The following is a 1,077,310-nucleotide window of genomic DNA, read 5'->3' as shown; positions in this document are numbered from 1 at the left end:
CACTAAATGACATGTTTATATTATTCGTGTTCGTTTTCCGTCCGTTCGTTTTGAGCGCTTCGTGATGTGTTTTCGTGTTCTGTCTTCTGTCTTCCGCGCATTGCTCAGGCACCTTCAGTATGATATGTTCATTCTTTACTTTTTAAAATACTACATATCACAGACAAGGTGAGCAGACTAAACATTCAGAATGGTATTTAGTCTGCCGCCTATTTTGCGCGATGGTAGTGTTTTCTTTGAACTTTCAGACCATTAATTTTCGGACTTTTTCCTGACGCAGGAATATATACAGGGTGGGTGCAGATAAAGTAGCCCCATATTTTCACACATAGCGCGTTCCATGCGCACACCGTACGAACTTCCAGCGGCGCATTTATGCGGTGCAAACCGAGAAAAAAAATCGTGGTAACTGCGCAATAAAATCATTAGCAACGCGAACTTCGCTTCGTGTATTTCCAATGGGACACGGCAGTGTGGCACAGTTGCGTCGCCCTACCGCTGGGAGTGCCGCTCGCGCAGAAACAAAACGAGATCTGGTACGCCTAGCGGTAGCTAGCAGCAACTGTGCCGCGACCGCCATATTGACTTCTGCATAGGAAAATCGGGATGCACGGAGAGCAACGTTTCCATGAATAACTTTTTTGGTAGCGGAGTTCGCTTACTACGATTTTTTGTTCGTTTTTATCGGATAAATGCGTCATCCCGGGCCTTCATGCGGTAAGCAGGGAACGCCATGTGGGGCTACTTTATCTGCATCCACCCTGTATATATATAAATTTGTCGGACTGCTCAAGGAAAAGAAGAAGGCAAGAAAAAAAAATATTCTACTTAATTTGTTTCGTGTTCGTACCTCCATCCCTAGATTCAGCAATGTGGTGCAGCGTGGTGCAGCAACGGGGTGCATCACTAGATGCAGCAAGCTTAAAGGGACTATGAAATTTCCCGAACCCCCATACTTTTTTTCGATGGAAACTGTTCTTCCCGCAGAGAAACTAATACGCCACAAATTTTTCCGGACGAAATCGCTCCACTCTGCGAGGAGCGCGCGCTGGAAATGTCTCTTCCGCGTTCCTCCTCTCCCGCGCATATTTCCCTGCCGATGGTGTAACTGTACGGACCGCTCTTCGGTTCCCCGTTACGTCACTGGTGTTGCACAATGGCAAGTAATGCCGAGCTCGCGCTGTGGCTGCCGCCACTGCCGAAATCTGCCGATCGCGCGAAAGCTGCTGTCATGGAGATTTCCACTCCCGATGAACGCATACGCGGGATCCTACGGCGCATGCTCCTGGCGGGATTCCTCGGCTCGGCAACACGTCACGATGACGTGTAGCTGAGCCGGCTGTGGTCGCGTCAAGTTACCCGTTGTGTCTCCGCTCGGCAGCTCGTCACGGCGCGGCGCCAGCTGTCCTCCCTTCGCCGCTCCGTTTAAATTCGCTCCCGAGAAATCCGCTCGCGCGACGAAAGTAAAATTTCGGTTCTAGACTCAGAAAAATGTCTTCTTTCGAACGAAACGAAGAAAAAAATCGTTTCATAGTCCCTTTAAGGGCTGAGCCCCCCCCCCCCCCCCGGACATTCCCAGAGGGATCAGGTCCCCGCCGATAAGTATATCTAGCTGAAACTCAAGACGAACGCTTCGGTGGGATATCCTAAGAATCGCGTGCTTCATGCGTGCGAACATGCACTCTTAAAAATGAACTTCACCTCATAGCACGCTCCTAGCCAACCATAATCTCGAATGATATCGTTATCTGACCTGATTGGTTGAAAACGGGAGGCGTACGCCTTTTTTGTGACAAATATGAACAGCATAAGTGTCACAAAAAAGGCGTACCCTCCCGTTTTCAACAAATCAGGGCAGATAACGATATCATTCGAGATTATGGTTGGCTAAGAGCGTGCTATGCAGTGAAGTTCATTTTTAAGAGTGTGCAACGCCTGTAAAAATTTCCCTCAATACACGGAATTCCAGACACCCTGTCCAGTTTCTGTGCATGAAAGGAGCCGAGTACCCCCACAGTCTGAAGCGTTTGCGCAGGGCGTTGTGCCCCAGCCCCTCGAAACTCTCCAGCTTTACGTTAATGAGCAATTTGCTCGTTGATTTGGCCGCACGCTGCAAAGGGGCGGGCCGTGCGTCCAGCGCAGAATTCATGGGTTCAATAGCATTGCTTGGCGTGAATAGGCCAACGAAATGGCTGGCTGTAAGTTACAAAACTTTCCTCTCTCGACGCAGTCTAAAACGCTGCGACAAACCGGTGAGGAAGGCACGCCTAGCATTATGCAATATTTGTGCAAATATGTTGTGTCTGGCTCTTCACTGGCACAGAAAATTACGTTAAAAAAAGTGTGTGTCAATGTAGCGATGCTGCACATATAATATCTGTAACACTTAATTCACTACTGACATACTGTGTGTGTGCAGAAAAAGTAGCCGCACATTTACGCACGTACCGCGTCAACGCCATCTAGATAGAGAAAGCCTGCTTATTCGTCGCCGTGACGTAACAACTAAGAGTCAGCCAATGAGGATCGTGTTTTCAACCGCCGTAGCCAATCGCGAACGTGCTTTCAGCGGTATAGCCATGGAGACGAGCCAACGTCAGCCGCATGAGCAGCCACTGTCGTCTGCGAGTAATGAACGTCCCCGCGTGCTAAATGGGAAAACAAAATATAGCGCAAAACGGTCCCATATTTTTCTCAAGACTGATTTTCCATAAAGCGTGTTTCACTTTCAGTGTATAGGTACTATAAGTTTGCGAAATGAGCTGCAATCATTTGCGAGTTCTTCTATTGGCTGAATGGCGAATCGCTGTAGCAGACGAATTCTGACTATATTGGTCCACGTAGCGAAGGAGGGAGAGGAGGCATTAAGCAGGCCTTCTGCATCTAGGTGGCGTTGACCGCGTTCCCTGCTTACCGTACGAACTTCCTTTGGCGCACGATGACGCCCTGATGCGATGAAATCCATAAAAAAAAAATTGTGGTAACCAAACTCGGGCAACAAAAAAGTTATCCATGCAAACGTTGCTCACCGTGCACCCCGAATAGACCTTCACAACGCTTCCGCGCATGCTCTGTGACCCTGACGGTGCCGAAGAAAGTTCGATGAAAGAATGGCACATTGGGGCTTTGTATGTATTTGTCCGTTCTATGTTGTTCCAGCCTCAGAACAACAGTTCTCTCACGAAGAAAGTTCCCTACATATTCAATAGATGGCGCCAATATGGCGCTGCTGGCTGGCTGTAGGGTGCCTCGATACTTCAGAGCCGTGTATTGGGATCTGCGATTGGGACCCGTGTGTCTGCGATACTTGTGCTACTTGCGCCCTCTTTGCAAAGAGGGCGCAAGTATAGAGGCACCCTAGCAGGCTATGCTTTGGCGCGCCCCAATCGTGTTTCGCTGGACAGCCATTGCATATGCAGAAGTCAATATGCTGGTCAGGGAACAGTTGCGTCTAGCTACGGCTAGGCGCGCCAGATTTCGTTTCGGTTTCTGCATAGGTGGCACCCCCAGCGGTTGGGCGACGCAACTGTGCTGCACTGTAATGTCCCATTGGAAATAGACACTCTCAGACATATGTCGGCACAGTTCCCTTAGAAGTCGGCCCAGGACGCACATTCCACCAGGGCGTCAGTCGTGACGTTGCCCACATACGTGAGGCCGACAACGGCAAGCCCTTTCACCACCACCACCACCACCACCACCACCCATTGGAAATACGCGGAACAAAGTCCGCGTGGCTAACGACTTTGTTACGCAGGGTTTGGTTGCCACAATTTTTTTTTGTTTTATTTATTTTTGTGGTTGTTGTTGTTAATTTCTACGGCATAAATACGTCATCGTGCGCCGCCGGAAATTCGTACGGTATGCAGGGAACACGCTATGTGAGAAAATGTGGGGCTACTTTTCCTGCACACACCCTACAGTTAATACTTCGTGCAGTATAGTAATTGTACAGGGTGTTTAGTTTTATTCGTTACAGATTTTTTGTTTATAAAAAAAAAAGCTATGGAAGCTACACAGATGCCGCTTTTGTAGATGAGTTACGCGGCCAGGCGCGTGTCCTGTTGAAAAGTGTACCTAAGTACAGGACTACTAATTACCTAAAATTCATTAATTAATCTCTTTAATTAGGTGCTTTCGGGCAAAATTAGACGAGTTCAGAAAATCCCAGAGTGCTTAGCGTCGCCTTGAACTGTGGGAGTTTACTAATACAAAAGAAACGGGTGGCATCCAAACTGTTTCGATTTCTCCCCTACCGGTCCATTGTCCACGACGTGTCAAGGTCAGCGAAAGCGAAATGTGAAGGATTATTCTTCGTTCCTGCGTCAGCAAGCGCCCATGATGCAATGCGTGCGCAAAGACCACTGGGATTTTCTGAACTTGTCTAATAGCCTTCCGATGTGGAATGCTTGCCGCTCTTATTGCGCTAGGGAAGTGTATTGTTCTGGTCTCGGCTCATTTGTATAGCTTTTAGTTTAAATTCGTTTATAAGTTTCCAATTTATAGGCAATTTATATCTCAAAGTACACGTTCGTCTCAGGATATTTAACGAGGACGATTGATTTAAATAATGACTGACTCGTGTTCTGCTATCTCGCTTTTGCAAAAAAATTAAAGTAAGTGTATAAGTTAATTATTGAATCTTAGTTAATTAGTTATCCAGTACTTAGATACGCTTTCTGACATAACGGGCCGCATAACCCACCTGCAAAAAAATCTGTGTAGCTTCCACAGCTGTTTTATTAACAATGTGTAACAGATAAAAATGAACACCCGGTATATTAATATTCAATTAATGAACGAGATAACAAATTAACTCGTCACAAATGTGTTTTTATTACGAACCTGCGCATGTGTAGTGCAAATGGTATTCGTATAATCATATGGGGTTCCACTAAAGACTCATCAGAAGATCGTCCGTTAGAGATGCCCAACGGGATAAATATTCAGCAATTTTCTTTCGAAATCGTTTATTTCCCACAAGCACAACGGAGAAATGTAGAACGCGTGTACATAGAAGGAAACAGCTTTGCTTCGTGTCAGTTTTAGGCACTTCAAAACTACAAAACAATCATCTTTCAATAATAATAAAAAAAAAAAAATTACGAACTCAAACTCGCGGCAGCTTCGCGGCAGCAAACACAAACGAAGAAGAAGAAGAAAAAAGGCCAGTCAAATCTTACCTTGGTAATGTATTTACATTCCAAACTGGTGGTAACCCTTGAAGTGTTTTTTTTTTATTTCACATAAACTGTAATCACATCAAAAGCTCACTCAAACCTTCTGTACAAGGCAGCACATGTACAAGGCACAAAAAAGCTTCGAACTCCTGACATGAGATGAAATATGTACACATCACGCATTTTATCGAACTTTACAGAAACTAAAGAAGTATAAAAAAACAGAAAAATAATTTGTCAAAGTCCCGCTTATTCACCCGTTCCAACTCATTCTCTGTACTAATTACACAGGTTGCGCCATCTGCTGGACCAAGTACAACTACGGTCCAGTTCGCCTTCGCCGCGATAGGTGGCGTTACAGACTGGGCAGTTTCCGCAGGAGCTCCTGCTATGTTCATCGCATATTATACTTGAGCGTCCTTGATATCAAGCATTCAAGCTCTCCATTTGAGTGTAATAATATCTATAAGTAGTATCGAAGTGGTGCTGCTAGTCTCTTCGCAGGTGGTTTAAACCAATCAAATCTCGCTGCGTTATCTGATTGCTGGTGCTGCAAGCAATAACCTCTGAAAAGCGAAACATATCTCAACAAACGATCAAACACTCTTGCAGCTTGTTCGCAACCGCACTGCGAATCTCACACAACATTCATCAATCAATCAATCAACGAAACACAGGCGCTAGCACTTCATTCATGGCACCACTCTGGGTAAAAACGGGAACGAAAAAAAAAAAAAAAATCATTTACTGAACAATAAGGAAAAAAAAAAAAAAAAAAAGAAGAAGAAAGCGGACAACACGTTCTCCTCAAGGCACATTAGGGTCCGTCTTCCGTTTGGATGAGTAAAAAGAAGAGAAAAAAGAAAAGAAAAGATAAAAGAAGCCGCACTAAAAACACAAGGAAAAAAGAAAAACTATGTCTAAAGTGTCCTTGACGAAATAGGCGCAATAGGCGTCACAGTTCATTTCACACACTCAGAAGTCCGCTCTTAGAGTTCACCGTAATCATAGCCAGTAGGAATGGGGAAGATGCTAACAGCGCTCACGAATATGTTCGATCATGTCGTAAAAAACGAAAAAAAAAAAAGCGTCAATATAGCTGCTGCGAATAAAGAGGGGAAGGGAGGCGAGAGAGAGTAGAAAAAGAAAAATTAAAATAAAAAAAGGCCAATATGGGTGAACGGTAACTTCGATCATGTAAGTTCACAATCGTCTGTACGATAAACAGGAAATGCTGGGAAACCGCTGGGAAATCAGCATTGACAGCGCCACCTAAAATAAAGACCGTTAAACGACGTGATGTATAGTCGTTAAGAGTCCGCCAATCACGACCGTGCTTCTCGCGACCTTTTATGGAGACGAGTCACGTGCGCGGCCGGCAACGCGGCTCCTTTGCTATGTCGCTTTTTCTGCTTGTGAAGCATTTAAGTCGGCGTATTCTTAAAGCAATTTCTGCGAGTGCTGTATGAACGACGGCCCCATAAGCATCTTATTCTAGTAACCATGTTTAGTAACTCGCATAAGAGATGGAGCTACATGCGCGGTGGCGCAGAACAGAACGCGACGGCTATACGAATGAACTCCGAAATACCCTGACGTCATTGGGTCCACTTCCTGTGAACACCGATCGTAGCACTGTTGTAGAAGCAGACGACGTTGCAGACGACACTGAGGACGCCGCACCGACAGAGTTCCGCTGGTTATACAAGTGCGTTCGTTTAGCGCACAAAAATTCCCTCCGCATTCTCCAACGACTGGGATCTACTTTCTGCCGCGTAGGAAGAGACGAATTCCTGCGAAGCACAACGCACACAAGTGAATGCGGCGTAGCTGTACAAAATGGAACTTGTGAGCTGTATCCCCCTGTAAACTTGAGGGTAGTTTTCTTTGTGATGTCTTCTATCTTGTCAAATAAAACGATCGCGGTTTGATGATGACTCGTCGGTTGGGCTTTCCGTTAGCCAGGAACTTAAGTGGCAGGTAAAACATCTTGGAGTTTTGGTAGAGATTCTTCTTGTTGAAGGGCTTCGTCAGTGTCTGCTTGCTGAGTCCCTTAACAACCTGTTGGAAGATAAAGAAAACGAAACGAAAGAGTTAGTGAAGAACCGCCAGTCAAATATGAAAATCGTACTATTGCCCGGTTTCACCACGTTTCAACCGAGCAAATTTAACGCAAAATTCTGCTTCACTAAAGGGAGTTATTGTCACTGCAACATTCATCATGTCACCGACTAACATTTGTAAAAAAGAATAGACCTATACCCGGGAAACGTCATCAAGACGTTGCTACACAGGCTGAAACCGAAACAAACTGGAAGGGGAGGGCTAGGTTCCACGAATCTGAAGCTGTCTGAAGCATGAAGCAATCAGGATCTTCTTGCTACATGTCTGTTCGTTGTCTTCCCTCGTCTCAAGGAAGGTTCCTTGACGCTCCTTCATTTTACGTGGACATGTATAGGGGTCGGGATGTTGTCTGTTTGAGCCAATCGCCGCAGACTATTTCGAATACAGGCTTTATGTGGCAACCAGTGACTCTCCATGCGGCTGATATTGGCTCGTACCCATGGACACGGCCACCGAAAGCATGGTCGTCATTGGCGGACTGTTATGGGACTGGATTTTGATTATCTAGGTGTCGTCGGCAATGCAAGAAGCAGGCAGATGACGTCATTTCCTCTCCCCAATAATGTGAAGTAGTAAAAAGTAAAGTGTGAAGAAATGAACCCTTCTCCCGGCTCTTCTGTAGAGGATTGCGGTACCTGCCCAGGTCTCTATCTATATAGTCGTAGATCGTGCGGCATTCGTCGTGCAGACGTGTTCTATAATTGGCTTTGCCGCTTTGGGGGACAGCCTAAGATTTCCCTCATGTCTTCCGCCTCCATGCACAGACATCCTCGTGAACCGCAAGTGCGTGCATAATGCACTCATAATGAAGAATTAGCCACATAGGCCGCAGAGCCGTATAACATATAGCCGTATAAAGGTAACAGAGACTATTGTATGCTATATAGCATTTAAACGAATTCACGTGAAAGCAGTAAAATGTAACTGCTTTCTCTTAACTGCGAAGAAATCGCACCCAACTCTGAAAAAAAATTTCAAAATTTTAAGATCGTAAGACGGACGCATGGGTTAGAATAAAGGGAAATTTAATAGTACACCCGTCCTTACGTTTCTGGAACATCTAAATCGCGGTTCACCTGCGGGTTGAAATTAGTGCCTGCGTTATTTCCCATCAAGTCGAATTATTGACGAGAGTATTTATCCTTTATGCCCCCATGTTTGAGTACGAATAATAGAAGACAGAAAGAAGAAGACAGGTGGAAGACAAAATTAATGGCTGTTATGCAGACTCTATACATGGCGGTTCGTAGGAATAAAAGTACAACGTGTAATTACTTTGTTCAACCTAATCATATATTTATAGATTAAGACTGTAGGGTTTAATGGGTTATTGCACTACCGCTCCGAATACTAAATGCATAAAACGTAAAAAAGGCAAAGCGGTATTCTTAACAATTACATTTAGACTACTTAGTGTAAGCAATAACTTGTACAAGGATAAGCGAGACAGTGTCAATAAACCGCATTAGGAACTAAGGGCTTAAAACAAATATATGAGAAGCTGGTTATTGCCGGACGCAAAGATTGATTTTTCCTTGAAAGCCAGTTTTAATTAATTATATTAAGATAATAATAATAATAATAATAATAATAATAATAATAATAATAATAATAATAATAATAATGTAATATAGTGATAAATGAAGAGCATAAATATTAATGTAGCCCGTGGAATTAAATACACCAAGTCCTAAGAGCAGGGCATCGCTGCAACACCGGTCTATACCATGTGGCAATCGGGAAACGTGACCACATAATGCCGATACTCACCTCGAGAGGGCGCGCGTTGGACATAAACTGAATGGGGAGCTTGAAAAGCGGTGAGAAAATGTCAGCCGCTGGCTTCGGGGGTTGCTTGGGTCGCAGGAAGGTGCTGACGTAGTAGACGGGGGAGTCACGAAGGGAGGCACGTTTCCACATAGACCGCAAGGGGGCGAGAAAGTCGGACGCTTGCGCTGCCCATTCGACTACCCCAGCGGCGCCGCTACCCGGGGTGGGTGACGTCACTATCAAGGTGGCCAACAGCAAGGCCACGGCTGCTGTTCTTGTGGATGGTGACGTCGAGAACCTATGAACAGGAAAATAAATAAATAAACAAGTAAATTAGGTAAGGGATATTATTTGCTGCCTATTAATCTGTCATCGAAAACTGCCATCGATTGGAATGACCTCCCCACTAACCTCTCACTCATCGACGAAAAAATGTACTTTCCGCAAGCACTCTTATACTCACTACTAAGCGCTCACTCTTATACCATGATCACCATTCACATCAATGTATACAGTGCTGTAGTTTTATTGTATTTATACTTTCTATATGTACGCATTCATGTTTTTGTATTGTTTTTTGTAACACTGTGTACACTGCTCTATCACACTTTGGTATTGCATAAGACTGTGTATAGCAAACATTCCTTTCTTAATTCCCACTGTATTCCCACCCACATGTAATGTCCATTAGGACCTTGGTGTACTGTAAAATAAATACAATAAAAATAAATAAACATTATAATTTTCTCTACTAATCTTGAGCAGTAATTATCTCTAATCGTTCTTTCGTGATATCCAGTCAAATACAACACGATAGCTTATCGTGGTTACAGACAATTTTTTTCAAGACAAGCGTTTCGTATAGTGAAATCTTTTTGCACGTAGGCATGCAGATATGTATATTTCATGCAAACGTGGATGAACAGCATGGTTCCCACGGGGCCCAGAACAAAGATCACAGCCATTTTTCTGTATATTCTGAGGTTGATTGCGGGACACTGCATTTTAAAGCGAGAGCTTTTTGGACCGACCGAGCGACAGTGACACCAGCAACACGTGGTCGAAGGACTGTATTTACGGTAGGCTAAAATTGTGTATCCACCACAATATCAACGTAAAACAACAACAACAAAAATCAAACGATTTCACAGAACATGAAAACACTTTCAATTAAAGGTTTAATAGTGATTTCAAAAAAGTTTGGTCAAAAATCGCCGCAAACGACATGGCATTATAAAGCTACCACATCTCAACGCGTTTGGCACAAATGCCCAAAAAAGGAGCCCATTTTCATCTTCCAGGCGTTTTCTCCCCTTTCGTTGGCAACCAAGTCGAACTCAATTTTTTTGCCGCGTGATCTTTTGTACGTCATTGTGTCACAAACACAAGTGGTTGAGATATTTGTCGTACGCAATCATTTCAAAGATGTCCAACGCCCTTATGCCACACAGCGGTCCATGCAAGGCGACCTACTCGCTTAAACCGCCATCCGTCACTCAATCCTTTCGCAAACAGAGGATGAATACCAGTGGCGCACTCTGCCGATGAGTTCACTGACTTCTACAACGCCCTAACACTCTCGTTAGCTTACACGAAGAGATCAAGAACCAGTCGAAAGTGAACGTACCCGAGATCGGCGTCAATCGCTTCCTTTCACACAGGGGCGGACCCCTTTAAGCCCCCCTCTCAAGCACCCCTACGCGCACGCTATGTTCTGCTAAAGGGTTCGCAGGTCCCTCCCTACAAAGGCACGTCGTCGTCTGCGAGCGAGCACTAAACGACCAGGGAAGGAGGGGGGCGAGATATAACGCTTCTCGTGCAGGCCGTCCGTCTGCTTCGAAAGGGACAGGTGTGGTTTTTATGTTGCTGTCAATCGCACGAGGTATTCGGCTGTTATACTTAAGCTAACGAGGATGCGGAAGTGCGCTTTAACGACGGCAGACAGATGGGTAGGTGTGAATCTCACCGCGCCCCTTGTTATAGCGTGATGGCTGGTATACATAGGATGGGGATAAAATTTAGAGATGCTATCTTGTTAGCAGACGGTCTTGTGATCAGACTGTATCGTGAATGCGCGTACATACCACGACCTACTAGATTTAGCGACCATGTCATAATCGGCACCTCCTATGCAGGAGAGTGCAGGAGCCCGTCCGCACTGTCCGCTAGGGGCGCTACGCATCGGCCCGCGAGATTTCCATCGTGATTGGATAATGAAAATTTGAATTTTGATCGTAGCAGACGACAGCAACAGTTCCCACGAAAACTCGTACTCGTTGAATGATGATAACTGGACGCCCTCTCAATCAAACTTCAGCGTTTTTCATTGGCCGCAGTTTGGCATGGGAGAAGCCATGACACCGAAAATTTCCCCAAAAATGGCGGCGTAACTTGGAACAGCTCGGAATTTCATGACAAAGAATTTCCATCAATAACTTTAATTTTATTCTGCATGTATGTATGTTATTGTAATAATCTTGGAAATCACCTTTAAATTACGCTGCAGTATCGATGTTTACGAGGTTTTATGAATGCGTTTCGTCGTCCTTGTTAGGCCTAGTAACGACAGCGATCGCCAGAAAATAGCAAGAAAAACGCTACGGATGCCTAAAATTTGCATTGCACGACAGACATTTATTCATACACACACCTTTGTCTATTCTTGACCCCGTCTTGTTATGTTTCAAATTGAAATACGTGCAATACCGACAGTCTGTTCCAACAAGCGGTTCTGCTCAACGTTCACAGAGTAGGTCATAGGAGACCTACTCTAATAGCGAATTCGGGTGGTCACTTCGTGGCAACTTTTTTTCCAGGTGCCGAGCAGTCATGTTCGCGCGCTTTCCGAGCGCCAGCAGGGATTAATAACGAATTGTATTTTGGGCTCGTGATTGGTCAGACAGCTAAAAAAAGTGGGTGGAGCACCAAGTACGGGCAGGTCCCATTAATGGCCAAACTCCCTTTTAATACACGGCTCTGGTGCAACCGACATGGCACACACATGCTCCACACATAGCAGACGACACCATCGAACCTGTCGTCTGCTACGGAATATCTTACGGCTTGCCGGAGGATATGCCCCATGCGTAGATGATCAAAGTCGACCGCTCGCGCTCACTTGGTAGCAGTGCGCATCTTCCGTTTGAGTATTCCAAGGAGTATTGCTCGTCTTAATGCACGGTAAGTGCATGGCTTGCATATACTTATCCTTTGCCACTGCCGAAAGCAGCTTGCAAGATCTACAACACACACACACACACAAAAAAAAAAAAAAACACGGGAGACCACCTTCAAGAACGTTAATCAACAACGTGCCATCAATAAATCGTGAAGGCACAGTCCCAATTCTAGAAATAAAAAAAATAAGCAGATAAGGTGCAACGGTTAATGGTATTCACTTGCGGTTTCGGCAATGAAGGCATGCGATCCGGAATCTTGTCTGGCAACTAATGACACCTCGTCGTAGGCAGTGCACGCGTGTATGTCGTTAGACGCACAACGAGATTTGCGTTTGAAACGCATAAAACGGCCATCTCCGCATTGCATCACAATGGCAGCCGAAACCAGACGACACCAATTCAACTTGTGCTCATGGGCAGACGACAAACAAAGCAGATCATGGCGGCTGCAGCAACCATCGAGAGAAAACGAGAGCGCCGACTCCACGACCATGTCCATGCTCGGAGGGATTTAAAGGGGGGAGGGGTTTTAGGATTTGCAAGGAAGGTATCAAACAGGATAGATAAATCTTCAGCGAAATTCTTACAACGGAATTGCGGCAGATGAAATAGCGAACGGAACGAGTAAGCTAAGGCTAAAACGACCAGTGTCATATAAAGTTGACATTGAGGTCTGAGAGGAATGGCTGCAGTCTGTACTCAAGAATGCGATACACACTGTGTTGTGTCGTTGATGTGCAATCGCGTATGCGAGTCGATTAAACTGGCAACACTGTGTTGGGTTCTAGCGGTTGCCGTAACCTTTCAATTAGGTTATATTTGTTTATTATGTGGATGCGACGTGGTATCGCGTTAGGTCTGTGGTTTGAATACGGCATTCGTGTCACGTGACGTACCACGGAATTACGTATTATTCGAAGGAGTCCACTTTTCAGCGTTCCCAGTTTCAGTTTTGAAAAAAGCTTGGTATTTGCCTATATACACTCTACAAATGCGCTAGTCTAATCGTTTGACTGCCGGCAGGGAAGTGTCCGCAAGTGTCAAAACGGAATATAAACAACGCCACATCACCTCAAAATCATGTTCCCTATGACGTGTGACGCAGAACAAGATGGCGATTTTCTCACACGCGACTTCTAAATGGTGGGTTAAGGGCATTTCTGTTTTCACAACATGCTCTACCACGGAACTACCAGACCCCATTAGTGGCTTAGATGCTGGCCTTCCACGCCGTGACCAAGAGGTGACCGATTGTGCCTTCTGGGTGCTTTCCCTAGAGACCCCTGTGAAGTCGGCCCAGGACGAACAGCTTTCCGTAGTCGGCCACGCTCAGGCGGGCAACCTCTGACCTGAAGGACAGACCGCTCGGTAATAACACGCCATCAAATCAATGACCCGCCCCTCCGCCGAAAGGAAATGGCCGAATATATAGGGTACTGATAACACACAGGGAGGGTCGGATCTTGATTTTTTTCCTTTCAGTTATTAGGTTTGGCGTGATTTGTTAGCACTCTACACACCTTTGACGATAGTTGCTGATGATATGGCAGCAAATAGCGCTTCAAATTCATTAATCCACCGCATGCGCCTCGATGTGGCCTTTACAGCTCAGTGGCGTTACCGCTTGAGACAAATTGATTCTCCCACCTGCTGCCACTGTGGTGCTCTTGAGGATCTGGAGCACATTCTTCTTCATTGCCCTCACTACGAACCTTCCCGAACCACACTCTCCGAGTCTCTTCGTCAGCTGGACTCTCGCCCTTTCTCCCTACCGAAATTGCTTGGTCCCCGGCCCAATCCAGCCCAGCAACGCTCTGCGCTCAAAGCTCTTCTGACATTTCTGGACACCATCGGACTTCGATCGTTATTGTAAAGGGGCTCGTTATTTTATTCCCCCCATTCCACCAAGCAATGGGGTAGAGTATCGCCTGTTGCGATGAAACTCCCCACTCTCCAAGGCTGCAAATAAAGTTGTTGTTGTTGTTGAGGACCGACGTCCTTATACGGTGTCCAAGAACTGTAGAAGTGCTTTTAGGACAGAGCGTTGATGGTCATGAGTCGGAGATGATTGATCGACACCACCTCCAACCTGACCGTCCAATGTGATAATCATCGTATCATCATACCCCGCTCTCTCTCTCTCTTTCTCGCTTCTTCCAATTATGGTATCTTTCTTTTTTTAAAGGCTATAGTGATGACGATTTGGTGTTCAGTGGTTCTCCATACGTGTTTGTTCCCTTCCATCCGCGCTTTCTTCAGACACAAGGACAAGCTGCCTACTCAAGATCACATCAGCTATCATGCGTCATCCTGCCATATGCTCTTCAGGCGCCTTCGGCCGTGTCAGCGGCATGTTGAAATGGTGAACCTTAATATTATGCGTCCAAGTTGACAAGCAGAGGCATATTTCAGCGCAAGCGAATAAAATTTGTGGGTTCCAAACTTATTTCATGAATTTGGGCGCGTGGCTCGGATAAAGAGGTTCGTCTACGAGAAATCAGGCCGCAGATTGCGACAGACACATCCATTATTCATCATCCACAGCACACATCCACATACAGGACGTCGCTTCCTTTTGGCTAATGATATCGCGGCACGGATGAAATCATTAGCGGCCTGACATTTCGCAACACGGGGACGTCACTCGGCATATTACCAGTAATTATTAAATGGCCCGATGTGTCGCTGATAGGACAGCAATTTTGCTGATTGCAGATTAATTATTGGAGTGACTTGCGTATTATAGGTTTGTACATGGGTGAAGGGAAGTAGCCGTATCTCTTCGTTCTTGGCGCCTCGGTGTTCACTGGCAAAGCAAAAAGAAAAAGAAGAGAGAAAAAAAAAAGAAGAAAAGAGAAAGCAACCAGAGCATGATGCGCCAGAGTATATGGTAAAGGAATGTATAAAGGTACGACTCGAACTGCTCCAAGCCAAAAGAAATGTTCATCGTGCCAAGACCAAGTTACAAGAGCAGCGAAGACCCACTCCACAAATTCTTCGTTTTTTGTTTTTTTGTCTTGTTCTTTTGTTGTTGTTGTGAATCATTGTGCAAAAAATAATGTGCGCTCTAGCGCAAAAACGATAATCGCAGCGGTTGACCTCTAGCACGCAAAAGAGGTCAGCGCCGGACACCCTCCAGGAAACCCTCAACTCCTTCAGAGAGCACGATGAGTGACGTCAATGTCACTCCGTGACGTACACAGTACGCCGCAAGTAGCGCCACGTTGTGTCCGTCCGTAGCAGATGAATTTTCAGTGAAATGAGAACATTTTTAGTGATACTGAAATGAAACTCCGCGGCTGCCCGCTGCGTTACACTGATCGACTTCGAAAAAAAGAAAAAAAGAAAGAAAAAGAAACACATCGCCGATGATTGAGTAGGGATTTCCAATCTGTTTTTGAAGGGTGAACCTGCGCACACGTTTTTAAATTAGAATAATCATTGAACTTGTCTGATTGTCGATCGGAAGCGCCCTCTACTGGTGTGGTATTGAGTTGTTAGTTGTCGTGCTTGGTTCAAATTGACACGTGATTTCTGACGTTAGAAGCATCCAGAGAAACTGCGTTCGGCTATGATGTATAGTTGTTGTGCGCAATCGATGTTGTGATGTGCGCAAAATATCACGTAGTAAGCTAAGCTGCATTGATATCACATGTCTGCAAAGATCGGAAGGCTCTGACTCCCCCTGCTCTTGCTTTCTATCCCCTCTGTACTGATGCACGCATGGACACAACTTACAAAAGTTGCAGTCCCGCGGCACCCGCTAAACACAATGTAATTATTATCGGTGAAGGCCCACCGCTACCTTTCTCATGATTATACGAGAATCCTGGAGCCGACGACCTATTCTTTCACGACGGCCAATCTCTTCTATTTTATTTGCACCAATTTATCCTTAATGTTACTGCCCAAATAGCAGACGCTTGTCATGCAGGAGCTACTACACGACTGTGCACTAAAAAAAAGAAAAGAGAAAAAAAAAAGAGAAAAGAACTGTACACGTTGCCAGACTTCTTGCCCCACCCTCGTAAAATAACGGAACTGGACCACTCAATCACGACAATAATTCCCGATGTTCTCTCACAAAGACACCCAAACAGTACCCGCATGCTGCTCAGGGTGGCCAACAGCCTCATTCTGCACTCAAACTTCCGCCGTGTCTAGCACGCAATATTACTAACTCATCATAGTGGACATTCGCTTCTCGTGGCGGTGTTGTTGTTGCCAACTGCCTAATGCCCCCCCGTCGACTAATGACACCTAGCGGGCATCCTCGGTACTGTTGGAGCCGCGTGACAGAAGGGGCCAATTTACGTGTCAAGTTCTTGGACGCAGAAGTTGCTCATGCTGACTACACTCGCAGACGATGCGCTGTTATTACAGGCGGGGGCCTGATTGTTGCGTTTTGTTTAGTTCCTCGAGCCGTTTTTTGGCGGTTCTACCGCGGGAAAAGATGGCAACCTTGGCAAGCGGACGTCGATTTGTGCATCAGCCGCATAGTTTTGTAATGAGCTCGCACAACGATGAAAGCCCGAATTGCCGACTGTTGTGCGCTGATGTTCTTCGTCGATTTCTTATGTCACGAAGCTTTTTCCCTTTTTTTTTTTGCTCCGCCGGTTCTTGGTCGGCGCTTGCACTTTCGTACTTTCTTCGTACTTTCGTTGAAGGGGTTGAAAGCACTGCGACAGAGGCTGATCAGTGTTGCTAGACTAAGTTGGCGCATCTGACTTTGTGGGCAAGGTAGGAAGCGGCAGCCGTAAAGGAAGGTGGATCTCTTTGTACGATAATTACAGCGATAATTACAATTGTTATATGTGATTCCAAATATTGTCTTATCTGTGGGCCATGACAAGCAAAAAAAAAAAAAAAAAACAAGACAAACAGTCTTGGAGAACATCAATAAATATACCATATATAGGCTGGATAAAAAAAATATGACATTGTTGGTGGTGGTGGGGGTGGTGGCGCGATATTTCCGAACGCTCTTCCTGCCTGGCGGCATGTTGCTTGGAGGGGGGGGGGGTACGTGCGTCCTGGGCCGACTTCACAGGGAACTATGCCGACATTTGTCATGAAGGGTCCGAGGAAAGCCCAGGGAAAACATCCAGACAGCACAGATAGCGCCCGGAACCCGGGTCACCTCCATCGCATTTATGGCATCGCAAGCGGGCATCGTTGTAATGAAACGCGCGCGTTGTTGTGAAAACGAAACTCTCCCATTCCTCTCCATTCCTCTTGAGAGGTTCTGATTTATGTGTAAGTTTCGCGTGCACAATGTTCTGCACACTGCAACAGAAAAAAAACAAACGTCTACAGTTACAGCTAGGTGTATCCACCACGAGATAAAGTAGACCGCTCGTTGTTAGGTCGGTTGGCGGCGTGTTATGACGCGAATATTTGACGCGTTTCCTTTAAAACGCACGCAAATTTGCACTAAGCATGTCTTCTTCGATGAGTGTTTTCGCAACATGATCGGTGTTCAAGCAACTGCATGCGCGGCTGCACTACATTGTGATCCGGAGGCGTCATGTACCCGGGTAAGCCAATTATCGTCAGATTTTTCGGCAGAGTTGACCTGTTCAGAGGTACAGGTACTTATTAATCGCGCCTAATGCGGAATACGACGTCATGAGCATTTAGCAAACCGGAGCCAATCACACAACCTAAAGCCCAGCACCTCAAGATAACGCACTCGTTCGTTCCTGCGCCTGCAATATCCCTTCCTCTTGAATTTCGAAGCAGGAGAACAAGAATACTTGAAGGAATAGCGACAAACAGAGAGGGGGGGGGGGGGGGCGTACATATATATATATAAAAAAAGAGGGAAGACGCACAGCGGAATCTCTCTTTAGAGAGGGTCACGACCTCTTTCTGCGATCGTCAGAAGACAAGGAAATGTCGGTACTCTTCATATAAAAGCAGTCGTCAAGTGGTGCGTGTCCTTCGGCGCGTGAACCCTATGATTAAGGTAGTGTGCGGTCAATCGCCGACTGTGTGTGCGTGCGGGTGTGCTGCTGCTGAATGCGCGCCTGGTCTTTTGCGGTGTCGGTGGTCCTAACACAGCGACGGTTTCGTATTTCGCTTTTATTTTTTCGCACCGAAAATAGAGCCGTTCTGAAGGGATAAAAAAAAAAAAAAAGAAAACACCTAGGTTGTTTTCGTGGTGGTCTATCAGTAAACCCATCAGTAACCTATGCTGATGTGGGCCGAAATTTGCTTTGCGGCACAGCTTTCGTTTGAAGACTATACGGAAGTGGGTGGATTTTGTGTGCGGGGTGGGGGTGGGACTTTGAGAAGTTTGGTTGTAATTATTATGTGGATTGTTAACGCACGCAACTATATTTGTTGTTTATTTGCTTTGTGGAAGACGTTGGTGACCTTTTCTGTGTAAGTCTGTACCAGAATCGAAAGTCTCAAGGACACAAAGAGATGGGATAAGCAAAAAAAAAAAAAAAAAAAAGAGAGAGAGAGAGAGATGATAGACACAGGCCGTGTTATCAAATCTTATCTTTGTCGATATGTACTGTTATTAGGGACGTTTCTTCATCAGGAATCAGAGGTCATGCAGGAGAGACAAAAGGAGCCTTAGCGAGGGGAGGACCTCGATATTCCTGGTGGCGAAATTTCGGATCTCAAAATTTTCCCAAGCAGCACAATGTACTGAAAGTCGAGTGCAATAGGGGTGGACGGTATGTGTCTTATCAATGTTCCTTAGTTTCACGAGTCTGTTCAAGGCCTTCCACCTACCCGACCACCCCTATTGCACTCGACTTTCAGTACATTGTGCTGCTTGGGTTACGTTCTCGAAACAAAGATAATCAAGGAGAATGCTCGATTGCTTCGTAAGATGATATGCCACGATTTAATCACGTCACTTTCACGGGTTTTCAATGTCTAAATGTCCTAAATATTTTAGCAAAGGAAACCATATTTTAGTGGCCGTTAGGCTTAGCACAGCGGACACGCCGGCACAGCACGTGGGTTAGTTTATTATTATAGGTTAGTCCAAGTTGAGTGCTTGCATTCACATGTCCCGGTTAGTCTAAGTTCGCTGTTGATAGATTCCAGCGCGCGACTGTGCGTTTTGTGCATTCCGATAACATTTATTTACAGTAGTTTATTTTGCAACGGAGATTTTTATCACTTTATTTCAAGGTACCCCCCCCCCCCCTTCTAGCAGGTATTCGAGAGGAAAGAAAAGCTTGGGGCAACTGGGGCAAGTTTGAGCTTCATTGGACTTCATTCATGTCTTTTTACTTGGGAAGGATAACAAGAGTGTCTTGCATACAACACTTTGTGGGCCTTTCGGCACGTTACGGGCGCAGGTATCCAATACATTTTGAAACTAACCGTCACGTAGCAATAGCGGAAACTGTAAAACAGATACCGGGAAACTAACGCTGACATATCACATGGATATTCGGCAATGGCTCTTCTCCGAGTAAAGGTATGCGCATGCGGAGCCACCTGCAGGCGGCCGCCATGTTAGTTTGGGGGAGATAATCGGTGTCAAGGTTACGTGGACGTTTGAGACCGAAACTTGACGACGCTTTGTACTCGTAATTAGTACAACCTGCGTTCACCCATCCCGCATTCTTCTTGCAATCTTCTCTTGCTACTGTCCTACGCGACGAAAATCGTCCCCATGTTTGTTTAGGAGTAAAATACGGCGTTCGACATCCCGCCGCTAGGGGCACCGCGGACATGGAAATGGTCCATTTCAGCTTCACTTTTTGGCGTCTCCTGTCAATTCCTTCCTCCATGCCACAGACTGTCTTCAATATGGCGGAGATCTGCTAGCGATGTCAATCGGACAAACGTATCCGATACACAAGGGTGACACAAACCCGCCATTGTTGTAACTACCCTCAAGCGGGTGCTTTTGGCAAAACTGCCATCTTGTCCTGGTCGCACGTCATAGAAAACGTCATTTTGAGGTCATGTGACTTTGTTTACATGTCGTTTTGCCGTTTACCGACATATTTTCACCGTCTTAACACCAAGAGATGGCCGTATTTTGCCAGCGTAAACTATGCGGTGCTTCTTCCGCAACATGGTAGCTCATTTCACCTTAGTTTAAGTACATCGCATCGGCTCGGTAAGTCTTAACGCGCGGTCGTCATCACATCTTTGGGAGTTGTCAACAATACGAGGCTTTATGTGTAAAACTGCGCGTTTTACTGCGAGATTATCGGATAAGAATAATTACCGTGATCGAAAAACATCCAAAACGTCGTCCAGAAACAACAACCGCATTGTTTACAAACAGTTTGGCCGTCGATCACGGGCGCCGCCATCTTTAAGGTCACGTGTGCCTTGACGTTTGCTGTGACGTACGACAAGGACCTGCCCATGACGCATTGCGTTCGCCCAGCACGCTTTCGTCTACGGAGCAATACATTGGATGCCACCCCTGTGATCCGATACAACAGGACACGGCAGCAGTCCGGATCACGAAGTAAGAAAGACAAGAGTAGGAACTCACATGGAAGGAGGCAACGGCGCGCGACCAGATAGTGTCAGTTTCGGAGAGGGAGAAAGGCAGTTTTCGACGCCTCGCGACAGATGGCGCAGCGCCGGTGTCCCCATCGTTTTTGCCCTTTCACATAGAAACGTATGGGAAGACCGTGCACCTCAGCTTCCACCGTAGTCAACAGATAGAAATCTAGTAACAAACGTGTATAATGGTTGTATTTACAGCATTATTTATCCAGGCGCGCTTTTCGCAATCAACGAGAAACAAGACCGCGCTGTCAGCTCAGATGGGTAGACGACGCGGCACGCCGAGCAGGAAACGCTGGGCGGCAACGGAGAGCGGACGGAGCAGCCAATGACCGCCAAGCCGGGGCATCACGTGACAACGAATTTTCCCGCTCCGCCCCACAGATGGAGTAGCACTCCGGTCCTCCTGTACGAACTTTATCTGGTCGCGGGAGATAGTGAAGCTTCACCTCCTGTCTTTCTACACCGTGGTCCAGACTCAAAACGAAGCCAAACAAAGATGCCCTCGAAACCTGTAAGCATCTCTAACGCATGCCTGGGCGCTAATGCACTCATCATATGGATTATGAACCGAACATTCCTTAGACTAACGAATATATTAACTCAAAACCAGGGGGGGGGGGGGGGGGGAAGGGGTGACTGCTGCGACCCGACCGCTGCGGCGCGATGGAGAAACTAAATATGTCGCCAGAAGCAGCTGACGTTCCGAACTACTTGCAGACTGGCTTGGAGTCAGCAAACGACGCAAGTGACGACAGGCCGCTTGTACAGAAGGTGTGTTGGACGACCGCTCGCTGCTTCTTTGCGCGTGAATTGCGCCCGCGTGAAATGCTATATGGCTAACGTCGCACGTCTATTTGAGAGGAAAAAAGTCATACTTGACAACCGTTCTGCACCGACAACTCAAAATTTTCGGGAATCTCTTCGCTGTCCATTTAATAAACTACTGTTACTTTAAGGGGTTGAGACACTTTCATAGTTGTGGTTCATTACATCGTGGACGCATTGTACTGCAGCCAGAATACCGAGGAAAAAAAAAGAAGTATTTTTCTACGTGTCGTAGTTAGCGAGATACAAGCCCTCGAGCACACTCCCGAGCAAAGCGCAGACGTCACAGACGTCAGAGTTGCGTCCATTCCCATTGGCAGCCGTACGCACGTGACTCCTCGTGCGCTGCGTCACTGGCGGATGTGATGTACCGGGCAGCATGAGTTTTGGTATCGACGGTGCCCATTTTCTCCGTTTTTATTACTGTCCTCGCTGTGAAACTTTCAAGGCAGGTTCACATCCGAGCAAAGAACAGTTTTGTATGTTTATCTGGGTTGGCCTGGGATGACCTCTCGCAACCCCATCAAGTTGGCCTTCGTTCCTGCACACCGATCGGGATATATCGGATGAACAGAAGGATGCTCTCATCTCACGTGAGAGCGCGAACAATGCTTTAGCGTAACATTTACATTACAAAAAAAAAAAAAGTATTTTCTTGTTAGCCTTCAAGGCCGAAGCTTACAGAGCTATACGTATCGCCATTCCTGAATCAATATTGAATTGAAGAACAATACAGTGCAGATAAACGTTACGCAAGACTGGAGAGCCCTTTTGCAGTGCTCTCATGTCATCGTTGGCCAGCCGTCCTCCAACCGAAAGGTAAACACACTCCAGAGAGCTATAGAGAAACCCCGACTGAGTCGCGTGTTGACACTGCGAGACAAACAGTAGCGCCAAATACTTCTCTCGGACGCTGCTAGGGTGTCAGCGACTTCACTGCGTGTCGTCTGCGTGTGTGGTCGTAGACGGGCTTACACTGCCAGTATCTCTTATATTAAGGGGACTACAAAAATTTCCGAACACCCCGGGAACGTTTTACTTCACACGGTTCTTCCAACAACACCTAGACAGGGGGGGGGGGGGGGGTTACGGCAGGATACGCTCGCCGTTGCTGGCCACACAGAAGTGGGCGTCGTCACGACTATAGCAAAAAAGAAAAAAAAAGAAAGAAAGAAAAAGAACGCAAAGCAAAACAAAACACAAAGGAAAGACGGATGGATGGAGGATAGAGAAGGTTGAAGGATGGTGATGCGGTGAGGTACTTCCAAAGTACCACATAGACAGGCAAAGCCTGCTTACTCGATAGTCAGCCAATCAGGACAGTGTTTTCAACGGCGGCAGCCAATCACGATCGTGCTTCCACCGGTCGTGGCCATGAAGACGAACCACCGTCGTCTGCGCGTGGTGATTGAACGACATCGCGTACTAAATGGGAAAACTTGGAAATAAAGCGCAAGACGGTCCCAATCTTTCTCAAAACTGTTTTTTTTCTACAAAGCGTGTTGCACTTTTTGTCTAAATATTCGGGTCTCCAGGTTCCAAGTAAGCTGCAGTCATTTGCGAGCCCTTGAATTCGCAGAACGTCGAACCGCGCAGTAGCAGACGAATTCTGACGATATATGTCCACGTAGCGAAGGGGGGAGAGGAGGCAATAAGCAGCGCTTCTGTGTCTAGGTGGCGTTGGTTCTTCCCGCTGAAGAATTGTACACTCTAAGAAAAAAAGGAGTACTTTTACTCCTTTTGGGGAGTAATTGCATTGCCACAAAAAATAGTCCCTTTCGGGAGTAAATGCACGGGAGTAAATGAATGTCACAGAGTGAATACCGCATTTCACGCGCTGTTGTAAGAGTCCCAGGTACATAATTGGTGCGCATGCACGAAAATACTTTGAAGCAAACCGTCAACGGCGATATATCGAGTGATATAAAATCTTGCGCCATACTAGGGCACAATTTGCGAAGAAAGATGCGCTAACTGTTTCTTACTCTGTGTGGCTGGAAAATTGCTACATTGTCTGAGTTATATAGCCTTATGTCGTTCAAATTGACCAAAGGCACATATTTACGTAGACTGTTGCATTCAGGAGACCATTCGCGAAGTTCAGTGGCAATTCGCAGTCCTGGGGAGTAAATGTCGGTTCAGGGGACTAAAATGGGGAGTAATTGCAGACTAGGAGAGTAGAAGCTGCAATTACTCCCCGTTTCATTCCTTTTTTTCTTAGAGTGCACCAGCAATTTTTCCTGACTAAAGCAAGCGCGCCATTTCTTCCCCCCCCCCCCACAAGACCTAGGGTTACCTCAAACGTCCCATAATACCTTAAGACCCCACGCTCTGGGCTGGGGTAACAGGAACAAATTTTCAATAGGGATGCGTATCCACAAGGCACGCAGACAAGAGCGTTAGCCAATCATGGGCGTACCATGCGGTGACGTCGTCGGTGACGTCATCTGGTACCGGGGAGACAGAGTCAAGTACATATTAAAAATGCAGCACGGAGACAGGACTAAAGGGGGATTAAAACGTACAAGGACACGCGATCTTGCCCACAAGTACCCACGAGTATCGTTTCTCGGATGAATGGTTAAATAGTCCCATTGGCCAATACTTGTAAATTCAGTGACGTCATCAATGACATCTTTCTAGCTCGGCGGTGGCGGAAAACACGGAAAACGTTGAGCGTGAACACCGCGACTCTGTGGCCTCACGCCGTTGAATGCGCTTAGAAGCAAGGAACACAGTGTTCCTATAAATGCCTGCGTTATTCTTGTGTTTCAAAGATACAGTAAACAAATCAAGCCCTCTACACAACACAACTCCATGCACTGCCATGTTTTCCATGTTTTCTACCGCCACCGAGAAAGCCGTCCTTGATGACGTCACTGAATTGACCAGAATCGACCAACGGGACTGTCCAGCCATTCCTTGGAGCTCGTAAGCTTCCCCGCGCTCCTGCTGCCGCTCGCCATTTCGTGCCGCCAGGGGTATTAGCGTCGTATAGCTTCGGTACTTCGTTTAAATTTTCTCCGGTGAGAAAACTGTTCAATTGCCGAACGTAAAACTTCGGTGATGTGTTCAGGAACACCACATATCTGTTCAATAAAATCGAGAACGAGGAAACCATTGCACAGTCCCTTTAAATAAGATATTCTGCATAGTAAAATAAATGGAATACAAATAGCTGGGGCGTGCAGCTTCACGGGGGGGGGGGGCACAAACACATGAGCCTCCAACGACTAGTAATTGCTCATTTACAAAAAGACCAGTTGTTCCTCGAGATGGTATTAGTTGTAGTGGAAAACATTTTCTCGCACAATTGTATTCACCATAAATAAACTGTGTAACTGTCTCTATTTTAGCGTAATTTGAAATAATGTTGAATTAATAACATAAAAGTTGAAAAATGAAAAGAAAACCCTGCAACTATACGATGTTGCACATAGGTGCAGGTATATAAGTAAATATGCAGTATACAGGGCACCGATATACCAGGTCTTGCGCCTATGTCTTGCCTACTCGATTAAAATTACTTTATTCTTACAGATAACATCAATATCTTACATATGTATCATGCCGACAAGTACCAAGAAAATGAGATGAGATGGAGTGTGGACAACAGAAGAAGGGAAAGTAAAAAAAAAAAATGTTGTCTATTAAAGAACAAACTATCGAAACAAGAACTAGTGGATGCCAACAAGAATATCTGGTGGAATTACGGTGCAGCCTCGCGTTCAACTTGTACCAGTACTGTACAACGAGCTCTATTTACGCAGCTTTGGGCACTCACCTGCTCACAGCCAGGTAACTTTCGACACTTCCTGAAACACCCCACGTAATATCGTGCCGCCTGTACTCGAGTGCATTCCCAACGTACCAGAGCTCTCTGACAATAGCCCGTTAGAGAAAAAGAACAAAGAGGAAAGGAAGGCGCCTCTGATGATTTGCCGCCACCGGCAGTTGAAGAGTGAAGCTCTCAAAAATGACAGCCCAGGCAGTTTGCAACCTAGGAATTAGTTAGATAGGCCTCCCATAATTTCAGGGGACGGAGCGCTATGAACACACCCGCGGGCCAAATATGACGGAATGGCGTGGCGGTTCCTCCGTCAACACTGCAAGCCGTCGTCTGCTACGCGCAGTACTTTCTCGTCTGCTTCTGTAATGTCGTCTGCGTCTTTGAAAGGGAGTGTACGCCATAGGGAGTGTTCCGAAGCGGGGAACTAGCCGACGATTGCCGACTCGCTAAGTTATCTTAGAATAAGCGAAGTTTGAACGACATGTTTGTCGCCAAAGTGTGATGCGTATGCTTTTCGACGGCTGTATATGTTGTGAAAGTTGGTGCACTATACATCGGTTCACTCGTCGACACGAAATGTAGTCTGCTGTATATTGCGTTCTCGTTCTCTCTGCATTATCACATCGTCTGCGTTTAAAAGTAAGCATTTGTCGGCAAGGAATTTAGCGAAATTTCATGCGATAAAATTTCAGCGTTTCGTGGTACTTACTTTTGTTTCAAATTCTGCGGAGGAGTTTCCACGTTTGCTTCACTTCATATAAATCCACACGTTTCGGTGGGAAGCAATGTGCAACAACGCATAGCTGCCGTTTTTCAACACCGACGCTGCGAGTCGAAAAATGCAAGAACAAGACAATCAGTGTTAGATTTCAGTACATATTGTCTATAATAACGTACGGTCGACACAGAGTAATTTCATAAGATAATCTCGCAACAACAATAACATTTCAGGCGAAAATTGTTTCACAGTGTAAAAATAGAAACCGCCCTGTATGTCACGGCCTACAGGGGTTGAATCTAACGCACGACCTACTAGACTATACCGACCATGTCATAATCGGCAATAATCGGCATATATGTCACAATCGGAGCCCATCCACCCAATCAGCTATAGGAGGGCTACACATCGGCCCGTGAGATCCTTATCATGGTTGGGTAGTGGAAATTTGCATTCTGAACGTCCAGAAGCCAACACACGTTCGTAGCAGACGACAGCAACAGATAAAACTAGAAAAAATAAAAAATAATATAAAGGCCAGCTAGTGGAGACGGACCGCCATTAGCATAAAATCCTGAGATTCGGGACACACAAAGAGACAACCACGACACAGAATCTCAAAGACCATCAAAGACCATCAAAAACTGACCATCAAAGATGGTCAGTTGCGCTTAGCTTCTGTGTCGTGGTTGTCTCTTTGTGTGTCCCCATTCTCCGAGTTTTATGCCATGAAAGACAGCAACAGCTTCCCTGAAAACGCGAAGAGTGACGATGATAATCAATTTACTAATAATAATTAGGAGTATATTTACACATAACATATATTAGCAAGAACTCGCCTCCCGTGGGACGACGTACTGTTTGGGACACGGTTGTCTAAAATCTCCAGCCCTTGGCGGAGCGATCCCCTATCGGCGATGTCGCGCACGAAGGAACTATACCAATACCTTCCCCGAGGTGAGGCCGCGCTCAACTGCTCTTTCTAGCAGACGGCGCCGAGTATGCGATGGTTCTCTCTTCTGACAGGTGGCGGTGCATGGCCTCCCCTCGGAGACAGTACTGGTATAGTTCCTTCGTGCGCGACATCGCCGACAGGGGACTGCTCGGCCACGGGCTGGAGCTTTTAGACAGCCGTGTCCCAAACAGTGCATCCGGTAGTACAAAAATTCTAAGGGAAGATGAAGTGACACTGTGATGAGCGACAGTATGCCCGCCATAGCGACAGTGAGGCAAAAAGAGCCGCCATGTTGTTTCGGATGACCTCTAGCCCCACCTCTATTTTGGCAGTAGAAATAGATGAAGGTGAAGTTCAGCAGTGGAAGAAGACAACACTTCGAAGAGCGCTAAATGGATGGCGCTGGAGGTCATCCGAAACAACATGGCGGCTCAGTGTCGATACTCTGAAGCGTAGCTTATTTAGTGACTCTAGGATGAATTGATGGTGGTGGTGATGGTGAAAGGGCTCGCCGGGACGAAGTTGAAGGTATTATAGCAGCTGAGGAACCAATAAACGGGCCGATGAGCAGCGCCACCTCCAATGAACTTTCAAACTGCGGCGCCGCTCGAGAAGAGGTAAAAAGGACAAGGTCGCTATAGATCTTGACCTAACACTAGTCTCACAACAAACAGATATCCGGTCTTAACGGTAGTCTTTGATATTTCGTAGTAAGACGTCCATTACGGCGCTTATCCTATCCTAGCCAATCCAACCGTTCCTATAGATCTACCATTGCAGCACACAGAACAACAGTTCAACTGTTTCATCGTCTGCCTCTTAAATTGCGCTGCAGACGAAAATGTTTACCCGGAGAAAGCAGGTCTATTTGAGGTAAGAGTGACGCAATCAGGCTTTACACCACTTTTCTACCGTTGGACAGGTTATACGAGGCGAAAGTGAGGTAACTACCACCCTTGCATAAATCAACACAAGCCTTCTGCCACCATTCAGGCTGTCGTCTGCTACATCATAATAGTCGTCTGCTACTTTATAATGATGACAGAACCGTCCAGGCAAACCAAGCAAATGTTTGCTCAATTACCCTTTCTCTCCGAGAAGCCTGGGGCACCGCCAATTTTCTTTATTTTGAACCGGCCAACAGGGACTGAATTGATTCCGCAATCACATCCAATCCAAGTGGATCCGTCTTATCCAATAAAACACGATGACATTAGCCAATCATCTAGGAGGTCGCCGTTCGGTTGATGACCCCACTGCGTGACCTTGAACCCGATACGCGCTTTGGCGCGATGCATAAACATTTTTGTAATAAAAGCCATTACGTGGAGGTGTGACGCAAAGCGGAACGACCTTGCCAAGGACGGAGCCGGATAATGTGACGCCACGCCGTAGGGCAACGTACGAAGATTGGGAGATAGTCGCGTCCAGAGTGTGCAAACTTGTTCCTTGTCGTTGACACTTTCATTTTTTCCTGTCGTATTTCTTGTCGTACGTGATGTTTCTTTTCGATTGTGCACTTTGCCTTCTCAGTATGCTTTCTGTGTTATTAGTTATACGTCAACTATTTTATTACTGTTTACCGATATCTTCAGAGGGGTCGTATACAATGTTTTTCAATCACCAACAGCTATAGTTACTTCTACTAGTCCTGGTATCTTATTTTCATCTAGCTGCGTTTTGGTTCAATATATTGTAATGTGTATTTTAGAGATATCTGTATACTATTATCTATGATTAACAGCATTGTTCGTTCCTTGTCACTGTTATATGGAATAATTATCATTACTGTTTTCATTATTGCTACTTTTGTCATCATTCTTATCTTGAATAATAATAATAACAATTGCCGTAATTCTCGGTGTATAACACGCATCATATATAACACACACCCATTGATTTCAACGGGATTTTGACCCGTCCTCACCCTGGTGGGCCTATATGCGATAATGTATCGATGTATAGCACGCACTCATAGATTACACGCACGACCTATTCTTCCAACTTTTTTCGTTTATAACACGCGTGTGTACAGGGAAAATTACAGCATAGCATTTTTGTTACATCACGCTGACAACTGTGGCATATTAATTACTTACGGAATTATCATTATTGGTGATGAAACACCGCAGTCATCATCTCACATTAAAGTTGTTGTTGCTGTTTATAAATACAGTGAACCCTCGTTATTATGGCCATGGTCGTTCCCGAAAATTATGGTCATAATGCGGAGTTGTCATATTAACGGGGGGAATCTGCGGAGGTTTCACTGAGTTGAAAACCTCCCCACTTCACCATCAGAATATATTTGTTGTTGTTCACTGCATTGTTCCCCAGGAGTATGGTCGTAAAGCGCGTATGTCAGATTATCGGGGGTCGTATTAACGAGGGTTCACTGTATATAAATAATTTATAAATTAGAAATCAAATAGCTCCGAAACGAGACTTGGTGGCGCCAGAGCATATAGGCAAATTCGCTCGCGATGACCATTGAAGGGTCATGGATCATGGCCGCCATTCACCATCACCCCATGGAAAGTGATGTGATGTTGCATGATGGACTACGATGTGACGTGATGTAGATGTCGAATGATGGGTTATACTGTTGATGTGATGTGATGGGCCGTGAGTAAGACCGACCGTGATGTGACCTTGAATGAATTCTTTCAGAAAAGTGCCGACCTCCGGGCCAGATCATGCAGGCCTCGCTTAACGCTTCACCAGCGGTGTGGCTGAGTGGATAGAGCATCATCCAGTCTGTGGTAACTCCAAGGTCGTGCTGAAGACTGGGAGGTAGTGGGTTCGAACCCCGCCACCGGCTGTGCACTGTGATATGTTTTCGCCGCATTATCCGGCACTACCAGACAAGTATCTGCACAGTTCCCGCTGAAGTCAGACCAGGACGCGTAGTAACCCCCCTCCTCTCTCCCGTTCCTTCGTGCTGTCCTTCCTACACTTGCTCACGTCTCTGCTGCGCTAATAACCCCAGGCGCTTCGCGGTACAAATAGGGAATAAAAGAGAGGCGTAGCGCACGGGACCACGAAGCCGCTATAAGTGCTAAGGACGGCGACGGAAGGTCAACCAATCGATCAATCAATCAATGAAATAGAGTTTATTATTGTTAATTAAAGGGAATATGTACAGTAAATATACAAATGGAGTATAGATAGGTAGAAATCCAGCGAACCGGTAGAGATGTAGGAAGGGAGTGGCCTCAGGACAGAAGCCGCCGATATTTCGAACAGAGACTGTTCTTCTTCTGGGCCCAGAAGAAGAACAGTCTCTGTACGAAATATCGGCGGCTTCTGTCCTGAGGCAACTCCCTTCCTATATACAGATGGAGGTCCTATATGTCCTATGGGTCTGCGACATAATTCAGATGACACTGGTGCACTGTAAGCAAAAAAAAAAAAATGGAAGCAAATTGGGGAATAATTACAGCTTCTCACTTACTTATATTACACTTACTCGCCATTTTAGTCTCATGACAATGAAATTTCTTCAGCAGCACAGCAAGTAGTAGTCCCTAGGGTCCGCATAAACTACTTTTAGTCCTACTACTCATTTAGTCCTTTACGGATCTAAATCGTGTGACAACGAATCTAGACCTCAAAAGGACTACGACGACTCCTTTTTAGACGTCGAATTTTCGTGCAATTTCGGAAGTTTCGTGCAATGGTTTGGCGTCGTGGTTTGATGGAGTGTTCATTTTAATCGACGCATTATTAATTCAATTTTGTTGATACAAAAAGTTATTTTAGTAGGTTTAATTAAAATTAAAATTTAATTAAACTGAATTAAAATTTACCAAAGCAGATACAACGCCCGAAAATCTCGCAGATCATTCAACGGAGACTCGATGACTGATCGATAAAAAAATAAAAATAAAAATAAAAATATGGAAACGTGAGCCTATACTCTTCTCAGAGTGCGCCTACAAACTCATCATATCAAAAGTCTATCTCTCTTACCTACCAGAGCAGGTCCAGTAAAAAAAAAAAAAAAAAATCCGCTCAGACTCACGAACATCGATTTAAGATTACCGCACAACGCCCCCTACAAATTACCCTCAAAAGAACATTAGCGCGAAACGAAACGCCCGCAAAAAAAGAAAAAAAAGACGCGTTCTCGCTTGTTGGAAAAATTGGGGCGGCAACCTATCTAACAGCTCTACCTAATATATTGCACCCACTTCGTTTTTATTATTCCTATTATCCATTTTATTTCGCGTTTAACGAGCGCTATACTTACACGCCTATCGGGAGCACATAGCGCGAAGCGGTAAATCTTGCTGCGTATAACTAACAATGGCGGCATCTCCTATATACGCCCTGTACGCGCCGGCTGCAAAGGGTAAATACGATCGCTCGTACAGAATACATGTTCATCTGTTGCGTAAACGCGGCCAAGTTCGTGAAGGGAGCTTTGATATATATGTTGGCCTTTTTATAGGCCTCAAAGGGGTAGGGCGTTTCGTGAGTCTTGGCCGCTTTCGCTGCTGAATAAGTGTTCTCTTTACAATATATCATTGCGGTTCACTGAATGGATACGTACTCTTTTTAGGTAAGGTCAGACAAGGTATTCCGCATTTTTTTTTTTTTTAATAAGGCGTTGAGTTTCTGTAGCTCTGGGTAAAAGGGATTGCGGTGTAACCCAGTAACCCTTAGAGGTATATGGGTTGAATATAATGAACTTGTGTTAAAGGTGATTGTAGAGTATGAAAAAGCACTGAGATTGCTATGCAAGAAAGTGGAGGTATGTCCGTATGGGCAGAACTAAAAATAGTTAAATGGAATGGCGATTAGACTGCGCAGGTCAGAAGGAGGGCTGCAGGTCATCGTGCGGTGACATGATGACACGACTGAGAGATAACTGGGATATTTGCCACTAGGGAAGCACTTAGCTGTGGTATTAGCCAGTGTGAGCTGCGTCTTGCGTGATGTCGATGTCGCATGCAGAACGTTTTTCCGTCAAGCAGTGAGACGTCTGAGGCGTGCGTTTTGACCTGAATTTAAAGGCTTGAGGTATCATAACAAAGCTTTGAAAGAATGTCCTAAAGTACACTGTGGTAACATATCCAAAGCACCGTGTGCAGAAAAGCCGCGAAGCCACCGTATCATTGCAGACGTTACGCTTCTTTCTTTCTTTCTTTTTTTTTTCTTTATTCCCCCGGATTCTTCGGCAACAAACCATGACCCTGACCACTCAACCTTTACAAGACATCTTTGAGAAACCATTCAAGCGGCTCATCCGGGCCAGACCACGAACCGCACCAGGTTATACCATATATCTGCCCAACATTTTATACGCGTTCATTTTTCGCTGGATAGCAGACGACACTTAAGCCATCATCTGCTGGAAAAATACGCTCCTTACGTTGCTCGCGCATCCCAGTTTGGCCTAGTTACGAATGGCAGCTACCGTAATATAGATGTTACGTTTTATGAATGCGTGACAAATCCCGGCGTAGATGTCTCGAGCAGGCGATCGTCTGCACCAATCTATAAACTTGACCCAGTTGTAACGTACAGGTAGAAGAGTACGTTTTTATGCATGAATCATTCACGCAGACGACACGGATGCCATTAGCGTCTGCCACGATATGAGAAGTCGTCTGCTAAGATATACCAGCTTTTAGCCGCGCTCTTCCCCATAATGGCGCTCATAACTCAATACTTCGCACAGTTCAGGTCCTGACACGTATTGCTCAGCGTGACATCCGCTTGAATTAGGATGTTGCTGCCTTCCGCGTAAGAATGTAGTGCGGCGGCGAGAATGAGGTAGTACAAGGTTGGCAGACTCATAGGGCGCACGTGCCTACACTTACTAGACCATGAAATGGGTATGCAAATGACCTCGTTGTACAGGCAGGTACTCGCAACGCGTGTGTGACACGTTTCCCTGGAGAGCATTATGTTCTTGTTTTTAGCGGCGAGGCAGAAGGCCGGCGGGCTCTGGTTCTTCGCGGATGACGAAGATGTTACGTGTGGTGTGTATTTGGTCGAAGGGTTAGCTAGAGGTGAACGCCGACGGGACCAAGATCGACAGGGGGGGGGGGGGGACGAACTACATTCAATTGTGGGTCAGGAAGGAGTGATTATATAGTCTGTCAGTATACTGGCTGCTGATTTCACGCACTACATCTCACCGAGTGAGCTGGGAAGGTGTGTCAAAGCATGATAGCAAACACGGGGTTAGATTTAGGATTCTTCGCCCCCCCCTTTGTCTGTGGATCAATGTTGCCCGACTGGGTGTTCTATAACGCACGCTAAAATCTCAGCACGCCGTACTTTATGCCCGACGTACTGAAGCCGTACCGAGGCGCCATGTTCTGACCAGGTTCGAACCCGTATAGTGAGTGGAGACGTTAATAACTAATTCAGGCCCAAGCAGCACAACACCTTGGCCCAATATTGCACTAATATTGGCAGCACCGGCCCAATATTGATCCAATCGTGGACCAATATTGTAAAAATGCCTTCGGGCTTTTTACTCTCTCCCATCTGGAAGGAAAATAAAATTGAAATAATTGAAAAATAAAACTGAAATATTGGCCCAGTATTGCCAATATTAGGACAATATTGGGACAAGACGTTGTACTGCTTGGGGGGATGCCGATTATTACGCTCGGGAACGCAATATGAAATGAAATGAAGTCGTCACTATATGAGACATGCTCATCCAATAAAAGTTCAGATTGATTATAACCTACACCAATCAGTGCATCCAATCAGCGTAAGGAGTGTCAAACTAAAAAATCATAAATTTCTCTGCCATGCAAAGTGAGTTATGCGAAGAACGGGCAAAAACGAAAAAGGAAATATTCACACAATACCAGTTCACCAACCAAATACAGCAATCCTGAATCACTATTGGCCTCGAGAACCGACAGAGCCTCCCTCTCGCGACAACACCAATAGTGAGGATAGATAAGACGTTTTCATGTGGTTACGCTGCGGTACCGAACAGAACCATACCGTACGGTACCTTTCGGTACCTACGGCTTTCGGTACCGTAACTACAACAGGAAGAAGTACGTAGGGCGTCCGAACTCCATGCACTCGGAACGCTTCGCGCGTCCTCACTATTTGGGCGATCGACGCGACACCTACAGCTTGTTCTCGAGGTCAATACCTGGCAACCTTCGAACACTGCACCAAAGCAATCGCTTCGCAGTCAACGAACCACGATTTCCGCGTCATCCGCGAGAAAAAATCAAACGTACTTCGAACCCTTGTAACCTCCGCGAAAAAGACACAAGAAAGCCGAAAATAACTCTCCGCGCGGGGCATTAACAAAAACCCATTAGCAGGAGAACTGCAATACAGCTCTATTACCATCTCATGTGGCATGTCCCTTGCCAATCGATCGTGCAGTGCATACGGTGATACTCTGCCTTCCAGATCGTGAACAAACAATTCGCCACAAAACTGCACGCTGCATGCCAAAGCAAACGGATCGTGTCGCTGCGAGGCAATTCGTTATATCCGGAATTCGGTGTAACAGCCGAAACGCAAACACCGAGGTCCTTAATTGTGTAAGGCAATTTGCGAGTAACGCCTTGTAAATTGCAGAGAGAGAGAGAGAGAGAGAGAGTTGGTAAAAACGTTTAAATACGAACCAGTGTATTTATAAAATAAAAAGAAATACTTTCCGCTGTCACGTTCGGAGACGCGAGCCATCGTTCTCTCTAAACGATGCGGCAAACTGTAGTTTACGCCGGTTAGGCCTAATGGCAGGTTAATGGATATTGACCTTCGCAGCGTGGTATCAAAGGGTTGTTGAAAATAAATAGGCTCATTAGCGAAACATTGACCGTGCAGAAGGCAATGCACAGGGGCGTGTCAAGAACCTGATTGTGTTAGCGGGTGACATTAAAGCATGTGTGTAACGGCAGAGAATGCGTCACGTTATAACGATGACGACAAATAGGCCCGCTTATTTTTCCTCATTTAATTACAGGATGCAGTTAAAACGACTCTTTGTCGGTAATGACAAAAGGGTATGCAGTAGAGGGGAATAGAAAAAGAGAAAGAGCGCCATATGGCCACGAATTAATTAATAAGGCCCCGGATTAAGTCAGACGTATATGCATACAAAACCTGTTTTGCATGTGATACGTTTGTTGCAGGCCGCTTCGCCGTACGTGTATGCATTGTTTAGACGTGTAAGGATAGGCTGTTTTTGTTCGGCGCTTGGGGTCGTTTGTGCAAAAGAAGGTTATGATCATGCCGCGAAGGCCCTTCAATGAAAGGAATAAGAGTTGAAGAAGAGGGATGAATGGCCTTCGTAGTAATGAAGTTTATTGCCCGTGCGGTACTAGATATGTCGGTGTTGTGAATGCTGTTATGAGGTGAATGAGGTGAAAAGGAATCAAGTGTGTAGGTATACAGGGTGTTTGCTCTAACGTGTCCAGAAATTATATTTAAAGCGAGCGATAAAAGAAAAGCAAGTCGTTCTTTTCTGCTACTTGAGTAAGGAACAGGTACTGCTTCACCAGTAGCATCTGTTTCTAGTAGCTGCTGTGTCAAGTATAGCTGAAAAGTAGCCCTCGTTTCTCTTTTATCGCTCGCTTTAAATAAAATTTCTGGACACGTTAGAGCAAACACCCTGTATACCTTTGGCACTGAAAGAGAAGACGTTTTAAAGACGTCGAAATAAAGAAACATTATATGCGACGAAATAAAGAGACACACAAATTAACAAAGCTTTCCGGAAATAATATAGCAACCAACATTTCTCGCAGTGCTTTATGTAAGGAGACAACTATATGAGCATGAGCAGGGCTATACAGTGAATTGATTTACTGCCTCGATTTGTACTATCATTTATTTATCCGTTATATTTATGGGGGTTATTCGAGACAAAAGTGAAAGATGGTTGTATGCATCGAAGTAAAACTACACTGCAAGTTTTGCGGCAAAGGATGGTAATAGGCGCGTAGTAAATTGGCACCGGGAACACCGAAACTCATTCGTCTCTGACGTCACTGTAGGCGTCCCCACCAGTGAGACCAGCTTCTAGAGCGGTCACGTGCTTAGGACTGCCAATGAGAACGGGCTTTCGAGCTTTCCAAAATTAGTTTTAGTAACGGGTATAGATTCAATACTCCTATACTGTTCCTACTAGAGTAAATCTAGTAATTCAGGGTAATACAGTATCGATGAGATAGCATTAGCTTTGAGAAAAGTGGAGTATGTTTAATACGCAGTAAGAAATTTGCTGCTGTATATTTAGTACGCCGTAAGTCAACATTACAGTCGGTGTATGCGATTGGTATGATAGGAAAAAAAATTATTCTTATAGGTCGGTTTTGCAACACTTGTAAGAAGTGTAAGTGAGACTTGAAGAGACATGGCTTGGATTCGAATACAGCATTTCATATTCGATTCGGAAATCGAATCGAATACATATTCGCTGTAGTATTGGAAAAATTCGAATATTCGCACACCCCCAAACTAACCCTTTCTGCCTATCGTGCCACCTCAGAAACGATTTGAGAAAAAAATAGAGCCCATTCATAATTACACTCCATGTGTACTCAAGAGACACTGACCACACTCAATGGCACGACCATCCTTGAACTCGCCACGTGCATTCATGCACACAATAGAACTAGCATCGCGTGCACTGAATGTTCACTGGACATCCTTTCTGCGGCCTATCAACTTCATTTCTGCCTTTCTCCCTTTCAGGTCCTACCGAAGGAGAGAGAGAGAGAGAGAGAAAGAGCTTTGCGTGATGGAGAAATTAAGTTCAAAAGCGGTGCAGTGCAACAAAGCGACCGTGAAAAAGGGTTGAGTAATTGAAGCAACGACCGCTCCCCGAGAAAGTGGGAAGCACGACTACGGCGTGTAATCGTGGTTGTTTCAGTGTTGCTCTAATTGGGCAGAAAATCGGTCTGTGTGTATATGAGCCGCGTTTTTCCATGTCCTTTCGTTTTCTTCCCCCTTTTGTTCCAAATAGGACGGCTGGATTGCTTTAGATAGAGAACGAACAGTGTATAGAGGAGACACCTGCGGCTATTTTTGCAGACAACAACGGCAAAGAGACCACAACCATGTCGTCTGTGGTCTCTTTGCCGTTGTCGTCTGCAAAAATATCCGCACACAATCATGTCGTCTGTTATATATAATCAAACTCAAACTCATGTCGTCTGCTTCGAAAACTAATCGATTTGCATGCATTTTAGTTTGATAGACAATGTTGTTGGTTACTTTCGTCTGCAAAAATATCCGGACACAATCATGACGTCTGTCACATATAATCAAACTCATGTCGTCTGCTTCGAAAACTAATCGATTTGCATGCATTTTAGTTTGATAGACAATGTTGTTGGTTACTTTCAATGAGGGACGCAGATAATCAGCATACATACGAGAGCCACCTGCCAAGCTTTTTTTTTTCTTTTTTGCAGACGACAGGCAAAACAGACAGAAACTCTGTCGTCTGCTTCGCAAACTGCTGATAAGACGTAGCAACTAACGCTGTAGCTCAAAAGTTAAGGGATTTGACTTGAGAAATTGCACCTTTTCAAAAGCCGATTTTACACTAGCTTTTGGGGACTTCCGAAAGCCCCCTTACAAGACAACACTTCAAGACGGCAGCACCGCTGGGTTCAAAACAAAACGAAACGTCGTTTAGGTTCTTGTCGAGTAAACGCGCATCGTTCGTCGGCGCTCGTCCTGACGTTCGCTGGTGGCGCGGACAATATTCAATAAACTGTACGCGGTACCAGCACATAGTAAAACGTCTGCTACAACGTGCTGTCAGATTGTCCAGCAGCTCCATGGCCGGTCTATCCCACCCCTGCACCGTACTTCTGCGAAAACTCCCGAACCTTCCTTGAAGGCGATTGACATTGTGCCACGCGTCGGCCGAGAACCTGTTACCTACATGTTCAATCGGATTAGTGCGTGACGTGACGTGACGTTGACGAAAAAAAAACAATACAAGGAAGAAAAGAAGGAGGTCTACCTGCCACGAAGGATAGGAGTCCGTTTTTCTTTATTTCGCGTTAGCGCCGCGAAGCAACTGTGGCTATGAGCGGCGTACAGGTATGGACAGATGGAGAGAGGACAGCAGGAAGGAGTGGGGGGACAGGCGGGGGGTTAGTATGCGCCCTGGGCCAACTTCAGGGGGAACTGTGCCGACATTCGTCTGGAAAGTCTTCGGAAAGCACAAGGAAAACCGCAGACAGCTCAGTCGTTGGTAGGATGCGAACCCACCACCTACCAATCTTCAGCAAGACGTTGGCCAAAGTCAACGAGAGGGACGCCTTAACCCCTCGCAGCTATGCCGTTGGTTGGAGGAGCCCTTTAACGACAAAAAAGTGCTCAAAAAAGAAAAAGAACAAATCAACATGTGAATCCAACACCCCGGTCTTTTAAGGCCGTGTTCTTAAACGACCCTCGACTTACTCTCCACTCGAACTGCTTCTCAAGAGCGGCATTGCACTTGAAAAATCGCCCTCGAGTCGAAACGCCCCCGAGCGCAGCAAATCCTTCGCGCTTTCGTCGAGTACTACAGGGTAGCGCCTGTGTTTCCTTGAAACCCAATGGTTCCTCAAGTGGAGGAGTGCTCCTTACCTCCAATTAGTGAAATCGGACTCGGATGTCAAGTCGAGGATCGTTTAAGAATACGGTCATTTGTCTTGTACGGGGACTTTCAGTGCGTTTTTCTTCTTCTTTTATTCTAATCTGTCTTTCTTTGCTTTAGGGCCACTGCCAAACGACGGATATCTTGACTCGTAGGCTACTGCTCCTGACACGGGCACTGCGTGGACGGAAGACGTCGTCCACTCATAAAATACAGGAACTGAGTGCTCGCCAGAAGAGCTGCACGTGCTACTGAACGATGCTGTCAGTGTATAGAGCTGGCCTGTTGCCCTACCTCGGTTCCTGACTCGGTACTTTCGTCCCAGTACCTGAAGAAGGTTCGAACCTGCGATGCTCCCGCGATCCTCCACGTGTTCACACTCCGGGAGGGGGAGTCGCTCTCCTGGCTGATCATCATCACTCATCATCACAGAACATTAGGTGGCCTGGCTGCCTCTCTGGCCGGGGCCACGAATTCTCGCGACAGTCGAACCGCGTTGTCTCCAGCTGGCCGCAGCGAAGGGAGTGCATGACATGGGGCCTCCGCGCATGTATAACATGTGCGTGCAGATGTCTGGACGTACACGTGTCCTCATGGCCACTGCAAGGTCCCTGGACATATCACTCGCAGTGCTCCTCCGCCATTTTTTTAGAAGACGAACTTCTGGTGGGGGTCCACGTCCAGAGGATCGACGGCCATTATATTCCTAGAGCTTGAAGACACTTAAGCGGTCTACAGACTCCCGTCGGAATGATTAGCGCACACAGCACATCCAGTTTTGATTGGCCTGCATCGCAACGGCTAATAACCCTGTGCATCAGGGTCACAACGTTTGGTCATAAATAACTGTTGGTATACGTAGGTGAATTTAACCCGCTATAGGTGCCCCCTGCAGATAACCTGGACAACACGGAACTGATTAATAATGACACAACTTTTTAAGTTCTTCAGAGAATGCGCCAGAAAGAAAAAAAGGACCAGTAAAGATGGTACCTATACTCATACTTGGACTGACTAGTCTGATGTGTAGTCACTTCACATGAAGACCTTGACATTTCACGTTAACTGAAGGTAATTGAAGAGCAGACAATAGAGTTGTATCCGTATCCAATTGTGCTAGTATGCCAGAGCACATGTTACGCCATCTCAGACACCTCCATCCATCGAAAGCCCACAGGCGCACCAGAAACTCAAGCCCACCGTAAAGAGGTGGATTACCCCGTCCCGTGACGCCCTACGCTCTCCGATGCAGCTTATTCCTCCCGAATTAAATTAAATAATCGCAACAAAATGAATACACCCTCCCATTACTCGCACAAGACGAACCCAACACCCCGGTCTTTTAGATATAAGCTTCCCGTAAGAGGAAAGGGAGTGGTTAGAAACTCCACGAGGAGCTAGCTGGCTCCTTGAAAATTATCGCCTCATTATTCCACCTGTCGTTATTGCCCATCACCAAGTGAAACGCATTTAGCTCTTGTATACGAAAGCGAACCCAGGGATGAACCTCCTAAACAGTCGGCAGCCAAGCTGCCATATCGCTATAGCCCATTTGGTTCACTTGTTACTCATGACCTCTCATTATTGAGTGTTCACCCAGCCCACGCATTATACGGAGGGACGCGAGGAGAAAAGAATGCACGATTAGATACAGCCCTATCCATTAGCCACCTATGCCGATCGCCGGAGAAAAAGAAAGCAGAAGAAAGAAATCGGGAAGCGCCCCCTATCGTGCAAAGCCGCCTCACGTTCGGGACATTCGGTTGCCCACCCCCTCTAGCGGCGGAGAAAGACATGCCGCGGAAAAGTAGAAACGTGATTTGCTCGCACGAATGTACCATAAAACGATATATACTTCCTCCGAGTTCTTATATATCGAACCTTCCTTTTATTATTTCCCGTCATGATCCGCCACTGACTTGACCCATTTATTCACCGTACCCTCATATATCGACGGATTCAACAGCCCCCATGGATGCGTCAAAGGTCAGCCGCTAGGTGTGTTTACACGGTGGTATTATGGAATCACTTCCCAGCTTCGACCCACTTTTTTTTTTATCTCGTTATTCACCGTACTCTCACATATCGATGCATTCTACGGCAGTTACCACCGCATCTATGGCAAAGGTCGTGCGAAGCAGAAACGCACAGGAACAAAAATGGCCGAATACGAAGCAGAAACACTGATCGGCCTTGATATCAGGCGGGAGAAACAAGCGCTAAGCAGCGTATAATGAGGCAAATTATTCTCGATCCAGCGGCACATCACGACTCGTACGGCTGATTTAAGATGGGACATAAAACTTACATTCTAACAGCCGTGCAGACGTGTTGACGTCTGCTATTTTAAGGTGCCATTTTGGTGCCATTTAAGAAACTGGTCGCACGCTATCATTGAGGTTATTATACAAAGGCAGCTTGAAAGCGGCACTCCAAATCGGAACGGCGAAACAGATAAGGAAAACAGAAAAGCAATTTGTTTTGATCGTAAACAGTAAGAGCTTAGACGTCTATAATTAGACCGTAATTACATGTAATGGCAGGTTTAGGATCGTTAGGGACACTGGACCTCTGCCCATACCTGCTGCGCTTAAGCGTTGCGCGTCTGCCGTTTTATAGCTTTGTTTCAGTTTCGGTTTCGTGAGTCACTGGCGTTGCATTTGAATGAGTTATGTTTGTATGACTGCCTTTCACAAGAATGGTGATGACGATAGCCATGAGGTGCAGGTGGGAAAAATTATGGCCTTTTTTGCTCTGGAAGGGGATGTAACTAAAGGAGTTAATGATGCGGCAGGGCGAGGTCTACGGTGTCGTCGAGATGGCTAACACTTGTGGTCTAGTAGACCGCGGCAATGCAAATAATTACTTGCTGATGACGCGAAAGTGATAGGTTTTGTAATCACCACGCGGACGTTTGTAGACGAAATTGTAACGAAAAGATGGCAGCATAGATTAGCACGATCGTTTCAATGATTTGTATCCTCCTTACTCACCACACTGTCAGTGAAGAGTAGCCTGCTCCCTGACATTCTATCGCCGAGTCATTACGGGCTTCACCTATTGTTACTTTTTCACCAACTGAACCCGCACACATACGTGGGTACTTCAACTGAATGATGGCAGTTGAAGAAAAGGCACCAGCACTGGTATTGGAACTCATATCCTTTGATTGCCGGTCAGAGATGCCACCAAATACACCACGCTAACTACCCGCTAGCTGGTACCTTGAAGACAGGGTAGCTAGCATGTGTAATTGGAGCCATATTTGACCGGCAAGGCAGATCTCACGCAACTGCGTGCGCTAAAATTCAACACGCTCTGTCGAAGCTTCCGGTGTACTTTTCCCCCGGCACTGTATGCATGCTGACGGCAAAAGGGCAAGGGTGCAGGCCAGCTGGTACATGGTGAACACATGGCGTGTCGTCCCTCCTCTGTCCCTTTCTCGGGTTCCATTTTTTTTCATCCATGCATGCTGACCCCCACGCAATCATATATGGACGTCTAAGGACAGTTCAAGCAGCATAGTTGAGTGAATAATAATAATAATAATAATAATAATAATAATAATAATAATAATAATAATAATAATAATAATAATAATAATAATAATAATAATAATAATAATAATAATAATAATAATAATAATAATAATAATAATAATAATAATAATAAAACAAGGGCGAAAAACAAATATTCGTGAAAAGTCGATCGTCTAACCAGACCAGAGCTTTTCTCATGCGGAACACTTTCATCGATATTAATATGCACTTCGTGAACCCCTTTTCACGGAAGATACAAACAGGTTCAAATGCTAAACTGCACGAAAAAAGAAACGAAAAAGCAGGTTATAAATGTTTCATTTTAAACAGACGAGGTCGCGACCCAAAAGGCATTTTACGTATACGCTATCAGTAAGCATCGACCATCTAAATACACCTCATGATGCATAAAAAGTACGAACCGGTCAACAGCCAAAGGCAAACGCTCACGCCGAAAGCGTCTGCAACATAACAACCACACTTTCATCCAGAAAAACCCCGTTTTTCACGTTATCGTCAGAAGACCTTCCGTCGCCAGCTGCGATACGGAGCGGTTAGGGTTAGCGAATTTGCGTGAGGTGAAAACGTAAAAGGGCGGAATCGTTTTTATTTTAATCAGTGTAAAGGTTGTCGACTGCATTGCTGTATGATCCGCATTCTGTCGCCGAGATTGATGTGATCAGAAACGACTGGAAGGAGGGGGGAGAATGGGGGGGGGGGGGGGTTATTGGAAACGAAACCGAAACTCTGCTGCCGTACGGGATAATTCAACTGGTTTTTGGTGGCAGGTGACTTCCCTGTTTGCAGACGACGGGGAAAGCGAAGGCGCGGGGAGGGGGGGAGGGAGGGAGGGAGGGGGGGGGAGAGGGGGTCGAGTGGGCAGGGTATTAAGCGGTCTTCTGAAATTCCACGAGTCTATGTTTTTTGTATTTCTCCTTTCGCCTTTCTATCAGAATGTCGATTTTGCAAAGGATATTCCGTTAGAAAGGTGAAAGCAAAAACCTGTTCTGTGAAAAACAGCCCATGGTTCGAAGTTCTGATGGCAGGAACATAAACAAATAAAAAATAAAAAAATGCCCTAGTGCTAAACAGAGTAAACAGACGCTAAACAATTCGAAAGAAATAATCGATATATGATAGCTTTAAATATTTCGCGATTTTTAAAACAAGAAATCGTTCTCCACAGTGGAACGTATTTCACATCTCGAAATTGGCAAATTACTCCACACTTTGTGAGTACTTTACTTTAAATAAGAACCACACGAGGGTGCCGCACACACTAAGTATTTTTATTTTTTTCCTTTGCAATCGAAAATGCGGTGCTCTAATCTCAATTACTTTATTCGAAATCAAAGAGAGCGACTACTATAGCTGCGCATGAGGCGCTGTCCTGAGGAATGCAGAAATTATCGAGCAAATGGGACGCGGACGTGACTGCATTTATCATAATCTGTCACCAACAATGAAAAGAGAAGCTAGGCTCTCCCGATACAGTATAGCAGAACACAAGAAGATTGAAAAAATATTAACTTCCAAGTCGACCCGATCGTGTCGCTATTATTATCGTCCACTGAAGACGAACGGCAGGCCAACAATAAAACAGCGCAGTGGCTGCATAAACGCATTCTTCGCCGCAATGCGAGTGGGTCACGTTTGACTTGTATCCCAGGTTTGTCTTGGGGAGGATTCCGGTAGTCACGTGATCGATCACCATCAATCTAAATGAGCGATGATGAATCTCCGCAACAACGAGTATCATCCGTTGCGAATTCATTCGAGCCGTTCTTATGTGGCTGTAATGCATGGAAGACGAATATAAGGAGCCTCGTACGTAATGACAGGAATGTGCGGACACTAACCGTGTGTTCGCATGAAAAGGCAAAAACACTGTTCACGGAGCCAATGTTCCGCCCGGTGTTATGTTGAGCATTCACACGGTGCCGGAATATTGGGTGTGGTGTACCGCGCGCTTAGCAGACGACACCTAGCAGACGGCACTTAGCCGAGGACACTTTGCAGAAGGCGCTTAGCAGACGACATCGCCAGCGTCTTCTCCTGTCGTCTGCTACGGAATATCTTGTAACTGTGTCGCAGGATATTCCCCATGGCTAAGCGCGTGAAGACACCATGTTGAGCGCTCGCGTTCACGTGACAGCTGAAAGGTATGACGTATTTCGGATGTTCCGCTGAAGTATTCTGGGGAATGCCGCTCTTGTGAATACAGTGTAAAGTGAACACAGATATGAGATTGGAGGTTCGTAAAAACAGTTCATAGAGCACGTGTAAGACGGTATTATACTTGAAGACTAATATGGCACAATAAAACTGTGATATTGCGCGATCATCATCTTGCGGATCGAAATATTTGATATCCGCGCAACGAGGATTTGATATCACAACGAGGATTGTCTCCCATTCTGTTATCTGGATTTTTTCTCCAAGTTCCCTAATTAAAGAGTAAATTAATGGAATTGATGGAATTAGCCATCGTATAGTTAGACACTAACTCGGAGAGGATGTCCGCCTGGCTGGAAAACTCAACTGCAAACACGACATCTATGCTGCTCTCATAGCTTTTTTTAAAAAAATATGTAACTAACTAACTACTAACTATCAGGAGCAACTAAGTAACTAACTCTTTAGTTTTCGACAAAATAGCATGAATACGTGCCGACTTCTTGAGAAAGTCCGTTCAGCGGCTGCTTTGCTGAATTTGTTTTGCAGTCTTGAGCCGTCTGTGGCGTGTCATCGCATGCATATTACTGTATAAGTAGTAATTTTCGCGAGGACCTATTTTTCGCGAAATTCGCGAACGCCCTTTTTTCGCGAATTTAAAGTCCCACGAAATATTCCAACCAATGACAGAAAAATACGTGAAAGAAATATGTAAGAAATTTGACCCAGGACGCTGAGGCAACTTATGTATGCGGAGTTTCTTACGCTGTTACACTGCATTGCCTCGCAAAGTGTTCAGTTCGCCGCTGCAACTGGAGACTGTAATCCTGCCTTCACGTACGAATCCCCCGCGGATGTAAGCCTCCCGTGATTCCGGTTCCTTGTAAGCCTGGATCATCCAGAGAGCGCGTATGCACTCTGTCACGCGTATAGACCTTTGGAAAAGTTGTCGCATCACTACCAAGTGCCAATCGCACCTGCTCGATGCGATGACAGGAATGACGGGAGACAGGGCAATTGGGCAATGGCACAGATACAAGCCGAGTAGGACCCCCTAATCACATCCCTTGCAGTCAGAAGTGCTCAAAAGGAAGACAAATTGAACGAGTTACCCAGTTGGGATACCTCTTATTAGCTTCTTCCAAGAAGTTCAAGGTGGATGGCCCCTAAGATGCAGGGTGGACGCAGCGCGGTACCGCGAATTTAAGGTTCCGCGAATAATTGCCTGATCCTTGCTTCTCACAAATTCGCGAATTATTGAGCCCGCGAATTTAAGCACTTATACAGTATGTTACGTATTTTCAACACGAACGACTGGTGACCACTCCCAAAGAGGCGATATCGACATCAGCGACAGGATTCACTCAGCTTATGCGATGCGCTCGTAGTTCGGAGGGAATAGTTTACAGCGTCACGTGAGAAGAAGTGCACAATTTACACTGGAAAGAACCGTTCATCATGCTTATGGGAATGTGTCGGCAAACGCTAAAGCGGAATACCAAGTCGCGCGACCTTAAAATGATATCGCATATGACGTGCGACCCGAACAAGATTGTGATTTTGCCACGACCTACCGGAGCATAAGGCAGATGTAGGGCAACCCTATGATCTGAGCGAAAGGTTGACGAGCGCAAAGCTGGCGTCCACACAAGAGTGCATGACTGGACCAAAGAAAACGGCTTGCATGGTCCTTTCTTCCTATCCGTGGATATCAAATGGATGAAACGGCGACGAAGCAGGCGAGCTCGTGGTTGCGGTAGTCCGCTGAATCGCCGACCTCATCATCATCCAATGTATGTATATGTGTGTGTGTGCAGTAGTCCATTACTAAGGCCCTGGTATTGGGGAAGAACACAGACACGAAGAAACATACTTGAGTTCTCTTGAGATCTTGTCCGTGTCGTGTCTGTGCTTCTTCGTGTCAGTGTTTTTCCCACAATCTCAGGGTTTTAGTAATGGATCAAATGGATGATTCACATAAGGCGAATGTTAGTATATTATTATTTGAGCATATGTGTATTTGATGAAAAGTGCGTACTGCCTCGTATTGGAACCTATACTTGAGCCACCATTTTACATACACAAGGCATGAGTTAGATTATGGGCAAGACATGCGTTGTGTGTGTGTGTGTCTGTCTCGAACCAAGTTCCTTGATCGCAACAAATTTGTTATTTTAGCTGCGTCCGAGCACCTCCAGCTGTCATGAAATGGCGTCAAAGATGTCTGTTATTTAGTGGTATTTTATTATTTCGAAGCGTTGTGAAACTCGTTCGAAGCTTCCTAAGCGAAATTTGTAGTATAGAAAGCGATATCTCTTCATCAAAGCAAATCCACAAAAATGGCTGACCATAGCGAAGGGCTTAGATAACGAACCCAACTGGACCACCAAGATCGATTTCTCTTGAAAAATAACATAGAGCGAACTGTTTCGTCACCGTGCATCATCACCATGCTTCATTAATAGCAACCTTTAATTATGATCCATTGCGCTCTGCTTGATCACCACAGAACGCATCAACCATCCGCAGTCACGACTACAGTAAAATACACTCATTTTTTTTTTTTTTTTTCATTACCACGTTTCCTTCTCAATCATTCCGAAACCATAAGTAAAACCCAGAAACAAAATAGCTCGGAAGCACAAGCGCAACCTCGGTCGCGGCGCCGCCACGCGGATCTTCGCTGCAATGGGCGGTCGCTCCGGGTCCGCGCGTCTATCGCTCGAGAACTGCATTCCACTTTCCGCCAACTATGGCGTCCGATCCGTCATGCAGACCGGCCACCAGAGGTCACGCTCTTGTTTCGCATTGCAGAAGAAGTGCTTTCGTTTGCATATTTTAATTAGGACCGTTCTCATCTGTCAAAGATTCAACGATGACATTTTACATACGGGAGAATTTGTATCCTCGAATTTTCATTTTTTTTTTCGGAATTCGGAAGCTTTGATCATGCAGGCTGAGCCGGGTTCTTATTTTGACGAATTACGGTGTTGTTTTGGCTCGGCTTCGGACTAGCTTCCGGGCTTGTTCCTGCGGAGGCTACTATGTGCCCTCCAGCGGACGGAGCTCTGTTAGCGTCGTGTCATGACGGTAGATGAATGGGTACGCCGTGTGAGGTTTCCGTGGGATTTAAGTAGTTATTTATAGCAACGTCCCGGCCAACTCAAGACGCACGTATGCTAAGCGGCTCACTAATTAGTTACTTTGCTTGTGCGCGTACGGCTTCATGGGTGGTATGACTTCCTGAAGTGGCTGCGACGCGTCCGAGGTTTCCTTGATGGAAGGCAAACGAGGAACCTTGCAAAAAAAAAAAAAAGCTGCTTCTTCATTATAGTTAGAGGAACGATGCAACGTATCCTGTCTGATCCGCGGGTTCGAACCTGGCCGACGAGTCGAGGCGACGATATCACTCAGCACGGCTTATACGGTTTTTGAAGGCGTTTTTGTAAATTAAATTGGCCGGTTACGAGACACCCTCAGCGAAAATGTTTGGCATTGTGAGTCCTTAGTTTAGTCCATACTATTTAGTCCGTCCACTAGTCCATAGATTACTACCATTGGTCCATCCACTAGTCCACAGACCACTACCGTTAGTCCACCCACACTCTAAGAAAAAAAGGAGTATTTTTACTCCTTTTGGGGACTAAATGCATTGCCACAAAAAATAGTCCCTTTGGGGAGCAAATGCGCGGGAGTAAATGAATGTCACAGAGTGGAGACTGCATTTCACGCGCTGTTGTAAGAGTCCCAAGTACATAATTCGTGTGCATGCATGAAAATACTTTGAAACAAACCGTCAGCCGTGATATATCGATTGATATAAAATCTTGCGCCATACATAGTGCACAATTTGCAAAGAAAGATGTGCTGACTGTTTCTTACTATGTGTGGCTGGAAAATTGCTACGTTGGCTGGGTTATACAGCCTTTCAAATTGACCAAGGGCTCATATTTACGTAGACTGTTGGATTCAGGAGACCATTTGCGAAGCTCAGTGAGGGGTTTGCAGTCTTGGGGAGTAAATGTCGGGACTAAATGTCGGGTTAGGGGACTAAAATGGGGAGTAATTGGGGGGGGGGCAGACTAGGGGAGTAGAATCTGCAATTGCTCCCCGTTTTCCTCATTTTTTTCTTAGAATGCACTAGTTCATAGCTTGCTACCATTAGGCCAACCACAAGTCCATAGATTACTACCATTAGTCCATCCACTAGTCCATAGAATACTACCACTAGTCCGTCCACTAGTCCATAGATTACTACCATTAGTCTATCCAGTAGTTCATAGATTACTACCATTAGTCCATCCACTAGCCCGTAGATTACCTGATGAATGACTCAAATCTACAAGAAATGTCAAGTGTCGCTTCATTGCTCCTTTAATGCGGCGTAAATAAAAAACGTCACAAACACAACATGCTTTACCGCCGTTCCATCGCCAACATATATAAAGACATTTTTATATGTGACGGGTTGTTTAATATAAACCGGACATCCACAAACATCCACAAACGAAAAAAAAAAAAAAATCAAACCCCGTTTTGAAAGCTCAGCAGACGAGTTTTCTTGAACTTTCACTTTAGCAGAGCTCCAAGGATATCTTCCCTCTTTCCACGTCGTCTAAAAGCTGGATGTCGTTTAGAATTCATCGACTTCTATAGATAATTCTGCTCAGCATCCGTGTTCTCTAGTTTGTATACTACGCCCTTTCTATGTTGTTTTTTGTCTTGTTAGAGTGCACGGCCATCTTGCTATTTGCATAAGTACATCAAACGCCCAATACGCGCGCCAGTGTCAACCGTCACAAAATATCGAACATATCCCGCGCTATCTCAAATTGCGCACAAATTGATGTGATCAGCAGTCAACGTGTACAATTTTCTCAACTATTCCGGCCACGCTTGCCAGAACTGGTTTTCTACTGGCGGCAACCATAGACAATATGAGAAAGCAACAGAGACCGTATACGTGCAAGAAATGGCCGAGTCGACGAACCATTCAAGCTTTGTTTTTGCAACAGTATAATTTGTAGCAGACGAAGGCATGGACTCCAGGCACCTCTGTGAAGGGATTACAATGTTCTTAATCTTTATGTACACACACCAGGTGCGACTAGTGTGCGTGTTGTTCATCGCTGGATTACATAGTGACTTTACCTTACATGCACCTAATAGATAACGCCCACTAGGAAATGCGTGTGAGAGAAAAATATCAGAAAGCTATGCCTTTCTCTCTCTGTGTGCTGTGAGGCTCCCAGCGCGCACATGGACGGCAGTACTCTCTTATTGGGGGAGTTGATGTGCAGCCATGTTTGTACCATATTTTCGAGCAGAAACCGAGCAATTGGAGTTCTTTTTCCAAGATTGCGACCAACTGCTGGACACAGCGAATATACCCCTACCCGAGAAACGTCATAATGACGTTGGTAGACAGACTGAAACCGAAACAAATCGGAAGGGGAGGGCTGGGTTTCACGAATGGGCACTTGTTCGCTGCCGCCTATGTAAAGAAAACTAGGACCAAAGGTCGCGTCCCTTTCAGGGACCATCGTAAGCCCCCCAAGACCGTGGCTTTCGGGCGCGACCTTGTTCACTCCTATAGCTTCGAGCGTAGTTCAACTCTACCAAATTGGTGGCGCTGTCGAACAGCATGACGTCATTTGCTTACAAACAGGGAGTGGTCTATTTGGAACTCCCGTTCAACTGTTTGAGATACCTGACGAAACGTTCCTATGTCCGAGGTCGCGGAGTGATATGTCTGTGCTTGGGTCAGACATCTTAGGAACGTTGTATGGACGTTCAGTCATTATCCAGTTCGGGATCAACAGTACATAGACATTATACTGTAGAACTATACGAGGACTAGTACACTGGAGCTTCAAAACTATACAACGTGAGGCAACGCTATATTGCACTGTTTAAGTTAAGCTGCGTTCACACAGGGCAAACTTCTTCCAGCAACTCGAAGCAATTCGAACCAACGTATTATGGGAAATTCAGAGAATGCGTTCACGCGTAGCAACTCCGTGACTCCGTATTGACAAGCGGCCGTTCAACCCCGCGACGATCCTCGGACCGTGGTCGAACGCTGCCCACCAAGATGCAAGGCCTTCGTCTTCTTGCGGAGTATACTTGCGCTCCACTGGTCTGGTGACGGCTCTCTGAAAGTGGTTACCTCACCATCATTCTCTCATCCGTTCCCGATGCGCAATACGGCAGTGTACCGCCTCAGCAGCGGCGAATCGTCCACCTCATCAGCATCATCATCCAATGTGTGTGTGTGTGTGCCGTAGCTCCACCCACAAGCAACCTTACGGCAACCGGAGAATGTGGGTTGGAATCCAACTAATTGTGTGATTTCTGTAATGCAGTTTATGAAATCTCAGTCTGTTTTTGCGCTAAATATCATCATTGTCTTCAAGAAATGGCGATTGATACATTTGTGTGGCGTTACTAAAAAGAAAAAGAAGCATTTCTCAGCTGCACCTCCAAACTTTGAACCCATACACCCACGAACGAAATCACATCACGCCATCGGGAGTCACGTGGCAATGCTCCCGTCGCTGATTGGCCGGTGCACGAGCAACTTCTCTTTTTTTTTTTCGTTCTGGGAGCGATTCCGAGTAACTCGAGTTGCTGGGGGTTGCCGGTGTCGGCCGACTGCCAGCAACTCGAAAATTGCTCATAGTTGCACTAGAAAATACGTTACCCAGTGTGAACGCTGCCTTAGATACGGCGACGATACGTGCAATACCTAGAACAGCAGTCATGGATAAGCACCAAATACAACTGCAGTACTTCGGCTCATCTTGTGAACATGGAAGTAAAGTTATGCTTAATTGAATACGTGTGTGTCGAAACTTCATTCCTGAAACGACGCAGCTATCATTCACAATGCGGGTAATTTTTCTCTCCCTAATTCCTATAATGGAGCCCACGACGTTACGCCATAATTAGTTCTAAATACCCCCTTTATTTTCTTCGTGGTGAAAGTATAACAACCGAGCAATAAAGTTTCGCTGGAACAATGCGTGTCTCCGATTTTTAATGGTTACGACTCGCATCTTGGCTGCTATCCATCACATATATCCGAGTCATTTTGTGACACAGATGAGGCATTGTGGTCTAATATTAGGGAGTTCCCTTGGACGTCTTTGCTTACAAGTGATAAATCAGATCGCAAGATGGATGGTTAGAAAATGGTAAAATACGTGCTGCCGCCGTTCATTAGCCAGGAGCTATACGAACATTATACAATAACGGAGTAGTATCCAGATTACGTGCCTTAAATTTTTTCTCGATCGAGTGGGTTGAATTCGTCGCGAACGCCCATGAGAAAATTCGTAAAAAATGCGCAAGCCATGGCGGGTTCGAAGCCGGTACAGAGGACGGTAGCAATGCGGAGGAAGTGAACACCGTGTGTCAGAGAATTCCTGCGCAGTGGTTAAAGAACCCCAGGTAATCGATATTATCCGCGGTCCTATATCGTGCAGCATGTTGCTGCACAAATATACAGGGTGTCCCAGCTAAATGTGAACATATTTAAAAAATATAGATATATCACTTTTTCTGAGATGAAATCAATTGCAATATAGCATATGCTGAAGGGCACTCCTTGTAGGAGGGCATTAGCAAACTCCTAAGGCAATGCCTTAATTAACTTTCAATAATTAACTTTTTAATTATAAAAGCTATGAAGTTGTCCCAATGAGAACATCTGATTCCTTCGGTCACCTGATACCGGAGCCGTTTTCAGAACAAAAATCTGTTCAATAGATCGTCCGCAAGAATCATCTTCGGCTCATTGATATTGACTGTCCGGACTCCAGCATTGGTATTGCTGTTGACCGCCTGAAAGTGCACCTCCCCACCACGCCATCAGTGCTTTCCTATGCCCCGCCGATGTGGACTCTTCGCAGGCCTCCTGTATGTGATCACATTCCTGGTCTTCTGAAGAAAAATGCTGTACCTCTCGTTGTTGCTCACCAACTTACACTGGAGCACCTTAACTTAGCGTACTCTCAACGACTCCCTGTGTACACTGACGGATCAGTGTCTCAAGGCGGATCTACTGCAGCCTTTTATATGCCAAATGAAAACCTTGAAGTGGCGCACAAGCTCCCCTACGAAACGTCATCTACAGAGTCCGAGCTCTTCGCCATACTGACAGCGTTGAACCACATAGCGGTATCACCGCCTGGCGCTTGGGTTGTGTTCACGGACAGTAAGGTGGCTAGCAAATTATTGTTCCAGAACAATCGGCGGCCTAGATACCATGATAGTCGCAATATACAACCGACTTCTATCCTTTGGTCATAGCCTGTGTTTCCAATGGGTACCCAGTCACACCGGCCTGCACGGAAACACCCGCGCAGACGCCTTAGCACGTCGGGCACATGGGGACGGCACCTCCAGTAACTGTCTCCTACCACTTTCAGCCTCATCGTGTCGGTTACAGACACAGCGACTCCGTTATAACGGCACTCGGCAGTTTCAAGAGGACGCTGTCCGACTGAACGACCATCTCCGATCTATCGACCCGTCGATGGATTTCGTTGCCACACACCACTGCTCGCGTCAAGAAGCGTCCATTCTACACCGACTACGTCTTAATGTCGCCAGGACACCTCTACTTCTCTGTAAAATGGGTCTTCTCCAGTCGCCCAAATGCCCCACTTGCGCTGTTGAAGCTGATGTGCCACACCTTCTCCTCGACTGTCACAGATTCGACACCTCTCGAGCCACGCTGAGACGACGCCTACTCGAGCTGCGGTGCACGGACTTTTCTCTGGCCACTCTGCTCGGCCCAGTACGAGATCACACACAGCAGTCTGTGACCAAAGCAGTGCTGACTTTCTTGAGAGACTCAGGTCTGATGAATAGCCTGTGAACTCAGTCGTGAAATCTCATTCTTCTTTAACCTCATGCTTTCTTTTTAAAGTCATCTTCTGTGATTCATCTCATCATTCCTTCACCGTTTGTTAGTCATCTTTTTTGTCATCTTTGTCTTTAATCTACCTCATCCTTCTTTCATCATCTGGTAGTTTTTCGTTTTTCCTACTTCTTTTTCTTTTTCTTTATTTCTTATTTCGTAATTTTCTTTCTTTCTTTATTTATTTCTTTTTCTTACTTCTTTTTCCTTTTCTTTATTTCTTATTTCTTAATTTTCTTTATTTATTTATTTCTTTTTCTTTCTTTATTTATTTCTTTTTCTTACTTCTTTATTTCTTATTTCTTTATTTTATTTATTTATTTCTTATTCCTTCTTATTTCTTTCTTTCTTTCTTTCTTTAATTATTCTCTTTTCTTTTTATTTATTTATTATTATTTCTTATTTCTGGAATAGCAAGCCGACGTCCCGTTTGGCTGACCTTTCCCCGTTTTTTTTCCCTTTTCGTCTAATAAACATATCCCCCCCCCCCGCAAGAAATTGATGAGGGAACACCATCCTTTTCTTTATTTTGTTCATTGCGCATCTTCGGAGACGCGTTCTTTCCTTCACCCCCAATGTGAGAGGGTGAAAGAGCACACTATCGCCTCTTGCACCCTGGAAAAAGATTAAAAGAAAAGGGCAGTTCCGATAGAGCCACCCGATACATTTGCTGTTGTTTCCGCAAGTTAAAGCTCATCTTCGACGCATGAGGCGGCACTGTGCCCTTTCACCCTCTCACATTCGGGATGAAGGAAAGACGCGTCTCCGAAGATGCGCAATGAACAAAATAAAGAAAAAATTGTGTTCATTCACCAATTTTTTGCGGACGATCTATTGAACGGATTTTTGTTCTGAAAATGGCTCCGGTATCAGGTGACCGAAGGGATCACATGTTCTCATTGGGACAACTTCGTAGCTTTTATAATTAAAAAGTTCATTATTGAAAGTTAATTAGGGGTTTGCTAGGGGTTGCTTAGGGGTTTGCTAATGCCCTCCTAAGGAGTGCACTTCAGCATATGCCATATTGCAATTGATTTCACATTAGAAAAAGCGATACATATATTTAAAAAAAATATGTGCGCATTTATCTCGGACACCCTGTATATAGGCTGATTCTCCTTACGCAAAAATCTTCCCCCACCTCTTTTTCGAAGCTCACTTGTGTTGTGAATAATGTGGATTCAGAGACAACGGACCTGAAGAAAGCACCACAATTCATCGAGTATTTGCAAAAGTTTCTCCAGGTTGAAGCGCAAAATGTCTGCGGCAAATACCAATGCTGGAACCTAGGAATGAAGAAAATGAAGTTCCCATAATTCAGGAAAGACTTGCATGCTTTTTGTGACTGAAGCAAAAGACGAAGAAGAAAAAAAAAGTAAGTGCCGCGTGAGTGCTTGTGTCTGGCCTGTTTATTTATTTATTTATTGCAACAGCTGAAGTGCCCTATGAAGGACATTACATGAGGGCACAAGATGGCAACGGCAGTGCACTTTAAGAGTGGCGAGCCACTTACACGGCTGACCTCTCTCAACATCTATCAAGCAAGCACGCAGTACAATACGGTATATAGTTTGAAATAACAAAGAGTTATTAATTTTGGTCCAAGGCAATGAGAAGGCAAACAATGCTGAAACTGTTGAGAATCATAGCTATGAGTACTAGCGGTTAAGTACCTTTAGAACGGTCACGTGAGGTTCTCGTAAAAAAAAAAAAAAAAGAAAAGAGAGAAACGGCGATAAGTATTTAGTACAACACAGATAAATTGTTTTACGTGAGAGCTCAAAGGTAATGAATCACGGCGTGTTTTATTCGTGTAAATTATGTTTGGCGAAAGGATATTCTTATTTCGCACAACGAACTTCCCGCAATTCCCGATAGTCAATTTTCGCGAAATGTGGCACGTTTGTAGGTGCATGTCACCATGTTGTCCAGCTGCTCTTAGAATATCTCGAATATCATTGTGTTGCTTTGAACTGTTTTGAGTTACTATTTTTGATCAAGTAGCAGGAACCAGGATATCATAGATAGCACATCATTTTCTGGAGCGCCCCGCCTAGCCTTTAGAGGCTTTAACTGCTTTGTATGGTTATGCCCTGTCGACGTGTCAGCGTACTTCCCCTTTAATACAAAGAAGTGAGCGGTAATACGCAATAAAAAGCGTATAAGCCACAGCCCGGAAGTTCAAACAGATACGTAAAGACTTTCCCCTCTCTATAAATACGCTAAACTTGCATGTCTTCCGCTTAATGTACAACATTCAGTAACCCGTACAGAAAGCTCGCAAAGTCACAGGGGAGGCTCTCGCCGCAATTGAGGAAGTCGAAGTCGACAACACTTGGGAAGGTTGCGACCGACACCTTCAGAACGCGCAATGACGATAGCCGTACTCTATACGAATGGGATGCTGTTGCGCAGCTCTATTTGTACCATCTGTTTTAGCAGAAACCGGAACAAGAAGCAGCTTTCAGCAGGTCGGTCAAACACCATCACTTCCTTTTCACGCGGTTTGCGACGTGGCTTGTTTTTCGGAAAAGAAGTTTCCCGCGCTGGGGGGTTCGGCAGGTGACTGGCATGAGCGCCGTCGCCCGTTTCGTTCGTCTGCTTGGAAACGTGAATATGGGAAGCAGAATTATCGTGCCTCCTGCTACCGGCGGAAGCGTGTCTTCTGCTACTGTTGATGGGTGTCTGTTTCTTTTAGATGTTGTTATTAGTGTTTGGAGAGTGGCGTGCTTTATTACATATTATTCTTTGTTACCTGTGCCCTAGGTGTAGGTGGTGGTGGTGGTGATAGGGCTTGCCGTTGTCGGCCTCACGTATGTGGGCAACGTCACGACTCACCCCCTGCGGGAATGTGCGTCCTGGGCCGACTTCTAAGGGAACTGTGCCGACATATGTCTGAAAGCGTCTGAGCCCTAAGCGCCTGTTGACACCGACATATGTCCTATAATGTTCTTCGTCTGCTAGGAAATATGACAATGGGAAGAAGAAGAAATAGCGCTTCTTCAGCTGCAGCCGAGGCAGGCGAAGTCACAATATTCGTTTTAACGCTATGGTTGGGTAAGCTGTGTGGTGGGCGTCCTGTACTGCAGATTAATTTGTGAGTTATAGTTGGCCCTCCGTGCATTAGATCAGTTTCGTGTCGTTCGTCTGCGTTGAAATGTCTACAGGGCAAGCAGAAAGGTAGTGTCGTCTGCTATTGTGTAATGTCGTCTGCTGCGGTAGCGGACGATCTGCTGCCTTGCTATTCTGACGTTATAGTGATAGCTGTCGTCTGTTGTAATAGTTGTGGGTGTACATTTCCGACAATAATTGGACCTCATCTTGGCAGAAGCTTGTCTTGCATCCCTAAAGCCAAATTATTATTCGTCTGATGCTAATTTCAAAAGTCGCGGGCACATGGTTGCCTGATGTTATCATTGTAGCGAATATCAAAGAAGCAGGCAGAGCAGTCGCCGATAACACGCCGCTAACCGGCCAAACAACAACAAGCTAAAAAAAAACAAAACAAAAAAAAAAGCAAAACGAATCGCACCACTGACGCGTACGTCTCGTAAGGCATCTACCTAAAGCAGACCCCTATCCTCAATACCGCATCATCAATCACACCATGATGCAGCGAGAGGAATAAAAGACAAGAACCTCGTCATCGATTCCAATTTTCGACGCCTTCCTTCCTTCCAAACAACAGCCTCTTTCACACACAAAAGAGGCTCCCCCGCACGTCGACCGTTCCACAAACATCGCACAGTGTTACGAACATTTTTTTCTGTGGAAGCCGCCAGAAATAACGGATTACCGCATTCACCGCATTCCACAGCGTGGAACTGTAGCAGTAGCACACTATACGTATTGTGCTGCGTAGGTGTAACTGGCACCTCGAATAATAATAATAATAATAACAATAATAATAAAACAGGTGAGATAGCCATTCCAGGGCCCTCGGTGCTAGATTAGCACCTTCCGCGCAGGAAAGGACGGTAGAGGGCGCGTTTCCGCATTTTATGCGGGAGACCAGTCGTGATGCTTCGCACGCTCCTATTGTGTTGTAGCCAGTAGCATTTCCAAACGACCATGCCGTGTGAACAGAAGACAATGCCACCGTTTCTTGGTGTCACTATCATTCTTGTTGTCTGCAAAGAGAAACATCAGGGCTGACGCGAAATATGTGCTCTTGGTGTTGATTTATACGCAGCGCTCGTGTCCCCGTTGCTTCAGGTGTGGGGGAGCGTCAGACTTCCTGCATGGTAATATACTCGTTGAACGGGTAGGAAGCGCATGCAAAGCAAGCAAGCATAGCACGAACACAGTATGGACAGTGTTTTTTATTTTTTTATTTTTTTTCTTAGGTGGAAAGTGTGGAAGATTGACAGGCGACTATGGTTGTATGCGCGCTTGGGCTGGAAGGGTAGCCATTATGGCTCCGGGATCTTTTGCCTCCGTGTTCTGGATTTATTCTTGTTTTTTTTTTGTCCATTATAACGTGAGTTCGGGATATGTTATTTGCATGCATGGTAGACATGTATATTATATATATAGATGTGGTTCGGCTGGTTGAGTCTTCCAGCTAGTTATCGTGGAATGTGACTGAGGGAGTATCGTGTGATGAGTTATAAACAGCAGCGTGAACTTTATCTGGCGTTCTCGAACCAGGTCGTTGAAATGTTGGGAGTAAACGTCAAAGGGGCAGTGCTTCATCTTTATTTTTTTTTTATTTTTTTCGCGAGTAAGTAGATGGTGGTGATAAGCACGCCGTGGCCTTCGATGCTTTTTGAAGGTGTAAATACATCCACTGTATCACTAAATATTTCTATCAGCGTTAAGTACTTCGGTACATTTGTACCCTATAGCAGAGTAATTCATTTTGAAATTACCCAGACGACGACCTGACCCCTTACAATATATTCCCCTATAAAATGAAGCGGCTTATAGATATCGACGATATCGGCACAACTTAATTGACACTATAAACGATCAAATTGTTGATATTTTTTAAGTCTGAAAATTTTGAGCAAATGCAAGCACCATTGCAACTAAATTCTGCAGAATCCTTCATTGTCTCGGCCCAAATTATTTTGGGGGCAATTGGGCGCATACATTCGTGACCACTATGCAATTGGCGAATTCTGGGTTGGTTCTGGTTGGTGGCTTGATTGGCTCACTTCGTGATAAGCCTGAGATTGCTAGTACAGCATCTGATAAAAGCGACATCATACGTGCTTATGCTGTCAAGCGGTTCAAATGCTTACAAGTAACTTGTACAAGCTATAAAGTTTGCTGTATACTAACCTAGTTTTCGAACTGTTGCTAAAACATTTTCAGCGCCCTTACGATTCACCAATTTTTCAATTCGCATGAAACTCGCGAAAATTGATAGATTCGCGCACAGTAAGGCTTGTATACGGTAGAACACGACTTCCCCAGCCAGTCACGTGTCAGGGGAGTAGGTGACGTCACGACGTACAGCAGGACGAGCAGTGGCGCCGAGAAATTTGGGAGTCGCCCCCTGGTGTTCACTGAGCGAACCGTGTCGTGGGGGATGTTCCCGGGCAGTATCCGCACATTGCGTTGTGTATCAAGGCATTGCACGTGTAAGAGGCTGTCCAGCGTTGATATTTCCTGGTAATGCATGACGAAAACGACATATGTGTTGCAGGTAAGTCGCATTTTCATTCCAATATGACAGTTTTTACTGTGAGTAACAGAAACGAAACCGAAACCAGGATCCCCACCAAGAGGCGGCACAGTGGCGCCCCTAGTGAGGGTCTCGCCGCCATATTGGTGGCCATATTGGTGCCAGATTGGCCATATTGGCTGATCACTCTTAACACATAATAGAGAGAGAGAGAGAAATTATATTTCCAAGAGTCGACGACTTTTGGAAAGGAGCCGCCGGAAACGAAAGGAAATTTTTGGTGTAGTACCTTAATACTCTTATAACGTGAATCTTTTGTGAGCAGCATGCCGCCGTGTGCAGGCAGACCGCTCGGCAATGAATCAGCGATACTGAATTGTATCCGTGCCTTACAGGCACGAAAAATGAGATTAAGTGCTTAATGCGTTATGTTTCAATGTCATCCGTGAGCTGCCACGCGGACAGTTTCAATACCGTTTGTACTGCAAAAATAAAACTTCACCACATAGCACGCTCCGCGCCAACCATGGCCACCAATGATAGGATTATCGCGGAGTCTAAGCGAGAGAGGGGGGGGGGCGCACGCCTTTTTGTGTCAGTTTGGATATATGATAATTGTCACAAAAAGGCGTATGCCGCCCCCCTCTCTGCGACCCAGAAGAGATAACCCTATCATTCGTGGCATTGGTTGGCGCACAGCATGCTATGTGGCGAAGTTCTATCTTTAGAGTGTGTCTTCTACTGCGTAGCAGAGTTTTAGATGTTTTAGCTCAGGCAAGTAAGGAGGGTATACGAGATCGAGCAAACCGGGAAGGAAATGTTAAGGGAAGTGCCTCTCGTCCCGAGGCACTTCCGATAACGTTAGCATAGACAAGTATCTTTTCACGAGAGAAACCACTCATGACCACGCTAAAAGTAGACACAATTATTTTTGCGCGTTCGGAAGTACGTTAATTGACAACGTTATTAAAACGTATGAAACTCATCCGAAAATATACATAATATTATAACATCTCAAAAACACAAATTGACTTTCAACCTGCAGACTACGAATGATTTTTTTTTACTAGATTAGATTAGAAGCAATTAGTGGATTAGTAGCAGTAGATTTTTTTACTGTTTTGTCGCATGTATGTTACTTTAGTGGGTGGGCCACATCATCTTCGTGGCATTTGATATCATTACAAGGGGACACGTGGCACGTGCTTTCGTAAATAATGTCACTTGAAAATACTCCGAAGGCCGGGAAGAATCATATTTATTCCTTGAAAGCTCAATCCGGCACTGCAACATGAAGACGGTAAAATAGCCAACGTTTCGGGGTTATATCTCATATGGCCCGAGTGTGCATATGGCCCAAGTGACCAAAACGTCCAAGTGTTCATAAGACCCGAAAAAGAATTGGGCCTTTTGCGCATTTGGGTCAAATGAGCAGGACAGGATAAGGTGTCCAGAAGGCCCTAACGCCCAGAAGGCCCAAATGGTCATATGGTCCGAAAACCAGAAAGGAAGACTCACAGTGTATTTTTTCGACCGTATTTTTCAGTGTATAAGCGCCGTTATACATTGAAAGAAGTTCTCTGAAGAAGTCCTGCGCGTCATCTAATGTCATCATATGCGCGTCATCATCCTGCGCAGGACTTCTTCAGAGAACTTTTTTTTTATATATAACGGAGCTTGTACACAGAAAAATGCGGTACTTTTATCAGTGCGAGTTATATGCGAGAGATATTTTTCTGTAAAATTGCTTTTCAGGTGTGACTGCGCAGGAATTCCACACTTTGCCGAGAATCGCTACGGCTTGGTATTTTGCTCGGGACTGAGATTTATTATGTTCATCAAGCAGTGCCCATTTTGGACAATTGCACTCGGTCACTCAGTGGAATATGCTCCTTCTGCAGCGCGCATCTCACGTGAACACAAACAATGCGCTTCTTCCGCCTTGTGAAATGTAGTCTCCAAAGAGTTCAGTTACAGAATCAATTCGAAGGTGTCCGCCTATTTGATAGAGCGCCATTTGGTCGAACGGCCTCGAAAAAATGGCCCCGGAAAATTTGGTGACGGTACAAATGGTCTCGGAAAAAATTGCACCGATGGGTTAGAGCGGAAAAAACGGTCCCATGCGTAGGCGTGGTTTGCGACGTTCAGACCCCTCCCGAAATCGTACCTTTGGTAGCGCATCTGGAAGAGGGAAACGAGGAGTAAACCCTTCTCTCCTATGCAAATTTCCTCCTGAACCCCTCCAGAAATATTTTTTTCTGGCTACGCTACTGCCGTGCCCGGCTTGGGTACCTTCGCAGAAAAAGCGCTACATATTGTGCGTCATAGCAGTATTCAAGCGAAAGTTGAAAAGCTTTTAATGCGGCAAACGAATCAGTTGTTCAATAAATATACTAGGCACAGAGCTTACCAATCTGTACCGAGCGAAATATTGAACGCTGTAAGGATTCAATATTTATTTGTATTTTACTTTTTGTCACATTTATATCTTGCTTGCTTGAAAATTTGTTTCTTCATTTCATTACTTTTAGTAATATTTGTAGTTCAGTTACCTTTATCTCCTCTGTCGCATTCAGCATTTAATTAATATTGCGCATATGTGCAAAGAAAATACAGTATCTAGGTCACTCCTAGTCTTCGCTCCTGGTTTTCGGGCCATATGACCATTCGGGCCATATGAATATTTTGGCCTTCTGGACACCTTACCCTGCCCTTCTCATTTGACCCAAACGCTCAAAAGGCCCAAATTTTTTTCGGGTCTTATGAACATTTGGGCGTTCTGGTCACTTGGGCCATATGAGATGATACCACGTTTCGGAACCAGGGGGCTTAATCCTTCATCGTCGTTACGGTCGTTACAAGCTAACGAGTGGCGGGAAATTCAAAAAGGCGGGCGGGAAATTTAAAAAGGTGGGCACGTGATAAAACACGTACACGGCGCCCTTCGTGCGATACGTGAAGGCCGTGGTACACGTCACGCGCAAGGTGTCACGTGCCCACCGCCACTCGTTAGCTTGTAACGACCGTAACGACGATGAAGCGATTAAGCCCCCAGGATTGGTTCCGAAACTCAAGGTCGAAATGACTCTATAGACGACAACGTAATATTTGTATTTCTTAAATATTTACTTTTTACGATGTAAGATAACATTGAGATAAGATAATTAAGACAGCCGCGGTTGCACGCATGCGACAGAAGTTCATCATATCGAGTTATCGCACCTATCCCGACTAGTTGATTGGTTGACGTGGCCCTGTGTCTGGTGGAGAGGGTTCATTGCGGTAAGTCGATACAATACGCTTTTGCCGCATTCAAGCAAACGCAGCTCATGTAACATTTGTTTTTTACTAGAACCCTTTGACAATGTAAGATAATCTTTGAAATAAAATAAAAAAAAATAAAATGAAAAACGCAAGCCGTTTAAAACAAAGAGAGAGAGAGAGAGAGAGAGAGAGAGAGAGAGAGAAAGAAAGATTACCATTGGAAATCAAACGCCAGTCAGGCTGGCTTGGGAGCACAACTGTTTTTATCGGGAACAAATCGTGATAAAGCTCCAAGTTCATCTACCGCATTGCCACACTGGGAGGGGACGTGAAGATGTTATCTCTAAATAGGGGCGTAAATCGCCATACCGTAAACACACAGATCGACGATTAGATCTACACGGCTACTTAGACTAATTGATGTTGTCAGTTTAATCGAGCTCGCTTTTTATTAGGCGAAGATTAATGGATCTAGTGGCCCCGTGATGAGGTTGGCCTAGATAAAACGTGATAAGTGAGCTCAGTATTGGTGTTACCGTTACGGCCTCAACGACAGTCCTGCCATTGTATTAAATATAACTGCTGAAAAAAAAAAAGAAAGAAAGAAAGACAAGCGAGGCGTAGCATTTTGTTATAAAAACAGCTTTGAGGGTTCGTAAATGCACAATTGAAAAGATCACCGAGAACTATGTATGTAAAAGAAAGAAAAAAGAAAAAGAAACACGAGACAAGTGTTTTCCAATACTGAACACCATAAGGTATACATGCCAACAAGTAGACAGTAGAGGTGTCCCTGTACTGTTCTTTTTGCTTCTAAGTCGAATTCTTTACAAAGTAGAGATGTCGGATATGCGTTCCGGTTCCGGTATAGAACCGTACCGGGTCCCATACCGGGTCCCATACCGGGTCCCATACCGGGTCCCATACCGGGTCCCGTACGCACGTTCGGGTGACGACGTGCTTTATATACTTGGCTCAGGTACTTGTGACGTGCCGATGATCTGTGCCATGTAACACGTTAAAAAAAATTGGCGCTATACCCAATGCAAGTACATTATGCGATAACCGAATAAAAGCAAATAGGAAAGCATTTTTTTTTGTTTTTATTTATTTATTTGAATGTGCTTTCCTTTTGGATGGTGCGCTGAAGTATAACATTGAAACAGCACAACACACAAGACAAGAGTTATAAAAATCTGGAGCCCGCATCAACTGGTAGATTCTAAAAAAAAAGTCACTAACAGGCAGAAAAAAATATCCATGGTACATTCGATCAAGACTACGTTAAAGTTACGCTGAATACGGTTTAAGGGACTCGCCCTGCAGTGAACGGAAAGGTAAAACGGTAAAGGAGCCTGCGTAGATGTACCGGCACATGGAAGCAGACATCAGAAACAAGGTCAGCAGAATCAATATTGCCGTGAATAGATCTGCGCAAAAACAAAAAAATCTCGTACCGCTCTTCTGACAGATAACGTCGTCATATTAACCCCGCGAACAACACTGACATAATTGTAGTATCCAACACTATAGCCAGAAATTCTCCAGCTCGACGCAGGGAAATTGTGCGATTTCTTTCTCTCGTTAACGAACTTACAAAATTCTCCTGGCCTAGAGTTAAGGCTCCTATCGGCTAAGGCTCCTATCGACTGATCTTAAGTACTCCGCCCTGTCGCGCGAGAACAAGTTTTTTTTCGCTGCGGCCCTTGGATGTCTACCATACCAATGAAAGCGTGCCAATGAAAGCAATGAAGCTCGTCATAAAGTTGAGTTTGAGTTTGATTATTAAAAAAAAAAGAAGAAAAACGAAAAAAGAAAAACCCGGAAGATATTGAATAAATTTGGAAGAGCCGACTCACCGAATATTGTTCGGTTTGTGCAGCGGTGGAGGATAGGAAACATATTATAATGCACTGCAACATAGGTATGTGTCTCAAAGAGCAACTATGAAAGCTACACTTGATCGACTAGACAGCAGGGTCTTCGATATAGTGAAGGTGTTGGGACTTTAGGCACCGAACACGAGGGATGCTGCCTTGGCGGCAACTTGTGAAATTTGTTCAGAGCTGTGGGATGGACACAATCTTTTAGGATTCTCGGTGCATGATCTTGGGATAATTGTGAATAGTGGACTTCTGGTGAACATATGAATAGTGGACTTCTGGTGAACATATGAATAGTGGACTTCTGAATAGCGAACATGTGAGTAGTGAATAGGGAACTTCCGAGTAGAGCACGCGAGAAGTATTTTTTTTTTTTGGGGGGGGGGGGGGCGGTGGGAGCATTTATGTTAGGAGTAGCAGAACAAGTCGGGAGACGACTTCAATTTCTCCTCTTTTTTTTCCCTTACAAACAAACAAAGCTCGTCAGCTTTGTCATAATCACCATCAACAACAAATTCTATGAAGTTCAGTGTAATTTCGAGGTACCTTCCTATCTTCTCCTCATCACAAACCCAACAAAAAAAAAAGAGAAAGAAAAAAAAAGAGAGAAAAGGAGAAGGAAAACGCAGACGAGCAACCCTTCACGCTACATGAACATATTCGAGAAACGCCCACACCGAAAAGAAGCCAATGTCACGGCCACACGTTCAAAAACGAAGTACGGTTATGTCAGCACAGCCGCTAGGCGGAAGTAGTGCTGTCTTAAAGTACCATGTGACTTTCTCACGCGTCGATACACGAGCCGTTCCGCCTGGCTATTTTGCGTGGATAGATACGTCAACCGGGCTCAAGCAGAAATGGGAGCCATCGTCACTAGAACCAGTGTTTCCAGATGACGTGCGTTTACACCTGCTTCCGGCATTCTTCCGAGGCATTCTCTGTCAGGAATCTGGCACGGCGGTACTGGGAACAGATGGGTGCAGGCAAGAAAGGTGGTGGTATAGATAATTATAGCGAAGTCATCCCTGCGCTGCTTGAGAAGTCGCTTGGAAAAGAACCTGATGCAAAGTAATGCTGTGGCTGTTTCGAGAATTTTACTCAAGTTCTCGAGGCTTTTTTTAAGGAGTATAGCAGTAACTTTGGGTAGTGGGGTACATAATTGAATGGTTGATCGGCGAAACGCAGACGGAGACAGGGACCACACAGGACTACCTCCGAGCCTTGTGAGCACAGGGCTACCGCAAGTATCAGCAGTAGTCCCACGGGCACTCTGACTTTTCGTGAACGGACGTCTTTCGGATCATTGCGTGGGCTTTGATGATGGCTTAACCGTTGTTCTTGTCTTGTGTCTTGTATGCTTATGAACGAACAATTAAGTCAGTTCAGCCTCTGCAATTTACGCTGCATATATCAACGTTAGAGTATCCAGAACGGTATATATTCACGTCTCAAAATGTTGCTTCAAAAGATCAGGCTTGTGGGTGATAGTATCACATCAGCATGTTTATGCATATGTTTGCTCTTATCTTATTATAGCCATCACAGTCTCAAAACAACGTACTATCACTTGCGCTATACGTTAGACACTGTCTTCGTTCCTGGTCAAGAAGATACCACAGCCTTGGAGTGGCAACACCAGTATCTGAACAGAAATCCCACCGATTTTAGAGAGGGACACATGAATACATTTCCGCTCACAGGACACGATTAACGCATTCAAAACGAAACATCTGGAAACATAGGGTCTAACACAAGAATCCGTTTTCCCGCCTTTCAAAACCGAAACACACCTTTATGACACGTAATTCATGCTTTCTAAGCCAAATTCTTTCACCAGAAACTCACCCCCCCCCCCCCATGCACCCATATAGAGCACGAGAGGTGTATCCCCTTCTAAACCCTAACTCCGCCTAGCGACCTCTATTTCTTTTTTTCTTTCTTTTTTTCGAAACGGTTGGTTGCGCAAATTCCTGAACTACTATTTCGTCTTCTGCGAACGTAATATGCAAGCAGACGACCGACCGTACCACGTGACCGACTGCACGGGACGTCCGGTTCGTTGCATCGAAGTACCAGGAAAGCAGAAAACGAAAGTGAATTTTCGCGTAAGAAGATTTTCTTCACGTCGGTTCTCGGTTAATGGGGTTTGAAGGTTAAAGAACAACGGATAAGTATTCTGCTTTGAGCATGGTGGGTTCGTGATAAATGTGTCTTCTGCAAATCGCTGACGCACCAAACAGCACACACGCACGCAAAAAAAAAAAAAGAAAAAAAGGAAGAAAAAAAGAAATGGTGCCGTGATGTTACAAGTAAGGCTCGTCTGCCTATCGTGAGCAAACCGCAACAAGTATGTACGGTTTTTCCGGCGATTAGAGCCTGAGATAGTTGATGTATAGCCTTCGGAAAGCCGCGTATCCTGGTGTTCAATACATTGCTTGGCGTGATATTGCGGCGAATCGTGAGCATGCTTATTAAGCAGAGTTTTACGTAGTTTTAAGGTACGCAAAATTTTTCCATGTATCATTATCTGGCACCAAGGAAGCCCCTCGCTACTGCTGCCTACTTTGCCTACGTTGCACCAGTCTTCCCCCCCCCCCCCCCCATTAACCGAAACCCAGAATCGAATAAACCTCCACATTGGAAGGGCGCGTCGCATAGCAAGATAACACCTGTAACTTTCACATCTACGCCATAGCCAGGCTTCAGGGCTTTGGGATTTACAAAAAAAATCCGAAAAACATACGTTGGTAAAATTTAAAGAAATAATTTGGATCTATTCGAAAGTCCCCGCTTTTGGGGGTTCCAATTAACGGAAAACTCACCAGGAAGAGCCATACGCAGTGATGACTGGTTAACGAGGTTCATTCTCTTTCCTGTTAAGATTGCTTCCCATCGCGAGTTAGCAGACCCCGCCACAAGGAGAGGTGTCGCTCTTGACCCAAATCCAACGGCGCAATTACACGACTCTTTAACTTAAAGAGGCTCAAATTTCTCTTCGAGGAATGGGAGACACCGTTACCTTGACATCGACGCAAAAGGAACGGGTATTCAGTAGTTACATCGTCCGTGATTTGTGACCGAAAGAACTCGGAATTTTCCGTCTCATTTTGGAGAAGGTCGACAACGCGGAGCGCGCCCTCGTTGGGCTCCGCAAACTCTTCGTCCAATCATAGCGGCGAGATTCGTTTGAGGAGACCAATGTCTTAGCGCGTTTTGCCAGCTCATGCTCGCTTAGGAGAGATAACGTGTATCTTATTATTTGTTCACCACGTACTAACTTTTGTATGCATGAACTAAGTTTCATCCCAAATGTCTGGGATGCTTCGTCATTGGGTTTAAGAAAGATGAATCGCTTTTGTTACGTTTAAAAAAGACATCAAGCTTCTTCTTCTGTTCTGAAGCTGTAGTGTTGCAAGCATGTTTTGCTCAGTGTTACGAAGGTACTGACCAGGTGTATATGTAATCGTGCACTGTTGTTCGCAGAGTTTGTTGTTTATCTTGCTTAAGCAATACGTAGCTATACGTATTTGTACAATTTCCACCCTCAAGATATGCCTGCTTATTGAACAACGTATTCTGCGGTGTACAAAGGGGACTGCATCACAAGCAAATGCATCGCGGTCCTATGTTAAAACTTGTGTTTTTAGATATGTTTGAAAAAAAGAAAAAAAAAAAAGAAAGACCCCCGTTCCTCTTGTATTAGTGTGACGGCAGGCTTGTGTGCGGTGTCGAGCCGCGAAAAGAAATATTTTTGCACTTTACTGCTCCTTTAGCGACGCGTGAATATCTGTCTAATGTGAGCGAACTTCATGCTTGCCTATAGATTACCCTGATTGAATAGAGTACCCTGCCTAGTGACTGTACTCGACACGAGGGCATTTTAAGGTCATTTCGGCGATTTCGCGGGTCTACTTGGAAAACATCCAGTGCCTAAGTGGCGATGAAACTCCCCATTCATAATGTCACATAAACTTTTTTTCCTTTTTTTCGGAGGATCACGCTTTCTTCATGCTCCTCATGATCAAGGTGGACCTATACAAGTCAAAGGGGGCACAGGTGCCATATAAATAGTCTTCTTGAAAGGACTACTAGTTGTTGCGGCGAAAACTGCCTGTGTGACTGTGGCGAAGGTTATTCGGATTTCGCCAGACGACCGTGATACAGATGTGGTTGTCTTCAAATTTTGCCGTATAACAGTACAAAAAAGAATCAGAAGCTGCCCTTAAAAAAAAACAAAAAAAAACCATTTTTGCAAGGCAGCTTCTCGTTTTTCTTTATTGAGTGTGTCGTTTCACAACCGTCATATTTCTTCCGAATTTCGGATATTATCTCAGTTGCGAACTACAGACTCAGAATTCTTGGATAATAATAAACTCAGAAAAAAAGCTCTCCGAATATGATGCAAAATAAACTCCGAACTAGCGATAGCGCCAAGGTCAAGCCAACGACTACACTCCAGCAATAAAAAAAAAGGTACCTAATTTTAATCATTTTCAGAGCTATTTTAATCCTTTTCAGGACCATTTTGATCCTTTTCAGGACTAGACTCATTGCCACAACCATTAATCCCCTTCGGGTAAATGCACGGCACTTTACGCGAAGTTTAGAGAATATTTGCAGTTCTCAGGTTCAGGGGACTACTACACGGGAACCAACGTAGAAGACTAGAAGCTGTAACTGGTCCCAAATTTACTCATTTTTTTCTTAGAGTATCCAAGGTTTGTTGAATCTAACCACCTGCTGTGCTGTCTGAGGTTTTCCCTGGGGCTTCCGGCAGATATTCTCGACGGATATCGGCACAGTTCCCGATGAAGTCATCCCTGGACGCATACTAACACCCCTGTCTCCACGTCATTCCTCCTCTCCTTACTCCATTTGACCTGCGTCTATAAACCGCTCGCATAGCCAAAGTTGCGTCTACTGCCATAACATCCCACACGCAAAAACACGCCACAATGTCTATAATATCCAAAGCGTGTGACATACTTTCCGCTTGAGGGCGTGACTAACGACCCGAATTAACGAACAAACTTGATGACCAACTACCTGATCGCAACCGCGAACCTCGAAATGTCCGCAGTTGATGAACTTCTCGTGTGTGCATGTACACTACTTTTTTTTCCTGGTTCACATCACCTATGTGTATTTCGGGTCCCTTAATTACAACAATAGACAAGACATATCGCACTAACGACCATTTCTGGAGGACTGCTTTCATGACGACAGCCATATTCCACGGCGTGGTCATAATACAAACCTGCCTTCTTAAAATTTCATTCTTCATATAATCAGCCTTTGTGTCAGCGCGGCTCGTGCCGTCGCATCGCAGCGACCTCGAAGACAACGCGATTCACAAAAAGCTTCTTAGTTGTGGTTGTTTTTTTTTATCTCAGTACGGGAGACAATTACAGACTGTTTTTCATCGAGAATCTTATCAGCCACAGAGACAAGGTACGTGAACTGAGTGTCAAAAGCAACGAACTCTCGTTTTGTGTCTATTCGTTCTGGGTCGTGTCGCATGTTTGCTGCGCGACGGTCGGCTTTCATAAAGGAGTGTCAAGTTGAAGGATGGCTTCTCCCAGCGACGAGGTCGCATTGTTCTTGTTTGTGTTTGCGCATGTGAAAGTTGTAGTTGTGACTGTTTTTTTTTTTTTTTTCTCAGGTGTCAGAGAGCGGTCGGGTGTTAGAGGCGGTACGTTTTGTGGTCGCCTAGGGACTATAAATAGTCTCAGCGTGGTTCGAATGTTGCGCCCACTCTTCTTCTACAGAGACAGTGAGACATGTTTGCCTGGAGAACTTGAAAATGTTACTTCGGAATTGTTGTTGTTTTGTTTTTTAATTCAGAGTTTGCCGTAATCGATAGTAGTCTTCCTGTTTTGAATACAATAGCGTGAAATTGATTATGCAGTTACAGTATTTATTGTTGTTAAACACGGTATTTGTTAGTTGTTGTTGATTATGCAGTTAAAGTATTTGCGCTTCTACCTATTTAGCAACAGTATTATTATAATAGTATCTGTCGTGCATTGGAGATGCTACCGGCATACACGCACCAAAAAATACGGAGAAAAAATGCACAGAAAATAAGATGGTTAGTTGATATAGAGATAGTTAGAATAGTTATAATATAATATAGGTATAGACACACACGCACTTAAAGAGACGATGATGAGATGGGGCTGATATAGGTATAAGAGTATAATATAGTTAGTGTATAATATTCGGGGTAAAACTAAACGATTATATTGTTGGTAATAATGATATGTTGTGGTTTTATGGCACCTGAGCGACTAGGGTCATGAACCTAATATGTTACCAGAAAAATTGAATTCACAGATCTATACATTACTTTGGATCTTATACTATTACTTCTAATTACTATACTTTTACATTTGCACACGTATGTATGCCTGAATTTTTCATATGCCGTAGAAAACATAACGTTTGTGGGGGAAACTGAAAAGATGTCAATGCATTTGCAAGATAGTGAATGAGCAACAGAGCTAATCGAAGAGGACATATTAGGCCTGTAGATAAGAAATAAGGTTGTTTGCTTTCATGATACGGTATATCTGAACAAATCAACGTGGACTTACAAACAAGCGTACATAGGGGTCTAGCAGACTACCTTCGTCAATATGTTCGATCAAAAAGTTGGAACTGGATACACAAAGCGACTAACGTCTTTAATGCTGTAAAGCCCTGAGGGTACTCAAATAAATAAAAATAAATAAACGTTACCTTTTGTTGTGTCTGAAGAAGATATGTCACATAATCCTATGCTGGCTTTTAACTGTACATACAATAGGTACTTTGTAAAAACTATATAGAACCCATATTTCGCGAAACACGAAGTTCAAGAACATGAACCCAACGTTAACGTTCCAAGAGGATTTAAACTTACCTCATTTTTTGTGCTAAACCACCTTCTCGTTTCTAGCCGATGAAACTACGAATCTTCCAAACGCAGACGATCCAGGAACGAAATAGTTTTCCTTTAAAAAAATCCAGTATCACGTTGAAAAGTACTTCTTGCACAATCACTCCGTATTCACGTATGTCGCTACTCTCTGGACTTGTCCACAAAACACGGAACCTTCCGCAGTCCTGCGAACCACAGTCAGAAACCGGAACTTTCGATTAACCTCTGTCGTCTGCTTTCTTTTCGTAGCAAAAGCACCACCGCGCGGTCACCTGCTGAGATTCTCGATGTGCGCGCGTGCGATCTACAAGCTTACTACTGTTCGAATCTTGCTGCGCCGGTGCTTTTTCAAGGCGCTACCGCGTGGAGAGGGGGACAACCTTCCTTTTTTTTTTCTTTGCGCTTCCACTCTTAATGGGAGGAGGATGAGGGATCAGCGGGTGCCAAATCACTGGGCGAAGCAGAAGGTACCGTTTGAGAGTGTCGTCTGCTATATGTATTTTCTTAGCAGACGAAAGGAAATTCGCTGTCATATTATTGCACTTTCAAAAAATAGAGAGTAAGAAGGAAGTATGGAGAGAAAGAGAATTTTCTTTTCAACAGTACGCGGAATTAGCGAAGGAAGTATGGGTAAAGAAGGCAGACGACGATATCGTAACCTGATTTGCAGACGTTGACCTTGCAAGGTCTCGAGCGAAAGTTTCTTTTTGGTTTCCAGGAAAAAGAAAAACCCGGTAGTGATTTCTCTTACAAAACGTTGAAAGGTTTTTGACGTTTTACCAAGCAGATTGTGTTCTCCGATTGTTTAGCACTGTAGCTTGAGGGCGAGCACGGAGATACGTATTTTATTTTCCTTTTACAGTTTCGGTTTTTGTTTTCTTTCTTTTACGTCGTGTGATCTCTGTCTGTCAACGACCGGTATATCTCGCGGTCAGATCGTGGCTGTGTCGGGAGAGATATTTGTTTTATGGAGTTCCAGTTATGGTTTCCGTGTGCTTGTCTTTACGTTTCGCAATCACGTTTGGAGGATGTTTTGCTGTGTGAGTTGGGTCGCTAATTGGGGGGGGGGGGGGATGACGTTCCGGAGCGCGTGAGAACACGCTTTTTTGTGAGCTTGCACGCGTGACAGTTTCAAGGTTTGTAAACTAGGGCGGTCTGATTTATAGCTGCGAAGAGGTAACGTCTTAACTTGCGTTCTACTTGCTGCCGTGTTTTCCAATCAATCCCAAATGGTCGCACGGAACGAAGAGAAATGCGAAAAGTTTGTTATTTTTACATAGGACGTACGTTTAAATAGATCGCGGTGCCTACAGATTTAATGACATAACGGCGAGTTTAATAGATCGGAAGTAGTTCAAGATAACGGTACCGAAAACACGATAAACCAATCGCACTGTTTCTTTGAAACGGGTGACATCACACGGGTAAGATTGGATTTGACAACTTCTTTTACCGTATCGCTTTCGTACAGAGTTCTTCCGATGCAGATGCCAGGTTTGACGAACGGGGACGAATATGACAATTACTCAGGCTTTCTATCTATCAAGATCTAGTGTACATAAAACCTGAATGTGAAGATGATTGTGACCTCGAGAACAGGCTATACATGTAGAGTACTTTTTAAGCAGTTCGCACTCTCCGAGTCTCTCAGTCAGCTGGACTATCGCCCCTTCTCCCTATCGAAATTGCTTGGTCCCTGGCCCAATCCAGCCCAGCAACGATCTGCGCTCAAAGCTCTTTTGACATTTCTGGACACCATCGGACTTCGATCGTTATTGTGAAGGGGCTCGTTATTTTATTCCCCACATCCCGACCAACAATGGGCTAGAGTATCGCCTCTGACGATGAACCTCCCCACTCTCCATCTCGACATAAAGTTGTTGTTTGTTTTCTCCAGCAAAATGGTTTCGATATCACCGATAGGGTTGTGGGTGTACTATCTGGGTGACACTCTACAGTGACATACCATCGGGTCCCCCGGCTTCATGCTATCGTGCTCGGTCCTCCACAGTAGCAGGAATGTTGTCTCATTAAGCCATTCTTGCCGCCCCTGCTACACGGATAATAAGCGCATGCTCTGAACCACAGCATCGGGTGAGCAGAAACGCCGCGTTACATCCCGTCAAGATGCGATAAGCTCACGCATTTTGCGTAATTTTTGTGCAGGCAACGTTGACATATTCGAATCACAGATAATTGTTAGCCCCCAGCGGATAGCTTTTTGTTTCCTTTTTTTACCTCAGGGTTGGTCTATGTATGAGCAACTCGGTAGCGATTATTACTTGCTAGCGTCTTTCACATTTCTTTTCCCGCGTGTGTTCTTTTTCTGGTTTCGAGTCCGAGAGTTGGTAACAAAGATTACCCGCGCCTGCCAGTCGGCCTTTTCGTTTTCTGTACCGGTGCTGGTACCACCCTCGGTACCGGAATTTGAAGCTCTATTAGCGGAATAGGGTGATCGCTTTAAATCGACCACTGTTGAATTCGTTATAAGGTACGTTTTTGTTTCTTGTACAGTCAAACTCCTTTATAGCGAACACCTTTTTAACGAAAATACCACTACAGCAAATTTTTTTGCGGTCCCGCTGGAGCCCTATAGGTCCAATAATGGACATTCTTTACTGCGAATTTTTTTTTTTTTGCTGTCCCCTGAGTTTCGTTGTAAAGAAGTTTGACTGTAGTTTCAGTTTCGCATACACAGCTCTTTCTTCTCTTGTTTCGCAACTTGCTTCCAGTTTAATTTCAGTTTCGCCTGTGATATCATTAGCGCATATCATTCCAAGTTTACATCTGGTGATCAAGGTTTACGAGGCTTTACGAAGCTTTACGTAGCTAAGTTTACCTAAGTTTACATTGAAGTTTACATCAGGTGATCAAGGTTTACGAAGCTTTACATATCAAAGTTTACATCTGGTGATCAAGATTTACGAAGCTCTACATATCTAAGTTTACATCTGGTGATCAAGATTTACGAAGCTCTACATATCTAAGTTTACATCGAAGTTTACATCTGGTGATCAAGCTTTACGAATCTTTACGAAGGTTTACGAAGCGTACGCAATTTCTACGCTTGCCTGTTATCGTGTCAGGAAAATGTGGGCAATAAATTAATAGTGGCAATTAGCACCGAATAGCAGGTGATCTGGGTCACGCATCCACAGGAGCATCCACTCACAGCGTACGCAATCGCCAATAAATTTCCGGACTCATTGACATCTCGTATGCCCCGAAGGGTCTCACGCTAGTGGTCACTTTATTCAGACGAACTTTACAAGTCTTTGTTATTTTTCGTCTTTCCTTATATTAAACTCTACGTGCTGCATATTCTCTAGATTGGTTCGCGAATTTTACATCGTTTACTTCGTTCTTAGAAAATAGATCGTACCTGTGAAATCAATCTCGAGAGGGGGCACACCCCATATATCTGTAATGCGAAGCAGACGGTCAAGCACCGAACACCTCGGGCAAAGATTACAGGAAGAGATTTGTCAGTCTTGCGATAATGGAATGCACGTGTGGAAAAGAAGGAAAAAAAGAAAGAAAAAAAAAACCGACAAGGATATACAACGAATCGACATCCTATAGTTCAAATCTTCACAGATTACCGAATGAACCTGTCCTATACAGTTGCCCTATAGCAGCGAGCTCGTCGGTATATATGTTGTGTAAAGAATTAAGAAGGTAGTGTGCGGAACTTTCTTACCCGCCCATTTTCGGATATGTGTCGAAGAAGAAAAATGATGCTTCGGATGCTTCGTGACAGCAGTCGATTATTTTTTTTTATTCCGTGTAAGCGCCGCGAAGCAACTGTGGCTATGAGCAGCGTACAGACGTGGACAGATGGAGAGAGGACAGCAGGAAGGAGTGGAGGGGACTGGGGGGTTAGTATATGCGTCCTGGGCCGACATCACTGGGAGCTGTGCCGACATTCGTCTGGAAAGCCTCCCAGAAGACCCAGGGAAAACCTCAGTCAGCACAGCCGGTGGTAGAATTCGAACCCACCTCCTCCTGATCTCCCGCACGACCTTACATAGCACGACCGAGCAAATGCTTTTACCCATAGCCTCCTATATACTATAGAGGAGGATATATACTATAAGTATATAGGAAGCTATGTTTTACCCTGTGGGCCATGTCGCGCTGTTTTTTCTTTCTTTCTTTCTTTTTTTTTCATCCATAAATCCAACAAGGTCGAAAAAAGGGTCGAAAGCAGATGACTTGTTTCTCCTGCTGACCAGTAGAATTCTACCACTCCTGGAAATGTTCTTGTATTTTCATGTAGCGCCATTTTTACACTTAGCGACTTAAAGCGCGTACTAAAGTTCCAAAAGAACAGCTTTTCTACGACTGTTATGGAAGAAGGTTCTTATGGAAACACCCATTCCGAAACCCAAACTGATCTATAATCAGACGATCCTTAGGTATGCACCGTCAACGTCTTCGCACCTATGTAAATAAAATAATAATGGTAGATTAAAAGGAAAATAAGCAAACCAGTGACCCAGATTGAGATCCTCTGATTGATCATCCCCACCCTTCATGACTGATCGAACTGGGCCGCCATTTTAAGACAGTGCGCGCCACGATACGGAGGAGGCGTTGACCAATCACGAGGTCCGCGTGAAGTGTTGTTGCCAACCTCACAGCGATCATAGCTGGAACGGGCGTGTCTCAGTCAGCCGTTCGCAAATTTTGTGATGGATCGCATACGTTGAGTTACGGATGCAGGCATCGTTTGTACATTCTGCTGCTTTTTGTTTATATTTGCGGTTGTTTGGAGATGGTTCATTCTAATATTGGTTTCAAAGGGTGAGGCATGTTGGACTTGTTGTGCTATTGGACCAAAAGTGTGGTTCTGCCAGTTGTCGGAGTGAAGCGAGCCTGCCGCTTGTAGTTATATCACCATACCTGGGTGTACTGCGTGAACTGTTGCTGTGAGGAGCAAATAACTAATTATCTTTCGTCGTCAATGCAAAAATAAGTTTAGAGTGGTTAGACCAGCGGAGTGAATACACGATGGCTTCCCACAGGCTGCCTGGTACACAAAGCAACGGAGCACAAGAACAAGGGACTGTTAAAGAAGGGAGAGAGAGATAGAGATAGAAAAGAGCTCTTCCTCGGAAGCAAATAGATGGAGTGGAAGCAGGTTGGGAAGGGTGCTCTACATGGCGCCCTTCCCGCTAGGGGGCTAACACGTGTATCTGTAAACGTGATCGGCATGAGATGACATTCTATTTCACCTTTACTCATCTGAGGAAGAGGTGTACGCTCGCAACGTTATCTTTACCCTTTTTTTTCTCTCCTTCTCGTTTTTGGTACACCAGTCTCTCGTCCTCATGCTTTTAGTTACATTATCAGGCTGTTGAAGGTAACTCCAACCCCATGCTCAAGACTGAGAGGTGGTGTGTTGAAAGTTGAAACCCCGCCACCACCTGTGCTGTCTGCCGGACGACTTTCCAGGTGAACATCGACGGAACACCACTAGCCCATCTGTCCAGGGAACAAACAGACAATGATGAAAGGTGGAAGCCACTGAAAACGTTAGCCAGCTGTAGGACTCGAACCCACATCTTCTGGAATACCGGTCCAGGGCTCTACCAATTGAGCTAAGCTAACACACCTCCCCAGCGCCTTCCAAGGGCGCGTCATCGGAAGGGACCAAACCAGCCACTCTCTCTCACTCTTACATTTCTTAAATTAATTTCTTAGGCATTTGAGGCTTGGTATGTAATTTGTCCTTTCTGTAGGTGTTCCAGCCTCAGAACATCAGTTGTCTCATGCACAGACAGACATCCCGTGCCCCACTGTTCCCCGCGCCTTCCAATCCACCTGTTCGAATACAAACACCGAATAAGGCCCAAGTATCTTCGCGGTGCTCGTATGCAAGACGAAGCAAGATGCATGGCTCCTGTAACCTATTTGATCTTTCAGCTCTTGACCCTCAAGCTTATAGACCTGTAACTGCATATGTAAGTTAGCAGCGACCATTCTGCAAAGTCAAGATTCAATAAGCTATGCCATTCAGCCTGAACAATGCTCGGAACGCTGCATATAGCACAATGTAAGGCGCGAAAAAAAAAAAAAACGAAACAACCGCCCTTCACTCGTCGGATTAGCAATGTAGTACCTGCACGCCTTGCCGCGATGACCTTACTGTATTGTTACACACCCTGCGGCACATTTAACCTTCGAGGCGCTCAACAATACGAGTCCCTACGGCCATTTCACAGCATTTCCTTTCGACGGAGCGTTTTTCCATGCGGGCGTGATTACGCTGCCATTGGGGTCAGAGGCGGAAACATACAATGCAAGTCTCGTTGGAGGATATGGGTATTTGCAGTTCACATTCTGCACTGCTCACTCTGACAGTATGCTATTCGCCGAAGCTGTCTTCGAAAACTTCTTCCTTACAGTAAGTTCCGACAGCTGCCATGGGACTTTCAAGTTCCGGAAGAACGATTTTGTTGTGCAGATGTGATTGATTGATTTTTAAAAGAAAAAAAAAATGGAGATGTTAGTCTCGATGTACTTTGAAGCGTGTGCATCACTTTACCGTTGTTTATACTTCGGGTAGTCCATGTGACTTTCTTCAACGGCAATGTTGTGTGGGCACTTACTTTTCCTACGTTGACGATAACATTGAAGTCTTGAGTAGAGAACATTATGATGATACTTTCCGAAAATTGAACTGTGCTTCACTTATAGTTTATTATGAGTGTACGCAGGAAACTTTGCTACACGTGCCGTTCCATGCCCTAACTGACAAATAGACATCTCCTCCCTTGTAAACAAATGACGTCATAGTGTTGGACACCGCCACCAATTTGGTAGACTTGAACTACGCTCGAAGTAGGGGGCGAACAAGATAGCGCCCGAAAGCCATGTTCTTGAGGGGATTACGATGGTCCCTGAAAGGGACGCTACCTTCGGTCCTACTTTTCTTTCAACAGGAGGCAGCGAACAAGTGCCCATTCGTTGAACCCAGCCCTCCCCTTCCGATTTGTTTCGGTTTCAGTTTGTCTACCAGCGTCATGATGACGTTTCTCGGGTAAAGGTCTACTGCAAATGAAGATTGGAGAACACGTATTTTAAGGTTCTAAGTTCGGTACCCGTGCTCGAATCCCGGTGCCGGCTGTGCTGTCTGGGGCTTTCCTGGATTTTCCTCGGACGCTTTCAGACATATGTCGGCACAGTTCCCTTAGAAGTCGGCCCAGGACGCACATTCCTCCAGGGCGTCAGCCGTGACGTTGCCCACCTTTGTGAAACCGACAACGGCAAGCCCTTTCACAACCAAGCTTCTAAGTTGAAGAAGCAGAAGAAGTTTGTTCTGATCGGACGTTCATTTCTCCGCTGCGTAGCCATGCCTCAATTTCCGCTCATTTACCTTTTCCATATCGCGTCAACGACTGCGAACTGGAGGTCGTGCCTTCTTCGGAATCGCAGTTATGTGGGGAGTCTATATACGGCGGACGCCCTTTCAGCTATCAGTTCAGTGTTCGAGTGTTCAGTGTTCGTCCCTTTCGTGAGGCACAAAGATGCAAATGGCCTAGGGAAGACCTTGAGGATGGGAGTCCCACTCCAGAGGTTTCAACCGATGAAACGGAGATCGTCGTGGGCCCTTGTTCGTTCCCCAACTTCCGGTCTGTAACTCATAGGAAGAACCGATCGATCAACGGGCATTCCTGTTATTTGTAAATCCGGAGCATCTATTCTAGAAGGTGAATCCGAATCTTATTGCAAATGATGCACTCTCTGCAACCCAAGAGGAGATCATATCGCACAAGGGACGGGAAACTCGTTGTACCTTCAGAAGGGGCAGCCAGAGGTCTCCTCGAGCTCACCAGCGTGGCTGGCTTTGCGGTACAGGCCGCTGCACCAGACTCATATTTAAGTGCACCTCAAGTGTATCTTATCTTAGTGTACCTTAAGTGTACCTTCAGAAGAGGCAGCTAGAGGTTATCCTCGAGCTCTCTCTCTCGGGGTATCTTCTTATGTACAACACAGGGAAGATCTCCAGGTTTTGGAAGTAGGCATAATTTCGTTATGTAAATGTGCCGAAGTCAAAGCCGCGCGTCTCTGGAGCACATGACTTTGGCAGACGGGGGGGGGGGAGGGATATGAAAATTTATCAAATAAAAAAAGGAAAGGTCAGCGAGACAACGATCGACTTGCTATTGTAAAAAAAAAAAAAAAAGGTATAAATAAATAAATGAAGAAAACAACAATGTTTTTGGATCTACTGGCCTCGGTAGATCAGCCCGTGGCGCATCCCACGGTTCCGGGTTCGCATCCGCCCGAGGACGTGACAAGCTTATAGTGACATGGCAGAAGTTTCTCGGCACGTTGTGCTCCGCAAGGGGTGTTAAATGCGGAGATTCCAGCGCACGACAAAGGTATGCAGTGGCGTTGCGTATGCAGTGGCTGATGATCATAGTTTGCCTTGTTTTCTCACGACAGCGAACACCGAACTATTAATGTATAGGTTTTGGAAGCCAATCTAAGCTTATTTGACAGGTAGTTTCTTCCCCTTTATAGTGAGGTCATCAAAATATTTACGCCCATTTAGGTGTTGAAGGGGTGTATCTTGCAATTTACATCCTATACAGCCAAAAGCAGAACACCTATCCAGGTGCAAAGATGGTGTACTGTACAGTTTACACCCCGCAGTCAAAATGCAACACCTATATTGGTGTAAAAATGGTGTACCGGCTGAGACAAAAGTTTGGGAAACGCACGAGCGGCGTCAACCCTCTTCGGAGCGACATCCTGCGAAACAGGGACGTCCACTTGATCAGAGGGGGGCCAGTGGCTGTTATCACTTGCGATGAGGCTCTTTTCCATGCACATTCGAGGCCTATGTCAGCCATCCATCCCTGAGTGAAAGTGCCCATTTCCAGTTTCCATTTCCATTTGACACTGCTCGCACGTTTTTGACCGAACCTGTATACCACTACTCATTCATTTATGAAATTTGTTTGCCCTGGGTCCTTACATAGCGTAATTAGGGTAATGACAGCGAACTTCTGGCTTAAAATGAAAATAAATACACCAGGACTGGTGTCAGTTCTCAAACACCAACTTTACGCCACAAGGGGTGTAAGAAATATTTCAATTTACACCCTTCTAAAGGGTGTAGATTCTTACACCCTATTGACTTTACACCGAATTTGGTGTGAGTTATCAAACTCCAACTTTACACTCAAAAAGGTGTCATATGTTTTAGTGTGTAGTAAATAATTAAAATGAAGTAAAACCTTAGATATTGTAGCAATTGAAGTGCATAGGTGTACGTTAACGCTTCGTTTGCTATCAGCATATTGATCGAACACAAACAAATGACCGCTCAGTATGCAGCATCACTCTAGATATCTATTATTTTCTAAATATACATTCTGACAACTGTAAGGTCCTAGTTAAGTGATGTTGGGCCCTAGTTAGGCGTGCTGCGCAACGGAGAGCATTAGAATGGGGTACCCACCCAAGCAGCACATCTTGGCCCAGTATTCGTCCAATCCTGGCAATACCGGACGAATGTTGGTTCAAGCTTGGACCAATATTGGGCCGGTATTGCCGATATTGAACCAATATTTGGTCGGTATTACCGAAATTGGAACAATGTTGGGCCGGTATTGCCTACATCAGACCAATATTTACCGGGCATTGCCGATACTGGACCAATATTGGACCAATATTTGGCCGGTATTGCCGATATTGGGCCAATATGCTGTGCTGCTTGGGCAGGTGCTTTATAGAAGGCTTCATGTGCACCTGAACAGTATGGCATCACATATTTATTGCCGTCACGACAATAAATATGACTTTGAGGTGGAATGAATAACATCGCTTATCAAGGTCCACACAATACGGTGTAAGACACCATAGACAGTTGAGAGTTTTTACTATACCCCGCATGTGTACGGGTCTGCATGTTCCTGGCTGTTAATTCCTGGTTTCTCCCCGAACTATAGGAAAACAGCAGCAAAACGGCCCCGAAAAAAACAATATTCCGAGAACGAAACTAAGTACGATTTAATTCCACACCTTTTCTCATTTTTTTGTGTGTTCCAAAAAAAACGCATGAATAGACAATTTTTATTCACATCTGGAGCGTAGCCAAAGTCAAAGTCAAAACAGATACGAGGAAGATATTAAAAGAAAAGCTGGAAAAAAATACAAGAAGCGAGAGCGTGCACTGCAACACGGATTCATTTGTCACTAGCGATGCGTGCCACGACACTCTCGGTAGGGGGCGGCACGTGATCATTCCACGGTGGCTAGACGACGAAAATGAAACGGCGCCGCGAAGCAGAAACAATGCCAGATAAAAACCTATGATTGGCCTACTGCTTCACGCGTGACTTTCGAGGAAAGTGAAAGGGTTATTCGCTAAATTAGGCTCTAAGGAGGGGCTCCGAGGATACATCCCTCACCGTTTCCTTGGTGGCCTCGTACACACCGTCGAGCGAAAGAATGTTTAAAAAAATATAAAAGTAAATAAATAATAATTCGAAAGTGGAGTTTTGGATAGTTATACTCTCTCTGACCTTTCCCGTTTCCTTTTGTGCGGTACTGGTTCTGATGGTTTTGTGCAGCTTTACACGGGTGGTTATTTATACATAAAAATTTGAGAAAGGGAAGCGAAGTTAAAAAGGCGGAACGAACTGTTATTTATATTCGTGTATGGCCGGCTTCGTTCGTTCGCAAGTTGCGTTAAGCCGAAGCGCGAAAATACGACGGTCAAAATCGGTTGCAAGAACCTATAGTTAGCTTTTTCCTCGAGACAGTTTAAATACTGCTAAGTTTACGCATTTGTCTACAGGACGATACGGACCTTATTGTTCTTAAAATACGCAGTGTGTTTCTTATACGTCGTGTGGGTTTGGATAATATTGTTTTGTTTTATTTTTCAAGCTAAAAAAGAAAAAGAACGAGGCGTAGATGATGTGCAAGTGTGGACGGGGACGTGGGCTTCAAGAAACCTGATGGACGTTAAAAAAGATAGAAAGCAAGCGAGCTGATGGCAGATATACATAACGAAAACCCGAGACTATAGGGGAAAAAAAAACAAAAAAAAAACAAGGACGCACACAAACACAAATCTCAAACACAGCTCACATAGCTTGAGCTATGTTTGAGACTTGTGTTTGTGTGCGTCTTTTTGTTATATATTTATTTTCCCCTCGTCTCGTGTTTTCGTTGTGGATATTGATAGACGCGGAAGAACTAAACGCACACAAATTGATACCGTGTATTCGAATATTCAAAAAATATCAGACCCGCATGACAGCGTCGCGCAGCGAAATAGTACTTCCTTTCACCCAATAACCTGCATATGGAGTCCTCAGTTTATAGAAACGTCCACAGAAGCACGTTATTAATACACTTCTACGGACACCGCTTTGGAAAGCCGCGATGAACGATTCCCCCTTCCTCTAATTACACCGGCCCCTCTTTTTGTTGTCGTATGCTCTTAATCCGCTAGGCGTCGCTTACTTTCACACCCTAAATATCGCTTCATTATACTCGTTGCGACCGTCCCATCCCTTTTGCTCTTCCTGAAGGAGCTGAAAGCGAAACAGTCAATGATCTGGGGACGCCTTTTAGTGGAGCGACGCATTCACGCACCGAATCCATTTGCTCCTGTATGTATTTTTTTCCTGCTTATACAGAGTCTTGGAGCTCCCCTTCCTGTTTTCAAAAGCTGTGATGTTTTGTTGCGAAAATGCTATTCGGCCTATATCTTATTGAGTCTTCCTCTACGGCTTTTCTCGCGTATACTGTCGTCGCTGATGACAGGCGCCAGTGTTAATGTATCGTATTTACCGGTCCATAAGGCGCACCCGGTACAATTTGCGAAATTTCAGAAACTGTAGCATCACTATATAGTGCTACGCATGCAGTACTATGCAGTATTAAAGTGTACTAGAATATCCTAGTGGGTTCACCCTTCAAGTCTGCTCAAGGAGCGACATGAAGCTAACGTTGTCAACTGCCACGGCAGCGATGTCGTAGACTTCCATCGTTTCCTCTCCAGACGTGAAATGATGAAGAGAGAGTTTCATCGCCAGGGGCGATACTCTACCCCATTGCTGGTGGTGATGCGGGGAATGAAATAATGAAGCCCCTTCCAATAAGGGATCGAAGTCCTATATGGTATCCAGAAAGGTGAAGAGAGCTTTGAGGGCAGAGAGTTGGTGGGCTGGATATGTGGCCAGGGACCAAGCAATTTTGTGCGTGAGAGAGAGGGCGAGAGTCCAGCTGGTTAAGGGATCCGGAGAGTACGGTTCGGGAAGGCTGGTAATGTGGGCAATGGAGAAGAATGTGCTCTAGATCTTCTACAGCACTGCAGCGACTTCATTGGGGAGAGCCAACTTGTCTCAAGCGGTAACGCCACTGCGCTGTAAAAGCCACATCGAGGCGCATTCGATGAACTAGTGCGGCATCTTGACGAGAGGTATGTCGAGGCATGCGGAGAGCGAGCGCTGGATCAACTCTGCTCAGCATGGCTGGGGGAGAGAATGTGAGCGGTACATTGGCGGGAAGCCAGAGGAGTCACGAGGCGTCGAAGTACGGAACGACGATTAACCTCTCAGCAGCGCAGTACGCGTCCGTCTCCGAGGCGAAAGAGCTGCTTCTACGGCGCTGTCGGCCTGTTCATTCCCTTCGACACCGCAATGGGCTGGAACCCATTGGAGAACCAGGCTGTGCCCTGCTTCGTAGACAAGGTTGTAAGCCATTAACACATCCATCTCCAACAGTGCGGACTCGCCTCCATGCCAGAATTTTCAATAGCTTGCAGTGCAGATGTAGAGTCAGTGAACACGACCCATTCCCGCGGGGTAAAATCAACGATGTGCTACAGAAGGAAAAGTATGGCATAGAGTTCCTCAGCTGTGGATGAGGAGGTTTGATGCGAAGGGCGACTTTCATGTCAACTGTCATGTAAACTTTGTCATGTTGTGGAGTGTCGTGGTCGCACCAGTAGATCGCACGTAGTGGGGTGGTGCACTTCTCTCCAGCGGTGAATCACCCTATATGTCATAGTCAGGATTTATTTGTTGTTGTTGTTGTTGTGTGGTTCTCTACGTGGTACGATGCCAGTGCTGCCTTCCATAAACACGTAAACTTCTTCGGAAATGGTGAGGACGAAGCGACAGATCCACTGAACTGCCCCCCCGTGTTCCAGTCGAGTAGTATCCCTGCCAGGACATTTTTTTTAAGATTCTGTGTTAGCGCCGCGAAGCAACTGTGGCTATATGAGCGACGTACAGACGTGGACAGATGGAGAGAGGACAGCAGGAAGGAGTAGGGGACAGGGGAGAGCCAGGATATCTTGCAGCAAGTGTTGGGTACAAATATCTAACGAGCCTGTCTGAGCCAAAGACCCCGTAGAAAACCTTTTCGGCATTACACGCCAGTCTTCTGGCTCTAGTGATCACCCAACCCAAACTCAATTTATAATCACCGTAAAGTGTCTATCGTTCTACAACTTAGTGAAGACGGTGAGCCATGGCAACGTTGAACCTAGTGCAGTCACAAGGGTACGCACACCCGCGGTTCGGGAGTTTCCTGCGTCCCCCACCCGCCCGCTGCCCAGTAATGGATCGCTTTCCATACCAACAACAACAGATAAATTAATGATGATGAATGGGGAAATTCGCCACATGAGGTGCGGCCCACTACCCGGAGACACAATGGACACGATGAGATGTTAGTCTTGATGATGAGATGATGAACAACGCTGAATATCGACCATACCATGCCAATCGACACACGAGATATAACAATATCGTACCGCACGCAGAAGAAAAAAGAAGTCATGCGCTCGCAGAGGATTCCTTGTGTTGTTTCTGTTATCATCGCGTTGCAGAGAAAGAGAGGAAGCGGCGGTACTGGTGCGGCGCGTCACCCCCTCCCGTCGCGTCACCCGGTACGAACCGCACCCTTTGCCCCCCCCCCCCCCCCCCTAGTGACGCCACTGCCTGGTACATATGACCTCTGTTATGGACGCTTCTGACACGCAGACACAGGGTCATACCCCTGTCACACGGGCATTTTCGACCGACCGGCTCGACCGAACCTGCTTGAACCCAATGCAGATCGGATGGTGCTGCACGGCCGCTTCCAAGCAGGATCGAACTTTGATCCTGCTTGACTCAAGACAGTTCCCATAACAGGATTGAGAATTTCAAGACGGCTCGACGGCCGCCATTTGCATCCTCGACCCCGGTGAACTGTCATAACTTAAGACGGACATGCGCGCGAAGCTACAAATGATGCTTACATCGGTATACGATAAATTACCACTAATATCGCTGTTACATTGGAAACGCGAAATTAATGAGTTCCGTTTATTCATTTGCACAGGTCAACCATTCAATGCGCATTGAAAGTGGCCGTGTAGCAGCGTCAAAACTCGAGCGTGCTCGGGAAGTTCGATGCAGATCGGATTCGAGAAGGATCGAAATGCCCGTGTGACAGGGGTATAAATGATGCTCGCCCCGCTGTGCGTTGTCTATGGCTCACCATGCCGATGGGCCTTGCCGATGAGCTCACCATGCCGATGGACCCTGCCGATGGGCTCACGACGCCGATGGGCTCACCATGCCGATCGGCATAGTGAGGGCCCACCTTTACAGCTTCCGCAAAAAGGTACTTGCTGATGACCTGCACATTGCAGGGAAAATGTGTACCGGTGGGTCTTCTGATCGTGCGTCTATACGGATGACAAATACGGTCGTGTGTGGGGGGGGGGGGAAGGGGGGTGATGTAGGGGGAGGATGCGGTCAGCCTGCTCTGAAGTGGTGGTTCGGTGCACCCAGGGGAGGAAGAAGAGGGGAGGGTGAAAGAGGGAGAGGAGACATGATGGTGGTACAGGAGAGGGAGAGATTTGTGCTAACCCCGCTTGCTCTGGGATTTGGATAGTTCAAGAGGACTACCCACAACAGAAAACATGCGAGCATACCTCAGTAGTCTTCGTAAGGGATGCTCCCTGTACCACGGTAACCGCCATTATTATTGGCGAAGTTACCCCATGAAGGGTCGTGTGAAACCGGCCTAACGGTTATATAAGGCCGTGAGGTTGCTGAGATAATAGGCTAGGAAGTGCGAAGACGTTCTTTTCTGAAAGGGAGGGAAGAAAAAAAAACAGTTAAGAACAGTAAAAGAGAAACACTTAGACCTCACTCCATGAATGACGAAAAGTAAGACCAAGGTCAGAATTCTTTCTTCTTTCAAACCGCGTTAGACAAGGACGTGGATGGTTTGCTTTTACGGTTTCTTCCTCTACTGATAGTAAAACCACGCGATCAGCTATCTACCGGCCCAGATAAGGGGTGAACTCTCCAATGACACGATCTATTAGTGCGTTTCTTTAAATTGCATATCGGAGTACCGTTATCACGCCCAATGTCAGAAAACACTTCGACCCTGTTGGCCTCTTATACTTGGTATGCGGGTAACGTGTTCTTTAAATGCATCGCACTCTGTAGTACTTTCGATGCGCTGTGAAAAAAAAGAAAAATGATTTTGTTTTTTTAACTTTCATCCGGGGGTGTCGTGAAGGTATTTTGAATACTGCGTTTTTTCTATCTGTGTGGTTGAGAACGATGTCTGCATTATCAGAGACGTTCATGGCGGGAATGAAGTTCTTCTATATTCTTTTTCCTGAACACGTTTCACACAGCCTGATCGTGTAGCCAAGTGTCGTACCTAGAGAGCCTAGAAGGCCATCTTCGGAATCAAGGGGCATTTGTAGCAACAGTTTTAATTTTCGCCCTCTATAATCTACCCACGCAAACAAATGCCGCTATCAGTTCTTCTTAATTTTTTATTACAGAATTTGCAAAACACTGCTCGGACGCCATAACGAACGGCCAGCTTCGGGTCCTAAACTCTGAATATGCCCAATTTTGAAAAAAAAAAAAAAAAAAGAAAAGAGTAGCCCCGAATAAACAAATACGTTCATAATATACATAATTATGTAAAAGAAAGAAGAAGAATGATTCAGTAGGCGATGTTGACAAACGTAGACAAACCTGTGGGTTCTGCACTATGATCCTCCAAGTAGGGGGACCCGTTTTTCTTAGGTACAAAAAATAAATAAACAAATAAAAATAAAACGAAATAGACAGGCATTTAAATCCCCGAAAGCACGAAAATAGGCACGTTCTCCAGAGTATGTATGTTGACTTTCTCGTAAAGGTACAAGAATACTTCTATGCACGGGGGCCATCCCAGGATAGCACCTCCACTTTTACTCTGATGTTTTTGGTCGCTCATTGTCTTGGAACTACGTGCTGTAGCAAACCATGTTTTCAGTATCCCAGCTAGCCTTAAACGTTCGGAAACGCCAAGTAAGGCCGCGTGTCTTGATTCCTAGCTTCTTATGCACTCAACAAACCGAACTTCACCGCATAGCACGCTGTGCGCCATCCATTGCACTGAATAATAGGGTTACCGCTTGTGATTCGAAGAGGGGGGGGGGGAGGCGTACGCCTTTTTGTGTCAATTTGGATACACGAAAATTGTCACAAAAAAAAAGCGTACGCATCCTTCTCTCCTCGAATCAGAAGCGACAACCCTATCATTCGTGGCGATGGTTGGCGCACAGCGTGCTATGCGGTGAGGTTCAGTTTTTAGGGTGTACATGGCATTCTCGAATGAACACAAACAAGCCCACGCCACAGCTTCTGGTGCCACGAAGACTTCGGGTCCTTCCACGACTAAGAACGGAGGACTTTGTTGAAAACGGGAGGCCTACGGCTTTTTTGTGGCGATTTGAATTGCCACACGGTGTATACGACCCTTTCGCTCTCCTCAAATCAGAAGCGATAACTGTATCAATCGGCACAGTGGTTGGCGCAGAGCGTGTCTGCTGTGAGACCGGATGTCGTTTTGTCACCAAACCGGAAGCGATGAAAACGGCATGTATCTCAGTATATTCTACAGCTAACCAATGTACCTCCAGCTATCGGAATGAAATCAACCCAGGGTCCTGAAAAGAAAGGAATGCACCTGTTCAGGGATCTGCATATTTGTCGAAGATGTTTAGTCCACACTCTTAAAAATGCACTTCACCGCATAGCAAGCCCCTAGCCAACCATAATCCTAAATGATATCGTTATCTGCCCTGATTTGTTGAAAACGGGAGGCGTACGCCTTTTGTGTGACACTTATGAAGTTCATAATTGTCACAAAAAAGGCGTACACCTCCCGTTTTCATTCGTCCGTTCATTCTCCCGGCATCATTCGTGATGGTGGTTGGCTAGGAGCGTGCTATGCGGTGAAGTTCATTTCCAAGAATTCATAGTTGCATCCATATTTCTCCGTGCTCTAATCATTACCATCGACATCACTACGCTTCTGTTATCAGAGCAAGCCTTATCCCTATAACACAAGCATCCAACAACTTCATACAGCTGTGTTCCAATAGACATTACATTGCAGGGCCCCATTCCGCTACGTGCTCGGCACCGATAGACACGGTATCTTGGCAAAATAACAACACGCCGTTAACAATCCCTCTATACTGTCTTAATCCGCGACCGAGCCTGCCTCCTGTTTACCGTCAATGCTCTTCTTGGCGATTATCCACGCTTCAGCAATTGTCTTCCTGGTGCCTATCTTTCTCTTCCTTTATTTCTTGTACGCATTCACCCCGTCTTTTAGACGCACCATTTTTGTCACGGAGGGAACATTCAACACGCAACGGTTCGGATATGAGGGTATACAAGAGCACGCATGCACTTTCGTACTCAGTGTTCTCGATTGCAACGTAATTGCAGCCACGCACCGCGGCCATTGTGATATCGGAAAAGAAAGGAGATTAATTTTTAAAAAGTAGTTTCTAACGTTTCCTCTTAAGATTGTTGTAGGTGAAGTGAAATGATTATGAAGGAATGTGACGATCTCTTTTCAGAGAGTTGTCTCGGGTTGGTGGCTAAGAAGTTCACGAGGAGATCATCTGGTCGTAGTTTTGACAAAGAAGTGCGTGTTAGTGGCTTACAATTGCAGTCTAAAGCTGTAATTATTGTGTGAAGCGCACACGTGCACACTAACATAATGCACACGAATGACTATACGGCCTTGTGGTCTTCACGTACCGGTGTGATCCACTGCCCCATTCGCTCACCGGCCTAAGTGGAACGGTTTGGAAAAGCCTTACCTGTCCTCTCGCATTATAATCAACATATTTCGCTCTCCTGTCCCAAGCTTCTAACGAGAGAAATATTAGGACACCCCCCAAAATCTCTATTCCCAAGCTGCTTTGAATACAACGTTAATTATTGCGGCAAATTTATACTTCCCGAAAATTCCTCGCGCTTGTTTGTCACGGTTCAATAGACCTCTACCCGAGAAGCGTCATCGTGACGTTGGTAAGCAGGCTGAACCCGAAACAAATCGGAAGGGGAGGGCTGGGTTCCACGAATAGGAACTTGTTCGCTGCGTCCTATTGGAACAAAAGTAGGACCGAAGGTCGCGTCCCTTTCAGGGACCATCGTAGTCCCCTCAAGACCGTGACTTTCGGCCGCGACCTTGTTCGTCCCTTGCTTTGAGCGTAGTTCAACTCTACCAAATTGGTGGCGCTGTCGAACACTATGACGTCATTTGTTTACAAACAGGGAGAGGTCTATACGCCGGAGCGCGCCTAAGACATCAAAACAAGTGTGGGGCCTTCGATATGTACAGGAAATGACGGGCAGATACCGCTGTCGGCCATTGCTGTAAAGCCGCGTTCATCAAAAGCAATGTCGGAAACCTTTTAACATCCTTCTGGGTCGCAAGGTTGATTGTCTCTCAGTCGTCCGATAGTTTCGATAGAAAACGTCGCCTCCCCAGACGGAAACAACGTAGAAGACATTACAGTGACAGTGCGAACTCAATGTACTGTGCCCGATATCGCCGGCGGCAGCGGACATATCGAAGCCGTTTTTCCTCACTGTGACGCATCGCAGAAAGCGGTTGATGCTGCTGATGAGTTGGGGTCTAAAGCAGGTCCCCCAAACTCACCTCGGAAAAGCGTGCAACGAAGAAGGCCGCCACTAGATACCCCACTGTTGCCGTTCCGGATCACTTCAGCGCGCTAAATTTAGCGGCAAAATGTTTTTGTTGTTTCTGCGAGTGAATCTAGTCTTTATATGTCCAAATAAAACGCGTATAACAACTTTCTGTGTCGTGTTTCACTTTTTGGTCCCGTTTTTAAACGTGTTGAGCGATCGGAAGGATCTAGTGCACGGCTGCGTGCATCACATAGCGTACCTGTCGTACCAGGCGCCGCAGCCGCAGTCGTCCATTTCTCCTTCGGTGACTTGGCCTGGCTTGGATTGTGCTTCAACTGGATCTTTAGCGCGCTACAATCCAACGCAAGCCAACGTCTGGTAACAATCGTGTATCTAAGGGCGGCCTCCGGCATTGCACGCATCGGGATAGGAGCAAATAGATGGGAAAATGGCGACCTTGGGGGACCTGGTCTAAAGAGCCACTGCGAACTAACAACTGACATTTATTTAATTTCGTACTATACCAGTACGCATAATATACATACCGTCAGTGAACATTAGGTGCCCCCAGAAATTTTCGAAAAAGAATAATGAAAACTTCATAGTTTCGGATTCTCCAAAAGTAGGTGACGTCACCAGGAGCTCCCGCGTCTGTCTCCTAGCAACAGCGCGCGTTCTGCTCTTCGCTCCACTTTGGAAAACTGCTGGCAACTGTGGTGAGGAGACGGAAATCAAACTATGAGGAGCGATGGGCGCGTTAAGTAGCTGCTCTCTGACTCCTTCTCGGGCGCTCCGAGTTTCGTGCTCCTGGAGTAGCTACGAAACGGCACTTGGACGCTCGAACACGCTCGCTGTGCTGCCGTTTCTTCCTTTCTCTTTTAATGCGTTAGCATTAGTCCTCGGCACGCAAGAATCGCGGCGTGGTCTGTCTGTAGCCACGGTGCGGCGCGCATGTGGGGTGCGTGGAGAGAGAAGGAGAAAGGGAGATGGCGCGTGGAGAGCGGAGGGGGGGGGGCAACCGGCAGTGCAGCCAAGGGCCCGAAACTCGCATGTTCCTTTGCGGGATAAAGTGAGGCGCTTCATGCGTTTCACGTAATCGGACGTCAGAAAACGTCATAAATTTATCGTCACGGCGACATCCGGTGGCTAGTGCTTACTGATTGGTTCCCAAGAGGATGAGGTTCTTTTCTGAGCCATGATTGGCCGTTTTCAAATTTGTTCGCGAGCGCTCAAACAGGCGACAGCGCGGCGGCTGTGCCGGCTGGAACCGGCGTCCACGGAGTTGCCGGCGTCCGTCTCGGACGGCTCCTGTTGTGTAGCGGTTGGGTTGCTCTATGAGTTCTGATTTTTCCTGTATAAAAACGCAAGCTGTATCATGTGAGCGTCCTCGAACAGTCACAGCTGCCAGGGAAGATGCCTGCGCAACATTTCTGCTCTGCTTCTTGGTGTAGAAACGATTCGAGAGTCCGAACGCCTCGTACCCGACACCCGGTCAACGACTATTGACAGGTAAGTCATTTGTTATTGCTAGTTGCCTTGCGACACCGCATTGACTTCGTGTATTGTGAATAAGTATAGCTCAACAGTCACTGTTAATCGGGACCGGAATACGCTGTGACCGAGACAGACAGCGTAGCGTTTTGTAATTACGATGGTAGACTATATTTCTTTTCGTGGAACAATATCATCTTCGTATTCTGATTAAGTACCCGCTCACGTCGTACTGTCTAAAGGTATGACGCTACTGTAAGTGTGATTCTCGGTGATTTCGCACGACAAGTTTCATCCGACGTTGACTTAGTAGCTATGAAGAGCGCGCTCGCGTGCGAAACTCGACGTAACGAGCGCGTACGAGCTCGTAGTCGACGGCGTACGAGCACAACCACTTAACGGTAGGAGTGCCAAACACTCGCGTTCCGGAGCAGCCACTTAACGCGCCCAACGTTGCCAAACGCGTTGATAGATTGGGCCACCCCATGACGCGATACTTCTCAAGACTAGAAACTAATTAATTAATTGATACATACAGACTTGTGCCCGTTACTCCAAAAAATAATTACCGTTACCGTTACTCTTCTAGTAGTAGTAAAAGTAATTGATTACCGTTACAAATTACTCGACTCAAAATGTAACTGTGTAGCGAGTATAATACCCCTGTCACACGGGCATTTCGATCCTTCTCGAATCCCATCTGCATCGAACTTCCCGAGCACGCTCGAGTTTTGACGCTGCTACACGGCCACTTTCAATGCGCATTGAATGGTTGACCTGTGCAAATGAATAAACGGAACTCATTAATTTCGCGTTTCCTATATAACAGCGATATTAGTGGTAATTTATCGTATACCGATGTAAGCATCATTTGTAGCTTCGCGCGCATGTCCGTCTTAAGTTATGACAGTTCACCGGGGTCGAGGATGCAAATGGCGGCCGTCGAGCCGTCTTGAAATTCTCAATCCTGTTATGGGTACTGTCTTGAGTCAAGCAGGATCAAAGTTCGATCCTGCTTGGAAGCGGCCGTGTAGCACCATCCGATCTGCATTGGGTTCAAGCAGGTTCGGTCGAACAGGATCGAAAATGCACGTGTGACAGGGGTATAAAAGTAACGCGTTACTCGGGCCGTTACTTTCAATTCATGCAAAAATTTCCACCCCTGTGTGCTTCGAAAAAAAAAAAAAAAACTCAAACTTCCAAGTGATTGGGAACGCTGAAATAGCGCGAAAGACCCGCGCGCGAGAAGTAGCAATAATATTTTTTCCGCTTACTACATTAGAACAGCCCAACGAAGACAGGGAATTTCTCAGAGCATTGTTATTTTGAGTCAGGCTACACTTCAAAAGTAATTGATTTCTCAAAATTGTAATAGAATTACTTGAAAAATTACTTGTTCAAAAACGTAACTGATTACTCGAAAAAATACTCAAAAAGTAATTGATTACAAGTAACACAATTGCCTGTATCGCGTTACGTACAAGTCTGAACACGGAATTGCAATGACATAAATTTAGTTGGATTCTGAAGACATGGGTGACAATGGCGCACGAGCTACTATTGCCATGATGTGCCAAACAACGGTACGGCGAGAAGCCAAAAACCAGAACGTAAGTTAAAGGGGCAGTGAACGTGCAAAAATTTCTCCGTCGTAGAATGCAAGATGTAGTTATACTTGGACAGCAATGCAAGAGGTATGGGGTTCATGCATTGCGCGGTTCATGATTTAAAGGGAGGGTCTTATCTGTTCCAGTCGATTTTATTCCTCGTGGACCACTGACCACGGTGTCGAAAACATCACGCGAAATAGTGGCGTAGTTTTGACAGTAATTCGATGGAATACATGACAAGAGCAGACGCCGGATGTTGAGATTATGCCGGAATTCCCTCTCTGGAAAAACGAGAAATCGTCACTGCCTAAGAACCAATGAGGGCGCGACCTTGAGAAAAGGATGCCGCGGCCGTGCCTGCGTCTCACAGAGTTACGTGGCTTCTGGACGGCGCATTTCCTCCTCTAAGCGCCACCCTCTCACCCCTCCGCTTAGTGAGTGACGTCACGCCGTCGGATCGCTGCGCGATCGTTGAAATTCATTTATTTAATATCTAAGCACTCTTCAGACGAAAAAATTATCCAAGTAGGCCGATGCCGAACATAGTGGCATTGGTTTCATGGCTTTCTCAAGACGCGCGACACGGTGGCGCTACCATCATGGGGTGGGGGTGAGGGTGGGGGTGGGGAATACGTTTATTAAGAAAAAGAAAGGAAAGGATCATGGGAAATCGTAGGCGGACACCAACAGGTAGGCCGGCTCGCAATGTCACCCGTCTAAAGGAAGAGAGACTGAAGGAAAGCGCAAATCGCAGTTTGCGGACAATACTCATGGACGGGACACGAAGTATAGAGTACATGAGTCAGTACATGATTCTTGTTTCGTGTACTTCGTGTTCCGTGCTGTGTCTCCTTTTTCTTATCTAGACCTCTCGCAACGCAGAAAAGGAACACGAAGTATACAGCACGATACACATTTTACCTCGCATTTACTGACAGACGGAACATGAAGTACACGGCGTTCCGTCTATTAGTAAATGCAGGGTGTGCATATATCGTGCTGTGTACTTCTTTTTCTTCATTGTGCACTTCGCGTTCCGTCTGTGAATATTAAAAGTTAAATGAATGAGGGGGAATATGTTTATTACAGTGAACCCTCGTTAATATGACCCCCGATAATCTGATATACGCGCTTTACGATCATACTCCTGGGGCACAATGCAGTGAAACCTCTGCAAATCCCCCGTTTATATGACAATTCCGCATTATGACCAAAATTTTCGGGAACGACCCGTCATAATAACGAGGGTTCACTGTAACCCTCGTTATTATGACCATGGTCGTAAAGCGAGTATGGTCGTAAAGCGCGTATGTCAGATTATCGGGGGTCATATTAACGAGGGTTCACTGTATATACAAAAATAGGAGGGAAAGGTGAAGAAGGATAGAAGATATCTAGCGAACCGGTAAGGAAGTGTTAAAGGAAGTGCCTTAGGAGTCAGCTGAAGAACATTCTTTGTTCGAAATATCAGCGGCTCTCATCCTTAGGCACTATCGAGTGTTGTGTATTTCGAATTCTTGTACTTCGTTGTATCTCCATTTCCTATGGGTTTCGAGGAAATGTTACCTTCTTCGATTCTACATTTGTCCGTCACATGAAATCGCTCCAGTCGCAACTCACACGTGCTATTCGCGGCAACAAAGCCAACACAATTTTGGTTGACAACGGCAAGCCGGTTTCGTCACCACCACGACCGGTTGACATTTCTGCGACCATTTCAGCTAGAAAAGCCACGCAACAAGTTAACAACCTTGGAAGCAAAATATAAATCTATGTCTACCTTGCCTAGTATATACCAAGCCTCACTGGTCGTAGTTCACCGAAACTAATTTGCGGCACACTCATCAAACGAGATAAAATCGTCGAATATAACGCAGCGGGATATGCAAATTAACCCAACCCAATGACCGCTTTTTGCAACCAAAGAAGCAAAATAAGCTAGAGTTCCCCATACCTCCCGCATTTTTATTGCTTTATATACACTCATTACACACACATAAAAACAAAACGAAACAAAAATCAAGGCCTGCACTCGGGCGACGCTTCATCATAAAGCCACGCCTCCCTTATCAGCCTGTACATGGAAGTTGTACACCTAATGATTTTGTAGTCGGTCGTGGAAAGATACGCATACATAAAAGCGCACCGTTAAAATATGCGCGTCGTTAGGCCTAACATGGCGGTCTATATGTCATTTCCCACGTCTCCGGCTGCATCGCGTGATGGCGGTCGTCCACGAGAGACACCGAGGATGATGAACGTCCCTGACGTCATCATTTGTAATCCGGGGTCTCCTGTGTCGGAAGCAGAAATATGAATTTGTAGTTGTTTGTCATGATGGGTTTTATTTTTTGGTCGGGCTTGTGTTCTGGCGCCGTGCTTGTCGAGGTCATTACCTGGGCGTCGAGCTGATCGTCAGTGTGGCTTCATATAGAAGGTTAGGCAAAAGAAACTTTCCGGACAGAAGTAGATGGCAGGTTGTAATGCAATGGTGTCAGTTTGGTCGTGGTGGTGGTGGTGTGGTATTTCCGAGCGATCTGTCTGCCGCCGTGGAGGCATATTGCTCTGGTGGGGTGGGGGTGGGGGATCGTGCGTCCTGGGCAGACTTCACAAGGAACTGTGTCGCCTCCCAGTATCGGCGTGGAACGCCATCGTCGTGGCCACAAAGCCACGTGAGCTGGTGCTGGAGCGGGAACTGGGTCATGGATGCAGGGACTTGCGCAGCAGTTTCATCTCATGGGGATGCTGGATTTCCCTAGGAGGCGTGTGACACCTGTGTCTGCTGGCTTTTCGGGCTTTTTTGAGGCCTTTTTGGCAGTTTTTTTTTTCTCGCGGTGAGGCTGTTGTGAGATCATTCCGGAGTTTTAGTTGAGTACTGGAATACTGGGAAAATCCCTGAAAGGCATTTGCAAATATTATTTTTTCTGCGGTAAGGCAAAAACAGAGTGTATTTGTCGACTTTGCTTCTATCACTGTTTATTTTTAAATGCCCGCTCAACATTCTTCGTCCATTCATAATTATAACCGGAAGCTTAGCAGATACAGACATATAACTCGCCATTTCTACCTTCCCCTTTAAACATACTTTCGATCTTGCCTGACGCATTTTTCACTTCTTGTGCTTCTTTATAAGCTCTTGATGGGCGTCTTACGTTCCCTTTCTGCACGTCTACATTGTTGCTGCTGCGAAGGCGTTCTGCGACTTCTCGAACTCCACTTCGGTGGAGACACCCATCAGGAACTTTCCTGCTGCTGCTGCTGCTGCTGAAAACGGCGAGCCCTCCCAAAGAAAGAAAAATAAAAACATTAAAAAAATGAAAAATAAAAGAGAGAGGAACTGTGCATATCGGACAAATATAGTGTTCGAAGTAAAACAAAGAAACGCAACAAAAGAAAGTTGGTCACAGCCAACGATCTATAACAAAGCGATTGGCAAACTAGTTCAGCCACTTATCGCAGGGCGTCGCATGAGGAGTATCGGCGACCGCGAATTAAAGCAGGCGGCCCGACGACCGAAACGTTACCAACGGCTGCAACTGGAGTGTGACGCGCACTACGCGAAAATTACTAGCGAGTCGACGAACGCCTCATGGTTGCCAACGCAATCAACGCCTCCCCATGAAAAGCTCCTGTCGTCTGCCAACCTTGTTTCCATGCCGTGTCGTCTGCTACACGATTTCGTGGAAGTTACGGAAGAAGAAGAAGAAGAAGAAGAAGAAGAAGAAAAGGAAAAAAAAACAGGCACTCGATATTTTTGGAAGATAAAGGACTCAGTACATATAAAAAATAGGACCAAACACTGCCAACTGAAAAAATAGTAGCAGACGGCACAAATCTGGAAGAGAAACGCAGTATGCTGTTCATGTAGCAGACGACAGCTACATGTATGGTGGCGCGTTAATCAGTTGCTCATAGGTTGGATTGTCGCTCTGTCTTCGTTTATTATCTGCCTTTTTGTCGTTTAGGGAATTATAATGTACAGTTTATTTACCCTAAAACTGAATCCATCTTCTATTAAGATGGCATAGACGCGGGCAAGATGGCGGATGAGATCCATGAAGACAGACAGGCTATGAATGACGATGGAAATTGATGTTCTGGCTGGAACACAGAAGAAAGGACAACACACAAGCCTCAAGTGCCTAAGAACAACAGACTGATCTTGGGCAGCAAACACAGGAAAAAAAAAAAAAAAAGACGACACGGACGGATCTCTGTCCGTGTCACCTTTTTTCTGTGTTTGCTTCCCGGAGCTCAGTCATAACATTCTTCTATATAGGAGGCTATGGCTCAGGCTGTTTTCTTCATGGATCCATCTTCAGTCCAGTCGTTCGAAACTTTACGCCAACACGATTCTTTACTGTTCCTGCCTGTAATTGAGGTCCATCAACGTTTAGGAGAGTCACTGCACTGCGTTACATCCCACCGGAAAACGCTGCTTCCGTATAAGAGCTCTAATTTTTTACGCTTTCGATTTCCACAGACATCATAAATTTTCAAAGATAAACGTCAGTTTCACGCAAAAAAAAAAAAAAAATGCGCCCGTATGAAGCTTCAAGCAACTGCAATGCGTTAGCATCGTAATCAAGCGAAACCTTGCGTTCGGTTCTTCAAGAAACACCCCATAGTTGTCTGTTTGAGTAATGGTCTCAGCTCATGACGGAGGATTAAGAATATCATTAGGCTTAAGTCTCACTCTTATCATACTTCCATAAAACATTCGAACAGAAGATCATCGTTTTAACTTGCGTGAAATCTAAAGATCAGCGTCTCTTCGAAAAAATGGTGGCAGTTTCGTCGCCACAGCAGGTGGACGGGCTAATCGGATTGCACTGCAACTAACGCCAAACACGTAGGCAAGGCGATGCCAAGTTATGACTGATACCGATCTTTCGCGATATAAATCTGCACCGTTTAAGGAAATGCCTCGGGAAGTGTATAGCTGACTTATACAGAAACTTAGGAAATGGAATAGGCACACACACAAACACTAAATGTGAGCTGAAGAGAGCAACCGCTACACTCAAAGTAACGAGACACACGGAAGCTATCCTGATTTTTGATCATGGAGGAAGCTTGTTCAGAATGTCTTCTTTGCTTAGTTGTTTAACAGAAGGCTTGCATGAAGTATTACTTCGACAACGCTTTCCACGTGCCATCACCTCGGAAGAGCTGTCTATTCCTGTAGAAAAGGGGCTACGTTCCTTCCTTGAAGCACATTCTTCGGTCACTTGTGGTGCAAGACATGCCCCCTATGAGGAAAAAAGAAAAAAAAAAGGGAGAAAAACTACGGTATCCGGACAGACGTGACCGTAGAAGGCGGAGCAGTACCATGACTTAAATGTATTCATCCGTTACGTACGGTACGTCACGAGACCTGTGGGCCGGACAGAGAACGGCCAAGCGGGAGAAAGCGAAAGTAGGTAATCTGGGAATCGGCGTTCAACCACGCGGACTGGTGTTTTGTTTTTTCTTTGGTTTCTTTTTTTTCGGCTCGTGACGCTTGGGGGGTATACCTCTTGAAATCCATGGTGCCTGAATAGCAGTTCCCTCAGTGTAGGGTGGAGTCACCCTCTGAAGAGGCCGCCATGCCGCCATTTTGACGCTGCCGGTCACCATGCCCGTATGTTGTGTTCCAGTTCAAATGCATCAGGCACCTGACCTAGCTCCTGGTGTTCGTCAGATGGATTCGAAATATGAATGGCGTGCGCAAATTATCCCGAAACATATTCAGGTGACATCACCTTATTTTTTTTTCTTGCAGGTGAACACACAGCGGCGTCACTAGTTAACGCGTCACCCGGTTGGAGCTCTTTGCGTCAATCCCCCCCCCCCCGCCAATCACCATTCACGGATCACTTTCCGTACCAGGCGATACAATATAAGGAACAATACTACACCACACTTTGAAAAAAATAAAAATAAATCACTTGCAGCAGATGGCTCCTGATGTGGTTTTTGGCGTCATCGTGCCGCAGAGAACGGGAGGAAGCGGCGGTACTGGTGCGGCGCGTCAGCCCCTTCCGTCGCGTCACCCGGTGCGGACCCCCCCCTCCGCACCCCCCTAGTGACGCCACTGGGCACACATACCGAGACTGATAAGATCCTACGCGGAAGCCAGCAGTCTTGCAGACACCAAGTGTCGTCTGCTTCGAACGGAACACACGCAACACGCGCTGGGCCTTCTTTCCCACCGTTAACGTCTCCATTGGCATGATCACAGAGACTGACATAATTTGTGGCGCCCCCTATAAACGACCGTAAACACAGCCCCCAGACTACACCGCCGCAATTATCAACAGAAGACCAGTGAGTGTCCGTCAAACACACGGCGCCGATGGTCGTGCCTTCCCATAAATTAAAAAGGCGGGCATAAACCGCGACAGGGGACGATAAAACATGCATCCATCCGGTTCAGCCCCACAGTCTGCCGTCGAGAGTATGTCTTCGTGGTCGCGGTATTCGTAGCAGCAGCGGTGTAGCGTGGTGAGAAAGAGCAAAGACGATAAACAAAACGGGGCTTCATTGAGTGCTGGTAATCGCAGGTTGCACACTGCGGATAATTCGTCACGCTGCCGCCCCGCGTCGCGTCGCATGCAAAGAAGGTAGAAAAAAAGAAAAAAGAAAAAGCATGTGTCCCTGCAGTGTAGCCATCGGCCCAGGAAAGCACAGTGCGCATATAAGGAACGGGTTTTTGACCCTTACGTTTCCAAAGCCTGGTTTATGCTGTACATATTTTTCTAAAGAAAGGGCAAGGGTATAGAAGCCCTCCTCGCCCACTGGGAGCGGCGTTCTTCCAGAAACGATAGTCCTATTATAACTTTTTATTTCTTTTAATTTGACGACACTGTCGTTGTCGGTTTATAGCCGGTATTTAACGTGATGGATGATCCAGATCAGATAAAGTAGATTATGGATGATAGGTTGGCAATGCGAGGAGACAGATTGAAATTTGTGGGGCGGTGTGTCCCAGCTAAAAACAGCGAACACAGCCTTTTTCTTCTTCTTTACTGCAGGCCACACGTCGTTTTAATCGGGCGAAAGTCTGCGTATACCTTAATTTACGGGAATATAAATGTTCGTAGCAGAGATTATGTGATAACGGGAGGTAATAAGATATACGTGGCGTGCTTCGAGGCTGCCTATTAAGATTACCTCGACACAGCTTCATTAAAGATACCGAGGTGTACGAACTGTGTGAGCCCATCAGTCTCCTTGTTTTGCTTTTCTCTTTCAGTTCCGATAAGGTAGACCTCACGTAGCCTAATGCTCTAAAGTGGTCCTTGACGCACTGGCGCCTCCAAGCAGTGCTATTGACACTGCTAATGCTTTAACATGATTAATTGCATCAACTCTATAAGCAGCACAGGACAGAAGGCAAACTGGACGAACACATTTCAGATTTCAGAGAACATGTATTGGACGAAATGCACCACGTCAACGAGGACAGAATCCCGGACACGTTTTTAAATCTCTCCTTGCCAAAGTGGAACCCTCTCCTTTTCCCCTCAAGCCGGACCAACAGCACATATTGATGTGTTGTGGATCCTCCTCGCTCAACGCCACGGTCGGTGAGCTAACACACTACTGGGCCCGAACTGTCTTGTTGTTTCGGCTACCTACCTTGTCTGGAAGCCACGGGCTTTAGATATGTAGCGGGCCAACGGCAATGGACAATGACGAAGATGGCCACGCGCCTGAAGCACCTGCCTCAGTTCCACCGGCGCGGCCATGGAGATAGGCCACCGTCATCGCCTCTCCGTGGCATACCATCATCGCCGGTCGGGGCTCATGTAGAGGACCAACACCTCCTCTACAGATACAACTAGTACCCTTGAAACCAGGGACGGATCCAGAATTTTTCTGAGGAGAGGAGGTCCGGTATTGGACAGCATACTAAACATACACTACCTACGGTCAATTGAAGCACCGTGTGACGACAGAAATTTTTCGGGGGGATCACAACTCCCGGATCATTCCCAGAGCCCCGCCTGCCTGAGACACTGGCACCCTAAAGGCCTTTCAAGAGAAGGACACCTATCCGAACGGCGTTTATGTCCAATGAAAATTCCGCTTCTTTCGATTCAAAACAGTAGCCTCGAACGCAGGGACATTTTACAATTCAGTGATGGGAAGTACTTAAAGTACCAAATACTCAAGTAGTACTTTAAGTGCATTTCAAATCGTGTACTTTGTACTGTACTTAAAGCACTTTTTTCCCCAGTACTTTCCCATCAAGCACTGAAGTACCCAAACTTGGACTCCAGAGAAAAATCACAAAAAAGTACCAAAAACAGTTTTTGTACTTCTAAAGAGCATATGCGAACAAGAAAATCTATTGTTGAGACGCTTGAAACGTTGACGAAAAAAGTAGTGCTTCTATGCCTATGTTAAAGGAATGGAATGCAAAGACACGCACACCGGTATAACACTGCAATCGGCAGCACGATGACTTGCTCTTGTCATTTCTCCCAATGCGTGGTTCTCGTGATTTTTTGTTTGTTTTTGTATTGTTTGTTTCATTGGCAATTAATAATCATTCTATATCACAATGTGTGATTTGATTACGTGATGAAGTAAAGTAACAGTCTGAAAGACACAGATGCTTTCATTTCTCATTTTCTTAAATTGGTCGCATGGATCGCAGTGCTGCAGATCACAGCCATATGAAAAATAAAAGTTTACATTGTGCTTCATCCTTTTTTATCTTCTACGAAATCTTTTCTGAAACATGTTGTGCTCCAACAACAACAACATATATATTGTGATGATGAAGTGGGGAGGTTTTCCACTCTAGGAGTGGAACGCTACCCCATAGCTAGGGGTCTAATATGAATGGTGACAATGATAAGTGATGACGATGAGAGATGACGGGAATGATCGAAGTGGCGATGACGATGCTGGACGTGATCGTGGTGGTGGGAGTGTCCGAGGGCGCTGCTGGGGTCATAGTGAGTCCTGTAGGCCTGTCGCCTCAAAGAAGTCAACCACGTGACGTAAGGCCGCCCTGGAGTCGGCCGCGGTGTCCCAAGGGCCGAGGATGGTCGACAAGTTGAAGGGGCGGCAGCCAAGGGTGGCAAGCTGCGACTGCAGTGTACGCCTCTCGTTGACATAGGTCCGGCAGCGGAGGAGTATGTGCTCAACGTTGGCAAGTACGCCACACTCGTTGCACATAGGGCTAGCCTCACAGCCTAGCTGGTATCGATAGGACGGAGTGAAGGCCACATTCAGACGTAGCCTGTGGATGAGTGACTTCAGAGGACGAGGAAGCTTTGCAGGCAGTCGGTATGACAGCGTTGGGTCTACATTCCCCAAAGAGGACATAGTTGGAATGTCGTGTTGCCACTGTAGGGTAGACCAGGAATCGGACAAATGCCTGAGGAGGGATCTTCTGTCTCCTCTCGAGAGTATAATGGGCTCCAAAAGCAGCATGGAATGTATAATCTCAGTTGGCTTGTGCTCTTTTCCCCCACGAAATTTCCTTGCACGTTATACCCGAAGATTAGTACCGGAACATCACGCTATAGGCGGGTTAGGGTACAGTATCATTCTGCACAATCACAGCACAGCTGATTGCCGCCGTACATGTAACTGCAAATTATGCCATCTGATTCAGTTCATATTCACGAGTGAGCACTTAGGGGTTCACAGTAGGGTTTCATAGCTTCATAGCACTTGCCAAGGATGCTGACCTTAAGTTTTGTTAAAATGGCAACACATAGCTGCCAAACAGTGAAATGCAAAGTGATTCAAATTAAATTGGCAGTGTACTTTGCCTAGTACTTTGTACTTTATTTGAAGCACATTTGCAACGGGGTACTTTGTATTGTACTTGAAGTACTAATAACGCCAGGTACTCGGTACTTTACTTTAAGTACAACTTTGAGGTACTTTGCCCATCACTGCATCCCACGACTATGCGGGACTAAAAATTTTATATGCATGGTTAAAACAGTTTCGGAAACTTATTAGAGCCTCATCGCGCCTAGTAGTCAATATCGATTACGTTTCCAACACAACGCTGGAGGCTTCTGCTACTACCCCAACAACACCGAATATCCTCTGGATGTACGAATAATGTCCCAAGGAATTCGTACGTCTGACGTATATCTTCGGAACATCCATCGGACGTACGAATCCGTTAGGACATTATTCGTACATCCAGAGGATATCCCGTGTTGTTGCGGTAATTATCAACTCCGCTATCAGGTCCCGCTGAAATATTACGCACATACTAAGCACAGTTTCAAATTTCCTGCTCGAAAATATATGTTGTTTTAGCAAACAAGGATTTGTCTCTGCGCGGTGGAGAGGGTGAAATTTGTGGAAACCACGTGACCAAGTGTCTGTTCAATCACAACGTATAAAGGAGGTATTCGTAGACCGGTATAGGTCCATATAGAAGAGACCACGCACGCCTCAACCTTGGAAAGGTACCCCCTTACTTGGTAGAGGGACCAAAGAGCTCGCTCTACTGGCAATATAAGACAGAGGGAAACTGGAGAGCTGCGCAGACAGTTAACCTACTTGCATACGTTGTGCGCCGTCATTTCTTGTCTGAACAAGTAGCGTCACATTTGCGTCGGCGTGTGCTGAGGGTAAAGGGTGGTGGACAGTCCCCTGTGTCTGCGGCGCACACTCCTTTCAATCACGAGTCTTTTAAAGCTATAAATGACCCTTACGCTAAAGGAGTTCTAGCATGGCCGTGGGGCAGGGGCGCTGACACATTTCCAAACCCCGACATACAAACACATGAGCGACTTACACGACGAGGCGAGAAAGGGTGCTTTCATTTTTTTTTAAATATCTGTCTATATATAGTAATCCTCCCTTTGATGCGCACCCCACTATTTTCGAGTGTAAGTATAAGCTACCACACGAAATTGAAATGAGTATAGTACCACCACCTTGGCCACAGTTCGTGAATGTCCCTCTGTTGCGGTCTCGTATAGCAGCGCTCTTCATGGAAGAGCAGTCGGATCACTTTCGCAGACGCTTTGCGCGGCGAGGGTAGCAGGCCCTTTTACTATTTCGCTCTCACCATTATAATAACTGAGCGTTTTAGTGGATCCCTTAGCGAGACTATAACGTAGCGTTGCCGTCATTTGGCATGCCCAGCGGTAGCGTACGCATGGACGCCTCGCGAGCGTCAGGTCTTTTCCTGGAGTAACTTGCGTCCGTTACTAGCGCGGGCGACTCGGAGGGTTTCGACGAGCTCGAGATTAAATGTGACCAAAAAAATAAAATGCCACTTATTTTAGTTTGTGTTATAAACCACCCTCACTCAAAGGCTCTGCAGAAGAACAACAGCAGCAGCTTTATTTTGAGATGTATTTTGAGATTTATTTTGAGATTTATTTGAGATTTATTGAGATTTATTTTGAGAGTTTCACCGCCAGGGGCGATGCTCTACCCCGTTGCTGGTGGTGATGAGGGGAATGAAATAATGAGCCCCTTCACAATAAGGATCGAAGTCCTATGGTGTCCAAAAAGGTCAAAAGAGCTTTGTAACGGCAGAGTGTTGGTGGGCTGGATGTGGCCAGGGACCAAGCAGTTTTGTGTGAGAGAGGGGCACAAGTCTGCACAAGAAATATAAATACCGTCAGCGAATATTACGCGCTTGCCCTAACTTTCAAAATAACTTGCAAAACTGAATGCTTTCGGATTCTCCAAGAATAGATGACGTCACCGTGAGCTTTTTTATTCCGTGTTGGCGCCGCGAAGCAACTGTGGCTATGAGCGACGTATAGGAGGAAGGCGTGGAGGGAACAGGAGGGAGGGCTGGTATGCGTCCTGGGTCGACTTCAGGGCCAACTGTGCCGACATTCGTCTGAAAAGTCTGCCTGAACATCCAGGCAAAGCTACAGGCAACACATGGGCGGTGGTAGTATTCGAACCCGCCACCTCCCAGTCTTTAGCACGACCATGGCTACCACCGACGGGCAGACGCTGTTACCCACTCAGCCATGACGCCGGTGACCACGACCTCTGGCGTCAGCCTCCTGCGGCAACAGCGTGTGCACTTGTCTTTCTCTGCCTCACGTTGGAAGACTGCGAACGAGTAGACCTTAGAGCAGCAATGTTGCCCGACGCGAGGCACATTGAGGAGCACTTGACGTCACACAACTCAAAATTAGATATTAATTTTATGATGCGTTGGGCGTCACACGGAGAACAAATATTGTGGTCGAACGCAACGTGTGACTGTCTTGGTGGTCGACAGCGACGACGATTGACGTCACTGTGGTCACACTGTGGATTACTTTTGCCCACCTGAAGATCCTTTAGCGTGCGCTGAAATCTGAGCACACGACACCCGACCGAGCTTGACGTCCTTCGAGGGGTAGGAGGTGTCCAAGCAACTTCTAGTACCCTGCCACCGAGTGGCGTCCCCTGCCGGGGCCGTACATGCAACTTTTGGAAGAAGTAAGGAGACTAGCAATACCCGTACCATACGGGCACGAAAATGATATTAGTGAGATTTAGTGCATCGTCCGCTATCGCCTTTGTGTTCGTAAGGGATAGCGTTGGGGGCTCTGAGCACGCGCAAAACATAGAGCTTCGCGCATTGCGCAGAACCACCACGCTATCTCGCACGTACGCAAAGTCCTTGTCGTACGTTGCACTCAAACTCTCTATGAGAGAGTTTTTGTACGCAAAGGAGATAGCGTACGATATACTAAAACTCTCTATTAACTGCTCAATGGGTCATGTTTTCATATCATTGTGGCGGCGGCACACGGGCAGTTTGAACGGCCTTTGCCTTGTTGCCATTGGCTGAGGCGATTAACAAAAAAACGCTTAACTACAGGTCCACGTCGTCCAGGTCGTGACGTTGCCCGCCTTGCGAGGCCGACTACGGCAAGCAGTTACACCACCACCACCACCACCACCATGAAGTAGCTAATAATTTTAGTTAAACTCTAGTTTACGTGTACAGAGCGCCACGGTACGTGTAACGGCGCAGAGCTTCACATTCGCCTTTTCACTTTGCTTCCAACCACAAAGATAGCAGACGACAGACTAGCAGACGACATCCCTGTCGTCTGCCAATGCATTTCTCGCTCTAGTAGTCACGGGGGAGACCACAATGTCCAGTCGGCTGAAGGTAAACGTTTCAAATGACAGCACTTTACTCTGCTGTGCGTGCTATTCTTCTTTTGACTCTTATGAAAAAAATGTGTTTTTCTTTCTTTCTTCGTACTAAAGACGGGGGCATCTGGCATCCAAATACCCAGATGTCCCGCCCAGCGGAGCGTAAAACCACTTTTCAATGACAGCAACCATGTGCACGGTAAATTGTCGTCTGCGTTCATGAACCCCGGAGTATATCGTGCGCGCTGACGAATTTTACGCTGCGGTGACCTGCCTTTCAACTAGGACCGCAGCTGAAACGTGTGACGGCGTAGTCGCTCATGCTTTGATTCTGTCTTGCTGGTCATGTTCTTCAGCTGTGGTTTAGCAATGGCTTAGTGACGTCGGGTTAAACAGATAATCTTGTGGCTCCGACTCCTCCTTCGGCATGCAGAACCGACGTTGGCCATGAGGTTTTGACCTTTTGCCCCTGTTTGCATGCTCCGTTTAGCAGTGCGGTCACATTGTTTTTTTTTTTCAAGAAAATCATAAAAGCGACGTGAATGATAGTTCTGTTCATCACTATCAAGGCCGAAGCGTGCAGGCAGTGATTTATCCAACCTCCATTACCCCGCTAATGTTTTCTCCTAACTTATTTTCCTGTGCATGCCCCTGCAGGGGGACCTTTGTTTCTTCAGCTTCAGACATCCGTTCATAACGATGCATTAAGCTAGTTACAACGTATCAGTAATAATGACCCCCCTCGTTCTAGAGATTTTGGATAAGCCACTGCGTATAGGAGTGCATGACCGCAATTGGTCAAGGCAGATATCACGTCATCGGTGCTCCACATGATACGCATGCGCACCACAAAAAGATTGGCGGTAAGTTTTTGACGAAACCCTTTTTTAAAACGCTATTGAATTTTCGTTGAACTTGTCAAGTTTTGCGAAATCGAATAATTTTAAAATAAATGCTGTGGTGGTTACGCGGTTGCAGCATACTGCATGCGCACCTTAGTGATCACGTGGGAGGCGCGTCACATGACCCCATAAATCTGTCGTCCTAAATTAAAGAAGTGCACAGACAAAAACGCTTCACGTGGACACAGATGACAGTTGACAAGAAGTAATTAAGAAGTGTTATTATTACTATTAGTATTATTATTATTATTAAAGGTACTGTAAAGCAGCACCGATCAAATGTCATTTAGTGTGGCTATTCGATAGTCCAAGCCACCAGGACAAAAACTGTGCAAGTTTCATTCCAATCGACGGTGCAGTTAATTAGAAAATTACAATTAAAGATTACGGACAACACTGTACTAGGTATTCGAAATGAATCCGTACTTCTGACACATACGGCGGCAACCACATTGCATGCGTATAACACTGGGCCCGACATAACAATCCACCACAATCCACCATAAAATCCGCCCCTGCAATCCACACAACGATCCACATCTGAATATAAACGGATAAGCGAACTGAAATGAAATGCTGGGCCGTTGAAAAAAATGTGTTAGACCTTCAAGAAGCCAGACAGCGTCAGGACTGGTTTGTTCACAGAGGTTCACAGAGAGAGTTTGTTCGTTCGAAAGAGGCCGCGAACAAAGGGAGCGCGCAGGCGCAGCAGAGAAGTAGGGAGAGCCCCCATCGAACAGCGACCAGCACTGGGTTACTTCGCAAAAACAGAGGTTAACAGGTTAAACTGTTAACAGGGGGTTTCAGAATGCATAGATAAACAGGAAAACTAATAATATGGTTACTAAAATAACGAAGTTCCGATGTCATAGTGTGTAATACCAATTTTCAGTGTTGCCCGCTGTACAAGGGGTTGTTTGACACCAGACGTCGCACCGCTCCACTACGCCGCATCTTTCATGGCAAATTAAAATATTTATAGCGCGTTGTCGGTCGTATGGTTCCGCATATGGTATTTAGAAGCAACAAAGTCTCTAGTCACATCACCGGCATATCATGCTTGTCTACTGCTTTACAGTACCTTTAATGTTTTAGCCTCGGCGGCACTGCCAAGAAAGCATATGCTTTATCAATGCCGCTCCTTGTTTACGACTTCATGACAAAGCCATGGCTTTGTCTTTGACTTCACTGCAGTGAGAAGAGTCATGAGTAATCACATTCATTGCAGCACACAATGCATACAGGTCCATTACATCGTTATGATTAAAACACTCGCTTCATAAAACGAACAAATTCATATCAAAAGGTTCACTGCCTCCCAATTACTCGTGCCAAAAACAACTATAGCGAGCGGTCTCGAGGAGAATAAACACCATGCTAAAATTTAGAAGCATCCCTGCATGACACATTTAAGCTCTGCACAAGCTTTACGCGGCACAGAAACATTAATAGGAATCTTATCTGGAGTCCTCCACAGCGGCCTGCTTCTCAAAAGCGACGCATGCGTGCAGTGTTTTATTTCCCGACTACTTCCAGATATAAAGCACGGCAATGCGCGTCTTCCATTGTTTACTTGATGGATAGGGACAATGCAGTGCATTACCTGCGCAGTACATCAAACGAGAACAGCTTTTCATAGCAGATAACATACCGCGAAGAAACGCTAAAGAAAATCATTACCCTTTACGTCCGGTTCCTTGATGGCGCGTAAGTTTTAGGTACGGACATGGCACCAGAGGCCGACGATATACGCTGCCAGGTGTTGAACTGAGGTTGTTTAGTAAAGTGCCTAATATGATGATGATGATGATGATGATTAGTGTTTTAATGGCGCAGCAGCAACGGAGGCTATAATGCGTCAAAACAAAGTGCCTAATATACAAGATGCATGTGCCAACCACGACCTACTATATTATAGCGACCATTTCACAATCGACAAACCCAATGAGGAGCCCGTCCGCACGATCCGCTAGGGGCGCTACTCATCGGCCCCAGAGATCTGCATCACGATTGGACGAAGGAAATTTGAATTTTGAACGCGCAGAAGCGGACGCACGATTACCGCAGCAGACGACAGCAACTGTTCCCATGAAAACGCGTCGAATGATGATGATAATCAACTTTAGAAGTAAGCATCTCTCCTGGGACATCCACGGCTTGTACAAAAGTACTAAGGTAAGCTAAAGTACAGAGTACTGTAGAAATTGAGGAAGCAATAACCGGGCCGATGACTAGGGCCACCGCTAGCCTCCAAATGCGGCGCTGGGAAGGAACCCGTATGACATGGTCGCTATAATCTATAGTAGGTCGTGGTCCCAACTAAGCGGAACGCTCTGCGCGAATCAAGCGAGCAGAATGTTGCCAGCAGTCGTGTATCGTATAATAGCCAGCAGCTTTTCACTGTGCCTAATTAATTAGACAAGAAAAATTAAACTATTATTAAACTAATTAAACTTTAAACTTTAAAACTAATTTTTAACTTTATTAAACTAATTAAACTTTAAACTAAAATTTAAAAAAAAACTTGTGAAATACCTGCTGAGTGACTGAGTGCTCAATTGGAAAGTCCTAGTGGGTCTTGTGAAACACCCGTCCGAGGTGTTTCACACGAGGCACGTTTTGTGTAGCTTTCTCTTACTGGGCGAAAATAAATATATAGAGAATAGTGGAAAGGACGAAAGAAAGCACGCCCTCTCTCGGGAAATACGGAACTGTGGTTTTCGGGGCGTACCGGAAACTAACTTCGTGGCATATCGAACTTTGGCTCCGGTACATACCCGATTTTTTTACTTCGGGGCATGATCCAGTCTCCGATTGCAGGGCACACCAGACTCCGACTGCAGGGCATACTGGACTCCCGTTTGGCGGCATACCATCTCCAGACGTCAGGACACATCGGGCCCTGGTTTCAGACAGACTCGACTCTAGCATTGGGGCTCCTGTGTTTGAACAGTTTCGAAGAGTCTGGAACGCATAGTTCCACTGCTTGGTCAGTGCATCAAATCAGTGTTTCGTTAGAGCAAAAGTCGCCTTGGGCGTTATTTTCCTGTGCACTTACCAACCAAGTGTTTCCTTCACTTGCGTGCTTTGCTACACTATGTCAGTTTGTGTTAACGAATATATCATTTTGTTTCGTCTCAGATATCTTATGTTCAGCCATCATAGCGTGCTAGCCAGAACACATTCTACTGCCACAAGGTGATGAGACGCTCACAAACAGCTACCGGCATGGTTCTCGACGAAGTCGGCCCACGACGGATGGTACCATGGTACGGATGGTAGCATTTTCGCCTCCGTACAGACACACTTTATGCAATTTATCGTAATTAATGTATTTAATTTTTACGGTTATTTTCAGATCTGCTCACATCCTTCAGGACGTCATCGTAGCAGCAGAGCAGTGCACACTGTGTCCCCATCTGTCCACCACTCCTTCCTGCTGTCCTCTCTCCATCTGTCCACGTCTGTACGCAGCTCATAGCCACAGTTGCTTCGCGGCGCTAACACGAAATTAAAAAAATATAAAAAAGGCACGCTGTGTAAAGAGATATATACAACAAGTAGCAGCGTACACCACGACATCAAAGAAGATAATCGATCGACCATGCTGCAAAAATCGATATTTCATAGATAGAAGGCGATTCAATATCACTTAACTTAAACAACTCAGTGCAGTTTGCGCTTTCTTCTCCAGAACAAACGCGTACAATGAACCGACAAAAAATGGCAACTGACATTAGGCTGCTTTTTTTCGCTGTACCACTGAGCGAGGAAACGCAATTAGCGTCGAACACTGGCTATCAAGCTCCTATTACTAGACAACAGTGCAAGACTTTTGTTCTACGTTAAACCATTGTATTGTGATATCATTGCCACGCTGATGTGCCTTTGCTTGGCGGTGAAACACAATGGCTTCAGCAAGTTAATGTCGCATAATTTTCAATATTGTACTTGGGTTAAATTATTAACTCGACGCCGCCGCAAAACCAAAGAACATATTCCTGGACAGGCACAGGAAGTCACGTTAAATGCTTTCTTTAATAGCGTGTTTAAGCGGACGATTTGCATTTGGAGTTTGACGAACTTAAATGCGGTACAATCCGCGCCTGTGAACACGCATATAGACCTTGCGATGAAGACATGTTAACGTGTTGATGTTGACCCCGCCTTATATGCCGCTGTTGGGACAATACCGTAAACAATACCGGGACAAGACCAGAGGGCACGTAGCAGTAGCTGAGGCCACCAAAAAACATTGAGGAACGAACACAAAACACTTCAGCCACAAAACGAACAGTCGTATATTTCGATCAAATGAGAGGAGGCACCTGTAGTGGGAGCGAACCGAACCCATAACCTGCGATTTGCGGTCGGAGGTATAGTATTAGCACGGTGGTACTACCTTTGACACTGTGGTCGTCGGGGGGGGGGGGGGACGTCCCATCGATCAGAAAGCGTGGGTTAGAGTCTCACTGCTGGCACTCATTGATGAACTGCCGCTGCTTGTTACCAGATTGCAACTGTACCTTGACGAAGCCCACGTGGGTTCGAAAGACCTGTTGTGTGAGTTGTACTCTGACTTTCGTGCTTATGTTATTCACTGATATGTGGCAGTTTTATATGACACCCAACCATCATAGCATCAACACCCATATGTATCACTCAAGAAAGAACGACGGAGACATAGACGATGAACGACGATCGAAAAGAACACCGGGCTCGCAGCAATGCCATTCCGCCCTCCCGTAACATACCCCGAACACATCATACGACCCGGACACATTGTAGCTACCATAAACCCCTTTCTCACCCCCTAATCCTCGCTGAAACCAAATATTTTACTTTCCTGAACTCGGCCCGCCATTTTGCGTGACAAGAAAGCAATCGCGATCTGACACGCGGATCAAGATCAGACACCCACCCTTCACGCGCGCCACCTGCGGTGGATCAAGACAACAAACCGTAAAAGTTCAGCCCTCAGCATCGACACAGAGTCACGACTGCAGCGCCACCTACGTGCTCTTATTTTTTGAGCCCAGCAACGGCAGGTCTATAACGCGAGCGCGGCTTAATTTTACGGCCCGCGAAGGCAACGTTCCTCTCAAGAAGAAAACACACGACGCGTTGCCGGCTGGTTCGGCGATGATGAATGCGTGAGCTAGATCACACAGTGAGAAAAGAAAGAAAAGGAGAAAGGGTTAGACAGCTTTTCGTATCGTGAAGCCCGCTTCCTGTATATTCGCTTAGGAGATCGAAGATAACGCGCAACAGAAATAAAAGTTATGTACACGAACATGAAAGGAGTCAGGGAACGCTTACCCTCGTTAGCAGGCGCATCGTCTGCTCCTTTTGAACGGTAACGCGTAGCAGACGACAATAACAGATAATGCAGAAGACGCGTCGTCTGTCGTAGAAGCAGGCAGACACAAACTTTGACGCAGCCTCAAAGTGCAGTGTAATACTATACTATATGCACATCGTATTCGTTTCTTTTCATTGTTGGTGTCCCGGTTTGGATGCAGAACCGAAACTGACCTGACCGCCGCAACAAACACTGCCAGTTATTGCGAGAATCCCGCTAGATTTAGCTTATGTTTGATCTACCTTCGTTTGTCATTCTTTAACGTCCGTTACGTCGTATTGTTATGTGCAATGTCGAACAGGTCCGACTGGCCACCAGAAAGCAAGAAGAAAAAAAAAACTAAATACATATCACGTGTAAAGGTAAGGTAACATCGAAATGTATGCGGCGCTGTTGATCGAAAAAGTAATCCCGAACAGCGTAAATTCGACCTGGTTTACTTTGGCGGATTGCAGAGACGTTTCGGTTATTTGGGATGAAGCAGGGTCAGACGCGCGGGTCAAACGGCCTGTTGTGCGGAGATTATCCAGGGCGGAGTCAGGTGTGATATTGACAGGGAGATGCCGTCGTGGGTGATGGGGGCGCTGGCTTCTGATAGACTTGATGCGTTATATTTGGCTATGCAGAGTTCGCCCTTGCCGTGCAAGAGGTCGTATATAGCTTCTTAACAGTCGAAGAAGTAAGGGTTGATCGCATTCTTGATCTGTTTTCTTTTGCAGTGTTTCGGACATGACGGCTTCATTCCCTTTTAATATCGCTCTGATAAAGTAACCTCAGCTTGTTTTTCTACTTTTCAAAGCTACTAGAAAGCTACTGTTTTCTAATTTGGTGGAATAAACAATGCCAGCTCTGTGGAATGTTTTGCTGATAGGTCGAGTCCGAACTTAAACTTCTGTGCTGCCCAAAATCTAGTTTGCGACTGCGCGATCACTTACATTAATTAACAAATAGTTCACATTATGTAACGATTCACTCGAAATATTTAGTTAACTTTTCAATGTACCGTGGTAAATTTCGGTGCATTTCCTTAAATTGTAGCTCAGGCAGTAACAGGGTTAAGTTCAGTGATGGGCAAGTACCCGAAATTGTACGTAAATGAAAGCACAACGTGCTTGGCGTAAATGGTACTCGAACTACAGTACAAAGTAGCACATTTTAAATGTGTTTAAGGTAAAGTACAAAGTACTGGGAATTGTACTTTAAAGCACTCGGCAAGTTGCGACTGAGTTAATGCAGTAATCTATAGACAAGTTGGTACATCTTGAAGAGTGAAAACTTGCACTGTATATGCAAACGGTACAAGCAAGCAAAAAAATGGGACAAAGGAAGAGTGTATGTTTCGTCTCTTCCTTGGTCCAATCTCTCTCTTTCCTTTTTCTTTTCTCACTCTCTCTTTTATTGTGTGTGTGTTTTCCCTTTTCTTCATTGCAACGTTAATTTGCATAGCGCCACCTGTCACTGTTCGGTGGTGACAAAATTTGATAAAGTGCTCGATCGTGTTTTGATTGGCTAGTTGCCAATGTAAGATTTTTTTTGCGAACACCACCACCACCGCAAACGCTAGTTCTAAAGCCCAGCTAGTTAATGCTTACCCATGAATATCAACTGTAAGAGATGGCATAATTTCCGTTTACGGCTGCTCAGGCAACCAGCTGTGCTAGCGGAAAGTATTTTTATTTCCTCATTCATTCACTTGGTATACTACCAAGAAAATTGGCAGCAATCAATTTTCTTGCTCAAAAATACTACTTCTAGAGTCTCAGTCATTGCGTCAATAGCTTAACATGTAAGAGTTTCTTTTGTCTATAGGAACCATCTCTGACTTTTTGTGCGGAAGCATGTTGGCAGTAAAGTTATAGCCAGAAGTTACATAGCACGGCTGAATCATAACCGGGAACAGTAGCAGCACAAAACTGGTCAAAAACTAGTTGAGAAACCGAAAAGAACCAAACTTCAAAGAAGTCACAGAGAGTACTTGTAGAAATTTTGTAACGCTAAAGCAAAAGTTTTCTCCAGAGCCAACCCTGAGAATGCGGTAGAACACACAAACACGGGTGGCAAGAGTACCCCAGTCTCAGGGTTCGTTACGGAGATCAGTTATCACCACCTCACTGCTTTATAGACGCTCTTTACCAACGTTTTAGTTCAAATTCACACAATGAAGAATTGTTATAGCGTTTATAGCATAACGGAACTATTTCTTTATTAATTAATTCTTCTTCTTTAATTAACTTTATAAATGGAAACACTTGAGTATACGTCAAAAGAAAAGCAATGTCACGCGTGCATCATTAGTACTCTGCCATTATAGAGTTTTTTTGCTTTATTTGTTTTGATTCCGTGTTAGCGCCGCGAAGCAACTGTGGCTATGAGCGGCGTATAGATGTGGACAGATGGAGAGAGGACAGCAGGAAGGAGAAGGGCACAGGGGGGGAGGTTAGTATGCGTCCTGGGCCGGCTTCAGGGGCAACTGTGCCGACATTCGTCGGGAAAGTCTTGGAAAACCCAAGGAAAACCTCGGACAGCACAGCCGGTGGTAGGATTCGAACCCACCACCTCCCAGTCTTCAGCACGACCTTGACTATAGCACCAGCGAGCGGGACACCTTAACCCGCTCGGCAATGTCGCTGGTTCATTGTCAAGGGTTAACTGCATATTATACGCTCTAATAAGTTATACAGACTTGTACTGGATATGGCGATGTTGCATGCAATGGTAATCGGAGCAAGAAACGAAGAAGAAGAAGAAGAAGAAGAAGAAGAAAAAAGGCATCACGAACATGTGGCATATCACAACCAGAAAATTTACATCATCAAGTACCTCAACCGATACCTATAAGATAAGCAAACATCAAAACCGGAGTGTGCACAATATTAAACTCGAGCGGATTAACGGGCAATATTCCATATTGCAACCAATCTACGCTCGAAAGCAAAGAGAGTACACTGAAAAAAAAAAAAAAAAAAATACAATACAATTTCCAGTTCCGTAGTTATAACTATTACTTTCCATGCATCTATAGCTGCTAAAAACAATCGCCGCAGTATTTAAACTTGCACTGTGAAAACAGTCCCGAAATATATACATCAACTTTCCATTAACCGCTGCAATTTTACATCTTCCCTATACGACTTTGCACAGAAAGAAACGCGTCAAAAAAACGCACGCGGAACTACGCTGCAACCCTTTTGAAAAGCGGCATACTAACCCTAACGAGGCGTTGACGTATTGCCGAGAGAGCACCGTCGCACTCGGAAGCGTAAGAGCGTAAAATTTCGTTATCCCGAAGCGCCCTCGCATATGTCATTGTACGGCGTCGTGCGTATACGACGAGGCAAAGCTACACGGCCAGGTAAACAGCAGGGCCATTGCCAGGGTCATTGTCGCAGACGACGGTTGCTGTTCCGGCTTACTAGGAAGTGAGAAAGAGCCCTCCAAGGCACGCTTCGTTTGCTTTTCAAACTGACCATTTTTCAACGTACCGTTTTCTGTCGGCGTGCCGCCCGGGCTTGTGGTACGTTAACGTAGTTAAGAACTTACAGTACTGTCGACGCTAATGGTGGCGTACGAAAGCACCGGGTGGTACCGAGCAGCGTGGGACACCGCGCTGGAATGTTTGTTTCACAGGACATCGTTTTTCTAATTCCTCCTCGATGATACACAGTCAATATTATGACAATGAAAAAATGGCTAGGAAGCAAGCGAGCTGGTGACAGATGATGCAAACCCCGAAAGTATACGGAACACGAAGGGACAGACACAACACGAAGTCTCAATGCCTCAAGTCTCTCAGACTTCGTGTTGTGTCTGTCCCTTCGTGTTCCCTAGTCTCGGGGATTTACATTACGCATCAATATTATGGTCTCGAATTTTACAGTTTTAAGCAAAAAATACAGCTGACGTTCACGATGTTTTCATATTTTTACGAGTTGAGAAATCGCGGGCATTTTATAGTTTACAGTTACAGTATAGTTTTACAGTTTATAGTCTCATGCGATATGTCCCGATCTTATCTTACCCGATGTAGTCTTATGCGATTTTATCTTCTGATCCGGACAAATTTAGAAGGTTCCTGTCCCCTTCGCATAAAAGCATGAACAAACTTATGGTTGGTGACCATCTTGTCAGTAATGCAGTTTCGATTGGGAATACATTGTATGAGTACTTTTGTTCTGTATTTACCGTTGGTGATGGTATGATTGCACAGTCCACTTTACAACATGACTATCATATGGTCTTATCAAGAGAAGGGATTGTAAACGCTCTACTTAATCTGAATGGTAAAAAGGCGATAGGACTCGATGGTATCCCTAATAATTTTTTAAAGCGATATGCTGAATGGGGCGGTTCTTATCTTGAGCTGATATTCAAGAAGTCCGTTGAAGCTGGAAAAGTGCCCCGCCAGTGGAAACAGGCTAAGATTATCCCGGTCTACAAATCGAGTGATATTCTTAAAGCATGTAATTACCAACGTAATTAAAGCATGTAATGATGATGATAATAATAATAATAATAATGATTGGGCACCAGTTGTTGTCCTGCCATTGTGATTGTTCCTCGCATTATTTTGTACGTGGAGATTAAACGTTATTACAAAGAGTATATATAGAAAAATCAGCAGCACCCACAGCTGCCACATTCGCTGAGGTAGAAAAGGTTTTAAAGTTACCATAAAGCAGTAGAGATGAAATTTCAGAAAATGTATCTATCCGATAGCTGAGCCCTCAGTACTCTCTTTTTTTTTTAGGAAAGTAAAATTGAAAATTTGTGGGCAACACTGCGTCGAAGTGGTCACCAACCGCGCCTTCCTCGTCAAGTATATACGGCGGCAAAACTACATTACATGCAAACAACACTGGGTCTAAAAGGAAAGAAGTTGGCTATCTACGTGTCGGCTACGTAGCCATCACAAGCAGCAAATCAGCCAGGAACATAGATATCACTGTTGCTAGACGAGATGGAGATTATTTACCGCCAGACGTCGCTTTGAGCCGTTTTACAGCAATTTTCCATGTATGACTTACTGCGCCGGGATTACAGGTAACAGACTCTTAAACTACGCCATCAACATGAACGCTCTGCTGCTTTACGGTAAATTCAATCTTTCGGGCATGTTCCCTTGGATAGAGTATTCCGCACAGTGACGAATGCGTCGACTTCAATATCCCAAGTCTTCTTCGAACTGCCGGTGTAGAGCTCATCACAACGAGACGACAGAAGACGACATTTTATAATCACATTCAACACCACAGAGTTCTTTCCAATCAGGGCCAAGGTGACGCGAAAGAGCTGGAATAGCAGGGTCGAATCCCATGATCTCTGCAGTGCTGTACTGTGCTCCCTCAGGTTTCCATCGGGTGTTCCAGTAGACGGTCAACACTTATGTCGTGCAAGAATGGCCGTGGCTCCCACGGTGTGCCACTTCTTCTGGTTGTTCTCCTTGCATGCCGTAATAGCCGCAGTTGCTTCGGGGTGCAAACACTCAGTTTGAAAAAAAAAAAGAAAAGAAGAAGAAGAAAAGAACGAAAAAGAGGCACCCCTTCCGTCCCCGCAGTCTACTTCCCGTCGACATTCTTCACACGCAAAGAAACACACTTTGTCTCACCGCGTAGTCGCCAAAAATATTTTCCCACACGGGAACTCGCCGTAAAGAAACAATGGCGAACTATCCGCATTCCAGTAAACAGCGTTTTGCTTTTATTCCCGTCCTCGAACAAAACCGTTAGACATATATACAAAAAGGAGAACGAAAGAAAAAAAAAAAAAGAAGAAAGAAAGAAAGAACAAACGGCGAAGTCCCGAAATTCACGAGGAAGTTATCGCGCGTCCATAACATCCATCAGCGCCGCCCCCTTCGAAGAAAAAATACGCTATCCCCACCCTCGTCGTAAAAGATACGCTTGTCATAAAAAAAGACAATTTGAAAGAAAGTAATCGGCCGTCGGAACGCAAGTCCGCTGCGATTCGTGACGAAGAATTTCTCTTGCCGCATCCACGAAGCGTTCACCGCGTCTCAGCTTCTGGATCGCTCGCTGCATGCGCGGTCGGAGATTGATGTGTCGACGTGCGATCCGCGTATTTTTGGTCAGCACGCCGATTTCCGTTATCCAGACCGCTGTGATACAGCATGACTATTTCGGACATGTGTGCAGGAAGAGTTCCTCTCTTGCATTTGACGTCCCCGTTTCCTTTGGAAGGACTGCAGATATCCGTCAACAGGAGCGCATGCAGGTACGCGCGTTCAGGATCCAGGCTTACGATGTTCGAATTCTTGTGCGCCACAGTTGCTGGTCTTTCTGCGCGTCTTCACCGATGAGTATTCGGACGCGCACCCAAGGTATATTTAAACAGGTAGCGTAACTCCCATAGGCCCCCGTGTCTTCAGAATGACGCCATGATTGAGACGGTCAGCGCCATCCATCCGTTGCGCGGACTACTACAATTGTAAATAAATGACGTCAGAGATGACGTCACTAGTATGAATAATAATTAGTGCATAATTAGCCATGCACGTTTACATTGGCCCACTTCGCTTGCTTTGTATTCCCTTTTCCGCGCCCAATCAACAATACCAGACGAGAACACAGAAAAATAAAGCATATCAGGTTTAATGAATCATATCAATTCCAAATACATACGGTTATCACAGATTTTGACAACTCCAAACAGAAAGGCATCGTGATGACCATACAGAAATTAGGACGGCTCACATAAGGCCCATTTCTCACCCAGAGCTATACGTACACCTAGTGATTAGACATTTGCATTTATTCAATGAGTGGCCGTTATAGATCTATTGCAGCAAAACACGACATCGTTGGTGCACAGTTGGTTCCTGCTAACACTCACACTATCATGGCCGCTCGTTCCATGACGAAATCTTTTTATTCGCGGGCCCAGCAACAGGGATGCATTGTATTCACCTGTTCACACGTGTTAATCTTGGTCTATAGCACGGAGATGTGAACGTCGCTTCCTGTTTGACCCAAAGAGTGTACGAACTCCGTATTACAATGCACGGACACACGGTACGGATACAGAGACGCACGGATAAACACCCCCAACTGTGACGCATGCGCAAAGGAGCAGGATACGGAAATGTACTGAGTGGTAGATGATCTCGTATATGTTTTTTCTACATTGAAATTGTGAATAACCTATTAGTACACACACAAGCGACGCCCATGTTGCAAAGTTTTTCTGTTTACAACCGTACCTCTACTGTCAACACCCAGGATCGCTCGCGCCTCTTGCTGGTTGCCTTGCCAATGGGTCTGATTTGGTATTTTCGCTAGTTTTCGCTACCAGTTTAGATATACCTTGGCGCACCCTCAGAGCGGTTATACTAGCGCCATCTGGACAGGGTCAGCGAAAACGTTTCGACAAGCGTACTGCAATAATAGACCTCTACCGAAGAAACGTCCTCGTGACGTAGTCATGACGTTGGTAGAAATAGCGAAACCGAAACAGCTCGGACTGAGAACAGCGCCGTTTCAGAAAGCATTATAGACCTCTCCCTGTTTGTCAAATGACGTCATAGTGTTCGACAGAAATCAACTGAAACACGCCCAGAAGGCGCATTTTATGTGGTATAGGTCGGTCGCCGATGATGAGACCTAACCTAACCTAACCTAACACATCACACGCAGGCTGTGTTGCAAATGGCATCCATATTATGGCGTAATCAGCTCTGATAACGTCATAATTAACAGTCACCAACTGCCCTGGTTCCTTATATTCCCTGGATATTATAGAGCTCTCATACAGCACTTTGCTCCACGAATAGACCTCTCCCTGTATGTAAACAAATGACGTCATAGTCTCCGACAGCGCCACCAATTTGGTATAGAGTTGAACCACGCTCTAAGCTAGAGGCGAACAAGTTCGCGCCCGAAAGCCACGGTCTTGGGGAGATTACGATGGTTCGTGAAAGGGACGCGACCTTCGGTCCTGCTTTCCTTTCAATAGGAGGCAGTGAACAAGTGCCCATTCGTGTAACCCAGCCCTCCCCCTCCTATTTGTTTCGGTTTCAGTCTCTCTACCAACGTCATGGTGACGCTGTATGTGAGAACAGGTGCCTGTTCTCACATACAGCGCCGCAGTGCAGACACTTTACGCACAGTCGCACACAATACTCAGTGCCGCAAGCGATAAAACGTGAGTGTAAAATCTGAACCATCTCTTATACGACTGTTATTAATATAAATTTTAAGTAACATAATGACAACCATAACTCGTGACAGAAACACTAACAAAAACAGAACACTATAACACCCCCCCCCCCCAATAGCAGAAACACTAACAAAAAATTATGATACCCTGCTGATCAGTCGCATCTACCTAAGAAATATCAGGGTTTTTTAGCACAGGCGGGCAACCAAGCACTTAGGGAAGTTGAAGCCACTATGCATGCACCCAGGAGTCCTAACACGCTTGCGACTTTGGGTGCGCAAAATAGCTCCGGACAAAATAGCGAAAAATAGCGTGGGCGCAGGATAGCGTGCCCGAAAGGTGGCTCTTGTCGCTCTCGTGGCAGGCGAGAATTCGCGTGGACCCGTCGTCTGCAAACCGTCGAAAACATTGACAACCAAAAACCGATTGCGTTTTACATTCTAAAAACAGAACTTCACCGCATAGCACGCTGTGCGCCAACCATTGCCGCGAATGATAGGGTTATCCCTTTTGATTCGAGGGGAGAGGGAGGCGTACGCCTTTTTTGTGGCAATTACCATGTATCCAAGTTGACACAAAAAGGCGTACGCCCCCCTCTCTCCTCGAATCAGAAGCGATAACTCTATCATTCGTGGGAATGGTTGGCGCATAGCGTGCTATGCGCTGAAGCTCTGTTTTTAGAGTGTATTACCTTAGTCAGACGGCAAATCTGGTGGTGGGTGGTGGTGGGTGGTGAAAGGGCTTGCCGTTGTCGGCCTCACGTAGGTGGGCAACGTCACGACTGACGCCCTGGGGGAATGTGCGTCCTGGGCCGACTTCTAAGGGAACTGTGCCGACATATGTCTGAAAGCATCTGAGGAAAACCCAGGAAAAACCCCAGACAGCACAGCCGGCACTGGGATTCGAACCCGGGTACCTCCCAGTCTCGACGTGACATGGCCAGCACTAAGCAAATCTACTAAGCAAATCTAAGTCCTTTAGCGGAACGGCCGTTACTTCACCTGTAGTCCAATCACGATTTCGAATGACCTCGTTCTCCGTCCTGATTTGTTGAAAACAGGAGGCGTACGCCTTTTTTGTGGCAATTATGAACAGCATAATTGTAATAAAAAAGGTGTACGCCTCCCATTTTCAACAAATCAGGGCAGAGAACGATGTCATTCCAAATGATGATTGGACTACAGGTGAAGTAACGGCCTTTCCGCTAAAGGACTTCGGTTTGCCGTCTGACCAGGGTATATGATACCAATTACTCTACCGTTGTATTTCCACCCACACACCAGGATGTCACGTGGACATCAGCGCGGATCCGCCAATATAACCGCACCCGCACACACTTCTAGTATAATCGGTACATCTAAATCGAGCACATGTGCATACGAAGGTCATCCACACGAACTTCACGCGCGATACATAAACAACCTGGGTTTGCAATCAAAATCACGAAAAAAAAAAAGAAAAAAAAAAGAATACTCTCACATTTAATCCATCACACTCGAAGCGTAGTGCTCACGCATTAGACCCCATATAAGCATGACCGGCACACACACTACATCATCTGTCTCCTTTCGGCCATTATCTCTCCTTGCCGCGCTGCAATGTTGTTTCGGTTTCCTCGGGCGCTACACATCCCGTTAGGCCTAACTTCTTGCTAAGCCTTTTTTTTTTTATGGAACGGTGCACTGCCTCGAGACACTCCCACGAATAAAAAAGAAAGGAAGAAAAAGAAAACACGGCCGCTCTTCGTGATTCGTTTCTTTGCTGCTGCAACGGTTCGTTATGCACATGATGTATCGCTCCTACTGCGGTGTGCGTGGAGCTTAAATGGCGGACTTGTTTGCTAAGCCTAATTGGTTTGCTTCTGCGATGGAAAAAAAAAGGGGGAGTGCAAGTATGGTGGATCGTAATATGCGACATGGTATATCGCGATGTAATGACATAAAGCAGAAAGCAGTTTTGCGAGCATTACAGCGGTGAACACCTTACAGATTCAAAATACGGCACCTTTACGTGAAAAATAAATGAATATAATTAATAGATATTGCGCAATTTGGGGACGCTAAGGGAACGAGGACAGAAGGAACCACACTTCTGCGCTTGTTCCGAATGAATAGAAGAAAGGAGCAGCAGAACATGTCGGAAGATGAGTTCAATTTCTCCTCTCCTTTTCATCCTTACAAACAAATGAACAGAAAGTGGCTTTGGGAAATATTTGAAGACCACACATTACATATCGGACATTAAACATTAGACATTAAATTATATAAAAATAAATATTAGACATTAAACATTAGACCCCAAATATATCCAGATCGCGTTTCACTGAAGAAGTTTTCGACGTTGACTCTTCGTGGGCAGATAAATGGAAAAACACCTCTTTCTAACCTGATTCTGGAACGCAATTGTGAGGGTGAAAAGGGTTGGGACGCTTCGCCCCACGCTATGCCGAATAAATGTAATAATTCGTTCTTTATATCTATGTGAAATTGCATTCAGAGTTTACACCTAAAGGAGTAACTGAGGCGACGAAAATCGGCACCGCGAGGACCGAAACTCATCTGGCCCTGGCTTGCGTTAGAGACATTGAGCCGGCCGCGGTCACGTGCTTTCGAGAACCAATGAGAACGATCGAGGCTCTCACGCCTATGACGTCAGGTGCTGGGACGGGGAACTTTGTTCAAAAGTTTGTACCCCGGCAAGTACGACACACAGAAAAAATGAATATTTTTCCACAATACTGTGGCGTGTTGTACAATGTTTGCGTGATGCAATGAACGACATCGACCATTAGTGTCAGGACGGCTTTAATATTTTTGTGACACCAGCGTTTCTTCCCGATATTTATTTATTTATATAGTTTTATATTTATTTTCTTCCAGAAATATTTAAATTTTTGCCAACACCACATGTAATTGCAGCAAGAAACATTAACGAACGAAAGGACCAGGGAAATATAACTTCAATCTAGAATACCACTCCTCGCTGTCCTGTTGAATATCACTCTGTTGTATCCTCCTTTTCAGTCCGACGAAAGCATCAGGTTGCTAACCCACACAGGGATAATAAAAAGAGCTATGACAGGCATGGCTTATCGCATCCGGGTTCCGCTGGGATCATGCCTCCCCTTTACCAATTTCAAGAACTGTCACTTTTTCTACCATCCCTCTGTGGGCTGGGCTTAGCAACCTCCTTCCGTCGGACTGAGAACGAGGGCGCTCAAAAAGTCGTCGAGCGCTACGCTCTGGGCGATCAGAAAAGCACGATGTTCGGCTATTTTTTCAGATGGGGTAGATCCTCCATATCCCCGTCGATAGACCTCTCCCTGTTTGTAAACAAATGACGTCATAGTGCTCCACAGCGCCACCAATTTGGTCGAGTTGAACTACGCTCGAAGCTAGAGGCGAACAAGGTCGCGCCCGAAAGCCACGGTCTTGAGGGGATTATACGATGATCCTTGAAAGGGACTCGACTTTCGGTCCGCATGTGTCCATTTTTGGAACCCAGCCCCTCCCCCTGCCCTTCCGATTTGTTTCGGTTTCAGTCTGTCTATCAACGTCATGATGACGATTCTCGGGTAGAGGTCAATTGTCATGAACTTGAGTAAATTCGGCACGCGTTTCACATTGGTGGGGTAAAAAAGCGACCTTTACTTCGCAAATTTTCGAGTGCACTTCATAAAGATTGACATAATAAAAGTCAAGTTAGTTAACATTCACATCAGGAGGTGACAAAAACTATGACAGATGGTGAATCACGTACAATCACCCGGTCAACGGCATTTGTTCCTGATAGTAGGACAAATGCCGTTGACCGTGTGATTCTATGTGGCGTAGTTTTTTTTAATTATAATTCAATGGCACGTTTTTCTGGGACACCAGCGCAACGAGAATTCTATCGACATCATCATTATCGAAGAAGAATCACCATCACGTGATCCAGGGCCGACGTTCTCTTCAGGTAATGTCGTCTGCATAAGCATTTTGCTCAATCCGTCAATTTTCACGTGTTAGATGTCTGTTTTGGTAACGTTGTTGATAAGCATTACGTGTTTTGCGTTGTCACTCGATCTGCACATAAAAAAATAGGGATGTAGATGGATGTAGGCGCATAAAAGGAATAAGCGATAGTTCGAGCAAGGCGCATGTTTCAGTTCAACTAAAGTTCGCCCGGAAGAAATACGATAAATCGAAAACTGCGTTGTAATACTTCATTATCAGTGTCTGCACTTCAGAACGTGCAGACTCTGCACGAAAACTGGTTTCGAAATTTCTTGAGGTACGTCAGTTGCTATAGTTTCGACTTAGCTCAGATTTTTTTTGTTTTTTTTAGTGCTTTACTGAGTGTTCCTCTTAAGGCATTCTAATAATTGAGGATTAACTGTTCTCATGAAAGGGATAGGAGATTTTCGTGATCGATGAATGTCCTCCTTCGCAGAGGGTAGTGGACCTCACTGCTATTCACGTGACAGCCTAGCGGCTGTTTGGCGAACCACACTTGTCGCTTTCCGAAACGAACCGATGGGTATAGCACCGAATCGCGAAACAGGCTGTAACGTGTCTGTAACGCCATCTGTCGTGTGCAAAGAGAATGCTTCGCGGTGCCCTCACGGTCATAGGCGTAATGCGCACAGGCAACTATGAAATAGGTTCACTGGGGTAACCCTTGAAGTATTGTCGCGGGGTCATCAACTCCGAGGCGACAACAGCAGGTAATTTTGGACCTCGGTACGGTGGAGAGTGAGGAGCCAGAAATCAAATTAACAGTTAAAACACTTTACCGTGACAGGTGAACATATAACATAAAGACAAACAAGCCGTGATACATATCTCTTTTCGAACTGTGTGACCCTCTTTGATGCCCCTGATGGTCCTGTGACGCTGCTGCCGGCGACGACTTCATGACGCTTCCTCGACGCTGTCGCTTTCAACACACAAACACAACACCGGTGCCATGTTTTGCCATCGCACTTGTCGTCCCGCAGTTCTTACACGCGCCAGCCCGAAGTGGGTACCCCGGCCAAAACCGTCTCAACTCTCTGGCTGCAGTGGCGTCATTAGGGGGTGCGGGGGGTGCGGCCCGCACCGGGTGAAGCGACGGAAGGGGTGACGCGCCGCACCAATACTGCCGCTTCCTCTCGTTCTCTGTGGCACGATGACGCCAAAAACATCAGGAGCCTTCTCCCAGGCGCTATTTCTTTTTTTTTAGTGCGGTGTAATATGTTTATTTATCGTGAATCGCCTGGTACAGAACTCCTGGTACCAGGCGATTAATGGGGGCATGGGGTGGGGTGGTGGTGGGTGGGGAGGGGGTGACGCAAAGAGCTCCCGCACCGGATGACGCGTACCCTAGCGACGTTACTGTCTGGCTGCACCTCACTAACTGCGCTAACAGCCCACTGTCTTCATCCCGGCGGTTTTCTTTGTGTCCACATTTCTCCCAGATGTCTGGTGTCTTGCGAGTCTTTCGCGTTTCCTGTTTATGCCTCTGCTTCCTCCCGTGGATTGAGTTGGAAATCCTCGCGCCTCTCGTTACACACTTTTGGACAGATTTATTGCACGCTAAACTTAAACAGTGCTCTTCGAGCCACAAACCTTCCCATGGTAAGACCCAGAAATCCGTAAACTCGACACCACTGGTATGTGGCTAATCTCAAACGGTCTCCCGCATACAGTGACAGCGGCGGGTTCCCCCAAAAAATTACATATAGTCGCAGAAAGAACACACGCACGGGCCATTCGGTTAGATGGGAGGAGATTATGACAAGTATCGACCATTAAAATTACTCGTCAGCGTCAGTTTACTTATTTATTAAACTCGAGGGTCAGTGATCAAATTTATGATAAACTATGATTTCAGTATGCTAATTTATGCACTATACCGCGTACAGACAGACAGAAATGACTCTCCGCATTGTCCCATCCCGTTACCGGGTCATCAAATGGATGCTGTTTTTATGCGTAGCAGGCATGGTCCTCCTTTCTTCCTGCTCCCATTTCAGGTAACGTAGCTATATAGCAGAAATACCGAAACCGAAATTGAACCGGAATTGATCTTACAGCTACTTGGGTAATTCGAGCCATGATTCCAGACAGGAAGACAGCCAATCAGAGGCTCCGCACAGAAACGAAAACATTGACGACTATTCAGACAGAGAACAGGTGAGATAGACAGAGTTGCCGAGAGTTGTAGGGATATGTCCCTATGGCCAAGAATAGTTCGAAATATTTTTCTACTGGAACTCGCCACTTACTGATGAGTGCTTTCTTATGATGCCCGGAGAGACCAGAACAAGTTTCGTTGTAATTTCCGGCCAATTATATTTGTGTTGTGTGTGTTGCGATCAAGGGTTCTATTTGGGTTCCACATTAGTAACCGTGTGAGTGAAGTGACAAGTTTTGTAACGTAGAACGCTTACAGAATCCAAAATAGGAAATACGAAAAAGCCTAATACGAAAACATCACGTCGAACCTGGCATTATTCTTCATGATACGTCGTTCGCTTTTCGAAACGTCGGCGTGAATCAATATTTATTTCTCTCTGGAGTCCTACGAATTTTCCACATTAATAAACATTTTTTTACTGACGACTTTCTCGTACCGCTTACAGGCATCACGTAAAATTAACCAGGCTGGTCTTCACAAATGGACGTCAAAATGCAGAAAACGAGACATCCCCTTCGACTCTCCCTGTTTGTAAACAAATGACGTCATAGTGCTCGACAGCGCCACCAATTTGGTAGAGTTGATGGTGACGATGGTCCCTGAAAGGGACGCGACCTTCGGTCCTATACTTTTCTTTCAAAAGGAGGCAGCGAACAAGTGCCCATTCGTGGAACCCAGCCCCCCCCCCCTTCCGATTCCTTTCTGTGTCAGTCTGTGTACCAAGTTCATGATGACGTATCTCGGGTAGATGCCTATTGATTTCGAGCACGTAGAAGGAAAGCGCACACGCACGTACAGGATGACCCAGCTATATGCGAACATATTTAAAAAGTATATATGTATGTATGTATATATATATATATCACTTTTTCCGAGACGAAATCAATTGCAATACAGCATATGCTGAAGGGCACCCCTTAGGAGGGCATTAGCAAACTCCTAAGGCAATGTCTTAATTAACTTTCAATAATTAACTTTTTAATTAAAAAAGCTACGAAGTTGTCCCATTGGGAACAGTTGGTCCCTTGGGTCACCTGATACCGGAGCCGTTTTCAGAACAAAAATCCGTCCCATAGATCGTCCGCAAAAGAATCGTGAAGGAACACCTTTTTTCTTTATTTTGTTCATTGCGTATCTCAAGAGACGCGTCTTTCCTTCACCCCAAATGTGAGAGGGTGAAAGAGCACACTATCGCCTCTTGCGTCCTGGAAAAAGATTAAATGAAAACAGAAAATGCAACCCAAGATAAGGGCAGTTTCGATAGAGTAAGACGATACATTTGTTTTTGTTTTGTTTCCGCGAGTTAAAGCTCATTTTCGACGCATGAGGCGGCACGGTGCTCCTTCACCCTCTCACATTGGGGGATGAAGGAAAGACGCGTCACCGAAGATGCGCAATGAACGAAATAAAGAAAAAAAATGGTGTTCCATCACGAATTCTGATTTTTGTTCTGAAAACGGCTCCGGTATCAGGTGTCCGAAGGGACCAGATGGTCTCATTGGGACAACTTCGTCGCTTTTATAATTAAAAAGTTCATTATTGAAAGTTAATTAAGACATTGCCTTAAGAGTTTGCTAATGCCCTCCTGAGGAGCCTATATTGCAACTGATTTTATCTCGGAAAAAGTGAGCTATATATTCTTTAAAAATATGTTCGCATTTAGCTGGACACCCTGTATACCGTGAATGCTTTTTCATTGGCAAAGTAACGGGATCTTCTTGCTACTCCAGAAGTCCCTCTACCGTGGCGAGAACCCCAGCCTGTGCGTCAACGTATCCGTGGATCTTCGCATCGACTGCCACCCTGACAGAGGTGCCAACAAGGCCCGGTGCATCAGTCGTGGATGCTGCTGGCATCCGTCCGCCGTTGGTGAGTTTTTTAAAATTCGTGTTAGCGCCGGGAAGCAACTGTGGCTATGAGCGGCGTACAGACGTGGACAGATGGAGAGAGGACAGCAGGAAGGGGGTGGGGGACAGGGGGATTAGTATGCGTCCTGGGCCGACATCCGTCTGGGAAGTCTTCGGAAAGCCCATGGAAAACATCAGACAGCACAGCCGGTGACAGGAATCGAACCCGTGTCATCTCCCAGTCTCGGCATGGAAAGCGATCATCCTAACCGCTATGCCACGGGAGCTGTACCACTGTTGATGAGAGCCGTCTGCTTCATCAAAGCACCCGCTCGCAGCTTTTGCACTTAAATGCCTGGTAAATGTGTGTTGAATGAAAACTAAATGTGTCCACGAAACCGTGCTTGACTGAGTATGTTTTCGTGAATGTGAGCTCCCTCTACGAGTAACGCTTACGCGGCTGGTGGAGCCATCTATTGAGGAAGCACGAAATAACGCTAACCGGGTGTACCTCGAAATAAAGTGATCGAAATCCCCGTTGAAAAATAAACTCTACTGGAAATACATGTTTCGTGGTCCCCCCGATCGAAAATAAGCTGACAAAAATGTACAGTGGCGCACGCGCGGAAATGCCCACAGCGAACTTAACTAATCTCGACAAGGAATACAAACACCGAACTTAGAGTAAAAGCCTGTTCCGACATACAGCAGCGCGCTACAAAACAACGCGTAAAAATAGCGCTCACTGTTATCGGACTGTTCATTAGCGGCGGTAGCGACGCTAGCGCTATAATTTAGTAAGTATAAGTAGTAATTTAATTTAGTAATAAAGTATAAGTAATTTAATAATATAATAAGTTCGCCGGTCATTTCCGGTCTATCCCATCATGGCACCTCCGGAGTTCGACAGCATGCGAACAAACAACTTCGATCAACTCAATAAACGAAAAATTATAAGACATTTTGGATGACAGACCCGCCGGTTCCAATGCGGTCGCCGTGCCGTGAAATGCGGAAGCGAAACAACTCGACTTCCGCAACGTCATCACTGAAGAGCCTCCTCATTGGCCAACACGAATGCCGTGCTAATATTGGCGCTGAAAAGTTGACATGAGCTCAACTGACGGCAAGCGCTAATTTTTAGCGGTCTGGAGCACTGAGAGGAAGAAAATATCGCGCTATTTTCTAACTTTGTTGTAACTGCCCTCACGCGGGTGCCTTTGGTAAAACTGCCATCTTGTCCTGGTCGCACGCCATAGAAAACGTCATTTTGAGGTCATGTGACTTTGTTTACATGTCGTTTTGCCGCTTATCGACATAACTTCGTCGTCATAAAGCCAAGAGATGAACGTATTTTGCCAGCGTAAACTATGCCGTGCTTCTTCCGCAACATGGTAGCCCATTTCTCCTTAGTTTAAGTACATCGCAATCGGCTCAGTGAGTCTTAACGCGCGGTCGTCATCACATCTTTGGAAGTCGTCAACAGTACACGAGGCCTTATGTACAAAACTGCGCGTTTTACTGCGAGATTGTCGGATAAAAATAATTACCCTGATCGAAAGACTTCCAAAACGTCGCGCAGAAACAACAGCCGCATTGTTTACAAACGGTTTGGCCGTAAAATCACGGGCGCCGCCATCTTTAAGGTCACGTGTGCCTTGACGTTTGCTGTGACGGGGGATCAGGACCTCTCTAGGATGCATTGCGTTCGCCCAGCACGCTTTCGTCTACGGAGTACAGTGAACCCTCGTTAATATGACCCCCGATAATCTGACATACGCGCCTTACGACCATAATCCTGGGGAACAATGCAGTGAAACCTCAGCAAATCCCCCGCGTTAAAGGGACTATGAAATTTCCCGAACCCCCATACTTTTTTTCGATGGAAACTGTTCTTCCCGCAGAGAAACTAATATGCCACAAATTTTTCCGGACGAAATCGCTCCACTCTGCGAGGAGCGCGCGCTGGAAATGTCTCTTCCGCGTTCCTCCTCTCTCGCGCACATTTCCCTGCCGATGGTGTAACTGTACGGACTTAAAACTTCAGACTGGGCCTGTTGGTAAGGCATGGCAGAATAAAAGCGCTAAAAGGACGAGGACAACGGACACACAGTTAGCGCACTAACAACATTTATTTTTCAACAACACCGTTCCTTAAAAGGGCTCACGAATTCCCTTTCCTTCGTTGTCAAACCAATGGAAGCGCTGCTGACGCACTTGTCACCCCCCTCTGCTGTACGGACTGCACTTCGGTTCCCCGTTACGTCACCGGTGTTGCACAATGGCAAGTAATGCCGCGAGCTCGCGCTGTGGCTGCCGCCACTGCCGAAATCTGCCGATCGCGCGAAAGCTGCTGTCATGGAGATTTCCACTCCCGATGAACGCATACGCGGGATCCTACGGCGCATGCTCCTGGCGGGATTCCTCGGCTCGGCCAGCTCGGCAACACGTCACGATGACGTGTTGCTGAGCCGACCGTGGTCGCGTCAAGTTACCCGTTGTGTCTCCGCTCGGCAGCTCCCCACGGCGCGGCGCCAGCTGTCCTCCCTTCGCCGCTCCGTTTAAATTCGCTCCCGAGAAGTCCGCTCGCGCGACGAAAGTAAAATTTCGGTTCTAGACTCAGAAAAATGTCTTCTTTCGAACGAAACGAAGAAAAAAATCGTTTCATAGTCCCTTTAATATGACAATTCTGCATTATGACCAAAATTTTCGGGAACGACCATGGTCATAATAACGAGGGTTCACTGTAATACATCGGATGCCACCCCTGTGGAACAGTATGAAGGAGTAAGAGCTAAGGCTTTGGTTTACTTCGCTGGACCGGTGGGCAAATCAAACCACGGACGGAGCACCGTGGCGTCGGAAGAGCTGATTACAGTTATCTCGCGACGTAAAGTCACGATAACCAAATCTAGACCAATGCTTATATTAGTGACATTACATTTCGTTGAACCCTCGCACATGCCATGCTTGGAATGCAGCTTGTTGCGCAGCGTCTCACAAACTTCTTCTGTGCTTCCAGCCGGCATCCCACAGTGCTACGCGCCGCTGAACTACAGCGGTTACAAAACCATTTCCACCGACTCAACGAAGTACAGCATTGTCCTCACCCTGCTACGATCCACGCCTTCGGGATTTCCGCGCGATTCTTTGCACGTCGGTATTGAAGTTCGGAAGTACGACATCGACACAATCCGTATTCGAGTAAGTGGACAGATAAGATGGAATAGCGGAACAGATTTCACTACCACGCAGTATCGAATCATTCGCACCCATGAAGCATTGACGTCGTCGTAGATGTCTGGTGACATTCTTTGACATTGACTGCTTGAAAATAATGGGGGCGCTGTGATGTTACATGAAGGTCTGTCTACCCGTAGTGTCTGCTTCGAGTACTAGTTGCTGATAACACACATTCAGTTCAAGAGAACATAGCAAATGATTGAGTACTGGACAAATCAGCCATGAAGCAGGTCATTTGTTGCAGTAATTAATTGGTTTTGGCTTACATATTTTTGTCGGGGCTGGTCGCAGTGTAGCGCAAAAGGACACTCTTCGACTCCCTTTTCCACCAATGAATTATGTCCTTACACCAATGAATTAACGTCCTCTTGCGCTCAACCGCGACCAGCCGCGGTAAAGTATGTAAACCGAATCCAATTAATTACAGCAACAAATGGCGGTTACGGCTGGGATTCGAATAATGATCATTGGTACGGTTACATAAGCCTGAAAACATTAAAGGGCCGTTTCGCAAAAAAAAAAATAAATAAAGAAAAGGAAGGAAATTGCACGTCTCTAGTACTAATGGTGCAAAAAAAAAAAAAAAAAAAAAAAAACACGCAAAGACGACGCCCATGCGTGGCACCACAGGTATGTCTTCTTCCGGTGTGTTTTTTAGCAGTTTGTATAGTCCAGTACGACTGTTTAGGTATCACGTCTCGTTATCACGTCTCGTTATCGCCTCATGAAATTGTGACGCGTGGGCGACCAATGGCCAGTAACGTCACCTGGTGTATGACGTAGGAATTAGGAAGGCTCAAGAATGCAGTTCTTGTACACGGCGAAAGTGGTTTGGACCACTTCTTTGAATGGTCCCACCCAGTGACTTGTTAACGCATGATTACTGTAGGTTACCGACAAACAAGTGACCCGCTTCGAACCTCCTGTGCCTCCCATTGCTGAAAAAGCATATACGGAGTCAGCACGATTTCAAGTGCAACTGACCAAGGAAGGCAACCTGCTGATTACATTCGAGGATATCACGTAAGCATCGACGCCATTTCATTGAGAACATAGCGCTGAGTTCTTTAGAGGTACGGCGTCATTGGTGTCGTAGATGTTTCGTACTTCATTTCATGCAACGTCGTCGCGTTACGAGATCAGAGCCTTCTGATGCGAACCACGGTCAAGTCATGCACAATTTTACTCGCTGGAGGGCACTAGAAGCACAAGGGTGCGTGACCAGGACGTGTCCGAAAAGCATCGCGTTCGCTCGGCACGCTGCCGTCTGTTGACCAGTACATTGTAAGGCACTGCAAGCCAAGCTTGTACAAGTTACCGAAAACAAAAACACACATAAAATAAGTTTCCGTGTATTGGGCAAAAAAGTAACTCAGTTGAGCAGAATACGAACCACTGCCGAACTTACTACCGTGTTACAATTTGTGAAATGTATTGTCGAGCGAATACAAGTAAAATGGAGATAAAAGTTATGGGCATTCATCTTTTCCTGCGATACCTTCTTGGAGGATGCTGTCCTCCTTACTTGATGTATGCAAATGTCCAAGAAACAAGCCAAGAAGCACACGAGGTTAATCATTGTCTCGCGTACATGTCTAAAAAAAAAGTAACTTAGGAGTAAATTACGAAATCAGTACTAGTCACTTTCAAGACGAATTTAAGTTAGAATACTTAATGCACACTGTTATATACCATGTGTTTACTACTCAATAGTATTTAAGACAGAGCAACTTGGGGTGAACAAGTTACGTACTGCTTGTGACACTTGTCTGGATTCAGCACCCCGTGGTTTACCCCATCTGAAATCTCGAGGTGTTGCAAGATAATTTATTTCGAGTAAGAAACACGTGCAGTATATGGCCCACCTTTATATACAGTATTGAACAACATTTTCGATGGCAATCAGGGAAATATAGCCAGTAGAACTATTGACAGGCGATTTCAAATAACCATGTCGCGAACAGTACGTGTCTGCTCCCGTGGCAACGTTGCTCTTCATGCGGTTATATCAACACATGGGCGTGCGCTAAAAGGTCGCGCGTGCTCATTGTGCCTTTGTAACGCGTACATCGTCCATGTAGCGTCTGTGATGCCTATAACGTCGTAACTAGCCAACGCTGGATATAACGATGGGCATGACACGTCATCCTTCCGATCGTGAGCGTAATTTGGTTTGTGCATGATGGCAGTAGCTCAACCAAAACCTACCCTAGGAACTTCTCAGCTTTACATAAAGGTTGCAGCTAGCGATCTCCCAGTTCGTTTTAGGAGGACAATACCTCTTTCATCGGAGTCTGCAGTATTGCAACATTCAAAGAGCGGTGCTTGAGAAAGGAACTTCCCATGATTTTACAGGTTCATATTCGAGATTAGTAGCCTCATCTTCAGCCAGTTTTTCAACCAGCTCGCAGTGCAGGTGCCTGCCTCCATCATCTACGGCATCCGGTCAGAGAACGGCTCCTATTTCAATCCTCTTACCCGATCTAGGCACGTGTTTTACATTGATGAGCCCGAGGATACGACTTACCTAACTGCGGTAAGTTGGTGCGACGGTTGTAACCAACGGCAGAGTCACCTGGCTAGTTGGAATCAAACTGTGCAGTTGTGACAACATAAGTAGAGGTAGAACTTGGGACAAGAGCTTACGAAACGAGCCATGGGCGTATTTCATCATCGCAGCCGCCCCCTACTAGATAACAGAGAGATCGAATAAGAAACGGATGCCCGGCCATTCTATTCATCCCTGAGTATTTGTGTCCGCACCTGTTTGTCGCTAGGGGGCCGCGCCAATAAAGAGATGCGACACCACGGTGTTCTGTGAACTTTTGTTCCAAGCTGTACTCTGCACTCAGTGTTATGTCTGAATTATTATTGAAATCGAAAAGTCGTGCTGAAATTGTACGGAATTTCACGTTTCATTGCAATCTATCGAGCAGTGTTGAGTCCTGCGTTTCGAAGATGGCGGCCCGCGATGGCTGAAGCGCTGTCAACGCCACCTAGATCACGGGCCGCGTTGGGTGCCTTTTCGCAGGGGGTGTCGTCTGCTTCAGCCAATTGCAGCAGTCAATTTCAAACATACAGTGGCTACGAGTGGCTGCCCATATGGCTGCAAGCGGCTGGTTTCCGAGAATTCGGCCGTTGACTGGCAGATACACCAGAGCATGGGTGTGAGAGCGAATTCTAGAGATTACGTCACTGCTGAAAGTCGAGGAGAGTTGGTTAATCCTAATGGCGTTGACATCATGAAGCGAATATGACCCTTGAGCGACAGTGCGGACCCACACCGAAGATAAAGAAACTGTGGGGGTAAGGTTATTACGAAAAATAATGAAGGGAAAGATATAAAGAAACGCTGTCACGCGCTTTTCATTTTTGATCAGAGTCGCAGTGCGAAATATTTCGATGAAATTCGCAGTCAACTATTTCAGCAAATTGAATTTCACAGCCAGAGCTTAAGGTGCCGTGACCGCAGAACGGCCGTGCAGAACAGAAACCGGAAGTCGCTAAGAGTCAGCGACTTCAGATTCCCGTTCTGCCAAGCAATCGAGTCACCGGTTCAAGACAAAACTTGATAATTACGTTCTGAAACGATTTCAATCTCATCATCACCTTCATCCCATTTATGTCGGCCGCGCACCCTTGAAAGGCACCTGTGCCTTTCAGGCACCTGCTGAAAGGCGAAGATGTAGAATGTATACTTGAATGCGTTTCAGAATGACGTTCCCACGTTTTACGGCGGCCATCCTTTCCTCCTCCTCCTACACAACCGCAGCAACGTGGCTACTGGATTATTTCTCCTCAACAGCAACGAAGTCGGTATGTATTCTGCGACTTGCAGTTTATGCGGCTTGCCCTATTTGTAGATCACAGCTGAACAAAAGGAACGTGGAACTTACCTCAAGTTACTTTGACAAAGCTCCCTAAAAAAGGAACGAGTTCTACAAGAAGTTGCCGGAGCTCAAAAGCAACGTGTTAGGTTAAAACCGAAAAAAGGAGCTTGGTTACAGTAACGAGTTACTTGCATTGGGAGTAAATTTACAGATTCTGGTCCCCGTAGACCGCACGTATATATATATATATATATATATAGTGGATGAACGTCGCAGAACCTTCCATGCATTTAGTGTCGAACAGGGGCGGTGGTTGCGGCAATGCACCTAGTCCACAAAAAGACAAAGATTATTCCCTTTTTCTGGTAGCGCAGGAAGTGCTGTCAAATCGTTTGAATTTAATTAAATCCGGGGGACGCATGTCTGAGGCCTCGCAGTATAAACAAACAACAACAACTTTATTTTGAGATGATGAATGGGGAGTCTCATCGGCCAGGGGCGGCACTCCACCCTAGTGCTGATGGCGATAGTGGGGAATTAAATAATGTCCCCTTCACAATAAGCAATATAATATATAGTATATAAATAATATTATATTTATATATATATATCTATGTGACGTAACGACGAAGACGGAACTCACGCTCGTGCATCGGCAGGCATATTCATTAAACTGACATTGCTCGGGACGGATGTTCCTGTGTTCATCACATGTATATATATACATACTAGGGAAAAAAAATATCCTTAGTATACTTCACTGGCTTTGCACTGGGCTTTCGGTGGTGAGTTAGCTTTCCCTGACGGGAGGGATCGACCTTCTGACGCCATCCGCTCAAACGTTGCTTGCCTGCGTACTGCTGATGAGGCCCAAGAAGGCCGAAACAGCTGTCCAGTACTGGCATGGCGACGTTTGACTTACATCTAAACTACTACTTACTAAACTTACTTCTAAACATACATATATACAAGGTGTCCACGCTAACTGTGAACATATTTTTAAAATATATATATAACACTTTTTCCAAGATGAAATCAATTGCAATATAGCATATGTTGAAGGGCACTCCCTAGGAGGGCATTAGCAAAGTCCAAAGGCAATGTCTTAATTGACTTTCATTAATTAACTTGTTAATTATAAAAGCGACAAAGTTGTCCCAATGAGAACATCTGTTCCTTTCGGTCACCTGATATCGTAGCCGTTTTCAGAACAAAAATCCGTTCGATAGATCGCCCGCAAAAAATTAGTGAAGGAACGCCATTTTTTTTCTTTATTTTGTTCATTGCGCATCTTCGCAGACGCGTATTTCCTTCATCCCCAACGTGAGAGGGGGAAGGAGCACAGTGCCGCCTCATGCGTCGAAGATGAGCTTTAACTTGCGGAAACAAAACAAAAACAAATGTATCGGGTGACTCTATCGGAACTGGCCTTCTCTTGGGTTGTATTTTCTGTTTCCTTTTAACCTTTTTCCAGGACGCGAGAGGCGATAGTGTGCTCTTTCTTCCTCTCACATCGGGGATGAAGGAAAGACGCGTCTTCTACGAAGCGCAATGAACAAAATAAAGAAAAAAGTGGCGTTCCTTCACAAATTTTTTGCGGGCGATCTATCGAACGGGCTACGATATCAGGTGACCGAAAGGAACAGATGTTCTCATTGGGACAACTTTGTAGCTTTTATCATTAAAAAGTTAATTAATGAAAGTTAATTGAGACATTGCCTTTGGACTTTGCTAATGCCCTCCTTGGGAGTGCCCTTCAGCATATGCTATATTGCAATTGATTTCATCTTGGAAAAAGTGTTATATATATATATTAAAAATCTGTTAGCGTGGACACCCTGTATATATGTGTGTGTCTGTGTGTGTGTAAAGCAATAAGCAATATAAGCAGACAACAGGGCACGTTGCTTTATTGTGTAATTCTTGCAGAAATGCAACTGTCAGAAGGAGCGCTGGCAACGTTCAAGACAACCGGAGGAGTCCTGGACTTCTTTCTCTTCCTGGGTCCATCCCTCACGTCTGTTATGGTGCAATACCAGAAAGTGGTCGGATTTCCACGCCTGCCTCCGAAGTTTCTGCTCGACTACTATCCAAGCGGGAACTCTGTCTACAAGAAGCTATCGGAGTACGTGACCACGAAGACCATCGCTGTGAGTTCAAGTTGTGCAGTAATTTTGTACATGGTCGCTCTCTACAGATTGCTGCATGAATTGCAGATTGCTGCAGACCCTCACGCAGTCCTCAATATCACGCCCTTAGTCCTTAGGTCACTCTACCAACGTACAGGTTGGGTCAAAAGTTTGCGGACCGAGCTGCGGACCTTTTCTTCGGTGCGACACTCTAGCGGCTGGCCTCTGCGCCGTTCGCATGTTCCGTGAACTTTTGTCCCGACCTGTACTTTGCTACACAGGGATGGCGTTCGAAAAAAAGAACGTGTGAAAGAAAGAAAAAAAAAACGAACACACGCAGAAGAAAATTCAGTACATTAAGCTGAGATACCCGAGAGGATGGTGGCCAGCTGGTGAAGATTCATAGTGCAAGAATACTCGAAGAAGCTTGAGGAACGTAAAAGACGACACACACACGAAGGCTAAGGAAATGCTAAGCGTGTTAACATCTACTTCTAGAACTCTTCGTAATTGCCGATACTAATCTTCCAATAGCGACAAGGATATCTATCTGAATCTACCATACCTTCTATAACGACACGTACTCATATCTACAGGAACGAGGTGGAGGCACCTTGTGTAATATCCTAAGACTCAGCCCCGTGTGAATTCCTACGGGAACTCGAGTTGCATGCAGTCGAGTTCAGTCGTATACAGTGAACCCTCGTTAATATGACCCCCGATAATCTGACATGCCCGCTTTACGACCATACTTCTTGGGAACAATGCAGTGAAACCTCTGCAAATCCCCTCCCGTTAATATGACAATCCCGCATTATGACCAAAATTCTCGGGAACGACCATGGTCATAATAACGAGGGTTCACTGTAGTTGCAATTTACGTTATCAGTTGAATCTTAAGCTAATATAGAAGTGCTCCTTACTAGCAAAGGACGGTGTTTCGAGGGAAGTGATGTGTCACTGCAATATGTCTGAGTTTCATTTCCCAAAATTCATCTTGCACGAACTGGATTCTCTTCGCGTTCTTTTAGGAGGTGCACAACTTACTCTCGACTGCTCGAAAATCCTGGAATGTATCCATCGACCAAAAAATCGTCGTTCAAACCAGGGAGGGCAAAGCAGCTCGATGTGACGTGAGTTGAGCGAAAGACTGTCCTATATCATTTCCAAACGATCGTCCAGGCTGTTCTAAAAAGACCTTGCCTATGTCTTTCTCTTATGATATTACGGTACACTGCCTCACTGTTCTACAGCCATCTTGGACTTGACTCACACTATACGTGCTCTAGTACTGCGGTACACTCCAAGACAAAAAAAATGTTTTTAATCATTTTCGAGACTATAGGTCCTCCTTGCACGAAAGTTTAGGAGGTTCCTTAGAACGGTCCTCAGTACCTTCGGTATAAGAGCTATGCCCTACAGTACAGTCCTCAACTCTGCTCGTGGGCAAGGCACCGTTAAATGTACTGAGGAGGCCACTGAGGAATTTCGTCAACGTTCGTGCAAGCAGGCCAACATGCCACAACCATTATAGTTCGTCTCGGGACTAAATCCAGGGTTGCTTATGCGAAGCCTCGGGAATATTTACAGCGCTGAGGAGTAAATTTCACGATCAGGGGACTATACAACGGAGGAGTAATTGCAAGGAGGACCAGAAGGTGCGATTGTTCCATGATTTGTTCTCCCCCCATAAAATGTAATTTGTACGGCATTCCTAGGTTCCTGTCCTTTCCCGAGGGTATGCATAGCGCAGGGTAAGCTTTTGATACGGTATATGGATATACTGTGTATGGACGCAGCAATCACCTATTATGCTCTGCTTGAGAGTCTGGACACTTAAGCACACGAAAGAGCAATCGTCGCCATTTTGTCTAGGCTTTAGCACATGCGATATCGGATGGTACTTACCAAGGGGTATATGCTGGAACAAACCACGAGGCCGAAGAAGCATGATCCGCTCACGTGACCTAACTTAGTCGGCGGCTATACAGTGGACTTGGCAAATGGCATCAATCATGTTATCCTTAGCTCCTGAGTGGGGACGGTCTTATGCTTGTCTTGGTTACGTATCAGATGTTAAATTTGTGCGATTAGGAAGTGTTGAACACCCCCTGATCAAGCAGAGGCAATGGTATAATCCGTTTTGGAGCGTAAAGTATCATGAATAGAAATGGTGTCCTGGTGCCTATAATTAACCACGTACAAGAGGTCAGATGATTACTATACCTCGTTTACATTTCGCCATTTTCCTTCTTGAATTTAAACATTTAATTTTGTGTATTTGCTATATCAAATATATTTTGATTGATCGATCGATTGATTGATTGATTGATTGAAGCGTGTGTGCAATGGACAAAGAACAAATCATGGAACAATAGAGAGCTCTTTTTAAGACAATGACGCTGGGTGCTCGTTCCGAAATGGCAAATCATGTGAGCTCATGTTCTCATATGTTCGTCACGGGTTCATTATACCTCAGCTTACAGGAAACGAGAATATACAAAAGTTACTCCTTAACGAACCATTGGGTGACTAATGCCTGACGTTTGCACGCCGGTTGATATTTAACGTGATTCCTTGATCTCTATCGTAGTGCGTTTGAATGACGTCGACACGCTGTCATGCTTTTTTTTTTATGGAATCTGCTCAATAATGTGCGGTACAAGACTTATTATTTGTGTGCAGGTACAAAATGCCAACATCCGTTACCTTATCGACTTCACCCATCCCGCGAAAATGGAGTTCTGGTTCGGAGTGTTGGATGGGACCCAACTCTTCTCTGCCAAAAATCCGTATTACATAATCGTAAGTTAAGAACACGAGACTTCACAGCCACGGAAATTGTTTTGCAAATTGTATGAAACTCCCCAAGCAGCACAATGTACTGAAAGTCGAGTGCAATAGGGTGGACGGGTACGTGGAAGACCTTGAACGAACTGGTGAAACTAAAGAACATTGATAAGACACATACCGCCCACCCCTATTGCACTCGACTTTCGGTACATTGTGCTGCTTGGGTCACGTCAATGTACGCATCCACCTCCCGTATATAAAGAGGGAACGCGTGTAAACAGGAAGGAATGAGAAGGCAAGAAGTGAATTTTCTTACTGCAAACAGCCGATAATATTTGTATTACTGCGACGAACATCAGCGTTTTCTAAAGCGATAACCTTATGGGGGTAGAGCCCTGCACCATCAGCGGATGGAAGCGGATATCCGCAAGACACTTGCGGATGCGGTTGAAAATTTAGCACTTTCTGCGGTGTGCGGATCGGATGCGAATGCAGCGGATCGGATGCGGATATACCGCGTACTCTAATTTTTCCACCAGCAATTTATTTGTATTGCGCGCCGACAGCGAGCGCATGCTCGGGTTCACCTTTGAGACAATGGATGGCCAAGACGGGAGAGGAGGCATTATGGCTTCTCGAACCACGCGAGCACCGGCGAGGTAGCGTTCCACGCGTTCCAGAAGTCTCTCCATATCGCGTTTGTTGAAGGGTTTACCTTTGCTTGTCGTCGTGAGTCCTTCCGTGACAGCATGGAAGCATCCGAAATTATACCAACATGCTTCCGGCGGTCTTTACGCGTCCTTCGAAACGCGTGGATTTTGCAGATCGAATGCGGATGTTGCGTTTTGCTCAGCGGATCGGATGCGGATGTAAACGGATAACGTGTGCGCGGATGCGGGTTGTGGCGGATGCAAAAAATCTCATCCTCGCAGGGCTCTATTATAGGGCCCGTCAACGTCGACAGTCACACGTTCGGACGTAACTGCTGTAGAGAGAGAACAAGAAAGAAGAGAAGGAGGCATCGAAACAATACCGTACCTGAACTTGCTTGGCAGAACGAGCAAAGATGGAGATGGTTGTTCTTATATTTCAACGTCTCATCGCGTAACAACAAATTTTTCTCCTAACAACAGGACTTGGAAGCACCTCGCTGCCCCAAAGTGGGAAACGAATGTCCCCTTCCCGTTAGGTTACCATACCTGCCGCCAGGGGTCACCTACAATCGTAGTGGAATCGAGTGCCATACGAACGTTCTCCGCCTGTCGACGTACAGAGATCTCAAACACGTCTACACCTTCCTTCAAGCTCGAACGACCATTGAGTACGTGTTACATACATTGGGTGCCTCAGCTAAATACGAACAGATTTTTAAAAAAATATATATATAGTACTTTTTTCGAGATGAAGTCAGTTGCAATATAGCACATGCTGTAGGGCACTCCTTAAGAGGACATCGACATACTTCTAAGGCAACGTCCCAATTAACTTTCAATAATTAACGTTTTAATTATAAAAGCTACAAAGTGGTCCCAATGAAAACATCTGGTCGCTTCGGTCACCTGATACCGTAGCCGTTTTCCGAACAAAAATCAGTTTGATATCCGTCCGCAAAAAAAAAAAAAAAAATCGTGAATGAACAACTTTTTTTTTTCGTTACGCATCTTCGGAGGCGTGTCTTTCCTTCACCCCCAATGAGTTAGAGGGTGATAGAGCACACTACCTCCTCTTGCGTCCTGGAAAATGATGTAAAGTAAACAGAAAATACAACCGAAGATAAAGGCAGTTCCGATGGCGTCACTCGATGAATTTCGTTTTGTTTCCACAAGTTAAGGCTCATCATCGACGCATGAGGCGGCACTGTGCCCCTTCACCCTCTCACATGGGGAAAGAAGGGAACACGCGTCTTTGCAGAAGCGCAATGAAGAAATTAAAGAAAAAAAAGGTGATCCTTCACGAATTTTTTGCGAACGATCTATCGAACGGCTACGGCATCACGTGACCGAAGGAACCAAATGTGTTCTCATTGGGACAACTTCGTAGCTTTTAAATTAAAAAGTTAATTATTAAACGTTAATGAGGACAGTGACTCAGGAGTTTGCTGCTGCCTTCTTAAGCCCTTCAGCATATGCGATGTTACAACTGACTTCATGTCGAAAAAAGTGATATATATATATATATATATTTAAAAAAAATCTGTTCGCATTTAGCTGGGACACCCTGTATACCGCGTGACCTGTGCGACACCAGAGAGGTCTAACCCGTCCTTTGTGATTCTTACGAAGCGCCCTATCGAGTCTTCAAATGAGACGGCAAGGCATCATTGCGGAGAGGACATTCCCGGGTCAAGGCAGTGCCACTGGTCATTGGGTTCGGCGTCCCAGGCATAGCTGGTGGGGACTCAACGGCGCTCTTGGTGGTGAGACTAACTTGGAATTGGTTAGAATATCAGTCATTTAGGGAGAAGAGGAAGTAGGGGAAGACACGGCAACGATGGAGTATATGCCACGTAGATTACGGTACCTGCTGACAGGCATGCACCAGGTGTACATGGTATATCCTAGATGTGTATGAGTTCATCATATGTCATAGCCGTAGCCATAGTCAGGACGTCATAGGGTAGTAACAGGATAGGAAGGAGAGTCAGGAAGTAGTTCCTTACACGTCAGTGACTACATCAGTCGACAGACGCAGGCGAGATGTTATTGCATCGTCTTGCTACCACTTGCTGAAGGGGCTCGGTCGGAATAAAGTTTTTATCAAGTTCACATTCTGAGGTCGAATTACCGAACACATTATAGAGTTTCGTGCAGCATTAAATCAGTAAAAAAAAGAAAGAAAAGAAAACGTTCAACGAAACATATGTTCTTTGCAGGCTTGCTTCGCTACAGCATGTATGCTATGCCGCTCTTTGGAACCAATGTGTGCAATTTCGACTCAAACACCAAGGATCCACATGGCAGTCTGTGCAACTCCTGGCTAAGCCTGGCTATGTTCTTCCCTCTACTGCGGAGAGAAGCATCCACAGTAAGACTTACCCTAACAGTTACGTAGTAATGGCTGAGGGAATGAAACAGGGAAGGAATAACGGAACACTTAAAGGTACTGTAAAGCAGCACCGATCAAATGTCATTTAGTGTGGCTATTCGATAGTCCAAGCCACCAGGACAAAAACTGCGCAAGTTTCATTCCAATCGACAGTGCAATTAATTAGAAAATTACAATTTAAGATTACGGGCAACACTGTACTAGGTATTCGAAATGAATCCGTACTCCTGACACATACGGCGGCAACCACATTGCATGCGTATAACACTGGGCCCGACATAACAATCCACCAAAATCCACCATAAAATCCGGTCCTGCAATCCACACAACGCTCCACCCCGCAAAACCCCGCCACTTCTGCTACTGTATAGCAGTGAATTTGACGTAACGTCTCCACAATAGAGCCTGAGAGGACAGGACGTCGCGGAGTTTGTGGTCCGTAAACGCATCAACTGTCCCTAAAGGTGCCGTCCTTTATTCCACAGTCGCTAGACGGAGCCCTCTCGGAAACCTTCAAGAATCACACCGTAACGCTTCGCCAGTTCTTCCAGCCGTACACCTACACCCTACTGTTCAAGAGCAGCAAATACGGCGAAATCGTGGCCAGACCAATGGCTTTCGAGTAAGTTACCACGGGTAATACGTGCACATTATGGGTTTCAGGTGACACTCCTATGTAGCGCAGCGTACATAGTAGTACCAGGATGACTTTTCTGCCTGCACGGATGTATACTATATCGTAGAAAAGTTGAGTTTATTCATTAAACCAATTTAAAACCTACTGACAAACGCCAATGCCAAATGGATACAGCACCCGGTCTTTGGCTGTACCTCCAAGATCGTGGTAACGGCAAAGAGGTGTCAGGGTCGAATCTCACCACTGGCAGCGCTAGCTGACGTCTTCCCAGGTGCTTCGGCAAGCTATGAAGACACACGCTACCACCACCAATGTGGTCGTGTATCGCCCCTGGCGGTGAAACTCCCCAATCATCGTCTTAAAATAAAGTTGTTGTTCCAGACAGATGTCACTTTTACCAAGCAATCCTCTGTGCCAAACAGATGGGCATATGAGCCCGCTCTGAGCTCGCTTAGCAGCGAGCTCCGCCTAAAGAAAAACCCCACACGCGTCCGAGAGCCTCAGGGACAAAGTCAACGAGTAATTCACGAAAAAGCCAATGAGTGCCAGCGCCAGGGGTTGAACCTGAACCCTCCTCATTACTCAGTCATGGTAGTATTCCTGACCGGTAATCAGGAGGGTTCAGGTTCAACACCTGGCCCTGGCAGTCAATGGCTTTTCCGTGAATTACTCTTTGACGAACTATCTATGCAGCTGAAAGGCACAATTGCTTTGATGTCCACACGCTGAGATTCGGCGGAGGTTTGCTCCGTGGTTCCGCGAACTTGAGATGTTGCACTGTAATAGTAGGGCAGCAGTATAGTTTCCTTATGACGAAAGGACAAGGATACATGCGAGCTGGTGTAACGTTGAAGTGTGAAGCATAACCTTGAGCTTGAGGAACGTCTACTTGTCTACTTCGTTCATCAAGCTCAAGGTGACGCTTCCCGCTTCATAGTTTCCTTACCTGAACCAGAGTTGCCAGAGCCAAACTAGCATACGGTGAGAACCATTGACTTAGGACATTATTTTGCGATAAGACTGCTTCTACAGAAAGCTATGAGACAACTATTGCCAACTCATGCCGTTTTCTAACTTACTCATAGGAGAGCTCATACCTCCAATCAGGTCTGGAAGTAATGCGACCTGTATGTAACGTAGGATGACCGTTTCAGGTTTTCAGACGACCTTAAAGCCAGAAGACTCCCTTTCCAGTTCATGTGGGGCAACGCACTGCTGATCGTTCCCAAAATGACGCCGGTAAGGCCCAGCATTTTCCCTGACAACAACGTTTCTTAACTTGGCTTCATGCAGTAAATTCTAGCGTGCTCATAAGGGAGTATATACGCATGCATATTATACTTCATATTACCACACATACCTCTGTGAACTTTGGGATATCTTTTGGCCATAACGAATGCGGTGTTCCTTGATCACTTGTTCCAGAGCACCGCGTATCAATTTGCTTCTATGCGCGTGTACTGGAGATTGTACCCGATCACACTCAAAACCTATGTGCTGAACGAGCACAGTGAAGGACGGGTATCATCCCGCTGTTTCCTTGATACGCCCCTCATGGACGTTATCGAGCTGCGTGCCGGACCCACAGCCTGGCCTTACACCCTTGCAGTCGAAAGAGTAGCCTATTCTAGCACTATTTGGTGGACGCTGCAGCTCGTGCTGCATAGACCCTAGAGGCATCTGTTGTAGACTGGTATTGCAGCACCGATCGTCCTTAAGTTTAGACCATTCATGTCGCGAGTGAAGCTCTTCGTTATTCTGAGCACGTTGCCACGGAAACTGGCGACACATGAGACGGAATTCCCTTAAACGTCTCTCCTTCAATTAGGAACAATTCCAACTGCAAGCAATCCTTTGCTAGCAAAAATTGATTTAGGATAGCACAACTTATTTTTTATTTTTGAACATACTTTTGAATGTGAGCTCTGCACTCAGCGCAGGAGGAGAGTGCTCCGTGTGTACTTTCCAGCGGGGATATGGTACAACTGGCACGGCGCCGACCGCATCGACAGCAACGGAGAATACATGAATATGGCTGCCCATAAACACGAGCCTGGCATCTACATACGGAGCGGATTTATCGTGCCTGGCGACGGTGGACCTCCAGAACGTTATGAAACGTGAGACACTCACACTTCGTCACTTTGGGCGAATTCGACTATGTAGTCGGTCCGGATTGGATTTGCATGTTCCACTGGCTGTTTAGGCTCTTCCTTCTTTTGCCGAGAAACTTTGGGTTCGGGCGAAACTCTAATCATCTACTTTTGTCACATACCCGCGGGGCCGGGGCGTGGCCACGCAAGAGTGACTGGGTGCGTTAAGCAGGATCCCGGCCGTGTTTCCCGGTTTCCCGTGTTCTCGGGGGAACGTACCTGTCTCCACTTAACGGTATTTGCAGGGACGGACAGGATTTTTTCTGAGAGGGAGGGGGGGTCCTGCCTTGGACAGCATGCTATTACACAACAACGTCTATTGAAGCTGTATGTATCGATTGAAATAGACTTCTGCCCGGGAAACGTCATGATGAGGTTGGTAGACAGACTGAAACCGAAACAAATCGGAAGGGGAGAGGCTGGGTTCTACGAATGGGCACGTGGTTCGTCCGGAGGAGGATACCGTGACATCACCCAGCATCTGCTTCGCAACCTGCTCCCATCCTTGCCGGATGACGTCAGCAGTGTTGCTTTCAGTGCCCTCTCGCTTCACAGAGGCGAAGCACTCGCTTCGTAATAAATTAGTTAGATAGTTAGATTAGTTAAATAAAATCTGCCCAGTTTTGGAACGAGATATTTCGTACACATGTTCCTAACATCCTAAAGGTTACGGATATACCACAACCTTTATGGTGATTTCGTTGCGGCGTCCCACTTCAAAGTTTTAGTACCAAGTACGTGGCATCATTTGCAAATGATGCCTATTTGGAGCAGTGATGAGCAAAGTACCTCACTTCGCAAGGATTCGAAACAAATTAGGAAATATTAGGAAATTAAGGATTAGAATTAATTAGGAAATATTAGAAAAATTAGGAAACTAGAAATCGTCATACCGAACTTCAAGTACAGAACAAAATACCAAACGCTAAATGTACTTCAAGTAAAGTACAAAGTACTAGGCAAAGTCTTTCAAGTACTCATCAAGCACACCAACCAGGGGCGTGTTCCTGGAAGCGCGTGGACACCGTAACATCGTAGTAACATCGTAGCGCCGCTCATTGCAAAAGCACGGGCTGCGCAACGATGCTACGGTGCTCACGCGCTTCCAGGAACGCGCCCCCAGGTACCAGTGAGCTAACCTGATATTGCAGTGAAGGATACTAATAGTAGCTGCCCGTTCATTAATACGTTCTTTAAATGATTACTGGTCGTTGAGACCAGACACGTACATGTGGTTCTTTCAGGCGCTTCTGATGGTTACTTGCTGAACCTATTAAAAGTTCATTATGGCGTACCTTCGTCATTTTCCAGCAATTTTGAGGATCAGCATAGTAAGCTGGCTAGCCGTCTCCCATGATAGGCTGTAGCTTTTTTTGTGTGTGTGTGAAAAGTTTAAAATGTAATTCAACTAACTTTTTTCTTTTCTTTACATGTACTACAGCACACTGCACCTCGTTATAGCACCGGATCAGACTGATTATGCCACTGGGAACGCCTACGTCGATGACGGCATTAGTCTTTGTAAGTACAGCTACTTCTTTCCCAGCTTAAAGGGCCACTCAACATTTTACTTTTAATTTGATCGATTGGTACTTATTTTTAGTTCGCCTTATAAATGAACGTCGCCCAGACACCAGGCGCCACATACAAACGCCACCGCTAAACACTATAATGTATTTCTAGTACTTTAAGGAAGCGGCAACCGTTCGTACGTCGCGTCCTGCTTTGCGGTTTTGCAAAGTGGAGGGTGACGTCAACGCTGTGTGTTCGTCTCCTAGCAACGACGCAGCTGTGCATGTTTTGCTGCCGGTAGCGCAGGGATGCGCTTCTCTAAGCGACAGTGTGCCAGACGAATGCCACGCAACGTAATAGTAGATCAGGCGCTACAGCACACAACGACGAACACAACGCTCAACCTTCACGACGGCTACTCGTATATTTCGATAAAGAAACTGCACCAGGAGTAGAATTGGCACCCGCACCCCCTTTTATAAACTGTCATTCTTTAATCGAAATTTGAAGGCTTTGATTAGTCGTACACACGTTTGCTTGTGCGTCTGTTGGTTCTTTCGGGAAGTATCTGGACTATTGTAATATGTGCCCTTGGCGGAGGTGGAAGTATATGTCTTCCCATTGGTGTTGCCAGATATTACGTTCACCTGCAGTTTTACGCTGCGATTTCGCGATAACCTCTCCTGACTCTTAATTCCTAGATTCCATTGAGCGGAAAGATTTCAGCTACTTCAGCTTCTTCTACATGACGGTGAGCGACTCTCTTCGAACAACACAGGCTTCCATCCACTCACAATTCCACCGGTCATTATTTGCAAAATACAGTGAACCTAGCGCTAGAAACCTTTAGTGTGACACGTGCATTCGTTTGACAAAGACAGAAGTTATTATGCGTCATGCTAAGGCCCAGGACTAAAGCCGGAACCTAATCGGCAATCGGTGGTTTGCAATTCCCTGTCAAAATGAAGTAAGGGAAGTTGCAATATCACGAAGATTTACGCTTCTGGTCAGAAGTTCTGCTGGATTCGTACTCACCCTTTCACTATTCACAAACAGAAGGCACAACCGGAAGGTGTCTAGGGTTCCCAGCGTCAGCGGCTACATGTGGCGCCACGCCATGTCATTCATTTGAGTTACACCCTTTCACTATCCGTGAGCAGACAGGGTTTAACTGAAATCACTGACACGACGTGGCGCCACAAGTAGCCGCTGACGTTGGGAACCCTAGACACCTTCCGGTTGTGCCTTCTGTTTGTGTCTTCTGTTTGTGAACAGTGAAAGGGGTGAATAGCGTCAGCGGGTGTTCAACGTAAAATAAGTGGAAGTTTAGCGCTTAACTGCAATAATTCAGCGGAGAAAGGGCATAGAAAGTATCGCGTACCCTGGGATCCTGCGCCTTTGTAAAAATGCACCTGTCACCAAATGCCGTGCTGTATACTTATGTTGAATTGTGCATAGCTGTGATAATGGGTTATCACAGTCAGTATCACAGTATCACAATCATTCAGTTATCCATCGGACGAGCGAATTTATTGTGGCATTATTCGTACACCCAGATGATATTCGGTGCTGTTGGGGTAGCCACTGAAAGCAGACATATAGACGTATCGGGAGCGGCATCTGACGATTACGTGTTGCTCCGAGGAGCATGCTAGTATGTACGGCACGCGCACCACACGCGAGTTAGTACATAAAATATAAGAATGTCTTCTCTGGTAGACCATACCCCCGTAGGATCCCTACGACGTTGCACGATGTCCCCCTCCCGAAAACAACAGGCCTCCGTAGCGCTATGCAAATCACTCGGCAATGAAACAGTACAACCAAAGAACCATACAAAAAATTGATTTCGGTGGCTGTGTTCAAGCAGGAACTTGTTTACACAATGCTGTTTAGACCGTGCACATTCCTCGAACAGTCTGCGCGTGAGTTCTACCAACGCGTTCCTCACTGCCTTGACTTCTGTTTCCAGAACACGCTGACCGGACACTGTATGCCGTGCAGGAAGAGACAGTCGGCCGTTCTGACGAGAGTTACGTTGCTTGGCGTCGCTACAACTCCAAAGGCCGCCACACTGAATGGGAAACCGGTCAAGTTTACGAAAGTTGGAACGGTACGTCATACCTTCCTATGCCTGGCCATCACAAGCACTCGCAGCGCTGTTTGAAAGTGATCACGTCATTTTTGGAGCTAGTATTCTAACAATGAAAGAAGGGAGTCACCGAAAAAAAAGAAAAAAAGAAACATAAACAAAAGAAAAAAAAAACACATCATTTGGAAATCCTCCTTTCCCGAAGATGTGGGTTCCAGCTCTACAGCTGGCTAACCTTTTCAGTGGCTTCCTTCTTTCATTGCTCTTAGGCTCTTGAGGCTTTGTGTGTTGTCCTCTCTTCTGCGTTCCAGCCTGAGAACATAAACTTCCATAGTATTCTATCTTTCGTAATCTTCTCTTTCTAAAAGAAGGCAAGTGTGTATTTTATTGTTTTTGGTATGTGTTTTTAGCGCCCGCGGGCAAAAAAGTACATTAAGAAAATTAAAATACATAAAAAAGTACGTAGTTAACTGGTATTTGTTAGCAGCGGCACAGGAACATGTGGTATGCCTCCTGTCCGATTCTTTTTCTGGGTTTCCGTGTCATACGGAAATATTTAAAAATTGGCAGTCTTTTTTTTCTTCTTGTGCTAGGGCGACCGATTAACTTTGAAAGTGATAATGTAAGATAGCAGCTGTTGCTAAGGCGACGCCTGAGCCCATATATGCACATGTTTCCGCATAATCCGTGAGACTGCCCTCCGCGATACGCAGACATGCTTGTGGTGACAGCTTTGCACCACCAGAAATGTTCAGATACTGGACTACTCCTTACATTACTATCTTTGTGCTGTCCACAATGAATGAGAACGCTCAGTTTCGCTAGTGCTGATATCCCGGTGTGATTTTTTGCAAGACGTGCCGAATTCCAAAAGGTGTCATTTCTGTTTTCAGACTCTTCACTTGCTTCAACTGAAGCACCCTTTGTTGCAGCCATTTAGCCTTGTGTGGCAATGAGCTAGAATCTTGTTCCATTTGTTACTGTTGAATAAAGAGTTGCACTGAATTAACAGATCTTCCCAGTTCTACGCCATGTTTTCTTGCATTCTTGCCAAGAAATTCAGCACGTGTATGTGGTGGCCCTTCTGTACTCCTGTCCCTCACCAACAGCCAAGACCAGCGGTAGCTAATCACACAATGGGAAACAGAGGTGTAGCGCTATTCAGCCAACAGACTTACCTAATCTTCAAACAGGCGCGTACAAGGCATTCAGAAGCTTCAGCAGCATTATCTGATCGCATATCCATAGCCTACTACAAGACTGCCCAGTGATCTCGAAACACATAGGCGCCGTCCGTCCACAATGGTGGCACTAGCTTCCTGGGTGATGATAGTTATCTCTATGCGATATCAGCATCATTGTTCATGACGCCGTCCTCCTGCACACATGTGCAGATTATAACCGGTGACGGCTGACAGTCGGAAACACTACATGACACTCAAAACAGAACTTATCAACGCTAACTAGCACGGCGTCTTTCGATAACCACTGGCTCATCGACCGATGACGGAGGCCTTGACGGCATGCACACATCCAGAACGCTTATCTCCGCTAAGAGCCGTAGAGCAGCGTATGCACCGAGCATACGGCAGCGTACACATACGCTTATGGGATTGGCAATAGTTGTCACTGCTTTGTCTATTTCCGACACTAGGAATATACGGTAGCGTTAATGGCCGATTTGCCTCATGAAGCAGGCGTGTAGTACTATATACGATGCTATGGCATATCCCTTCAACTCTTGGCACCACGAAGCGAGAATTTCATCTTTTTTTGCGGAAGTTACTTTTGTAACAATCTCGAAAATCACCTTTAAATTACGCTCCAGCGTCAATACTTACGCGAAAAGAATATTTTATCGAAAAGGCCTCGTAAAAACCGCGATCCCAACAAAATCGTAAGAAATACACGATACACGTGAAAAGCCTGAGTCTTGGCAACGTTTTTTTTAAATTCCACGTTAACGCCGCGAAGCAACTATGGCTATGAACGGCGTACAGACGGAGAGAGGACAGCAGGAAGGAGTGGGGGACGGGGGGTTAGTATGCGTCCTGGGCCGACTTCAGGGGGAACTGTGCCGACATTCGTCTGGAAAGTCTTGGAAGTCTCGGAAAACCTGGAAAGTCTGGAAAGTCTCGGAAAACCCAGGGAAAACCTCAGACAGCACAGCCGCCGACAGGATTCGAACCCGTGTCACCTCCTTAACTTCCTCACCTCCTTAGTGTCTTAACCGCTATGCCACGGGAGATGGTTCTGGGTTCTGGGCAACGGGTAGAGGGACAGAACGTGTGCTGAGTCGTGTGTTCATTCTGTCTCTCTAGTTCTGTGTGCGACCTGGTACTGTTTGACTGTGTGATGCTGCGCACGGAGACTAAGCACTCAAAGTGCGTTAATTATTCCGCAGCATAAATTAGAAAAATTAAATCGGACGGTAGGTAGCGCCCCGCAACAGCTAAAAAGATCATGATCGGAGTACTCCCGTCACGTGATACCTAAGTATTACACAATGGACTTATGACCGGCTACTTATTACTAATAAACGCTACTTTAAGAATCACAATAATTACTGGGACAATTCTTCAAAATATCGAAGAAACAGTATCCCAAAATACTGTCAGCGCCCTCTGTTCGCTCTCCTCCCAACCATATCGCACGGAGTGAATTGCGTCTGGCGTGGTTTGTGTATGCAAAAAAGTTCATTTCCTGCCGAAACTGGACAGAACTTCACCTGACAGCGATGCCAGGTATCTACTGTAATGTTCGGGGATCCACCAGGTGTGCTCTTTCGACAAGGGACGTTGTGTACCACAAGATTCCAACGGATAATGCGCGGAAACGAAGGCGGTTACAAGCGCTTGGTCAAGACATTCGTGATCGATGTCGTATTTGCTCAACCCATTTTTCTAACGAGTCGTAAGGAATGGTTAGCAGCGGATGGTCGAAGACGTCTCAAACAGACCGCAGTCCCGACACCAGTGTTTCTCTTTGCGACGTCTGACGATGCGAACACCAGTGCGCACGAGGTATGTATTCACTGATACACAGCAATAATACATACAGGGTGTTCAAAATTAAGCTTTCACGAGCGCTACGCAAACACAGCGATGACAGGAAACCGGATGATAACTTTACGCTACTTGTGTAAGAAACAGGTGCTGCTAATTATGTAGCACCTGTTTCTTACTCAAGGAACAGAAAAAGTAGCACCAGTTTTCTTTTGTTCGCCTATTTATAAACTGCTAGTGAAAGCTTAATTTTGAACACCCGGTATATAGATATAGTTCATTTGAAATTCAGATTGATTTTTGTGATGCCTACGCTATACGTAATGTAACGAAACATCCCCCTTCCCTCCTTATTAAACAGGGCAGCCCTGAGCTCTCGCAGGAGAATAGAAGTATGAGGTAAATTGTGTGCTAGATACTGACCGCGTTCTTCATTTATATCAGCGACACAGGCTTCCATCGTGACTGACAAGAAAGGGGAAATCGGAAGTAAAAACATGCAATTGGGCAAACACCTGCATGCAAACACCTATTGCTTGCAGGCTTTCACTTGCACATGCTCCCTTTCACTTTTCATGTCCCTGTCAATTGTCATGAACTTGACTAAATTCGGCACGCGTTTCACATTGGTGTGGTAAAAAAAGCGACCCTTACTTCGCAAAATTTCGAGTGCAGTTCGTAAAAATTGACACAGTAAAAGTAGCACAGAAGTCATTTTTAACACCCAGTTTTCTTCCTATAAAACTGTTAAGTTTGCCAGTAAGATGCACCATGCGAAGTAATTTACACCACAGAGTCATAATTTTCGCAGAAATTGAATTTAAAATACGCCGCAAAAAGCGACCGTGCGCAACGGTGGTGAAGAGCAGTACCAGCCTGTGATCTGCCTGGAACCTCGCACTGACGCTATAAGGAGAACGCTAGCTGATTGGCCTAGAGAAATGTTGTCTGCTACTCCGCTGTCGTCTGCTACTCGGCTGTTCGGGGTTCTGATAAAGCCTTTCTGCTTGCTCGGTAATGCTTCGGCCGCTCCTTCTATCCCCAATTCTCCGGGAGAACTGGCAAAACAGGTTTACGGCGGCAAACGGACAATGCGCTGACCCCGACTGACCGGCAAACCAGAACGCGTCTCCTTATGCCGTCATCGGTGATGTGCCATCATACCTCCTCATCCTCGTTATAGCTGGAGTGGCGAGTTAAGGGTGAAGGCGCGGAGCTACGTTTATGTGAGTTTTTTTCTGGGAAACAAATTGCACACATCAAAACCTTTCGCGCTGTTCGGTATAATGACACACACACTTTCATCAGATGTCTTAATCTGAAATTTTTTTGGATGGCCTTCTGTACTCCTTTAAGTGAGATAACTTCAGGAGATGGCAAAAACTATGACAGATGGCGAATCACGTAGAATCACGCGGTCAACTTGTTGTCTTAGAATCAACAATTTGTAACCATACGCGGTCAACGGCATTTGTTCTTACTAGTAAGAACAAATTGTTGACCGCGTATGGTTACAAATTGTTGATTGACCGTTGACCGCGTGATTCTGGATGGCGTAGTTTATCATTTAAATTACAATTCAGTGACACGCTTTTTCGGGACACCAGGGCAACGAGCACGTCTATCGACATCATCATTATCGAAGCAGAAGAATCAGCATGTGATCCGGAGCCGACGTTCTCTTCAGGTAATATCGTCTGCGTAAGCATTTTGCGTCGTTGCATTTTGTCGTCTGCCATTTTGCTCAATCCGCCAGTTTTCACGTCTTAGAGGTCTGCTTTGGTAACGTTGTTGATAAGCGTTGTCACTCGATCAGCACATAACAAAGTCAAATAAAACAAATGGGATGTAGATGGATGTAGGCGCATAAAAGGAATAAGCGATAGTTCGAGCAGAGCGCATGCGTCAGTGAACAAAATTTCACATGGTCGAAATATGGTGAAATCGAAAACTGCGTTGTAATACCTCATTATCATTGTCCGCCACTTCAGAAGGTGCAGACTGTGCACGAAAACTCGTCACCCATTGAAAAATTCTTGAGATACTTCAGTTGCTTTAGTTTTGTGCAGTTAGGCCATGGTCCAGCTCGACTGAGCTCAGTTTTTTTTAATGCTTTACTGAGTGTCCTCCTTAAGACATTCTAATAATTCAGGATTCACTTTTCTCATGGAAGGGCTAGGAGATTTTCCTGGGCGATGAATGCCCTCCTCTGCGGAAAATAGTGGACCTCACTCTTAATCACGTCACAGCCTAGCGGCTGCACGGCGAACCACGCTTGTCGCGTCCCAAAACAAACCCGTGGGCATCACCGAATCACGAAACAGGCTGTAACGTGTCGGTAACGCCATCTGTCGAGTGCAAAGAGAATGTTTCGGGGCGCCTTCACTGCCACAGGCGCCATGCGAACAGACAACTATGAAAGAGGTCCACTGGGGTAATCCCTGAAGTATCAGTCATCAAAACTAATCGTCAGCGTCAGTTTATTTATTTATTTATTTATTAAACTCAAGGGCCAGTGATCAAAAGTAGGATAACTATTATTTCAGTATGCTAATTTATGCACTATACCACGTACGTACAGACAGTCAGAAATGACTTCCCGCATTGTCCCATCCCACTACCGAGTCACCAAATGGATGCTGTTTTTATGCGTAGCAGGCGTGGTCCTCCTTTCTTCCTGCTCCCATTTCAGGTAAAGTAGCTATACGGGATATACCGAAACCGAAACTGAACCGGAATTGATCTTGCAGCTACTTGGGCAATTCGAGCCATGGTTCCAGACAGGAAGACAGCCAATCAGAGGCTCCGCACAGTAACGAAAGCATTGACGACTATCAGGACAGAAAAGAGGTGAGATAAACAGAGTTGCGAAGAGTTGTCCTTATCGCGAAGAATGGTTACCTTAGTTGGTTACCACTTAGTTGGCTGATGCTTTCTTATGATGCTCGGAGTGACCAGAACGAGTTTCGTTGGAATTTCCAGTCAATTATAGTTGAATAACGTCTTGACGTCACTGTCTGTAGCCGGGTTTCGTTGTACCAACTGGTAAAAAGCCAACAATTCCACACAAAATTACGTTTTACGTACGTTTACGCACGCTGATAATACGTTTTATCGCATCTCAAAAGAGCCCTTATCTCACTCACACGTCCTCGAGACGTCCCCCAAGGTGCGGTACCTTAAACAGACGTCACCGAAAAACACTGTTGTACGTAACGCCTTCACAAGTAACGTCGTTACCGTAATCGATACTTTTTTCGGTATCGAATTGCGTGTCGCGAAACTTTTTTAAAATCGGTATCTGAAAAGTATTTCCGTTCCACATACATGGTAACGCAATCTCCGTATCGTTACCGATACCGATACTTTTTTAGTGCCCTACATTTTCTTCACGACCATATTTCTTACTGTATTATTCATTATCACTGGCCCGCGTAGCGCTCGACAAGAAGCCTGTGGACTGCCTACGTGCTGCGTAACTGGAATAGACCTCTCCCTTGTTTGTAAACAAATGACGTCATAGTGTTCTACAGCGCCACCAATTTGGTAGAGTACGTTGAACTAAGCTGGGGGGCGAACAAGGTCGCGCCCGAAAGCCACAGTCTTGAGGTGACTACGGTTGTCCTTGAAAGGGACGCGACCTTCGGTACTACTTTTCTTTCAATGAGAGGCAACGAACAAGTACCCATGCATGGAACCCCGGCCTCCCCTTCCGACTTGTTTCGGTTTCAGTATGTCTACCAATGTCATGATGACGTTTCTCGGGTAGAGGTTTATTGCACCAAACACATGTTCACCTTTCCCTTTGGACCTGGAGGTAATAACCACGCAGGGCTCAACAAAAGAGTTGAGGTCAACGAAGGACAGAAGGACAACGAGGAACAGAAGTCAAGTCTTTGACAGTGCGCTTTGGATTCCACTGCTAAGCTGCCGTGTCGCACTGAGTCACGCTCACATATAGCGTGGTATTGTTAACTTCGGATAGGCTTCTTTGGTCATAGGACTGCACGGTATATATGTGGACTTGACACTAAAGTAGTTCTCATATTGGCATCTGTCAGCTGCCCGAGAGACCACGGTCCCCTAGGGTGGCAGAATCAAACTTTGAGAACTAGCACTTGATAAAAGTCAAGCACAGTGTCCGAGGTACATAATGAATATGCTGTCTTTTTACTGAAAAACTGTCTTGTCCCAATTTGATATTATCAAAATGGGGTGCTCACGTAAGCCAGATTTCTATATTGCATCATCTTCATATCTTCCATATACCATATATCGGTAACGGGCACAACACTGTCGGAAAACGGCAACCAATGCGAATATGCCTTTCGTTTCCTTGTGTTTCGAGATGCGCCATCGGTGTGAGCGGCGGTAGAGGTAGAAAACTTTAGCGTCTACGAGAGCATAAAAATGGGATCGAAGGACTTGAGGAGGAACCTGAGCTCTGCGGACCTGGAGGTCAGGAAGACGTGCGAAGGTGGGTGGCACAGGCAGAGACCAGGGGGCGTTCGGCGGTGTGACGGTCTTAGGTGTGAAGCCAGTGAGAGCCTGGCGTGTCCTCTGCGCTACGCGATGGAAATCACTTTCAGGACGGTATCGAATTTTCCTGAGGAGTGGGTGACGGGGAACGTGCGCACCCAAACGTAGGAAGTATCGAGCCGTTTCCCACTCACGGAGGACCTCCACCGGGAGTTCACCAGCTTCAGCTAGGACTTGCCGTGTTTCAGCCATTCTTGGAACGCCAAGGCAGCGACGAAGGCTTCGGGCGAAGAGGGTCCGAAGGGTATTTAACGATGTCGTAGAAACCCTGTGCAAGACTGAAAAAATGACGTTATAGTGTTCGACAGTGCCACCAATTCGTTCGAGTTGAACTCTGCTCGTAGAAAGGGGCGAGCAAGGTCGCCTCCGAAAGTCACGGCCTTGAAGGGATTAGGATGGTCCCTGAAAGGGACGCGACCCTCGGTCCTACTTTTGTTTCAATAGGAGGCAGCGAACAAGTGCCCATTCGTGGAACCCATCTCTCCCCTTCAGATTTGTTTCGGTGTCAATATGTCTATGCCAACGTCTATTGATTTTGAGCACGTAGAAGACAGGAAAGCGCACACACATGACCCATGAATACCATGAATGCATTTCATTGCCACGGTAACTGGTTCTTCTTGCTACTCCAGAAGTCCTTCTACCGTGGCGAGAACCCCAGCCTGTGCGTCAACATATCCCTGGATCTTCGCATCGACTGCCACCCCGACAGAGGTGCCAACAAGGCCCGGTGCATCGGTCGTGGATGCTGCTGGCACCCGTCCACCGTTGGTGAGAGCCGTCTGCTTCATCAAAGCACCCGCACGCAGCTTTTGCACTTGAGTGCCTGGTAGACGCGTGTTGAATCAAAGCTAAATGTGTCCACGAAACCGTGCTCGACTGGGAATGTTTTAGTGAATGTGAACTCCCTCTCCGAATGACATTACACTTCGTTGAGCCTTCGCACATGTCATGCTTGGAATGAGGCTTGATGCGCAGTGTGTCACGCACTACTTCTGTGCTTCCAGCCGGCATCCCACAGTGCTACACGCCGCTGAACTACAGCGGTTACCGAACCATCTCCAGCGAATCAACAAACTACAGCATTGCCCTCACCCTGCTACGATCCACGCCTCCGGGATTTCCGCGCAATTCTTTGCACGTCAATATTGAAATTCGGAAGTACGACATCGACACCATCCGTATTCGAGTAAGTGGACAGATAAAATGGTATAGCGCATCAGATTTCAATACCATGCAGTATCGAATCATTCGCACCCATGAAGCATTGACGTTATCGTAGACCACTGGCGACATTCTTTGACATTGACTGCTTGAAAGTAATGGGGGCGCTGTGATGTTACACGTAAGATTTGCCTGCCTATAGTGTCTGCTTCATGTAATAGTTGCTGATAACACACATCCAGTTCGAGAGAATATAGCAAATGATTGAGCCCTGGAAACGGTCGCCTTGTGCCATATATGTACACCAGGGGTGCGGGGTTGCTGGAATGATTCCGGAATCATTCCATATTCGGCAGAGCCCGGAATGAAATTGGAATGGAATGGCGGAAACAGTCCTAGGAATGGGAATGGAATGGTCTGAGTGCCCCGGTGGCAGTTTTGGTTTCAACGTGCTGGGGTTTCTGCCCTCGCGTGCTTTGCACCGCACGTGCACACGGTCAAGAGGGAAATAACTTTGTCTATGTGCTATTCCGTGCTTGGTAATGTCAATCTCCTCTAGCACTGCTGCACTGCTGGTTACCGGTCCTTTTCCTTTATTGAGGGAATTAACGGAATGGAATTGGGTTGCGTAACCTATTCTAACTCCTAACCCCTCGCCGATAATGAACACACATTAGTCCTGCGGACGACACTATCATCATACTTTTAAGAAACATCCCTGAAGTATCTGTCATACAATATCCCTATGAATTTCTCTTGCGCTCTCTCATTAAAAAAAAAAAATCTGAGTCAATATTCAATGAATTCCACATAACTGAATGCCTAGACCCGAACCGAACCGGAAAAAAATTCGGTTTGATGCTCTTAGAACACGAGAAAGATGTTCCGTTTATTTCAACGAACACACGATAGTGTCTCTATCGGTATTTTTTGTGACCCATAATGTTGCACACTCATAGTTGTTACTCATAGTAGCGCAGTAAGCCCCCCCCCCCCCCTAACCTCCTTGTAAAGTGTGTTTCGCTGCAGTGCATGAATGGTAATCGGAGAAGCTACACTTCGGAAACGTGTGGACCGCGGTTTCAAAATGGCTTCTTCAAATTGTAGCTAATATAGTCTTGTATATTAATGCTAATATAACATATACTAATATGGTATAATCAGTGTTTGTATAGAACGTTGATAACGCGGCTTCCGAAGTGCCGTGTCTATACCGCACCCAATCGACGCATAAGGTTAAGAGTAGTCCTTGCGACTATCCTTGCGTTTTCTAACCAAGAGCAAGGGATGCTAAGCCTCATGGATGCCGGCCAATAGGAGGAAGCGGAAGGCAGGCACTTCGCAAGCCTCTGCTCTCGCCTAAGAGATGGCGCAGCGTTACCGTTACTTCGCCTGCCGCAAGGCTACTGCCATGGCGCACCAACCTAACCAACGGCTTCGCCGTCCGTCAACAAGGTTAACGGACGGCGAAGCCGTGGGTTAGATTTGTGCGCCATGGCAGAAGCCTTGTGGCAGGCAAAACAATGGCTGCTGCTAGTTAACGAATGGCGAAGCAGTTGGTTAGGTTGGTGCGCCATGGCAGAAGCCTTGTGGCAGGCAAAACAACGGCTGCTGCTGGTTAATGGATGGCGAAGCAGTTGGTTAGGTTGGTGCTCCATGGCAGAAGCCTTGTGGCAGGCAAAACAACGGCTGCTGCTGGTTAATGGATGGCGAAGCAGTTGGTTAGGTTGGTGCGCCATGGCAGAAGCCTTGTGGCAGGCAAAACAACGGCTGCTGCTGGTTAACGAATGGCGAAGCAGTTGGTTAGGTTGGTGCGCCATGGCAGAAGCCTTGTGGCAGGCAAAACAACGGCTGCTGCTGGTTAATGGATGGCGAAGCAGTTGGTTAGGTTGGTGCGCCATGGCAGAGGCCTTGTGGCAGGCAAAACAATGGCTGCTGCTAGTTAACGAATGGCGAAGCAGTTGGTTAGGTTGGTGCGCCACGGCAGAAGCCTTGTGGCTGGCAAAACAACGGCTGCTGCTGGTTAACGGATGGCGAAGCAGTTGGTTAGGTTCGTGCGCCACGGCAGACGCCTTGTGGCAGGCAAAACAATGGCTGCTGCTAGTTAACGGATGGCGAAGCAGTTGGTTAGGTTGGTGCGCCATGGCAGAAGCCTTGTGGCAGGCAAAACAACGGCTGCTGCTGGTTAACGGATGGCGAAGCAGTTGGTTAGCTTGGTGCGCCATGGCAGAAGCCTTGTGGCAGGCAAAAGAACGGCTGCTGCTGGTTAACGGATGGCGAAGCAGTTGGTTAGGTTGGTGCGCCATGGCAGAAGCTTTGTGGCAGGCAAAACAACGGCTGCTGCTGGTTAACGGATGGCGAAGCAGTTGGTTAGTTTGGTTCGCCATGGCAGAAGCCTTGTGGCAGACAAAACAACGGCTGCTGCTAGTTAAGGATGGCGAAGCAGTTGGTTAGGTTGGTGCGCCATGGCAGAAGCCTTGCGACACGCGAAACAATGGTAAAGCTGCGCAATCTCTTAGGCGAGAGTAGAGGCTTGGGAAGTGCCCGCCCTCCGCGTCCTCCTATTGGCCCGCTCGTTCTTGGTCAGCAAGCGCAAGGATACTCCTGTTCGGAGAAATTAACGCGAATGAAAATTTGTACCAATTTTTTTTTTGTCACGAATTTAATGTTGGCTCGAAGCACTTTTTCTGAGAAGCACTCTTTCCGCACTTCTCGAAGCACTCTTTCAGCATTTTTTCGGAGAACTGCTCCCGTTCACAGCCGACTTCCGCGCCAGTGTGACTGACACTTGTCATTAGGCTGGTGATACTTAGCCAACTAAGGCTATCGAAAAAAATATAATAAAAAAATTGCACTTCTCGAGAACTAATGGTGCAAAAAAAAATAAAAAAATTAACGCAAGGACGAGGGCCATGCGTGGCGATGTACGACGCCCAGTCCAGTACGACGGTTTGGGTATCACGTCTCGTTATCGCCTCACAAGAAATTCTGACGCGTTGGCGACCAACGGGTAGGGGCTCATGGCCAGTAACGTCACCAAGGTGTATGACGTAGGAATTAGGAAGGCTCAAGAATGCAGTTCTTGTACACGGACCTCTTTGGACCACTTAACTTATGATTACTGTAGGTTACCGACAAACAAGTGACCCGCTTCGAACCTCCTGTGCCTCCCATTGCCGAAAAAAGGTATACGAAACCAGCACGATTTCAAGTACAACTGACCAGGGGAGGCAACCTGCTGATTACATGCGAGAACATCACGTGAGCATCGACGCCATTTCATTGAGAACATAGCGCTGATGTCTTTAGAGGTACGGCGTTATTGGGGTCGTAGACGTTTCGTACTTCATTTCATGCAACGTCGTCGCGTTACGAGATCAGAGCTTTCTGGTGCGATCCACGGCCAGGTCATGCGCAATTTTACACGCTGGAGGGCGCTACAAGCACAAGGGTGCGTGACCAAGACGTGTCCGAAACGCATCGCGTTCGCTCGGCACGCTGCCCTCTATGGACCAATATACAGGGTGTCTTTTTTCTTTTCTCGATACTTCATTAAAAAAAAAAAAACCTATAAGGACTATTGACATCCTGTTTTCACTTATATCATCTCTGCGCCTCATGCGTCGAAGATGAGCTCGAACTTGCGAAAAAAAGAAAAAGAGAAAAAAGAAATGTATCGGGCGATGCTGTCCGAACTGCACTCATCTTGGGTTGCATTTTCTGTTTTCTTCTAATCTTTTTCGGGGACGCCAGAGGCGATAGTGTGCTTTTTCACCCTTTCACATTAGGGGTGAAGGAAAGACGCGTCTCCGAAGATGCGCAATGAACAAAATCAAGAAAAAAACGGTGTTCTTTCACGAATATTTTGCGGACGATCTATCGTACGGATTTTTGTTCTGAAAAACGGTAACCGTATCAGACTATCAGGTGACCGAAAGGACCAGATGTTCTCATTGGCACGATCTAATTAAAAAGTTAGTTAACGATTTTTAGCTAATTAGTCATTCGACGGTTGAACAAAAGATTGCCAAGGACGTCCGCCGGCCCAGAGATGATAGAAGTGAAAACAATGTCTATAGCCCTTATAGTTTGTTTTATGAAAAATCTGTATCGAAAAATTTCCAACTTACTACCAAGTTACAATTTGTGAAATTTATTGCCGAACGAATAAAAGTAAAATGAAGATAAAAGTTATGGACATTCATCTTTTCCTGCGATACCTTCTTGGAGGATGCTGTCCTCCTTACTTGATGTAAGTGTGATGTAAGTGGCATAGCCAAGAAACACACGACGTTAGTCATTGTCTCGCGTTCATGTCTAAAAAAAGTAACTTAGGAGTAATTTACGAAATCAGTACACAAGTTACTCTCAAGACGTATTTAAGTTAGAATACTAAATACACACTTTTAAAAGTATTTGTCATATACCATGTGTTTACTACTCAGAAGTATTTAAGACAGAGCAACTTGGGGAGAGTCATTCAGTTACGTATACGTGTCTGTTCCCGTGGCAACGTTGCTCTTCATGCGGTTATATCGAACACATGGGCGTGCGTTAAAAGGGCGTGCCTTTGTAACGCCTACGTCGTCTATGTAACGTCTGTGACGCCTACAACGTCTTAAGTAGCCAACGCTTGATATAACGACGGGCATGACACGTCACCCCTGCAATCATGAGCGTTATTTGCTTTGCATGATCGCAGTAGTTGAACTAAAACCTACTGTAGCAGCTTCTCAACTTTACATAAAGGTTACAACTAGCGAGCCCGCAGTTCGTTTTAGGAGAACAATACCTCTCTCATCGAAGTCTGCAGTATTGCAGCATTCACCGGACGGTGCTTGAGAGAGGAACTTCCGATGACTTTACAGGTTCATGTTCAAGATTAGTAGCCTCATCTTCAGCCAGTTGTTCAACCAGCTCGCAGTGCGATTGCCTGCCTCCATCATCTACGGCATCCGGTCAGAGAACGGCTCCTATTTCAATCCTCTTACCCGCTCTAGGCACGTGTTTTACATTGATGAGCCCGAGGATACAACTTACTTAACTGAGGTGAGTTGGTGCGACGGTTGTAATGAACGGCAGAGAGATGTCACTAGTTCGAATCAAACTCTGCAATTGAATTGGTGTGGGGGGGGGGGGGTATGCTTCTTACGAAAAATAACGAAGGGAAACGAATAAAGAAACGCAGAGCTACCGTGCGAAATCTTTCGATGAAATTCGCAGTCAACTATTTCAGCAAATTGTATTTGGCAGCCAGAGCTTACGCTGCCGTGACCGCAGAACGGCCGTGCAGAACGGAGATCGGAAGAGTGTGAGAGTCAGCGACTTCCGATTTCAGTTCTGCCAAGCAATCGAGTCACCGAATCAAGGCAAAACTTGATAATTACGTTCTCAAGTGATTTCAAGCTCATCCTCACTTTAATCCCCTTTATGTCGGCCGCGCACCCTTGAAAGGCACCTGGACAAGGTGCCGGTATCGCATACTTGAAACCCTATGCCGTGAAACCTTAGCAGGAGGTAAACGTGCGGTTTGTTTTTCCTGCTTGACTCAAAAGCAAGCGAGCTCTCCTGAACGAAATTCTGCACATGGAATCTACACGCAATTTACAGACGAATGCAACTCTAATCTCAAAATCGGTCAAGTCGGATCACCTACTCCAGCCCGTCCTTTTAAAGCGTAACAAAAAACAAGTAGACGTTCGGGTTCCAGAAAAGACGTGGTATTTAAGATACCCTGACCCAATATTCTCAATCCACAATATCTAAATACTTTAGTAGGGAAGCCAATCGCTCTCCATGGCACACACATGTAAAATGTATACCTGAATACGTTTCAGAATGACGTTCCCACGTTTTACGGCGGCCATCCTTTCCTCCTCCTCCTACACAACCGCAGCAACGTGGCTACTGGATTATTTCTCCTCAACAGCAACGAAGTCGGTATGTATTCTGCGACTTGCAGTTTATGCAGCTTGCCTTATTTGTAGATCACAGCTGAACAAAAGGAGCGTGGAACTTATCTCAAGTTACTTTCACAAATTTCCCTTAAAAAAAAAAAGGAACGAGTTCCACAAGAAGTTGCCGGAGCTCAACAGCAACGTGTGTTAGGATAAAAGTTACCGAAAAACAAAGAGCTTAGTTACACTAACGAGTTACTTGCATTGGGAGTAAATTTACAGATTCTGGTCCCCATAGATTGCATGTAACCGTTCGGCACTGCGGCCTCCAGAGGTGGGGCCGTCACCGTGGAACATTGATGTCTCGCCGAGACACACCATCAGTGCCGACCCAAGATCGTGTCACTTCCCTGCGCCGGGCTCACGAGCTCCAAGTAGAGCGAAACAGCTGTCATCGACTGGGAGTGCGCGATCAAATTACACACACACACACACAACAATATAAACAAACAACACAGCACGTCGCTTTATTGCAGAAATGCAACTGTCAGAAGGAGCGCTAGCAACGTTCAAGACAACCGGAGGAATCCTGGACTTCTTTCTCTTCCTGGGTCCATCCCTCACGTCTGTTATGGTGCAATACCAGAAAGTGGTCGGCTTTCCACGCCTGCCTCCGAAGTTTCTGCTCAACTACCATCCAAGCGAGAGTTCGGTCTACAAGAAGCTATCGGAGTACGTGACCACGAGGACCATCGCTGTGAGTTCAAGTTGTATAGAAATATTTTACATTGTTGCTCTCTACAGATTGCTGCATGAATTAAGAAGACCCTCAAGCAGTATTCAATACAATGCCCTCGCTCCTTTAGACCACTTTACCAACGTACATACTCTCAGAAAAAAGGGTGGGATAGTTACACCTTTCAGGAGGTAATAGTTGTCGCATATGTTATGCCGAAAAGGTTGCAAAGTTCTACCTTCTACCAACGAATGATAGGGTTACCGCTTCTGATTCGTCGAGCGAGGGGGGCGTACGCTTTTCCGTAGCAATTTGGATATATGATAATTGTTTTTGCCACGCGTTTACACCCTTTATCACACGCGATGTTCTTCGGTGCGACATCCTAGCGGCTGGCGGAAGCGCGTTAGTTCGCAGTTTCGGAGGGGTGAAATGGTGCGCTTGTTAGCGGCACACAGCGGTAGCTTCCACTTCCCAGACGATCTCAAGCGACGCCGAAACTGCCACTGTGTGTCGCTAACAGCGCACCCTTCCATCCCTCCGAAATAGTGAACTCACGCGCTTCTGCCAGCCGCTATAGAGTGTCGCACCGAAGAAAAACTATGCCGCTCGCATGTTCCGTAAACTTTTGTCCCAACCTGTACCTTGCTACACAGCAATGGCGTCCGAAAAAAAAGAACAGGTGAAAGAAAATAAAAAAGAACAAAAGAACTGAAAGGATGGTGGCCAGCGGGTGAAGATTCATAGAGCAAGAATACTTGAAAAAGCTTGATGAACGCAAAAGACGACACACACACGAAGGCTAAGGAAATGCTAAGCGTGTTAACATCTACTTCTAGAACTTTTCGTAATTTCAGATACTAATCTTCCAATAGCAACAAGTACGAGCTCTGAATCTACAATACCAAGAGAGAATCGTGTCCATACCTTCTATAACGACACGTACTCATATCTCCAGGAACAAGGTGGCGACACCTTGTGTAATATCCTAAGACTCAACCTCGTGTGAATTCCTACAAGAACTCGAGTTTAACACTCGTATAGTTGCAATTTACGTTTTCAGTTGAATTTTAAGCTAATATAAAAGTGCTCCTTACAAGAAAAGAACGGTGTTTCGAGGAAAGTGATGTGTCACTGCAATATGTCTGAGTTTCATTTCCCAAAATTCCTCTCGCACGAACTGGGTTCTCTTCGCGTTCTTTTAGGAGGTGCGCAACTTACTCTCGACTGCTCGAAAAGCCCGGAATGTTTCCATCGATGTTTCCATCGACCAGAAAATCGTCGTTCAAACCAGGGAGGGCAAAGCAGCTCGATGTGACGTGAGTTGAGCAAAATACTTTCCTATATCATTTCCAAACGATCATCCAGGCTGTTCTAAAAACACCTTGCCTATGTCTTTCTCTTATGATATTACGGTACACCGTATCACTGTTCTACTGCCATCTTGGACTTGACTCACCGTATTCGTGTTCTGCTATTACGGTACACCATAAGAAAAAGAATACTATATATAAATTGGGGACCACAGGGCCTCCTTGCACGAAAGTTTAGGAGATTCCTTAGAGCGGTCCACAGTAGCTTCGGTATAAGAGCTATGCGCTACAGTCCTCAATGGGGAAAGCACTGCTAAATGTACTGAGGAGGCCACTGAGCAATTTCGTCAACGTTCGTGGGATCAGGCCTACATGCCACAACCATTATAGTTCCTCCCGGGACTGCAACAACTTTAATGCGAGATGATGAATGGGGAGTTTCGTCGCCAGGGGCGATACGCTACCCCATTGCTGGTGGTGATGCGGGGAATGGATATAATGAGCCCCTTTGCAATAAGGATCCACGTCCTATGGTATGCAGAAAGGTGGAGCGAGCTTTGAGGGCAGAGCGTTGGTGAGCTGGATGTGGCCAGGGACCAAGCAATTTTGTGAGAGAGGGGGGGGGGCGAGAGTCTAGCTCGTTAAGGGATCCGCAGAGTACGGTTCGGGAAGGTTGGTAGTGTGGGCAGTGGAGATGATGTGCTACAGATCTTCTACAACACCGCAGTGACAACATTGGGGAGAGTCAAATTGTGTCATGCGGTAACTCCACTGCGCTGTAAAAGCCACATCGAGGCACATTCGATGAACTAATGCGGAATCTTGACGAGAGGTATGTCGAGGCATGCGGAAAGCGAGCACTAGATCAACTCTGCTCAGCATGGCTGGGGGGGGGGGGGGGAATGTCAGCGGTCCATTGGCGGGTAGCTAGGGGAGTCACGAGGCGTCGAAGTACGGAATGACGATCTCCTCTCAGCAGCGTAATACGCGTCCGTCTCCGAGACGAGAGAGTTGCTTCTGCGGCGCTGTCGGCGTGTTCATTCCCCTCGACACCGCAATGGGCTGGAACCCACTGGAGAACCAGGCTGTGCCCTGCTTCGTAGATAAGGTTGTAAGCCATTAACACATCCATCACTAACGGTGCGGATGAGCCTCGTATGTCAGAATTTTAAATTGCTTGCAGCGCAGATGTTAAGTCAGTGAACACGACCCATTTCCGTGGGGTAAAATCAACGATGTGCTGCAGAAAGAAAAGTATGGCATAGAGTTCCGCAGCTGTGGATGAGGTTTGACGCGAAAGGCGACGCCTTTCCACTACGTCTTCGGTTGGGATGACGAATGCCGAGGCGGACTTGCAATTTCGAGATGCCCCGTCGGTGTATGTTGCGGCAGAGGTAGAAAACTTCGCGTCTACCAAAACATAAAAATGGGCTCGAAGGACCTGAGAGAGAACCTGATCTCTTCGTTCCTGGTGGTCCTGAAGACGTACGAAGGTGGGTGGCACAGGCAGAGACCAGGGGGCATCCGGCGGTGTGACGTCCTTAGCTATGAAGCCAGTGCAGTGAAGCTTATGCGAAGTTTCGGGAATATTTACAGTGCTGAGGAGTAAATTTCACGGTCAGGGGACTACAACTGAGGAATAATTGCAAGGAGGACTAGAAGGTGCGATTGTACCATGATTTGTTCTTTTTTCCCCCATCAAGTGTAATTTGTATGGCACTTGTACGTTCCTGTCCTTTCCCGAGGGTATGCATAGCGCAGGATAAGCTTTTGATACGGTATATGGATATACGGTGTATGGACGCAGCAATCACCTATTATGCTTTGCTTTGAGAGTCTGGTCACTGAAGTACACCAAAGAGCAATCGTCGCCATTTCGTCTAGGCTTTAGCACTGCGATATCGGATGGTACTTCCCAAGGGGTATATGCTGGAACAAACCACGAGGCCGAAGAAGCATGATTCGCCTCGTGTGACCTAACTTAATCGGCGGCTATACAGTGAACTTGGCATATGGCATCAATCATATAAGTTCTTTTTAAGAAGTTCTATTTAAGATAATTACGCTGGGTACTCGGTCCAAAATGGCAAATCATGTGAACTAAAGTCCCCAGATGTGCGTCGCGGGTTCATTATACCTCAGCTTACGGGAGACAAGAATAACTAAACTACATAAAGCAGAAGTGCCTGAAATCCTTCAAGATACTCAAAGTTTTATCCCATCGATCGAGGGGAGCCGACAAAGTCACACTGTTGCGGGTCTACGACTCGGTTGTACGATCAGTAATTGAGTACGGGAGTGTCGTGTATGGCTCGGCGCGGCCTTCGGCATTGAAGGTTTTGGACCCCATCCACTACGAAGGCATCCGACTCGCCACCGGTGCCTTCCGGACGTCCCCTGTGAAGAGACGGAGAGGCTCGAGAGACGGAGACAATTTGTGAAGGCTGCGCTAAAGTACAGATGCCAGGGCAATGACCCAGTTGAACACTGTAGTGTGAACCCCGCTCTGGAGCGACTCTTCCTTGCAAAGCCCTCTGTTGTACCCCCGTTTCCGCTTCCCGTGCAGGCGGCGAGTTCCCGTCTGGGATTCAGTCCCTTTGGCGTTCCCCTGCAGCAGGCAATCCTCGATGCTGCCCCTTGGAGAAGACATCTAATACAATCCAATCTAAAAATGACACAGTTTGACAAACAATCCACTGCACACACTGTCATTCTCCAGGAATTCCTGGAGATTCACCATAACTTCGGGAACCACCATGCAATCTACACTGATGGGACCAAAGTAAGCAATGGTGTGGCGGCCGTTGCCCCTGAAGGTGATTCTATTATGACGGCACGCCTGAGCACGAACGCCACAGTTTTCACCGCAGAGCTTTACGCGATTCTCCTGGCTCTGCGGCACATTCAACAAAACGACCTTCAAAATTCAGTAATTTATTCCGATTCGCTAAGCTCTTGAGTGCGCTCCTTTCATGCTATGAAAGCAAGAATCACCTCGTCAAGCGAGTACGAGCGCTTGCGACTGAACTTTGCTCCCGAGGCTTTTCAATCTGTCTCTGCTGGGTCCCCAGCCACACTGGGACCCCAGGGAATGAACGAGCCGACCGTGAGGCTCGGCGAGCGTGGCACAAGAGGAGTCAGCTCTAGGACTACCCTACCAAGACATCCTGCCAGTGTTAAAGGGAGCTGTCTACACACAGTGGCAGCAGGAGTGGGACATGGAAGAAAATAACAAGCTACACCTCACACAGCCACATGTTTCGCCCCCGCATCGGACTGAACACATCAACAGATCCTCAGAAGTTCTTTACGCAAGACTGAGGATTGGGCACACATGGCTCACGCATCACCACCTACTCAGAGGTCAGGATCCGCCAGCTTTTGCACACTGCGGTGACAGCTTGACTGTCTTGCACGTACTGGCATCCTGCCCTCACTTCGAACACCAAAGCCAACAGCATTTCACCGCATTCTACAGATACCATGTCCCACTCCACCCAGCCCTTCTACTGGGTGACACTCCTCTTGTGACGTTTAATAATGTCATCCAATTTTTGACCATGTGTGGGTTAGTTAGTCAGATGTAGATGTTAAGTATTGCTCCGCTTTTATCCAATATCACCGAACTCCTCATGTAAATATCTCATCCTGGATCTCACCTGATCGCTCACACTTGTAGATAGCTTTTAACTGCCATACTCACTTGTTATCGTCATCCTCCTCTCTCTCTTATCTCTCTCTCTCACATCATCATCTCTCCCATAATCATCTCTCACATACTCACCGTAGTTTTGGCGCTCTATGGCCTTTGTTGCCTTTGTGTCATTAAACCCATCTCTCTCTCTCTGTTTACATGATTCAGGTGTTGTTGTTCTTGTAATATTTTATATTTTGTTACCCCCCCCCCCCGGTAGCACTTCTGACAAGGACAAACAGTATTGCTAAATAAATAAATATACAAAAGTTAAGGAAACATTGAATGCCTAACGGCTAATGTTATGTTTACGTCATCCTATGTATGTAATGTTTACGTCATCCCTTGGTCGATAACGTACTGCGTTTCAATGCTCGATAAGTATTTAAGGATATTCAAAGATTTCTTTTACTGAACAACAAGCTTTCGGACGGAGTCCGTCCTTCATCAGGTTCCTCCTTCAGGTACTTGATCGCACCTGATGAAGGACGGACTCCGTCCGAAAGCTTGCGTTTCAGTAAAATAAATGTTTCAATCTCTTACCTTATACTTATCTTATTCACTTGCGAGTGTTTGCCTTTTTGCCTGTTAGTTGCGTTTGAATGACGTCGACGCGCTATCATGCGTTTTGGTTTCATCGAATCTGCTCAATAATGTGCAGTACAAGCGTTATTCCTTGTGTGCAGGTACAAAATGCCAACATCCGCTATCTTGTCGACTTCACTCACCCCGCGAAAGTGGAGTTCTGGTTCGGAGTGTTGGTTGGGACCCAACTCTTCTCTGCAAACAATCCATATTACATCATCGTAAGTGAAGAACACGAGGCGTCGCGGACCCGGAAATTGTTTTGCAAGCATGAAACTTTGACGCTAATGTCAGTGTACGCATTTTGAGACTTTGAGAGGGAATATTATATGTAAACAGGAAGGAATCTGAAGGCAGGAAGTGAACTTTCGATATCGAATCGTTTACTGCTAACAGCCGTACATATTTGCATGATTGCAACGACCTTCAGCTTTTTCAAGCGATCGCATTATAGGGCCCGCCAACGTCGACATTCGTATAGGTTCGTACAGCTCGCACCATCAGACTTAAAGTGCTACTACGGACTAAATCTCATGTCTTTATCCTACCAAAATCCTACCAAAGTTATTATGTTACCGGAATCTTGCACACTTTACATTCCTGCAAAATATTTTGGCTCTACGTGACGCGAAAGTTAGACAATTTTTATTTTTGAGAACTGTGACGTCATGTTAGGCTTAGACGGAGCGCCCGGCTCACATCTGGCAATGTAATTGTTGCCCTTCGGGTCCTCAAGGGCAAGGGGCTCACTTTTTGCAAATCCGTTAGCGGAGACCCACATGACATATCATCCGACCGCTCCTGCCTTCGAGAAAACACAAGGAGCGGGAAGGCACCTCTCCCATGCAGTTTCTCCTGTTTCGGTCGGCGTCACGTGACTTCTCCACCACGTGACCCTCCCCGGACGCCGGCGTCATTGCTAGGAGACGAGTGCCCACTCCAGAACATGACACCACTGCAATTTGTGGGTAGGACATGATGTCACCTGCTACTCGGCGTCAGCGGAACTCGTGGAGGTCAGCAGATCTTTAAAAATTAAATTCATAGAAATGCACAACGGTCGCAAACATGATTGAAATTTGGCGTGTAGAATCCTTGAGGTACCTTCTTTTCGTGGACTAAACAAGATAAACGCCGTTTTCCGGGTCCGGACTGGCACTTTAACTTGAACACCACTCCGACCTGCGGACCCTAGAGGTAGTTGGTAGAAATAACGACGGAGAGTGTTTGGGTCATCTCATTCCAGTTAGAGGGGTGGCCATCGTTATGAAGGCGTTATTCTCTGCTAGGCGCTTATATTTGATCCACCCTCGTAGTTCTTACATTTCAATGTCTCTACGCGTACCAACAAACCCTTCTGTTAACCACAGGACTTGGAAGCACCTCGCTGCCCCAAGGTGGGAAACGAGTGTCCCCTTCCCCTTAGGTTACCATACATGCCGCCAGGGGTCACCTACAATCGCAGTGGAATCGAGTGCCATACAAACGTTCTCCGCCTGTCGACGTACAGAGATCTCAAGCACGTCTACACCTTCCTTCAAGCTCGAACGACCATAGAGTACGTGTTACATACAGCATGACCTGTGCGACACTGAATATGTCTAACGTGTCCTTTGTGGTCCAAGCGCCCTATCGAGTCTTCAAATGAGACGGCAAGGCATCATTGCGGAGAGGACATTCCCGGGCCAAGGCAGTGCCACTGGTCATTGGGTTCGGCGTCCCAGGCTTAGCTGGCGGGGACTCAGTGACGCTCTTGGTGGTAAGACTAACTTGGAATTGGTTAAAATATCAGTCATTCAGGGAGAACAGGAAGTAGGGGAAGACACAAAGCAATGATGGAGCGTATGCCACGTAGGTCACGATATCTTCTGCCAGGCGTGCACCAGGAGTACACGGTATATGCTAGATGTTGATGAGCTCATCATATGTCATAGCCGTAGCCATAGTCAGGAAGTCATAGGGTAGTAACAGGATAGGAAAGATAGTCAGGAAGTAGTTCCTTATACGTGAGTGACTACATCAGTCGACAGACGCAGGCGAGATGTTACTGCATCGTCTTGCTACCGTGATAGAATAATACCGGGCGCCATTTCTCATTGAACGGGCTCGGTCGGAATAAAGTTTTTATCGAGTTCACATTCCATGGTCGAATTGCCAAACACATTATAGAGTTTCTTGCAGCATTCAATCAGTAAAAAAGAAAGAAATAACAGGTTCAACGAAACGTCTGTTCTTTGCAGGCTTGCTTCGCTACAGCATGTATGCTATGCCGCTCTTTGGGACCAATGTGTGCAATTTCGATTCAAATACCAAAGATCCACATGGCAGTCTGTGCAACGCCTGGCTAAGCCTGGCTGTGTTCTTCCCTCTACTGCGCAGAGAAGCATCCACAGTAAGACTTACCCTAACAGTTACGTAGTAATGGCTGAGGGAACGAAACAGGGAAGGAATAACGGAACACTTAAACAACGTCCATACTTCAATTGAACAACACCGGTTGATGAAGACACACCAGCAACGCGGTTTGAACCTACAAGCCCAGACGCGTTACCTGTAGCAGCATGCTAGGTACCCTCTCATTAATATACAAGGGCGCCACGTTAGGGAACGCAAGTACAGGTACACAGGACACCAATATAAGAGATTATCGGTTGCATAGGGTGGGCATGTGTCTGTATCGTTTCCAATATCGTGACTTAATTGGTAGTTGGTACACATACAGACAACAACTGGACCGGTTAGTATATATCCATGCAGAGGCGCCAAGAAGGAACATTAAGGGCGTGCTCCTGTCCGTGTTCCTTCTTATCGCCTCTCTATGGATGTGACTTGGTATACGTTGATGTGAGAGGGTATTTAGCATTGTGTAACCGGTAGCGTCTGTAACAGGGAATCGGTTGGTGTCAGTATGAGTCCCACTGGTGGTGCCTCTTCATATTCTATACTAGCGCCACCATTTGCCATAATAAGATAAGATAAGATTAGAATTAGAAAAGAAAAATATGGAGATGGTGGCTCACTTAAACACTCAAAAATAAACATAAAAATTAGTACATCTATTAAGTTAGACGCGCTGGGATGTCCACAAGGAAATGTGATTAAAGCAGCTGTCACCATTCTTCAATTGGACCTTAGCAGTTCCATGCGAGTGACAGCAAAGGAGCGGATGATGGCATAGAAGCCAGCAACTTCTGCTACTGTACAGCAGTGAATTTGACATAACGTCCCCACAATAGAGACTGAGAGGACAGGACGTCGCGGAATTTGTGGTCCGTAAACGCATCAACTGTTCCTAAAGGTGCCGTCCTTTATTCCACAGTCACTAGACGGAGCCCTCTCGGAGACCTTCAAGAATCACACCGTAACGCTTCGCCAGTTCTTCCAGCCGTACACCTACACCCTACTGTTCAAGAGCAGCAAATACGGCGAAATCTTGGCCAGACCAATGGCTTTCGAGTAAGTTACCACGTGTAATACGTGCACGGTATGGGTTCCAGGCTGACACTCTTAAGTAGCGCAGCGTACAATGTGGTACCAGGATGAATTTTCTGCCTGCACATATGTACTATATCGTAGACATGACTATAGCGTTACGACTAGCGTTGCGTTTATTCATTATACCAATTTAAAACCTACTGACAAACGCCAATGCCGAATGGATACAGAGTTTTTAGGGTCGAATCTCACCACTGGCAGTGCTAGCTGACGTCTTCCCAGGTGCTTCGGCAAGCTTTCAAGACACACGCTACCACCACCAATGGGGTAGAATATCGCTTCTGGCGGCGGAACTCCACAATCATCATCTTAAAATAAAGTTGTTGTTCCATACAGATGTCACTTTTACCAAGCAATCCTCTGTGCCAAACAGATGGGCATATGACTCCGCTCTGAGCTCGCTTAGCACCGAGAACCGCCTAGAGAAAAACCCAACACGCATCCGAGAGCCTAAAGGACAAAGTCAACATGTAACTCACGAAAAAGGCCAATGCGTGCTAGCGCGAGGGGTTGAACTTGAACCTCCCTGATTACTCAGTCAGGGTAGTATCCCTGACCGGTAATCAGGAGGGTCCAGCCGCTGGCAACAATGGATTTTCCGTGAATTACTCTTTGACGAGCCATCGATGCAACTGAAAGGCACAGTTGGTCCAGTAGGGCAGCAGTACAGTTTCATTATGACAAAAGGAAAATGATACAAACGAGCTGGTGTAACGTTGAAGTGTAAAGCATAACCTTGAGCGTGAGGAACGAAGTTTGTGAGCCTCCTGGGTCTACTTCGTTCCTCAAGCGCAAGGTGATGCTTCCCACTTCATAGTTTCCGCTTACCAGAACCAGAGTTACCAGATCCAAAATTGCATACGGTGAGAACTATTGACTTAGGACATTATTTTGCGGTAAGACCTTGACCATGCTGCTTCTACAGAAAGCTTTGAGACAACTATTGCCAACTCATGTCGTTTTCTAACTTGCTCATATGAGAGCTCAAACCTCCAATCATGTCTGCAAATAATGCGACCTGTATGTAACGTAGGATCACCGTTTCAGGTTTTCAGACGACCCTGAAGCCAGAACACTCTCTTTCCAGTTCATGTGGGGCAACGCACTGCTTATCGTTCCCAAAATGACGCTGGTAAGGTCCAGCATTTTCCCTCACAACAACGTTTCTTAACTTGGCTTCATGCAGTAAATTCAAACTTACTTTGAACATACTTTTGAATGTGAGCTCTGCACTCAGCGCAGGAGGAGATTGCTCCGTGTGTACTTTCCAGCGGGGATATGGTACAACTGGCACGGCGCCGACCGCATCGACAGCAACGGGGAATACCTGAATATTCCTGCTCGTAAACACGAACCTGGCATCTACATGCGAGGCGGATTTATTGTGCCTGGTGACGGTGGACCTCCAGAACGTCATGAAACGTGAGACGCTCACACTCTTTGTCACTTGTGGCGAATTAGACTACGTCCTGATTGGATTTGCATGTTCCACTGGCCTTTTAGGGTCTTCCTTCTTGGGCCGAGAAACTTCGGATTCAGGCGAAACTCTAATCATCTACTTTTGTCACACCCGGGGGCAGGGGGGTGGCCATGCAAGAGTGACTGGGCGCGTTAAGTAGGCTCCCGGCCGTGCGCCCCCACACGCGCACCACTGCTCGAGTTTCCTTCTGTCGTCTGCTTCCCGTAAAACAAGCCGCCTAGCAATCCCGCTAAACGCCATCTGAACGGCGAAACGGCGCATATACCGGAAAATGCATCATGGGACGGAAGTCCTACCGCTTTACCCTGGCATGACACAAGAGGGCACGCAGGGTGCACCCGTGAACGCGCACTGGAAGTAAACTGGCCGGCCGTCTCCCATGATATGCTGTGGCTTCATTCTTTTCTCTGTGATGAGTTTAAACTGCCATTCAACTGACTTTTTTCTTTTCTTTTCATGTACCGCAGCACACTGCGCCTTGTTATAGCACCGGATCAGTCTGATTATGCCACTGGGAACGTCTACATCGATGACGGCATTAGTCCTTGTAAGTACAGCTACGTCTCTCCCAGCTTAAAGGGCCACTCAACATTTGACTTTTAATTTGATTGATTTATTGATTGATTGATTAACGAAAATCAGTACCTATTTTTAGTTCGCATTATGCGCGGACACCATGCGCCACATACAAACGCTACCGGTAAACGCTTATGGATTTCTAGTACCCTCTGAAGGAAGCGGCAACCCTTCGTACGTTGCGGCCTGCGTCGCGGTTTTGTGAAGTGGAGAGTGTCGTCAACACGCGCGCTGTGTGTTCGTCTCCTAGCAACGACGCAGCTGTGCAGGTTTTGCGGTCGGTAGCGCAGGGGGTGCACTTCTGTAAGCGACGGTGTGCCACACGAATGCCACGCAACGTAATAGTAGATCAACCGCTACAGCACGGAATGGCGAACACAACGTTCAAGCTTCACGACGGCTACTTGCATATTTCGATAAAGAAACTGCACCAGGAGTGGAATTGCCCCCCCCCCCCTATCCCCGATTTCCGACCATGGATGCTACCTGCTCATCAACGTAGCACGACATTATGTATCTAATAGCATATTTGACTAATAGCATCTATTGTAATATATATGGGAGATGGGAAGTATGTGTCTTCCCATTGGTGTTGCCAGATGTTACGTTCAACTCCAGTTCTGCGCCGCGATTTCTCGATAACCTCTCCTCACTCTAATTCCTAGATTCCATTGAGAGGAAAGATTACAGCTACTTCAGCTTCTTCTACATGACGGTGAGCGACTCTCTTCGAATACCACTGACTTCTCGTAATTCCACCAAACTCCTCACCCATCATCCTGTTGTTGTTGTTTTAATTCCACCGGTCCATATTTGCAAGATACGATGAACCTAGTGCTAGTAACCTGTAGTGTGACAAGTGCACTCATCTGAGAAAGACAGAAGTCATTATGCGTCATGCTCACACGCAGGACTAAGGCCGGAACCTAATCGGCAATCGGTGGTTTGCAACTTCCTGTCAAAATGAGGTAAGGGAAGTTGCAATATCACGAGGATCTACGCTTCTGGTCCGAAGTTCTGCTGGAGTCGTATTCACCTTTTCACTATTCACAAACAGAAGGCACAACCGGAAGTTGTCTAGGGTTCCCAGCGTCAGCGGCTATACAAGTGGCGCCACACCGTGTCACTCATTTGAGATAATGCATCCTGTTACCATTTGTAAACAGTGAAGGGCTTTAACTGAAATCAGTGACACGGCATGGCGCCACATGTAGCCGCTGAGCGTGAGTCTGCGTGTGACAGCGTGACCGTCTGCGCGTGAATTCCACCAACGCGTACCTCACTGCTTTTAACTTCTGTTTCCAGAACATGCTGACGGGACACTGTATACCGTGCAGCCAGAGACAGTCGGCCGTTCTGACGAGAGTTACGGTGCTTGGCGTCGCTACAACTCCAAAGGCCGCCACACTGAATGAGAAACCGGTCAAGTTTACGAAAGTTGGAACGGTACGTCATACCTTCCTATGTTTGGCCATCACAAGCACTCGCAGCTGTGTTTGAAACTGATCGTCATTTTCGAAGTGGTACTCTATCAATGAAAGAAGGAAGTCAGCGAAGAAAGAAAAAAGAAAAAAATCTCCCACATCTTCTGGAAATCCTCCTTTTCCCGAAGATGTGGGTTCGAGGCCTGTAGCTGGCTACCCTTTTCAGTGTACCCTTCAGTGTACCTTTCACCTACTTCCTTCTTTCATTGTTCTTAGGCACTTGAGGCTCTGTGGGTTGTCATCTCTTCTGTGTTCCAGCCTCAGAACGTCAATTTCCATAATATTATATCTTTCGTAATCTTATCTTTCAAAAAGACAACAAGTGTGTGTTTTCTCGTTTTTGGTCTGTGTTTCGGCACAGGAACATATGATATGCCTCCTGTCTGAGTCTCTTTCTAACCTTCTGCGTCATATGGAAAGAATGAAAAATCAGCATTTTTTTTCTTTCTTCTGCTAGGGCAACCCATTAATTTTGGAAGTGATAACGTCAGATAGCAGCTGTTGCTAAGGCGATGCTTGAACCATACTGCCTCAGCCCGCGACTCTCCACAGCGAGAGCTTGACAAGATGGCGAACGACAGCGAAGTCGAGCTACTGACTGTAGTGAACGTTTCCTTTCTTACATCTGAGCTTTTGAGAAATCAACATCGCATACGCAATAAGAAACGCAGTTTGGGTTGACTCGCTGTGGCGATAGTGCATTCGTTTCATGTGAACGGTGTTTAGCTTTCAACTTTTTGGCACTATGACAGTCAATATCTTACACTTTACTTACCTGCACTCTCAAATTTTATTCCGAGTGTCGACCCCAAAAAGTCATTTTAATGCGACGCTCTATAATGTAGGCAGCAATGACATTTTGTTTCCGTCATAAATTCGCCGGCTGATAAAACGTGAGCATCACTGCGACATACCTTCCAGCCAACGACGCCGTCTCCGTGCAGGAGGCCGGAAGAAAACAAGAACGCACGCAACTTCCGTTTACCGCCTGATTGGCCGAGCATGTGCGGATGCCGCTAAAAATCGTGCACTGCGCGATCGCCGAAAAGCGGAAAGTGGAGGTGGCTTTTCCCGCACAGCGGCATGCGTTTAACGCGCCGCGTTCCCGCGCAGATTCTCCGTGGCCTTACGCGGCCACGCGGCCTTACGGACGGCGTGTAATCCGTAAGACTGCCTTTCCCGATACGTAGATATGCTTGTGGTGATACCTTATTGCACCGCTAGAAACGTTCAGATGCTGGACTACCTGTAATATTACTATACCTTCATATGGCTTAATTCTGCTGTACAGGATGGACCAGAACGCTCAATTTCGCTAGGGCTGATATCCCAGTGTGATTTTCGCACGACGTGCCAAATTCCAAAAGGTGTCCGTTTCTGTTTTCAGACTCTTCACTTGCTACTGAAGCACCCTTTGCTGCAGCCAATTAGCCTTGTGTGGCAATGAGCTAGAATCTTGTTCCATTTGTTATTGTTGAATAAAGAGTTGTACTGAATTCATAGATCATCACAGCTCAACCCAATGTTTTCTTGCATTCTTGCCACGAAATTCAGCACGTGTATAGGTGGTGGTCCTTCTGTACTCCTGTCCCACGCCAATAGCAAAGACCACCCGTAGCTCATCACATAACGCGAAACAGAGAAGCCGCTTACCTCTATGCAACCAACAGACTTACCTAATCTTCAAACAGGCGCACACGACGCATTCAGAAGCTTCAGCAGCATTATCCGATCGCACATCCATAGCCTACTACAAGACCGCCCAGAGATCTCGAGACACACAGGCGCCGGCCGTCCACAATTGTGGCACTAGCTTCCTGGGTGATGATAGTTATCTCGATGCGATATCAGCATCATTGTTCATGACGCCGTCCTCCTGCACACATGTGCAGATATAACCGGTGGCGTCTGACAGTCGGAGACATGACATGACCCAAGCAGCACAATGTACTGAAAGTCGAGTGCAATAGGGGTGGACGGTATGTGTCTTATCAATGTTGCTTTAGTTTCACGAGGGCAGTGGCGTATCTAGGGTGTGGCAGGTGTGGACATGTGCCATGGGCGCCAGGTGAACAGGGGCGCCATTATGTGGTCGGGTGTGAATGTGCCAGGTCGGGCACTCAACTTGGCACATTCATAAATGATCTAAATCACCCGCCATTAGGGAGGTTGTAGTGTGAAACCTAGTGCGGACCACACGAAAACGCATCCCCAAGGACATCATGTTAACCATGTTGCCATGGGCGCAGGTAGCTCTACATACGCCACTGCACGAGGGTATTCAAGGACTTCCACCTACCCGTCCACCCCTATTGCACTTGACTTTCAGTACATCGTGCTGCTTGGGGACACTCAAAAGTGATTGTATCAACGCTCACTAGCGCGTCGTCTTTCGATAACCACTGGCTTATCGAGCGATGACGGAAGCTTGCACAGCGTGCACCCACCCAGGACGCTTATCGTCGCCAAGAGCCGTAGAGCAGCGTATGCACCGAGCTTACGGCAGCGTACAGGTTGAGAGGAAAGTTTACGGTACAGCTTGGGACAAAAGTTTACGGAACACGCGAGCCACGTACTTTTTCTTCGGTGCGACACCCTAGCGGCTGCCGGAATCGGGTGAGTCCACTGTCTCGAAGGGGTGGACTGATGCGCTGTTAGCGACGCAGTGGTGGTTCCAGGTTCCAGTGTCGCTTATGCGTGCCTGGGAAGTACAAGTTACCGCTGTGTGTCGCTAACAGCGCACCCTTCCACCCCTCCGAAACAGTGAACTCACTCGCTTCCGGCAGCCGCTAGGGTGTCGCACCGGAGAAAGAGTACGTCGCTCGCGTGTTCCGTAAACTTTTGTCCCAACCTGTACACGCGAGCGGCGTACTTTTTCTTCGCTGCGACGCCCTAGGTTCGCCCGCGCGAGTTCACTGTTTCGTAGGGGTGGAAGGGTACGCTATTAGCGACACACAGCGGTAGCTTCCACTTCCCAGGCACACCCAAGAAACACCGGATCTACCACTGTGTGTCGCTAACAGCGCACCTTTCCACCCCTCCGAAACACTGAACTCACCCGCTTCCGGCAGCCGCTAGTACGTCGCTCGCGTGTTCCATAAGCTTTTCTCCCATACTTGTACGCATACAGGGTAGGCAATAGTTGTCACCGCTCTGACTGTCCTTCAAGAGTGCTTCGGTGATGTAGAAGCCCTTGAATTGGTTGGGTCGATCACAGCCTCCGATAGTCCAAAATCGCGGTCTTCTTTCAAGCGGCTCCTGTGACAGTATCTCATTCGTTCTCGTTTCTTTCTCGTGTCCGTAGATGGACACCGCCATTCACAGGTCGAAATATAGTTGTCTATTATTACATCCATCCAGTACGTATACCTCACCCTTATTTACTGGGTGCCACCATTTTGGAGAAACTCGATTGATTCGGATTGAAACGGATACCACCGGTGAGAGACCCACTTTTATCAACGCCATCTGCATGGAGAGAGGCATGTTGGGAAGGCTCAGAATTGCAGGAATGGTTGCTGGCAGAAGTGATTGGCCAGGAGAGCGGTACAACCGCTTCTTCGTAGCAGACGACTGTCACTATGAAGTAAGCCTAATGTAAGTATAGATCGAACCAAAAATGAACAAAGCTGTATGTACAAACAAAACGTAATTATAAAATGCAAAATCCTACGTATAAGGGTCGTCCTTCTTGCTATTTTCTTGGTATCACGGAGCGAAAGTTGAAGCCGATTTTGCAGATGCGTACATGAGGATATATACTCACAGTATGAAATTAAAGTAGTCCGTGAAAATTTTTAGTCACGAAATCTCCGCTTCGCCGTTCCAAGCAGACCATCCATCTTTGAGAAAATTTAGTGTCATGGCAGCTCCCATGGAAAACGGTAACCAATGAAATGAGCCGAAATTTGATTGAGAGGTCGGCACTGATCTGATGCCATTTGGGAGAGGGACGAAGTGCAAAAGGACAAGCAAACTTCCTCACGCTTATTAGGATGTACTACAGACAATATACAACCGTTACACTGAATGTGGTTCCTGTATCGCATTTGCAAGGTCACACTGCTTCGTGCTCTGAAACTTCGCTTCTAGCAAAATCAAGCGGCTACGTTTATTCATTGAGCACCTTTCATGCAAAGCGTACTCTCTCCACAAAAGCTCGTTCCTAATCTTTTGGAATAAATTTTGACTACCTCCTTTGCAGACTTGACAGTGTTCCATATTTTGGTGTTTTATTTCAGTTTATTAAGTGCGTCCGTGTTCTTCGAAACGTCGCTTTGTCGATGAGTCGCTTTTTCGTGGGACTGTTGCTGCACACCATGCACATCTTCCATGGAATACCAGTGTAAAGATATGACCGTCGTGGTATTCAGGTGCAGGTTAAGACCTGGCACTTCAACAGTCTGCAAGTCAACGATGTCAGTAAGTAGCAGAATGTGCAGTACCTGGAGTAACTGGTGGAAGTGGAAACCTCGTGGAAGCAATGACATTCAGGGTGGGAAACGTGAGATTCGTGGTGTGAGGGTCGCTAAATAATGGTGGTGTAGGCTACATGGTGAAGGTCGTGCAGGGACGTCACAACCAGAAAGCCCTGAGCCGAGACCACACATCCAAACATACATGGAGACTTCATTGTTTAAAGTGCCCCTACAGACTGCATCTCGTGTCTTCAGAATCCTGCCAAAGTTATGTTACTGAAATGTTCTTGTTTCACTCTACATTCCTGCAAAATGTCTTGACCATATGGGACGCGAAAGCTAGATAATTTTTTATATTAGAGAACTGACGTCTTAGGTCCCGACGGAGCGCCTGGCTGTCATCTGGCAACGTTGTTGCCCTTCGCGTCTTTCATGGTATATCATCGAAATGCTCCGACGTTCGAGAAAACACAAAGGAAGGAGAAGACTTCTCTCCCATTTTCCCCTCTTTCGATTAGTGTTGACGTGACTTCACCACGTGACCCTCCCCGTTACGCCAACGTCGTTGCTAGGAGTCGAGTACCCTCTCCAGAACAAGACATCATTACGTTTTGTGGGGCTTATGATTACATCACCCTTTCCTTGCGTCATCGAAACCTGTGGAGGCTCAGCAGATCTAAATTTGACAGAAATGCACAGCGTTCGTGAACAGGATTGAAATTTCGAGTATAGAAACCTCGAGGCACCTTCTTTTCATGCATTAAATAAAATGAGCGCTGTTTTCCCGAGTCCGGAGTAGCACTTTATGTCATTGGTCTTCGGGGAATTTACACCAACACAATCCTCCGGCGATGACACTGGAATATAAACAGCACCCTCAGACGGCATATTCCAAAAACGTACCGTATTTTGAACACGGAAGTTCATCTGGCGCTTAGCGATGACGATCCTCGAAGGAGGCTCGGGCAACCCTAGGATGATTATTTCATCCAATGCGGAGCAGTCGTAGCCCCAGAAAACAGGGTTGATCACGATTGATTCCTGCGGTATACACGAAAGTTGGCAATGCGATACAACAACCTATAGGGGCGTTCTCAAAGCAACACAATGCTGCGAAGGTACGGCTGCGTGGCGATGGACGAGTAGTCCATGGAGCAGTCCGCGGAATGACACCTGCTACCCCTCACCACGCAGCTGAACTTTCAGTACGTAATGTTGCTTCTTGACCACCTTTCGCGTACTACGTGTTAATGCTTACTTGAATAAACAGGATTTGAATGAGGCTGTAGCGACCACTTTGAACAGAATCTGCAAGGGACCAGTAAGTAGTTGCTCTACAAACGGTTTGAGCGCAGAGAAAAGCAAGCGCAAGACCAGAGTACCACGTATCAGGTACGCTCTAGTGGGATGGGATGTCTGCCTACTAAGGTGGGCAGCTTAGTGCACCATGGGGAGGGAAAAAGAGAAGGGAGGAGGAAGGAGGTGGTGGAAACAGCAACACAACCTAGACAGAGAAAGCCTCCGTATTGCCTCCTCTCCCTCAAAAGTCAGAAGTCGTCTGCTACTGCCATTCACCGTTCCGCGAATTCAAGAACCCGCAAATGATTGCAGCTCACCTGGAACCTGCAGACCTAAATATTTAGACAAAGAGTGCAAGACGCTTTCCAGGAAATCAGTTTTTAGAAACATTGAGACTGTTTTACGTAGACGACGGTAGTTCTTCTCTATGGCCACGACGCCGAAAGCACGTTCGGGATTGGCTACGTCCATTAAAAACACGATCCTGATTGGCTGACTCTTAATTGTTACGTCGACGAGCTCGAAGGCTTTCTGTATCTAGGTGGTGTTGGAACAGTAGAGGTAATAACATCGTTCTTGCTCTGGAAAGGAAGGTAGTCCAGCAGAACTACCCAGCACAGAAGCACATAGAACATGATAGCATATCTCAGTAGCCTTCATAGGGATGCTGACGCCAGGATAAGGCTAAACGGTGGCGCTCCTGGCGTATTATAGCAGTCGTTCCTCTACTGAAGCCAGCGAAAAGCGGAGTGTATAAAGTTTACAGACGGCTGGTTATGTCACGTGATTGGGTCAGTTTAATGACAAGCAGCGCCGTCACATGCCACGTCCGGAAGCGGTTGGAAACAAACGCGCGAGCGGATCTTAAACTGAAGTAGGCACCGCACACTTTGTTTTGACTTGTTTGATAAGCTTGTTTGACTCCGTCGGACGTCGCGTTTTGAACTGAAGCTGGACAAAGCTCACTTCCAGTGCAAACCAGTGCAAATGACAGGTTCGTTTTCAACGAAACTTGAGTCGACCGTACGTGTCGCTTCCTCCTTTCCGGGATACATGCCACAAGTAAATGGACAAACAGATAACGTGACAAACACAACCTGTCCATTCCTGTCCTGTAACCTCCGGAGCCCATTTTTATGTCCAAACGTTGTGAAATTGAACAACCCTCATTTGTCCTATCAGCATGTCAGTAAGTCAGTACCCACGTACCCACAGTCGTCAGGCCGTCACAGAATATTTCGCCTCGAGCTTTCATCTTCCCATCCAGCAGAACAAAGACACCGAGGTATTTCATGCCACTGAAAAATTCAATGCCAATTCATTCACGATACAAAATCATGCACCTCAGTCGTAAGAACAAGGACTCATATAGACTCACTCACGAAATTTTACGTCGCGATCTTTTCGAGGGCCTGCGCATGCGCATTGTTCGACTTCAACAAATCTATTCGATAGCAACACCAAAAAGGAGGCGCCCGTACCAGAAAGAGTCATCAGCCGTTCTACCAGGTCTGGCAAAGTCGCCTTTTTCCCGGTACATCCCTACGTAGTCGCTTTCGTCAGATTCCGAAAGGAACGGTATTATGAATGATGGTTGCCAACATAAGAATCCGCGAGCCAATCGCTATTCTAGTAAGTCAGCTGTCTGCGCAGCTCACCAGTTTTCACCTCTCCTCTGTTGTTCGTGGAGCAACACTATTGCACCCACTCTCCCAAATAAGGGGGTAGCAGCTTAATGTTAGGCACACATGGTTTCTTCTATGAACCCACTCGGAGTACCATGGTGGCCTATGAATACCCACTTATTGCTGCCTTGTGATTGGACAGACACTTCATCACGTGGTTTCTCCACGCTGTAGCCCCTCCAGTGCGCAGAGACAAACTGTCATAGCGCATAGAGGGTACGCAAAATAGCAGGACCCATTGCTATCGTCAGTAAGAGACTCCATAACGCGGACGACTCCCTCAGGCTCGTCCTGGCTTTGGCCATGGTTTGAGTGTTTTGCCTGGCATGCCTGGCATCAACATAGCGACATTTACCCGTCATCGGTATCTTCCTTTGGTAAAAGACCCTTTGTATTGCACAAACAGAAGCCATGAAACAACAACGTTTCGTTGCTTCATTTACATCGCATTGTAGGCTGCGCAATGTGTGAAACTATGAGACGCCCACACGTTAGCAGCAGCGAAATGACGTCTCGGCGCAGCGGCAATGCGCCGAGTCGTAATATGGCGGCCTCCTTTACTTGACGCCAACTCGACTCACCTGCCTACCACTGACATAGTGAACTGGACACAGACATCACTCACTCACTTGCTCAACCTAATGTTTGGATGAGGCGTAATAGGAATCACGTGACCTCCTCGAAGCAGCACGTTGATGGGATGCGACAGTGCTGAGAACACTCTGTAGCCGTCGCTGCCATTTATAACCTTGTGCGTGTAGTAGTCGTACCACAAGCCCGAAGGCACAAAAGCCTGGTACTGGATGGCGCGCTGCAATGTACAACTTGGACTCTGACATGTCCCCTAAAGAAAACCGATGAATACTTACTGAATACAGCACGGGAAGAATCATCACGGCTGATCCCCACATGAACTGCTGGTCATTCTCACGCACCTCGTTCAGCAACGGAAACCTGCGACACAAACACCTTTTCCCTTGACCAGGGGCCCTATACCGATCCGCGACGTTAGGAAGCGAGCGCACGTGGTATGTGACGCAACGTAACGACTAGCGATGAGATTTTGGTATTCCCTGCACTCCATCCACTATAGGAACCTTCTTGTTGCGCCATGCTGTTCTATGCTCTGCTCTGTACTAGCGCCACCTACCGGATTTTAGGGAAACATTACTGGGGATTTTAGGAGGTAGAGTCACCTCAATATACAGGGTGTATTTTTTAACCGATACAGATTTTTCATTAAAAAAAAACTAAGGGCTAGAGAAATGCTGTTTTCACTTCTATCATCTCTGGGCCGGCGGACGTTCTTCGTCATATGTTGCTCGACCGTCAAATGACTAATTACGTAGAAATCGTTAATTAACTTTTTAATTATAAAAGCTACGAAGTTGTCCCAATGGGAACATCTGTTCCTATCGGTGACCTGATATCGTAGTGTTTTCAGAACAAAAATCCCTTCGGTAGATCGTCCACAAAAAATTCCTGAAGATTTTTTTCTTTCTTTTGTTCATTGCGCATCTTCCGTGGCCCCCAATGTGAGAGGGTGAAAGAGCACACTGTCGCTTCTTGCGCCCTGGAAAAAGATTAATAGAAAATGCAACACAAGATAAGGGCAGTTCCGATACCGTCACCTCCCAAGCAGCACAATGTACTGAAAGTCGAGTGCAATAGGGGTGGACGGTATGTGTCTTATCAATGCTTTTTAGTTTCAAGAGTCTGTTCAAGGTCTTCCACCTACCCGTCCCCCCCCTATTGCACTCGACTTTCAGTACATTGTGCTGCATGGGATGATAAATGTGCTTGTTTTGTTTTGTTTCCGCAAGTTAAAGCTCATCTTCGACGCATCAAGCGGCACTGAGCGGGTATCTTCGACGCATGAGGCTCCTTCACCATCTCACATTGGGGGTGTGAAGGAAAGGAAAGTCTCCGAAGATGCGCAATGAACAAAATACAGAAGAAAATGATGTTCCTTCACGAATTGTTTGCGGCTACCGAACAGATTTTTGTTCTGAAACCCGCTACGATATCAGGTGACCGAAAGGAGCAGATGTTCTCATTGGGACAACTTCGTAGCGTTTATAATTAAAACGTAATTAGTCATTTGACGGTCGAGCAACATATGACTAAGAACGTCCGCCGGCCCAGAGATGATAGAAGTGAAAACAGCATGTCTATAGCCCTTAGTTTTTTTCTATGAAAAATCTGTATCACCTAAAAAAAGGCACCCTTGTATATCCAGTATGTATTGAAGACCAGTTCCTGTATACCAGTCAGGTACTGAACGGACACAAAGGAAACAGCGTCGATCGACAGCCGTCTGGAGGCTAAACACAATGCTTATAGGTACAGGGTTGCTTAATATCATTAGGGTGTACAGCGCGACTCTTTAGAGCAAGGACATAGGTCTGCGAAGCTCGACTCACTCCAAAAACATGGGTCTCGCAACAGTCTCTCCGGCAACATGACTCTTGTAAAATAAGTAGTACAAATAGGGCAGGAGAGTTCGACGAATCCGTGCAGAAGCACTGGCGTCCTTGGCCACGTCGACGGAAAACACGGAGTGATCATGTTTCTGCAGTCGAAAGAGGAGAGCATCGTCAGAGGAAGGGACGGTCATCGACTGATTGGTTTTCGCGGACAGAGGTATGCGAAATTACTTTCCACAATACTTATATTGCAAGCAAACACTTTCAATCTGCAGCGTTAGCGAGCGTCTCAGATATGAAGAAAACTTAGATTACAACGGCGTTGCATTGTAGGTGATTATGGCTGGAAATTTGCCTCTAGTCTGCCGTAAGGACTTTACGCAGTATGCGCCTATGCTTGTACGTGAGCTATGGTGCTCATGAGATGACGTGTACTTACCAGACCTGACACGCTTCTTGCGTGAAACAAGGGGTAAAAGGCGGCGAGGGAATACCACCTGGAGCACAGTTCGTCAAGGGGCACATTTTCTTGGAATCTTCCGCAGGCATCAGCTCCGGATAAAGGGACACCAAGCAGGCTCATGGTGAGCATCACTGGAAAGCAGTTCATGATGGTCAGGGCTTCACGGGCAGGCCTGGAAAAGCCTGGCACGCGTGCATCCTCGCCTACAGCCCCTCCAGAGGAAATTGTATGTCGGCTACGCTTCGTCCCATGGAAGGCAACAATGAGAAGCAGAGCCATAGCGGCGGGAGAGGGGGGGAGGGCAGAGGGGCAGTCTGCCTGATCCTACCCGAACGTCACGTAGTCTTTAGTATCTCCTCCAATCACAATCTCGTTTGTGGTGGCCGTAGACATAGAAAAAGACCGCTACACGCGCTACCGTAGCGATTTGTGAAAGCTAACATCCCCTGTAACCTCATAATACACAGAAGTGAGCGGAGGAGCTCAAACGTCGCCATGCCAGGACTTGGCCAACTCTTCAGGGGGCTTAATCGCTTCATCGTCGTTACGGTCGTTACAAGCTAACGAATGGCGGGAAATTCAAAAAGGTGGGCACGTGACACATTGCGCGTGACGTGTACCACGGCCGTCACGTATCACGCGAAGAGCGGCGTGCACGTGTTTCATCACGTGCCCACCTTTTTAAATTTCCCGCCCGCCTCTGAATTTCCCGCCACTCGTTAGCTTTTAACGACCGTAACGACGATGAAGCGATTAAGCCCCCTGGCCTTATTGGGCCATCGTGAGCAGCGCGCGGGGAAGACAACGTTAAAGTGGGTGGCGTCAGAGGGTCACGTCGAGCCTGGCGTATTCCCCGTGGGCATTATCACGTACCACGCGACCTTCCGATGACGACCCAATATGGCCGAAGCAGCCGTCCAAGTGTTGACCCCCACTACACACGAGGAAGTGGTTGCATCGCTTCATATCTTACTTGGAATCGTCAGCCTCAGATTTTTCCACGTCGGCTCCAAGTCTGCAAAGTTGTGCCCCGCGAACTTGCCGATACCCGAATATGTGGATTTAGACACAACCAACGGCCTCCGTCTTTGCGATGCGGCCAGGAACCTGAAGAGGGACCACACATTAGATGTGCCACGTGCAAAGGTTATGCACCCGGACCATGAAACCGGGCATGAATTGGTGGTGGCGGTGGGGGATGGAAGGGGGGCGTCGGTTGGGATCTGGGGTCCCCCTGAATTCGTGACGTTGCGCCGCCCCTGCCCGCTTCAGCACAGATTCCCTTTGGATGCATTACCTTTACTAGGCGTACGTGTTACTGTTAAAATGTGGAATTTGTTTGCAATTTGCACTGAGCATGCATTTATTGAATATCGCGTATATCTCCATGCGAGTTTCCGGAATGCATTGAAGAAAGACTGAGCAGTACTACATTACCTAAGAGTACAACCATGTTCTCAGTCAACCGATAAACAGTCATGATCAGCTAAACTTCATAAAAAGCATAAAAAACCTGACTAAAAAACTGAAAAGCATAAAACGTCAGCTGAGAGCAGAACATGGTACCCAATGAGGACCCAACGAATCGAGCCCTTGCAAAGATTACGTCTTACTCGTGAAGCGTAGCTGCCTGATGGTACGCAAAAGCGTTGTGTGGCCGGTATTGTGGCCCCAGGACATGCATCGGCGGCTCGCAGGCTCTCGGTCCTTCATTGAGGTACTTCTCATTCCACAGGAGGAAGTTGACTGTATCGACGGCGCTTGCTTTGCAAGATGGATGCTCAATTGTCGGCATTACTACTTCGTTGTCATCCTAGGGGACATCCAAAACGAAAAAGTTACGACAAAAACGCGTCAACAGTGTAGCTTCGCTGGATTTCATTCGGGTCCTCTTTTAGAGACAATTACGGCTTCCGAAATCCTGGATCGCTGTTACTACGCAGTACAGAGCTCAACTTTCTGAACACACACACAAGAACCTGTTGTCCTAAGTGTAGCGCACACTGCAGAGAGCCTCATCCTCGTTCAGGTCACTACTTTGCGGTGGCAATGAGTTAGCATTAGCTGCGTTCTGGCCACGACTGCAACAAAGAACTCGTCTTACCAACCAAACTCCGCTGATACTACTTGTCGCCGACGCGCGATGCTCGAAAACCCTTCCAAGGAAACTCCTTATACCTCTGCTTCTGTAATCTAGCAGGAACCTGGTCGTGTTGTCGGGCATCTGTAAAACAGCAGAACGGGGTATCATTTCGAATGTCTCAGTCGCACCGGGTTAAAACACGAAAATATCTTCGAGCCACGACGAAGTAGAGAGGAAGGCTACGTGTGGTGATGACCAGATGTCGAGCAGCGCTGCAGTCAACAATACACAACGAATTGCATTTTGGTGTCTGCTTTAGTCGCCTATTATTACCTTGGCTATTCGGCAAAGCTGGAGAAGTGTTCTATGGGACATGTGTGCTACGCGGCCAGTACTTGGCACAGCTTCCGACAGAAAGTAACAGTGCTGGCGTCTACAGGGGCAGCAGAGGAGAGGGGACAACGGAAGAGAGCAAAATCTTGAAAAAGATACAAGGTGGGGCTGCCAATTTTACACTTGTCTCTCCGAGGGCGAATAGTAGATGTCAGCCTTCGAAGAAACATAAAACGGGCAATATGCTTCGACTTCAAAGAGTGCACCGCCTTACATCAGACCAAGACCACACAACGGGACCCGTTTGCATAAAAGCTGAGCTCGAATCTTAGTCTCAATCCCAACAGCTTCGGCAGCGCTTCCCGTACGAGCAGCAAGCACGTGCTCAATGCACCGACAAGGCAATTGAGGTTCAGTCTGAGACTCGTAATCAATCGTATGCAAAGGGGCCCATCATGCAACAACAGCAGACACAGTTGCATAACACACGGTTGCATCCCAGGATGCCCCAATCCTGAAAACGGCTTTTCGTAACAGTAACCAACGTGGTGACTCACAAGAATTTCAACGGGCGTTCCACTATGATTCAGCATTATCGCATTGTAGAAGCGGGCATGCTGGATAAAAACTCCACCAGTTTTGCAAGAGCTGTTTGTGTGCACAGTTGGTCCCTGCATTCACGAAAAGAATACGGCGTTAGACTTCACATGATCTTAGCCAAGATAGGTAAGAGCACAACAGCTACCGACTACGTGTGACGCAATCAACAGGCTGCTCAACGTTTCGCATACTTAGTTCTATCGGACTGTACGTGAACACGTGAGCTGTAGTCACAGGTCTGTGCCAAAGCTTTGAGATCCTGAAGTAGTTAGATGATGAACTCGCTAAAGTAGGCTTTGTGTTCATTACCTGGCCCTAACGTTAAGTCGCAAGAACTAGGCTGGCACACCTTAAGCGTAGACATACAAAGTATTACGAGAGTGACGTGGAAGCTCTCTTCCACAAGGCAGAGCCTTTTTCTGCAAGGCAATAGTAATACGCAATTATTCCGCCATTGCTACGCAGCAGTGCTCCTACTCCATAAACAAACGTCTAGGGGAGTCCTGAGGGCCACATTCCGCCTAAGAGACGTGGCGGGCACAGACACCTAACGCACTTTGTTTGACACAAGATGGGCGGCAGCCCGTGTATTCCCTTTCTATATTGTATGCACGTACGCTTCGAGCGTGCGAAGGCCCTTTCCGGTTATCTTGTCACTAATGAAGGTTGGCGCTACAAACGAACCGAGCAGAGCAAAAGGACGCGGCTTGAGCGAAATAACCTTGCACCCCTGCCAAACACTGACGTCCCGCAGTGGACATACGTCCACACTTCCTTTCGTGTTATGCCTACTCTTGCACACGTATACTCTTAGTAGACGTGGGCACTGCCACTGAGAAGGAAGTTACTGCTGCCATCTGGCAATGCTGCATGCGAGAAGGCGGTCGCGCCACATAACGGTCATTTGAGGTCATTTCCTTTGAGGCCTTGACGATGACCGTCTACCAGGGGACTGGTTAAATGCTGAAGTCGTCGTGAATGTCCTCACCATGCGAACGACGTAATGTCGACTTGGTACGTCGCGTAACCTCTCTTCAACCGCTTTTAAGAAGACGAAATCGCAGCCTTTTTCCAATGCATGCTTGTCGGACCACACTCCATCCTACAAATAAAAAAAAAAAAACTAGACCTCAGGTCCTGAAACACATCCGTACCTGAAAACAGGCGTGTGATTACGCTCACAATGTTCATGTTCGCCCACATCTGTTCGTTAAGTAGTTCGGCGACCAAAATATCGCTGACGGTCTGTTGAAATCCGAGGGCCCAGAAAGGAGGCATGGCAGGTCGGCCTACGATATCCTGGTACTGGCTGACCACGTGACTTGGCGAAGGACCCAGGAATACGAAGAGATCCAGCGGACCTCCAATAGTACGCACGGTCACTCCGGGTGCCCTTGTGGACTGTACCTCTGGTAGATCAAGAATGCGTCATGAACATGCCAGAGTTCGCGAAGGAGCGCAAGAAAGACAACACAGATGCAGAAACAGAGCCACTTCACAGCATGCTCGCGTTATCATTGTGTTGGCCTATCATATCACGTCTGAGTCCATCACACAACTTCACAGTCGGAGCGCAGCAAAAGCTGGATCAGACGCAGAGTGGCTGGCGTAGTTTATGAAGCCAAGTCCCTAGGAATCCTTAATTCTAGCAACTGACTGGCGTCCATTATGAACTTTTGGCTGCTCTTTTCTCTATGACGTCGCAGAACAGTGAGATGTAGCGTCTCTGGTGTCACATGGTACTCACGTAAGACTGAGCGGGTTCGAAAAAAAATGCCATAGGCAAGCCCTTCCGGTTCTATACCCATATAAAATGGGTGACTCCCGTAGACAGCCTTCGAGTTGTTTTCCTGGACATGTTCTGCCTACGGGAGAAGAACAGCAATGGTTTTATTTGATTTCTCGTTTTTCAACAGCAACTCTGCAGCACGTCAGCAACCAACACACTCCTCCAACATACATGGATATATACAGGGTGTTACCCTATAAAAGTCTACCCGTGCCACCTTGCTGTACTCGCCAATTACCCAATGCAGGTGGCACATTGTGCGGTCTTCATATAGAGCTCATAAGGACATTTAATCTTGGTAAATTTCGAAGTGATTGAGCGCCGCAGCACGAAGTTATAACTCAAAACGTGCGATTCCCGTAGTCAAAACAATCAAGATGGCGGCGTTGAGAAGAACAGTTGACATGCTGCTCCCCTGACGGTGACGCGTCGCATATCCTGCCAGCCGGATGGAACTGCAGTCTTCATTTCGCTTTCGCGTTACTGTCGTATTTTGCTCAGAAGTAAGCAACGTGAGGAACGAAAATGCCGACGTACTCAGTAGACGACACCCGAAAGGGATGTCGTCTGCTTACTGAAAGGCAGTGAAATAACATAACGCGGGGACGTCTCTGCCTGGATGGACGGATGGATGGAATGCCAGAGCGACACGTCGCCGTCTGGGGAACTGTGCCACAACTGCGATTCACAACACCGCCATCTTGGCTGTTTTGACTATATGGGAACCTCACGTTTTGCGCTATAACTTTGCGTTACGGTGCTCAATCACTTCGATATTTACCATGATGGAATGTCCTTATGAGTTTTATACGTAGGCAACACATCGTACCACCTGCATTGAGTAATTGGCGAGCACGGCATGCCGGCGCGGGTAGACTTTCATAGGGTAACACCCTGTATAACCAACAACCATCGAACATAAATACCTCCGCGTCCCGAGGATGCATATTGATAAGAGAGTATTGCTTGAATCCGCTTCGTGCAAGACGCGCTCTCATATCACCTAGTCCATAGAAATGCGAAGTTGGCACACGTGCTGGTAGCTGCAGGAACGTTGAGGTGTACACCAAAGTGGACAAGTCTGTCTCGAAGCTGTGATAAGGTAAAGAAAACATTTAGTTGCAACAGGATATTGGCAAGTGAACAAGCCGCACTTCATGGAAGAAATTATGACGTGATTCATAATTCTTAAGAGTATGTGTGTTTACAGTGTTTCTGGGAGAGCATGGCTGGAGCAACCTGGTCATCGAATCTTCGTAACATGCAAGAATTACATGCGAGCTTCTCGTCACAATGAGGACCTCGATCCCATACATTACCATAATAATAACAATAATAATAATGTTCATCCCGATCATTATCATAATTAGGTTCACATACTAGCTCACGTAATATGTGACCGACAATAGTTGGTACGCACATAACCACTTTGTTGGACTTCCGGTAGACGACCAAATCGCCTATGTCCGTCACGTGAACATCGAAAATATCAGATCCTGAAACCTTCGCGAAATGCACCTCGGGAACGTTGCTTTCAAACGTCCTCTTGTCAACGTCCCCAATCTGCAAGGCAAATGTAACACGACACCTGAAGTTATCAGCCCGGATCTGCACTCTGATCAACGCTCACTGGACTATACTGTTATCACCACCCATCCAAACGGTCAGCTTCAGAGCTCATCATGTGTTCACTCACTCAACATCACACCATCACAGGCCATGACGTCAGACACTGTCATACCACACAAAGACTTCGTCATGAGGCTTACGGAGATACGGGCTGTGGCGGACGAGTGGAAATTCACATCGACAATGACCTGCGGCGCGTCGCCAGAAAACCCAGAACTCCGCGTCCTCCGTAGCACCACACGCACCGCGCTCTTCTCCGTACCGTACGCTATATTATCCACCTGCAAGTCACGTTAGATGAACATAAACGTCACGGTTAAAGGACGAATGCATTGAAAACACAGAACATACCACCTATGATAAGGCGGATTTAAGGCCAGTTCCCACATATAGCGGTTTGCTACTAGCGCTAGGAGATAGCGCTATATTTTCCTCTTCGCAGCGCTGCGAACCGCTATCAAACAGCGCTTGTCGAAGTAGAGCCCCGATCAACTTTTCTAGCGCTATTCTGAGCGCTGAGTCTCCGATAACCAATCGGGAGCTTCTTCCAGTGGTGACATCGCGGATGTCGGGGTCTGTTTTGCTTTCGGCCACTCCAAGCAGCAAGGTGGGAAGGCGACGACGAGAACGTGAAAATGCCCACGTGGTCCATCTGCCAATGTATGGCAATCGCAGCATCAAAAGTGTCACCCGCCATAGAGCTGAGGATATCAGACGCGGACACTGAACGATCTCGGCAGCACCGGTGCATCACGTCGCAACGAGACTTCCCGTAACCCGAGCATGATAGCGCTATGTGATCGGTTGTGTGTGAGAATGGCAAGGGGGAAAACATCGCTAGGTTTCTAGCGCTATACAGCGAAGCGCTGTATGTGGGAACAGGCCTTCACGGGGCGGGACAAGCAGTGACAATGAGCGGTGCCGTCTGCAGTGTCCACGCCTTGTTTAATAATGCCGCTTTACTACCAACAAGCCTTCTGGCGTTAGTAAGGTAACATTGGTGATTACCCTGTAGCCATCGTAAATTAAGGGGTAGTAACAGGAAGGTCCTCCAGAAGTCGAATTATGGTCAACGTAACAGCAGCCACGCATTATGCAGGAATCATTGGTGACGCCAGGATCAGGATGGCATTCTTGCCTATGATTCTCAGCTACGGCGCTGCAACGCTTTAGCTCCATGACAGCCATTCCGAAGGGGTCCCTCATTCCCACTTCCGGTGTCTTCGGGAGCTTCAAGACCTTGCGTGGAGTCCTGATAATATTGTGTATCACTATTAATCTCTGCATGTGAACTGACTGTGCATTATGTGTGCAGTTGAATTGTGTGATACCCTCCATACGGCTTCCTGTGTCCTACATGACATGGTACAGAACCTGTAAGACCCTCCGTATGTGTTCATGTGTATCCCATCCCATGTGACACCATACAAGACCCATATGTAGCGCACACAGACCCATTGAAAGTCATATGAATCACGCACAGTTTCTTACGGGTACCGTGCGAGTCCCTGAGGGTTCTTTTCAACAGTGCACACGCACATTAGCTTCCTCCCAGTCAATAGCTGTTCAGCTCGTACAATGCTTGTGTACAATGATGTACAATGTGTACAATGCTGCTGTACAATGATTGTGCAAGATTTTGCAAACCGTGACCATGTACTACGTAAAGAGAATATGCCCCATCCTGACTCCAGGAATGTCAGACCGCCAGATAAAAGGAAACGTAGTTCTTCAGGGTTCATCAAAGACTTACGATTGCAACGTGTTGAATAAGATGACGTGTACCAAGACGTCAAGGATCAGAAGCAAGACACACAGCAGGCACGCCAGCAGCTTAATGGAACAGTGCTTTCGCAAGATGCGTTCCCAGATTGCCTCTGTGAATAAACAAAGTGTTCCATGAAAATGCCCGTTGACGTGGATGGAAGGCCTGAACAGTTCCACGTGACGTAAGAGTGCACGCAACAGTAAATGAAAAGCTTAGTTATGTGATGAGGTGGCATCACTGTCTTCTGTCCAAGTCATCAGAAATTACCACAACGACCAAGCGCTGATATGTGAAGAATACTTCCTGACGTACACCAACACCGTTTACCGTTAGGTAGGGTTCCCGGTTTTCGGTGCTTAATTTTTCAAAGATTCGGCGGAAGAAATCGGTGGCTATTTTTCGCACCAGGAATCAGTGTGTTGCGGTGGTAATATTTTGAAACGTGAGAGAGAGAGAGAGAGAGTTTATGGGTTTAATGGCACAAAGGCAGCAAAGGCGGCGGGCGTAAGACACCCGGTGGAAACCGGCGGGGAACGTGACAGGAGTTTACCATGCATACCGTGAATCAACACTTGACGTCGTTGTGGTTTTTATTTTATTTATTTATTGATTTATTTCATTACAACGCCAACTCTTAAAATCAGGGGTTGATAAGTTTCTAAGGTAGATGATAGCGATGCAGGTGACAACACACGCTGCTCTTTTCACTGTAAGGAATTAGCATCGGAACTTTCTTGTGGAAGGCAAATCTCTCAATCGGAGCGTGTCCTAGTTTTCAGTGTTTGTGGAATAGGCGAATAGTCCCCACTGGTACACTCCCTGGTCTCTAGGCTAGCTGGGACAGTTCCTGACCGAACAGATCTGTTCTCATTATGCACATCTATTTGTACCTGACCCGGATCTAGACTATCGGCAACATTAAGACCCGGTGAGAAGCTAACGACGAAATATACCTGTTCTTTCAAGGACGACCTCATGTCCACTGTCCGATGCCAACGAGCTCAGAGCGAAGGGATAGGAAATGAAATCAAGAAATTTGAAGTCGACATTTCGACGACAATTGGTGAATAATCATTCGCACCGAACTTACTGGCGAACGTTTATCGGTGCTTTTCGGTACCGAATTCCATAGGAACACAACCAATAAGGTAGTAGTAGTACTAATTACGTCCTATCCCTTTTCAATAAGGTTCAAAAGCAAGAGCTTAGAGGGCACCGCGATGACGAAAAGCGTGCTCCCGTGACCTCGCACGCCCGGCGAAGGAACGCCCGCGAGACGACCACCCGAAACACATGGCACGCGTACAGAGAGTACGCGAGCGAGAAGAAACGAGCAACGCGGACGAATGTTGCCATATTCGTCGACGACAGGGTATTGTTGCAATGTGAAGATGCTGTTGTTTCGTACGATTTCTGCGTTCATTCGTTCAACATATGCCTGATATCTAGAAGTTTAGTGCAGTTGATAATGTCCCAAAAATGCGTACGAGCTACCACTTTGCGAGCACTTTGTCTGTCGCTCAGCGGGCGCCGCTCCGTACTCACCTCCGCTAACGCGTCCGAACCCCGATCATATGTCATCGACAGAGTCCGGCGTACACCCTCAACGCGCCTGGGAAAACGGGTTTTTCCGAGGTCGCACGCACGCTGAGCGCCCGCGTCGTGAAATGGTCGGGAAAACGCGCCACGCTTTTTGGCCTTTACAGCGAAGATACTCTGGCGAAGACAAATTGGGTTGACTGAGGACACTTACGATGCTGGCCCCCGCAACATACGCAGAAACGATTCATTGTTCGTACAGCAGGCACTTGCGTTCGCTCGTTCGCTGTCGACAGACCATCGTCAAAATGTCCACCACAAAGTTCGGCTGTACCTCCGATCCCATCACGTTCTGATCAGAACGTACCTTGTCGATAACGTCAGTCGCACAAGCGTAGAGAGGCGGGGAAGTTGCTATAAGTTCATGGTAAATATAGGCAGTTTTAGCTCACCGTTGGTAAGGTTATCTTGCCTCTATCGGAGCCAATCGCAGTCGTGTTTGACTCAGAATCTTATACACTGATTGGTTGCTGTTCGACGCGAGCCACGTTTTCCTAAAACTCCCTATTAGCAGCAGCAAAGACAAAACTATTTCCTGTTGTTTCAAATTTGCGGTGCTACCTGTTTTTAGTAAAGTCTTCTATATAGTTGAGTAGCAGTTTGTCCGGTGTGTCGCTCGTGCTCCTTGTTCTGTGCCTTTGCTGCTGCTATTATTTACCTCGATAACGTCAATCCTTGCCTCTTATGACTATAGTTCGAGCTGAGGGTCGGAAGCAGGACGTCACACAACTACTCTTCCACATGCACATATCCACTTCCTGTGACACCTGATATGAGGACATCCAAGAAAGGTGACATATCTTACCGGGTCTCCTCAAATGGATAGTTGTGGGACGCATGTCTTAGCAGAAGCTCGTCAGAACGCAGCAGATTGCTATTCTCTTCTTCTTCCACCGCTAAACACACTGGCCACAAGCCACACGACGCGAATCCCTCGTAAGGTTCTTCTTCTTCCTCCTCCGCAGGACACTTCGTCGTCGTCTATAGGGTCCTTCGTTTCGCACCGCAACTCGACTTCGGAGCTTTATGTGTAGACAAGGCAATGGTCTACACCCTAAAAAATGATCATTTGCAGTCTTTTGGGGGATTAAATGCACTGCCCAAAACGTTAGTTCCTTGGGACTAAACGACTGTCACATAGTGGTGACTGTATTTTACGCTCCGTTCTAACAGTCCCAGCTACTTAATTCGTGTCCAAGAATGAAAATACTTCGAAGGAACATCCATGGGTAAAACGTCCATGGGCAAGTCATGAGCGAATGCCAAACCATCCTCGAAGCATCATCCATGGGCAAGCCATGAGGGAATGCCAAAGCATCCTCGAAGAATCATCCAGGGGCAAGTCATGAGTCATGAGTGAATGCCGAAGCATTCTCGAAGCAATATTCATGCGTAAAACGTCCATGGGCAAGTCACGAGGGAATGCCGAAGCATCATCCATGGGTAAAACGTCCATGGACAAGTCATGAAGGAATGCCGAAGCATCCTCGAATGGGTAAAATCCTCATCCATGGGTAATCCAATCCTCATCCATGGGTAAAACGTCCATGGGCAAGTCATGAGGGAATGCCGAAGCATTCTCGAAGCATCATCCACGGGCAAGTCACGAGAGAATGCCAAAGCATCCTCGAAGCATTATCCATGGATAAAACGTCCATGGGCAAGTCATGAGGGAATGCCGAAGCATTCTCGAAGCAACATCCATGGGTAAAACGTCCATGAGCAAGTCATGAGGGAATGCCAAAACATCCTCGAAGCATCATCCATCAGTAAAACTCCATAGGCAAGTCATGAGGGAATGCCGAAGCATTCTCGAAGCAACATCCATGGTCAAGACATGAGGGAATGCCGAAGTATTCTTGAAGCAACATCCATGGATAAAACGTCCATGGGCAAGTCATGAGGGAATGCCGAAGCATTCTCGAAGCATCATCCATGGGCAAGTCATGAGGGAATGCCGAAGCATTTTCGAAGCAACATCCATGGGTAAAACGTCCATGGGCAAGTCATGAAGGAATGCCGAAGCATCCTCGAAGCATCATCCATGGGTAAAACGTCCATGGGCAAGTCATAAGGGAATGCCGAAGCATCATCCATGGGAAAAACGTCCATGGGCATGTCATGAGGGAATGCCCAAGCATCATCCATGGGTAAAACGTCCATGGGAAAGTGATGAGGGAATGCCGAAGCATCATCCATGGGTAAACCGTCCATGGGCAAGTCATGAGGGAATGCCGAAGCATCCTGGAAGCATCATCCATGGGTAAAACGTCCACAGGCAAGTCATGAGGGAATCCCGAAGCATCATCCATGGGTAAAACGTCCATAGGAAAGTCATGAGGGAATCCCGAAGCATCATCCATGGGTAAAACGCCCATAGGCAAGTCATGAGGGAATGCCAAAGCATCATCCATGGGTAAAACATCAATGGACAAGTCATGAGGGAATGCCGAAGCATCCTCGAAGCATCATCCATGGGTAAAACGTCCATAGGCAAGTCATGAGGGAATGCCGAAGCATCATCCATGGGTAAAACGTCCATGGGCAAGTCATGAGGGAATGCCGAAGCATCATCCATGGGTAAAACGTCCATGGGCAAAACGTCCATGGGCAAGTCATCAAGGAATGCCGAAGCATCCTCGAAGCATCATCCATGGGTAAAACGTCCATGGGCAAGTCATGAGGGAATGCCGAAGCATCATCCATGGGTAAAACGTCCATGGGAAAGTCATGAGGGAATGCCGAAGCATCATCCATGGGTAAAACGTCCATGGGCAAGTCATGAAGGAATGCCGAAGCATCCTCGAAGCATCATCCATGGGTAAAACGTCCATGGGAAAGAGATGAGGGAATGCCGAAGCATCATCCATGGGTAAAACGTCCATGGGCAAGTCATGAGGGAATGCCGAAGCATCATCCATGGGTAAAACGTCCATGGGAAAGTGATGAGGGAATGCCAAAGCATCATCCATGGGTAAAACGTCCATGGGCAAGTCATGAGGGAATGCCGAAGCATCGTCGAAGCATCATCCATGGGTAAAACGTCCATAGCAAGTCATGAGGAAATGCCGAAGCATCATCCATGGGTAAAACATCCATGGACAAGTCATGAAGGAATGCGAAGCATCATCCATGGGGAAAACGTCCATGGGAAAGAGATGAGGCAATGCCGAAGCATCATCCATGGGTAAAACGTCCATGGGCAAGTCATGAGGGAATGCCGAAGCATTCTCGAAGCAACATCCATGGGTAAAACGTCCATGGGGAAGTCATGAAGGAATGCCGAAGCATCCTCGAAGCATCATCCATGGGTAAAACGTCCATGGGAAAGTCATGAGGGAATGCCGAAGCATCATCCATGGGTAAAACGTCCATGGGCAAGTTATGAGGGAATGCCGAAGCATCCTGGAAGCATCATCCATGGGTAAAACGTTCATAGGCAAGTCATGAGGGAATGCCAAAGCATCATCCATGGGTAAAACGTCCATGGGCAAGTCATCAAGGAATGCCGAAGCATCCTCGAAGCATCATCCATGGGTAAAACGTCCATGGGCAAGCCATGAGGGAATGCCGAAGCATCATCCATGGGTAAAACGTCCATGGGAAAGTCATGAGGGAATGCCGAAGCATCATCCATGGGTAAAACGTCCATGGGAAAGTCATGAGGGAATGCCGAAGCATCATCCATGGGTAAAACGTCCATGGGCAAGTCATGAAGGAATGCCGAAGCATCCTCGAAGCATCAACCATGGGGAAAACGTCCATGGGAAAGAGATGAGGGAATGCCGAAGCATCATCCATGGGTAAAACGTCCATGGGCAAGTCATGAGGGAATGCCGAAGCATCATCCATGGGTAAAACGTCCATGGGAAAGTCATGAGGGAATGCCGAAGCATCATCCATGGGTAAAACGTCCATGGGCAAGTCATGAAGGAATGCCGAAGCATCCTCGAAGCATCATCCATGGGTAAAACGTCCATGGGAAAGAGATGAGGGAATGCCGAAGCATCATCCATGGGTAAAACGTCCATGGGCAAGTCATGAGGGAATGCCGAAGCATCATCCATGGGTAAAACGTCCATGGGAAAGTGATGAGGGAATGCCAAAGCATCATCCATGGGTAAAACGTCCATGGGCAAGTCATGAGGGAATGCCGAAGCATCGTCGAAGCATCATCCATGGGTAAAACGTCCATAGCAAGTCATGAGGAAATGCCGAAGCATCATCCATGGGTAAAACATCCATGGACAAGTCATGAAGGAATGCGAAGCATCATCCATGGGGAAAACGTCCATGGGAAAGAGATGAGGCAATGCCGAAGCATCATCCATGGGTAAAACGTCCATGGGCAAGTCATGAGGGAATGCCGAAGCATTCTCGAAGCAACATCCATGGGTAAAACGTCCATGGGGAAGTCATGAAGGAATGCCGAAGCATCCTCGAAGCATCATCCATGGGTAAAACGTCCATGGGAAAGTCATGAGGGAATGCCGAAGCATCATCCATGGGTAAAACGTCCATGGGCAAGTTATGAGGGAATGCCGAAGCATCCTGGAAGCATCATCCATGGGTAAAACGTTCATAGGCAAGTCATGAGGGAATGCCAAAGCATCATCCATGGGTAAAACGTCCATGGGCAAGTCATCAAGGAATGCCGAAGCATCCTCGAAGCATCATCCATGGGTAAAACGTCCATGGGCAAGCCATGAGGGAATGCCGAAGCATCATCCATGGGTAAAACGTCCATGGGAAAGTCATGAGGGAATGCCGAAGCATCATCCATGGGTAAAACGTCCATGGGAAAGTCATGAGGGAATGCCGAAGCATCATCCATGGGTAAAACGTCCATGGGCAAGTCATGAAGGAATGCCGAAGCATCCTCGAAGCATCAACCATGGGGAAAACGTCCATGGGAAAGAGATGAGGGAATGCCGAAGCATCATCCATGGGTAAAACGTCCATGGGCAAGTCATGAGGGAATGCCGAAGCATCATCCATGGGGAAAACGTCCATGGGAAAGAGATGAGGGAATGCCGAAGCATCATCCATGGGTAAAACGTCCATAGGCAAGTCATGAGGGAATGGCGAAGCATCATCCATGGGTAAAATGTCCATGGGCAAGTCATGAGGGAATGCCGAAGCATCATCCATGGGTAAAACGTCCATGGGCAAAACGTCCATGGGCAAGTCATCAAGGAATGCCGAAGCATCCTCGAAGCATCATCCATGGGTAAAACGTCCATGGGCAAGTCATGAGGGAATGCCGAAGCATCATCCATGGGTAAAACGTCCATGGGCAAGTCATGAGGGAATGCCGAAGCATCATCCATGGGTAAAACGTCCATGGGCAAGTCATGAAGGAATGCCGAAGCATCATCCATGGGTAAAACGTCCATGGGCAAGTCATGAGGGAATGCCGAAGCATCATCCATGGGGAAAACGTCCATGGGAAAGAGATGAGGGAATGCCGAAGCATCATCCATGGGTAAAACGTCCATAGGCAAGTCATGAGGGAATGCCGAAGCATCATCCATGGGTAAAACGTCCATGGGCAAGTCATCAAGGAATGCCGAAGCATCCTCGAAGCATCATCCATGGGTAAAACGTCCATGGGCAAGTCATGAGGGAATGCCGAAGCATCATCCATGGGTAAAACGTCCATGGGCAAGTCATGAGGGAATGCCGAAGCATCATCCATGAGTAAAACGTCCATAGGCAAGTCATGAGGGAATCCCGAAGCATCATCCATGGGTAAAACGTCCATAGGCAAGTCATGAGGGAATGCCGAAGCATCATCCATGGGTAAAACGTCCATGGGCAAGTCATGAGGGAATGCCGAAGCATCATGCATGGGTAAAACGTCCATGGGCAAAACGTCCATGGGCAAGTCATCAAGGAATGCCGAAGCATCCTCGAAGCATCATCCATGGGTAAAACGTCCATGGGCAAGTCATGAGGGAATGCCGAAGCATCATCCATGGGTAAAACGTCCATGGGAAAGTCATGAGGGAATGCCGAAGCATCATCCATGGGTAAAACGTCCATGGGCAAGTCATGAAGGAATGCCGAAGCATCCTCGAAGCATCATCCATGGGTAAAACGTCCATGGGAAAGAGATGAGGGAATGCCGAAGCATCATCCATGGGTAAAACGTCCATGGGCAAGTCATGAGGGAATGCCGAAGCATCATCCATGGGTAAAACGTCCATGGGAAAGTGATGAGGGAATGCCAAAGCATCATCCATGGGTAAAACGTCCATGGGCAAGTCATGAGGGAATGCCGAAGCATCGTCGAAGCATCATCCATGGGTAAAACGTCCATAGCAAGTCATGAGGAAATGCCGAAGCATCATCCATGGGTAAAACATCCATGGACAAGTCATGAAGGAATGCGAAGCATCATCCATGGGGAAAACGTCCATGGGAAAGAGATGAGGCAATGCCGAAGCATCATCCATGGGTAAAACGTCCATAGGCAAGTCATGAGGGAATGCCGAAGCATCATCCATGGGTAAAACGTCCATGGGCAAGTCATGAGGGAATGCCGAAGCATCATCCATGGGTAAAACGTCCATGGGCAAAACGTCCATGGGCAAGTCATCAAGGAATGCCGAAGCATCCTCGAAGCATCATCCATGGGTAAAACGTCCATGGGCAAGTCATGAGGGAATGCCGAAGCATCATCCATGGGTAAAACGTCCATGGGAAAGTCATGAGGGAATGCCGAAGCATCATCCATGGGTAAAACGTCCATGGGCAAGTCATGAAGGAATGCCGAAGCATCCTCGAAGCATCATCCATGGGTAAAACGTCCATGGGAAAGAGATGAGGGAATGCCGAAGCATCATCCATGGGTAAAACGTCCATGGGCAAGTCATGAGGGAATGCCGAAGCATCATCCATGGGTAAAACGTCCATGGGAAAGTGATGAGGGAATGCCAAAGCATCATCCATGGGTAAAACGTCCATGGGCAAGTCATGAGGGAATGCCAAAGCATCATCCATGGGTAAAATGTCCATGGGCAAGTCATGAGGGAATGCCGAAGCATCATCCATGGGTAAAACGTCCGTGGGCAAAACGTCCATGGGCAAGTCATCAAGGAATGCCGAAGCATCCTCGAAGCATCATCCATGGGTAAAACGTCCATGGGCAAGTCATGAGGGAATGCCGAAGCATCATCCATGGGTAAAACGTCCATGGGAAAGTCATGAGGGAATGCCGAAGCATCATCCATGGGTAAAACGTCCATGGGCAAGTCATGAAGGAATGCCGAAGCATCATCCATGGGTAAAACGTCCATGGGCAAGTCATGAGGGAATGCCGAAGCATCATCCATGGGGAAAACGTCCATGGGAAAGAGATGAGGGAATGCCGAAGCATCATCCATGGGTAAAACGTCCATAGGCAAGTCATGAGGGAATGCCGAAGCATCATCCATGGGTAAAACGTCCATGGGCAAGTCATCAAGGAATGCCGAAGCATCCTCGAAGCATCATCCATGGGTAAAACGTCCATGGGCAAGTCATGAGGGAATGCCGAAGCATCATCCATGGGTAAAACGTCCATGGGCAAGTCATGAGGGAATGCCGAAGCATCATCCATGGGTAAAACGTCCATAGGCAAGTCATGAGGGAATCCCGAAGCATCATCCATGGGTAAAACGTCCATGGGCAAGTCATGAGGGAATGCCGAAGCATCATCCATGGGTAAAACATCAATGGACAAGTCATGAGGGAATGCCGAAGCATCCTTGAAGCATCATCCATGGGTAAAACGTCCATAGGCAAGTCATGAGGGAATGCCAAAGCATCATCCATGGGTAAAACGTCCATGGGCAAGTCATGAGGGAATGCCGAAGCATCATCCATGGGTAAAACGTCCATGGGAAAGTCATGAGGGAATGCCGAAGCATCATCCATGGGTAAAACGTCCATGGGCAAGTCATGAAGGAATGCTGAAGCATCCTCGAAGCATCATCCATGGCGAAAACGTCAATGGGAAAGAGATGAGGGAATGCCGAAGCATCATTCATGTGTAAAACGTCCATGGGCAAGTCATGAGGGAATGCCGAAGCATCATCCATGGGTAAAACGTCCATGGGAAAGTCATGAGGGAATGGCGAAGCATCATCCATGGGTAAAACGTCCATGGGCAAGTCATGAAGGAATGCCGAAGCATCCTCGAAGCATCATCCATGGGGAAAACGTCCATGGGAAAGAGATGAGGGAATGCCGAAGCATCATCCATGGGTAAAACGTCCATGGGAAAGTGATGAGGGAATGCCGAAGCATCTATGGGTCAAACGTCCATGGGAAAGTGATGAGGGAATGCCGAAGCATCATCCATGGGTAAAACGTCCATGGGCAAGTCATGAAGGAATGCCGAAGCATCCTCGAAGCATCATCCATGGGGAAAACGTCCATAGGAAAGAGATGAGGGAATGCCGAAGCATCATCCATGGGTAAACGTCCATGGGCAAGTCATGAGGGAATGCCGAAGCATCATCCATGGGTAAAACGTCCATGGGAAAGTGATGAGGGAATGCCGAAGCATCATCTATGGGTAAAACGTCCATGGGCAAGTCATGAGGGAATGCCGAAGCATCCTCGAAGCATCATCCATGGGTAAAACGTCCATGGGCAAGTCATGAGGAAATGCTGAAGCATCATCCATGGGTAAAACGTCCATGGGAAAGTGATGAGGGAATGCCGAAGCATCATCCATGGGTAAAACGTCCATGGGAAAGTGATGAGGGAATGGCGAAGCATCATCCATGGGTAAAACGTCCATGGGCAAGTCATGAAGGAATTCCGAAGCATCATCCATGGGTAAAATGTCCATGGGCAAGTCATGAAGGAATTCCGAAGCATCATCCATGGGTAAAACGTCCACGGGCAAGTCATGAAGGAATGCCGAAGCATCCTCGAAGCATCATCCATGGGTAAAACGTCCATGGGCAAGTCATGAGGGAATGCAGAAGCATCATCCATGGGTAAAACGTCCATGGGAAAGTGATGAGGGAATGCCGAATCATCTTCCATGGGTAAAACGTCCATGGACAAGTCATGAAGGAATTTCGAAGCATCATCCATGGGTAAAACGTCCATGGGAAAGTCATGAGGGAATGCCGAAGCATCCTCGAAGCATCATCCATGGGTAAAACGTCCATGGGCAAGTCATGAGGGAATGCCGAAGCATCATCCATGGTTAAAACGTCCATGGGAAAGTGATGAGGGATGCCGAAGCATCATCCATGGGTAAAACGTCCATGGGCAAGTCATGAGGGAATGCCGAAGCATCATCCATGGGTGAAACGTCCATGGGAAAGTGATGAGGGAATGCCAAAGTATCATCCATGGGTAAAACGTCCATGGGAAAGTGATGAGAGAATGTCGAAGCATCATCCATGGGTAAAACGTCCATGGGAAAGTGATGAGGGAATGCCGAAGCATCATCCATGGGTAAAACGTCCATGGGCAAGTCATGAGGGAATGCCGAAGCATCATCCATGGGTAAAACGTCCATGGGAAAGTGATGAGGGGAATGCCCAAGCATCATCCATGGGTAAAACGTCCATGGGAAAGTGATGAGGGAATGCCGAAGCATCATCCATGGGTAAAACGTCCATGGGCAAGTCATGAAGGAATGCCGAAGCATCATCCATGGGCAAGTCATGAGGGAATGTCGAAGCATCATCCATGGGTAAAACGTCCATGGGAAAGTGATGAGGGAATGCCGAAGCATCTTCCATGGGTAAAACGTCCATGGGAAAGTGATGAGGGAATGGCGAAGCGTCATCCATGGGTAAAATGTCCATGGGAAAGTGATGAGGGAATGCCGAAGCATCATCCGTGGGTAGAACGTCCATGGGCAAGTCATGAAGGAATTCCGAAGCATCATCCATGGGCAAGTCATGAAGGAATGCCGAAGCATCATCCATGGGTAAAACGTCCATGGGCAAGTCATGAGGGAATGCCGAAGCATCTTCCATGGGTAAAACGTCCATGGACAAGTCATGAAGGAATGTCGAAGCATCATCCATGGGTAAAACGTCCATGGACAAGTCATGAAGGAATGTCGAAGCATCATCCATGGGTAAAACGTCCATGGGAAAGTCATGAGGGAATGCCGAAGCATCCTTGAAGCATAATCCATAGGCAAATCATGAAGAAACTTCGAAATCATCCACCGGTAACTGTAATCAGGAAAGTGCAAAATTGTCCTCTAAGTGCCAAGCAGGAACTGCAGTCATCCATGGGCAAACCATCAGGGAACTACTTCGAAGTATGACCCATTGATAATCCACAAAAACCCGTATCTGCTTTTTTTGGCCTCTCTGCCGAGTTTTCTCAGGGGGAGATGTCATAGGTGCTTTGAAAAAAAAAATCCTTAGCAGACTCTTCTGTCTACACTCCAACGAGTAGAGGATGGTTTCAAGGCGTACTAAGTATAGCACTACCATAGTACTTGGTGACCTGGCAATACGAGATCTAATGGACAGTTTCCCACAAGAGACTCCACGGTTTCAGAGTAGGCAATGGTGCTTCGGCCAGTCAGGACAAACTTTGAACGTAAGATTTAAAGCTGTGTACTACGGCACATATTCGATGAATTAGGATTCCATACATCAGGAAAGCCCAGTTGAGATATACTAACAGTAAAGAGCTGGCAGGAGCACATTAACCTCGTGGTGAAGAGACAAGAAGACAGGGCACAGGAAGTTTTCAACAGAGGATTGCTCAGTGCGTTTTATTCGCCTGCTCTTCCTTGCTGCTTAGGAGGCCCACGAGTTATCTGTAGCTGCACCCCATTCGGTGGTCGGTCCCACGGTGGCAGTGCCAGTGGAGGCCCAGTCGTCAGTTGCTGGGGCTGGTGCCGGAGCTGGGGCGGGTGCCGACTGGAACGGAATCTCTGCAGCGGTCGACCACTGCAAGGGTAGCAAAAGACGAATACAATCAAACACACCTGCACCCCAGAAAAAAAATGCTCAAAACAGATACAGTATCTGGTAGAGTGCTTTCTCCCAGACTGTATGCAGTCCAACCTCGTCACAGCGAAACGAGATATAACAAAATAACTGACGTCCCCCCATTAGGCTGGAATAGGTAACGATGTATTTTTTTAAAATCCCACCAGAATGAACGTTCTTAACCGGGCAACGCGACAATGAAAGAGAAGTTCCCAAAAGAGCATTTACTCCATGCCTAACATGTGCCGAAAGGTAAATTAAACAAGCAAAGGCGGTGCTTTCATTGCCTCTGTCCCAAAACAATCTTTTGTCAGCAAGGCAAAAGATCGTCGTCTGCAGTGATCGCAACTGATCGAGAATGCGTTGCCACTTCCCCGCGCCACATGTCATCGGCTACCTTGCGCCCGTGTACCAGATAAGGAAGATGCGGTAGAGGGAGACGTATCCCTCTGATGCATGCAAAAACTGCATACTGCAGTTCTCTGCGCGAGTGCGAATGATGCACAGAACCCTGTGTTTTTGGGTTTGATGATAGGAACGTGTTGTCTTCCCTTTACAGACAACATGAACGAGCCGAGGAGGCGACAGAGGTCGTTACCCCGTGACGCGAGAGCACACCAGTCATGCTTCTCCTCCTTTTGAGGTGGAGGAACAGCCTCACCACAATTCCAGTACATTATGTTGCACAATGCAGGCAATGACCCTCTCCCTTTGGTGGTGGTGGTGGAGGAGATACGATCGAAGTGGATTACATGGCCTGGGACTTTATCTCTGTTTTGACCTCTTTAACCTACCTCCTAAAATTCTAGATGAAATAAGTATCTAAAAAGTTTATTTTAGAAACATTTATTTTACTGAAAAAGAAGCTTTCGGACGGAGTCAGTCCTTAATCAGGTGTGATACATTGAACACTTTGTAGAGATATTTATACTAATGTACATCAGAGAAAGGGGACAAAGAGGGTGGTGAGGAGGAAATACATATTCTTATTAGAGTGGACCGAGGGCGCGAAAAAGAAATTACAAAAGAAGGTGATGTACAGTAGGAGTGTTACCGGAGAGAAAAACCGTTGAATATTTTTTTAATATGAATTTTTTTGAATATATATATATTTTTACTAATGCCACACAAACATGTCAATAGCCGTTTATTGAAAATTATGATGATTTTTTGGCGCAAAAAATGACTAAACAGCAAACAGCAGCAAAAAAAAAGGAAGGATGCCACCAGTCTGATTTGAACCCACATTCTCCAGTGGCCGTGGGGGGAGCTACCGGGGCGAACCACGACGACATGATGATTGGAAGATAGAAATTTGAATTTTGAACGCGCAGAGGCGGACGTACGACTACTGTAGCAGACGACAGCAACGGCTCGTATGAAAACGCGTAGAACGATGATTATAATCAACTTTAGAAAAAGCCATCTCCCGTGGGATATCCACCGCTTGTACAAAAATACTACGCTAAGCTGAAGTACAAAGTATTGCAGAAATTGAGGAAGCAATAACCGGGCCGATGAGTGGCGCCACCACAGCTTCCAAATGTGGCGCAGCGAAGGGGTGCCTATGACATGGTCGTTATACAGTTGAACCTCTATATAACGAATATGTAAATGCTGGCTCTTTGTTTCGTTAAATCGAGATATTCGTTAAATGGAACACGCCAAGTTAAACAAAGATGGCCGCCGCACTACCAGCGCCGCGCGTACCGCAAAACGTCATTTGTCATAAAACAGGTACTAAGGTAAGAAGGGCACAAAATATCAAGCTTTATTCATTACATAACGCTAGGTAATGCGTAATTTGTGCACAATATCGTTCTGAGCATTCATAACCTTCGTAACTCCGGATGACCTCGACTGCTTTCTCCTACGCGATCGCGTATCGAAGTTTCTTGGTTGGTTCACTTGCACTCATGATGTCCGGAAAGAACAACCGTATACCGCCGAAAAGAACGAGAAACGGGTACATGTCACGTAAACGTCTGCGCCGATGGAACCTTGAACGGCAGCGGCATCATGCCCATTTTACCACCGTCAGCATCAGCGGCGCGAACCGCAACATACTCTCGTCTTCATCAACACAAGCAAATTAGACTTCGCGAGATGTCAGCAATGCGTGTTTTCTTGTCCGAAAACAGGTGCGAAGAGACCCTCGCGCCGGTTTCGAAACAGCGTCGGCACAACGATTACCGGCGGCGGAGACGCACATGTCGGCACGCTCGTGCCTACAGCACGTGACAACCGAAGTAACCAACGAAAACTCACGTAAGGACAACAGAGAGGGAAGGTTTCTCCTCCTTTTCTTCGTGGTGAAGGGGAAAGACACGCGCAGAAGAGCCCAGAGATTTCGTTAAATAGGGGTGACCAAACGAATGTATTTCGTTAAATCGAATGCAAAAATACATTGGCGTCTATAGGGATGCGTTCGTGCAACGGAAATTTTTCGTTAAACAGAGGATTTCGTTAAATCGACGTTCGTTATTGAGAGGTTCAACTGTAATCCAGTAGGTCGTGGCGCAAACGCGATCTCGAAGTGGCAGGTGGGACATTTTGTCATTACGACGCATCCATCGGTCATCTTGACGTGAAACTCCTCATTACATAAGCCTCACAATCAGAGCGCATTGCAAAATAGCGTACACTTCTTCCTATGTAGCTTCTTAGCTTACAGCTAAGAAGCTCCTACGGTATTTTCTCGATTACAGTTAAACCTCCGTATAGCGAACTCTCCATGCAGCGAATTTCTCTATTTAGCGAACTTTTTCTAATTCTCTTACATCTGTCCCATTGACGCCCATGTATTTGGGTTTTCCGTACAGCGAAGTGATTTTGTCCACGTTCTCTATGTTACGAAGCCCCATGCGCGCAGAACCCTGCTTCGATTCTCGGAAATAGTGTGACTGCCGATCTTGCTGGAATTCAGGGTGTCCGGGGTGCATCATATCCAGGTCACTCCTTGCGTTTGAGACACCAGCACAAAGAAGAGATAGGGAGAGGAGGACGTCGAGGGTTCGGTGACCACACAACCGTCGTTCGACGAATGAGATGAAGGAGTTTCCTCCTCTCCCACCCCTCGACAGTTGTCGCTTGTTGCATCCTGTCGGGTGAAGTCGACACCATGGCAAACGTGTTGAAGCGAAAATCGTTGTCGGTAGACACCAAGATGCAAATTATCAATGCCATTGCCAACGGTGAAAAGAAGGATGTGGCTGATTCGGAATCCCGGTGAATTCTTTATCAACGATATTGAAATCCAAGAAAACGTCCGCGCAGCCGTTGCAGCGGGGGCCAGCACCACGAGGAAGAGACTGAAAGTTCTGCATTATGACGACTTCGACAAGGCAACGTTCACGTGGTTTATGGAAATGTTGTCGTCACGTGTTCCACTCACCGGCATTATCGTGCAACGCCAGGCTGTCAACTTTGCACACATGCTTGGTTGCGACGATACGCGGCATCGAACCAGGATCAGGAGGGAGCTTTGGCAAGCTATGAACAGTGTGTTGCACCGACGTTTTTCAAGACTGTGCAAAATCAAGTATCGGACTATTTCCATGCCAAATAAATAGCTTGTTTCTCTACCGTAATCTTGGTTTTCGTGCGTTATATGCCCGCGGCTTTCAGGCAACTAAATTCCAGTGATGACCACCAAAATTTCGCTAATGTTCTCTATAACGAAGTTCTCCATATAGCGAAGTTTTGCGGTATGTTTACCGACTTCGTTACATAGAGGTTTAACTGTACAGGGCCAGGAAGCAACCCACGATACCGAACAAACAAGAACGCTCAGAGAGAGTCGACCACATCAAGGTGTCCCGGACAGCAAGCCACAACATTGTAATGCAGAGGACAACTTACATCAGCAACTTCAGGCTGCACAGCAGCAGTGTCTCCAACTCCCCACTGGTCAGGTGGGAACTCCGGAGCCTCCTTGATGCTCCTCTCGGGTACAACCTGTGTCTGCTCCTCCTTCTCAGCCTGTGAAACAGATATTGCACGGTTACTAATGACACCAATCATACTCATAATGCGTATCAGAGTTCGAAGTAACTTGTTACTGTAACTAAGTTCTTTCTTTGGTAACTTGTAACTTAACTCTGTTCTTTTGTGCCGTGGTAACTTTCAGAGGAACTCGTTCCTTTTTCAGGTAGCTTTGCCAAATAAACTTAAACTAAGTTCCAGGCTACTTTTACAGTAAACCCCCGATAACTCGAAGTCGTAAAAACCGGAAAAAATTGCAAGATAAGCGGGGTTTCGAGTTAAGCGAACAGCGAAAATTACGTTGCTACGATGTTACCACAATGCGCTGGTATGAAACGTAAAAAAAAAAAAAAAAAAAGCGTTCCTACAGTAATAGGGCTCGTAAACAATTCCGAAGCCATTTATTTTTTGAGTGAATAACTCCATAATAGCAATCTGCTTGGCATTTGCGTCTGAACAAGAAAGCATCTTCAAGCACTTCAACGCAACGCATGAGATGCTCCTCCCGGCACGTCACTACCGCGGCCACTCTCGACGATTTCTGTGTCACTCAGTTCACCGCTACTGGAACATCGCCGTCGTAAAGCGCATAGTCCTCTATGTTGAAGTCCTAAGTAACTCTCCCCAAAACATGCGAGGCGCATCACGTCGTTACACAATTAATCACAGCCACTGAAGTGGTCTGCTGGCTCCGGTACTGCAGCAGAAGACCAGAAACCCGCATGAATGAAACAGTTCATGCTACTGGCTTGATGAACTTGCTACCAGGCCTTTGATAAGTGCCACCTTCCGCTCCAAAGTCAGGGACTTTCATGCGCGTTGTTCAGCCATCATGGCACCGCGAAGAACAAAACGAAGAGATGTTCAGACGAATGCAGAGGAGGAGGAGGAGGAGGAGGAGTGACGTTGGGTGGAAAGGGGAGTGCTGTCTGCCTGCCACAGCTAGCGGCGCGTGAGTCACTAGGACTGAAAGGCTTTGGCCTTGACCTAGCCTGGGGGACCGAAGAATGCACGTTATCAGCCGTAGGTACGCAGACCTACCGGTGATGGGATTTCGAGATATCCGTACTCGAGCAAAAAAAAGCTTCGACTTAAAAGGGCCCAAATATATAGGAAGCATTGGGACATGGATCGGGACGCAAAAAATATTCGAGATAACCGATATTTCGAGATAAGCGAGTTCGAGTTTACGAGGGTTTACTGTAATTCGCTTTTCACACCAAGGCCATATATTTTCTTGCTTTTCACTCCGGTTCTTTCATGGCATTTTATGCCATAAAGCGTGATATTCATTCAATGACAGTATTCTATTCAGGAAGTAGGAACCGCTGGCATTGATATGAAGCTGGACCATTGTGCGCCCACATGGAGTAAGATGCAAAGTGTTCGAACTGTTGGACATAAACGAAAACCATCTGAGCCTGTTGCACTCGTGCACAGGCTACTCAAGGTCTAACTCGACTGCTCACGCGCACTGCAGCTGTGTGCTGCTATTCAGTGTCCGAAGTAACTTGGAAGTAACTTGTTCTTTTTTTTAAGTCACTCCGTAACTGCGAGTTACATTTCAGGCTGAAGAACTTCGTTATTAACTTAGTTACATTTTTCACAAGGTAACTTAACTTGTAACAAGTTCTTTTTGACGGGTAACCTCTCGATTTATGGTAATAAATAAGGAAACACTACCACCAGTGATAAGAACACACTTCTCGACGGAGCAGTATGTGCCAAACATTCAGTTCTAGTCCCCCGAGCGAAGTACTTCCCCAACGCCTATAGCAACGGGCAACACAAAAACGTTGTCCTCACCTCTTCTGGATCGCGGTAGAAGAAAAGATCCACCATGGTGTCCCAGGGAATCTCGCGGATGATGGACCCACGCATGCGGAGCACCTCTCGCGTCAGCATCCACCACATGAGACCGATGGAGTGCTGTGCCTTGTTGTTGCAAGGGATGGCGACATCCACATAGCGCAGGCATGCGTCCGTGTTGCAGAAGGCAATCACGGGAATGTTGACGTACGACGCCTCCGTCACTGGCTGGTGGTCCTCTCGGGGGTCGCACACCACAAGGAGACGCGGCTCGCGGAATGCCGCTTGGATCTGCCAAGGATAAATGAAATGGTGAGCGGGACGCTCTCTACTTCGATGCTCCTTTCGTGCCAGGCACGGATAGTGGGGTTCGCAAAAGCTTGCACGTGCTACAAATGATATGAGAATGAAAGGGCAGATAACTGGGCCCATAAAGACAAGCATGACAGCAGTTTTGCCCAACAATGTGTTCACAGCAGCATTTTAGGATCAAGTGCCATGTGGCAAACAAACAAACAAAAAACACCAATGTGACATTCGGTGCGTCAAGTAGGCACCCCACAGTGCGAGTGTTTCAGACGCCATCCACTTAACGCGACACAAGCGCCACTCGCGCACCCGGTAGTGCGAGACACCCGACCTGCTTTTCGCGCTTCATTTGGGCGCATGGAAGCAGACGACAAGCGCATGGGTGCTTGAGATTTTCCTTGATGCACCGGCAAGGATGGCCTCCGAAACGTGGGCTTGGAAGTAAAATACGGGCTTACTGTGTTGTCCGATGCGCCCTTTTTGAGAAACTATAATGCTTTTGGAACTGTTATCGTGCTTTTCTATTGGTGGACAAGCTCCACACGGATATTGGTGGTTGCTCGCGAAAAATGCAGTGCGTTCTTCCAGCCATCTTCAGCCGTTCTGCAGCCATCTTCACAGTAAACAGTTCTTATGACGCGTGTCAAATTCCCATCTGTTCCAACACATTCGCTGTCACAAGAAAAAGACTTCACAATCGCAGTCGTCTCTTAACGTTACTATAGGTTCGAACTAAGCAAACATGTCAACCGACTACTGAGCAGACCATCGAAACTGCCACGAGCGAGAGAGCAGTGTAGCGCACCAAAGTTGCTTTTCGCTGTTTAGTGGCCACTCCTGGTGTGTCATGCTCCCGATTTGAGTGCGCCAAAAGAGGGGCGCCTACTTAACACACCCAACGCGCTTGAATGTGACAATATGGCAACCAACGTGCCAAACAAAATGGCCACCCCCAGATTCTCGCAATAAGCAAAAACTTGGGCGTAACGAGGCCACAATATTAAGCGCAACAATGCAGAGATTGAACCATAGGGGTGGTATGCAAACAATTACTGATGAAATCAGACCATTTATTTGCCAATGTAGCTCATGATTGCGCATCATTTCTTCCAATGTCCACGCAGTGTTGCACTTTCTACTGCTGCCCACAAGCCAGGACAAGTCGACACAATCCAACAGAAAGCAAACAGACAGGAAAAAAACCTTAATGGGGTCGTCCACGTCTAGAAACCCATCTATAAAACCGATACCGCTACGGTCGGCATCAGACAACCATCTACTCTGCCAATTTCTTCATCAAAAAAAGAAAAGCTCAGATACTAAATATACAAATTTTAAAGATAATTTTTTATCAACTTTTAAAGTTGCAAAAAACCCAACCTTAGGGCACAAGAGACGATGCCTGCCACGCGACCGCTCCGCTGTCATGACGACACGGGAGAGATGTTGCCAACGCACCCCTGGTGTGCCCCATCACAAAGCTCAATTTGATCGACGCAACACTACCCACCCCCAGATACGTCTGGCCACACTGGCCCGAATTATCCGAGCCGACGGATGTGATTCGCCGCAATTACCTGGTTGGTGAAGGTACCGGGGGTGAAACGACCCGCAATGGGTGTGGCCCCGGTGAAGCTGGCAAACTTGAGAACGGCACGTTGTCCGTAGGGACGAGAGGAGATGGCACACACTTCCGCCGGGTTCTCGATGGCCACAATGGCACGCGCGGCGAGGAGGAGCTTCTCCCAGGTCTTCTTCAGGTCGATCAGATAAACGCCTGCGACCAAATAGAGACAGCCAGACATATGCTCAATCTGATCGCAAAAACTGTTACGCCACTACACGGTAGTGCAAAAATTTTGCGAAACAAGGAGAACACCGGGAAAAAAAAATTCTGTACAAGATGCTCGAAAAGCGAAATTTTTTAGGTTTCATTTGTGTCTTTTTTTTTCTTTCTTTTCTTTCAATGCTGCGTTAGGTCCGCAAAGCAACTGTGGCAATGAGACTGGCACGGCTATGCATACAGACATGGAAAGGTGAAGAGGAGGATAGCAGGAAGGCGTGGGGCTATTATGCTCCCTGGGTGCACTTCAGGGGAGCAGACGCTTGTCTGGAAAGTCTGCTGGAAATCCCCAGGGAAAACCTCGGGATCCCACTGGCTCCAAGTCTTCAGCCCGACCTTGGGTACCACAGAGCAGATGCTTCTACTGCTGCCATGCTGCTGGACTGACCCCATTGCGATACGCACTGTTCAAATTGCAAACAGTTCTTGTTTTTTTTTAACTCTACTGGGCTACCTTGTGGCTCAGGACAAGGTACTCACTGATTTTTGGACCAAAAGTCGAGGGTCTTGCAAGGAACTTTTTGGGGGCTCAGCCGTCATTTTGTCAGTGATGTCAAACACAGTTTATGACCAGGGCCCATTCACAAATGTGACTGAGGACTCCTGAAAGTTACACCCCTGTCGCGCGACAAACTCAACGGCACTGCGGGAGCGAACGACAGTCGCACCTAATGTCATTCGCAAATGATGTCACTGTCGATAATTAAGACACCAGGGCCGAACATATGAAGTGTTTTTATTTCTTTTTCTCAAATTAGCGAGACAGATTATTTCTCAAAATTGTTGAGTTTTCGACAGCTTAGTTGGCTAAGTATCACGACAAGTAAGGAGGCCATCTGTACCACACTTTGCAACAAGGCAAATGGGAACGAGTGCAGTTCTCTGAAAAACAGTGTTAAGCCTTCCTTTCTTCTTGTTAAAAGTTATCAAATGCACGATAAGACACTGGATTTGTTACTGGTGTGGATACTGGATAAGAACTAGACTTGATTCGTCTCTGATTACTTCAAACGGTTTGTCATTAGGTACGTTTGTTTTGAAAGAAAAGTGCTGCACCAGTTCTGAAGCACACACGAGGTGTAGACACACTGAACCAGTTGCACCGACTCAACACCACCGGCTCCTAAAAACAACGAGGAAGTGCTGACCTTGTCGTCTGATACAGAGAGCTTTCTTGTGTGCGGCAACATGGCGGGTGTTGCAGCCTGTTTTCTTCCATTTACTCGTGCTTTGTTTGTATTAAAGGGACCATGAAAGGATATTTGGCAAGCCGAGGGCCATTTTCAATTTGTTCCTTGAAGTATGAGGTTGAAAATAATTCAAACAGCAAAAATACTGTAAATGTATTTTTATTCGCGATGTATTAATTTTCGCAAATTTTGCGACCGCTAAAAAATCGCGAAAATTTGTACTCGCAAACGCAGTTCGATGTATTTATCCCGCGAAAAGAATCAGCCCCGGAATTGCAAAATTAAATATTAGTGAGCTTCCAAATGACTGAATGCGAGATTCGCGAAAATTAATAATGAACTTTCCTTAAAGGGGCCGTAAACAGGTATACAAGGCACGCATTTCTCTGCAACTTAGGCAGTGAAAGCTCCTTGCAGGTACCAGCGCTCAAAACCAAGAGGCACTTCCATACGGGTGAAATATTCGCCATATTCTTTCGTTTTTTAGCTCTGCCCTGTGCTCTAACAATACGTCATTTTGACGTGGCGCTTTCCTCACCAATTACGATCAAGGGTTCCACGTCTGATTCTATTACACTTGCGGAAACGGACTAGATGAACGCGAGTCTTATTCTATTCAAAATTTAAACAGTTACAACCTCAAACTGGAAAAGCAATGCGTTCAATTGAGGTATCACACAAGTTTTCTGTGCAGTAGCACGCAGCACACCGCAAGTGTGAATGAATATCCGGCACTACGGTTCCGGAACCTTGGGTAGGTGCACGAAGGGTCGTCTTCGAATGGTTTCTGACGACTGGGCTGCCATACTTTGCTTTGAGCCACAGGGCATCGCGTCAGGAGCTTGCGCGGCACAGTGGCATTAATAGTGGTACGAATTAGCTTGTTGGCCATGTCACGTCGTGACCGGGAGGTACCCGGGTTCGAATCGCGTCATACGATAGCAGCCCGATGTCATCACGTTGAATTTCGGAACCACGGAGCGCAAAATGTGGTTCCACACAAACAAACGCAGCATTCTGCCTCACATCTGATAATGAGGCCTGTTTATTGGCTGGTAATTTGAAACATCATGTTCAGGCTTTGTAAGCCCTGAGTTATGCACACAAAGCAAAAGATACCAGATTACTTCCAGAGCTGTGAAAGTGCTGCCACATTCAGCACTGATTTGCATTAAATGTATTTTGTGAACAACTGAAGCTCGAAAATAAAGTTGCAATTGATTAATCAATCTTACTGGCCAGTGCAACATTTTTAGGGGTCATTTTCAACGAGACTTGAGGCAGGTTCGACAAGTCAAACTAAGATTGGGGATAATGGGCGTTTGAGTTATCAAGAGTTCACGCGTCGCGAATAAAAATATTGCGAAAGAAAATGTCGCTGTCAAGTAGTCTCTTGGGAGCTCCCGCGTACGGAACGACAGTGTCGTTTGTTGTCCAATCCAAAACCAAGCACCCACTTGGTCCCGCGGGGCGTGTGCTCCCGGCCGTCCACAATGGACTGATTGGACTGGATGTTGATGACGAGCCCGCTTCAAAAGGATGTAGGTCATGCCGCACTGCTTTTTTTTTCTTGGTAAAAAAAGTTTCTTGGTAACTGCTCTCACAGTGCACTGAATGCGGTTAAAAGTAAATGTGTTCATGATCGTGAGGGCCGTTTCTGGCGGAGTACACCGAATTCGCAAAAATCCACTACACTGTACCTTTAACAACTCGTAAGCGGATATGGTGGGCTTCCCGTTCCTTAGGGCGCCCTCTTCTAGAAGCACGAACGGTCACAATGATGCCCGAATAATTGTTTCCGCATAGGGAAGGTTCCGCTTTGAACACAGTTGATAAATATAGCAGTAGTGACCGCATTTCCACACACGTTGTTCATCGGGATCACATCGTTCTAACTTTTGGAGACGATACCAGTTTTGCGACACAGATGGAGAACTGGAGACAGAGGTGTACGAAAGAGTCGGGTGACATGCGTACATATTTATAGTGCACTTCTGGGTTAACTGTGCAGACAAGAAGCAAAATGGATATTTAAAAAGAAGCACATATCTATCTTGCTCGATGTCACAAGTAAGTAATCCCCATCTTGAATGTCACGCTCGCGGTTATCACCCAGGCCACATTGTGCAAGAAAATCGAGAACTAGTGCAGGACTAGGTCAGCACTTCCCCAAAAAGAACGGGGATGTGCAGGTGCAGTGCATGACAAATATAACGCAAGAGCATTGCAATCCTAGCACTAGTTAGGAGGTGCAGGTAAAAAGAACATAGCTCTTGTTGTTTTTGCTGCCCCTCTACTGTGAGAGGGAAAAGCAAATGAGTTCCCCAAACTCATTTGCACGTAAGAACATTTGGTTTCAGCGTGTCACACAAACCCAATGCCATTCACTGGGAATGACATTCAACCCGCTGGGTTGCAGGGGTATGAAAGGTCATAGGACAGAAAGAATAGAGGGTGCTATTCATTCCTTGCTGCTGATTCCTATTGCAAAGAGTGCCAACTCTTGTGGTTTCGAAACTGTAGTTCTGACTCTGGGTAAGTGCAACTTGCACGAGCAGCTTCGTGAGAAAAAAAAAAGATGTAGTTCTGTAGCCGGGCTTATGGCTTTTTTATACTTAGCCTAACCTCACTAAAGTGAGGTGATTCAGTTCACTTTCAAATTCCACGGTACTTTAGCGTTTCGAGGGCCAGTGGGAACGATACGAGGACAACAGTAGTGTTCGAAAGCAACTTTTGCGAATGCTTAGCAACACCGATTATTAGTGATAAGATTACAACAAAAACCCCCAACATTCTGCTGTCATACGGCATGCGTTTCTGGAACCGTCCGCTTACCGTCGCTTCGTCTCTTGAAGCAATACTGCTGCATCTGGAAGTCCAGCTGAGCTGTTCCAATGTGCGTTTTAGCGGTGAGAAATCGCCGCACATCATCGTCTTTGAGTCCCAAAACGCTTAAACCTCCCGACATCGTGGTACAGTCCTTGAGTTACGGCGGACACCTGACAAAGAACACAGAAAAAGCTGCATATAGAATCAATATTGCACATCAGGACTACTCCAACATCGTGATGATTTAAAATTAATAACAATTCATAAACAGTGGACAAACGAGGTACAGAAGAAAATAAATAATCGAGAATGTTATACAACCACGTGTTGTCACTGTACACATTAAAATCGGCCGTTCGCCCGTTATTTCGCGTATTATCACACAAATTAAGAGGCTAGTCTGTACCCCTACGTTTTATATAAACCATCAGGTGATTTTTAAGTGGACCAAAGAAGTTTTTGGAGGTTATTTCGCTAAGATTGAGCAGACACTTACGTTAACAGATGCCACTTGGGATAAGTTCACGTTGAAAAGGACTAACCGGAACTGCTACGGGGACTGGGAAATCTTGGGCGGGCGACCTTATACTCGTATCGCATCGACGTGAGGCAAATAAAATTGTATAACAATTTCAAATGACAAATAATGTGCACCAGTTAAATTTATTCGGAATATCACATTCACTATTTGCAGCTTCAATAAGCATTTGGGTAAGCTTCTTTTCCAACACCTTGTTTGAAACTAGCATAGCACTGCGTAAGGTATAAGGACAACTCTGCAAACCGGAAACCAATGTGATCTACCAGTCGGAAAGGTGGTGAACTTTCCGAACTTTTGTGGTTGTTTGTTTACATGCTGTGCTTGCGTTTCTCTAGCAGGATATCACTCGTGCACCATATAATGTCATAGAATCTCAGGTGGGTGCATCTTTAATGACAGTCGACGAGTTGTTTTGCATGCATCGGGGTTGCAGGACACCAGAATTCTCGGGAGATGCAGCTCTAAACTTTTGAGCGATCGGCGGTGAGCGATGCTCTCAGGAAATTTGACACTGCGTCTTCGACTCCGATGCTTCAAATGGGCTGGAAACACAAAGAAACCGGGATCACACTCATTTTTGTTACTCTTATCTCAACATAGCGTACGATGCACGCGGCTTTGCGCATCGCATTTGGCATTGCGTACACGTCACAAACAAAAGGCATTTTTGTTTTATTTGCAAATTTAGAAACCGCGTTACATCTTGCATGTGTGCATCGGAGCCCAATCTGATACATGAAGATCCGTGCACGGAGCCCCACCATAGCGTCAAACATGTCTTGGAAGCTGAAAGGACAAGAAAGTCCATTAGAAAAGTTCTGAGAACTTTCTGGACGGCATAACCTGTTTGGGCAGACCGCGGGAAAACAAAGAGCATAATTCCCATCTGTGATTCCTGACATGTTTAACCGGACGGACGATTCATTGCTTCTAGTTAAAGTGACCAACTCTGCTTCGAAGCGAGGCCAGTGCAGGAGGTTCATACTTTTTCGTAACTATTCGAGTTCGCCACTTCCTTTCCGAACAGGTGCTCCTTGTAAAGCGCCTGACCTCCTGATCTTCGACCCCGTTCCAAATAATGAATTCCTGGCTTACAAAGCCGGGCCTGTGTGCGTCTCTTTCTCCCCCGTAACTACAGGGAAGTCAGTGGCATGGTAGTTGTGCGCGTTCGTCGAACTTTACGCTGTCTCTGAAACACGCGAAGAGGTTTAGCAGACACGAACGGTCGTCGAGCTATAGCAGACGACAGGTAAACTCTCATCTGCTTCGCTTAATTTCAAACCTGTCTGGCTCTTCTTGTGCATGGTTTTGTGTGGTGGAAAAACCCTCGTAAGTCTGATGAATCCAGGATCTGATAAGAATTGTTGGTCGAATCTGAATGATGATTTTGATAAAGTACTTGTCGTTTGGTTTGCTAGAGCTCGACGGCAAGATGCCTCTCGTCATCAACGGTGGTGTGATCGACCAGCTGCCACCTGATACAAGGACACTGTTTGAGACCTATCCGCACTTCAAAGTAAGCAGGAGTCTTGTTATAGCACCATAAGTATGATTTATCTCTTCACCTTCTTTGTTTTGCTCTTAAGGAGATATCTGCCGGCTTGACTTCCCAAGTTCCCAAAGTGATTGGTCCGCTTGGCCTTTTGTACGTTAAGCAACGGGAGTTTGCTGTGACCGTTGCTCAAGACAGTGAGTAAATATCTGTAATGATGATGAATCGTGGGACAGATCTAGCACTGCTTGATGTGATGGTCGTTCTGTGACTCTTTCAGAAAATGTCAGCGTACTGGGAACGGACGAAGCCACGACGTGCATTATGGCAGTCGTGCGACATACAGGTGAGCATGCTCAGCGATAAACACGTGGTACAGTAAAACCTCGTTAATTCGGATCGCGGGGGACCACCGAAAATGTCCGAATTATCCGAATGTCGAATTATCGAACGGGCAACAAAATACCAGGTAAACTTGCCATTATCAACGTACCTTTATTACGAAAAGAACTGCGAGAGTGTGGTCTGCCTTGTACATGAAATTTGGGCGTTTAAGACAACTTTTCTTATAACTGCCAAGTGCTGCACTGCTTCGGCACCGCCGGGAGCACTACAACAAAAGTCTTCCAAAACAGCAAGGGCTTCCGCCGCTTCTGTAACAGTCCGCCGTCGCGGCAGCTCTTTCTCACAATCCTCGTCCGATGCAGCGTTGTCATCGGCACCCAACACCTCGTTGACGATGTCTTCGTCCGTAAGCTGGCCGGCGACAGCGACACCGTCGTCAATAGAGATGTAATCTGCGATTTGCACGGCGGGTGGGAGGACGCCACGAAAATGATCGTCGTCCTCTTCGTTTTCGTGAGATGTTACGTCCTCCAACTGGTCGCAGTCCTGATGCATGTATTGCACAAACCCGCAATGGCGAAAGCAGTTCGCCACAATTTCAGCTGGTGTGCTTGTCCACACGTGCGCCAAAATATGAACAGCGCTGAGCAGCGTCACATCATACTGCCTGCCGGTACCCATGCAGAGCAGCATGCGTTCCAGGACATGTCGTCGGTATCTTCGCTTTACGTAGTGTATAATGCCTTGGTCCATTGGCTGTAAGGCAGACGTTGTGTTGGGCGGGAAAAACACCACCTTGACCCACTCAAGGTCAGACACGTTGCAGTGCGCGCTGCAGTTGTCAACAACAAGGAGCACCTTGCGCTCTTTAGCGCGGAAATGACGGTCCAGCTTCTGCAGCCAACTTCGCCAAATGTCGGACGTCATCCAGGCCTTCTGATTGGCACAATACTCCACCGGGAGTTGCTTGAGGTTTTTGAAGCACCTGGGCTTCTGTGCTTTCCCTATGACAAGCAATGGCAAACGCTCTGTCCCAGTCATATTCGCGGCCAGAAGGACGGTCACTCTCTCTTTGCTCCTTTTACCGCCGACGCATGGGTCTCCCTTGAGCGTGATAGTCTTGTCTGGCAGTGCTTTGAAGAAAAGAGCGGTCTCGTCCGCATTAAACACGTCACAGGGCTCGTAGGCGGCTATGTGCTCCCGGAGCCGAACGCACCGCCAATCTCTGACGACGTCTTCATCAACAGCAGCTCTCTCCCCGCAGATGTTTCGGAAGATAAGTCCGTGGCGTTCTTTGAATCGCGAAAACCAACCTTCCGAAGCTTTGAATGCTTCAATCCCCATTTTTGCTGCAAAGTTCTCGGCTTGCGTGCAAATAAGGGGCCCACTCAGAGGTAACTGTGCATCGCGCGAGTTCACAATCCAACGAAGAACAGCGTCTTCCAATTGCGGGTACGCCGCTGTACGAAGGCGTTTCCGCTTTCCGTGGAACTTCTCACCTTCCATGGCCGCGATGATCTGTGCCTCATTCTTCACGTATGTTGCCAAAGTGCTCCTTTTCACATCATATTTTTTCATCACTTCCTGTCTTGGGACACCATCCTTCAGCGCTTTAAGAATCTCGACTTTTGTTGCAAGGTCCTTGGTCTCGTACTTAGCACGCTTCGCAGGAGGAGCCATGTCAGAACAGCATGCACGTCGTAGAAAGACTGACGTATACACGTGGTTTAAAACTAGATTTCGCTTCAAGATGGCGCCTGACGTCATCAACGTCACGGCACTGATGACAATGGCGATGTGTACGCCGCACTTTGCCGTCTTTTTTTACCGTTTTGGCGTCCGCTGTTGAGCACCCGTGCGCTTCCCTCGAGCCGTGGTTGTTCGAATTATCCGGTGCGCACGCGACTGCTGCCGAATTAACGAGCGCTCCTTCCCATAGACTTGTGCAGACGTTTGCCGGGACCGCGCGGGTCGTCCGATTTATCCGAATTTCCGAATTAACGGGTGTCGAATTATCGAGGTTTTACTGTAATTAGTACATGTTATCTTGGAGCTAAGGGCGTCTGTAATTCTATTGGTGGTAGGGGTTCATCCTGATTGTCATGTACTGCTGTGAACACTCTTAATGTTCTCTTTGTATAATATTTTGCAAAAATATGTAAAATGTAGTTTCATTTATCTCGTAGCGCTTCTCACTTTGATACTGCAGCGGCAAGAAATCGCAAAGGATAGAGTCTGTAAATAATCATCATTGTACCACATACAGACATCCTCTTGCCTGTTGATTGGACAGCATGAGAAATCCAGCAAGGAACACTGATTATCTTATTTCGCTATGAACCATTAAAAAAAGTCTTGCATCATATGTTCCGAAAGATTACACATGACACAGGTACAACTGGTGGCGGCAATGCTAAGCATTGGGACACCTCTGGCAATTGCTCGTGCCAAATCCCAGTTTGCTACGTAAGATCCAAGCAAGTGCCATTGGTTAGGCATATTTGTGCAGTCGATGTAGCTTTCTGGTACCAGGACTTGTTCGTCAGGAGCGATGAGCATTCATTTAATGAGTCCAATTGTAAACTAGAAATTATTGGCTTTGGACACCATGGTGTTTTGGCAGGGGATTCTAGAATAGTTTGCCAGGTAGTCTAGAACATAATCCTTCGGGGTTTTCGCAGTATCCTGGAGGAAACGACGTTTCCAAGACAACGCTTTGCATCGCTGCTATTTCAATAAACGAGTTCAGAAAAGAAAGTTCAGAAAATTCCAATCCCAGTGCTCCCTGCGCAAGCTTTGCATCCTGGGAGATTACTGGAATGAGGGGAAGGGAGAACTGCATGTGTCCTTCACGTTTCGCTTTCGCTGACCTGGACACCTCGAAACAATCTGCCTCGCGGACAACCGGCCAGGACGGAAGGAACCGAAACAGCTTGGAGACCTTATCCCTCATTGTTATCAGCAAGTTCCCAGAGTTCAACATCGCACTAAGGTCCCTAGGATTTTCTGAAGTCTCGTATTGCAGAGACACACAGATCCGATCAGGACTGACCTGCAATTTTCTGCCACCGATAAAGAAACGTAGCCCTGGGTCGATCGATCTCTGGGATTGGCTGTTATAGAAGCTGCACTACTCGAGAAATCTAGAAAATAAGCGAGTTTTAGTACGCCGCATAAAATGAACTTACTGCAGCCCCGACTTGGAGCCTTCGTAGACCATTCAGAGACTTACACACCTCAATTCCTCGCTCCTTAGGTTCGGGCGCAGTGGCACTGGGCCATTTTGACGGGTCTGGTCTAGAACATGGCGCAGCTGCTATGGTGAGGAGGGTGCAAGAGCTGTCGCTTCCCGTTCCAGATGGCCGGTAGGGTTAAAAAAAAACAAAAAAACTGATAAGTCTAACAATCTGGCACACAAATGAACTCCCGACAAACTACTTTTTTTTTTTTTTTTGCAGGTTCGAAGTTTACCTCGTCGGCGGATTTCTCGATCGGAGGGCTTACTCCGAGGGACTGGCAACACAGTTGCTCTGTGAGGTTTCGTTCTGACCTTGCTGGCGCCTAATGAGACGCTTTATTCGTATTTGTGATTTTATCTCGTATTAACAATTTTCGTGTTAACTTCCCAGATGCATTTCATAAGCAGCCGGTCAACCTGCATCTTATTACTGCCTGTTTGTGCGGTGAGTTGCAAGCTTGTCAGCCTCGGACACGTTCAAAAAAATGGGATGGCTGTGGTGACGATAGCTCACGTTATAGTTGCAGTAAACAGCTCAAGGAACACATCACCGGTCATGTTGAACCGAGAACAAAAATCGTTAATCCCACGCACACACAATGTGGCTCGCAAAATTCCGCCTGCATCCGCTGCAGAAGGGAAGCAAAGGAAACATTCCGCACTCAAGAGGTCCGAATGAGGTTACCATTCTTCGTGGGGATTTGGGGTGGTTAGCCTTCTGGGCGGGGAGACTCTCAACAAACATTTGTTGCAGTCGAATGCTGTGTATGTGTAGTACGCTCTCATCTTCATCACATTCTTTGAACGTGTCCTAGTGTAACCAACGCGTTCTTCGATAGTCCTACCTCTACTTGTCAATCTTTTTGAGAAACTTGCCGTTTGATCAGACCTGTTGCGATTTCTCAATTTCGTCGCAGAACTGAACAACGTCCTCCGCGGGAATCTGAACTGGCCCACTATCTACGGCATAGGTAATTGTTTCCTCAAGTGCAAGCACGTTGTATTTGAGCGACGCTCAGAGTTTTTGGTGTCCTTGCGGTCTTTTCGACGACTGCAGGAGTCAACATCAAAAGCGGCGAAATATTCCCAGCGACTTTTCCCGACAAAGGACCCGAGCTGCCACTTCGATCGGCCAGGCATTTTACCGGTTGTCACGAGGTACGCGTAGTTGGTATGCGGTGACACGAGGTTGCCCGATAGCGATGCATAACTAGAGCCTGAAATTTTTGGGTTTTTACCCGACTTACACCCCGAATCGAAGATTGCATCTTTAGGGTGAAAAAAAAAGATTTTTACCCGGCAAATTGCCCTCACTGGGATGTCTGTAGAAATGCATTAACTTAGTTGTGTGGCAGCAAATGCAGTTACATTACCATCTGTACCAGACCACTACTTTACCAGACCACTACTACTTTAAGTAACTGAGCCCGATTTCTCCCCGAATTTAGCGTACTGGAAGTTCTTTTCACCCCCGTTCGCATGAATTTAGTGCGCACGTTTATTCACCCAATTTTTAGCCCCCCGAATTTAGAAAAAAATATTTCCCGAAAACTTCAGGCTTCTATGCATAGCATTAGTGTCGATTGTAATTTGATCCTGCATAATCGTACTGCAGATGAATGACATCTACGATTGCTCGTTGGGAATGATGCGAATCGGTCCCTTCAACTACGAGCCCATGCGGGGTGTGGACCTTTGGCTTGCTCAGAATGACGACTTCATCCTGCAGGTAACTTTGATGCAGTACTATACTTCAGTACACACAGGCACCCAGGTTGTGCCTTTGAGGCGTTGAGGTAAACGCGGAGCACCTTTTGAGGGGCTGTTACACGACGGTCCAAGTTGTGCTGGGTAGATGCAGAAGATGGTCATCTGCATCAGGTGTGACCCTGCATTCTACAGGGTTATTATAGCAAACGTTACACATTTCGATCGCACTGTAAAAAAAGAAGGCTAGGTTTGGCCCATCCCAAACTTGGCTGACCGATAGCCATTTACCTGAAGTTTCATTCGAATTTTTTGTAAGCGCTATGGTCATGTAGAAAGAAAAGTAAAAATAAAGCAAAATCTCGCTCCATGCATTTTCAATGGCCTATCCCACACAAACACCGCCATTTTTTCTTGTGTCTGCTTCACATTCACATCACTTTCCACAGGTAGCGCTGCCTAGAACGATGTCACATGCCGATTCTGACGTTATGCACCAATCGTCTTGTTCCAGTCTTGTTCTGTATGCTAGTGCCACCTGTGTGTGGTGAAATGAAACTGGTGCGCACAGAGCAGAAAATGGCGGCTTTTGAGTGAGATAAGTCATTGAAAAAGCATGGGGCGAGATTTTGCTTGATTTTTAATTCTTCTTCTACAGGACCATAATACTCAGAAAAAATTCCAACAAAACTTCAGACAAATGGCTACCAGTCTGCAAAGTTTGGTGCTGGATGAACCCCGTCTTCTATTTTTACGATGCGATCAAAATGTGTAACATTTGCTAGACTAACCCTGTAGGTCGTTGAGCGAAGGGTTCCGCATGGTAGCTCTGTGTGAACTAATTTTGCTTGCATTATACTAATTGAAATATAAACTTTCATTTGAGAGCAAGTTGTTTTTGCATTTTTAGTGCCCCTTTAAGATGCTCACGATATAGTAAACCCATAGCTTAGTCCCGACCGGTTTTGCTAAAGAGGGGTTCCACCGTCTCATCGTGGCACCTCATTTGGCCGCGTGCTGGCCACTCCTTTTTCGTTACAGCACCTGTCGACGTCGCCTGAGGTCGAGTCCCCGATGTTTGTCATGCAAGTCCGGGCGGCGCTCAAGTACATCCAGCAACACCCATTTCCGGGAGTCACGGTGTTTCCGGACAACCGGCCCCACTACTTCCGCAAGGACGAAGGGGGAGCTTGGATCCCAGTGTGCTACTGAATCGGCCTACGCACCTGTTTTGTGGCGGCAGCGTCTCCGTTGTACTGTGCCGTTTGAGAGGTTGAAAGACTCGTAAAAGTTTTGTAGGGTAATACTCCTCTCGTTCATCACAATCGCAGTTCATTTGACTGCTGTTTGCTTGTTTACATCTGTAGTCTTTATCAAGACCTACTAGATTAATAGCGACCGTGTCATGGGAACCCCTTCCCAGCACCGCATTTGGAAGCCAGCGGTGGCGCTACTTATTGGCCCCGTTATTGCTCTCTCAATGTCTACAATACTTTGTACTTCGGCTTACCTTAGTATTTTTGTACGAGCGGAGGATGTCGCACGGGAGATGCTCTTTTCTAAAGTTGATTATCATCATCATTCTACACGTGTTCATAGAAGCTGTTGCTGTCGTCTGCTACAGTGATCGTACGTCGGCTTCTACGCATTCAAAATTCAAATTTTGTATTGTCCAATCACAATGTAGATCTCGCGGGCCGACGATTAGCGCCCCTAGCGGATCTTGCGGACGGGCTCGTCATAAGGGTCGCCGAATGTGACGTGGTCGTTATAGTCGAATAGGTCGTGGTCTTTAGCATTGAAACTATGTCCAAAATATATGTGCAACGAAACGGTAGCACTGCAGTTAAACTGCAGCATTGTTCTTTTTCTCGAGGTGAAGTTCATACAGGGCTGCTTTGTCCTGTTTTTTCGCAGACCTCTCTGTGGAGAGAATGGATAGAGCCTAATGCAGTAAAAGCAACAACTTTATTTAAACGATGACATATGGGGAGTCAATAATTTCGGCAGTAACTTTTGTGAGGGCCTAAGTTTGCACCCTCAATTGTTTTTTTTTTTTTTTTTTCCAAGAAATTAATGCCAGCAAAATATTAGTCTGTCTTAAAAAAAACAAAAAAAAGCAAAGAGGGCATTGGACTGCAACAAACCAGTTTAAAAAAAATGGTGATGTAATGCCCCACTTTTGTTTTTGAATACTGAATTTTGCTAAACAGTGTCTGCATCTCAGTGTTTCAAACATGATTCTCAATAGTGTTTTTTGTCATACGAGTGCGACTTGATTTCATGCCACTGAAATAGAACGCAACATGTCACGAGTGAGCATTCGGGGGCTTTAAAAGTATGAGACTTCGTCAAGAAGCGTTGCGAGGAGACATTCAGAAAACTTTGTTCTGTGTGAACGTACATGATATATTTAGCTGCGTACAAGAAATGCGGTTTGCTGCAAACGTAGAGCATTTGATACGAATCACAGCTTTCCGCTGTGTGTCAGAAGACTCTGAGGAAGTGCCTTTGTAAAAGTTGATCCAAGTGCAGCTTGTAAACTGCTCAGTATATGAGCGTGCATTGTTATGGTGCTACTGCAATTTCAGTGAATCGAAGGGGCTTGGTGCCAATATCAGCTGGAGTGGTTTCAGCTACGGCAAATTGAGACACGTTTTTACAAGTGTGACTTTTGTTGCCTTCATTGAGGTGTGAGCCACACACTTAGTGCATAAATATACGTACTACTCGGTTTTTTATGGCTTTCTTAGATCACAGATTTACAATACTCATTTTACTGGTTACTACGAGGTGCAAGTGTAACATAAGGAGTGCAATTAGCCTAAGATCGCAACATCTTAAAGTGCACCCATTAAACAAAAGCGGGAACACTGTAACGGGATCGGAAATTTTAAAAAATATATATATAATAAAACCTGATATCACAAGGACCTACTCCTTGTGATTTCAGATTTTTATATTTTTTGAAAATTTTGGGACAAAAATCATGTTTCCTTTTGGGAGCTGTACAATAGGCATTTAGTGCATGCCAGTTGTTGTGTCTTAACACTTTCATCAATCATGTAAAAAGATTTCAGTGCAATCTCAGCAACTCCTTCTCAAAACCGTTTGTAAAACATGCCGTCTTCCTTGCTTCAAATTGCAGTCAGGCTAGGTGTGTTGCTTAGGATACCATAGAACCCCATTCCACAAGCACATCATTCCACGGTTAATACCAGCCTCCACTCATTATTAGTGCTAAGCTTGACACATTCTTGTGCAAAAAGGCTTGGGTGCTGCCTCTTCCTATTTTGAAGTGGAGGGAACGATGCATCTGTTGCTTCTGACACAGATTTTATCTTATCCTGCAACATGAAACTCAATTTTGCTACCGTCATGTTACGAGCCACTCTTATAATTCATCTGCGTTTCCAAGTTGTATCATTGTTGTGGTGCTGATCACAAATGTGCATATATTGTGCCTGACTCTCCAATATTTTTATTGCATCTCTTGCGTGTTGCTACCTACGTCGCGATTTTTTTGTTTTGTTTTGCGTAAGTTGCGTTGATACTGAAGATGGTTCTACTGGTGCAATGGGCATATTTTTGTGTCATTTGTCGTATCATTAAAGTTCATACTTGTTCACGAAAATGGAAAAATTATTTTTTCGTTGCGCTTGTTTTAAAGGAGTAGTGAGATGACATTTAACATGGTAATAAGTGCACGTGTGACCTGAGAAGTTTTTTTGGGTGTCAAGGGCAGGCGCTTAGGTTGTGCATTTGCCCAGAGAATGAAATCGTTACCGCTAAGGGCGGATTTTTTTTCAACATTAAGGATGGACCTCATCTCGTACAGTCGATAAGCGCAAATGAGAGTCCCAGGAAACTTAAGGGCTGCGTTAGCGGAATGCAGAGCAGAGATTGACCTTAGATTTTACGAGAGCTTTACTAATCTACAAACAACGTTTATCTCACAACAAGATAGAAAACAAGAAAATCAATCGTACAAAGTCAAGAAATATCCCATTGGAAAGTAATATTTTGAGAGAGCATATGTGATTCATGTTTGAGCTCCAGCGATCGATGTGGTGTCCAGGCCGCGGTCCAGGCGAAGCAAGCGGCAAACCGTCGGCGCACGAGGTGGAAGATTTTGCGCACGGTGATGTCCACACATACTCAAGCCCAACCCCATACAGCTCGTTCTCTTGCAAAATTCATCATTAGAACTGACTTTTTTCTAACTGCCTCTTTGTCCATGCCATCCTCTTTGTTACACTCAGCTTAGACCTTTCTTTATTTTATTTTTTTAAAGAATGCCCTCACAGCGCTACTGTTTCCCAATCCTTAGCCGATGATACTTGCCTCAGGGAAACAAAGCTAAATTTCATCGTAACCACAAAGATTAACGTTGCAAAGGATCAGGAGGCCCCATTTTGTGTGGCTACGCACCTCAAATTCACAACGGAGTTCTGTACCCTTTTGCAAGGACATATAAAAATTTGGCAAGCGAAACAGTTCAACACAAATATGCTACGGGCTCCTGCTTGCTAAAAACCGCCTGTTTGACGATATCATTGGCAGCGAGCCAAAGCAACGTATCTACTTTTCCTTTCTTTTTCACTGGTATTTATTTTTTTCCTTCGAACTATGGTTGAAAAGTGTACAGGGTGTTTCATTTAATTCTTCTGAGCGTTTTTATGAATTTAATTCACGTGAAATTGAATTTTCCCAATTGATCTCCAAAATTTGGCAAGTCAACATCACGTTTTGTCTTTCTTTTTTCTTCTCTCTATCTCTCTTTCTTTTTTTTTTACAGAAACAGAAATCCCACGTCGGATTTACACCGCTGCATTGTAAAATATATTCTCTACTGCTTTGTTAAAATCTGAAAAAAAAAAGAGCGAAAAATGTCGTTTTTGTTTCTTTCTCGCTCGTCTTTCAGATAACTTCGCGTTGCAGCCGTGCTGGCGTTATCAGCAGATAGCTTGGATAAGGAAAACTGAATGGGCCTCCTCGTATGGCATCGCTTCTTTCGGAGATCTCGCACCGGCAATTTGCGCATCTCCAAATGACACTTTTCCCAGTTTTGTGTTTTTTTTTTTGGGGGGGGGGGGGGCGCTATTACCATTGCATAAGTGAAGGGAATGTATTTGCCAATAGAATGCGGTAAAATCCGGCATGCGCTTTCTGTTTCCGTAAACAGAAAAGAAACACAAGAAGAAAAAAAGAACGTGACGTTGACTTGGCAAATTTTGGAGTACAACTGGGAAGATTCAATTTCCCACGAACTAAATATTATAAGCACAGATGCCATGGCAAAATCTTCACCGAGATAAATAGCTTTGATCCCATAATGTTCAGACGAGTGGATTTTTTAATACGAATTTTTTCACGTTAGGTCAAACATCCCCAACAATGCAAGCTGATCCCAGGGACATAACTGGGCTGTAATATTGGGGATGTTTGACACATCCCAGGGATGTCCTCAACCCTGCCCTAGAATATCCCTACAATGAAAAAATGAGACACCCAAAATACATGCTTCATGGAGGTTCCAGGGATGTCTTTTGCGATATCTGTTGGATGCGGGACAGTAATGAATGGGAGGCAAGGTAATTTGGTGTTTCAGCCCCCTCCTCCAAATGCAACTATATACAGTCAAATACGACATACACACACATGATAATGTTGTAACTTACCATGAATAATGAGACGATATGCTGAGCTGTTCCGTCGAAAAATATCCAATACAAACAACGCACAAGTTCACAGAAATGTTGGAGCTTATTCGTGCAACACTCAAGAGAGACACATGCAGAACTGCAAGGGAACCTTCACGTGCCCACTATCCACCTTGGTGATTTATTACCTCGGACCAGACTAGCTCGCAAAAAAAAGCGCTTGCCTCTGAAGCGCCGCTACTATTGAGTGGTTAATTGTTTTCGTGTTGACAAAGGCCGCCCATGTCGTCGTGCTGAGCGCTGCTTTTAGCTGGCGAAACGAACAAAAAAACAACGAAAAGAAAAAGCAGGGTCTGGCCGGCCAAGAGGATGACTCATTGCAGAACTCGAACCACCATCCGGGAGGACGAGGAAAACAATTTTTACAGTTTATGGCACTGTTGTACCCACGTGCGCGACAAATGCACACGTTTGCTGCCGTTCGTCCTAGGAATTGGCGGAGCGATGGGATTAAAAAAAGAATTGAAAAAAAAAAAAAAGAACACGTTACCTCCCCATTTTGCCCGGAGGCACATAGCGCGTTCCCGCAGCTGTCTTCGGGCCATATTTCGGAGAGACGTTATTTCTCCGTTGCCCGCTGAACCTTTGTCGGCGGACTGTCGCCAAGAAATGCACAGCACAAATAGGCAAATGTGCAACAGATGTGCAGTTGTGAGCAGCACAAGGACAAAGAACGGGACAAATGATGGTTTGGACTTATTGGACTGCAGTTTAAGAGGGGACAAGGGGTTATGGCCTGGGTACAGTGCCGTATTTAGGGCAGGGCAGACGGGGCACTTGCCCCGGGGCCCCCACCAGTAAAGGTCTTGTCCAACGGAAATCTGTTTTGCATGCCTGAAACGCATCCCTGAAACGGAAACCTGGTAAAAATCTGTCCTCCGTCCACGCATATCGCGTCTGAATAACACATTGGATAGACATAGGTTACACGATTGGAGCCCCCACAGCACAGTGCACCGGGGCCCCCACTTTCACCCCCGGGGCCCCCACCACTGTAAATCCGGCACTGCCTGGGTATTAGTACAAGGATCAGAAAAAGATTGGGAGGTGTGAGTGTTGGATTGTGCGAGTGAAATAACATCGATAATGGTTGCATACGAAATGATGCGAAAGTGCTAGCTGACTGAGGTGTCCTACAGTTTGGTCCGGGAGGGGGGGTGGCTACAAAGTCCATACGGCATATCGAGCGTCGTTTGGGGTTGCTAAGTTCGCGAGCCTGCTTTGCGAAAATAACGTGGTCAAATCACTATATGGGGTGAATGGCCATCTGCTACGCTTTACAGAATTTTTGGTCACTTTGGTCACCACTACATGTCAAAACTTTTTCATGTAGTTCTTAGTCGCGTTTAACCACGAGAAACGTACTTCGTGTACTTGATATTTGCATTTAAAAATATCATGCTTCCCATTCGTTCCTATCCCAGCTATGGAAGACGTTCTCTTCAGCGTATAAACGTGCCCTTTTTCGCTAGACCGTATAAGTCGCTAACCTGTGGCATCTGTTGTAGAACGAGGCGCGAAACACTAGGGCAGCAACAAACATTTACTCAACCTCCAGGGGCCCTAAAGACGGACAAGTGCTCACTAACCATATAACTCAACGTGTTACGTTCTCACTTTGTCGTATTTCGTGGCAATTATTTCCATATATATATATATATATATGTGTGTGTGTGTTCCGTTATTGGAAATAACTCGACTTCCAAATCTTCGCTTGAAAAGCTTGCTCCTTGAAGCCCGTTCCAATTCGGACAACTACTTTATTTTGAGATGAGCGAATGGGGAGTTTCTGTATAGGTCACATACAAATACATTGTATACGCTTATGACGATAATCATCTGTGAGCGAGTTTTAGGAGAACGTTCCCCAAATGGAGTGGCTGATATCACGTTACTGATATTTGATTGTCTGACAGCGATACAACATCGGAAGCGGAGGGTTCCCCCTCCCCCCTCCTACGATTCTCTGAGACTCTCTGATCTTTCTCACATGTGTACTGAAGATTGATTGATTGATCGATAAAAGGGGGGGGGGTAAACAATGGAGATTTTGTGTTTGTTTCAATGCTTATCATGTATACTTCAGCAGTGACGAACCGTGAGAACTGAGAAGCTTATCTGCGGGGACGATTTCATAGCTCATTTATAAAGGAAGTGGGAATTCCCTGGGTGGTTCAGTCTGAGAAAGGGCTTACATCGAAACAAAGTGCTGGACTGCTGGAAATAAACGTTTTGTGGCCCCCTGCTTGAAAATAAGCTGCCTAAAATGCACAGTCGCGCGCGGGAAAATGTCAACAGCGTATATAGACTATAACCTGGGCAACGTCAACCTCGTAAACAACGTAAAGATCGAACTTACACTAACCTGATAATGAACGAATCAATATGCTGTTCCATATAAAAACATATATGTATCAAAATGTCGCCAAAACTGACTGGATACCGTGGCAGTGTAAGTTCCAAACGAGCATATACCCTCCTGAAGTCAATATGTGACGTCGGAGCAAAAAGCTGACATCACCAATGTTTCCACTTGCCGTGCCATTACGGGCCCATGATGTTACGCAGACCGCATCAAGTCGCCCGACACGCGGCTCACAGCGACACAAATGCTTGAAATTATTTCCGAGAGTACTATATTCACCAGCGCTATAGCTGTTGACGAAGTTTTCTTTTCCAGCAACTAAAACCGCTGACGAACGCAAATGCTGATTCGCCCCGCCACGTCGTTTGCAACCCTGAGCACTTGAATGCGTGTCGTAATAGGCATCTACCCGAGAAACGTCATCTTGACGTTGGTAGACAGACTGAAACCGAAACAAATCGGAAGGGGAGGGCTGGGTTCCACGAGTGGGCACTTGTTCGCTGCCTGCTTTTGAAAGAAAAGCAGGGTCGCGTCCCTTTCAGGAACCATCGTAATCCCCTCAAGACCGTGGCTTTCGGGGTCGAACCGTAGTTCAACTCTGCGAAATTGGTGGCGCTGTGGAACACTATGACGTCATTTGTTTACAGACAAGGAGAGGTCTATAGGTCAAACTGCACTCTGGAGTAAAACAAAAACAATACAATATTAATGTTGTTTCGAATAAAAAAATCAACCTCCCTGAAATACTCACTACCCAAAGTGCAGTCAGTGAACTGCGCGGCTTCCACGAATTTTCTAAAGAACCCGTCAAGCTTGATAGTTTCGGATTCTCCAACAATAGATGACGTCACCGCCTCTGTCCCCCCCCTAACAACAGCTCACCCACCTTCCCGTTCTCTGCCCATCTTGGAAGGCTGCCAGCAACGCTGGTGATGAGACGGACAGCTACCGTGGAAAGCATTGTTGCCACACGGATGGCACATTGGACACATACACTGAGGACATACTTCTCAAAACTAGTAATATACCTATCTCTGTTCACAAACTAATAACTTCAGATGGTACACCAGCGCCGCCAACTTGGTAGATTGAAATTACTGTAGCAAACAATCAACAAGTCACAAGAAAGCCACGTTTAAATATAAGGGAAGAAAAGTAGCAGAAGCTCTTTGGCTGCACGTTGAACATGTGTTTATAAGTCCCAAACGACGCCACACCAGCACTGGACAGCGGTTTCGGCCTTATTGGGCCATCATCAGCAATGCGTAGGTGGGCGAAAGCCCAGTGCACTGGGCTTTCAGAGGTGAGTCTCTCACCCTGACGGGAGGACATCACGTTCCACGTAACCTTCCGACGCCACTCGCTGAAACGTCGCCCACCTACGCGCCGCTGATGATGACCGAAATAAGGCCGAAACCGCTGTCCAGTGCTGGTGTGGCGACGTTTGGGACTTACAAACACGTTTAAATATAGCTTTTCATATTGTAAGGTTTTTATGCAATTCTTTACATATTACTAGTTGTATGGCCTTGCTCTGCTCCATTCTACCGGAGTCCTATCTTTCTGGTAGCCATTTCTAAAGATGGCTATACCCGGCGCTTCCATCTTCAGGAACCTGAAGGGCACGAGTTTCCCCCGGAGTGCACATGGTGTCTCTAAAATGGTGTCTGTAAAGCAAGCGCGAAGTAAGTAGTAATAACTAATAACAAACCACATTGCGCACACGATTATGACATTGACATTCGAGACGAAGCAACCAACCCTTCGGTGGACTAGCAACGCGAATGGAGACACCAAAGCGACTAAAAATGTAACCTCATTTGTGTGTACCATTAATACAAAGTTAAGCGACCCTTGACCTCCGTGAAGGAATACGGCCTTGTAAAAGAGCGTTGTTCTCTGTCCGCCCTGTTTCGGTTTCTCTATGTCTACCAACGTCACGAATACGTCACGGTGACGTTTCTTCGGCAGAGGTCTATTCATTTATGATTTGTTTATGGCACTCGGCGCCTCTAGCCGTGCCTCCCGAGACAATCCGTCTTAAATAAACAAATAAAAAATTAAAATATAAAATGATATTTAGCATCGCGGAGAAAAGTACTTATTTGGACAGAATACAATATGCGAGACACGCAGATTGCTATGACAAATTGGATTCGAAAGACACGACATTTAGCGCGTAGCGCGTTTAATTGTTGTAATTCGAGTGTTGGTCAATGTGAACTTCCATTAACTCGAATGCTATGCATGTTTATACAGGGTGTTTCTTTTTAGCTGCAACACATTTTAATAAAAGGGGGAGTTACCTTAGCACGCTTTTACTTTTGTCATTGGATTGCTCGACGGGACTGCTACTAGGAAACCGTATTTTTTTCTCAATTAGGGGACTAATGAACACCGATATTTTAATCAACGTTTTAATTATTGGCTTTAGGGAGCACGTTGCGATTACGATATTAAAGCCCGATGTCCACATGATCCGCTCGAACTACTGATGAAGCACAAATGTAATCGCAGCGCGTGCTATACACCGTTTTCCCGTGGATGCCGCCATATTGAAACGCGCCGCCGTCTAGTTGCAGGAGCACTTTGAAAACTGTTTACCGCACATTCCAGAGAGAAGGAAAACACACGGGCCGTATGCTTCCTCCCTGATATCGCTTTCCTCCTTGCTGGAGTGTGCTGCGTACGAAGGCGCTGGGTGTGAGGCTGGCTGGAAAACGGTGTATAGACCACCTCGGCCGTCTGCTGCAAAACGCAAGTGATCGGCGAAGAAGCGACAGTGACGTCGATGTCTCCGCCCTCACTTAACGTCACAGAAAGACAAGCAAACCCTTATCGCGGTATGTTTCGCGATCTTTGTTTTCTTTTTCTTTTTTGCTTGCAAGGAGCTTCGCGCATCACTACTACATATCAGCACTCATCGTACCCGTGAAGGGCAAGAGCCGTGTCCAGCAGAACGAAAGGAGTGATACAGCAAGCGACTGCGAACACAAGAAGGAAGAAAAGAAAGCAAAAAAGAGAAACGAAACAAATATTGTGAAACAACAACAACAACAACTTTATTGTGGTTAACAAAAACAACTTAATAGGGAGTTTCATAGCCAGGGGCGATACTCTGCCCCATTGATCGTGAAACATACCACGATAAGGGTTTGCCTACATCACGTATGACGTTTTTCTGTGACGTTAAGTCAGGGTGGAGATACCGATGTCACTGCCGCTCTTTTGCCGATCACATACGGTTTGCAGCAGATGGCGGAGTGAAATACTGCTTGCGCGCGCTGCGATTATTTTTGTGCTTCATCGGTGGTTAGAGCGGATCATGTGGAGATCAGGCTTTAATATCGCAATTGCAATGTGCTCCCTAAAGTCAAGAATTAAAAAGTTGATAAAAATATCTCAGTTAATTAGTCCCGTAATTGATAAAAAATACGGTTTCCGTCGAGCACCGTCACCGTCGCACCGTCAGCACCGTCGAGTAAAGGGCGAAACACATGTACGACAAAATGCACGACCCGTCGTGCGACGAGTCGCACAGTTTCGTGTCACGAGTTGTCGCGTGCTGCGTCAGCAGACACATGGGCGGCGACATCCTTACGACATGTCGCTCTGAACCGTCGTGTTGCTAGAACAGCGCGGCCAGAGATACACTCGCTTACGCTTTATTTAACATAACCAAATGTGCTCACACTAAACGAGAACAGTTCATTCCTTATTTCAAGTGTCTGTCAAGGCGGAACACGACGAAATCAGCCACTGTTCGCATTCAGAACACACACTGTCCGCCATTTTTTCTCGGACCCATCGCATCTACCAGAGAGGCAGCATCATTGGCTGCTTGGTTCATGACGTCACTACATCCGCACGACAACCCACCGACGGGAGCGGAGATATCTGAGCAGTTTTGTCGCGCTGCGACTTGTCGCAGAGCGCTGCTTCGACGACCTAGTTCTCCAGAATCAGTCCCAGGATGCTTTGCGCTGCGACGCGTCGCACGACGGGTCGCACATTTCGTCGTACATGTGTCTCAGCCTTTATCCCATGACAAAAGTAAAAGCGTCCTAAAGCAACTCCCCTTTTTATGAAAATTTGTTGCAGCTAAAAGGAAACACCCTGTATAGTTTTCGTATCGTTCCGCCACTATACGCGGCCAGCATTTTGTCCAACAAACACACAACAGAAACGATTCATTTCGGAATTTGTTATTTTTAATAATGACAAGATATAACAACAAAAAGCTTGTTCCCCAGCAAGTTTCTGTTTGTTTTTCTCAACAGGATCACAGCATACCTGCGCTGGCTACAGAGCAATTTCGGCTACCACCCGATTCTCGCATTAGCATGTGCAACATGGCAGCAGCTTAGCAACAATGTGCTTCTCAATTTCAAACAGATTGACGTTCTTGTGTAACACAACCTTTTTCAACATCAAGCAGTGGACATGAAAGCTTCGTTTAGTGAAGCTGAATTGCGACACACAACACACATCTGTGTAGTGAAAAAGCAGGCGTGTGGAAATGTAACAGGATTGTTCTTTTCTCCAGGCTTTTGCTGTCAGTGGCGGAAAAAGCGTATCTGCACACAACTCGTGCAATCATGAAGCTCAAGAAGAGGTAACGCAAGAAAACATGTAATTTGAAAACGGATAATTCGATCGAACGGCTAATGTGATAAAACGGTTACTTCGTTGAAACAGTTAATTTGATAAAACGGTTACTTCGATGAAACGTTTAATTTGAAGAAACTGTTAATTTGGTAACACTGCTAATTCCACGAAATGCAAATTAACGAAGCGGCTAATTCGATGAAACGGTTACGTTGACACGAATGGAATCAGGACAAGCAGTTTGTATTAAGCAATGGTAACAAAAATTGCAATCTCGTGGAGATGTGAACAAATATATACAAACGGAAGGTCGTTCAATTGACACGATTGCAGTGAGACAGCAATTTCATTTGCCTTTACATCGAACGACAGGCGGTTGATAATACGCGTTGATATCAATAGAACGGACACGAAGGCAGTTGTAGCAAAGCGCAGATGATAATTTGCGGGATATTACAACAAACACTAACAGTAAAAAACACGTTAGTTTTCACAGTAACCGGACGAAACAGCGGCGCTTGTTTTCCTAAGGCAACACAAACAGGACGCTCTGTTCTTTGACAGTCTAACAGGTTAATGCGATAGAGCAATAAGTACTGGCAGCACAGAAATTGGACATCACAAACAGGCCAGACAAGTGGTCCCTGGAAAGAAAAGTCTGAAACCTCAAGATGTCGAATGGCGTTACGCTAGCCTAAACAAATGCAATTTGACGATATTGTAGAATAAAGCCACGGAACGCATATAGACATTAGAACACGCCGATTTTTTTCTTTCCTCATTTTGTTATACCACTCAAGAGTCACTTCCTTAGATGGCATGCCGATGACCTTTATGCAGAACTGCTGCTGCTGTAGCATTTCCTATTTCCGCTTTTCCGAACTTCCTATTTATATTTTCCCGTGCATCGTTTGCGATCACGTGGCTCGCTGTCGCAGCGCCGCCCGGAGGGCCTGTTCAACCAGGGCGGTTGCAGTTGCGAATTCGATCACCATGGTTTGTAAAGGAAATCAAAAAACACTTGTGTTATGGACACACATACACAAAAGCACAGCACATGGAACAGTGGAGAGCCCTGCATGTACCCCCGGATATTCGTTTGCTTTTTATTCCGTAAAAAGAATTCCAAACGCTCATTTCGAATATCCGAGTCAAGTTCGTAACCTGGGGTAGCTCATTCGTCGTCTGCTTTGCTTCCGTTTAGTATTTCGTAATTTGCATATTAAATAGAATAACTGCAAACAGTAAAACGTTTAATTCTTCCAAATTCTCAGTGTCCTTCGCAAAGTTTTCCTCATCCAATGCAGAGCTCTGCATTTACACCGAGGGAGAGGGAAAAAAGCGCGCAAGCGTGGTGCACGTGACATACATCGTCAGCCTCATCGACATCGTCAGCGTTCTCTCATCAACGAATCGGCGTTCGCGAACATTGCTCTGTAGCCACCGCTTGCATATCATCATTGCTTCGTTTCCATTCTTAACCAGAGAAAGTGTGAAACGAAAACATGAAAAAGAAACATTAAGGACATTTGCATTGACACTTTTGCTTGAGTAGCTTCCTACGCCTACACCGCGATCTGATGACGTTTTTCCGTACACAACAACAGGGTTTTTTTTTACCTCAGTGATGAAACGGTGTGCAACGGGAAAAGTGTGAAAATGGTGTTTTGTATGTGCAAGACAATGTTCAACGGTTCATGAAAGAAAGAAAGAAAGGGTTGTTCTGCGTTCGAGCTTACAGTTATTATGAATAGAAACAATCTCGCACGCGGGTTGTTTGGAATCACATTGGAGAGTGGCACCTGGTTTTTTTTTTCTTCATATATTTTTACGGTATCGAAAAGAAGAGCTAAGCTAGATACGTCCTTGGGAATTTAAAAGAAAACGAAACTGCAAGAGAGGAGCGGTGAACTGTCGCTGTGGGTGTGTGTATTACATATTTTGCTTTTCTTTTGATTGGTCGCCTGCAAGCGTATGAAAGACAAGTGAAACCAGCCATAGCACAATTTCTATTCCTGCGTTAAGGCAGACGCTGCTATACATTCTCAACATGACGTTTGCAGTTTTGGAATACGCTTGAGGCTTAATGAACAGCGACAGTTCATCGCGTAACCAACTGTTTTTCTCTAAAGAAAGGTCACGGTGTTTTTGTTCTTTCGAAGGCATCTAACGGTCTTGGTAACAAGGATGTCTACAGGGCCTCGATTTTTACAAAAAACTACAACACGGTTGCAATAATGGCATGTTTGCTTCTTATATCAACACTTGGGGATTTCGGGTACCAACCTTGAGTATCAGCATCTAAGATATCTTTGGCAAGATAAGAGACAGATAAAACTGTTTCGTCTGCCTGAGCATGAGTAACCATTTGGCAAGCCACCTCCACCGCCGTGTGAAAAACATCCGTCAGTTATGAGGTCACGGAAACCTCGTAATATTACTCGTTAATACTGACTTCAATATATTTCAGAACACTCCATTCAAATGCATCTTAAGTGATTCACTGTGCACCGAACATAATGGACCTCTTTCCAAATTGGTTATGCGCATGCGCATGGGAGTCCCAGCGGAACATTTTGTGCGCCCACTCACCAGATGGTGCTTTACAAAGTCCATGTACGGAGAGCACGGGTATGCCAGCACGAAGCATGCTGAGAAGAGAGATGGGAGCTTAGCCGGTGCAGATCCAAAGATATTTTGTTCTTGGGTGCAGCAGGTACTATGTTGAATACCACGGCTTGTTTTTAGCACGCGACAAGAGTGGTTCACTGAATGGCCGCTAGGCTGCGCGAAGAATCGGAAGTAGGTCCATTAGTTTCAGTTTGTAATACCAGAAACATGTCACCAAAGGACGTTCTAAGTAAAGGGAGATTTTCGCTGTATCCGAGCTATCCTTCGCCATTCGTGCAACTGAAGCGTACATCGTTATACAATAAAACAGGTATTTTTGTGACTGACATGCCTTTCACTGAAACACGTTTCGTGTATCTTTCACCAGAGCCTGATCGATCTCGTTCAATGAACTCGCTGTGGTCACTCCAACAAGTAGCTTTCACGTGACGAGTGTGGCGTTGTGAGAAAAATGGTATCGCTATATGTGGACTGGGGAACAAAGGCAATATAAAAGCATGTGACTCTGCATTCGTATTTGTACCCTTAGAAATATACATCTCTATAGTATTTATAGGTACTTTACAAGGAACTAAGGGAAACAATTCGACAAAGACAAAAGTTCTCTCCCCATGGCACAATTCTGGCACAGTTCCTTTGCCGTCTGCACAACGGCGGCGGCTGCCAATGGGAGGAAAGAACGGAAAGGCAGGACTGTTCCTATTGGTCAATCCGGACAGAGACAGGTAGTGGGGGGTTGTGCCGCCGTCTTCTTTTCTCTCTTTTCAAATATCTCTATGGTCACGCGTGAGATGAATAACGCAATGATTGCGGCACGTAAACTCCGTTAACAAATCTAAAGCGAGCAGTGGGCGGGGCTTGTGGAAAAGGTGGGGGCGGAGCCTTGTCTTGGAACGCCCATACCTACGAAATTTGACGTTATGTTTGTTGATTGATGTGCACCACCATTAGAAGTTATAGCGATGTTAGCCTTTGTCGAACTGTCCTATCCATTGTCCTGCTCCTCGCGGCTGTATACTGGTGGAGCTTCAGTTGATCTTAGGAGGAGGCACGGAGGGAACGCTATAACCGGACTATCAAATATTACGGCCCGCTAAAACGTTCTTTTGCAACGTCCAACGTTGTATCTACACTGACCAGTCTATCCATGAGTGTTGTGACTGTGTCAACAACTACTACTACTTTATTTAAACGTGTCATCACATGAATGAGCACTGCGTTTCTAGTGTCCGTCCGCAGTAAATTAATTAGGTTTACGATGTTAACGTCTTGAATGTCAATAACAATAACTAGGAGTAGATTTGCACGCATTGGATATCCAGTTTTGCTTTGCTTGTAGAGAATTCACGTCAATTTAGGTATACAGCCGTTGATAGGAGGCGTATAGTTATGCGGTTCACTAATGCATCCAACCAATCACAGAAGGTATAGTTCATGATTAATTCGTGACTGTTGTAACGCGGAAACAATATTTCTCAGAAATCCTCATGAGAAATGCACCAATTCCGCGATGACATTCGAGTATTGGTTCGGCGAATGAAAAAAACACTGCAGGTACATATAGGGTTGTAAACACGTAACCCTCGACGAACGGTTTTGGCACAGAAGTGAAATTTCACGGTTGGGGAGAGCAACTGAAATCACACATGTTAACTTTACGCCGCCCGGACCGAAATAAAGTGCAATTTCTAAAAAAAAAAAAGATAGAAAGATAAAGAAAAAAAAAACAGTCGTGACACTGATGGCTCCAGGGTTAAAAACAATCCTCATCATCTTGAGCTCTGCAGCACACCCTTGCGGTGGCGTCGCCGTAAAACCGCAACCGCAGGTGCGAACATGTCGTCCGTTTTTTCTTGCGTGGCTCGGGAACTACGACGCTCTTCTGGCTAAAATTTCGCACGTGGCGTTGACGCGAATAAAACTCTAATACGAAACTGGATCGCCCTGCCTAAAGCGTCTCTAACACCGACTGTGCCAAGGCGTACACCACAGCGGTGCGCATCGAATACACGAAGTTTCTCGCCGGTGGCGCTCTAATTTAGCCTGGCGTCCGTGTGACAAGGCTCCGCACAAACGCCCCACGTGGAACGCAACCGATTGATTCTCTCCGGTCACGAGCACCATACAGCATCCTTTTTACGTATCCTGTCAAACATCCTAAACATTTTTTTTACAAGTACTAGTATCTTTACACAAGGTAAGCTCCAGGTGGGCATCAAGGTAATAACGGCTGTTTCCTGAAAACGTCGTCATGGGAACCTACACCAGCAGATTCCGCATTGTGCTCTATAAACAGCATAAAGGGAACTCGCCCTAACAAACGTTGAAGTGGTGCGCTGGCATCTGGCAACTTGTTATGTACAATTCTTACAACGGGAACTGTTGCAGATATCGCGGTACGACACCAGGGCGATTCGATTCGGTTTGGGCTAATGTTTCCGCTGTGGCTTACCGGTCGTCCCATGTGGCGTTATTGTTTTATCGGCCGATTGGTGATGTGATTGTTTGATTGGACGGCGATGCTGGTTGGTCTATCTAACACGGGGGTAAAGTAGGTTCAAGTTGACCTGGGTACGAGACTGTAGGTTGCCAGATCGTCGCATGTTTTCGAAAGATCGCCTGCATGGTCATTGCAGGTTTCAATGTGTGGTTAATCAGTGACCAATATTTTTGGAGTCAGTAAGCAGGACACATCGCACATGAACATGTGCGAACATGAAAACGGCCGTGCCACACCGGCTGCATAAGCCTCATCGTCATCAACAACACGGATTCCTATTGATATAACATCGCTTCTGGTGCAACGAGGATCTCACTTTTGCTTTTGCTTGCAAGGAATAAAAGGACTAAGGGCCCCCAGTGGGCATCACCATCCCTCTGGATACAATATGTACAACAGATCCGAAATTACATCAACGTCGTGCAACAAGAGTATGAAACCGGAGAGAGATTGCGCCGGACCATGGGACCACCATGGATACTCAAGAACACCAGCATAGAAAAAGTTCGAGTGTGTCCGGCTGGGGGGACCGAGTGGACGCGAGGACCCGACCCGATTTTTGACTCCTTTGAAACCAGTAGAACCGCAGCTCATTGTTTTATGGCTGATACTGCGTAATTGCAACCTGGTGTGCCTTTATAGAGTCTGGAATAAAGGCGGGTTTTTAGTGCTTGGTGCTCGAGCACGTCGATACCGTTCTCGATTGTCGAGAATAACTTTTGTTTTGAGAAGTGAGATATCAATATCGATTAGAATGTACAAGCCGGGAACGTTGAGTGCCGAATGCCTTGTCGCGTTTTGCTGTGAGTGCAAAAAATATGCCTTTTTGGGAGGATCTAATAGAGATCGTTACAGAAATATGTACATTGAGCTCATCCTGCCGGTTTGTACATCTAGTAGTAGCATTTGACTCAACAACAGGGCATAATACGGCGGTGTTCTACTTGAGACTATGCTGTTTGAGGACATTACTGACAAGAACAGTTCTGTTAGATCATGCGTTACACAAGCCTCATGAAGTTTCCCTACCAACTTGCTCACATAAAGAAACACCAAGTATATGCTAGCTGCTCGGCTAGGGCCCCGTTCTGAAGCTGCATGTACGGTCTTCCCGAGGAAGAGGACTACAGTCGTCGGAACGCCGTCACCGAATCCTCCCAACCGGACCCCATAGACTCCCTCACCACTGAGCGAGAGGGACAGAGCGCGCGGGGGCTTGGACGTTAAACCTTTCAGCCATCATCCAACCGTCACGACACCTGACCGTCCACTTCCTCAGACGGCGTCGCGACTTCGACCACTTCTAAATCCCCGTCATCTCCTTCTACAACGACAGGTGCGGGCCTCACAGACTCTTCGGACCCCGTGTCAATCCCGGTCGTCGTAGTCGGCGTCGCGGGGTCTCCATCGTCGTCCGTCGCGTCACCGTCGTCACTGACGGCTGTCCGCGTCACGGACGACAGAGGGAACTCCGCCGAGAAGGTCCACGACTCGCTCGAGTCGGCGTCTGCTTTTGCCAGCTCCGGGTACGACGGGAGCAGGTAGCGCAGTCGCGACGTCGATGTGGTCGTCGTGACGGATTCTTCGTCGTCTTCTGTCGACGGGGTCTGGACGGGGTTGTCCGGCGTCGGAGTGCGAGCGTCGAGGTCGTCGTTGTCATGATCGATCGAGTCGGGTGGTAGTTGTGGCGCCGGTTCCGCGTTCAGAAGTCCGTTCCGGAGGTCGGCGACGGCGACTTTCTCGGCGCATCCGTCCTCGGGAGATGCCTGTCGGAGGTTGATGTTGATGGAAGGAACGATGCCCAGTTCGATGTCGTTGGCGTCGTGGTGAACGTTCTTTGGGTTGTCGGCAGATGCGGGTCGTTCGTGTTGGTCTGGAATGCAGATGCTCACTGTCGGTGGTGATTGAGTAGAATCTCCGCCTGGAAAAACGGGAACGACGTCCACATCAAGGAGCGACCGCAGCACAAGCTCCTTCTACAATTGTCAGGAAAAAAAAAAAGAAAAGGCCACACTGTTCAAGTGTTGCTGCTCTGATCTCTTAACAACACCGCATATCAAAACGTTCCAGAAACTGAATATGCAATCGGTTTATGTGCTGTAAAGGCAGGGATGCAAAGCGGGTACCAAAGCAAACGGAGCATGAATGAGATTAGGAGAAACAGAGAGCGTCTTACGTTCGCTAGGCGGCAGCGAAATTAATGGGAGGATCTGCAAGCAAGAAAAGCAGCATGCATGACATGTGATTAGTCATAGAATAAAATCAAATGCCTTGTGCGTTCACAACCGAGACCTGCAGAACAATAAGCATCGTGCTTCCAAGTCATGCGAGCAGGACAAGTACTATTGTTAAAAGGGACGAGTTGCACCGGTACGTTCATGATCGAGCTGATGCCTCGTACCCGCATCTTCACACTGGAAGTAGAAGGTGAAGTTTGCTGGCAGAGATGACATTTTCATGATGGGCTTGTGAAATTCTATCTTTGCTTCCAGAGCAAGTTTATTCTGCATGAACAAAAATGACAACAGCAGTCAGATACTCGAGCCCTGTCCTGGAAACGTTAGAATATGACAACACTGAATGTCAAAAAGTTATAATCCTCAGTATTGCACGGACAGCTTTACCGGCAGCTGTTCCCCTGGGTTACTACTGATCTCAAGCAATGGCTGGTCCAAGAGGGGCTCTTTCGAACGATATAAAACGCACAAATCACAGCAATGTCAGGAAGATGTCACGTGAATATTAAAGCGAAAGGTTTATACGGTTAACTACCACGTGACAGCCACCGCCACGTGACATCCTATGACCATGTGACGTGGTCACATATTATGGCCAGATGACGGCTCTGTAAACATGCCACATTTGAACACGCATTTCTTTCGCGGTAGGTTCACCGATATCCCGTCTCCTTTTCTCCTGGTCCCTTTAGTTCTTGTTCCCGAACTCCTCAGCCTCGAGGAGATGGTGCAGTCGTCGTCGTATTTACACCAGCTAGCTTGCGTGCGGTTACTATGCTCTACGAATATTTCTTGTTCTTCAATCACACGAAGCAGTACCTCAGAAGGCATAGACTCACGAAATAAAGCTAGGCAATAGCTGATATTCTTCTAAAATTATGAGAGAGATCTCTACTGCTTGCATGCAAATTCAAAAGGGGATACCATATAGCTTATGAATAACCGTTCAAGTACTACCACATGTGATTGGGAAGGCGGGGTCATTAGACAACCACTATACTCCGAGACAACTCAGGAGCTGCAGGCACAGAGGTATATCTCCGCCAGCGCAGAATGGAGTATACGAGAAGACGGCGGACGGGGAAGCCGATCAACATGTTTTGTTAGCGCGACTATTTTACGTGTTTGCTTTAAAAAACATGCAAATGCGCTCGAAGTACATCATATCGTATCGGTAGCCGCAGTTGCTTCGCGGCACTAACACAGAATAAAAAAAAAAGAATCGTATCGGGTGTTTTCGCAGCAGCATACAGTACGATCAGTGCAAAAGCAACAGTTGGAAGCATGTCGGCGCACTACGTTGTGACTCGGAAGCGTTATGTTCCCGCCGAAGCCAATCACGGACGTCGTAAGATATGCGGGCGGAGTTAACCTGTTCCAAAGTATAGTTAGAGAGCACACCCTGCCTCCCACCAACAGCCTTCCTCACTTCTTGTGCAGTTATGGGTACATAAAAACAGTGTAGTTGAGACGGGCAGTGACTCGCTTTGTTACTGATAAGGGAGCGTACCTTGGCTTCGAGTAGCTCCTGCTCCATTTCTTCCTGTAGTTCAGCTTCCATGTCGAGATCGTCGTCCTGCTGCTTATGTGATTCCTCGAGATGTTTCATGAGGACGGCCACGACGACATTCACCAGAACAAATTGTGCCATCAGCACAAAGACCACAAAGTAGAGCGGCGCGATGATGGGTGAGACGCAGCAGTTGCGCACGCAGTCGCTACGGGAGTCGCACTCGTCACGCAGCGTGTCCTGCGTAAATGCATGGGGGTAGATTAAAGGGACTATGAAATTTCCCGAACCCCCATACTTTTTTTCGATGGAAACTGTTCTTCCCGCAGAGAAACTAATATGCCACAAATTTTTCCGGACAAAATCGCTCCACTCTGCGAGGAGCGCGCGCTGGAAATGTCTCTTCCGCGTTCCTCCTCTCCCGCGCATATTTCCCTGCCGATGGTGTAACTGTACGGACCGCTCTTCGGTTCCCCGTTACGTCACCGGTGTTGCACAATGGCAAGTAATGCCGCGAGCTCGCGCTGTGGGTGCCGCCACTGCCGAAATCTGCCGATCGCGCGAAAGCTGCTGTCATGGAGATTTCCACTCCCGATGAACGCATACGCGGGATCCTACGGCGCATGCTCCTGGCGGGATTCCTCGGCTCGGCAACACGTCACGATGACGTGTTGCCGAGCCGGCCGTGGTCGCGTCAAGTTACCCGTTGTGTCTCCGCTCGGCAGCTCGTCACGACGCGGCGCCAGCTGTCCTCCCTTCGCCGCTCCGTTTAAATTCGCTCCCGAGAAATCCGCTCGCGCGACGAAAGTAAAATTTCGGTTCTAGACTCAGAAAAATGTCTTCTTTCGAACGAAACGAAGAAAAAAATCGTTTCATAGTCCCTTTAAGACAGGTACATAGAGTATGGAGTAAGTGGCTCACTTTCATAATCCCGTTCCAATTGTCACCAGTGGCAACGCGGAACAATGTCAGGAACGCCATCCCAAAGTTATGGAAGTGGGCATGCTCTCCGAGTCCTTGACATGGGTGACTTTCGTCACACTCTGCAACGAAAAGCTCGGTGATGTAACCAATGAGGATGCAAGCTCAGAGATATAGGCCCCTTCGAGAAGACATGGGAGCACTGAAGACTTTTGTGCGTAAGCACGACTTTACAGGTCTGTACCCCTAGGAGGATATGTACCTAGTCTGCCGAAGAGTTCGACGCCGAGTGCAGCAAAGATGAAGAACAGCAGGAAGAAGAGAAGGCCGAGGTTTCCGACCTGAGGAAGCGCTTGCATCACTGTGTCCAACAGAGCACGGATGCCCTTGGCCATCTTCAGCAGTTTCAGCACTGGAAACGTTATGGCAACAAGAACACTTGTAGGCACCCATAAGATCGCTTTAACGCGATTTCTCTTGCGATAGAAAGTTCATACTGCGTTGGCAAGACTAACCTCTGGCGATCCGCAACACTCGCATGACGCGGATGATGGTGGGATTGATAGGGATCAGATCAGACTTCATTTCTTCAAGGACAATGCCCATGATGGAAAGGATCACAATCAGGATATCCAATTGGTTCCACCTGGAAGGCAGTAGTTGTAACAGTTACGCTTTGCAATACCACTACAAGTCACTGGAAGGTCAGAGGCAAGCATCATACTTGTCCACAAGGTATCGGGGAATCCCGAGGGCAACCACTTTCATGGACAGTTCAAGCAGGAAAACGGCCGTGAAGAAGTAGTTGAATATCTTCAGGGCATATTCCAGTTCCTATGGGAGCAAATCAAAAGTTTTGAGCGCCCGTTCACAGCTGCTGGACAAGTGTGCCCTCAGAAACAAGCAACTGACCACTGGCATCCTGTAGAACTCCATGGCCATGGTAACGACGTTGAGGCCAATCACAGCGGCGATGGCGAGATCGAAATACTTGCTCGTCACGATGTTATGGGTGAAGAGGCGGGGCTTGGAATAATTGGCATAGTACGGCGGTTCCCGCATCTCTGCAATGCGGGCACAAAGAAACAAATCAAAGATATATTCACTGCCGTAATTCTTTATTGCCTGTTGAGAATCACTCAAGCCAGAGCCTGCGACTTCTTCCAGAGAACTGGAAATGTCAACAACAACAACAACAGCAATAACTTTATTGTGCGATGCTAAATGGGGAGTTTCATCGCCAGGGGTGATGCTCTACCCCATTGCTGGTGGTGATGCGGGGAATGAAATAATGAGCCCCTTCACAATAAGGATCGAAGTCCTATGGTGTCCAAAAAGGTCAAAAGAGCTTCGAGGGCAGAGCGTTGTGGTGCGCACACCCTCACTCATATAAAATGCGCCAGTCGAACTCCCCCACCAACTGCTGAACGCTTTGCGTGGAAGCCAACACTCAGCACTATCTGTTATCCTGCAAATAATACCTCGCTCAACGACTCTCTTCCAACGCCACTTACGACAACTTGGTTACCCCAACTTGGCCACTCCTCAGCCCTGTCCTGCACAACCAGGGGGCGGTCACGACTACCCCCCCTGCGCTTCCTTCATGCCTCTGGCCTCTCGACCAGCCTCTAAGGCCATTTTTCCTCTTTAGGTGCAACTTTTTTGTTTTTTGAAGGAATAGCAAGTCGACCTGTGCCTGACTAACCTTCCCTCTCTTTCGGCTTCCAATAATATACCCTCCCCCCCCCCAGGGACCCCCAAGAGCGGAGCGAGGATACGGCGGTTAGTGCGGCGTTAGTTAACATGCTGGCTTACTTCTGCGCTTCTTCTCTAGCTTGCGGGCCCTCTTTGCAGCACGCAAGGCCCTCTCCTCCCGCTCCTGTTCCTCTCGGCAGCGGTGGAAATTTTCTACCACCACGCCCACGAACATGTTCAGCACGAAGAAAGCCACCAGCAGCAGGAAGGAGATGAAATAGAGCAGCCGCCATTCGTTGTAATTCTCCACGGGCTGCACTCCCTCTGCCACCGCGTCCAGTCCTGAGTACATGATGTTGACCCAGCCGTCTTTTGACGATAAGACGAACAGCGCCATTAGAGCCTGCAAAGACAAACAACAAGGAATCACTCCCGTTGCGTTTACTCCTCTCACAAAGGTACCTGTCCCAAGTGATCAAAGTTGTATTTCCTATTGGTCCAGACCATGCCCCTGGCCAGGCAGTCTTCTTTCGTTTTCACGCCCTTCACGTCGGGGCCTTCGCAGAAGTAAAAAGAGCCTTTGAACAGCTGAAAGAGTCAAGACAACGCAAGACGTGTACGTATTAGTTCATCGCGTTCTCGGCACCGAAACTGTGCAGTTCAAGCAAACCACCAGGAATTCGATATACAAGGCCTTTTTCTCTTTCAACAGCGATTTCTTAATACAGGGTGTTTTTTTTATTCGTTACATAATTTTTATAAAAAAACTACCAGAGCAAAATAGACGCCGTTTTTTGCAGGTGGGTTATACAGCCAAGCGAACATCCTGCAGGACAGCGTACGCAACTACTGGACGACTAATTAGCTCAAATTAATAGACCTCTTCCTGTTTGTAAACAGATGACATCATAGTGTTCGACAGCGCCACCAATTTGGTAGACCTGAACTACGCTCGAAGCTAGGGGAGCACAAGGTCGCACCCGAAAGCCACGGTCTTGAGGGGATTACGATGGTCCCTGAAAGGAACGCGATACCTTCGGCACTACTTTTCTTTCAATAGGAGGCAACGAACAAGTGCCCATTCGTGGAACCCAGCCCTCCACTTCCGATTTGTTTCGGTTTCAGTCTGTTTACCAACGTACATGATGACGTTTCTCGGGTAGAGGTATATTAATTAATGTATTAATTAGACTTTTTTTTGTGGGAAATGCAAGACGGCAGAATTGGAGCCAGTGATTATTCAAATCCACAGTCCTCATTATACGCCTTGTGATGTGAACGTACTTTGAGATATAAATTGCCAAATTTCGGTATGCAAATGGGCCGAAACCAGAACTAAACGCTTTTCGAGCGCAGAAGCGACGCGACCTTTGCCTTATCTGAGTCGGATAGCGATCTATCTGGCCAACAGGTTAGCGCCTACTCCAATCAGCCCCATCGTTCGAAAGCACGTGACCGTCTTACATGGATTGCCTGTCGCTCTTTCTGCGCTCGAGTGGTGTGTAGTTCTGGTTTCGGCTCATTTGCATAAAGAAATTTGGCAATGTATAGCTCGAAGTACGTTCGCTTTTCAGGGTGTTTAATAACGTCGATGGATTTGAATAATGACTGGCTCCAATTGTGCTATCTCGCTTTTCCCAGAAAACATCTAATTAATCAGTTAGTTAATGCATTTTAGCTAATTACTCGTCCAGTAGTTGCATGCGCTGTCCTACAAGATGTTCGCTTGGCCGTATAACCCACCTGCTAAAGCGGTATCAATTTTGCTCTGCTAGTTTTTGTTATAACAATTCTGTAACGAATAAAAAAAACACCCTGAATAAAAGCAGTACTGAGAGCCGCATCGATGCCGTTTTTTCAAGTGGGTTATATGGCCAGGCCTCCCTTCTGTCGAACAGAGTATGTAACTGGTAGGTGACCAATTGTTGAAGTTTTGTTGACGTCTTAATTAGAGGGTTTTGGGGAAATGTGAGAATAGCGACGCGCTTGTTCCAGCTTCGACTTATTTGCATACCAATATCTGGTGGTGGGTATCTCAAGGTATGCGCCCGTTTCAGGATATTTATACTATGGGGGGACCTTGAATAATGACTGGCTCGAATTCTCCTATCTGACCTTTCCCCGAAAATCTCTAATTCAAAAGTTAATTAATGAATTGTAGATAATTAGTCATCTAGTGGTTATACGCTCTCGTTGAATCTATGTCCGCAATGTGCTTGAAAAAACGGCATCGATGCAGCTCTCATAGCTTTCTTATAAATAATCTGTGACGAACAACAACAACAGGAAAAACACTTTGTACATATAACACCTATAACTACTACTATTATAAATACAACTCGATTGATAGAGCTTCTTACCTGAACGCCGAGGATACCGAAAATAATAAAAAATGTGCAGCAGATAAGAACTATGTTGCCAATAGGTCGTAGGGAGGACATGAGGGTCTGGACAACGAGCTTGAGTCCGGGGGCACGGTTGATCACCCTAAAATAGGAAACGGAGATTGCAATCTACACTTTACTGTACTGCCCAGGTATGATCAGCATTGGCGCGTAGAGCACTGTGCACACTTAACAGTAACACGACCTCCGTACAATCGGTGGCCCCAGTAGAAAGTGCGCAAGGGTTCGCCACAATGCGAGTAGTAAACATGTAAGTCGAAACCTGACCTTCATGTTTGCAACTCGCATTGTCGGGAACCGTTGCGCACTTTGTACTGGGGCCACCGGTTGTACGGGGGTCGTGTTACAGTTAACTGTGCACAGTGCTGTACAAGCGGCAGGTAAAGGGCGTACACGGTGCACGGTGATAAATGCAGAGGAAAAGTATGTGTACTTCGCTGTTGTCCAAATATGCACTCTTAAAAGAGGGGGGAGGGGTAATGGCAGGGTCGGTTCGCCATTGTTGGCCACACGGAAGTTTGCGTCATCACGACTATAGCCAATAAAAAAGGAGATGCGTAGAGGGTGCGTGAGTTCATCGGGGAGAGCAAAGTGTCAGAGGGGTCTTAAAACAGAACTTCAACGCATAGCACGATCCTAGCCAACGGCCATCCCGAATGACATCGTCCTCTCCACTGATTTGTTCAAAAAAAGGGGGTGTAAGCCTTTTTGTGACACTTATGCAGAAATGTTAATTGTCACAAAAAAGCGTACGCCCCGCGCGTTCCACAAATCAAGAGTGATAGAGGTATCACTCTGTACAATGGTTGGCCTTCAGCGTGCTATGTGGTGGAGCTTCCTCTTTAAAGTGTGTATCAGGACACAGCTGGAATGAGATTAGAATCAATGGGGAAAAAAAATGTTTACCTAAGCGGTCGTAGGGAGCGTAGTAACCTGAATACTCGAAGGATGCCGAAGATTCTGGGGCTTCCATCCGCAACAAATGTCAGGAAAAAGTCCACTAGGGAGATGAGGACCAGAACACCATCCATCTTGTTCCAACCGCTGTTGAAGTAGGCCTTTTTGCCGTACCATAATCCTTTCGCTATTACCTGTGCATATTACAATAGCCACGTGCATGCTATTTCACACGTACCCCATATTACAAAGGTCATGACATCCGTAGGTAACGATAGACACAGCTGCCACCGCTGCGATGCTAGGCGTCCGACGCTAAAGTTAGCGGAGGTCGGGAGCATAACCGTATCTTTGGCACTGCAGATTGCTAATGAAATCTGAGTCACGTTTTCCCTGCGTACTATACGCTAGACCAGTGCAGCAGGACCTGTGCTGGTCTGGCGCGTCGATGTTCTGTACCAATGTGCTTTACGCGATGACGCAAGGGGATTTGCACTGCTGAAGCTCTCTGGTTCGAATGTTTTTTTTTTTTTGTCACACCAGTGCTCCCGTACAAACGATGGCACCACGCGGCTAAGACGTCCTTTATTGCTACCTTGGTGTCCTGGTATTATGAGAGCGTTACAGGAATGCACGTACGAATGTGATTTCATACAGGAGAAGCACGTTCCAGTCTGTCCAAGAGCTAGGTACCCTCTCATAGGTCGTTCCATAAGTTTAACTTACTTTGACCAACATCTCGAAGGCAAATACCACGGTGAAAGTGTAGTTTGCCGCAATGAGGACTTCTCTCTCGAGGCTCTTGGGCGGAATGTTGGGCCGCTCCATGGCCAATGTGATGCAGTTGAGGGCAATGAAGACAAGCACAGTGTAGTCAAACCAGCGACCTCTCGTCATATGGTTGCAATACGCACGTGCTCTGCAATGGTAGCCATAGTTATTCTTGCTACATCGTGTCCGCTGTCTAGTGTGGAGGACTATTAAATGTTTGCTAAAGAACATCAGTGACTAACTTGCTCTCGGGCGAGAAGATGAACAGCGAGTAGTCTTGTCTGTTTTCGAAACACCACCGCCACCATTGTGGTTCGAAGAACCAGCAAAGCTGAAGAAACATGAATAAGTAACAGGTAAGATGAAAGACTGGAGAATTAAAAAAAATACCACATGGACAAATATCGCGCTCAGCGTAAGTCTGATTGCGCCAGATGAAAGCCAGATAATAAGGAATACAGAGTGCCAGATATAATTGCACATAATCTGCAACTAAGCACGGATCTAGGAGGGGGGGGGATGACCCCTGTCAGTTCCCGTCATCACATGATGCTTTAATTGACCTAAGCTATTGCATTTAGCATGATGTCCAAGACCGAAGCGCCATCCCCATTAGAAGAGTCCCGGATAGCCTCTAACTGCGACGTCTGGCGAATCCAGAAAACACAATAGGTGCTGACTTTTCTAGAGCTGTCTGCCCCACACCATACTACTCATACTAGTGGCCAGACAGGTCACCAAAGCTAGCATGTCTGTGTCCTGAACAGAATCGCGTGTAACGTATCTCTGACAGTGCCTGCGTTCTTCTGGTTCTCTAGACTTCACCTAAGGCACTCTGTACAGGATAGGCTACTGCTAGAGAGTAGTTAACTGCGTAAATATGTAAATACTCTGCATCCGAAAGCAACTCTGCATCCGAAAGCAAGATCTAACAAGGCAGTATCAGGTTCAGGACAAGCCTTCGTTCTCTCGCCTTCTTTCCTAGTCTTTTGTTTTTGTTTGTGTTGTTGTTGAATAAATGACATTAATCATTCCTTCGTTTTATCGTCATATTATTGTAGATCCCATAAGAAAAAAGGAACACAATTTCCCAACATAATACTTTATAAATTCGGCCATTATTGTTAAAAGCAGAGTATGCAGATAGCAGTCATGCTGCGCCATTCCTTTCCCGCCTGATTTCTCACCTTAGGAACATTTCCAGTACGCTCCCCAAGCGCCAGCGCAGCTGCCGCTGCGTTGTCCACTTTGACGTGAAGCATGCTACCCTCAAGATTCAGCTTCTTGCTCGGCTTGCAAACCAGCGAGTTGTGGCGGCTCTCTAGGTAACTACCAGCTGCGCTGCTCAGAGAGTTGTGCCGGCTGAATGCTGCGGAATGTTGGCTTTGCAGTGAATTGTGTCTACTTAGCAGCGACCCCTGGGGCGTCAGTGACGCTTTCCGACTGCCATCGGCACTAGGAGGCGTCGCCGGAGGTGACTTCTCATCGCGAGGTGTCGCTGCTGTAGGTTCAGCAACTGTAGCGGTGGGCTTCGGAGGACTACCAGCATTGGTGTTGTTCTGTTTCGTAAGTATGTTTTGTCGTTTGTGGTTATTGTTGTTGTTCGGGCTTCGATGATTGTTGTAGGTGGCACCACCGTGGTTGTTGATTGTTGTGGAAGGCAAACCCCCGTTACAGTGACTGTGGTCAGAGGATGGTGTGCTGGAATAAAATGAACAGCGGTCATATGCTTTTCCTCGAAAATGTTGCTCAACCCATCTTGCTTCCTGGTAGATGCCGTAAGCCTAAACCTGATGTACAAGTTGATCTCGCCCAGTCTTGCGCGCGACGGGACAGACGCTATAAAGACCAGGAGAAGACAACAGAAGTGTCTTGCAATTTGAAATCCGGATCGCCTTTACTTTATTAGATAATCACCATATCATGCAGTTGCTCATTTTCCCAGAAAAGAAAGTGAATTAACGAGATACCGAACTATGAAACACCATCGCCAGAGCGCAATTTATCTGAGCTGGATTGGCTGGAGCTGATGACATCTCGACGTTATGTATCCATGACGCTGTGAGGCCAACAAGGGGAAGTTGCTCTTCAACGTTACCACCACCATGTATCCATGTGGCAAAGCAGGAAGGAAGACATCTTTATCTAGGTGGCGTTGGTGATGGTCACTGACCGCATTTACATTTAACACTGAATCTTTCAGTAGGGTTGATTTCAATACACAATAGCATTTTTGCAGTCCGGTGCGGCACCTTAAGGAAGCCAGAAAATCGCAAGCGGAGAACGCGGCAAAAGGCAGAAAGGACTCACCTCTGACCCGCAATCGCATTGTTGAGCGGGGGTTGCAAAGGCGACGGAACCAATGAGTCCCCGTCTTGGTCAACGTCCGTCACCGAATCGCTGTCCGAGTCGGCCAGGCAGGGTGATCTATCGCCGCGTCGCCTTTGCTGCCAACCACTGCTGCTTCCACTCCCCTGGCGAGTCAGTTTGATTAGCGGGCCCTCTCCCGCTTCCTAACACAACACACAAAGGCAGTGGACCACTCAGATGACGCCCCATCTCTTTCGCATCCTTCTGGATAAGCCTGCTGATTTCATAGCTTCATCTCGATGAAATCATTGTTAAAGATGATAGACAGATAAAGTGAGAGAAGGTGCTGACAGAATGAAGAGACGAAGAGAACCACAACACGAATAGAGAGAGCGTTGAAGAAACAGAATGCAACGTTCCAGGCAGAGACGAGACAGCAAGCTGCAGAGCGCTGCGCGGTGGCACCGATTGGAAACTGAGACGACATGACTGACACCCGGTGACGTGTTCCAGCAAGATTCGATTGATTGCCTGCCCCGTTTTCCCCCCACGGAAAAGGGGAGCTAGGGTCATTCTAATGCACAGTTCACCCTCGTTTCTCCGGTCTTCGCTTATCCGGATCCCACGCTATCCGGTCAAGAATCATAGGGACAGATTTCTTTCCACGCAATTTGCCTTATTTATCCGGGCTTCGGATTTCCAGGGGCCACGCAGAACCGTTTATAGAGGGAGCTTGGCCATTAGGAGGCGCCTAACTTGAAGCGCGTCATGCGACGTCATAGCTGCACGCCCTCCCTCGCCGTGCTCTATACGCTCTGCAAGTAACCGAGCGTTCTGCGCATATCTCCTCTCTCGGTTATACTCCACTCGGGAAGCCCCATTGGCTACGGCGGCGCCCTCCCTCTTCCCTCTCACTATCTCCTCTCATGCGCAGAGACGCACTTGCGCACCGTATTGTTGCCCCACCGTCAGCCGGCCGCCGACGCCATTTTGATGCAAGGAGGGAAGGCACGAGCGTACTTCGCCCTTCAAAAGCCCTTCATCCTTGAACTCTCTCAGTTTGGCAACAAAGCCCCCCTTATCACAGGCGGCTGTGTGTCAGTAGCTGGTTATTCCTGTAGACTACACTCAGCGCGACCACAAAGCTGTCGACCAGCTGGCGGACAGCATCAAAATGACGCGCACCAGATGGCTGATAAGCGGATTCGGCTTGGATTCAGGCTTTTTGTGCGGCGCAACGACGACTCTGACGTCAAAACAGGCTACACCAATGAAGCGGCAAAGTATCAGAGAATGGCCAAACTCTCCCTATAAATGGCTTTGAGGCCACGTAAGAAAATACGCGACAGTCTTCACTTCTCCAGTGTTGTCAGAGACGTTGTGTGACCCATGTTTTGCAAGGTGGAGACGACATCCTTGAGAAATTTCCCCGTTCCCGCTGTACCCATGTACCGCACATAGACCAGTCCGTGCTGCTGCGGATGACCCATAGAGTGATGGAAATTGTTCACCTGCGGAGCTGCGTTCTACAACGCAGAAACCAAATTCCACACCTGCGGACGACATGACTGCCCCGGGGTATGTTAACAATCGCGAGCATGGTAACACCTATGCCGCTTGTACGAATCAAGGTGTCATTAACATTGTCGCTTCCGCTCATGATCAGCATGAATCCAATGAGAATACGGGACCCAGTGCTTTAACCCTTGAGAATGCACAGAGAACGGCACTGGTATTTCCTGAGCAACGCAATAATACTTCACAAGCTCAGGTTGTCAGTGATGGTGAATTTTATGCAAATGACGGCGGACAATGTCCTATGTTCTCTAAAGTAAGCAGGCTTTATTAACAATTGATGTCTCCTTTCTACTACTTTTTTAATCCGGATCATTCACTATCTGGACACTGGATGAGGGTTGACTGTATGTGGTACACTGGATTAAGCTTTATATACACATAAGCTGAACTAAGCTGTTGCCCGAGTCGTTATGTCGCATTGCTGTCACAATGGAATGCTTTGAAGGAGTACAGAGGGTCACCCAAATTCCTTTCACTTTAAGACGTCTGATGAAGGTATGTGCGTCAATTTGTCGAATAGCACAAGAGGTTTTGATGCGTGCTTTTTTTTTTTTTTCAAAAACAAAAAACGTACACAAACACAGCCACACACATGACCGATGACGGCATAATGTCAGCGTGTTGCCGTTCACTGGTCAGTCGAGGACAGCGCCCGTCCTTTTCTTTTTGTCTTAAGGGCTTTCTCCTTTTGTAGCCGCTAAACTTGTTCCCTCGGGGGCATTCGGTATTGAAAGGGTGACCGTGCGCATGGAGGATTTCATTGTCCCGCCGGAGTTTCCCTGGGAGCAATGCTTCTTCAGAACCCTGAGCAGCTGACTAGCAGACGACAGCTGTGTAGCAGAACACGTTTCTCTGAACAAGTGAGCAAGTGCTGACAGTATGACGTCAGCGCAAGGTCAGAGGACGGTACTGGTCTCCAGCACTGTCTCGCACGGTGGCTTTTTGCGGCGCACTTTAAATTCCATTTCCGCGATAATTATGACACTGTGGGGTGAATTACTTCTCACGACGTGTTTTACTGGCCTGCTTAACAGTTTTACAGAAAGAAAACAGGGTGTTGAAGATGACTTCTGCGCTACTTTAAACTGCGAAGATGCTGAGTTTACCACTAAGATGAACATAAGACTTAAAGGAGCAACGAGGTGATATTTAACATAGCTCGAAAGCCTGCCTCGTCTATCAAGCTGTCCACTAGGAGTCACCGTGCAAAATATTTTCGCCCTGCAGTGTATTTTAGCTGCACAATCAAATTTCTAAAAGTCCCAGTGTCTTTTTTTTCTTTGTTACTTTCTTCTCAGCTCACGCGCCGCTTATACCTGCTTGAGCTGTGCATCACGAGTCACGTGCCGGGGACCACGTTACGTCACAGCGCTCCCTCGTTCTCCGATACTCCCTTTTCACGAATGGAGGATTGCCTCGCGCGCGCTCTGTATGTCACCTGCGCGCATCGTTCTTTCGCAGGCGCTCATTTTATTCGTTTCAAAACACACGACAGCGGAAAACAAAACGAAAACAAAATTGTGGGGTGGGGTAACCTCAGTGCTCCTTTAATCCCCAAAGAAATGTGACGGAGAGAGCCTAGAAAGAAAGCCGGGGAGGAGGATCGGAGGAGAGCAAAGGACTTGAACGGGGCTCTTCCCTCTCTCAATGTATGCGCTCAGAGGCGGCCATATTGAATCAGCCGAGGGAACGTCGCGTATTTTTAGCCCGTGAAAACAGGCGGATTTTGTCACTGTCTGCTCCTACCCCTGCTCGTAGCCAAGGCTGGTCGAGGCAGCGACGGTGGCAGTGTGGGGTGGGGTGGTGTACATGGACGCTTGGTGTGTGTACCGTTTATGGTTTCATCTTTGAGCACAGGCCTTGCTTTCTAATTAGTCCCAAGCAGCACACAATATTGGACCCATATTGGCTGGGCATTGGCGATACGGGTCTAATATGGGACCCGTCTTGGGACCCAACTCTATGTTCAGAATTATTGCTTCTGTCAAGCAAATACGAGAAAAAGTCATTTCATGGTTCGTTTAAGTGTAGTGCTTCTAATAGATGCTGTACCAGCATCTGCAACCCATCCATGTTACAATTTCCGCCCGTATTGGTTCGTGCATCTCGTTGTGAACAAAGTAGATATGCAGCGAAGTGCGCATTCATCCATTTCTTTATCAGCAGGACAAGCTTGTAAGACTCCAGCAGTTTTCTGACACCACCAGAAACAAGCTTAATGAAGAAACGTGCTGACATGCAATTGAACTTATTATTCGATTACACGGTCCCATCCTTCCACATCAACTGCATGATATATAGCTGCACGTCACCATATGTCAGTCAGTCCAACCAATCCCTCAAAATACAGAACACGTACGGCTTCTCTACGTGCCCATGCTAGAGTTCACGAACCAGATGAACCGAAGAGAGTAATGCATAAAAATTAATGCCAAAGTCATGTGCCAAGTGGCAAAAAGATGGCAGAAAACGACGAAAAACTGCACACACACACACGCACACAAAAACATTGCTGGCTTCTAAGAAAGCTTGCGCCAAAAACGAAAAAGAGTGGCTGTGTTCTGGTGGAGGCTGATGGTCTTCTTTGATGTAAAAGTGCTGCGTGAGAAGGTCTAAGGTCTATGCTAGCTGTGGAAAAGTGACAGTGACAGACTGATGCTGAAGTGGTAATTAATTACAGGGCCTAAAAGTCAGTTCCAGAGGTCCTTCCATATGAGATAACAGATTTCACGCTATCAATGCCAATAGAAGATGGCCAAGACACTGTGCATCGGAAGCACATATTTAATACCAGACTTGACCTTTAAATAAGATATGAATACTGTTGTAAGCTGAAATGATGAGGTAAAAAAAATAATGTGACAAAGCAAAAGAAAACTGATCTGGCTACCTAAGGTGTGATGTTGGGAAGAGGCTTTAATGGTCTTCGATAGCAGCATTGTCCGCATTCCGAGAATGCTACATCGAACTCGCTGAACACAAATGGAAGTGGAAAAATAAGGCAAAAAGAGGTATGAGGCTTAGTGAACGTAAGTGATAATGTCATTATGTTTTCAAAACTTGCTGCTGCTATTTGCAGTTGAGCGTGGGAAGCATGATTAATTTACTTTTGGAGAGAAAGATTTGCGAATCTCTGTGTGGCCACTAACTTGGTGTGCTGTTCAACAGAATACAATACCAGCAGACATGCAAGCAAGAGACAGAGAAAGATAGATTGCATTGCAGAAAATGAAAGCATGGACACAGATATAAAAGACACACACATTACAGTTTACTAGAGTACAACACTGCCGAAACAATCGCAAAAGACTAGAGAGATAGCCTTCATGTAATAGCAACCACTGCACAAAATACTCGGTCATGAAAAGCCTTCTGTGTTACCAGATTTACGTTGCTTGTGACTAAACAAGAGAGAACAAAGTTCAATGGTAGCAAAAGCAATGGAAACTATAGGGTTTTATAGCAGTCTTTAGAGAATATTTATAAAAAAGCTACGAGAGCAGTATAGATGCCATTTTTGCAGTTGAGTTTTAAGGCCAGGCGGACATCCTCTCGAAGAAAGTGTGCAACTACAAGGTGAATAATTACGTAAAACTAATTAATTAACTTTTTAATTAGGGGATTTCAGGGAAAAATGAGATAGCAGCTTGAGAGACTATCCTAGTTGCAAGCCACTTCAAGTTTAACAAATCCTGAAACACGCACGTGCGTTAAAATATTCATACCCGAATTTCGATATGCATACTGAGCCAAAACCGCGGCTACCGGGAACGCAGGGAGTACGGTGCTCATTTCATGTGAGAGTGCCATGTGATTTGGAGCGATGGAGATGATTGGAGTAGCTGCCGCTCAGCTGGCCAGACAAACCGCTTTGCGGCCCAGATAGGCCTCCTTTGGCGAGTGTGGTGGGCCCCTGAGGCGCGCTTCTTCGGTTTCGGCTTATTTGCATACCGAAATTCAGCGACGGACGGCATGCGCTCTTCTCTTGATTTTTAAAACATACCGCGGATTTCAACGAGGATTCTCTCCCGTGCTGTTATCGCACTTTTGCCCGAAATTCCCTAATTAAAAAGTGCCCGACGTTCTCGTTGCCCCGTGCCGCCCTCGCAAGACGCCTCCAAGCCTTGGGCCACCCCCCCCCCTCTCGCTCGCTACACTCCTCGGGCCTGTCCCGCGCCCTGGGCAACGGGACGTTACTAAGGCAATCTTCGAGTACCTCAAGGCCACCCAAATGATGACCACCCTCTGAAGCACAGGCGGCAAGCCTCACCGCCCGCAGCACATCGTTGCCATCACGGCTTCTCCCGCACCTGTTTTTTTTTCTTTTTTAAGGAGTAGCAAGCCAGCACTTGCCTGGCTGACATCTCCTTTTTGTGCGAATAAACATATACTCCCCTAATTAAAGAGTTAGTTAATGAATTGCAGGTAAATAGTCATCTTGTAGTTACACGGTCTCTTCCAGAGGATGTCCACCTGGCCGTAGATCTCAACTGCAAAAACGATGTCTATGCTTCTTTAATAGCTTTTCTTATATAAATCCCGTAAAGGCTAAAGAATGCACCGTGTATATTTCCGTGCCGCTCTGATCCTCATTGGCGGGAAGAAAGCGCACTGATCAAGGGGTCTACTTGCGCACGGCACGCAGTTAGTCTCTCCGCATACTACTAGCGAATAACGAAGGCTCCGCGACTGTAGAAAAACGGCGTCATGCACAGGAAGCAGCAGCAACAGAGTCGCGAACTAGTTTCGCTTTCCAAGCATACTAATCCCTTCTGTACTTCACACAACGAAGTACGGCCGTCTTACTTTTCGAGCGAAGGGGGCGGGACTGACACAGCTCCTCCTCCTTCTGCGTGGGTTACCGGGGCTTGCAGTGTCGTTCCTCACGAAGCCGCCGCCGGCGTTGCTGCCGCCTTGCCGAGGCACGTTAAGCAGGGCAGTGCCTGCCGTGACCAGGGCATGGCTGGCCGTGCTGCGGTTGCTTGGCGTCCGTGATAGCCTCGGGGTTCCCATTGGAGATGAGCCCGACAGCTGTATGGTGTACACGCAAGCACATAAGGGGGATCAGAGGTGTACGGGAAAAAGGTTGAAGAACAATGATATGTCTGCAGAACGCAACAAAAAATTAAATATGCAAGTAAAGTTTCAAGCATAGTGAGGCCCGGTATCTGGTAGTGTTATTGGTGTCAGAGTGTCATCAAGGGTGACCTTCAATATAGGTATTTTCGACAACGTGCTTCCTCAACAGGGTGCTATGATTTAAACGAACAAATATAAATGAGATGTTGTTCAAAATGATGCATTACCATTAAAAGACGTGTAAAAGCGAAAATTGCACAGTCCTAAACATGTAAATTGTTGTCAAATATGAAACAAAGGTTGTACTTTCCAACAATGGTGTTAAAAATGTTAGTGAGTTAACAAAAATGTCGATATCCATGTGAAGCTGCTACCAAAATGTGCAGAGCAAACAAGAAAAAACATTCAAATGCGGCAAAACAGTGCTCAGAGATAAAAATAGTGGACTCTTCATCGTAGGCCTCATGCTAAGGCAATGCGCAGCTGTTCTTATAAAACATCTGTGTCATTGTCACAAAATAAAAAAGCGAACAAGTAGGAAAAGGAAGTTCCGTACTACGATTGTGGCACTAAGTACTACGTTGCACTACACTACCTTTTCTACTGAGAGGTTTAGGAGCTTGGACATAGGTCCTCTACAAGGTCCGCTATCACAAAAATTTGAGAAAAAGTTGCATGCATGCATTGATGGCTGGGAAAGGGAATTGTCTATTGGAGCGCCTTTTGTATGCAAAGACAGGTGGGCTTCTAAAAGGTTATTTTATATAAGCAGGATTTTCCCAATTGCACTTCATGTTTGTAGCGGACAGTCTGTAACCTTGGTGTTGGACACCGCAGATCAGTAAGTATTGCAATGGTGAATCCTTTGAAGGTGGCACTACAGAGTAAAAAATGATATTTATTAATGCGTTAGCATTAGAAGGGTCATGTCAAAGGACAGACGCCGGTGTCGTCCTGCGGACAGACGTGCAGAGGACAGCGCGCACGGAGCGCAGGAGGAGGTTGGCGGCGTGCCAGATGCGCGAGCAAGTCTGAGCGTGTTGACGTGTGTGGGGAGGTTTGAAGTATACAATGGAGTGCGAATCAAGTACGAGGGCCGAGCACAGTAGGCGACAAAGGAAAACAGAATGCGATCGACGGCGACGGGCTGCCGAGACTGAACAGCAACGTAAGCAAAAGAAGGAACCAAACACAAAAAGCAAAAGAGAAAACAAGAAGCAAAAGAAGGAACCAAAGGCTTATGCAAACGCATTTCCAAAGGGTTCATCAATGGATCTTCCCGAATTTTTAAAATTTCGTATTATGAATCAACTTCACCCGAAGACTCCATGCGTAAACCACAAATGATATCAGTGAACGTTACGCTCTCCCACGAATTTTCGAAAGAATCTGCTAAATGTTTATAGTTTCGCATTGTCCAAGAGCAGATAATGTCATCACGAGCTCCGACATCCATCTCCTAGAAGCAGCGCAACCACCTTTCCGTTCTCCGCACCACGGTGAAAAACTGCCAGCTGCTATGGCGGGGAGATGAAAACCGACCCTTCAGGAGCAATGTTTGCAGACGCATTGGTAGATTAGGCACGCCATGACGTCAAACTTCTCAAGACTAGAAGTACTTTCTTTGTATCACACAGAGAAACAATATTCCCGGAGGGTACGGCGGAGGGCCTGTATATTGCAACGGCATAAAGTCGATAGGACTGTGAAGACATGAGATTTACTCCGCTGTGGCACGTTATAAGAAGGAGAATTTGAGAACGGTACTTTAGCTTTCACGGACGGGCGGACGGGCGGACGGACACCGCGGTATCCGTCCAATTACCGACATAAAACACGACCCGGTTAATGCAATCTACATAGAAGTAAATAAAATAGAGTTAGTAGATAATCGAATCGTAATTTCAGTTGCACGACAGTTAATCCACACCGTCATCGCAAATACGAGACGCACCATAGAGCGCTCGCTGTTGGTGGAGTCGGGAGCAGCAAGGGCCATGAGTGGGGAAAGCCTGTTGTTGAGTTCTCGTACCAGGGGCTCGAGTGTGGCGTTGGGTGAGCCTTGTGGGGTGGCCGCCGTGTGTGTGATGATTGGTGGCGCCACGCAAGGCCCCAGCGCCTCTTCACCGCCGCAGCCACAGTTGCCAGAACCAGCACCAGGATGGGAGGATAACATGCGTGTCTCTGAAACAATGCACCAGTTCTCACTGTGAAATGCTATTGCGGCTTTTCAATTACATTCGCAACGAAAATTGCGCTAGAGTAGTTCTGTACAGAAAAAAAGCAACAAACCATCTTTAGCACCAAGCTTAATAGTATCGAAGTTGTTAGTTAATTGCAGTATGAAAACTCGACACGATTTGCAAGACGGATGCGACCGACGGCTGTCGAGCAGTTTTGCTGCTACGTACAAGATTCAGATTCTGCAAGATGTACCTCCCACATCAAGAGACCTTCAACGACATTCAGGTATCTGTTCCGGCAACTCATATCCACGTGGCATACAAATGATGCAAACAAATCAAATAATTACTCTAATATCTTTTTTCTAGCAGCAATCGAAGTGTACGTTTTAATGGAAGCTAGACGTGCGTACACTCTAAATAATTTCACACCTTTAAAGGTGTAAAATTGGTGTATTCTCATGTATTACACCTATTTTACACCCTAGAACATTGGCTTGAAAATTTTCGAGGGTGTAACTATGGTGAATTACACCCTTTTATGAGACATTGTCAGGAGGGTGTGATGAGGGTGCAACAGAGGATGCATTTGGAGGTGGGACAGGCTCCATTACACAGCTAAATGTATTCCTGTTCCTGTGCAGTGTTGGAGTGCTTGTGGTACTCAGAACTTAAGCTTGTGATACAAGTTGTGATATAAAGACCAAATGTACAGTTACTCAACATTTGGCACACTGTCATCTAACCCTCAAGGTTAGATGACTGGAAAATATAAAATTACTACTATGTGATAAAGCTGTATTAAGTGATACGTTTGAATACCTTCATGCCTACGTAATGTAGGATATGTATGCTGCATGGCATAATGTCAACCTAATAAAAGCATAACTATTCAGTTCCTGTGATTGTGTCATATATGTATGATGCCACCATATACCCACATCAATCACCTATAACATTTGTGTGCTGTGCAACATATGTCTGCAATGTCCTATTTTTGACTTCACAGAGGGTACAGCTGAGTAGTATACCTGGGAAGTATTACAAGTTCAGTGTGAGAAAAGTATATTCTTGGCGTTTTAAAGAATATTTTGCATGGCTGTGATCGAAGAGTGATGCCAAGATAGCCACAATGACACTCCAAAGTATGCGCCTTTTGTGAAAACTAGAAACAGTATACTTTCGCAATGAAGCTGTAATTTCAACTTTCCTTTCTTTTTTTCTTAATAAACATATTCCCCCCTGTGGTAATTTCCAGCTGCCTCTTCTATGGTTTGCAGGTTACCCCCCCCCCCCCCCCATTACACCCTTCCACACAATTACACCCTTGATGTCTTGAGGGTGTTTCGTTACACCTTAAAAGGTGCGCGCCATGCACATGTTCTTTTACACCCTTTAAGGTGTAAAAGTATTTAGAGTGTATAGTACTGGATTCCTAAAGAACTGACAGGGAGTAATTGATTGAAGGTCACATCCTGTTATACATTGCTGTTAAATTGCAGCACGAAGCTTATTGTGTTCGCACACAATAGGCGTTTCTCTAGACTTTAGAGTCTAGACTGTGGTTTCCGTTTACGTACATGACACGTAATGGAAGCTGAATGTATGCTGAAGTAGCACCCCAATGCAATTCACTGTGGCTGTGGTCATATTGATACAAATGACATTGGTTGTGGAGTTTGGTCGGACGGTCGTGTTGATACATGCAGTTACCTTTCATGATGTTGTCTTTTGGGTCATCATCAGCGTCCTGGATGTTGCATTTTCGACTATTGTTTGCATTCCCGTCAACGTTTTCTTTCAGGGCCTCCAGGCTCTTCTTACGGTCTCCCTAGCATATACAAACAAGCAAGCAGGACATTGGCATGGATAATACGTCATGCATGAACTTCCAACAATGTTTCTAAATGCATTCACCTCTGCGGAGAATCCCTCCACCAGAATGGCTACTAGAAGGTTGAACAGAACATAGTTTCCAAAGGTCATGAGGGCTACAAAATAAAGAGCAGCCCAAGGGGAGGTCTTCTCCATGCCGTTGAAAAGCACGACATTCCAGTCTTCTTGTGTTAGAATCTATTAGGAAAATGTGTGAATTCTTAAATTTCCTTCGAAAACATATCTACAGAAGCTATACGTAGCACAAGTTAGATGTAGCATGAGCAACAAGCAATCGAAGACTTCAGTACTGCCAGAGGTGCAATTACTGTGGTGTTTTGTCGCAGGAATGTCAGTGGGGAACGTTGATGGGGTGGCCTATCAATGCTAACGTGGATTACTGTGTGCAGACACTCATACAGTAAATCCACTTCAAACTTCTCAGCCCCGCTATCATAGTTATCAAGTATTCAGTTTGCACTTATGCAAGCAGTGGATAATCTTGTGTATTCTTGCATCAGGAAGTAAGGGCACCCAGAAAAATATGACGAGTTTTAAAATTTCAATTTTGGCCCCCTCTCCTTGTGGATCAGTGCTCACGAGTAGTAACAGTCAGAAAGTGAGCCCAGCGTACTTCACCAAATATGGATAAACATCAGTGGCAGATGGGAGGCAACGAAAGATTTCTCTGTCACACGATAAGCAAAACCAAACAAATGTCTCAGAGCTCACGTTATTCTAAATGCCAAATGTTAATCGACTATTATGTTATTCCAAATGCAGTTCTCAGGTGATGAATTACACCACTGTAGTCCTTTCAGGATATATTTTACAAGCGGCACTTCTGATAGTATAGGGCTGGCTTTTGTCAGAAGGTTTTCAACGACATCACTTGAGTTACACAACGTTACGCTTTTTAATGGTGCTGAAAATAACTCTGTAGAAGCTTCGGCTGTGGACGCAGTATTCGCCAGGACCCGTTTGGAAACTCTTGTAAAAAGTAGTCTGCGGGCTACATGGAAGCGATAGAAGTAAAGATGATGTTCTGAAGGAGACCACTCGAACTGGAGTATATAGGTCTGGCAAACTAATTTGAGGTTCTCTTATCGCCGTAACGCTTCACTACCCTCAGGCATCCCCGGAACTCAGTACCGTTCAAGCGATCCACTCTTAATACTTCAATCACGCAACTGTTTTCGTTGTATCACAAACTCCACAACAATGTCGCACCAGTCATCCGCCTTGTTTAAAGCGCGCTGAGGACGCTAAAGGCGTGGACGTTTTTCCGACGATTTCATGACGCGTACGCGCTTGGCGTGCGTGTGACCCTGGAAGAAACAGTTTTTCAACGCACCCGAAGAGTGTACCCGGAATCTGTCGACTACAGATATTCGCGCGCGTCTGAGCTCGTTTTAATGGGTTAGCATTAGAAGCCCCATGTTGAAGAAAAGCCGGCGTCGTAGCGGGATGACAGAGGTGTCCGTGTACAGCGCGGCACGTGACAGAGAAGAGCGAATCAGGCTGCGCGCTCAGAAACCGTCCCATGCGTTTCGAGCCAGAAGAAGAAGGTGGTCCAGCTATCCCTTGAGTGGAGGGAACGGAAACAGAAGTGGCGGCGGCAACCCTGCAGCAGAGTGCACTTCCAGAATCCTACAGAGGATCCCATGAAGCGGCACTAGGTTCTAAAGGTCGCCGAGCGCAGACGGAAAGTTCTAGGTATCCAGGGCGTTGTGTTCTAGGCGGAGGGCGAATACGGCTGTTGGGGTCACCGGAAGCTTCCCACCTCTACCGAGGCTACCTTTATTCCGACCCAAACCCTCTTCTACCCATGCCTCGGTATGCCCTCGGGTTTTGAAAGACCCGTATTAAATACAACTTACTCACAGCAGCAGACTATACCAAAGAAAGTAAAGTACAAATATTGTGGGGACAGTAAGTCCACATGTGTGCATATATACCCACAAATCTTACCTGGAAGACGGTGACTGTGGCCCAGAGAAATGTGTTGAAGTGTTTGCGGTCACAGAAGCATTTCGTGTCCGGATTGTAGAGGTCGACGCACGTGCATAGCGAACCATCCGGCTTCACGCAAAACTTACCGCCGAACAAGTGCATTCCCAAGCAGCTGCGAGTACACACAGAAAGCCCACGCTAGCCACCAGACGACCAATCACGCGCCACGATCACGTCACATGAAGCCCCCTCGGCTGAGGCGCTCTCCAATCAGCGACAGACAAACCCACGGACACAATACTCCATCACGAGAGAAAGAGATTCTACTACGACATCGTGCATGCACTTCTCGGTCAACTCTGCAGCAGGAAGGTAACCCGTTCTACATCAGATGATGTCTATGGATTTCCCCTACGGCTCTATAGTTCCCTGTGTCTGACTGATCGAGCTCGATAAGTCTTAACGAAATCACTTTCACTTCGAAATCACTTCGCTTTCACTTTGCAAAATATTCGGTGCCCTGATAGATTTGCAAACCTATGTGGAGCGCTAGATTAGAAAAATACACGCGGAAAATCCGATAGTTAAATGAGGATTAATTTCGTGCGACTGGTATCACAACTTTAGATCGCAATAATTCTTCCGCCATCAACTGAAGCAATGTTCACTATGCAGTTGAGCGATTTGATAGCAATTAATAGCAATCTAATATGCACACTGAGGGTTCTGTTCCTGTGGTATATGACTATACCTACCATGAGCATAAGAAGTGAAGGAAATCTGACATTACAATTATCCCGTTACAGCTGCAGGTGGATGGGTAGTGAAGTTGGATGCGTTGGGTCTGTTAGACCAACGCACTAGATGTAATCAAGATGGTGCTGCTGCTCGTGAGCTTCAATTTCATAGCGTACCAATGAAAAATACACTATAGCTAGGAGGAGATTTATTGCCCACCCATGAGCTCCTGTGCAGTGTGACGAGCTAGGCATCGAAGTACCATCAGATTTCTGCTAGATCTGCTTCAGCATGAATTACGAGCAGAGCTGATCGAGAAGCGTCCCAAACACCATCAACTACACTCCGACGTTCACGGGAAACACGAGACTTTTCTGCTCAATTATCTCACCATAAAAAAAATTAGACATAAAGAACAAAAGGCGTGATAGGAAGCTTAGCGTAGAAGCGTCGCTGCAAGACATGGGTTCGCTAACGTAAGTCAAACAAAAAGGAATGTTCCAGAACAGCAAAGGGGGGAAGAGAGAAGGCAGCAACGGCTCGAGCAACATCGACACCGAACTAAATGGTTGGCTTCAGCAGGACAGCTACAGCCAAATGACAGTCAAGCTTCAGGGTATGAGGCAGCACAACACCCAACATACATTCAGCGATTCACACAGAGCACAGAAATACAGTCCATAGATGCACATTTACTGATGGGCTGATTCATGTAGGCATCCTCTGTGGAAATCACTTTTGTCACCTTCAATGCTCTTTACAGTTTGTGTCGTGTTTTATAGCACCGACAGGCAAGATTTTGGCGTCAGTAACGCCGAAGTCAGTAAGATACCTAAGGTGCGTCATGAAACGGCAAAAGATACGGGTACTATGCTTTCGGTGCGACGTGGTACTGTTAGATTAGAAATAATAACGCGGAGACTAACTGCGATACCGCCCAGTGATGCAATGCGAAATGGGCCTATAGTGTGTCTAACGTTGTCCTAGTACTGGTTGAGCGATGTGACCATGGATGAACTCCTGCTATGCATTGACTTATCGGCACGTAGAAATTAAACTATAGCAGGCCAACCTATAGCAAAAGGAACGAAGGCGCCGATGTTCCATCCGTGTTAACATTATTGTGCTGTTATTGAAATGTGTCAGTTTAAATGAGAAATAGCAAATGAAAATGGCAACTGACTGTGACCTTTGAATGTCTTAACGAGTTTTCCTTGTGATTTGAGAGATATTGGCAACGTTTTTGGGGGTGAAACGCTCCATTCATCATCATCATCACCAAAATACATCTGTTGTTGACAGCCCCACTCAGGTACCTGCTTATGAACACGTTATTTCCGTGGTCCAAACCTTTTGCAGTACATATTCGTTGTCAGTTACCTTTGCACACTATCTACTAGACTACTACTCGGCATATACTGCAGGCGCCACACAAATTTTGCACTACAGCCATTGTCCACATTACGTAGTTGTAACATGTCATGCTATCCCAATTCGAGAATTTACTTCGTCAGAATTTGTATTACCTACATTTACCATCATTTTACAGCAGTGGAGACGTTTCGTCTCTGATATTCACCAAATCAGTCCTGGACCTCCATTACAGAATGCAGGGACACGTCAAAGACCACAGAGGTTTCCCACAAGGGCCCACACAAAAAGTATCACAGTGCTCGCCCAGATAAACAAAGCAATAATGGCTGAAGAGGCATCGTCCACGCAAGACACTGCACAAAGCCATACACAATCTGCCAAAGATTGACGTTGCCAGGCAGAGGAAAACACTCGAAGCTGCTAGGGATTGCATTTGGTCGGCGTTTCTATATAGCAAGGTTTGTACAAGGAAAAGGGAAATTCCGTTCTTTTTCATCGTCACCCAGGATGGGAAGAACAACAGCCATGTCAAATCTGCGGTGCGATTTCACAAACACCGAAAGTCGTGACGGCATAGGCAATCTTCTTCTCAATGCACTTCAGCATATTGTAAGTGCCATTTCGCGAGTAGTATTGGTATGGCTTAGTTCTGCAAAAAAAACTGCGTGGAGTACGTTGCTTGGTTGTTACAATGCTGATTATTCGTGTTCGAGGCTGTGCTTTAGTGTTGATTGCAGCCGTTGGCCGTGTGCTATTGCGTGCTTGCACTTGTTTGGTTTTTTGTCTCACAGAAGTGTTTGGAAAAATTTGGAAATCTGTTAGAAATCACGCATACAGTGTCCCCGCTAGAGTACCGGGGAATATTTTGAGACAAGTGTGCCGAAAGCTCAACGTTTTTGCCCAGCAAAAACATGTAGTTTCAGAAAGAGAACATTTGTGAAATGAGAAATCAATCAATTAAAATTTGCTATATAGTTATGCATTGGTCATAGTTTGTTTTCTTTTGTATGACGTTTCAGTTTGCATTGGTTACGCAAAATACGCTTATAAACCACTGATAGGAGATCTCATAGGTTCTGCATATGTTTATACCACCATATTAACTGCTGTGAAGTGGGGGAGGGTCCTGTGGATACCACGGGGAAACATCCCATGTCAACATCACTTCTCCTTCGTTTATTGTTGTTGTTGTTGTTGTTATACTACGCAGCTGCAGTCATGGATCGATAAATTAAAATGCTTCACTACTGTCATTTTTACCCGCTGGCATTGCTTTTCTGGACAGGATGAACCGTTATTCAGCTTTGCAACGGTACGCTTCCATACCAGCCAAGTCGTGCATTGAGCAAGAGATTGCCTCGACCTTCATTCGTTGTCTACAGGGGAAAGAGGTGTGACAGGTGTGACTTTGGTGGGGTGGCGTGTGCAGGTTATGATTTATGTACCGCAGTGTGGCAGTTAAGTGTAGTGTATTTTAGCCCCACGGTTTTTAGGTACAACACTACTGTCTTGCCTCCTCTTTTGAAATGTAGAGACCGGTACTTTTCAAAGAATCGCTTTCAATGGGCTTCTAAGTGGAAGATCTGTGTTGTTGTCTTTGGGCAAACACTGTGTTAATGTTACAGGATTTCGTGCGGTTCACTGTGAATGTCTTTCTGGCAGCACTGGTCTTCCAAATTTAGTTCTCTCGTGCATCAGCTGAGACTAAGTGCGTTTCTACCAATACTACTTACTATCTTGGATATGACCAAGACTTCTGCAAAAGAAAAAGAGCCGAACAAAAAAAACTAGCTTTGATTCCGGTCTGTTTCGGACAATTCTCTCTGAAGGCAGGCAGTATTTTTGGTTGTGCGTTACTGAATGAGATATGTTCCCACTTTTTCTGTAGAACGAATGCAGGTAACTGGTCCGTCCAAAATAGGCTCAAGGTATGTAGCTTACGTCGAACAACACTGGCTGTATCTTTTTGGCAGCTGAACACATGGAAAGTGATTTCTAATGCCTATCGTAGGTTCCAGTGGAGACCAGCCTCGGTTTTGCTGGCCTTCTTGTAACGTTTTGCAAAGCGCTGCCTGTGGCCGCTTTCAGATTCAAGAGGCGACAATTGCCCCTGCGTGCTACGGCAGACAACGGTCATCAATAACGTCTACGTTGTTCTATGGAAACACCATGTGCTACCATGGTGCATGGAACATCATCACACTTTGGTAACTTAAGAGAAGAGCCCTGTATGCTGTTAGAAAAATGTTCTAATAGCCACAGTATGCACGAGAGGACTACAAGACAAAAACATAAGAGCGAGTGATATTGCAAGAGGAGACAGCAGCAGTTGCACTGGTTGTACTACCTGGAAGACAGTAACTAAGGCCCAGAGCAGAGAGTCAAAATTCTTGCGGTCACACTGCACGGTACCATCTGGCTCCTTGACGCAGAATTTGCAGCCGAAAAGGTTCATTCCCAGAATGCTGTGGGCCAAGCCCCAGGAAGGAAGCAGACAAAAGAACAGATTCCAACTCAGAGCCACTTTGGAAACTGGGAAGTGGGGAGAGATTTCACAGGTGCTGCTATGGGGTTGAAGGTAACTGGCAGTGCTCCGCATCATGTATTTAAATACTACTGTCGGACAAGGCAGCTCAACACCAAGTATTGTGATAGTTAAACTAGACAGTAACATTCAACAATGCACAAGCATGCAGCACTTGTGCTGTGTTGGGCTATGGCTTGCGTTCTGTCTCTCGTAGTACGATTTGGTGTCAAAAGCAGGTAAACAAGGGTGATCCGTTACATGCTAAGCACTGCCACGTTCCATTTTATTACATTTGCAAAATGCATAGCTCAACAGGAACATGCTTTAGCCTATCGGGTGGAAGCAAGGTGCCTAAGTCAGGTGACTCAAAGTGCCGACTCCAATGTGGGTTTCGATCTGTTTGGATGTTATTGGCGTAGATACATTCTGTGGTCATTGTGCTTATATTGGTGCAAGTTGTACAGACTTGTGGATTGCGTGACATAACAAAACTTTAATGTCCATGCCAATGAAAAATGTAGATATCACTGCAACTCATAAAAGTACAGCGAGGTCAGTTATTTCAAGCATGTTTCCTGTACGTTTGAGAACTCGTCTAAGAAACTAAAATTGAAAAAAAAAAAAAAAACTTCAACAAGCTGCAACATTAACACTGCCCAAAACATTACCACTAGTGCCTATGCCGCTGTGAAACAGCAAGTGTTCAAGTCAAGGCTTCTAATACAAAGTTGAAAAATGTCACAGTAAGGTAGTATTCAAGGCCCTACAAACAGTCTTTCGAGCAGAAGTGTTCAACCTTTGCACTGTAAAGAGGAACCAAAAATAGGGCAGAAGCAGGCGAGGTTTTGGTAGCAGCCACCCGGTAGCCACAGGTGCAGTACATGGGCAGGTGTGCAGGGAACACACGTATCTGGAGATACTGACTAGGTAATGGTACAAACAAAGAAAGAGTAACCAAAATATAATATTCCCTTCTGTACCTAATGAGTGGACGTGAATTAATGGTGCAGTCAGAGTATAGATACAAGTCTGCAAGTACAGTGATGCTCAACAATGTTGAGTGGTCCAGGTACTTTGCTTGGAGTTTTCATTTTGTGGATCTGTTCTAAAAAATGTTGCGTGTTACACGCCTGGCACCGTATGGAGAGTGTTTGGCATGTCACCGATCGTGGCGCTGTTTGCAATTTGTATCCAAAATGGCGTTGAATTGAGTAAATTGTATGTTGTAGTGATGATACACTAGGAACGCCGCCATCGAGAGCATCTTTCTGTTGTCATTCGCGATGGCTAGATGGCGTCGCTGAACAATACTTTCAGTTCAGTGGCGCCACCTGGCGATCAACAGCAGAAGCACGCTGCAGGTGGCGCTGTTCCAGTCAACTGTGGAGAAACTATGTAATGGCATATTCATTCCAGAAAGTAACCTGCACTGTGGAAGTCACTGTTTTCGCGTTCGTACGCACAAACCGTAAGGTAATTCTCGGACACGGAATTTCGCTCACAAGTGAGTGAATTGTACAGTTCTGTAAACTGTTTATCATTTCATAGGTAGACGTGTGCGCCGATGGCAGCGTAGCGGTCGTCATCGTTCTACGGGTCCTGACTCCAGCGTCAGCGTCGTCACTGGCTCGAAGAAATAAACGTCAACTAGCACGCAAGCAGTATCGAACCAGGCGGTGATAAAAAATCCGCTCATATACGCGTTAAGTTTTATAATGTCGTGTGTGTTTTTCAAATCCAGGGAAAAGGACCGATGGGTCATGGCCCCTTCTGCTGTTCTGCCACCCAGGTGCAGCTGACAACCATGGAACTGCCTGCAGTTTTTTCGCATTTCGGAATTGGGTCGTAATATCAGAACCTATAACAAATTCAAGCCGTTATCTCTGTTTATTAGTGGAGTAATTTGTACATGATTCACAGATTACTAGGACAGGTCATGGAACCAAACCTCTATACTTGTAAACATGAAATAATCATTTTGAACAAATGAAGAGCAGAGAAGTGAAACAAATTAAAAAATAAGTTTCCCACATGCCCAGACATGAAACGTGCATTTGTGCGTATTTGATGCACCAACAAGGTGTCACGCGGTGTATTCTAGGAGGCTATGTATGTCTTCTAGGAATTTGTGAGTCAGGACGACGTATATGCACAGTGTTGTTTTGAGCAACTGAAAAAGGATTTCCGCTGGGTACTGGCCTATAAGCACATTGTCGAAAGAGGCAGTGGTCATCTTCACTATATAACGTATAAGGTAGTTAAGTCCGCGAGACTTTTCGCCAGGGGAACAAGGCGAAAAAATTGTTCTGCACTTAGCGTAAAACTGGACTTCCACAGTACTTGGAGCATTACGATTGACGTCTGCATTGTGAGCTGTGCATTACTTCTAAATGTTTTGTGCCATGTTATGATATACGGCACATTTCCTTTATGCCTACGACGTACAGGCGCAGACAATAGCTTACAGAACACACGAGACGCGTACCTTTGCGTTACAGTTGCCTGTGCGCCGCCGGTGCGCCTTCACTGATGAGTATTTGAACGCATACCCCAGGAGCAATTGGTGCCTAGAGCCACCTGGACAGCGCCAGCAAGAGCTTTGTTGCAAGTGAATACTACAACGACTACAACAATTCATAGCCTGCATCTGTAATAGCCCGACATAAAATTTTTTGGCGCATCACCCATTTTCAGTTTGCAGACGATAGTGTCATCTGCTTTGAAATTGTCTGTTGATGGGCGTGGCAGCGCGTACCGCGCATCCCGAAGTCTGCATTGCAACAGTGGTGGCGGTGAAAGGGGTCGCCGTTGTCGGCCTCACAGAGGTGGGCAACGTAACGACTAACGCCCTGGGGAATGCGCGTCCTGGGCCGACTTCTAAGGGAACAGACCTCGTGATGTGTTGACGTCTTCCGGACCATTCGGACGAGACTTACCATAGTGACACTTGAGGAGTATCGACCCTTTCTTTTTCTTCACACTCTACGGCACCCTAGCGGCGGCGTCTGGAAGTGGCAGTGGGCTCGCTCATTTGTTCAGAGTGCGGTGCTCACATTCGCGAACACATCAAGCGGTACCGAAACTACCGCGGTCTGTCGTTATAAGGGCAATCGTCCGTCCTCTGGCGAGTGAAGGCTCAGAGCACGTTTCTGCCCGCCACGCTAGGGTGCTGCACTAAAGAAAAGTACGTCGCTCGCGAGTTCTGTAAACTGTTGTCTGCGTGTGCGCGAAGACTGGGTACGTGTCAAGCAAGTAGCACTGAGGATGAAGAAGTCGTGATCAGCACATTTGTATTGCAAATTGCTCGTTTAGTAAGTGTTACGATAGGAAAACTTTTTAGTTTGAACATGCAGAAGTGTTATTAATTTTGCTCTGAAAATAAGTTATAAACGGAGCTACGACGTGCAGTGATTCCTGGCGCTTGCACAAGAGATTAGTGGCTTACCTGAAGATAAAAATAAACAATATCAAGAGAGCGAAGAACACAGCGACGTTATCCATGGTGCGTAGCATGATGAACAGTTGCCTCCGCAGAGCGGGCATGAATCGTACCAACTTGAGAATACGCAAAAGACGAAACGTTCTCAGCACTGAGAGGCCGCTCCCACTGCTCTGACACAGCTCCACGATACTGCAAATGAAAATGGACGTCTTAGAGTGTCTGAAGAGACACCGACATCAAGAGATAGGGAGCGTTCCAAGGTCTGAGGAAATGCATCCGTTGCCTACCTCAGGATTACAATGACTCCATCGAAAAGGTTGAAGCCACTGCTGATGTAAGTGAAAAATCCTTCAGCCAAGATCTTTAGCAGCATCTCCAGGCCGAAAATGCCCGTGAACACCAGGTTGCTGATTTCCACAGCCAGGGTTAATTCTTGCGGCTACGAGACAACGGTAGAGACATTAGACATGATCCCGAGACCCCGGGGGCCCTGTGCAGCAGCACCACGTCCTGAAGGCAGATACACCTAGCAAAGGTTGTGTATCTGCATATTGCCTTGAGGGAATGGGGGCAGAGTATCCTCTAAGAATGCAGTAATCGTTTCGAAAGCTTTGTAATTATGGGCCCTTAAAAGAGCAGAGAAACCCAGCCCCATTCATAAATTTTTCGTCTTTGGCAGCGGCGGACTGTGCAAAAAATAACATGCGCTCCTACGCCAGAAAGATGGTCGTAGCGCGATGATAAAAGCGCTAAAAGACACACAAAAAAAAGCAAGGACCACGAAACTCCACCATCCCACCAAGCAATTGCTTCCAACAGGATGGTTATACAAACAGGCCTAAAAGGACAGTTTTAAGGAACGTAGCGAACCTATAAGACGCGCGAGTGGTCTTTGACCTGCAGATCCTCTAGAAGCCCCCCCTCAACTCCTCCGAAGAACCTGTAAGCGAATGAGGGACATAGGCGGCACTTCCGGACGTATAAAGTACGTCGGAATCAGCGCCGTGCCATGTCCGTAGAAGGCGCATATTCAGTGGGAAATGAGACATCCCGACTGCTCGCGTCGTTGATGCTACATCACACGAATCCGATTACGTCACGTGAGGAGATCGGGCCATGGCTCCAATGTCTCGCTGCACTGCTTATGCCTGGTTTTTGGGGACGCTTTTACAAATGAAGCTGCACAGTGACCGAGAGTACCGTGGAGGGAAAATATTTTGCATGATGACTCCTGGCAGACTGCACCATGAATAAAGCAGGGTTTAACTGAGTGGGCTGTTTGTATTCGGCAACGGCTGGCGTCCGTTTATGAAAAAAATCGACAATATCTCATCTTCATCGATACTTGAATCGAGAACCTTACAGGACTGGATGCCTTTGCAAGTCTCTGGGGTACTGTTGGGTCCTTTGCGGTACTCACCTGGTCGTGGTACTCAATCCCCATACTGAGCGTGTTAACGAGGATAGCCGTGAGAATTCCTCTCTGGAAGTACTGGTGATCCACGAGCTTTCTCAGCTGGGCCTGACGGGCCATCCAGAAATTGTAACAGGCACCTCTGGGTCTAGGCCCGCTCCGGCTGCTTTCTCCGGAGGATAGTTCGTCCTCGTACTCGGAGCAGGAGTCCTCTTCGTCTCCCGAGAATTCGTGTGAGCAAGAAGAATGGTGACTGGAGGAGCTTACACTGCCAGTGTCGTTGTCCGCATCGGCGGCGACGACGGCAGTAGTGGTGGCGGTGGTGTTTGTTGTGTTGCCGTGGCAGTGACGGCTCCCGATTGGTGGGTGAAAGGTCAGCTGTGGTGCTGAATAATGCTTCGTACCTAAAAGAAAAAAAAATCTCAAAAATCTCGTAAACATGCTGGTGATCAGCTCTGTAAAACTACCAAAAATATGACGTCCACACAGTTCATGAGAACCACATCTATTTGATCCTTTGACTTGACGTCTATCGAATACTTCCGCCTTATAGATACTAGTCACTTACACTCGGTATTGTTAACCTGAGTGAGGGTGAACGGACCGCATCGCGTGCACCGTTGTACGCACCGTAATACTACTTACCTTTACTTAATGTTGAGTAAAATGTGTGCATGGCGAAGTTACTGGCGAGACTGGCGGCCAGCGCAGCACTTTGAGCTCCGCTGAACGCTAGCAGCTCGGCACAAGTTAACGTCGGTGCTGTCGTCGTGGTTGGTGGATGCTGGTGACCTGCGCCGGGCCCAGCCGAGCCCCGGGGCTCTGGCGGCGGACTTTGGGGCGCCTGCAGCGACACGTTCTTTCCCGACTGTTGCTTCGGGGCCATGGAGCGCTCCACTGCTCCACCCGACCCTGGGGAAACGAAAGTGCAGTACTTCTGTACTTTATGAATAACCGAACCGTCGTAGAGGTTCGTCGAGAGGGGCATTCGCCCCGAGCGCCTTCGTCAGAGAGGGCGCGCAACGGCAGGCCACAGTAGGTTGTTTGTACAGTATAAAGCGGAAATGAAGAAAATTTGAGATTACGATCTCGACAGTACGAATGAGCGTATTCTTTTCTTTGTTTTCAGAGTTTTTGACGGCAGCGAGAGAGAGAGAGAGAGAGGAGGGGGGGGCGCAGACTCTCCTCGCGACGGCTCTGCCTAGGTTTTCCTCAGGCGCTTTCGGACATATGTCGGCACAGTTCCCTTAGAGGTCGGCCCAGTACGCACATTTCCCAGGGCGTTAGTTATGACGTTGCCCACCTCTGTGAGGCCGACAACGGCAAGCCCTTTCACCGTCGCCACCACCACTCGCACGACTGACGGGCAACGTCACGACTATTGGAGGTGGGGACGTGCGTCCTGGGCCACGCCTTCATAGGGAACTGTGCCGACATTTGTCAGAAAGCGTACGAGGAAAACCCAGGGAAAACACCCAGACGGCCGGATTCGATCCCGGGTCACCTCCCAGTCTCGGCGTGGAATGCCGTCATCGTAGCCACTAGGCCGCGGGAGCTGCATGGTACCCGCCTATATGCTAGTCATGACGTGTGATGACGCTTCGTCTTCAATTCGTTACACAAAGACAGGAACCATTTCAAGGATGACGCATGATAAGTAGATGCGTCGACGTACCTGTAGGATTGGACAGGCAGTGACGTGGATGCACCCTGAGGCAGGAGGGCCTCCTCGGCGAAGCCCCAAGATCGACGTCCGACAGCTCAGGGCTAGCCTGGGGCGCTCCCCTCCACGCTTCGGGGCTCAGTGCTGAGCTGCACATGACCCCATTGTCGGCGGCTGTTGCAGAATCGGCTGATGATGATGATGACGATGAAGACATTATAGATCCACTCTCCCCACTACAGATAGACTCTCCATCCTCTGCAAGTACAAACACAGAGGGTAACAGCTGAGGGCATCAAACTACGCTAAATTCGATGCCGGAGCCCCAGCAACAGTGGTGGCAATGTCCATCAAGGCGGCTTGCGAGCTTGCACTCTAATAAATGGCAACGCCTCCATTACCTCTCCTACTGCCTCTCGTTTCTCTCTCTGATAGCCTTTCTTCTAGACCCTCATCTTGCAATGTTTATGGTTTATGGTTCTCATGGTTTAAAGGAGCAATGAAATGATATTTCTAACTGTTCGAAACTCCGCTTCATTTATTCCTCAACAGTGTAGCAGGAGTCATCATGCAAACTATTCTAACTGAACGGTATCTGGTCACTGCGGAACGCTCTAAAAATCGGGAATGAGCGGTGGTGCATGATCTTCGAGGCCTGGCCAGATCTCCTTGTGTGACGTAGTCGGGCTCGTGTGACGTACTATCAAGATAGCGAGCCACCGTGTGGTCTCATTTCCCACCGAAAATTTGTCTGCTACAGACACAGCGCGTCGCGCAGTGACGTCATGATAACTCGTCCAGATACGGGCTCTTTGAAGGAGCTAAGGGGTTTCGAGAGGGCGTGCAGATCAACGACCTCTCTCGAAAAAGGAGGGAGCTACGATTATCGTTCTTGCGCAAGAGTGGAATAACTTTGTAGAAGATCGGGATAACACTGATGTTATGTATGTGTATGCAATCAGCCCTATGGGCATCGTATTTAACTGCGCGATCTCGCTCTCTTTCTCACTCTGTCTTCAGTGCCTTCGGTCGTATGAGCGCCATGCTCGCATCTTGTTAGCGAAATACAGTTACTCTCTTGATCTACGGTAGCTTGGGCGTACAGGTTGGGACAAAAGGTCACGGAACACGCGAGCGTCGTACTTTTTCTTCGGTGCGACACCCTAGCGGCCGGCGGAAGCGGATGAGTTCACTGCTTCGGAGGGGTGGAAGCGTGTGCTGTTAGCGACACACAGTGGTAGTTGCAGTGTGGCTTGGGAGTGTCTGGGATGTGGAAGCTACCGCTGTGTGTCGCTAACAGCGCATCCTTCCACCCCTCCGAAACAGTGAACTCACCCGCTTCCGGTGGCCGCTAGGGTGTGGCACCGAAGAAAAAGTACGCCGCTCGCGTGTTCCGTAAACTTTTGTCCCAACCTGTACCTTTCAACTGCAATGCGTGCAATGCGTGAACAACCACGAGACTCACCATAGCAAGGCTCCTCGATGTGATGCTGATGGTTATTGTTATTATTGACGGGTGGAAATCCCGTCCCTAGACACTTGGTCGGAGAACGCATTCGGTGAGAATCGCGATGCCGCGACGTCGATGGCGTTCTGACCCTCCGCAGCGAAGAGTCTGAACCCGGAGACGTCGCGCCCTGCTCCCTGATGGCCCGGCGCCGTGCCCGCCGGCGTCGCCGTCTTCGATACCACCGGAGGAACCTAGGCAAAGACAGTAGGGCATCATGTCACGCTGGTGGATAGTCTTATAGGACGAGTTCTGTTTTGTTTGTGTTGTAGCTTAGACGGCAGAGGTTTTGGCGCTCCTCTGGAAGTAGTTAACTCAAAGAGGTGTCACATCAGTATACAAACAGTTTTGTGGATTGAGGAGGCAAAATATCTGTTTAATGATGTTCTCGATATTGACATCGTCATCGATGACCGTCTGTGGCAAATATTATGACACCCAACTAATTGTCCTATCTTTGAGGTGCAGGGGGCGGTTGAATTGCGAACGCGAGAATACCACTTCCTCTTCAGTTTTTCACATACAGTGCATAGGCCAGCAAATCACAGAAAGTTCTAATTAAAAATTAAAAAAAAAATACAAATGTAGCCAAGCCAGAGTGTCCTTGTTGAGCCCAGGACTAGTCCAGGATAAGGTCAAAAAAGAAAACGTGACATCCCCTTTACTGCACCCAGGGTTGTTCCCAGCACCCACCCCATGGGACTTTCCAAAGATCCCACAACAGCTCCCCCCCCCCCCCCCACACACAAAAAGTACCTCCCAAAAAGAGGCCAATAACTCTCGAAAACCGGTCAGATAAACGCGTCACAATCTCCTACAAAATTCCAACAGCCCCATGAGATGACAGTGATGCGCAACTCTCTGCGTTGCTTTAGCTCTTCAGAACGCAATATTTTCCTTCCATGCATCCGTATCATGGAGCAGTTGTCAATGGTATCTGGTGAGAAGCCGTTACCTCCGTTTGGCCCTTCGTCCCAGGTGAGTGAGGTACTTGATAATCTGCGTGTAGCAGCCCGAGTCCGAAACGGACGTGGAGGCCAGCGTGGAAGTGGAGTGGTAACGGGCGCGTTCCTGTCGCATCCGTTCCATCTCACGTTTTTTGGTCTCCGAAAATTGAGTCGCGATGACCACCAGGCACAGGTTGATCATGAAAAATGACCCGATCTGTTGAAAGACAAAGTATACGCATGTACGTATGCATCGTGGAATATTCAGCAGAGTAGGAGACAGCAAACTGCACGTTGGAATAGGTTATGGTCAGTGGTTCATCCAGAATCGCGAACAGGGAGGGGTGTTGCGAAAAAGGGAGAGGGGGTCATGTTTGCAGTTACGTGCAACAGCTTTATGTATCATTGGTGGCATATGTATCTAAAGCTGAAACAACACTGCCCCCTCCCCTTGTTGGGTGACCATAGGGAAAATATGTCAGGGGGGTGTCGAAAAAATTTGCGACATGTTAGGGGGTGTAAGGGAGTCTGGATAAACCACTGGTTAGGGTGTCGGCAGACCTATGAAATCGATACGTCTAAAAACACCGTTTCATTGAAAAAAATTCATCATTTCGTTGAAGCACAATAGGAAGGTTAGCACAACAAAGTCAACACGACAGACTCAAGGTTGTCCTCATCATGTGTTACCCCTGCTATTCATGAAACTCAGAGAACTGATGCGTTCTCCACGTATACGCTCCAGCTATATAGGTTACCTAAATCTTACTTTGTTCACCTTTTAGTTGGCATGTTTATTCTGGGTTTTGCCCGTTTCTTGCAGAATAAGCGCAAGCGCCTATTTAACCTAGCGCTCAAACGCGGAGCAACTACATGTTCTAACTAGCTTTTGGATGGTACGTCAGGAACAGAGCTCTCCACAAAGCCTATGAAAATAAATGCGCTTTGATAACACTCATACACACGTATTATTGATTATTCTGATAGTATATTGTTAAATTCTCCTTGCTTATCGGTCTTATAGTAATAATATCATTTTAGATGTATTTTAATAGTGAACTACGCATACTTAATACCATATTACACAACTTTTAGTATTGTAATTCAGTCTGCGTGGGGCACTTTACACTTGGGGCTGCTCCTGTTTTCGCCTGTGTTATAACTTCTTGCTTGTTCTTACATATCTCAATGCTCCACGGTCTAGGTACAGCGGTCGTGTACCTGTAGTTATAGTCATTCAGGTTGCATTTCGCGCTTCTGCAACAGAAGTGTCGGCAACCAGTCAACAACAACCACAACAACAATAAATTATGAAGTGATGATGACATGGGATGTTTCTCCGTAGTAGCCACAGTACCCTACCTCACTTCACAGAGATTAACATGAGAGGATTAATTAACGGTGAGCGCGAAGCGAAGACAGGTCGGAGTTCTGTTCAGGGCTCTTCGAGGAGTCCAGTGGCTTGTACGAAAGCAAAAAGGGAGCGAAGAGCCCGGCACTGATGCGCAGGGGAGCTCCATGGGCCAAGTACTTTGGACAAGCTGAATGGCCTATGGTCAAGGAGCTCAAGCTGGCGTCGAAACACCCGGCGTTTTAACGTGTACCGGGCACAGTCCAACAACCAGTCAAACAATTGCGATAACATTCCGGAGTCAGCACCAAATATGTTTCCATTAATGTTGCCTTATTTTGTAAGAAATTAAAATGAAAAGACAAACAAGCAAAATCCGTGATTATACAGGGTGTGTCAGCTAACGTAAAAAAATAAAAATAAAAAAAAGGAGAAGAGTCGCAGCGAAAAATGTACATTTCTGAACACTATGGTGTCAACGCTGTTTATCTCGGGTAAGATTTTGCCATTACTTCTGAACACTTTTACGAAATTTCATTCGCGAGAAATTGACGTTTCCCAATTAATCTCCGTTTTGTTTTTGTTTTTACAGAACAGAAAGCGCACGTCGAATCTACCCCATGGTACGGCAAAATACGTTCCATACTACTTTCGGAACAGCTGGGAAAAAGAATGCGAAAACCGTCTTTTCGAGGCGCGCAAATTGTCGCCCGAGCTCTGTTCTTCGTCGATGCGGCGGAAGAACAAACGATCACCTGCGCCCCTTCCTGTTTCCTGCTCGCTCTTGTTTCAGACAACTTTGCGTTGCAACCACACAGCCGTTATAAGCGAAAGCTTGGAAACAAACAAACAAAACAAAAAGAAACAAAGAAACAAAACACAAATTTAGAGTTCAACTGGGAAAATTCAATTTCTCCAGAATTAAATTTGACAAGAGTACACATAAACATGGCAAAATCTTCCCCGAGATAAATAACGCTGAGCCCGTAGCGTTCAGACAAGTAGATTTTTTACTACGAATTTTTTTTTCACGTCAGGTGAAACATCTTGCATAACTAAACATATAAAAAAAGTATGGCCTCAGGAACTTCATGACCAAAGAGCCATATTTCAAAAGTGTTTATGTTTTTTTTTTCTTTTTTAATTGTTTGTTTACGGAATAGCAAGCTGGCGTGCTGCATGGCTGACCTTTCCCCTTTCTTTCCTTCTTTTTCTTTTTCTGCCAATAAATTTCCCCTCCCCCCCCCCCCTCTGCGCCAAAAGTGTGGCTCGCACGAAATATTCGCCATCACGTGCATGGCACACTCACCACAATGAGCAAAACGAAATAAATCCAATCCCAGAAGGAATGTGCGTCCTGAACGTAGTACATGATATCGGACCAGCCCTCCAGGCTAATCACCAAGAAAATGGCGACCCAGGCCAGGCCGATATTGTCGAAGGAGATTGAACCCTGGAATGGATTCTTGTCCCCCGCAGTGCAATTGCTGTAGTACTGGTTCCAGTTGACGCACGAGGCGTTGGTTGGGACGTTGTTGCTATGGGGACGCGCACTCGCGTTGCACACCAGACCAGAGTCCAGCACTAGAGGGGGCAAGTCGCTGCACCGGTGCATTCCGTTGTCCTTGTCCGAGCTACAGATGTAGTCCCTTTCCGCGTCCATGCCCTGATAGTACGACGAAATGGGACTGCACGAGAAAAACGTTCACAATATTATAATGTTATTAGGGCACCAGCATATATCATGTTAATAAGAACAAGAAGATGTTAATCAAAGTAATGCATCAATCATGGGCGAATATGCTAAAGATTGTGTTAGATGCAAGATCTAGACAATGAGAACGACCGTACGACGAAATAGCACATCGGAAGCAACATATCAACTAGCATATCAACATAATTTATGCGAACAAGAAAGCAGAAACTGTTAAACGATATAATAATGCATAAATCATGCGCGATTATGTTAATGACAATGTTAGGTGTATGATCGGAGTATACTACTGGATGTTAGCTTCACATGCACGATGCCATGTTAACATTCGATAGACGGTACGAAGCTGAGAACACTTTCCACGCAGACACACCGAAATTTTGCGTAATGAAGCAGTGTAATAAAATATACCAAATATGCACTACCCCACTATGTAAGCAAGCACCAACTTCAGCAGCAGTAAAACAGGATGCCTACGTCATCGTTCCAGTAATTGGTAATTAAGCGATAGCGTGTTGAGCTAATGACAAGGACAGTGTGCCATCTAGCTCACGTGAAACTTTATTATACCGTAGCTCTATACCGCCTATATTTCGCAAATCGAGTGTCACCGCGAAGAGAGATTTGTTTAGCCTTTTGTGCTCGAAGCTCGAACAGCTACCAACCGTGGTGTCATACATAAATTATGTAATGAATAGTAAACTGATTAATGTGGTAGGCCGTAGTTGCGCAACGCCCAACGTCGTACGGAAAATGACTGACATAATCGCCATATGGCAAAAAACTTCGGAAGTACCATTTACGACTAATTAAAGTACCATAAAATATACTGTGGCAAAGTGTACAACTGCTCATCACAGCGCGAAGCGGCACTAATGTTAGTCGTTGACTTTTTCAGCACATGACAAACAATGAAAACTGCCTGAAACGAAACGCACAATACCCTTACCCAATTAAAAAAGAGATTATATTATTAAAAAATCAACAAAAACACGGTTACAGTCCCTTACATTACATAAATTAGATGCGGCGGCTAGAACAGAAAAGACAACAACAGGCAGGAGAAAGAAATCAAAAGCTTTCCAGACTGCGTTTTTTCTTCCGAAAACCTTCTTGTGGTTCTTTTTATCTTATGCTCGAAACCTTTCCCTAATCCCTTCAGTCTACCCTTTAACCTGCACCAATAACTCTTTCCTTCCCGCGGCGTCATAAATAGACTTCTTCCGGTCGCCTAGCAACAGGTTGTCAGGCGAACCCCGTGAGATCCCACGGTGTCCTAATCTCGTCTTTTCTGGTTTTTACATCCGGATTTCCAAAAATCAAATAAATACGGAAATAAAAAAGGCTGTTCGGTATGCTCGACTGCGCGGCAGACGTGACCTGAACGCCGCTAGACGGGAAAAAGGCAAACTGAAGGCTCGAAGGAAAATGTGTTTTTTTTTTTTCTTCCTTAGCTCCTTCAACGCAACGAAGACGGTACTGTGCGACAGCTGCTCTCAGGATCAGTGCTACAAAGGTTCAGGTGTTCACGGCACTCAGTTTCGCTGCTATAGATTATACTACGGCTGTCTTAAAGTAAGGTGGCAGATAATAGTAATCGCAATCTTTGGGATCAATGCACAATGCCATAATAACTGCGCTTATCATAATTTACGTTAGATATTATAATATCGAGCATAATTTATGATAAGCGCAGTTATTATAGTGTAAATACCATTTTATATATAAAATTAGTACAATTTTACCATTTCATATATAAAATGGCATTTACACCGAGATTAAAGTAATCCCGTTTGTCTCGGCACGGTGATACCAGAGAGTTCCTGCAATAACAAGCCAATATGAATGAATTAAAAAAGGTATACCTGTATACATTAAGAACATCCAGACGAACGTAATTCAGGCCGACATAATGCAGGGAGAACGCTTGCGGGGTGAGATATCGCGCTTGGAACAGTTCTTTTTGAAAGAGATACTGGACCGACTGCAGCGGTATTCACATGACTATTCACAGCAATATGTTCTCATTGAGGGGTCCGCGTTTTTCCAAGCACGCTCGACAGATGGCGCTGCAAGTCGGACACTGTGCGAATTACCATGCCCCGCACCTACAGTGCCTTCAGGTACTACAGGGTCGCCGTGAACACATCGTGAAACCGGACCGTACGCGAGTCAGCATGCACTAACTATAGCTGACAGTCAATCGTCTAAATTATAAATCGCTCAACGTATACGAAATGGTTCAAAATATGTTATTTTAATAATATTTGCTAGTGCTTAATAGGATTTGAATTGCAGTTTCAGGTGCCTTCATTTTGTGACTGACCAAGAAAGCGAGAGAAAAAAAAAAGGAAAAGGAAAAGCAACAGGAACACAGAACACAATTTTTGCTATTTTCCGAACACTGTTGTTGTTGTTTTTAAGTTTTGAGAAAGGTCAGCCAATATTTGGCTTGCTACTCTGAACACTGTATCGGAAAGCTGATGATTCCCACACCGGAAGGCTGACCTCGTTGTGCACTAAAAACACTAAAGACCACCAGCCAATACACTGCATGTCACACAAATTGCGCGATTCCTCTCGACGCATAGATTAGATTGTAAAAATACGTGGGAATCCCACATAGGCTGATGGGTGTCGCGCCCCCTAATTTTCCATGCATCACGCATAACGACAATCCAAGGTGCATACGTAATGAAGCTGAGGTTACAGTCCACTCACAAGCCAGCATTTCACCATTTACTGACAAAATGATATTAATGGCACAAACACAGTCGTGTTCAACCTGAGAACGGCACGCTCAGGCCCAGCCGTAGGCTAGCTCTTATTGGCTGCAATAGTTACAGCCGCATCACTGTACGTGGCAACAAGTAATGCGCCGATACCGAAACTATAGGAGCCATAGGGGCGGCACATGGTGGCGCTACAGTACAATTCCTTTTGCGGAATAACCCTGCTATGATTGACAGACTACATTTCATGCCGTTCTTAGGTTTCAAGGCGTTCGGCTTGCTCGGTAGATTAGGTGTTAGTAGAAAACACCTACACAGAAACAGAGGATGTAGTTCTTACTTAAACACCTTCACCTTTTCGGCGAAATAGGAACTGATATGCCTGCAAGGAGAACACATGAGACGGGCCACGCACATGGAGAATGCACATTCCCCGGACATAGAGAACATGGATGTAAAGAGGACGTTTCCCAAGGTAAAAGTTGGATGTTACTCTGAGCATTCTGCGAAAGGCGTTTAAGTTCTCTAGCTTTATAGAGCCATTGGTCCAATACCTCCTCCTGATTCGATTCTTCAATCAACTCCTCCTTCCTTCCCTCTCTCCGTAGCTGTTACAGACGAACATACGCGGAAGTCGACGATGATGGGCCTCATAAAGCTACCGTTTCATATGAGGATAATGAATGCAGAAGGAAGAGGCTCAAATGAGATACATATTATTCGCGATAGCAAGTAAGCGAGAGTTATAGATAAGGAATTTCTACTTTAAGCAGATTGAAAGTGCTTTTCTCAGTTATGGGTCCCGCCTCTTACCTAGCTATGTCTGCATCCCCTCACTTATCCTGCAGTAAAGATAACCCGGCAAAATATTTCTACACGATGAAATATTTACAACATGCAAGACTAAATGCATTCAGACTCGGAAGGTACCCGCACTTGCGTGCACACGCATAATTTACTTCGGAATAACAGCTCTCGGTTACTATTGCAACCAGCGGTAACGAAAAGGACAGAGTCTGCTAACTAAAACAAACAAAAAAAAAGAAAGAAAGAAAAGAAACAAAAATAAAATATACACACGGAAAGCAAAAGCTGATATAGAAGAGCAACATTTACCAAACAAACCAGCGAACGCAGAATTGAATTTCAAAAACCGCTGTATCATGAATAAATTATGCAAAGCAACTTTACACAATCCCACAAGGGACGGATCTAATAAGGTAGCATTGATGCGAATGTACCGCGTTTAATCCCTCCACAAGAAAAATCTCCATTATTGATCAACAGAATCCACTTATTTATCCTTGCAACCGCTCTGCATCGGAGCAGCGCTTTCCCGGAGTAAAGATGCACTACGGGAAAGCCGCCTTTTCAGGGCGTAACCCTCAGGCGAATGCGTATCGACCGACGTGCACGAAGCGCGCTCCGCAAAGTGGCCATGCTCCGGGCAGTTTTGCCTCCGGACCACGGTGCACCGGCCTTTTTAAATTTCACCTGTCTGTTGCGTCGGGTTCCCTTTTCAGCCACCAGGTGGCGGTGGTGTGCTGCGCAGGTAATGGAGCTAACGGAGTGAATTCTGATTCCAACACCGGCAACGTGAATAGTTCCGATAATCTTGAGTAATTTCAATCTCAGTAATGTGTGAATTCTAGGCTAGGTGGCGCATGCTACCGCCCGTTCTAACGAGAAAGCCAGAGTATCCATCCATCCATCTGGATCCGAAGCAGACGATCGTCTGCGTTAATTATTAAGCACGGTATTTGGAGCGGTTATGGAGATTTGTAGGAATTGTACTAAGACGTGGTATGTCAGAGTATTGTATATCAACGTTCGAAGTAGTATCTGGACATGATACCAATAAGTGATGAGTGCGGTATGACTTATGGCACCAATCACAGGTCACTACAGAAGCAGGAACAGAACGTACACAAGCTGGGCTCACGTTCTGCTGCGTTAAAGGACCACTGAGTGCCTTTCGAGGAGCATAAAGCTAGCTTATATCTCAGTAATTTAGAGGAAGACGCTCTGTGATTGCAATCAATCTCTTAAAAGCAAATAAAAAACGCTAGATTTTGAAGTACCATTACGGATAGATATGGTATTTAGTTTATTTCGTATGAAAATCAACCATACACAAAATATAAATACCATCAGTGAACATCAAGCGCTTTCACGAAATTTCGAAAGAACCCGCAAAAAACTTCATGGTTTGTGATTGGCCAAGAGTTTAGGTGACGTCACGGGGATCTCTGTCGTCCGTCTGCTAGCAACAGCGCGCGTCTCCGCTCTCTGCAACACGTTGGAAGACTGCCAGAAGCTTTGGTGAGGAGACTAAAACCGACCTTCGAGAAGCAATGTTGCTAGACGCGTTGGGAGGTGTATGGCGTCATACTTCTCGAAGCCAGAATTTAATTTTAGGTTACTTTCGCGTCACGCAAATGAACAATATTTGGGGCTAACACAGTGTAAAGTACGTATACTTCAATTATATAAATCCGTAGAATTCTGAAGACACAAGATGGTGCTTTAATCGTAAAGATGGTGCGGAGTCCTTGTGATTAAGTAAATCACTTTATTCTGGAATCAGTTACTACCTGGTGTCAACTCTTCACGCCAGCCATCACGAAAAGGATGCACCAACTCTTACCTTGCTGCGCGCCCATCTACAAAGCAAATGAGCCATTAAACCAGTCTAAAGCGTTCCGCACTCGCGCATTCACCAATCAGAAATGCCTTCGTATTGAAACACAACCAGTGCCTTTCTCGGAAACCGCTTTCCTCAACGCTTCCTAAAACAGATGCCTTTCCGATGGCTTCCAGGCATTTTCTTCTGAGCCACGTACGCTTGGCGTTGTGGGAGACAAAACCGAAACTCAGTTGCATTCCAACTCGCTGTTAGGTAGGCCCTATTTACATAAATCGATATGGCTTCACCTGAGACAACGGAACAGGCAACCAGGCTTATGTTTATTCTGCCTGAGAACGTAGCATTCTTCTCTCTCGCTCTCTCTCTTTATTGTTTATTTTTTGCACACTTGGTTTCGTTTTCGGTTATTTCGTGTTTTGAATCTGCGTCGACAGGCGGCGAAGCGAAATGGAAAAGTCTGTTCGACGTGTGACGGAATTCAATCGTCTGCTAAAAATACAGACAACAAAATCCACCATGCTGCCGCAGAGAATGGCGAGTGAAAGAAAGAAAGAAAGAGAAAGGAAACAAAGGAACGAACGATACAACGCAGAACGCGAACGAATGTTGCCAGTCGTTTCCGCGAATTTGGCTAGTCTAGTGGGAAACAGAGTTTCCTTCTTTACGCTGCGGCTCTTTTATTCCGTGAATCCGAAACGCGTTGCCAGCGTGACGACCGTGGTGACTGCGTGACGCTGTTTGCGTGAGCGGACGTGACGAGGGAGGCGTGTGATCAAAGAAGTATAACACTCTCCGGAAATAAATCTGAGGGTCTACCACAGATTGACATGTTTAGTCCGATCCTTGTATTACGACTACGATAGTAAAGTAAACATTGAACAACAATTACTTGATAGATGTAGTCGAATTGAAATACAAAAGAACTGCTGCGGCGTAATATGCGATAGAATAAATGTAACGTGGATAACAGGTCGATGGCTTTATAATGTGCTATATGGAGGAGCGTATAAACCGATCCCTAAATTAAAACTTTCTTGATCAAAGGAACGCAGAATGCAGATGAACTGACGGAACGTAATGCTCTGAAACATATACATATCCCTCGGCATTAGCATATGTTATTACCTGATTTTACCTAATATTCAACTGTGGATTCCCTGCTAGATTGCCTGCTAGATTGGCATCGTGGAATATAGCCGTGCTGGTAAGAAAGGATAGAATTTATTTAGATTTAATTAGGTTTCATGATTAGATCCGATTTGGTAGAAGTTGTGCGCACGTATTTCTTCGTATTACACGTATTGATGTGCGGTGTTTTATTTGCTGCGAACTTGAAACTATTGGAATTGTTGCAAGTTTTGCAAACTACTGAAGAGCCTATCGTGTACATGATCTAGCGCGAAAGCGAAGGTATTGCTTTATGGCTCTAATATACGAGATATGTAGTACGATGAACAAACCTTCGAATAGCGTTTATTTTACTGTTGAACAACTGTCATCATGCTACTTAAACTGCCGCGGAAATATCCACAGTTTAAACATTAATGTTCATAAATCACCCACGAATTTATGAATGAATAAATTATTCATGCTTTGTGAATGAATAAATTATTCATAAATCTATGAATTAATAAATTATTCGTGAATTTGTGAATGAATAAAAATTAATGAATTCATTGATACATTAACGTACATATACCTCCTAATTATCCCATGCCAAAATTTGCGCATGTTCTTACCTAGGAAAGGAGATATTTTCATCGGGTAGCACCAGGTAGCAGCGCTGTCGTAGAAGCCCCGCCCACAGCTGGACGCCTACAATACCGAAAATGAAGAAGACGAAGAAACAGAGGAGGAGGACGTTGCCCAGCATGGGCAGGGTGTCCAACAAAAGCATCACCAGGATGCGCATACCTGCGAAGAGAATATCGTGTCTTAGTGCACTGTGCAATTTATGGATAATTTAAGGGAAACAATAACCTCAGGGGAAAACGAGGGAAAAAATTGAGGAGTATGATTGCGACTTCTTGTCCCCTACAGTCTTAAAACAGGTGGTGGTATGGTTGTAGGAATAGACGAGTTCCGAAAATTCCAGAGTGCTTAGCGTCGCTTTGAACTGTGGGAGTTTACCAATACGAAAGAAATGAGTGTCTTCCAAACTGTTCAGATTTCTCCCCTACCGATCCATTGTCCACGACGTGTCAAGGTCAGCGAAAGCGAAATGTGAAAGATTATTCTTCGTTCCCCTGCTCAGCAAGCGCCCAGAATGCAATTCGTTTGCAAAGATCACTGGGATTTTCTGAACTCGTCAATGCATCTAGACCTCAAAACGACTGAAATTACTCCGTTTTTTTCCTCCTTGGAGTGGTTGTACTCAGTGGAAGGTACAGAAAACAGTGACAATGACCGCGTTTTTCTTCGTATTCCTCAGTCGTCACGTCTTCAGACAGTGACGATACGCGGAAAGTCATTGTCATTGGATTACTCGACGGGGCCGCTACTAGGAAACCGTATTTGTTCTCAATTAGGGGACTAATTAACAGCTATATTTAATCAACTTTTTAATTATTGACTTTACTGAGCACATTGCAATTGCGATATCAAAGCCTGGTCTCCACATAATCCGCTCGAACCACTGATGAGGCATTCATTATTTCATCGCTGCCTGTCTGCTGCAAAGCGCAAATGATCCGCAAAAGAGCAACAGTGACGTCGGTGTCTCTGCCCTCACTTAACGTCACAGAAAAACGTCATACGCGATTCAGGCAAACCGTTGTCGTACAAGTGAAGTATGGGCGCATTGCTCCGAGGAATCTCGTTTTCTAACAAGGGATTCATACCATGTAAATGGTGTAAATAATCAGAACAAAATTTTCAGTCCAATTTTGCCTGATATGTGTACCTGATACGAACAGTAGATTGTACATAGTTTTAGCAGTTTGACATACTTCTAACGATAGTTTGCACGTTGAACATTTACGTTGTTATGGTGTTAGTGAAAAGCAAAGTGTAAATTTGGGCAGTTACTTGTGTAATTAGATAATTATGTTCATAAAATATTCTGAACAGCAATATAAATAGCATGCAGGTCAAAATATGAAGTACAATTCGCTTTGGTTTATGCCATCTATATGTGCCGTTTTCGATGTCCAGTGTGCAGCTTCGGAGCTATACGAAGACAACCGATGTGAAAGAAATATGGATTCGATTGGAAATTCGAATATTGAATATCGTATCCGATTGGGATCGAATACGCAATTATTTCAGTTTCATTATCGGTACTTCATAAATTCGAATAGCCGCACCCCCCCCCCTCCCCAAATATTCGAACATTTGTTTGGAACGCATTTCAGAACTTTATGAGAGTGTTGACGTGCAGATAATCTGTATTCTGACATTTTTGCGTAGTCACATTACGCATAAATTATGCAGCATGCCAAAGTTATGCGACGAAATATTTACTGTAGTGGGCTCCCAATTATTTGCCTGTTTACACTACGCAAATACAATAAAGCAAACTCGTGCCGCGTAAACACATGACAAATACGCCGAGGCTATAGTGCAGCAAAGAAAAATAACTTCTCATTTCATACTTACTTGGTATCCTATTTATTGCCCTAAGTGGTCGCAAAACTCTAATTGTCCTAATTGCAGATAAATTTATGTTGCCCACATCTAGACAGTATTCCAGGGCTCTGAAACAAAAAGAAACACACAAAAATATACGGTATAAACGATGACGTCATCAAGTTAACATTACACACACACACTACAAAGTAACACCCAAGGTTGTCCGATGGTGGATCATCAAAAACATATTAACGGAACGACTGAGAAAAACTGTGGAATTAACGGTTAATGAGGGACTGGTACCACAAAAAAAAAAAAAGTCCGGGGCTTTCGTAATTTTTGCTGAATCTTTTCTCTTTCTCTCTCTTTTTTCAGTATAATTAGTGTTCTTATTTTTACGTCTTCGAACAGTGTTCGTTTTTTTTTTCTTTCATTAGTTTTTCTTAACAGATTCTTCGCTGTCGCTGGGTGGTTTAACGAGGAACTAGCAACACACGAAGAAATCGTGACTATGAAATAGCGGCAGAGGCACAAGACAACGGAACAACGCTTCCTCGGGCACAAGAGAGCAAGAGCAGCAATTAATAGCGTGCACAAACCCCATAAAAAGGCTCTTTTAGTCCCGTAAAGTCGGGGGGAAAAGCTCTCTGAAAATCGCTCGCGCGAAATGCGAAGGGTCGAGGAGGCTTGTTATGAGAGAGCGTTCATTACCGCGCGACATATTTGAAGTGATGTTAATTCGGTAAATTACACGACAAGCGAGAACATACAACATAGCGTTTTGTACAAAACTGAAAAGCCACTTGCAGAGAGGGGTCTCTGTAACTTCATCTGGGAGTGAAATATGTCGACCGTGCACTCCACGTATTAGTGTATACAGATTGTTTATTTTGATTCCTTACGTAACTTTTATTTAAAAAAAACTAGCTGAGCAAAATAGATGCCGTTTTTCCAGTCGAATTCTACGGCCAGGCTGACGTCCGATCGAAGAAAGTATGCAACTACAAGGTGATTAATTACCTAAAATTCATTAATTAACTATTTAATTAGAGGATCTCGTGCAAAAGCGGGATATCAGAATGAGAGATCATCCTAGTTGAAAGCCGTTTCACGTTTAAAAAAAACCTGAAACAAGCACAGTTTAAGATATCCATCCCCGCGGTTGAGTTATACGGCTAGGCCAATATCCTCGTATGTAACTATTAGATAACTATTACTTACTTAAAATTCATTAATTAATTCCTGAAATATGGGCTTTCGGGCAAAATTGCGATAGCAAAATGGGACACACTCTTCGCTTCAAGCATTCACTAAATAATTTTTTTTGAAAAGAGCACGTGCGTTGAAATACCCATTACCGAAAAAACTATGGAAATTAGATGAAACCGAAACCCTAACCGGGCGCTTCAGGAGGGCGTGGCCTTCGCCTTCGTCTGCTTATCTCGGCTGCAATGCGGCTTATCTGCCCCTCCCCCCATCAACTCCATTGTTCCAGAGCCATGTGATAAAAAAGGGAGTTCTGCCATTAGGAGAAGCCTTGAAAACTTTAAGAAGAGGCTCGACCTGCATGTCAATCAAACTTCAGCGCATTTCGTTGGTTGCTGTTTTTATGGGGGACGCCATGACACCAAAATTTCCTCAACATGGAGGTGTTACTTGGAACGGCGAAGTAGAGATTTCGTGATAAAAAAAGAAAACATATATGCTCGTGTACCTATCCGCAAAATCAGATTCAACTTTGGCCCCGCCATCATTATTAACGCTAAAATGATACGCTTCATCGCTGAATATTAGGTCTACTGAGTACCGTGATTCCAAGAAAATAGCAGGACAGCCGCCACTGATGCGTAAAATTTTGCATGTCTTTCTTGAATTTTATGAATATAAACGTCTTTGTCCATTTCCGATTCCATCTGGACATTCATCAATGTCTGGACATCAATTCATCTGGACTTCAATCATATAACATTCCCATGTTATATGATTCAAAGTTCACACCGGTGGCCTTCTGTGTATAAAGAAGCCGTTTCTGCAGTTCTGCGTCCTCCCGACATGCCTCTCGCCACGCAGATGGCGTCGATAAAAGTGGCAGCAAAATCCGTAGTTCTGGTATGTCGCTAGGCCTATCCGTTTCAATCCAAACCAATCCAGTTTCCCCAACATGGTGGCGCGCAGTAAATAATGGCGAAGTATGACTTATGGATAGCCTGTAATAATAGCGAACTGTATTTCGACAGGTGATTGGCCACGAACCTCAAAAAGTGGGTGGAGCTCCAGATATAGACAAGTTCAATTAATGAGCAGAGTGCCTTTTTCGTACACGGTTCTGCACTGCTCCAGGAACAGGGGTGGCATAAATCCGCCATTTTTGTAACTTATACCCACAAGCGGGTGCTTTTCCCCAAAACGTCCATCTTGTCCTGGTCACACGTTATAGGAAACGTGATTTTGAGGTCATGTGATTTTGTTTAGATGTCGTTCTAGCGCTTGCAGAGATATTCCCGTCGGCATAAAGCCAAGAGATGAACGCATTTTGCCAGCGTAAACTATACGGCGCCTCTTCCGCGACATGGTAGCCCACAAGAGATAAACTGATGTTCTGAGGCTGGAATAACATAGAAGGGACAGATACAAACGAAGCCTCAAATTGCCTAAGAAATCAACGATGAAAGAAAGAGAAGACGATTTCCGTCGTATGAATGTGTGTATGAGTGAGCAAAAAATGTAAGAGTGAAAGGAGGGTGAGTGAGAGTGAGTGGCTGGTTTGTCGTCTCTTCGGATGACGCACCCCGAAAGTCGCTGGAGAGGCGTGCTAGCTTAGCTCAATTGGTAGAGCCCTGAACCGGTAATCCAGAAGATGTGGGTTCGATCCCTACAGCTGGCTAACCTTTTAAGTGACTTTCATCTTTCATGGTAGCCCATTTCTCTTTAGTTTAAGTAGATTGCATCGGCTTAGTGTGTCATAATGCCGAGTCGTCATCGCCATCTTGAGAAGTCGTCAACGGTACGCGGCCTCACGTAGAAAACTGCGCGTTTAATGCGAGATTATTGGACAAAAATAATAACCGTGGTCGAAAGACGTCCACACAAACTGTTAACGCTTCGTTTGCAAACGAATTCGTCTCCAGGCGCGGCCATCTTTAAGGTCACGTGTGCGTTGACGTTTGCTGTGACGTGAGACCAGGACCTGTCCAGAATGCATTGCGTTCGCCCGGCACGCTTTCGTCTGTTGGGCAATACATCGGAGGCCACCCCTGTGGCTCTAGGACACGTGGCCCACTCGCGTGAAATGAGCGCTCCTGCGCTTCTGACGCGCGCGCGCGCGTTTGCCGCTCAAAATTGCGAGATCGATATTTCGATGCACGTGCTCGTTTACAGATTTTTTTTTTAATTGAAACGCTGTCAACGAGGGTTATAGCCCATTCTGCTATCTCACTTGCTCCTAAATAAAACCCATCAATAAAGAGTTAATGAATTTAGGTAAGTACAAATTTAGTCGATACATACTCTCTTCGAGCGGGTGTCTGTCTGGCCGTATAACTCAACTACGAAAATGGTATCTATGCTTTTCTCATAACCTTTTTGTAAAAAACATCTATGTACAAAATAAAACGCCCCGTATAAAATGTGATTAAAGGTGATTGTGTCGCGAATGGTATCGGTTTGCGTTAGTGTACCGGAGGCACTCTACGAAAACGTTGTCAAATCCAAGCTGAGGATCGTAACGTAAACCAATAGAACGGAATAGCGCGATTTGCTTATCCCGGTTTCGGAACCGCTATCTTCAGGACTTTTCTATCAAATAAGACTCTGTTTACTGATAAGGATATTTAATATGTCAAAGTACACTTGTGCAGCACAATTTCAATACAGTGTAACACTGAGTGCGTTGTATGCGGATCTGTATTTTTGTTGCTTGAGCATATATTACGGCCAGCATTCACCGATACCGGCCTAAGCCTGTTCTAATTAGACAGAGAGTCTGAGTTGTCACGTGTTCTTGCACAAACCAGAGGCAACGCCCTTTTCAGATTTCTTTTTTTTTTTTGTTTATGCAGGAAGGAGAGGACGTAATAGTGAGGTCATCGCCCTAGCGCATGTCAATTTGGATGAAGAATGGCTGTCTCACTAAGCGTAGAGCACACCACTTTACCTTTATGATTACCTTATGTAGCTGAGGCCCGATGTAGCTTTGCGCTTCGAGCCAGCATGCATTTTCAATGAGCGCGGTTACTGATCCTTTATGATCGCCTATTGAGGACTGAGATGGTTGAAAGACCAATCGATTCCACAAGGCATTACCTAAACTCATTGCGAGCAGTTTAAAGGGACGTCCGCATCCAGAAACCCATCTCTGAAACCGATATACAACTATTTTCGGAATCGACCGACAATCTAAGCGGCTAATTTTTTTCGGCTGACAAGCGCTTAGATAATAAATAAACGAATTTTAAAGATCAGCGCTGCTTCCGCGGCTGCAGAGGCTCCGGTGGCGTGACGTCACTCCATAAGCGGAAGAGTGAGAGGGCGGCGGTAGAGGAGGAAAGGCGCCGTCCAGACGCCCCGTAACTCTGTGAGACGCCCGCGCGGCCTCAGTATTCCCTTTCTCACGGTCGCGCCCTCATTGGTTCTTAGAGAGTGACGTTTTCTCGTTTTTCCAGAGAGGGAATTGCGGAATACTCTTCCAGCTGAATATTGTTTGCAATGTAAAGTTAATAGAAAGTGTTAGCAGAACGTCTTTTGATAACGCAGCCTTCCAAGTGCCGTATCTACCGCAACCATTCAACAAGTAAGATTCTGGATCACGCACGTTGCAATCGGTTCTGGTAGTCATGACAGATTCATGGCAGCGTTAAGAACTATATACACACATCGCAATATCACTATCAAAGAAGGTATGGTTACCCGGCGATGACGATGAAAAAGTCTAGGCGATTCCACGTCTCGGCGAGGTAGGCGTTGTTGCCCATGAATCCCATAGCGAGAACCTTGACGCACATCTCCAGTGCGAAGAAGGCGAAGATGAGGTCGTCGCACACCTGGAGCAGCCGGCAACGGCCCGAGACACACTCGCCGTCCGCACACGGTTGGAACATGCCCAGGGTCACGCAGTTCAGCAGAATCACCAACATACTCACTCGCTCGAACCAGCTTCACAGACGGTTAAGGAACACACTCCCATATGTACACAAGCTATGTACAACACGTTGAATACTGTGGGTAATGCCGAGACTTCGGAAGGATTCGAAAAAAATTAGGTGAGCATCATGCCGAACATGGACAACTTCCTTGATACCGATTACAACATTCACCTTCATTTTGTGCGAGTAATTAATTCGTAAATGATGACAATACCAAACCGAAACCAACGTGCAAAGCGCACAGCGGTTCGCCCGGAGAAAGATACTGTGACGTCACCCGGCATTGTCGTCTGCTACGAAGCTTGCATTCTTCCATGCGGGATGACGTCGGCAGTGTTGCTTTCAGCGCCCTCTTTCTTCACAGAGGCCAAGCGTTCACTTCGTAATAATTCGTTCGAACAAAATCTGCGAACTTTGGGAACGCGATATTTCGTATGTATGTTCCCGACACCGCAAGGGTTACTGCTATGTCAAAATCATTGTGGTGATTTTGTTGCGGCGTCCCACTTTAAAGGGAATGGTCGCTCCTTAACTTAATCAAATGAGTACGTCTCGCAGGAACATTTGTCTGGTGACGCTTTGGCTCGATATCGATGTACCTCAAGAGTAACGCCCACTTTGTCGAGGGAGCCGGCAGTGGACTCGCACCCGCGCGGAGGAGCAAGCGGGAGAACTGACTCTTCCGTAACATTATTGTTAAGACTGGGGCACACTGTTGGGTTGAAGGTTGCGCTGGCGTGTTGCGTGAGCGTAAGGCGAATCATTGCCATGGCAACGGAGAAACGCTGTCCGCAAGTGTCCTACAGGAGCCGAACGCAAGGGGTTGACTAGACCAATTTTTTCGACGCAAGCACCGCACGCGGAAGCCAAATGTCCAATAAGATTCAAGGAAGTAGCGCATGCGCACTGTTACTCCGGGAGATCGGTCGGCTACAGCTTCTTTCATCAAGAGGGCGCTGAAACAGTCTGTGCTCATTGGAGGAACGCAACGGGAGAATGCGGCTGTGTGAACTGGTGCCACGGATGCGGTTGCGTGAGCCTGTTTCCGGACGAAGCGAACGTAAACCCAAGCCGCTGCACGCAACCGCAAACGCAAGAGTATGAACCAGCCTTTAGGACGGTAACCAGGCAGCGTTGTCTCGCATTCCTCTTCCTCACAGACCCTCTGCCGCGGGACGCATGAAATTCCGCAGCAAGCGCAACAAAAACCTGGCGGCAGGAAACGCCCTCGTGTCGTCACAATGTTGTCACACTGACCTCGTGCATACGTCTCTATGCACGGGAATTTCAAAAAGAGCGGATTGCAATAAAGTGTAATGCCGACAATAAGTTAATAAGTACTCTACCCTTGAAAACAAAAATCGACAAACTGATGCTTGGAGAGCGACCTATTCCTTCAGGCTATCCAAACGTTATCTTCCAGGAACCATATGTTATTCCTTGGAGCGTAAACATTCACATCTTGCATCACATTACCTTTCGTTGGTCTGGCAGAATACCGCAATCTCCCAAATCGCGGCAACCCGATGTTACCTGAAAGGAAAAAGAGACATCTTTAACTATTTCTGTAAGACATGAGTAGAATGAAAATCAACCTGAATCCCATTATCGTGATTTAATTGCAATACTTCGATCATGCGAGACTACACTTCTGTACATTCTAAATTTTGTAACGGATCACTACCGCATAAATGGGAGCCGCACTAGACATCTACGGTGCACATGAGCTACGAACTTCAAGCTGCAGATGCGTTCCCCCGACCGGTACAAACGTCAACAGGTACAGGCTGGGATAAAAGTTTGCGGAACAGGCGAGCCGCGTACTTTTTTCGTCAGTGCAACACCGTAGTGGCCTACGTAAGCGGGTGAGTTCACTCTTTCGGAGGGGTGGAGGGGTCAGGAGCCGTATATAGAGAGAGTTTGGCCATCTTTTGATCTTTTGATCTTTTGCCGCTTCTTGGGCGGAGCCTGTTTTGACGTCAGAGCCATTGTTGCACCTCCCAATAAGCATGAATCCACGTGGAATCCGCTTATCAGCCAGCAGGTGGACGCCATTGTGATGCAGTCCGCTAGCTAGCAGACACACGCTTTGTTGCGCTCAATGTAACCTACTCAGAATCGCCGGCTTATGATCCACAGCCGCCTGTGATGTGGGGGCTTTGTTGCCAATCTCAAAGAATTCAAGGACGAAGGGCCTTCGATGAACGCGATACGCATGTGTCTTCCCCCTTGCTTCGTAAACAGCGTTGTGCCTAAACATGGCGTCGGCGACGGGACAATAGAGCACGACGAGGGAGGTCGTTCAGCCATGACGTTGCATGACGCGCTTCAAGTTAGGCTCCTCCTAGTGGCCAAACTCTTTCTATATACGGCTCTGGGATGGGTGCGCTGCTAGCGACGCATTGCGGCAGCTTCCACTCTCCAGTCACGCCCAAGCGATACCACACCGGAACTACAACTGTGTGTCCCTAACAGCGCACCCTTCCACCCCTCCGAAACAGTGGACTCAGCCGCTTCCTCCAGCCGCTAGGGTGTGTGGCACCGAAGAAACAGTACGCCGCTCTCGTGTTCCGTAAACTTTTGTCCCAACGTGTACAATGTGTACGAGAGCGTACTGTACCCCCTAACCTTCCTAGCAAGGTATACGTGGTGTCTACACCTCTACCGCTCCACTGTGGTAGTGAACGAGCCACACCGAGCACAGTATAGGGGTACCCTCTGCTCTTCTTGCGTACGTTACATGGTACGGCAGAGATAACTTAGAGATACCGTGTATAGCTATAAATTCAAGCGGTACATTTTTCCAAAAATGCACGAGCGTGTCAAGCTGCACTTATGCTGTACGTTCTATTACGTAGCAGTAGACGTGTGGAAACGTAGCAAAGTTTGGTCATGTTGGACCCAATCTAAAAATACCAGGAGACCCGATAGAACCAAGAAAATAGCGTGAGGCCCTCTTAGGAGTTATCCGCAATACAAAGAAAAATGCGAAGCTATAACACGAAAACAAAAAAACAAAAACAAAAAAACACACACAAAAAAACAAGAGCAAGACCAGCAAGGTTCTATTGATCCCTTTTTCAAGCCTTCCTCTTTTCAGTCTCCTTGTCATTGTGTTCCCCTTCTATTCGCAATTCTTTCAGCCCCTTTCGGTTCCGCTCTTGGTTAAACTTCGCTGTTTTTATGCATTCACACACTTGAAGCCTAAGCGCACTGACACGCAGGAAACTGGGTTTTCATTTTTTTTCTTTCTAATATTTCCCGCGGCTTTTAAAACCCACTTATGAGGATCTGCCGTGTGTGTTCGTTCAGAAATCCTTCATCCTTCCATCATCATCTTCATACAATGTTCCACCTGCAATGGGGCAGGGTACCGCACCACTGCGGTGAAATACCCCATCTCATCGTCATCATCGGTTGTTGTTGTTGTTGTTGTTGTTCAGAAAAGAGGGCTTCTGCAAGCAGTTAACTATAGAATACGTTCTCTTTGTGTGTGGATTATATAACCATTGGTGGGAAAAGTTGCCTTAACAAATATCTACGTTACAGTCACTACACGAAAAAAGTAATAAGTTAAAGGTCACTAGTTACTGAAGCAGGTAGCTAGCTAGAGTTGATTGAATTGAATTCAATTGAATTGAAACCTTATTTCATATTGTAGCAAGTACAATGTGGGAGGCCGAGAGTTGAAAGTTACGTTCTGAGAAAAATTAATTAGTTAAAGTTACGTGAAGAAAACAGCATGAGATTGGGCATAAAAACGCAGAAGACACACGACAGGGACAATGCAATCTTATCTGTTTTTAGATTTACCAGCTACTTCCAAAAGCGGATCCGGAGTGGGTGCTGACAACGCTGCCACCCGCAAGTTCCTGTTATCAGCAGTTATTCACTATTTACTGTCACTTATTTACACAGCGTTGTAGCGTGAACGAGTTCAGATAGGGTCCACAATAGAGAGCTTTGGGAAAGCGTGGAGATACTACGGTTCCTTTTCCGTTTACGATTATGGTTTCCATAACGCGACGACAGAAGCATAAATTTAGGAGAATCATGTTCCCTTACGCGCTATCATGAACGGCAGCGCCATCTGGTTGCAGCAAAAACGACTATTTCGGATTTACAGACTCTGTGATCGACGACACAGTTTTCCCGTGGACGCCACCATATTGACGGCGATTGAAACCTCAGCAAGGGGCACATCGTATTTAACGCCTCTTGTGAAGGCCAACGCTAAAACTGAAAATTGTACCATGACACTAAATTGTTCGCGTCATCGGTCCGTTTCAATATAACTCTCCCTGTTTGAAAAAACAAATGACGTCATCGTGTTCGAAAGCGCCACCAATTTGGTAGAGTAGAACTACGCTCGAAGCTAATGGGGAACAGGGTCGCCCCCGAAAGCGCAGCCCTCTCCTTCCGATTTGTTTCGGTTTCAGTCTGTCTACCAACGTCATGATGACGTTTCTCAGGTAGAGGTCCATTCGCGAACTACTGATATCAACGGTACTAAAAATAAATAAATAAATAAAAGGTATCGGCGTTAAATCTGCAACAGACCGTGACATGTACTTTGCACTACATATTCTTACATAATACCAACGTCTCCATCGCTTCACGTCATACCAGTAACATGCTCTTAAATATATATAAAGAAAATTTATTACATTGGTTGATTCCAAAATAGGTTTCAAATCGTACGGAACGTTTCATGGACATCAGTACAGAAAACAGCATCACAAATCATCATGCGATTTAGATTCAACGTAGCTTGTATAAAACGTTCACATACAGAGAATCGTCTCGACTACGTCTAAATCCTAAATGACAAAACATAAATAAAAAATACGAGCCTAACCAGTCGTCGTACATGTTTTATGGACCTCAACCGGGCGCGAGACACATCCTAGCACAATACGACCTGTAGCTATCAAAGATAAAAGACTACAACGAAACGTGCATCAAGACTGAAAGACACTTGTAGGACGCAACTCTATAGGAGAGAAAAAAAAAAGAAAAAAAAAAGGACAATAGAAAGGACAACATAACTCGTTCTATGGCCTCCGCACCACCTAGGATTTCTTCCGACTCCGAACTCATTTTTCAACCTCAAAATAATGACCGTGGCAGAAAAAAAAATAATTTCGCGTTCAATATGCGTATATTTTTTAATACAGATTTTTTCGCATGCCGGACTCTATCCGAACGTGACACGATCACGACATCCCTTCTTACATTGCAAAACTCAATGCGAGCTAGAGAGGCGCATAACGAAAACGCCAATAAATATGCGGGGAAAAAATCTGAGAAAGTACCCCCCCTCCCTCCCTTGTATGTACTCCTTAGTTCTCTAAAGACAAACGACTGAAATTTGAAACTGAGGGTTCCGCTCGATCCTTTTTCTTTTTATTAGCCGGGTGCCTGAGAAAATAAAGTGCAGGCGACTCCGAAAAAAAAAAGAGAAGAAAAACAAGGGATATAAAAGATGCGCAGGAGGAAGACAAAAATTAAAAAAAAATGCATTTCAGAAACATCCGCTCGAGAGTGACATCCTTCCCTGAAAACGTAAAAAAAAAAGAAATGAAACAAAGAATAACTAAACGAAAAACAGAGGAACGTGTTCGCTCCGCCTTTTTCTTTCATTTTTCATCTTCGTTCTAGAGAGCGCCACGGTTCATTCCGAATGTAAGAACTACTCCGGAGGGCAGGTGCCTTGCAATAGCGCCACCTTAGGTTGAGGGAGTGAGCATCACTCATAAGAGGACGTCTTTTGCTGGGCAGAGAGAGAGAGAGAGAGAGAGAGAAAGAAAACGCTAACAAAGCGAAAGTAGTACGGCAGAAAAAAAGAGTAGACAGGAGGAATATGAAATGAAGGGAAGAATATAAAATATGAACGCGTAGAAGGAAGTATGGGAGATGAAGGAATCTCTTCCCGAGTTGACCCATATTCATTTTGAACGAGTGTCGGCTATTTTGATTCGACATCTTGCTTATTGTAAAATGGAAAGAGGAAATGTCGGTTATCGAAGGCCTTTTACGGAAAGCAGGATAGGGAAGACCGGGGAGAGTTGTCACGGTGTTTAGTTCAGATTTTGCTGAGACGAAAGGACGTTCGTAAGGCTGATGAAACCAACGCTGGATTTTAGTATGATCTTTTGGCTATACAACGCACATATTAAACTAAAGTTGGCTTCAAAAACAGTATATATATATATAAAAAAAAACATTTGCGCGGAGGTCGTCAGGTGTGCCGATACGTCCCAGAAGCGGGGCAGGTTGTCACCCGGGCTGGGGCAGGTTACCTCAGCTGCATTTTCTAGTAACCTTTATTGTGGAGCTGTACCGAATGGAATGGAATACACATTGGAAATGCATATAGAAAACAAACTAAACGAGCAGAAAATAACCTATTATCTTAAGCCTTACATTTGTACAATGTAGACGTCTCCCTAACTCTATACAGGGTTCATGGGTGCACGACAAGCTAACCATTACTGGATGTAGACCGGCATTGTAAATGTAAAAAGCGGTGCTAAATTGCTACACGATCTCTAAGATGTACGAAAAAGCTACTGAAACACACTTTCTCGCGGATATATAGTTTGCACTGTCAGTCGCTCCACCAGTTGAAGTACGTGACAACTTACCCCTACGACACCCACAGTGACTCTACCTCAGAAGTGGACTGAACTGCAGAACGTATTCCGCTGATAATCCGTGAAAAGTTCTCCGAAAGCTGAACAAACATTACGAACGCGCGCATTCTTTAGAGCTTTAGTGTGCGTCGCGCAAAATTTGAAAATTGCAAGAACGGACAATTTTACTTACTCGTCGGTGAAACAAGTCTTATGCTACGTGCAGCTTGCCATACTTTCCATGACAACGAAATATTATTCAGTTAACAACAACAACAACAACTTTGTTTTATGATGATGAATGGGAAGTTTCATCGCCAGAGGCGACGCTCTACCCCATTGCTGGTGCTGATGGGGGCAATGAAATAATGAGCCCCTTCACAATGAGGATCGGAGTGCGATAGTGCCAAAGAAGGTCAAAAGAGCTTTGAGCGCAGAGCGTTAGTGGGACTGGATTCGGCCAGGGACCAAGCAATTTTGATAGGGAGAAGGGGCGAGAGTCCAGCTGACTAAGAAACCCAGAGAGTGCGGTTCGGGAAGGTTGGTAGTGTGAGCAATGACGAAGAATGTGGTCCAGGTCCCTAGAGCACCGCAGTGACAGCATCCGGGAGAGACAACTTGTCTCAAGCGGTAACGCCATTGAGCTGTAAAGGCCACATCGAGGCGCATTCAGTGACTTTGTGGTTTCTCGTGCCGCATACAAACGGCCGGGAAACAGGCTCAACTGCTCTACTTCGTTTTCTCGAAGAAGCGAGTGTGACAACTGACCCGTGTGACAACCCCGGTGTCCCTACACCTGTTTTATTTATGTATGTGTATATATGCGTGCATTATGCATCTGTACGTCGTACATGTAGTACGATGTTCCAACTTTTGAGTGCTTAAGTGAGAAGCAGCGCAGTTGTACGTGTCCCATCCTACAGTTGGCAATACAACCAGAAGGTCTGTACTCCACGTTATCATGACGTCAGTGCACGTAGTGATACACGCGCTTCGACGCGCCGTGATGTTCGTTTTTTTTTTTTAGCAACAAATATTGCGTAGACAAAAAGGGGAGCAACTGGCGTTACGTCAGAAACAAGCGCTACGCACCGTTAAGATTACTCGCCGACACAGGAACTAAGACAGTGATATTCAAAATATTTAACGCAACATAATTCTGTGATGGAAGTTATGAACGACCCCAACTGTTGCCCCTGCCCCTGTGGCCGGCCTTCCATTTGATGCCAATACACTCTCTCCCAACTGTTGCGATTCCAATGAAGGCTTCTGAGGGATGTTGTAAAGGATACGGCGCTCCTTACCCACTTACTCCTTACTCCTTACGGCACAAAGGATGTTGGCACTCCTCGAGAGTATACGATGGGATGCTGCACTTCAGTGCGATAGCAATGTGGCAATGTTTTAGAACTGGTCTCAGTTGTTGACTCAAGGATAGAAATGGGCGAGATACGAATAACAAGTGGGGTAACAAGCGGGATAAATGGTTAGGGAAAGCTTAGGAAGATGAGTACACAATCTTCTGTGGCTCATCTCATAGAGTCAACAATACAAGGGATGTTTGGCATTGGCGGTTCCGTGGGACTGCCTGCCTAGCACTAGTTGATCCTGCTCTTCGTTTTTAGGGCGAGGGCAGTACTATTTCTGAAATGTCATGTGGGCAAGCACTCGCTTTTCCCATCCTGCAGTTTGCAATACGATCGCCCTATCGGCGTAACCAACAGCCCTGTTTCACTCTTATGGCCACCAATGCTTCCGCTATCATGTCCAGGAGCAACAAGCGGATCTCTATCCACTCGCAATAATTGGGAATCAACGTTTTGCAATATCAGCTTCTGGCGCAACTAATGTTATCTTAACTCAAATCGGAGATGTTCCATGTCACCGTATCCTTTACAAACAATCCGCTTCTCTTCATCTTCTTGCACTTGTAGCAATAGCGCTCGCAACAGCTCTCGACAAAGGTTTGCGTCATGCTGCTGTAGGCATATACGTAATTGGCGACTACCAATGGAAATGCTGTAACTCCCTTCCTCCCTTTCTTTTTGCAATAAACATATCCCCCCCCCTCCGTAACTCCCTCTTTGTGCCTGCTCTTCGTTTATAGGGCGTGGGCAGTATTAGTTTTGAAACCTTATGTGGGCAAGCTTGCGCTTGTCCCATCCTACAGTTGGCAATACGATATCCACCGACGTTGTACCAGTCCAGTTCTATAGCACATTTCACTGTACAGTCGGACCTCGTTTTATGAACCCTCGATATACGAATTCCCTCAACTTACGAACGGCTCCACAGGGAATCAAACTTTTCCCGTGCATTTTGACCTCGTTTTACGAACCCTCGATATCCGAACTATGAACGGATTATTAGGGAACGGACCCAAAGTAGCCAAGCCATTCTGACCTCGACATACGAACGGGCGTTATGAACGTACAGAGAACAGGCCAATGGACCGGAGGATAATGAAAGTTCCTCAGTACATGCTGCCAAGGTCAAACATACAATGTCCCAACGCCACTACGTTCTACAAACATGATTCACCATTTCGTGAAAGAATGATTGGGGCGTTTGCAGCCGAACGGTTGTCAGTTTGGGCCAGGTCTCCGAGATGGAAACATCTTGCCGTTCCAAGAGAAGGCGTTCAGCCCTGACAGCCGGTGACAAGCGTGATATTTGCCGTTGGAAACAGTCTCATCCACGCGCGATACGGGACTTTGAGGACCGGGTGGATGAGTCAAGTGTCAGACTTCTGTCATCTCTTCTAAACAGGACAGACCCTGCAGAAAGTATGGTGCAAAGCACAACTACGCAGTATTTTCAAAAATAAAACTTATTCAAATTAATTTCCCGTGGTTTTGTGAGGTATTTGTGCACTGCACACCTCGGACCTCGATTTACGAATACCTCGATTTACGAACGATTTTCTGAGAAACGAAGGGTGTTCGTAAAGCGAGGTTTGACTGTAGTTCTCTTATTGTATCCTATTTGGCAACTCCCTAATATCTACAACGCATATGAATATTATGCGCTAATTTGCCGTGGAACGCGGCTAGCCTATTTGAGCCCATACACAGAGCCAGCCGAGCACGGAGCGTCCCGAAGCAAGCCCGACAGCACTTATTTCCTGCACGTATTATGCAACGATGAAAGCGAGTGACTTATGCTTTCGGACGGCCTTTCAAAGCAGTGAGTGCGAGGTGCTCCAATTTTACGCCATTTGAAATTGCTCGCCCTCCCATTCAAAGTCCACAAAGTACACTGAGCTTAATGCCGCTGTTGGCGTACAGTGCCGCAGTTATAGGAATCCCTACGACTGTTACGGGGAGAGAACGACGTCTGCTATGTACGAACGAGACTTTCTATGGGTGAAGTCATTGGGTGTTACGGCGTTTGAGTGGCAATACTTGGGCGATGAAATGTCACGCTGTTTTAAAACGCACTACTGGAATGTGAAAAAAAAAAGTGCTACTTCGAACCAGTAATAGAATTACTGCTACGCTTTCTCACAAAGAATCAATGTCATGGAATGTCACTCTCTTTTTCAAGGGCATGGAAAAACGCACTGAAGACGAGTGCTGACACCGTCGCTGACTTAACTGACTGACGCTGTTCGTGTCAATCTTTTTTTTTCCTTTTGAGTCAGTGTTAACGCCGCGAAGCAACTGTGGCTATGAGCGGCGTACAGACGTGGACAGATGGAGAGAGGACAGCAGGAAGGAGTTGGGGCACAGGGGGGTTAATATGCGTCCTGGGCCGACTTCAGGGGGAACTGTGCCGACATTCGTCTGGAAAGTCTTCGGAAAACCCAGGGAAAACCTCAGACAGCACAGCCGGTGACAGGATTGGAACCCGGGTAACCTACCAGTCTCGGCGTTGGAAAGCGACCATCCTAACCACTATGCCATGGGAGCTGGTTTCGTGTCAACCCTGATCTTTGTTTGTGGTGATATGTTTGAATTAATACTCGCAATAAAAAATTCTGTTATATAGAAAAAAGAGGTGATTGTGCAACACAAGGAGGTGTAATGAAGCGGCCCAGTGCTGACCTAGCCTTGCATCATGTGGCATGGCAGGCGTCATACTGTTTCAATGGAGGTACAGTCGTGCTGGACAAAACTTTACGGAAAGCGCTCCCGCGCGTTCCTTCTTCAGGGTAACACGCTAACAGCGAATGGTATACCGTACGGACTTGCGTGGTGCGTGGTGGTGTGATGTAGGGGGAAAGTGGCGGTCAGTATGCTCTGAAGTGGCAGCCCGTTGCACCTAGGGGAGGGAGAAGAGGGGAGGGTAAAAGAGAGAGATGATGGTGGTACAAGACAGGGAAGAGTGTGCTAACCCTCTTGCTCTGGGGTTTGGGTAGCCCAAGAGAACTACCCACCATGCGAAATGCTCTCTGTACCACCAGGTAACCACCAGGATTATTGACGAAGCTACCCCTTGCCGTACAGACTCGCAAAGAGGTGACTGAATTACCTATGCCCATGTCTGTAAGTTCGTACGGTGTTCAGCACTGTACAATGACACAGTGACGAAGTACAATAGGATAACCATGCAAGTACACGATAGTATAACTGCTAGTATAAGTCTCACTAAGGTACACTAACTATTGGGCGAGTCAACCAGGTGTTTACTTATTAGCTTGAATGAAATCAGGTCGAATATGATTCACGAACAATAAAAGCGAGCTTCCATTATGTTCCTTAAGTGTACTAAAGTTCGCAACCTGATTTACAGTGTATTTTAAGAAACCCATATCGGTCGCATCAAAAGAAAGAGATAAATGAGTAAAATTAGTCAAACGGAAGTTCTGTGGTGCAAGATCGCATCCTATTCCAGCAGACACGACGAAAACGCAACCCACGCGTCAGTGTAAAGCCACTGGCACTTGCACTATTTGGGACCGACCATTAATTTGGCTGTCCTCCGACGGTTCTGCCCAGTTAAGTTCGTTCACGGCGGCGACAGTGACATAGCACCCTTTTTGGGGCGTTTAACGCCTTCCATATGACGTCCTCGGACGCTCACGTGAATAATTGCAAACCACTAAGTCTGACGTATATTCTATTAATGCAAATGAGGGACACACCTGGGGGAAAGCGACATTTAGAAATACAGACGAGCCTCAGCGAAGCAATGCGACCAGCCGTGTAGAAGGATATTGCTCACTTGGAGCCAGCGAGTCACGAAAAAAGGTTAAAGTAGCGCAGAAGTCATTTTTAACACACGGTTTTCTTTCTCTAAAACTGTTAAGCGTGCCAGTAAGATGCACCATGAGAAGCAATTCGCACCACAGAGTCATAATTATAGCGGAAATCGAATTTAAAGTACGCCGCAAAAAGCGACCGTGCGCAACGGTGGTGGAGAGCAGTACCAGCCTGTGATGTGCTTGAGACCTCGCGCTGACGCTACAGAGTCCGCGCTCGCTGATTGGTTCAGAGAAATGTTGTCTGCTACTCCACTGTCGTCTGCTACTCGGCTGTTCGGGGTTCTGAAAAAGCATTGCTCCTGGCTCAGTCATGATTCGGCCGCTCCTTCTATCCCCAATTCTCCGGGGGAACTGGCAAAACTGGTTTACGCGGAGGCAAAGGTATAGTGACCTAGAATAACCAGTGTGGCGACCGGATGGGTTTCCCTTCGCTTCCTGGTGACCGCGCCAATATTGAATGTAGCGGTGGCGCTGCTGTAGACAGCACTTGAAGTTGCTCCGTTTGTTGATGTGGTTAGCACAGCGTGCTGTTTCCGTGCATGTGTGGGACCAAAACGAAGACTGAATCACTGCTACGCTCCTGGATGTAGAACAGGATACTCTAGAACAACATCGGATGACCACCGAAATGGCAAGATTTCACTGTTCAAAGTCTCAAAAGACGAGGAAAGACGTGAAGTGTAGCAGCGGAATTTGCGTCAGGACGATAGGACCCTGGTTCTTTAATGTGCTGTTTGTGAGCTCCATTTCGAACCACAGTTCGCGATATGTTCACATAATCTATGGACAAGAGGTACGCATACCACGCGGAGCTCCAACGTTGGCGCCAGTTACGGTGCCCACAATTTTGCCGAACCTGTCAGAGCACCTGTCACGCAAGCACCCAGCGCCAAAGACATCGCACACCTCAATAATTCCTGGTGACAACAACTGCCTTAGCTACTACAACCTTGCCAGGACTGTGCGTGGCTGCAGCGTCCAAGAAGACGTCATGAATTCTTTGTTAGTTGTAAAGAACCAACATCTGTCAGAGAGACAGGCCTTGATCGACGGTCTATAATTGACGATGGTCAACTGGAATCCGCTGACTCTGTTATGGCTGTGTTTCTGTGTTATGGCACATTTTACTGGCTGTTGTCACCCGTCGCAATGATGTCGGCCACGCATCTCATGCAATTCGCGCTTCGTCTTCGCCACTTTAGTTTTGGGCGCGCAGACCACTGAGAAGACGTTCGGGCCACCAAAAATGAGGAGACTCAGGCGCACTCCTCAAATTCCAAAAGCAAAGTGATTTATTGCAGGCTGGTGGCCAGCCGCGAAAACGGGAAGAGGTAAGATGAGGTAAGATAATGATAAGATAATGAGGTAATGTAACGATAGGATGAGGGAAGTGGCTCGCGGACGCGGCTACCTTGTCTGGGCTACCAGTGGTCTGGGAGCCACAAGCTTTTATTCAGTTATGTATCTGATGTGTGAGGCATGCTTTCGTGCATTCCCATTCTTCATACGCGGTTATGCTTGTTCGCAGCCATTTTGTTCGCCGACCGAAAGATAAGATTTCTAGGGAAAAAATCTCCCTGGAAACAACACCACCCGCAAAGGTTGCTGCCCCGACGACCGTTTAATGGGCCGCGCATTCAGAGACAAAGATAGGATGCTACATGTATTGCCATGCATTGTCATGCAACGGAGTGTGTATTGTCATCAAGCAAGAGAACTAGATGTAGCCTCTTTTATATAAACTCATACACACACACATATATACATATATATATATATATATATATATATAGAAGTTCAAAAAAAGACGCGGAAACATATTTTAGGGAAGTTAAAAACACTAGTTTATTACATGGGGAGACGTTAAAAAGTAAAATGGGCAAGGGGTCGACGTTTCGACAGTGGCACTGTCTTCGTCAGGACAAAAGTATATATATATACGCTGTGCCGATGAGAGCCAAGAAGCTCGAAACGGCCGTCCACAGCTGGGATTGTGGCACGCTTGAATTGTAAACATATGCCTCACGTGCAGCCTTGGAGCATTTGCTCATTTTTATATTTGTATCTGTACTTACTGGCTTTGCACTGCGGCCTCCAGAGGTGTTGCTAACACCCTGGTACATTGATGTCTTGCTGAGACACAGTGTTTGTGCCGACCCAAGAGCGTGTCACATCCCTACGCTGTGCCGATGAGAGCCAAGAAGCTCGAAACGGCCGTCCACAGCTGGGATTGTGGCACGCTTGAATTGTAAACATATGCCTCACGTGCAGCCTTGGAGCATTTGCTCATTTTTATATTTGTATCTGTACTTACTGGCTTTGCACTGCGGCCTCCAGAGGTGTTGCTAACACCCTGGTACATTGATGTCTTGCTGAGACACAGTGTTTGTGCCGACCCAAGAGCGTGTCACATCCCTACGCTGTGCCGATGAGAGCCAAGAAGCTCGAAACGGCCGTCCACAGCTGGGATTGTGGCACGCTTGAATTGTAAACATATGCCTCACGTGCAGCCTTGGAGCATTTGCTCATTTTTATATTTGTATCTGTACTTACTGGCTTTGCACTGCGGCCTCCAGAGGTGTTGCTAACACCCTGGTACATTGATGTCTTGCTGAGACACAGTGTTTGTGCCGACCCAAGAGCGTGTCACATCCCTACGCTGTGCCGATGAGAGCCAAGAAGCTCGAAACGGCCGTCCACAGCTGGGATTGTGGCACGCTTGAATTGTAAACATATGCCTCACGTGCAGCCTTGGAGCATTTGCTCATTTTTATATTTGTATCTGTACTTACTGGCTTTGCACTGCGGCCTCCAGAGGTGTTGCTAACACCCTGGTACATTGATGTCTTGCTGAGACACAGTGTTTGTGCCGACCCAAGAGCGTGTCACATCCCTACGCTGTGCCGATGAGAGCCAAGAAGCTCGAAACGGCCGTCCACAGCTGGGATTGTGGCACGCTTGAATTGTAAACATATATATATATATATATATAGTTGAAATAAATGGGAGACAGATGACGAAAGTAGGGGAAGTAACAATAAAAGGGGTTTATTAAAACTTAAAAATCATAAAGGTTAGGGAGGATGTCTACGTTACGGTGGAAGCTCCGCCTTCTTCGGGACAAAAGAGCTAAATGTGGCCACGAGGCTGATAAGGGGCTTGAGAATGACGTGGTCGGTTGGGGGAAATTCCCGCCACCTGGCGGTTGTCAATTGGGGAAATTCCAGAGCGTTTTTGTGTCAAGTCCAGGAGTGGGGTCATCGTCCTTGTGGGTCAATGGGGATTTTGATCTGGCTGAAACGAGAAAAGGCAATAGGGTCTTATCTAGGTTGTTAAACTTCTTATTGTTGACAGCATGCCAGGGTCCTCGTTAATGGCCGATCGGAATTTGTAAATTAGGTAAGATTCCCGTTGTTCCCGGGAGCGGTCGGAGGTAAAGTTCGACTGGAGAATAAAAACTGAGCCTTCGTTGATTGAATGTTCTGGCTGTTTGAAATGGCGTGAGACTGGAAGATTAGGTTTCTTGGTAACATCCGATCGGTGATTGTTGAATCTAATTCGGAAAGAAGTTTTTGTCTGACCCACGTATTGGGCCTGGCATGTGTTGCATTGGATTACATAGATAACGTTGCATGAGTTACAGTCTACGTCTGCGTTGATCTTGACGGTAAAGTTAAAGTAAAGTTAAAGTAAGTTAAAAATAATTACGTAGCCGTCCGATCCAACTCCAACTTTTCAAGAGATATATATATATACATATATATGTATATGTATTGGCATCATGGTGGAAAATCAGCCATACACACACTCACACACACGAACTCCTACAGGTGTGTATTGTCATCAAGCAGGAGAGCTACCTATGCTCTGGTCTCCCTTCAAATCCGCGTATTGACCTTTCGCCTTTGGGCCAGGATCTTTCGCGGTGGAGGGAGGCGAAAGGGAGCCGGTCCTTCATATTTCGAGAAGGGCCCCTTGATAACGCGGTCCGCCCCCGGGTGGGCCGTGTCTTGGAATGCGCGGCCCGTAAAACGGTCGTCGGGGCAGCATCGCTTGCGGTGTTGTTTCCGGGAAGATTTTTTCTAAAGACCTATGGAGGTAGTCCCCTTTGGACAGACACTAACTTTACGTTACAGTCCTACAGGCTAAATAAGCAAGAGAGGAACACCTGCTAAAACGGTTAGCAACTGCGCTTTGTTCAAACAGTGTATGTGATGTATTTCGATGCCTACCTCACACTGACATGCTGTTGTAGCGGTGTCCTTCGAAATGATATTCCTTGCAGCGTGCATGGCTTTGGAATATCTGTACTGTGAGCAGCAGCAGCGTCATCATCATCACTGCCACCGACCAATCATCATCTTCATCGTGGCATCGCTCATCCACAAAAGGGATGGGCGCGAGAGAGGCCACGTCGGCCACCGCCGTCGCGTCAACCTCTATGAACTCTTTAATTCGGTCCTTTACCATCACCCGCCGTCAACGACCAGCGGTGCCACGCCTACTGCCCATTTTGTGCCTGGCAGTATACCATAGAAGGAAGTCATGGTAGATGCACAGCTCTTGTCTGTTTCTATCTCTGGTTTTATCCTGATATACGTAGCGTATGACGGTCTACTATGACCGGCTAGGTCATACTATGAGTCAACCTGACTTATGTATGACCTTACGCCGTATGACCTGACGTTATGACCGAGCCGCGCCAGAGGCGCAGTGGCCCCGGACGAAATTAGAGCTTGATGTTGTGATGTCACATCAGGGCATCAAGGTCTAATTTCACATCAGAATGTCAAGGTCTGATGTCAGGTCTGTCTTGGCGTTTTCAGCTCAGTGGAGTTACCGCGTGCGACGAGTTGACTCTCCTAGATGCCGTCATGGCGCTGACCTGGAAGATCACATCCTTCTGTATTGCGCACACTACGAACCTTGCAGAACGACACTTGCAGTGTTATATAAATGACCTGCGGATACTGGCACTCTCGCTATGTCAACACTGCTTGGCCAACATGGCCAAATACAGCGTACCAACGCTCTGCCCTAACAGCACTTCTAAAGTATTTCGACACTGTAGGACTCTCACTGTGTATTCACACGAGCGACATCCACACGGAAGATTCTAGTAGAAGAAAAAGCAAGAACACTGCTCACAGAGACGGAGTTTGGTCCCGTGTTGTGTGAGCATTCACACGGTGCGGAGTATCGGGAGTGGCGTACTGAGCACTTAGCAGACGACACTTCGCAGACGACACTGTCGGCGTCTTTCCTGTCGTCTGCTACAGAGCATCTTGTGACTCTGTTGCAGGACATTCCCCACGGTTAGCAGTGTCCGTGAGTACAGGATGTTGTGCGCTCGCGCTCAGAAAACAATGACCTTTTTCGCGTCTTCCGCTTCTGCGGGGAATGTCGCTCGCGTGAATACACGGACAATATCGCATTTCACCACATTACCTGCAGTAATGGGGTAGGGTATCAGAACTGGCTATGAAACTCCGTGCTCATCGTCATTTAAATGAAGTAGTTGTTGTTGTTTGATGTCACATCAGGGGATCAAGGTCTCAAATTTCAGCCTGATGTTTACATCAGGACAGTCTGACGTCGTTGTTTGACAGTGAGGGAGAGAAAAACAAAGACTGGTAAAACTAATTCCAATTATATTACTATATCATAATTCTTCCACCGGTCTTCCTTACCGTGTTCGCCCACCTGAGATCTCTGAATGATTTTTGTCTCGTGTAACACTCTCCTGTCGTACATCGCCTTCTTTTGTATTATTGTTTTGGCGTCGTCAATCCTCTCTAACAATAATTTGTATTTCCTCCTCACCACCTTCTTTGTCCCCCTTTCTCCGATGTACATCAGTATAAATACCTCTATCAAGTGTTAAATGTATCACACCTGACGAAGGACGGACTCCGTCCGAAAGCTTGTTTTTGTAGTAAAATAAATTATTTGAATGTTTCAATCGCTTTAAATACTTATATTATTATTATTGATTATTATTACAAAAGAGCAGAAAACAATAAGAAAAACATCAGAAAAATTGAGAAAACCAAAACTGAAGAAAAGGACGAACGCGTCATTGGGCGCGAAAGAACGAAACGAAAAAAAGAAGGAAAAGAAAGGAGAAGTGAGCGAAAGGAATGAAAAGAACGAAACGGAGGCAAAGCAGAAAGTAACTGCTGGTCGGGATTATTTGTTTCGCTACAAACCGGCAGGGGGAGGTACCTCCACTCGAACGCTTTCCAAATTGAAAACTTCCTTTTTTTTTCTTCCTCTTCTGTTCTCGATCAACCCTTGAAGATGAAATTGGATCCGCTGTAGTGTACAGCATCAAGTATGGAATGGCTTGTTTAGAAATTTCCATTCCTTTATTTACTCAATTTTCGAAAACTTTTTTTTTTTTTTTACTGGGAGAAAAGTACGGATTTTGATGCAGAGATTGAAAAAGGGGCGAAATCCTCATTCTGAAAAACACGGATTGATTCGAGCCATCCTGTTTTTTCAGAGGTAGGGACTGGTAGGCGTTGTTTTAAGGAAAATCTACTTCAGAAGGTTATTGTTCCCGAATATTTGCAACAGTGACACGACCGGGCGCGATCAAGAAGAAAAAGGAGTAGAGCTTAGGTTGATGTTGATGTTGATGAAGAGGTAGAGTGTAGAAGGGTGCCGTAATGGCAGCTTGTCCAAGCATGTGCTCCTCGCGACACGCTTGTCTGAAATCAGCACCACGTGGTTTATCCCATCAAAAATGTCCTGGTATTGTAAGATCACTTATTTAGAGTAATAAACACGTGCAGCATATGGTCTTTCTTTAAATACAGTATTGGAATAACATTTCCGAGGGCAACCAAGAAAATATAGGCTGCTGAACCACTAAGAGGCGATTCCAGACAACCGTACGTATCGCAAGGAGTACCTTGTTACCGTTTCATGGTATCTCTACCTCACGCAACCGTCTGCTGACGATCGCACAATCCGAATCGTCGTTCGGTATATATAAAACATCGGTGTAAAGCGTTGTAAGGCTGCTATTAGAAAGTGTTAGTAGTCGACCGTTGAGAACGGAACCAATGGCAGCCTTCGTGACTCGGCATGACTGCATGAATGCATGACTCTGATGCTGAATTCCAATGGCGGATTGGGAGCACTTCCGCAGCAAGTCTGGCTGCTCTGAGCGATTCTGCTCCACCAGCAGATTAGGAGCAGAATGCGAGTCTTCCAATCGCAGTTCTTCGGCAGCGTTGCGGCCAAGGTCGCTCCACGGAGCAATTAAGCCGACTGCTCCTCAAAAACCGGCACTTTGACCGGAACTCCCGCGTCACGTTGCATGTGGTTTGCGTTTCCAGTTCCTGCCGCTTCCCTCCCTTCGCGTTCGTTAACATGGCAGACGCTCCCGCGGCAGGTGTTGCACCCATGCAAGCTGGCTGCATTCGCTTGCTAGCGTTTTCACGCTTCGACGACACGGGGGTGTCATCCAATGTATTGCTGCATAGACAAAAGCGTGCAGGGTGAACGCAATGCATTCGGAACACGTCATGGTCACACGTCACAGCAAACGTCACCGCACACGTGACCATAAACATGGCCGAGCTCGTGATCGGCGGCCAAACCGTTTGTAAACAACACGTTTAGTCATCCTGTGCGGCGTTTTGGACGTCTTGCGATCCCAGTAATCAGATAATCACACAGTAAAACGCGCAGTTTGGTACTTCAGGGTTTTGTAGTTCATCAACTGTCCAACTGCGTTATCGAACGTAGGCGACATCTGACGGATTTCAATTATCTCTGGATGATCGCAAGTACTTATGTTCTCCGGCAACTTGAAAGTGTCGACATCTCATCGATAGGAGACCCTCGAGACCCTCTCTCGCCGTGCATTAGAACTTCGTTCACAATCACTGAGCCATCGGGCTACATTAAAAAGAGGAAGGCACGCGATTCTGTGCCAAACATCATCCATTCTAAAATTCTTTACCTCGAATGTGCACAGCGCTCATTTAACTTAGGCGACCCGTCCATGAAAGTCAACCCTCGAAACAGAACTTGTGTACAAAGGCGCGCTGGCAACCAATCGGATGCTGTCCTCTGCTTTTACCGCGATGCGAATCAATCAGAAAACCTTCTGCAAACACCTCAGACTGTGTTCGTCTGCTTTTGAGAAAAGCGAGGCTCTCATTGGTTGTTTGGTGATACCCGATAGGAGGTAAAAGAGAGATCAAAGGGAGTGAACGATGCGTGATGCAGGAAGTAACTTTGAAAGGCGAGCGACAGTTAAAGGCTGAAGTGTACATAAAATTTGTACGGCGCTTTACAAAGTCGGTGGTTGCCAGGTTAGTTATTTTCTAGGCTGAATTTATCGAAGTGTGACAGCAAACAGCGCAAACGAACTGTTTCGAGCTACATCGAGCCACTTTGAGAGGACCGCAAGGCGCATGTGTGCCTCTTCCGAGCAGTGCCGCTCCAAACAAACCTGACGTTTTCCACTGGTAACTGCAGTGGTGCGATGTCTGGTCAGCGTGCTGCGATGGAGTATTCCGGCTATTACAAGTCGACTTAACTGAATAAGCCTATCTATCGCCTGCATGTAAACCGGTCCCTCAAAGAGAATTGGATACAGAAAAGATAAGTCGCTCGGCTCGGATAGTTCAGATGAAAAATGTTCAACTGAACTCCGTATACTGCGTCAATCGACTTATGCAGCCACTTCCCATATGCCACTGCGGGATGCTCCGTTCTCCTTCGCCTCAGAATAGAAAAGGCGGATGATGGTCACAGAGAGGAAGCAAGAAGAAGAAGAATAGCTGGCGGCGCATATTTCCACGCAGTACGTGGAAAAAAGAATAAAAGTGACGATTGTCTGATTACGAAAATAATGACGTCCTTGCGTATAAATCTACTCCAATTACCAATTACCAAAAAGAATGACGTGCCGACAGAATGCAAAAGTATTTTTGGAAGTAAAAGAATCCGCGCGATGACAAAGTTGTGTGTGATGTATCCAAATTTCAAGCAAACAGATCAAAAATGAGGGTGGCGCCTCTGTGGAGGATCAGTCGACTGAGTCCTTCAAAGCTCTATGGCACCTAGTCGACAGTCATGTAAACCGTCTCCAGTCGACCTTTACGATCAATCAACTGGAGCAGTAAGTCGACATATGCGTCCATGTAAACGCAGCTATTGAGTCGCATCGGATGAATTAATGCGGCGTCTTGGCAAGAGGTCTTTCGTGGCATCTTGAAGGCGACCGTTGGATCAACTCTTGCAAGCATAGATGCGGCAGAATGTCAGTTGTCCATTGGCGGGAAACCAGGGGTGCCAGTAGACGTCGAAGAATGGGACGACTGTCTCCTCTCAGCAGTGGAATACTCGTTCGACTCCTAGATGAGAGAGCTGCTTCTGTGGCGCAGTCAGCCTGTTCATTCCCCACGACACCACAATGGGCTGGAACCCACTGGAGAACCAGCCTGTGTCCTGCTTCGTACATATGACTGCAATTAAGCCATTAACACATCCGTCACTAGGGGTGCCGATGAGCCTCGTATGCCTCAATTCGCCTAGAGAGCGAACACCGGCGGCGCTTCGGTCAGCTGTGTCACGTGACGCTTCTACGTCACGTGTTGGATATATTCTGCCATGGGTGCAGTTCCACATGGTTTCTGCACGTTGCTTAGATAGTTGCTTCGTCCGCAAAGTCTGCTGTGGTGTTTTTTGTACTGTTCAGTGCCGCGGTGCAAAACTAAGGCGACTGAAAAGGGAGTCAGCGTTCGCCTGTACCTGGTTAACGCGAAACTGAGGGGGAAAAAAAGAAACTCCCGTCACAGTCGCGTCTGGAGCAAGCACTTTGCAGAAGATGACGTCGTTTATCCAGGAGGTGCCGCCTTGTTCGGTACTTTTTAAAATAAATTGGCAACAGGGGAAGCTTGCGAAAGCCGGGGTAAGATTTAACGTCGCTGGTGCGTACTGGCCGTCTCTTTGAAGTGTGGAAGAGCAGAAAACTTGCTCTGGGAACGGTATACCAAGGGGAAGTCTGCCACTCCGACAGCATGGTAACAAGGTGATAACGTCGGATCGTACGATGAGGCTAGAAAAGCGGCAGACGAGTGGTGAGCACATTTATCTCTAATGCCCTTGTCAGACGGGCACATTTAGGGCCTTTTATCTCAACTGTTCTATTGGATAGGGCAACAAGTTCGATGCCGCAGAGAGCGCGAAACAGTACTGCGTGAATGTTTTCTATCTCAATTGTGGAATTTCCAAAAGGCCTTGATATAAGAGGTCCTGAATGTGCCCGTGTGTCAGGGGTATAAGCGTCTGACTCTTAGAATGAGACAGGACAGCAGTGTACGGTGCATGCCTTTGTGTGACGGGATTCTGTCTTCTTATTTTTTACGTGCCGAACCTGTTAAATACGTTTACTTATTGCTTCCAATGGCCACATCGATTTTAAATACATCACGTCGTTCATCTTTACAGATGTGGCTGCTGAACTTCAGGAGTTTTCTAGGGAAGATGGTAGGCAGCCTTTAGGAAGGCGACAACCGCTGTTCTCAATATCCAGAATCGTAGATGTGGGCCCATTTCGACGTGCGACGAGAATTGGGACACTTGATGTATTCTATAATCTCACAGAACTGTACTCATAGACACATCAACTCCAGTTTGTCAGGAGCTTCTGCATAAGTGGTGAGGATGGAGTTATGGTGGCGTCTATGAAATTGTATCATAATATATCTCTTTCACTGCTTGGTGTACTGTTTGGATTGCGCAGAACTACGGCTTCCAATATTTTTAAAGATTCTGATTTTAGAGCTATATGTGTCGACTGCTGGGCTGCTTCGCATCCAACACGTGACATCACGGGCTACTCCCCGCAAGGTGGCGACACCAAAACCTCTCGTGGCGAATAGCTTGCAGTGCAAATTTTGAGTCGGTGAACAGTCTCCATTCTCGCGGACTATCAACTAGACGTTTAGATTACATATTCAAAAGCCGTCCGAATTCTTTTAAACTAAGCAATAAAACATGATGATGATGAGTTGGTCTTTATTGGCGCATGAGCAACTATTAAGCAATAAAACAGCTCTGTCAAAGTTAACGTTCGAACTCTTTCAGATATGAGAATCCTCCAAGTCAAGAGAGTCTTGAGACTTTCAAGGAAGTTACACGTTTTGCTGTTTTACTGTTTGCCTTTTAGACGACCAGGTACATAAAATATTATTTACACGATTTCGTGTAGCTACCACTTCATCAGGTACCTCACATGGAGTGTACCTTATGCATGTACATGAACCACACCTGCACCATACGTGATGGGGTGTACCTTATATATGCGCATGAAACATACATGTACTGTACACCGTACCTGATTAAGTGCACCCTACGCGTGTACATGAACCATATATGTACGTCATACCCGAGGAAATATGCCCGTTACACGAATGCTTGTTACTAAAATCGGATGCTCCCAGCCGACCAAACTTCTTTTCGACTACCTGCTTCGAGGACCTGACGCGGATTTATATTTTTTCCTTTCGTAGAATACGTGGTGGTACCGCAGTACATTACTGAAACAGATTGGAAAGTACAGAAAGCAATAGAGAAGACGCCGTTATACGTTTTCTCTGTGACTTCCATCCTTAACCATCACATATCATAACGTACCTTATCTCCTAGACCAGTCTGCTGCAGGCAACAGTTACGAAAGAACGAAAATAAAGAGGACCCATTGCACCGGAACAATCTCCCAACGGTGCTCAATAAACCTGTGATAAAAAAAGCCTACGTGCAGACACTATACTTTTTAAGACATCCTTCTTTGGAGATATAACAGCAGCCTTGCAAACTGTTCCAAACCCAGGTGTCTTGTACGTGGCTGTTAGCCTAACCCAACGGCGCAACCCCACACTATCCCATGCATTGCAGCGAGGTTTAAGGAAAAGGGGAGAGAAAAAAAAAGTCACGGGATACACGAGCCTATCTCCCAAAAGTCGTTACAGCAGTAAGCCCAAATTACATTAGCCCTAACGCCCTCCGATACAGATCGATTTCACAAGGCGAAACCCCACGTACTACGAACATGATGCCTGCACTCTGCAAACAGACGATGAAGAAAAAGAAAAAAGAAAGGAAATCAACTGAGAAAATCGATAACGAGAGCGAAAAGGTATCAAAGCACGCTACGGGTATGTGGGGAATTAAAACGCGGCTGAAATACCGGAGGACGGAAAGGAGAAAACCAGTTTAAACCCTTAAATGGAGTGGCCACTCATCGAGGAGAAGAAAGAAGAAGGAGAAGAAGAGGGGAGGAGGAGGAGGACCAACATTAATACTGCTCGACATAATGGCATTAAACAAGCTTCGTTTTGGGCGCGACGAGCATCGCTTTCTGTGTTCAAAGACTTTCGCCGAAAAAAATCTACGGCTCCGCCGGCCAGGGAGCTTTAGTGAATGAGCTTTAGTGAATCGTTTTCGCGGACGACCAATGAGAAGGGGAAGTGAATCAGAACGTAATCATCTGATTGGGTCGTGACGAAAGCGTTCGCGAACGAACCGTTTCAGTGGCAACGGTGCACTAAAACTCCCTTTCCCTCTCCCAGTTCCCAGCAACGGATGCCTTTTGACATTTTGTGACTTGTGCGGACACTTTCGTTGTGACCTTTTCGTCACCGAGTGGTCCGCCTGCGATTTATTGCGGCATCCTGCTCGTGGGGGCCGGTATCATTAAAGCGCTTTGGGACGACTTCACAGCTAATAATTCATGTTTATATGTCCCGAGATGGCTGCAGTGATAATGGGTCGGCACAGTGGTCGGTATGTGGATTAATTGTCAACCCTTCGCAAATCGCACAACGGACAATTAGGCGTATAAGTGTGCGGAGTTGGTGTAGTTGGTACGGATTCATGTTCCGTGTCTTTTTTCTGCCTATACGCAGTGAATTGTAGGCGTACAACAGCCACGTGTAGATGCCTTCAAATGCAGTTTTTTGTTTGTTCAGACTACCGAATTATGGGATGCTTTGCCTGCCGATATTAGGGATCCTTAGGAACCATTGATAACGTGGCATGCGTCGAACCGTACCAACCGCAACCAATCAGCGGATAAGATTCGGAGCAACACACGACAGCGATTGGCTCCGAGAGGCACGATATCCTTACCAACGGTTTGCTAAAACTGCCTATTGTGTCCCCGTGCTCTCCCAGCACGTTTGGCGAAGCGTTGCGTGAATTGTTTTCTAGGTGACGCTAGTTAGCAGTTTAGTTCGCTCCGATTGTGGGGAGGTGCGTGTTTGTGTAGTGCCTGCTCTTGCAGGTGTGCTTCTTGTGGTGTTTACTTCTTTCCTGTAGCGGCCCTAAGGGCTAACAGTATCACCAAATAAATAAATAAATTTTGTTCACCGCACACTCAGCACGTTCTTGCACATAATCTTAGCAAGTTGCGCGCTGTATAATTAACGTGCGTCGCAGGAGATGGCGTATCTAATCACCTCGTACCATGCTAACAAGTTGATAAAATCCTAGGCATGGTTCGAACCCGTAACAGCAGGCGCAAACAGTAGGCGGACACTGTAGCAGACTTCATAGCGAACTGGACGTACCGTGTGTGATTGCATCTTTCCAGATCCTTGCTTGCCGTCTTATCGGGCTAGCGCCTTATCTACAGAGATAAGATGTACGATCAATTCAACAACTTCCTTTCAGCTAGTAGATGCCTTTCGTAAGATCCTAAGCTCGCAGCGTCATCCGACTTCACTATAGACCCTGGTCAACTATAGACCCTATAGACACTAAAGACCCTGGCCCGCTGTCGACAACGGGTATCTGACAGAGGAAGGAGTCACGTATCTCAGAAAGAACTCAGCGAGGTAAAAACGAAGCTAAAGACTGAAGATCTAAAAACGAAGCAGATAGAAGGAAAACGGAAGGAAAAGGTTAAAAAAAATGCAGTTCACTAAAATCATCGCCATGCAAAAATTAGTCTACAAGGCTCAATGTATAAAACGCTGAAACCCAGAAGCCAAAGATCATTATCAAAGGTCTCGTCTACAACGACACATGAAACGTAAGGACAGGACAAACTAAACGGGCAACAAACATCAACATGCGCGCAGACAGCGACATCGCCACGTGGAACATCTGCTTCGTCGAAGGCGGTGTAGTGTCGACGTCAGATAACTGAATAATCGATAGCGACTTTTTCAGCACTATACATTTCAACTTTTTTTTTTCTTCCACGCTGTGACGCAAACACAAAATGAAAACAGCGAAAATTGAGTGAAAGAAGCAAGAGAGGGAACGGCCGTTAGAGGGTCGTAAATAAATCAATAACGCCAATAAAACGCAGTAAAAGCGGCTCAAGCGGCAAGCTTTACAAGGATCTGGGTCTGTACGATTCCTGATAAGAAAGAAGCAGACGCGGGAAGATTTTGCGGTAAGGTTCCGTTCAACGCTGTTGCAGGTTTTGCTTGCTTTCTTGTTTCTCCTATATAGATCTTTTTTTTTTCTTCTTCTCGTTTATCCAAAGAGCCCGCCTTAAAGGGGGGCGCGGGGGCTATCCTGAGCACGTAATGTGATGCGGATGGAACAATACTTCTGATTTTGTGCATCACCTGTGTTTATGTCATTCCTGATCGGAAACTTCTTTTTGCCTTATCATTTATGATCGTCCTATTGCACAAATTGTCCTGATTCATACCCGTTTCCCATTGGTGTTTCTGGGCATCGCCTATTAGGATAATGACATAGTTAACACATCAGATGAATAACCGCGTGGCTGCAAGATCTCTATCCGCGTTTGCATGAATGCGACGAAAGCGTATCGTATCGACTAGAGTCACTGAATAGCTTCAGAGTACTGGCAACTGATGTACAACTGCAAGTTCTACGCCAGGGGGCGCCGTGTGAGGACGCCATATTGGCTCCGTTAAGTTCGTCTGCTATGTTAATGACGGATCCCGTCTGTAGACGTTCATTTTTTTTTTCTTCTCTACTCGACCACGCTTTTACGTCTTCCTTGACGGCAATGGATCAATGCCCTCTAAACAAAATCGCACGTGCTGTTACGGTGAACGCGCTGCAATTCGCGATGCGAAATAAGTTTGCCGCAGCATACGGTCGTTTTCCTGGGCGGAGAGAAACTGCTCTCTTAAAAATTAACTTCACCGTATAGCACGCTCCTAGCCAACCATCATCCCGAATGACATCGGTCTCTCTTCTGATTTGTTGAAAACGGGAGGCGTACGCCTCTTTTGTACCGCTTATGCAGTACATAATTGGCACAAAAAAGGCGTACGCCTCCTGTTTTCAACAAATCAGGCGCGAGAACGATGTCACTACAGGGATGATGGTTGGCTAGGAGCGTGCTACGAGGTGAAGTTCATTTTTAAGAGTGTGCGGTTCCACTGGCGCGTCAACAAAAACGCCGCCGAGTTGCAGATTTTGTCCAATGGGAGAGCGCCACTCTGAATGTTGCCAGACGGCTGTCGGCCTAGAGCCGGGAAAACGGAATGCAATACTCTAAATTTTGAAACTAACTGTCAAACCACTGCGCAGACAACCATGGTACACAAACGAGAAAACTACCGGTGACATCACATAGCTAGTACCCGATTTCGGCTTCCACTTTCCTGTTCAACGTTCTTTCTTCTTCCACGCGCGTGAAGTAAAACCATCTCGTAACGCTCATTCACTGCCTTGCCTACTGATGGCGCTAGTTACCTTTCGTTTGTTTAGTTTGTTGACACAGTTGGGATCGATCACAGAAACAGGCAACCAAAAACCTTACTTAAATCTAGGGCTCCGCGTTTGCAGCATTTGCCGAAAAATGCCGAAAAACACCCGCCGAATATTTTTTAGAAAATCGGCATGTTCCGAAAAACTCCGAAATATACTCTTTCATATGGTGCTACATGCCGAAAATGCAGGTACCCGACTGCACTTTTCTTCATCTCGTTTCCATGTGGAATGCAGTGAATACCGCTCTGAGGATCTGCTTGCCTCTCGTTCAGGGAAGAACCTTCCTCTGTAACACTTTGGTAAGTGGGTCGGGAAGATTTGAGTACAACAGGAACCCTTCAACAAAGGGGAAAGAATTATTTGCGTTCTCAATGTCCTCTTACCGAGCTGCTCTCCCTCCATAGTCCATCTCCCTAGTGATTAGAACTGCCAATTTTTCGGCATCTATTTTCGGCGCAAACGTTTCAAAATACCGAAAACATCCGAATCTCCTCGGGAATAAATGCCGAAACCGCGGAAGCCTACTTATATCCCTCCGATAGTTCAGTCCCGGCACTCCGTCCGAAAGCATTACAGAGCAAAACGGCATCGACCGAACCCTACCCCAAATCATTGACATCAACATCAGTACGCCATTTCTTCTCGTCCAATAAGCTGTCGCCATCAACCCCGCGGACAAGTCATTACAGTCCCACAGGGGATCTATATCCTCTGGTTTCATACTTGTTGGCGTGCATGGTATAGTGCAAAAGAAATACGAAGATAAATATCTGCCCCTTGCAACGCGACCCCGGGTACAGGGCATATGGACAGGTCCCCGCGGAGAAACATCACACCGGGCTGTCAACACTGATGCGCAGAATGCAGCTATCAGCTTTCGTCTGCGTGTCCTTGCTCGTTCGATGACTATGTTGCTTTGTTTTGGTTTCGAATTGACATACTGCGAAACCGGCCGGCCTCTTGTTTGCTGTATCTTTGCTGATTGGCCGATGTATGGAAACGACAGTAAAAAAGAGGTACGGTCCTTGCATGTGTAGGGTATCTCGGCTGGATCACAAAGCTCGGTGCTATACTGTAATCCTTACAATTACGAATAGTGAATTATAGCCACAGGAGAATGCTAGAACAGTACCATCTCCAAATTGTCCCACCTACCACTAAGCGCAAAAATGATACATGATCAAATGCATATTATGTGCTTTGTGCACATGATACTTTAGATATAATTTGAATAACTAATTTCCTGTTTACCGCGCTATAGAAGGGCTCTTCACGGGCAGCGAGTGCCTTTGAAGAAGTTTAGGTTTCGGTTTTGTTTTCTGAGCTGTAAACCTTCCTCCGGCCGCCGACAGCACAGCGCGATCGTAGCCTATGACACTGCCTAGAGGCGTAGCCAAAGGGGTTCTTCCGGGGGTGGAACTTTTCAAAATTGCACCTTTGGTAATGCTTTTGCGATAGCGAAAGTGAGGAATATCCTCTCCCCCATGTAAAGCTGCCGTAGAACCTACATAAAATAACCTATATAAAATATACCTAGAACCCATATAAACTATTTGTTTTTCTGTCAATGCTACTGCCGCCACTAACAGCTTTACCGCCGGGCGAACTTCTTTTTTTTTTTTTCACACAGTTCCGAAGCCATCCACACTGGATGCTAAACACGGAAATTGATATTGCCAGGCGTGACTCAATTCGCCTCACACCTGAGATTTTCCACGTTTGGTATTAAAGCCGCCTTGTTATCTATCCCGGCTTTAACTGAATAGTGTTTTCCATCAATATTAACACTCTTATCCCTGCACCCTACACCAATATTTGAACAGTAATTTTTACTTGAAAAAAGTGACACCTTTCATTAAAGCGAGACAATATTTAACCTACAGAAAAAAATAAATAAAAATAAAACTACTCATCCGCATATTCAAAGGAAGCAGACGCCACACATATTTGAAGGATAGAGGAAGACACAGTAATATATTTAATTTTAGTTAAATAAATATTATCTGCTCAAAGTTTTTAACGTCAACACCGTCATGCCTTCGATGGACATGCTGCACACATACCAACCACTAACAGTATTAAATAAAGCGACCAATTAGTGAGTCTTAAGTCTTAATCACGTAGTTACTTGAACGAACTTGCCAAATTTCCGAAGGCGTACAGTAACACAATAATACTATGTCCCAAAAGTTGGGATACTGTCTTGGCTGGTTCAAGTGAAATCGATTGGATCATCGCATTTCTGTACGCCTTGAGAAATCTGACACGTGGTTACAGCAACAACAACTTTACTGTGAGGTGATGAATGGGGAGTTTCATCGCCAGGGTCGATATTCTACCCCTGCTAGTGGTGATGCGGGGAATGAAATAATGAGCCCATTCACAATAGGGATCGAAGTCCTATGGTATCCAGAAAGGTGAACAGAGCTTTGAGGGCAGAGCATTGGTGGACTGGATGTGGCCAGGTACCAAGCAATTTTGTGAGAGAGATCGGGAGAGAGAGTCCAGCTCGTTAAGGGATGTTGAGAGTACGGTTTCGGGAAAGTTGGTAGTGTGGGCAACGGAGAAGAATGTGCTCTAGATCTTCTACAGCACTGTAGTGGCAGCATTGGGGAGAGGCAACTTGTCTCAAGCAGTAATGCCACCGCGCAGTAAAAGCCACATCGAGGCGCATTCGATGAACTAATGAGGTTTCTTGACGAGAGGTATGTCGAGGCATGCGGAAAGCGAGTGTTGGATCAACTCTGCTCAGCATGGGTGCGGGAAGAATGTCAGCAGTCCATTGGCGGGAAGCCAGGGGAGTCAAGCGGCGTCGAGGTACGGAACGACGATCTCCTCTCAGCAGCGCAGTACGCGTCCGTCTCCGAGACGAAAGAGCTGCTTCTGCGGCGCTGTCGGCCTGTTCATTCCCTTCGACACCGCAATCGGCTCGAACCCATTGGAGAACCAGCCTTGCTTCATAGACAAGGTTGTAACCCATTAACACATCCATCACCAACGGTGCGGATGAGCCTCGTATGCCAGAATTTTCAATTGCTTGCAGCGCAGATGTAGAGTCAGTGAACACGACTCATTCCTGTGGGGTAAAATCAACGATGTGCTGCAGAAAGAGAAGTATGGCATAGAGTTCCGCAGTTCTGGAAGAGGTTTGATGCGAAAGGCGACGTCCTTCCACTACGCCTTCAGATGGGATGACGAATATGCCAAGGCGGACTTGCCATTTCGAGATGCGCCATCGGTGTATGCTGCGGCAGAGGTAAAAAACTTCGAGTTGTGGTTAGAATGCAGTGTGATTGGCTGAATACAAATTTGCCGTGATTAACATTCAATATAGATGACATTCGATTAGGAAGAATAAAGGAAGACTGGCGGCGTCAGGTTGGTTGCAAGTGCTGCGGCGGCGATAATGCTAGTGGGTCGCTTGTGCTGTTGCGGCCGGTCGGCGCTCGGTGGAAAAATGGCGGCGTGCTTAGGCAGCGGCTAGGGCGCCCCTTGTTGCCATCAGCTTAACGTCACGACCTATTACTACTAAGGCGTGGACAAAATGTAAGAATGTAGGAAGCCACGTCCGATCTATCAGGCGTCACTGAGCCATCGGTGTATATTTGGCAACCTAGTCGGTAAGTTGAGTCCAGATGTTCCAGTGCGAGCTGATGGGATGAGACTGTGGGGACATAGTTCTTTCGTAGAAGACCAGGGATGCTAGACTAATGTCGCGTCTTTCAAGTGGCCACATTGTCGGCACATAAGACGGCGTAGACACTGGGGAAGGAACGCTTCCTTTCACGCGGGCAATGTTACTGCCTTTTAAAAGCAGACGCCGGGCAGCCTCATCAATGCGACGAAGATAGTGGAGCGGGTGCCCTGTGAAGGTGCCTCCTCACTATGCCGATCAGCATAGTGAGCCATAGACAAAGTGCAGCAGGGAGAGCCGATCGGCATCATGGTTCGACACCTTAAGGTTGCATGTATAAACGCCAGGGGTATCTCCGTCCTGCAGAATGTGAACAGGCTGCTCTCGCACCTCTGCCAAGACGGAGTACGTTCTGTTGTCCTGGGGTCTCCCAAGCAGACGCGGAGGCTACGGGCCTGGATACTGGGTAGTTCCCGAGGGTGGAGGTGCGGGGTAGTTGTTACATATTTAAAAAAAACAGCAAAGGACGAGGACGGAAGACAAGTAGACTCCACAACTGCTAACTTACAACCACTTGTATTTACTAAACCGTTTGCCTTCGTAACGAACATCTTCACATGGTGGGACCACATCAGGCCACAGTCAGTTGCAATGCTCAGGTATCGACAGGTCGTGACAAAGTTCAACAGTGAGTCATCAATGAAAAGTGGGTACTTATGGAATGACCTGCGTAAGAATGCCATGGCTACAGTCTTGCTAGGTGAGGCAGCCAAGCCGCGGTCGAGGAGGCATCTCGCAATGGTGTCTAACGAACTTTGTAGTCGGGGGATCGTGTCACGCCGAACGACGGAGTTCTAAATATACATGTCGTCAGCAAGTATATTTAGGTAGGTAGGCAGGTATATTTATTATATATGCATCCCTTCAGCATACAGTGTAATGTGAGTGCGATCAGGAAGATGCTCAGGAAGAGAAGCCACAGTGATATTGAATAAGAGGTGACTGAAGACACTCCCTTGTGGAAGACCATGATGCACGAGGAACGTTGCAGTATCCTCTCAGCGGTGCGCACAAACAAGGAGCGATCAGCCAAAAAGTCTTTGATCCATGACCAGGGGCAGCCCCCGACTTCAGCTTCTTGAAGCGTCGCCATGATTGCACTATGAAGGACACTGTCGTACGCTGTCTTGACCTCGAGAAAGACAGCAGCTGTCAGTAAGCCTTCGGGTCTTGCCTGTTGCGTCTTATTGATCAAAGTTATGACGCCGTCCACCGGCGCCCGGCATGGCCGAAACCTCGCCATAGCCTCAGGGAAACAGCCCGTGTTCTCAAGGTACAAGCTCAGGCGATGGAATATAATGCGTTCCAAGCTCTTCCTGGTCTAAGGTTGGACCGGGTTCAAACGTGAGACTCCGTCTAATTGGCAGGTCATATGTGGTTTGGTTGAGTCAATCGCCACAATAAAGTAATTTAAAGAATGCGTGAAAGTTAAATTATTTTCAGACCGTTTTCGCGCTTACGGCTCACTATTTTTGGAGCTTCAGCTCTTGTTGCCAAATGCGTAGACAGAAGATGCAGATACTTAGGCCGCGGCAAGGGCTCCCCTTGTTGCCGTAAGCTTAATACCTCACCACCTATTACTACTAATGCGTGCACATAATGTAAGAATGTAGGAAACCACGTCCGATCTATCAGGCGTCACTGAGCCATCGGTGTATATTTGGCGACTTAGTCGGTAAGTTGAGTCCAGATGCTCCAGTGCGAGCTGATGGGATGAGACTGTGGGGACGTCGTGTGGGGTAAAGCCATCTGGACATTCAGTTGTCTAGTTTGAGTTTGCAAACTGCGTGCTCAGTATATATTTGAAACACAAAAGTTTGATGCATAACATGCCCTGCCCTAACCATTGCACACAGTTATCGTTTCTTTTTTGTTGAGGGATCCCCTGGTGTACGCCTTTTTCTGGCAATTAAAGTATACCAGTTCTTTGCCAGTACTCAGCTCTTGGCCGATGTCTCAAGGATGTTTATACCAAAAGGAAAGATATTCGATAGCGGCAGCCATTGCTTAATTATTCAGCAGAGGAATTTCCGTGAAACACCCGTCATATGCAAGTTTTCACCAACATCCCTTCTGAGAAGTAGTAGTAATAATTAACTGCTAAAAAACAAGACCTGAACAAGAAGACTGGACAAAAGACCACTCTCTGACTGCAAAGTTATGGGAAGATGGCCCACAAAGGCATGAAGACACTCAAGGCACTCTGTGCCTGCCTAAAAGAAAGCTGCATACACAGTCACTACTAGCAGCCAGATATCATCTACATCAAATCCCTTCTGAGAAGTTGCTCAACAAACTGGATGTTTGGTAAGAATTGCATCGTCATAACCCCTTCTGCGTCTTAAAACTTCGTCTACGGCCTTATCGCCTTCAACGAGTCGAGACAAGAAGCCTCGGCGTGCTCCTGCTCGGAACATTTGGAACATCCATCCATATAACCAGGGCACGATGGAGCTGCGGCGAGGTTTTACTGGAGCTGGGTATATGTGCGGGGCCCACATCTTTTAAAACTGCCTGGCCGCTCATTAGCGTAATAACTCAGGGAGGTCGTTAAGGCAGTAAAAACTCTCCTCTCCGCAGCTGCGCCCGACAACATCAAGACTTTAACTGGCGCTCCCGTTTACACGCGCAAGTCCACTCATACGCTCATGGCCGGAAAACTGTTTTGCGGGCAAAAGAAAGGCGCGCCGAATCGTCCACGAGCATCGCATTGAAATGCACCGGAGGAGGAAAAAGAGATAACGGACTTCATTTTGCGTCGACAGTTTTCCCTTCCTTCTTTCTTCTTTCTAAGGAACTATATAGGGATAATGATGCGAAAGGGTATCCTTCTTCATAAAGGGAGAGTGAATGTGCGTGATTATTAATTGGAAGCGTGAAAGCTGTTGTTTTTCTTGTTCTCATCATCATCATCATCGCCATCATAATCTTTTTTTTGTGCGTGTCTCGTATTTTTCTCAATTTCGCGATCCATGAAATTCGACTCAATGTCGCCTTTTACCGCTCACTCGCATTATCGTTTCCGACAGGAGGACTCTCCACTGTGTCGTGACGTCACGTCCTTTTACATTGCCAGTACTATACCAACCTTCCGGGACTATAGTGTAATGAAATCAGCTAGCCTCTCGCATGACAAGAAGGCTTAGCGCGACAACGAAACACACACACCAGAAGACGCCTGTTTCGTTGTCGCGCTCAACACTCTACACGCTACTAGCCTCTCGCTTTCTACGACGTTGCGCGGTCCAACTTCAGGTCCAGCTCAGCGACGCCGTGCCCTGAGAGCACTGCTCGCTTTTCTGAACACTGTACGACTCCGGTCCTCACTGTGGAGAACATTACATTCTCCCCAAATCACTGCAAGCTTTGCGGTTGAGTGTCGCCTGCCGCGATAAAACGCCGTACTCATTAGCATCGAAATGGATGGTGGCTGTCGTTGTTGCTGTTACTTCATGATAGCTCCTCGAGGCAGTTGTTGCTCTGAGTGATCTACAGATGTGCAAAGATGGAGAGAGGGCATCGGAAAGAAGATAGAGAGAGAGAGGAAGGTTCGTAACTGAACTTAGCGGGAACTAAGGCCACCGCACTGTACACTCTTGAAAAAAGGGTGTACCTTAACACCTTTTTCTTGCCACACGTGTAAAGCTCCCTTTTGGAGAGTACAATTACTCTCAACAAAGGAGTCTCCTCACTCCCTCAAGGGAGTAACATTACTCCCTTACTCCCTGTCGGAGAGTAATTGTACTCTCCTAAAGGGAGTGATATATGTGTCAAGGAAAGGAGTTCAAGAACACCTTTTTCTTTAAGAGTGTAGAACTAACGGGCGAATGCTGCATCAGCTCTGCCACGCCACCGGTGGCGAGAAGAGCGAAATTCCTCGTCTCAAATGATGTCACGGGCAGCATACGGGAGGGGGGAAATTTCGCAAGTGGAAAATGGTCATCACCTATGAACGTTCAAATGCTTTTACTGCTTTTGAAGATCCCTCTACCCTCTGCGTGTACCCCTATGAGACTGATGCGCTGCATTTAAGACCTTAAACTATGAAAGCTGTAAAAACAAAACAGAAACGGATATTGAAGTCATGCGAGGCGGCAGTGATAAGCCCCGCGAGAAGAAACGGAGAGATAAAAAGAACGGAGTTACGAAACTCATTTAATGCCTTCGGAGCAAATCTCGCTCCTCTCGACAACGGGTGCGAAGATGCGAACGGAAAAGAAGTAGCAATTGGGTTAATATCTTGGAGCGCAGAGAAAAAGGTTCGTAATACGTTTCAAATTTATTTTGTTTCAGTATTTTTTATGTAACAGGTTCAGTAACATTCTTCAGTGTATTTTTATACGCGCATATTTTCGTGTTTGCGTGTCTTGCGTATAGTCTCGCGGATGTGCGCTCTCAGATGCGCCGCACTAAAGGGCAGCTACGGCTGCCGCCTGGCAATGCCACATGCGCGAAGGTTTGCAACGAAATACCCTCGTTCCCAGTTGACTTTAACGGCCCGGTTTCTTGGCGGCCGTATTTATTTGTTCAGCGGGCTTTGAACCATGGTTGAAAATTGCGCTTCGACGCTGTGCAATGCTTTTTGAAAGAGTCACTCACACAGACACACACACACAAAAAGAGAAAGAGTAAGGAGTGGACGCATTTATTTATCTATTTATTTATGACAAAAACCTCAAATACCCTCCTGGGCGATACATAAGGTGGGGGGAGGGGGGCGGAATGCAATAAATATACATACAGTCCTAATGCAGGCTTACTCTAGCATTCAAGAAATTCAACGAGATTACGACGAAATGAGGTAAAATTTGTGGTAGATACGAGCGACTGCGGCAGGTCGTTCCAGTCGGATATAGTTTTGGAAAGAAAAAAAAAACAAAAAAAAAACGAGCCCATAAAGTATGAAATGTGACAACGGATGGGCTCTCCTTTTCGGGAATGATCTAGCCTGGATGAGGTACAGTTAGCAGGATGTACCAAAATGAGGGCGAATGGAAGAAGCATAGTAGAGTTTGTGAAAGAGATATAAGCGGGAACATTTCGTACACTGTTAGGAAAAAAAAAAAAGCTCGGATATGGTCAGACCAAGAGAGGCTAGAAGATGGGATGACGCCCAAGTATTTGTAAGAGTTGGACAAAGGGACGAGAGACGGACCAATGGGCTAAGGGAGACCCGGACCGGGGGAAAAGGGAGCTAGATGCCGACTAAAGAACACCAAGCAAAAATAGAGTCGAGGTCCTGCTGAAGGGCCAACTGGTCAGAAGGAGAGCATATAGGTCTATAGAGGACACAGTCGTCTGCAAAGAGCCTGATAGAAGATGTTAAGGAATTAGAGAGATCGTTAATGAAGATAAGGAAAAGCAGAGGTCCGAGAACGGAACCTTGCGGAACACCGGAAGAAACAGGGCGGAAAGGAGAAAGAAGGTAGTTAATGAGTGTAGCCTGCGTTCGGTCGGAAAGGAAACTCTGTATCCGACGGGGGACATCAGGGTAAAGGTTAAGGGGAAATCACTTCAGAAATCTGTGGGCGATTTTCGTTCGCACAAGATACGTAAGCGCTCTAAACAATCATCTTAAGATTAGTACTGGCGTATTCTCTTATCTTTTCTCTATAGTCAATGACGTGTTTTTTAGGGGACAAGGTTGAGCGGTTGATTTTTAATAAATTAAAGTTTGGCGCGTCTCGAACATGTGCTGCCATCTCGATAGAGTGTCGCACACTAAAATGTTTGCGCATTCGGGAGCAATACAAATCAACGGAGAGTCCTGGAATTCTACAAAATGTGTCATTGACGAGGGTAAAGCAAGGAGAACACGATCCAGTGCTTCCGTTTTTACGACATTTTACGCCGTTTCTGAGCGATGTGCGAACAAACTTTCTGTATTGTCTTGCGCAGAAGTGATTCCGCCTTAAGCAGAGACAGAGTTTGTTAAGAAGGCCCGTATGAGACACAGAATCGAATGCTTTTCTGAAGTCCTGAAAAATGGCGTCAATTTGGATAGAACGATCCATAGGAGATGTGATATCGAAGAGAAATGACGCTAACTGAGTTTCGCAGGAGAGCCGTTTGCGAAGGCCGTCTTAATAGCGGAAGAAGAAGTTATTAGTTCCGAAATGACGAGAAAGCGCCGAAGAAGATGATGCGTTCAAGAATCTTACAGCATACGCTGGTTAAAGAGATCGGTCGATAGTTAAGGGGTGATGAGCTGTCCCCGCTCTTAAATACGGGAATAACCTTCGCCTGACGCCAGTCACTTGGAACCACGCTCTGATCAAGGGACTACGTGAAAATGGCACACAGGCATAATGAAGATGTTTGCTTGGTATTTTTAAGATCTTTAGCGTTGATAAGATCTAACCCGCTTGAAGACGATAACTTCAGTCGCTCAATAATTTTCATTATCCCTACCTGAGTGACCACAATTCTATCCATCGTGACATTGATACGGCACGACATGGTAGCATTCGAAAGTCCAAGATGTACCTCTTTTTTAAAAACACTAGCGATGGCCTCGTTGAAGGCAAATGCGCATATACTCTAGAACTCGGAAAACATTCTAGTAATAATCTGGTACAGTACATTTCTGGTACTAAGTCTGCTTCATGCAACGTCATTGTCATCATTTGCGAATGAGTCTTTTTTTTTTCTCTCTCTCTGTAGCTGTACACCGCGCGAACGAATAGCATTCAGTGTGGATGTCTTTCGCTCGAAATAACGCTCAATTTCACGCGTAGCGTGGCTAGTAATCCGATTGAGAATGCGGGTAGCACTAGCGAAACCAAACCGATGAACAACCTTCAAAACGTACGAAAAATTATACTTCGCCTTCTCAAAGCCGAGGAAAGAAAGTGCGGAGCTTATCGTGCCCTATATAGCACATGGCGTAATAACTCACACTGTCCGAAAAAACAGCTCTCGTGAAACCACGACCTCGTTTGTTTCCCAAACAGTGTTGCTTTTGCTTCCCAAATTCACTCCGTAAACATTTACTCCCTATTCCCTTTCCTTCCCTCTAGCGCTACACAGGGGAAGCAAAAGGAAGACGACACAGTGAACGCCGCCAGGCGGCGCAATCCCCTCGCGACCGTATTTATTAGAAGATACGTACGCTTCCGAGACAGTGTTGCCGGCACCGCAGGGCGGAAAAAAGTATAACTCTCATTTACGCGGCGAAAAAAAAAAAAAAAGAAAGAAAGAAAGAAAAGGATCCCCAGATCGTAAACACCGTGCGATGTCGTTTCTATGTCTCTCGTCCACATGGAAGTGCCTTCTGCTTTAGAGTTATTTCCGCCCGTCGCTTTATCTCACTTTAGGCGGAAACGAACGAACTATTTTTTCCAACTCTGTTGCGAGGGGGTTATTATTACGATTTTCCTTTCAACTAGTATAGGACGTACTTTTTTGCGCGGACGCGTTGTCACATAAAGTCCGGTTCGTGGCCACTTGGAATATAGGAACGCTTTTTTTAGAAGTCGACTTCAACTACAACAAAGCAATAGCTTTATAGGACGATCGAGCGCGTTTGTTCATCCATTCGTGGCTTTATAGGGACACGTGACGTGACGTCACGTCACAGTGCCAGCACCACAAAATCACCAGACTCTGTATGCGGTACGCCGAAACTGTCTGGTCGCCACGGACAGAATGAAAAATAATTAAACGGTTTCACGAAATATCACAAGGCGCTCAATACAAATTGAAGAGCACTTCGAAAAGAGTTTAACAAAAAATTTACTGCCTACGATGGCCCCATAAAGTCACCGCGTTTAAACGCCGATTTGGCACACAGCCCAAAGATGCACCCATTTTTTCTTTTCTCACACTATCTCTCTCTGGGTCGTTGCTGCAGAAGAAAGCTTTTAAGAAACAGGCTGGATGTAAAGTAGCGAGAGAGAAGTGAAGAAAAGCAAACGATATATAAGGACGCCTTATCATGGGGTAACTTCGCCAATGGTCCTGGCGGTTACCGTGGTGCAGGGAGCATCCCAGTGAAGACTACCGAGGGATGCTCGGATGTTTTCTGTGGTGGGTAGTTCTCTTGGACTGCCCAAATCCCAGAGCAAGAGGGTTAGCACACCCTCCCTCTCCTGTGCCACCATCCTCTCTCCCGACCCTCTTCTCTCCCTCCTGGGTGCACCGAGACGACACTCCATAGAAGGCTGTCCGCACCTAACCCCTACATCACTCCACCCCCCCACCCCACGCTTTCTCGTATGTGTGTCCAAGTCACGACCTACTAGATTATAGCGACCATGTCATATGGACCCCTTACCAGCGCCGCTTTTGGAGGCTAGCGGTGGCGCTACACATCGGCTCGGTTATTGCTTCCTCAATTTCTACAGTACCCTGTACTTTAGCTTACCTTATTATCTTTGTACACGCGATGGATGTCCCACGAGAGATGCTCCTTTCTAAAGTTGATTATCATCATCAGTCTACGCGTTTTCATAGGAGATATTGCTGTCGTCTGCTATCAGCTGCGGTAGTCTCTACGTCCGCTTCTGCCCGTTCAAAATTCAAATTTCCACTGTCGAATCATGATGTACATCTCGCAGGCCGATGAGTAGTGCCCCTAGCGGATCGTGCTGACGAGATCCTCATAGGGGTTGCCGATTATGACATTGTCGCTATAAAGTAGTATGTCGTGGTCCAAGCTAACAAGTCGCCATAGCAGATATGGCTGTATGCATTAGTTCGACGACTACACGCAAATACTGTGTTTTCTAGAAAATGCTTCTGGTCCGAGGTGTTCAACGTGCTGATGCAGACGTGCATTCCATTACGTGGCAGTGCAGTGGGTTCCCAAACTTCGCCGCCCTGCGGCCCGTAAAGATATAGACCACCTTGTCGCGCACCCCCTTCCCCCACCTGCCCCACGGTATCCCGGCGATGTCGGACGTCCTCCGACCTCAGCGCATGAACGTTGGCCAAAACAATACACTGACATTTTATTGGAGCTACATTCAGAGCGAGTTCTCTGGACCGAAAAGTCTGGCGCTGCGGCATGCTGCACAACTGCATGTTCTGCTCACCGGCAACACACAGTTTTTAACGGTTTTTGGCGTCCGCTCTAATTCGAGAAGACACCACTGCGCAGTGCACCGTGAAGGGTGGGGCGTCAGTGTATGCCGCGATAGACGCAGACGCTGTGGCCTTTGATGGGAGTGAGTGCACCTCACGACATAGATTTTGGACCGCGTGCACAAGTGAAAGCATGCGTGAAAGCGAGGCTGTGTGATGCATCGAAAGCTTCGCGTACACCGCGTGTAAGCGTGTTTATGAGAAACCTCCGGGTCTGCTAGCACGGTCTTCTTGGTAACACGCAATAGCGAGCATGGCGTGGCTTTTTTTTATTTATTTGTGGGCCGCTTAGTGGGATCGCGACCCACAGCTTAGTAACCACTGACATCTAGTGTCATCCACAAAATTAGTACTGTGTAGTATCTATCATGGGGCACGGTTCTTACAGGAAGCACATTCAGCGAATCCCATTTGGAATGATGCTTCTACGTAGCACGATTCCATGAAGGTACAGATCTCGCAAGCGACGTAGTTTTTCTTCGGCGCGACACCCTAGCTGTGGGGAGAAGCGGGCTCGTCCACTCGTTCAGAGGGGTGGAGGACTGCGCTGCAAGCGACATCAAACCAAACCACTTCGCGAGCACATTCAGGCGACGCCGAAACTATTGTGGTGTGTCGCAACCAACGCGCTCGTCCACCCCTCTGCACGAGTGAAGGAGCCCGCTACCGCCCGCCGCGCGACGAAAACGTACAGGTCCCGACAAAAGTTTATACGGAACACGCGAGCGGTGTATTTCCTCCTCGTTGCGACAACCTACCGGCGAGCGGAAACGGGCTCGTTTACTCGTTCAGAGGGGTGAGCGAGTGCGCTGGTAGCGACGCACCGCGGTAGTTTCGGTATCGCTTGAATGTGCTAGAAGCGTGATTTGAATTGGTGTCGCTGCTGGCGCACTCCTCCACCCCTCTGAACGAGTGAACAAGCACGCTTGCCGCTTGCCGCTAGGGTGTCGCACCGATGAAAAAAAAAAAAAAAAAAAAAAACACCGCTCGCGTCTTCCGTAAACTTTTGTCGAACGAATACGTTGCCTACAAGTCCACGTAGGAAGATGACAAGTCCGCAGTCAACGACCGTTTCAAAAAACGTGCACAGCCTCCGTGCACGCAGATAACAGACGTGCGAACGACATTGGCTGACCTTGTGCTGTGAATGATGCGATTAGCGTCGAGTAATCGGTAACATCCTCAGTGAAACTAACTTCCTTCGTTCCTCCGGAGTGGGGACAGGCGGTTAGTATGCGTCCTGGGCCGATGTCGAGGGGAACTGTGTTGACATGCGTCTATAGCAACTTCCTGGACCACAAAAAGGCCACTCGTAACCGCAGTCGCTTCGCGGCGCTAACACACAGACACACACACACAGGAAAAAAGAAACATTGCAGGGTGCAGACACGGGCGTGCTATGAAATATAACTTCCATATAGTGCTTGCTATAGGGACTCTAGTGCTTGCCGAAGTACAGCCTTAAAAAAAAAAAAAAAAGAACAGCTCGAGGAAGTAAAACTTGGTTACCTGAACGTAAATTTCATAATGGTAACGTAAGTTTTTTTAGTGCTACAGAGCAGTCGTGCTGTTGTTGTGTGTCTCATTGTAGTAACCAGTGTTCTGTGCCTAATTGATCAATGCTGTGTTACAACTGTTTCATTCTTTTTCTTTTTGTTTTCCTGTTATCTTTCCTTTCTGAGGGTATATTGGATCTCTATGGCCGTCGCAGTTGCTGCTACTGTGAAGGAGTCGAGGCACCTCTGAAGCCGCGAAGCTTTTAGCCTCGTCTCCTCCCATCTTTTGATGGAATAAAGTTATATATGTATGTATGCGTATATTTCATAATAGTGGAATTACTGGCGAATTCGGGGGGTCATTCCGTGGCAACTTTTTTTTTACCAGATCCCGAGCAGTCATGTTCGCTTGGTCAAAGCGAAGGAATCTCACATGTTCGCGTGGCGCCGTCCGAGCACCAGAAATCTGCCAGCTAGCACTTTTTTCGCCCGGTCTAAAAACGATCGAGCAGCATGCTGTCCAGTTATATCCGGTGTCCTCATATCCGCACTGCAACTGTGGCGAGTGCCCTCACTGGCCCGCACGTCGAAGTTCACGTGCTTTAGCAGACGACGGAGCCCGAAGACGGGCGATAGCGTGATCCAACTGACTAAAACCGCTAGATCCCTGCTGGCACTCAAGTGCGGGTGACAACGGTCACGTGATCAAGTTCGGGAGCCGACCTAGCAATTTCCGAGTGCTAGGCCGTTTTGCCATGAAATGACCACCCGAATTCGGCACACGTTAGAAGAAGCGAAATAAAAGTGTAACTAAGCACGCGTGGTGAGGAAAAATACAGGGGAGAAATAGGGAATAAAAATATAACAGGAGGGGGAGAAATAGGGAATAAAAATAAAACGAGAGGGATCGAAACATTGGAGGGTAGGGGGGGGAGAGAACAACCTTTCATATGGCAGACATTATGAAATATATAGGGACGCGCAGGTCATATTGAAGAACACAGCGGATATAAGGGAAGAAAAAAGGAAGATAAAGGGAAGAAGTGGGCTTCCTCAAGCCATGCATCATATTGATAACGGATTAAAACATGACGGAAGGTGCGAGATAAGAAAGCCATTCGGCTTCAAAGGATGAGGCGAGGTGGCTCGTAAGATGGGCGTTGAGATATAAGACTTTTCTCTCCTTCGATCTCGTCTTCTTTTTCTTGTCTTTTTGTGATGCCGCAGCAATCGCGGTAATGGGAAGCGAACCATGGTTGAACACGAATTCGTTGACGTGAAGAAAAAAAGTGTTTTGTTTGTATAAATTTGTGTATACATACAACAGAGAAATGCGCTCGACAAATAGCGAATACAATAACGTGCAGTTTGTATCGCGTTTGAGGATAAACTCCATCTCCAACGCGGGGGCGGATCCAGACGCTAATTTTTTTTTCGTGTGTGTGTGTGTGGGGGGGGGGGGTGGATGGAAGGATGGACAGGAAACTTCAATGTCTAAATTGCCGTTTTTTCTGGGGGGGGGGGCGATCGCCCCTCCCCCTGTTGGATCCGCCACTGCTCCAACGACACATCAGCGAAATGGGTGCGGAGGGATGTCGAGTTGTTGTGACCCGATTGTTAGGATCAGATTGGGTAGGTCTTAATTGATACTGGATATGAATCTTTCGATTGAGATGTTATATGATGATAATTGATGATAATTCGCAGTTTTACATCGCGAGACGTTAGATAAGAAAGAAAAAAGTACGCGAACTGGTGGGGATATACTATACAGGATGCAGACCAGTCTGGGCACCTGGTCTTGTCCGAGTGGAAATGATCACAATCCCACTTCTCGGTGAACCCTCCACGCGTGACAACGAGAGATAACATACATTTGTAGGGTCCACTGACAGTGTAATACATAATAAAGTTGCATTAAGTATGCATGCATCTCGTGCACTAGTTCTATCCAGTATGTTGCAATTTATCTGATACAATAATATTTTTTGTTGTAACTTGTCATTACTTTCGAAGAATACTAGCCAGAACCTGCCGAGTGAGCTTCGTTGCATTGCTTCTGTGTCATGGAGCCAGTGCCTGCTTAACACGGTGAAGCTCGATGTCACTTTTGCGATGCACTATTGTTACATTTTATGCAGATCTTCGTTTGTAGCTAGCTTCCGTTATGCAGTACACCCCCCCTCCACAGTATGAAACTAACGGCTTATTGAGCAAATCAATCAATCAATCAAGAAATGCGGTCGCTGTCCAAATGTCTTAACAAAAAAAAAAAAAAAAAAAAAACTCGAGTTCCTTCAAGCGAACTCTTTCTCCACAGTTCCGAAAGTAAAAAATTCCGGATGGTCCTGAAGCAGCAGCTTGAGCATTCTGTACATTAACGTTTTTTTTTTTTTTTTAATCACGCGAAGCACGGGTATGATGTAGTTAGTTTGATTACCGCCGCTCTCAACTTCCTCATCAAATGTCGTCATATGGCGCAAAAGTTTAATGTCCGATATAAACATAATCTCGGTTCTGAGGGTTTTTAAAAAAGACACAACAGAAAGGGCGGCCACAGCCGAAAATTGTCCAAACAAGCTCGTAAACTCTATCGCAATCCACAGAGCCATTTCATGGAGGCTATAGCAAACATGGGCCGGTCACAGATGCCGTCCCCTTCCTCCGCTGCCATAAAAGATGGCGTTATCCGTCCCATCCCTCCGGAAGGCACAACACCGGAAGCGGAGGAACGCGTCATCGGCCACTTCCGGCATCTCGGCGTGGGCGATTTCCGGAGGTCATGGTTTTAAGGCCAGAGTCTTAGGGCAAAGTCTGAGGCCAAAAGAGCAAACGGTTCCTATGCGTAAAACTAGGCCCTGCTTAAAGCAGGCGACAGGACGAATACCAAAAGCGAACGAAGCAGACGATGATGAAAAGTAAAAGCGAAAGATAGGCGAGGGCAATGATATTGCTCGGATACAAAGCAGAAGACGGAGAAAAGCGAATGTAAAGGCAATCAGTGGTGACGAACCAAAAAAAAAAAAAAAGAAAAACGTGACAAGACTTCATGCAGCCACAAGACAAGACAAGACTAGACTAGACTAGACGACTAGACAAAAGAAAAGCAGAACTGACGAATTAAAACCGCATAGTACGTAAGAAAAGTAACATACCACAGTTTTGTGTTTAGTCGTCCTGAAGAGCGGTAAAACATTCTTGTTGTTCTTCAGTGAGATGTAGCTAATTTTATGAGTCCAGATAACAGTCTCGCAGATTGGTTTACATGTGGTGTGCTTACAAAAACGATTCATGAGAGTTGCCAGACGAATGGGCGAATTTAATTCCTTCTGTCGTACTAGGCGCAATAGGAAAAGATCTTGAAATTAGCTCGTCAGCATTTAGGCAGCGGAGTGTTGGCATGACTGAGTGTTTATTTTATATATTTTTTCTTCCTGTTTTTTAACGATGATGGATGCGATTTGAGAGATTGTTGATTGTTTGGACATGCCTCATTCCCGTTTTGATTTGCCTATTTAACAAATGACACAGATGGTGAATAGATAAAATAATTAAAATGAAATGACGTCCTCTCTTTTACAACAAATACCAGAACAGCGGTAGAATAAAATCCGAAATCGACTGGCTCACTTGACTTAATCTATAGGCTTATCTTGCCCTTCGGTATTGCGTTGTTCTCAAGCAACAGTGCGATTATTGCACTTCGAGAGCAGCTGCATACATCCAGTTGAAATGACGGGAGATTTTAGTATCGCCGCCTTTCTTCTTTCCTTGCCAAGAAACGACTGAATTAGCCATCTGGAGATCATTTTCCCTATGTCTTTTGTGAGATACTCCATGGAACTCGAAAGCAAAAACAACACAGAAACGCACGTGCACTTGCAATTTTCTTCCCACTGTAAAAGTGCATGATAAACAGAGCTACCTTCTATCAAAACCCATTTTCTAGCATTCCAGCGCACGCGGTCGACCATTTAAAATTTAATCTAGCGTCGACTGACTTTCAAAGCCAAATCCAAAGCCAACTTCGAAGCCGCAGCGCATGCGGATGCCAGGTTATTATAGCGCTGCTCCAACTGAAGCAGAAAATAACCGCGGGACAAACCTGCGCACTAACAATCCCTAACGTCAGCTGCGCCTCTGCTAACAAAACGGAAACCAAAACACAAAAAAAGGCGCCACCAATAAGTTGATCGAAAGTGTAATTACGTCATTCCAAGGGTGTAATGGGGCAGAAACACAGGAGGTGCGTCGAGCAACCCCCCGGAACACCCTTCAGCGGTGAAACGGGAAATCACTTCCCGCAGAGGGCGCTGCGGAGGATAACAGCGCTCGTTTACACTCAAAATGGCGCAGCGGTAAGAACGATACGTCGTGGCAAGATGAAGGCTGGTACACAGATGAACTAGTAGGCACGATGTGGATTTATGATGGCTAACATGCAGAAGTATCCCGTGTCATTTATTACCAACACACTTTGAACAAAAAAAAAAAAAAAATACAGACAACCACGGTAGGTGCTGCGGTTTCCAGCCATAACCGTTAGCCACTTTTGCTCACGCTGACAAGAATTTCGACATTGCCGCTAAATGTCGGAGCACTTGCCGTGACGTTCTCCACTTTCTTTGTAAGATGTTCGTGATATATTTGTAGAAGAGTGATTAACACTGGACAGAGTTCTCGACATGTTTCGAACTGGTTTCTTCAATATCTATTTGTATTTGTCTATCTATCTATCAATATCTTTTTGTTTTGTTTCTGTGGAACGCATTCGATGTGCTAAAACTCCCTAATGTGTGATTTCTTTTAATTCCCTGTGAGCGCATTCCCTTCCCATTACACTCCCATTAACCTTCCCATTAACAGCTGCCGCTATCAAAGTGCCGCCGTAAGTTCTTCAAGGGAGTAAGTAGCTTTGTCCCTTTGGGAAGACACAACTTCCAAGAGGGAGTTCCGCTTTATTCCACTTTCCACGAGTAACCATGACACCTGTCATAGGTATCACGCTGAGGTCACCGCAAAACGGGTTCATTCCAGTACCCCTGCACCTCCTTTGAAATCTTCCGTACCAGTCCATACCGAAGCTCCGTGCCTGCAACGCGGTGCATGCTTGGTCGCTCGGTGTGTCAAGGAGACAGGGAAAAAAGTGTGTAAAAGGCGAAGGGAAGCGCGATGATGGGAAAGAAGATGGAGGGTGCGTAATTTCTCTCTTACTGCAATTTGCGTGGTCCCGCAGAAGTACTGACCAGAGAAAACATGCGAACAGGCCTTTATTGGACAACTCCTTCAAATGCGGTAAACATACGACGATGAAATTGGTGTATCAGGAGGTCGCAAACATGTAAAGACGTTCTCCTATAAAGGTGATAACCCCACCAACTGAAGGCCTTATTGCAAAAACGATAAATATGCAACCAAGACGCTGCAGCATCTGAGTGGCTCGACTATACTGTGGTACACACGAGACGGCAAACAACGGCAAGCCGATCTCGTCACCACCGAGAACACCGCCGAGGGTGATGTGATGTCACCGATTGTGATATCAGTCGGTGATGTCACTTATGACTCGTTGATTAACATTTAGACAAGAAGGAGGAGTAACTACATTGAGAAGGGAGTTACTTGGCAAGTGCGCAGGGAGCAAGACGAGAGTAACTGATGGGAAGGGGAGCGGAAATAAAACAAAAGTTCCTAGAAAAAAATGAACAATGCAATCGCGTGCATGTGAATCATTTACAGCGCACTTCTAACGCACGGAGTGTTCGCACGCAGTCTGCCAGAAGACAAATATAATCGCATTGATGGCAGCAGACAGGGCACGCATAGCCTGTGCACGAAGTCCACAGGAAGGATGCGACAGTTGATTGGACACTGAGAATGCCCGATATTTCTCTTATTTTTACGGACACTTATAATTTTAACGGGGGAGATCTAGCGTTGCAATGCAACAGTGGTGGTGAAATCCTTCATGGTGGCTTCCCACCTTTGACGATGAGAGGGGATATTGTTATCTACAAATCCTTTGCTTTCCCACATCTCACTGTCTCTCCGATAGGTTTCCTGCTAGCATCTGTCCATACGGGTTCTGCGTTTGGCAAGTGAAACAACAGCAATGGTCTCGAAGGTTGAAACGTTTGAGCAACTTATTCTCGCAGCTACCACACGAAAACGGAGATGATTAAGCAGAGCTGTATACCACGAATGACTGAACTATCATATTACTAGTTCCCAGCGTCACCTCTAACATGCAGACCTCACTCCTTTTTCCCTTTCCTTTTTGAACGTGATTCCTCCTCCTCATCACCTTTAACACAATGATTGTCATGTTGGCCGCATCCGCAAAACGCGCCAGGTGAAGGCGTTCTGCGCGACAAACTCCAGCTCCTGCGTCTTGCGGAGTTGGTCCTCCGAACAAAAACCGAGAGTTCCCGGCCTGTTGCAGTACTGCATGGATCCATTTGCAGCGATAACGACGACAGTCGTCGTGCGGATCACGGACCGGATGTGCCTTTATTTAAAGCGCCAACGTGTATCTGTGGCGTCACTGGTAGCAACAACAGCTTCGAGCTTTTCATAACAGCTTGTCACAACAGCTTTCGAGCTTTTCATGCAGCTCCTTCGTGTCTATTTTACACAAACAAAGCTGTGCGCTACTAGGCTGCCACATGTCCTTTATTACGTGGCTACGAATTATAGGCTTATCGGGGACCCCTTCTTCATTATTACTATAAACATCAGTCTTAAGGGCAGAGAACGAAAGGTAAGTGACCCAGGTTAGGGCCCCAGCAGCGGTTATGCTGTCTGAGCGGTTATATGTTCGGGCGATGTTCGCTGCTCGGCAGGCAGATCGCCCGGTAATGAACGAACCGACCAATACAATCTCTGACGTCATAGTAATGAACAGCTCAACTTAAAACTTTTTCTTAGGAGAATAACAAGCAGTATTACACTTCCTGGATGCAGATATTCAAGAGGCAGTGAAGTCCAAAAATGTCTCCTGGTGGATTCAGAGATACCGTTACCTTGACGGTGACTCAGGAGGGACATGAGCTATCCGTTGCCTCGTTTGTGATTTATGAGCGAAAGAAACCACAACGTATGAGCTTTCCCTCTTCTTCTCATCAACCTGACCATGCCAAGACGGCTGTGATTGGTCGCCTCAAACGATCTGCGGCGCTGGTTGGACAAATCGTTTGCGGAGACCAATGAGAGACGGCTCCGCATTGCCGGCCCTCTAGGAAGGAGAGGGAGAAGGAAAGTGAAAAATAGCGGTTCCTTTCGCTCATGAACGAAGAACGACGCTATGAACGACGCAACGGATAACTCCTATTCCTTTTCTGTCAATGTCAAGGTAACGACATTTGTTCCGCACTTTAGTGCCTCGGTAAGTTGGATGCACGGCGGTCGTCTTTCAGACTCAACATAGTTTCTGTTTGTGCCTTCAAATCGTTTTAAGCAGGAGAAGGCTTCCAAGAGCTGCAATAGCTGATAAAAATCATCTCCGCGGAGGATAAACAAACGATACACATTAGGTGCTGAAGAGGACATTAATTACATAATTATAAGACAGCTAATAAAGCAGCTGACATTAAAAGAGCAACAACAAATAAAAAATAACACAGCAATAATAATAAATAAGCGACAGCGAACGAAACCAGCTACAATAAAGAAAAAGTGCAACAGGCGAGCGACAAAAGACAACGAAGAATAGGTTTAAGGATGTTAAGAGTGAAGACAATAGAAAATTTCCAAGAGCCTTTCCGTGTTTCACCTTAATCAAGACTTGAAAAAAAAAAAAAAAAGAAAAACAGAAAACACGGACGCTCCTCTAGTATTTATCACGGAGAAATATAAATGCGTCCGGCTTTCAGTGGACTCTATGCTCAAGACATCGTTTTACGGAACATACTTTGACTGTCGTGCAAATTTATCTGCCGTTCTTCTAATTTCACACTCCAAAAAAAAAAAGAAAAGAAAGAAACGGTGAAAAGTGCGCAAATTGGCCAAGTTTCTCTTGCACTGATTATAGTCATCCCTCGCGGCTAGTTCCAGTCACGTTTTATTACGTAGAACAAGCTTTAGAAAAATGATTTTACGGCTCTTTAATTGCGCGATAGATAAAACGAGATTCTGAGACATAATAAAAGACGAGAAACTGAGGGTGAAAGAAATGAAACTTTTTTTTTCCCCCAGCTCGGGTTTTTTTTTTTTTTTCTTAGGGCGACCACGATACGCCGGGAGCGATTTCTACGATTGAATTGAAATACGAAACCTTAAGAAAAACGTAGAAAAATGAGGGGGACAAAGAGAGAGAGAGGGAGGGAAAGACAGAGAGAGGGAAGCTGTAATAGAATGTCGTCGTTTTAATTCCGCGTCAGCGCCGCGAAACAACTATGGCTATGAGCGGCGTACAGTACATGCGTGGACAGCAGGAAGGCGTGAGAGACGCGGGACTTGTATGCGTCCTGGGCCGACTTCAGGGGAAACTGTGCCGACATCCGCCTGGGAAGTGTTTACGCGAAAACGCAAGCAAAACTGATGACGACACAGCCGGTGGTAGGATTCGAACCCACCACCTGCCGGTCTATAGCACGACCTTGGTGTAACCACCAACGAGCGAATGCTTTCATCCACTCAGCCGTCCCTCTGGTGATTGAGTGTCTTAATAGACCTCTCCCAGTTTGTAAACAAATGACGTCGCAGTGTTCGACAACGCCACCAATTTGGTAGAGTTGAACTACGCTCGAAGCCAGGGGGCGAACAAGGTCGCGCCCGAAAGCAACGGTCTTGAAGGGATTACGATGGCCCCTGAAAGGGATGCGACCTTCGGTCCTACTTTTCTTTCAATAGGAGGCGCGAACAAGTGCCCATTCGTGGAACCCAGCCTTCCCCTTCCGATTTGTTTCGGTTTCACTCTGTCTGCCAACGTCATGATGACGTTTCTCGGGTAGAGGTCTATAGGCACAAACAATAATTTCAAGAAACTCAAAAAAAAATTTATTCGTGTATTGCTTTGGAGATCGTGTGTGGGGATAACGATTTGCTAAACGGCAAAAACGGTTCAAGGGGGGCAAAAAGGGATGAGAACCACTGATCTAAGTGATTGTGATAAGCGATGAAGGAGTCCTTAATTAGGTACGAAGTTCGACTGCATGTGAACCGATGGCCGCTTTGGACTCGAAGCAGGATATTTACTTCGTTCCATTATTGCAGAGTTTTAGTGGAACCTACGCTGTCGTTTCACATACGCTACGTATTCAACGTTTGATGAAATCAAAATCAGGTTTTAGTGTACCGTTACGCAAACGCTCAAGAGTGACCAAGCGGTCGTCTGCAGCTGAGTCGCACGACACACGCAGACAGCCAAAATGTAATTTCTAGTGAAGAGAGGCTATTTGACGAGATGTATTAATTTTTTTTTGTGTAACATTGGACGTCATTTTGTATTTCACGCCGTTGTCATCGCCTGCGTGGTATCGCATTCGTGCCTGCTGTGCAGGTGCGGGTAATCCGAACAAGTCGAAATCCTGCGAGGTGGTCCCGCGAAAGCTTTGCGGGGTACGCGCAGTATTTCTGAAAAATAGCGGAGGCTCGCAATAAGCTGATGAATACCTTGACGCCCGCATGCGCATTGGTGGAAACGCGATGTCGTAGCGTACGCAAAGCGATAGCGTAAGGCTCACTAAAGCTCTCAATAATAAAACATGATCGCTTCGAGGCAATACACTGAAAGCAGCACACTGGTGACATCATCCGGTACCCGTCAAGGGATACTGCAGGTTTTGAAGCAGACGATAATGCTGGGTGACGTCACGGTATCTCCCTCCGGACAACCGCCGTAGTATGGATCTGTGTTTTCTGCTCTTATATTTCGGTTTCGGTTTGCTATTGTCATCATTTACGAAATAATTACTCGCGCAAAATGCATGCGAATCTTGTATTCGGTATCGAGGGGGTTCGTTCGTGTTCGGTATGATGTTCGCCTAATTTTTTATTTTTCGAATCCTTGCGAAGTCTTCCTTTAACTCCACACACTGATGCAGCATACTGCATGCAGCGGTCATTCAAACAAACGAACACACGGACAAAGAGACAAACAATAAGTCCGCTAGCTGTCTCAACGTCAGCATGATCGGCGCCAGCGGAGAAAAAGAGCTTAGCGTCCACGACGTCGAATCGACTTCGCGTGCATGTTGAGGGACTCCCAGCCGCACGCTGTCGATTTGCATAATAGCCACGACCACCGGTAGTCCAGTTCAACCTTCCATAGTGCCTCTCGCTCAATCGCCCTACGTGGGGACGCTAGAATGACCTCCAATTAAAAGATCTGGTTCGGCTAATCGCGACACGACACAGATGGGAAGAGCTTAATGAGCCAATCCGAATGGCTTATTTTTGCTTCCGTCTGTCCGCGAGGGGGCTCTGTGCCGAGAATTGCACTGGGCCGTGAGCCGAGTTCATGTCGCAGGTGCCGCCGCCTGAAGGATATTATTCGCACTGGAGCTCGGGAAGTTGCGATATTGGTCTTATCGGTAGTGTAGTTTCACGTGCGAATGTCTTGTGCTGGAGAGAGTAATAGGAATGGTGCGTGAGTTGTGCGCGTGTAGCAAATGGCTCCTTTGTGGCTATACTTCGCACTTACCCCAACAACGACGAATATTCTCTGGATGTACGAATTCGATGGGTCATTATTCGTCCATCCAGACGATATTCCGTGTTGTTGGGGTAAGGGCATCGGGGCAACGATATTGTTCTTAACGGTTATGGTGGTGATGGCGAAAGGGCTTGCCGTTGTCGGCCTCACGTATGTGGGCAACGTCACGACTGACGCCCTGGGGAAATGTGCGTCCTGGGCCGACTTCTAGGGGAACTGTGCCGACATATGTCTGAAAGCTTCTGAGGAAAACCCAGGAAAAACCCCAGACAGCAGAGCCGGCACCGGGATTCGAACCCGGGTACCTCCCAGTCTCGGCGTGACATGGCCAGTACGCTAACCACTGAGCCACGAAAGCTGGTTATGTAGCTTGTAGGTAACGGTTAAGTAGCTTGACGTGCCTGCAAACATGTCGTCCAACTGCCACACTGCTAAGCTACTGTCACGTGGTTAGAGTTTATCGCCGGTTGCTGCTTTTTCACCACAGTGGTGCCCTACCACACATCGGTCCACATACTTTACAGGCGAACGCACATTCTGAACAGGTCCTGGTTGCAAGTCACTGCAAACATGCGTGAACATGAACCATGCGTGAACATGAAAACGACCGGGCCCATGATCGACGGCCAAACCGTTTTGAAGCAACGTGATTGCTAGTGTTCCCGTGAGTTGTTTTGTAAATTCTGTCCACGTCGGTAATCAGTTTACCGACGTGGACAGATTAATTTACCGAGTTTTCCAAATTGTCGGTATCGATACCGTTGCAGATTTCGTCGATTATTGCTGCAGGAGACAGGTAGATTTGCAAATGGAGGATGTAGGATTCACTGCAAGCCAAATGTCGGCACAATTCCCGCTGAAGAAGGCATAGCACGCACGATCTCCTCCGATCAACATGCTGCGACACCTGCGGGGAGCCCTGAAGTCGGCCCAGGACGCCTACTAACCCCCCTGTCCCCCACTCCTTCCTGCTATTCTTTCTCCGTCTGCCCACGTCTATACGCCGCTCTTAGCGACAGTTGCTTCTCTGCGCTCAAACGAAATTTAAAAAAAAACCTGAGGGGAGGCTTTTCGGCATAACACATTACCTTACTCAACCCAACCCAACCCAACCCAACCCAACCCAACCTAACCTAAGCTAACGTAACCAACGAACCATTCAAGCATGTATCGTTGACGAATGTTCCGGCCCCTGCCATACCTGCGGTATTTCCTACACCACCGAAGAAATGCCGCACTTCATCTTGCGCAACCCTGTGTAATGGAAGTTCCACATCCTAAAACTAAAAGACGCCCTTACCAGTCCACTTCTTCACAGTTTACCTAACTCCGCGCCACTCAGCGGCAATCCAGGTGTACTGAAGACGCGAACCAACATAAAAAAGACCGGAAAAAATGAGGCACCATTCTGGCCCTTCCGGCTATTACGCCCTCCTCGTGCTGCTTCCCACGGGGAAACCTGCAGCGTGTTTCATTTGCGCACGTGAGACCCAGGAGGGTCATTGCGAGGCCGGGCACAAATAAAACACGGGAGGGGATATATCGCCCGGAGCAGACGTGGTCCGCTGCTGCTCCGAAAGTGATGAATCGGCGGAAAACGCCGAGTTCGTGAAAGCAACCTCGACCGTTAGTCTCTGACTCGCACACGACGGAAAGGATGACCGTAATGCTATGTTTTTTTTTTTTTTTTCGAAATTGCGGTTCAGATCGCGCGCCTGGAGGAGTACAGGGTGTTGCAAACTGAAGCATGTATAATGAATTCGTATAGTGAAAAATGAACTAGAAAGGATTATTGGGAGGGCAATAAATACGAGTGGGAGGCTTGAAAATAGCATGAGAATTGTCATTTGATTCAGTAAACTTCTGATTGACTCTTCTTCTGATAAACTCTTGATTCAGTAAACTCTTCTGATAAAACTGGAGGAAAAAGGCTGCCGCCTTAAAAGAGCATTGAAGTAACACTTAGCATTGTCCAGCTTCATTCCTAAAAGGTCGGCTACGCCGCTATCGTAAACAACTGAAACGGTTGTGGTATTCTGAAAGCCCACATCGAACCCTCCCCAAAATGCACTTCATTGTCCCAGTTCTGTACATCATCACGTGAAAAAAACAAAAAAAAAAAACAGATAATTTACTCCGAAACGCACATGGGCGCAGCCATGTTTTATGACGTAGATGCCTCCGTTCGGGCACTGTAACGTGTACGCGCCTTCGTACAGCTTGGGACAAAAGTTTACGGAACACCGGGTTGTCGCATTTCTCTATTGGAGCGACACCCTAGCAGCAGTCAAGAACGGACACACATACTGAGAGATGGAAAGCACAGCCATGCAGTCACCCGTTTCTTATTCGGTCTCTACCTGAAAGCCAGCAGGGGCCCGCTCCGATGAAGATATACGCCAGTGCCGTGTTGCGTAAACTTTTGTCCCAAGCTGTACTTGTTATTGGACAACAGCTATGGCTTTTCGTGGCCTCACGTCTCTGTGCTTGAAGATTGCGGACAACGGGGTCCCGCGATGAGTAAACAGTGCGGTGGCAACGAACTTATCGGTGAACCAAAATCCGTGTGATGTTGTGACTGCAATTCGTGAGCTCCGCAGCACGTTCAGAATTCGTGCGCACGGCATCGCACTTCAGAAGATTTCGTGCTGTGATTCCAAATTGCCTTTGGAGTTGCGTGTTACCTCTGATAACATTCATGAATGAAACGCTTGGAGTAAATCGTTGCTTTCGAGGCGCAACTCAATCCGCAAGGCAATCAATCGCTATCAGCCAAGAGCTTCGCACTGTTTCCTCATTTGGTAACTCCTGGTAGGTAACAACTTCCCGGTGGCATATAACATATCGCTGCAGCTCATAAAAGGCAAGGTAAGCGCAAGAAAGTGCGCTTTCCAAAGGATGTCGTGCCAAAGAAATGTTCACAAGCGGTCACCAGTGCTTCTGAAAAGAGAATGGTACTTGTTTCCGGCTTTAGCAAAACCATAACAGCTGGTTGCCAATGCATAATGCACAGAGAACGAAACCAACAACAACAGAACAACAAATAAATCATGACTATGGCCTGGGGTGATTCACATCTTGAGAACAGTACACTACCCCATTACACGCGAAACATGAGATGTGAAATATGAAAATTTACACGTTACACAAAAGGAAGAAAGAAACACATGAAGGAAGCGCCAACGGTCCTTGAGATGCAGGGGAGGAAACCAAAGAAGACAAGCGGCCAAGCGAAGACTCCATGCCAACCCAAGACAGGTAAAAGTTAAAATCTAGAGCACTGACGTCGGTTCGCTCTTGCGCAGGGTCGGCTGACAGTCTAGACGGGATGCCGGTAAAACTAAAAAAAAAAAAAAAAAAAAAGAAAAAAGGAGAGAGAGAAGTTTTTCTAACAAACTACAAATAATTCGGTCAAGATATATTTCGCACAGAGATTTAGTGTTCCCTAATGAACACACGGCATGAGTATAGTTCAACTCTGTGGCACAAAAAAAAATTGGCGTAGCTGGGGTTTAAAGTGGGACCCCGCAACAAAATCACCACAAAGGTTGTTGTTAACCCGTAACCTTTGGGATGTCAGGAACACGTGTACGAAATATCTCGTTCCAAAACTGCGATTTTATTCAAACGAATTCATTACGAAGCGAGCGCTTATCGCCTCTGTGAAGCGAGAGGGCACTGACAGGAACACACTGCTGACAACATCCGGCAAGGGAGAATGCAGGCTGCGAAGCAGACGACAATGCTGGGTGACGTCACGGTATAGCATGAAGCTCTGTTTTCTGCTCTTCGCATTTTGGTTTCGGTTTGCTATTATCATCATTTACGAACTAAATTACTCGCGCAAAATGAATGCGAATCTGGTATCGAGGGGGTGGTTCGAGTTCGGTATGATGCTCACCTATTTTTTTCCGAATCCGTTGAGGAAAGTGAGTACTCTTCCCGCACTTTCGTTCTCGTACCTCTCCCTGTTAACGTACTGCGATGCTTCCCAGAAGAATCGCGGCATACGTCGCCCTTACGTTACGTTTACCCCTTAATACGTTACCTCTCTTTATATATATATATGTCGCACTCAGAGCTTTGCGAGTGACTTCAATGTATGTGCTCTGCGCTTCAACGCTTCAGAAAGTGCACACCTTGACGCAGAACATTCGCTGAAAGTTATGTTTCTTCTTTGTGTTTACGATGATGTATTATGCATAAAGGCTGTTTCTTTCACAATTCGGACATATGATGCGCACTGCTCCAAGGCCTGTTTCGACAACCTTCACCAGAAAAACAAGACGCTCAGATACTTTAGGACAAACAGAGGACTAGGAAGATAGATAATTTGGGAGGGGGTTCTATGGGGACTTTTCGTAAGGAGGATTTCACCCCCATTTTCCCTTTCCCAAATGCTCTAACAAAAGGTTCGGACCCCCCCCCCCTTCCCACGTGCCCGCTACGTCAGTGCCCTCTGTCTTTCCCCAAACACTCTCGGCCTATTTCCTCCAGTTCACATACAAGTCTCTTCGAAGACTTCCATCCAATCAGAAACCTCGCATTCCGCTTACGTCGCCTCCTTCATAAGCACAAGTAAGCTCTATCCAAGAAGCTCTTTTCTCCACGAACGCAAGAGGACATTCCTGAGCATCAGGCCCCCACTGCTCTTCGCGCCGGAATAATACTTCCAACGCACGGTATAGCCGGCGAGCACACAAGTAACACTACAACAGACAAACAACACGCACGCACATTAATGGCATTCGCATTAGAGTTTCCCTCTCCTTTTCTCTCCCTCCGCTTCCCCGACGTTGTCCCTAATACCCTTTCCCAACGAAACCCAGTCTGCGACACGAGTGCGCATGCGCTTAAAAAACGATCGGCATAGCCGCCATATTGCCCGGTTGAAGAGAGCTTAAAGCGGCAGATCCAGGTATGCCGTTCAGGTATGAGAAGGAGGGAAAGGAGAGGAAGGACGGGGAGGAGGGAGGGGGAAACGGAGCATAGCAGAACTGCATCTTTATGTAGAGAGAAATCAAACAGGGGTGGATGTTGCAAAAACAGATAAAAAAAATAGGGAAAAAGGCCTTTTGTCGAATGAGGGTTGGGAGGAGGACTGCGTGGAGCAGGATGAAAAAAAATTCCAAGGAATTTAAAAAGAAACAAAGATGACAAAGTCGATACAGGAGGAAGAATCGATTGGAAAGAAGAGGAATTTGGAAGCGCCTGTTTTACCTGATTCGTTTTCGCACAGAGTGTGTGTGCCTGTATCTGTAAGGTTTACGAGCGATTCGGAAAAAGGGGAGAAAAAGGGATGGAATGATAAAGAACGAACATGGACGAAGAAAAATCAGGGAAGAATAAAAGGATTGAGAGTTTATATATAAATGTGTGCGTGCGCGCGCACATGTATGTGCTCATATATAGGGCTGGGTGGTTAAAATGTAGAAAAAAGGACGCGCAAGTATTCGGTCAAAGAGGGAAGAAATGGGGGAAAGGGAAACGGGAGTAGAGAGGGTGGAGGGTTCAGCTGAGCATCTCTTGCCTTGTAATCTTGAAAGGAAGAGGCACAGAGCTCTTTCTTCTTCAGATGGAAGGAGATTTCGAAGGCTGTTTATTATTCTTGAAGGATTCTGCTTATCATTGCGTTGCACCGCTTTTATTCACTTGCGAAGCATGTTTGCTGCCCTCTGTTTTTTTTTTTTTTTTCAACCGCTAGAGTATTCGTGGAGTGTGTTGCTTGTACTTGAGACTGTACTTTTGAACATGTCTCGACAAGATCTGCTGATAACTTAACGTAAAAGAGGAAGAAGAAGAAAAATACAAGGAGAAACGGAATCATTGCTTCATGTGTAGGTGGCAGTAACAACGCCGCTGTTACAGATCTCATCTTACGACAGGCGTTGCCAGACCAATAGACGTATTATTAGAAGCAGGTGACTACACCGCCACAACGAGAAACGGGGGAAGTACCCCGGAGGTGTTAGAGGTACGCGCAATATCGCTACACGTAGCTTCATAAACACACCCCTGAAACAGAGACCAGTACAAGACACAATCGCCCATCGAGCGGTAAAAGCTCTAATACCGTGCAAAGGACACATCCCAAACAGAGTCGAGGCTCTGCTTTATCGTTACTAATCCCTAACGTTATCTAACCTACAAATCCCTCTTAATCAAGCATAACCCTTGATCGACTTAATCGGGGGGAAAACCTCTTCGTCGACCAGTCAGCCGTCTGCCGGCTCACCTAACCGTCATTACTGCTTTATTGATCGCCAATCCAATCAGTGATCATTAAGGGATCATTCCACTTGCTCGGGCGACGGGGGACCTTAATTAAAAGGGCACTGAAAAAGGATTGAGAATTAAATGCTGAATGGTTGAGAGATGGGAGATGAAAATGGGAAAAGTGAAAAGCGATCAAGGTGAAGTATTGAGGCAGTGCACGTGATGTAGATACCGGGATGCTATGGACATTACAGCGCCATTATGATGGTGAAACAGCTGCCCAGGTGCTAACATGGCGACCACTGATACGTCAATGGTCGTGGTCGCCACTGTTCTACTTCGACTCCGCATCACTGGCTTTGCGTGAGGTCAACCTTCTTGATGGGAGTACGAGCGCATCGGATTCCGGTGGAGTAGCATATCGTCTGCTCCCTCGGTAAGGAGAAAGCGTGCGTAGAATCGGAAACGCGAAAACAGACGCTCTTTACAGCAGAAGACGGGAACAGCAAAATTAAGAACTGCAACGCCATCCATAATTGACAGCGTTGCTGCTGGTAATTGTGGTATCACAGCTCCGTCCTAGCGAGCCCCCCCTACACCGCGAAAGCAGAGCAGACGACATGTGCAACAGAATATGACGTCGTTCTGCTGTCGACCAATTGGCAGAAGCTTCCGCAACTGGAAAACCGCATCACTCCTGTCTTCGGAGGGGAGCGCTCTGTGCGCAGTTCACGAAGTACACAGGTCAGTGGTGGCGACGTTCAAGTGACCAAACATTCCCACTACCGTGAACAAACATGGACTTCGGCTTACATATGTTCTGGTACAACTGATTTCATAATGTCTTATCAGTGACTACGGAAGGTCTTCTGTAACATCGGCCCAACGGCACAATCCAGGTGACTACTCACCTGCATCATGTGCTCTGGTTCCTCTGAACCAATTATAGTTTCCCAGCACGGTTGCGTACCACTCCCTCCACCAGCAGCACTTGATGTTGACTTGAGTTTGTGTACTGACTTGAGTTGCTGCACTCGATGGAAATGTTGTGTAACTAGGTGATGAGCTTCCGCTGCATGAGCCAGCGCGTAACTAGACATGCCTCGCGGCTGTTTGAAGTGACACTTCAGACTAACCGCCGTATTCTCGCTCCACCCTCATGGGTCCCTAGAGTCAAGTGTGCTCCGATTGTCCCTCTCGTACTGCTTCTGTCGCGCAACTGTCTCCGTTGTACAATCTGCCCATCTTCTCTTAACCTAAGGACGTACCCGACAAACTCAACATCAATGTCGCCGTAGTCGTCCGCTCTGTTTGAAGTTCACTTAGGGCACTCAAGGACTCCTGGAAGGTGGTTCAGCACGCCCTTGAGTTGAGGGAACGGCAAGGAAAGGCTGTGCGATCGAGTTCGATTCGAAAGCCAATGAGAGGAAACTTCCAGGCGCACTATAAGCTGCAGGGATTTCAATACGGCTGTCAGGGAACACGAACAAGATACAGGAAGCACGACGCTGAACCCTGAACAACTGAGTTTATTATATCATCATGCACTCAGGTACTATGTGTCGATGTCTCTTATAGCGCCGTTACAATCACGTCCAGATCAGACCAATCCCGTCGCGTAGGAATAACCTTGGCGTTATGGATCCTCAACGGCGGAGCGGGAATACGGTCTAAAAGGGGGGGGGGGGAACAGGGACGCACTAGGCTCTAGAGATGCCTGCGGACGCCATGTCTCTTATTTGCAGCATCCTGCCTAATTTATACCATTGTAATGTACGTGCCTCACGTCATATTCTCGCAAGGTATTGTTTCTCTACGCGACGCCAAAGTAACATAAAAACAATACACAAGACGTAAGGATAGGCCAAATCTACTCCCCGCCCTCCGAGGTCCGTTCCTCCGCAGTAGTCAACGTCAGCTGGAGAGGCACGGGCCTTAAAGGTGCCTAAGCCGTTGGTAAGAGACGAAGGCTAGTGCGCATGATGACGTCATCTACTCTTCGAGAAACCGAAACTATGAAGCGTTGCCGGTTCTTTATAAAAAATAGTAGACACGTTTAAGGTGCGCTGCCGCTACTTGTATTTTCCTAACTGAGTCTATGTGTGACGTTGATGTAGAGGTGTGTTGGATGGTGAAACGTCTCATCACAGCACAACAGCAGGTTTCCCACAGGGCGGGGTCCTCAGCCCACTCCTCTTCAATGTCGTGATGGCTGCTCTACCAGCTCTCTTGCCACGGGGCGTCAACATCAGCTTGTATGCTGACGATATATGCATATGGACATCCGGCAAACAGTGGCCAGCGCTACAGCGCCGCTTACAGTGTGCCCTTGATGTTGTTGCTGCTTTCCTGGAAAACAGAGGCATGGACCTCTCTCTGTTTTTTTTTTTTGCCTTTTACTCGCCGTCATTTGAAGAACTTTCAGCTTCATATAGGTTGGAATGTCGTGCGGCGTGTTACACACCATAAGTTTCTTGGTGTGGTTCTTCACCGCTGTCTGTCCTGGAGAGCGGAGGTTCGTTGTCTGAGGGGTAGAGCTGAGTCTCGGCGGAGTGTCCTGCGATACCTCTGTGGTGCCCGCTGTGGGCTTCCTACAAGGACATTGCTTGGTCTACACCGGTCCCTCGTACGACAAATGTTGATGTACCATCTTCCAGTGTTGCATAACCTTTGTCCTTCGTCCGAACAAGTGCTGGAAACCGTCCTTGCAAAGCGCATGAAACAGTGCCTTGGTGTCCACAAGTCAACGCCAACTGTCCCTGTCATGGCTAAAGCAAAGGAGCCTTCGCTGGTCTTCATGCGGACGGCACAATCTCTTGGGCACTACATGAGGCTCTCCACTCGCCACTACCGTCACACATTAGTGCGCGACATTCTTCGGTGATCAGCATCCGGATACTGCCAAGCTGTTTTAGCTCACCGCAGCCACATTCCAAAGCACAAAAAAACTGGTTCTACCCGCAGTCCCACCATGGGCCCTTCAGGCACCACCTGTGCATGTCAATGTCCCTGGCTTGACTTCCAGAAAATCGGTTGCAACAATTGTTGTTCTTCGCCAACTCACTCTGAGCCTGCTTCATCGCGATGAAGGCAGAATTAAAATCTTTACTGATGGCTCATCGGCACAGACCGGCTCTACCTGTGCATTCGTAATTCCTGAGCTGTCGATTGAACGAAGCGCTAAGCTGTCGCACCCGACGTCGGCTGCTGCGGCCGAGCTGCATTCCATTCTTATGGCGCTTTCCTTCATTGTGTCCCGTCAACCACCCATGCACTGGATCATATACAGTGACTCTAAAACCGCCCTCCAAGCTCTGCAGTGCACCATGAGCTCGAGCTCCCTCGCTCCACTGGTGTGTGACGTCCTCAGGGAGTATTCGTGTGCTGTCACACAGACACATAACATCACCTTGCAGTGGATCCCAGGTCATTGGCGCGTCCCTGGGAATGAGGCTGCCGACCTACTTGCGAGACGGGCTCATGTGGCACGTGGCGTACCGACGCACCCTACGTATTTCACCAAGCGGACGCGAAACAAGCAAGTTGTACTCTTATGAGACGTCTGTACAGTGAACACTGGCGCAGCAGTGTCCCTTCTACGTCGTTCCTGCACAAGGAGGACCCAGATCTCCGTTTTTATATGCCGTCAGCGCTTCCTCGACCCATCACGTCGTTCATCTACAGGCTTCGCCTCAACGTGCCATACAGTGGACGACTTTTGTTTAAACTCGGCATGGTCCCGTCCCCCAACTGCGGTCTGTGTGATGTAGTTGGGGACGTGGATCATATACTCAAAGACTGCCAAAGGTACAGTGCACACCGTTGTACCCTTGTGTCGGCCCTGTCCCGCCCGGATAATCGGCCATACTCCACCGAAAAGGTTCTTTATTGGGTGCTGGCCAGAAAATCAGCTCATACTTGCCATGCGCGCCCTTGTGCAATTTCTCGTCTCGACGGACCTCTCTGACAGATTGTGATGCTCTTTGTTTTTGTGCATTGAGATTTCGCTTTTGGTGCCAAGCTAGGTGGTGATGTTCTCATTTATTCTGTTTCCATTCCGTTGCAAAGCGTCGAGTTTTGTGTAATTTCCCTTTCTTTCCTTAATAACGCGTCCTGGAGTAGCCAGTCCCGAGTGGCTCGAGACTAACATCTCCATTTTTTCTTTTAAAAATCAATCAATCAGAGTACAAAATGCAGTAATTAGATTTTTTTGAGTCCGGAAATGTGAGCGACAGCATGAACACCATCACCTCGGCACAACCATCATCATCATCAGTGTGGCAGCAATGCTTAAAAAGCAACGCGCGCCACAGATGCCGACGAGAGCATTCGGCATCGTCGACGAATCAACACCATCCATGAACTCTTAATTCCGTCCATTGCCAACCTGAATCCCTAATAAACATTTGTCTTCGATCCTTCCACTTAACGTCTCGTCTGGCTCCAGCTGCGCCGCCGCATTTACCATCAACGACCATGAACGGCCAGCGGGCACACGTCGTCTTCCCGTTAAATGCCTGACAGAGTAGCACCTCAATATAGGTCCGCAAGTACTATTGCGCTTGTAACATCATTTCAATGAGAGTCCCGGGTGATAGCTAATGGGGTGACACTTAACGATCTTTCCACTACGTTACATGGTTCCTGCAAGGCTGCGGGATTCTTTGGTAAAGCCAAAGATAGGTCACTGACCAATTCGCGCCTGCCACCAGAATGCCGCCGTCTCAAACCCTATTCAAACCAGCAACCATTGTCCACAAATAGAAGCCCGTCGCAGAGCCATCGCAAAAGCAGCGGCGCGCTTGTGCATCAAGCAGAAATAGCAGTATATAGTTACATACGTTTCGCGTCTTTCGATACGTTCAAGTGCGGAGGCGGAACCGAAGGCAGTGCAAGCGGCAACAGTAGTATTTTCTTCGTGTTTCACGAGGCTGCAAGATATACATGTTCTTTTTCCTGAGACGCGACATTTCGGCGGAGTTTATAATGGAAATGTCAGGAGCAGCTCCGATGGGAGCGCAATCCGTACTTCGTCGGAAAGCGACTGACGACGACTGCTTCTTAACTCAATTTTCCTAGTATGTTTTGCAAGTTTCTCGAGGCGTCCATTTTTTTGCCGACGTCCGCTACATTTTCTTCGTACCAACAACAACAACTTTATTTTCGGCCTTGGAGAGTGGGGAGTTTCATCGCAACAGGCGATACTCTACCCCAGTGCTTGGTGGATTGGGGGGAATAAAATAACGAGCCCCTTTACAAGAACGATCGAAGTCCGATGGCGTCCAGAAATGTCAGAAGAGCTTTGAGCGCAGAGCGTTGCTGGGCTGGATTGGGCCAGGGACCAAGCAATTTCGGTAGGGAGAAAGGGCGAGAGTCCAGCTGACGAAGAGACTCGGAGAGTGTGGTTCGGGAAGGTTCGTAGTGAGGGCAATGAAGAAGAATGTGCTCCAGATCCTCAAGAGCACCACAGTGGCAGCAGGTGGGAGAATCAATTTGTCTCAAGCGGTAACGCCACTGAGCTGTAAAGGCCACATCGAGGCGTACCAGAGGAATATGTGCATGGCGTTTTTTTACGATTTCCCAAGGTGGTGGCGGTGGTGGTAGTGCCGCAAGAGGTCGTCGTTGTCGGCCTCACAGAGGTGGGCGACGTCACGATTAACGCTCTGGGGGAATGTGCGTCCTGGGCCGACTTCTAAAGGAACTGTGCCGACATATGTCTGATAGCGTCTGAGGAAAAAAGCAGCGGGATTCGAACCCGTGTACATCCCAGTCTCGCCGTGACATGGCCAGCGCGCTAACCACTGACACACACACACATAAATCACTGAGCCACGCGAGCTGCTTTCCCATTTCCGATTCCCATTTCCCTATAACAGGCTGTTTCTTTTAACTAACCCGCCAGCCAATTGCTTCGCAGGTATCGCTGGTGTTGCTTTCTGCCCGCCTTGTGCACGTGTATCGTGGGAAGCTTACGTCTGAGAAGGTTATGTGGTAGGAGAAGATGGGAGCAGGGGCGGACTTAATGGGGGCAGGGGGGGGGCGACCGCCCCCCCCCCTGATACGGCTGTGTTTCCTATGTAAAAACCCTCTCCTGGATGATGCTGTGTCGCAAAGAACGAAATTTCATTAAGACCGCCCCCCCCCCCCCCCCCCCATGACAGACCCTTAAATCCGCCCCTGGATGGGAGTGGAAAACTCCTCCTATTTGATGACCCGAAAATGGTCGAGCTTGTTTGCCTGCTTCGACCGGTTTCTCTGCGGCTCGCAAAAGTATTCAAAGTGTGGAGCTAACTGCAATGCTGGTTGCCATAATCTACATGGCCTGAACCTGAAAACAGGTAGGCATCTGTCATTACAACCCGAATGTATTCCGAGGGCAATCATGGCTTATTAAGGGCTCTCTTACCCAATGAAAGAAGTGCTAAAAATTAAAAAGAAAAAGAAAACGCGAAAAAATTTAAATGGCTCCGAGTGACACTCACGCGCGCCTACTCATATGGATGCCCCCTCTCATCGTCGTCTCTTTATGTGTGCGTGCGTGCGTGTGTACGATGCCTACCAACCACTTGTCGTCCAGTCAATGAATACGACCACCTTCTGCTTTCGTTTCGGATTCCGTACATGGAGTACTGCCACAGCTCCGAATTGTGTTAGATGTGGCCACGAAGCACCCTCGAGAGCACGGTGATAACAACAACCATTACAAGGAACTCACGGCAGAGCCCGTTTCTGTAACTGCGCGGTGGAGAAACGACCCTGAGAAAAGCTAACGAGAAAACGGAGGCTTGGTACATTCGGCTCGTGAGCGCCAATGATCAGAGTCGGAACAGGCGAGAATGGCTGTTGCTCCAAATCCGAGCGAGAGGAGCCTCGCATAAGTCGACCACAGGAGGCGACTTGGAAGCAGCGAAACTACGAATAGACATCTTCCCCAGAAACGTCATCATGGCGTTGGTAGACAAACTGAAACCGAAACAAATCGGAAGCGGGAACGCTTGGGTTCCACGAATGGGCACTTGTCCGCTGCCTCCTATTGAAAGAAAAGTGGGACCGAGGGTCGCGCCCCTTTCAGGGACCATCGTAATCCCCTCAAGACCGTGGCTTTCGGGCGCGACCTTGTTCGCCCCTGGCTTCGAGCGTAGTCGAACACTATGACGTCATTTGTTTACAAGCAGGGAGAGGTCTATACCGTGCATTCACATGAGCGACTACTGACGGAACATTCCAGTGGAAGAAATTACATGAAAGCGTCACGATCTCCGATTGATTTGCTCCTTTGCGGGGTTTTAGTGAAAGGAATACAAGTCTTCATTCATTTATTCAAGGGGGTAAGGGCTCGCGGGATTTTAATGAAAGGCATACAAGTCTTTACTCATTTATTCAAGAGGGTAAGGCCTCGCTGTGCGCGCCGGCAGTCGAATTTGCCTCCGCCGCTAGTTTTCTTCGGCGCTCCCGCGCGGTGTCTCGATCACTCACTGCTGAACTTTGGGGGCTTTTTGGGTTCCTCTCGAGTCGCCCTTTCTTCTGATTGCCGTTTCCTTCGATTTATGATCATATTTCAGAATCATACACGCCAGACATTCTGGCAACATTTTGATAGTTAAACTTTGCAAATTTATAAAATTTTGGGGTTTTGTCGTTGATGTTGATATCGAAAGTCCAGGTGGCACCTCTCAAGCACTTTCCAACGACACCTCGATCGGCGTCCTAGGCTCACGCGTTCGCGAGATAGGGTGTCCGCAAGGTACGCGTAACCCTGTATTTCCGTCTCACTCGCACGCGCACGCCACATCCAGGGATTGCGTCAGTCGCCGCAATGACCTCGTTGCCTAGAATCTTACACATGTAAGCTATATAGATTTCGCCGGTTGATTGCTATCCGTTGCTATCCACTACCCACGAGGCGGAAGTTCTGCCACGTTTTATGTTGAGCATTCTCATATCGCTGGAATATCGGAGGTGGTGTACTGCGCACTTTAGCAGACGACACCACCCCTGTCGTCTGCTAGGAATATCTTGTGGCTGCGCCGCAGGATATCCCTCACGTTTAGAAGAGCTCGAAAAGACACCAGGTTTAGCGCGCATGTGGAAGCAGGAACGTTTCGTGCATCTGAAACATCGTAAGGCAGGATAAAAACCACGACAGGACAACGCTATATAACTGCCGCAGATGTCGTAGGTTTTCTCCTGCCCTGCGATGTTTAACGCTACCCAATCAGTCCAGTATTCAGTACTCTTTGCTTTCGGCATCTCCCGCTGGAGTATTATGGACAGTATTGCTCGTATGAATACACGGACACGTGGATGAATGTAACTTCCAATTTCCATCAAACAAACACAAGATAGAGGTAGACGGCTAGAAATCCAGCGAACCGGTAAGGAAGTATGAAGGGAATTACCTCAGGACGAGAGCCGTCCTACCGTCCGCCGTCTACCTCAGGACGGGACCGTGATCACGTCCTGAGGCAGCTCCCTTCACACATGATAGAGGTGGTTGATGCCAACGGAACGACGCCGGGGCGACGAAACTTCTTAGTCAAAAGCGGCAACAGTCACATGACCCAACGGCCGAACCCTGTCAGATCTCGCATCCGCTCCGAGAAGGAGACAAGCGCACGTAAGGAACCAGACGAATGTAATCGGAGCGCCCCGTTTCGGTTACCCCATCACGACGTGTCTCGCCAGAGCGACGACACGACAACACAAGTGCACGGCGTTTCCATCGTTGCTGCAGAGTTTTTCGCGCTCGTTATTTTTCTATCTTGCTATCGTCAACTTCAAATCATGACGAGTAATACGCAACGATACGTATGGAGGACCGCAAGCAGACTTCGCGTCGCGGTTGCAAATCAGAGAGACGTTTGAGAAGGCCCCCTATTTCTCGTAGAAGTGAAGGAATTGAGGGACCAGAAATGTGATCTCACTGTTTTTTTTTCACTCTTTTTCCGGTTCCGGTTTTAGGATTGTCAGCAAGGGGCGCCGACCCATCGTCAATATAACGCGTACGTTTCTTTTTTTTTTTTTTTTTTCATTTGTCATTCAATATGAGCACCGCGAATCAACTGTTGGGATGAGTCGTGTACAGTCGTAAACAGATTGAGCGAGGACAATGGGAGGCAGTGGAAGACAGGAGGTTGAGCTGAGTGTCCCGGGGGAACTGTGTGACGATATTTATCTGAAGAGTCTGCGCGAAAAGACCAGGGAAATCCTCTTATGTCAGGGCCTATGATGGGATTCGGTCCCCTTTGCGTGGCCCTGGTGTGATCACCTATGAGCACCTATGATCAAGTGCTGTACCTAGTCGATCATATAGCCCCGCGAGTGGCGTGTGCAAAGCCGTCTCATTTGCCCTTTCAGGTAACGCGGTGCTTACGTAACTCACCACGGCACTTGTTCCATGCTTTGCTTTCCTTTTGAATGCTCTCTTGAACGCCGCCTCGGTTTTGTTTTCTCGACGGCAGGAAGTGACGCGGCACATGTGACGTCACAGAGTCTACTTGACCAATCGGGACTTGCAGCTAGCCGTGGTATGCAGACATGCGCTTCCAATTATTGAACACGAAACACATCATTTTTGCACGCAAGCTGGGCCAGACTTCTGACGCTAATTAGGTTGTCAGACGGCGCTGCTTTTGTTGGTGAGTGCAATATTTCTTGGAGACACGGTCTTGGGCGCCGACGAAGAAAAACCGCTGGGCTCTGAGGAAATTAATTCATCGATCACTACTACTTATTAGTATCGCTCTTGCGCGTAAGTAACTTATTGTAACGCCATCTTGTCCCAGCGACGCGGGAACTCTAGCGCTAACGGTAACGCTAACGGAAGCAGCCTCGGACACTTGGCGGCCGTTTCAAGGTGTGCATAACGTTTGGCCGGTCGATGCAGTGCTTACGGCTTCTGCGTTCCCGGCGCACCACTATATTTTTAACCTTCTTTCCTGCACAACCATTCCTAAGCCACTGCGCAAAACACATTGGAACGTTGTTATGACAGGTGTCATCACTAGCTCCGCCTTTAGGACACAGCTTATATACAGTCCTGGATATTTCAATCCACGGATACATTCTTAACTGCCAGTCGTTTCGGGGACTTCCACAATATCTAGGCATTCGCTTGTCGTCTATACGCGTTTCCGAACGAGCGTAAAATATTGGCTCACATTTGCAGTTTCTTTGTCTTTCTTTTTTATTTTTTATTTTATTTTTTACGAGGGGAACGGAAGGCTTAACGCATACCTCCCTTTCCAAGTCGTCTATTTTTAGAAACAATTTGGAGTGGCAATGCGAGCAGCTTGTCAGTAGCGAAAAAGGACGAGAGGGTAAAGCAGGTATTTGGTAATTGGGTATCTTTGAAAACGTTATTTTTAAAATCCCCCGGAACTCGAGTTATTCTCTTCGCCCACGCGAAAGGAATTTCTTGCGGGATTTGTTTTCATTCGACGAATGTACGAGAACGAGATTATATCAATCTCGAATCTTTGGAGACGTTATTTTTTTATTTAATTTTTTTATTTTGCGCGAAAGACGAGAACCTTGCTTCGTGACGGTAGTAGTCGGTATTCGGAATTTTTTTTGTTTCTTGACGCTGATCGTAGCTTTCGCGTGTTGCCATTGTATGTCGCTGTTGTCAGTCGAGCTGCGCGGAAGGTACATATACCTCTCGATGTTACTAACGCAAGAGAGACTCACGGTCAACCGTATGATGCCCTTATAAATATTACTTCCATATTACTTACTTAAATACTAAAGCGAGTTTCGCAGTAAAATTAACAAAGTTGTTGTTCAAAAGATGCAGTGCCAGTTCTATTTTTGAACTGATGTATTTATTTTGTATTTTTTATTTACTATTGTTCCATTCAGTTTGTATCGATGTGTGTTTATATGTGATATATTTTTTTGTTGTTTTCGCTTAGAATGTGCCTCAGAGGTCCAGATTTGTGAAGATCAGGCGAAAACGGCGATGCCCGTTGGACGATTCTATAAAACATACTTTCGTGTTTCTTGTCTTGAAAACTATGGCGTAGAATGCCTTCCACCTACAACAACACCGAGTAAGTCAAAAGTACAGCACATGGGGCAGGATTTTGCGCATCGTATATCAACGTTCCAAATACATTCCTCTCTTTTTCCCCGTTCACTTGACGACGCTGAATTAACCGAAGACAATGTAAGATTATTATGATGGCCGAGTACCTTGTACGTACGCCACCCACGACACATAATATCGTATCATCTTCTCACCACACTTCTTGAAAGAGACAGTTTCGCCTTCAGAAATAAAGGGGCTCGTCTAGGCCAATTGGGAATTCTTGTCTGCGGCTTTGAGGCCTCCGGAAACACTCAGTCTTCGAAGCAGAACACGAAGACCTCGATTTATTCCAGAGCACGCAGGAAGCGCGAAAGTCCCAAGCGACCGACCACTGTGGGGTCTGCTGAGTTTCGAAGGAAAGCCTCAAAGAAAGTTTCGCACGAAACAGGATAAAACGAGAAAAGTAGCACGACGACAAGGCGACGTCCCGAAGAGAACACCGTTAACAGAAGGCGTGCTCTATCGTGAATCTTTTACGAATGCGCTAAGGGGGGAGCCACCGCTCAGGAGGGTTCTCCGCGACACTCATTTCTGTCGGCGATAGAGGATGCCTGCCGGTAGAGGGCAAATAAGAATACGGAAGATGTTGGAAGGAACATATGTGAAGGGAAACCCACGAGGAAGCAAATATGGCGTCGATAAATCTCAAAGACATATATGTCATACCTATGAGGTCAAGGCAGTTACCTTTTTGTGCTCACCAGGAACTGTAAAAGAGCGTTGGACTCCACGTATATCATGTTGGCCACATTGGAACACGCGGTTTTCATTAACACGGCGCTCCATTCATGGCGGAACGAGGTGTCCGTGGGCATAGGCTACAACTGGAACTTGGCCATAGCAACAGACAGGGCACGACGAAAATGACGGTTCAGACTGTAAGGTATTATTTTTGCCGCAATCCGGATCACATCAAAACGTTTGCAGATCGTAACAAGCCTAAAGTAAGAGGCTAGAATAAAAGGTAAGACAGAAAAATGGAGGGAGGCAAAGATCTGTAAAGAGGTGATTCCCTCTCCCAACAAAGGTCAGCTTTGGAATACCGACCATACGACCGCTGCAGCTTCAAGACTCGGTCTCCGCGGCTATATTTATCTAAATCTATGAAATAAGGGCAGCGTTTGCCATTTGCGGTCTCTAACGTTTTCACGCGTCTTTGGGTGGACAGACGACATAGCGTTTTTAAACATTTACATGTTTACAGTAGAAAGTGCTATGAATATTTTATCAGCGCGTATTATTCTATGGCAAGTACCATATTCGAAGGACAGATTCCTCGGCATCCGCGTTCGAAACTTCGGCACTTGAGCCGCCCTAAAAATAAGACAATAATTAACCTCCAAGGAACCGCGACACTGATACGTCGAAAGCATTAAACAATAATTAAAAATTGGTTGCATCATCGCGCACTGTGTCCAACGAGTTGAAGTGCGGTACCCTTTTTTAGGGCCTTTGCGGTAAATGTTTGGCGAAACTCTTTTTGAAATGCTATTCAATTTTTATTCGTTTTTATTGTTTTGGGAGATCGTTTAGTTCCTTTGCATTGAATTGAATGGATGGAATTAAAAATGCAATAGTTTCTTGGTGGTTACACAATTTTAGCATGCCGCAAAACACAATCCGTTACCACAAGGTTCTGGTGGCAGTCACGTGGTATCACGTGGCCCTATGATTGTATTGGATCGGATTGGAAATGAAAAAAAAAATATGGAGATGTTAGTCCCGATCCAGTCAGGACTGGCTACTTCAAAATGCGTTCGTGGGTGGAACAATAGAGCCAGAAAAAAAAGAAAAAGAAAAGAAAAACAAACAAACAAACAAACTAAGAAACAAACAGGAAAGAAGTAGAGTTGGTCAAGCAGAAGAAAGCATAAAGGCCCCATGAGGCTATGGCTTTAATATACACGCTGCGCGAAACGTTGTTGCTTCGCATCTTTTAGCCCCGAATATTGGCGCCAACATCAACATCATATATTGGCGAACGTCTTCAGCAATGACAATAGCATTGCACTGTCTAGTCGAAATCGCAGCTAAACCTCGTTACCCAGTAATCAAGCGAACCAAACAGAACCAGAATCAGTTAACCTCTAACTCTTTAACAACTTGGGCCACTCCTTGAAAGAGATACAAGAAGAAACGCACACACATGAAGACGAAAGAAAAGACGCACACATCTTAGGGCCATCCTGCGGCGTTTAACTTGAAGCTGGTCCTCATCGAGTTAAGCTTCGCGTCTCGGAAAACTCTTTGCTCAAATAATAGCAGCAACTCATTCTCCCTTCCCGCTTTCCTAATTCAATTTCCCCACTCCCTCTTTTCCTTTCCCACCAATTGCACTTGCAGTGGGACAGCCAATCAAATTGTGTCTTCATTGCCGAGTACGAAGCCGGCCACTGGGGAACGTGATACGGGAGCTCCATTGTTGCCCGTCCGCAGCGGCATTCGTTATCCGTTCCGCTAAACACAGCGGAAGGGGCGCAATAACGGCAGATGCCCATTTGGAATTGGAGTATGGGGCTGCGATATATCGTGCGATTGCGTCGTATGATATGGAGACAGCAGAGGAAGAAAAGCGAGAAATAACTGGCCAGAGTTGCGAATGGGGTCGGAAGATATGGATCGCTACTTTTTTTTTCTTTTCTTTTTGCGAAAATTGCGAAGACAACCGCGACTGCAAGCGGAGTGCAACCGTGGACAAATGGAGGGTGGGGTGGGGGACAGGGTGTTAGTAAGCGTCCTGGGCAGACTTCAGGGGGAAATGTGTCGCCATTCGCCTGCAAAGTCTGCCGGAGAAGTCAGGGAAAACCTCAGGCAGCGCAGCTGGTGGTAGGAACCGGCAGCTTTGTGAGTGCGAGTATGAAAAATGGGGGAATATCTGTTTATGATGAAAAAATGAAAAAAGAGGGAAATATATATATGATATATATGAATAATGATATGAATATATATATGTATATATGAATGAATGAATGGATATATATGAAAAAGCTACAGGTATGTGAGCAGCGGCTTGGAGGCTGCTTCGTCCTCTGTTGTATTCCCGAATATATTTCGAAGATAACACTGCCAAGTATTGTTGAATTTGCGCGAAATATGCCTTGGCGGATAGATTTGAGCCATACCTATAGTGCTTATGAAGGCTAGATATTCAGTGTGGGCCTTAGAACTTTCTCATTAAAGGGACGGTCGCATCTGTTCAAGTCGATTTCGAAACTATCGTGTCATTTTTTTTATTCCTCGTGGACCACTAATCGTAGTTTCACCGTTATTCGACGAAATAGATGACAAGAGCAGACGCCGGATGTTGAGAGTATGCCGGAATTCCATCACTTTAAAAAAAACGAGAAACGTCACTCCCTAAGAACCAATGAGGGCGCGACCTTGAGAAACGGAATGCCGCGGCCGAGCGGGCGTCTCATAAAGTTACGGGGCCCCTTTCCTAATCTGAGCGCCACCCTCTCACGCCTCCACTTAGGGACTGACGTCACGTCATGACGCGGAGCTTCTACAGCCGCGGAAGTTTAAAATTCGTCTGTTTAATATCTAAACACTTTTCGGACGAGAGAGCTAGCCAGGTAGATTGGCGGCCGACGCCGAACATAGTGGAATCGGTTTTTGATTGATGGGTTGCCGGATGAGACCGTCGCTTTAAGCACTAGGAAAATACATCTAAATTCCATACGACCAACAATAATTCGTATACATTGAGCCATTTGCCAACTACCGTTAAATATAGCCGAGAAGTCTCGCTAGTATTTCATATTCGAGATAAGAAATATTCGTCGAAAGAAATATTTCATATGCATCTTAGAAAATGGAAAGCTACTCAGTTTCTCAAAAACCAAATCTGTGTTCGAACCACGGGGCAACTGTGGCTATATGTAGTTTATTCGCACGGACATATCTATATAGGGGTGCGGAACTTGCAGGGGTAACCGCGTGCCGACATATATCTCGAATGTCTGCGGAAACACGAGGAAACATCCGACAGAATAAAGCGAACATAGATCACGTGCACAACTGTACGCCAATCAGTGCTTTGCGTACGTATCTTCTCCCATGCCTGTACAACCGTGCGCATTTCAATATGCGCGCCATGTTGAAGATCGCGCCGGATGGCACCTAGGATACCGACACGAACACGCTCGTCCACATGTAGAAGCCATCAGATAGAAGTGATTGCCTGTGTGTAACGGTATGAGCAGTCGTTCAACGCACTGCAGAAATCAATGATGCGTTCGCATGGCTGCACGGTAAGGCCTCACATGCATCTTGCTCCACGTGACCTCAATAAAACTCTGTACAATCAATATAAAAAAGGCGGAGGCTCGACGACAATTTCGCTGGAAGTCTCACGAGGGCGTCCAATGGGGCAATAAAAAAATCAATCGAGCTCGCGACCTCACAATTATCCTCGTTGCACGGAGAGTAAAAAGAAGAAAAGGGCAGTCGATATAGTGTGCCCTTTCACGAAAGCGCGGGGGGGACCCACCTGTTGAATGCAAGGCGCATTTCGCAAAGCATTCACGCACATTACGTAGTGTAATGTAGTGCAGTATTGCCTGCGGCGATGAAACAGCCCAATCATAATTTAAAAAGAAATCATATTGTTGGATGTGCCACACTTTCCTTCGGGATAGTTCCTTTTAGCTGCTTTGCGGACATACTAACACCATTCTGTTACCAAGATGGGCCTATACTTTTGAGCCGCTGCATATTCAGAGTGGGGTCATGCCAAATCTAACTCGAGCTCATATTGCTTTGTGGTCGATCGTACCACAAACAGCACAATATAGTTGCCCAATATTTGCATGACATTAGGAATACCGGCCCAACACTGGACCAATATCTGACCAGTATTGTCAATATCCAGCCAATGGTGTGCCAAGATGTTGTGCTGCTGGGAACCAAGTTTCGCTGTGCCTGAACGACCGCCATGTCAGAAGTTAGCTATATGTTTGGTGTAAGAAAAAAATAAAGTGAGAGGCGTGGCGCGCGTGAAGGGAGTGGTTAGTCCTGTTGTCGTAATTAGAAGAGGAAATAAAATAAATGAAAGAACGACAAGATGCTGTAAACGCGGGGGGCCCAGTGATCATATCAATAAATCCTCTTACTCACTGCCTATAAAGAACGGCACAAAGCCGTAGGCCAGGGACCCAAAACACAGTGGCGTCACTAGCGGGGTGCGGGGGGTGCGGTCCGCACCGGGTGAGGCGACGGAAGGGGTGACGCGACGCACCAATACTGCCGCTTCCTCCCGTTCTCTGCGGCACGATGACGCCAAAGACAACGTGAGGAGCCTTCTACGAGGCAAATATTTTTTTTGCTGAGTGTGGTGTAATATAAATGGCAATCAATGGTCAATGGTATAATGAGAACGTGTCGTGTTGTCTTTTTCTGTTCCGTGTCTCAGGTTTTATCGTCGTCTTGTGGTGTGATATGTTTATTTCTCGTGAATCGCCTGGTACAGAAAGGGATCCGTCAATGGGGACATGGGGGGGGGGGGTGACGCAAAGAGCCACCGCACCGGGTGACGCGTACCCTAGCGACGTCACTGCCAATACATCCATCACATCAAAATGCCCGCTGTTGAGTTGGGTCAAGGTCGCCTGGAAATGCTGTAGATGCGGATGATATTGTCAACAAGACGTCAAGATGTGTCCTGTGTCCTCAACAGGCCCCTCATATTCGGCCACTTGAGGGTCTACCTTACTAAATATATGTACTGATTGCCTGCTATAGCCCTGATCACGTGAATGATAGCAATGGCGTATTGTTGTGCTTCATGTCAATGGGAATATGCTGGGTCTACCTAAAGTTTCTACCAGTCAAGCACTAGCACTATGACATACCATACCGGCCTTACTTTCAAAGTATCGATGCTGGCACCATGAGTAATATAAAGCTAAACTAATATTAAGCCAAAATGCTAAGTCAAATGCAGCATGTTCTGAGGTCGGAACTCTCTTACACAGCTTGAAGAAAATTGGAGACATGCGCCGACTGCGTTTCCTTCATGTTTGTTAGATCACATTAGAAGGAAAACGAAAAGTATGGAGCTCCATGGTTGTTGACAGGCTACGAACAACGGGTATTACCTTCCTGTGCAGCGAGCGGGGAGCACACCTCTGTGACTATGGCTCTTATGTTACGTAGTATACCGCATGTACTAGTACTTTCGTTAACCCTGCCTTTTACTAGTACTCTAAGAACACTGTAGGTGTAATTCTAGATGGAACACGTACATCTGTGACAAAATAAAAAGACATAAAAAGAACACATGGGACACTAACAACGATCCGAATCAATCCGACCGCATGAGGTAGGTCCTCGTGTGGGCAAAAGCGAACAAAAGCGCCTCGCTTTCGGACGACGCCCAGTGTTATCGGACGCATACGTGTCTCACGGCTGTACAAAGCCACACAAAAGAACTGAGGAAAACATTACAGCGGACTGCCGCAGACGAGGGGCCACTAATGGACGCCGTCGATTCATTCGGTAGACCCAGTTTTTTTTTTTTTTTGTACGATTGTTAAAATATACAACTCAGTTTCGCTCATGGTCCTCAGCTCCACCGCATACGATAGATTTCTTTTTCTTTTTTGAACGTGAATATTTTCCGTAAGAAAAGCTGATCCGACAGTGAGTGAGGTTTACGCCGCACTTCGCGACGACCTTGCACGCTTGAATCAGGTGGTTCGCGGCGTGGCGTGGCGTCAACGGGTTCGGCCAAGACTGGCCAAGTACCTGGACTTCATATAGGTAGGAGTAGGTAGCTTAGGGCAGTGGGCTCCTTTCGATGCCCAGGAAAATGGCACCGGAAACGCCCGAGGTCTGTGGTAAATGACTGCTTTTCCGCGAAAGATAACCGTTGATTTATTTATGTTTGTTTCCAACTAAACTACTAAATTTCCGAAACTATGAACACTGTGAATTCCCGAACACCTCGTAAAAGAATTGCCAAAGACGGTTCGTTCGCCCTGTCGAGTTGAGTTTGAGTTTGATTAAAGCCCTGTCGAGAAACCCGCAGACGAGCTTTTTTTCCCCGATTAACGCGCGCCCTATTTTAACAATGCACCGTTGAGATCGCCTTCGTACTTGTCCTCCACGTTCCTCCTTCCTCCCTCCCCTTTAACCCTACATATCCCCCTTCCTCCCGCGTTCCGCCTCTCGCTTCCTGACTGCCCCGAGCGTGGTCCTGGGTGCCTCCTTACATTCGGTTTGCACACGGCTAGCAGAACGTAGAGTCACTAAATAAGCTACGCTTCAGAGTATCGACACTGAGTTCCAAGAGCGAGCATGCGCCATCTTGTTTCCGCGCCACGCTTCCCACGCGCACGCGCACTGCGCACTTTAGCGCACGATGCCATCTATCGTGCGCGGGTGAAATGTTCTTTACATTTACAAGCAGCAGTTGACGGCCTTCAGCTCACCTTGACATCTTCGGGACGCTCTGGTGGACAATGCAAGGATTATCGCACAACAATCACATACGCTTCTCTATCCTACGGCGAAAATTATGTTTGCCGTCTTTGAGACGAGTTCAGAAAATCCCAGTGGTCTTTGCGCACGCTTTGCATCCTGGGCGTTTGCTGAGCGGGGAAACAAAGAATAATCCTTCACATTTCGCTTTCGGTGACCTTGACACGTCGTGGACAATGGACCGGTAGGGAAGAAATCGGAACAGTTTGGAGGCCACCCGTTTCTTTCTTATTAGTAAACTCCCATAGTTCAAAGCGGCGCTAAGCACTCTGGGATTTTCTGAACTCGTCTATTCGGGATGGTACCGGTGTGGTGCGGAAACAAGATGGCGCTTCTGCTCTCCCTTGGACCTCAGTGTCGATACTCTGAAGTGAAGCTTATTTAGTGACTCTAGCAGAACGGAGTGTCGGCCAATCTGGGGCGCTTCAGTCGCTGCGTAGTGACGTCGTCGGTGATGTAATCGGGGACGCCGTTGGCTGTACGACACTCCTGTCGCTGCTCCTCATGACGCGTCGCCAGGCGCGTGCGCAGTAAACAATAATACACCGCACAGCGAAAATACTTTGCAAGGTGACTCTTGAAGGACAGGGTGACGAATGAGACGCAGGGTTTCGAACCATGTTGAAGGTCACCTTGTTGCTCACTTAAATGCATGACTTCGTCCTTGACCAACTCCCGCGGAATTGTGGTTAGGATGACGGCTTTCCACGTGGAGACTGGGAGGTGACGGTGGTTCCAGTCCCCACACCGGCTGTTCTGTCCGGGGTTTTCCCTGGGTCTTCCGGCAGATTTCCGGACAGTTTCGGAGCATTTTGGCACAGTTCCCCCTGAAGTCGGCCCAGGACGCATACTGGGCCCCCTGTCCCCCACTCCTTCCTGCTGTCCTCTCTCCATCTGTCCACGTCCGTACGACTAACGCTGTGGGGGAAATGTACGTCCTGGGCCGGCTTCTAATGGAGCTGTGCCGACGTATGTCTGACAGCGTCTGACGAAAACCCAGGAAACAAACAAACAAAAAAGACAGCACAGCCGGCACAGGCATTCGAACCCAAGTACCTCCTAACCCCTACGTGACATGGCCAGCAGGCTAACCACTCAGCTGCGGCAGCTGATCACTAAGTCCGTGATTCGGCACGAGCTCCTGCGTGACGGCCAATCGCGACATCCGTACGTTCCCTCGTGAGAAAAAGTTGACGTAAAACTACGGTTGTCTGTTCAAGAACATGCCTTCGGTCAAGAAAAAACAAGAAGGAAAATCGTTCCATAGTCCCCTTAAACCCCCAGTTCATCCATTCATTAAACTTTTTTTCAGATAGTACTGACTTACTTACTTAGTACTATTACTTATTACTACTTGTTACTTATTACTACTTACTATTATTATTGCGATTATTATTACTTATTACTTACTATTTAAACTCGTTCATTCAAACACACGCAACCTACGACATGTGACTGTGGCTATATTCTTATTCAGCGAGAATAAGTGCACCACAACTCCCGTCATGCCTTCAGTCACAAACTAGGAGTCACCCCCTTTTCCCGTTTCTTTTTTTTTTTTTTTCAACCCTTCCTTAACGAATCAACGCGAAGCAAAGCCTTCTACTTGAGCAAAAGCTCCCGCTACGAAATACAAACTGTCACCTCCACAGAAGAAGCCGTTATCGGTGACACCGAAATCCTCGGAAGGATCATATTCAAGAAACGTTTCCCGGACCCAGAACACGTTCGTTCGCAACAACCACATTGAGCGTCGGACGCCATTCGAATTAATTCCAGACTCGTTCGTCGAAGAACGACCGTTATTTACATGTTATTTTCTACTCATTACGGCTTTGCGTCGGATTACCGCGTGCTGCGCATGCGTCGTTTTTCTATGTAGAGTTTTATTTTAGGAGCTTTCTGAAATGAATCCCATTACGGAATAATCCCGCGTTCTTCCATCTCAGTTTCTTTCCTTTCTCGTTTTGCGTTAGCATTGCAAAAAAGCTGAAACGGGGCTTCGTTGTTTCGTAATCGTATATTGGAATTCGAAGGAAGAGGCCGGGGGATGAGCTCTTATTTTCCTCTTCATTTTTTTTTTAAATCACAAGTTTATCATTAGTAATTTTTATCATCAGTTTTCGTACCATTACTAACCGTACTTTCCGTTCGTCTCCCTCCCTTTCTCCTTTCTCATTCCTTAACCTCTTTCCCGTCTTCCTTTCCATTTTCCCCCTAATCCTAATTTTTTCTCTCTCTCTCTCGATTTCTTTACTTGTTCCTGTGGTTTTACTTGCTCGTAATTCTTATTTCTACTTCCGTTGTTTGTCTCTCCCACTCCTTTTTTTTTTCTATATTGTTTTAGAACTTCTCTCACGTTTGAGATCGGGATCAAGTGACGTCGGTTCCGACCCGTCACCTTCTTGAATTTCCTCCGCGTTTCCTGCAAGCGTGCACGAATATCCGAGCCTTTCTGCGTGTTAATCCTCTGTCAATTCGTCGGGATCTTTCGTAGTCCGTACAATTTCTCCTTTTTCACGGAAGCCTTGCTTTCACGGAGTTTTTCTCTTTGCGGAAAGATCGTGGAGCTGGAATTAGTCGTGGCGAACGATTGTGACACTTGAAACGACGAAGATTTTAGTTTAGTTTCGCTTTGTCGGTCGTGCGATAGCGTTCCATTAATTTCCTTAACAGTGCAATTAATCTGTCGTTGTGCGTTGCGTTTTAGTGTATTTGCAGTCTCATAGTCCTGCACAAGCGGCACCTGAAAGCTGAATGAAGTGAGATTCGCGTAAAATTGCTTCGAGGTACCTTGAAATTAGGGTATGGGCTTGTGTCCTACTGTCGTTGATGCTGACTGAATACACAAACATACCACGTGACAACGCGTCCTGGTGCTGCAGTTGGGGCTGGCGTTGTCGCGTGGCACACGTCTGCTAGCAACATCCGGTTGGTCTGATTCGCATCTAACCGTTCCGCAATTTTTATAATTTTCGTGCATGTTACTTCGAACACACTGTATGGACGATTGATGCGGGCTCGGATAGACTCCGAGTCCTCGAAAAATCTTACACTCCGAAAAACGTCATCCGGACATACAAAAAAAATAAAAAATAAAAAACGATCTCCCAAAACCTGGAACCCCACTCACTCAGTCACAAAATGAACTCAATAGGGAAAGGAATACCCTTTTCTGTAACACTATCGTGCTTTCACGACTAAGTGGTACCTAAAACATCAGTAGACGTGTTATAAACTGAAACAGCTGCAACGCAGCTGTTGCATCATGCACCCATTGGGGTCCGCTAAAGCATTGCAGACGACGATCACTGCAGACGACGATTCTGAAAGCTCCTGATACCTCGGCACTGGGGCTCGGTATTCTCACATTGAAGCAAGTTAATTTTTAATTCCTGGCCCCTGATAATTACGAATATGAAAGCTCTCGAATCTTGCGACTTAATCTTTTGTACCTTTTCCCAATCAATACTGAAAGGTAAAACCAGTAAAAAAAAAGAAGAAAAAAATTAACGAGGAAGAGGGAAAATAAATGCAGACGATCGATGAAGCGGAAGAAGAGGTTAAGGATTTTGGGCTCACCTTTTCTTTATGCTGTGATGGCGGTCGCATCATCTGATTCCTTCCCCGGAATCGTCTGCAAGGGGAAGAAAATTCCAATTACTTCACGGTGCATTGCGTCGGGGGCACAGAGAAGAAGTTAAAGGAGGACGCCATGATATCGGCCCACGGTGGCTAGACAATTTGAATGAAACCACCGTGATCAGCTTTCTCGAGGGAATAAGCAGAGAAAGAAGAACGAATGGGGGGACTATGGGGATCTTTGTGGTAGTTTTCTCGTGTTTGAAATGAATTTGTGGGGGCGAATTAGCTCGAGTAGCGTGTGGTGATTTCAATGCGGACTGGAGACTGGCAGAGTGGCCAGGTGAAGAGTTTCGTGAAGCATGTTCATGAGTTATAGCAGCGAGTCGAGGAAAAGGTAAATGAGAAATCAAGCTCGAATAACAGACGGACGTGTAGGTGGGACGTTGCGGTGGAAATTATGTTGGAACGTATGTGTTTCTCTAAAGGAACTGTCCGGAGGAAGTTCCTTTAGAAAATGTTCCTTTACATGTTTAGTTCCTAGAAAATGTTTAGTAGTAGTAGTAGTAGAAATGTTTAGAAAAGTTAGAAAATGCTTAGTTCCTTTACGTGAAATGCAGTCTCCACTCTGTGACATTCATTTACTCCAGTGCATTTACTCCCGAATGGGACTATTTTTTGTGGCAATGCATTTAGTACCCAAAATGAGTGAAATTAGTCCTTTTTTTCTTAGAGTGCGGTCGTCCACCGTCGAACGGAATGCACCATATGTGAGAACACTAAGAAAACGTTGAGGAAGCTGTCTAATCAAAGATCAGCAAAACGAGACACACACTTTAATCGCGAACGCCTTCCTATCTATACTAGAACTCTCTATACCGTGACTCTTTCGTTGTACGAAAAGCACCTCGAGCTTTGAAAACTCACATATTACATAACATTCGACGTAGACTCGCGGACCCATTGCGGTGCAGTTGTTCCAAGTCACGCAGAGGATCAGCGGGAAGACGGGAACATCATTCTTTTCTCTCTTCCAATCTTGCAAATGCGCCGTTGGACACACGGCAGATTTATGAGGAAGTGCTGTTGCACCTACGCGTGCATGAATGACAATGACGACTCGTAAATTCCCACTCTGTCTCTCTCTCCGTGCATTCGGAGATAGAGTTGACGACTCAACATTGCAGTTGCGTTGCCTTTGTGGGATGATGTTGGGAAAGATCTTCTGGGCGAGCGCTCGGAGAGCGCCCAATAGCTTCTTGTCCTAGTTACGTTCGAAACGAGGGTAATAAAATTGCCGGTCTTTGTGAAGCGACTTTGGGGTACTTTTTCTCGTTTTGGCGTATTGGGTTGAGCCAGTCGTTACGTTTATCCAGATCTTGTTGGTAACAGCAGACTCTTGAGGGACTCACCATGTTGAAAGGAACTGTACAGTGAACGGCCAACCTGTAGAAACTGTACGCTTTTCTGAAAGCTTGTAACTGGGACGCTTGAGATACGTAATAGCTCTGCTGTATCCATTGAGCATTTTTTTTCAGCAATCGAATTCGAAAGATTGCTGCGCCCAGTAAAGCTTGCGGGTTCCCAGGCGCGCCAACCCTGAGGCGACTCGCGCGCCATCTATTGAAAACGCAAGCAACTAGGCGAGAGGACCGTTGTCACGAGTGCAGTGCGCGTCGTGTGCAGTGCAATGTCGTCGGAGGTGCACGGTTTGTGTTTCCCGGAATACAAGAACGTAAACCAGACATAAACCGTATAAATCGACTGGATGCGAGGTTTTGCGGACAGCAGCGATACAGCGAGCATACGACGCGGTTTTCGAGAAAGGCCAACAGATGGCGCAGATCGCACATATATTTCTCATAGGCACGGAGCTCGCTGTTTACAAACGTTCACTGTTTAAACTGAGGTTGCTACTGTTCTTCAAAACAGCTAGGTCTCATAGTAACTGGTAACCTGTCTCAAATGCGTTACGTAGTACTTCAAGATCACGTGATACCTGTCCGCCAATCAGGTCCGGCTCCCAGATTGTCCTCGGCGAATGTCGAGGGTCGCCACCTTTCAGTTTCTAAAAGTGCTCAAAGTTAATTAGTACGAAAAGTACTGAAGAACTGAGAAGTGATGACTTGTTTGATTACACACATGATGGTACGTCGAACCATGGTGGTTATATTTCACATGACAGACAGTGGTTATTTTCACAGTTCTTTGAAGAGTCCGTAGTAGAGAGAGAGAATGTGTGTATGAGAGAGAGAGTGAGTGAGTGAAATTATATGGAGGAATTGACTTCATCAACGTACATACCGGCTACTGCACACCGCTTAAAGAGCAGAACTTAATAACACTTACCAGTTACTCATCATACAAGGAAGAAAGGAAAGAAAGAAAAGAAAGAGAACGGAAGGAAAGAAAAAGGCGAAGAAAGCAGGAGAGTGTAGAAGTGCCTACCAGAAATGGTAATATTATCCGATATTCCTACCATATACTAACGTTTGAGTGGCACGGCACAAGACGTGACCTTCTCGGTCGTTGTACGTTTACTGCTTTGGAAAGAACCTCCCTTCCGTTAGCGTCACCTTTCCCTGGACGGATAACTCCGCCAACGGCACATTGTTGCCCCATACTTTCTTGAGCCTTCGTATCGTGTCGCCCTTTCCGCGCCAGTCACGCTCAAAGTTCCTATTACAGTATAAACGTACACGCTGTCGTTCCCATATTTTTTAATCCGTTTTCGATAGCATTATAGCGTGTAATCAAGGCCTGCGAGTCAGAAACAAAACGTATCACGCAAATTATTTTGTCTCGCCATTCGACGCCAATTACGAGCAGCTAAGTACCTCGCTATTAACGAGGAAAGTAAAAAGAAGGAGAGAGAGAGAGAGAGAGAAATAAATCGCAGAATAGAGAACAGTGAACCAGCGCTCTCCATAAGTACTATCGATCTGCATTGCGAGGCATTCTTTCTTTGTCCCAGCATCGAATATTTCGACACTCCGCGTATAGAATGAGGCGCCGAGCGCAGAAAGGATGTGGCGGCAACCAGAGATGCCGTTGTCACGTCGCATTACCCTGATGAAATGTTAAGCGTGTCCCTCACATCAATGGGGAAGTGAAAGTTGTCAATAGTGTTGCGCGTCCAAATTGGAGGAGAACCTAAGAGAGTACGAAATTGGAGAAGTATTGCGGAGCGAGGGCCACCTCGTATGGTAACGTGATCTGCGTATAGCCTGAACGAACAATGAAGTACAACACAACAAGTTTCACAAGCATGTTTCAGATCTGGCATGGATGGCTTTACACTAAATGTGGTTTATAGGATGACCGCTCTATAGTCGTGCTCAATTTAAGAAGGAAACGAAATCTAGCCCGTCAGCTCTCAAAATATTACTGCGATGCAGATGGGATGGCTGGACGCAGAGAGGCCACGCTCTCTCCCTGCGCCAGATAGTGTAATCCATCATATTCACTCTGCTTTCGTATTGGCTGTTAAGACTGGCCGCATGACACTTACGCTGCAGCAGAAAGTGCACTCCCCAACTGATGGCGCATGGCGGCGCTGCAGTATTTCTTCTGGCGCGCTATTGTGTCTCCTTATCTCCAACAGCGTAAGTAAATAAAGTAATAAATAAATAAACAGTGTATGTGTCCGATATGCACATCCAAAAACACGAGTAGTAAATACGAGAATTGGGATTATGTAAATCATTAGAAGATTACCACATTACCAATAGTGACATTACCACACGGCTGTTTCACCGCTGTGCAGCGTCGATTCGGAGAAAAACGCGAACATTCATAAGAGAAGCCCCCGCACCATCGACATGACCCCACAAAAGCAGCATTTTCACAACCCCTTCAAAGGACTCCCCGCGTGGGGGTACAAAATAATGCACGAAGAATCCATGGTAGTGTTGCTGATGATCATAGTTGTCTCGCGACGCAAAACACCGAATTATCATATTTCCCGATTAAATAATGTCAGCATATTAAACAACGACAGAAACAACTTCTATATTTCAAGCAGGACATGACACGACAACAGTGGAACGAAGGCAAAACTGGCCAACAACGTGCACTACGACAAAAACAACAACAACTTCATTTCGACGATGATGATGATGATGATGATGACGGTGTTTAATCTTCACATGCGATGCATCGCCGCTGTTCACGGTAATTCGGTAAAAATAAAGTGATGAGCCTCAGCGTGAGGACTCAAGTCCTATACATTAGTCTATATAGGGAACGTCCAGAATATGACCAAGTGTACCAGGGCACAGGAAAGTACACGCAGCGAGATCTGCACTCAGGTATGCCGCGCAAATGCCACCGACACACCTTGACCGCGAAACGCATTTAATATACGAAAAAGAAAAAAAAAGAATAAGCGTAGCTGCAACAAGACGACGAAAGTCAACGGAACCCCACGCCTCGTCTTCCACACGAAATCCATCGATCTCCACACCCGTCGTCCAGCCATACACGCTTTTTTTTTTCTTTTTCTCGGTCGACAGTCCTGACGTGATGTTAGCCGAAGCTACGAGTGGCGACGTACGGGCAGGAAAGCGGAGCCGTCGCCGTCACATTTTATCATCGACCCCGGGGAAGGACGTCGACGAGGAATCGTCCAGCGAGAAAGGATGAAGTCCACGGGATCAATGCAAGAACCGCCGATAGCAACCCGAGGTCGAGCTCATCGAATCCGGGACAGCGATGCTCCGTCGTCGATTCATTGCCTCTGTCGAGTGTGTGCTTTCTTGAACGCCGGAGGCAAACATGAGCGAAGCAGGCCTTGTATTGCGTTCCTGTAGGAAATCTACGGCATACTCTGTGTGTGTATCTTGCCTTGTTGTCTTCTGGTGGAGGAGCTGTACGTAGTGAAGAGGTATCCAAGGAAGAGGAGTCTATGTGAACCATTTTATCCCGGAATTGCTGATGACGTTCTGTGTCGGGAACGCCAATCAGATATGCAGGTTGCTTTCTTGGTGCGGAATTCCAATAAATGTAAGCGTATTTGATTGGGTCGTGAACGATACTACGGAGTATTCTTCGTCTGGCCCTAGCGCATTTTTTTTTTCGCCTCACCTTAGAAGAATGCTTTTCAGTTTGTACAGTGTGTCCATTACCAGATATTACGAAATACCTCTTACCGATTTTACCGATCACTCTCATCAGTGGTTATCAGTCATCCTATACTGGTTGTTATAATGTATTTCGCCAGACAGTCGGTGTAGTTTACCAGTTATTAGGAGCTACTTACGGGGTGTTACGGAGCACCGCTAGGAGGTATCCCGTACCTGGTGTCATTTCAGCATTTTTCACCAGGTGCTATGGTGTTCAGGCGTATTGTAAACCAGAGTTTCGGAGGATCCTGTTATCAGTTGCGAGATAATGTGTCATTTAACAAAGGCGTATTCTTTAGCAGATGCCATGCAGAATCTCTTACAGAGTTGTGAGGTGTTTTCTACGAGATGCTGTGCGGTATGCACTACCAGAAGGCATGGAAAGTCTTTTATGTAGATTCCAGTGAATCTTGAAGAGATGTTGCAATTTATCTTTTACTGGGTGTTATGAGGTATCTGACCGACATTACGAACCATTACGTTACGTTACGTTACGTTACGTTACCATTACGTACCATTTGTCAGATATGAGAGGAAATGATGTAATATTAATCTAAATGAATATAGAACTATATATAAATAAAGGAAATATACATATTATGAAATTTACGCTGTTTAGGGTATGAATTCCCGCTGTCGTCTCCAGTAGTGTTGCATTCGAGTGGATCAAAATTTAGAAACGTTACATCAACGTATTTTTCCAGGTTCTACAAATGTACAAAGGAAAATGCTTCGTCGCTTTTTCATAACCTGCTAAGCCGAATATCGGTTGATGTAGTCCTTTCAATGCAGTGCGTGTTTTTGACGTAAACAATGAGCAGAAGGAAGTGTGCACTTTACCTTTCGTAACACTCCTAGAAAAAAACAAAAATAAAAAGAACTCTGACGTATACGAACCGCACTTTCCGAACTTAACAGGACTACAACATCGATCGAGTTGATTGATTTCCCATTTTCCCCTATACAACATAGCTGGTAGAACGTCCAACGTTTGTTACATCTCACGCCAAAGTGGTCTCGCTCATCATGTCCACGTGACCTCCTTCCCTGACACCGCTCTTCCCTGCCTTCATCCGACACCAGATATATCCCCTTCGGAGAAGAAGACCTATTTATTATGGGTATCGCTGAGGTGGCCGACGATTCGGCTGAGGACGCTGAGGTTGTAACGCAGCATGAACGTCCACTACTGATTGCTGTGAGGACAAATGCAGTGCTGACGATGGAATCCGGGATAAATGTGCAGCATTCCATGTGCGTCCATCGTCCGTTCTATAAGTCACCGGTCCCAATCTTTGGTTAATGTGTATCGGAGGGCTGAATGAGGAGGACCCTTAAATTGGTGGATTCCCAAGAAGACGTACCCTGACGAAGTCACCTCCTTAGAGCTGACCAGGTCGCGTGGCTCAGTGGTTAGCTGGGTGTTGTTTCCAATGCAGCCCCCAATAGACGGATTATCTCCGATGGATAGAAGAATTACCCATTGTGTAGGGTACACCACTAGAGGGCGCTACGAGCGACGCCTCACCACTAGGTGCCGCTGCTGTTGCATTCTGCGGATGACGTCATTGCTCCTTCGGGGAGCATGGTGAGAGATAGCGGGAGGCATTGGATGGCGATGCGAAATAGAGCGCCCCCTTGTGCAAGGCTGTGGTGGCGCTGCGGGCGACAGGACAGACGCTTTCGGTGGCGGCTCTCCACGGCGTTGTTATGGTCTCGTGACCGTGATACGCGGCGTCGGCGGCAAAAGGGTTTTGGGTCCAGCGTTGTGTACGAGTCTTTGAGCGAGTTTATATTAATCTCACTCCGTTTATTGTTCAACTGATGGTTGTTGTTTGAGAGCTCAATTGCTATGCTGTGAGATTGGGGGGTACGGCACACATACGGCATACGACAATATAAATAAATAAATATAAACAAAAGGACGTGCACGATAAATTACGCCACATTATTATGGCTTCCCGTGTTGCTACACTTCGCATTATAAAGGCGCTTTCGCGAACCAGTCCGTCCACAAACAGCCGTGTGCATCCCGTCGTGTATATATTAGACTTGGTTAATTGCCTAATAACGCTTTTGCGACTCGAGCGCGTATATTAGCAGGCTCCAGACTCGCGCAATATTATTTTGGTGATGGTGCATATGTTCAGACAAGAGCGGAGGAAAGTTGTTCCCCCCTATTTGCTTTATGTATTTATTCACTTCAGTATATCATTCTCACATACTAGTTTAAATTTAATTAGCGATTAGTAATACTGCAGTATAAACAATTTAGCACACTACAGTGCTGTAAGATATATTGTAAGCACCTTATAGCTGCAGAAACACTAGCTTGCAGGCCATATCACGTCGAGACTGGGAGGTACCCGGGTTCGAATCCCGGTGCCGGCTGTGGTGTCTGGGGTTCTTCCTTGGTTTTCCTCAGACGCTTTCAGACATATGTCGTCACAGTTCCCTTAGAAGTCGGCCCAGGACGTACATTCCCCCAGGGCGTCAGTCGTGACGTTGCCCACCTCTGTGAGGCCTACAACGGCTAGCCCTTTCACCATCCCTCGAACTCCGGCTCCCTAACTCGTGTCTTACTGTCTTGTACAACTCTCCCGATATTTCTCTCTCCTTTTACGCAACTTAGACATTTCATGAATGACGTTCCCGTCCAAGCAAGGAAGACCAACCAATATCCAAGCGTGTTGTCATTCTCCGTCCGTGTAAAAGTTCCGGTGGTGACAAGTGCTTCGAGGCACGGGGAGTACTTCTGTAGATGCCGAGAAACTCGGGTAAGACACGCGAAACGTCGCCCTGATATGAAGAAATGACTTGCAAAAAGTCTTTAAGCGTCCGATTGAATCGTCCCACTTGGCCGTTGCACTGAGGGTGGTATATCGACGACCCACGTTGTTCAATTCCGACTGCGACTGGAATTGAGGACCGTGATCAGACACGATCATGTCTGGATATCCCTCTCTTGCGAACGACTGCTTGGGGAAGTCAATAACAGTTGCGGTGGTTGCGTTCGACGCCAGTTTAACTTCGGGCCACTTGCTGAAGTAATCAACAGCAGTGACGGCAAAACGGCATCCTGAAGGAAGATTGTTGAATGACTCTATAATGTCAGTCCCAATTTGCTTCCAAGGCCCAGTGGGAAATGGTACGGGCTGTAAAGGAGCGGAGCGAGTGGAGGCAGTCTTATTAGTCATGTGACAGATGTGACAGACACGAACGTATTCTTCTACTTCTGGATCCATCTTGTGCCACCAGTAACGCAGCTGTAACGCAACGGTCTCCTGTCTTTTTCCAGACAACGACAATCTGAGACACCCATTCAGAAGCATCCACTCGTTCGACGATGTCCTAAGATTCTAGCTTCTGTAGTTCTTCAGACATCTTGTCCTGAACCTCAAGCGGCAACCGTCTTAACTAGAATTCTTCTTCTGCTGAATTCTTCTTGGTACAGACTGTCCATTACCTTCCATTAGTGTCCATTAGTTCTTTTTGTTTTTGCTTTTTTCTGTGAGTGTTACGATAGGTAAAGTGCACACTTCCTTCTGCTAGAACTTCTGCTGCACCGGGAGAACGGAAGACTGTTCAGTGAGAGTGTCTGGTGCTCGCGTACCGGATTCAGAGACGTGGAGGCATCTCTGTTGAGCCACTTCCCATACTTGATATCCAGCGCATGCAGAATATCAGTGCCCACAATTGGCGTGCCTGAGTGGCCGACGTAAAACGCACATGCCTCGGAATGACGAATGAAAGCCACTTGGGTAGCAAACTTGCCATGACCTGGAATCAATTCTTGCGAGTTGTCTTGCGTGTACAGCGTAATGCCCTCAGCTTAATGACAGCTGTGACGTATGGATCCGTCGTTGCATCGGCTGAACTCGGAGATTGCTTCAACGTCATGTCGGTAGCTTCAGCTAAAGTGACTAAATGAGGTTACTGCTTTTCGCCCTCGACCCCCAAGCAATTCAGCACTATGCAGACTTTACGTTCGCTGCTGAATCTGTCGTCGCCGCTAGCCTGAAGATAAGTGTCGAAGAGCATGTACCATTCTTCCCATGGTATCGAAGGTTTGCCAGGAGTAGGAATGTCGGGTGGCGGATGTAGGTGTTGGTTGGAAAAATTCAGTCAGAAGAATCCTGTTGGCTGCGCCAAATTTGTTCTTCTTCTCCTTCTTCTTCTACTTAAAAATGAGTGGCGCATAGCCCACGGAGATGGGTGTGGTTACTTAGAGGCTATGAGGCTTAGAGGTTATGAGAAGCGCTGAGATGAAGATAATAATAATAATAATTGGGTGTTTACGTCGCGAGACAACTGAGATCATGAGCGACGCCACCGCGGTCGGTCTGTGGATTGTTTTTGCCCACCTGAGGGTTCTTTAACGTGCGATGAAAGCTCATCACACGGCACCCCGTATTTAACGTCCCTCGCGGAAGACGGCGTGTCTAAGCAACTTGTACCCTGCCACCAAGTTGCTGGCGTCCTCGGCCGGGTTCGAACCCGCGATCTCAGGATCAGAAGGCGAACACGCTACCGACTGAGCCACCGAGGCCGGTCTGAGATGAAGAGACGAACGAGATGACGGAATAAAGAATTGAACGTGAAAAGCGATTATGGATGCGACCAAAGGACAGGATACAGGAAGAAGCGACAGGGATGCTATGAGCACGAAAAGGAATGGCAATGAAGGTGTTCCGGAGCGTGGCGTAACGAGGACAAAAAAAGGAAGAAGTGATCAATGCTTTCCTGAAGAGCACAGTGCGGGCAGTGGGGTGAAGGAACACGGCGTGTACGGAAAAGAAATTTAGGGGAGGGACGGGTCCAGCGAAAGAGCGTCAGGAGGTTCTCCATCTCACGTGAAAGTGTCCACGCTACTAGCTAGTCATAGCGAATAGAACGGGTCGCGTTCCGGGTTTCATAATTTTTTTCTTGGATTCCGGGTTGGCGCCGCGAAGCAACAGTGGCTATGAGCGGCGTACAGGCGTGGACAGATGGAGAGAGGACATCAGGAAGGAGTGGGGCACAGGGGGTTAGTATGCTCATGGGCCGACTTCAGGGGGAACAACTGTGCCGACATTCGTTGGGAAAGTATTCGGAAAACCCAGAGAAAACCTCAGACAGCACAGCCAGGTGCCAGGGTTCGAACCCGTGTCACATCTTAGAGTCTCAGCGTGGAAAGCGATCATCTTAACCGCTATGCCACGACGGGAGCTGGTCCGGGTTTCCTAAGAAATGGCAAAGCGGAACCATAGCTGCAAAAAACATCTACTTCCCAACTTTAGAGAACCCCATAACAGATGACAATGATAACCTATCTTCCGACTCTCAATGCATTTCCACGCCACTGTCACACTCGGGAAACTATTACTCTAGCTATAGTAACCATCAGAAGCCCGCAGACCGTGAACACACTGCAGTTGGAAGTTGGGAAACCTATAGCAGCGCAATTTCAGAGTTCCTCCCGCAATATGTTTCTCAACCCAACCACGCAAACGCCGCCGCCACATGTCGCTCTGATCGCAATCTTCTATCGCGCGCTGCAAAATTTATTCGGCCGAGAACATCAATATGTAAATATGTATATAACTCTGGAAGCGCCATCGCCACGCCGCCGGGACACTGTGCGAATGGTCCAGGAAATTATGATCAATCGTGGTCGCTAATTATAAATTCCGCAACCTCAAAACCACCACCGCTAGGTACCGCAGTCGTCGAAGCGATAGCACTGCGCCGTGTTTCGAGTGATGAGGGATTAAGTTGAAGAGGGACCATTTCCGGTGTAACTACGTGGAAAGCAAAGCCTGTAAAGCGTACTCTGCGGCATGACGAATGTGCACTGCGGGGAAGTGTGCTTGCTGTGCCGCAGGGTGAAGGGTAAAGGTACTATACAGGACGTTTCTTTTTGTTTGTGTGTTTGCTTGATGTTTTTTAATTCCTTACAGAATTTTTATAAAAAAACCTATATGACAGCAACACAAATATGGTTTTTGCAGTTGAGTTATACGGCCAAGCCGATATCCTCTCCGAGAAAGTACGTGACCACAAGATGATTAATTACCTAAAATTCATTAACGATTTAATTAGAGAATTTCGAACAAAAGCGCGATAGTGGAGTGGGAGACAATCCTCGTTGAAAGCCATTCAGCTTTTTTTTTTTAAATCTTGAAACGCGCAATTATGCCACTATCCTGCTATACGCTATCCTGCACCACCGCAGCGTTCATAACTCGGCAATCGGAAAGGTTAGGCGCGTGTTTGAGCGCTGAAACGTTTCCTATAGCGCATTCCAGAGGTCGTCGTAGTGCAGAAAATCTCACTGCCGTGTATTAAAAGGGAGTCTGGTCATTAGGGGGAGCCTAAAAAAGAAGCTCGACCTGTCAGTCAAACTTGGGCGCATTTCATTGGTTGCCGGCCGTTTTCCATGGGGGACGCCATGAAACCAAAATTTCTCCAAAACAGAGAATGGTGCTTGGAACGGCGAAGCGGAGATTTCGTGACAAAAAATTTTCATAAATTACTCTAGTATCATTCTGTAAGTATATATCCTTCTGTATCCTATCTGCAAAATCAGCTTCAGCTTTCGCTCCGCCTTCATCATTTACGCGAAAATGACACGTTTCGTCACTAACGTTAGACCTAGTGAAGACCGCGACCCGAATAGAATAGCAGGAAAGACATCACTGATGCGTAAGATTTTGCATTATATAATTAAATTTTGTTTATACATACATCTTTCTCCACTTTTGACTCCATATATCTGCTTATTTCACGAGATTTAAAAGTTCATACTGGCAGCCGTCTGTTACGAAGAAGCGGTTCTACCGCTCTCCTGGCCAATCACTTCTGCCAGCAACCATTTCTGCAGTGCCGAGTCTTCCCAACATGCCTCTCTCCATGCAGATTGCTTTGATAAAAGTGGTCGTAAATAAAAATCCGTCCTTTTGGTCTGTCACCAGTGATATCCGTTGCAATCCTGAAACCAATCAACATTCTCCAAAATGGTGGCACCCAGTAAATAAGGGTGAGGTATAAGTACTGGATGACCTGCAATTATAGGGAAATATATTTCGACCTGTGATTGGCTAGATACCTCAAAAAGTGGGTGGAGCCTCAGGTATATGCAGGTCTCACTAATGGCCAGACTCCCTTTTAATACAGTGCGCCGGAAAATCTTACACTGACTTGAGCGTGGACGTTACGCCGATTGCTTCAGTGCAACGCGCGCCTCGTTTCATTGGTCGTTCCTTTCGCTCTTCGTTCGTTACTTACACTTAACCCGCACCGGCGCGCTAGACTGCGCTGCATGAAAACGACCAGCGGTAGTTGGCCATCAATAGCGAGCTCTACAATAAAAAAAGGTACAGAAACATGTAAACGTAACACGGTCTACAATGAAAAAAAAAAAAAAAAAGGTGCAGAAACATGTAAACGTAACATGGTGCAAAAGGGGAAGAAGTGCCAAAAATCCCGACTTAGCTCGGACATGTCGCAACATTTGCAACTACAATATGCAAAACAATATGCGAATCAGGCGTCGAAACAAGTAGGACGAAATACTGGACACAATGAAGAGCCACTGAATTCCACCAAGCGGGCACGGCGTTGGAGGGAATGTAGCAATGCTGCCGCGCGCGGCGTCAGGTAAGCGACACTGGCGTATTCTACGTAGCCGACGTGTGCCCAACGACGCCCTGCCCGCGTTTTCTTGTCACACTGTCTGCGCGTACTTATTATAATTGATTCATCACAACTCGATTCCCGATTCGATCGCCTTCCCATCGAAAGAAACCCGGTACCTCCGAAACGTCCACTAACCAACCATTACTGCCTCCCCCCCCCCCATGCCCTGGTCTCCCATCTCCCATCTCTTTCCTACCTACACCACCTAACAAAACGGATGGCGTACAGTCGCTCCATAATCCCAACATCTCCGCCGGCACAACCACTAATTCATTCTACCTTATCGTGTCCCCGAATCGCTATTACAGAGTAAACACCGTGTATCCTCGCAGTATATACCCTCTGCGCTCTCCAGATCGCACATAGTATCTTTCCGTATTCCCCTTGTTGGCGTTTTCTTCGTAGGCATTTTATCGCCCTGTCGCCTTCACGAGGGGTGACGCGAGACCTCAGAAAGAGGGGGATCAGAGAGAGAGAGAGACAGTGTGTGTGGGACAGAGAAGAAATAAAGAGGGCCTCGGGGAACTCTATATCATAGGACGCGGAGGCTGGCAATGGTCAGATAAGAAGCCTTATTTAATAACACACCTCCAACACCAGAGGATTAAAACATCTTTCCGCTTCGTTCCATCCATAGTAATTGCTTACTCTGTGCAGCGGCGGGGGACATTGTCTATTTCATATACTTTTTTTTTTTTTGCAGACGATACTACTATACGATGATTGTTGGGATAACGTGCTAGTGTAGCGTGACACCGTGGATCGTTAAGGCCGTGCCCAACACAACAGGAGGTTATAGAGTGACACCTGGTTGTGAAAACGAGTAGTATGGCGTGACGTCGGACATAGCGTGACGAACGGAATGTAATACGTAGTAGGCGCGTGGCAAAGGAAAAGACACTGAAATAACGTCGTTAAAAAGCCAGTGAGGATGACTTTTCATCCTTCGCATATTCCTTGCTCGTGCATAACACGAGATCTAGTATAGAACATATCAGGTTGCGAAACATGTGTGTACCACAACACGCGACCCTCGTGACGTCAGCAAAGGTGCGGCAGCTCATGCTGACGTCATCGTAAAACCGAAACCGAATGTGAACGCGCCGTTCGTTTTTCTCGTTTATCTCAAAAACCATGGCGCTCTGCTGGACGAAATAGACCTCTCCCTGTTTGTAAACAAATGACGTCATAGTTTCCGATAGCGCCACAAATTTGGTAGAGTTGAACTACGCTCGAAGCTAGAGGCGAAGAAGGTCCCCAAAAGCCTCAAGGCCCCCAAAAGCCACTGTCTTGAGGGGATTACGATGGTCCCTGAAAGGGACGCGACCCTCGGTCCTACTTTTCTTTCAATAGGAGGCAGCGAACAAATGCCCATTCGTGGAACCCAGTCCTCCCCCTTCCGATTTCTTTCGGTTTCAGTCTGTCTACCAACATCATGATGACGCTTCTCTGGTAGAGGTCTATTTACAGCCTGAATACAACTCTAATCTCAAAATCAGTCGCGCTCTCCAGAGCGCCCTTTTAAAACGTTATCCAGCTCAACCATCCTGACACACAAGGATACAGGGCCGCACTTTTCCGTCTTGATCCAGTGCAGCGTCACAAGCTGCCTTCTTTACGATTGCGGGGGCGCCACTATTCGGTACATTTCCGCGATACAATTGCAGTCGCCACGTTCCGTCGAATAAAAGAACCGGCTCGCGTTTTTTACCGAGGATTTCGTGCCAAGATGCGTTACGACCTCGCCGGGTTGGTACTACTGTGGCCACTTCGGTGCCGTCCTTTTACGACCCACTTTGCTTCAACTCAAATTCAATGTGGTGCAGAATACGAGCAGCCCCTTGAAACTCGAATGATGGCGGCTTTAGTGGCGTTGCTTTCTCAGAGTAGCTTCTTTGGTGCTCGTTGGTAATCTAGATGCACGCGAAGTGTGTGATGTCTGTTAGAGTATTATGCAGTAATTTGTGATTTGGGGGATTGGTGCACTTTCATTGTTGAACGTTCGCGGCTGATCGCTTAAGTTGTTGATTGCGCGGTTGATTAGGGACGATGATGTGAGGACCGTGGTCTGATTGACTTCACGGTGCACACACAATATCGTGTACTTCCGCCCTGGAATGCGAGCGCTTTCCTCCTCTCCGGCTTGTGCTGGCTGCAAAAGCGCTGGGTGCGAGGCTTGTTGGAAAACGGTGTATAGCTTTCCCTCTCTACTCCTTTCCTCTCTCTTTAGGGAGTAGAGAAAGACCGTAAAGGTAAAATATGTCGTTTTGATCGCGGTGCAATGTTTGGTATCCACATAACGTTCTCGTGTAAGGAATCAGAGGATAACACGTCTGCAGAGCGTACAGCAAACACTTGATCTCCGCGCGGCCGAACCGAACTCTCGTTCCCTCGCAGAGATCACGTCACAGGTCACGAGTTCCTACGTAGGACGTGACCAAGGCCGTGAGCATAGCGTGAAAATGACACGTACGTCAGCCATTGCAGATCTCGCGCCCGGAGAAATGGCTGTGCCTTGGTGGTAGCGTTTGTGATTATTTCATGTCGTCATTTAACATTTATTTATTCAAGTTGTAGGTACAGTTTTATAACGTGGGTGACCTTCACACATTTCCCATGCTATATTTTTTACCGTCTCAGGCCAAATTTATTGAACTTTTTATTCGCTTCTAACTACATATAATACTGCGATCTGTACTTCGCGTGCTTTGTAGAAAAAAAAAAAAGGAGAGAAAACTGAAAGACACCCTTCGCTGGCCCTTGAGGGTTACCAAAATAAATGAATAAATAAATAAATAGAAACACAAAACTGGCCGCGTAGTAGGAAGACGGAAAAGAAATCAAAAAAGAGAGAAAAGGACATCAGGAAGCTTCCTAGAAGGGAGCTACAAAGCACCGTTTGGCTAGCTGCCGTCGACAATTTACGCATTGCAATGTACGACGGCACTGTCCAAATTACAGCGCGTTCCCACTGTGCCACTCGAAAACGGTGCACCAAATAACCAAAAAACACACACACACACACACAGACACCACAAACGAAACTAGAAGAAGAAGAACTCGGCACAACATCACACCAGAGAGCAATAAGAAGAAGAAAAAAAAAAGATATATAAAAAAAGATATAAACTATTTCCTCTCCGAGGAGAGGGCGACCTCCTGAAGAAAGCCTCAACAAATAAGCCGCTCGTTTATTGTTTGTTTGTTACGCTGTAGTGCTTTTTTTGTTTGCTTTGTTTTGCTTCGTTCTTACGACCCAGTTTGCACCGCGGCATGGGCATCTTTGGAGCACCGGTGAAGGACAACGCCCCGGTTTCAACAACGCTGGTTAACTTTTAACCGAGATCAAGGGTCGCTAAAAGTACTTCGCAAGGGTTCTTAGTGAAAAGGTTACTTAGTTAGTGAAAATAACTACCGTTTGTTAAGCAGGGTTTAGGGTTAAATTCAAGTTGAGGGACTGCTGACCTCGGTTCAAGTGTGCTTTGCTGAAACCGGGCCTATCGATACGACATCAGTGAAGCCGTGTTTAAAAAAAAGAAAAAAAAAGAGCTAGGAATAAAAGAAAAAAAGACATCGAAATAATAATAGTAATAATAACAATTCACCGCCATAATAATAATTAATAATAACAATTGGAAGTAGATTTACACGCAAGGTAAGTCCGCTCACATTTTTGTGGCCGTTGAATTTCTAATGGCGCCATGGGCGTTCCGAGAATTTTTTTTTCCGAACTGGAGGGCCCGAAGTGCTGGGCACCAGTGGGGAGTGGGGCAAAACGTGCAACCCCCTCACCTCTTTTCCTAGAGACGGACGCTGCGGACCGTGCGACTGTACAAAACAAAAACACGATACAAACAGCAGGCATATGGTGGATGAAGAAAGATAACAAAATCGAGATGGTCTTCAGTAGGGCTCCTAAAGTAGTCCCACGAGTCCTTCAGAGAGTCACAGTGGCTGAACGATGTTGCTAGACTGTCGTTGTTGTTGTTGTTGGTGGTGGTGGTGGTGACGAAAACCGGCTTGCCGTTGTTGGCCTCACGTATGTGGGCTGCGTTACGTCTGCTTAGACTGTTGTCATGCTGTGGCACTTACGAAGCACCAATGGCTACTTGAACATCCAGCCGGTACTCGGCACGGGTGTCGCACGGGGAACATATGAACATCTGAACAGGTGTTCAGACCCTGGAGGTGACCCCGGTTCGAATCCGGGGGCCGGCTCTGCTGTCTGAGTGATTCCCCTGGGTTTACCTCAGACGCTTTGCGACGAATGTCAGCACAGGCTCCCGTGAAGTGTGCCCAGGAGGCAGGATCCCCCCCTGCGATAGTGGTGACCTTGCACGCCTAAAGGGGGCCGACTACGGCAAACAATTTCATCATGACCCACCATCACCATGTGCACACGTGACGAAGGAGGCAGAGGACCTCTACGGGCTTTCTTCGTCTAGGGGACTTTGGAAATACTGATATAAATAAATTAAACACACATCGAAGTAATATACGCGAACACTTACGTCGTAATAAATTGAAATTACCGATTTGCTACAGCGGAAACAAAATACAAGAAACATTAATCATGCGCATATGCTACTCACATTAGGCTGGACACCACCACCGTCTGAAAGGGAAGTCAAAGGGGGGGCGAAAGTAACACGAAAGAAAATCGATCCGCGAGAAAGAGGATCGTGCACTAGGCAGCTGACCCTTCTTTAAGTCTTTAATGGCGATCTTTAAGTCGACCGCTTTAATATTGAGAGCCATTTCGTCATCAGGGGCACGTCGGGGCCAGGATCACTGCTGCTCTGTGCGATGGGAATGGATAGTGGCGATGTTTAAGCGATTCGCGTAAGCCATGTCGGAAAGATGGAGTATTCAGGGAGCCACGTTGTCAAACGTTAATACTTTAATTAATAAGGAATTAATAAAGAACGAGGGCAGATTGAGGAATGTTTTAAGGAGGATAGAAAGTTCCCAAAAAGGAATAACGAAAGACCTCGTAACGGACACTGCGTCGTTTCACGAAAACTTGTCCTACGACAGTTTGTGCATGGTGCTATGATCACCGCCTATTATGTTATAGAGGCCATGCCATTCCGCGCACCTTCCCAGCGCGGCAGTTTGGAGGCTAGCGCTGACGCTGCTCATAGGCCCGTTTATTGCCTTCCCCGTTTGCTATAATACCTTGTACGTCAGCCTACCTTAAGATTTTTGTACGAGCGCTGCATGTCTCACAGGAGATGCGTTCCAGCTTACGCTGTAAATTCATCATCATCATCATCTCGTTCGTTTCGACGGGTGGGGGGGATTTATTCACAGAAAACGAAAAGGAAAGGTAAAAGGGAAAGGTCAGTCATGCAGCACGCCGGCTTGCTATTCCCTTTTACCTTTCCTTTCGTTTTCAGTGAATAAATCCCCCCCTCCTGCCGAAACGAATGGGATGATGATGATGATCAATTTACAGCGTAAGCTGGAACGCATCTCCTGTGAGATATGCACGGGATAAGATAAACCCGGCTCACAGGCAGCCCAGGAGGCCCGCGCCACGGAAAAAACGGAGCACCGCCTCTATGACACACCACTGGTTAGTTCAACGGGGGCTGTTGCTGTCGTCTGCTACGTTCTGTCTTCTGCTAGTTCAAAATTTCAAATTCCACTATCCAATGACGATGACGATCTTGCGGGCCTATACGTAGCACCTCTAGCGCTGCAAAAGACTAAAAATAAATAAATAAATAAACACTCTGCAGGTAAGCGGAGGACAGCAGAGTCGGTGGGATTCGATCCCACAATCTTATGAGCTTCGGTTCCGTTTTATCAGCGTAAAGCAACTGTGAATATGAGCGCCGTACAGACGTTTGACGGACGACAGCAGGAAGGAGTGTGAGGTGCCAGTATGCGTCCTGGGCCGACTTCAGGGGAACTCTGCCGGCAATCGTGTGGAAAGTTTTCAGGAAAACACAGTGGAAACCTGATAGTGTGCTGGGAGTCGAACCCAGCACCTCCTACAGTTTTCAGCGTGACCCCCGAAGGTGCCATCAAAGAAAACTTCCTACCTTTCTTCCTTCTTTCTTTCGTTTCCCTTCTAAGTCGAACAATGTAACACTCACTAAGCCCCGAGTACCGCTCACACCTCTGCCTCATCGCCTTACGAGTCCAGTGCCCGATTTTTTCCAGTCAGAACACATAGAGGCATCGCCTAAGAGTGCAGCCATGCGAAGCGTACAAAGCGAGTCTACACCTTATCATTCATACCGTGTGCTGAACGAAGAAAATACTTTAAAAAAAAAAACTAAAGAAGAAGAAGAAAAATAAAAGCTAAAGGGAAACTCGGAAATCCACGTGACGCAAAATGAAGGCCCACTCTCAGTTCGCACTCGCCCTTCTGGTGGTTCAATGCCTTTATCTCTACCTTTTCCGAAACACTTGGCCGCCTAGCGGAGAAGAAAACGACTAAACAAGAAAAGGGATATCGGCGAATATATGTACTTTTATTTCTCATTTTCTCCTGGCGGGTTAATGCTCTCCTCTGAGCTTCTTCGATCCCGATATTATTCCAGTCACGGAATATGGCCGGTGTGATTTTTTTCTTTTCTGCAGTAGTCTCCACTGGAGAGTCTCTCTCTGCCGCAGAAAATGCGATCGGTTTACAGACGCAGCTCGCGTGTTGTGGTCTTAGTGTGTTCGGTTTCGTTGTAAAGCGACGACTTCGATCCGTGCCTAAGTGGTGGGGGAGCCGCTCTTGTTAGGCACGCTTTGGCGGGAGGAGTTCAGCTCAGGGTAATAGGCGTCGTTAAGGATGTACGAATATCCTGCGCGTAATGAATATATGTTAAGGCGCGTATGTGCAGTGGTGACAACATCGTCACGTGTTGTATGCGGAGCATCCGAGCGCCACACTGCGTTGGCCGGGAGTTTTTCCTGGGGGATTTCCCTCGCACCTTTTTTTCAGAGAAATACAGAGTTTTCTGTTACATCGGCTTGAGACAAACGGATTCCTCCGTAAAGTAGGCTACTCGTTGGGAGGGTCATCGCTAGGAAAGCGCAAGTGAAGAGATATCTCTTAACACCGTATTGAAGTAAGCAGGAAGCATGATAACAAAACACGAGAACTCCTCATTAAAGAGAGAGAAACAAACAAATAAAAAAACTTCCGTCTTCAGATATGAAAATCGCACGACACAGAAGGATTCCTGCCATCATCAACTTATGCGTGTGATAAGTGCCATTATGGAGCACTACGTATTGGCTTGAGGAAATAAGTAATGCACTAGCTCCCCCTACCGAGGAAGGCGCAAATGTTAGCCAAAAGATTTCGTTCGACATAGAAACGGATGGGATATTTTCCCCATATTGTTATTGATAAAGTTATCATCGGAAATTATATCTATTGAACTCGTCCGAATCCAAGCCAAGACCAGTACATAGACAGAAACGATACCACACAAGGCGTAAAGGGAGACCCAAAACAACCTGCTGTTGTACCACTCCCTACACCACACGCCACTGCGCCGCAGAAAGACTCGCAGCAATATCTGCTGCCAAAGTCAAAGTCGCAGCCACAAGCTGAGAATTATGTGCGCCTTCAAAATCACCGAGAGTGCACCACACAATACCCATCCAGTACCCGTCGGGTATATGGCCTGTAAACGAAATATTATTACCAAAGAAAAGCAGCGAAAACAAGAACTGCTGAATGCAAGCTGGGGCATTAAAAAAAAAAGGTGGTGCGAACACCTGTAAATCATGCGAACGCGGCCAACGAAAAGCCGGCCATTTTCGATATAGTCTGCGTTTGGACGTAACACATTGCTTTTCTGTCACATATAGTACCACATATTGCTTAGAAGGTCCATAGAGTGTGGTTCTTTTATGTTTCGTTGCGTTCTTTATAGGACAAGTATTTTGTTTTCTTCTCTCGTTCACGTTGCAGCCGATAGACACATAAAGGATGATGAAGAGCACACAAAGATAAGGGCCATGTGGTCCACTTTTTAGGAGGTGGTAAAGGTTTTTGGGCTTCTTGTTCTTTCCTTCGTGTTTTTTTTTCTCTCTCTTGCTGGCACGTCATATAAATATCCGGCGCAAAATAGATCGGCTATTTCAAGGTGATACTGGGCGCCAGCAAAGGAGGACGGCTTTGTTATTCATTTATTTCTATTATTTTATTTTTTCTATTATTCTGCCGCATCACACAAGGTAACTAAATTGCGTAAACAATCAGATTTTTCAATGACAAGGAAAATGTTTCAGTTCCGTAAGCGCATATCACTGGAAGCGGCCATGACGCCGCCACACTGCTGTAATGGCCACCGGGTGACGTCAGGCAAGATGGCTGCTCTCTAGGAAATTTCGTTTGCACTTATTGGTTCATTTCCAACTTTTGGACGAAACGTGGTGGCTTGCTTAAAAAAAAAATGCTTAAAGCTGTTGTGGCACTTTGATTGTGGGTCATTACACGCATGTTACGCTGCATGGCGGAGCGTGCAGGCAAAAATAATTATTTATTGAGGGCCTTTAGTTGGGGTAGTCGGGGTACATAATAAATCGCACACGCCGCCACGAGACAACACCAGATAGAGGAGAAACAACAAAGTGGAACGGGACGAACTAATTAATTATCATTTAATTACGTATGTCGCCTAACATGTCGTACCAGGAAGCAGTAGATGCGCAATCTCAGAAAATTTATCTATTCGTTAGCCTGAGCTCTCAACACTCGTGTGTCGCGATTTTCATTCCAATTACACTCGTAGTTTTTCTTCTTCCTTTTTCTTTTTGTTGAAAAATGAAAATTAAAAACTACGGGCAACACTGTGTCGAAGTAGCCACCAACATGGCATTGCTCGTCAAGTATGGCGGTAAAACTACCTTGCATGCTGCGTATAACACTGGGTCTAAAAAGACAGGAAAAAAAAAAAAACTGCTACGTTGCCATGAAGAGTAGCAAATCGCTACCTATCTATGTTGCTTGACGAATTGGGGATTATTTCCCACCACGCGTCGAAACGGGTGGATTTCAAGTTGAGAGGTGGCGCTACGCATGCTGGGACTTGGAATTTCCGGTTCGAAATTTTCGTTTCGCTCAATTGGAGCAAAGCAAAAGTTTATAAACTCTGGCTTCAGCGACAACCAAGATGAGTTTGCCTGGGAACACCTGCCCCCCAAATAAGTAAGTTACTTTAACGATATGTACTTCGCACGCATTTCTCTTATGGTGGTGGTGGTGGTGGTGGTGGTGGTGTGATGTTATAAGGAAGAGGAGTGGGGTCCGCTTGCTCAGACGATTGCGGCAAGTTTCACTCCTTTGTGAAAGGGGAAGGGGAGAAGGGCAAGTATTAGATTTGGTGACAGTTCGTGCATGTTTCGGTTGCGTTTTGCGCGTGCTTTGAAATCATTTGCGAAATGTTTCGTTACAACGCGGTCAATTTGGCGTTCCAGATAACATAAGATAACGAGCAACATTTCAGATATGGTACATCAAAATATACAGGCAGTGTTTGCACAGCAATCTTCTGGGTCACACGCACGTAGTCGTTTCCATTTAGTTTGAGACGAAGTTCTGACTTTCATGAAATTATTTTCGCGTTATGAGTTTGTGATGTTATCAGAGCCACGCACAATTTAACGTGGTAAGTGCACAACACGGCACTTGGTGACAAGTGCCTACATCCTTTAGTTCAATTTTTTTTTTACGCTGATGATTGATTGACTGATTGATTGATTTGTTAAAAAGAAAAAAATGGAGATGTTAGTCTCGTGCCACTCGGCACTGGCTACTCCAGGAACGCTGATGACATTTTTACAACGGCGCAGGATCCCAGTGTACGCGATACATTTTATGTCCTTTATCTGCAGAATTAGTGCAGTAAAGTAAAAATTAGTGCAAGAATTAGTGCAGAATAGTGCAGTATTAATGCAGTAATTTGACAGGAAGTTGCATACCACCCATTTTGCTGGCAAATTTAAAATACAGAGAGCGCTCCGTCAGATGTGCAACTTGTTGCGTTGTGTCTACAACACACGCCGCCTACATAAATTGCCCCTATGTTGCCTTGCGGCACCTTTAAAAGATCATTCGGCTTGCGTAATCAGAATGTTCGTATCATTTGCAACATGTTATGACATAATTTGCGCTCTCTTCAGGTTGAAAAGAAGAAACGACGAGGGATAACCAAAGAAAGAAACGGAAACGAAACATTGGAAGAATCATAAGCAAAAAAAAAAAAAAAAAGGCTGACTTAAACGACTGATTTGAATATCCCATATTATTCTCTTTTTCCAATAGCGATAGAAAGGGACAAAAATGAAAGAACCCGGGGGGCGAGTCTTTCCTCAAAGAGAAGATGAGGGCTCATTACCATGCCCCTGCGGTGATTGGCGATTTCGTTTGTCGTCGCTCCACCCTAATTGGCTGAGCATCAATGACGTCACGAACCGGGTAGGTAACCAAGGTAAGAACACGGGTGAAGTTCAACGTCCAGCTTGATACACAGGTACGGCTGTGGTTTGCGTGACGCGCGGTTGAGAGGGCGTGACACAATCGATTCTTGTTCCGTCGGCAACTGTCGCGGATACGGGATTGATTGATTGATTTCTACAAGAGAAAAATGGAGATGTTATAGTCTCGAGCCACTCGGGACTGGTTACTCCAGGACGCGTTATACGCAGATATACGGGAATTTGGTCGATTGCCACGATGATTTAATGGGATGATTTGGGAAAGGGTGTTGTGCTCCCTGGGTGGCTCTGCGGGTCTCTTAATCAGCAAAGACTGCACTTAGAATTATGTATCACTTTAGTAACCAGCTGGAAGTTCGTTATGAAAACAGACGTGACAAAAGAAGCTCAAGAAAAATACAGACATTTCGCTTATTTACTTTGTTTATTTACAATTACGCAACTTCAACCTTTTATTGAACTCTAGAAGATGGGACAACGTACAATGCTTGAGCGCAAACACGCAGCTTATGCATAATGTAAAAACCCCGAGACTGGGGAACACGAAAAGGGACAGACACAAACTTATGCATCATCTTCACCAGCTCGCTCGCTTCCTAGCAATTTTTTTTCATTGACACAGCTTACATCCACTTGCTGAAAGCGAACAGCGAAGTAACCTCTAACATACATACGCATGTTGAGCAGAACAGCGATGTAGGCGTTATTAACAGAACAGCGTACTCGAATTAGGCGTCAGTACCAAATAACGATGTGACGGCATGCAGCTTCTTAAGAGTGCTGCTCTCCTCATTTACCTGAGTGAATTGCACGTGTAACGCATACTACGTTGGTGAGTACTTATTTGAATACATTTAACCACTCGTTACTTTTTACGTGCATTTGCGTTATCAGTCAAAGATTACCTCTCTAGCCGCACCCTACAGTCTTTGTCATGGAAAGAAAAATCGATATACAGTGAATCCTCGTTATTATGACCGTGGTCGTTCCCGAAAATGTTGGTCATAACGCGGCATTGTCATATTAACCGGGGGGATTTGCACAGGTTTCACTGCATTGTTCCCCACGAGTATGGTCGTAAAGCGCGTATGTCAGATTATCGGGGGTCATATTAACGAGGGTTCACTGTATCACTCAGATAATCCGGACAATGACTCCTTGGGACCATGGGCATTAGGTTAATTGAATGCGATGCAAGTATCAATGCAAATTTAATGTAACAAAAACAAGTATGCCTATTAATTTTCCTAATTGAAACACGTCAAAAATTTTATCACAGTCACTCCGTGCACACTGTCAGTGGCTTCCTTTGAAAGTAGTCCTTATAATCACGATAAAAAAAAAAAAACTCCTTTGTAGAAACTAAGAGAGAAAAACGACAATTCATTGAAAGTGAAAGGTTATTCGAAGTCATTCCGCCAGAAAAATTCAGAAGCAAGAGTAAAAACGTGTGGAACAAAGACACAGCAGGGCAATGACATCGATAGAGCCGCCTTGAAGCACGTAAATCGCGCTAAGAAAGCGCTGTAAGAAACTACATGAAAATCCTGCATCATAAGTAGGATTCAGGGTCGGAAGCATACCCTGTTTGTTTATTTTATTTATTTATTTATTTCTGATCAGAGTACATTCCGTTTTAGAGCGCTGCTTTAAAAAAACAAATTCTTTCTGAACTAGACCTCTCTGCTTTTTACTCTTCGTTTTCTCGTAGCCAACGCAACAAAGAAATAAACAAAACAAACAAACAAAAAAACACTGAACCTCACTCCCGTCTTAGATTCCACGTAATTACTTGTTAAACGGTTGCACAGTTGAGTAAATAACCTATGACGTGCATTAGAATTTACGGAATAATAATATCATGATATTTGCTGCCTATTGCAGGGTTTCATCTGCCAATATCGGTCGTATATTGTCAAACTATATTCACAACATTTTCACCTACCAATGTTTAGATGCCACCGAAATACACTGCTTACAGACGGCACATGGCGGACAAAGCAAGTGACATGTATACATAGTTATTAGCGTGGACCAGCGTCATTTGGCCGGGCGGGTTAAGAAGTCCCGCTGATTGGTGGTAGCCAAGGTCTTGTTGAAGATTGGGAGGTGACGGATTCGAATCCTACCATCGGCTGTGCTGTCTGATGTTTTCCCTGGGTTCTCCGAAAGACTGTCCAGACAAATATCAGCATAGTACCCCTGAAGTCGGCAAAGGAAGCATATTAACCCCACCCCCCTCCTGTCCCGCACTCCTTCCTGCTATCCTGTCCAAATGTGTACGCCCCTCATAGCCAGAGTTGCTTCGCGGCACTAATACGAAACGAAAATAAGTTATTAGTGTGCTTGATTTTTGTGTTTTTTTCGTCTGTGTTGATGTATATACCTGCGCAATTTTAAAGGTATATTTTTACTCTTTATTTAAAATAAATATAGAGATCGAAAGAAAAATGACCTTGCTAGTACATCTCTTGGACCGTCATAATTAATCATCATTTCATACTTTGTGCATAATAGTAGTTAGTAGAATGATAAGTTGACAGCGTCGTTTGTACGACGACGGCACGCCAAAGTCGGGCATTTCCGGAGCCACCTGGTCGAGTGCAGCCTTAAACGCACAATTTCATACTGCAGGCCCATTTGACAGCCAGGGTGCTCAGTACGCAAACACGAAAAATTTCGTTCAAATCCACCTCGTAGTTTTTTTTTTTTTTTTTTTTAGAAAATGAAGATTTAATATTTCGGCCAATTCTGTGTATAAGACCCGACACTAACTGCGCAGTTACCGCCATGTAGTGCGGCGGACACAAAACATGCCGATAACAATGGTGGGCACAGCGACGTCTGTGGAATGCTGTACCATCGCTTGCGGGACTGGTACATTTTCGCGTAGGCGGCTCTCATGGCGGTTCTGCGAGCGGTTCGTTACTCGTTTCCACGATGTACCAATGTTCATGCATTTTGAGAGAATATCTCTTTTGAACAAACGTTTCAAAGAAAGTTCATGAAGCCGGCTGCTTAGCCCGTGACTTAGCCGATAGAGAGTTGGGGACATGTAACACTGTTGCTCGACGAATAGGCGATTGTTTCCCACCAGGCGTCGCCCCGCGTCTTTTTACCGCAATTTCAGTCGTGATTAAAAAAAAAATATTTAGAATTTTTTGTCGCGCATAAAATTTGTAGTGCGGGTTTCTTCCGGAATAAGCTTTCAAATGCCGCTGCCTTTCCCGCTGCTTTACAGTACACCTTTAAAACAGCAGATAGACAGCTGATGTTGCAACGTACATGAGTTTACAGTACATTAATTTTATATCACAGTAGTACGCACATTACTTTACGTTACACGAGAAAGATGCCTCCCGTCACGGGTGCGTTCGTCTGTGTGTTCGTCTGTGTGAACGTGAGAGTGACTGGCAACAATGTAAGAGAACTTCTGTTGAGGGTGAATGCGTGTCATCGTGTTTCCTAACGTGGCTCGGCACGTTGAAGAGAGGGCATAGCTTCACACGCCAACACTACTTGTCAAGGAATGGCTCGCGCAGAAGGGTATATACGTGCCCTGGTCGGTAGACTGAATATTCTGCAAAGTTCCTGACCACCTTTTCTTAGACTGCACAGAAGCCCAGTTTTTCTGGGACGATCTCCAGTATAAAGTTTTAAAAACACGACTTCGGCTTAACCCACACACCATACGGTTTCTCCCGTTACACCCGAGGGAAACAGTCAGGTACGATATTCTCATGTTTATAGCCTTGTACTGTCTGTGGAAACTTCGTATGGCTGACAGGAATGAAGAGCCGTTAATGCCTCCTATGAAATACTTTAAGATGCAAATATCTCAACTTAAGCCGTGCCTTATGCGACGTTTAGAGCTGCCAGATTGGTTAGAAACATTGTCTGATGCCCTTACGTGCTTGTAAAATTGTTACGTCCAAATTCAAAAGGTATTCGGTTTTCTCTTGAGACGTTTTGTAATGGCCGTCGGTGTTGCAAGCGTGTGACGTGCGAATTTGTTAATAAAAGGTGGAAAAGAAAAAATAGCTAGTATGGTATAATTGGTAGCATCTCTGACTGGAAATCAGAGGGCGCGGGTTCGAATCCCACTGCTGATGCCTTTTCTTCAACTGGCATTATTCAAGCGTTAAGTTGCCGGAGAAGTATAACAGCTTGTTGCTGGTAAACCCAGCACTACACGTGATACACGTGACAAGGAACGTTAAATGTTTTGAATTTGCTAGCAAAAAGTGCGGTAAAACAGAGCCGTTTATTGGGAGAATTTGGGCAGTGGGAGGAGCCTGTTTGAAAGCGCGTCATTTTACGTCACACGACGGGCGGCGAAATAGGCCAGAGACGCCATTTTGGAGCGGAGGTACGGCCTTGAAGTCTCCCCGTACCGCCCGTCATTTTCTATTTTAATTTTCTGAAAACTATGTAAGCACTTGTGACGAAAACTATGACGTAATAGTCTACTGGGGGATCGGGCTATCGAACTGATAATTTTTCTGAGATTGCAACACTGCCGCGTTACAGTACCTTTAAAGCAGATTCTACGAATTGAACGTTTCGTTTATGAAGCTTTTATAAGTACCATAAAAATCATAGCTTTAGATTGCTCAAAAGTGTATTATGCCCGACTCCTACTGTTCATCGTGTTGCTGCTTCGACCGTGTCAATACGCTACCAATATGGCTTTAATATTGGGAGGCTGCCTGGGGCAGTGCACCCACACACGTGCACGGACTAACCTCCTTTCTATTATTCTAAATCCTTTCATCCATCGATTCCACGACACACAGTAACACAACACTTCACGCCTGAAAATGAAGAGAAAACACATTGAAGGATCGGCTTCGATGGGGCGCCGCGGAGAACTCGCCCGCGGATATCTAATGCATTTCAGGGTTGGACATGTTAGGGGAGTTGCGCGTCTGGCATTATTTGGAAAGGGTTCCTCGGACGAGCGCGTGGATTGAGCCTTTGTGTCCGGGGTGACACTTTGCATCCCTGCGCGATTCTCTCATCCATCTTAGAATGAAACGAAGAAAGAATGTTCTCGTGGAATAAATCCATCCTCGAGCAAGCAAAACAGGCTTTGTGCTCTTGCGTCCTTTTTCCTCTCAGCAACGCGCCGGTACACGACGCTTTATACTGGCTGGAGCGAATATGTACACCCGTGTTTTTCAAGAAACGGTATCAAACAGTGTGTTGCATTAATGTCCTGATTTCTTATAGCTGTTCGCATCCAATTTCCTCTTTTCCTCTTGTTATGTCTCTCTTTCTTCCTGCTTCTTCTTCTTTTTTTTACACTCAATAATTTCTTCGTAAATGGCGTTATGCATAGAGCGCTCATTTTCGAAACAGGTGTAGGGCTGCAAAACTTGCCGTTGGTGCTATAGCCAAGGTTATGCTGAAGGCTGGCAGGTGGTAGGTTCGAGCCACTGGCTGTGCTCTCTGAGCGTTTTCCTAGGTTTTTACGGCAGATTTTCCAAACGAACGCCGGCATAGTTTTCTCTGAAGCCGACCCAGGGCGCACACTAACGCCCTCTAACCCCACTCCTTCCTGCTGCCCTCTCTCTATATATCCATGTCTGTACAACGCACGCAGCCACAGTTTCTTCACAGCTCTAACAACGAATTAAAAAAAAAGAGAAGAAAAAACTGCTTCCGTCGGTCTCACGCCCGGCGACAATCCGCGTTAGCGTGTCGTCTGCAAACAGCATAAAACACTGACAACAAGAAAGAAAGAAGAAAAAAAAAAGATTTGTTTTCGGTAGCAATTACTTTAAAATACTAACAACGTAATATGTTCATCAGGTATATTTTTATCTCTCGATTTCTTTCACTTTTGCAATACTCTGGTATCAGTCGTAGCGGCGGTACCGGCAACGAACGCCAGCGCACCGCTCCGCGTTGCGAAAACCCTATTCGATGTGGTGTGCGCGGGGAAAGTTCGCTGCGTGCATTATAGCGCTTGCGTTTCGGGTCCCCTGTACACGCGCACTCTGTGTCGAAGCTCTCTCTATTATCCTTTCAACACCGCAGTCAAAAGCGTCGACTCTTCGCCTATAATGGACCTTTTTCACAACGCTTCTGCGCATGCTCAGTGACCCTAACGGCGGCGAAGAGAGTTCCCTGCATATTCAATAGATGGCGCCAATATGGCGCCGACCTTGCTTTGGCGCGCGCCGATCGTGTTTCGCCGGACAGCCGATAGGGTACGACGCCAGTGTGAAAGAGGTCCATTGTAGTGACTAGTCCGAGTGACAATCATGAAAGACAAGGACATAAGGGTACCAAACATAACAGTGTAGAGGTTATAAAAGACGTAAAGGGCAGTTATAAACAGGACGTTCATCAAAACGAAGCCCGCACAGCAATCAAAGAATGCCAGTCAAAGTCAGGAAGACGCGTACGCAGTTCATTTACATAATGCATTATCTACCCCTACACTCTCGCATCACAACCCACTAGCGGACATCACGAGTAGATGGATTAGTATCGCGGATAATTTATTCACCTAGAGCCGCGTATCGTCCAGCACGAAAGCGAAAGTCGGTTAGCAACCTTGAAGTGCACATGCAATGTACGAATCCAATATCCGTTGTACGACGCAAGCGTTATTGACGGAGTGCTTATTGATTAAAGAGTCGATATCGAAGGGGCGTACTCGCGTCTCACGGCCTAAATAACGCAGCAGTAAATTAAGTCCCGCAGCGGTTCTAGTCGAGCCACGCCTGGGATCCGTCTCACACCGGATCTGGCCGCCACCTTTCCGCCCACTCGTCATTTTTTTTCTAAATCGACAGTTCAGGAAACAAAAGCTTCAAAATGGCAGTAACTCACGTAGGAAAGGCTGGGCTAAGCTTCTTACTGTCTTCATGCATAACTGATAAGCCGGCACCTTGTTCGAAATTCAGCTAGCAGGAGCAGCGGTATCAGAATAAATTAGTTTCGGTTTTAGCAGACGACAGGAATGCAGAAGATGAGCTTTGTGGCTGCGGACATTGCAAGGATTATGAACGGGACAAAATAGCTAAGTTCCAACAGCTCTTAGTTACGCAAAGCTAACATGAGTCTGGCACTGGTCATTGAGCAATACATCGACGCGGAATCTTTATCACACTGAGTCTGCCGCCATCATTGCCTCCGCGAGTTTCGTTTCTTTTTACTCGCAGACGACAGAATAAAATTTCCGACGGTGCAATTGCGTAGAAGGGATGCAATGAGCTTGGTGCCCCAAGGATTCGATGTCGTAAAAGAGAGAAAACTTTTATTAAAACGTTTATTAAGGCAACACGCTGGAATATGCGTACGAAATATGCAGACCTACATCGCATCAGAAAGCAGCAGATGCATGTATGTGCGCATGTTGCCAACACTACGCGTGGCCCTACAGGGCCCAAATAGCGCGCCACTAAATTAGGCCTTCCAGGGCAGCTGACTCGCCAGCTGGTACGTGTCTCACATATCATCTTGCCGTCATATTTGTTCCTGTTCTCCTTTGAGGAGAGCACAGAGAAAAGATGCCTAAGATGCGAATGTTGTCGTTGGGCATGCGGATGTATATTTCACTTTTATTTTATCTTTTAGACAATAAACACAGTATAGTAAGCGTTCATTGCTACGGTTATGTTTGCCGAACGGCAAAATAGAGAAGCGAAAATCGCCTCCTTCGTATAAAGTTCTGCTCTAGGAGTTCCAAGTTGGCCACAACACCATTGAAGCCGCATGAAACACCTGGGAAGTGAGATGAAAAGGATGCGGTGGGTAACATCGCGGGAAAAAAAGTTCTAATAATTAGCAGTAGATTTACACGTAAGGGTGAGTCAGCCTATTTGCGTGGCGACATGCCGCACGTGCTGCAGGGTAGGAGTGCGGATAATTTGGACCACGAGGAGGTTATTTTGATGTGCGCCGAAAATCTCCGACACACGTTGCTGGAAGCAATGTTTACCTCCTACACCGTCCTCAACACGGTAAAAATCGCGAAAAAGTTGCTAAGTTCAAATCCAGATGATTTGCAGCATGGATCGGGAAGACCTATACCACGGGGTCTCCTTCATGCTGTTGAAGCAAACCCGGCAATCATAATGAAAAGTAACAGTTCTGTGGCTGGATTCCCACCTTGGTTTGGCTCTGGCTTCTTCGACGACTGCCACCTTTCGATCCGGAAAACAGCGCCCGTACACTGTCAGAAGTAAGCGCTGCTTCGCAAACACGCGTTGTTCCCCACCTGCCAGGTCTCGGGAAGTTCTACGGCTATCTATGGTCTAAGGTATAATCTCTCCTCTCTGTTCCCTGTATTGTTGTGCTCTGCTAGCACGCTTAACTCAAGGTCTAGGCAGCCGGCTCGATTGACACCGCCGCAAACTCTGCGATGAGTGGAAGTGCATCGACAGGTCCTTCAAAGCCGACCGACGACCGTTTCATCGTGTGCGCATTGTGACGCGTGGAGAAAAAAATTGATCTTATTCGCAACGCAGATACGGGAAATCAATGTGTCGACCCTGGGCTGCTGCCACAGCTTGTTGCTCAACGGGAAACGGTCGAACACAAAATTTGATAATTTACGCGTAGCGGAACCGCAATGGCGTGGTGGATGACAAGTTTTTCCCATATGAAAATGACACCACTGCCGACTTGTACTCTGTTATACTGAAGCGAATGCATGCGGCTTTGTCCCGACGATACCCGGTATCAATCGAGGTAGGGTGCTCCTTCAGCAAGACCACAATGCTCCTCTACATGCACCAGTGGCATGGCCGAGCACTGGGAGGTGGTGGGTTCGAATCTTAACACCAGCTGTGCTGTTCGAGGTTTTTCCTGGGTTTTCCAAGGACTTTCCGGACGAATGTCGGCGCAGTTCCCCGTGAAGTCGGTCCAGGACGCATATTAACCCGCAGTTTCCCACTCCTTCCTGCTGTCGTCTCTCCATCTGTCCACATCTATACGCCGCTCATAGCCACAGTTGCTTCGCGGCTCTAACACGGAATTTAAAAAAAAATCCCCTACATGTGGCACGTTCGACCCAGGAAATAACTACTCAAGAGTTGGGAGGTATCGAATTTATACCTCCCAGATTTATGGATAGGTGGTGGTGGTGGTGGTGTTGGATGGTGAAAGGGCTCGCCGTTGTCGGCCTCACAGAGGTGGGCAACGTCACGACTTAAGCCCTGGGGAAATGTGCGTCCTGGGCCGACTTCTAAGGGAACTGTGCCGACATATGTCTGAAAACGTCTGGGGAAACCCAAGGAAAAACCCCAGACAGCCACAGCCGGCACACCGGGATTCGAACCCGGGTGCCTCCCAGTCTCGACGTGACATGGCCAGAGATTTATAGATAGATTTATAACATAACAATCTCCTAGCGAATCATCATCCCCAACGACATCATTCTCAGTTTTGATACAAAGCCTTTCGAAACTAACGAAACCACAGTTGAAGCATGCAAGGGCACAAAATGACAGCAACCCTAACTTCTCATTTCAACGCCTAAGCAGTGAAACGAAAGCACACATGCCAGATGTGCGTCCACCATTTTTTCGGACTAGAAAGATAGCCGTGTACGCAGGACACCAAACACACATCACACAATGATAATAAAAAAAAAGCACCTGACCGCAGCCAGGAAACCGCTTGCGGGCAACACAGCGTCACCCCGGGGGCGACAGCTTTACAGATGGGTTGGAGCTCGCCAATATCCTCGGCACCGGCAGAGCCTAGGCGGCTGTTCGATGTTGAATGTCAGAAAAAGAAAGCGAAAAGCTAATGGTGGCACAGAGGGCGCTGCACGTCATAATGTATTTATTGAACGGGTGAGAACGGAAATGCCCTGGTGCATGTAGCGGATGGAGGCTACAGCGAATAATGGATAGGGAAGACAAAATCGTCATATTGCCGCCATTTGGGATCCGTGCTTTATTGACACAAACGGCCGCGATAAGTGCAGCGCCAGCAGGAGTATAAATGTTGGCAACAATGTTTCAGGACGAAAAGCAGGAATGTTTCCGCTTCGCGTCACACGGTACTATTGTTCATCGATTTCAGCTACGTATATGCTGTGGAGACTTGGCCAGGTGCGAAAAACTAACTTGTGTCGTGGAATACAGAGAAGGCCATCTCATAGCGGTACCTGATGGAAGCTGACTGTTCTGAGACTGGAACACGCAAACTGATAAACGCAACACAAGTCTCAAGGTGCCTGAAAACATGAAAGAATGAAACAATGCAGTCATCGAAGAAAGGCAGACCGCGTCAGGAATCAGACCTGCACCTGTCGATTACCGGCCAAGTCAGTAACCGACGGCTTTCTTCTTCTTGTTTTCCTTTTCACTACTTTTATTGTGGTTTATGCTGTTACGGTACAAGATTATGACACGAGGAACGATTAAATGATTACCATTATGTGCTTTACCAATATCTCATTAATATTATTGCATCGTGCAATATGTTGCACATAATACGATAAGGTGATGCATGAAATACCCATGCACATGCCAAAAAAAACAAAAACAAAAAACTTCACATTAATAAAGTCTTCTACTACAGCGAATGTCCTCAACGGTAGTTCTATGGTTCAACGCCTCCTACATGAAAACGGCTGCTTATTACCTGCTCTCACTCCTTCGCACGTGTGTCTATGAAGTCCGGATGATAGCCAATCACCACAGACGATTTCAAATACAGGTGCGTGCTACATATATGGCTACTGTGTGTGCTAAACTGTGTGGCTAGCAGTGGCTACCCATGTGGCTAGTGGCGACTCGTCTCGTCATAGCTACGGCCGCCAAAGCAGGGCCGTGATTGGCGGACTCTTGTACGTCACGTCGTTTAAACGATCAGGCTTTATTTCTGGGCGGTGTTGTCGCGTTTCACTTTTGCAGTTTCCTGCACAGCCGTTTAAAGTTTAGTTTCCTGTTTCTTGGATAGGCGTGCTCGTAGCGCGTGAAGACTGCCAACCTCTCGAAGAGCGTCGCACAAAGCTTTCTCATTGGACTCCTCATATAAGGCAACCCTACGGGGCTTCTAACGAGATACAACTCACACCTTATTCAGGTGCGACGTGCTGCCATCCGATCTCAGCATTCACTTCTCTCGGAAACCTCTTTCTGTTCCTCCATGAACAAAAAGAAGCATTAGTGTTGCCAGCATTCTTTTTATTTTTTATTTTTATTTTGCGCACCGGGTGGTGAACTCAAAAGTTTCGAGATACCTGAAACACTCCTTTTCTCTTCCAGAATATCGTCCCAGTAGAGGAAAAATTACAACTCCCACAAAGTAATCCAGAGTTCTTAACAATATGTTACGCCGCCGTGTCAAACTGTAAGGCAATGCTATTACACCCCGGTCACACAGCAAATCGAATGACATTCCCAGAGACATTGCGACGTTCGTACCGAATGTCATTCGTGTGTATTGCATCGAGCTACACGAAGAGAAAGAATGTCATTCGCAAATGATGTCACTGCTGAGGATTAAGACACCGGTGTCGAACATATGGAGCATACAAGTACATTAGCTATATTTTTATTTCTTTTGCTCGAAACTAGCGAAACATGAGATTATTTCACAAAATCGTCGCGTTTGGACGACGCTCAGTTGGCTAAGTATCACAAGCGAAGACAAGTAAATAGCCTCTGTGCGATGTGTCAATTGCACGGGCGTGGGAGTCGACTCTGAACGAGGACATTTCTCTGACAAACAGCGTTAAGCCTTCTTTCCTTCATGTCAAAAGTTATTAAATCGTGTTAAAATATCGGGGTACAACTTTTCATCCGTGTTTAATTAATTTCTCCTTGCGGTTTATCGTTGTCGTTCGTGACGCCCCTCTACTGGAGAGGGTACGCAGTCGGCGCGGTAAGGCAAAAGCGAGTTAGTTCCTCGAACTCGTTCACTTTACGAGTGCCATTTGGTTTCATCATGTGACACCATGTTCGGAATGTCATTTAGCGCGAATGCCATTTGCTGGGAATGACATTCAATTTGGCGTGTGACAGGGGTATTAAATGGCTCGTCCGACAAGGTGTGACATACATGCAGGCACTTTTGGGAAAGCGCTTACTGCTCTGGAGAACTATTCGTCTGCTAAAGCTTCCTGTGATCTGCAAGCAATGACATATTATTTTCTCTTTCTCACGGCCTCGCGGAGATCTATAAACCAATTAACTACGCTGTGTATTCTAGTAGACATATTAGCATGATACACATACGCAGAGGGAGGAAAAACAGCGCCCTCAAGCTGTACTTCTCTTTATGGCGGACGAAAACAGAAACACCTATTACGACTACTGGCCTATTTCCATCAACCCCGTGGAGCACCGACGGAAAAGAATAAGAAGGAAATAGACGCTGACGTCACTTCAATAACGCTCAACAGAGGGCGCGCACACACTGAACTCCCGAAAAGCTACTCCACCGTTGCTAGAGCTCTCTACGTACAGATTACCCAATGTTAAATTGATTACTGAGCACCGTTTCCAAACGAGGTTTCGCCCTCTCTCGACGCGCGAGGGCGCCATTGAAGGAAGGCGCTGTTGTCGATGACGACGGGGATGCCTCAATGCGAATCAAGTCCGGACGTGACGCGAATAAAAGCATAGCAAGGGGGAGAAGATAACAGCGGGGTTCATTCCTATCAGGTATCGATGTTGCACGGATACTGGAGCGCAGAGCGAAGAGTGTTTTGGGGGAAAACAGAAGCTTGTTTGTTGCCGCAATTGTGTTTGGGAGACGAAGTTTCGGTGCTTTCAAGATCCGTTTAGTGATCGCGAAGGTGAGATTGATGCAGTCTCTTCTCGCGGCGTGGGTTCTGTGGTACAGATATGGGTCAGTAACGGCGATTAAGGGGTTGGTGATAACATATACGACAAATATGCTATAAGTATTGTTGCATTGCTCTTCCTGTATTTACGGTGGTGATTCTCGGCGTCGTGGCCGAGAAGGTAAAGCATCTGTACGCTCATGATAGCTCCAAAGTGCAGAAGGACCGAACCCGACTGCCAGATGTGCTTTTTCGGGGATTTCCACCAGACCTTTAGAGACAGATTTTCGCAGATGTTCCTCTGAAGTCGACCCAGGACGGATAATAACCCCTTTTCTTTTTCTCCGCTCTTCTGTACGCCACCTCCACCCACCTTTCTCCATGTTACCCTTTCTTTTTCTCCACCCTTGTATACACAACCTTCCACACACCTCCCTCCAGGTCACCCTTTCTTTTTCTCTTGTACCTTGCTGTCCTCTTTCTATCTTTCCATATCAGCAAACGTCACAAAGCTACACTTGCTTCGCGGAACCAACACGGGATGAAAACATTCCTTGTTCAATTCGAACCATAGTTTTAAAGAGGGGGGTGGGGGTGCGGGGCGCTGAACAGCCCGCCGAAAGTTCTCCCATTATCATGCGCCATACAATAATGTGGCTCTGAACGTCCAATTATTCAATTCTATTAGTTTTAGCGACAACATTTACATGGGCATTACATGGGCAACCATATGGGCCACCAGGTCCAGCTTATAGGGCTTGCAGGGCTTAGGACGGAGACTGATCAAGATAGCTATCGCAGCTAATGAGAACAAGGGTGTGGCTGGACTTCAACGCGACGTTCTTAAGTTGAACACGACTGTAGTGCACTTTTAAGATTCTTCGCAATACCACAGATTACACATAGAGTGGAAGCCTTTTTGTTTGACCCGAATGCTAACCAAACGAACAAAGACCTCAAGGGAAGAGCATACATTTCGAAGAGAGAGGCGTTCTTCTTCTTTACGTCTCCGTTCTTCTTCTGGGACGAAAAGTCTGCGTTCGAAATATCGGCCATTCTTCCCTCAACGTTGCATTACCGGTTGGCTGGGTCTTCTAACTTTCTACCAACAACGACCTTGTTTCGCAACTAGGACCTAATTCTTTGTCTCTTCCTTCGCAAGCGGTCTCGTCTCGTTGCCGGTCTGGTCCGGGGAGCAGTGAATCGTGCCAACTTTATCATACCTACATGGCTCATCGAATCACTTCCGCACGATGTTGGATCCCTTTTCCTGAGGAACCGGAAGTGAACCCCGACTTAACGCAGGAAGCGATATCGAGGGGTTCTACTTCCGGTCACTCCTCAGTGGCGCCTCCAGGCGTGCCTCTGCAATAGAGTGTTCTGTACTGGGTTGCATATCATCTCAGACAGTGTGTACACGCGGAAGAATGAAAATCTACTTCCGGCACGCAAATATTGATATTATCTTCGTTTTTATTTTCCAAAACGTTTTAAGGCTACTGATAAGTACTGTAACCGGGTGATGTGAATAGTCGAAGTAGAAGTAGCGCTCCCCCCAAAAAGGAGAAAAGCAATTCTTGAAAGAAAACCAGCAGCAAATCAAGAAGAAAGTGCTGAAGAAAAAAAAAGCTGTGTCTATGGGCATTCTGCCAAACGCGTTTCGATGTGGTAGCTTACACGGTCATCGCTGGCGGTAAACGCTTGACACAACTCTTTTTGAAATGCCATTAAACTTTCATTGAAAGCCTTCTGATGTTTTTGGAAGGGTAATCGCCGTGCGCTCAATTCTTGAGCTCGACGGACTTCCTGTAGTTTGTGCGGTGCTGTCGCCAGCACACAAACGAGTATAACGTTTACGTTCTGCGTCTGCACGCCGCCATTTCCGCTCGTGCTCGTCGGTGCCCCGATCTTCGGGCACTCGCTACCGCTTCGGTAGCGCCGTAAAGGCAGCATACTCATGCGCGCGAAGAGACCAACTGCTTTTTATACGGTTTTTCACGTAAACATCCCACGTTATACCCCTCTCTCCGGTGTGTCTGCACGTGCACACGCTGGCGGAGCACCTGCTGGCCACGCATCTGCTCTTCTTCTCCTTCTTTCTTCCCTCTCCATTCCACTTCACGCTCACCCTCTCTGCCATGGACTGACCTACACGGCTGCCGACGATGGTAGGCCAGAAAATGACACCGCTTTAAAAGGTACCTCTTGCATGTCGCCGGTCGCGAGTGTTTGAACTTTGAAGCCAGTGCAACCAAGACCATATATCGACACAAAGAGGTGAAAGAAAGGTTTATACTTACGACAGGTTAATGTGGAACCTTTAGAACCTGTAGATGTTAATGTAGCGATTCCGGTGGAAGATGTATGCGAGGATCTCTTCGGATGGTAACGTGCTGAGTGTTTCGAGAAGAAAGCGACTAGCGTGTAACTGTTTGCTGAAACAATCTCGTAATTGTTCGAATTGGCGTGGCTATCAGGACTAGGTTTCATATTTTGCCTCTTCTTGTATGGGGTGTATGGCACCACAACTCTGCAACAGAGGGTACCAGGTCCCACATGACAGGAAACTCTGCGTGACTATCCACCAGAAGGCTCTGGTATCACAGATTGCGTGTTTCCACACTGAAACTGCCGGTACGCCCTCTAAAACAGCAGGTTTATGTGAAGCCTCAGACGGCTACAAGACCTATCAATGCTGGAGCCAAACAAGAACGCTGAACATAAAAGAACAATATAAGCAAGCTCCCACGAATATATCCCAGAGAGAGAAGGAAACAGAGACGCGAGGAGGACCGCAGAGTACACGAGATCAGACTAGGCGTAATTTGTATTCCGACTTGTGAACTATGACTACACTTATTACCGGACCAGCGTTCCTTGAAAGTGCCCAGTGTAAGTCACCTGTAAAGCGTGCTTTGCCTGCATGGCACTGGCGCAGCGTGGCAAAGCCCGCTTTGGGCACATTGGTTACACACAGGTGTTGGTGTTGTTAAAAGGACGCTAATCGCATTGTACGTTTCTCCACTTTGGCGACAATCAACACCAACAACTTGATGATGACGATGATGATGATGATGGTTAGGGTGATTCATCGCGCAGGCGATACGCTTTAACAGCCCCTTTTCTTGTAATCGTTTGAAATGATGAGATTCAACAATAACATATTGGGCACGCAAATTCGCGAAAAACAGTTAGAAGTGCAAGCTAAAATGTGGTTCGCGCAAAGATCCCCACGCGGCGCCACCACCTGTTGCCACAAATACTCAACCCATCGTGAAACAGGAAAGCAAGCACTGAGAGAAAATCCCGTGCTACAAGACGCTCCCCAGGGCTTTCTCCCCAAAGCGGCCTGAAACAATTCTCCTAAGAACCGACCTTCGTTCCAAACTACTTACACCCGTTTTGGCCTCCTAAGTCTGCCCGGCCCCATTCCTTTCAAAGACGAATTAGGAGTGCAGTTGAAGTTTAGCGACGACGCTGGCCACCGAAGGACGATCTGTACGGTCGCAATCAGCGCAGAGCGCCTTTCAATTGGAAGCTGAAGCGAGCCCAATGCGTAATTAAAAAGCTCCGTCGCAAAAGTTCCCTTTTCCATTGGAAAATCAATACATGGATTCAAGCACCTGCCGACGGTAGCCGGTCGGTCGCGGGTACAAAGCCGAGAATAATCAATATCAGACGGAGATACGGACGACTGCGGTGGCGCGCTCCGATCACAATGACGGCGGCACAAAAGTCTGTATAGCCAGCTAGACGACGAGTCGTGTGATAGAGAGGGCTTTTGTTGGACTCGTAAACGTGGGTTGATATTCGGACAGAGATTAAAGTTAGGCCGCGCTACACGACGTGCGGTGAGCGATGACACTAGGTTATGCGTATACCGCGGGGAATGGCTATATAGACTGTGGTGAAAGTATTGTGTGTGGAGACGTGCGACGTTGGTGATATTTCGCAGTCGAGACGTACATTGTTACATATACGTAATCTGTGCGATGCGTTGATCACGGGATCATAATACGAGGGGCGTTCAAGTCAAACCGGGACTTTTCATTTGTCGCAAAAGTAAAATGAACTTAGAGGCGAGAAATTAGTTTTATTTTTCAACGTAATCTCCAGCTGCACTAATGCACTTGTCCCAGCGTTTCACGAGGGCTTGGACGCCAGCAGCGTAGAAATCCTTACCGGCGCGTAGCAGCCATGATCGGACCGCATTCTTGACCTCGTCGTCGCAGCCGAAGTGGTAGCCCCCAAGGAACGCCTTCAGTGGACCGAAGAGATGGAAATGGGTGGGGGCGAGGTCTGGACTGCAAGGGGGATGTGGCAGCAACTCCCAGCCAATTTCCAGTAACGTGCCTGTCGTGAGATGTGCGGTATGCGGACGTGCATTGTCCTGTAGGAGGAGGGCTCCTTTGGTGATGAGGGCCGGCTTTCCGAAACTGGAGGTGTTCATGAATGATAGTGTTCAACGTTCCCACAGAAAGGTCCGTCTTTCGAGACAGTTCGAGACATGTTATCCGTCGGTTCCTGAGGATCGGGCGCCCCACAAGTTGGATGTTCTCAGCAACTCTGACACTGGGCTCTGAGCCATGCCGGCCAGGATCGTCCTGCACTGATGTACGGCCGTCTCGGAACAGTTTGCACCACTCAAACGCTTTGCTGCGGTTAAGTGTATCGTGGCCATACTGAGCCTGAAGTTTTCTGTGAATTTCAGATGACTTTACGCCTTCATTCACAAGAAACTCCATGACAATTCGCTGTTCGATGTGCGCGCTCACCTCGTTGTCGGCCATCTTGTCCAACATGTGTCCTCTGTTTTGCACAAACTTTGGACCACCATGTGGTAAAGGCGGAGTCCTGTCGCGTGTGAAAATCACGAAAAAGAAGTAACGCGACCCATTTGTACACTCAGGAGACAGAAAGTCTCGGTTTGACTTGAATACCTCTCGTAACACAAAGAAGCGATTCGAGTAGGTATTATCGTGACGAGGAAATTAGAATGGCGCAAGCGAGCTGGTGTACTGTAGAAAGAGGTAAAGTTTCCTTGTGTTTGAGGAACACACAATACGAAGAGGACAACACAAGCCTCAAACCAGCAATGTGTTGTCCTCTTCGTATTGTCTCAAATGAGCTAGTATTCAATGAAGTGTTACCTCTTTCTAGGTGTTCTCGTTGGTGCCAGTTCCAAAGCTATGCAAAAGACGGGGAGGGGCTTGGATGAAATCCAACTGCCAGCTGCGTTGAATGACGTTGTCTGGGTTTTTCGACACGCTTTGCACATTGTCGGCATAGTTCCCTTTGAAACTAGCTCATCGCGCATACTTTCTTCGTTCCTGTCGTTCGTACTCCGCGTGCCCATCTTCACACTGGTTACAACGGCTGTTGGCGCCTTGTGCAGACGTGGAATTCAAAAGATGAACAACAACAAGAACTTCATTTTATGAGCCCCGATCCCCCTGCAGACAAAGGACGTAAGATGAGATGATATTTGAGTCATCAAAAGAGCATTTGGGCGAACAGATGGGGATTTCGGGCAATTAAATGGGTTTGGGGCCAATGGCACTCACTACTCAACGGTCATTTTTAAATTTGGAGCGGCACCTAGTAAAGCTTGTAAATGCTCTCTAAAAAAGAAAAGAACTTTAGTGTCGCTGCCGCACCATTCACATTGGCAACCATCCTCGACCCTTGGTGTAACGTGATCGAACATCCTGGTGCTCTGCAGTATTTCCCGATCGTCTGCCGTGACACAGGTTTCTTATCTATCCTTCCTACGACGTGCCTGCGTGTTCCTTTGTGCTACGTGTTTTTCTTTGCTGCGTTTTTTGCCTAGCGTTTTCTTGATGTTCTTGCCGCCCCTAATGTTGACTCACCGACACGGCCGACTGTCAACTACTCACTTCAGCTCAACTACTAGCTACTACATCCAGCTCAACTACTACTTCACTTCATGTCAAATGTCATTCAATTCAATTTCAATTCAATTAATTTTTTTCCAGCATACAACTGGATGGGCTCCGGGACTAAAGGCTGCGTGCCACTCATACCGTCCATTGTGCCCTGGGGTAGGGGGCGGCACCTCATGCGGCGAATTTCTCAACTCATCATCATCAATTTATCTGTTATTGTAACTGCTCATGAAACTTCGTAAACTGTTACCTGCGGTGAGACAACTGAAGCACCGCAAATTGACAAAGACAACAGTTATTAAACGCATAACAAAGCTTTCGAGCAATAAAGTCTCTTACGTCTTTCGTTCAGCGAAGCTGACCTGATTGCGCACTACAACCTCCCTATGAGTTACGCTGCTCCATGCAGAGAACAACGCAGCCACCGCATCTCATCGCGCACAGAAGAATAAGGAAGGGGGGGGGGGGAGGGGGGAAAGAACAAGGCAGACACTTCCCCCTTTTTGCTTTTCTTTCCAGACGCTGACTTCCTTACAGGCAAATTTAATCGGAAGCGGCCAAGTCAGCACCGTTTGTTCTGGCAACAGTGATCTGGGAGGAAGATTTCAGCTTATTATTGTTTGCACTGGCTGTGTCTACGCGGATCTCGGTGACGGCTTACATCTCTGGGTGAGTAATCTTTATGTAACGAAAGAGTCTGAAACCTCGCTTTGTTCTTTGTTTGTTCTGCTGTGTTTACAAGCGTGGTTCGCGTCGCGATCCCGACGTATTTCATCATGGGCAAAGCCTCGTATTTGTTGTATCTGAGTGTGTGAGCATAAAGTATCGCATCTGCAGCCTCATATTGGCCGCGTACTTCGTGGAACTGTTCGTGTTTCGCAATGGTACCGACGTCCTTTATGTTGGGTCGTTCTCAGAAAACGTGTATATTGCTTTAATGTAAGAACTACTGCAGAAATGGCGTATTCTGCATTAGCACGGGAGTGAACATGAGCAGGAAGGGTGAGCATGAGCATGGGAAAAGGGGGGGGGAGCGTGAGTTTGTGCTCACGCGTTCAGGTACACGAACCATTCAGTTGCACGAACACGCACCATTCATATACAAAGGTAAGCTAATGCACAGCGTTTCACGTCTTTCTTTAATGCGAGCACGCGAGTGTGAGGACACAAGCAAGAGTGAAGGCATTAATAATGGTAAGAACACCAGCAATAGTGATGACACAAGTACGAGTGAGGACACAAGCAAGAGTGAGAGCAAAACGCAGAGCGGGGGCACTAAGAAGGATGAGGACATGACCATGAGCTAGTTGAGCATGCTGGTCTTTAAATGTTACTTTATAGGCGGTTTAACCCGGTGGTATGTGTGTATGGTTTAGGTGGTGTAGGTGGTGTAGGTGGTGTGTAAGTAACAACTAATTCGAACCTGAACCTCACGGGACTAACAGGACACGTTTGCAGCCGATCCACGAGGCCTACAGATCGTCTCAGGGAGCAATTTAATTCTAATACAATCTAAACCAGATCCTATTATTGCTCCGCGCTCTAACTAGTTTTCTTCTGAATGCCTCCCAAATGCCATTGTTCCGCTTCGGAAGTGGGCTCCTATGCGCGCGACTTAAGAAAGACAAGAAGAGAACGCAGAGGAACCGGAAGCGTAAAAAAAAAGCCAAAGCCAAAGTCAACGCGCGTCCACTTCAGAAAGTAATTTCCGGTCCGCGGTCTCGCGTTGAATAATAGCTGCACAAGTGCTGGAGTTTCTTCGGCGGCGGCAACTAGCATTCCGCGGCGAGCTAAATTTAGGGGCCGAGAGAGTAGCATGCCAATCAACAGCGTGTGGGTGACTAATAACGTTTCAGCTCTGGTTTTCGTGGATGCATGGAATGTTGGTATACATTTGAATCGCGTGAAATTAATGTGGGATGAGAGTTTAGCTCGGATAACACATTTCGGGTTCGGTAACTCGTCAGACGTGTCCCTGTTCCACTCGCCTCGAGGTTGCAGGTTCCGGGTTGCGCCGACTTAGCGAAAAATTCGGTGGGATTGTACCGGTTAATTTGTCGGTGCAGTCTATCTCTATCAGTGCATAGACCCCTCATGATTCTCAAAGAGAGAGAGAGAGAGAGAGAAACGACGAATAGCCTTAGTTGGCGCTAGTGCAGGCCTCTGATCTCTGTTACATTAACAAGAGATACCAATATATCCGTGCCCAAATGAGATGGATACAAATAGCGGAAGAATTATTTGCGGTACATTTATTTCGTAGAGACAGCGTTGTCGCGTTACGTTTTTGAAACTGTAGCGACGCTATGCACACAAAAACGCGATTCAAGGAATAGGCGCCGCCATTAGTGCTGCCACCGCGTGGTGGTCACAGGAACTCTGCACGTGTGGAGTGCCGCTTGCCGAGTTCCTTCATTTTGCTGTGTGTGTTTTCGTTCATTTTCGTGTCCGTTCGTGTTCACTTCTCCCGATCGGGAACCGGTGCAGAACAAATATAGCATCGGCCAGTACTCCTCACTTTATACGACTGTGCATGTCACACGCAGAAGCAAGCAATCATTTTTTTTCTTGATCTTTCGAATGCTGATGCGCTACTCAAATGTTTACTGAATGACTACTTATAATATAATAATAATTCGGGGCTTTACGCCGCGACTGACTGTTGGGATGACTACTTATATGGAATGTTACGTTATCGTCAGTCATACTCATTAAATACGGCGGCCACGAGTATTTATCCCAATGGGAAGAGCGGTCTTGACAGTCCACCCCTGTTGCGTCGTCGCTGGGAACGAGGCTAAGGAGCGCACGGAAACTACTGGTTTGAGAGTAACGCGAGATCGCTTGCCTTCTTATAGCGGCGTACGCTAATGTAAGCCGTGCTTCCCGTCAGCAGAAAGCGTCAACGACATTGAATTATTGATTCTGCTGGAGCGGAGTGATGCTTCTTGCATGTTTAATTCATGTTTACGCATTTCCCACCATCTGGAATTCGAGTAGCGCAACAGCATGCGTCTAAATCTGTTCTACATCATGTGCAACTCCCATTTCGTTCTGCGAATAGGGAAAAGCCCAATTCAATCTGCATAAATTACCAGTTCACTCTGTCGATCAAGCTCGCGAGAATCACATGCACTTCCCTGTTTATTGAGTCTTCAGCGCCGGGAGTTGATGAAAAATTCAAATTGCGGCACTGTTAAGGCAGTTAACGTTCGAAGGCGCCGCCTAAAAGGGTCATCCTCGTTTGTCCATATTTCCAGATAACATTGGTCATTCATGAAGTAAGTTTTGTCCACTAATTTTTGAAGCATTTCCAAAGCTTAATGGGTGAAAAGCCTAATGATTTGGTTTTCATGGGTGAAATGGGGTTTCCAGAGAAATGGGTGAAGAATACATTGAATACAGAATGAAGAGAAAATTAAGTAATGGGAAATTGGGTAAATTATTTGGGCAGCTATCAAAGTGAAGCGCTGTGTGAACTGCTGACTGTACAAGATCACCTCTAAACAGAGGAAAGGCGGATAAATATAACTTAAGTAAATCATTATGCAATCAAAGAAATCTACTAAACCTAATTAAAGAAGGGAACTAAATCAATTTAAAAATTGTGCTGTAGCTAATCATTACATTTCTAAAAATCTATCACGAACTTATCTTAAAAAAAGCTATCACGATGTTTTTAGGGAATGGAAGTCCGATTTTCAGGACAACAACATAATTTATTGCCACGGCAATGACGGGGGCGTTTCATCGCCACAGGATTCGTATACTAGGATTCAGGATTCCTGTCAGGATTCTTATACCATAAGGGTACTGTTAGAGCGAGAGCGCCACCACAGAGACCAGGTCCCCCAAGGTCGCCATTTTCCCATGTATTTGTTCCTATCCCGATGCGTGCAATGCCGGAGGCCGCCCTTAGATACCCCATTGTTACCAGACGTTGGCTTGCGTGGATTGTAGCGCGCTAAAGATCCAGTTGAAGCACAATCCAAGCCAGGCCAAGTCACCGAAGGAGAAATGGACGATTGCAGCGCCTGCGGCGCCTGGTACGACAGGTACGCTATGTGATGCACGCAGCCGTGCACTAGATCCTTCCGATCGCTCAACACGTTTAAAAACGGGACCAAAAAGTGAAACGCGACACAGAAAGTTGTTATACGCGTTTTATTTGGACATATAAAGACTAGATTAATTCGCAGAAACAACAAAAACATTTTGCCGCGAAACTTAGCGCGCTGAAGTGATCCGAAACGGCAACAGTGGGGTATCTAGTGGCGGCCTTCTTCGTTGCACGCTTTTCCGAGGTGAGTTTGGGGGACCTGACAGAGACACCACAGCGTTGCACAACAGCAGCACATCCTGATATACGGACGTTTTCCAGGAACACCACCTGGCGGACGTATTATTAACCAAAGCCACCCGTCCATTCTTATGCGGCCACACATTCATGTGCATGCCAATGTATCGTTCCATGATAGCAAGAGGACGCGTCATAGATCCATAACGAAAAAAGAAGAAGAAGAAGAAAAAGAAAAAAAGAAACAACGCAAGGAACGACGAGCAAAACGCACACGAAACAACCTCTCTTTCTTTCACAGGCGTCATTACTCAAGAATCTCTACTACGCACGCTCAAGACAAGCGTTAAAACGCTCGCAAATGGTACACGTAATTACAAGTAATTACGCTTCACGAAACCTCCCCTCATTTAACTGTCGCAAAAGAGGGCAAACAAAAATCTCGTTTGGATCTCGTCAGCGAGATCGGCATAGTCCCGCACACTGAATTGTGTGGTAAGAAATGCGCGCGAACACATGTTGAGTCAAGTCTGCATTTTCTTTTCCTTCTCGCATAGGCTGCTTTATGTTGAAGGAGGCGAAGGTGTGGGTTGAAAGCCCTGACCTCATCTATACAGGGCGTCGTCTTGCTGGAAGCCTTGCCTTTAGGGTGTAATGGTAAATAAGCATATTCATTCATACGTACTCCATATTAAACGTCTAAAAAGGCAAAGGGGTGAGAACTAAATATTGGACGATATGTCAGAGTGCCTTAAAGTCCATTCACTGCGGTGTAAACGGTTTAACAGTCAACACTCTAACACGCATACTATGTGCAGCTCTTCTATTTTATTTCCTGTACCTATCATTCTATTCACTTTAGCTGACAGCGTTCTAAATACTTAAAATACTACACGAAGCTTAACTGAATGTAATAATTTTGTCTCATTTGACCTGTATCCGAGAAACGTCATCATGACATTGGTAGACAGACTGAAACCGAAACAAATCGGGAGAGGAGGGCTGGGTTCCACGATTGATTGATTGATTTTAAAAGAAAAAAATGGAGATGGTAGTCTCGAGTTCCACGAGTTGACACTTGTTCGCTGCCTCCTATTGAAAGAAAAGTACGACCGAAGGTCGCGTCTCTTTCAGGGACCATCGTAATCCCCTCAAGACCGTGGCTTTCGGGCGCTACCTTGTTCACACCTAGCTTCGAGCGCGTAGTTCATGTCTACCAAATTGGTGGCGCTGTCGAACACTATGACGTCGTTTGTTTACAAACAGGGAGAGGTCTATTGATGTAAAAGGTACACATCCTCCTCACATTGCTTCTTAACATCAATTTACACCGCACGCTCTTACAAAACAAGATAAACACAAACTCCAAATGCATGACGGAACACAGCACAATTATCGGACAAAGCTTCGGCCACCGAAAAATAAAATAAATAAATACAAAACCATCAACCACCGAGCATAGGTTGCGTTCAAGCATGCCCGCACACGGAGCCTCTAAACCTAAAATTATTTTCGTCCCATTGTATCCCGTTACACAGTTACTTTTATTTTTATGTTCCAAATCTTATTCCGGCCGCGATGCGAAATTAATTAAAGCGATTAACTCAGTATCGTCAGAGGAAAATTTCTCTTCCGTTCAACCACACGCAAAAACGTCATTTCTCAAACGCAATTCACTCTCTTATATTTTCTTGCGTTTCGCCAAGAGAAATGACAGTGTCTTAATTTTAACGAACCGGCTCAAGAATTCGGGCTCCGCATTCATTGCATCATTTCACTCATTCATCCATTCAGCGGACGTTTTGGTTTTCACGTTTCCGCGCACGGACTGCATTCAACCGCGGGTTCAAAGCGCACACAGCTAGACGATGAGGTTTGGTGTTCATATTTCTTCGAATCATTAGGCTCGCCCAGAATCCATTGGTGAGGAAGGCAGAGATGGGGGTTCGGATTTTTCTATTTATCTTTTTGTGGTCATTTATAATATCAGGTTCATTAATTCTGCGGCACAGCTGGAAGATATCTGTCATCTGAGAGTCAATATTTAGCCAGATAACGGGTTGGACAACGTGTCGAGTGTGTTTTGGGAGGAATAATAGAGCAGTCAGCGGAAATAATTACGCAAACCAACTGGTTACAGTGGTGTCAATTAGTCAATTATTCATTGCGTCGGAGTCAACAAGGGAAAGTGTTATCATGAAACTGTTCATATACCGGCATGACGACTCGCAGAAATACTCCGTACAAAAGGAAAATAAAAACGCGCCAATATTTTTAAGTATTCAATACTCAGTCATAAAAAATGCAGCGGAGGTAGCAAAGACAATAAGGAAATTAAATGAAGCAGAAAGGGAAGTAACTGGCAAAGTTCCGGTCTTCTCGGGTGCTATCAGAAAAATGTCGGCACAGTTCCTCATGAGAAGTCGGCCCAGGACGCACAATCCCCCTCACCGAACCACATATTGAAAGAGACAGAGAGAAAAAGGACAATATGCGAGGTGTAATCCGAAGGTTTCGAAAGAAATCCCCACATTTCGATATTACATAAATTCGAAAGTCATGATCTCCAACACGTTACAGTGTCTATTCTGAAAACGAATTATCAATAATTTAAAGAAAATGAGAAGAAGATACAGGACCCCAGCGGAGTAACACAGAAATGTGTCGCGGAAGACGACATTAAAATATCGTATCGGCAACAAGGTGTGTTTTATCTCTGACTCTGACTACCGCACATAGACATGCGACAGATATGATGCAAAGAGCATTATGTAAATAGTGGCGCATCAGAACGTCGATCACGGCGCTTTTTCCGTGAAAGGACGTTTTTTTTTTTTTCTTCTTGTGCTTGCTTACGTAACAGCTTACTCGGTATATGATTTGACAGACTAAACAGACATAATAAGACAAAGAAATGCAGCCCTGTCAGCTCGGCGAACACGCAGAGAATTCAAAATGTGATATAGGGCTTCGAGAGAGAATTCAAATTTTTCGTCGGCATCTCCTTTAGACATCTTTCAGCGGCGCTGGACCTGGTTTTCGCAGGATTCGGTTCAGAAGTCTTCGCTCTTGTTTTCTTCGTTATATTCGGAATATTCGCCGTAGTACGAACGGTATGAAACCTCGGCGCGAGTCCTGAATGCGAGTCATGTATGCGGCTGCGAATGTCTAGGATTGCAAATATGTTAATCATTGAGGCAGCTGTCTTTGCGCCGTATGTTACAATGGACGCTACGACTTGTCATGGCACGTTATCGCAGGACGAACAGTATGCAGGGGTTATCGTACAGTGACGTGCTGACGCTCACACTTACACTCTGCTGTCACATATAGCATGAGGGCACACATGGTGAATGTCGTGTGAGGTTAATGTGCACGGAACCAGATCCGTTTCACTGTTATAAACACTCGGATGGGACGGTTGTCAAGAACGCTGCATTGCTACGATTGTGGACAGGAAATTCCTCCACAAATCAACTTCTTGTTTGTTTTGTTTGTTTTTTTCTTTCTTAACGCTGCCTCCTGACCAGTCGTTTCAGGTCTATAACCTACATTAATCAGAGCTATAAGCCAGATAAATAAGCACATTATATAATCAGCAAATTTCGTTTGCAGTTTATCGTCTTTGTAACATTCTCGCGGGTGCCAGCGGTAAGTGCCAAGCGCCCAAGCGCCCAGAAAACAGTAAACTGATCACCAAATTCCAAAAAAAGTTCAGGTGTTAAGATGTTGGATTCACGCCCAAATGTGCCTAAAAGAACTCAAGTGATACCCAAATAGTCCGCCACGTGGAGGACCCTGCGAACTCTGAAGTAAATTCCTCGCTATGCCACTGTGGCCCAGGATACCGCTACAGACAGAACGTAGCCAGCGTGGCTCATCTCTAATCCTACGGAACAACTCGCAGCATCCGAAACGATGAGCACTTAATTCGGTGGTGGTGGTGGTGGTGGCGGTGATAGGGATTGCCGTTGTCGGCCTCACGTATGTGGGCAACGTCACGACTCACGCCCTGGGGGAATGTGCGTCCTGGGCCGACTTCTAAGGGAACTGTGCCGACATATGTCTGAAAGCGTCTGAGGAAAACCCAGGAAAAACCCCAGACAGCACAGCCGGTACCGGGATTCGAACCCGGGTACCTCCCAGTCTCGACGTGACACGCAATTCGGACAGATAAAAGCACTTCAACATTTTGCACGAATAGATTGCGCCTTCTTTGTCTTCTAATATTACTTTTTCACTTGCTTTCTAATTATAGTTACTATGTGTTATTCGCTACATGTAAAATGCCCTCTATAGCAGAACTAACCCCTTTACGTTTCATTCATTTTTATACTTATTTACGTTATTTATTTATTTATTTAGTTTTGTTTCCTCGCAGAGTCCTCCAATTCCCAATTCCAAACATTCTTTCACCCAAGAAACAAACAAACAAAACAGGAACGGTATACAAATAGAGGAAAAATACTTCGAGCTTATATATCGAGACAGTAAACGCTATTTCCCCTTTCAATTTCTCGCAGAAGCCCCTCCTCCTTCCCCCTCCCACACCGTACAGTCAGAAGTGCTCAGATGCAGTCTCTAATATAAGCCGCAACAGATGGTGAGAATGGCTTCCAGGATTCCGTCTGGTCTACGCCTTGAAACAGAAGAAAGAAACAGGGAGAAGGAAACTGAACGAAAAGGTAAAAAAAAAAAAGAGAGAGGAACAGTAGGAGAAAACGACGAGGGTAAAGACTTCCGCATTGCAGAATACATTCGACGTAAGCGGCCAATGCTTGTAGTGTTTCAATAAGAAGCAGCGTTGACAGAGTGGAAGTTATCGCGTATTTATGGGCGATGCTCTGATGCACGCTGGCAATAAAAGGTGGGATACGAGCTGTATAACGAGCAATAGAAAGAACACAGGGACGTATTATACTTTATGCATACGCTTTCGTGTTTAGATGCAACCTGTTGTCAGTGGCCATATAACGTAGTATAGTACTTCAGGAGCGTCAAACGTATTGCAACCAAGATGCACAAATCGATATATATATATTTTTTTTTTTTTCGACGGTGGTTGACAATCCCCACCCAATTACACATTTCCACGACTAGATCACCGATTCAGGGTTACACGATTTTCTTACTAGAACGGTGCCCTCCTCGAAACCATTCATTGTACAAAGTATAGTAGGTTGGAATTCGCTGACTCAGTCCACTACAACAACAATAGTTAACCAAAATCAGTTTCCCTCAGCTGTTACACATCACGTCGTTTAACCTCAGTACTTCCTTTCCTTTTCGGGTTCCCTTGCAATATATTGAGCGCTTCGCCCGTTAATTCTTGAAACCTCTGCATTATCAGTTGTATCACTAAGTTAGGATATTACCTGCGTATTGCAATTACAAGTATGTATTCATGTATCTGTTATCCTATGCAATTCCTTGTTACCTATGTAATGTGCAGCCATGTCCCTTCCCCTCCGTGGAACACCCTTCCCTGGGCGTCCTTGGGATGTATTGAAATAAACAAACAAATAAATAAAAGAGTACCAACAGTTGAAGTCGAACCCGCACTTTCTGGTTTCTGGTCGGTTATGCTAGCGTTATACATGCTTAAAGGGACTACCGGATCGTACGAGACCGATATACGGTAATGTTCGTCACCGCTTCACAGTCAACTTGGCCAAGTTTCTCTTGCGCAAACGGCTAACATATCAAATAAACGCGTTTTAAAGATTCGCACTCCCTCCGCAGCTAACGCCATGATGACGTAAGTCGAGCACACGAATGGGAGCGCAGCGCAGGCCGACTGTCTCCGAGGACGTCTGCTTGTCGTTCGCATCGCAATATACTCATTGAAAAGTCCGCGGTAAACACGACGACTTTCGCTTGCCAGTGTGAGTTCTGACGTGACCATGATGCATGGAGGATCTTGTTACGCTCCTGGCTGTACGAACACGTCCGACGCTAACCAGAAATAACATTGCGCAAGCCGATCACAGAGCAGATGCCGTCTACTAGTATTCGGGCTCGCCCGCCCGCCCGTCGGTCGGTCGCCAAGGCTACCAAGGTCCTTCCAATCGCTCCCTGATTGGTCTCGTCCGCGCCAAAGGGCGCTCACTGATTGGCCTTGTTCAGATGAGGTTTCCAGAGAGGGGATTCCGGAATACTCTCAATACCCGTCGTCTGCTCTTGCCATGTGTTACAGCGACCTGCACAGGAACAACGCCACCAATTCGCGTCAGATTTTCGGCGTTATTATCAGCGATGATCGCGGAGTAAAACGGCGCTATAATTTCGGGACCGACTTGGACGGACGCGATAGTCCTTTTAATGCCTTCTGATCAACACTCCAATCCAAACTGAGATACAAAAGGAGACGCACTCGCATCCACCACTGTAAACTTTTTCACACCTTAAAAGGTGTACGCCATGCGCATTAAACATCGTTGCCTAACATTGTATACCTCCAGGATGATATTTTACAAAATTCAGAAAGCATTATGAAAGATCAGGTGTCACTGCAAATCTTGCTTTCATTATGTCTTGGATATCGTAGATATACGTGCCAATGCATATATGCATCGCTACCGATAATCGAGCGCGTGCAAGCGTCTACAATGTCGTTCAACAAAGTTGAGACTTTGAAAGACTGAATTTTTGGAGGACACATAAACATGCGAGTAAAGAAAAGTAGTGCTAGACTGTACTCTATTATGATGTTGCCAAAATTACACCGAAAAGGGCGTGCGCCATGCACATTATTACACATTTAAAGGTGTGAAAACGGTTACAGTATGTGTGTTTCCCACACGATTTTATTATCAGATTCATGTGTTCGTGCTCAAATTCACATTAAACGCTGTCATTCAGTGCTGTTTGTGTGGATGTCTCTGTGAGTGAGCATGTCGTGACAGAAAACAAGAAGAAGAAGAAGGAGGAGGGCAGTGAAGACCGCGTCACAATAAGGAACATGTGTATATAAGCAAAGCAGACGACAGCGTACCAGTGTGATCGCTTTAGGTGCGAAAGGTGGTGCTCTAGAATTCAGCTCTTCAGCGCCCGCGAGAACGGTGCTTACCGGACCTGTCAGCGGAAGGTGTCGTCTGCAAACGGATACAAATATCTGCTTGCGTCGTCTGCTGTGACACATCGGTCGTCTGCTAGCGTTGCTTCGAGACGACCGCTCCAATTAGAAAATAGAACAGACAAAAGCGTAACACGTGTGCGCAAGTGCACAGTTCATTGTTTCCCATGTCGGACAATATCAATAAATGTCGCTGCAGCAACGAAACAACAAAGCGAACAGACGCCATTGCTCACTTCCGGGTGACCAGACTGCAGTCAAGCCAGTGGCGGAGCCACTACAGTAACGATGCAATGTCTGGTGCTGGAAGGAGTAACAAGTGCACGCACTTACACACTGTCTCTTTACGATGTCGTTATACAATTGCAGGTAAACAATTATTCCACCCGAAGCTTCTCTCTCTTCTTTTTACATATTTTTTATCAGTCTTTACAAGCAAAACTAGTCGTTCGACGTTCGCATATACGTGCTATACCAAAACACTAACAAAAAATACTGCTTCCTGCTGTCCTCTCTCCATCTGTCAACGTCTGTACGCCGCTCATAGCCACAGTTGCTTCGCGGCGCTAACACGGTATAAAAAAAACTAACAGAAATGCGGAATCACGGAACAGAATGTACACGAAACGTACTCTCACATTCCGTAGGAAGGAGTTGCCTCAGGACAGAAGCCGCCGATATTTCGAACAGAGACTGTTCTTCTTCTGGGCCAAGCCCAGCCCAGCCCAGCCCAGAAGAAGAACAGTCTCTGTTCGAAATATCGGCGGCTTCTGTCCTGAGGCAACTCCTTCCTACATTCTACCGGTTCGCTGGATTTCTACCCATCTCACATTCCGTGTTTGTTTTCCTTCCCGTCACCCTCTCGTACCTCTGACACGTAATCAACGCGCAAAGTATGCGTAGCCGCCGTACGGAGAACCACGCAACAAGACTCTTTCCTATTTCCCTTTCACCCTAATTTCCTCCAATGCTTCCCCACGCGACCCTTCACAATCAACGCTAAATCTCGCGGAACAACCAACCCTTCGCATACCAACGCGAGCCACGACCGTCCACTGCCCGATTTACCGATCACTCTCTTTTCTCTTCTACGAACACGAACGCAGTGCATAATCTTCGCATCCAATCTCGTGCGCCCTGTAGATAACGTACAACATTGGCATCCTTAGCTGCAAAAGAAGAAGAAGAAGAAAAGAGATAAAACAGGATAAACCACATCAACTGAAGAGCTTCATTGCTGACCCTAAACCCGCATGTATAGCATTCTCCGAACGGCTATCATACTCCCTTTTCCTCCGCAGCTACCCAATCAATACGCACGGAAGTGCCGATTAGGCTCACGTGTTGCGAATGCACGCACCAATAAGCGACGAACCCCTCATTAAGAAAAACCTTTCACATTCGATAAAGAAAAAAGAAAAAACAGATCGCTTGTTTGATGCTTTAGGGTACTTCTTTAATATCACGGAAAGAAGAATTCAGTTAGTGTCTCAGGGCGATCGATTTTCGGCTATTGTATCATTTCGCAGAACGAATTAACGCATCGACGAAGGCTAACGCACAAAACACACGTGTATGCAGTTCGGACGATAGACATCGCCGTGTAGTGATATAACGCGTGAAGATCGGCTGCCATTATTGGGGGCGGGTATATAGAAAGAGAGAGAAGTTTGTCGCGACGACCTGAGCCCCTACGGCCTTGATTACGTAACACCGATGCGCAAAGCATGCTGGTGGACACTATCAGCTTTATCAACCTATCAGGTGACGTTGTTGCCCACCACAGCAAGATATAACCTCGAACCGGTCTTCTAATGACGTCACATGCTCGTAAACAGAGGGTCGTCTATATAAGGTCTGTTCGGTTAGACTTGCACTCCCTCAACAAGTTTTCTGCGGTGCAGGGCCAGTTCTGAACTAGCGCAGCACTAGGCCAGCTCCAGTTCAACGGTGCAACACTAGTGCCGCCGCGAAACGAATATCGAAGTGCAGCGCTAGGGCAGGCCTTCTGCTCTCAGCGAGTCTTAACACCACTACGGATTGTAAAAACGCGTGTGACATTTCAATCACATGTGCATTGCTGCTTTTTAATTTCGAGCACAATGAACTGTTCAACAATTGTGCAAACAGCCATGGAATTTCTGAATTCTGACAGCGAGGACGAAGAATTAGACGACCTGGTAGCCGTGATAGCGTTGAATCTTCTGCGAACTGACAGGAACCGTGTACCAATGTACACCGAAACTGTAGTGAATCGTTATTTCGACTTCGAATTCAAACGTCTCTTCCGGCATTTACATTAACTATTATTTGCCTTGTGTCGTCTGCTGCCATTGCCGCAATTACTCTGCACTACCGTTGAACTGACCCCTGCGGGAGTGCAGAGTTTCCTTACACTAGGGCTACACTTGGCATGCACTGGCTTGAAACGAACGAGACGGTGCAGGGGGCGCTCGGCTGCACTAGCGAAACAAACGGGCGAGTGCAGCACCACCGGAACTGGTTCAGGCAGTGCAGGCTTAATCGAACGTACTTTTATTGTAATGTTGCATGTGCCCGGCCACGTGCTTTTGTGATCGCATGCGCGCAATTAGGGAACGCACACGTCGTTTTGGGTGGACATCGGAGGACATGTCATTAAAGCATTAACATCGCATGTTAACTGGTCACCAACATCAACAAATACATTCAAGACATGTTAAAGGAGTACAGAGGGTCGTCCAAAAAATTCTCAGATTAAGACGTCTGATGAAAGTGTGTGTGTCATTTTAGCGAATAGCGCTAAAGCTTTTGATGTATGCGATTTGTTTCCCAGAAAAAAAAAAAAAAAGCTCACATAAACGTGGGTTCGCGCCTTCACCCTTAACTCGCCACTCCGAGTATTACGAGGAGGAGAAGGTATGATGCTACGTCACCGATGACGTTATAAGGAGAACTCGTTCTGGTTCGCCGGTCGGTGGAGGTCAGCGCCTTGCCCCTGTGCCGCCGTAACCCAGTTTTGCCAGTTCTCCCAGAGAATTGTGGATAGAAGGAGCAGCCGAATCATTACCGAACGAGGAGAAAGGCTTTTTCAGAACCACGAACAGCCGAGTAGCAGACGACAGAGAAGTAACAGACAAGATTTCACTAGAACAATCAGCGAGCGTTCTCCTTATAGCGTCAGCGCGAGGTTCCAGGCAGATCACGGGCTGGTACTGTTCTTCACCGCCGTTGCGCACGGTCGCTTTTTGCGGCGTACTTTAAATTCAATTTCCGCGATAATTATGACCCTGTGGTGTGAATTACTTCGTATCGTTCATCTTACTGGCCTACTTATCAGTTTTGTATGAAGAAAACTGGGTGTTAAAAATTACTTCTGTGCTACTTCAAATGAACGAAGGAAATCACTGAACAGGTTAGCCGGCTGTAGAACTCAAACCGACATCTTCTGCATTGCCGATCCAGAGCTCTACAAACTGAGCTACCACACCTCCCGAACCACTTCCAAGGGTGCGTCACATGAAAGGACAAACACCTCCACTCCCTCACTCATTCTACTTTCCCTCTTACATGTTTTCTCACTCACGCACACATTCATACGACGGGGCGACGCAAGCGGCATCTGTTGAACACGATGGAAATCGATGTTCTGAGGCTGGAACACATAAGAAAGGACGGAGCAACACTTCCACATGACTTCCTTCTTTCATTGTCCTTAGGCACTTAAGGCTTGTGCGTTGTGTTGTCCTTTCTTCTGTGTTCCACCCTCAGAACATCAATTTCCATCCAGACATGTTACGTCAAGTTAGTCGATGCCTGCGACTGGAGGAAGCTTCCATGCAAATAGTACGGTATTATTCCTACCTAGAATTCAAGCCACACTTTAAATGCCTCGTTTCAGTTGAGGAACATTTCAAGGCCTATCATACTTTTCATCAACATCAACCTTTTTTTCCTTCTCCTCCTCTTCAACACGTACTACACGCATCATTCACAGCGCAGAGTAGATCTCAGCCCTAACAGCACCTGAGCTCCAGTGTAGCTATACTCCCAGAAAGTTCCGAACATCTCGGCTCACTCCATTCATGATGTATAACACGACATGCCGCATCACGGTGTGTCTGTATACTTTGCATAGACTCCATCCATGTATGATGCACGTCTTCTCCTCCCTTACTCCTTCTTCTCCTTACACCGACGCTTTCCCTAATCAATCCCTTTTCCGTGTGAATATACATCCCCCAACAGCCACTTCTTGGAAATTCTCGACTCCCCTGAAGGGTACTTGGGCGTCGCTGACGTGTATTAGGGAAAAGAGGAGAGTACGAGGAGTACAAAGAAGAAAAAAAGAGCAAAAAAGTGGAGGGACGAGATTATACCGCGCCGTTCGGCCGCAAGAGGTCTCTGAGGGGCGCTTTTGTTTCCGAGTCATTAGCCAGGGAAAGTTGAGGCACCGCCCACCCCTCGTTCCTGGACGCACACTGCCTTAAATATGTAAGAACGACGGATATAACAAGACGCCGACGAAGCGGGTACACGAGAGAGAGAGGGATGTACTGGAGTCGAGGAGTTGAGGGAGTTGAGACTTTTCGCATGCTCGTGATGGCGATACGAGAGATATTCTTCAACCACGTATATTCGGTCAATAACTCAAAGAGCCCATTTGGCGCGATTACATTAGTTATGATGGATCGGCGAGTTCCTATATGTGGTCGATGAGCGAATATCAGGCACGTGCGTTGATGTTTGTGTTGAGATATCGCAGGACCGATGGCTGAAACGGGGGAGCAATTAAGGAAATGAAAGGGCGCCAGAGAAAAGAGAGTATTCGTGGGGTTCGTATGACTTGGTGGGTTTCTTTTTATGTCGTCGCAGTTGTCGCTTGTCATTGGCGGACTCTTTCCCTGTGTGCCAGGATGTTGTTGTGACAGCTGTACATTCTGTCCATAAAAGGGAAAAAAAACGGTTGCAAGGGTGGGGAAGGGTGGAATGAATTAACGAGATTTCCACTGTCCCTATAAAGTGAGCAGCAGGGACTTGTATCCAAGAGCAACGATGCCGTTCAGATTGCATTCGGTGACTGGGGTGTCTTCTACCGGGTGTTTCCCTGCAGCGGCTATAGGCCATCGACCATGATTTCTCTAAAGAGCAGCATAATTCTGCTGAACCATATTCTGTGATCCATTTGTGTTTTTCGCTCGCCGTGATCCAAGGGCTACGGCATCGAGCCGTACGAGGTCAATGGGAGTGCAATCTGTTCACCATTTCGGTGGTCTGTATATACACTCTCCAGTCTAGACTATGACATGTGTTTTAACCACCATGTCCTGTTGTTGAGGGTGCTCGGATGAGTACATGGTGCATCAATAAGTCGCACCATATCTCCTGTCGCAAGGAGTGGCGTTCCTCTAGACTAAATTGATAGTGAAAAGTGACAGACAGATTAAAGGACGCGACAGAAGATTTAACAAATCGAAACTGCAGTATCGCTTTCTCCCCTCTCAATAAGTGGTACCCGGCCATCCTCTAACAACGCCCATTTTACCTCTTGCCTATTTCTGTTTTATATTTTAACACAGTTTGTATCGTGTCGTTTTTCTTATATCGTATTGTATGACACAGTATTGCCTTAACAATGTGATATATGTTTTGTGCGCCAATACTATGGTCCCTGTGGCCGGTCTTCGGAACCAATAAAACATTATTATTGCTATTATTATTAACATCATTAGTAGTAGTATATTGCCATGTCCACGGTACTAGACGGCTTCCCTTTACAGTTAACATGAACAATGCCATCTGGCATATAATTATGATCTGACCACACAGGACAGTAGCCTCAAATACCAAGCTAGACGGAACACATTATGTCTGCAGATAGATGACATGACACTATCAGCGGAAACGAACATTTAAACTTCTTAACACTAACGTCTCCCGCATATCCCTTACCAGACGCGAAACCTTCTAGGTAAACACCGCTACACTCCTTCCGAACTCTTTCCACGTCCGCTTGCTTCAGACCCTTCCCCAATCGTAGAAGGGACTACGTTCACCATTCGGAGAAGGTACCACGAACAGAAAGATGACAAGCCCAGCCATAGCGCGGAGAAGAGAGGGTCCCATCTGCCAGGCCATCGAGCATCGTATAGACATGGACATCAAGCACGCGGCGGGCAGCAGCAGCGGCGGAGGCTGCACGCAGCCGCATAGAAGGCCGCAGGACAAACAGCTTAACTCCAAGCAATCCTGTAGCAATAGCATGAAGTCCGGGCAGGCGCCCCGCCCCGTTTTCTGCAGGACGCCTGCCGATCGCCGTCGCAACTAAGAGTCCATCCAGTTCTTCTCCAGGCCTTCAAGACGGAGACATTCGCAGGTATGGCGCGAAAGCTGACGGCCTTCTCCACGGCCGGAAGCACCGCCATGGGCAGTGGTTACTACCACCTGCCCATCTCCGACATCGTCATCACGAAAAGGGACGGCCAGAAGGTAAGGGGCGTCAAGCGGACCCATCCGTCTCGCGTGTTGGCGGGACTCGTGAAGGGTCGGTAGCGGCACGGGATCTGCGGATGAATTAGTTGTTGCAGATATCGACGAGAGCTCGGACGTTGATAATAGTGTATTCACCATAGCGCATGGTGACCGTGCCTTGGTACCGAGTTGAAGCTGTGCGGTTCACTATACGTCATGTTGCTTGTGCGGGGTTTCGGAGCAAAACACAGCCTTATCGTGAGCTGCAGTACTTCGAAGAGAGGCGGACGGTACACCGGTGATTGGTTGTTGAATGATTCAGTTGCGTGCATTGTCCCATGACGGTGCCTTGTCTCGTCGAATCGTTTTCTCTGGAAAGAAATAGATGCTAGAGCAACTCATGTCCTCAAGAGGAATGGCGGTCGTGTGCAACATGGGCACGCTCAAGTGTATGCATGTGTTCGATTGTACGCGAGGAATATTCTCCAAACCCATACTTGAAGTGCACTCGCCACAAGCATGAAAAGGTGCCACCGAATGCCACCTTGTATAACAGGTCACAAGCTCTACATCATGCGCGAGTACACTTAGTAGTTCCCCTTATCTTGTGCTGCAGAGAGCAGATTCGCTCCTGCATGGAATATTTAGCAGCAGACCACTTTCATAAAGCCTTGTGACATAGGGCAAAGAGGAAAGAAGATTCAACAAGCACAAATGAGTCGCATTTATAACTATGCTGCTTTGCTCTGCAGGTAAAAACTGTCCAAGTGGTGAAATCGGAAGGACCGGACGACGAACTGCAAGAAATGTCCTACGTCAGCACCAAAGTGATTGGCAAAGGAACTTTCGGAGTCGTGCAGCAAATCAAGGTTGTGGACACCGGAGAAACGTTTGCCGTCAAGTGGGTCCGACAGGACCGAAAGTTTAAAAACCGAGAACTGCAGATCATGCGCTCTCTGTCGCACAACAACATCACTCGCCTTCGCTACTTCTTCTGCACACTCGACAAGAACAAAGACACCGTGTACCTCAACCTGATCATGGAGTACATTCCAGAGACAGTGCACCGTGTCATCATGCACTACGCGAGGAACAAACACACGTTCCCGCTGTTCTTTATCAAGCTGTACATGTACCAGGTGCTGCGAGGACTGGCTTACATCCACATGCTGGGTATCTGTCACCGAGACATCAAGCCACAGAATCTTCTTTGTGATCCTGACAAGTGCGTGGTCAAGGTAAGGTTCACGAAGGCTTCTGTGACATGTTTCGTGCTGCTTGTCAGGCCACATTCGCTGCTGCTATAGGCCACATTCACCGCCACGCATAATTGATGTCACGATTCTGTAGTCCACACGTGACAGCCGTATAGCAGTACCTGGTAGTGACCACGCAAGTTCCGGGTAACCTTACACGGTGCTGTTTGTGCGATAGCTTGCCAGCAACACTTTCCTAGTGGGAGCCTTGTTGCATTACCAGGTCCAGGCGTCCTCTTTCCCCATTGTTGACTGCTATGGCGCTGTGGCTAATCGTTAAAAAAAAAAAGAACTGGTAAACAGTATCATGAGTCACATGTCCTTTGTAGCAAGTTCAGTAGCTTCGGACATTCCATATGACGGTAATGGCTACGGATCAAACAACCTCGACGTATTCATCCCACGTGCCACTCTAAATTGGTGCGCAGGGTGTTGTTACGGTTCTGCGGGTGGCAGAGTCATCAAATGCATGTTTGCAGTCTTTGTAGCGTGTTGCAATCGGTATGAAAACACTCAATTAATTACATCCCAACAACTGATTCTTGAGACTGACCTTCATCAAACTATTTGCTAAATAGAAGTCACACTTCCTGCAGGTCTGCGACTTTGGTTCAGCGAAAGTATTGGTAAAAGACGAACCAAACGTTGCGTACATCTGTTCCCGGTACTACCGAGCACCAGAACTCATCCTGGGGGCAACAGAGTACACCTGCATGGTTGACGTCTGGTCGGCCGGGTGCGTTCTTGCAGAGTTCTTCATAGCGCGACCGGTGTTTCCTGGAGATTCGAACCTGGACCAGTTCTCGGAGATCATGCGCATACTGGGTACACCGACTGAAGAGCAAGTCCTGCAGATGAACCCAAATTGGACGGAGTGTCGGTTTCCCAAGAAGAAGTCCGTTCCTTGGGAAAAAGTCTTGGAGAACAAGGGAACTCCAAAGGCTATCGACCTGCTGTCTCAGCTTCTGGATTACGTTCCCAGCAAGAGGACCACTTGCTTTGACGTACGTGGCTTGATACGTAGACGCTATTAATGACTCTTATTGAACTGCAGCCTGTCCTATGAAAGACAGATTCGAAGAGTGCCTCTATGGATGGCACTGTAAGAGGCTACACTGCTGACCTGCATGACAGGCGTCATAAATAAGCCATGTTGTAATACTTTTGTAAATTAGGATCAGAGTGTAAACATTCGTCCGGCGTTGTTGCCTGCCAAGGCAACAAATAGACGAGATGGCGTTAAGACAAGGGCAATAGCATATTATATGATGACGAAAGAGATCGCTGAGAGATATGCCATCGCTGAGGTGCCGTCGAAGCCCAGTTCATACGGCAATGTCAGTAAGTTAGTTGCTTGGAGTCAAGTCAGGGAGTGAGCAAGTTCGCGTAGGTCAAATATTCGGGCCACGGGCTAGTGATGGTTCCAAGGTAGAGTCGTTCCGGAGTGATAAGTGCGAGTTCTAGTCATGATGACAGTGTACAACGCCCATATAGTATAACACAAACGACGCATTGCACCCTGGAGTTGTTGGTACCCATAGCTTTGTATTTCAAGAACAAAACGGAAGCACTAATCATGGCGGAACTCGAAGAGGAAGTGATTGGCTGTGATGATGAGTGACTTATCAAACATGAAAACGATGGCTTGCTCAGAGGAGACTCGCAATACCGTCGATTTAGCGCCACATAACTTTCTTAGCCTAACCAGTCTCCCGTTTTGTTGCAATGTGAAGGGCCTCGCCCATGCCTTCTTCGACGACCTGCGTGCACACGGCACCACTTTACCAGACGGCGCGCAGCTGCCTCCGCTCTTTAATTTCTCCAACGATGAGCTGCAAGTCAACCCTGCCATCAACCACCTGTTACGACCCAATCCTACTGGTCGAAAACAGTCAGTCAGCAGGGGCAAATAACCACGACAGTCTCTCCAGCCTCTCATCATGACACTGCGTTGGAAGTGTGATTAAGCGGAATGCTTCTGGTGATGTGTCGTGGGAGCGGAAGAATAACCCATGGTTGAAGACGTGGTGTAGATCTTTCAAGTAAACGCGGGTAAAGAGACAGAGCCCGGATGGAAAGGCAGTTTTTAGTGAGCGACTGGACTCAGAAGAAAAAAAAAAGATAAGATAAATGTTGGATAAAAGTTTTCCTGATCGAATTAGATACAATAGGTGAGATGGAATATTTCTGTGGTGTGTTTCTTTTAGCGATGGAGAATGTAGGTTGTAGGTTGGAGAGTGGGCGAAGATTTGTAATACATTATGACGCTATCGGTCACTACACGCTGTGTATGCTGCGTTCTGCTTTCACAAACTACCACGGCGAAGTGTACAGCTTTGTCGCTGCTTTCTCTTTGGAGACAAAATGGCAGAGGGAGCTGGTATGCGGGCAACCTAGTAGACAATATCAATTGGTGCTATCAGGAATCTTACTAGCTGGAGTATATTCGAAGACAAGTATGTTGAAGCTCATTGGCCGCGCTGTAGAGCAATTATTTTCTGCTCAAACATTGCCGAAAGACAATCTGGACAATTGTTCATTATAGTTCGTCAGTAGGCCTTACCCGAACAACGTTACATACGCCCTGCGCAAATACCCTTCCTTGAACAGATGAAATAGCGAAAGTGATCGCGAAGATACCCGACGAGACAAACACAGCTCGCATAGATATCCCCCGAATGTCCTTTATCATGCTGTATATGTACAAGGTGCTGCGAGGACTGGCTTACTTCCACATGCTGGGCATTTACCACCGAGACATCAAGCCACAGAATCTTCTTTGTGATCCTGACATGGTGGCATCCTGATGAATCGGCATCCTGATGGCATGATGAATCAGATTACATAGCGGCCCCAGGGAACACATGGTAGTCTACTAGACATCCAGACCTGTTCTAACCCTATACTTTAGGGATAGTGCCCATACTAGACGTTGACTAGACGTCTAAAAGTATTACCATTATTTAATTGTCTAAAATTAGTGATTTACAAGACATCTGGTAGACATTTAGTAATTGACGTCTAATTGTAGACGTGTTGTAGCTGGCCTTGTATATGCCCCATATTATACATCATCAAGATTTTGTCTTATTTGGTTTGTAAGAGGTGTGAACACATTCACACATCCAAACACACATTCACACAGTAACTAAATTATAAGAGGTGGTCCTAAGCTTAGCCTTCAGACTTACAAATCTGAAGTTCAATTGTTACAAAACATATGCAGGAAACTGAATTACATGATGGCAGAGTTAACATAATTGTGTTGTTCAAGTTGTCCGTGAACCGGCCTTGGTGGCTAAGTCTGTAGTGTGTTCGCCTTCTGATCCCGAGATCGCCGGTTCGAACCCGGCCAAAAACACCAGCAACTAAGTGCCAGTATACAAGTTGCTTAGACATGCCATCTTCCGCAAGGGACATTAAATACGGTGTGCTGTGTGGTGAGCTTTCATTGCACATTTGAGGACACTCAGGTGGGCAAGTGGTCCACAGACCGACTGCTGTGGCGCCGCTCATGATCTCAGTTGTCTCGCAATGTAGACCCCAATTATTCTTAAGTCTTCCATGCTGGTACCTGTCCACAAGAGTCCACCACAAGAAGTCTAAAAAATGTAGCCAAATGCAGAAAGAGAACTGGAATTAGGAGGGTCATCCAAAAATGCGTTTCCCGATATTTGTTATTCAAAGGAAACACCACTAGGACAAACTGAATGGTGTAGTAGTTGGGTGTGACATCCCGGCACTGCAGACGTTGGTTAATGGAGTGCCGTTCACCTATGTGTCAGGCATTCAAGCATGGATGTAATATTTCCGAGCGTACCACGTCAACGCTGTCTGTACTCGTCTTCGAAGACTCGGGATTTGTTACAGAAATTCATCTGAAAATTTGCCAAAGAGAGATAAAGTACACAAGTGAGCTGCTGCAACGTTGAAGTAGGAAGCATCACCTTAGCATGAGGAGAATGGAGACTCACAAACGTGAGTTTCCTTTTCGTGAGCTTCCCGTATACTTCGTTCTCCTCGTGCTCAAGGTGATGATTCCTACTTCAATGAAAATTTGCCCAATTTGCTGTGCCATCTTCCTCTCAAAGCGCCCCTCGGCAGTCACCAATTCGCAAGTGACCATGAAACACAAATTGACCAGGTGAAATGCAAAGTGAATGCCTCACTTTGTAAACAGGACATAGCATGGCACAGACAACGTATTGAATACTTGGTATCACAGTATCAAAAATGTTCAGCTAAATAAAGTGACCATATTAGGGAGTAACGTTGATCTCTAATCTGTACATAAATTTTTTCAATGTTATGCTATAGATTTAGTATTTTGTTCACAGCAGAGGAACTTTTGTTGGAGGATCCTCATACATGAAGGAAATTCCTTATTATCTTACTTTCCATCACACGTGTGTGAAGCAGCAAGTACAATCTGTTTGCAAATTATCATACTGAGGTAATAAATCTGGAGTCTGTAACAACTTTCAGAAACTATGCATGAATAGACCACATTAACTTTGTCCAATTATATTATGACCAAATGGATCGTATGTAGTCTTTCATGCTATGTGAATTGTATGCCCATATATTGTAACAAAAGATCAGTCAGATGAAGGCAGTCTGACTGAGGTACGTAGATAATTTAAATAACGTCCATACATATGATGATCCGAGTATTTTTTTTTTTGGCTCACTGACATGCATATATATAGCATCCACAACTAGAAGACATTACCAGAATCTAAGTGCTGTGAAGTAATATTTTATTTTACTGAATATATATCTTTTTTCTTAACGAAAGCCCGCATTTGTTCGGGGCAATGTTTCTTGAACTAGCGTTCCTGATGGCGTTACCGTTGCTAGTAAATGTAAATTTTGTACGTCAGTAACTCCCCTGCAGAATACTATGCTACACCAACTTAAAGAAATCAGCAACTAAATTATTGAATCACTTAAACGTCAATAAAAAAGTCGAAGACTCCGACGAATTGTTCAGCGCAGCACTATAAACCATTGCTCCACAAACACAGAAGCACTTTGCACGTACTGTGGCCAGCAGATGGCAGATGTTTGGTTACTGCACATAACATTTTCCCACAAGCTACACAGTTGCAGCAGTAAAATGGAATCTGACGTGACTCAAGGATTTCAGGACCCTTCAAAAAATCTTGAAACTGCCCATGGTATCTCTTTGAAACCGCTGAACAGGCAATACGGTACATATTAGGCACACCTGTAGCTCAGTAGCAAAGGCACTGATAAAATGTTTGCAAAAAGAACAACGATTTTCAACACACACAGCACCAAAATATGACACTCGTCACTCGTCGCTGCAAAGACGATGGATGGATGGCATAATGATGATGACGTTGGTGTCACTTCCGCTGGATTGGCATATGTGTTGTTTAACATTTAACCTCCGCCACCCAATTATAATGAACGGCCACGGAAGTCAAAGAATATTACAAAAAATAAGCATTCAATAAGCACGAGCTAAAGCAATGGCAATGACGTCTGCCCGTCTACCCAATCACCATCCATCATCCATCCATCAACCAGTTCGACCCTGTTCAGTTTCAACCGTTGAAACTTCAAACTTTCCGGACGCGCAACGGGTAGCAGTTGGGTCTTGGCGGCTGCACTCCACTGGTTGCTACACGAAGATGTTTCGAAGTTCTAATCTCCCGCACGTTTTTTCTTGCAATTTTTGAGCATAGCGAGAACGTACGCCGTGCTGTCCAATGATAAAAACTATTGAGCGCAGCAGAGCTCCCAGAGTACACTGTGGTGGACAGCGTTTCTTTGTTCCCTGGCTTTCAAGTTTAAGGGGTGAGTTCACTCTTCATTAAAGTATGTACCTGTTTCTGTGCACCAAATCGCATGTGGTAGAGATACGTGGCATAATATCGGAATATCGTAATATCGTTTCCTTTATCTATTTCGGCTTCGTATCACCGATTGAAGCACATTGGAAGTGTGGGTTGACCTGGCTGCACTTGCATTCAAAGTAGTGATTAACGTTGTATGTTCGGTAGTACAGCGTTTCAGTAAGTGCCTTGGTTCGTCTTGGTGCTAAAACAAATACGGTATCACTAATGAACCTTCCAGATTCACGAGTTTTCGATGACTGTTGAAGTCTTGAGTAAACGAAAGTCGACAGTTACGGTTTGCGCCGGAACATAAATACTGGTTAGTTCATAGTCATGTCAGCCCGAGTTCGGTTGTTGCATTTTTCGCTGGTAGTGAAACCACACACTGAAAATTTTGCGCAAGTACTTTTGTTTGCATATCATGGTTTCATGGCAACTGCATTTTTCTTTTTATAGGTGCTTGGACTATGTTACATCGGTGGATATGAAAATAGTGGTAACCTGCCCTACGAAACATCTATTTGCACATAAGCTAAACAGTTGCCTGTGAGGTAAGGGGAAGCAGTTGTCTCTGACGTGTGACTGTGTTGTCCTCCAATGTTCCTGGTGTTCGATGTGCCCCCTAATCTTACTCTAGAGGGAGACTCTTTAAATTTTTTGTCAATAAAGTATTGCAAATACAGTTGGTAGAAGGCTCTAACTGCTTTCTATTTACATGGTTGTCGTGTGGTTAACGAAATCGAACTTTTTTTTCAGATGCTGTGAAAGTCAGTAGGGAAGTGCGATGGAGAAGAAAGCACTGTCAGAAGGGGGGGGGGATATGTTTAATAGTGAAAAGGAAAACGGAAATGTCAGCACTGTCAGAAGCTTGCTAAAGAACCGCACAGCATGTATGGACAGCAGACAAAATATTCATCAAACGGTACAAAACTAGTATTTCTGTACTTAGTCGTTTTGAAACATCCTTGGTATTGTATGGAGAACAGCGTGACTATGTCATTCCGTCTTACTTCACCCAAACAGCTATCTGGCAGTAGTGCAAGATTTGAGTTCCCCCCCCCCCCCCAAAGGGTTTATTCACTGAAGTCACCTCAGCGCCATACTATAGGTCCCTCAATGTTACGTCTTTGCATTTGTTCGCTGTATTATGCTTTTTAGGTGACTATTAACACCGAAACCATGGAAATTGCTTGGATATTCTACAAATCACAGAGCAACAAGTTTGAAACACCAGATATACGGTGAGTATAATATGGGTAACAGCTTGGCTGAGATCTACAATATGGTGGCCGATGGCAGGAAATCTGCCTGCTAGCGACAGTGGCGGTCTCCTGCGTATGACGTCATGTGAATAAACCTTATAATATTTGAAGTGGTGATACAGCTCTTGCTTTGTATTGTCCTTTATAATATACACAGTGTTTATTTTTATCCTGTGCAGAATTTTTGCACCAAAGTTATGAGAGCAGCACAGATGTTGTTTTAGCGTAATGAAGTGATGGAAGTGCTGCGCCAATCATGGAGCGCTTCGCAGTCGCCTGCTCGACCAGGTAAGGTCGTGCGTCACGAGAAAACTCCTGTCACATTGATGTACTTTCACCAGGTGTCTTTCACAGCGACAGCTGTTACATCCTCGTTTCCTTGAGATCCTGGCAGCGTCCACATCAGTAGTCACGCACAAACAGATTTTCAGCTGTTGCTGCAATTCGTGTTGTGTAGCTGTAACAGTCCCGTGTTTTTTGTACGTGCAGCTTCTTTACTTTATGTGTCTCTCAGATCAGCGTTGATACAGTTTTTGCTCTTATGTGGCCAGAGAAGCATCCCGTGAAAGAGTGTGCATAGCCACTAAACAAACTAGTTACAACTAGCAGGCTACATAATGCTTTCTGACATGTTTTGTTCTATTTTCTAGCCACAGTGAGTCATTCGAGGCAGTGCTGCAGCACCAACAATCACTCACTGGAAGAAAGAAATGAGGTGACCATCAACACCCTGCTGCCAGTTCAACAGTCCTCAGTCAAAACACAAGACGCCTGCTTGGCAGCAAAGTCAATCCAGTTTTAGACTGAGTTTTGTACCATAGACTTCGTGTGTGGTTTACTGTGAATAAATGTTCATGCTGAGGTCCATGTTGCTATCAATTATATCACATTTCTGCATGAATGCATGCCAGGACGGTAGCAGGACTAGTCATGGTCTAAAGTACGTCTAATGGTGGCTGAAGTAAGGTACAGGAAATGTATAACCCCATACCTGTCGCCTGAATGGAGAGATAAAATTTGCCTAGCTGTAGACTTCATGTCTAATACATGGTTAAGTGTCTGACCCTGTTCCAGACATCAGGTCAAAAGAATGTCTAAATCTCGGCTAGGTACATAGACATCGGATGTCTAGGGCTAAATGGCTAGGTAGCGTAACGTTAGACTTGTTATTTGACGTCTAGTGGACGGATACTTGACATTTCGTCTAGTGCCTAGACATTCTATAGACAATCCTTATCTCTTTTTTTTAGACGTCACTTAGATGTCTACTAGCCCACCATGTGCTCTCTGGGAGAATTGCTAAGGGTTGCCGTTATTCTTCAGAACTCTGCTCACTTTTGCGGGTGATACCTAGCGTTGCAGCTGTGGTAGCCTCCTGAACTCAGAAGCTGAAGGAGGGCAGCACCGTTCTTACATATCGTTCGCTTTCACCTTTTCCTCTCTCTCTCTCTCACCGCTACCCTACCCTCTGTCCTTACGGTTTCCGCGACTTCTTTTATTTCTGTCACCAAGCATTAAACTACGCTTAAAAGCGGTTATCACGATATTTCTCCACCCACCTCCGTCGTTTCTTTCCCCTTACCTCACTACCCTTCCCAACATGCTCTCTGAAAAGCAGACACATAAACTTTCCAAAAACGTGCCACATCCAATACTTTGAAGCGCGACCACCAGACCGCGCTGCTGCTTGCAGCGCTGTCGTCAATCACGAGTTCCGCGGCAGAAAATCGCTTTCGTGGATCAATACGTTCCTGGAGACCATCAATAAGCGCGCTTTCTCGTCCGTAAATACAGGAAAGCGTTACGCGCGACATGCCACGGTAACGCGTAAGTAAAGCGTGTCCTTGTTTGTGACACTTTGCATAAGGAACGCAAAAGTGGACGAAAAACACGCAAAGTGTTGGACGTGACAAATTGAGCTTTCTCCATCGCTCGCGGTTGCTTAAGCTGTTCTTTTGTTGAGAAAGCTTGAAGGAGTATCCGAGGAAATATTTCCGAAGATAGAGCGTCCGCTAAGAAAACTTATGGCGGGTAAGGTTGTTTATGAGACAGTTTCAGCTGTGCGTTCTTGGGAACGCAACCGAGTGGCAGCGGTGATAATTCGTGGCATTACGTCGTGAACGACATGAACCGTGGTGGTCCGATTAATGCCGACTTTCTCAGGGTTCTTTAATAACGCGTGCTGAAATCGCAACGGAAGCGGACGTCGACGTGACAAAGCAACTTGTACCTTGCCATTAAATTGCTGGTGTTCTCAGCCGCAACCTTGGCATTAGTGGACATAGAAAGATATACCGGGTGTTTCACTCAGCTCCTCCTGCCGAGTAAGTCGTGACCAGGTGGCGCCACCGAAGAACTTTCTTTTTGGTAAGGATCCTCGGCACATCGGCCATGAACTGAGTAGTGAGCGGTTGAGTTGCATACTCTCACTAATTAAATAAACGTTCTAACTTTTAAATTTTACTTCGCACGATTACGGAACCTCTATTTTACGTATCAAGATCTTCAGCGAAAATTCAAGAAAACAAAACGCGTCGACACTTAGTGATTTTTCCGACTAATTAATCGGTTTCGATTTACATATTTCTTGCGCGGAGCAGCACTTTGTAGCAGCAGAGCAGTGCACAGCAGTGCACTTTGGATCACCTATCCGGCTCAATAACAAGGTGCAATAACACTTTCGTCGGCTATTGCCGTCGATGATACACAACAAAGAAGGGCGCACAGAAGTCGCTGTGCTATAATTATGCTACGGTGGTGCACCACAGTCACAGCGCAGAACTTGCACCCAGCATGAGTGGTGTGAGGAACTCGTTCTGCCTTAAAGCACTCAAGGATTCATCCCACACTAGTATTCGACACTTTCCTGCTGTGGTCTCTCCGTGCGTCTGCATCATGCACCTGCACTGGCGGATACAGGGAGGGGAGCGAAGCCCGGGCGCCCTTCGAGACACATCTGCACGCCCCCCCCCCCCCTTTTCCCATGCCTTTTGCGGCGGATATTTTCCGGACAAAAGCGCGAGCTCCTTTTCGCGCAACGGCGCAAAAATTGCAAACATGTTTCGCAACGGTTATGACATATGCTGCAGACGTTTGCAGACGCTGCTGTTTATGATTTCTATGTCGGACGCACGCTTCATCCCCCTATAACGGTTGCGTTCGTTTATTGGAGTCGAGCAGCTCGAAAGTCAACTCTTGGTGGGCAAAAATGCCGCTGCGCGGCTCTCGTAACGTTATCGCCGAAGCATTGACTCCCGTTCTAAGCTTCGAGGACACAACACCAGACGTCCTGGAGAGTGGACTCGCACCTAGGCTCCTCTCTATGCGCTGCAGTCGATGACGTACGTCACGACTCGGGTCGCGCAGGTTGAATAAATGGGCACAGCCAGAGGGGCGATGTTTGAGCGATGTTTGCAGCGCGTAGTGTAGAGAGACGCGGCTACAATTAATACATAATAGTAACTAGAGCTTCCTGAAAGTCGCTACGTATGAATCATTTTATCCAGAGCAGTATGTGTAATCTAAATGAGCAGTCATAGATAAGGTTAAGGATAACTACAGCGTAGAAGGAATTGGCGCTCAAAGACTCCACTTGGACTCAGTCCGCCTTCTTGGCGATCCTGAGGGCTTAATCGCTTCATCGTCGTTACAGTCGTTATGAGCTAACGAGCAGCGGGAAATTCAAAAAGGCGGGCGGAAAATTCGAAAAGATGGGCACGTGACACACTGCGCGTGACGTATCCCACGCCCTTCACGTATCGCGCGAAGAGCGCCGTGCACGTGTTTTATCAGGTGCCCTTCTCGACGAGTGCCCCGCCTCTCGTTAGCTCCTAACGCGTGCAAGTGATTAAGCCCCCTGATCAGTGACAAAGGTGGCTTGGGGATTTTAAGTTTCCTATACAAGGCCCAATTCATAACTGGTGGCTTATGCAATGCAAGAACCTTGAAGCTAAGTAATCTGGAACACCATTACGCATCGTTCTTTCAAAATGTAACGCCATTACGTTACTCGGTAACTCCTCCACAAAATGTAATACATTAGCATCACTCACTATACTCAGATGTTATTCGTTACGGGCGCTCCCCATCTTTTTCCCTAATCAGTACAATGTTCGACATTGCAAAAATCATATTTCTCTTCCGAGCAACAGCCAAAAACGTTGTATGGAATCCGACAAGGGGAACAACCTCAACTGAATTCATGCGTACAACATGCCGTAATGGGGAAGCATGAAGAGGAATAAGATTAGAGTCGCGCAGCTCGAAAACACAAAGCAAAGCAGCTCCACTAACGAGCTGGTGTATGCTGATGCGCTGCTCGTGCATTATTCAAAAGCGAGCTTTGGGCCACATCAGGTGCAAGAGATGCAGGAGATAACGAAACGAAAATCGCGTCTTTGGCGAATGACATCGTGGCCTTCCACTTGGAGTACCTCGTGCACATACGGCACGCTTCGTCGCATTCGAAATAATACTCGCACGACAACATGCCATATGACGAGATGCGTCGGGTGGAAAATTCGTTATACGCAGAAGCACTCTCAATTATCGAATTAATGCGCGCTACGGCGACTTCCAACTCGACGGAACGAACCGAGCTTTTCAAAATGATTTTCTCTAATGAAAATTCCAGAGAGGCGGTTCCTCTCGAAATGCTAGTCTGAATATTAAGCATGCTGCATTTTTTTTATCTCGTCTTGAGACCGCTGGGCAACGGTGGTTATGAGCGGTATACAGACGTGACCAGATGCGAAAGGTGAGCAGCAAGGAGCGTGGGACCCGGTATGCTTCACTGCGAAGTGAGCCAACATATTCCTGCCAGAAGACACGGGGAAGCTGCTGACGACTCCAGATAGCGCAGCTAGTGGCAGGATTCGTCCCTATCACCTCGAAGTCATCAGCATAACCTTTGAGTTGCCACCAGCGACAGGGTGCTGTGCACACCCAGCCATGTAGTCGGTACCTGGACCTGCGAGCCTTCCGGACTATGGGGCGGTCGCAACACTTTCCTGTCCCAGCGTAGCCTAGCTCTTATAGAGTAGCTTGTAGTGAAGCTTTGAAAACATCGGGCAAACTACGTAAACCTAATTTGTATCTAACACGAACCATTTTTGCACCAAGAGTATTCATTCACAGGTACCTCAGTTTTTGCCACGTTGCGCTTTGGCAGAGGCATGCTTGCGGCATCGACATAATCGAAAACATCGCGCGTGGGACGACTGCACAAGCAGGTTAGATGTTCACCTCTTACATTTTAGGGGACCCAGACGTTGGAAACATGAAGTAGACACGATACTGCAAACCACACGTAAAAAGAGATGCCGGCAGTAAACGCGTACTAGACGAGCCGTTGTGTCATACATTGACATGTATACTTATCCTAACGCGACGGCGCAGTTCATGCGCTTCATCTTGCAATGCGACGATTGAATTCCGAATAAGGCTTTCACTAAGACAATAACCCGAGGCGCTGATCTTATTACCAGTGACGAAATCTCGAAACTTCTCCGAGCCACCGTTTCCGGAGAGAGCTGTCTATTAGGTTTGAAGACCGACCAGAGCCGGGCATTCTGTGAGCGCTCGTGAACGCATATGCAGCCGGCTCGGCAAATACTTGCGTTCATACGGCTTGACTACCTTCGTGACCCTATGTTGACCATTGCAGACCGGGAAAGCACAATGTTGCGGAATTTTGGACTCCAACAGCGATGCTTGGGACAACGGCATTCCTCTCATATATTAACCCACATGCAATGAGGTATGGTACCGCAATTGTTGCGGTGAATCACCTCATCCCATGGTCATTCATGTAGTTGTTGTTGTTGTTGTTGCTGGGGCAACGAGTCGTCAGAACAGCGCATATACGTAGGTAATAATAGCGACTTTTAGTAGATCGGATAATAGTTCCGAAAACTCGATAAGCCAGTCCCAATATTCCTTCCAAGAGGCTGACATCATTTTTCTGATCTTTGATTTGACCTTATGATATCGTTCTCGCCGGAGTGCTTCCGATTCGCTAAACCTGCGTGTCTTACGAATCGAGTGGTGCATTCGATCCCCATTGTTTCTCAAAGGCCTTTGCTTCCCTTTCGAGCAATTAACATAAATATACAACCGAAGATATACTGGCGGTATACCGAGTAGCTATACAGCATGTTCTTTACTGGAGTGGGGGTGGGGGGCGAGACAAATACATGAAACATGGTACCTCTTCTTCAGGTCGCGTTCAGGATGCGTATTCAGCACACTGTCTCCAACCTCCCTCCCTTCTCGATGTGTCAATGCCTGTGGTCCGCTGACAGCACTAGTTGCTCCGCGGCACCATGAACACACACACAAGAATTCACGCGAGGAATAATGGCACATTTTTTTAAACACCTGACGTCTTTTGCTGCATCGTTTCTTCATCGTGCCTTGAAGAAGAAAACATAGTCTCCCCCATTATAACGAATCACAGAAAGAACACCGACGCTCCCATTCCTTGCACGGCAAGTGCCCCCCGACTATGTCTTGCTTACGAGGAAGATAACGTTTTGAAATGCCTTCCGTTTTTCTTTAAAGGTAGGAAAATGGCGCTTATTTACCGGCGCTTTTTATGGCCCGAAATGCAATAACGCTAGACTTCGGTACACAAGCATGTGTTATGCACATAGAGAATCATCGCTGTCATACATTCTTAACGAGGTAAGCAGCGTCCTTCGGGTGTGCGCGCGACGCAAATTTAATTTATGTGTCGTAGAAGAGCTTACGCCTTTCCACGCTTCGCTTCGGTACTGCTCGGACAAAAACGAGACCTACAGGTGAGCTTCTACTCGTTGTATTTTTTACTATTGAGCCGTTCGTAGAACAGTGTGCATCACTTCGTCTATTTTAAAAGGAATGTCCTAAAGTGGTCTCCTTTTTTTGTTCAACGAATATGGCCAAATACTTTTTCACATTTTCCCTTTCGTCGCAGATAATCTTCACCGCTTGAAACGGGCGTGCACCTTCACTTTGACCTTTGAAACTTTACTTTTACATTTCAAAGCGAGATTTGATGAGTATCAGCAATCTGATCGTAATCTCGATGCAGATCATGCATCATGCGGATCGTAATATCCGAGCAAGACTGTACAAAGCTGACGTAAGTAATATTTTGAAACCTTTTATGGAACTGCTGTCCAGACGACTAAAATTTAACTGCAAATAGTGTTGAAATGATTAAATAGAGCAAGGAAGTCGGGCACAGTCTATGTTAATTGCCGTCACAAACACATTGTTCTGACACATTAATACCAATTATTCATACTTGATACTAACAATTAGACATTCATAGTAAAAAAAGAACAAAAATAATAAATATGAACATAATCTTTTAAACTGCCATTATTTTTATATTGCCTTAACGAGACGAGTCTCTCAACAGTGTGCCGGCCCTACATTTTTAAGTTCTGCACGCTGAGCGTTAAGCTTACAAGCAGAAAAGAAGTGATGAAGATAATGTAACCAAACTTAAATCACTTAAAAACTCAAAATAAACCGGATCCAAGGGCTCATTTACCTGCACCGTCAGTGATCCTCTCGCTAAACACTTTAAAACCAAACTACGTTCTCGCACGCATCGATGAAGCGCGCGACATCCCTAACAACAAGAGAGCACCATTTATTTTCCTGCTTTACAATGCGGGACTTTAATGAAGCATCCAATTAAGCTGAACTGGGATTCAAGTGACGCGAGATAAACCCGGATTGGGCGGAGGAATCAGCAGAGAGGAGGAACGCGAGAGGAGCTTGTTAGCCAGACTAATCAAGCCGCGCGGGACGGAATTGTAGGTGGTCGTTGTTCCACATCAACTAAAGTTTACTGGAATGTGCGTTGAATATGTTGTCTCGGTGTGTACGTAGTTGATTTGTACAGGTGAACAGTGAACAATGTTTATTCACATCACTCAATCGTGAGAGAAACAATGCGAGGTGTAGACCTCACGCTAAGAGAGTGCGGTTGGCAGGTCCGTAGGTGAACTCCACGAAGAGGCTATGGTCGTTGCGGGATTGCTCAGGTGAACAGATGGCTAATGGAATTAGGAAAGAATGAATGATAGAGGATCATAGTGCGCGTCTTTGGCGGACTTCACTGGGGAGTCACGTGGTTAATCGTGTTATGTCGTCAGGAAGAAACCATGTAAGGTGACAAGCAGAAAAGTCGGTGGGCGGATTAAATGGCTGGTCAAGCACTAGTCATCGCGTAAGGAATGAATATTTATGTGCTCAGCGAATCGCTTTGCATGATTCACCAAAATTATGTTAATAATGTGATAATATATCCACGTTTGCGTGAAGAGATTTTCAGAAGAGAGAATCAAACTTGAGGGAGCACAGCCTGCGTCTGGACTCTGTGATAGGACAATTCCCAGTTGTAGCGTGAAGAATGGGCACTAGTGTACTCAACGAATCGCATAACCGTAGCGATTTGCACGTTTCATAAAATTATGCTAATTTATGCTAATTTTATGGTAATACATCCACAATCGTGTCGAGAGACACGAAGAAGAAACAAGGAAATATCAGGGAGCGCAGCTTGCGTTAGGACTCGGTGCCAGGACAACTGCCATCCACATAGCGCGAAGAATGAATATTTATGCATTTGCCCAATAATCATAGCACTCTAACTGTTGCCCGCAACTATGTTTTTTTCTTTCTCGCTGCAATATCCATATTTCTTAAGGAATGTCTTGCGCAAACATTGCAAACATCAGGGAAGACTTGTGGCAGCATACACGGTGGTGTGATTTAATGCCAAATCAGCTACCACAATTATCACGAAGAATGGATACTTGATACTTAATGAATACTTCATTAATGGATACTTGTCCGTTCTGCGAAATTCATATCAATAGGCGTCCACGTGTTTCACGAAGTTATGCTACTTCTTTTTTTGTTTCATGAGCATAATCAGTCCCTTGCTATATTTTCTGTGTCGGACGTTGTCTTTGCGCATAGTTATGCCCAGAGGCGGAGTCAGAATTTTTTTCTGGGGAGGGGAGAGGGGACAGTTTTAGACAGCATACTACATGCACTGCCTATAGTCAAACGAAGCACTATGTCACGGTAAAGATTGAGAGGGAAATAAGGACCCCCCCCTCTAGATCCGTATCTGGTTATGACTGAGTCCATTATAATGTCATCTAAGCTGTGATGTCGTCAACGTAAAAGATAGCTTACACGGATGTTTCATACGGCGCGTTCTAAAAAAAAATATTTTCCATATTTTACAAAAACAACAAAAATATCGGCATTTTTATTCCTAGAAAATAAGGGAACGAGAAATACTTCAGAAAAGAAATGTGCACTAGTGCGACACTGAATGCAAGTCTTTCAAAATACTGCGCTACTCATATTTGCTCAAATATTTTGCGTCTTACGAAAATATTGTACCCCGTTTTCGTTTGGTGTGGCCTTCTATTAAAATAGAATACAAGGTATATTATTTATAACCATTACAATAATGAATCCAAATGGTCCTGTTCTATAGGACATCCTTACAAAAACGTTGCACGATTTAGTCGGACCAGTGGTTCACTACGCAGCACCGAACGATCTAGGGAAATATATGTCCTTAGAAGGAAAAAAAAATCAAGAGAAAAAAAAAAAAGTTAATATAAGTCAGCGATTTCAAACACTAAATTTTGTCTCCAACACTGAAAGCAATCCAATCTTTCTTTTGCAGTGACGTTATTAAAAACTGCGTTATCATAACAATAGCCCACCAAAGTAGATAAATAAAAAATAGCGACAATAGCAAAGTCAAAATATTTTGCGAACTGACACACATTACTCAACACGCACACTTTTATTTGAAATGGTATCATTCCCAGGACGGCAAGGGACACATGTCATACTACATATCCAAGTTAACCATAAACTGCCCGCGGACAGCCCACGGGAGTCCGAGCATACATATTGAACGACCTCTATGCCTGGAAACACGATTCTTGACGCAGTCGAATATGTTCAACAACCTTTGCTCGACGAATCTTTCGAAATTGACATTCGTGACGCAAAGCGACACTTTGCGTGCGACTGATCACGGCGCAGGAGAGAAATGCTGATCCTATTGGTCAATATGTAACACGTGAACCGCTTGGCAAATGGCATGCCCTGAATGCAATAACGTCGCTCATCGATTGGTTCCTCCTCAACAGGTTCCGGCATTGCACCCACGCGGAGGCGGAAAACGTTATGAAACCTGTTGCTGGGAGCTGTGTCTTCGCGTTCCTTGCTGAACGCAAGCTGGAACCGAAAATACGAACGAGTGGACAGATACGACCAGCAGGAGCGTGGTGGTATCCGAAAAATTCTTGGCAACATTGGAAATCGAGTATAGAGAGAGGGAGACAGAGCAGATTGTAAAACTTATACGTCATTGTTAAAAGTAGGCTGACGTTATAGCCTATTTACGGATAGGAAGATTCAACAATAAAAGTGGATTATGTTTAGACTATACGAGATCGAAGTATATAGACGGCCACGACTGCAACAGAGATTCTTGCGACAGCTGGCTCTCAATGTTAGTAACAAAAGATCGATAAAATAGGCATGGACAAGTGGAAGAACCGGTGAAGGTAGTCTAGAGATCAAGTCCGGGGAGCGATTTAGGAAGCACCAAAATAGGCAGCTTTAGAATAGGGCAGTCAAGCGCTTTGAGGCCCTGCAGGAATAACGGGTTGTTACTGCGCATATGCCCAGAACCAAAGTACTCTTCAATTGAAGATTTTCTATATACAACCGGGCTTATGGACATTGTATGAAGTTTCTATGGACGGACGTTATATTGACGTTATATAGACGTTATATGACTTGCTGCGTGTGTGCTGTGTGTGCCCGCAGCGATTCCGACATTTTACACTCACTTGGTTGAAACTTCTGAACTACCCCCATGCTGAACTCCATCACTTTAACTCGTTCATCTGTTTGTCTTTTCTGTGTGTAAGGATCCTGGTGTAGCCAGTTCGACTTCGTCGCGGCTCACATCCCCCCTCTTTTTTTCTTTTTTCTCTTTATCACAACACTATCAATTCCGGCCATGAATTTACATGTAGCAGCACATATTAAGATGAACTATAACGTGTTCTCAGCTCTGGCGGAACTGGTAAAATGAATAACGCGTTACCTAAAACTGCTTCTTCGGCGGTTACAAAGTAGCAACAAGGATACAAGGTAACTAGTTCTCGTGCATTTGTGTCTTTCCTCCCCCTTTCTCTTTCGTATTTCTGCTATTTGTTTTGTTGACGTAAAATTCGAAAAGCAGAGATACCACTTAGGCAGTTGCCTCGTCTTTCTTTCGTAATTTAGCGCGGAACTTTTTCATGGGAACACAAGACATCTCATGCTGTCTCCTCACCACAAGGTGTCACTGTCAGCTACATCCTATCCGTCTGCAGGACGATTCATAACGTGGCGGTTCGTTCCAGTGAAACTACTATCTGCATTCAGTCTGCTAACAAAACGCAGCAAAGCGAAACTGACAGCCTTCGCCTACAACGGCCTATTTTGCCGCTTTTCTTTTCGTAGACGTCCAGCTGGGAGTGAAATGGGGAAGACGAGAAAAAGGTCGTTACAGAGAATGCCCATTTTTCATATCCTCGTTTCCCAAAAGATGATCTGCTTGTTTCATCATCATTTAAGAGGCCCTATTGTTAGAACAAACCCGGGTGACAAGGTCCTCCACGTCCAGACACGTTTGTCAGACGAAGAAAGCCCGCAGGAAAAAGATTTGTGAACTTGTTGAGTGGTTCACTGGTGTTCTTTCGCCCCCCCCCCCCCCACTCTGTCTTTCTTTTCCTTCTTCATTTCTTTATTTTTTGTTATTGTATTTCAATCTTACAGTGTCGTGCGATTCATAAGAAACAAGTTTGTGTTTTCTGTACAGTGCTACCTTTATGTGGCATGCATGATCGAAGGATCAATGATTCATGTAATCGTACTTCCGATCGGTACGAAGTAAGCGCTAACAAAAACAAACACACACACACACACACACACACACGTGGGAAGATTAGTTATGAATTCGCTGACAGTCGAACTTGCAGACGCAGAAAAGTGCAAACAAAATAACTCTCGTAACAAACGATTTTTTTTGCCATTTTTCTTCATGCAATATTGTTTCCATTATATTGTTGAATGTACGCTCGCGCATTCGTATTTCATTTCTTCTTTGCGTTTCTGTTTTTTCTTTTTTTTTCATGTAACCTTCCACATCCATGTAACGCCGCTCAACTGGCTACTGCGAGACAGAGATTAAATACCACAGCACTCTTCAACCAGCAACAGGATGACTCCCATGGTAAAGTCGCCTACGCATACAACGAACTGCAACGTCACTGCCGCTAAATGGACTATAAAATGGTGGACTTCGTATAAACTTAACCTCCTTCATTTGTATTTGATCGTAATCAGCCTTATATATCTCCTATCATTTAACTGTTGCTCGTATTCCTTCTTAGGCGCCCGAATTACGTACAAGATTATGATTGCACCACGAAACCACCACTCCAACCGCATCTATCTTTAATGCAACGGCCACAAAGAAGGATAAAAAAAAAAACACGGAACGGGACGGAGGCCCAAACAGTAAATTGCGTTCGTGGTTACCCCTTTTTCCCGCATCTTCTTTTCCCAGGAGCTCGGACCCCGGACTGAATAAATGACACCAGCTTTGCTGCCTCTTTGCCTTCCTTGTAAATAAAGCCGAAGAAAAAGAAGAAGAAGAAAAAAAGGCGGAAATCATTTGCATAATTCAGGCCTTATCTGGCAGCGTTCTCTGCCCGCTAGACGATGTCTATTTGGCGCCGCTGGAATTGGCTACGCGGAACGGCGTCGAACTAGTAAGTTGTGCGATGCCCATATAACGAACTTGGGAATAACGAATTGGGACATCTCGGCTGTCGCGGCAAAGGCAGCTGGTATCGGGTTGTTTGTTATGTCCGGACCGAGAATGAGTGTCGAATAACTTGTTTCGCATTATATTGCTACGCAAACATCAGGGTGTGTTACGCTGCGCTGCCAAAGCCATCTAGACCAAAGAAGAAGACCTACTCGATGCATGCCCTCCCTGTTCGTAATATACGATTTTATGAAGTCTCAGTTCTCCTTGCGCACGCGTTGCATCGTGGGAGATTACTGTCATGAACGAAGGAAGGAAGGAAGAACGGTCACTAACAACACCGAATATCCTCTGGACGTACGAATAATGTCCCAACGGCTTCGTGCGTCCAACGGATATCCCTCAGATACCCATCGAACGTACAAATCCGTTAGGACATTAGTGAGTTTTAGTGGATCGTACGCTATCGCCTTTGCGTACGTAAGGAATAGCGTTGGTGGTTACGCGCACGCGCAAAACATAAAGAGAGCTTCGCGCACTGCGCAGGACCACTACGCTATCCCCTACGTACGCAAGGCGATAGCGTACGATACACTAAAACTCTCTATTATTCGTACATCCAAAAGATATTCGGTGTTGTTGGAGGTCCTTCATGTTTCCTATTCGATGACCTTGACACGTCGTGGACAATGGGCCGGGAGAGGAGGAATCGAGACCGATAACACAAGTTCCCACAGTTCAAAGCAGCGCTAAGCACTTTGGGGTCCTCTGAAGTCGTATATCGTTGATTCAGCCTCTGCGATTGGCGTCACGATCTGATAAGATGCCGCCCACCTTCGTTAGTACGCATGTGTGTGTGTGTGTGTGTGTGTGTGTGTGTGTGAGAGAGAGAGAGTTTGAGAGAACTTGAAAGAAAGTGTAAGACAGAATGTGGCCAGAACGTGGCCAGAACGAAAGTGTGTCCGTCTATTTCTGAACGAGGTCTCGGGATGGTGACGGAAGCGCGATGTGGGCGTTGCGCAATGGTCGGATATCTGATCGGCAACCAGCGAGGTGTAGGTTTCGATTCATGTCGACTGTCATGACGGGACCTGTTGACGATAGTGGCTGACTTGGCGATATTTGCCGTCTTTTGGATCATATCACTCCTTCGCTACGAGGACATATGGAACACCTGTAATATGTCGAGAAGGAAAGGGAACACAGATAAAGCGGCTCCTTCCTTCACATTGGCATACTCAAGACAAAAAAGAAGACAAAACGGGACGTGTTGATCTGTAGATCGAGGATGTGAGATTGTATAACACTCCGTCATATGCGCATATTCGCAGGTGGTTAAAAAATCTCTCTCACTCACACATACACGCATACGTCACGGAGAAACAAAACTCTTGGATTTTTTTCTGTAGTCTGCTATACTGCCCCTTTCGAATCAAGTGTATTCAATTTCGAAACACAAAGTACACTGGTACGAGAACTGTGCGGGCAACGAGTTACTCTTTGTTTTCCCATTACGTGTAGTCTCGGTGGCGTCTCAGAGCTGACACCAGCCCATCAATTACTCTTCAACTCTTTTTACGGGGCATACATTGTATACGGGTCATTACGAAGCCAAGCTGTTTTATACGTCCTGATCGATTCCACTCCTTCCCATGCATCACCAATCTCCTTCGAAAGTAAGTGTGCGATACAGAAGGTAAGGACGGCGTTCCCACACGCCAAATTTAGCTCCATCAAGAGCCTCCCGACGCATTCTCTCAAAAAACAAAGGGTAAGAGACAGGGGTAGTTATAGGGGGAAGATGGGAAAGGGGCTGGGAAATGTTTTTTTTTCCTTTGACCTCAACTTCCTCCTCTCCCCTGCAAAGGACCTTCTCCGCGTTGTTGCTCGAACCGGAGCATTCTTAAAAGCCGGCCGATCAATACTGGGGAATACCAAGATCCTGGTAATCCCGTATCCGCCACAGTGTAAGCCCCGGGAAAAGATATTTGACGTCCTTCGCTTTTTGTGCTGCCTGGTATGTGTGGTTGTTTTGTTTGTTGTTGCTAGGGAGGGTTTTTCTTCTACGCGGAGTATTGGGGAGAAGGTATAGTGTGCCATTGAGAGCAACAGGTAAGGGTGTTAAGCGGGAGTGTACGTGAGAAGTTGACCCGGACATTTGAACGGATCAGCAGGTAAATTGCTTAGACTGGTAGAGCTGGGGTACGGGGCCGCTAGAGAAGTGCACCTGCCGTGGTATCAAAAGAGACTCGATTGCACTCGGACCACTAATATTGCATGATTGCGGGCAACACAGTACGAGCAGAGAATTTTGCACCGTACGCATGCCACCAGTCTTGGGTAAGTTACTCCTAAAAGGTAACTGACTTACAGTTACAGTTTATCTGCAATAATAACTAAGTTACAGTTACAGGTACTGACAGAAAGTAACTTAGTTACATTACAGTTACTTTTTATAGAAATGACCATGAGAGGATGATACCATTGTTAAAAACATGCATTTATTTGCACTTACTGAAGTGCGATAAAAGTTGTCTTGCACTTAACCAGAAGCAGTATAAGTTAATACGCAGTTATCCCACACGGAAAAATACAACATGTGCATGCGACCTGGCGCACCGCGTTGAAAAACAAGAGCAAGGTGGCATGCACGGGTTTCGTAACCTGTAGAGAGACAGACATACACAAGAACAAGGAACTCGCCTCAAGATGCTTTTTCCGGTTTGAAGTTGACGCCCTGTTTGCCGAGTACGTCTTATTCCATAGCTTCTACTTTCCAATTAAATTATTCTCGTCCTTCCATCATAAAAACTCCAAGGTTGCTTCATAGAGCGGCCACGGAAGCTGTATGATACCAGCAACCGGAGCAGGATTAGCCAGTACACTGGTCGGAGCGCAATTGAGCTGACCGGAAAGTACCTCTTTGTGCATAATCATTCCCTTGTTCATATCCATGGGAGGCAGGATCCCGTGCTAGGTAGTGACACTATTACTCACATATGACTCACTCCGACCTTTGAGGGTCACTAACTTCAACTAATTTCTGTTCGCAAAGCTGGAATTCCCTGCTTGGTCAAGAGCCCAATGCACGGGGCACATACCGATTACGGATAAAAGGAAGGAAGACACTGTTAGGGTGAAATAGGGTAAGGTAGGGTAAAGAAAAAAGGAACGACATTTATTCGAGTAACTAGTTACATTTTGCAGTTACATTCACAGAAATAGTAACTAGTGACAGTTAAAAGCTACTTATCTGGAAACGTAACTAGTTACCCCCAAAAGTAACTGGTTACAGTTACAAGTTAAAAGTAACTTAGTTACTACCCAAAACTGCATGCCACACACAAAATAAAAAATAAAATAAAAAGAATGTAGATGTAATATCGCGTAGATGAAACGAACGAAGCACTAAGTGAAGTTATCGACGTTATCCAGGTAGGACTGCGACAAAAGCCAGATATATGAATTCTACATCAACGGTCACGAACGCTCTCCGACGCCTTTCAAAACAAATTACATTCTACCGCAGAAATTGTAGAAATATGATGCCCAATTTATCGGATATCATGTCCGAATACTAGATTTTTTCGTCAATCGTCAGCAGCTCAGAAAATGCAGTTCGGAAGCTAGCAAAAGTCAATTTATATTCTGTCATTATTGTCATTATATTGTCATTGTCATTATATTTTGATATTGTGAAGTGACTCCAACCGATCAGCCGTTCAATGCTTCGATATGCCTGTAAAAAAAATAAAAATAAAGGAAACACACAAAAAAAAATATAACGTGAACAAGAGGGCGGAGATCGTTCACTGTCCTACGAATATATCAACATCCACCAGCATAAGCTGAATAAGACTATCAAACCGAACCTCTCTTTTCTCTTTTAATGTAGGCTGCATTCTAGAAAACGTAGTGTGTCTAGAAACAGAGGACGAAGCAGACAAATCGCCTGCCTGCCCGTGCCATCTCCTGTGAAGCGTGCTTTCACTGCATCACCACAGTGTTCGCAGGTGAAGCAACCAAGCACTGTCTCTCTCCTCGGCTCTCTTAGTGAGCGGATGTAATGTAGATTCGCTGCTGCAACATATTTTAATGAAGGCTTAGCAGGACGTTCAGGATTGGTGGACTCATCGGCAAGCCAGTAATGCCTAGGAACAGGAAATGGAAAAAGGCAGAAACAGGGCGAGCAAGGCTGCAGCCACCAAATCCAGAGGCCGAGGACAGATCCTGTGAATAGTACTTCAGGTACGTAAGCCATCCATTCTCCGCGCCATGAGTTAAAACGCTCACGAAGCGCCTCTGGATATACAATTCGCACGTCCGATGAATATCCAAATGATATCCATCGGACGTACGAATGCGTTAGGACGTTATTCGTACATCCAGAGGATATTCTGTGTTGTTGGGGTTACCACGAGCGTGTAAGAAACAAGCCAAAGCCGTTATTCTGTACACATTGGCTTTGTCTTTCGCGAGCGAATCGCTCCTATACAGAACGACAAATTGCATTCGGCATGCACAAAATTGGTCGCAATGACCAAAAGAGTTCTGCAAGCGTTTCATCCGTCTATATACTGATTACTCGGCTAACAAGCTAAAATAAAAAGTACAAAAAGTATTTTCCCTCTCATGGTCAGGTATCGCACTTTGCCTTTCTTTGATAACCTTGCCTTTAGTTCATGTTAGCCGTGACAATACATTACCTTTATCTGATATTATAATGTCGCACATAATGCACAAGCAGGTCAATGTATGTGTATGAGATGAATACTTCGCAGTCCGACTTTGCATTTTATTCGGGTCAGTAAATCAGCAATCAATACAGCAGTTCATCAATAAAGCAGGCATATTGCTCGGGAATAACACGCCGCCAACCAACCCATAAATCAAATCAAGCAAGGCAGCGAGGAAGAATGCGCCACAAGTCTGGCTGGGTATCCATTTCCTCCACTTTTTTTTAATCATACGGTTTTATAGTTTCTAACAAGTTGCAACCTATCGAAAGTCGAAGTGTGCAATGAGAGAAAGAGGATTAATACATCATACGCGCGCGGATAGGTGCGACACTGGTTCGGAAGAAGAGATCGAGTTCCTAAGGAAGGAGAAGGAGGGGGGGGATATATTTATTAGACGAAAAGGAAAAAAAAAAACGGGGGAAAGGTCAGCCAAACGAGACGTCGGCTTGCTATTCCAGAATAAATAAATAAAGAGAATTAAGAAATAATAAATAAGAAGAAGGGGAAAAACCATCTCAACCAGGACAAAACTAAACATCTGATAATGAGTCCGAGTTACCGTGGCAACCATCGGTTTAATTGGTGGAATCTCAGCCTAGCCAAAACCTTCATTTTTTCTGTCTGTCTGTCTGTTTATCGATTTCCATCGGAGGGAGAGGGGAGAGGAGGCGCCATATTTCTCATTATGCAACCAGGAGGCTCAAGTGTTGATGAACCTTAATCGAATTTCGTCAAGAGCAGTTTTGCAGAACAGTACGACGAGAAGGGCGGGACGTGCGACTATAGGCAGTATTCAGCCAATCAGAAGACGACCAAAACAAACAAAGCCTTTACCCAGGCACGGACACTTTTGCGCGCACCAGGCGAGGATAATGACACGCGTAAAAGTGGAATGGACGGTTTTATTATGTTTGCTCCAAAGGCCCTTCGCACGTGTCACGCTTCACGCACACTTTACTTGATCCCACTCGCGTAAATTTAGTTAACTCAAGGTGTCGCGCTTTCTGCTGGTTCCGTTAAATTGGTGACGCGTAAGCATGACGCCCTTGAAGATAAGATGACACCCTTGAGAGATAAGCATTCCAAGTTGGGCTAAAAAAATACACCTTGCAGACCAACTCAGGGACGAACTGCATGCATGGTTTTACCTGTTTACTTACGTGCGATGCAGGCAAAGCACGCTTTACAGGAACCCCATGTTCTAAAACCTGCACTACTCTAGAAACTTCGCGGACACGTGCGAACAGGCATAAACGGCGCACTTTGTGCATGACACCCTGTTGAATGAATGTGCACTCCTTCCAGCAGGGCGGGTATAGCTTCTGGTCTTTGGTAACTTCTAAACAATGGGGGTGTGCCGAATCAAATCTTATCACTGGCAGATCTTTTTTATTTATTTTTTTTAGTTTTTCATAGGATTTTCCCAAAGACATGGTACATACACTTCTGTTTTCTAAAACTAACATTACTAACAAAAGTAACCCTAAAACATGACATTGAACACTTACCCTCTCTTTAGCAAAGCAAACACTGTGAGGGTCGACACAACGAACTCCAAAGGGACTTATTCGTATTACAGAACTGCTTCAGTCCTTTTCAAAAAGAAACTCTGTAGTTTTCCAGCCCAGTGCGAAAGGAATAAGAGACGGCATAAAGTCTTATTCACATAATAACGACGGGAGGGGTTCCCTCCCGGAAGAGACCTATCTCACATGACAATGGTCCTTCAGCCTATTATACTGGCACGAGAATTAACCCTTTCACTGTCCTCTCTCCCCTCTCCTCCGGGAACAAACGGCCAGACTTTTTTTTCTTATAGGCCCTACTGTCTGCATTTGCTGCAGGGTTGAAAACGAGGTAATGGAAAATGGAACGACTACCTTCGTTTTTTGAATTCTTGAACGACGGTGGGTGGTGAGGAGGAATGAAAACCTTGATGAAGAAAAGATCAACGCGAAAGATAATGAGAATGTGAAAAATACATGGTCCACCCCCGAGAGGGTTCAATGGTATGTTGCTTCTATTATTTCTCAAAATGAATGTGGGATTTCGAACGAGAAAAAAAAATGGTGCGAAATGTTCTAATGAGAGGCTTTTTCTTCGATTTTAAAACGCAACTCATTAAAACTTTGGTCACGTCAGACGAAGTCAATCAGGCGGGGAAAAGATATCATCGAGACTAACGACAGCGACAATCAAGACCCGAGGAAAGCGTAGGCGTCAGAACAGAGTCTCGATGCGTAGATAAGTTCTCCTTCGACGCGCGTCAGAGAATATTAGTTAGAAAAATAGTCATTGGGAAAGACCGGAGAATGAGGCTGAGAGAAGGCGAACTTTTGTGCTAGCGTCCCTTAGCAGGATGCCCAAATAGACGTGATGATGCTTTGGCCTTTAAAGACGCGGGATTCGTCGAATTGCTCTTTCTTTTTTATTATTCCGTGTTAGCGCGACGAAGCAACTGTGGCTATGAGCGGTGCACAGATGTGGACAGATGGAGAGAGGACAGCAGGAAGGAGTGGGAGACAAAGGGGGGTTAGTGTGCGTCCTGGGCCGACTTAGGGGAGAACTGTGCCGACATTCGCCTGGAAAGTCTTAGGAAAACCCAGGGAAAACCTCACACAGCACAGCCGGCGGTAGGATTCGAACCTACCACCTCCCACTCTTCAGCACAACCTTAGCATCCACCAACGAGCAGGACGCCTAAAACCCGCTCGGCCATAACGCTGGTGAATTGTTGTCTCAGCCTAACTTAAAGGGGGTTGCGACACTTTGATAGATGTGCTGTGGCTCATTACAATTACAATTACAATTACTCATTACGAACGCATTGTACTGCACTGCAGAGTGTTGGGTAAACAAGAAATATTCTTCAACGTGTAGTATATTTGGTGAGTTGTACGGCTTGTCCTCTCGAACACTCCTCCGTCAGAGGCGTCAGACCTCTCATTGGTAGTTGTGAGCACGTGACCTCCCTCGCGCTTCCTCACTGGAGGCGACGTACGTGCTATGATGTCACAGCCGGGTGACTTTCGGTATTCGCGGTGGCAATTTTCTACGGGTTCTGTCACCCTCTCCTCTGTTAAACGTGGAATGTAGATTCACATCGGTGCAAACGACTGTTTGCACCGATTTTACACCGATTTTTTGCACGTTTTTAAAGTTTTTTGGGAAATTCCCGGATGACGTGTCGCAACGCATTTAAGGTCGTGGAGTGCGGACCCCGTGCACTCCTACCTACTACTACTAATCGTCCCTGTTTCTCGAATGTACTTTGAATTTTAAAACTTCCCGCGGTGCTATTTTCGTCAAATATCCCCTTCCTATATGTCTCACTCTTTCTTTCTTCTGCTAACAACCACTGTTCGGTACACCTCGGGTGAACAATTTCTTAGTGGCGTTTTTTTTTCCCTGCGTAGTTAATTTTTCTGCCACCCCAGAGCTGTTTCATTCACTTTCCTACAAATTTGGAGGATGCCGTCATAGTTCCCGGCGAAGGTACATAGCTTGTCCTTAAAAGCGTTAAAACTCCCAGGGCTGGGTACAAACAAGGTAAAAAGAAGGAGACGAACATGCATGTGTTCGTCGGCTTTCCTTCTGTCTCCCTGTTTTTACCTTGTTTGTACCCAGCACTGCGGTTTGTAACGCTTTTAACAAGATGTACCAGCCCAGATTTTCACCGTTCTTCACCTGACTTAACCTACCCAACCTAACCTAACCCAACCTAAGCTAAGCTAACCACCACACCCCTGTTTCTCACTAATGCCTTCTGTCTTCTGGCATCTGTGCAAATTGTACACCGCTCATAGCTGCAGTTGCTTCGCGGTGCTAATGTGGAGCAAAGAAAATCCTTTCGTCACACCTGGATGACTGTGTACACGCCAATGGTCAATCGATGGTCATACTACTTATGACATACCCCCCCGAAACGAGGGTGATTGTTTTGCAGACCAGACAGAGGCAGGGCCAGTTCTGTCGTCTGCTTCGGAAAGTCTTCTGCTACTGTTGCGCCTCTAACGCCGATTCGACACTACGGCGATTGGTATTTTGGGAGCAGTGTTGCTCATAACGGAAACAACATTTGCGAATATGTACTTGTCTTCGTTGCCGTAAGACCAACTCCGAGTTCCTTGGCACGAATTCAGAAGCAAAACGAAGCAACATTCATTAAGTCAACGTTCATAATGCCAGCGTATGCAAAAACCGCGAGAGATGAGTGGCACAGGCATCCGCGGAATTTATCCTTGAAGAGAATGCATCCATTTCCAACTGAACACTTGGCAACTCTCCAAAGCTTCAGACCCAGATTTCAAAAAAAATAAAATATATATATATACCACAAAACTATGTAAGTATACAAAACACTCTTTCAGACGCGCACATCGTTTATCTAAAAACAAAAAGAAAAATCCGCACGAAATCACCCGACAGATGCCAGGAAGCACACAGGATTCTCCGCACACAAACCCGCTGTCATCGTCATCATCATCATCATTATCATCGATCTAGCTCCACCTACCCACAAACACGCGAACTACATTACTCCACTCTTTGCTGTAGCAGCTGCAGCAGCAGCAGCAAGAGCACTGCACTCTCGTCAACGTCAGCACCCGGGGCACGAGGAACGGTTCGCAGAAATGCAGACAGCTCAGGAGCCGCAAAAAAGTAATTACGGCCCTGCAAAAGCGGCCAGGCAAGCAAGCCGGACGGCGGCGGCTGCTGCGGGCTGTTGCTTCGCGCGTGCCCTCGATCGATTGTCAAGGTACGAAGAAGCTAGGCTACGGCACAGGAGATACCGCTTACCGTTAGGCCTAGTGCTTTCCGCTCCCAACGCGTTATTTGCCCCCCATTCCGGTGTGCGCGTACGTTTGCCAGCGGACCGCTAGTTATTTTCACAGCGGGTTCTTTGTTGTTGTGCGGATGGTGAAGCTGTTTGTTTCTGTGTTGTGCCCATTTGTCTTTACTGCCAAGCGCAGGTATACACTAGATCGCTTGCGTGCCACTTTCATGTAGAGGCAGTCCCGCATGGTGATCAGAGCTGTGGTGAAGTGGCAGAACAGAGGAAATGCCGATACTTTTTTAGTGCCCCACCCTTTTTTTCTCCGGCCATATTTCTTGCCCTTATGCATTGCCACTGGTCCGTCTAGCACTCGACAAAAAGCCCGTAGACACGCCTACGTGCTCCATAATGGGAATTACATCAACCGCATATTAATTTTTTCCCTTGCTGGGCTGAAAAAGTGTTTAGGTCAACGAACAGAGGTCAAGCCCTTGACAGCGCTCTGCATTCCACTGCAAATCTGCTGTGTCGCACTGAGTCACGCTTACATATGACACGCTGAGTCACGCTGACACTAACGTAATTGTTATATCGGCCTCTGTCAGCTGCCGGAGAGACCACGGCCTGTTAGTATGACAGAATACAGCTTTGAGAACCAGCTGTTGATAAAAGCCAAGCAAACTAATGCCGGTGCTTTTTTAGTGCCCCACCCTTTTTTCTCCGGCCATATTTCTTGCCCTTATGCATTGCCACTGGTCCGTCTAGCACTCGACAAAGTGCCCGTAGACACGCCTACGTGCTCCATAATGGGAATTACATCAACCGCATATTAATTTTTTTCCCTTGCTGGGCTCAAAAAGTGTTTAGGTCAACGAACAGAGGTCGAGCCTTTGACAGCGCTCTGCATTCCACTGCAAATCTGCTGTGTCGCACTGAGCCACGCTTGCATATGACACGCTGAGTCACGCTGACTCTAACGTAATTGTTATATCGGCCTCTGTCAGCTGCCGGAGAGACCGCGGCCTGCTAGTATGACAGAATACAGCTTTGAGAACCAGCTGTGGATAAAAGCCAAGCAAAGTGTCCGCGCTACATCACAAATATGCCGTCGTTCTGCTGCGAAACTGTCTTCTCGTAATTTCGTATTATAAAAATGGAGTGTTCCCGTAAGCAAGATTTGGATGTTGCACGTTCTTCGTATTTCCAACAAAAAGTATCAAGCAAAGTATCGCGTTACTTTTTTGTGGTAACGCTAGCTGCTCTCCGCTACTTTAAAAAAGAACACCGATGTCGGCATTTAAACACTTCTTACTTAAGTAACGAGTATCGGTATCGCAATACCATATTTCGGTATACCGAAATATGGTACAGTCAAACTCCTTTACAACGAAACTCAGGGGACAGCAAAAAAAATTCGCAGTAAAGGTATTTTCGTTAAAAAGGATGTCCATTATTGGACCTATAGGCTCCAGCGGGACCGCAAAAAAATTTGCTGTAGTGGTATTTTCGTTAAAAAGGTGTTCGCTATAAAGGAGTTTGACTGTATTGCGATACCGCCCGTTATAACGGGAACAACACCGGAAGACACGAGGATTGAGGCAAAGATCCGATATTTCGAACAGACGCATGTTTTCGTTTTGTTTTCTTACTGACTGTTTTTTTTTTTAACGTTCGAAATACTACAGCGCCTTGATTTGATGCTTTTGTTTCAATCGACCTTCGCTGGATCGCTAGCTTTTCCGCTTTTCGACAGGAACACGCAATACGTGACGTCAATTTTCCCGTCGTGAGCGTTGAAGTCGAACTTCTGCCGACGAGATCACAGCTTCTACCCTAAGCAGACAGCCACCAATACTAGCTAATAGTCTACTGCATTTCATCAGTATTCCTCGCTTTCTGTTACCGTACGAGTGCGCAACTAAGTGCTTTCTCTCTATACTGCAGAATCGACTCAGAACTTACGCCAAACTAATTCACGATGCACCAAAGTTCCACCAAAGATCCCCGCTCATCGTATAATCCCATTCGCATCATATACTTATACATAAAAAAAAACTCCTTTTACACTCATTCAGGAGTGGGCTTTATCCACCTACGCAATGCGAGGTCCTCCGCTTCGCGTGAGCTCCACAAAAGCGCGCAATCACCATCACAATCACCGTTGGAACTCACTCCACCGACACAGAAGCGGCGGAATCTTGTCTCCTCCCGTCGACACTCTCCATAGAGGAAGCCCACGTATCTATTATGCAATGATTGCACCGGGCGTCCCGGTGCCCTATAAGAGGGACACACCATTGGTGCACAAACTGCGCCCGGGCCCTAATAGAAACGACACGGTTTAACGGAACGACTGGGCTCTGCAACGAGCTCTTTATCACACGAATGGAAGCTCACCAATGGAAGCTACAGAGAGAGAGAGAAAGTCGTTTAAAATTGAGACATACGTCTTAAAGGAAGGTGACAGAGGTGCCCCCGGCGACGGGTGCACCGAGACGGAATCCGGCCGTTTATATTTCGGCCTGGTCGTAAATGGATTTTCGGTGAAAGAATGTAAATTGAATTGGTTCTGTCGGAGGAATCGCCGTGTCGACGAGTTTGGACGTCTTTCCGAGAGACGGGGAAAAGCGGTGCCTTATAGCGGTGTCAATTAACGCCCCGCGCGTTATGGAGTTGTAATTATGGAACGGAAGGTTCTTGACCCCGATGAGAGAGGTAACCTGCAGCTCGTTTTCTTGAACTAGCGTCACAGTGTTTCCGAGCGTCATCAAAGCGTCGCGCGAGCGGCCTTCTAATGTTATTTAATCGAATTAAAACGCGAGCTTCCAACTTTCAAAACTTCATCATCGTTGTGTTCGTCCTAACTGCTCAATTAGCCTCTCCAGCTTAGGTTCATATCAGGTTAAAATGGCCGCCTGCATCGGTTTGTTAGCGCACGCGTGTGTGAGTGAGATAGAATGTAGTGTCCGCGTCTTGCTGCACATGTTGACGAGGCTGACTCGCTTGAATGTTGAATTCGTCCCAGTTGTTTATTCAGTCTCTGCAATCCACGTTTTGAACATACGCTTGCAACTGCCTAAAGTATTAAATCATATGCAGGAACTTCAAATGCGCAACAACCCAGCGAAAAATTGGGGTTCGTCTCCTTTCTTGGCTTTTTTTTAAGTTTCACGCTAAAAAGTTAACCTGTTTACTGGTAAGTGATTGAGCTGGGGATTGAGCAAAGTTTGTTTGGCGTCGTTTTCTCATATTACGTGTTTTTTTTTATGCACTGCCTTCCCGAGTTAAGCTGTTCACAAGTACATGCATAGAAATAAAAAGAATGAACGAGCGAGCGAATCAGGCCGACCTTCTATCAAGGGATAGAAGGGCCGAAGTATTAATACGTACATTAAAATACGACGTACGCGAAAGTGATTTGTGCGTACAATACTATCCCTAGAGACCGATCGCTCGTTCTTTCTTTTCCTCAATAACCATCCATCCATCTATCCAATACTTCCCTGCCACAGCCTTTAAATATTCGTACCGCTCATATCGTCCATCTGTTACGTTGCATCTTTCATATGTTGACGTACCAACAAAAGGGGAGGTCTACAGAGAACGCTCAGCGCAGCATCATGCCCGAACGCCCGCGTTCTGGATAAGACGTGTACACAGACCCACGTCACCCCCAAGAACGCTTACTCAACCCGGGGCCCATCTATCATACGGAGCTTGCCCGCTTAGCACGAGAAGAGAAAGAAGAACAAGAAGAAGAAAAAGGCACGACCCGAACCACCAGCCGAAGAAGGGCTGGGCCAACGGAAGATCAGACTTAGACGACTCCCGAGGTACATCCATGTAAAAAGAACAACCGAGAAAGATTGGCTGAGCAACACCCGCGAAAAGTTTTCTTCTTTCTTTTTTTTTTTTCCATGACCGTAAGAGCATAATAGAAGAACAGAAGCAAGTGCACTACTTTCTCTGGTATTCATCCGCGCGGAATGGACGGGTTCTAGATGAGTGCTGCTTTTCGCCTGTCGTCTGCGAGCGTTTTATTTCCAGTCTATCGGAACCGGAACGTCATTAACGCTTATCTGCGAGCGTAGACGAGTACCGGTAAGGTTCGATTAGGATGAGAGATGTAGTGTGTTTGTGTTACCGGATGTGACGAAAGCAGAGAAAGCAGAAATAACGAAAATGGCGGAAGCTTTTGAAGCGCGGTCGTGCGCAGTGGGACAGAACACGACGGCGGCGGCGACTTGACGTGAATGCTCGTCGGCGTCACGCTAGATGGCGCTTGCTGTGACATGAGGGTGGATCCGTGAGAGTGGAGCGTGTCTGACAAGTCCTTGTTTCAGTTTCTGTTTGGGTAGCGGTACTGTTAGCTGTGTGTACTGGGAGTGGTACACGATGGGTAATGGTAATGTTCACACGAAAAACAGATAAATGAGTTGCCCTTCGTTGCAAAAAAAAAAAAAAACGGTCGAAATGGTTTATGAGTGCATGAAGAGTGTTTACGAAGGTTTGCTTCACCGCACTACAGTAGAGAAATGTGGGAAGCACGCTTTACATATGCCTGTTGTAGTGCGGTTGACTATCCGTTCGTGTGACTTCCCAATGATCCTGGAATCACAGTAAGAAGGACAAATGTGCAATCTACTTGCAGTTCTACCGCAATTTATACGCCAGGATCACTGCTTTACAATTCAACAGCTCCCAATCTACCAATTTCAGCTCATTTATTTTATTTTATTGATTGATTATAGGTGAATTAAGGGGCCGAAGGCACTACATAAGAGTTCTGGCACATAAACAAAACACAAAATACAACTACAATGCAACAACGACATAGCATACAATACAGGACAACAATACATACTTTCTACGTTGCCGTACCGCACGGCATACACACCAACGCATCCAGAATCCCAAGCACGGAGGGGTGTTGAAAAAAATTGGGAGGGGGGGGAAGGCGCCATTATTATAGTTACGTCATTACAGCTTAACATATCATTACGTGAAAAAGTTCGGGGGGGGGGGTGTCACTGAACATTTGGGGGTTGTTAAGGGGTGTAGGACGGTCTGGATAAATCACCGCCCGAAAGGGAATAGGAAAAGGACGGTAGTTTTGAGCAAGTCAATTCCGTCAGCTTCAATGTGTATCCTAATGCACATTGCAGTAACAGCATTTTGTTCACGGCACCTATAATAACTCATGGATAGGCATCGAAACTTCCAGCTTCTAATTGCGTTTCCCCATGTTATACGCAAAAAACCCACTCTACGTTTTCTTCGCTACGAGCCCCAACACCGCGTAAATCAACCGCACCCCGTTTTTTTAAAATCCTCCTCTGCATCGTTTCTGCTTTCACGAGCCTAAAATCCATCTCTCTCGCACGTAGAGCGACAAACATGTGCCAAAGCCCACTTAAGTTTGGTGCCGCGAAGACACGCTGGAACCCAGCGTCCGACATAAGTCAACATAAATAGGGTAAAAATGACTCCGTCCCTTCCACGGCGCTTCGCAGGAGCTTTAAAGAAAAAGAAAAAAAAAGGAGGGAAGGCAAAAGGCCTGTATTGAGCCGGCCGTGAATAAACAACGGGCCCCGCGTTATTTTCGCCTGGCGGACCAACGCCAAAGCCACATCATCTTCCAGGGCCCTGCACGCTACAGAGCAAACGGGAACGTGGTCAGTGTACCTTAATGAGACATCCAGCGTTTGGCGAATGCGAAGCGTTCTTTGAGGATGAGAGCAAACATTTGCTACTACCATTACTGGCGTTGGTCGTAATGGGATTGTTTGAACGGACGAAGTTTTGTAGGAGTGAGCTTCTGTTCTTTTTTCTTTTTTTTTCTTCGGTAGTGTGAGGAATCGAGGAGGTATAGGGAAAGGAAGCTAAATGGCGGGTTTGTAAACCGATCGGATTTGCGTATTGGTTGAACTGGGGAAGAGACAGAGAGAGTGAAAGGGAAAGGGGAAAAAGCTGTGTGGAAGGAGACTCGGTAATGATGATGATGTACCGATTTTCGGGCATGAAGTGGCGGTATTTATTATTATTATTATTATTATTATTATTATTATTATTATTCATAATAATAATAATACATTTTTGATTAGGTGCCCATAAACAACCCGAAGGTCCGGGAAATGGAGCACCAAACATGAATGAATTCAAAAATACAAAGATAAACATATATACACATAAATACAAAGAAGCTACACATCAAGTACAGTAGTCAAAACAGCGAATGTTAGAGTCGGTCGTGGGAAAAACGAAACAACTAAAGGGAAGACTTCATAAACTATACATTAAAAATTGACTTGATGGCATTTGTAACATTAGAAAAATCAGCGCATATGTCAACACCATGATTCTCGAACAGTTTATACCAGCACATTAGTAGACGACTGATCAGACTTGACTTCGGATCGGAGATCTAAGCGAACGAGAAGGTGCATGGAGATTAATTAAGTGTAGTAAATCAGGGGAGTTGAAGACGGAGTGAACCAGTTTGTACAAGAAGACCCAATCTTTAAAAGTTTTGACGATTTGACAAGGTTAGCGAGCCAAGTTTCTCCAGTGATCAATGGGTGAAGTGTATCACCCGCGGGCATGAAATATGGAAGATGTCAATGCAGGGACAAGGTGTACGAAGTCGTGTAGCGGATGAAGAGAAAAAAAAAATTAACCCATGTAAGGATATGGAATTCGTGACTGATTCGCTTAATCGACGTGGACACGGCGTGGAATGAAACAGAACGTTGCCGTGTTGCTATCACTACAGCATAGCATGGACTTTATTTTCGTACTGCACTGGATGGCTCAGTTAAACCACGCATTAAACATGGGTAAAGGTGCCGAGGAACCGGTCGGTTGAGCTAAGGTAATGAGCAGTCGAAATATACCTATTTTACCCTCCTTCGTCAGCGCACACACACACACACACACACACACATGTACGCACGCATGCGCACAGACGCTGATATATATATATATAACTACACTTTGTATATTTGTTGTTGTATAACTACACTTTCTAGCAATACAAAAAATAAACAATTTCAAAAACATTAAGAGGCTCTGATTAAAAGCTTAATAGTAATTGTAGCAGTAGAATAGTAATTGGAAAATAATTTCGCCATTAAAATTGTTATTGTCAACGATGATCCTATAAAGCCACTGTATTCGAACGCGTTTGGTACAGCTCTCTGCAACGTTAACTTGAACGCGGCGACGGCTAGCGGAGCAGTTCGAGGGCCACCCTATGGGCGCTAAGTACAACTATAGGGAGACAGCGTTGTGGACTATCCCACTCATGCTTGGGGGTGTTACTTCGAGAAGCAGACGCTCCGTTCCGAATGCGCAGAGGAGGGTTATCGTGAGGAGGAGGAGGAGGAGGAGGCTTCTTCGACGAACACCCCCGAACACGAGTGGGATAGCCCGCAACGCTCTCTCCCTAATACAATGTGCACACAATTGTTAGGCAAGTGAGTATTATGACCATATCATCATTTCTATGCATATTTTCCAGGCTGTACAAACTTGAATGCATATTGGATTTAAGCATATCAGATGATGTGTATTTTATGCAAGGGGGCCTCGATGAGGGAGTGGCCTAAAGAGATGATCATCCTATGTCAAGGTGTGCGTAACTATTAGGCAGCTTCTTTTCCTCGGGAAAAAATGGGCACAACAATAAGAAAGATTAAACTTACATTGAAAAGTAAAACAAAAAACAAAACAAAAAACACACACATACAAAACGAAGAAGTCTTTCAGAGGGGTGCATCACTTTTTCGGTCGTGATGACAGAACCATGAAACGTGTTGTTGCAATAGAATAGAATAGGATAGAAGTAGAAAGAAGACAAAAAACGGAAATGTAGGTCTCACTACTGCGACCAGCTGTTCCACGACACTTGATGTTTGAAAGACCAGAATGATTTTGCTGCAAATCGTCAACAGGGTCCCAAGGAATGTGTTGAGAAAAAAAAAAGACGCAAATTAAGTGCCAAAGATCTTACAAGAATCGAACGTGAGGCTACCAGGATCCCATTATCCTCCAGTGCTGTCATATTCCAGAACTGCAACCTACCTGGAGTGGCCAGATGTACAAGGTGTTCAGTACTCAGGCCAGTAGTTCAGGTCAGGGTAAGAAAGGCTGAAACCCGACCACCACTAAGCAAGATACATAAGTTGAAACGTCGAGACTGGGCCAATAAATATCTGAAGACAAATATTTCAAAGGTTTTATAGACTGACGAGATGAGAGTTGCCCTTGACGGCCCAGCTGGATAAGCCCGTGGCCTTACAAGCCCTTAAGATAATAAAGTGAAATGAAATGAAAGGCTGTGGCGAATACCTCCTGCACCAAAACTTATTCCAGGATGGCATACTAGTCACGTAGTCAATAACATAACATTAATCGTTAATCAATATGATAATAAGAAACGCATATCACAGAGACTAAGGGGATGCACTGAACTGGGTGCGAAATAAGAATAAGAGAAAACAATATTGCCGCCAGTCAACCAGTGAACGGTCCCAGCGATTCCCAACGAAGCGCACCGCAAAAACGTTGACGCAAACAACGTCCCGGCCAAATATGTCTGCTTGAATTCGTAACACGATCAAAGCGTTCCATCCCTCCCCTTTTTCCTTTCGCCTGTGTATACGGCACGCGCAGCGGGATAAAATATCGCATCAAGCAAATGCATTCAGGGTTTTGCCGCCCGCTTGAAAACAGACCCAATCCGATTATGTTATCCATGCGGGATAACGAAAAAAAAAAAAAAGAAAAACAAACGGAAAACAAAAATGCAGAACGCATAAATCTTATAGCGTGGACACGACACCAACCAAACAAATAAATTAAAAAAAATCATTTACATTCTCTGCTGGCCCCCTCACACGTGACAAGCCCCCCCCCCTTTCACTCACCACCCTTCCATCACTGTGTCCCGTTCGTTTTCAAACTTCTATGCATTCCGCCAAAAATAGCGGAGACCGATTCGATAAAAGAAGAAGTAGAAGGAAAGTAAAAAAAAGTCAAAGGCACGCGGGGAAAGGCAAGCGTCTCGCAGGCAATATTAGCGAACTTGCGACGCCATTTGTTACGCAGACCCCGAGCGAGCCGCAACGCAGAGATCTTTGGACGCGTGCTGATCGATGTACGGTGCCATTTATTTGTTTGTTTGTTTTTGATTATTTATTTATTTATTTATTACGTATTTGCCTATTTCGTGCGTTTCTGGTATCGTATTATCGAACCCTTTCATTATATATGTATTTATAACAGCTGTAAATCACCGTTCCAGACATTTCGCGCAGAGAGAGAGACAGTTCGATTTCATCTTCTGTGCGGTTTATTTTTTATATTTATTTTTTGCTTCCTTTCTTTCAACGCATAGCCGTGTGTGCCGTCGGTATGAGAGGAATTTGAAAGCAGTGTCCGTTTCGCTTTTTGTTCCGTGCCAGTGCGGCTGTAAAGAGAAACAGACACGGCGAGACAGAACAGCTACTGTTGGTGAAAAAAAAAAAAAATCACGACGTTGAACAGGCAGAACAGCAAAACACATTAGAAGAGAAAAAGAAAGAAGAAGGAAAAAAAAACCTCGGATACTGCGCGTTATTGCGCAACCTGTTTCAAGTACGGTGGCTTAAAAACAGGAGGAAAGAAGTAAGGAATAAATGGAAAGGGGGAGTGGAGTGGCATCTTGAGGTTGTCATAGCGACGAGGTTCTGCTTTGTACGGCTGGTTGCTGTTCGGTCATTGTGCATTCCCGTGGAACATTTTATGCAACAGAAGGGGTTGTTCGCAAGGGGTGAGAGACATACGGCTAGAGAGGTGTATTGGTACCGTTAGAGTCACTAAATAGGGAGCAGAGTAGCGACACTGAGCCACGCCGGCGAGCGAGCCCGCCATCTTGGGTCAGGTGCGGCTGCGTCGCCTAGCAACGGGACGCCAATCTGCCCCTTCTCCGGTGGAGAACAACGCGCAGTCGCGCCAGCTCGCAACCCAGGAGACCGGTCTTGCGTGGAGGTGACTCTACGTGGACGGCCAGTTCGTGAGAGAAGAAACCACGTGACACGATCAGCCCAATCGCCGACACCGAACGGCGGCTCCGGCGCGGAAAAGGAATGCGGTACTCTGTACCCTATGTAGTGACTCTAGGTAGCGTCACCGTGAAGTTCTCGTATATACCGGAACTAATGGTAATGTACATGACTCAATCTTATCCGTTGATTGGGTGCTGTAGAAACGGTTCTCGCAGCGCCACCTAGATGCAGAAGGCGCGCTTAATGGCTCCTCTCCCTCCTTCGCTACGTTGGACGCATAAAGTCAATTTGTCCGCTACCGCGATTCGCCGTTCTGCGAATGTACCTTGTATCGCCAACTGTAGGATGGGACAAGCGTTAGCTTGCCCACATCAGGCTTGAAAAATGGACCACAAAACAGCAACCGCCTGAGATCCCTCAGAAGCCTTCATTGGGTTCGCAAGCGCCACCTGTGGAACGCAAGGGCTCATGGGAACTTAGAGCGTCTTACAGCATTACGAGACGGCTAGAGGCGGAGGTACAAGAAGAACAACAACACACCCGGTGTGCGCAGCAGCAGCGTCAGGCAGGAGAAACCATTACCGAAGCAGACGACAGAGCAGTGTCTCTCAAAGTTGCCATGCTGCTTTGCACCGCGAGCATGGTGGCGCGCGCATCTTTTTAAAATCGTCTATTCAAGAACTCACAAATGATTGCAGCCAACTTCGCAAATGTGAACCTGTAGACTGAAACTGTATCACGCTTTTCAGAAAATTAGTCTCGAGAAAAATATGGGACAGTTTTGCGCCGCTTTATTTTCTTTACCCATTTAGTCCGCTGGGAGCTCATTACACGCAGACGACAGTGGCTGCCCATGCTCCCTGACGATGGCTTGTTTCCATCGCTACGACCGGTGAAAGCACGTTCGTCATTGGCTGCGGCCGTTGCAAACACGATCCTGATTGGTTGGCGCTTAGTTGTTACGTCACGTCGACCAGTAAGCAGGCTTCCTCTATCTAGTTGGTGTTGGTTCTTGGCAGCCACGTTAGCAACGGTCAGCTATCATTCTCCACCACCTACTATACTGTCGTGGTACAAAATGTAACGTGCGCGTGTGGAGCAATAAACTTTGCCCCGTGAAAGCTAGGCAACTGCACCGTAGGGTCTCGCCTGGACAGCTATTACAAGCGTTTTACGGTGCACTGCGCTACAAGTAATTGCACTGCATTTGTAGTAGTACGGTAAAGTAGTCTTCTGCTCGCATATCTCCCAGTGCTATGGAAGCGCGTGGAAGAATGTCTTCCTTCTGCGGCTATCGCGTCACATAGCTGAAGTGCGTTAACCGGGAGGTGATGAACGAAATGTTAACGATGTGGCTTGACGTCGCGAGACAACTATGCGTTGCACGTCATTTTCTTTGAGCCAGTTCGTGGACATATGTTGGGTGAATTCGAATGACGGACAAGACAACAACAGTCAAAATCTTCTCCTCTCTGTTTTCTTACAAACAAACAAACATTCAAAATCGCGAAACAGGAGGCTGACTTAAAACAGAGCCCTGACATAACTCAAAGCGCGTTTCAGTCCGTCGCCTATCCTTGCCTCCTGAGAAAACTGGAAATTGTCAATACTTACCCCCATGTATTTATATAATAACTTGATAAGTCACAGAATTATCATAGTTCCTCGTTCAAATAGAATACAATGGTCCGCGATACGGTATGGTACAGTGTCATCGCTCGCGCGTTCCGTAAACTTTTGTCCAGCACTGTACATTGTACGCTATCACTTTTGCGTACGTAAGAGATAGCATTTGCGGTTCTGCGCACTGCGCGAAGCTCTCTTTTTGTTATGACCGCGCTTAGAACCATCAACGCTATCTCTTACGTGCGCAAAGGCGATAGCGTACGGTATACTACCACTCTCTATTTTCACCATTTATGACGTTGCAATCAACACGGTGTAAGTCAAGGAATTCTCCCTTCAAAGGTCTTACAACACCCCCTCTCCATCGCACACCCAGACACCGCAAAAAAAAAAAAAAGAACAAGAGAAGATTTCAACAAAAAAGGCTACCTGCTAAAGGGCTTCATACCCGCATCCCCTACGAATTCGAACACGTCCCTGAGATCGAAATCCTCCGTACATCGCGGGGTAAGCCATTTCTATACGTCTTGGCCCTGAATGCGGCACTGCCGTAGAGTCTACAGACTACGCAAATACTTAAAAAGACAACACCAGCAGATGCATTAGCTCCTGTCTCATTAAAGCCACCGCAGAAGCCCTATATTTTTTTCTTTTTCTTTTTTCGGACTGTCGCATTCCCCGGTTCATCCAGATATCCCTCTTTCAAATATCCAGCCCGTTTTCTTTTATTTCTCCGTTTAGCGTTCCCTTCATTAGTGCTACCATTAAGAGTGCGCGTCAAAGTCCGCCCCATGCGAACGTATCGCCCACAGCCGCCGGATGCGTTAATGCGAAGTTAGTGAAACTTTTATTACATCCCGTCTTAATAAAGAAGCCCCGGGCCTTATCAGCAACTTCTCGCGGTGTCTCGTTCGGAGCGTGACTAGATGGTGGTTTCTGTTCTTAGCCACACAGATGGAGCGGGGGATATTAATTTGGCTTTGTTATGGCTGCGCCGAGCGTCGGAGGTGATGTTCAATCTTGATAGGGGGACTCCTCCATGGCAGTTCCAGCTAAAGATGTAGACGGGAGAAAATATTTTAGAAACTTGGCACGGGCTTATAGACGTTGCGCTTACATGAAAGTGACGCTTGTACGTTACGACGCGAATCGTCCCAAGAGTCGGCGTCTTTTATTACTTTTTGCGGCGCTGAAATGCTGCAAGTATAACATTTCCTCTTCATGCGTACGGGTACGTTTCCAGTGTTCCGCAAAGTTCTGCCCAGCGTGTCGCTTATAGTAGGCTTTCCAATACGTTTCTCTATGAATAGTCGTATCTACAGGGTGTCCCAGAAAACGTGTCATTGAATTATAATAAAAAAACTACGCCACCTAGAATCATGCGGTCAACAGCATTTGTTCTTATTAGGTTTTTGCCACCTCCTAATGTGAATGTCATGTACTCGGGGTTTAATTATTAATTAATTTATTAATTAATTTAATTATTAATTTAAGTTTAATTATGTAAATATTTGCGAACTGAACTCGGAAATTTGCCAAGTAAAGGTCACTTTTTTACCCCACCAATATGAAGAGCGTGCCGAATTCACTCAGATTCATGATAATTCACAGTGATACTTACGAGCTATCCTTTTCGGAGCACAGGACCATAGCGCACGATGACTTTTTGAGCGCAATCGCTCGCAGTGCGACGAAAGGAGGTTCCGAAGCCAGCCCACAGAGTGATAGTAGAAAAAGTAACAGTCGCTAAAATTGGGAGAGGGAAAGCATTATCCCAGCGAAGGTCGGACGTGATAAGCCGTGCCTGTTTTATCTCTTTCTGCGATGTCGGGGAGGGCTGGGTTTCCAACCTCCTTTCGTCGGACTGACAAAGATTCCGCTGAAAAATTCATCGTGCGCTATTCTGTGCGACCTCCGTAGAGCATGATGTTCGGCTATTTTTTCCGATGGGATAGCTTCTGGATATCCCTGTCAATTATCATTAATTTGACTAAATTAGACACGCTCTTCGCATTGGTGGGGTAGGTAAAAAAGTGACCTTTACTAGGCAAATTTTCGACTTAAGCTCGCAAAAATTTACATAATTAAATTTATGTTACACGACATTCACTCGAGGAGGTGGCAAAAACCCAGTAAGAACACATGCCATTGACCGCATGACTCTAGGTGGTGTAGTTTTTTTATTATAATTCAATGACACGTTTTCTGGGACACCCTGTATGTTGTGATGTCGTGAAAATGCTGGACAGTTATCCTCCTCTACGTCGATATATTGCGCAATGTTCGCTTACGCCTCTTCTTCGTGTTATGGAGGAGGAGTCATCGTTTTACGCGTATACGTAATCGCGCTGGAGTAGGTCGCACGCTGGATGACGCCTACTTTTCAGTATGATCCTTTACCACCATCATCATCTTTATGTTATGGCTTGTCGCGGATGTCTGAATATTTGTGCCAAAAGTGAAAATTCGATACAGAACATGTGATTCTAGGAGACGAAACGGGCATCTGCTTTGTCTATAGTACGCGGTCATGGTCCGCTAACTGTCACACTTGAATATCGTACAAACAACAAGGAACACAAGGCATCCTGTTTCTACCGTTTCCATCGACAAAAACACACAGAGCCGCTCCACCTCATGTACAGGACGGGGCCCTGTGCTCGCTGAGGAACTTCGCTGAGGAACTCGCTGAACTCGCTGAGGAACTTCAGCACAAGATATATCTATCAGATAATCCGAGATGCGAACGATGTAACGAAGGCGAAAGAATCCAACACTTCATGAAGTTTTGCCCAGCATATGATAAGGCAAGGGAAATGACAGTCTTCCACAAACGGAGAAGCTGACTCTCAGGGATGTTCTTTTTCCCAGCCATAGCTAAGAGAGTTGTACGAAGGGCACCTAAAAGCCTAGTCCCTTTCATATAGAACATAGAGGACTCTCTCTCACGCACACATATAAATGGGATGATGATGTGTTGAGTCATTCACAGCCATTATGGCGGTACACTGCCCCATTGCTCTTGTGGAAGGGATGAGAAAGGGATGATGATGGAAAAGTGTTCTATTAGAGTTCGTCCATTAGTCCAGTGCTGGGAAGGAACTCAGCAACAACTCGTAGGCCTTGCATCTGATGTGAGGGGTCCGACCATGGACTCAAAACCAAAAGCATGTAGAGGAAACTGCAGAAGGTGAAGACTTACCTAAAATGTATAGTCTATAAACAACCAAGGTGCACGACAATGACGTCTATTAGGTTTCAGAAACACACAAAGAGACCGACAGCCTTATACTGCGCTTCACGTGTTCATCGCTGTGCCTAACACTGAGCCCGCGCTCTAAAAATTCAAGGAAACGCCTCTCTGAAATCGGACGCTGTAAAGTCGAATCCCACTGGTGGTGTCAATTTCATCAACTGCCATTCTTTAATCGAAATAAATAACTGGCTGCTGTGAGACTTCGGTATTATCGGGCAAATTAGAATGGTGCAAGGGAGCTGGTGTAGTGTAGAAAGAGATAACATTTCCTCCAGTTTGAGGAACACGCAAGACGAAGAGGACAAGAAGAAGAGATGTCCTCTTCGTCTTCTGTGCTCCTCAAACTCAAGGAAATGTTACCTCTTTCTTCAGTATTGTGTTATAGTTATTTAATTTCATTGACTGACGTACTACCGTGAGCGTTATGAAAGAGAACACGGGTTGCGCGTGGCAGATAGCCTCGTCCGTTACTTACGGCGGCGCCTTGTAGCTCATTCTGTGTGGAAGTGGAAAAGGCGCTGCCGCACCTTCCATTGCCGTCACCCCTGCCGTACTCCGTTGACAACTGATAATGGCGAGCGACGCTGTACGGCCTGGTATCACAGTCTGATAGGGCGGGGGTGCCGGCACCAGACAAAACAGCAGAACCCTCGTCATTTGCTTTCAAGTGGCAGGGGAGGTTATCGGCCACGCGCTAGCGTGTTCCCTTTCATAACGCTCACGATAGTACTGCTACATTTCTGATAACACAGAACCATAACAAGAGATATATTTCCGGAACCACGCCCAAGCAGCACAATGTACTTAAAGTCGAGTGCAATAGGGGTGGACGGGTAGGTGGAAGGCCTTGAACAGACTCTTGAAACTAAAGAACATTGATAAGACACATACCGTCCACCCCTATTGCACTCGACTTTCAGTACATTTTGCTGCTTGGGCGGTTCTTGATCCTTTAAGATATCAAGCCTCGGCAATAGGAAACTGGAGTAGATGTATACGTAAGGTGTGTAAGTGTCAGCGACATGCTGCACGTGCCAGCCCAGCCCAGCCCAGCCCAGCCCAACCTAACCTAACCTAACCTAACCCAGAGGAGAGCACTACGGTGCATGGAGATTGAGAAGTGTGGCAAATACAAAAATGACAGCCATTGACGCGCTCATTTGCAATGAGCCGTGCAAGCAATCTGATGACGGTGGAAGTTGTAATGTAGAGAGGGAATACCATCTCGCGTTCTTGATTACCTTGAGGCGAAAAAGAAATTGGCATTAGAGCACCAGAAAGTGGAATACTTGTCGATGGTTTCACTAAATGCGGTAAGACAAATTTATAAAAGTATAAGCGAGCGGTGGCGTGTTGCTTTATTTTTTAGTTTTGTTCTCGTCAAAAGTACAATGGTTTCGTCTACGAATGGGCTGCACCATACAGGCTCTGTCGATTGTTCTAGCCACGGCTCAGGCAACAACAGCAAGATATGCCTAACGAGCCATCAATCGTGCCAGCGAACTCCTCGCTGCAGGATAAGACCTTGCAATTGCTTCCCTGATTTGATCAAAAACAAGGCGGTGTCCTTTGCTGGAGAGCAAATCTGCGTCTTCTTGTACCGCCTAAGCAAGGCCACTGGATGGCGTGTCGCTGTTCTCCGCGTAGGACGTACGCACATACAGTATCACGTGGGATAGTTGAGGATAGTACCTGTTTGACGCTTCCGGTCAAGAGATCCAATGAGTCAAGAGATCCATCGAGTCAAAAGATCCAACCGGTCACGTGACAGGCGAGTCAAGAGATCCAACCAGTCAAAGCGTCATACTGGTCAGGATCCCGACAGAAAAGAAAGTCCATCCCTTACCATGCTCATTGCAGAACGATTGCGTTGTACGTAGTATTAAGTTAGGAAGTAATATGCCCGGTAACAGTGAAGACTTTCCGGTGTTTTCTTTCTTCTTACCACACACGTACACAAAAAAGTAAGCGAGGAAATCCTGAGGTTGTGCTGTAGGTTACGGCGGCGAGTCCCCCTTTTGCCTTTGCACTTCAATGTTAATTGCCTCTAGCGTCGTAACACGCCGTAACAAGTTATGCCAGAACGCATGCTTCTTACCAAGAGTATTGAGCTCAACTTACAAAGAACCGTAGGCTGCAGGACTTAAAACTTATCCTTGTCGCGTTCTTTTCATTGGCCTCCACCCTTATCACGTTATTCTATTGTTTTACTGACAGACGTGGGGGAAAATAGATACTGTCTGACTGTGCTTTCCAGTCAACATTGACCTGTCGCGTTCATTGACCTCAACCCCAAAATGCAGGGTATACTGCTGGACTCAGAGTTGTCTTTGTACTTTTGTGTCCATTGGCGCCAGCCGTCCCCACGTTATGCCAGAACTGAAGCTGGTTACCGATAATAATGGGCCCAGCCGCAAAGTGCTTTGTCTTTGTCCTTTTGTGGACGGCGGGAAAAATTAAGGGAAAACTTGATACAGAGAAAAAAAAGAACAACAAACAAACAGATGTTCGGGCATATGAAGCTATCTTTCGTACCCTGAGAGAGTCCATGACCAGACGGTTCGGCCATGTAGAACGTCTGTCCACAATAGCGACTTGGCTCTTCGACTACGAGTCTGCTGTGATACGAGAAGTGTTTGAATAATTAACGTGTTTGAAACAGCTGCCGGTCCACCAAACGTGAGTGTACGTAGCCCACGCTAACTGTAGAAGTAATCTCTAACACAAAGCGCTGTCAAAGAAAATAAAGAAAAGAAGAAGAAAAGTGGCAGCACTCCTATAAATCCTGTGTTACAAACAGGTTGATCTTACAATGCAACCACCTGTTTTTAACACAAATGACATACAAGGACTGTCAGCTTTTCTTTCACTGCGCTATGTGAAAGTAAGTAACTAAGTCAATAAAAATGAGATGTTGTTTTGCTACCTGCATTTCTATTCAATTGATACCGCACATAAAACGAGTCCCTCGTATTTCGATACGAGTAATTTCTGCTTAGCGACGTTAGAGTTAACGACGTAACACAAAGGGGCCAAAAGTTCCAAGCCTGGCGAACCCTCAGACGAGTCAAGAGATCCAACCGGGTCAAGAGATCCTCCGAGTCAACAGATCCATCCGTGGATCTCTTGACTCGATGGATCTCTTCACCCGTTGGATCTCTTGGCGTGGAATCCTATTTAAGGGTGAATTTCGACTTCTCTTTTGTACTCGTCTTGTACTTTCTAAAGTGGCGTTCATCTTCATTCTGCGTTGATAGAGCTGAAAGGGAAGCTGTCTCAGATGAGACTTACGGATGAAAGATGGGGTGGCGGGTCCATCAGAGCGAAAGTTCATAGGGGGGGGGGGGGGGTGCCCCCACCTTCCGACGCCCCTGGCGGCCGCATTGCCGTGCCAGCGGGACGCACGAGCCGACCACGCAAACAGACATCGTACAAAGTTGTACCAGCTCTCACCTTATTTTCACAGTCGCTGTATCTTTGGTAGTTATTCTTCTCTCATACTCACCATCTCATCGTCAGTATCGAGTCGCCGCAACATATTCACACCAAACGACACGTGTACAGGGGTGCAACTCACCGTCTAACCTTTCACCAACATAACGATGGCGACCAAAAAATATTCCTTCACTGTTGGAAGCGATCATATTCGTCAAAGGAAACAACGCGACTAATAGCCCCCGAATCAAAAACCCCAACTGGCCGACCACAAACGACAAAGAAATAAGACTTTTCGAATACCGCAGACTGAACGCAAAAAGAGAAAGAAAGAGATAACGAGTGAGCACAATGGAGGCTGGCGTCTTGTCAGCGCTTAGCCTCCACCAGCGTCTCGGTATCGGGAAGACGCGGCAAGCTCAGTTGGCTCTTATCAGTGGCCTTCGGTGCGCAGCTGATAACGAAGTAGGAGCGTTTCTTATATGGGGGTGCTAACAGCAAGGCAGCAGTAATGCCCACTACGTAAAAGGGAGGCGCGGGTCTAGGAGGGAGGGAGGTCCCGTTGTCCTGTCTAGAGATGCAAAATTTCCGGAAATTTCGAATCGCTCGAAACAATCCGGTCGTCTTCGGGGTTTTCTTTTTTCCGAAAAATTGGAGAAAATGGAAACCAATGTGGTTACTGCTGAGCATAGGTGGGGAGTAACGCGTTACAAAGTAGTGCGTTACCGGTAACGCGTTACATTCAAGTAGTGAAATATGGTAACGCATTACATTTGGGAGAAAAGTAATGAGTAACGTAACGTCATTACATTTTTAACAACTAACGCGTAACGGCGTTATGCGTTACTGCGTGTTCGGGAACTTGAAAGCTTGAGCGAGGACCGTGCCTGCAGAATCCGGGAAAATCCCCGATTTTTTCTATTCATCTTCAATAATGACAAGAAGGTCACATCGACACCCACGAAGAACGCAAAAGAAGGGTTGTTAACCTACTCTGGTTGAGGTGTCACCTTTGTTTACCACCTCTGTTTTTCACTCCCTCTGGTATTTTTCGGACGAATGGGGGCAAAAGCGGCAGAAAAATAGCCTCTACCCTCTGAACAAGTAACAAAGTACCAAGGGATTGGCTTTTTGGATTTGTACTGTATGAGATAAAAGGTCACCGTCTCTATCAACCTTGACAAGGAGCACTCACTGGTCATTAGGCGTCCTCTCAGCCCAACGGGCGAAGCTCACCGATGAAAATTTTGAACATCAACTACTTCTGCGCTGCAATAAATCGTACATGTAAGTTGTGTTCATGCGTGACCCTTGTTTGTGCCCAACATTGCTTGTATTGATTTGCGGAATGCACTTATGTGACTCAACCAAAAATGGTACATATTATAAGGACAACTGGTGAAGTAATGCAAAAGTAACGGCATTACTTATCAGAAGTAACGGCGTTAGTAACGCGTTACCTACTACCGCAACAGTAACGAATAACGTAACGCGTTACTTTTCGAAAAAGTAGTGAGTAACGGTAGTGCACTGCAAAATAAAAGTAATTTCCCCACCTATGCTGCTGAGTCGAAGCATTGCCGGCCAAACCACAGCATACAATGAGCTATAAGCTTTAGTAGTGTTCATCCTCTAGGCATAAATGCAGAGCAGAGCATCCCATGAGACTGCTGTCTATTCAGCGATAGGTAATTAGAACACCCTGTCCACTCCGTCCAGAACTCCGACATTATGTGAACGCGATGGCGATCGCTTGGAGCGGCCAGACGGAGCTCTAAGTTGGTGGTTGTTGGCGGATTAGAGGAACCTAAAGCACTGTTGGCGGGTTGGAACGCATCAAAGGCACGAAAATTTACATTTTTGAATTATGTCGCCTGGAAATTTTGGGCTATTTTTCCGAAAACGAGGAAAAACCCGAAAGAAACTGGTTTTTCCCCCCAAAATTTCCGTTTTTTTCCGTGGCTTCGCATCTCTAGTCCTGACAGAATACAGAATCTCATTCTGTCAGGACCACCAATGTTTCTGGGGCGTCAGAATGCCCAGACAGTGTGTCGCTGCCCAATGTTTAATACGTGTATGCGTCACAGTGATAAGTTGATTGACTTTACCCTCAGCGCTGAGTAGCGTTACAGGGTGGAGGTACAAGAGAAAGTAGAAACCGGTAAAGAATCATACACGTTCACGTGATTGCATGCACACTCAAAATGAGCGCATGTAGTGGTCAGTCAAGAATTTATCAGTGTCAAGAATAGATACTGATACAATAGGGGCGAAGATATGGTTCCATACAATTGAGGTACGTGGAGTAAATCACGTGTACAACTAACTGAACTAGCCACCTAATAGTCCGTAGTAAGTGCTAAACACACTCGTGTTTGGAACTCGTCTGACAACGGTACGTTGCAAAGTTTGTTTTTGTTCCATGTCTCTGCCTTCCTACAACCTGATACACCTGCATTTGGCACAGCTGCCAGTTTAAGCTCTCTTCAAGATAAACAGTGTCTATTTTCTACCAGCTGGTTGGACTTAGTCATTTGAACAATAAAGCCACGAACCAATAATATGGCTGACGATCAGGAAAGTATGGGCACGAGGACCTGCCGCACTCTGCTATGAAATCTTGGCAGGTAGCCCTCGAGTTGCGCAGGGTGATTCCTATTGCTCAAGGTTCTCGTAACAAACCGCGAAAGTATTTTCTCCCCTCTCATTCACTTCCTCAGGAGAGTTCCAACCCCCCGTGAAGTCTCTGATCAACCGCAAAGATAACAACGTCCGGGCTGAATGGGATGCTGTTCGTACCTCTTACGCTGGCCTTCCTCCTGGAGTTGTTCCTCCGAATTCTTTTCCACGCCATAAGCCGCGTTTATGCGAATGCCAAGAGAAGCGTATCGTATCCGAGACGCTCTTCGAATTAAGTCGATACGACCCCGTTCACGCGTATGCGCATCGCGAAGGCGGTGCGGCGCAGTGACATATTCGACACACTTAGAGGTGTACTTCCGCCACCGTTTCTGGTGCTGCGCCGTCTTCGCACTAGGCGCGAAAACAGACTGGCCCAGCTTACTATATAGCTTCTTGACAATAATAAGAACACAACTAAGTTCAAATACAAATCGAAAATAACGTTAGGACCGATAGTGTTCTTCCAGTGAGTACTCAGCTGCTGCCATGTCCAGTTGGAACCTACAGCCTGCATGTTTCTTTTCTCACGAACTTTCTGAAGGTCCACTTGGTTTCTCTGCCTTCTAGAGTCAAGGAGCTCACTAATATTTAATGACGCGTACATAAAGAGTAACTGACAAGCCCGCGAGATGAGGTAAAAATAATGACGATTCGTTAATTCGATAATTCGATTCGTCAATTATTCCGAGGAGCTGTTGCATTTCTTTGTGAGAAAAATATCACGTGACTGTCATATTTACTGTGAACTTGCAGCAATTTTCTCAGCTGTATATTGCCAGCAAGTGACAGCAGATGCCCTGCAACGAATACTTTATCAAAGGCTTCCGTTTCCATATTTGAATGCGCATTGGCCGTCTGGATCCACGACTGTTTCGCGGATTGGGTACGATGCGAATCGGCCCGTTTACATGGGAGGGTTCGACTCGAAAACGCGAGGGTTGAATTCGATGCGCTTCTATCCCCGTATTCAGTCTCCGTTGTGTCCTTCAAGTTATGTATCGAAGCTTGACTTACAGGAAGTATTAGGGAGCTTAGGTGTACGTGAACGTACCGCACTTTATTTTCGTTTTACGATTCAGATTTTGTTACCGTTGCTTCACGGTCTAGGAATCCGTACCACGAACGAGAGCGCGGTCCGATAGTTTCTTTTAAAAAAGTAGTATTTCGGATTCACGGATTCCGTGGTAATTTGGAAACCATTCTCAAAAGGATTTCGGCAGAGTACTTCACAGAAAAGACATCGTCGACCGTGACTTCATTGCGATGTACGCTGCTCATTCCCGGACACGCCGTCGCATCTCTTTGTGGACGGCAGCCATAACTCGAACAAGGTATACCGGGAAGAGGAACCCGTTCCAAGAAGAAGTGAAAACATCATGAAACGTAAAACGAGCCTTCTGGTAGAACATTATAACATATTAGACGGAAGACGTCCCCTTCTGATCCAGAGTTACCTCTACCCGAACCACCACAAGGTACTACGTCACCTTCTGCGCGTCGGGTTACCTGACCCTCGATCCAGGATATCACCCGCGCGCGGAGACCAGTTATTTCCCAATAGTTGTCGTGTAGCTAGCGGCATGTATTCCGAGTTCATTCCTTCTCGAAAGTTTTCTTTTGTTATTGTTTTCATATCTGCCTTGTAGGTTTCTGCTGCGCGCCCTCCGGCCACATGTCTGCAGGGAGAGAACTATTTCGGGCCCAGTCTCAAGCATCTATCGTTTGGGAAAGGAGGAATGAATGGAAGGGTGGCCAGCCAGCAAGTGTAGAAGCCTTCGAACAGCAGCCACCGTCAACGATGGCTCGTGTATTCGGACGAGCAGTGCAGCTGGGCTGACGACCTGCCCTCTTTGGACCGTAGAGTGAATTTTATTTCTGCCAGGTCCAACGAGAAGTTAGAAAGTTTCCGTTCTGATCGTTGTTTTCTTGCATGGCTTGAGAAGCTTGATTTTGTGAGTCTGTCCCCTTACTTGTACAGATATGAAGGCGTCCTAAAATCGGGTCCCAGGTGTTCGGATACTAGATAGGAGAGGAGGACTAGCTCGGACACGTTAAACGCAAGCGCGAGGTATTAAGTATTGCCTGTAATATAATACACATGCAGGTATTTTTTTATTCGGCACATATTTCTTATAAAAAAAAGCTATTAGAGCTGCATAAATTTCGTTTTTTTTCCCCTCTCGTTTCAGCTCATTTGCATAGCAAAATTGGGAATTTATATCTCAAGGTGTGTTCGCTTCTCAGGGTGTTTGACGACGGAGGAATGAAGGACGATGGATTTGTGTTGTGACTCGCTCGATATTCTGCTATCTCGCATTTCCCAGAAAACTTCTAATTAACGAGTCAATCAATTAATTTGAGCTAATTTGTCGTCCAGTAGTTTTATACGATGTCCTGCAGGACGATCGCCTGACCGTATAACCCACCTGCGAAAACATAATTTATGCAGCTTTAATAGTTTGTTTAAATAAAAAAATCTGTGATGAATTTAAAAAAAAACGTGTATATTACACAAACAGCATCGGAAAACCATAACCGAGGGCGTTCTTGTGTCCCGCTTGTTATCATTTTCTAACTCACGGTGTTAGTCATTTTTTGTGTTAACCAATACACGCAGTACCTGGGCCCCGACGATATCCTCTTGCCCAGATGCCTGTGTCCTTCTGTTCATTATAATTATGGGTACACCATATCTGTTTTTTTTCTTTCATAGCTACGTCAATAATTTCTATTAACTTATTGTAACAGGAGCTGCCGACGCATCTAAAAATCCAGTAGTAGTTCCTCAATTACCGCCACACCACACCACCACCACCACCACCACACCTCACCACCCAACATCACCAATATTTCTCCATTTTTTATCGAGAGTTTTTGCCACTCCATCCTGCCCTATTGCTGGGGGCTGACCCTCTGATACCCTTTTCAAAGGTATACAGATTTTTATGACAATTGGTTATTTGAAGGACTTATAATCATGTCAGAGGTTTTGCACAGTTTAGAGTGCTTACAATGAAATAATAATAATAATAATAATAATAATAATAATAATAATAATAATAATAATAATAATAATGGCACGAACACGGACATAATTATCAACAACAACAACAAATAAATTAATGCTAATGACTGGGGAAACTCGCCACGTATGGTGCGGCCCGCTACCCCTAGGCATCATGGGGCAGGATGAGATATGTCCTGATGATGAGGTGATGAGGGTTGATAGTCAGTGGAGTCAGTAATACATCAGAACGGTAGGCAAAACCACAGCACACACACAAAAACACACACACACAGGTACGCAGACAGATCATAGGGTAGAGGAGGAGACCAGTGTCCCGGAGAAAAATCTTGAAATACTCAAGAGCTTGGCGATGGTCGATAATTATCGATTCGCAGCGCGAACTGTGTAAAAACTGACCGTTAGTGCGTGTTGCGTGACGGGTCTGTTAACCGACAAAATAAGGTATACCGTTCAACTTGTGTCGCTAGATGTAGACCGCTTTCGATGCGACTCGCTCGGAGGGCGCAAAAGATCTTTCACTGTTGCTTTTCGTTTGGCTCTTATTTCTGAAACAGACCAAGACAAACAGCTGTCGGGGACTCGTCAAGAGGGTGCACGCTAATCAGATCATTCCTTGGCAGACATATCGACGCTGTACATCGTCCCGTGTCCCCCGTGTTCCTTGTATTCTCTCCGGGAGTCGGTTAATAGGGTAAAAATAGACGTCGCTGTTTGTGATATTAGGGAGCAGTTACTCATTTGTTTGCATATTCACCGCTTCCAAACGGTTATGGGCAAGACAAGGGCAGGTTACCATGAAAAGAAGTTGCCAAGTTACAACTACAGCTAGGTTTTCGCAATCAGACATAATAAACGTTTCCGATCCTTTTCCTGCAAGCGGCAAAAGTTCCATGAGCATTACGGTGGCCCATTCGACTCTTGGAAGCTCGAAAACAACCGCCACTCTGCTCCACAGGAGCTGCGGAATCTGGCACTGAAGGAAGCAGTGCTCCGGCGACTCCGAGATGCCACAAGACGGGCGACCGATATGGAAGCGGTGTAAACGCTCACGGAACGGTAGGACACCATGAAGCAGCTTCCACTGGAGAGACGCACGGCGAGCGCTCAACACAGCCAGCCGTGATACGTCACCAGGCACTCTCGGAAGGATCACCTACGGCACCAGGCAGGGAGGGAACCACAACCATGCTGTTTTTTTTGGGGGGGGGGGGGGAGGGAGAACTTTTTTTTTGTATTGTTGTTGAGACAACACCTCAAAGGATGCTGCCTCGACGAACTTTATATTGTTGGAAGATGTCCCTTCTATGTTGTTCCAGACTCAGAGTGTCAGTTCTTTCATGTTTATATAGTTGACTGATTAGATGAGTAACAGAAAATTCAGCATTGCATACAGATTGTGTACAAGAGTTAAGAAAAATCTTTCCGGAATAGCTGGTATTGTTGACTGGTTAGATGAGACACAAAATTAGTCAGCCCATCTTCCTTATCGTTTTAGCCTACCACTCGCTATATCCTTAATTTACGATAGCTTGTATTGTTGACTGATTATCCTTTTAGCCTACCACTCCCTATATCCTTAATTTACTTTTTTTTTTTTTGAGACGGGTGGGCTACACCTGGTGTGTACTGATTTGCTTTATTTTCACCAACCAAGTCAAGCCAGTTCTCACTAGTGTCACTACACAGACATGTCATATGCAGCAGCCACCTAACCCAGCCTAGGCAACATGAGGACACTTTCGTCGGTTAATTTTGCTGGTGCGCCATTGTGGTACCTTAGCAGTATATTTGATGCGGCGATAAGCGCACGTTTTTCGTTCCAACATTCTTCCTTCGGGTTCTGTCAAGGCAAGAGCAATAAGTTAAAAAAAAAATTAAAGAAATGCCGGACGCGTTAGCAGAACTGAAGGGTTCTGTGACACGCATGATGTCGCCCGTTCAGCATCTCATGGAACAGCTGGCGCAGCGCAGAACTACGCGATTTTTTTTTGTACATTTTTCACTGACACAGCGTTGGTAAGCGACTGTGATTACACCCAACAAAAATGCAATCTCAACAACAACAATGGGGTTCAATGACCTCTGTACGAGACCTTTTTTGATTTTATTCCGCGTGCACTTTGCTGGGTGCCAGCTTTCTTAGTTAGCCAGCTTTTTGATAATGCGTCTGCCGTTGCGCTGAAAGTTTCAGCACTTCAATCTCATTTGAGTTCACGTGGTTGTCGCTTAATCTTACTCTACAACGACAACAACAACAAAAAGAAAAGAGAAAGGAAGAGAACAAAAGGCGAGCGAAATGTACGACGGAGTGCTCGGAACCCATTCCGAACATGAACGAAGAAATCTGAAGAACGAACACATTAGTGAATGTTTAGTATATCGTATGCGCTGTCACCTTTGCGTACATAAGGAATAGCGTGGTGTTTCCGCGCAATGCGCGTAGCTCTCTGTATGTTTTGCGCGTGCGCAGGACCACCAACGCTATCTCTTACGCACGCAAAGGCGATAGCGTACGAAGCACTAAAACGCTCTACACTCTAAGAAAAAAAAAGGGGTAATTTTACTCCTTTTGTGGACTAAATGCATTGCAACAAAAAATAGTCCCTTTCGGGAGTAAATGCACGAGAGTAAATGAATGGGGGGTCTACGTTTCACGCTTTGTTCTAAGAGTCCGAGGCACATAATTTGTATGCATGAATGATATTACTTTGAATTAAACCGTCAACTGTGATATATCGCCTGATATAAAATCTTACAGAACACAGGGCACAATTTGCGAAGGAAGAGGCGCTAATTCTCTGCGCTTACTCTGTGTGGGTGGAGAATTGGTAAGTTGGCTGGGTTTAGAGCCTTATGCCATCAAATTGACCCAGAGCACATATTTCCGGAGACTGTTCCATTTAGGAGACCATTTGCGAAGTTCAGTGACTATTTGCAGTCCTGGAGTCTAAATGTCGGGGTTTGGGGACTAAAACGGGGAGTAAATTGCAATCTAGGGGAGTAGAAGGTGCAATTTCTCCCCATTTTACTCCTTTTTTTTCTTAGAGTGTGGTAGGGCTTCCTGGTCGTTTTTCACCGTGCTCCAAGCGCTTGATGCGTACAAGGAAGCCACAAAGAACGAAAAAAAAAAACAAAGAAAAGAAAAGAAGGCGTCATTCTTTAATTGTTGTTTTAGTACCACGAAGCTGCGGTGGAAGTGAGGTGGACATGAAGAGGTGGAGGAGGAACATCTAGAAGGAGTTAGGACAAGTGTCCACTACGTCTCCTGGGCTAACTTCAGGGAGAGCTGCGCCGACATCTACTTGGAAAGAATGCGACGAAACGAAGGGAAAGACCAGGACAGCACTCAGTCGGTAGTTAAGTGAAAAAGGAGTAATGTTACTTCTTTTGGGGACTAAATGCATTGCCACAAAAAAATAGTCCATTTCGGGAGCGAATGCATGGGAGTAAATGAATGTCACAGAGACTGCATTTCACGCTCTGTTCTAATAGTTCCAGGTGCATAATTAGTGCGCATGCATGAAAATACTTCGAATCAAACAGTTAACAGTGATATATCGAGTGATATAAAATCTTGCGACGCACACAGGGCACAATTTGCGACGAAAGAGGCCCTAACTGTTTCTTATTCCACGTGGGTAGAAAATCTCTAAGTCGGCTGAGTTATACAGCGTCATGCATCAAATTGACCGAGGGCACATATTTACGTATAGTCCGTTGCATTCGGAAGACCATTTGCGAACTTCAGCGACAATTTGCAGTCCTGCGGAGTAAACGTCAGGGTTAGGAGACTAAAATAGGGAGTAATTGCAATCCAGGGGACTAGAAGCTGCAATTACTCCGTATTTTACTCTTTTTTTTTTTCTTAGAGTGTGTCACTCATGCTGATAGTAGGGCCAAACTGGTGCTCTCATCCGTCCATGTTTTCGTGCTTGCCGTACACTTCGTGTAACAGTACATGTCTCAATTAGCCTACACTGTCATCATCAATTAGATATACACATTGTGTGTATACACGACTTCTAAGGGAGATAATATGCAAAGCAGAGGGGTGCCATGCGTACACCACATTCATGCTTGTTACTCGAGGACAACATGCAATGTTTGCAGGGCAGACAACAGTTTGTAGACTGCAGAGCTTTTTGCGAAAAAGAACAGAGAAGAACAAATTTTCAGAAGTCTCCGGGGTGGGGGTGGGGGTGGTATATGTTTATTCACACAAAAGGAGATGTAGGGGGAGTAGTCTCCTGGAGTCACTTTTCTATCAAATGTGAAGCTGACAAAAGCAACAAAAAGTTGACTTAATCATCATCAGTGTATCTTGCAATGCAGTTCTTGGAGCACACAGTGCACTTATCATCTGCCACGACATCAAGGGTCACACGGACACCGAAAGAAACTGCGATGCTGGCACAAAGCGCAAACGCGGAATAAAATTCGCTTTTCTGAAAGTACGTGCCTATCTCGTAGCTCTCGGTTGACAGCCTTCCAGCTCGGCTTATCCGTTCACAATGCTGTTCATACATAACTCGAGCAAACCCACTCGTTTTCATCGTAGCGGAAACCTCCTACCGCGCTTTCGAAGGGCCGAGCAGACGACATTCCCTTCGTCTGCGAATAAAAACGCAAGCGGGCGAAAGGAAGTAGTCCCAAACGTACGAAGCAACAGTCTGGGCTCCAGAGCAAAGCACAAAATCCTGTTCAATGTACAGTAAGGACGGAACGAGTAACGATAGGAGGAAGGTAAAACGAAAAAAAAAAAAAAGAAAAAAAAACGTCTTTCATGGCTTCCCCCAATGCGGAAGAAGACGATGTAAAAAAAAGATAGAAACGATAGCCACGGGAGGGCGCTGCAGTGGCGGCGACGACGACAATGCTTCGACATTTATTTTCATTTGCGCGGACAAGATGCTGCATCCTTTTCTCGTTGTGTTTATGTTTTTCCACCCTTCTACTTCGGTGGACCACGGTCAGCGTTTTTCTTTCCTTTTTTTTTTTCTTTTTTGTCCCGTGCAGCGGCATTAAGAAAGAGTAAAGGACGAATAAAGACAAATGTTTTACGTCACACGCTGGATATATCAGGCGTAAACAGCATGTTATTCCAGAGGAGATGTTCTTCGACTGGAAACAGGTTGTTCGTGACAAGCTGTTGCCGTTTACTGATGTTGTTCACGGGTTACCAATAAGCTTCAGGGAACAGCAACAAAAACAGGAGCTACTCCGTTTTTTTTTTCCTGCATTTACTAAGCAATGTGCGTGTGCGCTTGGTGTGGCTTTCGATTGCCAGGTGTATTTACTGCATAGCTTCGACTTCGTTACATACTAGACTTCCTATTAAGTGGGAAAAAAGTGCGATATGTGTCTTGGTATGTTGTTGCTCCTGCGTTACCCAGGTGTGCTATCTGTGTTATTCAGCTCTCAGCTGATGTTTTTCTCTGAGCTACTTCGGTGTTTACGCGAGTGTTTATGGTCGCATTACAGATGAGTTTTTTATGTTCTCCGACCTGCCCATAATAAAGGTTATAAATACAGCTGTCACTTAATCAGAACTCGTTGTCCTTGTGTTAAGGAAAGAAACATTCTTTTGAAAAAAAAAAATCGTACATTCGTTTTGTTAGGTCGCATTTTGAGATCAATTATCCACTTTTAGTTTAGCGTACATGCTAGTAATACAACAACCGGCTTCCTACAAAACATCCTTCATTTCCGCAAGAACGACCACCATGTCAACCTCAATTCCACCTCCACGAGCAACGAACCCATCAACAAAAACAGCACAATACTCTTCACCGTGTTCCAACAGATGCGCACTAATCTCATTGCGAAAGCTTTTTCGAGCCATTAAAAATTATGCCTTCATAAAAACCATTAACGTATACGCGATTACTCCTATAGCACTTCCGTAACCTCCCCTAGCGGTCTTTCCTTTCGCAAGAATCCACCCTAATGGAGTAAAACCCTGCATAGAGAACCCAGCCTTCCCCCGCCGGCTCGATTCCAAGTGCACGGAATGAAGCCTTGAATCATTCAGCAGCTGCCGCAATAAGCCTCTATTTTTCTCCCGGTAGCTGGCGCTCCACCCAGGAGCCAGAAAAGAGCCTAATAAGCGAGGCTTTGACACGACGTGCTTCCACAGCCATGACGTGCTCGAGCCATGTGCGTGCCTAGCTGACTTTAGCGCTGGTCAAGCCATAAGCGAACGGTAGAGCACGCCACCTGGCGTGTGAACTGCGCTCTACTCCAGTGGACCGCTACTGTACAGGTCTATTATTTTTTTATTTTTTTTAACCAGTCAGATAACGCAATATGATTTTAAGCAGAAGGCCGGCCTGTACCAGGCGGAGATCAGCGCGCCTCCCTGTGTGTGATAAACAGGTAGTTATAAATTCGATCGCGTGTCGTTCAAGTGGGTTCGCGGATGTCGACACGGTAACTTGCAGTGTCGTGCATGTTGTTCGCGGTTGATTGAAACATTTCTTCTTTTTTTTTTTAGAATGAAGTGTACGAACATATGCAGGTAATGGTAGCACTACACGCGTAATAAGCACGTTATCGTTCACAATATGCGTACCCGGGCCTGCGCAGCGTTGCATCCGCGGCGCGTATTGCCACTGGGATGAGAGAATAGCCTTTGACATTTCGTGGGTAATCACGTAAAAGTCGCTCACGGAACAATATTGAAGCGTCCCCTATAGTTGGCTGCGCAAAAAAAAACAACAAAAAACAAAAACAAAAAAGATTCGTACTCGAAGGTGTCATTAGCTGCGTACAGGATACTGCGTGCAACCAATTATGCGCACGTACATAGCATAAGAACACCGTCGTGTGACACGAAGATGACGACACGAAGGGCATGTCACGAACAGTCATTATCAGCAATTACGCAGAGCCCAGCGACCGTGAGCATTGTTCGCGTTTCATTGTACTCTAAGGTAAGAAAGGAGCAGTGTTAGACCTTGCGGAGTGTGTGTGTGGGGGGGAGATGCATGAAAGATGAAAGTCTCTGAAAAGGTTAGCCAGCTGTAGGGATCGAACCCACATCTTCTGGATTACCGGTCCAGGGCTCTACCAATTGAGCTAAGCTAACACGCCTCTACAGCGACTTTCGGGGTGCGTCATCGCAGTGCATCGCAGTGCACGGAAGCTTACTGGAAGTTTACGGGCTATTTGCAGTGCTGGGAGAATATAAACTTATAATTCGTTTATACAGCTGGTAAAGTAAGCAACAAGAGGATAGGACAGGATGGAAGCGAGGTCCCTGTCGTGAATCAGTGAAGACCTGAGCTCGGTCGCTGGCGGAAACAGATGACGGCCATTGTAAAGGCATCCGTTACGTGAGTCGCTTTATTCTATGAGCAAGTTAACGTTTTTAGTCCGCGCTAGCACCGCAAAACAACGCTGGTTACGAGCGATCTGCGCAGGACATACGAAGAGAAGACAACAGGCACGAGTTGAGACACGGAGTGTGGCCGTGGCATCGTTGTAGACTCTGGAAAGTCCGCCAAAAAACGTAGGGGAAACGTCAGACGTCACACATCCAGTAGTGGCGTTCGATTCTGGCACCTTTCCGGCTTACGCACGATCCTGAAGCTCTCACCAAGGAGCAGATATGCTCTATCGATTTGGCCACGCATGTTCGTGGCCGTTCTCGGAAACGGGCTGCACGTACGTACCAGAATATATTCTTCTCTGAGACGGGAAGGGAAAGGAAGAAGAGTGACTGCTCCATGACGTATTTTTCAACCCGCCACGTTAAGCCTAATGCATCTTCTTTGCCCAGTGACACTGATTCCACTTTTACAGCGGGGAATCCATAGAGCCTGCTCTCTAATTCCTGCCATGCCTGCACGGACAACAAACACAAGCGAAATTCTTCAAGGTGGGGCGCTTGTTGAACCGCGGCCAGAAAAAAGATCGTCCTTCGTTCTTTTTCTTATTCTTTATCTCGGCGTTGTTCTGGTTTTGTTTTTTGTATGTGAGGCTCAACCTCATTACAGGTACGTTGACTGACACAAGGCAAGCGCAGAATTCTCGCGTCCGAGAAGGGACTTCCTGTGCCGCGTTTATACGCTGCCTACACGTGCTGACCTCTCCTCCAACGCCTACAGTGCATTGTTCCCAAACAAACATATTTTTCTTTTCTTTTTTCGCATTATATTGTATATTCTACAGTGAGCTCAATCAGTTAAAATTGCGCGGCCCTGAAATCGTTTCTTCGGCGATTTTATTTAGTTCGTGGAAAACGTTAGGTGAAAAGCGAATAGAAAAAGGGGGAATGAGAGAAAAAAAAAAAAAAAGACGAAGTGATAAGGTGACAATCTTGCAAACTGGCAACAACCAAGTTTGGGACCCACCATGATGGACACAACATGACGTGTGACAGTATCGCCCCCTACATGTCGATCTCGCAGCGCTGCGAGATCGACCTATAGCGGGCGAAACTGTCACCTTTCTACTGTTGATAACGCGCCACCCGATCTTCGGAGCTGATGGTCCTTCTTCGTAATTCTCGTGTATATTCGCCGGAAGATCACTTGTGCCGCGATGGTAACTGCTGGACAAAACTTTACGGTACACTCTCCAAAGCAGTCCTTCCTCTGAGTGACACCACAGCAACGAATGGGACAGTACGGACTTGCAAACATGTGCCTAGGTAACCCAGTCACCTATTTGTACGTCCAGACGGCACCATTTGCTACCAGCTTGTTGTCTCTGAGGAAGGAATGCGCCGGAGCGTGTTCCGTTAACTTTTGTCCAGCAGTGTACGATACTGTTCGGTTTTTCAATGTCCCACCTACTGCACTGAATGCGGAATGAACGTTTAAAAACAGACGACGCGTCCACACTGCGGTAGTTCATTGTTTCTCCGCAGCACGCCGGCACCGTTCGATCTCGGAGCGAATAGGTTTCCATCGCTAATGTAAGCAGACTGCGGTAAACAACAGCAAACGTTGGCTTTCCAAGTATCTAATCCAATGGAAGTCGCTTTATCTTGGTCACACGCCGTATGCGACATCATTTTGTGGTCACGTGACTTTGGTTAAAGGTGCAACGAGGTGACATTTAACGTCGCTCGAAATCCTGCCTCGTCTGTCAAGCTGTCCAGCTGGGGTCATCATGCAAAATATTTTCGCTCTGCGTTGCGTTATAGCTGTGCCATCGAATTTAAGAAAAAGACAGGCGGAGAAAGCAGCAGCAGACGGCCGACACGATGCTCTCGTGACGTGGAGAAGGCTCCGTGCCTTGTTTCGTTGTTTTTTCTTCGCAGCTCACGCGCCGCTTATACACGCTTGAGCTGTGCCGCTGTACGTCACTGGTCACATGAGGAGAGTAGCATACGTCACGACATCCTCTCGTTCTGCGATGCACTCTTTTCACGAGGAGAAGGATTTTTCAAATGTGTGCGGAACAGCGCGTTCGCGCTCGCTCTGTAGGTCACCTACGCTCATCGTTCTTTCGCGGGAACTCATTTTATTCGTTGGAGAACACTCTATACCGAAAAACGTAAAAAAAAAAAAAAAAAACTTTGGGGGGTCTCTTCAGTACTCCTCCGTTTCAGCGCTTGTCGGCACGTTCCCAACAGCATCAATCTGAGTTATGAACATATTTTGCCACCAGGGGAAATTATAACACTGCACCGACATGGCAGCTTATTCGCCCGAAATAATACGTATAGTGACTCACCCTGGCCGGGCGACGATATCACGCTTTACCGAATGGTTAGCACCACAATGTCACATCTGGAAATGTACCTGCGTTACTGCAACAATGTCGAATGGAGCTAACTACCGAGGTTCAATGAGGTTACCAAGCGACGCACAGAAACAGCAAACGCGTCTTTGTACAAATGCTTCGGTCGCTGATCATGGGTGCGGCCATTTTTGTGGTCACGTGTATGGTCACGTGTGGTTGACGTTTTGAATGACGCGTGGCAGGTCCTGTCCAGAATGCATTGCTTTCGTCTGGCAGGCTGTCGTCTATGGACCCGTACATGATAGAGTACCCCAATGGTGTAAGATCCGTATCTGTCTTCTCTGGTATCATGAGGCTGTTATGGTACCATTGCACAAGTGACGACATTGCTGACAGAAATGGCGGTTAATGCTTTTTGCTGTTACATCGTGCAGAAATATTACGAAGTTGACATTAGACGTACAGGTTAGTGTGCGCTGCGTTTGCGTTCCCTGCCACAGCAGTTAGGGTACACGTGCTTATGCAGTATTGATAGATAGATAGATAGCTAACAAGAGTCCACAAGTCGATGATATCTTGAGCATCCTCAAGATCCTTGAGCATCCTCAAGAGCATCCTCGTCGCTGGAGGGATGTTATTTTGTGCGTTTATTTCTCTTTCTTCTCTCGTACCATGAGAAAGAATTTGTCTTACCACGATGTGCAAATGCGTAGATAATATGTTCCAGTGTTCTTTTTTTTTTCCTTATTTTTTTTTCTGCTGACGGCACCTCGATGACATTTTCGAAACACTTCAAGCACGTAAATACATCAGGCGATCGAACTCTTTTACAAAGATTGATCTCGCACTCCTATCCCAGTTCTCATGTTTTTGGAACGTTTTCTTGATTACTCGGTTGGTCCCAAGTTTCCACCGTGGTACGAGTAGCCTGCAGATGAAAACGGCCCTTGGTCACGTCGCTCCAATCGCAGTTCGCCTTTTTGGCAATCTAGTCACATAGCAAACCAAGGCAATCCGAGACAAGTCAGGCGGAAACGAAGAATACAGTGAAAATACAACAACAACAAGATCTTTAGACGCGATCGTACCATACACATCGCCTCTCCACTCACGCACACAACAAGAACAGAACAAGAAGAAGAAGAAGAAGAAAAGTAGGCACCAAGGCCAAGCAAGCCTGACAGAATGACAGCGCCAGCTAGCATTACATGGAGCCAAATCTCGGGTCCGCCATATCACAAAAGAAGACACACACACACACACACACACACACAACTTTCCCCAACGACGTCTCCAGAATATTACTATACGACGCGTAAAGCAAAGGAAGCTGGAGCAGCAGAACCCCCGAGGCTGAATCTGGCGAGAGGAAAGAAAGAGGACTGGCAACATTGGTGCCAGTAATTCCTGCTTGCGTAGGCGGGATTCGGTCGCCACCGAAATTACGACATCGTTAGGACATGTATCGGCTTCAATTAGAGCTGAGCTGTATTCAGCAGATATAGGCGACGACGTGTGAGGTCGTTTCTCCGATTGGTTCGATGGAGATGGTGACGCGATATGATGAGTGCGAGATTGACTTTACGCCAGATTTAGCGGGTATTATCTTACACTGCGATGTATTTAGCCCAGAAGTGATGGCCTGGTGGGAATGGGAAGGAAGGTTTGCGATCCGGACGGTGCTGTGAGACGGGTTTCACTGATTGCCGCTCAAACAAGAGTGTCTTTTTCTTTTCTTGCGTGTTTGTGTGTCCCAAGCGAAAAATATCTTCGCAAAGCTTCACTTTTTCTTTGTGTGTGTTGAACGTGTTTGTTCCGGAAATATAGTTGCTGTGGGGTAATAGGGAATGGTGAGGTGATCGGTGTCTGTTTCGACGTGGTTGTAAGTAATTTGCGATGGACACCTTTAGCGAGAAAATGTCTGCACGATCGCACCAGTCTGATTGAGTGAGTGAATGCGCACACAAATACTCTATGCCGGTAGGCTGGTTAGTAGGTTGGCTGTCTGCGCAGCTCTGCAGTTTCCCTCTCTCCCCTACTGCCCTGCAGCGACCTCATTGGTCCACCTCCCAAGTTAGGGGGTAACATTTCAAGGTGACGCGCACGTAATTTCGTCTGCGGATCCCTGCGGAGAACAATGTCTGTCTACAAATACCCCCTCACTGCTATCTTGTGATTGGATAGGTACCTCGTCACGTGATTCCCCCTCCCCTGCGCAGAGAGAAACTGTCGCAGCGGATATGGGATGCAGAATACGAACTGCTCTAGGTCACATGATATGCATCGTTAAAGACGAACCTGAAGTCAAACAATGAAACTAGAAGTGATGGACAAGCAAGCTCGCACACTACCGCACCTCTCTCGGTAATCACCTCTCCCCAACCTGACCCTCCTGGATGTCGAAAAAAGTGTGTCATTGTTGGTTGTGAGTCTCATCCATCCAACTCTCGTTGTCGTTGTTGCCAGCTTCCGATTTATTAAGCCTTTTAAAGCGATTTGAGAAAGCTCTCGCGGAGTGCTTTCGATTTAATCCTGAGAGCACAGTCGCCGGATTATACCTAATGCGAAACATAGGTGGCGTTCGGATAGCACTCAGGATACTTTAAAACGGACTTCCTGCAAAGAACGTACATAATTTTCTCGTAGTTTCGTAGAATTTGGTCCTTGGAGTGGTTACGTCACTTCGTCCCAAAATTACTTGAGGTAAATGTCAAAGCCAATTATTTGAATCGATGAGATCCTGTATTCCAATTTTTACAGGAACCCCGAATGGCGAAACTCATCCGGCCGTGACAACTTTGCAGGCGTCTCCACCAATGAGGATGCGCGAAAGGGGTCACGTGCTTGCGACTACCAATTGGGGGGGAATGTAGACTTAAAATACGCGGAGAGCGGGAACCCTCACTGCTGTGACATCAGAAGATGAGACGTACGTGTGTTCGAGGACATGGTTCTTATTTTACAGCGACAGCTGTTAGTGCGTTGTGTCCCGGGGTGGCGTCGTCGGCGTCGTCCGCAGAGGGAAAAGCGAATACAGTGTTAGTGACGAAGACTGCGAGGACAACATTAGCATGGCGCTTGAGTACAGCACACCCTTATTGATTCTGCTTTAGGCGCCACGGAGATACCAGATCCTACTGTCGCAGAAGCGTTGAGGCGAGAACGCGAACGCAAGCGCAGTTCTAGCGAAGATCCAGCTAGTCGTGCAGCCGAGGCCGCAAACAAGAGAGTGCAGCGTTGGACAAGACAGCAACAAGCGCTTGCCGCCGAAGCAGAGGCAAAGAGGCGTCAGAGGCAAGCGAAAGCCGAAGGTGCCACGAAGGGCTTCACTAGGCAATAGACCTCTCCCTCTTTGTAAACGAATGACGTCATAGTCTTCGACAGCGCCACCAATCTGGTAGAGTTGAACTACGCTCGAAGCTAGGGGCGAACAAGGTCGCGCCCGAAAGCCACGGTCTTGAGGGGATTACGATGGTCCCTGAAAGGGACGCGACCTTCGGTCCTACTTTTCTTTCAATAGGAGGCAGTGAACAAGTGTCCATACGTGGAACCCAGCCCTCCCCTTCCGATTTGTTTCGGTTTCAGTCTGTCTACCAACGTAGTAGTAGTAGTAACTAACTGCTAAAAAAAGAAAAAAGGGGGAAGACTTGGAGCAGGGTGGCTGCCCTAAGCGCGCCTGCAGCTCCATCTCATTTAGGTGGTTTTGAGGTTTATGATATGTGAGGCTGCTAGTAGCGGCAGTATATACGGCTTTCCTTTAGGTAGACACACAATGCCTTGAGTGCCTTCATGTCTTGTTCTCTTGTAGGCCATCTTCCCATTACTTTGCAGTAAGAGAATGGTGTTTTGTCCAGTGTTTGAAGTGCCTGGGACAGTCTTTCCCTTGCGTGTTCTTGTTCTGCGCACTGTATAAGTACGTGTAACGTGTCCTGGGGGCACTTTGCAGATGTTGCACAGTCTTGAGGCCACAATACCGAGTTGGAATTGGGTGGTGGCAGTATATAGCGCGCCGAGTCGAATCCGGTGAATAGCCGTGTGGAGGCTTCGGTCGATGTCATGTGGAATGATTGCCGTGATGGTCGGGGTCTATATGAGACAGGAAATATGTGTGCCGGAGTGCTTGTTTCCAGCTTTTCTTGGACCGTCTCATTGTCGATTTGTGGAGGAATGTCTTGGAGTCCGATTTTGTGAAAGGTATTGCCGATAACATGGTTTTACCCAGTGCATCCTTTGCTGCCTGGTCAGCTACTTCATTTCCTGGTATTCCGCAGCGGGAAGGTATCCACTGGAGAGAGATGGTGTGCCCCCTCCCCACTGCAGATGTGTATGCTTTGTAGATGTGGTACACCATTTGATCGTCCGTATCCTGCTTGGTGACAGCGGCCAGGGCGGCTTTCGAGTCTGAGCAGAATACCCACTTTTGTGCTGGGGAGCTGTCGATGTGGCGGAGAGCTTTTGGTATGACTTGTTGTTCTGCAGCAGTGGAAGCTGTTGCGTGCGACAGGCGGTATCCCTTGGTGAAGCCTTTTACAGTGAAAGCACTCGATGACCTTCCGTTAGCGGAGGAGCCGTCCGTGTAGATGTGTGTTGAGTCTGGAAACTGTTGCTCAAGGTGGGCCATAGAAAGTGTCTTGAGGGCCAGACATGGCGTTTGTCCTTTTTTTTTCTAAATACGAGGGATTTCTGTGTGGGTTGGTGGGGGTGACAACAGCCAAGGGGCAATAACCTGGTTATGACTGTGAACCATACGCTTCGGCAAGCATCGTTCGATGTATGCAAGTGCTCCATGTATTGGATATTTATGTCTTCTATGGATCTTCTGGATCAGGCGGGTGAGCCGTGTGCCTGGTGAGGAGACGTATCAGGTGCCGCTTCGTCTCTTGTTTCCTTAGCACTTGGATGGGGGCTTTCTTGCTTCTGCCAGCACAAGTGCTGTCCTTACGGTCCTAAGGACTCGGACAGGCATAAGGACTAGGCTAGGACATAAGGACTAGGAGGCATAAGGACTAGGCATAAGGCTAAGGACACTAGGCATATTCGGAGGCTTCGACTAAGTATGCGCTGCAGGTGTCCTTCTTGGGTTGGGGAGAGACGACGAAGATGAGGGATGCTGTGAGCTATGGTTTGTCGGACGAGCCCCGTGTGGAGGGAGTGAAGTGCTTTCCTGTTGCCCCTGCGGGGTCTACCGAGCAACTTCATTATGTTGATGTATTTCTTTGTAGCCTCCGTGAGTGCCTTCACTTGATCTGTCCACGTTAGGTTTCCGTTGATTATGACGCCGAGAAACGTGTGTTTCTTAACACGTTGTATCGTCATGACGATACAACGTGTTAATGTTAACATGACGTTTCTCGGGTAGAGGTCTATTCAGGAGAGCTCATTTGGGTACAGTTTGGGCTCGGTATGCGATCGCCTGTGGTTCACGAATGATTTATTTATTTATTTAAACATACTGCAACCCCTTTAACGGGTTATTGCAGGAGTGCATCAAAGAACCATTCACAGGAGAATTGGCGGACAGAACCATCCAGAGCGTTCCAGTCTTCAACGCAACGAGGAAAAAAGCTATACTTAAAAACGTCAACACGGGTACAAATGGGGTCAATATTTAGCTGATGAGAGCTTCTGAGTGAGGATGTTCCAGCGTATGATAAATATTTGCTAAAAAGAATTCTTGCATTACCATTAATAATAGAATGAAATGTTCTAAGGCAAGGCGACGAGCACGCCGTCGAACCTTTAGTAGAGTAATGTCAAGATCACGAAGTGCTGCGCTTGGTGAAAACTATGGATCGTAACGCGATAATATAAAACGTACTGCCTTATTTTGGACCGAGTCAAGTTTAGCAACATCAGACTTATTGTATATGGGTCCCACACTTCGCATGCATATTCCAGGACCGTGCGTATTAGCGTTTTGTATGCAAGTAACCTAATTTCATATGTAGCAAATTTTAATGTCATCCTCAAATAGCCAACCTTCTTCAGCGCTTCGGAACAGATAATTTCTATATGTCGTGACCGGGACAATTTGGGGTTAAGGATAACACCCAGGTATTTGTAACTGTCGACCGATGCTATAACCGAATGGTCAATTTTATAGTCAAAAAGGAGCGGAGAATAACGGCGTGTAAATGTCATTTTGGCACATTTTCCGAAGTTAATGAGCTTGCCCCACGTGTTGCACCACGCAGTGATTCTATCTAAAGACTCTTGGAGTAATAATTGATCACTATGTGAAGTCACCTCTTTACAGATGACGCAGTCATCTGCGTAAGGCCTTATCTCTGCTGGAACATCCTTAGCAATGTAATTAATAAACAGTGAAAAGAGCAGCGTTCCCAACACAGACCCTTCTGGGACGCCAGAGATCACATGGGCACCTGCGGAAGTACACTGGTTATAAAAAAACACTCTGTGATCGACATGAACGGTAATCCTTAATCCATGATACAATTTTCGAGTTCTTCAGCAAGGACTGCAATTTTAACAGTAGTTTACGGTGGCATACAAGGTCAAACGCCTTGCTAACATCAGTGAATATAACATCTGTTTGTTTGTTCCAATTAATGCCAGTTGCCAGGCTGTGGACAAACTCTATAAGCTGTGTAACAGTGGAGTACCCACGCCGAAAACCGTGCTGATACTCGGAAAACAAAGAGTGGGATGTTACAAAAAACACACATGATCTCACAGTGCTGCCGTTGAGTGACTTACTATGCACTGTTTCGACTAGAATTGGGCGGTTAAAATGACGGCACAATGGCGACGGTGCAGTGTCCTGTCTCGCGTTACACAACGATAACCGTCCCGTGATTTTTTCCCCCATTAATACTTTGGCGTGCAGAACAATGCGGGCATGATGTAACCAACCACACATGTCAAAGTACCGCTACCCCTTTAACATGTGTTCTTACTTAAACTCCGAAAGGATGTGCAATATCTTTAACTTCCGATCACAAGTTCGGAACGCGTCTCGGTTCAAGGTGGCTAATTTCCTCCAACTTCGTTCAACGACACAAACGCGATAACGCAGAACGTTAGGACGTGGAATGCAGTGTACGATTAGAACAACGAAATGTATCAGAGAACGTCCCACAAAAGGCTACATCTCGGGTGTTTCTCGTAGGGCAAAAAGAGTTTAGAACAAATGTAAAATAACGATGGTAACGTGAAGTAGATTTACATGACTTTAGATTTAGAAGTAGATTTCCAGTGAGCTAGCAAATATTTCTGTTGAAAAGACAAACAGAGTTCGACGGTTCCCACGAAGGTATTGTAACGTAGCACAGCAGATCACAAAGGCGCTCTTCACTGACTATGCACACTGTAAAAAAATACTGTGATTTCTACGGGCGTTTAATAGTAACTCTCGACGGCGTGTTACCGTAATTACAAATACGGCGAAAACTGCGTAAAACGGTGACCACGGTGACACGTAACGACCACAGCGCAGAAATGCTACATTGCATATGCCAGTTTTTTAAAATTACTGGACAATGCAGTATTTTTTCACGGGCACAACTTATACGGGGCCACCGTAAAAAAAAAAAAAAACCATGCCAATGTTTGGCAGCCAACTTTCCGTGCATTTGCCCGTTTTCTTTTCTTTTTTTTTTACGGTGAGATTTTTTACAGTGCAGTTTAGCCGTTGGAACTCTCCAAAGAAAACAGCTAGAATTCACTTGAAGTGAAATCTGGCACATTAACCGAGCATCTCGTGCGATGACATGATCTCTTAAACGTTTCAGCCCTTCACGGGTTATCGTTAAGGAGCATGTACTTTGCGGGAGACACTTGCTAGTTTTAGTAGACTGGAAGCCCTCCACGAAAACATTACGATAAAGAACGGTGTCAAATCGAAGCTAAAAAAAAGCATTGTGTCGTCCGCTTGAAAGAACCAGCGCAATTCGCTTCCTATGTTTCCGGAACAGCTACCTTCCTACCTACTAAAACTTCTTACAGAAAAAGGGTTAGAAACCTTACCTATGTAGTCACAAGTTCCCGCGTGCACGCTGTAATCTGCTCCGCGAACGTATTTGCCACGCCCACATCCGGGTGTATGACGTCATGTGCAGCTCCTTACTGATGTAGTCACAAGTTCCCGCGTGCACACTTGAATCTTCTCCGCGAACGTATTTGCCACGCCCACGTCCCCGTGTGTGACGTCATGCGCAGCTCCTTACTGATGTAGTCACAAGTTCCCGCGTGCACACTGAAATCTGCTCCGCGAACGTATTTGCCACGCCCACATCCGCGTGTGTGACGTCATGTGCAGCTCCTTACTGGTGTAGCCACAAGTTCCCATGTACACAGTGAAATCTGCTCCGCGAACCAATTTGCCACGCCCACATCCGCGTGTGTGACATCATGTGCAGCTCGCTATCGCAGGGTGGACAGGTGCCGCAGTGCACGCCAGGATCTACCATACTTTGAACGGGGCGCGTACCCGTCGTGCTGGGGTACCGCCGTTTTCATGCCGTGCCTACCGTAATTTGATACCAGACTGCCTGGTGTGTGTCAGTCAGATTGGCGTTGTGTCTTATATGACGCCAAATTGATAGAAAAACACTACCCGTGTGGCAACAATGGGTTAAGGACGCCGCCACGTTTTTTAGTTCTTTTCTGCCTGCCCAATGAGCTTGTCTCTTGCGCTGCGTCGCTTTGCTGGCTTTCTTGCAATATTCAGAAGATGAGCTGTGAACATTAAGTTACAATACCTGAGGTGGAAGCTTACATTGAAATTTACAAGATAGTTCAATGCTGCAGACTGCGCGGCAGCACTTCCTATGACTGCTCACTTCACAAACCGCAAAGGCGGGGTCCCATAGCCTCGATTTCAGCAGCAGCAGCAGAGCTGCAGCGACACGAGCGGTCCCATAGCACTGCGTGAGAGCAGCAGCGCTGCCGAGCCGCACGAATTCCCTGCTGCTCCCATATCCGAATTTGTGGTTGCTGTGTTGCCCTGTGTATCTGCAGCCTGGGCAGCCGGTCTCGCGAGCCAATCAGGAGGTTCGTTGGTGTTGTTTTCGTTCGACGGTGTTTAGAGTTGACAGGGCGGCGACGGCTGGAGGTTTGTGTCCGGTTGTTCCGTGATTTGTTTCTGAAGAACTGAACACGCTTGTGATTGCCAGTGGTTTGGTGTGAGTGTTTCCTCATTGGTACCGCATGAAGTGCGCTTTCAGGACATAATCAGTTCATTCGACCAAACCAGCGTGAAACATATGTTGTACAAGAGTTGCAGATAACATGTTCGCTTGTTTTCTGCTAAGTACTTTACTATAACCCGTGACCTGATAACGTACAAGCAAATTACTTCCACGTCCATGCTGCGTGAAAACCATACCAACCACATTTCCCGTGGAGCTCGACGATTTGCGAGTTAGGCTGTTGTAAATGAAACTGACCCTTGAAAAGGGCTCGATAGAAAGATACAAGGTTCAGACAACAGAAAGGTTCGATAGAGATAGACAATGAACTCGTTACCTTATGAAAACAGGCAGAAACTAGCGACGACTAGCAGAAGGGGCCTTTTGTTTTCGTTAGACAGCTTTATTTCAACAGGAACGAGAGGACGAACCTACGTTGAATGTCACGAAATTGACTACACAACAACGAATAGCCACTCAGGTAATATGAGGCTCAGACCACCACCGCAATAAATTTCAAAGTCCACTTATGAGCTACAAATCCACAATATATCTCACACGCAAACGCCTTTCACCATTCCAATGGTCTAGGATTCCATTCCTACGTGTGTGTACTAAAAGGCTTAGCTACTGCGTACGCCTTCGGAATGTTCGAAACGTAAACAATACCGTAGTTGCCAACATGTTTTGGGCCTGCTACGCCGCTGCTGCCGCTAATTCAAAACGAAGCTGGGATGCCTCTAGCAGCAGAGTCGCGGCAGCAGAAAGCTGATCTGCTGCCAGGTTGCCGTGTTGCTGCTGCCGCACCGCTGCTGCTTTGCTGTCGCTGATCGCATGAAGCTATGGGACTCCCGCCTAACTAACCTCTCTATAAAAAAATATATACTGAACCCTTTCCTCGGGCACTAATCCTCACGGGGTCAAACAAGAACTCCGGAAAGAGCTAGCCACCAAAATAACGACTCTACACCCACCTAAAGCCGAACAAATGCAGCTGACGATAAAAGAACGAGGAACCATAAATATATTGACCATAAAATCAAACAAGCGAACCAGACGGACACGGAAAAGTATTTCTTTGGAAGCCGATACAACCAGACAGACAGAAGTGCACCAAAGGCCCCCTGGCGATCAATCTCAGAGAATCCAACCAACCGTGATCCACTGTCCACTCGATGCGGCGAGAAAGGAGGACAACCCCATCGAAAGCGACATCTGTTGCTGCTGCCTGCACCACTGCCCTCTGGTGTCCGTTGTGTGAAGAAGCAATTAGGCCTACGGAAGCGTGCTGTAGTGGATATGGGCTTTCTTTATGGGAGTTGTGGACGTCTTGGGCGAGGTAACGGTGCCCCGGCCTAGGCTGTTTATATGGTCGAGAATAGTTTTGGGCATTTGGGGCCTCGTGTCGACCGGGGACATGCCCATGCATTGAATGTGAGATGATTGGCGAAAGCGTGAGTAATCGTGTTTCTCAAGAGGAGGAATCCCGGTGCCGGCTGTGCTGTCTGGGGTTTTTCCTGGGTTTTCCTCAGTCGCTTTCAGGCATATGTCGGCACAGTTCCCTCAGAAGTCGGCCCAGGACGCACATTCCCCCAGGGCGTCAGTCGTGACGTTGCTCACATTTGTGAGTCCGACAACAGCGAGCCCTTTCACCATCACCACCACCACCACCAAATGCAGGAACGGTTGATTGATTGATTTGTAAAAGAAAGAGCAAGAACGACAAGTGACATTTAAACAAATATTTTGCGTTAGCGCCGCGAAGCGACTGTGGCTATGTGCGGCGTTCCGATGTGGACAGATTTAGAGACGACAGCAGGAAGGAGTGGGGGACAGGGAAGTTAGTATGCGTCCTGGGCCGACTTCGGGGGGAACTACGTTGTCACTTGTCTGGAAAGTCAGCTGGAAAACCCAGGAAAAACCTCAGACAGCACAGCCGGTGAACGCGCGCCACCCCCCCAAACTCGGCGTGGAAGGAGGTGATTTGTCGAAAGCGTCAGATCAAATACATGTGCGTACGAGGAGGTAATTAAGAAACGAAGCGAGCATCAACATCTGTGCGTCATGCACAGCGCGTAATGGAACAGGCTAGAAGTGATATTTAGTATTCCTACGTGCCCTGCTTCATCCATCAAGCAGCCTGTCAGGAGTGACCATGCAGAATATTTTTGCACTAACGCTGTCTCGTTAGTGCGCAATTCAAGTTACAAACGAATTGAAGGGACGGTGACGCAACTGTAACACGATTTTCAGCGCCAGCTGTGTGCGAATCAATGTATAATGGTTCTTGATAATATAATAATGGTTCATCATCACACGATGTCTGTCGGTCAATGCGGTCGTGCCTTCGAAACTGACGCTGTAAAATATCCCCCGCGTCCAGACTTCGTACGATAGTTCCCACGTATGTTGAGATTGGCGCGGGAAATATTGATACGTGATAGAGGAATCAATTTTTGTATTGCTCGACGTCAAGATGGCGCCGGTGGACCGCTTGACGGCCACGTTTTTATAGATGTACATAAAGCGGCGCGCCGTTCACAATAAGCGTAGCACGCTAATGGCGGTCAACGAGGCCAGAGCCAGGGGCATTTCCAATTTGCGTGCCAAGTTTCATCTGCCTACAGCAAGAAGCGAGCAAGAAATGGCAGTTCAGCGTATTGAGAATTCCCTCTGCTGGGGTCACGTGACGGGGGTTTTCTGCGGAAGGCCACGAGATGTCGGGAGGGTCTGCCCCACAGGGGTGGCATTCAGTATATTGCTCCACTGAAAAAGGGGTGCTGGGCGAACGCAATGTATTCTGGACAGGTCCCGGTTGCACGTCACAGCAAACCTCAACGCACACGTGGCCTTAAAGATGGCCGCGCCCGTGACCGGCCGCAAAATCGTCTGTAAACAAAGCGTTTACTGTTTCAGTGAACCGTTTCGGGCGTCTTTCGACCTCGGTAATTATTTTCATCCGATAATCTCGCATTAAAAGCGCCGTTTTGTTCATAAGACGTCGTACTGTTGACCGCTTCCAAAGATGCGTTGACGACCCGGCATTATGGCGCGCTGAGCCGATGCGGTTTGCTTAAACTGAGTAGAAATGGGTACTATGTCGCGGAAGAAGCGCCGTATAGTTCATGCTGGGGAAATACGTTCGACTCTTCAGTTTGTGCCGATCGGAATATGCCGACACGCGCTAAAACGATATGTAAACATAGTCACATGGTCCCAAGATGGCGTTTGATACGACGAGTGACCAGGGCAAGGATTGAGGATATTTACGACAATGGCGGGTTTGTGTCACCCCTGTGGTCTGCCCTGTCCTGCCCTGTCCTGCTGAGCTATCCGCCATCGCGGCAGTAGAATATGTACCACTGCGCCCAGTCACCACGTCGCAAGCCCATTGGCGTGCTCCGATTGGTCGACAATGTTTTGAAATCACACTTTGTAAACGCGCAAGTCCGTGCAGCGTCTCGGCCGTTTCGGCATAGTTTCGAAGTAGCACGGCGTCCACGTGTGTTCCGCGTTCTGGTGTTGCTATCAAGTGGAATTGGAATGTTATCATGAGTTGGAGCGTGAAGAACACGTTCAGGCGCCGTCGCATTTCGAGGACTGACAACAAAGACAGGACTACGTGCAACACACGCACTTTACGTTTCGCTGTAATGTGCACTGCAAGCAGCGAAAGAAGATGCTCATCATGAAGTGATACGCACTCATGAGACTGGGTCTTTACAGGAATTGAACAGTGTGTCCGTTTTGTTTCAAGACTTAGTTACAATGTGCCAGCAAGCTCAACGCAGTGGGCTTTGTACCCGCTGTGGACACATGTATCAGATCTATGAATCAGTACTCTGTGTCAAATAAATGTTTCTTTTACCCAAATGTCACTTTAGTTATTTTGAATGCCAAATAACGGCGGCAGGCATGCAAACCAGTAGAAGTCGATGGTAGCCAGGGCCGGCCGAAAGGCGAGCCAAAGAGGAATGTCTCAAATGTCGCAATTTCGTTGGTCGTGTGCCTAGTGTTGTGTGAATTATCTCAAACTATGGGCCTTATGGGGCGCTCTTGGAGCCCGGGTCTGCCCTTAACAGATGACGCTGTAAAACGTCCACAAAAACCGGCCGTGTGCGGTGCGGCGTGACCGAGAATGTTTGGGTCAACCTCCTGGCCTGACGTAATCAGGTCCATGTGACGTAGCATCAGCTTCGCGAGCCGTCGCGAGGTGTCGTTTCTCACTGAAAATTCGTTCGCTACGTACAGGGTGCGGCGCTACCTGCGCCGGACTCGCCACGTCACGAAGTGACGTCAGCATCGCGTATTCGTTTACGCGCTCTCTAGCGGAGTGGAGGGGTTTCAAGACGGCGTGTACTAATCAAAATACTAATCTCATGCACTACGCGTCTACGATCATCGTTGTTTATTGTATCTATTGCTTGTTGTACAATACGCCGGACACAAGAACGAAATATTTCTGGAAATGACTTTTACTGCACCTTTAAGGTTTCTGAACGACTACGAAAGAGGGAAAGTAAGAAAGTACCAGAAAAGGTGTCAGGGCGTGCATCGCCCCGTTCCGTTCGCCTTGGAAGAGTGACGAGAGGGCGGTGTCAGTGTCTAGTAATTGCCGGTCCCTTTGACCGATAATCTGGAGTCTTGCGTTAAGGTCCTCTCACTGAAGCTGACTTTGTCTTTCTGTCTTTTTTCCATCAGTCACCATTCCTTCTTGGTTTCTAACCGCAAGCCCTATAGAGTAAGCGCTATCGAAGAAGATTCGTCTAAGCACCCCTCACCAACCATTCTTCTCAAATTTCCGCTCTTGCGTTGTGTCCCCTTTCCCCTCGCCTCAATGTGCCTCCTACTGTATACGGTTACAGTGTTGTGGTAACCTCGTACACAGGAGTCCACGACTTACCCTTTGTCATTTGCCAGCAAATGCCATTTGAACATGAAAGAACTGATGTGTTAGCTTAGCTCAATTGGTAGAGCCCTGGACCGGCAATCCAGAAGATGTGGGTTCGAGTCCCACAGCTGGCTAACCTTTTCAGTGACTTTCACCTTTCATCAAATGCCATTTGTTTGGTTTGAGTCTGGTGCTGTCTGCTTCGTGTCGTCAGCGTCTTTACCCCAAACTCGGGGCCATGTCTTCTACAAGTGACATACACCAGCTAGCTTGCGTTCTTCTACTATGTTCTACAAGATAGTTTCGTTGGGGAGCACGGGGACAAAGTGGGTTCACCCCTTTTGTGTTTCCCAGTTCAACAGAGAACGTGAAATATAGCGTGCTCCCCCTTTCTATACGCAAATCAAACCACGGCATCCGCTAATTAAATGTTTAAAATGATAAAATTAAATGCGTGTATGTGTTTTCTTGGTCGGTGCAGGCGGAAACATTGGTGATTAGCCCGAAAGAAGGAATGTCTTACAATGACAAAGCGTTGTTAAAGGAGCAGTGAGGCGCACACATGTTTTTTTTTTTTCTACTGCGGCATATTGCGCAACAAGTAACATGCGCAAGAACGGTGACCCTAGCTGACCTGTAACCCCCATGCGCTTGAAGTCTTTTGATGTGCACACCCTCTGGAAACCCGTCAACACTCTCAGAGAGCTCGAGTGCTGCTGACGTCACTCCATGACGTGGAGAGTTCCCCGCAAGTATAGCGCTGCGCCTTGTTGGTAGGAGACGAATTTTTAGCGAGAAATGAGACTCCTCAGCTTCTTCCCACGCTGGTGCTACGTCACACGGGCCTGACTACGTCACGCCACGAGATCCCGCCGGACATCCAAGGTCACGCCGCCTCGCTCGTGGCTGCTTTTTCAGAGGGGAGGAGGGTGTTTGTGTAAATTTAATTGCGCAAGCGATAAGGCGCCATACACGGGAAATATTTTCCCTGGTGACTCCTGAAAGGCTGCGTGACGAATGAAGCAGGCTTTCGAGCAATGCGGTGACGTCTCTTCTTTGCTTCCTTAAAACAAGGTCAAGAACATCTGTTTTTAAACTCCCTACAACAGTTTGAGGGCACGACCACTGATTGTTGATTTTACCGGAGACCCACATCGATTCGGGCCGTTCCATCTGTCATCTTCTGTAGCCACTCGAGGGTCAATAACTTGACCGACAACTACCAGTCCCACCCAGTCTGCCGCAACCGCGCAAGCGGAAAAGGGAGAATGAAAAAGAAAAAAATTTCAACGCTGGAGAGTGACGTCAGCGAACGAACGCGAACGACATATAGAAAGAAGAGAAAAAATGAAAGGGGAGAGACAGAATGACAAGAATCAAGAACGGAACCGGAAATGGACCTCTCCCATCAGAATACGTACACATTTATCTTTCTCTACCCTTCTTCACAAAGTACGCACTTTCTCGTTTGAGTTATTTACTTCCTTGGATACATCCTCCCTTCTTCCTCCCCATCTAGAAGTCGCTAGGACCGCGAAGTTGCTGCCGCGATCGGCTCAACGCTCGTGTCACTGGAGACGTGAAGATAGCGATAAAAATGCCGAGAGTTAAACTAAGGAAAGAAGGAACGAAAAGGAAGAAAAAATGGGGGGAATCGATAGGAGAAGAGGGCGTTCATAGGAGGAGAGCGGAAAGTTCATAGAGCGGAAAGTCCATATCAAAAATCGACAGTAAGGGAGGATTCCTTTTCATCGCCCGCCCGGGATGAAGGAAGGAATCCAGAAAGGATGAAGTTAGGATTCATATTCATGCCTGCGTGCGAAGTCGTTCGCGTGAAAACCGGGTAAAAGATATAAGGAGAGGGTATTAGCGAGGGTGCTGCGGCGTAATGCAAGCCCTTGTCTTCTGCCCGTGTGCGCGCATTGGAATGTTGCGGGGGCATATTTCGGAAGTAAGACATGGAGCGATTCGGGAATTAACGATACGGATGATTTAGTACGCGTAGCTATTGGCGGCGAGACCCTCACTAGGGGCGCCACTGTGCCGCCTCTTGGTGGGGATCCCCGTTTCGGTTTCGTTTCTGTTACTTACAGTAAAAACTGTCATATTGGAACGAAAATGCGACTTACTTGGAACACATATGTCGCTTTCGTCATGAATCACCAGGAAATATCAACTCTGGACAGCCTCTTACACGTGCAATGCCTTGGTACGCAATGCAATATGCGAATACTGCCCGGGGACATCCCCACGACACGGTTCGTTCAGTGAACACCAGGGGGCATCACCCAAACTTCTCGGCGCCAATACAGCACGGACAAAATCGGGAATTAAGGAAAAGAGCGGCGCCTCGCGGGGTGGCGGTTGAATGCCGGATGAAACTCCTATAACGAGCTAGAATACGTGTACCGGGTTTTCAAAAAAAAAAAAAAAAATCGGGAATTACGGAAGTTGTTTTATTCCCCCGGGTAAATCGGGTTATGAAAGGAATAAGGGACTAAGATTACGGGTGCGTTCCTCCTGCATGTGTGTAGCGGGTTGATATTCGGGAATGCAGGTCACGCGGTCCTTCACACGTGGGTGGAACAAAAATGGGGACGGGTGTGTTCAGTCTCGTGTAGGAGGATTGACAATCCACATTCACCGTCCGTCCCAGGGCTTCACGGTGGACACGAGTTTTGTACCCCTGCATTCGTTGTGCCTGTTCGGGTGTTTTTCTGGAATTCCCACCGAATTTTTCAGAAAAAATATCGGTATATTTCTTTCTGAGGTTCACCCGGATCTCACAATCCCCGCGAACCGCATGTAGAACTCACTGAGAGCTAACTACTACCTACGTCGGCCTGCGTAGTATAGGACCTCCTCGTGGTCGTAGAATGTCGGCACAAGAAAGAATAGAAAACGCGCAGAAGAGATGCTGACTTATGGTGTAGTTTTCACACGAAGGATGTATTTAAAGCGTCGCCGCAAGAAAATTAACCAAAAAATTGTGCTGATACAAAACTGATTCCGTGTAGAGTAACACGCTGACGCAGATTGCGTGTTATACGTAGCAGGCGAGTCTTCTGCAATACATCCATAGACAAAAGCAAGGAATAAAGCCGACAGAAGCCGCAAAAGTGGTCTGCTGCGTTTCCGTCCAATCAGAAACCTCTATTAGGTATCCCATTGTCCATCTTCATCGTTACCGCGCTATGCGAGCGTGTATGCCAATCAGATCATCTGCCCTACAGAATTGCCCACGACACACAGAAAATAGAACAAGCAACGAGGAAAGAGAGAGAGAGAGCGAAAAAAAAAGAGGAAAAGGGAAAGCGAGCACGGGTCTCCGCCCTTTTGAAAGATTTCTGCCAAATGTCAGCTTCAGCTGGCATACATAATGACGCGCGCTTGGAATTAGTACTCCATGCTCAACATGACGAAGACTCTGACGAATTGACCTTCCCAACGTGAGACGGATATTTTGTTTAATAAATATATCGCATTGCCAACATGCTTATTGTGTTGAAATGATCTCAAACCGCGCCATAGTTACGGATTCCGAAAACTGAGGGAAAAAATATATATGACCCCACTGCGTTTTTATTATTATTTTAATGCTGGAAAATTCGTCCCGACACCCGAAGCAAGCACGCGCGCACACACACACAAACAAAAAAGGGAAAAAGGGGGAAGAAAGAAAGGAGGAAAGCGCCAGCACGGCGACAGAATACAGGGAATGTCTCTCATGTTAAAACAACATGAGGCTCAAAACGGATCAAAGACCTTGCAAGGAGCGATACCAATTCCTCGAAGACGTGTCGATCGAGGAAAAATGGCAAAGTAAATATAACGACTGTAAAAGTAAATATGAAACTGAGACAGTTCTGTAACCCTCTTTCCCTCTCCCCCCCCCCTCCCCTTCCTTCTAAGTCAAACAAGTTCCGTTCACGATGAAAGAACGGGGGCTGCAAACGACGCCAGTGTTTTCTTTACATTCCTGAACCCGTCTTTCAGGACACTGTTTACGTTGGTGCCGTGCTCTCAAAAATAATAACATTAGCAATGTGAAATGTGAAAAGACACACACGCGCGCGCCAGCACACAGAAGCCGACACACAAACACGAGCTGTCTGCAGATCGAGGGTGGAGGAATGTTTCAAAACTTACAAAAGTAAATGTACTATGGTGCTGTGTCTTTCGCTTTGAAAGTTTGGTTGCGGTTACGAAAGCTGAAGGATGAAAGTCGCACGGGCCGTTTCGTTGCTTCTGCTTCATACATTTAATAATGACGATTGGGATATTTCGTCACTCTACCCCATGGCGGCCGGTATAATGATAGAGGACGTAATGATGGACCCTGAAAGTGATTACCGAAGTCCTACGTTGCCCAGAAGGGTGATGAGTGCTGAAGTGACAAACTCTACGGCGCTGTGCGAGTAATCATTTTAAAACCGAACGCGAACACGATGTCAGTAGACACGTGCCTATTGTCATCAAGCAGGAGAACTACCTGTCAATAGATATGTAATCGCAGCAAATGTGAAGCGAATAGTGTCATAACCGAACGGAATGATAACCGAAACCGAAACCGAAACTGAAGCATATGCATAAACGAACATACGACGTATGTATACGTGGTGGTATATGCATACGAATGTTCGCACGAAGCAGCACTCGTTTTTCTTGTACACCTCTTCTTTTTGTTGTTTTCGGGCTTACGGCGTATATGTTCGATTCTATTCGAATAGATTCGGTTTGAAAGAGACGTTCCTTCGATTTGAAATCTCGAATATGTGTGTTTGATTCAGAGCACGAGTCGAATGCACAATTCTTCCCTTCTGCATTCGAAAAATACCAATATTATAATATATATATTATTATTATTATATATTATTATTATATATTATATTATATTTATATATATATTTGTTATTTATTATTATATTATTATTATATATTATACATATTATTATAATATACACAAAGGGTAAATAGCCGAAGCTCTGTAGCTGCACGTTGAGCATATGTTTACAATTTGATCGTGCACTCCCAGCCAAGTACAGCTGGCTTGGGACTCGTCAGCCTGGCGTAGGGAAGTGACACGATCTATATAAGTGATCACTATATATATAATATATAATATTCGCGCGGCCCTATTACACAACGTCCGCGCCGCTTTTCTGTACTCGAACACGCTACCACCGACAAGGAAGTTTCCTGTTTGTGGTCACCGGATATCATCCAACCATTCTCCAGCGCTTGATGGTTGGTCGTGATTACATCGTCGGCTTTTCCTTGGCCAGTACATAAGGGTCAGTTCGGTATCCGATTACAAAGCTTACATAGTTGGTTACAATGGTCGAAATTTTTAGCAAAAGTTAGAAAGAGGATGACCGTTGATACTTCAGCTGTCCATAGATGCACATCTGTATCATATAATGGCCAGCATGCGATCCGGGTCACAGGATCTGGATCATACGTATATTTAATATTTCTTAGTGCACCTAATCACACCGTGAAACCCACCTTTGCTTCCTTGACCAGGCTATACAAAGCAAGTTTCGAAGTTCATCAGAGGGGTGCAGCGTGTGGTTACAGAGGAAATACACACATAGCGAGAAACAACGAATGACTCAAACTTCGACGAATGACACAGTTGTCTTTTTGTTTGTACTTTCTCTGTAGCCACTTTCTGCACCGCTCTGAAAAAAAAAAAAAAAAAGTGTCACAGAAACTATAAGCTCCATGGCAAGCATTGCCACAAGGCTAACGACGTTTCGCTACAACTAACTTCTTTTCATACCTACACAAGTTATCATTCTGCAGTGACAAACCTGTTGTCCCAGTATACTGCGCATCAATTCCAATTATGCGACAACAGGATAGAGGGAAATTGAAACCGGCTCCAGGCAGTGATTCAATATGCCGCAGTTTGAAGGCAATTCCCCCAGGTGTAGGGCGTGAAATCTAGTTAGGGCAATCGGATCGGTCGAACATGCGATGATTGCTCTGCTGTGGTTGTCCCTATTCCCAAACTAGTCGACGCTGATTTCGTAAGAGTGATGAGGGTTACGCAAGTAGCACCATTAAAGGATGACGTCGTTTTTAACGACAATTTAGGAGGGACTAGGGCAATCGTAAGGATGGCAAGTGTGTGGAAAAGGCAATTAAAGGGCCCTATAGGTAGGAAAGCAGAAGTGTCGCATCGAAAATTGAATCTCAGGTTATAGATCTCAATGAAAGGTAGAAGATGAAGCGTTGATAGTCTTCGCGATGACATAAAGGTGACTTCTGATCGCTGTCTCCATAGCCAGAAAGGTTGAACTTTGGATCCAACGACTTTCGCCCTATCACCCCTATCTATGACTTTCGCCCTATCACCCCTATTTCTTTTTGTGTGACCCCTTTGTCTTCTTTCGTGTACTATTCGCAGTATTCCCGCTCCGCCCAGAGGTGCCCCTGCGCAGAGTGCGCTTCAAGGGAGCCTCTCTTCTTCGGTCAGCAACCGTCTCTGTTGTATAATCTGTCTGTTTTTCTCTTAAACTAACGATGTACCCTACGAAGTCAGCACCAATGTCGCCCTAGTGGTCCGCTCTGTTTGAAGCTCACATGGGCACTCAAGGGCTACTGGAAGGTGGTCTAACGCGGCCTTGAGTGGACGGAACGACGAGAGAATGCACCGTGGTAGAATGCGCTTCGATAATCAACGAGAAGACCTTGAAGTGGACTACGCTCTAGGGATCCCCGACACGGAGCGTGAATACGGCGGAAAGAGCGGGTCACTTGACAGGTGGTGGACTAGGCTCTAAAGATTCCCGATGCGGAGCGAGAATACGATGGAAAAAGCTGGTCACTTGACAGGTGGTGGACTAGGCTCTAAAGATTCCCGATGCGGAGCGAGAATACGATGGAAAAAGCTGGTCACTTGAAAGGTCGTGCACTAGGCTCTAGAGACTCCCGATGCGGAGCGGGAATATGGCGGAAAGAGCGGGTCTCTTGAAAAATGGTGCATTACGCTCTCGCATTTCCAATGCGGAGCGGGGATATGGCGGAAAGAGCGGGTCACTTGAAAGGTGGTGAACTAAGCTCTACAGATTTCCGATGCGGAGCGGGATTATGGCGGAAAGTGCGGGCCTCGTGAAAGGTGGTGCAGAAAGCTCTAGCGATCCCCGATAAGAAGCGAGAACACTGTGGAAAGAGCGAGCCTCTTGAAGGGTAGTGCAGTCACCTCTCTAGAAATCCCCAATGCAGAGCGAAAACACAGCAGAATGTACAGAAAGTGCAAGTAGGCTCAGTCACTGGAAGCTACCTAAAGCTAAGATTAGGCACAATATCCTACCCTGACGCACGTGCCACATGTCACCACACAACTAGAGGCTGACTCACCTAACGTGTAAATATACTCCCAATCATATCATATCAGGCACATCTGTTCGAGCAAATTAAGGAGTGAGTTTGTGGAGCTGTAGAGGGCCACTTGTCCGAATTTTTCGACACAGTGTCTCTGTAACGCGGACTTTCCAAGTGCGTCAATATGCAGGGGAACTGCGACCGATGGTCAAAATCAAGAAGGTGCACGATTCACGTGAAGATGTCGAAGATGCCTGTGCCGGATGTCACTGTATTCGGGCCGATATACTGAAGCTCGCCGTGAGGCCAGGGTCCAGTATATTGTGATAAACATAGGCAGGCGTGGAGCACATTATACTCCGATGACTTGCATGATAGACTGAAGAACAACGAAAAAAAATCCTTCGTACCAACCTTGCTCACAAAAGTGCAAGTCCAACCTTGCTTGTGGTTTTTCTTCTTCTTTTGTTGCGTGTGTTGTTGTTGTTGTACTCTCTGCCGAATATGCTTGCACGTCAACTGTTTGCGACAACAACGCTCTGCAGTTTGTTGTCAACATTCATCATGAAGCCCACGGAAACCATCTCAATGTCCGATGGAGCTTTTCCAGAAAGGTGTACCCAATAGACCACAGTCGAGCACAGAACACATTGTGTCAGTTTCGACAAAAGAAGGGACATCGGAAAATACCACCAGACATTGTGGTAGCGCTGCACAATTGAGCATGATTGATCGAACTATTGTTCGCTTATCGAATCGCACAATGCTGCCGTGTGCAACACGTTCCAGAGTTCTTGCAAGAACCTGGTCTCCGAAGGCCCGGAATTTCTTCATGATTTCCTTAAAAAAAGGAGGAATAAAAGAAAATAGTGCAATTGCTACAATTGCTATCGAGCTTTAGCTTCCTCAACAGGCATATCGCTGACGAGGATAGATGCTCCATGACATGGTTTCTTACACAAAATGCCCAATTTCGAGCGAAGTCAAACTCATGGCAATGTCGGTTTTCTAGATAAATAAATGAAATAATATTCTAGACTGTACGGTATTCAAATTAGCTCTTGTGCTCTCCATCTTTATTGTTAAAACGCAAGTCTGGTTCACAAAGTTATCGATGAGCAAACGTCCTAGCGAAATTAAGACCTCTGCCTGATGAGAAGTATCCACTATTACTTCACCAAGAAAGAAAAGAAACATCAATAATTGAAGGGAACACAAAACACTTACAGGTGATCGCTAACTGCCTTTCTATCGTTGTTGCAAAATTCTTCCTAGAACGGAACCATACAGCATCAACGTCTGTCTGACACATTTGTAAAGCGATGCTCCCTCATGTTGACAAGCAGCTTTACCATGACGACAAAAGTATTCGTAATACCCGAGACAAAAAGAGTCTTTCGACACATCGCCTATGTTTCTAACATGGTCGACGTGCAAGTCCAAGATGGGATCGGTGTTATAAACGCTGCAACGTTCTTGTCGTAACAACAACGTTCTTGTTCAAGAAGTCGTTTGGAAAGCGACGCGGAGTCTAGCCCATGTGACAACGACATTGGAAATGGGATATATATATATATATATATATATATATACGAAGCACGTATTAAGCTTAATGCCGCGCGATTTGCAAACGACGCAGTCATTGCAGAATTCGGCGACGCCGACACGCAAGCAGTGATGTAACAGGTGGTCTCGACTGTCTGGTGATGACTCACACTACTATAGCGTTGAGAGCAAAACGACGTGAGACGGACCATGGATATATGGCAGATTAAAATGCGCAGACGATCGTAGGTGGCATCGGGGTTTCACATACGCAGGGATAAAGTACCGGATGCGCTGAGCTTTGTGGACACGCTAAAAGGCTTATATAGTGGCTTATTCGGTTATGTGAAGCGCATGGATTGATATCCCAAACCCGCTTTAGTTTGAATTTATCCATTTCAATTGAGCAGGTGAGGTGTTTACTTCAAGAGATGAGCGTCACATTCACTGTGCAATAGACTGAGACACGATGCTCACTTTGGACATGTACAAACCAGAAGGCGAGCTCGTCTAATCTAATCGCGGATCTAATCGAGCTAGATTATCCAATTCTAATTCTAATGCCATTAGGTCTAGCACGACTAGGGCTAAGAACTAAGAACGTAACGGCTAGAAATGGTGGGACAACACCGGAATGTGAAGGAAGGAATGTTAATAATGCTGCGTTGTTCACAAAGCACTGAATCTGGACCGGGCTTACGCAATGTAGAGTGCATTATGCAATACTTTGATAGCCTGACGTAAGCAGGGTCGCAATAGAAGGATATTGAACACATGCATATTTTAAGTTGATAGGCATCTTAGAACCCAAGTACGCCTTCTGTACCACATCCTGAACTGCAGAGGACTAGATAGGATGCCCAGCTAATCTTCAGCATCCGATGCGTACTTATCCACCGCTCTTAAGGAAATTGCTCTGCAAGACAAGTACTGTACTCACATGTTTTCCAATCGCGCAGCAGAACACTTCCAAAAGCAAAGTTGGCCTCAAGTAAGTTGTACGAGATACTACAGTATCTGTACATGTATGCTACAAAAGCGCATTGTATGGAGTTGTCGCACCCCCTCGCACCTATCCCGAACAGTGGATTAGTTGACTTGGCCTAGTCGGTGAGGATTTGTTGCCATAAGTCGACACGATACGCTTTTGTCCCATTCATGTAAACGCACCTACAGTTCGGGAACCCGTTGATAAGAGCGAGAACATCATAGAGCGAAAAATCAAATGAGCTGTCAACAGGTGTCCTTTTTTTTTTGTGTGTGTTTTTTCGTGAGCATCACCCTGAAATGAAGCGCTGCACTGATAAGGTAGCCACAGTCATCCCCGCGCGCATGAGCATTCGCTCGATGTCTTTGCACCGACCCAGCAGACATGACGGTCAAATACATCTATTTCGAAAGAAAAGAGCAATGCGGATTTTCATGAAATACTAATCATCCGTGCATTCCAACGTTATGAGTGAAAATTTTCTTGCTGTTCAACGCGCACGAAAAAGCACCAACAACGTAAATCCAACAGGTTCACTAATTTCCAAGGACTGCAAGGTCTGTACCAGGACCACGAGATCAACGGCACAACATCCAAAATCTTCAACCGTTCCAGCTCGATCGACGTCGCTTTCGGAAGCAAATCTCTCCTGAACCCAAACATGTTCAATCATGCACAAATGAAGACATAATACCAGAACTTTCCTCCCTCACATGTAGTCCCACAACTCTAGCACCACTTCAAATAACCCCCAAAGAAAAGTCGCGACATCCCACAGGTCCTGCCTCTTCTACGCTCCGCCCCTGAACCCGTTCCACCAATCGGAGAACTTTACGCTGACTGCAACGTCACTAAAAACCAAGATGGCGACTCACCTGATGCATCGAGCCGCTGAACTCCGGCGCACAAGACTAAAAAAAAAAATTCACACAGCGTAGAACTTTAGGAGGTAAGGATACGGGTTGGTGACCAACTTTAGACACCACGTTCGGGGAGGCTTTGTCTGGTCGAAGTAATACAGTGCGACGGGCACAAACCCAGGGTACGGGAGCACATCTTCATCCTCGGTGGACGACGATGTCGTAGCCGATGACGTCGAAGCCGACGTCGTCGACGTCCCGTCATCGTTCCCGGCCCGCGGATCATCGTCCGGCATGATGGTGCAAAGGCGCGGGCCGGGTCAAGCCCATGTCTCGGGCGCGGGCCGTACAGTCAACACAGCAGGGTAACGGGCTTGCGGGCGTTGCTGCACCGCGGGTAGCCCCAAGCGCTGACTGACAGTCCGTGCCGAGGCGCTGGCAGCGCTCCGAGCTAGGGAAATTATTTCCCCATGTGAGGGATTTTGCGGGGAAGTGCGCTTAGAGCCATCTTTTGGTGGAAGATGGAGTGAGAAAGGGAGAATTGGGTATAGCGCGCGGTTTGATAGCGGATTTGGGTGTTCAGACGGAGCCAGTGCGGAGTGGGGGGTGACACCTAGTGTTCTATAATGGAAACTCTGGGACTGAAAGGATAGAACGGTGTGAAAGGATATTGAGGGAAAGGAGCATTCTGGAGCCGAATGTGAAGGTGGCTCCACCTGGGAGGCAGAAATAGTAATTGAAGCGAGATAGTCCAATACGGTCGCAGTAGTTGGCGCTGGCGTTCCCCACCGCAGTCTTGATGGTTCAATACCTGAAGTGTTGCAGGAAAAGTAATGCTAGGGTTCGAACGGCTTCTCTAGTTGGTGTAGGGGCTGAGCGGTGTTCAATGGTGCGAAGCGAACGGTTTCCTTGCGTTCCATTCGAAGGCAAGAAAAATAAAGCTAATAATGAAGGAAACATAGCACGATCAAATAAAATTGTTGTTTGTTAAGCTGCAGACGAACTGTGAAAATGTGATGACGTACTTCGTGGAGTTTTGCGTAAAGTTCCCTAACAACACTACCGTTCTATGAGCGCTGGGTGGGAGCCAGAAATCAATCCGCTTCATGTCCGACTGTGACAGGCAAACAACTAACGAAACAGCTATGAATGAGATTAATATTTGATCTGGAACGCCTGGGGCAGAGGTTGACAAGCAGACGGCACGTGAAACAGCAGAGTACGTCGAACATCAGAAACAAGCGCAAAAATAATGACTAAACGAGTAATGACTAAATGAAATTTCACTTGCGGCTCTGTCTACGACTAAACACCCTTAAAAAAAAAAAAGCACTCATTTACCCAGGCAGGGACGCGAATAGTATGGGAGGTGACGAAACCTATCTTATAGAGGAGTCTCTAGAAAAGTGACGTCAGTATGACGTAATTTCAGGAACGGCCCACTCAGCCCAGTCAGCTTTTGGTACGCTGCACCCCCCTTCACTATTGAAAGCTATAAAGCTGTGTCCCTGTAATTCTCTCAACGTGGAGACCCTGTTTCTATGTATGTTCCCGACCCCTAGTGGCCCATCCCGTACATCGTTCCAGTCCTTCACGTGGGCATTGAGGTGGTGGCATAAGGCAACGCCACCCCGATACAAGAGGCCCGCTCCTTGTCTCCCCTCCCTCCTCCGTGACGTGGACATTAAGAGTCAGAATTCGTCCGCTACTCCGATTCACCGTTCTCCGAATTCAAGAACCCACAAAAATGACTGCAGCTCACCTGGAGCCTGCAGACCTAAACATTTAGACCTTAGACGCTTTCCAGAAGATCAGTTTTGAGAAAGATTGAGACCGTTTTGCGCTTTATTGCCAAGTTTTTCCAATTTAGTACGCGGGGACGTTCAATCACAACTCGCACACGACGGTGCTTCTTCTCCGTGGCCACGACCGCTGAAAGCACGTTCGTGATTGGCTACGGCCGTTGAAAACACGGTCCTGATTTGCTGACTCTTAATTTTTACGTCACGTCGACCAGTGAGCAGGCTTCCTCTCTATCCAGGTAGTGTTGCGTAAGGTCAGTGATGGTACGTCAACAAACATCGTAATCAGGGAAACCGCATAAAAAGAAAGAAAAAAAAAAAGTCGTGGGTTTTGGTCCCGTTTTACGTCGGCACCTGTAAGTGTATCTTCTATGATTCAAGCTGTTCGCACGCGTCTTGAGCAGTCTTGCTCCTCAAAAAAAAAAAAAAAAAAAAAGCCACGCGCCATCTTCGTAATGAACCGAGAAAGAAGATAACAAAATGGTCGTCGCGGGGCCACCACGTGTGTTCCCTCCCGTGCGCCCAGCAGGAACTCGCGCTGCCCCTTCGAAAAACCTGTACGCCTGCCCGCCCATCGCCTGGTGGCCTGAGCTCCCCATAGCGTTAACTGCCAGTTCGGCGAACCCTCAAACCTCGCAGGGCCTCGCGACACCTGAAGACAAGTTCGGCCTCATGTTGGAGTCATCCACGATGCATCTGATAGGACCCGAGGAGCACAGGCACCGAATGGCCCAGACTCCCACATCCATGTCGGTTCAGCAAAGGCCACGACCGCTGCTGTCGTCCAGAGGCCTCTTTGTCTGTTCGCTCGTAGGCATTGCAGTGATTATGATCCTCTTTTTCGCCGTTGGATTCTTCGCTTTGCAGCATCGAGTCGCTGCCACCGTTGTTCGGAAGTAAGCATACCATGATGTTTTCGAAATGTACGAGTTATGTCAAGATGCGGTCGGCGGATATTCCTGAATAGCCTATAGTTCTTGTGACACTTCCGTGCCTTTGTCCTAGCTGGTTTCAGTTGTCCCTAGTTGCATTTTTTGTTCAATGGTCATTTGCCATTGATCCTCATGTTTGTTTGGATGGCTTATGCAGCGTGCAGCAGAGGTACCTCCATATGCTTCGAGTATTAACCGAAGGTTTCTTGTGACAGTAAGCATTTGACGCATTTCAGCGCAAACTGTCAGCTCATTGATATCGGCTGATTAGCATGCTGAACTTCATGAGTGAGGAACAGTGTCGCGTGGATAGGACTTAATCCTGAAACGTGTAAATGCTCCCCCCTGCGGCCAAATAACGATTTTAGTGATGGCGGTGTATAATACGAAACTGACTACGTCGCGTACCGCTCGCTCGCTCTTGCTTACGATCGTTGCAGCACTTTGTAATCAACCGTATCGACGTTTGTGCGTTGTTGTGTTCTCAGTCCTTATCTAATGTCTTATACTAAAAACATAATTGCATTTCAGTGTGCGCGGATCCTAGGTCGAGCCACGGACTTTCCGACCACGGACTTTCAGACCTTTCCGACTCATGTCGCAAGTGAAACATTGTGTGGCCTTAACGAGGTTTTTTTGTCACGTACAGCGGTGCCATTAAAAACGTGTCTTTGTCTGAGTTGTCCCGTCTAAGTGCGAGCGAGCGGTGACATTATGGTAACGTGGGGGGATTCTTGTGAATGCAATCCTGTGCGGACCGATTGCCGGAAGAGTGCTACAAGACCAACGAGGTACCAGTTCAGTCTTCTACGACGTGGACGAGCGGATACATCAACCGCTCATTGGCTGTGCTCGTTAGGTGAATGGCGATGCCAAACAGACCGGCTGTACTCTAGTTTTCCAGCAGACTTTCAGATAGTAGGCGCCACGTGCTTCACCGCATAGCACGCTCCTAGCCAACCGTCATCCGGGTGGCATCCAATGTATTGCTCCATAGACAGAGTGCTGGGCGAACGCAATGCATTCTGGACAGTTCCTGGTCGCACGTCACAGCAAACGTCAACGCACACGTGACCTTAAAGATGGCCGCTCGCGTGATCGGCCACAAAATTGTTTGTAAACAAAGCGTTTACTGTTTCTGTACACCGTTTCGGGCAGCTTTCTACATCGGTAATTATTTCTATCCGATAATCTCGCATTAAACGCGCAGTTCTGTTCATGGAACCTCGTGCTGTTGATCACTTCCAAAGATGCGATGACGGCTCGGCATTATGACACTGAGCCGATGCAATCTACTACCATATATGCAATGGGCTGCAATGGGCTACCATGTCGTGGAAGAAGCGCCGTATACTTTATGCTGGCAAAATGTGTTCGTCTCTTCGCTTTATGCCGACCAGAATATGTCGGCAAGCGGTAAAACGATAAGTAAACAATGTCACATGACCTCAAAATGACGTTGCATATGACGTGTGACCAGGACAAGATGGCGGTTTGGCGGAAGGCACCCGCTTGACGGGAGTTACAAGAATAGGGGGTTTGTGTCACCCCTGTGATTCGCAGCTTTGGCTGAAGACGAAACAAGTCAGCGGGGGCGATGGTCATGTTTCCGCGCTTGGACATGGACAAATGCTTAACAGACATTCATGTTTCTTACAGCATTTGTCCGGATGTAGCTCTAGTTGAGATGACGCGGTTCCTGGTATTTTTGAACAGTGAAGTAGTTGAATAGCAGTTGCGTTTTCGGCATAATTGAGTTTCCAATAAGCCAGACATGACAGCATTTGATTTGCCACCAAACGATGTGAAGTACGTACGGTGTATGTATCACGTTCTGTCTAGAGTGACCAGCTTTGTGGCTCAGTGGTTAGCGTGCTGGCCATTTCACGTCGAGACTGGGAGGTACCCGGGTTCGAATCTCGGGTTTTTCCTGGGTTTTCCTCTGACGTTTTCAGACATCTCTCGGCACAGTTCCATTAGAAGTCGGCCCAGGACGCACATTCCCCCAGGGCGTCAGTCGTGACGTTGCCCTTTCACCACCACCATCTGTCTACAGTGAAGTGTATGTATCACCAACTCGTCAACAGAAATATACTTCACTTCACTTTACTTGCAATACTGTACTTAGCAGTGGTATACAACATGGTATAGACGTCAATAAGTTTAAATTCCTTCTGCACTTCTGACACGTTGCATTTCTGCGGACGCCACAACATGACTATCCACTGTCTGTGCATCTAACGCACGTTAACAATAACATGAAATGATGCATCTACGCGCAGGTGCGCTCGCAAAAGACTCTGTTCGTGGTCGAGACGCACAAGTGTTTTGGCCACGAAAGCCGGTCTGAACGTTGTTGCACGGCAATGACCTCGCCGGTATTGTCAAGTAATTACCAAAGTAACAAAATAGGGATCATGTGCCACTTGCTCATGTTGCTGACAGAGGGTCTGTGGTACGACCAATGATTGCTTGGTTATTTCGTGGTACCTCAACATCCTCGAGCTGGGACTAATAAAGGCTATCGTGCGGTTAGATCGGTAATACTTCTCAGTGTTGTTTCGCGCTACCAATATCAGCTTCAGCACGGGGTGTGCTGAGATTTCAGTGCACGTTAAGAAACGCTATAAAAGGGCCAAAGGTAACTCACGAACCGACCTCTGTGGAGTCGCACAAGGTCATTATTATCATTGTCGGCAGAGTCGTCGTCACAATAATAATAGCAATCTCTCCACATACCACCTTTGTCCCAATAATTCCGCTTAATACCGCGACTTTGGTAATTGTTAAGCGATTCCGTCTACTATGCGGGAGCACCTCGACAGACGAAGAGCCGCCAGTTTTAATGACGTTAGTGCGCGCGATCTTCATTAGGCGGCAGGACGCGGCGTAGAAAGCGACATTACGTGTCAGTGGCGCCGTAGCGTCAGTTACGCCGTGATTAAAATGGATTTGCAATGGACCATTTTCCTCAGAATGCACAGCGCATGCGCCGCTCTTGTGGCATCTGAACGCTCAAGCACGAAACGCACGTTTTCCCAGCGTGAAAACGTCGCACGCACGCCATGGCCTTGCACACGCGGCGAAGAAACGCCCGCGAGACGACCACCCGAAACGCATGGGACGCGTACAGAGCGAGTGACGCGCGTTAGTGTTGCTATATTCGTCGATCACAAATGTCTGTTAGAATGTGCCGACGCTCTTCTTTCCTACGGTTTCTGCGTCCATTCATTCCAGATATGACTGAAACATGTAAGTAAATTTAGTGTGGTAAATAATGTCCCAAAAACTTATGCGAGCTACGCATACACAACCTTGTCTCCCGCACGGCGGCCACCGTTCTGTCCACTCCTTGGAATGCGCGCCCAGACGCGCGCGAATATCTGCAGCCGACTGATTCCGGCGTACACCCTCCGCGCGCGTTGAAAAACTTGTTTTTCCGATGTCAGACTCACGCCAAGCGCGCGCGTGTCCTGAAAACGTCGAAAAAACGCTCCTTGCGTTTCGGCCTTAACGCTATTACTGCTACTACCACTTTCGCGTTTCTGGAGTCCTTCCGCATATGAGAGATGCTACGCTTCCTGGGTTTTTGCCCCCAAAATGTAGGGAAATGACTCAAGAACGATACCGAACAACTTTAATGCAAAATGGCTGCTCAATGCTCCAAAAATGCAAGCGTCTCCAGTACTGTGGGTCGAAGATTTCCGGCGCACTTCAAAAGAACCGCAGGTGGTCCAAATTATCCGCTGCCTCCTCTTATGTGGAGTCTTCTTCTTCTTCTTCAAAATAGTGGCGCATAGCATGGAGTGGCACGGCGGGCTCCAGTGTCATGTTGCATATATCAAATCGGCACTCAAACTTCGTACACAGAAGCACCAGAAACCGCGCTCGAAATCTAAACGGGATACTCAAAAAGCTAACAGATACAGGACGCTGGAACGAAAGCACGCGAAAGACACAAAAAAGAAACCACGGCGCCTACTGACGTGCATTTGTTTTCAGCCAGTAGCAGACGACATTCGAGAGGGCGCCACATCTCAGGAAAAAGGGTTCATTGGAGCAGCGAGTGAATATCAAATTATGTGTGAAGCTGGTAACTAAAACTGAGGTGTAGCGTGTGATCGGGACTCTTTCACAAATTAGTGAAAGCGTTTGAAAAGTCAATATTGCTTACAAGTGAGAGAAGGACATATATACTAAATCTAAAACTATAAGAGTTATAAAATTGTGGGGCCTAGAACCTTTTTTACATGCATTTGAACAACACCATCTGAAGCACTTCTAGCGCAGGAGAAACAGGGCGACGCTAAACCTAACGGATTCGGAGGTTGCCATTTTGCAAAAGGTAGGGTCGTTGGGCTGGGTTAGGTAAGCGCACATTAGATTTCGTCAGGTTGCATTTGACAATCTCTATAGATCTGTTTCTGTGGGTCAGGTGGTGCGAGAGAGCAGCAAGGACAGCGCCCCAAAATATGCAACGTGCGGTAGTTAGCAGACAACGGCGGCACGTTCAAGTACATGGTCTCGAGTTGTTCGCAGTTGGCAAGATGCACCGCTTTTTCTGTGGATTTCCTACAGGTTTTGTAGCTTTTCTTGGCGCCATCCCGCTTGAAACACCACGCAAAACCCGAAATGAAATTACTTACCGTTGGATCCGTGGCCGCTTGGGCCCGAAATGGCGCTGGGCAAACTTTGCTGCAACAGCCCTATAACCTTCCAGTTCACATCTCGCAAAGTTCTCGCATAGCAGAGTTATCGTCTTTTTGGACGTTTTTTTTTTTGCTTCTTCTTTCTTTACTGGCCCTAGAGTAGCTTGTCCCGCAGTGAGCGGGCTCACATCTCCATTTTTTACTCCCATCATCATCATTACCATCATCACATCTCGGCCCTAAGACGAATGATTAAAAAGTTCGCTAATTAATTTCGCCTAATTAATTTAATCAGCCAAGAGGGAAAAAATGCAAGCGATTAGAACACGTGACTCGTCACAATATTCTGCAGTGTTCATTCCCTTATGACGCACTGTTTTTTTTAGACCCCGGTGCACGTTAGCTTGGACATCGTGTATATTGCATGGAATAGAGTCTCTAAAATACAAAGATCGAATGAAACTTACTCATATCATTGGACAACAGGTATAGTAATTATCCGAGTTGGACGATTATTTTCGTTTCCGTTTCTGGCAATAGAGGACCGTGGTATGCGTTATCGTTGGCATCTCTAATTTCGGTAATATACCGTTTCTGATCACGCTACCATTTAGGTATCGTTCCTTGATTAAACCCAATCGCTACTGAATATGCGCGTAGCGCCACCAAGCGTGCAATGTGTGAACCTGTCAGGGAACATTGGATTCAATGCTGTTTGAAAAGTTGACACGCTACACGATGGGCGGCGCTTCGCGCATGTTCACATGTGAGCCGTTTATTAGAAGAGTTTGGCCATTGGGAGGAGCCTGTCTCAAAGCGCGTCATTTCACGTCACACGATGGACGGCGCCAAGGTCAGTGGCACCATTTTGGATCAGAGCTACCGCCTTGAAATCTTCCATTCGGCCATTTTGGAGAGGGGGTACAGCGTTCAAATCTTCCCATGCCGCCGGGAGTCGCCTTTCATTCTGACCATGTGGGCGGAGCTATGACGTCTCTCACGTCACGGCGGCTCCCCATCTCCCGGCGGCAAAAGATCAGAGAATGGCCAAACTCTTCCCATAAAGGGCTTTCGTTCACATGGCGGCGCTACGCAGTTGTACCCGTTTCCTGTTGGTTAATCGGTTGATGGCGTGTTATTACCAGGGAAAGGTAACGGAATCTTTTTCGCTTCCGTTACCACCTCCGGTTACTGGCCCTTATTTGTTTCTGTTTCAGTTTCGGTTACCACCATTCTTGCTTTCGTTTCCGTTACGTTTCGGTTTTCGGTACCGTCCCACATCCAGCTTTTTGTTTTCCTTCTTTTTTTTTTTAAAGAGCATTGAGACCGTGACAAAACTTAATCCCTCTACGTTCTGAAGCCTATTTTGAGGACTCCAGGGATACATGCACACAAGACACAACGTTTATTCAAAATACACATATAGGTTTCGTGATTTCTGTGAACGGCTAATATGAACATGGTTTCCAGGAACGTTACTCACGCTTGCAACTTCCAAGTCACCATAAGCGTATAAGAACTATGCTTCTTCTATTTACTGTATACCACTTACTTATATGCTCCAGTTTGATAGTTCATTTTAGTTTTAGTTCAGTTAATTTTAGTTTGCTTCATTGAGGTTTATTTCATAAATTTATCTACATGATGTGGTAAATAACTGCAATAATCCCGGTCCTGCGGTACTCGTATTATTACCGTAAATTATTGCCGTTTCCGTTTCTGTTTCAGGTATTCTAACTGTGCGATATCCGTTTCTGTTTCTGTTACCATTACCTGCTACATTTCCGGTATAATACCCGTTTCCGTTTCTGTTACCTTTCCCTGGTTATTACCGAGCGATCTACTTGCGTGTGTTGCTCACGGGGATGGTGCGTCCCAGGCAGACTTCACAGCGAACTGTGCTGACATTTGCTTAAAACCGTCTCAGTGAGACACCCATATAGAACAGCCGGTGCCGGTTTCGAACACGGGTCATCTAACAGTTTCGGCGTAGAAGGCTGAGGTTAAAAACAATTGGATGTTAGGTAAAAGGAATGACGAAAGGGACGATGATGTCGATGGTGTTCCCGTTGCCGACCTTTAAATGGGAAATTATTCCTTTAACGCACGTTTGAAGACTCGGTGAGATCGCGTCGCGTCAGTTGGAGGGAGAGGGACACCGAAGAGAGGCCCTCTCCCTCTCATACGTAGCGCCCTTTCGTTGGATAAGAAACCGGAGTGCGCGACCGCTCAGTGTCGCCCATGTCGGACGCCGAGAGGTTACAGCGTAGACGGTGTGCTGGGGATTATTCGCGCAAGTAAACAGCTTACAGGTGTGCCGCCATTGCAGATGGAGATGGATGCATGGAATGGATGCATTGGAGATGCAGACGTGGTGGCCGAAAATGAGGAACGTACGTGCCGCCATTGAGTGATTTATCCACCCCCACATCCCCCAATATTTGATCTCCCTGCGCACATTGGAACACCCCATGCCTTCCTTTCCAGTGCACCTCCTGCGGGGAGGGGGTCTTTGGTGTTTCAGCCTTACACATGTCGACTGTGATGCATAAAGCTCTTAAGACGTAAGTGTAATAATGACCCACCCTTCAATTTCATTTCAACATTCCGCGTGTTCGATGATGATTGATTGAAAGAAAGAAAAAAAATGGGGATTGTAGCCCTCATCACGAGGGCCGGCTACCCCAGATCACCTAAGGGAAGGAATTCCAGACACATCCACCATCACCCACTGGAGATGTCGCGAAGCGGCGACGAACGCCACAGACAGGTCATAGCCCATCTAACAGCTTGGTGTCCCTTAAAAACTGTGTAACGGCTCGCAAAGCTGGCAGTTCAGTGCTCATTGGCCATGGGCCGAGCACCTTCTGCACTCCGAAGGGTCGATTGTCAACCCGGCCTAACGCGGCTACAAGTCTGTCACGACACTCAGAGTATCTTGGGCACGTAACTATAATATGTTCGACGTCTTCGATTGAGCCACAGACTGGACAATTAGGAGAGTCCGCCTTCCCAAGCCTGTACAGGAGTCTTGCACTGTATGGTACATTGAGCCGGAGCCTGTGAAACAATGACGTAATCTGCCGTGGCATGGATGTTGGGAGGACGAGAGCTAGTTCGGGGTCAACCCGGTGCAGAAGGGAAGATCCAGCCTCGCCACAAAACCATTGATCTTTTGACAGCTTATGGCTCAGAGACTTTAAGGCACTCTTGGCGTCTACCTTCGTGAAGTAAACACTGCGGAATGTACTATTTCCATGTGCTTTCCCGGCGTTGTGATCGGCCGCATCATGTCCGGTGATCCCACAGTGGCCAGGTATCCACCGGAAAATCACGTCATGGCCAGCGATCACTGCTTTTTGGTGGGCTACTAGTATGTCATTCAGTATCCGCGTGTTCGAGATTCTGGATAACCCGCTGCCGCCATTGCTCTCATCCAGATGTTCAGAAATGCAAACAAAGAGTACAGTGACTTTAAGAGCAAGTGAACGCGTTTGCAGGCGACACCAGTTTTTCTGCACGAGGCCCATGGTCGGGTTTGCCGTTGCGCCGCACGCAAATCATGCATGGTCACAGCGCAGCCGCAGTCCTTCGTCTGCTGCAATGCTATCTCGTTTCGTATTGGATGCCGTTTATTGGTGACTCCTTTGCGATCGCAAACAAACCAGTAACCACTCAGTCAGGGAGACCCCAAGGAAGTTTCAACCGAACACAATCCACAGAAGGACGTCACAAGACAGTTCATTTCGCACCTGGAAAATAATGTCTCTGTTTATTTACACCGACAGCAGAGCCACGAAATTCCTTCAAAACACTACGCGAACGAGTGGCACAGTCTGGCTCCTTGTATTTCTTTTAAACTACGCACTGGGTGGTGCCTCAGGCTGCAAGGGAACAGCCACGTGTTATCACAGACACTTTTTTTTTCACTCTCAAAACAGCAAGAATACAACACAGCATTTGGCACTAAATGAACAAATTCTGCTTGCAGTAAATGTAACAGCATCAAAAACATTCAGACAATATTATGACTGGTGTGTGTGGGAGGGGCCAACAAGTACACTTCGTTTCAGTGAATCATCCCTGGGACAGACGGAGGAACGATCGCCGCCATTTTGTTCCCAAACCACCCAACGCTACGAGTGTCTGAATAGTAGCTCCCTCTGTGCACACAGAGGCAGCTGGAATTCGAACACCCTACGCATCGTCGCTTAGGAGCTACATCTGTCCGGCACAACCTGAGCGTCCGCTTCAGACGCTGATTCCTCTATGCGCCAATCCGCGCTCTGCACGACAGATGGCGACGCTGGTGACACTGAATAGAAATAGCGTGGATCGCACTCCTTCTCCAGTACTCAGCAACTGCAGCCCAAACGGGAACCTTACTGAGTACTCATTTGGTGGATCCCTTAATGAAGGTAAAGGACTAAAGCTCGTAATGACCATAGTCAGCGTGTCTATAACACCAAGGCGTACGGCCTTGATGGAGTGTGTTTTGTGTTGTGTTGCATATAGCGAGTTCTAGAGGTCAGATTTCAGAAGATGATGTGTGAGGGGTATGCGGTCCAGGCGTACGTCATGAGTTGTCAACTGGGGTTCAATTTTGCGGAGAAAAATTCCTATACACGATGCTGAGTGCACGTATTGTCTTCTCACTTCTGATGGCAGGTATACAGATTTCAAGGGCCTGTAAATGGGTTTTTATTTATTGAGGAGCTCCTTTGGTGAACTCGACTCAGAACCTCCGCCATTTCAATACAAGTGGTATTCCACTTTATAAAAATTACCTCTTTAGTGGTATCAAATGTACAGGGTGCTCATATTCGATTTTCGAGACTATGATTGAAACTGTAGTAGCCAAGCGTCCAGGAGCTAATCTGAATATTTTCGAAACCTCAACCAGTAAAGTATCCAATTGAGTAGCACAGATCGATAACAGGGGGCGCATGGCCTATCCACATCACAAGGACTACTGCTTATATCTGAACGCTTTGCTTTGTAACTGTGTGTGAACTGGCTATTTTGAAAATGAGCCACCCCCATAGAGGTGATATCCCCTCAAGTGTATTGAACCATGAAAAACTAGCAAATAGTCGGCCCTGTGTACTGAAACGATTTCGACGTCCTCTGTACAAGAACACTTTCCTGGCAAGATCATTGTTTACAGAAGAAACACTTTTGTAAAGCTTTAGATTTATAACATCTGCTTACAGTACTTCAAATATCGATGTTATCCATGATAGAAAGGTGAAGTTACATGTATTATACATAATAAGAGATGCTCTCCCTGACAATTAAGTAAGTTTCACTCCATGTTTTGCCACTGTGTACTAATGCTTACATGCTTGGAGTAACATGTGTGAACGTGCAAAAGTGCAAACGGCATGGAGGTGCATTGCATGTGCACTTTGACTGGTGAGGTTCATATAAAAGTACTTGCCGGGAAACACGATTCCAACATTAGGCAAAAGGAGCAGCTATGACAGGCAGTACAACACCTGTACACCTGAGTTTGATATGACACTATATCGTTCACCACTTCATACCCTCCAAGCAGAGTTTACAGCATAATTTCCCGTCCCCAATTATCGGTACCTCGGTAATTCGAATCAACGTGTCACAAAATCTTTCGTTCATGTTATGATTTCTTAGAAATTATTCAAAAGATAACCATGAATCAATCTAAGAACTTGCAAGATCATGGAATAATTTAGATATCATCGATTATTTCAACATCGCTTTTAACACTTTACACTGATCAGGCACAATTAGAAACAAATATGAATTTTCCTTCTCACCTATCATGTAATAAGTTCGAATTGACGAGGTTCCACAGCAACAAAACCTGGCACTGTGAATAGCACTGCCACTGGCAAATACCATGCAGAAACTGTCTTAAATGTCTGTCATGCACACACTGGGACAGATATGGGAGAACGCCCACTCGCATTTTTCTTTATATATATAGAACAGCCAGAGGCTTTCCTATGCAACGCATCACGTACTAGCGGTGCCCCGCACCCTCAGTGTCAGTCTTGTCGTCACAACGAGAAATTGTAAATTTTTTTTTGCAACATTTGATGCTTACAAAGCAAAAAAGGCTCATGCAAGTACGTGTGCCTAAATGTGTGCACAGACTGTTCTTGCTCTTCCATGCCCTTGAAATGTTCTCAAGGTTCTCAACACCTGGAAGGGTCGAAGATTTAATTCACTGAAGGGAAGTGGTAGTACTTATAGAGTAAGCAAGTCTTCCCTTGCAAGTACATCAGGTCACTTTGTATTACATATATACTTACCTAATGCTTATTACTCAAGTGTTAGCTGCACTTGTTACCACCAGAATAGTTGTTTCGACATCAGTGTGCCAGAACAGCTGTCCAGGTGGTCCTGTAACGTTGTTGTACTACACTTCTAGTACAGTGCAGCTAATGAGCTCCAGCTTAGATCTTTTCGAATATGCTTTCCTAAGTGCTGAACAAAGTAGAAATGTGTTTCTTGTGTATACGCATTGCTGGTAGTTGCGTGCTTGAACTCACAAATCTATGTGCTCACTTTCATGCAGTGCACTAATGAAACATAGGGGCAGATATTTGAAATTTTTTTTAGGGGTGCATTGCGGGTTTCGTCGAAGGAAGTTATGCGGGAAGGAACGACGATGGTGAAAGGATGCTGGAATGGTGGCCAATTAGGAAAGATCTGGGTCTCAGTTTATTCCGTAAATCTAACGTTGCACGTTCTCCTCAGGATCTGCCCGCTGTGCAAGATTTTGAACACTAAGGTTGTTTTACAAAAATGAAGAACTGCGAATTCCTTTAATGTAGATGACGGGTAGCACTGCTGGAAAGTTGCTTGTCAATACATTTTAGTCAGCACACAATTTTGAGCACGTCTCTACAAACTGACCGAGTTTCTGTGCCAAAGACAGCAACTCTGTGCATTCTTGACTGCTGTGTGTTCATGCAATGCATAGTTGAACCTTGAAGACATGGTCTCACATGATACTACTTTCTTGGCGTTTTTGGTGTCCTATCAGACGTGCTTGGTTTACACTTCGTTAGTATGACATTACCTCGCTATGTACAACAATCGAGCCCATCAAGGTTCAACTGTATTTAGCGAACGAAGCCGAGGATCAGATGCTGTGATAATGCCGTGACTGTCTCATTTGTTTCTATGCGTAATTTGTACTATTGTAATTGGCACATGCCACAAACGACACCCCAAGCGCAGAAGGTATACCACATTGCACTTGTCTCTTCTGCCAAACCCATCAGTGAAAAAGACTGCTGGTGCAACCCACAGTTCAGCTGCTGCATTACCAAAGGAGTGCCCTTACGGAATGTGATGCCACCACTCGGAAAAGTAACCACCGTACTCTACACACACACACACACACACACCCTCGCGCTCTCGCACGCACTCAGCTGAACGACGCACGCTTATGTCACACCACACTCTCACTGTTTTCTTCATCGTAAATAAACCTGGGGTCACAACACCCTTCGTCGTTCATCATGGACGAGCCACGATTTCCATTCTGACTGGTGTCGTCTGGTAGGCCTTTTTTCCACAAACCAGGAAATACTTTCTTCAGCCGCGGAGGTTTCGTGCTGATCTCATCGCAGGAGCGCCACCGTTTTGTCCCGTCATCCGGAGCTGATAACAGAGAGTTTCCGTTGCAGTTCGGACTTCCATCCAAGTTTATCAGCAAGGGCTGGGCGCTTTCGTCGAGGCTTTTCAGCCCGTTCTTGCCGCGGTCCAGCCACTGTCTCGAGGCGCTCCGGCTTGCGGAGATATCAGTGTCCGAACAGCCGCAGTCGGACGGCTGTCTTTCATTATGTCGTAGGCTGTCAGGAGGAACTTGAAGCATGCCGCCATCGAGATCTACAGTGCTGCTTGCCCTAGAACTGAGGTATTCTTCGATGGACTGTGGTGAGTGGCAGGTGAAGGAAGGATTTCGCGAGGGGCTTTTAGCCCGCTTGGACCTCAGTCCGGGACTTTCCTGACGTAATCTGTGTATGGCTTGAATGCCTCCGACGACGGATCCATTCATGAGGCCGAGACCACTGCAGTCCAGGTCGGATTCCGGCAGCTTTGGGATGAGCGATCCACGCCGAGGAAGAGCTTCTGACTTGGGACTGCGGTGCTGTGGGCCGTTGGGGTCCCCGAAGAGAGGCTGGGGTGGAGGCTGAGTTGGACGGCGCCTCGGTTGCGGGCCAGTAGTGTGGCCCAAGAGCCAATAGGTGCGTAGTTCGCCTTTACCCTGGAAAGGGAAGCGTGTGTTACTGAAGGAAGCCGTCGATAAACAAGCCCGGTGTAGTTCGCAGCACTTTGTAGACATGAGCAACCGTGGGTGCATTCTGAACCGCAGTATCTACAGGAAGTGTGTACATGAGGCACCAATTGCGGATATGAATCCGCAATATAGATCGCAGTTCATAACAGATGATAGCCCTGTTAATTCCTTGTTTCATCTTTTACTGGATACACAGAAACACCGAAAGCCAGGGAAGTGTAAGCACAGATGTATCTAGAGAGCATTTGCCAATGCATGTAAGGTGATGGTACCCAGTTCGGTGACCACACTGCCTTCCGCAAGGGTCATCAAGCAGTACAATGAAGCCTGCTCAGAATTTACCGCGCAACAGAAACACACATCATCAGACAACACATGAACCTTCAAACCAGTATTCGCTTGCTCCCATAATGAGGCCTATGCTCTTTCTCATTCATTAAAACATACATATACTGTAGAACCTTTGGGTCCGGTTTGAGCCTCTCTGTCGACAACAGAGATTTGTAGGACACTCTTCTCTGCATATTGCTCTGTCATAACGCAAGTAATGTTACCTTCATTTTGATCAGACCACGATCTGCGATTTCGTAGCCGCCTATTTTCTCGAGCAAGTCTCTGCACTGGCTGCTGATATGGATTTTCAATGCTGAAAAAAAAATTAAACAGTTATTCTTTGGGCAAAAGCATCACAACTGTTTGACGTAGCTCGATTTCTCTGCACCAACAAGTGCATACAAAGGACGCTAAAATCCCATTGTGTATCCATTGGTGGATCCGACGGAAATGCGTTAGCATTAAAGCGGCAATAAAGAGGTATACGAGAACCACTTTTTTTTAAATGCTTTGTGATACGTTGCCGATGGTGACGTATTTTGACGTCGCGCATCATCACCCACTTAGAATGCGGTGCGCTTATGCATTAATTTTGTTGTAATATCGAGAAGTCAGGTCAATTCTAAACATATTCCCGCTTGTCAAATTCAAGATAGCCAGTTCAAACCATACCAGGAACCCTCAATATTCTATTTCACGTGCGCACTATGCTTTGAGTGCTGTATTGCTCCGCCAGGTCACCGCGATGTTCCCGCGACTGGTTTCCTCGCGAGCTGCAGCTTGTCTCAGTGGGGTCCGTCATTGGCTAGGAGAGCAAAATCTCCCCCACCTCCAGCGCTTAGAATTCGGTGTCGCTATACGTTGGAACATGGTGACGTGACTCGGTTCCAAGGATAAGGAGAGACTCACGTGGATTATGCTCTTTTAATGACATTGTTTCGTGTTAAAGACGCTCGCTAGAAGCAAAAGAATTTCGTATTTGGGTATCGTGAGCTACTTTCTTTCATTGAGCATAATAATTGGAGAATGTTCATCGACCTGTTTTGTGCCCCTTTAAAACTTGAAAACCCCATTGGGACTCCCCTTCACAACGCTACACATCCCTTCAACGACCGCTCACAAACGTTACACAACCCTTCACACGACCCTACACAACTCTAACACAAGACAGCATCCACAGCCGAACGTGCCTTTCGGGCTTCCTCCAACTCAGCTTGGCGGCGCCGTCTCGGAGGCTCTGCCTCTTTCGCCGGTGCTCCTACGCACAGCTTTCATAACCCATGGCGCGACCACGCTGACACGTCTGAACGTGTGGCCACCACAGCTGCACTGCCCGGTCCGCAGCATCGCGCGTTCTCCACGCGCCCTCTCCTTCCTTCTCCACCCACCGCGCATGCGCGCCGCGCCGTGGCTACAGAGAGACCACGCCGCAATTCTTGCGTACCGAGGACTCTAATGCTAACGCATTAATAAAACACGGTCATCTGGAGGATATCGCGCCACCGCATATGCTAGTAGTATACAACCTTCTCCATTGGACTCCATTCGAGACGCTGTGTTCACTGTGTCCCCAAAAAGACAGTACCGGGGCATCGTAAGACCAACCACTCCGGCAACAACGGGACCTAAATGTTAAGAAACGTTGAGTTTGAAGAAGCAGATCCTTCACAGCAAGAACCTGTGACAACTATACAAAGATGCTGACCTGTGTGAATTCCAATACGCAGCCTTAACGTCGCCTCGGGTCGGTGTCTTATTCGGAAATTTCGAACAGCATCCAGAAGTTCCAGTGCCATAGACGCGATCTCTTTGGCATGTGAATCTCCGTTTCGAATGGGAAGTCCACTTACAACCATGTAAGCATCACCAATGGTCTCTACTTTATAGACGTCGTAGCGCTGAATAATGGAGTCGAAGCAGGTGTACAGGTCGTTCAGGAAGTTCACCACCTGCGACGTACAAGAGATAGAACATGAACAGAATAAGTAGAATCTGCGTGTCCGTAGCGTCTAAAAATATGCACAGACGGTTACCTGTTTACAATCAAATATGTTACCGACATGTTTGTGTAATATTGTTACGAAGACGACGGTGTCAGCAGCGGCGAGCGCCATGTCACGCACGGTCATTCTCATTCCATCCATTAAATCATTGCTATCACGACGCTGTGCTGCCCGTATCATTTGGTGGAGGTCCGGGCTATCCTTCTTCGAAAGCGCTGTCGTCGTGGCCATCGACGCCCCAGCCCCGACCCTATGAATAGACGACGACGACGTTCCGGACACGAGAATGACGAAGCCCCGAAGATGCCCCAGCCCCGAAGACGCCCAACGACGCCCACGACGGCAGCGCCCAGTGAGGGATACTCTCGGCACCGACCCCGTGGAGGCAGCACAGCGTCAATTCACAAGCGCCCCATCATCGGCCACCTGTCCACCCTTTGTACGTCACCGAATTGGGACACATCTCCATCATCCGCCCAACCGTTGCCTTGCTCATCGTCGACTACATCACCTGTTGTGCCCCCCGCAGCATCGCATTCTCCATCTGTCGTGTCCCGGAGGTCACGCCTCGGGGAGGGGGGGCAATGTTACGACGACGACGACGGTGTCAGCAGCGGCGGGCGCATGTCACGCACGGTCATTGGGCGCGTTAAGCAGACTCCCGAGCGCCATATCCCGGGTTCTTAGGGGAACGTACCCTTCGTGTCTGCACTTAATGGTGTTTGTGAGACTATCCGGAAGCCGAGCGCCAGAGCCGCTGAGCGCGCGCCACCTATTGAGCTTTCTTCTGTCGTCTGCTTTTAAGTAAACATAGCAGTACACCACAGCAGTCCTCTATAATATTATAACTATTTACCGCCGACACCCGATGATTCCGGAAACACAAAGAGCATGGGCAGTTGCAACGGCTGCTTCATTTCGAAAGGCAGTACACCGGAACATGCGTCACGCTCCGGAACTGGCCCAGCTCTTCCCCAGCGTTCCCTAGCTCCCCAGCACCGAAGAAGGGGTGCGCAGGGTGCACCCGGGAACGTGCACCGGAAGTCACTTTGGAGGTGTTAAGTGATCCCATGAAAGAGGGAATGTTCCCGGAGCACGAACCTAACGCGCCCATTCTCATTCCATCAATTAAATCATTGTTATCACAACGCTGTACTGCCCGTATCAATATCATCAACAATCAGTGAAGAAACCAAAAACAAAGTGCAGCTCTTAAGCTATGCCACAACTGCGGAAGTCTAGGAAAATCTACATCGCACGTGGCACAAGGTCCCAGCTTTAATAAAGCTGTAGTGCTAGCATCGATGACCGGAAGACAGAGAAGTGTTGACCTTTGGGCTTCTTGATAACCCATAAGTAGCTGCGAAGCGCTTACCCAAGAGAGGAAGGAGCACACGAGGGACTCCCTCGTCTGCCTGCCCATCCTTGTCTCTTCGCTAAGTGCTTCGCAGATACTCACGGACATCTTAGGGTTCGTTCAACACGCACTGCTAGTGACCCTGTGGGCGTTGTGCTGGCGGGCGTTTTGATGCTTAAGTATTGCACTCATCTTTCTGCATTCCCGTGGTCCCAAGTATATTTGAGAATGAAACACATATTTCCCTCAACCCATAAAACGTTAACAGGGGATCTGATTTGCACACGTCTGGGAACTTATTCCCAGGATGCGTTGTATGCTTGCACTGCGCAATGTGTATTTATTTATTTATTTGCACATACTGCAGCGTTTAAGAGAGGTATAGCAGGAGCAGGCGGACTTCATCCACAAAATCATCGACAGGAAGTTCTCTCGTGGAACTAGGAACAGCGTTCCATTAGCGATCGAGCGTGAAACAAAAAACGAAATGAAAAAAAAAAAAGAGAGCTATGTTTGAAAGTTCGAGGGGCGTTCAAGTCAAACCGGGACTTTCTGTCTCCGGAGTGTACAAATAGCTCCCGCTACTTCTTTTTCATCATTTTCACACGCGACAGGCCTCCGCGTTCACCACGTAGTGGCCCAAAGTGTGTGCGAAACAGAAGACACGTGCTAGACAACATGGCCGACAACCAGGTGAGCGCGCACATCGAACAGCGAATTGTCATGAAGTTTCTCGTGAATGAAGGCGTAAAGTCAACTGAAATTCACAGAATACTTCAGGCTCAGTATGGCCACGATACACTTAGCCGCAGCAAAGCGTTTGAGTGGTGCAAACGATTCCGAGACGGCTGTACATCAGTGCAGGACGATCCCGGCCGAGGCGGCTCAGAGCCCAGTGTCAGAGTTCCTGAGAACATCCAACTTGTGGAGCGCCTGATCCTCAAGGACCGACGGATAACATGTCTCGAACTGGCTCGAAAGACGGACCTTTCTGTGGGAACGTTGAACACTATCATTCATGAACACATCCAGTTTCGGAAAGCCGGGCCTCATCACCAAAGGAGGAGTCCTTCTACAGGACAATGCACGGCTGCATACCGCGAATCTCACGACACGCACCTTACAGGAACTTGGCTGGGAGTTGCCACATCCCCCTTACAGTCCAGACCTCGCCCCCAGCGATTTCCATCTCTTCGGGCCACTGAAGGCGTTCCTTGGGGGCCGCCACTTCAGCTGCGACGACGAGGTAAAGAATGCAGTCCGACCATGGCTGCTACGCGTCGGTAAGGATTTCTACGCTGCTCGCATCCAAGCCCTCGTGAAACGCTGGGACAAGTGCATTTGTGCCAGCTGGAGATTACGTTCAAAAATATAACTAATTTCTCGCCTGTAAGTTCAGTTTACTTTTGCGAAAAATGAAAAGTCCCGGTTTGACTTGAACGCCCCTCGTATTAATGCGCGAGAAAAGAGGTACAATATTCGCGGGATGCGCATTACGTAACAATGAGGGTTCTAATGTTAAGTGTTTACGAGATGTTAAGTGTTTATGACATGTGAATAGGTGTGTTGCTTGTAAGGTGTGGTGACAGTCTTTTTATTAAACAATATTAATACGTTTAATACTAAAGCGATATTCTGTTGTGACAAACGGAGACAATATTTTGCAAACTAAAAAAAAGCAGCTCTGAAAACAAGAAGTAAACTCACCTGTATAGGTTTGCTACTCGCCGACATTTCGGTGAAGCCGACAATGTCGCTGAAATAAATGGTGACGGAATCGAACGATTCCGGTACAACCATTTTCCTCCTCATGAGTTGGCTGGCAACGGATTTGGGAAGCATTCGATGCAGGAGAGCTTCCGTTTTCTTTTTCTCTTCTTGTAGAAGACACGTTCGCTCATTTACGAGGTCTTCCAGATTGTTGGCGTATTTCTCCATCATTGACATCATGTTGTCCATAATATTTGGTTTCCTGAGAAGCACAATATTGTCAAATTATTTACCGGAGCCGTGCAGGGCAACTCAACAAAGCAGGCCGTCAAGCTCGAACCAGTAATCGCAAGTGTTGTTCACTTCGAGCTCTCGATACAATGCTAGAGGATGTAAGGACAGCTTTAACCAATCATGAATAGAATGAATAGAATTTCGTCGCTCCCACGACGCAGCAGACCAGTGCCGGTGCAAGGTGCAAAACAACGTTCTGTTGTGAACTTTTTTGGTTCTTGTACCTTTTTCGTGATAGTTCGAAGTGCACAACACACTTCCGATTTGCTACCTGTACCACAACTGTAACATGTAACGCCCTCCTTTGGCCTTTGTATTAAAATAAATGAAATTAAACAAGCCGCGTAATATTTCAGCAGAGCACAGCTTAATTTACTGTCAGGCCAACGTGCTGTGGCGAGGGCTTCACACGCCTGGGAAAGAGAGGATACTCCCCAACATTGTGACGACGAAGCGAAACTGTCCACTGATTCGCTGTTGGAAATGCACGTGGCATGGACAGGGTGCACCGCTCTCACGCTAACAAAGGCGGTAACTGATGGCGCCTGTCCTTTCAATTGGTGATAACGTGTTTCGTTACACGGTGGCCTAAAGCTTGTGACGTACAAGCCACAGACGCATGAAGGTAGTAGAGTGTACTTTGTGCGCTTGCGGACCAACGTATCCGTGAACGCCGTATACGCGTTACGCTCTTATCCCTTATACGGAAACTTTATCAAGTACTCTAATGTTCAACCACAACGGAACAGAAGTTTCGTAACCCGGGTTGGATACCGAATGACAAAAAAGAAACCGCTACCCGCAACGCAGGAGATCCAGGTTCTACCTCTCCCAGAGTCGAAACAGAATTTTCAGTCATAAAGTTGTCCGATAATTTCTAGTCGGATGCTGCAAGATGTGGACACGTGCAGCGTGTGTCAATGCAATAATTGCACACGTGATGTACTTATTTTCTTTACTTCTGTAGAGTCAGAAGTGCTGTACTTGTGATGCTACTGCGCGGCGAAACGAAATAATAACTTTCGAAATTAGAATTTAAGATGATGAATGCGAATACAATTAAATAATTAAATTCACAATACGTTCTTTCCGGAGTGTTACACCATTAAGAACAACCGCTGCTCCCGCGATTATGGGCGACACACAGGACCAACAGTTTCCTTCCGCTGCCGTAAGGCCTGCGCCGTTCACAGCGTCGCCGGGACAACATGATTTTTCGAGTGTGTTCTCCACTGTATTGTACGATGTAAAGGTGCGTCATCACTATGCCGATCGACTCTCCCCCCTGTACTTTGTCTATCGCTCATTATGGCGATCGGCACAGCAAGGACGCACCTTTAGAAACAACTGCAAACATAGCGGAACTGACAGAATACAAAAGGCAATCCTATCAGGAGACAAAACGCATCGTAGAGCTCTCGCTGCAACTGTCCTTGACATCCGTGACATCACTAAAACGTAAACGAAACAGACGCTCACATTCCCTGTCGCATTTGTTTCAGCCGCTCTCGAATATGGCCAAGCTCTGGACGCGCTTCGATCTTTTCAGCCCAACAGTCTCTCATGACATTCAGAACGTAGTCCTGGCATTCAAGGTCAGCTACAGGTGGTCGAAATGGCTCATCGGTTCCAGGGTCTTTTTTCACGCAGTCTATGATGGCTGCGAATATGTAAATACACACGGTATAAGAGAAAGTGACGACAAACACCCTTTATGAAGGACACCATATTCCTGGTCATGTTAACTTCGACAGACAACATGTACAGAGTGCATTGTGCACGTCGAGCAGGCGAAGTTGCAGAGGGGCAACAAGACATGACAGCCCTAGTGACTGTCTTGCTTTGACATTATGAAAAAAGAGGTTGTTTCAGTATCTTTAACCCTCATAAAGAGCCCCGTATACGCCTCAGGACGCCACAGTTATAGTTTATAAGGCAACAGAGTATTTCTGGCAATGGAAGAGGAGGTTGAGAGAATGACAACAGGGCTTACTGCATGGTTCCAGCTCGCAGGGGCCCCAGGGACCTTGTCGCCCAATGATCTCATGCAATATAATACCAAAGGCGTAGATATCATCCTTCTGGCTTCCACACTGATATGCAGAGGGAGACCTAAGGACTTCAGGAGACCTCCAGAGCAATCCTACACAAAGGGAAACAGTTTCAACACCTTTTCTACATTTCAATATTAGTTTAGGATCAAGGACGTATGCTAGAAACACTCACTTCTGAAATCCTTGTATTCTTCTTTGATGCTTCTTGCCGTTTCATTTGCAGTGCGCAGTTCATGAAGTCCGAAGTCTGAGAGCCGCACAACCCACAGACTAGTGACCAGACAATTGGTGGACTTCAAATTACCGTGAACTTTCAGGTCGCTCTCGTGCAGGTACTGTAAGCCCTGCACATCAAAGCACCCTCACTGTGAGTCCCGTTCGCCATAAACGGAAACGTTTTTAGTAGAAAAGCGGAGCGTTAATGCTTACGGGAGGTACCCAGAGCAGAACTGCAAGATCATTGAACTAAAGAGTCATTGGCAATATTTCGCACTACAGTTGTCACCATGGCAGATACGGATAAGGACTATTCTGCTGAGACAGTGATTTCTTTACACCCACAGCCGATGGGCGTACTTGCCTTTATGAGATCAAAGACGAATGAAGCGATGAACATGTTGTCCAGCCGTATCACATCATTCTCGAGAATGTCCTGAAAGAGAGATCTGCCTCGTTACCTTTATCTACGAATTCAAAGAAATGGACACTCTAGGAATAGGCTGGCTCGCTTACCTGAAGGTTCCCCTTGGCACAGAATTCTGTTATGGTATAAATGCAGTTTGGCTCCACGCAGGCTCCGATGAAAGGGTTAATGTTGCCATGATGCAGCTCACGCATCTACAAGAGTTCAGACGTGTGCTTATTACATCGGCATGTTGGGGGAGTACAATGACACGTACCACTTTCATCTCTTTCTTATTTTTACGTGGAATGTCAGCTGATCGCCTGAGATAGACCAGCTTCTTGGCGAAGGCAATCGTACCTCGGTACCGGTACGCATTTGCTAGGTTCATCATTCTTGCAGAGTCCGACATAATTTGACTCACGAGGCTCATCTGTGAGGAAAAGTTGAAGTCTGGTTACATGCACGTGCGGTTTCACAGCTCCACATCTGCGGTTCGAGTGCGAAGCATGTGGCCTGGTGACTAGGTCACAGAGAAGCAATCCATAGGCACTTTGCAATCCCTAGGCGTGAACGGGGGCGTTTCCGGTTGGTTCCCCATCATGACCGGTGTGCGGCAAGGCTGTCCTTTGTCCCCGGCGTTGTATGCCATAGTGTTTAGTCCCCTCCTAGAAACCTTAGCAACCTGTCTTCGACCTGTTATGTTTCCGTTGCCAGGCTCGTGGAACCTTCCTCTGTTCGCGTATGCAGGTGACCTCTCCTTAATCCTCAGTAATGAGGACTCGATAGGTAATGTTCTCGTTATTTTAGAGAGGTACGGTGGAGTATCGAATGCACGAATCAACAGAGAAAAAAGCGCTGCGCTATTCATTAACGTCACTCCCTCCTGTCCGTCTCCATTCGGGATCCCTGTTAGGAATGAGGTGCGGATTCTCGGTATCCACTATAACAGGACTGGGGTCTCTCCTCTTTCTTGGTTGCGTGTTCACGAGCACAGCATCTCGGTTCTCACTGATTTGAGGGGCCTAGCGTTCCCTATCACCTGAAGAGCTCGCCTGGCTGCGTCGTGGTTCCTGAGCAAATACTGGTATCACGGGTCAGTTTGCCTTCCTCCTCGTCAGGTTTTCCTTGCAGCAACTCGTACGGCCTTTCGGTTCATCTGGGGCAACGGAGCTGAGTGGGTACTGAGTGGGTATCCCGGTGACATCCCGGTATCCCGGTGACAACTGAGTGGGTATCCCGGGCACCTATGTACCAGCCGAGAGAGGTTGGCGGTTTGGGGGTTCCGCACGTAAAAATCAAGTGTCTGGCGCTCGGGATAAAGGCAATTTTCGACGACCTTAGTGACCCTGGCCGTGACCACGCCCATGATCTCCTGCAATACTGCTTAGGTCCAGACGTGCGCCTGTTTCGCCCGCTTGTGAATAGACCGCGCTCTGAGTTTGTGGCCTCGCACTTGAGAGAGTACGTTTTGAATGTCCGTCGCCTACGCGCATAATTCCCGTCGGAGGATTTCTGTGTCTGGTCCGTCAAGCGGTTTTATGCCGGTCTTCTGGAGCTCTTTTCGACGGCGAGCTCGGCTCTTACTCGCCCGATCGCGTGGCTTCATACACTCAGAAAAAAGGGAGTCAAAAGGGTGTCGAACGATGCTCGGACACCCTAGCGAACAAAGAAAGCGTTGCAGCGACACCCTTTCTAAGCCGTATTTAATGCGGGGTGTTGCGTGCACTCCCTTCGTGGAGGGGTGTTAGCCTTACTTCCCAAAGTTTATGACGAGGTTCTTCCAGACTATGCAATAGTACGGTCTCGTACTTTTATTTATTTGTTAAGTTTACCGCAACACACCTATCAATAATAAAAGGAGAGATTAACAAGGCTGTGTCTGGCATGGCCAGAGTAGTAGTATCCCTGCAGAGGACATTTACATTTCGCAAGACCTGGCTGTACCAAGAGAAGCCGTTGGTGGCAAATATCCTTGGGAAGTGCCCAACATTACTTACTGAGGAACAGATACTGCAACTTCACAAGCAAGCTGGTGCTCACATCTTGTTTCCTTGTGCTCATAAAGATGCTTGCCTCTACAATGCAGTCTTTCTTGTTATAATTGTAATTGACACTCGGATCGGTCATTTCATTCGAGGGAAAATGTCCGGAAATACTCTCTAGTGACAAGGGAAGCGGCATGTCAAGTAAGAAACGCAATATCTCTTCTACAACGCTAAGTGCCTTGAAGTTACTGCAGATGCAATACGAGTTGATGAAGTGTATGTCCGTCACCGTCACGAAAGTGTTTCGTTCCTTTGTACTCTAGGAGGAGCAGGTTGTAAAGTTTTGGGTCGCGTAGTGCTGCAATCTCAATGAATGCTTCTGAGGAGTGTTCTGCTTCGGTAGTTCTATGGGACTATACCTGGATTCTTGTGCAAGACTGAGAGGCAGTGCGCCTGTTGTTCGTGTTTTGGGACGAGGGCAGTACTGTTTTTTTAACACGGTGCAGCGCAGATCAGTATCTGCACAACAAAAAGAAAAAAGAAAGAAAAACAAAAGAAGTCCAATCAAGTAACACCGCTTAATGACAGGATCGGAAAGAGCGCTTAGTGTTCTCTGCACTGTGCTTGGTAGGGCAGTAAAGGAAACACCTGCAGGAAGGGTGTCAGGGGTACAGCCTCAGGGAGGGGAGTCGAGGGCACACCCTTATCAAGGGAGTCAGGAGAACACCCTTACATGGGGAGTTGCCCAAAAACGCAAAGGGAGTCATATGTGTGACGAGCGTGAACACCCCCAATGGAGTTTCCCATACTCCCTTTTTACTGAGAGTGTATTACGGCCGGCTGGTTGGATGCGCGCCGCGGAAGCTTGCAGTGGCGTCTTGCGCACGACGTTTTAGCTCTCAGTGACAGGTTGTCCCGCTTCGGTTTGACCAGGCCTTTTTGCCCTCTTTGCCCTACCTTTAAAACGTCGGAGCACGCCTTCTGCAACTGTCTACTCCCGGATTTTCTGTGGCACAAGGCCGAGGTGCTTTACGGCATTCCGTTCATTCGGTGGGGCACGGTCCAGTTACTCAGCTCGCTCCCAGTTCCGGTCGGCGATAGACACAAGTTTATCCTCCTGGCGGTAGAAATAAGCTACAAGGTCTGGATAGCACGCTGCATAGCTGTGCACGGTGGCCGTGCTCGCACCGCCGTTGAGGTACTGAACAGGGTCAGAGCGGGCATCCGTATAGTGCTTTACAGGGAGAGAGCAGTCCTTGGGGCCGTCCAGTTTGGAAGGCGGTGGCAAGCATCAGCGACCCTCTCCGGAGAAAGTAATGGTAGGTATGTCATCCGCTTCTAATATCCTTCGTGCTGCGGTCCCACGTGCAACTCTCCGCGAGTTTCGGTTTGTTGCGAGGTGGCATCCAGCACGTACATCAATCCCAGACCTGCCGTGAGCTCGTCTTCGGGTGTTGGCGTTGCGATGGTTGTAGACTAGTGCGTTTGTTGCGTTAAAGGGAGCCAGCCAAGAGATATGGCTTGTCTTCCACCATGATGCAAATACAATACTTTGCAACCCTTGACCTATTCGTAGCTCCGGTCTATTCCATGCTCCTGCTTCAGGCTGTCACATGCAGTACTAGAGTAACCCCTAACCTACTAGCTCGTGTAAATTCACGACAGCCGACGGCGTCATGTGACGGTGCGCAAAGCTCATTACACGAACCGCTAGCACATTTCAAGATTTGGCCACTCACACACCGGCTTCAACCAGCCACATGGAACACTCAACTGAAGCCTGCCTGTCCTTACATCAGGAGGCCTTACATGCCTGCCCTAGTCAGCTGCGTACAGTACTAACCTAACTCATAACCTATTCCAGTTGGCCGAAACACTTCATATAGTCTGGCAAAAGTGTGTGTGTCAACAGAATACGCAGCTAAATTTACACCCATTTTTCGAGACGCCATATGCTGCAGGATCGCTTCTAAAGCACAGCTGTGTCCTAGCTTGTAGGAGACCACCATGCAATATGAGACGTAGTGCCAGACACATGCAGACATCGTACGCAGGCATTTCATTATACTGGAGATGATTATACATTAAACGAAGGCTACACAACCTTGCTCATGCCATGCTTAGGACCGTAGAAGCTCTCCACTGGCTCCAGTTCTGACTTGTCGATCATCCACAGCAGCCCATCTATTTCTTGTTCATACTTCCAGTTCCTGATAAAAATCAACTGATAAGCAACACTGCTCAAAACTGCTCAGTTCAGATTCACTAGTCAGGTTTCCAGCCCCCCAAGCTTACCTATACACTACGGTAGTACATACAGACACCAAAAGTAGTAGAAACGCTAAAACACCTGCGGCAATCTTGCGATGCTCATCTGCAAGTAGAAATCGTTCATTTGCAGCTGTAGTACATTTTGGGAGACTTGGAAGGTGCTTTTGCAGAGAAAACGCAATACAGCATTCAAGTAGCAATGCACTGGGAGTGCTTACCGTAACCAGCAATACAAGCTTCACCGTCATAACCGCATGGTGGTACGGCTACAGGAGGTCGTCCATTTTTCCACAAAAGAGTGCTGCTGACATTTTGTTCAAACACCTATGACAGAGATAAAATGTTTTACAGCGAACTGGGGAAGGAATGTGCACTGCGACGTATGGACGTACATCGTTACAAATGAATGAAGATACAAACACTCAGTAAGGTAGGAGGGCAGAAAATCCAGCAAACCCGTAAGGAAATATGAAGGGAAGTGCCTGAGAGCGAGAGCCGCTGATATTTCGAACAGAGACTCTTCAGGCCTGTTCTGACATATAGCGATTTGCTATATAGTGCTAGAAAATAGCGCGATATTTTCCTCCTCGCAGTGCTCCAAACCGTAAAAATTTGCACTTGCCGGAGTTGAGCTCGTGTTGAACTTTTTCAGCACTAATATTAGCACTACATTCGTGTTGGCCAATGAGGAGGTCCTTCAGTGATGACGTCGCGGAAGTCGTGGAGTTATTTGGCCTCCGCATTTCACGGAACGGCGACCGCGTTGGAGCCGGAGAGTCTGTCATCCAAAATGTCTAGTAATTGTTCGTTGATTCAGTTGACCGAACTTGTTCGTCCGCATGCTGTCGAACTCCGGAGGCGGCATGACGGGAGAGACCGGGAACGGCCACCGAACTTCCGCTAAATTATAGAGCCAGCACCGCATTGCAATTGTGAACCGTCCGATAACATTGAGCACTGTTTCTGCAAACTATTTTGTAGCGCTATATTAGCGCGATGCTATATGTCGGAACAGGCCTTTCTTCTTCTGAGCTTCAGTACGGTTGGTTTTCGTTTTTCTTATATGAAGCATAGAATGCCAACTAAGAGGCTTCTTGGCACATATGACCTGTACGACTTCCATAGGGGTCTTCAACGGCAACGTTTCCAGGAGTATAGCTTGTCGCAACTCTTGGACGATATGTCTTACTACGCCTCTCGCATCATCGGGTTGTCACTATAAGTCCACTAGAAGGCCAATTTAACGATTCCCATGTGTTCATGGTCGGTACTAAAATGACTAGCCGACGTTGACGGTAACCCTTTTTTTGTGGTCCCTCTCATACATGCTCGGTACGAAGCCTTCACTCCCGTTCGGTTCGTGCCACTCTACGTGCGGCGCCATCCTCTGTCTAATCCGTAACATCACACAACATCGTGTCTTTGGCATCCACAGTGCATCGTGTCACAGGGCATCCAGAAGTGCATGCGAGAAACGCCCCTTCCCCATACTGTACTTCTCTCTACTTCCGCTGTTTCTTTTACTGTCTTATCTTGTGCTAGACCTTCTTGCCAAATCAATAGTCCGTCCCCGTTTATAAAGCTGCAGACGGCCATTACCTAGCGTCCAGAGCCCCCTTTAATCAGCCAGATTGATGTTTGTTTGTGGTGGCAAACTACAGACGAAGTATACTCACAACTCCACTTTGGTTGACATACTTGAAGATGCCCATAGGCTGCATAAGCTCCGTGTAATTCATAATCCCCGGCAGTGAAGCAATTTGATCTCGTGTGTTTCTGGCTTGCTCGCTGAGCACAGGAAGCAACGCGAGTACTGTGTAATTTCCTTCCACGTCGCCATTCTTGTTAATGGTCATGTCCACACCCGCAATGCCTGAAAAAGATATCCACTGCAAAACACTGCAAAACACCGAACTATAGAAAACCACCGAGGACTAGGTTTTTGTCACGAGGACAAGCAATGTCATTATGACTCCTCGGTTAATGGCACTGCCTCTCCTACATCTTAATTGGTCATGACAAAATGGCCTCGAAGGCGGAATATGCTGTGAAGCTTCGCAACCCACTGCCTCACTCCAGGGTTTCGGGGATAGAACTGTAAGCATCTTCTTCTGATGACTCGTGTCCGTCCCACCGCGACTCCGTCGTCTCAAATTTGCCATCCGTGGTACGTCGCCTGTATATCGGCTCTCACCACAGCTAGTCTACCGTCACCCTGCCAGTAACCCTACGAGCCTCAGCTCCCGATCAGGCCATCGTCTCCGTCAACGCTCTGCTACTTCTGTCACGTACCACCACTGATCAGCCGTACCTCTGAGCCACCACGTTGTGACTCGTGGCCTGGGCACTGCGCTTTATGTACACTATCGGTAGATTTGTTGTACACCATCTCATTCTCGATCGTTCCAGCATGGCGCCTTTTCGTCTTATATTGTGATTCAGAGCTCCTGCGGTTAGGAATTGTTATTGGGTGCAGTTAGTCATTATCGCTGTTCCGCTTCCAAGGATGCGGTGATGTAGCGGCGCGAGCGCGTATGTGTGTGTGTGTACGTCGATGTTGTGGCAGCCCGTAGAAGTAGGGGCACAACAGACACGCCATACTTAAAAAAAGCTACAGTTCCATTGGGTAAAACCCTGGCCAGGGTCGCAGCTCCAGAAGACCCTCGGCATGTCTAGAACTCGAGGTCTGTCAATCGACACCGATCGGTACAACGACACCACTTTCTTATGTGGCAATGCTGAATGTTTATCGAAATGCATAGTGATACGCGATATACTGAACCTCGCTCTGGTGCCTCACAGTTCTGCAGAGGTGCACTCCCAAATAAAGTTAGGGTGCAGACGGATGGTGGACAGCTTTCCTACGAGAACTGAGAAACCCATCCGGCATTTCCAATACTTCAGTGTAAGGCACCAAATCGTTTAGTGATGACCTACAAGAGATGCACTTGGAGATGTCACATGACGTCGCTCATATGCCTCTATGAGCGGGAATTTCAAATCGCGTTGATTACGGTATTTTACGATACCAGTACTAAATTATACCGTACAACTTCACGCAAAGTGATGCAGAAAATTGGTAAAGTAGTAGTAAATGCACTACCCTTTCCGATAAATATTATATACTGTCCAATCCTTCAAGAACGAGGTATGCCCCCAGGCATTTTCCATCAGCAATACCCTTATGCATTCTAATAATACATTTTAACGAAATTTTATGAAACACTTCCGTATCCCTACTTCCTCCCGTCTCCGCGCCGTCTTGCTTAATAATTTAAGAAAGTAATTACCGCGTCGTCGCTAATTACTTATGTATACTCGTTTTTTGTTTTGTTTTTTTCTTTCTTTGCTCTTGCACCAACAGGATGGCTCTCTTCATTGAGAATCACTGATGAAGGGTTTCGCCAGGGCAGATACTGATCACCAGTTTGCGAAAGCGGCTCGGCTAACAAAACAATCTGTTTATATCCGTGTTTCTGTCCTCTGTGTACCTTACCACACACGCAAGTTGACACAGCTAACACCAAAACACAATTGCGCCAAGATATACTAAAAGAGGCAGCGCTCTATGCCAATACAATCACTAAATGTTAGCAGTCGTCTATCGTGGCCGCCAGCATTTCTCATTTTATGTAATTAGTGAATCAGAAAAGAGGACTCAGTGAAGTTTTAAAGGATTGTTTTAAAGGATTGGCTTAAAGGCCGAGGTGTTAACTAAGAAATTGTAGCGCGCCTTGACGAACAGCAGACCGATGTGTTTCGAATAAGGTGTAAGTTTTGTTCCATGTAGGTTTTTCCCCCAGCCTAATCAGAAAGTTCAGGAAATGCGAAAAAATAAACCACAACAACGCGATAAAACGCGCGCTACAACCGCAGCACGCGGGTGCGTTGTCACGTGTTTATTTATTGTTGTTGTTTTTCTCTCGTTTGTTTTTGTTTTCTTCCTTGTCGGAAACACCAGGGTCCGGTGTTTCTCAAGTCTCCTACAGCTTCACGATTGACGCCTCGTGCCTCAAACAAACAGTTTACCAGTTAGCAAATTAGACTTATCTAATTAATTGATCAATAAGGGTCAATGAAAAAGCACTGGCGACTAAGACATTCGACACGGCCGCTAACTACGATCACTTGCTTTTATTCGAGTACAACGCTCCCCCTGTTATTGGTGCATAGACGCAGTTCAGACACCTTTTATATGCATACACTTGTACTGTACCGAGCCCTGCATGGAGAATTTGCTCACTCACTTGTGTAGCGTTCTCGCCCTTTAATTTCCTGAATGACTGCGTGTCCGTCGCGGATGTTGACATTCTTTCGGATGAGTTCCGTAGCTGCTTCGGCGTACACAATCACAGCGTCGAACAAGTACGACGCGTAGATGGTAATGTGCTGAAACACAGCGTTGATGAACGTGAGACAAACATATTACGCCGTACTGCACCATGAGCCAATAATCGTGCCTAGAAGGGCGCGAAAGGACAACCCTGTATGAACACACACGAGACAGCGCCAATAATCAGCCAACAGCAGGTCATGACGCCGTCTTCGCCGTATTTAAGCGCATTACAAGCAACGCTGATGAGACAGAAAAGTTGGTGATACATACCTAATATATTGTCTGGAAAGAGAATTAGCTTCGGCAACTTTGTTTCAGCGTCTTGCACACGTTCAAAGCATATATACTCGTACAAGGGTGTTTCAGAAACGATGTAAAAAAATATTCAAAAATCATCCAACGTCGAAATTAATATATGTGAGCGAGACATCGATGTGTAGGGAACTTTTGCCAGTGCAACAAGTAATTTGGTCAAATTTTAATGGAGAGAAATTAAATTTTGTGAACTGAACTCCAAAATTTGGGAAATGAACGCACCTTTCTTTATTTTTTTTTTTTGCCCGAAACAGAACACGCATGTCTGGTATAGCGTCGTTCGACTACAAAATGCATTCCCTACTACAATGATAACAACTGAAAAAAAAAAAAACACTATTGCGGAAATCGGCGTCTTGAGACTTGTAAATTGCCGCCTGGGCGCACTTCTTTGCTGGATGAAGCATCGGCAGGAAACGGTCACGCGCCTCTTACCTATTCCTTCTCACTGTTGTTTCGGAGAAATGTGACGTTGTAACTTTGATGGCGTTATCAGCAGAAGCATAAAAAAAAAGGAAACTGAAGGGTCAGGATCACATCCTCGTCGCCCCCCTCTCGGGAGAGAATTGAGGGCGACCGACAATTTGCGTCTTGAAACCACTGTGGGCGAATTTATTTTGTCATGCAGCGTGGTGAACGTGACATGCACCTTCTGTACCAAACATCCTTCCTTTCTCAATACCCCGTGGTGCTCTCCCGACCTGTCACCACAGTTTCACAACAACAACAACAACAACAGATAAATTAATGATGATGGATGGGGAAATTAACCACATGAGGTGCGGCCCACTACCCCAAGGCACAATGGACGGAATGAGATGTGTCCTGAGGATGAGACGATGAACGAAGCTGAATCGGGGCGCAGTTTCACAATCACTGTCGCTATGACCCAAAAAATCGTAATTCCCTTTTCGAATGCGATTTTGTAACTGTGATAACAAGCCAGTTGAGCGCGAGAGAGAGACATAATTATCGATAATTCGTGGTTTCACGTCATGAAGAATCTGTGGTCATGAGCACTGAGAGACGTCACAGTGGTTGACCTGTAGATTAATTTTGCGTACTCTCCAGGTCCTTAAACGTTCGCCGAAAACTCAGGACGCGGCACACCGTATGCAACGTCCCTTGGGAAAGACGGCGTGTCTAAGCAACTTCTACTCTGTCACCAAGTCGCTTGCGTCCTCGGCCGGGATCGAACCCCTAACCTTGGGATCAATAATCGGACACGCTACCAATTGATCCACCGAGGCTGGTAGAGACAGAGTGAGAGAGTGAGTTATGCGGTTTGATACTCTGCACATACAGGGTGTCCCAGAAAACGTGTCACATTGAATTATAATAAAAAAACTACACCACCTAGAGACATGTGGTCAACGGCATTTGTTCTTACTGGGGTTTTGCCACCTCCTGATGTGAATGCTGTGTAACGTAAGTTTAATTACGTAAATTTTTGCGAGTTTAAGTCAGAAATTTGCCAAGTAAAGGTCACTTTTTTACCCCTCTAATGTGAAGAGCGTGTCTAGTTTACTCAAATTAGTGATAATTGACAGGGATATTCAGGAGCTATCCCATCGGACAAAAATAGCCGAACATCATGCTCCACGGAGCTCACACAGGATAGTGCACGATGAATTTTTTGGTGCAATCTTTGTCAGTCCGACTAAAGGAGGTTGGAAACCCAGCCCACCCCGGCATCCCAGAAAGAGATAACGCAGGCATGGCTTATCGCGTCCGACTTTCGCTGGGATAATGCTTTCCCTCTCGCAATTTTAGGAACTGTTACTTTTTCTACTATCACTCTGTGGGCTGGCTTTGGAACCTCCTTTCGTCGGACTGAGAGCGATTGCGCTCAAAAACTCATCGCGCGTTATGGTCCGGTGCTCCGAAAAGCATGATGTTCGGCTATTTTTCTCGATACGATAGATCCTCAATATTCCTGTCAATTATCATTAATTGGAGTAAATTCGGCGCGCTCTTCACATTGGTGGGGCAAAAAAGTGACCTTTACTTGGCAAATTTCAAAGTTCAGTTCGCAAAAATTTACATAATTAAACTTTAGTTACATGACATGCATATCAGGAGGTGGCAAAAAACTAGCAAGAACAAATTCCGTTGACCGCAGGATTCTATGTGGCGTAGCTTTTTTTTAATTAAAATTCAATTACACATTTTCTGGGACACCCTGTATAGTCGCACGTCTCGGAAATCAAGTTCGTTACTAAAATGTGCTTATATCGTGGACTGTTGCTGTGTCCCTGCGTTCGTGCCATGTCTAATTTCCGTATGGTCCACTACCCGAAAACATTCATCATGACGTTGGTAGACAGACTGAAACCGAAACAAATCTGAAGGGGAGGGCTGGGTTCCACGAATGCGCACTCGTTGGCTGCCTCGTATTGGAAGAAAAGTAGGACCGAAGGTCGCGTCCCTTTCAGGGACCATCGCAATCCACTCAAGACCGTGGCTTTCGGGCGCTACCTTGTTTGCCCCCTATAGCTTCGAGCGTGGTTCAACTCTACCAAATTGGTGGAGCTGTCGAACATTATGACGTCATTTGTTTACAAACAGGGAGAGGTCTATTGTCTCAGCATGCACATGGTTTCATGTACAACACCTTTCTGTTCTTCCCTCCTACGCACAAGCTACGTCACAGATATGCAGGCGTAGCATCTCCTTTGGAATCGCAGGCAGAATACCTCGCACGAGAAAGACGCTTTGGCAATGCCTCTACATAATCTCATGCCTCACTGGTAAACTGCGCTTGAGGGCTGCGCTAAACTATTTCGCGTCGCGTCATTTATGCGCTTCTGTAACTCAAACTTGGATGTTACTTTGTTGCTCCGCGAAAAATATACACACATAACACCTTCTCGAGGCGATCTGCTTCCCGTATGTATGAAAGAGATTTGCTAGAAGAGAGGGATGTAGCACTACAACATAGGTTTTGATATTTACCCTTAGAAACTGTGTTATTCCGGGCGGAAAGTTGAATGGTTCTTTCATGTTGTACTCTATGACTTTCTTGACGAAATCGCTGTAGGGCCTGCCGTGAGGCATGGTTGACTGAATGATCAGTAGATTGCGGCAAGCCTTATGCAGCGCTACCAGGTCATTCTTTTCGCCTTTCCCTGAAAGAAGCAAACGACAGCATTAATGCAGAATGCATTCTGCGGACACTTAAAGGAGCTACGAACTCTACCAAGCTAGCCCGCCACTGTGTCGGCTCCAAACGTCGATTTTAACTTACTGGCTGTGACACCTTTTGTATAGATGATTCTGATAGGTCCGTATCTTCACCACATATAGCACGCTCCTAACCAACCATCATCCCGAATGACAACTTTCTCGCCCATGATTGGTTGATAACGAGAGGCGGAGCCTATTATATGGCCATTACGTATGGTATTATGGCTACAAAATAGGCTCCACCTCCAGTTTTCAACAAATCAGGGACGCGAACGTTGTCATTCGGGATGATGGTTGGCTAAGTGTGCCATGTGGTGAAGTTCGTGACGCAGCCCACATTCGTGAGACCAACAACGGCAAGCCGGTTTTTCGTCACCATCCCCACCTCCACCACCACCTCATCTTTAAGAGTGTAGAGCAGACCGTATGTGTACCTCCGCGTTGGCGTCTGATTGGGTGCTTCAGTTCTTCAAATGACGCAACAATGGATAGAGGTATCTGGATGACGTCTACTCGCCCGTATCCGACAAAATGTGCGTTTTTGTATTAACGCTGCACATGTTATGAAGGAGAAGTATAGAACAATAAATTGTAAATAGAATTACGAAGCGTAGAAGAACAATATTGCACCTACTGCACCACTAACTAAATACCAGCAGGTAGGAGTTCTGACCTCCTTTAACTCAGAATTTTCGTGGCATGCGTGCGTTTCGCTAGGACTACTACAGCCCCAACTACATGTAAGGGCGTCGAAAACCTTCGGTAACGTGGTAACGTACTTTAGAATGCATAAACCAGCATCTTTAAACGGAATGTCGCCTCCAGAAATATGATACTGAACAAGTATCACAATGTCCCAGGTTGTGACAGCCTATTTGGTCATTTTTCACTCCCGAAACGTGTTTAGATTAACCCCAACCGATAATCGTATAAATTAGTAATTGTCTCTGCAGTTGAAGAAGCTCCAGCGGCAAAAAACATCATGGTGACCTTCTTCAAAGGGGTGAATAGACGATTTTACATGCAGCAGCGCCGCGAGTGGCCGGCGGGGAAAAATATTGTGGGATATTTGTGGGACAGAGCCCGCCCATTCGATCAGCCAATAGTTGCAGTGGCTGACGCATGTGGCCATGTGAGCGTGGCTGACTACGGCAAGCACACGACGCTCTTTGTCGCTCAAGATACCCACAGTGCCTTGCGCGGCTCACTTGAGGGCGCGCGCAACTTCGTGTAATCGTCTATAAGGACAGCGAGCAGTGGACTATCATTGTTTCCGAGTTCGTCTGCTTCGCTTACTAAGCGCTTCGCAGACGCTCACCGTTCAAGTGGCTCAAGGACTCCCTCATTGATCGGTTTCATTCTGACGTTTTCTGGTATTTGCAGACAGGGACTTCCGCCATACCCTCAACATCCGGCGTTCGTACTTGCAGTGCATTTCATCAAATTGCACAAAAACAACGCTAGTAATTCGCGTGGGATATCCGATACCATCGTCAGTGCTCAGCGACGAATAAAAATGCCTCCAAAGTTTCGGAATCGATAGGCGTGAACCCGAACGTCCCTTTAAAGCGCTGACAGGGCCGTGTTCACAGTGCCCCGCGGACGAAGAAGGTTTCGCCTGTGTACGCGGGTACGCATTGTCTCGACAGGCATGATATTGATCGCCGAGGTACCATTTCATATGCGCGTTTCGTTGACATTTGCTTCCAACGTCCGTTTCATTACTGTGGAACTGTCAAGATGCCAAGCGGTCCCTGTCTAGTTGAGAGTGTTTATGCAAGAGTTGTTTTATATCCTCACAAAGTGAGAAGAACGAGCGGCAGCCGGTTGGAAACGGCGTGTGGGGTATAGGCGTCAGGAGCGATGAGGCAACACCGTTTCGGGTGCTAGTGTGCGTTCTTTTGCTATGTGCGTGCTTATGCGGTGATGCCACTGGGAATACCGTTTGCCACAAGCGAGTAGTGAGGGTAACAGCTGTCTTTATACCACATATACAGGGTGTCTTTTTATACTTTGCAGTTTTCTTAAAGCTGCGAGGGCAGCACTGATGCCGTTTTTGCACGCGGGTTAAGCGGCGAGGCGGACATCCTTGTGACCAGCAAACGACTAGTAAATGAGTCTCCGTACCAAAGAACTCTTTGTTGAAAAGATCCCAATAGTTTTCTCCGTGGAGCACAGCGATGACGAGGTATTCTCCGTCCCTGAAGAGCCCTCTCATACGCATCGTGATCAGGAGACCCTTGAGATCGATGATGTTACCCAGATAGACGTAAACTGCAAAGAGAGTTACACAAGTATACAACATAACATTAGTTATCAATCAGTAATACACAACTTGTTTCACGGTATTTCACACTTAGATGCGAAAGGTCACCGTGGATGCTAAATGGCGGGGTGGGATCTAGGACAACGTGTCCGTAGAAACGAATGAAGATGCACAACACCTGTGGCCTTGCTTATCAGCAATATCACTGTATTCACTGTTTGTGTTTTTTTTAAATTGTATATACGGTCAGATAAATGTAATAAATCTTCGTGATATCAGCAAGACTTAAAATGTATTCGAGGCAACACTACAGAACCAACCAGAACATCAACATCAGGAGTCAAGCGTTCAGTTCTTATACAAGCACCACGACATAGACAACCTCGTGAAGTGCAAGATGTGCGAATGGATCTTAGCCTTCAGAAAAGCATAGAAGCGTAAGCAATGTCAACGTCAGCCACTGTCTGTCTGGTTCAATTTCTGGAAGAACCAGCTTCAGATCGACTTTTAGCGGCCTGTTTATGCATGTATCGTGAGACAAAGCAATGCGTAGAAGTGTTTTCGCAGTTGTTTCGTTGACCGTTCGAGACAGTGACATGTCCCCTGGAAGCGGCTAGAATATGTTCAAGACCAGTACTCCCCGGAAAGCAACATTTCATTCTTCTTAACCTACTTAAGCAACCCAACCTAACCTAACCTAACCCAACCTAACCTAACTTAACTTAACCAAACGCCAAAACCGCGGCCTTCTCGCAGCCCAAAAGGAAGACCACAAAGCCCCCCTTTATTCTTCGGCCCTCGTCACATTTTCCTCGGAACTGCGGGGAGAAGCGGGACGTGTTAAAGCCAACGTCGCATATATACAGACACGTTGTCAAGACCCATTGTCTTTTCCTGGGAGACGCGCTATTTTAAAAGTAGCATCTTATACGACTTCCTCAGCGACACAGGCTAGAGTCGCAAAAACATTTCAACGGCGGCGGCGGCCCGTCCGCTCTTTCCGCCTTATGCAGAAGACAAAGGACTGCAAGCGATCGACAGAAGGATGAATCGACCGTCAGGAGCTGCGACTAACTTAGCTTCCGTGACTGACGATGGGTAGCTATACTATGTTGCCCTCGTGAACTTTTCCAAGCAGACCGGTCTATCTTCTGGTCGAACAGCAGCGCTGTGGTGTAGTGGATACCAAGTCAGAGCACGTCGTCAGGGTGTTTTTTTTTATCCTCGATTTTAAAGAGTTTTTCTTACTAAAAAAAGCACAGATGTCGTATTTACAGCAGGATCATACGGCAAACTATTTTCACATGTACTGATACCTTTACAAATTATTATTATTTTTTTTTTTTTCAAGCAGACTGGTCAGCCTTCTGGTCGAATAGCAGCGCTGTGGTGGAGTGGATACCAGGTGAGAACACGTTGTTATACAGAACGTCTTTCTTTTTCCTTTTTTGTAATCCTAGACTTGATAGAGTTTTCTTTTTTCTAAAAAAAAGCTTAGAGAGCATCACAGATGTCGTATTTGCGGCTGGGTTATACGGCAAAGCGGCCATCTCCTCGAAGAAACTATGTAACTACAACATGATTAATTGCCTGAAATTCATTACTTATTACCTCTTTAATTTGGTGATTTCGAGCACAAGCGAAATAACACAATGGGAGACACTCCTCGCTGAAAGTAATTTTTTGCCGAATTTTGACACGCGTATCAGCCGAAACCCAACCCGCCGACCGGCTCCCGCATTCTCCAGCTCATTCGACGTCAGAGGGTCACGTGCTTTTCGAACGATGGGGATGATTGGACTAGCGGCGAATTCCGGTGGTCATTTCGTGATAACGTTTTTCGCCAGGCCTCGCCCGTGGTCGTCAGTTTTGCTAAATCTCGCATGTTCGCGTTGCACTTTCCGAGCGCGAGGAGTTTGCCAGCTAGCGCTTTTTCCGCCCGTTCTCGAAGCGACCGGGCTGCGGATTGCTCCACTATATCCGGTGTCGTCACATCCGCATCGCGAGAGTGGCGAAGGTCCTCATTGGTCCGTACGTCGAAGTTCACGTGGGTTAGCAGACGACCGCCTGCGATGCCCCTAGCGTGATCCAAGTGACTAAAACCGCTAGATTCCAGGCACTCACGTTCGGGTGACAACGGTCACGTGATCCAACGCGGGCGCCGACCTAGCGATTTCCGACCGCTAGGCCGTGTTGACGTGAAATGACCTCCCGAATGAGGCTCGTGCAGATGACGTCACGCGCAGCCTTTGAGCCACGTGACTCGGGAAAACATGGGGATGCGTCACAGGCGTCATACTGCGGGCCGAATGAGCCAACAGCGTGTGTTTTTACAATATAGGCTCGTAATTGAATGCACACTGCATGCCCTGCTACAGTAGCTCCGGTGGGGCAATATGTTTTCTCGAGTCACGTGACTAAACGTGACGTCACTGCACAAGCCTCACTGGCCATGGGTAATGAACTGCGGGCCAGATCAGGGGCTTTCCGGGTGAGATAAGCTTCCGTCGGAGAAGGTGATGGGCCTTTGAGGCGGGCTGTTTTGGTTTCGGCCTATTCGCATAGCAGAATTCAGCGAATTCAGCGCTGAATATTTCACGACACGCGCTCGCATCAGACCTTTTAAAAGACAGAATGACTTTCAACCCAGATTCTGTCACCCGACCAGCTATCTCGCTTTCGCACGAAATTCCCTAATTAAAAGAGTTAATTAATGAATTTTAGGTGATTAGTCACATTGTGGTTGTAGACTCGCTTCGATAGCATGTCCACCTGGCCGTATAACTGAACTGCAAAAACGACATCTAAGCTGCACCCGTCGCTTTTTTAATAAACATTCTCTAAATGATTAAAAAAAACGAAAAAAACGGAAATGTGTAAGGCCCCAGAAGTGCTGCCGCATTCGATTAGAGCTAAGCTAAGTTTGTGGAAGACTGTTCTCATACAGAGAACAGACATGTACTTGTAATAAGCTCTGCTGGCCGCACTGATACTATATTGTACATAATCATCTGCTCCAATATACGCTGTCACCTGAACTCCTATGGTGATCATTACGTGTGCGGACATTATAGAATTTTCACTGCATTTCATACTTTCCTTCGAAGCATATTATGTCAATACAAACTTGAATATGGAATTCTAGCAAGCGCTTCCTTTGCTTTTGTTCAGCTAATCCTTTTATGCCCAAGTTTCGTCGATGCTCCGACAAGCTGCTTTCTTTCACAGGGGTTTAGTTCAAGAAATCAGATGACTAGCTTTAAATAACACGGCAGCGTGAAGTGAAACTCGCGTATTTGCTTTTTTCTGTCTTCGTATTTCAGGTTCGTAAGCAACTCACGATGAGCGGCGTTGTCCGTGTCAAGACAGGGGACACTTAGTGTCTATTCGTGGGGTTGACTCTGCTGCTGTTCTCTCTCTTTTCTCGAACAGTGCATCGCTCCATGACAGGCATGATGCTATTCACACGTCCGTTAGTCTAACACCCAGTGCATATCATATTCTTTCCCGGATTACCGGACCAGTCTTACCCAAGACTCCAATTCAAGTCTATCGGCCGGTGAAAAAAGAAAAGAGATGAAAGAATGCCCGCCAAACATATGGAACCGGAAAAGCAATCCATTGCATCCGCAATTTTAAAGGGGCAGTAAGATGACATCCGGAACCGCCCGAAACCATGATTGATTGATTGATCAAACATTATGGATATCGTTGTATCTGGAGCGAGCGAACGCAATATCTTCGAGCCACATCGTCTTATCAGCACGCAAGTCACTTTAGAAAAAAAAAAAAGAAAGAAAAAATCAGGAATGCGCGAAGCGGTTCGATCTTGGAAGCCACGCCCAACCTGCTGCGGTGACGTATGCAGTCGCGAGCCCTCAGCATCTCCTGCATCTCCGCCACGTCACGGCATGACGCCAACCTCTCTCCTCCTCTTACGAGCTCGCTGAAGGGGTTGAGGGGTTTCTAGGGCAACGTGGAAACCAAGGACATGTCTCGTGCGCTACATGTAAGCTATGATCCTTGTTGTCGTATTGAGGGTTCACAGTATTTGTCGTACAGCACGCTATACCGCAAAACGAAAGAGTTATGGAAGATACTGCTGCAATAAAGGGGCACTGAAGTGAAATTTTTTCCTCGCCGAATGAAGGGGGGAGTTTATAGGCAGAAAACGAAAAAAAAACGAAAAGGAAAGATAAAAGGGGAAAGGTCAGCCATGCAGCACGTCGGCTTGCTATTTCCTAAACAAACAAAAAAATCAATAAATAAGAATATAAGGAATGAATGATGTTATACGCTGACAACAGCAATATAAAAGTTAAACGAGATTCATCCGCTGCGCTGTTGGTGATTTCAGCACGAAGGAAACCACTATTTGTGCTTTCCCACTCTCCTGAGCAGGCGTGAGAATGCGGGGCGACATCCCATTGGACGGCACAAACGATTTCGCGCAATGATTTAGCACACTATCCCTACCGTCTGGTCATGCGTTACGAGTAGGGACGAAGGAAAGCGCAAATTGCCGTTCCCTTTACTATCACAAGCGACGCGACGGACAAATCTCGTTCCTTTTGTATTGCTATCAGTGTAACGGAATCCGTCATTCCTCCAGCAAAAAAAAGTGACTATGCACCTAAGGAAAGGGACAGGAAAGGAATGAATATGAATACGAAGCCGTGTGTTACCCACTGCGTGTTTGTTTGTACGTTCCGTCGATGATGTTGTGGTAGACCTTATTGCAGCAGCTGGTATTTTGCTCGCAGCAGAGAGCTTCGCTGGTGAAGCTGTGCTTCAGGTTGATCCCCAGTTTTTCCGCCTTAGCCTGGCTCTCCAGCGCCGTGGCAACCGTCCCGTATCGCTCCGTCTGCTCGTAGACAATGCTGAAGTTGTGCCATTTATAATACCGCAGAAGTGACGTCACGCTGCGTACCACCTAGGGAGGGAGTAACAAAGGTGCGATGAGTACATAACCGGTACAACAAACGGAACAAAGTGAATCGTCGCGTTGAGTTCCACCTGAGAGTCAACGAACATCGAGCCAGGTACAGGTTTGGTACGTAGGGCTTTCGAGTCGGCACCAGAGTTTACAGTCTTAAAAAAAGGGTGTACAGTAACTCCTTTTTTGGGGAAGTACACCCTTGCCACATATATCACACTCTTTGGAGTGTGCAATTACTCTCCGGTAGGGAGTTATAGTTTTCACCACACTCTCTACTACTCCTCCACTCCCTCACTACTAATCCTCACTCCCTCCACTCCTTTTTTGAGAATAACGTGATATATGTGGCATGGAAAAGGACTTAAAGTACGCCCCCTTCTTTTAAGAGTGTAGACGACTGCATAAGTCGACATCCGCAGTGCTCCATGCGCGTCAGCTACGCCACCGATGCATTCTCACATGTACAGCTCGCATCAGAGTTAACTTGAACACCATTCCGGCCTGCATACCCTGGTGGTGCTTAGTAGAAATAACGGGTGGAGGGCGTTCTGGTTATTCATTTAAAGTTAGAGGGGTGACCCTCGTTATGAAGGCGTTCATAGACCTCTCCCTGTTTCTACACAAATGATGTCACAGCGTTCGACAGCGCCACCAATTTGGTAGAGTTGAACTACGCTCGAAGCTAGGGCGCGAACAAGGTCGCGCCCGAAAGCCACGGTCTTGAGGGGATTACGATGGTCCCTGAAAAAGACGCAACCTTCTCTCCTACTTTTCTTTCAATAGGAGGCAGCGAGCAAGTGCCCATTCATGAAACCCAGCCCTCCCCTTCCGATTTGTTTCGGTTTCAGTCTGTCTGCCGACGTCACGATGACGTTTCTCTGGTAGAGGTCCACTGTTTTCTGCTAGGCGCTCCCAGGGTGGTTCTCTCCCCGCTTCGCTGGCTGGAGCGGTGTTCAACTTAACTTTGACGGGAGTCGTACAACAGTGGGACCCATAAGTCCCGTTTTTGTCTTCTCAGAATTAAAAATTTGAACCTCTTTATCTCAAACTCGAAGTAAAGAAGATGTGCTTGTGAACCACGCTAGCTGGGATCTCATATCAGTTTACATGTACGATTGACACACTCCTGAGTGAAGGCGGAGCTTCCACTGTAAATTTCGCCTCATTTGTACCGTTTTTATAACCCTAGAATTGTATAACTAACAGTCCCTTTATCCTGTAATAAACCACTAAACGTTCTAGTCTACCGCTGAAAACTTGTTTATTTTTCTTTCTCTATATAAACGGTGTCTATTGTCTTCCGTTAGATTTTTTTCTCGAAAAGCTATGAGAACAGCATAGATGCCGTTTTGGCAGGTGGGTTGTTAAGCCACATTGACGTTCTGTCGAGAAGAGTATATTATTACTGGATCGTTAAGTACATAAGCTACATTAATTACCTTTTTTAATTTCATGCTTTCGTGCGGAAACGAGAGAAAAGAGCTGAATCCTGAGAGAGGGGGATATGTTTATTAAGAAAAAGAAAGAGAAAGAAAGAAAGAAAGAAAGAAAGAAAGAGAGCTGAGTCCTGTAGCCTGTCATTATTCAAAGCCTTCCTATCCTAGCGGTCTCTCAGAAGCCTGTTTGTATAACTTTTGTTGTTTTAATAATAAGCATTGTATTGTATTGTGTTGTATTAAAAAATACCTGAAACAAGTAACTGCACTGAAATATCCATCGCCAAGTTTCGCTGGGCAAATCAGCAAACACCGAAACCAAGAGCTACAGGAGCGCAGAAAAAGGAACAACTTTTGACTCAGACAGCTGATCTAGACCCCAGAACGCGTTATCTGACAGTCAGGTCCATCGCTCCAAAGCGCTTGTCCCTCCGACGTGGAAATGCGCATTGTTCTTTCCGCGCTCGAGAGGCGCTTGTTTCGGTTTCGGCTCATGTGGACAGATAAATTTGTCGATGGATGTCGTAACTAAAAAGAAAGAAAGATGTGACAAAAAAATAACGCCCCCCAGTTTTGCTATATCACATTTCTCAGAAAACATGCAATCAAAAAGTTAATTAACGAATTTGCGGTACTTATTAATCTTGTACTTAACATACTATTCTTCGCAGAACGTCAGCCTGGCCGAATAATCCACCAGCAGAGAATGCATCTATGCCGCTCTCATAGCGTTCTAATTAAACCATGTAATGGATAAAAAGGCACACCTTGCATACGCACATTACAGGAAGAAATTTCCTTTTATCCCTATAGTAGCGCTAAGGCACATAGGTTAGGAGCACTTAATCGCAGTCTACGAGCGTCGTACAAGCGTATACAGATCGCAAAAAGTCGGCAGGGAGAAGCCCAACACACAGGGACATAATGCGCGCACAAGGCTGACTTCGCGGCGTTTCTCGTCTCTAATTCAATTTCCAAGAAACTGCAGTTAAGTTAGTGCCACACTGCAAACAGTCACCCGGAAGCTTCAGCACACGCCGAAAGTGCTCATTTACCGGGATACACCTGAAAGCACTCAGGAAAGTTTGTTTCGAGAATGTTTTATGCAAATACGCCTCCCCGCCCCGGCAGGCAGTTTAAAAAGCGCTGCAGAAAAGAACTTCAAAGTGAGTCGTATCCTCTTTGTCTCATGCTAATCGGTGCTCTTTACAGTAACGGATCCCGAACACGGTATTTAGGATGTTGTCTCGTACCTTTCAGTCATGCAACTACATCATCATTACTTCTTTGTTGTTGTTGTTGTTGTTCAGCCATGCAAATGAACCATAATAACAATTTAAGAAAGCCGGTACCATACAATATTAAGGGAGAGCCGCCGCTATTTCCAAGAGAGACTGTTCGTCTTTTGGGCACCGTCCTCATTATTCGCATGGCATTCAGAGGGTTAGGGATGATGCATTAAAGTGTTCTTGGGTCTTACAGGTGAACAAGCATGGGTGGATGGGGAAAATCCAATTACGGTTCGACGAGTGGGGTGAACAACCTGCGTCCTTCGGACGCTTTGTTGGGGCGCTGAAGTGGGGTTAGGTGAACGAATGCATTTTTATGCAAACTATGTATAGGGACGACAGGGACTTGTCCAAAGCATTGTATATGCCCGTCCATAACAGAGTGCAGGCGCCCGCTGATCGGGATAATAAGATGGTCCAATAAAGGTTCGCTATTGGTAGAATACCGAAACATGCAGCCAATGTTCGTCACGGATCTTTGCCACCAGCTCGTTCGTCGCTTCGTAACCGTCCTGTCAATACAAATGGAGCTTGACGACTGTGAAATTATTAACTGGAGAAGTTGCGTGGTGCGCATTGAGGGTGTTACTTGGACCGCAGCCTCTCGTCGAGAAGGCACATTGACTTCACCCTCTCAATGGCCCAGCTGTGGGGAAATGTGACTCGCCACTTTGTCAGTATGCGCCGGGGCTGCACTGAGCGCGATCACTAGTATACGTGTGGCTAAGTGGCTAGCGTGCTGACCATCTCACGTCGAGACTGGGAGGTGCCCGGGTTCGAATCCCGGCGCCGGCTGTGCTGTGTGGGGTTTCCCTCAGACGCTGTCACACATATGCCGGCACAGTTGCCGTAGAAGTCGGCCCAGGACGGCCATTCACCCAGAGCGTTAGTTGCGACGTTGCCCACCTCTGTGAACAGAGGCCGACATTTTATTGTCGACTGTTTATTATCACTTATTATTATCACCACCACCTGAGCGCGATCTTCTTCTGCTGACAAAACGCTGATTCCTGGCTCCTTATTATATTGCCCACGTCTGAACACAAGCTTCTATATGTACACAAGCACGCAACTTGCCTTGCAACCTGCACCGTACCTGCAACCTGCACGCGAAGCCCTGAGGTGTGGGTGGTGGTCGCCGAAGTCGGAGAAAAAAACCTATTGATGTCATCCACAATAATAAAACCATCCGACACTATTTGAGGTTACTCGCTCACCCTCTGCGCCGCCCTCTGGTACGAAAGCTACGTAAGCGGGAGCATAGTAAAATGTCGACATGCTGAAGCGGCAACGGGCCGCATCTGAGCGCATAGTAAAACTCCAATAGTAATGTCTTGCTTGAAGAACGAAAGTCTTTGCTGTTGCCCCGACCGCCCGTTCTGAGACACCATGAACACTGCCAAGTCCATCCCTCTCGACATATACATTCCTTGTCTCATGGGGCCGAAGAGCCAGATCGCCGTTCCCGTTCTTAAGCAGTCTATAGTTTGGAAATGATAGATACAAAGTACACGGGCCGCACTACTGCGTTTACAGATGTCTCCTCTACGGCTGGCGGGTCCTCAGCTGCCCTTTGATATACCAGACGTCGCTGCCTTTGACATCACGTGGGTTTCTGTGGGCCTATCACGTCGTACTTCGTCGACCTCTGCGGAGCTGTATGTCTAATGTCTCATTTCTTTTCCCTCTATCCGTTCTACTTCCCCTTTCCCCTTCCCCTTTCACAAAGGAGTGAAACTGGCCGCCTTGTCTGAGCAGGCAGACTTCACTCCTCTTCCTTAGAACATCACACCACCACCACCACCACAAACTGTATGCCATCTTGCTGTTCCTAAAGTCTGCTTTGGATTGTCCTCCTCGCTCTTGGGTGATATGCACGAACTGAAAATCAGTCCTGCACTGCGTAGGAAACACGGACATTCGCCGCACTTTGCCCCGGTATCCTCACGGTACTCCAGACTCTTGGGGAAAAGGGATACCGGTTGTCCCTACAGTGAACACCCGACGATATTCGCATTCAAGGCAACGAGGTGGTAGATCTGACGGCTGCTGCGGCCCACCGTAACCGCATAGCCGTGCCCATCAACCTCTCCAACGGAGATAACGCGCTCCCACTTGCCTGCGTTCGTGTCACCCTTGGCCCGACAGCAACGATGCCATGACATCACTCAGTGGTCACTCCTCTATGCAGTGGACCCGCGTTCAAGACGCCAAGTGGCTTCCCTGGCAGCTTTACGTCACTTGCGCGTCGTTTACGACTCCACGTCGCCTTCACCCCTTGAAGAGCTTGTGTGGCATCGACAATCAGACCTCGGGGTCAATTTTATGCATGAGCGAAGTCAGCGTAATTCCTCATAGCCAGCGGTCAACACATCTGTTGCACAAGTGCGCTAATCGTCTTTTTGACGCTTTCTTAGCGTACTCGCATTTGTTACAGCGTAGTTCTGAAAATGTTATATACTTTCGATTGTACAAACATAAGTATGACCTTTACAAACATACTACCATGTCTGTCTATACATGTCTGTCTGCTCCTTCCTGAGAGGTTACGTAAACCTATCCTCTGCGCCTTGAAAATGTCATGAAATCAAAAACATAAGCAACTGAAGCATATGATGAAGTTATGATGCTCAAGGAGAACTGAAGCTCAAATTCCGGCCCAGATACGTGACCTAGTACCCCTAGTATCACCCTAGTAGTACCCTAGTTTCGCGGCTTCGGTTTTTGCCATTATCTGCATAGTGACCACGAGGTAAGTTTCGCTTTTCCTTTGCGTCATCCGAGGTACATGCGCAACTTTGAACTGTTGCTGTGACGAAGAAAATGAGGTAGCCTCATCGCCTCGGGAAAAAAACGTGCGAATTAACGTCAAAACGCATTTACTGATGGTGTTCCTCTTGTAACTTCTTGCAGGAGGAGGCGCCTACCTTGTTGCGTGAATGCGTGAAAGCGCAAGAGAACAATATGTCTGAAAATAGAGCTGTCTTACGATGACAGGCAGCAACTATTGCATCACAACATCACCGAGGAGGCAGCGATACAAAGGCCGCTGTGGGAAAAATAACCGCGAGGGCTCCGCCGTTACGAATGCGGGACACACACACACGGACGATTATTCCCGTAAGGTAAAAACCCGCATGTACGCCATGTTGTTTTACTTCGGCCCGCTTCAACTCACCTTCGCGTTCGTGCTTATTTACTCGCCTGTAATTCCTTTTGTTGCGCATGAAAGAACGACGGGGAATTCCCTACCAAAGGAAGAGAACAGAAAGAGGCAGACAAAAAAAAAACAAAAAAAAACTAAGCAACACGACTGGGGTTCATGAGCACACGTACGAGAAATTAGCTGTTTTTAATGAAAGAAACTAAGGACACCAGAAAGAAAACAAAATCGGGATGGAAGAAAGGATTCCTTGAAACTGGAATACCACACTGGCGTCACACATACAGGGTTGCTCACACGTGCAACTGAAGAGTCATCCTTCATGCGAGGATTACCGGCCATTTTTAGCGTAAAATGCGCGCGTTCTGTGTCCCTTCTCGCTCGCCTATTTTGTGCGCCTGGTGCGAAGATGATAGATGGCGGAGGGAAATATTTCTGTTGTGGCAAAGCTGACTTTTCAGGATTTTCTTTTTTTTTCTTTCTTCTTTCTCCCGCTGCATGTTGATAGTATACGAAACACGACGAGACAGATGATTCCTGTACGGCTGTCCAGGCAGGATAGCCCGGTTAGGGGGTACAGAATGTACCGATGCAACAGAGAAAGGCCGATGAATGAAGAACACCAATGAGAGGGCGCTTCTATAGCACGAAGTGTATGGATCACCCGAATGCTGCGATGTCTAAATTTATGAGAAATTCGTTTTGGTTTCGTGAAAAAGAAAAGTACAATGACGAATAAATTATTTACATTCGAGACGTAACACAAAATGTTCGGAGCTTTCTTGAAAACATGGTTATGCGAAGGATATGTATTGAGGCCGTAGATTATACTGCTTCCGGACATTCAAACGGATTTCTGGTTTCTTGGGAATGGACGATATCTTTGCGACGGTGGATTGCCTCGGAGAGTTCAGTAACCTCCCGCATAAAATGCAGAATGGTGTTTTCAAAGGCGTGGGGGTTTTGACGAAGTACTTTAGATAACATCTAGACATTGGCCGTCTCAAGATTTGTTTTGTTTTCTGATCGTATTTTACGTCCGTCTGGCGGCAATTTCTGATATTTGATAAATGTCCATTTCCTTTTCAGCTTGATATAGGATCCTATAGTCACGGACGAAGATTCGTTCTCCATAGCAAAGAGCGAGTAAGCTATGGAATGCAGAGATCAATGACACTGACATTACTTCAAAAAATATCGCAAATCCAAGCACGATGAATATAAGACACGAAAATACAATTGAAAGGGGAAATACATCATCGTATAAAAGGAAAGGCGTGAACCTGGATTCCACTGCTATAAGAAGACGTGGTTTGATAGAAATGTGCAGACGAAGCGTCGAACACTTAAAGGCTATGCTTGCCGTTCTGTATTTCATTGACCTCGGGTGTCGCTCCTTTGCTATACCGGTGTCTGTTCCTCCGGATATATACTTGGAATGTTGCATGCGCGTCATGTATAGGTATGGGTGCTGCGCGCTGTACACGGGTATTCCCACATGTTACGTCCCGCCGCATCCAGTTACTCTCAAACCACCGGTCTCCGTGCGCTCCTTAACCTCGTTCCCATCGACGACACAACAGGGGTGGACTGCCAAAGTCGCTCTTCCTATTGGGATGAATACTGGTGGCCGCCGTCTTTAATGAGTATAACTGACGATAACGTAACACTCCATATAACTAATCATCTGGCAAACATCTGAGTAGCGTATCAACGTTCGCAAGATGAAGGAAAAAGAAGATTGATTGCTTCCGCGTGCGATATGCACAGTCTTTCACGTGAAGAGTGCTGGCCGATGCGATACCCTCTCTGCACAGGTTGCCGAGCGGGAGAAAATGAACGGACACAAAACAAACACGAACGGACACGAAAAAGAACGAAAACACGCACGGAAGAATGAAGGAACTCGGCGAACGGCAGTCCACACGCACGCAGTTCCTGTGACTACCACGGGGTGGCAGCACTAATGGCGCCCCCCACTCCTTGAATCGTGTTTTTGTGTATACAAGCGATAATAAAGATGTCCGGTCGCAGAAATGTTGGCGGTTTACATAAAAATCATTTCATTAATAGTTTGTTTTAGTTAATTTTTCATTTAATAGTTTCATTAGTTCAATAGTTTCAATAGTTCATTTCATAGTTAATTTTTCATTTTCATTAATAGTGTTTGTTCCCATGACGTCACTCCCGAGGAGGCGTCACAGTCGCTGACAGATATGCCTCCATTATGTAGTTTCACGTTTCATTTTTTTGGAGTTGGAATTAAAAAGAAAAATATGGAGATGGCGGCTCCTACAAAACACAGGAGCCGGCTACTACAAAACACTTGAAGATAAAAAACAGCCAGTCTTAAAAAGTTAGAGGCGCTGCAATGTCCACAAGAAATGTCATTAAATCATTTCGTTCGGTGTTTCCAGGTTATTGTGCTGCGCGAACGTCATTTCACCACGTTCCAGAAATGTACTTCTTTTGAACGTTAGCAATCTCCTAAATAGCCTACGATTGCGAATAAACGCAAAAACAAAACTTCGCCGAGCCTCCACAGTCCTACACCACGAAACCTCCACGAAATGCTTGCCCCATCATCATCATTAAATAAAGTTGTTGTTGTTCTTGCTTCCCTTTTACAAGCTACTGCCCTCTAGAATGGGTGACGTCAGTGTATAACCTCTGTACGTCCCGTCCGCCTTGCGTGTTCTTCTTCGAAGTGACAGTCAACGTTCACACACCCAGGAAGAATGTTTAACAAATCGTGTTCTCTAAAAATAGCATTTTTTTCGCGCCCATCGCTTTCCGATACCAACTGGAGATTACGACAGTTCGCCAGACATCGTATAGTGACACAACAGACATGTCACAATACGCGTACATGTGACAGTAAACGCTGACTCTCGGAGCATCTGAAGAATGTTGATGACGCGTTGGTTGTTTTGAACCTCCTTGTCGCCAACGGGTGCAAACAAGTCTCGCTTTATTCTTCTCATTCATCCTGTTCTACTCTGTCGCAAACTGGATACAAGAATAGGGCGTGTCCTGACCATTGAGATCGGAATTTGATTGAGATTGGACGAACCCGGTGGTGTCCCTCATCGTTATAAGCGAGCTATAGTAAATCGAAAAGAAGATACGTATTTAAAGAGATTGTACCATTTAATTTATTTTACTAAAAAACAAGCTTTCGGATGGAGTCCGTCGTTCATCAGGTGCGATACATTGAACACTTGGTAGAGATATTTACACTAATGTGCATCAGAGAAAGGGTATAAATTAGTAATTTTTACTAACTGGGGGTTTACCTGGTATAAATTAGTATAAATATATCTACCAAGTGTTCAATGGAGTCCGTTCGAAAGCTTGTCCTTTAGTAAAATAAATGTTTCAATCTCGTTAAATACTTATCTTGGAATTGAAATTGGAAATGAAAGAAAAATATGGAAATGTTAGTCACGACAGAGTCAGGACTGGCTACTCCAAAATGCGTTGGTGAGTGGGGAAAATACTTATCTTATTCACTCGCGAGTGCTAGACTTTTCCCATTTTTGCCTGTTAGTAAATCGAAAACACCCCAAGAAAACGGTACGAGGAGAGACGCTGTTGAATTCAGGTTCAGCAATGTGTTGTCAGCAACACACACAATACACACACACAAATGACTGATGAAAGGAATAGCGCGATTGGCTATGATCACTCACGTGACAATGCCCACTTCTGTGGGGCCAACAACAGCGAGCCGGTCCCGCGAACAATTTCCGAGTGAACCGTTTTTGAGCGAAAGCCTCATAACGGATTTTTTTTTTTTTTTTTGTCCGTGCTTTACCAAAGCATTGCGTTCTGAGTCACCTCCTGTTTTCACAAATATTTTGCGCTAAAACGATTCACTAAACTTCGCTCTTATTAGCGAGCCCTACAATAGATTCGAAAGGTTCCGAAAACGTAACAACATCACCGGGACATGGACGATTCCTAACCGGAAAAATGCTCACATCACTCGCAAGAGACCCCTCGCTCCCTGTTGTCAAAATGGAAAAAGTAAATGTGGTGGTGACGAAAACCGGCTTGCCGTTGTTGGCCTCACCTATGTGGGCAGCGCCAGGATGAGATAAAATGGTGTGATAGCAGACGAAGGAATGATGACGGCCGAAAGTTAAGATCTAGGGCAGTCACTGTGAGTTCGATTATAGAAAAAAAAAGGAAGATATTCAATTCGTCACCTGACGAATTCTGCTACTCCCACAAAGGAAATGAAATGAATGAAAGGAGAAAGAAAACTGTAAAGATGAAAAGGTAAACATAGAAAGACATCACCCCTCCAAGTCACCGAACTGATGATTCTATTCATCATTTATACCACGCACATCACTTGAGTGGAACCACCTTCCTGGGTTTCTAACCTCTATTTCAGACATCAAGCAATTTAAAATTGGTTTGCTCGATCATTTTAACTTGTAAATCCCGTTCATCGTTTTCCTTGGTCATCCACATTATGTTTCCATCTTCAATACTGTTACGCTTAAGCACCTGTGACACACGTCATCATTTCATTGCTGTCATTTTGTTAACCGATTTGTATATTCACCATACCTTTGCTGCTGCTGCCCTTGTTGTATTGTAACCCCACTCCCCTCTATGTGCCCTCCGGGCCCTGAGGGTATGTCAATAAATAAGTAAATAAACTGTACGTGCACATGACTGTACGTGACAGGCTACATCCCCTAGAAGTGAACTGACTTGCAAGAAACTAACAGGAACGGAGAACTCGACGACACATGCCTATAGAATGCGGTCCCAAAAATACAGATTCCATATCACTGCTCACTATGAAGTTAACAAGCGCTGATAACGCCGCGTCTCTCTTCTTGGATTCCCACACACCCAAAACCTAGACTATATCGAAGGTTCCATTGTCCAAGCGGGCTAGAGCAGACTTCAACGTTGCTCTTTGGGATCCATATCTTGTGCAGTGCGTAACGATGTGTTCCGTGTTTTCCACAGATGCACACACTGGGCAGTTTGCTGAACTAGCCCTGCCGACTTTATGGAGAAACTGTTGACCATACGGAACGTTAAGGGTCGCGGTATACTGGACAGAACACGGAAGTTCAGCTCCGTATCAATCTGATGAAGCAAGGATGACCGCCTGTCGATCGGTAACCATAGCCTTCTGCATATGTCTTCTGTCAGCAATTTTAACATGTGTTACACATCTGACCTGGAATATGTCGCCGTGTGCTCCGTTGACGATAGGTGCGCTGTATCTGCTATCTCATCTGCAGCTTTATTACCCCGTATGCCAACATGTCCAGGAATCCACTGAAGCAGTCCCTGTTACATTCACCCTACGCATAGATCTACCCAATAATAATATAGCATATTCTTAGCTCACTGCTTGCTATCGCATGTTTCTAAACATCGCACACGCAGAAATTATGACGAATATACACCGAAATTAAAAATACGAAGAAAAATGTTGAAAGATGCTGTTCCTGTAATTCTAATTGATCATTTTAATCCTTAGAAGGCGTACGCTTGGATTTTCCATTTGAGAGCAGCTATTTGCAATAATTCGATATAAATACTAGAGATTAATTAAGATAACGGTCTAACTGGCTATATAGCAGCACACCAAGACGGGTGCCGGAGCGAGGAAAGTTGTCGGAGCCCTAGTTGTATTTGGGGGGAAACGTCCCTCTCATCCGCGAGTACCCGCGAGTACCCGCGAGTACCCGCGTGTCGTGCAAGACTCTGCTGACACTTGACTTGGCAGCATTCATTGTCCTGACATTTTCGTAACAGCGCCTATTGAGTGCGCCGAAATAAAGCAAAGGCATGACAACGTCACTTCACCGTGTGGGAGCTGCATATATGCTGGTTGGTAGCATCTACAAAGTCCATACTGGACACTGAGATCCTTTCACTGCCTGTACTGGCTGCTCGACAGTTTCCATACAGATATCCATGCGGAATAGCTACGTTTCCGCTTTGCGCGATTCCGGGACACGTGTCTCCATTTGTCATTCTCGGAACTTTGTAGAGAAAATGCACCAAATAAGTTTTCAAACAGCAGAGGAGTAAGTGATTCATTATGCGACGGTATTTTAGTGAAAACACCGCGTGCCTACGAAACAAGAAACAACGCTACAATATCGAGCACAAAGCGAGAATGAGACAATTCCGTGAAGCGGTGGGGGGGGGGGCATGTTTATTATAACAAAGAAAAAAAAAGGGGGAGGAAACGTCAGCCAAACGGGACGTCGCCTTGCCATTCCACATAGAAAAAATGAAAAATAAATAAATAAATACAAAGACAAGGAAACTAACAAACGGCGAAAGAAGGATGAGATAGATTGAAGTCAAAGATGACAAAGTTGACTAATTGTTGCTGAATCACGTTTCTGGATGCCGTCCACGTGAGCTATAGGTGACTGCTTGCTTCAAGGGACACGAACTATGTATGGAAATTATTCGTTTATCTCTGGCAAACGTGCCTGTCTACAATGCTGTCTTCTTCTTTCTGTTTCAAGTTTTTTTTTTTTTTTTGTAAGATTCATTTCGGTAAGTTTGTGCCCCCCAGTAGCTTCACGTATTACGCAAGCTTTACAGCGATAGCAAAACACGTAACCGTACAAATATTTGTAACGCAAACAGCGGTATACGAGAGCTTTGTCTCATTGTGATCTAAAATACGTAACAGTCTTAACCAATTTGGCATGACGTCAACGAGCGCTGCACGACAACAATCGTTGGAAACGTTCCCAGCGACCTTTCCCCGGGAAACACAAGACTTCAAACTATATCTTCCATCGCCCCGTTCTCTCTACGAAACAAGATTTCTACAACATGTTTTTAATGACGATTCGACTGGGAAGTTGTACAGTACGTCAACAAGGATAGGAAATGCGGATTAACTTCGGACTTTACTGATAACCAAATCATTCCAGCAGATACCGCGTGTGTATCAACAGATGCGTGTCATACTGAACACAACGGGAATAAGAAAGCAGCCGGCGCTTGCCAACGGCGATAAATCTTCGGAAAATAAGCCTAGACTCAAGGACACTTTGAGCGGCCACAACCACGCAGCCAACGCCAAATTATCTGTCTTTTGGTCTTGGACTACCTAGCCAATACAATTACGACGCAGAAAACCCGAAGTAAAATCGGGTTAAGACAAAAAGATAACTTCACAGGCTAAGAACAGTCTTCACAGTTCTTGCAGTGGCGGACTGAGTTGGCTCAACAGCAGTCATCCGTTTATAATCGTTATTTTCTGCTCTTTCCGACATTTAATCGGGCGTTTTACGTTTGATGAAGTGTATAAAGGCGTTGTTCTCGACCTTCCTCGTCGCAGCTGAAGGCTGGCTAAGACGACTGAAGCCAGCTTAATATATCATGAATTGTGGATGAAAGAGCTCCCGTTTCCGGTTTGGTCTTTGGCTCTACTTTCGGTTTGCGTTCCAGGTCTCCCGCTGAGATTGTGCCTCGGTGCACAGCGTTTGGTGTTGCTAGGTTACATCAGTGAAGGTGAGCTTTTGGCCGCAGTTAACGAGGAAGAAGTCGTTGTGCAGGGATCAGGACGTCTTGTTGACGGCGTCGCTGTGTAGTTAGGGCGATAGGGATCAGAGCAGAGTGTGGAATCGCGTACACTGTCTGTGAGGAGGTAGAGGAGTTGTGACTAGTGCTGGGTACAACTCCTTACTGTAACTTAACTCATCCCTTTTGAAGAGGAGATAGGAGATCACTTTTGCCTGATATAAACCAGACAATAGGTCGGCAGGAATGGAGTCGGGACATCTCTGACAGGTCTTTCGGTGGATTCAAAATTGTATTTCTCAGTTCTAGACCGTTTACCACGCTATTTTAGGAGCCAGGGTTGCGGAGTTGCCACTCCGGAGTTGGAATGATTCCGGAATGATTCCAGATTTAGCAGAGCCCGGAATGGAATGGCGGAAACTGTCCTTGGAATGGGAATGGAATGGTCTGGGTGCCTGCGAAGGTAGAGGAGTTGTGACTAGTGTTGGGTACAACTCCTCACTGTAACTTAACTCATCACTTTTGAAGAGGGGACAGGAGATCACTTTTGCCTGATCAATGCTGATCCCCAACTTCCTTCTCATCCCCAACGTGAGAGGGGAAAGGAGTACAGTGCCGCCTCATGCGTCGAAGATGAGCTTTAACTTGCGGAAACAAAACAAAAACAAGTGTATCGGGTGACTCTATCGGAACTGGCCCCATCTTGGGTTGCATTTTCTGTTTTCTTTTATTCTTTTTCCAGGACACGAGAGGCGATAGTGTGCTCTTTCTCCCTCTCATATTGGGGGTGAAGGAAAGACGCGTCTTCTAAGAAGCGCAATGAACAAAATAAAGAAAAAATGGCGTTCCTTCACGAATTTTTTGCGGGCGATCCACCGAACAGATTTTTGTTCTGAAAACGGCTACGATATCAGGTGACCGAAAGGAACAGATGTTCTCATCGGGACAACTTTGTAGCTTTTATAATTAAAAAGTTAATTAATGAGAGTTAATTAGGACATTGCCTTTGGACTTTGCTAATGCCCTCCTAGGGAGTGTCTTTCAGCGTATGCTATATTGAAATTGATTTCATCTAGGAAAAATTGTTATATATATTTTTTAAAAATATGTTCACAGTTAGCCGGGACACCCTGTATGTAGCTGTACTGCACTGTACTGCACGTCACAGTGCTACGGAAATAATGACTATTTCGCTACGGGTCGTACTTGCGAGACGTCGACCCCCGTCAAGCTCTGCCATCAAAGGAGCGAGAGCTACACGGCCATTCCGTTTGGCTGTCTTTATGCACGTGACCTTTCCAATGCTGACTCATTGGCGGAGACGTCTTGTCAAAGTCGGATCAGTTTCGCCTTTGGCGGTGCAGAATTACTACGCGTTTATTGCTTCTTTCGCTATGAAGAACTGGAATGTAGGTTCAGAGGGGTGCAATAGCTTCAAAATAGACATTTGGCGTGAATTGGGACGAAATGTCACAACCCCTTTTAAAGCGGCTGGACGTCGTGACACAGAAATTGACGAAAGGCTGATCGATTGATTATCGACGTTCGGAACTAAATATTGCTTGTTTCATTTCTTCCATTTCTATTTCCATTCTTTCTGCGGCACTCGCAATAATTTCCAGGGTTAATGAAAATTAAAGCAACTTGTAAGAAAAGTAAAAATATACGGGTGGTCCCAAAGTACGCAACGCGACGCAAAACAAAGCAAAACACAATGTCAGAGGGGGGGGGGGGGCACCACTGGGAGAAAAGCAACAAAGAACAGGCTGCATGTCCGGTTGACTGTATCGGCTTTCTCTTCCTCCCTCCCTCCCTCCTCTCTCTTTCTCTCTCTCTACTGCAGTATCAATGAGCAACGTTATGAGCTTACCAGGCGTATCTTGTACCTCCCACAGAAGGTAGTACTATAATTATCTTATCGGACGCTCCACGGTACAACACGAAACGCGTTATTATGCAAAAGGTTTATCGCGCATCTTCAACGGGTACCTTGTAGTGTACCAAGCAGCACAATGTACTGAGAGTCGAGTGCAATAGGGCTGGACGGTATGTGTCTTATTAATGTTCTTTAGTTTCAGGAGTCTGCATACCTACCCGTCCACCCCTATTGCACTCGACTTTCAGTACATTGTGCTGCTTGGGGTTTTTGTCATGGTGAACCCAGCAATGACCTAACAATAGCTATGTTACCATCTTGAGCAGCAACCTTCATGCGAAAAAAGTGCAGAAACTGCGGGGACGTTCGTGATACAGACAGTGGCGTATCTAAAAGGGGGGGGGGTCACGATGTCCTGACCCCCTCCTCAATTCCTGTCTTCACATAGAGACCCAGTAAACCAAATATGTCCCAAGGATATCCTGGGGAAGACCTGAACTTGACATTTGACCTCTTGAACATATGTGACGTGTGCGACTTTTCTGGGACGTCCCTGGGATATCTCTGGTTTACTGGAGTTTAATTGACGTCGACTGCGTATCCACTGTGCTGGGCAAGGCTCGGCCCCCTCTCAGAAGAACCCTGGATCCGCACCTGGGTACAACACATTTTGCCTGTTTGTTGCTGCACTGAATTTCTCACGGCAGTGGAAGCGCGTAAACGGCGCGCACTTCACATGAGCGGTAAATGCATTATTTCTTTTCATCAGTAGTCACACCAACTTAATTTACTGAAATAAATCATTATATATTGTTACTATTACTATTATGATTATTACCTATTGATTTTTGGTTTGCGGAGTCGTCACCCTATCACTGTATAGCACTGCATGTGCATTTTCTCATTTTGTTGTCTGTCGGGGTTGTTATCTATTATTTGGTCTTTTGACTTCTGTGTCTTTGTGCAACTCTGCACTGTATCACCTTGTATTTCTGCCACCTACTCCTTTTACAGCTCCGGCTAACAGTATGCTTAAAATAAATAATAATAATAATAATAATAATAATAACTACTAATTATTCTTAATAATAATGTAACACATTATAAATTACTATATTACATAATGGTTAATATCAATTAACCATTAGTTAAATTATTAATTGTTGGAATATGCGAATTGTGCGCGCATGAATGGAACCTCCATCTACAGCGTCGAAAAGCGAACCCGTGGTCGCGTGATATCTTCAATATCGTATACATACTATTGTAACGACACTACAAAATTGTTTACACTGACCCATTGTGCTTGTAAGGCTCCCAATCAAACAACTGAGCCAGACAGCAAGCGATCGCAGCTCGAGCCCAAGCGAGCCACCTCTCCAGAATGGGCCTCCATCTCTGGGCGCCACCTGTCGCCGTGTGATAGAACTGCCACGCGCGGAGTGTCATCCACTTATCGATATTTTCAGACATCGCGGTGCAGAGAAACAATTTGAGTTTTCTCATAACGATTCTTCCACTGCACAGCAAATAATGGTTTCACAAAGCTGGGCTTAAGGAGGCCTTGGGCTGTTCGAAACACTCGAGATGACAGATTTTCATCGACAAAATCCAAAGAACGCATAACAGCGCCAAACGCGGACGAAATTATTTTGGGAGTTGGAATCCTACGCTGAAGATTGGAAGCCACCTCGATCATTAACTCGTGCGTGCATACGTGGAGGTTGGATGGCTTCCATTTGGTCAATACTTGCGTATTCTTTAAATTTTCATGATGACAACTGCGATAACCTACCACATTATTGAGACAGATTAGCACTGATCCGCGTGAACAACAACAATAAATGATGGAAAAATGATTCCACATGAAAATAGGCTTTAAAATATAACATTACATAATATTACTTGCACCTTCCATCTTTTTCACTACGCTTCATTTAATTTATTTATTTTAATTTGCACTTTTCTGTGCATTACAGCGGTTTACATTGCACTACCTGCTTGCAGACTGGAGACAGTTGGAGCAACAAAGCGAAATTGGAGGGTTTTTCTTTTCTACTTTTTTCTACTTTTGGGTTGGGGCTGGGGGGCTCGGGGGGTCTGTTTATGGGAGAAGCCAAATTTGTCGAGTGACGAATTCAACGTTTCCCTGTCATTTCTTTCAGCAGCAACAACATCAGTTAGGACAATACTCGAATCGTCCGAATATCTTTTGAGTATTCACAAGCACCCGAGCCTCCTAAAGCCTCCTAAAAGATGACTGCGGATGTGCATACCTTCATCCTGGCTCATTTTTCTTATCTTTTGTTATATTGTTTTGCGTACAATGAGAAGATTCGGCAGCTTTAAATATAATCCCATTTCAGAGACATTGCATTCGTTATCGAACGAAAAGCAGCAACTCAGAAAGTATATTAACACGAAAAGTAAGAGTAATTTGCATAGCGAAAGCTTTTAACGGTGCATGACCGAAATGAAAGACTGCCGCAATCAATATCTCTGATTATGAAACAAGAGCCCCAGAAGAGATCGATGCGTGGTTTCAAGCAGGCTCTCAGCAACGCATGAATGGCAGTTTAAATTTCAATGACTCAGGTGGGTGTGTTTTAATTTGCATGAGAAGTGAAAGGGAGATTAGAGGTGTCCCGCGTGACTCGCAGCATTAGTTCAGGAATCATGAGAAAATGCATAAATCATGTTCGCCATTGTGGTTTTACTTTCGTTATGCTACAGGTAAAAAATTATGGAGACGTATGGAGCCTTCCGCATACTTGGATGACTCTTGCATTAGAGAAGAACGTCAGGGGACTTTGTATTGTAGTCAAGATAAGGAATTCAACCGAAATGTGCGTCACAAAGACGCTGAAGACAAAAATGGGAATACTAGGAACCTACGATCAGAGGTCGAGGTAACTCGTTACCGTAACTAAGTTCCTTTATTTTTATTTTTTTTGTAACTTGTAACTTAACTCCGTACTTTTACGCCGTGGTAACTAGAGGAACTCGTTTCTTTTTCAGGTAACTTTACCAAAATAACTGAAAGCTAAATTCCAAGTTACTTTTAATTCGCTTTTCACTCACGTCCACATGTTTTCTTGCTTTCTCTCTGGTTCTTTCATGGCATTTTATGACATAAAACGTGATATTCACTCAATCACCGTATTCTATTCAGGAAGAAAGAACCGCTGTCATTGAAAGGAAGCTGAGCCATTGTGCGCCCACAGGGAGCAAGATGCAAAGCGTTCGACTTGTTGAACATAAACGAAAACGATCTAAGCGTGTGTCCCTCCTCCGCAGGCAACTCGACTGTTCACGAGCTCTGCACCTGTGTAGTGCTATTCTATGTCCGAAGTAGCTTGGAAGTAACTGGTTCGTTTTTTTAAGTAACTCCGTAACTGCCAGTTACATTTCAGGCTGAAGAACTATGTTATTAAATTCAGTTACATTTTTCACACGGTAACTTAACTAGTAACGAGTTCTTTGTGACGGGTAACTTATCGATCTATGCTTACGATATAAATGAGCCTATTCGTATTCCTAAAATGGATGGAGCATGCATGGTCACAAAACAACTAGAACCGCACTGACGTAATAGAGAGTTTCAGCTGATTGTTTTGACGTTCCGCTCCGCTCACGGTGATCCGCTGAGCGCGAGCGGAGTAGGGGTAAGAAAATTTGTTTTAGTAGGGCGATCATCCCGTTTGCCGTTTCGCACCGCTAACGGCGCTCTCAGTCTTTCAACACGGGATGAGTAGAACACATGCGAGTGATTCGCTAAGCTTTTTGCAGTGAAAGCAAGGCGGTACTGTTTATTATTACAGTATTTCATTATATTTGAAAATAATTCCATGACTGCTGCTTTCATAATAAACCTGAATATTTAAAAGATCCGGTCGGCTTTCCAATAACCAAGACTGGGTGGCCTTTGGTGCAGGCTTCTTGTAAACAATAAATTTGCGCCTGAAGCTGTCTGTCCCGGGTTCACTTGTGAACTTTCGGAGGGCCCTACAGGATCCTCCTCGACCCGTTGTCACTGATATCCTCCATCAGGTTCAGCGTCTAAGCGATCACGGTCATCATATATCCCTGCAGTGGGTCCCGGGTCACTGTGGTTTGAGCGGAAACGAAGAAGCCGACAGAGCGGCAACGGCTGCCCAACAGTCTCGGACTGTTGTACCAACGGTGTTATCAAGAGGAGACAGGAGATCACTTCTGAATGAGCTCATCCAGCCACTAGCTCGCCAGCAGTGGAGTCGGGACATCACTGACAGGTCTCTCATGTATTCGGTGGATCTCACTATGTCCTTCTCAGTTCCTGACCGTTTACCACGCTATTTTACGTCCCTCCTGCACAGGCTTCGTCTCAACGTAGCCTTCACTCCCCAATAGGCGATTTCAGATATTGCCCTTGTGCTCCGCACGGGGGCCCTCCGTCGCCCAAGTCACGCGCATCGCGCAATGCGTCGTGGGAAATGGTTTACATTCGTGCTCGTCTGCCTGTTGCTCGAAGGTGCGGGAGGTGAAGGAGAGAGAAAACCGAAACCGTTTGCGCTCTTCTTCTTTTCTCTGACTCATGAAAACTAAATCCCAAGGTGCAGCGGGGCTTTCGCAACACGGCGCTCTCTGGTGGGCCATCCATGCAATTTCTGAAATCGTCTATTCAAGTGCCGAATCGGATACTGTGACAGCTGCCTATGCTCCAAATGTGGCGTCGTAGCGAACATTGAGCACGTCCTAATAGAATGTAAGCTCTACGAAACGGAGAGGCGGCAACTCTGTGCTCAGCTGAGTGGTGCTAGCCGACAGCCGTTCAACCTGGCTGCAATTCTTGGCCCATGTCAGAGCCATGTCCAACACCGTCGAGGACTTCTGATGTTCTTGGAGTTCCTCTTGGCTACCGGCTTGCCTTAGACGCTGTAGGGTCCTTCCCTGCATCTCAAGGACCATTGGCGCTTCTTTCATGTGCTTCTTCCTTTTGTGTGACGTAGCGTTGCGCAACCAGAGGACGGGAGCTCAAGAGTTGTACTTGCACATAACTTCATTTTCATATTTCACATCTCACCCTTCTCGTGTAATGGGGTAGTGTACTGCTCTCAAGTGGTGAATCACCGCAGGCCATAGTCATGATTTAGTTGTTGTTGTTGTTGTTGTTCCTCGACACGGAAACTCTTCCGGAGCCGCTGCTGAGACGCATCGCCCTCAGCAGCAGCAAACGACGACGAGGACAGCGGCAGGTGCTCACCTGTCGCGGCAGCCATTTTGACACCTGGTAGTGCGGACGGTCGCTCGTCTCCCTCCGCTCAGACAGCGCGGTAGCCGAGCGGAAGTCCCGTTCCGCGCACCCGCTAACGGCCAAATGCCGCGCGCATGCGCAGTTGCGTGTTCGCTCGCCGGCTGAGGGGAGCGGAGCGTGGACTCGGTAACGGTTAGCTATAACTCTCTAATAAATAGAGGGAGCGCGGGTAAGTGAACTCGTACCCGTGCTCGCACCCCATCTGCTGAACCCGCACCCGCGGCGTGTGTAATGCTGATGCAGTTGTACGTACAACCGCCATTTCATCCACACACCTGCAACGACGCTGAGTTTCTACTCTCGAATTATGTTTACGGCATATACTTATCGTACCTATAGAGCAGGCAGGCAAACACTCGGAAATAAAACTCGACTACCACCGCCCCCGGGCTGCCTTATATCTCCCATACAGTGACAAGTAACAATTTTGTCGCCCGCGTGCATTAAAATGGAGATTAGCTTTGTTATACAACCCTTTGTTTTTCGTCTCTACGCGAGATGCCATCACCTGGCGTTCCACAACATTGGATGCTCGTCGACGTATGGCTATGGTGAGCTAGAAGCTTCTAGCTCACCATAGTATGGCCCTTGTATGGCCGTATCTATGCCATACAAGCCACGAGCCAACCGCTCGTACACCCCAAGAAAAAAAAAGGAGTAATTCTACTTCTTTTGGGGGCTAAATGCATTGCCACAAAAAATAAGTCCCCTTCGGGAGTAAATGCACGTAAATGAATGTCACAGAGTGGAGACTGCATTTCACGCTCTGTTATCTCACACTCTGTTCACGCTAAGAGTCCGAGATACATAATTCGTGCGCACGCATGAAAATATTCTTTGAATCAAACCGTCAACCGTGATATATTGAGTGATATAAAATACTGCGACATACATAGGGCACAATTTGCGAAGAAAGAAGCGCTAACTGTTTCTCACTGTGTGGTGGTGGAAAGTTGCTATGTTCGCTGAGTGATAGAGCCAGGTACCATCAAATTGACCAAGAGCAACTATTTACGTAGACTGTTGCATTCGGAAGACGATTTGCGAAGTTCAGTGACAATTTGCAGTCCTGCGGGAGTAAATGTCGGGGGACTAAAATAAGGAGTAACTGCAGTCTAGGGGACTAGCAGCTGCAATAACTCCCCATTTTACTCCTTTTTTCTTAGAGTGTATGGCCCGTTCTACTTTGTATGAGAACTGTTGTCCACAGACGTTTCTGCCTCGTGCTCGTAGACTTCATCTCCAGCGCGTAACACAATTCCCATCCAGGTTGCTAATCAGTTATGCGAATTCACAGACTGATCTTAAAAGGATGCGAAGCAAGTGTCTTATGCTTTTATTTTCGTTTTTATGCATTGTTGTAGTTCGCAGCTTAATCTCATTTACACCAGAATGTTTTCTTCTTTTTCTTTTTTTGTAGCTGTTGCAAGGACAGACGAGCTGCTTTTGTGGCCCAGTATCTACACCCGCACAACGTCGGTCTATAGTGCGAAGGAAAATCACTCACGTTGCAACAGCTAGTGTAATTGCGAGACGGTCAGATAAGCAGCTCTCGTGTTGTCGGACGCGGTCGAGTTTAGAGGAACGAGAGGCATTTCTACGAGCGCTTGCTGTTTCCTTCAAAGTTTCCTTGTTGACATGTTTACTTCAATGTGCGATGCCGAATTTCTGAGCCATCTCAGTGAAAGGTGCTACGGCGAAAGGTCGTCCTGAGTTGTGCGAAAAAAGTTGCTTTCCCATATTTTTCGCGATGAAAACTGGCGAATACCAAAGAGGGTGGGAAAATGGAAGCTTTGCACATGCGTGTTGTGGGGGTTTAGCCGCACTCCCGGCGGCCGCATTGTGAGTTCAACCGCATATTACCGCGGCGCTACTGAGCCGCTACCCGCAAATCGCAAAATCTGCGCCCATGTCTGCGAGTAATCGCGAGTATATCATGGTAATAAATTTAACGGGATGTGAACGTAGTCAAAGAGTAGCAATCAATGATCCCATAATAAGAGGGGCTCCTTGACGAACCATATGCCGAACTTACACATAAAACCAGAGAACTACACTACGATGTAAATGTATAATTTATATAGATAGTTAGCATAGATTTGGAATAAGTGGAACATGCTCATCAATTAAAGGGATAATTCGCGAGCATTCGAAAAAAAAAAGGATTAGGTTAGCATCATACCGAACGCGAACCAAACCCTCGATACCGAGTACAACATTCGCATTCACTTTGCCCGAGTGATCAATTCGGTAATCATGACAATAGCAAGCCGAAATTGAAACGCCAAGAGCAGAATCCCAATACGGCGGATCCCCCGGTGGAGGATACCTGGATGTCACCCAGCATTGTCGTCTACTTCGAAAGCTGCATTATCCCCTGACTGATGCTGGATGACATCAGCAGCGTGTTGCTTTCAGTGCCCTCTCGCTTCACAGAGACTAATCGCTCGCTTCGTAATAAATTCGTTCGAATAAGATATGCGCGGTTTTGGAACGATATATTTCGTACAAATGTTCCTGACATCGCAGCGGTTACGGATATACCACAACCTTTGCGGCGATTTGCTTGCGGAGTCCCACTTTAAGCTTGACTCTATGTCACGAAAGAAGAACGAACACGAAGGACGCCACAGTGTTCGGACTGTGGATTAATTCTGCTCGGCCGGGGGTTCCTTATAGGGACTATTGGATCCGGAAACACGCTTATGGGACCGATGCCGTGTATTCAGAGGAGCGACATTCCCCGCGGAATGTCGCTCCAGCGGAAGATGCGAGAAAAGTCGTAGCTTTCTGCTGTCACGTGATCCCGAGCGTTCAGCGTCGTGCCTTCACGTACACTGTTAACGGTGGGGAATACCCTGCGACAGAGCCATAAGATACTCCGTAGCAGACGACAGGAAAAGACGCTGATGGTGTCGTCTGCGAAGTGACGTCTGCTAAAGTGTGCAGTACGCCACTCCCGACGGCACCGTGTGAGTGTTCAACGTAACACGGGACGGAACTTCTTCTTCTTCTTCGTCTTTCTCCGCAGTGGCGCATAGCTTAACGGAACTTCGGCTCCGTGAGCAGCGTTTTCGCTTTTTCTTCCACTAGAATCTTCCGCGAGAATGTCGTTCGTGTGAATACACGGATACGGCAATGTTCCAGCAACGCGTCACAGTCTACTTGGTCAAGTATCTCCTCCGAAAACAGCTTATTATTAAATACCAGAGTTTTAAAGGTTCGCACTCCCTCTGCAGCCGCTAAGGAAGACACAGCGACAGTAACATCACGATGACGTGGACCAAGCACTCGTATGGGAGCGCAGCGCAGACTATTGTCTTCGAGCTAGTCCGCTTCGCGTTCACACGCCGACTTTGGCTTATAAGTGCGAGTTGTGACGTGTCCATGTCACGTGGGACATGGTGTTATGTTTCAGGCTTTACGAACACGTCCGGAAGCGACGTTCCATGATATGATCAGAGAGTCTCCGCGAACTGCAGACTCCCGCCGGTCGCCAAGGAGTGCTCTCTGACTGGACTTGTCCGTGTGACGTTTTCCCCGATTTCCAGCGAGGGACACTCGGCATGCGCTCAACATCCGCCGTCTGCTCTTGCCATGCATTGCATGAAATTGCACAGAAACAACTGCACGAATTCGCGTCGGATTTCGTCGGATTGGTCGCGTTTTTGTCGGTGACGACCGAGGAGTAAAAGGGCGCTATACTTTCGGAATCGACCAGCACAGATGTGACAGTCCCTTCAAAGGAGAATGGAAGGCACTTGGAACATATATCTTTTTTTTTTACCTGCGTCATATGAGCATACTACCTTCAGGAACCGTCGCGCAAAATATTTCCGTTGGGAAGTGCGAATTTACTGAGAAAATTGCTTTGGAAGACAGCGCGCAGCGGCAGCGTCCCCGCGCAGCCGCTCTTCGCATGTCGTGACGTCAAGTGGCAAAGGACTCTTCATTGGCCACCGAGAATCATCTGCTAGCGAGAGCGACCACTCGAGACGCGGGAAGGGCGGTGCGAAACGCGACTACAAAAAAACAAAGAATGCGTTCGCCTCAGTATTGGCGAGGCACTGGACGTTGCACGCTGGCAGCCGAGGGGAGCAGGTTTTCTGACCCGCGAGACTGAAAGGTCTCTTGCGCTCCAAGGCTTGTAATCGTGATTGCTACATGGTTCTCCCGACATATTTGTTCTCGAGACTTTTCATGTTGCTTTAAAGCGAGTGGAAAACATGTACAACACACTGTATTTGCTCACGTGCTCGCCCGGGTTCGAACCCGCAACCTTGGGATCAGTAGGCAGTCCGTGGCCGGCCCATAAGTTACGTCGCACTCATTGACGGAAGAAATGTAACTTATTCGTTCAACGGATAAACTTAGCGCCACCTAAGGGAAAGTATGCTCTCGAAATAAATGGAAGGCGCTTACAAGATACAAGGAAGACAAGGCTAGTGGAACATTTGAGTGATAAACCAAATTAAAAGGAAAACTTACCAAAGCTTCTGATGGCACGGTTCGAACGAAGGTCGAGTTTTGAATTCCGCTCACAGCTGAATCTGTGCATCTCTGCAGGGGAATAAATGAGGTGTATGAGTTAAAATTAAAATCATTTGACGTCAGAGTGACGTCAACAGCGTGACTTTTATTTCAGCAGTTCCATTCTGTGAAAATGAGTAGGAAAACACTATGGAACAGAACACAGCAAGCTAATAAAGTACAACGAAGTCCCAGAAAAGAACAAATATACTTACACATATCGGAAACTGTGGATATACAACAGCCACATCAATAATCCAATTCCAGTCATTCTTATCTAAAAATATAACGCAGGTATCTTAATTCTACATCTCGCATATTAAAGTCTGAGGCGATATTCTTCATTCCCAAGCAGATTCGTTGGCCTCCTTTGACGCTGCGCATTTTTTTATTTGCCAACTACAATTAGCACATTAAGCGCGAGTATTAAGGGCGAATATGAAATTCACGTGAGGTGAACGAAGAGCATAAAAAAATGGCTCCATCTTTTGACATTCTGCGAAACGCGTTCAAATGCGGTGGCAGAAATGCTGTTAAAATTTTGATTCAAATTTTGTATTCGTAGCAAGCTTTCAGAAGTTTCATACAGTTTCTAGAAGGTCACTATTCACTTTACAGTCCATTTAATGTGTTGTGAGATCGTTTAATTGTTTCTCCCCTTTTGTTACTGTGCTGGAGGCATAATTTCAGGGCAAACCAAGCACATTCGGGCGGTCACGTGGAAGTAGCACGTGGCACCCCACGTGATCTTACCGCGGACGGATCTACACAGTACTTGGCCTTATAAAATGATCGCTTTGAAACCATATATGTAATATATAAGAATACGAGGTGGCATATAATACATATAACAATACTATAAGGTAATTTACCATACTTCTCACTATTATTGATTGTTTCCGTTTCAGACTCTTCTGTTTTTCGGCATCGGTTGTCTACTACCTGAAGCTATGTTGTTCAGTGTCTTGATGTTTTGCATACATTTGTTCCCCCCTCATGTAACGCCCATTTATGGGCATTTGAGGTATTGTCATAAATGCATAAATAAATAAATAAATAAATAAAGAAAGAAATATAAATACGATATCACGTTATAATATGACATGATAAGATCATAATACAATATAATAAGACAATTTTGAACGAGACGATTTGGCGCAGGCATAGTACTCTCCGCGAATACATGTGATTGAAGTAGATGAATATAACACACCGGATCCCAAACATATTCCATTTGTTATTCGTTGCAGAACACGCCGCAGTGAAAGAAAGAAAGAAAAGGATCGTTTTCAGGGTTCCTTTAAAATGAAAAAATATTGTGCAAGGCAGCGTAATGAACAAACTCTTCAAAGCCGACCGCGGACACCCAACAACTCGATGATGCGATACAAGTTGCTCACACGCATCGTCCTCTGCAAGTATATACATGATAAACTGCTACTTATATAACGAACTCGGCTATACTTTCGTACATCTGGGACAGGAAATAACGCGAATGCTGACGACAAACAAGTCCACATTTTTTTTCTTCTTCAATGCATATAAACGACATGTCAGTATTGTAAATGACATGTCACATCCCTTTCTCGCTACCTTTGAAGACAACGATCTCCGCCGCGTGAAACGTTCCTCAAAGTAATATCTTCCCCTTTTCTTTTTCTGCGAATAAATCCCCCTTCCCCCCTCAGAGTAAAGTTCGCGGCGACGCTTTATGAATAACTCTCACATTTTAGAGGCAGACGTGCAGGAAACGAAAACAGACGACACTTCTGTCTGTCTGTCTGTGCGAAGAAAAATGGACGGGGAATTACACAACAAATCACTGCGAGCCAGAAATAATTAAGGAAATCGCGTCACAGGAGAAGGATATTTCACGCACAATCGCAGAATGTTAACTGTGGCATATATTTCCTTGCTGCTGCTCCTTTCTTTCGTCTGCGAAGTGAATATTAGATACACGTCTGCTGAGTTCTATTTTTAGACCGCACGGAGTGGATGATGGCGGTAGCTTTGCCGAGAAATCATTTATGGTGGACACGTTTCTTTTTTCGAGTATAAGGAACAGGTTGTAAAGCGTCGCGTACTGAAATGAAAAATGCAATCGTTGAAGCTTTTTGCTCTCGATGTGTTTTTTTAAAGCACTTTTCGCTGCTGCTCTTTCTAATTACTTGTGTCAATTCTTTAGCAGGCAAGAAAGACAACGGTATGTGGCCCATAGATAATTGAGCTAAGAAGAAGAAAAAAATAGAAAGTTAAAAAGACAAGAAAATCACGGCTACGAAACAGCTAAGGGAAGGGGAAAAGAGGAAAGGAAAAGGATGAAAAGATCAAAAGAAAATAGCCGGAGTTAGCCACGCTGTCCTTGATTAATTTCTAGTCGAGCGGAAGGAAGTTATTCACCGCGGGGCAACGGCCTCGTATAAAGTCAGAAGAGCGTGTAACTTTTTTTTTTCCAGCATCAAGATAATGAGACGCGAGAACAATGAATGAGAAAAACTGCAATGCCACTTTGACGAGAGAATTACCCGGCATACCCCGCGGGAAACACGGCATGCCGAAAAGTCGCAGATATTCGTGTGAATAAAAAGAAATCAGACAGAGAAAAAAACAATATTGCGAACAAAATATTCGCACCTGCGACCGCAAAAGAAAGAAAGAAAAAAACAGACGAAACAGGCAAACACTAATTGAATTTGACGAATGCACATTCTCACTACGAAAACGCGAAATATGTGACTGTTTGCAACATCCTGTAAATGAAAAATGCCTCGGGCTACATGTTCTTCTATTACCCAGTTATAAGATACGACGACAGATTCAAAGAAGCCGTTCGATATGCAGATTCTCGAAAGAGTCGCCTGCAGTTCAATTCATTCGCCCCCCCCCCCCCTTCAAGTCGCCCCTTAAAATGGCAAGAGGGCAAAGATGAGTCTGCAATTCCTATTGAAGCGTGGCGCCCTCTATTTAACCTGGAACGAGGGCCCCGCTCGTGTGCAAGCCTGCGAAGAGTTCCAGTTTCCAGGGTTTAATGTCGACAGCAGGGGCCGAAATGGAAGGGATAAGGAAAATAATAGCGACAGCAAAGAAAACAAAGTGGAGGAGAAGTGCTGTTCAGTAGTTTGAAGAAGCGAGAGAAAGAGGACTCAGCGCTTCGGGAACTTGTCTTTTGTTTTCGTTTCCAATTTTTCTAATAAGAACCTTAGTTTATGTTTCGTTGTTTTTGTTTCCGTTGACCGAAAAACTTAGTGGTGGAAGAAAAGTATCATTGGTCCTTATTTGTAGCAGACAAAAAGGCGGTCTTGAGAGAAGTCTTGTCTAATGAGTGTTTTGGGCTCTTCGATCGGAAGACATTTTCTAGCAACAAACCAATGCGACAATAGAATTTTGTGTTGTACTTTTGTTTGTTCTGGTTTGTTCGTTTGTTTGTTGTTTTGTTTTGGGAGTAGCAGAACTACTCAGGAGACAAGTTCAATTTCTCCCTGGTTTTCTTTTAAATAATCAATCAATGTGTTGCAGGCCCTCGTGTGTGGGTTTGCAGAGAGCGCAGAACGTGTCGTACTGTAATATCAACGATATAGTATATGTATCAGTATCGGGAGCACCTCAGGACGACGTTATCCCGAATAGAAAATCTACCTTTTCACGCGACGGAGGTGCTGGGTCCTAGGGCCCCAACGAAACACTTCCATGCTCGGCGAGCGTTTGTGTAGTTTTTCGCGGAGACCAAGCTGGTGGATGTACCGTAGACTAAAGTATAGGAACGGGGTAGTTGGTAAGTAATACTTAAAAGTTTTACGCAGCAGAGAGACAAGGACAGAAAGAACCAGACCAGTTCGTTTAGTTGTGAGTACGCAGCCTTCCTGTCTGGTATTCTCTGTCCTTGTCTCTCTGCTGCATAAAACTTTAAGGATGTACTGCATACTAACCATGCGATAATGTAACACGCGACTGTATCTGCCATTTCCCTTTTTCGTTCTTTCGCTCATTATTTATCACTCCACTTACTTTATTTCGGCCCGAACTGAACTGGACCACAATCTTCACTCTATTTTTGTATTGCGAATGTATTGCAAAATCACTCGAGCCTGTTTCGTTTGCAGCCCTGGCTTTCAGAACTCAATTAACATTTCACAATTACGTTAGTTTGCGTTCATAGTTCATTTTCCCTTAAGAACACTTCCAGAGTTTCTTCTAAGGGCAAGATACCAGCGATCAAACCTGTCCGGCCTGAGAAAAAGCAATTCCTGACGCGAGTTCGAAGTCGCAACTTGATCGTTTGTATCAAAACCCCTCAGTGATGTCACTGGTCACCAACTCAGCGTCCCTTTCTCAAACAATGTTGCAGCAGTGAAAAGCGCAAGGACAATCATAACACAGAACCCACACGACACCCAAACACGCAACACCGAAATATTTTTTTTTTTAATTCCACGTTAGAGCCGCGAAGTCATTGTGGCTATCAGCGGTGCACAGACGTGGACAGATGGAGAGAGGACAGGGTGGTTAGTATGCGTCCTGGGTCGCCTTCAGGGGGAAGTGTGCCGTCATTCGTCCGGAAAGGCTGCTGGAAAACTCAGGGAAAACCTCAGCCGGCACGGTCGGTGCCGTGATTCAAACCCGTGTCACCTCGCAGTTTCGGCGTGGAAGGTGGTCATGCTAACCACTACGCCGCGCGAGCTGGTCACCGAAATGGCAGGCAGCGGGTTTGACTCCCCTTGACTGCTGCGTTTCCGATCAAGTTGACCATCTTTAATTCGAACTACTGCTGTCTTCCAGCCAAAGGATGCCTCTGAACTTCACTGTGTACTCAACAGGACAAGATAGCTTCGCTCTAAGTCAATCTACCACTGTACAGGTTGGGAGAAAAGTTTACGGAACGCGCGAGCGGCGTACCTTATCTTCTGTGCGACACCCTAGCGGCCGCCGGAAGCCGGTGCGTTTACTGTTTCGGAGGGGTGGAGCTGTTAGCGACACACAGCGGTAGCTTCCCTCCCAGGCACACCCAAGCGACACCGGAACTACCACCGTGTGTCGCTCACCCTCCCACCCCTCAGAAACAGTGAACTCACCCGCTTCTCGCAACCGCTAGGGTGTCGCACCGAAGAAAAAGTACGCCGCTCGCGCGTTCCGTAAACTTTTGTACCAACCTGTATCAAGTAATCATGCCAATGTAATGCTCAAGAATCGCATAAAAGCAGTGTTTCTTCCACCAACTGCTCCAGCCGTGCTGTGTCTAACCATACGAATGTTCCACAAAGTCGTTCCACAGATTCAAGACATGGAATATCATCTCGCAGGCACCAGTGCAAACACAAAGGGAAAAAACCCATCTCAACTCCCAAAGGAATGATCTCGGAGCAGGCCTATCCCATCTCTATACGTGTTTCCAGGGATCACTTCCACAAATGGAAGGTGCGACAGCTGTAGCCTCTCCTCCGTCACCCTCTCACACGCAGACGACGGCTTCACCGGAACTCATCATAACTCACAAGATGTAATTGGAACCGGAGGTCCATTCGGCATTCAATCTCACGAGCATATGATGATGAAACGTTTCTGTATTTCAACTGCGAAGTAAAGCTCGAGCTCATCCGCTAAAGTACATTAAAGTAAATAAAACTAAAAGTAAAGTCAAGTAAAGTAAATTTGCTTCGACTATACGCTAGATGTAATAGTGAAGTCAGAGCCCTGTCGCATGATGAAATAATGTGTTGGCAACCTTCGGTGAATGGAAGTCTCATACCGTGACCTGCGATACGGGCATAGCTGTAATTGAAGTAGGTTTAAAGTTCGAAGGTACGACAATGTTTATGAGGTAAGACACTATGATGGAGATTAAACATGGCAACCTTGGCGCGCTTTCTCTTTCAAAGTAGAATATTGACATCGTTATTACTTTTGTACAGGCGTGGACAGATGGAGAGAGGACAGCAGAATGGAAAGGTGAGATAGGGAGCTCAGTATGCGTCTTGGGCTGGCTTCAGAGGATACCGTATATGTACACCACTTGGATCAACAAACAGGACAATGACCGTCAACAGACAGGAACTATAAGACATAGCCTCTATTGAGATTCGACCATGTCACCTTGCAGTCTTTAGCTTTCTTTCTTTCTTTTTCGAAGTCACCACACTTTAGTGTTACACTGTACGAAAAAATGAATTTCTATATAGAACGCTTTACATCGAAAGTGTAACTATTATGTTTCATAATACAGAATAACGAACATGAATACACAACAGCGTGGAGAGCCGAATCAAGAGGACTGAAACGCTGAAACGTCACGAAGGACGGTAGTACTCCATAGGACAGGATCGTACAAAGTCTGCAACGCAAGCAGTCCACACTGAATATGTTGCATGAATATGTTGCACGCATGAATATGTTGCACTAATGAGTGTTCTAGTAGGCATCACGATGCACCTTAAAATGCGGCAACGCTCGTCTTTTCATTTCATCAACGTCGTTAACGGGGCAGTTCCGATGGAAGCGTCAAGCTCAGATTCTCCAACCACCGTCGAAAAGCGAAGTTTCCTTTTTAGTCAACGCCTCCAAGATTGAAGACGGCCTGTTGGGTGCCTCCTCCCTCTCGGGGTTAGTGGCGGTCTGTGGTGGTGGCGGCACAGTTCCCTGTGAAGTCGGCCCAGGACGCCCCCCCCCCCTCTCCCCGCGATAGTCGTGACGCTGCCCGCCTTTCTCGCGATCGCTACGGAAGTATATGGAATGTACGTTGTCGTCTGGTCCAGCCAATCGCGGCAGACGATTTCAAGTACAAAAAAGGCCGTGACTATACGAGTGCATGCTAATGAGGCCAAAGGCGGGTCGTTTCTATGGTTACGGACTGTGAAAGCGTTATGTCACGTCACGTTCAACCAGCAGTGAGACCTCTGTTAGCGTACATGGCGTTGCGTTAATACGCTGTCGGTGGAGTCACCGTTTGCAGAAGCGAACGCAGCCAAGCCGCCATTTCGATGTCATCGGTCACTATGCCTGGGCGCATTGTTCTACATAGAGCGGCGCTACTCTTTTCAGTAGCGGAGTAGCGATACCGCTATATTTTAAATTGGTAGCGGGAAAAGTATTTCCGCTACAAATATGGGTAGCGGCGGACTCTTTCTCCTCTACCGCTACTACCCGAAGACGGGGAACACAGAGAAAAAAAAAGCGAGATAACGGGGAAACAGAATTTTTTTCTTGTTATTCCATTTAGATACTTTTTAGTCAAACAGACTGATGTCACGTTCTTGCTCAATTTCACGAACTCGCATAAGCTACTTCATAAGCTAAGCGCAACGGAATAGTTAGGAATATAATTTGTGGTATTCCTTGCATAAAAAAAAATAGGTCACATAAGGGAACATAAAAACTGCACCGTCGTTAGACATTTTCCGCAACAATATGCCTACGGTAAGGTGTTTCCTACAGAAGTGTACGGTAGCGGAAATGCAGTGGCATCGTACTTACGTTACTTTTATTCGGGAGCAGCAGCGGTATCGCGTAATTACTTTTTTCAAATTTGTGGCGACGCCAGTGTTGCGCGACTTTTTTGTGGAGTAGCAGGTATCGGTATTGCGTTACTTCGTCTTGGTAGCGCGTACAACACTGGTCTGGACGCTGCAGTTCTGCTTCCACCGGCTCCCCAAAAAACATCTTCTGCTATTCATATACCCGGTTCTTAAGTGCAGTGTATAGCTAAGTGTTAAGTGCAAAGCTTTGTGATCACAGCGCGTGCTGCGCTTTGGAGACAAAATGGCGGGCGACGCGGTTCTCATCACGGTACACAGAGGGAGCTAGTACTCAGACGCAGCAACGCTGCCGTTTCTCATCACCTGTTTTCTCCGCAGCAAAAGCACGTTGCCGTAGCAACGCTGTATTCCAACTGTTGCCACATTTAAAGGCATCGAATCTCGCACAGTGAAGCGGGGATTTGTTTTTAGCCGTGACAAAAGTATCGCCGGGAATTCTTTTAACTGTGGAATGTAGACAAAGCGCTCTTCTGCGCGTTTCCTTTGAGAAACTATGCTGTCGCCCTGGGGACAGCAGATAGCCGATGACAATGTCGTGGTGCGATAGCACGTTAGGAATGTCAATATGTCCCCGATAAGCTGCGTGAGCCATCTTCGGCTCGCAGTTCTTTCAATCGCTAGAGGCATGCCACTCGGCGTATCAATATAAGCGTCGATTAGTTGCTAATAAAGCGTCTCGAAATGTTTACGTGGAGTGTATTTAGATTTGACATACTCCATTATACATTACTTTTTTTATTTTTTGGGCTGGGGGGGGGAGGGGCGGAAACGAGACTTCAACACAATCGGAGACGCTCCGAGATCGAACGGTGTCGGCGCCGCGCTGCGGAGAAACGATGAACTACCGTACTGTGGATAGCTTCCTCGCGACGTCTGCTTTGACACGTTTATTCCACGTTCAATGCAGTAGGCGGAGCATTGGGGAGCCGAAGCCGAACAGTATCGTACCATCCCGCCAAAAGTGATTGATTGACAGATTTGTAAAAGAAAAAAAAATGGAGATGTTAGTCCCGTACCACTCGGGACTGGCTACTCCAGGACGCGTTATTCAGAAGAGAAGAAAGGGAAACTACAAAGCGATCTTCCCAATGAATATGCACAAGAATTACGGAAATGAACCATCAACCAGAACATCGGCCGGCGTGTTTTCCACCCTGGGAATGTGACAGTTTCGCCCTCTATAGGTAGATCTCGAAGCGAATACGCTAACGTGGCCTGAAAGCTAACAAAAGTTGTTAAAAGTAATTTCCAGACATTTCGAATTTAGGTGGACCGCATCCAAAATAAGAATGTTGCATACATTGAGAAAGAGTGAGAGAGAGGGGGGAGAGAGTAAACTGGAGAGTAATTACAACTTCGAGACCCGCAGATTGCCTTATCCCTCCATTTTAGTACCATAATTCACCCTCCAGAGCAGCAACTATTCCTTTGCTTCGCACAACACTTCCCTGCATTTATGGAAGGGGCTAATAGTTACAGGCTATGCATCTAATCGGCAAGACGACTACAGAATTACCTGTTATTAGCCTAAAGCGTAGAAACGCCACAGCTTGCACTTTAAAGCGCAAACGGTTTCGGGCTGATATTTCCTTTTTGCGGTTCAGTATGCGTATCAAATTCCGACCTCATTCAAATACCAGTGACGAAAACCGCTCCAGAAGTACCGTTTAAACGAAGTCATTTAGGCTAACGATTTCCGCAAATGATTTGAGGCATTTTTGTCGTCTTATTAAGGAGCCAGAGAAGCATAACCGGAGAATATTCTCAAGTGGCATCGAGTTTCTTAAAGTATCAACACAGCTGCCATACTTGTAAATTTGGCTGATAGCTAACATTTCCCGACGGGCAACAAGACTCCCTACATATATTGCTTGGCCCCACGTCTTGCAACCGAAGCAACCACATCATATAGCCAGTCACGGACTCTCGGAAATGTAGTCCCTTTAACGACTAAATGCATGGAAGTCTGTGAGATGTATAGACTGTCTTCAGTGCTATAGGGAGTAACGTTTAGGGTGCAGGAAGCAAAGTGGGAGCGGAATTTTTTGGGGGAACAGGACCTGTAATTGCTCCCAAATGTCTTCCTGTGGTTTGCTTTCGTATATACCACGATATCCCAGCGTTCAAATCCGACATCTCAAAATCTCCAATACCTAAAGCAAAGCTTCTATCTGCGAGGTCTAAGAGTGACCGTGTTTCAGAGTCTATAGGATATCACTGAGCAACGCGGAGGCTGCCCGTGTTTTCGATGTTCATCTTTTTTTTTTTAATTCTGTGTTAGCGCCACGAAGCAACTGTGGCTATGAGCGGTGTACAGACGTGGACAGATGGAGAGAGGACAGCAGGAAGGAGTAAGGGACAGGGGGACGACTTCAGGGGGAACTGTGCCGATTTCGTCCGGAAAGTCTTCGAAAAACCCAGGGAAAACCTCAGAGAGCACAGCCGGTGATAGGACTCGAACCCGTGTCACCTACCAGTCTCGGCGTGGAAAGCGATCATGCTAACCACTACGCCACGGGAGCTGGTTTTCGATGTTCATCGAAGTCGCTCGAGCGAATGACATGCACATCTTAGCGACGATCAGGTCTAGCGGGGCGAACGGGCTGGAGCGACAAAAAAACAAAGCGACGTTGGTTAGATTATGATCACGACTCAAGAGAGACCCGTATATACGCAGTGCTGTGACACCAATGTTAGTTAGTTCAAGCTTGTTGACTACAGGTTGCCAGGCGCCGATTTGGGACTTTGAACTGTGGGATATCGGTTCACCTCCGTGTTCTTAAAGTGTAAGAGTCTAAGAATAATATTATTGGGCGAAAGGAATCAGGAAAGAAGCGGCTAGCAGACGGAAAAACGGCATCGGAGTCCCCACCAGTGTTGCCAGCGGAGAGAAGCAGCTCCAAGCTAGAACCTTGTATAGAGATCGCTAGTGAAAAATTGTGAAAGAAAACGGCGGATGAAAGGAAAAGGTTCGGTTTCGCATTCAGCCGGGTTACACCTTGTCAGCACCGACGTTTCGTAGAGTAATGGCCACAACAACACCGAATATCCTCTGGATGTATGAATAATTCCTTAACAAATTCGTACGTCCGGTGGTTGTCCCTCAGATATCCATCGGGTGTTGTTGGGGAATGTGTTCAAATATAATATTTGACATGTCGGTTCAACCGCACTTTCTATAGTCATTTATTTACCCTATTACATCAAGAACATAATATATTCCCCGACGAAGTATGATATGCACAACTGGAATGTCTTTCTTTTTTACATGGGTTTCGCCTTTCAAAACCAGTTACCACGAATAGGAAGCAAGCATATTTACACGCTAAGGCGATATGATCAGATAGAGCATAATCTTAGCGGATAGAGTATAATCCTCTTGAAGCCGAAAGAGATTGGATCGAGTCGGAATATCCCGTGTGCTTTGACGGATCTACGAGTTCGTAAAGCATGACAAACCTAGATCGCGGGATTCTCAGCGTACCGCCGTCAGCTGCAATGCTAGCCCATGCGTGAAGCCGCCGAGAGTGACAGAAAACGCATGTATTTCCTCCTTTCCGTTGTCCTTGTATCTTTCTTGACAACAACAAAAAGAAATAGATAATCAGCTAATGGATGCCGATGTATTGCTCATCAGAGTGTGACAAGTTATCCGTGTACGGTAAGGGCAATGTGAGCATAATGCACTGTTTCGTCTATCGCACGTAACGGCCATCAGTTACCGTGGCAACCACGTACACAGACATGTCTTATATGAGGTTTTTTTCTTCTCATATTTATATCCGGATGGTACATAACACGCAACCAACGTACTGATGGCACAATTACAACGACGACACAGGCACTCGTAGACACCCATTTATATACCCATACGTAACTCCTAAAGCACACGAAATGTGTATTTGTGTACTGTGTTAGCCAATGATCTGGTTTATCAGATCTCACATTTCGTTCATGCAGGTAAATTTATGCTCACGAAGCTCAAAGAATACCTCAATGTCTGCCCTGGGAAGAAGCCAGACAAAACAAATGACGTTATAACCGGATACGACGCTATATCCGAACTCCCATCGGCTGGGATAGACTGCAAAGCGCTGTGCAACACAAGCTTACTCAGCGAATAGATATAAGCGATATGGAGAACAAGGAAGGCGTATCGACGAGCGGGAAGATTCTGGAACATAGACGCGTAGACAACAACGAATTTGGGAAAGTGGTTCGTGATAAAGAACGATTGGATGAGGAGGCGACACAATGGAGAAGAAAGACAAATGGGTCTGAGTGTCGCTGGTAGGTCAGTGAGAGAGACGGCTAGGCCTAGCGGGACAGACAGTCCATATTCGTCGACAGGTGGTGATGTAAACTTGAGCGTACGGTGTTTTTACCCGATGCTCGTATTTACAAAAAGTGTGTCAGTGAAGCTTTAAATGGAGCAGAGATGTTGGAAGTCGTGACTATCGAGTGTCACTGCAATAATAAGAGAGTTTTGATATACTGGCTGTAATCCGCCGGTGGTGATGTGTCATTACTCTTTTGTGCAAAGCGAAAGAAACGAATCCGCCGGTGGTGACGTCATTACTCTTTTGTGCAAAGCGAAAGAAACGAATCCGCCGGCGGTGACGTCATTACTCTTTTGTGCAAAGCGAAAGGACCTCTACCTGGTATCACGCTGCTAAACTCGACAGCAGCACCACCATGGCCCCGCGTGCGTCACACTCGGTAAGCGAGATGGCAACATTGCAGCGTCGCCAGCAACGAATAAGAAGGGTTTTATCGCGCACGAGGGAATCTAGTTTTGTATTAAACAGCTCAAGGACACGACGACTTATTGAAATACCACGTGCAAAACAACGTTGTGTTGTACACGACGTGGTTCACGAAGAGGATCCTTTATCCGTCCTTGAAATGGTCAGACGCAATCTGCGCAAGATATCTGGTTATATTTTTAGGGGGAAATTCCAGTCACAGTATACCGCACGATTTTTACTCCTCCCCCTTTTGACCTCTTTGCCATTAAATTACAACTATACTAAAGATACCGTAGACACGGGTAGACACGTACTGTAGCCTGTACCGGGATCACGGTATACTTAAAATTCTCTATTTATTCATATTCTGCTTCCACTCTCTGAAGCCGAGATCGCGTATAGAGATGAAACACATATTACACACGGGGTCCTTACGTTGGTATATACGTGTGATTTATTACTCATTCCACTGACGGTTGGCAGTTGTGTTCCGTGTTGCCCTATTGTTCACGACTACAGAAAAGACACACCTGGCAAACAGGTGCGGAAGAAAAGGATACGTTTTGTGGGGTATTTCATGTTCGCTCCAATCGTCTCGTAAAACGGATGATTGTATGACTCCACTCTCTCTCTCTTTCTCATTCTCTCTCTCTGAACAGCTGTTGACCGCTGTCTAACGAGAACGCTTAGTTCCCTGAAAGTTTTACGCGACCATTTATTTAGTATATTGTATAGTCGCTCGTATTCGAGCTCAAGAGATAGGTACGCACTTTCAAATATTTTTAACACCTGCGAATATGTATCTTCTTACCGGAGTGCGAGGAAAAACCCCGAGGAACACCTTGATAGCACAGTGAGAGGTGTTATTCAAACAAAAATTGCATTCCTGTGCACCGATGCAATATCGCATCTTTATCCAACAACGAGCACACACCACTGCTACATCAAAACCACCTTGTCGGATTTCACCCCCGCATGGATCACGAATTCAAGGTCACGTCTCCTTTCGCCAATTCATTTTTTCCCCTAAAACACTGATTGAATGGAATGACCTTCCCCCCTAATGTCTCTACTATTATCGACCCTTCCAGCTTCCGCGCTTCCATAGTCGCCATGACTACACGACTCATTCAAAAGTAACCCACAATATCAACCATCATCTCACATCTCGTATTTCTGCATCTTGCTTATGTTGTTCTTAGTTAGCTACAGTGTATATTGTTGTTTCTTACGCCAGTTATACCCCACTCCACCCATGTAACGCCCTCTACAGGGATTTTTGGGTGTTAATAAATTGAATTGAATTGAATTGAAGCGCTGCCGCATGCACCAGTATAGGGCCCAGTTTCACCAAACGCCGGTTAACGAGATCAACGGTTGCTAAAACTTGAAGCTGATACTCAATTCTTTTTTTTACAAACGTGAGTTGGTGAGGTGGTGAATGTTTCAGTGACAATGACTCCCTTTAGTGAAGCAGAGTTAAGTTAAGGGGCCGTTGATCTCGGTTCAAATGTCAACCTGCATGCACTGGTGAAACCGCGCCTATTACTATAATTCGTTCTGGATCAGTAGATCGTCTGCAACCAGCTCCTGTTGTATGGTGGTTAGCTTCACCGCTTTCCACGCCGAGGCTGGGAGGTGACGCAGGTTCGAATCCTCGCACCGGCTGCGCTCTCTGGGAGCTTTTCCAGACGAATGACGGCGCAGTTTCTCCCGAAGTCGGCGCAGGACGCATACTAACCCCCTCGCCTTCCTGCTGTCCTCTCCCAACTGTCCACGTCTGTACGCCACTCATAGACACAGTTGCATCGCGGTTCTAACACGAAATTAAAAAAAAAAAAGATAGTCTGTTCGCCCACTTTCTTGCGCACTTTAAACACCAAATGAAAACATCAATAAATAAAAAAAGAGAGACTTGTATCCAGTTCGCACCGACGCATGCAAAGCAATAAACGTCCAATGCCACCATCAAGAAGGCATTTTTCCAGCAAGACAAGACAGCCTATCAGTTCGTTACCTTCCCACACACGTTGTCAAACTAGGAATAGCAAGCGAACCATGTCTGGCTGGAGTTTCCTTTTTTTTTTCTTTAATAAATATTCATATCCACCCGGCTTGCACGAATGCGTAGCAATAGGATTAGACAGATGAGCAGACACATAAGACAGACATTATTATAACCCGAGGCCCTTCTACGCTCTCTGGAAGCCTTTTCTGATTTGTAACCATTTAGTGGCGCCTTAACGGCGTATGCCACGCCCAGCGGTTACCTAACGACTGCTTTAACAGCGCACGTTTCTTAACTGTATATGCCTTCTGTACAGAGTATCAACTGCCGAACGCTTAAATGTCTTCACTAACGGGAGACGGGGAACGTGGTCGATGGAAAGGTGAACGGGTAATGAGAGAATGGCTTCTCTGGTTTTAACAATGTAGGTTCTTCTTTTCGCAGGGTTAATAGGGTTGGGAACGTATTCAGCGTTTTTCGGTGCCTTTCACTTAGAGCACGCGGAGAAGCGATTCAAGTATCGCCCTTTTATAGTAATGCGTTAGAAAAGGTCGATATAACGTATGCTAAAAGTTCAAACTGCATTTCTGAAAAGTATGGATCCTTGAAGTTACGTTCTAATGAGGGTCCAGCGAAAACGCTGCTTTCTTTTCTTTTCCCTACTACTAAAGAATGTCGTGCCTATACGTGACCGACATGTCCGATGTTTGCCCACTTTTAATGCAGCGGTCATCGAACGAACACGTCTGAGCAGTAACCGCTCGCGGGTACCGCCACAGTATACGCGGTTTCGAACAAGGACGAAGATGCTGGTGTAGTTTGGCGTGCAGGTAAAGCTAGAGTCATTAAACAAGACTTACTAATACAATTCTACTGAAATAATACTAATACTAAATATTAATAATAATATAATTCCGGTACAAAATAATAAGAATAATACAAAATAAATCATTCTTAGCTAAATACATTCACGCTTAGCTTATTAACGTAGCTTATTTACCCAAGCAGCGCAACACCTTGGCCCACCAATATTGGTCCAATCTTGGTCGAGAATTGGGCCGACATTGCAAATATTGTCGCTATAAATACGCTACGTTAATAAGCTAAGCGTGAATGTATTTAGCTAAAAATGATTTATTTAGTATTATTCTTATCATTACTATTTAGTACTAGAGTTATATTATTATTAATATTTAGTATTATTATTTATAGTAGAATTATATTATTATTTTTAATATTTAGTATTATTATTATTTTAGTAGAGTTGTATTATTAAGTCTTAATTATTTAGTGGCTTATCTATGATCATGATAGACACCACGGTGGTCGGTTCTTCGATTCGGTTGGACCACGGCATCGCGTACTTTAAAGGGACCGTCGCACGGGAAACCCGTCCATGAAACAGATACCACAATGCTCGACATCGGCCGACAATCTACTTGGCTCGTTTTTTCGTTCGAAAAGTGCATGTATATTATTAACTAAACGAATTTTTGAAATATCAGCGCTGCTTCCGCAGCTGCAGAGGCTCCGGCGACGTGACGTCACTCTGTAGTTGGAGGAGTGAGAGGGCGGGACTCAGAGGAGGAAATGCGCCGTCCAGACGCCCCGTAGCGGAATTGCTTTTCTCAAAGTCGCGCCCTCATTGGTTGCTAGGGAGTGACGTTTTCTCGTTTTTCCAGAGAGAGAACTCCGGCGTGCTCTCACCATCCGGCGTCTGCTCTTGTCGTGTATTCCATCGAATATAAGTCAAACTATGCCAGCATTTCGCGTGGGATTTTCGACACTGTGGTCAGTGGTCCATGAGAAATAAAATGACAGCATAGTCTCCAAATCGACTGGAACACATGCGACCGTGCTTTTAACATATCTACATTTATTTGGCGAAGGAAGACAAAGTGTCCAAGAAACTTGTAAAATGCCAGCATGTGGCATTCTCAGCCGGTTTCGAACCTGCAGCCTTGGGATCATAAAGAAGACACGTACTGACAGAGACACGTAAGGACGTCGAACTGGATTCGAGCGACATATCATGTCCCAGGAACTGCACAGTACACGCGTGCTATCAGTATAGTTACTATACAGGCATCAGTTCCACATGGTGCGTTCGTTTCTCTTTGTTGTGTAACTTTCTGAGTATGCACACTTTTGGGTGACGAGATTGCCTTATGCCTGTAGCTCCGCCGCTGCGGGGTTGTTTGAGAAAAAAAATCTATAATAACCGTTCGATTACTGCAACCCACGCACACACAATTTCCTAATTCACGTGTTGGTGCTTGCTTGCTTGCTTGATAGCGGTTAAGAGAGGTCAGCCACGCAAATGGCGCATTATGGTGCAGTCAGCACCGTCGCCCTTTATATTAACACTGCCTCGCTAACCCTGAATTATGTCGCCTGACAAGAAGCCCTTGGAGAAAACGCGACTCAGCACACGGTTGTCAGCCGAAATCCCAGTGGGCCCGCGTAAATCGAAAGTCCGTTCATTAGTCGCCCCTCTTGGGGGAGACACCGTCCTTGTGTATGGAGGCGACAGAATGGTGAGGAACCACAGGGGGAGACCACGAAATTAAAACCCTTTTCGCACAGGACGCTGGCTGGTGGCGCTTCCCAGCGAACCAGGATAAATGCGTCGCACAGGTGATATGCGGCGGCCTCGTTCTCACGTGGACGTTAATTAGAAGGGATAAGCCCCAGGGGTCGCTGTCGGAACGAGTTCGATGCAGAACGTGTGAAAGCAGAACAAAGTACACAGTTCCCGAACAAGGCACACAGTTTCGAGAAGAAAAAAAAGTGTGCGTGGATTATTGACGTCAGCTGACGCCCTCTGGGTACGGAGGCTCGTACTAAATTTTGTTGCCAGAATAATTCATCTGCCTTTTAACTCTCGCATTTTCTGTTGCACTTGTGACGCCTCGTATTCTTTTTGACAAGGCTTTCCCATACAACCGTGCAACTGACACGCATGTAGAGCAACTAAGACAGCACTCATACCATCTGTGTCTATAAGGTCGTGAAACAGATCTTCGAGTAAGATTCGCCAGTGCGCAGGAACTTGTTTTAAAAGTTGGCTGTTTTCGTTTGGGGAGAGAACAAAAATAAAATGTAGAGCGTGATGGCCGTGAAGAAGGGCGATGGTTCGTCTACTCCAGTTTATCGTAATTGAAAGAGAAAAGAACAATCATAAAAGAAAGAAGAAAACGGTGGAAACGGGGACCAAAGAAAACACATTCATGGTCAGAGTAAATCCACCGGCACACTGGGAACTGTGGCGAAATTTGCCCTACAGCGTCTATGGAAAACCCAGGGAAAACACACAGACAGAACAGATAGACAGACAGAACTTGATGTGTGTAAAAAAACTGCACAAAAGCCTGCAGGACTTCGGGGATGTCTGATAGCGGACCATGGACCCGGGATCTTCCTCACGTACAAATGTTTGCTGTGCAATTGAGCCAAAGACTGTCTAGCTATGTTGTTGATGCTGATAATATCGTCAGCGAGATAGTAATACGTATTCTGTGCCCCGTTGTTTTGAACACCTTATAGGGGGTATCATATGCATACTAAGCTTATCTGTCAGTTTCGAGGTTACTGACTTATTGGTCAGGCCAAGTGACTGACAATTTCGTTCGCACTGCAAGGATCGGATGTCATGTTTTTGTACAGGGCTTTTCCTCACCTCACCTCACCTTACTTCACCTAGCTTCACCTTTATATCGAGAGGGCTCCTACACTAAAAGGGATCTCAAATTATATAAATCAGTTAAATAAATAAAAGACCTAGTCAACAAATTCACCAGCGTTGAACCTCACTGCAAACAGCACCCCCTGCTTATTTGTGGAAACTCTACGGTGACCTACCGCAATATACTGAAGAGAGGTTGTCTCGTTCTACGGTGATATTCTCGGGCTTTCCAGGCGAATGTCGCTACATTTCCCCATGAAGTCGGCCCAGAACTCATATTAACCAGGGTTTTAAAAAAATCCGGATATTTTTAAAAAGATCCTCTCCAGTTTGCATCTTTTGGTTATTTTTCGAGAATATAGACGAGCCTAGAAATGGGTGACACAGAGTAAAAAGAAATGTGCTTTGCTGTTCTTGATTTCGGGAGACCTCTCATAGTTTCGGTATATAGAACTGCCTCTCCCAGTAACATTGAATGAGCTTCCATTGTTTTCCGAAAGATGGAGTCCCATGCACGCGTGGGTGAACGGTGTAGACGCTGCTCGCTTGGATTAGCTGTCGTACTTCAGTTACAACGCCTCCAGGAAACAGAAGAAAGCCTCTCCCTGAATGGGCAGAAGTTGAAGAAAACGGGAAAGAAAGTTAAATCAGAAAAGTTACAAAAGTCAAGTTGAAAAGGTACAAAGTTTAAAAGGAAGTCAATGTTGCGCGTACCTGGGCTTTTGTAAACAGCCAACGCTACACTCAAAATAAAGCGAGAGTTTTCCGTGCGACGTTGAATAAAGATAGTCTTTCACATCGCATCATGGACAAAAGCTCTAAAAAATCCGGATTAAGTTGTGTGGATAAAATTTAAAAAAAATTCACCGGATAAAACCCATGTGGATTAAATCCAAACAACTGTGATGTTAACTACTGTGTCGCACTCTCTGCAACCAAGGATTTGCGCAGAACTTTCATTTCCGGGGACGCTGAAATTCCGATGGTGTTGTGGCATCCTTACCTGTTTTCTTTTTTTTTGGGGGGGGGGGGGGGGGAGGTGTCAGGTGGAGTGAGGGAATTCTGGAAAAAATCCCTGCTTCCACCGGCCTCGCGCCTCTGTACACTGTAAACTGAAAAACACACTTATGGGTGTAAATGGCTTGTCCTATAACTCACACCACTTTTTACGCCGTGTGATCTGGAACACCCTTTTTAGTGTGTGTAATCTGTGCAAAACACCCTTTGAAAGGGAAGGGTGCTTGTCCTTGAAATTGCCGTCTTTCGCACCCTTTATACACCCTTTTAGGCGGGTGTGTAACAATCTTACACCCTCCTAAAAGGGTGTTTAAAGGGTGCAAAAGAAGGCACTTTCAAGGAAAAGCACCCCTTCAAATGATGTTTTGCACAGATTACACACACTAAAAAGGGTGTTCCAGACCACGCGGCGTAAAAAGTGGTGTGAGTTCTATAGGACAAGCCATTTACACCCATAAGGGTGTTTTTCAGTTTACAGTGTAGGCCACTTAAAGCCACAGCCGCTTCGTGGAGCAAACGCGGAACAAAACAAAATCAGCGCAACCGCAGCACGACGACGATTTCTACGGCGTATAGTACGGCGTAAAGAAGGCTTCAATTCGCCTTCAATCAGAAGTGAATCAAAGCCGTTGACTAACAGAGCTCTCCAAGACCACTTGGCAGCGTCAGCAAACACAGCAAGCAAATCCCTCAAACAGCGCTCTTCAGATATTATGCGCAGATCCTTCCAACGGCTTCCGCAGCTTGACGGGTGCGTTATCGGATACAGCTTTCCTCGCCCGCTCTTTCTTTTTCTTATTTCTTTTTTTCGTTTCTATTTTCTTCTTCTATTCTCTTTCGCGGTCGCACTGACGAGTCACAGCTGCTGCTCTTCCGGCGTGCTATAATAAACAGGGACGATACGACGATGCGTGCATACACACGGACGCATGCACGTGAACGTCGCATGATGCAAGCATTGAGACCTATTTTAATCAAGAGCGCCACTTCACGGCTGGAATCCAACTGTTGAACGTACGTTGAGAACACAACCTAAGAAACCCTACATCCTAAGAAAGAAATGACTAATTTTTAGTCCTTTTCAGGGGCAGATGCATTGCCATAACCCTTTTCGGGACTTCGTTTTTTTTTAAATTCCTTTTCGGCTCTGCAAAGCAACTGCGGCTATGAGCGACGTGGACAGATGGAGAGAGGACAACTGTAAGGGCAGGAGGACAACTAACTTGGAGGCTGCAGACCTGAATAGACAAAAAGTGCAACACACTTTCCAGAAGATCAGTTTTGAGAAAAATTGGGACCGTTTCGCGCTCAATTTCCAAGTTTTCCCATTTACTACGCGGGGACGTTCAACCACCACTCGCAGACGACGGTGGTTCGTCTTTATGGTCACGACCTCTCTCGTTCGTGATTGGCTGCCGCCGTTGAAGATACCATCCTGATTGGCCGACTCTTGGTTGTTACGTCACGTCGACGAGTATATAAGCAGTCTAGGTGGTGTTGACTCTGCTAACCGTGGGGAATATCCGGCGACACAGGCACAAGGTATACCGTAGCAGACGACAGGAAAGGACGCTGACAGTGTCGTCTGCTAAGTGTCGTCTGCTAAGCGCGCAGTACACCACTCCCGATATTCCGGCACCGTGTGAATGCTCAACATAACACGGGGCGGAACTTTTGCTCCGTGAGCTCTGGTTTCGCTTTTTCTTCTCCTAGAATCTTCCGTGAGGGTGTCGCTCGTGTGGATACACGGTTTGTGCTCGCACAGAAGGGAGGGTAAAATTGATAAACCACGTGACTAAGTGTCTGTCCAATCAGCAAGAATTGGTCCGCAGAAGGAACCACGCGCGCCTTAACCGTGAAATGCTATCCCCTTATTTGGGAAGAGGGCCAATGAGTCGCTCCACGGGCAATAGGGGAGAGAGGGAACCGGAGAGCTGTGCAGAACAGCTTACACCTACTTGCATAGCCAGCGTAAATTGTACAGCGATTCTAAGCTGACATGGTTGCTTAATGATCCGAAGAATGAACGCGTCGCATCGGCTGAGTAAGTGATGGCGCCGGTGTCGTTATCATATCTTTGAGTGTCGTCAACGGTATACGATGCCTCACTTGCAAATCTACATATTTGGCTGCACGGATATTAGATAAAACCAATTAGCAAGGCCGAAAGCAGTTACAAAACGACGCATGGAAACAGCAATCGCGTTGTTAACAAACGATTTGGCTGCGGGGCATGGCCGTCAGGATCTTTATGGTCACGTGTACGCTGACGCGTGCGATGACGTATGTCCAGGCGTAATTGCTTACACGTCTAACGAGGGGCGGGGCACTCGTCAAGAAGGGCACGCGATACTACACGTGCAGGGCGCCTTTCGCGTGATACGTGAAAGGCGCATCAGACGTCACGTGCAATGTGTCACGTGCCCCTCTTAACAAATAGCCGGCCCATCGTTAGACGTGTAAGCGATTAGACCCCGCGTGTACACATGCGAGAGAATGCTTGGTCTTCGCCTGTGACGCCATCATCTATGGGACGATATAGGGCTCAAAAGATATCAGAAGGAAACCGAATGTAAAAACTGGGCTACACTTCGACCGGTGACAATCACTGGAAACAAGACCTTTGCGCTTGTTTACAGCTATCACGCGAACGATATTAAAGGACCATCAAGAGATCCGAAAAACATCTGGACGCATATGTAACGCATTCCTAGCAGCTCATCTACTCACCACTGTAGAGCATGAACCCAACATTTGTCAGAATAACGGAGATGTTAACTAAAAACCACGGCCGAAAAGGGCGACTCCTTCGACGCCACTGCTGCCGGCACGACGGAGAGACTGGCTGTCACGTCAAAAGCAGGCGATCTTGGCCACTGGCGGGATAGCTTGGTGCAAACTTGCAGCGAGCACAGGGTGTAAGTGACGTCAGTCCGCTTGCAGAGGGCGTGCCGGGCGACCGCTGGACGCTCTTTTTTGCGCGTAAACTGCGCGCCCGCGTTGAATGCAATATGGCAAAAATAGGATATACTTCAGAGAGCAGGCCTCATTGGGAATCTCTTCGAGGACCCTTTAGCACTAGCCACTGTTTTCAGCACGAGCCCAAGAACCGTCAAGAGCAGGCATCTCCCAAGAGGCACAACTTTAAGCGAGAATGATGAAGGAACGAAAAACCGAGAAGCTGCGACCTCAGGCACCGCTGTCTTATCTGAGCAGGCATCCGTGACACCCAAGAGTCCCTGACACGAACTTGGACGCACACTTTAAGAACCACTATTACTTGTTGAGCGAAACCAGCAAACAAAATAAATCCCTTTTTCGCGGCACTTTCTGCTTCGCATCTTCCAAGAGAGTGGAGGCAATTAAGCGAAGGTCGTATCTTTTTAGCCAAGCTCACAGGGTGCTGAAACTCGGGGGAAGTCAAGCTTGACTGATCACCCAGTGTTGCCACATTTGAGGCTCACACGAGGAAGCAAATTATATACTGTCCTCCTCTCCGCTGTCTTCAGCAACTGAGACGGCGATACAGAAACTGGCTGCCGTTGAAAAGCCTAAACTATACGCCAAAAACGTCACCCCCGACTGTGTGTGTGTGCGTGCAAGCTTTCCGCAGAACTGTTATTGTTTCAGGGCAGCTCGGTTTGCTACCTATGTAGCACATTTGATGCTACGCGAAAAAAAAAAAAAAAAAAGAAGCGGGACACACTGCATCATCACCACCATTTCATATGCATCACCAACTTGTCGAAGTTGTATACCCTCCTAACAGGTCACTGCTTTTGTGGCGTGTTTGAATTGGGCAAAGTAATATTGGTACCGCTGCAGAAGTGATACAACGGTCGTTGGCCAAATGAACGCCACATCCACTGGTTTGTGCTGGCTTCTTGGTCACGCTAAGGACTCGTAGTTCGAATCCTACCGACTGCTGTGCTGTCTGTGGTTTCCATGGGGTATACTGGAATCCTATTCCTTTCCACAGTTCATTCATATAAATATCTATATACGGTTCATACGTAGAGTCGCTTGGCTGTGCTAGTGTCTAATCGTCCTACAAAATTCAGACTCCAGTCGAGCGAAGAGGTCCCACATAGACAATCTCTGTCTGCTGATGATGTATGCCATTGCTTCTTTCGTTGAAAAACTTACGGGGTGCTAATGGGTCTGGGGACGTCACAAACACATACCGCCTCTAAACACCTCTAACGAACGACGAAAATCAAGGCTGTCATCGGCTTTTTCACGAATTACTCGAATTATACGATTAGTTCTCCTTTGATACCGCTTTTAACACCTGCTTGGAGTCTCATGAAGGAAGCATAACTCGAACCCTCTTGCACACTCAGAACGGTATAAATGCTACAGCCTACAGCACACTTATATCCGCCATTTATTCAGCGCGCTTACTGCTCACCCTTTTCCTTCACACCCCATCTCATCGTCATTATCTATTGTTGTTGTTGTGTTGTTGTTGTTTCCTTCTACGTGGACATTAACCGTCTAGACGTGCGCCCATAGAGCCTGACACGTAGACATCCCTTTTTCAAAAAATTTGATGTTGTACCGCGAATCACGAAGCATGTGCACCTGTGCGCGTATACAGTCTATTTTCTGCGCGGTATACGCAGCTGGAATACTGCACGAAGTGCTCTGAATAGGTCCGAGCAACTGCTATAAACGGCGCTTTATGCGGATGTGTCACGGAAAAGAGAGTTGTTCTCGAGAATGCAAAAGCGGTTTTTTTTACACCCCACCAGGTATTTACACCACGAAGAAATGAACGGAGGTAAGGTCCCTACACTGTATGGTCCGGAACACCCTTTTTAGAGGGTGTATCCTGGCTAAAACACCCTTCGAAAGGGTGCTGTTCTTTGAAAATTGCTTCTTTTGCACACTTTAAACACACTTTTAGGAGAGTGTTTAACGATCTTACACCCTGCCAGGAATAAAATGCCAGGAAGCATTACCGCACCGAGCAGTCCCTGGGTTGTATGCCAGCTACCAGCGCTGTGAATGGGAAACGAGCCTATGGGCGCGTTTCCCATGTACATTGCTGGTATTTTATTACACCCTTTGGAAATGGTGTAACATTGCTAAACACACTCCTAAAAGGGTGTTTAAAGGGTGCAAAAAGAAAGCATTTTCAAGGAAAAGGGTATTGTATACAGAATACACCCTCTACAAAAGGGTGTTCCAGACCATACGGTGTAAAAAGTGGTGTGAGTTATATAGGACAAGCCGTTTACCCCCATGAGGGTGTTTTTCAGTTTACAGCATGACACCCCAAACTCGGAAAGAAAACTTCGAAAGCTCATGTCGATACGTCACTACGCAGTTGTCAACTCTGATCCAAGGGTACTCTGTTTTTGACAACCGTGGCCGATCGGGATAAGGCGTTCCAAGGTCGTGCTGAATCAGACTGGGGAGGTGGTGGGTTCGAATCCTGTCACACGCTGTGCTGTCTGAGGTTTTCCCTGGGTTTTCCGAAGACTTTCCAGACGAATGTCGGCACAGTTTCCCCTGAAGTCGGCCCAGGACGCATACTAATAACCCCTGTTGCCCACTCTTTCCTGCTGTCCTCTCTCCATCTGTCCACACCTATATGCTGCTCATAACTACAGTTGCTTCGCGGTGCTGAGAGTGAATCAAAACGAAAATGACATTCAGGGAGAAACAAGCTAGGTCACTTACTCTTCCGTTTCAAAGTGCGTAGATTTGTGTAGTCTCCCTTTCTTTTCTGAACAACGCGTCCTGGAGTAGCAACAGTCCCAAGTGGCTCGGGACTAACATCTCAATTTTTTTCTTTTACAAATCAATCAATCACTTACTCTGCTTTACTTCGTCAATTACGATAGTTGTTAGTTTCTCTTTTTCTTTTTTCTTCCCACATTTTTTGCCTTTCGAGTTTGCACCGCGACGGAACTGTGGCTATGAACGACACACAGGGGCGGACATATTGTGTAGGGACAGCTGGAAGGAGTGGGAGGCAGGGAAGGGGGTTAGTACGCGTCTAGGGCGGACTTCAGGGCGAACTGTGCCGACATCTGCCTCGGAAGTGACAGTAAAAACATGTATCTTTTCGAATGCATGAAAGTGTATGCGAGAAATAAATGAGACGAACGAAAGTTTGGTTTTCAGTGGGTCGTCAAAGCTGGTCTATGACACTGACTGCACAGAAGTGCACATGTATGCGTATTTAATAATGATTGACGTGAGGAAGAACATACTCGCTCACCCAGTCACTACACATCGTGGCATCCAGTTGGAAACCACAATCAGTCGATTAACCTCACACCATCCCATCCTCACTACATCATCCCATCTTGTTCCTCACAATAGCTTTATTCAAGCATATTACATATAGCCTCCCCATTGAGCTATAAGAAATCGAATAACATGAAAACGTAAGACTATGTAAAGTAACAGTTGTCATGTAACTCTCTCGAACAATTTGCTACGATGTTGAGTAATCTACACCGCAAAATCATCCCCAGCACATTACACCCCGTGAAAAGTTAGCAAAAATGCAAAAATAAATAAATATCTGGGAGCAAAAGTATCGCACCCCAGTTCCACTTTTTCCGGGTGTCACCGCCTCAACCTGTCACGGCCACCAAAACAACAAATGTACCTGCGGCGAACTCTACACACTTTGACACCGGATACGCTAATAATAGCCGGAGAATCTTGAACACAAAACACACTTTAAAAACCTGCGATGGGGGGGAGGGAGGGACGCAGAAATGAGCGGGGTAGTTATATATTTGTTTGTTGGAAAGTGCCCACCAACGGAAATGTTGAAAGAAAAAGAAATCATCTAGAAAGTGAGCAAGGGCAACTTGTAGAGAAACCCGTCGGTCGTTCTCGGATCGCTGGCAAGCAGCGCCCGTGTATTTTTTCCCCCCCGCTCTGTGTTTATCGCTCAGCTAAAAATAGCTGCCGCACCTACAAGAACGCGTAGTGTCGAGCAACCTTCGCACCCGCAAAGGAGGAGGGGGAGGAGGAGAATGCGCGCGAGTAGGTGGGAAGAAGTAAAGCGGGCGTATTGGGGTGGATGGATAGATGATATCAAGAGAGGGGGACATTTCGGCACGGCGTCTTGGTGACAACCGACGAGTGTCGGAAACGTTCCGTAGTGCGTTCACTCCGGTTATTTCCGGAATCGTCACTTTCGGTTAGTGAGCGGAGGGATGTGCGCATGTCTTTACACTCTTTCCTGGATAGCGGGACGTAGATATGCAATTAAAACATTCCAGAAGAGGAACGCGAAGAAAGCCGCTACAGTGACCACCCCGGGGTCATGTCTTCGGATACGGCTGAAAGCTCTGAAGTCATTTAGAATTCGCCGCGCGAACGAAATGTCGGACAAGAGAGAAACTGATGTTCTGAGGCTGGAACAAACACAGAAGGGTATCCAGAAGATGTGGGTTCGATCCCTACAGCTGGGTAACCTTTTCAGTGACTTTCATCTTTCATCGTTGAAATGTCGGGCTGTGGGAAGAACACCGCAGGGTCTTAACAATCGTGCGCCAAATTAATGCGCAGAATTCAGAAACATGGGACGTTGAGATACGAACACTGGGCAATTTGAACAAGCAAACCTACGCGTAAGACACGAACTAAATATACCGGGTGTTTTACGAAGGTTCCCGTGGTAGAATAATTCGTAAACAGATGGCGCCATCGAAGAACTTTCTTTTGGTAAAGACCCTTGAGGGGGGACATCGGCGCCCATGACCTGAGTAGTGAGCGGCTTATTTTTTACGCTCGCCAATTAAACAAATGTCCTCATTTGTAAATTTTACTCCGCGCGCTTGCGGCACATCTGTTTCGTGTATCGCGACCTTCAGCGAAAAATATTCGAAGGAAAAAGAAAAAAAAAATGCCGACACTTAGTGATTTTTTCGAGTAATTAATCGGTTTCGGTTTACAAATTTCCCGCGCGGAGCAGTGCACTCTTTCGATCAGCTATCCCGCTTTCGTGTTCATCGGCCTGGTTGGTACACGGGGGTGCAGAACGTTAGGAAGAGCCGCAAGACCGCAAGAGACGCCTTCGTGTTCCTCGTACACAGCTCTCGCGGTGACACAGCATTCGTCATCATCTATGATAAGGGCACGCTATCACACCTACGGAAAGGCAGAACAGCCATCTCTGTCTACATATGTCGCGTTGAGAAGGAATACCAAAGCGTTTGTGTTGCGGCTGTTCCTAATTTTCGGTCGCCCCCGTGCGTGAACCAACCGGCTATCAATTTATTAATAACGATTGTCGAATTTATAAATAAAGATTGAATTGAATTGAATTGGGTGGCTGATCCGAAGAGCGCATTGGTGCACTGCTCCGCGCAAGAAATATGTAAACCGAAACCGATTAATTACTCGAAAAAAATCACTAAGTGACGGCGCAGTTTTCTTCTTTTTTTTTTTTTTCCTTGGATTTTTTTTTTTTCCGCTGAAGGTCCCGATACGCAAAACAGATGTTCCGTAAGCGCGCGAAGTAAAATTTAAGAGTTAGAATGTTTATTTAATTAGTGAGCGTATGCAAATGTGCCTCTCTCACTACTCAGTTCATGGCCAATGTCCCAAGGATCTCTACCAGAAAGTAAGTTCTTCGACGACGCCACCTGTTTACAAATGATTCCGCCAGGGGGACTTTTGTGAAACACCCGGTATACGTCGACTATCAAAAATAGTGGCAGCTGTTTATCGATCAGAAGGGTTGAAACATGTCCATGTGCGTTTACATCGTCAAAGATCAACAACAGGTCGCGCTATTAATGGTGAGACGTAGTACAAGCGTCGTCCAAGGTTGACAGACACTTTTTATTTATTTAAATACGATATGAAATTTGAGAAGCAGCAAACTACGTCAGTTCTTCAAAGGATTCAGCGTGCGCGTCTAGACACCGCTGCCATCGCTCTGCTCTAGTAAATCTTTGATGCCTTTGGCGTAGAAAGTAAGTGGGCTGCTGCCCACTAGTCACTATACAGGACATCTTTCTGGAGGGCTTCATCTGTGGTTAACGTCTTTCCTCCGAGGTGCACTTTAAGAGGCCCAAATCTCTTGGGGCCAAATCGGCGCTGTAATGGGCATGGGGCAAAACCTTCCAGCGTTTCGGCCAGGGTTGCCACCGTCAATTCACCGTGTGAGCCCGGGGATTGTCGTGAAGAAGAATGATCCTTCTGGACAACATACCAGGCCTTTCCTCGCGAATAGCGAGTTGCGTTTTGCGCGGAACCCTTTATCAACGTGTAATACTGGGCATTAATCGTGATCCCTGGCTCCAAGAAGCCCACATCCATGACACTCCGCATGTCCCAGAAGAAAGTTCCCAGGGATTTCCCAGCAGACGGCTGCACACTGCTTTTGTTGTGCGGCGGGAAGACATATGTCCCCATTCCATACTGCTTCTTTTTTTCTCTTGGGTGAAATGATGCAACCAGGTTCCATCAGATGTAATAGCTGATTCCAAAAATTTCAAAATTCGCTCTCCTCAGGTTGAACCCGGTTCAGCAGCTGCTCCGAGACTGCCATGCACGCTCTATTCTGGTCTCAACTGAGCTGTCGTGGAACCCATGTGGCACAGACTTTGCGGAACAGTAAGTGCTCGTGAATAATTGCACAGCTGCCGGCACTAATATCACGTTCGGCTGCAATGTCCCGAACTAGTACTCGCCGGTTCTCGAGGATGACTTGCTCAACGCCTGCGACGTTCACCAGAGTGACTGCAGTCGGACGAATGTGTCCATCCACGCCCTTCATTTGTCAACATATCCCGTCCTTCGCCAAAGTGTCAGCGCCATTCGTACACTCTTCCCCTCGACATCGTTTCTTCCCCATACTGTGCGTGTTATCGTTACAAAATCCAAGCTTGTTTGACGTTCTCCTTCGCAAGGAACTTGATTATGCATCGCTGTTCCTCAATCGCGTTTTTGTGTATAACACAAAAACGCGATTCCAGGAATGGGCGCCGCCATTAGTGCTGCCACCCCGTGGTAGTCGGAGGAACTGTGCACCTATGTGGACTGCCGTTTGCCCAGTTCCTTCATTTTCCCGTGTGTTTTTTCGTTCATTTTCGTGTCCGTTCGTGTTCATTTCGTGCCGGTTCATTGTCTCCCGCTCAGAAGCCGGTGTAGAACAGATATCGCATCGGTCAGCACTCCTCACGTGAATAACTGTGCATATCGCATGCGGAAGCAAGCAATCTTCTTCTTCCTTGATCTTTCGAACGTTGATACGCTACTCAGATGTTTACCGGATGACCAGTTATATGGAATGTTACGTTATCGCCAGTCATACTCACTAAAGGCGGCGACCACCAGTATTAATCCCAATGTGAAGAACGATTTTGGCAGTCCGCCCCTGTTGTGTCGTCGCTGGGAACGAGGCTAAGGAGCCCACAGAGACTAATGGTTTGAGAGTAACCATGATAGCTGCCGCTTCTGTACGTGTTTCACGTGCCGTTGACCCGAGATGGGTTGCACTTCGTCATCCGAAAGTTTTATTCAATCGCATTTACTCAACGGCTTTTTGTCCAGCAACCTTGAAGGACGGTATCAGGCGAACTGCCGACAGATATTGTCCGAATGCAAATCTGTGTCCTGAATCCTTATCTCCGCTCGTCAACACTTTCACTCTTATAAGGTTTTCCTATCGATTCTCGGAATAAACAGCAAAAGGCACTGTTGACACAAAATGCTACAATGCCAGTCAGAAACAACGATCAGCTCCTTCGATTGGTGGACGGTCTCCGCGTCACGATTTGGCCTCCTTCCTAATCAGGGGACGATATCACCTGCAACGCTTCCACGAAGCCGCTGACAGGTCAGAGATTAGAAAGAGCTTATGCAAATGAGATGAGCTCTGACGTAGGAAGCTGACATAAGGAGCTTCGGGTCGGGTCACTAATGACGCTCGCTTTCACGAGGTGTTCTGTCCTTCATATATCACACTACACCATCATCTCCCACTGAGTTTCGAATTATGTGAAGAAAGCCCTGCTTAACTGGTTGAATAAAGATAGCGACGAGGATTTTTTTAAAATTCCCTGTTAGTGCCGCGAAGCAACTGTAGCTATGAGCGCCGTACACACCTGGACAGACGGAGAGAGAGTAGCAGGAAGGAGTGGGAGACGGGTGGGGGTTAGTATATGCGTCCAGGGTCGACTTGAAGAGGAACTGTGCCGACATTCGCCTGGAAAGTCTGCCGGAAAACCTTGGGAAAACCTCAAACACACACACAGTGTAGGATTCGAACTCGCCTACCTCTCAGCTATCACCCTTGGCTACCACCAACGCGTAGACGCAGGAATCGAATCGCCACCACGTGGCGTGTGCATCGTGCACGCTGGTTTTGTCTTGCTCATGTCACGTGAAATAGTACGCTATGTGAGTAGGTCAGCCTTTCGCGCCGCCCGTCAGCTTTCCCTTTGTGGAGAGTGAAACGGTCACACTGGATCGCCTTCAAATAAGTTTCCAAACAACTACACGTGAGGTGCACGTGGCTTCATAACGTTTTTCACCGTTATGTTGCTGCTATTGCTGCTTTCTGAGTGCACAAACGCTTTGTCACGAGCGTTCTCCAACCTTTTCTTATGTCGGCACAGTTCCCTTAGAAGTCGGCCCAGGACGCACATTCCCCCCAGGGCGTCAGTGGTGACGTCGCCTACCTCTGTGAGGCCGACAAAGGCGAGCCCTTTCACCCATGGGCGTTCCCAGGACTTTTTCCAAGTGGGGGGGAAGTGCTTCCAGGGGGTGGCGTAGGCGTGCAACCCCCCCAGCCACCTCTATTTCTGGAGGCGGACGTTGCGGACTGCGCGGGTGTTTAGAGGTTCCTATTATGACATCTGAGAATAATCATGACGACCTATGACTAAAGAGCGCACTTTTTCACAAGCGAGCTTCGAGCTCTGGGGTGGGGCCACGGCCCCCCTTGCCCCCCTTGCCCCCCCCCCTCGGTACGCCCATGCTTTCACCAGCACCACCACCAACCTTTTCTTTCTCTCAAACGCAGAGAGACACTTGCATAGCGTATGCGCGGCGGCAGTTTGTCTCTGCACAGGGGAGAGTGCACAGTTTGGAGAAACCACGTGACGCACTGTCTGTCCAATCACAAGACAGCACTAAGGGGGTGTCCCTAAACCGGCATGGGTCAACAGAAGAAACCAGGCGCGCCTCAACCAAGAAATGTTACCCCCTCCCATATTTGGGAGAGGGACCAACGTGGTCGCTTTACGCGCAATAGGGGAGAGAAGGAAAATGGGGAACTGCGCAGAAAGCTGACCTACCTACGTATGTTGTTCAGCGCTAGCTACATCACGTATACTGTTATCTTTACTTTGGGGAACATACACGATCATGATCGACGGAGTTGGTTGGTGCCCAAATGTTGCTCTTCACACGGGTAACCTAGCCTCACAAACCTCAATAACTCACGGCTAAACTAACGTATGGCTCTTATTTGTAATATTATCGAATAAATCATGATACGCATCCTCTGAGGACCGCAACACTGTTCCGACGTCTACAAGATGGCGGTCCGCATCATTACTGACGTGTAGCGGGACTGTCACAGAAGACTCCTTTCCGTTTGGTGAAGTGGGTACCTCGGTGTCCCACAAAATGAGCATATATGTGATCTGCAGCCGACCCGTATTCATCGTAAGAAAGGCATGAAAAGTAGTCGATCGACGAAAACAGAATTACTCCGCCAGAGCAATTATACGGTAGCGCCACCAGGTGCCAGGGTCAGTTCCACGACGTTTGGGGGGCACGCCGAACCGTATTCTGCAACGCTATTTGTGGTCGTGTAGCCGGAGGTTTTTCCGTACATAGGTATGTATCACCTACACTGCGGCTTTGAAAAATCGTGGCACGAGGATTTCCACAAAAGAGATGACCTTTCCGGTACGGCGGTGAGGCTAGAGATGCAAAATTTCTGGAAATTTTGAATCGCTCGAAAAAAAAGTTTTTCTTTTTTTTTGTTGAAAAATTGGAAACAATGGAAACAAACGTGGTTACTGCTGAGTGGAAGCATTGCCGGCCAAACCACAGCATACAATGAGCTAGAAGCTTTAGCAGTGTTCATCCTCTATAGGCATAAATGCAGAGCAGAGCATCCCACGAGACTGCTGTCTACTCAGCGATAGGTAATTAGAACAACACGCCCACTCCGACCAGAACTCTGACATTATGTGAACGCGATGGCGATCGCTTGGAGCGGCCAGACGGAGCTCTAAGTTGGTGGTTGTTGGTGGTTAAGAGGCACCTAAGACACTGTTGGCGGGTTGGAACGCACCAAAGGCACGAAAATTTGCATTTTTGAATTTTGTCACCTAAAAATGTTGGGCTATTTTTCCGGAGACGAGGACAAAACCCGAAAAGAACTGTTTTTTTTTTCCCAAAATCTCCGGGGTTTTTTCCCGGTGCTTCACATCTCTAGGCAAGGCATGGAACACGGCGGACACGACCCTCTAGTAAGGCCGCTCTACACTATAGTTGAGGGCTGTTGGCGCTGCGGTCGCCGGACGAAACTGTAGTGCAACAGGCGCGCGTGACGTCACGGCTTGCGGCGGCGCTGCAGTCAGCAGATCGTCTGCTTGTTGTGGGCAAAACAGCAATCAATTGGGAGTGACTGGAGTGATCGTTTTCACGCAAACTGAGTATGCCGCAAAGCTGTGTGTCCTTCGGGTACACAACTCGATGGGGAAAGGGTGGCGAAATCAGTTTTCATCAGTTTCCGCGCAACGCCAAACCGGAAGAAACCGTTTGATTGTAAATCGTTTTTGTGTGTTGGAATCGTATGGATCAGTTGAACGGAAGGGTTCCCTGACATCGCCTTTGTGAGATTCCCGCACGATACCTGTGTACAAATAAACGACGCTAACATGAATCGGTGCACGGTAGCCAACCACACTCTAAGAAAAAAAGGAGTAAAACGGGGAGTAATTGCAGCTTCTACTCCCCTAGTCTGCAATTACTCCCCATTCTAGTCCCCTAACCCAACATTTAGTCCCGACGTTTACTCCCCAGGACTGCAAATTGTCACTAAACTTCGCGAATGGTCTCCTGAATGCAAAAGTCTACGTAAATATGTGCTCTTGGTCAATTTGAACGACATAAGGCCGTATAACTCACACAACGTAGCAATTTTCCAGCCACACAGAGTAAGAAACAGTTAGCGCATCTTTCTTCGCAAATTGTGCCCTAGTATGGCGCAAGATTTTATATCACTCGATATATCACGGTTGACGGTTAGCTTCAAAGTATCTTCATGCATGCGCACCAATTATGTACCTGGGACTCTTACAACAGCGCGTGAAATGCGGTCTTCATCCTGTGACATTCATTTACTTCCGTGCATATGCTCCCGAAAGGGACTATTTTTTTGTGGCAATGCAATTACTCCCCAAAAGGAGTAAAAGTACTCCTTTTTTTTCTTAGAGTGCAGCACTGTTTTCAGAAACGCCCCGATCAAACAGCTCGCCTTAGATGAAGTAATTGTGTGCTTCCAGTGACTTGTACGCTTGCACAGTATCAGCAGTGAACCGGCTCGGCGAAAATAGTATTCGATAAACTACAATGTGACTGTGATCGGCGGCATGTTTTGCGGCTGGGCTGTCCAGTTGTCGATGTGCAGCGCAAATGGATCGTCGTCTACCGTTCATAAACAACTTCGTCTCTTGTATGTACTTGTCTCATTGCTCCAGAGCTCTAAATTATTTCAGGTATTGTGGAAAGAGACAGTCGAGAGCGGTGTAGCAGTGCAACAACCGCAAGGCTGACAAGTACAGGATGGGTGCTCTAAAACGTCAGTCACAATTTCGCGCGCGACGCTGTACCTACTTGACAGACAGCCTTCCGCTGCCACACAGTGCCAGAGAAACGTATTAAATACGTAAAAAAGTATTAAAGTAATAAAACGTAATACAGTATTAAAACATAAAAATTTATGCCAGGGAAACGTACGAAAAATCGTGGTTACCAGGCACTGCGTGACACACTAAATACGACTACGCAAACTTTCGTCTTCATGCATTTCCTCTGCGTTATAACCGATGTAAGCACGGCGGTCTGCCAATGGTTCTGTGCAGCTTCCGCCTAGGGGCGCTAGCGACGTGGAAACCGAAACAAACTCACGTGGGCTGGCGCCCCTAGGCGGAAGCTATGCACAACCGTCGGCGGAATGCCGTGTTTACATCGGTGTAGCGCATAAGAAATGGATGAAGACGAAAGTATGCGTGGTCGTATTTATTTTGTCACACAGTGCTTAGTAAACACGATTTTTTGTAGGTTTCTCTGGCATAAATTCTTTACTCTGAGGCGGCGGAAGTCTGTGTGTCAAGTACGTATCGAATATGAGTGACCTTCTAGAAAACCCGCCCCGTACAACTTAAGGTTGTATTTGGCTTGGCTATAGCTTATAACTTATCAGTTAAAATCGGCCTATGGATATATAAATCAGATGTCCAGCCTATCTTATTTATGTTGCCCATGTTGCTTTCGGGAGCTCTACTCTTGCGAAGGAAAGAGAGTGGTGAGCTAGCACACCAGAAAAAGCTTCCAGCGTGACGGTGGCTGCAACTTGATAGCGATGTCGATGCGTCAGGCGGTTTTGCAAGTTTTCTTTTTTTTTTTTGTTTTTTTCACGGCCAGGGTACCCCGAACTTATCGCGTTCTTGTTTCAACACTTCCGGAGCCCAATTTAGCCCAATTTAGTGAAAATATCGAATCACGGGTCTTTAAAAAAGGAGAGAAAAAAGACAGTACGTTTACGTTTTTCCGTCTTTCGACAAATGCAAAGCCCTACATGTTCTCAATCAATCAATGAGTTCAATTGAAAGCAAGTATACTCATGCACATAAACCTCTACGATCAATCACCCTAACTGTTTTACAAATTATACAGTCTAATTAAGAGATCATTGGAATTCGTTGTTCACCGCTACAGAATACCTATTTAAGCTGTCCTTTTTTCTTTTTCATTTCTGCATTCTACCTTTTTCTTGCTCCTTCAATGCTCAATTCCCGTTTTCTTTCTTTTCTTTCTTTTTTGTGACTAATCTCTTTATCAATATTCCATTGAAAGCGTCCAAAAGAAAGACGACCGAGAGAGCCTCGTTCTCGGATAAGATTTGATGTTCAAGAAGTCGATAGTGAGAAAGATGTTTTCGAGCCCTATAGGCTCGTGCTCATCAGTGTCATGTTTACAGTCACGATAATTCGATGGTGTTTACAAGATGTCTATTTGTTCGTCTTCGTACGTTTACTCTCGTATGAGGACCTCATGGGGGTGGAAATGTGTTACTATGGGCTATAATACGTACGCATGTTAAGTAAGATACCCAAAGTCGTTTATTACGGACGTCAATATTAGAGTAATTAAAAAGAGTGCGAGCCCATGAGCCCCGTGCTCATGATTTCTCAATGGTCACCTCCTCCTCCTCCTTTGTTGATACTAGATACTCGAAAACGCAATTATGCATTTCCGTAGTACATTGTCCGTGTGATAAGCATTTTGTGTGGCAAGTAATTTTTTATAGATGTTTTCACAACGTTCATGTAGAATTCATGTAGTTATTAAGGTGATATTATATGTTTAGAGATGGCAAGCTATAAAATTAGACGAAAAGAAATGTAATTTCTTGTGTCTGTTAAGTAAACTCGTAGCTTGCACTGTGTTGCTATAGTTATCATTTTTGCAGTATTTTCGAGGAAAGCAATTATATTATTTGTAATGAACCTTCGTTAAGCGAGGCTGCCCTCTTGGTTATAAACATGTCCGCCTACTATAGTCCCAAGGTTGCGGGCTCGAACCCGGCCGAGGACTCCAGGAACTTGAGGGCATGCGGTACCAGTTGCTTGGGTACGCAGTCTTCCGCGAGAGGCGTTAAACACGGTGTACCGTGTGCTGAGATTTCAGTGCACGTTTAAGAACCCGCAGGCGGGCAAAAGTAATCCACAGACCAACCACTGTGGCGTCGCTCATTATCATAATTGTCTCGTGACGTAAAACCCCGAATTACAATAATAATAATATTAATATGAATATAATAGAATATATAATCAAATACATAATATATACTTAATATAGTAATATAATAAACCGGTATATAAGCGTCCCCTCCAATTTACGCGTTATAAAACAAAAATATATGGTAACAATAATATAATTATTATTGGTTATAATTGTTATAATATTTTTGTTTTATAATGCGCAAATTGGAGAGAGGACGATCATATACCACTTTACAGGGCACATATACAAGCTATACCCAGCTCTCCAGATATAATCTAACGCAGCTGCGTCTTCGTCAACGATGTCCTCCATCTAAAATAACGAAGGCGACCTCGACCCTAAAGTGTGTAGGAGAATCCCACGGCGTTATCTCTGGCGGAGCAGCCGTTTTCCACGACGCCAGCCAACGACAGCTGTCTGATAATAAATCCTCGTCTGCCCGTAAACACTGTTTGCAGCACAAATAGCACTCATACCATAACAACGCCCAACGTGCTTGTATAACGTCATTTGCTATTGCCGTATACGTTCCTGGTTCCTCTACTGCTATTATTCTTTATGAGATTGCTGCGGCTATATTAGGACAGATTGCGAAACCTTTCCCAAAGAAGTCGACCCAGGAAGGCTTAGCCGCAACGTGCTGCCACCTAGCGGCGGCGGCGGTCGGTAGTAGCACGGCACATCCATCACCGCATGCGCCAAGGGTTATGAGAAAGTGACTTCAGTGGTCCTACCAAATATGCCGCATAATTGGTTGTTTTAGTACACCGCATATAACGTACCGCGTATAACGTACCGGAAATACCGTATCTACCGCAGTCAACCCATCGTCCTAGTAAGTAATACGCATAATTGGTTGTTTTAGTACACCGTTTATAACGCAGCTACCGCAGCCAATGGTCCGCAATATCTACCGCAGCCAATGGTCTTAGTAACTAAGCTCGCTGTAATTCTGAAGGCCCCAAACACCTGTACCGTAAACATTGCTTCCAGCACCGTGTGTTGGAGCTTCAGGGCGCACGTCAAAACAACCCCGAGGTTGTCTAAATCATCCGCAGGCCAACACAGCGGCACGTGCAGCATGTAGCAACACAAATAAGCCTGGCGCACCTTACGTGAAAATCTGCTCCAAGTACCTTACCTGTTCAGAATATTTTATTTAACATAATTATTTAAGTACACAAGTTACTTCTCAAGTTACACTTTGCTTGTAAGTAACACCATAACAACGTAGATGTTCTGCGTGTGAACTATCGTTACAAGAATGTCACACTGCTAAAAGTATGTACAATCTACCGTTCGTATGTACACATATCAGGCAAAATTCGACTGAAAAATTGCCTTACCTTACCTTACCTTACCTCAAGTACCTTACCTTACCTATAAGGTGACACGTCGTCAGGGTACAGAAATGAAAGGCAAAATGCGCACGCCAAAAGACGGTTTTATTTTCTTTGCTCTCACGTGCCCGTCTCTACTAAACCGAGCTGAACTGAACGAACTTTCGTGCGGGGTGAACTCTAAGTAATAATTCAACGCTGAAGATCGAGAAGTTGTGCGAGAAATTGCACTGCGGTAGTGCTGTTCGTCTTCGCTATCTTACTAGACCGAGGACGTCGAAGTTCGAAGCAAGATACTCAACAACAACCTTATGTTGAGATGATGAACGGGAAGTTTCATCTCCAGGGGCGATGCTCTACCCCATTGCTGGTGATGATGTGGGGAATGAAATAATGAGCCCCTTCAGAATAAGGATCAAAGTCCTATGGTGTTCAAAAAAGTCAGAAGAGCTTCGAGGGCAGAGCGTTGGTGGGCTGGATGTGGCCAGGGACCAAGCAATTTTGAGAGAGAGAGTGTGTCCAGAGGGGGGGAGGGGGTGAGAGTCCAGCTGATTAAGAGACCCAGAGAGTGCGGCTCGGGAAGGTTGGTGGTGTGGGCACCGAAGAAGAATGTGCTCTAGATCTTCTCTAGAGCACCGCGGTGACAGTATCTGGGAGATAACGATTTCTAAACAAGAATCACAATGCTGGGTGGCATAATCCACCGAATGATATAGTTGTTCGCCTTCTTAATGTCACACTGGTTGACCAACGCTGCATCCGATTGACAACAGAACCCCAACAACACCGAATATCCTCTGGATGTACGTATGTCCTAACGGATTCGTACATCCAAAGGATATTCGGTGACGTTAGCATTTAAATGCCAACACAACCTAACAAACACGACTTAACACCACTGACTCCGAACATGCACCGTTATTTCCCAACGAAACTTTGCAAAAGTGGCCGGTTCTCAGACGTTCCACATCCCTCGTCCCTATCGCACCGTACTAACAACAACAACAACAGCTTTATTTTGAGATGGAGAGTGGGGAGGTTCATCGCCAGAGGCGATAGTCTAGCACATTGTTGGTGAGGATGTGGGGGAATAAAATAATGAGCCTTGTCACAATAACGATCGAAGTCCGATGGTGTCTAGAAATGTCAAAACCGCACCGTACCAGCCGCCAAATTAGGACCGCAATCTTCGAACTCGAAGATACACACTTTCAAAACCAATCATGTAGAAGGCGCGAGCTCCACGCCATGCCGATATCGATCGCGATGACTAGTTCAATCTGACGAAAGCCGGAAATCGCACAGGGGAGAAAACGAAAGTAAGAAGGTGCGAGGCCCTGCATTACGGCCCAGGAAAAGTCCACTGTTCCGCTCTGCGCCCTGTAATCCTTTAATACCTGCAAGCGTACAGTTTGATTGGGAACCCGGACGGCCATATAGAACACTCCGGTAAGTTCAGCAGTTTCTATTTTATGTCGATATCCCAGACTTCACCTTCGCTGTAATTACCGGAATCTAACGTTCCAAATGAGGGAATTGAGGATGACGCGAGCACAGAATCGGATTGGATGAAACAGAGTCAGACCACGATGAATCAGAAGGTGTTCGGGTACCCGGGTTCGAATCCCGGTGCCGGCTGTGCTGTCTGGGGTTTTTCCTGGGTTTTCCTCAGACGCTTTCAGACATATGTCGGCACAGTTCCCTTAGAAGTCGGCCCAGGACGCACATTCCCCCAGGGCGTGAGTCGTGACGTTGCCCACATACGTGAGGCCGACAACGGCAAGCCCTATCACCACCACCACCACCACCACCATCAGAAGGTGTTCGCGATAACGGATCCGCAAACAGGACAAGTCGCTTTCGTAGAATGCTCCTGGGAGGCTAAGTTCGTTCAGTGTGGAGATAACGTGATGCGTCGAGATAAGTAATCGGAACGCGCCTATTGGACAGCGTTGCGCATGGTGCTCCCCGATGTCCAATAGACGCGTTCGGATTATTGTTCTCGACGCATCAAGTTATCTCTACACTGAACGAACATAGCCTCCCAGAAGCATTCTACGAAAGCGATACTATAGAAGGCGCTGTCAGGTCCACGCTCAGGAATGCGATGTCACCAACCCATGGGAACAGCACGGTTGGGTGCTAATGGTCTGCTAACATCGCTAAATGGTTTTCGCGCAAGGCGTGATGGTATGCAGCGTCTTGTCCTCTTTCAAGGCTAAAACTAAACCCAAAAAGAAAAGTCGTTCTGCAATACGGTTATTCGCCTTTTTCGCCAAATCGACGCCGCACAGCGGTGAAATTCGGGACTAGCCGATATCCAGGTACACACTGCCGACCCCGCGTTCACTTGCGGAGAAGTTGCTGCTTTTCGCATGGGTCGCTGAGCCGCACCTGTATTCTGTTTTCTGTTCAAGTCATGGATGAAGGAAACAGTGCAGAGAACGACCAGCAAACTAAACCAAACGACTTCTCTTCTGTAGCACAACGCGACTCCGCACGCCGAGGGGACAGCAGTTTGTCTTTCGGCGTTTTCACCTTTCCACACATGGAATACCGCCTACTCTGACGCATCCTCGGAAGAGATGGATTGAGCGACGCAAAATCAGCAAACCTGTTACATCAGCAATGCTTGTGTGTGTGTGGCAGAGCTCTTGGAACGGTACTGCCTACATATCTGATGAACGTTAGTTCTTTTTCTTCGTCTTCTTTTTCCTTTTTTTTAACCACACTTCTTTTGCAGCTCACGTGAGGAGGGGAAGCAAAACCTTGTCTGGGCAAAACAGAACAAGTTTGTTTCAAACCTCAGTAGCCATTATGCGTAAGAAAGCGTAAGGGATAGCGCGAAAACTGCTGCATATGACATATGAGCCTAGCGATCGCCATTTTGTTTCATTCAATTACGTTACGTGCACCCCCCGGACTTCAAAGCGCCTGTTATGTCGTTCCAAGTAGTTAGACAAGGTTGAAGACATGTTCAGCAAGATGTCTCTCATTCTCCAGAGAAAATGTGCGGTGCCCAGATTGAAATTATAAACGCTTGGCTGCCCGTGGATGTTTACCTCACCTGGCATAACCTTACCATATCATTTCTCCGTTGCGTTTCAGGGCGTGTGCATCTGAAGGCGGGACGGCAAGTTAGCCTTCTGGGGCAGCCGCCCCTCGGTTAATCGTATACAAGTTTCCTTCGCGCTCCAAGTCAGATTTGTTACATCACTGAGATGAAGTCCGGGCAACAAACGCTGTCACATGCTTTCTTGTGCTGCTCACCGTCACTGCAATAACTCATAAAATAATTCAACAAATCCAATAAACTTTTTTTTTGTATTGATGACTCTACGAGATGAGTCACAGGAGATTGTGTGGGGATCCATATCGAGCGGGTAGCTAAGAAGCAGCAAAGATTCTATCTAGTGGTGGCCGCAGAAATTGTCTACCAAGCTTGGCTTAATAGGTGTTCGGTTGTTCATGGAGGTGATTGTTGGAGCAGGGCGAAATTTAGAAATATCGTGAGCTATTATGTGCGCATGTGGCTTAGGAGGGAAAAGTTACGTCTGGGACCGCAAAACGTCTTCAAATAGTGGCCGTGTAAAGGCTTTAGGGTGGTGGACGGGATCATCAAGTTCCACTTCAGTGAGTAAGTATGGATGAAATTATGTTTCTCTAGCATTTTAAAACTCTCCGGGGGGTAACATATACGGGTGGCTTAAATGTGAAGCACAGCGGTGTTGGCACTCCTCGAGAGTATACGATGGTATGCTGCCATTTAGTGCGACAGCAATGTGGGAATGTTTCAGAACTTGTCTCAGTTGTTGACTCAAGGATAGGAATAGGCAAGGTATGGATAACAAGCGGGCTAAATGGTTAGGGAACGTTTAGGAAGATGAGTACACAATTCAATAAACCCTTCTACAAAAGCAAGCGCCACCTGTGGCAAATCAAGGCCTCATGGGAACTTAGACATTACGAGACGTCCCTAGGCGGAGGTAGAAGAAGAACAATAACATTCCCGGTGTGTGCAGCAGCAGCAGCGTCAGCCGGGATAAACCATAACCGAAGCAGACGACGGAGCAGCGTCCCTCAAGGTTCCCATGCTGCTTTGCGCCGCGCGCTTGGCGGCGCGCGCATCTTTGTAAAATCGTCTATTACATAGTCAAGTGAATTTTAGAGCCCGTACTATCGGTGCCTGGAAGTCACTGTCAGGAACATACGCTTTCTGTCCTGCTAATCAATCGAGCCACCGATTCGAGAGAAAGCTTGCTGATTACGTGTTTACCATATTTCAAAAGAGAACTCAGTCGCTTTTATCTGGCAGTTCGTCAACCTGGTGCGGGGACCGTTGTTGCTAGGAGACGGACGCCAGAGCTCCCAATGACGTCATCGACGCTTGGGGAATCCGAAACTAGGAAATGTTTCCAGGTTTTCTCGAACATTGCGTGCTGAGATTGCAAACAAATAACGCCTTAACCTGCTCGGCCATGCCGACGGTATATCACATGAAATAAAATAATCATTACTTTTTAGTTCGTACCGGCGCTTTCTAGTGAACATGCAAGGTATTACGGATACAATGAGAGTTCGGACGTCATCTCCCATAGCATGGGCGCTCTGGCAACTGGTGCGTTGCTTGTGCAGGACACCAGTATTGATCCGCACGTAATACTTAGTATCGCAGATACGATACTAACGAAAGTAATCTTTTCGCGGATCTCCTTTTTGAAGTCGTTTAATAAGCGCAAGGGAACGGATTGCGCCGTATTTCTTAACCGAAGGCTCTGCAGCAGAAGGACGGCTAAGTCCTCTGGATTTGAGTTTCGGAGACCGTCTCCTTCATTTCGCAATGGGCTAAGAATCGTGAGAATCCGCTTAGAAATTCTCCCTTGGTAAAGATTATGAAGGCACACATCGCTTCACGAACTTAGAAAGAACCGGTGATGATGATAGAAAAGAGAGAGAGAGAGAGAAAGGAGGGGTTCGTAAAAAATCCATCTAGACTTCTGTTCAGTATTCCCAGACGTTCCTACCATGCAATATAAGTTTCTGCAACAAAATAACTACAAAGGCTTCAGTATATCGGCAGAAGAAAGAGCACCCATGCAAGAAATTTATTCGCAGCTAAGCTTCTTAGTTCTTCGAGCGATATGAAAGCCAAGCCTAATAATTGAGCTTGGGCCATACATAGCGCTCTTCTTATACTGTTGCATCTGCTATGTCGGCGCTAAAGATCTTTAAGCCTCGACAGCGCATGCGTACTTATCCCAAAAGGAAATGAAGAGGCAGGGGAAGCACGTCAAATATTTGCTTACTTACCGTAGTCGCATGCAGTGCATAGGGTGTAAGGCGTTGGAAGTCTTTCAGGAACCTTTTCAGAGGTAGACAACGAAATACATCTGACTACCTCGCCGGGCTGTGTCTACCAACCTCAGTCAGCGTGAGGACTGTTGTCTAACCTAACCTTTGGCTAACAGAAATTTACTGTCCCCTGAGGAAATGCGGCATAGACGGAAATCGTTAAATTTGCAGGACAACGGAGTGTATACGTGTTCCTTTATTTACTCGTACAACCCAATATTCATACAAAGTTAATCATATTTTCTTCCATAGCTATATCATCTCTCTCCATATACAGGGTGTCCCACCGAAAAAGGACCAGGGGCTAAAGAAAAACGGAGTGCTGGACACAAATGGAACCAACTGTACGTGTTTGGCAGTTGTATGGTCTATCCAAAAATATTTTCCATCGCTCCTTGTTAATTAATTAGCGGTAATTAATTTTCTAACTTTTTAATTATAAAAGCTACTAAGTTGTTCCAATGAGAACATCTGATCTCTTCGGTCGCCTGATACCAAAGCCGTTTTCAGAAAAAAAATCCGTTCGATAGATCGTCCGCAAAAAAAATCGTGAAGAAACACCATTTTTTTGTTTATTTTGTTCATTGCGCATCTTCGAAGACGCGTCTTTCTTTCACCCCAGTGTGAGAGAGTGAAAGAGCACAGTGCCGCCTCACGTGTCGTAGATGAGATTTAATTTGCGGAAACAAAACAAAAACAAATGTATCGGGTGACTCTATCGCAACTGCCCTTATCTTGGGTTGCATTTTCTGTTTTCTTTTAATCTTTTTCTAGGACGCAAGAGGCGATAGTGTGCTCTTTCATCGTCTCGTTTTGGGGGTGAAGGAAATACGCGTCTCTAGAGATGCGCAATGAATAAAATAAAGAAAAAATGGTGTTCCTTCACGATTTTTTTTGCGGACGATCTATCGAACAGATTTTTTTTGTGAAAACGGCTTTGGTATCAGGCGACTGAAGAGATCAGGTGTTCTCATTGGAACAACTTCGTAGTTTTTATAATTAAAAAGTTAGAAAATTAATTACCGCTAATTAATTAACAAGGAGCGATGAAAAAAATATTTTTTGACAGACCACACAACTGCCAAACACGTACAGTTGGTTCCATTTGTGTCCAGCACTCCGTTTTTTCTTTAGCCCCTGGTCCTTTTTCGTTGGGACACCCTGTATATTCATGTCGATGTATCCCTGTGCCCATAAACCTTGCTGCACTCCGAGGGCATGCCGCAGACACTACTTTAACCTTTCCCCCCCAATAGACGTGTACAGTCCTCACAGTGAAGCCCGTGATTATACTTTGCACCAATTTAACGCAAGCAATGGCCCGGAGTTTCGCCTGCAGCTATGAAACACTCCAATGTACAGGGTGTAAATTTTTAGCCTTTACAGAGTTTTTATTTAAAAAAAAGGTTATAAGAGCAGCATAGATGTTTTTGAAATTGAGTTCCACGGCCAGGAGGACATCCTCTGGAAGACAGTATGTGACTACCGCATGACTAATTACCCGAAATTCATTATTTAACTTTTTAATTCGGGGATTTAGGACAAAAGCGAGATAGCAGATTGAGAGACTATCCTCGTTGAACACCATTCCACGTTTAAAACACCCTGAAACGCGCACGTCCGTTAAAATATCAATTCCCGAATTTTGGTATGCAAATGAGCAGAAACCGACAAAGCGCGCCTGAGGAGCGAATCACCCTCGCCGACGGAGGCTTATCTGGGCCGGAAAGCGGTTTATCTAGCCAGCTGAGCTGCACCTGCTCCAATCATCTCCATTGCTCCAAATCACGTGGCCCTCTGACGTGAAATGAGCGCTATACTCCCCGCGTTCCCGGTCGCCCGGCGCTTTCGATTTCGGCTCATTTGCAGATCTAAATTCGGGGATGAATATTTTAATGCACGTGCGTGTTTCAGGATTTGTTAAACGTGAAATAGCTTGCAACTAGGATAGTCTCTCAATCTACCATCTCGCTTTTGCCCGAAATCTCCAAATTAAAAAGTTAATCAATTAATTGTAGGTGATAAGTCATCTTGTAGCTGCACACTTTCTTCGAGAGGATGCCCGCCTGGCCGTAGAACTCAACTGGAAAAATGACGTCTATGATGGTCTCAGAGTTTTTCTGTAAAAGGCTAAAAATAAACACCTTGTAAGGTTGTTTATGCTTGCTGTGTTGCATCATTCGGGCTATACCAGCTTGACGTACAACAACAACAATAAATGAAGAAGTGACGGTGACATGGAAAGCACATTCCACAAAGAAACAGAGCAACGCAACAGTATACGGTGGCAGTAGCGGTTTAGAAAAAGTTCCACACAGCAGACTCCAACACGTACCCAAGAAAAAAAGAAGGAAGTATATCGCCAGATGGGTATCAGGCACGGTAGGACGAAGTGTCTCTGCGCATGAGAGGACGTAAAGCGCGGTAGTGGGGGTGGTGGGGGGTGGTGATGCTGAAAGGGTTCACCGTGTGTCGGCCTCACAGAGGTGGGCAGCGCACGACTAACACCCTGGGGGAATGTGCGTCCTGGGCCGACTTCTAAGGGAATTGTGCCGACATATGTCTGTAAGCGCCTGAGGAAAATCCAGGAAAACCCCATACAGCACAGCCGGCACCGGGATTCGAACCCGTGTACCTCCCAGTGACATGGGTGAAGCGCGGAGAAACCATGTGACGAAGCGTCTCTCCAATCACAGGACAGCAATATCGGGGGTTGCTTCAAGAAGTCTTTCACTGGAAAGGCCATGTGCGTCTGATGTTCGATCGTTTTCGCCTTATTTGAGAGAGAGACCAACCAGGTGGCTCCCCAGGCACACGGGGAAAGAGAAACTGCGGAGCACCTCAGGGCGCTTTCAGACATATGTCGGCACAGTTCCCTTAGAAGTCGGCCCAGGACGCACATTCCCCCAGGGCGTCAGTGGTGACGTTGTCCACCTATGTGAGGCCGACAACGGCGAGCCCTTTCACCATCACCATCAACACCGTTTCTTCTGGGTACTCATGCCGGTCTGTACGAGTACCGGCTTATTGCTGCCTTGTGAACCGACAAACCACGTGGTTTCTCCAAACTGGACGCTTTCCTCTTCGTAGAGACAAACTGTTTTATAGTGCCTAACACACCCTTCGCTGTAGAACCTGTGATACAGGTTCACATAGCTGCAAATACCGATACTTCACATTTATCTTGCCTAGTTCGTGGCAAACAACCCCTTTCAACCACTAATCTAACCAGCCCTTTTAGCCGCTCCTTTCCTTCGCACAGGCGAACAAACTCACTCGCTACTTCGGATGACGTAGGTGCCACTAATCGCACTTATCGGGTTTCCTTGATCCTGACCATGTCCGACTACACAGTCGCCGACTAAGGACGCTATTCGACGACGATCATTAGTACCTAATCATATATCCGCTCTGTATCAAATCCAACGACGCAACCGCAGAGAGGGATGCAATTGCTGCTGCGTCTCCAATGCCGGTAATGTCCTCCAGGGGGAGCTTGAGATGGAATGCGCGATAGGATGAGTTCCACGTGATGGAATGGGGATCTAATTGTTGCGCGTGAACGACGTCCCCCGAGAAATTAGTACAGGATCGCGTTTAATGTTTCGAATGAGGCGTGTGCAGTGACGTCACGTTTAGTCATGTGACTCGGGAAAACATGTTGCCGCACCGGAGTTACAGTAGGAGGGCATGTCTTGAGTTGGTTGCGGCATGCGTGATATTGGAAAAACACATGCTGTTACCTCATTCGGCCCGCAGTAGGGCGCATGTGACGCATCCACATGTTTTCCCGAGTCACGTGGCTCAAAGGCTGCGCGTGACGTCATTTGCACGAGCCTCATTGACGTTGTTGCGTTTTGGTCACTGAAGTGTGGGAGATGCGTTACCAGTACTGCCACAGCAGCCGACTAATAACATAATTAATCGTTATTAACGTAATATTAATAAAGTGCCTACTATTTATTTATTTTTTTCATTCCTTCGTTTGGGCTTAACCACAATGACGGCTCAGAAGGTAATCGCGTTACCTGCTCTAACTACGATATACATCTTGTATGCTTCTGCTGTGTACTGGAGATCAGGTCTCGGTGGCGGCGTGCTCTTTCCGAGCGATCTGCCTAACGGTGTGGCGGTATGTTGCTCAAGGGGAATCGCGTGTCCTGGGCCGACTTCGCAGGGAATCGTGCCTTCATTTGTCTTAGAGTGTCTGAAGGAAACCCAAGGAACACCTAGACAGCGCAGTCGGCGCCTGGATTCGTAACGTGCCATATATCTCCCTGTCTCAACGTGGAATGCCACCATCATAGCCACTAAGCCACGGGTGCTGGATGCGAGGTCCCGAAAACGAAAAGAAAAAACATAAAATAAAGAAAAAAACCTTTTTCGTTCCCTTTTTTTTTTTTTTTTTTTTACCACAACGTCAGTGGAAACTGCTCAAAATTTGCGCTCCTAAAAATTCGAAGAGCAATTTTCGCGTTCGTCTTCATATACTTATCAAACCCACCTGAAATTTTTCTAAACGCCTAACTTCACAAACAGAGTGAGAGATGAGAGTGAGAGAGAGAGAAAAGGAACGATTCTACAGGACGTACAACTTTTGTCACAATATGATCAATAATTCGGGTATTTGAACAACACTTAAAGGAGTCTCGAAGTAAAGTACGCGGAGGAAGCGTTGAATTCTTGAACGCTGAACTGAAGAGGACTCAACTTTGCCCTGCACCGAGGTGCCATTGCACTTCATTTACTACTACGCTTACGAGCGAACATGCATCGAAAGTGGCGGCTGAATAACACATTAGTACAAGTGCCTCAGTTCCTAGACGACACGTGGGATCGCGCCCGACCATACAGAAAGTGTTCGCCCATAACTTGCGCCGCAGATTACAATCCGCACTCTTCCTTCGCATTAAGCGATGCTATACGCTGGAAAGGTATGCACATATCTTCCTCTACTTTAACGAACATAACGAACATATATATGTTCGTTATCCGAGGCGAGTTCGTTATTCGAGGAGGTTTGATATCAAACCTCCTCGGAATGGCAGGCTCGAAGTAGTGGCTCTCCTGTAGTCATGATTCATTCATAATTTAAGCGCTCCGCACTAGAGATCTTGTAACACGGTTCCGTATCAAAGCTACTGTCACTGACATTAGGTAATGACATCGGCAAAGACGATGTATCAAGAATGAATAATCACGGACATGCTCATGTTGCCAAATTGATAGAGATAAAATTTTTGGGTTTCCGTCGCGCGAGACAACTAAGGTAGTCGGAGACGCCACGGTGGGTCCACCAGCTATATAGTTTGGGGTATGCCATTTTATTCTGCCGTAGTCGCAGGTCACGGCGAAAGCGCTGCTCTCGCAACGTGGAGCATACTGCACGTACAAGGTATTTACGAAGAAAGTCGCACAATGTTATGCTGCTTGGGAATGCTAACGAAAGGAAAATTAGATAGCAAGCGAGCTGGTGTGGTGACGATCCATGACTTGAAAACCCGAGACACGGTAGAGGACAATAACAGACAACACAACACGGTCTCAAACTCAGCTCAAGTTGTGTTTCAAGTCATGGGATGCTAGTCTTGCTGCTTTAACGAGGCTTTCTTTCCCCACTTTATTCACGTCGTGGGCAAAGTATGTGTTACTCAATAGTATAGTCACGATGGAAAGTAGGTACTTTCAATCCAATTCAATCTCTCCACATTAAAAAAAAAAAAACTTATCAATTTTAATTAATTTCAATCGTGTTCACCAGATGCCGCTGCATCGTCCTTGTGTTGTATGTGTGTGTGTGTGTGTGTGTGTACGATAAGAAATGTAGGAGTGAACGTGAAGAGAGGGAGCGTGTGTCCCGTTAATTAGTCGCAGGGTTTTAGTCGCCGGAAAACAGATGCCAGCGCAACGGAACAGGGGGCTTAATCGCTTCATCGTCGTTACGGTCGTTACAAGCTAACGAGTGGCGGAAAATTCAAAAAGGTGGGCACGTGACACTTTGCGCGTGACGTGTACCACGGCCTTCACGTATAACACGAAGAGCTTCGTGCACGTGTTTTATCACGTGCCCACCTTTTTCAATTTCCCGCCACTCGTTAGCTTGTTTAGTGGTTAGTAGTTAGTTTAGTGGTCGTTAGCTTGGTTAGTGCACGCGACCGTCGATCGAGAGGTGCGCGGATCGAGTCCGACTGTTACCCGGCTTTTTTGACGACCATCTTATTTCGATTGTTCAATAATGGCGGCCGATGAAATATGAGAGCGCGAACACAACTCGCCGTGCCCAGTTCTATCAATTCCTTAATCACCCTGCACAAAAGACGGTGCTGTGTGAGAGCGAACAGTTACACAGCTTCCCGTGTGGACTCCGCTCCTTGCGAAAGATATCGATAATCATCCTCATCAAACTCTTCTCTGATATGGCGCCAACGAAGATAGAAGCATCAGATGATTCAGAAGATGATCTCGCGAGACGATTTCTCATCGCGAAAAAGAAAGCTGCCAGTCTCTGCCTGGTCCAGAAAACAATTTGTGCGGAGCATATGGGCCTCGGCAAACTATACTCAGCATGAACTGCACCGATATATATATACCTATCGATAAAATGTGTCAATAAAATACGTCGCGAATGCCGCTGAAAAAGCGTTATCTTCGGTTCTTCAGCTCGCGCGCACCCAGTTCGAAAAGAAGGAAGAGAAATGCAGACCCACAGATATATTATTTCCATTCGAACGTACGAGGAAGGGGAAAAGAAAGAAAAAAAAAGCGAGGGAATCTTTCTTGTTTGTCGAGCCTTTTGTAAACTCAAATTCCCAACAGCAGCGCTTTTTTGGAAGACGAATGCATTCCAGTACAGAATGCTATACGTGATGTTTTTCTTCCATTGTTTGCTGCTTCTCTGTGCTTTTGTGCTGAGCTCTTTGAACGCAGAAAAGCCTGTGGTCCATAAGGAAGAAACGCAATGCGCACAAAATTTAAGTGATTTTGAGTGAACGTAAAGCGTGAATGGATAAAGTATTAGTTCCTTTTTTTCTTCGTACTTGTAAGTCTTCCTTAAGTTACACTTAAGTACTTCCATTCTCGTATGTGCATAAGTTCACCGCGGCAATGATGAGATATTGGAGCATTCATTTTTTCATGAACGGGAGCACGTAGCAAAAAAAAATCGAACGGGAACTTCGTGACATGCACCTCAGTTGGATTCGAAGTTCTGATTCTATAAATTCACCATTTCACGTGGTATTGCTGTCGCCAACGTTTAGTATGCAGTACATCTTAAACGGGCGAAGACAAGATCTTCGAATCCTTTGTAAGCATGTCTAAGGCGCTCCTCCGCGCTAACACATTCACTATGCGTAATATGAACCGAGCACTGGTAAGAACAACGAAGATATTAACAAAAAAAAAAAAAAACGCAAAAGAAAAAGGGAGGAACCGACTGCAGCGACCCTCCCTTTGCCGGCACGATCGAGAGACTACGTGTGACGTCAGAAGCAGGCGACCCTCCCCACTAACGGACTGCCGTGGAACGAGCAAATGATGAGTGACATTCAGCTCAGTTGCAGGGGCGTGTCAGGCGTCCGCTCGCCCTTTCCTCTTTATTTTATTTATTACTACTATTATTATTTTATTTTATTTTGCGCGTGAACTGCGCCCGGGTAGAACGGTAGAATCGCGTATGTTTCTGACAAAAGTTATCCTCAAGAACCATTCTCCATCGACAACTCAAAATTTCCGGGATTCTCTTTACAATAGCCTTTTAACGAAGAGTAACTATGCCAAGCGCTATCGACATGTTTGTGTTTTAGCAATGCACGTTTCTTATTCTTTTTTGTTTCTTGTTGTTGTTTTTTTCTTTTTTTAGCGCTGTCCGAGGAGACCGTTTGTGTTGCCGACTGTATAGGATGGGACAAGCGCGATACACTGCCCTAGAGTTGGCATAAACGCCGTCTTTACATGCCGAGTTGACGGCTGGAACGTTGGTTGGTGGCGTGTATTTTCCAGCGGTGTCGTCTTATCGGTGTGGCCGCACGTTGTTGGGGCATCGGGAGCCCTGAGCCGACTTCACAGGGAACTGTGCTGCCATTTACCCAACAGCGCCTGAGAAAAACAGAGGAAAAACACCTACACAGCAGTGTCTACATCCAGACTCGAACCCTGTTCGCCTCCTATTCTCGGCGTGGGGGATATGAAAGTTCATTAAATGAAAAATGAAGGGTCAGTCACTCCTAACCGGCAAGCCATTAACTGGCAAGAGCAGAAGGGAAAACGGCAAAGGCACGTGTAGAAGATCCCCGAAGACATTTATCCACGAAGCTCCACACATGGTGCGAAATATCGGAGGGCAAAAGCGTGGGGTCTCCGTAATTGTGAGAAATTACAGCGTTTCCGACGCTGTCATTCCTCGCTAGGGTTCGCGAAAGTTCCACTTGTAGAATGTGCCGCGACATGCCGGCCACGCGTAATGGTTTAGTAATGATCAGGGATCCTAGAATTCTGTTTGCCGCGGAAAAAGCGAGGAAAGAGTCGGTTCTTCAGTGATGGTCACGGAAAAAACACGGATTTACGATTTCGAAACGAAACTTCACAAACTAAGTTTTTGGTGCTGAAACACGTTATTTAAAAAAAAAATCCTAGCGGGAGAAAACAGTTCTATCCATTTGGTCGTTAATCTTCCAACAACAACAACAACAAATAAATCGTAACTCTGAGGGGATTCACCACGGGAGAGCCTGCAGTACATTACCCCATTACACGAGAAACATTAGACGTGAGATATGAGAATTAAGTTAAAGTGACGTGCAAGTACAACAATTGAGCTGCCCTCCACTGGCTGCGCTACGGCACAAAAAGTAAGGAAAAAAACAAAACACATAAAAGAAGCACCAATGGTCTTCCGTCATTCCTGCGGTACGTACATTTTGTGGAGAATTGTAGCCATAACCATACCTTCTCAATGTGCGAGCGTAGCCTTCTACAAGAGCGAAACTATATTCGTACTTATTCCGGAGGTCTTGGTTAACAAACTCGCGTGCTCTGAAATCGCTATACACTCACGCAGAAACGGAGATTCAGCCAAACAGGCTTTTTGCTCTGCTCCCAAGCACCCGCGTTCGAAGCGGGAAAATGTACACGGATGGGAATAGCTCTGTACTTCAACAATGTTGCACTGTTTAAGTCACATTGTTGCAACAGTTCCATTTCGATCTTTTCCTGCTTCGTGGGGGATGTATGAGGCACGAGAAAACACAGGACAAGTACCCGACTAGCCCTGGGTTTTCTCATGTTCCGTGTATTTGCTGTCGCCGCTTTCCTCGCGGATCCATACCAAGCAGTCCAACTCAACTGTTGCTTCCATCGTTTGGGAGGGGGAGGGGGGGTATATTTATTAGTCGAAAGGAAACATAACGGGAGAAAGGTCAGCCAAACGGGACGTCGGCTTGCTATTCCGCAACAAAAAGAAAATTAATGATGATGAAGAAACAAGAATAAAATAAATAAAAGGAAACTAAAAGAATGAAGAAGAAAGAAAAGAAAAGAATTGGGAAGTAAAGGATTGACAAACAAACGGTGAAAGAAGGATGAGACAGATTAAAGTCAAAGATGACAAAAGATAGCATGACTGACAAACCGTGAAAGAATGATAGGGTGGATTACACAAGATGACTTTAAAAGAAAAGCACGAGGTTAATGCGTTTGGAATATGCGTCACTTCGGGGGTGCAAGTAACGGGAGATATGACGCGTTAAAAAAACATAACCTGACCACTTTGGAAACGAAGTTTATTGCAAGGAAGCTTCGTGTACCATTCCCGCGTTACTGTTCGCGTGGAGAGCATCGAGTGCGCGGGTACCGACGTGTGTACGTCGCAGAAGAAAGCGGAATTTCCCATATTTTAGCGGGAATACCGATATTTTTGCCCCAGAAAGCTAGGATAGCAGTGAATGGCCCTCGGGGGCGAAATATTTATTACGATAAAAAGAAAACGAAAAAAATGAAAAGATATGAAAAAAAAAGATGGGAAGTTGAGCAAACGGAGTGTCGGCCCTTAGGGCCTTTATGAAAATATGCAGTGCCCTGGGGGTACGTTACATAATGCGCCGGCGTGGTACAAACGGTGATCGTTAACACTAACGTAGGTTTACTGAGCACCACTGAGGCCCAGTTCCAGCAACGCTACTTAACTGAGGGTTGCTAAAACTTCAAGTTAACACTCAATTCAAACGTTAGCTGGCGACGTGATTAATGTTTCACTGACACTATCTCCCTTTACTGAAGCAGAGTTAAGTGTTCTATACAAGTTAAGGAACCTCTGATCTCGGTTGAAATGTTAATCAGCATTGGTGAAACGGGGCCTAAGTAGACTAACCCTCCACTGGAGGGCGCCACAGTTCGGAAGATCCCATACTGCCATTCCATACAGTTTAAGAACCATCCAAGCGTTTATGTCGCTTTCCACATGATACAGGGCAGCATTATCCATTAGCGCACGTACAGGTCCCGACAAAAGTTTATGGAACACGTGAGCGGTGTGTTTCCTCCTCGGAGAGACACCCTACCGGCGAGCGGAAACGGGCTCGTTCAGAGGGGTGAGCGAGTCAGAGCCGTGTATAGGGAAAGTTTGGCCATTGGGCGGAGCTTGACGTCTCGATGCGTCAAATGACACATCGAGACGTCAAGCTCCGCCCAATACACGGATCACGTGGACCACGGACCACCAATACACGGCCAATACACGGCTCGGGAGCGAGTTAAAGACACTGGATCGGGGAAAGTACCGCCATCCTCTGATCTTTGCCGCCGCGGCCTTGGACCATTACTGGCGGCCGTAGCGTGCCAATCCATGCTGCGGCCGCCATTTTTGTTCCAAGGTCGCGGCGGGAAGGGAAAAGATGGCGCTACTTTCCCCAATCCAGTAATTTTAGAGCGACTGCGCTGGTAGCGACACACCTAGATAGTTTCGGCATCGCTTGAATGTGCTCAAAGCGCGGTTTGAATTCGTGTCGCTGCCGGCGTACTGCTCCGCCCCTCTGAAACTCTGAAGAAGCCCGCTTGCGCTTGCCGCTAGGGCGTCGCACCGAGGGGAAAATACACCGCTCGCGTGTTCCGTAAACTTTTGTCGGGACCTGTACTGCAGCAATTCGCAGACATCCGGTACAAAATTCAAGCTTTTCCGTTTTTCAGCCGAATCACATGTGTGTTACACACGGGAAACCTTTTCCTTGGAACCGTCAAACAAAAAAAGAAAAAAAGAAAAGAAAGGGACGTCCTAGACGAATGCATTAAGCCGCAAAGCGTGACAGAAAGGTCCATCATTCGGATCTAGGGTGTGGACACGTTTAGGTGGTAACTAAACGAAAGATTACGCCTACGTATTTCGCCGTAGTGTCGCCTCGGTGGGATCCTAGCCGTGTGACCACGCTTTTAGATTGTTAGGCAAGGTACACTTCCCTTCAAGTGCTCGCTTCTAGATATGACACTTTAATCAAATGATATTTGAGGGAAACTGGCTAAAATGCATTGTGTCTATGGAAAGATGAACGATAAGCAGGCCAAGCCAACTTTAAGACAAGGTATCCCCCATTCCTGGGAATGCCGCGGGTCATCCGTAAGTGAACGTCGCTTATGTTCCAGCGGAGCCCACACTCTAAGAAAAAAAAAAGGAGTAATTTTACTCCTTTTGTGGACTAAATGCATTGCTACGAAAAAGAGCCCCTTTCGGGAGTAAATTAATGCACGGGAGTAAATTAATGTCACAGAGTCACACAGAGACTGCAGTTCACGCTCTGTTCTAAGAGTCCCAGGTACATAATTCGGGTGCATGCATTGAAAATACTTCGAATCAAACCGTGAACAGTGATATATCGAGTGATATAAAATCTTGCGACATACATAGGGCACAATCTACGAAGAAAGAAGCGCTAACCGTTCCTTACTTTGTGTGGGTGGAAAATTGCTGAGTTGGCTGGGCTATACAGCCTCATGGCATCAAATTGACCAAGAGCACATATATTTAGGTAGACTGTTGCATTCGGAAGACCAGTTGCGAAGTTCAGCGACTATTTGCAGTCCTGGGGAGCAAATGTCGGGGTTAGGGGACTAAACTGGGGAGTAATTGCAATCTAGGGGACTAGAAGCTGCAATTACTCCCCATTTTCCTCTTTTTTCTTCTTCTTATAGCGTAGTTTCTTAGAGTGCCTTTCATATTCGCTTGGTGGCGTATACCTAGAGTGTAAGCCTCCCCTGTCACGTGTGCGTTGCCCACCCATTTGATCCCCATATCACTCACAAGATACCCAATGGCCATCCTGCTGGGTCCCGTCCCTCTGCCTACTCAGTGGACCATCACCACAGTCCTGCTCCGCTTCTTAAAAGACTCGGGCCTTGCGTCTTCCCTCTGACTGGACATTCTTGGAACTTTCTTTCGTACCTGTACTGCACTGCACTGCGTGCCTCTCTTTCTTTCATTTTTTTTCCTTTCCTTCATCATTTCTTTGGTTTATTCTCAGTTCCTTTCTTTTTCTTCCTCTTTGTTTATTTTTCAGTTTCTTTTTCGGAATAGCAAGCTGGGAATAGCCTGGCTGACATTTCCGTTTTTTTCTTTCACTCTATTAAACATATCGCCCCCCCCCCCTTAATGTGTAACGTGACATGGAATAGCAAATTCAGCGGTCGAACAGCTCATATTACCATCCTCATGTGTCTGTTGTTGCTGTTGTCTGTAATCGCAGCGAAAGCCTCCGCCGACACCTTGCGCTCAGGTGTGTTTCCCATCATGTACCTAGATATTAATCGGCTCTATTTTAAAATTTCTCAAATTTTCGGGGTTTGTTTTGTGCGTCAAGCGCAGACGAAGATACACATGGCGATGAGGTTGAGACGGTTCGCAGCTGCGCGGGATATAATTCTGAAAGCTCATGTTTTTTCAGCAGTCATGTCCCTTCTTACGGTGCTGACATTTTAGGACAGAATGAACTGAACACAGTCTTCAAGTTTTACTGTAAAAGTAATAGACATAATGTCTGTTCCTTTGCTTACGTTACAGAGCCAAGAACAACAACAACAAATAAATCATGACTATGGAAAGGGGTGATTCACCGCTTGAGAGCAGTACACTACCATGTTCCATTAACTCACCCAATACTTCCAGTGTTAACAACCCTCATTACGAGCAATTAGTAACAGTAACCACACATCATTTCCTTCCATTAGCAACACGAAACCACCGTACTACCCCTTCAGTCATTACCGATATTGGGTCTGGTTCCGGCTTCCCATAGCCAACGACAACGCCCTATTTTTTTTCGATGCACAAAGAAGAAAAAAAAACCCGTATCTTTATCAATGTGTCACGTTCGAATATTCGGGCAAGGCGATAAGAGACTGCATTCTTCACCGTAAGTGCGACATCTCCATTTAGAACATTCCTTCTCTGTCTTCCAACACTCGAAAGTCAATCTGTACAAGTGCACTTGTGTATAGAGCAATCGAGAGATAACACTCTGGCTGGCGAGCCGCAGTTATCAATGCTCGCAGCTATCTCGGCTGCCCTTTGTCGCTGGCTGCCAACAGTGAAATGCACACATGTCTGCGTCTGCGAATTTTAACTGTGTAGCGAGGATGGCAACGTCGTCATGAAAGCGAAAGCGGAAACCTCATTCTTATTCTCGTTGTTCGGTTGCGGTAAACAAGTCAGATATATGTGCGCTGGAAATAGAGACGTACCTCGTACACGTGTACCGTAGAAGACATCTTTTTATCTTCTCATATTTTCGTGTTTCTTTTTCCTTTCTGTGGGGGTTCATTTTAGGGCAGTGTTTCTCAAACTGCGGGTCATGACCTCCAAATGGGTCATGAGCCCTTTTTCTAGGGGTCATAGAGGGTCCGAGTAGACATGGGATAATGAAGCCACACAGACCAAAGTATTGATTTGCTTGTATCAAGAAAGCAAATACATCCTTCTCATTAAAATACATGATTAAATCGATGCTTGTTAAAAAAACGTTCATAAGCATTTTTTGTAGCTCTCTGGTTAATGTCTTTTAAATAAATTACAATGTAAATGGATCGGCGTCGTTAAAAAAAATACTAAATTTTCCGAAGTCTTATAAAGGTGGGGGGTCATGGTAGTTTGGTACTACTTAAACGGGTCATGTACTGGAAAAGTTTTGAGAAACACTGATTTAGGGGATCTTTGCGGAAGAAGCAGATTTCGACAGGTGACGAATTCAATGCCTTCCCTTTGAATATATATATATATATATATATATATATATATATATATATAAAAGTGAAATAATAAGACTTGGACTACAGATTACAGGAACGTTAACAAAAACTAATTTATTTAATGGGCAATTTAACACATAGATTAAAAAAAGAATGGTCGACGTTTCGACAGTGGCACTGTAGAAACGTCGACCATTCTTTTTTTAATCTATGTGTCCAAGTCTTCTTATTTCACTTTTATTCAACTTCGTAGCCGTCTGATATATTAACCTATTTGTTCTATTATTGATATATATATATATATATATATATATATATATATATATATCAGCTTGAAGTCATTGTTTCGGCCCGCGATGTGGAGCTATCAGGCTGTTTTTTTTTAAAGTTCCGTATTAGCACCTCGAAGCAACTGTGCCTATGAGCGGCGCACAGATGTGGACAGATGGAGAGAGGACAGCAAGAAGGAGTGGGAGACAGTGGAGGGGTTAGTATATGCGTCCTGCGCAGAGTCCATGAGGAACTGCGGGGGCATTCTTCTGGAAAGTATTCCGGAAGACGTCTGCAGCGCAGACCGGAGCGGCGATTGAAACGATATGTATGCTTAATTTTCTATGCTAACTACCCCGTTTCTCTACCTTAGACCTCTATGCCACGCCAGCTTCTCCAGGTTGCTTCTGATCAAACAGGTTGCGTCAAACGCAGCAACGCATTAGTCTTGCTTCGGGTTCGGACAAGTAGTAGGGCCCCCTAGCGGTAAGAGCAAGTGTCTGGAAGCCGTGCACGGGACCCTTTATATTTATCCTACATGAGCGGTACTCCGATGGAAACGTAAGAGGTCCAAATGTGAACAAGCACTCCATCAATGTTCAAAAGGAGGAGTTTCGACGAACATCCCACCGTTTGTAAAAGCGTTTTGATCGAAAAGCCTTTTGATCAAAAAGCCTTTCCAGTGTCGTAACAACGAGTGCAGTGACAGCTCCACCTCTGGTGTCTGTAAACAGAAACACAATCCAGACTAGCGCGACGTACTGCTCTATAAAAAGGCTACGTATACGAACAAGACAAACAGACGCTGCATTGTAAACTGGAAATCTCTTTGAAGCTGACACACCAAAGAACCATCGGAGAAGCCACGCGATATCTCATGGATGGACAGGGCTTTTTATATCCCCTCGAAGTCGGATGCTGGTCACATAAAACGCTCAGAGCACCAAAAACGAAGCAACAGAAGTGGAAGATATACGTCTCGGCAATTGCACGCTGAAGTGCTCTTTGTGGCAATCCTTCACATGCCATAGAAGAGGAGCGCTACGGTGGCCTAGAACGACAGTGATACCAGACTTGACTACTACATTACTTCTATCGCATGGACCTGTCTCGCATAGGATAGTCCAGGTGTTTTTCGTTTACGAAAACGAGAAGGGTCTACTGGATGAGGGACGGTCCGTTCCATTGGTGGTGGTGGTGGTGGTGGTGTCGTTGAATCGTTGTCGGCCTCACAGGGGTGGGTAACGTCACGACTAACGCCCTTGGGAAACGTACGTCCTGGGCCGACTTCAAGGTAACTGTGCCGACATATGTCTGAAAGCGTCCGAGGGAAACCCAGGAAAAACCCCAGACTGCACAACCGGCACCGGGATTCAAACCCGGGTTCCTCCCAGTCTCGACATTTTTGCATTTTTTTAATTTTTGTGTTAGCGCCGCGAAGCAACTGTGGCTATGGGCGGCGTACAGACGTGGACAGATGGAGAGAGGGCAACAGGAAGGAGTGGCGGACAGGGGGGTTATTACGGCTCCTGGGCCGACTTCAGGGGGAACTGTGCCGACATTCGTCTGGGAAGACGACGGAAAACCCAGGAAAAACCTCAGACAGCACAGCCGGTGACAGGATTCGAACCTGTGTCACCTCCCACTCTCGGCGGGGAAAGCGATCATCCTAATCACTACGCCACGGGAGCTGGTCCAGTCTCGACGTGACATGGTCAGCACGTTAACCACTGAGCCACGCAAGCTGGTGTCCGTTCCATTAAAGAGGCTGTAACGCTTTGATGTTGTCCGGCGTAGTTCGACCATTTACCATCTATACGGTCCATTGCATCATGAGCACATTATACAGTGCTAGACAAAAGTTTACGGAACACGCTCGGTCGCACTCCTGGTGGTGGTGGGTGGTGAAGGGCGCATTCCTTATCCTCATAGTGACACGCAGGCAACGAATGGTATACCGTACGGAGTTGGAAACAGGTGATTGAGTTGCCTAGACAAGTGTCTGTAAGTTCGTATGCTCCCATTGGCTGCTAGCGTGTCACCCTGAAGAAGGAATGCGTAGGAGCGTGTTTCGTAAACTTTTGTCCCGCACTGTACATCACGCTAGAGTATTGAAAAGGAAATAGCTATTTTTCTAGGCGTCGTACTTGGCGAGATGCAAACGCGTCGAGCTCTGACGTCGGAGGAGCAGTTAAGACATTGCTATTGGTTCTCGAAAGCACGTGACCTCTCCCGCGGCAGCCTCGTCGGCGGAGATGTCTGCCGCGAAGTCAAAAACGGACGACTTTCGGTATGTTCGTGGTGCTGATTCTCTACGCTTCTATTACCGCTTTCGCTGTAATGATGGGAATGTGCGTTCACGTTGAGGGCAAACAGCCGTAATAACTATTTACCGGGGATGTGCCAACCGAATCCGCGAATCCACCAATCCTAGGCAGGGATTCGAGATTCGCGAGTCCGAATCTTTCGAATCCACCAACCACGTTTGTTTGTTCGTTTTTTTTTTTCAAATTGGCGCCTCCGGAATGCGCCGAAAGCCTCACTGGCCGACAGGTGTTTTCTTCTTTGACATTGCTCTGGACTGAAAGAGTTGATAATGACGATGATGATGATTCGTTTTTTTAGCGCATTGACAACTACGGTCATAATGCTCCCCAACAATGATAAGAATGGCTAGAACTCTTACATTACAACTTTAAAAGTAACCTGGTTTTGCTTTTGATTGTTGCTTAGTTTCATGGCAATAATTCAGACTCGAGAATTTATGCATTTCTTGTAGTCGACGAAAAACGTGTTAAATAAAATTACGTTTAACAAGAACTATATGGGTATATTTTCTCCTGAAACTGAAGCATTTTTTTATTTGTTTTTCATCAAGCAAAGGTATCACATTCTGCTTCAAAACATTTTTCACTAGATGTGCTTTTTTTTTTTTCCTGGCTTCTTAAACTCTTTTTAAGGAAAGGATTCGAAAGATTCGAGACTCGTAAGATTCGTGGATTCGTACAACCTTAATTGGATTCGAATTTGGATTCGGATTCGAAAAATTTTGGATTCGTCCCATCTCTACTATTTACAGCCCCTCTTTCCCTATTATGGTTATGAAAACATCTGTGCAACCAGGATCTCTTTCATACATATACTTTGAGGCTGAGTGTCACATATTACCTACCATCTGAATTAAAATATGCATTCCAGTCTAGATTCATGAAGTGTAACACTCGCGTTGAAGACATTTGTGGCGTGGCGGATTGTGGCGTTTTGTGGCACGTTGTTCAGACGTAAAGGGGGGTGACGAGGCTGTGGCTTGGATTGGCTAATGCACCAGCTAACTGTTCGGCTCCTATGTGTCTTTCTTTGCTTCTTTCCCACGGTTCTTGAAACAGTAAGTGCATCGGAAACAGCTAAAAGCCCTGGTACAGCAAACCTTTCGTTAAGTACAGAAGCCTCAAAGGCATCAAAAGGAGCAAACCACACGATGAGCCCGGCTTTCAGTAACGCGGCCCGACAACATAACGGAAACCACATCTCCTGTTACTCCATTTGGACATGTCTGCCCTGCATCAAAAGGGATTCGGTGCAATCACTCTACGAAGTTCTTCTGGAAGTCCGGAAACCAAGCCAAGCCAGTCACCTGTCATGTCTCCTTTCTCTCTTTCTTCTTCTTCTTCTTCGATGTCAATCGATCCATCCAGAAAGCAGAAATCCGAAACGACCCGAGAAAGCAAATAAAAAAAAGTAACGAAAAAGAACCACGCCGTCGACAACCGGCGAAGGTCTGGAATCCTTAGAAGACACGGGAAACGTCATGGGGAAGAGAGAGAGAGAGGAGGGAGAGAAGGAAACGTAGAATGTTGAATTAAGAGGGGAGCTCAACAAGCAGGTCAACGACAACGCCTGCGGAAGCGGGGTTTTCTCGAGATCGTTCCCTATTGGTGTAGCGATACAACAGCAACCAGAAAAAGCGGAAAGCACTAACTCCAACGTTCACCTCCTCGTCCACAAAATCATCGCAGTGCACCAGGAGGACGAGGACTCTTTTCCTTAAAACCCACGCTCCCTCGGGAATCCGGCTTAATCCAGCGTAATCCCCTATGTACATTCTCCTCCGGAAGCAAAAACTTCCGTGCTTGCTTTCGTCTTCTTCTTTCTTTAGATGATGATCAGGTAGCAGGGCAATGAATGTGGCTCGTGCTAAACCGTATACAGTAAGAAGCGAAAGCGCTCCGTTTTGCATTTCTTGCGTTAACCTAACTGAATGCCTTTTAATTGAGTAACTTTGGAATCCGATAGCTCTGTGTTCGTCATTACTTTATTTACTTATTTATTGAAACGACGCTAACTCCGAATTTCCAGGTTCTGAGGCTTCCTTTTTCGTCCTTTGTGTATTTAGGGATCCCGCTGTTTCTCCGGGCTTTTGTAGTTTAAAGCTCAGCATCATCTTGTTTCCCCAACGATATGCAACACACACAAGGAAAATAGCGAAGGAAAAGTACGTCTGTCTTGAATAGCTGCTGAAATTCTCAGAAAAACGGAATGTATTTAGTGCCGTTGTTTTCCTTACGCGAAAAACCAGTACCTGAGGAGACGTCTGAGCACATGCATGATGTTGTTTCCACTTTACGTAGTTCCAACCAATTTGCGCACTCACTCAATCAATCAATCAATCGTTGTCAAATATGTCGAGATAACTAGAAATTAGTATTTCAAGCCATGGGACACAAATTCGCATAAAAACTACGATTGCACCGCGTAATCCTGGAGCGCAAGAGAGCTTTGAATCTCGTGGGTCAGAAAACCTGCTCCCATTGGCTGCCAGTGTGCAACGTCATGTGCCTCGTCAATACTGAGACGAGCGCCTTCTGTCTTTCTTTCTTTTGTTTTGCAGTCGCGTTTCGCCCCGCCCATCCCTCGTCTCGACTGGTCGCTCTCTCTAGCAGATGATTCTCGGTGACCAATGAAGAGTCCTCTTCCACCTGACGTCACGAGACGAGAGGAGCCGCTGGGTGAGGCCACCGCCGCTGCGCGCTCTCTTGCACTCGACTTTCAGTACATTGTGCTACTGGGCTATTCCTACTTTAAAACGTCGAACACGATAACATATCTTTGTCTCCTCCGCAACTGTTGCGGTTAAACGACGACGACGACGATGATGATGATGATTGGTGTTTCACCGCGATGCGCCAATAAATACATCAATCGCTAACTACATGAATCGTCGTGCATGTAGTTGTTGTTCTGTCTCCTCGCACATGGCTGCCAACAACTGACATGGCCTAACGCAAATCGTACGAACAGAATACTTTCCCGCTTTCCTTCCAACCTCCCCCCCACCCCCACCCCCACACACATAACACTTGTCCTCGCAAAACTTCCACTCTTCAAGGGCCACAAAAAGGCTAACTTGGAGCTTGCGCCACGCTTGCAACAGCCACGACCACAACGATAGTCTACTTTCTTTCTTTTTGTGTGCGTGTGTTGGCTTCCACTGCAACATGTCCACTCAGGCAGACACGCACATACTCAAGAACAAACAGATAAACACCGTGTTTGTGCCCTCACTGCGGCACGCAAGCAAACACAGACATCGAAATTAGGGCAAAGTATAGGGGGCTAGACCAAACTGAGTGGCTACGTGTCCCTGTACACTTCCACACATCGAAAGCAAAGAAGAATAAAATAAAAAAGGAAAAGGTGCAGCCATAGCAACAGCTTTGTTACCGAGGGCAAGCAGTGCTCTGACCTTCACCACGTGCTGTGCACGGAAACGCCATTATTTTTTTTTTCCTTTCTATCTTTCTTTTCGATGCGGTCTAGGGACAGGTTGCTATGCGTACGTCATACTGGGCAAACGAAGATAAAGTACGGGTGTTCGCAATGAAGATGAAATGAAACTAAACTAAAACTTGTCATCAGTGCGTATTATGTGCAAAACGTAATTTTTTTTTTCAACTGGTCCAGTTCTTCATTCGCTAAATTGTGGAAACTAAAATAAAAGAAAGAAAGTCACCCTCTTTAGGGGGCTACGACAGGTCGTCCCATGTTATCATAGACGAACATAAGAGACCGGGTTATTTTTGTAATAAAAAAAAATAACTTATGATCAATAAATTTATAATGAACAGCAAAATACTTAATAGACACGCACCAAATCGGCACCTCGGACGTCCTCTGGAAGAGAGTATGTAGCTACAATATGACTAATTACTTAAAATCCATTAATTCTTTAATTACGGAATTTTGAGCAAAAGCAGGATAACAGAACGGGAGAAAATCAACGTTGAAAGTCATTCTATGTTTTGAAAATCCGGAAAACAGCGCGTGCAGTGAAATATTCATGGCTGAATTTTAGTATGCAGATCAGCCGAAACCGAAAAACCGCGCCTCTAGCGCGCATCATCTACGCCGACGGAGGCTTATCTTAGCCGGGAAGCGGGTTATCTGACCAGCTCATCGGCACCTACTCCATTCATCCCGTCCGACGTGAAATGAGCGCTGTGCTCCATGCGTTCCCGGTGGCTGCGGTTTCGGTTTCGGCTCATTCGAATATAAAAATAAAAAATAAATAAATAAATTTGCATATCAAAATTCGGGGATGGATATTTTAACGCACGTGCGTGTTTCAGAATTTGCTACACGACACTTTTAGTGTAGTGTCGTTACACTATGTATATAATTGTTTACACGCGCCCATATCAGCCGGGATCGTTATACGGTGTGCCGCGTGCTGAGCTTTCGGCGCACGCGAAACAACCCTCAGGTGGGCAAAATTAATTCACAGACCAGACAAGCCGCCGTGGCGTCGGTCATAATCATAGCTGTCTCGCGACGTAAAGCCAATAGACCTGTAACGAAGAAACGTCACCATGACGTAATGATGACGTCGATGCTCGAGATGTGCCTGACGCTCAATAGCGGACAACGTTTTAAGAGTAATGCTGGTGCGAAAAGCACGTATTCTACATTTCATCCCAGATACCTATGTCTTGTTTTGATAATAATAATAATAATATTTATTAGGTGTTATAAAATTTCAAAGTTTTACACATACGGCAACACCCCGTCGGAACTCGAGCAATAAAAAAAAAAAAAAAATGAAACAGAGCCGATATGGAGACCTAAGCTCCGACGTGATCGACTATTGGTGAGCGCTTTCAATGCCACTCTGCAGAAAGTGTTGTTAGCCTCTTGCAGTGCACCACCCGCAGCGAATAACTGCATAATATGAGCACGCTCGACGATAGACTTAAAAAAAGAAACAGAACACCAAGAAGAAGAGAAGAAAACGTGCAAAGAATAAAATGAAGCCCTAGAGCAAGGTTGTTCCTTCGGGAAGCCAAGAAGTCGCCAGAGTATTTGCGCTTTCTGCACCGGAAACATGTCTCTCTCTCTCTCTCTCTATTTAGCCTCTTGGGGTATTAGCGGCAGAAGATAAAACGGCGTTCTTCATTAGTCGGACGGCACCGGTGTATCTCTTCATATTGGCAGAATATTGACAATACCGGCCCTATATTGGTTTAAGATTGAACCAATGTTCGCCCAACACTGGGCCAAGATTGGACCAATGTTCGTCCAATATTGGGCCACAATTGGACCAATGTTGGTCCAATATTGGGTAAAGATTGGTCCAATATTGTTCCAAGATTGAACCAATGTTCATCCAATATTGAGCTACAATTGGACTAATGTTGGACCAATATTGGGCAAAGATTGGTCCAATATTGTTCCAAGATTGGGCCAATGCTCGTCCAATATTGGGACAAGATGTTGTGCTGCCTGAGAAGCGATGCGCTAAAACCATACCAGGTACAATAACCATCGCGTACAGTCCCCACTGGATTTACCAATATGTTTGCTTTATGAACGATGCACTCTGGCGACATTCCTCGTTTTGTCTTCTCGTTCAATGACATCTTGTTTCGCAAAATCGCCACGGCTAAAGAATATCGCGAGCTAGGTTCTTGCATGAAGCATAATATTTGGAAAATGTTCAGTGAGCACTTCGGTGTCCCTTTAACGTCATCGCGTAGGACGACATAACTGAGCAACTTGTACGAAGCAAACCAAGATGCTCGTCTCCGCGGTACGGTTCTTGTTTCAGGCTTGTTTGTCACCGTGCTCGTGTAATGCGAAACAAGAGAAAAAGACTCCGGCATGACAGTTCCGCTTTCGTTCTGCTCCTATTCGGTGAAATGGCTTGCGCGCGCAGGTAGAGTGTCACTGCTTGCAGGTCACGTTCTTGGTTTGGAGATCTCCTATTGGATGCAATGTAAGTGGAGTAGATCTGTCGCGGTGATTTGGCGGTGATTTGTTTGCGGCGGTGTGCCCTTCTTGTAGTCTAATTAGTGTGCGCTACCAGTTCGCGTTAGCGGTTTACCCAGAATCGCAAACACGGAGGGGTGTGTGTGTGTGTGCAAAACATTGGGGGCGGTCATTTATTATTACGGTAGCGTTGTACCGGCTTTATGTTGGTGGGATGTAAACAAACATTGGGGGAGGGGGGAGTTTAGATAAATCACTGGATTGCGTGATTCTTCCATCTTTCGCGATCCAGCTACGATATCAGGCACGGCTCTAAACTGTTGAACTCTTTTACACCCATCTTTTTTTCGGGCTCTCAAACGTAGTTTTCGCAACACTTCCCTATGAAGTCGTCCCAAGATGCACACGACCTCCTGTATCAGCACACAGTCTCACCGGCAATGAATCAGATCGGTAAATAGCCACGCCACCACCCCTTCTTCCATCACACCACATCGAGCATCAAGGTATAGTGTGCGCGTTATATGCTAGCTCATTCTTTAGTATTTAGCGAACGTTTATGGGGGTAGGGGGTAGGTAGGTTTATGGGGGGAGGTACGTAGCATATTCTTAGTGATTTATCGCTTGAATGTCAGGAATGTGACCGCATGTGAGAAACGATTATTAATCGATGCTGGCGTGTTACTGCGAGCCGTACGGAGCCGCTTCCTTCCGGACCGGCATCCGCCCATTACTGAAGCGGCCCGCGTCGGCTCAACCTGGATTTCATTTTCTATACATGTTCCGGTGTTTCCAGTAATTTGAACGAAGCTTCCTCTTTCTTGAACACCACGAGGGTGAGGCCTACGGGGATTTGCTTGTCAGTCGTCTTGCGGAGTCATTCTATTTTTCGTGTCGAGACTCGGAGGTACCCGAGTTCGAATCCCGGTGCCGGCTGTCCTCTCTGGGGTTTTTTTCCTGGGTTTTCCTCAGACGCTTTCAGACATAGGTCGGCACAGTTCCCTTAGAAGTCGGCCCAGGACGCACATTAGCCCAGGGCGTCAGTTTGTGACGTTGCCCACCTCTGTGAGGTCGAAAACGACGAGCCCTTTCACCGTCACCACCATTCTATTTTGCTATTCACCTTAAGTAATGAATTAACTGAAGTTAATTCCCTGTCTAGCGTAATCAACCAGACTGTGACTAGGAAGACCCTGCGGAATAGCACTAGTTAGGTGCCCACGAAGAAACCTTCAACCCGATCTAAGCCACGCGCTGAGGAGGATACTCCAACATATATTCCATGTTCCACCAGCGGCATGGTCGAGAGGGCGGTCCCGTGCAGGTCGTGCTGAAGCACAGGGGTGACACAAACCCGCCATTGTTGTAACTTACCCTCAAGCGGGTGCTTTTGGCAAAACGGCCATCTTGTCCTGATCGCACGTCATAGAAAACGTCATTTGGAGGTCATGTGACTTTGTTTACATCTCGTTTTGCCGCTTACCGACATATTTTAGTCGCCATAACGCGAAGAGATGAACGTATTTTGCCAGCGTAAAATATGCGGTGCTTCTCCCGTAACATGGTAGCCCATTTCGCCTTAGTTTAAGTACATCGCATCGGCTCAGTGAGTCTTAAAGCGCGGTCGTCATCACATCTTTGGAAGCCGTCAACAGTGCGATGTTTTATGTGCAAAACTGCACGTTACACTGAGCGATTATCGGATAAAAATAATTACCGTGACCGCAAGACATTCCAAACGGCGTGCAGAAACAATAACCGCATTGTTTACAAAAGGTTTAGCCGCCGATCACGGGCGTCGCCATCTTTAAGGTCACGTGTGCCTTGGCGCTTGCTGTGACGTACGACCAGGACCTGTCCCGGATGCATTGCGTTCGCCCAGCACGCTTTCGTCGGCGGAGCAATACATTGGATGCCACCCCTGTGTGCTGAAGACTGGGAGGTGGTGGGTTCGAATCCTGTCACAGGCTCTGCTGTCTGGGGTTTGCCGAAGACTTTCCAGACGAATGTCGGCACAGTTCCCACTGAAGTCGGCCCGGGACGCATAGTATACCCCCTATACCCTCACTCCTTCCTGCAGTCCTCTCTCCATCTGTCCATATCAGTACGACGCTCATAGCCACAGTTACGTCGCGGCACTAACACGGAGTTAAAAAAAAGAGACGTGTTCCATAAGCTAAACGGAATATTCCGCTCACCGAAATAAAAACATACAACATACCCATTGCCTTTAAGAATACAAATCCGCAAAGCAGAAACCTTACGCCGAGTTATAACGCCGTCACGTTTCTAGATGGACATCCAGAAAAGCAGAGCCGGCGCAAGTCCAGGCTGAAGAATCTTTGACGACCAAACGAAACATCCGACGTGCGCGATAACTTTTACGATATCTGCACTCGATTCCTAACTTTATTTCAAAGGGCTTCTTTGTCAGGCATACTGAAACCATTTAAAGGACCATAACCCAGTCGGGAGGCGCATAAATTGAATTACGGCAGCACCGGTCCGCCGCAAGGAATTCAAACTTCGTTTCGCTGCCGACTGGGATGGAAGCTAACGCCTCCGGGGAGCTTAGATGGCTACGCGTACAGGACGATTTTGCGGAGCATCGTTTGAGGAACGCCAATATGCGCCTCGTATGCAAAGTGTGGATCATGCTGAAGTTGAGAATTTTGTGGGAATTCTTAGTTGGGAGAATTTTGTTGGGATGGTTACATATTTACAGCTACATTTCGCGGTTACTCTCACACAAAATCGTAACTAGATACAGTTAGAAGTTACTTTACAAGGAAAATAACCTGTTACTCTAAGTAGTGATCGAAAGAAGTATAGCTATATACTTACAAGATAATTGTAACTCCGTCATTATTCAAGACTCATCACACTCGTATAGGAATAATTACTATCATGCCTGAGTACTGCCACTCAGTAAGGGAACTACGATGTAATTATGAATTTCATTTCAATTATTAATTTCAAATAATTATTTCACAAGCACCTCGGGCTTAGGCGGGTCCACTTATTTAATGTTGTGTTCTTAGTGAGAGCTGAATGAAGAAAAAGAAAAAAAAAAAGAAAAAGGAAATGAATCACAATGTGGTTCTTTACTAAAAGGCTGCTACGCTGGTGCCCTGGTGAATACTAGAGGCATCCTATAGCTGTTAACAGCGAGGAACGTTCTATTGAGCTGGTGAATGTTCTATTACAGGCAAGAACGGGTACAGGAAAGGAACGAGGCAAGCGTCTTACGCGTTTGGTGTCATTTCAGAACGTAGCTTATATATACGTCACAACATATCACACACTTAATAGGTCGCTCTGAAAAATTTTCGAAAATGTCAAAATAAAATCGTCCCGATAAAATCGGGTGGGGCGAATCCTGCTATTTTTTTAATGAACTCATTTTATGAGACTGCGCCTAAAGTGCGCAGCGTATTATGAATAAGGCATCATGGAAAGCGCCTTAACGCCGCGCGCGCGTCAAAAGCATATTCTCTTTAAACAACTTTTCAACACTTGATTCAGTCAGCCGCGAACACCAATTTGACGACGTGTTGACCCTCTCACATTCTCTCTCTCACACACACGCTTTCTCTCTCTCTCTATTATACTTAGAGTCCCTTTGTTTAGAGTTTAATCTCTTGCACGCCTCAGTGTTTTCACAGAAAGAGCTTAACGCCACTGCTTAGCCTATCCTTTACACGGCAAAGACGACACGCCCACGGTTCGTGGGTTGTTTACGCACGGGAGGGAAAATATTTACGCGTCCGTTCAAATGCGGTAAAAATGTTCCGTTCAATACACATGCCTCGTATCAATGCGTGCAGGCCTCTGTCGCGCACAGAATCCCAATATTTAGCCCGGGAGTTTTATTGCGTCAGCGCTCGAACGACAAGCGTTTCTTGAGGCTTGTTTTGCCTATGGCTCTCGGCAGGCAAGGTTGTATTGAAATTGTGTTGTATTGCATTCTATCGAAATTTATTGTATTTCATCGAAATTGTATTGTATTCGTTGTACTGTATAGTGCGCGGATATCGTATTGTATTGTATCGAATTTGTACACCAGAAGTTTACTTGGCCATATTAAATATCCTGAAGAGGCAAGGCTGGAAAGTAGTCGCTTGTGCGACCATGTGCGCGGATCGGCGCGGATAAGATGCTGATATATCCGCGCGCCTCTGCGCTGCGCGCGGAGATTTCCGCAAATGAGCATTGATGTCTCCGTCCACTTCCGCTAGGGGGAACCATGCCGTGACTCAAAAATGGCGTCGAAGTGCGCCATCGCTTGCATCGACGTACTTTCCACTGCTACGAATTACTTATTAACTGCTGTGCCTTTAACAGTTAGACAACAGTTTAGACAAAAGTTAATGACTTAGACAAAAGTTTAATGACGTAACATTTTCGTGATGGCGATACTCTTCTTACAAGTGCGATGACTGCGGATGCGAGGATATGCTCAATATCCGCGCGGACGCGGTTTTTGCACCTTTTGCTGCTGTAGGCCTATTTCACCAGGTGCGGTGGCGGATCTCACCTGCGCGGGTACCATATGCGGATTAGGTGGTTGCTCGCCCTATGAAGCTGGTATTGCACAATTTTTTTCTGGTATATGTGCAGTTATCGTCAATGTTCTTTTGTACTGAGTGAGATATTTGTACACTGGCTTGCAGATGTGCACAGTTTGTCAGGATCAAGTACGATACTTCTTTCCGTCCTTCGAAAAATAGAAACAGGACACTGTTGGCACTGCAGACTTCGAAACTTTCGTCACTCACGTACGGAGTCCTAAAGAGTCCCCAGTGTCCTTGTCGTGTTAATCCGCAGACCGACCGCTGTGGCGACGCTCCTGATCGTAGTTGTCTCGCGAGGAACCACTACTTGTGAAAAATTAAAATTGCACTTTCCTATAGACCGCCTTGATACCCTATGCCGCCGTTTTCTTGAACTGTCGGAGCATCTATGACGCTTTGAAATTAACTCTAGAAGGCAGAGAAGTGTAACAACACAAGCGTATGTTGCGCACCGAAATAGTAAAAACTAAGCGAAATAAATATTCGCTACTACAACTTCCTGTAGAGGGGCTCGCGTCGTCTTCAAGATGGCGGAGAAAAGAAGGATTGCCGATGAATGAATCAACCTGCTTCGTGCCTTCTTCTACGAGACACGCTTCAAGAATAGACGATTTAACAAAGACGCGCGCGCCACCAAGCGCGCGGCGCAAAGCAGCACGGGAACTTTGAGGGACACTGCTCTGTCGTCTGCTTCGGTTATGGTTTACCCCGGCTGACGATGCTACTGCACACAATGGAAATGTTGTTCTTCTTCTACCTCCGCCTCTGGCCGTCTCATAATGCTGTAATACGTTCCCATGAGCCCTTGCGTGACACAGGAGGCGCTTCGGTCTACGGTACAAATAACATAACTCGCGTTATGCTAGCGTGTCGCGGTCTTCGTTGTTTTCGTTCACGCCGCTCCTGGGACAGTATCCGTTTTCTCTTCTCGTTCTCGAGATTGAATTCTCTTCTCCGCAGTATTTTTGCACTGCGGAACTGAGTTGTGCTTGTTGCTGTTTGACTTCTGTAAGCCAGTAAACACCATCGCACACGAAGGGACCTTGCGGCATAGTTTCGGGATAGCGCAAAACATTTCGGCCGGCTGCTGTTACTATCATTCATTGAGTGCTTCTACTGGGGGTCCGATAGGTGGCGAGCAGCTTGTCGGAGCGGGAAATAATAAAGTTCCGACTGCGATGAAATTCTCGCAAACCTAAATAAACATGAGGCTTAGCCGGCGGTATAGCACATTGGAGTAAATATTTAAGTAATAAATAAGTTATGTAATAATTAAACAGATAACGAAGAATACACAATACGATGAGACAAACAAATAGGTTCAGTAAGTTATTAGAAGCGTTAACATATCACGAAGCATTCTTTCGATTAGTTCTTTTTAAAAATGTATAAGTTCATAGCACGAATTATAAATCCGTAATCGCACCCAGCGAAACTGTAGAAAAATATCACCGTTAAAGTTTACTGCAATCACTTTTGAAACCCATGACGAAACAAGCCCTAGAATAGGCTATACACGAAATACACGAACATACACACATTTCGCGTATCCCATGCTAAGACTTGTTTCATCGTGGTTTTCGTCTACCAGCTAACCCGCTTTCCGCTCTTCGCAATTTTCGCGAGGTTATTCTACGAAACGTCAAATGCATCACAGTTTAGTTGAAACAGGAAACATTGCAGTTAAACATCAAATACATTGTAATGTTCCGAAGCCGGAGCGGAAAGTGGCATCTCTGCCGGAAATAGTTCAACCATCTCTTTTTTCGCCTCGCCAGTACTTCCCAGGAAGATAAGGGGCCGCTTCCGGTTAAGACGAGGTCACATGCGTCGATTTCACAGCGCAAGGCTTCCCACCTCTTGAAGCCCGCGGTACAAATGAACGTTGAAAAGAAGGAATAAATAGGGAAACAGAAAAGAGCCAGAAACAAAGAAAGAGGGAGCCTTTTTTGACGGTGCGGAAAAACTGGAAACTGAAAAGAAGCGGAGCTTGATAAGAAGCAAGCTACAAGGCGGAGCAGCAGGTCCAAATTTTTTTGTGACAAACCTTTCTGTAAAATATTTTTTTTATATATTTGAGCTCCCCCTTGATAAGAAGTAAAGGGCACGCAAGCGTTCGACCTACGTCGCTTATCAGGTTTCATCTGTTGCCCTATGTACGAGTACGATGAACTGTTGCTGTCGTCCGCCGCGGCCGTATAATCCCAAGCAGCAAAATGCACTGAAAGTCGAGTGGGAGTGGGGAATGAGAGTGGATGGGTAGGTAGAAGGCATTGAACAGACCCGTGAAACTAAGGAACATTCATAAGACACATACCGTCCACCCCCATTGCACTCAACTTCCAGCACACTGTGCTGCTTGGGATTACATGTCCCCCATGTCCACATTCAAAATTCAGATTCCCCTGTTCCGATCACGCCGCGAAGAAAACCGTGGCTATGAGCGCCGTATACAGATGCGGACAGGTGGTGAACTATGCCGGCATTCGTCTGGAAAGCCTTCGGAAAAACCCAGGGACAACCTCAGACAGCACAGCCGATGGTAGGATTCGAACCCAGCACCTCCCAGCACAACCTTGGCTACCACCACCGAGCGAGGCGCTTTGACCCGCTCGCCCATGCCGCTGGTCCCAAGCAGTTAGTGCGGACAAGCTCCTGCATATAGGCTTTGTGGATTATGACATGGTCGCTATCATAGGCGGAGAGTTTTCAATCTGCCGAAGGGGGCCGAAGCATAACGCCCTCACCCCCCTTTCATACACAGAACAACAACAACAACGATTATATATTTTGGCGATAAAGTAGGGAGGTTTTCCAGTCTACAGGAGTGGAACGCTACCGCATAGCTGGGGTATGGTGAGCTAGAATTCTAGTCATTCTAGCTCACCATAGCTGGGGGTCTAATATGAGTGATGACGATGACGATCGGAGTGGCGGTGGCGATCCTGATCGTGAAGGGGGGAATGTCCGAGAGCGCTGTCGGGGTCACAATGAGTCCTTTAGGATAGTCACCCAAAAATACCAACTACATGACGTAAGGCTGCCCTGGAGTGGGGCCGCGGTGTCACAAGGGCCGAGGATGCACGACAAGTTGAAAGGGCGGCTGCAAAGGGTGGCAAACTGTGGTTGCAGTGTACGCCTCTCGTTGATATAACTCCGACAGCGGAGGAGTATGTTCTCTACGTTGGCAAGTATACATCACACTCGTTGCACACAGGGCCAGCCTCACAGCCTAGCGGGTACACAGAGGTCGTGCAGGGTGTCAGGACTTCCGTGTTGCGACGTCGTGAGGCAAATTTTCGCTGGATTTTCATGATCACTGGCATGAAACGCGCGACACTTAGGATATCCAGCTCGAACCGTTCATCTTGACTCATCCTGAGTAGGGGCAACAGTAGGAAGTCAGGGGGAGGGGCTGATCCTCCCCTGACTTCCTGCTGTTGGCCTTACTCATTCGGGCAGCATCACGACTGTAGCCAGGATGAGATGGGATGATATATTAAGATGTTAAAATAATGACGCTCGAAAGTTAAGTTGTAGGCAGGGTCACTGCAAGGATTGTGACGAAGTTTCGTGAGCAAGTGTGCTCTGGCTAACAGTCCTTTGGGCAAGTCCCGTTTTCCGGAGGAAGCAGACTGAGCTGCGAGTTTTTTTTTTTTTTTTTTGTATATTTCAGTGAAAGAGGCCTCTGGGATGTAGGACATCATCTTGCGTACAATTCCTGCAGTGCCAAACGTATCTTTCCCACCACACCTTAGTATATGCACGACAATAAATCTGGATGCATTCGATAGTTTCTGTTTGCTGACAGTGTTTGCAGTTTGCGTTATCCAGAGGGACAAGCCTTGTCCCGATCTTGTCTTTCTCTCGTCCTGAAGCACCTCCCTTCACAAATCCTGTATAACCGTAATTTAGTGAGAGCACATCCTGTTCGCAGCCTAACGAGCAGAGCTTGTATATTCCGGGAAGGTCCTTTCAACGGGAGATCTAGTCGATGACTCTGCAGGATTTCCCTGATCCCAGGTTGCTGTGCTTGTACCATCACCCCAAGAACAAAATGATTGTCGCTGACTCGCGGGGCATGCAATATGGAGCTATTGCCGAGGTGCGCTTCAGATAGTTAGTTTAGTTTGCCCACTTTTTCATTTCCATTGAGGCCAACGTCGGGAGACATCCATTCCCAGGGAAATGTCTTCATCGGTTGATTGGCATCATTGTTGGGCAATCCGAGAATGGTAAGTGACCCGGGTTCGAATGCCTGCGCAGACTGTGCTGTCGGGGTGTTTTCCCTGGAGTTTCCTCGAGACAAATGACGGCACGGTTCCCAGTGAAGTCTGCCCAGGACGCGCGATATCCCCTGTGATAGTCGTGACGCTGCCCGCGTGAGTGTGGCCCACTATGTCAAGCGGTTCCTCCACCACCACTACGTTGGGCACAGCGCGCTAGAATCCTACTGCACGTGGGCTTCATACTGTAAGCATAAGCGGGCATACTATAAGATCCAGCGAATCAAAGACTGCAACGGCTTTACAGTGAAAAGGTTGAGAGATGAAGAAAGCAAAAAAAAAAAAAAAAAAAACGGAGATACACAGAGCAATGAAGTCTGGAAGCCTTGAACAATTCCCTGGCCGTCTTCCAAACGACGAAAGGACGATGATCCGAAATTGAAGCAGTCGCTCAAAGGCATTGACAATGGCCACAGAAATAACAGGACTGAGTGTATCGCCCTCTGCTTCCAGCTGCACTGAAAACAACCTGACCTGACCACGTGTGGGCCGAGGATTGAATTTCTACGAAGAATGCGCATGTATGGCCCATTGTGATTCCATGTTAACAGCGATCGAGTATGTCGTAAGTCTTTTTACGCTCGAGATATGCGCTGTCTGCAGACAAAAAGTAAGTTTCGCGCAACTCTGTATTGTGGAAACCAATTGACTGACGCACGCAGTTCAAAGAAAGGTGAATGAATTGCATTTTGGCTTCTTGCAAAACAATCGAAAGGAATAAGACCTTTCAGTTTCCCTGCTGCTTCGAGAAAGGGTTAACGAACTCCTGAAACCTGTGAAACGCCAACTGGCTTAGAGTACGGCAAACAGAACAAGGCATTACTTGTGTATTTGTGTAATCGTATTCTTTTTTTTTTTTCCTCTCACGTCCGTCCAAAGAATGTGAGTGATTGCTTTTCCCTTTCCTATGTGAGGGTCGCAGGGATGAGATCACGTGGGCATGACGCGCCCCGATATGACGACACAAGACGTCGTGTTGAATACCGGGAGGTCGTGGGTTCAAATCCCACGACAGCATGTCCACCCTGTGCTTTCCGGTATAGGCCTTCCAGGCGCATTGTCATTCCACAGTTAGTATCGAACTTTGCCTAGGACGCCTACGAACCCCCTCCCCCTTGTCTCCCCCACATCTCCATATTTTTCATTTTTCAATAAATCAACCACTCAATCAATTAACCAATCATCCCCTGTCTCCAAAGCCTTCCAGCCAGTTATCCACTATGATCACCCTCCCGTCCCCCCAAAACCTTGCAACATCCCCCTTCCCCAAAATACCAGCTGTAAAATCCGATGAAGCAAAAAAAGAGAAAAAGGAACAGATGAAGGATGCTTTCGCTGCTCCTTTAATGTGTTTTTGAGTGGATTTAGGGGCGAAAGCAGTATATCAACCGTTGCCACAAAGATTGGTAATATATATATGGGAAGCTAATGCTCTAACAAATACTTCCGAATGCTAAAAACCGTAAATAACAAAACCTTCTAAAAAACACACAAAGAAAACAAGAGAGAGACAGGAAGAGAGAGAAGGAGCTGTAATGTACATTCTTTAGCATTCGAGCTTCTCGTTAAACCTGAACTCTTTCTCCAAACCACTAAACAGGTGCGACGCTGTCAAGACAGTTTCCGTAAGTCACCTTCCACAGGCCAGTGAGACCTTGGCAAAATGTGGCTTTTCATGAAAAATGATCTTTCGCAAAGGCGCCACCTATACTGCGTAAACAAAGCGCGTCCATATATTATACCTCCCCAACGCGAAATCCCACATATTCCCGCCTTATATGGGGCACCTAGTTACGGAACGAGACAAAAAATTAAAATAAATAAAATATGTGGTAGCACCTGCAGTCCTGTGGCGCCTCCACAAGAGGGATGTACATAAATTATGAAGAAAACAAGGTGAAGACAAGGGTACAAACATGAGCAAGAATGATGCGTCTCAGCGTTGAGCTAGCATAAGGACTCGTGCGAATTTCAACACCTGCTGCGTTGCTACGTTATTAGTAAGTTTTGGTATGCCGTAAACTATCGCCTTTGCTTCCGTAAGGGGTAGCGTTGGCGGTTCTGCGCACGCGCAGAGCATAAGTAGAACCCTTGCGCATTGCGCAGAGCCACTACGCTATCCCTTCCGTTTACGCAAAAGCGAGAGCGTGGTGGCTCTGCGCAATGCGCGAAGCTCTCTTTCCGTTTAGCGCGTGCGCAGAACAACCAACGCTGTCCCCTACGTACGCAAAGGCGATAGCGTATGTTGTACTAAAACTCTCTACTGACTGACCCTCACATACGGAAAAGTGCCCTATCAAAAGTTCAACTAGAACATCCTGTACTTGGATTAAAGCAGCGCGCTGGGTGGTGACAGGCGTCTTGTAACTGTAACCAGATGTCTATTTTGTATTTTATTTTTTTCAGTAGCTATAGGAGGCAAAAGTTTCGTAACATTTGCAAATGAGAAAGGTACGCACGGGCGCGTACATACACAACAGGATTCGGTATCGACATATATACCGTCCCGTGTCGCTTCGATCACTGCAACGATCATGGCAACACGTACGTAACGGTGACGAGCATTATGTCTGGCACAGCTGTGTCCGTTTCCAATCCCCAACGGATCATCACTGGACAGCTTGGGCTCGAAGGGGGCGAATATTCCTACAAGTGTGGGGTTTCCTTGGGATATCCGGGCCCAGGATCAGGACGTGGCTGCTCGTTGTGGGAATGAGGAATGGGATGAGGCAAAGTGCTCTCTTCGGGTAGTTACATTAACTTTTCTGGTGAAGTAACTGTTGTAAGTTACCATTTTTGTTGAAAGTAACTGGTGAATGTAACTGCCACTAAATTACATGGGGTAGCGCAGTGGGCTTGTCATATGTTTATATGATCTGAAATACTTTCTCGTTATGAAGATGATGCTTGTGGAATTGGATAAGGACATTCCTCGTGTTAGACGTCTGGTAAAGGGATATGGGTCCTGACTCAAGAGATGGAAGCATTCTAACGATATCTGCGAAAGTACACAACGGCTTAGGTGTAACGAGTATGCGATGTAATTGTTGTTGGACAGCACTCGTGCTAAAATGCAAACTAAGGTCTTTGAGGGTTGAGTGCTCTCAGATATTTTACTTCAAAGGTACTGCAACGCAACTAAATTCTGTTTTAACGTCGGAAAAGTAACTCTAACTTACTGCATTTCAATAGCAATTGTAGCTCGACTATTGTTCGCTACAAGCTAGCTGTAACTGCGTCCCTATTCAAAGGTCACGCTCCTATGGCTGGATAAGCTGCAGCAGGTGCACGCTTAATTCAGTGTTATATGTTGTGTAGTCATGCTCAGAATGAATGTTCGTTGATCCCTTTAGTGCTCTGTGCATCAGCAAATACCAATCAGCAGCTCTGCATTTTGGTTTGTTTCATTGCTTGATTGATTTGAAGGAAAATTAAAATGGTAAAATAAAATAAACGGTGACCTTGAATGGTGTGTGACGTTGCGCTGGGCCGTTCGTGTGGGTGACGTTTCGTGGAACGAACTCGTGATGGAACTGAACAAGGATTCTGACTCCCCTATACAAAATGTCATCTACGGAAGCCGGGGTCTTCGCTATATTAACAGCTTTGAGACACATCTGTTCGGCGTCACAAAGAGCTTGGACCGCCCTGATGGACAGTAAATCAGCGTTGGAGGCGATAACCGTTTTATAGACCATTTGAAAAAGTTCCAGGGAGGAGCGCCCGTCCTGGCAGGGCGTGCTGGGAAATGCTGAGCAAAACGACAGCGATTTGCCATCGTCTCCGATCGTCGTCGTCGTCGTCGTACTGGCGTATGCACCGTCGCTGTCGGTTTGCACAGCATTTCCCGGCATGCCCTCCCAGGGCGCGCGCTGCTCCCTGCAACTTTTGCAAATGGTCTAATAGACCATTTACCAGTGATGGCCAGTAGTTAACTACTAGTTAAACTACCTGATTGTAGTTGAAAAGTAGTTATCAACTACTTGCAGAAATGTAGTGGCAACTACTAGTCAAACTACTATTTTAAGTAGTTAACTACAGTAGTTAGGTTACTGAAGACGCCAACTACTTCCGATTTTGCCGCAAGCTTTACAGCACGATTGTGCTTCCGACTTTTACTATGTGCTACTGGTTTGATGAGAACGGAGGCGCAGAGCAATTGTCTCGTGCATGTGTACTAAATCTTCACTTTTAATGCTTGTCTAGTGAAGCCTCATTTGCTGTGAAATAATTCTGCAACTTAGTTTATCGCGTAGGCACAGAAAGAAAATCGCCGCAAGCTTTGTATTTGACGATCGTTGCAATGGCTTGAGCCAAAGTTTATCATTGCTTGTGATTCATATTTAGGTGCCCAAGAACACTACAATGGATTGGTGTTGATGGACAACGTTAAGTAGTTATAGATGTAGTTAAACTACATTGCAGTAGTTAAAGAAGTAGTTTTAACTACTCCCCTGAAAAGTAGTTGAACTACTAGTTAAACTACTCAATCGCAAAGTAGTTAGTAGTTATAGTTAAACTACTGTAGAAGTAGTTAGTGGCCATCACTGCCATTTACAAAACCACCAACTTATGTCATCACCACCAACTCATGTCCCTGGACCGCAGATGTCCACATGGAAATGACCGCGCTGACGCTGTGGCAAGACTGGCCCCCCCCAGTACTGAACCGATTAGTGGCGTTCCCCTTAAGTCCTCCGCCTGCCAACTGATCATACACCGCGTCCGTGCCGATAGCACTCGGCTCTTTCTAAGGCTGCTGTCAGAACTAAGGCTTTCTTGCGATCCATCGACCTGCCATAACTTCAGCGTGGATGAACATCGCGGAGGGAAGAATCGATACTCTACCAGCTGCGCTTCTATGTCGCGCTCGTCTACGGCCAACTTTACTCGTGTTCCTTTACAATGAACCCCCTCCCCTTTTGATTCAGGATGGATGAAAAGGAGAAGGTGGCACCGAGGAAAGTAGAACCCACTACACCTGTATTATATATCAGTCACACAGATACATTTCTACTAGCTAATGTAATGAATTTCTCCACCATACCCGTTCGTAGAAGCCTTATTCTTTATATTTCTTTCAGCGCTTTCGCTTTCTATTTTTTGTTGTATGTGGGTTGTAATGCTCGCAACTTTTGTAACCGTGTGAAAACATTGTTCTTTCAAGGGAGACATTGAAGGGTGTCTTTGCGGTTATCGCCCCTGGCGATGAAACTCCCCACTCATCACGTTAAAATAAAGTTGTTGTTGTTGGCTTTGAGGTGGCGAGCACAAAAACGAAACCAAAGAGAAAGAGAGAGAGAGAGAGAGAGAGAGAATGAAAGGACAAAGGAGTCACTAAATAGGGGTAGAGAGTCTCGCGTTTCTTTTCCGCGCCTGAGCCGCCGTTCGGTGTCCGCGATTGGGCCGATCGTGTCACGTGGTTTCTCCTTCCAAGAACGCGCCGTCCATGTTGAGCCCCCTTCATTCACAACCGGTTGCGAACTGGTTCAAACTGCGCGCTGTCCTCCGGCGGAGAAGGGAGAGGGTACGTGGCGTCCCGTTGCTAGGCGACGCAGCAGCGCCGGACCCAAGATGGCGTGGCTCAGTGTCGCTACTCTACTCCCTATGTAGTGACTCTAATTACACCGAACAGTGACGCTAAAGTTGAGGGCCAACGACATGACGTCACTAGTGTTTTTTTTTCTGGTGTTTCAATTCGGATATTACCAGCTCCCGTGGCATATAGTGGTTAGGATGGTGGTCGCTTTCCACGCCGAGACTGGGAGGTGACGCGGGTTGTGCAGTCTGAGGTTTTTCCTGCGTTTTCTGGCGGACTTTCTAGACGGATGTCGGCCCAGTTCCCCCTGAAGTCGGCCCAAGGCGCATACTAACACCCTGTACCCCCACTCCTTCCTGCTGTCCTCTCTCCATCTGTCCACGTCTATGCGCCGCTCATAGCCACAGTTGCTTTGAGGTGCTAACACGGGACATAAAAAAAAAAACTCATTTTTCGCTCGCACTAGTTTGAAGGGTATCCAGTGAACTCTAGTTATTATGACCGTGGTCGTTCCCGAGAACTTTGGTCATAATGCGGAATTGTCATATTAAAAGGGGGGGACTTGCAGAGGTTTCACTGCATTGTTCCCCAGGAGTATGGTCGTAAACCGCGTATGTCAGATTATCGGGGGTCATATTAACGAGGGTTCACTGTATTGAACACTGCAGGATAGATGTGCCTGTAGCTTGACAAGGTGGTCCCGAAAAGTGGCGCCTTGAACGCCTTCTCATTGGCCTTTCCAGGTAACGTGACACAGATGAGATCAAACTCGCCCCCCTTCCGTACCTCACTTATCCCACGCTTTTTACTCTACTCGAGTAGTCTTTCCTCTTTACGCTTTAGTTCTCTTCTTTCCTCTGGGGCATAACGGATGAAGAAGAGAAGAAGGAAGATCACCCTTTCTTTTTCTTCCGTTGACCATCTCTCTCTCCCTGTCGCACGTGCCTCATCCCGAAATAGCCGTTAGACCAACCATCATTCAAACGTCTCCAGTCAGCTTAAATCAGAATGCTTGCCGTTATCTGCGACCACTTCTCATTCAGAGACGAGCAACCAACACTAATTCGTCCTTCTACATTCGCGAAGCCGGACAAAGCGTCTTTCTTCTTCCTATTCATTTGGGAAGAACGCTAAAGCAGTCTGACAACCAGAAGCCGAGTAACCGTCGGGTTTGGGAAGCAGACGATGTTCTGCTCAACCGCACAAAAGGCGAAAAGGCTGAAGACGGGCAACCGTGAATTCTGGGACTTAACTCAATGGACGCGTGGGGGGACGAAAATGTTGTGTGTCGTTTTTGCGGATTCCCAGAAGCAGCTATGACGTCACTGCAAAAAGAAGTGCACCCTGAGTTCAAGAAGAAAATTAGTAAGTTCGTGTAAAATGAGAAAGAAGGAGTTCCCGTGGAAGGAACCTCAGAACGCAATTGTTTTCGGATTCAGTACAGCTATTCCTACTGGAATGAGTTGAATTGATATCCAATCAGGTCACCACCTTTCTCTCTCTCTCTCTCTCTTTCACTCTCTCAATACGAATTTTCCATTCATTGTGCATGCTCCTTTCCCAGATGTTTTACGGAGGCAAAAACTTGACACGTCACTTAAAGTGGTTTAAGCGGCATCGGCAACAATGTTTTCAACAAACTTTAATGTTTCGGCTTTCAATAAACTTCCACGCACACTGTAATAAAACGCGTCCGAACAAAAAAAGAGAAAGGCGAGAACACCACCAATGTGGTGAAACAAAGCCGTAGCCGCGCTCACCGCAAGCGCTGACATTCACACCGCGAAAAGCATACAATGCACTAGAGTGCAGCACCTGTTGCACGCATTGTCTCACTAATGTGACGACGGTGGGAAATTTGAATGCGGACGACGTCGTCGGCCGTTGATGTTTTGTCTGCCTGCGTGTCCTCTACTTGAAGCATGTGAGGGGCCCTTTCTGTTCCGGTATTGTTATTTTGTGTGACTTGCGAAAGTTTCGTTGCTGAGCACCAGACGTCGCGCTGAGCAGCTACCACCTAATGTGCCTGTGTACTAGCTCCCTCTATGTACACAGAGGGAGATAGTATTCTTGCACCCTCCCACCAGCTACTGTTAGCTGTCTACGTACACTCTTAAAAATGAACTTCACCACATAGCACGCTCCTAGCCAACCAACATACCGAATGACAACGTTCTCGCCCCTGATTCGTTGAAAACGGGAGGCGGAGTCTATTCTATGCCATGCATAATGACACGAAAAGGGCTCCCCCTCCCGTTTTCAACAAATCAGGGACGAGAACGTTGTCATTTGGGATGACGGTCGGCTAGGAGCGTGCTATGTGGTGACGTTCATTTTTTAGGAGTGTAACTACGCCTCAGCCCCAGCAAGAATTAGCTGTTGTTAGTCCTCAAGTTCTGTCGTGGAGTTACTCTGCTTAATAAGATGTGGCAGTGAGTTGTAACGCGGTGTTCATTTACCCTAGGCCGACTTCACGGAGAACTGTGAACGCGGTAGTAACTGAGGCAAGGAAACATGAAAAAGACACAGCACTTACGCCTCATTACGCCCTGTGCCGAACTTTTTTTTTAATTCCGTCTTAGCGACGCGAAGCAACTGTAGCTGTTAGCGGCGTACAGACGTGGACAGATGGAGAGAAGACGGCAGGAAGGAATGGGGAGCAGAGGGGTTAGTAGGCGTCCTGGGCCGACTTCAGGAGTAACTGTACCGACATTCGTCCGGAAAATCTGCCGGAAAACCCAGGGAAAACCTCAGACAGCACAGCCGATACGGGGAGCACTTCCACTGAACACTGACAGATTGATGAGAAGGTACCAGCAGTTGGATTCGAACGCACACACTCCGATTTCGAGTGTAGACGAATGGAGAAACCTGGTATACGGAACCTACGGAAGACTCGATATGCGCAAAACCGTGGGGTACGGAGCCACGTTTCGAAAAATCAACGAATGACGGAAAGGCCTTGGAACTAATGTACACTGGCTATAGGCCAGAGCCTGCGTTAGATCACTGTCTCAGCGAGGGAACCGCCATGATGGAAGATGCATATTATTAGGACGCAACCATCGCTCACCGCAATGTTAGCTTCCGGATGGAGACACACTGTAACGGCTAACCTAACGAGCTGAAAAAGAAGACGGCTTCGCGTATTGGCAACAATTTGCTTTCGCAGATGTTGCACACACCAGTAACACCGACAAATACCAATGTTAAAATTAACCGGTAAGCTCAGGCAAGCGCTGTTGTGCCACTATTACTATTACTATCACAGCCCTGCACGTAACGTTACAGTTACGTGGCTATTACATGTAGGTTTTATGTAGCTGGTGCGAACATGCAGGAAGCCATCTTTATAACGAAGTCAACGATTTGATGAATTCGATAGGATGCGATCAAAGCGGAAGCGATCGCAATAACAGTGACTCTCTGAAGTTCTCGGAGAAAGAAGAGAACAGTAACAGACTCGGAAGCGCTCAGAAACGCCGAGACAGCCTTCAAAAAATAAAAATAAATAAAAAATCATTCAAGCAAGCAAAGAAACCTTGGTAGTGAGCATTACGAGAGCCTTTTGGTTTATACGAAACAAAGAGTGTGTGAGAGAGAGAGAGAGAGAGAGAGAAAAAAAAAGCAGCTTAGCTGCGTCAATATGAGCTTCCGCCGGTTTGCCTTTCACACTATGTGGAGTTGCCTGCACGACACTTCGAATAATGGGGCTCGAAACGGACGCATCCCGGTCGGAAGAGCGCTAGATTCCGCATACAGCGATGATTAAAAAAAACAGGGAGAAAAAGTGGTTTCGGTATAGCGAGATATTTACTTGGTAAAACAAAAAGCCGAACACAGTATGTGCCGCCACGGCGGCCTTAAAATATTCCCTATATTGGAATGTTTGAGTCGACGTGTTCGGCCCCTCGCAACTTTGTCGACACGCATATTCCCCTTACCATTTCACACATTTCTCAAGTAGAAATGGAAATACTGTAAGAAAAAAAGAAAAACGGCACACATTCCTTCCTCTTTCGGCTACCTCCTCTCTTTCTATTCACACCCTGACGATACATACTCCAATACCGCATTCATAATACCGTTTCGCCGTCACACCATGCTCTGAAGGTCAGCCGCCGGTGCATAGATTTTCACGGTGAATGGCAGATCAATCCGTCTCTCGCACGACAGGGGCGTTGCTGTTTATTGGAAAACTTCCCGTTGGCGTTTTATTTCAGGCGTTTCCCCGGCACAGGAACGTCGGAAGACAAACAACGTGTTTCACACCGCTCTTTTGCTTGTCTTCGTGAGCAAAAAAAGGGGAAAAGGCCAGAAAGAATATATATGACGGCTGATTGCATGACGGTTGATGACATTAACAGACATGGAAAGAAGAAAGGTTCACTATTCCTAATTCGGTTACATAACTGTTCGCTTCGTACTTGCTTGTGGAACTAAAGTGCAGAAAATGTCTCCTGGCGGAATCAAAGATGCCGTTACCTTGACACGAACATCAGAGAAACGAGATTTCATCCGTTGCGTCGTTCGTGATTTATGAGCGAAAGAAAAAAAAAGTCCGCTTTCCTCTCCCTCTCTTTCTCAAGAAGCCTGACAACGCGGAGAGGACTCTGGTTGGCTGCCTCAAACGATCTCCCGTCATGATTGAACAAATCGCGGAGGCCAATGAGAGCCTGCTCCTCACAGTCGGCCTTCTTGAGAAGGGAAGGGAGAGGGAGTAGGGGAAATAAATTTATTATATGGAGTATGAACCAAGTATTGGTTGACGGAGATATTAACTAAAAGCCACGAAAAAACAACAAAGCGACTGCTGCGACCCGACAGTTCCCCGCGCAACGGAGGAACTAGATGTGACGTCAGAAGCAGGTGACCTACCCCGCTGGCGGACTGGCTTGGTTGGCAACGTTGGAGTGGGCAAATGATGCCAGTGCCGTGAGGCCGCCTGTAGGAGGTGTGTCGGGTGCGGCCGCTCGACTTTGTGTGCGTGTGAACGCTGCCCGTGTTTAAAGGGAGACTTCGCAAGGACAAAAAGAATAAAAAATTAGGCGAGCATCACACCGAACATGGACCACACTCTCGATACTGAATACAACATTCGCATTCATTTTGCCCGAGTAATTAATTCGTACGTGATGACAAAAGCAGACCGAAACGGAAATGCGAAGAGCAGAAAACAGAAGCTCCATACTACGGCGGTTCCGAGGAGGACTTCGTGACGTCACCCAGCATTGTCGTCTGCTTCCAAGCCTGCACTCTTTCTCCCTTGCCGGATGCCGGATGATGTCAGCCGTGCGTAGCTTTCAGCGCCCTCTGGCTGCACAGAGGCGAAGCGCTCGCTTCGTATTAATTCGTTTGAGTAAAATCTGCGCAGTTTTGGACCGAGATATTTTGTACACATGTTTCCGACATCCTAAAGATTATGCATATACCACAATCTTTGTGGTGATTTTGTTGCGGAGTCCCACTTTAATGGAATATGGGGGGAAGATCTGATATATTTACGATAAAAGTCCTCCTTGAGAGCCATTCTCCACCGAGATGTCGGATATTTCGGGGACCTCTTCACAGTCCCTTGAAATGCCGTTACGGAAGGCGTTGTGCAGTGAGTGTACATCCCTACCTACTTCCGCAGAGTAACACGTACACGTATGTAATGCATTGAACCGTAATGGGGGTTATCTCTCAGCCGCGTCGGTTCGTCGATCCGAACGCAATTTCCGGTCGGTATGCCAGGCTGTAATGACAGACCGCGCGGCGCTCCAACCTGTTGCTCGGGCCCCAAAGAATTCCAGAAAGTTTTCAATCGCCGACATCCGGACGTGCAATCTAGCGACCTTAGATGCTTCGAGTGCTGTCCCAGCGTTAGCTGTGGGACGCGTGCTCCACGACGGGGCACACATTACGGTCCGGAAATTGCACGGGGATGGACATCGGGGCTAATCGAGATTCGAAGATGCGTTTGTGCTGGAGCGCACCAATAACCAAGGTATGCGGCATTAATACATTATTGCAGTTGTAACGATAAAGGCGAGTTATGCGGAATCACTGGCAAACACGTACAGGGTGTTTCACGTACAGGGTGCTTCAGCAATCATGCCAAACTTGCCAACTATGCATGTTACGACTGTAATGGGCACTTGTTCGCTGCCTCCTATTGAAAGAAAAGTAGGACCGAATGTCGCGTCCGTTTCAGAGACCATAGTAAGACCGTTGCTTTCGGGCGCGACCTTGTTAGACCCCTAGCTTTGAGCGTAGTTCAACTCTACCAAATTGGTGGCGCTGTCGAACACTATGACGTCATTTGTTTACAAACAGGGAGAGGTCTATTCCGAGGCAACCAATGGAAGGCTTCTCACATCAACGTCTCCGCGACCACCACCAGCAGCAGCCGCTAAATAATAACGAACGACATCCGTGTCGACTCCGCAACTAATGCATCCACCGCAATCCACGGAAAACTCCCAGCGTGCAAGAGTAATTTATTAGGTGGTATAGCCTCATTTGTTACACAGCATATGGTCGTTGATTCCTCCCTGCTGGTACATAACTTCGTGCCCGCGTCATTCTGATGCACGCGAGAGCCGGCAATATTGAAGCAAGTATGCATACAGCAGGCCCACAAAAGGAGGAGCGCAAAGATAATAGCCTCGGAGAGAAAGCAGTGGTCGTTTCAGGGACATAATAATAACGGTAAAACATAGAGGGCGTGCAGCGCCACCGTGCTGCGTAATCGGGCACCGGGGAGTACGGAACTTTAATGGGAAACAATAAACGTGGTGATAGGTTACGGGGTGCCACGGTTTAGAAAGTCAGTATACCCTGAAGTCGTGAAAATTGTACGTGTTTCGTATGGGTCTGACCCACTGAACTTTGCCCAGAGAGGAACACATCAAAGCGGGCAGGAACTGCATTGTAGTATGAAAAATTATAGAGTATTGTGAAAATTTTCGCTGGCAGACTAAAGATTTTTACAGCGAGAGCTGCTAAGTGCTAAAGTAACTGTTAAAGTAAAGTAAAGTAACTGCTAATGTAAGCGCGATTCCGGTACACAACATTTTCGCGATCGTGGCTATATCAGTTCAACATGTGCAGATATTAGCGGGACTCCAAGGGCAATATTGCAGACGCCATAAACAAAATACTTCCTAATACTGTGTCGTAACTTCGCGGCAAATCCTGTCCTAGTGTAGCAATTATAAACGTATACAACCAAGTGCAGTATTAAGCACCACAGAGCTTTGAATAGTATAGGACCCATAACGCTGATTACTGAAGGTTGAATGGCAAGTGTGTTGCCCTATCGTTCTTTTGCTTCGTGTTGACAATATTAGAGAGTTATAGTACACCGTACGCTATGGCCTTTGCGTACGTAAGGGATAGCGTTGATGGTTCTGCGCACGCCCATAACAGAAAGAGAGCTTCGCGCAGTGCGCAGAACCACCAACCCTATGTGTTACGTATACGCTATAGCCTTTTGCGTTCGATGCACTAAAACTCTCTATTGAGGTGCGTGTGGTATGAGTACAATACACGGTGAAAAAGATGGGCAAGGGGTACTCTTTGGGGGTAATGCCTGAATCGGCACGCCGTTGTTGGCCACGTACGTAGAAGTGAGCATATCGAGGTTGGAGGATGGAGATGGAGGATGGAGATGGAGGATGAAGGGTGGAGATGCGTGGAGGGTGCGTGAGTTCGTCGGGGAGTGCAAAGGGCTAGAGGAGTCGTTAGGCAAGACGAATCACGGGCCGAAGTGATGCATTTAACGCGCGTTATAGGATAACGACAAGTGGATATCGGGGCATTGGGGCCGAATGATGAGCTGTACATACCGTTTATTATCGTTATTAGAGAGTTCTCGTATCTCGTACGCAAAGGCAATAATAGCGCATGATGCACTAAAAGTGTCCATTAGTTGAAATCGGCGCTCTCCAAACGTCACGCGGCGGGCACGTGAAAACCGTTTTGGTAGACCAGGTAGGGTGAGCTAGAAGTCCTTCTAGCTCACCATAGACCAGGATTTAAAGAAACCACACGATTGGTCGTCGAGCTGGAGCACGTGACGAATCACAGCGAAGCCATGCATTTATCGCGGGGTACGGCATAACGAACAGCTGAGCATCGAGGCCCTGGTTTCACGCTTTAGCGGAACGTTCGGCATTAGAACCACCGGGGTAGAGGATTTAGTCCGGGGCCTTGGAGGGACAACCACAACGTGGCAGTCACCACCACGTGACATCCTATGACTATGTGACGTTGCCATGTGATATGGCCACCATGACGGCCCTATAAAACTACCGTCTTTATACGCGTGTGGCAGAATGCTTAACGATGCAGCCAATTTAGTTCTACTACCGCCAACAGCATCATCATCAACACCTAGGAGCATCATTGCAACTAAGTTATCGTCAATGTAGATTTTCCCTTTCGTTCACAACCTTTTTGCCTTCGATCTGCCACTCAAAGTGTCATAGTTGTGTCACAGTTCGCACAGCAATCCTCTCTAGTTCCCTTCTTGCGACTCGCTGAATGGAGGAAGGAATTACTCGTTGAAGGGAAGAGTCCTCGAGGCCGTTCCAAGGAACGACAAAAGAGCAGCAAGCATCAGATGGTGCCGAGATTAGCCAACACAAGATAGTATGTTTTCAAAACCTCCTTAAAGAAGACAGTGTTCCGCACGGATTGAGTAACGACACTGAATTGAGCGACATTTGTGAAACTCCGTCTCAAGCACTCGCGCGGACGTCGTACAAGACGCATATACTTGAGCACGATCGCCGCCAACACAGTGTGTAGCCCTGTAGTTTTAAAGCGACAGTCGGCAAAGTTAAGGAAACGCTATCGCACGATTTGTTATGGTGCGTCGCGTCGTGCGACTCAGTGCTTAGCAGTGATGGCCACTAACTACTTCTACAGTAGTTTAACTATAACTACTAACTACTTTGCGATTGAGTAGTTTAACTAGTAGTTCAACTACTGTTCAGGGGAGTAGTTAAAACTACTTTTTTAACTACAGCAATGTAGTTTAACTACATCTATAACTACTTAACGTTGTCCACCAACACCACTCCCCTGTAGTGTTCTTGGACACCTAAATATGAATCACAAGCAATAATAAACTTTGGCTCAAGCCATTGCTACGATCGTCAAATACAAAGCTTGCGACGGGATTCTTTCTGTGCCTACGCGATAAACTAAGTTGCAGAATTATTTCGCAGCAAATGAGGCTTCACTAGACAAGCATTAAAAGTGAAGATTTAGTACACATGCACGACACAATTGCTCTGCACCTTCGTTTTCATCAAACAAGTAGCTCAAGTTAAAAGTCGGAAGCACAATCGTGCCGTAAAGCTTGCGGCAAAATCGGAAGTAGTTGGCGCCTTCAGTAACCTAACTACTGTAGTTAACTACTTAAAATAATAGTTTAAGTAGTAGTTGCCACTACATTTCTGCAAGTAGTTCATAACTACTTTTTAACTACAATCAGGTAGTTTAACTAGTAGTTTAACTACATGTAGTTAACTACTGGCCATCACTGCTGCTTAGAATACTTGTCTTTTGCCTTTTTTTTTTTTTTTTTTGCAGTCACCAGCACCACTAACAATTATCATCGTCATCGGGAACAGTCAACATAATCATCATTAGCAGCAAAATCATTTCAGGCACAGAGCTGACACAAATCCGCCATTGTTGTAACTACCCTCAAGCGGGTGCTTTTCGCAAAACTGCCATATTGTCCTGGTCGTACGTCATAGAAAACGTCATTTTGAGGTCATGCGACTTTGTTTACATGTCGTTTTGTCGGTTACCGACATATTTCCGTGGTCATAATGCCAAGAGATGAACGTATTTTGCCAGCGTAAACTATGCGGTGCTTCTACCGCAACATGGTAGCCCATTTCTCCTTAGTTTGAGTACATCGCATCGGCTCAGTGAGTCTTAACGCGCGGTCGTCATCACATCTTTGGAAGTCATCAACGATATGAGGCCTTATGTGCAAAACTGCGCGTTTTAGAGCGAGATTATCGGATAAGAATAACTGCCGTGATCGAAAGACATCCAAAACGATGCGCAGAAACAACAACCGCATTGTTTACATACGGTTTGGCCGCCGATCACGGGTACCGCCGCCATCTTTAATGTCACGTGTGCCCTGACGTTTGCTGTGACGTGCGACCAGGAGCTGTCAAGGATGCATTGCGTTCGCTCAGCACGCTTTCGTCTACGGAGTAATACATTGGATGCCACTCCTGTGATTTCAGGAGCCTTCCGCCAATGTATCGGGTGCAAGTGATGTGGAGTTGCTGGCCTCACACTACTGAAGCCAAAATATCCATTTTATTTTTTTTTTCTTTAAACCAATGAATCAATCGTGCGGAATATTTCAATTACATTCGCAACCAACGGTTTATAAGTGAATTTTATAGCCAGCAGTTTCAAACTGCTATGACGTCGCTAAGTCTGCGGATTACATTTCATTATATCTCGATACAGTCTTCTGTCACCACCACTCTCTACTGGAGGTCTTTTCGGTGCCTAAAACGCGATTTCAGAGTTGTTCCCCCGTACATGCACGACGACGCGACAATCGGAATGGAGCAGTCAGCCAGTCCAAACCCATTCTGCTGTGTTGCTTGTGGAGTGCACGGCGACCTCTGCCACGTCATCCTGGCTTGTGGGCAATATCACGAAGAGCGTGCACTCATGGAAACCACAATGCAACGTATTGACAAACGGCCGTTCAACCTCGCGAAGATTCTGGGACCGTGGTCGAACGCTACCCACCAGATGTAATGCCTTAGTCTTCTTGCGGAGTTCCCGCGCTTCACCGGTCTGGCGACGGATCTCTGAAAGTGCTCCCCCCATCATCATTCCCTCATCCGTTCCCCCAATGTGCAATAGGGCTCCCCACCTCATCATCATTCAATGTATATGTGTGCTGCATCATTGCACCTGTCCACACCAGTTGAGGGAAACCTGGAGCTCGGAAAATCAATGTTAAAATAAAATCCGTTACGAGCGTCCACTGAGGGATCGGATGTTGAAAGGGACATGAAGGGTCACCATATTCCCAGGCATAGGAATCGCTACCTCTGGGTTGTGAACATGATTGCAAGGCTGCAGAGGTCGCTGTAGGGTCAACGGGGGCCGGCCTGCGTAGTATGAGGATCACCACCGCTGGATTTTCAACACGACGGAAAAGTTGCGGAAGCACAAAATGCTGGCAACCAACACACATTTCGAAGGGCGCCAGCAAACGTCACAATGCTACATTCTCTCTGATCATTTTTGGGATGGTTGTCGCGACCCCGTACGTGTGACTGAATCCCATTTCCTTTTTTTTAATTTCGTGTCAGCACGGAGAATCAGTTTTCTTTTTTTTTTATTCCGTGCTAGCGACGCGAAGCAACTGTGGCTATAAGCTTGAATCAATTGGCGCTGTGAGCGATGTGTAGATGTGGACAAGTGGCGAAAGGACAGCGGGAGGGAGAGGGAGATAGAGGAGAGTTAGTACGCGTCCTGGACCAACTTCAAAGGGGACAGCGACGACACATATCGGGCAAGTCTGCAGGAGAATACACGACGGACGTAATAGAGCACCGCCAGCGGTGGTGGTGGTGGTGGTGTTGATGACCGCACCGGCCAGGCTCAGGTGGGCAACGTCACGACTCTCGCAGAGGGGATCGTGCGTCTTGGGCTGACTTCACGGGGAAGTGTGCCTGGATTTTTTGTCTTAGAGCGTCTGAGGAAGACCCAGGGAGGTCACCCAGACAGCACACCCAGCGCCCGGATTGGAACCTGGGTCACCTCCCACAGTCTCTGCGTGGAATATGCCATCACCATATAGCCACAAGGCGACAGGAGCTGGTGCACATCGTCGGCGGAAGTCTTCCATCCCACCACCTCCAATTGCATAGTATGACTCTGAAGTTACTACTAATGTGCGCATGGTCATGTTCGCGTACATACTGCATAATATTGACATGGCGAAGGTACATTAGGAAGTAAGAGGGCACGACAGGACTATAGGACAGCAACAGGTCTATCAGTTTGTTTTTCTATTTATCACTACGAATGTCGTTACGTGCAAATTGGAACACTGATAAAAGAGACAAGAAAGCTCATCCACGCTGATTTCATCGTACGCCGTCATGGAGACGCGCACCTCAATGCTTACGCCAATATTCATGATCATTTTGCTCGCACCGAACCCAAAGACAGCCGGAAGCACCGAGTGCTAGCTCTGATAGAACCTCGACCCTAGCACGCCACCCAACAGTCTCACAAAGACGTCCTACTTGGCTCGGCTTGGATTCATTACACGCTACCCTTTGTTATCCCATGGGAATCGCGTTAGCGTGCGTGACGCAACGAGCAATCTGTAGACGAGCTCTGTACATTCATACGATGACAGTCTTTTTTTTTTCCTATTGTGCATCATATAGCCCTTGAGCATGAACCTATCCACGTGGATAGAGGAAAAGGGATGAAGCGCACAGGAGAGGTAATGGGCTAAAGCACGTTGTGTAAGGCTTAGATCGAACGACGTTGGCGTGCCTTACGGAAGATGGCGCAGCGTGCCTCCAAGCTGCACGATGTACTCAGGGATCAACAGCATATAGAGTGCTCTGGCAAGCGTGCTGGGTACACAGCCTATATGTACCCGTATACGTGCACGTTTTTTTTTATTCCGTTTCGAGCACCGCGATGCAACTGTGGCTATAAGCGATGTACAGACGTGGGCAGATAGAAAGAAGAGAGAAAGAAAGGACGAGGGATAAAGGCGTTAATAACCGCCCTCGGCAAAGTTCATGGGCATATCTGCCTGAAAAGTGTTGGGGGAAAACCCCTAGCCGGACCTTTGAACTTGGATTCTATCTAACAGCCCCCTAGTCCTTCGCATAACCTTCCCATTATCTTTTTTTTTTTTTTTTTTCAAAAGACACTCCTGTATTTACAAAGAGCGATGCTTACACTGTACATGCACCAGAAGCCAGCCCATTGGTATTGCTGATCTTGCAATTATAGCTCCCTACATTGCAATCATCTTCGACGAGTCGATACATCGTCCATATACCGCCATGTTGTTTTCCATTGTTTTGTCTGCCAATGTCCCTTATTATCACCATACTTCTGTAAAATGGGACGCTTGTGTCGAAAGGCATACAAGGGAGCTCCAAGAACGCGTTTCGGAACACAAGGCATCGTTTCTACATTACATATATCTCCTGAAACACCGCTAAGTTATGAGATAACGGAAAATTAAAAAAACAATATTTTTCCCCCTCAATATCAACGTAAAAAATATAATCAAATCAGTGGGCTATATATGTAACCTGTCATTATTTGCATCTCTTTAACGATTACGGAAATAACCTCCATCTAATGGTGCTGCTGTGAGATGGTGGGGGGGAGGGGGGGTGGATATGTTTATTATATTAAAAAATAGGAGGGAAAGGTTAGGCACCGCTACGGCGGCTTGCTATTCCCAGGAAAGAAAGTGACATGGGAAAGCGCTAGTAGCAGTGCTGTAGTGTGCAAGGCAAAACCAGGCATGCAATCAACCAATCATTCAACTAACAACGAAAATAACGGAAACTGGCAAAATTTACAAAATCTCTATCGCACAAATGGTTCTGCAGATTTCCTGTAGCGAACTAGTTCAAAAACACAAAGAGACACGCAAGAGCTCTTTCTGTCGCATTGCACTCCGAAGACATTTCTCATTCTCTCTCTCTCTCTCTTTTTAAGGGACCATCTATATGTGTTTGCCATTTAGCCACACAATGAAACGCTCTTTCCTCTCTCTCTCTTTTCTTTTCTATTTTATATCAGCGTCATCGACTCAAAGAAAAAGGGATATTTACCAGAAAGCCCAGCAGTGTCGCCAAATTCAATTGGCCAACAGCTGCGTACGTTAACCCTAACATGGCCGACCGCGCGTGCACTTTCCGTTCAGTTCGTTACCCCGTCGACCGCCAGGGTCTCTGCAGCTGATTCAATGACGCAATCTGCTCTCGTCTGCTGCGTTATGTCTCTGAATTATATTTTTTCGCCGTCCAGTAAAAAAGGTCTCGTCTGCAATGTTATCGCTTCTGAACTGCCGCTATCAGGCGAAATTGAAGCGTGCTCTGAAACGAACGATGTCGAGTCGCAGTTATAGGTTCGCGGACAGAGGAGCTATCAAAACTGTGTTGACAATGAGGCCACGTGGGACGAGACTGGCTGGAGTCTTTTGTGCAGTGATCCCCTCGTGTGTAGGGGGCGCTGATTAGGTATGGAGGAGAGAGAGAGAGATAGAGAGAGGGTGGTGACACTTGGAAGAGATAGAAAAGGCTTTGTGAGGTATTGCGTCAGGTGGATTTCTTCTTTTTTTTTTTTTTGGCGGTTATATAGGTGGCGTTGATTGGTTTTTGGATTATGATGGGAATGAGCGATAATAAATCATAGCTGCGTTGAAGGTGTGGAAGGACGAGGAAGTATCCTTCCGTGTTCATCCATTAAGGTCATAGTGATCGTGACGGAACCTGAATGGCAGGTCGCCTAACATCATGGAGTTTGGAGGTGAATTGAACGAAGGTTGAGATACCGAACTGTGGCCATGTCGAGGCAGAAAATGGCAGGCCACTGAATTTAGAAGCTATGCAACTAACAGAAAAAAAAAAACAAAAAAAAAACTATAGAAGGCAGACAACATTGGACAAGTTGTCGTACCGCCCGGAAACATTAAAAGTTCCCTTATTATTGTATGACAATAAGTATTGATATAGGTAAGTATTCTGTAATTCTGCATACAAGCGCTCTTGGTATCCGTGAATTCCGTAAACCTCTTTGTGACAATCATTCAGAGCCACTTGTAATACATTTGTGATGTATATATGCTCGTTGTTTGCTTGATTCCTTTTCTTTCTTCCTTTCTTTTTTGTCCCCCTCTCTCTTTTTGTACCACTCCTGCCTGGGCATCCAGGAGGAGATTAGACTTATCCATAAATGAAATAAATAAAAATTACCAAGCAGATATCCAAACTGCAAGACCATAACAAACGAAAAAAGAGAGAGAGAGACGCCATCTTTCTCTTCTGCCATCACCCCGTCAAAATTATTACACGTACAATGCCTTCTAAGTCGGTTGGGTAGCTACATTTCGGAATGCGTGTTCAGTACCAGCACGGTTCCTTGATACCCACCTAGTTATCGAGGGACCGTGGTACTGGGTACGGTGGGCACCTCGATCAAAAATATCTCGAAGTATAACAGCCCTGACGGAGGCGCATAACACCCGCTACCATCACACTGATTAGCCCAACCCACTGCTCTCTTCCCGTTTTAATTTTCCAATCCGAGCCAATCCAGTATTCAACCCACTTCTAGCAAACATGTCTGAACCCCGCACGCGCGCCTTGCGGTTACAACAGTCTTCTAAGGATTACTCACTCACATGGGATGATATGTGATGGACCACACACGATATCGAAAATACGCAATGGAATACGAATTCCACAGTACAGGACCAGGAATGCGAGGAGGCGAAGAGCTGAGAGGGTTGCCTCGCACTAAATTCTCAGCGTTATTACAGGATGAATTATTGTACCACGAAATGCATGTGTGGTCACCACAAAACGAAGTACTAGACGCGCCTGCGGTCGCCTCCAATTATGCGTCAGATTTATGAGTCAAGTCCGTCGAGCAAGAACAGAGGTGGGCACTCGGAAAAAGCGAGGCGTGACTCTCAGAGGAAGAAAGGACGCCGAAAAATATATCAAATTGCGAAATAATTGCGGAGAAATATGTCTTAATAAATCTACTAACAAGTATATAGAAACTAGGAAAGGCGTACAGAAGTCAATCAAAGGGGGGTCAGACCTCGTCAAGCTGCAGTTTTTGCAGCTTTTTGTCTGCATCCCCCCACCAAGTGTCATTGGTGAAATAAAATTATTATTATTATAAGTGGGACGCGGCGGAGACTGTGGGGGTTAGTACGCATACAGGGCTGGCTTCAGGAGGAACTGTGCCTGGAAAATGTGCTGGAAAACTCAGGCAAAACCTCACACGTATTTCCAGTTTGTCGGGTGGCCTTGGAACTAGCACCAAGGAAAGTATTCTGTATCGCTTCGGCTAGAAGAAATGATGCTTCTCGAAAGTCATCCTATACGAGCTATTGGATTCGATCATGTAAACTCACAGCGAGGTGTTCGTCCGCGTGTTTGTCGTGTTGAGCCACAGTCCACGCAATGAGTTTACGTTATGCTACTCAGGCGCGCGAACCGCTTAGGTACAAGGAGGTAGTGGTTTGACCGCAGAAAACTGCTACACGCATGACACTGAGTCCTGGCTAGTTCAGACGTTGTGTGCTTAGCTACCTAGAGTAATATTGAGGAGAAATGCATCATGAAAACGAGTTGGTGCAAACGTGACAGAGCCTGTGTGTGTTTTGTGGGTTTTGCTGTTCGTCTGTTTGCGCGTTGCGTGTTTGCGCATTCTGTGATATCTCGGTGTGTGTGCAATTCTTTGCTGTCAGAATCACCACCACTACTAATCATCATAATCATCATCATCATCATCACCATCCTCCTCCTCCTCTTCATTGGCATCATCCTTACAGGAGTTTTCCACCCAAGTAACTGGTGCAAGCGATGTGGAGTTGCGGGACCACCACTACTGAAGCCAAAATCTCCATCTTATTGTTTTCTTAAAAGCAACTAACCAATCAAACCTTATCCATGAGATTGGGGTTAAGACAAGGGGATAGGGTGCAGATCCTGGGATCCCGAAATCCCGGCATATTTTCATGTTCCGAAATTCCCGAATCTCGGAGTATGTTTCGGCTCTCATCATGACAAGGAATGATTGGTGGTACGTGTGAAAAGGACAGAGCGGTATCTTAGCGACCACTGTGTTCGGGCGTCGCTCTCGCGAAAAATATCACTCGCAACCCGAAACCGTAAACAAACGGAGTCGTCCACGTCACATGACAAACACACTAGTTGCTGACCCAACTCATCGCACATCCCATAGCCGTGAACAGCCACCAAGTAGAGTTAAATTTCGCACGAAATCACATGGATATTCTTCCGACCTGTGAGACGACATAAAATATTACGCATCTTGATTCACTGACCGTTTGGAAAAAAAAAAGATCTCTTCTTGTCTCAATCTGCCTGTTCTCTTTATTTGGTTAATACGTTGATTCGAGAATTAAAAAATAAAATGACAGCCTTTTCGGGATACTGGACTCAGCTTCTCCAGAACACCATAGTTATCCATGGAGGAATAAAAAGAAATGGAGAAAACATATCAATACGTAGGAAACTCTATCGCCAGTTGCAGAAGCATCAATGTGCAAATGATACCGTCTTATATGTGACCCGGTGGCGACAGTTGAGCAAAAGCCCCGATCTCGTGATCTACATTTAGAAATCTCGAAATCCCAGGATTCTGAAACCGGATCCAGATTTGGAACCCTACGAGGGGACGAACAAGGAAACGTACAACAGAGGACAAGACCGCGTTGTGCGTTTCTTTTTTCGTCTCCTTTGCGTGAACCTCCAAAAATCAGGGATGCATACTGCCTACGTATATAGCGAAATACAGGGTTCGCCAAGATAAACTCCGGGATTTGCAACGAAGATAAAACGCATAGAAACAGCGTCACGAAGCAAAGTAGTATAGTTAGAGGACGTATTGTGTCCCAAAATTTTATGTCGATACTGCCACTTTGTCCGTTTCTCTGCGGTTAAATCGTGAAAATTAAGAAGAAAAAAAGGAAAAACGCCGCTGCCTAACATTTCCAATCGGCTATACCTGTGTTCAGGTTCAGGTTCAGGTTGCCTAAACCCTTTGGAATCAGGGCCGGCTCCGCACGCGAGCCACAGGCAAAGGACAGGCAAAGGTGTTTCAGCTCCTTCTGTCAGATGGCGACACGGTCGAACGCGGCGTTGCAGACGGCTTCGCACAGTAGTCCTCTGCATGCTGTTTCACTCGTTCCCTTGGTTTCGATATCGTCTGCAACGCCGCTTTCGATAGTTTCGCCATCTGACGGAAGGAGCTGAAACGCAGGTATAGCCGATTGGAAATGTTAAGCAGCGGAAGTTTTTTTTTTTTTTTAATTTCCACGATTTATACGCGGTGAAACGGACACAGTGGCAGTATCGAGATAAAATTTTACGGCTTAATACGTCCTCTAACATGTAATTTAGCTTCCCAACACTGTTTCTATTTGTTTTATCTCCGTTACAGACCCCGAAGTTTATCTTGGCGAACCCCGTATGTTCCCGCAGCTCGCTGGCTGGCGTACCGAGAACTTCCAGAAAAACCTACTCCCGCCAGCCACCTGCTCATATACCTGTGACTTTTTTTTACTGCGAACCACGAACTCAACTACAACCTCACTCAACTACTGGCAATGTGCCATCCACGCAGACAAACGACAACAACAGCTACCTTACCTTCCCTGCGAAGCAAAGGCGATCTCACGTTAGCACTGTACCTTACGTCTCAGTTTAAAACCGATACTCCCGCTATATTCGCGGTTCACGCTAGAGAGTTTTAGTACATCGTACGCTATCGCCTTTGCGTACGTAAGAAATAGCGTTGATGGTTCTGCGCACGCCCATAACAGAAAGAGAGCTTCGCGCAGTGCGCATAACCACCAACGCTATCTGTTACGTACGCTATCGCCTCTACTGTCTACCGGTGCAAAGCCAGAAAAAGCTGCCGGACCAGAATAAATAAAGCGCTTATTTGCGGCTATAAATACACTCACTCCTCCTGTGTCGCTGTGCTGCAGTTGGCACTGCACAGCAATGCGAACGTAGGAGTAAAATAAAAGAAGCAAAAGCTCAGAGCGGGAATTTGTTTGTCCGGGGCCGCAGCTGTGAATGCCGGGGAGAACACACCACACGTGCATTTGTTCTTCTGCAAAGCAGACTTTTATTTCACCGCCTTCAGCTATATTTAGTGTTTTCCTTTTTTTAGCTGCACTAGGTTTTTTTTTATGCTATGAGAGCAGCATAGATACCTTACGTGTAAATCTGCTCCTAATTATTAATTATTACAGCTTTTTGCAGTTTACATCCTCTCGAACAGAGTACGCAACTATACTATATCACTTATTATGTGACACTCATAATTAATCCGTAATTAGGGTTTTTTTTTCGGGCAAAAGTGAGAATAAGTAGTAGAATGGGGAAGAAAAAATACTCGTTTAAAGCGGCACAATTTTTTTTAAAGAAAAAAGCGCACACACACACACATACACGCCTGAAACGTGCAAATACGTCGGAGCAAATACGTCGACATAACCATCGCCAAATATTGCTACGTAAATGAGCCGAAACCAAAACCACGTGGACCAGGAGCGCTGGGTGGATGGCGCTCCCTCTACGTCACAGGGCCAGGTACTTTGGAGCGACGGAGATGATTGGAATAGGTGCAGACCTGCTGGCCAGATCAACCATCGACAGCCTTTCTGAACCCCGAGGACGAACAAGGCGTGGACTAAGAAGCCGTGTCGCAGCCGCCCCGCAGTCCGACGAGCACTGCGTACGCAGAGGGTTGGAGACTATGTCTGCTGCTCCCTTGACTTTACTGTTGACTCCTTTATTTGCCCCCTGGTGTCCCCTGTGACGTTGCTGAATCGGACAGGCTTATTGCAACCTCCCGCCGCCGCTTGTGCTGATTTGAACGCTCACAATGTCATCTGGGGCAGCACACGCACCGATGCACGAGGAGAGCGCCTCGAGGGCATTTTTGCCGACAGGGCTCTAGGGGTCCTTAATGACGGTTCTTCTACCTTTGTTCAAGTCACGTACCACTCCTCATGTCTTGACCCTACCGCTCTGTCAACATCGGTGGTCTGTCTCGTCACATGTGGTGTAGATACCGACACTCTTACAAGCGATCGTTTCCCCTTTCTAATCGGCATCCGATGGTTCCACCAGCCTTGTACATCACGTTCTATCAAGCGAAACAACTGGCAGCTTCATCAGACCACACTGGAGTCGACTTCAACAAACGGTGCACTGGGGACTTTCACCACACGCTAGCAAAATGCTGCGCAGGCGGCTACTAGTTCCTTCCGCGTCCGTGTATCCTTTTCTGCGGTCGACGCTCAGTACGAGCGGCTTCGTACTCCGCGTCGTCGCGCGGAATGACGTGCGCACCGCACCGGTCACACTCCTGACCGCCTCGAAGCTACCAGGATTCAGAAAGCTATTGGGCGCCATCTGCGTCACCTTGCGCGGGACCGCTGAAGCACGAAGAATGTCCTCTTTAACCCCTCGTATGTCCCAGATATGGGGTGTACTCGGAGGTCTTTCTTCCCCTGTAACCCAGCAAAATGCATTCCGCTCCCTGTCCCTTTGCACATCACGCTCTGAACTGCACATTGCAGAAGATTTCTGTGCAAGGCTCACGACGCACCCCGTACCCACAAGGCCGGAAGTCCCACTCCCCCCGCCAAGTACTGCGTGGACACGCCTTTCACTGTTCCTGAACTTGAAACGGCTATTGCAGCCGCTCCTCAGCATACCTCCCCTGGGGCAGATCAAGTTACCTATAAGGACCTTTGGCACCCTCCCCTGCCGGGCCGTTTGCACCTCCTGAGTCTTTTCAATGAGAGTTGGCGCACGACACAACTTCCAGAGGCCTGGAAGACGGCGAGTGTGGTCCCCATTCAAAAACCTGGCCAATCGCCGCACCACGTTGACTCTTTCCGTCCCATTGCCCTTACCAGCTATATAGGGAGGATCCTTGAACGCATGATTTCTACACGTCTACGTTGGTTCCTTGAGACTGCTGACTATTTCCCGAAGGTGATGGCAGGTTTCCGCTAGGACCGGTCAGCGCTGACCTGCGTCATCACCCTAGTCAGCCAGGTAGAACAGGCATAAGTAGGGGACTATTGACGGCCGCTGTTTTCCTTCATGTAAAAAAAAGCCTACGATAGTATTTATCAAGCTGCCATCCTTGACGCTCTTGGGGCAGCTCAAGTGGGTGGGTGCCCTCTGCAGTGAGTTCAAGACTTTTTATCTGGCCGCTATCTCATCGTGCGCACGTTCGCTTCTTAGCCCTTTCCTCTTTAATCTCATCATGGACAGCCTCACCCAGTTGCTTCCCGCTCATACTTCCATCACAATATATGCCGACGAGATCTGCATCTGGTCTTCTGCAACCCGGCGAGATACGATCCAGCGCCGACTGCAACGCTCTACACACAATTACCACATACACCTAGCCTCCCGTGGCCTAACGGTTTCCCCGGCCAAGACTATTCTAATGCCGTTCTCGCGCAACTCTTTTCGCAAGTATCCGCTCTACCTTGACTGCTCTCCCTTCACTTTTGTCACGTCGTGCCCGTACGTAGGTCTCATACTTGGTCGCAACCTGACGTGGTCCCGCCATGTGAAGATGATTGCTACAAAGATTATCGCTACCCGATCTCAATCGGGTCTACTAGGCCCTCGTGTTGGTGACACTGCGTTACAGCCTCCACGATCCTGCACGACCTCAGCCGGACCCAGAAGCATGGAATGCTTTACACCCAGACCCTCGGCATCCACATTTGTCTGGGAGAACCAAGAACATCGGAGACATAGTGTACTCTTGCTGAAGCACGCGAGCTGCCTGTTCCCCCTTCTGCGGGACGCTGATGCCCTACGAGTATATACTCGCTACCTCGTCCGTCAACACCACCCCCTCCACTGTCTCTGCCAACGACTCGTTCACAAACGCCACTCCCGGCAGCTTGGTTACCCCAACCTCTCTTTGACCACTCTGCTCGGCCCGGACGCCCGGTCCTGCACAACCAGGGGGCGGTCACGCTTCCGCTCTTGCGCTGCCTTCATGCCTCCAGCCTCTCGACAAGCCTCAAATTTGTAGTTCATTTCACTCTTGCTTTTTTTTATGCTTAAAGGAATAGCAAATCGGCCTGTGAAGGTTATTTCCTTTACGTCCCCCTCTACTCCATAGACAGATCCCCCCCCCCCCCCCCCCCCATTGTCAACGAAGGTAATGCGTTCCTGAGGGACACGGTTTCGGTTTCGGTATTGGAAGAACGACAACAACGTTATTTCAGGATAATGGGTGGGGAGTTTCATCGCCAGGGGCGATACTCTACCCCATTGCTGGAGGTGAAGCAGGGAATGAAGGAACGGGTCCCGTTACAGTGAGGATCGAAGTCCTGTGGCGTCCAAAAAGGCGATGAGAGCCTTGAGGACAGAGCGTTGGTGAGCTAGATGCGGCCAGGGGCCAAGCAATTTGGTGAGGGAGAGGGGACGGGAGTCGAGCTCGTCGAGGGAGGCGGACGGTACGGAGCGGGAAGGGTGGCAGTGTGTGCGGCGTCTTGGCGAGAGATATGTGCTGGCATGGTATTGGTATTTGAATGTGGGCAGTAGTTCCAGTGCATTTTAAGATATACAATGCAGCTTTCAACGGGGATCATCTCTAATTCCGCCTGCCGACTCTCTCTAAAACCCTGTCAGCGTCGTCAGCATCATCCTGATCACCATCCTTTCATTTTCCCCCAATAGCAATGGGGTAGCATTCTGCTCAATGAGCGGAAGTCATCCCCATTTCATCGTCATCATGTATTTCTCTCTCTCTCTCTCTCTCTCTCCGCCTGCTATCGCACTTTTGTCCGAAAGGTCCTAAGTAAAGAGTTGATTACTGAATTTTAGGCTATTAGACACCTAGTAGTAGCTTGCTCACGTACACTATTCGTGAGGATGTCCGCATGACCGTACAACTCAACCGCGGAAATGCATCTACCCTGCTCGTAGTTTTCTTTTTTTTTTTTTGGGGGGGGGGGTCTGGTGCAGCTTTAAAAAAAGGAAAGAGCACCCTGTATACCCTTGCCAAGCCTAGAACCAAACTTCCAATCTTTTCAGCCGCAAGCGCATCGCACACTTTTCAAATGCAAAACGGCGTTTAGTAATTGCATGACGCACGCAGATGTTAGCGTCAGCCCGCCGTTTTTCTAGCTTTATTTTTGAGCAGTTCATTCGTTAGAACTAGCTGTCGTGCGATCGTAAACAAACGTATGCACCACCCATTATTCTCGGGACCCTAAAACGAAGTAAAGTGAAACGACAGAGGATCACTTGCACGTACAGAGCATATGCATCACATTAAAGAAACCTAATGAAAAAACAAGCGAAGAAAAACCACATTGCTGGCACACCGAAGGCACAGTCACGTAAACCATCTGTTAGACGTAAGTTCTGAATTATATAAAAAAAGAAAAAAACACGATAAAGACGCAAAGACAAAAATAAACAAACAGAGGTAAGCAGAGAAGCGAACGACACGATCTGTGGCAGTACGCCAAAATTAGCTTCGCAGCTTTTTCAAACACCGAAAGAGAAGTGATGTTTGCGATTTGTGTCGAGTGCTGAACGTAATACTGTTATCAGATGACTCGCATATGCATTGCATGATGTTGTTACGTCACATGAGGAAGTTTTAATACATCGCAAGGTGTTCCGGAAACATCTGGAACTTGTGGCAACACTTGCCACAAACGAAGGACAAGAAAGTGTCACAAAATGTCAATCAGATGCGTTTCTCCAAGGAAACATAGGAGAGCTTACAATGCAGCCGCTTGATGATTGAATGGCTGAGGAGCCAGGAGCTTCGCAAGGTCTAAGGACCGGGCGTCTACGCAAGCCAGACTTGAGAAAACTAATGTTCTGAGGCTGGAACAACATAGAAAGGACAAATACATAGAAAGCCTCAAATTGCCTAAGAAATTAACGATGAAAGATAGCCTCAGAACATCAGTTCTCTCACGTTCAACGGTTGCCGCTTGCGTCGATCCCGTCGTATGATTGTGTGCATGAGTGAGAAAATGTAAGAGTGAAAGGGGATGAGTGAGAGAGAGTGGTTGATTTGTCCCTCCAGATGGACGCGCCTTTGGAAGTCGCTGGGGAGGTGTGCTCAATTGGTAGAGCCCTGGACCTGTAATCCAGAAGATGTGGGTTCCAGTCCGACAGCTGGCTAACCTTTTCAGTGACTTGCTTCTAGTGTCTGTGACTGTCGGCACACTTGAAGCACTAGAGGAGGATGCGCTCTGTGCCCTCGACAACACCGTACTTACTACGGTTCGGAGATGGTGACTTGGTTCGCCATAGGTAGGAACCGCGCGATATATATATTGTGGCAAGGAAACAGGTTTGGCAAGGTTTATTCGGGTTGATGCTGGAACTTCCAGAAGCGGGAGCGAGCGAGCGAGCGAGCGTGCCGGAACCGATGATCACGTTGACGATCGTCTGCCTCACAATATCGGTATCTCAATTGGTACAGCGGTAACATCAATCAATCAATCGGTCTACAACAGCGTTGTTGTGTAAGTAATTCCATTCGTGTACGATCTCTAGGGACAGTTGCACAAAAATTTCAATCCCGTCGCGGAATTTACATTTAGTAAAATCCATTACATTTACTGAGATCCCTGTATTATAAAGACCGGACTTGATTCCGAACCCAACAGATAAAATTCCCCACGTCATATCCCGTAAGCTTTTTATTCCATTCGTCCTATCTTCCATTCGTCCTTTCTACGGCGTACACCTCCACGCCCGTGAGGCACATCAAACGAAAATCCCTCGGGACAGCCGTCCACCGGCGTGAAATAAACATATAGCCAAAACCGTGGTTCTTCCTTGGAAGGGAATCGCTCAATATTGCTGTCCAGTAGCTCTACCGCACGCCTGGAGAGCGTTGCCTCTCCGTCTAATCTAATTAGAGTCACTCTCTCCTGTACTGCGAAATAAATAGACCTCCTCTCATCATTCAGCTAAGGAACCGCGTCAGCTACACGCAGTATCAGCGAAAATCTAAATTAGAACCGCAGCGCCGTTACGCACGTTATGCCAATATTCGATTCGTAAAATGATCTGCCAGGTGATCCCGCTATCTGCCAGGTATACACACGGCTATGCGATCTATTTTTTTTCTCCCTTTCTTCTTTCTTCTTTTTTTTTCTTTTTTTAAGGTACAGTGCTCGCAACTTGCAACCAATCTCCCGTTACGGTGACCAGCTCCCGTGGCATAGTCGTTAGGATGATCGCTTTCCACACCCAGACTGGGAGAGGATACGCGTTCGAATCCTGTCACCGGCTGACCTGTCTGAGGTCTTTTCTGGGTATTCCGAAGCCCTTCCAGACGGATTCCAGTCGGAATCCGTCAAAATCGGAAGATTCCAGTCGGCACAGTTCACCCTGAAGTCGGCCCAGGACGCATACTACTCTGCCCCCAACTCCTTCCTTCCTGTACGAAGCTTGTAGAACAGTTGCTTCGCGACACTAACATAGAATTTAAAAAAGAAAAGTGCCTATGACAGATATGGTAGCAGTATAGCCTGATACGAACCTGATGTTCGACTTGCTGTGCGCCCTTCTCGCTTGCCGTAACATAGGACACATACAGTGCAAGATCCCCCTCCTTAATGTACAAAAAATAATACAAGTACACCATACAGCCTACGATCAAGCTTATCCAAGTCCCGAAGTTTTTTGTTCTGCTGCTTACCGCCACCAAGTTCGTGGATTTCTTGTGACCATGAATGAGGTGCTTCTATGGTCCATTTTCTTTCCTCCGTTGTCCTAGCTATGTCAATTCCTCATCGAGTTACGAGAACTGGAGTAGCCAAGCCTCTTCATGAGAGTCACACTCCTTTTTGTTCTTTCCTTCCACGAACTCAACGAATCATAACGGCCACGGCAAACAGAGAGCCCAAACACGCAGTCCGCAGGGAACAGCACGGCTTCAATTGGATTATACATACCGGGAATGTCTCACGTCGCCCTTATCTCACCGAACTCTGCTAGGTTTAGCTGTAAAGATCATACCCTGCATCAGTGTCACCCGTACCAAACAATAGGAAAAGATAGTATATATATCAGAATTCGGACGCTGTGGGGCCACCCGTTACGAATATATATGATGAAGCGATAAGCTTACAGGGTTAAGCACCGTGAAGGTCATTCAGTTTCAGAGACCTTATATAGGGCCAATTGCCACGGTACCATACCACGTGACTGCCCTATAATGCCCTATAAAGCTACTGCATTTTGAGAGGCTATGAAGTCTACCAAGCTTGCCCGACGACTGTGTCGGCTCCGGAGGGCGATTTTAACTTGTTGGCTGCGACACCTTTTCTATAGATGGAGCTGATAGGTCCGTATCTTCGGCACATATATAGCACGCTGCTAGCCAACCATCATCCCCAATGACAACGTCCTCGTCCCTGATTTGTTGATAACGGGAGGCGGAGCCTACTATGCAGCCATTATGTATGGTATTATGGCTACAAAATAGGCTCCGCCCTCCCCTCTCAACAAATCAGGGACGAGGACGTCGTCATTCGGGATGATGGCTGACTAGGAGCGCGCTCTGTGGCGAAGGTCATTTTTAAGAGTGCAGAGCAGAACGTTATGCGTATCTCCGCGTCAACGCCTGATTGGGTGCTAGAATTCCTCAAGTGACGTAACAACGGATAGAGGTATCTGGATGGCGGTACGTCTACTCGACCGTATCCGAAAAATCTGCGTTTTTGCACTAACGCTGAAGGGGAAGTGTTGAACAATAAACTGTAAATAGAATTACGAAGCGTACAAGAACAATATTACAGGTGTTACACCCGTAACTAAATACCTGGCGCTAGGAGTTCTTACCTCCTTTAACACTTTTGGCACTTTGCACAGGAACGCAGCCTTGTTTGTTTGTTCGTTTTTTCTCTTGCTTTTTTTTCCCCTTCGGCTTTACAAAACATTAACAAAATGCTGTCTGAGTCTCGTTTACGTTCGACGTGTTTCTACGTACGACTGTCCGATCGTTCATATTGCTGTACTGTACATGCACATAAATTAGACTAAAAAAAATAGAAACGTAACCTCTTTTGTTCTTCACGGGTGCTGCTTCCCGTCTTTGCCAGGTGCCTAATTTCCCTTAAGGAAAGAAAGGCAGGCAAATGCTCGCCCTCTCTTACATCGACCCATCGCGAATACATTATTTCGCGGCAGAAGTGAAAGCGAAACGAGAACTAAGAAGATGCTAATGCGATGCGATGTCGTCTGATAGATCTCGAAAATACCTGGCGCTCTCGGACGAAGTTGAGCCGGCGTGCATGAAGAAGCATGCAGTAGAAAGAGTTTACTTTTCTTACACGTGTGCCTTTCCGGACAATGTAATAGGAGGAAGTTCCACGTCAATATCCAATAAGTCGTTACATGGAAGAGCGTCGTTTGAAGCACTGACTGGATGGGCGCACGCACGTGGTTTTTGCCACGTGTTGTCCTGAATTGTTAGGAATCTCCAGAGCAGGAATCGCTTTTCAATTTTCGGCTCAACTTTTTTCTTGCGTGAGAAGATGGGATTCCTCGGAATGAATGCGACAGCGAATTCGATTTCGAGACTAGGCTTTCCGTTCGAGCGTGAATGGAAAGGTTGGCATCACTTGCGATTTGTGTAGTGGCTTGTCATATATTTGGCTGGAAAAACCGTTCATCACTTCTACGAAGTACTGTATAGGTATACTACAACGCCGGTATGTGATTCTCAAGCTCCAGTCGAAAAGGATATGTAATTTCAGAAATATTACTGAAAATTTCTGCAGAAAATTTCTGTAAGGTGTGGAGGGATGGATATCTACAGAAGAATGTGGAGGTCGTCGTTCCACAAACGTGTACACGTCCACTCCGAGACATGAAACGACTGCATCGGGACCGCTTAGATTTGAAGGAGTAATTGAAGTTGAAAAGTGGAATCCGAAGGTGAAATGAGAGAGAGAAAAAAAAAGAAAGAAATGGGTGAAACTTATCCACTTTGCATCACTTAAGCCTTATAACTTTGTGTCGGACTCAATGTCCCTGAAAGATGTACCGTGGTGTGAGGCTGCGAAACTACACGTACTGCTCTTGTGCCCTAAAGCAATCCATCAGACAGGTGGCGCTCGAATTGGGACGAGTAATTTATGAAGAGAGATATTGAAGAGGCACGTAAAATGCCGAATAAATTATTCGACTAAATAACATGTAACGAAAGGAAATATAAATGTTTAGCAAAATAATACAGCGTGTCACAGACTTGATAATACTTAGCCTAAACATCAATACTACTTAGCCTCTAGTTGAGGTTGCAGTATGCACGAATAAATAAATGAAACACGAGAAACTTTCACTGTCTGGCGACCATCTCTCACGTGGTACCACAAGGACTGGACTTAACTGGACTGAAGTGCAAATTACCCTAGGTTGTGGAACCGCAGATATCGAGGACATTCACAGTAAGAAACTGTATGAGAAACTATAAAGAGCAATACAATTGGACTGTACTGAATTAGCACGCGACACCGAAGAAATTACAAAGCTAATGGCAAAAGCTAGCGGTGACTGATGATGTTGTCTCAATATTATTTGTATTAGATTTGAAGCAATAAGAAGCCAATTGGCAACAAATGCCAATCATGCGAGCACTTAATCAACAATCAATATCTTGGATGTTATTGACGTCCTCTTCCGGGAAACATCATAAAACGCGAACGGCCTCGAGCTCTAGAAACTACAAAGAAAAGAACTGGCAGCGTTCCTGAGCAGAGGGTCGCTTTCCGTGGCCCATCTCATAAGCGTTCCGCTGGAAAACGACTTTCGTCTAGCAACACGCGATATCGTCTCGTCAGCCAATGTCAACCATCCCTCATCAGTCCTAGGACGAGAACCTACAGACATGCAGCACGGAAGAAAATATAACATTTTTACCTTCCTTATCACGGTTTGACCATATTTTTTTTTCACAATGACAAGAACCTTTAACCCAGAATCACGGAAGGCGCGAATATGTATGACAGAAGATTTTTTTGTATCGCTAGAACTTTCTTCACACCCGCGAGAACATTTGTTTTATGATTTAGGTACTATTATTAAAATTCATTACTGTTGCTACCTGTTGCTAGTCGTGCTGCTACATTTGTTTCAGGATGGCACACAGCCAACCAGGAGAAGAGACAGTCGTCGTACTGCTAGCGTAGATAAAATACTGCTCGTAGTTTTGACAATTATATTTTCCTTCACAGAAACAACCAAACCGACAAAGATCATTGTCATGGTGCGGTACTGGTCCAGAGCGCGAACGCTACCCTACGTGCTTTACTCTGAGCCAATCAGAAGAGGCAGGCAGGCGGCATCTACTCTATAGTCCCACTATAACGCAAAAGGAAGGATAATCCTAAAGGCAGCACTAATGCAATCGACATAGCTAACATAGCACTGAGAACACGTGGAGATTTCGAGGTAGATTAGATTGGGTTTAAAAAATAATATGGACGCTGGCCACACAAGAGTGGTGTCTGCTACTCCACCATATTTATAGCGGGCTACACGGTGGTTAATGCCAGGTTTTGCTGGAACGAATGAGGATATGACGACAGCATCAAGAATGAACAAGTGAAAATGGTTGATGAAATGATAAATTAACTCATTTCGAGGTGTCACTTTACTGATGAATAACAAACGTATGTTATCTTTAATCGTGCTGTTATTAATGATAGAAACGCCACACGATGGCGAGCTTGGTGTTCATAAGACGATAGACAAGATAGGCCGAGTAATAGTTCTGTTTAGAATATATGTATGAACGAGTTACGGCGAAAACGACATTGTGGAATATCGACGAAGCGAGAGCTCCTTAGCAGTCCACTCGTTCTCGCTTGTGGCTGAGGAGGCGAGGAAGGAGGAGCAACCTAAAAGGAAGGCAGAAAGGTCGTATATATATATATATATATATATATATATATAAGTAGAAATAAACGAATGCGGTTGACCACGAAAAACAAAGGTATTCAATAAAGATCAGAAGTGGAGACGGTGCTTCTACAGGAAGACAGGAAGATACAGACAATCAGGACACATAAGACATCAGAAGACAGCGTGTCTTCTACATAAGACATCAGGAAGACAGCGCTGCTGTCGAAACGTCGAATACCCCCTCTTAGTTTTTAATAAAGCTCCCCTTTTATTCCTTGTCCTGTAGAAGCACCGTCTCCACTTCTGAGCTTCATTGAATACCTTTATATATATATATATATATATATATATATATATATAGCTTTTTTCCCTGCATTATATATATATGGAAGCGTACGTGTCTATGACAGGTATAACAGGTATACCGTTATGACAGGTATGACCAATACTGGTCCTCGGTCCTTTCTGTTCTTCTGTCCTTTCCTTGGACGGGGTGATTTTTTCGATTCCTTCACAGTGACCGCGCAACACGATCAATCAGTTTTCTTTCTCCACGGGGACCGCCGTTCCCGAGTCGTGCATGGAAGGGGGCCGGCTTCCACAGCGATCTTTGCAGTTGCAGGTGATTGCACCGCCTTATTAGCCTTACTAGACTGTGGACTAGATTGTGGACGCCGTCAACATCGAGACAGCGCTTAAAGATAAGAAAGTAAGAGCGCTTATTAGATGACAGCAGCCACGTACTTAATTTGCGACCTCCGCTCCATGCATAGAAATCTTAAGGAGTATGCTAGAAGGAAACTTCGGAAACTGGGACGTACGGGCGAGGGGAGCACCATATTGAATCAGTCAGCGTCGCCCTAGCAGCGTTCTGCTCCGCCGCTAAGCTTAGCGAATTGCATAACGTATACGCTGTGCAAGTGCGTCTCTGCGCATGAAAGGAGGCAGTGAGAGGGAAGAGGGAGGGCACCGCCATAGCCAATGGGGCTTCCCGAGTGGAGTAACCGGGAGAGGAGATATGCGCAGAACGCTCGGTTACTTGCAGAGCGTATATACACAGCACACTAATTAGAAGACGAGGCCTGTGCTCAAAGATGAAACAGGTAAATGGTACACACAGGAAGCGTCCATGTACACCACCCCACACTGCCACCGCCGCTGCCTCGACCAGCTTTGGCTACGAGCCTGGGTAGGAGCGGACAGTGACAAAATCCGTAGCCAACGAAAGCGGCGGAGCGAGCGTTGCCAACACTTTTCGGAAATTACGCCTGCTTTCACGGGCTAAAAATACGCGACGTTCCCTCCGCTGATTCAATATGGCTGCCTCCGGGCGCATACGTTGAGAGAGGAAAGAGCCCCGTTCAAGTTCTTTGCTCTCCTCCGATCCTCCTCCCCGCCTTTCCTTCTAGCCTCTCTCCGTAAGATTTCGATGGCTTCATGCTTCCCACAGATAATGCCATCAATCACACGCAAAATATCTATGCTGCCAACCTACCAACTATGACACGTCGGCAAGAATAATTGTTTGCTGCTCAATATTCTTACGTGCAGTAAGACACAAGCGTGGCGCCCTTGACCACATGTGTCAAATTATCACATCCGCACTGAAGCTCTATCGTCTCATTGCCTAAGTGCCATTGGCTATTGTGAACAACAACAACAACAACAGTCCACACCATATACCAGCAGCAGCAGCAGCAAGAAAAGGAGACCCCGAATTCAAATGCAGTTTGCAGACACCCAGGAGGATAAGGGAGTTCTTCTAATTAGAACCAAACCGGGCGAGGAACGCTAAACACGTACTTCAACCTTTTGCGGTACCCTTCCTGCTGGAAGACATCCACCCTTGAAAAGACAAGCGCCGTGGGACAACGTTCACGTTCATTAGTGGCGGCGCACATTTCATTAGTCGCTGCGTGTACTGCGCAGGTTGAAAGGACTCTCTTTGACGTCAATTATGCTGGAAAAACTTATTGGTTGCGTTCTCGTATACAGTACAGGTAGATGTTTGCGACTTTTGACTAAGTTAACGTCCAACGATATAGGCGCACGACTTTCTTTTTTTTTTTAATTCCGTGTGAGCGCCGCTAAGCAGTTGTGCCTGTAAGCGGCGTACACAGGTGGAGAGAGGACAGCAGGTAGGTGTAGGGGACTGGGGGGGGGAGGGGGGCGTTAGTACGCGTCGTGGGCCGACTTCAGGGGTAAGCGTGACGACATTCGCGTGGAAAGTCTGGGACAACCCCGGGAAAACCTGGGACAGCACAACCGGTGCGTAGGCGCACGATATTTTGTTCGGTCTGATCCAGGAGATATAAAATTAAAATTGTTATTCTGACTCAACAGTCGGCTAGTGGCGGCACCCTGGTACGATCGAACTTTGGAGCTACAATGGGACACATTTCAAACATTTAATCTGACACGTATTACGGCATACACAGGTGCCGTCGGTAATGTATGCGCTTCTTTTTGTGCTATGAGCTTAGTCAGAGGTCAGCATCGGCGTCCTGTGCTAGCTTGCCAGTTGCCACTCTTGATCCTCTTACTGATCTCAAAGTATCACACTTAGTTCGGTAACATTAATTAGTCAGTACAGTAAACAGTAATTAATATAGAAGTAAAAAAATAATTGACAAAATATGCCATCGCGTATAAATCAACATTGTTACCTTTCGTTCCTTTTGGCTAAAAGTCTGCAGCGTTGCCTGCTAAAATAACGCGGTTACCTCTAAGTTAAGGGTACATGTGTCTTTTATGTTTCTGCAGTACCACTTAACTGAGGAATGATTTGTGTGCAAAATCAGTAAGAACCCTGCATTGTAGATGCTGGACAGGAGATTAACAGGTAAGATATCAAACAAAACAGTGAACGTATGTGGAGAGAACAGGCAATGCGATCGAGTCAAGAGAGAGAGAGAGAAATACATGATGACGATTATATGGGGATGACTTCCGCTCATTGAGCAGAATGCTACCCCATTACCATTGGGGGAAAATGAGAGGATGGTGATGAGGATGATGCTGACGACGATCGAGTCAAAGTTGGTGACAAGGTATGTATTTAAGAGCACATGCATTTCGTGGGCAATTTACAATGACAGCAAGAGTAGTTTCGTATTGTCCCATACGCTTCATGGGCGGTCGCGGATGGAAGCTCGACTTCACTCCAACTTAAGAAGCAAGCAATGTCAAAATGGCGCACTGCACTACAAATAGACACAATATATACACAAATACAGACAATATGCACTAACAACAAGACACGATCTATGCAATCACACACAAAAAATAATAAAATAGTACAACAAATATAATTATAAAATAATAATATAATATAATACAGTCGACCTGCGTTTATCCGGACGCCTCCGTTTAATGTGAAAATGTCCGGATAGCGGGGAAACCGGATAAGTGCAACACGAAAATCCAGAGTGATCCTAAAAGGACATCTTTATTGACCATTACACAGAAAACTATCCATTGTCATCTGTTTCATTCTAATACACGCATCCAGTTCTTGCAAACCTTTGCTAATGGCATTAACTAGCGAATTATTGTTCTGTTGCTCGAAAAATACTACCGCTGTTCTCAGTGCCGCCCGCGCATTTTCTACTGTCACAGCTGGGGCATCCCCGCTTTCATCATCAGATTCTTCTTGAACACTATCGGAAGCGGCGACGCTGACGATGTCGTCATCTGTGGTTGCAGCGCAGGGTCGATGCGGACCTTCCCAGTTTGAAACGACCAGGATGTTGGATTACTCATGGATTACTCATATGACTCAATGGATTACTTTTGTGTAACGTGCAAAGTCGGAAAGGGAGAAAATTCTTCCTAGCAACACCCTCTTTGTGTCACTAAAAAGGAGGCCACGACCTAAGTCCTCGACCTTGCTTGACTAGGTGTGGGCAAAGTGTCCTTCCTGGAGAATGACCGGATAACTGAAGCCGATTATTGGGTATTGGTGACTTCTGGTCCCTAGAATTCTCGTCCGAGTCCAGAAGCTGAAGTCCGGATAAACGAGGGCGAAATACATGGGGAGAAATCCGTTCCCATGCTTTTTTGTCCGGATAGCGCAGGATCTGGATAAATGAAGTCCGGATAAACGCGGGTCGACTGTATAATATAATATAATCGAATAATATAATAAAAGTATTACTATACACCACGTGAATAAATACATACATCCCAGACCAGACTGAGCTGTTCTGGTGGGGCTGACTGGAGCTATACGTGGCTGTTCTTGCTGTGAAACATTTTGTGGCAGCGAATATGGCAAACAAAAATGCATTAGAAATACAGTAATGACTTTCCTGTCTTTCACTGCCGTGTCAAGACACATAAATGAAGGCAACTGCAGCTGTGAATACACCACACTGCATGTTGTTAGGACAGTGGCTGACACAAATTTAATAAGCTAAAATAACAAGCATAAGTTTTCCGTCGTTAAAAAAGAAAAAAAAAAACGTTTCGTGTTTGCAGGACTTCCCCAAAAAAACCCTGAAGAGCACTACAGCTGTGGGGACAGAGACGTTTATGCAGCAGAAGCAAAGCCCAGCACACTATAAGGCCAGTGATATATGATCACCATGATAAAAGGAAGCTGTGTATTTTCACTGCATAATGCAACGTAATAATTTGTTCAACACATGCACGTTCCATATCTGGTGCAGTGTCAAGGCAATCACGAAACAATGCATAAACAATGCAACGTTTGCGTTTACCAACCGTGTTGTCACTTGTTCCTCAATACGGCGTTACCCTGACGACCACAGTCGTGGTTTTAATTGCCCTATCTGCTTTCCTTCGCATTCCTGAGTAGTGACGCACTCAAAATATAGCTTTACACGAAATGTATCTTCGAAGTGAACAGACTTGAACATAATCCGCCATTTGATAAAATGTTAACTGAGCATGCGCAAGACAGGTAGCGTATCCTATCGGGACTTTGGCGAAACATTTTGGTTGTCATTCGTCGTCTGCCATCACGTATGCACATGGTATCGGGCTGCACGTTTTTGCCGTAAGAGGCAATATTTTGTGAACTTACGGAGCGGGACATTTTTTGAAAAACAGATTGTAGTAGCGTGTTCGTTCAGCAGTTCCAAAGCAATGTACAACAAGGGGGAGAATTTTGACTTTCTTTCGATTTCCGTGCAAACGACTGAACCTACAGCAGAAGAAGTCCAGTACAACAATAACAACTTTAGCAATAACTAACAACTTTAGCAATAACAACTTAGCAAGATGAGGAATGGGGGGTTCCAAGAAGTCCAGTATTTGCTCGTTGCTCAGGCACGGAACACCGGTAATAACCTTGTTCCAGCCTGTGATGACAAGTACCCCCCAGGTACGATGTTGCACCCCGGACGCTCCATGAACTTCATATTATGTCCAATTAAGCCTTTATGACAAGCGGAGACACGACGCACATGGTTTTAGTTCACGCCATGATTGACAACCATTCTATTCCGCCAGTTAGCCGCGCGGTGGCGCCAGCTCTTTCTAAAAAGGCGGATTGAAAGAGCACTGACCATCTCGTCATTTTCACAACATCGTCTAAAACGTCACTGCGTACTTCGCAGTTCCGAAACCCGTGAACCTGCGGTTACTAGACTAGTTTTTCTATACCCACCCATTTCACAAAGTCCAAAGTGCTTCCCCGGAGCGTGCTCGCAATGTAGCTGCACAACATTTTCTTTTGGCATACCCGCTTCATTTGTTCCACATATATACTCTGGGCAGCCGCAGTCACCGTCGGTGCATCTCCCGCGGCGAACTCCGTGAAGATCGGTATTCTGAGACGGCATGGCCTCCTGAAGCAGTAATCAAGTTTCAACAACGTGGGCGTCCGCCGCGTGTAAGCTGTCAGTGTACCTGCTACGGCGAGAAGCTTCTACATGAAAACCTGAAAGTATACCACAAGTAGTGAATTAGAGATATCGGTACTTCCGGCCACAGCAGCAGATTGCTATCAATTTGAAAGCAACTCACCGAGCAATCGACCCAGCGTTCTTTGTTCTTGGACATCGCGAGGCACGTCGAAGAGAAAGAGACAAGGAAAGAACACGTGTGTCGCGAGCGCTCCGACAAGCGATGCGGGCTGTTTTTAGAGGTTGTCACCGTTACCTTGATTTGGAGGGAACACCAAATTTATAAGTTACGGTGTTTCGGAATGCAGCCGTCCCTTCTAAAAATGGGATAGAACATAACCTTTCTCGTAACTCGTTGTAACCGCAATACAGGCCTGTAACGTTTAGAAGAAGGAGAAAGAGTTCATCTTACATTAGAAGGTACGTCATTTTTTACAAGTGCAAATATTGCTCCTCGAGAAATGAAAGCTGCCGTTACGTTGACACCAGCACAAGAGGAACGGAAGACAGCTGTAGCTTTCGTTGGTGATTTATGAACGAAAGAAGCCGCTTTGCCTCTCCCTCTCCTTCTCAAGAAGCCCGCCAATGCGGAGAGGCCCCGGATTGGTCTCCTCAAACGATCTCCCGCGATGATTGGACAAATCGTTTGCGGAGACCAATGAGAGCACGCTCCGAATTACCGGCCATCTTGAAAAGGACAGGAAGAGGGAAACTGCAAATCGCGGTTTCTTTCGCTCACAAGTCACGGAAAAACGCAACAGTTGACTCGGGTTCCTTTTGTGCTGGTGTCAGCGTAACGTGAACTTTCATTCTACAGGGAGAAATTTTTTGACGGGCATGACGTGTGTTAAGACTTCATCGCTCGTTAAAGTACCGGTGGATGGTGAAAGATCAATACGCGAACCGTCTATGGCGGCTTCACCCACTATCAGAACTGTCTCGTGACGTAAAGCACATTATCGATTACGGCATCCACGCATTCATATATGATCAAGAGACACTGAATGGCTTCGCTCAGAGTATTGCACTCCTTTTCCCCAGCACTATGCCGACAGCCGTCTGGCAACATTGAGGGCGCCGCTCTCCCATTGGACAAAATCTGCTACTCGGCGGCATTTCGTTGACACGCCGGTAGAACCGCACACTCTTAAAAATGAACTTCACCGCATAGTACGCTCCTAGCCAGCTATCATCCCTATATAGTGACGTCGTTCTCGCGCCTAATTTGTTGAAAACGGGAGGTGTGCGCCTTTTTTGCACCAATTATGTACTGCATATGCGGTACAAAAAAAGAAAAAGAAAGAGAAAGGAAAAACGCATACCCCTTCCGTTTTCAACCAATCAGGGGAGAGACCGATGTCATTCGGGATGATGGTTGGCTAGGAGCGTGCCATGCGGTGAAGTTCATATCTAAGAATGCAGTTTCTTTCCGCCCAGGCAAAACTACCGCATGCCGCGGCGAACTTACTTCACATCGCTAATAGACCTCTCCCTGTTTGTAAATAAATGACGTCATATAGGGCTCGAGGGCGCCACCAATTTGGTAGAGTTGAACTACGCTCCAAGCTAGGGGGGCGAACAAAATCGCGCAAGAAAGTTACGGCCTTGAGGAGTATTGCCATGGTCCCTGAAAATACGTGGCATAATCTGTGACGTCACTGCATGCCGTCCACAAGTTCCCTCTTGACATATCGAAAGTGTCTTGCTGGCAATGTGTCACAAGGAAATAGACATCTGTCCCTGTTTGTAAACATATGATGTCATAGTTTTCGACAGCGCCACCAATTTGGTAGAGTTGAACCACGCTGGAACCTATAGGGGCGAAGAAGGTCGCGCCCGAAAGCGACGGTCGTGAGGGGATGGCCCCTGAAAGGGACGCGACCTTCGATCCTACTTTTCTTTCAGTAGGAGGCAGCGAACAAGTGCCCATTTGTGGAACTCAGCCCTCCCCTTCCGATTTGTTTCGGTTTCAGTCTGTCTACCAACGTCTTGATGACGTTTCTCGGGTAGAGGTCGAATGCAGCGCGTTGACAGCACGTTGACAGCACGTGCGATTGTGTTCAGAGGGCCTCAATTCATTGCCGTCACGCAAGAGGCAAAAGCGTGGTCGAATAAAGGGAAAGAACGAACGCCTACAGACGGGATCTGTAATTAACATAGCAGACGAAATTTAACCGAGCCAATATGGCGTCACCACACGGCGCCCCCTGGCGCAGAACTTGCAGATGTACATCAGTTGCAGTACCCTGAAGCTATATTCAGTGAGTCTAGTACACGCTCAAAGTGTTTTATTCCAACTACGACAACAAGAAAACAACACCATTTACCGGGGTTTATTAGAGCCCACCCGAGCGTGATTTGTTTACGCTACACAGTCCAGATATCACCGAGCTCAATACGATGTCAACGACCGTATCCTGCACAGCTTTCCGGAAGCACCACCTTCCTTCACAGAAGCACTAAAACGTCCCAAAAAATCGATCACCGAGAAGGGTCACTTTTCCACATCGCTTACGAAGCTCGTTGAGATGGCCCCGCAGAAAAAGACACAACCTCATCGATGGCGTCGTCAAACCCTTAACATGACAGGACACCTCGGGGCCTCTAAAAGACCAAGAGATACTGAAGATACGAAGATGGGAAAGCGCTAGAGGGAGATTACAAAGATGCTGCAGAAAGGAAGATGCACCTCCTCCCCCCCCCCCTCCCGTCCTCGGGCTGTCTATACTTTGTTTTTGGTCTGGAAGTGTTGACGACTGGTTAGTCCAGACAGATAAAAAACAAACAAAAAAAAACAGTAATATTGTTATCATACGAGGCGCCTGTTATAACGCCGGTCCGCCAGATACGTTCACGGATGTTGAAGCAACGGAAATTGTTTCATTTTTCGAACGCCTCGTTTGTGTGTTTCGCGAGTGCCTGTCCGGTCGTAAAAAAGAGGTCTGGTTCTTTCGAGGTTTGAACTGCATAATGTTGCATAGTTTTTATGCGTATTAAGTAATGTTTTGCGAGTAAATAATACTCGTTTATGCCTATCCGAGTGAAGGGGCTGTTTCATGACACGCGTTACGATCTCCTTCTTATATTCCAAAACGTTCCCTTTCTGTCTTTTTTTTTTCGTTTCTTTTTAGCTGTACATCGCCTTCTATTCAGCATTATAGTAGTGATAGCTTAGTGGGAATTGCGTTCAATTTAACTTTGATGCGAGCTGTACACACAAAATAGCGCAAAACAACATTGCGCAAACGGTTCATAGTGGCATAGCACTATGGCACCATGAAATATTATTTAAAAAACACGACCGGCCGCGGTCACGTTAAAATGAGCTTTTGACAAAAAAAAAAGAAAAAAAAAGAAGAACAGGAAAGATATTGGTGGTTCAGTCGGAAATGTCTCCGCCTATTCATCCCAAGGTTGCGGGGTCGATCCCTGTCGAGAACGCCAGCAACTTGGTATCCGGGTGGAAATTGCTTATCTATCAACCGAAACGTCGCACCGCTCGTCAATCCCACTTTTAGCTTACCAGCCCCCTTTGGTACACCTTTCCACTTTTTATTGCATTATTAATCAATCAATCCTGTCTAATCGATCTATTAGTCTATCCATCCATCATCCGCATTGCTCTGTACGTTTTGCTCTGCACGAGAAAAACGCCCCGCAAGCACGACGCGATAAAAGAGACCTCCCCGCACACCGGTCTCCCACGCTTTACTTTGAAATGTGGGGGGGGATTACGTTGGGGACACAAATATTACAGCATCACTGCAGCCGGTCTCGTTAACGGGACGGTTTGTTCCGTAATCCCCGCGAAGTAATTATATCAGTCAGCCGAGTGACACTTCGAAGCGGGACTCGCTTCCACCGGACGGCCTCTAGACACAAAATAGCAACTCGTCCCTCCTTCTGCGAGGACCATGAATATCAACACTTCGGAGGGGGGAGAGAGAGAGAGAGAGAGAGAAAGAGAGAGAGAGCCACAACAAGACAAAGACAGGCGACGACTAACCTGAGCCAAATCAACCGTGTGCAGCGGCCAACGGTGAGAAGGATGTTCACAAGGCTAATTATCGTAGTGCGAGAAGAGTTAAAATAGAGGGGAAAGAAAAGATGCCTTCGTGACCTAAAGCGGCCGTTCTCATATCGCTTGCCGGTATAATATGCAGGTGATTTGTTGACTTAACATAATCTTTCCGTGCGCGCAATGTGTTATTGGATGAAAGCAGGGCTGTCATTTGAGTTTTAAACGATCGGAAAACGGTCATGGTGCTTCTGAAAGACTAACGCAGGGAGGAATGTGCGTCCTGGGCAGACTTCTAAAGGAGCGGTGCCGACATATGTCTAACAGCCGTCTGAGGAAAACCCAAGGAAAGACTCCAGACAGCACAGCGGGCAACGGGATTCCAACCCGGGTACCTCCCAGTCTCGACGTGAAAACCAAATAAACGAACGAAAACGGGAAGGATACAATAAAGAAAGGTGTCAAATCAAAGGTCAGCAACGTGGTGTCAGCCATTTCAAGGTGGATAAAGCGATTGGTTCATTGTGTTCGCGTTTTATCGTGAAAATCACTCGATGTACTAAAACTTGCTATTAGGCAGTTTTAGAAGATCGGATGTACCAAAACATGATTGTAGCAAAATTGGCTTGTTGTGTTTTCGGGACGGTTGCCGTGAGAAACTCTGAAGCTGCTCATTGCTCGTAATAAAATCGGTTTACTGCGTTTCCAAAAACTGTTATCGTAAACACAAACTTGCTATTAGTGAGTTGTTGGAAGAAAATTTAATATAACGTGGTACTGCATACAAGTGTGAATACGACAATTAGTACAGCAAACAAACAGCAATACATACATACAGCAATACATACGGAAAACTCCACAACTACAAAGAACACAAGTCAGTAAAATCAGACTATATACAGTTCATTACACGCAACATCTCGGCAAGCGACGTGCAACAACAAGACAGCAGAATATTTACAACAAAATCTCTCACACAAAAGGAATAGAGAATGTACAGCAGCAAGGCATTGACCCGACAATGTGTAATAAAACCGCAACAGAACATGCAACAGTGAGTTATAGTCTAGATGCGATGTACTAAAATTAGGAAGTTACGAACTACTACCACTATTACTACTATTAGGAGGTTACGAACTCAACGAAAACGATACGATAAAGGGAAGTTATCAAATCCAAGCTCAGCAACGTGATATCACCCACTTCGAAGAAACACTGCGATTGGCGTCGGCGTCTCATGCTTTCGGAACACCGCGAACTTAACGCCTTATCGCGAACACCTTCCGATCTCCATCCGATTGACTCATAACGCTTCCTAGACACACGAATCGTCTCACTCCTTCGAAGTGGCTGACATGACGTTGCTCATCTTTGATTCGGCACCCTTCATTTGATTGATTGATTTTTAAAAGAAAAAAATGGGATGGTAGTCTCGAGCTACTCGGGACTGGCTACTCCAGGACGCGTTATTGAAAAAAGAGAGGGAAACACTCCATTGAGTATCATTATACGATTCCCGTACAAAATGCGTCCCTACGGAAAAGCCCATTGGCTAACAACAAGTAGCTGACGATGACGATGATGATGACGGTACGCTACCCCATTATACGTGAGACATTAGATAAGAGATAGTACAATGACGCGAAATGAGCCCGCATAACTATAATAGCCCTGACACGCGAGCTAGCTAATGCCCCTGTCAGACGACTAAATAAATGTCCGTTACTAAACTGACGTTTGCGTTACTTAACTGTCCTTTACGGTTGTCACCTGTCAGACGAACACTAACTGACATTCCTGGCCAGTGATCAATGTTCGGGCCGATAACGAAAAAAAAAACATTTCGCGTACAGGGTGGAACACAAGTCACATAAATACCACGACAATATACAAACACAGCTGCTTACGTCACTAGAAAATGTTAATTTGAGAATGTTTTAATCCATCTTCACCTCCATCGCAGCAGTACATTTGTAAGTAGAAGGTTAAAGGAGGTAGGAACTCCTATCTGCAGGTATTCAGTTACGGGTGTAATAGGTGTACTATTGTTCTTCTGCACTTCGTAATTCGATATACAATTTATCGTTCAATACTTTTCCTTCATAACGTGTGCAGCGTTAATACAAAGATGCACTTATTTTCGGATACGGGCGAGTAGACTTACCGCCATCCAGATACCTCTATCCATTGTTACGTCATTTGAAGAATTGTAGCACCCAATCAGACGCCAACGCGGAGGAACACATAACGTTCTGCTCTACACTCTTAAAAAATGAATCATGCTCCTATAGCAAATCATCATCCCGAATGACGGTATTCTCGTCCCTCCACACTCTTAACGATGCGGCCATTCGCTTTGGCCGAAAAAGCCTGAACGGAACCTTTCTTCCACCCGAGCAGTTGACCCACAATTCGCATGAACCTATAACACGTCATACCTAACCCGTCAGGACGGTGCACAGAAGAAGAACAGACTCTGTGCTAAATATCGCCGACTCTCGTCCTGGGCCAATTCCCTTCAGACTTCCTTAGCGGTGAAAGTTGAAAAATTATGAAAAAAGATGAGAAAGATGAAAATTGAGGCCTTGTATGTATTTGCCCCTTCTATGTTGTTCCAGCCTCAGAACATCAGTGCTTTCATGTTCCTTAGCGGCTCTCTGGATTTCTACACGTCTACGTAAATACATGTTCTTCGTTAAGTAATAGTTTATATAACTTAGCTTTTTTTTTCACCCACAGAGAGAGAAAAAAAAAAAACAGTTTTCGATTCTTTCATGCAAAATGGTGCCTCGCGCGTGTCGCAAGATTTTATAATTCACTCGATAATTCACGGTTGATGCTTTAATTCGAAATATTTTCATTCACACACATGAATTATGTACCTAGGGCTGTTAGATCAGAGCACGAAATGCTGTCCACTCTCTGTGACATCCATTTAGACCCGTGCATTGATTCCCTAAAGGGATTAATTTTTGTGGCAATGCATTTCGTCCCCTAATAGACTAAAATTTGTCTTTTTTTTCTTTCTTTTCTTAAGAGTGTGGCTACGGGAGCATCACCTTCCCGTGCATTTGTATAGCCGCGAGAAGGCCATAAAGAAAAAGAAAGCAAGTGATCCCCCTTTTTTTTTTCTTTCAATCATGCTCATCATCATCATCATCAAGTGATAGCGCTCGCGTTCTTTATTTCCTACTTTTCCGCGGCAAGCTGACGGTTACGGAATTTGAAACGAAGTGTTCAGTGTTGCAGGAAATTCCGCTACCATGTGGCAGCCTCGGTCGAGGGATGCCCGAAGGGGCAGGAAGAGTCTGCGGTACGAAAGACGTGTTCTCCGTTTAAAAAGACGGGGAGGTTCCTGAAAATAGACTTTCGGCTTCACCGCACAGCGTTGCCGGTAGGGATCCGTCGGAGCTTCCCGAAATTAAACCACGGGGTGGCAGTTATTCAATTTGTCCTCTTTCACGGTCGGGTTTCGTGCCAGATGGAACCGACGAGATGGAAGCGGGGATGTCTGGCGCGTGGATCTTTGTACGACGCGCAGGCAGTTGAAGGGGTGGTTAATGATGTGCCAGATATGCGCTAATGGGGGCAAAACATGTTGATAGACAGACCGCGATGTTCTCCGAAGTCGTAACTCTAGCGTTTCGCCTGCAGGTTCTTCCTGGAGGCGAAATGCCGGTTATACCGTGGAGCACGGTCTCACGTTGCGGTATCGAAGTATTGCGCGACGAAGGAAGGCGCGGAGGTTTCGTTTTGAACGAAAAAAAAGAAAAAGAAAAAGAGAAGTAATAATAATAATGCGTCTTCCATGTGTGACGTCCCCCGTTACCGCTAGTTTAACGGTCAAAAAGTAAATCCAAGAATAAGGGATGAGTTCTCGTGTGCACTCGCAGAAGTGAGGAGGAACGAAATCGACACATTTCTTTAACAGCATTAACATTAACGAGCATCATTTAATGTTCAGATATAGTGTAACGTAGCGTTAACTGAAACACTCATGATAATAAATGTCCAAACACTTTCAACGATCAAGCACCGGCGTTTTGGTGCTTTATGGCACAAGAGCGACTAAGGCCAAATAGTGCCAAGACACAGCTCAAGCAGTGATTCAAGCCCGAATCGAGTTACTGAGACCTCACGAGGACACGACGAGACCGACGTGCTTTCACAGGCTGGAGACGAAGGCTTAGAGGGCGGGTTTCGAAGATGACCTCAGCAGTGACTTCCCGGCTCTCCTGGCACAGGATTTCAGCTGCCGCTTGCGTCGAACTTCTTCGGCCCCGGTTTCAGCCAACACCACCTAGGAGAGAAGGCCTCTCAAATACCTCCTCGATCTCGCGATACGTCAGCTTGCTCGGGTGGTTCCTCTCCAATGAAGCGCATGTCGTCTGCTTCTCAGGGACACCACATTCGTGTAATTGGCCAACGCCCATTCGAGTAGGATGACGTTACGCGGAGCTGCGCTCGCACTTCTGTCTAGGTGTTGCTTCTTCAGGTCCCTGTTACTGATAGGAGTCCGACTCGAGCGAAAACCGCATTGTAGCGGTTGGCCTGCTGTCCGACTTCGAGTCTGGAGTCCCTGGAGTTCAGCTGCCGCCCTGTTAGTCCGTCTTGCCGTTAATCGTCGTCGGGGGCGCCCCGTCGGTCCGTTTCATCAGTGTACTCCCGTCCACAAGTTCGGTTTCCTGGACGTCAGCGCAAGTGTAGTGTGATTTCAGCGACGAACTTGTCCTTGAAGCTGGATACCAGGCTTTCGGGTGCCCCCGTTGTCGATCTCCCTCCAGGCCTCCGTCCGGGATTCCCGGACTCGTTCTCTTGGTCGTCCACTGACTTGTCTATTTTTGCCTGGCTTTTGCATTGTACCCTTACAATCCTGATGTCGCGCCATTTCTTCGTTTTACGTTGCACTGGTCCCGTGGTACAGGGCCAATCGTATATCATGACCCACAAACCAAACAATAGCAATATATCAATTAACGCGGCACACAAACGATTCCTAGAAACCACAACTCACAAACAGGCGAATACAAAGCAGATGCCACAACAGTTAAAAATCCTGTGACACGATTCAAACACAAGGCAACCCACTCTCGCTTTCAGAAAGGAGCCCCCACACTAGATGACCATCACAAAAGACCAGACGAAGACGTGAGACACTTCGGGTGCGTTCCGGATCAACAGCCCAAAGACAGGGGGAAAGAAATGGACAGCGTCCCTGACTGTTCTTTCAATAACCATGAGAAATAGAACGCCGCGTGTTATGACACTGCTGTGGCGTAAGGGGCACAATATAACAGTTTTGATGAGAATGAACGTACAAGGTCCGCTGCTTCATCAGCCGCTTCATTCCCCCGTATGTCCAGGAATGCACTGTACTATATGATGCCATGGGGGGCATCCCTGGAATGCTTGTGTAGAGCCAGAATGTCGTGTACTGTGGGTGCCATATATCCATTGCATATAGGATTCATATGTGTCGAAGTGCGGCCTTTCAATCACTACATATGACACATTGCGCTGCAGACGCGTATACAACCACACACTGAACAGCGAACAGTATGGCTACTATGTAGTTCTACCGTTGTTGAGGATGTTCTGTGGGACAGCATGCCTCGAAACGCTGCCTAGTGCTGCATGCCTATTACATGCCCGGCGCACGCTTGGAGACACAAACATATGCATAGTACGAACGAGGGCTGCGCATTCCTCCCGGCTTCCTACTTTCTTCTTTTATGAAGGCCGTGCCCTCGTTGGCGAGACTTCAAATCAGGGTGAAACGAGCTTGAGGAGGGTAATGTGCATTCCCGCATGGTCTAAGCGTCGATGACAAAAGGTGACAAAGTCAACGAATCGATATACCCAAACAAGGACAACGTGTCTCAGGAGTTGCCCTCTTAAGCCCGAATCCCATAACAAGCGACACGCGGCAGATACACGCGAGAAGCGACAAAATCGACGTCACTGCCGCCACACGAGCGTCAAAAAAGCTTTGTCGCGGCTCAATGTTTCTGCATCTGCTCCCAGTAGATATTTGTAGCATGTCGCTGAGTTCGTTGCCTGTTGTTTGACAAAACCAGCTAGATTTGGCGGCGTGAAACAAGAACTGAACGCGTGGGCAAGGGAGAGGGTGGAGAGGGCAACCAACAAAACTAGCAGACGAAGAAGTGGGCGGGGCGTTGGGTACTTCAACCGCAGCGCCACTGCGTTACGGCGAATATTACATAGCAACTTCATTACAATTTCTCCTCGTGTTGACGAATGAAATACTATTTTTGGTATATTTATGGCAATTTAGAACTTAGCTCGAATAAAATAAGCATTGCTTCTCCAAAAACATCATTTCTCGGTGACGAAATGTCGCTGCTCAAATGGACCAGGAAGTCGCGCCATGACCAGACGCGACAGCGACAAATTCTGCAGCGCGTCGCGTGTCGCTTGTTATGGGGTCCGCGCTTTACTCGACCAATCACGTGGCATCTCTTCTGTTCGCCCCGTCTCATGCAATCATATACAGGCCAACGGATGGATACTCCCCGTCATTATAGGACTTGCATGACATGCTCTAGCAACATAACAATCTAGCCTAGCACCATAACAAGGGCAGTTCCAGAGCGACACTGCACTTAAAAAATCTGTTTTCCTTTTATATACAAAGAAAATTTATTACATTGATCTGATGGTACGCGATGGTCGATTAGTACGCGGCGTACCAGAACACTTCCTGTGCGTAGATTTACAGGGATAATTTCTCAATCAATACATATTTCTAATACGCCGCAAAAACACAAACTGCGGGGATATGTTTATTGAAAAAAGCAAAGAAGGATTAACAAACTGGGGATTAACTAACCTAAATTAAGCCTTGCAGGCTGACGGCCATCTTTCTAGGGATCGAGCGCGAGTGTCGCGTTGAAACACAATTAAAAGCCCCCCAACGATTTACTCCACGCATATCAACGGCCAGTGTCACTCATTATCCCCTATGTTTACTTCAGTTTCGTACCACCGCCCCACCACCAGTCATCCCCATATCATCGTCATCATGTATTTCTCTCTCTCTCTCTCTCGTACCACCGCACACAGATGGCGCTACTTACGTCAATAGGATATGCGTTTTGCTGATGCGATAACAATGTGGGCAAGCTTCGAGGACGGGGCTGAACGCAGACGACACAAAGCTCGTAGCAGTCGAGGACGGGATCGTAACTTGCACTTCTGTCTGTGCGTCGCGCCACCTGTGTGCGGTGAGGTGAACGTGGAGCAGACCAAGACCTACTAGACCGTGTATTAATCGGCAAACCCTATGAGGAGCCCGTCCGCACATTCCGCTATGGGCGCTACTCATCGGAACGCGAGATCTGCATCACGATTGGACGATGGAAATTTGAATTCTGAACGCGCAGAAGCGTACGTACGACTACTGTAGCAGACGACAGCAATAGCTGCTATAAAAACGCTAGAATGATGATGGCAATTAACCTCAGAATGAAACATCTGTAGAATATCCACCGCTTGTACAGAAATACTAAAGTCAGCTGAAGTACAAAGTATTGTAGAAGTTGAGGAAGCAATAACTGGGACGATGAGCAGCGCCACCGCTAGCTTCCAAATGCGGCGCTGGGAAGGGGAGCTACGACATGACCGGTTATAATGTAGTAGGTCGTGCAGCAGACACGGAATTGAATTAGATAAGCCATTCAAATGCATGGGGGGCAAGATGTCCCTGGATGTTTAGCTTCGTTTGAGCATGACAATGTTTTCGAGACGTGATTAAATTGCGCAACGATTGCCAAAGTTTTTTTTCTTTTTTTTTACATTCAGTGTTACCGCCGCGAAGCAACAGTGGCTATGAGCGGCGCACATACGTGGACAGATGGAGGGAGGACAGGTAGAAACGAGTGCGGGACAGGGTGGTTAGTATATGCGTCCTGGGCAGACTTCAGGGTGAACTGTGCCGACTTTCGTCTGGAAGGTCAGCTGCAAAACTCAGGGAAAACCACAGATAGCAGAGCCGGGGCCAGGATTCGAACAAGCGTCACTTCCAAGCCTCGGAGTGGAAGGCGATCATAATAAACACTACGCCACACGAGTTGGTCTAAAGTTATCTTGCAATCTTCCAGCTATAACGGAACGGTGTATGTTACGTTTTGTAACTTCGACCTTTTGCAACTTCCGAACACGTCTTTGTGGTTACATATGGAGTATGGACTATGCACTATATAATCTATGAACTATATAGACTATGGACTATGGACTCATAATGAAGCATTTATGGTTGTATGCACTGACATTACCTGGCTACGAGGGTTACCAGAAACTTGGACGTAATTTCATTATTCACTCATGTATTCGGACGAACACAATGAATACAATCCGGAATAATGACTTCAACCACCACCACCACCAAGCGATCGCATTGCAGGCTCTGCTGCGGTTTCTTGAGTCAACCAAGTTGATCAGTGTCATGTAACTTCTATATACATTACTACGGGACTACTGCGTTGGTTGTGATCGGCAACCGTAACACTCACATAGTGTTTGACTGCGGCCTTTTAGTTTTCTTTCACCTGACGGAGCACTTCTTCTTACAGACATTCCCCTTTTCTCATTTTGCTCTACGTAGGTGTACTGGGATAGCCAGCCCGATTCAGTCGTGACTCACCGCCCCATTTGTTTCTTCTATCCATCATCATCATCATCATCAAGTTAAACAATGCCCAACAGCACCTGCACATATTTATCCTCAATGCATTTGCCAGACAAGACCGAACAGGAGACACTAAATTCATAGTTAACACCTTCGCACTGTACCAATGCATCTGAATAAACGGGATAAGGGTGACCGAAACAGCTGGAGGAGAAACATAAAGCAGAATAACAAAGCCAAAGTACGCAGCTGGCACACGTGTGCCCGTCTTGAGCAGCGCATAGACAGACGCAATCAATCTCTTGCGCAGACGAAGATCGGCATAGGAAGTGTTGCTTCCGTCTCTATACGGTTTTTTCTCTCTGTTGCAAGTTTGCATCAGCCTGAACTATACAGAGAGCGTTCAGAGGCTAAACCTGAGTCATTCTGCCTGAACCCAGTTCGCGCGTTAAGTGGGACGAGGAAGAGTTACATAACAACGTTTTCGAAACCTCAGCCAAGAACCTTGATGCAATGCTATACGGTTTCTATGTCAGCGCGAGACACTCGAAAATACCTAACAAGGGTCAGAAGGAGTGTTCGCATTCTTCTTGCAACGTGGGTATCAATGTGTATCATCGTCGTTACGGTCGTTACAAGCTAACGAGTGGCGGGAAATTCAAAAAGGCGGGCGGGAAATTCAAAAAGGTAGGCACGTGATAAAACACGTGCACGGCGCTCTTCGCGCGATACGTGAAGGCCGTGGTACACGTCACGCGCAATGTGTCACGTGCCCACCTTTTTGAATTTCCCGCCACTCCTTAGGTTGTAACTACCGTAACGACGATGCAGCGATTAGGGCCACTAAAGCCACTAAAGGTACCACCGCACGGTACTAGTATACGGTATTAGTGTGCTGCCCTGCTATCACGCAAGCACCGCAGTGGCCCCTTGTTGTCATAGGAGTACTGCGATGGCGCCCATGCAATGGGGCGGGGTACTGCAACCCAGTGGTGAAATACCCATATCGCCATGTACTCGTATTTATTGTTGTTGTTGTTATTGTTGTTCTCCGCCTTCATGCGAGTGCCGCGTGGCTATAACGTTCCGTCATTAGGAGTCACCGGGTACCCTCGTTAGCATACCCTGCTGCCTTTACGTTCTTCAAGTCTAGTCACTGGGAGTACCACGTTGTTCCTCATTATATGGGAATCACCGGAGTTGCTCGCCGTCCACGGGGTACCACTGCCGTTGTCATATATGTGCCCCAGTTATCCTTCTCATATCAATACCGCAGTGTGGCTCATTTTTCTCACGACAGTACCACTACGTGGACACCGAAACAGCGGTGCAGCCACAAAAACATTTCGGGAGGGGTTTCTGTGGGGACTTTACATGGGAGAGGAGGGTTTTCCCCTCGTTTCCCTCTCCCATATGCATCTACCTAAGGTACCATTTCGGGGGTTTGAACCCCCCACCCCCCACCCTCTCCCTGGCTATGCCAGTACCCCGAAGTACTATCGTTCTTGAACAACGTGCGCAGGACTAACTCCATGATCGCTTAAACGACATGACGTATTAGCAGTCTGCCAATCACGACTGTCGTTTTCGCGGTGGTAGCTGTGAATTCGGGCCACAATGGGTGGCCACTGGTAGTGACAGAAATACTGGTTTTTGAAATCGTCTGCGGCGATTGGTTGAAACAGATGATGATGTAGCTGCTTCATATGTCGACGTGGCGAAGGGACAAGACGAGGCACTAAACAGGTCTTCTTCATCTGGGTGGCGTTGCTCAGAAACAGCATTTACTATCGATCGTATTCTTGAGCGTCATCGTAAAATACTTCGCAGTCGCTAGACCCAAGACCCGGGGATAAGCCGCTACAGGAACGCATACAATACAACATTCTGTGATGGCGAGCGTCGACATACCGGATCGTTTCCTCCAATTCTGCGCGTTTCCTGCCCACGCAACATTGCATCAGACAAAAGTGCGAACACCTTAAACTCTATACGGTGAGTCGTTCCAGTTGGCCCAGGTTGCCGCATGAAATGGAACATGCCCAAGAATACACATGGTTAACGGTGTCTGTGTTTCCAATGACGCTAACAAAAAAGCGCCAAGCCAGTGCAGTTGTGTAGGCGCCCACTCGCGAAAAATACCGACCCAGTGTTTAAACAAGGGGGATTCGACAGAAAAGTAATCCATCCATCTAGTGACAGAAAGTTGAGGGACGAGCCGCAAATCGAACACCACCGAGTTGACTTGAGATGGAAAAAAAAAAAATGGAGAAAAAAGCACTCCTTGCGACAGCCGGCTACTCTAGATCACGTAGGAAAACAAAAATGGCTAACTACAATCAGAACAGTGAGTGACGGAGACACTCAGTCAGTCAGTCAGTCACTGTTCTGATTGTAGTTAGCCATACACTGTCCGCACAAACTGTCACACGCACTGTGTCCACCAATTTGGATTCTGCGCAAAATCGCACAAATGCCTGCACGGCGTGGAACTGATGGTCGGGCGACCAAGGGCCCAGAACCGTAACAACATCGAAGGGTCTGCCATCGGGCCGAGCTAAACGGGCTTATTGGATACAGCCGGTGCGCTGCCGATACCGTGGACAGGATAATCCAGGATAATAATTGAGGCTTTGTACGTATTTGTCCTTTCTATGTGGTTCCAGTCTCAGAACAGCAGTTCTCTCACGTTCAACAGGATAATAAGATGTGCTCAGTGTCCTCAACCCCACCGATATTACTAGATGTGAGATGGGCAGACTTCAGGGTGAACTGTGCCGGACTTTCGTCTGGAAGGTCAGCTGCAAAACTCAGGGAAAACCTCAGATAGCAGAACTGGGGCCAGGATTCGAACCAGCGTCACATACAGAGTCTCGGAGTGGAAGGCGAACATCATAAACACTACGCCACACGAGTTGGTCTAAAGTTGTCTTGCAATCTTCCAGCTATAACGGAACGGTGTACGAAAGTGGATGGTGTATGTTACGTTTTGTAACTTCGACCTTTTGCAACTTCTGAACACGTCTTTGTGGTCACGTATGGACTATATATGGACTATGCACTATATAAACTATGGACTATATAGACTATGTACTCATAATGAAGCACTTATGGTTGTATGCACCGACATTACCTGGCTGCGAAGGCTACCACAAACTTGGACGTAGTTTCAGTATTCACTCATGTATTCAGACGAACACAATGAATGCAATTTGGAATAACGACTTAAACCACCACCACCACCACCACCACCACCAAACGATCGCATTGCAAGCCCTGCTGCGGTTTCCTGAGTCAACCAAGTTGATCAGTGCCTTGTAACTCCAATATACATTACTACGGGACTACTGCGTTGGTTGTGATCGGCAACCGTGACACTACGTTGTGACTCACACAGTGTTTGACTGTGGCCTTTTAGTTTTCTTTCACCTGACGGAGCTCTTCTTCTTACAGATATTCCCTTTTTCCTTTTTTCGTTTTGCTCTACGTAGGTGTACTGGGGTAGCCAGTCCGATTCAGTCCTGACTCACCACCCCATTTGTTTCTTCTATCCATCATCATCATCAAGTTAGACAATGCCCAACAGCACGTGCACATATTTATCCTCAATGCATTCGCCAAAACAAGACCGAACAGGAGACACTATAGTTAACACCTTCGCACTGTACCAGTGCACCTGAAACGGGATAAAGGTGACCGAAACAACTGGAAGAGAAATAATAAAGCAGAATAACAATGCAAAAGTACGCAGCTGGCACACGTGTGGGGGTCTTGAGCAGCGCATAGACAGACGCAATAAATCTCTTGCACAGGCGAAGATCGGCATAGGAAGTGTTGCTTGCGTCTTTCTCTCTGTTGCATGTTTGCATCAGCCTGAACTATACAGAGAGCGTTCAGAGGCTAAACCTGAGTCATTCTGCCTGGACCCAGTTCGCGCGTCAAGTGGAGCGAGGAAGAGAGACTTCACAATGTTTTCGAAACCGGCAGCCAAGAACCTTGATGCAATGCTCTACGGTTTCTATGTCGGCGCGAGACACTCCAAAATACCTAACAAGGGTCAGAAGGAGTGTTCGCATTCTTCTTGCAACGTGGGTATCAATGTGTCTCCTGCCTGTCAAAGCACTGTCAAGTCACATAACTACAAGGTTAGTCTTCTGACTAACCACTAAAGGTACCACCGTACGGTACTAGTATATATACGGTATTAGTGTGCTCCCCTGCTATCACGCAGGCTCAACGTTGCCTTTACACCTGCCTTTCAACACCGTCTCGGCTCCACCTCGTCTTCCCTCTGCCCCACTTGTGGAGTGCACGGCGGCCTCAGCCACGTCATCCTGGCTTGTGGGCAATACCACCACGAGCGTGCCCTAATGGAACTCACTATGCAGTGCATTGACAAGCGGTCGTTCAACCTAGCGAAGATCCTCGGTCCGTGGTCGAACGCTGCCCACCAGACGCAGGGCCTTCGTCTTCTGGCGGAGTACTTGTGCTCCACCGGTCTGGCGACGGCACTTTGAAAGCCCCATCATCATCCCTTCATCCTCCCCCAACGCGAAATAGGGCAGTGTACCGCCTCAGCGGCGGTGAATCGCCCACCCCATCACCATCCAATGTATGTGTGTGTGTGTGTGTGTGTGTGCGCTATCACGCAAGCGCCGCAGTGGCCCCTTGTTCTCATAGGAGTACTGCGATGGCGCCCATGCAATGAGGTGGGGTACCGCAACCCAGTGGTGAAATACCCATATCGTCACGTACTCGTATTTATTGTTGTTGTTGTTATTGTTCTCCGCATCCATGCGAGTGCCCCGTGGCTATAACCTTCCGTCATTAGGAGTCACCGGTGTACCCTCGTTAGCATACCCTGCTGCCTTTACGTTCTTCAAGTCTGGTCACTGGGAGTTCCACGTTGTTCTTCATTATATGGGAATCACCGGAGTTGCCCGCCGTCCACGGGGTACCACTGCCGTTGTCATATGTGTGCCCCAGTTATCCTTCTCATATCAATACCGCTGTGTGGCTCCTTTTTCTCACGACAGTACCACTATATGGACACCGAAACAGCGCTGTGACCACAAAAAAATTTCGGGAGGGGTTTCTGTGGGGACTTTACATGGGAGAGGAGGATTTTCCCCTCGTTTCCCTCTCCCATATGCATCTACCTAAGGTACCATTTCGGGGGTTTGAACCCCCCCCCCCCCGTCTCTCTGGCTATGCCAGTACCCCGAAGTGCTATCGTTCTTGTACTATGTGCGCAGAACTAACTCCATGATCGCTTAAACGACATGACGTATTAGGAGAGAGAGAGAGAGAGAAATACATGATGACGATGATATGGGGATGACGTATTAGGAGTCTGTGCAGTCGCACAACATTCTGTGATGGCGAGCATCGACATACCGACAATCGTTTCCTCCAATTCTGCGCGTTTCCTGCCCACGCAACATTGCATCAGACATAAGTGCGAACACCTTAAACTCTATACGGTGAGTCGTTCCAGTTGGCCCAGGTTGTCGCATGAAATAGAACATGCCCAAGAATACACATGGTTAATGGTGGCTGTGTTTCCAAGGACGCAAACAAAAAAGCGCCAAGCCAGTGCAGTTGTGTAGGTGTCCACTCGCGAAAAATACCGAACCAGTGTTTGAAAAGGGGGATTCGACAGAAAAATAATCGATCGATCTAGTGACAGAAAGCCGAGGGACGAGCCACAGATCGAACACCACCGAGTTGACTTGAGATGAAAAAAAAACAAAAATATGGAGAAAAAGGCACTCGTTGAGACAGCCGGCTACTCTAGATCACGCAGGAAAACAAAAATGGCTAACTACAATCAGAACAGTGAGTGACGGAGTCAGTCAGTCAGTCACACACACTGTGTCCACCAACTTGGTTTCTGCGCAAAATCGCACAAATGCCTGCACGGTGTGGAACTGATGGTCGGATGTCCAAGGGCCCAGAACCGTAACAACATCGAAGGGTCTGCCATCGGGCCGAGCTAAACGGGCTTATTGGATACAGTCGGTGCGCTGCTGATACCGTGGACAGGATAATCCAGGATAATAATTGAGGCTTTGTACATATTTGTCCTTTCTATGTGGTTCCAGCCTCAGAACAGCAGTTCTCTCATGTTCAACAGGATAATAAGATGAGTTCAGTGTCCTCAACCCCGCCGATATTACTAGATGTGATGCGATGCGATAAAGAAAAAAATGGGGTTGTGAGCATCGACGAAGTCGAACTGGCTACCCCGGTACACTTGCACGCAGAAAGTACAAACAGATGATGAGACGATGAAACAACAAAGAGACGATGCCCAGAGAAGAACAGAGATGACAATGGAATATAACATATAGTTCAAAAGTTTCAACTAAGTGAGAGTAAAAGGATTACTACTAGGATTGCATTAGGTTGAATGCATTAGTTCAATTGAATTGAACTGTTATGATTGTCCTATCAGAGTGCTTCGTACATAGTGACTCAGTCAACGTGTAGTAGTTAAGAAATCTATGTCAGCACTTGTTATTCAATCCGGCCATCGAATAGGAAGCTTTCACTTCCGCATACATACGCTTATCGCTGTTGCACACTTGCATCACCCATAACTCCAGAAGGAACTCTACCCTTCGTCACTCTACTTGGCCCCAGTTGCCGCTTAAAGTGGGGCACACCCAAGTTTAACCAGCAGAATATTTTTTTTATGACACCGAGCCAGAACGGGTGAAAAAAAAAAAAAAAAAGAAACGCGTCGGGATTGTTGTTAACGCGCTGTTGTGAAAACTACGAAGACGCGTAACAAGATAATAATGAGTATGGTATAACGTACGTTATCGCCTTTGCGGACGTAAGGGATAGCGTGGTGGTTCCGCGCAATGCGCAAAGCTCTGCTTGTGTCTTGCGCGTGCGCAGAACAAACCCAACGCTATCCCTTACGTACGCAAAGGCGATAGCGTACGTTATATTAATACTCACTAATGTGTTCGTCGAGAAAGAACACTGGTCGGGACATAAAATGTTCAGGAGTATGCCATCAGCAATATGTCCCATTCTAGGCGACCTTTTAAAATTATTTCATAGCGATCTGCCACAAGACTATCCGCGCTACGCTCTTAACGGTGAGCGTGGACGACTTTGGGGTATCTTCGTACAGAACGCTGAAATGGTTAAATAGTGATTTGTCGACGGTCATGTTGTTATCATATGAAGGGATTTGCCTCAGGACGAGAGCCGCCAATATTTCGAACAGAGACTGTTCTTCTTCTGGGCGTCGAAATGTCTCTGTTCGAAATATCGGCGGCTACCGTCCTGAGGCAATGCCCTTCGTATTCCCGAACAGGTTCGCTGGATTTTTACCCGTCCATGTTGTTATCATAAGTAGTCTTAGAACTGGGTATCCAAGCGCGTTAAGGTGTCCTCACAGCGCATGCCCAAGGTTTTGCGCAATACGCAGTGGCGACTCCTCCTTTCCTTGTGGCACCCAAACGGTTGGGTTTGGGAGCCTCTTCCCCCTTCCTTCAGACCCTCTTCCTTGAACTCACGAATATATTTATTTTCTGTTGCCGTAGTCCCGGTTCACAGGAATCACTATTACAGTGGAATTATTTTCGTTATACTGCAAAGTTCCAATTCCGTTCTTATTTTCGAAACCGTACAGTTTGGTCGAGATATATACGACAAACAGCGCACGAGCTGATAAATATCTTGCTCTCGCTTCTGGAAACCTTCCACGTCTTTGAATGTTCCAGAGCACAATGTGTGCTGGAACAGTTCTGGTATAGATGAATAGTTCTCACAACAACAACGCAACAAGAAAAACATCAAGTTGTACTCACGTAAGAGATCATAGGTACGTTGACAGCCGTCGCAAGGACGGCCTGTACGTAGCAGGAGTCCTCAGGTCCAAAAAACGCCATGGCACCTTCTCGCCACAGCTCCGCTACGGCTCGGGTGCCATGCACCATATTTCCTTTCGTGTCGTTATACCGCATCACCATGGTGTAACCAGGCAACAGCGTCTTGTTTTTGTTCACATGCTCAATGGCGTACGTCATCGCGCCGGAGACCACAAGACCTTGCCGCACAGAATTGTCGGGGCCGCTGATGTTGGGAAGGTAGGCGACGGTCAGGTTCTTGGTCTCCGAAGCTCGCGTCGGGTTCACGAAGGAAGCGAGAAAGAGAAGAAGCGCCCAGACAGCATTGACGCAGTCCTGTTCACACTTGCGGCGCTGCGCGCCGCATCGCAGCACCCAGCGCCGGAACGCGGCGACGCCGCGTGCCATTCCGTCTGCAAAGATGCAAGAAACCAAATGAATCAAATGAGAAAAATATTTTCACGAAATGAGCAGCGAGTATTGTTTCACTAACATTTCTGTCAGTGAAAGCTTGCGGGAGATATTTTGTAGTCTAGAAGAATTACATCTAATAGTGAGTTTAGTAGCGGTTATTTACGAGGTCGGCCGACGCAATACACGAGTTTAGTTTGAAGTACGTCTTTATTAATTGGAGGACACTCGTAGTGCTCCGGCACTCTTCTGGCAAAGTTTTGCATGGAGCAATGCATCGAGCGCATCCGCTAAATCCATAACACACACCAACACACGACTCGTGTCGTGTCCCTCTAGTTGTTCCCAGACTCAGGGTATTCACATTATGGAGTTTGCCCACCAGCAGGCGTGCATCTATACGCCACACTCGCAGCCGACAACCTTTTTCTGCAGACTCTGGTAACTTTTTAGAGAAATATCTTCGACGTCTGTCCGTCCAGTTTAACGTTGTGGCAACCCACAACGTACTACGTTAGTTCGTTTTCAGTGTTCCTCTTCCCGCGACATACCCTGCTCCAGTAGCGGCCCGAGAGAACCTCGTGAGCGTTGGACATGCTGATGCGCCGGCTTTGGCAAAAACACGCGGTACCATGCGACCAAACATTGCTATACACATGTGAACGCACAGATACTGGGCCACGTTGATTACAGCTGCCGATCGCGGAGGAGACTGCCTGTGGCACCGCACACTCACCCTCGTTCCTTACCAGTGAAAACAGAGCATAAACAGCAAAATCCGGGAAAGCATGTACTGAAGAGCACATAAAAACATGAAAGAGCACGCCCGTGCTGTTTTTAGCAACGCGCGCGCTATTTTAAGAACACCTGGACGCATCCAGCTCGCGAACAATGGCTAAGACCACACACATACACAGAGAACATGCACACGCAATTGTTTCTTTGAGCTCACAGCGTAAAGCTGCTGAGCTATAGCTCGTTCTACAACACCATTCCCCGAGGAATCATCTCGCGGCCTTCACTTAACCCTTTCAAAGACGTCACGTAAATACGAAAACGCCGTGCTGTATTAGCATTCAGAAAACGAGCGAAACCACCGCATGCATCTAGCGAAACGGAAGGCTCACGAGTCATTAACCACCTCCCATTAGTGAAGGATTAGTCGCCTTAGTAAATGACGTGCTATTCCGACAAATTACACAGCCCGAAAACTTGCCGTTGCGATGTGTACTATGTGCGGAGAGGTTTTCAAGGATTCTAGGTTCGCTGGATTCAAATTTCTTCGCCGGCTCGCTGTGTTAATGGTCGGTGGTGCACCCGTTTTTAATAACGCCGGAACATTCATTTCGTGTGGAAACTGCATGCCTTCGCCCATCACCCCCCCCCCCCCCTTTTTTTTTTTCTGAGGTGGCGAAGAAAAGTGATGGATGTGCAAATGATGATAGGTAATGTGAAAAAGATACCCAGTGGATCGGTTGTAGGAGAGGTGCCACTTAATGGTACAACTTTCCGCACAAACTGTGATGGTGATGGATAGAAGAAGAAAAAAATGAGGCGCACCAACTGTTAAGTTCGCGGTCTCAGTAATTCGTTAGGCTGGACGTCTGGGTACTATTTCGCTGGACTTTCACTTCGCGATGCGTTTACTACTACGTTTGTGCCATGAAGATTAATTGGGAAAGCCTCAGACTCTAAGCATTCTGAACCCAGATGAGCTGCACACTCTAAACTTTTTCACACCTTTAAAGGTGTGCGCTATGCACATTCAATCTGGTTGCGTACAATACAACGCGCATAACAACTTTCTGGGTCGTGTTTCACTTTTTGGTCCCGTTTTTGAACGTGTTGAGCGATCGGAAGGATCTAGTGCACGGCTGCGTGCATCACATAGCGTACCTGTCGTACACCAGGCGCCGCAGGCGCAGTCGTCCATTTCTCCTTCGGTGACTTGGCATGGCTTGGATTGTGCTTCAACTGGATCTTTAGCGCGCTACAATCAAACGCAAGCCAACGTCTGGTAACAATGGGGTATCTAAGGGCGGCCTCCGGCATTGCACGCATCGGGATAGGAACAAATACATGGGAAAATGGCGACCTTGGGGGACCTGCGACAGAAGGGGGAATGTGCGAAGGCGCAAGCTCGCCGGTTCCATTTCGGACCGGTTTTTGTCCTTTGTGTTGCCCACGTGGATTTGTTTTGACGCGCTCCAAGCGTGGTTCGCTGGAGAGCCGCTAGGATACAAGGCGTATGTGAAAAATGTCAACCAACAGCTCTTGAACCAGAGTTTGGCCATTGGAAGGAGCCTCTCTCAAAGCGCGTCACGTGACATCACACGACAGGAGGCGCCAAGACCAGCGGACACCATTTTGAATAAGAACTACCGCCGCCATTTTGGAGTGGAGGTACAGCCCTGAAATCCTCCTGTGCCGCCGCGGATCGTCTTTCATTCCGGCCAAGTGGGCAGAGTCATGACGTCTCTGACGTGACGCGGGTCCCCATCTCCGGGCGGCGAAATGTCACAGATTGTCAAACTCTCCCCATCAATGGCTCTGCCTTGAACATGTGCGTAGCGCCACCAAGCGTATAACCCATCAGCCTGTCTGGGAGCATGGCTGCAATGCTCTTTGAGAAGTTGACACGTTACACGATGGGTGGCGCTACGTGGATGTTCAATGGCAACTGGTTTCGATTATCATCGAAGACTGCCTGTGTGACAATGGAATTAGAGGGCTCGCGCTCGATTTATTGTGACAGCGTGTTATACCGCTGTCACACAGGCAGTCTTCAATGATCATTGAAACCAATCGTCATTGAAAATGCGCGTAGCGCCACCTTGCGTGTAACGTGTCAACCTGTCGGGGAACATTGAATCCAATACTCTTTGGGAAGTTGACACGTCACACGCTTGATGTCACTACACGCATTTTCAATGGTCATTGGTTTCAATGATAATTGAAGACTGCCTGTGTGACAGGGGTATTACACGATATCTCTAACTGGTGAGCATTATAGGCGTCATTAGCAAAAAATAATAATTCAGTTAGCTGCCTGCTTGACATGTTTCTGGTCACAGTTGGTTTTGTATGTTTGTGTAGGTACTTTGACCCTGTTCTTTTGGGTGCCTGCAATTGATCAGAGTCCCTATAGCATATATTTTTCTTCAGTTATTGTTAAATTTTAGGCTTAGCATATGCAGCTTTAAGCGCTACGAAGTAACCGACATCCATGTTGATGTAGCTTACATGTCCGTGCTCTCTTTTTTCGATCCGTTTCCAGCTCTCTATATGAACACTGGTATCCCACCCCACGCGAGTGCATATCATATCAGCAAACACCAGCACGTCGTATTTCCGACACGCAATTAATTAATTAGTATTACACGCTCCTTCCTTCCGTATCCCCACAAACTCAGCACTCTATCTTGTTCGAACACATCCTAGTGCCAACTGAACGCACATTTTGTACTTTTTTTTTACTCCCAAGGAATTTAGGTCCATTGATTGATGTCCACACTCGATTGAAGCGACGATATGTCAGCGTACGACGTCGGGAACCGTCCGCCAATGAAACACGACGAAGGTACAGATAAGACAAGATAACGCAGAGACGCACATAAATAGACCGCGTAGTTCCTAATGACTGACATGACCTGCAATTACTAATGTCCGGCCTAACGCATCGACCGGTTCCTCGTGCCATGTGGCATCGTAATAAAAAGCCGTCTTTGGACATGACACGTACGAGATAAATGGAACTAATAATAGACTGCTCGTTAAAATAAAATATGACGGCCAGACATTCATTTCACTTATTCCGTGGCACTCCTAGCTGTTGTATTCTTTTATAAATGGCAAATATAGTAATTACAATGTGTGTCTCGTGTAGCATAAACCTCGATGAAAGGTTTCATTTAGAACGTGGGTACCGTCTTCAGTTTGATTTCACAATAAAAGAAAGAGAGTGAGCGAGAGAGGAAGAGAAAAAAAATGGGCCGACAGTGTCAGGACTAACCACTCGGTTACTCGATCTCTGGAGAAAAATTCACATGAACAGCAAATAGGATGAAATGTGTATCTTTTTTTATGTCAGCGTTAGCGCCGCGAAGCAACTGTGGCTATGAGCGGCGTACAGACGTGGAGAGATGGAGAGAGGACAGCAGGAAGAAGAGGGGTGTTAGTATGCCTACTGGGCCAACTTCAGGGGGGAGGCTGTGCGTACATTCGTCTGAAAAGCCTACTGGAAGACCCAAGGAAAACTCCAAACACTTTGTTCGTATTTGTCCCTTCTATGTTGTTCCTGCCTCAGAACATCAGTTCTCTCAAGCACAACCGGTGCCGTGGATCAAACCCGCGTCGCCAACCAGTCTCGCCGTGGAAGGCGATTATCCTAACCACTACACCACGCGAGGTCGTGGAAAAAATGTTAAAGAATGATCAAATCGGAAGTGCGCAAACGAGCTGGTGTAATGTGGAAAGGGGCAACATTTTATTGGACCCGAGAATCATACAAACAATGAAGTGGACGACACCAGACACTGAGTCGCACGACAAGACCACACAAGAGTTTGAGTCTTGTTGCATAATGTAAAACTCCGAGAATAGGGAACACGAAGGGACAGACACAACACGAAGTCTCAATTTGATCACATGTATCCTATCAAATGCAGCAAAAAAAAGTCTTGTTGTCACCATGTCTTTCCTCCTGCGGAGAGAAAGCTTCTGCGTTTGAATGATGCTGGTAATCCTCAACGTACGTTACTTGGTGCTTTAAGCTTTTTGGTAAACAGCTTGCCTCCTCGCTCGCCTGAAACTATGCCCTTAGTCTCCAAACGTGTGGTTTTACCTTACTTCCACAAAGTGTCTCACAACTTGTAGGCCGTTGCGAAGATATTTCAAGTCAACCTTGTTTTCAAGAACAACTTTCGTCTTGACCGTCTCACGCCTTTCGAGAAACCTGAAGTTACCTGCAAGAACCACAGGGACAAATTCATCCCTTGTTCTTCAAACGTCGTTTATTAGATCCCCCTAGCTTGTGGTTTGTTATATCGGCCAGACAAAACGTTGCTGTTTGAGAGGCCATTTCTTCAAAGTAAAAGAGAAAGCTTCAAACTCCGAAAGTGCCAAGTATTTGGAGTAATGTTCAGATTGCTTCTCTCTATGGAATGAGACAATTGTAAAGGCTTCTGAAGTGGACCCTCACACAAGGCTTTTGAGAGAAACCCTTTGCATAATCTCTTGTGGGAACTGTATCCGCATCCCTTCCGTAATCTTCGGTCCGGCCTTGAGCAGACTGCTCGTTCTCCCGAACTGACCTCTTATTTTGTCCTCAACTGTGTGTTTTTCTTCCCATCTCTTGTGTATATATATATATATATTTCCGGTCTATGAAGCAAAGTTTTCAGTTGTGTCTGAGACTCCGTGTGGCGTTGTTGTGTCTGTACCTTTGTGCTTGCTAGTCTCGGGGTTTTACATTCTGTATTAACTTCACCAGCTCGCTTATTTCTTAGCCATCTTTTGAGTCTTGTGTTGTCCACTTCGTTCCGTGTGCTTCTTGTGTCTCTCTCAGGCTCATTGAAAGTGTTGCCCCCTTGAAGAAGAAATCGGACACACAAAAGTGCCACAATGGGCAAATAGACTGACGGATCAAGGGAGTGTGTTGTCATCAGGGGCTCCAACTAGGGTCATTTTGAAGGATCACAAGCGGTTTGTTACTTTTGGCAGTAAAGTAACGTAAACTTTCGGCAGTGTAAAACATAGCAGTCGTCGAAAAAGCCAGACAGTGGCGAGCGTCGCACCATCTACAGGTTGGGACTAAAAATTTACGGAACACGCGAGCGGCGTACTTTTTCTTCGGTGCGGCACCCTAGCAGCTGGCGGAAGCGGGTGAGTTCACTGCCTCCGAGGGGTGGAAGGGTGTGCCGCTAGCGCCGCACAGCGGTGGCTTCTACTTTCTAAGTACACAAAAGCGACACCGGAACTACGGCTCTGTGTCGCTAACAGCGCACCCTTCCATCCCTCCGAAACAGTGAACCCGTCCGCTTCCCCCAACCACTAGGATGTCGCACGGAAGAAAAAGTACGCGGCTCGCCTGTTCCGTAAACTTTTGTCCCAACCTGTACCTCTCGATTGCAGTTTAAGTGCGCTAGCCACTACACGACGCTGGCACGGCCTGCCCTCGGAACAATTACTTTCCACCAGGATTGTTTCTCCCCGATTCTCGTTATTATTCCTTGCTCAGCTGGTTGTGTTGTTTCGCGGGAGAGATTAGCTTCACATCCTGTCAGATTCATTTCGTATCACTTGATTTGATGTCAGATTATATTTACTAAGAATACCAGCGTCGTACGCACTACACTAGTGAGGTATAAGGCTGCCTTTGCTGCGTATCGTGAGACGTAAGAGTGCCATTAGAAATTTTCCGCATCTTAAACTGATCGGTAGATAACGAGCGATGCGGGGGTACTCCTGAAATGGCGACGAGGCACGGCTTATTATTATTATTATTTATAATTTCAGAATAAATATAAAATATCTAATAAACCCAAGGCTTAGGTGTGCTGGAAGAATATTTGTTTGGCAATTACCGAAATAAAGATGGTCGGTGTTACTGCCACGTGACGACAACTACGATTACTGGAAAACGATTATTTTGTAATTTTCCTATTTAGGTACGTAGTTGCAGTTTCTTGGTTGTGCAGGCTGTAGTGTGGCCTATAAGGAGTTTGGAATATTCTTTCTTGTACATTTAAGTAATTTCGTATTACCAATTCTTTTTTTCCCCCTTTTTCTTCGTTATTGCGGTACTGTCGCTGTCTCACTGCTGGAGCCATCCCACAAGCTGTACGGCTTTCACGAGCCAGCACTGTAGTAGGTGTTGAGAATTGAGATTAAAATGAAATTGAATTTAATTGAATTATCAAGTCCCCATGCGGTGAAGACCACCAACGACAAGTTAATTCAGTGAAAGCCAAACCACAGTTTCACAGTTTCCGTTCCACCCCACAGATCTATTACAAAGGTGGAGCCAACGCCGGGGTAGATTGCACGGTGTACATCCTATTTTGCTTCCCACAGAAACGAAACACTCATCGGCAGTGCACGGCTGGCATTTTCCCGCGCTGCCAGGCGTACTTCCGCCCCTCTCATTTCCCAACACTCGACGCTAACGTGCTTCGAACACCGTCTTCTACTAACGCAGAAGTCCCTCAGGGCAGCATAAAAGGGGGGGGGGGGGGAATGCGTGCGTGTAGCAGGAACGCCGAAGGTATGGTGTTGTAGTGTGAATGTGTGTGGGGGGGGGGGAGGGGGGGAAGCGGGGGATCTATTTATTTTCGCAGGAAAGGTCAGCCAGAAAGGAAGACTTGATATTCCTTAATAAATGACGTGCCACTCCGTGTTGTCGATACTTACGAGTATCTCGGAGTTATAATATCTTCAGACCTGCGTTGGAATAACCATGTGGATTACATCACGAGAAGAGCAAGTAAGCGTCTCTGGTACCTTAGACGCTTCATGCGACACAGTACCCGTACCACAAAATTAGCAGCGTACCAATCACTCGCCCGCCCTATCCTTGAGTATGCTGACGTGGTCTGGGACCCTTACACGGTGTCCAATATTACGAAGTTGGAACGCGTACATAGGCTCGCCCTTCGCTTTATCTGTGGCTCATACGATATGCGATCATCTGTTACTGCTCTATACAAACAGGTTAGTATTGAGCCGTTGGCACACCGTCGGAAATTGCATACACTGAAAATGTTTTTTTTTTTTCAGATTTTAGCTGGCGAATTGAAAATTGATTATCGAAATTTGTTTTCGCTGAGTTCCACTCAACAGAGCAGAATTCGCCATTGCCGGCATGTAGACACTTTTCGACCGAGGGTGAATTGTTATCAGTATTCTTTCGTTCACCGCACCGCTATTGAATGGAATGCTCTTCCAAACAGTGTTGTATGTGCCCAGTCGTCGCAGTCTTTTTGTGATAGATTAGATGCTACATATACGACTTAGTGAAATGTTGTTGTACGTTGAATTATGTTGTATGTACATTCATGCCTTGTCCGACCTCAGTTGGCTGGCATTATAGTTAAATAAATAAAAAATGATTAGTCAAAGCGTGGTCCTGCGGTAGTTAAAAGTAAGGCGATGAGGGGTCAGACGTCTTCCGCCGTCCCACACACGATGTCACAGGCTATGCTGAGGTGACCGGTATCACGTAGGTAATGGAGAAGCGCCGCGGTTACACCACTGCTCCGTGTGCCAAGTAGTGTTGCGAGGGAGATGGAGCACCCGAGGTTGGCCAGGCGAGACTTGAGGTTGTCGCGAAAGGACCTGGAACGGAGGCATTCGAGCAGAAGTTGACGAATACCTGCCTCAACGTTGCAGGTAGAACATAAGGGTGTCGCTTGCTGGCGCATTTTGAACAGCAGTGAAGGAGTGCGGGCTGCGTTGAGGCGCAGCCGACGATGATGTGAATGTGTTGTTGTATATACAACACAGGCTGTGAGTAAAGGCACTCTGTGAAAAGTTTGAGTTTGGCTGCTGTAATAAGATGCGTGACATAATTATTCTTGCGTAGTTTTCCAGTCGCGAAGACGATGACAGGAACAAGAAAAAAAGATGGAACATTGGGTAGGGGCGTATCTTGGTAATCACGCTATCCGTGTATTCTAAATGGTGAATAACTTTGGTGAGTTTTAATTCCGTTGGTTTATATTATTTATATTTCCGTTGAGACATATGTATGTTTATGGACTCTTACAAATAAATACCCGGAATATACCGAATAATTTAGGTATAATGTCCATTACAGGCCACAAAAACGACTTTTTCTGAACAGCTTATAATTATAACAAATGAAGATCAACTAGGGTGACTCTTGGCTTTCGCAGGCACATAGGTTTGAAGTTAAATACAGTGCTGAGTATACAACCCCATTTGCAAGTATATTGCAGTTTTTTTGTTTTTTTTTTTGCGTGTCTTCTCGTACTAGTAAAGTTTTGTAAAAGAAGTTGTGAAGTGCTAGGCTCATGAAATCACTAAAACATCAAAGCTCGTTTGACTTTTGGAACCACCATTTGAAAAAAAAAAAACAAAAAAAAAACGGTAAAGCACCTGCTACATATTCTCAATTCCTTTTTCTCCTTCGGTACCTTCCACTTTATTACTACGTCATTTCCTCCTTATGTCGGTCCCTTTGTCAGAGCCAGAACGAGCTTGTCGTCTGTGCACAACATGGAAGCGAAATAAGTGAAGCATACACCTATACATGCTTTCCTTTTCTCCGACTCTATCTACATTGAAACAAATCTGTAACGGCGTAATGAAATAATGCTTGTGACAGCGACGTATCTCCGGGTGTATTTAAATGTGTTCCCCGTTTGTTTTTTTTTGTTTTTTTCGTCTGTTGTTCTTAGTTAGCGTCGCGTCGCCTGTGAGCTGCAGCTGACTGAAAGGCGCACAGCAGAGAATAAGATACACGTCACACCGTGGACGATGACGCACTGCGGAGAATAATGACATGCTCCCAAGCACACTTTCACGCACCACGTTGTTCTCGCATGTCAAGTTATACAGGGTGTCTCAGTTAAATGCCCGGGTTAAATAATTCGCGAACGGGTGCACCATTCGACGAACTTCCTTTTTTTTACAGGTATCTGTCCGATATACGACATACAAGCTGCGCACCAGGTGAATAAGTGGTTGACGCTTATTATTCAAATAAAAATTATAATGAGTTTCGTAAAAAACAGGACTTCTAAACCAGGGCGTTGTCGGCATTAAAATGGGTACTGCCTCTTTTGGGACCTTCAGTGGACACCATTTATAGAAATATCAGCCACCGAAGTGGGTCATCTGTAGCATTAATTAATTGCTTTTGGTTTACGTATTTTTGTCGCGGTTGGTCGCAGTGAAGCGCAAAAGGACGCTCTTCCACTCATTTATCCAGCAATTAATTTTGTCCTTACGCCAATGAATAACGTGCTTCTGCGCTTCACCGCTGCCAGCCGCGACAAAATATGTAAACCGAAATCAATTAATTACTGCAACAAACGACACGCTTCGGTGGCAGATTTTTCTCTGAAAGGTGTCCACTGAAGCTCCCAAAAGGGGTAGTACCCATTTGAATGCCGACAGCGCCCTGCTTTAGAAGTTATGTTTCTTTTTACGAAACAGATTTGAATTTTTATTTAAATAATGAGCGCCTCCAACTCATTCATACGGTGCGCAGCTTACAGGTCTTATCCGACAGACACTTGTAAAAGAGAAAGCTCGTCGATTGGTGCACCCGTTCGCGAATTATTTAGCCGCGGAATTTAACTTAGACACCCGGTACAACATGCAAGTGAGGAAGCAGAGGGACGTGAAGTGTGGCCGAAGCATAATTACTCCAACTATCCCTGCGTTTGGCTACTAGCTCTCTAGCATCATAATTCACCTCGTATCACCAGGCACCACTTTCAGGTACATATAGACTGCCTTATGATCTGTGTGTGATGTGTAGAGCTGGGATTAGCGGGACAAAAATATGAATGAAATCGGGAAAAAAGCGGGACAGGAGACGTTGAAAAATCGGGACACTTTACGGGAAAACGTACCCATCTCCGAGCATGTCAAAACTGCTTTTATTATTACCTTTACCTCCGTTACCTCCGTTAACAGCCGCCGCCGTAAAAAAAATTAAAAAAAAACAATACAGCGCGCAGGAGGAGCCCGTTGGTCAAATTCAACGCGGGCGTTATATGCCGTGAATCACGGTACTATTCGCACGGGTCTAAATTTTGCATGTGGTGCCTACGCGCATCTGACGGTGCAATACAACTCTGATTTGACTGTTTCAGGCCGCCACTCTATAATATAGAGTGGCAAATATATGCACGCTGCCACTCTATAATATAGAGCGCCAGCTTGAAACAGTCAAATCAGAGTTGTATAACCGTCAGATGCGCGTAGGTACCACATGCAAAATTTAGACCTGTGCGAATAGTACCGTGATGCACGGCATATAACGCCCGCGTTGAATTTGACCAACGGGCTCCTCCTGCGCGCTGTATTTTTTTTTTTTTTTTTTTTTACGGCGGCAGCTGTTAACGGAGGAAGGTGTCGGGAAATCGTTGTGGCCGTATGACAAAACCCTCGGTTTCGGTCCCGCGTGTGATGCGCAACAAATTAAAATAATCTAAAGGTAATAAAAGCAGTTTTGACATGCTCGGAGATGGGTACGTTGTCCCGTAAAGTGTCCCGATTTTTCAACGTTTCCTCTCCCGCTTTTGTCCCGATTTCATTCATATATTTGTCCCGTTAGTCCCAGCTCTACCCATCACACCCAGATCACAAGGCAGTACTCGTCACTCTAAAGTAGTTACGAATGTATCAGCAATAGGAGTGTCAACATCCACCCACTTTGTTGTTTACACCTATTCTTCGCATGTGCGCTGACGAGTGGTGCCTTGGATCTATTGGCATAGAATCGGTTTGGAAGAAACATCGCCTCCACTGGAGATTCGAATACGGTATCTCATATTCGAGTTGGAATTCGAATCGAACGTGCAATTACTTTATTTTATTACTTTATATCTTTTTCTTTTCTTGTGGGGAGGGGGGGGGGAGTGCCGTGCCTGACTCCTTTGGGTTTTTCGGTAAGCTATTGTAAGCACGGGGGATATGTTCATTATTATGCAAGAAATATATTCTGAGCATCAAGGTAAACTACTGCTTATTGTAGACACGTTTAACAAGCTCTTCGCCTTAGGCGAGTCCATAGAGTGTTTGTTTATTTATTTCTTGTTTTCACCCTACTATTGGGTGAAGGGACCAAGGTAAAAAAAGCCTTCAGGCTTGAAGAGCACCTCGGCCCCCCAGCACCAGCGGCTACATGGTTGTTTGACACCTATATGCAAATGAATGTTATCATTGTTGTTATTATCCGAAACAGTACCTAGTATTAGTCAAATGACTATTAATTCCACTGCTCCGCGCACCCGGAAAACTAGTCTACAACAAACCTTAGTGCAACATCACGGTACCAATATTATTATTATTATTATTTATTATTAACTGCATTTCTGTGAAGCAGATACAGCTTCTTTCAACGCGGAAAACGCCTCTGAGTGCCTAGAGGTCAGCAACACCTTCTACAACACATAAGAGAACGCAAGTACAATATTCTAATCTGACACCGCAAACACTGTCTTTGCATAAAAAAAAAAGCTTAAAACGCGAACAGGCATTTCTATTACGTATGCGGCACAGACGCCGCTTCAACAAAAGTGTTTTAGAAAAGGAACAACGCGCCATGTCGGAAGCGACTTTTAAGCGAGGAAGAAAAAGCGTATTTTACGATGCGAGCGCCAACCAGCGGCGAGAGAGATCGAACCGATTGGCCTCAGCAGCGCCGTCCTGCTGGAGGACTGTGACGTGCTTCGAATCGTCAAAGCGGCTTCTCCTGTTGGAGACTTCGGCGAATTGTTGCTAAACAAGGGCGATTGAATCTTGAAATGCGGGAGAATGGTAGAATAAGAGACTGCCTGAATGCGTAACTTGGACTCTCTTTAGGGAATACGAGAACGAGCGGCTGTTCCGGCTGCCACCGGGAATCAGGTTACGATTCAGGATGGAATAGGGAATCGGACAATAGGAATGGACACGATGTCGTGAATGTGAAGCGAGGAGTTTTTTTCTATGCGAGACTGCCATGCAGCGATAGGGCTTCAGGGTGGACTATAGCGAGGCTGCGTGGGTGTGAACGATGAAGCAGTTGGGAATTGGATTCCCAGAGTGTTTTTTTTTTAAATTGGCTTCTCAAGCGGTACACTCTAAGAAAGAAACTGAGTATTTTTGTGTCCTTTTGGGGACTATACGCGTTACTACAACCATTAGTCATGTCGGAACCAAAACGCAATGAGGTCTGAGGGAAGTTTTAGGGACTATCCTATGCAGTGGCGTAGCCAGACCTCCAAGGTTAGGGGGGGGCTCGATACGAACCCACATACTTGTGCACACTGCAAACTGAGGATTAAAAAAAGGAACGAAAGTAGTTGATTTAGACGTTCACAGTACGATTACATGTATAGGCTGTCATGACCAATGAGGTGGTGTCACGAGATTGGAAGTATTTTGAAAAGCTCATACTTTGAAAACCATTCATGAGGGCTTCTTAGATAGACGCCATGAACTGCAAGAACTTTCGCGGTCGTCACACTGGTCCCCCCCCCCCCCCCCACACACACATATATTATGTTCTCGGATTTGCACGATTTGTGTGGGTCGGTCCGTGGCAGGTAGGGGGGGGGGGGCTCGAGCCCCCCTAGCCCCCCCGTGGCTACGCCACTGATCCTATGCTAGTGACTCGTGCTGTCCTAGAGGGCTGAGCTTGAATATTCGCGGTCCAAATTTCAGATGAGTAGGCCTGTATTGACAACTGAGGACATGTGTCCCCGTCCAATACAATAAACTCTATGACAATAATAAAAAAGAAAGAAATGCCATTTCGTGCCCAAAACAAACCGAATTAGTGTTCCCACGCTACTTCCCAGTTTGAGCTTATTTCGATCCCTTCTTTAACTACGTTATATTCCTGCCTCACGTAGACCGACCTATCATTAGGGTAATCACGACTAACGCTGATGACGTCATTGAGCAGCGATTAGAGAAGACGGAGCCACTTGTAGGGAACAAAAACCACCTTTTGTCCTTCCCATTATCTGACACGCCGAAGTGGAGTACCCGCCTTTGTTTCACGAGACAAAGATAGATAGCCTGGCTTTTTCGACGACTGCGTTATTTAATGGTTCTCAACGGACGGGGGCTTTTAGCTGTCTCTGTTTGTCCGTCCATCTGCGTGCTCACTTCGGCTCGGGTACTTTGCAACGTGTTCAGGACACGCCGCGGGCCTCGTTGTGGCCATGTTTAGTGTGGTTGAGGAAAAAAAATGGAGAGGGTGGTGGTGATGAAGGCGAGTGAGTGTCCAATAGCGTCCGCATGAATGGCGCATCAGTTACAATGACTCTTGCTGTAACATCTTAATTGTTTATTTTCTTCTTCTCTTTTTCTTTATGCAAACGATGCATCGCGAAGTAACTTTAGATTAAAGTAGGATTCCGCGTTTTCGGGATTTATTACTGTGACTATTCGGCAGGAGTTTTTCGCCATTTAGATTTTATGTCATGTTCGGATATTTTCGGCATTTCGAAACGTTTTCACCAAAAAGAAATGTCCAAAAATCGGCAGCTGTAATAACTATACCGAAAGTTATGCAGGGATGACTATTGAAAGGAGCACATTAACCAACTCAAGTAAAGAGAGGCCCCTCCTTGCACTAGAGACTAACGGCTCCGACGGGCGGTATTCTCGGAATTATTTAACAAGGAATAGCAAGCCGACCATTCTGGCTGACGTTTCCTGTCAAAGTAAGTAGGTTCCCCCTCCCCCTCCACGTTACACCGCGGACACCAAGTGAATGAGAAACGAAAATGCGATGCCCCCGAAGAAAAAAAAAAGGTAAAAGAAACAATCGGGTACTGCCATTTTGCACATGCAGCACCGTATGTGAGAGTATAATTCGGAGTTCTTCGAATTATGCGGAATCAAAAAAGAACTATTCGGAGTGTGTTTTTCGGCATTTTTCGGTAAATGCCGATAACGCGCGGGACTCTAGCTATAAGGCAGACGGGAACAGGTGAAGATGTGGCAACTAGAAGCAGTGCTCTTAACTCTAACACTTCACCAGTCCTCGTCTTTAAGAAACAAGAGTCTAGTGTGCATGGTGGGCACACTTCAGACGGAACTATGCCAATATTTCGTCTTCCGAGAAATCAGAAACGGTAACAATACCTTTCTTAATGATGATAGCTTCTGGGCGTGTTCTGCTTCTTACAATGTACGACAGAAGTATACAGTCAAGTAAAACCTTAGCACGTTTTTTTCAGAGAATACGACAGAAAGCCGTAGATATTTTCATAAACCAAGAACGTACATGGTCTCTTCAGAATACAACAAACGTTTCGGAGGGAGACCGTTGTTCTGCAATCGCACCGATCCAGCAAGAAAGTACTTTACGTATGACATCACAACAAACAAGTCTTAAAGGGACAGTGAAATGATTTCCCCAAATTCCGAGTACTCTGCAGGAAACCGTTCTCATGATCCCTCACTATCGTACACACATAAGACTTTTAACCGTATTCAGTACAACGGGGGCGCAGTTATAAGGCAAAAATAGCAGGGCGTGACCGCTGAATATATGCCTTGGAAGCGGGCTTACGTCATCGCCATCCAATTCTCTCAGCCAACTGTGAACGACGAGGAGGACACATCCCGCGTGACCATGTGGGGGCACGGTTTCCGTTATGTCTGCCGTTGAAATCGCTTTAAACATGGCGAATTGTCAGCAATGGAGGAAGAGATTATGCGACACACACAGCGTCTATGGACCGTTCGGTACAAAGCGGCTAGTAAAATGTCACCGACGGAGGAATGTCCTGACGAAGAAGTTCAAAGAGGAAAACGTGCTCAGGTAACCGTGCTGACAGTCAACGGCTATATTGCATTTCTCGTAGGATTCTCTGTCAACGGTTAGTTACAATCTTGTCTCCAAGTCCAATTAAAACATGTTTCATGACGAAGTATGAAAAGCTTGTCTGCAAATTTTGGAGTTTCCTCGCAAAAGCCCGTCCACGAATCGGCAACGTATTCTGTGTATGACGTCACGGCCAGTTCGCCTCGGAAGGCGGGCCGTAGCGGCTGCCGTACACGCCCGTGGTTAATACAGTCAAACTCCTTTATAGCGAACACCTTTTTAACGAAAATACCACTACAGCAATTTTTTTTGCGGTCCCGCTGGAGCCCTATAGGTCCAATAATGGACATCCTTTTTAACGAAAATACCTTTAGTGCGAATTTTTTTTTTTTTTTTTTTGCTGTCCCCTGAGTTTCGTTGTAAAGGAGTTTGACTGTAGAGAATATCTTCGCTAGTTGAACCATTTTCAACTTCGTATTTCACAGAGTGAACGCTTTAGTACAGGGGAAAAAATTAAAAAAGATCGCGGGCCTGTCAAGTATCCTTTCATGGTCGCTTTAAGTACGAAGTCGGGAAATTAGTGCCGAGGAAGGCCGCAACCTTTTGTGGCCGCAAACCGCTTATGTGTATACAGCAAACCCCCGTTATAACGAATGCAACGGGGCCGAAAAAATTCGATATAAGCGTCAATTCGATAAAACCGAAAGTGACAAGGAAAGAATGACAGCATAGACTTTGACGAACACCGGAAGCCTAAATTCAAGTATTTGGGCAAAAATTGTGTGTGACGATATTGGCAAACGTTCAATTTATATGAAGAAAGGTAGAGAGTAAGAGATAGGGAAGCCGTAAGCTGCTCCGACTGAGTCTTCGCACCAAGGGGAGTCTACAGGCAGGATAGTTCGAAACACGTTCAGTACACGTTCGGTACACGTTCGGTACACGTTCAGTACACGTTCAGTACACGGTCGGTACACGGTCGGTACACGGTCGGTACACGGTCGGTACACGGTCGGTACACGTTCAGTACACGCGCGGCACAAAGCGATTCCCTTTGAACGACCATTTGCTATAACTGAACCACGTAACTCATGGGAGTAAAGCGGTGAAGTTTTGCTGAACAAAGGTAGATTAACTTCGCTTATTCACCAATGTTTTTCTTTTCTTTTTTTTGTTCCACCAAAGCATTCCGTGATTCGCTCTTTCCACGCACATCTTTCGACTGGAACCACCTTCCCGGAAACTTGACATCGATCCCTTCAACTGATTTATTTAAACGAGCTCTTTGTAATCATCTTATGTTTTGAATGATGTATATGTTTAAGTTTAGTAGTTATATATACTATTGTGCATGTTTGCAGTTTTGTTTTGCATATTCTGTGTGTCATCCACTCCCCACTCTAACGCATATGCCCTGAAGGTATCAAAATAAATAAATAAATAAATGTGTTTTCTATATGAAACTTTCTACCTGCGGAGGGTACGACGCAGCGTGCTATTGCGGAGCCCGGCATAAAACAAGCGGTGTTGAATGAGCACGCATGACGGTCGTGAGACCAGTTCAATTTTTCCTCTCTTTTTTCTTTCTTTCTTACAAACAAACAAACAAACAATGAGCATGAACAAATTACCTAGCCGCATGATTTGCGTGTTTACAATCTACGCAACAGTGTTACAATCCCGAACGATAAATCAGCCTTATCCGCCGACCGTGGCACGGCACGAATAACTCGTTAGCACATATACAAGGAGTGCATGGTCATTGCGGCCCGACCAGTTAGTCGGGTCATGGAGGTCGTCCTGCGTGCGTGACCCTCGTGACGTAAGAGTGACACCTGCGGGCAGAAAAGACTTTGAAGCGTTGGGTGCTGATTTGGTCGACAAGAAGAAATACATTTTGCTCCAGCTATATGTATTGGAGTGCGAGCAAGTTCACCCCTGTTGTGTTGTCGCTGGGAACGCGGCTAAGGATCACACGGACGTTGGTCGTTTGAGAGTAACGCGACAGGGGCCTAGACCTTTCAACACGTACCCCATGCTGCAATAGCGGTAGTCTATTAGTCTGCGGGCAAATAAACACAAGAACCACGACAACAGGAGGCAAACCCACAAAGAAAAAAAAAATATATTGTGAGATTTAAAGCACAGCAGATAAAAAAAACGAGTGGGATTAAACTAGCTGATCCCTGCCTTAGTTCCTACTAGGCCTGTGCCAACATTGGAATTTTTCGAATAAGGAAGCGAATAATTATATACTCGATTCGATTTCCTAATCGAATACGAATCTACATACTCGAGTTCAGAGTCGTATTGACGTTTATTTGACACCGAACGTATTGGAATAGCTCCGAAGCTGTACACATAAGGCCGAAGATGAATATATCGCGTATTCACCCTTTCACCATTGAAACCTTTCACTATTTGTGAACAGTGAAAGGGTGTAACCGAAATGAGTAACACTGCGTGGCGCGACATGTTGCAGCGGACGCAGGGAACACTAGACAACCGCCGGTTGTGTCATTTTTGTAAACGGTGAAAGGGTGAAGTTCACCCTTGCACTGTTTACAAACAGACGGTGACGTTTATATCTGTGCACGTTCGGCATGTGTATTGAGTGTAGCGTGTCTGCCTATCGAGCCCAGGGTTGCGGGTTCGATCCCAGCCGAGGACGTCACTAACTTGGTGCCAGGCTACAAGTTGCGTAGATACGCCATCATCCGCAACGTCCCACCCGTTGGTGGTATGGCCAAGGTCGCGCTGAAGACTCAGAGGTGGTGGGTTCCAATCCTACCACCTATTGCGCTGCCTTACGTTTTCCCTGGGTTTTTCGAAGACTTTTCAGACTACAGTTTCCCATGAAGTCGGCCCAGGATGCATACTAACTCCCCTGTCCCCCACACTCCTTCCTGCTGTCCTAAAAAAAATCACCCGCGGGTGACGTCAAATACCGTGTGGCGAGATTCCAGCGCACGATCAATAACCTTCAGGTGGGCAAAATTAATTCAATTACAGTGAACCCTCGTTAATATGACCCCCGATAATCTGACATACCCGCTTTACGACCATACTCCTGGGGAACAATGCAGTGAAAGATCTGCAAATCCCTCCCGTTAATATGACAGTTCCGCATTATGACCAAAATTTTTGGGAACGACCATGGTCATAATAACGAGGGTTCACTGTAATCCACTGTGGCATACCGCTCATGATAGCAGTTTTCTCGTGACGTAAAACAACGAATTATTATTATGCGTGGGGGGGGGGGGGGGCGAAGGAATTCGAACGGTCTGCCTGCCTAGATTGGCGGTTGCACACAACTCTTATCTTCGTATTCGCTTCGGCTGTGTATCTATTCGCTTTGTAATGGCTGTAGTTTCAAAACGACTCTTCGAACGTGCTTATAGTTGTTACCATGATTGCAGAGTTACCACTGCGGAGTTGGAATGATTCCCGAATCATTCCAGATTTAGCAGAGCCCGGAATGAAGTTGCTGGTGGTGGTGGTGGGTGGTGATAGGGCTTGCCGTTGTCGGCCTCACGTATGTGGGCAACGTCACGACTGACGCCCTGGGGGAATGTGCGTCCTGGGCCGACTTCTAAGGGAACTGTGCCGACATATGTCTGAAAGCGTCTGAGGAAAACCCAGGAATGAAGTTGGAATGGAATGGCGGAAACTGTCCTAGCCAATGGAAATGGAATGGTATGGGTGCCCTGGTGGCAGTTTTGGTTTCAGCGTGCTGGTTTCTGCCCTCGCACCCTTTGCACCGCACGTGCACACGGGCAAGAGTGAAATAACCTTGTCTTTGTGCTTTTTCCGTGCTTGGTAATGTCAATCTCCTCTAGCATTGCTGGACTTTCCAGTATGGTTACCGGTCCTTTTCTTTTATTGATGGAATTAAAGGAATGGAGTAGGGTTGCCAAGCCATTCCAGGAGTGGGAACTGACCATACCATTTCATTCCGAGGAATTGAAAGGAATGGCATTATCGCAAATCTCCATTCCTCGGAATGGAACAGGGACGGAATGGCGTCTCCCATTCCGTCTCTGATTGTTACAGAAAACATAAGCAGGGCAATATGGTGCACTGTGTCGGTTCCACTGGCTCCCACTTCACGAACCTTACAGACACTTAAAACACTCTTCAGCTCATATTGCTAGGGAACGCTTCATTTTCTTGCGGATTAAAGGGGGAAAACTGCCCCACCCGAACCTATTAATTAGAGTCAAGGAAAGAGGATACGACAAGGTAATTGGCTCTCCAGTTATGAAGCTAAGTAGCCGAAAATAGAAGAAGAAAAGCGTGTATATTTCATACATCTGCACAAGACATTATTATATACGGTGGCCATATATCCTATGTCAGCATGAAACTTACCTCATTACGGAAAGGACGTGATGCAAGCTACGGTTAGTTAAAGGGAGACTTCGCAACAAAATCGATTTCAATATTATTTTCTTTTCATCAAACAATCATTGAAATGAGCAGAACACAGTTTCGAAATATCTACCTTGAAAACGAATCCGGAATGATAAAAATGATATTCGAAATTTCGGAAGTTTTGGCTCTACGTAGAAGTAAGTCTTTTGTGGGCAACACTGGGTGGCTGTACGTCGTATAGTGCGTTCTTTCGATTGCCGTGCGCGCGTGGCGTTCATTATTCAGTAACGAGCTCAACTACGGGCGGGTCGAGGTGTTGCATCAAGGCGTGGGCCGGGCAGCGAATCAATTTGTACGTCGTCACTTATTTCTCCGTCTTCGGAGATAAAAGGCGCCATCCTGCGTGGGAGGCATCGAGCAGAATTTATTTACTGATTTAGTTAAAGGATTATCTTAAAGGGCGATCCCAACGTAGAGAAACGCAGTCAGTAGCTGATCACTGAGTGCCGGGCAGTGGGGTAAAATATAATGGAGGACGCATAACACGGAAATATATGGCCTATAAATGAAAGTTCTTATAAATCAAGTTTGGCGTTTTGTAAAAGCTACACAATAGTTAAACGGGAAAAATTCGAGAAGTTAGAACGAACCGCACGGTTCTGAACGGGTCGGTTCGTTCAGTGAAATACTCCTGACGAGGGTTCGAAATCGAATATGCGCACACTAGTTCGGGACGGACATTCACCGGAGTAAGAGAAAGGGTCACGTTTTAATTTGGAAATAACGCGTTTTCCGATCATTTCGCACCTGATATGTTAAACACGAGAGCTCGTAAGCTGCAGAACTCATGGTGCGATGAATTTAATTACTCTCTCTCTCTCTCTTTTCTTTTTTTCTTTTTTGTGACATCACAACACAAATTTTTATGCACGTTCGAGCTAGTAGTAGTGTCGCGGGAAGAGCGGGGACAAGGGTGGTGGGTGGGCGATCGCCTCATCGCCCCCCATCAAAGCATTACGTTACATTATCTTTCCCCGTCTTCCTCCCCTCTCTACGCACTTCCAGAAAGAACCCCTGTCCCCCCATACACACACACAGAGGGAGGGTCGGTATCGGCCCCTATCCAAAGAACGAAAGGTCAGCGTTCCGCTGCTCCACCCAACACTGTTTTTCCGACACTCCGACAGTCTAAGTTGTATGGCTGGCTACTCGTGATCCGTAATAGAGAGAAACATACAAAGAAGCCGTCTCGAGTCGACTACGTAGTTGTTACGCGCGTAGCGCACAAATGGAGGTCCACATTGTTCCCCCATAACCGTGTACTATACCAACACCACCTAGATACAGAAAGCCTGCGCGCTCGTCGACTTGACGTAACAATCAAGAGTCAGCCAATCAGGATCGTGTTTTCAACGGCCGTAGCCAATCACGAACGTGCCTTCAGCGGTCGTGGCCATGAAGACGAACCACCGTCGTCTGCGAGTGGCGACTGAACGTCCCCGCGTACAAAACGGGAAAACTTGGAGACAAAGCGCAAAACTGTCCCCATCTCTTTCAAAACCGATTTTCTGGAAAGCGTGTCGCACTTTTTGTCTACATATTCAGGTCTGCAGGTTCCAAGTAAACTGCAGTCATTCGCGGGTTCTTGAATTTGCAGAACGGCGAACTGCAGTAGCAGACGAATTCTGACTATATATGTATGAGGGAGAGAAGGCAATAAGCAGGCCTTCTGTATCTATGTGACGAACTGGTACTACGCTTCGCTCCTGCCGGATAGCCGGCAGCATGCGCCGTGACGTCACGCCGCGTATCACACCGCTACTCCAGGAGAAGGAAAAAAGGAGCACGGGAAATTCTTTCTCTCCACAGTCCAGTTTCGGTACGCATTATTTGATATTTGAGCATAGTAAATCGCGAAAGGAGAAAACGAAGTTTATATGGGGGTTAACCGTGTCCTCTTACGCACCAAACGCCACGAGCAGCGTTTTTCGGTCTTTGCGAATGTCTCCCTTTAAAATCGTGTCTCGTAGTAAGCGGCAAGCGCGATGCTCATTTTCGATTCCTTTTTATCTCTTGTAAGCACCGCGAAGCTACGGGGGCCTTGAGCGGTGTACGCGAGTACGCAGATGGAGAGAAGAGAGAAATTATGAGTGAGAGACAAGGTGGGACAGCATGCGTCCGGGGCACACTTCAGCTAGAACTGCGACGACACCAGTCTTGAGAAAACCCAGAGAAAACCTCGGAGGGTACCAGCGGCATGGCCGAGCGGGTTAAGGCGTTTCGCGCGTTGGCGATAGCCAAGGTCGTGCTGAAGACTGGAATGTTGTGGGTTCGAATCCTACCACGGGCTGTGCTCTCTGAGGTTTTCTCTGAGTTTTCCCAAGACTTTCTGGACGAATGCCGGCACAGTTTCCCCTGAAGTCGGCCCAGGACACAAACTAACCCCCTCGTCGCCCACTCATTCCTGCTGTCCTCTCTCCATCTGTCCATATCCGTATGCCGCTCAAAGCCACAGTTGCTTCGCGGCGCTAACACGTAATCAACACAAACCTCGAGGATATATGCACAGACGGCGCTGAGATTCAATCCCGTCATGCTTCAGTGATGGCACTAACGTAATCTTTGAAATTGGAGATAAAGGTATAATTGTTTGAAAAGGTACCGAAGCACTATGGGGCACCCACAAAATAGGGTGTCGTTACTGCGCATGCCCAGAACTTAAAAACGTTTCATACGCAATCCACAGTGACGACGATCCCCTCATTTCTTTGGGGCCCTTTGCGTTATTCTAAAACCATACCCTCTGAGGCGAACACCAAGTTCTAAAGCGTATAAAGCATCCAGCGAAACGAAAATGGCCTTACCCGGCTTATCGTCGTTTTATAATCTCGCACATTCGTGCGACAGTAACAACACTCTTTCCTTGCCCGATGGAAAGCCACTGTTCTAACACTGCTTTCCGTTTACCTAAAAGTAAACTGCCTTCTCATTTACCTGCTCTTCCATGTCATGTCCGATGCACTATTCCAGTCTTTTCTGCTTCATTTTCGCCCCAATCCCCAGCGGTTGCTGAGCGGTCAGCTCTATAGGTGCTCCGGAGTGTAGACGGATCCACACAGTTTCTGGAACTATCATCTGCGTCATTTTTTCTTTCACATCCAGGCTTCCTTTAAAATTTCGCACAGGTGCGCTTTTTTTTCGTCGCACTGAGACATGGAATTTCATTCAAATATCATTCCTTTTCTTTTCTTTTTGCCATTTTGTTTTATCCCACTCTCTTTTCATCGTCATCATCGTCAGAGACACACGCGCGTACAACGGTGAAAGCCTTGAGGAAAGTAACGTTCTTTGGAATAAAAAACAAAACAAAAAGGGATATCCGGAAAGAATACACGAAATTAAATGGAGCGCCGATATGCGGCACGGTGATATGTGGAATAGAGAAAAGAGGACGACCTACTGCAGAAATAGCGACCGAAGACCCGCACAGGTCTGAATAATTCGTACAAGCTTTTCTTCTGTTTTCGCATCAAGAAAAAAAATTACATTTAAACTCGTTACAAGATGTTCTGTATAATGAGAACGATTGCATGTTCTTTTTTTAATTATTCGTTAGTGCCGAACTCCGACTATGGGCGGCGGAGAAGACGCATGCGCAGATCGAGAACGGAGCAGTAGGAGCCTCCGTGGGAAAAGGCTGACGGGGTAGCAGCTATAGAGCAATCTGATCGCAACATTGCGAGATGATCAGCTCGTGCGTTGTCACGGATAGAGTTGAGTTAAAAAAAAAGAGAGGAATTATTTCCACGCACGCGCTAATTCGCTTGCTAATTCGCTGAATTGACAGAATGGCGTAAATGCAGGCTAGCTGGTGGATGAATTCCATGATAGGCAAACCTGAGCGATGGGCAGGACACATAAACAAACGTGTTTGTGTTTGTTTATGTGTCCTGCCCATCGCTCAGGCTTGCCTATCATCTAATTCGCTTAATGTTCGACGTCGAATTTATCCGCTATTTAAGTGAAAGCCTGCAGGGGCTTCGGGTGAAAGGTCAAATGACCACAGGATATGTCCGAAAGAGTTTAGTGCTCGTGTATCTTTCCCGATGAAAACTCTGAAAAATGCCAGAATTAACGAGTAACTTAGGGTGGCAAAACGCATAGTTTAGTGGGCGCGGGCCATGCGGGTTTACCCGCACTGCCCGCGGACGCATTGCATGCACAGCTCGCGTCAAAATTAACTTGAACGTCGCGCTAGCCAGCGAAGCGGAAAGCCCTCCATAACGATGGTCACCCCTCTAGGTGGAATGAGATGACCCAAGCGCGCTCCGCCGTTATTTCTTCTAAGCACCAGCGGGGACCGCAGGCCGGAATGGCGTTCAAGTCAACTCTGATGCGAGCTGTACAACCGCATCTTACGCACAACACGCAGAGACGCCGAATGTCCGCCCGCAAATCGCAAAACTGCGCACACCTCTGTATATTGCCACATATATATGGCCGAGAAATGTGGACACGGAAAGGACTGTACTGTCGAACTTGCGAGATATACGTGGTTACTTGGTACAGATTTGCTGGGAGACGACGTCCTCCTGCGAGTGAAGGGGGGCACGTGGAAGTTCAAGGCGCAAAGCCGCCAGCGCGATGCCCTGATATACGTCCCATGCGATTCCAGCTTGACAGCCCATGCACGGCTGTGATTGCCACGTTGCCGTCGGCGTGAAATACAGGGTGTTTCCCCTAAAGTGATTAAAAACTCTAACTCGCGACGTACTCGTCGGAGTATTGTGGAACTTTTGGAGTTTTGTGGAGTATTGTGGGACCGGAAACTTTTGCCACCATTGAGGAAGGCTTTGGACGATTTTCAATTGCGGGAAATTTATTTTTGTCAATTTAACTTTGAAAGTCGCTAAGCGAACCTCACCCTTTTTTTTTTACAGAAATATGAAGTCCTTCACGGATAACCCCAGACCCGACAAAAACTATGCACAGTATCTCGACAGAAATAGTGGGGAAAAAAAAATCAGTAAAGATACGCTTTAGCAACGCTAGCTTGATTTTCGCAAAGAAGCGCGCGCGAAATGTGCGTCCAGAGGAGGAAGTGTCCCCGCCTTCATTTCTTTTGTCTTCTTTGTGATAAGACGGTTGTCACCAGCATCAAGGTCAAAGCCGGGGAAAGAAAGGTAAACCAAGAGGCGGGAACACATACTCCTCTCCCCGCACCTTCCCTACGCTCTTCTTTGCGACAATCAAGCAGGTGGGGTCTAAAGCGGCATTTGCACTATTTTTAGGTTATTTCTGTTGAGATACTGTGCACAGTTTTTGTTGGGTCTGCAGTTATCCGTGGAGGACATCATATTTCTGTATAAAAAAAAAAGAGTGAGCTTCCTTTCGCAATTTTCAAAGTCCAATTGCAAAAAAAAAAAAAATTCCCTGAATGAAAAATTGTCCAAAGCCCTCCTAAATGGCGCAAAAGTTTCCAGAAGGTAACTGCCGAAAGTCCCAGAATCCTCCGGCGAGTACGCCGCCAGTTAGATTTTTTTTTTTTTTTTCAGTTTAGAAGAAAACCCCCGTATATCAAGGAAGTTGGGTAGAAATCCAGCGTAATCCCCGCGTAACCACTAACCTCCTTATCTATCGCTATGCTTGCCAATTCTTGCCTGTTGTCCCGTTTCGTCCACGTGTTCGTGAACCTTCCATTTTTCCGTAACCGGTCTGTATCCTAGATCAACACGTTCGCATAATCCCCTCCACACTCTAACAAAGCAGCCATTCACTCCGGCCGTAGAAGCCCGAACGGAACCTTTCTTCCCTCCAGGCTGTTGACCCACAATTCGCATGAACCTTTAAACACGTCACACCTAACCCTTTAAATACCATGCCAATGATGAGGACGGTGCCCAGAAGAAGAACAGTCTCTGTTCGAAATATCGGCGGCTTCTGTCCTGAGGCAACTCCCTTCCCGTATATCAAGAGGCTGCTGACGCGCCAGAAACCGATTCTCCCTGTGAAATTTCGCACCAAGCGGTTCCAGCTTGACGCAACGTATAGTACACTGGATGCCGTGCGTGGATGATACGCATAGCCGCGAACTGCCATCGTCCACAACACTACTTGCGGTGCACACACCTGCCTCGCTACAACGCCAATACCTTTCACTTTTCCGCCTCCAATGCGATCTTATCGGTATTCAAAACATCGTCTACGTCTTTAAGCGCGACATGAGGCCGTTGGCGTCGGATTGTCGCCGTATCAATCCAATCTCTTTCTAAGCCGTCGTCATGTGAACACAATATCAGCTCTGCAAACGAGGTAAAGAATAAAACGAAGAACTCCTGCAAACCAGTCACGCGTCAGTCGCTATTACCTATCATCCGTGTGAATGATAGAGGCTGGTTACCGCGATTTTTTTCTTTTTTTTTCTTTTTTTTGTCTCCGTGACTTGTTTTTGCGTCTAGAGACACTAATCTGATTTTTCGAGGGGGTTTACGAGATTCCTACTGAAAAAGAAAAACAGGTGTTGCCATAAGACGGTCTTCGACAGGAGCCTTATCTTTACTGGAGCTGTTCAAGTTGTTACGTAAAGGCTAAACAGCATAATGTACTTAACCTGCCAGCACATCGGGATATACGTATTCTTCAATGTCAGTCTCCCCTCCACCGAAGAAAAACGAAGCTAAGCTCTCGACTGATAGTGCGACCGTCCGCTATTCTTGTGCACTCCAGCTATTCTGTGCATGCTGAGCGCGAATTGCTCCCAAATGGTACACTTTAGATTAGATTAGGTAGGGACGAAAGAAAAAAAAAATAGGAGTCGTTGAGTCCTAAGAGGTCAAGAGCGGCGACTTCGGAACTGGAAGTCTCGGACAAAAAGGAAAGAAGCACGGGTAACTCAATCCGAAAGAAACAAACAGGCAGGCAAACAAAAAGAAAAAGAGCCACACAAAATAAGAATAAGACAAGCAAATAGAACAGGCAAGACTTATCCAGACGACACGAACTATAGTCCTGTTCAACGTAAGAGCGGCACGTATAAACCCCGCCTTATACGCGTCTCCCTATTGGCTGCAGTCGCTAGCCGCGTCTTTCTGGTGAGGAGCAGTAATGCGAAGGTGACCTCCTATTGGCTAGCATTTATGCCTCATGGTAGACCCCCCCCCCCCACCCCTTCATGCATAGAATGCAGATTACCTACTACAAATATTATAATTACAAATTTCCGCCAACCGTATCCCTTCATTCGATCAAGTAACTACAACTGAACGATTCCAACCCCTAATTATACTCGGCGTAATCCATCATACGTGGCATAATCTGTGACGTCACTGCATGCCTTCCGCAAGTTCCTTCTCGACCTATCGAAAGTGTCTTGCTGGCAATGTGTCACAAGGAAATAGACATCTCTCCCTGTTTGTGAACAAATGACGTCATATAGTGTTCGACAGCGCCACCAATTTGGTAGAGTTGAACCACGCTGGAAGCTATAGGGGCGAAGAAGATCGCGCCCGGAAGCGACGGTCGTGAGGGGATGGCCCCTGAAAGGGACGCGACCTTCGGTCCTACTTTTCTTTCAATAGCAGGCAGCGAACAAGTGTCCATTCGTGGAACCCAGCCCTCCCCGTCCGATTTTTTTTTTCGGTTTCAGTCTGTCTACCAACGTCATGATGACATTTATCGGGTAGAGATCTATTGGTTTGCTGAATGAAACTAATGCTAACGAAATGAAATGAGTGACTAAATGCGAATGAAAATTGAAGTGTCTATGAAGATTAATGGTAATTACGCTTCTGCATGCCCTACACGGGAGGCGAGTCCTCGCGTCAAGTCGCGTCCTGCGACCTTTTGCTCACGCAGCGCGTGGGTCCCGTTCTTTTCGTGTTTGTGTCAAGGTAGCAGCATCTCTGTGAAAATAAATGAACTTGACTTCATTGAATTGAATCTTTTATCGCAGCACGCCCATCCGGTGTCGTCCTTATGTGTTTTTAGCACTGCTTTAGCGATGTTTTTGAATCTTTTATTCCACGAGGAGAAATTTTCTCGCTTCATGCAGTGTCCCTTTAACGAAAGATGTTCCTCTTCAGCACGACAGAGCACACCCTCACACTGCTTCTGTCACAACCATCTACGGTCTCCGAACTTAATGTCTCCCATACCTTGCTTATTCCCCCGACTTTAGCCTGACCTAACCCGAGCTTCAAACTTTCGCTTGTTTTTGATCTTTCAAAGAGCATTTTGTTGGCACAACATTTTAAGACGACGGTGAAGTGAATAATGTTGCGCGTGGCCGGTTGCGCGCAGGCACGAAAGACTTTTAAAGCGATAGCTTTGTGGGACAAGCCACCGTGTATGTCCGTCCGTAGCTTCACAAGATCACGTGACACCACGTGATCATCAGACTGTGCTTCAGGTACGTCGAAGTTGCGTAACCACCACAGTAACAACAGACACACATACAAACAGAGAGAGAGAAGCGATTTCACGTAGCATTAGAAAGCTATCACGGAAGATTTAATAGAGTTAGAATAGATAGAGTGTGCCAAAAATGTGCCACCAACGATGGCGACCGCATTGAAACGCGTTTGGCACAGTGCCCAAAGAAGCAGCCATATTTAAATTTCGTTTATTTTTTCGCGCTTTGTAGCGCACCCTTTCCGACCAGTGCATAAACATCGGGGGGAGATTACGTTGAAACATGGATGCTCGCAATTTCACTCGCACGTAATGTATACAGTCGGCTCAACACTAAAAACTGGCTCGCGGTTCTCATCCGAATCGTTCAGAGCATATCTACGTGTATGCAAACTTCCTCGTCCAACTTTTTCCACAACATGCCCGACGCCTCGTCTAACAAGTTTCCTTAAGAGCGAGCACTCTTTTCCCTGGTTTCCAATATATCTTTTGCTTGGCAGCAAACATCCTTCCTCTCAGGGCTGCTCGCCGCGCGGCAATTAATGATAACGACTTATATTTAGCAGCAGACATGGAAGCGAAGAGAGTGATTGCGCTGCGGCTTCGGGAGACGCTGACTCGCGTCCTCTGCTTACAGCGCATGCGTCCTACCGATAATGGAAGCGGCCAACAATGCCAAAAGTGACACCGTGAAATGTGATTCCCGGCTGGGTTTCCCTCAGATGCCTCACAAATGTCGGCAGCAAACTACTCGATAACGTTTCGAGACGGAATGCGCGCAAGGTTGCGACGAATGCTCTCGCCGGTCTTGCAGTGAGCAATGGAAGAATGGCAAGGGTAAAATGTAATTCGGATTGGTACAGATGATGATGATGATGATGATGATGATAATAATAATAATAAAAGGACAACAACAACTTTATTGTGAGATGATGAATAGGGAGTTTCGATCAGGGATCGGAACCGAAACTGAACCGAAAACAGGAAAAAAACGTTATTTTCTGACGAACCCGAACCGAACCCAAACGATTTTTTTGCTTCTCCTGAGCCGAACCGGAACTGAACCGAAAAAAATTGATACGGTTACCGGTTCGGGAATCGGTTCAGAGGTGAATTAATTGCCCTACTGACCGACCTTTTTTTTTGCTCACCTGAACGGTTATCTCACACCTTTCTCTTACAATCGTGTGCTGTGAGCGTAAGCTTGCTTGCATATAGCAAAATTACTGCCCGTGGACCGGTTAAACCGATGCCGAAAAAAGTAACTGTTCCAATCCCTGTAAATGCCCCAACCGCTGACAGATTTTTTTTGTCTGTGTATGTGCGAGGGTGGGGGTGGGGTTCTCCCTGAGCCGAACCCGAACCGAACCGAACCGGTTCAAGCTGATAATTTCGGTTCAGCGGAGCTAAACCCGAACCGAACCAATATGGCTGAACCCGAACCCGAACCGAAAAAAATACCGGTTCCGATCCCTGGTTTCGACACCAGGGGCGATACTCTACCCCATTGCTAGTGGTGATGTGGGGAATGAAATCATGAAAAGAAAACACTGAAGCGTCAGTGGTTTATTCGGATATAAGGTTTTCTGCAGTAGATTACACTTCCCACGGGAGCCTTTAGCAGAATTCAGAAAGTTGTTTAAAGTTCATTGTTGTTCCTGTTGCAAACAGAGAGAGAGAGAAAAAAAAAGCACGCCACTACTGAGCCTATGAAGGGAGATGCCTCAGGACGACAGGCACCGATATTTCGAACAGAGATTGTTATTCTTCTGGGGGACTGTGCTTCTTCCCGGAGGAAGAACAGTCTGTGTGTTCAAAATATCTGTGGCTTTCGTCCTGAGGCACTTACCTACTTATTTCCTTACCAGTTCGCTGAATTTTCTAATCTTCTACTACTGAGCGTTGAAATGTAAGAGACGCTATACTTGTTCTCTATACGGACATGTTCTCCAAAGCACTACACGAGAAGCACGGACTGTGTGAGGTGCGTCACATTCAACAGGCTCCGTGGAATGTTAACTGGAGAAAAAAAAAGAAAGAAAGAAGGAAAGGAAAGAAAAGTGCAAATCGGGCGGTCCATACCTTCCTAACAATCCCTGAACAGGTACCGAAGCCTTCGCCGCACTTTAGGATGTCCTTGGGACGTTTCCGCAACGTCCGACTACCACTTGAAGTAACGAATCCTAGAATGTTGGCTCGCAGTCCATGCTGTGCTTCGTTTGATTGATTGATTGACTTTATTTATGTCCTGTGTCTGCCAACGGCTAGTCTTCTCAGCAGTTTCTCCGTTACCTGATGGCAGTTCCAATGGCAATATAGTTCTCTCTTTACCTTTCAACTTCGGCCACTGCACGAATAAAATCAAGATCACGGCCACAATGAATTTCGCGATTTTAAAAAAATTCCGTCGCGCCTGTGGATTTAATTCTGTGAACCGCGATTTAATATACGACACACGGGTCGAATGAAGCAGCAACTGAGCTCACTTTCAGACGTCGTATTACGAAGTTATTTCCCGTGCCATTTGTCACGCAGCTGCCGTGAGACCTTCCAGCATGCCCAGAATGCCAAGGCTGAGTCTATAAATAGCGCGCGTGACACTGTAGCACAGCGTGGTTCTAAAACATGCGAGCACATCGTTATTTTTAAACTCTGTGGGCATTATTCCTTTCCAGGGTGCTTAATCGCTTCGTCGTCGTTACGGTCGTTACAAGCTAGCGGGAAATTCAAAAAGGTGGGCACGTGACACATTGCGCGTGACGTGTACCACGGCCTTCACGTATCGCGCGAAGTGCGCCGTGCACATGTTTTATCACGTGCCCACTTTTTAAAATTTCCCGCCCGCCCTTTTGAATTTCCCGCCACTCGTTAGCTTGCAACGACCGTAATGACGATGAAGCGATTAAGCCCCCAGATTCCTCGCCGACGTAATGTCTTACATGATCGTATTCCGTAATGGGGCTGGGGGATGACTCCGGTTGAGATCCGGCACATGCTGTTCTGTCTGGCCGCTTCCCACTCAGACAAACTGCGGCAAGGCTGGCACCTGTGAAGTTATCCGCGAAGGCACGACATCCGCGTATGATACGAATTCTCCCACCAACCAGTCGACTAGAATCTACATAAGCACAGTTCCCTTAGAAGTTGGCCCAGGACGCACATTGCCCCAGAGTAGATGGGTAGAAATCCAGCGAACCGGTAGAGATGTAGGAAGGGAGTTGCCTCGGTCCTGAGGCAACTCCCTTCCTATTGCCCCAGAGTGTTAGTCATGCCCACCTCTGTGAGGATGAACAAGGGCGAGCTGTTTCATTAGCCCCACCGCCACCACCTGAAGCATTATACACAACGAGTTCCGAGTACTCGGTAATAAAAACACCATTTATCATTAACAGCGGTAGCGGTATTGGGTAACAGTTCTTGATGTCACAGGTGTTCAACGACTGTCGTGCAATCGGATAAAGGAACTTTTTTTAAACGGGGCACCCAAGTATCCAACGCACGTACGTTTTTATTACGGATATGAAAGAATTATCAAACGCTGACAAATGCAATCACTGGATGCTAGACGTAGAAAACGTGATGTAATATTTCTTTATAAGTGTGTGCATAGTATTATCGATGCTGAATGTTTAACGCGTGCTATTTGCATTAATGTACCACCTAGACGGTTAAGACATGCACGTGTGTTTGAAGTGAGTGTTTCACATAAACACTCGAACCCGCCAATTCTACGGATTCAGTATTTGCTTAACGAGGCTTGCTCCGGTGAAGGACATCGAAATTTACACCACGAGTTTCTGGGGTTTCAAAACACTGTTATATCGTTTGTAATAATTTAGTACGTCGTCGTTGGTCCTTCTATTTCCTTTTTGTCAGTTTTTAGCGTTTGCACCACTGTGTTTGCTTTCAGCTGTTTAGGAGCAAACGAATAAATAAATAAAATACACCAAACTTTGCACATACATTAATATACAAGTCTACTCGATAGATTATATGATTTATATCGCAAAGCTAACAACACAAAGCGGGAGTGAATCGCACACACACACACACACACAAAAGAAACAAAAATATTTTTCGCGACAGTTGCCGCATTTCCCGCTATACAATGCTAGCTCGCTAGGTTGTTGTGCGCGCTGGGGGTGTACCTCGAAATAAAGCGATCGAAATCCCCGTTGCAAAATAAACTACACTGAATGAATCTTATCTGACTATAAAATGCACAGTCGCGCGCGGGAATCTGCCAACAGCGAACTTTGACTAACCTGGACATAGAAATGCAAACACCGAACTTGGACTTAACTAAAAATAAACTAACCAGTGTGCTGTTCCGTCGTGTCCGCCCTGCTAAGCCTAACCGCGCCATTAAAATACGGCTTTCGTTCGCTAAAACAACCTGGACGGACACGGCAAACCCGTGAATTTGAGTGGTTAAATAGCGATGTCGTGTTTTTTAAACGCGGCATATCATGTTACGAAGCAATCAAGCATTCTCCTTGATTTTCCTTGTGTCGAAAACGTGAATTTCGAGATCGGGGGATTTCGCAACCGGGGATATCGAGGTGCAGCATATACCGCACAATACTGCAAATATTATTCGAGGAATATTAAAAACAAATTTTGCGAACGTAATCCATTCTGCAAAGTATTGGTGTCACGGACAATACAAAAAACAAAAAAAAGAAGAAGAAAAATTCAAAGGCGGTTAAAAAGGCGCGATGGAAAACCAGCTGAGGCGAACTGTACCTGTTGTTGTGAGGTCCATGTTGTTCCAATACACTGAATCCCGCGAGGGCGATTAACCTTTCGCGCGCCGCGCTGGTTATTTAGCAGTGTGCGCGAAAAACAGGTGCTAACTTAATGCTACAGACAAGCCCTCTCGCCTGGCTTATAACCGCCGAAGAAACCAAACCATTCATTAGTGAAGAAATATAAACAGGTTTTTCGCAATGCTTCAGCAATAGCACACTATTATATTGTGAAATATGTTTCCACGTAAAAAAAAAAAAAACGCTGACAGGCGGCAGGATCAAGTTCCACGGCAGTTTGTGACGCTCTTCCTCCAAAGGTCGACCCCAGCCGCATAGGTCCCGTTGTGTCCCATTACTCTGTCATGTGATGTTGTTGTTAAGTGTACCTCTATCTACGAGGGGTGTTCAAGTCAAACCGGGACTTTCTGTCTCCTGAGTGTACAAATGGCTCGCGCTACTTCTTTTTCGTCATTTTCAGAGGGCTGAGAGCCCAGTGTCAAAGTTCCTGAGAACATCCAACTTGATCCTCGCGCCTGATCCTCAAGAACCGACGGATAACATGTCTCGAACTGGCTCGAAAGACGGACCTTTCTGTGGGAACGTTGAACACAACCATTCATGAAGACCTGCAGTTTCGAAAAGCCGGGCCTCATCACCAAGGGAGTCCTCCTCCTACAGGACAATGCGCGCCAGCATACCGCACATCTCACGACAGGCACCTTACAGGAACTTGGCTGGGAGTTGCTGCCACATCCCCCTTACAGTCCAGACCTCGCCCCCAGCCATTTCTATCTCTTCGGTCCACTGAAGGCGTTCCTTGGGGGCTTCCACTTCAGCTGCGACGACGAGGTCAAGAATGTGGTCCGATCATGGCTGCTACGCGTCGGTAAGGATTTCTACGCTGCTGGCATGCAAGCTCTCGTGAAACGCTGGGACAGGTGCATTAGTGCAGCTGGAGATTACGTTGAAAAATAAAACTAATTCCTCGCCTCTAAGTTGATTTTACTTTTGCCAAAAATGAAAAGTCCCGGTATGACGTGAACGCCCCTCGTACCTATTATACCGCTCGCCCAAAAAAAAGGCACCTCATAAAGTATGCAAGAGGGTGCAGTGAGGCGTGATTGCTGTGTGCTTCAGTCGCTACTATGTTGCGTAAACAAGCAAGCACACAAAAAAGCTTTACATGTAATTCCCACTGTATCCAGTAATTCAGTACCCGGAAATAATAATCCCAGTGTTACTTCAAGATTATACTGATCGACTGCTGAAGCCTAGCATACAGGGTCTTTCACCGCACGTGTAAATTATATCAAGAAATCTACTTGACCGAAATTTACGCAGTAGACGGGTTGTTTATCTCCGGCGAGCTTTTGTGCCACGACTTGCGACCACTTTGATCAATTGACTGTCGAAAGAATTTGAATTTTCCGCGTTGAACTCCGAAATCCGCCTAAAAGGAACGTTACTTTTTTATTGTTTTTGCCGAGAACAGAAAGTGCATGGGGGTTTCCCCCTAATCCATTACGAAGCGCATTCACTTCTACAACGGTAATGGATGGCGAAAAATTCGAAAACTGCGTGTTAAAGACGCGTAAATTGTAGGCAGACTTGAATTTTCCGTCAACCCAACGGAACAAGCGCCGAAAGGGGGGAACGGACCTTCCCCTTCTGTTGGCTTTCTCACTCTTGCTTCAGATAGCTGGCTTGTGACCTGGCTGTTTTTATCAGCAGAAGCGTAAAAAAAAAAAAAAAAAAAAAAACTGAAGGGGCGGGTCCACGTCCTTCTTTAGCCGGTTTTAGGTTTCTTTTTCTTTTTATTTTTTCTCAGCTGTTTACCATCAGAGCTGAGCCGAGCCGAAACCCGGAATTAACCGTAATGTTTAGCTGGAACTGAACCGTAATTAGTAGCGCCATCTTGGAGCTGAACCGGAAGCGAGCCGATATAAAAACTTCCGTAACCGGTTTGAAATACCTGTTCGGTTCGGGTTGGTGTGTGGTGGGGGGTGAGAGTGGGGACTCGAGGGGACTACCTGCCTAGATTGGCGGCACGTTGCTCGGAGAAGGGATGAAAGGGGGGTCCTGCTGGCCTGAACCAGAACCGAAACTGAACCAAACCGAAAAACGTTTCGATCCGACGCTCTGGTTATCATTGTAGTAGGGAACGTATTTCGTAATCGGGGGTAAATTCGAGAGGCGTTAGATGTTTCTGGCAAAAAAAAAAAAAAAAAAAAGGAAAGGAACGTTACGTTAACGTGGCCTGTTTCGTAGTTAAGTTCAGAAACTTCAATTTCTTGCGATAGAAAATCGATCAAAGTGCACGTAAGTACAGCACTGCACGAGCCGCATTCCTATAGGCCCAGGTCCGGCAAGTGCTTCTTTTGATTGATCCGCCCGGGACCAGCCTGCGACGGCTTCTACCGGGCACGGGCCCGGCCCGAGATATTTATTGGCTACCCGGCGCGCGGCCTAGTGTAGCGGGCCGTAAAAGTTGACCGTGGTTAACTAACAGAGAGGGGTACACAGACTCGAACACGAGCCAGGCCCGGCAATGGACAGCCCCGCCCACCACATAATGGTCGAGCCCGAGCCCGTGGACTGCTCTACACGTAAGTAGCGGGAAAATTTCGCCAAAGAGAAATACCGTTGACTCCATGATTTTCGAACAAGCAGATTTCAATAGAATACTTGAATACATTAGTCGAAACACGCTGTATGTAATTAGGGATGGGCCAACCGAGTCCGCCCATCCTCAAATCCTACATAGGCAGGGATTCGAGATCCGAATCCCAGCGCCCAATACGGCGAATCGAATCTTTCGAATCCACCAACCACGTCTGTTTGTGTATTTTTAAAATTGGCGCCTCCGGAGTCCGTCGAAAGCCTGATTGGCCGGCGGGCTCCGGGGGCGTGCCAAAATCACAGCATAAAGCTCCGACATTACAAATTTAAAAGTAATTTGGTTTCGCTTTTGATTCTTTCTTATTTTTATGGCAAGAATTCAGACTCGATAGTTTATGCATTTCCTGTAGTCGGCGAACAACACGTTATATAAAATACGTTTAAGAAGAAGTCTATGGGTATGTTTCCTCCTGAAAGTAAACTATTATGCAATTAGTTTTTCCATTAAACAAAGATATGAAAAGTCTGCTTCAAAACGCTCTTCAGTAGAGGTGTTTTCTTTTTTAAAAACTCATTACAAAGAAAGGATTCGTTGATCTGCAGCAGCTTCCTTGGATTTGAATTCGAAAAATTCTGGATTCTTCCCACCTATAGTGTGTATCTAATGAATATTACTACCGCTCTATCATTCCTCGTACATATGATATATCTACGTCTTTGATGAACGACATGGAACCGGAAGACACGGGCAGCACAGGACAGACACAAACAGATTCTCATCTGTCTCTTTCTCCAGGTTCCCGTCGTTCAACTACATACGAGCTAGACTGCGCCCTTGCCGTTCTGTCGATATCTACGTCTAGCAGACCATTTCTAAAGCAAGTGGCTCCCCCCCCCCCCATACAATGCACCTTTCTGCCACACCTGCAGACAAACACAGCACGTCCTCCGTACACCTATATGCGTAAACAGCACTCGAAACAACTCTGCAAAGTTTTGCAAGCCCACGCAGCGCTCCGTTATCTCAAAATCTGCCGACGCTCGAGCTGAGCGAAACGTGTGAGTCAACTTTAACTGCATTCAAAACACGCATAAGCAACCTTGTGCGAGTATCGTACGGTGTAACCAGGTGAGTTAAGCGATAACAACCTGCTTGCGAGCTGTAACAGACTACTATACGGGAGTGTTTTGCTTCGTTAGATTACTGTATAAAGAGCCGTGAGAGGTGTCGTTTTTACTAGCTTGGCGCTGAATACGTCAAAGTACGTGCCCGTTGCAGGACGTTAAAAAAAAAACATGCTGGCATTAATCGTAGCCAAATCAGCCGTAAAACACAGTTTATGACCAGGGCTTCAATATTTCACAAGAATATTTATATAAGCTACATGAGAGAATACAGGTGGACTGCACAATAGAGTGATCCGTTCACAAATGTGACCTGCGAATACTGAATGTTGAAGATAATATGTCAGAAAAGTAATTTTATTAATATAACGGAGACTGCCTTTAATTTCTTGATGCAGATTCCTATTGCAATGAGTTCTGACTTCTGTGGTTTCGGAATTACAGTTATGACTCCGGATAAGCGAAACTTGAGCTAGCAGCTCCATGAAAGCAAGAAAAACATGCAGGATCAAGTGTTTTCAAGGACTGAAAATTTTGGGGGGTTTTCCAGGGCATGAAAGAACTGATGTTCTGAGGCTGGAACAACATAGAAGGGACAAATACATACAAGGCCTCAATTTGCCTAAGAAATTAACGATGAAAGATGAAAGTCACTGAAAAGGTTAGCAAGCTGTAGGACTAGCTTGCTAACTTGCTGACTAGCTTGCTAACCTATTCAGTGACTTTCATCTTTTATCGTTAATTTCCAGGGCATTTTCAAATTACAGGGCGTTTAACGCTTTCAAGAACCAGTGGGAACCACGTATATTTCGTGGATTGGATCTTCGATTTATAATACAAAAATTTAAAAAATTCTTAACAAACTGCGAAGTAAGCAACGAGAATCGGCCTAGGTTAACCACAAATAGGAACGACAGAGACAATTAAGCCTGAAACGCCCAGAAATTAACGAATTCAACCAACTCAGGGAAAATAGGTACTGAGGTACGGTGAGGTGAACGCCAGGAATCGAACTTGAGGCACTCTAGCTCAAGGGAAAGGCGTGCTGGTGTGGTGTAGCGGTTAGCATATCCGACCGCAGATAAGAAGACACAGGTTCGATTCATGGCGCCAATCAATCAATCAATCATTCGTTCATACAATGCATACAATTACCTCTCAGCACCTCTCTTCGAGGAGTTGGTTGAAACCGCAAAGTTCCTGATGCAGTCTACGCGAAACAACTACAAGAACTACAATGCATTCTGGGAAAAGATCATCTAGCATAGAAAAGAAGTTGCTGCGCAGCAAGAACAACAATGTTGGGAAGAGAGAGAGACAGACGGAAGGGAACACGTCAGGGGATTGTTTCATTAGTGAAGCGGTTTCTGGTGCGATTGTTTATCAAATGTACCGTCAGATGCAATCTGGGTCATGTCAGCGTTTCAATTAGCGAGAGAGTCAATTAGCGTAAAATGTCAAAGAAGCCGTTACTGATAATTTTCAGCCGCTTCGCAAATGTCACACCTCTGCACAGCTAACGATCAATCATTTCAAGCACGAAAGTGTCTAGAAATGAGTTTCTGACCTAACAGGATCCCGATGAGAGTTTCCGCCCCACGGCGAATCATGCTTGAAAGTATTGTTGTGGGGGGTTCCAGAGTTCGTTAACGTTATGATGCCTCGAAAGGCAGCTGCAACGCTTCGTCGTTAATACAATTATAGGGCACGCGAACAGATTATGAAGTTGCTTTATTACGTTTAACGAGCAAACATTGTGACACGTTGCGAAAGAAGAATAATACGGCAAGCATGTGCCCGCGTAGGAAGCGAGGCAGTACTGAAGAAAAGGAAAAGTGCCAATGATAGTTTTGATTGATTGATTGTTTGTTTGTTTTTTGCGCAAAAGCGACGAAGGCCATAGCTAATGATAGTAGTGTAACGATATTTTTATAGAAACGAGGCCAGCACCCCCTGTCACAGACGTAGAATACAGAGAAAAAAAAAATACAGCAGCTAAGACATGTAAATTACTTTAAAATGATATTACGATTACAGGATAATTAGTTGGTACAATCATCATGCGCATCGCGATCTTAATAGGTGGGACAATAGTGAGTTTTACGCATCGCACGCTGTTGCATTTCAGTAACATAACTTTGGAAGGATTCTGAAGACGCGAGATTTAGTCCGTTGTAGCCAGTGATGGCCAGTAGTTAACTACATGTAGTTAAACTACTAGTTAAACTACCTGATTGTAGTTAAAAAGTAGTTATCAACTACTTGCAGAAATGTAGTGGCAACTACTAGTTAAACTACTATTTTAAGTACTTAACTACAGTAGTTAGGTTACTGAAGGCGCCAACTACTTCCGATTGTGCCGCAAGCTTTAAGCCACGATTGTGCTTCCGACTTTTACCTTGAGCTACTTATTTGATGAGAACGGAGGTGCAGGGCAATTGTGTCGTGCATGTGTACTAAATCTTCGCTTTTAATGCTTGTCTAGTGAAGCCTCATTTGCTGTGAAATAATTCTGCAACTTAGTTTATCGCGTAGGCACAGAAAGAATCTCGCCGCAAGCTTTGTATTTGACGATCGTAGCAATGACTTGAGCCAAAGTTTATTATTGCTTGTGATTCATATTTAGGTGTCCAAGAACGCTACAAGGGATTGGTGTTGGTGGACAACGTTAAGTAGTTATAGATGTAGTTAAACTACATTGCAGTAGTTAAAAAAAGTAGTTTTAACTACTCCCCTGAAAAGTAGTTCAACTACTAGTTAAACTACTCAATCACAAAGTAGTTAGTAGTTATAGTTAAACTACTGTAGGAGTAGTTAGTGGCCATCACTGGTTGTAGCATTTCAAGTTAAACACGACTATAGTTGGTCGTGGTCCGGTTCCACACTACAGAACACGAGCTGTTCAGCGACGAGCCGGTGCGCTCCTCTAAGAGTGGACCTCATCAATCAATCCTTCACTTTCTGTAGGGCAAGGCGAACGAACACTGCAGCTCATATTTGCACGCAAACGCGGCCGATAGGAATCGACCATAAAATCGTAATCTACCACCCCGGCTTTACGAGCATTTCATAAAGATTCCCCGAGGATTAAGGGTCGCTTTGTCCTTCGCCTCAATACTGCGAATGAGAAGCTCGACCGAGCAGGTTCGCTTCGCGACTGACAGACGGGACAGCTGCGCAATGCCAATACCACACGACTGCTGTTGGGAAAGGGTGGATGTGGGACCGTTGCTGTCAGGCAAAATGACTCCTTTCGCTAGGCGATTTCTAACGTGACACGTACGTGTCCCATGCTTGTTTTTTTTTCTTGTTTTTTTTTCGTGTTAGCGCCGCGAAGCAACTGCGGCTATGAGCGGCGTACAGATGTGGACAGATGGAGAGAGGACAGCAGGAAGGAGTGGGGTCAAGGGGGGGGGATTCGTATGCGTCCTGAGCCGACTTGAGGGGAAACTGTGCCGAATTTCGTCTGGAAAGTCTTCGGGAAAACCCGGGGAAAACCTCGGACAACACAGCAGGTGGTAAGATTCGAACCCACCACCTCAAAGTCTTCAACACGACCTCGGCTACCGCCAATGAGCGGGACGCCTTCGCCCGCTCGGCCATGTCGCTGGTGTCCCATGCTTGTGAGCGGCAAGATGTCAGTCAATGGACTTCTTTCACAACGCTTCTGCGCATGCCCTGTGACCGTGACCGCGCCTAAGAGGGTTCCCTACATATTCAGTAGATGGCGCAAAGGTGGCGCCGGCTGTGCTTTGGCGCGCGCCAAACGTGTTTCGTTGGACAGTCGCCAGGATACGACGCGAGTGTGAAAATGGCCCAAACTATTAATCGCACATCGAACACACATATATATATATATATATATATATATTTTTTTTTTTTTTTTTGCAGCGTGATATGAACACACTACCTTCCGAACCTGTCCGGCAAAATATTTCCAACAGCGGTAAAGAAAAGAAGAAGAAGAAAAAAAAACTGGGAGGTGGTCGGTTCGAATCTTACCACCTGCTTTGCTGAGTGAGGTTCTCCCTGAGTTTTCCGGTAGACTTTCCCGACGAATGTCCGCACAGGTCCCCCTGAAGTCTGCCCAGGACGCATATTAACCTCCGTGTCCCCATCTCCTTCCTGCAGTCCTCTTTCCACCTGTCCACATCTGTACACCGCTCATAGCCACAGGTGAATCGTGGCGCTAACGCCGAATTTAAAATATATATATATATCCGTGTGCATATTTCCTTCGTATTGCCAACTGTAGGATTGGAAAAGCGCGGTACTGCCCATCACGTCGTGCTTCAAATATAGTACTACCCTCGCCCTAAAAACGAAGAGAAGGCATGCACTGCTTGGAGTCACTAAATAAGCTTCGCTTCAGAGTATCGACACTGATGTCCAAGGGAGAACATGAGCGCCATCTTGTGTCCGCACCACACCGGCACCATCCCCAGCTGAAGAGCAAAAGACGGCTAAACATATTTCTCGCTGTGGGCTAGAGTAGAATAGAGTAGAGAAGCCTGTATTACTTTTATGCGATAATGCATGCATTGTTCACCAGAGCGTCCCGAGGATGTCAAGGTGAGCGCAAGGCTGTCAACCCTGATGAGATACTTGCAAGAGAAAGGAAGATTTCATCCGCGCAGGACAGATGGCATCGTGCGCTAAAGTGTCACAGAAATGCGCCAGAGCTCTGAAGTGCGTGTGCGCGTGGCAACCGTGGGGCGGAAACAAAATGGCGCATGCTCGCTCTTGGAAATCAGTGTCGATACTCTGAAGCGAAGTGACTCTAGCCCTGCTTCGTTTCCCCCAACCAATGAATCAACAGATCGATCACCGCTGATGGTGGATGACCACAGTTGTCTCGACACACAAATACGCCGAATTATTTTGAAATATGAGCACTTTCTGCACGCATATCCCAGTTGTATAGCTTGTCTTCCGTTCACTTTCCCAAATTTTTAGACCTCGCCTCGGTTCATATGGTACTGAGCACACCCAAAAAACGGTCCATACAGAAAAAGAAATAAAGCACCAGGTGTAATTCCAATTGTGCGCGCAATTTTAGCGTACCAGTAAACGGGGCGTGCGACGGACGCAAACGAGGCGGTGCGCGGGACGGGGTGTCGATACGGAACAGAACCGAAAACCGGAACGGAACCGCTATTTTTTTCTGAACACGATCGGAACTTTTTTTTTTTTTGTCATCTTAGAACTGAACCGAAAATAATGGAAAGTACTGTTCCAAACTCGTCCGGCAAGCGGCTCAGCGTTTTTTTTTTGTTGTTTTTTTTTTCAACGGTTTGGAGAAGGACAGGTAAAGGTAACAGAAACGGTAACAGAAACGGAATTATACCCGAAACATAACAGGTAACGGTAAAACAAACAGAAACGGCTATCGCACACTTAGAATACCCGAAACAGAAACAGAAACGACAGTAAATTACGGTAATAATTCGGCTACCGCAGGACCCGAATTATTGCAATTCTTTACCGTATCATGTATAAATTTATGAAGTAAACCTCAATGAAGAAAACTAAAATTAACTGAACTAAAACTAAAATGAACTATCAAACTGGAGCATATAAGGAAGTAGTATACAGTAAATAGAAGAAGCATAGTTCTTATACGCTTATGGTGACTGGTAAGTTGCAAGCGCCAGTAACACTCCTGAAAAACCATGTTCACATTAACTGTTCACAGAAATAACGTATATGTATATTTTGAATAAACGTTGTCTGTTGTGTGCATGTATCCCTGGAGTCGTCAAAATAGACTTCGGGGGTGTTGTTTCCAATGCAGCCCCCAATAGACGGATTATCTCCGATGAATAGAAGGATTAGCCATTGTGTAGGGTACACCACTAGAGGGCGCTACGAGCGACGCCTCACCACTAGGGGCCGCTGCTGTCGCATTCCGCGGATGACGTCATTGCTCCTTCGGGGAGCATGGTGAGAGATAGCGGGAGGCATTGCTCCTTCGGGGAGCATGGTGAGAGATAGCGGGAGGCATTGGATGGCGATGCGAAATAGAGCGCCCCCTTGTGCAAGGCTGTGGTGGCGCTGCGGGCGACATGACAGACGCTCTCGGTGGCGGCTCTCCACGGCGGTGTCATGGTCTCGTGACCGCGATACGCGGCGTCGGCGGCAAAAGGGTTTTGGGTCCAGCGTTGTGTACGAGTCTTTGAGCGAGTTTATATTAATCTCACTCCGTTTATTGTTCAACTGATGGTTGTTGTTTGAGAGCTCAATTGCTATGCTGTGAGATTGGGGTGTACGGCACGCATACGGCATACGACAATATAAATAAATAAATATAAACAAAAGGACGTGCACGATAAATTACGCCACATTATTATGGCTTCCCGTGTTGCTACACTTTGCATTATAAAGGCGCTTTCGCTAACCAGTCCGTTCACAAACAGCCGTGTGCATCCCTTGGTGTATTTATTAGACTTGGATACTTTCCTTTTAATTGCCTAATAACGCTTTTGTGACTCGAGCGCGTATATTAGAAGGCTCCAGACTCGCGCAATATTATTTTGGTGATGGCGCATATGTTCAGACAAGAGCGGAGGAAAGTTGTTCCCCCCCATTTGCTTTATGTATTTATTCACTTCAGTATGTCATTCTCACATACTAGTTTAAATTTAATTAGCGATTAGTAATACTGCAGTATATGCAATTTAGCACACTACAGTGCTGTAAGATATATTGTACAAGCGCCTTGGCTGCAGAATCACTGGGTGGATATCTGTAAAATTTTAGTGCCTTCTTTTCTGTGGTGGTCACTGTCACTGATAGGGATTCAGTTAAGTGTTGTGGCAATTCCAATGTAAACAGTCATCTGCTATATTGGAAAGTGAGTGATTATGGTCAAACAAGTCAATTAACATGATACCTTCTACAATACCATCTGTGATTCCTAAATGTCAGTATACAACAAGTCAGTATATGACAAGGTATGAAGAAATGTTAACGTAGTGCATGCTATTCAAAGCAAGTTCTTCCACATCCCCCCCCCCATCTACAAACACCCAGAAAACAAAAACAAAAAAACTGGTCTTGGGTTTGCCTCTGGAAACATAATTTAACTACACAAATGCAGATATGTGCAGCCAAACACATTTGCCATAAGGAAAGCATGAAGATTATTGCAGTTGCAACGGTCATGTCAGTAGGTCATGTACATCTTGGTATTTTCGAAATTTCCCAAACATTTCCATGTCTTTTATATTCAACATACTGGACATCTAGTGTGCAACACCTGATATCGAATCAAAATCTGAGCCAGTATTGGGTCATGAACACACCGGTGTAACATGAGCAACAAAAAGGCAGACCACATGTCAACAAGTTGCAAACCGTTGTTTCATCTTGCACATTTGTCATGCTCATCTAGGTATTTTTGAAATTTCTCAAACATTTCCATATCTTTTATATTCAACGTGCTGGACATCTAGTGTGCAACACCTGATATCGAATCAAAATCTGAGCCAGTATTGGGTCATGAACACACCGGTGTAACATGAGCAACAAAAAGGCAGACCACATGTCAACAAGTTGCAAACCGTTGTTTCATCTTGCACATTTGTCATGCTCATCTAGGTATTTTTGAAATTTCTCAAACATTTCCATATCTTTTATATTCAACGTGCTGGACATCTAGTGTGCAACACCTGATATCGAATCAAAATCTGAGCCAGTATGGGGTCATGAACACACCGGTGTATCCTGAGCAACAATAAGGTAGACGGCATGTCAACAAGTTGCAAACCGCTGTTCCATGTTGCACATTTGTCATGCTCATCTAGGTATAAAAGATACGGAAATGTTTGAGAAATTTTAAAAATACCTAGATGAGCATGACAAATGTGCAACATGGAACATCGGTTTGCAACTTGTTGACATGCCGTCTACCTTATTGTTGCTCAGGATACACCGGTGTGTTCATGACCCCATACTGGCTCAGATTTTGATTCGATATCAGGTGTTGCACACTAGCTGTCCAGCACATTGAATATAAAAGATATGGAAATGTTTGAGAAATTTTAAAAATACCTAGATGAGCATGACAAATGTGCAAGATGAAACAACGGTTTGCAACTTGTTGACATGTGGTCTGCCTTTTTGTTGCTCATGTTACACCGGTGTGTTCATGACCCAATACTGGCTCAGATTTTGATTCGATATCAGGTGTTGCACACTAGATGTCCAGCACGTTGAATATAAAAGATATGGAAATGTTTGAGAAATTTCAAAAATACCTAGATGAGCATGACAAATGTGCAAGATGAAACAACGGTTTGCAACTTGTTGACATGTGGTCTGCCTTTTTGTTGCTCATGTTACACCGGTGTGTTCATGACCCAATACTGGCTCAGATTTTGATTCGATATCAGGTGTTGCACACTAGATGTCCAGCACGTTGAATATAAAAGATATGGAAATGTTTGAGAAATTTCAAAAATACCTAGATGAGCATGACAAATGTGCAAGATGAAACAACGGTTTACAACTTGTTGACATGTGGTCTGCCTTTTTGTTGCTCATGTTACACCGGTGTGTTCATGACCCAATACTGGCTCAGATTTTGATTCGATATCAGGTGTTGCACACTAGATGTCCAGCACGTTGAATATAAAAGATATGGAAATGTTTGAGAAATTTCAAAAATACCTAGATGAGCATGACAAATGTGCAAGATGAAACAACGGTTTGCAACTTGTTGACATGTGGTCTGCCTTTTTGTTGCTCATGTTACACCGGTGTGTTCATGACCCAATACTGGCTCAGATTTTGATTCGATATCAAGTGTTGCACACTAGATGTCCAGTATGTTGAATATAAAAGACATGGAAATGTTTGGGAAATTTCGAAAATACCAAGATGTACATGACCTACTGACATGACCGTTGCAACTGCAATAATCTTCATGCTTTCCTTATGGCAAATGTGTTTGGCTGCACATATCTGCATTTGTGTAGTTAAATTATGTTTCCAGAGGCAAACCCAAGACCAGTTTTTTTGTTTTTGTTTTCTGGGTGTTTGTAGATGGGGGGGGGGGGGATGTGGAAGAACTTGCTTTGAATAGCATGCACTACGTTAACATTTCTTCATACCTTGTCATATACTGACTTGTTGTATACTGACATTTAGGAATCACAGATGGTATTGTAGAAGGTATCATGTTAATTGACTTGTTTGACCATAATCACTCACTTTCCAATATAGCAGATGACTGTTTACATTGGAATTGCCACAACACTTAACTGAATCCCTATTAGTGACAGTGACCACCACAGAAAAGAAGGCACTAAAATTTTACAGATATCCACCCAGTGATTCTGCAGCCAAGGCGCTTGTACAATATATCTTACAGCACTGTAGTGTGCTAAATTGCATATACTGCAGTATTACTAATCGCTAATTAAATTTAAACTAGTATGTGAGAATGACATACTGAAGTGAATAAATACATAAAGCAAATGGGGGGGAACAACTTTCCTCCGCTCTTGTCTGAACATATGCGCCATCACCAAAATAATATTGCGCGAGTCTGGAGCCTTCTAATATACGCGCTCGAGTCACAAAAGCGTTATTAGGCAATTAAAAGGAAAGTATCCAAGTCTAATAAATACACCAAGGGATGCACACGGCTGTTTGTGAACGGACTGGTTAGCGAAAGCGCCTTTATAATGCAAAGTGTAGCAACACGGGAAGCCATAATAATGTGGCGTAATTTATCGTGCACGTCCTTTTGTTTATATTTATTTATTTATATTGTCGTATGCCGTATGCGTGCCGTACACCCCAATCTCACAGCATAGCAATTGAGCTCTCAAACAACAACCATCAGTTGAACAATAAACGGAGTGAGATTAATATAAACTCGCTCAAAGACTCGTACACAACGCTGGACCCAAAACCCTTTTGCCGCCGACGCCGCGTATAGCGGTCACGAGACCATGACACCGCCGTGGAGAGCCGCCACCGAGAGCGTCTGTCATGTCGCCCGCAGCGCCACCACAGCCTTGCACAAGGGGGCGCTCTATTTCGCATCGCCATCCAATGCCTCCCGCTATCTCTCACCATGCTCCCCGAAGGAGCAATGACGTCATCCGCGGAATGCGACAGCAGCGGCCCCTAGTGGTGAGGCGTCGCTCGTAGCGCCCTCTAGTGGTGTACCCTACACAATGGCTAATCCTTCTATTCATCGGAGATAATCCGTCTATTGGGGGCTGCATTGGAAACAACACCCGACTTCGGAACGTAGAGGGATTAGGTTTTGTCACTATCTCAAAGCTTGAAAAAAAGGAAAGAAAAGAAACAAGGAAAACAAAATGCGCGGGGGGGGGGGGGCACCGAAAACCGAAACGTAACGGAAACAAAAGCCACAATGGTGGTAACCGAAACTGAACCAGAAACAAGTAAGGGCCAGTAACGGAAGTGGTAACGGAAACGAAAAATATTCCGTTACCTTTCCCTGGAGAAGGATGCTAAGAAAGGTGTGAAGGACGCCGTGGTCGAGGGCTAGAACTTGCTCATATAGGGCCTGACTTTTTCGGGTTTTATTTTTGGCCAAATTCGGGGGGGGGGGGGTAAATATCGGGTGATATTTTTTATTTGCAAATTCGGGTGTATTCGGGTTAAATCCCGTTACGGCATATTCTGTCGTCAGGAATTCGGGTGTATTCGGGTGATTTTTTTTGTTTAATAAAAATTTGTCTTAACATGGAACTAATGTTTAGCAATGCTATCAAACTTTATTTTAATGCACGCTTATGAGTGTGCCACGCGACCCGGATGTTTTCGGGTACATTCGGGTTAAACCCGAATTTTACAGATTTCGTTCGGGGGGTAAATATCGGGCGGATACGGGTTTAACCCTAAAAAGTAAGGCCCTACTCATATGCTGCAAATGTTCTTCAAAATTCCATCTACACGCGAATACCGTACACGATGCTCGTAATCCCTTTGGTCATCATCATCACTAATCATCATCATCAGCATCGCCATCATCCTGCTCACCTTCACTGGCATCATTATTCCAGGAGTTTTCCACGAAGGTAACGGGTGCAAGTGATGTGGAGTTGCGGGCCTCACATTAGTGAAGCCGAAATCTCCATTTTATTTATTTATTTTTCTTAAAATCAAACCAACCCTTAGGCATGCGGTTGCTCGCATAATTCAAGATCTTTCGTAATCACATTGGCTATATTAACGACGTGTCACAGATCTAGATATAACGTTATATCTATCTACATAGATTTATATATAACGTTTCCTTGCTTCTTCTGCTTGCGTTCAACAACGCACGTGCGCGCAACTCGTTAGGCAAATATCTTACATAACTAAATGTTTGATGTCAAAACACTGTGAACCTAATGTGTTCGTCGGAAAGCTTACGTGCGGTTCCTTACACTTCAGCGTGTTACCACATAATGTTGGCACAGATTTCTCGGCAGCGCACTTTCCCGTTAGGAACCCGAATAAACAGGTTCGAACCGTTATTTCTGCGCTACGGAACTGTACCGAACCCGTAAATTTTTCGGTTCGACACGCAGCTTTTTTTTTTTAGAAATTCGTCTCTCTACCGCTAAAATCCAAACAGTGAGCGCCATGAGCGTGCAGCAACAACTTTGTTTATTTCGAAACGTTTCTTTGTTCATTTCTTTGTGTTTACTTCGAAACGATAAAAAGGGTCTGCCAGGTACACAAAACACACTAGTAAAAACCGGGACCCAAAAGGGGAAAGAGGCGACCACGTCCTCTCACTTTTTCCCCTTTTAGGTACACTAGTCCTGGTTTTTACTCGCTTGTGTTTATTTTATGTCGAGGCGAGCTTGCAGTCTTCTTCCACACGGTAGCAGACATAGAGTTCATTTTGTGCGGTGAGTTTGGGTCACCACGTGAAACACCGTGCGCGCACAACAGCCGACACACGGACGGACTGGGTCCTCGGCATGCGTCAGTGACGACTCCCTAATATTTCAATGGCGTCCCTAATAATAACTCTACTATCACACCACGCCATTGCAGGGTTCGGTCGGAAAATGTACACGATAATGGACCGCAAAACTTCCGTCTTTCTTCTCCGTACTTCCTTTTTTTTTTCTCCGGAAATAAATAATTAAAAAAAAAACAAGATATGCCAATTGCACTATTTCTTCGAAATGTTTGATATCACGTTGCTCATCTCTGATTCGACCAGCTTATTTTCTTTTCTTTTTTTCTTTTGTATCTTTAACGTAGACTACTGTAACTGGGAGGTACTCGGGTTCGAATCCCGGTGCTGTCCTGGGTGTTTCCAGGGTTTTGCTCGGACGTTGTCACACATATGTAGACACAGTTCCCTCAGAAGTCGGCCTAGGACGCATATTCCCCCAGCGTTTTAGTCGCGACGTTGCCCACCTCTGTGAGGCCGACAACGACAAGCTCTAGCCGAGGTATTGCCGAAGACTGGGAGGTGATGAGATTCGAATCCTACCACCGGCTGTGCTGTAAGAGGTTTTCTCTGGGTTTTCGCGAAGACTTTCCGGACAAATGTCGGCACAGTTCCTCCCCTTGAAGTCGGCCCAGGACGCATACCATCCCCCTGTTTCCCTCTGCTCCCTGCTGTCCTCTCTCCATCTGTCCACATCTATACGCCGCTCATAGCCACAGTCGCTTCGCGGTGCCAACATGAAATTTAAAAAAAAATCTTAACTGTCACGGCAACGGCTGAAAAGATTCCATAGACATACAGAAAAGAAGAAACCGATATCATAGTGGATGTCAAATTCTTGCCTGTCGCCTGGGGTTCAGAGTACCCGACATAAAGAAAGCCAAGAGATAAGACAAAAAGCTCCGTATCTTTTCTTTCAACAGCCCCGCGGCAAGCCGTGCAGCCAACAAGGTCTTTGCAAAAGCGCGCTGCGATAGAGCCACCAGATAAGAATTCGTGGCGACCGCCCGGAATGAGATTAGGCCCAAAAGTCGTGCGACAAGAAGTTGCTAGGCGTAATACGACGGCGAAACGCAGTTACCGAACATCCTGGAACTGCAAACTATATTAATCCGCGCTTGGCGTAAGACAGTCCCGAATCCATTACGGGTTTGCCTGCCTGAATTGGAACCCTAACATATCTCCGGGGAGTTCAGCAACCGGCGTGCAAGGGGGGTTAAAATAAACGGCACGCGAAGGGCGAGTTAGAGTGTGAAGCTCCCGAACGACGTGTAATTACCGTATTTTCACGCGTATTAGCCGCACCGCAGATAAGCCGCAGGACTCGTTTTTAGATACATTTTGAAAATGTTTCTGCAGATAAGCCGCAGTCGCAGATAAGCCGCGGGTAATACGACGCGACTGCTTTGTGCGCTAAACCAGAGATGCACATACAAAATCAATAGAGACTCTCAACACTCGTCGACGTCGCACTCCCTGCTAGCTGCCCTGTTCCTGTACTGGTCCTCGAAGTTGACGACTTTTAGTGTCGTAGCTGTGCCTCCGCATCGGAGCCATGCCTCACCTCTAACTATCGTGCCCGTGTCCACGAATGCTGCTGCTCTCGTCAAATGAGAACTAACGCTTATCTGACCACGTTTTATCCCGATGTCAGGTGTATTGAACCCTTCCTGTGGGTCTGCCAGCAAAGGAGACCGTAGGGAAGGCCATAAACCCTGTGGTCCACATTCCGGTGTTTGGCATGACGTATAACAAATGGGGTCAGTTCTAGTGTTCTACTAATATCGGATTGTGCCCTTGTTGCGTGTTTTTCGTGGATTGACGGGTTAGTGGTGTTCCAGGAGACATGAATCACTGTCACCCCTTTTGTTAAAGCCCGCCCCTGTTCGGTATTGTTCGTGCACTGGGAGGGCGGTCCTGTTCCGAAAAACTTGAGGCACTGTCGGCCCTTTCGTGTAATCCGGGGTATGGGCAAAATACCAGGGAAAAATAGTCATCAGATAAGCCGCACCCGCGGATAAGCCGCAGAGCGTCCGCGAGAAAAAAAAATCGCGCATAAGCCGCGGCTAATACGCGTGAAAATACGGTAATTTTGACGGACACCCTGTTAGAACGATGCTCAGTAGCCGCACCAAGTTTTGAATCGAAGAAAGACTTGTATATCGAACAGCGTTGTAGAATAATATGGACCGGAAAACGGAAAATATACCATAATTCCCTGCTGCTTCACATTAATGTGCACGTGAGAGAGAACATGAATGTCCGTAATTGTCCGTATTATTGCACACAAGATAAGACTTGAGAGCAGCTGAATTGCTGTATGTGCGCGCGGCACGAAAACGTCTCGGGCTGAATGTCTTCTGGTCAAACCGATTGTTTTAAACGTTTGTTACCTATGCGTTGAGTTTCATACATGTGCTCAAATCGGTTTTCCCTCAATTCAAATAAGGAAACGATGTAAAAAAAAAAAAGAACAAAGAGAGAAAGGGAATGTGCAACAGGGCACAGGCCAACTGAAAGCTTTCAGAGAAGACTTCCTGTGCTCGTGGTGTCAGAAGCACCCCGGAACAGAATCAACATCATACCGGACTTCAACTCATCACGAAACAGGATATCGATAATATTGGTATGCCGAGGCTTACAGCCCCCCAAATCAGCTGGCAAAAGAAACCGGCCGATGCACGCCTTGCGAGAATGAACGGGACGCCTCAGGCCTGTGCGAAGCGCGACACACGTCCCAACGAGAGAAGCTTCAAAAACGCAACCACCCGCTAAACACCTGTCCATTACACGGACTCGGAAACCGTCCAGGAGAAACAAGCCCGCAAGAAAAACAACAGGCAGCACTTGACCCCCATCAAATTGAATCGCATCCACTTCCCTTTCCCACTTCGCCCTCAAAAGAAAGTACCTCCTTCAAAAACAACAACGCCGTCCTTATCACTTTCTTCAAACTGCGTAACGGCAGCAGAACCGGACAGCCGACGACGCAGACTAAACCGCTTTCGCTGTACATCTGCTTTGTGAAACTTTATACACGCATGCACAGTTTTTATTTTATTTTTTCACACTCTCGTACCAGCTCTGCGATCTCAAGGCTATTACGGAGTACCCAACTAACAGTCAGCGGTGTGTCATCGAACTGCAGAACAGTTTTTATTTCTTCTCTACCACGTGCTGCATAACTGTAACTGCAATTTTGTTTTCTGCAGATCTGCTTGTGAGAATAAACATCTCTTATCACTGTTATGAAGCGTCATGTGATTCGTTTTACCGCCTGCAGTGTGCGCAGTTGAGTACTTTTAATCGTTTACATCTGCAACGGAGACGAGGTGATCTCATAGAACGGGTGTCCGTGACATTCCAAGCAGACGACACCGAATGTGGAAATAACAGGCGAAATTGGAAACTTCATCCAAACTACGTGCAACGTAGAAGCAAGCGATGCGCAACAACTTCGACGGAAAATAAATAAATACATAAAATATATGATTTTGAGAGAAAAAAAATTAAAAAACAGGAAAGTTTTTAACTTACACGTAATCCCTCAGCAGTCACCCCAAAGGCAGCACGGCACCTCGCCACAGATCCTTGACGGCGGTTTCAAGGAGAGAAAGCACGAGACGACTGTAGAACAAGCATCCGCCGCAATGTATTCCCATCATGTTGCGGATCCTGAAACGCACTCCCAATCCGTGCTAGTCGGATTCACGCACACGGTGGATACATCCGCTACGTGCAACATCACCACCACCACCACACAGACACAACTCGCCGTTGAGCGCTAAATTCCACCACCTGTCGGCGTCTGCTTGCCAGATATCACATCACACACAGCTCAGTAGCAGACGTCACGATTTTACCTCCGGAAAACGGGCTCCGAGCTCGTACACAAACACAACGGCGACTACCGTGAAGTTAATTTCCGACGAGGAGCAAGCTTCCAAAACTTTTTTCACTCGTCAGCGAGCAAGCAGACAAGCTGCTGCGTATTCTCCGCCCCAAAGCTCGCATAACTCCCCTGCCCCCCTCGTTGCTTACTCTCGCTCACACGTTCCGTCCTTTCGCCCCCTTCCACGCGGTTAGTCACGTGGGGTCGCATCACGTGATTGTGTGTTCGCATCACGTGCGCGCGCTTGCAGACGACAGCCGGAGCGTTGTGATTCGAGCGGGAGTTTTGAAACACGTTTCGCCTTGCTGCGCTTTCTTTTTGTAGCTGAAATTTTTTGTCCGGCAATAAATTACCGGTGCGGAAAATCAGAAAGGCGGAGCACTTGCGTGATCAACGACCTCGTCAGACAGGCATAAAAGAGCGGTGTCTGCTGAGAAAGGGTTAGTAATTAATTGATCGTCTGAGGCGATAAATCCGTTACATCCCCGTGGGAGGTGAGGGCAACGCAAACGATGCTTCGGCGAAAACCGAGGCGTAAGAAGCGCATCGTCCAATTTTGCAATTAATAACACAGCTGGGTGGATCGTGATGCAAACACATTTGCGCTTAAATGAAGTTCGCCCTGAACCTCGCCTAACGAGCGCTATAAAGTAAAACAATGGAAAAGCACACTCGCTGTATCGCTATAGATGGTGGAGCATAGAAAGAGAGAGGCTAATTTTTTATGGGTCTCGCATATACGATTTAATGGGCTACAAAACGTACGCAGGAATGAATCGAACGTTAACCGCCTGCCTTGATGAAAAACGGCACACGGAAAGTGAAATGTACGGCAACCTTTCAAGGAGAAATAGAACCTGTTCTGAAATGCTCAAGCACTGCCATCTGCGCGCGGCGAGGATAAAAGCGGAGAAAGCATGTCCAGCATCTGCAACAGATGGCGCTTCGCTAGAAAACTTTTGTGGTGTGGGAGTTGTGGTCAATCAGCCCCCTGCATGTATGTCGTGCTTGTGGAAGCGCGTTTTTCAAACCAGCGTTCGTGATAACGCACCGCTCGCTTCCATTTTCTTTGTGTGTGAAAGGTGCAGCATTTCTTTCTTTTTTTTTTTTGAGGCGCGTTGTCTCTTGTCACTCACTGGCAGCGAACTTTGAGATCTCTTTCGCAAGAGCCAGAATTACTCGCTTCAATGAAGTGGAAGTTGAGCAGGGTTTTCATGAGTGGTTGAGTTGAATTGATTGAATGATTAGGTTTTGTTTCCGACAGATGGTAAAGCCATCTTGCTTTTCATTATTTCTTTTTTTTATGGCTGTGCTTCTTATTGTTTTAACTGACTTCTGCCATATTAGCAGTGATGGCCAGTAGTTAACTACATGTAGTTAAACTACTAGTTAAACTACCAGACTGTAGTTAAAAAGTAGTTATCGACTACTTGCAGAAATGTAGTGGCAACTACTAGTTAAACTACTATTTTAAGTAGTTAACTACAGTAGTTAGGTTACTGAAGGCGCGAACTACTTCCGATTTGGCCGCAAGCTTTACGGCACGATTGTGCTTCCGACTTTTACCTTGAGCTACTTGTTTGATGAGAACGGTGTCGTGCATGTGTACTAAATCTTCACTTTTAATGCTTGTCCAGCAGTGTTGCGGATTTAACGAGTCAAATCGGATTTAAATCAAATCCATGTTTTTCGGAACACCGCAAATCAAATCCAAATCAAGTCTGGATTTAAACTTGAGGCGACAAATATCATTTTCAATTCGGATTTGTTTTTGGTGTGCTAAACCAAATCCGGTTTTAAATCAGGATTCATCAAATCCGTCAACGAATCCGGGGGCTGAAGTTCCCGAAATAACTGTAGCGTGCAGCTGACCATGTCTACAAGGTACAGTTACTGAATGCATTCGCTGGATAATACCCGTGACATGGTATAAACACATATAAATCTCACCTGCAGCGAAGAGTATGAACAGCCAACATAGCGATGCGAAGGTTGACACTGACATTTTATTTATTTTCACGTGGATATCGGAGTAACATATTTGTCAAATACGCTTACTCGGCACATAAGATAAAGCCAACTGCCGGGAATTATGTTGTGTTAAATGTGACGGCTGCGTGCTGCACACCACAGTTGTGTTATAACAAACTCAGTAGTGCATCTGCCCAACACGCGTAAGCAGTCTTATTCTCTCAAGTTCTTGTTTAGAAAGACCAGCTGCTCCAATGTAGCTTGGTGCAGCCTATTTCTTTTCGCGGTCTTGATCAGGCTGGCTGCAGAGAGCACTCGTACGACTGCTCCAGAACTTGCAGGTACTGCAAATACATGTTTCGCTACTTCCCAAAGCAGCGGGTAGCGGGCCACTGCGGACATCCAATAGCAGAGAGGGGAAACAACATCATCCTTTACTGTACACTCGCTTAAATAGAGGATTTCGTCGTTCGTTTTTGCGGTAAGAGTTCTGCGGTGGCACCGAGTTGACCATAAGCAAGCCTCTGTGAAAAAGGGCAACCACCATTCACATTCCTGTTCCTGGACACAATGACCTCATACGACTGGTTCTCATGCGGACATTTCGGGACTTATTTTAGCAATCTCTGGGACACCAGAACGCGACATCAGTCGCAGTTCAGAGCCAATAAAACAGGCAAAATACGTGTATGGTAGTCCTTTTCTCGAACGTACATTGTTTGAGCTCAGTGGACCAGTGGTGTGCTTTCTCCAATGCGTTCCATTTCTGAGAAATTGTAGAAAGCTGTGATACCGTTGTGAATTAGACATCCAACTGCCCATGTGATTATATGTGAGAATATTGCATGACATACCTTTAGTGCTTGGAAGGGAAGATGGCTATATGCCTTAGAGGTGGTCTGTCTGACAGACAAACCACCTCTTAAACTTGAAGCAGTCTACAAACAGTATCCGTAGACTGCTTCACGCAATCAAAAAATCGTGGCATTTCTTTTTAAACGAAACACAACTTTTAGCGGGACATTGGGAACCAAGATGGCGAGATGCAAGGCAAGCCATCTCAAATCCGAACACTTTTTAGACCTTCTCCTCATTAAGAGTTGCATTGCATCATGTGTAAACATATGTGAAATGCAATTCAGTCAAATCTCTTGTAAAAACATAATTACAGAGACGGCCTCAGATACGACTGACAAAGAATCTGCCCGCCCGTCAACGTCAAATTTCGTAGCAGTCAAAATCCAACCATTTCCCTTCAGAAGCTTGACCAAATACACATCCAATTCCGTCGAAAAAAAAAAAAGAAAACGTGATTCAATCCAAATCTAAATCATCTGCCAAAATTGTGATTCAATCCAAATCCAAATCATCTGTCAAAAATGTGATTCAATCCAAATCCAAATCGTCGTCATATTTTCCCCGTAAACCAAATCCCAAATCAAATCCACGAGCCCTTTGATGGATTTAAATCAAATCCCCGGATTTAAATCCGCAACACCGTTGTCCAGTGAAGCCTCATTTGCTGTGAAATAATTATGCAACTCAGTTTATCGCGGAAGCACAGAAAGAATCCCGCCGCAAGCTTTGTATTTCACGGTCGTAGCAGTGACTTGAGCCAAAGCTTATCATTGCTTGTGATTTATATTTAGGAGTCCAAGAACACTACAAGGGATTGGTGTTGATGGACAACGTTAAGTAGTTATAGGTGTAGTTAAACTACGTTGAAGTAGTTAAAGAAGTAGTTTTAACTACTCCCCTGAAAAGTAGTTGAACTACTAGTTAAACTACTCCATCACGAAGTAGTTAGTAGTTATAGTTAAACTACTGTAGAAGTAGTTAGCGGCCATCACTGCATATTAGTTACCTTTGGCCCTTCATGAGTACCTTGCCCCTTATTTCCTCGAGAAGGAGTTTGAATTTCGGGTACATGAATTGGTAAATTTGTGAATGACGCCAAGAAGTTATTGTGTGTGTTTGCATTAAGCACGCCATGCATTTCTGTAAAAGTTGCTGCGCATTTTCAAATCTAAACAGACCCATCTCGAGCCAGTTAACCGAACTGAGGTCTCTGCCCTCAACTGTCGAAAACTGTAGGGCGCCAGAGGTGCACCAGAAACTATAAGCGGTCGAAGCGGAAATGTATAAACTTCGCAGTCGTCTTGATTGCATTGAAAACCAATCACGCGGAAATTACTTTATCTTTCGTGGCACTTGTTCACGTCCCCTATGAAAACTTCTGAATCTAAAGTAACCGAGCTTATCTCAGAAAAATCGGGACATGCCGTTCCTATTTTTACTTTCGAAAGCGTTCATCGTATTCGATCACTTGAACAGGGTGGTTTGCGTTCAGTAATCATAGCGGTATCTTCATTAAAGCTCCAGGAGGGCGTCCTTCAAAGCAAGTCGAAGTTAAAGGGAAATATTTGCTCAGTTCATTAGCACTATCGCGCAGCAACGCCGTTGGCAAGAAAGAAACGTTCGCTTACAGACGCAAGTGCGCACTTGTAAAAATTACTCTTCAGAAGTAATTGAATTCCAATGGACTTTTTTTTCGCGACGCATCTGCGCATGCTCTATGACCGCGGCGGCGGCGGAGAGAGTTCCCTACATATTTAAAGGGGCACTGAAATGCAAAAACAACTTCACTTCAAATTACGTTACACGCTATGTTAATTTCGTACTTGTTATCATAATCCAAAAGTCTGGTTCCGTTACGAAGCTGCAATCAAAATTATATATAGGGCTGTTGTAGTGAAGTTTGCACAGCGCCATTTCGGGCCCAAACGGCCGCGGATCCCAACAGCAAGGAGTTCCATCAGCGGGTTTTGCATGGTGTGTCAAACGGTATGGTGCCAAGGAAGCTACAAAACCTGTAGGAAATCAACAGAAAAGGCGGTGCTTCTTGAAAAGCGCGAACAACTCGAAACTGTGTACCTGAAAGTGCCGCGTCGTCTGCTAAACTGGAGAGTGTTGCATGATTTGGGGCGCTGACGTTGCTGCTCACTCGCGCCACCTGGAGCAGAGCAACAGGCCCATACCGCACTGTTTCTTGCTTCGGTGCCACAGGGGTGACACACCGCCATTGTTGTAACCACCCTCAAGCGAGTGCTTTTGGCAAAACTGCCATCTTGTCCTGGTCGCACGTCATAGAAAACGTCATTTTGAGGTCATGTGACTTTGTTTCCATGTCATTTTGCCGCTTACCGACATATTTTCACCGTCATAACACCAAGGGATGACCGTATTTTGCCAGCGTAAACTATGCGGTGCTTCTTCCGCAACATGGTAGTGCATTTCACCATAGCTTAAGTACATCGCATGGGCTCGGTAAGTCTTAACGCGCGGTCGTCATCACATCTTTGGAAGTTGTCAACAATACGAGGTTTTATGTGTAAAACTGCGCGTTTTATTGCGAGATTATCGGATAAAAATAATTACCGTGATCGAAAAACATCGAGAAACAACAACCGCATTGTTTACAGACGGTTTGGCCACCGATCACGGGCGCCGCCATCTTTAAGGTCACGTGTGCCTTGACGTTTGCTGTGACGTGCGACCAGCCCCTGTCCAGGATGCATTGCGTTCGCCCAGCACGCTTTCGTCTACGGAGCAATACATTGGATGCCACCCCTGTGTTCGACTCCAAGCAGTGAACGTCGCTTCAGCTCGTGCATCGGTGCTTTTAGTCCATCCTGCACGTGCACGCGCGTGCCACTTTATGGAGCAGTCCCGGTGAAAAACATGGTACGCGTCGCGAAGAGGACTGGCATCGCTGTCCGAAGGACGTGAAGATAAATGTTGTCAGTGGAACATTCGCGAGAACTGTTGTGGGCTACAGTTCAGTGAATCGGTATTGACAAATGCAGGAGTGCGCATCATACCGTGCATATACGAACGTACCTGTTCCAGATCCACACACACACACGATCACAGGGGTGGCATCCAATGTATTGCGCCGTAGACGAAAGCGTGCCGGGCGAACGCAATGCATCCTGGACAGGTCCTGGTCGTACGTCACAGCAAACGTCAAGGCACACGTGACCTTAAAGATGACGGCACCCGTGATGGGCGGCCAAACCGTTTGTAAACAATGCGGTTGTTGTTTCTGCACGACGTTTTGGATGTCTTTCGATCTCGTTCAGGGTAATTACTTTTATCCAATAATTTCGCAGTAAAACGCGCAGTTTTACACATAAAGCCTCGTACTGTTGACAACTTCCAAAGATGTGATGACGACCGCGCGTTAAGACTCACCGAGCCGATGCGATGTACTTAACTAAGGCGAAACGGGCTACCATGTTGCGGAAGAAGCACCGCATAGTTTACGCTGGCAAATTACGTTCATCTCTTGGTGTTATGACGACGAAAATATGTCGGTAAGCGGTAAAACGACATGTAAACAAAGTCACATGATCTCAAAATGACGTTTTCTATGACGTGCGACCAGGACAAGATGGCAGTTTTGCCAAAAGCACCCGCTTGAGGGTAGTTACAAGAATGGCGGGTTTGTGTCACCTCTGTGCACACGATAGTTATGCGCACGCTTCTCCTGCTGGGTTAATGCCGCTGGATGCCGCTGGATGCCGCCAATATCTGCTTCCTGGGATCCCATTGGTTGCCGCCAAAGACGGCTCTGTTTTCATTGCGTTTTTCTTCTAAACGGTACCGTTGTGTGAACTAATTTTGTCTGAATTGCACGAATTGAAACACGGACTCTCATTTGAGCGAAAGTTGTTTTTGCATTTTAGTGCCCCTTTAATAGATGGCGCCAAAATGGCGCCGACAGTGTTTTGGCGCGCGCCGGACGTGTCTCGCTGGACAGTCGCTAGGATACGACGCTAGTGTGAAAAACGTCCATTACAGCAGCACGCGTGTTGAAAGTTGTGAGCTCTTGTTGAGGGCTGTGGGAAATTTGTGTGAAAGCGAAACTCGGCCAGCTCATCATCATCATCTAACGTATACAGGGTGGCCCACCAACCATGATAGAAATTCATAGTAAAAAACGTAGGCCCCGGAGAGACATGCGGTCAAGGAATTTTTTTCTGCCAATAACTTTTGCCACATATTGGTAACATTTTTATTGCATTTCAACTGACGGAAAGTTAATTTCTTGAATTGAACTCCGAAATTTCCCTAGGTATCCTAACGTTTTCTTTGGGGAAATGGGTTCCCCTTGGTCCTTTTACTCAGTGTAGCACATAATCCCAGTCGTAATGTAGTGGCAATTGCCGAAATAAATAAATAAGATGAAAATGAGCCCTTGGCTGCAACTCTTTTTTGACGGTTCGTAGTTTGAGCGCAAAGATGTGAAGAGATGAGGTTACATTGACACGCCGCACGAGGGGGAAAGGGTTACAAGCCGTGGGGTGACCTCATTTTTGATAAGATAGCCCTGGTTCCCGCACTCACGGCACGTGTTTGTTCCGTGGGTAAGGCTTGTAACCCTTTTCCCCCTCGTGTGGCGTGTCAATGTAACCTACTTTCTTCGCAGCTTTGCGCTCAAACTACGAGCCGTCAAAAAAGAAGCGTTGCCAAGGGCTCATTTCCACGGATTTTCGGCGAATTTATTTCCGCAATTGCCATTGCATTACGAGTGGGGTTATGTGTTATACTGAGTAAAACCAGCGGCATGGCCGAGTGGGCTAAGGCGTCCGCTCGTTGGTGGTAACCAAGGTCGTGCTGTAGACTGGGAGGTGGTGGGTTCGAATCCTACCGCCGGCTGTGCTGTCTGAGGTTTTCCCTGGGTTTTCGGAAGACTTTCCAGACGAATGTCGGCACAGTTCCCCCTGAAGTCGGCCCAGGACGCACACTAATCCCCCTGTCCCCCTCTCCTTCCTGCTGTCCTCTCTCCGTCTGTCCACATCTGTACGCCGCTCATACCACAGTTGCTTCGCGGCGCTAACACGCAATAAAAAAAAAATACTGAGTAAAATGACCACGGGGAACCCATTTCCGCAAAGAAAACGTTAGGTTGCCTTGGGAAATAGAGCGTGCTATGAGGTGAAGTTCTGTTTTTAGAGTCTACAACAGACATGGAACCTTATCACTGTTCTGACCTTTTTACCCCCCTCGCAACAATAAATCGCGAACCTGAGTGACGAAAACAGCGACCAGAACACGTGGAGGGAACATATCAGGACAACTTCTTGCAACATTACATGTCACCATTCTACAAGTCGGCTTCACCTAACGCCTGGGTGCTTTAGGAGAAGTTCGCATTACGAGCGCGCGACTTGCGGGTCGAAAGCACGTGCTGGGCCTTTTGAATCATCACGCGAATTTCGGCAGCATAGGCCAAAAACGAAGACACAAAAGCGTTACAACCGGGCTATTTCACCGACAGCAATGGAAAATGAACACACACTATCTATTGTCTCGCTTCAATATTTATTTTGGTTTAATTCTTTTGATACGAATTTCGGATGATATTTTTTTTTCCCCGCCACCCCATGAGATTTGTATCTTCGAGATTCTACTGCAACGCCGTAGTGACCGGAGTCTAGTACGGACGAATGTCTTCGTGTACACAACGGACGCTTGTGAATGGGACTGTTTTCCTCCATTTAGGGAAAGACAATGACTTCGTACGCTCCGTGCAGCCTGCCCACAAGAAGCAGGTCGCACAGTCGAGGTCCAGGAATCCCGACCGCGCCCCACACACATGAAGGGTTCATCCGGTTGGACAAATGCCAGGAGGATGAACACCTGATTCTCTCTCCCGGCCTTCTATGACCCCAACGGAACCCTTATCCGTGGTGCCGAGCGTGCCGCGTCGGAATCAGAAACGCTCTCGCGAAGTTCGCAATCCGACATTTGCTTGCAGAGCTTCGCTGTAAAGGTCGCGAATTTCGCCCTACCGACTTCAAAATCACGTCGTTCTTTCGGTACAGCCAGAAGTTTGACATAAGCAAGCATTATGCAATTCCGGGCAAAAGCGAGACAGCAGATTGAACGACTGACATCGTTGAACACCACTCCACGTTTAGAAAAAATCCTCAAACACGCAACTTCACTAAGGTATCCATCCTCGAATTTTTGTATGCAAATGAGCCGAAACCGAAAAGAGCGCGCCCGAGGAGCGCATCACCCAGGCCGACGGAGGATTATTTGGCCAGCTGAGGGGCACCTAGTCCAATCATCTCCATTGCACCAAATCACGTGACCCTCTGACGTAAAATCAGCGCTGTACTCCCCGCGTTCCCGGTCGCCGCGGTTTCGGTTTTTGCTCATTTGCATATCGAAATTCGGGGATGCTTATTCTAACGCACGTGCTGGTTTCGGGATTTGTTGAACGTGAAATGGCTTGCAACTACACTCTTAAAAATGAACTTCACCGCATAGCACGCCCCTAGCCAACCATAATCTCGAATGATATCGTTATCTGCCCTGATTTGTAGAAAATGGGAGGCGTACGCCTTTTTGTGACACTTATGCTGTTCATAATTGTCACAGAAAGGGCGTACGCCTCCCGTTTTTAACGAATCCGGGCACATAACGATATCACTCGAGATCATGGTTGGCTAGGAGCGTGCTATGCGGTGAAGTTCATTTCTTAGAGTGTAGGATAGTCTCTCAATCCGCCATCTCGCTTTTGCTCGAAATCCCCTGATTAAAAAGTTTATGAAATTTATGTAATTAGTTATCTTGTAGTTGCACACCGTCTTGGAGAGGATGTCCGCCTGGCTGTAGAACTTAGCTGCGAAAACAATATCTATGCTACTCTTGTAGCTTTTTTTTTTATACAAATTTTGGTCAGTCTTACCTGACGCACCCTGTATATGTATGTGTCTGTAATTGAATTTATTCTGCAGCTACAGTGTCATATTTCTCGAACGCGCTCCTAAATGTACACACCGTAGAGATCCACGTCGAAGACGTTGCACACGACTATGTCGTCCGCAAGACGTCACTTGTGTCTCTTTTCGAGACGTGGATGAAGACATAAAGACCGCCTTTATGAAAAATAAAAGCTGGGTTGCCTTGTCTTAAAAAGAGTGGCTCTTAATTATATCTATATAAAGAAGCTACGTGAGATAAAAATGGGAAACTTTCCGCACGGCACTAGCGAAGGTTTTTAGCACCGAAACAGGCGGTTCGCACGAGTGTAGCTCACTAATTATGCTAATTATCTCAGTTCAACGCACAATCTCGACAGGAAAATGTAACGTTTCCTTTCGCGTTAATTAGAGAGTTCGTGGTCTCGACATACTATTCCGATCGCAATTTAAGGTTTTTGTTTTTGTTTTTTCTTCAAGAAAACACCTCATATAGAAAACCACTTATTTGGGTAGCAAAACCTACACAAGTGTCGCGCACGAGGTTTCCAATTTTTATCTCGCGCAGATATTTTATTTATTTTTTTATTTTTTTAATAATCAGGGGTCAGCCTCTCGTGCAACACGCTGTATAAAATTAATGGGAAGACTGAGAATATTCGCGCACGCATGTTTTAAAGGCACGCAAATGTGGTCCGAGCATGTGGTCACGGACGCAACACGATCAATGTTGAAGCGGCAGTTCAGAGTTATGTGCGCGCACTACGTGGCCACTAGGAGGCGTCATATGCTCCCACCTAAGCATCACAGATTTCCAGGCACAGTTGATCTGTGGGAGTTAGCGTGTCCGTAGATACGCATAATCGAGGTGTCTGAGTTGGAATTCAAAAGAAAAATATGGAGATGGTGGCTCCTACCAAACGTAGGAGCCGGCCTCAAAAACACATGATGATAAAAAAAACAAAAAAGAAACAGTAAGTCTAAAAAGTTAGAGGCACTGCAATGTCCACAAGAAATATCCGTTAAAGCAGCTGTCGCGCGCTATCTAGGGTGCCTACACTCTTAAAAATGAACTTCACCGCATAGCACGCTCGTAGCCAACAATCAACTCGAATGATATCGCTATGTGCCCTGATTTGTTCAAAACGGTAGGCGTACGCCTTTTTTGTGACACTTATGTGGTTCATAATTGTCACAAAAATGGCGTACGTCTCTCGTTTTCAGCAAATCAGGACAGATAACGATATCATTCGAGATGATGGTTGGCTAGCAGCGTGCTATGCGGTGAAGTTCATTTCTAAGAGTGTAGAGGACGGTTGTCCAGTGTTTCCAAGGCGGCTCTGAGAGAGAGAAATACATGATGACGATGATAAGGGGATGACTTCCGCTCATTGAGCAGAATGCTACCCCGGCTCTGAGGTCATTACGTTGGACACTGTTTCTGGATTTGTTAATTAATATATGCATAATCGACATGGACGTGTTGGCAAAGGCTCCCTGGTCGTCCTCAAGACTGGGAGGTAGTGGATTCGAATCCTACCATCACCGGGTGTGCTCTTTTAGGTTTTATTTTGTGTTTTCCGGAAGACTTTTGAGACGAATATTCTCGCGCAGTTCCTCTTAAATTTCGCACAAGACGCATACTAACCCCTTATCACCCACTTGATCCTGCTATCTTCTCTCCATCTGTTCACGTCTGCACGCCATTTGTAGCCACAGTTGCTTCGCGGTGCTAACACGGAATTAAAAAAAACGCATACATGTGCAAAGGATGTGCAGAAGACTGTTCCGTGCTAGCGTGTGAAGTGTCTGGGGACCGTACACCATAGCAAGCCGTGCGGTCTCGGTTCTTTCTCTGAATTCAGTGGGTTTTCCTTCAGTTACCTTGTCGTCAGCCCAGAGCTCGCGGTCTGCCCCATCACCTCGGAGAAGCGTTCCGCCACCAGACGGGCAGACTTACCGTCTACCAGGGAATGCATAAGAAGTACGATGATGATGTTGATTGAAACGATGGCGATGGTGTTGACCTGCTGGAGGGGTACGAAGTGATTCACTGTCCCGTCAAGATTTCCTCAGCGAGTCGTCATGGCCGAGCGAGTGCTGTACGTGGCTTGTAGAATCAGCACTGTACTACTCGCGACACTGTTGTCTGAAATCTCCAGTCCGCGTGGAAGCGATGCCCTGTCAGGTGGTGTCGCGTTTGAAGGAACTATACCAATACCGACACCGATGGGAAGGACGGGCTGAGCCGCCACCTGTGGGGCGAGATAATCCAGATAATCGTCGTATACCGGGACGTTGTCTGCTAGCGGAGGAGTGAGAGAGAGGGATAGCGGCCTCCCTTAGGAGACTGTATTGTTATAGTTCCTTCATGTACGACACTGCCGATAGGGCACCAATCGGCCAAAGGCTGGGGATTTCAGATAACCGTGTCGCGAGCACTATACGTGTGGTTTGCCAGGTAACCTGTTTCGCGTACTACTTTACTGGCATTAACTTTTCGGTTGTCTGCTAGTCCTTCGCCGAAGTGGAAGGTGTGTATCGTTTCATACAAGAATAGTTCTCCGACGAGGCAACCCGTGATGAAGGCGGCAAGACATCAAGGTCGTCAAGCGCGAATCTGTCCTCGGGGCTAAATGCGAATCTGAATCAAGCGCGCGTCTTGTTAGCTCAGGTTTTACCTTCCCAACAAAGCCTCGAAAGTCATAGGGAACGTTGTTTGGTCGTGTTCCAAGGGGACATCACAGTATAACCCTCTTGTTCTTTACAACGTTGACCTTCTGCGGGACAACACAACTTTTATTGGTTCATGGCTGCGCGTGGCCTGTCTCCGATGTCGTGGAGGACGTGGGAGGATGACCGAATAAGTCTTCGTACGTATCCATTACTCCACATTCGCACTCGCCGCCTTCCACGCAGGTCCCGAATCCGTGTGGCCCTTGTTCGTCGCGACAGCTCTTGTCGCAAGCCTCTTCCTCGCACACAGCATTAGGCTTTGTCACTTCCTTCTTCACGGGGCCGCCATCTGCGCAAAGAAAACAGGAATGGCATGAGATACCTGATGTCTTGAGGCTGGAACAACATGGAAAGGACAAATACATACAAGGCCTCCATTTGCCTAAGAAATGAACGATGAAAGATGGAAGTCACTGAAAAGGTTAGCCAGCTGTAGGACTCGAACCCGCATCTTCTGCATTACCGGTTTAGAGCTCTACCAATCGAGCTAAGATGACACTTTTTTCACCCCCCCGCCCCCCAAATCGCAATGCGAGGTATGGCCAGTAGTCCTACACTCTTAAAAATGAACTTCACCACATAGCACGCTCCTAGCCAACCATCATCCCGAATGACAACGTTCTCGCCCCTGATTTGTTGAAAACGGGAGGAGGAGCCTATTTTGTGCCATTATGCACGGCACAAAATAGGCTCCTCCTCCCGTTTTTAACAAATCGCGGGCGAGAACGTTGTCATTCGGGATGATGGTTGGCTAGGAGCGTGCTATGTGGTGAAGTTCATTTTTAAGAGTGTACACGACTATGCGTCCTCTGTTGAGGTTACCAAGCCCGCGCAAAATAACAGCAGTGTTTGGGGCTGTTAGGTGTCTGGAATTCGCAGTATCGTATCGATCCACTTTTTTCGATGTAGCGCCTGCATTTTCTCCCTGGATTTTGTGGCAAGGGCGAAGACTCGCGCATCGTACTTAGAAATCGGAAAAGAATGACAGTTGTGTCGGGAATATACGGGGAGTTTATTTTCATCTTTACAGATTTTTTTTTTTATATAACAAAAGAACAAATCTGTGAAAGTAGCACACATGTCGTTGTTGCAGTTAAGTTATATGACAAGGCGGACATGCTTGAATGAAAGAGTTTGTTAATGAGTCTTAGCTAACTACTCATCTTGTAGTTGCATACCTCCTTGGAGAGTAAGTCCGCCTCGCCGTATAACTCAAGTGCAAAAGCGACATCTCAGCCGCTGTCATGGATTTTTTTAAAGTAAGAATTATCTAAATTATAAAGACAAACACACTCAGCACAAAATAGGTGGTGCGAGCCGAAGGGATTGTAGATGCAACAACGAAGCGAATACAGTTGTTCGTGTTGGTTGGAATGAGTGGAGGCTACAGTCTCTTTGCGTTCCGTTAAGGGTGAACCACGTGGGGTGATTACTATCGCTATCTTCGAGTTGCGCGACGTGTCCCTTGTCGGGCAAAGGGCGGGCGGGCGGGCGACGCCGCTGCCTTTGCAGCCTCTGCTAGATTTTCGGTTGCGGTCGTCCGGAGCGACACCCGAAACCGACGCAAAGCACCAATCACGACACACCTGCACTGCGCCACCATCGCGGTTCTTTAGAAGACATACAGAGGTCGCCACCAGTCTGCACAATCATAGTGTCGTGCGAAGTAATGCCTGCCGACATTAGTGAACGCATTATTGCATGCATTAATGCATTAGTGCGCGCACGTGTACCTCTTTGGGATGGCTCACAAAAGTACTCTCGCAAAGCAGCGACTTTGGAATGAGGTCGTCCAACGCCTTGCGACGTTCTAGATCTGAACTAGAGTACTTTTTTCAATGAAGCAATGAGAGAAATGAGCACTTCTTGTACCAAATATAAACGCTATAACCACGCCGAGTTTCTCACTCGGTTGAACAACTACAAGAAAGGCGGGAAAAACCTACGCAACACGTTGTCTGGAAACTTACGACTCCCATGTCTGCGCACATAATAATACTAATAATTATTCGTGGTTCCACGTCACGTAACAACTGAGATTATGAGCCACGTACGCCTCAGTGGTTGATCTGTGGATTGATTTTGCTCACTGAAATCTCAACACACGACATATTTGGCGTCCCTCGCAGAAAACTAATCAACTTGTATACCCTGCCACCAAGCTGCTGGCGTCCTCAGCTGGGTTCGAGCCCGCAACCTTTGGATCAGTAGGCCAGTGGCGTATCTAGGGTGTGGCAGGTGTGGACAGGTGCCATGGGCGCCAGGTGAACAGGGGCGCCATTATGTGGTCGGGTGTGAATGTGCCAGGTCGGGCACTCAACCTGGCACATTCATAAATGATCTAAAGCACCCGCCATTAGGGACGTTGTAGTGTGAAACCTAGTGCGGACCACACGAAAACGCATCCCCAATTACGCCATGTTAACCATGTTGCCATGGGCGCAGGTAGCTCTAGGTACGCCACTGCAGTAGGCGAACAGGCCAGTCTGGTTGTGTGCGCGCGACACCGCGGTGTTGCGACGCCTTGTAGTCCGGGACGCGACAAGCCACCTTGTGCTCGGTGCATCGTTGCGGTACACAACAATTCTCTTTCAAAAATCGCTCCATCACTACACTACACACGCGCGCTATGGTAAACCTTTGCCGACTATGCCACTGCACCTGGTGCTGCTGACATTATGAGCCCGCTATCGCAACAATCTTCGCAGCCTTTCCTCCTGATGATCCTGCACTACCTCGGCAGCGCTGCGCTCCTTCTGAAGGAGGCGCTAAGGGCGACCGCCCCACTCGGAACCCACTCGGAAGGGCTGGCAACACCCCAGGTGCCAGAGTAAATGTTTTGTGAGACTCAGCGCCGGTTCAAAAAGTTGCTGAAGCTGGAAATTACGCGGAAACTATCTTCGTTCCCTGGACAGGTTTCCTAAAAACGCGTTTTGTGATTTGTCTAGCTCTTGAGGTTCCCCGTAATGATACCACATCGAGAGAATCTCAGCCACATATTGGGCACTTGCTCTTTGTAGAAAGCGGTAATCTAACAACTACGGGGTTCTTCTTGCAATTGTCTCTTTATGGCTATTAAATACCTTTGTCATACGTGTTTAATGGCCGCATATTCTACCGGTTCAGAAAAACCACTGTAGAACACTAGCTTGCTGCGGATTTTTGCATTTCCGCCCTCAAGAAAGAGGACATTCTTGCGGATGAATGGTACTGTTTTTACAGATTTTGCTACGTCACAATGACGTAAAATGCATCAGCTATAGCTGGTTAGAATTGCCAACGTATGAAATACTGTATAGATATCCCCACGTAACCACTAACCACCTTATCTTTCGCTATGCTTGCGAATTCTTGCCTGTTGTCCCGTTTCGTCCACGTGTTCGTGAACCTTCCATTTTTCTGCAACCGGTCTGTAGCCTAGATCACTACGTTCACATAATCCCCTCCACACTCTAACAAAGCAGCTATTCACTCCCGCCGTAAAAACCCGTACGGACCTTTCTTCCCTCCGGGCTGTTGACCCACAATTCGCATGAACCTTTAAACACGTCACACCTAACCCTTTAAATACCATGCCAATGATGAGGACGGTGCCCAGAAGAAGAACAGTCTCTGTTCGAAATATCGGCGGCTTCTGTCCTGAGGCAACTCCCTTCCTACATCTCTACCGGTTCGCTGGATTTCTACCCATCTACGTTCGCTACTGACGATCCGATGGCCTCAGGAGGTAAGCAACCCGTCCTCTCTTTCTCACATGTCGCACTCCTAGGGGATAGCTGTTACAAGTACATACACGAACACATCCCGCACGGAGAACACGGACCTCACATACACTTCTCAAGCGGCGCAAGAATACGAGACATCATGACACATGTAACCGCCGCCCCACCGAACATCACGCACTTCATACTCCACGTAGGGACCAACGACATCGCACGCTCGACAGCACAACATGTCATCCAGGAATTCGAAACACTAGTTTCCTTCATCACAAACAACAGACCAGGCGCTGAAATAGTACTGACAACGATACTTCCCCGAAGACAGAACAAACACCGAACATACATATACCAGGACACCTGGCTACACGAGTTCGACAGGAAGGCGCGCGCTGTCAACAACCACCTCATCCACATGCGTCAGGTACACACCAACGTTATGGTTATCACACACGCAGCTTTCGAATACCACGCTGAAGCACATCTCGCTCGGGACGGCATCCACCCAAACCACGCAGGCGTACGAGCTATGGTACACAACATCAAACACCTAATGGTCCATAGATGCCGTCCTGCACTGACAAACGCTCAAACACAACATCCTCAACCAGCTTACACTTCAAGTGCCAGCACCGCAAACACGCCAGAACACACGATGGCATCAAAGGGGACCACAACGACCACTGCACCCACGCATACACACGCGGCAAACGATAACATTCCAAACACAACCCGCACACACACAAAGTTCACGCAAACTGTGACACGGAAAACCACAAGCACGCAAACACAGACAGATGACATCGAGGAACACAGCGAGTCTCCCCAGCCACTGACCCCACAGACACCGACCCCACAGACACGACGCACGCGCACAACACGCAGAAAACACCGTTGACTATCTAATCACCAGCCTACCATGCAGTCAACGAACTTTCTACGAATGCGAAAACTCATGGAGAAACGTAGCCGATACCTACATCATCTACGGATCTACACCTACCACCTGGCTCACAACACAGTACCTAAAGGCCTCACCCCTAAAACAGTTCCTGCATTAGGAAAAATGACACCTGAACTAGAGCTAGAGTGGGCATCAGCCCTTAACAACACAGCCCGTACGTTTCTTGAAATATTAAAGAAACAGTGCCACGCGCAACTCGCTACGATCCAGGCCCATATGAACAATATCAGTCTCACCGACGCGGAGGCAAACACTCTCGAACTACACATTCAACAACTCAACCGCGAGCTAGCTAGCAAGGAACACTCAAAACTCGGAAAACCTAATTCCAACAACGACACAGATACCGGACCCACTAACACGACACACGCAGCAGCCGAACAAATCATTTCCAGCACCACAACCACAACTCTCCGCAACATCGCTGAGCCACCCCGAGAAAACGCTGACGCAAGCACCGTAATAGATATATCACGCTCACTAACCAGCGACGAACTACAAGTCCTCTCTAGGGGGTTAACATTCTGCCCTACACTCAATTCTGTTAACGAATACGAAATCCACAAAGACATATCAGACTTTGCGAGACGGCTACGCCTTAGAGAATTATTCGCTCATACAACACAAGAAAACAACAACGACATCCGACTACCATCAACCTGGACACCAAATCACGGCCGAGAACCCGCACTAGACCTGTACATTAAACAAGTAAGCAACGACATCCTTCGCGGTATTTCCCAAAGCTCGCGTGGTCACAACCTCACTAAAACACAACGTGACATCATCAATGCGCTAGCTGACAGAGATGATATCATTATCAAGCCCGCAGATAAGGGTGGGAGTATCGTCATCTGGCCCACAGATAAATATATCTCTGAAGCTCATAGGCAACTCAACAATACGCAACACTACCTCAAACTGGACCATGACCCAACAAAGGAGTACACGGCGCTAATAACCCATACCATACAGGACCTCCACGAACGAAAGCTCATCACACGCGATGACCTCAGATATCTCACCCCATCAAACACAGACGCAGGTCGTTTCTATTTACTGCCCAAAATCCACAAGGTACACGCCAACGAGCTCTATACGGCTGACATCCCCGGCAGGCCAAGTGTATCTAATAACAACACACCAACAGAAAGACTCTCGAAATTCCTGGACCACTATTTAAACCATATTCCGACAACACTGCCATCGCATGTACAAGACACACCCCACCTCCTCAGAATAATCAGAGATATAAACAACACTCGTACATTTGGTAGGGACACAATACTAGCCACGCTGGATGTGACATCACTGTATACTAACATCCCACACAACGACGGAATCACAGCCCTCTGCAATACCCTTTCTACTACAAACACCAGAAAAGACACGGAAACCATACTCGCTCTAATGGACTTGGTTCTTAAACTGAACTACTACGAGTTCAATGGCGAATACTACCTACAAGTACACGGTACAAGTATGGGCACACCTGTTGCACCCACATACGCAAATATCTTCATGGGGTTCCTAGAAAACAAAGTTCTCAGCGCCCTCTCATTAAAACCCACGGTGTACCTTCGATACATCGATGATATACTGATAATATGGGAACACGGGGAACATGAATTTCAAAAGTTCGTAGATCTACTGAACACCGCGCATAGCAACATAAAGTTCACATCACAACTGTCAACTCACTTAATTAACTTCCTCGACACCACGATATCACTAGACAACGGCAACCTCGTCACAACCCTGTACAAAAAACCAACTGACAAACAACAATACCTTCACTTCAAGAGTCACCACCCGCGTCACTGTAAGGTTGGAATTCCTAATGGGCAGAGTGTAAGACTACGTAGAGTTTGTTCAGACGACACAGATTACGCTGAGAAGCTTGACGAACTCTGCAGTACACTTGCCCAAAGGGACTATCCAGACTCCCTCCTAACTGAATTCCGTCGCAAGGCACTCACACTCGATCGAAACGAGGTTCTGGAAAACCGAAAAAATCCCGACGCGTGCCAAATAAGCTTCATCACAAGATATTCCAACGCACTTCCAAACATCAAAGCCATTCTACAGAAGCACGAGCCCCTCCTCCAAAGCAGTGACCGACTTAACAACATATTCACAAATCCCATACAGGTGACATACCGACGCGCAAGAAACCTGGCAGACTCCTTGGTCAATGCCAAAATCAGCAAAACGAGCGCCCCGTACACGGGAACACGACCCTGCAACCTCCCGCGCTGCAAAACATGCAAGCACGTTCAACACGCTAACTCCATCAAAAGCACTGCGAGCAATTACACCCACCCCGTTAACCACGCATTCACATGCACAAGCTCCAATGTTATATACTGCATTGAATGCGGCGACTGCTCTATGCAATACATTGGTGAAACCGGCCAACAAATGAACAACCGCCTTACCGGACACAGAACCGACACGTCCAACAAACTCCCCAAAGCAGTCGCCGAACACTTTAACGTTCCTGGTCACAATTTTGACAACATTAAACTATATATTCTAGAAACCGGGTTTAGATCCACACGTGACAGACGTGATAGGGAGTCTTATCTCATATACAAGTTCAACGCTCTTCACCCGTCCGGTATCAACAAATCACAAGGCACCCTAGAAACACTTCACAAATAAAATATGCTTTTCCCATCTACCTCCATTATCATCTGTTATGTTCTGCATGGCCACTGCTTTCTGCTCTCTTTATTGCATGCCACAACCTTGTATTACAAATATATTTTTAAAAAAATTGCTCGTTCTGGAATTTTCCCCACGTAACCACTACCCACCTTATCTTTCGCTATGCTTGCGAATTCTTGCCTGTTGTCCCGTTTCGTCCACGTGTTCGTGAACCTTCCATTTTTCTGCAACCGGTCTGTAGCCTAGATCACTACGTCCACATAATCCCCTCCACACTCTAACAAAGCAGCTATTCACTCCCGCCGTAAAAACCCGTACGGACCATTCTTCCCTCCGGGCTGTTGACCCACAATTCGCATGAACCTTTAAACACGTCACACCTAACCCTTTAAATACCATGCCAATGATGAGGACGGTGCCCAGAAGAAGAACAGTCTCTGTTCGAAATATCGGCGGCTTCTGTCCTGAGGCAACTCCCTTCCCACATCTCTACCGGTTCGCTGGATTTCTACCCATCTATGTATAGATATCAAAATATCCGCAACTTTGAAAGTTGAGAAGAAACGTTTTTTTTTTGTTTTTACATTGAAACTAAAAAGAAAAGAAAAAAAAAAGAAACCCGTACTCACGTGCTGCTGTTGCCAACGCTGAAATAAAAGAAAATATCATCAATTACGCTATCTCGGCACACCTGCAAGATTGCGAGCACATATTGCGAGCACTTTATCAGATATGTCTCTCTGTTAGTAGCCGATGATCTGAATAAAGTGTTTATCTGTGACCCGGTTTCGTTTCTTGAGTATATCAGCTCAACTTCATAAATGAAGCAGAAGCAGACCCCCCTCCCCCCCAACACCCTCCAAAATGAGGGAGACACCCCCTAAACATTTGTGAGATTGCACAGTATTTTGTCGAAGAGCACAAAAGTACATATGGGAGTGTCCTGCATGCTAAAAGTACAGTATCATGCATGCTAAGACGTCACCCCCCCCCCCCCCCCCCGCACACACATACACTTCGAGCAGGACTTGACCAATGGCACCTAGATACAGAAGACCTGCTTATTTCCTCCTCTCCCTCCTTCTCTACGTGGACATAGAAAGTCAGAATTCGCCTGCTACTACGATTTGCCTCTCCGCGAATTCAAGAACTCGCAAATGAGTGCAGCTAACTTGGAACCTGTTGACCTGAATCTGCAGAGAAAAAGTGCAACGCCTCATCACAAGAAAATCAGTCATGACAAAGATATGGGACCGTTTTGCGCTTTATTTGTAAAGCTTTTCCATTTAGTACCCGGGGACGTTCAATCACTGTACGCGCAGACGACGGTGGTTCGTCTGCATAGCTACGACCAGTGGAAGCACGTTCGCCATTGGCTACCGCCGTTGGAAACACGAGCCTGATTGGCTGACTCTTAGTTGTTACGTCACGTCGACGAGTAGAATGCTTTCTCCATCTAGGTGGTGTGGGATCGACGCACCCCCAGGCAGGGGCGGATCTAGGATTTTTCCGAGGGGGGGTGGGGGGGTCCGCTATGAACAAGTGCCAGGTGCATGCTGGGATTGGTTCATTGAACCCTATGTTCAAGTCTCGAATTGAGGGGGAGGTCAGGACATCCGCACCCCCCCCCCCCCCAGCTAAATCCGCCCCTGTTTCCCACGCCATCGTTGCGAGAGCGGTCGTCTGCGTACTGTTTCTTTCTCTTTTTTATTTTCATTCAGCGTTAGCGCCACGAAGCAACTATGGCTATGAGTGACGTACAGTTGTGGACACATGAAGATGAAGAGAGGACAGCAGGAAGGAGTGGCGGACAGGAGAGGGGGTTAGTATGTGTCCTGGGCCGACTTCAGAGGGAACTGTGCCGACATACGTCTGGAAAGCCTTCGGAAAACCCCTGGAAAACCGCAGACAACACAGCCTGTGACGGGATTCGAACCCGCGTGTCATTTCCCAGTCTCGGCGTGGAAAGCGATCATTACTGAGTAACGTGGTTTTGTCGTCCTCGAACGAATACAGCGTCGATTCTTCATAGATCCGTGGCTGGTCCCGCTGGCGGTCGCGCCATCGACTGGGGTTTCGCTCGAGAATGGAGAATTTCCTCTCAACTCTCCTCTATCATTCATTTATGTTATTTTAATCCCCCCACCTGTTTTGATACGGCCCACAGCTGTGGTATCAGGTGGACGGACGGGAGTTGAGTCTGCTCACACTGTCCCGTCCCATCCTTGTTCCTCAAACAGCTCTGTCAAGTGAGAACGATGAAAGAACGACGTCACTGAAAAGGTTAGCCAGCTGAAGGGCTCGCACCCACTTGCTCGTGATTACCGATCCAGGGCTCTACCAATGGAGCTAAACAGACGCGCTTCCCGGACGACTTCCGCTGAGGTGTGTAAGCTTAGCTCAATTGGTAGAGCCCTGGACTGGTAATCCAGAAGATACGTGTTCGAGTCCTACAGCTGGCTAACCCCTTTCAGTGACGTCCTTGTTTCATTCATCATTTCGTTCTTAGGCGAACTTGATGCATTGTGTGTTTGTTTCTTACTCCAGCCTCAGAACATGGATTTCCATCAAGATCCGTCAAGTTTTTTTCAGCGAAATGTTCGTTTTCACACCTCTCCGCATGTGCACCTGAGTTGTAGCTACATTTGATTCGCGGCGGTGATACAACAACAACGTAGATGAATGGATGGTGTTAATGATGTGGGTTGTTTCCCGGCGTTGAGTGCAGGACCCTACCCCAGTCCAAAAAGTTCACATGAAAGGATGAAGAGGGAAGGAAAACAAAAGAAACCCTTACAGTTCTTGAAGGAGGCCGGTGGCCCTCAGAAAGGAAAGAAGAGCGCGAAGTGCACGAGGTGCACGGTGACACAGAGAGAGAGAGAGAGAAATACAGGATGACGATGATATGACGGTGACACAGAATTACGAAGAAGCTATGGAGAACTCGTTTATAGTAAAGCTGGATTTTTCGCACTGGTATTGGAACTACTCGTACGGTTTCATTACAAAACTTCGATCCGGGGCTGCTTTCACAATCGGGTACACAATACAGGACTCTTCTGCATGCCCGGTATATTAGACAAAAAAAAAAAAAAAGAGAGAGAGAGAAGGAATAAGAGAAAAAGAAGGAAAAACGGACTTGTTGGTTAACCGTATTCTGCTTCTCAGGGCAACTCCTTGAAATAAAATAAATTGAATAATGGCAAAAAAATACCGTACCTGCAATGCAGACAAGAGCCAACGCCGGCTTGTGCATATTGCGCGGAGTCCCGAAGTTCTCTGGGGGAGGGATTAGCGAGGTCGCTCTCCACAGGCGAGATTAACGAACGTAGCAAATCAACGTTTTACGACCAGGGTTAGAGTGCGTCTCTTGTCATCCACAGGCGCGGATGCCGACGGGTAAGGGGAGCGTTGATGGCGAGTTCATTTGCAGCAGAAACGTGCAAGTTCTGTCACTTCATCGCGTGCGCACCTGTTTGTGGTGAAACCGCTAGGCATCGAAGAAGTGAGTACCAGAAACAACTGCTAGAGCGTAAACGAAATGGACTGAAACTAGCGCCTTCGAAGAATTATCTTTTTGCCAGGTGCGCGGGGTTCGCAGTAAATAACGGCAAATGGACGCATGTCATATATCCGAGGGTTCGTACGTGGCACGTAACGTTATACGCTGAGTGCAAGAATCAGCTGAGGCGTGCCCCTTTAACCTCGTCCGTGTGCGTTTTGTGTTCCTCGTGCGTTCGGAACGCTAACACACGTGCAGCGTAACCAATGTGAGATTATATTTACAAGAACAACAACAACAACAGTAAATGAAGGAGAAGTGATGATGACATGGGATGTTTCCCCATGGTAGCCACAGGACCTTATACCCCACTTCACAGCGGTTAATATGAGAGGATGAATTATGGTGAACGCGAAGCGACGACTGGTCGGAGTTCTGTTCAGAACTCTTCGAGGAGTCCAGTGGCTTGCATGAAAGCAAAAAGGGAGCGAAGAGCCCGGCACTGATGCGCAGGAGAGCTCCACGGGCCCAGTACTTTGGACAAGCTGAATGGTCTATGGTGAAGGAGCTCAAGTTGGCTTCGAAACACCCGGCGTTCACTCGTGTACCGTTCGCAGTCGTCGATGATATGGAGGATCGTAGCTGGGGTGTGGCAAGCTGAGCACAGCGCCGTGTTACTGTAACCCAGCTTAACCCGGAACACAGGGGTGAAGGTGACGTTGAGTCGTAGACGCCTCAGAAGTGACGTAAAGCTGCGGGGGAAGCCACCTGGCACGTTAAATGATAATGACGGGTCCACTGCATGGAGGAGTGACCATTGAGTGATGTCACGGAGCCATTGCTGGCATTTACACATTAGCCACTGGTATACTAACACGGTCGCATGTTTACATGATGGACGTCCCCGGACGTCCCCCAGAAGTTCCCCGCCTCTGTTCCACGCTTCTGCGTAACCGAAACTATGAGTAGCGTTCTGGCTAGTCGGTATCTCTTGGCACAATTGAAGGATGCGTTTCGGAGGTCTTTATTCTTCATTTTTGACAGTTGAGTTACTATCCGGCATTCGGCTGTGTAAAACGGCATCAAAAATAATAAGGTGCCTTTTCAAAATGCTTCCTGTTGTGCGCCAGAGCTTCTAGACGCAACAACTGCAGGGTGTTCAGCGGGAGGATGTCTGATGATGAAATTCCTAAGAATAGGTTCTACTTCAAAAAATGATAAAACTACGTGGAGTATACACTCATACATACTTTTACCACAGATTGAAGCCGTTTGTACTCGTCTCACGTATAAATTAGGCTAACGTGCGTAACTGAACTTGAAAAATTGCCAAGCAAAGGCAGTATTTTTCTTCTTGTATTCGGAAGCCTATGACCATAACACATAATTCCTATCAAAATCACATGCTTTTCACAAAATTTCTACAAAAAATTGACAGCTGAAGATCAGCCGTTGGGTCATGTACACTCTTAAAAATGAACTTCATCTGCCTCGATTTGTTGAAAACGGGAGGCGTACGCTTTTTTGTGACACTTATGCTGTTCATAATTGTCACAAAAAAGGCGTACGCCTCCCATTTTCAACAAATCAGTGAAGATAACGATATCATTCAAGATTATGGTTGGCTAGGAGCGTGCTATGCGGTGAAGTTCATTTTTAAGAGTGTAAGCCCGGTGAAATTTTAGTTTGCGGCACACTTGGCTCCGCCTTTATCTAAGCGAAGTAGAAAGGAGGCGAGACAGTTTTATTCTGATCAAAGACCTTGTCGCACAGCCCGTCATTATCAGTGGCTGGCGACTGGTGACGGACACCTTGATAAAGGCAATATGTGTGATTGTGGTGCGGTTTCTTTTCTTCTTGCACAGAAGGGAGGGGGAGCCAAGACTTGCGCAAACCTAAATATCAGCGGAACGCGCTACGCAAAACGACTGATTTTAGGTTGTGAAATTTTTGAGGAAATCTTCTGAAGAATTCCGCGATTTTGATTGAAATTGTCTGTAATGACCCTATGATTCCGAATTCGGGAAGAAAAATTATACCTTTGCTTGGCAATTTTTAGAGTTTGATTATGCAAATTAACGTAATTAATGCGTAGCACGGATGGAAACGGCCTCTGTGGCTAAAGTCTGCATGACCTATAGAACCTATATTTAGGAATGTACCGTGTATTCCCCCGAACAACATAACTCAGAATACTTCAGCGGAAGATGCGAAAAACGTCATCCAGCTCCCGGGGCATAGCGGTTAGGATGATCACTTTCCGCACCGAGACTGGGAGATGACACGGGTTCGTACCCTGGCACCGGCTGTGTCGTCTGGGGTTTTCCCTGGGTTTTCCGAAGACTTTCCAGACAAGTGTCGGCACAGTTAGCCCCGAAGTCGGCCCAAGACGCATACTAACCTCCCTGTCCCCCACTCCTTCCTGCTGTCCTCTCTCCACCTGTCCACGTCTGTAAGGCACTCATAGCCACAGTTGGTTCGCAGCGCTAACACGGAATTAAAGCAAAACGTCATAACAAAATGGTGTCACGTGAGCGCCAACGCTCAACGTCGTGTCCTCACGCGCGCTGTAAACCTTGGGGAATATCCTGCGACACAGCCACAATATATTCGTAGCAGACGACAGGAAAGGCGCTGACGGTGTCGTCTGCCAAGTGTCGTCTGCTAAGTGCACAGCACGCCACTTCCAATATTTCGGAACCTTGTGAATGCTCAATATAACACGGGGCAAAATAACTTAGGCTCCACGGGCAGTTTTTTTTGTTTCTTTTTCTTTCACTAGAATCTTCTGTGAGGATGTCGCTTTTGTGAATACATGGTGAGTGACATCCTCTCGTGTAACACCCTGTATATTACGGTCACGTGGCAACGCGAACTTCTTGAAATCCGAATTTTCCTTGACACACTCACAAGTCAGCTTTCGTTCGCGTCCCTTCTTGCTGGCTGCCATGCACCAACTGTCCGCGATTCCAAGAGAACGATTTGTGTGCTGTCTCTGCTCCCATCTCTACTCTGAGGAGGAGGGGAAGAATGATTCGCACGAAACGGAAAAAGCAAATCCCTAGACCGTCAACGAAACGACCTCAATATCCCTCCATGTCGAGTAGAGTCCGCTATGCGAGGCAATCTCGGCCTAAAAGGAAACGAACATGGTTAACCCGCCATGACTTTTCTTGATGAGCTGTCGTTAGATGAATTTACGTTATGTTTTCTAATTTTTTCGGAACCCTAACTGCAGTTCAGTATCATCTATTACGTTCAAACAGCTGGATTCACCGTCAACAATCGAGGTACAGGAGCTGAGCGATATTATCCGCTGAAGCTTTCATTTGATGCCCTGTGCGAGTTGCCTGATGTCCTGAGAGAGCACTCATGCTAACGGGTTGGTTAGGAGCATACGTGCCCTTTCGGACAAGACGTTTCTAGTAGGTGACATCACGTGACTGCCATCTGACCGGGATGGGAAGGCGCTTAGTATTTCCGAAAACTCCGTAATTTATTAGCGAGTTTTAGGAGGTGGGAAATTGTTTACACATTATCCAACTCCACACATTGCCCAACTCCACACATTATCCAACCTCACACACTGTCCAACTTCACGCATTGTCCAACTTCATGCATTGTCCAACTTCAAGCATTAGCCAACTTCACGCATTATCCGACTTCACGCACTATCCAACTTCATGCATTATCTAATTCTCCAACTTTGCATAACGATTCCGGAAGCACGATACGCCAATGACCCGTTTCTTTGATGCGGGTGACATCACACACTCTTAAAAATGAACTTCCCCGCATAGCACGCTCATAGCCAACCATCATCTCGAATGATATCGTTATCGGCCCTGATTTGTTAAAAACGGGAGGCGTACGCCTTTTCTGTGACACTTATGCTGTTCATAATTGTCACAGAAAAGGCGTACGCCTCCCGTTTTCAACAAATCAGGACAGATAACGATATCATTCGAGATAATGGTTGGCGTGCTATGCAGTGAAGTTCATTTTTAAGAGTGCACTGCTAAGCTTTGATTTGATATCTTCCTTTATCGTATAGCTCTTCCCGTTAATTCGTATAATATCGTATAGTTCTTTCTCGCTAGTGACAGTAGTCTGCGTCTTTAACGTGCAGCCATCCAAGACAACTGCATTCACGGAACAAGTGCATGAGCAGATTAATGACATTTATGACACAGAACGACGTCACCCATCCGACGACGCGCTGGGGCACCTGCATAGATTTCGTGATGGCCGGAGACACAATGGTCTCGGTTCACAACAAAAACGTAATCGCAGCAATCATTTCTCAGTCCATAAAGCCATTATTCGCTACTGTGTCAATACACTGGTGCCGTTATATCCCGCACGTCTCGCAGGCATTTGGGGCGCTTTGTCCTCTCCTCTTACAATGAGGATCGCACGCGCTGCCGCGCGAGGAATAAACAAACCAGTTAGAAGCGTGTTGAAAACTGTGCCCAGTGTCTTTGACAACCTTTCAGCAAATATATGACATTTTTTTTAAAATCAAATTTATAGACGGTCACGGACAGTTTTGCGACATTTAGCAAGAGTCCCTAACAGTTGCCTCTGAAAATTGCAACATATTTCGTGATCGTCTGCAATCTTTTTTTTTTCATCTTGGGCTGTATAGCAGTTACACGCGCATCAGCAACGCTGTCTTAGAAGGTGTTCTACCACGTATACAGACACTATACGACAAGAAAATAGAATAGGATGCGCTTTATTAGAACAGGCTCGACGAGACCCTGAGCCGCAGCTGCTATCGCGATGTCTCACACGAACTTAACTAGCGTGCACGGTACCGTGTGACACGTGGAAGATCGGTTGCCGAATGTTTAACGAGTACGATTTTCCTGCCTACGGATTGTGTGGCAAATATGATTTAAGAGGCTTTCCTAACGGCTTTCGCGACATGACAAGGGAGTTTATCTCGCAACTGAAACCTTGTAACGGTTGTATTAGGCGCGCGCGTCCGAGCTTCAAGCGGTTAATTAACGTGCGAGCGCTCGAGCGAAGAAGGAGTGAACTTCCACCAAGATGAACAAGATTTGTGTGGCCCTTATTTGCATTGCAGGTAAGTCCCTAGATTGGGGATGTTGAACGTTCTGTTATGTAACAAAATTATGTCAGCGAAGGGTATACGGACAGCATTCCGAACTAACTGAAGAGATCCCGAGGTCCCGATGTTGACGGATACAGGGAATGCAAAAATATTCCACAAGCGGCGAGTAGGCATAGCGGGGATACACGATATAACTACACCGGCTTAACGTAACACCATAACAATTCACTTCAACAGACGTTTCGTTCCCTATGCAGGAGAGATCATCAGTGTGGGCACACACAAGAGAATGACACAGCGTGGACAGCGTAGACGGAGCGTGGACATTACTATGATCCTTGATGTGAACGGCGCGCTCGGTCCCGCGCTGTCGCGGTCGAGACGCTCACCCCAGTGAACTTTTGCGGTGCGCTCGCACATTCTGTGGTGCAATCGTACCATTTCATTTCTTTTTTCTTTTCTGCTTTGGGGTGTACCGTCTTTCTTTTTTGGGGGGTAGCAGAATTCGCTTGCGCGAATTCAACCTCCCCTGGTTATTTTACCAACCACCACCACCACCAGAATGACACAATCAAGGAGGTCACCGTACATGTCCAGGAGGGGGCCGCGGACATGGGGCCAAGGAATATACAGGGAAACAAGGGCTACCGAACTTACAGACAGACGTGCATGAGCGTATAGAGCCTGTGGAGTGCGCGTCTCTGTTTTGAGTTTTTTCATTGTGTTCCAAGTAAACCAACGCGCTCTGCGTTTTCCTGCCAGCGAAATCGGCCCTTTTTTTTTGTTTTGTTTTTGACATCTTAAAGCCAGTAGTGAACGTTACTTGTAGCGGTACTACTAGGCGGCTTGCAGCCTTATTTGAAGTATAGTTTCATGATGCTTTGGCTGATTTGGACCACATCTAAGTACATCTGCTTTCTAAAGAACAGCCTCTAACTAGAGGCTGTTCTTTAGAAAGCAGATGTACTTAGAGGATGTAGAGGAGGATGTAGTGCAGAGCAAAAGTTGAGAGGCCAGATCATTACACCACTAGAGGATACACTACTGAGATACACAAAAAAATACAATGTAGAATTTGGTTCGCTCGAAGTACACTGCTACTCCGTAAGTAAATCGGAGCGCAAATTAGTGCGCATCTTGCGCTATTGGTTTGGTTTGGTTTGATGAAAAAATAAAATGGAGATTTTGGCTTCACTAGTGTGAGGCCCGCAATTCCACATCACTTGCACCAGTTACTTTAAACTTCCGCTGTATTTATGACAGTTCTTATAGTTGTGCAGGAACGACATACGTTCGCGTATTATGATTAAGAAAGACATTCCGCTAATTATGTTTGTGAAATTCTGTACCTTGACAGAGAGAGACAGACAGAAAGAAAAGAACTGACGTGAGTTCTTGTATCTTCTTGGACTGAGCCATGAACCCAAGATGAACCGTTGCTCCTTAAACTGCGCGCAGATGGAAAATACCCAATCTCCGAGATAGTGCTCCTTATGTAAAACACGTTCACGCAACAGCTAAAAACAAAACGTGAACTATCATAAAGAACAAGCCTCATCGCCCCCAACGCGCGAAGAAGGGGCAGTGATAGCTATAGCATGTTCGCGAAATGGGGAGCAGCGTTTCGACGGTTGCGTTCATCACACCCATATAGACAACTGCTTCTACATTTGCTCTTTATTCGGGGCGGACAACAGGCCTTTACGTTGTCGCCACAGTGCTGTTGTCGACCGCCGCTGCCATCACTCACGAGCAGCAGCGACGAGCTACGGTTTGCACTCTCGCTGTTCACATGGCGTGCACACACCGCGTGGCTGCCCCGTTGTGTGCAGTGTGGTACAATGGCGACGGGCGCACAGCCACTGATTTATTTCCCTCTTTCCGCGCTGCGATTGATCGCTGTACCGACCAATGGTGTTGATCCAGGTGGTGTGTGCTTGTATCACGTGATGTTTCAACGTCACGGCACGGTAGCGTCATTTCGTGTCTGCTACGATGGCCATATTCAGCGTCCACCCGGCAAAACCGCCCTATACAGCTATCACTTGAACAAACTCAATATCCATTAGCGTCATGATGTTTATAAAAAAATGATGGCATGTTCTTTTATTTCAGTCCTGGAGCTATCGGCATGTGAGTACGAGTTCATTACTAACAAAAAGACACATTTAATTATACTTGCTCTAATTACACGGGTTTTCCTTATAATTGGCGTACACTCACTGACGAATATTTAGCAGTTCCAGAAGTACACATCCCAGCCACAGGGGAAAATGCCACTTTTACACATCCAGCAACAGCCACTGTAACGTGAATTTCACCACCGGTGACTATAAACATAAATGTGAACTAACTGTTGTCCATGCTCCTTGAGACAGGATGCATTTCACGTGCCCAATGCACACAAGCAGTATTTTCGCTTCGAAATTAAAAATGTCTGTTTTGCACTGGTGATACTGAGGTACGTAAATATGTTTTTGTTCTATAAAATTCATCACTCGTATAAGTTGAGTGGGACGCGCTATGGCATTATGCCACAGATGATATATCCCCACGTTTCATTCCGCACACGGATTCTCACATTTCAGTTAGTTTTCTGAATGCATGCTTCGCAAAGAGTACTGTGTTATTATGCACGACTGCAGTTGCTTTGCACGCGGCCCCCAAAAATGTCGGCCGCTAAGAGATGCACGAGGTCGTGCTCTCTAGGGTGCCTCGATGCAAACGCTTCGGATGGATAAGCTCTGTGACTTCATGTAGTGTATGTGTTTATAAGCGCCCGAATGTCGTCGTACCTGCACTGGACAGCTGTTTCGGCATTATTGGGCCGTCATCAGCAGTGCGTATTATGATACTGTATATCGTAACTATCCGGCACTCGGCGGTGCCTCCGCTGCTTCAATTACGCTTCAGTTAAGTCGCGCTTCAATGTCTCGCTGTCATGTGCATCCAGGCTTTTAAAGAGAGCACTAATGTTGTGGAACGTGTTCAAGCTATGTACGAGCTCTAATGCCCTCTTACTGGACTAGTTATACCCTGACTGGCCTTTAAAGTATCGTCAAACAAATAAAATAAACGGCCACATACTCTTGGAAGGAACTAGCCCAACGTTGAGGAAAAAGGGACAGATACAACGCTCCTAGAATACTCTTCCACAGAAAGAATACTCCACAAAGAATACTCTTCCTTAGGGGGCTGCAGTCCGGAAGAGAAACGGAAATGCGAAAAACGGTGTGAGGAAGATGCTCCGGGCAGCGTCGCCTATTGCGACGGTCACCACTGCGGCTGCGCGTATATTGACACATTTTTGACGTCCACAGAGCCTCCAGTTGCGGTTGTGTAACAGAACAATGCAACACAAAGTTTACTAAGATGCATGGAAAATAAAACAATCCAAGAAATTCACTGGTGTTCTCCAAGCTCTTTCTCTTGTTTGCATTGGACAACGGCATGTGGTACGAAGAGTAAGCTTTGTGTCGCGGCCTACATACGTGAGGCCAACAACGACAAGCCGGTTTTCGTCACCACCACCACCACCTTTGTGTCATCGCCCGAGCTATTGTTGAGCACCGCTGCAACTCAAGAGCAGCAGCAGCTAGCTGTGTATTCCACTTTCCTTCCTCAGATGGCGTTCACACTTTTACGTGTCTGTCCCATTGTCAGGAGTCTGGTACAATAGCGACGAGCGCGCATTAAATGTTTATTTCCCTCTCCCCGCGCTGAGATTGACTACCCAGCTGCCGGTGGCGGTGCTACAGGTGGTGCGATATCGTGTGTGATGCCACTCGTGGCATCCACTGTACTAGTACTCCGCTACGAGATGTTGCGACGTCATGGGGCGGAGACGTAATTTTGTTTCTGCTAAGTTCGCCATAATCACCGTCAACTTTGTAAAAAAGCTATCGCTCTTCTAGGGGAACAAAAAAAAAAAGAAAGAAAAATTGCACATGCATGGCGTCGTGATGTTTATTAAAAAATTACATTATGAAAAAATAATATCGTGCGATCTTTCATTTCAGTGCTGGAGCTATCGGCAGGTGAGTATTATCTAATTACCGTGTAGCTGATTGCTCGGGTTTTACGTAGCTGACATACGCTCGATAACGAATCTTGAGCCGTTCGAGACGTATTAATCACAGTCAACGGGAAAAATATGTAACTTATTACAGACTGCCAACTTTGAACATAGGTGTGCACTTAATCTAACCGTACTACTGATTCTTGAGAACTGGTACACTTCATCTACAAGAAAAATATATAAATTAAAAAAACATTATTTGCTTTTCGAAATTTGACATGTCTGTTTCGTGCTCGAGATACCGGGGTGCATGAATTTGTTTTTGCCCCTCGAAGTTCCCCACCGGTAGTTCAGTGGTGCTCGCTACGGCATTAAGACACGCGCATTATATCCGCACGTTTCACTGAGACTTGTGAGTGTACCTTGGAAAGCGTTCGAATGTGTTATTGTTTGGGTCGGGAATCTTAGGCATTTGCCTACAAACGCCAATAGGGCATTGCCCTTAAATGCCACTCTAGGGTTACGCCACCATCTCGCACAAGGAGGGAAGGGTTAGACCGCCATCTTGCGGAAGAACTCCCGTTCACCATGGGCGAGTAGGTCACGTTGCAATATGTTCACGAGCAAAACAGGCGTGTTTCGTACCAAGAAGAATACAGGACTTCTACGTCGGCGCTGACGGGCCGTCCACAACACCGGAATGGACGCCACACTCGCACGCTCTTGTCCAAGATCCCCAAGCTTCCCTGCTTCGACAATTTCACGAGTAACTGAGCTGGGATGCTCTGGCACGTTTGGCAAACGCACACGTCGGGACAGGACGGGTCCGCACTTACGTTGTTTACAACGTACCCACCCACTGCTCACCCACTCTCACCCGTGCTCACCCACTCACCCCCACCAACCACCCCCGCCCTATTGCACAAGCAGAGCTACTCGCGAAATTATCGAGGCAGGGAAAATTGGAGGTCCAGGGCAAGAAATGTGAGTGTTACCTGCCTGATAGCGAGATAACGCACCTCGACAGTCGGAGTGGCAAATAAGTTCCTGGTAGGGGGCGAAGGTATAAAAGGATGCGTCCTGGCATGTTTCGATAAAATTTGTTGAAAGTTAGTGCCGTATACCGTCTCTCGTCTCCCCTTGGTCCTTGTTAAGGTGCGCTAGTAAAATGATAATCACGTACACACAAGGACAAATTGTTGCATTGGTCTGGTAGTAAGTCGCGCATCACCCTTTAGACCTTCGTCGCGGTCTGGTAGAAGTGGAAGAACTGGCGGTCTGGTAGAATTCGCGCATCACCTTTGGAGGCGCAGCCTTTGGCTCCGCCTCTTTTTTGACGGCTCGCAGTTGGAGCGCAAAGCTGTGAAGAAAGAAGGTTACATTGACACGCCACACGAGGGGGGAAAGGGTCACAAGCCTTAACCCATGGAACAAACACGCGCGGTGAGTGCGGGAACGAGAGCTATCTTATCAAAAATTAGGTCACCCGACGGCTTGTAACCCTTTCCCCCCTCATGTGGCGTGTCAAAGTTCCCTCCTTTCTTCGCAGCTTTGCGCTCAAACTGCGAGCCGTAAAAAAAGAGGCGGAGGCAAGTGCTCATTTCCACGGATTTTCGCGTAATTTATTTCGGCAATTACCACTGCATTAGGAGTGGAGTTATGTGCTACACTGAGTGAAATGACCCCACGAAAGGAACCCATTTCCGCAAAGAAAACGTCAGGTTGCCTTGGGAAATTTCGGAGTTCAGTTCAAGAAATTAACTTTCCTCAATTGAAATGAAATTAAAATGTTACCGATATGTGGCAAAAGCTATTGGCAGAAAAAACTCCGTTCACCGCATGTCTCTCCGGGGCTTACGTTTTTTACTATGAGTTTCTATCATGGTTGATGGACCACCCTGTAGATGGGATTCCTAATGCGACCGTCCTTTTAAGGTATTGTCAAACAAATAAATTGAATGGTTACATATACGCTAGGAATGAGCCAATCAACGTTGAGAAGAAAGACAGATACAACACGAGATACTCTTCTGCAGGCGATGAAGACCTTGGTTACCCGGACTATGGGAACTGCAGTCCGGAAGAAAAAGAGAAGTGCAAGATACACTGTGAGAAAGATTCTCCTGGAAGCGTCCCCACCTGCGACGATCAGGGATGTGGCTGCATATATCTTGAACCACTTACGAGGACGCCACGTCCGGTTACGGACGAGTAATAGAATAGCGCAGCACAAAGTCGGCTAAGATGCCTGCGAAATAAAACAACGCAACAAAGTCAATGGTGTTCTGCAAGCTGTTTATCGGGTGTTGTTTCCAAGGCCAGTGATGAGGATGGCGCTTTTCGTGTCAAGCTATATAGGTGGTGATGTTCTCATTTATTATGTTTCCATTTCGTTGCAAAGCGTCGAGTTTTGTGTAGTTTCCCTTTCTTTTCTTAACAACGCGTCTTGGAGTAGCCAGTCCCGAGCGGCTCGAGACTACCATTTTCATTTTTTCTTTTAAAAATCAATCAAATCAAATCAATCAGATGAACACACTGTTCGAAATCATGGCAGCTCTGAACCTGAGGCTTTTGTTTTTTTATCGATAAAGTTAGATTAAACATATTCTACTCATAAAAGTGTCCGTATAGTCGCATTCTGGGTCGTCATGACACATTTCAATGCTAAGCCTTGCTGAGAGAGTGCATCTGCGGACTGTTTCTATCAATACTAGGTAATTTCATTAGAAAAGCTACATGCGCTTTTTTTTTTCTTCTCTCTGGTGGACACAAAGGTACGCATTGCGTTCGCTGTTCCCAATCAGAATGGGAACAGTCTGTGTGATCTTTCTCAACACATGTAACAATCGCCGTATTATCAACAGATAAATACTACACAGCCCTGTATGCATGTCTTGAGCTCCTGTCGTATTCCAGCTAGGCAACAGATATTATTTACAGTCTCTTACTCACGTTAGGCAACAGTGCTTTGCGATAATTGGTAATTTGCAGCTTTATGTCATGAGACAACTATATGTGTCGAGACGCGACCTACTGAGATGACTGTTGTATCTGCAATAATCGTCATGCTTTCCTTGCAAATGTGTGTGATTGCACATATCTGTAGTCATGTTCTTGTTAAATGATGTTACCAGAGGAAAACCCAAGGCCCGTTTTATTTTCTGAGGGTGGGGTGTGGAAGAACTTCCTTTGGATGGCATGCACTACGTTAAGATTTATTCGTACATTGTCATATTTTCATACTGACATTTAGGAATCTCAGATGGTATAGTAGAAGGTATCATGTTTATAAGGCTTGTGTGACCATAATCACTCACTTTCCAATATGGCAGATGTTGACATTGGGGTTGCCACAACACTTAATTGAATCCGTATTAGTCACAGTGACCGCCACACACACAAAAAAGAAAAAGAGCACCAGAATTTTACTGAAATTCACCCAGTGATTCCGCAGCCATAAGATGCTTACAATATATCTTACAGCGCTGTAGTGTGCTAAATATAGGTACTTATACTGCAGTATTACTAACCGCTAATTAAATTTAAACTAGTATGTGAGAATGACACTGAAGTGAATAAATACATGAAAGGGGGGGGGGGGCAAATAGGAACAACTTTGCTCGGCTCTTGTCTGAACATATGCACCATCACCAAAATAGTATTGCGCAAGTCTGGAGCCTGCTAATATACGCGCTCGAGTCGCAAAAGCGTAATCAGGCAATTAAAAGGAAAGTATCCATGTCTAATATATACACGACGAGATGCACACGGCTCTTTGTGAACGGACTGGTTCTCGAAAGCGCCTTTATAATGCAAAGTGTAGCAGCACGGGAAGCCATAATAATGTGGCGTAATTTATCGTGCACGTCCTTTTGTTTACATTTATGTATTTATATTGTCGTATGCGTGCCGTACACCCCAATCTCACAGCATAGTAATTGAGCTCTCAAACAACAACCATCAGTGGAACAACAAACGGAGTGAAATTAATATAAACTCGCTCAAAGTCTGGTACCTGACGCTGGACCCAAAACCCTTTGCCGCCGACGCCGCGTATGAAGTTAATATCGCGGTCACAAGGCTATAACAACGCCGCCGCCGAGAGCGCCTCTCCTGTCGCCCGCAGCGCCACCACAGCCGGCAGAAGAGCGCTCTACTTCGCATCGCCATCCCGTGCCTTCCGTGGTTACAGTGGACTAGAAGACTTCTTCTAGTCCACTGTACCGTGGTGTCTCACCATGCTCCCCAACAGAGCAATGACGTCATCCACGGAAAGCGACAGTAGTGGCCCCTAGTGGTGAAGCGCCGCTCGTAGCACCCCCTAGTGGTGTGCTCTACACAATGGCTAATCCTTCTATTCATCGGAGATGATCTGTTGCCTTCGGTCACGTGATTTCGTAGCCTTTTCGGAACAAAAATCCGTTCGATAGATCGTCCGCAAAAAATTCGTGAAGTAACACCTTTTTCTTCTTTATTTTGTTCACAGCGGATCTTCACAGACGTGTCTTTCCATCTCCCCCAATGTGAGAGGGCGAAGGAAAACAGTGACGTCTCATGCGTCGAAGATGACCCAAGCAGCAAAATGTACTGAAAGTCGGGTGCAATAGGGGTGGACGGGTAGGTGGAAGGCCTTGAACGGACTCGTGAAACTAAGGAACATCGATAAGACACATATACCGTCCACCCCTATTGCACTCGACTTTCAGTACATTGTGCTGCTTGGGGAGCTTTAACTTGCGGAAACAAACAAACAAAAAAAAAACAAAAAACAAATGTATCGGGTGACGCTGTCGGAACCCTTATCTTGGGTTGCATTTTCTGTTTTCTTTTACTCTTTTTCTAGGACGCAAGAGGCGAAAGTGTGCACTTTCACCCTCTCACATTGGAGGTGAAGGAAAGACGCACATGAACGGTTAATGAACAAAATAAAGAAAAAATGGTGTTCCCTCACGAATTTTTTGCTGACAATCTACTAAACGGATTTTTGTTCTGAAAACGTTCACGACATCAGATGACCGAAGGGAACAGATGGTCCCATTGGGACAACTTCGTAGTTTTTATAATTGAAAAGTTAAATAATGATTTTTAGGTAATTAGTCATTCGACGGTTGAGCAACAGATGGCCAAGAACGTCCGCGGGCCCAGAGATGATAGAAGTGGAAAGAGGGTGTCTCAAGCCCGTTTGGTTTTTAAATGAAAAACCTGTACCGAAAATGAAAAAAAAAAGACACCCCGCGTATGATTTGCGTTGCTGACGGGTATGGACCCCTTCTCTTATTAGTTTCGTAGTCTTCCTCTTGCTTGCAGGCAAAAGCCGTGCCCTGAAGGAACGCTCTGGACTTTCTAGAGTCGCGAAATCACAACAAAGATGGTGACTGAAAACTATTATGACTAAAATATTATGACTAATAATGTCTAAGACATACACGTGAACATATATACGAATTAGGAATAAACGATAGCTTCGGGTAGCATTCAAGAAGCGACATATATTATGATAACATACTAATCAGCCTCAGCCATAAAGGGTGTCCACTCTAACTGAAGAAATGATCGCTGACGCATAGCGCTGTGAAATGAAGCAGCAAATGCATGAATAACGGTGGGATGAGGTGATTCACCGCAAAAATTGCGGTACCATACCTCATTGCATGTGGGTTAATACATGAGTGGGATGACGACGAAAGGAATGCGACATACACGCTCGCACACACACACACATGACCCACGCAAATGAGATATCACACATGTGGGTGCGGTTCAAAGAAAAACCCATAGCTCTCCAATGACGTTTGTGTTACAAACAGGTGCTCCATTATGAGATCAGACCATTTGTAACAATATCCAATATCGTCATAGGAGATCTATCAGTGTTTCTTTGACAGCGTTATGTGATCGAGATCATTTCTAGATGCAGTTATCGTGAGCACCCTGTATACTGGGTCTTTTTTAGGTGCCACATATTTTTTAATTAAAAATCGACAAGAGCCCCAGATACGCCGTTTGGGCGTATAACATACCTGACCTGGTGCACATCTTTCCTATGGCTGGTCGCATCAGTGTTCGGTGACTATAGTTAACTGAATTCCGATAATTAATTAATTAACGATCCAGGGCAAATGAGGGGGCAGAACCGTCGTAGCCGAAAGCTATGCCCACTGTCACCGATTTCGAAATGCGTCTGGTTCTCACGATACCAGCAGTTTTTCTCTGCTATGCAAGTGAGCTGAAACCGAAACCTATTCCACTCCAACCTACTCCAATCATCTCCATCGCTCCAAATCACGTGGCCCTGTGAACGTGCAATGAGCGCTGTGCTCCCTGCGTTCCCAGTAGCCGCGATTCCAGTTTCGGCTAATTTGCATATCAAAATTCGGGGATGGATATTTCATGGCGCACGTGCGTGTTCCAGGATTTGTGAGACGTGGAATGGCGTTCAACAAGGATAGTCTCTCATTCTGCAGTCTCGCTTTTTTCCCCGAAATCCTCTAATTAAAGAGCACATTAATGAATTTTACGTAATTAGTGATCTCGTAGTTGCGTACTTACTTCGAGAGGGTGTCCGTCTGGCCGTATAACTCAATTGCAAAAACGACATATGTGTTGCTCTCATACATTTCTTATAAAAAATCTGTAGCTCTTAAAAAAAAAAAGACACCGCGTATATACCTATATGCGAGTACGCGGACCAACCGATGGATATATGTCGTCGGATGTGCGTTTTTCAATCTTTCAAATTTTCTCTCCTTCCTTTGTGTTTTTATTCTGCTCTTTTTGATACAGTGCATCGCAAAAGCAAACTAACCGAGCTCAACTACAGCATGCGTCCGTGTCTACGACGTTGCAGTATAAACTCCAGACACGCGTGTGTGAACTTACAAACGTCCCTCAGGAAGTAAAGGGTCAGCTACCCTTACGCTGGTCAAAATGAATAGAACATACGAGGCTGGTTTTCTTTGTGCATTTGAAATCACAGAGGTATAAACAACCACACTGACAGCGCATTTAAAGATAGCCAATGGATCGAGAATTAGTTGAACTACCTGTTTGGCACTTTCTCTTGCCCGTGCTCTGTCTTTGTTCCACAGACACTCCACTCTAATGCCGACATGGTAGCACGGCCGCGGTCAGTGATGACACGGTAACGAGGCCTTTTACTTAAAGACCACGCGATCCGAATCGCAATATTTCAATTCAACTACAATGAAGCGTCGTTTGCTCATTAACCTGTATTCCCGTCTCCTGACTGGCAATCAATAATTGCAATGACTTCAATGGCTTAGGCCAATGTAGCAGGCTTGGTGTACTGTTATATTCCTGCTGAGATTCTGCGAAGAACCCGGTGGGTTTGTTAACCACCGCGACATGAGCTAAGTGCGGGGACAGTCAACCCAAACCGGTAATTCATGGTTATGCTCCTGTCGTAACCACTAATAATCTTGTCTTTCATATTGCGCAAAATCTCTCAAAATCTGGAACGACCGTTGACGTCTTCCTGTCCACATCAAGCACTGTACCATATAAAAGCGATAAAACCCCGGTGCAGGGGACACAAAGAGACAACACAGACGAAGCACTGACTGACAAACTTTTAGATGTACCACCAAACAGCCCGGTTTTTATCGCTTTTTAACTGTACCATAGAAAGTGAAGTGTGCTCTAAAGTGCCATTCCGGATCCAAAAAAGAGCGTTTATCTTATTTAGTCCATAAAAAGAAGGTGCCGCAGGGGTTCTATACGCAAAATTTCAATCCTGTTTACGAACGCTGTGCATTTATGTCAATTTTTGAAGGTCTGCTGAGCCTCCACAAGTTTCGATGACGCAAAAAGCGGGTGACGTAACCATAAGCCCATAAATTGCAAGATGTCATGCTCTTGAAAGGGTACTCGACTCCTAGCAACGACGCTGGCGTCTGGAGGGGTCACGTCTCGGTAGAGAAGTGACGTGACGCTGATCGAAACAGGGGAAAATGGGATAGATGACTTATCCCTCCTTGTGTTTTCTCCAAGGTTGGTTGGTTATGTCACGTGGGGCTCCGCTAAGCATAGCAAATCCATTAAACAATTATTTTCTAGGACTAACTGCCTTATGTACTCTTTCTTTCCGCTGTCCATTCAGGCATGGAACGAACTGACGGAAGAAATGGTACGGTGTGACACCTTGTCGAGTTTTATGCTGGCGATCGCAAATTTATAGGTAGAGTGTGCTGCTACGTTTGTTGTAATCTTATGTGAAGGTTGTATGCGTGTGTAGATGGTTTTTGATATATGGTATATACATGCGTTCGAGGTTCATCTAAATTTTCTGTATATCCGCGGCTGCTACGGAGCAAGATGTTTCTCCGTGTGTATGTAATCCCACTCCTTCTTTGGCGTCTAAGACGCTAGAAGTATAAATAAATAAATAAATAAATAAATAAATAAGGGAGTGCAAAAAGTGAGTCCCGCCGGAAGACGCGAAGGGCAACAACGTTGACAGATGAGAGCCGGGCGCTCCGTCAGAAAATGACATGACGTCACGATTCTAAAGAAAAAAAATAAAAAAAAATAAAAATACTCTATAGCTTTCGCATTACGTAGGGCCAAAATATTTTGCCCGAATGTAAAGTGTGGCAAAAAGATTTCACCAACATAGCTTTGATAGGACACTGAAGGCACGAGATTTAGTCCGTGAGTGAGTGAATGAAAAAGAAAAAAATGGAAATGCTTTAGTATGAAGAAAAATAGCATACGCTCTTTGGCTGCACGTTGAACATATGTTTATAAGTCCCAAACGTCGCCACACCAGCATTGGACAGCTGTTTCGGCCTTATTGGGCCTAAGGCCCAATAAGGCCGAAACAGCTGTCCAATGCTGGTGTGGCGACGTTTGGGACTTATAAACATTTAGTCCGTAGTGGCACTTTAACCTGTCTGTTGAGCTTCATTCCCACCTGCGGTCCCTGAACCGGTTCGTGAACCGAACCGTTTGGGGTGAAAAACTGGTTCGAAGCATTATAGTAGCCTTCCGGAGCTGAAGCGGAACTAAACCCTTACCGTCGAACCTAAACCCGAACCGAACCGATAAACGTTTCGCTTCTACTCTCTGGATTATGGTGCGGTTTCTTTCCCTCTTGCACAGGAGGGAGGGTACTTGGACGGAGTCAAGGCTTCCGCAATCGTAAATATCAGAGGGCGCTTCAGTCTTGTAAATATATCGACGTAAACCATCACTGTTATTTACACAAAGTTGTTCCTTTCCTTTACGACATCGACAGATGGCAGTACCGCCATGCCGCGGTACTGCCAGCCGGGCTCCGAGACGTACGCGCGCAGAGTAGGGCTGCGTTCTAACTCCTATTGAAGCAGATTTTTTTTTTTTACGTCAGGTGAAAGGTCTAATATAGGGCCATGTCCTGGCAAAATATAAATGAAATCAAAAGGGGCCTTTTTAAGAAACGAACGCGCAAAATCCTTGTTTTTTCGAAATATGCCTAAATATTTGCCTGTTTCAGGAGATACCTGTAAAAGGTATAAGCACGATAGATATATCAGATGAAAGAGCATAAAAAGCGGAGTGAACTGATAGCAAGTACGGTAATGAGGGATATCTATAGCCAGAGAGATCACACGTTCAAGTTGGAACAAAACAGCGAGAGAGAGCACGTTCGCCATTTTTATAGCACACAGCGTTGCGCCAGCGCGCAAAAAATTGCAATTAGACTGCTGATCTGTAGGCATACTAAAGCATGAAAAAATTTCAATACAATATCTTTTAAAACCCGGGAGATATACTCCTGCAAACACGGCAAAACTGAAACACTCAGAAACATTCAGCGCCGGATTTTCTCGATTTTTTGCACGAAAACTATTCGGTAGAAATTATTCATTTTACCGCTGTTGACTATCATGTATATAGGGTTAGCTTCTAAATATAAAAAAATAGTGAAAATCCAGGTGGTCGATGGGACCTCCCTGCCTGAACTGTCGTGAGACTGGCCACCTGCATAGATTTCGTGACAGCCGGACCGACAATGGGCTCGGTTCACAACACCGACGCCATCAGCAATCATTTCTTAGACAATAAAGCCATCATTAGCTACTGTGTAAATAGATTGGTGCCGTTATATCGCGCGCGTCTCGTAGGCATATGGTGCGCTTTGTCCTCCCTTCTTACAATGAGTATCGCACGCGCTGCCTCGCAAGAAGTGAAGAAACCAATGAAAAAAACGGCTAGGAAGAAAGCGAGCTGGTGAAGATGATGCATAATGTAAAAACCCCGAGACTAGGGGACACGAAGGGGCAGACACAACACGAAGTCTCCGAGACTTCGTGTTTCTTTTTTTGTTTTTTTACATTATGAAGAAACCAGTTTGAAACGAGTCGTAAACTGTGCCTAGTGTCTTTAATGACCTTTCAGCAAATATATCACAGACATTTTGAAAACAAATTTGTGGACCGTAACGGAAGGTTTTGCGACATCTAGCAAAAGTCCCGAACAGCTGGCACTGAAGGTCGCAATCGATCGTCTGCAATCGTTTTTTCATCTCGAGCGGTAAGCAATTACACACGCATCAAGAACGCTATCTTAGAAGGCGTTCTACCGCGTACAAACAGTATACGACAAGAAAAGAAAATAGGTTGCCCTTTATTCAAACAGGCCCGACGAGACCCTGAGCCGCAGCTGCTATAGTGCGATGTCGCACAAGAACTCAACTGCCGTGCGCGGTCCCGTGTGACACGTGGGAACCCGCTTGCCGCGTGTTTCTCTAACGAGTACGATTTTCCTGCCTACGGATTGTGTGCCAAATGTGATTTATGATGCTTTCCCAACGGCTTTCGCGACATGACAAGGGAGTTTATCGCGCAACTGAAACTTTATAACGGTTGTATATTAGACGCGCGCGTCCGAGCTTCAAGCGGTTAATTAACGTGCGAGCGCTCGAGCGAAGAGGGAGTGAGCTTCCAACAAAGATGAGCAAGATTTGTGTTGCCCTTATTTGCATTGCAGGTAAGTTTCTAGATTGGGGATGTTGAACTTTCTGTTGTGTAACAAAGCCATGCCAGCGAACTCTATTTAGAGTATCTTCGTCGTGTTTCAAGTAAACCAATGCGCTCTGCGTTCTCCTGCCAGCGAAATCGGTCCGTTTTTTTTTTTTTTTTAATGTTTGAGACAGTAGTGAACGTTACTCGTACCGGTACTATTAGGCGGCTTGTAGCATTTTTTGAAGTAGCTTCATGATGTTTTGGCTTATTTAGACCACATCTAAGTACACTTGCTTTGTAAAGAACAGCCTCCAGTTATAATGCAGAGCCAAAAGTTGCGAGGCCACGTCACTACACCACTAGATGCAACTCTACTGAGATACACAAAAAATACTACGTAGAATTTGGTTCGTTGGAAGTACACTGCTACTCGGTAAGTAAATCGGAAGGCAAATTAGAGGGGCATCTCGCGCTGTATTTATGACAGTTCTTATGATTGTGCAGTTGCTGTATTGTTATTAAGGAAGAAATTCGGTTCATTACGCTTGTGAAATTCTGCACCTTGAGAGAAAGAGAGAGAGAGAGAGAGAGAGAAAGAAAAAGAGAATCGACATGAGTTCTTGTATCTTCTTGAAGTGAGCCATGTACCTAAGATGAATCGTTGTTCCTCCCACTGTGTGCAGACGGAACATACCCTATCTCTGAGATAGTGCCCCTTATGTATAACACGCTCACGGAACAGCTAAAAAAGAAGCGTGAACTATCATAAAAAACGCGCCTCTTCACCCCCAACGTGCGAAGGAGTGGCAGTTAGCATGCGAACTGTTTTTACACTTGCTCTTTACGCGGGGAGGACAACAGACCTTTACATTGTCGCCCGTGCTGTTGTCGAGCGCCGCTGCCATCATTCACGAGCAGCAGTTTTACACTGTCGCTGTTCTTACGGCGTGCACACACTGCGTGCCCGCCCCGTTGTGAGGAGTGTGGTACAATGGCGACGAGCTCGCTGTCACAGGTTTATTTCCCTCTATCCGCGCTGCGATTGATTGCTCTACTGGCCGATGGTGGTGCTCCAGGTGGTGTGTGTTTGTAACACGTGATGTTTCAAAGTCATGGCACGATGATGTCATTTCGTTTCCGCTACGATCGCCATAATCACCGTCAACCCTGCAAAACCGCGCTATACATGGATAGGGCGGTTTTGCGGGGTTGACGGTGAAGTTTCCAAAAGATAATATTCATAATAATGGAGTACCCTTTTATTTCAGTGCTGGCGCTATCGGCATGTGAGTATGAGTTAATTACTAATAAAAATAATATGTCATCGCCCGAGCTAGTGTTGGGCGCCGCTGCCACTCAAGAGCAGCAGCGGCCGCGCTGCGTATTCCACTTTCCCTCCTCAGATGGCGTTCGCACTTTTACGTGGCTGCCCCATTGTGAGGAGTGGCGTACGTAGTGGAGTACAATGGCGGCGAGCGCGCAGCTATATGTTCATTTCCCTCTCCCCCGCTGAGATTGACTACCGCAGCTGCCGGTGGTGGTGCTACAGGTGGTGTGATGTCGTGTGTGTGATGCCATTTGTGGCATCCACTCTAGTACTACTACGTGATGTTGCGACGTTATGCCGCGGTGACGTTTTCTTTACGCTCGCCTTAATCACCGTCAACGGTGCAAAGAAAGCTATCGCTCTAAAAAAAAACTAGGCATGCATGATGTCGTGATCTTTATTAAGAAAATACGTTATGAAAATATAATATTGTGTGATCTTTCATTTCAGTGCTGGAGGTATCGGCAGGTGAGTATGATCTAATTACCATGGAGCTGATATTGCTCGGGTTTTGCGTAGCTGACGTACGGTCGATAACGAATCTTGAGCAGTTCGAGACGTATTAATCACAGTCAACGGGAAAAATATGTAACTAATCACAGACTGCCAGCAGCGGCCAAGGTAACGAACATTTCACCACTGCTAACTTTGAACATAGGTGTGCACTTAAAGTAACCGTACTACTGATTCTTGAGAATGAATACACTTGATATACAAAAGATATACATAAAATTATTTGCTTTTTGAAATTTAACATGTCTGTTTCGTGCTCGTGATACTGGGATACATAAATTTGTGCTTGCCCCAGGAAGTTCGCCACTGGTAGTTCAGTGGTGCTCACTACGGCATTATGTCCGCACGTTTCAAGGGGACTTGTGAGTGTATCTTGCATAGCGTTCGCATATGTTATTATTAGAGCCCGGAATCTTCTAAACTCTAGGATTACACACCCATCGCGCGCAAGCAGGGAAAAGGTGAGACCGCCATTTTGCGGAAGAACTCCCGTTCACCCAGGGCGAGTAGGTCACGTTGCAATATGTTCGCGAGCAAAACACGCGTGTTTCGTATCAAGAGGAATATAGGTCTTCTAGGTGGGTGCCGACGGACCGTCCACAGCACCGCAATGGAAGGTACACTCACACGCTCCTGTGCTAGATCTCCGATCTTCCCTGCCTCGACAATTTCACGAGTAACCATGCTCGGGTACTTTGGTACCTTTAGCAAGCACACACGCTGTGGCAGGACGGGATCACACTTACATTGTTCACAATGCTCTGCCCCCCCCCCCCCCATGTCCAACTGCGCAAACAGAGTTACTTGCGAAAGTATGGAAGAAGAAAAAAATGGAGATATAGGGCAAGAGGAAGTGTGTGAGTGTCACCTGCATGATAGCGAGATGACGCACTCGGAGTGGAAATAAGATCCCGGTAAAGGTATAGACCAGAATTTTCGCCGTCTCCACTGCGCGGCCATTTTGTAGCGACCGTGGTGCCATCGTGCGAGTATTTCCTGCGGGGACTGCGGGCGCTTCGGTTCTTCGGTTCAGTCCATTCGCGAAGCTGTGCGTTCGGGATATGGATCGTTGTTCGAGCCCCCCGTTGCCCGTACAGAAGCATAAGTGTATATTTTTATGCATATGAGTTGCGTTTCATAAGGCTTAGAAATAAAACAGAGCAAAAACCGAAGTCAGCAAAGGGTGTGGCATCTAGTAAACCCCAGCGATAGCGCAGGCGCTACATGCATTTCCTAGTTTCTTGAACCATCGAACATAGTTATGTTCTGTATATGTATGTTTCTTCTACGTACATGTGGTGCAGTCTCAACGCAAAGTTTTTGCAGTATGGCGCGAGAGACTATAACATTGCGGGTAATATTCAATCGACTTTACAGAATTAAATAAGTACACGTGTGAAGCAAGGACCCCACACTCTAACAGTAACATTAACTGCCATCATTATTTCTGATCGTCGTTAATAGTTCATGGTAGAACAGGTCGTTAGCTCATAACGCCCCATAATTCGATTTTTTATGACGCTCTTCGCTGGAAAACAGCCCACAGACCGACTGGCATAAAAGGGTAAAGTTACATGACAAAAGCGCTCAGCGGTAAAGGAAAAACGTTTATCACTAATCCGCAATATGGAATTTAAAACGCTTGCTAACTGTGTTACGTTGCATGAACAAGATTTTCATAATTTCAGTTTCCGGGTTGCTTACTCAAGCTTGTTTATGCTGTGCACCACTAGGAATTTCGTAGTTTGCGATGAACACTGGGAAGTTCGCTGTGGATACTCAGTAAAAAATTGCTTGAACTTTAAACAACGACAACCATTACGGTAAGCTTCATTGGTGAAGGCATTGGCTGCTGTGTACACATTTTGCATTGAAATGTGTAACGAAACGATCTTCGGACTTAAAATAACGGTTTGCCGGACGCGGGCAAAATGAACGCATTATTATACACCACAATTTCCTTTTGGGTGACTACGTAAAGCAATGTGCATCAACATGACAGCGGTTCGAATTCCCGACGCCTTTCAAGCGCTGTGAGGACTCTGTGCAGCTGGTGTACATGTAATGCAATAGCCCTTTCGCCTCCATTCGTATTACAAATCCCGTCCATTTTGTTTGCGTTTATTCTTCGTAGAATCAGCCACAGAACAGTGTCATCTAGATAAACATATGTCGTTGATTTAGAAAAATCCAGGCCGTACGAAAATGCCACAAACCAACACCGCGCCTACAGTTAACTTGCATTCCGACAGCTTCATACGCAGTCCCCGCGCCGAACGAGCTCGCAGGTGGCGCGCTGTGTCGAGAGTACGGGGAGTGTCCGGTTCGCGCTGGTTCGTAGCTAAAATTCTGGTCTATAAAAGGATGCGTCCTGACGTGCTGCAATAAAATTTGTTGGAAGTTAGCGCTGTGCCGTCTCGTCTTCTCTCCTCTTGGTCCTTATTAAGTTGCGCTAGTAAAGTGATACTCACCGTCATATCCATCCAGGGTTAAAAAAAAGAAAAACAAAAACACACACTCATGTTGTGGCATGTCTTGATGCTACATACGGGCTCCAATGCGCCCTTAGTGCACAGGTAATGTCCTCAAGGGCCTACAAAGGGTCGGTCGCATCTGTTTCACTCGATTTCGAGACCACACTGTCATCTGTCGTGGACCACATTGGCCGCTGTACCAAAAATCCTACGTGAAAGAGTGGCGTAGTTTGACTCTTATTCCATGGAATAGGTGAGAATAACAGGCTACGGATGATGAGAATATCCCGAGATTCCCTCACCGGAAAAACGAGAAAACGCCACTCCCTAAGAACCAATGAGGGCGCGACCTTAAGAAACGCGCGAGCGTCTCATAGAGCTAGGCCGCGTACCCACACGCGGCTGACGCGCGAACGCGGCGCGGTAAACCCTTGACGCTGCGCGCGAAAAGCCACCTCCGCTTTCCGCATTTTGGCGGTCGCGCATTGCACGATTTTTAGCGGCGTCCGCACATGCTCGGCCAATCAGAAAATAAACGGAAGTTGCGTAACGTTCTTCTTCCGGCGTCCCGCACGGAGAGCATTCACGGCGTCGTTGACAGGAAGGTACGTTGCAGCGGTACTCACGTTTTTCAACCGGCGAATTTATGAAGGAAATAAAATGTCATTGGTGCTTGCATTATAGCGCCTTGCATTAAAATGACTTTTTGGGCCGACACTGGTATAAAATTTGGGAGGGGAGTGCAGGCAAGTAAAGTAAGATATTGACTCTCATAGCCATCAGGAAGTTGAAAGCTAAACATTGCTCACAAGAAAACAGTGAGTGAACCCAAAGCCTGCGTTTCTTGCGTCTGTGACGTTGATTTCGCAAAAGCCCAGATGTAAAAACGGAAATGTTCACTACAGTCAAGCGCTCGACTTCGCTGTCGTTCGCCATCTTGTCAAACACTGTCCCAGAAGCCCTCGCGTTGGACGAGATCTCGCTGTGGAGAGTCGCGGGAGGAGGCTGGGGTGGCAGGCATGCGCCCGGCAAGCGGCAGGCGGTTGCGCACATCTCTACCGCACGCGGGTACGGGGCTTTACGGGGCGTGTGGAACGGCGTCCTTGCTTCTCCGAGTGCCGCTCTCTCGCTCCTCCGCTTAGGGAGTGACGTCACGAAATAAATGTAGCCGGGTAGATCGTCGGCTCATGCCGAACACAGTGGTATCGGCTTTATAGATGGGTTTCCTAATGCGACCGTCTCTTTAAGGCATTGTCACACAAAAGAATTTGAATGATTACGCTATGCACCAATCAAGGTTCAGAAGAAGGGCACATACAACAGGAGATGCTTCTCTGCAGGCAATGAAGACACGCATTACCCGGATTATTGGGACTGCGAACCGGAAGTACAACAGAAGTGCAAGATACATTGTGAGAAAGAATCTCCTGGAAGCGAACCCGGTTGCGACCGTCACGAATGCTTCTGCACATATATTGACCCACCAGAGAGCACGGAATATCCGGGTGAATATGACTAGCAGAACAGCGCAACACAAAGTTCGCTAAGATGCCTGGGAAATAAAACAACGTAACAAAGTAAACGATGTTCTGCAAACTGTTTTTCTTGTGTAGTCTTGCACAACGGCACCCTGTATGTTCAGTGCCCGTAAGCAGTGGCGTAGCCAGACCTCCAAGGTAGGGGGGCTCTATACGAAAACCCGCCCGACTACCCCCCCCCCCCGCGCTGATCCTGGGTGCGACAACGCACAATACTTGTGCACACCGCAGCAGTTGAAAAAAAAAAAAACGGAAATAATTCATTTGGTCATTCACAATACGATTATACTGTGATGCCCAATGAGGTGGTGTCACGAGATTGGAAGGATGTTGAAAACCTCATACTTTGGAAACCATTCAAGTGTGCAGCTTAGATAGGCGCCATGAACTGTAAGAACTTTCGCGATTGTCACACTGCTCCCCCCCCCCATATATTATTTTCTCCCCGGATTTGCTCGATTTGCTAGGGGGGGGGGGGGCTCGGCCCCCTAGCCCCCCCCCGTGGCTACGCCACTGCCCGTAAGAATCCTGTCCTGGTCTTCATCAGGTGCTGTACGGCCAACGCTGCCAGGTTTCCCGTAAAGCTGCCCAAGGCGCAAGCAAAAGTCCCGATAGATACCGGTTCCCGAGCGGGAGAAAATGAACCGGCACGAAATCAACACGAACGGACACGAAAATGAACGAAAACACACACGGGAATATAGATAGTTTTAGGACACCGTGATCGCCCTCTGATTCAGTTTCCGTATCGCTATCAGCCAATCGGCGAGTGCTACACTGATCGCTGATTGGCTGGTGGCAGTACGAAAAAGGATTCGGAGGGCGATCACGGTTTCTTCAAACTCCGTAATGACGGCACTCGGCAAACAGCAGTCCACACGTGCACAGTTCCTATGACTACCACGAGGTGGCAGCACTAGTGACGGCGCTCATTCCTTGAATCGCATTTTTTTTGCGTGTGTGTGTATGTTGTTGTATATAGACCATTTCACTGTTTGCAAACAAACGGCGCAAACTGGAAGACCTACGGGGAACAAAACGGGTTAACGTGCGACGTAACGTAACGTAACGTAACGTACGACGCCTGGCGCTGCCTGGCGTCGTTGAGCTATCAAAAGGGCCTTTGCAAGCAACTCTTGTAACCGGAAGACCAACGGGACGCACATTAAGATGTCGCGCGTTGGCGCAACCTGGCGTCGCGAAAGGGTCTATAGGTACGATATAAGCGCACCGTAAATATTGGTGCGAAATACTTCTTAACTGTTTCGCAATTGTATCGTGCACGTTGTATTGTACAATTGCATCCTAGAACTGGTTATGGCACCAGGTACTGTAGTAGTTACTTCGAAGCATAGGCGCTGATATTCAGTAATGTACGACGTATTGTCTACTCTACTGGCTAGTTCAAAGGTGGGCCTTCGGAGAAGGCGCCATACCATGTATTTTCACGAGGGACCTTCTCCAGAATATTCCAGCGGAGGACGGGAAAAGTAGCAATTCCGTGTAGTCTAATTATCACTTAATCACTAATTATCACCCTTACATACATGAAGGTTACATACATGAACTAGGTTGGACCATGTACATTTACCAAGGTGGTGGCGGTCACGGTGGTACTGAATCTGCACACTGTAGTGAGCCACACTTAGGTGGGCAACGTCAATTGAGTGCACCCCTCGCTTAATTACTCGTCCCAGTCCTCATAGCTCCATATGACATCAACACATGAGATTTACACAATATAGACCCCACGCACTCTACTCCACCATACCACGAGGATGACACCCTACGATTTTTTCTACATTTTTTCATTTCACCGTGATATAGCAGTATTGTTTACTACTGAGAGCGTCCGCCTCATTGGCTGAAGGTTACGCTCAACTTGGGTTGCTGGACATGTTACTACGCGTACATCTCTTTAAAAAAAATATTGTAAGACGTGCGTATCCCAACGACGTAAACTTACTTGTGGAGTGTGTACGCGTACCGCCGGACGCAGCACTTGGACAAAACAGGGTGCTGACAGAACCTGACAGTGCTGACGGAGACAGGCTGTTCTCCAGCTGCTGTGTAACAGCCGTTCCATTATAGGAAACAGTAACAGCAACGTAACGGAAACGAAATTGAGAAGCTGGCATCTAAAACGAATAACGGAAACGAAAACATTGTAGTAACGCAAATGGAAATGGTAACCAGAAACATCTCCGTTACCCTTCCTTGGTTCTAAGCTGACGCGTCGGCCAATATGGCGAGCCTTTTGTGTGAACCAATGCCGAACCATTGGTTTCACCGGGTGTCATTTCAGACTGAGCAGTGCTAGTACTATTGGCTTCAGAAATTAGGTCCACGAGGGCGAGGGGGGGGGGGAAGGTTGACTCTAGCTATCAAGGAAGTTCTGCGCACAGTCCAATTATAGGCAGTCCTATACGCTGCGGTCACGTGTGGTCACAAAAATAGACTCATCTTACGTGCACTTCAGCTCTGAATTAACATTTAGGAAACCCCGGATGAACTCCTTCCGATGATATAAATATTTCTCCCGTATTTTCTAGGTCAGTTCCACACCGCAACTGTTCGGCGAGCCTTACCTGCAACGGCTTCAACGGCGACGATGAGACTGGCCTTGATGCTTGAACTCTGCGGATGATTCCAACTTTTTACGTTTCTGTATTTCCAAGTTATTCGCATACAAAGCGTGAATATTCTTTCGATAATGCGACCGCACGTGAATGATATACGTCAGTTTGATTTCGCTTTGTGTGGTTGTCTGCTTTCCTTATCAGAAAGTACTCTCGGTGATAGCAGTCATCTCCCTTGAGGGCCACCAGCGGCATGGCCGAGTGGGCTATGGCGTCTCGCTCGTTGGTTGTAGCCACGTCGTGCTGTCGCGCTGAAGACTGGGAGGTGGTGGGTTCAAATCCTACCACCGGCTGTTCTGTCTGAGGTTTTCCCTGGGTTTTCCGAAGGCAAATGTCGGCACACAGTTCCCCATGAAGTCTGCCCAGGACTCATACTAACCCCCCCTGTCGCCCACTCTTTCCTACTGTCCTTTCTCCATCTGTCCACGTCGGTACGCTGCTCATTGCCACAGTTGCTTCGCGGCGCTAACACGCAATAAAAATCTATTGAGACCGTCAGGGTTAGCTTTGGTATAGGTCAGCGTGGCATAGCTGAGCTGGCTGCGCAGATCCGCGTAGACGTCGTTATTTTGTCAGAAATAAAGTATGGGACACTAAGATACATGTAGCTTGTGTTTCGTCTTTTATTGCTCCTATACATTGTCATTGTTTATTATCATATTCTCTATACCCGCCGAAGAATTGTTGGATTTTCAGGAATTACCTTCTGGAAACTTTTGCCGCCATTTAGGAAGGCTTTAGACGATTTTTAATTCAGGGAAAGTTCTTCTTGCGAAGCCAACCTATTCCTTTTTTTTTACAGAAATAAAGTCCTCCACGAATAACCGCAGACCCAAAAAAAACTGTCGCAGCAGAAAATGCTGATATAGCCCCGCCTGCTTGACTGTTGCAAAAAGTGCGCGCGAAAGGTGCGGCGAGAGGAGGAAGTGTCCCAGCCTTCCAAGCTGAAGCCTCACTGCTGAAGGCAGCAGCTTTTTTTTCGCGGTTTTTCCACAGAGAACTGGACGAGGTAGCAATTTGTATATTTTTCTTGTTTTTTGGTGCGGAGTTTTTCGCCTGCATCTGTCAGCCACACGCAATTACGATATAACTCCAACCTATTTCTTTCTAACTCTGGCTAACTGGCTAACTAACCAACAAACTAACTAGCTCTAACTTACTTATTTCCGCTTGCATCAACATCCTTCAACACATAGTACTTAGTACATAGTACTCTGTAATCCGTCTGCTGTATGCTCAGTTCCGTAGTCTGCAGTACATGAAGGTACATGCAACTGGGTTGGCTCATGTATATTTACCAAGGCGGTGGCGGTCACGGTGGTAATGAATCTGCTCGCTGTAGTCAGCCACACTTCGGCGGGCAACGTCACGACTAACATAGCTGGACAGTGCGTCCTGGGCCGACTTCACAGCGATACCGTGCCGATATTTGTCTTATAACGTCGGAGAAAAAGCCACGGTAGATACCCAGATATATATATATATATATATATATATATATATATATAAAAACACTCGCACCGTCTTAACGCAACGAAACAAACACATTTAATTGACATTTCGTTCCAGATATATCTACCAATGGAGTATGCGCCACCTTTGAGAAGACGTGGAGGAAGAAGAATATAGTCGGTGGGCAGCTCAGTGGTGGGCCTTTTCCCTCACCACCTAGCGGTTGCAACCGATGCGTCCGTTTCGGAGGAGCGGGCTGGCGTAGGCATAGTCTGCCCTCGTTTTGACGCGCATTTCCCTGTCCGCCTGCCTGACTACACTCCAGCCTTCGAAAGTGAGTTTCTCGCCATTACCCTTGCGGTTAGGATGGTCCCAGGGCCCTTCTGCAAAGTCCTAGTCCTGTCGGACTGTCTGTCCGTCATCTCTTCTCTCTCTAACCCGTCAAGCCCGCTACAGCAGCTCTTGGCCTCCCTTGCTCCGCCTCACGTCTCAGAGATTGTGCTCACCTGGATACCGGGGCACCGTGGCCTCTCGCTCAACGAGGCAGCAGACAACCTAGCCAAGGCGGCACTCTCTGGTCCGATCATCAATGTTCTCCCCCCTCTGGCTGACGTTACTAAAGCCAGGTATCCGAGGTTCCTGCAGCTCACTGGGTCCCGCCTTGCTCCCCTCAGATACGCCCACTTCTCCTACTCATGGCAGCCTCACTGCTGCGCTTCTCGCCACGTCGAGGTGCTCCTTACACGTCTCCGATGCCTCGCCCTCCCTCTTGACTTTTATCTGCACCGAGCTGGAGTCTCCAATTCTCCCGCGTGCTTGCACTGTGGTCAGGACGAGACTGTGGAGCACTTCCTTCTCCACTGCCACCGCTTTGAGCGCCTTCGTCAAGAATACCTGGCTCGCCCTCTGGCCAGAGCCGGCGCCCCCCTCTGCCTGCAGTCCATCCTATCATTTGGGGCTTCTCACTTGGGGAGGTGGAGCTGGGCCGTAGCGTCTAATGTGGCTGCTTTTGTCATCCTATCTGATCGTACCTGATATCTAAGGTCGCTTCACGCGTTACACCATGACTAGCCCTGGCCAATCGCCCTCAGTGGCTAACGGCCATTGCCCTGAGGTAGAAGAAGAAGAAGAAGCTTAGTGCATGCGACACTTTTAGAAGGAGACGAAGAAGTCGCGCTCCAGAAATACAGCTCGTGAGTTCTCGAATCCTACCAGCTTTCTACTGACAACACCGAGAAACCATGGATACCACCGGACAAACTTCACCGGAATTTTTCTTGGAATCAGACGCGGGTGAGATTTATTTTCTCAACGCTTCCAAGTTTTGGAGCAGTCACGGCTGCCGCGCGATATAACAGCCGATGTGAACGTTCGATTTCCGACCAACGGGATATGAAATCAAATGTGTCAGTTATACCACAGTAGCAACTCCGCGACTCCGAGCTATTATATTCGGCATGAAAGCGTAATGCGGAATGTACTGCGTGTCCACAGATTTTTGTGAGGTGTCTATATACGCTCCATTTATGAGAGTCTGCAGGCCCTTGCCTCCTCCGTGGAATAGCTGTGCAGCGTGGGCTACATCCCCGATTATCTTGCCACCACCACCAGCAAGAAATGTTGGTTGAAAAACGATGTTACAGGAGAGGTGGCAGTGTAACAGTAGAGATGCAAACTACTGAAGTTTCCAGACTAAGACTTCCCTTACCGCGCCCATAGAGCGTCGACCACCGGTGATCGACGGTTTCCGAGACGCGGTACTCGTCCTCCAAAGCAGATACGGGCAAGAGGTGCCATTTGGTGGTGCGCTGGAACTGCGCCAAGGAGGCAGTGTGGAGATTTTATCTTGGTTGCGGGGTCGCGTTACCGCGACGGACCTCATTCGCAAATTCTCAGTACTCGCATCTGAAGCATAATTGTGGTCGACTTTGTTTATTAGAATGCAAATAACAATTTTGAAGGCGTTAGATAATCAGATTTTTGTCATGAATGTGTGGATATGTATAACTTGCACTATTACTGTTCTTCCTGTCTCAAAACTATCCGGAAGGAATACAAATACGATAAAATAGCAAGTTATGGTAGCTAACTAAGAAGAGGAGAGTTGAGCATGAAACTAATGTTTTCTGAAGAAATTATTATGCTAATTTCTTGTTTACGCATTCGATTACCTCTGCCGCTCAGTTACGTGAAAAACATTGGTGTTGACGTTATTTTCCACACTCAAGAACTTTTTTATCATAGTTGTATCATAGTGTTGATACTTGCAGATGCTATTTCTGACATAATTTGCCACATTTTGTTCCGAACTTGTATATTGATATTTTTGTTGAAGGTGTAAGAGTATCTTCATGAGCTTTCTACTGTTTGCACTGATTTTGTGTGTGTGTGTGTTCCAAAATTAATATCTGAAATGCATGGATGGCTTTGTATCTGAAACTCACATCATTCCGTAGGGCATTGATTTGGCTACGCATTCTTATATGTCAACATATGTTCAAGTGATACTGTCAGCCACAAAAAAGAGTTATCAAACCGCCCATAAATGGCCATTTTTGCCGCGGTAAGGAAAGTGTTAATACGGAGACACCAGATTTGGTTGCAACGTCGATATCTTTTCTGATACATTCCGTGAGAGATAGTTACAGTGAAGTCCACGTTGTTTCTCGGCAAAAAAACTGCCCGAAACACTGCCCGAAAAACGGCACGAAATACTGGTGCCACAGCGACAAAATGTCCATGCGACCTCTGTGTCCCGGCGAGCTTTAACGTCAAAATTTTTGGTGCGAATTTTAACGTTTATTATTTAACGTCCAATGAAATGTTTTAGTGTTAAATTACTCTTTAGATTTTTAACAAACTTTACTCCAGCCCTTGAGGCGTCGCAGACCCTACGAAGGAACAAAGTGTTGTGCTATCCTGTTCTCTCGATTTAATGGAAACATGTCTGGTCTGCAGTGCACTGGTGTTGTGAACGAGGCAATATTCCAAATTTGCTTCATCTTAGATCTACGTCAGCCGACTCGAAAACTGCGGCTTGACGATGACGACCTGACGACTCGCGAATGACGCCCGCCTTGGGATATGTAAATGTAGGTACGGACCATAGTTGTAAGTTCTCCCTTCTATCTGTTTTCAGAGGGCCAGGACAACATGTACCGTAAGTATGCTGGATTGTCTTCTAGCCTTGGTTTTCCACAGCGAACGACGCCCTCGCATTCTCTACTGACTTTCCCCAACATTACTTAATCGAACGTGGCAGAGACAGTCTACACACAATTACATACGTTACATACAATGTAATATCAATGCCACACAGACAGAACAAGATATACGCACCATTCAGACCCCGAATGGCATTATCCGAAAATGTTGTGGTGCAGTTCAGTTTCTTATGACAGTGTACTCAACGATGTCGATGCCGCGCACTCACTAGTCAACTATGGTTTATATCCAAGGTAAAGGCATGTAACATTTGTGAACGTAACAAGACTAACTTAATGCGGATAAGCTGAATATTACACAACCTGTAACCTGCCGTACTGACCCAATTCAAAAGCAATGTGGCATCTGTTGCATCGTTCCTGTGGTCAGTATGACCGTAGAGGAATAGTCGTGTATCGTCAGACTACGAAATAATCTTGTGCTGCGCGGTCCAAAGGGGTTTTATGCAATAACAAAACAGTTAAGTTATCGCTATCTCCTTAAAGGGACTATGAAATTTCCCGAACCCCCATACTTTTTTCGATGGAAACTGTTCTTCCCGCAGAGAAACTAATATGCCACAAATTTTTCCGGACGAAATCGCTCCACTCTGCGAGGAGCGCGCGCTGGAAATGTCTCTTCCGCGTTCCTCCTCTCCCGCGTATATTTCCCTGCCGATGGTGTAACTGTACGGACCGCTCTTCGGTTCCCCGTTACGTCACCGGTGTTGCACAATGGCAAGTAATGCCGAGCTCGCGCTGTGGCTGCCGCCACTGCCGAAATCTGCCGATCGCGCGAAAGCTGCTGTCATGGAGATTTCCACTCCCGATGAACGCATACGCGGGATCCTACGGCGCATGCTCCTGGCGGGATTCCTCGGCTCGGCAACACGTCACGATGACGTGTTGCTGAGCCGGCCGTGGTCGCGTCAAGTTACCCGTTGTGTCTCCGCTCGGCAGCTCGTCACGGCGCGGCGCCAGCTGTCCTCCCTTCACCGCTCCGTTTAAATTCGCTCCCGAGAAATCCGCTCACGCGACGAAAGTAAAATTTCGGTTCTAGGCTCAGAAAAATGTCTTCTTTCGAACGAAACGAAGAAAAAAATCGTTTCATAGTCCCTTTAAGGAGGAACTGTCATTCGGGCAAATGTCATTAAGTGTATCCGTATAGCACCGCACGGCTGCCATATAGAAGTAATGGACTCAGCTCATTGTCAATTAAGCAGTGCCGATTTTTCGTGCCGTGCAGCAGCGCTATGAGACGCGTAGATTGTTATGGCATTCACCAGGTATGGCACGCTGAAGGCACGAGTTCGTGGAGAATGCTGGGAATGTTGTGTCGTGAGAGCAGGTTCAAGAACGAGTGCCTGTTGTAAGTAGTTAGTAGTAAGTAAGAATAGCACGTTGTTGTAAGTATAGTTACATGATTTTATTTCAGGCTTCGGTCACGAGTGTCGCCTTTTATCGACGCGCAAAATTTGGAAACTTTACCGCCCGTGTTCTGCTATGATGATTATACCTCTCACACTTGAAACGAAGATTATGCCGAAGCACTGGTCTCACTATCGCGCTTTCGGAGTACTCCCCCGATGATTAGCGTGGAAATTCCTCGAGATCACTTGGCCGTCGACGCTGCCTGCCTGTGGGCTCAGTCCATATCTGTCTGGAGCACAAAGGTGACAAATGCCCCTTTAGAAGGTGAGAGACCGGGAAAAAGATAGGTACAGCGATACAAGTTGATAACTTGTGTTGTGTCTATATTTTTCAGTGTCTCACGCTTTTTGGACCTTTCTAATCATGCAGCAGATACTTTGCGCACTCTCCTTATTAAAATTGTCTATAGATTGGTGTTTCTGAAGTCCCGTGCTGATCTGGATAACTTAAAGGAGTTGCGACAGATCATCTCAGATTATCCCAGGTAAAAGACTGTTCTTTGCAAGATGTGAAACTTCACTGAAAATGTAATTGCGAGAAGGGTAATAGAAGCGGAGAAAACGGACGCCGCGAATACCGAAACTCGTGTGGCTGTGACGTCACAGCCCTCGACAGCGCCAGTGAGGCAGCGCACGAGAAGTCACGTGCTTGCGGCTGCCAATAGGAATGGACGCAGCTCCGAGCTCTCTGACGTCTACGCTTTGCTCGGAAGTGTGTACGAGGGTTTGCATCTCTTTAAGTACGGCAGGTGGCAGGATAATTCCCTCAGTGTTCTGGCGTGCAGTACAAGGCGTTCGTGATGTGATGAACCACGTCAAGGAAAGTGTCCCAACCCCTTTAAGCAAAACGTCCTACTGCACTGTAGACGATGGTCGTGATTTGCAATGCCTTTCACTCCTAGAAATGACAGGGCTGGAATCTGGCTTCCAATCTGGCTCCCGATCTGGCTTGCAAGCACTCGAGGAAGAAGGTAAGCGCATGGCGTCTGCAGTGCTAAACGTCCTACAATCACTGGAGGGTTGAGGTACGCAAGACCGCAGCGCCAGTCAAGCATGCTTCGATCCCTTTCACAGTGCCTTGGTGTCTGCACCATCGTGCAGTTTTCGGAGTTCATTATCGGAATGGGTCCCTCGTAGGAAAACGTTGTTTATTTGTGTTTTTTTAATTCGCAGATGAATCGTAAGTAAATACTATGCATGTGGAGCGAGACGCCATATTTTGTACTTGAATGTGAGAGAATGAGCTTCAATTGCAGAGCCAATGCACTCTAAGAAAAAAAGGAGTAGAAAGGGGAGTAATTGCAGCTTCTACTCCCCTAGTCTGCAATTACTCCCCATTTTAGTCCCCTAACCCAACATTTAGTCCCGACATTTACTCCCCAGGACTGCAAATTGTCACTAAACTTCGCGAATGGTCTCCTGAATGCAACAGTCTACGTAAATATGTGCCCTTGGTCAATTTGAACGACATAAGGCTGTATAACTCAGACAACGTAGCAATTTTCCAGCCACACAGAGTAAGAAACAGTTAGCGCATATTTCTTCGCAAATTGTGCCCTAGTATAGGCGCAAGATTTTATATCAGTCGATATACCACGGTTGACGGTTTGCTTCAAAGTATTTTCATGCATGCGCACCAATTATGTACCTGGGACTCTTACAACAGCGCGTGAAATGCGGTCTGCACTCTGTGACATTCATTTACTCCCGTGCATTTACTCCCGAAAGGGACTATTTTTTCTGGCAATGCAATTACTCCCCAAAAGGAGTAAAAGTACTCCTTTTTTTCTTAGAGTGTGGGCGCACCTACGAGTGGCTGCAATATATGACCCATTCGTAAGGGCATCCGCGTTTCTCCGGTGCAGACTCCTGAGCTTGTGCTCTGCCGGAGGATGTCCTGTGGATTATCCCAAAAACGTGCCTTTACATCATACAACATGATCGATAAGCGACGCCACTGTACACAGTGTTCACTCTATCACCGCGTAAGACGTGTTCAAGCAATTTGTGCGCTGCCAACAGGTCACAGGTGTCCTCCGGATGTACCGCCAACTCTGCAGTTCACGTCTCAATTGAAGTGCGTTTCGTTCAGATTAAATTGTATGATACCGCTGGCTCTGTTCTGTGCCATAGCGCACTGCTCGCGTCACGGTGTTTGTGAATCTCCGGCCTGTGGTCCCCTACCTGCGGTCTCACGCTAGGAGGAACGACACCAAGACTGACTACGAGGGGAGGCTAGAGCCGTATATTAAAAGGGAATCTGGCCATTAATGGGTGATGCCTAAACCTGAAGCTCCACCCACTTTTTCAGCTTTCTGGCCTATGGAGTCTTGAAATATGGGGCGCTATCCATCAACCTATCCTTACGATTTGTCCCCTTATCCAACATTGGCAGCGCCATTTTGGGTGGCTACTGAATTGTTGGTGCAAATTTCATGAACGCCACCTAGGGTGCGTGGGGCACGTCGGGAACTGTCGCCTGCTTCCGTCGTTGTAGCGCTGCCGGCAGACCCATCTACTGCTACACATTCTGTCGTTGGTACGGTTGAATAGTTGGAATATAAAAGGCAAAAATGATTATACACGTGAAATCCCACAATTAAATATGATAGATTGTACAGCACAGTGCCGTTTTTTTGTTACGATTTCGTTGTGATCGCCATGTTCACGAGACCGAACACCGGCGACAAAACGTATTATTTTCGGTTAAATATCGATGGGTGATCATCAGTTGAAACTGATTCCCGAGAAACGTATATGAGGACGTACACTTGCAGCGTAAAATCAGAGTAGTCTGATTTTACCACGAAATCCCCGCTTTACTGTTTGTGTTTCGTCGCCATTTTAGGTGGCAGTGAGGTGTCATGGCGATCCCCTTGATGAAAAGCATACCAATCAGTGGTGCGAAACTGTGATTGACAGGTCGACCCTCTTTTTATGACTCCTCCCAATGGCTAGACTCCCTTTTAATATACGGCTCTGAGGGAGGCCGCGCTCGCCCGCCACCTGCTGGAGCCTGGAAGAGATCATCGTCCGACACACGGACGTCGTCTGCGACAGCGAGAGATACTGTATTTGTCTAGTTCCTTCCTGTGCGACACCGCCAATAGGGGACCGCTGCCTCACAGGCTGGAGACTTGAGACAACAGTGTGCACGAGGAGTACGTGTATATGTGTGTGCTTCTTCTAGGGACAGCGCAAAGTTCGTAGCCGCCATACTGATCCTGTTGTGCATAATCGCCGTCATCTTCCTCATTGTCCTGGCGGGTGAGTGCGGCGTGCGAACAGACTGAGCATGAACCGTATGATCATGGCTCACTGTGCCAGTGCGAGTTGTAGGCCAATATGACGCAGAAGTAGCGCACTGTGTAGCATCGAGACTGCATCACCGGCGGCCCTCGACCCTCGGCGCCGTTTGAAGACTCCGCTACCGTGATTCGACTATTTTGATGTTAGAACGTGAAAGCTCAATGTTTCCTTCGTAATGTGGAACGTCGTACTGTCGAAATGAGGGAAAGTGTGCGAAAAAGCGCGGAGCCGCGAATCCAGAAGAGCAATGACTTGCCGGGTTGGTAAGTCACAAAACGCAGGTATTCCTTTTGTCAACAATCGGGAAGTCTACAGCACCGAATTGAATTATCATATCCCTAAAGACGAACAGGACCAATTCGATCACTTCAGGAACCCCGTTTAGTATGACAGCACACCGACTAGAACGAGGGAAGCCAAAACAAGGCAAAGTAACGCCATTTGCTATCACATTGCTGTTAAATATAGACAAGCCATGCGCGTTCCTTGGTTTTTGCACCCTTCATATAGTAGTACATGTAACGTCATAGTGTTACAAATGTGCATGCATAGTACGGTAATCCATGTTCCCAGCTACAGTACCCGCGAGCATAATCGTAAACGTATCACGACGTTTCGAGCTGGAGACCGCTCGGAGACATCAGGAATTGCTTGGGGAAGTTTATGGTCGGAAGTGAACCTCACTGTGCTCCCGCTGCCGGAACAATGTGCAATATTGTCTGTGTGCACACCGAATACGATACCATTTTCCAAACCCCTGCATTTGAATGTCATTGCTCAAATTTGCGAATTCTGCATTCCTTGCAGTCATCGTGTTTCAAAGGAAACCAGAAAAGATGGACGTTGCTACGGAAACCGAACGGATCTACGAATATTTTCCGGTTGTAAACTTCACGTCAAGCGTTTCAGCTGCGAGCACGGCAGGCACAACAAAGGCGTTAGCACCGGCTACTACACGAGCTCCATCAACCACCCATTCGACAATGACGACGGTCGCCACGGAAACCACCTCAGGAAGCACCACAGAAACCACCACAGAAACCACCACTGCTACAATCAGCGAAACGATGACGATCACAACTATTGCCAACACACCGACATCGACAACACCAAAGTGTCACAAAGGTGGTCCGCTAAGTAAGTGCCGAGTTGCAACTAAGAGCGCTAAAACGACGAGGACGAGGCAATAGCCGCGTTAACATCAGAGCAGGTCGATCGAGTTGTGTGTCGAATCGACCTGACCCGATGCTGTTTACACCAGTGATGGCCACTAACTACTTTTACAGTAGTTACAGTAGTTTACAGTACTAACTACTTCGCGATGGAGTAGTTTAACTAGTAGTTCAGCTACTTTTCATGGGAGGTAGTTAACTACTTAACGTTGTCCATCAACACCAATCCCATTCTATAGTGTCCTTGGACACCTAAATATGAATCACGAACAGTGATGAAAGTGAACATTTAGTACACATGCATGGCACAATTGCTCTGCACCTCCGTTCTCATCAAACAAGTAGCTCAAGGTAAAAGTAAGAAGCACAATCGTGCCGTAAAGCTTGCGGCAAAATCGGAAGTAGTTGGCGCTTGCAGTAACCTGACTACTGTAGTTAACTACTCGAAATAGTAGTTTAACTAGTAGTTTAACTACATGTAATTAACTACTGGCCCGTGGAAGCGAAGCGAACGACTCGACCCGACCGCGTGGACGTGCACCCACATGTCGAGGGAGTCAACTCCTGCACGCCGTTCTAGGGTTGGCTCGACTCGATGTGGAGGCAACTCAGCCCGTCAGCGTTTACATGAACGAATTGACAGATGACAGACGACAGCTGAACTCAACCCATCCGTGGCAAGTTCATGTACGCACGGCTAATACAAGTAGAGAGACTGGTAATCCAGAAGATGTGGGTTCGAGTCCTACAGCTGGCTAACCTTTTCAGTGACTTCCTTCTTTCATCGTTAATACAAGTAGATCACAAATAATGCAACGAAGCTTGTTGGTACGCTGAAAATCCAGCAAATTCCCTTCCTTTGTCCGAAAGAACAATATACGCATTGCTTAGGCAACACCCACATAGATAAAGCTTTGTCTACTCGTTGACGTGACGTAACAAATCAAGACACAATCAGAAGCTATACCATGTTACTTTAAAACCTATGATGTAAGAGTTCCTGCCTGAACTTTCAATCCAGAGCAATGTAAACAAACACAAACAAACGTGAATTTTTTTTCTGCGTGAAACGCAGATTTTTTTTCTTCAAAAATGCCAGCATTCTCGCCGGCCCAGGGTCTAGCCTACTGCATTTTTTTTATCAGCTCTTACACCCGATGTGCTGAACAGTCTCTGACATTACTGTTGTGATCAGGAACTTTTTGACTGTTTCCTCAAATCGAGATATTTTCGGATGTCCTCACAGTACTTGAAGATGTCCGCAGGGGCGCAAGCAGCGGCTCTGACAAGTAGGCATTGATTTCGTATATTTCAAGAAACAGACAGACTTGGTTGGTGGATTCGAAGCATTCGATTCGCCGTTTTGGTCACAAGGATCTGATTCCCAAATCTCGAATCCCTGCTTTCTCTGTAAAATCCTGTAGTGGCTAAAAAAGATGAAAATGTAATACCCTGCGCATTCATAGCAAGCAACACAATCTCTCTCGAAGGCCTTACCAGGCCAACATGTCAACATGCATATCCTCTAAAAACATGGCTATAAAAGAATATGAGGACCCCAGCCGGTGTCTGCATGGTAGTGGAGGCCCGAGCACAGGGCACGCTCAACCCCTCTCACCCGCCCCCCCCCCTCTCTGCTCCCTTCACCACCTTCGTTAGTCGTGTGTGGTCTCCTTGAGGCCTACTCAGTGTGGTCTTCTGTGTGAGGCCTTAAGTGCCAGGCAGGGTATGCAGCGGTACTTTGCTACCCAAGGTGTGATACGCGAGATCAGTTTAGTCGAATATCGATAAAGCAACATTGCATAAAAGAAAGGGATGCTATACTGTAGTCTTGAACACTTCTCGTACGTTGTTCGTGGAGGCTACGGTTGCCATGCACTGTACGTGACTCCTTCCATGTGTCTCTCGACAGCACCGTGCGACGTAGACGACTCGATCGACCAACCTAAGACGTACAGGCTAACTTCACCAGGCTATGCAACGGGTCATTACAACAGCAACATCTGCCACCGAACATGCATCATTGCGAATGCGTGTTTTCTGAGAATTGTAAGTTTGTCTTATTATGTTTGTCTTTCTATGTATGTTTGTCAATTAACCGGCACTCTGATGGAGACTCCATAGCATAAAAGCCTTAGTCTGGGCACACAGAGGGTCTGTTCCCAGACTTAGGCTTTTACACCATGGAGCTCATCCACCAGCTATAGCCGGCATCTATTTTGTCTGTCTATTTTGCCATTTTGTCTGATACAGACGCACAAATTCCAACTGCTCATTACAAGGGTACAGGTCGCTATGTTCATCAGCGGCGCCTGCGGTGTGCTCCAGCAGCACATTCCATGCATTCGATATCCACCACCTTCGTGAAGTTTTGCGAGGTTCTGTATCGTGAAGCATGCTTGTAACTTGCTGAACATGACTGTTGTGAAGCAAAGCTTGAGCAGGTCCTTATCTACCCGAATGTGCATCGATGCTTTCCGGACTGCGTTTTGAGAGAGGTCATGGTTTATGAGGGCGTCTTCTGCGCAGTAGACAGGGTTAGAGATCACCGTTGTATTCTATTACGGTTATGGTAGCGATGGCTGCTGGCACATATAGGTGCTATAGGTACGCGTCGTAATTTCAAAACTGCCGTCAAAACATAATATCAAGCAGAGCAGCAGTTTACATTTGCTTTAAAAACTACAGACTGTTTTACCGACATACCTTACCGTCAGTGATCCAAGAAGGTTCTGGAGTTCAATATTCCCTACTGAGGTGTTAAATATCCAGCTAACCCTCGTTAATATGACCCCCGATAATCTGACATAGTTTTTCATTTTTTGTGGGTGCCGCTTCACAGCCATGTAAATCCACCTCGTTAGTTTGACAATCCGCTCATCGGACTACGACCGACATTTTTGTCACAAATAGGGTCGAACAAAGATTACTTCTCGTTATTATGGCCGCGTCACGTGACCAGCAGGGTAGGCCCATGGAGAGGCTACCGCGTACCTCAGGCAGTGGGTGAAAAGTACTAAAGCAGGGCGCCGAGGTTTCTGCTGACTCCCGATATTGTGACCTCTGCACTACTCATGCGCTTTCGGACCGCCAAAGCGCTGTTGTGCATTAAACGGTAGTGACCACAGAATTCGGTTACACTGTCGAGATGGAACAAAGCGGCATCTGCGATTAGCGGAGGGTGTGTTTCTCATCAGTTTCACCTTTCGCTTCATGACAAAAGTCTGCAGGAACGGTGGAGGTCATATTAACGAGGGCTCACTGTACACTTGATAGGTCCATCCAATGGTCTGTGTCAAGTGACGGCTGTACCAATGTGCTGAATCTGTCCCTGAACTGAAGACCTGTCCCTGATGTCCCCTATGCACCATGCTAACCACCAATGCGCATATTTGGTGCATGACGGCGTCCTCAAACTCCTTGATGATTGTTAACTATCCTTCCCCGTGTGGCGCTAATTGCACAAATCCCAAATGCAATTCCTTTGTAACCCAAAGTGCGCCCAATTCAGTCGACTGGCTTGTGGGTATATAGGATAATCTCAGTACGCAAATCAGGATCCAGGCAGTCTGCGTCTAACTACAGGCCAATTTCAATTACACGCCCTTTGCTTTTCTCGCTTTTTTAATACTTATGAGCACGAGGAGCCTCGACGTTGGTCGCCGTTGGACGCGGTCTTCCTCGATTTTTCCACGGACTTTGATTTTGATTTAGGGAATGGGTTTTTCTAAGGGCTACCACACACTCGTCGCTTACCTAAGTCGACGAATGTAAACATACATCTGTTAGTTCTTATATCCATTGACTATTTCCTAAATTGACAAAAGGCCTTATCCACGCACGCACTGGTCCTTTCCATTCCCCCTTCCACCTTGGCGACCCGTATGTCCAATACATCACCAATGAAATGAAATGAAACGAAATAAATGAAATGAAATGAAAACCTATTGCAAGTACACCGGTTTGCACGTCTTCCGCGATATGCCCTGGTCTAACCACATTTTCTGCATTATTGGCAGCCCAAAGGGTATACTCTCGGGTACCTGCTTCGCTCTCAGTCGCTCATTGATCCCCATTGGTTAAAAAGAGGCTACACTTATGAGGTTACGCTTACTTATCAACGTGCTATAGAACGGAGCCGATCTATTTGTTTTAACCATGAGACCTAGAACCATGAGAGGGGGAAAAACAAATTAGCCGGAGCTCTTTTGCTGCGCGTAGAGTATATAACTGTAAGGTCAGTAGTGTGACTAGGTACCCGTAGTTGGACAGCTGTTTGGGTCTTATTGGCCGTAATAGTGTCCCCAAACCGGCCCTGTAACATGAGAAAATAAATATGCGCGCTATATTCGGCTGCGGCAGGGATAGGCAGCTAGCATATAAGTACGTGTTATTTAAGACTACTTAAACTATAAATAGGTGTATTGATGTCTTGTATTTGAGTACAGTGTGGGCAAATGTATTTATACTATTTTTGGCATACTACACTTTCGGGTATACATGGATATATGCACTTGAGCGAGCAATCGACCAGCATCGATGTCACACATTTCTACCAATCCGTGTTAACGCCGCGAAGCAACTGTGGCTATGAGCGGCGTACAGACGTGGACAGATGGAGAGAGGACAACAGGAAGGAGTGGGTGACAGGGGGGTTAGTAAGCGTCCTGGGCCGACTTCAGGGGGAACTGTGTCGACATTCGTCTAGAACGCGCGTCCTCGGAAAATCCAGGAAAAACCTCAGACAGCACAGCCGGTGACAAGATTCGAACCCGTGTCACCATGGTTTTGGCGCTCTATGGCCTTTGTTGCCTTTGTGCCATTAAACACATAATCAATCAATCAATCACCTCCCAGTCTCGGCGTGGAAAGCGATCATCCTAACCGCTATGCTATGGGAGCTGGTATTTATGGTATTTAAATAGTGCGTTTATGCCATGTATCTAAATACATATTTAAGCGTAGTATTTCGTATTTATATTTAAATGTATTCGAAAATTCATTAATGCCCATCCCGGTGTTTTGGTACACTCAGTAATCATGAAACCTCGCAGCACCCGTAAAGCACTAAGGCGCAGTGGGAATATGCGGTTTATAGCGAAACGGCGCATATTCCTGCGCCTTTCGACAATGACTACACCGCGGCTGCCTTTAGAACGGGCACGAGCAAGGCTCCAACCACTTACGGCCGACCCGCATACAGTCAACACTCGATTTATGAACTTTCGATTTATGAGTTCCCTCGTTTTATGAACAGGGGCACGAGGAACCAAACTTTTTGCACGCATTTTTCCCTCCTTTTATGAACCTCGGTACCCGAATAACGAACGGAATTTCTGGCAACCAACTAGGAGTTGCCCAGCGTTTTTGTCCTCAATTTATGAACGGATTATTCCGTGGTCTCACGAATGATGCCGGAACGGACGAATCTTTTTTCCAGGTATTGCACCCCTGGGTCTTAACCCCTCAAAATCCGAACAACAAACGGGTTTCCTGGGGACGAGTTATAGTGACAACCAAGTGTACAATAGAAGGCGTGGTCGAAAGCAAAATTACACAATATATTACATTATAAACGCAATCCCAACTCGCAAATACCGTTTCGTCAGCTCGATAGAGTATTGACGTAATGGAATTTTCGATTCGTGAATCCCTCGATTTATGAACGATTTTTTTTCCGGGAACCGGGGGTGTTCATAAATCGAGGGTTGACTCTATAGGGGCGCACTATATAGGAATCTGCCGTATCCCCGTTATATATGTGAGAGACGAGACGGGAACGACTTGTCGATATGTTCTTTGTGTCGTGTTTCCCGCAGAATGCGATCTCCTTCAAAATGGAACCCCGCAACCCCAGCGGAGAGTGCAATGACTACTTCGAGTTTTTCAACGAAGGGAATGGGGCTCCGGGATCTCAGGTCCACACCGGCCCCGTCTGCGGAAGCGAAAGTATACCCGCTGACGGGGGCCAAGGGGGCAGGCTGCAATTTGTAAGTATAGTACACTTCTAAACAGGGTTGCCACCTTTCGTATAGGGAAAAATACCGGAAGGTGGAGAGGGGGTAAAATAGAGGGAAAGGAGGAAAGTATACCCGCTGACGGAGGCCAAAGGGGTAGGCTGCAATTTGTAAGTATAGTACACTTTTAAACAGGGTTGCCGGCTTTCGTATAGGGAAAAAAATACCGGAAGGTGGAGAGGGGGTAAAATAGAGGGAAAGGAGGAAAGTATACCCGCTGACGGAGGTCAAGGGGGTAGGCTGCAATTTGTAAGTATATAGTACACTTTTAAACAGGGTTGCCACCTTTCGTACAGGGAAAAATACCGGCAGGTGGAGAGGAGGTAAAACAGAGGGAAAGGGGGAAAGGCACACGGGAAAGGGAAAGGGAAAGTGGGTGAGGGTTGGAGGGTCCCCACCCAGAGAGGGAAAGAATGCTCCTGTGTGTGTCGCTGGATCGTTGATGTTAGAAATTGCTATAAACAGGCATGATGATGATGATGATGATGATAATAATAATAATAAATAAGACGACTGGTGACTGCGGAGTTGGGTCTCGGCTGCAGATTGGGTATTGGGCCACAAATACCGGCAAGTGGCTGCCGGTATCAGCTTCCCAGCGGCGACCGGCAGAGCGAGCAAATAACCGGCCGTGCCGGTATAATATCGGCCTGGTGGCAACCCGAAGTACAAATCCGAGGGCATCCTACATGACACACGAAAGAGAGAGAAGAGGGAGACTCCGCTCCAAATGTAATTCATGACTCCCCAGTTCATTACTAAAAATTGCAATCATGTTACGCGAAAAATTAGTTCAAAACGTAATACACATGCAGTCTTGTAACGTCATGTAATGGACCTAAAGTATGGCTCGTAATGCGTTACGCACAACCCGTGCTGGAGTTTTACTGGAGCTACTGGCTAGGCTATCCTTATTAATCAGATTAACAAAAATATTGTAAAGAAGAGGGTTTATAGTAGGGTGTGTGGACAGACAGAGGGGGGAGGGGGGTTTATGGACAAGCAATCAAGATCGGCAACTCTTACCGAACGCTCTCAAGGTCATTGCTTTAGGCTGTAGGTTCATAATGTCCCGTCTCCTTACCTTTATCTCCTAGACCCTGATGCCTTAGCTCTTTGACGTCTGTATTGTTTTTAGCACCTGCCCTGTACAGCTGGAATGCGTTTGGCAGGGGAATCTTAACCATCACACGTGTTCAATTTCAGGTATTTCATAGTAACGATGTAATCGAAGAAGCCGGCTACGACCTTGAACTTGTTTTCACGCAAGGACCGGACCCACAAGTTGATGGCACATGCGGCACGATCGGGCCTGGTTAGAAGTTAAACAAGTAAGAATATATAAGTTTTAAAAAGTTCAAAAAGTTAAAAGCAAAGGTCAGATGTTGGAGATAAGAAAACGCCATGCATCAGCGTTTGCCAAACTTTTCGTGGTGTCGGACTCCCCAACCACTGAGAATCCATTCGAGGGCAGACGTTAAGTACATTTCATGTTGGCATATAAATGATCAACGTGAAGAAAGAATAAACAAACAAACAAAGAAACAAACATTGTACTGCCACACAAGAAACGAGAAGGTAGTATATATTTCTGCCTTCTTTAGTATCATAGTGTGTTTTTTTTAAATCGTTACAGAATAGATGCCGTTTGTGCAGCAGGGTTGCGGAATGGGGCAACCGATTCCATTTCGAGGAATTGAGGTGTTTGTGATAATTCCATTCCGTTAAATTCCTCAGAATGAAAAGGTATGGCCAACTCCCACTCCTGCAATGGCTTGGCAACCCCATTCCATTCCGTTAATTCCATCAATAAAAGAAAAGGGACCGGTATAACCGCACTGGCTAGCCCAGCAGCCACCGGGGCGCCCAGACCATTCCATTCCAATTCCATTCCTGCGAAAAACTGCCTTCTTCCATTCCCATTCAATTCCTAGGACATTTTCCGTCATTCCATCCAAATTCCATTCCGAGCTGGGACAAATCTAGAATCATTCCGGAATCATTCCAACTCGAGTGGCAGTTCACTTCTACGGCAAGGTTGGCATTCCCTTGAAGAAAGTATACAAACACAAATGACTAATTACTAAGTTATTTATTTTATTTTATTATATGATACACTCCGGGCTTACTAGCATTAGAGAGGGGAGGGGCGTAGCAGTAACTTCCAACACATGGTGTCCCCGCTATATGCATATGCTGAAGGGCACTCCTGAGGAGGGCATTAGCAAACTCCAGGGGCAATATTACTTAAGTTATTATAATTAGTTATTATTAAATAATTATTTCTAAATATAAAAGCAAAAGTTGTCCGAATGAGAACATCTGGTCCCCTCGGCCACCTGATATCGGAGCAGTTTTCAGAAAAAAATCCGTTCCACAGATCGTCCGCAAAAAATTCGTGAAGGAACACATTATTTTTTATTTTTCCAGGCTATAACATTTTTTAATTAGGGGGAAAAGCGGGAGATCAGAATGAGAGACTATCAGACTAGCAAAATTTAAATCCAGTTAAAAAAAACCTGAAACACGATATCCATCCCCGAATTTTGATATGCAACTGAACGGAAACCGAAACCGCGGCAACCTGGAACGCAGCGATGTAGATGATTGGATTAGTTGCCGACCTGCGGGCCAGATAAGCCTGTTTCGTGCCCAGATATGCCTCCGTCGGCGAACGTGATGCGCTTTTTCAGTTTCGGCTCATTTCCTTATCAACATTCGGGGATGGAACCTGGGGATGTTCCAGGATTTTTTAAACGTGGAATGACTTTCTACTAGGACGGCCTCTCATTCTCGTGTCCGGCTTTCGCCCCCAAATCCTCTAGTGTTAATTTTAAGAGTTAATTCAAGAATTTTAGGGAGCAACACCCTGGCCGTAGAACTCAACTGCAAAAAACGGAACCTATCTAGCTCCGCGCTAGTTCTTTAAATAAACACTCTGTTCGTTACAGAGTGTTTATTATAACGAACAAACACCCTGTAACACCCTGTATATCGTCATATATCAATATCGTGCTCCTCAGAGATGACGTGACCAGCGCTCGCCAAAGACTGCCTTCTGGCTGTCGTCGATCGTCGCAGAGCCCCACGAACACTCTCGGGAACCCTTGGTGGTCCGTCGACCACGCTTTGGGAACTGCCACCGCTGTAGACTAAAATTTTCTGCAATTTGTCAAGCCGGTGACAGTCTACTGCAGGGGTGCGTCCGCGTGGCCCCAGAACAAAAACATATAAAATCGTCCCAACCTTCATGAACGATCGTTTTCTGGGCTGTTGTCTGGGCATTGGTTAGTCATATAAAAGCTGATGCTATTGACCTATAACAGCCGATGTCTTTCTCAATAAGGGACGAACTGGGCCCGTTGGCACATGACAACAACGAAGACGACGAAAGTAACACAAAGACAGACATGCAATGTCGAACTTTCAATGTTTTATCATAGTTCGACGTTCCGTATCTGGGTCTCAGGGTTACTTTCGTCTTCGCTGACGACGCTGGAAACCTGCCCCTGCGCGGCTGATTGATTATTATCCTACCAAAATTTCTGAGCAGACACTACATGGCCAATAGAGTTATCCCAGAGTGCTTAGCGTCGCTTTGAAGTGTGGGAGTTTACTAATACGAAAGAAACGAACGTTCCACCGACCTCCAACGGACCTCCAAACTGTTGCGATTTCTTCCCTACCAGTCCATTGCTCACGACGTGTCAAGGTCAGCGAAAGCGAAATGTGAAGGATTATTATTCTTTCCCCCCGCTCAGCAAGAGAAAGAACACTGGGCTTTTCTGAAGGCGTCTATTCGCAATATTGGTGCCTTGAATGCCACCAGAAACGGACCGGTTCAGTCGCAGGCTTGGCGATCTCCCCACTGAAAGGTTGAAGGATAGTTGAAACGGGACATTTTTGGTCGCCGTTTTCTGTAGTTGTGGATAACGTTCCTTATGACTACTTAGAAATGGAACTGATTGACCTGAAGTGCGACGTACCGGTGTAGAACAAATTCGCTGAAGTTGGTGAGGCTTCGTTTCATTCTTACATTGGGCGACAGTATATGTTGTCGCAGAGAAACCTGTCCATGTTCGGTACAACGCAATTCGCGACTCCAGCGAAGCCGTAGCCACCTAGCGGTGGAAGTGCCAACCCTCGAGTCCAGGTTCGGCGTGCGCCACCTATAGTTCGCTGGACTCGCGGATAGTTAGAAACAAGAGGTGCCAAGTTCCTCAGCCCACAACGAATGCTGACCGCGTGATTCAGCAACGCAAATATGTTTGATGTCATCGTAATTATTATTAAAACGCCCCCTTGTGGCCTGTTGGTGACACTGTCATCACGTGAAAGCGGACACGAATGAGTTCGGCACCCCTGGTCCAATGGCTTCCGCTCGCATTATTAGATGCATGTTCTAAGTTTACATGTCGGCCATTGGGAGGAGCCTTTTGTGTGACCCAAGGCCCAACCCTTGGTTTCACCGGCTGTTATTTCAGGCTGCGAGTAGCGGTAGCACCATTGGCTGCAGAGATTAGGTCCCGAAAAAAACACGAGGGCGAAGGTCGTTGACAAGATGTCAAGCAAGTTCTACACACGTTCCAATTGTCCGCAGCCCTAAGATGCGGCACGTATAATCACAAAAATACAGGCTGACTTTTACGTTACGCGTACGTAGACTCTCACTATCAGGGAAACCCCGGATGAACTCTTTCCGATGGTATATTTCTCCCGTATTTTCTAGGTCAATTCAACACCGACGACTGCGATGGCTGGAACGGCGACGACGATGCTGATCTTAATGCTTGAACTCTACGGATACTTCCAGCTTTTTACATTTCTGTATTTCAAAGTTATTCGCATAGAATGCGTGAATATTCTTTCGATAACGCGACTGCACGTGATGTGCTCAATGATATACGTTGGTTTGCCTTCTTTTTGTGTCGTTGTCTGCTTTCCTTGTCAGGAAGTACTCACGGTGATGATGGTCATCTCTATACAGGGCCGTCAGGACTAGCTTTGGTGCCGAAGGGCTTTGGTGCAATATTAGGTCATCGTGGCATAGCTGAGCTGGCCGCTCGGATCCGCGTAGAGTAAACGTAGACTGCTATTTTGTCAGAAGTAAACTACAGGGGGGCGGGGGGGGGGGGGGACTAAGATACATGTAGTTGTACTTGTTTATTGCTCCGGTGTGTTATACCGTATATACAGGTTGTGACAAAAAATAAAATAAAATAAAACTGGTGGCGTACCCGCCGAAGAATTGTTGGACATGCGGCAATTACCGTCTGGAAACTTTTGCCGCGATTTAGGAAGGCCCGGATTTTAATCGAGGGAAATTTACTTTTCAATAAAACTCACCTTTTCCACGGATAACCGTAGACCAAACAAAAACTCACCTTTTCCACGAATAACCGCAGACCCAACAAAAACTGTACAGCATAGCAGCAGAAAGTGCTGCTCTAACCCCGCCTGCTTCATTGTTGCAAAAACTGCGCGCGAAAGTGCGGCGACAGGAGGAAGTGTCCCAGCCTCCTCCTGTTTTGCTGTGACTGACTTTTTGTTTTCTTTGTGATAAGACTGTCGTCACCAGCATCAAGGTCAAAGCGGAGGACGGAACATGAGGCGGGGACACCTCTAGCGCTTTCCGCGCACGCTTTTTTGCGAGAATCAAGCAGGCGCGGCTAAAGCAGCACTAATTTCGGCAATCTCTGTTGCTAGGAACGGTTCATGAAAAACTACAGCTGGTCATGTTAGCTAGGCCGGCCACGGGGTAGGCTTCCTGAGACGGCACAAAATCGACTAGGCAATGATGTACTAAGCTATGGCGAATGAACCCGATAAGAGCTAGTATTACGCTACAAGGAACGTTCCTTTCCTAAAATTGCGATGCCAGAGGTGGGTGATCGAGCAGCGTCAAGTAGCGTTGAAAGTCAAGGTTAGCCAGCTGTAGGACTTCAGTGACTCTCAGTGACTTTCATCTTTCATCGTTAATTTCTTACGCAATTTGAGGCCCTGTATGCGTTTCTCCCTTCTATGTCGACCTTCTATGTCGTTCCAGCCTCAGAACATGAGTACTCTCATGTTCAAGTAGCGTCCCTTGCGCTCGCCTCCAGCCAGCAAGCGCTTGTTGACACCCCAAATGCTCGTCTGTTGCCACGTTTCCCTTTTGCGGAGGACTGGGAATAAGCAACTGCGAACCAGTAATGTCCCCAGAAATCGAATTCCGAGGGCTTCCAGAGCTTCCCGGGGGCGGGAGGTATCTGGCTGTGGATACATTCCTATGGGCATATGCATTGATACCCAAGCTGTATTACGCAATCTCAGGGATTTCATTAAGGGGGGGGGGGGGATCCCTGCTTCGAGGATGCAGGAACGACGATTGGAGCAGTGGTTAACGGTCACGAGGGTATGCTGAAAAAAAAAAAAACGGAACTGGAAGCCATAACGCATGACTAGCAGCCGTGAAAGAGTGAGTAAAACCAGAGTTCGTGGTATCTCGTTGCAAGTAACCCGTTACTGTAACTAAGTTCCTTTTTTTGGTAACTTGTAACTTAACTCGGTACTTTTGCGCCGTGGTAACTTTCAGGGGAACTCGTTCCTTTTTCAGGTAACTTTGCCAAAGTAACTTAAGTTCCAAGTTGCTTTTAACTCGCTTTTCACTCATGTCCATATATTTTCTTGCTTTCTCTCCGGTTCCTTCATGGCATTTTTTGCCATAAAACGTGATATTCAATCAATGACAGTATTTTATTCAGGAAGTAAGAACCACTGCCATTGAAATGAAGCTGAACCATTGTGCGCCCACAGGGAGTAAGATGCAAAGCGTTCAAATAGACCTCTACCAGGCAAACGTCATCATGACATTGGTAGACAGACTGAAACCGAAACAAACAGGAAGGAGAGGGTTGGGTTCCACGAACGGGCATTTGTTCGCTGCCTCCCATTGAAAGAAAAGCAGGACCGAGGGTCGAGTCCCTTTAAGGGACCATATCGTAATCCCCTCAAGACCGTGGCTTTCGGGTGCGACCTTGTTCACCTCTAGCTTCGAGCGTAGTTCAATTCTACCAAATTTGTGTCGCTGTCGAACACTATGACGTCATTTGTTTACAAACAGGGAGAGGTCTATTGTTGGACATAAACGAAAACGATCTAAGCGTGTTGCACTTCTCCGCAGGCACCTCAAGGTCTAACTCAACTGCTCACGCGCGCTGCACCTGCGTAATGCTATTTTGTGTCCAAAGTAACTTCGAAATAACTCCTTTTTTTTTAAAGTAACTCAGTAACTGCGAGTTACATTTCAGGCTGAAGAACTTCGTTATAAACTTAGTTACATTTTTCCCACGGTAACTTGTAACGAGTTCTTTTTGGCGGGTAACTTCTCAATCTATGAGTAAAACACAGACAGGACTGCTAACTTTCAACTACATTTATTGCACTAGTCTTTTACTCACTCTTTTATTTATTCTTTAATTTATTACTCACACTTTTCAGTGTTTCCCTGCTGTTTGTTACGGGTTATGGATTGGCACCATTACCCCGCCTTGTTCCCATAATGAGCTATAGAATCGCTCGTTGCGCTATTGAAACTGAACTGACGCTTGGTTCGCCGGACAGGATGTTACCGGTGTTATTAGCGTTTAGTGTGCGCGTATAGCAATGCCTGTGGTGTGTGCAAACTAAAGCTTTTGTATAGAGGAGTTGAGCGACAAATAGCGGACCCGTAATGAACTACAAACAGCAATCTCTATGGCTTTGTGAAGATGCACACAAAATGCGCGGTTGCAACATTGCATCACCTTTTGAGTTGATTGGCTTGCCATTTAAGCGAAGCGGAGATATTCTCAAAATGCATAGTGCTTTTCAGAAGGCGACAACCACACAGTGTATGTACAGTAGCCACACACGGTACGGTACACATTGTACAGTAAGTGAGTGTACAGTAACAGTAATACCCCAGCAAACCATCGACGTCTCCTCAACGTCCACAGGACGTTTGAATTTGGACGAAGAGCTGTCTCAGGGACACCTTTTCTCATCCCGATGACATACATGGGTCATTCTGGGGACTAGTAGCATTCCGGGACGTCTAGAGGATGTCCGTGCAGCATCCCAACTATCATTTAATAGACATTATGTGGACATCTGGCAGCTGTTGCTTACTGACTTACTTGGGGATCACTTATCGTATTACCCGCATTAGCCGGCATGGCACATAATTGGGGAGATCCCGATCAGACAACACTGGGACATCTCTAATGATGTTTTATGCATATCCTTCGGACATCCACGAACGACCAGGACGTCGGGATCATTCGAGGATATCCTTGGGATGTCGGTGGTTGTGTGGGCCAGTAACAGTAAGTGCACAGTGGTCATGTGGCTATAAATTCCGCACATAGACGTACAGGGTGTGGCCTCTAAAGGGTCAAATTTTCTCTTGTGACGCGAAAACTACTTGACGGAGAATCTTTCGTTGCCACACAGTGAAAACTTTATGCCAGAGAAACCTACGTGCTCAAATATGACTGACCTTTAAGAGCAGTGCACCCTGTACATAGGTGAACATGTACGCACTTTATTGTTATCCTTGGGACCTTTGTCACTGGATAATGTGCGATAAATGTGACATTCAGTACATCGGAGAGGCTATCCCAACTTCCGATCCCCAGTTTCAGATCATTTTATCCGTCTCCGCAGATAATTTGGAAATTATTCTACAGAAATTAGACATTACGGCGGACTCATGCGACCTAGTTACGTTCGCTTCCGGCGAGGGATGGCGGCACCGTCGGGAAATTGTTTTCTCGCTTTTGCTGTCCTCCCGCGCTCTAAGGAAGTGGTGTAATAGGACCAGCGTGCACAACATGAAAGCAAAGAACAAAACCGTCTAGAAAAATACTTACTGCAGTTTACTAATTTGTTGATTACAACCAATTCTTAGACGGGTACTCTATAGGGCAGCGGTTCTCAACTCTTGTTGTCGTGACTCCCTATCGCGACTCTTGTGACGTACACTCTTAGAAAAGCAGGTGCAGCAGTTACACCTTGTAGTCAGCCACACTTCGGCGGGAAACGTCACGACTAACGTAGCTGGACAGTGCGTCCTGGGCCGACTTCGCAGCGAACCGTGCCGACATTTGTCTTATAGCGTCTGGGAAAAAGCCATGGTAGATACCCAGATATATATAAACAAAAACACACACACCGACTCAGAGCAACGATTTAATTGACGTTTCGTTCCAGATATATATGTTTACCTGGTTACATCTACCAATGAATTCTGCGCCATATTTGAGAAGACGTAGAGGAAGAAGAGTATAGTCGGTGGGCATCTCAGTGCATGCGACACTTTTAGAAGGATACTTTTGTCCTGGCCAATCTCCCTTAGTGGCTCACGGCCATTATCTCATTGGTAGAAGAAGAAGAAGAAGAAGGAGACGAAGAAGTCACGCTCCAGAAATACAGCTCGTGTGTACAGTTCGAGAACCATCGGCCACGCATCGGAACCATCGGAACGAAGCAAACCCTACGAGCTTTCCACTGGCGACACCAAGAACCCATGGATCCCTCCGGAGAAGCTTCACCGGAGTTTTTGTTAGAACGAGATAGGGGTGAGATTGATTTTTTTCAACGCTTTCACGTTTCGGAGTAGTCATGGCTGCCGCGCAATACACAACAGCTGATGTGAACTTTCGATTTCTGACCAATGCGATATGAATTCAAATGTGTCAGTTATACCACAGTGGCAACTCCGTAATTCTGAGCTATTATATTGGGCGTGATGCGTAACACGGAATGTACGACGTGTCCGCAGCTTTTATGCGGTGTCTGCATACGCGCCATGTATGAGTGTCTGCAGGCCCTTGCCTCCTCCGTGGAATAGTTGTGCAGCGTGGGCTACATCCCTGATTATCTTGCCGTTACCACCAGCAAGGAATGTCGGTTGAAAAAGGATGTTACAGGAGAGGTGGCAGTGTAACAGTAGAGATACAAACTACTGAATCTTCCAGATTACCACTTTCCTTACCGCGTCCATAGAGCGTCGACCACCGGTGATCGACGGCTTCCGAGCCGTGCTACTCGTCCTCCAAAGCAGATACGGCGACAGGTGACATTTGGTAAATGGTATAAACGCTACAGCATGTGTTCATTTTCACTTTTAGCCTTTCCTCGTGGTGGTGAGCTGGCACTGCGCCAATAGACGATTTTAAAAAGATGCGCGCGCCATCAAGCGCGTGGCGCAAGGCAGCATGGGAACTTTGAGGGACACTGCTCCGTCGTCTGCTTCGGATATGGTTTATATCGTCTGACGCTGATGCTGCGCACACCGGGAATGTTGTTGTTCTGCTTCTACCTCCACCTCTGGCCGTATCGCAATGCTTGAAGGCGCTCTAAGTTCCCATGAGCCCTTGCGTACCACAGGTGGCGCTTGCTTTTCTAAAATGGTCTATTAGGAGGCGGTGTGGAGATCTTATCTTCGTCTCGGAGTCGCGTTCGCGCGGCGGACCTCTTTCGCAAATGCTCAATACTATTCACATCTGATTTGTGTTCGATTATAGAATGCACATAACTCATAAGGCGTTAGATAATCACATTTTTGTCCTGAATGCGTGGATATGTATAACTTGCACTGTCCTTCCGGTCTGACAACTATCCGGAAGGAATAAAAAAAGAAAAGAAAAAAAAAACACCGGTGAAACAGCAAATTGTGGTACAGCCGCGGTCAACCGCCATAACACTGGAAAAAATGTGGTCTCCTTACCAATCTCGACTACAGCAACCGTTGGGGTCATGAGGGAATGTTAATTGGACAAAAGTATTTAGTTAGTTTAGCGCAAGAATTTTCTTCACTTAACATCCACACAGTGTCTTAGGGTGGCTGTCATCGCGTTGGGAAATGAGACCCAATTTTTTCCGCTGTTATTATTAAGGTTAACGGAAGCTGTACAAGAACAAGAAAGTTTAGCATGAAACTAATGTTTCCTGGAGAAATTATGCCGATTTCTGTTTTACTCATTCAATGAACTCTGCCTCTCAGTTACATGAACAACATCGGTGTTGACGTTATTTTCCACAACACATGAAATGTTATTTCTGACCCAATTTGCCACATTTTGTATATTTCGCAACTCGTATATTGATATTTTTGTTCAAGCTACAGGCGTATCTTCAGGAGTTTTCCCATGTTTCCACCGATTTTTTTGTGTTCCAAATTTCGTTTCGGAAATGCATGGGTAGCTTTGTTTCTGAAACTCACATCGTTTCATAGGGCATTCATCTGGCTACGTATTCCTATATATCAACATACGCTGAAGTGATACTGTCAGCCACAAAAAATATTTGTCAGACCACCCATAAATGGCCATTTTTGCGGCGGGAACGCCGATATCTTTTTTGATGCCTTCCGTGAGAGATCGCCATATGATTACGTACCTTTGCTTTCTTCGGCAATTCCACCCTAGAATACAATAAAGTCCATCTTGTTCCTCGGCAAAAGAATTCGGCTGCACGAATACTGCCGAAGTGGCATAATGCTCATGCGACCTCTCTCTCTCTGTTCTGGCGAGCGCTAACATCAAAACTGTAGCAGGGTAGTTTTAGTGCCAATTTTAACGTTTAATGTTCTAGTGCTAAGTTAGTCTTTAAATTTTTAATGAAGTTTGCTCGAGTCCTTAAGGCGTCGTAGACCCGACGGAGCAAAGTGTTGTGCTTTCCTGTTCTCACGATTTAATGGAAACGTGTCTGGTATACAGTGCGCTGGTGCTGGGAACGAGGCAATATTCAAAATTCGCTTCGTCTTAGCTCTATGTCAGCAGACTCGAAAACTGCGACTAACTTGCGACCGCCTTGCATGACGCCTTGGGATATGTAGATGTATAGGTGCGAAGCATTGTTGTAAGTTGTCCCTTCTATCTGTTTTCAGAGAGCCAGGATGACATGTACGGTAAGTATAGGCTTGTCTTCTAGCCATTGTTCTCTATTCCACGACTGACTCACCCCAACAAGACTTGACTCGAGACTAGAACGCGACAGAGGACGTCTACACGCAATTACGTCCATTATGTAATATCTATGCCACACAGGCAGTACAAGTGATCATTAAGTTGCGCCATTCAGGTTCCAAACCGCATTATCCACAAAGGATGTGGTGCAGGTCAGTTTCTTATGACAGTGTTATCGATGCCGTGCGCTCACTAGTCTACAGTCTATATGCGGTTAAAAACTTTGGTAAAGCGTTATTCAACGGGTCGCGCGTGTAACAGTCGGAAACTTAACAAGAGAAACGTTACGCGGATAAGCTGTATGTTACAGCCTGTAACATACCGTACTGACCCAATTCAAAAGCAATGTGGCATCTGTTGCATATCGTTCCTGTAGTCAGTATGCCCGTAGAGGAACACTTGTGTAACTTGTGTAGCACTTGTGTAACAGACTACTAAATTTCTCTTGTGCTGCACGGCAACTTCGCCGCGGCATATCACGTACCACATCGCTTCAGCTCATGAAAGGCAAGGTCAGCACAAGAAAGTGCGCTTTCCAAATAACGTTGGGCCACAGAAATGTTCACAAGCCTTGTTTCCGGCAAAGCAATAACATAACAGCCGTTTGCCAATGTACGGCGCACAGAGAACGAGACCAAAGAAGCCAAGCGGCCAAGCCAAGCCAAGGACAGGTAAACCTATAGCAGTGACGTCGGTGCGCCCGTACGCATTGTTGGCCGACGGTCTCAAGGCGGGTGGGGAAACTAAAAAAAAAAAAATTATAAAAACTACGAACAGTGGGACCAAGATATTTCGCACACATATTCAATGTTTGGTAAGGAACACACAGCGCGAGTATCGCTCCGAAATCGGCATATCTTCATGTCGGCATGGTCTCTCCGTATGCACTAAGCACATTGTCAATTAAGCATTTTAATTAAGACCATTTTTCGTGTTCGTGCGGCAGGGGTATGAGACGCGTAGGTTGTTATGGTACTCACAAGATATAGCGCGCTGAAGGCACGCGTTCGTGGAGAAAGCCGGGAAAGTTGTGGCTTGAGGGCACGTTCAAGAGCTAGTACCTGTTGTACGTAGGTAGTTAGTAGTAAGAAAGAATCACACGTAGAGGTAATTATGGTTGCATGATGTTGTTTACATGATGTTTATGGTGTTAACATGTTAAGCATTGGTCATGGCAGTCACTCTTTATCGCGCTCGTCTCGCTGTGCAAAACTTGGAAACATTTTCGCCTATGTCCTTCGATGATGATTACATTTCTCTTAACACTTGAAAACATACCTAAGCACTGGTCTCAATATTGCGCATGCGCAGTTCTCCTCCGATGATATGCGTTGTGGTTCCTCGAGAACACTTGGCTATCGAGGCTGCTTGCCTGTGGGTTCAGTCCTTATCTCTCTGGCGCACAGAGGTGACAGATGTCCGTTTCGAATGTGAGAGACACAAAAAATAGACAGTGAAACAAGTTGAGAACTTGTTTTGTGTCTATTTTTTCAGTGTCTCTCGGTTCTCGCACCTTCCTATAATAATGCATCAGACAGTTTGCGCACTCTCCATATTAAAATTGTCTGTTGGTTGGTGTTTCTGAAGCCTTGTGCTGATCTGGATAACTTAAAGGGGCTGCGACGGGTCATCCCACATTTTCCCAGATTAAGTTAAAAGGACTGTTCTTCGCACGATGTGAACCTCCACTGAAAGCTTCACAGCGAGAAGGGTAATAGAAGCGGAGAAAATGGACACCGCGAATACCGAAACGCGTGAGTCTGTGACGTCACAGCTCTCGACAGCGCCAGTGAGGCAGCGCGGGAGAAGTCACGTTCCTACGACTGCCAATGGGAATGGACGCAGCTCTGAGCTCTCTGACGTCTACGCTTTGCTCGAAACTGCGTACGAAGGTTTTTTTATGCAGCTAAGTACGACAGACAGCAGAATAATTCATTTCCCCTTGGTGTTGTGGAGTGCAGTACAGAGCGTTGGAGATGTCATGAACCACGTCGATGAAACTGTCGCAACCCCCTCAAGCAAAACGTCCCACTGCACTGTAGGCGCTGGTCGTGACTTGCGATTCCTTTCACATGCAGTAATGGCAGGGCGGGAACGTGGCTCCCAATCTGGCTCCCAATCTGGCTTGCAAGCAGCCGAGGAAAGTGAAGGTAGGTGCAAGGATTTGCCAGTAAAGAAAGTAGAGCGGTGCTAAACTTCCTACAAGCACTGGAGGGTTGTGGCACGCAAGACCGTAGCGCCAGTCAAACATCCTTCCATCTCCTTCACAGTGTCTTCGTGTCGGCACCATCGTGCAGTTTTCGCAGTTCATGTTCGGAATTTCCCTCGTTGGAAAATGTGGTTTATTTGTGGTTCTTTTATTCGCAGATGAATCGTAAGTTAAGACTATGCATGTGGAGCGACATGCCATATTTTGGACTTGAATATGAGAGTGAAAATGAGCTGAACTGCAGAGCCAATGGGCATCCCGAGAGGCTGCGATATATGATCCATTCGTATGGGCAGGCGCGTTTATTCGGTGCAGACTGCTGAGCTTGTGCTCTGCTGGAGGCTGTCCTGTGGGTTATCCCAAAAACACGTATTTACATCGTACAACATGATGGATGAGCGACGCCACTGCACACCGTGTTCACTCTATCATCGCGCAAGAAGTGTTCAAGCAATTTGTACCTCGCCAGCAAGTCACTGGTGTACTCCGGATGTGCCCCCACCTCTGCAGTTCACGTCTCAATAGAAGTACGTTACGTTCAGATTGAATTGTATGACGCCGCTTGCTCTGCTCTGTGCCCTAGCGTACTGGTCGCGCGACACGGCGTTTGAAATCTCTAGCCTGTGGCACAGTTGTCCCCTATACCTGCGGTCTCGCGCGTGAAGGGATGACATGAAGACTGGCTACGAGGAGCTGCGGTGCTCGCCCGCCACCTGCTGGAAGAGATAATCGCCCTATACACAGACGTCGTCTGCGACCGCGAGAGATGGCGGTCCCCCCTAGGACACTGTATTGGTATAGCTCCTCCCTGTGGCGACGCCGCCAATAGGGGATCGCTGCGTCCCATGCTGGAGACTTGAGACAACCGTGTGCACAAGGAGTACGTGTAGATGTGTGTACTTATTCTAGGGACAAGCTCGTAGCCGCCATACTGTTGTGCTGCATAATCGCCGTCATCTTCCTCATTGTCCTGGCGGGTGAGTGTGGCGTGCGAACAGACTGAGCATGAACCGTATGATCAATGCTCACTGAGTTGTAGGCCAATATGACGCGAAAATAGCGCACTGTGAAGCTGTCTGAAGCGGCAACACTGGCTGCCCCCGATCGAGGCGCCGCGTTTGAAGACTCCGCTACCGTGATTCGACTATTTTCGTTAGAGCGTGAACGCTCAATGTTTCCTTCGAAATGTGGAACGAGGTACTGTCGAAATGATGGAAAGTGTGCAAAACAGCACGGAGCCGCGAATCCAGAAAAGCAATGACCACTTGCCGGTTTGGTGAGTCACAAAAAAAAAAGTACAGTAACAGATATTCCTAGCTACAGTACCCGCGAGCATAACCGTAAACGCATCTCGCGCTGGAGATCGCTCGAAGACATCAGGAATTGCTTGGGGAAGTTTTGGTCAGAACTGTACCTCACGGTGCTCCTGCAGCCTGAACAATGTGCACTTGTCTGTGTGCACACCAATAAATCCAGGGAATGAAGCACTCTTTGAAATAAAACTTCTAGTATACACATGCTTTCGTGCAGAACCTGCACTTCATCAGGTGAAGATCTGAGTGTACACGTCAACTAAAATACCCTTTTCCCAACCTCTACATTTGCGAATTCTGTATTCCTTACAGTGATGGTGTTTTGGAGGAAAACGGAAACGATCGACGCTGCTACCGAAACCGAACCGTATCTTTTTCCGCTTGTAAACCTCACGTCAAGCGTTTCAGCTGCGAGCACGGCAGGCACAACAAGGGCGTTACCACCAGCTACTACACGAGCTCCATCAACCACTCCTACGACAATGACGACGGCCACCACGGAAACCACCATGATGACGACAACCGCCGAAACGACGACGATCATAACAACAACACCAGATTGTGACATATTTGATGTACGACGTAAGTACCGGGTTGCAACTAAGAGCGCTAAAACGACGAGGACGAGACGAAAGTCGCGTTTACATGAGCTCGGCATAGCGGGTCGAGTTGGATATCAAGCTGAGTTCATTCGACGGTGTTTACGTGAACCCCGCCCGGCTAGAGGCGATTGCAGCTGCGACCTGCGTGGCGTTGAACCGTGCATGTAAATGCAGCTAATCCAACTAGCGCATTAACGATGAAGCTTGTTGACATGCTGAAAATGCTGCAGAAATTACCATTCCTTATGGAAGGTAATTCCAAGGAATGAACGCATTGCTTAATCCGCTTCGTGCGAGAAAATATATTCCTCCCAAAATTCCCCTCAGGCCTGTCTCGCAGGAACACCGTTCTCGTCCGTGTTTCCAACGCAGGCAAAACTGGCCCATTTGAACGCACAGGGCACGATTGCCCTTAGCTTAGTCTGCTCTATTGGCAGATTGAGAGAGGTGTCTTCCGATGGGAGCTTTCTAGCGGCATTCAAGCCTAGGTCGCTCTAGAGCTACGCGCCGCCAGTTGGCACTGCAACCCGGCGGCTTTACATGGGGACACATAGGTTTCAAATCTTCGTGAAATGCCTTAATTTCAGTGATGAATTTTCCTCTACGAAAAGCTGTGTGACCACAGGGGTGACACAAACCCGCCATTATTGTAACTCCCTTCAAGCGGGTGCTTTTGGCAAAGCTGCCATCTTGTCCTGGTCGCACGTTATAGAAGACGTCACTTTGACCTTGTTTTCGCCATTTACCGATATATTTCCGTCGTCATAACGCCAAGAGATGGGCGTATTTTGCCAGCGTAAACTATGCGGTTCTCCTTTTGCAACATGCAACACCATTTCTTCTTTAAGTACATTGCATCGGCTCACTGAGTCTTAACCCGCGGTCTTCATCGCACATGTGGAAGTCGCCAACAGGACGAGGCCTTATGTGAAAACTGCGCGTTTTACTGCGAGATTGTCGGATAAAAATAATTACTGTGATCGGAAGGGATCCAAAACGTTGTGCAGAAACGAGAACGGCACGCAGAGCACGCTATATCGTCTACGGAGCAATACATTCGATGTCACCCACGTGACCCAGTTCAGTGTAAAGCTTGAGGCGTGTACCTTGTCTGGCGCCAGCGAAGGAGTCTCCAGAATCCTCCAGACTCCAGAGTCTCCAGACTGCTTCGCGATATTGTTGTAGGTCGTGGCAAAGGTGGTAAGGTGATGTGAGCTAGCGGCAAGGGGCTCCATGCTCACTTTTCGTCATGCCGTAGCGCGCGATAAATGCACGTCCGCACTTCATTTGTTACGAGCTAACGCGCGATGACCAGTAAGTTTCGTTTCCATGTCAAGGTACTGAAACTGTACGCACGTGCCGTCTCATGACGTTCGGAGGTGTAAAGACCAAGGGAGAGGAGGGTAAAGGAGGGAGGGGAGTGATGCGATGCATTCGGCTCATCTGGATGCTTCCCGAATGGGATACGAAGCTGTATATGGCGTATATCTCGTGCATCGCAGCGCCACGCCATGTGACCCTGGTCACCGCCTCCGCCACATGTGCAAGGAAGGCGCGCCGCAGGCGACCGCCTCCTATCTCTAGGTCGCTCTTAGGGACAACCCAGGCTTCTCTGCCAAAATAAGCAGATTCAACAGGAGCTCTCCGTCACGTGTCACTTATCGCTCAAGCCTGCGAGCGGTAGATTATCATGCCGCGGATGTGGTTTTTCACGCGGCACTGTGGAGTTCCTATAGTAAACACATGGTGTCCCGGGCCAGGGGCTAAAGAAAAAACTGAGTGCTCTACACAAATGGAACCAACTGTACGTGCTTGGCAGTTGTGTAGTACATAAGTATATAACATATGTATATATATATATATATATATATAATATATATATTCCCTGTGGTTTCGTTTTTTCTCGGGTTTAAAAATATGTTTCAGAAGCCGCGCACACCACAGAGCGCTCCACGTAATTCGGCGCCCGCGCGCGACGACTGCAGTGCGCTCTGATAGGTGTGTTGTGAAACAGATGAAATATCTTCCTCGTGCATGACGTGGCTGAAGGATCGTCTCCAAGCGCTAATCTCAAGGTCAATGTAAACGTTCGTTTGAGATAAGCGCTTGTTCCGTGACGGGTCATGGAAGCAAGGTGAGCCCCATCTGATCGCGATAAGTTGCGAACGGAAGCAGACACATGAAAATGTGATTATTTTTGTAGAAAGAAACGCTGTCTTTGGAACCAAGAAAAAATATTAATAATTGGGGGTTCACGTCGCGAGACAACTGAGATCCTCCCCCACCCCACCCCACCCAAAAAAAGAGGCAAATATTAAAGACGTTGCGACCGAAAAACTGCCTTGTGCCAAGTTTCCCAAACAGACAAACTCTCGGGCTGTACGACAGCTCGTCGAAGACCTTGTTTTCTTTTCTTTCTGTTCCCAGGACTACGAGGTGTGCTCGGACAAGTCACCCGCCGCAGCGATGCAATACTGATGACTTTTCACGATGTTTGCTGTCGCATCATGAACTCAGGAATTTCGCTGGAAACGTGGTGGAGCGCCGCTTCCTCTTGTTTGTCCAGTCTTATTGTTGCACGTGGAGACAGCTTCTTCCCGGGATGCTATTTTCGATACATTTTGACAGCTTTTCTCCTGTTGCCGCGCCCAAGGGTAGGATCATATGCGCCGCTTTCTCGTTGGTAAAGGCCATCCTTAGGTCGACACCAAGGGTGATACCCGTTGGAAGTTGAACCAACGTCAAGAATATAAATATGTAGGGAGGATGGAGAAGTCAGAGGCTCACTTGGTACGGAAGCTAGAGTACAGATCCCGGCACACTTCCCGGCGAGCAGCACAGGCCTCCCACCGTTTCTTTCTTTTGAACAAAACAAGTGAAACCGCACTTATGTTACATGTTTCATGAACAATTCGTGTACACAACCTGGGTTAACCTTGGATAACTCCGGAGTGCGCTGGAACCTCGCGCATAGGTGCCAGATTGTGGGCAGCGATCTGCAGTGCGGCCGGCATCTGAAATAGACTTTTAACCCGGGAAAAAACGAATCCGCACACCATAGCAACCTCGAACCACTTCCTCCGATAGTTAATTGACAAGGGGCGATGAAAAAATAACACAGAACTGTCAAGCATGTACAATTGGTTTCATTTGTGAAGAGCGCTTCATTTTTCTTTAGCTCCTGGCAAATTTTCAGTCAGACACCCTTTGCATTCATAGTAACAAGTAATCTCGCTTAAAGGGGCGCTAAAATGCAAAAACAAGTTCACTGCAAATCACGTTCCACGTCATCTTAATTTCGTACTTGCTATCATAATTCAGAACTTCGATTCCGTTGCGAAGGTGTAATCAAAAAGATACGGGACTCTCTCTTGCTTCCGCGCTAAGCAGTGAACGTCGTTTGAGGTCCTGCACCGGTGCTTTTAGGTCATGTCGCAGTTCCGGCGCGAAACTGGCGTCGCTGTCCGAAGGACGTGCAAATAAATGTTGTCAGGGGAACATTTGTGAGAACTGTTGTAGGCTACAATTCAGTAAGTCGGTATTGAAAAATGGAGCAGTGCGCATCATGTCGCGCATATATAAGGAACACTACGATCGGGCGTGTTCCAAAACCATACAGCCACGATAGGTAAGCGCGTGCTTGTCCTGCTGTTTCATTGCATGCCGCCAATCGTGGCTTCCAGTGGATTCCATTCGCTGCCGCAAAAGACGGCTGTTTTCCTTGCGTTTTTTTTCTAAGCGGTAGCGCTGTGTGAACTAATTTTGCCTCTGTTATACTAATTGAAACGCAGAATTTCAGTTGAGAGAATTTCATTTTTTTTTTTTGCATTTTCGCGCTCCTTTAAAGACGTTACGTGGAGTGATTAAATTCACGTTCGTGAACATGCTTAGTCTCGTATCAGAGAATATCAGGAACCCCAACCGGTGTCTATATGCGTGAATGGGGAAGTCCGAGCACAGAGGATGGTACCCCCCCCCCCCACACACACACACATTCCGACACACCTGGGGCCTTCGTAGTTCTACTAAAACATTCAAACGTCTTAGTGCCATGAGGCCCGGCTTCACCAACGCCGATTAACATTGAAACCGAGATCAACGGTCCCTTAACTCTGCTTCACTAAATGGAGTTATTGTCGCTGAAACATTCACAACGTCACCAAGTAGTTTTTAAAAAATTGAGTAGTCTTAGCAACCCTGGATCTTTTTTAAAGTGGACCGGCGTTGGTGCCTAAATTGCCTCCGCAGGGCCTTCTCTCTCTGCGTGAGGAAACTTTCATCCAGTGCGGTTGCGCGGCCCAACGTTGTGATTTGCGAGATCAGCTTAGTCGACTACCAATGCGACAACTGTGTATGAATCATCGTTCACCCAGCTGTCTTGCCTTCCATGCTTCCATGCAGCAACAGCACTATGCAACGAGACCACCCTCCTCAAACCTACGACGTACACAATAACTTCACCAGGATATGGAGCGGGTCATTACAACAGCAACCTCTGCTACCGAGAATGCTTCCACGCATACGGGTGCTTTCTGAGAATTGTAAGTTTGTGTAACAGCGCAGTTAACCGACACTCTGACGGAGACGCACAAATTCCAACCCGTCATTACAACAGCGTAGCCGCTATGTAAATCGGTGGCACCTATGGAGCGTCCCAGCTGCACATTCCCTTCGATATCTACGAACTTATCAACTTTTTGCCAAGTTCTGTAAACATGCTGGTAGCTTACTAAGCCTGACTGTTCTACCGGAAAGCCTGGGCTGTAACCGGATGTACAGTAAAGTTTTCGGAATATGTTTCACGAGATATCATTGTTTAGGAGGGCGTCCCTGCGCTGAGGGAGTTCGAGATTGTATTCGTTGTATTCTATGGCAGTGTCGGTTGAGGTGGTTACGACTGCAATACGTAAAATCTGACGCTGCGCATCGTAATTCCTGGAATGACCTCAGATATAGTATGAGAGCGCCAAGCTGCTATACGACTGCGTCTCACCGACATACCTTACCTCCAGTGTTAATGTGACTCCAGGAGGTTCTGGAGTACGATGTCCCCTACTAAAACCAGTGTTTCCAGTGTTTGGAGGGTTCAGCTAATAACATTGACGACTATACTAAAGTGTGAACCAGTATTTTATCTCAGTATTTACAACGGAAGACCTGTCCATCATGTGCCCTGTTGTACGTACCAAGCGCCCTCAAACTCTTCGATGACTGCAACTTTGTTCCTCGTGTGGCGCTGATTGAGTAAATTTTAAATGCAATTCCTCTGTAATGCAAATTACGCCAAACTCTGTCCACTGACTTGGCGGTATAGGATCGTCTCAGTACGCAAACCAGGTACCCTAGGTACCAGGTAACCAGGATCCTCAGTCTCCGTCTAGCTACAGAGAATCTTGAATTACAAGCCTGCCTTGCGAGTCTCTGGAGGGAGCATTCTTTTAAAAAATGCGATTACTTTCTTATCTACACGATTTTAGAATACTCAAGATGACCCGCAAGACTCAACTTGTCAGCCTCGACGCTGGTCGCCAAGTGGACGCTACCCTCCTCCACTTTGCTAAGGGCGCTCATGTCGCGCCGCACACTCGTCTCTTACCAAAACTAACCTCAATATCCATCCGCTAGTCCTTATCTCAATTTGACATTTCTTCGCCAATCGGAGCCAGTATGTCACAGTGTCCATATTGTCGTTTGCCCCTGTGTCATCCGGTATTCCCCAGGGACAAGTTGTACGGCCTCTCTTTTCCATGGATGGCCCTACTATCAGCCTTTGCCGCACACGTCCTGTCTGTCGACGATTGTGTCTAGAATCGCGCAATATAGGAAGAGTCAGACTCTCCTGGACTGACCACCCTCGCTATATTATGGGCAGCCCAAAGGGAATACTCTGGGGCATCGGCGGCACTCTCAACTGCTCAAGGTCTGCCATTGGAGAGATTGTGTACGAGCTCACGCTTGCGCAATATAGCGGCAGGTTGCTTATGAACGGTCCATAGAACAGACAACAGAGCCGATAACAACAACAAGTTTATTTTGGCTTTGGAGAGTGGGGAGGTTCATCGCCACAGGCGATACTCTACCACATTGCTGGTGGGAAAGTGGGGAATAAAATAACGAGCCCCTTCACAATAACGATCCAAGTCTGATGGTGTCCAGAAAAAGAGCTTTCTTAAATGACTACAACCATGAGAGGCAACAAACAAGCCCTAGCTCTTGGGCTTCGCGTATAGAGCACGTTTGTAATTGCTCAAAAAGTTGCCATCCCAGTAGAGTGGACAGCTTCCTTATTGGACCATCGTCAGCAATGCACGCGCAGGCAACGTGTGTGGCAACAGCCGTCCAGTACTGGCATGCCGATGTTTGAGCACTTGCAGAGATCCAACGTTAAGAGTACTGGTAACTCTTTAAAAATCTACACTGTAAAATGTCAGTAAATTTACTTCGCAAGTGGTGCTAACTCTGTTACTCTGTTACTGGCATATGGTACCGTAACCTACATGGTGCACAAAATTCGTATTTGGGGTGCACACAGAACGGTTCCTTATTAGGGCTCGGGATCTCCCACGTTTTTCCGATTTTCGTTTAAAACGTTTCCGTTTAAACGTTTTATACGTCGTTTACATTAACGTATAGTCTGGCAAACCTTTCCTTATGAAACGTTTAAACGTTTTGTATAATGCGAAAATTTAAACGTTTAGTTAATGCGAAACTTTTAACCGTGCCGTTAATGCGTTAATGTTGTTAAAATGAAGCTGTTGACCGTTATGTCGAGATGAAGCGTTTAAACGTCTTGTTAATACGAAAGGCAACGCCTTTCGAAACGGATAGCCGGCGCCGTCATGCGTGGCGCGTCCATGGTTCCCATCAGTAATTACCAACTACGCCAGTTTCTCACTGTCTTATAAGTAGCTTATTACTTCAGGTCATATTTGGCTTTTAAACAACCCTATTTGTGTTCATTTTCGTCGTACATTTCATTATGAACCGACGTGTTTCACTACAGTTTGAGACATGTCGAGCTCGTAATGGCGGTGATGACGTTTGAATTTTTTGAGTAGTTTATACTAAAGATTCCGTATTTATCTTTACGTGAGTAGTATTTTGGTAAAAAGAACGCGGAATATTGATTTTGAGCGACTACTTTAGCCTGAAGCATGTAGCCTGCTCTTTCCTGCTGGTTCCGGCTATTGCACTCTAAAACCACAAAATTTGTCAATTACATGTTAAGAACTGTCCCGAATGATATCATTCTTGCTCCAGAGTGGGAAAAAAGGGATGAGCACTACTTTTGTGGCATCATGCACTGACGCGAATTCCCACAAGGAGCAGTATACCTCCCGTTATGAACAAATTGGGATGGAGAAAAGGATAACACCCGGAATTGTAATTCTGCCGGGCGATGTCGATGAGATAAAGCTTCGTTTTTGGAGTGTCAGCGATCCCAATGCCAAGAGTGCACGCGGAGCGGAGTTCGGTGTACGCTGCGAACGGGGTCGTGACAATGCTCTATTAATCACCAAGAGACTGAATAAAATGTGCCGTGCGCTGTGACTGTTCTTCATTAAACATGAGACGATCACAAATGAGTAGGACAAAGTGCCACTTTAAAGATACCCTGCACTGTCTTTCAGCGAAAGTGTGCTGTGGTGTTTAGAGGAGGAAAGAAAACAATTATGTAAAAGGAGACGATTAAACCTTTCCTAGGAAAACGTTTATATACGTATACGTGCCGCTGTACGTTTATGAAAACGAAAACCTTTAAACGTATCCCGTAACCTTATACGTGCTGTTGAACGTTTGCACGTTTAAACGTTTAATAGAGAGCTCTATTCCTTATGGGAGCTTTGCAGTGTGCTTCTCTTTTTTGACTATGACTAGGTTACGGCACATATGCCAAGAGCATAGTGAGCTGTCACTTTTGTACAAAAAATAGATTTCTTTCAGTGTAGCTGTCTCTTCCTACCTTGGCTCCGCGAAGAAAGATCTTCCTCTCCCATAGTATTCATTCGCAGACTAAATCATTCTCTCAAGGTCGGGGTGAAGCACAGTAGCCCTGATCGCTTTATTTATTTGTTATGGTGCCGCATGTCTAGTGCTGGAACGAGCTTCTTTAGAGCATGGTCACTGTATCCGAGGTCTACAGGAATTTAAGAATGTCGTACCCACCAAACGCCAAGTGATGCACTGTGGTGCTTTGTATATCGTTTCTTGAGTCTGTATTGCGAAGCTTACAACTTACAACTTACCAAATGCAGTGCTTTATATCGATTTGGTGCGGCTGTATTAAGTCCACTCTGTACAGTTAAGGTGCGCCTCGCCACTGCACCTGTCGCGGTTAGGTTGACTGATTTGTGCGTGTGTGTGTGTGTGTGTGTTGAGCCTGTGCTTTTCCCTAATTTATCTATAATAGCCTTATTTGTATCAGAATAACATGTTCTGAAGCTGGAACAAAATGGAAAGGACAAACACATACAAAGCCTCAAATTGCCTAAGAAGTGAACGACGAAAGATGAAAGTCCCTGGAAAGGTTAGCCAGCTGTAGGACTCGAACCCACATCTCGTCCCCACTCGAACCCACATTCATACGTCCATCCCGTCGTATGAATGTGTGTATGAGTGAGCAAAAATGTGAGTTAAAGGAGGATCAGTGAGCGAGAATGGCTTTTTTGTCCCTTCTGATGACGCACACTTGGAAGTCGCTGAGAAGGCGTGTTAGCTTAGCTCAATTGGTAGAGCCCTGGACCGGTAATCCAGAAGATGTGGGTTCGAGTCCTACAGCTGGCTAACGTTTTCAGTGACTTTCATCTTTCATCGTTTATTTGTATGTTTGAGCTCCATGACAATCTTCTCTAAGCTCACTTTCTTGAACGGGTTGAGATCGGTTGAAGCCGGTTCGAACCGGTATTTTGCTCGGTTGGAGAGCTGAACCCCAACAGGATATATATAAGTACAGAAAAAGTAAAGAAGGGATCAGAAGCCTTGAGGCAGAGTTGTGGGAGAGAACAAAGGTTTATTTACATGTTACAGGGGTCGACGTTTCGGCAACAGCGTCGCCTTCAACAGGACTAAGGGGGATTGTAGTGGGCTTATAAAAGGGCGGGAAGGGTTACGGGAGAGGAGGAATGTCACGTTCAACGGGTGCTGCTCTTGGGGTTTTTCCAGGAGCATTGTCCTTGGTCGTTGCTGGGGGTGGGGATCTGTAAAGGTAAAAGGAAAAGGCGGCAGAAAGAACGGAAGTGGGTCGATGTGCTCAAATCTAATCATGAGCCCAGGCTGCGGACTGTGGACAATGTGCCCAGGTCTTCTTTAATTGTGCATTGGAATTTATGGGTCTTGCGCTGCGGTTGGATGCGAAACCTGACGGTAAACTGAATAGCTGTCATTGAAGGAATGGCCGGGTTCGCGAAAGTGGTGGAGACCGGGAGGTTTGGTTTCTTTGTCACATCAGATTTAAGATTATTGAATCGAATTCTGAAACTTGTTGTAGTTTGGCCAATGTACTGTGCATTACAGAAATTGCACTGTATTAAATGTACGACATTAGAGGAGTTGCAGTCGTGATCGCCACTGATCTTTATATGGGAATTACAATTTGTACTGGATACTGTATCCACGGTCTGCATCAGGCTACAAATTACGTCTACGCGACATCTACGTCTCATGCAAGGGTGGCAGCCTTTGACTGTATGTTCCAGTTTGTTAATCTTAGCGTGTACCAAATGATCTTGAATGTTCCGCGCGCGACGGTATGTTATGCGTGGTGATGTAGGGAATATTTCCTTTAGACGTTCCGACTGAGGTTGAAGGGGCTGGTGCCGTTGTAAGATACTTAGGTCAGTTATATTATCGTTAAAGGTTAGAGTGTGGCTGACACATCCCTCATCTTTAGGTCGCTTCGATTTTTTTCAGGAGATCCGTGCGGTTCGTATGGCGAGCTTTACTGAGTGCATTTTTCACTAGGTCTTACGCGAATTGTCAATTAACTGTTGTCAAGTTTCTGTCAAGGTTAGCATCCAATTCGTCATCGCGGGAGCAGATTCTTCTGTAGCGTATGGCCTGACTGTAAGGGATGACTAACTTAGTATGTCGCGAATGGCAACTGTTGAATGTCAGGTACTGCTGTATACTGCTATATATATATATTTGCTGCATTATAGTCGAGCGAGCGACCCCTGGTTTGCTATATATATATATAAGTTTAAATAAACGAATGCGGTTGACCACGAAAAATAAAGGTATTCAATAAAGATCAGAAGTGGAGACTGTGCTTCTACAGGACAAGGAGTAAATGCCTGTGATTCATTGTACCCTTTTACCCTTGTTTGACAAAGCACATGTGCTGCCCTCTCCCCTTGTACATATTTCCCTCTCATTCTTTGCAATTGTCTTGCGTCACCATAATATCCCATTCCTGTTAAAGACAGCACTGCTGTCGAAACGTCGAAAACTCCCTCTTAGTTTTTAATAAAGTTCCCCTTTTACTCCTTGTCCTGTAGAAGCACAGTCTCCACTTCTGATCTTTATTGAATACCTAGATATATATATATATATATATCTTGAAAAGTTGGATCGGACGACTACGTAATTATAGTTGAAATAAATGGGAGACAGAAGACGAAAGTAGGGGAAGTAACAAAAAATGGGTTTATTAAAACTTAAAAATCATAAAAGTTAGGGAGCATGTCTACGTTACGGCGGAAGCTCCGCCTTCTTCGGGACAAAAGAGCTAAATGTGGCCACGAGGCTGATAAGGGGCTTGAGAATGACGGCGTAACGTAGACATCCGCCGTAACGTAGACATGCTCCCTAACTTTTGATTTTTAAGTTTTAATAAACCCCTTTTTTGTTACTTCCCCTACTTTCGTCTTCTGTCTCCCATTTATTTCAACTATATATATATATATATATATATATAGCAAACCAGGGGTCGCTCGCTGAGTGACCCCTGCTTTGCTAATACCGAACGATACGCAGCTACCCAGGGCTGACGAGCCGCAAACACGGCGAAACACGTGTCCTCTGGTGCTGTCGCATCGTTCCATGAGTATCTCTCTCTATATATATGGATATATAGCTGTTCCGATCCAAGCTTTAGACAGGCACGAGCAAGCCTCCAGTATTTACGGCTGAAACGAGGGCACTATAGGTGACACACGACATGGGGACAATGAATGTATCCATATTCTTTGTGCCGTGTTTCCGCAGAATACGATCTCCTTCAATATGGAACCCCGCGGCCCCACTGGAGTGTGCAAAGACTACTTCGAGCTTCGAAACACTGGGATTGGAATTCCGGGATCCGGTGCCCACATCGGCCCCGTCTGTGGAACCGAGGGTGTGAGCTCTGACGTAGGCCAGGGTGGTATGATAGTAACTGTAAGTAGTAAGGGTAGTACAAATCTTTGGGGCAGCCTGTGAGCATGGGCAGGTTTATGAGCAGCCGCGTCAGTTCAGCCTTCGTAGTAAGTCCCGTCTTATGTCTATATGGCCCAGTGGTCTCTGTAGCACCGCCACTATACCACGTCGACCACATCGTCCTCCCCTTCTTACGGACTCGTCGTCGTCGTTACAGTATTGCTGTACCTTATCAATGCGGGTACAATCGCAGTGAAGACAGACAAGACAACGACATCGTCGGCGGACAAAAAACTTCACCCATAAGGCCAAATAATACTGATGAATGTTAACCTAATGTATGTAATGCATACGCGTAACACATGACTGGCAGCGCGTTTCGTACAACTGATACTGGAGCTTTGCAGGAGGTACGTAATCCTTATTCGTCGGACAAACAAAAATGTGGCAAAGAGGGTTTTTTTGTAGTAGTCAAGATTGGTGATCCTTATCGGACTCATCCCAATGCTCTCAAGTCTATTGGTTGAAACTGTAGGGATCTCTCTCGGCAATTCCTGTATGCTTGCCTATATCCCTTAGCCTTCTACAGGCGTCTGTCTACTTTCGCTCATGCCCAGCATACAGCTGGAATACGTTTGACTTAACCGCACCACATGTTTCATTTCAGCTATTTCACAGTAACGAGAAAATTGAAGAAGCGGGATACAAGCTGGAATTTGTTTTCTACGCCAAACCACCGGAGGAGTGCGGCTATTCGAGGGTGGCGGCACGACGGCAAAGGTTAGAAATTGCTCAGAAGAAAACGCCAGATACGACACCAGTGAAATTTTCTGCCATTTGTCGGGAACTTCCGCTCGTGTTATGTTCTAAGCTGACCTATCGGCCATTAAGGGGATGCTTTACGTGTGAACAAATGCCTAACCATTAATTTCACTGGGAGTCATATCAGGCTGTGAGTAGTGGCAGTGCCATTGGCGCCTGAATTTAGGTCCATAAACCACTCGAGGGCGCCGGGGGGGGGGGGGGGGCTATCGAGAAGGTTCTGCGCACACAGTCCAATTACCCCGAGTCACAAAAATATAGGCGGGCTCACGTTACGCTTACTTAGGCTCTCAATTATTCGGGAAACCCCGTATAAACTTTTTATTCTTAATTTTTATCAATGATATTATGAAGGGTGTTTCCGTTCGTTGCCGCCTTTTTGCAGATGATTGCGTTATTTATTCCCAAGTTAAAACTGTTGAAGATCAAGTCCAGTCTCTACAGAAGGTTGTGACTTGGTGTCACACTTGGCAGATGGTTTTAAACCCGAAGAAGTGTGTGTGCATGAATGTGACTAGGAAAAAAAAAGTACTATTTTTCGATTACCAGATTAATTCATGTACGTTATCCACTGTTAGTAATTTTAAATATCTTGGTGTAAATATTTCAAATAATTTGACATGGAATTTGCATGTGGACAGCATCGTCCAGAAGGCTTCCGCTAAGCTCTGGTATTTAAAACGTAATCTTCAACATGCCACGTGGCAGACAAAGTTATCGGCATATAAAGCCTATGTTAGACCGGTATTAGAATACGCAAGTGTTGTGTGGGATCCGTTAACTGTAAAAAAATATTTCTAAAATTGAAGCAGTCCAAAAGAGAGCACTTCGCTTTATTTTTAATAGATACGAGAGACTGAGTTCGGTGTCGCTTTGTAGTAAATAGACGTAAAATTGCAAGACTCAAGACTTTATTTCTTATCCTCAAAAATAAGCTTAATATTAATAGGGATCAGTACATTATGTTCCAGGAAAAGAGATCTATTCGTAGTGTACACGCTCTGCAGTTAAAGCCATACCAATGTAGAATAGACGCGTTTAAATTGTCTTTTTTCCCCAGGACGGTAGAGGAATGGAATAGCCTACCGGAGGAGGTTGTCACGGCGAAGACTGTAGTTGAGTTTCTGTCGTTGCTGTCAGGGCAGTTGGCATAGATGTACAATTCTGTCATTGTTCGGTTTTGTTGTCTTTTCCCATTCCTACTTAGGCTTCCAGGAGGAAGCCAGTAGTATTTCAAATAAATAAATAAAAATAAACCCCTTCCCATACTAAGACTATTTCTCCCATATTTTCTAGGTCAGTTCCACACCGCAACAGTCCGGCGAGGCTTACCGGCAACGGCAACGACGAGGCTGTCTTTAATGCTTGAACTTTACGGAACTTTACGAAGTTATTCGCATACGATGACGCGATTGCACGTGATGTCTGCAAAGATATACGTCGGTTTGATTTCGCTGTGTGTGGTTTGTCTGCTTTCTTTTCCAGAAAGTACTCACTGTGATAACGGTCATTTCTATGCAGGGGTGTCAGGGCTGGCTTATAAGTAGGGACTGACTTTTTCGGGTTAAATCCGATTGGACCCGCTTATCCCCCCCCCCCCCCCCGCCCCCGAACTGAGCTCCGAACAATTTTCACTGAAGACTAATAAATGTTACCACGTGCAACACATGTAAGAATGGGTCACTTGCGTTCCCAGCAATACACCCATATGTGTCGATACTATCTATGCCTCCGGGGATTAGTGCTGGTAGGTCACCCACAAAAAGACAGAAGCAAAAGATTAGGAAAGGAAACGAAACGAAAGAAACAAAAAAGCACCCGATAACACCCGAAGGCACATGTATCGCCCGATTTCTTCCCGAATTAGATTTAAAAATCCCGATGTTTACACCCCGAATGTGAGAAAGGCATTTAACCCTACTTTATAGGCTATAGGCCGAAAGGTTATAGGTTTCCTTGGTATGCAATATTGGGTCATCGTGGCATAGCTCATCTCGCTTCGCAGATCCGTGTAGGCGTAGTTATTTTGTCAGAAATGAACCACAGGACTAAGATACATGTAGTTGTACTTCTTGTTCTAGTTCTACTACTTGCTCCGGTGTGTGATATCCTATGTTGAGTCAAGGTTGATGCTTTTGTTTCGAGAAACGTCAGCTTCGTAGTAAGCTGAGCGGGATCGTGGGGCGATGTAGCTAAGAGTGTCCTTCAGATCTTTGATGATACTCGTCATAGTTCAAAAAATCTCTATCTAGGGTTTCGGCTCCAGATGTGGAATAAAGCCGAGGAGCCCCAGAAGGGACATAAGAGATGTCCATTTAAAGGAGCAATCTAGAGGCGCACAACTTTGTTTGTTTTTGGTCGGTATGGAATGTTAGGTGGTCGAAAACAAGTTTCCCACAATTACTGATACCGTAGCGAAATTGGAACGCCTGCAATAGCCCCCTGAACCTCCCGTGCGCGAAACGCCCTCCTTCACCTTCACGATGGAAACGTGATGAGCCCCGTCGCGTGCGTCGCTATGTGACCCGAGTGGTAGGGACGCTCCTCATTGGAGATGGGATCACATGATCGAGGTGAGCAACGCCGCGCAGGCCGGAGCGTCTGCTGCAGCTTCGGAGATGCGACGCATTCTCGGGCTGCGTGATGTCTGATACGGAGAATTCGAAGGCTGTCAACGTCATAACCAAGATTTTTTTGGGACCGCAGACATCACGGGAAGAACGACTGGTGCACCCCGAAATTAACTGCGTGTTGTACAGTGATACCCCTGTGCTTGCCGACAGTGTGCAGCCTGGGTGCCAGCAGTGTGCAGTATGCATGATTAAGGATGAAAGTCACTGAAAGGGTTAGCCAGCTGTAGGACTCAACCCACATCTTCTGGATTACCGGTCCAGGGCTCTACCAAGTGAGCTAAGCTTACACGCCTCAGCAGCGACTTCCAGGCTGCGTCATCTGAAGGGACAAAGCATACTCTTACTCCTTTCGCTTACATTTTTGCTCACTCATACACACATTCATACGACGGGATCGACACAAGCGGCAACTGTTGAACATGAGAAAACTGATGTTCTGAGGCAGGAACAACGTAGAAGGGACAAATACATACAAAGCCTCAAATTGCGTAAGTCACTGTCGAAGTCACTGAAAAGGTTAGCCAGCTGTAGGACTCGCTGTAGTCGCTGGGGATGGCGTGCTAGCTTAACTCAATTGGTAGAGTTCTGGACCGGTAACCCAGAAGATGTGGGTTCGAGCCCTACAGCTTTTGAGTTACCTTTTTTCTTGACCTTTTCAGTGACTCATCTTGCATCGTTAATTTCTTCTGGCAATTTGAGGCCTTATATATGTATTTGTCCCTTCTATGTTGTTCCTGCCTCAGAACATCAGTTTCTCTGACGTTTTCTCCGCACATTCAGTTAGTTCAATACCCTAGGCCCTTTTGAGACAGGGCGGGCACGTGGATGGCATAGTTGGTTTGGCTAACAGGTGGCGCCACAATACCGCCATGGTCGCTTGCTTTCTGCTACTGTGAATTCTGAGATCATTACACAGAAGCCACGGATATATTACTCTCGTGATTGCAACCTTATTTTGTCAGAGAAGTCAACTAGAAAGCGTCTGCAATGTTCGTAGCAGACGGTTTTTCCCACCAACGAATGAGGAGGCTCTCGACCACAAACGTCACACTTAGCGTGGGTGATTCATTGCGCCGCGGTGAAACTACTTTGGGTAAACATATTGCGGGAATGCTTCTCACACGCTGCTTTACGAGATACCACCTTAATGCTCCTTTAATGCAAAAAAAAGTGGAATAGAAACCCTCGCTCAAGCGCGATCACTAGGATTACGCGTAGTGACGTCATTGAGTTATCTTCTCTTAACACGTGCCGATGATATCTTATCGCTTCTCAGGCGATGCTGTTGTACTTTTCTTTCGTGTCTTCCTCCTCACCCTTGTACCACTGTAAAGTGATACAAGCGCTGGCTCTGAGTGCCAGGGCCTCATTCCCAATGAAGACTACTGATGGATGCTCGCATGTTTTCTGTGGTGGGTAGTCCTCTCGGACTACCCAAATACCAGAGCAAGAGGGTTAGCACGCCTCTCCCTCTCCTGTGCCACCATCATCTCTCTCCTCTCTCTTTCACCCTCCCCCCTCCCTCTTCTCCATCCCCTGGGTGCACCGAGCCGCCACTTTAGAGCAGGCTGACCGCACTTTCCCCCTACATCACCCCCCAGGGCCTCTTTTCCCATGTATCCGTCCCAGGCTGAGGACGCCCGTTTGCTGAGCAATAAAGATGCTCCCAAAGGCACGGCCGTGAGCATCTTTGTGTGCGGCTACATAACATCTTCCTCAACATCCTAATAATTGAGCATTCGGCAATTACCTTCTGGGAACTCTTGTCGCCATTTAGGAGGGCTTTACACAATTTTTAATTGTGGGAAATTTATTTTTCGATAGAACTCGGTTATTTTTACAGAAATAAGGTCTTCCACGGATAACCGCGGCGCCAGCAAAACTGTAAACCACAGCAGCAGAAAGTGCTGCTTTTAGCCCGGCTGTTTGATTGTAGCGAAATAAAAAAATAAAATAAAAATGCGCGCGAAAGATGCGGCGAGACGAGGAAGTGTCCTTGCCTCCATTTGTTTTGCTTGCGTTTTGTTTTCTTTGTGATGAGACTTTCGTCACTGTCAACGTCAAAGCGGAGGAAGGTAAAAAAACAGGTAAAAACCTACTTACACTTGTCCCATCCTACAGTTGGCAATATGAGGTAAAACAGGTGGCGGGGACACCTCTCTCCGCACCTTTCGCGCGCGTTTTTTTGCGCTAATCAAGCAGGCGCGGCTAAAGCAGCACTGACTGCTATCGACGTTTTCTGTTACTTTACTGTGCATAGTTTTTATTGGGTCTGCGGTTGCTCGTGGAAGGCTTTCACCAGTTCGAATTTCATCACCGTATAGCCTCTCTCTGTAAATAAACTCTCTCTATAAATGGCTTTGGCGGAGGGATTCATTGGACTGTATGACAACATATTGTGTTTGCCACTGATGCTCCTACATCCGAAGACCCACGTAGGCAGGGGGTAGCTCCAACGTTTCTTCGAAGTAGCTCTGACTTTTCAAGTACTTGTAATGCTTCCGAGACACAAGAGGAAAGTAAAAGTGTGGCGCGGAAAAATTGCCGGCTGGAGCTGTGTGAGTTGAAGCAATGCCCGTCTTGCCTCGTCCTGCGATCTCTGTCAATCCCAATGCTAAAGATCAGATTTCGAGCGCGGTCCCGTAACAACGCTCTCCGAAGCAAGCGTTCGTAGGCGGTCAAGTTACACTAACGTGCGCCAAACAGTGCGCGAAAGTTCGGCATATGGCTCGCGGGACCCATGTAAAGAAAGACTGATCTAGGGAATGACTTCTTGGACCAGGTGCCGCTACCGTGCATGCCGAGAGAAGCGATTTTGTAGTCTCTCCCATGGACTGACAAACTGTAATTCGCCAAAAATCAGTGCATCGTTTCCAGGCCTCTAAAATGATGTCATTCCCTAGATAAACTAGACAGGAACACTCCTGGATGTGCTCCCTGTAGTAACTTAGCGAGGTTTAGAGAACCCTGCGAACAAAATTTCCTCATTGACTTTCTTTAGAAGTGAGCCCGCCTTAACAAAAATTTGCAGCGAAAAATTTTTAAATCCCACTTAATATGGAAATGTAGAAGAGGTCGTTCCCCTCGTGGTCTTAGCATATTAGTCCTGGTTCACTGAATCAATTGATTGGATCTTAGCTTCTTTGAAATTGCAATAGCTTCTTCTTTTCTGCCATCGCTCAAAGTATTCAGCATTGACACTTTCGCCCGCCCTATGTCGACCATTTCTCGAGCCCAGTGACGTCCATCTTTTCAATCGCCTTCTGTAGGGAACGCCGTACTGGTACTATAGCCAATGTTGTGCGTTTTCTATCCTCAAGAAACAGTTCAACGCTTCACTGCGTGTACATCAATTGACTGAAGCAAGAGAAGAACAAGAAAAAAAAAAAAAAAAAAGATTCGTCTCACGGCGAGGAGTACCACATCTACACTGACAATGCTCTGGCTTTCAAGCGATCCAAGAAGCACTTGGAACAACTTTGGAACGCAATTCGGAACCGCGCGGTGCAAGATCACTTCGCATGGCAGAAGGTGCAGCGTGGAAATTCATCGTGGAAAGAGTCCCCTGGTGGGGGTGGGTATACGAGCGTCTGATGGGATCCACGAAGCTGCCGTTGAAGAAAACTATCGGGGCCAAGTTTTTGTCCGCGGACGAGGTGACAACGTACCTGGTGCGAAACAGAGGCAGTCTTGAACTCAATGCCTCTAACCCACCTCTATGATGAACCTCACGAGCCAGTGCCCACTTCGTACCGCTTACTTTCTCGCAGGAAGAAGACTGACCACGCTACCGAACTTAACGGGTCCGGAAGTGACCGACATAGCACACAATCAGCAGCGCAAATCGTGGTCCGATCGCCAGATGGTTGTGGCAGCATTCTGGAAAAGATGGTCCAAAGAGCATCTTGCTGAGCTGAAAACAGGGCCGTCAACGAGAGGACGGAAAGCAACGATTGAGGAAGGAAAACTAGTTTTTTTCTGCAAGAGACTATGCTACTTCGGCAGCAGTGGAAGATGGCAAGAGTCGAACAATGTTTCGTCGGAAGAGATGGGGAAGTCAGATCGTGCATGCTGAAGATTCCGAGCGGCATCGCTTTGAAGGGACCAATTCAACTACTGTACCCTCTGGAGTTAGGAGAATGAAAATGCCTACGCCATTTTTGGGGGGAATGTGTTGGACTTCGCGTTTGCTTTCAAGGAACGAGGACGAGGGGGAAGCGATGATGAAGACGAGGAGGATTTTGCATTGTAACGTTTTGATTGCGTCATTCTACGTTGGGAGCTCGTGGGAGCAGGCTTGCGGAATTAAACTAAACAAAACTGCTTACGGTACTCCTTTTCCCCTAAAACCATTGAAGAGTGGAATAAGTTACACCAGACGGCCATTGACTGCGACACCATCCCTTCTTTTGTCTCCTGTATTACTGAACTCTATCGTGACTCATAACTGTGAAAAAATGGCTAGGAAGCAAGCGAGCTGGTGAAGATGATGCATAATGTAAAAAACCCCGAGACTGGGGAACACGAAGGGACAGACACAAACACGAAGTCTCAAACACAGCTGAAAATTTTACTTCACAAAACAGAAATATATATTCTCAACTGGTGTTCCTTTCCTTTCCGCTTGTATATATTTCTGTTTTGTGAAGTAAAATTTTCAGCTGTGTTTGAGACTTCGTGTTTGTGTCTGTCCCTTCGTGTTCCCTAGTCTCGGGGTTTTTTACATTATGCATCATAACTGTGTTTCCTTTATATATGTATGTGTATGTATGTGTGTATATGCATATGTATAGCTAACGTAGTATCTTGAGTACAGCTTCATGTTTGTTGGCATAGCGTGTTTTCCTTTTTTATTTTATTATTATTATTATTATTATTGTTGTTGCCGTTATATAGTGGTAGTGACGGTAGTGGAATATGCGAACTATGTGTGTCCCTCCTTCCATGGCGAGTCAAACGCCAGAAGTATTTCAAATAAATAAGTAAATAAAATTGTTCCTGGTCAACGGATCCTCTCATTTCGTCTTTACTTTTTCGCCGGTCCCTAACGAAGGTCATTGAGACAAGCAAGGGCTGTGCCCAGAATAGCGGTGACCGCTGCAATTATCGTTGGCTCACGTTCTGATGCTCTTCCCTAAACTTTTCGTTAGCGGTGTGATGCAAAATTTACTTTTATGTACAGAAGAAAGTTCGGGACCGTGTGCTGCAGGGTTTTGTTGCATTGCTGCGTACGTACACTTCAACGTCACAACCACGGACTTGGATTATCTGCGTTCGACATAAGGAACTGTTAGTGAGAAAGTACAGCTGATATTGCTAGTTATAGGACGGCCATGGTGTACCAAGCGATGGCGAATGAACCCGATGAGAGCTAGGATTACGCTACAAGGACAGTTCATTTCCTGAAATTTCAGTGACAGCGGCGGGGTGAAAGAGCAGTGTCAAATAGAGTCTTTAGCGATTGCCACCAGCTAGGAGCCACCAGTTGACACCAGGGATCGAAATCTGTATTTTCTGCGGTCCGGTTCGGGTTCGGGTACAGGCATATTGGTTCGGTTCGGGTTTAGCTCTGCTGATACGAAATTATCAGCTTGAACCGGTTCAGGTATATCGGTTCGGTTCGGTTGGGTTCATGAAGAACCCCCCCCCCCAGGTTTCATTCGGAATAACGAAGTCGTCTTCGAGGAATTTGTCGAAACGTGCCGTATTAGCAGACGACGAAACCTGCGCTTCACTCTCATGCAACGTCACGCATGACATCGGCCTGCGGGTAAGACGCCAACGTCGCCCTTTGACTGAGCGAAGAGCAAAGATGCAGTTTGCAGTTGTCGCCGTTGCCACGGCAGTTGCAACTTAGAGTGATCTTGGGTTGAGTCATCCCCATAAGCCATAAGCTGCCCTTTGCTTTCGAAATGGGGACGCTGAGACTTCCGCGAGTGGACAATGTAGCCCGTGCATTGACTGTGGGGGTTTTCGAGAATGGAAGCTAAGTCACGTGTTCTCTTTCCGCGAGTATCTAATGCAATTTTTAAATAAACACGCACTCCTTCTGCATGTATATCGCCCGCGTCATTTTGAAACATGATCAGTGCGCAACGAGGAGTGTAGCGAAAGCGCGCGTAATATATTTTTGGTCGGAGCTGTAACGCGACCATGCGCGTCGATGACAGATGACTTGATATTTGTGATTGCGGGTAGGAATTGTCCTGCGACTTTTAACTTGCCTCCGCGGATTGACATAGTTCTTCTAAACCAGCAAGTGGGCCACTTCTTACAGGAAGTGCGTCTTTCTCCTAAGAGCTGAAAGAAAATGTACGAGACCTCCCGCGGTCCCCACTCACTTCTGAAAGTCGTCTGCTCACGCCGGTGCACTAGCACGCGCAAAAGCAGACGATTCCTGCATCAAATCACTGACTTTTCCGCAGAACGACGTAACCGTTCTTATTGTTGCCAACACAGATCGCCGTATGATCTGCAATCTTATTATAACTGGGACGTACTTCACCGGCCCAGGACGCATACTAACACCCCCCCCCCACTCCTTCCTGCTGTCCTCACTCCATCTGTCCACGTCTGTACGCCGCTCATAGCCACAGTTGCTTCGCGGCGTTAACACGCAAAAAATAAAAAGAATTCGCTGTATTGCATTTCCAACAAAGGGCAATGGAACGGTACACTTTATGAGAGGGACAGGGGGTACGAGTCCGTCCCTTTAAGGCGCCCAGTAGTAACACCGGATTGTCCCGCAGTCCGGGGCATGGTTGCCTGGTCTGCGGTAACATCGGGATGCTTGGCGAGGGAACACCTTCCTTTTTCCTCGCTGAAAGTCGCCTCTCGCACGGTGAAACGCGAAGCCATACGTCGGACTAAGGATGAAGGTTGAAGGACAAAGGGTTACAGAGAGCGTTGACTTCGCGATCCGTAGTCCACAGTCACTGTGAATTCAGTCCACGACGGCATTGATGTTAACGGAGGGATGAAGCTGTTTCAAATGGCAAATATCCCGTTTGTCACCGGCTGTTCGAGCTGATCGCTTTCTCTTGGAGCCACGAGTAGAGTCACTAAATAGAGGTACAGAGTATGGCATTCGTTTTCCGCGCCGGAGCCGCCGTTCACTGTCCGCGATTGGGCCGACCGTGTCACGTGGATTCTCCTTCCAAGAACTCTAGGAGTGCGCCGTCCATGTTGAGTCCCCTCCGTCCAAAACCGGTTTCCTGGGTTGCGAGCTCCAGAGGAGAATGGGGAGATTGGCGTCGCACTGCTAGGAGACGCAGCCGCGCCGGACTCAAGATGGCGGGCGCGCTCGCCGGCGTGGCTGAGTGTCGCTACTCTACTTCTTATTTAGTGACTCTACCCACGAGGTGTTTCCATCTTCTAGATGCGATCAGAGCCTATTCTCCTATCTGGGTATGATTGCAACTGCCGGCCGACTGGGCCGCCACAGCTCACCTGGGAAGTGTTCCACTCACAAAGCCAGGTGCTTGACCTTCATTCTTTCTTGAACTTTGTTGACACGGTCCCCGTACTTCCCGTACAGTCGTCCCCGCGTCGTGCTTTTGCGGTTCGTTGCCTGAAAATTTCGGGAAAAAAATTCGGATATCGCGGGTTTATAAAACGAGGGTTGACTGTACATATATTACAGATATTCCAACTTGCTATAATACGAAATTTTGCTCGCAGGCTAGGTGGGGCCAACAGCTGTCCTCGACTGGGAGTGTGCGAGCAAATTTTAAACATATGCTCAACGTGCAGCCGCAGAGCTTCGGCCATCTTTCGTTTGTATATGTACTTGCTGGCTTGCACTGTGGCACCGTGTGGCTACAATGGTGGTACTGTCGGGGTGTCTCACCTGGGTTTTCCTCAGACGCCTTTAGACAAAAGTCTGCGAAGGGCGCACGATCTTTCTGCGATAGTCGTGATGTTGCTCGTTTGAGCGTGGTCGGCTATGTCAAGCAGTTCCATCATTGCCAGCACCACCACTAGAAAAGGTGAAGGTACATTCTAAAAGCAGAACTTCACGACATCCATCTCACCCACCCATCACATCACCCATCATCCCAAATGACACCGTTCTCTCCCTTGAGCTGATGAAAAAACCGGGGGCGTATGCGTTTTTTGTTGCAATAAAAGTGGCGTACGCTCTGTTTTCAGCAAATCAGGAGAAAAAAACGATGTCACACGGGTTGATGGTTGGGTAAGAGAGTGCTATGTGGTGAAGTTCATCTATAAGAGTGCAGTGTCGTTTCAGCCCGAGAATTGCGCAGTTCTGGTTTTTCGGTTTGGCAATTTATATCTCAATAAGGTACGACAGCGTCTCCAGGGTGTTTAAGGTGGAATCACCCCAATATAATTTCGATGGGGCTCGTGCTGTCCAGGTTATCTCTAAAACGGCTGTACGCAATCGAACGTCGCGCAGATAAGAATATGAGATATCCAGCATGGAATGACACCATCTTCGATTCTGTGCGGCGCTTGGTTGAATTTATACAAATTTCTGTTTCTCTTCGTATGAATGCATGGAGTTCTATGGGGAGAACACTAAAAATGTTCATTAAAACGTCCCCGTAGTGGCCGATCGGTTTCAAAATGGTGTCAAGCTGTGCGTCGCTTGTTTGAGATCAGAGTTCAAGCAAACTGTTCAGCGTATTCAGTCACACGTCTGCACTGTAAACTTTTTCACACCTTTAAAGGTGTGCGCTATGCACATTCAATCTGGTTGCGTAACATTGCATCTCCAGTATGATATCTTACAAAATTCGGAAAGCATTACTAAAGATCAAGTGCCAGTGCAAATCTTGCTTTCATTATGTCTTGGATATCGTCGGTACGAGCTAATACATATATGCATCGCTATCGATAATCGAGCACGCGCAAGTGTCTACAATACTGTTGAACAATGTTGAGATGTTGCAAGACTAAATTTTTGGAGGACAGAGAACACTCGAGTAAAGAAAATTTATGCGAAACCGTGCTCCATTATGATGTTACCAAAATTACACCTAAAAAGGCGTGCGCCATGCACGCTATTACACCTTTAAAGGTGTGAAAAGATTTAGAGTGTGTGATAACTAGTGTTGTGCGTAGGGGCGCTACTTGTAGCGGCACTAATCGCTACTTTTTTCAATAGCGGAGGTGCAACTCCGCTACATTTGTTATCTCTAGCGGGAAAGTAATTTCCCCTACAATTTTGAGTAGCGGCACCGCCTCCGCTAGCGCTACTTTTGAGGGAGTAAATGAGAGGCTAGATACGTCCACTGAACTCGCTGTTAGATCATGTAAGCCCGACTCAAAGAAGTCGAGCCGCTGCCGTCGGTCAGCCCTGTATCTGGCTGGCGTATATATGGCACATATTCATAGGCCATCGGCGAAAAAGTAGCGGAAGGGTAATTGCGCTACATTTTTTTGGTAGCGGTAGCGGTATCGCGCTACATTCGTAAATTTGTAGCGCCGCTAGTATCGCGCTACTTCTAAATAGAGTGGTGGGTAGCGGTATATCGGTACCTAAATTGAGTAGCGGGCACAACACTGGTAATAACCTGGACAAAAAACGGAAAAGGTATTACACTTTTGTCGTCTGCTAGCTGTGCTGGTGGTGGTGTTGAAAGGGCTCGCCGTTGTTGGCCTCACAGCAGTGGGCAACGCCACGACTGACGCCCTTGGAGAATGTGGGTCCTGGGCCGACTTCTAAGGGAACTGCGCCGACATATGTCTGAAAGCGTCTGAGGAACGTCTGCTAGCTGGGACTGCACAGTGCCGCCACCGCGACCAGTTTCCGTTTCGGATGGGGGAGAGAGAACGGCCGGACGAGGGAAGAGCTGGTGTGGCCTGACCTTGTTCATCTTTCGTCGCGTCGGCAACTCAGGGCCTTGTTGAGGGCATAATAGCGCGCTCGAGGTTCAAAATTTCTGACAAGAAGTGTAGAAACATTTCGGCAGCGCCTCATGAAGCAGAAGCAGTAGCCCGAAGCCTTTTGGCCCTGCGGGAGTACCTTCGAGACATTCTTTTTTTTTTAAATTCGGATGGCAACGACCTGGCAGTTGGAATGGGTAAAAAAAACGGGTGCAGATACCACCAGCCTATCCCTTACGTGCGCAAAGGCGAGAGGTTCTTATCCGCCTTGAGCGCAGTGTCACAATCGTAGTTTTGCTTGTCCTACTTGGTTAGCGTCAGTGTGTTATTTTTTTTCATTTCATGTCATTTCACTTGATTCCATGAGGAAATACAAGTAAAATAACAGGCTACATTTTTTTATTACACGTATTTGCGTAGTGTTTTGCACAAAAGACATAAACCATGTGCAAAACCTCGGAACAAAGAAATGTGTGTATTGTTGAAGTGCACTGGTTCCACAGCACATTTCCGAAACCAAGACGTTTGTCTTGTTTGTTTGAATTTGCTATGTTTTGAATACATTATGATGATTTTGGACTCCATCGAATTTGTGAAATGGAATTGAAATAATGTGTAATGGTTTCAGTACTGCTTCGAAGAATATTGCATAAAATGACAAGGAAAAGATCACTCTGTCCACACCCCGTTTACTGAACACTTACGGAGGAGGCCCTGGCCAATCGCCCTTTGTGGCTAGCGGCCTCTGCCCCCCCCCCCCCCCCCACTGGCTGAAGAAGAAGAAGGAGGAGGAACAAGAAGACTCACTCTCAGTCGTTTCCGCTTTGGCGACCCCTTCCCAGAACTTGCTCTCCATTCTGCTTACGCTCGCTCCCTCGCACATACGCGATATCATCATAACGTGGGTTCCTGGTCACCGTGGGCTTGCTGTAAACGAGACCGCTGACTCCCTCACAAAAATGTCCCTCTCTGGGGCGGTTATTGGCCTGCTGCCTCCCCTTGCACAGGTGTGTGTCGCCAGATACAAACATTTTGCACGGCTATCCTCTGGCCCCATTTTGCGCCCTGCGTACGCCCATCTGTGCTACCCGTGGAAGCCGAATTCCTGTCTTTCTCGGCAGTCAGAGGTCTCGCCCTCCCCCTCAACTTCTATCTTCACCGAGCCGGCCGCTCTTCATCCCCCGCGTGTCCCCTCTGTGGCCAGGACGAGACGGTGGAGCACTTCCTCATGCAATGCAGCTTTTACGCTAGGCTTCGAGAGGCCTCTATAAGTCTTCCACTCCGTCTGCTGGGGGTTACCGTGTCCCTATCAGCCCTCCTTTCGTTTGGAGCCTCCAGCACTTCCAGCTGGGATAGGTCGGTAGCGGTTGGGCTTGCATATTTCCTTTCTCGCTCGCGCCGCTTCTAGCCCACCTTTGCATCATCCCACCTTTGCATCCACAATCACCCATTGAGTGTTACCACGTGCACGCCGAAGGAGCTCATTAGGTCTGAGAAATTCCGGTGGCTCCCTCGCACGAGGCGAGTCAAAAGCAACATAAGTCTGAAAAGGGTGGCAGAAGGTTACAATGGCATCTGATTGCTTTGGTTTACCCCAAGTATAACTTCGTGCCACACTTTCAGTGTAGAGTATCCAACTCCGCGGGCTCTTACTTACCTGGAGTGGAAAGCTACGGTCAAACACACAGCCACGCATCTACACTGACTACTACACAATGACTCTACTACAATGTCTACTACTAATGAATACTGCAATGCCTCTACATGTCAATTATGCAAATAACCACGACATGCACGATGCTTGCCCTTGTGCCATGGAGCCAAAACAAGCGAACTTCAGCACCTCCACCGCTTCAACCATTACATTCTCCACCAACCTTCACATTCTCCACCCAAATTGTCACCGTCAAGTCATAGTACAGTTGGACATCCTCATAGCCCTGGCCGATCTCCCTTGTGGCTAATGGCCATTCTCCGTGGGACGACGAAGAAGAAGAAATACAGCTCGTGAGTAGAGTTCGAGAACCATCGGCCAATCTCCCTAGCGGATAAGCGCCATCCCGCTTGAGGAGCAACAACAACAACAACATCGGCTCAAACCCTACGAGCTTTCCACTGGCGACACCAAGAACCCATGGATCCCGCCGGAGAAACTTCACCGGAGTTGTTCTTAGAACGAGATACGGGTGAGATTGATTTTCTCAACGCTTTCAAGTTTTAGAGTAGTCATGGCTGCCGCGCGATACCCAACAGCCTATGTGAACTTCCGATTTCTTACCAATGCGATATGAAATAAAATGTGTCAATTATACCACAGTGGCAAATCCGTAATTCCGAGCTATTATATTGGGCATGAAGCGTAACGCGGAATGTATCACGTGTCCGCAGCTTTTATGCGGTGTCTGTATACGCGCCATGTATGAGAGTCTGCAGGCCCTTGCCGCCTCTGTGGAATAGTTGTGCAGCGTGGGCTACATCCCTCATTATCTTGCCGTTACCACTAGCAAGGAACGTCGGTTGAAAAAGGATGTTACAGGAGTGGTGGCAGCACGACCTACTTAATAAGAGAGCGACCAGGTCACTTTCCCAAATCCCTATGGAGCGGCTGTCCGCGGAACCTCCTCGCAATTTCCTCCTCTCACAGGTGAAACGCCCGCTTGGCGCGCTGCCCACATTCCCTAAAACAGGGCGACTCTGCATTGGGACATGTAACGAGATGGTGTTCGTATTGACTCGTGTACATCTTTTCGACGTCCATATTGATTTGTAGTGTACAACATCGACTCCTGTGCTCGTTTTGTCGGGGTATACTTTACATGGACGCCGTTTATTTTGTTTTCTCGTGCGATGACACATTGGTACACAGTACAAGGTACTTCATTTGATACCACGCCGTCCTTGAAAAGCAAGTTCCCCCATACCTGGGAGAACTTGGGAGGTACCCGGGTTCGAATCCCGGAGCTGGATGTGCAGTGTGGATTTTTTCGTGGGCTTTCATCAGACACTTTTATACATATCTCCGCACAATTCCCATGAAGTTGCCCCAGGACGCGTTTTCCTCCAGGGCTTTAGTCGTGACATCTGTGAGGCAGACAACAGTGAGCCCTTTCACCACCCCCATATCGCTGTCCAATGAACTCATTGGCGATCCAGCAGTGGAGACAATCATGCTCTGGCACGTGGAAGTACGCGCAGGGACTGAAGCCGGGGCCAAACCGAAGACGACTTGGAACCCAAATTTCTTCCATATCCACATCTGCAATCCACCATTCGCAACTAACCAAAGCCGCAACCTGAACCGAATTATGTGATTTCGGTTACCGGTTGATAAGAATATGCTCACGCGTGAACGCGATCAGCTTTGGATGCGATATATATTTCTTTACAACTCTGATTAGTGGCGTTGAACGTGCTTCTGTGACATCCACGCAGCCAGCAGATACATCCTAGAGAAAACCGAAAAAGTACCGGTTCAACTGTTTGGTTACTGGTAGCCACAAGCATTAAAACGGCGAGCCTCCCACCTGTAACCGCTTTCAGAGTTCTGACACTGAACCGTAACCAAACCGATGACCGCTTCGGTTCCAGTTAATAAGGCCCGGTTTCACCATCACCAATTAGCATTTGAACCGAGAACAACGGTCCCTTAACTTGAATTTAACGCTTAACTATGCTACACTAAAGGAAGTTACTGTCACTGGAATATTCATCAGATCACGCAACGCTGGATCTTAGTCCAAAGTTAACCACTGTTGGTAAAAAAGGGCCATAGGTTAAGAGCAGTTCCTGCTGCTCTTCCTGTGGCGATACGGTCCTGTATGCCGTTATTTAAATTTAAGATTAATTTAAAGTTGGTGCCACCACGCACTGAATAAGTGCGTCTGTATGTACACACTCGGTATCTCCAAAGTGAATTGTTGTAGGAAATCTATTCTACATGCTCAAAAAGAAAAGGAAGAAATGTTAGTAATATGTTAAGGGGCAAAGTAAAAGTGACCGCAGCTGAATTGCAAGGTTTTGGAGAAATATCTCAGATGGATGACAGCACGTACTTTTTCGCTTCACGCGAGGAGGCATCTTGCCTTGCAAAAAGGCACTACGGAATAAACCATGCTCATGTGAACTGAGGTCTTCGCGGCGGTTTGGTGCGTAAAGATTACGATATGTTTGGCAAGAAAAAAAAAAAAAAAAGAAGGCACAAATATCTGACGCAGATGCGAAGAAGTCCGTAGAAAGCTACCGCATAAGCACTACAATCCCCATTGAAGTAGGGAATGTCGGCAGCGCCACCAATGCTCCTGCGGCAAACATGTGAAACAAAAAAGCCGGCGCTGGAAGGGGGGTCAAATGAACTGGTCGTTCTCTTATTAAGTAGGTCGTGGGTGGCAGTGTACCAGTAGAGATGCAAACTACTGAATCTTCCATATTACCACTTTCCTTACCACGCTCATAGAGCATCGATCACGGGTGATCGACGGCTTCCGAGCCGCGCTACTCGTCCTCCAAAGCAGATAAGGCTGGTTTAGAGTCCGACGTAGTCTTCGCCCATCGCCGCCCGCATTCCGCGCCGACAGCCAGCGTTCGCTACGGGAAGAGGTCCGCGTCTCGTTCGCCACTCGGGAAGCTCCATTGGCTAAGGCGGCGCCCTCGCTCTTCCCTCTCACTGCCTCCTCTCATGCGCAGAGACGCACTTGCACAGCGTATTGTATAAGAAAGACGCACGTCTTCCCAGCTTTTCTCCTTTTGCTTGTCTCTACAGTCCATCCGCAGTTTATTATATAGGCACGGATGTTCCATTCCAGTTTCGATCAAAAGCTCAATGGGCGACGCCATGTTGGAAAATGCGAGTCCACGCCGTGCTCAGCTCGCTGGCAACCGCCAGATATAGAGCATTGCTCTACTCCCCCGACGGCGGCTGGCGTAGTCGTGCGTTGCCGCCGCGCCGCGCTTCGCCGAGTGTCGTCGCACTATGAACTCACCGGCGGCGGCTCGCGATGCGCAGCGGTGCACTGAGCGTCGTTACGCCCCGCTCCGTCGGACTCTAAACCAGCCTTTACGGCGAAGGGTGACATTTGGTAGGCAGTACAAACGCTACAGAATGTGTTCGTTTTCAAATTTAGGTTTTCCTCGTGGTGGTGAGCTGGCACTGCGCCAATAAGGAGGCGGTGTGGAGATCTTATCTTGGTCTCGGCGTCGCGTTCCCGCGGCGGTCCTCTTTCGCAAATGCTCAATACTCTCATCTGATTTGTGTTCGATTAGAATGCACATAACTCATAAGGCGTTAGATAATCATATTTTTGTCCTGAATGTGTGCATATGTATAACTTGCACTGTCCTTCCTGTCTGACAACTATCCGGAAGGAATAAAAAAAGAAAAAAAAACCCCGGTGAAGCAGCAAATTGTGGTACAGCCGCGGTCAACCGCCATAACACTGCAAAAAATGTGGTCTCCTTACCGATCTCGATTACAGCAACCGTTGGGGTCATGAAGGAATCTTAATTGGACAAAATGATTCTGTTAGTTTAACGCAAGGATTTTCTTCACTTAACATTCCCCCAGTGTCCAAGGGTGGCTGTTATCACGTTGGGAAATGAGACCGAATTTTTCCCGGTGTTATTATTAAGGTTGACCGAAGCTGTACAAGAAAAAGAAAGTTGAGCATGAAACTAATGTTTCCTGGAGAAATTATGCTGATTTCTTTTTACTCATTCAATGAACTCTGCCGCTCAGTTACATGAACAACATCGGTGTTGAAGTTATTTTCCACAACTCATGAAATGCTATTTCTGACCCAATTTGCCACATTTTGTATATTTCGCAACTCGTATATTGATATTTTTGTTCAAGGTACAGGCGTATCTTCATGAGTTTCGTGCTGTTTCCACCGATTTTTTTGTGTTCCAAATTTCGTTTCGGAAATGCATGGATAGCTTTGTTTCTGAAACTCACATCGTTCCATAGGGCATTCATCTACGTATTCCTGTATATCAACATACGCTGAAGTGATACCGTCAGCCACAAAAAATATATTTGTCAGATCACCCATAAATGGCCATTTTTGCGGCGGTAACGAAAGTGTTAATACGGAGACACCAGGGGGCTTAATCACTTCCATCGTTCGCGAGCCAACGAGGGGCGGAGCTCTCGTTAACACGAACACGTGACACGTTTCACGTGACGCGTGATGCGCTTTTTTCGTTAACGGGACAAAGGCGTAATCTCTTGCTCGCGTAACGACCGACGGTGTCGTCTGCCTAAAGAAATGTGTTCGCGTGCTCACAGGCTACATCGCCTACATGGCTCATGATCTAACGAGGCGCGAGGCACTCGGGAGCTCGAGCACGTGGTGTATGACGCGCTTTTTTCGTTAAAGTGACAGGGGCGTAATCTTTCGGTCCAGTTACGATCAAATTAGATCGTTTTCCTAACGAGTGGGTCTACCCACTCGTTAGAATGTGAAACATCTTCATTTGGAGATTTGCAGAAACGGAATTTCTGCAGAAACGAACATGTATTGCTTCACGACTGTGTACAAGATGACATGCTCCCCCTTTCATCGTATTTACACCAGTGGATACATGAGGGCTGTGATATATTCTCGAGAAGATGCAGATGAAGAGGAGAAAGAAGACTAAGAAGTGACAACGACAAGCCATAGACAAACCATGCGAGCTATCCAAATAAAATTAAACAACCTCATTGGTCGACAAGATTGCAGCCTCGTTGGCAGCTGTAGTTCGTTCAGGGCGGTGACATCACAACACGTAACGGCTCGTTACGAGCACGGTAGCCTCAACGAAGAAGCTAAACGAGGAGCAGAGATTGGGCCACAGCAGGGCGTCGATAAGTTTCTTCGTTTCGTTATTCGTAACGACACGCTGACGTTGAAGCTGCCCAAGAAAGATGGCGGAGTGATTCTTTGCTTGGGCGGTCACACAACCAGCTAACTGTGCCCCATGGACGTGATGGCGTCAGGATGCCTTTCAACTGGACGAGACAGATTCTGTAAAGTTCTTCCGTCCGCCAAGAAACGCTCTCCGCACCGTTTGTGAGGACTTGTGACCGTGTACTTCACTCCGTCTTGATAGCTACGGGTGTTGTGATGAACAACAAAGGCGAAATGGATGCATATAGTAGTGTTCGAATTGTTCTCTTTAATAGTACATTGCGGACATAGTGTTGATGTAGCAATGAAAGGAAGAGCAAAGGATTCTGTGGATTTTCTGAGGTCGATTGTCTTGAATAGTTCCATAACATTTTCTTGGTTCGCGCTGCTAACATGGAATTCAGTTCACTGACGTTCTGTTCAAGCTCACTAGAAAACTGCTGCACTGCGAATTTATTTTATTTTAGGCGTCAGGATGCCAGGATGATCAGTTCTCTCAGGATGCCTTTCAACTGGACCAGATAGATTTTGTAAAGTTGTTCCGTCCGGGAAAAAATGCTGTTCGCACTGTTTATGAAGCCTGACTGTAAGGCTGCGCATTGTACTTCCATGCTTGAAGGAAAAAGTTACATGAAGTTAATGAAATAAGTGTACACGTTGAGCAGAACGGGCAGCCTCCTCCTCTTTCTTCTTTTGATACTTCTGATACCACTACGTCTTTCCTTTCTGGTCTCGGACTCCCACGTGAACTAGAACTCAGCACACACTAGTTCTCGTATCATACTTCAGACCATTCTCACCCGACACCATCGTCAGGGTAGGAAAATGATTTACAATTTTTTGCGTAGAGCTCGACGATTATCCTTACAGTGACGTACATGTTTGTTAATTATTTTCACACGACTAGCGAGCCATATATTGAGACGGGAAGAAAAAGATGACGAAAGAGCCTGGGAACGAACATTGGAACGCAATTTATACGCAATGAGCATGTATGAGAGCACGAGAATGCGAGCTATCGGAACAAATGAAACAGTCCTATTGGTCAGAGAAGATGCAGCCTCGATGCCAGCCTGCTCTTCGCTCAGGGCGGTGACATCACAACACGTGAGCGCTCGCAACGTGCAAAATAACCACAAAGAAGAAGCTTCACGAGGAGCACAGATTGCGACCACGCAAACCGTCGATAAAGTTGCTCGTTTCGTTAGCCTGAACGACTCGTTCAGCTGTCTCGTGCCGTTAAGTTGTACGGGTGAAACGATTAAGCCCCCTGATTGGCTGCAACATCGATATCTTTTCTGATACCTTCCGTGAGAGATTGCAGTATGATTACGTACCTTTGTTTTCTTCGGCAATTCCGCCCTAAAATACAGTAAAGTCCATGTTGTTCCACGGCAAAAAAATTCGGCTGCACGAAATAGTGCCACAGTGGCATAATGTCCATGCGACCTCTCTCTCTCTCTCTGTCCTGGCGAGCGCTAACATCAAAACTGTAGCAGGGTAGTTTTTAGTGTCAATTTTAACGTTTATTGTTTATCGTTGAATTTAGTGTTTTAGTGTTAAATTAGTCTTTAAATTTTTAATAAAGTTTGCTCGAGTCCTTAAGGCGTCGTAGACCCGACGGAGCAAAGTGTTGTGCTCTCCTGTTCTCACGATTTAATGGGAACGTGTCTGGTATACAGTGCGCTGGTGTTGGGAACGAGGCAATATTCCAAATTCGCTTCATCTTAGCTCTATGTCAGCATACTCGAAAACTGCGACTAACTTGCGACCGCCTTGCATGACGCCTTGGGATATGTAGATGTATAGGTGCGAAGCAATGTTGTAAGTTGTCCCTTCTATCTGTTTTCAGAGAGTCAGGACGACATGTACGGTAAGTATAGGCTTGTCTTCTAGCCATTGTTCTCTATTCCACGACTGACTCACTCCAACAAGACTTACTCGTACGCGACAGAGGACGTCTACACGCAATTACGTACATTATGTAATATCTATGCCACACAGGCAGTACAAGTGATCATTAACTTGCGCCATTCAGGTTCCGAACTGCATTATCCACAAAGGATGTGGTGCAGGTCAGTTTCTTATGACAGTGTTATCGGTGCCGTGCGCTCACTAGTCTACAGTCTATATCCGGTTAAAAACTTGTCGTGGTAAAGCGTTATTCAACGGGTCGCGCGTGTAACAGTCGGAAACTTAACAAGAGAAACCTTACGCGGATAAGCTGTATGTTACAGCCTGTAACATACCGTACTGACCCAATTCAAAAGCAATGTGGCATCTGTTGCATCGTTCCTGTCGTCAGTATGCCCGTAGAGGAACACTCGTGTAACCTCAGACTACTAAATTTCTCTTGTGCTGCACGGCAACTGCTCCGTGGCATATCACGTATCACATCGCTTCAGCTCATAAAAGGCGAGGTCAGCACAAGAAAGTGCGCTTTCCAAACAACGTTGTGCCAAAGAAATGTTCACAAGCCTTGTTTCCGGCAAAGCAATAACATAGCAGCCGTTTGCCAATGTACGGCGCACAGAGAACGAAACCAAAGAAGCCAAGCGGCCAAGACAAGAGTCCATGCCAAGCCAAAGACAGGTAAACCTATAGCAGTGACGTCGGTGCGCCCGTACGCAGGGTTTGCCGACGGTCTCACGGGCGGGAGGGAAAATTAAATTTTTATTCTTTTTTTCCCAAAAACTACGAACAGTTGGACCAAGATATTTCGCACACATATTCAGTGTTTGGTAAGGAACACACAGCGCGAGTGTAGCTCAGTTCTGCGGCACTTCGAAATCGGGATATCTGCATATCTTCATATCGGCATAGTCTCTCCGTATGGCACCGCCCGGATGCCATAAAGTCGTAATGGACTAAGCACATTGTCAATTAAGCAGTGCCCATTTTTCGTGTTCGTGTGGCAGGGGTATGAGACCCGTAGGTTGTTATGGTATCCACAAGGTATAGCGCGCTGAAGGCACGCGTTCGTGGAGAATGTCGGGAAAGTTGTGTCGAGAGGGCACGGTCAAGAGCTAGCACCTGTTGTACGTAGGTAGTTAGTAGTAAGTAAGAATCACACGTAGTGGTAATTATGGTTGCATGATGTTGTTTACATGATGTTTATGGTGTTAGTTACATTATGTTAAGCATCGGTCATGGCTGTCGCTCTTTATCGCGCTCGTCTCGCTGTGCAAAACATTTTCGCCTATGTCCTTCGATGATGATTTGTGAGAAAGCAGTAATCCTGGGAGGCAGCAACAGTGCGTGTGCACGGGACGGGTTTATTCCGAAAGGTGGGGCAGGTGCGCCAGAATGGGTGCGCATGCAACGAGGTTAGCATGTCGACCCATTCCCACAGTTCTAGTGTCCTGGGCCCATAACCTGTGACTACCTTTAAGAAGCACCCGGTACCCCTTCTGCGTCTCGCTGAAGCCCACTAGCACACCCTCAAGAGCCCGAGATTCCCATTTGTCTCGCTTCTCCTTAGGAACATGAAGATAGGCCGTGCTCCCAAACATGCGCAAATGTTCCAGGTGGGGCTTCTTGCCAGTCCAGATTTCGTAAGGAGTTTTCGATACCGCTTTGCTAGGCAGCCGGTTCTGAAGGTAGCAGGCAGTCGTAACAGCTTCGCCCCAATATAACTTTGGAAGGCCTGCCCCGAAAAGCATACTCCTTGCGCTCTCACAGAGTGTCCTGTTCTTTCTCTCGGCGACCCCATTCTGCTCTGGGTTGTACGGAACCGATGTCTGAAATGTTACACCGTACTTGCGCCGAAGGGCCTGTGTCTTGCCACTGGTGTACTCTGTCCCATTATCGGCCCGAATTACCTGCGGATGACGCCCAAACTTTGTGTGCATCAGGGCCAAGTACTCCTCCAGCTTTGCAGGCACCTCGTCCTTAGATTTCAGCAGGTACAGGACAGTGTATCGTGAAAAATCGTCGATGAAAGTGAGGAAGTACTTGTTTTTGCTAGGCGTTAGAGTCCTCATGGGGCCGCAGACATCCGTGTGGACAAGCTGCAGAACAGCTCCCGCTCGCGACGAAGTCTCTTTAGGAAAGGATGCCCTCTTCATCTTTCCTTTGATACAGCTGTTACATTTTACCAAGTGGTCGCAGTCACCGATCAGGATCCCATCTGCCAAATCCTCCTGCTGTAAACGCTTGACTGCTACTGCGTGTCTATGCCCGAGACGAAGGTGCCATACGTGTACGCAATTCCGGTGACTAGACGTCCGAGAGACATTGGCAGCCGTAGTACTCAAAGTGGACAAGCGATAGAGGCCATTTTCCACTCTAGCCTTAGCCAACACCTCCTGCCTCCTAGTGACGATACAGTGGTCTCCTTGAAATGTCACCACGTTGCCTTGTTGCGTGAGGCGCTTGACAGACAGAAGATTACTCTCGAGGGAGGGTACGTAGAGTACATTCTTCACCTTGACCGACTTGCACTTGGAGTCAGAAATGCGACACTGTAGAATGCCATCACCGATTCCATGTGAAGAAATTCTCTGACCATTCGCCACGGTAACAGTTTCTGCTCACTGACGATAATTCTCCGTGAAGAAATCCTTGTCGTTACACATGTGGCTGGTAGCGCAAGAGTCAACGTACCATGGTCTACCTGGCAATTCGGGAGCGGCGAGAAATGAAGTTTCGGACGATGACGAGCGGTCGGACGCTGCTGCCTTAGCACGCTGCCGAGGCTTCCTGCACCCCTTCAAACGGGGGCAGTTCCACTTCAAGTGGCCTACCTCCTTGCAGTAGTAGCAATGCCTCCCGCCGGACGAAGGTTTTCTACTGTCGTCTCTCTTCGTTTGAAGGGCAGTTCCCGAACCAGACGCTGAACTACTTGATGCTCGCTTTTTCATATACTCGTCCACGAGTTTTCCTTTGACGTACTCCAGCGTCAGGTCGTCGTCAGGCCGTGCGTCCAGGGCTGTCACGAGCGCCTCGTAGCTCTCCGGGAGACCACTGAGCAAAAGAGCCGCTACCTGGAAATCCGTGGTCTCCTGTCCGATCCCTCTCAGCCGCTCGACTAACCCCAAGGTACGCCTTATATAGCCTTGCATGTCTTCGTCCTCCGCTAACTTGGATTGGTAGAGCTTCCTTAGCAGGTAGAGCTTATTGCTAAGGTTAGCTCGCTCATGAACCTTGCGTAGCTCTTGCCACAAGGCTATATAAGGCGTACCTTGGAGTTAGTCGAGCGGCTGAGAGGGATCGGACAGGAGACCACGGATTTCCAGGTTTACTGCTTTCTCACAGGTTATGGGCCCAGAACACTAGAACTCTGGATATGGGAGACAGCGGCAAGTTTACGGTTGCAAAGCTCACGGACGGCAATTATCAGGTCTGGAAGTTCAAAATGAAGATGTTGCTGACCCGGGAAGGAACGTGGACGTACGTGGACGGACCTACTCCACAGACACCTTCTGCAGACTGGACGGCTGGCGATGAGAAAGCGCAGAGCACGATTTGCCTCAGCGTTGAGGACAATCAGATTGTGCACATCTGTAATTGCGGCTCAGCGAAGGCGATGTGGCAAGAGCTACGCAAGGTTCATGAGCGAGCTAACCTTAGCAATAAGCTCTACCTGCTAAGGAAGCTCTACCAATCCAAGTTAGCGGAGGACGAAGACATGCAAGGCTATATAAGGCGTACCTTGGAGTTAGTCGAGCGGCTGAGAGGGATCGGACAGGAGACCACGGATTTCCAGGTTTACTGCTTTCTCACATGATTATACCTCTCTTAACACTTGAAAACATACCTAAGCACTGGTCTCAATATTGCGCATGCGCAGTTCTCCTGCAATGATTTGCGTTGTGATTCCTCGAGAACACTTGGCTATCGACGCTACCTGCCTGTGGGTTCAGTCCTTATCTCTCTGGCGCACAGAGGTGACAGATGTCAGTTTCGAAGTTGGGAGAGACAGAAAAAATAGGGACAGTGAAACTTACGTTGAGAACTTGTTTTGTTGTCTATTTTTTCAGTGTCTCTCGGTTTTCGCACCTTCCTATAATCATGCATCAGGCAGTTTGCGCACTCTCCATATTAAAATTGTATATTGATTGGTGTTTCTGAAGTCTTGTGCTGATCTGGATAACTGGACTGGATAAGGGGTTGCGACAGGCCATCCCACATTTTCCCAGATTAAGTTAAAAGGACTGTTCTCTGCACGATGTGAACCTTCACTGAAAGTTTCACAGCGAGAAGGGTAATACAAGCGGAGAAAATGGACACCGCTAATACCGAAACTCGTGAGTCTGTGACGTCACAGCCCTCGACAGCGACAGCGAGGCGGCGCAGGAGCAGGTCCCCCAAGGTCGCCATTTTCCCATGTATTTGTTCCTATCCCGATGCGTGCAATGCCGGAGGCCGCCCTTAGATACCCCATTGTTACCAGACGTTGGCTTGCGTGGATTGTAGCGCGCTAAAGATCCAGTTGAAGCACAATCCAAGCCAGGCCAAGTCACCGAAGGAGAAATGGACGACTGCAGCGCCTGCGGCGCCTGGTACAACTGGTACGCTATGTGATGCACGCAGCAGTGCACTAGATCCTTCCGATCGCTCAACACGTTTAAAAACGGGACCAAAAAGTGAAACACGACAGAGAAAGTTGTTATACGCGTTTTATTTGGACATATAAAGGCTAGATTCATTCGCAGAAACAACAAAAACATTTTGCCGCCAAACTTAGCGCGCTGAAGTGATCCGGAACGGCAACAGTGGGGTATCTAGTGGCGGCCTTCTTCGTTGCACGCTTTTCGGGGTGAGTTTGGGGGACCTGCGCAGGAGAAGTCATGTTCCTACGGCTGCCAATGGGAATGGACGCAGCTCTGAGCTCTCTGACGTCTACGCTTTGCTCGAAACTGCGTACGAAGGTTTTTTTATGCAGCTAAGTACGACAGACAGCAGAATAATTCATTTCCCCTTGGTGTTGTGACGTGTAGTACAGAGAGCGTTCGAGATGAAATGATCCACATCAATGAAACTGTCCCAACCCCTTTAAGCAAAACGTCCCACTGCACTGTAGGCGATGGTCGTGACTTGCGATTCCTTTCACATGCAGTAATGGCAGGGCGGGAACGTGGCTCCCGATCTGGCTCCCAATCTGGCTTGCAAGCAGCCGAGGAAAGTGAAGGTAGGTGCAAGGTTTCGCCAGTAAAGAAAGAAGAGCGGTGCTAAACTTCGTACAAGCACTGGAGGGTTGTAGCACGCAAGACCGTAGCGCCAGTCAAACATGCTTTGATCTCTTTTACAGTGCCTTGGTGTCTGCACCATCGTGCAGTTTTCGCAGTTCATGATCGGAATTTCCCTCGTCGGAAAATGTGGTTTATTTGTGGTTCTTTTATTCGCAGATGAATCGTAACTTAATACTATGCATGTGGAGCGACATGCCATATTTTAGACTTGAATATGAGAGTAAAAATGAGCTGAACTGCAGAGCCAATGGGCATCCCCGAGAGGCTGGGATATATGATCCATCCGTAAGGGCAGGCGGGTTTATTCGGTGCAGACGCCTGAGCTTGTGCTCTGCTGGAGGCTGTCCTGTGGATTATCCCCAAAACACGTATTTACATCGTACAACATGATGGATGAGCGACGCCACTGCACACCGTGTTCACTCTATCATCGCGTAAGAAGTGTTCAAGCAATTTGTACCTTGCCAGCAAATCACTTGTGTACTCCGGATGTGCCCCCACCTCTGCATTTGATGTCTCAATAGAAGTACGTTACGTTCAGATTGAATTGTATGATACCGCTTGCTCTGCTCTGTGCCCTAGCGTACTGGTCGCGCGACACGGCGTTTGAAATCTCTAGCCTGTGGCAGAGTGGTCCCCTATACCTGCGGTCTCGCGCTTGGAGGGACGACATCAAGACTAACTACGAGGAGATGCGGCGCTCGCCCGCCACCTGCTGGAAGAGATAATCACCCTATACACAGACGTCGTCTGCGACCGCGACAGATAGCGGTCCCCCCTAGGACACTGTATTGGTATAGCTCCTTCCTGTGGCGACGCCGCCAATAGGGGACCGCTGCGTCCCAGGCTGGAGACTTGAGACAACCGTGTGCACAAGGAGTACGTGTAGATGTGTGTACTACTTCTAGGGACAAGCTCGTAGCCGCCATACTGATCCTGTTGTGCATAATCGCCGTCATCTTCCTCATTGTCCTGGCGGGTGAGTGTGGCGTGCGAACAGACTGAGCATGAACCGTATGATCAATGCTCACTGAGAAGTGAGAGTTGTAGGAAAATATGACGCGAAAATAGCGCACTGTGAAGCCGTGTGAAGCGGCAACACCGGCTGCCCCCGATCGAGGCGCCGCGTTTGAAGACTCCGCTACCGTGATTCGACTATTTTTGTTAGAACGTGAACGCTCAATGTTTCCTTCGAAATGTGGAACGAGGTACTGTCGAAATGATGGAAAGTGTGCAAAAAAGCACTGAGTCGCGAATCCAGAAAAGCAATGACCACTTGCCGGTTTGATGAGTCACAAAAAGAAGGTATTCCCTTTGTCAACAAACGGGGAGTCTCCAGCACCGATTAAATTATCTCCCTAAAGACAACCATAGCCAATGGTATCACTTCAGGAACCCCGTTTGGTATGGCAGCACACCGAAGTCAAAACAATCCAAAGTAACGCCATTTGCTATCACATTGCCTTTAAGTATATAGACAAGCCATGCGCGTTCCTGGGTTCTTGCAACCTTCATATGGTACATGTAAGGCTATAAAATGTTATAAAGTGCACTCGTAGTAGTACAATAACCGATGTTCCTAGCTACAGTACCCGCGAGCATAATCGTAAACGCATCTCGCGCTGGAGATCGCTCGAAGACATCAGGAATTGCTTGGGGAAGTTTTGGTCAGAACTGTACCTCATGGTGCTCTTGCAGCCTGAACAATGTGCAATTGTCTGTGTGCACACCAATAAATCCAGAGTATGAAGCACTCTTTGAAATAAAACTGCAGAACCTGCACTTCATCAGGTGAAGATCTTCTGAGTGTGCACATCAACTAAAATACCCTTTTTCAAGCCTCTACAATTGAATCTCATTTGCTTACATTTGCGAATTCTGTATTCCTTACAGTCATCGTGTTTTGGAGGAAAACAGAAACGATCGACGCGGCTACAGAAACCGAACCGTATCTTTTTCCGCTTGTAAACCTCACGTCAAGCGTTTCAGCTGCGAGCACGGCAGGCACAACAAGGGCGTTACCACCAGCTACTACACGAGCTCCATCAACCACTCCTACAACAATGACGACGGCCACCACGGAAACCACCATGATGACGACAACCACCGAAACGACGACGATCATAACTACGATCAGCAACACAACGACAACACCAAAGTGTGACATATATGATATAGTACGTAAGTACCGGGTTGCAACTAGGAGCGCTAAAACGACGAGGACGAGACAAAAGCCGCGTTTACATGAGCTCGGCATAGCGGGTCGAGTTGGATATCAAGCTGAGTTCACTCGACGGCGTTTACGTGAACCCCGCCCGGCTGGAGGCGATTGCAGCTGCGACCTGCGTGGCGTTGAACCGTGCATGTAAATGCGGCTAATCCAACTAGCACATTAACGATGAAGCTTGTTGACACGCTGAAAATCCTGCAGAAATTACCATTCCTTATGGAAGGTAATTCCAAGGAATGAACGCATTGCTTAATCCCCTTCGTGCGAGAAAATATATTCCTCCCAAAATTCCCCTTAGGCCTGTCTCACAGGAACACTGTTCTCGTCCGTGTTTCTAACGCAGGCAAAACTGGCCCATTTGAACGTCCAGCGCACGATTGCCCTTAGCTTAGTCTGCTCTATTGGCAGATTGAGAAAGGTGCCGGTGTCTTCCGATGGGAGCTTTCTAGCGGCATTCAAGCCTAGGTCGCTCTAGAGCTGCGCGCCGCCAGTTGGCAACCCGGCGGCTTTACATGGGGGCACATAGGTTTCAAAACATCGTGAAATGCATTAATTTCAGTGATGAATGTTCCTCTACGAAAAGCAGTGTGACCACAGGGGTGACACAAACCCGCCATTATTGTAACTCCCCTCAAGCGGGTGCTTTTGGCAAAGCTGCCATCTTGTCCTGGTCGCACTTTATAGAAGACGTCACTTTGACCTTGTTTTCGCCATTTACCGATATATTTCCGTCGTCATAACGCCAAGAGGTGGGCGTATTTTGCCAGCGTAAACTATGCGGTGCTCCTTCCGCAACATGGAACACCATTTCTTCTTTAAGTACATTGCATCGGCTCACTGAGTCTTAACCCGCGGTCTTCATCGCATATGTGGAAGTCGCCAACAGTACGATGCCTTATGTGCAAAACTGCGCGTTTTACTGCGAGATTGTCGGATAAAAATAATTACTGTGATCGGAAGGGATCCAAAACGTTGCGCAGAAACGAGAACGGCACGCAGAGCACGCTATCGTCTATGGAGCAATACATTGGATGTCACCCACGTGAGCCTGACCCACTTCACAGTGTGAAGCGTGAGGCGTGTACCTTGTCTGGCGCCCGCGAAGGAGTCTCCAGACTCCTCCAGACTCCAGAGTCTCCAGACTGCTTCGCGATATTGTTGTAGGTCGTGGCAAAGGTGGTAAGGTGATGTGAGCTAGCGGCAAGGGGCTCCATGCTCACTTTTCGTCATGCCGTAACGCGCGATAAATGCGCGACCGCGCTTAATTTGTTACGAGCTAACGCGCGATGACCAGTAAGTTTAGTTTCTATGTCAGGCTACTGAAACTCTACTCACGTGCCGTCTCATGACGTTCGGAGGTAAAGATCAAGGGAGGGGAGGGTAAAGGAGGGAGGGGAGCGTTGCCGTGCATTCGGATCATCTGGATGCTTCCCGAATGGGATACGAAGCTGTATATGGCGTATATCTCGTGCATCGCAGCGCCACGCCATGTGGCGCTGGTCACCGCCTCCGCCACATGTGCAAGGAAGGCGCGCCGCAGCGACCGCCTCCTATCTCTATGTCGCTCTTATGGACAACCCAGGCTTCTCTGCCAGCTCTCTGTCACGTGTCACTTATCGCTCAAGCCTGCGAGCGGTAGATTATCATGCTGCGGACGTGGTTTTTCACGCGGCTTCACTGTGTAGTTAATATAGCACTATAATGAGTTTCGTGTCAGAGGAATTCCTATAGTAAACACATGGTGTCCCGGGCCAGGGGCTAAAGAAAAAACGCAGTGCTCTACACAAATGGAACCAACTGTACGTGCTTGGCAGTTGTGTGGTCCATAAGAAGTATATAACATATGTATATATATAATATTTCTTGTGGTTTCGTTTTTTCTCGGGTTTAAAAATAGGTTTCAGAAGCCGCGCGCACCACAGAGCGCTCCCCGTAATTCGGCGCCCGCGTGCGACGATTGCAGTGCACTCTGATAGGTGTGTTGTGAAACAGATGAAATATCTTCCTCTTGCATGACGTGGCTGAAGGATGGTCTCCAAGCGCTAATCTCAAGGTCAATGTAAACTTTCGTTTGAGATAAGCGCTTGTTCCGTGACGGGTCATGGAAGCAAGGTGCGCCCCATCTGATCGCGATAAGCTGCGAACGGAAGCAGACACATGAAAATGTGTTTATTTTTGTAGAAAGAAACGCTGTATTTGCAACCAAGAAAAAAGATTAATAATTGGGGGTGCACGTCGCGAGACAACTGAGATCCCCCCCCCCCCCCCAAAAAAAAGAGGCAAATATTAAAGACGTTGCGACGGAAACAGTCTTGTGCCAAGTTTCCCAAACAGAGACAAACTCTCGGGCTGTACGACAGCTCGTCGAAGACCTTGTTTTCTTTTCTTTCTGTTCCCGGGACTACGATGTGTGCTCGGACAAGTCACCCGCCGCAGCGATGCAATACAGATGACTTTTCACGATGTTTGCTGTCGCATCATGAACTCAGGAATTTCGCTGCAAACCTGGGTTGTTTGCTCTTTCAGCTCGTCTGGTGTTGTGGTCTCCCTGTGGTATATGCGGTCTTTTATGTATCCCCATAAAAAGAAATTATGTCAGGTCAGGGAACCTTGTGGGCCATGGTACTGGTCCGTGCCGCCCAATCCACTATTCCCTGAAAACCCTGTTGAGCCAGGCTCTGGACCCACCACTGCTATGTGCTGGAGCGCCGTCGTGCTGGTACCAGACACGAGGAAGACTAGCCAGTGGAACATCGCAAGTGAACTGGTCCGCAGGGCCTTCCAATATGCTGTTCCGATGCGCTGTCAGCGTCTGGTCAAAGACTCGACCAATGATGCGACCATCAAAAACGCCGCACCAGACGCAAAACGCCCACCGATACTGGTGCCTTGACCGAGCAGCACAGTGTAGATTTTTCTCGCTCCAGTAGTGGGCGTTGGGTAGGTTCACCTGCCCGTTTCTGGAAAAATTGGCTTCGTCTGTCCAGAGTACGTTGCTAAGAAAGTCCCTCTCTTCATCACATATAATGAGAAGCCCTGAGCACTAACGTCACGGACGCTTGCATGAGCGTTAGCAACCATGAATGCCAGGACGTCTGTCTCCACGTCTTCATTTCGTGGTGGAGCGCCGCTTCCTCTTGTTTGTCCAGTCTTATTGTTGCATTTGGAGACAGCTTTTTCCCAGGATGCTATTTTCGATACATTTTGGCAGCTTTTCTCCTGTTGCCGCGCCCAAGGGTAGGATCACATGCGCCGCTTCCTCGTTGGTAAAGGCCATCCTCAGGTCGACACAAAGGGTGGTATCCGTTGGAAGTTGAACCAAAGTCAAGAATATAAATATGTAGGGAGGATGGAGAAGTCAGAGGCTCACTTGGTACGGAAGCAAGTGTACAGAGCCCGGCACACTTCCCGGCGAGCAGCACTGCCTCCCACCGTTTCTTTCTTTTGAACAAAACAAGTGAAACCGCAATCATGTTACATGAACAATTCGTGTACACAACCTGGGTTAACCTTGGATAACGCCGGAGTGCGCTGGAATCGTCGCGCGTAGGTGCCGGATTGTGGGCAGCGATCTGCAGTACGCCCGGCATCTGAAATATACTTTTAACCCGGGAAAAAACGAAACCCCACGCCATAGCAACCTCGAACTACTTCCTCATTGACATCTCAGAGCTAAAATCGATGATTAAAAAGCAAGAAAATTAATTACCGCTTGTTAATTGACAAGGGGCGATGAAAAAAATATTTTTGGATAGACCACAGAACTGCCAAGCATGTACAATTGGTTTCATTTGTGAAGAGCACTTCATTTTTCTTTAGCTCCTGGCAAATTTTCAGTGAGACACCCTGTACATTCATAGTAACAAGTAATCTCGCTTAAAGGGGCACTAAAATGCAAAAACAAGTTCACTGCAAATCAAGTTCCATGTCATGTTAATTTCGTACTTGCTATCATAATTCAGAACTTCGATTCCGTTACGAAGCTGCAATCAAAAAGATACGAGACTCTTTCTTGCTTCCGCGCTAAGCAGTGAACGTCGTTTCAGGTCGTGCATCGGTGCTTTTAGGTCATGTTGCACGCCATGAAGCAGTTCCGGAGCGAAACTGGCGTCGCTGTCCGAAGGACGTGCAAATAAATGTTGTCAGGGGAACATTTGTGAGAACTGTTGTAGGCTACAATTCAGTAAGTCGGTATTGAAAAATGGAGCAGTGCGCATCATGTCGCGCATATATAAGGAACACTACGATCGGGCGTGTTCCAAAACCATACAGCCACGATAGGTAGGCGCGTGCTTGCCCTGCTGTTTCATTGCATGCCGCCAATCGTGGCTTCCAGTGGATTCCATTCGCTGCCGCAAAAGACGGCTCTGTTTTCCTTGCGTTTTTTTTCTAAGCGGTAGCGCTGTGTGAACTAATTTTGCCTCTGTTATACTAATTGAAACGCAGAATTTCAGTTGAGAGAATTTCATTTTTTTTTTTTTTTTGCATTTTCGCGCTCCTTTAAAGACGTTACGTGGAGTGATTAAATTCACGTTCGTGAACATGCTTAGTCTCGTATCAGAGAATATCAGGACCCCCAACCGGTGTCTATATGCGTGAATGGGGAAGTCCGAGCACAGGGGACGGTACCCCCCCCCCACACACACACACACATTCCGACACACCTGGGGCCTTCGTAGTTCTACTAAAACATTCAAACGTCGTAGTGCCATGAGGCCCGGTTTCACCAACGCCGATTAACATTGAAACCGGTCCCTTAACTCTGCTTCACTAAATGGAGTTATTGTCGCTGAAACATTCACAACGTCACCAAGTAGTTTGTAAAAAAAAAAAAAAAAAAAAAGAATTGAGTAGTCTTAGCAACCCTTGATCTTTTGAATGTGAACCGGCGTTGGTGCCTAAATTGCCTCCTCAGGGCCTTCTCTCCCTGCGTGAGGAAACTTTTATCCAGTGCGGTTGCGCGGCCCAACGTTGTGATCTGCGAGATCAGCTTCGTCGACTACCAATGCGACAACTGTGAATGAATGATCGTTCACCCAGATGTGATACCATACTATTGTCTTGCCTTCCATGCGTCTCTCGACAGCACCATGCAACTTGACCATCCTCCGCAAACCTACGAGGTACACTATAACTTCACCAGGATATGGAGCGGGTCATTACAACAGCAACCTCTGCTACCGAAAATGCTTCGAGGGATACGGGTGCTTTCTGAAAATTGTAAGTTTGTGTTATGTTCCTAAGTAACAGCGCAGTTAACCGACACTCTGACGGAGACGCACAAATTCCAACTTTACATTACAACAGCGTAGCCGCTATGTTAATCGGTGGTACCTATGGAGCGTCCCAGCAGCACATTCCCTTCGATATCTACGAACTTATCCACGTTTTGCGAAGTTCTGTAAACATGCTGGTAACTTGCTAAACCTGACTGTTCTACCGGAAAGCCTGGGTTGTTCTTTACATACCCGAATGTACAATAAAGTTTTCGGAATATGTTTTACGAGATATCACGGTTTTTGGAGGGCGTCCCTGCGCTGAGGGAGTTCGAGATTCTATTCGTTGTACTCTATGGCAGTTACGGTTGAGGTGGTTACGACTACTTCTAGGTGCAATACGTAAGATCTGACGCTGCGCATCGTAATTCCTGGAATGACCTCAGATATAGTATGAGAGCGCCAAACTGCTAGGACTGTTGTCTCACCGACATACCTTACCTCTAGTGTTAATGTGACCCCAGAAGGTTCTGGAGTACGATGTCCCCTACTAAAACGTTTCCAGTGCTTGGAGGGTTCATCTAATAATATTGACTACTATACTAATGTGTTGAACCAGTATTTTATCTCACTATTTACAACGGAAGACCTGTCCCTCCTGTGCCCTGTTATACGTACCAAGCGCCCTCAAACTCTTTGATTGTTGCAACTTTGTTCCTCGTGTGGCGCTGATTGAGTAAATTTTAAATGCAATTCCTCTGTAATGCAAATTACGCCAAACTCTGTCCACTGACTTGGCGGTATAGGATCGTACACAAACCAGGTAACCAGGTACCCTAGGTACCAGGTAACCAGGATCCTCAGTCTCCGTCTAGCTACAGAGAATCTTCAATTACAAGCCTGCCTTGCAAGTCCCTGGAGCGGGCATTTAAAAAAAAATGCTATTACTTTTCTTATCTACACGATTTTAGAAGACTCAAGAAGACCTGCGAGACGCAACTTGTCAGCGTCGACGTTGGTCGCCAAATGGACGCGACCATCCTCCATTTTGCTAAGGGCGTTCATGTCGTGCCACACACTCGTCTCTTAGAAAAACCGACGAACCTCAATATCCATACCCTAGTGCTTATCTCAATGGGACATTCGCCAATCGGAGACAGTATGTCACAGTGTCCATATTGTCATTTGCCCCTGTGTCATCCGGTATTCCCCGGGGACAAGTCGTAGGGCCACTCTTTTCTTATATTCATGGATGGCCCTACCATCAGCCTTGACCGCACACGTCCTATCTGCCGACGATTGTGTCTAGCATCGCGCAATATAGGATGAGTCACACTCAGACTCTCCTGGACTAACCACCACCAAAGGGAATACTCTGGGGCATCAGCGTCACTCTCAGCCGCTCAAGGTCTGCCATTGGTTAGAGAGATTGTGTAGGCTACACTTATGAGCTTACGCCTGCGCAATATAGCGGCAGGTTGCTTATGAACGATCCATAGAACAGACAACAGAGCCCATATATTTGTCTTAAATGACTACAACCATGAGATGCAACAAATTAGTCCTAGCTCTTGGGCTACGCGTAGAGCATGTTTGTAATTGCTCAAAAGTTGCCATCCCAGTGTAGTGGACAGCTTCCTTACTGGACCATCGTCAGCAATACACGCGCAGGCAACGTGTGTGGCAACATCTGTCCAGTACTGGCATGCCGATGTTTGAGCACTTGCAGACATCCAACGTTGAGAGTACTGGTAACTCTTTGAAAATCTACACTGTAAAATATCAGTAAATTTACTTCCCAAGTGGCTGCTAACTCTGTTACTCTCTGTTACTCTGTTACTGGCATATGGTACCGTAACCTACATGGTGCACAAAATTCGTATTTGGGGTGCACAAAGAACGGTTCCTTATTAGGGCTCGGGATCTAACACGTTTTTCCGATATTCGTTTAAAACGTTTTCGTTTAAACGTTTTATACCCCGTTTAGATTAACGTATAGTCTGGAAAACATTTCCTTATGAAACGTTTAAACGTTTTGCTTAATGCGAAACGTTTAAACGTGCCATTAATGCGAAACGTTTAAACGTGTCGTTGATGTGAAACGTTTAAGTGTTGTTAAAATGAAGCTGTTGAACGTTATATCGAGATGAAGCGTTTAAACGTCTTGTTAATACGAAACGCAACGCCTTTCGAAACGGATAGCTATTTAAGCAACTTCTTACGGCATTACGGGGACACAGACAGAAGTTGTGCCCGTTATGCCTGGCGCGTCCATGGTTCCCATCAGTAATTACCAACTACGCCTGTTTCTCACTGTCTTATAAGTAGCTTATTACTTCAGTTCATATTTGGCCTTTAAACAACCCTATTTGTGTTCATTTTCGTCGTACATTTCATTATGAACCGACGTGCTTCACTACAGTTTGAGACATGTCGAGCTCGTAATGGCGGTGATGACGTTTGCATCTCTGGGTAGTTTATACTAAAAATTCCGTATTTATCTTCTTTACGCGAGTAGTATTTTGGTGAAAAGATCAACGCGGAAGACTTTGAGCGACTACTTTAGCCTGAAGCATGTAACCTGCTCTTTCCTACTGGTTCTCACTATTGCACTCTAAAACCAGAAAATTTGTCAATTACATGTTAAGAACTGTCCCGAATGATATCATTCTTGCTCCAGAGTGGGAAAAAAGGGATGACCACTACTTTTGTGGCATCATGCACTGACGCGAATTCCCACAAGGAGCCGTATACCTCCCGTTATGAACAAATTGGGATGGAGAAAAGGATAACACCCGGAATTGTAATTCTGCCGGATGATGTCGATGAGATAAAGGTCCGTTTTTGGAGTATCAGCGATCCCAATGCCATGAGTGCACGCGGAGCGGAGTTCGGTGTACGCTGCGAACGGGGTCGTGACAATGCTCTATTAACCACCAAGAAACGGAATAAAATGCGCCGTGCGCTGTGACTGTTCTTTATTAAACATGAGACGATCACAAATGAGTGGGACAAAGTAACATGCCACTTCAAAGATACCCTGCACTGTCTTTCAACGAAAGTAAGCTGTAGTGTTTAGAGAGGAAAGAAAACAATTAAAAAGGATTATCTAAAAAGAAACGATTAAACCTTTCCTAGGAAAACGTTTATATACGTATACGTGCCGCTGTACATGTATGAAAACGAAAACGTTTACACGTATCCCGGGAAAACTTTTAAATACGTATACGTGCTGTGAACATTTCGACGTTTAAACGTTTAATAGAGAGCTCTATTCCTTATGGGAGCTCTGCAGTGTGCTTTTTTTTTTGCAATGACTAGGTTACGGCACATATGCCAAGAGCAGAGTGAGCTGTCACTTTTGTACAAAAATTAGATTTCTTTCAGTGTAGCTGTCCCTTCCTACCTTGGCTCCGCGAAGAAAGATCTTCCTCTCCCATCGTATTCATTCTCTGAAGGTCGGGGTGAAGCACAGTAGCCCTGATCGCTTTCTTTATTTGTTACGGTGCCGCATGTCCAAGTGCTGGAACGAGCTTCTTTAAAGCATGGCCACTGTATCCGAGGTCTACAGGAATTTAAAAATGTCGTACCCACCAAACACCAAATGATTCACTGTGGTGCTTTGTATATCGTTTCTTCAGTCTGTATTGCGAAGCTTACACCTTAGCAAATGCAGTGCTCTATATCGATTTGGTGCGGCTGTATTAAGTTTATACCTGACCACTCTGTACAGTTAAGGTGCGCCTGACCACTGCACCTGTTGCGGTTAGGCTGGCAGATTTTTGTGTGTGTGTGTGTGTGTGTTGAGCCTGTGCTTTTCCCTAATTTATCTATAATAGCCGTATTTGTATAAGACAGAACTGATGCTCTGAGGCTGGAACAACATGGAAAGGACAAACACATACAAAGCCTCAAATTGCCTAAGAAATGAACGACGAAAGATTAAAGTCACTGAAAAGGTTAGCCAGCTGTAGGACTCGAACCCACATTCATACGTCCATCCCGTCGTATGAATGTGTGTATGAGTGAGCAATAATGTAAGAGTGAAAGGAGGATGAGTGAGAGAGAGTGGCTGGTTTGTCCCTTCAGATGACGCACCCTTGGAAGTCGCTGAGAAGGCGTGTTAGCTTAGCTCAATTGGTAGAGCCCTGGACCGGTAATCCAGAAGATGTGGGTTCGAGTCCTACAGCTGGCTAACCATTTCAGTGACTTTCATCTTTCATCGTTTATTTGTATGTTTGAGCTCCATGACAATCTCCTCTAAGCTCACTTTCTTGAACTGGTTCAGATCGGTTGAAGCCGGTTCGAACCGGTATTTTGCTCTGGTGGGGAGCTGAGCCCCAAACCCGATATATATAAGCACAGAAAAAGTAAAGAAGGTATTCAGAAGCCTTGAAGGAGAGTAAAAAAATAATAATTTATTACAACTAATTACGGGAGAGAACTAAGGTTTATTTACATGTTACAGGGGGTCGACGTTTCGGCGACAGCGTCGCCTTCCACAGGACTGAGGGGGACTGTAGTGGGCTTATAAAAGGGCGGGAAGGGTTACGGGAGAGGAGGAATGGCACGTTGAACGGGTGCTGATCTTGGGGGTTTTCCAGCAGCATTGTCCTTGGCCGTCGCTGGGGAGTGGGGATCTGTAAAGGTAAAAGGAAAAGGCGGCAGAAAGAACGGAAGTGGGTCGATGTGCTCAAATCTAATCATGAGCTCAGGCTGACTGTGGTGGACAATATGCCCGGGTCTTTGTTTATTGTGCATTGGAATTTATGGGTTACGTAAGACTTGTCTGCTGCGGTTGGATGTTAAACCTGACTGTAAAATGAATACAGTTATGTCATTGAAGGAATGTCATAAGAGAAGGAAAGTGGCGGGAGACCGGGAGGTTTGGTTTCTTTGTCACATCAGATTTATGATTATTGAATCGAATTCTGAAACTTGTTGCAGTTTGGCCAATGTACTGTGCATTACAAAAATTGCACTGTATTAAATATACGACGTTAGAGGAGTTGCAGTCGTGATCGCCACTGATCTTTATATGGAAATTACAATTTGTACTGTGTACTGTATCCGCGGTCTGCATCAGGCTACAAATTTGACATCTACGTCTCATGCAAAGGTGGCAGCCTTTGACTGTATGTTCCGGTTTGTTAATCTTAGCGTGTACCAAATGATCTTGAATGTTCCGCGCGCGACGGTATGTTATGCGTGGTGGAGTAGGGAATATTTCCTTTAGACGTTCCGACTGAGGTACAAGGGGCTAGTGCCGTTGTAAGATATTTTTAAGGTCAGGTATATTATCGTTAAAGGTTAGAGTGAGGTTGACACATTCCTCATCTTTAGGTCGCTTCGATTTTTTTCAGGAGATCCGTGCGGTTCGTATGGCGGGCTTTACTGAGTGCATTTTTCACTAGATCTTGCGGGAATTGTCAGTTAACTAAAGTTTCTGTCAAGCTTAGCATCCAATTCGTCATCGCGGGAGCAGATTCTTCTATAGCGTATGGCCTGACTGTAAGGGATGGCTAATTTAGTATGTCGCGAATGGCAACTGTTGAATGACAGGTACTGCTGTATACCGCTATATATATATATATAGCGGTTCCGATCCCAGCTTTAGACAGGCACGAGCAAGCCTCCAGTATTTACGGCTGAAACGAGGGCACTATAGGTACCTGTCATATCCCCGCTATGTGACACACGACACGGGAACAATGAATGTATCCATATTCTTTGTGCCGTGTTTCCGCAGAATACGATCTCCTTCAATATGGAACCCCGCGGCCCCGATGGAGTGTGCAAAGACTACTTCGAGCTTCGAAACTCTGGGACTGGAATTCCGGGATCCGGTGCCCACATCGGCCCCGTCTGTGGAACCGAGGGTATAAGCGCTGACGCAGGCGAGAGTGGTAGGATAGTAACTGTAAGTAGTAAGTGTAAGTAGTACAAATCTTTGGGGCAGCCTATGAGCATGGGCAGGTTTATGAGCAGTCGCGCCAGTTCTGCCTTCGTAGTAAGTCCCGTCTTATGCCTATATGGCCCAGTGGTCTCTGTAGCACCGCCACTATACCACGTCGACCACATCGTCCTCCCCTTCTTACGGACTCGTCGCCGTCGTTACAGTATTGCTGTACCTTATCAATGCGGGTACAATCGCAGTGAAGATAGGGAAGACAACGACGTCGTCGTCAAAAAACGTCACCCATAAGGCCAAATGATACTGATTAATGTTAACCTAATGTATGTAATGCATACGCGTAACACATGACTGGCAGCGCGTTTCGTACAACTGATACTGGAGCTTTGCAGGAGGTACGTAATCCTTATTCGTCGGACAAACAAAAATGTGGCAAAGAGGGGTTTTTTTTGTAGTAGTCAAGATTGGTGATCCTTATCGGACTCATCCCAATGCTCTCAAGTCTATTGGTTGAAACTGTAGGGATCTCTCTCCTGTATGCTTGCCTATAACCCTTAGCCTTCTACCTTTGGCGTCTGTCTACTTTCGCTCATGCCCAGCATACAGCTGGAATACGTTTGACTTAACCGCACCACATGTTTCATTTCAGCTATTTCGCAGTAACGAGAAAATTGAAGAAGCGGGATACAAGCTGGAATTTGTTTTCTACGCCAAACCACCGGACCGGTGCGGCTATTAGAGGGTGGCGGCACAACGGCAAAGGTTAGAAATTGCTCACAAGAAAACGCCAGATACGACATCAGCGCAATTTTCTGCCATTTGTCCGGAACTTCCGCTCGTGTTATGTTCTAAGCTAAGCTGACCCGTCGGCCATTAGGGGGATGCTTTATGTGTGAACCAATGCCCTACCATTAGTTTCACTGGGAGTCATTTCAGGCTGTGAGTAGTGGTAGTACCATTGGCTTCTGAATTTAGGTCCATAAACCACGCGAGGGCGACGGGGGGGCTATCGGGAAGGTTCTGCGCACACAGTCCAATTACCCCGAGTCACAAAAATATAGGCGGGCTCACGTTACGCTTACTTAGGTTCTCAATTATTCGGGAAACCCCGTATAAACTCCTTCCGATAATAAGACTATTTCTCCCGTATTTTCTAGGTCAGTTCCACACCGCAACAGTCCGACGAGGCTTACCTGCAACGGCAACGACGAGGCTGGCTTTAATGCTTGAACTCTACGGATGATTCCAACTTTTTACGTTTCTGTATTTCCAAGTTATTAGCATACGATAACGCGATTGCATGGGATGTCTGCAATGATATACGTCGGTTTGATTTCGCTGTGTGTGGTTTGTCTGCTTTCCTTTGCAGAAAGTACTCACGGTGATAATGGTCATTTCTATACAGGGGCGTCAGTGCTAGCTTATAGGTAGAGAGTGACTTTTTCGGGTTGAACCAGATTGCACCCGGTTATCCCCCCCCCCCCCCGAACTGAGCTCCGACCAATTCGGGTTAAACCCACTTTTTCTCCGAACTCCAGTCACAATAAAATCCTCATGTGACGTTTCCACTGAAGACGAACAAAGGTTTCCACGTGTAACACATGTAAGAATGGGTCACTTACGTTCCCAGCAATACACCCATGTGTGTCAGTACTATCTATGCATTCGGGGATTAGTGCTGAAATTTATTTTTCAATAGAACTCAATTATTTTTACAGAAATAAGGTCGTCCACGGATAACCGCGGCGCCATCAAAAACTGTACACCACAGCAGCAGAAAGTGCTCCTTTAGCCCGGCTGTTAAATTTGATTGTAGCAAAATAAAAAATAAAAAATTAAAATGCGCGCGAAAGATGCGGAGAGACGAGGAAGTGTCCCTGCCTCCTTTTGTTTTGCTGTCATTATGATGAGACGGTCGTTTTGTTTTCGTTGTGATGAGACTTTCGTCACCGTCAACGTCAAAGCAGAGGAAGGTAAAACAGGTAAAAAACGAGATCTGGGCAAGCTTACGCTTGTCCCATCTACAGTTGGCAATATGAGGTAAAACAGGTGGCGGGGACACTTCACGCCGCACCTTTCGCGCGCGCTTTTTTGCGCGAATCAAGCAGTCGCGGCGCGGCGCTTTGCTGTGCGTAGTTTTTATTGGGTCTGCGGTTGCCCGTGGAAGGCTTTCACCAGTTCGAATTTCATCACCGTATAGCCTCTCTATAAACAAGCTCTCCTTATAAATGGCTCTGGCGGTGGGATTCATTCGACTGTATCACAGCACCCCGCAGATAACACATTGTGTTTGCCACTGATGCTGCTACATCCCAAGACCCACGTAGGCAGGAGAGTAGCTCCAACGTTTCTTCGAAGTAGCTCCGACTTGTAGTACTTGTAATGCTTCCGAGACACAAGAGGAAAGTAAAAGTGTGGCGCGGAAAAATTGCCGGCTGGAGCTGTGTGAGTTGAAGCAATGCCCGTCTTTAGAAAAGTCTTCGGAATGAATGGCAGCCTCGTGCTGCGATCTCTGTCACTCCAATGCTAAAGATCAGATGTCGAGCGTGGTCCCGTAACAACGCTCTCCGAAGCAAGCGTTGGTAGGCGGTCAAGTTACACTCACGCGTGCCAAACAGTGCGCGGAATAAGTTCGCGAAAGTTCGGCACAGGGCTCGCGGGACCCATGTTGAGAAACACTGCTCTAGGGAATGACATCTTGGACCGGCCGTGCATGCCGAAAGAAGCGATTTTGTAGCGTCTCCCGTAGACTGGAAGTTTGACAAACTGTAATTCGCCAAAAATCAGTGAATCGTTTCCAGGCCTAGATAAACTAGAGAGGAACACTCCTGGATGTGCTTCCTGTAGTAACTTTACGAGAGGTTTACGAGAACCCTGAGAACAAAATTTCCCCATTGACTTTCTTTAGAAGTGAGCGCGCCTTAATAAAAATTTGCAGCGGAAAATTTTTGAATCCTACTTAATATGGAAGTGTAGTAAAGGTCGTCCCTCGCGGCCTTAGCATACTGTAAAACCCTTTATTTTCGCGCGCCCTTAATTTTCGCGAATTTCGCGAATCGCAAATTTTCGGGAATTTAACGGGCGCGCGAAAATTTCCATTTGTGAATTGATCTTGGCCCGCGTTCCCTCGCCGTACGTCCCGTAGGGTTTCCGTCGCTTGGTTTCTTTTCCGTCTCGCTGAAGATATGTAGCACGACATTGCTGTTGGCTGATGCGCAGGCTTCCTGGTCAGACAGCGTTGCATGGGACTGAGGGTCCGGGAAGGAGACGCCCACGTTTGTTGGCTTAAGCCACCGGTACAGGCCGGCTGTCGGCTGTCAAATGTGAGCCACATGGAATTATCCAGGCGGCGTAAAGCACTTGGCTCCAAGGAGGAATAATGGGGAAGGCTGCGCTTCTGGGTCAGAGTCTCAAAGAATTATCTTTTCACAAGAAGGGTCAAGGGACGCGACCTCCGGAATCCGGTTTGAGTGACTCACCCACAATTCGCGAAATTTAGTGGTCGCGAACATGGTCCATGCCCCCGATTCGCGAACAATTAGGGGCGCGAAAAAAAAAAGGTTTTACAGTATTAGTCCTGGTTCACTCAATCAATTTATTGGATCTTAGCTTCTTTGCAATTGCAATAGCTCCTTCTTTTCTGCCATCGCTCAAAGTATTAACCACTGACACTTTCGCCCGCCCTATGTCGACCCTTTCTCGAGCCCAGTGACGTCCATCTTTTCAATCGCCTATCGCCCCGAGAACGACCACGGGCGTCGCTCCGAGCGGCCGCTCGTGATTGGATGTGACGTCACACTGACGTAGAATGCAGGATCACTGCCTGGATGGGATGGCTGGATGCCGTGTGTTGCGCCTTGTATGAATAGTATGTGCTGATTCAATCTTGTGTTACCTCGAAGCGTCTGAAAATCCATTCACAGATATCGTGTATTATTGGTCTCTTTTACCGCTCTGACCGGCAGAATTTGCCATTGAAAGGAAAGAATGGTGATGTACTGCACAGTACCGGGCTGCGGCAGCTACGGTGGTCAGGAAGGGCTCTCTTTTCATTTATATCCGAAAGACCCGAAACTCCGGAAGGCTTGGGCTGCAAAACTACGCATGGGCAAGGCAGTTTCCGATACTTTTCGGGTATGCAGCAAGCATTTTGAGCCAGAGGATTTCGTGTACCCGGTCGGAAGCTCGATGTTTGGTAAGCGCTGCATTTCAGAGTCCGGGGAGGAACGCCGCGCTGCTCGTACGTTTGAGTTCATTAAGCTGGAAGGTTTCTTCTTATCAACCATTGCACAAACCGCCAGTTTCTTGTTATTAATAATATATTTTACTTGTGGTACACATTTCGCGCTGTGCTTTTGCGAGCGCGGGGTGCTGCTCCGGACTCCATTCTCTTGCATTACTTATTGCCCTTCGTCGTGAAGTCATCGATGTATGTTCGCACGTTTCAAGGTTGGAAAAGAAGAACACTAGAATCGGGTGCTATTCCAAGCCGCAACCTTCCAAAGCGTCCACTGGACAGACCAAAAAGTGGAAGTGGACAACAGAGGGCAGAGAGATCCAGGAAAAGTAAGGCGGTCCCCTTTTGCATGTTTGTCCTCGTTTGTACAGTTCCCCGCTCCACGATGTCGCCTAAGGCAATCACATGCAACGTATTTGACATTGAAGCAGTGTCTCAGCACAGTGTCCAGTCTATCCAAGATTATGAAGACACGTTATAATTCTTTTAGAAGCAAAGAGCCAAGAGAAGGACGAAATGGTGCAAAGGCTTCTTGTCGCCCATGATTTGGCCCAAGATGGAACAGACGGAGAAAAAGCCGACACCACATGCAGTAGTGAACAGGGCAGCGGTAAGTCTGACTTAAATGCACCTAGTATTGAGTAAGAGTTGTGTGATTTTTGTTGAGAATTTTTATTTCTTCTCCTGACCAGGTTCCAGCCCCCTTCGAGAGCATGAAACAGATGAACCAACTGTGTGTGAAAACTCTGCAGGTAAAAGGATATATTACAAAGAGCTTGGAGTCTACATGTTTGATCGTGGATGCTCCATGTGTCATTGCAACAGATATAGTGATGTCCACGTAAGCAAAACAAGCGTGGAGTGGTCCACACTTGCACGCATTGTGTTATACTCCACACCTGGAAGCCTTGTTGATATGCAAAATAACAGATTATGCAACGTATTACTAAAGCAATCAGTAAACAGTGGCACAGCATGTGCACATTAGTGTGGCTGTCATATAGTCTGTCATTGGTGCTATGCTGCTTATATGAAAGCTACCCAATGATGGTGGTTTTTATTTCAGTGTTGACAATGGCAGAAACCTTGCCATGTGCAATTGCAAGCAACGACTCTCGTCCTGAGGCTTTTCCATTCAGTCATGTGGTGCTGTTGCAACTCAACTTGATGTAAAACTTTGCTGGAGCTAAAAATCACGCACTGTACATTTAGCCTATTTGCACACTGCTGCAGTTCCTGTTCTGATTAGTGACACCTCACTGTTCTAACAAAAGTGGTATACCATCCAATCTCTGTTTTACAGTCAACGAAGCTAGCCGGTGCCTTGCGGCATTCAAGTAGAGCCCATCTTCATTTCCCTCAGTTCTCGCCAGCAGATGGTCTCCATTGCAAAAGTGAAAGATGAAAAAGACCTTTTGGCATTGACAGGAGTGTTGAGCTTTAGGCTTTTTTACAATCTGTCAGATATGCTTACAGATGTGCGCCTCAAACAGTCAACCAGAGGCTTCTGTCTGAGCAACGAGGATGCAACTCTGCTTACCTTCATGAGGCTGTATCAGGATATATCGTTTTCTGTGCTTGGAGTACTATTCGATGTGCATCGCACAACAGCAGCCAATATATGCAAGGAGTGCATTGACATTCTGGCAGTAATACTTGGAAAGGCTGTTTTTTGGCCTAGTAGGAATGCAGTCAAGAACTGCATGACAAAGTACTTTGCAAAGTATCCTAGCACGCGAGCCGTACTGGACTGCACTGAAATCAAAATCGAAAGACCGTCTGATTTGCAATCACGGATTTTAACCTATAGCCATTACAAGCACACATATACTGCAAAGGTTCTCGTTTGTGAAACCCCAGGAGGGCTCATCAGCTATGTAAGCGAAGCATATGGAGGGAGGACGTCAGACACTCATATTGTCAAAGAGAGTAAGGTCCTCGACAAGTGCGAGCGAAATGATGCTGTCATGGTTGACAAGGGGTTCCTGATTGAATCACTTTGCAACGAAAAAGGAATTGAAATGATACAGCCACCATTCTTGAAAGGTCAGAACCAGCTTACACAACAGGAGGGAAGAAAAAATCAGTCAATTGCACAGGCTCGAGTACATGTCGAAAGGGCCATCCACAGGATGAAACTTTTCAAGATACTCCAGAATAGAATACCGCTGGAGCTCTTCCCATACATTGATGCTATAATCACCATCACTGCAGGCATTGCAAACTTATCAAAGCCACTGTTCAGTGCAGACAAGTTTCTGGATAAGAGCACCACACAAGAAAACATCTAGAAGCATGTACCCCCTCTGGCGATAACAAGTTTTTAATGATGAAAGATGAAAGTCACTGAAAAGGTTAGCCAGCTGTAGGACTCGAACCCACATCTTCTGGATTGCCGGTCCAGGGCTCTACCAATTGAGCTAAGCTAACACACCTCCCCAGCGACTTCCAAGGGTGCGTCACCTGAAGGGACAAACCAGCCACTCTCTCTCACTCATCCTCCTTTCACTCTTACATTTTTTCTCACTCATACACACATTCATACGACGGGATCGACGCAGGCGGCAACTGTTGAACAATGAAAGAACTTTAATGTTTGAAGAAAGTTTGAAAGTTTTTAATGCCTGCTAGTTCTGTGTTTTATGACTAGTTTGACTAGTCTGCTAGTGTTCGGCATAACAAATTTTAGATGTTTTTATTGAACTGACATAGCTTGCTCTTTTATTGCACTTGTTTACTGTTTTAAGGGTTCATGACAATAAACTCTTAAAAAGGTGTAGCATTTGGCACTCTGTTTTCTTTCTGTCGGAATTAAACAATGTCCCGCATCGTGGGCAGAAAGTAGCTTTTGAAGAAAAATGCGCTCCTCTCCAAAAGTAACTTGAAAAAGTCTGTGTCAAAGTCCACCGTGACAACCAGCATCCGCTGTGCACTCTCGTAAACAAAGATGTGAGCTTCTTTGAGCTCAGACACACCCATTTGTACTTGTGTCTGCCCATAATAATGGCTTGTCTTTTTTAGTTTGTAGTCATTATTCTCTTTCTTCAATTCACTTTTCATGAACTTTTCAATGTTCTGAGGGCACTTCACTTCTAGAACCACACTTCCACAGCAGTCGCACTGCACAATGGCATCATGTGTCGCACCAATGAATGGCAGGTCTGCTTTCACCATCAGCCCACATTCCCGTATCTTGAAATACTTGTGGCCTTCTCGGAGGACTGCATATGCAGCTTTGGCCTCACCCTCCATTCTGAGTCCCTCCTTCATCGCTTTAGTACACTTTTCGCTATTGCAAGAGGGCCTTCAGCAGAGGGCGCACGTCATGTGGCCCCATCTTCGTTTGCAAAGACTTCACCCTAGTGTGCACACGGTAGGCAACAGAGGCAGTGACCATACCCACTCTGTGCATCTTCCATTCACTGCATGTGCTCTGCCCTCTGGTGACAGATTCGATGTGCTGGACATCTTGCAATGAGTAGCTCTCCACCAGAGCATCGTAGAGCTCGTTGTTGGTCTTGTCTAGGTGGAGCTGTAGTAACTGCCTCAGCACGCCCTGCAGGTTGAGTGGAGCACTTCCAGAGGAACTCTCACCTGCCTCGTCGGAAGTGGCTGTCAGTGTACCTTGAACGATGCCACAGCATTATAGCTGACAGACACTTGTGCCGGTAAACAAAACATTAAAATGCACAACTACACCTCTGCGCAAACCAGCACCAGTCTGATCCTGGGATATCCAGAACACAGAAAAATAAACAATATTTTAATCGTTAAAAAAGCAATAAACGTCCTAATGCTAAACATGCACTACAGATGTAACTTCAGAACAAGTAAGTTCACTCCGTTCATACGCTTCAGCTTACACTGAGCACCTTTTATGTACTAATGAATACACGGCAAAATGTAAAGCTATGACTAACCTCTCCCAATGTGACCACTGTCTGTGTTAGGAGGGCTCTGGTTTGTGGCTCTTTGCTGATCTGCTTGCCGCACTGTTGCTAGGAGGTGGCATTCGTCGTGTCGCACAGCTGCAGCAGAGTCCGAGAGGCCGTTTATGAGAGCCTCAAGTGAAATTGCTGTGTCATCATGTGTGAGGCGCCTCCTTTTTGCCTGCAACACAGTGGCATTCGGGAAGTTGTCAAAATCTTGTTGCTGCAATGGAACAGCAAGGTTCCCTCTGGCAACATTCTCAACGATAAATGAGGCTGAAAACCTATTGAACAGTGCAAACCGAGGCCTCAACAAGGCCAAAGCAATATAACATATTTACGGACTGCAAAGTGTCTTAGCTAATATCTCAGATTCCTTGGGTGTTCATGAGGCCTGTATTTGTTCCGTCCCTTATGTTATCAGAGCCTCTTGCACGCATGTTACTATAAACATGCCACCTGCCTCAATTTGTCTTTGTCTGCATGAACGTATGAGCAAACAAAAAGGGAGAAAAAAGTTGACAAGGAAGTGTAGTTCCTGTTGATCGAAGGGCCTTATCATACTGAGATAATGTCGGACTGGTGCATTCTTTGCAAACTGCCCTGCTTAATTGTTCATGTCATGTCACACAAGCATCTGTATACTTCAGTATTTTGTTTTTCTGCATTGATCGTAACTGGAGAAAAGTCAACCTGTTTCTAAAGCAAATCAAATGTTGACACAGCCTCCAAATTATTGTGAAAATAAATGTCGAGAACAGCAAACTAAAACTTGATATTAAAAATTAAAACTAAATATTGCGCATAAAAATGTACATACCTGCTTTGCACATGACAGCTCAACAAAACGTCTTGGGAGGTACTTTTCTCTCACTGCCGTTTTTTGTACCTTTCCCCACCTGCAGACCAATAAAAGACCAATTGTAGCTTGCAAGCACTACAGGACAAATTGTGAAGCTCACCTTTGTGGTTTGTCGGTCTGAGACAAACGATGGATATAGTCATTTGAGTGTACATACAGTAATACTGCCACCATGTGCTTGCAGATGAAGTTCCTGGAACACAGACAGGAACGTTATTCGCGTTCGCAGCCTTGCTTTGTGCAAAGAGCGCGAGTAAATGCATGAAGTAACATTTTCCAACATGATTGTTGCTCTTACCCCGCACGACACGTGCACAAGGCGTCAACGACACCGCCGTTCTTTTTTACGTCCACAGTCAAGCGATGAGGATCGCTAAAAGGCGCAGTCGTCTGCAACACAAATGCAGACAGCGCTCATCTTGTTTCGGTTTCGTCGGCTACGCTGCATTCAACAACGTGGCCGGCGTTGTAAACGTCTTCGCCTTCCTGTAAAGATCGTGCCGAATCATTCGGACTCTTGCCGATAAACTTGTACACGGCGGACAGCGAAACTGGGACTGAAAGAAGAAAAAAGTCGCGGAGGAAGTGCATGTCAGTTGCGCTTCATGTTCGCGCGCTGAAAGTTTCATGCAGTGTAACGAGAAGAGCGTCATAAACTTTTATCGTGCTACGGCACATAACATCCCTTACCTTGGACTTGATAATCTTCGTCCTCCATTTGTGTGCGGGCAAAACTGAGGAATTTCACGGGTAGCACCGACGTAACAACTGCGAGAAAGCAGGGTCCGAAACGCGAAACGACGATGTGATCCTGCATACTACGTCACGCGCGTAGTTCCCTCCGCTACAACCAGGGGGCGACTCCCAAACTTCTCGTCGCTAATAGCCAATGTTGTGCGTTTTCTATCCTCAAGAAACAGTTCAAGGCTTCACTGCGTGTACATCAATTGACTAAAGCAAGAGAAGAACAAGAAAAAAAAAAAAAGAGTCGTCTCACGGCGAGGAGTACCACATCTACACTGACAATGCTCTGGCTTTCAAGCGATCCAAGAAGCACTTGGAACAACTTTGGAACGCAATTCGGAACCGCGCGGTGCAAGATCACTTCGCATGACAGGAGGTGCAGCGTGGAAATTCATCGTGGAAAGAGTCGCCTGGTGGAGTGGGTATACGAGCGTCTGATGGGATCCAGGAAGCTGGCGTTGAAGAAAACTATCGGGGCCAAGTTTTTGTCCGCACACGAGCTGACAATGTACCTGTGCGAAACTGAGGCAGTCTTGAACTCAAGGCCTCTAACCCACCTCTATGACGAACCTCAAGAGCCAGTGCCACTTCGTAGCGCTTCCTTTCTCGCAGGAAGAAGACTGACAACGCTACCGAACTTAACGGGTCCGGAAGTAACTAACATAGCACACAATCAGCAGCGCAAATCGTGGTCGGATCGCCAGATGGTTTTGGCAACATTCTGGAAAAGATGGTCCAAAGGTTATCTTGCTGAGCTGAAAACAAGGCCGTCAACGAGAGGACGGAAAGCAACGATTGAGGAAGGAGAACTCGTTTTGCTGCAAGAGACTATGCTACCTCGGCAGCAGTGGAAGATGGCAAGAGTCGAACAGTGTTTCGTCGGAAGAGATGGGAAAGTCAGATCGTGCATGCTGAAGCTTCCGAGCGGCATCACTTTGAAGAGACGAATTCAACTACTGTACCCTCTGGAGTTAGGAGAATGAAAATGTCTACGCCATTTTTTTTTTTGGGGGGGGGGGCGGATGTGTTGGATTTCGCGTTTGATTTCAAGGAACGAGGAGGAGGAAGAAGCGATGATGAAGACGAGGAGGATTTTGCGTTGTAACTTTCTGATTGGGTCATTCGACGTTGGGAGCTCGTGGGAGCAGGCTGGCTGAATTAAACTAAATCAAACTGCTTACGGTACTCCTTTTTCCCTAAAACCATTGAAGAGTGGATTAAGTTACACCAGACGGCCATTGACTGCGACACCATCCCTTCTTTTGTCTCCTGTATTACTGAACTCTATCGTGACTCATAACTGTGTTTCCTTTATATATGTGTATATGTGTATGTATGTGTGTATATGCATATGTATAGCTAACGTAGTATCTTGAGTACAGCTTCATGTTTGTTGGCATAGCGTTTTCCTTTTTTATTTTATTATTATTATTATTATTATTATTATTATTAATATTATTATTATTGTTGCCGTTATATAGTGGTAGTGGAATATGCGTACTATGTGTGTCCCTCCTTCCATGGCGAGTCAAACGCCAGAAGTATTTCAAATAAATAAATAAATAAAATTGTTCCTGATCAACGGATCCTCTCATTTCGTCTTTACTTTTTCGCCGGTCCCTAACGAAGGTAATTGAGACAAGCAAGGGCAGTGCCCAGAATAGCGGTGACCGCTGCAATTACCGGTGACTCACGTCCTGATGCTCTTCCCTAAACTTTTCGTCAGCGGTGTGCTGCAAAATTTACTCTTATGTACAGAAGAAAGTTCGTGACCGTATGCTGCAGGGTTTTGTTGCATTGCTGCGTACGTACACTTCAACGTCACAACCACGGACTTGGATTATCTGCGTTCGACAGAAGGAACTGTTCGTGAGAAAGTACAGCTGATAATGCTAGTTATAGGACGGCCATGATGTACCAAGCGATGGCGAATGAACCCGATGAGAGCTAGGCTTACGCTACAAGGACAGTTCATTTCCTGAAATTTCAGTGACAGCGGCGGGGTGAAAGAACAGTGTCAAATAGCGTCTTTAGCGCTTGCCACCAGCTAGGAGCCACCAGTTGACACCAGGGATCGGAACCGGTACTTTCTGCGGTCCGGTCCGGGTCCGGGTTCAGCCATATTGGTTCGGTTCGGGTTTAGCTCTGCTGATCCGAAACTATCAGCTTGAACCGGTTCAGGTATATCGGTTCGGTTCGGTTGGGTTCAGGAAGAACACCACCCCCCCCCCTCCCCCAAGATTTCATTCGGAATAACGAAGTCGTCTTCGAGGAATTTGTCGAAACGTGCCGTATTAGCAGACGACGAATCCTGCACTTCACTCTCATGCAACGTTACGCATGAGATCGGCCTGGAGGTAAGACGCTAACGTCGCTCTATGACTGGGTGAATGGCAAAGCGGCAGTTTGCAGTTGTCGCCGTTGCCACGGCAGTTGCAACTGGGTGATCTGAGTGATCTTGGGTTGAGTCATCCCAATAAGCTGCCCTTTGCTTTCGAAATGCGGACGCTGAGACTTCCGCGAGCGGACAATGTAGCCCGTGCATTGACTGTGGGGTTTTCGAGAATGGGGCGCCTAATCGGATACATGGAAACTAAGTCACGCGTTCTCTTTCCACGAGTATGTAATGCAGTTTTTAAATAAACACGCACTCCTTCTGCATGTGTATCCCCCGCGGCATTTCGAAACATGATCAGTGCGGAACGAGGAGTGTAGCGAAAGCGCGCGTAATATATTTTTGGTCGGAGCTGTAACGCGACCATGCGCGTCGATGACAGATGACTTGGTATTTGTGATTGCGTGTAGGAATTCCGTGTAGGAAGGAAGCGTGTAGGAAGGAAGACGCGTCCTGCGACTTTTAACTTGTCTCTGAGGGTTGACATAGTTTTTTCTAATCCAGTAAGTGGGCCACTTCTTATAGGAAGTGCGTCTTTCTCCTAAGAGCTGAAAGAAAATGTACGAGACCTCCCGCGGTCCCCACTCACTTCTTAAAGTCGTCGGCTCATGCCGGTGCACTAGCACGCGCAAAAGCAGACGATTTCTGCATCAAATCACTGACTTTTCCGCAGAACGACGTAACCGTTCTTATTGTTGCCAACACAGATCGCCGAATGATCTGCAATCTTATTATAACCGGGACGTACTTCGTCGGATAAATTCGCTGTCTAGCGCCGGCTGTGCTGTCTGAGGTTTTCCCTGGCGTTTCCGAAGACTTTCCAGACGAATGCCGGCACAGTTCCCCCTGAAGTCGGCCCAGGACGCATACTAACCCCCCCCCCCTGTCCTTCACTCCTTCCTGCTGTCCTCACTCCATCTGTACACGTCTGTACGTCGCTCATAGCCACAGTTGCTATGCGAAGCTAACACGCAAAGAAAAAAATCGCTGTATTGCATTTCTAACAAAGGGCAATCGAATGATACACATTATGAGAGGGACAGGGGGCACGAGTCCGTCCCTTAAAGGCGCCCAGTAGTAACACCGGATTGTCCCACAGTCCGGGACATGGTTGCCTGGTCTGCGGTAACATCGGGAGGCTTGGCGAGGGAACACCTTCCTTTTTCCTCGCTGAAAGTCCTCCCTCGCACGGTGAAACGCGAAGCCATACGTCGGACTAAGGTTGAAGGACAAAGGATAACAGAGAGTGTTGACTTGGCGATCCGTAGTCCACAGTCACGGTGAATCCAGTCCACGACGGCACTCATGTTAACCGAGGGATAATGCTGTTTCCAATAGCAAATATCCCGGTTTGTCACCGGTTGTTCTAGCTGATCGCTTTCTCTTGGAGCCACGAGTAAAGTCACTAAATAAGGATTTAGTGACTCTAGCCACGAGGTGTTTCCATCTTCTAGATACGATCAGAGCCTATACCCGTATCTGGATATGATTGCAACTGTCGGCCGACTGGCCTCCACAGCTCACGTGGGAAACGAAATTTTTCCACTCACAAAGCAGGTGCTTGACCTTCATCCTTTCTTCGTCCTTTTTTTGACGCGACCCTAGTACTCACAAAACGGATGCTTGAACTTTGTTGACACGGTCCCAGTACTGCCCGTACACTCGTCCCCGCGTTCATAAATCGAGGTTAGTACACGTGCTTTTGCGGATCGTTGCCTGAAAATTTCGGGAAAAAAATTCGGATATCGAGGGTTCATAAAACGAGGGTTGACTGTACATATATTACAGATATTCCAATTTGCTATAATACTAAATTTGGCTCGCAGTCTAGATGGGGCCAATAGCTGTTTTCGACTGGGAGTGCGCGAACAAATTTCAAACATACGCTCAACGTGCAGCCGCAGAGCTTCGGCTATTTTTCGTTTGTACATGTACTTGTTGGCTTGCACTGTGGCACCGTGTGGCTACAATGATGGTACTGTCGGGGTGTCTCACCTGGGTTTCCCTCAGACGCTTTTAGACAAAAGTCTGCGAAGGGCGCACGATCCTTCTGCGATAGTCGTGCTGTTGCTCGTTTGAGCGTGGTCGGTTATGTCAAGCAGTTGCATCATTGCCAGCACCACCACTAGAAAAGGCGAAGGTACACTCTAGAAGCACAACTTCACGACATTCATCCCACCCACCCATCGCATCACCCATCATCCCAAATGACACCGTTCTCTACCTTGAGCTGATGAAAAAATCGGGGGCGTACGTGTTTTTTGCCGCAATAAAAGTGGCGTACGCTCTGTCTTCACCAAATCAGGAGAAAAAAACGATACGATGTCACACGGGTTGATGGTTGGGTAAGAGAGTGCTATGTGGTGAAGTTCATCTTTCATACATATGTCGGCACAATTCCCCTAGAAGTCGGCCCAGGACGCACATTTCCCACAGGGCGTCAGTCGTGACGTTGCCCACATACGTGAGGCCGACAACGGCAAGCCCTTTCACCATCACCACCACCACCATCATCTTTAAGAGTGCAGTGTCGTTTCAGCCTCGAGAATTGCGCAGTTCTGGTTTTTCGGCGCATTTGCATAGCGAAGTTTGGCAATTTATATCTCAATAAGGTACGTCAGCGTCTCCAGGGTGTTTAAGGTGGAATCACCCCCAATATACGAGGGCTGTTCAAGTCAAACCGGGACTTTCTGTCTCCTCAGTGTACAAATAGCTCGCGCTACTTCTTTTTCGCCATTTTCACACGCGACAGGCCTCCGCGTTCACCACGTGGTGGTCCAAAGTTTGTGCAAAACAGAAGACACCTGCTGGACAAGATGGCCGACAACAAGGTGAGCGCGCACATCGAACAGCGAATTGTCATGAAGTTTCTCGTGAAGGAAGCCGTAAAGTCATCTGAAATTCACAGAAAACTTCAGCCTCAGTTTGGCCACGATACACTTAGCCGCAGGAAAGCGTTTGAGTGGTGCAAGCGGTTCCGAGACGGCCGCACATCAGTGCAGGACGATCCCGACCGGGACAGCTCAGAGCCCAGTGTCAGAGTTCCTGAGAACATCCAACTTGTGGAGCGCCCAATCCTCAAGAACTGACGGATAACATGTCTCGAACTGGCTCGAAAGACGGACCTTTCTGTGAGAATGTTGAACACCTCCAGTTTCGGAAAGCCGGGCCTCATCACCAAAGGAGTCCTCCTCCTACAGGACAATACACGCCCGCATACCGCACATCTCACGACAGGCACCTTACAGGAACTTCGCTGGGAGTTGCTACCACATCGCCCTTACAGTCAAGACCTCGCCGCCAGCCATTTCCATCTCTTCGGTCCACAGAACGCGTTCCTTCTGGGCTGCCACTTCAGCTGCGACGACGAGGTCAAGAATACGGTCCGGTCATGGCTGCTACGCGCTGGTAAGGATTTCTACGCTGCTGGCATCCAACCCCTCGTGAAACGCTGGGACAAGTGCATTAGTGCAGCTGGAGATTACGTTAAAAAATAAAACTAATTTCTCGCCTCTAAGTTCATTTTATTTTTGCGAAAAATGAAAAGTCCCGGTTTGACTTGAACGCCCCTCGTAATTTCTATGGGGCTCGTGCTGTCCAGGTTATCTCTAAAATGGCTGTACGCAATCCAACGTCGCGCCGATAAGAATATGAGATATCCAGCATGGAATGACACTATCTTCGATTCTGTGCGGCGCTTGACTGAATTTATACAAATTTCTGTTTCTCTTCGTATGGATGCTTGGAGTTCTATGGGGAGAACACTAAAAATGTTCATTAAAACGTCCCCGTAGTGGCCGATCGGTTTCAAAATGGTGTCAAGCTGTGCGTCGCTTCTTTGAGATCAGAGTTCAAGCAACCTGTTCAGCGTATTCAGTCACACGTCTGTGATAACCAGTGTTGTGCGTAGCGGCGCTACTTGTAGCGGCACTAATTCAGTAGCGGACGTGTAACTCCGCTACATTTGTTATTTCTAGGGGGAAAGTAATTTCCCCTACAATTTTGAGTAGCGGCACCGCCACCGCCACCGCTACTTTTGAGGGAGTAAATTAGAGGCTAGATACGTCCAATGAACTCGCTGTTAGATCATGTAACCCCGACTCATCGAGCCGCGGCCGTCGGTCGGTCCTGTATCTGGCTGGCGTATATATGGCATATATTCATAGGCCATCGGCGAAAAAGTAGCGGACGGGTAATTGCGCTACATTTTTTTGGTAGCGGTAGCGGTATCGCGCTACATTCGTAAATTTGTAGCTCCGCTAGTATCGCGCTAGTTCTAAATAGGGTGGTGGGTAGCGGCATATCGCTACCTAAATTGAGTAGCGGGCACAGCACTGGTAATAACCTAGACAAAAAAACGAAAAAGGTATTACACTTTTGTCGTCTGCTAGCTGGCGGTGGTGCTGAAAGGGCTTGCCGTTGTCGGCCTCACACAACGCAACGCCACGACTGACGCCCTTGGAGAATGTGTGTCCTCGACCGACTTCTAAGGGAACTGCGCCGACATATGTCTGAAAGCGTCTGAGGAACGTCTGCTAGCTGGGACTGCACAGTGCCGCCACCGCGACCAGTTTCCGTTTCGGATGGGGGAGAGACAACGGCCGGACGAGGGAAGAGCTGATGTGGCCTGACCTTGTTCATCTTTCGTCGCGTCGGCAACTCAGGGCCTTGTTGAGGGCATAACAGCGTGCTCGAGGTTCACAATTTCTGACAAGAAGTGTAGAAGGATTTCGGCAACGCCTCGTGAAGCAGATGCAGTAGCCCGAAGCCTTTTGGCCCTGCGGGAGTACCTTCGAGACAATCTTTTTTTAAAAAATTCGGATGGCAACGAACGCCCAGTCGCATTTGGAATGGGTAAGAAATGGTTGCAGAATCACCAGGCTGTCCCTTACGTACGCAAAGGCGAGAGGTTCTTATCCGCCTTGAGCGCCGTGTCACAATCGTAGTTTTGTTTGTCCTACTTAGTTAGCGTCAGTGTGTTTTTTTTTTCATTTCATGTCATTTCACTTAATTTCATGAGGAAATACAAGTAAAATAACAGGCTACATTTTTATTACACGTATTTGCGTAGTATTTTGCACACAAAACATAAGCCATGTGGAAAATGTCGGAACAAAGAAAGATGTCGTTGTTGAAGTGCACTTGTTCCACAGCACATTTCCGAAATCAAGACGTTTGTCTTGTTTGTTTGAATTTGTTATGTTTTGAATACATTATGATGATTTTATACTCTATGGAATTTCTGAAATGGAATTGAAATAATGTTGTAATGGTTTCAGTGATGCTTCGAAGAATATTGCATAAAATGACAAGGAAAAGATCACTCTGTCCGCACCTCGTTTACTGAACACTTACGGAGGAGGCCCTGGCCAACCGCCCTTTGTGGCCACTCCCCCCCCCCCCCCCATGGCTGAAGAAGAAGAAGGAGGAACAAGAAGAAGAGGGAAGGTGACAGCTGGGCCTCGTGCAATCCCGACGTGCGTCGCAAAGATCGGCAGGGCGACATGGACACCCGGAGGCTCGCTTGATAGCAATCCGCGGCGTAGCTTCGTCTCAGCCAGCGTTATTCGCCATAGACGGCGTAACGTGCTATGGATATCAATGTGTCTGTGAGCTCAGAAGATGACGAAGATTTTACGCTACGCATCGGCGGCGCCAAAGAGAACGGTCAGCGGGACGACGGCAGAAATCTCACTCTCTCCGTGCGAGGTCCGGTGGCACCCCGGTCATCGCGGCAACGATCGCGACGTAAAGTACGCGGACGGTCATCCTCGCGACGTAGGCAACAAGCTCAACCGCCACCGCCCGTCTACGATTACCCGCCGACAGACGCCGAGGAGTGTCCCGAATGCTTGCGGGAGCAGTACCTGCAGCAGCAGAGCATGCAAGGTCAGCCGGGAATGTACGATCAGTTCGGGCCAAGCATGATGTATGACCAGTATCCGCCAAGCATGGCTCAGGGCCCACAGCCACAGATGGTCGATCCGATGATGGGACAGCGGCGACCGCCGATCACCCGTCGCTTCTTCGAGCCTTCTCCGGATGCAGATCTACGGTACGCGCAAGTGCTTATGGCACGGCGTCTGCTGCGTGACTACCACCTGGAGATGCACAGTGGGGTTGGGCAGGTCATAGACCCCGAGGTGGTGAAGAAGATACGTGACCGGAGCCGTGGTATCGTGGAGAAGAGCGATGCCGAGGAAGGCCCTTCGTTGCCCGGTGGCCGAGCTGACTGGACCGTTTCCAGCAACCGGGCCATCCGCATCGTCATGGGCGAGAAGGTGAAAGAAATTAGAGGCGAAGACAAGAAAGAAGAGGAGCAAAAGAAAGAGGGAGAAAAGAAAGAAGGGGAAAAGAAGGAAGGGGAAGAGAAGAAGGAGGAGGAGAAAAAGGAAGAAAAGAAAGAAGAGAAGAAGGAGGAAGAGAAAAAGGAAGAGAAGAAAGAGGAAGAGAAAAAAGAAGAGAAGAAAGAGGACGCAGGTAAAGACACAGAGAAAAAGGAAGAAGGTGGGGAGAAGAAAGAAGGCGAAGTGAGGGAGGTGAAAATGATGCCCTTGGCATTCAGTGTTCGTCCCAGAAACCCTCCGCCAGAGTCGGAGCCAGATGACGGGGAAGAGGAGGAGGAGGAGGAGGGGGAAGACGTAGATGAAGCCATTCAAGAGACGCACATCCAGTCAAAAGTCAGAACAAGGGTTACCAAATGATCTATACAAGCGTTCAAAATTAAGTTTATGGTCGTTTTCCACGTCCACACAGGAAGGCAACTCCGGAGTCTCTGGAATGCTGATGAATTGTGATCTGCCTTTGTTACCCTTACAATACAAAGTAAAAAGCAACGCCAAAGTCCTATTAACTGTGATTACACTGAGGGAAGGTAAAACAGGTAGGAACACTTTATTACAATTAAGGTGAACAAGACTTTAGTGCAGAACCTGCGCTTTATCAGGTAGTACTGATGAAGTTCAGGATCTGCACGAAAGTCTTCCTCATGTTGATTGTAATAAAGTGTTCCTACCCTCAGTACAACACAATGTTTCTAAAGGTTTAACCTGCAGTGAGCAGTTGGACTCTCTCCCTGATTCTGCACCTTCGTATTGTTCGTAGCGTGTTTTTCTTTTCTTTTTTTTTTCCTCTTTCATCATGTGTATGACACTCCTTCAGCTGGTTCACACGTTTCCCGCTTCAACTTGTTTAGCTGTGCTGCTACAAGTGATGCCCAGTTTCGCTTGCCTTCCCATATCACCCACGTTAGTGTTGGGCCTGTTCTCGTGTCTTTGATCTCTATTATAACGCTATCTTACCGCTACGATGACTGTGAGCAGAACCAAAAACTCACGAATGCTGCCGTATGCAACTCTGAACAAAATGGCGAATATTTGGGAGAAATGTTAGCTCCTAGACCCCTCGATTTCAGTTGCTCCCATTTCGGTCCCTGACCCTCAAATTTACTCCCCGGCATAGCAAGTGTAGTCTCTAATAAACAAATGGTTGTGGTAACGCATCTACCCCCTAGAAAGGGGGGGGGGGATTGCTCTCTTTTGTAGTATGCTGTATGTATTATGCTGTAGTATTTTGTAGTATGTAGTATGCTCTCTTTTGACTATGTATGTCACGTCCTGCACGTGAGTTTGCTTAGAGACTGGCTTCCGAACAGAGTTTTCTTCTGAGGACCATCTACAGTCTCCTCGCTTTCAGTATGAATCAAGTATGAATTGAGCATGAATGTCTGAATATATGAGGCAGCGTTACCATCGGTTTATGTCACTTTACAAAACACACGTACCACTTCAACAAGTGGCTCCGAATTCAGACAGTTCACGCAACGCCATCTATACGGAGCCTGTTAACTTGTTCCCTTTGATCGATCTCCCAGTGGGATGCGAATTTCATTGTATTCTCGCAAGATGACACTAGGCGACGGCATCGGCTGAGGTGCCTGAATACCAGCTAGTATAGAGGCACCCTCGCGTCGGCAGTATTTCGCGCCAAAATTTAAACGCAACGATCCGTCTTGGTGCACGTGGAGAGGCTGCACAGATGGTTTCTTGGATTGGAAGTCCCTGAAACTTTCGCCCGCCTTTCATTGTTGCATCCAATGCGACAATTTCGTGCAGCGATATAGGATAGTGAAATTATAATTGCGAAGTAATTGCGATTGTGAAGTAAATTGCGTAGTGTAGCTTTGAATCTCCAGGCTGATTTTCTTGTTTCCTGTGTACATACGGTACAGCTTCTGGTAGCCCTTTTGATGATGTCGTTCCATAGTTCTTTCACTTTACAGTTCGCAGCCTCGAAACAGTGAGCGTACGGCGAATATCCACAGAGGAACCGTGCAAGGAACAACAGCATGCCGTTTCCGCTTCATGTGGTCTGCGAAACGGCAGCGACGTTCGGCCAAAGGGATCCAGTTGTAAATGCTTTGAACGCGGAGACCCTGTCCAATCTCACAACTACTCTTGTCGATCCCTCTGAAGCTTCCGTCTGCTATTCGTTTTCTCTTCGCTTTCGCAGCATCTCTACACTATTCGCTCCGTATTTCCTTCGACTATAGATAAAAGAGACCAAATTTATTCGATAAAGTAACCATTTGCGCAGCACTGTCTCAAACCGAAAACTCCACCTTGTCTCGGCAGAGAACATCTTCAGGCCTCTTCTACAGCGGTCAATACTGTGGTGGCATCTATGGACAAGTACTGACTTGCCTGAGACTTTCCCGCTGAGGCTGGACGTCTTTCATCGCATTGTGCTATCAGGCATACTCAGTCGCACTATGGCGGAGTGGAACAAAAAACAAATGCCTGTTCACGACAGTGTTTACCTAAATATATGTACCCATTTAAAAAAAAGAAAAAAGAAAAATACTTTCGTGAATGGTACGCCAGGCTACCGTAGACGAAGGAGACAAAGAGTATTTCGCTAGCGAGACGTGAGCATCTCGCTCATACAACCGAAGTCATCGAAGCCCTGAAGAAGAATAAGAAAGAGAACGCGATGAGCGAGATAGCGCTGTCAGTCAGGGTTACGGAATGGGATCACCCATTCCATTCCAAGTCCATTCCGAGGAATTAAGATTTGTGATAATTCCGTTACTTTCAATTCCTCGGAGTGAAAAGCTATGGCCAACTCCCACTCCTGCAATGACTTGGCAACTCCATTCCATTCCATTAATTCCATCAGTAAAAGAAGAAGGACCGGTAACCGTGCTGAGTAGCCCAGCAGTGCTATAGAGGAGATTGACATTAGCCATAACGGAAAAAGCGAAGAGAGAAGGTTATTTCGCCCTTGACCGTGTGGCACCCAGACCAGTCCATTCCAATTCAATTCCGCCTGCGAAAAAATGCCTAATTCAATTCCATTTCAATTCCATTTCGGGCTCATTTTAACCGCGGAGTGGTAACTCCGCAACCCTGCTGTCAGTACAGTGCCCATAAGGCCGGAGTCACACTTGTTATATACGTGCTCCAAACATGTATGACAAATTGTCTTCATACGTACCGACAATACATAACGATACTGTCAATACATAACATTTTACTGCAAGGAAAAAGGAACAAGAATCGAAACTGTCAGAAATCTCTCCCTCCATTTGTCCAAGTCAAAATTACCGTACATTTTGCTTTGCATCTCCGCATACCAATGCGTTTGTTAGCTTTGGTCTAAAGTCTTGCTGATGGTGGTTACATCGACAAAAATTTCGTATATATGTGCTAAACAAATAAAGTCTATGTTTACAATTTATATAACGCCGTCATTTGTTTTCTAGTATTCTCTACAGTCAACCAAAGCCGCGCAAGGGTGAACACTTCGTTGTTTTTGCTTAGCAGTTCAAAAATTCCACAAATTTACCGGAGCTCCTCTTCGTACCAAAAGTAGCAGAATGGACCTATGGGTGCGTTTCCTTATTCAACTCTGGCAACTCCGATTTAATTTGAGACGGCGGAAAACAGCCAGAAGAAGAAAATAGCCAGACTAGCCAGAATAGCGGATATGACATCTCAACTCTGCGGCGGAAACTAGCCAGAGTAGCCAGGGAGTGACTACTCTACTCCAGCGTTTCCCAAACTTTTGGCGGTGACGGACCCCCGGAAGCGATGAGAACCAATTCACGGACCCCCCCCCCCCACACACACACACAAATATACCGGGATGCGCGCTGTGTACACTGCATTGCAGACCGCGTTTAATATGCGCGCCAGGGTATATTACAGGGTACGCAATTGCATGTTTGTCTTCTCTGTTTCGAGCCAAGATAACACACTGCTACGCCATTCCGTACTTTTTCTTCGATGGTGCACTGCTTGTCAACTCTCAAGATTGATAATACCAAACAGAGGTATCATTTGTAGTGCCACCATCGCTGCAAGAGGTCCGCAGGCTGCCAAATCTAAAATGCGCTAAACACAGGAACACTCTCACTCAGTTCGAACTCGAAGCAAAACGATATGACGCACTGTATTCCCCATGCTAGCCAGTGCATAACCAGCAACCTCGTCAGCTGCTGCGTGCTTTCGATACATCTTCAGAAACGATTCCGGACTGGTTTCTTCTTCTTGTTTGTATGTGTATGACGCGGACAAACGTGCATTGCAGGACTTTTCTATCAGAAATTAGAAGCTAGCCGTTGAAGCGTGCTTGTAGCAATTTTGGAAGTTCTGGGTGTTTGGAAATCGGGCAGCATGTACGAGCGCGTGTTTGTGGTGACGAAAATCCTCACTGAAATGTCAGAGACGGCCGCGGACCCCCACGGACACACTCGCGGACCCCCAGGGTTCCGCGGACCACACTTTGGGAAACACTGCTCTACTCTACTCTGCTCTGAAGAAATAAGGAAAATGTATTTGCAGTGCACAGTGTACTACGGATGTAATCCCCGTCGGTAGCCCGAGGGTAGCCGTCCTTTATGACGTCGCACACAAGCTAGCAGACGACGGTGCGTCGTCTGTTACCAACCACCCCGTTGACTGACAATTTGGGTAGTGTTGAAGTTGGAGATGTAGGTCTGGTTAAGAACTGAGGAGCACTTTCAAAATCTGCCAGAGTGCACGCATCTGTGGTAAGTTGTTAAGCAGACAGTATGTCACCACTTCCGCATCGTCCCGCAAGGCCAGTGCGCCATATTGAGCGCCAGAGTAACTCTAGCCGTTCGAAAATTACGGTCACAGGCGGCTACTCTGGAGTCACGTGATGATAAAGGCTCTGACGTCATTACCCAACACACTGGCTACTCGGGTTGAATAAGAAAACGCGCCCTATGACGCAGGACATGACACCTGTACGATGAGGCCGGTGCTGTCGATGCGCGTGGTCATGTATGGTGCGCGTGTCACGTGCACTAGACGTTCGTGCATTCGAACTGTTGTAGTGCTCGTTGGTTGTGATTCATTCTTCCTTGCTGCTGCGATATATCATCACGTTGGGTGCTGTTCCTAACCTGACACGGCTGCTGGGGAACTTGAAGTAAGTGGTATTTACTATCTTCGTCTATCTATCAACTGTATTCGCTACGGTGTATGTCTGTGTCTTCTTTACGTATTTTGCAAATTTCGATGCTTCCGGGTTATTGTTATTTTACGTGTGGCAGAAAATGTGGCTATAGTTCCGTATCTGGACCACTGTTTTGAAAATCAGTGAAAGTGTGTGTCGAGTAAATATTGTACAGAAGCGAAAGGCCACATATTGAATCTAAAAATATAGCAAATACAGAACCTTTTTTATATGGGCGGTGTACAACATCGCCTGGAGCACTCTAGCGCAGGAGGAACACTGCATTGCTAACCGTAACGGATTCGGAAGTTGCCATCACATTTGCATGACAGGGTAATTTCTTTTTTATTCAGCCGCGAAGGGCATCAATAGAAGTACGGGAATCACGTGGGCCTCTGCGACCTCCTTTACCATGAGGCCTGCCCGGTTTCACCACCGCTGGGTTCACTTAGATCGAGGTTTGCTAAAACGCGCTGCCTGGTGAAGTGGTGAATGTTTCGGCGACAATAACTTTGTTATAGATCAAGTTAGAAGCTAGTCACCGGTGATGAAACAGACTTGATGCCTTACATGTCTAACGAAGGGCGCTGTATTCGTTAAGACGGGCACGTGACACATTGCTCGTGACGCATGGAGCGCCCCTCACGTGCCACGCACGGGATCACGTTCCTTTTCGACGGGTGACCCGTACCTTGAGCGTTCTTTTAGAGCAAAGTCTTCTTTTAGATGCTGTGAACTACTGCAACGGCGACAGTGGCGCCACCACTACGATAACAACCACTACGACAACCACAATTATTGCTGCGTCGGCCACCCGACAATACGGCGGCAGTACTACTAAAACGATCGCGTAAGTTCCGGCTATAAGTCATTCCTTGCTATGTGCCTACGATGCGTTAACTGCTTTGGAGACATTGTGAACCATCGCTGACAAGCTTCGTGTTCTTTTACAGGTGCTGCGAACTAACTACAACGGCGACAGTGGCGGTAACCACGACGACAACCATAATTACTGGTGCGGCGGCCAGGCCGTCCCAGTGGACAGCCAACGCCACAGAGCAGGGGGAACCAGAAGCACCCGACAATTCGGCGGCAGTTCTACTGCAAAGCACATGTAAGCGACCGCCTCTGTACTATCTTGTATCTGTAATATTATTAGTACGCCTAATGTACGGTAGCACTGACCTTTTTTCGGTCCGACGTGGCGCCTTTAAGATGTCGCGAATCGTTCCAGTTATCACAGGTCCGGAAGAAAGTGCTTCGAACTAGGTTCGACACTTTTGCGCATGCGCGATTTCCCAATATGATTTTTGAATGCCTGAAGAAACCTCGTTGCAATTTTTTATTTGTAATGTTTTTTGTTATGCCGTTTTTGTTATCAGGCACAATATAACGTACGCAACGCAGACTGTTGGCAATTGAGGTCGACGTCAAGTGCTGGGCTGCTGTCCTTACTCCGGATTAGCGTACCCCGTACTTGTCTGCTTCGTAGTGTACAGTTTATATGATTCGCAACCAACGCTTTAACTGCTTTGGAGACATTACCATTGTGAACCATTCGCTGACAGGTGTTCTTTTACAGATGCTGCGAACTACTACAACGGCGACAGTGGCGCCACCACTACGATAACAACCACTACGACAACCACAATTATTGCTGCGTCGGCCACCCGACAATACGGCGGCAGTACTACTAAAACGATCGCGTAAGTTCCGGCTATAAGTCATTCCTTGCTATGTGCCTACGATGCGTTAACTGCTTTGGAGACATTGTAAACCATTCGCTGACAGGCTTCGTGTTCTTTTACAGACGCTGCGAACTAACTACTGCAACGGCGACAGTGGCGGTAACCACGACGACAACCATAATTACTGGTGCGGCGGCCAGGCCGTCCCAGTGGACAGCCAACGCCACAGAGCAGGGGGAACCAGAAGCACCCGACAATTCGGCGGCAGTTCTACTGCAAAGCACATGTAAGCGACCGCCTCTGTACTATCTTGTATCTGTAATATTATTAGTACGCCTAATGTACGGTAGCACTGACCTTTTTTCGGTCCGACTTGGCGCCTTTAAGATGTCGCGAATCGTTCCAGTTATCACAGGTTCGGAAGAAAGTGCTTCGAACTAGGTTCGACACTTTTGCGCATGCGCGATTTCCCAATATGATTTTTGAATGCCTGAAGAAACCTCATTGCAATTTTTTATTTGTAATGTTTTTTGTTATGCCGTTTTTGTTATCAGGCACAATATAACGTACGCAACGCAGACTGTTGACAATTGAGGTCGACGTCAAGTGCTGGGCTGCTGTCCTTACTCCGGATTAGCGTACCCCGTACTTGTCTGCTTCGTAGTGTACAGTTTATATGATTCGCAACCAACGCTTTAACTGCTTTGGAGACATTACCACTGTGAACCATTCGCTGACAGGTGTTCTTTTACAGATGCTGCGAACTACTGCAACGGCGACAGTGGCGCCACCACTACGATAACAACCACTACGACAACCACAATTATTGCTGCGTCGGCCACCCGACAATACGGCGGCAGTACTACTAAAACGATCGCGTAAGTTCCGGCTATAAGTCATTCCTTGCTATGTGCCTACGATGCGTTAACTGCTTTGGAGACATTGTGAACCGTTCGCTGACAGGCTTCGTGTTCTTTTACAGACGCTGCGAACTAACTACTGCAACGGCGACAGTGGCGGTAACCACGACGACAACCATAATTACTGGTGCGGCGGCCAGGCCGTCCCAGTGGACAGCCAACGCCACAGAGCAGGGGGAACCAGAAGCACCCGACAATTCGGCGGCAGTTCTACTGCAAAGCACATGTAAGCGACCGCCTCTGTACTATCTTGTATCTGTAATATTATTAGTACGCCTAATGTACGGTAGCACTGACTTTTTTTCGGTCCGACTTGGCGCCTTTAAGATGTCGCGAATCGTTCCAGTTATCACAGGTTCGGAAGAAAGTGCTTCGAACTAGGTTCGACACTTTTGCGCATGCGCGATTTCCCAATATGATTTTTGAATGCCTGAAGAAACCTCATTGCAATTTTTTATTTGTAATGTTTTTTGTTATGCCGTTTTTGTTATCAGGCACAATATAACGTACGCAACGCAGACTGTTGACAATTGAGGTCGACGTCAAGTGCTGGGCTGCTGTCCTTACTCCGGATTAGCGTACCCCGTACTTGTCTGCTTCGTAGTGTACAGTTTATATGATTCGCAACCAACGCTTTAACTGCTTTGGAGACATTACCACTGTGAACCATTCGCTGACAGGTGTTCTTTTACAGATGCTGCGAACTACTGCAACGGCGACAGTGGCGCCACCACTACGATAACAACCACTACGACAACCACAATTATTGCTGCGTCGGCCACCCGACAATACGGCGGCAGTACTACTAAAACGATCGCGTAAGTTCCGGCTATAAGTCATTCCTTGCTATGTGCCTACGATGCGTTAACTGCTTTGGAGACATTGTGAACCATTCGCTGACAGGCTTCGTGTTCTTTGACGCTGCGAACTAACTACTGCAACGGCGACAGTGGCGGTAACCACGACGACAACCATAATTACTGGTGCGGCGGCCAGGCCGTCCCAGTGGACAGCCAACGCCACAGAGCAGGGGGAACCAGAAGCACCCGACAATTCGGCGGCAGTTCTACTGCAAAATACATGTAAGCGACCGCCTCTGTACTATCTTGTATTTGTAATATTATTAGTACGCCTAATGTACGGTAGCACTGACCTTTTTTCGGTCCGACGTGACGCCTTTAAGATGTCGCGAATCGTTCCAGTTATCACAGGTTCGGAAGAAAGTGCTTCGAACTAGGTTCGACACTTTTGCGCATGCGCGATTTCCCAATATGATTTTTGAATGCCTGAAGAAACCTCGTTGCAATTTTTTATTTGTAATGTTTTTGTTATGCCGTTTTTGTTATCAGGCACAATATAACGTACGCAACGCAGACTGTTGGCAATTGAGGTCGACGTCAAGTGCTGGGCTGCTGTCCTTACTCCGGATTAGCGTACCCCGTACTTGTCTGCTTCGTAGTGTACAGTTTATATGATTCGCAACCAACGCTTTAACTGCTTTGGAGACATTACCATTGTGAACCATTCGCTGACAGGTGTTCTTTTACAGATGCTGCGAACTACTGCAACGGCGACAGTGGCGCCACCACTACGATAACAACCACGACGACAACCACAATTATTGCTGCGTCGGCCACCCGACAATACGGCGGCAGTAAGATCGTGTAAGTCCCGGTCTCTGTACTCTGGTGCTGAGAAAGTTCGACAGATAAGTCATATTAGTCTAGATAAGCTTCCTTGCTATGTGTCTATTATGCATTAACTGCTTTGGAGACATTGTGAATTATTCGCTGACAAGCTTCGTGTTCTTTTACAGATGCTGCGAACGGACTACTGCAACGGCGACAGTGGCGCCACCACTACGGTAACAACCACGACGACAACCATAATTATTGCTGCGTCGGCCACCCGACAATACGGCGGCAGTAAGATCGTGTAAGTCCCGGTCTCTGTACTCTGGTGCTGAGAAAGTTCGACAGATAAGTCATATTAGTCTAGATAAGCTTCCTTGCTATGTGTCTATTATGCATTAACTGCTTTGGAGACATTGTGAATTATTCGCTGACAAGCTTCGTGTTCTTTTACAGATGCTGCGAACGGACTACTGCAACGGCGACAGTGGCGCCACCACTACGGTAACAACCACGACGACAACCATAATTAGCTGCGTCGGCCACCCGACAATACAGGGGCAGTACTACTAAAAAATCGTTAAGTGCCGGCCTCTGCACTCTGTGGTACTATGAGAAAGTTCGACAGATATGTCATATTACTCTACATAAGCTTCCTTGCTATGTGCCTACGATGCATTAACTTGTTTCGGAGACATTACCATTGTGAACCATTCGCTGACAGACTTCGTGTTCTTTTACAGATGCTGCGAACTAACTGCTGCAACGGCGACAGTGGCGGTAACCACGACGACGACCATAATTACTGGTGCGGCGGCCAGGCCGTCCCAGTGGACAGCCAACGCCACAGAGCAGGGGGAACCAGAAGCACCCGACAATTCGGTGGCAGTGCTACTGCAAAGCACATGTAAGCGGCCGCCTCTGTACTATCTTGTATTATGAGAAACTTGCCAGAAACAGTGCCAATCATATTACGCCTAATGTCTATGTATCGAGTGACACTGACCTTTTTCGGTCCGACGTGGCGCCTTTAAGATGTCGCGAATCGTTCCTGTTATCACAGGTTCGGAAGAAAGTGCTTCGAACTAGGTTCGACACTTTTGCGCATGCGCGATTTCCGAATATGATTTTTGAATGCCTGAAGAAACCTCGTTGCAATTTTTTATTTGTAATGTTTTTTTTGTTATGCCGTTTTTGTTATCAGGCTCAATATAACGTACGCAAGGCAGACTGTTGGCAATTGAGGTCGACGTCAAGTGCTGGGCTGCTGTCCTTACTCCGGATTAGCGTACCCCGTACTTGTCTGCTTCGTAGTGTACAGTTTATATGATTCACAACCAACGCTTTAACTGATTTGAAGACATTACCATTGTGAGCCATTCGCTGACAGGCTTCGTGTTCTTTTACAGATGCTGTTACAGGGGGAACCAGACCCAAGCAGCAAAATGCACTGAAAGTCGTGTGCAATAGGGGTGGACGGGTAGATGGGCCTTGAACAGATTCATGAAACTAGAGAACATTGATAAGACACATACCGTCCACCCCTAATGCACTCGACTTCCAGTACATTGTGCTGCTTGGGGAAGCACCCGACAATACGGCGGCAGTTCCACTGCGAAGCACATGTAAGCGACCACCTCTGTTTGATAGATAACAGTGCTGATTAGCACGCCTAATCAGTCTACGTATTGAGTGGCACTGACCTTTTTCGGTCCGACATGGCGACACGATGTCGCGAATCGTTCGTTTTCACAGGTTCTGAAAAAAGTGCTTCGAACTAGGTTCGACACGTTTGCGAGTGCGCGACTTCCGAATGATTTTTTGATGCCTGAAGAAACCTCGTCGCAATTTTTTGTTATGCCGTTTTTGGTATCGTGCACAATGTAACGTAGGCGACGCAGACTGTTGGCAATTGAGGTCGATTAGAGTACCCCGTACCTGTGTGCTTTGTATCGCGTTCAGTCCGCTCGCATTGTTGCGCACTTTGCGCAGATAAGCAAGGGCAAGACTCAATCGGTGCGCTGTTGAACGTCGACGCAGTGCACCGCTGGTTATATGTCTGAGCGTTTGCTTTAGGTGGCCGTCGAACACTCAAACGTTAATTGAACCTCAGTGCGCAATGCAATAAGCGGATAACCGAGAAAACTGCAAGTGAATACCAAGTACCTAATTGCAGTTGGGTTTCCTCAAATAACGCAAATGCGAAATGTGTAACAAACATCTGTCTACTCTACGTTCATGTCCTGTTAGCATCGTGTTTGGGTGCGTGACTTAGCAGAAATTTCGAGGTAACACCGCACGCGCAGGGTTTTCGTGCAGAGAAATTGACGGCGAACAGTGATAGGGTGAAGTCACCTGCGCGTTGTGGATCCGCCAGGATCAGGCTTATCGTGCTCCCAAACGAGTCTTGCGAATACTATGCTAGAGCTCCACTATAATTAGCTTGGTGCACACGTTTTGCCGATTACGAAGCCCAGTAGCACTCCGACACAGTCAAGTGAGTTCATGTCCATAACGAATAGCAAAATGTACGCTTCATTACTGTATACGCACGTCGAAAAGGGGCACGACCTGACTGTATGTCCGACCCATTGACAGACATTTGTTACCCTCCTGCTGCGAGTCAGTAAATTGCAATGCGGTCCTAAATTTATTTTCTTTGGCATAGGTGCATACGGCTATGTAGATTGTAGAAAAAAGCATATGCAGACAAACGGGACATAAGTCGACTCATCGACTCGTCTTGCATACATTTCGAACCCCGCGAACCCCGTCGAACTTCGCGTTGCCAATAAGGTTCGCGAGTGTTGTTCACATTACTTTCCACTCGCAGACGCGTAACGTCTTGCGTTACACTATACTTCACGGTACTACAACGCCACAGCGCCGATGACGTCAACGGGTCCCGCGCACGAAATTGGACACTCGCTTACACGAACTTGGACGCGTTGTCGGGTGGCTGAGACAGCGAGGATGCGACTGGCGGGCGTGAGGGAAGTTTCGGTGAAAGACGCGGTGAGTAATTGTCCGGTTCCGTGGTGAGCAATTATACGGTCTCAGTTTTTTTAGTGAGCAATTGTCCGGTGAGGAACTGTCCGCGCCCCGCAAAGTTCGTGCCACCCACCGCCTTTAAACTACCGCCTTTGTACTTTGTACCGCCTTTGTACCATTATGAGAAATGTTTGACAGTGCCAGCGATTTTTCGCTACGATGTGTTGACCTCCCAATTGTGAACCATTCGCAGATTCGCAGACATGCAACGTGTTCTGTTAGACTAACGGACTACTGCAACAACCACAGCGCCTAGGGCAGCACTGGCAAAAGAAGCGCAACGACGGCATTAATTACTGCTGCGTCAGCCACCCGGCACCAGCTCCCGTGGCATATAGTGCTTGGGGTGGCCGCTTTCCACGCCGAGACTGGGTTCGAATCCTGTCACCGGCTGTGCTCTCTGAAGCTTTTCCTGAAGTTGCCCCTGAAGTCGGCCCAGGACCCCTCTGTCCACCACTCCTTCCTGCTGTTCGCACACCGAATAAAAATAACATGTAAGGCCTTCCCCATTGTACTGACCAAGAACGTAGTCCCTGCAATTATATGCAGCACTCGTGCAGCGACGCTTTATGATGCGTAACCTACTCACCTACTCACTGTGCGCTGTTGAAGTTGCGCTGCAGTCAAGTAGTGTGCGGGCCCGGTTCTGAGAATGTACCGCGGTGTCGTCGACGGAACCTGGGGGCTTAATCGCTTCATCGTCGTTACGGTCGTTACAAGCTAACGAGTGGCGGGATATTCAAAAAGGCTGGTGGGAAATTTAAAAAGGTAGACACGTGACAGAGCACGTGCACGGCGCTCTTCGCGCGATACGTGAAGGCCGTGGTAGACGTCACGCGCAATGTGTCACGTGCCCACCGCACTCGTTATATTGTAACGAGCATAACGACGATGAAGCGATTAAGCCCCCTGGTACTATAAAAGTGACACTGCCCAATATCCAAAAAAGGTTCATTGTAAATAAAATACAGTGGAGATGTGACGCAAGTTTCGTGTCATGTTTCGAATTTACGTCTTGCCGGACTTGTTGATGCAATAAGACATGTCCTGCATTCTGAACTGTTCATGTGGTGTAACGTCGAACGGACAAGTGGCCTGTGCAAGGCAATCAGAATGCGATACATGAGTACAAAAGAACAGTGGTTTTTAGGTATTCGGTACCCTTTAGTAGCAATAATTGTCGCCAGTACACTGCTCCTCTTACCTACAGGACTGCTACTTCCGCGATGTCAGGTGCAGCGCCACAGCAGCGACCAGAACCACAACCACACCAATGCAAGTTGGTAAGCAGCCTTCTTGGATTATTGTATTAGCCTTCCTTCGCGTAGCGGAGTACAGTTTAACGTGCCTTCAGGGCTGCGGAACTACTACAAACATGGCAATACTTACGTGCACCCCACGGACTGACGACAACCAGAACTACGGTACTGGCATCCTGGACGTGTGGCATCCTAGATGAGTGCAATTGTAAGTAGCACTTTTCACTTCTAACCTTGGTGTTCTGTACATCGCTGTATCCTACGCAATTTTGTGCCAATAGAATAGGGTCGATATGACGGAGTCTTGGAGCGTTCCAGCAGTACTACCACAAGGATCAGTGCAACGGACAACTTTCTACGAGTGATGCCAACAAGAAGGACGTTGCTGTTCAACTTCGAGATGGAACTAATCACAACAACGACGGCACGTCTGGTATGCCTTCAGGCTCATGTTGGATGTGTCGTTCTTCTTGCTATGATATGTGCTTTGTGACTGTGCGGCATTTCATCCAGAACTGCGCCTGAAACAGACGACAGCAGACGTCATTGCGCGCTGCACTGCGATACTGCAATGGCAACAGCCCCTCGACAGCCCGAACCATGTAAGTCACCACAGGCAATGTCATATCGTCAGTGCCTTATCGGCACTAGCGCGGGCGGTCCCTTAAGAGTACACCACCCTCCTTCCTGGAAGTGAATAGATCATCGCCGACACTGGGACGTAAAACGAACCGTACAAATTCTTGCAATGAAGGCGATCAGAGATAATGATCCCCTATGGTAATGTGTTTCTTGGTAAATGCCATCAGTGCCGCCAGGTCAAAATGCTTAGAGCTTGCTCCCTTACGCTTACAACAAGTCAATGCAGTCAATTCTGTAGCCAATGCTATGCAGGCATAGGGGAGAGGGGAAAACAATGCGTGACGCAGCGTTGAGGAGTGCTCGCCATACACCCTCCCCATTGGGTCCCCCAACGTGCCACATTACTGGCGCCAACACGCCATTACTGGATATGGACGGGCTGTGGACCATGGGCTTTCGAATACACATCGATAAAAATTAACGAATAACATGACATGAAAACTGATCGTGACAATGGGATCGTTATCGAACGTTATTTCATTGATTGCTTAATTGTCTACCTGTGCGCATGCAAAAGCACATCTGGCTTGCATAGCCGCTCGCTCCACACTGTGGAATCCGCAGTGTCGTTACGCGCAATGCTTGCTTGAACTTTCAATCAAATGATTCCCAACGTTACTATTCATCATTAATAGAACATCCTTCATGTTTCTCTACTTCTGATCTTCTGATCATTTCATCAACCGTTTTTACATTGCACATCGGTGAACTGGCCTTCCCTGATCCCTCGCCTCAGTTAATTATGGGTATTCTGTGCGCACACCCTCTCCTCTCTACAATCGCTACAATGCCTAAAGGGCCTGAGGGTACATGTATAAACATCAGAATCAGTAACCGGGACGTGGTAATCAAGGACTTGTACAATACGCAGTATAGTGGCAAGCACCAGTACCATGCATATACTGAAATGAAGCGTGCGGGTTGGTGATGCGTTCTAAAAACGATGCGCGTCCCTTTGGTTGTCCCCTTGGTTGGTTGGTTTTTATCGTTTCCAGTACCACATAGACGCTCGACAAGGACATCCTAAATCCTTTCCTATACCACATGAGGATGATATCCATTCCTTTATTCTACGTGCACTTTCCGTTTTATTGTACATTCTTTTATTTCATGCAATTCTATTAATCTGAAATCGGCTAGATCAACGGGACGGCCACAGCGACCAACGCCACGACTAGTTCAGTACTGATGGCTGAACTAATTACTGAACCAACGACAACGAATACGGCTACTATTTCAACAACGGCCACTACAAACACTCCACCACGGCGACCCACCACGGCGGTCACAAAGACGACTGCAACTCCAGAGCAATGTAAGTGATCTGTGACTATGTGCTTCCACATTGTGCTCTGCTTTATAACACTTATACGCAGGAAGGAGGAGATAACCAATGATTTCAGCGACTACTACTTGAACAACGGCACCTACCTCTACCACGTTGACGATGGGAAGCACAGCCTACAGCACCACAGCCTAGAAATGGCTTGTGCACGCATAGGAAGCACACATTCCAGAACCATGTAACTATTATCATGTTGTCTTTCCATAGTACTGAGGTGACTGTTGACGTGGATTCAGCAGCGCCTTGGAGTATGTGAGGCAAGATAGACCAAGGGAAAGGGATGAAGAATGTTGATAAGCGTCGGAGACGCACCCGATATCCCTGGTTATCTAATACGGGAGGATTCAGGAATCAGTTTACCAGCACTAGTATGATTTGTCTGAAGAGTCAATTTGCCGAATGAGCTAAAGCAAGGGTCCGACATCCATAGGACAAAGGACGTATGATGAACGCATAACAGCACGTGGCTTATGACAATGACGGTTAGGCCGAATCACAAGTAACACGAGGCTAGAAGCAATAGTAGACTTGAGCAGTACTTGTACTACCAGAGATGGTACAGATCAGGGATACATGGTAGTTGTTGGTTGTAGACGCGAACGGCAGGGAAGGAAGATTCCTTGTGGAAGCAATCTGGATTATGATACTGTGCCACGTATATAGCGTGTAGCACGGGAATTTGGACTGTGCGCTGCCGTGGGTCACGCTAGCATCATCACACTCGCACGCAGCGAACAAGTGCCTCTGTAACCGACATCAACACTCCGCGCATCTGTTCCTCCTCCGCGAGCCTCAAACATCGTGGCTTTGCAGTTACCGCTGCACCATACCACATAGTGTACCACTGCACGGAATGCCATCTCAACCGGAGGGACACATCGCCAATTCGAGCATCCTGCGTTAACTGTATGCTTGGTCTTGCCAAAAATGCGTATATTGATTTCGTTGAACTTCACAATTTAAAAAATTCTTCGTCACCTAGCGCAATGTCAAGCGCGGATTGTAAGGATCACGATTGGACCATGTCTGTAATGCGCGGTTTCCTTTGATGCTCACTTACGTATCCCACATTGTGGGGGTACACGGTGGGAATAGCCGAGTCGACTAGTAGACCCCCGTGAAAATGTAATCGCTCTTCTGAGAAAGTCTACCGCGTTCAGGCAGCTTACCACTTTCAATGCTTAGTAACTGGATAGTTCAGAAGCACCCCAACCACCACCACCTAAGAAAAGAAGACTAACTGGCGAGATATAATACAAATGCGAAGTTCAATCTGAATTCTGGACTGAAACCCATACTCTCAACGACTACATGCATGCAGCCGCGCAAATGCCATATTAAGAACAGCTACGGTGAGACTCCTCCCTGCAAGCACACATATTCGACAACGCACTTGGTTCAGCACTGGGAAGAGGTGTTATCCAGAAAACTACCAAATACAACGCAAGCGTCCAACGCAAATATAGGAACTACTATTGTAACAGACATGTTGATTCCTCAAGGAAACCTGCGCGTGAGGTCATTCATAACAATGACAATCGTGCATGACAATCTGATGCTTGATACCACATTCCGTGTCTACGCTACACTTTGTTCGCTACTGTAATTGTTCCGTGTCTACGCTACACAGCTTCCATGTGCGGAAAGGGTCCCTTACATTAAAGGTGTATTAAACTGAAAAACCCAATCCGGAGCTGTGCACTGTGCATTCCAAACGGATTTTGTGCAGCATATATGTTACGACATAATAGCTGGCAACAGAGTTAGCAGTCACTTGTGCAGTAAAATTACGGATATTTTTTCTTACTGTATAATTCATCTCTATCTTGTTCTCATGGAGCTGCTCTCCAAATAATTGCAGAACTATACTGTAGTCCTACGCGTCGTCACTCACGTTTGGGAATGGATTCCCTGCTTTCTCTCGTATGATGCGTGTACGTTCTATATGCTAAAATTTGCTCGGTGAAATTTGAGACCCTGCACATAAACTGTTGACCCATACTGCTGACCCATGAATATTCGTTACAAAATTGAGTGGGAACTATTTATATAGCGATAATTCCAATAACGCTGGTTGTGCTTGTGCAGAGCTACCCCACTAAACTGTCTCTTTAATAGCTGCGTTATCAATATATTGCCACGAATCATCTTCGAGAAGCTTTGACACATCGTCTGCTTTTCTGGACGAAGCCGTCCGCATTGAGAGGACCCTGCTCTCTCGCACTACCGTCGACCAACGAGACCAGGGCTACGAGGCTTTCTCCACGACCGCTGGCCTCGGCGTCGGATCGCTGATTTGAGAGGTGGTACGCGAAGAGGTAAGAGCTCTCCTCTGTCCTGAGAAGGCTCAAGACCCTTTGTCTTCGATCGGTGCGATCATCAAGGACGAGGTTCAGCAGGCAATCCCGACATAGTCAACCACCAACCCCGACGCCGAAGTACCGAGACCAACCTACGCCGCCGCTGTGAGACAGGTGCCACCTACTCGTCGGCCGGACTACGGAAACTGTTGCCTCCTCGGCCTGTCCTCAACCTACTCCGAGCGTCCCGCCAGTGGTAAAAGGATATCAAGGCAAGATTTCTATCAAGGCAGTCTTTGTCCAGTTGTATTGCAAACTGGCAGCTAGCAGTGCTCGGTCGCGTGCAGGGAGTTGCGGTGCACAGAAAGACAGGAACAGAGCGTGAGCGCACAGCAATTAGCGACACCCGCAATGCACAAAGGACAGCCGAGAGTAACGGCACAGGAAACCAAAAACTAGGGTCTCTAAGGAACTATAGCAAGTGCTAGTGAATTGTTTCCAGTACGCTGCTTTGCCTGCTGCTCGTAATGACTCATATGAGTCATGAGTCATATGAGTTCATGTCAGTTCATGTCATTCAGTCAGTTCATGTGCACAATGGTAGCAAAGACATATTTCACAACGTATACGCCTTTTTGCGATGCACCTTTAGTGACAGGTATACCTTTACATCTTTAGACAGGTATAGTGCGTTATATCAGTATATCACGTGTAGTTGTAATAACGCCGCTCATTGTGCTTTGGTAGGGGTGTTGCGTCCTCTTGCTGCCTGCTACAATGGTCCTTTATGAGTTGCATTGACTATGTACGCGCTACTAACTGGATCGAAAATATCTGCCCCATACATGACTACTGCAACAACTTCAAGCTACAGTACGTTGTATAATAGCTCTAGTTCCTACGACACTGTTCTTGTGCAATATCGGTGTCCTTCGACGCAATGGGGATTTAATATGGCATCATTAACAGGGCGGAATTTTTAAGCGGTCCAGTTAGACTGATTCCATCGTCAGGGCCTGCAACCGCAAAGGCCACAGCAGTGACCTAAACCAGCATCATGTAAGTTGTGCACTTGGTCTGAAATCAAGTGCCTTGACATCAAGAACAACTGCAAGCAGAAGCTGCTGGTTTGGTAGGAGCAGGAAATGGAAACTGAGGACAGTGTGACATACCCAACGAGGTTGATAGTGATCAGATTTGCTGATAAGATGGCAATTACATGCCACCGGTTATGAGACACCCAACAAATATGAACAATGGAATAATAGGACAACAATGGAACATCTATAAGCAGGAGAGCATCTGATACTGCGGGTATTAGGTTCGTGCGTTAGGTACATCCACATGGGTTACGCGGCTGATGTGCGACAGGAAATTCCAGTTTTGCACAGTGGACTGAAGACAATTTTCCCCTCTTAGGTATCGACTAACTACCGCAAAGGCTACAATATCCTACACCAGGCAAGGGACGCGACCAGCACGACGAGAATAATTATCGTTGCAGTCGTCTTTACGGCAGGACGACTAAGCTGCCGTAAGCGTCTCGCACACGTAAGTGACTTGCACTTGTACTACATTGCACTAAGGGGGAAACATAGCGCATGAAATACGGGATTGGCGTCATTGTGGTTTTCAAGCGAGCTAGTCCAACCTCGACAGGCATTCACTCTGCGTTGAGGTTGAAACGTCGATTCTCGCATGATCAAAGGCAGTGTTCGCTGCTGTGGTTTCCAGGACGTGCTCCTCTGCAGAGAATTCAAGCCCAAATTCAAGACATTTGATCGGGCTATATGTAAGGTGTACGGGTTCAAGTTCCAACGAGTTGAAAATCTGGGGAGGTGTACTGGATACGGTGGATATAGGGAGGAACGAATTGCAAATGCTGAAATAAGTCTCTCTAAATCTGTAAATACGTCAGAAACACTTACGTCACAAAAAGTGTACCAAAATACCGGAAAAAGCACTCCAACGACTAATATGGCTGATGACACAGTGGTCTTCTCTTCTCTGTACATAACAGGTAAACAATCGGCGGCTATTTGAGCGACGTCAACAACTGCACTGCCACGGCGGACACTGCGGCTTCTACAATCGTGCAAGGATCCCGTTCGCTTTGACGTTCCGGAGAACATGTGCCATCAACACCATCTGGCCACTATCTCCACAAAAACAGCAGTGAACAATGGTCTTCATTACAAGCCCACTTCATTCATGCTGAATAGGAAATACATTCGAAACTTGTCTTGACGGTCACAAGAAATAACAATAAAAAAAGAAAACTAAATGAACGTCTCCACTATTGACATAGGGTAGGGTTACCTTCATTCCGCACGGTCCTACGCAAATGTAAGCAGTGTTGCTCGTTCCTGTATACGCCTTCAAGCCCCGTCTTGCCTAGGTGGTATGTCGTAACTAGAGGTTGGACGTCTCTCATCGCATTGTGTATTTCTTTAGGAGTTTCTGTAGGCGTACTCAATTGCCGGATAGAACACTGTGCAGGGAACATTAACCAGCGGAATTTATTTCCCAAAGCTGTAATTCCGTCTGTTCCCAGTGACCACTTTGCAGCGATTCGCCATTACAATTAGCTCCGTGCAACCGAGACAACGTAGTCTCTTGAGTTAACATTAGTACCCTACATTTTGCATTGGAGTTGAACGAATGGCATTCCACTGGTCAGTGAGATATGAATGAGAGATGAAAAATGGTGAGATGGTGAAGTTCAGTGTGGTGGTAAGTTATGCGAAATAGGCACAGCCGAGATGCATTCTCTCGAAGCGTTTCTTATACCCCTGTCACACGGGCATCTTCGATCCTGCTCGACCGAACCTGCTTGAAGCCAATGCAGATCGGATGGTGCTACACGGCCGCTTCCAAGCAGGATTGAGAACTGCTCGACGGCCGCCATTTGCATCCTCGACCCCGGTCAACTGTCATAACTTAAGACGGACATGCGCGCGAAGCTACAAATGATGCTTACATCGATATACGATAAATCACCACTACTATCGCTGTTATATTAGGAAACGCGAAATTAATGAGTTCCGTTTATTCATTTGCACAGGTCAACCATTCAATGCGCATTGAAAGTGGCCGTGTAGCAGCGTCAAAACTCGAGCGCGCTCGGGAAGTTCGATGCAGATCGGATTCGAGAAGGATCGAAATGCCCGTGTGACAGGGGTATTACAGCTGGACAGCCGCTTCAAGAACCTTGTGTACCATGGTGACATCGCGTGAGATCCGCTACATGCGTGAAAATTGAGTGAAAGATCCAAAGTTCATGGGTTTATAATATCGAAAGTAGGTTTCTAACTGTGACCTTGACATCCACATAAAAATGCAACCAAGAATTGTCGCTGAGCCCAGGCAGTAAAACATGGGCCTACTAGGCTGATTAACTCTGGTTGGTTGTTTGGTTTGGCTAGTACACTCTAAATCTTTTCACACCTTTAAAGGTGTAACAACGTGCATGGCGCACGCCTTTTTAGGCGTAATTTTGGTAACATCATAATGGAGCACTGTTTCGCACAAATTTTCTTTACACGAGTGTTGTCTGTCCTCCAAAAATTTGCAACATCTCAACATTGCTTAACAGTATTGTAGACACTTGCGCGTGCTCGATTATCGATAGCGATGCATATATGCATCAGCTCGTACCTACGATATCCAAGACATAATGAAAGCAAGCTTTGCACTGACACTTGATCTTTAGTAATGCTTTCCAAATTTTGTAAAATATCATCCTGGAGATGCAATGTTACGCAACCAGGTTGAATGTTCATAGCGCACACCGCTGCAGCTCCGCTGCTGTTCCGAAAGTATGAAGACGTTGTGATATTCAGAACCGTGGTCCCAACTTGATTCATAAACGCACATTGCTTTCCAAATTTCCATACTCCTTCGTGAGAAATTTGAGAAAAACTACCGGGCGGCGGTTCCACTTGTGACGTCATACTTGGAACTGCGCGGATTGGATAGCCACACCTAGCCAGCTCTGCCTGGCAACCAGTTTGTGTTTACACTCCGTCATGGCCGCTGTATCGTGCTGAAACAGCTGTCACGAGCTATCGGGGACCACCGCACCGTTTTATCATGTTTCTTATAAGGAATACTTCGTCTTCGAGCACGTTCTCGTTCTCAATAGCTTTGGTGGTGCTTTCTGCACGCGCAGCAAGTCCGCGCATAGTGCGCTGCCAAAGCTATTGTGAATGCGTAAGTGTACGTCACACGTTAGGTGTTAGGTCTTGTTGGTAGCATGAAGCACAGTGCGGGCACAGAATGTCCGCTCACGACGGCCGTCGTTGCACAACGAGGCCATCCTGTAAGGCTTATTAAAGAAGACCGGCTAAAGAAAACTATCTTTGAGGCTATTAACGACAGCAATTATCACGGAACGCAACCCAAAACATTCACCTTCGCCCATAGATCTCCGCCATCGCATCGACGATTTGGCGTTAGCCAAGCCACGAGCGCGGCTAAGCCAGGACGAAGCCGGGATTGGTCAGGGTTTGCCGACCACAGGACCGCCGTGCCAGGAAAATTTAAAAAATTGTTTTCTTAAAAACTACAAAAAATGGGTGAAAAATTTTCACATGTATGCTCCCTGTGCGGAAACGAACGCACAGCCCAAGCATGGCTCCATTCTGTCGCAGTCGAAAATCGGCAGAGCTGAGCTTTAAAGGTGTGAAAAAGTTTACAGTGTATATCTGGTTGATTTAGCAACAACGCCCGTCGTCCCACTTGAGTAAGACTCCACTAAGTCTGCCTAAGGTCTGTCTGCTAAACAAACGCTACAATTAGAATTTATATTGGGCTACGATTTGTTGTCTAGTATTCGCTCGTGAACCCCATCTGTGCAAGCATGAAAGTTTTCTTTTATAATTTTTTCAACAGAACGTGTAACACAGTGTGTGTTTTTTTTCTCTTTTTTTGCCAGTTCAATATTAACGGTAATTTCGCACCTTTAGCTCAGTGCTCCTGTTTGTGCCAAAATGAAACCGAAACTAATAGTAATGAACCTGTGAAGCGGGGCATTCAAACGACACCAGGGTCACCAGGTGCCGTCACTGCGCGTGGTTGTATCGGTTTATCTCGCGCGCGCATCACGTGCGCTTGCCGTTCGTACATTTTTGGTGTTCGTGCTTCATTCTGCTTTGCGCTGTGCTGGAGCGAGGTCTCCTCCGTTTTCTGGAAACTCGAGTACGCTTGTCCCATCCTACAGTTGACAATACAACTCGAGTAAGTCGAGAGTATCTTTCTGGTCTAACCACTGAAGTATTTCATATGTTTACTGTGCTGTAGAACGCAGCGAACGCTGTGTGAAGCAGGGTTGCGGAGTTGCCGCACCTGAGTTGGAATGATTCCGGAATCATTCCAGATTTAGCAGAGCCCGGAATGGAATTAGAATGGAATGGCGAAAACTGACCTAGGAATGGGAATGGAATGGTCTGGGTGCCCCGGTGGCAGTTTTGGTTTCAACGTGCTAGTTTCTGCCCTCGCACCCTTTGCACCACACCTGCACACGGTCAAGAGTGGAATAACCTTGTCTTTGTTTTTTCCGTGCTTGGTAATGTCAATCTCCTCTAGCACTGCTGGACTTGCCAGTATGGTTTTCCGGTCGTTTTCTTTTATTGAGGGAATTAACGAAATGGAATTGGGTTGCCAAGCGATTCCAGGAGTGGGAACTGACCATACCTTTTCATTTCGAGAAATTGAAAGGAATTGAATTATCGCAAATCTCCATTCCTCGGAATGGAATTGGAATGGAATGCGAGACTCTATTCCGCAACCCTGGTGTGAAGTATCGCAGGAAGATTCTTTAGTGCCAGGGGGAATGAGTGTCGTTCAGAACGCCCTTGCAGGTATTGTACTGACTAACTGACTGACATTGTACTGACTTCGCAGATATCATAATTCGCGTCTTTTACTCGACGGCTCCAGGGCAAGGGGCCTTAATCGCTTGCACGTTCCAAAACAACCAATGGAACGAAAGGCGGGCACGTGACACATGCGATGTTCTGGAGCGTCCCGCTCTTCGTTAAATCTTTAGACATGATTAAGCCCCGAGGTTTGAACACACGGTAGGATCGCCGGAACATTTTGCCGCCACGTTATTCATGCTAACGTGTACATCGTTAAAACAAAACGGTGCGAATGCAAACAAATATTGACGAGTCTCGTGTCCGATATTTTTCATAATGGCGCAATTAGGCACAATTAGTTGTTAGGCACAGTTAGCTATTAGGCATAGTATTTAGTTATTCGTCTTGTGGCGAGATCTGAATTGGAACATTGGAGAGCGTGTCAAGAAACACCCATCGCAATTGTTTCGTACAGCGTACACCTTGTCAAATTTGAAAGTTCCACGTGACACGATTTGAGGCCAACCTCGATGTTACGAATGTACAGCGAAATAACTGGGAACTCCGCACAGCGTGGGAGGCGTCAGCGGGGGATCTGCCCATGCCAGATATTTTCACCCAGCTTCCGCTATTCGGAAAACGTCATCTGCGGATGAACACGAGGCCGGCCAATGAAAGCGCTCTTCCGCTACGAATCTGCGCTAGCTGTGATGCCTTCTGCACGTGGTCATCCGCTCTCTTGTCCCCTTCTTGCTATGGGGTGCTGTCGTCAAACATTCTGTGTCAGGGAACACGTTTTGCCTTCGCAGTATAGAATATGCTTTTCGGCACACTTCTGGGCACTTTTTTTAGATATTTGTTTGATTTTGTTGCAAAGTTTGTGACATTAAGTGCTTTTTTTTAGCAACTGATTTCACTAACCTCAGTTTTACTCTGGGAACAGTGACGTCAGGGGAAGACTTTCCGACTGTGCACGCTGGTTTTTCGTCCCATGGAACTGGTGCCGGCGAAGAACTGCAGTCTGCCGCGCGAACTTCGTTGCAGAAACTGCTCCATGGAGGTTGGAGGCGTACATCAGAACTACTACATCCGGTATCTGCTGAAAAGAGACCTTCAGGTGAGCGCATTCGGGAAGGTATGGGTACGCCATGCTGAAAGACGACACGATTTACAACTTTCTAGTTTACATCTCGGTCCTAAGACGAATAACGAGTTAGCTAATTCAGCATAATTAATAAATTAGTCGCAATGAAGAATACGGGCGCTCTGAACAGTCTTCACGGCTCCTCAAAATTTCAACTTTTCATTCGCTTATGAGTTACGACTTACCGTGTTTTATAAAAAGCTGGAGTACTCAAGTTTGTCATTCACGCTTGAGAAGTGGTAGGTCTATGCTATTTCCTTGCGAGACAGCGACTGCTTTGGAGACGTTGTCAGTCATCCGCTGACAGTGAATCGCATTCTTTTACAAGCGCTCGACGAAGCTAATGCAATGCCTACAACAACAATCACCTAGACCTGTGGAGCCTGAACAAAAAAAAAAAAAAAAAAAAAAAACTTCTACGCGTTCTAGTCTACCGATAAAGCGACTGCAGTATACCAGTGCAACAAGAACGTGAGCGAGTTCTTCTGTTGCTTATGCTACTTAGGCACTAAAGTGCTGGTGCTTACTATGACCATACGGGCATCGAGTGCTTTGAAGACATTCGCTGACAGGTAACCTATTATTTTGCAGACGCCACGGGCCAGGACAACAACGAGCACCCCGACGGCAACGATAATTATTCCTGCGTCGGCCAGTGTAAGCGATGGCCTATGGACTGCTATGGCAGAGCAATGTTAACTTTAGTCCATCTAGTCCGAGTTGACTGGCACTAAGGTTTTCGCTATGTCCATTCGCTGACAGACAACGTGTTGTTTTGCAAGCGTTGCGAACTAACTACAGCAACGGCGACAGCGGCACAGACCACCACTACGATAACCACCACGACAACAGTAATTACTGCTCCGTCGGCCACGCGACAATACGGCGGCAGTACTCGTGCAAGTAAGTTCGTGCAAGCGCCTGCGTCTGTACTATCTCGTACTATGAGAACGTTTTACAGATAAGTCCTGATAACGAGAATTGGCTGTGTGACTGGCAATACGCGTTTTTCCTATGTCCATACGATGCATCAACTGATTTGGAGACATTCCACTTGAGAACCATTCGATGAGGTAATGTGTTCTTTTACAGACTCTGCAAACTAACCACTGCAACGGCGACAGCCACACTCACCATCACAACGATGACAACCACCACGACAACAATAATTATTACGGCCACCCGACAATAATGCGGCAGTACTGTAGGTAAGTTCGTGCAAGCGCCTGAGTCTGTGCTATCCGGTACTATGAACCATTTTGGTGAACCATTCGCTGAGGTAACGTGGTCTTTTAACAGACTCTACTACTACTACAGACTAACTACTGCGACAGCGGCACTCACCACCACAACGATAACCACGACGACGGCAACCACAATTATTGCTGCGTCGGCCACCCGAAAATACGACGCCAGTGCTATTAAGCGCCTGCGTCTGTACTATCTGGTACTGTGAGCACGTTATATACAGAGGTAAGTCATTATAATTAGTCTAGCTAAGGAGACAATGGAGACGTATGTTCGAAACATGCCAGGAACAAACGCTACTGACGCTTTCATAGCAAGACACACACATCGATCGCTCGCTACATTGTCAGACCACTGTCAGACAGACAGTTGAGAATTGAATGACAGAGTGAGACTTGCAGACTACTGAAAGTGCACTAACCACTTGGTCAGTTCCCCAAACCCCCATCACTCTCCCATCTTCGGCGGACCGAGAGGGCCTCGACGGCAGGCCTCGAGATACACGTACGGGCCCCGGCACATTAAGCAAGTATTTGAGCGTGTTTGTTTGATTTTAGGACAATGACATTGTTAAGAGCCTGTATGAACTTCGCAGTCTCTCGACCTTTCAGCGGCCATTTTTGTTTTAGAACATACGCAGGGAGTGTTTCTAAATCAAAGAAATAGGGAGGTATTCTGGCGCGCGAGTAAATATTCGCTCGTCATCACGGCTCAGTGACACCAAGCGTCAGTCGTGTACCAAGCACGTAGTGAAAGTATGCTCTTGTGAGGAGTGTACATCACGAAACACTAAATTAGTCCGTGTAACAGGGGTATTACACAGTAAATTCAAAAACACCCTTTCTGAGTAAAAAAAAGTGTCAAAAGTGTAAAAAGACCCCAAAAAGGGTGCTAAAAAAGGTGTATGAGAAAATACTCTTTATTTCACCAAGCGCTGTATCAAAAAGGGTGTTTTTGTGCGTTTACACCTGTCTTTACACCCTTCGAGTAACACTTGGTGTCGAAAAGTGTTTACCTTATATACACCCTTTCTACACTGGTGTTGAAAACTGGTGTTTTCATTCGTGAGAGAAAAATTACATTGGCTTGACAGCTCCGCTCATTAGGTAATCACATTGTAGACGATAGCTTGAGAGTTGAAAACACAATATTTGACAGGGAGGGATGTCAGGAAGCTCGCTGATATCTTTGACTCGTCACAGGCGTACGTGTTAATTGCAAAGACGCATATCCGTCACCGTTTTGCCGCACTAAGCTTAGCGAACGTACTCCAACGAACTGCAAAAACGTACATACAAGCAAAAACGTCGGACTGCATGGCTCGGCATGCTGCCGCGGGAGCTTACACCAGAGTGTTTTCAAGGCATTTTCAAGGCATTTTCAAGGAAAAGCACCCCTTCAAAGGGTGTTTTACACAGAATACACCCTCTAAAGAGGGTGTTCCAGACCATACGGTGTAAAAAGTGGTGTGAGTTATAGGACAAGCAATTTACACCCATAAGGGTGTTTTTCAGGAGTTGGGAATTGTTGGTTGTGAATTGAGAAACAATTGTTCTTCCTGCGAATGTTGCTCTCTGTTGCTCTGGTGAATTGAGCTCACGTAAGGTTGTTTGGGCTGGAGCTGCTGAGTTGTTGCGCGAGAACATGGAGACACCGTCTCAAAGTTCGTCGTAGGACGTTGGTACGAGTTGGTGCAGAAAGTGTGAACAACGCTGACTATGCCCTTCTAAATCAAGTATTCTTGCGTTATGCCCAATGCACGTCCTTATATAAAATTGTTAATAGCTTTGAGAGCTCTTTCTACGAACCTAGCTAGGTAGTTCATAGGTTCTCCAGCGCATCTAATTTTGCTCCACTTTACCGAATTCGCAGAATACTAGTTACACTACATTATACACAATACTACTACATTATATTTTCCATTGGGTGGTTAATCGCCTGCCTGTGCGTGTACAAGATAGTGATTTTTTTTCTTACTAATTTACATGTGACCTTTGTTATTCGATTCTGCATTGGGGAATGTTATCGGTGCAATGCACAGCCGTTCGCTTCATACTCGGGAATAAGCATTGCCTACACGTTTGCCATCAGAAGCAACCTTCATCGGCACTTCTTGCCTGCGCATGCAGTTCCCCAAATTTCTTACCCCAAAGTACCCCCCCCCCCCCCAACATCACATCCTTCTAACAAGGAAGAAGTTCCTCTGATCGTTCTTATCGTTCGTTATTTCATCTGCCCGCTCCCTCACCTCACTGAATTATGGGCGCTCTGTGTGACACAGCACAGGAGAGCACAAGTACGTTATTTCCCACTAGTTTCTTGAGGTTTGTTTGCCTTCTGCACCCACTTCTCTGCAGTCCTTAGCGACCCTGACGGTACGCGAACAAATAAAGATCAGTAATGAGGATGTCCTCTAGTGTAGTACCACTACCATCAATGTCGAACGCCATGACCTTCGAGATAAGGATAGTGAGTGAGGCAGTCTACCGTGTAATATCCCATTCCACGCGAAGATGCTCTGTATATTACATGCATTTTACTCACGTATTATGGAATTCTATTAATTTGAAATCTGTGGGATAGATTAACAGGACGGCCACAACGACCAACTCCTCGACTACGTGGATGGTTCAGTACTGATAGCTGAACCAACTACTGAAGCAACGACAACATACACGGCTGCTATTTCAACAACGGTGCTAACCGGCACACCACCACGGCGGTCACAACGACGTCTACAACTCTAGAGCAGCGTAAGTGTTTGGTGCTTCTGTGCTTAGGCATTGCGGATCGCTTAATAAAACAAATAATTTCCTAATAATTTTCGCACGCAGGAAAGAGCTAACGACAGCTAACTCTACAATGCAGACTACGACAGGAACCACAACTACGAATCAATTTCGTCCAACGATGCATCGGCGTCAAGCAGCAGCAGCACCGCGTAGCCGCACCACGTAGCGAGAACAAATTCCGAACCATGTAAATATTGTCATGTTCTTCCATAGCATGTGGATTGAGCACTACTGGAGTAACCATAGACCTAGTACATAGATCTTGGCTAGTTGGTAACGTTGAGAACAGCCGAAGAAACTCATTTCATGTTCATTCGTCCTTCCGGACTTTCCGCGTTGAACGTAACCATGAAGAACAGTCCTGGAAGCCACAAACTATGTCGCCAATTCTTCCAGAGTAGCGCCTATCACCTACACTTGGATTTTACGCTGTCGCGGTCATGCTGCAAACTCAATCTATTTCGCATAGAGAAAGCCAGGGTCCCCCTCTGCGAACCGCAGGCATCATGCCTTAGCAATTTCCGCGGTGTACCGCTGCACGAAACCCCATGTCAACCAGAGGGACACTTCACCAATTCCAGTCTCCCGTGTTTCTAATTATGTTGTTCTTTCAAAATGAATTCTTTTTTTTTGCCTTTTTTGTTGGACGGTATACTTAGGCTGCGACTGTTTATGAACGTACTTCACTCTGACTAATCCTTTACGCTAATACTATTAGCTTTCGCCTTAACGAAACCTGTATCCGCAATGTGAAGTGCAGTTGGCAAAGGCCCTACAAACGGGCTTGCGATGATCGCGATCGAACGCTGATGATACTTGTATTTGCGTGGCTTATTTTCATATTTCCCTACATAGGTTAGTGACTGCGTCACCTTGCTGCGTGTCACAGCGGTGTTATTGCTATGGTGCCCTGAAACGTTACCAAGAATAGTTACGGTGGTCGCCTTCATGTTAGAGCCCGTATGCGTAACAATGTACGTGCTTCATCACTGGGAGGAAAAGCCTAAAACCCTTTCATAGCACTAAACTCACCTAAACCCTAAAGTATAGCCTAAACTAACTATGCTCCTAACTGCCCAAATCATGAAACCTTATACAGATCCCGACCAGAGCGACGTATGTAGCGCTATGTGCCTACGATGCGTTAACTGCTTTGGAGACATTGTGAACCATTCGCTGACAGACTTCGTGTTCTTTTACAATTGAGGTCTACGTCAAGTGCTGGGCTGCTGTCCTTACTCCGGATTAGCGTACCCCGTACCTGTCTGCTTCGTAGTGTAGTTTCTGATTCGCAACCAACGCTTTAACTGCTTTGGAGACATTACCATTGTGAACCATTCGCTGACAGACTTCGTGTTCTTTTACAGATGCTGCGAACTAACTACTGCAACGGCGACAGTGGCGCCACCACTACGATAACAACCACGACGACAGCCACAATTATTGCGGCGTCGGCCACCCCACAATACGGCGGCAGTACTACTAAAACGATCGCGTAAGTTCCGGCCTCTGTACTCTCTGGTACTATGAGAAAGTTCGACAGATAAGTCATATTAGTCTAGATAAGCTTCCTTGCTATGTGTCTACGATGCATTAACTGCTTTGGAGACATTGTGAGCCATTCGCTGACAGACTTCGTGTTCTTTTACAGATGCTGCGAACTAACTGCTGCAACGGCGACAGTGGCGGTAACCACGACGACAACCGTAATTACTGGTGCGGCGGCCAGGCCGTCCCAGTGGACAGCCAACGCCACAGAGCAGGGGGAACCAGAAGCACCCGACAATTCGGCGGCAGTTCTACTGCAAAGCACATGTAAGCGACCGCCTCTGTACTATCTTGTATTATGAGAAACTTTGACAGATAACAGTGCCAATCATATTACGCCTAATGTCTACGTTTCGAGTGGCACTGACCTTTTTCGGTCCGACGTGGCGCCTTTAAGATGTCGCGAATCGTTCCAGTTATCACAGGTTCGGAAGAAAGTGCTTCGAACTAGGATCGACACTTTTGCGCATGCGCGATTTCCGAATATGATTTTTGAATGCCTGAAGAAACCTCGTTGCAATTTTTTATTTGTAATGTTTTTTTGTTATGCCGTTTTTGTTATCAGGCTCAATATAACGTACGCAACGCAGACTGTTGGCAATTGAGGTCGACGTCAAGTGCTGGGCTGCTGTCCTTACTCCGGATTAGCGTACCCCGTACTTGTCTGCTTCGTAGTGTACAGTTTATATGATTCGCAACCAACGCTTTAACTGATTTGAAGACATTACCATTGTGAGCCATTCGCTGACAGGCTTCGTGTTCTTTTACAGATGCTGTTACAGGGGGAACCAGACCCAAGCAGCAAAATGCACTGAAAGTCGAGTGCAATAGGGGTGGACGGGTAGATGAAAGGCCTTGAACAGATTCATGGAACTAGAGAACATTGATAAGACACATACCGTCCACCCCTAATGCACTCGACTTCCAGTACATTGTGCTGTTTGGGGAAGCACCCGACAATACGGCGGCAGTTCCACTACGAAGCACATGTAAGCGACCACCTCTGTTTGATAGATAACAGTGCTGATTAGCACGCCTAATCAGTCTACGTATTGAGTGGCACCGACCTTTTTCGGTCCGACATGGCGACACGATGTCGCGAATCGTTCGTTATCACAGGTTCTGAAAAAAGTGCTTCGAACTAGGTTCGACACGTTTGCGCGTGCGCGACTTCCGAATGATTTTTTGATGCCTGAAGAAACCTCGTCGGAATTTTTTGTTATGCCGTTTTTGGTATCGTGCACAATGTAACGTACGCGACGCAGACTGTTCGCAATTCAGGTCGATTAGAGTACCCCGTACCTGTGTGTTTTGTATTGTACAGTTTATATGTATCGCGTTCAGTCCGCTCGCATTGTTGCGCACTTTCGGCAGATAAGGAAGGGCAAGACTCTATCGGTGCGCTGTTGAACGTCGACGCAGTGCACCGCTGGTTATATGTCTGAGCGTTTGCTTTAGTTGGCCGTCGAACACTCAAACGTTAATTGAACCTCAGTGCGCAATGCAATAAGTGGATAACCGAGAAAACTGCAAGTGAATACCAAGTACCTAATTGCAGTTGGGTTTCTCAAATAACGCAAATGCGAAATGTGTAACAAACATCTGTCTACTCTACGTTCATGTCCTGTTAGCATCGTGTTTGGGTGCGTGACTTAGCAGAAATTTCGAGGTAACACCGCACGCGCAGGGTTTTCGTGCAGAGAAATTGACGGTGAACAGTGATGAAAGGCATAGGGTGAAGTCACCTGCGCGTTGTGGATCCGCCAGGATCAGGCTTATCGTGCTCCCAAACGAGTCTTACTATCCTAGAGCTCCAGTATAATTAGCTTGGTGCACACGTTTTGCCGATAGCCCAGTAGCCCAGTAGCACTCCTGACAAGTGAGTTCATGACCATAACGTATAGCAAAATGTCGAAAAGGGGCACGACCTGACTGTATGTCCGACCCATTGACAGACATTTGTTACCCTCCTGCTGCGAGTCAGTAAATTGCAATGCGGTCCTAAATTTATTTTCTTTGGCATAGGTGCATACGTCTATGTAGATTGTAGAAAAAATTACGAAACGGGGCATAAGTCGACTCATCCCCTCCTTGCATACATGCGTGCAATTGTGGCGTGCCTTAACGAACGCTTATGAAACTCGAACCTCCGTGAACCTGTTGGAAAAAAGACCCGCCGGACCATTCGAACCCCGCGAACCCAGTCGAGCTTCGCGTTGCCAATGAGGTTCGCGACTGTTCACATTTCTTTCCACTCGCAGACGCGTAACGTCTTGCGTTACGCTATACTTCAGGGTACTACAACGCCACAGCGCCGATGACATCAACGGTCCCGTGCACGAAATTGGGCACTCGCTTACACGAACTTGGACGTGTTGTCGGGTGGCTGAGGCAGCGAGGATCCGACTGGCGGGCGTGAGGGAAGTGAGACGCTTTGTCTCGCCATAAACGTGACTTAGGATCCGGTGAAAGACGCGGTGAGTAATTGTCCGGTTCCGTGGTGAGCAATTATACGGTCTCATTTTTTTTGTGAGCAATTGTCCGGTGAGGAACTATCCGCGGCCCGCAAAGTTCGTGCCACCCACCGCCTTTATACTACCGCCTTTGTACTTTCTACCGCCTTTATACCATTATGAGAAATGTTTGACAGTGCCAGCGATTTTGCGCTACGATGTGTTGACCTCCCAATTGTGAACCATTCGCAGACATGCAACGTGTTCTGTTAGACTAACGGACTACTGCAACAACCACAGCGCCTAGGGCAGCACTGGCAAAAGAAGCGCGACGACGGCATTAATCACTGCTGCGTCCGTCACCCGGCACCAGCTCCCGTGGCATATAGTGCTTGGGGTGGCCGCTTTCCACGCCGAGACTGGGTTCGAATCCTGTCACCGGCTGTGCTCTCTGAAGCTTTTCCTGAAGTTGCCCCTGAAGTCGGCCCAGGACCCCTCTGTCCACCACTCCTTCCTGCTGTTCGCACACGGAATAAAAACATGTAAGGTATCCCACATTGTACTGACCAAGAACGTAGTCCCTGCAATTATATGCAGCACTCGTGCAGCGACGCTTTATGATGCGTAACCTACTCACCTACTCACTGTGCGCCGTTGAAGTTGCACTGCAGTCAAGTAGTGTGCGGGTCCGGTTCTGAGAATATACCGCGGTGTCGTCGACGGAACCTGGTACTATAAAAGTGACACTGCATAATATCCAAAAAGGTTCATTGTAAATAAAATACAGTGATGTGACGCACGTTTACGTCTTGCCGGACTTGTTGATGCAATAAGACATGTCCTGCATTCTGAACTGTAACGTCGTGGTGTAACGTCGAACGGACGAGTGGCCTGTGCAAGGCAATTAGAATGCGATGCATGAGTACAAAAGAACAGTGGGTTTTAGGTATTCAGTACCTTTAGTAGCCAGTACACTGCTCCTTTTACCTACAGGACTGCTACTTCCGCGATGTCAGGTGCAGCGCCACAGCAGCGACCAGAACCACAACCACACCAATGCAAGTTGGTAACCAGCCTTCTTGGATTATTGTATTAGCCTTCCTTCGCGTAGCGGAGTTTAACGTGCCTTCAGGACTGCGGAACTACTACAAACATTGCAATACTTACGTGCACCCCACGGACTATGACGACAACCAGAACTACGGCACTGGCAACCTGGACGTGTGGCATCCTAGATGAGTGCAATTGTAAGTAGCACTTTTCACTTCTAACCTTGGTGTTCTGTACATCGCTGTATCCTACGCAATTTTGTGCCAATAGAATAGGGTCAATATGACGGAATCTTGGAGCGTTCCAGCAGTACTACCACAAGGATCAGTGCAACGGACAGAACTTTCTACGAGTGATGTCAACAAGAAGGACGTTGCTGTTCAACTTCGAGATGGAACTAATCACAACAACGACGGCACGTCTGGTATGCCTTCAGGCTCATGTTGGATGTGTCGTTCTTCTTGCTACATATGATGTGCCTTTGTGACTGTGCGGCATTTCATCCAGAACTGCGCCTGAAAACAGACGACAGCAGACGTCATTGCGCACTGCACTGCGATACTGCAATGGCAACAGCCCCTCGACAGCCCGAACCATGTAAGTCATCACAGGCAATGTCGTATCGTCAGTGCCTTATGGGCACTAGCGCGGGCGGTCACTTCCTGGAAGTGAATAGATCATCGCCGACACTCGGACGTAAAACGAACCGTAAAAATTCTTGCAATGAAGGCGATCAGAGACCATGATCCCCTATGGTAATGTGTTTCTTGGTGCCGCCAGGTCAAAGTGCTTAGAGCTTGTACCGTTACAACAAGTACCCTTATATGCAGTCAATTCTGTAGCCAATGCTATGCAGGCATAGGGGAGAGGGGGAAAACAATGCGTGACGTAACGTTGAGGAGTGCTCGTCATACACCCTCCCCATTGGGTCCCCCAATGTGCCACATTACTGGCGCCAACACGCCATTACTGGATATGGACGGGCTGTGGACTATGGGCTTTCGAATACACATCGATAAAAATTAACGAATAACATGAGACATAACGAGACATGGAAACTGATCGTGACAATGGGATCGTTATCGAACATTATATCATTGATTGCTTAATCGTCTACCTGTGCGCATGCAAAAGCTTTTCTATTCAGTCACATCTGGCTTGCATAGCCGCTCGCTCCACACTGTGGAATCCACAGTGTCGTTACGCGCAATGCTTGCTTGAACTTTCAATCAAATGATTCCCAATGTTTCTCTACTTGTTTCTCAATGTTGATCTACTGATCATTTCATCAACCGTTTTTACATTGCACATCGGTGAACTGGCCTTCCCTGATCCCTCGCCTCAGTTAATTATGGGTTTTCTGTGCGCACACCCTCTCCTGTCTACAATCGCTACAATGCCTAAAGGGCCTGAGGGTACATGTATAAACATCAGAATCAGTAACCGGGACGTGGTAATCACGGACTGCTTACACTTGTACAATACGCAGTATACAGTGGCAAGCACATGCATGCATGCACAAGCAGTACCATGCATATACTGAAATGAAGCGTACGGGTTGGTGATGCATTCTCAAAACGATGCGCGTCCCTTTGGTTGTCCCCTTGCACTGGGTGCTTTTATCGTTTCCAGTACCACATAGACGCTCGATAAGGACATTAAGACTGGCTCTATACGGTCTAAATCCTTTCCTATACCACATGAGGATGATCTCCATTCCTTTATTCTACGTGCACTTTCCGTTTTATTGTACATTCTTTTATTTCATGCAATTCTATTAATCTGAAATCGGCTAGATCAACGGGACGGCCACAGCGACCAACGCCACGACTAGTTCAGTACTGATCGCTGAACTAATTACTGAACCAACGACAACGAATACGGCTACTATTTCAACAACGGCCACTACAAACACTCCACCACGGCGACCCACCACGGCGGTCACAAAGACGACTGCAACTCCAGAGCAATGTAAGTGATCTGTGACTATGTGCTTCCACATTGTGCTCTGCTTTATAACACTTATACGCAGGAAGGAGGAGATAACCAATGATTTCAGCGACTACTACTTGAACAACGGCACCTACCTCTACCACGTTGACGATGGGAAGCACAGCCTACAGCACCACAGCCTAGAAATGGCTTGTGCACGCATAGGAAGCACACATTCCAGAACCATGTAACTATTATCATGTTGTCTTTCCATAGTACTGAGGTGACTGTTGACGTGGATTCAGCAGCGCCTTGGAGTATGTGAGGCAAGATAGACCAAGGGAAAGGGATGAAGAATGTTGATAAGCGTCGGAGACGCACCCGATATCCCTGGTTATCTAATACGGGAGGATTCAGGAATCAGTTTACCAGCACTAGTATGATTTGTCTGAAGAGTCAATTTGCCGAATGAGCTAAAGCAAGGGTCCGACATCCATAGCACAAAGGACGTATGATGAACGCATAACAGCACGTGGCTTATGACAATGACGGTTGGGCCGAATCACAAGTAGCACGAGGCTAGAAGCAATAGTAGACTTGAGCAGTACTTGTACTACCAGAGATGGTAGTTGTTGGTTGTTAGACGCGAACGGCAGGGAAGGAAGATTCCTTGTGGAAGCAATCTGGTTTATACTGTGCCACGTATACAGCGTGTAGCACGGGAATTCGGATTGTGCGCTGCCGTGGTCACGCTAGCATCACACTCGCACGCAGCGAACAAGTGCCTCTGTAACCGACATCAACACTCCGTCCGCGCATCTGTTCCTCCTCCGCGAGCCTCAAACATCGTGGCTTTGCAGTTACCACTGCACCATACCACATAGTGTACCACTGCACGAAATGCCATGTCAACCAGAGAGACACATCACCAATTCGAGCATCCTGCGTTAACTGTATGCTTGGTCTTGCCAAAAATGCGTGTATTGATTTCGTTTCACCATTTAAAAAATTCTTCGTCAGCCAGCGCAATGTCAAGCGCGGATTGTAAGGATCACGATTGGACTCTGACCATGTCTGTCATGCACGGTTTACTTTGATGCTCACTTACGTATCCCACATTGTGGGGGTACACGGTGGGAATAGCCGAGTCGACTAGTAGACCCCCCGTGAAAATGTAATCGCTCTTCTGGAAGTCTACCGCGTTCAGGCAGCTTACCACTTTCAATGCTTAGTAACTGGATAGTTCAGAAGCACCCCAACCACCACCACCTAAGAAAAGAAGACTAACTGGCGAGATATAATACAAATGCGAAGTTCAATCTGAATTCTGGACTGAAACCCATGCTCTCAACGACTACATGCATGCAGCCGCGCAAATGCCATGCAACAGCTGCGGTGAGACTCCTCCCTGCAAGCACACATATGCGACAATGCACTTGGTTCAGCACTGGGAAGAGGTGTTATCCAGAAAACCAAATACAACGCAAGCGTACAACGCAAATATAGGAACTACTATTGTAACAGACATGTTGATTCCTCGAGGAAACCTGCGCGTGAGGTCATTCATAACAATGACAATCTGATGCTTTATACACTGTCTGCAATTTTACACACAAATGAACGCGGCATGTGTGCCGAAAAGTAGTTTGGCGAAAAAATTGTTCCGTGTCTACACTACACAGCTTCCATGTGCGAAAAGGGTCCCTTTCATTAAAGGTGTTGTTTAATGTTGAGGAAGGGCAAGGACGACAGACAGCAGGAGCAAGTAGACTTTACTGCCCGAAAGCGAAAACGAGAATGCTAGCTCATGCCCATAACGTGCCTGTCCATCAGGTGCGCGAGCGAGGTGCGCAGTAGCTTCAACTTCCTTAACACTCCCCCCACAATGACTTGTCATCCGTCGAGTTCCAAGCGATGGATCAGCTGAACTGGTCGTCGTAGGTATGCGCCGCCTGATGTCCGTAGGGTGCAGGAACGAACTAGCCCATCTCGACCGAGGTGGAGCTGCTCTACCCGTCCGAGGGTCCAAAACATCCTGGGCTGTCGTCGATCGGGTATGAGGACCAGATCGTGCTGCCGAACGTTGGCCGAGGTTACATGCTTGCTGAGGTTAGCTGACCGCAGTTGGAGAAGGTAGTCTTTCGACCATAGCTTCCAGTAATTGTTTAGCAGACCTTCTTTAGCCTGCTGAATCTGCGAGGGGGAGACGTTGACGTCAACTGAATAGAGAAACTGCATTGAGGGCAAGGCGGTAAGCCGTCTCCCGATCAGGAAGTGTGAAGGAGAAAGGGCTTCTGTGTCGTTAGGGTCTTCTGTGAGCGAAGTAAGAGGTCTTGAATTCACAATGGCTTCGACCTCCGTCAACACGGTCTGTAGCTCCTGGAAGTCGAGTTCGCACCGACCTAGCGACCTGCGCAGTGATTCTTTGACGGAGCGCACCATGCGCTCCCAAAAGCCTCCCCACCATGGTGCTTGTTCTGCTATGAACTCCCATGTGCTCCGTGTTTGGGTGGCATATTCTTTCACTGCTTGAAATTGAGCGGAAATCATAGGAGGAAGTTCTCGGGAAGCCTTCTTGTATGTTAGAAAGTTGTCGGAATAGATTTTCTTTGGTATACCCCTGCGAGCCACAAATCGCTTAAACGCCATGAGGAAGGTGCCAAAGGCTTGGTCCGTTACCAACTCTAGATGAATGGCTCGTGTAGCTGTGCAAGTGAAGAGTGTCACGTACGACTTTGAATATCCGTGCGCTGTTTTGTAATACAGTGGACCTGCAAAGTCTACCCCGACCACGTCAAACGGAAGTTGCTGTGAAACTCGATCCTTCGGTAGGGGCGCCTCCTGCTCGGTGCATGAATGTGTTCGGAGACGTCGGCAAAAGTAGCAGTGGTGCAGGGCGTACTTGACAGATTGCCTTCCTCTGATCACCCAGTAATCCTCCCGTATCTGATGTAGAGTCTCCTGAACCCCGGCGTGGCGGGTGAACCAGGCTTCCGAAGCAGGCGGTAGCAGGATTGGGTGCTTAGTCGCTGCTGGTTGTTCGGAATGCTGGAGACGCCCGTAAAGCCGGAGAATGCCGTCGTCATCTTTGTACCAACGGAAATTCTGAAGATGCGTGGACTTACTGTCCAGGAACTTTGCTTGTGTCATCCTGATCCAGTACTGCTCGGAATTTTTCAACTCCTGTGTTGTGAGCGGGCCAGTCTGCTTCCGACCCCTTGAGTTCCGTACGTAGCGCAGCACCCACGCCGTTACTCGACAAAGTCGGTTCGCTCTACTGTACCGCTCTGGCGACATGAGGGTTTGAGCCGCCGCAATCGCCACCGAGGAAACACGTTGAGGGACCACTTCGTCCTTTCCATCAGGACAAGTGGGTTCTGGTATGAGTGAACTTGGCCAATTTTCCGCACGTGCCAACCACGTAGGGCCGTGCCACCACAAGACGCTGCCCTGAAGCTGATGCCCCTTGACACCTCGAGTGAGGAGGTCAGCAGGATTCTCCTCACCGGGACAGTGTCGCCAACATTCAGTAGAAGTGATGCTTTGAATTTCTTGGACGCGGTTCGCAACGAAGGTCTTCCACCGTGTTACTGGCCCTCTTATCCAATGCAACGCTATGAGAGAATCCGTCCAGAACACACAGTCGGGCACAATCTTCAAAGCAGTGCAGACATATCGGTAAAGCCGTGCGGCAAGATGGGCTGCCATAAGTTCAAGCCTTGGCAGCGTTTGGCGCTTGATGGGGGCCACTCTGCTCTTGCTGACGAGAAACTCCATGCTAGAAGAGCCGCTCGATGACGCTTCAACGTAGATTACCGCGCCGTAAGCGTAGGGACTAGCGTCAGCAAATACGTGCATCTTCCTAGGCGTGGCCGTGCACGAATATCCCAGGAATCGAGGGAGAGAGAGTTGCTCCAGTTCTGACACTCCCACACACCACTCCTTCCACACTGATTGTATGTCCTCTGGCAGTGGATCATCCCAGTCTAGCTCCGCCTCCCAAATTCTTTGCAGCAGAATCTTCCCAGTAATGGTGAAGGGCGCAAGTAAGCCGAAAGGATCGTACATCCTTGATACGGACTGTAAAATGTGTCTCTTGTCATTCGTCTCGTTTGCAACAAAGTCCAAAATGGCGGCGAGAGGGCATCGTAGTTTGTCATTGTGTACGTCCCAGACAAGTCCCAGCACCTTCTTAGTGTGATCTTGAGTCGTCTCGACGGTTGTGCTGCCGTCGTTGAACATCTGGCGTAATAGGCACCCGTCATTGGTCACCCACTTCTTCACTTTCATGCCTGCGGCCTCAAATATTCGCAAAGTGTCCTGGTACAGAATCTCTGCGTCTGATGATGTTTCCACGCTGACCACCAAGTCGTCGACGTAGAAATGGTCCTGTAGAAGCGCCGCTGTCTCCGGGTAGTCCTCTTCAGACTGCCGTAAGTGATGTCGAATAGTGGCGGAAAGAAGAAAGGGGCTGGACCTGGCACCAAAGGGTACTCGAGTCATCCGCCAAGTTTCAATGTCTGGGAGGGTTTGCCCAGTAACCGGAGTCGTAGAATACCAAAGGAAACGCAATGCGTCGGTGTCCTGCTTGTGAAGGCCAATTTGTAGAAAGGCCTTCTCTATGTCAGAAACAAGGGCGATGGGATGCATCCTGAACCTCAACAGCAAAGAGAGAATGTCCGAATTGAGATTAGGACCCGCGTGTAGTACGTCATTCAAAGATAGAAACCCAGGTGCCTTTGACGAGGCGTCGAATACGATGCGTACTTTAGTAGTCTCCCTTTCACGTCGGATCACTGCATGATGTGGGAGATAATACTCCGGGCCAACCTTTGACGCTGTGACATCTACGCGTTCAGCGTGACCGTTCTCGAGGTACTGGCGAATAACTTGGTCGTATTCGTTCATTACAGCCTGGTCTTTCAACAGAGTGCGGGTGGCGTTTCTTAGACGTACTTCAGCTGTTGTCTTGTTTGTCCCGAGCCTAGAGACAAGGTTGTCCTTCCAAGGCAGCCCAACACTGTAGCGACCGTTCTCCAATAGAGTGCTGTCCTCGAATCTCTGTAGAACGGGATCTATTCCTGGTGATTCTGCGGCGTCGGCAATCCCGAGGTGCTCCAAGTCCCAGAATGACTGCAACCTCTCATCTAAGTCGTCTTGGGAGAAGCTAGAAACATCAACGTGGAAAGTGTTCACCTCTGGCGAAGAATAATCTCCCGCAGGACCTTGCAGAGTCCATCCGAAGGTTGTTTCGAGAGCGATGAGGTTACCCTGAAGCCGCATTTGCTTGCCGGTGACAACCGCCCCGTAAAAGTCTGCGCCCAAAAGAATGCTTATTTCTGTTGAGGGAACAGATGCCACAGCCACATCCGCTAACTGGATTCCAGTATTCCTGAGGCAATCGAGAGCCTTGACGTCGATATGCGGAAGGTTACTGATGCATATTTCTGGTATTTCCAGAGCCTCAAAGGACACCTCCTGGGACGTGTACTGGGATCGGAGGGTCACACTGACCCTGCTATGCAAGGACTGCTTCCCGGCTTTTCCGACAGTGTTGATTGCAAGATCTTCCCTTCCCACGATTGGCAGCTGCATTTTCCGCGACAGTGGCTTCTTAATAAATGTCCTTTGGCTGCCGCCATCGATGAGAATACGAATGGGCTTCCGTCGGCCATCAGTAGTGCAAAGTATGGCATACCCCGTCTGCAGGAGCACGACCTGCGGGTATGGAGAACAGTGCTGCCATGTACCGCTTGCTACGACGGTTCCATCCGTAGTTTTCTGACTCCCTTGCCTACATAGGACCGTCAAATGCCGCCCGCTGCATCGTTCGCACTTCAGGCCCTTCACGGATCGACAAACTCTAGCGGTGTGATTCTCCTTTGCGCAACGGAAGCAGCGGCGGCTTCGACGAAGCCGCTCTTCCAGGTCTGCCAGGTCAGCATCTAGACGGCACTTCCTGACGTCGTGATCCTTCCCACAAAAGAAGCAAGCGTTGTCTGCAGTTTTCTTGGTATTCGTTGGTTTAGATGTCTTACTGGCTTCAGCACCGAGTGCTGCAGCGGAGGGCAGTCGGTCCTGTGAATTTCGAGTGTGTTTGCCATCTCGACTCTGTGTAAAACGTCGAGGATCTTGTGTCCCTTCTGCCGCTGCGACGTGTTCCCTGCATTCAGCTTCCATTTTGATGAAGTCTAGTAACTTGCCCAGAACCTTTTCATGACGATCGTTTGCGGTTCCAGTTGCGTCCGCGGCCTCAGTGTGAAGTCTCCTCTGAAAGCTGAGGACCAAGTCGACTGGAAGGGCCTGTTGTAATACTGGGTACAACAGCGAAGAATACGAACTCAATCCAGTTCCCAACGCTTCCAAACTTCGGATATGCGCGCGCGCCGTGTCATGCAGACGTCTAAGTTCGGAGACGTTTCGGGTCGAACGAACCTCCTGAATGGCTAACCGTCGCTTCAGATGGAACTGCATGAGCGAGTCTGGATTGCCGAATCGATCCTGTAGCATTTTGACCGCAGTGTCATACATGTCGCCTGTAAGTTGAAGCCCTTTAACGGAAGCTGCGGCTTCTCCCTTGAGGACAGACGACAAATAGGACATCTTTTCATTGTTGGACAACGATGAATTACAGTGCACGATGGACTCAAAGCGGATCCAGAACTCCTGCCAATTCTCCATATTGCCGTCAAACTTGATGAGCTCTAGCTTCGGCAAATTAGGACGACGAGTAGAGCTCAGAATGGATCCCGACGCTGTATGACCAGTACCTCCCTGTGGCGCAGCAGCACCGGTCTGGACTGTCGCCGCGGTCGTCGAGGCCTGGGCGATGGGCTGAGGCACAAGGCTCCTCCTTAATAAGCATGATATCGAGGCTACGCGGTCCTGATATTCCAATACCTTGTCAAATTCGGCATCAGCTTGTTCAACGGTGAACAAGGTCTCCAGATTTCTGTCAACTTCGTCCAGAGAGGTAGCGAACGTCTTGATACGTTCGGTCAGTAGCTCGCAACGGCCAGCATGGTCAGCGGGAACATCGGTCGTCTCGAGCAGGCGTTCGGCCTCGTTGAGCACGGTTGTCAACCGCTGACGAAGGGATTTCCTCTTGGACAAAAGCAAGGACTTCGTGGCTTGTTCCTGCGGTTCCATCATCCTGCAGGCCTTGGAATGTCCTCTTCCCGGGTTTCGGCACCAGTGTTTAATGTTGAGGAAGGGCAAGGACGACAGACAGCAGGAGCAAGTAGACTTTACTGCCCGAAAGCGAAAACGAGAATGCTAGCTCATGCCCATAACGTGCCTGTCCATCAGGTGCGCGAGCGAGGTGCGCAGTAGCTTCAACTTCCTTAACAGGTGTATTAAACTGGAAAAACCCAAATCCGGAGCTGTGCACTGTGCATTCCAAACGGATTTTCTGCAGCATGTATGTTACGACATAATAGCTGGCAACAGAGTTAGCAGTCACTTGTGTAGTAAAATTACGGATACTTTTTCTTACTGTATAATGCATCTCTATCTTGTTCTCATGGAGCTTCTCTGCAAATAATTGCAGAACTATACTGTAGTCCTACGCGTCGTCACTCACGTTTGGGAATCGATTCCCTGCTTTCTCTCGTATGATGCGTGTACGTTCTATATGCTAAAATTTGCTGGGTGAAATTTGAGACCCTGCACATAAACTGTTGACCCATACTGCTGACCCATGAATATTCGTTACAAAATTGAGTGGGAACTATTCATATAGCGATAATTCCAATAACGCTGGTTGTGCTTGTGCAGAGCTACCCCACTAAACTGTCTCTTTAATAAGCTGCGTTATCAATATATTGCCACGAATCATCTTCGAGAAGCTTAGACACATCGTCTGCTTTTCTGGACGAAGCCGTCCGCATTGAGAGGACCCTGCTCTCTCGCACTACCGTCGACCAACGAGACCAGGGCTACGAGGCTTTCTCCACGACCGCTGGCCTCGGCGTCGGATCGCTGATTTGAGAGGTGGTACGCGAAGAGGTAAGACCTCTCCTCTGTCCTGAGAAGGCTCAAGACCCTTTGTCTTCGATCGGTGCGATCATCAAGGACGAGGTTCAGCAGGCAATCCAGACATAGTCAACCGCCAACCCCGACGCCGAAGTACCGAGACCAATCTACGCCGCCGCTGTGAGACAGGTGCCACCTACTCGTCGGCCGGACTACGGAAACTGTTGGACGCCTCCTCGGCCTGTCCAACCTACTCCGAGCGTCCCACCAGTGGTAAAAGGATATCAAGGCAAGAACAGTCTTTGTCCAGTTGTATTGCAAACTGGCAGCTAGCAGTGCTCGGTCGCGTGCAGGGAGTTATGGCTAGAGGTGCACAGGAAGACAGGAACAGAGCGTGGGTGTTCCCACAGCAATTAGCGACACCCGCAATGCACAAAGGACAGCCGAGAGTAACGGCACAGGAAACCAAAAACTAGGGTCTATGAGGAACTACAGCAAGTGCTAGTGAATTGTTTCCAGTACGCTGCTTTGCCTGCTGCTCTAATATGACGCAGTCATGTCAGTTCATGTGCACAATGGTAGCAAAGACATTTTTTTCAACGTTTACGCCTTTTTGCGGTGCACCTTTAGTGACAGGTATACCTTTACACCTTTAGACAGGTATAGTGCGTTATATCAGTATATCAGGTGCTCATTGTGCTTTGGTAGGGGTGTTGCGTCCTCTTGCTGCCTGCTACAATGGTCCTTTAATATCAGTTGCATTGACTATGTACGCGCTACTAACTGGATCGAAGATATCTGCCGCATACATGACTACTGCAACAACTTCAAGCTACAGTACGTTGTATAATAGCTCTAGTTCCTACGACAGTGTTCTTGTAGCTGGTATGCTAATCCTCGTTGCAGGTATGCTAATGCCTGCTACAACGGTCGTTAATGGTATGGTACATCTGACTGAACGTCAATAACATGTAACTAAACATGACAACTTAAGGACGCAAGCAAGGGTATTGCATGTCAAATAGCTGTATAGTAGAATTGCTGTCGCTAGGTGGCCGCTGCAGCATTCCCTTTAGTAAATCGCATTGCCCATGTGTGCAGGGGTGACTACAGTGGAACTAACTACTCCAGCGACGACATTTACTCAACAGCTCAACTATACTTCCAACGACGGCAGAGATTACACAGACTACGAAGTTATACTGTGAAAGACGCTCGCGGCGGTCACCACCACCGCACCGGAGAAATAATGTAGGCAGTACATGTAATATCGGTGTCCTTCGACGCAACGGGGATTTAATATGGCATCATTTAACAGGGCGGAATTTTTAAGCGGTCCAGTTATGACTGATTCCATCGTCAGGGCCTGCAACCGCAAAGGCCACAGCCGTGACCTAAACCAGCATCATGTAAGTTGTGCACTTGGTCTGAAACCAAGTGCCTTGACATCAACAACTGCAAGCAGAAGATGCTGGTTTGGTAGGAGCAGGAAATGGAAACTGAGGACTGTGACATACCCAACGAGGTTGATAGTGATCAGATTTGCTGATAAGGCATGGCACCGGTTATGAGACACCCAACAAATATGAACAATGAAATAATATGGAATGGAACATCTATACGCAGGAGAGCATCTGATACTTCGGGTATTAGGTTCGTGCGTTAGGTACATGCACATGGGTAAAACGCGGCTGACGTGCGACAGATGTGAGACAGATGCGACAGAAAATTCCAGTTTTGCACAGTGGACTGAAGAATTTTTTCCCCTTAGGTATCGACTAACTACCGCAAAGGCTACAATATCCTACACAAACCAAGGGACGCGACAAGCACGACGAGAATAATTATCGTTGCAGTCGTCTTTACGGCAGCACGACTAAGCTGCCGTAAGCGTCTCGCACACTTAAGCGACTTGCACTGTACTACATTGCACTACGGGGGAAACATGAAATAGGGGATTGGCGTCATTGTGGTTTTCAAGCCAGTTAGTCCAACCTTGACAGGCATTCACTCTAGCGTTGAGGTTGAAACGTCGATTCTCGCATGATATACAAAGGCAGTGTTCGCTGCTGTGGTTTCCAGGACGTGCTCCTCTGCAGAGAATTCAAGACATTTGATCGGGCTGTATGTAAGGTGTACGGGTTCAAGTTCCAACGAGTTTAAAATCTGGACACGGCGGGGAGGTGTACTGGATACGGTGGATATAGGGAGGAACGAATTGCAAATGCTGAAATAAGTCTCTAAATCTGTAAATACGTCAGAAACACTTACGTCACAAAAAGTGTACCAAAATACCGGAAAAAGCACTCCAACGACTAATATGGCTGATGACACAGTGGTCTTCTCTTCTCTGTACATAACAGGTAAACAATCGGCGGCTATGCGACGTCAACAACTGCACTGCCACGGCGGACACTGCGGCTTCTACAATCGTGCAAGGATCCTGTTCGCTTTGACGTTCCGGAGAACATGTGCCATCAACACCATCTGGCCACAAGAACAGCAGTGAACAATGGTCTTCATTACAAGCCCACTTCATTCATGCTGAATAGGAAATACATTCGTAACTTGTGACCGTCCAAGGCCGTGACCACGACAAGAAATAATAAAAAAGAAAACGTCTCTGTTAGTACTACTCCACTATTGACATAGGGTAGGGTTACCTTCATTCCGCACGGTCCTACGCAAATGTAAGCTGTATTGCTCCAAGCTTCAAGCCCAGTCTTGCCTAGAAGGTGGTATGTCGTAACTAGAGGCTGGACGTCTCTCATCGCATTGTGTAGTATTTCTTTAGGAGTTTCTGTAGGCGTACTCAATTGCCGGAACACTATGCAGGGAACATTAACCAGCGGAATCTATTTCCCAAAGCCGTAATTCCGTCTGTTCCCAGTGACCACTTTGCAGCGATTCGCCGTTACAATTGAGAACAGTAGCTCCGTGCAACGAAGACAACGTAGTCTCTAGAGTTACATTCTGCATGGAGTTGAACAAATGGCATTCCACTGGTCAGAGATATCAATGAGATGAAAAATGGTGAGATGGTGAAGTTCAGTGTGGTGGTAAGGTATGCGAAATAGGCACAGCCGAGATGCATTCCCTCGAAGCGTTTCTTACAGCTGGACAGCCGCTTCAAGAACCTTGTGTACCGCGTGAGATCCGCTACATTTTGAGTGAAAATTGAGAGAAAGATCCAAAGTTCATGGGTTTATATTATATGGGTTTATATTATGGGTTTATATAGTAGGTTTCTAACTGACCTTGACATCCACATAAAAATGCAACCAAGAATTGTCGCTGAGCCCAGGCAGTAAAACTACTGGGCTGATTAACTCTGGTTGTTTGGTTAGTTGGTTAACTACACTCTAAATCTTTTCACACCTTTAAAGGTGTAACAACGTGCATGGCGCACGCCTTTTTAGGTGTAATTTTGGTAACATCATAATGGAGCACTGTTTCGCACAAATTTTCTTTACTCGAGTGTTGTCTGTCCTCCAAAAATTTGCAACATCTCAACATTGCTCAACAGTATTGTAGACACTTGCGCGTGCTCGATTATCGATAGCGATGCATATATGCATCAGCTCGTACCTACGATATCCAAGACATAATGAAAGCAAGATTTGCACTGACACTTGATCTTTAGTAATGCTTTCCAAATTTTGTAAAACATCATCCTGGAGATGCAATGTTACGCAACCAGGTTGAATGTTCATAGCGCACACCTTTCAAGGTGTGAAAAAGTGTACAGTGTATGGTCTGGTTGATTTAGCAACAACGCCCGTCGTCCCACTTGAGTAAGATTCCACTAAGTCTGCCTAAGATCTGTCTGCTAAACAAACGCTACAATTAGAATTTATATTAGGCTACGATTTGTTGTCTTGTATTCGCTCGTGAACCCCATCTGTGCAAGCCTGAAAGTTTTGTTTTATAATTTTTTCAACAGAACGTGTAACACAGTGCGTGTTTTTTTTTTTTTTTTTTGCCAGTTCAATATTAACGGTAATTTCGCACCTTTAGCTCGGTGCTCCTGTTTGTGCCAAAATGAAACCGAAACTAATAGTAATGAACCTGTGAAGCGGGGCATTCAAACGACACCAGGGTCACCAGGTGCCGTCACTGCGCGTGGTTGTATCGGTTTATCTCGCGCGCGCATCACGTGCGCTTGCCGTTCGTACATTTTTGGTGTTCGTGCTTCATTCTGCTTTGCGCTGTGCTGGAGCGAGGTCTCCTCCGTTTTCTGGAAACTCGAGTAAGTCTGGTCTGGTCTACTGAAGTATTTCATATGTTTACTGTGCTGTAGAACGCAATGAACGGTGTGTGAAGCAGGGTTGCGGAGTTGCCGCACCTGAGTTGGAATGATTCCGGAATCATTCCAGATTTAGCAGAGCCCGGAATGGAATTAGAATGGAATGGCGAAAACTGACCTAGGAATGGGAATGGAATGGTCTGGGTGCCCCGGTGGCAGTTTTGGTTTCAACGTGCTAGTTTCTGCCCTCGCACCCTTTGCACCACACCTGCACACGGTCAAGAGTGGAATAACCTTGTCTTTGTTTTTTCCGTGCTTGGTAATGTCAATCTCCTCTAGCACTGCTGGACTTGCCAGTATGGTTTTCCGGTCGTTTTCTTTTATTGAGGGAATTAACGAAATGGAATTGTGTTGCCAAGCGATTCCAGGAGTGGGAACTGACCATACCTTTTCATTTCGAGAAATTGAAAGGAATTGAATTATCGCAAATCTCCATTCCTCGGAATGGAATTGGAATGGAATTGGAATGGAATGCGAGACTCTATTCCGCAACCCTGGTGTGAAGTATCGCAGGAAGATTCTTTAGTGCCAGGGGGAATGAGTGTCGTTCAGAACGCCCTTGCAGGTATTGTACTGACTAACTGACTGACATTGTACTGACTTCGCAGATATCATAATTCGCGTCTTTTACTCGACGGCTCCAGGGCAAGGGGCCTTAATCGCTTGCACGTTCCAAAACAACCAATGGAACGAAAGGCGGGCACGTGACACATGCGATGTTCTGGAGCGTCCCGCTCTTTAGACATGATTAAATCTTTAGACATGATTAAGCCCCGAGGTTTGAACACACGGTAGGATCGCCGGAACATTTTGCCGCCAGGTTATTCAAGCTAACGTGTACATCGTTAAAACAAAACGGTGCGAATGCAAACAAATATCGGACACGAGACTCGTCAATATTTGTTTCAATTTTGCATCATGGCGCAATTAGGCACAATTATTATTAGGCACAATTATTATTAGGCACAATTATTATTAGGCACAATTATTATTAGGCACAATTATTATTAGGCACAATTATTATTAGGCACAATTATTATTAGGCACAATTATTATTAGGCACAATTATTATTAGGCACAATTATTATTAGGCACAATTATTATTAGGCACAATTAGTTATTAGGCACAATTAGTTATTAGGCACAGTTAGTTATTAGGCACAGTTAGTTATTAGGCACAGTTAGTTATTAGGCACAGTTAGTTATTAGGCACAGTTAGTTATTAGGCACAGTTAGTTATTAGGCACAATTTTTAGTTATTCGTCTTGTGGCGAGATCTGAATTGGAACATTGGAGAGCGTGTCAAGAAACACCCATCGCAATTGTTTCGTACAGCGTACACCTTGTCAAATTTGAAAGTTCCACGTGACACGATTTGAGGCCAACCTCGATGTTACGAATGTACAGCGAAATAACTGGGAACTCCGCACAGCGTGGGAGGCGTCAGCGGGGGATCTGCCCATGCCAGATATTCCGCTATTCCGGAAACGTCATCTGCGGATGAACACGAGGCCGGCCAATGAAAGCGCTCTTACGCTACGAATCTGCGCTAGCTGTGATGCCTTCTGCACGTGGTCATCCGCTCTCTTGTCCCCTTCTTGCTATGGGGTGCTGTCGTCAAACATTCTGTGTCAGGGAACACGTTTTGCCTTCGCAGTATAGAATATGCTTTTCGGCACACTTCTGGGCACTTTTTTTAGATATTTGTTTGATTTTGTTGCAAAGTTTGTGACATTAAGTGCTTTTTTTAGCAACTGATTTCGCTAACCTTTCAGTTTTACTCTGGGAACAGTGACGTCAGGGGAAGACTTTGCGACGCTGCACGCTGGTTTTTCGTCCCATGGAACTGGTGCCGACGAAGAACTGCAGTCTGCCGCGCGAACTTCGTTGCAGAAACTGCTCCATGGAGGTTGGAGGCGTACATCAGAACTACTACATCCGGTATCTGCTGAAAAGAGACCTTCAGGTGAGCGCATTCGGGAAGGTATGGGTACGCCATGCTGAAAGACGACACGATTTACAACTTTCTAGTTTACATCTCGGTCCTAAGACGAATAACGAGTTAGCTAATTCAGCATAATTAATAAATTAGTCGCAATGAAGAATACGGGCGCTCTGAACAGTCTTCACGGCTCCTCAAAATTTCAACTTTTCATTCGCTTATGAGTTACGACTTACCGTGTTTTATAAAAAGCTGGAGTACTCAAGTTTGTCCTTCACGCTTGAGAAGTGGTAGGTCTATGCTATTTCCTTGCGAGACAGCGACTGCTTTGGAGACGTTGTCAGTCATCCGCTGACAGTGAATCCCATTCTTTTACAAGCGCTCGACGAAGCTAATGCAATGCCTACAACAGCAACCACCTAGACCTGTGGAGCCTGAACAAAAAAAAAAAAAAAAAAAAAACCTTCTACGCGTTCTAGTCTACCGATAAAGCGACTGCAGTATACCAGTGCAACAAGAACGTGAGCGAGTTCTTCTGTTGCTTATGCTACTTAGGCACTAAAGTGCTGGTGCTTACTATGACCATACTGGCATCGAGTGCTTTGAAGACATTCGCTGACAGGTAACGTATTATTTTGCAGACGCCACGGGCCAGGACAACAACGAGCACCCCGACGGCAACGATAATAATTCCTGCGTCGGCCAGTGTAAGCGATGGCCTATGGACTTCTATGGCAGAGCAATGTTAACTTTAGTCCATCTAGTCCGAGTTGACTGGCACTAAGGTTTTCGCTATGTCCATTCGCTGACAGACAACGTGTTGTTTTGCAAGCGTTGCGAACTAACTACAGCAACGGCGACAGCGGCACAGACCACCACTACGATAACCACCACGACAACAGTAATTACTGCTCCGTCGGACACGCGACAATACGGCGGCAGTACTCGTGCATGTAAGTTCGTGCAAGCGCCTGCGTCTGTACTATCTCGTACTATGAGAACGTTTTACAGATAAGTCCTGATAACGAGAATTGGCTGTGTGACTGGCAATACGCGTTTTTCCTATGTCCATACGATGCATCAACTGATTTGGAGACATTCCACTTGACAACCATTCGATGAGGTAATGTGTTCTTTTACAGACTCTGCAAACTAACCACTGCAACGGCGACAGCCACTCACCATCACAACGATGACAACCACCACGACAACAATAATTATTACTGCGTCGGCCACCCGACAATAATGCGGCAGTACTGTAGGTAAGTTCGTGCAAGCGCCTGAGTCTGTGCTATCCGGTACTATGAACCATTTTGGTGAACCATTCGCTGAGGTAACGTGGTCTTTTAACAGACTCTACTACTACTACAGACTAACTACTGCGACAGCGGCACTCACCACCACAACGATAACCACGACGACGGCAACCACAATTATTGCTGCGTCGGCCACCCGAAAATACGACGCCAGTGCTATTAAGCGCCTGCGTCTGTACTATCTGGTACTGTGAGCACGTTATATACAGAGGTAAGTCATTATAATTAATCTAGCTAAGGAGACAATGGAGACGTATGTTCGAAACATGCCAGGAACAAACGCTACTGACGCTTTCATAACAAGACACACACACCGATCGCTCGCTACATTGTCAGACCACTGTCAGACAGACAGTTGAGAATTAAATGACAGAGTGAGACTGAAAGTGGACTAACCACTTGGTCAGTTCCCCAAACCCCCATCACTCTCCCATCTTCGGCGGACCGAGAGGGTAGCCTCGACGGCAGGCCTCGAGATACAGGTACGGGGGTCCGGCACATTAAGCAAGTATTTGAGCGTGTTTGTTGGATTTTAGGACAATGACATTGTTAAGAGCCTGTATAAACTTCGCAGTCTCTCGATCTTTCAGCGGCCATTTTTGTTTTAGAACATATGCAGGGAGCGTTTCTAAATCAAGGGAGGTATTCTGGCGCGCGCCTAAATGTTTCACCGCTCGTCATCATCACGACTCAGTGACACAAAAAGTCGTGTACCAAGCACGTAGTGAAAGTATGCTCTTGTGAAGAGTGTACATCACGAAACACTAAATTAGTCCCCCAACACTCTCTCCGGGTAAAAAAATGTTTTTAAGCAAATACACCTTTCTTATTACGTTGACAACGAGACTTGGCCGAGGCAGGCCACACTTAGGGACGACACACAAACATGTAAGCCTCATACGCCCGGAAACTCTTTTCCCTGAGTTGTTGCATTTCGACCTTTTTTAATTCCACAAAGATAACCAGAGACCCCAAAAAGGGTGCTAAAAAAGGTGTATGAGAAAATACCAAGTGCTGTATCAAAAAGGGTGTTTTTATGCGTTTACACCTGTTTTTACACCCTTCAAGTAACACTGCTGTCGAAAAAGGTCATATACACCCTTTCTACACTGGTGTTGAAAACGGTGTTTTCATTCGTGAGAGAAAAAGCTTGACAGCTCCGCTCATTAGGTAAAACACACACACAAACACAGTTGAAAACACAATATTTGACAGGGAGGGATGTCAGGAAGCTCGACTCGTTAGAGGCAACACTTCCGTCACCGTTTTGCCGCACTAAGCTTAGCGAGCGTACTCCAACGAACTGCATTGCAGTATATGATCAATTTAGGTCTGTGTGGCTGGTCTTCCGCTCCGATGCCAATACACAGGCTACCGAGGGTGCCCGTGCTCATTACTAGCATCGTCTGAAGATGGCAACATCGTAACGCCGCTCATATCACGAGCACGGACGGCGTTACGATGTTGCGATCTTCATTTCTTCCCTTACACATGTCCAACTGTTTTGCTTTCATTTTATTTGATTTTTTTTCGCTCACTCAGTGTTGCTAGGACGATGAGGGTTGCCAGTGACGCGCTGCGCTCCGGTTTAGGTTCTGCTGTGGAACCACGGCTGGAACTGTGCCGTCGCTAGGGTGGTTGTTGCCATACAAGCAAAAGCGTCGGACTGCATGGCTCGGCATGCTGCCGCGGGAGCTTACACCCGAGCTAAACACCCTCCTAAAAGGGTGTTTAAAGGGTGCAATACAAGGCATTTTCAAGGAAAATCACCCCTTCAAAGGGTGTTTTACACAGAATACACCCCCTAAAGAGGCTGTTCCAGATCATACGGTGTAAAAAGTGGTGTGAGTTATAGGACAAGCCATTTACACCCATAAGGGTGTTTTTCAGTTTACAGTGTAGGGAGTTGTTGGGAATTGTTGGTTGCGAATTGAGAAACAATTGTTCTTCCTGCGAATGTTGCTCTGTTGCTCTGGTGAATTGAGCTCACCTAAGGTTTGTGGCTGGAGCTGCCGAGTTGCGCGAGAACATGGGGACACCGCCTCAAAGTTCGTCGTTGGCAAGTGTGAACAACGCTGACTATGCCCTTCTAAATCAAGTATTCTTACGTTATGCCCAATGCACGTCCTTATATAAAATTTTTAATAGCTTTGAGAGCTCTTTCTACGAACCTAGGTAGGTAGTTCATAGGTTCGTCTCCAATCTAATTTTGCTCCACTTAACCGAATTCGCAGAATACTACTTATCAAACATTATATTTTCCATTGGGTGGTTAATCGCCTGCCTGTGCGTGTACAAGATAGTGATTTTTTTTCTTACTACTCATTTACATGTGACCTTTGTTATTCGATTCTGCATTGGGGAATGTTATCGGTGCAATGCACAGCCATTCGCTTCATACTCGGGAATAAGCATTGCCTACACGTTTGCCATGAGAAGCAACCTTCATAGGCACTTCTTGCCTGCGCATGCAGTTCCCCAAATTTCTTACCCCAAAGTACCCCCCCCCCCCAACATCACATCCTGCTAACAAGGAAGAAGTTCCTCTGATCGTTCTTATCGTTCGTTATTTCATCTGCCCGCTCCCTCACCTCACTGAATTATGGACGCTCAGTGTGACACAGCACAGGAGAGCAGCAAGTATGTTATTTCCCACTAGTTTCTTGAGGTTTCTACACCCACTTCTCTGCAGTCCTTAGCGACCCTGACGATACGTAAACAAATAAAAATCAGTAATGAGGATGTCCTCTAGTGTAGTACCACTACCATCAATGTCGAAAGCCATGACCTTCGAGATAAGGATAGTGAGTGAGGCAGTCTACCGTGTAATATCCCATTCCACGCGAAGATGCTCTGCATTTATGCATATTACATGCATTTTACTCACGTATTATGGAATTCTATTAATTTGAAATCTGTGGGATAGACCAACAGGACGGCCACAACGACCAACTCCTCGACTACGTGGATGGTTCAGTACTGATAGCTGAACCAACTACTGAAGCAACGACAACATGGACGGCTACTATTTCAACAACGGCGCTAACCGGCACACCACCACGGCGGTCACAACGACGTCTACAACTCTAGAGCAGCGTAAGTGTGTGGTGCTTCTGTGCTTAGGCATTGCGGATCGCTTAATAAAACAAATAATTTCCTAATAATTTTCGCACGCAGGGAAGAGCTAACGACAGCTGACTCTACAATGCAGACTACGACAGGAACCACAACTACGAATCAATTTCGTCCAACGATGCATCGGCGTCAAGCAGCAGCAGCACCGCGTAGCCGCAGCACGTAGCGAGAACAAATTCCGAACCATGTAAATATTGTCATGTTCTTCCATAGCATGTGGATTGAGCACTACTGGAGTAACCATAGACTAGTACATAGATCTTGGCTAGTTGGTAACGTTGAGAACAGCCGAAGAAACTCCTTTCATGTTCATTCGTCCTTCCGGACTTTCCGCGTTCAACGTAACCATGAAGAACAGTCCTGGAAGCCACAAACTATGTCGCCAATCCTTCCAGAGTAGCGCCTATCACCTACACTTTTACGCTGTCGCGGTCATGCTGCGAACTCAATCTATTTCGCACAGAGAAAGCCAGGGTCCCCCTCTGCGAACCGCAGGCATCGTGCCTTCGCAATTTCCGCGGTGTACCGCTGCACGAAACCCCATGTCAACCAGAGGGACACTTCACCAATTCCAGTCTCCCGTGTTTCTAATTATGATGTTCTTTCAAAATGAATTTTTTTGCCTTTTTTGTTGGACGGTATACTTAGGCTGCGACTGTTTATGAACGTACTTCACTCTGACTAATCCTTTACGCTAAGACGATTAGCTTTCGCCTTAACGAAACCTGTATCCGCAATGTGGAGTTGGCAAAGGCCGTACAAACGGGCTTGCGATGATCGCGATCGAACGCTGATGATGCTTGTATTTGCGTGGCTTATTTTCATATTTCCCTAGATAGGTTAGTGACTGCGTCACCTTGCTGCGTGTCACAGCGGTGTTATTGCTATGGTGCCCTGTAAGGCAGGGATAGCCTAGTCTACTATCCAACTCCAGATGGTATGAGATGGCTCCGTGAAAGTGTAATCGCTCGAAAAGTCTTTCATTTTCAGGCTGCTAAGCTTTCAGTGTTGTATATTTTTGTTATGCTTAGCATTGCTTGCAAAGTATGGGGTAAGGTTGAAGTTCTCTCTTGTAAGGCTGACTGTAAGGACTGTAAGGCCTCTCTCTTGTAAGGACCGACTATGTAAGGACTGCAGAAACCAAATACTGCCCTGAAACGTACCAAGAATAGTTACGGTGGTCGCCTTCATGTATGCGTAACAATGTACGTGCTTCATCACTGGGAGGAAAAGCGTTATCTAAAACCCTTTCATAGCACTAAACTCACCTAAACCCTAAAGTATAGCCTAAACTATGCTCCTAACTGCCCAAATCATGAAACCTTATACAGATCCCGACCAGAGCGACGTATTTCTTGATCTCAACGACACCCTACGGGCGAACGGGAGTAAACGGGAGTAAAGAGGTGCGTCGAGTACCCGGTCACCTGTTCCATCACATTCCATCTCTTGCTGAGTAACATTCTCGTATATCACGGTTCCTCGCTAGCTTAATGCTACTATAGTTGCGTATGGCATACTGCGACCAACGTGCATATGTAACGCTCGCTAGCTAACTTGGTGTAGGACTAACTACATTCACAGTGGCATGTACTCCGACCACAAGGAGCGGTCAGTATAGCATGTCTTGATGTAATACATCCAATACTATCAAGAACCTCTCGCTCTACTTGCGCGGAGCTATTAAGGTACTTCATAGCTAGCCCGCTGGTACGGTCAAAAGGTCGCGTTGTGCGTGTGTGAAAGACAACTGCATCGACAATGACATGTACCCTAAGCAAGGCAACTACAAGGAAACTTTGTAATAACTCCAATACCAATCTCTCCCGTTCTGCTTCCGCGGAGCTATTCACATTCCTCATAGCTAGCCCGCATGTGCGGTCATTCAGAAGGTTTCGTTGTCCGTGTGTGCAGGACTAGCCATCGGAACTATGCCGGCCACGATCATCTGCACGCTGGGACATTCCATCAGTCTCGTTGTTCGCATGGACTAACTACATCGACAGTGACATGACCCTAAGCGAGACCACTTGCGCTTATTGACAATGGCGTCTACCCTGAGCCAGACTACCTCACCGACCACAAGGAGAGGTTAGTATAACATGTCTTGGTGTAATACCTGTAATACCAATAACGCTCTCTTGTTCTGGTTACGCTTAGCTTTTAAGGTTCCTCATAGCTAGCCCACCGGTACGGTGATTTCAAAAGATTCGTTGTCTGTGCGTGCACGAATAACTGCATCCACAATGACACGTACACAAGCAACCGTTAGTATAACGTGTCCTGGTGTAATAGCCCTAATACCAATAATGCTATCTCATGCTCCTTGCGCGGAGCTATTAAGGTAAGTCATAGCTAGACCACTGGTACGGTCATTTCAAAAGATTGCGTTGTCCGTGTGTGCAGGACTCACTACATCCATGTTTGTATACTGTATACTGCAACAGGTAACAGCACAAATACCAACCCTAGTAGCACAACTTTTTCTACACGTCGAGGAAAGGTCTAGCCGCGACCACATTCCCGCGGGATAGTTCCCGGGAACCTCTAGTTCAATGAGTACAGCAAGCAACACTACCACGCTACTTTTCGGTCGTAATCGACACTGTCGACCAAGGGAGACCACTTACACTAACGTGAAGTGACGTGAACGCACCGTAAGAAGAGCTCTCCCTTTTTGCCGTCCTCTACCGCGTACGCGTAGGGAGACAGAGCATGAAAGCGGTCTATTTCCTTGCAAAGGGAAAACTGATACTTATACTTTGCTTGTCTTAGGAACTCCCGCAAACTCGATAGTGTTACGCAAACAAACACTAAAGTGGGGAATTGCTGTCAGTCCGTCTTAGGGGTTTTGGTTTGAGACTGTCAGCAGGTCCATCGAAAGCAAGTTTACTCAGTGCGCACAAATCATTCTCTAAGATACGTCTTGAACAGAGATGTGGCGAAGACATATTATGAACGGAAATCGGGAAGTCTTGCAAACATGGACGGAAGACTTCTACAGCAGGTCTTTTCTGATACGTAGACATGGCAAAGAACCGTTTTCACACCTTCATTAATAATGTGCATGAAGCACGCCCTTTTCGGTGCAGTTTTTGTACCGCACACACACGGTTTACACGGTTTAGCACAAATTTTCTTCGCCTGTCCTCCAAAAATTGTCTACAACATTGTTGGACTGTATAGTGCATCTAAGACGTAATATTTGCGCTGACATCTGATCTGATCTGATGTTAGGCAACCAGGTTTCCTGTGCATGGCGCACACATTTAAAGGTGTAAATGGCGTTGACGTCCCTTATATCCTAACGCTTTTGCGACCCTTTGTGTTACTATAGGGAATAACTGCCTGCGCTGAGCTATTAGGGTTCCTGCAAGCTACCAGGCTAGTCCGGCTGACTACATCCGCAACGACATGCGCCCTAAGCAAGGCTACTTCATCGACTACAAGGAACGGTTAGTTTAACGCTTAATAGGTGCATAGCTTGAATACTAACAACGCTGAGCTGTGCTTGCGCAGAGCTATTGCTGAGGGATTTCTGCTAGCTAGCCCGCTGGTACATTCATAGTGATGTATATCAAGGACGTAATATAATTTAAAGCGGTCCAGTTATGACTGATCCCAACGTAACTTCCCGCAACAGCAAAGGACATAGCAGAAAGCATGTGAATTGTGCATTTTGTTCGAAATTTATTTGTGCAAGAAAGGTGGCTGTAATACGCCAGCGACAGCGTCTGCTCTGTGTCAAAACTAGTATAGGGTATAATCGCCCCATTCATCTTGTCTGCCGTTGATGCTGTTGATGCGGTCTTTGTGATTATCATGGCGCCTCCCGTTGATCAACTATACTAGTTTTGACAAACCGCCGCCATCACCGCATCAACCACATCGGCAGCATCAACGACAACAACTTTATTACAAGGTGATGAATGGCGATGAAGGAATCTTGATGAAGGAAGGATGAAGGATTTCTTGAACGATAACATCTGACGGCAAGTGGTAAAACATCACTGCAAAACCAAATTTAGTAACTGCGAGTATGGGCACGAGATGTTGCCACAAGCTACTATACTATAGTATAGTGGTCATTCTGTCAGCTTCATTGTGTCAGCTATTCATAAGACACCACGAAGAATGCACAAATCGCAAACAACGAGCACAACTAGCAAAGCACCTAGAAATAACTACGGCGCGTATACGTTGTTGTGCCGTCACCTAACAGTTAGCACACGATTAAAGTAGAAAAAAGACAGGACTGGAGGGATTGGAACCCCCGTAATCCAACCCCACGTAATTGGTGTGGGTTCGAAACCCACTGTTTCCATTTTTGCCGTTGTCAAAGGAGTCGAAACCATCAAGCAAACAAACTCGGAAACGATAAGCGCCCTGAACGGCGATTCAGAAGCACTAATCCGGGCAGCAGCTTCTCAACCAAGACAATGACTGATGTTTTGCGTTGGAAATTGGTCGGCGGAGGAACCAGAGATACGGAGGAGATTGGGACGGAAACAACAATTCTCAAACATTGACAACAACCCACTATATATTCAAAAACCTCCGAAGGGGAGGAAGAGGAATGAGAGAGGGTTGACTAACACAATTGCCTCGTGTGGTCACCGTGTCTGATTCCTCCACCACCTTGTCACCACCTTGTCACCACCTTGTCACCACCTTGTCACCACCTTGTCACCACCTTGTCACCACCTTGTCACCACCTTGTCACCACCTTGTCACCACCTTGTCACCACCTTGTCACCACCTTGTCAGCGTCCTATCTCTTAACCACGTGCATCCTTTCCAGCCGAACAATTAACCGTAAATGTGCTGAGTCACTGGATCCTGGAGCTATGTGAATATAAAGGCCACACACGTGAAGCAAACCTCCGCTTGTTACTGCGGGAACTAACTACGCCAACAACGACAATCTTCGACGACTACTTTAACGACGACGACCACCACCGCTACAGCAACCACAACAAACGAATTATGTGAGTACACTCTTGTAAGTCTTAGCATGACCTGTACACATGCGTCACACAACCAGAAAGCCATGCTCAGTGAAAGAACATAGCACACGATATTCACATACAAAATGATTTTGCTTCTGGAGAGCGTCCTTCAAAAAGCACTCCATTCAAAAAGCATGTTTTAACGAGTTGTAGGCGCTGGAGGCGCTCTCCCAGCCACTGACAACCAGCAGGAACGGTTGCACGAGCATCGCGGTGACCACGCGGAGCAATGCAGCCCCGAAAACATATTGCGTACGTGAAATATAATGAGTGTTTACAACTGGCAACCTGGGTTTGACAAATGGGAACAGGCTTAGAACCTTACTTCTCGATATTGCCAACGAAATTATTGTATAGGCGTCCCGCATTCTTAAGGGTTGATGATCCGCGACGCCAAATGACGTCGCTATTGTCGCCAGGACATCGCAGGGCGTGATGTGAGGGCGAAAGAGTGCAGAGTGCAGTTCGGAGACAGGATCAGTCAATGGTTGTTGGTAAATTGGTAGTTCAATGATCGAACACTCAATCCTCGCACTTCTTCGCAGTCTTCGTGTTTCGCTTGCTCCCCGTGCTTTGTGCTCTCAGTATTGGGCCGTGGTTACCAACCACACAGTGGGAGGATTAGGAATAGGCTATTGTATTGCTAGTCATACTAGAGCAGGTTGACGCGTTTGGATTTGATGGGACAGCCGTAACTCGCTCATTATTCTGGTCTCCCGGACCAAGACATCACTCCTGAGATGACGTTATAATAAAACAGTGTGAGGGTAGTGGCTTACGCGACAGAAGAAAAAATCAGTTGCGCACAGTGGACTGTCATTTTCTTGTTTCCCGTGAACCACGTTAACCACGTTAACAACCACGACTACTATATATCACGCACCACGCAAGTGACGCTCCCAGCGTCCTTCAGCGTCCCAGCGTCCTTATTGTCCTTCAGAACAATACGGTGGCAGCTCCACTGCATCATGCACTATTGCATCATAAAATGCTCTCATGCACACGATATTGCCAGATTTGAGATTCTAACATAAAAACCAATATGAAAGGAGCACAAAACTGTTATATTATCTTCCCAACCTTATACCTACAGGCCCAACCTGAAGCCCTCCAGTTTGTGTCCCGAGTTTATTCCTCGCATCCGGCAGCATCCTGGAAGAGCAGTCTGCGTTCAATTCTATGCCCACCTCTCGGCCTACATACTTGACACTGCTGCCTTGACAAGACCGGTTTCGAGTTCCAGTGCTCACATCAAAACAGGATGCTGGATTATGCAACTAGAAGTCTCGCAGCAAGCAAAAGTAACACAGGACGAAGATCAGCTCTTGAGGTATAACCCAAGTGTTTGTTTAAGGACCTGTAGTGTGAACATCTAATATATTGACCAAGCTGCGTGCGTTTTCATGAAATATATGCCTTTGGTCAGTTTGAGCAGGCTGAGAGGAACAGCAAACGATTTATAACTGATGCAGTGTTTCATGCTTTGCAGTGTTTCGCGCTTTGTGCTCTCAGTATTGGCCTGTGGTCACCAACCACAGTGGTATGGTTAAGATGGGCAATAGTATTGCTAGTCAGCTGCAGTGAAAAGACGAAGGTAGGACTGGATAGATTCGAACCGCCGTAATCGAACCCCACGTAATTGGTATGGGTTCGATACCCACTGTGCCATTCTCAAAGCAGTCAAAGCCGTCACGTGTCATTTCCTTCTCGGAAACGATAAGCGCCCTGAACGATGATTATATCAGGCACTAATCAGGACAGCAGCCTCTCAACGAAGACAGTGACTGGTGTTGGTCGGCGCTTGACGGTGCCTACAGTGTTATCGGTCTGACTGTACGTCTAACTCATAACCACGTGCATCCTTTCCAGCCGAACAATTAACCACAAATATCTGGAGTGACTGGATCCTGGAAATTTGGAGCCTTGTGAATATAAAGGCCACTCACGTGAAGCAAAACGCCGCTTGTTACTGCGGCAGTGCTAAGGAACTAACTACGCCAACGACGACAATCTTCGACGACTACTTTAACGACGACGACCACCACCGCTACAGCAACCACAACAAACGGAATTATGTAAGTCCATGACCTGTACGACATAATAGCGCATGCGTCACACAACCAGAGCCACGTGATTCGTGTACCTGCAGTAGTCGACGAACGATGCTCAATGAAAGAGCGTATCTCACGATATCCAAATACGAAATGATTTTGCTTCTAGCGAGCGTCATTAACACGAAACAATGCCATTCAAAAAGCATAATCCGCGTGAGCCTTTCCTTATCCTTGGAACCGGGTCGTGTCACCATGTTCCAACGATGGGCGCTGGGCCACTGACGACACCACTGAGACAACCAGCAGGAACCGGTTACAGGAGCATCGTGGTGACCTCGCTGAGCAATACAGCCCTGAAAATGTTTCTGGTACGGTTTGAACTGGCTATTTTGGATTTGGGGAACAGGTTTAGAATTGACCTCCTCGATTCCTCGATATTACAATAAAATTAATGTATACGCGTCCCGTATTCTGAAGGGCTGATGATCGGCGACGTCAAAATGACGTGTCGGTTTGGAGACATTATTTACTTTTTGGACCGTCGGCAAAATATCACCTCGTATCCTCTCACTTCATCTTTCCCTTACTTGCGTTATACAGTGCTTCGTGTTAGCTTGCTCCCCGTGCCCTCTAACTCGGTAAGTCTAAACTAGAAACCTAGAAACTAGAAACCAAGCCAGCGAACAGGAGCATCTCAACATGTGAGCCGCAATGATCTATGCGACAGGCCTAGCGTGTTACGAGCGGTGGCACCTACGAGTTCCCTGCGCTGTTTCGCACATGGCACGCGGAGCAGAGCGGAAGCGACTTGCATTGGATACTATTGCGCCGAACGTGGAAAGGTTGTGGCGGAATACGGCCCAATCTAAAATCTCGATCATGGCGCCTCCCGGACTTTGACATTGGAAGAGGGTACTTTGCTCTCCCCATCACTCTCTCTTCCAGCTTTTCTTCTAGCCTTTCTACTTACGTTTTCTATGGGCAGTGGTCACCAACCACACAGTGGTAGGATTAAGAATGGGCTATAGTATTGCTAGTCATACTATAGCAGGTTGATGCGTTTGGATTTTATGGGACAGCCCAGTATTCCTCTCCGTTCCCCATTCTCCTGGACCGGAGAACTAAAAGTAATACCTTAAAAGACATTACTGATGAGATGACTGCTGCATGATGACTGCATGACTGCTGAGATCACGAGATATGGCTCACGCGACAGAAGAAAAACTCATGGCGCACAGTGCCCTAAAGAAATTTCTTAATCCCGTGAACTAACTGCCATAACGACTACTATATATCACGCTCCCAGGACTACGAGAATAATTATCGTCAACCTCCAGGACAATACGGTGGCAGTTTTCTCATGCCCTGCCGATTCCGACATTAAAATTATATATAATTATATTATCATCTTTCCAACGTTCCCGTACCTGCAGGCGCAACCCGCATCCTGCAGCATCCTGGAAGAGCAGTGTGCGACCTACATACTTCAATGCTGCCTTGACAACGCCGGTTTCAAGCGCAAGTTCCAGTGCTCACATCAAAATCGGATGCTGGATTATGCAACTAGCACACTTCGAGCCTCGGAAGTCGCGTTGCAAGCAAAAGTGAAGTCTTCGGAACAGGACGAAGACCAGCTTCTGAGGTATAACCTAAGTATCTCTTGTTTAAACTTAAGCTTGCAGAACAGAACCGGGAAGAACAATCGCTGAATGGCTGAAAGGAACAGCAAACTATTTCAGTGTTGCTTCCCGTTCTTTGTGCTTAGCGTTTCGATTTTTGTGGGACAGCCGTCACTCGTTCATTCTTAATCTGTATTCCTCTACCTCTACATTCTCCCAGGTAACCAGAAAAACACAGGATTGGAGAAACTATTTTGAACACGTGAACTAACTACCACAACGACTACAATGTCATGCGCCACGCAAGTGACGCTCCCAGCACTACGAGAATAATAATTATTGCTGCGTGATCCTTCAGGACAATACGGCGGCAGCTCCACTGCAAAGCTCAGGTAAGCGACTTGCTCCGAACTACGGTAGAAGTATAGCGCTTGCAAGCGGGCTAGGTGTGAATGGTAGTGAATGGTAACGATAAAGAGAAACGGTATTACTAAATGGTGGCGATATGGAAAATTACAGGGAACCGAAACAAAGCATTGAATTCGGGTAATGGGTATACGCTGTGCAAGTGCCTCTCTACGCATGAGAGAAGGTAGTGTGAGGGAAGAGCGAGGGCTCCGCCGTGGCCAATGGGGTTTTCCGAGTGGAGTAACCGGCAGAGAACATATGCGCAGAACGCGCGGTTACTTTCAGAGCGTATACCTGTTGCACAATGCGTGCGTGCGTATTCAGGTGGTGTATGCCCTGAATGCTGCACGAGAGAAAGCGCAAAATTGGATTTTGAGGGTGCTTCCATTGCTTAGTCGTCCCATTACCCGTAGCCAACACGCGACCTATACAACAGAGCTCAGCGCATGAGGTATATCAGATATATCAGCTCAATATGTAAATATGAAAACATGAAAATGTAAAATATGAAAACGACACGTTCTCATTGATATATCTGTATTCGCAGAAACCAGACCCTGGTTTCATAACATGGACGCAGTCTGTGTTTGCACAGTCGAATGAAACCTGAAATGAATTATTGGAACCTTTCTGACCTGACCGTTCGGGGGGCAAGTCCTGAAAGTCGAGTACACGAACTTAATGTTACGGTCCGTTTTTTGGTTAGACAGTCGGTTGAATCAGGATCGCAAGTATCCTGGACGTGTTCTGTGCAAACTATAGAGAGGCTAGAAGAGCTGGGAGAGAAAGTCCCTCTCGCAATGTCCGGGAGGCGCCATGATCGATTCGGCCGGATTCAGCCACAGCTTTTCCACATGTGAAGACCTCTTGGTATCTAATTTAATCCAAGCCGTGGGTGCTTCCTGAGCTACGTGTTTGTGTGTTGTCTGCTCTCACGTGTGCGCTTGGATTGGAACCTTGTGCTGCGGTAGCCACCATTAGTGGCTCCCATGTTGAGATACCCCTTCGCTGGTGGTTTCTAGCTAACTCTGGCTAGTTCTGGATAGTTCTGTCATCTTCAACGAGTTCCGCGGTTATTCCTTGCCGACGGAGGTCTGAAGGTTCGCAAGTTGTCACCCCTAGGTAAATGATTTGATTATCCATATAACAGCATACTCTGCAAGCACTGCTGACGAGACCGAACAGGACGGGAAGCTGCGTGCATCAAACGCAGGAAAGTACTCGACCTTCACCTCCAGGAGCCTATCTGTCCAGGTAGTACTAAGAGCTTCCGCCTATGTACGCCACATTGAATGCGCGACACTGCGCGCGATGGAGACTCTTAAAATCCTGCAAGCTGTGCGTATCCCACCAATGCCCCCCTCCCCTCCCTTGCTTTGTGCTCTCTCAGTAGTGCTCACCAACCACAGTTCCCTACATGGTGGTATGAATGAAATTGCGCTAGTGTTCCTAGAAATACTCTTGCTTTTATATATTTTATGGGACAGCTGTCACTTAGTCGCTATTCCTTCTCCTCATTCTACATTCTCCTCGGTAACCCGCAAAACACAGGACTCACGAAAGTAGTCCTGACAGGACAATAGTGCTGACAATATTGGTGGGTGCGTAGCACCCTCTGGACTCTGGCGTACGTTGTGGGTACGTCGCAACTTGCGGACGAATTGCGGAGTGCGAAATAAGACCTTCGCAAGCATGATGCTTTGTCGCGCCAGGAGCGGAGTCTCGCCGCATCGTCGAGGCATTTTTGAATTCACTGCAAAAGGTCATCGCACAGCGAAAGTAATAGCATCGGGCTCCTGACACATTGTGCTTGGTTAACAGGAACGCGACGGAGACCATTCTACGTACGTTGCTAGGAGAGGCTCCCTATGACGTCCTATATAGCATTTCCATATAGTAGTGTTGATGTCTGATCGAGACCTTGAGATTGGTTGACGAGAGCATGATTGCGGCTGCAAAACTCACCAGCACTCAGGTGTGCATGGTTGTGAGTGACTTTTCCCCAGATGCACTCTTTTCAACCTTTCCTTTCGCTGTGCAGACGACGACCCGCTCGACTACAACCACGACACTACGACGACTACCACTGCCGTTACGTCAAATACATGCCGCTTGACGTCGTTACTTACCACAATAGGGGCAAGAACCTTCTACCACAACACCTACTTGACGAGGACGTGCTCTACGAATGTAGGTATTCTCTTTATTCTGTTGGGTAACTGTCTAGCTCTAACGGCGTCATACCGAACACGAACCACCCCCTTGATAGCGAATACAACATTTGCATCAATTTTGCATTCGTAAATAATGACAATAGCAAAAACCGAACTGCAGCTCCATGCTATAGCATGATGTCAACCAGCACTGTCGTCTGTTTCGAAACGTTCATTCTCCCTCGTGCCGGATGATGTCACCAGTGTGCTGCTTTTATTGCCCCCTCGCTTCACAGAGGGCGAAACAATCGCCGTGTAATTCGGCTGAATTTCATACACATACACATGTTCCTGATATCCCTATATACTTTTGTGGTGATCTTGTTGCGGAGTCCACCTTTAAGGAACATTCCACCTTCCCCTTCTACCAGTGTCAAAATTCAGGACCCTGCGTGGGTCAGCGCTTTATTCGATGCAGACAATTGCGTCACAAAACTGCTACTTAGGACAGTATCGTGCTTGTGGACGGATACCCGGTTGAGCGACCCCGCTCGAGAAAAAAACAAAGCTAGTATGATGTATCGCTGACTGACTAGGTTACCATTGGGATCCGCACCTGCTGGGTCTGTACCACTACTACCACTAGAAATCGACCGCTGGTTGGGAGGGAGGTGGATCCTGGTAGCGATACAGTGCACAGTATGCAACTGTCCCTAGCGCTTCAGACAAGTGGGCTTACCAACCTGCCGTCTGTGTGGTGTGACTTCGACCTGGATCACATCGTTGTGCACTGCCCCCGCCAGTAACCCACGCTCCTCCGACGTGGCTTTAAATCGTCGTTGTTGCGACTTATCTTGGTCATCACGATTTTGGAAGCGATACTATTTATAGGCCGTAGTACGACGGAGAACAGAATAGTTGTAGCATCAACCTACACATGATCCCGTGAGCGGTTTTTGGAATATATGGCCAGATAAGCATGCAACATCACATATCTGTGCCCCCCACCTAAAGAGGTTATCTGAACAGGGTTGCTCAGCGGTCCTTTCACTGTATCATGTAAGAAAATGACAGTCTTACATTTTTGCTCACTCATACACACATTCATACGACGGGATCGACGCAGGCGGCAACTGTTGAACACGAAAGAACTGATGTTCTGAGGCTGGAACAACGTAGAAGGGACAAATACATACAAAGCCTCAATTTGCCTAAGAAATTAACGATGAAAGATAAGACAATTGGCAACCTCGCTGAAATCTGTCTGTGAACTGACATACACAGCGCACCTAAGGCACGGTGCGTACACGTCCATTAACTGTGCATGCTGTCCATTAACTGTGAGCCCTTAAAGCAATAATGCCCAATAATGCCCAATAATGCAAGATGGGATAATAAGTTGGGATTTGAACCCCCCGTTTCCACTGCCGGTCTCCACTGTGCCTTTCACAAAGCAGTCGAAGCTGTGATGTATGACTGAAATGCGAGCCTTTCTTCTCTCAGGGCGTGTGTAACGGACCGCGGAAACGATAGCGCCCTAAACCAGAATTGTTACACCAATCAGTGTAGCATAAACTTCTATAATCTCGACGTAGACGAATTACCTGGGGCCTGTCGGTCTCAACAAGAGGCCTGCTGGGGCATGCAAATCTCGACTCGCACCCGCAGACGAGGTCTCAATCCGCACCGCACTCGCGCATTTTGCGGGTATCCGCCGACCCGCACTTCCGAGCACAAGTTAGAATGCTGCAGCAAAATACAGGAATAATGAACGTTGTTCGTCCCAGTCTTCATAACGTGCATCAGCTGTAATACGCGTGAAAGATAATAAAACGGGGGCAACTTATTGCTCGATATATCCACAATGTATCCAGATTTGCATTACATAACCGATTACATTTTGATTTTACCGATTACTTTTTACGATGCTGATATGTATCGGTATCGAAGATATGAATGGGTCACCGCGGGTATACCCGCACTCGCAACCCTCACGACCACGTACATCCATTCCAGTTGAAGACCACAGAATATGCTGAGTGACTGGATCCCGGGGCCACATGGGAGCCGTGTGAATATAAGGTTCGCTTCGTTCGTGATGCGAAATGCTGTGACAGGGCTCAGGAACTAACTACCCCAACGACGACAACTGTCTTCGACGACTACTTTAACGACGACAACGACCACCACCGCTACAGCAACCACAACAAAGCCATTATGTAAGTACACCCTCAAGTCCTGTACTTGTAACCAAATAATCAGTAAGCAAGTTCCCAGCACAGGTGTCACACAGCCAGAAAGCCATGTGACGTGCAGGCGTGCCTGCAGCAAATCGGTTGCTGGCAAGTTGGTAGTAACACCACTTGGTGTTTGCTGCTAGCTTGTCCCCAGTGCTGTCAGCATCATTTAATGGCCCATGCTCACACACACAGTGGAACTATAGAGAGTTGCTATAGTAAGGTTGATGCTTTTGGTTGATGGGACAGAATTCTTACTCTGTACTTCTCTCCCGGCTCCCCATTCTCCTCCGTAACCTGCAAAACACGGGATTAACGGGATTTGTATCGCTGTACCGCAGATATTGAGAACTTAAACCTGCTAGCCTGACATGACTGCTGAGATCGACACAGTGAAGCCAGAGTAGTGGCTTAGTTGTTGTTGTGCATAGTGGACTCAATAAATTATTTTCTTAGATCCTGTGAACTAACTACCACAACGACTACTATTTATCCACCATGCAAGTGATGCTGCCAGCACTACGACAATAATAATTATCGGAGACTTCCTTCAGGACAATACGGCGGCAGTGCCACTGCAAAGCGTAGGTAAGGTAAGCTCCGTACTACGGTCTAAGGATAGCCTAGGAAATTGAGACTTGAGGTCGTTGGTGCTTGACAGTGCTTTCGTGTGACTGTTTATTGCGGTTCGAACGTGGAAACGGAAATGCCCGTGAATGCTAAACGCAATTGGATCTCGACGGCACGAGGCCAACCTACGATTGGATGGAGGATGGTTGTGCTGCCGAAGCTAGGAGACACGCGAACTCTCTTATGGTCTCAGCGCCCATGCAGCTAAAAACCGGAGCACAACGGAACAGATTTTTTTCTGCGTTGAATTTACCATTGATCAATTCGCCACCAATCTCAACTGATTCGGAATTTCAAGCGTACATAAAGCTAAGAACCACTGAAAGTCCCTGTCTCTTCAGCAGATACTGACAGATTCCAACCCATTGCGGTGCCGAAGGGAATGAACAGGCAGACAGCCTCGCAGAAGCAGCTCTCTCAGACTCGCATTGCGCCGCTGAGACGAGATCGTGGCTCCGTACTCGCCTCCGCTCGCCTCGTGACTCCGCTTGCTTCCAACCCATGGACCGCTGACATTCTCACCCCAGCCATGCCAGCCAGCGGTGCTGTAGACCTACAGCGCATCACACAGGCTCTATTGCCCACACTACCAGCCTTCCCGAACGGTACTCACCCCCTCTCTCATTGGCCACATCCTGCCCACAAGCGCTCTGACCTGTTCACCTTTCTGGATGCCATGGGAATTCGATCCATCCTGTGAAGCGCTCATTATTTCATTCCACCCATCACCACCAGCAATGGGCTTCACAGCTCAGCGTACGGGAAGATCAGGCAGAGTGGCTAGTAAATGCTTTTGCATGGACCTACAATGACAGGGTACCTTGAGGCTGCGGAACCAAAAAAACCCGTGTGCCACGAAGACAAAAACCCCGCCTTGAAATCTATACGTCTAACATGTTTCTGGTAGGACATCCCGTTGGGCTCGTGTTTGCTCACTATGGGTACGGGCCGTCGCCGGCTCGCGCGACAAAATAGCCGTACCTCTTGGGAGAAAGGGTTCCATTGTAGTATTTACCCACCTGTATGGTGACCGTGTGACTCATGGTCATGAAAAAACTTTCTGGCAAGCTTTCTGAGGGACCTACGTCGCGCCAGTACCTGAATAAACCGGTATTTTGTAATCACGTGTTGTCGTTTCAGCTTAATCACGCATGTTGCACGTTTGCTCAGGCGGTTCATGTGCAGTGATGTACATGAATACGCTGTATGAGAATGCTCATAGGCTGTATGTGAGTGCTCATATAGCTCATAGCAGCTCATACATGCTCATAGAAGCTATGATTGCTCATACAATAAACACGTGTGTGAGCTCCATGTGATTGCTCATACAGATGGCTGTGTTTTTTCAACAGGGAGGTGGACTGCGAGGGCGACATCATTCGCGGCTATTTGAACAGCTTCACTGCCATGCCGTCGTACCAGTTCGCGTCGAGTTCGCCACAACAGTGCAAGGGCCTGGTGCGTTAGCGTTTTGATGTTCCGGCCATCCACAATAAGGCAATGGATGTACAAGCAACATCAACCATGGTGTAACTGACGTGGTCTGCCAGAAGGGGGGTACTTTTGCACACTCCATTTACAACACTGAATAAGGAATACAGCAGGAACAAAAACAAACAAAGCAATAAATGAATTATTCAGCAGTAAGAGCTGTGCACGCACCCTGAGTTTGTTGGCGTTGGATATGGTCGAGCTCTCACGTGTGTTACTGCTTTTTATTCAGTGTATTTCCACGACTATTGGTGACCTGCCGACGCTTTGTCGTCTGCCGGACTCCATAGTCGGCAGACGCTGAACAACGCCCTCGCTAAACTTCTCAAGGTACACTCTAAATCAGGTAACGCATATGTAACGGTTAAGTACCGCTTGGCCAAGAGGTACATTTTTAAAAAAATGTACCTCTTAAAATTAAGAGGTACATGCGCCCTCACATGCGGTACATGTAACGGATAGCGCGCAGCGATTTAGGCCTACCTGTCGGGGTGGTTCCCCTCCTCCACGATATATTAACAGCCCCAGGAAGCTACGCTGCACGATAAATATAACAAATACCTTTATTCGAAAATTATATCCATTTCAGGATTGATGCTTGTCCATCGCGAGCGTGCATTGTCATGATGCACAAACGCCGAACACACGGGGCACAACGTATATGGATGAACGATGACCACTGCGTCTCTCCTTCACCACTGCAGCTGCTGTGTGGTCACGCTTCTTTATCTCTTCCACACCTTTGGATAGCTGTTCTTCCCCAACTTCGGTTTCTTCCGCAGAACGTAACACCAACCACAGTAGACGATTGACTCACCCATTTACGCCATCGCTTGACGTAACCTAGGAGAAAATACAATGTAAAAAAAATCCAACAACCGAAATAGCTTTTCTGAAAAACATGCCTACTTGCTTGTGTAATGCAGGTGTAAAATGCACTCTCGGCTCCTCTAATTCACGCATCAACGTTCGTGCATGAAGCACAAAGTTCGTTGTCTCCGTCCCTCAGTCGTTGTGTCCAGCCTGCCGGTGATCAGGACCACTGGGAATCAGAGCGAAGATGAACGAAAATGCGTCGTGAAGACGAATAATTACTTCAGAGATATAATACGCACCTTAAATGACTTCAATCTTGAACGCGTCGAACGAATTTCTTCGAAGACCGAGCAGACTCGTCCTCGCTCCCCGACGTTTCAAAACAAACTGATTTGCAGCGGTTGCAAGAAACGAATTCTTCCCAAACATGCGATCCCTCACGGTCATGGGTTCTAGTTATTGCACTTCTTTGACAGAATGATAGTGCTCATCCATTACGGCACTGCTGCATAAGGGAATTTATAGACTGGTATTCGGAATCACACGAAATATTTTTGCAGCGCATGGTTATCGTGAGAAGGCGTTCGTACTCATGCGCCGGAAACACGCGGTACACATGAGGTACAGCTGCTATAGATCGCGCTTAAAAGGTACCTAGCCGGTACGGATGGGTCTCGGAGCCCTTGTACCGTTTGAATTTCGCAGTGGTCGCGGACTGGACCTGCTGGTTGAGGACTGCACCTCATGTGTACCGCCTGGCCCAGGTGGGGGTCCTCTTTCATGCGGTACATATCGGGTGTCGGATTTAGAGTGTACTGGGGAGCTGGCCACAGCAGCGTGAACAACCTGCGCTTTGTGCGCTGGCGAATGAGGCTTTTGCAGTGACGTAATGTTTGGTCACGTGACATAGCCATATTCCCGTACCGGAGTCACATTAGGAGACTCCTGGGACGCATCCCTATGTTTCCCGTAGCTCCAAGGCGCGCAAAGGCTGCGCGTGACGTCACGTGCACAAGCCTCATTGCCTCAAGGCCACACCTGCTGAAGTAGTCTTGTGAAGCGCTCAATCTTTCACGCGCATCTAATCTATGTTATCACAGCTGTGCTGTCGAACTATGGGCTTTTGCGTCGTGCATGTCATCCTTGCGCCTATCACGAAAATTGTGTTCCAACGCCTGGTTGGAATACGTGGCGAAGCGTTTTCCGTGGAAAGCTCTCGTTAGGCTGCCAAGTACTAGTTCCGGTACCAGTACCAAGTAAAAATAGTTCTATGGCCGCACGTGTGTGCGAGTAATATGAACGTTACCATGCCCATCCCAGCTGCTGAAGGCGGTTTCGCCCCAGTTTGGGCTCCTCGGCGCGTCGCAGGGAGGCCACACTAGCTTGGGTCGACACAGGTGCCTGTTTAATAGAAGGATAGCACTGGTTTACATAATCGATGATGACGTCTGCATAGACGTAGAAACGTCCAGACAAATTTTGTTACTTTATTTGTTATGTAAGCCTTCTATTAAACATGGCTTCTGGTCTATTTTCAACAGGTGCCTGTGCAAAACACCGGTGTTCCACTGTGTTAGCGACACCTGTGGAGGGAGCAGTCAGAGCCGCGGCCTGAGACGTCCGCAGCTGCGTTGGCCAAGCACGTTTGTCAGGGCCCTGACGGGTGTGCCTCCGTCCACTTCTGCACCCCTCCTGCATCCCTCCGTTCCCCCACCGCGCTTTTCTTTCTACTACATTGTACCGTTTTCTTCTTCTTATTTCTACTGTGGACCTTGTGTGTAAAGGCGCACAGGAGCTTTAGCGTAGTGTTATTCTTTAATTGTTTAGCTTGAACATCCAATGCAGCGTTTAGACTGTTTACTCAACATCTCTGTCGTGATAAATCAAACAGAAGACGTGCGATATGTATTGGAAGTTTCACGGATGAGGTGTTGAAACGAATTCCGGCTTAGGCGGCGGTTCGAAATCCGTCGCTCCGGTCTTGTTGGGGAAGCACATGCAGATGCTCCCGACGCACTTCGGGAGGACGAAATAGCGCTTGTTGGAGCAGAAGTCTGCACAGAGACTTGTCTTGTCCACATGCTCACATACCATGGCAACTGCGTAGAATGTACGTGCTTATTAGTAAAGTGCTTGAGTTACAGGTGTGGGGGTACACCATAGGTGGGGAGTAACGCGTTACAAAGGAGTGCGTTACCGGTACCGCGTTGCATTCGAGTAGCGAAATATGGTAACGCATTACATTTGGGAGAAAAGTTAGTAACCTAACGTCATTACATTTTTACTAACTAACGCGTAACGGCGTTACGCGTCACTGCGTGTTCGGGAACATTGCATCATCGTCTAAACGTGAAAGCTTGAGCGAGGACCGTGCCCGCAGAATCCGGGAAAATCCCTGATTTTTTCTATTCATCTTCAACAATGACAAGAAGGTCACATCGGCACCCAGGAAGAACGCAAAAGGATTATTGGCCTACCCTGATTGAGATCTTATCTTTGTTTATCACCTCTATTTTTTACTCCCTCTGGTATTTTTCGGACCCGAATGGGGCAAAAGAGACCGAAAAGAATAGCCTCTATCCTCTGAACAAGTAACGAAGTACCAAGGGATTGGCTGTTTGGATTTGTACTGTGTGAGATAAAAGGTCACCGTGTCTATCAACCTTGACAAGAAGCACTCACTGGTTATTAGGAGTCATGGAATCAACGGACAAGAACGTTCCTTTTTTCTGGACGGAGCTAACTCTGTACTTTGAAGTAGTAGTTAATTGTGATGGGAGGAATTTCACGGTTCAATGTAAGATATGCGTCCCGTCGCACAAGACATATTCCACAACCATCATCATGAAACCTAAAGTAGCACTTCCAGGTAAATGAGTATCCAAAATTTAGTAGCTGGTTTACCCTTATGAATTGTGTGTGTTGTATATAAAAGCGTGTACTTATTTTTGCATTCTGTTTCTAAGTCATGTTTTACATACGACGTGTAGGCGCCGCATCCGTCGAAAATGAAAGAATATTCACAGAATAAAACGGGGTCATCAGTGGAGACAGTTACGTGACTCAACCAACAATGGTACATATATTATAACGATAACTGGTGAAATAATGCGAACGCCTACTACGCAGCAGTAACGCATAACGTAACGCGTTACTTTAAAAAGTTGTGAGTAACGGTAGTGCACTACAAAATAAAAGTAACTTCCACACCTATGGGGGTACATCCGCAGTAACCTGCGCGACCCGGTCTCGTGACTGGTGCATTAGGCACGCCCACTAAACTAAGCCCACCAATTGGATTTACGCCCTGAGCTCCAGGTGATTTCTGGCTGGTGGTGCTGCGGTTTCTTGAGAGAGTCCCTCTCCCCCACTCGTGAGGACGTGGCGTCAAGGGTACGTCGTCTGTTACATACAAAGGGGGGGGTGAGGGGGGAGAGCCCTACGAGAACCAATGATAGCGTGCATGGCTCAGACGCGGTACTTCGGAAGCCACGTATCAACGGTTATTGTTATTAGTATTAACGGTATCAGTTATTCATAAGTGACACCGATAACGCCATCATGACTGAACATCGAACAAGCAAGACAAAGGCCACAAACGAGACGTTCAGTTATGACACCCAACCGACTAAGCCAATTTTCCATCTTGTTGAGAAATCGATTCGTCATATTTCGCCTACACTGCTGCGAAAGTTCACCGTTCTACACGCGAAGTTCGACAATCTCACCACAGATCTGTGTGACTGCATTTTGGGTCGAGGCAGAAGACGCCAGAAATTTTCCCGCGAGGTACAATTTAGTTACGCTGTCATCTGCGAAGTTGGGCAGAGACACACAACGCGACAGAGAAGTCAAAGTCCAGTAAAATAAAGTCGCGGCCCGAGAAACTTATTTCTGGAGCTGCTGATGATCACATCGACGGAATTAGGTTTGTGATCAGGTTGTTGATTAGGATGCTTGATTAGGTTGCTTCAGAATTGGGTAGGAGACGTCATGTGCCACAATGCTCGACGCAGTCTTGAGCCGTGGGCAAACGGAAGGGGAATGCAAGAAAATCACAGAAGAGATAGAAAAAATACGTAGTCTCTATAAAGAGAAGACAAAATACCTCAAGACAACACAAGATACAAGCCTCCCAGATGCAAAACCTGGGAGGCATACCCTGCTAGTTGTACTGCAAGGATCCCCAGCAGTATAACGTGCACAAACTACCATTTTATCTGAGTGCGCAAGTTATAAATGAAGACGAAAAGGATGCCAGATGGCAAATACGTACGTGAGAAAGCAGTAAAGACTGAAAGAAAAATTGACATTTTCTCATTACCACAAGCCCAATGTTGTTAGCTCCAAAGATGACAGAAGCATAGCCTGGAGCTATAGAATGAGATGCTTGCACTCGAAGTCAACAACGATTATTTATTACTATACAGGGAAGCAACAAACTTTTTAAAAGATATTAGAGCAGCATGGATGCCGCTTTTGCCATTGAGTTACACGGTCAGGCGGACATCCTCTTGAACAGAGTTTCTGAAATTTATGAACGCTGGGCCTTCGGCTATTTAGGGGCCTTCGGGCAGAAGTGAGATGGCAGAATGGGAGACGATTTCGGTTTAAAGCGATTCAATTGTATTACAAATATTGCAACGAACACATACGTTGAGATATTCATCGCTGAAGTTCGCTATACAAGTGAGTCGAAACGGCGCGCCTATACCGTTTAGGGCAATAATCTGGGCCGCGAAGCCGTGGCGGTGGAACTGCTTATAGTTGGGTACGCTCCGACGGCAGCGTCACCAGGGTAGTGCTGGTCATAGGGCTCGCCGTTGACGGCCTCAGAGAGGTGGGCAACGTCACGGCTGACGTCCTGGGGGAATGTGCGTCCTATGTCGATGTCCTGTGACGAAAACTCCTGATTCGAACCCGGGTACCTCCCAGTATCGACGTGACATGGCCAACACTGCTAACCACTGAGCCACGCGAGCTGGTGGGCAACGACCAATCATGTATATCGTTCATAAGCACACGTGGCCCTCTGTCCAGTGTCCACCCTGCGCTCGTGAGACGTGCGCGGTTTCGTTTTCTCATCATTTGCGTAGCAGTACTCGGCGATCGATATTTCAACGCACGTGCTGGTTTCGGTATCTCCCAAGGAAATAGATTGACCTTCAACGAAGATTGACTCCCATTCTGTTATCTCGCCTGTGCCCCCCCCCCCCCCCCCGAAAGCCCCTAATTCATACACTCTTCGAGCGGATGTCAGCCTGGTCTAATAGGTCAACTGGGTAAACAGCAGCGAAAAAAAAATAAACGGGAAAGGTGTGTTGTGGTTGAAAAAGTAACATCCTCTATATGTGAATGGAATGCTTGGAGAGAATGAACCGGCAGTGGGGTTCGAACCCACAACCTCTGATTGCCGGTGAGAGACGCTTCCAATTACACCGTGCTAGCATGTCCGTATCAACATAACTTAAATACAGAAAGCCCGTTTACTCGTCCGCGACATGACGTAATAACTAAGAGTCAGCCAATGAGGATAGTGGTTTCAACGACCGCAGCCACTCACGGGCGTACTTTCAGCGTGCGAACCGTGAAGACGAGACACCGTCAGCTTTAACGGACATGAACTGTCGTCTGCGACCAGCAGGCGTGCCCCGTAATAAATGGAAAAACGAAATAAAGCGTAGCGTGGTCTCATACTGTTCTCAAGGCTGATTTTCTGGAAAGCGTGTCGTACTTTTAGTCTACAGGTTCAAATTTGCGAAGCAATCATCTGCGAGTTTCGCGGAACGGCGAATAGTGGTAGCAGACGAATTCTGACTTTATGTGTCTACGTAACGAAGGAGGGGGAGGAGGCAATGCGCGAGCCTTCTGTATTTAGGTGACGTTGTCTATATGCTCATGCTCACACGCGTGCATTGCTAGTTTTAGCTGTAGCGTCCGCAACGGTATAGTTCGTTGTGCCCGCGCAAGCGCCAAACGGAAAGCCACGTTTGGCGCATGCGGAGTACGCAACGCGAATCTGTGCGCGGTACTGTAGCTCGCTATTAAAGGGTGAGCGAAATGCAAAAGCAAGTTCATTTCAAATTACGTTACACGCTGTGCTAATTTTGTACGTGTTATCATGATTCAAAAATTTGATTCCGTTTCGAAGCTACAATCAGAATTATACCGGACTCTTTCTTGCTTCGCCTCCAAGCAGCTAGCGAACGACGGTTCAGCTCGTGCATCGTTGTTTTTTTTTTTTTTTTGTCGAAAACGCGCGTGCCACGCCATGGAGCAGTCCCGGTGAAAAACAGTGCGCGTTGCAAAGCGGAGGGGCATTCTAAGGACATGAAGACAAATGTTGTGAGTGGAACGTTCGCGAGAACTGTTGTGGGTTACAATCCAGTGAATCGGTATTGAAAAATGCAGCAGTGGGAATCGTACGGCTGAACACTACGATCGGACCCGCCCAAATCCACACACGCACCATAGGTCTGCGCACGCTTCTCCTGATGTCCCATTGGATGTCGCCAAAGACGGCTCTGTTTTCATTGCGTTTCTCTTCGAGACGGTAGCGTTTTGTGAACTAATTTTGTTTGAATTACACCAATTGAAACACGGACTTTCATTTGAGAGCAAGTTGCTTTTGCATTTTGGAGCCCCTTTAAGCCATTCTCGTAACTCAAAACGGTTGAAGTAAACGCAATCCTCATCAAATACAGTAATTTTTTCAGTGCTGTCAGCGTGAGGGTGATCAACATAGGACAGTCGTAAAAAAAGCGTGGCATGTACAGCAACAATGTTTCAAAGCACAGTACAGCAGTGCAGCGTCGCAGCTTACCGGCGACACAAAGTACGAGTACTGTCGACGCTGAAGCCATCCTTGAAGTCTCCAAACCTTCGTCGCGATAGCCCTAAAAGCCTGCCTTGTACCGGCGCCAATATAACCGTTGAACCGTCGAAGCGGGACCAGACGTGTTCTGATTGAACTACGATTAACTGCGTCGTGAATTATAGGCGTCTGGAATAATTATTACGTGGAGCCTATCTCGCAAACCTTAATAACGACGCTTTCGTCGAAATGAACTAAAACGTGCGTCGTCGCATGGCTGCGCCACCGCAAATAGAAATTCCCTGTACGCCACGTCTGTGGTTAGATTAGGTGAGTGGTTGTAAAATTCAGACTTCCACTTATGCATGTTTCAATGGCCCCAATTGGAAGCATGAATGTGAATAAGGAAACTGCTTTTCAGTTGATATGAAAATGCAACTTTTACTACCGTTCCATACGTGGCAATCACCCTTTCATCCGAGATTGCTCAGGTGTCGGGGATGGCTTCTAAGCCAGATGTGGTTCGATAGTACATATGCGATCGCATCATCTTTCGCTTTTATTCGATGAGTCACGGAGGAAAAATAGTAAGTCGGCATAGAACTCTGTATAGTATTAGTGAAAAGGGATTGGCCATATAACGCGAGGAAACCGTACGTTTAACGAAGCCAACTTCAAGAAGGAATGTACAGGGTTAGTCTAGCAAATGTTACACATTTCGATCGCATTGTAAAAATAGAAGACGGGGTTTAACCAGCCCCAAACTTTGGAGTCTGGGGAGACATTAGTCTCATGTTTTGTTGGAATTTTTTGTGAGCGCTATGGTCCTGTCGAATAAAAAATAAAAACCGAGCAAAATCTCACTCTGTGCATTTTCTATGGCCTATCTTTCTCAAAAGCCGCGATTTTCGCCTCATTTTCATTGCTCCGCATGCAGGTGGCACCACCGTGCAGAACAAGAGGATTAGTGCATAATGTCCGAATCATGGTCAGAATAAGCGTGTCACATCATTGTAGGCAACGCCGCCTGTGTGAGGTCATAGCCTCCTATATACTGATCAGTATATAGGAGGCTATGGTGAGGCGATATGAGCGTGAAGCAGACACAAGGAAAAATGGCGGTGTTTGCGTGAGATAGGCCATTAAAAATGCATGGGGCGAGTTTTCGCTTGATTTTTAATCTTCTTTGGTCCCTTAAAAAAATTACAATAAAACTACAGACAAATGGCTGTCAGTCTTCAAAGTTTGGGGTAGGCTAAATCCCGCCTTTTATTTTTACGATGCGATCGAAATGTGTAACGTTTGCTGGACTAACCCTTTAGATGACGTATATAGCAACCCCGTTATATAGCCAAATGTCTGCATACCTCATACCGCCGAAGAAGACGAAGAGTTTTGAGTAACGCACGCGAACGGAGCGCTTTGTTCATTTTAGCTGTTTCGTCAGAGCAGAGGAGAAAAAAAAAAAGACTTCGTTTTGTTCATTTTAATACGTGTCTCGCTACGAACAACACTACCGCGGCCTACACCAGGGCGGCCTTACGTCATTCAGTTTTTTTTTTTTTTTTTTTTTAAGGCGGTTGGCCTAAAGGAGTCATTGTGACCCCGACAGCGCTCTCGGACATTCCTACCATTACGATCAGGATCGCTATCGCCGCTCCGATGATTACCGTCATCCCTCGTCATCGTCATCGTTCGTCATCGTTCATCATCGTCATCGCTCATCACTGTCGTCACTCATAGTAGACCCCCTAGCTATGGGGTAGCGTCCCACTCCTAGAGTGGAAAACCTCACAACTTCATTATGAGAATGCAATTGTCGTCGTCCCACCTGAGGGTTCTGTAACGTGCGCCGAAATCTTGACACGTGGCACACCACATTTAGCGTCCCACGCGAAAGCTGATCCGGCTAGTCGATTGAGGCCCCTTGGTAAGTAGTCGGTAAACAGACGCCAGTGTTGCGTAGGGGCTAGCGTGCGGCGGGGAGCACATCCAATGGTTTCTCTTAAGCGTTAAGCAGGACGTTAAGTAGGTCCGTCTCTTTGTGTGGTTAAGCCTCAGAACAGTTATACCACGGTCCCTTGATAGCTTTCTGGTCATGCAGCTCCGTCAAAAAGTTTGCCTAGGGACAACGGGAGCCGCGTGGTGGCGCCGCGATCGGAACGCGGTAGAATCCCGCGCTCGGGCCAGTCATGGGAATGGCAGATGCAGTGTTGTTTTTGCGCTTTTCCAAACATTCTACGAGAAAATTATTTGCTGCAATGGTTTCCTGCTACGTTGCAGCAACTATAATCGAATAATCGTTTCCTGTTCGGCATTATTTTATGCGGAAAGCTGCTGCCGACCACTTCGAGTGGCACGGATGTATTGTCGCGAGTCTCCTATCTTCAAACCCTCAGCCGGAGATTCTAGCGCCGTTTATGTGCATAGGGCACGGTGGTATTGTGATCTGTTCTTTACTTAGCGGGTACAGTACCTTTTACAGTTAATTGCGGACAGTTGCTGCGCCCATGACGGCGTACTAATTGACGCGATCGGCCGATCGCAATCACACCAGTCCTTTCACGAGGTACCAGATGAGTTACTCTCAATTGTTGCCGCAAAGCTGATGAAGACAAAAGTATAGCGTCTAAAAGGGTCTCGACTGACTCAGACATATCACGAAATTGAACCGCTGCGTCCTTGTCGTTCATCTCTTGTTTTAGTCATCTATCTTTTACGAGACTGAAAGGAACCGCCATGTATCCGACATGCTTCCGTGAATCAATCTCGAGCGGCCGTTTGCTAAACCACTTTAATAATGACTACTTTATTTAGCGTGTAAAGGACTTTCTACCATTAATCGCAGACAGATACATGACCGCTTAGAGGCCGTGTTCGCATGTAGCAACTCGGTCGCTCCACCCACAAGCAACCTTACGGCGACCGGAGTGTGTGGGTTCAAATCCAACTGGTGGAGTCTTTTCTTTATCAGCCGTTTGTCACATTATAGTCTTTTTTTGCGCGAATAGATCATTATTTATACCTTCCAGAATGACAATTGACATATTTTCGTGACGTTCGTAAAAAAAAGAGACAAGTTATTTCTGAGCTGCACGTGCAGGATTTGAACCCGTGAATGCACGAACGAAATCCTCCACGCCCTTGGGAGCCACGTGACAGCACTCCACTCGCTGGTTGGCCAGCGCGCGAGCAAGTTTTCAAGTTTTCGTTCGAAGAGCGATTACGAGCAACTCGAGTTGCTGGAGGTTGCCGGTGTCGGCCGACTGCCAATAACTCCAAAGTTGCTCATAGTTGCTGTAAAAAGTTGCCCCGTGTGAACGCTGCCTTAGTATCTGACGCGATCGCTCGGTCGCGATTACACGATTATTACAAATGTTGACATCCCTGGGAGCCAAATCAGCTCAAAAGCCCCAGTTGCATGAGCAATTGTCTTTCAGATTCTACCCATAAAAGCACTGAGTTCGTTGTTGGTGTCTACGGCAGACGCTTTCTTTTTACGGGGCTGCTTCCCGGGCATCGTTGTCTGACGGAACGGCTTCGCAGTTTCGGCGTGCTCAGATACGACGGCAGCCGTCGAATATGCGCGGCACTGCATCTTCTCGAACCTTTGACTTTCCACGCTTGTGCAGCACTTTATCGCCGTTGATGACGAGTTCGTCGTGCCATACGACATCGCTATGATCAAAGTCCTTCTCACAGACACGTGTGTGTGGAGAGTCAAAACCGAATTGCCCTCCATCAATGCGATGGATGGCACGTTTCCACTTCTCACGCTTGTCAGAATACGCAGAAAAAGCGAACATGTGTACCTTGCCACCCCCCGAATACCCAGAGCGACATTTGGTAACACAGCATGTCTCAGGCATGCTGCTAGCACACGGTTATAATATAACGCGACAACAGACGAAACATATGTTATGTACTGCAACGGGAGACGCAGGCGTCTCTCTCCCACTGATCTCTATTGCTCTCTCCCGCGTTCCGATGGCAGCGCCACCACGTGGGCGCTCCGGTCCCTGGGCAAAGCTTCCACATAGAGTTACTGAGAAGCTGCGTGACCAGGAAGCTATCAAGGGACCGTGGTTATACGGTGGATTCGACTGGCCGACTTGCGGCGGCTTAGTCTGCTCCGCAGCGGAGAAAGCGTGTTCCACTGGACGACTCGGATTGGATTCGCCCTTTGCACTGGTCGTTTCAGGTCAACTCGCACCGCGACGGAGTAGTCCTCCTTGCCCCGCCGAGAAACCTCGAATTAGGCCGAAATTCGAACGAAGGTTTTCTCGTAACTTCCGCATCTTGCAGGCCGAACAAGGAGCAAGTGTTGCGGGCAGACTCGCCGGGTTTCCCGGATGTGGACTACAACTTCCGTCAAGCTTTTGGCTTGGCTTGGCTTGGTTGATGGCTTCGCAGAGGTGGATTCTGACTTCGTCCCTCCGTGCCAGATTTGCCTACTCTGTAGACGATTTGAGTGGTCGCCCCAGATCGGTCACTGGAATTCGCCATTACGTTCCATCAAGAAACTCCGGCACCGAGGCTTGTTTGCAGGCACCGAAAAAGCGTGAAAGGCACCGAAAAACTTGTTTGCCGATTTTTTTTTTTTTTTTTGCCGGCTGTGCCCATCCACGCACTACCACTATCCATCCCTATCCACCTCCATCCAAGCCTAGGTATTCACTAAGCACTATCACTAATCACAATCATCACGACTCATCATTAATCACCAATTGTCACTAATTATCACTTATTATTATCGCTATCACTATCACCACTACATTACTACTGTCTACAAACTATCTACTACTGTACCTACTATCTAAATCTATTACTTCTCTTCTCATATCTAACACCCTGTGTCCTCGGGGCTTCACACATCCAACAGACAGACGGTCACGATTTGCCAACTTGCGGGTTGTAATGCTAATGCATTAAAGAACGACTGCGCTTCCGCCACATTCCACATTCGACAAACCGAGCAAATTGACCGAATGCTCTTTGTTGCACGTCCTCGCAAGGGCCGGAAGTGACGACAGGGATTCATTGGAGTTCCGGATGAACCTGTGCTTTCGCGGCACAGCAAGGCAGGCTGCTCCACCATGGAGATTCAGAACTCGAAGTTCACAGTGAGTGGGCCACCCGTAGTCTTGGAATGACAGGAACTCCATTGTGACATTTTATAAGATAATTATTAATTATTTATTATTCATTTCTGAAAACATCTTAGAATGACGCTCTGTATCATCTACTCTCCACTGTCAGTTTCGTTGAGGTGGCGGGTTCGAATCCTGCCACTGGCTGCGCTGTCTGAGGTTTTCCCTGGGTTTTCCGAAGAAATTCACACTTCACAGACGAATGTCGCCACGGTTTCCCCTGAAGTCGGTCCAGGACACATACTAACCTCCCCGTCCCCCACTCCTTCCTGCTGTCCTCTCTCCATCTGTTCACATCTGTACGCCTTCTAATAGCCACAGTTGCTTCACGGCGTTAACACGGAATAAATAAAAAAGATATAAGAAAAGGTCGACTCTTGGCTCCTGTCCTGAAAAATGCGTTCACAGTTCGGTTCTTGAACCGAGGAGTTGTTCGTTCTTCGACGAACCGTTGGTGAAGCGAGCGAATCTCTAAAGCGAGGGTTTCATAAATCGGGGGTTGACGGTAGAGCGTTTTCCGGTGGCTGCCGCCCTATTGAAAGCCCGGCGACGTCTAGCCGGGGGAGCACCTTGAAAACTGTTTACCGCCCAAGCCAGAGAGGAGGAAAGCACGCGTGTCGTGTGCCTTCCTTCCTCCTATCACTTTCCTCCTTTCTGACTTGTGCTGGCTACAAAAGCGCTGGGGGTGAGGCTGGCTGGGAAACGGTGTTTATAACAACCAGAGTTCGAGGTAACTCGTTACTAACTAAGTTCCTTTTTTTTTGGTAACTTGTAACTGAGCTCGGTACTTTTACGCCGTGGTAACTTTCAGAGCAACTCGTTCCTTTTTCAGGTAACATTGCCAAAGTAACTTAAGTTCCACGTTCCTTTTAACTCACTTTTCACTCACGTCCACATATTTTCTTGCATTCACTCCGGTTACTTCATGACATTTTTTGCCATAAAACGTGATATTCAATCAATGACAGCATTTTATTCAGGAAGTAAGACCCGCTGCCATTGAAATGAAGCTAAACCATTGTGCGCCCACAGGGAGTAAAATGCAAAGCGTTCGAATAGACCTCTACCATAGAAACGTCATCATGACATTTGCAGACAGACTGAAACCGAAACAAATCGGAAGGAGAGGGCTGGGTTCCACGAACGGGCACTTGTTCGCTGCTTCCCACTGAAAGAAAAGCAGGACCGAGGGTCGCGTCCCTTTAAGGGACCATATCGTAATCCCCTCAAGGCCGTGGCTTTCGAGCGCAACCTTGTTCACGTCTAGCTTCCAGCGTAGTTCAGTTCTACCAAATTTGCGGCGCTGTCGAACACTATATGACGTCATTTGTTTACAAACAGGGAGAGTTGTATTGTTGGACATAAACGAAAACGATCTAAGCGTGTTGCACTCCTAAGCACTCCTCCTCAGTCAACTTAAGGTCTAACTCAACTGCTCACACGCGCTGCACCTGCGTAATGCTATTTTGTGTCCGAACTAACTTGGAAATAACTCGTTCTTTTTTTAAGTAACTCAGTAACTGCGAGTTACATTTCAAACTGAAGAACTTCGTTATTAACTTAGTTACATTTTGCACACGGTAACTTAACTTATAAAGAGTTCTTTTTGACCGGTAACTTCTCAATCTATGATAACAACAATATTCGCCATAAAGGTACGAACGACGAACAACGATAACGGCACGACATGGCTTCTCTTTTCCCCTTTTCTTTCCCCCATATCAGGCAATATCTAGCACGTGCACCTCTGTCGGGCTCCTTACCAGCACCGCATTACTTTCAACAGAACATAACGCTAAATTTCGATGAGAACCTGCTTTATCGTGCCGCTAGTGAACTCACCCGCTTCCTCCAGTTACTATATGTGTCGCACCGGAGAAAAGGTACGCCACTTGCGTGTTCCGTAAATTTGTTTGCATGTGGGTGGAGCCGGGATGACATCGATATTCTCGGTTGCGAAATTATCGATCTCGGAAACTAATTCACGGTCTTGAAAAAAAAGAAAATGCTCGATTGCTTCGTAAGATGATATGCCGTGTTTAAAATAAATTCGACATCACTAATTAACCGCTCATCTCCACAAGTTTTCGATGTCTGTTGAAGTCGTATATTAGGCAATGAGAGCCAAATTTTAGCTGCTATTAGGCCTAGCTGGGTAGACACGCCAGCGCAGCATGTTGGTTAGATTATTGTCGGGCTAGTCCAAGTTCGGTGTTTGCATTTTAGGTAGTTTATTCCCACCCACCCTCAAATCGGGGGACCACAAGACAGTTATTTTCAGTGGTTTATTTTGCAACTGGTATTTCGATCACTTTACAGGATAGCTACCGGTAAAAGACTACCAATATCTGCACTCCGTACTCACCAATTGCTCAATGCAGGTGAAAATTCCCGTGTCTGCGTGGAACTCTAATTTGTACTTTTCATCGTGGTAAAGTTCAAACCAATTCAAGATCGCAATCCGAAGTTGCTATCAGACATCCACAAATCACTATGGGAAAACAATCTAGATGGAAGCCATATCGCGTAAACAAACGGGTAAACCTGTATTCCGAGGTACACTATGTGAAGTCCTACCGTTCTGACCAGTCCAAAGAAAGGCTTTGCTCGTCAACACGTAATTCCAATATGTTTTCACCTGGATTTTCGTGAAATACTTTTTCATGTTTGTGTTTACTCTCACTTAACACTCGCGGAAGGCGCATATCGAACGCCTGCAGACGGCTGCGACACGGAAAGACTTGCAGGCTCAGGATTTGACTTTTTTTCGCACGAATTCACGCACCTGTTGGCTTACCGTAATCCGCCCTACTTCTAATCAAGAGCTGCACAAACAATGTGTGAAACAACAGTGCACGTGCAGCGGAATAAAGTAAGACGTATTGATAAGAAACAAAAACGTGTCTTCTACATACGTTTCAGCTAGGAACACTGCAATGCCTGCGCTGGACGCGAAAACTATACCAACAATGCTGGGTCTTTAGGCTGATTCACGTTACTGCGTTTACGGCTGCGTACAGCGTCTTACGTGTACGTTAGCGTACGTTAGCGTTCGTTAGCGTTACCTGAGCGTTAGCGTTAGCGTTACCTTAGCGTTAGCGTTAGCGTACGTTAGCGTGTACCTTCGTTCAATCCTGAAAGATATTCCGGTGCAAAGAGTCGCTGTCAGCAGACGTGACACGCATGCGCAACCGTAAACTCAGCAGTGCGAATGAGCCTTTAGCCTTTACGCTGTCATAGTGTACGTGAGCCGGCTTGCCATCCTCTACAATTACTCAGTACAGATAGAACATCGTGTTGTCTACATTTAAAGCTCTGGAGACGCACAACACTGAAGCGTCTCCAGGCGCTCCAGCTGCTATTATTGCAGAACAGTTCACCTGCGATACCGACCATGATGCGCGCTCAGGTCAACAACGTGATCCGAATGTATAGCCGCGCTTAGAGTCACTAAATAAGCTTCGCTTCAGAGTATGGACACTGAGGTCCAAGGGAGAGCAGGAGCGCCATCTTGTTTCCGCACCACACCGGTACTATCCCCAGTTGAGGATAAAAGACGACTAACATAATCCTCGCTGTGGCATAGAGAAGCGTGTATGATTGTTGTGCGATAATCCTTGTATTGTCCACCGAGCCTCCCGAAGATCAAGAGAGAACTGATGTTGCCGCTTGCGTCGATCCCGTCGTATGAATGTGTGTATGAGTGAGCAAAAACGTAAGAGTGAAAGGAGGATGAGTGAGAGAGAGTGGCTGGTTTTGTCCCTTCAGATGACGCACCCTTGGAAGTGGCTGAGGAGGTGTGTTAGCTTAGCTCAATTGGTAGAGCCCTGGACCGGCAATCCAGAAGATGTGGGTTCGAGTCCTACAGCTGGCTAACCTTTTCCCCAGTGACTTTCTTCTTTCATCGTCCCGAAGATGTCAAGGTGAGCTCAAAGCCGTCAACTGCTGCTTGTAAACGAAAAGAACATTTCGCTTGCGCACGATAGATGGCATGGTGCGCTACAGTGCGCGTGGGTAGCGTGGTGCGGAAAGAAGATGGCACATGCTCGCTCTCGGAACTCAGTGTCGATACTCTGCAGCGTAGCTTATTTAGTGACTGTAGCCGCGGTTATATGAATGCGACACAAGCGCAGTTATCGCACCTCTTCGCACCCTAACGGATACCGACTAGCGGTCGACAAGGGTCCGTCGGAGAGGGTGTCTTGCAATAACTTGTCATGATCCGCTGTTCTCGCATTCATGTACACGCAGATCATGATCGCACGCCACCTATGTAAGGGCGTTTGGAACCTTAAGCATGGTTCACACTAGTGCGGTCCGCTGCGTGCGGATGCGTGCGGGCGCTGGTTACCGTGGCAACAGATACGTGCGCGACCTCCCGCAGCAGAATGCAAAGAGTTCGCACGAGCTCAACGTTTTTCCGACGCACGCAGCAGCCCGCAAGCGGAGAACGAATCGCGAGGGCACCTTCCGAGCATGCGCAGTAGGTTTTTCTCTACGAGAATCCCGCTTGGCGCTCATTGGCTTACGGTTTGGTGACGCACGCATTCGGACGCAGGTATGTGAACAGCGGAACGGATTGCTTACAACGCACGCATACGCCCGCAGGCGCCCGCACGCAGCAGAACGCATTAGTGTGAACCACGCTTTACGGCTTACTTAAACAGTTCGAGCGTCGAGGGTATCCTTATGAATATGCAAGGTTACAAACATCATTAACTGAAATCGAAAACAACCTTCGTCGACTCTCCGGGTCTCTATTTATCTGCCGAATCTTTCCGATACGGTTAATTGAAGCAAGTGTGCACAGAATTGGAAGCGCCTTCATTATCAACGCTGACTCGTACGCCTTACGGCCAGCTAGCGGATCGTGACGTCATAGGCGATATGATCGCACTACCTACTACTATCGATGATGGACATCCGGGAAGTTTGCGGCAGAACCGAGTTAGAGGGGAGATGTGATGATATTTAACGTGGCTCGTCAGGCTGTCCATGAGGAGCCACCATGCAAAACATGTTCCCTCTCAATCAGCCTGCGAAAAACATGGAGAAAGCTGCCTCGGCTGGCCGGCATAATCTCCGCGCGTGACGTCGACAGGTCCCCGTGTCATTCTTCTTTCTTTCTTTCTTCTCGCCTCACGCACTGCTTATATGCGTGTGAGCCGTGTACGTCACGTCACCCTGCCGTATGTGACGTGATGACGGTAGCCCCGTTTTCCTCTCGTTCTCTTACACGCTTTTTCCACGAGTGAAGGACTTTGGGAAGGTGCGCGGCAGAGGCAGCGCGTGTGCTATACGGATAACCAGTGCGTCTCGATCTTTCGCGGGAGCTCATTTTATTTGCTGCAAGACAGGACGCAAAGCAAAGTTAAAGGTGGCTACGGCAGCACTCATCTGAGGAGTGTTTTTCGATAGCAGCCGCTACAGAGCTGTTTCGTGTTATGGGGGAGAGGCAATTACGTGTACATTATCATCATTATTGGCACACACAACCCTGTTCATCGTGGTTAAAATTTGCGATTGCGCAAAATCACGCGGTGATAAATAGTACAAACTTCCACACAAATCCCATAGCTAAGCCACAATATCCAGTACTACCTCCGCCAAAAGGGAGAGGGCGCATGATAATTTAAAGAACGAAAAACCGACTGACACGGGACACGTAGACCAACTTCTTCGTGTTTTTGTACGTGTCCCGCGTCTCTCGGTTTTTGCTCTTGTTATAACTGCCCCTGTGCTCGGAGCTTTGTATATGAACACGTCTCTATGTGTTGTAGTAGGGTGAGAACGTCGTGAACAGAGCCGCAGCGAGACAAGTTTGCGCCCAGGCCAGGGCAAATCTGAAGCCCCCCACCCGCCTCTCCCACTGCCCTCAGAAGCTCTGTAAACAAAGAAACGCGAACGCTTATTGGCGTTACCGCGATCGCAAATTCAAATTTTCTTCGTTCCCGCTTCATCATGTCCAACCAACCTGCCAGGGCCAAACGCACCCCCCACCCCCACCCCACCCTCCGTCGCTGCAGCTCTGGTCATGAATATGCTACTGTCCTCCCTGTTTCCGCGATCACTAAACAAACAGATACGCTGGACCTTATTTTATGCTTCGCTCAGTACTTCTGCTTTCAGAAAACAAATCACCGAATCTCCACCTACTGCGAACGCCATATGTACTTCTAAGCTCCCTTCCGGTCTTTTCTGAGACCTAATCTCGCTTCTCCTCTGACAAGAGGAGTCATATTTCTACTCCACAATCATCGCCTCTATGAAGACACTTATTAGTGCTTTCCCGTCACCATCGACGTCATCTACCTCTTTGACAGCAGCGTCCCTTCGCAGGAGTAACGGAAAAAGGTATCAACAACGCTAATGGGCTTCCAATCTATCACATTTCCAACGGGGCACGAACCACACTTATTATGCGTATCCCGACGTGGCTGCATTACGCCGGCTAATATCGGCTAAAATGACGACTCGTAGGCGGACGCGATCATATTGCACGCTGAATGAGGCTCGTGCAGAAGACGTCTCACGCGCATCCTTTGAGCGCCTTTGAGCCACGTGACTCGGGAAAACATGGGCATGCGTCACAGGAGTCATACTGCGGGCCGAATGATCCAACAGCGTGTGTTTTTACAATATGCGCTCGTAATTGCATGCACATTGCAACGACCATGCCCTCCGACAGTAACTCTGGTGGGGCCATATGTTTTCCCGAGTCACGTGGACAAACGTGACTCTGGAAAACATATGGCCCCACCGGAGTTACTGTAGGTGGGCATGCCGTGAGTGCCGTGTGCAGTGTGCGTGTGTGCAATTGTTGCCCTCTGGTGTATACCCTTGCAGGGTTATTCTAGCAAACGTTACACATTTCAATCGCACCATAAAAATAGAAGACTAGGTTTGGCCCATCCCAAACTTTCCAGACTGATAGCCATTTATCTGAAGTTTCATTCGAATTTTTTGTAAGCGCTATAGTCATGTAGAAAGAAAATTAAAAATAAAGCAAAATCTGGCCCCATGCATTTTCAATGGCCTATCCCACACAAACACCGCCATTTTTTCTTGTGTCTGCTCCACGTTCACATCACTTCACACAGGTAGCGCTGCCTACAACGATCTGACAGGCCAATTCTGACGTTATGGACCAATCCTTATGTTCCAGTCTTGTTCCGTATGCTGCTGCCACGTGTGTGTGGTGAAATAAAAATGAAGCGCACACAGCAGAAAATGTCGGCTTTTGAGTGAGATAGGCCATAGAAAATGCATAGAGTGAAATTTTGCTCGATTTTTAATTTTTCTTCTACAGGACCAAAATGGCCACAAAAAATTCCAACAAAACTTCAGACAAATGGCTACGAGTCTGCAAAGATTGGTGATGGATAAACCCAGTCTTCTATTTTTACGATGCGATCAAAATGTGTAACGCTTGTGAGACTAACCCTGTACTTGAGAGAGAGCGCGTCCCCGGAATCGTTTTGAAGACGTGTTACGTTACGGTGTTGCCCAAAGTGTGACATCAGATACTGTAATTTCGAGGAAATTACTTTGATATAGCGAATATTCGTGTGCTTCAGTAGATGGCGCACAACAAGATATCAAGAGAGCTGTGGCTCGTCAAATGAATCGTGTTGTTGGTGCGTTCAGTAGCCCTCATTGCAGGCACGGTATTTTTAAATGGCGCGTACTGATTATTTTATTTTGAAATACTGCAGGCTAATACAAGCCCAAGAAGGAGCGAATGTTGAAACACACATTCAGCAGAAGGATATGGCGTCATAACGGTGAAAACAAGAAAAGAAAAAAGAAGTATATATCACAGCAATGGTAACACTAGCAGACATTAACAAGATCAAAGCAAAAGTATAGCATTACCGAAGCGTGACAAATGAGCACAATAAATACAATGGGCATCTCCAGGATCGATATAATCTATATACCTTATAACAAATTCAAGTGGGCATTAAAGGATTCGCATGATTCGAACGCGTTTTGTAGCAGCCGATTCCACTCCTCAGTTGTTCCGGGGAAATAAGAATTTTTATATCGGCGTATTCTGAATCTCTCTCTCTCCCTCTCTCTCTCTCTCACACACACACTTCCATTTTCCCGGCAGCGTTACAAACATCAATGTTTCATGCCGTAGTCGTGTTCCGGCGAATAACCGTACGAATACATTAGGAAACAGAAAGGGCAGCATCTCGAAAATTGCCTAGAGCACCGATGACTCGTCCACTTCCAAAGAAGTGAATGCAGTGAGATAGGACGACACTCGGAAGAAATAAGAAAAAGGGACCACGACTTGGAGAACGCAAAATCGATAAATAAATAATGCATTTATTTCCTGTCACATTGCCAGAAATCTCGCAAATATATCTGTATGTAAGGCTCGTCAAGAAACGCACGAATCTGGGTTAAGGAATTTCCCCAAGCAGCAAAATGTACTAAAAGTCGAGTACAATAGGGGTGGACGGTATGTGTCTTATCAATGTTCTTTAGTTTTACGAGGTTGTTCAAGGCCTTCCACATACCCGTCCACCCCTATTGCACTCGACTTTCAGTACATTGTGCTGCTTGGGTCTTCTCTGTGTACACATGTCGCTCCACACAGGAACATCATCAAAGAGTGGATAACATGTCTGAATGTCAACCCAAGCTAAACAATGAATTGAAAGTCGAGTGCAATAGGGGTGGACGGGTAGGTGGAAGGCCTCGAACGGACTCGTGAAACTAAAGAACATTTCCAGGCAGCACAACGTACTGAAAGTCGAGTGCAATACAGGTGGACGGGTAGGTGGAAGGCCTTGAAAATACTCGTGAAACTAAAGAACATTACCATACGTTGTTGCATTCGTTAAAGAACATTGATAAGACACATACCGTCCACCCCTATTGCACTCGACTTTCAGTACATTGTGCTGCCTGGGAACTGTTAGTGTGGCGTCGGCATAGACTACGACGGCGCCGAGAGAGAGAGGAATCTTATCAATTACCACCACTTCGTGTGGACGAAAATGCTCGATGCCCTTTGCGCCAGTTTGTACATTCTTGCATGGTTCGGAACGGTGGGAGAAATGTCGTGAATCAGAATAAAGTGGGGCTTATTAGAAAAGGGCAATATTTACATATCTGCCTGTGGTATAAAATATGCGTTTGTCACAGGTCTCCCTAGTCGACGCTTGTTCTTCATGGAGAACAAGACACAATGTATAAGATACGAAATGGCGATCCGTGAACTATGATAATGAAAAAAAAAAAGCAATGATTTTGTACGCTCCAAGTTTGTAACCCACAATAGAGAGCCGTGTCGACGTCCACTGACGCATAGCGCAGGACAAACGCTAAGCCCCCCGCTGATACACAAGCCCGCAGAAATCGCTAAGTAAAACATTTTAGGGGTAGACTGTTACCTGTAGCTAGGCACGCACAACTATCTATTTTGTTCGATATAAGGGATCCGCCCCTCCACGTGCTAGTGGAAAATTCCAAGTGACAAGAACTGAAATAAGAAATCATATTCAGACCCAGCTAGAGATGTAAAGGGAGGAATGAAAAACGGGAAAAATTCACGAAAAGAAGTTTTCGCGAGTGGAGGTCAGTCCACGAGAATGAACCACTAACTATTTTGTTTTCCTCTATGTGGGTGGAAAATTGCTATGTTAGCCGAGTATAAGAACACATACTTACGTAGACTGTTGCATTCGGAAGACCATCTGTGAGGTTCAGTGACTACTTGCGGTCCTGGGGAGGAAATGTCAGGGTTAGGGTGCTATAAAATGGGGACTAACTGTAGTCTAGGGGACTACATAGCAGCTTCAATTACTCCCATTTTATTCCTTTCTTTTCTTTTTCTCTCTCTCTCTCTCTTCTTTCTTTTTTTTTCTATAGAGTGTGCACGTTTGCTCATCCACGCGCCACTGTTTCATTCCCGCCGCTGTCATGCTTTGTCGACGACTGCCCTGTTTCAATCTCTCTTGGGCACCTTGAGGCTCGTCTTTTAAGCACAACATAACGTAAAACAACATAAGATAAGATAAGATAACATAACACAACATTTAAAAAAAAAATGTTACTTTCCTTCATCCCTTAAGGGCGCGATCCCTTGTGGGTTGTTTTGCGAAGATTGTTGCCGATCATGAAAGCTTTCGTAAAAGGCTGTGCGGACAAATAGGGCTAATTAGAAACTAAAGCAGACGCTAGTATATGCACAATTTTCGAGATGCAAATCGGTCTCGACTAAATCAGTAAGTGCACATATAGAGATGTTGTTTTCAATTAAGAAGTGTACTTTGCGAGGGCCTTTGAAGCTGCATGTACACAAAGTTCTTATCTCCATTAATGGACCGGTGTGCGGGGCAGAACTTCGGAAAGGTTCATAAAGAGCACAGAAACGCAGAGAGCCTGTAAACACCTAATGAGCGATGGAATTCGAGAGCTTCTAGCTAAGACGCAACCACGAATGCGGTACAAAGCACAGAGGCACCGACAAACGAAGTGCTGCTCTCCTAAAATTCGCTTTTCGAAGTAAAGAGATTTTAGGCATTTTTTTTAGACCTAGCAAATTGCCTAAAATTCAACAGGTAAGGTCTGTAGGTAACATAAAATTGTTATTGTTTAGGTAAGGTAAGGCATTTTAGAAGTACTTAAGGCAGTTAAAAAAAAACGTGAATAACTTTTATTGAAAGTAGAGATTCGTATCACTCTATGTTTATGTGTTTTGCGTTGTGGTCGTGACTGCAACTTGGCATGATGTGTGCCTTACCAAGAAGCCCAACGAACCATTTGAATTGACGTTCAAGTCGTTCACGAAAACGCCCTTGGCACCAGCACTCATTGGTTCTTTTGTGAATTACTTGCATAGGGAGTGAGGTCAAGACCTTGTGACTTCCAAAATGTTATATTTCATGTGACGTATTGTACCCCAAGCAGCACAATGTACTGAAAGCCGAGTGCAATAGGGGTGGACGGGTAGGTGGAAGGCCTTGAACAGACTCTTGAAACTAAAGAACATTGATAAGCCACATACCGTCCACCCCTATTGCACTCGACTTCCAGTACATTGTGCTGCTTGGGACGCAACGCAGGTATGTGTCGGAGGATCCGTTCAAATATGTGCCCCAGAGTAGCATAATCAGCATGATTATGAGAATGATGATAATAGTTAGCACGGATGCTGATTGGCAGATCCCACACTGCGAGGACTTAGCGAATAGCGAGGCTTAATATTGGTTCGTTATTTGCGCTACAAAGTGACCTGGAAAAACAAAAAGAAAGAAAGGAAGAGGTAGGGGTGCCTGAGCAGTGTGCCAAGGACGTTCAAATGTCGTAGTTTTACACGGCCATCGCTAGCTATAAATTTTTGGCTGAACCCTTTTTCGGAAAGCCCAGCCTGGCGATCACTTTTCGGCGGTACAGTTACAGAGAGTTGCATCGCCCAGCAACACTGCCAAAGAAAAAGAAAAAGAATAGGCAGGATTACTACGGCAACTTTTCATGAAGCAGGATGATTTCCTCCTCGTTTTTCGTCTCGAATGCACTACTCAGTTGTCCGCAGCACACACCGTTCGTGGAACAAGGGACGGGGGGGGGGGGGGGGTATGTTTAATAGAGTGAAAAAGAAAGAAAGAAGAGGATCCGCATTAATCCTGTCGGCACTATCTGATCCACGCCGCGTCTTCGTGAGAGGGAGAACACTTAAAAAAAAGGGGGGATTATTGATAAACGGATTATTGAGTATTGAATTGAAGCTTCATTATTTAGACTTCATACGTAGCATTTTCGGGCATCCAGTCCGGCCGGTTAATCCAATTTCTCGGTGAACTACGATTGGCCTTGTCAGCTTGTTATGAAGCAACTGTGGCACAACAAACGATGGAATGCGTTACTTAAGCCGTCTTCTCAGTATTCCTCTCCTATTAGAATTCGCAGACAAGGAGAAGTATTACGATAAAGCATGGGGTAAGGGAATAAAAAAGAAGCTGGGCGACGTTTTTTTTTCCCCCTCACAGTGCTTTATACGAATATCCTTAATGCAGAGTAGAGGTCAAGAACCAATATAGGAGCTTTCGCCTGCTTGCTTTAGTCCCGTGAGTTTGCGATTCCGTACTTGCTACTGCCTTACGTGTGTCCCAGACTTCCCTTATAACGACTTGATCAACGGCTTGTTATCGGGTTGTCTTCAACATCCTTCGATAATAATGATGGCATTTGCTGATATACTGTAACAGATATAGAGGTACACTCTGATTTTAAAAAATGGCTCTGGGCGTTGCGCCAAACGCAGCGTTCTGTATGGCTGCCACGTGGTCACGTGGTCAAGCTTAAAGGGGTTGGGACACATTCATACATGTGGTTCATTACATCAAGGACGCATCGTATTACATGTCAGAACGGCGAGGAAAAAAGAATTATTCTTCTACATGTCGCACTTAGCGAGATACGAGCCCTACAACACACTAGCGAGCAAGCGCAGACGTGACAGAGCTCAGAGAGCGCGTTCATACCCACTTCTCGTGCCCTGCTTGCGACTGGCGGCGGCTAGGGCGGTGACGTCAGAGCCGCATTAGTTTCGGTATTCGCAGCGCCCATTTTCCCCGCTTCTATAACCCTCTTCGCTGTGAAACTTTCATTGCAGGATTACATCGCTGCAAATAATCGCCTTTTGCGTTTATCTGATGTAATGTAACCTCGGATCACATGTCGCAGCCCCTTTAACCTACCTCCTCTGCTGAACGTTGCATCCTATACACCCACCTGCAATACCGGTATCATCTCACAAGTATTTAGGCTTGTGACTCTTTTTTTGAAAGACTAGTCGAGAAACTTATTTCATCTCAGTTAAGCATTTAATAACGCGTCCCACTTCATTTCACCCTAAATCACAGATATAGCAACTAGTTTACCAAAATTGAACACATGCACCCCGCTCCAAAATATCGTTTGCGAATTACTCTCTTGAACGCGAGACCCAAACTTTGAACAAGCTTCCATACTAAGAATGCCGGTCATCAATATATTTTTTTTTTTATCATTTACCCTAACGTTCGTAATATATATAGAACGTCCGTGGGCCGTTCCATCGCGTTCTCTGCCCAAACGGTTTCCGCAACCTAAATTACAGTATCGGGTGGCGACGATTATTGTGGTGGCCAGTTAGGCAAGATTTCATCCTATAGATTGCTGAGACAGAGCCATATAGCGAAGCGCTAAGATATAGGCTGATACGTACGCGCTTGGAATCGGTTTCCAATCCTCCAATTTCGGAGAAAGTTTCAATTGTTCGTGGATTTAAACTTTGGCGCAGGGGGTTGCCGGTATGCGCCGCAATAGTTTAGTTGTGTTGTATTCGCATGAAGAAGGGTTGCGCGAATATGCATTTTAAAGGCGAACCGAACAGGTACATACCGGAACCGTAAATGTGAAGAGCATGTATTCGAGTATGCAGCACACATGCGAATATAATACCTCTGTCAGACGGGTACATATACGGCCTTAACGGTCACGGCCGTAAATGGATACTGTCACTAACTTCCTGCAGGACGGTCAGCAATAAGGCCTTTGCGACAAAACTGAGGTAGAAGGGCAACGGCGTTCCCGCAAGACAGTTTACGGCATCCCATCGAAACTGCCCAATCCTGGTTACCAAGCACACCATAAACACAATTTAGCACATTTAATTCAATTCGAAATAAAATGCTTTTTACCCGACGTAATGTTGTCATCTTTTTTGTGTGTGTGTGTGTGTTTTTCTAGCGTTTTTGCACTTTGCTTTGCTTTTTATCCCATCTGTACAAGTGCTGCGTTTGTAGGACTACATAGATAGAACGTACTATAGTAGCGAAGACTTGTTTTTTTTTTTTTGTTGTTGTTGTTTTGTCTTGGAGGTTTGGGTTTTACGTGTTAAAGAGTGCCACCTTTAGGTGATGTAAATACAATAAATGTTAAATAAAATTTTCTGAACAGTATGCTCTGGGTATGGCACGTATAAAAAGCAATCTCCCTCTGGAGGGTTGTTACCTGGTATGTAAGATAGAGTTTTTGTAAAACAGGCTGCCTCCATAGGTAGTTCAATTGCTTGATGACACTACACACTCTGGTCTCCCTACAAATCCACGTAAGCGGTGGAGGGGGGCAAATGGGAGCTGGTCCCTCATATACCGGGGGGGGGGGGGGAGGGGGCTTTGATAACGCAGTCTGCCCCAGGCTAGGCCGTGTCTTTGAATGTGCGGCCGATAAAAAGGTCGTCGGGGCAGTACTGCCCCGACCGCCGTTCCAGGAAGGTCTTTTCTTAGATCTTGCTTGATGACAATGGGCACCATAGGTAGTTCTCTTGCTTGATGGCAATACCCAATGGGCAAGCTTTGTGGCAGCGTTTTAGAACTTGCCTCGGTTGTTGACTCAAGGACGGAAACAGCCAATAGGCAAGATACGGATAGGATATTTGGCATTGGCATGCAGTTCCGTGGGTCTGCCTGCCTAGCACTAGTTGATCCTGCTTTAGGGCGAGAGCAGTACTATTTTGGATTGTGATCTGTGCAAGCTTTCGTTTGTCCCATCGTACAGTTGCCAATACGAAGATACGGATAACAAGCGGGCTAAATGGTAAGGAATGTTTGGGAACATGAGTACAGCGGGGTAAATGATTAGGAAAGTTTAGGAAGATGAGTACACAATCTTCTGTGACTCATCTCATCCAGTCAACAATACAAGCATTCTGGGCTTCCGCTTCGATGCCAATACACAGCAAGCTTGTCCCATCCCTTCCCAATTCTGTGACTCATCAAATCAGTCAACAATACAAGTGGCGACAATGTTTGGCGCCGGTAGTTTCGTGGGACTACCGTGCTGCTCTTAGTATACGTGCTCTTCGTTTTTAGGGCGAGGGCAGTATTATTTTTGACAGTGGCGTACTATCGTGAACATTATGAAAGGGAACACGGGAGCGCGGGGCAGATAGCCTCATGAGACAATTGATGTTCTGAGGCTGGGACACATAGAGCCCTGGACCGGTAATTCAGAATGTGTGAGTTCGAGTCCTACTACAACTGGCTAACCTTTTCAGTGTCTTTCGTCAGGCAGCCTCGTGCGTTACTTGGGGCGACGCTTTGTGGCTCATTCTGCGTGGAACTGGAAAGGGCGCTGCCGTATCTTCTGTCGCCGTCACACCTGCCACACTCCGTTGACAACTGATAATGGCGAGACACGGGGGTACGACCTGGTATCACAGACTGATAGGGCGGGGGTGCCGGCACCAGACAGAACAGCACAACTCGATCTCGCCTTTTCCTTTCATGCATCGCTACAGAGCGCCGCCACAAGTGGCAGAGGAGGTTAACTGACACGTGTCCCCCTCCATAAAGCTCACCACAGTACGTGCTGGCTTTGTGAAAGCAGGTATATGCAATTCCCAAGTGATAAAATCGACAACATGCCAAGGGGGTGAGAACGGCAGAGTACGCACCCTAGCGATGACCCCACGTGCTGTAGGCACGCGGAAACGGCAAATTTCGAACGCCAGGTAGTTTTCGAAGCCCCAGACGCGACGCAGGAACGACAGAGTCCCAACGGGGCTAAATCGGCACAGCACGCATCCTAGGGAGGGATGTCTACATGTGAGAGGCCCCACACGCGACGAAGCGACCACAGGGTCCCAATGGGGCGAAATCACAAGGGTACGCACCCTAACGATGTCCACACGTGTGGTAGGAACGCCGGAAAATTTTCAGAGCCCCGGGAGTCCCCCAGACCACCCTGGAGACATGGGGGGAAGGGGGGGTCGAAGCGAAAACAGTCATAAGGCCATCCCCTCCAGATTTCGAACGATAGGTGCCGTACCAATTTGAGATTGGCATATAAATTTAATACGTGAAACAGGAATACATTTTAAGTTAGTAAATTAAATTATTACGTAAATTACCCCTGAACTAAAATAGGAAAAATTTCCACAACAAATTAACGTGGTGCTGCACGTTGCACAAGTATGCAGCACTGTATTATACCATCAGCTACCACGATATGTGCTTTGCACGTGGTTTAGAAGGGGAATCGATAGTGAAAATAAGTACAAAAATGGTACTTCAGCCCTGGTTTACCTTTTTTATACCTTTTGTATACCTTTTCCTGACAGTGTAGAAGCAGCAGTGTGTCAAGGTGCTTAAAGTAAACAGTAAATGTTCCAGTTGTATGAAGTGATAAGTCACAATAATGTGATTAACATTTGTAGCCATGTTCATTAATGCGCACATCATCTGTATTTGTTGTTCATCAAATGTGCAGCGAAAAACAAGTGCCGCATGTCTAAATAGGAATTTCCGTGCCAAGTACCGCAGACTGACCGTATAGAAAGTCTATACATTCAAGTTCCTGAATCCTGTACAGAAAGTGTCTAGAGTTTACCAGTTAAAAACCCTATGCAGCTTCTATCTATTTATGCCGTATACAGTCCTTTAGTGTTGCCGTCGAATTCGTTTGTGTTGAGTACAGCTTGTGTATTACGTTCCTAATAAACTTTCCCATAACAATTTACTGTGCACAAGATTGGCACTAGACACGACAGATAGATTCTCAATAGGTCCTGCAGAGAACTTAGAAAATCATATTCACACTGGGCATCTCGACATTTCTGTGCCGCAAAGGCACCTAACAACAACAACAAATAAATCATGACTATGGCCTGACTATAAAATAAATCATGACTGTGATTCTGTTCGGAATCAACTGTGATTCACCGCAAACGCACCTAATGTCTGCTATAGTGACACGAATCTGAAATGGGTGATATATTATATATTCACACACAATAGGTCATCCTGTTGTGCTTCGAGATAACCTGCGTAAAACTATCCCGTCTATCATGAAATTAAACGCACAAAAACCAGACGAAGAGACGAAGACGCACACAAATAGTGCGCTATAACAACAACTTTACTGCTCACATGAGACACGCTTAAAAGAATTCCCTCTCTTTGTCTGACAGACCAATAGATGCATTGCTTACGCAACCCTCCCCCGTTTCTGCAATCAAAAATGCTTCCCTTCTAACATTGTAGAATAGCTACTGTCATCAGTTGTGCTCTTTATTTTAGAAAACTCCCCTCACGAACAAAATGTGTCTCGTATTTTCAGGAGGCAAACTCCTTGTCCTCAACCGTTACGTCACTCTTTAGAGCGCACTCTGTGTACGTCATATTCAGGCAATATCGGGAATAATAAAAGTTGTGCCGTAAAATTGTAAAGTGCAAGCTAACGACTGGTGGTCGAGACGTCGGAAGTGCGGTGAATCGTCGCCACAATGCAAGGAGGAGGTCCTGAAAACGGCGAGGTTTATTTGCCCATATGTCATTTAGCGAGACAAAACTGTGATACATAATATGTGAATAATAGTCACACCATAAGCGAGAACCATCTGTCGTCCTTGCTATTGTTTGATATCAGTACGTACGCAAATACACATCACGCTAGATAGAAACGGCCATAAAAAGGCCCTGCGACAGATAATGCATCAATATGGACTGTCCCAACGTCAACGCCCTCGGGCTATGACGTCGGCGTTGACTTAAGACGTGTGGCGATAGGTTATGTCAGCGTCATGCATAAATACGTGCGCCCAGCCGCGGGCAACACTGACGATGAAAGATAACATTGACGATAAGATATAAAAAACAAGCGTTCCACCCCCGGCATCTTCCTGCGAGCGTGGATGTAATGCCTGCACTTGCACACGTCGAATAGCGCTGGCAGCTTCATTGTTGGGATAGCAAGCAAATTCCCCCCTCTCCTTTATCTTTAATAGACATATCCCCCCCCCCCCAAGCAAATTCTGTGTAGGTGTGAAACGTCTCAAGGGCACGAAAGCTTTGGGACCAAGGTGTTGAATGGTTACAGGGCAGTAAATGGCAGCAAAGTCACGTGTAATAGATTTTCGATATTGTTAGCCGCAGGCTAACCTCGCCGGCTAACCTCGCGTTCTATTATGTTTTTTTTTTCTTTTCAATTGCGCGTTAGCGCCGCGAAGCAACCGTGACTATGAGCGGCGTACAGAGGTGGACAGATGGAGAGAGGACAGCAAGAAGGAGTGGGGGGATAGGGGGTTAGTATGCGTCCTGGGTCGACTTCAGTGGGAACTGTGCCGACATTCGTCTGGAACGTCTTCCGAAAAAACCAAGGAGAAACCATGTTGCCAAATAAAACTGAATTGAATTCAATTGAATTGAATTGAAAAACCTAAGCCCGCGCAGCAGGATCGGAGATTTGTATCCGCAACACCTCCCAACCTCGGCGTGGAAAGCTATCCTATTTCCGCCATTATTTTTTCTTTCTTAAAAGCGACTTCCTTGTACTTATTTCCACATTTTTTCGTGTTTCAAAAATTTTTGATCAACTGTTCAAGAACAACTAACCACTATGCCACGGGAGCTGGTGAATGAATAATAATAATAATAATCGGATTTACACGTAAGGTGGGAGCGAAGAAGCAAATTTTTGTGACGCAAACTATTTTTCGTATATTTCCAACTCGCCATTTTGCTAATTTGCGGCCTTTGTTTCCATCGTAGCCTGAAGCCACGTGTGAAAACAGCAGAACGGGACACCACAGTATCTCGAAAAGAGTTAGCACCAAAACGTAACTTAGCACTTAAACACTTAATACTGCCACGAATCATCTTCGAGAAACTTCCAGGACAGGCACAAAACGGTATATCTCATCCCGGCGCATGCTGAAGAAGAAGCAAGAAGCTTCCAGACACATCGCCTGCTCTCTGGCAAACGCACGTGCTGTTTCTAGACTTTTCGGCGCGACACGCTAAAATGCTTGTGCGCTGAAGGCGAAAATTTGTGACCACGAGTTGGAATATTCCTTTTCTTACGGGCACAATTCCTCTTGCTATCCCAATTCCTTGTTCGAGGAGAAGTTGCGTGTTGCCTTCAGCCAACAAACAGCCACTTGGTGCTCTGTCGCACGTAGCGGTCACAAGGACTGACGACAAGGGAGGCAGGTTGACATGCTGACTCGTCACGGCGGTTACGTCCGTGTTTGCGCGCTTCTCCGGGGTTATTCGTGCCCACCACTTGTTTTCTGCAGTTTCCGGCGTTTTAAAAGAGATAATTCCATTTGTGAAGTCGATGACGGCCTCGTTTTCGACTAGAAAGTCCAATCCGAGTATTACATCCTGTGGGCAGTTCGGCAAGACGGCGAAGCTGACGACGTACTGGATGTCACGCACTTGTATGACTGCCGTGCATGGACCAGTCGGTGTTACGACGTGTCCACCAGCACTGCCGATGTCAGGCTCATCCCACTTCGTTGCGTTCCCCACGTCGACTGCGAGAGGTACGGGGATCGATGCTCCGCACCTCAACCAGAAATGTCACGAAGCGAAATGGGCCGGCGAGTCGTCGAATAAACAGCAAACGGTTTATTAAACTACTTGGTAGCAAAAGCACAAGAGTGATAGCAGCTCAGAACACAACTGAGTCCAAAGGAATTAATGCTGTAGCCTGGAGCGCACAAGCATTTAAGCGCCGCGCCGAAAAGTCTAGAAACAGCACGTGCGTCTGCCAGAGAGCAGGCGATGTGTCTGGAAGCTTCTTGCTTCTTCTTCAGCATGCGCCGGGGTGAGATGTACCGTTTCGTGCCTGCCCTGGAAGTTTCTCGAAGATGATTAGTGGCAATACTTACAACTTAACACTTAGCTTAACTTAACACTTAAAAGCAACAACAATGGTTGAAAATTGAGCGATTTTTAGAGATTTATCACCGCAGTAACGGCATTCTGGAAGAACACTGTATCAAAAAAAACAACAGCACGTGCAGATGCAATTCCTGATGGCCACTTTTTTCCAGGTCTTCGCACTGTGAGTCATCAGATTTGTCGTGACATGAACCAAGATGCCTCAAGTTGTAGGGAGCAAGTAATTCGTATCGTACACCTGGTGGTGGAGGGATCATCGCTCGCCGTAGTGCGTCCCAAGCTCTAACAACTAATCCATATCAGGACCACCAACAACAACAACGCGCTGACAACAACGCGAGTAACGAACGGCATGGCCAAACATGGTTCGCTCGTTGGTGGTAGCGAAGGTCATGCTGAAGGCTAAGAAGGTGGTGGGTTCCAATCATACCACCGGCTGTACTATATGAGGTTCTTCCTGGGTTCTCCGGTAGACCTTCCAGGCGACTTTCATCACTGTCCTCCCTGAAGTCGACCCCGGACGCACACCAATACCCCCTGTTCCCCTCTCCTTCCAGCTGTCCTCTCTCCACTTGTTCATATCCCCAACAACACCGAACATCCTCTGGACGTACGAATAACGTCGCAACGAATTCGTGCGTCCGATGGATATCTGAATGATATCTATCAGTTAGGACGTTATTCGTACGTCCAGACGATATTCGGTATTGTTGGGGATGTCGCTCATATGGCCAGAGTTGCTTCGCAGCGCTAACAACGAATATAAAAAGTAGCATGAGTTGGTAGAGGCGCAAGACTGTATATATTACGATACATCATTAGACGGAGACATTACTCCTTACCAAAGTGATCTGCAGGAAGATATATTGACGTCCGCCAGCGGTGCAAATCATACGGAATACGATTTGTACCTTAAAACGTACAACTTCGTCCGTGACTGTCATTTCGTCTGAACCAAACCACGAACTGCAATCACAAGAAAGCCGAACGCGAGTGTTATCTCAAAGGCGACATAAACACAGCCATAAAAAGTTGGTGCCAAACCAGCCAGGGTAGCGGTCCTGCGAGGCGGTTTGGATTAGATTGCACGGAGTGCACATGTCTACTTTAGCGACAATTAGACTTTAAGCCTAATTGACTCTATAGAGTGCACAAAAAACTGCAAGCGTGGCATGTTCTGGCGTGGCATGTTCTGGCGTGGCTGTGGTGAGCAGGAAAGAATATGAAGAAAATTATTGTTGGAGTTTCATTTAGGGAGTTGCGCCGGTACAACGAACAGGACGAACGCCCACAGGCATTCTGAGCAGACGAAATTAGTTTTGAGACGCGATTAAAATCCGCATGCAGTTACATGTAATCCAAAGGCCCCGCGGACGTAAACGCTGTGTTTTTAGGATAGAGTCTTTGAACGCCGTCAAAGCCTCTCAACGTATGCTATTGTTTTATAATTGGCGAGCTGAGAAAATCCGAGTGCGCTTTGCGCACGCATTGCATCCTGGGGGCTTGCTGAGCAGGGGAACGAAGAATAATCCTCCACGGCTGCGTCTACTAAAAAAGCGCCGACAGCACCGGTAGGGGGCAGCGCTAGCGACAGCAGGCGCTGGTTTAGTAGACAAGCTCGCTGAACAAGAGATAAACTGATGTTCTGAGGCTGGAACAACATAGAAGGGACAGATACAAACAAGGCCTCAAATTGCCTAAGAAATCGACGATGAAAGATGAAAGTCACTGAAAAGGTTAGCCAGCTGTAGGGATCTAACCCACATCTTCTGGATCCAGAAGATGTGGGTTCCATCCCTACAGCTGGCTAACCTTTTCAGTGACTTTCATCTTTCATCGTTGATTTCTTAGGCAATTTGAGGCTTGTTTGTATCTGTCCCTTCTATGTTGTTCCAGCCTCAGAACATCAGTTTATCTCTTGTTCAACAGGTGCCGCTTGCGTCGATTTCCGTCGTATGATTGTGTGTATGAGTGAGCAAAAATGTAAGAGTGAAAGGAGGGTGAGTGAGAGTGAGTGGCTGGTTTGTAGTCCCTTCAGATGACGCACCCCGAAAGTCGCTGGAGAGGCGTGTTAGCTTAGCTCAATTGGTAGAGCTCTGGACCGGCAATCCAGAAGATGTGGGTTCGATCCCTACAGCTGGCTAACCTTTTCAGTGACTTTCATCTTTCATCGAAGCTCGCTGGTTTTGCTGAAAATGGCGGCGAACGAGCAGACGACGAGATCCCCGATGGTACCGCGCAGTCGATTACTGGATGTTCTTATTTCCGAAGCCTCCGAGACAGATGAAGAGCTGTGTATAACTGGCGCGCTTTCCGTCCTTACTACAAAAAAAGCAAACAGACAAAGAATCCGAGGCCATGCACGAGAGCCGCCTTCAGGTTAGTCTCGCCGAAAGCGTATCTCGGTTCAAACCCTACCGCTTCCAGACCGATTTTAGAACGTCACCAACATCGTTTGAGGTTAGTTCATGTATCCACGACCCGTATAGGCTGCATGTTGGCGTCGGGTAGCCACTGTGACAGTGATGAGCCCAGCAGTCGATGTGGACGCCATGTTCAAACTACGCAGCGGGCGATGTCGTCTGCTATCGTGACGTCACACAGCCAGCAGCAGCGCGCTCAGCGGCTCCCGACCTGCTGCCTGCGCTGGCCAGCGGGAGCAGCGGCGCTGCGACAGCAGGTCGTCTACGTAACGAGCGCGCTGCCCTAGTAGACGGAAACTTGCCATCCGCTGACAGCGCTGGCAGCGGCGCTGCCTTAGTAGACGCAGCCTACATTTCGCTTTCGCTGACCTTGACACGTTGTGGACAATGGATCGGAACGGGAGAAATCGGAACAGTTTGGAGGTCACCCGTTCCTTTCGTATTAGTAAACTCCCACAGTTCAAAGCGACACTAAGCACTCTGGGATTTTTTGAACTCGTCTATTGGAAACCTCTCTTGACAGGACAAAATGATGTCTGCTTTGGCAGCTCAAGATCACAGGTTCGATCCCGGCCGCACAGTAAACTTTCTTTACACTTTTTTTGTGTAAATGGCTTGTCCCATGGCGCACACCTTTTGGTGTTGTCTTTACACTCAAATGATTGGTGTTTTCTAAAACACCCTTTAGGTAAGTGTATTCCTGATAAAACACTCTTTTAATGGGCGTTTAAAAACAAAAACACCCTTAAAAGAGGAGTATTCTATAGAAAACACCTTTTATGATGGAACTGTTTTCTGACGAATATTCCCTCTGAAATAGCTAGTGTAATACAAGCTTCCGCTGCAGCACGCCGAGACCAGTGGCCGAGACATATAGTTCGACGTTCTTGCTTCTATGGCAAGCAACACCCTGAACACGGTAGACTTCTAGCCGTGCTTCCGTCGTAGAACCTAAACCGGAGCACAATGCGTCGCAGGCACGCCTCGTTAGCTTGGTAACACTGTGGGACCGAGTGAGTGCCGAGGTTTGAAGAGACCTCGTGCACCCTCAGTAGTCTATATTGGCGTGTCGGATGGATCATATACTGAAATACAATTTGTTGGGGCACGTTCGTTACATGTGGTGGGGCGGGAAACGTTTGTAACGGTGACGGGAATGCATTTTTTGCAGTTAACACCCCCGCTTGCAACGAGTCAAAGATATCAGCGAAATCTCTAACATCCTTCCCTGTCAAATACTGTGTTTTTAACTCAGGTTATCGTCTATAATGTGATTACTTGCTGAGCGGAGCTGTGAAACCCGCATAATTTTTCTCTCACGAATTAAAACACAATTTTAACGCCATATTCCCAATTCAAATGGGGCGTAAGAAAGGTGTATTGGATGTAAACACCTGTTTGAACACCACGCTTTACACCCTTAATGGTCGACATTGGATAAAACGTGGTGTATGTCGATATTACAGCTTTAGTAATGCTGTTCTTGCACCCTTTGCAGGATAGAAAAGGGTGTTTTTTTATAAGAATGCACCTTTTTTTAGCAAATAAAGCTCTAAAATGGTTTACTGTGCGAGGTAGGCAGAAACGGGAATGAGGCAAGCGTTGCTCACATCACCGTGTGTCGGTTATGTCGCCAAGCGGTCGAAACTATCCGCAGTCACAGCCTGCGGCACAAATTTATTTATTTATGCCCTCGAGGTACCATTAGATAAATATCCTCAAATATAGGCTGGCACACCTTCTCGCACCACAGTGAACTCACCGTTATTATTCTAGGTGTCGTAAGTTAGAAAGAAAAATAAAATAAAAACATCACCATTAGAGTGAAACTACGATGCTCCGTAGTATGCGGCAAGGAACTTGGGGACAACTATCCAGTCCGGCACTGAAGTGCAACTTCATAATTCATTGTTATTACATTTGATATTAGAATAACCTATTTTCAAAAGCACATGTCACCCGAATAAGCTCTACATACAACGTTTCAGGGCACATGTTGGGTTCTGCTTTTTAAATACCAGGAGAAAAAGAGGCAGCGGTAACGCCGTTTATAGCTCGAACACGACTATAAGGCGCCTGCGATCTTGTGTTTGATAGAGTCTCTAAAGAAGCTTATTTAGTGACTCTAGCGTTTGAAACCACTTCCAAAGCGCTTGAGAGATAAATAATGCCAGTTACGATTGTATTGGTGCCTTCTGCTATTCCTCTTGTGAAGCCGTGAAAAAAAAGAAAGAAAAAAGAAACGAAAGAAATGTGCATCTCGTTATCCAAGACAGAAGTTCCAATACGGGTTTAAACTCTGAAAAGTAAGAACAAAATAACGAAGACGTTGAGTTACCTTGGGGGTTATTTAAGTAGAAATGGACCATGTCTGGGTATGGTGCGAGTACGCGCATGCCCAGGCAGTTCTGGCGGCGACCGCCATGTTTGTTCACATGAAAACATGCTGTAGGCCGTGATGCTTGTTGGCGAAGCTTTTTCTCGCAGTGCCTATAATATGTCAACTGCCGAAACGTGAAAGGCGTAAATATCGGTATACGATTCTTCCGCTTCCCACTGTAAAAAGCGTTACCGAACGAAGCGGGAGCTTTGCATTCGCACCGTTGGGCTCGTGAAGAAAGATGGTTCCGTGTGGACGAAGAACTCACGTGTCACGCCCTCCGTCCGTTGTGGACGGTGCGCGTGACAGGTGAATTGGATTGGAATTGGATTTGGAACGGATCCGATCGTAGTGTTCCGTATATTTTTTTCAATACCGATTAACTGAATTATAGCCCACAACAGTTCTGGCGAATGTTCAACTGACAACATTTATCTTTACGTCCTTCGGACAGCCACGTTAGTACGCTTTGCAACGCGCACTATGTTTTTAACCGGGACTGCTTTATCACGTGGCACGCGCGTGCACGCGCATCTTCGACTAAAAGCACCGATGCACGAGCTGAGGCTTCGTTCACTGCTTATAACGCTAAAGCAAGAAAGAGACCGGTATCATTCTGATTGTAGCTTCGAAACGGAATCAAGGCTTTGAATTATGATAAAAAGTACGGGACTAATACCCCTGTCACACGGGCATTTTCGATCCTGCTCGACCGAACCTGCTTGAACTCAATGCAGATCGGATGGTGCTACACGGCCGCTTCCAAGCAGGATCGAACTTTGATCCTGCTTGACTCAAGACAGTTCCCATAACAGGATTGACAATCTCAAGACGGCTCGACGGCCGCCATTTGCATCCTCGACCCCGGTGAACTGTCATAACTTAAGACGGACATGCGCGTGAAGCTACAAATGATGCTTACATCGGTATACGATAAATTACCACTAATATCGTTGTTATATAGGAAACGCGAAATTAATGAATTCCGTTTATTCATTTGCACAGGTCAACCATTCAATGCGCATTGAAAGTGGCCGTGTAGCAACGTCAAAACTCGAGCGCGCTCGGGAAGTTCGATGCAGATCGGATCCGAGAAGGATCGAAATGCCCGTGTGACAGGGGTATAACGTAGCGTGCAACGTAATTTGAAGTGACCTTGCTTTTGCATTTTAATGCACCTTTAATATCATTTTACGCATTCGATGTAGAGAGGGTAGTAGTCTCAAAATGCTCCAGCTGATATCTGATACATATTCATCAGCGCCATAAATAAGTGGCAATAAAATCCAGTTTCACATATGCACACACACTTACAACGAAAGAAAAAAAAAGAAAAAGAAAAGAAAAGAAGAAGAGCAGTGGAACTACAGCGACTGCTACACCGCGCTCGATCGAGAGTTTCATTAAAATAGTTTTTATGGATCTTCACCGTATTTTTTTTTCTTCGTAGTACATCATCTACTGGAATAAACAGAGAACAAGAAAGTTTCTGAAGCCATGTCAAAACTCTATAGGTCTTACCACAAGCCGCCTTCGGCGACTTGAAATTGTTGCCGTGAAACCACAGGCGGTGATAGATTGAGCAGGCACCGTGAAACGTAATTCATCTCGATGCAGGGTGGTCGGACAGAATATTAACGCGGAAGAGGATCATCTTGTCGTACTGGAAAAGCCGTCGAAAGTAAAGCATAAAAAAAAAGAAGCGTAATCTATGAAGTCCTGCTGGTATACTTGAAAAATGTGCAAAGCAACGTTGCCGGCATCACAAGACCTTCGCATCAGCAGTAGCGCAAGTTCGCAGTGCGAGACATATCGGAGGGTACTGGGCTTATAGGGGCCACTGGGGACAAAAAGTGATATTTATTTTATTTCATATTATAAGTCGACGTCGCTCAAACGCGTAGTACGCACAATATAAATCGTCGGCGAATATCATGCGTTTCCACAAATTTTATAAAGTATACCAACTCCACCAACACAAACCGCACGTCTAGACTGGAATGCCAAAGTTTTCATATTTATGTTGACACCACTGAACTCGTCCGAGTGACTTGGCGTGTTATACGCTACTGGAATCGTGGGCGTATTCGATGCTACAATCGTCATATAGCCTTTAATGTAGACGAATGCAATCAAATGCACTGTAACGTCTTGAATCACTGTAATAGATTCATGCCCATTATTGTCTTTTGAAACACCCCACTCATGATCATTTAAATAACGTTGTTTTTATTTGCTTTTGTCGTTGGCTCTGAGAAAGCGTGACCGCCCCGTGTAAGCCATGCACAGGGAAAACCCAAAGTGACAATAACCGAACTTATTCTGTGCTATATTTCTTCCACAGATCTAATAAATGTAGCGTACTCTCTCAGCGCCGAAAGCTCTCATTAAACTGAATAAAATAGACCATGGGACGGAGGATTTTGAAAAAAAAAAAAAAAGACTCGTTTGTCAGAAGTGGGGTTCGAACCCACGCCCTCTTTCGAGGACCAGAGCTTAAATCTGGCGCCTTAGACCACTCGGCCATTCTGACACTTTTTTTTTTTTCTCAAAGCCTACATTTCATCTATGGCGTCTATTGGTAATGCTTCGTGAAAACTCACACTTTATTTCATTGTAGTGTTGGCTGTTTACAAAAGCCAGGTACACGCAATAACATTACCTTCTTTTAACTTTGTAACTTTTTAACTTGACCTTTTTAAACTTTTCCGATATAACCTTGTTCCCGTTTTCTTCTATACTTCTGCTCATTCAGGGAGAGGCGTTTTTCTGCTTCCTGGATATACTGTAACCAAAGTACGACAGCTAATCCATGCGTGTAACGTCTACACCATTCATCCACGCGTGAATGGTACCCCACCTTTCGGAAAACAATGGAAACTCATTCAATGGGACAGGCAGTTCCATAAACCGAAACTATGAAAGGTCACCCGAAATCAAGAAGAACAACAAAACACATTTGTTTTTACTCCACACATTTCTAGGATTGTCTTTATTAACTCCAAAAATATCCGCGTTTTATCCAAAACAGCCCACTGGAGAGCATCTTTTATAAATATACGGATTTTTTACAACCCTGTTAGAGTCCGCATCTGGGTTCCTGAGTAAAGGATTCGAGGTGCTTAGCGATGCGCCAAGAGATGTTCCTCGGTCCAGTGTCCTTGTAACATTTGGCAAGTTAGTTCACATACCAGGCACACGACGGAGCGCAGTTATAGCGGTGATCAAGATAGCCTCCTGCGTTACTGCATTTTTATTGGCTTAATGAAATTGCCTTGATGTGTACGTTAGTCGTTAATGCAATTAATCAATGCATCAACCACTATGCTGTTTGTCTTGCTTGCTTTTTTTCTTTTGGTGAGGCTCGTTGAAAGATAAGGTGAAGTGAAATCATTTGTTACGACAGCACTAATAATAATAATAATTTATTCTGAACGGTTGAACTAAGGAAACTACACCCGTTCAATTCACTTATCATGTTGGCCGCACGAAAAGAAAGACAAAGGTGGTGTAGTTTCCTGCTAAAAGTAGAGGACGTATGCAGAGTAGCCGCAGAAGCGGTAACGTGCTGGCTTGCTGAGCTCTAGGTCGCGGGTTCGATCCCGGCCCAGGACGGTAGCAATGTGGGGGAGCTGCACATTGCTTCCAGCACCGCTTGTCGGAGATTTCCGGCACACGTCAAAAAGAACACCAGGTGGTGGAAATTACCCGCAGCCCTACCCTGCGGCACATGCATGATGTCGCCACACTGGGCAGACAAACCTCGCGTGTAACATCACAGCGCTATTACCTTTTTTATTATTATTTACGACAAAGCCCCCTGGCAAACCTTAACAAATGAAATTGAAGACTGCACCATTGACTGTATACTCCGTTTAAATACGGCAGCTGTATATCGCAGTATTTACTGTACCGGCACTGGTACTGTAGTAGGCGTATCTTTTCCCAATTTTCCCCATCTAATCTTTCAATGCGATATGAGTGAGCTACAAGTGCTGCGACGCCAAACGCCGTAATAACTTCATCCGTTTTCTCCGTCGGCAAAGCAGGATCCCCTCCCTACTCCTGCCACAGCAAACTCTGCTGCGCTTAACGCCTTGATGGCATAGCTCATCTCCCTGCTTCTACTAACCTCGTAAACGACAGAAACGGTTGTTGCTGGGTCGTAGAACGGGCGACTCGTCGACCAAAGATAAACGCTAAGCCCGACAAACCGTGACACCTCGTTGAGAGTCTGGAGAAAATTGCTTTGGAGATGGCAGCTGGCGAGGGATGTTAGTAGCAAATGTGCAATGAGATTCCTAGCAATTGACGCGAATGCGGATACGGTTACAGTATAGGCTTACCCTAGTTCTCCGACATTACCCGCGTCACAGAAGAAAAGAAAATCAGCGTACGAGGAATCAAAATCTTGTTCCGAGTGAAATCGAGATGCCCGGAGACCATACTTGGCGCTTTACTGTACAGGTCCCGACAAAAGTTTACGGAGCACGCGAGCTGTGTATTTTCACCTCGGTACGACACCCTAGCGGCAAGCGGAAGCTGCCGAAATCAGGCCAGTTCACTGCCTCAGATGGGTGGACGACTGCGCTCTCAGCGACACACTGCGGTAGTTTCGGTATGATTACTCTCGTATGTGCCCACGAAGTGAGTTGGACTTAACTGTTGCGCTCGCCAACAACACGTGACTCAACGTCAATTGTTTATCAATGAATCAATGATCAATGTCAGCGTCAATTCTGAATCAGCTGGTCACCGCTGGGTTCCATAATAAAGCAATCGTTTACAAAATATCTTCCTTTCTCTTGTCTACATATCACGGCTTTCCAATAAAAGGAATACACCATAAAGTGTTGCCACCATGGTTCATCCTTCTTATCACGATGATAGCGGCGAGCTCCCAGTCTTCACAATCGTTGAGTCACGTGTTCTTCGCGAGCACAACAGTTAGATCCAACTCACTTCGTGCGCACATTCAAGAGTAGTCATACCGAAACTACCGCTGTGCGTCGTCAAGAGCGCAATTGTCCACCCCTCGGAGGCAGGCAGTGGACTGGCCTGATTTCGCCAGCTTCCGCTTCCCGCTAGGGTGTCGTACCGAGGACAAAATACACCGTTCGCGTGTTCTGTAAAGTTTTGTCGGGACGTGTACAGGGCCCAAGCAGCACAATGTACTGAAAGTCGAGTGGAATAGGGGTGGACGGTATGTGTCTTATAAATGTTCTTTAGTTTCGTGAGTGTGTTCAAGGCCTTCCACCTACCCGTCCACCCCTATTGCACTCGACTTTCAGTACATTGTGCTGCCTGGGGGTAACATCCACGCACATTCGATAGAACCCAGAATCTCACGTGTGCCCATAAATTGCGTCCCTGTGATTAAGCTATACGCAACCGTTCTCGCAGGATTAAGTGTTGTAGCAGCAGCGTCATAATCATCACCAGCACCGCCATCGGTTACGCGCAGCACTGCGCGTGACCCGAGCTTTCGTTTTCGGTTCATCGCCATTAACCGTCATTAAACCCATCAACCTCAGTAGAGCCTGGTCGCCTCATTTCTCGCTCTACAACTGGTGACCCAAACGTGATCCAACGTTCCACCATCATGAACGGCGACCAGCACTCCACCAGCTGTTCGCCTCCCAGCCGGCCACCGCCACTTCCACCGCTTGAGGCTTCTGTGGCACCGCTCCGCCTGCCGCCTTTCTCCATCTCCGACCCTCAGCTGTGGTTTGCGCAGGCGGAGGTTCTCTTCGACGGACGCCGCGTCACTTCTCAAGCCTCAAGGTTTGGCTATGCCATCGCAAACCTTCCTCCCGAAGCTGCGGCGGAAGTCCGTGACCTAATAATCCACCCTCACCCCGAGTTGCCCTACGACACCTTACGGGACGAGTTAATTCGCCGTACATCTGCTTCGGAGGAGCGGCGATTGCAGCAGCTTCTGAACAGGGAAGAGCTCGGCGATCGACGGCCCACCCAGCTCCTACGCCGCATGCGCGACCTCGCCGGCAACCCTACCACGGACGACTCACTACTACGCGAACTCTTCCTACAACGTTTGCCCCACAATGTCCGCATGATCCTGGCCGCCGGCGAAAATTCCCGCCTGGATGACTTGGCGAAGATGGCGGACCGTATTCTGGATTTTGCTGGCCTTCCATCACCAGAAACCGTTGCCGCCCTGGCCCCCCGCACCTCCCCTCCACCGGTGGACGTTGCAATCAATGCCATCAGCACGTCGCTCCAGCAACTCCAGACTACGGTGGCGGCCCTTGTGAACCGGGTGGACGCCATTCCCCCGCAGCGACCACGTTCCCCTCGCCGCCCGTTTTGCCGTCGCTGCTCGCCATCCCGTCAACGGTCTCCTTCGCCCTCTCAGCACCACTTCTGCTGGTATCACCGAAAATTCGGCGATGCCGCAAGGAACTGCCAGGCCCCTTGCTCGTGGCCGGGAAACGCTCCCCCCAACCATTAACGGCTGGCGTGGCTGGGGGCGACAACAGCCGGCTCTTCCGGATCACGGACCGCGTGTCCGGCTGTCGCTTCCTGGTGGACACCGGGGCTGACGTGAGCGTCGTTCCACCAACCCCCGCAGAAAAACGACACCGACAACCAGACTTGGCTTTGCAGGCCGTCAACAAGTCCACCATCTCAACTTACGGTCAACGCTCCGTCACCCTCGACCTCGGCCTGCGCAGAGTATTTCGTTGGGTTTTTACCATCGCCGACCTCCCCTTCGCAATCCTTGGCGCCGACTTCCTCCACCATTTCGACCTTCTTGTGGATATTAGACGCCAGCGCCTCGTCGACAATACTACTTCTTTGCACGTTTATGGAGCCCCAGCGCATATAGCCGCCATTAGTCCCACCATACGGCTACCGTTGCCCACTGCTTTCGCCGACATTGTCACGGAGTTCCCCGCTGTCCTGCGCCAATCTCACGCCTCTTGCCCACCTCGCCACAGCGTCACTCACCACATCGTGACACGGGGCCCCCCTGTCTTCGCTCGCCCCAGACGGCTGGCTCCGGAGCGCCTCGTCATTGCCAAGAGGGAATTCGAGCACATGCTCGAACTGGGGATCATTCGGCCTTCCTCCAGCCCGTGGTCTTCCGCTCTCCACATGGTGCCCAAAGCAACACCTGGTGACTGGCGCCCATGTGGGGACTACCGTGCACTCAACATCGTCACGGTACCGGACAGATACCCGCTTCCCCATATTCAGGACTTCACCGCGAATCTTGACGGAGCGACCATCTTCTCCAAGATAGACCTCATCAAAGCCTATCACCAAATTCCCGTCCATCCCCCTGACATCCCGAAGACTGCTATAACCACCCCTTTTGGCCTCTTTGAATACGTGCGTATGCCCTTTGGCCTGCGTAATGCTGCGCAGACATTCCAACGATTCATCAACGAAGTGCTCCGCGGCCTGGACTTCGCATTCGCATACATGGATGACATCCTCGTCGCAAGTCCATCTCCGGAGGCTCATCGCGCCCACCTGCGCGCCCTGTTCTCGCGCCTGGAGGACTACGGAGTCTCCATCAATGCCGCGAAGTGCGAGTTTGGCGTTACCACCCTTACCTTCCTGGGACACACCATCACCCCGCAAGGCATCCGGCCACTCGCATCCAAGGTCCAGGCCATCCGAGACTTTCCTGCCCCCACTTCTCGCAAAGGACTTCGTTCATTCCTTGGCCTCGTGACTTTCTACCGACGTTTTGTGCCTCGCTGTGCTGCCTTGCTCCAGCCTCTCTACGCAGCTCTCGGCGCTGACCATCCGAAAGAGGCCCGTGCTGCCCCTCTGGAGTGGACACCGGCAGCAGAACGCGCGTTCGCAGAAGTCAAGCAGGCCCTGGCAGATGCTGTGCTGCTCCACCATCCTCGTCCTGACGCCAAGACAGCGTTGTTCGTCGACGCCTCCACTGCTGCTGTCGGCGCGGTCTTGCAACAGCGTCAGGATGGCAACTGGAAACCTCTCGGTTTCTTTTCCCAGCGCCTCTCGCCAGTAGAAACACGCTACAGCACCTTCGGGCGTGAGCTCCTCGCCGCCTACCTGGCATGCAGACACTACCGCCATTTTCTCGAGGGCCGCCCGTTTGTGCTGTACACCGACCACAAGCCTCTCATGTTCGCCCTGCGATCGCCCTCCCTCAACCACTCGCCTCGTGAAACCCGCCACATGTGCTACCTCTTGGAGTTCACGACCGATGTGCGACACGTCGCAGGCGAAGACAATGCCGCTGCCGACGCACTCTCGCGGCCGGACGTCAATGCTCTCCATCCGCCCCCCGCGGTCGATTTGGACGGCATCGCCCAGGCGCAACACGCTGATCAAGATCTCGCCAATCTTCGTTCCTCCCCCGCCTCATCCACCACTTTTCGGGAGATCTCGCTCCCCGGTTCGACGGCAAGTCTATGGTGCGACACCTCTACTGGTACCCCGCGCCCTTTCGTTCCCCTGGCCTTCCGCCGGCATGTTTTCAACGCCCTCCACTCGCTGTCCCACCCTGGCGTGCGCGGCACGCAAAAGATCGTCGCAGAGCGCTACATATGGCCTCGCATGAATGCCGACGTCCGTGACTGGGCGCGGGCCTGCCTGGCCTGCCAGCGGTCCAAAATCTACCGCCACACCATCTCGCCTCCATCGCGGTTCCTTCCGCCAGATGCACGTTTCGACCAGGTCCACATCGACTTGGTCGGCCCGCTTCCTCCGGCCAAAGGCTACCGCTACCTGCTCTCGTGCATCGACCGCTTTACCCGCTGGCCGGAGGTAACGCCGATTCCTGACATCACGGCAGAGACGGTGGCCCACGCATTCCTCTTCTCCTGGGTTTCCCGATTCGGCGTCCCGTCCACTGTAACCACGGACAGAGGACGCCAGTTTGAATCGGCCCTCTTCGGTCACCTGTGCAGCGCCCTCGGAACCCATCACATCCGAACCACGGCCTACCATCCGGCTGCCAACGGCCTGGTCGAGCGCCTTCATCGGCAGCTCAAGGCTTCCCTCCGCGCCACTGACCACGGCGACACAACCTGGCCCGAGCGTCTACCCTTCGTCCTGCTTGGCCTTCGCGCCGCGATCCGCCAGGATGACTGCAGCGCGGCCCACATGGTCTACGGCTGCCCGCTCCGCCTTCCCGGATCATTCTTCACCCCCTCGGCCCCGCTCGTGCACGACCCTTCCTCCTACATCGACCGTCTCCGCCAGCTCTTCCGGGACCTCAAGCCCACGCCTACCCGCTCCGGTCCCGCAACACGCGTGTTCGTGAGCCCCGACCTTAATCAAGCCACCCACGTCTTCGTCCGCCGGGACTCTGTGCGCTCCAGCTTGCAGCCTCCCTATGACGGCCCCTACAAGGTCATCTCGCGAGCCGCGAAGTTTTTTCGCCTCGATCTTCCGCGGGGACCTGACACTGTGGCCATCGACAGGCTCAAGCCCGCATTCCTGGAGTCGGCACCTCTGGTATCGCCCGACCCGCCCTCCCTACGTCCGTGCTCAGCTCCTGTCTCCAGCATTCCTTCCCCTCCACGTCGGGTGCATTGGGCGCCGCAGCTCGCACACTACGAAACGCCTGCCGCGCTGCCTCCCGGCGAAGGGTGGTAGCAACGCGAGCTATTAAAACATTCCTTCCAGCCCCACGTGTCGGAGATTTTGGGGCGTGTTTAAAGAACCCCAAGTGGCCGAAATTATCCGCCAATGTACTGGAAGTCGAGTGCATTAGGGGTGGACGGTATGTGTCTTATCAATGTTCTCTAGTTTCATGAATCTGTTCAAGGCCTTTCATCTACCCGTCCACCCCTATTGCACTCGACTTTCAGTGCATTTTGCTGCTTGGGTAATAACTAAACTTGTGGGCCAAATAGACAGCAGTATCGGTCCGTGCACGTGGTAGGTGTGTGTATGTGGGAAAGGGGGGGTTTCGTTGTTGAGGGAACGAATTGCAGCGTAACCTTCAAGGAGCCGTCGCCAAAAGAATAAAAAATAGAGGAAACAAAGGAGCTGCTACTGTACTTTGACAAATTGAGCACGGAGCATTGGTGAATGTGTCGTGTGGCTTTGAAAACAAGTTTGACGATTGAAAGTTGTCCAGGAAGAGAGAGAGAGAAGCACCATTCGGGGCGAGTATGCAGCAACGGTAAACGTTCGGCGCGGAAACATAGGTGGAAATTGTGTCGATGTAAGTCGGGCTTTACAATGATCTTATTGCCTTTGGGTATCATACGTCCGTATAAACAAAAGGTGCGAAACAAACAATTTCGATTTATTTGTTTTTATATTATTATTATTATTTAATTATCAAACAGCCAGGAAAAAGGAGCCCAGCACATAGTTTGTCGCTTGCACCCATATCAGTGCCACAAGAAAGGAGAACATGAAAGGAAATTGAATCTCCCAGATATCGCTGAATAGTACTCATACCCTGTCCCAGTATTTTACGAAGCCGCACGCGAATGTATAAAGCTGATGGTGATGCTTGCAATAAAAATTGCATGACAGATGCAGGGGAAGGACGCACTATTCTGATGGAAATGTCAACTTCTTGGTAGGCGGCACTATCAATCTAAAAAAAATAAAAAAGACAACACAAATAGTGAAAAAAATTACGCTGTAATATCGATTTTCGATGACGGCGCAGATAAGATATGGACTACTGCGACATGGCATTGCGAAGCAAAATGAATGGGTTAAATGGGTTTGAAGGAAGCATAATATGGAGCATGTGGCTCCAAAACTAGAACCGGCTACTTCACGCATTTGTGCCGCCAGAACGCTGTTAATAGAGAGTTTTCGTACATCTTACGCTATCGTTTTTGCGTACGTAAGGCGTAGGCGGTTCTGCACGAAGCTCTTTTGAACAAATTTTGGATTACACTTGTTCCTGTATTATGCGGCAAAACATTGGAACGCGTTACCATCAGATGTGAAAAGTGCACCCAGTTTCCGTATATTCAAGAGTATGGTTTCTGATATGTTGTGATTATCTATTCTTGCGATCGTTATCTGTCTCTCTTTCGTATACTTGGATTGTAATCCTAAATCGGTATCTCTTCCTTCGAAAGGGACCGCATCACAGGCTTGCCTCTCGGTCCCGTTATCAAACCTGTAACGGCAGACAGTGTTGATGATAAAAATCTCTCTCTCTCCCTCTTTCTGTTATGGGCGTGCGCAGAACTATCAACGCTATCCCTCACGTACGTGAAGGCGATAGCGTACGATGTGCTAAAAATCTGTAATATCACAGAACACCAGGGGTTGGTGAAGATGATGATGTGATTGCTGCATAATGAGTGTTGAAGCTAAAAATATATATTGTAGATTATATAATATATATATTATAAATATTGTAAACATTGTATCAAAACCGTTTGTCCGCTTCGATGTCGCGGAAATATTTAGCCGCAGTGGCAAACGCTCGACAGCTGACTTGGGGATGCCACTGTTCAAGTATTTAATCACATTAAAGGGTCGACTGTCCCGTGCCGTCAACTTTTCAACAAAAGAAAAACGAGAATCTGATACTGGCAGGTTGTTCCCGCGGTTAGTTGAAGTTGTATGAAGGTGTATATTACAAAACGGACTGAACAGAATTAAAGCGTTGAATCAGGAAGTAGGGTTTGAACCCGTATCCTCTCTCATGAATCCGATCTTACAGTGGGCGCCTCCCTGATCTACTACATGGCTGAGACTCCGCCATTCAGATATGTGTATTTCTTTACTGTTGAATGTCAATCGTGAACGTGTAGAAACATGAGCAGAATAGCATCTTTCAAGAGGATCAGCTTGTACGTGGTTGAAGTAGAGACTCGTTGCATTATCCTGTCCCTCTTGTTCACTCTTAGGAAAAATGGAGTAACTTTAGTCCTTTTGGGGAGTAAATGCTGTGCCACAAAAAGTAGTCCCTTTCGGGAGTAAATGCATTAGACTAAATGGATGTCACAGAGTGAGGATTCCATTTCACGGTCTGTTCTAACACCCCCAGTGCATGAATGAATGAATGAAACTCATGCGCATGAATGAAAATTATTTGAATCAACCCGTCTACGGTGGTACGTCGAGTGATATAAAATCTTTCGGCATGCACCGCTAACCGGTAACTATTTTTTCTTCTGTGTGGGTGGAAAATTGCTAAGCCAGCTAAGTTAATACAGTCAACCCTCGATTTATGAATTCCCTCGTTTTATGAAGAGGAGCACGAGAAACCTAACTTTTTACATCAGTTTTTCCCTCGTTTTATGAACCTCGATATCCGAATAATTAATGCAATTTCTGGGAACGAACTAGGAACTGTCCAGCGTTTTTGCTCTCAGTTTATGAACGGATCGTTCCAAGCTCAACAGAAACCTTCAAATGGATTATTCCATGGTCTTACCACGGACCGTGGTCTTACGAATGATGCCGGGACGGACGAAACTTTTTCCAGGTATTGCACCCTCGGTTTTTAAACCCTCGAAATCCGAACAACAAACGGATTTTAAAGGGACGCATTGGGGGACCAAGTGTTCCTGACCTCAATTTATGATTAAGGTGGCCACAGTCGGCAGGGAAACTATGGGCTCAGAAGGATTTCAGATCATACTAGCGACGTGGTCCCCGTCCATGTCAGCCATTGTGGGAATTATATATTGCATTATAACCGCAATCCCAACTCTCAAATACTGCTATGTCTGCTCGATAGTGCTCACCTAATGGAATTTTCGGTTTATGAATCCCTCGATTTATGAACGATTTTTCAGGAAACCGAGGGTGTTCATAAAGCGAGGGTTGACTGTATAGCCTTATTCCATCAAATTCAAGAAGTGCAGAAATTTACGTCCGGCCGCTACATTCAGAAGACAATTTGCGAAGTTCAGTGACTATATGAACCCCTGGGGAGTAAATTTCGCGGTTATGGAACGAAAACGGGGGAAGTAATTGCAGTCTAGGGGACTAGAAACTGCAATTACTCTCCATTTCACTCCTTTTTTTTTTCTTGGGGCGTAGATGCAACCGCCTTAAAGGTCGATATCAGAAAAGTATCACGAGGAAGTAATTGTTACGCGTAATATGAACGCTGAAGTAATGTACGCTGCACAGGTAAATGTGAATTACTTATCATTGTCTTCGTTAAGAACATTATTTATAAGGTTTATGCTCGTATGTAATCAGCATATAATGCTTGTTGTGAGAATTTAGTTACTATACTCTACCAATTCACGTACTCTTGGCCAATTAGTCGCCCTGAACTTCAATCAATTTCAATTTATTTTGTCGTTGTACATTTTGTATGCGTGCATGTGTTCTTTCCTTTCTCTTGTAGTAACGTCCTCTAACAGCTGTCACTGACGAGTAGTAGAAGGGTAGTGCCCTAGTCAAGCAGCTTCGTGCTGCTTTTTGGCCACCCGTGACATGTATTCTTGTATTTAATGACGGAATAAATGTTATCAAATGGTAAATACATTTGTGTAGCTTGAAACGGAATCCGTTTGATTCAAATTGCTTTTAGGCAATTGTGGTGTCGCTGTCGGTCGTAGTTGTCTCACAGGCCTTAAACCATCAATTATCAATCAACACCGAGCGATAAGTTGACGCACTTTGGGGACGCATGGCTTCATTCCAGTAGCAATGGACTACAATTCCATCTTTTCTAACGGTGTCACGATATTGAATAACTTCAAAGACGTTCCAAGTCGAAGCCCATAAAGAAAGCAGCGTTTAAATCACAAAAGAGAGTCTAGCACTAGACGGCGCTGTGCGTCAACTACTTTTATTTATTTTCACGGAAATGTTAACGAATAAAAGAAATAGCCCCGAGAGCTCGGTGTTATTTGACCTCTCAGGTTGTGCATACCAAAGCTAGATTCGACTTTCTTTTTCACACGCAGTATTTATATTTTTTTTTCTTACTCGACGGCGATAAAGAGTTTCGATTAAATTCGGGAGGGACGATTGGGGGGGAGCTTCCCCAAATAGAGTTGAAGGGTGAAATTATGCAGTCTAAGGTACTTAAAAGTTTCACACGCGGAAACGGAAAATTGGAAGTGCAATTTTCGCTCAGGCGAAGTCTTCGACCACCTCCGAATAGAGATTGATAGCACGGGAATATTGTATAAGACAGTCGAAAGGCGAAGAGGAAAAAAGGGAAGCGTTGAATGAGCGTGGAAGGGCGACAAAAAGATTTGCCAGGCGGAGTACAGATTAGGGTTACAAGCCCTTAAGACACATATTCGCACGAAAGGTGCGAGTATACAACATGCAATCATGGTGCGCAACAGATGTCTCTATCTCGCGACTCAGAAAAGCTCCTTATAAGGAGATTCGGCTACCAGTCTGTGGCGCCATCTTCCGTATAGTGAAGCGCGCGTCTTCCTGTTCTTTTCGTTCTGTTTCCGGTCATATTTCGTTTACTGTTGTGAGTCTCGGACCATTTTTGCAGTCCCGGGATTTCGAAATTTTTGCAGGAGAATTCCGGCGGGTTCCCGGGACGAGATTCTGGGATTGAGATAAAGCCGAGACAGCGTTCATACACAGCATTTGAGTTGTAACTCGGATTGTTCTTGCGTGCGTTTTGTGTGTCTTTCTTCGGCACTGTCGCTTCACGCCGATTTATTTCAGGCTGTGGCACGTAAGATTGCACCAAACTCCGACTTCAAAAGGAACAAAAGAGAAAGGAAGCAACAAAAAAAAAATGCACCAGACTGCTTCATAATATTGAAGGAAAACTGGCTTTCCAACCTCCAGGTGGCTTACTTCCCAAGCGAGCGGTTCACCTTTTTTCCAAAGAGGTGGGCGTGGATATCTTTAGTAGAGGCCCTAGCAGGTTTCGGAAATTGCCACGCCTCCTCAACCTAACGTCCAAATACATCTCTGGCTCACAAAACGTGAAACCACACGTCGTATGAATCGCTTGACTTCTGCGGCAAGTAGCCACATACTTCTTTTGTCTGCTCATCGCAAACACCTCCCATCCCCAAAGTCCCTACCCCCTTCCCCACTCCCTTTCGTCCCTTCCCCTAGTAACGTGCCGCCAACCTAGGCAGGCAGAGCGCTCGAATCCCCACGTCAACCCCCCCCCCCCCAAAAAAAAAAAAACACACAGAGGAAACCAATGTACGTCCCTATGCGCGTACGTCAGAGGCGTCAAATATCGCGGAAGCAGGGAAATATGCGCACACTATCAAGGTACTTGACAGCAGCTAAGGACAAGGAATTGTCATTCGTAATGAGTGTTAGAAATTCAACAACTCGTAATTATTCCGTGGTTGTGCGTCGCGATTGCACCAACAGTATGTTTGCAGTATTCTCTTAAGTCCCCACGATCCCGGGATTTCGGGACGTTTAAAACAGCAGGGGTACACGCATATCGGGATGCGAGATATCCCAGATCCCGGCACTAATTGCGGTGGCATCCACTCGCACGTCTGAAGCTGAAGCGGTGGCAGTCGACCGGTCGCCTTGCTACCGCTCCGTACCAGACAATTTTCAGCAGCCAATAAAAGTGCTGGAATGATCTGACGTCACACCAGGACACAACGACGTGGGAGAGATCGTCGCTGCTGCGCGCACTCTTGCAAATTAGTTTTCTCGGGAAATGTGCGCTCCGCAAAGGAAATATATTACGTTACAGTTCGAGAAGGTCGTGTGTTTGTACCACGCGATATATACGTAAAATATATATATATATATATATGTCCGAGGTGACTTCCATGCTACTTTAGAAGTCTACTTCACGTTTTACACCAGACTAGTGACACAGGTTTTTATGACATAATGAACGCTTTTCTTTTGTTTCATGGTTATAAAGTTGACTCTCATGATAAAGTTGAACTGGCTTTGGACAGCATTCACACTATTCCCCCCGAAGTAGGCCCAGAACGCGCACTCACCGTTAGTTAACCGCTGTTGGCAACGCCTAGTAGGAATTTTCCCTTCCACGCATGCTGTAGATATGCCATTCTCACGAGCCTTTTAACACGCCATTTCTATATACCCTTCAAATTCCCGGTCAACAACGAGGAGTGCCTCAGGAGGTCTTGTCCTGAGGCAATTCTCTTGACATTGCCTTGCCGGTTCTCCCTTCGGCTAACCTACCCTCCCTCCCACTGCGTATTGTTACTGGTCCCCCCCGGCGGCTGTCCTTCTCGGTATGCTGCTCATAACCGCTGTTGCTTCGCCGCTCTGGCACGCAATAAACAAGTTGCAGATGAGCGTCGCTGCTACTCTTACACTTAAGAGAACCCATGAGCATATTAGAAGATTATCGCATCAGATTTTCTTTGACGTGGCAACGTTTCTGCTATGTCGTTAGCGCACAAGGCAGAGGATATAGCCATCCAGAGAAAATTCAGCAGATAATCCGATCTGTGCTTAGTCCTCATCGCCGTTCATTGTAACGAGGAACATGTCGGTAAAAGTGGAGGCCTGCAGCAGCGCCCACATCAAAGGAAGGCCTCTGGAGAGGTCATGTACTCTTATGAGATGCATTTGGGGAAAGAGTTTATGTATCCCTAAGTTCTTGCTATAATAGTTGGGCAGCTGCCGGAGACGATTATGAATGTTATGCTGCGAGAATGGGGACGTTAATTCTTAGGCGGAGAAAATGAACAGGATAAATTTGCTTGAGTTTGGAAGATTCGCCAGATGCTCGGCAGACCATCAAAGAAGTAGGTAATTATGCGAAGGCGCGCGAAGCAAACGCCCATCTTGTGCATGTGTTGTGCTCGAAGAAATATCATCAGAGCACTGTTTATTGCTCCAATGTAGTTCACGTGGGTGATATTATCTGCAATTGGACCGTTTACAGGCGGACATAAATGCACGCACGCGGTAAATTGACCACTAGGCCTGTAGGAATGTTGGGATTTTTCGGATACCGAAGCGAATAATTTTTGTATTCGGTTCCATTTTCCGAATCAAATAGCGGAATTCTAGATTCGAATCGAATCGATGTTTCTTCCCACCGAATATGTTCGAATACATAATGAAAAACCCTGAGACTATAGGGAACACGATGGGACAGGCACAAGACGAAGCTTCGGGGTCTTATATTATTACATTTATTACAACTTCACAAGCTCGCTTGCTTCTTTGCCATCTTTTCATGTTCGAATAGCCGCGAAATAATAGCGAAGCTGCACACGCCGAAAAGAGCGCAGGAGAGTGCACAAAACAAATTGGGCGCTTTTTGACATTCTGATCCGTATGAATATACCGCCATACACGCTGTACTCATGTTTATATCGATCCTTCTATCCTTATTGTGAAGTGGCTCATTATTTCATTCCCTGCATCACCACCAGCAATAGGGTTAAAATATCGCCCCTGGCGATGAAACTTCCCATTCATCGTCTCACAATAAAGTTGTTGTTTAACCTCTACACGCGGTGCACGTGCATCCGGTTTCGTGCACCACTATTCGCTTCGTATTCGATACGGTTGTGTATCTGTTCGCTTCGGTTTTAAAATAAGCTATTCGCACGTGCCTAATGATGACCACAGAAACAGATATACGGGTAGCGAAAGAATGGTTTGCATCTTTGGACATTGTGTCAAACGCGTTCAAATGCGACAGCTTTATAAGGACATCTTTAGGACCACCTCCCGTGGCATAGTGGTTCGGATGATCGCTTTCCGCGCCGAGATTGGGAGGTGACACGGGTTCGAATCCTGTCACCGGCTGTGCCGTCTGAGGTTTCCCCTGGGTTTTCCGAAGACTTTTTAGACGAATGTCGGCACAGTTCCCCATGAAGTCGGCCCAAGACGCATACTAACCCCCCTGTCTCCAACTCCTTCCTGCTGTCCTCTGTCCACATCTGTACGCCGCTCATAGCCACAGTTGCTTCGTGGCGCTAACACGGAATTTAAAAAAAAGTCTTTAGATCCTGATTTCTTCTTCTTCTGCTTCAAAGCAGTGTTCTTTCCTTTGTCTTTCCTCTTACTTGTCCTTTTCTTCCTCTCCTTCCGCAGTTGCTCCCGACGAACTTTGTGGTGGTGATGATTGAACTGCTTGCCGTAATATGCCGCGCATATCCCCAACAACACCGAATATCCTCAGGGTGTACGAATAATGTCGTAAGGAATTCGTACCTCCGATGGATGTCCTTCAGATATACTTCGGACGTACCGATCCTTTAGGACATTATTCGTACGTTCAGAGGATATTCGGTGTTGCTGCGGTATAGGAGGACAACGACGAACTTCCAAGGCTGTCGACCTTGGTGGGCCCAATGAAGCTATAGTTTCTAAAAAACTGAGGCACAGGCTGCTGTATCGAACAAGTAAACTGTATCACAATTTAAAAAAGAAAAAAAAAGCTTATAGAAATGCTATAGTTGACGTTGTTGCAGAGAAGCCTCCCGCATCGTCTTCGTCACAACCAACCCACATCATCAAACTGACTAGAGTAAGGTGGCTTACAGGTCAGTCAAGTCCGAGAAAGTGAAACTTTAAATATCATAATCTAAATATCGCAAAAAAATAATTTAATGGTAATATTTTGTGCACGACACTGCACGTCTTCGTGTAAAAATAAAAAAAGGACACGCCCTTACAGCATTCGATATATGTATAACGTCCGTAACGAGTTTATTTTGATCATGATTGGAGTGTTCCATAGCCACGGGTGATACGTGTTGTTCGCGGTAAACCTCATTGGTCGTGGTAATGTATAGAGGTCGTCATCGCTGCGTGGAGAAAACGTATATCTGTGAACAGGAGCAAGAATGAACAACCCAGAACCACGAAAATCATAAAGAAGAAAAACTTAGATGCGGAGTTCAATGCTATCCGACATGAAAACCGTTGATATAAACAATTTATACTTGCCGTGGTTCATCCTGTCTGAACTATGGTTGGTTGGTTTAAAAAAAAACGGAGATGTTGGCCCAACTCTGCATTGGACCGGCTACTCCGACACCCTTTGGGTGGCGAGGTTGCGCTGCCAAGGATTTTAAAACTATGTTTGTTTCACAAAATTCCCAAGGAAGGAGCTCACGTAGTGGAAAACACGTCGATATGCAGCAGGCTACTCATCGAGTACTTTCTTGAGGTCAAGACGGCCGTCGTCTAGTCTGTCCAATGCATTCCGGAGAACTTCACGACTAGCTCCGAATCACTGAAAGCTCAGCAGTATGTGCTCAGTGCCCGCTTGCACTCCGCACTGAAGGATCTGAACTATGCACTTTCCGCTTTCGCAGATTAAAGGAAATGACAACTGACATAGGTACGTTGAAGTGAATAAGTTGTGAAACGAGTTAGGCGTGATTTTGGGAGTAGACCACAACATCAGTTGGGAAGACACCCGCGACGTTCTTTATCCTCATAGCTCTGCAGCTCGATAGCTTCCGATACGTTCGCCATGTTTTATCTTTTCTCTGTTCGCCGTCCGATATCCTCGTTCAAGGAATCAACGCCGTAGTTCTCACTTGTCTCATCTTCTGCGTTTTCACAGGACGAGACGACAGCATTCTACGCAGCACAACACCTTTGCCCAACATTGGCAATATCGGGCCCGTATTGGTCCATGGTTGGACCACTATTGGCCCGGTATTGCCAATACCGGACCAATGTTGGTCCAAGGTTGGACCAATATTAGCCCGGTGTTGCCAATATTGGTCCAAGGTTAGACCAATATTTGCCCAGTGTTGCCAATATTGGGCCTATATTGATCCAAGGTTGGACCAATATTGGGCCGGTACTGCCAATATTGAGCCAAGATGTTGTGATGCTTGGGATTCTACGCAGGCATATCCATTTATGCTGTACCCTCTCCACCGGCCCCGGTGGCTCAGTCGGTAGCGTGTTCGCCTTCTGATCCCGAGATCTTAGACACTCTAGACACTCTCTCTTAGACTCTCTTAGATCTTAGACACTCTCTTAGACACACTAGCTTAGACACGCCGTCTTCCGCGAGGGACGTTAAATACGGGGTGCCGTGTGATGAGGTTTCATCGCACGTTAAAGAACCCTCATGTGGGCAAAAGCAATCCACAGACCGACCGCTGTGGCGTCGCTCATGATCTCAGTTGTCTCGCGACGTAAACACCCAATTATTTATGTACCCTCCCCGTGCGTCCCAGTGTGTACATCGCAAATAGCCACAGGTGCTAACACATAAACATAACCTCGACAACCAAGTGATTTTAATATCCTATATACACACGTTTATGCAGGAGATCGTGGTAGACAAAGGTCGATTACTTTATGTTGTGGTGCCGCAGGGCACACTGATAAATCATCCCTTGCCTTGATATGAACAGTGTCTAACACGGAAAGACCTTTCCATATCTTTGTCACGCTTGCATGGGGTTATGAAAGGCCGCGCGTCAACGGTGAACGGAAGACAAAAACCCATAGACGCATAAATTTATAACCCATGACGTAAACAGCTCCATACAAGACGACAGGATCCATTTCAGAGCGGGATAATTAGGGCACGTACAAAAGGATATATTGAAACACAAGGTACATACTGAAACGTTATATAAACCACGACAAATAATATACATTTCGTACAGGGCAAACAAATGCGTACACACATCAGAGTTTCCAGGGCCACAATGCCCTGAGTTCAAGTAATTATATAAACACGCTTCCCTGGTCCATGGAGATATGCGCTTACCAATGCGTGTACTTTAAAAGGGGCAATGAGGATCATGTTGTCACATTTTTTTAGCACCGTGACGCTGTGGTTAGGTCACACGAGAGAAGCTTTGTTTGCCATACCGCCGTTCCTTGCCTTCAGTTTAGCAACTGCCGAACACTCGACAGTATGTCGGAATAATTTCGGATGGAATGTCTAATGGACCGTGTCATCGCTCCTGTTGTGTAATGCGCACTCTGGTTTTATTAAAGTTACCCGAGACATAAATTAAGATTGCAGCATCAACCCGTATTCAAAATTGGCATGCAAACGTTGGCCTATGGTTTCAGCACAAAGTTTGTAACAATATGTGTAACGAAGTACGTAAATGAAGTTGAATCAATACGAAATTCGACCATAAAGAAGACAAAAAAGACTGCTGCTGATACAGAGAAGTGCCACGACAAGTTGCGCACGCACGCACGCACGCACGCACGCCCAATGGGATGATGGTGTGCTGTGTCATTCACCGCCACCCAAGTTGCAACATTTCAGTTTGGACCCCTCAAGTTATTGTTTATGTTGTACGTGTTCGCGGTGTATTTTTCGAGCTTCCCTCCCTCCTTTAAAGTTGCCGCTTCACACCTGAAGCGAAGACCACGAAGAACATGGTGGCATGTCACGTGTTTGCTAAGCTTATCTCTCTGACTGTCATGTGTAACATGTGGTATTACTCACAGCGGGGTGATGTGGGGATATTTTTCGTATCCTGCAGAAACTAACGTTAACACAAAAGTTACTGGAGAGCTAACACAGCCACGTAGTCAATTTCCTGCGGAGCTAATGAAACCGGCTAATAAAACCGGCACAACTTCCAAATTGAAGGGAGTACGCTAAACACACAATCACATCTTGGCTGCATCACATAAAATCCAAATTTATAGTAAAAATCGTAAATTTTCTATATTCACGCAACATCTACTGGTGTTGTAAGGCGACAAGATATATCGCAAAAGTTGTAACTTTGCGAGGCAGAAGCACTTGCGACAGAAACTCTTTCATCGAAAGATACACGCGTTGAAGACTCTATGAAGTGAAGCCCTTGCAAAACCAAAGTCGAAGAACAGAAGAAAAAAAAAGTTTCATGAACTAGCAGAGGAGCTAAGGAAACTCAAACTACTATACACTTCGATTCCATTGATATGCATAGGGTTGCCGCCACCAAGGGGAATGCCGATCTAACTCACAACCTACGTTCTCTCTTCGACGTGACATTTATTAGTTTAAGGTTTCCGAAGGCGGCTATATTGGGTAGCATTTCGGAAGTCGGCGTCTCTGTTTCGCCTTCCGGCGGAAGTCTGATGTGAAGGCATAAACTTGTCAAGCGTGATTGGTGGCAGTTACATTTCAGAGGTGTCTGCGTGAAGTTTAGCGCGAAGAACATAGAGGCAGAATGTAAGCAAGCTGGTGTAAGCTGGTCGCACGTTTCTGATGAGTATATCTCTATGTGCTTTTTTTTTCATTTTTTTTTTCAGCTGGTTTCAGACCCCAGTACGAGTAATTCGCAACGTCACTACTGAGGCCGGTATATCACTACTCATGTTTGTGAAATGGTGAAGTGCGTGGTGTAAGTCGCAACATGACGCACTAAAAGCATGTTATGAATTGGATGTACTGCATCCATTCAGTTTGAATCAAGTGAAGTCTTTGTAGTCATCTTGTAGTCACCTGCCGTTTTGGCATTTTATAGTTCACCAGCAAAGAACTTTGTAGTAACATATATATATATATTTTTCTATTTGGTGATGAATAATACGTATACCTGGTACTTTTAGCTCAGTTTTTGCCTCTCCATGACGAATTGGCGATTCAGTACCAATTCGAGGTCATGGTCTACCACGAAGGTGAGCAATTAAGTTGTCGGTCTGTTCGAAAACGCTCAGCTGTGTAGAACACAATAATCCGCACATGATAGATGATATGTCTAATCTTAATTACTCTAGCGCTTATTTTAAACCACGGCGTGATTTTCGTGCCTTTCTTGGAACCTCTCAGCATTCGCATTCCAAAATGCATGAAAGCTGTCGTCATGTGCCTACATTAGGCGACTGTCTGTGAAGTACAGCTAAAAGTTACTACTGTGAATTGTATTCTTGTTAAATCACAGGGCACGCACAAAACATAACTGTACTTTGCTAACTACATAACTGCATAACTGTACATAAATGTACTTTGGCGCACCTACGGCATATGCTTATAAAAAAAATGGCGCCATCGAAAAAATAAACTTACTGGGGTCCTCTGGGCAAACGTGACATTCATGTACGTTCCGGAAAGCGTGCTTTGTCGCATCATAACTCTTGCTGCGGTGAAGCCAACTTTACAAAACACCTCGCATTCGGAACAGCTCCCTGTGTCAAGAAGTCCGCTGGAACAAAACCAAATTATGTCCCATTATATGATTGGATGGACATTTCGTGTCAACATGTTCCAATACTTTCTTTTTACCGATAACTGACTTCTCTCTAGAAGGCGATATTATACCATTGTCTGGTCCCGTCAGTGATGGATAGGGTTAGCGTCAATTCGTCTGCTGAGCTCACGTACTTCATTACTACATAGCCGTACCCTGTAGGCTGCTACGTGCCGCTTCGTTAATGAAGGTCACTTCAATAATGTGTCTGAACAATGGCCTTGGAACAGTTGACCATGGGCATAATTTTGTTGGAGTGTCTGTGTCCGCGCTCTTCAAGACGGTGTAATCCCTCGTCACTGTTCGCTCCATCGCTCTTCTCCCGACGCTTCAGTGTTGTACTGTGCTCTTGAATGGCCTTCTGTTCTTTCAGGTTTTGTTCAGTACTGCGTAGGCCACCTGTGACCCCTCAATTGTTCTGTGAACTACGTAACTCAGTTCACTTCATTCCCGTATAACTCAACATATGTCTCGTATGTAATGGTGTAGTGTGTTGCAATACAACGCTGAAACGACGCCCTAGATCATCATCTTCATCATCATCATCATCATATCTTTGTGTTGTCTGTGAGTTCTCTATTTTTCAAAACTGTTTTCAACATCCAAGGTACGGAGTAGTTTGAATAGAAAGAGTTTGTACAATTCTTCCAAGGACAATTCTAAGTGATACGGTTTCCCTTTAAATGCGCAATTCAATAACCAATTTTACTTGCTCGTAAAATTCTTCTATATGGCCCAAACCTTTACGTTGACAGTTTTTCACAATATACGCTATATTTTCATGGATTTAAAAAAATAAATAAATTAATGGTCTGCCCTTACGGCTACGGAAAGTGAAATGGCTTAGAGAGTGAAGTTACTTTAAAAAAATGAAAAGAACAAGACTGCAAGATATATATATATATATATATATATATACTGACTTGCTTCGGACACGACGGTTTGTCGCATTTATCACACGAACAAAATGTTGTTGAGATATGGCAGTTCCAGAGATATATGGATGTCCGGCTTTTTCGACAACTCGACTACCATATTTCAGCCGTTCATGTCCCCAGGAAAGTTGAGGCTCGCGTTGTGTTTGTCGGTTTGTGTGTTCCAGCCTCAAAACAATTACTGTCCGAAATGTTTTTGTTTTCTTTTCGTTTTATTTTCTGTTACATTACAGGGCCTCGTGTGCGTCGTGCCCATCCATTAGTGGAACGTGACAAATGTCGTCTCGCTAGTAAAAGAAAGCAGAAAGGCTTATGTATTTAGCTAGAAAGTCTTTTTTTCGACCTTTAGAACACACGTTTTGACATGTCGTGGTTTGACACCGCAAAACAACGGTAATGCGTCGGATCGACTCTCCAGTCCTCGAAGAGGACAACATGGAAAAGCAACTGGCAGCGTGCCACCAAGATGCTGATGCGTTCGGCCGTGTTCAGACCTGTTACCTTAAAGGAGTACAGAGGGTCATCCCAAAAAAATTTCAGATTAAGACGTTTGATGAAAGTGTGTGTGTGTCAATTTACCGATTAGCACGAAATGTTTTGATGTGTGTAATTAAAAAAAAAAAAAGACTCACATAAAAATAGCTCCGCGCGTTCACCCTTAACGCGCCACTCCGGGTATAACGAGGATCAGAAGCATGATGTCACGTCACCGATGACGTTAAAGGGTCCACGCGTTCTGGTTCGCTGGTCAGTGGGGGTCAGCGCCCTGTCCCTTTGCCGCCGTAAACTAGTTTTGCCAGTTC

The 1,077,310-nt window shown here is 46.6% G+C and overlaps 17 protein-coding genes, 5 long non-coding RNA genes and 3 other non-coding genes across 34 annotated transcripts; 16 read left to right on the top strand and 9 right to left on the bottom strand.

Moving 5' to 3' along the window:
• Nucleotides 1-4,959: 4,959 nt before the first annotated feature.
• LOC135393490 (uncharacterized) lies at nucleotides 4,960-71,289 on the bottom strand. Its single transcript, XM_064623900.1, has 3 exons — nucleotides 70,969-71,289; nucleotides 9,075-9,372; nucleotides 4,960-7,241 (listed from the first exon to the last, which is right to left on the bottom strand). Exons 1-3 carry the CDS (start codon nucleotides 70,971-70,973, stop codon nucleotides 7,080-7,082), a joined length of 465 nt encoding a protein of 154 aa, XP_064479970.1. The 5' UTR covers nucleotides 70,974-71,289; the 3' UTR covers nucleotides 4,960-7,079.
• A 53,511-nt stretch (nucleotides 71,290-124,800) lies between these two features.
• Nucleotides 124,801-151,064, top strand: LOC135393489 (lysosomal alpha-glucosidase-like). Its single transcript, XM_064623899.1, has 21 exons — nucleotides 124,801-124,891; nucleotides 126,504-126,614; nucleotides 126,675-126,774; nucleotides 128,509-128,647; nucleotides 131,648-131,829; nucleotides 132,758-132,891; nucleotides 134,224-134,404; nucleotides 135,582-135,684; nucleotides 137,628-137,848; nucleotides 138,859-138,960; nucleotides 140,513-140,632; nucleotides 141,754-141,941; nucleotides 142,903-143,036; nucleotides 143,493-143,644; nucleotides 144,151-144,287; nucleotides 145,457-145,541; nucleotides 146,238-146,422; nucleotides 147,897-147,976; nucleotides 148,669-148,718; nucleotides 149,940-150,080; nucleotides 150,953-151,064. Exons 2-21 carry the CDS (start codon nucleotides 126,514-126,516, stop codon nucleotides 151,013-151,015), a joined length of 2,598 nt encoding a protein of 865 aa, XP_064479969.1. The 5' UTR covers nucleotides 124,801-124,891; nucleotides 126,504-126,513; the 3' UTR covers nucleotides 151,016-151,064.
• A 3,655-nt stretch (nucleotides 151,065-154,719) lies between these two features.
• LOC135393488 (lysosomal alpha-glucosidase-like) lies at nucleotides 154,720-179,529 on the top strand. Its single transcript, XM_064623898.1, has 21 exons — nucleotides 154,720-154,765; nucleotides 155,646-155,756; nucleotides 155,815-155,914; nucleotides 158,236-158,374; nucleotides 158,611-158,792; nucleotides 161,895-162,028; nucleotides 163,636-163,816; nucleotides 164,605-164,707; nucleotides 165,201-165,421; nucleotides 166,606-166,719; nucleotides 171,094-171,213; nucleotides 172,363-172,550; nucleotides 172,618-172,751; nucleotides 173,233-173,384; nucleotides 174,312-174,448; nucleotides 175,535-175,619; nucleotides 175,725-175,909; nucleotides 176,435-176,514; nucleotides 177,209-177,258; nucleotides 177,849-177,989; nucleotides 179,415-179,529. The coding sequence occupies exons 2-21, from the start codon at nucleotides 155,656-155,658 to the stop codon at nucleotides 179,472-179,474; spliced, it is 2,607 nt and encodes an 868-aa protein (XP_064479968.1). The 5' UTR covers nucleotides 154,720-154,765; nucleotides 155,646-155,655; the 3' UTR covers nucleotides 179,475-179,529.
• A 2,701-nt stretch (nucleotides 179,530-182,230) lies between these two features.
• LOC135391874 (lysosomal alpha-glucosidase-like) lies at nucleotides 182,231-199,044 on the bottom strand. Its single transcript, XM_064622388.1, has 21 exons — nucleotides 198,925-199,044; nucleotides 196,506-196,629; nucleotides 195,761-196,004; nucleotides 194,893-195,033; nucleotides 194,544-194,686; nucleotides 194,050-194,215; nucleotides 193,082-193,199; nucleotides 192,517-192,743; nucleotides 192,323-192,436; nucleotides 191,292-191,405; nucleotides 190,423-190,542; nucleotides 189,932-190,131; nucleotides 189,292-189,425; nucleotides 188,295-188,449; nucleotides 187,853-188,001; nucleotides 186,299-186,383; nucleotides 186,059-186,240; nucleotides 184,954-185,042; nucleotides 183,704-183,753; nucleotides 183,349-183,486; nucleotides 182,231-182,430 (listed from the first exon to the last, which is right to left on the bottom strand). Exons 1-21 carry the CDS (start codon nucleotides 198,956-198,958, stop codon nucleotides 182,260-182,262), a joined length of 2,898 nt encoding a protein of 965 aa, XP_064478458.1. The 5' UTR covers nucleotides 198,959-199,044; the 3' UTR covers nucleotides 182,231-182,259.
• Nucleotides 199,045-208,836: 9,792 nt separating this feature from the next.
• On the bottom strand, nucleotides 208,837-221,650 carry LOC135391873 (small ribosomal subunit protein uS2). The gene is made up of 6 exons (XM_064622387.1): nucleotides 221,550-221,650; nucleotides 221,060-221,223; nucleotides 216,769-216,968; nucleotides 214,880-215,173; nucleotides 212,951-213,070; nucleotides 208,837-209,047 (listed from the first exon to the last, which is right to left on the bottom strand). The coding sequence occupies exons 2-6, from the start codon at nucleotides 221,190-221,192 to the stop codon at nucleotides 208,895-208,897; spliced, it is 900 nt and encodes a 299-aa protein (XP_064478457.1). The 5' UTR covers nucleotides 221,193-221,223; nucleotides 221,550-221,650; the 3' UTR covers nucleotides 208,837-208,894.
• Nucleotides 221,651-221,853: 203 nt separating this feature from the next.
• LOC135391872 (protein N-terminal asparagine amidohydrolase-like) lies at nucleotides 221,854-232,010 on the top strand. The gene is made up of 11 exons (XM_064622386.1): nucleotides 221,854-221,971; nucleotides 223,013-223,110; nucleotides 223,181-223,283; nucleotides 223,367-223,432; nucleotides 226,688-226,796; nucleotides 226,890-226,963; nucleotides 227,061-227,114; nucleotides 227,587-227,640; nucleotides 227,727-227,827; nucleotides 228,285-228,398; nucleotides 229,418-232,010. The coding sequence occupies exons 2-11, from the start codon at nucleotides 223,027-223,029 to the stop codon at nucleotides 229,586-229,588; spliced, it is 930 nt and encodes a 309-aa protein (XP_064478456.1). The 5' UTR covers nucleotides 221,854-221,971; nucleotides 223,013-223,026; the 3' UTR covers nucleotides 229,589-232,010.
• An 8,643-nt stretch (nucleotides 232,011-240,653) lies between these two features.
• Nucleotides 240,654-532,683, bottom strand: LOC135391871 (voltage-dependent T-type calcium channel subunit alpha-1G-like). Of its 2 annotated transcripts, XM_064622383.1 has the most exons (34): nucleotides 532,391-532,683; nucleotides 302,149-302,394; nucleotides 297,271-297,368; nucleotides 295,413-295,587; nucleotides 291,367-291,408; nucleotides 287,890-288,268; nucleotides 285,238-285,446; nucleotides 284,241-284,476; nucleotides 282,788-283,033; nucleotides 281,758-282,024; nucleotides 281,119-281,516; nucleotides 279,986-280,137; nucleotides 279,702-279,887; nucleotides 276,077-276,194; nucleotides 269,707-269,862; nucleotides 269,503-269,620; nucleotides 267,561-267,790; nucleotides 265,334-265,558; nucleotides 258,950-259,152; nucleotides 257,827-258,340; nucleotides 256,882-256,970; nucleotides 256,595-256,787; nucleotides 255,878-256,062; nucleotides 254,927-255,053; nucleotides 253,029-253,154; nucleotides 252,687-252,969; nucleotides 251,784-251,935; nucleotides 251,596-251,705; nucleotides 251,387-251,517; nucleotides 251,134-251,283; nucleotides 250,872-250,993; nucleotides 249,951-250,190; nucleotides 248,605-248,707; nucleotides 240,654-248,124 (listed from the first exon to the last, which is right to left on the bottom strand). In XM_064622383.1, exons 1-34 carry the CDS (start codon nucleotides 532,585-532,587, stop codon nucleotides 247,454-247,456), a joined length of 7,077 nt encoding a protein of 2,358 aa, XP_064478453.1. In that variant the 5' UTR covers nucleotides 532,588-532,683; the 3' UTR covers nucleotides 240,654-247,453. The 2 variants fall into 2 exon arrangements, with proteins under 2 accessions (XP_064478453.1, XP_064478455.1); XM_064622385.1 differs by lacking the exon at nucleotides 291,367-291,408.
• Nucleotides 277,599-278,250, top strand: LOC135393487 (uncharacterized). The gene is made up of 3 exons (XR_010422659.1): nucleotides 277,599-277,729; nucleotides 277,805-277,932; nucleotides 277,998-278,250. It is a non-coding gene; the product is annotated as an uncharacterized LOC135393487 (long non-coding RNA).
• LOC135393486 (uncharacterized) lies at nucleotides 302,797-492,212 on the bottom strand. The gene is made up of 3 exons (XR_010422658.1): nucleotides 492,142-492,212; nucleotides 383,255-383,309; nucleotides 302,797-303,917 (listed from the first exon to the last, which is right to left on the bottom strand). It is a non-coding gene; the product is annotated as an uncharacterized LOC135393486 (long non-coding RNA).
• LOC135391870 (glycogen synthase kinase-3 beta-like) lies at nucleotides 442,692-446,437 on the top strand. The gene is made up of 4 exons (XM_064622382.1): nucleotides 442,692-443,015; nucleotides 443,750-444,235; nucleotides 444,850-445,257; nucleotides 445,987-446,437. The coding sequence occupies exons 1-4, from the start codon at nucleotides 442,905-442,907 to the stop codon at nucleotides 446,164-446,166; spliced, it is 1,185 nt and encodes a 394-aa protein (XP_064478452.1). The 5' UTR covers nucleotides 442,692-442,904; the 3' UTR covers nucleotides 446,167-446,437.
• Trnaa-ggc (transfer RNA alanine (anticodon GGC)) lies at nucleotides 521,628-521,700 on the top strand. The gene has a single exon. It is a non-coding gene; the product is annotated as a tRNA-Ala (tRNA).
• Nucleotides 532,684-534,482: 1,799 nt separating the features above from the next.
• LOC135393485 (uncharacterized) lies at nucleotides 534,483-535,699 on the top strand. The gene is made up of 2 exons (XR_010422657.1): nucleotides 534,483-534,989; nucleotides 535,557-535,699. It is a non-coding gene; the product is annotated as an uncharacterized LOC135393485 (long non-coding RNA).
• A 7,719-nt stretch (nucleotides 535,700-543,418) lies between these two features.
• LOC135391868 (receptor-type guanylate cyclase Gyc76C-like) lies at nucleotides 543,419-789,943 on the bottom strand. 2 transcript variants are annotated; one of them, XM_064622380.1, is made up of 22 exons: nucleotides 789,436-789,943; nucleotides 736,710-737,161; nucleotides 600,720-600,791; nucleotides 575,395-575,638; nucleotides 570,567-570,713; nucleotides 568,209-568,381; nucleotides 564,850-564,991; nucleotides 562,279-562,475; nucleotides 560,821-560,926; nucleotides 560,627-560,705; nucleotides 560,436-560,541; nucleotides 556,621-556,776; nucleotides 556,454-556,558; nucleotides 556,302-556,373; nucleotides 555,894-556,065; nucleotides 555,661-555,810; nucleotides 555,147-555,327; nucleotides 553,371-553,635; nucleotides 550,009-550,252; nucleotides 549,830-549,928; nucleotides 548,525-548,616; nucleotides 543,419-547,937 (listed from the first exon to the last, which is right to left on the bottom strand). In XM_064622380.1, exons 2-22 carry the CDS (start codon nucleotides 737,154-737,156, stop codon nucleotides 547,119-547,121), a joined length of 4,068 nt encoding a protein of 1,355 aa, XP_064478450.1. In that variant the 5' UTR covers nucleotides 737,157-737,161; nucleotides 789,436-789,943; the 3' UTR covers nucleotides 543,419-547,118. The 2 variants fall into 2 exon arrangements, with proteins under 2 accessions (XP_064478450.1, XP_064478451.1); XM_064622381.1 differs by lacking the exons at nucleotides 600,720-600,791; nucleotides 736,710-737,161; nucleotides 789,436-789,943 and having other exon boundaries at nucleotides 575,391-575,472.
• A 54,318-nt stretch (nucleotides 789,944-844,261) lies between these two features.
• LOC135391867 (uncharacterized) lies at nucleotides 844,262-863,185 on the top strand. Of its 4 annotated transcripts, none has more exons than XM_064622376.1 (8): nucleotides 844,262-844,425; nucleotides 846,272-846,292; nucleotides 848,668-848,736; nucleotides 851,882-852,211; nucleotides 854,159-854,295; nucleotides 858,066-858,236; nucleotides 859,470-859,594; nucleotides 862,993-863,185. In XM_064622376.1, the coding sequence occupies exons 1-7, from the start codon at nucleotides 844,374-844,376 to the stop codon at nucleotides 859,581-859,583; spliced, it is 894 nt and encodes a 297-aa protein (XP_064478446.1). In that variant the 5' UTR covers nucleotides 844,262-844,373; the 3' UTR covers nucleotides 859,584-859,594; nucleotides 862,993-863,185. The 4 variants fall into 4 exon arrangements, with proteins under 4 accessions (XP_064478446.1, XP_064478449.1, XP_064478448.1 ...); XM_064622379.1 differs by lacking the exon at nucleotides 844,262-844,425 and adding an exon at nucleotides 848,939-851,032 and having other exon boundaries at nucleotides 846,273-846,292; XM_064622378.1 differs by lacking the exon at nucleotides 844,262-844,425 and adding an exon at nucleotides 848,939-851,337 and having other exon boundaries at nucleotides 846,273-846,292.
• A 4,314-nt stretch (nucleotides 863,186-867,499) lies between these two features.
• On the top strand, nucleotides 867,500-888,009 carry LOC135391866 (uncharacterized). Of its 3 annotated transcripts, XM_064622373.1 has the most exons (9): nucleotides 867,500-867,575; nucleotides 867,668-867,862; nucleotides 870,175-870,195; nucleotides 872,332-872,403; nucleotides 874,088-874,357; nucleotides 878,779-878,918; nucleotides 885,583-885,753; nucleotides 886,400-886,512; nucleotides 887,851-888,009. In XM_064622373.1, exons 2-9 carry the CDS (start codon nucleotides 867,811-867,813, stop codon nucleotides 887,921-887,923), a joined length of 912 nt encoding a protein of 303 aa, XP_064478443.1. In that variant the 5' UTR covers nucleotides 867,500-867,575; nucleotides 867,668-867,810; the 3' UTR covers nucleotides 887,924-888,009. The 3 variants fall into 3 exon arrangements, with proteins under 3 accessions (XP_064478443.1, XP_064478444.1, XP_064478445.1); XM_064622374.1 differs by lacking the exons at nucleotides 867,500-867,575; nucleotides 867,668-867,862; nucleotides 870,175-870,195 and adding an exon at nucleotides 872,621-873,439 and having other exon boundaries at nucleotides 872,331-872,403; XM_064622375.1 differs by lacking the exons at nucleotides 867,500-867,575; nucleotides 867,668-867,862; nucleotides 870,175-870,195 and adding an exon at nucleotides 873,372-873,439.
• A 25,935-nt stretch (nucleotides 888,010-913,944) lies between these two features.
• Nucleotides 913,945-927,815, top strand: LOC135391865 (uncharacterized). Its single transcript, XM_064622372.1, has 6 exons — nucleotides 913,945-914,095; nucleotides 915,010-915,297; nucleotides 920,433-920,566; nucleotides 926,312-926,482; nucleotides 927,126-927,238; nucleotides 927,634-927,815. Exons 2-5 carry the CDS (start codon nucleotides 915,180-915,182, stop codon nucleotides 927,213-927,215), a joined length of 513 nt encoding a protein of 170 aa, XP_064478442.1. The 5' UTR covers nucleotides 913,945-914,095; nucleotides 915,010-915,179; the 3' UTR covers nucleotides 927,216-927,238; nucleotides 927,634-927,815.
• A 3,680-nt stretch (nucleotides 927,816-931,495) lies between these two features.
• On the top strand, nucleotides 931,496-933,286 carry LOC135391864 (uncharacterized). The gene has a single exon (XM_064622371.1). The coding sequence runs from the start codon at nucleotides 932,090-932,092 to the stop codon at nucleotides 933,002-933,004; it is 915 nt and encodes a 304-aa protein (XP_064478441.1). The 5' UTR covers nucleotides 931,496-932,089; the 3' UTR covers nucleotides 933,005-933,286.
• A 3,243-nt stretch (nucleotides 933,287-936,529) lies between these two features.
• Nucleotides 936,530-937,231, top strand: LOC135392568 (uncharacterized). The gene has a single exon (XM_064623273.1). It carries the CDS (start codon nucleotides 936,530-936,532, stop codon nucleotides 937,229-937,231), a length of 702 nt encoding a protein of 233 aa, XP_064479343.1.
• A 26,010-nt stretch (nucleotides 937,232-963,241) lies between these two features.
• Nucleotides 963,242-965,247, top strand: LOC135391863 (uncharacterized). The gene is made up of 3 exons (XR_010422130.1): nucleotides 963,242-964,022; nucleotides 964,383-964,514; nucleotides 964,984-965,247. It is a non-coding gene; the product is annotated as an uncharacterized LOC135391863 (long non-coding RNA).
• A 2,828-nt stretch (nucleotides 965,248-968,075) lies between these two features.
• LOC135391862 (uncharacterized) lies at nucleotides 968,076-972,014 on the top strand. 3 transcript variants are annotated; one of them, XM_064622368.1, is made up of 6 exons: nucleotides 968,076-968,201; nucleotides 969,768-969,941; nucleotides 970,560-970,625; nucleotides 970,751-970,871; nucleotides 971,061-971,176; nucleotides 971,268-972,014. In XM_064622368.1, coding segments are annotated over exons 1-5 (462 nt in total). In that variant the 5' UTR covers nucleotides 968,076-968,200; the 3' UTR covers nucleotides 971,161-971,176; nucleotides 971,268-972,014. The 3 variants fall into 3 exon arrangements, with proteins under 3 accessions (XP_064478438.1, XP_064478440.1, XP_064478439.1); XM_064622370.1 differs by lacking the exons at nucleotides 971,061-971,176; nucleotides 971,268-972,014 and adding an exon at nucleotides 970,930-971,037; XM_064622369.1 differs by lacking the exons at nucleotides 971,061-971,176; nucleotides 971,268-972,014 and adding an exon at nucleotides 970,930-971,037 and having other exon boundaries at nucleotides 970,731-970,871.
• A 10,870-nt stretch (nucleotides 972,015-982,884) lies between these two features.
• LOC135392565 (uncharacterized) lies at nucleotides 982,885-988,143 on the bottom strand. Its single transcript, XM_064623272.1, has one exon. It carries the CDS (start codon nucleotides 988,141-988,143, stop codon nucleotides 982,885-982,887), a length of 5,259 nt encoding a protein of 1,752 aa, XP_064479342.1.
• A 3,142-nt stretch (nucleotides 988,144-991,285) lies between these two features.
• LOC135392564 (uncharacterized) lies at nucleotides 991,286-1,014,688 on the top strand. Its single transcript, XM_064623271.1, has 20 exons — nucleotides 991,286-991,328; nucleotides 993,064-993,214; nucleotides 995,047-995,237; nucleotides 995,855-995,920; nucleotides 996,046-996,166; nucleotides 996,356-996,475; nucleotides 996,567-996,740; nucleotides 999,456-999,625; nucleotides 999,707-999,851; nucleotides 1,001,579-1,001,755; nucleotides 1,003,002-1,003,119; nucleotides 1,004,466-1,004,652; nucleotides 1,005,767-1,006,003; nucleotides 1,006,543-1,006,748; nucleotides 1,008,161-1,008,369; nucleotides 1,008,567-1,008,738; nucleotides 1,010,796-1,010,944; nucleotides 1,012,924-1,013,126; nucleotides 1,013,601-1,013,732; nucleotides 1,014,116-1,014,688. Exons 1-7 carry the CDS (start codon nucleotides 991,286-991,288, stop codon nucleotides 996,721-996,723), a joined length of 849 nt encoding a protein of 282 aa, XP_064479341.1. The 3' UTR covers nucleotides 996,724-996,740; nucleotides 999,456-999,625; nucleotides 999,707-999,851; nucleotides 1,001,579-1,001,755; nucleotides 1,003,002-1,003,119; nucleotides 1,004,466-1,004,652; nucleotides 1,005,767-1,006,003; nucleotides 1,006,543-1,006,748; nucleotides 1,008,161-1,008,369; nucleotides 1,008,567-1,008,738; nucleotides 1,010,796-1,010,944; nucleotides 1,012,924-1,013,126; nucleotides 1,013,601-1,013,732; nucleotides 1,014,116-1,014,688.
• Nucleotides 1,014,689-1,017,921: 3,233 nt separating this feature from the next.
• On the bottom strand, nucleotides 1,017,922-1,023,171 carry LOC135393484 (uncharacterized). The gene is made up of 3 exons (XR_010422656.1): nucleotides 1,022,905-1,023,171; nucleotides 1,020,358-1,020,375; nucleotides 1,017,922-1,018,180 (listed from the first exon to the last, which is right to left on the bottom strand). It is a non-coding gene; the product is annotated as an uncharacterized LOC135393484 (long non-coding RNA).
• Nucleotides 1,023,172-1,049,806: 26,635 nt separating this feature from the next.
• On the top strand, nucleotides 1,049,807-1,049,879 carry Trnaa-ggc (transfer RNA alanine (anticodon GGC)). Its single transcript has one exon. It is a non-coding gene; the product is annotated as a tRNA-Ala (tRNA).
• A 5,109-nt stretch (nucleotides 1,049,880-1,054,988) lies between these two features.
• Nucleotides 1,054,989-1,055,072, bottom strand: Trnal-uaa (transfer RNA leucine (anticodon UAA)). The gene has a single exon. It is a non-coding gene; the product is annotated as a tRNA-Leu (tRNA).
• Between the last annotated feature and the right edge of the window lie 22,238 nt (nucleotides 1,055,073-1,077,310).

This window comes from Ornithodoros turicata, chromosome 4 (assembly GCF_037126465.1).
Source record: "Ornithodoros turicata isolate Travis chromosome 4, ASM3712646v1, whole genome shotgun sequence".
In the NCBI taxonomy this organism is placed as follows: Eukaryota; Metazoa; Arthropoda; class Arachnida; order Ixodida; family Argasidae; genus Ornithodoros; species Ornithodoros turicata.
The sequence above is the reverse complement of the archived record's forward strand: the minus strand, read 5'-3'. Positions and strand labels throughout refer to the sequence as shown.

Excerpts from the sequence above, each read along its gene's own strand:
- LOC135391862 (XM_064622368.1), top strand. Across the intron at positions 970,626-970,750 it reads TTATTCCTGCGTCGGCCAGT|CGTTGCGAACTAACTACAGC; the intron begins GTAAGCGATGGC and ends TTGTTTTGCAAG. Across the intron at positions 970,872-971,060 it reads CGGCGGCAGTACTCGTGCAA|ACTCTGCAAACTAACCACTG; the intron begins GTAAGTTCGTGC and ends GTTCTTTTACAG.
- LOC135391865 (XM_064622372.1), top strand. The coding sequence starts at position 915,180 with ATGACGACGGCCACCACGGAAACCACCATGATGACGACAACCACCGAA. Across the intron at positions 915,298-920,432 it reads TGACATATATGATATAGTAC|CACCATGCAACTTGACCATC; the intron begins GTAAGTACCGGG and ends GTCTCTCGACAG. Across the intron at positions 926,483-927,125 it reads AGAGTGGTAGGATAGTAACT|CTATTTCGCAGTAACGAGAA; the intron begins GTAAGTAGTAAG and ends GTTTCATTTCAG.
- LOC135393489 (XM_064623899.1), top strand. The coding sequence starts at position 126,514 with ATGACTCTCCGCATTGTCCCATCCCGTTACCGGGTCATCAAATGGATG. Across the intron at positions 126,615-126,674 it reads TCTTCCTGCTCCCATTTCAG|CTACTTGGGTAATTCGAGCC; the intron begins GTAACGTAGCTA and ends TTGATCTTACAG. Across the intron at positions 137,849-138,858 it reads TGACCACGAAGACCATCGCT|GAGGTGCACAACTTACTCTC; the intron begins GTGAGTTCAAGT and ends GCGTTCTTTTAG.
- LOC135392565 (XM_064623272.1), bottom strand. The coding sequence starts at position 988,143 with ATGATGGAACCGCAGGAACAAGCCACGAAGTCCTTGCTTTTGTCCAAG.
- LOC135391873 (XM_064622387.1), bottom strand. The coding sequence starts at position 221,192 with ATGTCGGGAGGTTTAAGCGTTTTGGGACTCAAAGACGATGATGTGCGG. Across the intron at positions 216,969-221,059 it reads CTTCAAGAGACGAAGCGACG|GCGTTTATCTGATCGACCTG; the intron begins GTAAGCGGACGG and ends ATTTGGTCGCAG. Across the intron at positions 213,071-214,879 it reads TCTACCGCGATCCAGAAGAG|GCTGAGAAGGAGGAGCAGAC; the intron begins GTGAGGACAACG and ends TCTGTTTCACAG.
- LOC135391870 (XM_064622382.1), top strand. The coding sequence starts at position 442,905 with ATGGCGCGAAAGCTGACGGCCTTCTCCACGGCCGGAAGCACCGCCATG. Across the intron at positions 443,016-443,749 it reads CGAAAAGGGACGGCCAGAAG|GTAAAAACTGTCCAAGTGGT; the intron begins GTAAGGGGCGTC and ends TTTGCTCTGCAG. Across the intron at positions 445,258-445,986 it reads AGAGGACCACTTGCTTTGAC|GGCCTCGCCCATGCCTTCTT; the intron begins GTACGTGGCTTG and ends TGCAATGTGAAG.
- LOC135391864 (XM_064622371.1), top strand. The coding sequence starts at position 932,090 with ATGGTCTCCATTGCAAAAGTGAAAGATGAAAAAGACCTTTTGGCATTG.
- LOC135391866 (XM_064622373.1), top strand. The coding sequence starts at position 867,811 with ATGGATCCCTCCGGAGAAGCTTCACCGGAGTTTTTGTTAGAACGAGAT. Across the intron at positions 874,358-878,778 it reads TGACATATTTGATGTACGAC|CAACAGCACTATGCAACGAG; the intron begins GTAAGTACCGGG and ends GCTTCCATGCAG. Across the intron at positions 886,513-887,850 it reads GTGGCGGCACGACGGCAAAG|GTCAGTTCCACACCGCAACA; the intron begins GTTAGAAATTGC and ends CATATTTTCTAG.
- LOC135392564 (XM_064623271.1), top strand. The coding sequence starts at position 991,286 with ATGGCTGATGACACAGTGGTCTTCTCTTCTCTGTACATAACAG. Across the intron at positions 991,329-993,063 it reads CTCTTCTCTGTACATAACAG|GGTCACCAGGTGCCGTCACT; the intron begins GTAAACAATCGG and ends AAACGACACCAG. Across the intron at positions 995,238-995,854 it reads TGCTGAAAAGAGACCTTCAG|ACGCCACGGGCCAGGACAAC; the intron begins GTGAGCGCATTC and ends ATTATTTTGCAG.
- LOC135391867 (XM_064622376.1), top strand. The coding sequence starts at position 844,374 with ATGGATACCACCGGACAAACTTCACCGGAATTTTTCTTGGAATCAGAC. Across the intron at positions 848,737-851,881 it reads GCAAGCACTCGAGGAAGAAG|TCATCGTGTTTCAAAGGAAA; the intron begins GTAAGCGCATGG and ends CATTCCTTGCAG. Across the intron at positions 854,296-858,065 it reads ATGCGTGTTTTCTGAGAATT|AATGCGATCTCCTTCAAAAT; the intron begins GTAAGTTTGTCT and ends TGTTTCCCGCAG.
- LOC135391871 (XM_064622383.1), bottom strand. The coding sequence starts at position 532,587 with ATGCCGGACGATGATCCGCGGGCCGGGAACGATGACGGGACGTCGACG. Across the intron at positions 265,559-267,560 it reads CCAACAGCGAGCGCTCTATG|CTGTCGGGCTCATCTCCAAT; the intron begins GTGCGTCTCGTA and ends TACACCATACAG. Across the intron at positions 251,518-251,595 it reads CCCCGATACCTTGTGGACAA|GTGGAACCAATTGGATATCC; the intron begins GTATGATGCTTG and ends ACTGCCTTCCAG.
- LOC135391874 (XM_064622388.1), bottom strand. The coding sequence starts at position 198,958 with ATGCGTCCCACAACTATCCATTTGAGGAGACCCG. Across the intron at positions 195,034-195,760 it reads TAATTTACGATGGCTACAGG|GTGGATAATATAGCGTACGG; the intron begins GTAATCACCAAT and ends CGTGACTTGCAG. Across the intron at positions 183,754-184,953 it reads TGACGGCCTGACGACTGTGG|ATTCTGTTCAAAGTGGTCGC; the intron begins GTACGTGGGTAC and ends GGTCCCTTGCAG.
- LOC135393490 (XM_064623900.1), bottom strand. Across the intron at positions 7,242-9,074 it reads CCAACGCGCGCCCTCTCGAG|GTTGTTAAGGGACTCAGCAA; the intron begins GTGAGTATCGGC and ends ATCTTCCAACAG.
- LOC135391868 (XM_064622380.1), bottom strand. The coding sequence starts at position 737,156 with ATGGCACGCGGCGTCGCCGCGTTCCGGCGCTGGGTGCTGCGATGCGGC. Across the intron at positions 560,542-560,626 it reads TGTACTACCGTAGTGTATAG|GAACTGGAAGTATGAACAAG; the intron begins GTAAGCTTGGGG and ends GATTTTTATCAG. Across the intron at positions 556,559-556,620 it reads ATAAGAAAGAGATGAAAGTG|ATGCGTGAGCTGCATCATGG; the intron begins GTACGTGTCATT and ends GAACTCTTGTAG.
- LOC135391872 (XM_064622386.1), top strand. The coding sequence starts at position 223,027 with ATGCCTCTCGTCATCAACGGTGGTGTGATCGACCAGCTGCCACCTGAT. Across the intron at positions 223,433-226,687 it reads GGCAGTCGTGCGACATACAG|GTTCGGGCGCAGTGGCACTG; the intron begins GTGAGCATGCTC and ends CTCGCTCCTTAG. Across the intron at positions 226,797-226,889 it reads CTTCCCGTTCCAGATGGCCG|GTTCGAAGTTTACCTCGTCG; the intron begins GTAGGGTTAAAA and ends TTTTTTTTGCAG.
- LOC135393488 (XM_064623898.1), top strand. The coding sequence starts at position 155,656 with ATGACTTCCCGCATTGTCCCATCCCACTACCGAGTCACCAAATGGATG. Across the intron at positions 155,757-155,814 it reads TCTTCCTGCTCCCATTTCAG|CTACTTGGGCAATTCGAGCC; the intron begins GTAAAGTAGCTA and ends TTGATCTTGCAG. Across the intron at positions 174,449-175,534 it reads GCCAGACCAATGGCTTTCGA|GTTTTCAGACGACCCTGAAG; the intron begins GTAAGTTACCAC and ends TCACCGTTTCAG.
- LOC135392568 (XM_064623273.1), top strand. The coding sequence starts at position 936,530 with ATGCTCTGGCTTTCAAGCGATCCAAGAAGCACTTGGAACAACTTTGGA.